Source organism: Lissotriton vulgaris, chromosome 7, assembly GCF_964263255.1.
Source record: "Lissotriton vulgaris chromosome 7, aLisVul1.2, whole genome shotgun sequence".
In the NCBI taxonomy this organism is placed as follows: domain Eukaryota; kingdom Metazoa; phylum Chordata; class Amphibia; order Caudata; family Salamandridae; genus Lissotriton; species Lissotriton vulgaris.
The window spans coordinates 287,109,865-288,263,297 of NC_141695.1; the positions used below are offsets into that span (position 1 = coordinate 287,109,865).

General features: G+C 45.7%; 1 protein-coding gene across 1 annotated transcript; it reads left to right on the forward strand.

Moving 5' to 3' along the window:
* The first annotated feature begins 392,532 nt into the window (after positions 1 to 392,532).
* On the forward strand, positions 392,533 to 887,021 carry LOC147701403 (G protein-activated inward rectifier potassium channel 4-like). The gene is made up of 5 exons (XM_086930082.1): positions 392,533 to 392,659; positions 521,148 to 521,303; positions 677,281 to 677,426; positions 812,148 to 813,107; positions 885,141 to 887,021. The coding sequence occupies exons 4-5, from the start codon at positions 812,189 to 812,191 to the stop codon at positions 885,491 to 885,493; spliced, it is 1,272 nt and encodes a 423-aa protein (XP_086786208.1). The 5' UTR covers positions 392,533 to 392,659; positions 521,148 to 521,303; positions 677,281 to 677,426; positions 812,148 to 812,188; the 3' UTR covers positions 885,494 to 887,021.
* The last annotated feature ends 266,412 nt before the right edge of the window (positions 887,022 to 1,153,433 follow it).

Here is a 1,153,433-nt window from a genome sequence, read left to right on the forward strand (position 1 = left end):
ACTGATTTGCATATGGCTGGGTTCAAACTGGAATTGCATGGTAAAAAAAACGATGGATTTAGGCCCAGATCGCTGTACTGGGGTGAATGTATGACATTGTTCTGCATACTGTCGATCAATTATTGTTTTTGCATGTGTCACCCTGAGTGGGACGGGTATGCCCAGATGTGGGTGCTATGCTTTCCATGCCACTAGAGACAAGCTATCCTGGCTTATGAGGGGTGAAACCCCGAAACCGGTCCTAGGATGCTTGTTTCCAGTCCAGGGAGGACCTGGCCTGGCAGTTCAGGCTGGACTGTTCCCATTGGGCACAGGGTCAACACTGATTTGCATATGGCTGGGTTCAGACTGAAAAGGTAGGGTGAGCAATAAAACAATGGATTTAGGCTCAGATCTCTGTACTGGGGTGAATGTATGACATTGTTCTGCATTCTTTACATCAATTGTTGTTTTTGCATTTGTCACCCGAGTCGGACTGGTATGCCCAGACGTGAGTCCCCTGCTCTCCATGCCACTGAAGTCAAGCTTTCCTGACTGAATATGGGTGAAACCACAAAACCGGTCTGAGGATGCTTGTTTCCAGTCCAGAGAGGACCTGGCCTGGCAGTTCGGGCTGAACTGTTACCATTGGGCACAGGGTCAATACTGATATGCATATGGCTGGGTTCAAACTGAAAAGGCAGGGTGAGCAATAAAACAATGGATTTAGGCCCAGATCTTTGTACTGGGGTGAATGTATGACATTGTTCTGCATTCCGTCCATCAATTGTTGTTTTTGCATTTGTCACCCCGAATCGGACGGGTATGCCCAGACGTGGGTCCCATGCTCTCTATGCAACTGGAGTCAAGCTATCCTTACTGATGACGGGTGAAACCCTAAAACCGGTCCTAGGATGCTTGTTTCCAGTCCAGGGAGGACCTGGCCTAGCAGTTCGAGCTGAACCGTTTCCATTGGGCACACGGTCAAGACTGATATGCATATGGCTGGGTTCCAACTGGAATGGTATGGTGAAAAAAAAAACGATGGATTTAGGCCCAGATCTCTGTACTCGGGTGAATGTATGACAATGTTCTGCATTATGTCGATAAATTGTTGTTTTTGCATTTGTCACCCTGAGTTGAACGGGTATTCCCAAACGTGGGTACCGAGATCTCCATGCCACTTGAGACAAGCTATCCTGGCTGATGAGGTGTGAAACCCCGAAAACGGTCCTAGGATGCTTGTTTCCAGTCCAGAGATGACCTGGTCTGGCAGTTCAGGCTGGACTGTTCCCATTGGGCACAGGGTCAAGACTGATTTGCATATGGCTGGGTTCAAACTGGTATGGCAGGGTGAGCAATACAAAAATGGATTTAGGCCCGGACGTCTGACCTGGGGTGAATGTATGACATTGTACTGCATTCTGTTCATCAATTGCTGTTTTTGCATTTGTCACCCCGAGTCGGACAGGTATGCCCAGACGTGGGTCCCATGCTCTCCATGCCACTGGAGTCAAGCTTTCCTGACTGAATACGGGTGAAACCACAAAACCGGTCCGAGGATGCTTGTTTCCAGTCCAGAGATGACCTGGCCTGGCAGTTCGGGCTGAACTGTTACCATTGGGCACAGGGTCAAGACTGACATGCACATGGCTGGGTTCAAACTGGAATGGCATGGTGAGCAAACAAACAATGGGTTTAGGCCCAGATCTCTGTACAAGGGTGAATGTATGACAACGTTCTGCATTCTTTCCATCAATTGTTGTTTTTGCATTTGAGGCCCATGAGATAAGCAGTTTAATGCATCAGGAGCGGTTAGTCGAGGTCTGGTGGCACAGAACCCCTACTGGTGCAGAATTAAATAATTACTCAGCTGTCCGTGATATCCACTCTCAAATAGAGTACTGGTTACTTTTAAAAGACAGCAAAACTAGAAAGTCAATTTGAACTCACAGAAGGGAAAAGATCCCTAAGGGAAAGGCCAGATGCAACATTACCTTGCTCAAGAGTTGGTGCTCTCTGGTGGCAACAGATCTTCCAGAAGCTCAAGCACTCCATTGCTGGAACCACAGCGATTCTCCAAATAGAAAACCTACAACCAAGCCTTCTCTGGGATTGCCCTGAGAGTCTGGAAATCACAGATTGAATCCCTCAAATGTTTCCTTCAAGAAAGAAGTTAAATCATTACTCAGGAATACATTTATGACCTAGATCCAGTGGCGGTTCCTACATTATGGTGGAGGAGTGTCGCCCCTCTGCTGAAAGCCAGCAGAGGCAAGCAGATAGATAAAATGATAATAAAACATTTTTATTATCATTTTATTTTATGTCCTGCAGGCTGCCTGTCAGCCGAGCCGAGGGAGGGGTGGAGACAACCACAGTGATGCTGCAGAAAGCACCAGATGGAAAGGAGAGTGGTTGGCACTGCTAAGTGTGCATGATAGTTTGGCCGGCCCTAGGGGCTGGCCAAACCATCATGCACACTTACCGTTCTCCACCTAGCTGTGTTTTACAGCAGGGTGGAGAAACCAACGCAGGCTCCCATTCAATGTCTGAGTGCTGAACTGAAGCGCTCAGATCAATCCCAGTACTGCTCACATGCTGGGAATAGCATTCCCAACATGTAAGCAACACTTGGATTGGGAGCACAGCGTACAGCAGTTCCTGGAAGGAAGGGAGGATCTGGAGGAAGGCGGCCGATGTCGGGGCAGGTAAGTGTTTTTTTATTTATTTTTTCATTTTGTCCTTTTTTGTGTTCCCCCTCCCACTGCTCACCACTTCACAGTACTAGTGGACGCTACTACCTAGCTCCTAGGATCTCCACTCCCCATACCTCTCCTGTTCTTGTCAATAACTCTCATGCCTACAACTTGCACTAATTGTTCTGATGATTGTTTTATTTATGGTTAATATGTTTTAACTACTGTATCCATTTGCATCTAGTCTATTGCTGATTGCTCCCACATCATGGAATCCATATTTGTTTTCCTTCTTCCTCTGCCCTCAGTACATGTGGAAAGTGCTCCGATGCCGTAGGGGTCATGGTTGCGCTATATAAAACTTTTAAAATAAATAAATAGTATCCTTGTTGCGCCCTAACCACCCAGACATGATGATCCTTGATATTCGATTAGAGAAAGACAAAATGATTTAAGGCTCAAATCATATTGCAGAACAAGTTAGGAGAATGCTTAGTGGCAATGCACTTGGCACAGACAAATTTATTGTTGCTTTTTATAAATAATTTTTGGGGGAAGGTACTCTCCATATATTAACATTACTAGAAACAGTGGGTCAGACTGGATGCCTTCTGCCTGCTGTGCAAAAGCACTAATAATCACAATACTGAAACCAGGCAAGCTGACTGATCGGTGTTTATCAAACAGACATTTATCACTACTTAACATTGACACAAAAATATTTACAAGGATTCTGCCAAATCGTATTAATAACTGCCACCTAGTTTGGTCCTATCGGAGATGGGGAAGTATGGAGTTTGTGACACAAAAAGGGTACAAAGTTCCCCGGAGGAAATGTGAAAAATAGTATGAGTGTAGCGTAGAGGACAGGAAAAGGGGGAAATCCCCTTTTGGAACTAAAACCCTCACACACCCAGTAAACTAGGTGTCATGCTTCATCATATGGGTTCTGCTTCTCGTCAGACTGGCGCTGCAATGTCTGACGGGCTCCCGAAACGGGGCTCTTTATCGGAGATCTTTTGTTCCAGCCATATGGTGCATGCGTGTGAGAGGGCAGTGAAAAGTGTAGTCGTGGAGTGAAGGTGGATTAAAATGATGGGTCAATCCACAAGGTACTTTATTAGCGTGGTTGACTCCCTTGATTAAAAGGGGTAGGAGGGGAGATATATACCGGGAAGGTTCACAGCAAAATATCTACAACCCTCAGATCAGGTCAACATGTTTCTTGCCCTAATGGCAATACTTCAGGACCTAGGTGTTCAGTACTACACAGTGAGAAATAAATAATGTAAATTACAACCTCTTTATGTAGGTCAGTAAACGGGCAGGCCAAATGGTCTTACTCTAGTAATGCGACCTAGAAAAAAGTGTAAACAAGCAATTTCCCCCTTTTCCTGTCCTCTACGCTACACTCATACTATTTTTCACATTTCCTCCGGGGAATTTTGTACCCTTCTTGTGTCACTAGTTGTTTGGACTTGTACACTGGACCCCGTTAAACAAAGTCCATCACGGTTCACCCCTTTTTGTTGAGAGAAAGTATGGAGGTTGACCACATTTAACTTCAGAACTGTCCTTGGTGTGCTTACTAAACTTAACCATAATCTGAATGAGTGACATTATTCGTAGATGCTGAAAAAGTATTTGATTGGAGTGGGAGTTTATGTTTGTGGTACTGGCCAAACCTGGAGTTGGGCAAAGCTTTTCAAAATTAGATTTTGTATTGTTTAATAATCCCATGGCCTGAATGCGAAATATAACAAAGCCTATTTCTATTGGCAGAGGAATCCAACAGTGGTGTCCACTTTCTCCACAGCTATATGCCTTAGTGGCAGAATGACTGGCATGTGCACTTCGGGAGTACCACGTGGATAGAGTCTTGAGATTTTTACAATATGAACTTGTTTTGCCCAAATATGCTGTTGATATGCTCCTCAATGTGAAGGATCCTGGAACTAAATTACAACCCAGACCCATAATAAACGAAATAGTACACTTTGGTGGACACTCTTGCCTACAGACCTATTGTCCTGCCTGAAACGTTTATCGACACACTGCAAAAGTTAATGGTTAAATTAGCCTGGACAGGAAAATAACCACAAATAAGATGGTCATAGCTGATACTTCCCTACGAGAGGGCGGATTTACCAGTTCCAGATCCTGATTTATATAAGCACAAAGATACTTTCCCTATTGTTGAAGAAATGGTCCATCGTGAGTGTCACATTTATGGCTAGAAATGGATGCCACTGCACCATTATCTCTTGAGGCGTCCTGTTCAGTTTTCCTGACAGAAAATGTAACAAAATAGATTTAATTGGCTCCACAATGCATGCTCAGAGAGGGTTGCTTATGCATGGCCAGGGAGGATTGATGCATACTCCCTACAATGCAAGTGAACTAGTGCTTTCATCTCTCAGTTGTTTGGAGTAGAGAAACAGCTGTGGAGATTAAAGATAGACGCTATGGCCCAGATTTTCTAAACTGTCATATAGTGTAGCACAGCACCCACATTTGTTGTGCTGCATTTCATGAGAGGGAGTGAGCAGGAAAGCACAATCTCTACAGAGATATGGCACTTTCCTGCCCTCCCTATTGCTGGTGCTAAATTAGGGAGTAGAGTGCCACACCCAAACTTTTGAGCCATAATACAAAGGTGTTTTCGTGAGTCTGGCATAGGTTTGTACTGGAAGGATACTCTTTTAATTCAAAATGCTATGCCTAGACAAACATGTCCCACGTTGCATGTGTGCCCTATAGTGCAGCACACCAACACCTGTTTTCAGGTGGCCTTAATTATTAGTGCAAAACACTGTCTACTATTGCATAAATGCCAACATTTTAGAAGAGGAAAGTGGGAGTTTAAAAAAACAATAATTGTTAGAATGTATTTTCCCCATTGACGTCCATTGAAGCAGAGGCAATTTCAGGTGGAAGACAGCCAAAATAAAGCCATTTGTGGCTTGAAAAATACTTCAGTCCCCTACCTTAATTGGGTCTATTATAAAGTATGCTATTGTTAGTTGAGAGGGTTTTGTGTCAAAAACCATAGGTTGTTGTTCGGGGACGCCCAAGAGCCATCCATGGAATGCCCCCCTGACATAGAGTAATACGTCAAGCAGTGCTGGAAAGTATATTAAAAAATGTTTGCACCGGTTTGTGTCACTTTTGTGATGCAAACCAGCAAAAAATGTTTGTAACTATCTGGCACATGCATCAACGTAGGCTTTTGCGATTCCTAAATAGCGATTTTTAAAGAATCGCTATTTAGGAATCGCAAAAGCCTATGCATGTAGGAATCGTTATAAAAATAGCCATTCCGAAACATTCCTAACTGCTACTCACAAATTGCTAGTCGCAATTAACCTCATCGCTGCTAGACATATTCCCCTCCGGTGCTGAACTATAATGATAATGGGTGTGGTCATGACGGAACGGTTCCGTCATCAGCACAGCTCCACTGTGCCTCATGACGGAACTGTTCCGTCATGAGCATCGAAGAGGTTAAGGAATGCTGTCCCATTTATTCCTATGGGCCTACAGGCCCATAGGAATTAAGTGGAGATTGCATGAGCAATTTGCGAGTACCAGTAGGTACTCGTAAATTGCTCATGCAATTTCAAGGGTGCAAGGGTGTCAACATGACACCCTGTTGCACCCCTGAAATTGATCTCTGCACATATGTTGCACACACACATGCCCTAAGGGCATGTGTGCGCCCAACATGAATATTTTAAAAATGCACAAAAGTGCATTTTTCAAAGTTTTAGCAAATTACCATGAAGTTCTACTTCATGGTAATTTGCTACTTCTATTAGCGAAATCGCAAATTTGTTAACTTTCATGCATTGCATTTAAGGAATCTCAATTTGGGATTCCTTAAATGCAATCGCAATTTAAGGAATCGCAATTTAGAGATTCCTTAAATTGCGATTTTTGCATTTGGGATGAAGCATCCCAAATGCAAAAATACTGGCGGCAAAGGGGCGGATTCTGAGAATCTGCCCGTTTGCGACCGGTATTTGGTTTGATGCATGAGGCCCTATGGTTCTACTACCTAACTATTTTGAGACAGCAGCTGATAACTTTGAATTTGTCCCATGAATAGCATTATTGCAGCGTGTGATGTGATTCTATAATGCAGAATGCGCTTAACTCTTAGGGACAACCTCGGCAATTCCTTGGACAAACTTGGTTCATCTGGTATGCTAACATATTCAATACAAAATGCATAATATTTCAAGATTATACATTTTGACCAGTGGCATATAAAGTCCAAGGAATAAGAAGAGTGATCAAAACTGGCAAACAGCTGCACAATGGGATATTTCAGGTGGCCAGTGGGTGTTCGGTCATTAAGAATATCTCCTTAAATATTAAATCAAGCATTTGTAATGCAATAGGTCTCACATTCATGCGAGTTTGAGCTATTGGCATTGTAAATGAAATTGCCTTGTATTTATGTTTTGGTTTTAAAACATAAATAAAAGGAATTTTCATTTACACCACCAAAGTGTGAAGTGAGAGTTACATATGACCCGAGCTATAAACATTAATAACGCGCTTCAACACCTTTTGCTCTGTGATTACACTGTCGTGGCTCCGGAGGAAGAGTGGGGGAGGGGCAATTTCCTGCCCTCTCAGTGATTTGAGTGTGGCATTGTGTAATGTCAGCGCTATCTTTGGTCTAATAAAAACAGGGCCCTGGCATCACATCCTGGTGCAGGGCAGGCTGTGCTTTATGTCAGGCATAGAGGGAGGGAGGGATGGTTTCGGTTGCAGCTCCAGCCTTGTACAGTGCCCCTGCTATTACTAGTGAGTGAGCGGTGATGGGCTGGTGATATCGATATCAGTGGTGGTGTTGGTGTTGCTGGTATTGGTGTCATATAAATATACTTTGCCTATATGCTGTGTTAAGTTAGCATGAGCTTATTAGGAGTTTAAACGCCATTTTACCTTTCTGCTGCTTCTGCACACGACACATAGCTGTTGCTTTAGCTTTGAGCCTAGTAGAATGTTTTGATTCATGCAAGAATAATATGTTGTTACTCTGATATCAGCCTTGCTTGGTGAGCTGTGTCTGTACAGTGAGTGCAGAATTCTTCAAGGATATCTCAACACAGTAGTTGTTGTGAGGTCTGATCTTCGCACGTTCCTAGACATAACATACATGCAGCTGCGGCCAAGTTCTGGCTTTAGGCGCGTTTTATATTGCTTTGCACAAGAGCATAGAAAAACACTTGATGGTGCTTCGCATGCACAGAGCTGGTGGAAGATGATGTGATCCCTTACCACTGGGATCTTGAGGTATGGGGCCGCCCTGCTAAAAACCCAAAGAGACCTTCTTAGATATAATATAATATACTAGCTAGGGAGGGTGAGAATTAGGTGTTACTGAACCCTATTCGTTTTAGCATTTTACCATGCTTTCACCTTTTGTATTCTATGGACTAGTGACTATGCTGATTACTTTGTTTCTTATAATATGTTTGCTTGTATTAGCTGAGATACTGCGTTTGAGAACACTGCATTAGTGAATAAACATTTCAAATATACATGTGTTCTCTTTTACTCCTTGTTCTGGATTGTAATAATTGTATAACGAAAGTGTGTTCATGTGTTCCACGTTACCTGAGGTGTACTAAGTCCATGTTCTGGTTTGTCTAAGCATTGGGGGGTTTGTGATCACCAATGAGACACTGTAGCTAGTCTGGTAGGGGATTTTGGGTAATAAGGTGAGTTTTGGCACACCCTAATTCACTGAGGTTCCAAGTCTCTATGCACAGTTCTGTATGAGAACAGAATCCTTGCGACATGGCGGCCCCATGTTGGCCAGCAAATTGTGAATTCGCAAATAAGGAAGATTAAGAAATCGCAAAAAAATAGCGATTTTTTACATACATCCCATTTTGCGATTTCTAAATAGCGATTCCTTAAAAATCGCTATTTAGAAATCGCAAAGGGGTATGTTGAAACATCTTCCCCAAAGCCTCTACAGCCTGAACATCCCAATCATCAGTACGCATGTTTTGTTTAACCACAACCACTATGTTAACTCTAAGCACATTAGGAACATTAATAACTTCAGTCGGGCCATGGATTTGAAATTTAACAGCATCCCAGACTATTCCATCCAGGACAGGCCAAGCAGTGATGTTAACAAAAGCCAAGTCTCTCTTCAATCTGTGGGCAGAATGTGACGAGGAATGGGGCGCCAATGTTCCATTCAGATGTCGAATACATGTTCTCTCCTCGACATAGTGTCCATTGATGAAACGGAAAAAATAAAACACAAAACCAATTGACATAAAAAGGTAAAGTGAAAAAAGCCCCAACCATATGTAAGTCCAAAGGGGAATCAAAAATTGTTTTTTAAACAATTTTGCATAGGCCCTAATCCTTGTGAGCTTTCCTGAAGTGTGGGAAACAGTGTCAAATGAAAATCTGGATTCTGTGGCTAAACGAGTTTACAAATCAGGCATCGATAAGTCAGTTGGGTAGGTGTAGTCAGTTTCATCAAGTTGAGTACCAGGCAATGTACTCAGTAAAGGACTAGAAACTGCAGGCATCTCAAGGGCCACCTCCGGCGCATGATCCGAAGCAGTGGCCAATACAGAATTTCTCACCATCGAAGGACATGAGACTGCCGGTGTCATGCTAAGAAGAATCGGCCACTCTGTGTATCTTGACATTGTCATTGGAGATATACCTGTTTTCTTTACGACCTGGAAGTGGTGGGAAAATGACTGTTCTTGTGCCCATCACACCAAGCACGGGAACTGGAGCATGGTATGAGGGACCAAATTCCTTCTTGTTATCGATCTTCTCCCGAACCAGTTCTCCAACTTGGGGTAGCCAGCCAACTACCGGGATCTGCAACGCATAATCCGAAGTGGAGGGCAAATGTTCCTTTGCAAGACTGTGTCTTGTCTTTTGTAGAGTCTATAAAACATTGCAATATTCATCTACATCAAAGGAGGCAGCACCAGCCACCGAGTCTAGACCGTCAAGGTCCGGTACATACATCTTGATACCAAAGAGCATTTCGTATGGGGTCTGCCCACTCAGAGACCTTCTAGGGAGAATATTAGGAGCATGATGCACGCCATTAAGATGGGCCAGCCAGTTTCTGCCAGTGCCTATAACTCGAGCTGTCAGTGATTGCTTTAAGTCACGGTTCTTTCGTTCCACAACACTATTACCCTCAGGTCGGTATGGAGACGAAAACTTGACTTTGACCCCCATCGAAGCCATGGTATCCCTATACGCCTTAGAAGTCAAAGCAGGACTAAGATCCGAATGGAAGGTACCACAGGCAAAAATCCCTACAAAGACACGCAAATCCCTTATGACAGTCCGTGAGTCAGCGCTGCGATGAGGCCACACCCATACAAAGCGTGTGCATGAATAAACTGCTACTAAGATGTACTTATACGCAGTATCAGATGAAAAAGGACCGCAGTGATCTAAATAAACACAACCTAATGGTTTATTAGAAATGAACAACTGTGTTTGGTGTGGACGCGGAGCTTTTGAAGGCTTAATCTGCTGTCATATTGAAGGACATAGTCAGGCATCTGTTTGTACAGTCCCTGCCACCAAACACGTTGCTGTAACTGAGACACAGTGGCTGAAACGCCCGCATGCACAGACGCAACACCTTCATGGGCCGCTGTGATCAGTGTATGTCTGCGATCCGAGTTGGAAATCAATCTCTCCCCAACTTCAGGAATTTTCACATAAGGAACCTTATCGGGACTTAAGTGGTATGTGTACTTTGAAGGGAACCTCGTAGGATATTTACTTCCCTTATCAGTGGCAGCAACAGCCGCCAAGATATCATCATCAATCTTACTTTTGGACCATGTCACTGCTGCAACTAAATATGTTGATACTGCTGATTTCGCTGCCTCATCAGCAAGCGAGTTGCCAACAGCGTGAACTCCCAAGCGCTGATGACAGAGAGTATGAATTACAAACACGAGTGGCAACTGCTCTTTAAGCTCAGCCACTCGGACCCAGATCATTTTATGTTTTATTGTGCTACCATTGGAATCACGAAAATCATTCTGAATCCAAAAGAACAAGTTTTCATTGTAAGACTGGACACAGTAGTAATAATCACTAATGATTAAGGTCGTCACATTAGGATCTGCATACTCCAATGCAAGCATCAGAGCACGAAGCTCAGCTAATTGTGTGGTGCAGTCCCCTTGAGTCTGCGTGTGCACGACTCTGGACTTGAACTCATCGTTCACCATGGCACCTACCACAATGGCGCATGCAGAAACGTAGGCGTGTTTAGAATCATGCGCAACCTGCGCCGAACCATCAGTGTATATGATGCAATGGAAATTCTCCAAAGGCCGCATAGCCAAAGGTGCAGGATGAACAAATTCATATTGCAAAAACTCCTGCGACCGTAAGGAGGCATCAAAAACAAAAATGTCATCCGGAGACGTCAATGATGGTGCCCATTGTATCCACTGAGGGTGCAAAGCTTTAGAATTAGGTACACTGGCCTTCGTAATGCTTCCAAAGCAGGACACGGGGTAACAACCAACATGCATTTTCCCTGTGACAGAGCGCATTCCTTCAGAATCGCCATCTGTACAGCCGTAAAAACTTTCTCCACAGTGGAAAATCGCATTTCAGCCGAAGTGTACAAGTGTGACTTGTAAGCAATAGGTACTGTGTCTCCTTCATTAAAAGTAAGGTAGGTAAAACCCACTGTCCCAGGGATGATTCTTATCACCAGGTTGGCGTGGTTATCACGAGTCAATAAGTATTTAGAAGCGAGCAGATCAGCCTGCAAAGATTGCAGTATAGCCGAGTGCTCTGGCAGCCACTTTGATTTGGTAAAAGTTGGTTGTATCAAAGCATACAAAGGCTTGATACGCTGGGCATATTCAGGAATGTATGTCCTCCCGAAATTCAAAAATCCCAGCAAAGACTGTAATTTTTTCAGAGTTGTCGGAACGCAATTGTGCGCATTTCTCCAAGAAGTGAGGAGCTAATCCTCGACCTTCATTGTTGAGCTTGTAGCCCAGAAACAACACTGTGTACTCCGCAATGTGCAATTTTGTAAAGTTGAATTTGTAACCTAAGTCCGCAAAGCTACAAATTAAGCGGTCAACTCGACACAGATGCTCCCAAAGTTCATCATCTGTGAGATAAATGTCATCCACATACTAACAAGCATCTGGGTCAACTCTCTCCAAGAGAGAGACTATGCGGGCAGCAAACACTCCAGGACTATTTATAGCCCATCGGTAAACGTTTGAAATGTTTTGAACACCGCCGCAAGTAAAGGAGGTCCATTGGGAACTCAGACCACCCAAATGGTGGGCATAAAAACCGCTGGAAATGTCAAGCGTGGTTTTAAACCGCTTACGCACAAGACTATCCGCTAAGGCAGAGCCGTGAGTACTCTGTACTGCACAGGTACGGCAATGCGAGTTTAAATGCCGGTAATCCAATACCAAACGATATGAGCCGTCAGGCTTGGTCACAGTAAAAAGAGGGTTATTCATCGGTGACACACAAGTTTCAATCACTCCTTGATATTCCAATTGTTCAAGGATTTCCGCAACGGGAGTCTTAGCTTCGCGCTTTATGGGATATTGAGGGGAAGGCTGTGGCATAGACCGCAAAAGAATCTCGTGGTGTGGGGAAAATTTATCCCAACCACAATGCGTACTGTACAGAGCCGGCGCAAGGGCTTTAGCCCACTCTTCTGCAAAATTCAGCGCATGCTCCTTCGATACAGTGTGCGCGAAACTAGGGAGGATCACCTCCTCCCCTCTTGGAGCTGCCAGAACAAAAGGTGGGAGCCAGTCAGCCTCGGCTAACAAAATGTCATAGGTAGTTGTAAGATTCTACCAAAATACCCGTTTTGTGGTTCGCTGAATGTCACCTTCAATCAATAGGACTATTTCATAAAGTATGTCAGGGAGAGCTAATCTAGTGTCAGCTGTCTCCACAACAACATAACGGTCAGTTGCTGTCACCTTCAGTAGTGGACGCAGGGCCTCTCGCACTATGGTAATCTCCGCCGCGCTGTCCAGCTAGGTCAGAGCCCATGTCTGATTCCGAAGCTGCGTTCTCACTATCTGTGGCATATCTCGCCATTAAAGCGGCGACTTTCTTTTTCTGATACTGGGGTCTCTTTGGTGTAGAATCGTCCTGCTTGCTTTTACCGTCTTTCGGGCGGGGCTGGTCGCGTCCTTACTGGCCACCCCAACCACTGCCGCCTCCTCCACCACCGGTCGAAAAGGCCGATGACTCCTGAAAAGAACGAGGAGAGGGTTGATCAGAAACCTGAAAACGATCAGGTGATTTTATCATCGCGCGATCGCGCAAGTCATAAACACGTTCTGTGGGTGCAGGCAATATAGACGCAGGACGAGACTCCTGTTTCTGTTGTTGTTGTTGCTTTCCCTGTTTTTGTTTTTCGGACAATTTATTTTTTGGTCTTGGGCTGTTCGTCAGTTTCTGACTTCTACCCTTGGGGTTGTTTTTTCTCTTTAGTAGAAAATGTCGCCACAATAATCCTCGACAACTGCCGAGGTTTGTCGGCATCGGGAATTGCCTGCAAAGCATTGGCAACCTGAAAGTTCACCGCATCCCCCTTGACATTAGCAAGTATGAGATCGGAAACCACATCAAAGGTGCCACAGAGGCGCATACCCAATTCAACCGCAGCCTCAGGTCCGTGCTCATCCTGAACATGTTTAAGGACCGTCGGCAGGACACTCATAGACGGAGTGCCGTAACACCTCGTGTAGACCGCCGCAAATGTCTTACCCCAGGTCTCACAGTCACCGATTTCAGGGGTCAAGTCTTTCGGTAAGCTAATCATCAGAATCATGTGTTTTTCACCAGGAGTCATGTTAGGAAATACTGTTTCCAGCTGGTCAAACTTCTCAGCAAGCCAGAAAGGAAAATCATCCTTTTCTTGGAAGCGCTTGCCCATCACAGCGTTGACCATAACGGGACTGAGTTTCATTCCGCCCTGTCCGGCAGGAAGCGCCACACCACCCGGGGCCCCCCCATCGGGAGATTACGGGTTATGTATTGCACTAATGACCTAATCACGCTAATTGCGACTACATGTAGTCGTCTTAACTCAACAACATTACATGCTCTGTGTTGAGGATGAGGTGTAAATCCAGCCAAAACAGGCCAATTTGCGCCCGGAATGGACAAAGGACCTAACCTCGGAGCTGCAAAAGTATGGGGTAGGGCACCATCAAACCAAACTCGATGCTGCCAAGTATCTATAGGAATTTCCTGTGCCCTGTATGGTGCATATTCCTGTTGCACACCCGCGGGAGTGTACGTGTCGAACACACGAGTAATTGCGTTCATAGCTGGGAATGTCACCCATGAGTAGAAAATCTCATACGGGTAAGCCACCTCTGCACTCACTACCATTATCACGGCCATGCCATCATCAGGGACATTATAAGTTTGCAGATGATTGCGCACCGCAATGCGGCTATGTTGCGCAATGTCCACCGCGACACAGAAAGAAAGAGGTACAAAGCAAAATTTGTAACACAACTGGGTAGTAATTCAAAGAAACCGTTTAGAAAGATTCAGGCTTGAAAAGACCTATATATATATAGGTAGGCTTGTCCTACACTACCGTTAACCGGAAACAATAGTGAAAGGGTTAAGGGCTGAATGTTTTACTACTCAAGTATCATGTAATAAGACCACCAACGTTGGTGGTCTTACGAGGGGCGCACGTGGCCCACGTTGGGCGCCATGTCGCAGGGATTCCGTTCTCATACAGAACTGTGCATAGAGACTTGGAACCTCAGTGAATTAGGGTGTGTCAAAACTCACATTAGTACCCAAAATCCCCTACCAGACTAGCTACAGTGTTTCATTGGTGATCCCAAACCCCCAAAACTTAGACAAACCAGAACATGGACTTAGTACACCTCAGGTAACATGGAACACATGAACAATCTTTCGTTATACAATCATTACAATCCAGAACAAGAAGTAAAAGAGGACACGTGCATATTTGAAATGTTTATTCACCAATGCAGTGTTCTCAAACGCAGTATCTTAGCTAATACAAGCAAACATATTATAAGAAACAAAGTAATCAGCATAGTCACTAGTCCATAGAATACAAAAGGTGAAAGCATGGTAAAATGCTAAAACGAATTGGGTTCAGTAACACCTAATTCTCACCCTCCCTAGCTAGTATATTATATTATATCTAAGAAGGTCTCTTTGGGTTTTTAGAAGGGCGGACCCATACCTCAAGATCCTAGTGTTAAGGGATCACATCATCTTCCACCAGGTCTCTGCTTGAGAAGCACCATCAATTGTTTTTCTATGCTCTTGTGCAAAGCAATATAAAACACGCCTAAAGCCAGAACTTGGCCACAGCTGCATGTATGTTATGTCTAGGAAAATGCGAAGATCAGACCTCACAACAACCACTGTGTTGAGATATCCTTGAAGGTTTCTGCGCTCACTGTACAGACACAGCTCACCAAGCAAGGCTGATATCAGAGTAACAACATATTATTCTCGCATTAATCAAAACATTCTACTAGGCTCAAAGTTAAAGCAACAGCTATATGTCGTGTGCAGAAGCAGCAGAAAGGTAAAATGGCGTTTAAATTCCTAATAAGCTCATGCTAACTTAACACAGCATATAGGCAAAGTATTTCTATATGACATTGGAGGTATTTGTGGTGCTGGGATTGGTGGTATTGGTGGTATTGGAGGTGGTGGAATTGGTGGTGGTGGTGGCATTGGTGGTATTGGTGGTGGTGGTATTGGTGGTGGTGGTGGTATTGGTGGTGGTGGTCGTATTGGTGGTGGTATTGGTATTGGTGGTAGTATTTGCATTGGTGGTGGTGGTATTGGTGGTGGAATTGGTGGTGGTGGTACTGGTATTGGTGGTGGTGGTATTAGTGGTGGCATTGGTATTGATGGTGCTGGTGGTGGTGTTATAGGTGGTGGTATTGGTGGTATTGTTGGTAATGGTGGTATTGGTGGTATTAGTGGTGGTGGTTCTATTGGTGGTGGTATTGGTGGTGGTGGTATTGGTGTTGGTACTGGTGGTGGTGGTATTGGTATTGGTGGTGGTGGTGGTGGTAATGGTGGTGATGGTATTGGTGGTGGTATAAGTGGTGGTATTGGTGGTGGTGGTATTGGTGGTGGTCTTGGTGGTGGTATTGATGGCGGTATTGGTCCTGGTATTGGTGGTGGTCCTATTGGTGGTGGTGGGATTGGTGGTAATAGTGGTGGTGATGGTGGTATTGATGGTAGTGGTATTAGTGGTGGTGGTATTGGTTGTGGTGGTGGTGATATTGGTGGTGATAAAGGTGGTGGTATTGGTGGTGGTGGTAGTATTAATTGTTGTATTGTTGGTGGTATTGGTGGTGGTGGTGGTTCTATTGGTGGTGGTATTGGTGGTGGTGATATTGGTGGTGGTACTGGTGGTGGTATTGGTGGTGGCGGTATTGGTGGTGGTGTTGGTAATGGTGGTGATTGTATTGGTGGTGGTATAAGTGGTGGTATTGGTGGTGGTGGTATCGGTGGTGGTATTGGTGGTATTGGTGGCGGTATTGGTGGCGGTATTGATGGTGGTATTGGTCCTGGTATTGGTGGTGGTGCTATTGGTGGTGGTGGGATTGGTGGTGGTAGTGGTGGTGATGGTAGTGTTGATGGTGGTGGTATTAGTGGTGGTGTTATTGGTTGGGGTGGTAGTATTGGTGGTGGTGATTTTGGTGGTGATATAGGTGGTGATGGTATTGGTGGTATTATTAGTGGTTGTATTGGTGGTGGTATTGGTGGTGATGGTATTGGGGGTTGTATTGGTGGTAGTGGTATTGGTGGGGGTTGTAGTATTGATGGTCGCTGTTGTATTGGTGGTGGCATTGGTGGTGGGATTGGTATTGGTGGTGGTTGTATTAGTGGTGGTGGTGGTATTGGTAGTGGTGGTGGTGGTGGTATTGGTGGTTGTGGTGTTGGTATTGATGGTGGTGGAGATATTGGTGGTGGAGGTATTGGTGGTGGTGGTATTGGTGGTGGTATGTGTGGTGGTATTTGTTTTGATGGTTTGGTATTCGATTGGTGGTGGTGGTAATGGTGGTGGTGGTGGTGCTGGTATTGTTGCAGGGCGGGCTGTGCTTTATGTCAGGCATAGATGGAGGGAGGAATGGTTTTGGTTGCAGCTCCAGCTTTGTACAGTACCCCTGCTATTACTAGTGAGTGAGTGGTGCTGGGGTGGTGGTATTCATATCGGTGGTGGTGGCTGTGGTGGTATTGCTGGTATTCGAGGCATTGGTGGTGCTGTGATTGGTGATATTGGTGGTAATGGTGATGATGGTATTGGTGGTGGTATAAGTGTGGTATTGGTGGTCGTGGTATCAGTGGTGGTATTGGTCCTGGTATTGGTGGTGGTGCTATTGGTGGTGGTGGGATTGGTGGTGGTAGTGGTGGTGATGGTAGTATTCATGGTGGTGGTATGAGTGGTGGTGTTATTGGTTGTGGTGATGGTATTGGTGGTGGTAATATTGGTAATGACATAGGTTGTGGTGGTATTGGTGGTGGTGGTAGTATTAGTGGTTGTATTGTTGGTGGTATTGGTAGTGGTGGTGGTTCTGTTGGTGGTGGTGATATTGGTGGTGGTACTGGTGGTGGTATTGGTGGTGGTGGTATTGGTGGTGGTGTTGGTAATGGTGGGGATGGTATTTGTGGTGGTGTAAGTTCTGGTAATGGTGGTGGTGTTATCTGTGGTGGTATTGGTGGTATTTTTGGTGGTGGTATTGGTGGCGGTATTGATGGTGGTATCGGTCCTGGTATTGGTGGTGGTACCATTGGTGGTGGTGGGATTGGTGGTTGTAGTGGTGTTGATGGTAGTGTTGATGGTTGTGGTATTAGTGGTGGTGGTATTGGTTGTGCTGGGGGTATTGGTAGTGGTGATATCGGTGGTGGTGGTATTGGTGGTAGTATTAGTGGTTGGATTGGTGGTAGTATTAGTAGTTGTATTGGTGGTGGTATTGGTGGAGGTGGTGGTATTGGTGGTAATGGTATTGGTGGTTATATTGGTGGTAATGGTATTGGTTGGGGTGATGGTATTGATGGTGGCTGTGGAATTGGTGGTGGGATTGGTATTGGTGGTGGTGGTGGTGGTTGTATTAGTGAGGTGGTGGTGTTATTGGTAGTGGTGGTGGTGGTTTTGATGGTGGTGATGTTGGTATTGATGGTGGTGGTGATATTGGTGGTGGAGGTATTGGTGGTGGTGGTGGTGGTGGTATTGGTGGTGGTATTTGTGGTGGTGTTGGTATTTGTTTTGGTGGTTTGGTATTCGATTGGTGGTGGTGCTGGTGCTGGCATTGGTATTGGTGGTGATATTGATGGTGGTAGTATTGATGTCTGTATTAGTGGTGGTATTGGTGGTCCAGGTGGTGGTATTGGTGGTGGTCTTGGTGGTGGTGGTATTGGTGCTGCTGATGTTGGCGGTGCTATTGTGGTGGTGGTATTGGTGGTGGTGGTGGTGGTGGTGGTATTGGTGGTGATTTTTGTGGTGGTGGTACTTGTGGTGGTGGTATTGGTGGTGGCAGTATTGGTGGTGGTGGTAGTGGTGGTGGTATTGGTGGTGTGATGGTGGCATTGGTGGTGGTTTTGGTGGTGGCGGTGGCATTAGTGGTGGTATTGGTGGTGGTATTGGTGGTGGTAGTATTGGTATTGGTGGGGTGGTATTGTAGGTGGTGGTGGTGGTGGTATTGGTGGTGGGGGTTGTAGTGGTGGTGGTGGTATTGGTGGTGGTGGATTGATGGTGTTGGTAGTGGTGGTGGTATTGGTGGTGGTATTGGTGGTGGTAGTGGTTTTGGTGGTGGTGGTATTGGTGGTGGTGTATTGGTGGAGGTATTGGTGGTATTAGTAGTGGTGGTAATGGTGTTGGTATTGATTGTGGTATTGGTCATGGTTTTGGGGGTGGTGGTATTGGTGGTGGTGGTGGTATTGATGGTGGTGGGATTGGTGGTGGTAGTGGTAGTGATGGTAGTGTTGATGGTGGTGGTATTAGTGGTGGTGGTATTGGTTGTGGTGGTGGTGATATTGGTGGTGATAAAGGTGGTGGTATTGGTGGTGGTGGTAGTATTAATTGTTGTATTGTTGGTGGTATTGGTGGTGGTGGTGGTTCTATTGGTGGTGGTGATATTGGTGGTGGTACTGGTGGTGGTATTGGTGGTAGCGGTATTGGTGGTGGTGTTGGTAATGGTGGTGATTGTTTTGGTGGTGGTATAAGTGGTGGTATTGGTGGTGGTGGTATCGGTGGTGGTATTGGTGGTATTGGTGGTGGTATTGGTGGCGGTATTGATGGTGGTATTGGTCCTGGTATTGGTGGTGGTGCTATTGGTGGTGGTGGGATTGGTGGTGGTAGTGGTGGTGATGGTAGTGTTGATGGTGGTGGTATTAGTGGTGGTGTTATTGGTTGGGGTGGTAGTATTGGTGGTGGTGATTTTGGTGGTGATATAGGTGGTGATGGTATTGGTGGTATTATTAGTGGTTGTATTGGTGGTGGTATTGGTGGTGATGGTATTGGGGTTGTATTGGTGGTAGTGGTATTGGTGGGGGTTGTAGTATTGATGGTCGCTGTTGTATTGGTGGTGGCATTGGTATTGGTGGTGGGATTGGTATTGGTGGTGGTTGTATTAGTGGTGGTGGTGGTATTGGTAGTGGTGGTGGTGGTGGTATTGGTGGTTGTGGTGTTGGTATTGATGGTGGTGGAGATATTGGTGGTGGAGGTATTGGTGGTGGTGGTATTGGTGGTGGTATGTGTGGTGGTATTTGTTTTGATGGTTTCGTATTCGATTGGTGGTGGTGGTAATGGTGGTGGTGGTGGTGCTGGTATTGTTGCAGGGCGGGCTGTGCTTTATGTCAGGCATAGATGGAGGGAGGAATGGTTTTGGTTGCAGCTCCAGCTTTGTACAGTACCCCTGCTATTACTAGTGAGTGAGTGGTGCTGGGGTGGTGGTATTCATATCGGTGGTGGTGGCTGTGGTGGTATTGCTGGTATTCGAGGCATTGGTGGTGCTGTGATTGGTGATATTGGTGGTAATGGTGATGATGGTATTGGTGGTGGTATAAGTGTGGTATTGGTGGTCGTGGTATCAGTGGTGGTATTGGTCCTGGTATTGGTGGTGGTGCTATTGGTGGTGGTGGGATTGGTGGTGGTAGTGGTGGTGATGGTAGTATTCATGGTGGTGGTATGAGTGGTGGTGTTATTGGTTGTGGTGATGGTATTGGTGGTGGTGATATTGGTGGTGATATAGGTCGTGGTGGTATTGGTGGTGGTGGTAGTATTAGTGGTTGTATTGTTGGTGGTATTGGTAGTGGTGGTGGTTCTGTTGGTGGTGGTGACATTGGTGGTGGTACTGGTGGTGGTATTGGTGGTGGTGGTATTGGTGGTGGTGTTGGTAATGGTGGGGATGGTATTTGTGGTGGTGTAAGTTCTGGTAATGGTGGTGGTGTTATCTGTGGTGGTATTGGTGGTATTTTTGGTGGTGGTATTGGTGGCGGTATTGATGGTGGTATCGGTCCTGGTATTGGTGGTGGTGCCATTGGTGGTGGTGGGATTGGTGGTTGTAGTGGTGGTGATGGTAGTGTTGATGGTGGTGGTATTAGTGGTGGTGGTATTGGTTGTGGTGGTGGTATTGGTAGTGGTGATATCGGTGGTGGTGGTATTGGTGGTAGTATTAGTGGTTGGATTGGTGGTAGTATTAGTAGTTGTATTGGTGGTGGTATTGGTGGAGGTGGTGGTATTGGTGGTAATGGTATTGGTGGTTATATTGGTGGTAATGGTATTGGTTGGGGTGATGGTATTGATGGTGGCTGTGGAATTGGTGGTGGGATTGGCAATGGTGGTGGTGGTGGTGGTTGTATTAGTGAGGTGGTGGTGTTATTGGTAGTGGTGGTGGTGGTTTTGATGGTGGTGATGTTGGTATTGATGGTGGTGGTGATATTGGTGGTGGAGGTATTGGTGGTGGTGGTGGTGGTGGTATTGGTGGTGGTATTTGTGGTGGTGTTGGTATTTGCTTTGGTGGTTTGGTATTCGATTGGTGGTGGTGCTGGTGCTGGCATTGGTATTGGTGGTGATATTGATGGTGGTAGTATTGATGTCTGTATTAGTGGTGGTATTGGTGGTCCAGGTGGTGGTATTGGTGGTGGTCTTGGTGGTGGTGGTATTGGTGCTGCTGATGTTGGCGGTGCTATTGTGGTGGTGGTATTGGTGGTGGTGGTGGTGGTGGTATTGGTGGTGATTTTTGTGGTGGTGGTACTTGTGGTGGTGGTATTGGTGGTGGCAGTATTGGTGGTGGTGGTAGTGGTGGTGGTATTAGTGGTGGTGATGGTGGCATTGGTGGTGGTTTTGGTGGTGGTGATGGCATTAGTGGTGGTATTGGTGGTGGTATTGGTGGTGGTAGTATTGGTATTGGTGGGGTGGTATTGTAGGTGGTGGTGGTGGTGGTATTGGTGGTGGGGGTTGTAGTGGTGGTGGTGGTATTGGTGGTGGTGGATTGATGGTGTTGGTAGTGGTGGTGGTATTGGTGGTGGTATTGGTGGTGGTAGTGGTTTTGGTGGTGGTGGTATTGGTGGTGGTGTATTGGTGGTGGTATTGGTGGTATTAGTAGTGGTGGTAATGGTGTTGGTATTGATTGTGGTATTGGTCATGGTTTTGGGGGTGGTGGTATTGGTGGTGGTGGTGGTATTGATGGTGGTGGGATTGGTGGTGGTAGTGATAGTGATGGTAGTGTTGATGGTGGTGGTATTAGTGGTGGTGGTATTGGTTGTGGTGGTGGTATTGGTGGTGGTGATATTGGTGGTGATATTGGTGGTGGTGGTGGTGGTAGTATTGGTGGTGGTATTGGTGGTGGTGGTGGTATTAGTGGTTGTATTGGAGGTGGTATTGGTAGTGGTGGTGGTTTGTATTGGTGGCAGTTGCATTGGTGGGGGTGGTGATAATGATGGTGGCTGTGGTATTGGTGGTGTATTGGTGGTGTTGGAATTGGTATTGGTGGTGAGATTGGTATTGGCGGTTGTATTGGTGGTGGTGGTATTAGTAGTGGTGGTGGTATTGGTGGCAGTGCTGGTATTGGTGGTGGTGATATTTGTGGTGGTGGTGTTGGTATTGGTGTTGGAGGTATTGGTGGTGGTGGTATTGGTGGTGGTGCTATTTGTGGTGGTATTTGTTTTGGTGGTGGTGGTATTCGATTAGTGGTGGTGGTAATGGTGGTGGTGGTGGTGGCATTGGTAGTGGTGTTGGTATTGGTATTGGTGGTGGTATTGGTATTGGTATTAGTGGTGATGTATTGGTGGTTTTGATGGTGGTGGTATTGGTCGTATTGGTGGTGGTGGTATTGGTGCTGCTGATATTGGTGGTGGTATTGTGGTGGGGATATTGGTGGTGGTGGTGGAATTGGCGGTGGCATGGGTGGTGGTGGTATTGGTGGTGGTAGTATTGATGGCGGCGGTATTGGTGGTCTTGGTGGTGGTATTAGTGGTGGTGGTAGTATAAGTGGTGGTATTGGTGGTGGTATTGGTATTGGTGCTGGTGGTATTGGTGGTGGTGGTGGTGGTACTGGTGGTGGTGGTATTGTTGGTACCACTGGTGTTGGTGGTGGTATTGATGGTGGTGGTATTGATGGTTGTTGTGGTTGTAGTGGTGTTGGTATTAGTGGTGGTGGATTGATGGTGGTGGTATTGATGGTGGCTGTGGTGGTGGTGGTGATATTGGTGGTGGTTGTGGTCCTGGTGGTGGCATTGCTGGTGGTGTTAGTGTTGGTATTGGTGGTATTTTAGGGGTGGTGGTATTGGTGGTAGTATTAGAGGTAATGATAGTATTGTTGGTGGTAGTGGTATAGTGGTGGTGGTGGTGGTGTTGGTTTTGGTGGTGGTATTAGTGGTGGTGGTATTGGCATTGGTGGTGGTGGTATTGGTGGTGATGGAGGTATTGGTGGTGGTATTGTAACATTCTTCCCGGGACATACCATTGGAGTTTACGCCTAAGGAACTCAGGTCCTGCTCCATTATTGGCCTTAAAGATGGTACAAAGTGCCTTAAAGGTTGTTCTTTGTTTAACCGGGAGCCAGTGCAGTTGCCTGAGCTCCTCTTTTATGGAAACAAATTTCAGAGTTCCTGACAACAATGAGGCCGCTGCATTTTGGGCTAGCTAGAGCCGATTGATGTTTTGCTTTTGGGCATTAAGATATAGACCATTACTGTAGTCCAAGCGCAACATTATGAAGTCTGTTACCACTGTCTTGAGACTGCTTTCGGTCAGAAAAAACTTAATTTTGCTCATAATTCTTAGGACCAGAAAGCAGGCCGAGATCACCATACTTATTTGGTCGCCCATGGTGAGTTTATTGTCCACCAATACCCCAAGGTTTTTTGCTTACCTTGTGGGTATGGGGCAAGAACCAAGGTCTTCCGGCCACCATTCAGGTGTCCACACAAGGGGATTATTTCCAAACTTTATGACCTCGGTCTTGCTAGAGTTTCATTTTAGACAGTTGGAGGCCATCCAGCACAAGATGGCACCCTGCAGTCCTGGCAACAGGCCCCTGTTTCCTTTTCCTCATCCTCAGTCAGTGACATCACTATTTGAGTGTCGTCAGCATAAGAGGTGAGTTGGAAGCCAAAGGATCTAATGACTCCTGCCAGGGGTGCCACATAGATATTAAAGAGTGTCGGGCTGAGAGATGAGCCCTGTGACACCCCAAAAGGAAGTGAAAATGGTTTGGACATATTACCATCCAGATCCACAGTTTGTGACCTATCAGATAGAAATGATTGCAGGATTTTCCATGCTCAGCCTTCGACTCCAATATTAGACAGCCGGTCCATCAACACTTTATGATGCACTGTGTCGAAGGCCGCAGACAGATCTGGCAGGATCAGTATGGCATTCCCTCCCTTGTCTACGGCTTCTCTAATTTCCTCTGTGGATTTGAGTAGAGCCAACTCAATGCTATGGTCTGCTCTGAACCCTTTTTCGGATGGGTCAAGAGAGTTGCTAGGCAGAAGAAACTCACTGAGTTGGGTGTTCATAGCCTTTTCCAAAATGTTGGCAGGGAATGGGAGCCGTAAGATCAGCCTTTAGTTGCTAGGAACATTTGGGTCCAGAGTCTGTTTCTTTAGCAGAGGAAGAACAAAGGCCTTCTTCCATATTTTGGGAATTATGCCAGAACTGAAAACGTCATTCAGCAGGGGCGTAAGTGCTGTTCCAATCACTTCAGGGCACAGATCGTTGGAGGGTCCTGAGCAGATAGAATTCGGAAGTTTAATCCTTTCTGGTATCCCTAGGGGTTTGAATTGTTCTAACACCGGTGGAGGGCAAGAACTGTCCAGTCCATTCGTAAGTGAGCGCACATGTGCCTTTTTATTAGCTAGGGTGAATGAGGTGAAAATTATTTCTACTTTTTGTTGAAAAATGTTGGCTAGTTTATCACAAAATTCTGGATTGTCCTTTCTCTTAGGAGCATTTGGGGTGGCCAATTTTTTAATAGTTTTAAAAAGTTCCTTTGAATTAGATTTGGCTAGTGCTATTTGCGTTGTGAAAAACTTTTTTTGGGCTTATAGTAAAAGCTGTTTATAAGTGGTAATGCAGTGTTTATACCTTTCCTTGTCCGCCTCTGCATACCTTCTACGCCAGGCCCGCTCTAATTGCTTACAGGCCAGTTTTTTAGCTCTAAGTTCATCAGAATACCAGGGTGCTGAGTGTAGAGCCTGTTTAGGAGTCCACTTTTTTTTCAGGGGCTAGATGGTTGCAAGTTGTGCCTAACCATTGAGTATAGGCTACTGTGGCCTCTTCCCCTCCCAGCGGAAGAGGGCGCATTGAACACCTCAAAGAATTTTCAAGTTTCTTAGTGTCAAGACTTCCCCAGGCCCTAGTTGCAATCTCCTGGGTTGGTTTTATACTGGCTAAGTGGCCCCCATGACTGTTCGATTCAAGTTGAATAGCACAGTGATCCCACCACGAGAGAACTGAGGTGCAAACTAAGTTGGGGTTATTAGAATATATCTCATCCAGGGTATGCCCTTTTTCATGGGTTGAGGCCTTCACCGCCTGCTTGAGATCTCGAGCCCCCATAATTTGCTCCAGTCGATCGATATCAGGATCCAGGGGTACTTCCTGATAAAAGTTAAAGTCACCTAGTTACATGTAAGAGTCTAGGCATAGCCCTTCCTCAAGCATGGTGCCTATTGTATCCAGAAATCCACTTATGGGGCCAGGTGGGCGGTAATGTAGTATACCTTTAAAGGTCCGATAGTATGCTGAGTGAATACTAAAAGCTAATGCCTCACAGGAATTATTGGAGGCAATAAGAAAATTAGGTTCCACTGAATCATGGTAAATGACCGCCAGCCCTCCACCTTTTTTTTGTGGCCTTTCCAGTATGTAACAGTGGAAACCTGGGGGAGTTGCCTTCATTAGATCTGGTCCAGAGGGACTATCTGTCCATGACTCAGTGATGAAGTCCAACTTTATCTCAAGTTCCTTCAGTAATAGCGCACATTATGTGCTATGTTTAATTAAAGATCTAGCATTTAGTAAAATACATTTTAAGGGCCCTGTATCAGTAGCATTAGTCTTCTTGGCTGGTCTAACACCCGGGCCAGAAAATGGCAGGTCAAGGATGCGGGGGACGTGTAGCCGGCATCTGGGCAAGTACTTTCCTTGTCTTTGTCAGCTGCCTTTATGGGGATAGAGATGCAACTACGCCTTCCCTTACCAGGATTCAGTCTGCATAGCTCTTCTTTGGTGTAACTCATGATATCCAGGGCTTTCCTTAGGCACGTGTCCGCTGCGCCTCTGTGTCAGCGTGCTGGCTAAATAGCCTAGAGTCTGACCCCTAGACCGCTAACAATCAAAAATGGTGACCTGCCAGCTCGATACCCTCCCTCCCTTCACCTTCCTTTGTGCAAAGTGGCAGTGCAAGCAGCAATTTAGCAGCAAATCAGTTTAAAAGATTTAAAAGTTAGAATAAAGTCACAGTAAAAGTTTAGAATCTTCAAATCACAATGATGGTCCTCTCCTGGCAAGCATTGAATGCAGCTTTGCCCAGGCAACCAGCACTGTGCGTCCGCGTCAGCATACTGGCTAAATAGCCTAGCGTCGGACCACTAGACCACTAACGATCAAAAATGGAGGCCTGCCGGTTCAATTCCCCTCCCTCCCTTCACCTTCCTTTGTGCAAAGTAGCAGTGCAAGAGCAGATTTAGCAGCAGAACTGTTTAAAATATTTTAAAGTTAGAATCAAGACACAGTAAAAGTTTAGACTCCTCAAATCACAATGATGGTCCTCTCCAGGCGAGCATTGCGCGCAGCTTCGCCCAGGGAACCAGCGCTTAATGGCGGTGATATTGGCAGCGGTGGTAGTATTGGTGGTGGAGGTATTGGTTGTGGTGGTGGTGGTATTGGTAGTGCTATTTGTGGTAGCAGTGGTGGTATTTGTGGTGGAATTGGTTTTGGTGGTGGTGGTATTGGATTGGCAGTGGTGGTAATGATGGTGGTGGTGGTGGTGGTATTGGGTTTGGGAATGGTATTGGTGGTGGTGGTATTGGTATCAGTATTGGTTGTGATGGTATTGGTGGTATTGGTTTTGGTGGTATTGGTGGTGGTACTGGTGGTATTGGTGGTGGCATTGGTGGTGTTGGTGGTGGTATTGTGGTGGTGGTATTGGTGGTGGTGGTGGTAATGGTGGTGGTGGTATTTGATTTGATTTATCGATTTATATAGCACAACTTATGCCCAAAGGCGTCTTATCGCTGGATTTGGACTGACATATGTGTAGACGGGTAAAGTCATATCTATGGGATTCCGACAAGTCAGTTGGAGAATAGCCATGTTTTCAGTAGTTTTCTGAAGGAAATAAGTGATGTGCTGTTTTTTATCCATAAATGTAGAAGATTCCAGGTTTTCACAGGTCCCAAAAGGAAACTTCTGCCTCCCCATCAAACCTGCTTTAACTGGATGACACATGCCATTCAGGTGCGTTCTCTGATACAATGGTCCTGTGCCCTGGAGCGCTTTGAATGCAATACATTGTGATTTGAATGTAATTCTTTTTTCCACTGGGAGCCAGTGGAGGGCTCTTAGTCGATGTGAGACTGATTCATATTTAGGGATGTCCAGTATTAGTCTGGCTGCGGCATTCTGCAGTCACTGTAGTTTTTGTAAATATTGTGCCTGTATCCAGTCTGGAAAGCGCTAAGGTGGTATCAAGGGTCTTTAAAGCTTCCGGCGGAATAAAAGAACGGATCTTCCTGAACATCTTTAAAATACCCCAGAACGTGGCAGAGAGCTTGTTGATGGCTTTCAAATGTCAGTCTATCATCAAGGATCATGCCTAGGTTTTTGACCGTGGAGACTGGCGTCGGATAGTTGTCCATGTTTTCCGGCCACAATCTTGACGAGCAGACGGGAGGGTTGGGGTCTAGTAAAAAGATTTCCATTTTCTCACCGTTCAATTTCAAACAATTAGTCTGCATCCAGGTGTTTACCTGAGACATACAGTTGTTAAAGCGATCGCCTGTCTCATCCTCGTTGTTTTCTATTGACACGACCACCTGGGTGTCATCAGCGTAGGAGACCACGGAAAACCATACTGCCTAATCATCGAGGCCACAGGGGCCACGTAAATATTAAATAGTGTAGGGCTCAGGGATGAGCCCTGGGGCACACCACACGGCAATTTGAAAGATTTAGAATTAGAGCCACCCAGTTCTACTGAAAAGGATCTGTCTATTAGCTAGGATAACAGCGGAGTAGTGGTGGATTCATGCATGCCCAGATCCTCTAGTCTGTCAGTTAATATAGTGTGATTGACAGTGTCGTAGTCCGCCGATAGATCTAACAAAATCAAGGCGGCCTTCCCTCCTGAATCCAGTGATTTTCTGAGTTCCTCTGTCGCCATGATCAGAGCAGTCTCAGTTCTGTGACCCTCTCTGAAGCCATATTGTGGGTAGTCTAGGAGGTTTTTTGAGGCGATAAAAGAGGTGAGCTGAGTATTGAGCAGTTTCTCCAATACCTTAGACGGAAATGGTATTGGCCGATATTTACCAGGGTCCTCCGGATCCAGGTGGGGCTTCTTCAGCAGAGGTAGTACTGAGCTACCTTCCACGCATCCGGAAACTGACCTGACTGTATTATCTCCGTGAATAGTAAATCAAGTTGTTCACTGAGTATTTCAGGGAACAGGTGGAAGATTTTGGGAGGACAGGGCTCCAAAGGGGCTCCTGATTTAGTTGCCTTTACTACTTGGACAATCTGTTCCCATGAGGGGAAGGAGAAACTAGTTTGTGGCGTACGGAGATCGGGCCCAGGCTTTGGTAACTTGGTGGAGGGAGGGTTACTATCTACAAAGGTTTTGTATACTGTCTCTACCTTATTTATAAAAAACTGACCCAAGGTATTGCAGAATTCCTGACTGTTGGCTCTCTCAGATTTGGCCAGAAGCTTTGCTAGTTTTTTTACTGTAGCAAACAATTCCCTACTGGAATTCTTGGCCTCCACGATTTTTGATGTAAAGTATTTGCTTTTTTCGTCAATGATCAACCTCTTATATTCTACCAATGATTGTGCATATTTTGTTTTGATAGCCTGACCGTAGTTTAACCTCCACTGTCTTTAGGTACTTCTACAAAGTCATTTTTTGAGCTCTTAGTTTTTCTGAGAACCAATGTTCAGAGGGCTTTTTTCTTCTGGGGATGAAGGTTTTTTAGGGGGGCTGCAGCGTCAACCGCATTTTTAACCCATGAGATTAGTTTGTGACCTTTGGCATAGTTTCACATAGTGAAGTCTGAAGGTTAGTTGTGTTCATTTTGTCCCAATCTTGATACGTGAGTGTGACCGGTGTAGTAATTGTTGATGATTGTTGCGAGTATGCCGTGATAGTGAATATTATGGCTCTATGCTCTGACCAAGGGACTAGTGCCACCTCTATTATTTTGAGCTTAGTGTTGGAGGTAAAGATTCCGTCCAGAGTGTGTCCTGCGACATGAGTCTCTTGTTTGACTAATTGTTCCATCAAGAAACCTGTCATAACGTCAGTGAGTGCAATGGTAGTATGATCGGTTGCATTTTCTGAATGGTAGTTAAAATCTCCTAGGATTGTGTAATCTGCATAGTTAATACTGGCTTCCAAGAAAGGACTTATACTGTCCAAGAGGGGAGTCCGGGCCTAAGGTGGAAGAAATATTAAAAGTCCTTTTAATGAGTAATTGTTATTTAGTAATATCTGAAATGGTAACAGTTTTCAATCCTGGGTAGTACCTGAAGAAGATTCTATTACTAATAGCTGTTCTCTAGCGATAATGGCTAGCCCCCCTCCCCACTTGAATGTTCTATCGGCTCTACTGATGATGTATCCAGTTGGGAGGGCAAGTGCCAAGTCAGGGTCTGAGGTTGCGTCAGCCCACGTTTCTGTTACGAAAACCAAATCGAGCTTGTGGTTTTCTATCATTTCTGCGATTACCGTATTATGTTTTATTAATGAACGTGCGTTGATTAGCATGGCCTTAGTGTCTTTAATGGTATGCGAGTGTGCTGGTTTATATGGTAATGTACCCATCTTAGTTCTCATAGAGCTAAGTTGAAACAAGCAGTGCACGCATTTTTTGGGCTCCTTCAGAGGATCGAATCTTAAACAACATCATGTTTTTCGCCCTGTGTCCCATTTTACTAGCCCATCTCGTGAATATGTAAACTTATTCAGTTCAATGTATCGAGATGCAGGGGTTGTGGCCCTCGGCATGGGCCAGGCACAGATATGCCCAAACAGGCATGTCTTTGGTGCGCCTTCGGCATGCCGGCGGCAAGCCCGCTGCGTGCGCTCTGGCATCGGGTTTTTTCGTGGTTTTTTTGCACCAATCCCAGCCCGCTGACTGCTAGCCACCACACAATGCCCCAATCTTTAAACTGAACAGGTCTAGTACCGCCCTCCGCACCCCAGCACTTACCAAGTCGGCCCCGGGCGAGGAGTGAATGCAAATGTGCAAGAAGTGCAGGATTCAAGAACGGTGACAATGTCTTTTTAAAACTGAGATTCTAGCAGAAAATATCATTAAAATGTACACATAACACAGTCAAATAGGAGAGCTGACAGCAGCGCCGTCACACAGTAGTCCAGTCTTGTCGGCTGCGCCTTCGCTCTGGAATTGGGTTTGGTAGCCATTCTTTCACGCCAAGCCCAGCCTGCTGACCGCTACCCGCTCCACAATGCCCCAATCTTTAAAGTGAACAGGTCTAGAACCGCCCTCCACACAGCGCAACTTGTCCAGTCGGACTGGGGCGAGGACTGAATGCAAATGTGCAAGAAGTGCAGGATTTAAGAATGGTGACAATGTCTTTTTAAAACTGAGATTCTAGCGGCAAATATCGTTAAAATCTACACATAACAAAATAAAATAAAAAAGCTGATTGCGGTGCCGTCACACAGCAGTCCAGCCGAGTATTGGTGGTGGTGGTAGTGGTGGTATTAGTAGTGGTGATATTGGTGGTGGAGGTGGTCTTGGTGGTAGTATTGGTGGTGGTAGTGTTGGTATTAGTGGTAGTATTAGTGGTGGTGGTATTGGTGTTGATGGTATTGGTGGTAATCATGGTATTGTTGGTGGTAGTGGTGTGGTGGTGGTATCGGTGTTGGTGGTGGTATTGGTGGTGGTGGTGGTGGTATTGGTGGTGGAGATGGTATTGTTAGTGTTGGTGGTATTGGTGATGTATTGTGGTGTTGGTGGTATTGGTGGTGATGGGCTTTGCGGTAATCATGGTATTGTTGGTGGTAGGGGTGTGGTGGTGGTATTGGTGGTGGTATTGTTTGTGGTATTGGTGGTGGTGGTACTGGAATTGGTGGTGGTGGTATTGGTGGTGGTTGTGGTGTGGGTTGTGGTGGTGGTGGTGGTATTGGTGGTGGTGGTGCTATTGGTTGTGGTGGTATTGGTAGTGGTAATATTGGTGGTATAGGTGTTGGTGGTGGTATTGGTGGTAGTGGTATCGGTGTTGGTGGTGGTATTGGTGGTGGTGGGGGTGGTGGTGATATTAGTGGTGGTATTGGTGGTGGAGATGGTATTGTTAGTGTTGGTGGTATTAGTGATGTATTGTGGTGTTGGTGATATTGGTAGTGGTAGTGATAGTGGTAGTGGTGGTATTGGTGGTGGTGATATTGGTGATGGTATTGGTGGTGTTATTGGTGGTGGTATTAGTGGTGGTGGTATTGGTTCTGTAGTGATGTTGGTATTGGTGATTGGAGTATTGGTTGTAGTTGTGGTGGTATTGGTATTGGATGTAATAGTGGTATTGTTGGTGGTAGTGGTATTGGTATTGGTGGTAATGGTGGTATTGTTGGTGGTAGTGGTATGGTGGGGGTATTGGTGGTGGTATTGGTGTTGGTATTGGTGGTATAGGTGGTGGTATTGCTATTGGTGGTGGTGGTATTAGTGGTGGTGGTATTGGTGCTGGTGATATTTGTGCTGGTGGTGGTGGCATTTGTGGTGAAATTGGTGGTGGTAATGGTGGTGGTATTGGTGGTGGTGGTGGTATTGGTGGTGGTGATGGTATTGGTCGTGGTGGTATTGGTGTTTCTGGTGGTATTGGTGGTGCAGGTGGTATTACTGGTTGTATTGGTGGTGAAGGTGCTATTTTTGGTGTCAGTGGTATTGGTGATGGTATTGTGGTGGTGGTGGTATTGGTCGTGGTGGTTATAGCGGTGGTGACGGTGGTATTGGTGGTGGTGGTATTGGCGGTGGTGGTGGTATTGATGGTATTGGTTCTGTTAGTGATGTTGGTATTGATGGTGGTTGTAGTGGTGGTATTGGTTGTGGTGGTGGTGGTGGTATTGGTGGTGGTGGGGTATTAGTGGTTGGCATTGGTGGTGATTGGTGGTGGTGGTATTGGTGGTGGTGGTATTGGTGGTGGTATTGGTGGCGGTATTGGTGGTTGCATTGGTGGTGGTATTGATGGTGGTGGTACTGGTGATGGTGATGGTATTGGTGGTGGTGGTATTGGTTGTGGTGGTATTGCTGGTGGTATTGGTAGTGGTAATATTGGTGGTGGTGGTGGTATTGGTAGTGGTATTGGTGGTGGTGGTATTAGTGTTGGTATTGGTGGTGGAGGTGGTGTTGGTGGTATTGGTAATGTTATTGTGGTACTGGTTGTATTGGTGGTGGTGGTGATAGTGGCGGTTTTATTGGTTGTGGTGGTGGTATTGGTGCTGGTAGTGATGTTTGTATTGGTTGTGGTGATATTGGTGGTGGTGGTATTGTTGTTATAGGTTGTGGTGGTGGTATTGGGGGTGGTGAATGGTGATATTGGTTGTGTTGATATATTAGTGGTGGTGGCGGTATTAGTGGTGGTGGTGGTATTGGTGGTGGCATTGGTGGTGATGGTGGTAGTTGGTGGTATTTGTGGTGGTAGTATTGGTAGTGTGGTATTGGTGGTGGTATTGATGGTGGTGGTGGTATTGGTGGTGGTGGTTTTTGTTAATAAAACAGGCTTTTGAAAACAACCTGTCAGGTGGCTTAGTGCAAATGAAATGCTTCAGCCCATTAGCACATGATTATGTGCTACCTAGAATTCACATGACCTAATTTGCTAATCAATTCTAAATCCAATTCACTTGGGGCGTGGTTGAAACAGACAGAAGATATTGCTGGGTTAAAGTGATTGAAAGCAGGCACCGGTGTCAAGGGGCATCTGTGCTGCTTAAAAAAGCACAAGCCGTTTCTGCTGAAGCAGCTCATGTCCTGCCTGCAGTAAGAGAAACTAAATAAAGTAAATAGTTCTTACAGACTAAATAACAGGTCACGTGTAACAACCAAAGTAAAGGACAGTATCAGGGAAGGTTACAAATAAAGACAAGGCCGTACTAAGGAGGGACTAACAAGCCTGTTAACAAATCCGAAGGCAGCATTTACGAAAGACAATGACACAAGCCAATGAAAATTTCGGGAGGAGAGTGAGTGCGGTTTCTCTCCCATACTCTACAGGTGGTGGTGTTTGTAGTGGTGGTGATGATGGTATTGGTGGTGGTGGTATTGGTGGTGGCGGTATTGATGGTGGTGGTATTGGTGGTCGTTGTGGTTGTAGTTGCGGTGGTGGTGGTGATATTCATGGTTGTGGTGGTCTTGGTGGTGGCATTGGTGGTGGTGGTGGTATTAGTGGTGGTATTGGTGGTTGTATTGGTGGTGGTGGTATTGGAGGTGGTATTGATGGTAATCATGTTATTGTTGGTGGTAGTGGTGGGGTGGTGGGATTGGTGGTGGTGTTGGTGGTGGTGGTGGTGGTATTGGTTGTGGTATTGGTGGTGGTATTGGTGGTGGTGGTATTGGTATTGTGGTGGTGGTATTTGTGGTGGTAATGGTGGTGGAGGTGGTATTGTTGGTGGTATTGGATTATGGTATTGTGGTGGTGGTGGTATTGGTATTGGTAGTGTTAGTGATAGTGGTGGTGGTGGTATTGGTGGTGGTGGTATTGGTGGTGGTAAAATTGGTGATGGTGGTGGTATTGCTGGTGTTATTGGTGCTGGTATTGGTGGTGGTGGTATTGGTTCTGTAGTGATGTTGGTATTGGTGGTGGGAGTTTTGGTAATTGTTGTGGTGGTATTGATGTTATAGGTGGAGGTGGTGGTATTGGTGGTGGTGATACACATTGCCTCTAAGTTAAGCCTGACTGCTCTGTGCCAAGCGACCAGAGGTTGAGCCCAAGTTAATTTGGGGTTTGTTTGTGCCCTCACCATTACAAGGATAGTGCTTCCTGCTTAAGAAGGGTTTCACCGACCCCTTCAACCAGTAACCCAATTTCTTACAATTAAATACACTGTACTAAATACTACACATTACTTCACAAATATATACATCCAGGTAGTTGGAAATACCTCTGGTGACACCTTCATAACATTTTATACCCCTAGTGGATCCTGAACCCTATGATCACATAATAATCTCCTGGCTACACTAGGTGCAATATCACAATATAAGGGGGTATACATAGCACGGGCCTACTGGCTTTGTTAGGGTATCACCACATTAGTAACAGCAGAAACCATGCTATAATGTACTATTACAACATAATTGAAATCACTGGGAACAGTACCAACATTTAGTACTATTCATGGTAAATGTAAAATCAGGGTCTTTGCAGATGAGGCACTGTTTGTGAGGTCTTATGGTTTATAGTCCCTTGAAAATCTCACATTTCTGTTGAGGGTCAAGGACGAGGAATTCAGTCTTCTGTGGGTTTAATTTTAGTTCCACCTATGCCATTCATAAATGAATATCAATGCTCCTGCAAGTGATATGGGAGCGTATTGCTGTTTTTACGGTATGTGTAATATAATCAGAGACAAACCTGTAAACTGCACTAGAATTATTGACTTTACAGATAGATATTGTATTTACCCAGCAAGCTTAATATTAAAAACAGGCCTGTGCCAGGTCTCTGGAGATATCCAAGTATCATGCTGAAAATTACCAACAACGCAATGAAGCTAATTTCATTGCAAGCTGCTGCATTAAATATTTTCCCTCGTTGACCTTCCTGGGAACCTGCTTTCTTTAATAATAACTTGAAGCTATTAATTTCGTTTTAAATAATTTCATTGCAAATGCACATACAATTTTCTAAACTGACATTTTCACATCTTGTCCCTCACCCTGATAAGGATTGTGCTTCCTGCTTAGAAGGGTTTCACCCCCCTCAACCAGTAACCCAATTTCTTACAAGTACATGCACAATACTAAATACTACACATTACTTTACAAGTATGTACATCCAGGTAGATGAAAATACCTCTAATGACACCTTCGTAACATTTTACAACTATAGTGGATCCGGAACCTTATAATCACACAAATAATCTCCCAGCTACACTAGATGCAATATCACAATATAAGGGGGTATCCATGGGACAGGCCTTTTGGCTTTGTCAGGGTATTACCACATCAGTAAAAGCAGAAAACATACTATAATTGAAATCATTAGGAACATTACCAACATTTAGTACTATTCATGGTAATTGTAAAATCAGGGTCTTTGCAGATGAGGCCCTGTTTGTGAGTTCCTATGGTTTTCAGTTCCTTGAAAAGCTCACATTTTTGTTGAGTGTCGAGAATGAGGAATTCAGTCTTCTGTGGGTTTAATTTTAGTTCCACCTATGCCATTCATAAATGAATATCAATGCTCCTGCTAGTGATCAGGGAGTGTATTTTTATTTTTACGGTATGTGTAATATAATCAGTGACATATACCAGTAAACTGCATTAGAATGATTGGCTTTACAGAAGGGTATTGTATTTAATGAACAAGCTTGATATTAAAAACAGGCCTGTGCCAGGTCTCTGGAGATATCCAAGTATCATGCTGAAAATTAACAACCACGAATTGAAGCTAATTTCATTGTAAGCTCACACATTACTAATTCTCCCTCTTTGACCTTCCTGGGAACCTGCTTTCTTTGATATTAACTAGAAGCTATTGGTTTTGTTTTAAATAATTTCATTGCAAATGCACCTAAAATATTCTAAACTGACATTCACATTTTAGTCACGTAAGCACTGGTTCTTTGGACCTTTTTTTTTATATCTCTTGCAATAATGGGCCGAAATTGGGGGTATCTGTTACTAGGAATTCTTGCAATGCAGTGCATCGGTAATATCCCATCGCAGAACAATTCCATGCTGTGGCCTTCTGTAGAAACAACTGGACAACACAACTGACCATGAGTGCTTTGCTTGCTCTCTGTCCATCCATGCCTGGCGAACCATAGTTACTGCTGCCAGTCACTTCCGCCTATCAGATCACAGATCAGAGGGATGTGGTAGAACAAGGATACAAATGCTCTTCTGCTGCCAAAGGGATTTCTAAAGTAAGTGGTCTGTCTGTGTGGCAACAACCCATGCTTGAGCGGAGAACATCAGTCCTTGCAGGTGTGAAAGTTTATTCTATGCCCATTCCTTGAGAGCTGAGTATGACACCCGGGTAGGTAGGACTGGTCCAGACGTCAGGATTCTGAGGGAAGGTGTCAGGAGTGGACAACCTTCATGCCAGGTTTGAGGATTAAAAAAAATATATGACTGAGAGGGAGAAAGGAGTCGCCTAGGGTGACAGGCAGCCAGGACTTACGTATGTTGCTTTAAGAAAATGGGTGTGGATATGTTTTGTGAGGCCCATGGATGCAATGTCTTAGGTTGATGCCAGGATGTGAGAGGGAAAGAGACAAAGGGTGGTTGGGTATGTCCCCATACATGACATCTCTGCCTCTACGGAGATATCTCATCTTTGTGAGGTATACGTTTTGCACCTTATGGATGTTTTTAGTGTGAGGATAGTAACAAAATTGTTATGGCCCTGATTACGATGTCGGGCAGACCGCTGCAGTGAAGGAACCAGTAAAGGAACCGCCTGATCAAATTTCTGAAGTACTTCCACCCCAGACCACCCTCAATATGGACCTCCTCCATCCTTATTATAACCAGTGTAGGAAATCTGGTAAATTTGACCCACTACCGTAGCTTCACATCCTAGCAAGTTCAAACAGGAAAGATGCTACTGGAAATAGGCTACTGCAAGTCAATGACAAATTCAATACAAAGGCCATCATCATCAACAGTACTCCTGGCTAAGAGCCCCTAACTGAAATCAAGCATCCAGTGTTTTCCAAATACAAAAGTAATTCCCAAATAAATATTTCAATATAGCTAATATATGCATGTATATTTTGCACTTGCGTAGAAGTTGGGAATTTTTGTTCTTCATGAAGAAAAGACAAAGTTTGCCAACTAAAACAAATTGTCATTGAGACATAGCTGTAGATTAGAAAGAGCAGAATGCCTAGTTTTAGGCTTCGACTAACAATTCTCAACTAGAGGAACTTCCTGTCCAGAGTATGTGCATTTAGGAGTAGTAAAGTTAGGAATATTAACTTTACTACTCCTAAATGCTTTTTGTGAATACTTAATATCGTAAAGTTATGATTTTGTCTCAGTTAAACTTAAGTTCTGGTAAACTTAAGACCAAAACTTAAGTTTAACTGAGACAAAATCTTACCTTTACGACTTTCGGTATTCACAAAGTGCATTTAGGAGTAGTAAAGTTAGGAATCCTAACTTTACTACTCCTAAATGCCTTTTGTAAATATTGAAAGTCGTAAAGTTAGGATTTGGGCTCAGATTACTTTTGTGAATCGTGCACATTGTGTCCAAAATATCATGATATGGAAATATTGTTTGCAAAAATATCGTTGTGAAGAATATTGGGTTTAAGATAAGCAATATTGATTTTTAAAATATTGAAATCATTAATATTGTTTACAAAAATATAGTTATTTATAATATCGTATTTTAATTACTGTTATGTATTTTAGTATATATTTTATATGTATATGATGTACATTTTGTACATAAGTATTGTTTATGTTTTTAAATATACTTGTTACATTTTTGGTAGTTAATAAATGAAATCAAATTAAATAAATGTTTGTCATTTGTAGTACCATAGCGGGTTGTGGGTTTATAGGGGTACAGCTGGGGATGTGATTTAATTATGATGAATGATTAATTTGTTTTTAATTAATATATTTATTTAATTGATAATGATTTATGTTAATTGTGCAATTATTTTTTTTTACATTTTAGGTGCAGGATGGAAAGTAATTTAATTTTCATTGATTAATAATTAGTTGTTAATATTATTTATTTAATTGATCGTTAATTATGTTAATTGTGTAAATATATAGTTTTTTCTAATTTTAGGTGCAGGTTTTGGGGTTATAGGGGCACTGGGTGGGAAGTAAGGGGCTGATTAGAATGGCAGTCAGATGAAACTCTATCCTAAAAGGGACCACCCGACAGGCTGTCGGCGGTCCCTCCAGAGGCATTAGGATGCCAACTCCACCACGGCGGTCACAATGTCTATGTTTTGCATTGCAGGGGTGCTGCTCGCTGCAGCACACACCACAATGCAAAAAGGGGACACTTTAAATATCTCTGCACTACTTGGCAGTGCCTGCCACATGGCCTAGTGACATGTAGGGGGGCCCCATAAGGGCCCCTTAAAACCCATAGCACAGTGGAGAGTTGTGATGCAGCGGCCACGGCAGCTGACTTTGGAGCACATGGTTCAAGGTTCAATCCCCAGCAGCTCAGCTCAGCATAATGTGACTCTGGGCAATAGCTCACTTAATTTCCACGGCGGCCCCCAGCGCCTTGAGACCCCTAAGGGTGAGTAGTTTGCGCTTTACAAGTACAATAGCTCACTTAATTTCCTACAGGCCCCCAATGTCCCATCTATTTGTGCCTTTTCATGGCAGTGCTCAAAAATCGAGTTGTATTTCAATCCATCTGCTGAGGGCTCAGCCGATAGAGTATGATGACATCAGACCTCTTCGCAATAAAAAAGATCACCTAACCGGAAGGGAGACCGAATTAAATATGACTTGATTTGTTAACATTGGTGAGGATATAATTTCTACTGAAAGTACCGATAACTATGACAAATAAGACTGCATTTATCTACTACGCCTTGAAAAGCACAACTTGCACGCCACATGGTGCGAAATACATGTTAGCTGACTGTCTAGAAGTAGTTCTTCATTATCACATATGCAATTTGATATGTATAGCAAATACTAAAACAACGTCTAATTTGTAAGACCAACTTTGGAAGACCCATCAACCAAGGATCTTGTTTACAAAGTAAATTAATATGATATGACCTGTTGCTTTCATAAGTTCCTAAAATAAATGGGTTAGGGGTTCTTCCATAGAGCAACTGGAAACAGAACAACCCTAATCAAAATTAAAGACAAGGCACAAACTGGACTCAAATACCCTTTGAACATTTTGCAACCTAAATTAGTTCTAATTATTTAATAATTCATTGTTAATTAATATTATTAAAGGTGCATCTTGCCATGCTACTATTTGGTGGATAAAGTCCCCTTGGCTCTTGAGGGTCCTTAAGATGTCATGTAGTTCCTAATAATACATCGGATCTGCATATTTAGACAACATAATCTAAGGGATTGGTGTCCAGACTGATTCTAGACACCGCTAATGGATATGTTAGCCTTTAGACCAGCTAGCTCACAGTGCCACTATTAACCCCCTAACCTTACCAAGGAGCAAATAGTTTCTGCCAACTACCGAACATGACAACCCTTGATCCATCAGGGATCGTGGAAACAGTACAGTAATTTTTGCTCAGTCACGCGTGCTCACTTCTTCTCAGAAAGATATCCAGAGTCATTCTAGTCTAAAATAAGTGTGCTGCGGGAACCATTAGACAGAAACAGATATATACCATTACAAGCACCAACAGAGTAAATAAAAGGTGGAATTCTACCATGGTGCTAAAACAGTGAATATATGCAGGTATATAGATGCATAGCAATAATCAAGAGTACTCCTAAGATGTGAACTCTAGCTGAGTGTACCTAAGTGTACCTAGTATGCATGTAGGTGTGAAGCAAAGAATCCCCTTAGTAAAGAGTCAAACCCTTAATGATGGGAAAGAACGAAGGACCCCGTCTTGGTCTCGAGTTGGATACCCTGCAAGGGATGTCAGACTACTGCGAGCTGGAGGTTCTGCTTGTAGGGACTCCAGCGTCTTGTGTCAGCATGGTAGCTTCCCCTCTGGTTTGCCCTGCAAATATGTAATGCTTATATGCCCAAAAGGTACCCTTAGTAGGCTACCTAGAATTGAACTGTGGCCTGTAGTTCAAGGATGATGATAGCGGTGACCTTTGAATATACAGCAGATGGTAATCCTGCTGTGTGATACTAAGACTCCTCATGCCTATTAAATGAGGCTAGTTTTCGAAGAAAACCACACAACATTTATTCAGCACATAACTAGGTAAAAGGTCAGCGCCAGAGCAGTTATGTAGAGCAAGGTAGGACAAATGTAGGTAAAAGGTTGTGCATCTACCTAGGCCTTTATTGGGCTACATTGGGGCTCATAACAGGGGACCAACTAACCCTCCTGTTACCTCCTGTAAGCCCCAAACAGCTGGATTGATGAGAGGTAGTCCCCTAAGTACCCTCATCAGTTAAGGGGACTTCCTCCCCCAATGAAGATCATGTCAAGAGGCGCATATACAGAGTTGCGGAGAAAGGGGGCAGGGAGTTGCTGGCTTCAGGGTTTTTATTTTTATTTTAGGAAGGGGGCTGTGTGGCCCTGTCTTGATTTGCACTTTCAGGTAATATGAAATATCACTCTCCCACACGGTGACTCAAACACGACGAAGCAATAAACATTACACAACACCCCCTGAAAAGGGATTTCACTTCATAAAATGAAGCACATCAAGGACTGTTATCAGAATAAGGCTTTGGGGCTTTATTTATGCAAATTTCTCTAACAGAAAGGCTTTTCCAGATGTCAAAGGAACAACATTCAAATGTATATAGATAACAATAATACCACATTGGCAAATGGTACAGTTAAATGCATGGATAATAATATAATATGAAATGAAGCAAATTATACTGGACATCTTGCAAGAAATCAGAAAGATGTATACACTAAATACATCAGATGATTACCAAGTGCACACAAAGTCACTCACGCATCACAAAGTCACTGCTCAAAGAAAACACCTCAGATGATTATAGCCACTGGAAACTGAAGGTGCACACTGTCAGTCATGCATCAAAATAACTGTTATATCCACTGGAAACTGAATATGTACACAAACAGCCACACATCACAAATGACAACAATATAAAATCAAACACTTCACCGGGTGCAAACTTTATCCTGGCCCATTTCAGACTGGGGGATTTACAGCCGAGGTCAGGAGACTCAGCAACCAGATTCCTGCACTAGAGATGCGTCTGCCGTTTAGGCTTCAATACCGGTTTCTAAGTCAACAAGCCCCTACTTTATAATCTTAAAACACACAAGAAGGTTCCAAGAGACATTCCATTTGCCCAAGGAAACTTACTGGAATTGGCCACTTTCAATGCAAGCATTCTAGGGCAACCAAGTGTGAATGTTCCTTCTGCATTCTCATATGTTCCAGCCTTTATCTTAATGAAGCTTACGAAACAATAACAAAGCAACCTTGAACGCGAATAACCTAAATAAATTGAGCAATCTGGGGGCCTGCCTGTGCGAGCAAAAAGCTCAAGCAAGACAAAGTCAGAATTCAAGATGACATGAGGGCATGTCAAAGCCAATAGTATGAACTTCATAATAGTTCCCAATGTACAACACAATGCACATTTGTGCACCATTGCCTATAACATCACATAATTCATCTCTCAATGTACAACACAATGCACATTTCTGCACACCAGCTCATAACACTGCAATTCAAGAACAAAAAGCAAGAATAAAAAGTAAGTTCCACACTTCTCTATCTCTCTTGCTTTCAAATGCACATCCCACATATTCTGTTCTTGGCAAACTGTTCTACTCTGTGACAGCTCCCACTTTAAAACTACGAGAGATACGAAAGAAATCTTCAAGGCAAACAAGGCACATGCAGGGAAAAATGTTGTACATTCAAGCTAGGGTAAAATAAGACACCAAAAGTCGATTAAAATCATGTTAGTCAATTGTCATCACGTGGTTTCAAACCAAAGGAGTGTCTCTAGCACTACAGGCCCCCCTTCCCTTGACCCTTTTGGGCCCCGGGGACACCATCCCCCAGTGCCTGACCCATTTGTTTGCATTCAAATACATTAAAACAGGAGGAGTGCAGCACGGCCCCCTCCCGAGGACGATTCCAGCCCCGGCGAGCACATTCCCCGGGGCTAGGACTTTATCTATACTACTATTATAAAGAAAGAACTGGGAACCTTTGAGGCGGGTAAACTCGGGAACCACAGCACCAATCCAAACACCCGACACATCATTGTAATTGTCATGGTCTGCAGATGGACACAGGCTATATAAAATAAAAAAATATCTGTTCTTTAAAAAATGTACGATAAAAAAAAAGTAGTCCCTTGGAAGTAGCGCCGGCCGCGACGTGCGAGCTGACATCAGGAGAGCGGGGAGGAGCGGATTACAGGAGTGCAAGGAGGAGCGGCGGACATGAGCGCGGGGAGGAGCAGCGGACAGGCGGGTAGGAGCGGTGAGGAGCAGTGGACAGGTGGGGAGAAGCGGTGAGGAGCGTCAAGGAGCGGCGGACAGGTGGGGAGGAGTGGTGAACTCAGAACTCAGGAGCGCAGGGAGGAGCGGCGGCTGAGGTAGGTGAAGCAGCCGCAGGTGCGCTCCGGGGGACCCACGGACAACGTCGGGCGGGCAGGAGCCCTGAATCATGATGGCTCCCATGGACAACGTCGGGGTGGCCGGGGGCCCTGAAGCCTGATTGCTCCCGGACAACGTCGGGACGGGCTGCTAGTTCAGTTATATTATAGAAAGGGAAGGGGTGTCGCGTGGACCCCTTCCCATGCTGATTTTGGGCCGGCCATTTTTTTTAAAGGGAGGGGGGCCATACATCCCCCTTCCAAGGCCATTTATGGCCCTGGGGCCCCATTCCCCAGAGCATGGCCAACTGGTTGAGAATAGCTGGGGGAGCCTGAGGTCCCCCGCATTCCCTGCCAACTCCAGCCTCCTGTGGGAGCCAGCACTGCTTTTTGCAGCCAGGGAGCTGCTGACATGCAGCTCCCTGGGTGTAAAAAGCAAGAGCAAAATTCTGTCGCTTGTTCAAACCGGAACACACTGATTGCTCTGGGATGGCGGGAGCGTGGACCCCCTCCCATTTTCAAAATAACCCAGGGAAGGTGGTATTCCTCAGGGCATCAGGGGGCATGTGCCCCCGCATTTAAGTATAGTAGCCCGGTGGAGGTGGAGCTCCCCACGACTGCTTGGGAGGGGTGGATACCCCTCTTGCATCTTATTTGAATATAGCCCTGGGTAGGTGGCGGTCCCAGGCTGTGAGGGGCTGGAGCCCCCCCCAATGCAGTATAATAAAATAGAGCCCCAGGGAAGTGACATTCCCTGAGTCTGCGGGAGGCCACGTAGTCCCCTACATCTTAATTTTTAATTGCCCCTGGGACCCAGCCCATCCGGGAGCCTAAAGTAAATGAAGCATGGGAGCCGGCACTTAATTTTTAAAACTGCTGATCCACTCTGCCAAAAACCTTTTTAAAAAATGTTTTATTTCGGCCCTGGGAACCCCCTGAACAGGTCTAGGGGTCAGGGTTTTCCACCCTGCCCCCTTTTCTTTCTTTTTTACATTTTTGCTTGTGACTCCGTTTAACCAAGTCACAAGATGGCTGCCAACACCTGGTTTGAAGGGTTGGCAACCAATCAGATCTCAGGGACAAGATGAGGAGGGTTTGTGGATCCACTGTGGCCATAGTTGTATATCTGAGAAATTAATGACACCAATACTATTTTTTTTAATATTTTTGGAATTACCATTATACAATGATAATATTTTTTACAAAAATATTTTGGTCATGATATTTTGGTATGGTAATATTTTCAAAGGCGTTATTTTGTCAGTGAACCAGCACCAGTGACGTTAGACATGTACATATTCATTTTTGTAGGCAGGGGGAGAGTAAGTGATTCGACAGAAACACAGGATGTTGAGCTGACGCTGATACTCGAACCTGGTTTCCCAGCTCCAAAGACAGCAGCTCTGGTTCTTACTCCACATCCACTCACATAGAGGCTGGGGTGGGAAACTGAGCTTTATCAATGTGTTTAAAACATTTTTATGAACATACTTAATGCTCTATTGTTTAATGTTTTGGAAGTGTCTACTAGTAAAACATGTTTTAAGGGCAGAGCGGAGAGTTAAGAATTCTGCACGCCTTCTTGTGGTGGTAGCTATGAACTTTCATTTTTTTCTTGTTCTAAGAGCTGCAAAGTTATTAGTCAGCTAGTGGAGGGATACCGGCACTGCACGCTCATCACTTGGATCAAAGTGGTGGGCAGCAGACCAGGAATTCAAATCCAAGCAGAGCCGACTATACCATACCCCCAAACGTCTATAAACCAAATGCCTGCGTAAGAACATACTTACAGCACATAAAGCGCAGGGACTCTCTGCTGTATTTTTCTAAATGGTGTAAAGCTATCTGTTGACATTCTAGAGGGCTGGCTCGATGAGTTAAATGCTCGTCACTTAGAACAAACTGATGATGAGCAGGTCATGGGTTAGATTCCCTGTAGCTTCGACTCTGTCATCCTCTAGATAAAGTAAGTGTTGGAACTGGCCCTTCTTGTAGGGTCATCCCCAAACTTTTTGCTTCTTCCTCCCTTATTTTTCCTGACCCGTGGCTGTTGGCAATAGGACTCTGCGCACTTTACCACTGCTGATCAGTGCTAAAGTGCATATGCTCTCTGTTTAAAGTATTATCATGATTGGATATACATGTTTGGCATATTTGTATCACCATGAAGGCCCTAGTAAGTGCACTGGGTGTGCCAGGGCTGGTGGTGACAAATGCTACTAGTGGGCCTGCAGCACTGATTGTTCCACCCACATGAGTAGCTCTAAAATGGTGTCTCAGGCCTGCCACTGCAGTGCCTATGGGCAGTTTAGAAACTGCCATGTCCGCCTGGCCAGTGTCCCCGCTGACCAGGCCTAACCCTTCCCTTTTTGTGCACATCAGTCACCCCTATGGAAGGCCCAAGGTACCCCCCTGGGCAGGGTGCAGTGTATGTGAAAGGTAGAGCATGTACTAGTGCAGGTGACATGCTCTGGTAGTGAATTACAGCCATTTTCGTTTTTCACTATTGTAAGGCTATCTTGCTCCATAGGTTAACATGGGGGATGCTGGCTACAGTGGTTAACAGCATTTCTTCCGATAGGAACAAGATAGGACATAAGTATCTAGTATCCCTGAACTCAGAATTTAATAACACATCTTTTAGGAAAGGTGGTTTTTAAATCCTGTGTTTGAGAACAGCACTTTTAGAAAGTTGCTGTTCTCTTGTCTGACCCTTCTGTTCTGTGTGCCTGGGCCTGTTTGTGTATTGACTGTCTGGTTTGTGAGTGACAGGGGCTGGGGAATTCCCCCGGAGGTTGGATGAGTCAGCACTAGGCTGAATGAATGCAATTGCAACCTGAGTGGTGGGAGGAGTTAGCACCTGGGCCTGAAAGGGCTGTGCCTGCCTGCCACAAGGCTGGCTCCACCTCCTGCTGGGCGGCTGAGGACCCTGCCCCTCACTCTGAAAGGAAAGATGCAGCCAGCACAACAAAGTGCTCAGGATCCACCCAGAACTGGTTCAGACCGGGCTCAGGGCCCACATGCACAGAGAGAACAAAGACTTTAGGGGTATAAGTACAGGACCCCTGACAACAGAAAATTAGATCATCCTGGAATCAAGAATGAACCTCTGCCAAGGAGAAAGCAGAAACTGAAGAAGGAAGACTGTCCTGCTGTTGCTCTGCTGGACTGACTTGTTGCTTTGCTGCCAAGGAGAGGGAAAGGACTTTGCTGTGAGCTGTGTCCCCTGTCTTGAAGGAATCTCCAAGGGCCTGAGAAGAGCTGGCTCCCTGTTCTGAAGTCCCAGGAACAAAAGGACTTCACCCCCAGTTTCCCTGAACTCTGCTGAGAGAGTTATGTCCTTCCTAGAGTGCTTGATCCAGTTGTGGGGCCTCTGGAATTTGTACCTGAGCTGGGAAGCTTGAAACTAAGCTTGAGAGACTTTTGAAATTGAAAAGTGTTGCATCGCTCGCTTGCGGAGCGCATCCCCGACAGTGCGAGAGGTTTCCCGCCGCTACGAAGGTAGAGATCGTCGCAGCGCCTGACGCCGCTGCCAGAACCGTCGCATCCTTCGTTTGCGGGACGCACCAGACCGGTGCGGGAGAATCAAGCATCGCTACGAGTGTCGTCGCAGAGCCTGTCGTCGCTGGGTGAGATTGCCGCACCGCTTGCTTGCGGACCGCATCACGTCGCTGCGAGCATCGTCACAGAACCATCGCATCGAGGAGCTGCGAGAGAGAGGATCACCGCTGGACCGTGCATCTTGAAGAACTTTGATTATAACCTTAAGAACTCTTTTGAAACCATATTCTTGAACTGTGTATGTTGGATTTTTGTCGTTTTGGTCTTGTGTAGTTTAGAATAAATACCTTTATTTTCCTAAACTGTTGTGGAATCAGTTTGTGGTGTTTTCACTGTGTTACTGTGAGTGTTGGCACAAATACTTTACGCATTGCCTCTGATTAGCCTAGACTGCTCAGGCCAAACTACCTAGAGGGTGAGCAGGGGTTATCTCAGAGGGTTATCTCCTTTCCCTGACTAGAAGCAAGGGTCCCTATTTGGACGGTGGTACCTACCTCTGCCAACTAGAGACCCCCAGTTCTAACAGTAAGTATGAATTTTTCACTTGTTCCTAGTGACTCTAGTTTATGAGTGCTGCAGCACATTATAAATGCAATACATAAGCACACGTGAAATAATAACATCTAATATTTGCAGTATGTGAAGTGCTAAATAAAAAGATAAGTTTCTGTTGGTATATTTAAATTGTTCGGAAGGGCAACTGTCAATCTGGATATATTTGTATCCTTATCGTATCAGACCAACACTCCGTTCCTTTAGCCTCAAAGAGATCCATTGGCATTGCTAATCATTGTGTAAATTTTATTTACAGATTAAGGGTACCTCTATGGCAGCTTTTTTTGCTACAAATTGTGTAGTGCTCTACGTGAACAATTTAGAAAACAATTCATATGTCCTTTTCTTTCACAGCATTGGGTGCTGCTCACATCACACTGATGATTTCTTTGTGGTCATGTCAGGCACAAGACAAAATTCAGAAGCTCGTTTATTAGGTCAATCCTGAGTCAGTGCGCTAGCGCTGCTTTACGAAGATCTGTGGTAGTTCAGTACGGAGAGAAGCTTCACTCGCCCTTATTTTTGATTGGCTTGTGTGTTTGTCCTTTGTAAATGATTCATTATGAGGCTTGTTATTCTCTCCTTAGTACAGCCTAGTCTCATTTGTATCCTTCCATGACCACTGGCGCGTTTACTTGGTTGTTACATGGTATGTGTACTATTTTCGTCATTTGAGTTTCTTTTAGATGAGGCACAATGACATGCTGTGGTTAAATTCATTGCACTACACGTGCTTTCACTTTTAAAGCAGCCGGCACAATGGCGGACGTTTGTTTTTTTAAATTGTGCACACAATGCTCTGCTCATGTTTATTTTCCTGATAAAAGGAGAGACGGCCCACACTCTAAAAACCATTCGGATGAGCGACAGGGTGTTACATACCGTAGAAACGGGACGCATTTCTGCTTTAAACAGCCAACGCTGCGCCGGTCCTCTTTCTAATCATTCACTTTCAGTTGTGTGCATGTGTGATGTTGTAACATTTGCATTTCTCCCTGGCGTGGCGAGCAGAGCAGATCGCTGGAAGAAACCAGCGAGGGGGCGAGATAAGTTGGAAAAAGGTAGAGACACGACTGCCCCAATGTTTCAGGTAAGTGCCCGGCTTCCTCCAGGTTGTTGTTGTTTGCTCTGCTATGGTTTAGACAAGGAACTTTTCAGGCGCAGCTTGGCTGTTTTTACACATGTGCCAGCAGCAGCGCCCGCTTGTTTCTCTTCTTATGGCTGAGATACCCGCCACCCCCTCTCAACACAATCCCCAAGGATGGGAAACTGGAAACGGTTCTGAACTTTTGGAAGGCGGGAGGGAGTGACCCTCCCGGCCGTATTTATTAAAATATGAAACAAAATCAAAACATTAAAATAACAGTTTCATATTATGTACAATTTCATTTCCACATTACGATGTTTGGCTAACCTTAACAGATCTCTAATACAAAGGTTCTCCTAGCCGAACTAACATCCTACAAAACATTTGACTTGAAATTGTGCATCCTAACGTTAAGGGCCAACGGCAAGGTCGTAACCGGTGTCAGATCCCTAAACCAGAAATACCACCCTCACTTGTGAGGGGACCAACCGCACAGAGGCGTACCTCAAGTGCATCTACCAATTTCCCTTGAACTTGACGGGGGCCCCAATGAACTCGACGCCATTTAACGGTCGTCCGAGGACTCGTGTGAGGTGTCTAAAAGGTAGCGTAAACCCCCTCCCGAACCCCACACAACTTACCCATCTGCCGTCGCAGATGTCCTAGCCCCGGGAAATTCCACAGGAGGGCCCGTAGCCCCTCCTATCCAGGAAGGGGCCTTGACCACCTTTCCTTTCCTTCCGGCGGCCTATCCTTAGACGGGACCGCCTCCCCGTTGAGGGGCCAATGGCCACCTCCCCCGAGCGCTCCCATCCGTAATGGGTGACGCCCCCCCATAGGGATCTTCCAATTACTGCTCACCGATCATGACCTTACCGCCCGACAATAAATACGACAAATCTACCTAAATTACTAAATTACAAAACAACTATACTTATTACAAGCATGATTACTGATCAACACTGGTGCAAAATACTTTATTTGCAAAACATACTGAAAGTGACCATCTTTATTGCATATTCAAAATTATCACGACAATCATCACAACCTGCAAGAAATAGAATTACCACATCAAAAACTTTATTCAAAACAACTAGCTGTCCTCAGGGGCTGGTGGGTGGGTCAAAATTGGCTCTTCGTTCCGTCTCGAGCTCACGTGCAGCGGGGAGGTGCAGCTTCAGAGCACAGGAACAAGAGGATGCTTTCATGGCTTGTTGCTCCTTTTATCCGTCTTCAGGGCGGGCGTAAACCCGCCCCCGCCTGCCTCCGAGGGCGTGGCCGGTCGCGTCAGTGTCTAGGACAACCCACTCCAGGGCGGGAAAAGGCGCGCCCCGGCTACGCCGCTTTGGGCATACCAGCCGAGACTCGCCTCCCGCCCAAGATGGCTTCCCGGGGGGATCGTGGTACTCCGCCATACGTTCGGGGGGACCGAATGGTCGCCCCTTTCCATTCTCTTCCTTTTCATTCCTTATGTTTTTCCTCTTCCCTCCATTCTCTCTTCTCATTTCCCATTCGATGTGTCTTTCCTCGTTCCCCTGTTCTTTCTATTTTCTCCTGTCTCGCCCTCTCTATTCCTTGCCCTTCTCTTCCTCCTTTCCTTTTTTATCTTCTCTGCTATCTGCCCCTTTCTATTCCTTGTGTCCTTCTACTTTCCTTCATTCTCCAGCTTTCTCTTTCCTTGAGTGTTTTCTCCTCCATTCCTTATTTCTCCTGTCTCCCCCTTCATTGCGTCCGCCCCTCCCCTCCCCTCTCCCCTTTCATTCTGTCTTTCTCTTCTCTTTCTCCCTTTTTTACATCACCCCCTCCATTCCTTCTTTCTCCTCTCGGCTGTCCGCCCTTCCATTATGCTGAAAATGATTCATATACCCCAGAAATCCAATCATCGTTGAGTGGACTGTTCACCCCTTCCCTAAATGCACTCCCTCCCCCCAGCCTAACATCTGGTATGCTAATATGGCCTGCCCCTCGGTGGCATGGCTCAGGCAGTCCAGTCTGGACAGAGCCTCCATTCAGCACCCACTGCCTAGCCCGGCTGCCCCCACAGCACTTCTACTGGGCACATCTGCAAATGAAAGAGAAACCATTTCCAGACGCACTCTCTCCTGGGAGCAACCTTTTCAGCTCTTCATTAATTGCAGAATAACACATGGTTTTAATGGAATGTAAAAGTAATTCTAGCATGTGCGTTAAAGAGGATTATGGGGCATATTACCAAGGGGGGCGATAGGCAATTATCGTTGATTTAGCAGCCGTTTTCGGCCGCTAAGCGGCGATAATCCTATTGCGCTATTAGCAAGCTGTCGCTAACTGATGTTAGCGACAGCTTTTAGGTGACAGCGAGCGGTTTGGGGCCCGCTTTGCATGTCAGCGATGTTTATCGCTAATGACATGCAAAGTGGGCGTACCCAACCAGTTAGCGACTGAAAGCAGTCGCTAGCGTTGCTATCGCCTATTAGCAAGGCAGGCGTAGCGTTGGAAATATTCGCGCTAAGCGCAAATATCTCCAAATATTAACACCTGCCCAGACCAGTTCTTAGCCATGTTATCCAACGGGAGGTGGATAACATGGCTAAGAGCATTTCGTTGCTAATGCGTGTATATCGCTGTATTCTCAGCGATATTCACGCATTTCGCCGCTATCGCTCGATATTTTACCACAATGGAGAAAAACGTTGCTAATAGCATGTTTTCTCCGCTAACATATCCAGCGATGGGCAGAGATAAAAAAAATCGTCGCTAAGCCTATTTAGCGATAGATATTGCTACTTGTTGGTAATATGTCCCTATGTTTTTAAAGATTTAGCACGAGAAGTCTGCTCAGGAAAAGCAAATGTGCAGGCAATGAGCGTTGGTAACACAATTTTTTTGAAATAGCAATTCTTTAGCACACATAATTTATTGTGGCCTCCATCAGATACCAAACAAGCTACAAGGTCGTAACAGAAAGATATAATACTAGATGCATTCCTTAATGAGCATTGGCAAAGTCAATAGGTCTCGCCTTTTTGACCTACTGACTTTGCCAATGGATTCTAAATATGCTGCAAAGAATCCCCGATCCTGTGCAAGGTGGCTAAAGTTAAACAAGCATGTGTAATGCTATAGGTCTCGCATTTTCGAAACTTTGACCAATTGTTGTTGTAATTGACACTGCCTTTTATTTATGTGCACTTTGTACTCAGTAGTTGCTTGCAGGTTTTCAAAACACATAAATAATGTCATTTACAATGCTAATAGCTCAAAATCTTGCAAATGTAAGAGCTATTGTATTGCAAATGCTTGTTTTTCTTCTTCTGTTTAATTCAAATTACATTAGTAGATATCCGGCGCTGGGGGGAAATTAAATGGTTTGCCCAGAATCACAGGATGTTGAGCTCACGCCTGGACTCCAATACGGATCCCCAGCTCCCGAGTCGGCAGCTCTGACCAGTGTGCCATATTCTCACCCTCTGGGGATTCATCTTCGAGTCTCCTTTTGTTGACATAGTAGTGCGAGCAAAAACGTGGTAGCAGGTGTAAGGAATGACATGGTTACATTCCATCAAAAGAATATGTTCGAAAAAATAAACAAGAAAATATATTCTAAGATGTTCCTTGCACCCGCTACCACGTCTTTGCTAGCACTTCTATATAGGTAAAAAAGAAAGTGCATGCGTCTTTCTGCATCTTCCTATGCTGTTTCCACCACCTCATCACCCCTCCCACAACACTGCTTGCCCTCCCCCACTACCCCTCCGAGATTGCTGCTTTGTCCTTCTTATGTCGTCCTTACTGATATGTGGTTTGGGCATCTCCTGAGAATGGCCTGTCACCTCAGTTGAAGCGACGCTGGTAATGATTCTGTAGAGAACGAAATAAATGTTTTCCCAGAGACAAACACAGCAGGGGCTTTATTTGCGGATCAGGCATTTATTTCAGAAGGTTATTGTTATGGACAACTATCAGAGCGATTCGTATTCCATAATTCTGAAATGTACAGGATGCCCGTCAGATTACCTGCTCTGCGAGTGCATACTTGGCAAAACAAGTGTGCAGCGAATCATGTCGTGGGCACAGCAAAGAGTTACATTTCAGAGTTTCTTTCTGCAAGCATCTGCTAGCAGTTGGCACGTTTGTTTCAAATAAAAATCAGAACATGACAGAGCAATAATTAAATGTAATTAAATGTTTCTTTACTTTGGAAAGACAGACTTTAGTGATCCAAATGGGAATGTTCTCAAACTGTGTGTTCTGCAGTTGCAGTCTTAGCAGACTCTAGTACTGAAGATGTCTTTCTTACGTTTCTTAACACCCAGGCTAGTGTGCTGCATATCTAAAAACGTATAAAGGCCCTAAAGCCAGACTGATTGCATTGCAAATGTTTGTTTTTTGTTCATTACCCACTCGGATATCATCATTCAGCCACTTCCATGGGCACACGCATCTGTCATGGAATAAATATGACAGGTAAAACAATTAAAACATTTCTTAGCAGCTCAGAGATTCCCTAAATTGTTTACAAAGAATGCAAAATCGGGAGGGCACACAAGCAGTTCACAATTATTTATGACAAAGAAACACCTTATTGCATAAAGAATGGTACAACTGCATTCTGGTATTGCCCTTCATGGTTGTAGGGAGGAATAACAGAGCAGAGGCGCCATGGAGAATTCTTTGCAAGAGACCTGTTAAATGATACAAGGAAAAAGACTATCTTTGAGAGTCAATGTAAATGTGTCTGTGAGGTCCTAGAAGTAGGAAATGAATGGCATACTCAGGCAAGCTCACTCCTGATACATGGTACTAATATCTAAGGGCTAATCTAGTACCACTTCCAGACATTTAGCAGCATAAACCCTGAATGACATACATGTAAAACGTTTAGCTAAGCTCCTTACTTCTACCACATTATTTACTTTGCATCTGCCACTCGAGCCACTAGTCATCATTAAAATAATGAATCATCTTTTTCCAATTATGATGAGTGCGCCTCTCTTTCCTCAATAGAATAAGTAGGGAGCCATATATAGGTATATAGGTCCTCTTCTTGGTTGCTTTGGACGGGATGTGCAGATTATTTTTGCCCAATATGAGGCTGCCACATTGAATGGGGTCAATAATCTTTATTGCGTGATTTAAAAATAAACCATTGCAAGTACAAAACATTTAAAAGGTTCAAGATTGCATTTAGAATTCATTAAAAGTCAGTATGTATAGATGATAACAAATGAAACTTCCATTTAAAAACTCATATTCATAAAAAGCCAGCAACAGCAAATAAAATTTGGCAGCATTATTCCAATGGGGGGTCGCAAACTCTGGGCAGCTCAGTAAGTTTTTTCGCAGCGCGCTCCATGAATCTTACTAGGGCACAATTTAATTTAGTGTTCCTAGGGTCGAAACAGGCCAAAACTGCTGCTCTACAGCTTCTAATCATGTTTCTATTCCAATGATGCTTGAGTAGGGCCCGTCTCTCTGTCAATAGTAGAGGGCACAGGCATGTGATGTGTATGATATCTTCTTTGTGGGTCCCACAAAGGCGGCATTGAACTTTTCCATGTTCTCTTTTCCATTTTGGCCAATGAGTCAACAGGTTAATAACTCCCAGTCTCAGTTTTAAAAAACTTAGTTTCATCCTAGCACTAAACGATATAGTAAGGTACGGCTGTGGAATTAGCAAGGCATAAGATTGAAGGGTCATCCACCCATGACTTCTTTTTGCAAGGCTGGCTTTGTCTTCCACTATTGATAATTGTTTGGTGCTGATTTTCGCTAGCCTTTTAAATTCCATCTGACTAGCGTGCAAGTTCCAGAGGTCATTTAGGCACAGGGTTTTTAAGCCTTTTGACCAGTATTCATGTCCTGCTCGCCATGAGTTGTTATCAATGCTGGCCCACAAATGGTATCCTAAACTTCCCTCCTTTGATAACCTCAATTTGTGACAGCACACGAGGAAAGACATGGCTCAAGTCAAGTCAAGTCAGAGAATTTATATAGCGCTCTACATACCCAGAGGGTCTCAAGGCGCTTAGGAAGGGGAGGAAGATTACTAGTCAAATATCCACGTTTTAAGTTGCTTTCTGAATGCTAGGTGGTTCTGGGTAAGGCGAAGGTGAGCGGGAGTGAGTTCCATGTTTTAGCAGCCAGGTATGAGAAGGATCTGCCTCCCATGGTGGTCTTGTTGATGCGAGGTACAGTGGCGAGGGCTTGGTTGGAAGAACGTAGTTGGCGGGAGGGGGTGTAGAAGGACAGTCGTGAGTTGAGGCATTCCGGTCCGATGTTGTAGAGTGATTTGTGTGCGTGGGTTAGCAGTCGGAAAGTGATTCTCTTATTGACGGGTAGCCAGTGGAGGTCTTTCAGGTGACCAGAGATGTGTTCGTTGCGCGGGATGTCTAATATGATCCTGGCTGAGGCGTTTTGGATTCGTTGGAGTTTCTTCTGGAGTTTAGCGGTAGTACCTGCGTAGAGGGTGTTTCCGTAGTCCAGTCGGCTCGTGACCAGAGCGTGGGTGACTGTTTTCCTGGTTTCGGTGGGGATCCAGCGAAATGTTTTTTTGAGCATGCGAAGAATGTTGAAGCAGGATGAGGATACGGTGCTGACTTGTCTGTTCATTGAGAGTGAAGAATCCAGGATGACGCCTAGGTTCCGTGCGTGGTCAGTCGGGATGGGTGCTTTTCCAAGGGCTTCCGGCCACCAAGAGTCGTCCCATGCAGAGGGGGATGTACCTAAGATGAGGACTTCTGTTTTGTCTGAGTTCAGTTTCAGACGGCTTTGTTTCATCCATTCGGCAACTTCTTTCATTCCTTCGTGTAGGTTAGTTTTGGCGGTGCTGGGGTCATTGGTGAGAGAAAGGATTAGTTGAGTGTCATCCGCGTAAGAGATGATGTTGAGGTTGTGTTGGCGGGCGATGGCCGCGAGGGGGCTCATGTATACGTTGAAGAGGGTGGGGCTGAGTGAGGATCCTTGTGGTACGCCACAGATGACTTCAGTGGCTTCGGACTTGAATGGTGGAAGGCGGACTCTCTGGGTTCTTCCGGTGAGGAACGAGGTGATCCATTCAAGTGCTTTTCCTTGTATTCCGATGTTATTGAGGCGTTGTAAAAGGGTGCTGTGGCAGACTGTGTCGAATGCTGCAGAGAGGTCGAGGAGGATGAGGGCGACTGTGTCTCCATTGTCCAGTAGAGTTCGAATGTCGTCTGTTGCTGCGATGAGGGCGGTCTCAGTGCTGTGTTTTGCTCGGAAGCCAGATTGTGAGGAGTCGAGGGATTTGTTGGCTTCGAGGAAAGCGGCGAGCTGGTTGTTGACCGCTTTCTCGATGACTTTGGCCGGGAATGGAAGGAGCGAGATGGGGCGGTAATTTTTGAGTTCGGTGGGGTCCGCTGTGGGTTTTTTCAGAAGGGCGGTGAGTTCAGCGTGTTTCCAGTCTTCCGGGAAGGTGGCGGAGTTGAAGGAGCAGTTGATGACGTCTCGGAGGTGCGGTGCTATGACGGAGTCTGCTTTGTTGAAGATGTGGTGAGGACATGGGTCTGTGGGGGATCCTGAGTGGATGGAATTCATCAGGCGGATGGTATCCTCAGTGGAGATTGGATTCCAGTCGTTAAGGGTGTTCACGGGGGGAGAATGTTCAGCAAATGGTTGGGTGGGTTGGTCTCTGGGTTGGTTGTTGAAGCTGTTGTGGATGTCTGCAATCTTGTTGTGGAAGAATGAGGCTAGGGAGTCGCAGAGGGCTTGAGAGGGGGTGATGCCGTTGGAGTTGGCCGAGGGATTGGAAAATTCCTTGACGATGTTGAAAAGTTCCTTGCTGTTGTGGGCGTTGTTGTCGAGTCGATCCTTGAATGCTGTTTTCTTGGCCTTTCGGATTAGTTGGTGGTGAGTGCGGGTGGCGTTTTTGAAGGCGTCCTTGGTGCTAGTGGTTGGGTCTTTTTTCCAGGCCTTTTCAAGGGAGCGGCAGAGTTTCTTGGACTTCTTAAGATCATCGTTGAACCATGAGGCCTTCTTGCTGCCAGGTTTGCTTTGACATTTTTTCAGTGGTGCTAAGGTGTCGGCGGTGTTGGATAACCATAGGGTGAGGTTGGCGGCGGCTTGGTTTGGGTTAGAAGAGTAGGCTGGGGTGTTTAGAAGGAGCGATGCGGAGATCTGGTCGGTGGTGATTTTGTTCCAGTTTCTTTGCAGAGTTGGTTGGGGGTGGTTGGTGGGTTTCGGCTTGTTGTAGGTGAAGTGAACGCAGCTGTGGTCAGTCCAGAGGAGATCCGTAGTGTGGCTGAAGGAGACATGATTGTTGGAGGTGAAGATGGGGTCGAGTGTGTGACCTGCGATGTGGGTGGGGGAGGTGACTAGTTGTTTAAGTCCGAGGTTGGCGAGGTTGTCTAAGAGGGTGGTGGTGTTGCGGTCGTTGATCTTATCAAGGTGAAAGTTGAGGTCTCCCAGAAGGATGTAATCTTTGGAGGGGAGCGCGTGTGGAGTGATGAAGTCCGTGATGTCTTCACTGAATTTTGCGCGGGGTCCTGGTGGTCTGTAGAGGAGGGTGCCTCTGAGTGTGGTCTTGGGGTCGATGTGGATCTGGAAGTGAAGGTGTTCGGAGTTGGCGAGGTTGGCGTCAGAGCTGGTTGAGATGCGGATTGATTTTTTATGGACGATAGCGATTCCTCCTCCTGTGTGGCCGGTACGGTCCTTGCGCGTGATCTTATAGTCTTCAGGGATGGCAATGGTGATGTCTGGGGCGGAGGAAGCGTTCATCCATGTTTCTGTTAGGAAGGCGACGTCTGGAGAGATGGTGTCTAGTAGATTCCATAGGTCAATGGCGTGTCTGTGGACCGAGCGGGTGTTGAGAAGGATGCATTGTAGGTGGTTGGGGTCGGAAGTCTGTGGAATGGTCGTAGTGAAGTAGTTGTCGGTGCCGCTGAATTTGCAGGAGTAGCAGGAGAAGGGTCCATGGGTGTGTCCAGGAGCGGCTTGGACGCAGTTGGGGGGGCGGCCGGGGTTGAGGGCTAGGAGGGTGGTGGCATCGTAGGTAATGCGGGAGGGCTGGGCCGCGTGAGGGGCAGGGGGTCTGGCGCTAGGCACGGTCCAGGCGCGGACGGGCGTAGACGGGCTTACCTTTGGCGCACCTTCGGCATGTCCGAAGCACGTGGACGCTGCGCGTTGGGACATCTGACATTAATGGACTGTGGAGGGGGCGGAGCGTGGGAGGGTCAGCAGGGAGGCGGGATCAGAGAGGCGGGTCAGGGGAGAGCCAAACACAAAATGGAGGAATGAAAGTAAACACAAACAGCGAAGGCACAGTGCAATGCTCGCCAGCAATCTATCAAAGGCACCTAAAAGCTGCACGAAGTGTTACACAAACACAGAAGTCTAGGCGATGAATGAATACACAGCGCTAATAAATAAGCACAATTGGATTTCCTAGGTGTTACACGATAAAGATCTTCAAAGCGCAACAGTATCCAAGGCGCTGCAATGTAAATGTAAATGAGCGAGAGCTTCACAGCGCGATTATGCACAGAGCGCGAGGCAGATAGTACTAAGTTTTTATAGCGCTTCAAGAGTGAGGGCTTCACAGCGCGATTATGCACAGAGCGCGAGGCAGATAGTACTAAGTTTTTATAGCGCTTCAAGAGTGAGGGCTTCACAGCGCGATTATGCACAGAGCGCGAGGCAGATAGTACTTAAGTTTTAAGAGCGCTTCAAGAGTGAGAGCTTCACAGCGCGATTGTGCTGCCTGAGGCTGCGATATCAGGTGCAGTCGGGAGGTCGAGGATGAGAGAGGTTTCAGCTGCGGGCAGTTTGGGCTGCAGAATGATCGAGCAGGGAGTGTGGGGGAGCAACCGTTCCGGACGGAATCCAGGCGCTGGCCAATCGTTGTTTGCAGGTGCCAAGTTCCAACCTAATTTGTGCCTGTGATGTATGGTTTGGTAATTTGAACACAGACCTGTAGATCTTAGTAATTATTTTATCCAGATGGTCACTGTCCAATCCTTTTAAAGCTTCGCTGCCGTAAGTTAATGTAGGAATGATTTTTGCCTGAGCCACCTGTAGTGTGGGTGCAAGAGTAGGGCCTTGTAGTTTCTTTTGAATCAGACCGATTGCAAAAGCGAGTGCCGTACCCTTTCTTTTTTGCTCTTCTAGGTGGGATTTGTATTTTCCATTGTTGTTGAAAGTGACTCCAAGGTACCTTTGGCAATTTGATTCGACAATGCTTTCATTGTTCAAAGCCCAAGACAGTTTCTTAACTTTCCTTGAGTGCACCGCTAACATTTTCGTCTCCCTGTTGTTGATGCGAAGCTCATTGTCTTTTGATTAGTCGGAAGTAGCATCCAGAAGTCTTTGCATTCCGATCTTTGTTTTACTTAACAGTACCACGTCATCAGCATATAATAGATTTGTCAGCGGCAAGCCAGATAGTTTGGGAGCGTGGGAGTTGACCTTATTAAGAGCTTCAGGGAGGTCAGCTAAGAATAGGTTAAAAAGTGTCGGGCCGAGACACAAATCTGTTTGAGGCCTTTTTCCGTCAGAATCGGGCGAGACAGTCTTGAGCCGTCCCCGATCTTAATTCTAACCCATGTGTCCTGGTGTAGGAGTTGTATGGCTCTTAGGAGGGCCTCTGGAATGTTAAGTCTGGACAACTTCTGCCAGAGTTTACTTCTGTTGACATTGTCAAAAGCCGCTTGGTAGTCAATAAACCCCATATAAAGTGAACAAGAGCAGAATTTCGCTTGGCCAATCAAGCATGAAAGGGTCATGAGATTGATTGAGGTACCGGTGTTTTTTGTGAAACCTGTTTGATTCGGAGGAATTGAATGGGAAAGAGCAAGATGTTAGGCAAGTCAAACTGAGAGGTTGCTGAAGAAGCAAGAGATGATAGGCTAGGGAACAACCACCGGTGAGCAGTTTACCAAAGACCAATCAAGTATGAGAGATACACGGATGCGTGTACCAAGAACGATCTCAGAAACTTTTTAAAAAGCAAGTTTTGCTAAGCCCACCTCATTAATCATTTAGCATTCATTAATTGTTTCAAATGTATTTCTTTTTCAATCAAGGGTGATATTTATGCATCTCTAACAGTCACACAAGCTGTCTACTGTTCACAATCTTCAATGAAAGCTGGCCATGGTAAATTCAAGGTCAGAGATGTGGCCTGCAAATCTCTCAGGATGTGACCCTTGACCCTGCTCGCAGGGCCGGTCGCTCCACACACCGCACGGCTCCCCGTGTGGGACCAGGACTCCTGCCCTTCACCACAGCTGCCGCGAGTTCGCCGCGAGTTTGCCGCGAGTTCGCTGCTGCACCCGTATTTCTGAGTATTGTTGTTGACTGCACCAAGTGTTTTACTTGCATAGTGCCCTGTTTATTGCCTGTTGCCAGTATATTATGTGTTTCTCCGTCACTGTTTTTCCCGCTTCTGTGCCCCCCGGCTCCCCGTTTCCCGCCGCTGCTCCCCTGCAGCCCGCCCCTTTTTCTCTGTGCCATGCTCCCTCTGTTGCCCATTGGCCACCCCGCTCCCGACCTCCCAGCTGCTCCTCCCTCCCACTTCGCCATTTATGGAGGAAGCCGCGCGGAAGCGCAGTGGACGCACGCAGCGGGTGCACCAATTGCGCGCTGAAGGCACGCCAAAGGCAACCCCGTCTGTGCCCGTCCGCGCCTGGACCGCACCCAGTGCCAGAACCCCTGGCCCCCGCCGACACCAGGACACCCGACTAAGATACTACACTGCCGCCCTCATCGCACTCAACACCGGACGACCAACTGCCTGCTACCAAGCCACCTCAAAGCGCACCCACGGACCCTTCACCTGTCAAGCCTGCAAATTCACCTGCCTTCGACCCCGCACCCTGCCCGCCAAACCAAACACCAACAACAACCACCTTAAGTGCATCCTCCTCAACACCTGCTCCGTTCACAAGCCCGCCATCGAACTCTGGGACCTCCTCGACACATCAGCACCAGACGTCGCCTTCCTCACGGAAACCTGGATGAACGCCTCATCAGCCCCCGACATCACCATAGCCATCCCAGATGGCTACAAAATCACCTGGAAGGACCGCACCAACAAAACGGGGGGAGGAGGAGTCGCCATCATCTACAGGAACACAATCAAAGTCATGACCAACGCATAAGACATCGTCCCCATCGTCGAACACCTACACTTCCAAATCCACACCAACCCCCAGACCACCCTCAGAGGAACACTCATCTACAGACCCCCAGGCCCGCGCACACAATTCAGTGAAACCATCGCTGACTTCATCCGCCCGCACACCCTAATCTCACCAGAATACATCCTCCTAGGAGACCTGAACTTTCACCTGGAGAAAAACAATGACAATGCCACCTCCACCCTGCTGGACAACCTCACCAACCTCGGACTTAAGCAACTGGTGGACACCCCCACCCACCTCGCCGACCACACGCTCGACGCCATCTTCTCCGCCAGTAACCACGTCGCCTTCAACCACTCCACCGGACTACACTGGACCGACCACAGCTGCGTACACTTCACCTTCAAGAAGACTACATCTCACCACCTTGCGCATCGGATCCCCCGCAGATGCTGGAGCAAAATCACCACAGACCAGCTAACCACATCGCTGAGCCAGAACCCACCAGCCGACACCAATGTACAACAACGCAGCCCACAACCTCGCTCAGTGGATCACCAACTGCGCCAACGACCTCGCTCCACTGAAGAACTTCCAAGGCAACACCGGCAATAAGAAACCCCCATGGTTCACAGACGCCCTCAAAGCAGCAAAGAAATCTTGCCGAACACTCAAAAAGACCTGTCAACAGAAAACGAACGGTCAACAGAAAACATGACAACCCTCAAAAACGCCACCCTCGAATACCACCAGCAGATCTGGGCCACCAAGAGGACATCGTTCAAAGAGCGACTGGACAACAACACCCACAACAGCAAGGAGCTCTTCAGCATCGTCAAAGAGCTCTCCAACCCCAACACCAGTAACAACATACATCACCCGTAAGTAGACCTCTGCAACGCCCTCGCCACGTTCTTCCACCGCAAGATCGCAGATATACGCGACAGCTTCGGACCCTGATCTCCACCTCCGGACACCAAACCAGTGACCCCCACCACCACCCTCAGCGTATGGACCCCCATCAGCAGTGAAGACACCATCCACGTCATGAACTTCATCCACTCCAGCTCTCCCTCCGACCCATGCCCCCATCACATCTTCAACAAAGCCGACACCATCATCGCACCCGACCTTCGGAACGTCATAAACAGCTCCTTCGCATCAGCCACCTTCCCTGAGAGCTGGAAACACGCAGAAATCAACGCCCTTCTGAAGAAACCCACAGCGGACCCCAAAGACCTCAAAAACTTCCGCTCCATCTCTCTTCTCCCCTTCCCAATTAAAGTCATTGAGAAAACCGTCAACAAACAGCTGACCGCATTCCTCGAGGCAAACAACTCGCTTGACCCTTCCCAGTCCAGATTCCGAGCCAACCACAGCACCGAGACCGCCCTCATCGCAGCCCCAGATGACATCAGAACCCTGATGGACAACAGAGAAACAGCCGCTCTCATCCTCCTAGACCTCTCAGCAGCCTTTGATACCGTCTCCCACCGCATCCTAATAGACCGCCTCGACAACACTGGAATCCAAGGAAAGGCCCTGGAATGGATCACCTCGTTCCTCTCCGGCAGAACCCAGAGAGTCCGCCTCCCCCCCCTTCCGCTCCGAGGCCACCAAGATCATCTGCGACATACCCCAAGGATCCTCACTCAGCCCAACACTCTTCAATATCTACATGAGCCCCCTCACCACCATCGCATGCAAACACAACATCAACATCATCTCCTACGCCGACGACACCCAACTGATACTATCCCTCACCAAAGACCCAGCCATTGCCAAAACCAACCTTCAGGAAGATATGAAAGAGGTAGCAGACTGGATGAAGCACAGCCGTCTGAAGCTCAACTCAGACAAGACACAGGTCCTCATCCTCGGACATTCCCCATCAGCCTGGGATGACTCCTGGTGGCCCACGGCGCTGGGCACTGCACCGATACCCACGAACCAAGCTCGCAACCTGGGATTCATCCTGGACTCCTCCCTCACGATGACCAAGCAAGTCAACACTGTTTCATCTTCATGCTTCAACACCCTGCGCATGCTCCGTAAGATCTTCCGATGGATCCCCACCAAAACCAGAAGAACAGTTACCCAGGCCCTCGTCACCAGTCAACTGGACTACGGGAACGCCCTTTACGCAGGAACCACGGCCAAACTTCAGAATCGTCTCCAGCACATACAGAACGCCTCTGCGCGACCCATCCTCACAATCCCTCGCCACAGCCACATATCCGCCCACCTGTGAGACCTCCACTGGCTCCCCGACAACAAAAGGATCACGTTCAGGCTGCTCACCCATGCACACAAGGCGCTCCACAACACGGGCCCCGAATACCTCAACAGCCGCCTCTCATTCTACACCCCCACCCGCCAGCTCTGCTCCACCAGCCTCGCCCTCGCCACTGTCCCACAGATTCTCAGATCCACCACCGGAGGAAGATCATTCTTCTACCTGGCAGTGAAGACTTGGAACTCCCTCCCCAGACACCTACGACTGACCCAGGACCATCTCACCTTCAGGAAACACCTCAAGACCTGGCTCTTCGAGCAGTAGCGGCACCCCCCCCACCTCAGCACCTTGAGACCCTCACGGGTGAGTAGCGCGCTTTATAAATATCTTGATTGATTGATTGATGTCCATGGGATAGACTGTTGTTCATTGCCAATGCTGTGCTTGACCATGCTGTTGAATTTGCAGTCTGTGCTTTTCACTAGGTCAAAATGGCCTTTTTAGGTCGAGCAGACGTACTCTCAATGCGTGAGCATTGAGAGTGTCTGCTTCAGACCTAATGTGGCCCGTATTTAGGAGAGTGGACACGACTCAGACGCGCGCTTTTGCAGTCTCAGTTTTGACCGCGGGAGCGCGCGTCTGAGCCGCGCTTGCGCAGATCAACTCACAGCCCCTGCTCGCACACAGCCAGCCCCCACCCCTCTGCATGCACGCACGCACACACACACACACACACAGGCGCGCGCGCACACACACACACACACACGCTGCCCCCCCTCCCTCCCCCTTCCCCCCTGCATACACACAGACACGCAAGCACGGAGCCCCACTCACCCGGACTTCTACTCGTCCCGCTCCGGGGCTGCTCACTCCGACGTAATACAGGCACAGGGACACCGGCACTCCGCTCCTTGGCTTCCCGGGCGGACGCCGGCTGCACGCAGGGCTCTCCTCTCTCTGCACCGGAGCCATGCGCCAGCCACTGCAGCCTGCCTCCTGGGAAGCTCCGGTCGCGTGTCCGGCCCCGCCCCCGTCCCAACAAAGGTTGCCTGGCTTCCTGTTGAAGCCGGGCTGCGGCGGTGAGTTTGCAAACTAAATCCAAGATTGTTTGAGTGAGGTCTAATCTCGCTTTAGAAACTGCTGTTTACAATGAAAAAAATGCATTGAACACTCAAAAAGATTAGTGGTCGAGAGAAGAGGCTGAGTGAATGCTGCTGTTTGTGTTTCCATGAAAGATAGATGGGACAAGTTGGAGCGGAATGTAGAACACTCCATGTATTGCGACTCTCTTTTCTCTCTGTTATTGGTGTGAGAATAATTCCCATGCTAGTTGCTCAAAGGTTCTGCTAAGTAGTTAATATACCTTTCAACAAATGCAGGAAAGAGGCATCATTTTAGCCAAGTGTGCAGGCTAGAGAAGATTAATATTGTGTTTGGCGAGGCAAAAAAAAAAATCTAGGTTTCAATTTATGTGATCTTGTGAGATGTGAAATATTAATTGGTTGTAAAGAGGTGAAAGTTTTTTTCACTCACGTGCCTGGTTCACCATACTGCGAGCTCATTTCAGGAAGTTTGGAGCCCCAGGGAACTATTCCTTCTGATGTACAACCAGGAGGCCACTCGGAACTCAAATTTAACTTGTATATTTTCGACTAGAAATAGATTTTAAAGGATGCAGAACTTGTGGTGAAACCCGGGGTTGGTTGCATTATGAAAAAAATGAGCATATGCCTATATACAAGAGCAGAACTCACTTCCCTCTTACCTTCGCCTTACCCAGAACCACCTAGCATTCAGAAAGCAACTTAAAACGTGGATATTTGACAAGTAATCCTCCTCCCCTCCCTAAGCGCCTTGAGACCCTCTGGGTATGTAGTGCGCTATATAAATTTTATGACTTGACTTGACTTGACTTTGTATCTTATATCTATATATCGTACATCCTCTGGCAGTTTAGAGAGGGGATGTGACACAGAATTGAGAGGAAGCATGGACAATAATGGCTGTGTCTTTAAGCTTAAGCAGAAGTTTGGTAAGGTGAATTGCCCCAAATTAAAAGAAACAAAACACACAAAAAACACAAACCGCTCAACACTGATTGGAAAGCTTTAGCACTTTTTAAGGGGTTAAAATATGACACCAAAACAAGATTTAGGCCAACATCCCACCAGAAATATTATCAACCTCAGTGCTTGCCCCACAGCAAGTGGGACCCGAACGCTTTTATGGAAGCTTTTGTGATATTAAAGCACATTTATGACTGTCCGCTTTATTATGAACACTAATCCAACACAAAAGGAAGCATTGGCAAAAAACGAAAAAACTGCATTTGTTGGAGACCAACAATAATAGTGAACGTATGAAATTTATATTTGTGCTTATCTGCAGTTTGACTGTCCTGTTCTTTGCTCACATTGGACTTCTTAATCTCGACTTTTTAATACTCCGTTACCCAAAATAAACAATACAATTCCCCTTCCTCTGCTAGACTCTACCTGTCATTGCCTTCCTTGTAACTGGTGAGCAGATCAACCTGGAAGAGAATACAGACCATGCATCTGTGGGCGTGACCTATATTTACTCAGCATCCCCTTTCTCCTCTGTGGTGCTATTATGGCAGTCGCCTGAGATGGCACTTTTGGGGTAGGAGACTGATGTTTGTCTTGATGATAGAAGGGATATGACCTGTGATGGTGTTTGGAGTAGTTGGGAACTTTGCAGTTGTACAGGGAATTCTGAAGTTACTACTGAGTTTATGCTGCTATAAATTTAGATAAATCTAATTTAACCCAGACGTCGGACTTTTGAAGTAATGCCTTGCATTGTGGTGTATAGATTGGAGCTAATGTTGACATACATGCTGGTTTTTGAAGTAGGCCTACTTTATTTGGTCCAAAAAATGTAAATATCCTACACATTGTGCTTGAAGGGTTTTTCAGTAGTAACGTGTTTGAGCAGTGCGAGGATCCCTCCGGCGGCAGAAGTGGAGAACTGAAAACGGCCGCAGCAGCAGCAATAAATCTTTGCCCAGCCAAATACTCACTATAAAAAAGTATTTTATTCCTTTAACAACCCACGCAAAGGAAACATGCAACAGCTCTTTTATTGGCATTGTAAACTTTCCTAATGCGAGACCTATTGCATTGCAAATGCTTGTTTGAATATCTGCGTGTGCCTTGCACACTGAGCACATTACACTGTTTCCTTATATCTCTTGTGTCATAAAACATAATGCAAATAGTCATGTTCAATTGAATTAGCCTTCTTCAGAAGAATAAGTCAACAAAATATCTGATTAATTAACTTCTTCTTTCTCCACTGTTGAGCCTCATAATTTTAAAGATGAAATTCTTGTTCATTCTAATCATTGTTAGTGGCTCTACATTTTGATGAGACAGACTGTTCTATCTGATCATGATAACTGATCCTGCTGCATGACAACTGATCCTGCTGCATGAAAATTGCTCGTTCCATGAAAACTGATCCTGGTGCATGTCAACTGATCCTGTTGTATGACAATTGATCCTGCTGCATGACAACTGATCCTGTTGCATGACAACTGATCCTGTTGCATAACAACTGATCCTGCTGCATGACCACTGAACCTCTTGTATGACGTACACTTGGCTTTAAAATTGTATTTCAGGGCATATTTTTCTCATTTGCCATGATATATTGCCAACCCCACAAAGATTCAAAAGAAAGCATAGAGGTCTAAACCTCTAAGAGTCCAAAATAAAAATGCAATAAAGAGCCAGGACGAGTTCTGAAAGATTTCTGGTGTTGTTCTGAAGGGAGATATGATCTCAGACAGTGTGAACACTAATTTATAACACACAAGAGTCTCTTGGGCAACATCCCTCTGTACGCATTATCAGGGGTCCATGGTACTCTTCTAGCCTCATGTTGCACACTGAAACATTTTCAAAGTATCCCATGCTGGACATGGGAACAACATCATCTTCTCTCACACAGGATCGGTTGCAACATTGCTGAATAGGCCTATCAGTTAATGCTCTGGCTCTCCAAGTTCTTTCGTCTAGGTCTTCTTCTCAGGCTCTCTTCTTCTATCACTAGTACAGTAATGTATCTATTCTCAAACTAACAATCCATCTGAATACCTCCAAGAAATGTCATGTTAGCAAAAATTGAAAAGCAATATTTTAGGCAGCACAGCAAGCAGGTCTACTAAGAACAACTTAAAGTATTAACTGAATGGTGCACATTTAATATGACAAAAATCCTTTACCCCGCAGTCATAACAATGGTCTGACTTTACAACGCATTCACTACCCCGACTGTGATGTTACCAAGCATTTCTTTAACCTGAAGTCATTACAATGACTTGCTTTAGGGGGGCGCATTATTGAGTTGACTGGTGTTGGAAAAGTAATTCATACTATTCAAAGTTTAACGCCCCCTAAAGCATATTGTTGTAATGGCATGCGTGGTAAAGTAGTATGTGGTAACATCACGTTCGTGGTAGTGACTGCTTTGTAAAGGTTTTCGGGATAAATGCATGCAGGGTTCCATCATACAACCATTTAATATGCATGCGCACATTTGAATACCAAGGAATTTTAGCCTCAGGTTGCATTAGATTCATATTACATGTGGCAAACAGTAACATTTTAAATGTATTTGTGTAAGTATATAAATATGGACCACATTTGTAATGCTTTATGTAAACAATTAGTGTGCATTATATAAACCCAATCCGTTTTACCATAAATGAGATTTCATAATGTGAGGATGGTTTTGTTAAATAATAAATGTCAAATAATGTATCAAGGCAGACTTCACGTGAGGCAAATTAACTTTATAGTGAGTACATGTCTACTATGTAAGAAAAGTTTATCCAGAAAGACTTTAAGGGAAATCCCTATTGGTATGTTATAGCGCACAATATGAGTAAATTAACTAATCCTAATGTAAATGCACTTTCTAAATAATGTCCAGTGCAACACTTATTTTAATATTGTGAAGTTCTCATGTCATGTATCTGTTATGAAACTGAGACCTATTTGTGACGTGTAAGCATGGGCAAATTTTCTGTGCACCATTATTACCCCCAGCAACACCTTTCACTGGCCTCACAAACATCCACCAAGCACGCCCCACTTATGTTATGCTATATTATGTTGTTTATTATTTCTAACGCGCACAGCTACTACAAGAGTGTCCCGGCACGAACCTTGAGAGAGTGGAGAGCCAAGAGTCAAGCTTAGGGAAATAGATGAGTTTTCATCTTCTTTTTGAATAGATTCAGGTCCTTAATACCCCAAAGCACAATAACAAGGCGATAACTAGGATCCTAAATCTGACCCTCTCTGCCATGGGCAGCTAGTGTCGTCTCACGCTGCATCTGGCGGAAACGGTCTCGAGCAGCCTGGCCGCCGCATTCTGCAGCACTTGCAATTTATTTAATAGGTAGCTCGGGATGCCAGCATAAAGAGCATTGGCATAATCTAGCCAAGAAAGAATAAGGGCTCACATCACTGACTCCTTAGCAGCCTGAGGAAGAAGGGGAAGAAACTTCCTGAGGGCCTTTAAGAGACCGAAGCAAGTCCCTGCCAGTTTTTTAACCTGGGTCGAGAATCGGAGCTAGCAGTTTTACAACCCATTGCCTCATGAATTATGCCATATCCACAAAATAGGCCTTTATCTCTTACAAAGCACTGTGCATGTAAACCTTGAAATACATTTCTCAAAAGCTAAAAATATTTGTAAGTAGTCGGACTCATGCTTGTTTTGAATCTATATCCTTATTTTTTATCTACTTTTATTGAGGTAGGAGTGGTTTATTTTATATCAGTTAATTAAAACCATTACATTTTGCGAGACCACTGCAAAAACCCTATCCATAGATTAAAAGAAGGTTAAAATCATCAAACTTAAAAGAAGTGAATTAAGAATGCTTTCAGAGATGACTATTTACATTAAGGACATACCCCCAGATTCATCATAGTCCTCTTTTGCGAGTCCTTAACAGCGATTATTAAGGAATCGCTATTAAAGACTCGCAATTGGGATGCATGTAGAAATCGCAATTTATTTAGCGATTTCTAATGCTTCCTTATTTGCGAATCGCTAATTGCTAATCGCAAATAAGGAATGGCTTTCCCATTCATTCCTATGGGCCTCAAGACCCATAGGAATGAATAGGGAGTCATTCCTTACTTGCGATTAGCAATTAGCGAATCGCAAATAAGGAAGCGATTTCAAGGGTGCAAGGGTGTCCAAAGGACACCCTGGCACCCCTGAGCACCCCTGAAATGGAAATGTACACTGGTGTTGCGCACACACATGTCCAAAGGACATGTGTGTGTGTAACATACAACTTAGAAAAATGCACTAAAGTGCATTTTTCTAAGTTTTCACTATTTACCACGAAGTTACACTTCGCGGTAAATAGCGGCCCCATATTGCGAATTCGCAATTTTAAAAAGGTTCATGAATAGCATTTAAGGAATCCCTAATTGAGATTCCTTAAATGCGATTCTTCGCAATTTAGCGATTTTTATAATTGCGATTTTTGCATTTGGGATGATGAATCCCAAATGCAAAAATAGAGCTCGCAAAGGGCCAGATTCTCAGAATCTGGCCCTTTGCGAGACAATTTTGGCTTCATGAATCTACCTGATAGTATCATAGGCACAGTTGTTCCTAGTTGGCTGCAAGGGTATAATTCAGACAATCGACAGACAAGAACATTTATTTCCTTGCTGTCATTGGGTTCATTGAGCTCCAGTAGGCCGTTTCAACAACCTGGATAATCTCTACGGGAGATCTACTTTTTGCCACTTCTCTTTGTATCTGATCCCAACTATTATTATGGGCGTACTGAATTATGCCTTTCCCGTGTGGTACCTACTCCTGGGAGCTCTCATTGAATTGCCCTTCACTTTCTCACCATAAAAATCTATATTGTTAATAGAAAAGTATTATGTCAACCTCACCTTTCATTTGAATATAATTATATCTGTACAAATGACTCAAAGCACTCTGTCACACCTCCCAGCAAGCCCGGTCCACTAAATAAAAAAATAAAAGATAGCATTCACAGGGCTTCCTTTTAAACACTGGAGAACCTTGGCTGAATGAAGACTGCAATAAGGGATTTCCAAAGTAAAAATGTCCTTTGTTGAAGAAAATATAATTAAGAAAAGTAATCTTTTCAAAAGAGAACATCATGCAACCACAATTTGGTCACAAAACACAAAATAACGAAGTTATGCCAATGAAACTAGATAATGTGTGTATAACTGCATTTAGTCATCATCATAATAACCTGTGCCCATGCAGAGGATTCTATAGGCCTCGTTAATCGACCAGTGCCTAGCTCCATGCAAAGAGGGGCTACGGTATGCTGGACAAAAAATAAAATATGCTTTAGCGATTCCATAACCTCTACACAGACAGGCCAAAATTCACCCCCAGGTACAGCTCTTGACCACTTACTTCTGATTTTTTGGGTCGGGAGAATCCTATACCTAAACTGAATAAAGAGTTTGTGAGCCACAGGAAGGTGTGATTTATTCTATAGTAGACTAATAGGCCCTCATTATCATGTCGGGCGGACCACCACCGACAGGCCTTCGATTCCATTGGTCCAACCGTCTCATTGCGATGCAGGCAGTCGGATTAATACTGTGAGGTAGAAAGACTGCCGCATCTGAGAGGATCAAAGATTTTGTTGGGACGGTGGTCGAATTCCTAATCCAGAAATGGAGGCGGTGGCTGTGCAGAAAGGTAGGTAGGGATTAGGATATCACTTTCTGACTGTTCATGGCGGGTGCCACCGCAATGAATAGGCAGATGGAAAGAAAGAAATTCAGTTGTCATGGAGACTCTACAATCTACTAATTCTTGGATAGTAACAGATTCCCAATACATTTATTTTACCTTACTTTAGAAATTAAACACATCTCTTTTGGTGAAGCCCAAAATTTCTCCAGCCCCAACTTCCCCAGTAACAATCTTACAAAATTCTGCCACAGGATTTTACAAACACTTACGGGATACATAAGGTGTTTGAGGCCCTCTCAGTACGAGCTTAGGACTACAGTGGTCCACAAACAGTACCATTAAATCAAACGTCTGCACTCAACTTTCTGGGAGACACATCTTTGTAAAATGTTTCCACACAATATTGCTTTTGCTCAGATGCTTGTCAATACTACTGTATGTTTAGCATGCAGGTCAAGGATGAGGTTGCCTGCCTCATGTATATTAATGACTGTATTGCAAGTGTAGCACTCCACTTGACACCTGACCACACAGCTTACTTAATTGTTCAAACAAAATTAGTCAAAATGAAACCAATATATCTACTTGATTGTGTATACTTTCAAACACAATATTAGTCCAATTTCATTATGTTTTATTAATCTCTGCGGATCTGTTGGATAACGAGGCAGCATCTGTGAGGCCTGCATAAATAACATGACTACATTTGTCCTTTACTGGGAACCAAACACCCAATTGTAGCGCCTGACTCTCAGAGGGCAGCATTGCAGAGCAGTCTGAGTCTTACTCAAGGGAGGTGGTGTGGGCTAGTGATCGCCATGTGCAGGGGCACACAAATAACACTCAATAATTGATTGTCCAGTGCGTACTTTGCTTTATAAAAGTAAGAGTACATTTATTAAACACACACACTACTCAATACTATGCACCAATTTACAAATATACATAAGCTGTTGCAATTACTCTGTGACATTGCATAACATTTCCACCCCTCCCGCGGGGGGTGGGGTCTAGTACCACCACTCCCATGTAGGCACATCACCTTGTCCCCAATGCAATTAGTTGAACATAACCTGGGGTGTGGGCCCTGCACACTTGCACCATCCCAGTGGCGACTGCAACCCGCAACCTCAGACAGTGGATTGATGACCGCGCCAACACCCTCGCCCCGCTGAAGAAACCCTCCAACAACCACGCCAGCAAGAGAGCCACCTGGTTCACCGACGAGCTCCAGACCTCCAAACGCGCATGCCGGAAACTGGAGAAGATATGGCTCCACGAACGCACACCGGGCAACCACGCAGCCCACAAGGACGCCACCCGCAGACATCACCACCTCATCAGACTAGGTGTAATGCTGCAAACGAAAGACGGGTGTGTGGACGCTACCCTAGAGTGATTTGAGACTCGCCTGAAGTCCGCGACGACCCCCGTGTCTGGCCACTTTCCCCCGCCGGTTCCTCCCTGCAAGAACGCCAAGAAGAACGGCGAGGCAGGTCGAAGGAACTCGCATTCCCAGGGGGCACAGCGACCGCGCATTGGAGTGCATCACCAACCAGCGCCAGGCGGCGCTACAAAGCGGGGCTACGTCCGCAACGCGGGACGCGAGCGGGACGCCCGGGGCAAAGCACGGGCAAAGGGCGGGCCCTCTTAGGCCCTCAGAGGCCAGAAGAGGCTGGGCTGGGCATGAGGTCCTGAACATTTCCCTGAGTAAGTAGCAAACTATCTATTATCCCACTCATTGTGAAACTGTACAATGGCTACTGCCGCTGTTAGCTCTGCCATTATCGGCTCGGATAAAACTGGGAGCATATTAAATAGAACATTGGATGACTATTTTTCTAAGGCTGCTCCCGAGGGCAATAAAGAACTACTACTTGCTGAGAGGCGGGCGGATCGGCGCCGCTCAATTGAACGCATTAAAAATAGGACATTGTCTGAGCCCATTTACTCTGTTACCTTGGACAATGAAACGAATAGCATGCTGATAGATAACTTATCTCCAACTGCCAGTGTGCCCCTATTGCTCAAGGAATGCCTAGCTCCCGCTATTTCACCTACGCAAACCCAGCCAGAGTCACAAAATGAGGCACATGATCCTCCCAGTACACCTAACCCCGTTAAAATTTTGATTTCCCCCACAATCAGGCTGGGAAAGGTAGTAAGAGGAAAAAGCCAGAGGCCATTGGCACATAAAGTACATGAGCCCCCACCTTCCAAAAGGAGACGGATGAAAATGGACACAAGCAAGTCTAAGTTAAGCCATTCTGATTTTGGCAAGAAGTCTAACCCTGTCACCACTATGACCTTGGGGAAGCCTGTTAGCAATTTAGCCACAGCAACTGCTTCAACCCTTTCAACACTTGTGATACCAACCTCCCCATTAGCTACAGTGCCTGACGTTATCCACATTCCAATGGATGAAGGATCGCAGCCAGTCTCTTCGAAAACGCTTTTGGACAATATAGAAATCATTGTGCGAACTTACACTCTAGCTTTATCCGAAAGACTTAAGGGAGTAGAACAAAGGTTGGGGAAAATTGAGCTGGACCTGGCAGCTCTTGGGCAATTGGATAGGCCTTCAAGGTCCCAGAATGTGTTACAGCCCCAAAAAGCTTTAACCCCATTGTACACCCCCCTAATTGACGGAGCAGCTGCAAAACCCACTAACCCCACTATTGATAACAAGTGTGTGGTGGCTATTCCAGCTGCTCCTAACCATCCAACCACAGGTGTCCCATCTGGTAGTAAACCTTCCAATAACCCTAAAGCAAAGCAACACAAAACACCTATGAGTAGGTCAACTATATCATCTAATTGTACTGATACTCTAGCCAACACCCAGGCCAGGGAACCAAGTATCCCCCCGAATAGACTCTTAATAGCTGAAGAGAATGAGACCAGCCAAGTAAGAGGGGGACAGGGAAGGAGACCACCTACGGAACTTCCGCCAGAAGCTTTACCGTATGTGGTGGTACTTACTGGGGTCCCTGAGCTGACAAGTGGTAAGCGGGAAGGTTACTTCCAACTAAAAAATAAGATAATGCACTGGTTGTCATTGTACAGACCCAAAGCTAATTATTTAAATGGTGAAATAGTCCACGTTCGCCGTCTGTCTTGGTTGGGTGGGAGAACAAAAGATATAGGGGGTGACATTGTAGTTGTAAACTTCAGGGACAGAAAGGCGGTCCAATATATTTTGAACTGGCCCTATGGTAATGAAAACAACTGCATAGTGCCACGCCCACTGACTTATTTCTACCCAAGATCCACTGTATTTCCCCCCCAACACTTAAACAACAATATCCCCTTTAATGTCCACATCTCAAACATGGAAACAGCTAAGAACCCCGCCTACCTGCATCAATTAGTTCCACCTCCTGTGATGCATGGGTGGAACATTCTACCAACTAGTCATAATTTAGGAGGGAATGGAAAAGTGTCCCACCTCTTCCCATTTACTCCCTTGGAGCTATCAAACAGGTTTGAGGCATTCAGTGGACTGGAGGAGTGCGATTAATGTTCAAAGAGTATGGAAGATAACAGGGGTATTGAAATTGTTCCATGTATTTTGGGATGTACTGAGGAAAAAGGATTTAGTAGTCCAAAACTAGGTTCACGCACTGTTGTAATATGTGATGAATCACTTAGTAGATTGCCTGTTGCTCCACCTGTTGCGTCTCCAGGGGCAAATGAGGGTTCATTTCTGTTATCGTTTGCCTCATGTCAAAAAAGTAGAGATTCCGGGGGGAATGAAAATGTGCCACGTACCTTGGAATATCATCATGAAAGAAAAGATAATAGCTGCCCCAAGGTGGATTTATGCCCCGTTTTCATAGGTGCTGATGATATAAATAGGGGTTTGCCAGTTGCTTTACCCGTTGTGCCCCACGATCTGAAAGAGGGACCTCCCTTGCTTAATCTTGTATCATGGAACATTGCAGGAGTACGTATGAAGCTAAGCGACCCTGACTGGAATATATACATGAACACCTTTGACATCTGTGTATTGCAGGAAACATGGGCTACAGTACAAATGCACAGGGTTGGTTACAAAACCTACCAGATAGAGGCTGTGCCATCCCGAAGAGGTCGTGCATCTGGAGGCCTATTAGTATGGGTCAATGTTTCCATTAAATTAGGTATTAAAATGATTAACACTGACTCTCCAGACATTCTTTGTCTGGAAGTAACGACAGTGGATAACAGGGTGTTCTATCTGCTTAATGTATATAACAGTCCTCAGTCTTCCCACAAGGAATCCTCATGCATAGGAAAGCTAGAGTCATTTATGGATACACTAAAAATAGAGGCAAGTGTTATCCTTTGTGGAGATTTGAATTGTAATTTCGAACCAATCACAGGGATAGCTCAATTGTTTGAATGAACGAGAATAGTATGGTGGCCGGTACTACATTGGCTTTGCAGATTACGAGGTTCTTGACATCACACGGCCTGAGAGCATGTAACGGCAGCATGCCTTCTGACAGCCCGAAAGCCCCTACTTTCAAGAGGCACGATTACGGAAGTAACTTGCATTTGACCTAATCCCACGCGATCTACTGTGGGAAACTCTGTATAGGCAAGGACTCCCCGGCGAACTATTAAAACTTGTGATGGGGTTGCATCAGGAGAACTACGCTAAGGTCAGGTGGGGCCCAAATGGGGAACTCACAGACCCGATCCCCATAAAAAGGGGAGTGCGTCAGGGTTGCGTTTTGGCCCCTACGCTTTTCTCCCTGTACGTAAATGATATTGCAACCTACATGGAAAATTGTGACAATGATTCGCCCCGACTGGGAGGGGAACGTGTTGCGTCCCTCCTCTTCGCGGATGACACAATTTTAATTTCACAAACGCCACGGGGTCTACAGACCCTACTAGACAGGTTCCAAAAGTACTGCATCCATAAAGGATTAGAAATTAACATAAAAGAAACAAAATACATGGCCCTAAACCCGCACAAAACTTTTAAAAGGAATTTGATGTTAAATGGGCAAAAATTAGACTACGAGCACAGTTTTACCTATCTGGGGGTCCTGCTAGACTCTGTAATGGGATGGGGCCCACAACTGGAAAAATCAAAATTGGTGTTCAAACAAAACTCTTTTCCAATAACACAGAGGTACAATAAAAGTGTGAATAAGGCAGTCACTCCAGCAATAGAGCTTTTTAAATATAAGGTTCAATCTGCCTCTTTGTATGGGGCGGAAATCTGGGGGCCAGTATGCAAAAAAACTTTTGAAGTACTGGAGAATAAATTTATCAGGGGACTACTAAAAGTTCCAACTAATACCCCATTGATACCCTTATACCTTGACCTAAATATTAAACACACAGATCAGCACGCTATACTGAGACCATTGCTGTTGTGGGTCAGATTATGGACAACTTTGGAATTATCTGACTATAAAAATGGGTTGAAGGAAGTACTAGAGCTTGATAGAGATAACAAGATTTTTTGGTTCAAGCATGTAAAAAATTGGCTTATCAAGCTCGGATTGACACACTTTTGGAATGAGCCTGGTTCTCTAAACTCAGCTTCCAAGAAAATTGTTACATTAACTTTTTGGTCATACGTGAGTCATGATTCCGTGTATATAAGAACACACGGTCCACTCACAGAAAAATTTCTCTTGGTAAAAAATGAGGCATCTTTTGAACAATTTCTTGATGAAATCCAGGCTCCATTGGCCAAATCCTTATACCTAAAATTTAGGTATGGAACGCTGAGGATAAAGGTAACTGAGAAAAGATGGGGAAAGACAGATAAAGATCATTGTAGCTTGTGCACCAATTACCAAAGGGAGGATATCTTCCACATATTGTTCTTTTGCCCTAGTTACGGCAAGGCAAGGAAAAGATGGATAGTCCCCTTGTGCCGTAATATTGGCTCTATTTCCCATAGGGAAGCTGGCAGGATCTTAAGCACGGATACTAGCCAAGTAATTGTGTTCGGAATTAGTAAATTTTTATTGTCCGTTTATTTTAGTAGAAGGAAATCATCTCTTTCATTTTAATCATGAAAAACTGTTCAAATGGGCTTTCCTTAAACATGAATATTGCCTAGGCATTGTATCTCTTAATTTTTGGCTGCTATAAATCAATTTAATGTTTTTTTTAACTTTTCTACTGTTTTTAAATATTTTAATATTTAATTAACTCTGCGCCAAACCCGGAACCGCAAAATTATGAGTACAAACATGAAGAAATGTAATTTAATGCGTCCAACTATGATGAAATGTAGATGTAATGTAGTTTATATAGTAGGATGCTTATTATAATGTATGAATTGATATTGTGTATATTTTATTATGAATTGTATATTCTGTGTTATCTTTTATGTTGCAAATGCAACAAAATAAAGATTGAAATTGAAATTGACTAGCCAAGAGATCCTCCTTCAAAGACCGCCTGGATAACAATGCACATGACAGCAAATAGCTCGCCAGCATCGTAAAGGAACTCTCCAACCCCAGGGCCAACGCCAACGCCAACTACATACCGGCTGTAGTGGTAATGTAATGGAAATAAAGAGGAATCCAGGAAATGTATTGAATGAGATTTATTCCTAAGCGAAGGAGAATAGATGCAGCTGTAAGGAAGGTTCATCCAAAGAATGAATCCCAACTGCAGTTTCAGTGCACACATTAGAACAATCATTTGTAAGAAAACATTCCACATTACATAGGAGGAATTCCATTTAAAGAAACATGCAATCACTACACATCCCCCTCCTTCAATAAAAAAAACATAAATAATAAAACAATAAATACAACAAATGTTAAACAATGAATGCAAATAAATCAAGAGCAAACAAAATCATCAAATTTCTTTGGAGCTACAATCTCTCTCCCAGTTCTAGTAAATTTAACAGGTAAAGACCTTCCCTCCAAACTGATACCATCTTGTGGATTAGAACTCTCAACCTGAGGTAAACTGGTAAGTTGACTGGCAGGTAGATCAGTAGATTGTGGTGAATCATGTGTCCCTAAGGTGTTAGAGAACGAACCCTCAGTAAACACACCACTTGGAGACTCCAAAGAAACAGGAACCTGTGAACCTGAGCCTGAGAGCCCTGAGCTTCAGAAGCAGGAACCTGTGAACCCTGAGCTTCAGAATCTTCACTCACAACACCATCTCCCCTTTCAAACTGAGAAAAAACGTCCAACCACCAATAATCCCTTTCCAAATCCCTACAGAGATTCCCTTCTAAACCAGACTTGCCAGCCAAAGCAATCCGACTCATATGATGAATCGTGCCATCATCCAATTGGACCGTATTTTTCATAACCCTTACAACAGTCTTGGGTTCAGAAAACTTTGAGTGTAACTTCCCAACCTTCCTTGCAGATTTAACACGTACCATTTGTCCTACACTGATATTTACCTCCCTGGTGCCATGTTTCCTGTCATAATAATTTTTATTTCTGTCTTGTGACTTCAAAATAGATTGCTGAACTTTGTCAGCATCCCAATCCACTCTTTTGCTTCTACCAATCCATCCTGGATTGATTTTACAATGAGGAAATCTCCCTCTCATTAGACAAAAAGTCCTCTCACCCACAGTGTCATGAATTGTAACCCTATAGGACCAGATAAATCTAAACAATTCCTCATCCCAATTCTTATTGCTCCTTTTCCCCAATTGTAAAACACCTTTAAGCATCCTGTTCACGCTTTTAACTACAGAATTAGTAGTTATCCAGTTTGTCCAATTTACCCCATCCCTGAATAAGTTTATCAGCAACAGTTTTCAACAAATCATCTTTTTTGTGTTCCTCCTCCCATGTGATCTTCGAGAGAGTAGGAGTATTGTCAAACACAGCAGCAACACACCAATCATTCCATGGGGCTGGTGCTATCTCTTTGAGAGGCAAAGAATGCCTACTAAGAAAATCTGCTATGATATTCTTAGCTCCAGGAACATACTGCACCTCATAAACAAAATCTTGGATTCTCATGGACATCCTCGCAATTCTGGCTGAAGCTCTAGAAAGACCTTCGGTATTCAACAACTTTGTCAAAGGTTTGTGATCTGACCTTAAAAGGAACTTCTTTCCACAAACGAACTTCCTAAAATACTCCATAGCCCACACACAAGCCAGTGTTTCTCTCTCTATGACGGAGTACTTCACTTCCGCAGGGGACAAAACACGAGATGCAAAAGCATTCACCACTTCTTTGCCATCCCTATTCATCTGTGACAAAACACCACCCAAACCTGTGCCACTAGCGTCAGTAGTAATAGTAGATTCTGCCTTTGGATCAAATCCTTGTAATGCAGGAGCTCGTGCAATCGATTCCTTTATGATGTCAAAAGACCTCTGACAGTCATCAGTCCAACAAAAAGGAACCTTATTTTTCATCAAAGTACGCATGTTATATGTCTTTTGTGAGAAATTGTTCACAAATTTAGCATAAAACTTCGCTAAACCCAAAAAAGACCTCAACTCATCCTTTGACTTGGGAGAAGGAGCCTTCAGAATGGCCTCGACCAATGAACTTTTTGGTTTAATACCTGACCCATCAATTTCATGCCCTAGATAGGTGACATGTTGTTCTGAAAACTTACACTTGTTGCCTTCTGCAATTAAACCATTTGTCCTGAGGATAGATAGAACTTTCCTCAATAATGTGTCATGATGAGATTTACTTTTCCCCATGATGAGAATATCATCTTGAAATACAACTACTTCAGGTATGTGATTGAATAGGTTTGTCATCAGCCTCTGAAACACCGCAGCGGCTGATGCCAACCCAAATGGCATTTGAATGAATCTGTAACAGCCAAAAGGAGTACAAAAAGAAGTCAAATGTCTGCTTTGCTTATCCAGCACTACCTGGTGGTAAGCGGAAGAAAGATCCAAAGTGGAAAACCACTTCACATCCCGTGTTAAAGAAAGCATTTCATCAATTCTAGGGAGGGGAAATTGGTCCACAATAATGTTATTATTGAGATGTCTTAAGTCCACACACAAACAGGCTCGGCCATTGGATTTCCGGGCTACGACCAAAGGCGAAACCCATTCAGCAGCCTCAATAGACTCAATGACTTTATTAGCTAACATCTTGTCCAATTCTTGTTTGACCTCATCCCTGATGATAAATGGAATGTTCCTAGCTTTATGAATCTTGGGAATTGCACCTTCTTTCAATTGAATCTTTTGGATGAAACCTTTCAATTTCCCCATGCGACTCTCAAACACCTCAGGAAATTCTTCTAAGACCCACTTCTTAGTGTCCACTCTCTCACAGGAGACCAAAACTTGCTCTTTACTATTCGGGTTGAGAATGATGTCCAACAACTTTTGATCTTTCCACCCAAGAACCGGTGGACCATCACTGGCAATGTACAATTTCCCAGTAGCTTGTCGTTCTTTAAATCGGAAAAATGAGTGTTCTGAACCCTAAAAAACTGATATCATAGCCAGAGTAACTCTCTGCAGACACATCATTAGGTTCCAACCATTCACCTATTTTGTCTACAAAATGGCTTCTCCACATTTTCTGAGGGATGATAGTGAATGGAGAGCCTGAATCAGCAGCCACCTGAACTGTGATGCCACCCAATGAAATGAGACACAAAGGTTTAGAAGACAAATCCCCTTTGATGTTCAGAACAACTTTCTTCTTTTGAATTATGTTTACTTGAACATCACTATTATCTGATTCAGAATCAGAAGTAACATCCTCACACTGAACATATGTGACTTTCTTTTGTGACACCTTCTTGCTTCTCCTGTTACATACTCTTGAAAAATGACATATTAGCCCACACTCCAAACATTTAGCTTGTTTAGCAGGACACTTTTCAAGAGTAGTAGAATGGGAGTAACTACCACATCTATAACAAATTACATTACTGAATTTTTTTTGTTCACTGCCGTCAAATTTTTTCCGATCTCTATCACGGAAATCATTTTTTCCTTTAACATATTTCTCATTTCTAACATTCTTGAATGCTGATTTTTTTTCAACAACCTTCCCCACAATTTCTTCTGGAACCTTGTTATCGTGAGATAAGGTCGCCTTTGCACAACGATGAGACAATTCTGCTTTCTTGACTAGAATGATAATATATTTAAGACATTTGTCCCCTCCAACCCACAACTTTTCCTGTAAAGTTTTGTTTTTGGTATACATAACAACCTGGTCACGGATTAAATCATCGTGCAATTGGGCAAATTCACACTTCCTGGCTAGAACTGTGCGACTCACCATCTATCTTCTTCCATCGCAAGATCGCTGACATCCAAGACAGCTTGAACACCACGACCGCCCCGACTACCCCAGACCCCACCTCCCCGGTGAACACCACCTGGGCCAACCACCTGACCTGGTCCAACGTCAACGACAACGAGACACGCAAGGTCATGAACTCCATCCACTCAGAATCTCCGTCAGACCCGTGCCCACACCACGTATTCAACAAAGCAGACACTGCCATCGCACCCCAACTACAGAAAGTCATCAACATCTCCTTCGAAACAGCACCATTCCCAGAAAGCTGGAAGCACGCCGAAATCAACGCCCTCCTCAAGAAGCCCAAGGCGGACCCCAAGGACCTCAAGAACTTACGGCCCATCTCCCTGCTCCCGTTCCCGGCGAAGGTCATCGAGAAAATCATCAAACTGCAACTGGCCCACCACCTGGAAGACAACAACATCTTGGACCCGTCCCAGTCCGGGTTCAGACGAAACCACAGCACCGAGACAGCCCTCATCGCCGCCACTGATGACATCAGGTGCCAACTCGACAATGGCGAAACATCAGCCCTCATCCTCCGGGACTTTTCAGCCGCCTTCGACACGGTCTACCATCGCACTCTAAAGACACGCCTCCTAGAAGCTGGAATCCAAGAGAAGGCCCTTGACTGGACCAGGTCCTTCCTCTCCGGCAGAACGCAGAGCGTCCGCCTCCCGCCCTCCGATCCGAAGCCACCGACATCATCTGCGGCGTCTCCCAGGGCTCATCCCTCAGCCCGACGCTGTTCAATGTCTACATGGCCCCCCTCGCAAAAGTGGCCCGCCAACACGACCTCAACATCATCTCATACGCCGACGACACCCAGCTCATCCTCTCCCTCACCAAGGACCCGCACACCGCCAAAACCAACCTCCACGAGGGAATGAAGGCCGTCACTGACTGGATGAGGAACAGCCATCTGGAGCTAAACTCGGACAAGACGCTGGTACTCATCATCAGACCCACCCCTTCAGCCTGGGATGACTCCTGGTGGCCGACCACACTGGGGACTGGGGGCCAGGGTGGACTCTGGCCCCCATGCAGGGCACCTTCACGGGGAGTGCAACAGTGCTCCCCATCTTTACTTCTCCTTGGGGCAGCCCCCAGGACCTTACCCACCCCAGGGGCATCTCTGAGACCGCGGCGGAGCCCCACGTGCTTCGTCGTCAGTCTTCCTAGGGGTCAAAGGTCACCTACCTTCCAGGGCCATATCTCAGCCCCTGGGGGTCTGATCTGCCCCATTTTTGCATCTGATTGTTCCTCGTGGTGCCCCACAGCCACTGGGTGCACTCTCCTTCACCCCCTGGGTTTCCAAGAGGGTGCATTCTGCAGGGAGCGGTCTTCACTGGCTCCCTGCGCCAGCCTTTTTCCTGGTTCTCCTCCTGGGCCTCTCTTCTCCCTGCGCAGAGGCCCCTGCTACTGCGCACCGGTCCTGGGTTCTTCTTCTAGCGCTGTTAGGGCCCTGGGGGGCAGTCAGGGGGTACCTCCTTCCAACTGCCCATTGCCAGACTCCAGCACCTTCCGCCTCAGCAGACCTCACCCCAGAGAGAGCTTCTCTTCCTCTGCAAGCACTTTTTAAAAGTTGAGTAGGGGGCTGGCAGGAAGTTTCTGTTTGCCCTATCACACAGTGACATATCATTTCCCTGCCCCTGCTACCCCCTTCCTGCCCAGGCCTCTGGGTTGGTTCAAGATGGCGTTGTCCAGTGTCTCTGGCCTCATGGTCCCCTACCCCCAGGGCTGCCTTCACCTTGGTTCAGCTTGCTGCCTGGCACCCAGCGACAGCTGCTGATGGATTAGCCTGTAGCTCTGCCTATCTTCTCTCCTTGGAGGGAAGATCTTCACTCTGGGAAGAAAGGTCATTAATCTAACCCGCCAGGGCCAGACCCCAGTCAGTGACTCAGAGAAATATGACGTTTCTGGATGACCCAAAAGCAGTACAAATATGACTTTGGACTCTGCAGAATACTTCTTTTCACATCCGCCACAGTGGACTTTAGTGCGTGTCTTGAATCTGTAGGCCTTATGGACGTAAAACTAGCACATGTGCTCCCTATCCCCATAAGAGAATAATGGAATACACACTGTGGAGAAGTGTGGCTCACTGGTTAGAGCAGGCAGACCCTGAAGCAGAGGTCAGACCCGGGACCAGGGTTCAATTCCCGACGCGGCAGGGTCTTGAGCTCAAATGTCCACGGACTCGATAATTCTCGCTTCGGTGCCTGACCTAATCATGGGTTCACACTCTGCAACTCTGGGCATTAAGCTTGCTTAATCTCCACAATGGCCCCCCCGCGGCGGGATGCCTGGCTTTCACCTTGGGGATGCCCGTTAGGGGCCATCTCACAGGGAAAAGCCAGGACGGGTTCCCAAGGCAAGCGCCGAGATGCCTCCGGGTAGTCGAGCGCTATATAAGTACCTACAAAAAAAAAAAAAAAAAAAAAAAGCACACTGACCTTCCCTGGCATGTCTTTTCCCACTTTATAAAGCCTATTCCATGTCACCACCCAATTCTGCATAGGTCCTGCCACGCCATTCACCCAGTAGCTGCTCCTGGACTACGCAAGCTAGGAATCTCCCCTGCGCAGCCCTTATACGTGCGCACATGCATGTACACATGTGTCTGCATGTAACCAGACCGGTTTCCCTTACTCCAGCTGCTGCGTAGTGGCCTGGTGAAGCCAGGGGGACCCCAGTAAAATCCCCATGCAGCCTCCTTCATTATGAGTTCACTGTGGGTGAGTCCCAATTTATAAGGCTCTCCCACAGTAAAAGCTCAATTACTCAAAATGAAACCAATATATCTACTTGATTGTATATACTTTCAAACACAATATTAGACAAATTGCATTATGTTTTATTATTTCATTTCAAACCTCATGGACAGCCATGCTGAGACAAACAACGTATGCATCTGATTTGATGCAATACACCTAGGAATGATTGGAAAGTTACAGTTTAGACAAAGATTTAAACAATTTATCTGGGCTTATCAAGTCTGCTTGGCAAAGGAAAACTAGTGTACCTGATGTTTTGAAAACCTTTTGGGAAATTAGACATGAACTCTGAGTTATCAAGGGGTCCATTTACAGAGGAGACAGAATTGTCCGTCCTTCTTTTTTAAGGTCTGATATTGTCAAACTGTGTCATGAAGAACATGGTGATATTGTTAAGACCAAACAAAGTATCAAACAATGGTTCTGGTGGCCTGGAGTTGATGTACTCATTGAAAGAATTGTGCGTGATTGTCTGTGGTGCACCAATTCTGACAAATCTCTTGTTACCCTGAGACCAAAATGTGTGAACCCATAGTACCTACCAAACCATGACATACCATTGCTGTTGATATAATGGGACCTTTTGGTCTTGAGGCGAAATATATCATAGCTCTCATTGATGTTCTTTCTAGATGGCCTGTTATCGAAATTGCGAACAAGGTTACTTCTGATGAAGTTTTTAAATACCTAGATAGGACCTTTATTGAGAAAGGTTTGCCTGTTTGGGTTATTTCGGACAATGCTGTCCAATTTCTATACAACATTGCTAAGAATATTTCAACAGAACTGGAATCAAACGTAGGACGACTTCTTTATACAACCCTTCTGGTAATGGAATGATCGAGAGGTTCAACAAAGTTTTGAAGAACTCTATTCAAATGGCTGTTCAGAATGGTTGTGATTGGGAGGTTCAAGTTTTTAGGACCATGTGGATGTATTGGGACTACTTCTCATGACGCTTTAGAAGTGTCCCTTTTGAAGTTATGAGAAGACGTGGTGCCAGAACTAAATGTAACCCCGAAAGGATGTTGGAGGCTGCAACCAGCACTGTGCCAGTGGATGTAGTTAGATCTAGAATTGTCCAGAAACACAACAAGTTTAAAGAAATGTATGATCTTAAGCGGAATCCAAGGGATGTTTGCATCAAGGTTGATTGCTGGGTAAAAGTTCAAAAACCCTGGAAGGTGAAGAAGTATAAGAGCCAGTACTCTTAGCCTTTAAGAGTTGCTAAAGTCTTAAGAAATGCAGTGCAATTAAGTGATGGTAAGGTCTGGAATCTTAAATGTGTGGCTATTTTTGGCATAGTTCTAAATCAACCTGGAAGCCTTTAGTCTCTGCTGATGCTCATTCAGAGAAGTTGTTGGAAACTCCTAAAACTCATTCTGAATAGGATATAAGTGTTGAAGATGCTGGTTTGTCTAACTCTGTGGACGACACCAACAGAAGTACTAAGTTGACTATGGAGGAAAGTAGTGTTAGTATTGTTGTTGTTGTACCTGATGTAGGAGTTCGCAATGAAGACAGAGGTTTCGTACGCTGTGATAAACGTGTCTGCATAAAACCTAAAGGGATGTGAGATTTTGTTTGTGGGCTTGATATTCTACTTCCTGTTTGGTTGCTGCCGTATACCTAGTGAATCATTTAGCTTGTGGTGTTTCTGATCCTCTTTGGATTCCGGATTGAGTCCTGGTGCACTACTCCGGAGGGTGGCTTTTCTGTCTGTTTCTTGTGGATGCTGAAGCAATAGCACTGATTCGGCTCTCCTGCCAGTTTCCGAGAGATTTCAGGGAGTCAGAGGTAATTGCCATGACTGAGGCGGGAGAGCAAAGGATCTCATCTCCCGTAACTTGCACTAGGCTTGCTGTGATTTTGCAACAGTGAGCGAGTTCTGGATCGTTCAGTTTTTGCCTTTACGGATGGCCAGAGAGCGAATGATCTCGTCGCCCATAACAAGCACTGGCCTCCCTGTGATTACGCAACAGTGAGCGATTTCGGGATAGTGTCGAGATTGCCTTGCTGAGAAGAAGTTCAACGGGAGAGACTTGCCAGATTTTGAAAGGGACTCCAGGTTGCAGGAAACCTTGCTGCCCTGCACCACCTGAGGTGCACTAGCCCCTCCTCCAGCCACATCTTAACTTCTCGAGGCACCCGCTGCACGGGTGCCACCTCGCTGGAAGGAGTTCGATGGGAGAGACTTGCTGGATCTTGAAAGGGACTCCAGGTCCCAGGAAACTTTGCTGCCCTGCACCACCTGAGGCGCATTAGCCCCTCCTCCAGCCGCATCTTAACTTGTCGTGGCACCCGATGCGCGGAGCGCGCGCAGACGCACGCCGGGCAAAGCCCGTGCCAAGGGCAGGTCCGTTTGAGCATGTTGGAGACCGGGGGAGGCTGGGCTGGGCCCCCCTCTGATGTCTCCTCCACCAACAATTTGGTCGCCTCTCCAGTGTGTTGCATTAACTATTATTGGACTTTATTTCTATTACATCGACTGAGAAATGTCTGGGCGTGATGGAAGGGGGAAGAAAGCTGTAGGGGGTGGTTATGTAGCAGGGACTCTTGACCAATTTATATCGAGGGCTACTTCTGTTTTGGCACACAAGATAGCCATCACAGAGCGTTGTATTTCTCTGGATCCTGTGTTTGCTAACCGATCATCTTCGGGGGGCCTGACCAATTTACGCACACTAGAAAAACACCTACAAACTGTCCTTGTTTCTGGGTCACTGAGCCAGAGTACCCGTCAACTATTACAAGACACAGGATCCTCACATTTGGATGGAGATCCCTCCTATTCTATGTCAACATTACATAATGTATTGACAAAACCTAATAGTGGCTCACTTTCATGCACCATGGAAGCCCCTAAAGACACTCCGCAACCCACAGAGCATGCTCAGGGGGCGGCCCTCAAGATGAAACGAGGGGGTGCTCCCCAGAGGGGATAAAAGCCTAAGATTTTGAAATCCAACAAGCCTAGTGACCTGGCAAATACAGAGTCCCTCCCTATTGAAGCCCCCCAGGAGAGAACCCCCGTTACTAGTAATATGAATGCGGCTGACACTGTCATCGGATTGTCCCAGCTTGAGGATGTTTATTGGCAAAAAATAGGTGGTCTCATAACATCGTCCTTACAGCCTTTATTAGAAAGACTTTTACTAATTGAGAATAGGCTTGAAAAATTTGAAGAACTGACGACGACCACCTTGGGATGTATCAAAAATAAAATGGCGAACTGTGGCCAAACCCACGAACCTGCGCGGTATGGATTAAGGAGTTCTGCGGTCCCCGCTATTTCTAACATCCCATCAACCCTAGGCTTGGTTGTGCAACCAATGGACCTTACAATGTTAAGGGATGAAGCAGTGAGTATGAGCCATATAGTCGGTCCAGAGGTACGGCTTAATAGGGTCTGCAACTATGGGGAAAGAGAAGATCAACAATTGCTGGGAGAGGGACAGCCTCAAAAAGCCAATGTAGCCTCCAAGGGGAACTATACTGGTAAAGATGCAAAGAACCTACTTCCCTATTTAGATCTACCCCCATATTGTTCACCCTATGTTGCTGTCTTGACTGGCGTCCCAGAATTGGAAAATGGCAAAGCTGAACCCTACGTTGAACTAAAAAACAAAACGATCCATTGGCTGAACAATAACAGACCTATTCCGTGAGATGTACAATGTCGAATTTTATTTGTGCGAAGAGTGAGTTGGGTAGGATGTAGACCCAAAAATATTGTAGGGGACTGTATTGTTATTAATTTCAATGATTATAGGGCAGTGGAACATGTTTGTGCGGGTCTCCCAAAAAATGTGAGATCTTTTATCCAGATCCGGGATCTAAGTTATTTTTACACTCCCCCAGATCATATGTTTAACTCTGGTCACTATGGAATGATCAGGGGTAGGAACAGCCGGTCTGCTATGCAGACCTATAGAGCAGGCTGGGAGAGTAGTGAGCTATTATCAGCCGTACCACTTAGTAACAGATTCAGCGTACTGGATCTGGTGGATTGACTGACACCTACTGCTACCTGCTCTTCCACAGTGCCCAAACAATTGTGTGTCAATACAAGGGATGCAGGGGTGGGGCTATAAATCAACATCTATGGTCAAATGACGAAATGGGGGATATCAATGGTGGTAAATCATGTATAGTTAACGCAGTGGTGGAGGTGGGGAACACTACTGTTCCAAATGCAACAAATTATGGTACTAGCGATGCCGAACACCACTCCAAAGAATCAGTTTTAGTCACCATTGGCACTGATACTCATGGAATGTCAGATAGATCTGAATTGGAGGTAAATGCTAGGAGCGGCAAGCAACTGCCTGCCAGTGGCCCAAAAATGTTATCTTGGAATATTGCAGGCCTCACGGCTAAACTAAATCTGCCTGATTTGGGGGATTATATTGACTCCCACAAGATCTGCTTATTCCAGGAAACTTGGGCCTTAGACCCTCAATATATAGTAGGGTTTGTGGCATACTGTGAGGCGGCAGTCAAGGGATCTAGGGGTAGACATCGGGGGGTTTATGTATATGGGTTGGATCCCACCTATGATGCAAGGTAAAGCGAGTAGAAACACACTCCCCAGATATTACATGTATCCTCCTGTCACATAACAATCTATAGAAACTAGCTATTATTAGTGTTTATTCCCGGCCAGTCCAACATGGTGGGACTTCTTCGACGCTAGATTCTCTGGTAAATCTCCTTAATTCACTTGCGGGGAACATTATTTTCTAATCGGTGGGGATTTTAATTGCCACTTTGACCCCCTTAATGGTCTCACAAAACCTATTACTAGTGATGAGGACGCCATTTGGTCAATTCTGGTGCCCAATATCTACTCGATCAGGGGGTGGACACCTCTAGTCCTACAATTAACCTCTTTAACCCTGACCTTCTCCCAAAGGGCCTGCAATGGAAGGTTTCTGGGTGACAACCTGGGGCGTCCTACCTTTGAGAGACCCGGCCAGGCTTCAGTAATTGACTACTTTTTGCTCAGTGCAGAGATCTGGCATAAAGTGGCAGATTTCAGCGTTGAAGCGCGCATTGAAAGTGACCACAATTCTTTGATCGCAGTGCTAGACTTCCAGGTGGGGGGAATAGGTCAAGGCCCTGACAACCCGCATCAAAACAGCCCGGTTGTTGCTGAAGGAGGGAGACAAATTCGATGGGCCACATTAAATCAATCGCCGGAAATTATGTCAAAAATGTATATGAGTATTATACCCTTGTTAGAGAAAGCAAGTCTTCTATCAGTCAATGCAATGAATTTAGGACTCAATAGTGACCTAGGGAAAATTCATCAAGAAATGGTTCAGATTCTGATTGGGAAGCTGATAGATGACAGGCCATCAAAAAGGCTTTGGATTCAAAAGATAGTAGTGGTTTTTGGAACCTGGTCCACACTGGGAAAATTGAGGGTAGGACCACTATTGATCCAAATATTGATGAGGAAGCCTGGCATCTATATTTTAAGGAACTATACTCAAGCCCGTCTATTGATTCAAGTGCGAGTGAGACTTTGGTGTATTATTCTAACCCTGAACCCTCATGGGATATGCCCCCATGTACTATGGCTGAGGTATTATCTGCTCTAGCAAAGTTACAACCTAATAAAGCATCAGGGTTGGATAGAATCCCTGGGGACTTGTCTAAAATGAACAAGCAGTGTGGGCTCCTTATTTATTACGACTTTTCAATGCAATTCTTCGTGGCCTTCCAGCACCGTCTACGTGGGCTGGTACAGAGATCATTCCGATCTATAAAAAGGGTACCTCACTGAACCTGCAAATTATAGGCCAATTAGCATCATTGATGTTACCCCAAAACATTTTGCAAGGGTGTTATTAGGATGACTACAGGGTTGGATGGAAGACTGTGATGTTCTAACTCCTTTGCAAGCAGGCTTTAGAGCTAAAACTTCAACTGTAGATCACCTGTTTAGGCTTCAGTTGATCTATTGCAAGCATGTGGTTATGGAAGCTGGGAGCCTGTATCTTACCTTTGTGGATTTGAAATCAGCGTTTGATATGGTGAACCATGACCAGCTGTGGAGTATCCTACTGGACATGGGAGTTCCACCATATCTTTGTTTCCAACTTAAACGCCTCCACAAGAGCACGTACGCTAGAGTAAGATACTGCAAGAATGGTCAACTAACAGCCCCTTTCCCTGTCAGTAAGGAGGTGAGGCAGGGATTCGTGCTAGAACCCACCCTCTTTTCCCTCTTCCTAAACGGTTTAATTGAAGATCTACTTGCCGCCACGGATTTGCACTCCCCTAAAATATCATTCCACAAATTTCCCACGCTAAAGTTTGCAGATGACACCCTGCTCTTCTCGAAATCATCGATGGGGATGCTGCAAGTGCTAAAGGAATTCAGCCAGGTTTGCAAAAAGAAGAACCTTGTAGTAAATATTAATAAAACAAAATACATGGTCTTCAATGTCAATTCCACTAACTGTCCACACCCAATGATGGATGGCAGGCCTCTCGAGCGGGTCCATATCTTTGATTATTTGGGCCTTTCCCTAATTGATAATATGGGATGGAGTCCCCAAATCAATAAGGCCAATTTGAAGCTAACCCAGGCAATTGGGGGAATCCTAAAAGTCCAGAAGAGTTGTGCCTTAAAGGTCATAAGCCCACCGCTAGAAATATACAGAGTGCAAGCCCGGTTGGCTTCTTATATGGGGCAGAATTGTGGGGGCACAGCCCATCTAATGCCCTGACCCTCACTGAAAATAAGTTCATCAGACAAACCCTGGCTCTTCCAACCAACACACCCCTGGTACCGCTAAGGATGGGTTTGGGTATCCTCCTAATGGCGGATTTAATCTCGTCTCGACCGTTGATTTGTTGGTGACGGCTGGGGAGTACACCAGAGTTGAGACACTAAAGGGAGGAACTAAAAGCGGTAATGTCATCATTTGGGGCTGTGGTAGTATACCCTGGTTGTCCTTTGTTAGGGATTCTTTTCGAGCTATGGGCAGGGAGGATTTATGGATCACTCCTGAAGAATCTTGTCTAGCTATTCCTAAACAAACTTTAGCTAAAGCAGTGAAAGAGTTTACATTGACTAGCCTAATACAGGCAGTCAAATCTATGAGCTTAACACATGGGTTCTTGGATTTTAAGTCACACTATCAATATGAGCAGGTGCTAGATTTAATACAGCCCCCATTAGCAAGGAAGTTGTTTCTGCAATTTAGATATGGGACACTCCCGCTCTTTGCAATAACTGATAAGTGGGCGGGCGCAACCCACTGTCTCTGTCCTGGATGCCTAGTGGAGGAGGAAACAGTAATTTAGGTATTGTTCTTCTGCTCGGCATACACACAGGCTAGGTTTAAATGGGTTATACAATTGTGCAGAAACCTGGGCATTAGGAACTATTGTGAATTCTTTAGGATCCTAAAATCTGACACTGACCCAGTTTATGTTGCTGTAATTTTCTCCTCGCTATATGGTCTAAATGAAGGTATTTGTTAAAGACTGGCACTTAGTTCTGCTTTTGTATCGCCTGTGATTATCCACTCTGTTATAATTAACCTTGCAGCTAGGCATCAGGAGTTAACTCTATGTGAGAGATAGAGTTTCCTCCTGCCGGCTGGTGCACTGACAATGGACGTTTTAAAAGATATTGGACGTGTTTAATAATGTTCTGTTAATTTAAATGTGCTTTTATGGCTGTAATAGCCGAAATAACATTTTTTAATGAGCGTGCAAAGAATTTACATGAGGATTTGCACAGAAGATCTTTGTTTCATTTGGATTATAACTGTGAAGCTGTTTTTAGCGAACAAGCACAAAGAGGATCTTCTTGTTTTCGGAAAAACAATACAATTTTGAGCACTTTATTTTGGACTTTGAAAAGGCCAGCACACCCGTACCTTCAGTTAAGAGCACCGTTGGGCACTTGGCATCATTTGAAGTGACTCGACATTCTTGTCAGCCCTGTCATCTTGGAATCTTGCTGCCTCCTCGATTCTGCGCCGTAATACTTGTTGACGTATCTGCGCAATGTGTGATGTATTGATCAAGGAACGTCTCACCCATGAACCTCCTCCCCTGGATATCTAAAATAGCAGAAGCCCACGTCAATGGCATTCTCTCTAAACATGTGGACCTCAATGGAATCCTGGACCCCTCTCAAAATGGCTTTAGAGCGGGCCAGAGCACCGAATCTGCCCTACTGGCCACCACCGAACATCTCCGGACGATTTTAGACTCCGGTCAAAGTGCTGCGCTGATTCTATTAGATCTCAGCGCAGCCTTTGACACGGTATCTCATGACATTCTTCTGAAACGTCTGGAGACGGCCAGTGTGTCTGGCCTTGCCCTAGCCTGGTTCCACTCCTTTCTTAAGGACAGATCCTTCAGGGTTTCAGCCCCCCATTTCTCTCAAAATCCCATCCGATAGCACAAGGAGTCCCCCAGGGCTCAGCGTTGAGCCCCTCCCTTCTCAACCTATATGTCCAACGCTTGCGGCTGTGGCTAACGAGTGGGGGCTCACGCTGGTATCGTACGCTGACAACACCCAGTTGGTCGTCATCCTCACTGAAAGCCCGTCCATCGCGGCATCCAAGTTCAGAGATGGCATGGCAGCAGTGGCACAATGGATGACGGATAACTACCTCCAACTTAATGCCGGTAAAACTGAGGTGCTCCTCCTTGGCAGAAACACCAGCCTATGGAACGAGCACTGGTGGCCGTCATCCCTTGGTACCACCCCACTCCCAAAAAACTGTGTAAAAAACTTGGGTGTTTGGATGGATGCTAACCTTAGCTTCCAGACACACACCAAAAAGGTGGCTGCAACCTGTATAGGTCTCCTAAGGAATCTTAGGCCTATACTCGGATTCTTTGACTCTAAGGTTCGCCAGCTGATTGTCCAGGCAACCATCTTGTCACGCCTAGACTATGCGAACATCCTTCTACTAGGAGCAAACAAAGCAGAAACGGCTAGGTTCCAACGCATCCAGAATGCGGCGGCGAGAACGCTGGTCGGTCTCCCACGCAGATGCTCAGCCAGAGCCACCATCCGCAAACTCCACTGGCTGCCTGTGGAACACAGAGTTAAATTTAAAGCGCTCATCACAATCTTTAAAATCGTCAAACAGGGAAACCCCCCTTTGCTGCGAAACCTGGCCTGCCCCTATGTTCCTGGCCGTGAATTACGCTCCTCTAGCCAACTTCTTTTGGAAGTACCCAGAACTAAGCTCTGTCGTACTGGAGGCCGATCCTTTAGGGTTCTCGGTCCCAAAATATGGAACGATCTTCCTCTCAGCATACGCTCCATAGAATGTCTCTCTGTCTTTCGCAAGACAATTAAGACCTTCCTTTTCCCTCCTCCCTAGTGCATTTTTAACTCCCCTCCCCCTCCCCGTCCTGTAAGGAGTGTGTTTTGTCTTTCAGCGCCGGGACGCCCCATTGCTGGGGTAGCTGTTGCGCTTCACCAAATCCAGAATTAGAATTAGAATTTGATTGAGCTAGTTTGCTTGTTGTCTACGGTGACTAGCACACCAATTGATAACTCAGATAATTACTCTACTGTGACTAGCACACCAATTGATTATTTTTATTCAATTATTACTTGTTATTTCAGTGACTAGTTTAAGTTATAGCCTTTTATGGTCCTAGCTGCATTTTTTAAGTAACGTGAGAGGAATTGTGTACGTTGTCATATGTTAATGGTAATATTACCATTCTTCATTGTCATTCGTTTAAATTTATTTTCAGTTTTACCATGTGTGCAGCTCAAACCTTCTCCCTAACTCCACCGCAATCCTATTTATCTACTAAGGGTGACCCTCCAATTAAATGGCTTGAATGGCGAGAATACTTTTTAAACTATATAGATGCTTTGGAAGATGGTGAAGATGATTTAACTCAAAAGAGGAAAAAGAAGATTTTACTTCACTCTCTTGGCCCACAAGGGTTGAAAGTGTATAATTCTATAAATAAGAAGACTTACCCTGCTGATGATACTGATGTTTTTCTACATGTATTGGAAGATCTTGATGTTTATTACTCAACGTCAGTGTGTATTGCTATTGATCGCCACAATTTTTTTGGGCAGAAACAAGATAAGCAGGAATCAGTTGAAGACTATGTATCGGATTTAAAGACACTCGCCTTGTCATGTCGGTTTGGTTCATTGGAAGAAGAACTGATTCGAGATCAAATAATAATGTATGTAAAAAATGAACATGTTCAAGAACGGCTTTTGATACATGGTGAGGCTTCATTATCTGATGTTGTTGCCTTAGTTAGGAAAGCAGAAATAACTAACAAATATGCTAAGGCAATTTCTGTCTCTTCAAAAGAAAGTGATAAGTCTACTGTGAGCAAAGTTAGTTATAAAAATAAGGCTAAGTCAGTAAATTTTCTCACACCTTCTAAAGATATTACTAGTAAGGAACTGAAATGTTTTAGGTGTGGTAGCATAAGTCATTTAGCCAACTTTAAAAATTGTCCTGCTAGAAAACAGAAGTGTCTTCAATGTGGTCTTATTGGCCATTTTACAAAGTCGTGTAGGAGGAGTATCATTAAGAAGAAGAAAGTCGATTATCTTAGAGATAATGAAAACGACACTTCTTCCACATCCTCTGAGGAGGATAACTCTGGTAAAAAAGTGGATTGCGTTTTGGGAGTCTCTGATTCTGTTAATTCTTTAAGTGTTGAATGTAAATCCAAGGCAGGCTGTGGGAGAACCCACAGTTGGGGGAATGCACAGCTCAAAGACAATAATGTCTAAATCAAATTTATCAATGGCAGTTTAGAATTCTTATGAAAAGCTTTGAAGCCAACCATTATATGTTTCATCACATATGTTTTACTGTTATCGCATTTTTCAAATCACAACACAAAAACATTATTAGCATGTATATGTATACAAACTGTTCGCGTCACTTGTCAAAATAATATCAAGTCAACAATGCGTTTGAGCACTTAAGAGATACATAACATTCTTATTTCATCCATCCCAATGCATTTCGGGTTACGTGGAACCCTTCGTCAGGGGAAAGCGTTAGAGGGTGAAGTTTTCTCATTCAATGTCGCCACTGGAAATTAAAAACACAACAACATGCAGTAAAAATACTGCTCGGCTATTAGGATTTGCACCCCAAGTTGTGCATTGAAATAAAGAGTGTTGGAGATAGGCCAGTATAGTAGTTAAATGAAATGAATCCTCCAAGCAAGGAGAGTGAGAAGGGTCCAATCACCATAATATGGAATAAAAATAATAATAAGGAGATAACGTCTAGGTGATACCTTGCAGAAAGTGTTGATCCGAAAAAGAGGTCAGGTGCTGAGGGTTTCAGTGCTGAGCACTGCTGTCTGTAATTACAATGATACAATAGTGTATTATAATGGAGACTGTCCTGTGACAGTGGAGAGACCGTAAATGAAACGAGACGTTATTGTGCTCGCTTACCGGAAATGTAGTTATGTAAGCACTAGCGAGAGTGCTGGTAATCCGGAGTGATAGGGAGAAGGAAAACCCTCGGTGTGGCTCGGCTGCAGGTCACCGTACTCTAAAGATAAATATTGGAAGCAAAGTTAAACTCCTCCAATTATCGAAGTTTTCACTATAGACATAGCGTCTACTGGAGAATACGGAGCGGGATCTACATACCGGAGGCTTGCCAAGTTCTCAGACCATCAGTTGCTTCAAACGCTATGAATGGGAGATAATCCAGGGTGCAATGCGCGACCGGGGAGGTTCTATACACAAGGCAGTGGGAGGTCTACAGTGCGTAAAAATAGACCCAAGGGTGAACAACGATGTGGAAAACGGAATGGAGCAGTGTCCCCAGGGATCAGGAAATGAAACGAAGGAACAAGTGTATAAGAGATCGAGATAATTGTGAAAATGAAATAAAGGAGTGAAAAGAACAAAATATGTGATGTGTGGTATTGAAAAAAATAAATAAAAACAGAATCTAAAACGAGATTAATTTTAGGGAAAGACATGTTTTTAGAAAAAAGAAAAAGAGCAATGAGACATATGTGAACAAGCAGTCAAAGTGGAAAACAAGATAAGAAGTGGGTGCAGATCCTGTACAATATTGAGCTGAAAGGATTAACTTATAAAAAACACAGCATCTCATAATGGTCATTGAGCCCATTTGGGGCTATCGTTCTCAGTGTTTTTATCCAATGTGTTTCCCTACGAGCTAATGATGTGTTGATGTTAGTGCCTGACACCTTTTTGACTCTTTCTAGTATTGTAAATCGTAATTGGGGTATGGTGTGACCCGATGTCTCCCAGTGTGTTGCCAGTGGGGATGTGGTGTTCTTGTTCCGGATCCGGCTTTTATGCTCTATAATGCGAGTTTTTATCTTTCTGCTTGTTCTGCCTACGTACACTAGGCCACATGGGCATTTAATTGCGTATATCACTTCTTCAGTGTTGCAATTTGACGTGTGATGAAGTTTTAGTTTGGTGCCCGTTTGTGGATGCATGAAAGTGTCACCTGTGATTACATTGCTACACTGTCCACAGTTGTAACATTTAGTCATTCCCTTGTAACCTCCTATGGGTTTGTCTTCTTGTGGTTTCAAAAGTTCACGAAGATTCTTCGCTCTTTGGTGTGCACTCTCCTTGCTTGGAGGATTCATTTCATTTAACTACTATACTGGCCTATCTCCAACACTCTTTATTTCAATGCACAACTTGGGGTGCAAATCCTAATAGCCGAGCAGTATTTTTACTGCATGTTGTTGTGTTTTTAATTTCCAGTGGCGACATTGAATGAGAAAACTTCACCCTCTAACGCTTTCCCCTGACGAAGGGTTCCACGTAACCCGAAATGCATTGGGATGGATGAAATAAGAATGTTATGTATCTCTTAAGTGCTCAAACGCATTGTTGACTTGATATTATTTTGACAAGTGACACGAACAGTTTGTATACATATACATGCTAATAATGTTTTTGTGTTTTGATTTGAAAAATGCGATAACAGTAAAACATATGTGATGAAACATATAATGGTTGGCTTCAGAGCTTTTCATAAGAATTCTAAACTGCCATTGATAAATTTGATTTAGACATTATTGTCTTTGAGCTGTGCAAATGAAATGAATGTGCTCTTTTTCTTTTTTCTAAAAACATGTCTTTCCCTAAAATTAATCTCGTTTTAGATTCTGTTTTTATTCATTTTTTTCAATACCACACATCACATATTTTGTTCTTTTCACTCCTTTATTTCATTTTCACAATTATCTCGATCTCTTATACACTTGTTCCTTCGTTTCATTTCCTGATCCCTGGGGACACTGCTCCATTCCGTTTTCCACATCGTTGTTCACCCTTGGGTCTATTTTTACGCACTGTAGACCTCCCACTGCCTTGTGTATAGAACCTCCCCGGTCGCGCATTGCACCCTGGATTATCTCCCATTCATAGCGTTTGAAGCAACTGACGGTCTGAGAACTTGGCAAGCCTCCGGTATGTAGATCCCGCTCCGTATTCTCCAGTAGAAGCTATGTCTATAGTGAAAACTTCGATAATTGGAGGAGTTTAACTTTGCTTCCAATATTTATCTTTAGAGTACGGTGACCTGCAGCCGAGCCACACCGAGGGTTTTCCTTCTCCCTATCACTCCGGATTACCAGCACTCTCGCTAGTGCTTACATAACTACATTTCCGGTAAGCGAGCACAATAACGTCTCGTTTCATTTACGGTCTCTCCACTGTCACAGGACAGTCTCCATTATAATACACTATTGTATCATTGTAATTACAGACAGCAGTGCTCAGCACTGAAACCCTCAGCACCTGATCTCTTTTTCGGATCAACACTTTCTGCAAGGTATCACCTAGACGTTATCTCCTTATTATTATTTTTATTCCATATTATGGTGATTGGACCCTTCTCACTCTCCTTGCTTGGAGGATTCATTTCATTTAACTACTATACTGGCCTATCTCCAACACTCTTTATTTCAATGCACAACTTGGGGTGCAAATCCTAATAGCCGAGCAGTATTTTTACTGCATGTTGTTGTGTTTTTAATTTCCAGCGGCGACATTGAATGAGAAAACTTCACCCTCTAACGCTTTCCCCTGACGAAGGGTTCCACGTAACCCGAAATGCATTGGGATGGATGAAATAAGAATGTTATGTATCTCTTAAGTGCTCAAACACATTGTTGACTTGATATTATTTTGACAAGTGACACGAACAGTTTGTATACATATACATGCTAATAATGTTTTTGTGTTGTGATTTGAAAAATGCGATAACAGTAAAACATATGTGATGAAACATATAATGGTTGGCTTCAGAGCTTTTCATAAGAATTCTAAACTGCCATTGATAAATTTGATTTAGACATTATTGTCTTTGAGCTGTGCATTCCCCCAACTGTGGGTTCTCCCACAGCCTGCCTTGCTGTTCTAACATGGGGAATTAGGGTCATTTCCCCACCGGGAATTGCACGCACATTCTTTACAAACCCACCAAATATCTTATAAGAAACTAGAAACCCATTAAAAGTCTACATATAGGTGTGCACCTGCACCCCCCTATCAGTGCGCTGAATGTAAATCCAAGCCATGGGTGGCGTCAAGATGTTGATTGTGGCGGACTCAGGTTCTCCTTACACAATCATTGACAAAACACAATGGGAATGAGATTTTGTACATGTGTTGGGTCCCGCTTTAAGTACTCCAGATATATCCCCTGAGAGTTTTACTGGTTTTAGGAAACTTACCTTCAAATTTAAAGGCAGATCCGCCATTTGAAAACTTTATGTAGCCCTAGAAGGTCTTTCTGTTCTAGGATGGATCGATCAAAGGAGTCTTAATATAATTCTTAATCCCAATGGTGTTGAACAGGTAATGGTCCTGGATTCCAATGTAGACTACCATCTTACGTTACAAAACGAATTTCCTGAAGGATTCTCCAAGGGAGTAGGTCAGCTTAAAGGGTTTGTTCATAAAATCATTCTTAAGAACAATGCCAGACCTGTAGTTCACAAGTCACGGAACATCCCTTGGGCTGTCAGAGAGGAAGTCACAAAAGAACTCAAATGCCTTTTGGATGAGGGCATCATTGAGGAGGTGGAAGCTTCCAATTGGGTTGCGCCTTGGGTTGTAGCCCCTAAGGCCAATGGCAAAGTCCGTCTTTGTTTTGACTTGAGAGCTCTCAACGATAATATTGTAGTTGAGAGATTTCCCTTACATAAAATCAATGGACTAATCTCGCTGACAAAAGGTATGAAGTGGTTTTCTGTGATTGACTTGACGTCAGCATATCATCAAATTACGCTACATGATGATAGTAAAAGTCTGACCACATTCATGACTCTCCTAGGATGTTATCGTTTTGTACGTATACCGTTTGGCCTTGCGTCAGCAGCTGCGGTGTTCCAAAAGCTCATGTTCAAGTTATTTAATGAACTACAAGTAGTACTATTTTTTCAGGACAATATTCTCATCATGGGTGAAAGTAAAAGTATACATGATGAGAGAATTCGTTCAGAGCTTCAAGTTTTGAAAGAGAAAGGGCTTACTGCAGAATTGTCCAAATGTAAATTTGGAGTTGACTCTTTAGACTATTTGGGTCATGAAATTTCGGTGAAATGGATAAAAACTAAAATGAATTTAGTGAATGCCATAAGAAATGCTCCTTCGCCCACAATAAAGTTGAATTAAGGTCCTTTCTTGGCCTGATAAAATTTTACAGTAAATTTGTTAAATGTTTTTCTGAAAAGACATTTAATATGCGTCAATTACTCAAGAATAAGTCTGCATTTAAATGGTCAGTGGCATTAGAGGAAGATTTTAAAAAATTGAAAAATAAACTATGTGATGCCAAAGAGTTGGTAGGTTTTAATCCTTGTTTACCATGCATTGTTACAACTGATGCCAGTCAAAGAGGATTGGGTGCAGTATTATCTCAGAGAGAATTGAATGGGAAAGAAATGGCTGTTGCTTACGCATCCAGGGCTCTTTCTCCTGCCGAAGAAAGATATTCTGTAATTGAAAGGGAAACATTGGCTGTTGTATGGGGGCTTGAACATTTCAGGAGTTTTATATGGGGTTTGCAGGTGGAAGTTAGATGCGATCATAAACCCCTAATTAAAGTACTTTCCCCTGATGGTTTATTAAGGCCTTGGCTGCTTGACTTATTCCCCTGCTGTGCTGGACCATAATACAAATGGGTGTGGTCATGACAAGCTCAGCTCGTCATGAGCACATGAGCACTGTGCCGCATGACGAGCTGAGCTCGTCATGAGCACAGATGGGGTTAAATGCTACCCAGAGCATAGCTAGGATGTTGGTTCGCTTATTGGACTACAGATACTCTGTATTCTATATTCCAGGTGTGAAGAATCAAGTGGCGTATTGTTTGAGTAGGTTACCTTTACCCTTGAACTCTTCGACTGAAATATTAGGATGATTTCCAGGTAGCGGGAATTGATCTTAATAATGAATGTGTTTGCTTGAAGCCACAAGAATGGGAAGAGTACATGGCTAAAGATGGAGTTCTTAATAAGGTCAAGGATTGTATCGTAAATGGTTGGCCTATTAAAAAATTGTTGAGTGAAGAATTGAAACAATTTTGGGAAGTTCGTGAGGAATTGTCACTCAAAGAGTGTAACATTCTGAGGGGTGAAAAAATCATTCCACCTAGAGAATTGAGAGAGAAGGTCATTCAGTTGTGTCATGAGGGCCACCTTGGCATAGTGAAGACAAAGAGAGAATTGTATTGGTGGCCAGTAGTAGACACTGAAGTGGAAAGGTTGGTAAGATCGTGTTCTATTTGTTTAGATTCTGACTAATCTCAAAAAGTTCCCGTTCCTCCGTTATGTCCTACTTCTTGTCCTGTAATGCCATGGGAAACCTTAGGTTTAGACATCATGGGTCCTATCAATAGGAATGACTGCAATATGTATATTTTAGTAGCGGTAGATTATTTCTCAAAATGGCCTGAAGTAAAGGTAGTAGAAAGGGCAGATTTGGCTAATGTTCTAGAATTCATGGATGAGTTATTTAAAAAAGAGGGTTTACCTAAGTTTATCATTACTGATAACGGGGCACAATTCAAGTGTCATAAAGTAGAGGAGTTTTCGAAAAGGAATGGAGTAACACATAAAGTGACTTCTATTTATCACCCTAGTGGGAATGGCGAAGTTGAGAGATTTATTAGAGTCATAAAAGATTCTATACAATTGGCAAATTTAAGAGGTCAAGACTGGGTAATTGGCATCAAGAAGATGATTTGGATGTATTGCATCACTCCTACGGTAACAGGGTACAGTCCTTTTACTATTATGAAGGGGCGTGTTCCATTCACTAAAGACAATCAATGTTGAATGAAACATTCTAAACTTTTGGAGTGGTCTCCAGAACAAGATAAAATAACATAAGATCACATCAGAGTAAATATAAGGAATTTTATAATTTTAAACATAATACAAAAGAACTGATTTTTGAAATTGGTGATCTGGTACGAGTCAAGTTACCATTTAAAGTAAGGAAGGGGCAGAATACATTTTCATCACCGTTAAAAGGGATTGATGTTTTCAAGAATTCAGTTAAATTGTCAGATGGTAGAGTTTGGCATTTGAGTAGAATTGTAAAATTTAGTGGTAGTGTAGATAAATGGTTGGAGAGTCAAAATGATTACAAAGATTCTCTGACTTTTCATTGGTTGGATGGGGACAGTAGTTTGAATTCTACAAGTAACAAGGAATCATCTGTTAGGCTTCCTTTGGGAACTTTTCAAAGTGATAATTTTCCTTCATGGACTGAACAGACAGATAATCTAGTTGATTTAACAAGAGGAAGGAATGACATCTCATCTAAGTCTAGTTACAGTTGTTTTAATAATGATAATTAAGGTATTTGTTGTCTAGCTAAAGATAATTCAAGTTTGGAAAATGCTTCTGTTTCTTCAGAGGTTACTGACACAGAGAGTGTTTTTTGTTTTTGACACAGGAAATGTTTCTGTTCCTGAGACAGGAAGTATATCTATTCCTGATGCAGGAGGTATTTCTGTTCCGGATCTTCTAGGAAGTGTAAATAGTTTTGGTAGGACTATTAAACCACCTTTGTATCTTGATGATTATGTGACAAATGGTTAACTTATTTTAATTTTTTTTAAGGAGAGGGATGGCATTCCATGCTTAGGATGTAGGAAGCAAATGTTTTCAAAGTTACTATAGAGCTAGTATTTTGCGAGAATATAGTTGTATCTATAAGAATGTTTTTATTATTTTTTTTTCTTTATTTATTGTATTCATTTTACAGGTATTCTAATTCTATGTAAAAGGGGGAAGATGTGTTGTGTTTAGACTTACTGCATGACTTTAATTACTTAGTGTTCTCTTTGCTGCATCACTGATGACACTTGGAATCCCCAGGTGTCATCGGTGATCAGTTGAGAAGTTGATCTGGTTCCAGCAGCTGTGCGGAGCTGTGTAAGCTGTGCTGGCCTTATTTGCATTTAATAATAAATAAATTATACTTAATCTTCCATGGTCTCTGGAAGTTATCAATTTACCAGTTATGTATCAAAATAGAAAAATGTTATACTAGCTAAATCTTTGTATCGTCAGAAATGTTCAAATTGTAGTTAGAAACAAATGTATTGCATGTCCAATTGCTTTTTTAAAAGATATGGAGAGAGAATTCTTACTGAGTTCGAGAGGTTTTCTGTTGATCTTGTTCCCTTCATACCAAAGGAAACTTTTATGTCATAACTGCTATGCTTTCACTTCATCTTCTATGATAAAGCTTGTCACTGTAGAAGCTTCTGCTACCTAATTCAATGTGTGACCTGACATTTTAAGATTGGTGATTTGTCTGCTTTATGATCCTGTAAGGTCAGTAAACTAAATGTGAGCACTCCTGTGTAAGAATACGATGTTTATTAAGTTTTGTCCTCTATGGTGTATTATAATGGCATTTGTAGAACTTCTGATTTTTCCTTGCTGCCCACTCCAAATAGATTCTCATTTATTTTATAATAAGAATCTATTGTCCATGTGGTGCACTAGAGCCGCGAAAATTAAAAATGTTAAGTTGCCTCATTCGTGCTAGCACAAATATTGCAACCTTGAAAGCATCCTATAGACAATCTGCTCAGGGACTATGTACCAATTGCACTATCTTGAATTTCACAGGCTTCTCTTATGATTGTAAAATCGTGCTTTTGTAACCCTTTTTATATTCATATGCTGTCCTATGAATGCATTTTACTGTCTCCAATGATTTGTTTTTATCTTGTATCGTTTATTTATGTGCTTTTATGTTTTTTAACCGATAATAAAGCTTTTTGACTGACTGAAATAAGAATCTTCACGGAGGTGAAATGAATGGAAAACTGATATGTAATGTAGAAGTGAAAAAACTGTATATGCCTATTGAAAAATTCTAGGCTTTGTGAAATTGCATTTGGGGCATTTTGAAACTGCTAGTAATGCTAATAGCATTCCAGCAAATGCTTTGGAAAATTATACAGAAAACTATTATTTCGCTCCCCCCACACACCAAAGGGGATGGTTACTTGTGCCTTGAATACCATAGTGAAGTGTGCAAAAAAATGATGGATGTAATGCAAAGCCACTGGTAATTACTTGGGCCGCATCCCTGTCCATAGTTATTTTACGCATCATGCCTCCTCAATTTGGACTCAGCCATAGGCACATCAGTCTTGACCAAACTCAAAATGGAACAGTCCAGCTTGAACTGCCAGCCTAGGTCCTGCCTGAACCAGAACACAAGCAACCCAGGACCGGTTACGCACTTATTGGGGCACACCGTGGCAGCACTGGAAAGTTTCATTACAGACCCTTCAGAAAATCTGAATTTATTTTTAAATTCTTGTGGAAATTGTGCTGTATACGGAACCATTTAGCCCTATTCTTTGAAATGTTAAAAGGGACAAATAGCAATTTCCTAAAAGAAGTTGGACTCTTTTGCTGTGCTTGCTTCCCCAAGATCAGGGGTGGGTATTAGCGTCCTACCATTTTCAAGATTCCCCAGGTTCCATTGAACCATTTTGAAATTAGAATGAAGCAGTGACTGGTTGGTGTCATAATCTGGCATAGCAGTTATTGTAGCATGCGTAAAATATTTATTGAACGCTTAATCTCCTTACTCCTCTAACCGTACTGGGCCCTTTACGATTAGACAGCCTGAAGCGTTTCCATTACCACAGAGGCAATAATCCTCTCATGAATCATTCTCTGTCGATAGGAGGGGTGGAAATTAGGGTGACCAAACTCCATGATAGCTGAGCAATGAGGACGATTAATTAACAGGCAACTCACAAATAATTTGAAATCAGATTTAGATACACCACTTTTAAGACCATACTGTAGAAATAAACAATAGCAAGTGGGAGACCCAACCTTCTAAAGAAGTTAAGTCGTGTGAGGATTATGCAAACCAAAAGCTCATCATTAACAACACAGAGTAAAGGAAGTAAAACCTGATGGTCTGATAGAGCTTGTTGATTCTCCCTAGAAACACATTTTAAACATCAGTACAGCAGCACAGCAGTACTCAATAATAGACTCTGACAGATTTAGATTAATTTGTATTAAAGAATCAAAATTAATTAAAATGAGCTATTTCTTAAGGACTTCAGCCAAGAATATCACAGCTTGCATTAAAGCACAAAACATTTAGACAAATCTTATTAAGTGGCTATAAAATTCTACTTGCAGAGCTACAGTGTCCCTCTATCCTTCAAGGCAGAAGGTTGGTTCAAATTCCTAACAGCTCAGGTCCTACAGAAAGAGGCGAAAGGTTAAGACTTAAAGTACATTATGGATGAGTCCATTTTTTTTATGATCTACAGTATGTCATTAGAATAAGATGTAAAACCAAAAACCGAGCACTGAAAATCATTCTATAGAAAGGGTACCCATGCCTGCACTCTTTCCTGGAGCTTTTAGTGGTGGGTGAATCCCTTCTTGCTCCTGAGAATCCTCAAAGAGGGCATGAACAAAATGGGATGGTTCTTCTATGGTTTCTATAATTCCTTGAGAATCTCAGTCACAGATTCAAAATTACCTGCTCTATCATCAATGCACCAAGAAGTTTCACCTACTGTGCTGTTGGCTACATTTGTAGAAGGCCACATATCATTATCACTGTACCCATGGGGGGCCCTTCCTGATAATTACAAGGTATGAGCAACAGCAACACATCCAAATATCAGGGCACAATGTAAGGCAATTAGAGTGGGGCATGAACACTTTACCACACCCTGAGCGCACCTGCCCCTTATTACACAGTATATGGTAACCTTGCTTCTCCCCCCATAGGCTACTGGGCCACCTGCCCACCTTCACAAGGGAATTCTGTAATTCCCAGGCACTCCCTGGCATCCAGGAATCAGGGGCATCTGTTGAGGCTCTGCCCGCAGTATTCCCACACAATATGGCTCAAAAGGCAACCACCTGAGACGTGCGACATATGCTGCTGAACCAAAAGCAGCGTTCCCCTCAAGCCCATGTGAAGATATGGTGCTGCCAAAAGAAAATGTTCCCCCCAGTCGGACCAGCCCACCTAAACGATTCTGGTGCGCTCATGCTCATCGGCGCACCAGGGCAGCCGGCCCGTACCTGAACCAGCCCTGCACTCGCCTCATCAAGGCGACGCACAGCCCTCCCGTGGCTGGTGCCTGAATTTGGCTGCCGCAGTAGGTCAGAAAGAGGGAACGATGTTCAGCACCACATGGAGTGGAGTCTCTATCGACTACGCTCTCTACGGACCTCCGGTGGCCCCCAACGAATAGGAGGCCACAAGGCTCGGCTTCCTCCCACTCGAATTCCCCCGGCAGTGGGCCCCACCCACAACCAGGCTCAGGCTCAGGCTCAACTTCTGCTTGGCTTCTGGTTTCCGGGCAGTCCTCTCTGCAGGGTTTTCGGCAGGTGCAGCAGTATGAGGTCACTTATACCCCTCCGCATACAGCCCGGACAGCTGCGGGTGGGAGCGCAGCCCAGAATTCAAATCAAGTAAGCATTCCTCGCATGCTTTGCGGGGGCAGAACTCACCAAGTGCCTCTCAGCAGCACAAGCCCACACCAGGAGCTCAAATACACACGGCACAGTGAGCCCCCACAGGGGTTCCAGGGCCTACCTGTACAAGAGCGTTCAACAAACGATGGTCTTTTAGAGGGAGCATAAAAAGAAAATAAAGCACTCAGCCAGTCTCCCACCTGAAACAAACAGGGAACAGGCAATGCTCTCTTCCAGGGATTGCCAAGAGCAGAACTGGGCACAGGCAGGCCAGCACACAGGGTCCCTCAGCAGAGCAGCAATCCCTTCCCCTGCCCAGCAGGCAGCAGATCAGTCCCCAGTGGCGGTTGATCCTGGCATACAGCAGTCCACGCAGTGTCCTTTTCACCAAACCAGCTGAAAAGACATGGGGTCACAGCCCCAATATTTATAGTGCACAAAGTCTTTGTTCTGCCCTGGTACAGGGTCCTGGACCCAGTTTGAACCAGTTCTGGGGGGCATTTAAAAAGAACACAACACTCCACATTGTAAGTGTAAGCCCTGGCACCAGACACACCACAGCGGGGTGGAGCAATCATTGTGGATGGCAGGCACAGCCCAACTCAGGTGCAGGTGCTACTCCTCCCACCACTCCAAATGCAGACCAGGCCTATTCAGCCTAGTGCTGACTCATCCAGACTCTCTGGAGCCACTGCACCTCCCCAGCCCCTTGTCACTCCAAGGCCAGACAGTCAATACACAACAGGCAGGCACAAAGACACATAGCACACAGAAATGCCTACTTCTCGAAGATGGTACCAAAGGGGGTGGTGATGGACGGATCATCCGAATCAATCAAACACTCACACCCAGTCAAAAGATCTATTATCGCTTTGTTCGCCCTAAGTTGGCAGGGTATACTCAGACGTGAGTCCCTTGCTCACTTGGCCACTGGATTCAAGATAGCCTGGCTGATGAGGATTACGAATCCGAAACCGGTCCCATGATGCTTTTTTCCGGTCCAGGGAAGACATGGCTTGGCAGTTAGGACTGGACTGTTCCCATGAGGCACAGGGTCAGACTGATGTGCATATGGCCATGTCTGAACTGGGGTGGCAGAGTGGGCTAAAGAACGGTGATGGATTAAACCCAGATCTTTTGACTGGGCGTGAGTGTTTGATTGGTTCGGATGCTCCGTCCATCACCACCCCCTTTTGGCCCTTCTACAGGTGCAGTTATGTAGAGGAGTGCTCCATGACTGAAAGTTGAATCGTCTCCTGTGATGTCAATTCGTGTTTGATTAATATATAAATAAAAGAGGCTTTAACAAGTGATGGGTGTATTGCAATGTATACTTTCGCTATGATTTTTTATCATATTCACTGTCCAATAGCTACTATTCGTCCCTATTTGTCCTCCAATGCAGCTAGATTTCTCTATGGAATTTCTACTGGATTCCTACCTTAGCCCTCTCCTCTTTCCCGGTGTCAGGGAGAGCCTGGAGCTTAGCACATCTACTTCTGCATTAATGTTCATCTTCAATCACGAGCTATATTATTGGCAGGTTGTTTTTTAAATCATTGGGGTTTTTTTGCTGCTAACTAGGACCCTCTTACAGAGACACGTTGCACCTTTCACATATTTCAGGTAGCTCCTTAGCTAAGGAGCTACTGGGAAGAGTTGCCCTTACATCAGCAATCAAGAGCGTGAGTGAAGCACCCGCATTCCAGCTTAAGCAGGTGTTCTGTTGTGGCACACTAAATTGTTTTACAACCCTTCATAGCTTTCATTTGTGGCTCAGAAGCCATCTCAAGTCAGAAACTCATAAATGCTGCCTTATTAGACTTCAATAACACAGCTATGAGGTGGGAACCAAAAGATGCAAAAAAAGCCTCAAACAGTGACAGAAAGAAAGAAACATTATTAAAATGCAAATAGAGTCAGAGTGCAAACGAAACAAAGTTGAATGTGAGTAATTAAGGAAGGAAACAGAAAGACGCATGAAGAAAAAGGGTACAAAAAGATGGGAAATAAGCAAAAAAATAAAGGAAGAATGAAGAAAAAGAATCGAGGGTGGAAAAAAACAAGTAGAAAAAACATAAATGGAAGAAGAGGAAAAAGGAAAGAAGGCAGAAAATATAATGAAATAACGGGAAAAAGAAATGTGAGCTGAAAGGAAGGGCTATGAAAGGAAAGAAGAGAAAGAAAGAAATAACAAATGAAAGGATGCAAAAAGGAAAGATGGAAGGAAGGTGTGAAAGAAAGACAGGATTACGATAAGAATAAAGGAATAAGAAGAATAGAAAGCAAGAAAAATGGACAGATAGAGTAGAGATGAATGAACAGAACGAAAGAAATCTGGAACGAAAGAATGAAAGACAAAAAAAACGATGATGGAAAGAAAGAAGCATCATAGGAAAGAATAAATTAGATAAATACGTCCCATTGGAAGATGTGCAGTTTGGGGCTAAAGTCCTTTACAATCCAGCAGTAATATCCATCATTTTGGAGACTTTTCTGCAAATTTTCTTCAGGAGTACAATTCTTATTGCACTTCTTAGGAAGGGTTAGGATCGCTCACTTTGCTCGGATATTTATTTCTATATATTGTTCAAAGTGGGGGATGTTTATTTTTCTGAACACTCCCTTGTCGTCAATCAAGAAAACCCTTAACAGACCTCAGTGTCCAGCCCTTGACATTATTCTGATACAGGTGTCAGTCATTAAATTGTACTATACTGTTAGATGTAACATGCTCGTGTGCACTACCCCTTCCTAATGCCGTGAGCCGCACCGCCCTCCTGCTCATCCTAAACACCAACTAGCAAATCACAAAACACAGGTAGGTTGCATTTTTGGGATCCGTCGTTTCGCTTCATGCTGTCAATGTTTCCAGTGACTGGGGTTTTCATGGTGTGATGTACTGCTGCTTGATACAGAATTTTCGAGAACTACTGACACATTAATCTGTGTAACCAAGAAGAGTAAAATGATGAGAAGATACAGTGCAAGTTTGGAAGTGGAATTCATTTATGTATATAGAATAAATATTGTCAATTATGACTAGGTGATTGTTTTTTACAGGAATTTCGCTCTCCACTGACACCAGTCTATGGGTAATAAAAAGACTCTATTGTTTACTTTGCACAAGTACCGCAGAAAGAACAGAGCCAGCCTATCTCACCGATAGTTACAACACAGAGGGAGTGAAAATGGAGAGCAAATGAGGCCATTCTTTCTGTGTAAGCCCCGCTTGTCCCCGCACAGCGGCCACACAATGTCTTTGATTCCCGCGAGCCGGGTGATATAAGGTTTCCTCGTAAGGTTTCTTGGCCCTGTCTGGCATTTTACACTGACAGATTCCCAAGGACATGCCTTCCCGACGGTATAATTTTAGAAAGCCCGCCCTCTTACAAGCATGTGTCATTTCAAAGTCACATTGAATCCCCTTCATATCGCTGTTTCCCCGCGCGAGCCACGATTTCCAGATATCCAGTCAGATAAGGACATAATCTTTCGGGCACCTCCTCAGTGGGTGCTGGACACACGCAGGTCCTCTCCCCCTTCCAATCTTGTGCCTCTTTGAGAACAAATTATTCGTCCAGGAATTTCAGACATCGGCAACAGACCGTGGTTACGTATGTTTCACAGCACACACGGAGCTACCGACGTCACAGGAAGCAGAGTGTGGCCGATATAGTACATGGCCTCTGGGTGCACCTGTTGCCAGGGATACGGCAATTTCGAGCAGGGATTTGAGCCACTTGCCTGTCTCGCGCCCCCGATGGGCGGTAAGAGCCTCCACAGCCCGAGCTGGGCTGTGACTCTTCTCTGATGCTGACCGGGCACCCAGAGTGAGCAAAGTCTGACTAGAAAACTAGACTAGGGGCCAGATTTACGGCCTTTCACACAACGCAGTGCAAGGCAACTTGCTGATCTGCGTTGCATGAGAGGGAGGCATGATCAGAAAGGCTTCATATTTACAAAGATATGACACATTACTGCTGCCTCTCTGCTGACGCACTGTGTGATGCTAGCACGTTACAAGCAGGAGTGTTTTTGTGAAGGAAGGGACACCTTCCTGAGCAAACACAATCTTTGAAGGCCTTTTCCTCTTACTATGTGTGAGGAAAAATGCATCATCACACATAGAAAAGGGAAGTAATACAAGGAGAAATAAATATTTCTCCTTATTGCGCCTGGGTCTGGGAAGTGCACCGTTTTGACGCATTTCCTGGTTTACAATTCTTCGTAAATCTTGGAATGTGCAAAAATCAATTGGTGGATGTGTGGGAAGGTTCGCATTCCAAGCAAAATTAACAAGAGAGAAAGGGCGAGAGTAACCACTCCTGTGCCCCTACCAATATTTCATAAAAAACTTAGGAGTGATTCAATGAAATGCAAAAGAATCATACAGCGAAAAAATAAAGATGAGAGTGTCAGGTTTAACAAAAAAGCCCCCATCCGGTATAGATAAATTCAGATTATGCATAACAATAATCTCATTAACCAGGAGATTTGCAACCCAGATGGCTGAGAAATCACAACCAACTGGGAAGGGCAAGTCAACCTCTGTGTTAAAAAGGACCCTCACTCACCACTAGTTGGTGACATGCTTCATCATTGGGTCCCCGCTGGGGTGGCCGAATGCCCCCCCAGCGTGCTACAACGCTTGATTTACAGCGGAGCGGGTTGGTGGTGAGTGTAACAGTGGTATAACTCAAAACACTGCAAAATATGTGAGTGCAGAATTAAAAAATACGATTTGAACCCAACCAGAATATTTAATGCGGGCCAACCTTGTATTCGGTGGCAGGCCTGTACGTGTACAATTTCGAGGTTAATAACATCTTGGGCCCCACAAATCCTTTAGTTGCCAATATAATTTTTTGGCAACGTTATATCAACGATGTGCTAATGATCTGGAAGGGGGAAGAGCGCATACTACTGGATTTCTTCATGTGGATTAATACCTGTGACCGGCACCTCAAGTTTCACATGAATACTCCACTGACACCATCACATTCCTGGATGTTACCCTCAGTAGACAGGACACTCATTTGGATACCAAAACATTTACAAAACCAACTGCTAAGAATAACCTGTTGCATTACACCAGTTATCACCCCAGGGCCCTGCGGGAGAATCTACCTTACGGCCAGTTTGTACGGCTACGCCGGAATTGTAGTAACTTGCCAGATTATAAGCAGCAGGCAGATGTCTTAGCAAATAAGCTACACGACCGCCTCTCTCCTGCAAGGTAATGCAAGGCAGCAAAATGTGCTGCCTTGCATTACTTTTGATTTACTAAACCAGGCAGATCCCCGCAAGGTGGATTTTTGTGATTTAGTAAATCCCAATTAAGGGCTTCTGTGACGCAAGAGCAACGAAAGCTCTAAATAAATATGGCCCTAGATGTTGGACTAGAATTCGAAGGAGTCCTTGTAATTCTCCTGCACAGGATGGCAGTCCCTGGCTAGCCTGATTAGGCCTGCATATGCATAACACATGATCAACTCTCCTTTCCATAAATCTCCGCACTAATCAATTTATTTTCGTAACTAGGAAATCCTTAATTATGACTTATGAAAAAAAGTGTTCTTCAAACTGGTCCTGTGTTCTCTTAAAGAGACAACACTGCTGCGAACCAATGTTTGTGCACAAACCACGGCAGGCCTTGATGGTTGTTGGCGGTCCCTCCCACCCTAACCAGCGGCAACAAAACAAAAAGTAAAATATCCTACCTATGTGGTATATCCTGTCAGAAGATAACTAAAGATGTGTTCACCATTCCTACACCCTGCACATGCATTGACATCTAGCAGGTGGCATTTTATATGGACTTTAACAATGGGCTTGCTTGGTTACATTCTTCTTGGTTTTATTTGGTTTCTGTATTCCATGGTTGGGATTTTTTACATGGGCCCCAGGATGCATTTTTAGGCGTGACATTTTAGGTTAACCTATAGACAGATTTGCCTATCTGGCAGAGCTCGTCTGAGCAAGAAAGAAAACACATACCGCCCTCTACTATGATTGCTAGGTTATAATTGTATTGGCCATTAGTTCTGTACCTTTGCAACTAGGGAAGAAGTAACTTTTTGTTTACCATCTTTTGCTCTTTGAGCTGGGTTTGGTCAGAAAGTGGAAGTATGGGCAGAGGTTGAAGGAGAATTTCTTTTTTATCTTTAATCCCAGTAGGTAAAGACTAATGTGTAAATTTAGAGAGAATGATAAACGATCTGGTTGAAAGTGAACAAGTGCACTGCGGGTGCTTCGTAAGTTAGGTATGTTTCAAATGGCTGGTAGGTGCTACCGTGGTATCGTCTCCTGACCACGTGACGATTGAACCTTATGAGTTTAAGAAGTGCATCCAATTGAGAATTGGTTGCATCCCAAGGGGCACTCTGAAAATAGGCAATCTTTTGTTCAAATCATAGACAAAGTTCCATAAACGTGATTGGTTTGGTTAAATTCAATTTATTCCATCTTATTTTGGTTTTTAACTCATTTTTCATTTTTCATATTTGCTTGTGTTATTGTCACACATTATTGATATTGGCTCCAATGCCCTTCATCTGGGAGCATATCTACAATCAAAACAACATAGCTATATTTAGTCTGTTAGATCACCATCAAATACCTCTGCTTAGTGAAAACATTGGTCGTGTGTGGTAAAGGAAATAAGCATGCTTAAGGTGCATAGAACGTGCGCTGAAAAATACGCTGTGACCCGGTAAAAGAGAATTACTGAAATGATGAGTTCGTACTCTCTGGGTATTGAAATATCTATGAAATGAAAGATACGTAATGTATACCAAAAATGAGGAACAGGTAATGTCTATGAATATTACGAGGAGCGTTTCGCGTTTAGAGCTTGGTGAAATACTCACGAAAAGGTTGTAATGAATCTGACGTGAATTCTGTATAGTTCCGTAGCTCAGTATACCGGAGCTTCCTGGTGGCAAGTTTAAGTATGAGTCTGTTGGTTGGCACCCTGTCACGTGAAGAATACGTGATCGGCCCTGAAAATAATGAAGGGAAAAACGGACTGTGTGCGTCAACGGAGGGTGATGTGTGCTGAACATAATGAACCTAAAAAACAGACTATGATCATGGCTGTGTGGTCAGTGCGAACAGTGAAAAATATTGACGAATGTTCATCAAGTGTAATAAAATGATGACTATAATGGAGTGAATGAAGTAAAATGAATTAAGGCAAATAACTGGGACGTGTTAATGGACTATTTAACGATGAACTAGCACGATGTGTAAAGGATACTAAAATAAAGATAATCACAATCAGGACAATATTCACAGAACATATATTCCCGAGTCGGGCTCAAGGATGTTTATAAATAACAAGAAAATTCTATTCGGTCATTTAATCCATGCGGCTTGATTGCATTCAGTCTATAAATCCAATAATTTTCACGACGAAGTAGGTGTTTGTTGTTATCTCTACCTTCAACTCTCTGTATAGTTTCTAGCACCATTAATTTAAGTTGGGAAATGTTGTGATTCTTCTCTAGAAAATGTGCTGCTACTGATGATTTCAAATTCCGTGTCCTTATGTTGGACTTGGGTTCATTGAGGCGGACTTTCAGTTTTAGTTCTGTCTTTCCTATATATACCTTGCCGCATGGGCATTTCAGTAAATAAATTACGTTTGTGGTGTCACAGGTTGCTGTAACGTTTAGCTGACATTCTTGGCCTTTCCAGGCATAATTCCAGGCAACCTTGTCGCCTGGAATTATGTTGTTGCAGTTGTTACAATTTGCACATGGTCTTGTTCCTCTGGATGTGATTTCTGCTTGATCCACTCGTTTGAGAATTTCTCCTAGATTTTTGCCTCTGCTATAGGCGAATATGGGTTGATGGTCAAAGATGGTCAAAGATGCCAAATAAAATCCGGTTCTAGGCTTAACATAGGCCAATGTTTTAATATAACCTTTTTAAAGTCTGCACTCACATTGGAAAATTTAGACACAATGACAGTTCTTTCGCTTTGACGTTTGGGAGTAGGTTGTAATAGAGAAATCCGATTAAGGGCCTTTGTGTGCGTTTTAGCCGACTCCACAATGTGTTCAGGATATCCTCTTTCTCAAAATCTAGTACCCATTTCGTTGATGCGTGCAATTGCTTTCGTGGGGTCCGAGGGTATGCGTTTTACTCTCACCATTTGAGATTTTGGAAGATGCCGTTTTAGAGATCCCTGATGGAAACTGGAATAATGTAGTACATTATTCCGGTCAGTAGATTTGCGGTGGATGTCCGTAGAGATGTGGTTATCATGCAGTTTGATTGAAACATCCAGGAAAGTTATTGATTTAGAACCAATTTCCCACGTGAATTGGATACGTTGATCCACCGTGTTAAGAGTAGTTGGTACTTGTTCTGGACTTTCTTTAGAATTGTTCCACAAGATGAAGAGATCATCTATGTATCTGGCGTACATTTTTATGTTGGTGCTCCAATCTGGGTTTTTCAAGATGTTTTTCTGTTCGTATTTGTAGGAAGGTGGATATCTGACTATGGTTACCCCCAAACTTTTTGCCTGGTGTTTAGCTGGTTTTTGACTTAGTTGGCCTGGGATCCTGCTATTCAGGGCCCCAGGCTGATTGCTCTCTCCTTAAAATGGACTCCATGTACCTTAGGTGCATAACACAATTGGAATTGGTTCACCTTATAGGCCCCTGTAACAGTGTACCATAGGTACCCAGGGCATAGGTGTAGCCAAGGCCTACCAGGGGCTGCAGCATGTATTGTGCCACCCCTGGCCTGGCCTCCATATTTGACACAACTGGCTGATCACTCAGCTGGGGTAAGTTGGTGTAATCACCTCTTACTTAGGTACAGTATGTCTGTGCCTAACCCTAAACTGGACACATATGTTCCTATCAGCCACTCCTATGGAAGGCCTCATCAATCCTGGAGGCAGAGTGCTTGGAAATATGTGAGATGGTGCTCTAGCATGAGCTGAGCCTGTCTGCAGCTGTCGGGAACCACTCCCTAAGCTGTTCCGGGATATTGCCATACCATATACTCTTAAGTGCATTATAATCCTCGCGGTTATTTGCTATCTTTGGTTTGGCTTTATCAAAATATGTCGAGTAAGGTGTCATACGAATTGGAATACTATCCCCTCGCCAATTCTGGCGACGGGGATAGCATTCCACCCTTCTAGAGGGACACGACATGTGTGTAGCCTTAACCCCGGTTAAAGTTAAACAGAGCCTCAGCATCACAAAATGGATGCTGCCACCACAGACAGCTGGGGTAAGTTGGTGTAATCACCTCTTACTTAGGTACAGTATGTCTGTGCCTAACCCTAAACTGGACACATATGTTCCTATCAGCCACTCCTATGGAAGGCCTCATCAATCCTGGAGGCAGAGTGCTTGGAAATATGTGAGATGGTGCTCTAGCATGAGCTGAGCCTGTCTGCAGCTGTCGGGAACCACTCCCTAAGCTGTTCCGGGATATTGCCATACCATATACTCTTAAGTGCATTATAATCCTCGCGGTTATTTGCTATCTTTGGTTTGGCTTTATCAAAACATGTCGAGTAAGGTGTCATGCGAATTGGAATACTATCCCCTCGCCAATTCTGGCGACGGGGATAGCATTCCACCCTTCTAGAGGAACACGACATGTGTGTAGCCTTAACCCCGGTTAAAGTTAAACAGAGCCTCAGCATCACAAAATGGATGCTGCCACCACAGACACGAGTCTGGCCTCCTGCTGCTGACCGAAACTCGGCAGATGGTGGCCTGGACAAAGGGTTTCCTGCCTTGGGAGGTGCGAGCACCACCCCAGACAGGATTTTGTGTATTGGGTAGGACAGGGCTGAATAGAATCAGACATGCCCGGGGCACACAAGGTGTCCCCGTGCATAGGCCAGTCCAAACCGGTTCTGGGGCCTTCCAGCCCCAGTCCTGGCGAGGAGCTGGACAAAGGAAAGGGGGTGTAGCCGCCCCCCTTCCTGGTTCCTCCCAGAGGAGGGACCTAGTAGGTGATCCACCCCTCAGATTGGGAATAAGAGCGGGAGCAGTGCCATTGCACAGCAGATCATCCTGAAATCAACTTTAAACAAGAAGAAGACTGGACTTCGACATTCTGCTGCACAGAAGACTGAAGAGAATCTCCCTTGTGGCCTAGGAGTGGCCACCCTGTGAACACAGGTACCAACCAGCAACTCGACGTCTGCTTTGCCGCCGCCTCCCGCCGGAGACCGAGCCCAGAGCCCGACAAGAACCAGACTCCCAGACCTCTCATAGCCGGATCCACAGTCCCTGCGAAGAAGGGACCCGTGGAGGCACCGAGTGACGTGGGACCGGACCTCTTGGATGACACTCGAAAAGCTGACTGCGCAGCTTCTGAGGCATCCTCGACGTTGTGCTTTGGGGACTGAGAACCCACACCACCGAGCAGCCCTTGCACCGAAGATCAGCCCTCCAGCATCTCCACGATCTGCGTGGGGCCCTTTTGCATTGTGCCACTCGACGCGCCATCCCGGCCACTAGCCACGTGGTCAGCGGCCATCTTGGCGACGAAACCGAAGATTTACACAGCAGGTCTGGTTGCTCCAGACCTCCCCAAGCTCCTGTGAAAAGGAGCACCCGCTCTGACCTTGCTGGTCTGAGTGTTAAGCATCTTTCAACTTCTGCCTGGCTTGCCTTTGCCAAGGCCTGTTTGCTCCGATCGAGGTGCCGACACCGCCAACAGCGAGAAGCCTGCGTGGGACAGCTCGTGACTGACTCCTGGACGTCCTCGACCCCGGGTATCCACGTGGCTGCAGAAAGAAGCTACCCAACAACGCCTGTTTGCACCCGACATCGCCTGGTTCCACGGTAGTCACTGGCTAGTGACTTTGAACATTGTCCCCTCTGCTTTCAGGTCTTCACCTCTTCAGATCCACCCTTGGATCCACCGGAACACTTCTCACCGAGCCGCCTGCAGCATCTTCAGCTCCAAGCACCATCGACCAGCGTGACGAAACCCGACACTACTTCGACCCTGTGCACCCGCTTCCTGTGGGTGAGGTAACTCAGCTCCGCCAGTGCTCCTGCATTGGTACACATCTCAAGGGCCTGTGTCTTAAGTTTTAACTCCGTAGGTCACTCGGAAGGTTCCTAACTTTCTAACTTTGTACTTTTTACGCACCATAGACTTTGTATTGGAAAGTGCGTGCACTTTGAACACTGCACCAGAGTCCCGTGGTCCTCTCCCGACTTAGTCAGAGCTAGTCTCGAATAGCTCCAGCGATTCCCAAGGCCCTAGGCCTCTTCACTTTCCTCTTGGTATCTCTTATACCACTTTCTTAGTATATGGTTTAGGGCTCATCCATATTGTGCAACTTTTGTGTATTTTAAACTGTCTTGTGATTTAACGCTTGTGCTTCTGTGCTCATAAAGAGTCCAGGGGATTTTATAGTTAATAAATCAATATATATTTTCAATATATATCTGTGTGGTGTCCCTTTCATTTGGTATTCAAGGGGGTTGTGTATGGTATAACAGCTGGCTTCACATGCCTTTCAGAGTTTAGCCTAAGACTGCTTTGTCCACGTTACCACTAGGATAACTGGTCTACAAGGTTGAATTACAACCATCATCATAAGGGTTGCTTGGCATGGTACAAAGTGATCACTAAGAATTAGTGAGCATTATATACCAGGCCAACTTCTCACAGTATTCTCCCATGAACAGATTTGCATAGACTGGGGCTGCGCAATTGCCCATTGATGTCCCTACGAGCTGGAGGTACCACTCATTTTCACACACAGGTAAATATATAGCAACATGTAAACATAAATACACACAAAACATTATAATTATGCATTTTTATTTACAAGGCACACATTCCCTTATATAAACGCCCATAAGTAAATACATGTAGTAATACCTGCATGCTCAGACATTCTAATGTGTACTGTTGATAAATGTTTTTTTAACCTAAATAAAATGTTAAACATTTACCCATGCCCACCTTATTATCATATTACCATACTGCAATATAAATATATTAGCATATAAAAAAACACAAAACACCCAGTCAGGTTTTGCAAAGCAACCACAGCATAGAAACAGCACTCAGACAAGAAACTCACCATACTGGACTGGGGAGACACCGCTGCTCTTATCCTGTTACAGACAAGATCCGCAGTGTACTGGACTAGGGGGGAACCACTGCCCTCGCTCTGCTCAATCTCTCAGTGGAGTTGGGTGTATCGATAGGAGTGGAGGGGGGTAGATTGGAATCGGGCTCAAATAGCTGGATATTGGAATGTTAGAAATGAAATGGCCGCCATTACTGTTTTTCTGTGAAAATAGGCAGCAGTAGAGGAAATAAAATGAAAAAGCTATATAAGGGGGCAGTAGAAAGGCATGCTGTCCGGTAAACCGTCTAAATATCGATTTGTTAGGGGAATAGGGTGGGAAGTAATTTAATTATAGTAAATTAATTAAATATTTGTAAGTAATGAATAAATATTTTTAATTACATTTTGCGTTTTAGTTCTGTAGATGGTTGTGGGTTTATAGGGGAATAGGGTGGGAAGTAATCTAATTATACTAAATGAATTAAATATTTGTTAGTAATTAATAAATATTTTTAATTACATTTTGCGTTTTATTTCTGTAGAGGGTTGTGGGTTTATAGGGGAATCTGGTGGGAAGTATTTTAATTGTAATTAAGTAAACATGTAATTTTTATTTATTGGTATTGATAAATATTTTTAGGTTAATTAATTATAAATTAGTAATTAATTTTTATTAATTGGTAATTCATTTTTATTAATTGGTAATTCATTTTTTAATTGATTAATTGGTAATTATATTAAGTGTATTAATTTATTATTGAAGTGTGTTGTGAGGTTATAGGGTAATAGGGTAATAGGGTGGGAAGTAATTTAATTGTAATTAAAATTTTAAAAAGTTAGCGTTGAGTATTGATAATTAAATTATTGTTAATCAATTATTAATTGGTAATACATGTTTAATATATTTTTTTAATGAATTGGTTATTAATTATTAATTGGTAATTACATTTGCATTTTTAAAATGTATTTGTGTTAATCAATAAATTATTGGTAATTAATTATTAATTGCCAAATGTTTTTTAAAAATTAATGTGTTTTGCTAATAATTATTTAAAATGTACTTTGTTTTTATTTGTGAAGAAATTTTTAATAATTATTATTTAATTATATTTATTTTAATTGTTAATTAATTATTAATTGGTAATTAAAAAAAATCTTGGTATTGTTAATTATTTGTTGTAAATTAATAATTAAATTGTTATTTTTTACAAAAAAATTAATATTTCCATTATTAGTAAGTTGTTTTGACCCCTATGCTATCCAACACTTTCCCTACTGTTGCACCCTTTGGAGTTGGAATAGTAATTTTAACCCCTACGCTATCCAACACTTTCCCTACTGTTGCACCCTCTGGAATTGGAATAGTAATTTGTACCCCTAAACTTTCCAATAATTTCCCTACTGTTGCACCCTCTGGAGTTGGAATAGTAATTTTTACCCCTACGCTATCCAACACTTTCCCCACTGTTGCACTCTCTGGAGTTGGAATTATAATTTTTACCCCTACGCTACCCAACACTTTCCCTATTGTTGCACCCTCTGGAGTTGCAATAGTAATTTTTACCCCTACGCTATCCAACACTTTCCCTACTTTTTCACCCTCTGGAGTTGGAATAGTAATTTTAACCCCTACGCTATCCAACACTTTCCCTACTGTTTCACCCTCTGGAGTTGGAATAGTACTTTTAACCCATACGCTATCCAACACTTTCTCTACGGATGCACCCTCTGGAGTTGGAATAGTAATTTTAACCCCTACACTTTCCCTACTATTGCATTTTCCGGAGTTGGAATAGTAATTTTAAACCCTACGCTATACAATATTTTTTTTAGGTAATGAAGTGTATAATTATTTAAAATTATTTTTTAAACTTTGTTATATATAGTTTTGATATTTTTATTTATATTATTGTTGCATGCATATGTATGTATTTATAAATTATAAAATGTTTTTTAACAATTGATAAGTTATTAGCGTAATTAATTGTAAATAATATTAAGTATATATATTATATTAAATATATATGTTCATTTATTTTTTATATTATATATATTACTTATAATGGTAAATATATTTTAAGTATCTTTATTTTAATTACATGTATTATTTATTTAATGTTATATTATTTTTAAACATTAAAAAAAAATATTATTTACAAAGATATTTTTTCCCGATATTTTTGCACTTACCTTAATGTAGATAGGACTTCGATATTTTTGACGTCGATATTCCACCTCCGATATTTTTCAAGTCGATATTTTCGACGTCGATATTCTGTCAGTGAGTCATGCTGTCCCCGTACGTTTAGAAAGGAGGTATCTAAGGGATAACTATTGTGAACTACTGTGAACAAAATAAATGTATATTGCTTTAAATTGATTTTTACAATCTTGTGCCACTCTCTTGGGATCCTGAATAGTAAAAAGGATTAGATGAGTTTTCAATACACACCAATAGTAGAAATTAAATATTGTAGTGCTTGTTTTTGAGAGAAAGTGTGTAAGAGATAAATACTGTAATGAGTAGATGGTTATTTTTTATGGTGTTCATAAGATCTCGCGAGCATCCTACAAGACTCGAATGGGAAAGCCTGCCACGAGGTGTTTGCGATCCTGTGCTCCTCTCACATGATTCATATGGAAAATTACTAGGCCTTCCACAATGTACTTTACAATCCTGATGGAGTCTTGTGAATTCAAATGGGGAGAAGGACAGATTGGAGTGGGGCAGATGGTAGCGGGGTAGATTGTTTTGAATTGGAGTGGGACAGATTGTTTTGGATTGGAGTGGGGTAGATTGTTTTGGATTGCATGGGGTAGATTGTTTTGGATTGAAGTGGGGTAGTTTGGAGTGGGGAAGATTGTTTTAGATTGGAGTGGGGTAGATTGGAGTGAGGCAGACTGATGTGGGGCAGACTGTTTTCGATTGCTGTGGGGTAGATTATTTTAGATTGGAGTGGAGCAGATTGTTTTGGATTGGAGTGGGGCAGATTGTTTTAGATTGGATTGGGGCAGATTGTTTTGGATTGGAGTGCAGAATATTGGAGTGGGGCATATAGTTATGGATTGGAGTGGAGAAGATTGGATTGGGTTGGTTGAGAGGATTGGAGTGTGGTGGATTAAGTGGAATGGATTGTGGTGAGTGGTTTGGATTGGAGTGGGGTGGGGTGGGATGGATTGAATTGAGTGGGGCAGATTGGTATTGGGTGAGGTGGGGTCGGGTATGTTCGAGCGGGATGGATTGGGGTGTACTGCATGGTTAGCTTCTAAGGCATCATTTCAGAAATGACACATCAGAAAGAAACATTGTCACAAAAACAAAAAACAACATGAGTGCAAAGTGAGAAAAGAAGTCTTGGCAAAATAAAAGAGAATTAATTATAGAAAATACATTTGAGCAATTTTGTTTGTCCTGCTGGACACGTGTTTACCAGTCATATGTCTTCTGTTTGCAGAGCATTACAAGTTAAACAGAGAAAAATAGTACCTCAATCACATCGGGATCTGCGTACTGGCACTGATCAAGTTGAATCAAGCAATGACTGGTCCCTGCTCCACGAAGAGGAATAGAAGTGTTAGGCCTGCAGTGACGAATTAAGAGGCTGTAAAGAAGAGTGCCACACAAGCCAACAATTGGTTAGCAACCGGCGGGCTCCAAGCCCTTCTTTGTTAACAACAGTGTCTCGCACGCGAGACACATGCGCTAGCGCATGCTCTCGCAGGCTCTATCCCAATAAACGCCATGGCTCAGCCAATAGTTACCATTCTTATTACAAGGTTGAAGAAATGCTACGATGTGATTGGAAGGACAACCAGAGGTAGCTCAGTTTGTCCTTGTTGCTTTGGAGGAGAAGGGAGTCTGTTTGAGTTGTGATCTGCAGAAGGGAATTTATGTGGAGCTGAAAGAGACTGGTTTGTTTATCTGTGTTTAAGAAAGAACTCCAAGCTCAGGCATTTAATAATAATTTCATTAACTTTGTTAATACTTATTCTACACTATGGGCCGATTCCGTTGTTGGACTGAAAGCCTCCTCCTGGCAGTCGGATCCACTCAACCGCGTGGGAACCCTTCCAACCAACTTGGTCGGTTTAGATTCCGACCGCCCAAGTCCAATATTTACGGTCGGAATGTAAACCGCATGATCATTTCAAATCGGTTCAGAGTGACTTGCGGAGTATTCTTGTCGATAGGAACCGCATTGTACATCCCTATGGACAGCGTTTCTGTCCTCGGTACTACGATGTTGATTTCCAACAGCCTTTCTGTGTGGCCTATCCGACACGAAAAGGCTGTTGGAAATGTGACTTTGGGGACCCCAGCAGGACCCCCTTCATCCTGCTGTCTCTGTTCGGGGTGAACTGTAAAACCCTGTACTATGTGGCAGGCTCAGAGGGGTGCCCGCGACGGGGTGCAAGATTTTCCAAACACACCCAAATTTCGCCATAGGAGCCTGTACTACGACCGGTTGAAGGGCATAATATGAACTCCTATAGGAAACAATGGGAATCCGACCGAACAGTGTTCAGTCGCATCTTAATGCGGTGGGCAGTACCTCCCGTAAGTGCCACGGGGCTGCGTTGCAGAATGTTGTAAAAAGGGGCTTGGCCTCAGAGCACCTCTCTGCAATGCAGCTCTCTGGTGCATACAGGAGGTACCTGGTAGGCTAGTTGGCCCCCAGGGACTCTCAGAATTGAGGAGGAATTAATTCTACAACTTAAAACGAGCCAAAGGGGGTGTTTGCACACATGTCACCTCAGGACACCCCCCCTTCCTTCACCATTGCGCAAACGCACCCTGTGGCGAGTTGTAAGTTGGGGAATTAGTTTGCTTTCAATACTGAGGGTCCCTGAGGGCCAACTAGACCAACAGGTATCTCCAGTATGCACCAGGGAGCTGCGTTGCAGACAGATGTTCAGAGGCCATGCCCCTTTTTACACCTTTATGCAACGCAGCTCTGTGGCGCTTACTGGAGGTACCTAGTGGGCTAGTTTGACCGTAGGGACCCTTATGATTCAAGGGGACTTAATCTCTCAACTTAGAACGGCCACAGGTTACGTTTACACAGTGGTAAAGGGAGGGGACAGGCCTGAGGTGACTTGTGCAAACCCGCCCTGTGGCACGTTTTACGTTGGGGAAATAATTCCCTTTCAAACCTGAGGAACCCAGGGGCCCAACTAGCCCACCAGGTGCTTTCAGTATGTGCCACTGTGCTGCGTTGAAGAGAGGTGGTGCAGGCTGTGCCCCTTTTTACACCTCTCTTCAATGGCGCTTACTGGAGGTACCTAGTGCGCTAGTTGGACCATAGGGACCCTCAGGATTCAAGGGGCGCACTGCCTCGCATTTTGCGAAGCAGGGCACACTACAAAATTAGTTTTATTTATTAAATTGTTTACTTACCTCCAATTATCCATATTCCAGTTTTTAGCACCCCCCACCCTGATCCTCCCCCGCCCGCCTTTCTGCCCCACCGTAACTCCCTCCACGGGCCGTGGTGGCTCTAAACATGCATGCGTTGCCATTTGAAACAATGCAACGTGTGCACGTTTTTGCCAGAAAAGCTCTGCAGATGGCTAAAGGTCTCTTCCTCCGCAGCGCATGTGCGCTGCGTAGGCGAGACCTAAAAACTGATTCCATTTTAATAAATAAATTATATCAGAATGACAAACATCCAATTAGAACTAGAAATAATCAATTTCAAAGTCCTAAGTGAAAATGGGGCAAAAAAAAGAAGTACAAACTGGAGTTATGTGGTCATGCCGGACAGGGACAACATCACAAGTTCAAACCAACCATGATGGAGTACAGGCTGGGTACAGACTGTGTTTGGCAGCTGGACAGTCTACCTGGTTGTACTTGGACTGAAATTTGATGTCCGGCATCGTGCTGCATCAAGTTGCATCAGTTCTAATGGGGCCACTGGTCAGGAGCTATGAGGTCATGTGTTGTGTTCTGTCACGCAGCAGCAGTTCTGAGGAGGCCACTGATCAGGAGCTATGGAGTGCTATGATCCGTGGTACTGCATCTGGGAGGAGCCACTGTTGGGCAATGAGGAGTACACTTGGATGCCAGCCAACGGTCAGGTACCTGGGTGGCACCTTTTGGGGATCAGGACTCACTCCAGCAGAGGCTAGCAGCAGGGCATAGAGAGGTCAGGGAGCCTTGGCAGCTGGGTAGATGCAGGACGAGTCTATGTAGCGTATGTCCCTGTAGCTGAGAACAGGAGGCCAGTCAGCTAGCCCTTAGAGTTACTCCAGTGATTCTGGTTCAAGGAGCACGTCCAGTCATCCTTTGTCAGGGCAGCAGTGCAGTAGGGTAGTCCTTCCAGCAGCAGGACAGTAGAGTAGTCCTTCTTCCGAGTCTTCAACATGTACAGAGGTAATCTGAAGAGTGGGTCTCAGGTCCAATATTTATACCTGGTGCCAGCTTTGAAGTGGGAGAAACTTCTAGGCTCCCACCCACCCTCCACATCTGGTTCTAGAATTTACTTCCTTCCTCTGCCCTGGTCCCAAGATGTTTGGGGTGACAAAAGGCTGGCGTGAAGTTCTTTTTGAGTGCTGGAGGCAGCCCTTATTTAAGTGCAAGCTGACAGGTGCCAACTCCAACCCCATTCTTCCTTCAAGGATGAAACATTCTGCCAACAGCCAGTCTCCCTTTGTGACACTTTCTAGAAGCAATACTCAAAGCCCAACTGCCAACTACACCTAGTCATGTGACCAAGACCACAGACTGCAGGCTCCAAATGGTTAGGGCAAGAAAATGCAGCATCCTAAAAGTCCCATTCTCAGAATTGTGGCTTAAATGTCAGAGGATTTTAAATTACAATTCTTTAGAGACCAGCATGACATTTCTAGCTGTTCCCAAGAAACTTTTATCAGCTTGGGACTATAACCCTGGTTCATGGCCTTTAACAATGGTATAGACCTAGGCAGTGGACTATAAGGCTATAATATTAAAATAGCATATCACACTTGAAATAGTACCTATAATTGCTGGATTTTCATAATGAGAAATACATTTACGTCCACCAATGGAGTCCTCCTGGCAGCAGTGAAAATAAAACCACTGTAGTGAAGCTTTTTGCCATTTCATGGGATGAAATCCCATATCTTCATCATTCTCTTTCCCTGTCCTGCGTTTGCTCTTTCCTTTCTATGTATGCACTACTCTGGCTAGAGAGTAAACTACAATTCTGCACAGTAAAAGAAAGGGAAGGTGTTGGGACATAAATGTAAAGAGTACAGAGAGAGAGGAGGTAGAGAGTGGTTAGTTCAAGAAAAGGCACGAAGAAGGAAGAGTAGAGTTGAGGTACAGAGAGATGAAGAGAGAGCTAGAGGAATGAGGTACGATAAAGAGAAAAATGAGTTTGATAGAAGTTACAGAGATGGAGGAAGATACATAGTAGTAAGATGAAAACAGAGCACTGAGGTACAGTGATAGGAGTGAGATAGAGTTATGTTATGTAGAAAGATGAGGTAAATAGGTAGTAGCAGGCATGGAAGAGAGAAGTGGACTGTGACAGAGAGGTGGGCTAGAGTGTTGTATCGAGAGAGAAGTGAGGTAAACAAAGGTGAGGAAGAGAGAGTTGAGAGAGGGAGGTGTAGGTACACAATAATGTAAATACTAGTAGAGAACAGAGAGAGATGGGGTTGAAGAGAGCATGGCTTGCTGGCAAAATAAAAAAAACAGTATATTTTTTTAAGCCCATAAACTTCACTTTACCATCTATCTGGGAAGTGGGTGCCCTGAGCAATTGCCCACTTTGACCTTGCCACTATATGGCTTTGCATGGACATACATGTCTAAACGTACCCCTTAGATTCGGGAAAAAATGACTTCAAAGTAGAGCATTGGGCATAGCTGAGCACTCGCCAGATGTTTCTGCCTCCAGAGCATCTTGTGCACTCCCTGGGAGTGATCTTTACCTATACACACTATACGGACTTCAGTCTACCTTGTTAGTCTGAAAATGTGGCAAGAGAACACTCCCCCACCACTTCAGATCAATTCATACAAGCTCAGAATATAATTAAAAACATTCAGACTGGGGGTGTGGCTTGGATAGCTATCATGGCGGACCCAGCTTAGACGAGCTCTGGCCACCCAAGCCTGTCATCCGCCATTATCTGATGCAATCAAGCCCAAACGGACCAGGACACGTCAATTTGGGAAGCGGTTCCCTGGCTGTTTGTTCGACCGCTGTGCGGGGTGGCTCTGGGCTCGGGGAGAGACGCGACAGCCGTGTGGGACGGGTCCACATCAGCAGACGGAGCCTGGGGCCTTGTGTGAGCGGGCACCCGAGGCCGAAGAGAAGGCCTGCAGGCACGCAGAGTGCCTAAAGCGGCTCCCAACTTGAGGACTTTGGCCCTGCAACAGATGCTGGATCGACTATGAGGTGAGGTGGCCCCTGGCTCAAGGTGAGACACTGCAGCCTCGTGGGCCAGGCCTGTGTTGGCTGCTGGAGCCTGGAGCCTGGCATGAGCAGGCTCGGGCCGTGTAGAGGGACCGCTGCTGTGTTGAGTGCCGGGACGGCTCCTAACTTGAAGAATCTAGGCCGGTGTCGGGCCGCAGCATCCATATTCATTGTGGGCGATCCCGAGACTTTGCGGCGGGTGCCCATGAGTGCCTGGGTGGATTGAGGGGTCCGCTGGGGCGAAGCACCGGACCCAAGTCATCTGGCCCCAGGTGGGCCGAAGATTCCTGTTTGTCGAAGGCGGACCCACGGGTTCGTGGGAGGTGGCCGTGAGTGCCTGGGAGTCCGGAAAAACATATAGGGGGCTCGGTGTGTGGCTTATGAGATGGGTGGCAGCCTGGCGGTAGCAGTGGCGAGGTTGGATCCATTGAAGCCCTGAGTGTAGCAGAATCCCTTCCTTGAGCCGCATCGCCCAGATATCATCCTCCGCCAGGTCTGTTGAATTGCTAGCGTCTATCCTCCCTGATGCCCCTATCGGGCCGGCCAACTCTCTGAATCTGGACCTGAAGTCAGGTAGGCCTGTAGTGCTGGGCCCCCTCCCCTCCTTCTCTCTTGGGACACTGGGGTGGAGGGCTGAGTCTGAACATGTGGTGCAAGTCGGGGGGGTGGTCCTGAGTTTGGGGCCCCTTGACACACATGGACCTGTGTGGGAACAGCGGGCTCTGGCCTCATCCTATGGGGCCTCGCGGCAGCGGGGTGCCTCAGGATGACTATGATTACCCGTGGCTGCTCTAGGCTGGTGGTCCGGCGAGTCAGGGTCAGTTAGGGGGCCCCCTTGGTGGGTTGCCAGGGGCTGCGGAAGTGGTCAGGCTAGGCCTGGTGCAGCTTGCAACCTGGGGTGGACCAAATCGTGAGGCCCGGCCCACAGAATTCTGCACGGATACTCCTGCTTGACAACACCTAGAGAGGTGGGTCACCTCACAAGAAGCCCACAAGTCACCTATGTTGACCGGGGGCTTACAGAGCGGATAGGCGCACTACAAAGAGGTCTCGGATCCAACCCGCCACCATGACTAAAGATAAGCCATCAGGCCCCATGACCAGGCAAAGTACGCTGGACCAATTTACTACGACCCCGGGCGGGTCTGGTAGTACAGATGGCGGAGTCTTGGTCCCTGACAATACCATCCTACTGGCTGCAATCACCCAGGCCCGGAACGCACTGGATACAAAGATGAGCACAGTGGGATCGGAGGTCTCCTTCCTATGACAAAACCTCAGGAAAGCAGTCGACTGTATCACAGTGGCAGAAATCCAGTGTCTTCGGTCGAAGACACAGTAGCAACCCTACAACAAAAAGTGAATAAACTCACGGTGGTAACACAGGAGCCCGGTTGAGGACATGGAGAGACGCTCCAGGTGTAACAACTTCCACCTTATTGTCTTCCCGGAGGGATGCGAGGGCTCATCCATGGAACGTTTCTTGGTGGAGAGAGACCACTAAGCTCTGACAAGGAAGCCCCCTCCCGGGAGAGCTCCCCAGGCCCATTGTAGCCAAACTGCTGAACTATATGGATCACAACACCATTCTTCAATTTGCGTGAAATCAATGGTACAAACTACTCAGCAATTCAAACTTGTTCATGATTTTCCCAAAGTATACACATTACACGCCTAGTACAACAACACCGGCAGTCCTTTGCACAGACACAGTGACTCCATTGTATTTTCTCCTGCATGTGCCTGCCGAGATCCTCCCTAAGTGATAGATGGGTGCAAACACCACTAACTCACAACTGGGTGGGCTTATCATCGTGACCTGAAATATCCAGGGTGAGATCGATAAAATCAAAAGGCATGCGGTCCTTAGGCAGGCCAAACGACTCGAGGCTGAAATCCTCCTTTTACAGGAGACCCACCTTATTAGCAATAAAGTCCCATGCCTGTCCCGGTTTGGCTACAACAGAGTATAACATAGTTGGTTCATTCAGGGGTCACTTGGCACAGCCATTCTTATACATCGTAGGAACCCATACATAGGGGCCCATTATGATGGCGGGCGGATGCCCCCGCCAGGCTGGCGGTGGCCACCACCAGCCTGACGGGGGCAATCCGCCCGCCATCATCTCTAATTTTCCCCCTGCCATATTAGTATGGCGGGGGGACCTCGGCGGACGGAAAGACCGTCCGCCACTTTTCCGCCCGGTCACCTTGCGGCCGGGGCAGAAAAGGAATAATATGGTGGCGGTGTCTATCAGACACCGCCAGTCATATTATCATGGGCATATTTCAATGCCTTTCCGTGGCGGCAATGCCGCCATGGAAAGGCAGACGGACTTCACTCTGGGGGCCCCATGCAGGCCCCCAGAGTGAAGGTGAGTAGGGGGGTGAGCACGGTGGTATCCCACTTCATTTGCATTCACAAAGCACCGCGGGCCACAATGCTAAAAATACAGGATGTCCCCGCCCTTATGGCGGGCGGTCCCAATCCCCGTCAGGATGGCGGGCGGGCAAAGTCCGCCCGCCATCCAAATGACCCCCATAGTATCCAAGTACAGGTCATACCTCCGCAGGCGCTACATTTCAGTGATGGGCACATTTTATAGGGAAACATTGACAATGGGCAGCTTCTATGCTCCCCCTGCTGGGACACACCTATGTAGATAGCATTACATGACTTTGGGGGGAACTCCTAGACGGTACAGCGCTGATGGGTGGTGATTGGAATGACATAATGGAACCTGGGGATCGCTGGCAGGAGACAAGCCACAGTCCACAAGGGCAAGAGTCAAAACTGCACCACTTGGTGACTACTCTGGGGTGGACAGATCCATGGCGCGCCTATCACACAGCCAAACTCGGCTTCACCTTCCTCTCCGTGGTGCATGGGTCCCTATCAAGGCTCGACTACTTCTTTCTTCCATGTACTTGCATCCACAGGGTTTCGTCAGTCTCAATTCACCCCAGAGGTCTTTCAGACCATTCCCTGGTCACTCTCACACTAAACATTTGGCCAAACCAACCTCCCTTCAGATGGCGAATCTCACCATGGCACCTACGCGACCCAACATACGAAACTGCCATCCGACAGGCCATTTTAGATTACTTGACATCCACTGTTTCAGCTGCTCCATCCAGTATAACATTGTAGGAAGCCCTCAAGCCCACTATTCATGGTGTAGACATTGGTTATCGTGCAGGGGAAAAATGGCACCACTTAGCCCAGGTGGTGGCACTTGAAAATTGCCAGAGGGAACTAAAGGTCGAGGTAAGGGAAGCGAAAAGCCTGACGACGCAACACTGCCTCCTCCTCCTAACATCAGTTATGCCAACACCTTACTAACGAGGCCAGGAATTTATGGCTGGTCACCCAATAGAGAATTTATCAATGGGGTACAAGTCGAGCAAGATGCTCCATCTCCATTTCCAAGCCACAGAGGGTGCCCTATACACTACCCTCATCATAGTGGCCCAAGCGCTTGAGTCCTACTATGAATCCCTATATACTCAGCAAGATCTTATATTGAGCAAGCTAATTGGTGAACTCTTAAAAGATATATCGCCCCAAAGGATATCAGATGTTACATGTGAGCATCCGGATGCCCCCATCACTATGATAGAGCTTGACACAGCCCTTTTGAACATACATCCTGGTCGCACACCCGGTCCTAATGGATTTCACAGTGAATTCCTAAGTTCCCACATGCCCCTGCTAGGTCCACATCTCTTAGCAACACTTAACAAAGCCTTAGAACAGCACTTTCTACCTCCGGGTTGGCGCCACACTGAAATCGTGGTGTTCCTAATGCCAGGTCGCCCGGCGTAAGAGCCATCATCCTATCGCCCCATCTCTCTCTTGAATTTTGAATCTAAATTGCTGGGAAAGGTCCTGGCTGACCGTCTCTGTGCCTGCATCCAGCAGCTGCTTACCTTGACCAGGCCGGCTTCATGCCACACCGCTCCACCCGGCATAATATCCAGTGAGTTCATAGCGCCATTGCAAAAAGCCCTGGAATTGGGCCTCCCCGTTGCCCCCTTGTTAGCCGACATTGACAAGGCGTTCATCTCCTTAAGCTGGGCCTACTTATTCCAGCTCCTTCATGCGCTCAACTTCGGCCCACGTTTTTTGTCCTATATACAATTATTATGCACAGGACATGGTCGGAGCACTTCCCAATTCATCGCAGTGCAAGGCACGGCTGTCCATTGTCCCCACTATTATTTGCGCTGGCAATTGAGCCCCTGGCGGCGTCGGTGAGGCAGGACCCTGTAATAAGGCATTTTGATTGGTCCATAGACAGGTCCAACAGGATCGCGTTACACGCGGATGATGTGCTCTTTTTCCTGACAGACCTGGGTCACCTGGTGTTGGACTTGGCCCTTCTGGCAGGTTCACCCCTAATCTTTTTGCTTTTAATCTGTGATCTGTGTGGATGATTTTCTGGTCTGTGCGCACTTTTTCCCTGTGTCCCAGAGTAAAGTGCGTGCATGTAGTTAGGCTGGCCTGCTCTCCCATAGGAATGCATGGGGAATGTCTGTGTCCCTGGTAGTTCCTGATGCGTAGGGAGTGCAGACTCGAATTTGGTATGTGCGAGCTCGTGAGAATGAATGCTTCGCAATGATGAATGTGGCATGAGTGTGTCATGTGTAGAAATGCTACTTCTAGGACTTGGCATATTAATGTAAAATATGCCTGCCCTGTGATTGGCTGGGGCTGGCTGGTGAGCCTGGCTCCAGGAAGGCTGGATGGGTCTGCCCGGTGGTGAATGTGAGATTAGCATGTTGATGGCTTGGGAGGAGTGCACCTGGTCCCTGATGGGGCTGGACTTTCCCCACACAATGCTGGCTCCACCCCCTGTAGTGTGACTGATGACCCTAGCCCTGCCAGTGAATGAAATGGGTGGTTGAGCTATCAAGGGTACTTCAAAACCAGCTGCGACTGGTTTCCCCCCACCCTGCACCTACAGACAAAGGGTTCTACAGTATAAGAAGGGGCTGTGTCCCCATACAATTTGGTTCTGTTCTGCTTTTGAATCCTGCCAGAGGGGGCTGCTGCTGTTGCTGGGGCCAGGAGGACCGCCACTTGGATTGTCTCCCTGCCTGGAGACCCAGTGAGCTGGCTCTGGGCCCAGCCTTGTCCCCTTTCCCCCCCTGCCTGCCTAGGAGGACTTTTGCTGGGCTTGTTGGCCTCTAGCGCCTGGGAGCACTTTTTATTGCCTTTTAGCGCTTAAGAGCGCTTTATTGTTCCCCTAGCGCTTCTTAGCGCTGTATTTCACTCCTAGCGCCTGGGAGCCTCTTCTGGTGCTCTAGCGCTTGAGAGCGTCTTTTATTTCCCCTGAGCGGCTGCCACGCCGCATCCTTGCCTTGATTTATTTAATTAATTATAGCGGGTGCCTACCCCGCGTTTCGCTGTGAAAATCACCGCCGCAGCCCCAGGGCTGCGGAGAAGCCGAGGGAACCACCGCTGACGTCACCCGGGAGCCGCGCTGCCATTGGTTCAGGCTGCGGGAGGCTCGCCGGGCGACCTGCGCGGTGATTGGCTGCCAGAGGAGGAGAAACCAGGAAGCGGACGGGAGGCCACCCCACGCTCCTGCCGGGAAGAAGAAAGAACCGTCCTCCGGCGAGGCTCTCCCGAGGAGAGAGCCCTGCTACCGCCACCCAGGAGAGCCCAGCGGAGAGGAGCTGACGCCACAAGGAGCCGCCGCCTCAGACAGTCGGTGAGTGCGGGCGGGCTCCGGGTCGCTCCTCTGCTCGGAGAAGTGCCGTGGGCAGGTTAGTGTGCTCAGAGCGGCCCCATTGTTGGCAGCGGGCCGCTCCCACGATCCAGAGGACACCCAGTGAAATCGAATCCCCCAGGGAGGGGCTCCAACGGTGGCCATTGTTGTCTAGGGCCACAAGAGGCTCAGGGGCATTTTCTGTTTTCGAGCCCACGAGGCTCCAGGCCCGCCTTTTGTGGATTTAGAGCCACGAGAGAGGGTCTCAGCCCATATTTGATTTACGAGTGCCGGCACCCTTGTTCCTTGAGCCCGGAGAGAGGCTCCTGAGCGCCCATCATTGTTTTAGAGTGCAGAAGCTCTAAAGTGCCAGCATATTTGTTTTGCGAGCCAGAGAGGCTCTGGGGGACACAGGCAGTTAGTTGGTCAGAGCCCCGTGGCTCCCACGCTGTGTTCCCTCACCATTGTTCTTAAGCCCACGAGGCTCCAACGTTGCCCATCAGTGATTTACAACTGTCCAGCACTTAGTGGACAGTTGCTACGTTTAGGCTTTGTGTTCTGTGCTGCCTGCGCAGCCTTCCCGGACAATTTGGACTCAGGGCATCTCAGCCCTTGCGAGGCCAGTTGGCCTGAGGGACAGTTCTAGTGTGGTGCTACAGGCCCCCTGCGCATTGTAATTTACTTGTTTTGATTCCTGCGCAAATGTTCTACCTGCACCTCTGAATGTGTTTTACTGCCTCATGTGCAATGTGTTTATGTTTTATCCCCTTTGCTAAAAGTGACCTGCTTAGAGGATTGTTTATGTCATTACCTTTGCTAAAAGTGACCTGCTTAGGTATTTTATGTTTTATCCCCTTTGCTAAAAGTGACCTGCTTAGAGGATTGTTTATGTTCCATTACCTTTGCTAAAAGTGACCTGCTTAGGTATTCTATGTTTTATCCCCTTAGCTAAAAGTGACCTGCTTAGAGGATTGTTTATGTTATTACCTTTGCTAAATGTGACCTACTTAGGGGATTGTTTAGGTTTCCTTCCCTTTGCTAAAAGTGACCTACTTAGGTGATGGTTTTCCTTTTATAGGTACTGATGATAAGGTCCTAGTTCCCTGTGAGATTTTCCTACAGTGTTTAGGGTTGTGTAGGAGGTATTTACTCTTTACCAGTGATTACTGGTTGTGTGCTGCATTTACTATTTTAGTGCTACAGTCATTATATGTTTATGTGCTAAGTGTTATACCTACAAGTATTATTTCTAACAAGTGCCTACCCCTGACAGTGGTCCATGTGGCCCTGTCCTGTACATAATCCCTTGTAAATTCTGCCCGTGCCTGTTGGCACATTGTAAAGTTTGTGTGTTATCTAATGTGTTTTTACTATAATACAAAGGCTATTTTTTATATAACCTTGTGTGGAGTTTCCTTTGTGGTGGGCCTTGGGTGTTGTTGCTGGGAGCGCGCGCAAACGCTTTACCCATCGCCTCCGAGATTAGCCTTGCTGCTCGTGTCACGTTACCTAGAGGGTGAGCAGGGGTTATCTTGGTGTGTAACTCCCTTGCCCTGACCTTAGGCTTGGTGATCCCTGACTGACTTTGGCGTGAGCCTTGGCCGGCCCGGGTTCCCGGGTCTAACACCTGGGTGCTCTTTTTCCAAGACAGATCTGGCCCACGAATACTCCAGATACTCCATGTATTTGGGGAAATCTCAGGCCTCAGAGCTTACCCATCGAAATCGGTGTGTTTCTCAGTGTGCAGCGATCAGAGGCGTGTGAAATGGTCATCACAACTGTCCCATGTGAATGAAGGCTTCCAGTACCTAGGGGTCTATATCTTACTGAATCCAGTGATATCCTGGTCGTGGAACATCAGCCCTCTCTTGTCCCGGCTTCAGGAGGAGCCATGGGGATGGTCGCCCCTGCCACTGTCTCTGTTTGGGCGGTCACCTATTTTTAAAATGTTTTCCCTTCCGCGTGTCCTGTAATGGCTCCAAAACTATCCATTCCCCATCCCACAGGCCTGATTTACCCAAATAAACACACTCCTGAATGGCTTTCGGTGGGGGGGGGGTCCGTCCGCATCGCATTGCGAACCTGTACTTAGTCAACATACTGTGGTGGGATAGAAGCAGCTGATATATTTGCGTACTCTTCTACATCCCACCTACTGAATATAAACGAGTGGTGGTACGGCTCGCACCTGGACCCAGAGTACACAGTAGACAGACTTGCGATGGGTAATTCTTCCCTCCTTGAATTTCTTTACAGTCCCACCAACCTTGGGCATCTACCCTCGGCATGTAGAACTGTCATACAACATTGATGCCACACAGTGAAAAGGATAAACTGGGATGGACGCCTGACTCAGATAACCCCCCTGTGGTATGGAATGTAAGCCCAGTTGCTGCACTCTCAGGTTTCAGGGTATGGGATATCATTGGTATCTCAAATTTAGGTTACATAATGCATGGGTTGACACTCAAACCCTTCCGACAGTTACAAACAGCCTATAGTCTTCACCGTACACAATTCTTTAGATCTCTCCAACTAAAACATGTGTGATTCATTCGCTTGAGAACTTGCCTAAATGTCATCCTCTTGAGGTACGCTTGATTCATTCGCTTGAGAACTTGCCTAAATGTCATCCTCTTGAGGTACGCTTACTTGGGTGCCGACAAAATTCGGCAAATTTATCAGACTCCGGTTACCCACAGCCAAACTACACTGCATACCACGTGAGCTGCATGGGAAGTGGATATCCCAGACCTCACAGGCGATAACTGGACCGAGGCGTTAGCTAGTTCCCGGGGAGCCACCGTTGCCACGCGTTACAACCTCATTCAATTTAAGTACCTCCTTAGGGCATATTATACCTCCTACCGCCTATGGCGGATGGGTGTCATTTCGTCTCCCACCTGTAGGGAAGCTCTGGGGACATTCTTACATACAGTCTAGAGCTGCGGGGCACTGCAGCCATTCTGGCATAGGGTTTCCTCCTGCCTTGAGTAGGTCCTATCCTGGAAGTTGGCACTCAATCCAAAAAGATTCCTTCTTCACAGTACAGAAGAGGTTGGGGGAACCATTATAGGCAACATTTATTATTTTTGGGCCTCACAGCTAAGCGGGACATTGCTCAGTCTTGAAAGGGGACGTGCCCGCCACCAATAGGCAGGTGGAAGAGGGTTATGGATGATCGCATGGCAGCAGAGGTGGCCGTGTATCAGGCGCGAGGCGGCCCACAAAGGCACAGGAAGGTATCGTCTCTATAGGTGGTGTACCGCGGGATGGATCGCCCACCTCTCCCCCGCCATCACAGGTCTCTCCTTAGTCAGGCAACATCCTCCGCGCCACAACGCACACCCACAAGCTGGGACACTCTGGCGGCATAGGCACACATAGCAGGTATCTCTTGCATGGCGGGACATTGTGTAGTCTGAGCCATGTTTTTGGGTTAGTCTGTATGTTTACAGGATTTATTGTTGTTCTTGATACTTGGATACTACTCTGCAATGTGCTGCATACGATATACACACAACCGGTGTTTGCACAAGGTACCACAAAAATTCAATAAAGTTTGTTTAAAAAAAACAAAATGTTCAGACTCTGTCACTGGGGACGTGAGGGTCAGACTGGCCTATGGGACAACCTGGCAATCCCTGAAGGGGCAGTCTGACAGGTCAGTGTGAGTGCAATTTAATTTTCCTGTGTGTGGGACTGTTTTATGATCTAGTGGCCCATTTATTACTGTGAATTTCCCCAATATTACCACAAGCATTACTCTTAGTAAGCACAAATGCATGCAGTCTCCCATACCTTGCAATTTAAAAACTGCCCTGATTTGGAAATGTGGGCAACGTTTTTAGTTCTACGATTCGCTAATGTGGGCCATTTTGTTTTTGGGCCTGGGTCTATTTTCTGTCCCAGTGCAACTCTGGGGGGTGTTTTTTTCACAAAATAGCCCCATTTGACATGGATCCGCTTCAAAGACCATCTATTACCTACCTAAATTAGCTGTGTTGTGATGTGGTTTTCTGCATCCAAAAACTTCTCAGCTGTCACTGCATTGTGTTGCAGAACTTTTTCTATGCTATCAATTGAACCAGAGGTTCATGGTACCCAGAGCTGACTATGATCAGGGGCGTAGCTTAGGCAATAATATCACTGGGGTGTGAGTCTGAGGATTCTCAACAAGCAGTAGTGTGCACCCAGCTACAAAGTAAGAGGGTCTGGAGAGGCTGGTGGGAAGGGAAAATGGCAAGTAAGGAAATTTGTGGTACTTATTTCGTGCATATAGATCCATACGCTGGTGAAGGCAAACCTTATAACTCTCCTGAAGCACGTGTACCACAGCCAGGTAAGAAATACATTCTATATACCAAGTATGTGTGACAGTGCCGGTTTACAAAGTGACTCAGTGCAATGCCAAATTCAAATAATATACAATAGTATCTATGGACACAAGGTATGGAACTGTACCACTTCAGCATTATGTTGTGCATCAGGCTTGGGTCACTGAACAGAGCAGTTTTAAAAAGGATACTTAAAGGCAGGTCCCAGTTAGAAAAATACCCACTTGACGGTTACATGGCAAGCACCCGTGGAGTCCTTTAATGGAATCCAGAAGTGTACTCTTGTACACAAAAACTCTGACTCACACACATTCTCCTGCTCTTAGGCACTCTCCCTTTCCCAATGGACTCACCTAGCTCTGTAGACACCATCTGACATGCAACACCCCATGTTATTCATTGAAGTGACACTCACCTCTACCACAGCAACTAAGTCCTGTCCTGACCTACAGTGCTCTCTTTTAAACATGCTGCATTGCTGATGCACCAAGTCGTTAACTGTGGCAAGCCCCATCTCTCGACCTCGCCCTAGCTCCTAATACGCACACACTATTCTGCTGACATCCTCACGACTGGACACCAGCAGTCCCTGTTATTCCACACTTGCCGGAAAGTGTGCTCTACAAGAGCTCTGTAGTTATAACCTGTACCAGTGCAGGGCTGGCCCTAGGCATGGGAAGTGTGGGCAGCTGCCCAAGGCATCACACTCAGCCCACCAGCATGGGGCCCCGCACCGGTGGTGTGTCCTGTTGTTTCGATGCCGATCCAACTGAAAGAAAGGTGTCACCTTGCAATTAGGGTCCAATGGAGGGGCTCCCTCAGGGATGGTGTCGGGAGGCCTAGGGGAGGGAGACACTTCCTCTTGTTTCCATTGCAAGGAGACCATTCAGAGACACTGTGGAATAGCCATTGTCCAGTATTTCAGCGCCCCACAGTTTTAACATTCCGCCCACAAGCAATTCTCACACCTTCAACCAGACATGAGCTGTGAAAGTGATGCTTGTAGGAGGAGCTGCGGCCCAGGAGGAGTCTCCACAAAGCAGCTGCCGGAGCCCTGAAGGTGTCACTAATGTAAATTATAGGGGTCTCACACATTCCCTTTTGGCCCGGACCTGCAAATCCTAAAACCGGTCCTGTACCAGTGTTGAGTGTCAAAGTGTTAATAATTCTGTCAGCCAGGGCTATTCCAGTGCTGGGTAGATGAGGATTCACTCCAGCTCATGTGTGCTTGGTTGTCAAGCAACTCATTACTGATGCTTTAAGATGGCGAATGCCTGGGCACAGACATAAGAAAAGTATAATTCCTCTTGTGGCTCCTTTCATAAAGGAAACACAAGGAGATGATGGACGGAGCGCTGAAACTTTTCAGACACTCAACCCCAAACACAGATCTGGGTTGACGCGAAAGCGGAAGGAACGACCTGCAGGCTCCTGACTTCGGAACTTAGGGATTTCCCATTACAAATTTATACTTTGAAAAATCGGATGATTGTTGGAAACCAGCACAATAATGAGGAAGAACTGCAATGAGCAGACTTATATGTAAATAGCCTTGAAAAAGCCCTGGCGCGAATCGCCAAAGGGGGCGAAACACGTGTCGGCTGTTCATGTTTTTACTTGAATCAATAAAGATCTCCTTTCTATATAAAAAATGGACTTTTGATTGAAATCTACATGAGTAAGGATTCAGCCTGATGATACGAAGAACTGTTGTAAGCACACTCCCTACCCCCTTAAAGACAGATCTGGGTTGAATCCAGCATCGTTCTTTAGCTCACTTCGCCACCCCAGTTCAGACCCAGCCATATGCAAATCAGTCTTGACCCTGGGCCCCATGGGAACAGTCCAGCCCGAACAGCAAAGCCAGTACTTCCCTGCTCTGGAGAATAGCATTGTGTTCCTTTCTAGAGTGTAATTCTGATGTAAATGCACCAGTAGGATCCATCACAGGCTCAGCAGGTGATGTTGGGGTTCCTTGGTTTCTTATGATGCACAAATTATCCTACCAAAATAGTATGTTTGTAGAAAAATCTTCACACAGATGAAGGAAAAACAGAGACCTGGTATGTGTTAAAAACAACTTTGCAAACCCTACAAACACAGGCGAAGAGGGCTGAAGCCTTTTTTGAGTTAGAAAGATAGTTTGAAAATAGAAAAGCAGCGTTACCCTTTGGTAGGTTGCCATAAATAGGTGCCGGTATGAAAACATACGTGCAGGTGATGAGCACCGGAAAACACCGGCACACATTAAACCCTAGAGCTGCGGAAGACAGAAATGGTGGTAATGCCTATTTTGTTCAAGCTGATGACAAAGGTGGCTCAGTGCACGTGAAATAAAAGGTAAGGTGGGAAATCCGAAGAAGCCATAATAATAGAGGGAGAAAGAGCAGTGGAATAATGTTATGGAAAGGGGCGACCACTCGGTCCCCCCGAACGTATGGTTGGGTGCCCCGATCCCCCCGGGAAACCATTTTGGGCGGGAGGCGTGGCTCGGCTGGTATGCCCGAAGTGGCGTAGCCGGGGCGCGCCCTTTCCTGCCCAGGAGGGGTTGTCCTAGACACCCGCACGGAAGACCACGCCCAGTAGGCGTAACGGAGGAGGGTCCCCCGCCCTCCCGCAGATGAATAAATAGAGCGGGAATCCGAAGAAGCGTCCTCTTGTTCCTGTGCTCTGAAGGCTGCCCCAACTCGTTGCTCGTGAGCCCTCGACGGAACAAGCGGCAATTTTGAGAACTTGTAATCTTGTTGTTTCTCTTTCAGTTATTTGGAGTACGAAAGATCCGGGACCTCGTTGATCAACTAGCGCAGAGTACACAAAGCTATGGCCGGCAAGAAAGCAGGAAAGAGCTCCGAGTTGGAGAAGGTACTGCGCACCTTGTCAAACCGAATGGCGATCATGGACCGAAAACTCGGTAAAGTTGACTCGATCGGTCGAGGTTTGGCCGATGTTAAAAAACAGTTAGCGGCCCAGAACAGCTCAGGCCGTCCTAAGAAGGTAATAGGCCCGGCCTTGCCGGGAGTCGTCCCTGAGGGTAGGGGGAAGCGTGTTAAGAGGAGGGCGGTTTCTGGGGAAGATCCGGTTCCTGAGGGACCCCCAGTCGCCCCCATCACACCGGCGGACAGCCCGGTACCAAACCCAGATATAGGTTTACCAATCCCGGTTGTAATTACTCCTGTTAATGATGAGGAGATGCCCCCGGAACTGGCCAACCAGTTAGCGGCAGTGTTGCCATGGCTCAAGAAGAAAGCGGGGGGGGCAGTGGCGGCGGGGGACCCGGCCGAGGAGGCTAGACTAATAATTGAGCAGTTACGGCAGTCGAGAGAGGCCGCGACGGCGAATGTTCCTCTTGTTCCCCCACAGGTGGCGCCGGGAGGACCTGCGGTTAGCCGGGAAAAGGCGGCAGACACGACGATCGAACCTGGTAAGCAGACATTGCCAATGGCAAGGGAGGGTTCATTACCTTCAAGGCGCGAAAGGGTGGCCCAGCACATCCCTGCGGCCACAAAGGAACTGATATGGGGGGAGAAATATGTGAATATGTTTTCATTGTTGACTGACCATCGCGAGATGGAATATGCAAAATCCCAGAAGGATTTATGGCACCCCAGTGTATGCGGGCCAAGATGGTGGAATTTCGGGTCGATGAGACGGTAGCAAATTGGGTAAAGGTCTTTTCGATATTTACGGCAGTCATGGGGGAACGAAAGCCTGAAGTCATGACTGAGTTGACCTGTTATCAGAATAGGATTATGGATTTTTATACCATGTATGAGGGGGACGAGTGGAAAGGTTACGATATGAAATTCCGAAAAGCGAAAGAGTTTGATGCAACTTTGACCTGGGATTGCCTCGACTCGGTGTCATGGCACAAGCAGCTCTTGCCTGGGGCGGCAGGTACGTCCTCGCCGGGCGGGAGCGGGTCGGGGTCAGCTCGCCAAAAGCCCGCAGTGCCCTTTCGAGCGGGCGCCGGTGGGGAATATCAGCCCAAGACCGGCGGAAATGGCGGCAAGCGGGGGGTTTGTTGGGGCTTCAATAGAGGCAACTGTAGCAGGCCCCAGGGAACATGTAGGTTCAGGCATGCGTGTGCGGGCTGTGGGAACTCCTCACACCCGGAGAGTAGCTGTAGATCTAAAAACAGCGGAACGGGAGGAAAAGGGGGGTCTAAGCAAGAGTGAGGTGATGTTTTGTAACCGATTGTCTACACCTGTCGATATCATGGCTCTGACTCCTTGGTTGAACAAATACCCTGATCATGTATCCGCTGGGGTGTTGAGGAATGGATTCCTATATGGCTTCAACATCCCGGCGGGGGATTTTCGGGGGGACTCCTTTTGTAAAAATCAGTTATCTGTCCAACATAACCCAAGCGTAGCTGCAAGAAAAATTTCCAAAGAAGTCAGCTTGGGGCGGGTGGCGGGGCCTTTTCACCGCCCGCCGGTGGCAGATTTCGTATGTTCCCCGCTAGGGGTGGTCCCGAAGAAAGACCCAGGGGAGTGTAGACTCATTCACAACTTGTCTGCCCCAAGGGGTTCTTCGGTGAACGAAGCCATTGACCCAGATATTTGTTCGGTGCGGTACGCATCGTTTGATGATGCCGTGGCCATGTTAAATCACCTGGGCCCCGGAGCGCTGATGGCGAAATCGGACATCGAATCGGCATTCCGGTTGCTCCCGGTATACCCGCGAGATCAGCGCTTGCTAGGTTTTGCATTTCAGGGGAGTTATTAAATGGATAAATGCATGCCTATGGGTTGCTCCATTTCTTGTGCCTATTTTGAAATGTTCAGCTGTTTTTTAGAGTGGGCATTCACCGAGGCCACAGGGCTTAGGCATTTTATGCACTATCTGGATGACTTCCTGTTTCTGGGAGCAGCCGGCGATACGAAATGTGCGCAGGCGCTGCTGGACTTCTGCATCCTCATGCGGGAGTTCGGAGTCCCATTGGCACCAGGTAAGATGGTTGGACCATCTACTTCACTGGAGTTTCTGGTAATTGAGCTCGATTCTGTGGAAGCATGTTTCCGTTTACCGATGGAAAAGGTGGCCAAGTTTAGGGCTTCCTTGACACAATGCCTGGGCAAGGAGAAAGTGACCCTGCACCAGTTACAGCAAACAGTGGTTCAGCTTAACTTTGCCTTAAGGGTGATACCAATGGCCCGCCCCTTCTCACGCTCTATTGCACAAGCTATGGTTGGTCTCAAGGAGGGACACCACCGTACGAGACTGTCGGCAGAGGTTCGCCAGGATATGCGCATTTGGTTGGCATTTCTGGCGGACTTCAACGGTCGAGTTGTGTGGAACACGCCACCAGCATCTTCGGATGAACTAGGTTTGTGGACTGACTCAGCTGGGAGCGTGGGATTTGGCGCCATCTTTGGTAACCGATGGTCGGCGCAAGTATGGCCGACGTGGTGGCACTCCAGCGGTCTGACAGGTAACATTGGGTTCTTGGAGCTATTCCCCATTTGGGTTGCTCTGATGGCATGGCCAGACGACTTCAGGGACCGCTCGGTGGTGTTTTGGTCTGATAATATGACTGTGGTTGAGTGCATTAACCAGCAGGCAGCCCGCTGCAAGTGGATCTTGAGATTATTGAAAGAAATTGTATTACGTTGCATGAGATTGAATGTACAGTTCAGGGCAAAACATGTGCCAGGCGTACTGAATTATGCAGCTGATGCACTCTCTCGTTCACACATGCAGGCTTTCAGGGGCTATCTACCCACAGCGGACCTAGTGGCGGCACCGTTCCCCGAAGCACTATGGCTAATCGGGTCCCCGGATTACAAGACCTCATGGCAGCCAGCTTAGCTCCAAGGACAAGGAAGGCATACGAAGGAGCGTTTCGTTCCTACTGCACATTTTTGGGTCCATCAGGGAGACAGAGCTGGGGTCAGGAGGAATCCTTCCTGGGGTTCCTGGTTGCGCTGCACAGAGAAGGCCGATCAGCGGCAACGGCCAATAGACATAGGGCGGCCATTTCGTTCATGGCACAGGTGCATGGCATAAGAGATCCGACGGGTTCCTTTTTGGTTAGGAAGGCACTCCGCGGCTGGCAACGCCTCGAGGGTCGCAAGCAGGATACGAGGCGCCCGATTGGTTTAGACAGATTGTCTCTACTTTTAGCAAAGCTAGATGAGACGTGCTCCTCCCTTTTTGAAGCAGTTCTGTTCCGGGCAGCTTTTGCCTTGGCATTCCATGGGGCTATGCGGGTGAGCGAACTCGTCGCAAGGAACAAGAAGGATATAGAGGGAGGCCTGGGCAGGGATCACGTCCAAATATGGGGTGATTCGATGGTAATCTCGATAGCCAGGTCCAAGACTGACCAGGGAACTATGGGGGATAGTGTTATCGTGCAGCGTGCACGAGGGTCCCCCACTTGTCCGATAAAGTGTTTAGAGGAATACTTGGCACTGAGGACGGCTACATGGGGGGGGAGCTTGCTTAGGCACAAGGATGGCACCCCACTGACGAGATTTCAGTTTCAGAGGGTGCTGGCGCTGTCAATCGCTGCCGCGGGCTTGGACCTGTGCGATTTTGGGACCCACTCATTTAGGATAGGGGCTGCTACGGAGGCTACAGCCCGGGGTCAGAGTGCGGAGGAAGTAAAGCAGCTAGGCCGTTGGTCCTCAAATTGCTTCAAAAGGTATGTGCGATTGCACATGTTGTAAAGATCAATTGACATGCACTCACGCTTCTTGTCTTTTGTTTGAATTACAGTTTCGTGAGCCTGTCACGCGGGGCGGAATATGAAGTCGACCCAGCATCAGGAGACCAGCGGTCGAGGATCACCGACTGGAGAGAGAGTGGTATGGGTCGTGGGCCACTCATATGTGAGGCGCGCCGGGGACGTATTCAAGGCAGGTGACGCGACTCACGCATCTGGGGAATACGGGTACAGAGTGACCTTCCATGGGAAGGGCGGGCTCTGTTTTGACCAATTTCAATTGTTTTTTGAGGGTCTTTTAGGGCGGCAAAGGTCACCGCCATCTGTAGTCATAGTACACCTGGGGGGCAATGACTTGGTGACACTGGGAAGACGAGTGTTATTAGAACACATCCTGCCGGCAGTTAGCTGGTTGGCTAAAAAAGTCCCGGGGTGCACGATTGCCTGGTCCCACATGATCCCCAGGAAGAGTTGGCGGGGGGGGGGCATTTCAGTGTCAGCGTTGAACCACTCTGTGAAAAGGGTTAACAATAAAGTTGGGAAGTTGTTTCGCTCTGCGCAGTTGCATAGCATTCCTCACGGGTGTATTCGGGGAGATCACATGTATCTGAATGATGGGGTTCACCTGTCCAGGGAGGGAAATGATTTACTCATAGGAGACTTCATAGCATGGCTAAGGGGTTTGAGGAAGCATGACCTTTAGGAGGAGTGGGGGGGGCCGGTTAGTTGGTCAACTATCCGGCCTGTGGCGGTAAGGTCATGATCGGTGAGCAGTAATTTCAAGGTCCCTAGAGGGGGGCGCCACCCAGAATGCATGGGAGCGCCTGGGGGGAGGCAGCCATTGGCCCCTTCCATGGGGAGGCGGCACCCACTAAGGATGGGTCGCCTAGGGGGAGACGGCCATAGGCCCCTCCCAGGGGGGAGGCGGCTAGATGCCCCTCCTACGAATTTCCCGGGGCCGGATATCCGCGACGGCGGATAGAGAGTGTGGGGATGGGGGGGAGTCCACGCTGTCCTTCCTACAGATACCTCACACGGGAACTCGGACGACCTTTAAAATGGCGTAGAGTGAAAAGGGGGCCCCCACGACAAGGGAAGTTACAGTTGGCAATGAGGGTAAAGTCCTCTGCGCATGCGCCACTCACACCGTGAGAGCGGGATTTTGGTAGTAGGGATCTGACACCGGTTAAGACCTTGCCGTTGGCCCTTAATGCTAGGATGTACAATTTTAATTTAGAATGTATGCATTTTCAGGATGCTAGACTCGGCTAGGAAACCTTTGTATTAGAGATCATTTAAGGTTAGCCAAAGAACATGTCTTCATCGAAATGTAATAAATATAAAATTGTACATAATTCATGAAACTTTTATTTAATGTTTTGAATTTTGTTTCATATTTTAATAAATACGGGCGGGGGGGTAACTCCCCCCCCCGCCTTCCAAAAGTTCAAACCTGTGTCTGTCTTCTCCCATTGGGAATTGGTGTTGGGAGGGGGTGGCGGGCATCCCGGCCATAAAGACTTGTGAGGCAAAAGAAAAAAAGTAACCACTATCATATTTCTGCTTCATTGTTTTTCTGGTTTCTGCAGGACTGGGCTGGTCGCGCCATTGAACAGTGAAATACTGTATGCTTGTCAGAATGAGCAAACAATATGCAAATAACCTCACGTTAAATGATCACATGTACATTGGCCTTCTGCATATTTATTGAGGTTTTTATACATATTCATTGTGACTATGTTGACATTTTGACTAGAATTTACTACTCGCAAGATTATTCAGTCTGGTTAGATATACTGTGCCTTGGTTTGCTGTGCATTGCTCAAAACAGATGAGAAACACGCCGAAGGCTTCTCTGGGACATAGTATTATGTGGTGGGCGGGAAATGTTGGCAGGGCCTTGGGAAAACAGAAGCAGACGGCGGTAGGCTCCCGACACAGCAGCTTCTGTGCCCAGACTGTCATCACAAACAGACCGAAAGATGAGTTCAGAAATCGTAAACATGTCGAAAACATTCCAAACACAGTCATTTGCCGTTTGTTATGGGGATTTTGAAGGTCGGAGAGTGCCTCACACCGGCTCTGATCTTGATAAGATATGTTGCCGTTAAAATGGAACGTGGGATAGTTTTTGAAATACTGCCTCCTTGCAAACCACCGACCATACTTGGCAACGTTGGGAAAACCGGCGAGGGGTATGTGGAGAAATAAATTGAGAGAATGTATTTGCCACATTAACGTGCATTGAAAAGGAGAAAGATTAAAAAAGTGAGGAAGGTAAAGCAACATAATTTAATATTTTTAAAAAACGTATAATTGAAGGATATACAGGTCTCTCTAGTTGATTACTGAGACTTGCCAGATGTCGTGGAGATTTTTTCCTGTGGTCAGTAAGTTGCGTGACACAGATGCAGTTGTCTTTGACGTGCCAAATACCTGATAAGAAGGGTTATGGACAAAGCATTGGCTAAGTATTGTTATGGAACAAGCATTGGCAAAGCCAATATGTCTCACCTATGCGAGAACTTTTGGTTTGGGCAATGTATTAGCCCTGTTGTACACCAGTATGGCTGATATTCAGCATGGTTAAAGGTCAGTGGCATGGAGTGGGGTGGGGTAGAGTGGGGGTGTGGTGGAGAGTGGTGGTGTGGGGGAGATTAGGGTAGCTTGGAGTGGATTAGAGGTAGAGTTGGGATAGAGTGGGGTAGAGTGGAATGGGGTAGATTTGGAAAGAGGGAGTGGATTGGTGTAGAGTGGGTTAGATTGGAGAGGGGTAAATGGGGTAGATTGTAGTGGAGTAGGTTGGAGTGGGGTAGATTGGAGTTGAGTGGGGTATATTGGAGTGGAGTGGTTTGAAGTGGAGTGGGCTGGGGTGAAGTGGAGTGGAGTGAGGTGGAGTGGAGTGGGGTAGATTGGAGTGGAGGGGAGTAAGTAGTGTGGAATGGAGGGGCATAGAGCGGAGGGGAGTGGAGCGGAGGGAAGAAGAGTAGAGTGGTGTGGTTGTAGAGTGGAGTGGCGTAGAGTGGAGGGGCATCTTGGAGAGAAGAGTGGAGTGCTCTAATGTAGAGAGACATGTCACAGAGTGTCTTAGAGTGGAGGGGCATAGAGAGAAGTGGCATGTAGTAGTGTCGTTGTGTGATGTGGAGTGGAGTGGAGTGGAGTGACATGAAGTGTCATAGAGTTGAGTGGTGTGTCATAGAGTGGCGTATCATAGAATGGAGTGGCTTGGTGTAGAGTGGAGGTCTTTGAGTGGAGTAGAGTGTGGTAGAGTGGAGTTGTGTAGAATAGTGTAGCGAAGTGTAGAGTTTGCTTGTGTGGTAGATCACTCCCATTACAGATTACACATCTTCATTTGAAATTACCATTACATTTACACAGACATAGAGTTTTACTGTGCAGAAATGATAATGTGTGAAAATGCCATTACCTAGTGCATTGATATGTCTTCAAATATTTATTTCTACAACACTTAAGAATTACAGAACAAGTTGCTCATTTGTACTTTGCTACTTCTGCGATTTTCTGAAATACCAGCATAGTGAATTTACAGACATTTACATTTTGTGCTGTGCTAGAAAAATCCTTTTCTTTCACAAAAACCAGAGAAAGAAAAATAAACACCAAGCTCCCTCGGAAGACAGAGCCTTACAGTCAGTCAGTCAAAAGTACTTTATTCGGTTCATAGCAAAAACCATAAAAGTATGCTAAACATCAAAAGTCAAGACCACAATTAAATACAAAAGAAAATTGTGCAAATTAGCAATCCATACAGTACATTATCACATGTAAAAACATACACTAACGATATAGGTAAGAGAGAATGTCTGCAAATATCATATAAAAAACCATTAAAACAGACACTAACAATATAGGTAAGGGAAAATATCTGCGAATATCATATAAAAAGGCCATTAAAACACGAAGAACAATTTAAAAAAAAAAAGACAAAGCGCTCATCACAATTCATGAGTTCACCGCTATGTACAATAGGTCCAATTAATATTCCTCTTGAGTCTCATAGCTATTGTCAAGAAATTCGCTATGTTAAAAATCTCCCAAATATTAGACAACAACTGTAGGTACAAAAGGGCAGGTTTAACTTGAATAAAGCCCTTGTCTATAATAAGAGGAATAATGAATCTTTTGCGAATGGGGCGAAGATGTTCACAAAAAAAGATAAAGTGCACAGTGTCCATAATGGAAAATCCATCACAAGAACAAATCTCCAGATCTATCTCCTTAGTCCAACCTGGGCGTTCTGTAAGAAGAAGCTAGAATTTGTTCAATCTGAACTTTGTCAATAAGAATCGGTCATTAGTATTATTAACAATTCTTAAATACTGTTCACTTGAGGTTATTAACAGCTGGTAAGCCCTTACTGGTGGTTTACCCAGCTCCTTCTCTTCTGTGGCCAGACATGCCATCAGCTTATATGTGTCTTTCACCCATTTCACATCCCCCTTCAATAGTTCATTCGGCTGATCAAACAATTCTGGGCGACCCAATTTAACTGCTTGTTTTTTTACATAGTTCAGCCAGGGGATGGAGTTACCATGCTCAAGGGCTAGACAATCCCTAAGAATCTCATGGTTCAACTCCAATTCGGGGTTCAGCCAGATTAAGTTCCATTTTAATAGCGGGGCTATGGCTATACGATCTTCTAGGTATTCTACCCCACACTCTTGATGAGCGATGTAGCCGGAGGTTGACTGGGGGACGGATAAGATGGATTTTAGAAACTTATCCTCTGCCACCTGCATGGTCTTTACGTTTTTAAACCCCCACAAATCAGTTCCGTACATAGCTAATGAAACACATTTGGCATCATATATCTTCAACACAGCTTGCAACGGCTTCACCCCCAATTTACGGGCAAAATCAAAGACAGCCAAGATGGACCTAGCAAAGGCATTAGGTTTAGCAGCCAGTTGGGGCAGCCATGTAGACTTGTCATCAAAAATAACCTCTAAATATGGGAATCTTGAAACCCTAGACAGAACATTCCCTTCACAGTGTAGAGTCTTAATTCTTTTAGGATTACTGCCCACAATCATTACATGCAATTTCGAACAATTCACACTGAGATCGAGCGCTTTCATAAAATCAGCACATGAATTTAAAAGACATTGCAGCCCTACTGCTGTGCTTGCTATAAGAGTGGCATTGTCCGCATAAAGTAATGCCGGAATGGAATGCTTGCCAGCCCTCGGTATATCCTTGCACACTTCAGTTAAAACAGTACCTAGATCGTTGATGTAGAGGGTAAAGATTAGGGGGGGCTAAAATGCAGCCCTGCCTAACCCCATTAGTGATCCCAATCTTACCCGTACAATTACCCAGACGGTCATATCTGACTGTGGCCGAGAGGTCCCTATGTATATCAGCAAGGAAGTACACAATGGTTTTTTTATGCCAAGCTTAAGAAGCAACCCCCATAGTTTGGACCTATTCACACGGTCAAAGGCCGAGGAAAGGTCCATGAATGCTAAATATAGCGTGCCCCTGTTGGCAATTGTGTATTTCCCGATTAATAATTGAAGGTTACGGCTTTGATCTATAGTGCCTCGTCCCTTCCTGAAACCAAATTGTAGGCCTGAGAGAGTGTTTGTTTCAGCCAACCAATCTGTGAGTTTACCTAAGACCACCCGACCTAGCACTTTCACAGCAGAATCAATGAGAGAGATCGGGCGATAACAACTAGGATCCCCTCTGTTTCCTTTCTTAAAAATGGGTACGATGACACATTCAGACCAGGTACCCGGAATACCTGATTTACATACCCTGTTAAAAACATTGGTTAAAACTCTAGACCAGGTCTTGACGTCTGATTTAAAAAGGTCGGCTGGAATGCCATCAGGGCCCGGAGCCTTGTTACTTGTCACCTTCCTGATGGCGTCTGCCACCTCTGTCTCAGTAACCACTAAAGTATAGGGATCCACAATAGAGGTAGGTATAATCTCCAATGAGTTTTCCCCTTCATAAACTGACTTAAAATGAGAGCACCACACCTGTTCCTGAATGCCACAATCCAATTGGTCATTACAAGGATCATGGAAAAAGGGTTTATTTACAACAGCCCAGAGCCTTACAGTTGACCTCTGTCTTCAAATGCACAACAAATATGACAACATAAAAACAAGATTTAAAGAACTGTTTAAAGAAACTTGAAGAATACAGTAAATAGTATATGCTCCACTGGAGGAACAAACTCAAGCTGGACAGCCTAAAACATATAAAGCCAGCAAATAGAAAGAGAGCAACTGTGAGTTGCAAACCACAAAGGTAGTGGTAAGCAATAGGTGGAATACATTCCTAGGGAAGCTCTCAGAATGCCCACAAGTTGTCGGGTACGTCTTGACCTAACAAGGCAATTATGGCAGAAAAAAACTCCACAGCCACACAGGGGTAGGAGTGTCTCTAAAAAAAGAGTAAATTGGAACACTTAGTACCAAAGAGCTCTAAAAAAACAGGGCTATTCACCACTTATAGAAAAACTGGAGCACTTCAGCTTTAGGTCAAAAAGGGAAGAAAAAAGGATTCCAATCTGAGACAAGGGTCGGAGTTCTAGATGTGATGCTATATCTCCTGGTTCAGATGCCTTACATAATGGAAAACAGGAAACTTGAAGAAACATGAAGTTACTTCCAGGAAGTGCTGGTACCCTGATGCCTTGTGAGAGCTTCATAAAGTAGCAAATACAGCAGATGCCACCCTGGCTTGGTATCATGAAGTCCACTTCTCATGAGAGGTAAGTGTTTTTACAGGAATCCTGAGGCAAACCCAGTGCCCTAACTACATGCCCCCATTAGCCCTTGCATCTTCCTGGATCAATGACATCAAACCTATCCGTAGGCTAATATTTTCTGAGGGCCTGATGGAGATATATAAGCAGTTATACTGCCCAAACCTTTCAATCAATCAATCAATCAGGGAGTTTATTAGGTGCCCTATTCACCCGTGAGGGTCTCAAGGCGCTGGGAGGGAGCAGCTCCAGCCAGTCGAAGAGCAAGGTCTTGAGGGTCTTACTGAAGATGTGCAAGGTGGGGACGTGTCTGATGTTGATTGGCAGTTGGTTCCAGGTCTTGGCAGAGATGCAGGAGAAAGTTCTTCCACCTGTTCATGCTCTGTGGATGCACGGGAGTTCGGCGAGGGTGAGGTAGGTGGAGCGGAGGTCCCTCCTCGGTACGTGGAAGGAGATTCTGTCGTTGCGGTATTGGGGTTTGGTGTTGTGGAGGAAGTTGTAGGTGTGGGTGAGTGTCTTTAAGGTTTCTCTATTCTCGAGGGAGAGTTAGTGGAGGTCGTGCAAGTGCTGGGTGATGTCTTCATGTCAAGGGATTCCGAGGAAGAGTCTGGCTGCAGTCTTCTGTACGGTCTGGAGTTTGCAGAGCAGGGCCTTGTTGATCCCGGCATACAGGGTGTTTCCGTAGCCCAATCTGCTGGTTATGAGTGTGTGGGTGGTGGTCTTCCTTGATTCAGGGGGATCCATTTGAAGGTCTTTTGGAGAATGCGGAGGGTGTTGAAGCAGGTGGAGGCGACGGTGTTGACCTGTCGGGTCATGGAGAGGGAGGAGTCGAGTAAGATGCTGAGGTTTCGGGTGTTGTCCGTGCGGGTGGAGGGGCTGCAGAAGGCGGTGGGCCACCAGGAGTTGTCCCATGCAGATGGGGAGGGTTCGAGGACGAGTCTGTGCTGTCTGAAGATGGCGGCAAGGGGGGTCTGTAGATGTAGAAGAACGTGGGGCTAAGCGACGATCCTTGGGGTACTCTGCAGTTGATTTCCATGGGTTCAGAGAGGAAGGATAGAAGTCTGATTCTTTGGGTTCTACCAGCGAGGAAGGAGCGTAGCCAGTTGAGTCTGGCGGTGAGTGCGCAGTGGGGCCGGTGTCGAAGGCTGCAGTGAGGTCGAGGAAGATCAGGGCTGTGGGGTGTCCTTGGTCGAGGAGGGTGCGGATGTCCTCTGTGGTGGCAAGTATAGTGGTCTCAGTGCTGTGGTTGCTGCGGAATCCAGATTGGGAGGGGTCGAGGATGGAATTCTCTTCGATTCATTTTGTTAGTTGAATGTTGATGGTTTTCTTGGTGACTTTAGCCGCGAAGGGGAGGAGGAATATTGGTCTGTAGTTTTTTAGTTTTGTGGGATCTGCTGAGGGTTTCTTGAGTAGGGGTCTGGCTTCTGCACGTTTCCAGTCATTGGGAAGGACGCCGGTTTCAAAGGTGGTGTTGATGGTACTTCGTAGTTCAGGAGCGATGGTGGCGGTTCTGTAGAAGATGTCCGGGGGCAGGGTTCCATTGGGGCTCCTGAGTGGATACCTTTCATGGTCAATGTGGTGTCTTCGGTGGTGACTGAGGTCCAGGAGGACATGGTGGGCTGGCTGGTGTTGCTGGAGGATCGAGTGGTTTGGGAGTCAGGTGAAATTGTCGTAGAGGCCCTTGATCTTCAGATGGAAGTAGGATCCGAGCTTGTTGCAGAGGTCCTGTGAGGGGGTGATGTCCATGCTTTCACTGGGGTTTTGGTGAATTCCTGGATGATGCTGAAGAGTAGGAGGTGCGATTTGCTGAGTAGTTGCTGTTTCTCCATTTCTTCTTGAGACATCTGCAGGTGCGTCTGGATTCTTAGAGGTCGGTGGTGATCCTGATGGCCTTCCTGTTGGGGTTACCTATTGGTGCAAGCTCATCTGCGCAGTTGGAGATCCATCCGTGGAGTTCTTTGGATGCAAGGTTGATGTTGGTCGGGCTGGCGGGGCATCGCGATTGAGGGTGGAGCTGAGCTGCTCCTTTGTAATTTTGCACCAGTTTCTTCATGGAAGGTGAGGTGTGGCTTTGGGCACCTTGGGTTTTTCAATGTGGAAGTGTACGCAGTGGTGGTCTGTCCAATTGGGTTGTGTGAGGTGGCTGAAGGTGATGTTGTTTCCTCCTGCGAAGATGGGGTCGAGGTGGGGCCTGCCTTGTGGGTGGGGGTGGTGACTAGTTGTTTCAGTCAGGGTGGTGGAGTTGAGGTTGCTGAGGTTGTCAAGGTGGAAGTTGAGGTCTCTGATGAGTATTTAGTCCATCGAGGCGATGGCGTGGGGTGCAATGAGGTTGGTGATGGTGGTGGTGAACGCAGTTCGAGGTCCGGGAGGTTTGTAGGTGAGGGTGCCTCTTAGGGTTGTTCTGGGGTTGGTCTGGATCTGGAAATGGAGGTGTTATGTGGTGGGCCAACTGTGGCTCAAGTTAAAGGAGGTTGCGAGTCAGAGGGAGCTCTTGTGTGCGATGTCAATCCCTCCTCCTGGGCGGTTGGGGTGGGCCTTCCTCTGGATCTTGTATCCGTCCGGGATTGCATTTGCGATGTCAGGGCAGAGGTGGAGTTGGTCCAAGTTTCTGTGAAGAAGGCAACGTCTGGCGAGAGGGTGTCAAGGAGGTCCCAGATCTCCACGGCGCGTCTGTGCGGGAGCGCACGTTGAGATGGATGCACCTCAGGGCTTTGGAGGTGTTGGCATTTGGCATGTGGGCGTGGGTTGTGGAGGTGGGGATGGTTGTGAAAGTCTAGCAGCTGAGACGGCAGGAAAACTGGCCGGGGGTGGTGCTTGGCATTGACAGCTGGCAGTTGTTGTTCCTTCGGGGTTGAGTGCAAGGAGGGAAGCTGAGCCGTAGCGGAGGGTGGTCAGAGAACCAGGGTCCCTGGTGCTGGTCGCGGTCAGGTCACGGACAGGCACAGACGGGCTTGCGCTTGGTGCACCTTCGGTACGCCAGCAGCACAGCTGCACAGCTGCCGCCATTAAATGGGGAAGTGGGGTGGGTAGCGCAGCTGGGAGGCAGGAGTCAGCAGGGGGAGGGGTGGCAGGGGCAGCAGAGATTAGAGAGGGTGACAAAAAGAGGCAACGTAGGACACAACATGGGCACAGAAGAGGCAAACTTTGACAAAAAAAATAACACTACAGTCAGAAACCAATACAGGCACACTTATAATGCAGTATTAAAAATGCTCACCAGGCACAAAACTATTTTATAGGTCTTGACCCTTACTCACTGGAGAGGTGAGGAGGCAGCAGCACAACAGCGGAGCTGCTGGGGCAGAGGGCAGAGTCCCTGACCAGGAGGTCAGAGGTCTTGCTCACAGGCGTGAGCAGCGGCCGCCATTAAATGGGGAAGGGAGGCAGGAAGCACAGCTGGGATGCAGGAGTCAGCAGGGGGGAGGGGCCACAGGGACAGCAGCGGCTGGAGAGGGTGATGAAAACGAGCAACAGAGGACACCACAAGGGTACAGAAGAGGCAAACTTTGACGAAAAAACATAACACTACAGGCAGAAACCAATACCGGCACAGTTATAATGCATTTTGAATAAGCTCACCAGGCGCAAAATGAGTCGACAGGTCTCGAAGCCTTACTCACTGGAGAGGTGAGGGAGGCAGCGGCACAACAGCAGAGCTGCTGGGGCAGAGGGCAGAGTCCCTGACCACGAGGTCAGAGGTCATGCTTTCATAATCAATCATCTCTTTATTTTTTTGTTATGCATGCTCACTACCAAGAGAAGTCCAAATAAATAATTTCCGACTCTTTTTCATGGAATCCATTGAGACGTATCAGTGAGATTTGAATAGAAAGATTAATCTGCTCGATATTACAATTTTTTATGTGAGTTTTTGTTACAGAAGACAGAAATAGGCTTGCCCTTGCTCTTGTTAACAATGCTTTCTTCTTAAACGGGGTGTTATGGTTAGCTTAAAATAGGTCAAAAGGATTCTTTATGGTCAGTACCCAAGTCACCAGGTATGGGACCCTACCTGGACTTGAATGGCTTCGTGGTTCTAGGGCATCACTACAATTTTCCTAATATTAACCATGTAGCTGTCCGCATTCCCAGACTGACTCCTTTTCTACTGTACTGTTGTTTGCTGTTGGGGTACATGTTATGGCATTGCCTGCATACAGCCTTTTCAACTGTGTTTCACTGTTCAGGTATATGATAGGGAATCCTAGTTGCATCCAAAATAAATCAGGAGCAACTCCTAAAAGCAAAAATTGAATCAGTAAAAATTGTCGCAGTTTTCTGAACAGCTAATTTGGCCACTTCAGCAGAGCGAACATTTGGTAAACAGCAGCTTTCAAGAACATCTTGTATCGTTTATATGGCATAGCCTCCAACTAGAGTTCTTCTATAATTTCTGATACATCAACCATCAACATATTGCACAAAAGGAAGGTTGGGCAAAGATGCATCAGTGAGATCGATATGTGGTTAGTTAGGTGGGCTGTTGAAAGGATACAATCATGAGGCTTGCCATCGAGAGCAACAGGGAAAAGAAAAGCAGGGTAGCACTAGACATCATACACATGTGATATAAGATGCAGACAGCCTTATTATTTTGTATATTTACAATCTTGACATGTATAAATGCTGAGTTTTAGTGGTCAGTAGTAATGCTTCAACTGTGTAAAGTATAGCAACATTGAGCTGATATCACAATGTTTTCTAAACCTTCATCTGGATGGCAACCACAGGCACTGTGTGCACACACTTATGCATCCCAGCTGTGACAACATCAGCTGCCAATGAATGTCAGGGAATTGTTGTTTTTCACCATGCTGCTGAACCAGAACACTTGAACCAAAGCCCTCTTGTTTTATGACAATACAAAGGAAAAAGTTTGGCGTAATCGGATAAATGCAATACTGGTCCAGACAACAATGCTTGTTTCAGAGACAAAAATACTTGGTTGTCCTCCTTGGATCAGTGAAAAGTTTAAGGGGTGCCTTTTCGTGCAATATCATGCACATATTTCACAATGTTAGTGTTAGACCTGGCATAATTGGAGTGTTTTTCTCCCAACTTTTTGCCATCAGACCTCCTGTTTTTACTGACCTTGTTTTTGCTATCCTTAGGACTCTGCACACTTTACCAGTGCTAAACAATGCTAAAGTGCTTGTGCTCTCTCCTTAAGACATGCTAGATTGGCTTCTACCCAACTGGCATATTTAATTTACATACAGGCCTCTAGCTGTGCCCCGGGTCTGTAAATTAAATGCTAATAGTGAGCCTGCAGCACTGATTGTGCCACCCACTTAAGTAGCCCTTTAAACATGTCTCAGAACAGCCATTGCAAAGCCTGGGTGTTAATTTTACACTGAAACGTCAACCTGAAAGTTACATCTTTTACCAGGCCCAAACCTTACTTTTTAATCCATATAAGTCAACCCTAGAGTAGACCCTTGACATCCAAAAGGGCAGTGTGCAATGTATTTGAAAAGCAGGACATGTTCTGTTTTACATGTCCTGGTAGTGAAAAACTCCTACATTTGTTTTTCAGTACTGCAAGGCCTATATCTCCAATCGGCGGATTTTAATCTGAATATGCGTATCAAAAAGGCGCTAGATCTCACTGCTCCACTTAGCCGTACATCTGTGGGCAGCCGCATGAAGAGAACAGCTCCTTGGTTCAATGGAGAACTACGGCGGACCAAGGCAGAGTGCAAGCGAGCGGAACGTTCATGGAGGGTAACATATGATAGTCAGGCCAGGGAACTGTTTTTAGAAAAAAGGCGGATACATCATAGGCTGATTAAGAAATCGAAGGCGGCCTTTTACGCAGATAAAATTCTAGGGGCAAAGAACTCGGCTAAGGAGCTCTTCTGCATCTACAAGTCCTTGACCATTATAGACTCCTCTGCAGACCCGGAGAATTGTTCGATTGAAACATGCGATCGTATCGCTGACTATTTTTCCACCAAGATTGCAAAGATCTATTCGACCTTCCCCAATCCTCTCTCCACAGGGGCTGAGCCTGGTGTAACATCCGAGGGCAAGGAGAATCTGGGGCAGCTCACAATGTTTTCCGCCCCCCCTCCGGAAGAATTAGTCAGGATATGTCTTTCTGTAAAATCTGGCTCCCCTTTGGGCCCGGTGTCCCCTAAACGTCTGGGGGATAGCCTGGAGGTCCGGGAGCCTTATATAAGGCATGTCCTGGATGTTTCGTTTAAGTCGGGCATGCTGCCTAGGGGGTGGAAACAGGCAGTGGTGCTCCCCCTCCGGAAGAAATCTAACATTAGTTTTGACGTGTTAGAAAATCTGAGGCCCATTTCTCTCCTACCTTTTATGTCCAAAGTGGCTGAGAAGGTGGTAAACATCCAAATCATGGAATATGTGGAGGAGGTAGGGTTGCTCCACACGACGCAGTTCGGCTTTAGACCTCGCCACTCGACAGAGTCTGCCCTATTGATAGCAACAGAACATCTGAGACAGGGTGCAGATGAGGGGCAAACGATGGCCTTGATCCTTTGGACCTCAGCGCGGCGTTCGACACTGTAGCACAGTCCACCTTGCTACAGTGTCTGAGCAGAGGCGGTTTCGCTAACACTGCGCTGAGGTGAATCCAGGCCTTCTTAACGGGCAGAAGCTTCCAAGTGAGGCAAGGAGATTGCTACTCCAAAGGGGTACCTTTGGGCCAGGGCGTGCCCCAGGGTTCGTGTCTGAGCCCGACCCTTTTTAACTTGTACGTAGCGCCCGTTGCTTCCATTGTAGAGAGCTATGGCCTCCAAATGGTATCTTATGCCGATGATACGCAGCTGGTCATCTCCCTGTCGCATGCGCCCTGTCTTGCTGCAGATGGCTTCCGGTCGTGCATGAAAGATCTGGCCGACTGGATGGCTGTGAATTGTTTGAAACTGAACGGCAGTAAGACAGAGTTACTTGTGGTGGGGAGAGACCAGTCTGCTTGGTCGTCGGCCTGGTGGCCACCCTGTTTAGGGCCGACCCCCACCCCCTGTCAGGAGGCAAAAAACCTGGGGTTTGGTTTGATGCGGGCCTTACCTTCGGCCCCCAAATCAACCGTGTGGTGGGCTTGTGCTTCGGAGTTTTGAAAAACTGAGGAAAGTCCTGGAACTACTGCCCATGGAGGCCCGAAAAACCCTGGTACACGCATTAGTGACCGCAAGACTAGATTATGTGAACTTGCTGTATCTGGGGGCACCTGGGAAGAGTTTTGGTCGCCTTCAAGTGCTGCAGAATGCGGCAGCATGTTTGATTCTCAGGCTGCCCAAAAGGGCGTCCTCGAGGGAGGCCTTGCAGAAGCTGCACTGGCTCCCAGTGAGGAGCAGAGTGGAGTACAAGGCTCTCTGCACCTGCCATCGGATTCTGAATGGCAGGGCACCTCGACCATTGCAGAGCCTGATTGAATCCTACGAACCCACCCGTGCGTTAAGATCTGCGGGTGGGGGACTGCTGAGAATCCCCAAGGTGAAGAAAGCCCGCATGGGAGGCCGATCGTTCAGGCACTTAGCGGGAAAACATTGGAATAAACTTCCGATGGAGTTACGTTTGGAACCAGTAGAAATTAGGTTCCGTGCGAAATTAAAAACGTACCTTTATGTCAGATAGACTGCTTGCTCTCCAGCTAAACTCTCAGCTTCTGCCTCTCTCATCCTAGCGCGGGGACACGCCGGTGTGCGTAACTCAGCGCTCTACAAATAACCCTATTATTATTATTATTAGGATAACATTGGGAATACCTCAATACATTTTGTAAGTGTCATTTTCAAATGGGAAGATATCACTTGTTCATGTTTGGTGTCTCTGGAATTCAAATTTAAAATCCCAACTTAGGGTGAAGTCGGATTTAAAATTAAAATTCTAAAAATGCCCCTTTTAGAAATTTGCTGTTTTCCTGCCTTTGCCATTTAGTGCCTGCAGCCAGTCTCTGAGTCATATGATTGGGTGTGGTTAACAAGTAATAATAACTACCAGTTGAGAAAGAGGGTCCAAGGGACATTTAAAGACCTGCACGAATAAATGTTAACCTTATGATTAGCGCGCTCGCACATTCATTCAGAGTGCTCTTGCACTTTTTTAACCTTTGACACCAGAAGATACTCAATAAATATATTTTTCCTCTGGTAGCCAATTTTATTTCACTATTTTTCACACTGCACTACATTTTCACCACACTGTAGTATGCCTCCTTGATCTTAGATGATCTTGGTTTAGATCTCACTGAAAACATCTGTGACCTCCTCCTTTTACACTAGCAAGGAGTTGTATCTCCTTGGTTGCACTAGTTTGCAGCCGAGAGAAGATCCCGAAATGATGAAGCATGCCACTTCGGTGGGTGATGGGAATCCGTCCTCTTAATTGAGACTCCCTTTGATAAATCTTTTAGAGTTCACTTTCTCCTGTTAGATGTATTCTGCAATATCGGTCTCCATACATAATTCTTCCTTCTGTCTTTCCCTTGTTTCAGACCCGCAAATTTTGGTCGTTACTATAGGTGGTTACAACGTAGGCTTTGTTTATTCCTCCTAAACAACCACACACAATGGGGAGATTTGCTGTAACTGGATGGCCATAACTGGCAGGATGGTAGGGCCAAACTGGACCCAGCCCCACTTACACTTGAATAGACTGTGTCCTGTCTGTACACAAAGGGCTGCATAACCCTTTAGTTAGACTGAAGCCGGGACCAGGAACCACACATCTCCATTAGCCCTTGCATCTTCCTGGATCCACATCAAACCCATCCATAGGCTATTATTGTCTGAGGGCCTGATGGAGAAGATATATAAGCAGTTATACTGCCCAAACCTTTCATAATAAATGGTTTCTTTATTTTTTTGTAATACATGCTCACTTCCCAGAGAAATCCAAATAAAGTTAAAAAATATTGTTACTCTTTTTTATGGAAACAATTGAGACATATTGGTGAGATTGAATAGAAAGAGAAATGTGGGCAATATTACAATTTTTTATGTGAGTATTTCTTACAGAAGATGGAAATAGCCTTGCCCTCACTCTTGCTACCAATGCTTTCTTCTTAATTGGAGTAATATGGTTAGCTTAAAATAGGTCATAAGGATTCTTTATATCCCATGTCACGTGGCCTATAGGGACATTGCCGTTTTTTACTAATTTAGCATGAGCTTGTTGCAGCTTGCCTGCTGCTTTGCACACATTACTACATGCCTTAATTTTTGCAATATTTTCAAAGATTGCTTTCATGGGAGAACTCATCACTGTGTTAGCTCTCTGCATGTTCCTGGAATTTTTTTCTGAACATTATGTGCAAGGTCAAACAACAATACCCCTTGTCATTTTGCTCTGCCCAGTCCTAAGAGCTTAGACAAAACATACCGATGCAGCTGTTGTTTGCACAGCGTACTTGGGTTTTTAGTGGGTCGGAGAGGGACCTTTCCAGGGAGAAGCAAACCCATGATGTAGACCGATGATCTATAGGCTAAGGTATGGGCTCTGCTGACAAATCTCAGAGATCTTCCATTATATATTAATACTTCTTCTTAGCAAGGGGAGGGAGGTTAGGCACTATAGTCCTTTCTCTATTGTCTTGTTATGATGACATCCCCTTCAAGCTTTATGGACTCACTGCTATGCTGACAGTATTTGTTCGATGCATTTTCCTGCTTGTGTGGCACCTATACTGCATTTCAGGTCACATTGGTTAAAATAAATATTTTAAATGGCTTTGTGTCTCCATCAGATCTTATTGTGGACGAGTACAAGAGAGTGAGCGAATCCTCAGAGATCGTGGAGTGTTGTGTTCTGGGGTGTCTAATAATTTTTTGTTCTGGGAACGAGTAGGAGAGCAAGTGAGACACCAAATCTAGTTAGTCCTGGGTTTTTGGATACTAAGGTGTTAGGAAGACACAGTCCCTATACACCAAGGTCCCATTTCCTGCATAGTTCTGCATTTGTGCAGAATCCCTGCAACATTCAGACACCAGGAATGGGATCCTAACTGGACTCAAATGGCTTCATGTTTCCAGGGCATAACTTCAGTTTTCCTGATATGTACCATGTAGCTGCCACATTCCCAGACTGATTCCTTTTCTACTGTACTGTTGTCTGCTGTAGGGTTACATTTTATGGCATAGCCTGCATGCAACCTTTTGAACTGGTGAAAAGAGCACCCATAGCTTGCTCTGGGTTTCACTGATGAGGTGTATGATAGGGAATCCTAGTTGCATCCAAAAGAGCTTGAAATCATGAGCAACTCCTAAAAGCAAACTTTGAATCAGTAAAAATTGTCACAGTTTTCTGAGCAGCGAATTTGGCAACTTGAGCCTTTGATAAACAGCTGCTTTCAAGAACATCTTGTAGCATTCATATGGAATAACCTGCAACTAGAGTACTTTTATCATTTCTGAGACATGCACAATCAACATATTGCACAAGAGAAAAGTTGGGCAAAGGTGCATCAGTGATATCAATACATGGTTAGTTAGGTGGGCTGTTGAAAGGATTCAGTCATGAGGCTTGCTATCGAGAGCAACAGGTAAAAGAGAAGCGAGGTAGCACAGGACAGCATACACATGTGATAAAATATGCAGACAGCAACAGTTTTTTGTGTCTTGACAATCTTGACATGGATAGATGCTGAGTTTCTTGACAATCTTGAAATGGATAAATGCTAGATAAGTGCCTCTACAGTGTAAAGTATAGCAACAGTAAGCTGATATTACAGTGTTTCCTGAACCTTCATCTGGATGTCAACCACTGCCACTGTGCACAGAGACTGATGCATCCCAGTTGTGACAGCAACAAGAGCCAAGGAATTTCAGGGAATTGTTTTTTTATGTCACAATGATGCTGAACCAGAACACCTGAGCCAAAGCCCTCTTTTTTATAACAATACAAGAGGAAAATTTGGAGTAATCAGATAAACATAATGCTGATTCAGATGACAATGCTTATTTCAGAGATATAAATACTTGTTCTGCCTTCTTGGATCAAGGCAAAGTTTTTAGGGTGCCTTTTTGTACAAAATCATCCACAGGTTTGACAATGTAAGTGTTAGTCCTAGCATTCTTGGTGTGGTGTTCCCCCTAAACTTTTGCCATCAGACCTCCTGTTTTTGCTGACTTTGTTTTCACCTGGCTTCTACCCAATTGGCATATTCAATTTACCTATAGGTAACAGCCCACAGCGCCTATAAATTAAATGCTACTTGTAAGCCTGCAGCACTGATTGTGCCACCCACTTAAGTAGCCCTTTAAACATGTCTCAGAACTGCCATTGTAGCGCTTGTGTGTGAAGTTTACACTGCCACGTCAACCTTGCAAGTTACATCTCTTACCAGGCCCGAGCCTTCTATTTTAATAGATATAAATCATCCCTAGGGTAAGACACTGGGCGGCCCAGAGGGCAGAGTGCAATGTATTTTTTTTTTAAATGGGGTCTTTAGTTGGCAATGGTTTGCACCTTTGTCCAAGGAAAGACCCTTCTTCCTAGTCAGGGTAAGGGGGATATACTTCTGAAATAACCCTGCTCACCCCCACAGTAGCTTGGCACGAACGGACAGCATTATCTCAGAGGCATTGTGTAAAGCATTTGTGCACACATACAGTAATACAGTGAAAACACTACAACTGAACACCACACCAGTTTAGAAAAAGAAGTAATCTAAACCACACAAGACCAAAACGACAAGAAAATATACAATAGAGTAATCAAACAACGACTTTAAAGATGTAGAAACAGTTCTGTCCATAGCAAACTATGGACGCGACACTTTCAACACAAAGTACCTTGAATGCATCAAAATCATAAATAAAAACAGCCACAGGGAAGGTGATGCGTCGGTTCCTTACGTGCAGGGATGATGATGCGTTGGTTCCTTACTCCAGAGGAGGTGACGCGTTGATTCCTTACTGCCACGCAGGGAAGGTGATGCGTTGGTTTCTTCCTGTAGGGGAGGTAATGCGTTGGTTACTTACCGTGTGGGGAGGTGATGCGTCGGTTTCTTACTTTGGCCCCAGCGTTGATGTAAAATTGGCCCCCCGGTGCGATGCGTGAGGATCAGGGATGTGTAGGTTCTCGATGCAGTGGTGGCAAAGCCACTACATTGGTGTCTTCAGCCACGGTCCCACGATGCATTGGTTCTTGCAGCCAAACAGCAGGGCCTGCGTTGGAATCGGTGTGGTGATCTCGGACTTTGGAAATCAGTGCACTCGATGCGGCGTGCAGTGAATTCTCGAGTCGTGGCAGGCGCTGTGCCAATTTCTTCTGCAATACATCAGAAACAGGTGTGGATGCATTGTGCTTCTCTTAGTTGTGCTGCTTTTCCAGCTCCCAACAGCAGGAACAACCTCCAGAAACCCTGAACTGCGACAGGAACCTCTTAGCAGGTCACAACTCCTAGCATGGAAGTTCAGGGGAGCTGGGGTGAAGTCTTTATATCCCTGAGACTTCACAAACAGTAGTGAAGCTCTGCTTCAAGCCCTTGGAGATCTTCCTCAAGCAGGCGATATAGCACACAGCAAAGTCCTTGCCCTTTCCTTGGCAGGACAGCCACTGCAGGCCAACCCAAATCAGCACAGAGCAAAGGGACAGTACTTCTACTCAGTTTCACCAGCTCTTCTCCTTGGCAAAGGCTCCTCTTGAATCGCAGAAGTAATCTAAATTTCAGGGGTCTGGGCCCCACCTTTTATAGCACAAATTCCTTTGTTCTCTGGTGGCAGAGAAGGTCTTTGCCCAACCAAAACCTGTAGTGTCCTCTCTGCTGCAGCTGCCCAGCAGGAGGTGGAGACAGCATTGTCCAAGGCAGACCAGGCCCATTCAGGTGTGAAAAAAATCTCTTCCCCTTACTCTAAATGCAGCCCAGGTCTATTCAGCCCAGCCCTGACTCACCCTGGAAAGGTAGGACACACCTCTACCCCCAAGTGGCTGTCTGAAAAAATTGTACACCCCTAGCCCCTGTCACTCGAAATCAAGAAGTGAATACACAAACCTAGCAGAAGCACAGAGGATGGCGAAGCAAGAAAATACCTACTTTTCTACACAGAATGTAAAAATCATCCTCACTAAAAGATGCATCTTTATATTCTGAGTTCAGGCATACTAAACTTTACCTTCCCATCTTGTCCCAATGGAACATTATATTTATAAGATGTTAAATAAACTCCCATTCTATCTTATGGGACAGTTAGCCATTCAATAGTGAAAAACGAAATTGGCAGTATTTCACTATCAGGGCATGCCACACACATCAGGGCATGTCCTACCTTTCACATACACTGCACCCTGCCCACAGTGGTACCTTGGGCCTACCCTAGGGATGATTTACATGTAAAAAAAGGGGATGGCTAGGGCCTAGCAAGTACATGGCAGTCCCAAACTATGACAACAACAATGAAATGAGGTGGTCTCATGATCTATGTATATCAGAAGTATATTCTCTAGATATATACTGCTGTTCTCACTATCTATCTCCTGTCAGACTAGTGAGAAAAAAGGCACAATGATGCAGACGACTAAAATGAAGAAAAACAAGAAAAAGGTGAGCCTTAGCCACTCTAGGATTTTTGGTATCCCATCATTGCACATAAGTGTATGCCCAGTGTCATCATCTGTGCATTACCAAACAACTATATCAAGTTCTCCCTTCAACATTAGGAAGAAACAAGAAAAATTGTTGTATCCACTTGTGGATTCTCACAAGGAAAAAGTGCAAGACAAGGGAAACTTCACTTCCAAAGTTATTGTGAAAAAGCAGTGCATGAAGTGAAAACTGTGAGATAAAATAGGATAAACTCCTAAGGTATACAATACAACCATTCCCTTAGTGTATATTCAGCAGAGTTTTCCAAGTTAAAATCAAAAGTGCAAGAGAAAAAAAAGACTTAATCACTGTCTATTTGGTCAACATGTTCCAGCCTTTAGGACAGCGTTCCCATTGCTTTCGTCAGGACCTCTAAAGATATAATGTCACTGCAACATTAAATAAAGGATAAATATATACTTTGTATATCCTGTTTCAAACCCTTGAAACAAACGTGATGATTCATGAAATCACTACTTGTTGACGTTTGGACCTCACCTCTCTCGGATCCCGCTCGAGTATCAGTATCTGAGGCCCCGCTCTCTGTCGGTACCTCGGCGCAAAGACTCTTGCTGGGTGGAGGTCCCAAACTGTGCACAGACAATGCAGTGGCAGGTCTGAGTTACATTTACAGGCTGCTTATGTGGGTGGCACAATCAGTGCTGCAGATGCACAAGCATTTGATTTACAGGCCCTGGGCACACACAGTGCACTGTACTAGGGACTGACTAATAAATCAAATATGCCAATTATTGAATCACCAATCCATAACAACAATTTACAGAGGGAGCACTTGCACTTTGCAAAAATGAGGTCCAACAAACAGCAAAAACACAGGAGGCAAAGGCAAAAATACAGGGGAAACCCACCCCAAGCATGCCAGGTCTAAATTGTGTCCCCTCCAGCTGAAATGTGGGGAGAACTACCCACCCTCTTGGGAGTTCTCTTCACTAAGGTGAAACAATCTAAACAGACCCTTCAGCATTGGGGCATTCTGTACCAGGGTCGTGTTCCACCATGAAGTCCATCCCCTGTAGGGAAATGGACCACCTCAACAGATTTGGGTTCTCACCCCTCATCTGCATTAACCATCTGAGGGGACTGTGGTTGGTCTGAATCGGGAAGTGATTCTCAAACAAGTAGGGCCTCAGCTTCTTCAGTGCCCAAACCACAACAAAAGCCTCATGCTCAATCGCAATCTACCTCTGTTGCAGTGGAACTAACCTCCTAATAATGAAGGCTATAGGTTGGTCTAGGCCTTCCCCATTTAGTTGTGAGAGCACAGCCCACACACTATGCCCTGAAGCATCTGTCTGCACCATGAATTCCTTTGAGAAGTTGGGCGCCTTGAGTACAGGCGCCGCACACAGGGTAGATTTCAGGGCATTAAAAGCTTTCTGACAGGTGTCAGTCCAGTTCACCTTCCTGGGCTGCTTCCTGGAAGTCAGCTCAATCAAGCGGGCAACAATGGTGCTATACCCCTTGACAAATGTCCTGTACTATCCGGTGAAGCCTAAAAAGACTCTCATCTCTGTCTGGATCTTGGATGGTTCTCAAGCCAGAATGGTGTCAATCTTAGGCTGTAAGGGCGCCACCTGGCCGCTTCTTACCTGGTGTCCTAGATACACCACTGATCCTTCCACTTTCTGATACTTGCTGGCCTTAATCATGAGGCCTGTCCTATGCAGGGCCTTCAACACCTTCCAGAGGTAATACAGATGCTCCTCCCAAGTAGCACTGAAAACTGCAATGTCATCCAGGTAAGCTGCACTGAAATCCTCCAGTCTAGCCAACACCTGGTTGGCCAACCTCTGAAAGGTGGCAGGGGCATTCTTGAACTCAAAGGGCATCACCCGGAATTGGTAGTGCCGCTCTGGGGTTAAAATGCAGACCTCTCCTTGGCCCCATCAGTTAAGGCAATCTGCCAGTACTCACATTTTGAGTCAAACGTACTGAGGTACTGGGCAGCTCCCAAACGATCTATGAGCTCATCTGCTCTGGGGATGGGGTTTGCGTCAGTTCTGGTGATGGAATTGAGCCCTCGGTAGTCCTCACAGAACTGAAGTTCCGGCGTGGCACTAGGTGCAGCAGCCTTTGGGGCCAAGACTACTGGGCTGGACCAAGGGCTGTTGGAGGGCTAAATCACCCCTAGCACTAACATATTGGAGAGCTCCTCCTTGATGCAAGCTTTGACCCTGTCAGTCACTCTGTATATTTTGTGCTTCACGTTAGGACTGCTCGCAGTATCCCCAGCATGGTTACACCACTGAGTGAAACCAGGGGTCAGGGAGAACAGAGCAGTAAACTGTCCCAACAGTTGGCAGCAGTCAGTCTGCTGTTCAGGAGGCAGGGCGGGGGAGATAATGACACTGTCCACTGACCCATCAAGTTCCTTATCTATCAGTTGGTCAGGAAGAGACTCAGTCTTCTCCTCCTCCATTCCAGCATCTCTCACTGAGAGCATGCCCACTTCGCACCGCTCCAAGTGGAGCTTAAGGCAGTTCACATGTAGAACCTGCGAAGGTCACCAAGTAGGTGACTTTGCTCTTGCAATCCACTACCTCAAATGGCCCAGTTTACTGGTCCTGGAGCTCACAAGGTTCTACTGGGGCCATGACCCACCTTTTCCGACCAGGGTGAAACTCGATCAGAGTGGCATTCTGATCATACCACAGCTTCATGTCTTCCTGGTTGGCTTCCAGATTCACCTGAGCGCGTTGTCTAAAAGCGCTTAGGCTGGTTCCTGAAGGCCAGCATGTAGCTAAATACATCCTGGGGAGGTTTACTGTGAGCTTTCTCCCAGCCTTCTTTGACCAGACTCAGAGGTCCTCCTACAGGATGTCCATACAGGAGTTCAAAGGGACTGAACCCTAAGGACTTCTGCGGTACCTCCCTGTAAGCAAACAACAGGCATGGTAAGAGGATGTCCCACTTATGCATTACTGACTTACCAAGATCCATAATCTTGCCCTTGAGGGTCCGGTTGAATCTCTCAACCAGTCCATTACCTTGGGGGTGAAAGTACAGGTAACACCACATTCCTATCACAGGAACTTCATATATTTGGATATGAAGTTGGCATCCCGGTCAGACACCACCACTCTGGGGAATCCAACATGGGAGAAGATCCCAAGCAATGCCTGACCCACCACGGGGCGGTCACAGTCCAGAGAGGGATGGCCTCGGAGTACCTGGTGGCATGATCCACCAAGGCCAGGATGAACCTGTTGCCCATGGCTGTCTTGGGATCCAGAGGCCTCACAATGTCAATACCCACCCTCCCAAAGGGGGTGCTGACTACAGGGAAAGGTTGTAGAGAAGCCTTGCACTTCCTCCCACTGATACCCCTTGCCTGGCAAGTCTGTCAAGACCAACAATCGGTGTCAGAGTTCTTACACATTTGGGGCCTGTAAAAGTGGGTGACAAGCCTTTCAATTGTCTTGTCTGCCCCAAATGCTCTGCCAAAGGCACATTTTGAGCCAGACCCAGTTGGAAGGCTCTGAAGCACTGGAGTACCACCAGCACACCGCGTGACCCAGGTTCAGAAACCGTAGGCTCACTATACAGGAGACAATTCTCCCAGTCAATCCAATGTGTTCTGGACTGATCAACTGTAAATGACGGGTTCATTTATTTGAGCTCGGTAAAGACGTGTCTGTTCCGACAGGCACGGTAAAGACGGGTCCATTTCGGTTGGCACGGTAAAGACGTGTCTCTTTACGAGACCGGTATGGCTGTACTGTATTCCAGTGCATAAAGTTAACAGTTTTCAAGTTCATGTTTTTTTCCCCATGTATCAGTTAGAATGTATCTGTTTTAATGTTTTAGTGTTGTAGTGTGAATGGTTGTTTCAGTCAGTCTATTTTGGTGTTTAACGTGTTTTCGTTAAGTTTGTTTCAACATGCCACTGTTTTCGAAATTACGTCAGATAGGGACCAGGAAAGGGATACTCGAAGAGTCAGTTCCCGTCCCGCCTAGAGACACACCTGGTCATTTTATGTATAATAAACATGGGCTAGATGCCATATTGTTTTTAGACTTGTGGGTAGATTACACGAAGGATTTAGAGGAGAAGTACAGATGGCCTGCCTCAGGAACATGGGATTCTGAATGCATTATGAAAGTAGAGGAAGCGCTATGGAAAAGGAAAGTAAGACCGTCCCAGAAAGATGCCATTGAGTTATGGCGTAAAGAAGCGCATAGAAGAGCAGAGAAAGAATTCCATCAAGCAGAGAGAAGTAAACAAGCAGCGGAAAAAGCCAAAGAAAAAGAACTGCGGGAGGAGGGGGAACGGGTCAAGGCAGAACAGGCCGATAGAGAAAGAAATGCCCTTGTTGCTGGTAATTATCCCGTCCTTTCAGAAGAACTAGCTAAAGGGACCCCCTCAGAAATACCCCGTAGGTCGCATACGCCACCACCAGTACCCTTTAGAGTACGTAGAACAAAGCCGACAGCCTCAGAGGCTTTTATTTCCTCCTATCTAGAAGAGCCCGCACCGGACTATGTGAACGCAGAATTCCCTCCGCCCCCACCACAGGATCAGCTTTTACAGTTTCAACTTCCGCAGGTCGTGAAAGACGACGTAGGTCCCGGGGCAGTGGGAGGGGGGCCACCGACAACGCCACGAACACCGCCAACGACACGAACACCGCAAGGGCTAGGGCTACCACGAACGCCACAAATGACATCAACACCATTTAAGTATGTAGGTGTAACAGTTCCACGTTGTATATACGATCCAGTACCAGGAGAAGGTTCAATGCTCGTGTTTTTCACTAAGATTAAGACATGCCGTCGACTATTTGGTCACATTACCAGGCATGAAGGAACACCTAGATAAAATATACCATTTTATTAGAACGGGGGAGGGACCCGAGAGTATACAGGAGGCCATGGACCACAGAAAGGTAGAGGTTAAGAATTTCATTTTACGTTTTATGATTAACTGTCTGATCAGGGAACAAGACCAACCAGACAGGGACATAAAGAAAGGGCTGATGGATTGGAGTGACAACATATCTGCCGGTCGGCATGATAAACTAGGACAGACAGAAAGCATGTACAAGAAAATACGAAAGGAGATCTTAGAAATACACCATGAAGAGTCTGACGGGAAGTATGAGTCATCATCGGAAGATGTTGAGCCAGAAAGTGAGGAAAAGGACAAAATGAATTACGTAGGCAAAGCACGACAGTTTGACAGGCCCAAGTGTCTCGACTACCGCAAACAGGGACATTCTATAAAAGAAAGATATTCCCTTGAGAATCTATTCCAAGCTACTGAAAAAGCACTGAAACGACGGGTAGAGAGCGAGAGACCGCACACCCCACACGAACAGGAATTGGTCCGGTCAGCCGTCCAGTGGGTGTCCAATTCTAACATATATAGCAATGACATAGTGGCCCAGACTTTCTTGAGCCTTCCGCCGAACGAACAGCGTTTGGCTGGTATTTACATGGTTCAACATTTAATAACGTTGTACGAGAGTCAATATTCTGATCCCAGTCACTTGTATAAATTACTGGACGATATACTTCTAGAAAGATGGACAGGCCTAGGTACTGACTTAATTAATGTCATTCTGGACCAACGACATAAGTACTTAACTTCTCTGACCACATGCATGCTTCCCGCCCCACACCACGACAGAAAGAACTTATACATAGACAGACAGAACCCCCTACGAGAGGTACATCTCGTCAAAAATGCAAACGGTGAGCTTCAACGAGTGTATGTTTACACCCCCTTGATGAAATTAGAAATACTGGAAATGAAAAAGATGCTATTTCAGCCTGTAAACAGAAGCAAGACGAGGACACAAGTGATTTCTATTCTAGATTCGCGAAATGTTTTTCTATTAATAGTGGTCTTAAGCCCAGTAGCGAGTCATTTCCACATCTTTTCGTGAGCAAATTAGTAGAGAATTCCTTACCCCAGATCAAGAATAGAGTACTGAAGGTTGAGAGTACTTGGCAAGCAAATAGCCCTTCACAAATGTTGCAAATGTTACAATATCACCAAAACAGAATTAGAGATGAGCAGGATCATGAAAAGAGATGCATGAAAGAGACGAAAATGAAAGTGCTGGTTGCACAATCGGTACCAACAAACGCGAACAAAAATGGCAAAAATACCACGACACCTGTTAAAGGGAACTGTAATTATTGCAAGCAACCAGGTCACTATGTAAATGAATGTGCTGTCCTGAAACACAATATAGCTACAGGCAAGACAAAAGAACGACCGCATCCTCCTAGGCAGAATAGCACCCCACAGAACACGCAACAGACAGTAGCAAATTTTCCACCTCCACCACCACCTGTTACTGCTCCGACACAAATGTATCAGTACACGCAGTCGGACTATCCAGATTACCAACAGTTCTCATGAAACAGCCTAGAGAGGGAAGTTGGTTTGCCCCTTATCGAGGTTCCTGTAGATCAAGAGGGTCCTTATGTACATAGTCGTGTATTGGGAAAGGAAAGAAAGTTTCTGATTGACACAAGGGCGAGCAGAACTACCATCAGCCATGACGAGGTTCCAGGGGCACCCCTTTCAGGCTCACAGAATGTTTCCCTGGGATTTTCAGGAAAACCTATTGTTAACGAAGTATCGAAACCAGTTACCCTAGGAGTTGGTCAATTGTCACGTATTACAGACTTGCTACTTACAAAGTCATGTCCAGAAAACTTGCTTGGTATAAAGACATTGAAAGAACTAGGAGCAGTTATATGTTGTTCTCCGGAAGGGGTACGAATATTCTTACGTGATTTTAAGGAACATTATGTGTTGAGGGATTTTGACCACAAACTCCAGAATGTACCACAGCACCTATGGGCACAAGGTCCGACTGACGTGGGTTACATGCACTTTACACCGCACCGTGTCACTCTCAAAATAGGAGTAGTACTACCACGTATCCGACAATACAAGTTGCCACCTGATGCCGTAGTAGCCTTACTGAAAATTGTTGACGAACTCATTGCACAAGGGGTGGTAGTGGAGACTGACTCGAATGTTTGTAATTCACTTGTCATCCCTATTCTTAAAAGGACAGACCCTAATGCACCCCCAGTTTACAGACTAGTTGTGGACCTTTGAGAATTGAACAAATGTGTAGTCCCTCAATACCCAGTGGTCCCAGACATTTCTTCATTACTGACTGCTATTGATTCTGAGGCAACGTTCTTTACTGTTATTGACTTGAAAAATGCCTTTTTCAGTGTCCCAATTCATTCAGATAGTCAGTATCTTTTTGGATTCAGTTTAAATGGACGCAGCTTTAAATTTACGAGAGCTCCCCAAGGTTTTACAGAGAGTCCTAGCATTTACAGCCAAGCATTAAAAAGACAGCTGGACAGTATTCATATGCCTACCAACACTGCACTGCTCCAGTATGTAGACGACATCCTAATCACAGCACGATCAGAACCAGACTGCGAAAATGCATCACTGACAGTCTTACACTTTCTGGCAGACAAGGGGCACAAAGTGTCCCCTTCGAAGTTGCAATTCTGTGCACAGCAAGTGGTGTACCTTGGACACTTGCTGTCCAAGAGGGGTAGACAGTTGACACAAGAACGTATTCAGTTAATTGCTAATCTCTCACAGCCCAAGACACAAAAGGAAGTACGGGCCTTCATTGGCCTCACTTCATACTGCAGACAATGGATTCCACAGTATGCCTATCTAGCCAAACCACTCATACAGTTGACATCACAGGAGGCAGCGTCTTCGACTGTCCTCCCTTGGACACAAGAACATACCTTGGCATTTGAAGAATTAAAAAGAGCCTTATGTCAAGCACCAGTTCTAGCGACTCCTTGTTACAGCAAACCTTTTATGCTTTTTGTCACTGAACGAGATGGAACAGCACTATCAGTCCTCACACAAGATCAGGCAGGAAAACACAAGCCTTGCGCTTATTTTTCTAGTACATTGGATCCAGTGGCCCAGGCTCTGCCTGCTTGCCTGAAATCAGTTGCAGCAACTTCCCTAGCCATAAGACAAAGTGACTCCCTTGTGCTGGGACATCCCCTGACAGTCCAGGTACCACATGCAGTGGAAGTTCTCTTGAACAGGACACAGACACAGCACTTGACTGTAGCGAGACTGACAGGATATGAACTGACGGTATTTCAGCCACACATAGAGATCAGACGATGCAATATTCTCAACCCTGCTACACTTTTGCCCTCAAGTACAGTAGACACTGCACCACATGACTGTGTGGAAATAATGAATACAGTAACGAAACCAAGACAAGACCTGACAGATATTGCACTGCCAGACCCTGACCTGACACTTTATGTAGATGGTTCATGCATGAGAACAAGCACAGGAGAGTTAGTGGCCGCATATGCCGTGACCACTGATACTGAAGTCATAGAGACACAAAGAATAGACACACTGTCAGCACAAGCAGCAGAGCTCATCACTCTGACACAAGCCTGCATAAGAGCCAAGAACTTGAAAGTAAACATTTATACAGATTCACAGTATGCATTCGGTGTTGTTCATGATTTCGGAGTGTTATGGAGGGAGAGAGGTTTCCTGACCTCTCATGGGGCTAAAATTCAGCACTGTCCGCTTATTCAGGCTCTGTTAGAAGCAATACATTTGCCTACAGCCATAGCCATCCTGAAATGCAAAGCACACACCAAAGTTACAGACACCATTTCCCAGGGTAATGACCTGGCAGACCGAACTGCTAAACTTACAGCCCAGACACCAACAGACACGACAAAGACAGAAGTACCATTACTGACAAAAAGCATGATAGTCAGGGATCCTTCACCTGACCAGGGCTGGATGACTAAAGGCAAAGCTACATGGTTTCTCCCAGATTCTATGGTACAAGTCATCATAAACACAGCACATAGTCCAGCACACTTAGGAGAAAAGGCAATGCTAGACAGCTTACAGAATATCTGGTTTAACAAGCACCTACGTGCAGCAGCAAAACAGAAAGTACGTACCTGTATGATCTGTTGTCAGTTCAATCCAGGCAAAGGCATTCCGGTGGAACAAGGCGGATTTCATCCTCCTGACCATCCTTTTGAAGTCCTCCAGATGGATTATATCCAAATGGACAGATGTAGAGGTTACAAGTATGTCCTGGTAGTTGTGTGTGCACTATCTAGATGGACAGAAGCGTACCCAGTCCCAGATTATACTGCTGTGACCACCGCCAGGCAATTGGTGCGTGAGTTTTTCCCACGGTATGGATTGCCCCGTGTCGTGTACTCAGATAATGGTCAGCCATTTTCCTCTGAATTAATGAAACAAGTGTCCCTTCTGTTAGGATACCAGTGGAAGTTTCATTGTGTACTACACCCTGAAGCAGCCGGACTTGTCGAGCGCCATAATCAGACACTTAAGACGAAATTAGCAAAAGTCTGTGCAGAAAAAGGCGTGGATTGGATGGTAGCCTTGCCGGTTGCCCTCTTTTACATGCGTATGGTAGCTCATTCCAGAACAGGTCTATCTCCTTATGAAGTGGTTTTCGGTAGACCACCGAATATGTGGGGTACGCCTATGCCTAAGAAAATAACTGATGTTGACAGTAACATGCTGACAGATTACCTGGCTTCCTTGATGTCTGCACTACTCTCTTGTCGTTCACAGGTTGCCGCCGCCTTCCCTGACAACACCCAAGTCAAGGAACATGCCATCGTCCCTGGTGATCACGTGTACGTTCGAAATTTTGATCGATCAAGCCCCCTCGAGCCGCGTTGGAAGACACCGAAATTAGTACTGCTCACCACGAGGACTGCTGTCAAAGTCGAAGGACGTAAAGGCTGGCTTCACGCCCAACACTGCAAGAAATTCTTTGGAGATTCTGGAACTTTGATAAAGACTAAAGACATTACAGATTCTAAGCCCCCTTTGCTAGAAAAGACTCCGCAACAAGAATATAGGTCCAAGTTACGGTCTAGTAAGTCAGACAGCGTTTAATTGTTTAAGTCCACTAGGTGGTGATTCGGTTAGACAGGTTCCTGACATGTATAAGATCGTAGACCAGAATAGCAAAAAGAGCAGAATGAAAGAGAAATACTGCAAGATAATACGCAGTAGATGTATAGTAACTCTGATTTTTATGTCTCTTCTGAGTATAACTATAATATGTATCAGCTTGGCACTACATGTTTTCTTTCCTCCTCTTTCTTCCCGTATACACTCTTTCTTTAATGACACTGTAGAGCATACATTCAGTGATCTGCCTCCCCATGAACTGTCATATCGACTATCCCTGCGCAACAATACCTTTATTCGTATGTTGCACCGTTCTCATCAAACAAGCAATGCGACAAATTGTTGGGTTTGTGGCCAACTCCCACCTTTTCAAAAGAGGAAGGGAGTACTGCCCTTCTTCCCTTTTCCGTTCTCCCACAATGGTTCGTGCGGAGCATGGTTTGCCTTAATGTCATCACTAGACAGAAAGTCCGCAGTTTCCCAGGGCGATTGGATATGGGGATATTTGAATAAAGTAATGAATGAGGAATGTTTTCCAGACGATGACGGTCTTCCCCAAAGGAAGGGGACCGATCTAGAAAATGAAGAGTACGAGCAAGGAAATGCTTCCCTTAACTTCATGATATTGAATGTTCTGCCCAAGCAAAATTTAGGTCCACCGTTTATAAGAGTTCTACCAGTAAAAGGTGATTTGTGCGTCAGAAAGAAAGGATCGGTACATTTGGGACACAGTGAATGTAATACTGTAGTCGAGTTTAATGATCATGGAAAGTCTTCCTTCAACACATCTCGCCATTCCTATTTTATTTGCGGTCAGACAGCCTATGCACATCTGCCCTTAGACTGGGGTGGAACATGCTATATATCGTTCCTTCTGCCCCCTGTCTTTCTAGCCCCAACCCATTATCATCGAGATTCACGACTAGAGCATGTTAGACACCGGAGAGAGACCGATTCCTCCGTGATTGATCAGACAGAGACAGCTTGGGAGCAATATACAGATTTCAATAGAGGATTCTTTTTTTTCATAGGTCCCGTCCAAAACAGTAAACTCATACGCAGGTTAACAAGAACTCTAGAAGCAGTAGTGAATGAGACTGCATCTGCCCTGGCTAACTTGACCGAGGAGCAGTCTGCCATGCGACTTGTTGTTCTTCAGAATCGACTTGTTCTTGATGTCATCCTGGCAGATAGGGGCGGGGCTTGTAGAGTGATTGGCTCCAGTTGTTGCGTGTTTATTCCTAATAACGCGCCATCCGTGTACGCAGCAATAACAAGACTCCACAAGATTGCTCACGAGATACATCAAGACCCAGGCACATGGACTTGGTCCGGTTGGCTCTGGAGTGTAATATCGGCATGGGGATGGAAAGTATTGTCGTTCCTAGGAATGATACTGCTTATGATATTCGGTTGCTGTCTCTGTCTGCAATGTGGCCCGGCGATTTGCGGCCTGTGTGCCACTGCCTGTATTCCCCGTCCACCTATACAAAAGAAAAAAGACGAACAAATGATGCTGTATGATCAGATATACGGTCTTATGAATATAGATGTGTCCTGAAGGGCAAAGTAGGGGACAAGGAGGGAATGAGGAAATAGAAATTTTACGTGGTCAATGTGTCCCCTGCTTGTACCCCACGTTTAGTGTATGTGCATGTCACCCATGCATTCTTCCCTCTCGTGCCGGTGGTAATGATGCCTCTGCATTTCCGTCTCACCTTAGAATGTCAGTTACCAAGTCCTCCATGAAAGAAACGTTAATTCTGCACTGAGGCCTATGTTGCCAATGTATTTGCATGGTGCACGTTTAAAAGTCGAGATGAACCCGTTTTGTGGCTCAGCCTGAGCCAGGACCCGAATTCAGGCTCCATGTCTCCAGACACTCTGAAAGCTGCAGCTCAGCTACGTATCCCTGACCTCTCGCATACTTCTGGCTCAGCCGAGAGGGGCCTAGCCCGGGGTGCCAAGACAGTATTTTGCACACAGTTATCTGCTTGCTCCACAGAAACACATTCCTGCCTAGTGAGGAAGGTAAACAGAACCCGACTGCAGAGATAGGGCCTACCCTTTCTGTCTCCGTTTAAGTGATATACAGAGCTTGCATCCATAGAAAGCCTATGGCCCCCACGCAATGCACGAAGAAATATATGCACACACTGGCTCTTAGTGATGAGCAACCTTTGCTTGAGCGACCTTTTACTTCAGATAATACATCCCCGGATCCAAGATATCAGATAATACCAGACGAGCATGTCGTCCTGACACTGAAGGCCTCTCTACTAGATCGAAAGTCAGCTCCCCCCAGCTTCCCCCAGTTACACGTTAGTTGCACGTCATGACCAAGATGGGCACACAAGTAGGGTAAAGGTTCCAGCTGGCCATGCAGACCCCCTCCATGTATCCACCCACCTATGACTCACCTATGACTCCTCAAGTGAACGCCTACATGTACGCCCTCTTGCACGCCCACATGCTCTTATCTCTCTCTTTCTCTTGCTCTGCCTGGAGCGCTCCTCCTTCTCTATGCAAGTTAATGTATTGCCAATGTATAAATATTGAACTCTGTGAATAAAGTTCAGAAGACCCTTCCTGAACCTTAGTGGTGATGGAACCCGATTCTCCCTTAACTCGAGTTACTGAAATAAAGCCCTTTTGAATCGGACACCACGGACTCTGCCTCTCATTATATGCATGACCCATTGTTTAAGTATACAAATTCCGACAGGGTAATATTTTATTTACCACAGGAGCCTGCCCCCTATGGCCATTTTTAGTCAACTACTGCCCGTATTTCCTAGTGTTAGCGGGCAGGTGGGTTCTTGGGACCAACTCTCTTGCTCCTAATGAGACCAGGGTCACCTCTGCTGGCTCCCAACCTTCCTGGGAACCTGACTACTCCCCCAAGGGTATTCTAGCCAACTCATGGGGTGATGCAGTTGTCAGTGCAGTTGTGGCCTTCTTGGGACACCTAGGATCCCCTATAAAGTGACCCACCTGACCATAAGCATAACATGCGCTGGGGCCCTTCTGGGCAGGCTTACCTGCAGGGACCTATGGCTTCTTCTCACTGGGGGGCTAGGAACCTTTCCCTTGGTTTCCTTGGGGATTACTTTGGGGCCTATTTTGGAACTCCTTCAGTTTTCCCTTGTTCCCCCCACTCTTCTGCTGGGGACCCTGTCCAGCATTGGAAGAGTCTCCCACATGACCTTTGTGGACCCTGGTACTGACCCAGCAGTCAGCATCCCCAGCACGCTTCCTGGGGTCAATCAGCTTACTGTCAATCAAATGCTGATGTAGCTCTGGAAAAACAACTACCAGACAAGTGCTCCCACGCAACCAAATCATAGAACCCCTGGGAATCATTTACCTTGTTACCCTTCACCAAATCATCCAGTGCTCTGCAAAAGTAGGACATATAATCCATCCAAGTGCTTGACTCCAGCTTCTTAAAGGCCTTCAACTTATGTCTGTAGGGTTCTGGGGTTAATCCATACCTTCTGATCAAGGCTTCCTTCATGTGGGCGTATGATATTTGCTCCACGCTTGGTAAGGCTAACAAAGTTTCCCTCCCCTCTGTCACGAAGCGACTCTACAACCTCACTCCCCAGACTCTCTCAGGGATTCTGTGGCACTTCATTGCTACCTCATATGCCTTAAACTACTGACCAATATCCTCACTCTTTGCAAAATCCTAAACCACTTCCTTGGGGATGTATACCTTCCCTTCTCCAGGTACTCGAAATAAGCTGCCACCATTGAAACTGGGTGCCACACTCTTGGTCTTTATGTCCAGTTCCTTTAAACTTCTCTCATGCTCTAAGAGCATCCTCTTTTCTTCCATGAACAATTTCTGCTTCTCTAACTCCAATTTCCAATCCTTCTTCCCCAGTATCAACTTTGTAAGCTCCAACTCATGGACTCTGCTTCTCTCTCTGTCCTCCAACTCATTTGGAGACAGCCCCTTTGAAGACACCCTGCTGCCCCTCCCCCCGAACTGTAACTTCCCTCCAGGCAGACCTAATAGCCCATTTTGCTGCATATCTAAATTCTCAGCCTCCACCTTAGGCTCTTCGGTATGCTCACTGGCATTCCTTGATTCCAACCAGGCCCTCAGCGCCTTGAGATATTGCTCCTTTCTGGTGAGACCCCTAACTGAGATTTTAAATTTCTTGCAGACAGCTTTCAGTTGTAGCACAGTGTAAGTTTCAACCCTGTCCTCTTCAAATTCAATATCCACAGATGCAATTGATTCTGGTTTTGTCATGGTAAAAATTGGCAGTTCTCAAGTTGCAAAAAAATTCCAAGAAGAAAAAGGTCCACCAATTGTATGTGATCACATAATGGGCTGCACTATACTAGCTGTGTACACCAATCACTGTATGTAAGGCACAAATGTAAGTCCAGATCCTCACCACTGACCACCAATGCAAGAACTGGGGTTTTCTAGTTGGCAATGGATTGCAGTTTTGTCCAAGTAGGGACCCTTCTTCCTAGTCAGGGTAAGGGGGATACACTTCTAAAATAACCACTGGTCACCCCCTTGGTAGCTTGGTATGAGCAGGCAGGCTTATCTCAGAGGCAGTGTGTGAAGTATGAATGCACACATACAGTAATAAAGTGAAAACACTACAAATGGACACCACACAAGTGTAGAAAAATAATTCATCTTTATATAAACCACACAAGACCAGAGCAACACAAAAAAATCACAATACAGTAATCAAAATATGACTTTTAAAAAGTAGAAACAGTTTTGTCCATAGCAAACTATAGATGCAATTTGCAAATCTAACACGTTTCACACAAATTACCTTGATGCGTCAAAATAATAAACAAAAACAGTTGCAGAGAATGTGATGCATTGGTTCCTTACATGCAGGGAAGGTGATGCGTCGGTTCCTTACTCCAGGGGAGGTGATGCATCGGTTCCTTACTGCCACGCAGGGGAGGTGATGCATCAGTTTCTTACTGTGCTGGGAGGTGATGTGTTGGTTTCTTACTGTGGCCCCAGCGTTGATGTAGACTTGGCGCCTCAGTGCACTGCATGAGGATCGGGGATGCATCGGTTCTCAATGCAGCACTGGCAACGGAGTTGCGTTGGTAAACAGGTGCGACTGCGTCTCACTTCTCGTAGTTGCATTGGTTTTCCAGCTCCCAACTGTAGGAACAACCTCCAGAGGCCCAGAACAGCAACAGGCACTTCTTGGTAGGTATAAACTCCCAGCAAGCAAATTCAGTGGAGCTGGGGGTGAAGTCTTTTTATCATTGAGACTTCAAAAACAGGAGGCAAGCTCAACTTCAAGCCCTTGGAGATCTTCCTCAAGCAGGGGACACAGCACACAGCAAAGTCCTTGTCCTTTCCTAGGCAGAAACAGCCACTGCAGGCCAACCTCAGACAGCACACAGCAAAGGGATAGTACTTCTCCTCTGCTTCGCTAGCTCTTCTCCTTGGCAAAGGTTCCTCTTGAATACCAGAAGTAATCTAAAATTCAGGGGTTTGAGTCCCACTTTTTATAGCACAAATTCCTTTGTTCTCTGGTGCCAGAGAAGCTCTTTGTTCAGTCAAAACCCGTTCTGTCCTCTCTGGTGCAGCTGCCGACAGGAGGTAGAGGCAGCAAGTAGCTTTGAAACAGAATGCACATCCCCAGCCCAATTCCCTCCAAAGCCAGAAAGTCAAAATACAAATCTAGCAGAGGCACACAGGATGGCTAAGCAATAAAATACCTACTTTCTATAAGTGGTATTTCAAACACAGAATGTAAAAATCATCTTCACTAAAAGATGCATCTTTATATTCTGAGTTCAGGCATGCTAAACGTTACCTTCTGATCTTGTCCCAATGGAAAGTTATATTTATAAGATATTACAAATAAACTCCCATTCTGTCCTATGGGGCAGATAGTATTTCAATGGTGAAAAACGAAATTGGCAGTATTTCACTATCAGGACATGCCACACACACTAGGGCATGTCCTACCTTTCACCTATACTGCATACTGCCCACATGGGTACCTTGGGCCTACCTTAGAGGTGACTCACATGTAATAACAAGCATTTGCAATGCAATAGGTCTCACATTCACACAAGTTTAAGCTATTAGCATTGTAAATAGCAAATATTTTTATTTATGTTTTGGGTTTTATAAATAAATAAAACGCATTGTCAATTACAATACTAATAGCTTAAACTCTTGCAAATACAACACCTATTTCCTTGAGCCATTCTCTATGGGGAAGGGTGAACCGGAAACAACTTTTGGGGCACCAGGACTCCTGTGTCTTAACTGCGACTTGTCTGATCTCTGACAAAATAGACATAATCGATACATGGTGGTCAGACCCTCATTTTGGGCAATTCTTGCACCAATAATTTTCTCTTTCAATGTGAATTGAAAAACGGGACCATAAAAAAAGAGTTACTAACGCCCCAGTGATGCCGAAAGATTCCTGACAGAAAAAAGTGTAGATTCTGCAGTTTTAACTATCAATACAGCAAGTTGTGGTAAAAACCTTTCTGAATTCGTTGGATAAAGGTCTACTTTAATCTTAAATAAAACATGAAAAGGATATAGGGTAATTCATTACTTTTTCTTTATTTTTCAAACCCAGCCTCAATTAAGGTTCATATGACTGACAACAAGTAGGAACATAATACCCATGTGTCGGTTCCTTGTATTCCCAGCTGAGTAAAGCATCCCAAAGTAAAACCCATTGTTTTAATTCAGCCTCCATAGTTGACAAATTCGAGAGCATCACACTTTGGGGAAGTACAAAGCTTCCGAAATATACCCAAGCTGGCACAGTTACATTATGCGCAATAGAGGGGTTGCTGAACTGTTCCTATAGACAGACTAGGGGGATTTGACTGGCGTGACCAAGGTGTATAAGAGACACCCTAGGGCATCCATTTTGTTGGATGTAGTTGCCTCACACACCCAGAAGGGTGTCATGCTTCATCATAGGCGTTTGCTCCTCGTCGGGGAGGCGGTGCAATCCCCGACGGGCTCACCTCAAAGAGGGGCTCTTTGGCGGAGATCTTTTTATCCAACAGCCTTATGGTGAAGTGGGGGTGTGTGGGCGGGATGTTATGTTGTGTAGTGTAGTACATTCTCTCAGACCCTGGGGGCATGGAATATGTTAACCAGGGTCACCTGTCTGGCAGCGCAGACACACAACTTTCGCCACTCGTTTGTGTCATTTCCTTACCCTGTTGCTTTGAAGCCCCACGTTGGGACTTCAGGCAGCTTTAAGAGGTAACGAAGCAGGCATGCAAACATTACACACCGCTGCTGCTCGGAGACCTAAACTTCTGCAAGGAAGTTCCCTGTGCAGCACTGAGCCTCACAGCAACCCCCTCTTCTTAATATATATATTTTTTTACAGTGTATATAGTAATATATACAGTGTCACGTGGTGGTAGAGAACAATTGCGTTAACTTGCCAACAAGAGAATGGAAATCAGGCAACCTGTGGCAAGCGGTTGCCTCTAGGCGCTGTGCTGTGTTCTCCTTGACTGCGGAGCCTCCGTGAAAGAGGCTCACTCACGTGTGTAAAATCATAGTGTTCAGTGTCAAGACACATTATCAGTCTGAGTGAAGGACACAGTGAGGTCAAAGTAAACTGTGGCTCTGCAAGCAACAAATATGTAGTCGCTGATATAAAGAAACAATAAAGTGAGTAAAAAGAAAACAACAATTCTCACCAAATGGGGCGATTATGGGCATTTGAAATGAATTCCACAATGCGCCCTCCAACTAAGGATGGGAAAAGTCTCAAATAAATCAATAAGGACAAGCAATGCAAAGGCTTATGATTGCTATATTGTATAAATAAAGTAGCAGTGGGTAGCAGGATACTCATCCACAACGATCGCAAGGCTGAAAAGTCGATGGTTGAGTGAGACGACACAGTAGAAAAATAGGGGAGGGGATGTGGAGCGGCCGAGAGGAGGCTGCGTTTCCCTTGCAGGAGTGTGCGACCATATGGTGCCACCATAAGGCGCCGCGCGCTCCCCCAAGGAAATCTCCAAATGTGCACGCGTTGCCATTGGAAGCAATGCAACGCTTGCACGTTTTTGCCAGAAAAGCTCTGCTGATGGTATGCAGTGCATGAGCGCTGCGTAGGCGAGACCTAACAAAGGAAGGTTAGGCCCTGGCAAGTGGGTGCACCTGCCCGATTGACTTGGCAGTACCAAACTGTGCACAGACACTGCAGTGGCAGGTCTGAGTTACATTTAAAGGCTGCTTATGTGGGTGGCACAATCAGTACAGCAGGCCCACTAGCAGCATTTGATCTACAGGCCCTGAGCACTCACAGAGCACTGTACTAAGGACTGACTAGTAAATCAAAATGCCAATCATGGAATCGCCACTCCATAACAACAATTTACAGAGGGAGCGCTTGCACTTTGTCACTGAACAGCAGTGGCAAAGTGTCCAAAGTGCCTATACCAAAAACGAAGTCCTACGCACAGCAAAAACACAGGAGGCAAAGGCAAAAATACAGGGGACACCCATGCCCAGGATGCCAGGTCTAACAGTATCTAAATAACTGAATGGGCCATCACTGGCAGGATTGTAGGGCGGAGCTGGGCCCAACCTCTGCACTTGAATAGGAGGTGTCCTGTCTGCACACAAAGGGCTGCATACCCCTGTAGTTAGTCTGGAGCTGTGACCACGAAGACAAGGCACCTGCACACTTCAAAGACATGCCTCTAGAAGCGTCTCCCTACTTCAAAGGCACAACTGAGCGTTATATACTGGACCTCAGACACTAATACTTCAGTGGACTTCTAGACCTGTGGATACTCTACCAGGAAGAAGGACTGCCGTATTGCTGAAAGGACTGGCACTCTGCTGGACTGCTGCTCTGAAGGACTGCTGCCCTGCTGTGCTGACTGCTGCTCTCTTTCCTGGGTGAGAAGGACTGGACCTGCATCTTTTAAACCCAGAACCCCGAGTGACTCAGCGGGAGAGTTGGCAGGCCTCCTTATCTGAAGCTACAGCAACACAACAGAATCCCAAAAACCTTGCCCCTGAACCTGGACTCTGCCATCTGTGAATCTACCCTGCCAAGTGGAGCCACCCCAGTCCTAGACCCTTGCAGGTGGGCTTAAGGTGCTCTGCTCCTAAGGTGATTGCATCCCAGCCCATCGGAACAGAGGCAGCACAACACATCCTTGACACAGGCCTTCGCATTCCTCAGCGGTGGCAGCCTTGATGACAATGCAGGGGTCTGCATCGCAGCATCACAGCTCCTTGGAAACGATGCATCACCCCCAACTGTGCACCGCACCCTCAATGTCGGACTTCTCATTGCAAGCCCATTGACATCGCCATGACCAATGATGCAGGCACTCTCATTGCAGCCTCACCACATCTCGGAACTGACGCATAGCCTCAGCTGTGTGACGCATCTTTGGTGCTGATACTCGCAACGCTTCACCTACCAGGATTTAAAGTACTTTGTTCAAATGGTCTATCTTAGCCTCTGTACCCGGCCCACGCTCCATCGCAGTTGCCCTGAACTAGTGACTTTGTCCCAGTCCAGCATGACTAAATATCCACAGTTGGCACTATTTTCACTTAAATCTTTAAAATTGTACATCTCCAGTTCTACCGTTTGGATTTTTGTCATTTTAGGCTTGCTTTGCTTTATTAAAGAAAGCTCTATTGAAAAGTGGGATTCTTTTTGTGCGGTATTTTCACTTACTGTTTGAACTGTTGCAAAAATACATTACACATTGCCTCTACTACCCTACTGACTACTCTGTGCCAAACTACCAGAAGGTTGAGCACAGGTTAATCTAGAGTATTGTGGTTGCTGCTTGACCAGAGCTCACACCTCAGTTAACCAACAAACCGATTTCTTCAGCTAGCATAACCTACAACCCACTGTCGGCAATGTCAACCCTAAAATACTGCTTACAGGTTTATTGCTGAAACATGAAGCAGGTGAGTTAACTAGGGTACCTGTAGCCCGAAGGTTGGGTTCAGGAGAGCCTTGCATAGCTGGTACAATTATCTGTTGTAGCTGTTTTATTGGGACTTGCAATCCATAGGAGTTCCTCTGAAGGGAGACTGCTGGCCGGACTTGAGATCTTTTTGAAGATGTCTTTCTGGGTGGGACCAACGATATACTCTACCTCCTCATCCTCCTCCAACTCCTCCTCTTCAGAAGTGGTGGCCTAAGACCTAGCCTCTTGAAGAATATTGTTTCGCCCATGCTTGCATGCTGTCTTCTTCTTGTGGATAGTGAGGCTTCATCATCAGTCTGTTTGTCGACAGGAGCTAAAGAACAGGGTAATATAATTGGCTAGTTTAACATAGAGATTGCGTGCATGCCTCAAACAGAGATGATGTACATTATTTAAAAAATACATATAAAACTTTAGCATGGAGAAATGACAAGTTAAAATATTTGCAACTGTTCGTTTTTGGTAAATATATAACCACAAAATGTAATTTATAATAAAGTATTAACCTGCTCTGGTCACTGATGCTTGATTTGTGGATGAAACCCTAGACGTGAGCTGCTGACCTATATCCTGGATTGTGAAGGTCATTAGAGACCGGATTTTGATCTTGGTGGACAGGGTACTCCATCACAATGGTGACAGATATCTAATCCACTGAAATATAAATCCCATAGGATACAATGGGATTTATATTTCGGCAGACAGCAGTTGCGTCTTTCCGAGATCGAATTCAAGCCCTTTGTTTTGTAATATGACTAAGACATAATTTCTTTATATGGTGTTTGTGACAACGATACCGGTGTGGTATGTGTGTGTGAGTAGCAAGAATGTGTTTAGATCTGGGACTTGGTTGTGGTCTTGCCACAGTAGGTGCTACTTCTCCTCCAGCTACCAATTCACTTAATATGTGGACTGGATAGAAGGAAAAAGAGAGTGCAATAAGTAAAATGTAATGAATGCCCAATAAACATGAGCGATTAAAGCTAAGAGTGAATGAGATGTGAGAGATGTGTGCCTCTCTATATGGAGGACGAAGGTGTGCCATGAGTGGGAATTAGTAATGACACAATTATTTCCTATCTGGCCTGATGTTTGGATTCCCGGAAAAGGCAGGCGATATAGTGGGACATGTTGCGTGGATAAAAAGATACATTCTTCAAGGGGAGGGGAACCAGAGATGGGATCCAGAAAGCCTCCAGGAAGAGCCTTTGCCATTTGAATCTTGGAGAACTTCTGCTTCACCTGCCTCCTTTTATCATGCCACTTTTTTCATGCCCCAATTTCACTTGCCACCACCTTAATGCCTTGACAGTGCCTGTCACATACTTCCACAAAGTTACCTTCTCTGCTTCTCTTAGGGTGTATAGAGGCATAGTACATAATTCCCTGTAATAATCAAGAAATGTAAACAAAAAGTCTATCTCATCCTCATTGAAGTGCATCTTTCTCTTGGAAGAGGTGGTCTGCTTCTTAGAGACTGCACTAGATATCAAGCTTGTCTCAGGAAGCGAAGTAACGTAGTCCAAGGGAGAGAAGTCAGCGTCTAGAATGTGGGCTGCATTTATGTGCTTGCAGGATTCATGTCTGTCAGGTATGTATGATTTAAACTGGTTAATGCTGTTTGGATCTAAATGCCCATTCTGAGTTTTCCACAGATGAGGCTGTTCCAGAAATCTCCACCTATTGCCTTACATCTAAAATACAGTGGCGGCTCCTCCGTTGGCCAGAGCAGGGGAGAGCGGTATGCACTCCCTTAGTGCGCCCTCTTGGGCCGACCGAACAGTTCATGTGCACTTTGCATGTTCCTACCAGGTTGCATTACACAGCCTGGTCAGGAACATGCACAGGCTCCCTGCTGCACTGCAGCATTGTGATTGGCTCAGGGCAGCCTGTGCCCGGGCGCTTCCTGCTGTTGGCCGCGACAGGAAGATGAAGAGGTTAAAGGTAAGCTCTTTTTAAAAAAATTAGATTACTCTACCCGCCTCACCACCCTATCAGGTATCAGCCACTGCTGCTAAAATATGCACCTAAATTTACTAGTAAATGTAAAATGTAAATTGATACTTGTATAGCGCACTACTCACTCGCAAGGGTCTCAAGGCGCTTGTACGAATACCGCTGTGGAACCCATCCTGGCTTTCCCTGTGAGGCGTCCACTCCTGGGCACCCCCAAGGTGGAGGCCAGGCATCCTTAGCGTTGTGGGGGCCGTTGTACAGATTAAGCAAGCTATTGCCCAGAGTTGCAGAGTGGGACTCCATGATTGGAATAGGCACCAAGGCAAGAATTATCTGGTCCGTGGAATTTTTGAGCCCAAGACCCGCCGAGGCAGGGAATTGAATCCTGGTCCTGGGCTACACCTCTGCATCAGGGTCTGCGCTCTAACCATTGAGCCACACTTCTCCACTAGTAGGTGGTCAAGAATTCTTCAATCCCTTGTGTAAGGTGGTGGAGCTATATAAATCCTACTGCAGTCAGATATTTCTCCCAGGAATAGATGAATACTATCCGAGTTGAGACCTCTGCCCAGTGGTAGGTGTAAAATCGACATATGTGGAGGTCTCTACGCTTAAATTTCCCTTTGTAAATTAGGGCCACAGAGTTTACCAGCCCCAACAAAACGGTCTCCCACCAACCCTCCTTGAAGTGCCAAGAGTTTGTATCGAATCTGCAGATCTTAAAGCTTGTGGACCCCTGTGTGGCCCCTTTAGGCAGCTTGCAGGCTCTCCACAACGTTTGTGAACTCTGAAACTCTTGGACCCATGTTGTGTCCCCTTCCATAGTTCAAGGACTCCTTACAGAGTTTGCAAACTATGAATATTGTGCACCCATGTTGGACCCCCTGGCAAATTTTGCTTACACTGTACAGAGTTTAAGGACACAGGTCACTGTTTGGTGTCTCATGGGTCAGTAAACATTAAACACATTTAGATATCTTCATTAAATTTGAGTTTAGATGTGGGCTAGAGTCAGACTGTGTTTTATGGTGTACGTTCCTATTGAATTCAATGATTTGAAAACATGAGATGAGTTTATCATCTCGAACCCATGTCTGCGGACCAGGCACATTTAGCAGCGAGGTCAATTTAAAAGGCATTTGGAGGTTTTCATTCTGCTGGAACTTCATGTAACCTTCCACCACATTAAAACTTCCCTGTTACATGGCAACAAGAAACACATCCACTGGTTTGTGAAGAGCAGGACTCCTCTGCAGATCCAAATTCCATATGCCATCTCTTAATAGTGGATGAAAAACGTTAGCAGGATATTCCAGAACTACCACCTGCTTGCCCCATCAAAGAAGGAGCTATTAGCACCAGGAATACTGTGGAGCATGAAAAACATACCATGGATTCTACGGTGTGGGTGGTTTTAGTCAACCCAAGACAGGAATTAAAAGTGGGAGGTATGTCCATGCAAACTCTGTGACCAGGGCGCACAGAGGTCTGTACCAGGCCTGGGCATATTTTGCAGAGTTTTCCTCTGCGGAACTCTGCGAATTTACAAAAAAACACCACGAAGTTCTGGGTGTGGCGGAGTGCAGTGCGAACTGCAGTTTGTGCTGGTACGCCTGCAGCTCGGGTAGAAATTCTACCCGAACGGCAGCTCGCGCTTGCGAACTTACCATTCGCAATCGGAAACTTACCATTTGCAATCGCAAGCTGGGAAAAAACTCTGCTGCACATCGCGAAACAGAATTTTCTGCACTCCGTGAGCTCCGCGGAGTGCGATGTACAGAATATTCTGCAAACTTCGCGTACAGAGCAAAGTTCACCGTCCAGGTCTAGACTGTACTCCTTTGGCACCTCAGCCATGACACAACAGTTCAAGCCACAGTATGAAAACGTGTATCAAAAGATCCTGGAAGAACAGAAATTTTATAAAAGCAAAAGCCATGATGTCAGGCTACAGAAAGACCTCAAAATATTTCAGAAGAAATGCTGTGATAAATGGAAGAGAACAATTCCCTACAGGATCTTTGCTTTTTATCATATGGAATGTGTTGGACTTAGCCCTTTTTTCAGAGGATTCCCAAAACTGTTTGCCTTTCTCCTAGCCTTCTCTCTGACATGGTATTGATGGTTTTAGGCCTCTGGGCATATTAGCACTGCTGTCCAGTGTAAAGTGCGTGCGCTGTCGCTGTTAGATTTGATAAGACTGGTCTACACCTGTTTGGCATGTTTAATTTACCTGCCAGTCCCTTTTAAAGTAGTAGATCATCTACCCAGGGCTGGTAAATTAAATGCTACTGGTGGGCTTGCAGCGCTGATTGTGCCACCCACCAAAGTAGCCTTGCAAATCTAGCTAAGGCCTCTGCCTTTGCAGGGCCTGTGCGCGCAGTGTTACTGCCACTGTGACGTGGCACCTAAAGTGTGTGCCAGGTCTGTTACCCCCTTTTTACTGCATGTCAGTCACCCCTAAGTATGCCCTAGCTAGCCCTACGGGCAGGGTGCATTGTAGGTAAAAGATAGACATGTCCTGGTAGTGACAAACAGCCATTTTGGATTTCTCACTACTGTGGGGCTGCCCTCCCATAGGAATGCATTGGGGATTCCCTGATCAGTGTTTCAGTGGGAATTCCTGATATGGGAGGAGCAGCGTGGTCAAGTTTAGTATATTTGGAATTGACATCATAAATGCTGCGCAATGGTGTGCACAGATTTATGATAACTATTTTAGAAATGCCACTTTTAGAAGTTATTTAGAAAAGGGGGTGGTGATGAACAGAGTGTCTGAGTTAAACAGACCACTCTTACCCAGTCCAAAGATCAGGGCTTGATCCATCACCGTTATTTATCTCACTGCCCCATCCCAGCTCAGAACCTGGCTATATGCAAATCAGTCTGTCCCTGGCCCAGTGCATCATGGGAACAGGGCAGACTAAACTACCAAGCCAATTCTTAACCAGAAAGGAGACAAGCTACCGGGGACCGGTTTCTGGCATTTCAGCCTTCTTCGGCCCGGCTTGCTAGAATCCTGATGGAGCAGTGAGAAAGGGACTCATGTCTGAGTATACCCTGCCACACCTATAGTGGCCAAAAACGATTTAGAAAAGGGGGTGGTGATGAACAGAGTGTCTGAGTTAAACAGACCACTCTTACCCAGTCCAAAGATCAGGGCTTGATCCATCACCGTTATTTATCTCACTGCCCCATCCCAGCTCAGAACCTGGCTATATGCAAATCAGTCTGTCCCTGGCCCAGTGCATCATGGGAACAGGGCAGACTAAACTACCAAACCAATTCTTAACCAGAAAGGAGACAAGCTACCGGGGACCGGTTTCTGGCATTTCAGCCTTCTTCGGCCCGGCTTGCTTGAATCCTGATGGAGCAGTGAGAAAGGGACTCATGTCTGAGTATACCCTGCCACACCTATAGTGGCCAAAAACGATTTAGAAAAGGGGGTGGTGATGAACAGAGTGTCTGAGTTAAACAGACCACTCTTACCCAGTCCAAAGATCAGGGCTTGATCCATCACCGTTATTTATCTCACTGCCCCATCCCAGCTCAGAACCTGGCTATATGCAAATCAGTCTGTCCCTGGCCCAGTGCATCATGGGAACAGGGCAGACTAAACTACCAAGCCAATTCTTAACCAGAAAGGAGACAAGCTACCGGGGACCGGTTTCTGGCATTTCAGCCTTCTTCAGCCCGGCTTGCTTGAATCCTGATGGAGCAGTGAGAAAGGGACTCATGTCTGAGTATACCCTGCCACACCTATAGTGGCCAAAAACGATTTAGAAGAGGGGGTGGTGATGAACAGAGTGTCTGAGTTAAACAGACCACTCTTACCCAGTCCAAAGATCAGGGCTTGATCCATCACCGTTATTTATCTCACTGCCCCATCCCAGCTCAGAACCTGGCTATATGCAAATCAGTCTGTCCCTGGCCCAGTGCCCACTTTTAGAAGTTGGCCTTTCTGTGTGCTATGTGTCTGCCTGCCTGATGTGAATTGCATGCCTGGCTTTTGAGTGACAGGAGCTGGGAGGTGTGTGTGGCTCCAGGAGGGGCAGGAGCCACACACCAGCTAGGTTGAATTGGACATCTGCATTGGGATTAGAGGGAGGAGTAATCCCCTGAATAGGTCTGTGCCTCGCCTGTACAATGCGGGCTCCACCCCCTGTGGTGTGTCTGATCACCGAGCCTCTTCCTGACAAAAGGGAAGAGGAGCCTGGTAAACAGATTGCTCCAATTCTTCCCCCAAATCCTGCTCTGCAGACAAAGGAGAGAGGTAGTATATGTATAGGGGCTGTGACCCCATGATTGTGTGCTGTTCCTGAACTTGCTGGGGCATGCTGCTGCTAGGGCCCAGGAAGAACCGCACTGAATGCTTGCCTCCCTGGGCCCAGCCTTGCCCCCTTAATCTATAAAGACTTTTTTGGTCTTCTTCCGCCCTGTGAGCGGTTTCTTTTAATTTTCCCAGAAGAGGAAAGCCTGGGCTTCGCAGTACGGAACTGCAGCCCCTTTTAGAGGGAATCCCAGTGTGAGGGATTCCCCTGTGATGCCTCATGGAGCAGGTGCCCACCCTGCATTCTTTTTATACTGAGCGGGAGCCCACCCCACATTATGAATGTTTACATGCCGGTGCCCACCCGCATTCACCTTTTGCTTTGCGGTGCCCACCCCGTATTGATGATTTTATTTTGAAGAGCAGGTGCCCACCCGTTCTCATGCTATTTGAAATGCGGGTGCCCACCCTGCTTTTATGGGGCCTTTTGCGGGTGCCTACCCCGTGTTCTACTGTTGAGAATCACTGCCACGGCCTGATTCAGTGCCGGAAGCCAGGTGCATCTGCCTGGGGCAGAGGTTATGGCCGGAAGTAAGGCTGTGGTGTGGCCGGCCCGAGCGGGGCTCCCGTCAGCTGTTGGGATCCCCAGTGCCCAAGAAGAAGCTGGAAGCCGGAGGGATTTGAGGCGGGCTCTCATGAGCAGAGAGAGCCCCACGTGTGACTACACCCGCCCCAGAGTCCCAACGGAGCCCGGAGGAGTCCTGCAAGAGAGCCCTGTGAGTGGGGCCAAGTAGAGATTCCGGTGGGGGGCTGTCGGGGCACATTCTTGGTGCCCTCCCCCTGTGGTCGTCCTAAATGCACAGTGGTGCCCGTGTCTCTACTTCCCTTGTAGGCAACTGCACATAGAAGGGGTACTTTTGGTGTACAGAGTTCCAGAGTGGGGCTCATGAGGCACGGAGAGTGCCAGTGTTTATCTGTCTTTGGGGGAAGTTTTGTTTAAAGTTTTGGTCAGTGCCCATTTTCTAAGTGGACCCACAGGAGAGTGGTTGGCTCCAACATTGGGGCCCAATTTGATTTAGAGAGCCCCAGTGGGGACCAAAATGTATTTTCCTACCTTGTTCCCAGGGGTAGTTATGTTTATAAGATGTTATAAGCAAACTCCCTATTCTATCCTATGGAACAGGTAGCCTTGCAATAGTGAAAACATTGACATTTTCAGAATTTCACTATCAGGACATGTCACACACATCAGGGCATGTCCTAACTTTCACTAACACTGCACCCTGCCCCCAGGGGTACCTTGGGCCTCCCTTAGGTGTGTCTAACATGTAAGAAAAGGGAAGGGTAGGGCCTGGCAAGTGGGTGTATTTGCCAAGTTGACATAGCAGTACTAGACTGCTCACAGATACAGCAGTGGCAGATCTGAGTCATATTCACAGGCTGCTTATGTGGGTGGCAAAATCAGTGCTGCAGGCCCACTAGCGGTACAAAAGGGAGTGGTGATGGACCGAGCATCTGAATCAATCAAACACATCACACCCAGTCAAAATATCTGGGTTTAATCCATCACCGTTCTTTAGCCCACCCTGCCACCCCCGTTCAGACATGGCTATACGCAAATCAGTCTGACCCTGTGCCTCATGGAAACAGTCCAGCCCGAACTGACAAGCCATGTCTTCCCTGGACCGGAAACAAGCTTGCGAGGACCGGTTTCTGGCATTCCAGCCGTCTTCAGCCCGGCCCTGGATTTAGGCCCAGATCTCTGTACTGGGGTGAATGTATGACATTGTTCTGCATTCTGTCCATCAACTGTGGTTTTTGCATTTGTCACCCCGAGTGGAATGGGTATGCTCAGACGTGAGTCCCATGCACTCCACACCACTGGATTCAAGCAAGCTGGGCTGAAGACGGCTGGAATGCCAGAAACCGGTCCTCGGAAGCTTGTTTCCGGTCCAGGGAAGGCATGGCTTGGTAGTTCGGGCTGGACTGTTCCCATGAGGCACAGGGTCAGACTGATTTGCATATGGCCATGTCTGAACTGGGGTGGTGTGGAGTGCAAAAAAACGATGGATTTAGGCCCAGATCTCTGTACTGGGGTGATTGTATGACATTGTTCTGCATTCTGTCCATCAACTGTGGTTTTTGCAGGCCCACTAGCAGCATTTGAATTACAGGCCCTGGGCACACACAGTGCACTGTACTAAGGACTGACTAGTAAACCAAATCAATTATGGAATCACTAATCCATAACTATAATTTTCAAAGGGAGCACTTGCTCTTTGGCACTGAACAGCAGTGGCAAAGTGCCCAAAGCCTCTGGACCAGCAAAAAACGAAGTCCAACACAGCAAAATAACAGGAGGCAAAGCAAAAAAACAGGGGAAACCCACGCCAATGGTGGTAGGTCTAACATACATCAATAAGTAAAGTACAAAAATATCAAAAGTTTATAGGTAGCTTTTTGACACTACAGCCACTCAAAAGCAGAAAGTCCCAAAAAATCTCAAAAAAACAAACAAAACTCTTCTTTTGAGAACTACCCACAAAATGTAATACAAAAATGAACTCCTAAGTCTTATGATACCAACACTCGTTGCACACTGCTGGTCATGCATAACGGGGATCCCTGCACTCACTGGCATAGCTTCAGTGAGGGTGTTTAGTGTATTACAACCTCTAATAAATGTATTTTCTGGTTATTAGTTGGGTACAAGTGCTTTCATAACTAAATAACAGAAGAGGGAGGCCAAAATACAAAGGAAAAACTAAGAAAAAATGGCGCAAAAGGATCACTCTATTAGATTAAGTCTACTAGACTACATTCCCGCTGTGCGCTGCAATTTTCTAAATCCCATTGTTTGTGACAAGGTCAACTCGTCATAAGCACAGCGCAGGTAACACCCATGACGAGTTGGCCTTGTCACAAGCATCGAAGGGGTTAAGAGAATCCTCACTCACCAAACTAGTTGGTGACATGCTTCATCATTGGGTTCCCACCAGAGAGGCCGAATGCCTCCATGGTGTGCTACGGCACCTGGTTACAGCGGAACAGGTTATAGTGTAATCCACTACTATTCTTTGTATCCCTGTTGTTATCTTTATTGACTATTGACTCTGTGCATAAAGCTAACCAACCTCTTACCTATCGGGTTTTTCACTTTTTGACTTATGTGTTACTTGTTTTAGTGTTAATTGGCTGTTGGGGTTTTAGTTGTTATCCTTAGCAAGTTTTTCTTTTGCTAGCGATGTCCACCCGTAAAACCCGGAGTCAGAGAGCTGGTCATGATAAAACTAAGAAAGTTATTGGCACTTTAGATAATTTTATTTCACGCACTAACTCTCTGATAGACCAGGGAATTTCTCTTATGGAAAGGAGGGTTTCGATGGATCTCGCCCAAGCGAAAAGGTCATCACTTGGCAACATTGCCCTGATACATTCCCCGCCCCAAGGAAGAAATAATTCCGCTCCTTCCCCTGGCCAGTCGGTTAATGACCAAACCCCTGTTATCTGCCCACTACCATTACCTATTAATGCCCCCGTTATGAGTATATCATTTACCGCCACTCCCCATTCAAATAAATCAGTAGTAACAGTGACAGTAACCCACCGTGATAATGATTCTTTACAGGCGGGTGGGTCTGACTCTACTATGATAGCCCTAAATGTTCCAAATACAATGAACCCTCCAATTGATAATCTTGTCATAACCCCACAAGGGGCTATGGGCTCTAACCTTGGGGAGGATAACTCGGGTGTGGTGATGGCAGATGAAGGGACTTTACAGGCCCCTATCGTCCAACTCGAGTCTGACATTTTAGACTCCACTCCTCATTTATTATCTCTGGGGATCCCGGATGATACAACGCATGATAGCAGCTTGGCCTGTATATTGGATATTAGTGGAAGCAACGATTCTTCAACTAACTCGGAGGGAGGGCTTGATTCTTTAATAAATTCTATGTCCACTCTGATTAAATCACTGCTCTTGCCCCTGGAGACTAGGCTTGTTAACATAGAACATCAACTTGCTACTATTCTCTCGCTGCAAGACCCCAAGTTGATTATCCCCGGTCCTTGTACCTCAGTGGTTTTACCACCCCCTCCCAATAATGTGCCCAGTATTAAAAATCCATCCACGGGGACTACTTTGGTACCCTCTACCAGCTCGCTTAATACTCCCCAGCTGGCGAACAGCACACAGAGTACCAACAAACCCCCCACTTCCAAATGTCCAAACGTTGTGAAGAGAAAGGTGCCTAGTACCCCAGCTCCCATCATCCCCCAGCCACAGCCCAGAAAAACCACCACACGACAAAACATCAATCTACCACCTGATGATTATCCGTTTGTGGTCGTTTTGACGGGCATCCCAGAGCTGCCTACGTCTACTTCTGAGCCATTTTGGGCAATTAAAAACAAAATATGCCACTGGCTTGATAAAAATTATCCTCCACCCCCTGATCTAAACAAGAACATACTTATGCTAGAGCGGGCCCCTTGGGTAGGTGGAAAGAAGAAATGTATAAAGGGTGATTGTGTAGTCATCACGTTTGAGGACCCACGATTGGTTGAATTTATTTGTTCTTTTCCTCCATGTGATAACAAGTCGGTGGTATCAGCCAAACCTCTGTCTTTTTTTTATATGCAAGAGGGTCATGAGGATGTTAGATGGAGTTGGCTGAGGCCGGCAAATAAAGGGCTAGGGAAAGGTAGCAATTGGAATGTTAAATCCACCTACCAGAACCCCCAACAGTGGGGAATGGCTTCTGAGGAAGGATGGAATCTAGTTCACAGGAGGAAGGGGCACCACTGGAAGGGTGATCCCCAGTTTAGTGGAGAAGGATGGGGTCCACAGCTTAACTATCCTTTATTCCCCTGTTACAACTGTTTCAATGGGCTGGAAGAGGTGGACTGGCCATCACCTCAGTCTCCTGAAGTTTCCAACGAGAGAGGGGTATTTATTCCCCCAGACAGTGGTCCTTTTTCCAACGCTAGGGAGGATCTACCCATTCAGGATAGTGATAATCTAGACACACTGGCAGGGGATATTGATATTTTGACACCCTCGAAAAAAAAAACATTGGCATCTCCCCTTATTAAAATTCTGTCCTGGAACATAGCAGGCTTAAAGAAAAATCTGTCTAATCCTGCTTGGAATAATTTCCTAGAGGATTATCATATCTGTATGTTCCAGGAAACTTGGTGTGTTCAGCCAGAACACAAGCATGGTTATTCCACATTTTTCGTCCCTGCAACTCAACAGGGGAAGGGGCGTCCATCGGGAGGCCTACTTATTTGGATCAGGATAGATCTGAATTGTGAAGTTATTGTTAAACACATCCCCACCAATGACATACTTCACATAACTGTTAAAAGGCATTCCGACGGAAATGTTTTGGAACTCTTCTGTGTTTATGCCAGAGGTCTACCAGGGGGTCAATCTTCACCCATATTAGAGCTGTTAGACAATAGGCTATCCTCCCTCCCCTCTAAATCCTCAGTATTGGTGGGAGGTGATTTTAATTGTACTTTTGAGCCCCTTGATGAGGAGGACTACTTGGGTTCTCATAATAAATTGGGGAACCAGTTTATTCCATCCTTATCACTGGCCCCAATTAAGAAGTGGTCTGCCAGAGCCATTCAGCTAAACGCCCTGGTGTCGGCCCACGACCTATGGGCCTTAAATGGCCGCACTACATCAGACCGTATGGGCGCTATGACCTTTAATCGAATAGGCTGCCCGTCACGGATTGATTATATCCTTTTAGATGTTTGGTCATTGGCTAACCTTGTTGATATGGAGGTCTGTCAGAGGATTGATAGTGACCACAATCCCCTTTGTATGGGTATGTTCTGGGGTGAAAAAATTGGCAATAATGCCTTAAATGGGCTGATCACTAAAGAATTAGTTCCCTCTAACTGTAACCGCAGGCTTAAATGGAACGTGGTCAGGTGCGATGAAGGGACACTCGACAACATCAAAGTTCTAGTTCTGGCTGCTTCGAGTGCCTTGGCATTAGTTCACCAAACTCCTTTCCAGTCCCGGGGATCCACGTTAGCAGCTAAGTATAAGAATTTAATAGGGGAGATTAGTACGTTCTTTTGTAAAAAAAATAAGGGATGTCCACTGATTAAACATACCCAAAGGAAGGGTAACCTTTGGTATACTGTCTCTTGTAGGGAAAAAAGAAAAGCCATCTCCTTGGCCATAAAAAATAAGGATATACCAGCTGCCAAAACAGCAAGACAAGACTATCGCATTAGCATTGCGAAAGCCAAAAAAGATTGGGAAGAGGAACATTGGCAGGCATTAAAGGAAGCGGCCCATGGGAAAAGCGCCACTGTATTCTGGAAATTGATAAATATTCTTGACAGACGTGGTGCTGAGCCCATTCCAAATCATATAACTGAGTGCCAATGGCACTCTCATTTTTCTAAATTATATGGTGAAGGCAGCCTGGAAGTTGTGCCAGCCCTTCCAGCACTAGATACTGGCTGTTTGGCTCAACAAAATGGTGACACCATAGATGTGTTGTTTACGCCCCGTGAAGTTCAGGAAGCTATTCATAAAATAACACCTGGCAAGGCACCCGGCCCGGATGGAATTCCGGGGGATCAACTGTTGCATAACCCCACGGTTTGGGCGGATTTAATTGTAAACATCATGAATCTTATCCAGTCTGGCCACCAAGTACCTGACTCGTGGAAAGGCGCCGAAGTTGTCACTATTTTTAAAAAGGGTGAGAGAGAGGACCCTGCCAACTACAGACCAATTAGTTTAATTGATGTCATTCAAAAAGTAGTTGGTAGGGTCATTATAAATCGGATTGAGTACTGGCTTATGGAAGATAATATCTTGTCCCACTTCCAGGCAGGATTCAGAGGTAATGTAGGAGCAATCGATCAAGTTTTTAGATTTTGTGCAGTTTTTTGGAAAACAGTGTCAATAGCCAGAGGGAGTCTTTACCTGGCTTTTATAGATTTAAAAACTGCATTTGATGTAATACCCCGTGCCAAATTATGGGACGTTTTATTGGACATGGGTTTCCCATCCTATTTGCTACAATTTATTATCAAACTCCACGAGGGTACCTATGCTAGGATACGATGGGGGACGCAGGGACAACTCACAAAGCGTATCCCTGTTAACAGAGGGGTGCGGCAGGGGTGCGTGATGGCCCCCACTTTGTTCTCCCTCTTCATAAATGGGTTGGTGAAACATCTGCAAGAGATACCGGCAGATGCCCCCATTATGGCCGGGGAGAAAACACCATCGCTCCTCTTTGCCGACGACACCCTTCTGTTATCAAAAACCCCCAAGGGCCTCCAAACTCTCCTTGACCAGTTTAGTGCCTTTTGTCAGGAACGGGGACTTACAATAAACACTGCAAAAACCAAACTAATGGTCATGACCGCCAAGAGAAACCACAGGAATATACACCTGACTTTGAATGGATCTCCCCTTGAGGTGGTCGAAGAGTTTGATTACCTTGGTGTTAGAATTAATAATAATATGAAATGGGAACCCCATATAAGTAAAATGATTTTAAACCTTAAAAGAGTTTCCGGCACTATTCTAAAAAAACAGCGTCTCTCAGTGAGCAGGCCAATTGCCCCTGCCTTGTCAGTTTATGAGGGGAAAGCAATAGCCTCAGCGGTTTATGGCTCAGAAATATGGGGCATCGAGAACATCAATAATCATGTCCTAACTGAGAATAAGTTCATGAGGGACTTGGTTTCACTACCAACTTCTACCCCATTAAAACCATTATTTGCAGATCTAGGTAGGAGGTCCATTCTGGACATTGTTCAGCTTCGTCCCCTCCTATATTGGGTACGTTTGAGGAGGACTCCCGAATTAGCTAATTATGCTTTAGTGTTGGATGAAATGTTAAAATTAAACACTTCAGGTAAAATCAAGTGGCTAAATGTCTTAAAACAACTTGTAGCTAGCGTGGGTTTATGCGATGCATGGGCCTCCCAATCCCCTCCACCAAAACAAATGGTAAAAAAACCATACTGGGACTGGATTGAGGCCAAGGCTTTACAGAACTCAAATTGGGGACAATTAACTGAGAATTTTTTGACCCATAAGTGTAATATAAAGCTAGAATTGTGGGGATTCCTCGGGATAGGACACTTTATCTGAAATTTAGACATGGAACATTGCCCCTTAAAAATTTCACGTCTAGATGGAGTAGAAGGAGGGAAGAGGATACAAAGTGCCCAGGCTGTACAAACCCTGAAGAATCATTAGGCCACTTCTTTTTTGCCTGTAAAGCATATACCCTACCTAGGAACAAATGGCTAAAACCTGTATTAAAGAATCTTGGAGTCAGGGATCACAAATCAGCATTACGTATCCTCATCTCCAACACCTCTTGTATGGTTACTATTTGTGGGGTTGCAAAGTTTCTATCATGTGCCTGGATCATTAGGTTAAAGTTGTTAAATAATGTTTCTTCAGTCAACATTCCTACATGATTTGTATATGTATTCTTTTAAATGATGAAATGGTTTTTATATTTACGTGTGTATTGTATGTTTGTACTTTTTATGATACATGTGTCGAATAAAAGTATAATGACTGACTGACTGTAATCCAAATGTGATTAAGTGAGATGTGATTTAAAAAAGGACTAGTTCAACCAAAAACAAACTTTATTTTCGGTGAACTGTGCACTACTAAAACAGTGTAGTGAATGATGCACAAACTGGCTAGATTTGACCAGACGCATCAATAGTGGAAAGGAAAAAAGGTGGTCAACATGTTTCTGCCTCTGATTGCTAATTGCGTGGTTTTCGTCAGGACCAAAGAATCAAAAAGGTACCACGGCGGCATGAGCTCGCTAAGGCGCACCCTAACCTGTGGCGTCTGGAACCAGTATCACTTACGGTGCATAGTCAAGGCTTCAACATTTTTGAAAGCCACGTTTCTTTAGAGTTTCCAATAAAAATACCCCATGGGTCCTGGTGGGGGGCGCAAACTTGTAGTCACACTTAAGCCAAAGTTCACCGCCCGTAGTCGACCTCCGGGGTCCTGAGACAGGGATTATGGAGGTTGACTACGGGTGCGGAAGTTTGGCATAAGATTATGTCTGAGGGTATCTCTGTCCATGGAATGTATGACACTGCCATTAATACATGGGTATCCTATCATGCAACTATTAACTTCATTCTCTGTTGATGATCTATTGATAAAACAAATAGGCTTCAATGAACCTAGGTGATAGAAAGGAACTCAAGGTATTAATCGTTGTGTGTGCTGCCACTTCAAAGTGCGTAGGTATTACATCAACATTAATGTATTTGTTTTTTGTCTCCTTGTTTCTTTTCAGAACATATTTGCAGTTGTTAGTTTATTTTAAATGTAATTCTGTCAGTCTTGAACTTCATCCCCATAGTTATGAGTTTCACAATCATTCAAATTCACTTTGATTCGTGCATTCAAATATTTGACTTTTGGAAAGCTATGTTTGTGTGTTAGACATTTTCATTGGGTTATTTTCCAATTTAGTCCAAATGAGTAATCAATATTTAATGTATCTGCACATCAGTATCCATTTTCCACCAATAATGTGAACATGGAGCTTTTTTAAGGCTGCTGTGGAAAGTACTTTTCTGACTTTAAAAGTGCACAAAATGCAGTGGAATGTTACCGAACATCCCCATAAGTGTATTACTTCAGTCACTATTGGATTGTCAAAGTGGTCATTAGAAAATTAGCTTCAATAACAACTAAGATTTTTCCTATCCTTGTATAGTGCATTGGAAGATTTTCTACCCCTAAATGAGTCTCTTGTTCGTTTCTGTGTTTTGAGCTTATGTCTGATGATATTAGAAGTTGTTGCAATCAAGTTGTAATATGCCCCAGATACCCATACATTCAGGACTCACAGCATGGGTATATCTGTAGTAGGAGGTCAACACCTCTTTTCTATTTTTGTCTGTGTACAAGAAGCATACAAGGTCTTACTGCAAATTAGAATATCTTAGCTGTCAAGGAATGGACTCTGAAAGGTGTTGAGATCTCTTAACGGGTGGAGGGAACTTGTCTGAAATCAAAGATTTACACATGATTTGCTAGAACGTTGCCCCTCCCCGACATAACCAGCAAATGAAACGATAATAAAATAGGTTTTAAACCCGTTTTATTATTGATGTATTTTAATCTACTGGACCCGACCACCAGGACTCTGACGAGTCTTGGGGGTGGGTCCAGGGATAACACTGCTGATGGGGGAGTGGTAGAGACTCCATTTACTATACATGAGAATTTAGCCAGCTGTCTCAGGCCAGCCAAACTCTTATTTTCAGTGAAGCTCTCTCCAGCCCCAGCTGCGTTGCTGGGGGTGGAGAGAGCAGACACAGGCACCCAGTCTGCCTGGGAGTCCAAGTTGCCGGCGCTCAGGCCAGTCCTGACGTCACTTTCATGCAGTGTCAGGATTGGCCGCAGTGCAGTCTGGGAGCCTGTGCCCAGATGCAAGAAGAGCCTGATGCAGCAGGAGATGGTGACGGCCTTAAGGTAAGTATTTTATTTTTATTTTTTTTGTCCCCCAACCCCCTACCCACCTCCCTCTTTACCACACTCCTCCGGCAAGGCCTGCCCCGTCACTTTGGCAGAGGACTGGCTACTACTCGGTTAAATATGCTGGTCCATTCCTTTCACTCAGGCAGCAGGGCAGCAGTGCACAGGGCAACAGAGCAGCAGTGCCTTTTGCAGAGCAGCACAGCAGTCATTATGAGTCTTTCAAAGGTCCTGAGGTGTATTGAAGAGTGAGGCCCGAGAGACCATTATTTATATCTGGGGCCAGTTTTGAAGTAGGAGAAGGTTCTGAAGGTTTCTGCCTCCAGCAGTGCTTGGAATTTCCTGCCTCCCAGCTTGACCAAGGACATAAAATAGTCAAACCTAGTGTCAAACCATTTCTGAGTGTGCTCAGGCAGAGGCTTTCTGATGTGCAAGTGTAGTAGTTGATAGCTCCTCCCCATCATCGAGTCAGAGATGACCCATCCTGCCAACACCTATTCATCCTTGTCTTACTGGGTAAAATACACAAAGACCAACTGTCAGCTATACCTACTCATTTGACCCAGGACACAGGTTGCAGATACCCCATGGTTAGGACAGTGTAGATGCCAACTTTCTAAAAGTAGAAGTTTCAGAATTGTGACTTAAAATAAGACTTTACCATTAAAGAGGGTTTTAAATTACAATTCTTCAGTCATCAAACTCAGTATTCCTGCTTCTGCTTGACTCTAATTGAAAGTTATAATGTATTAAATGTAATGAGGTTGCCTTATATTATCCTGTGGGACATGTAGGTCATGCAGTAGTAAAAAATGAATGTAATAGGTTTTCACTACTAGGACATGTAAATGTTAAAAGTATATATCCAACTTCATAAATACTCTGCCCTATAGGCTGTTTAAGCCCTACACTAGGGGTGATTTATATGTATTAAAGAGGAAGGTTTAGGTCTGGCAAAAGGTTTATTTTGCCAGGCAAAAACGGCAGTTTAAAACTGCACACACAAGCAGCAATGGCAGGCCGAGACATGTTTAAAAGGCCACCTAAGTGTGGGCCACGATAGGTGCTACATGCATACCAGTAGCATTTAATTTAAAGGCTCTGGGTACCACTTTTCTAGGGACTTACAAATAACTTAAATCTGTCAATTTGGTGTAAGCCAATTTACCATTTTCAAAGGAGAGCGCACAAGCACTTAAGCACTTGTTAGCAGTAGTAAAGTGCGCAGAGTGCTAAAAGTCAACAAAAATGGGTTCAGAAAACAGGAGAATGAAAGCAAAACGTTTTGGGAGGATTCTGCTGAAAAGGTCAAGTCCAACAATGTGCATGCCCCATCCTATTCTTGTAGTTTAGGCTGAATTTGATGTTGGCTACGCCTTGAAAGGTGCTATGAACCCCTTTTGTGAATTCATTGATTGTATCCCGATATGATGATGACCCATTAAGGCCCACAGGAACTTTATGCCATCTGTCCCAAAGATCCCTCAGAGGGTGTGCTAAGTGTTTACTACCTCAGAGGAGGAAGCCCCCTTCAGTGCATGTGAATAAAACGTATATCCGAGCCATATTTAGAAGTATATAGTATAAACGTAGGAATGAAATGCATATCGTAACATGAAGTTGACACTTATAGCATAAAGCTAACCGATATAATCAAAAGTAATATAAGAAATGTAACTGTATTCACTTTAGAGCATGTATTAGATTTAGAAGGCCCGTATACGTAATGGGCTAATATAAGAAATGTGTAGAAACGCTTACGAAATGTAGAACGTGCGAAGTAGAATTCATGTACGTGTGTAACTTTAAACGGAGAAACGGCGTGAAATGTAACATGGAGAAATGTGCAGAGAACATACACGGCGATGTGACAAATGAGAATATAAAGTTATACTTTATGTAATTTATATTCTATGTACAATATATTCACTTATACGTAAAGGATTTGCTAAATGCGATTGTATATAAATGTGTGTTAAAGGTTATAATGTATAGAAGGCTTCTTGTAAGAATGTTAGAAGGGTTTAGGTCATTTGTGATTTTAACCTGACTGACCAAGGGTTCGCAGGAGGCTAGTCCGCTGTTTGTAATTTAGTGGGCTCACAGGAGTCGTGACTAGCCTTGCTGTGAACGTGAGAGCCAAGGAGTCTAGTTCTTGTTAGATTTAAGGTGACAATGTCGGACAAAGGTTATTGCCTAAACGTGAGAGGAGACACTTGGAATTTGAGTCTTGTTTTGAAATGACCATTCACAGGACCAAGAAAGGTTATATACATAGTCATAAAGATTAAAGTTCTGCTAAGGTTATAAACTTTTGATCTGAAAGTGTCAAATGAAGTCACCAACGAGAAGACGAAGATGGCGTCTAAAGAAGAAAGGTCAACTTAACGGACGACGCGAAAGAGACGAAGCAAGGAAAAAGCTAGAAGATGACCTCACGGGGGAAGTCCGTGGTGGGCGTCGAAGGGGCGTTCCACCCACACTGTGATTGTGTATTTTAGGGACAGCACCCCGGGGATAAGATAGCAAATTGCTCAGAGCGAGAACAGAGAGAAGGGCTCAGAGTAGATGACTTGAGCAGATGCGCTGAGAGAGATCAGAGCGCAAGAGAGCAGTAGGCCGAGGACCCTTAGAGAGCGGATGGGTAGGCAGCGAGGGTACTGCTTTTTAAACTTAAGTTACCTTTAGAGGCTAAGAGAGTTTGAACTTCTTTGGGAGTCAAACTGCTGACACCTTTTTAGGTTAGGAACTTGCGAAGTAGGGATGTCACTTAGTATAGAGTAGGGACAGATTTAACTTGATTAATTTTTCTCTTTCTGTAGATGACGCAAAGGAACCACTTCATACCGATGCTTTTAATTTGCTGATTCTTGAACTGACTTTAATTGTATTCTTTTGTATACTTATTGAATCTTATCCTGAGAGGATTGTATATGCACTTAATTCTGATTTATATAAAACTTTTAAACTTCATCAGTTGTCAGTGGTTCTTCAGAGTGGCGTCAGTTTATGGGGTTTATCTAACCTATGCGGGGTTTGTCTTTTACTCAATGACAGATAAAAATAGATCCAAAATTTACGAATGAGATAAGTTATTAAATTGATCATAAATTGATATTAAAATCTCATTCCCCGCAGTTGGTAGCAGAGGATGGTTTTCTTCTTGAGGAAGACCACCTAGGTCAGGTTTAGTTTACCCCAAGGTCCCTAGTCATCGACGACCAGAAGAAGAATCCCAGCCGAAGACGGTGCTGACGGTGTGTCGAGAGAAAAGCAGCAGAGTCGGTCGAGAGTGAGTATAAGGGTCATGCGTTGTAAGATTGCGGTATTTTATGTTGGTCTTGTGTTGTAATGTCAAGCGGAGTTGAATGCCTGTAGTGTGATTGAGGGAAGGTTGTGAGCGCGCGCAACCGGATGAAATCTTAAGCTCCAGGGAAGGACTTAAGTGGTTTGGGTGTATCGAACACCCAGAGTAATTTGTCTACCATTGAAAGGGGGTCATGAGGTACCATTGATCGCCCGACAGACCGATGATAGGGGGAGCGTAAGAGTGAGTGTATGAGTAACGAACGCTGGTCGTACGTTTACTGTGTGTAAGTAACCTATCAGTTGAGGCGATTGTCTGACCGTAAGAGGGAAGACGTTTCGCCAGTTAAGGTAGCAATTACAGTTAGACTGTGGCCGTACAGTCAGAGGAAAGTGATCGCTTGGACGGAAGTAGTCATTTTTCGGTGTATGAATGAAAACGCATGCGAGATCGTGAGACGAGTTGAGAAAGAAGGAGAACTGCTGCAGAGGGAACGAGTGACGTCAGCATAGAATCGCGCTGAGATTGGTTAGTTTGTCATACGTCAGCGTAGAGCCGCGCTGAGATTGGTCGGTCAGCGTAGAGTCGCGCTGGGATAGGCCGATTAGCGAAGAGCCGCGTAGGGATTGGTTGGTTTGTCATCGGGACGTAAACAAGGAAGAGAAAGAGGAAAATTGTAGATTGTCGAAAATGAAGTGTTTTAAGAGTTTAAGGGCGATCTTCAAGAGAGATAGAAGAAACTTATATGCCGGAGAAGAAGCTCCACCAGAAGGCACACCAGCTTATCATATGGCAGTAAATGTAGGCTTACACTCGATACTATGGATCTCCGAGTGGAATAAGCTAACTGAAGGGAATAAGGAACTGACGTTTCCGAGATTCGGAACGTTTAAGCTAGACGTGTTGAACGAACTGAAAGCGGTAATGCTTGCAACAAGACCTCTACCGAGGCCAACACAGTTTGAAGCCCTTAGTGCATGGTTTAGAGCAGCACACGAAAAGAGCGTGAAGAGGCGCCAAGAAAGAGTGAGACGATCAGTAAAGGCAGTGCAGGATGCTAAATGGGACGAGGAAGCTAAAAAGTGGAGGGTACAAAAGATAGAAGCAGACAAACTGTATCCGATGCTAGAAGTTACGGGAGAAAAGAAACCTCTAGAGGAAGATGAGGAAAGCGAGACAGAAGAGGATCTGATAGAGAGGCTATTAACAGATAGACCACCTCCGTACAGCGGAGGGGCCGCAAGTCCCATATTACAACAAGAGGACGGAGCTAGATGGGGGGAATATAAATCGATCCCAGTAACAGAGTGGGATACCAAGAAAGATGAGGAAATACCTCAATCTAGTTCCGAACAGAGAGTAGTGGGAAGATTCGTGGTTCAGAAGATGCCAGAAACGCAACATGCAAGGTCGTACCAAATGCCAGACGCTTTACAGGTACCTATTACCATAGGCCCTATTGTGTCAATCTACAACCCAGAAGGGGTCCAGCAGGAGGAACAGGCACGATGGGACAGGGAAAGGGCAGAGATGGAGAATAGGAATACCATGATAAATCCTCAGAGGCAGATACTAGCACCGATGAGTCGGAGTACCCCATTAGATGCCGCAACAGGTCCCTGGGTAGAACAGGGGGGTCAAAGAGGGCCAATGGACTTAAGGGGACCAAAACCCAAATCCTATAAGGAATTAAGGGAATACCTGAAAGAATGGGATACTGCCGAAGAGATTCAGAATAAAAGTTTAGAAACAGGAGCAGAGTGGAGAGACCAGGATAACAGGATCCTCTCTCATTGTGGAGCTGGCGAAAGCAGCCCGGAGTGGGAGAGAGGGAGCCAGGAAAGCAGAGGAAATAATTGTCCTACTATCAGCGGCAATAGGCAAATGTGTGACGACAGGAGTGCAGGGTGTGGCGAAGTGCCTCGCGTCACCTTTAGTGAGGGGGAACGAAGGACGCAGGAGTACCGAAATACTTTCAGATGCACTCACCATACCCCGGGTGAAACAGTGCAACATTGGAATCACGGGAACATGGAGAGTCGCGAAGGGTCTCGCCATGCATCCGGTGATCGCGAGCGACGTCATGAGAATATAGGGAGTCGCGAAACGTCTCGCCATACTTCTGGTGATCAGGATCGAGATCACGGGAGCTGGAGGGCCATGAAGGACCTTATCGTTTATTGAGCGACACCAGACAGCAAGCGAGTTACAGTGGTTCTGAACAGAACGGTGGATCCTATCTCGTATCTGGAGAAACCGAGCCGAAAAGGCGGAATGTAGGGATGGGGGATGGAGCATTGTTCCACCACACCCCACGGGAAGATGGAAAGGCTTGGGATCTAGAGAGGTGGGAACAAAGAGATGGAAGAAAAACTCCTCATAACTCACCTGTGTTTAGGCGTAGGGCGCATAGTGGAGGTGAGAGGGGTGTGAGCGAACCACCTAGGACTGACATACTGAGAGCTGAAATAAAAGCAAGACGGATTGATGTAATGAGTTTAAAATCAGACTTGGACGAAATAATAGACGGCACAGTGGCAATAGAGAGGCTAGAGCTATACGCACCAGATGAAATATTGTTCTTATCCAAGGATGTTACTCGGAAAGCAAGGGCAGCTCATGAAAAACTATCCGAATTAGCAGAAAAGTATATGATAGACATGTCACGAACTAAAGCTTTACAGCCCAATCATAGGCTAAATTGCACAGATCAAGATCTAGATGAACGTAGAACGATTGGACTAAGAGTACACATAAGGGAACTGATCATGTGTATCAGAATATGGAGAGATCTGGATAGATGGGAGGAAAAATGGTCTAAGAGGGGATCTGTCAGAAGAAGTACAATTGTGAAGTCCCCGGATACAGATCTAATGCGAATGGAAGCTTTCCCTTTGCGAGAAATCGCGAACGGAAACTACGTTCATGTACCTTGGAGTAGGGGGGATTTAGCGGCATTCACTAATTCTTTCCCCAAGTTAAGAGAAAACCCCGTAGAGTGGTACAAGCAGGTAGAGAGGTTCGTGAAGATCTCTAAGGTGCTGTGGATCGATTTGAACACTTTGTTCGATATCGTAGTACCCGGAGATTTGTGGACGGCATGCAAACTTAGTATTGAATGGCCCACTTGTGAGCCTCCGAGAGATACCCAGACGAATGGTCCATCAGTTAGAGTCATGGAAAAATACGAGAGAGTAATAACATGGCTAAAAGAGAAAGTGCCAGTGCAAGACATAGACTGGGTTAAGATAGATCGAACAACTCAGGAGCCTAAAGAAACGGTTCACGAGTTCTATGAGAGGCTACTGAAAGCATTTAAACAATACAGTGGGTTAGACGTAATGGATCCTAAGGACATAGGACAGTTTGTGTCGAAGTTCATTCTAGGATTGAGACCAGACATAAGCCTGATGATACAACAGCATTTGATCTGTTGGCAGAACAAACCTTTAGATGAGATTCTGAGGTATGCAAGGTACTGTAGCGATGAAATAGATTCAAAGGCAAAGAAACTCAAGGAAAAACTAATGCTGGTACAAATGCAAGCAGTTGGAAAGGGTGGACAGCGGCAACAGGGAACAGGAACGCAAGCAAAGAAACAGAATAATCAGAGCAGAGATGAGGAAGAAAGACCGAGACCGAGAATGGATATTGCGACACTGAAAAAGACAACGAGGTGCCATCAGTGTAATGAGGTGGGACATTGGAGACGCGAGTGTCCTTACAATGTTGAGACAGGGGAATTAGAACAAGAGGAGGAAGAGGTACAGAACAACGTGGTTAAGGGAGCCGCAGCCCCGAAGGGAAAGTTTATCAAAGGGGGGACTCAGACTCCTCGAGCCCCGTTTCCTCAACCGCCTCGCATCACAAACGGAGGGAAAACTTATAGACAAATGCCATTGTTCGTAGGAGGAGAAGAATGCTACTACGTTGATCCTCTTACAGGGCAACGAGTGAATAGGGAGGAAGACTGTACTCTAGGAGCAGCCCTGGAAGTAGATCAGAGAGGACCATACGTAGAGGCTGAAGTAGCTGGATGTCCTACAACCTTTTTGGTGGATACGGGGGCCACTCGATCCACGCTGAGATCAGCGGTAGTCCCAGGTTTGCCAATATCGGGAGAGACGATTCAGGTGGTAGGAGTCGCAAACAAGAGGATGACGAATCCTCTGACCGAACCAGTGTCAGTAAAGATAGGGAATTACAGTGACGAACATCAGTTTGTGATCTGTGATTCTAGCCCTGTGTGTTTGCTAGGAAGAGATCTGTTGTGTAAACTGAATTGCACAATACATTGCACACCTGAAGGAGTAGAAGTGCAGACCAATGATGAGGATGCCGATTTTGAGGTTGTAAACTCGCAGGAGTGCGTGGAACTATATCCTACCTTAACAGTCGAAGAGCTTCCACAGGATTTGAGGGAGAAAGTGTCAGCTGAGGTGTGGGATTTTACTGGAGAGGAAATAGGATTGATTAAAGGAGTAGAACCAGTAAAGATCTTGGTAAGACTCAATGCCGAATATCCAAGAACACCACAATACAAGTTGACACCAGAGACGATTGCAGGAATAAAGCCTGTGATCGAATCCATGATTAAACAGGGAATACTGAAGGAGATCGTGGGTAGTCCATGTAACTCCCCGATTATGGGTTTGCAGAAGCCTAGTGGAAAATACAGAATAGTGCAGGATCTTCGAAAGATTAATAATATTGTTGTCTCATGTTGTCCAGTGGTACCGAATCCATCAGTGATATTATTTCAGATACCGTTCCAAGCTGAATGGTTTACCGTGATAGATTTGTGCCAGGCTTTCTTTTCGATTCCTTTAGATGAAGAGAGTCAGTATCTTTTCGCTTTTAAGCTGGAAGATCGCGTTTTAACATGGTGTCGTATCCCTCAGGGGTATACAGAAAGCCCATCGATCTTTAACCAGCTACTGAAGAGAAATCTTGAGAGTCTAGTACTGCCCAAGAATTCGGTTCTAGTCCAGTACATAGACGACCTCCTAGTTGCGTCAGAAACTGAGGAAGCTTGCAGAGTAGACACCATAACCTTGCTGAATCACTTGGCCGAGAATGGACACAAGGTGTCTCCAAGTAAATTGCAGTATTGTAAGACTGAAGTGCAATACTTGGGCCATAGGATCGAAAAGGGAAAGCGGAAGGTGTCTCCAGACAGAATAGAGGCGATCATGAAAATGAACGTGCCTACAACACAAAGAGAAGTCAGGATGTTTCTAGGCATGGTCGGTTATTGTCGGCAGTGGATAGCTAACTTCTCACTGAAGGCAAAACCGTTATTACAACTGACGCACAAAGGAGTAAGTGATCCGGTACCATGGGACAAAGATTGTTTGATGGCGTTTTTGCAGCTGAGGGAGGACTTATGTCGCGCCCCGGCTTTAGGAATGCCTGATTACACAAAACCATTTTTGCTTTACTGCTGCGAAAGAGAGGGATGCGCGTTAGCAGTTTTGGCCCAGATACATGGAGATGCGCGTAGGCCAGTTGCGTATTTTTCGGCTACATTAGATCCAGTAGCCGCAGCGTTGCCCGGATGTCTCAAATCCGTAGCTGCAACGGGTGTCAGCATTGAACGTTCTGAAAGCGTGGTAATGGGACATCAGTTAGTGGTGTACGTGCCGCATTCTGTGGAATTGTTAATGACCAGGACTAAGACTCAGCATCTGACAAATAGCAGGCTCACACGCTACGAGCAAGTCATACTGGCTGCCGAGAATGTGACCCTAAAAAGATGCTCCGTCTTGAATCCTGCAACCTTGATGCCACTTCCAAATGAGATCGATGATGAAATTTGTACAGATCATGATTGCCTTGATGTGACTGAACTATGCACCAAACCGAGACCTGATATTGTAGATGAGCCATTGACTGACCCCGACGAAATATTCTTTGTTGATGGTTCATGTGTAAGAGACAATATCGGTCAGCTGAGAGCAGCTTATGCAGTTTGCACAATTACCAGAGTTATAGACGCCGCTTGCCTGGAAGGAGTACACTCCGCTCAGGTAGCTGAAATTGTTGCTTTGACGCGTGCTTGTCTAGCAGGCGACAAACTTCGAGTCACCATATACACCGATAGCCAGTATGGTTTCGGGGTAGTTCATGATTACGGGCAGTTATGGTCTCAAAGAGGTTACATGACCTCCTCGGGTTCTCCCATTAGGAATGGAGAATTCGTGAGACTCTTGTTAGAGGCATTGCAAGGCCCGTCAGCCATTGCAGTTGTCAAATGTGCTGCGCATACGAAAAATTTAGACTTTGTGTCACAAGGTAACCGCTATGCGGATGAAGTAGCGCGTTACTGCGCAGAACAGGGATATTCTCACACTGATGTAAAAGTGGGGGGAATCCAAGAAAGAACTGAATTGACAATGTTGTTAGATACTGTAGATACGTGGGATGAGCTAAGGAGTGTTCAGGAAAATGCACCAGATGATGAGAAAAAGAGTTGGGAAACAGCGGGTTGTATTAGAAGTGAGATGAACTTTTGGATCTCTGCAGATGGGAGAGCAGTTTTACCAAATGAACTTGTTAGTCCAATGGCAAGGAAATTGCATGGATCAGCACACATAGGTAGAGATGCTATGGTGAGAGTATTCAGACAAACGTGGTTCAACCCGAAGTTCAGGGTAGCGGCAGAAGCAGTGTGTCAGAGATGTGCGATCTGTCAGCAGCTAAACGTGGGAAAGAGAACGCCAGTCACGTTGAGTCACATTGGGAGGTCTGGGGGGCCTTTCAATAGAATGCAGCTTGACTTCATAGAAATGCCTAAATGCAATAGACTCAGATACGTTTTAGTGATTGTTTGCATATTTTCTAGATGGGTTGAGGCTTACCCTACACGTAGGTGCGATACACTTACAGTAGCAAAATTGTTACTTAGAGAGTTAATACCGAGGTTTGGGGTGCCATCCTCTTTGGAATCGGACAGAGGAACTCATTTTAACAGCGAAATAGTGAAGATGCTATGTTCAGCTTTGGGTATCGATCAGAAACTACATTGCAGCTATCGACCAGAAGCTTCAGGGATTGTAGAGCAAATCAACAGTACAATCAAGTCCAGACTTGCCAAAGTTTGTTCATCAACATCTCTGAGTTGGCCAGACGCACTTCCAGTGGTTCTTATGAGCATACGTAGCACACCAGATAGAAAAACAGGTCTCTCTCCTCATGAAGTGCTAATGGGGAGAGCCATGAGATTGCCATCGGTTCCGACTGCAGCCCTAGTGAACATCACAGACGATTTGATCTTGGACTACTGTAAGGGACTATCTGATGCCGTTAATTCTGTGTCCCTCCAGGTCCAGGCTGCAGAGGTTCCATCAGCACAAGATTTGTGCCATGACCTGAGTCCGGGGGACTGGGTTTTGGTGAAAAAACACGTCAGGAAGAACTGCTTAGACGTGCGCTGGAGAGGACCGTTTCAAGTCATACTTGTGACGAACACTGCAGTAAAGTGTGGAGGCCTGCCAAACTGGATACATGCCTCACACACCCGAAGAGTGCCAACACCTCTAGAAGAAACAGCTCCTCTCTCGGATGAGAATCCAGCGGAAAGCGGAGAAGCCATAGAGGGGGAAAGCCAAGCTGTGGAGGTGATCGAAGAGGCTGAGACTGAGACGGAACAGGTCGACGAAGGTCAGGACACCAGTGGGACCGAAGTCGCCTCAGGAGAAGAGAGTAATTGGGAGATCGAATCAGATACTGAACAAGCAGAGAGTGACCAAGAGACAAGTCCAAGAACAAGGAGCGGGAGGACAAGGAGTGACGAAGCTAGTTGGCCGGAGAGAAGGAGAAGGCCAAGCTTAAAAGCAGATCAAGAAAGAGCTCTTGTCCCGATCGCTGAGGAATCGGATCAGGAAGAGGAAACTAAAGACTCAGGAACTGAAAGTCCAAGAAGATCGAGAAGGGTACGTGTGCCCTGCAGAAGGTACGCCACCCCAGAGTGGACTTATCTAGCAGATGTCTTGGGGACAGAAATCTGGGAGAGTGAAGAAAGTGAAAGTAATCGATCACGATCCATTTGTGGCAGTGGAGATATGGATGTTGACGTCTGGACTCGAGACTGAGGGGTCACTGACTTTCACACTTCCCATACCCCCATACTTGAGTCAAATTCAAGATCTAGTGCTAAATAGATTACAGTTTCCGACTTTTGGTCATCAAATTCCAGAGGAAGAAGAAAAAGTCATTCGTTTTGAATTATTGGAAATTGTTGTGAAAGCTGCAGGTACAAGAATAATTGTTGATGCATAAAGACTTTTGTATATAAGCTATAAAGAAGAAGATAACCTAGCGCCGAGTGGAAAGAAGAATAAAATTAGGGATTACATTTAGAGGACGGAGAAGGGTTAGGGTTGTCTGTTGCTAAAGAGAAAAAGACATTGGTTGCGAAAAAGAGACTTTTGTTGATAAAGAGCACTTTACAGACTGAGAAAGCAAATAAAGCGAACAAAGACTGGAAAAGAAAAACTTTTTTCGCAAAAGAAGGAGCTACGCTGTTTGATAACATGGAGAACGGCAACCCAAACCGAAAAGCTAGATGCATAGTAGGTACACTAATAGCAGTAGTAATTTTTCTCATAATTACAGTAGTGACAATATCATACATAATAGGACATGAAAGCGATAAAGAAACAGCAGATGTAAAGCCTGTAACGACTTTGAGACCTGCTCTTGTGGGGAAGAACGAGGAGAGCAATGTCACCCGTGAAAAGGCGTTACTGGCAGAGGAAGCTCGTAGATTACACGTAGACGAGTCACAGGGAAACTTTAGGTCAAACGCATATGCTAAACTATTGTACGAGTATATCGATGCCATGGAGGCCAAAGATTGCTATGTTTGTATGCAATTGCCGGCTTCTGTAGACGAAGGCATTAGATATCATCATCTCCCACTGACTTATGGGATAACATGTAGTTTACTGCTTAGTATATTTTATGGTAGGGAAGGATTTGAGTACTACTTTTCAAATTATGATTCGGTACTGCCTGAAGTTCCGAATTATAAACAAATGAATAAGTGGGACTATTATAAGAAGGAGGATAGACTAGCTAAATTCTTTCTTCCTTGGGATACACTAGATACTTCATATGCACGCAGAAATAATCTAACTTGCAAAGTGTCAGAGGTTGAGAAAAAGTTCATAGGACAAGTAGATGACCGATACAGAAGACAGAAGATTCTAAAAATGTCAGGACAGTGGAAAACAGATTGGACCGAAGAAGAAAAGGCACACAAAAAGAAAGGTAGCAATGGTCCAATAGCTTTGGATAGAACGCAGAAAGGAAAGTTATGTTTAACTCGAAGCAAGACATATTATGAGAGTGTATTTGTAGGTGAAGTAAATTGCGAACATGCTTTTAGGTTAGAGTACTATACGAAAGATTTCATGAAAGGGATGCAAGCTATTCCGAATGTGTATTTTGTATGTGGAAGAAATGCCTATGTAAAACTACCTGACAATTGGTATGGTTCGTGTTACTTGGCAATTGTCTTCCCCAAAATATATCATGCAAAGGATTTAGCGATCATAGAAGGAAAGGCTTCGACGAGAGCGAAAAGGGAAGTAGGAGATGCAGAAGTAGTAGGAGATGTATTTGGAGCGATGTTTCCTATGTTAGGTTTAATACTTAACGATGTTAAGATCAGGAGACTAGCTACAGTTGTAGATAGATTGTCTGCAAGTACTGCAAGGTCATTAATGCTAGTAGAAGGCGAGATGCAGTCGATTAGAGCAATGGTTCTTCAGAACCGACTTGCTTTAGATGTACTGCTAGCAAAAGAAGGCGGAGTTTGCAAGGCTTTGAAGGTTCAGGAATGTTGTACTTATATTCCTGATAATTCAAAACCACTTGAGAAAGTCATAAGCAACATTACACAGATTCATCAAGAAATCGAAGATTTATCAAAAATAAATGTTTGGGAAAAAGTAGGTCATGGAGTAGGAAAGGTTGGGAGTTGGTTTGCCAACCTTGGTAAAAGCATAGTATGGTATATATTAAAACCTGTATTGATAGTATTAATTTGCATAATCACATTATTAGGATTAGTGAAACTATATAAATGGTATAGGTCGAACCGGTTACAACGATCCATGAGAGAGCAAGAAAGGAGATTAGCTGCGTTACAAGATCAACAGTACAAAAGCTTAAGAGCTCTCGAAACGATGAAAAGAGGGAATATTGTAACTAGTTCTGTGTAAGGGTGCTATTCAAATTGCATTTAGTGATGACTCCCAGAAGTCATCAAAGGGGGGACCTGAGAGAGCGCAATTTGAATAAAACGTATATCCGAGCCATATTTAGAAGTATATAGTATAAACGTAGGAATGAAATGCATATCGTAACATGAAGTTGACACTTATAGCATAAAGCTAACCGATATAATCAAAAGTAATATAAGAAATGTAACTGTATTCACTTTAGAACATGTATTAGATTTAGAAGGCCCGTATACGTAATGGGCTAATATAAGAAATGTGTAGAAACGCTTACGAAATGTAGAACGTGCAAAGTAGAATTCATGTACGTGTGTAACTTTAAACGGAGAAACGGCGTGAAATGTAACATGGAGAAATGTGCAGAGAACATACACGGCGATGTGACAAATGAGAATATAAAGTTATACTTTATGTAATTTATATTCTATGTACAATATATTCACTTATACGTAAAGGATTTGCTAAATGCGATTGTATATAAATGTGTGTTAAAGGTTATACTGTATAGAAGGCTTCTTGTAAGAATGTTAGAAGGGTTTAGGTCATTTGTGATTTTAACCTGACTGACCAAGGGTTCGCAGGAGGCTAGTCCGCTGTTTGTATTTGAGTCTTGTTTTGAAATGACCATTCACAGGACCAAGAAAGGTTATATACATAGTCATAAAGATTAAAGTTCTGCTGAGGTTATAAACTTTTGATCTGAAAGTGTCAAATGAAGTCACCAACGAGAAGACGAAGATGGCGTCTAAAGAAGAAAGGTCAACTTAACGGACGACGCGAAAGAGACGAAGCAAGGAAAAAGCTAGAAGATGACCTCACGGGGGAAGTCCGTGGTGGGCGTCGAAGGGGCGTTCCACCCACACTGTGATTGTGTATTTTAGGGACAGCACCCCGGGGATAAGATAGCGAATTGCTCAGAGCGAGAACAGAGAGAAGGGCTCAGAGTAGATGACTTGAGCAGATGCGCTGAGAGAGATCAGAGCGCAAGAGAGCAGTAGGCCGAGGACCCTTAGAGAGCGGATGGGTAGGCAGCGAGGGTACTGCTTTTTAAACTTAAGTTACCTTTAGAGGCTAAGAGAGTTTGAACTTCTTTGGGAGTCAAACTGCTGACACCTTTTTAGGTTAGGAACTTGCGAAGTAGGGATGTCACTTAGTATAGAGTAGGGACAGATTTAACTTGATTAATTTTTCTCTTTCTGTAGATGACGCAAAGGAACCACTTCATACCGATGCTTTTAATTTGCTGATTCTTGAACTGACTTTAATTGTATTCTTTTGTATACTTATTGAATCTTATCCTGAGAGGATTGTATATGCACTTAATTCTGATTTATATAAAACTTTTAAACTTCATCAGTTGTCAGTGGTTCTTCAGAGTGGCGTCAGTTTATGGGGTTTATCTAACCTATGCGGGGTTTGTCTTTTACTCAATGACAGATAAAAATCGATCCAAAATTTACGAATGAGATAAGTTATTAAATTGATCATAAATTGATATTAAAATCTCATTCCCCGCACATGCTTCTGTAAAGGGAACTTATACCAAGCAGAAGGATTTTCTCCTGTGCATAGGGACACGTCAACACCGAAAGACGCGCTGTTTGCACTTCAAAGCACTAAAACAAACGCTGAAACAAATATATGCATCAATACAAAAGCAGGGCATTCTGTAAAATAAAGCACTGTTCAATGCACACCAATGAGCAATAAGGGTTTGATTTGGAGTTGGGTGGTAATGGGTAAGTGCTAATTCTGCAGGCGAGTCCAATGGCAGAACTTCCCTACCATGGAATAGTATGGTGTAAGAAATGTTACTGAAGGATTCCCCACCCACAGGAGAACATTCGGCCACAATGCCGCCTTGTGATAAAGGCAACGCCCCTATCACCACCACAACGTCGAGAAAAGTGACGTTGTGGTGGCGATAGGGGCTTGTAAATATGCCCCTGTGTTTATAATATACTGGGAAGAGTAATAGAAAAAGTAAATTGGAAATTTGCATTTGTAATCTCGTCATCGGCCCCTGCTCTGCAGTGTTGCATCCTCAGCACGTTCAGTACTTGGCTTCACTTTAAGAAGAAGCATGAAGTTGTGTGCCCTCGGGAATCCATCCATCATTCAGTTGTCTGTCACTGCTGAGCTCTGCAGGGGCTCCGCAGATGTTCTGCACAGTCAGGCACAGAGCTGGATCTTCCAGCCTCCCCCAGGGCTGGAGGCAGACACCGGTCAGCGATATAAAACATTCATGTTTTAGTTTGAACAGAAAGAAATCAAGATCTTTTGAAGCCGCTTTTGAAGCTGCATTCCTTGTAGTCTGAACTTCAACCAGTGCCCATGCCATGCCATTTATCAGCACAGAAACGTGTGCCTGGCGAAAATGACTCTCGTCACTGTGCAGTATCCTACAGAAACCCAGCCCTCTAGTGGTTTTGTATACAGATCTTGCAGGTTAAAGGGGTGTGAGTATTTTCATTGGCAAACAAAGGGGTGAAGAACAGTGCCCACTCCCCAATACACACATACAAGAGTTAAAAAAATGTTTAAAAAAATCCCCAATAGAAGAACACCGCTACTGGAAACCTATCACAACAATCAGCTGTCACTGAAGAACACATATAACTGATCACATGGACATAGAAATAAATAAAGCTCCCACTCACATCGGAAGACTGCTAAATAAACACACAGGGATGCTTGTTGCACCGCCCAGCACCAACATCAACTGCTTCAGAGCGAGAGAGAGGCTGTACGGACAATGGATTACTGTACATGGTGTGTCCAGGGCTTTAAGTGGGAGGATACAACTGGACGAGGTCTCTCAAAGGGGCGTGGCCAATGTCATTAGGGCGTGGCTAAAGCATGTAAAATAAAAATCTGTACTTAGCATAGTGTTCTGCTTGACTGGTATATTGCTGCTTCTGTCATTGCATCCAGATATAGAATACAAGTAACATTACAACTGCAATGAAGAGTAGTATGGCTGCAGATTTAAGATTTTTTTTTCATCCTTAAGGTAAATGCAAAAATGGAGAGCCCGATAGGGACCCGTCTCAACACCTGCTTTTTAGAACTTCCGGTGCTGAGCACCGGCAGGGTCCGGCCCACTTAAAGTCCTGGGAGTCTGTGGAAGAGGTAGCGGGACAGCCTCTGCTGGCGCAACATGCGACAGATTCAGTCTCCATCAGTCTTCAAATGCACAATAGTTGTTTGCAGGAGATTACTGTGAGTAATGATTGGTTGATTGCAGCAAGCACATGCAGGGGCTGCATGTCACAGTGACTGCCAGACCTCCTGCCACTCTTTCCAACATGACCACTGATGGAAGGTGCAATGCATGTATGAGTAGAATGTATAGAAAAAGAAAAGTGAATAGAAAAACATATTCCATCCAGGTGTCCATGGCATTCATTGGAGGTGATGGGGCCTATGTCCTCTCTGTTCATATCTTCACTCTCGTCAGATCAACAACCTGTGTTTATCAACAAAGGGTTAACCGAGCACACTCGTGGATCCAAGGAATCATTAGGGGCACATTTTAGTTATTTATTTATTTATTAATTAAGTTTATTAAGCGCGACAGCTACCCAAAAAGGGTTTCCCGGCGCTGGACAGGCAAAGTGCTCGGAAGCCACCATTTCAGCAGTTACTGGAGATTATTGATTGAAAAGCCAGGTCTTAATGGCTCTGTGAAAGCGGACGTAGTTGATTTAAGTACGGATACTCAGGGGCAAAGAGTTCCAAAGAGTGGGGCCTAAGTAAGGAAAAGACCTGCCTCCCATTCTAGCGAGTCTAATTCTGGGCACGATAAAGTAGCCCAGGGAAGAGGATCAAAGGTGGCGTGAGGTAATGTAGGTATGGACAAGGGATTGCAGGTAAAGGGGAGCCGTGCCTGATTTGATCTTGAACATGTAGCTCAGGGTTTTGAATTTGATATGACTCTCAACCCTGAGCCAATGCAAATCACGGAGGGGTCCTGAAATGTGGCTTGATCTGGGGATTTTACACAACAGTCTTGCGGCGGCGTTTTGAACTAGCTGTAGACGTCTTGTCACAGCCCTGTTAGCCCCAAGGTAAAGGACATTACCGTAGTCAAGCCAAGAAGTAATAAGGGCATGGACCACGGATTTTTGGGTGTCGTTAGGCAGCATCCAGATAATTTTCTTAAGCCATCGCAGTATAGTAAAGCAGATGGCCGAAACCTTGTTTACCTGATGTTGCATAGTCAGAGCATTGTCAATGGTAAAACCTAGGTTGCGAACATGGTCAGAAGGGAGAGGGAGGGTACCCATCTCAGAAGGCCAGTGTTTGAAGCTCCAAAGGTCGTGTTTTTGACCCAGAATTAAAACTTCGGTTTTACCTCTGTTCAATTTCAGTAGATTGTGATTCATCCAGTCGGCAATTTTCCTCAAACCTAATTTCAGGAGGGATGTAGGGCCTTGGTGAGGGTTTGCGAGGGAGAATGCGAACTGGGAATCATCGGCATAAGTGAAAAGAGTGAGACCTTCTTGTTCCGCTATATAGGCCAATGGTTTGACATATAAGTTAAAAAGAAGGGGGCTGAGTACAGAGCCCTGGGGATCTCCATAGGGAGATGCATGAGTTTTGGAAGTTGCTGTGTTGGAAAAGATTTGAAAAGTGCGGTGGGTGAGGAAGGAAGCCAGCCAGCTCAGAGCAGAGTCGCCTATACCCATAGAGATTAGTGTCTCTATGAGTATGGTGTGAGAGATGGTATCAAATGTGGCACTGAGGTCGAGTAAAATCAGTGCAACTGTGTCTCCTCTGTCTAAGAGCTGGTGTAAGTTCTCCGTAACTCCCAACAGAGTTGTCTCGGTGGAGAAACCGGGACGGAAGCCAGATTGTGAAGGGTGAAGTATTAGATTGGCCTCAATGAACTGGGCAAGATGGGAGTGAATGTGCCTCTCAAGAATCTTGGAGAAGGCTGGCAAAAGGGAGATGGGGCGGAAGTTGGAAAGGACATTAGGGTCGGCCGTGGGTTTTTTCAAAAGGGGTGTCACCATGGCATGTTTCCAACTAGCTGGGAAAATAGAGTCTCGCAAGGAGAGATTAAGGGTTTTGCAGATCATGGAGAGTTGAGAAATGTCAAGTTGTTTAAGTATTGGAATGGGAAGTGGTTCATTAGGGAAGCCCGATTTTAAACTACCTAAAATCTTGGTTAGGGCCTCCTGGTTGAGATATAGCCATGCATTTAGGGATTCCTGTGTGTGGGACAGTTGAGGAGCTGTGAAGCAGTTCTTGATATTCAATGTGGTAGACTGTAAACGCTGGGGTCTATTACAATGATGTATGACTATGTCCTGATAGATGGTTTCTATTTTTTGTGTGAAGAATTGAGCTACTTCTTCGCATTGGTTACTACCTTCTAGGGCTAGTAGACTGTCCCTTCTCTCACTAGAGATATGCCTTCACAAATTAGGTCCCCAATCTGCCTCAGGGACCTTGTGCATTTGTAGGGCAATTTCATATTCCTCAAACTATCTATCTATGCCATCTCCCAAAACAAAATCAGACATCAGAACTTTGGGTATGTGGACCGTCAGCTCAAAGAGCGTGACAGAAATGCTGCCACCATCTCTGCTGGACTCCACCTGCCTTGCTTCGATGTCCAGCTCTCTCAGGCCAAGCTCCTGAGTCAAAGTCAGCTTTCTTTTCTCAATTGCCAATTTGTTTTCCTCTATCTCCATGGCAAGCCTTTTCTCCTCTAAGGCCTTCTCCTTCTCAAATCGGAGCTTAGTCAGCCCCACTTTAAACTTTCTCTCCTCCAGCTCCTCCTGGGACAGGCCTTTGGATGAGACACTGCTTCCAGCTCTGGAGGGGGTCCTCATTCCTGGATGTAAGTTGCCCTTATCTTATTCCACAATACACAGCAGCCCAAAAGCCTTCTCTAAGACCCTGCTCCAAGTCATCCTCTTCATCCCCACCCTCCTATGGGGCTCCATCCAACACATCCAACATCCCACTCATCCGACAAAGTATGGGTTTCAGACCAAGCTCCCAGTGCCATTTGCCGCTCTACCTTGGTTGGGATCTTCACAGGAAGCCCAAACTCCTTCTCTTCTAGAAGCCCTTGAGCTGGGGCACAAGGTAACCTTCAAGTCTGGCATGCTAATACTCATTATTGCAGGTGCAGATGTAGAACAATAATCAGAGACATGATTTAGAGTAAAAAGTAAAAATACCAATCAGGGAGAATTGAAAAATTTATAATGCCAACACCCGGCACCGGGACCAGAGGGAGTTGCAAACCTCCATTGCCCAGCAGTATTAGTGGCAGGAAGGGCCGCCAACGTGAATCCGCCATGCCTGGAGGCCACAGGAAACTCCCACAGCATGGGACACCTACACCCTGAACTGGGACGAGAGGCAGTTGCAAAACTCCTTTGCTAGGCAGCATTAGCGGCAGGAAGGGCTGCCAACATGAATTTGTCGTGCCTGGAGGTGCTCAAAAGCCACAGGGAACTCACTCAGCGTGGGACACCTACACCCTGCACCGGGGCTAGAGGGAGTTGCAAAACTCCATTGGCCAGCAGTATAAGTGGCAGGCGGGCCGCCAACGTGAATCCACCGTGCCTGGAGGAGCTCAAAAGTGACAGGGAACTCCCACAGCGCACGATGCTCGGAGGCGTGCCCGGGCCTAGGGCAGGCCTGTCTGTGCCTGTCAGAGCCCGGAAGAGACTGGGCTGGGCCATGCCCCTAAGGTTGGATGTCCGGATTACTGGAGTAAAGGTTAGACTCAGATTCTCCTGTGTTTTCTCATCTTAAAGAGTCTCAGTTGTGTTGACTTAACCTTAGGATCATCTTCATGTAGTAGGGGTTGCCGCCAATTTTGCCTATTACAGACCTGTTCCTTTTGTATCGTCCTGAAGTAAACGTTTGGCTGAGGGAAGGAGGGTCTAATTATCTGCCATAAGTCCTTTGTAATAGCGTATTAAGATCATGAGAAAGCGCATTGGTGCAGGCAAATCCCAACTGCAATCCCCCAAAATGTGACGCCTCGCCATCAAACTTCCATTGACAAGATGCTCCAAAAGGCAATTGGAGCAGTGGCAATGGAGATTGAATTAACAGAAAGGCGCTTATCGCTGGGCACAGATCTTGTCCCACCTCTTTCCATCCAGAATGATTCACCCGTCCAGCCAGTGCAGGTCCTAGACTCACCCACCCAACACCCAAACCCAAGTACTAAAGTATGCAAGTCACCTGGCCCTAGCCCTGAAGCGATCATGGGACAAACTCATACTGCAGCACCACGAGCAAGTAAATGTAAGCCAACTATAAACACCGGGTCGTGACGCGAGAAGCCCCCCCCCCCAGAACGCCTGACTCCTGACGATCAGGGAGCTTTGGTGATGGGACTCTTGTTGCAAGAAGGCTTGGCACAGTCACCCTGGGTACATACTCTAGTCAAGGGCATGCAGACCCAAATGAGGGCCATTGTAAGGGAGGAACTTAACACCCTCTTGGAATGGGTAGACATGCTTGGGGCTCTGGGTGAAACTTGGGCGGCAAAGATTGAGGCTCCCGTAATGGGGAATGAACCTTCTAAACACTTAGTCTCGCACCAAGACCCACCTCCCATAAGGGCAGAGCATCCACCCAAGTATTATGCCTCCATATCATACTCGAAATCATATTAGTCAGGAGGGAGGGATCAAACGGCCGAGTCATGTAGCTAGGCTTAAGACTAATGAGCCACAAGACAGACCGGGACAAGCCCCGGTTCAAACAACAGGTAGAGACAGTAGGTCCCACATAGCAAGGTCCCAGGTGCAGGATCAAGACCCACTGGGAATAAGATCCAAAGGAGGAGTAAACCCCGCTCAGTGCCTAGGAAGTGATGAAGCTAGCACAGACTTGCCATTTATTAATCTCACCCGCCCGCAACCCCATATGTTATAATTCGAACTGGCGTTCCAGAGCTAAATAATGGCATTAGGGAATCACATTCTGCACTAAAAAACAAATGTATTTTTTTGTTGGCCAAATATCGCAACTTCTCACTTAAGAATTCAGATGACATACTTACGACCCGCGGGGTAGGATGGTTGGGCTGGTTAGGCTGGAGGCCAAAAAATCACAGGGGACTGCGTTCTGATCAACTTCAGGTCACCAAGCATAGTCCAAACAGTCCTAGATGAGAACCATAGAATGGGGGGTGGTACAGGGTCTTTTCCCCTGGGCTATTTTTACCCTCCAAGCATTATACAGGTATGTACAAGTCTGGAAGAGAGAGGGGGCTGAGGGAACAGACCAAACAAAATCACACTAGGGGTTCACACTACGCCAGCCCACTTTTTTACAATCTGCCTTAAATGGGGATACCTAGGGGTTCTCACCCTGTCAGGGATTGATTGCACTAGGGCAGGAGCCAGGGGAACAAGAGGGGATAGAAAGTGGAGCAGAAAATAAAGGATGGAATGTGGTCACTAACAATCAAACCACACCTGACCACCCCCTGGAGACCCCATGTTCTCCTATAGAATAACAGTGTGTCATTGCAAAAAACACAGATAACACTTCCGGCCCCCCTGCCATTATTAATTGCCTTCACCTAGATAGGCCGAAGGCGACAAATACACCAAGCTTAACTGCAAAGCAGGGAGATCGTCTCCTAAACCCAGAAGCTTGTAAGGGCCCACCCGGGATGAAATATCTTTCTTGGAACATAGCAGGTCTCGCCCCCAAGCTGGATAATCCAGAATGATGATCTTTTAATGGTCTTCATGAATTCTGCATGTTCTAAGAAACCTGGGCTAGACGGACACTCACAGAGTGAGCTATTCCATGTTTAGTGTACATGCAAAAGCAACAGATGATGGACAGAATGCAGAACAATGTCATACATTCACCCAGTACAATCATGACCTCGCCTACCGAGAACTCTGCCAGGCTTGCAGTAATGTACATCTTACGCAGCTGGTGCTCTCCCCTACCCATGTAAAAGGTCACATCTTGGACATGGTTTTTGCGGATGATTCGCAGGTCTCGATTAAGGAGATAGCGGATCAATGCTGGACCGACCACGCGCTGATCCACTTTTCTATTCTTCTGCCAGCGGGCTCATTGAACAATAGCGGCCCTGGTAAACCTAAGTTTAGTCGTCAATGGTCGCGGATCCTGAGGTGTTCCAGTTTACCCACACTACTTCCTAGGGCTTTTACCTTGGGGGAGAATGTGGAGGAAAGTTATTCTGCTCTATGCCAGCAGATTCTAGAATCACTGGATAAGGTGGTTCCTCTGTGTAAGGCAAAATATAAGCCTATGAGGGTTACTCACTGGTTTTCCAATGACCTGCTCCAACAGAAACTACGCTGTAAACAGGCGGACAGAGCTTGGAGAAGGTACTATTCTGAACCAGATAAATTGCTTTATAAAAAATCTCTTCAGGACTACAAAATGCTGATCAGGGGTGCTAAAGCTAAGTACCTGGAGGATACTTTGGCCAAGGCAGCGAACAAGTCTCAAACTTTGTTCAAAATAGTCAACAATCTATCTAATCCTTCCTGTGTCTCGAACGCCATTCCGGCTTCCCAGGAGTTATGTGACTCCTTAGCCTCTGCCTTTGAGGAAAAAATCAGGAATATTCTGAATGGGGTTTCGGTTTCTAGTCCGATTAGCTCTCCACTTCCTCCCTCCTTGGACTTTGTTAGCATAGCGGCCTTTTATGCTTTCAGGGAGGAGGTAGCACAGCCCCAGCTGACTTGCTTTCCTACTCCTTCCTTGGAGTATTTCTGTCTGCTGGCTAACAGCGTCTCTTCCGGATCTCCATTAGATTCTTTACCCCATAAGTTCTGGAAGTTGTTCCAGGTGGAGCTGTTTTCCCCGCTTCATTCCATCTGTTGCCAGTCCCTCGTTACGGCCATGGTTCCAGACAGCTGGAAGCTCGCAGTGGTCTCACCCCTGCTAAATAAAGCCACCTTGGATCCTTTGTGCCCGGCGCATTACAGGCCCATCTCCCTCCTATCTTTCTCTGTTAAAAAAATTGTAGAAATTGGTCACAAAGGTCCTGTGTAGATTCCTTGAATCCGACACCTGTCTGGACGTGGCAAAATTTGGCTTTAGGCCGGCCCACGGCACTGAGTCAGCTTTGGTGGCCGTTTTGGATGCCCTACGTTTGCGTGTCGACATGGGAAGAGCGACATTTCTTGTGCTGCTCGACATGTCGGCCGTGTTCGACATGGTTGACCATGCTGTGCTACTAAGCAGGCTGCAGAAAGCCGGGGTGACCGGCCAGGCCTTGGACTGGTTGACCTCCTATCTTTGCAATAGGCAACAAGCGTGGCCCTGCCGCCTTTTCGGTCAGCTGTTAAAAAAGTGAATCAGGGCGTGCCTCAAGGCTCAGCAATCAGCCCGATCCTATTTAACTTGTATCTTCGCCCGTTGATCAGATTGATCAAGTCATTCGGCATATTGGTCATCAATTATGCCGATGACACTCAACTTATTTTCTCTTTTGAAGGCGATGATGCGGTTTCAATGGAAACGTTTCATTGTTGCATGACCTCTACGGCGGACTGGCTGCGCCAGAATTGGCTCCAGTTTAATGGATTGAAAACGGAGGTTCTCCATTGTTCTTTGGATCGGTTGTCTCGTCCTCTACCTGTAGAGTTTTGGCCTACTTCCATTGTAGGCACTGTGGCGGCTGCTGAGTCCGCGCGTAACCTGGGTGTCGTGTTTAGGCCCAGCCTTCAGTTGGACCCTTTTGTCAACAAAACCACTGCGACATGCATGTTATTGCTCCGTACATTACCGAAAATTCTACCGCTACTTCTCCCCTCAGCAAGGATTGAAGTAGTGCGTAGTAGCATCTTCAGTAGATTAGACTACTGTAACACACTACTTCTAGGGGCCCCTAATATCTTGGTTTTGAAGCTGCAGCGGGTTCAGAATATGGCAGCTAAGCTGGACCTTTCCTGTCCACGTTCTGCTTCCTCTTCCCTTGCACTTTCGGATCTTCACTGGTTGCCTGTTCAGCAACGGGTCTGTTTTAAGGCTTCCTGCCTGGTCTTCAGAGCTCTGCACGGTCTGGGTCCAGTGATGTTGCAAGATCTCTTTTCCTTGTACTCCGCCGCTAGAACCCTGAGGTCCTCTTCGGCATTCTTAGTGACAGTTCCTAGGATAAAAAGGGTGAGGATGGGCGGCCGCTCTTTCAGCTTTACGGCCGCCAAACTTTGGAATTCCTTACAGCTGTCTTTGAGGAGCAGGCAGGAATTGTTGTCTTTCAAAAAGGATCTTAAAAGTCATCTTTTCCCAAGGGTTGTGTAAAGCTTGTCACATGTAGGTAGTGTTTTGGTCAAAGCGCCAGGATACCCTTTGGGTGACAGCTGCGCTCAATAGGTATGTGTTACATTACATTACATTACAGAGATCTGGGCCTAAATCCATCGTTTTGTTGCACTCCACACCACCCCAGTTCAGACATGGCCATGAACTGGGGTGGCTTGGTGAGCAAAGTAACGTTGGATTAAACCCAGATTTGTGACTGGGGGTGAATGTTTTGCCATTGTGCAACATTCTGTTCATCATCTTGTGTGTTTTGCTGTTCACCCTATGTGGAAAGGGTATGCCCAGACGTGGGTTCCGTGCTCACTGAGCCACTGGAGTCAAGCTATCCTGGCTGATGAAGGCTGATAGCCAGAAACTGGTCCTAGGATGCTTGATTCCAGTTCAGGAAAGACATGGCTTGCCAGTTCGGTCTGGACTGTTCCCACGAGGCACAGGGGCAAGACTGATTTGCATATGGCCATGTCTGAACTGGGTTGGCTTGGTGAGCAAAATAACGATCAACATTTTTAGCCGATCTTTCCACTTTGGGCCTTGAAATGCATAACAAGGGCCCCACACATAAAGGAGGTCGCACACTGGACATACTCTTCTCCAACTGCCCCAATATACGATGCTATCCTGCTACCTAAATAAGTTGGTCTGACCACTATTTAGTGGAATTTTCCTTACTGGGTGTATCTAAACCATCCCATAAGCCACCGCTTCCACCTATCTGGCGACGACAGTGGCATAAAATAACAACAGAAGAGCTAGAGAGGGTATGGAAGAGACCAATCTTCACTGAGATAGATAATGCAGATTCGGCTCTCTCAAAATGTATTGATTCCCTCACAAAGGCAGCAGATACACTATCACCGCTAAAACTGCATAAACAACATCCCACATCTAAGCAAGAAATATGGTACACCGAAGCACTTAGAGTAGAGAAACAGGGATGTAGAAAGATCGAGAAGAAATGGAGGAAAACCCGAACTGAGGAGAATAAAAAGGCACATCAAGAGGCCCAATCGAATTATTATAAAAACATTAGGCTGGCTAGAAAAAAACAGTCTTATCCAGCAACTTGATGAAGCAGGCAATTCCTCTAAAGAACTTTACATAATACTACAGAACTTTGTAAAACCGATGGCCTGTGAAAGTTCAGATGATTTTTCCCAGCCTCTCTGTGACGACATCTCTCTGTTTTTTGAGAAAAAAATAAATACGATCTATGATAAAATCATGACAGCCTCTAGTTATACGAACAGCTCTCCTAATCCACCCAAATCATCCATGCCGGTGGACCATTCATTTACCACCTTTCCATCTATTAATGATACTGATTTTTCCAATCTTTTTACTCATATAAAATCTGGGTCTCCGGATGATTTTCTACCTGCCAAAATGATCGCTCCCTTGAGTACTTTGATTGGACCTGAGATCAAATTTGTATTAAATCTCTCTCTCAAGGAAGGGCGGGTACCTATGGAGTGGAAGAGAGCGGTGGTGAACCCTATTCGTAAGAACACGGCATACCCATGGACGGATCTTTCCAACCTCAGACCCATCTCTCGAGAAGCATGTGAACACCTGTTTGTCAAAATACATCGAGACAGCGGGAGGTCTGGACTCCTCGCAATCGGGGTTCAGACCCAATCACAGCACCGAATCTGCCCTCCTCTCAGTGACCGATACGATCCGGATGGCACTAGATGGAGGGGGCTCGATGATTCTGGTGCTGTTAGATTTGTCCGCTGCCTTCGACACTGTGTCACATGAGATTCTTTTCGGCCGCCTGTGGGAGGTGGGCATAGGGGGTGTGGCGCTGTCCTGGGTAGAGAGTTTTCTCACAGGCCGCTCACAAGGTGTCAGATTGGTCTCCCTTCAATTCATCTCGAGAGAGCTCACCTGTCGTAATTGGCATGGCCGCGTTAGCGATTAGCTGAAACTACACGCTGTCCTCCTTAACTTGGCTATGTACGAAAACGCCATCTTGAATGTTACGGCGGCCATCTTAGACCATAAGCAGCCTCGTGGCCGGCGTGCCCTTTAGTCCATTGTCCGTTTCACTGTCCACTTCGGTCTGCCCAGCAACAGGCTATTTTTAGTACTGGTCAAGCTTGCACATGCGCAGTCCCAACTGACCAGTAAGCCTTTAGGAATGTGCGCCAAACTGACCAGCGGAGTTGTGCCCCCTCCAATGAGCTGGCGGTGTTCCAAAACATGACCATGTATATACATAAATGTGTTCTAACTTGTGCCGCCTATCTTTTATTGCCCCAAAACTGTATATAAATCGGGGTCACACCGGTGTTCGGTGTGATACCTCTTGCATTACCGAAGGGTGCTGTTTGAGTGTACCACCACCCCATGGGGTCTTAATAAACTTGTTCTTTGACTTTTACAGTTTCCGTGCCAACAGTTCTTGAGTGTAAGTGGGTTATCTTCGGAGCATGTAGGCCTTGGGAACCCTGATTTACTTCAAATTGGCGACCACGAAGGGACTCATCGGCGACTCGGATGCCCGAAGGAGAGGTCGTGACGAAGGCTTGGAAACTCGCCATGGACGCGCGCTGCCACGAGTGACCCGAGTCTTGGCTGCCACGGTGTCTTTTCCTTTCCTTCCGATCTGACCTTCCAGGTGGCGCCGGTCTCCGACTGAGTTTTCGAGTGTCTGCATTGCTGAGAAAGTGCCGTTTGGCTGATTTGGCTTACAAGACCTTGGCAGTTGGAATCTGGACATTTGAGAATTTGGGTAAGCTTTGTGTTCGGTAAGGTAGTCTTCGGACGCTTACTGAAATTCTGTGATTTGTGATCGGTAAGGTAGTCCTCGGACGCTTGCCGAAGTCCTACGATCTACGTTTTGATTTGAGTTAGCTAACATTGTGAATTTGTGATCTTTGAACTTATATGTGTAGTGCACTTCACATAGGCAGGCATGTAGAGATGTTTCTCTAACTTTGTTTTTTTTTTCCTCTGAGCGGCACATCTGTGTGAAGTACTGTAAGTGCCATTTTATACGGTGTCACGTTTTCGTGATACTTTTTGAACATGCCTGTTTTCAGCACACTCCGAGGAATGTGCTGCTTTGGAAATGGTGCCACAATTAGGTTAGCTGAAGCGCAGCCGGCTCCTCCAGAAGGAACACCAAACCGTGAGATGTATATAAAATTTGGCCTTCCCCCTATAATGTACAGCAAATTATGGCATAAGTATACAAAGTCGGATCCTGAATTGCAATGGCCTCTACATGGGTCGTTCGATTTACGTAAAGTACAGTTTGTGGAACAATGTTTGTTTCAATGCAGGTCTAGACAAAATATGTTTGATTGTGTGCGAATGTGGGAGAAAGCGGTGCGTGAGCGAATGAAGCGTGAAGTTGCCTTGGCGGACAAAGAACAGTGCAAGGCTGCTCGGGATAAGGCTTTACAGCTTGAGGAAAAGGAGGCTCAGGAGAAGAAAGAGAGGGAGGAACGGGAACGTAAATTGCAAACGACTGGTCAATTTCCTATCCGTCGACCGCTTTATCCTGTCCTTAATAATGAGACTGATGATTTTTCATTGCTAGATCGGTCACCGCCTCCGTACGTTTCGCCGACGGCTCCAGCTGAAGATCCGGGAGATGATGGGCAGGATAAGTCAGAAAAGAAAGGTGTATCCGCTCTCAGGTTTACTGCGGAGAGGTCCGCACATTTACGTAGCTGGGCTCGTAAAGTGAATAAGAAATGTGTTTCTCAGACTGAATTGATTGCAGAGAAGGGCACGTGGTCGGATCTTGAATTAATGTATTTCTTATCTAGTTTGGCAGATGAAGTTGTTGCCGCTTATCGTGAACTTTCAGACACGTTAGAACCTAAATCGTTGTCAGTGTATCGTGAGAATTTGGTTAAAGGTGTATTTGATCTTACAGATGTTGACGACTTATTCACGCAACTGATCGGCTGCGAGACGAGACGACGAGATTGCGGGAGGAGCGGAAAAGGAGGCAAAAGGAGTCCGAATTGGAGAATAACGGGCAGATTAAGGAGTGTTCTCTCCGTGGTTCAGATAAGAGTTCTGCGTTGCATGTTATGCCTATGCGTGAAGCCGCGCCTTTGTATGTTCCACCTAAAGGGGAAGGTACAGATGACGATAAATTGTCAAAGGATGCGAAAGGGTATTTTGTATATAACTGGGTATACACGCCTTGGAATAGAGCAGATGTTATGGCATTGAAAAATTCTCTACCTGATCTTCGGAAAAATCCGGCGGCATTTTATGAAGGGGTGGAAGGGGCTATTTCGTCTTGTGTGATGACTCTTGTGGATATAGATTTGTTCTTTGGGCTAATTTTACCACCTGATATGTGGAGACAAATTCGTAAAAATAATGATGAAACGATACTGGGGGGCACATGGAAAGAAATAAATGCTGCTGATTTGGATAGGGAACCGGCGTGTAAGCCTTGTCAGTTAATTCTAGATCTTCCGGCAGCTATCTTGACTAAATTGAAGACGCTTGTTCCCTCTAAAAAGATTGATTGGACCATGTTAACTTCGTGCAAACAGAAACCCGACGAAACGGTTTCAGATTTCTTTACACGTTTTGAAGAGGCATTTCATGATTACAGTGGTCAATCTTTAACAGACGATACGGGTCGGCATTTGTTTGTAGATAAGTATGTGGCTAATCTCCTACCGGAGATTGCAAAGAGATTGAAATCGAGCGAAAGTTCCTGGGCCACGGCGACCCCTGCGTCTTTGTTAACTATGGCGCAGTATTATGAGCGGCAGGAATTGGAGGCTAAAGAAAGTGTTGAGAAAAAGGCGAAGGAATTGAAAACGAAGGTGATGTTGGCGCAGGTTCGGGGAACACAGAATAGAGGGAATGATAGAGGTAGACGAGGTGGAGGAAATACGTCGTATGGTCGTACGGACATAGCGGAGGATCAGTGTGCTTATTGTAAGGAGTTCGGGCATTGGGCCGAAGATTGTCCGGTACTTCGTGAGCAACGTAGTCAGCGTGGTCGAGGAGGCGGAAGGTCGAGAGGAGGTTATACGGGAGCAAGAGGTGGTGGAAATGATCGTGGAAGGGCTGAGGAGAGGGGCCGTGGCCAGGATGAACGAAATACGTTTGATAGACGAAATCAATATCAGATTTCGGAGGGTGAGAATGTGGAGCATCAGGATTATGTGCATGCATAGGACTGCGTAGGATGGGGTAAGGAATCAGTTGAAGTGCCGGTAGATCAGCAGGGTCCATATGTAACAGCGGGTATTCTAGGTTCTACTGATCAATTTCTAGTCGACACAGGAGCTACACGTAGCGCTTTGTCGAAAAACTTGGTTCCGAGGGCTCCCCTGTCTGGCGAAATGATTACATGTGTAGGGTTCGATGGCACACCCTCCCCTAGCCCATTGTCTAAGCCCCTTGCACTATGTCTTGACAAATATTTTAGTTTTGGTCAGTTTTTGTTATCACCCCACACGCCAGATAATATCCTGGGTATTGATTTGCTTAAATATTTTCGAGCCACGATACGTTGCGCTCCTGAGGGAGTGAGGGTTATCCTGAATGATAATTATCCTGACCCCGACAGGTTTTATGCCATCTCAGATATTTCAGCCTTGGCCTCTCTGCCGCATACGTTATGGGCGACATCAGATACGGATGTGGGAGAGATGCGTATTCCACCAATACACATTACTGTTAAGGAGGGGGCCCCTCTACCACGAGTACCACAGTATAAGATCTCGAGAGAAGGTGAAATTGCATTGACACATATTGTTCAGGATTTGATTTCAGCAGGGGTTGTGGAGGAGGTCCCTTATAATGTTTGCAACAGCCCTATTCTTCCGATCCTTAAAAGAGATACTGACGACAAAGTCTATCGCTTTATTATTGACTTGCGAGAGATCAACAAAATTGTCATTCCCCAATACCCGGTGGTGTCCGATATTACGACCTTGCTTACGCTGGTCCCACCCACGGCCACCACGTTTAGCGTAATTGATTTAAAGAATGCGTTCTTTTCCATCCCAGTCCATCCTGATAGCAGATATTTGTTTGGCTTCACGTTAAATAATAAATCGTATAGATTTTGTCGTGTTCCCCAAGGTTATACTGAAAGCCCTAGCATTTACAGCCAGGCTTTGAAAAGGCAGCTAGATTCGTTTAAATTGCAGTCTGGCGTTGCTCTCATCCAGTACGTGGATGACCTTCTGCTTGCTGCTGACACTTATGCACAATGTGAAGAAAGTACAATTGCGTTGCTTTCCTTTTTGGCACAGAACAATCATAAGGTTTCGAAAAAGAAGCTTCAATACTGTAGACCTCAGGTGACCTACCTCGGTCATCTGTTGTCTAAGGAGGGGCGTGCATTAACATCTGATCGAATTCAAGCAATTTTAGACACACCAGTCCCCCGCACGCAGAGAGATGTACGTGCCTTCATAGGGTTGACGTCTTTCTGTAGACAATGGATCATGGGGTTTTAACATATCATAAAACCTTTGCTAGCGCTACTGTCCAAAGCTACACCAATGCCCCTTGAGTGGACAGATGAATGTCAGAAGGCTTTTGAACAGTTGAGGCAGGCCCTTTGTTCCGCACACCAGACTACACGAAACTTTTCACATTGTACGTGCACGAGAATGATGGGTGCGCGTTGTCAGTGTTAGTGCAATTACACGGGGATAAGCAGAGACCATGTGCATACTTCTCTGCCATTCTGGATCCTGTAGCACGAGGGTTGCCTGGGTGTTTTCGAGCGGTAGCAGCAACAGCAGTGGCCATACAACAGAGTGAGGGAATAGTGTTATCACACAAACTGTTGGTGTTAGTTCCTCACGCAGTAGATGCCCTGCTAAACCAAACAAAGACCCAATACCTTACGAGTGCACGGCTAACAGGATATGAGCTGACACTTTTGGCGCCACATATTACACTGAAAAGATGCGCTACTTTGAACCCTGCCACTTTATTACCCTATCCGGCCAAGGAGGGTCAGGAAGAAAAACATCACGATTGTGTTTTCCTGACCGAGGAACAGACAAAGGGTCGTGTCGACTTACAGGATGTCCCACTTCCAGATGTGGATGGGGAACTGTGGGTTGATGGATCATGTTTAAGGCTGCCAGATGGTACGACTTCCGCAGCCTATGCGATCACGACGCTTAAGACAGTGGTAGAAACAGCTAGGATACCACAAAAGTCGGCTCAGGCAGCAGAACTGATAGCCTTAACAAGAGCTTGCGAATTGAGTGCTGGTCTATGTGTGAACATATACACGGACAGCCGGTACGCCTTTGGAGTGGCACATGACTTCGGGCTACTCTGGAGAGAACGTGGGTTTTTGACATCACACGGAGAGCACATTATGCACGGAGAGCTAGTGCGTGATCTCCTAAATGCGTTGCTTGGCCCTAAGAAAGTAGCGATAGTGAAGTGCAGTGCCCACAAAAAGATCACGGATAAAGTGGGCCAAGGAAATGCTTTTGCAGACAGTATAGCAAGACAAACGGCTATGTCTCGAACTAGCTCCCCCATGTACGTGATACAATCGCAGGCTGAGCGATGGAGTGATGCTAGAGCAGAAATATTGGATATTCAAAAATCAGCTACTGAATCTGAACTTGCGGCATGGGCAGCAGATGGGGTACTAGATGACGAGGGTTGTTGGAGAAGCAAAGACATGGAGAAGTGGAAATTGCCTGCGGCTTACTTACAGGCGATGGTCCAGATGACACATGGACTGGCTCATGTCGGAGCTCTTGCAATCACTCGGCTTTTAACACGAGTTTGGGAACATCCCGAGATTGCTAATACTGCAAAGAGAGTAGTGCAGACCTGCCTGGTATGTTTGCAACACAATCCCGGAAAGGGGACCCATACTCCGAAAGGAGGGTTCGTTCCACTTTCTGCACCATTTGAGGTACTCCAAATGGATTACATCCAACTCGAGCGCTGCAATAACCTGAAGTACGTCCTAGTGGTGGTATGTGCTTTTAGCAAATGGGTTGAGGCCTACCCCACGAAAGACAATACGGCTCTGACAACAGCTAAGGTGTTGCTTAAGGAATTCTTTCCTCGCTTTGGAGTTTGTAAATTTCTGTGGAGCGATAATGGGCCTCATTTTGTTGGAAAGATTGTGGAATATGTACTGAAGGGGTTAGGGATTCAGCAGAAGTTCCACGCTGTATTCCACCCTCAGTCAGCTGGTCTGGTCGAGCGGTACAATGCGACGTTGAAGCTTAAACTGGCCAAAATTGTGGCGTCTACATCGTTGAAGTGGCCCGATGCTTTGCCGCTAGCACTACTCTCTCTTAGATCAGTACCCCACTCACGAACTGGCCTTACGCCCTATGAGGTGGTGTTTGGGCGCCCCTTGAATATCTGGGGGGTGCCCAAGCCGCGATTAATACATGATGTGCCTTGTGTTATGATGAATGACTATCTGGCACGATTAACAAATGATTTGCTCTCTATTCATCAACAGGTTCGAGAAGCGCTCCCTGACAACTCTACTGGAGAGGGCCATGATCTCCGCCCTGGTGACCATGTGATGATTCGCTCGTTTGAGAGAGCAAAACTGGAGCCCAGGTGGAAGGGCCCCGAACAGGTCCTCCTTGCAACCCGCACCGCTGTACGAGTGACCAACAGGAAGCGGTGGGTGCATTCGACACATTGCCGCCGTGTCTCCCCGGATCTGGTGACTCCTGCTGTGCTGACCGACTACAAAGAGATCTTGGAGAAAGAAAAGAGCCCAGCTGTGATGTCGGCCGAAGTTGAGGGAGCCTTCCCGGACCACGCTGCTACCGGACGAGAGCGCTACAACTTGCGTCCTCGATAAGAAGATTTTTTTTTTTTGCATTTTTAAGACTGGTTGGTTACCGCTCCAGGTTTGTGAAACGGAAACCGGGAATTCCAAGGGGGGGGGATCAGTTCTGCCAGTGTAGCGACACCCGTCTTGGCCCGGAGAAGAAAACAACGGCTACCTCGGAGTTCAGCACCGCATTTTTCTTTTTTAGGTATACACGCACGTGTATCTGAGACTTTGTGAACAATTTGTGCTATTTGAGACTTTGCACGAACATTTCTGAACTATGGCATCAACGGCATCACGTGATAAGAAAGTATTGGGTGCCTTACTCTTTGACAACAAACACAACACGGTAGAGGGGGACCTAGGGGAGATTTAAAGACCAAGCTCTGGGTACTATCCCCAACAGAACCAAAATACAACAAAGGTACCAGAGGGTCTCAGGTAAGTGTGCCCATATACAGGAAACCAGACCAAAACTCACCCTTACAACCAGGTAGTGACACAGAGAGCTCTCCGTGGATGAGGACATATACCCATCAGTCACCATTCGGATCCGCCCTTCATCATTTGGGATTTTATCCGTACCACCCGTCAGAGATAATCAGTACTCTCCTAGGAGGTCAACCCGGTGGTAGGGGGTAGCCTCACCAGAGTAAGGGGACGACAGTGTGGTGTACCACTCGATGTAGGTGAGTGGTAAACAAGATGGGACTGGGGTGTGCAGTGCAAAAGAAAATGTGAAAGAACAAAAAACCAAAAAGAGTGGATTTAAAATTGGTTAAGGCTAAGCACCCAACACTGATTTATTCCAATTGTGCTTACCGTACCAATGTTAAAACGGGCGTATTGTTTTTAACATTGGTACGGTAAGCACAATTGGAATAAATCAGTGGAGAGGAGAGTACTGATTATCTCTGACGGGTGGTACGGATAAAATCCCAAATGATGAAGGGCGGATCCGAATGGTGACTGATGGGTATATGTCCTCATCCACGGAGAGCTCTCTGTGTCACTACCTGGTTGTAAGGGAGAGTTTTGGTCTGGTTTCCTGTATATGGGCACACTTACCTGAGACCCTCTGGTACCTTTGTTGTATTTTGCCTTACTCTTTGTCCTGACTATTGTGGTGATAGCTGTCATAGCCTGGGTAGTCGAACTTGTGGTGCCTGTACGTGAACATTTGCTGCCGACTACCCCGGCTCCGTCTGAACATTTTCATTTTACACTACCCTTCCATGAAGAACGACACCGACAAACGTATCTAAATAACAGCTTCATTCAGATTCTTCACCACACACATAACATGACCAATACCTCAAATTGCTGGGTGTGTGGGATGTTGCCAGGGCACCAGAAGAGAGGGGGCACCCCACTTATTCCACTCCCATTTTCTCATAATGGATCATGCAACGCTTGGTACACCCTCCTCTTTACTCTGAGATGGCCAACCAAAGGGGGGGTGCTTTTCCGTTTGAATAAAGTATGTTCCCATGACAAGGATGGGTTTCCACGGGCTGAGGGCACTCGATTTGAATGGGAGGAGTATAGGCCTGATAATGTGTCTGCCCCACGTGTGTACAGCAACCAGCGGAATATTAATGTATCTAGTGCACATGTTATAAATGTCATTGCTACTAAAGCCGATTTATGTATCAGGAATAAGGGCTCGATTGCAGTGGGGAAAAGCGAATGTAATACTACTCTCACTTTTGATAGCCCGAATGGCATTTCATTTGTTGCATCACGAAATACGTATTTTATTTGTGGAACGAAGGGTTACCATCAGCTTCCATTGGGGTGGTTGGGCACGTGCTACGTATCGTTTGTGTTACCTCCTGTATTCATTGCCCCACCAATGTATCACAATGATTACACCTTGTATCACGATTTCGTCTTGAATAGGGTTAAGCGAACCGTTGTTCTGGATGACATCGACCAGACAGACACTGCTTTGCAACAGTATGTGGATTTTAATTTAGGACTATTCTCCTTTGTGGGGGCTGCATTGAACAGCCGGAAAATAAGACGACTGACACGTGTTGTCGAGGCTGTAGCGAATGATACTGCCATTGCCCTGGGGAACATTACCGAGGAACTACAGATTTCCAGGATTGTTACGCTCCAAAACAGGATGGTGTTGGATGTCGTTTTGGCTGATCGTGGGGGGGCATGTAGAATTATCGGAAGCAGCTGTTGTGTATATATTCCGGACAATTCTCCATCTGTTTATGATGCCATCTCCAAGCTTCACAAGATTGCAGCTGAAATACACCCGGACAATGGAACTTGGACACTTTCGGGATGGTTCTGGTCCATGCTTGCTACTTGGGGCTGGAAACTGTTGACAATTCTGTGTATACTTGTGGGAGCAATGTTTTTCATATGCCTATGTATTCAATGTGGCCCAGCCTTATGTTCTATGTGCCTATCAGTTTGCATACCATCACGACGAGCTTTTGCCCATGACAAAATGATGCTTCATAAAGAAGTAACTCAAATAATGTTAATTGATATCGAGGACGAACATCCTGATTATGTTCACTATGAGGTAGATTCAGCTAAACGCTAAAAGGGTCGTCTGTCGTAATTGGCATGGCCGCGTTAGCGATTAGCTGAAACTACACGCTGTCCTCCTTAACTTGGCTATGTACGAAAACGCCATCTTGAATGTTACGGCGGCCATCTTAGACCATAAGCGGCCTCGTGGCCGGCGTGCCCTTTAGTCCATTGTCCGTTTCACTGTCCACTTCGGTCTGCCCAGCAACAGGCTATTTTTAGTACTGGTCAAGCTTTCACATGCGCAGTCCCAACTGACCAGTAAGCCTTTAGGAATGTGCGCCAAACTGACCAGCGGAGTTGTGCCCCCTCCAATGAGCTGGCGGTGTTCCAAAACATGACCATATATGTACATAAATGTGTTCTAACTTGTGCCGCCTATCTTTTATTGCCCCAAAACTGTATATAAATCGGGATCACACCGGTGTTCGGTGTGATACCTCTTGCATTACCGAAGGGTGCTGTTTGAGTGTACCACCACCCCATGGGGTCTTAATAAACTTGTTCTTTGACTTTTACAGTTTCCGTGCCAACAGTTCTTGAGTGTAAGTGGGTTATCTTCGGAGCATGTAGGCCTTGGGAACCCTGATTTACTTCACACCAAGTGAGTGCCACAAGGCTCATGTCTAAGCTCTACCCTATTTAATCTGTATGTGGCACCCTTGGCTGGCATTGTGAGAGAATATGGGTTCACCCCGGTGTCTTACGCCGACGACACCCAGCTCCTGTTCCCTTTCCAGTCCCTCACCCCAGCAATAAGAGAATCTTATTGCGGATGGTATGAGGGCGGTTTCAAACTGGATGGCTACAAATTGCCTTCAATGCAATGTAGGCAAAATAGAGGTGATGTTATTCGGAGAGGCCCCGCTTCTGTGGTCCCCAGAATGGTGGCCTCTAGATCTTGGGCCAGTGCCAAGTCCAAAACAGACAGTTAAAAATCTTGGTGTACGTATGGATCAGGCACTGGTGCTAAAAGAACATGCCAATCAAGTTGCTGGTCTATGTTTTCACACCATCGGAGTCCTGCGACATGTTTTTCCACTCCTGCCTGACTATCATCGTAAGACTCTGGTCCAGACGTTGGTGGTCAGTAGATTGGACTACTGCAATGGCCTGCTCATCTCGGCCAATGAGGAACAACTTAATAGTCTGGAAGTGGTCCAGAACACCGTGGCAAGACTGGTGCTCAATGTTTTGCCTAGGATCCCCTCCCGCCTGCTTTTGAACAGCCTTCACTGGCTGCCTGTTCGGCAGCGGGTTAAATACAAAATTGTGCTGTACCATACACAAATGCCTCTTTGGTACAGGCCCTAAATACTTAACGGATAAGTTCATCCCCTATAGTCCTGGACGTTCACTGCGTTCAAGTAACCAGCAACTGCTTCAGGTCCCCAGGATTAAGAGGGCAAGACAGGGAGGGCGTGCCCTCTCCTACAAAGGTCCCATTCTCTGGAACTCACTACCACTTGCCCTAAAGACTAATTCAAATTTTCAATCTTTTAGGAAGGTCCTTAAAACCCATCTACACTTGACCTTATAATTTGCTGGTAGTTCTACTATTCAGTTATTAGTCTAACATCTCTACCAATGCGCAAGAGCAGAGATACCCCTTTGGGGGTCGAATCCTGCGCTATATAAGAAAATAAATAAATAAATAAATACATAAATAAACGATGGATTAAACCCAGATCTGTGACTGGGGGCGAATGTTTTGCCATTGTGCAACATTCCGTCCATCATCTTGTGTGTTTTTCTGTTCACCCTATGTGGGAAGGGTATGCCCAGACGTGGCTCCTGTGCTCACTAAGTCACTGAAGTCAAGCTATCCTGGCTGATGAAGGCTGATAGCCAGAAACCGGTCCTAGGATGCTTGATTCCGGTCCATGGAAGACATGACTTGGCAGTTCGGTCTGCACTGTTCCCACAAGGCACAGGGTCAAGACTGATTTGCATATGGCCATGTCTGAACTGGGGTGGCTTGGTGAGCAAAATAACAATGGATTAAACCCAGATCTGTGACTGGGGGTGAATGCTTTGCCATTGTGCAACATTCCGTCCATCATCTTGTGTGTTTTGCTGTTCACCCTATGTGGCAAGAGTATGCCTAGACATAGGTCCAGTTCTCACTAAGCCACTGGAGTCAAGCTATCCTGGCTGATAGCCAGAAACCGGTGCTAGGATGCTTGATTCCAGCCCAGGGAAGACATGGCTTGGCAGTTCGGTCTGCACTGTTCCCACGAGGCACAGGGTCAAGACTGATTTTCATATGGTCATGTGTGAACTGGCTGGCTTGGAGAGCAAAATAATGATGGATTAAACCCAGATCTGTGACTGGGGGTGAATGTTTTGCCATTGTGCAACATTCCATCCATCATCTTGTGTGTTTTGACGTTTAGTATAAAAGCATCCAGCGAGGACAGGGGAAGGCCATCAGGGGGATTATGTATTTGGATTTGGAGTGCACTTGGGATGTGTCACCAAACAGATAGAGACATCATCCCGGGATAGTCTTTGCATTTTTCTATCCTTCCCTACAAAGATTAGAATCACTTTGATTAATGTGTACCCCCAACAAGTCCGCTATGGCACATAGTCACCAACCCTTGACCAATTAGCTTTTTTTCTCTCTTCAATTCCTGCAAATTTCTGGGTTGTAATCGCTGGGGATTTTAATTGCCAGTATGAGCCTCAGAATGGATGGATCATTGACAACTCAAGTGATGAAGATCTCCATTGGGTTATCCCGAAGCCAGACATCCTCCCAGTACATGCACGGTCCCCACTAGTATTACAGATAGACACTCTTACACTCAACCAATCTATGAGAGCTTGCAATGGACACACTAAATCAGATACACCAGGGCATCACACCTTTAATAGACCAGGGCAAACATCTATTATAGACTACATCCTGGTTGACCTTAAATCATGCGAAAGTGGGGTTCCAACCTGCACTCCTTTTTCTAAAGAGGTTAGTGAATTGTAATAGGGTAATAAGCTTATCAAAATACATGCTGCTGTGTGCTTAAGGTCCAACCTATAGGGCCTGTGATACTAATATTTGAGAATACGTGCAGAAAACTCCGTCCCTGTCATGCAGCGCACTTATGTGTGAAGTCCCTAGGGCTTCTATGAGTAGTACAACAATAAGAACAATAATCTCAAAATGTCAACCATATAATCAGTAACATTTTAGTTTAATTCATTCCTTTGCTGAACCAGATGAACAACCATCAAAGTTGTAAATTCAATAGAAACATGGAAATCAAGAATCCAAAATAAACACATATGTAGTACAAATCATATATGTTAGGCCTCAATTTAGGCTCTTAACAATGTTTAGACATAAAACCAATGCATTTCGGGTACAACCCTTCATCAGGGGAATAACATTTATGTGTGCTTTCAAAATCTGTTCTTGAGTATAATTGCCACCTGCTGGAACAAGGAAAAAAAACTTTATGAGATATGCTCGATCAGAAGCAATGTGAGAAAAACACTTAATATCTGTGCTTGCAGCCACTATCAGGTGTAAAGACGCGTGATACATACATACAAATGAGAAACTACGTCCCACATGAGTGCAAGAAGTGAAAGAGTAAAACAGAACAAAATAAAACAAACCCAAAAGTCTCTATGTGACCAACCTACTCATCGATGTGCCTGAAAGGCCAAGAGGTGAAGTTGACTTGGGGAAAGCCCCTCTGTAATATATAAGCTGAACCAACCACAAAAGTGTGAACCAAGTGCCCATGGACGTCTAAGAGAATTGCAAAGAATTACCTCAGAGATTCAAAGGGATATGATGGTGAAACCGCGTTCCCCGCAAAGCGTAACTATGCCTGAGTAAACAAACACGAAGTCTGAGAAACGAAGTATAAAAATACGGCAAAATATGTAATATAGTTGTGCCTTAAATGTCCCCCCCCCCTGTGTAAGCGGAAATGAGTCTTACCTGTGCTAATAAATATTCGGCTATAGACTCAAATAATTTGATGATGACGTTCGTAATCTGATTGGAAAAAAAAACATCTGTTAGATTAAAAAAGAGAAAAAAAAGCCTCCTGGGCTCCTTGGTAAACTCTGAGAACGCCTTATCTAGGCAACTTCTTGGTCTTCCGCCCAGCTCCCCTCTTATACCACTCAGAATGGACCTTGGGATTAGACCAATTTCTGATGAAGTTGCCCTTAGACTTCTTTTATTCTGGCATCGTCTATCGAGCACCCCTGAACTGTCATCTTATAGAGAAGAACTGAGTGAAGAGCTGAGGCTCCAGGGCGTGGGCAAACTCGCCTAGTTGGTACATATTGGGAATACCTATGCTGCAATAGGGAGACGTAACCTATGGACCAATGCAGAAGAATCATGCCATGCTACCCCCAGGAACACCTTAGTGCAGAGCTATAGAGAACAAAAATGAACTCAGGCCACAACGAATTCCAGGGCTGGTCGCCCAACACTCGAGTTTCTACAAATCAAAGACCAATACAGTCTAGAACCAGTCTTGGATTACATCCAGCCACTTTTGGCCAAAGAAAGATATCTCAAATTTAGACATTACTCCATCTGCGCACATTTACTAGTAAATGGGTGGTCAGTCCTGATCAAGGTTGCCCAGCTTGTAGCAATGTAGAGGAGCCAGATATGCATGTATTCTTCATCTGCCAAGGCTATAAGAAGGCAAGGTTGTGCTGGCTCCACCAGATATGTAGAAATCCGTGAGATAAACACTGTAGAGAGGCATACATGATATTGAAATATGATACACATCTACCCATTGTGTTTTCCGTTGCACGTTTTTATTTTCAATGTGGTGCGTGCGCAGTGCCATTTTAAAGTCAACACCCTAGTATGGACCATCACACTGTACTATATCTCCCACAACAAACCTAGTTTCTAGTTTCTCATTGGTATCTTTGTAAATTGTAAGCAAGCATTTTAGAACTTTTTAAGAAAACATTTTAATTACAATGCCCTAAATGGATATTGAGTATCTTCTCTCTCTTCGATTGTCTATTGTTGTTAGATCAGATTATGGACATCTATTGCCTATAACCCCTTCTCTGCGGCGGCTATTCCGCCGCAGTGCTAAGGGGGCGGGGTGGCCGCGCGTTGGTTCCGTGCTTGCGACGGAACCGCTCCGTCACGGCTCGCGGGTGAGCTGTGCTTGTGACGGAACGGTTCCGTCACGAACCCACCCGCCCATTATTTCATCAGTGCAGGCGCGGAATTCGCGCCGTGCAGGCGCGGCGAGCGGGCCGTGACGGAACCGTTCCGTCACAAGCACAGCTCACCCGAGGCTTGTGACGGAACGGTTCCGTCACAAGCATGCCAGGGGATGTAAGGGCCTCTTATGAACTTAATATTCTAGACAAACTAGTAGTGGTTAAGATTACCTGTAGATTGCACAAGGACTTAAATTATCCGTAGAATGTGTATATGATGCATAAGCATTTTGCTACTGCCCTAACTAACCTACATGGTGGGGCTGCGGCCTGATACTGAAGGAAAATGGAATTACAATCTGCCAGAGTGGCTACAGGTTGCGTAAGCACTTTACCATTCACATATCTAAACAACAATGTGGGGCCAGTGGGTGATCTAGAATCCCAAATGAGTTGATAATGGATTTTGTTCGAAATACATGTTTTTATTTCTGTGGCTGGTATTCTCAGAGGGCCTTGGTTGTAACAATGCAATGTACCACAAGTCATTTTTTAACTCTGTTTTTAATCAAATGTAATGTAGTTTTTATATTTGTGCTTTTATGGCTATTTTTAGCCAAAATAACGTTTTTGGAGATGAGAGGAGATAATGCCAATTGAAGAGAGTAGAAAAAAAAGCCAATGGGGATCAGAGACAAATGATTCGAATTGGCATACAAGTTGATAGTAGTGTATTTGAATTTGAATTTTTAAGAATTTGTAGAGCGCACATACACTATACAGTTTCTTGGCGCTGGGGGTTTTTACTGAGCAGAAAGGACACAACGGGCTAGGGGCTAAAAATTTTGCTGAAACATAAAGGTTTTAAGGGCCTTGCGAAACTCCATATAGGAGGAGGAAAGTCTAACAGGGGGCGGGAGTGTATTCCAAAAGGTGGGAGCAAGGACCGAGAATTTCTGGCCTCCCGATCTTTGTTTCTTAAAGCGGGGAATGACTAAAAGAAATTTGGTGGACGAGCGCAGATCTCTAGGAGGGCAGTAGTTGGTGATGGCAGAGTTGATAAAGGCAGGAGCCGTGCCCGCCCGGGCCTGAAATGTAAGGCATCCAAGTTTGAAGAGGGCCCGTTGTTTGATAGGGAGCCAATGTAGAGCAATAAGCAGGGGACGGGAGTGGTGGGATTTGGATAGGCCATATACCAGGCGAGCTGCCTGGTTCTGCACCAGTTGAAGGCGTTGAAGTGCATAAGTGGGGACACCATTGTAAATAATATTTCCATAGTCAATCTTAGATAGGACCAAGGCCATTAGGATGAGTTTAAGTGCAGGGGGAGAAAAAAAAGGGATATTTTTCTAATTATACGCAGGGTAAAGAAACAGGAGGAAACGACAGAACTAATATGGGAGTGCAGTGTAAGATGATGATTGAGTGTGATGCCAAGGGTCTTACCTGAATGTGAAGGAGTTGGGGGTAAGCCAAGAGAAGGGGGCCAAAACAAGGGGGACCAAGGGTTACCACTGCCACCAGTCAGAACCAGCTCTGTTTTATCCGGGTTGAGTTTAAGGTGGTTCGCATTCATCCAATCCCGGATAAACAGCATGACGGACTGGAAGCTAGTGATAACTGATGTAGGGGAGGAAAAATTAAAAATGAGTTGGAGGTCATCAGCGTAATTGTACACTGTGACCTCCATTTGTTGCAGTGCAAAAATAAGAGGGAAAATGTAAAGGTTAAACAAAAGAGGGGAAAGAGAGAAACCCTGAGGGACACCGCATTGCACCCTGCGGGGCGGGGCAGAAAATTCGGCCAGATGGACTGCTTGCGTGCGGTCAGACAGGAAGGAGCCGAGCCAGGCCAATATTTGTCCCCCTATGCCCGCTGCCTTGACAAAGGACAGAAGAATGGAATGGTCCACCGTGTCAAAAGCGACTGACAAATCCAGGAGGACGAGGGCCTGGGGGGGTGTTGGTATCGAGCCCCTCCCTGAGTTGGTCCATGACCGAGATAACCACCTTCTCGGTGGAATGGCGAGGACGAAACCCCGCCTGGCAGGGTGCAAGGTAGTTGCTATCCTCTATAAAGTGTGTACACCAAATTAATGTAAGGAACTGCACAAACACAATTCCTATCCTCACCGCTGATCACTAATGTTAGAAATAGGGTCTCTAGTTGGCAGGGGTATGCATATTGTCTAAGTAGGGATGACATTCCTAGTTAGGAGAGGCCAAAAACACATCCTAAATGAACCTGTTCTCTCCCTCTGGTATTTTGGCACACACTCGTCAGGTTTTACTTAAGAGGCAATGTGTAAAGTTCTTGTGCAACACATTAATTACAGTAACACAGTGAAAACATCACAAAAAGACTCTACATCAATTTAGAGAAATAAAGAATATTTATTTATCGGATTAAAACAAGGTTAAAATTACACACAAAAATCAGTAGAAGTTGAGATATTCGTTTTTAAAGATTAAATCCAAAAACAGTGCTTAGAAGTCAATAGCGTTAAAGGTTTACTTGAGGCCACGTTAGACCGGACCAAATCTGAAAAGTCAAGCTGACCAGGATGGAGTGTGGGTCGGAGGCAGCTCCAAACAGGTGCCGCTGTGGCTTTACCTTCACAAGATGAGTCAAGAGTCCTATTCGTGGGGGAAGAGTTCTCCGGGAATGTGGTGAGCATCGCTGGTGATGGGGCACGGGGTGGAAAGAGCTGCCAGGCATTGCAGACAGACAGGCTGGTGCCTCGCGGTCATGAGTGACGATGCTGCTGTGTGAAAAGATTAACTTGTGCTTGCTCACACTGATCCTTTGAGCAAGCGACGCTGTTTCGCAGGGAACAGGCTCATTTGTGGTCGCAAAAAATCCCAAAAGCTTGATTTAAAGGGGCTGTAGTGCAGGAAAACCACTTCTGAGTCCCAGGACTGGCGAGGGCACCTCAAGCTAGGGTAGAACTCACAGATGACCTCTCCCAACACAGCAGCTCTTCTTCCAGTCAAAGTGTCCACTGCTCCATTTGATAAACAGCTGCACCTGTTCATGTGCCCATTCATGAACACTCAATGCAGTGATTGGCCACTTTGTTTATCAAACGGAGCGGTGCCCGTTCCTGGAAACTAAACAAACTCAATGAACCTGACTTTATCTAGTAATGTAAAAATTGGGGGTCTCTGGTTGGCATAGGTGGGTACTTGTGCCAAGCAGGGACCCTCTCCTCTAGTAAGGGCAAGGGAATTACCCTCTAAAACATTACCCCTGCTCACCCTCTAGGCGGCGTGGCGCGAGCAGTCAAGGCTAGTTCAGAGGCGATGTAAGGTAAGCATTTGTAACCACATACAGTAACCCACTGACAACACTACAAATGGACGCCACACAGGGTTTTGTATAAAAAAGAAGTTATACTTTATATAGAGTTACCACAAGACCCATAAACGACAAAAAGAATCCACAGTACTATCAAATTTCAAGAGTTATGGTTAAAACGGTGTAAATCAAAGTTCTGTGTGAGTCGGTAGCCTTGTCCGGCTACAGTGTGCTGAAAGAACTGAGGGGCATATTATCAAGGGGGTTTATCTCTGCTTTTTTGGCTTTAAAAGCCAAGAAAGCGGAGATAAAATTATCTCCCTATTACCTAGCTGTGGCTAACACCAGTTAGCGACAGCTAGTAGGAGATAGCGACCATCTTGGGCCCCACTTTGCATGTCAGAGAAAGTTATCACTAATGACATGCAAAGTGGGCGTGCCAAGATGTTAGCGACTGGAAACATCGCTATCTCTTATTACCAACTTTTGGAGATATTCGCGCTAAGCGCGAATATCTCCAAAAGCTAACACCTGCCCTGAGCAGTTCTTCGCCATGTTATCCAATGGGAGGTGGATAACATGGCTAAAAGCATTAGCTCGGTAATGCATGAATATTGCTGACTTTTCAACAATATTCATGCATTGCAGCCGATTTTTATCGCATTTGCGATAAACCTTGGTAATACCAAGGTTTATCTGCGATAATAATCGCTGCGGGTCGCCGATAAATTTTTGTCTCTAACCAAGCAATAGCGATAATTATCGCTATTGCTTGGTAATATGCCCCACAGAGTCTGACAAATCCAGTGGACCGCGGCGGTCCGAGCCCACTCAAATGTCGACATACTCAAACACAGTACCTTTTCTTTGGGGCAGCCGGCACGGATGTGCGAGCCAGTGCCGGTGATCGTCATGGTGCAGAAAAAGAAAGCGTTACAGGTTACGGTTTTCCTTCCGTCGCGTGCAGGCTACAACTCGTTGATGGCGTCGGTGAGCTTGGAGCTTGCGTTGTTCAGGGCGGACGTTGCTCGTTGCAGTGCTTCCAGCTTTACGGTGGGGCGTTCGAGCCGGAGTACGGGAGCTGGCGTCGGTCAGTCCGGACAGCGGTGCGAGTCGGGCGGTACGTCACGACGTGTGCGAGGTGGTGCCCAACTCTGGTGCGGTCACAGGACTCGAAGTCAGCAGCAGTGACCGCGTCGGTCAGACCAGTTTGATTCGGTGTAGCGAGGCATTACACGTTGCGGTATCCTTCCAGTGGTGGTGCAGGCTACGGCTCGTTGACGGCGTCACTGAGAGCAGAGCTTGCGTTGTTGGAGGCGGACGTTGCTCAGTGTGGTGCCAACAGGACACCGGGCTGGTCGAGAGAGTGGGTCACAGCTCCCTGCCTCTGTAGCCACTGGAACAGTAGCAATTCACAAAGGCTGGCAAAGTCCAGACTTCGGTCAGGGTTCAAGCTCTCTTCCAAGCCCTTGGAGATCTTTTTAGCACAAGTTGAAAAGCAAAGGTAAAATCCCCAAAGTCCTTCTCCTCTCTAGGCAGCCAGGCAACCACTGCAGGCCTATCCCCCAAGCAGCTCTTCAGCTTGGGAATAGTCTCTCCTCAGTCTCATCAGGTTCCTTCTCCTCAGCAGCGGTTTCTTCTTGTCAGTTCCAGGAGTGATCTAATTTCATGGGCTCAGGGTCTCAACACTTATACCCCAAAATCCTTTGTTCTCTGAGGGGAGAGGGGTCTGTGCCCAGTTCAAGCCAGTTCTGAAGCACTCTGTTTACCAGTCTTCTCCTTTCTCTCACAGCACAGGGCAGGCACATCAGACGCCCCACAGGAGGTGGAGCCAGCATTGTGAAAGGCAAGTATAGGCCAGGGTCACTTTGTTGACAGTCTTCCTTCTCTTCTTTCAGTGTGCAGGGCAGAGACATCAGAGACACCACAGGGGGTGGAGCCAGCTTTGTAGAGGGAAGGCCCAGGGCTATTCAGGTCCCAGGTGCAACTCCTCCCTCCCATCTTGGATGCAGATCTCCCTATTCACCACCGGGCAGCCCCAGCCTGTCTCCTGGAATTCCCCAGTCCTGTCACACACAAACCCAGACAAGGAATCCACAACCTAGCAGAGGCGGGCTCAAATGGTTAGGCAAGCAAATACCTACTTTCTAAAAGTGGTATTTGCAAACACAGAATATTAAAATAAACTTTACTAAAAGATGTATGTTATTATTCTGAGTCCAGGCATACTAAACTCAATTTTCTACCAAGTTCCCTGAGTCTGCTAGGATTATAAACATGTAACAATCCAGCAGCCCATTCATATCCGATGGGGAACAGGTAGCCTTGCTATAGTGAAAAACGAAAATGGCTGTAATTCACTATTAGGACATGTCAAACACATCAGGGCTTGTCCTGCTTTATACTTACAATGCACCCTGCCCTTGGGCCTACCATAGGGGTGACTAATATGAAGACAAGGGAAGGTTTAGGGACTGGCAAGTGGGTGCACTTGCCCAGTCAGCATGACAGTACCAGACTGCACGCAGGCTCTGCAATGGCAGACCTTAGACACATTTTACAAGGCTGCTTCTGTGGGTGGCACAACCAGTGCTGCAAACCCACTAGCAGTATTTGCATTTACACGCCCAGGGCACACTCAGTGCATTGTACTAGGGTCTGACAAGTAAACCAAATATCCAATCACCGAACCACTAATCGATACATCAATTTACAGTAGGGAGCACTCACACTGGGGCACTGGATAGCAGGGCACAGTGCCCAAAGCATCTAACACCAGAAAAACACATGAGGCAACAGCAAAAATAGAAGGGAGACCCACACCAATGGTACCAGGTCTAACAGTAACCATCATAATCATCAATATATTTACCCTAGGGTCATTGAACATATGAAACCACCGTCCAGAAGATGGTCTAGCAGATACATTCACCACATAGACTGAAATGTGAACAACTGCACCCATTTTCTTTTTCTTTTTGATTCTTCATCATAGGAATTGTTTTGTATGATACATTACAATTTCTTCATGTATACAATGTATGATATGGGTGACCACATTCAGTGACAAAGAGAGAATATCGGCAACAAAAAATTTATGCATCTCGGTCACTGTGTGTATATATGTATAACATTTTGTGCACCCTCTAAAATATATTTTTCCAGTATAAATGTATAACTTAAGAAGTATATACCCGTCTTGTGTTTTATTCCTTTACAGTCTTTCTGTTCTGTTCATGTTAAAATAAGTATCGTTTTTTTTTAAACAATCCAATGTAAGCTACTGCTTAGAGCTTACTACGGATGACTTCTAGAAAAGCATGAAAACAAGCAGAAGAACAAATCCCTTATAGGCACCCTTACTTGTTGACGCATTCGAAAAGTGTCACTTTCAGACCTGTAATTTAAAAACCAATTTCACTAAAAGATGTGTTTTTAAATTGTGAGTCAAGAGATACCAAACTTTAATTTTCCATCTGCTCCCAATGGGAAATTACACTTAAAAGATGTTTTAAAGAAATCACCATTTTAACCTAAGGCAAAGATAGGACTTACAGTAGTGAAAAACACACTTAGAAGTTTTTCACTAGCAGCACATGTAAAACTCAAACGTGCATATCTTACCTTTTGAATAAACTGTACCCTGCCCATGGGGCTACCTAGAGCCAACCTTATGGGTGACTTATATGTAATAAGAAGGAAGGGTTGGGCCTGGAAAGTAGGTTATCTTGCCAGGTCGAAATGGTAGTTTAAAATTGCAAGCACAGGCTCTGCAAAGAGAGACATGAGCCAATGTTTAAAAGCCTACTGAGTGGGTGGCACAATCCGTGCTGCAGGCCCACTAGTAGTGTTTAATTTACAGGCCCTGGGAACATATACTCCACTTTACTAGGGACTTAAAAGTAAACCAAATATGGCAATTTTGGATAAGCCAATGTTGCCACGTTTAGAGTACAGAGTATATGCACTTTAGCACTGGTTAGCAGAGGTAAAGTGCCCAGAATCCTAAAGCCATCAAAAAACAAGTCAGCAAAACAGGAAGTCAGAAGGCAAAAAGTCTGGGGTACAGTGCCAAGGATGCAATGTCTACCAAAAATAACCAGCATAAACTGTGAGCCTGGTCTCATAAATCGGATGAGACCATTATTATGTGGGTGACTTTTGGGTGGCTGCCAGTGTATGACTAATACAGCATTTCCATGACGGGTGTGTCATAACCTATTAGGCTGTGCATAACACAGTCAAGTCCACGGCAGCCTGGCAGCAGTTTTTGTGCCTATGGTGGACATGTTGCATTCTCCAGGTTGCGCAGGAATGTGTATAAGAAATCAACCCATGATGTAGTATGGGGTGCTTTCTTAGGCCTCTCATTTCCTCCCTAGGCAATTCCCTGATTGCACTGTAACCCAGTGTGTGACCATCGTCAGCCATTGAGGGCCCCCAGGAAGTGACACTTCCTTCCATCTCATTGTAATCGTATTGCTAGCCAGCATCATCGTCAGGTCAATAAGTCATTTAGTGCACCTCCCGCCCTTCGATGGCCGTGGAGTCCTAGTAGGCAAGTTTCTAGCAGATTCATATCTGGCCTGCCAGTAATTCTATGGAGGGATGTGCGAATCACAACCCAGTAATTTCACACTATAGGACGCTCCCAAAACATAAGTAGTATGTTCACCAGTGGGCGATAGCAAAGGGGAAAGGCAGAAGATGCTCTGGTAAATATTATGTAGTCCAGCCAGTGTCAAATAGGCTCAGTGTAGGATATTACATTGTATAAACTGAAAGCAAGAGTTGCGCAAGACCTTACATGGGTATATGAGTGCCCTCTTCAATTCTTTTGGGGTCAACGGTCATCCCAGATCTCATTCCTACTGGGCCTTCTGTGGTGCTGTCAGGGACGGCCCACACTATTAATGTAATGAAGCGTCGTGGGGTTCCTCGGGTGAAGAGGACATGTGTCTATTGATGTTTCACTGGCTCATGGGCCAACTCTCCCCAGAGGCGTTCCACCTCTGCCATCAATTGTCTGTGTGTTAAGATCTGTCCCAATGGTAAATCGATTTGCTTCGACAACATATCAAACAGGAATATATAACAGAGCTCTGATCATGCCTACCCAAGTGGTTTCCCATGTCCCATTCCCTCCTTGCCCACTGCCCTGCAATAGATGGCTTGGGAGCTCAATGGTGCATCCAGCATATAAAGGAGCATGTTCACAGTACATTTCATGGCTCTGGTATAACTCCCCCGAGTGACTCTGAGGAGACAGTTACAGTGGGTAGGCATTGGTGGCTATGGGAGGTAACTCTTTTGTATGCTATTCAAGGTGTCATGTCCAAACACCAACTTCACCACGGATAAATTACGTTCCACGAGTCATTGCAATTGGGCCGCAAGGTAGTAATGCTCGAGGTTTGGGGCGCCAAGGCCCCTAGCATCTGTGGGTAACTGCAACTTTGCCAAGGAAACCCTTAATCCAACCTTAGCATTCCGTCCATCAGATGGAACACACCACAGGATAGCGATCAGTAGATTACCAAAGTGATTAAGCAGTCTCTGCAGCATTACCATCTTTGACAGTGCAACATTCCACTGTACCATCAGCGGGGTACAATCTTCAAAAGACAATCCGGGGCCTCATCGTGGAAATGGCTGTGATCAGGTTGCCTTTGAGGAGATCACAAGAGGTGTGTTATATATTAATATCAAAATGTTGAAATGTTTGGGCTGCTCATTAATATGGTGGGAGTCCACGACAACTGTTTTGGCAAGGCAGTCTGGATGTAGGGGGAACTCGTCTGTCCTTGCTTAGTGGATCCCAGGCCTGGAGCCACCTTGAAATAATTTAATTAGGAATTGCCTGTAAAGTGAGAGAAATATCGACATGAAAATGGACCATGCTCCCACAGTAAAAACAAACTCAATCAATCACATGCACTGTGTGGTAAAATGAAACTATTTGTTTCTAATACTGCCTTATCAAATGAGATCAATATGTTTCTCTAGGTAGGCTTTTATTATTTGTTTTGGACCTTCTAAGGCCAGGATATACCCCACTTCAATGCACACTTCTAGGTCTTTACCATCCAAGGACGTCTATAGTTGGAGAATCATGCGTTGAAATCCCCTACTAGTGTAACTTCAATGATCGGATTCAAATAGAAGTTTACAAATCCTATTTTGTGGTATGCTAATCTGCAATTTCAAGGTTCTGGTAGATGAAAGGCAGCATATCCACACCCAAAATTAAAGTCAACTGCAAAGATGTGTGAGCACAAACCTTCAGTACACATGAAAAAAAAATCTGTTTCAGACACAAATTTAGGTTTGCACCCACAGCGCTTTGTGATTTACAATGGGTCAGAGGTACTACAACGGCCATTTAGCCAAATAAACTTTTTCTCCTTAATCAATCAATTAACAACATGAAATTATTTAAACAATACAAATAATTATTACTTCAAATATATCTAGCTTTCAGAGCAACATTCCAAGTCAGGACTAATAAAGTGGTGAGTTTCACATTAAGGAAATGATTTGTGGTTGATTGTATAGGGCAGCAGGTACAGTAAAGAGTCAAGAATTCTTTCTTCTGATCCTTGTTTGGTTATTGAAGACTCAGTGCAGTCAGGACATAATTCCTTACAACTAATTTGACTTAGTTCTGTAATCACATGGACTTTAAACCATGAAGGCTATCACCTCTACTTTTCTTGCTTCTTTCTGTTCTAAAACTTCAACCATCACTCCACACAGTTATTAAGATAAATAGTGCAGTTATTTGTTTTTTACTTGTGTTTCTATTTTGTGACTCCAAGTACTCACATCTATAACTTGCACCCTTATTTTCCACGAATGTACCTTCAACCACAATCCATGAAGCAAATTAAAGTATGAAAGTGAATTAGAACGTCTCTAGCTTCACAAAAGATGTTTTAATTACCAGGGGCAGATTGTGATCATTGACTAAACCCACAGCACTGGAATGACTAGTGGAGAAGAACAATAAGATCCATTGGATCTCAGTGTAAATTCGGATCTTGATTGCCTTGATTTGATCTAGATTTTTTATGCATAACGTTGTCATCGGATTTAAATCCCCTGATGGAACTTCCTTACCAAGGACAAATGAGCCCCTTTTCCCTTTGGTCGTATAGAAATATTTGCATTAAACCATCTGCAGAGCATCCTGTTATTCTTTTGAAGAATGATCTTAAATCCTCTATATTTTAGGCATTGATTTCAATTATTCTATATTTGAATACTATTTTGAATTTTTTGATTGCAAGACGGTTTTTAAAAATGTTTACCTTAATTTCTGTTATAGCTCATGTGTGATAAAACACCCATCTCTGGATTTTCTGCGTTATTTAAATATTCCTATTCTATGATCACTATTACTCCACTGAGTCCATCGGAGAAATCATTAAAGATATGTTTATTCCCTTTCTCTGAAAAAAAATACCTTCTAAATGAATATCCACACTATGTAAACTATCAGAGAAAATATTTAGGGCTGCACCAATATTTGGCAACATCCAGAGGGGGATGCATAAAATTGTTGAAAGCCTTTCCTGGTACAGAGTGAAGACAAACTCATTCCTGTTATTCAAAGTCATAACATATTACATCACAGTACCACTATCCTGTCTAAAGATAGTTTAACCTTAAGGGACTAGCAGAATAATGCTTGTCTTAGTTTATGGATTGCGTTTTCTAGCACTATTACATTTTTTTCAAGTTTACTTTTTTAAAATGTATTGGTTGTTTTATGTAACACATACTGGACCCAAGATAGATTTCAGAGAACTTTACTTAGAAACATAAGGGAATAATGTAATCAAGTACAAAAATCGTACAGCTAGTAGAACACTACGATGATTGTTTGGAAACAATACAGGTGTTTAGTAGAATAACAATAATAAGATGGTACATATGGACAGAAACAGTAGTAAATCCAGGAACCAGGTCGGCAGACATTGCCTGTGGATTGGCCATTAGAATGGAAGACATTGTGGCTTGTTTTCGAATGACCCATTGGAGGGCTTGGTTCTGATTGAATTGGGAATGGAATTCCATAGTGCGGGTGGGTACCCAGGTAAGATGTTTTTGGGTGTTCCTTTTATCTTGAAGGCTAGATTTTCAAGATTGAGGTTGTCTGGCTCACGCATTGAGATTGTCTTCTTTGATACTCTGGATACCCTATTGGCAGTATTGGATCACTGAAACAATATCGACGGACCGAATATTGAGTACAAAAATTATCGACGTAATTATATCAAGCACAAAAATATCGACTCCCAAAACTTAAAGATAAAACGACACAAATATCGACTCAACAATATCGCAACAAAAAAACATCGAAAACAACATTATCGACTCTAAAAAATATTGCAAATAAACTATATCGACTTTCAACACACATAAAGACAAAATCTAAAATATCGAAAACAAAAATATAAACCACTAAAATATCGCTAAATCAAATTATCGACTTCACTATACATAATAAATATACGAATATATCAGGAAAAAAAGACACTAAATAGTAACATAAATCAGCATACTTATATAAAATATAACATACTACAATCAAACAATAAATAAACAGCAACATTTATAACATATAAAACATTTTTTCCAATACAATACGTTCACATAATATAATCATATAAAACATTATACAGCTCACATTACAAAACAATATTAAATAAAAAAGAATGAAAAATAAATGCACCACAAGATAAAACCATTACCTAGCATCAACAAAACGAATCAGATAACTCAAAAAAAATTCAAAAAATCTCAAACAACCAATAAAAAACACCAAAAAATTAAATAGACCACTCAAATCAACCAACACATAATTAAAGCACTATATAAAGAAAGAAAACACACAATTAGATACCACTTGGTGCTAGAAAACGTGAAGAAGGGGAAACTCTGCCAAATTTTCACCCGCACAGAAAGCTGCTACCATCAAAAAAAGGATAAAGAAAACAAAAGTAAGTACCTGACATTAACTACTAGGCTTAGCACTACAAGCTACAAATAATAAATAATAAATGAAACAATAAACTAATCATTTTCTTTGATTTTTACCATTTATTGCAGATATACCACAATTAAAGAAAAAAAGGCCAACATTTACAAACCTATCAACTCTAAAAACAAAGTAAGTATACAAACTGAATGGAAAGGGAAGACCACTCGGTCCCCCCGAACGTATGGATGGGTGCCCCGATCCCCCGGGAAACCATTGTGGGCGGGGGGCGTGTCCCGGCTGGTATGCCCAAAGCGGCGTAGCTGGAGCCCGCCCTTCCCGCCCAGAAGGGGTTATCCTAAACACCCGCCCGGAAGTCCGCGCACGGATGGGCGTACCTGAGGCGGGCCCCCACCCTCCCGCAGATGGATAAATAGAGCGGGACTCCAACGAAGCTTCCTCTTGTTCCAGTGCTCTGAAGGCTGCACCACTCGTCGCTCGTGAGCCCTCTAGGGAACAAGCTGCAATTTTTGAGAACTTGTAATCTTTGTTATTTCTCTTTCAGTGTCAGGCGTGTGGAAGATCGAGTCTCTCTTGCGGATCAAGTCGAACGGTGTAACCGAAGTCATGTCTGGCAAGAAAGCGGAGAAGAGCTCCGAGATGGAGAGAATGCTACGCACCTTGGTGAACCGAGTAGCGGTGATGGTCCGAAAGATGGGTAAAGTGGATGAGCTCGATCGTGGCTTAGCGGCCATCAAGAAGCAGATGGCGGCCCAGAATGCCCCCTCGGGCGGCCTAAAAAAGTCATAGGACCGGCCTTACCGAATGTCGCCCCAGGGGGTAAGGGTAAGAGGAATAAGGGGAGGGCGGGTTCCAGTGAGTTCCCAGTCCCAGAAGTAACTCCATCGAGCCCGGGCGCAGACAACCCAGTCGCGCCGGTAGATAACCTGGTACCAGGTATGGATGGGGGTTTACCAATCCCCGTAGTGATCTTCGCCAATTGGGGATGACCAAATGCCCCCTGAACTGGTACTTCAGTTAGCGGCAGTATTACCATGGCTAAAGAAAGGAGCAGGGGGATCAGTGGCTGTGGTCGACCCGGCTGAAGAAGCCAGATTAATTATTGAGCAGTTGCGGCAGTCAAGGGATGCCGAGACGGGGAATGTACCTTCTATTCCCCAGCAGGTAGCAACGGGGTCACGATGGACGGTCGGCCGAAGACAACGGACACTGCTGGGAAGACGGCTGAAGACGGTAAGAGAGCGTTGCCATTGGTGGGGGAGGGTCCAGTACCTTCAAGGCGGGAAATTTTATCACAGCACATTCCCATGGCTACTAAAGAGATGGTATGGGGAGATAAATACATTAATATGTTTTCACTTTTGACTGACCATCGTGAGTTGGAATATGCAAAGACCCAGAAAGATTTGTGGCACCCCAGCGTATGGCGGGCCAAGATGGCGGAATTCAGGGTCGATGAGACCATAGTGAACTGGGTTAGGGCCTTTTCTATATTTACAGCAATTATTGGTGAGCGTAAGCCAGAAGTATTGACTGACTTAGCATGTTATCAGAACAGGATCATGAATTTCCATGCAATGTACGGGGGAAAAGAATGGAAGGGTAACGATGTTACCTTTAGAAAAGCGAAGGAGTTTAACGAGGCTTTGACATGGGATTGTCTGGACACGGTGTCGTGGCATGCTCGTGGCATGCTCAGCTCTTGCCGGGACCGGCGGGTACGTCAGTACCAAGCACGAGCGTCGGAGGGGATCAGCATCCCAGGTCCGGCGGGAATGGAGGCAAGCGGGGGGTTTGTTGGGGATTCAACAAAGGAACCTGTACAAGGCCTCAAGGAACGTGTAGGTTCCGGCATGCTTGTTCGGGCTGTGGGAATTCCTCACACCCGGAAGCTAGTTGTCGATCCAAGACCAATGGTGCGGGAGGAAAAGGGGCATCCAAGCAGGATTGATGTGGTGCCTTGGAAGCAAACATCTTCGCCCATTGATATCTTGGCTTTGACCCCCTGGCTGAACCGATACCCAGATCATGTGTCCGCCGGGACTTTGAGGAATGGCTTTTTGTATGGCTTCAAGATCCCGGCGGGAAATTTTCGGGGGAGCCTCTTTTGTAAAAACCAACTGTCTATTCAGCACAACCCGGCGGTGGCCGCCACAAAGATAGCGAAAGAAGTCAGCTTGGGGCGGGTAGCGGGGCCATTCGTCTGCCCGCCAGTTGCGGAATTTGTGTGTTCTCCTTTAGGAGTGGTTCCGAAGAAAAGACCCGGGGGAGTATAGACTCATCCACAATCTATCGGCCCCTAAGGGGTCCTCGGTAAATGAGGCTATTGACCCCGAGGTATGCTCGGTTAGATATGCATCGTTCGATGACGCAGTCGTTCTGTTGAATCGCCTGGGCCCCGGTGCATTGTTAGCAAAATCAGACATTGAATCGGCATTCAGGTTGCTCCCGGTATACCCTCAGGACCAGCGCCTCCTGGGATTCACGTTTCAAGGGAAATATTACATGGATAAATGTATGCCCATGGGTTGTTCAAATTCATGTGCCTATTTTGAAATGTTTAGCTCCTTTTTGGAATGGGCGTTCACCGAGGCCACAGGGCATAGACAGGTGATGCACTATTTGGATGATTTTCTTTTCCTAGGTCCGGCGGGCACCCGGGAATGTGCACAAGCGCTGCAGGACTTCTGCACACTCATGCAGGAGTTTGGGGTCCCATTGGCGCCAGGTAAGACGGTGGGGCCATCTACCTCACTGGAGTTTCTGGGGATTGAGCTGGACTCAGTAGAGGGGTCTTTCTGTCTACCAATTGAGAAGGTGGCCAAGTTCAGGGCTTCCTTGGTACAATGTCTCCGTAAAGATAAGGTGACCCTACATCAGTTGCAACAGACAGTGGGTCAGCTTAATTTTCCCTTAAGAGTGATGACGATGGCTCGCCCTTTCTCACGTTCCATAGCACAAGCTATGGTGGGCCTTAAGGAAGGACACCACCGCACTAGACTGTCGGCAGAGGTTCGCCAGGACATGCGCATTTGGTTAGCATTCCTGGCGGATTTCAACGGTCGAGTGGTGTGGAACAAGCCCCCGGCCTCGTCGAACGAACTGGGATTGTGGACCGACTCGGCGGGGAGTGTGGGATTTGGCGCGATCTTTGGTATCGGATGGTCGGCGCAATCATGGCCGGCGTGGTGGCACTCAAGTGGCCTAACAGGTAACATTGGATTCTTAGAGCTATTCCCTATTTGGGTGGCTCTGATGGCATGGCCGGAAGACTTTAGGAACCGCTCAGTGGTGTTTTGGTCAGACAACATGACAGTGGTCGAGTGCATTAATCACCAGGCTGCACGCTGCAAGTGGATCTTGAGACTGTTGAAAGAAATTGTATTGCGATGCATGAGATTGAATGTACAATTCAGGGCAAGGCATGTGCTGGGTTTACTGAATAATACAGCGGATGCACTCTCTCGTTCACACATGCAGGCTTTCAGGGGTTATCTGCCCACAGCGGAACTAGTGGTGGCACCGTTCCCCGAAGCACTATGACAGATCGGTGCCCCGGAATACAAGACCTTGAGGCAGCCAGTTTAGCGCCCAGGACGAGAAAAGCTTATGAAGGGGCGTTTCGTTCATACTGCGCCTTTTTAGGGCCGGTAGGGGGTCACAGCTGGGGGCGGGAAGAGTCCTTCCTCCGGTTTTTGGTAGCACTTCATAAGGAAGGCCGATCGGCGGCAACCGCCAACAGATATAGGGCTGCCATATCATTCATGGCACAGCTCCATGGGATACGGGACCCGACAGGTTCCTTCTTAGTCAGGAAGGCGCTCCGCAGTTGGCAGCGCCTGGAGGGTCGCAGACAAGATAAAAGGCACCCGATTGGGTTAGATAGATTGTCCTTGCTACTAGCAAAACTGGATGAGACATGCTCCTCGCCCAGCGAGGTAATTCTGTTCCGAGCGGCTTTCGCATTGGCATTCCATGGGGCCATGCGGGTAAGTGAACTCGTAGCAAGGAACAAGAAGGATGTGGAAGGAGGTCTATGCAGGGATCACGTTCAATTAATGGGCGATTCTCTGCTGATTTCAATAGCCAGGTCAAAGACAGACCAGGAGGCTTTGGGGAGTAGTGTGGTGTTGCAGCGCCCGAGGGAGCCCCAGTTATCCAGTAAGGTATTTGGAGGACTACATGGCACAGAGGTTGACAACATGGGGGGGACCATGCTTAGACACGAGGACGGCAGCCCGTTGACAAGATTTCAGTTTCGGAGGGTAATGGCAATTACAATTGCTGCTGCGGGCTTGAACCCGTGTGATTTTGGGACCCACTCATTCAGAATAGGGGCCGCTACTGAGGCTACGGCTCGGGGTCTGGGTACAGAGGAAGTGAAACAGTTAGGCCGTTGGTCCTCAAACTGTTTCAAGAGGTATGTGCGACTGCACATGTTGTAAAAGACTGATGAAATGCACTCACGCTTGTTGTCTTTTGTTTGGATTACAGTTTCGCAAGCCTGTAACGCGGGGCGAAAATTGGGACCGGCCCCACAACAGAGGATCAGTGAGAAAGGATCACCGACTGGGGATCAAGTGGTATGGGTCGTGGGCCACTCATACGTGAGGCGTGCCGGGGACATATTCAAAGCAGGTGACGCGATCCACGCATATGAGGAATGTGGGTTCAGAGTGTCCTTCCATGGGAAGGGAGGCCTCTGTTTTGACCGGTTTCAGAGCTTTGTGGAGGAACTCTTAGGGCGGCAAAGGTCACCGCCATCTGTAATCATAGTGCATCTGGGAGGCAATGACTTGGTAAGGCTGGGAAAACGGGTGTTGGTGGAGCACATATTACCAGCAGTCAGTTGGTTGGCCAAGAGGCTCCCGGGGTGTACGATTGCCTGGTCCCACATGATTCCCAGAAGAGTTTGGCGGGGGGTCTGTCTGTGTCGGCGTTGAACCACTTGGTAAAGAGGGTCAACAACAAGATTGAGAAACTGTTTCGCTCTACTCATTTACAAAGCATTCCTCATGGGTGTATTCGGGGGGACCACTATCATTTGGATGATGGGGTGCACCTGTCCGGGGCTGGGAATGACTTACTCATAGGAGACTTCGTAGCATGGCTAAGGGCATTGAGGAGACATGACCTTTAGGAGGTTTGGGGGGCCGGATAGTCGGTCAACTATCCGGCCTGTGGCGGTAAGGTCATGAACGGTGAGCAGTGATTTCAAGGTCCCTAGGGGGGGCGCCACCCAGTATGGATGGGAGCGCCCGGGGGGAGTTGGCCATTGGCCCCTCCCACGGGGGCGGCACCCACTACGGATGGGTCACCTAGGGGGAGACGGCCATAGGCCCCTCCCAGGGGGAGACGGCTATATGCCCCACCTACGAATTTCCCGGGGGGCGGCTATATCCGCACCGGCGCAAGAGAGTGTGGGGAAGGGGGGGAGTCCACGCTGTCCTTCTTACGGATACCTCGCACGAGATCTCGGACGACCTTAAGATGTCGTCGAATGAAAGGGGGCCCCTACGACAAGGAAAGTTACAGTTGGCTGCGAGGGTAAAGTCCTCTGCGCATGCGCCACTCACACCGTGAGGGCAGGAATTTGGTAGTAGGGATCTGACACCGGTTAAGACCTTGCCGTTGGCCCTCAATGCTAGGTTGTACAATTTTATTTTAGAATGTTATGCATTTTCAGGATGCTAGACTCGGCTAGGAAACCTTTGTATTAGCGATTTGTTAAGGTTAGCCAAGAACTTGTCTTCATCAAAATGTAATATAAAATTGTACATGATTCATGAAACGTTTCAATTTAAAGTTTTAAATTTTGTTTCATATTTTAATAAATACGGCCAGGGGGGTAACTCCCCCCCGCCTTTCAAAAGTTCAAACCTGTGTCTGTCTCCTCCCATGGGGAATTGGTGTTGGGAGGGGTGGCGGGCATCCCGTCCCATATGGGAAGGGAAGACCACTCGGTCCCCCCGAACGTATGGATGGGTGCCCCGCTCCCCCGGGAAGCCATTGTGGGCGGGGGGCGTGTCCCGGCTGGTATGCCCAAAGCGGCGTAGCCGGAGCCCGCCCTTCCCACCCAGAAGGGGTTGTCCTAAACACCCGCCCGGAATTCCGCGCACGGATGGGCGTACCTGAGGCGGGCCCCTGCCCTCCCGCAGATGGATAAATAGAGCGGGACTCCAACGAAGCTTCCTCTTGTTCCAGTGCTCTGAAGGCTGCACCACTCGTCGCTCGTGAGCCCTCTAGGGAACAAGCTGCAATTTTTGACCCACCCACCAGCCCCTGTTTGCAATGTTCGTGGAATAAAGTAATTGTTGGCGATTATTCGAATGGTTAAAAGGTTGCAGTAATTTTTTGCATTATGGATGTATGCCTTGGATTGAACAAATGCTTGTAGGCCTTTTTCTCCTTTGTAGAAACGTAGAGGAATGGTTTAAATAATAAAACTTGTCTTGTGCTTTAGGACTTTTTTCCCTTTGTAGTATTGTTGAAACTGGGGAATTGTCAAGCTGGTACAGATCAGGCGTATTTTCTTTCCTTTAGTAGGTAAAACAACTGTCGTATTTATTTTGGTCGGGCGGTAACGTCATGATCGGTGAGCAGTGATTTCAAGGTCCCTAGGGGGGGCGCCACCCAGTATGGATGGGAGCGCCCGGGGGGAGGCGGCCATTGGCCCCTCACACGGGGGGCGGCACCCACTACGGATGGGTCGCCTAGGGGGAGACGGCCATACGCCCCTCCCAGGGGGAGACAGCTAGATGCCCCTCCTACGAATTTCCCGGGGGGCCGGATATCCGCTCCAGCGGAAGAGAGTGTGGGGAAGGGGGGGAGTCCACGCTGTCCTTCTTACGGATACCTCGCACGAGATCTCAGACGACCTTAAGATGGCGTCGAGTGAAAGGGGGCCCCTTCGACAAGGGAAGTTACAGTTGGCTGCGAGGGTAAAGTCCTCTGCGCATGCGCCCCTCACACCGTGAGGGCGGGAATTTGGTAGTAGGGATCTGACACCGGTTAAGACCTTGCCATTGGCCCTTAATGCTAGGTTGTACAATTTTATTTTAGAATGTTATGCATTTTCAGGATGCTAGACTCGGCTAGGAAACCTTTGTATTAGAGATTCGTTAAGGTTAGCCAAGAACTTGTCTTCATCAAAATGTAATAGAAAATTGTACATGATTCATGAAACGTTTTAATTTAAAGTTTTACATTTTGTTTCATATTTTAATAAATACGGCTGGGGGGTAACTCCCCCCCGCCTTCCAAAAGTTCAAACCTGTGTCTGTCTCCTCCCATGGGGAATTGGTGTTGGGAGGGGTGGCGGGCATCCCGGCTCATAATAACAGAGACAACTTATAAAATGAAACATAGAAAGAAAACGTCCAAATAAAAAGGAATCAAATAATTGTAAACAAAACATATACAATAAATGATTTTATTTTTACCAACAGAGCCATCAACAAAAGAATCAGAGAAGGAAAGCATAAAAAAGCGCACATCCCTCTAAACTGAAAAACTGGTAAATATACTGTGAAAATGTAATAAATGTAATGATAAACGTAAAACAAATCTAAATTTCTGTATGTAACATTTATTTACAGTAGAAGGAAACCAGAACAATGACAGAAGAAGCTAAATTTGTAACTTCACAAAAAGGCAAAATGCTTCTTTGTTATATGGGCTATACATATACCCAAGAAAAACAACATCAATTGAAAGTGTTTTGGAAATGCAGCAAATATTACATTAATAAATGTTTTGGTCGTGCTATAACTCCGGAAACAACTGTAACTAACACAACAGAACATAACCACCCTCCCAACGTGACAGAAATAGAAATTAGACAAATGCTTGACTCACTAAAAGAAGTAAGCATTAACACAGACCGCCCATCTACAACTATTCTTAAAGACCATCTAAGAACTCTCCCCCACCATGCAGCAAGCCAACTCCCTTCTATAGATTCTCTAAAAAGGACAATAGCTAGGCAAAAAAGAACAACTACAGCTACACCACCTGCTCCAAAAACAATTGGGCAAGTCCAAATTCCCCCTGAACTAACAATAACCCATAATAACGACCCTTTCATCATATATGACAATGCATCTACAGAAAAAAGAATTATAATGTTTTCTACAGCAGACAATATGGTGAAATTACACCAATGCGAAACATGGATGATGGATGGCACATTCTCAGTGTGCCCAAAACCCTTCTACCAATTATACACCATCCATGAACACTATCAAAACTGCAATATCCCCTTCATATATGCCCTACTACCCAACAAACAGCAAACAACCTATACTGAGGTACTAAATAAAATAAAAGACCAAACAAATAATTACTTCCCCCAAAAAATTATCATTGACTTTGAGAAAGCAATGATAAATACAATTCAAAAGACCTACCCTCACACAACAATCCAAGGTTGCTACTACCACTTTAACAAATGTATATGGAAAAATAACATGACAATCCCACCCAAAAAAAAAGAAAAATACTTACTCACTCTGTTGCTGAAGAGAAACCTTTGTAACAAAATAAATCATTCCTTAGAAGTAATCCACCCAAATAATCCAAACGAGATCATCCAAAAATAACACGAAATCCAAAAAGGTTCTTCTCCAACACAATCCACTCGAAAACCCTTAAACCCTAGTCCACAAAAACAGAAAAAACGCTCCATGGAAATGTAACATAAATAAAATTAAAAAAATACATCCATAATGATTCTTCTCCATAATAGATCCAGCGATAACCCATGAAAAACCCGAAAATAGTGTAAAAGATAAAAAACGCTCCTGGAAAAACCGAAAATGTTAGAAAGAGTGTCTCTAATATAATAGAAAAAATTAGAGAACCTTCTTTCGAAAAAAATGCAATCTTCTCCCAAAAACGACATACACATGAAGTACCTGTAAAATAGAAAAAAAACATACCCACCCGCTCACAATGCACCCCAACATACAATTAAAATATTATTAGACATAATACAAAACATTAAGTTACATTTCTAACCCTATTCCTACCTCATCAACATACTAACCCAAAACTAGTAAACCGGAACCAAAACGATAACCGTAACTACCGCCTAAAACACACACATCCTACAACTACCAAACAATAGAAAACCTACACACACTCCACAAACACTCAAACTAAACATATAACTTAAATAAAGTGCTTAAAATTAAACTTACCCTTCCACCGCGAAGCAGCCTCCAACCGCGAGCTCTTCCAAGTCGAAATGACCCAAAATAACATGGAGCGGTTACAAAATAGTCCTAAACAAACAAATAGTGCCATTTATATTAACATTAAATAACATTCTAAAATTATTTTACACAGGTTACAATATACATTATTTAACTATTGGATTTTTTTAATTAAACAAAAATGTAACATTGTTATAAAAATTATTCCAAGGTACTATATGTTATTTTCAATACCTGTACATTAAATAAACAAACATTTACCTTATTAAAAATTACTTACATGACTATATGAATATACAATACTGTTATTAATATTACTATTATTTACTGTTTTTATAAACAAATATTTTACCTAAAAACATTAGCAATGTATCTGTAAAAATTATTATTATTAATATTTTATATATTAATAATATTAATTTATTTAAAAACACAAATCTAAATATTATATTGATGTTAACAAAACCTACATTTTTGTATTAATGTTTATAAATATGTGTACTACAATTTAATTTTAAAAATACTACCACAGTGTTAAAACATTATAAGAATAGTTGTTGTATATGACTTGTCAAATTAATGTTTAATTTTACGTTACAAACTGTGAAATAAACAAAAAAATGTACACTTAATAAATATTACTTTACTTAAAAAGAATTGTAATAAATTATGTTTGCAATAATCATTTTTTGAGACAAATGTACAACTGTGATGAAAATGTACATTTTTTAAATTTATTTCATGAAAATAAAAATGTGCAAATAGCATTTAAAAATGTCAATAACAATATTTTCTGATTTCTTATTTTATTACCTACTTTTTGAAAATAATAAAATATTTAAAACATGCTGTGACTCTGATTAATTTATTTTTAATTACTAACAATTACAATAATTAATTAATTTTGTTATAATAATTTTACCATGCAACATGAGTTAAACATAGTTAATATCATTATATATACTCTCACAAAATACTAAACATTCATATATTATAATTTACTATTCCCACTCCCTCAACTATATATTCTACAAAAATACTGAACAGTCAACCCAAATAATTTATCATTCCCACTCCACCAAGTATAAACTCATAGAAGGTGCTAAACCCTTAACCCAAATAAATTACTATTCCCACTCCACCAAGTATAAACTCAAGGAAGGTGCTGGACACAAAACCCATATAATTTACTATTCCAACTCCACCAACTATAAACTCAGGGAAGGTGCTGAACACTCAAACAATGTAATTTACTATTCCCACTCCATCAAGTACAAACTCAGGGAAGGTGCTGGATACCAAACCCATATAATTTACTATTCCCACTCCACTAAGTACAAACTCAGGGAAGGTGCTGGACACAAAACCCATATAATTTACTATTCCCACTCCACCAAGCACTAAGTCAGGGAAGGTGCTGGACACAAAACCCATATAATTTACTATTACAACTCCACCACGTATAAACTCAGAGAAGGTGCTGGACATTTAAACAATATAATTTACTATTCCCACTCCACCAAGTACTAGTCAGGAAAGGTGCTGGATACCGAACCCATATAATTTACTATTCCAACTCCACCAAGTATAAAGTCGGGGAAGATGCTGGACACTCAAACAAAATAATTTACTATTCTCACTCCACCAAGTACCAAGTCAGGGAAGGTGCTGGATACCAAAACCATATAATTTACTATTCCCACTCCACCAAAAACAAACTCAGGGAAAGTGCAGGACAATCGACCTATATAATTTACTATTCCCACTCCACCAAGTATAAACTCAGGGAAGGTGCTGGACAATCAAACAATATAAGTAACTAATCCCACTCCACCAACTACAAACTCGGGGAATGTACTGTACACAAAACCAATATAATGTACTATATATATATTTTTTTTATGGTAACATTTTTTAAATAAAATTTACAAAATCAAATTTTTAAAACACTCCACACCCTATACCCATACAAACCCACATCCCACTCCTGGTTTTTATTAGAAATTTGAAAAAAAAGTGAATACAAATTTAATATTTTACAATTAAAACAAAATTACATTTTTCAAAATCAAATCTTTAAAACAATTCCCACCCTATACCCATAAAAACCCACATCCCACTCCTAAAATTTATTACACATTTTTAATATTTTTTTAAACAAATAAAAAATTTAAATTTAAAAATAAATTAATTTTATGAATACAAGTTTTAACAAAACTACCCACCCTATTCTCATAAAAACCCACATTCCGTTCCTAAATGTATGTATACATTTTAATTTATTTTTTTTTTATTAAAAAAAATATTATAAATTGAAAATTTTAAAACAATCCCCAACCTATTCCCCTAAAAACCCACATCTCACTCCTAAAATGTAATATACATTTTTTATATTTTTTTAAACAAATTAAATGTTTTTAATTTAAAAATAAATGAAATTTATGAATTCAAATTTTAACAAAACTACCCACCCTATTCCCATAAAAACCCACATCCAATTCCTAAATTTATGTATACATTTTTAAAATATTTTTTTTTCAAATTAAAAAAAACTATTACAAATTGAAAATTTTAAAACAATCCCCAACCCATTCCCCTAAAAACCCATATCCCACTCCTAAATTTTATTACAAATTTTTAAAAAATGTTTAAAAAAATTAAATATAAAAAAAATTGTACTAAACAAATGTGTTAAACACTGCCCACCCATTTTCCTAAAAACCCACTTCCCACTCCAAAATTTTATTATACATTTATTTAATTTTCTTTTCAATTTTTTTTTTATAAAAACAAATATATACATTTCTAAATTCACATTTTTAAAACACTCCCTACTCTATTCCCCTAAAAACCCACATCCCGCTCCTAAATATTATTATACATTTATTTAAATATTTAAAAAAAAATACATTTTTATTAAAAAAAAAACAATCCAAATTCACTTTTTCAAAACACTCCCCACCCTATTCCCCTAAAAACCCACATCACGCTCCTAAATTTTATTATAAATTTATTTAAATATTTAAAAAAAAATGATTACAAAAAAAAATCCAAATTCACTTTTTCAAAACACTCCCCACCCTATTCCCCTAAAAACCCACATCACGCTCCTAAATTTTATTATAAATTTATTTAAATATTTAAAAAAAAAATGATTACAAAAAAAAAATCCAAATTCACTTTTTTAAAACACTCCCCACCCTATTCCCCTAAAAACCCACATCCGGCTCCTAAATTGTATTATACATTTTTTTAAATAAATAATTTTTTTTAAATATTTATAAAAAAAAAATATAAAAATATATATATTTTTATAACTTAAATAACATATTTAACAATCTAAAATCCTAATATAAATATTCTTACATTCTACATTTATAATTTCGATATTCTAACTTTCTATATTTTTACATTCGATATTCTAACACTCTATATTTTTACATTCGATATTCTGACACTCTATATTTTTACATTCGATATTCTGACACTTTATATTTTTACTTTCAATATTAATTACTTACAAACATAAACAATATTTTACACACTCGATATTAACAACTCAATATTACTACCTTCAATATTTTTTTTTCACTATACAAATCGATATTACTTACATTGATATTACTTTACCTCGATATTACTTACCTCGATATTATTGCAGACTCGATATTCCTGACTCGATATTATGTCCACCGATTAAAAAAAACTCGATATTTAGACTGCATACCGGCAGTATTAGTATTGCTGCCTTTGGCTAGGTTAGCAATTTAGAAAGACCACAAACATATATACATAGGTGTTTGGGTATATTTGTTTTATAAAAGAAAGATGCCTAAAAGTACAGGATTTGAAATAGAGTTTTGATGCTGTACATTAGGCTATCTGCTTTTAAGGATGAAGTTGTTGCAATAACAAAACAGATAATCTCAATTGTCTGATATCGAATCAAGGTGACAAAATATTGCACCTGATCCAATGCCTAATCTGTAGACCCTGTGAGAGAACCACAAGAGCAACCCTTAGACCAATGGTGAACTACAAATTCCACATAGGATGTAATCGTTTTGTGATAAGGAATAGTTGTAAAAAATCTATTCTGAATACAAAAGTTATAGAATAAGATTATTGGAATTAGACCATATATACGGAAAAGGAGTATTTTATTCATGTAAATATGGTCTGAATGTAAGACATAGGCTCTAATCTTGAAAAACATTACTCAAACGTGAAGGCGACTATTTTCAGTCTCGCAGTACACATATTTAGCTATTTGCCACAGTTTACGTCTTCTATGCACACAGAGGGGGAATGAAGAGCAGCTATTGATTTGAGTACTCTTTCTCAGCCATTCCTCAAAATAAGGTCGTATTCACATTTTCAATAAAGCCAGTGGCGTATTTCCATTTTATTCTCATGCTACTGTCAGGAGTTATAGTCCACCTCACTAATAGATGCTTCTGTTGCAATGCATGAGGTGCACTATTCTCAGAGGCAGCAGCAGCTAGGTGGGGCTGTTTGCTGAATGTAGATATGTAGGAAATGATTTGTGTGATCTGACCCAGAATGTTGCCCTATCTGCTTTTATGGCTTTAGAACTATGTTACCTTTACCCCTGAATCCAGTGGCAACATGCTTGTGTTCACCCTTAAAACATGGTTAAATTGGCTTACTCTTCAGTGGCAGATTCAACTTGCCTATAAGTTCCTAGTATGACATAGAAAATAACACCAAGAGCATGGAAGTTAAATACCACTGTGGCTGCAGCACCTATTGTGCCATCGACTACAGTGGGGGCGAACATCATAAGGTTCAAAGTAATGCCATTTATGAAGGTGGACTCTCACCCTTTGTCTAAAAACCACTGGGGAATGGAAAATTGAAAGTGACAAATATATTTATTTATTTTATTTATTTATTTCACTTCCATAGCGCTACAGCTACCCAACAAAGGGTTTCCCGGCGCTGATGATTCAGTGCATTGAGAAAATCAGGTTTTTTAGATATTAAACAGCCAGGTTTTTAAGGCCTTCCTGAATTTCAAGTGATTAGTTTCCTGCCTAAGGGTCAATGGAAGAGTGTTCCAGAGGGAGGGTCCGAGATATGAAAAAGATTTTGGGGATCACAAATTGGTTGGCTGTAGCTGAACGAAGGGTGCGGGATGGACGGTAGGGATGAATAAGGTTTTATAGGTATTTGGGTGCCTTGTTGGTTGAAATCCTGTGCATAAGACATAAGGATTTAAATTTTACCCGATTCTCGATTTTCAGCCAGTGCAATTCGCGGATATACTTGGTGGTAGGTGTGGAGATGGGAATTTTCCACAGCAATCTTGCGGCAGCATTTTGCACCATCTGTAGTCGTCGGGTTCTGGCCTTGTTGGCCCCTAGATAAAGCACGTTGGCGTAATCGAGCCTGGAGGTTATCAAAGCATTGATGACCGATTTTTGGGTATTTTTGGGCAACATCCAACAGATTTTCTTCAACCACTTTAGAATCATGAAGCAAGTAGCTGATGTCTTAGTAGCTTGCTGGTTAAGACTAAGTGATTCATCAATGATGACTCCGAGATTGCGGGCTGATTTGACTGGGACCGGGGGTGTACCCATCACATCAGGCCAGTGCTGGGGTCCCCAGAGTTCTTTGTTTTTGCCCAAAACAAGTAACTCTGTTTTCTCGCCATTGAGTTTGAGAAAAAAATTTCTCATCCACTCTGCGATGTTAGTGAGGCCGATTTTTAGTGACGAGATGTTGTTGGGATCCGAAGATTATAAAGAGAAAATAAGCTGGGAATCGTCAGCATACGAGAACATGAGTAGACCAGACTCTTCTATCATTTTGGCCAGTGGGCTCAGGTAAACATTGAAAAGCAGTGGGCTCAATATAGAGCCCTGCGGCACTCCATGTTTAAGGGTCATAGTGTCAGAGCATGCTGATTGGGAAAAAACTTGGAAGGTGCGTCGTTCTAGCAGAGATTTAATCCAGTTGCAAGCGGCGCCCCTGATACCGGTGGCGTGGAGGGTTTGCTCAAGTACAACATGTGACACAGTATCAAATGCTGCACTGAGATCCAGTAACAGCAAGGCAACCGTTTCTCCGCGGTCCAACAGTAGACGGATGTGCTCAGTTACGCCCAACAGAGTCGTTTCCGTAGAGAATCCTGTGCGGAATCCTGACTGATGAAGAGGTAGTAGATCATGGGTGGTAATGAAGTCAGTGAGGACTCTGTGAACATGTTTTTCCAATATCTTTGCAAAGGTTGGTAATAAAGAGATAGGCCTAAAATTGGATGGCAAGGTGGGATCAGTTCCAGCTTTTTTCAGTAAAGGGTGAATCATTGCATGTTTCCACTCCTTCGGTACGGTTTCTTCCTGTAATGATTTATTAAGAAGGTTGGTAATTGTCTCTAGGGTTTTATCATTTAGTTTTTTCAGGATAGGACAAGGTAGTGGATCATTTGTGAGCCTGATTTGATGGAGTTCAAGTCTAAGTCAAGCAACGGCCATTTATCTAGAATAGCTGGAGGTGTTACATCATGTGGTGATATATAGGAGGACAGCTCTGTTTCCATGGGAGTGATGGGGGCTGAAGTATTAATTTCAAGGCCAATATTAATAGAAGGCAGAATCGCTCTGGACTTGGCAATTTCCTTTGTGGTTTGTTCTATACCCTGATAGATCTTATCAACTTTTTCTACAAAAAAAGCTGCAAGAGCGTCACATTGTGATTTGTTTAGATCTGGAGGAGATTGTAATGTAAGGGAACCAGCTAATTCTCTTACAGTTTTAAAAAGTGCTTTGGGCTGGCATAGGGCTTCGGTGATTTTCATGCAAGCATGTTCAGCTTTAGCTTTGGCACAAAGCCTCTGATAATTTGAGAGTTTATTTTTATAAGCCAATTTGGACTCAAGGCAGTAGGATTTCCTCCAGTGACGTTCTGCAGTTTTACATATACTTTTTTCTTGTTTCAAGGTCTCAGTGAACCATGGAGCAGGGGGACGGTGGGAGTTTTGTTTTAATTTAGTTTTGGGCAAAATGGAGTCAATGGCTTCTAAGAGCCAAGTTTGGACTGATGTAGAAAACTCTTGTACTGTAGATTTTGTACAAGGGAGATGGCCCTCGAGAAGGGAGTTAAGTTTTTCTAGATCAAGCTTTTTCCATTTCCTGATTAATTGTATAGGAGTTGATGTTCTCACCCCATTTGAGTTTTTTACAAGAAGGGAAAATTTAATCAGGAAGTGGTCAGACCAAGGCACTGGAATGGCCGTGGGTTTAGATATGGCATTTAGGTTGGAGAGGATAGGATCCAACAAATGACGGGCTCTATGTGTGGGGCCAGAGTTCTTTAAGGTCAGGTTAAGGGATGCAAGATCCGTTTTAAAATCGTTCACTATTGGGCAATCATCTTTCTCCAAATGTAGGTTCATGTCTCCTAGAATAGTGAAGCTAGCCATTTTCATAATTAGGGGTCCAAGAAGTTCAACAAGATGAGATATCCATTTAGAGGCAGTTCCTGGTGGCCTGTAAATAAGTGCTCCCGAGAAAGTAAAGTTCGGTGTGAGTGAAAGTTTAAAAATTGCGCCTTCACAACCCTCACATGGGAGTTTTTCGAATTCGCAGTTATAGCGTTTTTTAAAAATAATTGCTATCCCTCCTCCTGGTGGTTTTTCTCGATCAAGTCTGACAATTGCATAAGTTTCAGGGAGTGCCATAGCTAAGTCAGGTCCAGAACTGTCTTGAAGCCATGTTTCAGTTAGAAAAACTGCATCGGGAACCTCATCCAAGAGTAAATTGAAGATTTCAGTTCTATGCTTAGGTAGTGAGCGACAGTTAATGCTAAGGAATAGAAACTGTTCTGAAGGTATCTTATTATTGTTTGTAGAATTTCTAACCTGTAGGGCTTTGATTTGTACGTGGTTAGTGGATAAGTGACAGCATTGGCATGTAGTTTTCTTTAAATAAGGATCTATTGTCCTGCATGCAGAATGTCGAGAGGGTCGAAGGGCTAGTAAACATTCAGAAGAGTATTTTAGGCGTAAATGACTGGTCGTGTCACTTTGTGCCTTAGTTATAGAGGGGCATGTAACTAAATCCCTGATACCGGATTGAAGAGATGGCATGGTGTTTGGTGCGTCAAAGGCGCGGACGGGCGCAGACGGGCTGACTCTGGCGTGACTCAGGCGCTGGCAAGGCGCGTCCACTGTACGCATCCGCTGTCGCGGAGGATATCCGTATCCTTTTGTAGGAAAGGCTAGAGCACTCAACCAGCTGCCGCCTCCCACTTAAGATGTCTGCCGTGAGGAAACGCTACCCTTCTGCTCGGTAAACAGCCCTAAAATCGGCTGTTACTGGCGGAAAGTGCGAGGGGAGTAATTTGCAGGGGTGGGGTAAGTGCTAAAGTTATTCCAAAGTGAATTACGCAATTAGTGAATTTTTAAAATATCGGCGTCTAAAAATGCAGCTCGTGTTCTAATGCAAAGCGTTTTTAATCAGCGACAATTGCACACACAGCGAAAGTCATACAATTAACACAACAGTTGTATTCTACCTCCCGGCTCAAGCCTCAGGAGGGGTCCAAGATTATAGCAGGTAGCACCAGTGTCAGCGCATTGAATCTCGCGACTGAAGTCCCTGGGCTCCTTTTGTAGGAAAGGCTAGAGCGCTCAACCAGCTGCCGCCTCCCACTTAAGATGTCTGCTGTGAGGAAACGCTACCCTTCTGCTCGGTAAACAGCCCTAAAATCGGCTGTTATTGGTGGAAAGTGCGAGGGTAGTAATTTGCAGGGGTGGGGTAAGTGCTAAAGTTATTCCAAAGTGAATTACGCAATTAGTGAATTTTTAAAATATCGGCGTCTCAAAATGCAGCTCGTGTTCTAATGCAAAGCGTTTTTAATCAGCGACAATTGCACACACAGCGAAAGTCATACAATTAGCACAACAGTTGTATTCTACCTCCCGGCTCAAGCCTCAGGAGGGGTCCAAGATTATAGCAGGTAGCACCAGTGTCAGCGCATTGAATATAGAAGCCTGAGAGAGAAATAAGGATGAAAAGATCTTGAGTCACAACGTAGATTTGGCTGAAAGCAAATATACTCATTGGTTTACAGTTGCTAGCAATCAACACACATTTTTAGAAACATCAAAGAGTCTCTAATCAGCCACATCCTGCTCCTTGGCATTCCCAGGAACTAAAAGAAGCCAAATGAACACTTTACCAACTAGAACACCAAAGGCAAAAAGACTACTCGTCTGAAAAGTATCTTTAAGAAAGGGATAACCAAATACAAACTTAAACTTATGCAAACAAAGTCCCATTAATTTATGAACAAAATAGTGGAAGCCTCTCATAAACAGAATGAGATATTTAAAAAGTTAAATGACCTGTTGGCCACAGAAACAGTCACCCAGAATATTGTTCCTTTTTATCAACTGTGTAGACTAAATGGCTTCTTTATTGATAAAATAACACTAAAGAGAGTATCCATGCTAGTAGCATGCACAGCAATGAATAAAAAAGTGAGAATGGATAAACTCAGAAGTAGCGTTGCACTAATCTCACCCCCAAATGTCAGTTTGTCTGGCTGACAATTATTACATAAACTAAATAGTGGATTGTGGGTAGCACAAGAGCAACATTCAGAATGTAAGTTATTAAAACACAAACACAATCATCACAATTGGTAAAGTTAGATTTTAAGTTCAATTTTGAAAATGCCACTTTTAGAAATTTGCCAATGCTGAGACTGACTACTCCTTTATATGTTGAATAGTTTCATGAAAAAAAGCATACAATTATGCTTTAAAGATTGCACCTTAGTCATAAACAAACTCTTCAATCTTCATTATTTTTTTCAAAATACAGCATAATTTGTTGTGCATTCCAATACAAAACAAACATGAACACTACAATGAGACAAAATCAAGACAAACTATTAAATATTCACAAAACTCTTTATCACTATGTATTCCATACTCTTGGCCAATTTCACATTCATATCACATTCACACAAGCATCCATCCAATGTATATTTGAACAATTGAAGCAACACAAATCAAAGAATTTAAATTAATCAAGTCTTTTCTCAAGGAAATTGTTTTCCTATATACAATGTTAACTTCTGGGTGACCACCTACTCTCCTTTTCCAGTGTTTTCTATGTGTGACGTATGGATTGTGGCATATATGGATCCCAACCATGTTCTGGAGAACTGAAGGTAGGGAAGCGTCTTGAGGGGTGTAGATTAGACCTAAGGCCATAGGTCTTGCTTAAGTGCAGTTAGTCTAAAACATGTTGTTTTGTTGTTTGTTTTTTGTAGAAAGTTGTTGGTCCTGAGGAGAACCTTTAAACAGTCGGGGTTCGAAACGCGTCGACCGACCTGGTCCCTGGTCACCCAGAAGTTAACATTGTATATAGGAAAACAATTTCCTTGAGAAAAGACTTGATTAATTTAAAATCTTTGATTCGTGTTGCTTCAATTGTTCAAATATACATTTAAATGTGGCAAAGGGACCTCTTATTTGTAGGATGGATGCTTGTGTGAATATGATATGAATGTGAAATTGGCCAAGTGTATGGAATACATAGTGATAAAGAGTTTTGTGAATATTTCATAGTTTGTCTTGATTTTGTCTCATTGTCGTGTTCATGTTCGTTTTGTATTGAAATGCACAACAAAATATGCTGTCTTTTGAAAAAAATAAATGAAGATTGAAGAGTTTGTTTATGACTAAGGTGCAATCTTTAAAGCAGAATTTCATGCTTTTTTTTCATGAAACTATTCAACATATAAAGGAGTAGTCAGTCTCAGCATTGGCAATTGTTTTGTTCTATAACTGTATGGCTCAGCTTTGCTGAGTGAGAGCCAAGACCCATCATTGTTGTTAGGTTTAGGAGCGGGCGGAGATCCTGCGGGGTTGTTTTGTTGCAGATATTAGGCCACCTAAAATTGACCTTATTTGAAAATTCAAGGGAATCTCACAGTATTCCCTTCCCCAGTGGAGGTGGGGGTTAGAGTATGCATGTGGTGTGACAATCGTGAGCTTTTTTGTTTTACTCTTCCCTGTTAAGTGTTTTTTCTTTTGCACATTATTTTATGTTATGGCTGAAAAAGACACGATCGCTTATAGCGAAGAACACATACAAAATCTTATGAGCGCCCCTCCAATATTTGCCTCCGCAACCCTTAGATCTACGGCGAAAACGCAAAACGAATCGGACAAACTCATCAGATTGCGTAAAAAACAGATACGTACAGACCTCCATGGTCATTTTATGTTGCAACATTTACGTGCGGGTACAATTCCGTTTAGACTCCAAATTCGCAATATCCCAGTAGTATTCACAAACGATCCGGAATATAAGAAAGGCTACAGCTGCATTGAGACCAAGTGCAGCAGAGATTTGATGGTTCTTACTGTTGAAACTGCTCATAGGATTTCTCTAAAACAGTTAGAGGAGATAGAGGCATCAGAGACAGAAATTAAAAACAACCAATTGATTACAGACATAAAAGAACTACTGGACAAAGTGGAAAAAGAAATCTTAGCATTCAAGGATTACACCGTTACCCAGAAAAGCAACAAATTTGACTTAGACAAAAAGAATTTTTCACTAGAAAATACCTATCCGTATCTAAATAAAGACTTTTATACACGGATAGACTTGAGGAGATTTCTTCAAGGGAATCAGGGTCGATCACGGCAAAAGTTCTTAACATTCTCCGATACATCTTCATCTTCGGAAGGAGAGCCGGACACTAACACGAGGTTTAATTCCAACAGGAAAGGGAATCAACAAAATCAACATCAATTACAGCAGCCACAAAATCAGACGCCTTTTTTAGGCAGAGGCCAACAGAGAGGCAGAGGCAGAACACGCTTTGCCCAACCATGGGAGATGACGACGCGTCGTCAATATTACAAGAGCTAGAACCATCTCCAGTATTTAATTTATCAGACAGAGTATTGACCGAATTGGAATTATCTGTTTTAAGGAAATGACTCAGCTTCGTACCATCCAGACCTACGGACTTCATTAAAATGAAATTGGAAACTATCGAATTTTGTCGTAAGATTCGACTTAAAACCTTTTTCACAGACACTCAAGAAACACCGACAGGAGAAGTCACTGGTATAAGAAACAAGTCATCTTCCTGCCCAGCAGGCCATAAAGTTCCAAAGGAAGGTGTGACGTTTGAAAGAACCATTTTGTCAGGGATTAAAGCCATGGAATCCAAGAAAAAATATGTGAACTACAATCTTTCAAAAAAAGAGAAAGACGCATTATTTGGCAGTGGTAGTCTGGGATATCAACAAATACAAAAAGGAAGTTTTCCGACAATTAGATGACACAAGTTGCTATAGAAGAATTGGTAAGAATCCAACAAATGAGCTTCAAAACTATCTCTTTAGTATCATTCAACGAGGCTTTGAACAAGGATTTGTAGGATCTAAAGAATTAAAATTTTTACAGAATAAGAACCCTAGGAAACCAATCTTTTATGTATTGCCCAAATTGCAAAAAAGCGAAATCGACCCCCCGGACCGACCAATAGTCTCGGGCTGTGATTCTTTGATTGAGCCAGTTGCCAAATACATTGATTTCTTCTTAAAACCTTTTACAGAAGACATTCCAGCCCACTTGAAAGATACTATGGCATTTCTTAACAGAATTGCTTCAGTTCAATTTGATGAAACTAAACAACTTCTAGTGACATTAGATGTTGTGTCTCTTTATACCCAGATTCCCCAAGACCAGGCGTTGGAAACATTGACCTTCTTCCTAGATACAAGAGACCAACCGATGAGAGTACCCACTGAGTTCATCCTGGAACTTGCATAATTTGCATTACAAAAAAACTATTTCTCATTTGACTCAGAATTTTTCTACCAGGTAAGAGGAGTAGCCATGGGATGCCCATTTGCACCAGAACTGGCGGTCCTTTTTATGGGATTATATGAAAATAAGTTCATATATAACAACAACCCTTACACTGAGTATATTTCCAACTATATGCGATACATCGATGATGTATTCTTAATTTGGACAGGCACTCATGAGCTACTCAATGAATTTGTGGCGTGGTTAAACCTAAGAACTAATGATATCAAATTCAGTTACTCCACTTCCAACGAAACAATCAATTTTCTGGATGTTAAAGTGGTGGCATCAGAGGGTCAATTGGCCACAACCTTGTTCCGTAAGGAGACTGAGAGAAACAAAGCTCTCCATTATACCAGCAATCACCCTCGGAGCCTCAGACAGAATCTACCATTTGGACAGTTTCTACGGATCCATAGAAACTGTTCAAACAAATAAAATTACTTAAGTCATGCCAATCAACTCAAGGATCGTCTATTGCAAAGAGGATACCCCAAAAAATTATTAAAACATTCCCTTAAGAGAGCATGGTGGACACCACGGGAAACTCTATTGGAGAAAAAAAATCAAACCTGATCTCAAAAGATCTGTTTGTGTCACCACTTTTTGCCCAAATGCACATCAACTGAGGAAATTAAACATAACAAACTGGCATCTGATTAAGAATTTACATGAGGAGTTTGAGATACCGCCATTGTTGGCATTCCGGAAAGAAAAAAGTGTTGCCAATCATATTGTCCATGCATCACTCCTGACGGAACAAGCCCCAACTTTGAGGAGTATGTTGGGCCTAGCACCCGTAATTGGACACCACAAATGTGGCACGTGCACTTGTTGCGATCAAACCATGAAAAACTCAATGTTCTCATTTAATGAGACACATTGGAAACATGAGGTGTTTACTAATTGTAAAATCAGAAATGTTATCTATGGAGTTATGTGCCCTTGCCCCAGTCTGTATATTGGAAAAACGACCCAGGAGATCAGACAACGCATTACACAGCATAAATCTCGAATACGGAGACGAGTCGAGAATGCGCCATTAGTTAATCATTGGATTACCAAAGACCACAAAGAAAATGAGTTGAGATGGACTGTTATATCAAAAATTGACAAAGACCCCCGTGGGGGGGACCTTGAGGCACGTCTAAGTCAAAGAGAAGCTCTTCTTATTATGAAATTTAACACTGCTACCAGCGGCCTCAATGAGATTTCTGAAATATTCAAACCTTTGTAAATACTTATGAACCATGAGCTTAGCCTCCACCCTGCGTGCCTGTGGCTGATGCACTATGAGGGTGTCCTTTTGTGGTTCCTGTCTCTTTTTGACAGTATCTAAATACTCATTATACTGTTGTCCCGGATTGAAGGAGACATGTAAAAAAAACTACAGAGTCCATACACCCTTGCGATAGTCACGTGATTATACAGGAAGCAAAAGCTCCCTTCCCGACAGCGCCGACATTCGAACGGCAGGGATGGAATTGCCGCGAAAACGAAGATAGAAGCCTCCAACCACTTGGTAATGGAAAACAGTTCAGCTTTGTAGAAAGGGCGGTGTAAATACAAGTAGAACAGAGGAGTAATGCCCGGCGCGTTTTGGGCTTTTTCTAGGTAAAAAGAAGACCCGCAATCGAAGCAGCGGACGCTGCGAGCAAGTTTGAACTGCCGAGCCCAGCAATACGGGGTAAGCATCCCTAATTGGTGTTAGTCAGTTAGGGAGTTGGCTCAATTTATGACAAGCTTGCATTAAACGGGACATTTATTTAGCTTACAGGCGTTGAGGACACTTTAACGTCAGCATGTGGAACAAACAGAAAGGCAGCAGCCTATTAACTTCATACGGCGAGTGATACAATTTACAAGAACAACCGTGCACTTCACGTTAAGCCTCTTTTACGGATTGATAAGTAGAATGGAGTAGTTCATCATTCTTTATGTTTATATCTGAGTGTCACCGACTCTCCTTTTCCAGTGTTTTCTATGTGTGACGTATGGATTGTGGCATATATGGATCCCAACCATGTTCTGGAGAACTGAAGGTAGGGAAGCGTCTTGAGGGGTGCAGATTAGACCTAAGGCCATAGGTCTTGCTTAAGTGCAGTTAGTCTAAAACATGTTGTTCTGTTGTTTGTTTTTTGTTGAAAGTTGTTGGTCCTGAGGAGAACCCTTAAACAGTCGGGGTTCGAAACGCGTCGACCGACCTGGTCCCTGGTCACCCAGAAGTTAACATTGTATATAGGAAAACAATTTACTTGAGAAAAGACTTGATTAATTTAAATTCTTTGATTCGTGCTGCTTCAATTGTTCAAATATACATTTAAATGTGGCAAAGGGACCTCTTGTTTGTAGGATGGATGCTTGTGTGAATGTGATATGAATGTGAAATTGGCCAAGTGTATGGAATACATAGAGATAAAGAGTTTTGTGAATATTTCATAGTTTGTCTTGATTTTTTCTCATTGTAGTGTTCATGTTCGTTTTGTATTGAAATGCACAACAAATTATGCTGTCTTTTGAAAAAAATAAATGAAGATTGAAGAGTTTGTTTATGACTAAGGTGCAATCTTTAAAGCAGAATTTCATGCTTTTTTTCATGAAACTATTCAACATATGAAGGAGTAGTCAGTCTCAGCATTGGCAATTGTTTTGTTCTATAACTGTATGGCTCAGCCTTGATGAGTGAGAGCCAAGACCCATCATTGTTGTTAACTTTTAGAAATTTGGCATTTTTCTACCCTAGCTAGTTTGTGCCTGCAAACTGCTCCTAGGTCACCCGACTGGGTGTAGTTGGCAGTTGGACTTTGTTTATTCCTCCCAGACAGCCACACAATAGATGGATTGGGAGTACCTGGATGGGCCATCACTGGCATGATGGGCATGTGCAGAGTTGGACACAGCCCTACTTACACCTCAATAGGCTGTGCCCTACCGTCTCACAAAGAACTTCACACTACCACATTGTTCATGCAGTCAGGCTGGATCCAGGGCAGGGCAGGGCAGGCAGACAACTACAAGCACTTCAAAGTAAATTCTCTAGAAACATCTACTTCAAAGAATGCACCAGGTATAATAATAGGACCCTATCAGGCTCCGCTTTCCGTTATCCTCGGGGCAATGCGGCGAGTCCAATTCCCGCACCCTCTGAACTGCTCCAGAGTCCGAATACAAGAGTACAGACAACTGAAACAATGCAAACGCCGCGGGAAAGGAAGGGGACAGTGGGGAGGGAGATCTGCAATGACAAAGAACAAGGGATTAGAATACCCTGCCTCCCTCACTCTTTAACGCTATCTTTTTTCTAGATACAGTCCACGATAACCTCCCCCCCAGGCACGTAAGCTATATCTGTAAAAGAAAATACAACAGGCCACATCCAAATGGAGACAATGGTTCTGAAGAGGTATCAGGAACTTGTACCCAACTGTAAACGTAAAACAAAACACAATCAAGGTCTCTGCTACGTAACTATAAATTCTAATACTGCATTGAGAGCTTAAAACACATACCCTTTGCTATTCTCTTAATCACTTAATATAGGTACTTTTCTGTTCCAATACCCCTCCTGTCTCCTGAAGAAATGAGAACAAATAAAGAATAATGAATCCTGCACACAATGGGCGAACACAGGAAATCAAGGGCGAGTACTTTTCCTTAGTGTTAGATAGTCACACCACGGAATATTTCCATCCAGAATACATGAACACACCAATGTTCGATATGCACATGTGTAGAGTTTTCTGATAGACTGCGAGGCTCAGAGAAAGTATCCCGCTATTGAGTCCTATCGCATCTGGTGACCGAAAACCGGTCCGAATAACTTTTGGTTAATCACAACAAGATGTTTGAAAACCGAGTCCCTCTCAGCCGAGAGAAACTCCAAAGCTATATACCAGCAAGTGGTGTGCGCTGTTGGGATCGAAACTACCAACGCCTCGCACACCCAGTAACACTCTGTACTCACAGGTTTGTAGGACTTGGGGCCAAAACAAGTCAAAGATCCTACCACGGCTTCATCCTGATCAAACTGAATTATCGGCGTTTTCTCGCCGTTCTCTGCATCCTTATATTTCCCGGTATGCGCGCGCATCACTGACTTACGTGACGTCTGCACAGCCTGCCGGGAAATGTAGTTCAAGGTTCTGAATGCCCGTGTTTACCTAGCCACCGACGATGCGGATCTTGACAGTACATCCCCCCTCACAAGGGGACCCGCAGCCGGTCGCGGCTTGGTCGGAAACAATCGGTGAAACTGGGCCACCAACCTGGGAGCCCGAACAGCCCCTGCAGGTTCCCAGGAATTCTCCTCCGGACCATACCCCTTCCAGGAGAGCAGATACTGAAGACGACCCCGCACCCATCTAGAGTCCAGGATCCGATTCACCTCATATACACTATCCTGTTGTACCCAGATAGGCAAGGGGGCTTTCCTAACCGGACACCTGGAGGGTTTCAAGAGGGAAACGTGGAAAACAGGGTGAATGCGTAGCTGCGCAGGCAACCGCAACCGAACAGCCACAGGGTTGACATGGCCCACCACTCGGTAAGGCCCAATGAAGCGGGGATTGAACACGCTATGTTTCCTGAATCTGATGTTTTTTGTGGACAACCACACCAAGTCCCCTTTTTTATACCTTGGATTGGGTCTCCTGTGCTTGTCAGCTTGGAGTTTGTATCTCGCCTTGGCCTGCACCAGGTTCTTGCGCGTACTCAAAAGGATTTTGCGTACTCGCAACAATCTGTCCCTCACCTCTGGCAGCTTCACATTGTCGCTCGCCAACAGCATAGGGGTGAATCTAGGGTGATGCCCGTAGGAGCAAAAGAATGGTGAGTGCTGAGTGGATGCGTGTTGCGTGTTGTTATAAGCTATTTCAGCCACCCACAACCAATGAACCCAAGAATCACTGTTGGTCTGTACATAACAACGGAGATACTGCTTCAAGGATTGATTTAGTCTCTCCGTTTGCCCGTCTGTTTGCGGGTGGAAACTGGTGGACACAGACGATGTAATGCGTAAAGCGGTACACCACGTTTTCCAAAAGCGAGCAGTGAATTGTGCCCCTCGATCAGACACAATGTCCCTCGGAAGGCCATGTAGTCGTACTATATTCACAAGGAGCAAATGAGCCAACTGGCCTGAAGTGGGTACCTGCGGACAAGCGATGAAATGTCCCATCTTGGTTAAAAAATCCACAACCACCACTATGGTGGTATTGCCTTGGTCTTTCGGAAGTCCCACTATGAAATCTACTGAAAACCTCTCCCATGGAAGCTCTGGAGTGGGTAAAGGTTGCAGTAATCCCTGAGGCTTTTGTCTGTCCGATTTCATCTGGTTACATGTAACACATTCTGCCACCCAACGACTCAAATCAGGTCTGATGGAAGGCCACCAGAATTGTCTCTGGGTTTTCTCCAGTGTCTTGATAAAACCCATATGTCCAGCACTTGGACTTTCGTGACACCAAGAGAACACCGTTTTCCTCAACTTGGGCGAGGGTATTAAAACCTGTTGTCCTCTCATCGGTATGCCGTTTTTCAGTTTCCATTCTGGATGATGTCGTAACCATGTGCGCCATACACAGGTTTGTGTACCTCTTCTGATTCCCATAAAAAATCACTGGTTTGCCTTGCTCCTATGACGTTGGCCGGTTCCACGATGGATCGGATGGGTTTCTCTGTGGGAAGTAGGAGATTTTCTCGTCTTGTGAGTGCATCCGCTTTTCTATTGGTAGATCCTGGTCTGAATGTAACCACAAAGCGGAACTCCTCAAAAAACATCATCCAGCGAAGTTGCCTAGGTGATAACTGTCTGGCTGCCCTTAGAAACTGCAGATTCCGATGATCTGTGTATACAGTGACTACATGTTTTGCTCCCATCAGCCAGTGTCTCCATTCCACAAACGCATCCCGAAAGGCCAACAACTCTTTTTCTGCAATAGTATAATTTATCTCCGCAGGACTTAGCTTGCGCGACATGTAGGCAATGGGATGTAGCATTCCAGTAGAGACCTCTTTCTGTGATAGCACCGCTCCTAGTGCTATTTCTGACGCATCCGCTTCGACAAGGAAAGGAAGGTCGGGATTGGCATGTGTTAATACGGGTGCCGAGGAAAAAGCGGTCTTGAGTTTATCAAAAGCGGTTTGTGCTTCTTCATCCCACACAAACCGAATATTTTTCCTCGTGAGCCGAGTGAGTGGTGAAACCAGTCCAGAAAATCCTGATATAAACCTTCGGTAGAAGTTGGCGAACCCCAACAAGCTCTGAATATCCTTGACGTTCTTCGGTTGAGGCCACCCCACAATGGCTTGTACTTTTCTCTCGGCCATCACCTGTCCGGATGGAGTGAGCATTACTCCAAGAAATTCCACCGTTGTCACATGAAACTCACATTTGGTGATTTTGCAGAATAGGTGATGTTTCATCAATGCTTGCAACACCATTTTCACATGTGTGATGTGTTCCTCTGTAGAATTGGAATATATGAGGATGTCATCTATATAAACTATGACATGATGATCCAGATATTCACGCAGCACTTCATTAAAAAAAAATTGAAAAGCGGCGGGGGCGTTGCAAAGCCCAAAGGGCATTACCCGATATTCATAAAGCCCATACCGCGTCTTGAAGGCAGTTTTCCACTCATCACCCCTTCTGATACGGACAAGATGGTATTCACCACGCAGGTCGAGTTTGGTATAGATGTGCGCTGACCGAACCTGTTCCAGTAACACAGGGATCAAGGGTAGTGGGTATTGGTTTTTTACGGTGATGGAATTCAACACTCTGTAGTCGATGCAACACCTCTTTTCACCATTGGCCTTCGGGATGAAAAACAACGGAGAGGCTGCAGGGGATCTGGAAGGCCTTATGTATCCTAGAGCTAGATACTTATCTAAATAAGCTCGCAATGTCTCATTTTCAGGAAGGGTCAAAGCATATATCCTCCCATTACGGATTATCGATCCAGGTATTAGGTCGATCCGGCAATCATACGTTCGATGCGGCGGAAGAACCTCAGCCTCTTTGTCACTGAACACGGCTTCGTACTCCGCATAACATTGTGGAAGAGTCACCTCTTTTTCCGCAGCTGTGGCTATGGTATGCAAGGAACACAATGCTTGAGCCGGGCTCCAAACACCTGTAAGACAGTGTTCTAAACAATAGGGAGAAAGAAACTGGACAGTTTTTGTGGTCCAATGTATCTCAGGATCATGTTTTTGCAACCACGGAAGCCCTAAGATGATCCCATATTGTGGGGCTTCGATAATGTTGAATCCCAAATATTCGTGATGGGTGTGGTCATGGGTAACCTCATACTCCTGAGTATGACATGTGATGGGTCCCGCTTGTAATTCGTTCCCATCAACCGCGTATACTGTTTCTGGACTTTCTTTGGGGACTAGTTGCACTCCCAATCGACGGGCCTCGGTGATATCCATGAAACAACCAGTAGCCCCGGAATCAACCATTGCCCGAATGTCTTGCTTCACCTCCCCAATCAAGATAGTCAAGTCTAGAAAGAGGTGTTTCCTCTCATAATCCGCAACTGGGGTGAATGAAGGGATGATATGTGTGCTTGAGAGCCTCCCTCCATTGGCCTTCAAGCTTTGGAGTTTTCCGACTCTTTCTCATCAATTCCTGCAAGGTTTTGACCTCCCCGAAACCTATTGCTTTTAGGTTTTACGGGGCATTCGCGTACAAAGTGTCCTTTTTTCCCGCAGTACAAACAAAGTCCTAATTTACGTCGGTGTTCTTTTTCACTGGCAGGTAAGGAGGCTCGCGCGGCTCCAATGTCCATAGGCTCAGGTGGAGGACTAGTCTTCTCCCCACTGCTCGCATGTTCATATGGCATCACAGATTTATCTTTCTTTTTATGTTCCCCTTTCCTTTCTTTCATTCTATGATCCAGACGGAGGGCAAGATCTATCCAAGCCGAGCAGGTACGGGGCTGTGGGTCGATTTGTGCCAGCACATCCTTCATCTCTTCACTGAGGCCTTGGTAGAAGATGGCTGATCTCTTGGATTCTGGCCAATCTGTTTCGGCCACCAACCTCCTGAAATTATTTAAATACGTAACTAAATCTGCATCACCTTGCTTCAGTTTTAACAGTTCCCTATCTGCGGTGAAGGTTTCTGCTCGCCTGTCGAATGTTTTTTCAAATTCTTCTTTGAAATTATCCCAATGATATAAGAGTGGGTCATCCCTTCTAACTATCGGAACCGCCCACTGTGCTGCTTCCCCCCCGAGATATGAAATAAGGAAAGCCACCCTCGCTTGGTGTGTGGAAAACATATTAGGTTTACACATGAAATGCAACTGAACCTGTGTCATGAAGACTTGTACCTTCTTGTTATCCCCATAGTATCGTTCAGGAGGAGCAAGCGGGATCTGTGCAGGCATCTCAACCACCACAGAGGTAGTAGGAGTCGAACTGCCAGATGCCCCATCTTGTACAACCGTGGGAGGGGGTAAACCATCTACCTTGGCTCGTAATTGTGCATTCTCAGCCCTTGCTGCAGCAACCTCTCTACTGGAAGCTGCCAGCTCCACCTGCACTAAGGCCAAAGCAGCCAAAACATCCTCTAAGGTAGTCATGGCGGAATCACAGCACTGCCAAGAAGAGGTAAGATTCGTGGGCCGATAATTCTATCAGGCTCTGCTTTCCGTTTTCCTCGGGGCAATGCTGCGAGTCCAATTCCCGCACCCTCTGAACTGATCCAGAGTCCGAATACAAGAGTACAGACAACTGAAACAATGCACACGCCGCGGGAAAGGAAGGGGACAGCGGGGAGGGAGATCTGCAATGACAAAGAACAAGGGATTAGAATACCCTGCCTCCCTCACTCTTTAACGCTATCTTTTTTCTAGATACAGTCCACGATAACCTCCCCCCAGGCACGTAAGCTATACCTGTAAAAGAAAATACAACAGGCCACATCCAAATGGAGACAATGGTTCTGAAGAGGTATCAGGAACTTGTACCCAACTGTAAACGTAAAACAAAACACAATCAAGGTCTCTGCTACGTAACTATAAATTCTAATACTGCATGGAGAGCTTAAAACACATACCCTTTGCTATTCTCTTAATCACTTAATATAGGTACTTTTCTTTTCCAATACCCCTCCAGTCTCCTGAAGAAATGAGAACAAATAAAGAATAATGAATCCTGCACACAATGGGCGAACACAGGAAATCAAGGGTGAGTACTTTTCCTTAGTGTTAGATAGTCACACCACGGAATATTTCCATCCAGAATACATGAACACACCAATGTTCGATATGCACATGTGTAGAGTTTTCTGATAGACTGCGAGGCTCAGAGAAAGTATCCCGCTATTGAGTCCTATCGCATCTGGTGACCGAAAACCGGTCCAAATAACTTTTGGTTAATCACAACAAGATGTTTGAAAACCGAGTCCCTCTCAGCCGAGAGAAACTCCAAAGCTATATACCAGCAAGTGGTGTGCGCTGTTGGGATCGAAACTACCAACGCCTCGCACACCCAGTAACACTCTGTACTCACAGGTTTGTAGGACTTGGGGCCAAAACAAGTCAAAGATCCTACCACGGCTTCATCCTGATCAAACTGAATTATCGGCGTTTTCTCGCCGTTCTCTGCATCCTTATATTTCCCGGTATGCGCGCGCATCACTGACTTACGTGACGTCTGCACAGCCTGCCGGGAAATGTAGTTCAAGGTTCTGAATGCCCGTGTTTACCTAGCCACCGACGATGCGGATCTTGACAGACCCTTTGACCTACTCTTCTGTTCACTTTCTGGATCTGTGGAATATACTTCAGAAGACTCCATTACTACACCAGGAAGGTCTCCCCGGCTACCTGAAGCCTACCTTCAAATATCAGAGGCCTGTCCTGCTGTCTGAGCCCTGTTCCACCTCGTGAACACAAGACTACCAGAATGGCTCCAAGGGCTAGTTGGCTGGCCTACTGATCATAGCCTGGGTGTAGTTGGCAGTTGGACTTTGTTTATTCCTCCCAGACAGCCACACAATAGATGGATTGGGAGTACCTGGATGGGCCATCACTGGCATGATGGGCATGTGCAGAGTTGGACACAGCCCTACTTACACCTCAATAGGCTGTGCCCTACCGTCTCACAAAGTACTTCACACTACCACATTGTTCATGGAGTCAGGCTGGATCCAGGGCAGGGCAGGCAGGCAGACAACTACAAGCACTTCAAAGTAAATTCTCTAGAAACATCTACTTCAAAGAATGCACCAGGTATAATAATAGGACCCTTTGACCCACTCTTCTGTTCACTTTCTGGATCTGTGGAATATACTTCAGAAGACTCCATTACTATACCAGGAAGGTCTCCTCGGCTACCTGAAGCCTACCTTCAAATATCAGAGGCCTGTCCTGCTGTCTGAGCCCTGTTCCACCTCTTGAACACAAGACTACCAGAATGGCTCCAAGGGCTAGTTGGTTGGCCTACTGATCATAGCCACAGGGAAGAAAATACTCCAACTTCTTGAACCTGCACCTGGGCTCAGTCTAAGTGATTCCCTACCCTCCAAGTGGTTCCTCTACAGTCCTGGATACTGGGAAGTGGTGGTAAGAGTGCTCAAATAGCCACAATCCAAAACTTTGGACTGCTCCGAAAACTGAGAGGAGACCAGGACCAATCTGCTAGTCTAATTTCCTAAGCTGCATCGCCAGTCGGCCTGACTTTATGGCAGCTCCAGCTATGTTCTTCTCCACAGCAGTAAATCCTGTTCAGTAGTGCTTCACAGTAGCGGTATCCAGCCTTGTGTATCCATTATTGGCTATAGCCTACAGACCCGTCCCATGGAGATTTGTTACTTCAAAAAAAGAGATTAAGTCCAAACATGGAAATCTTCACCATGACTTCGTCCAGCAGCTCCTCAGTGATGATATCTCCTCCTCAGACACTGCCTTCTGCCTTGTTGAACTTCTACCTTCTCAGATACTTTCTGTTGAAAGTCCAAAGGTAAGCACCAACTGGGCCCAATCCACTTCATGTCTCCAACATGCATTCCATCGTGGTTAGTGACATATTTTGACTAGATGTCCATGGTTAGCGCTTTGATCTTTTAGGCACTAGTTCTTACCTTAAAATTAAAAAATGTATAACTTCAGTTCTACTGATTGGATTTTTGTTGTCTATGTGTCAAATAATTGATTACAATGCACTCAATTTTCTAAATTGGTGTGGAATTTTTTATGTATTGTGTTATTGTTTATTTACTGTTTGTGTGCTGCATAAATACTTTACATATTTCTTTTAAATTAAGCCTGACTGCATTTTAGCCATGCTAGCTGAGGGTTAAGCATGGGGTAATTTATTGACTTTTTTGAGGGACTCTGACAGGAATTGGGGCTGTTTCCTTGGCAGGGTTAACACCCCACTAAACTAAGAAGGCACTTTCTCACACATGGCTCATGACAAAAGTCTTTCATCAAGCCTGCTTTTCTTGTCTGCCCGAGCACCAATTATGACAAAGTACTTTACAAAAATGGTTTACATAAGCATAACAAAGATAGCTTGTGAAAGGTAAGTATGTAATTTCCATTGGCGTTAGGGCTTCGGCACTTGTGAAAAGTCACCCTTCAGTAGAAGTCACCCAGAAACAGCAAAGAGGAAATGGTAGACCTCCTCTGGTGTGCTTTATCCACCAAAATACCAAGGCCCATTACATCTGAAATGATTGACTGTGGAGTAAACTATACTAAACACCCACATGGCTGGAATTGGCAGTTTTCTCTGTGTGGCAGAATTGGCCTGTTTCATATTGAACCAGTCATCTCACGCCAGGTCTGGATCTTGCCCAGATAGTATTAACCCTCGTGGACAAAGGTATTTGGTCTTTTTTTTTAAATTGTGCTAACACATGCAAAACTCGCCTTAACACAGACTTTTTGTGCTGCGTCTCTGTGCATCCTTCTTTCTGTGTGTCTGTGAATGGAAAAGCAGCACACTTAAGAAGCACAGAATAAAACAGGCTGCTCAGAGACAAGGAATAAATAGTCTGATAGTCTGTACTCATTTGTGCAAGCCTCTGTTTACATGCGCTAGCTAGCCTATTGAAACTGTTTCCATTGAGCTTATTTCAGCAAGACTTTCCAATTGTAAGTGACTTGTATGTATAGAGTGTCTTCTGATAATGGAGTGTCATTCACATATCTGTTTTTCCAAATAAGGACTACTTGTGTAATTCTCGAAAAAGTGATTCTTCAATTGTAGGTAATTCCAAGCATCGCACCTGTACAGCTATAAATGTGCCATGGTGTTAGTTAATCAAACCTAGCGAAACGTTCAAATTCTATCCGCTTTTCATGTTTTCGACCCCTAGGCTGGGTCCTCCCACAGTGATGATACTCAAGAGTAACCAGTATTTTATAATATTTTCAGGTCGAGCCTAGCGGCAGCGCACTTGCACTGCTCGCTCTCCGAGACTGCTGTAGTAGAGTATGGGAGAGAAGCAGCGCCTACTCTCCTCCTATATTTTTCATATTTTTCACATTGGCTTGTATCATTGTGTTTCGTAAATGCTTCCTTAGTACGGTCTTGTCTTCATTTGTAACCTCAAAATGGCTACTGGCCCCTTTACTTCAGTTGTTACACAGGACCTCTTATTTAGTCTGTAAGCACTATTTACTTAATTGAGTTTCTCTTACTGCAGGCTGAAGATGCGCTGCTTCAGCTGAAACTGCTTGGTTTTTCTTAAGCAGCGCGGCCGCCCTCGTAACAAGGGCACCCGCTTTGAATCATTTTAACCTGGCATTAGCTTGTGTCTGTTTCAACCCCCAAATGGATTTAAATACGATTAGCAAATGAAGTTATGTGAATTCCAGGTAGCACCTAATCGTTTGCTAATGAGCTGCAACTGACAACAGCACATCTGTGTTACATGTCATCTGCACTAAGCCACCTGACTGGTTGTTTTCAAAAGCCTGTTTTATGAACAACACCGCCACCAATAACACTGCCAATGCCACCACCACCACCAATACCACCGACACCAACAGTACCACCACGACTAATACCTCCACCACTACCACCACAAATACCACCACCACAAATGCCACCACCACCAATACCACCACCACCATCAATACTACCACCACTAATAGCACCAGCAGTACCACCACCAATGTCACCACCAATAATACCACCACCAATACAACCAATACCATCACCAATACCACCACCAATACCATCACCAATACTAGCACCACCACCAATACCAACCCAACCACCGCTACCAATACCAATACCACCACCAATACCAACACCACCAATACCACCATCACCCTTACCACCACTACCACCAATACCACCACCAATGCCATTACAAATACCACCACCAATGCCACCACTAATACCACCAATACCATCACCAATACCACCACCACCAATACCACCACCAATACTACCACCACCAATACCACCACCAATACCACCACCATCATCAATACCACTACAATACCAATACCCCCACCACCACCAATACCACCACCAATACCACCACCACCAATAGGAATACCACCACCAATACCAATACCACCACCAATAACAATTCCAATACGACCACAACAAATACAACCACCACCACCACCAATACCACAACTACCACCACCAATACCACCAGCACCACCAATACCTCAATACCAATTCCACCAATACCACCACCACCACCAATACCACAAACAATACCACCACCACCAATACTAGTACTACCACCACAAATACCACCTCCACCAATCCCACCACCAATACCACCACCACCAAAAACACCACCACCAATACCACCAATTCCACCACCATCACAAATACCAGCAACACCAATACCACCACCACCACCACAAATACCACCACCTCCAATATTAATACCATCACCACCATCAGCACCAATACCAATACCACCACCTCAGTGCCTCTCGATCACTAGTAATACCAGGGACACTGTACAAGGCGGGAGCTGCAGCCAAGAAGACCCCTCCCTCTCACCATGCCTGCCATAAAGCACAGCCCGCCCTGCACCAGGGGGTGAAGCCAGGGCCCTACTACAGCTGGAGTGTTTTTTATTAGGCAAAATATAGCAATGACATGACGCAATGCCACACTGCACACTCAAATCACAGAGAGGGTAGGAAATAGATCCCCCCGCTCTTCCTCCTGAGCCACAACAGTGTAATCACAGAGCAAAAGGTGTTGGAGCGCTTTGTTAGTGTTTATAGCTTGGATCATATGTAACTCTCACTTCACACTTTGTGTCTTTGTAATTTACAACACTTACACATCCTCTTCACTGTACTATTTATAACTACTTGAAGATGTCACAGGCTGGTCTATTCCACAGATATTTACAAGCGATTGAGAAGGCCCTTTATTGCAATGCAATAGGTCTTGCATTTGTGAGAGTTTAAGCTATTAGTATTGTAAATGACAATACAATGCCTTTTATGTATGTTTTAAAACCCAAAACATAAATAAAAGGCATTGTCATTTATAATGCCAATAGCTCAAACTCGTGTGAATGCAAGACCTATTGCATTACAAATGCTTGTTCTTGTAGCATTTTAAAGAGTTTTCCAGTTGAGGTCAGCAAGGAGCAGGGCAGTTAGCTGTGTTCATTGTCCTTTATTGATTTGTTTCTGGGTGCTTAGTATGGGTCAACACTGAAGAAATGTGCATTTTGCACTGCATCCCAAACTCATGCTGATGGGTCTGTGCACCTCCTGCAAGACATTTCTCCCAGTACCCATAATAGGGCCCCGCTTGGTGAACAATACGAAGTATACCCCTCCGGTCTATGTACCCCTAGATTTTTAACAACCACCATCTTCCATCTTTTCAAGAGTTGAATGTTTTTGTTTTGAGCCGCAGTGCTGTCGGCTTTATGTTGATTTGAGTATAATTCATCAGTCATCAATTTGCGAAATGTGTTTTCCAACTCCATTTGGGAATTAGCTATCCCTTGTTACAGTAACCCAGTTACATTGTACATTTCTGCATGATTGTGCTTCAATTGTACACTATAAATGCATTCTGTCAGCCAGTGGATGTTATCTGGTTCGCTGCCTAATTAATTTTTCCTTTTGTGATACAGCTCAGACTATTTGAATATGTCCAAAAGGAAGTTCAGTTCGTCCATATTAAAGAGCAGAGTTTGTGTGATTTCTGAGAACACTCTTGCTGGGTTTTCATTTATTTTTGAGCTTAAAGCTGGAGGGCAATGAATGCCAAGGATAAACATCCTGTTTTTCAGTTTCTTTATGCAGAAGACCAATATTTATTAACCCTCTTTCCTGGATGCCCCGTTTCACCTAAAAATATAGAATAATCCACTATTACAGTCTAGGAGCAGGAATTTTAATAGTAGTAACTTTAGTAGTCGGGGTTATTGCTTGCTGTGGTTTCCCTAGGGCTGTGCTTCCCTTCTCTTTTGGCTTGATCTTAGCAGCTTTGTTATTAACTCATAAGCATGAATATTACTTTTCAAGTCAAACGCAACAAGCTGAAAGACCTTACTCTGCAATGTAAGATTTAGAATTTGGCGATCTTTACCTAAATTCTGATCTGATCCCAACACCCATTGCTTTTTGACACTGCCCCATATTTAACAAGGCTGAAGCAGCATCAAAAGCTAATGCCATGAAATACCAAGCATTGGAATGGTGATACAAGGAAAAAAGTATTTATTTCTCAATTTTTTTTTCTTCCCATGCGTGCTGCATTCTACAGCACACATAGATGGTGCAAATCGCCATTATTTATTATTTATGTGCAGGAAGGTGTCCTTTCCTGCACATAAACAATCATCCCTGCAGCGCAAGCACCCTTGGAACATGGCAGCAGGGTGCCTTGTGCAGGCGCTAGGCAGCTTTTTTGTGCCAGTGCTGGGGAAACACAGGGGTGAGCAGTATTCTTGTTAACACAGAGCATCCCTGCATTTTTAAAAATGTCCGAGCACGGCACTGCCATATTTGGCCCAACTCCGTGATTCGACGTTTCAGTGTAAATATGCCCCACTATTTCTTCAATGTTCCTCAGCTCCTCTATTTCTGTTGGGTTAACTTAAATTAATCCCATTCTGTATCAAAAAGAAGTTGGGTCATTCATACTTTTTTCTGGTTTGTATATGTTGCATTTATTCTAATAATGCTTTGTTCCAAGTGTAAATTCTTTATTCAATTTGGATGGTATTCTGATTAGTGGCGGCATCTCCCAGGCACTACTAGTTGGACAGGGAAGGGGGTGGGGGTTTAAAAAAAAAAGATCACTAACCTGTCGGCCGACTAGCTGGCTGGCCGCCGCCTCTACTCCGTCCACTCTCCATCCTCTCCTTCCTCTTCCTGCTGTGTGAATAAAAAGCAGGAAGCACTCAGGCTCCAGTGAGCCAATCACAACGCTCCTGTCACCATGCCTGCAGAGTCGTGATTGGTCTGAACACCGTGGTTCGGCTCTCAGACAGGGGCTGCGCAGTATTCTTGTGAACACAGAGCATCCCTGCATTTTTAAAAATGTCCGAGCAAGGCACTGCCATATTTGGTCCAACTCTGTGCTCTGACATTTTGTTGTAAATATGCCTCACTATTTCTTCAATGTTTCTCAGCTCCTCTATTTCTATTGGGTTAACTTAAATTAATCCCATTCTATATTAAAAAGAAGTTGGGTCATTCACACTTTTTTTCTGGTTTGTATATGTTGCATTTATTCCAATAATGCTTTGTTCCAAGTGTAAATTCTTTATTCACTTTGGATGGTATTCTGATCAGTGGCGACTTCTCCCAGGCACTACTAGTCGGACGGGGAAGCGGGTTGGGGTTTAAAAAAAAAAAAACACCAACCTGCCGGCCGACAAGCTGGCTGTCCGCCGCCTCTACTCCGTCCTCTCTCCATCCTCTCCTTCCTCTTCCTGCAGTGTGAATAAAAAGCAGGAAGCACTCAGGCTCCCCTTTTTAGCTTCACAGAGCAAAAGGTATTGGTGCTCTTTGTTAGTGTTTATAGCTTGGCTCATATGTAACTCTCACTTCACACTTTGTGTCTGTGTAATTTACAACACTTACACATCCTCTTCAATGTACTATTTATAACTACTTGAAGATGTCCCAGGCCGGTCTATTCCACTGATATTTACAATCTCAAAAGCGGTTGAGAAGGCCCTTTATTGCAATGCAATAGGTCTCGCATGTGCGAGAGTTTAGGCTATTAGTATTGTAAATGACAATGCCTTTTATTTATGTTTTAAAACCCAAAGCATAAATAAAAGGCATTGTCATTTATAATGCCAATAGCTCAAACTTGTGTGAATGTGAGACCTATTGCATTGCAAATTCTTGTTCTTGTAGCATTTTAAAGAGTTTTCCAGTTGCGGTCAGCAAGGAGCAGGGCAGTTAGCTGTGTTCATTGCCATTTATTGATTTGTATCTGGGTGCTTAGTACGGGTACACAGTGAAGAAATATGCGTTTTGCACTGCATCCAAAACTCATGCGGATGGGTCTGTGCACCTCCTGCAAGACATTTCTCCCAGTACCCATAGTAGTGCCCCGCTTGGTGAACAATACCTAGTATACCCCTGCGGTTTATGTACCCCTAGATTTTTAACAACCACCATCTTCCATCTTTTCAAGAGTTGAATGTTTTTGTTTTGAGCCTCAGTGCTGTTGGCTTTATGTTGATTTGAGTATAATTCATCTGTCATCAAATTGTGAAATGTGTTTTCCAACCGCATTTGGGAATTAGATATCCCTTGTTACAGTAACCCAGTTACATCGTACATTTCTGCATGTCTGTGCTTCAATTGTACACTATAAATGCATTCTGTCAGCCAGTGGATGTTATCTGGTTTGCTGCCTAATTAATTTTTCCTTTTGTGAGTCAGCTCAGACTATTTGAGTACGTCCAGTTTGTCCATATTAAAGAGCTGACTTTGTGTGATTTCTGAGAACACTCTTGCTGGGTATTCATTTATTTTGGAGCTTAAAGCTGGAGGGCAATGAATGCCAAGGATAAACATCCTGTTTTTCAGTTTCTTTATGCAGAAGACCAATATTTATTAACCCTCTTCCCCGGGTGCCCCTTTTCTCCTAAAAATAGAGATTAATCCACAGTTGCAGTCTAGGCGCCAGGACGGGCCATAGCGGGCAACGGGCAATCCCCCGGTGCGCCGCACCGTTGGGGGGTGGTTTTGGGCCCTTGGGGCCGTTTTTGTTACAGGGCCGTTTTTATAGCAGAGCTGAAAAATCGGCCCTGTACCAACATTGGCCGAAAACCGGCCCTAGCAAAGAGGTCGGCCACACATCCAACCCCCCCGATTGGGGAGGGGGGCCGGCCGAGCACTTTGCCCGTGCTGGTTGTGGTTCCCAGTCCGGCCCTGAGTCTAGGAGCAGGAATATTAATAGTAGTAACTTTAGTAGTCAGGGTTATTGCTTGCTGTGGTTTCCCTTACTTAATTGGGCTGTGCTTCCCTTCTCTTTTGGCTTGATCTAAGCAGCTTTGTTATTATCTCATAAGCATGAATATTACTTTTCAAGTCAACAGCAACAAGCTGAAAGACCTGTCTCTGTAATGTAAGATTTAGAGTTCTGTGATCTTTACCTAAATTCTGATCTGATCTCAACACCCATTGCTTTTTGACACTGCCCCATATAATTTCAAGGCTGAAGCAGCATCAAAAGCTAAAGCCATGAAACACCAAGCATTAGAATGGTGATACGACGAGAAAGTATTTATTTCTCCATTCTTTTTTGTTCTTCCGATGCGAGCTGCATTCTACAGCACACATAGCAAATCACATTTATTTATTGTTTATGTGCTGGAAGGTGTCCTTTCAGGCACATAAACAATCATCCCTGCAGCGCAAGCACCCTTGGAACATGGCAGCAGGGTGCCTTGCGCAGGCGCTAGGCAGCTTTTTTGTGCCAGTGCTGGGGAAACACAGGGGTGCGCACCAATCTTGTGAACACAGAGCATCCCTGCATTTTTAAAAATGTCAGAGCAAGGCACTGCCATATTTGGTTCAACTCCGTGCTCCGACATTTCATTGTAAATATGCCCCACTATTTCTTCAATGTTTGATCATTTCCCTCAGCTCCTCTATTTCTATTGGGTTAACTTAAATTAATCCCATTCTATATCAAAACGAAGTTGGGTCATTCAATTTTTTTTCTGGTTTGTATATGTTGCATTCATTCTAATAATGCTTTGTTCCAAGTGTAAATTCTTTATTCACTTTGGATGGTATTCTGATCAGTGGCGGCTTCTCCCAGGCACACTAGTCGGACGGGGAAGGGGGTGGAGGTTTAAAAAAAAAAATCCCTAAACTTCTGGCCGACTAGCTGGCTGGCCGCCGCCTCTCCTCCGTCCTCTCTCCATCCTCTCCTTCCTCTTCAGGCTGTGTGAATAAAAAGAAGGAAGCACTCAGGCTATCCTAAGCCAATCACAATGTTGCTGTCACCATGCCAGCAGTGTCGTGATTGATCTGAGCACCGTGGTTCGGCTCTCTGACAGGGGTTGGGTACCTGGGCAGGTTCTAAACCTGGGCTGTACAATACAGTGGGCGGATAACATGCTAAGTGCGAATGACTGTTTGGCCGGCTAAAAATGGCCGGTCAAACAGTCATGCGCACTGAGAGTGCCAACACACCACTCCCCTGCTCTGCCCATTCCCGTCCAGCAAAACTGCCTCAGCACTGAAAAATAAAATGACAATCACTGAGCAAAAGGTGTTGGAGTGCTTTGTTAGTGTTTATAGCTTGGATCATATGTAACACTCACTTCACATTATGTTGTGCCTGTGTAATTTACAACACTTACACATCCTCTTCACTGTACTATTTATAACTACTTGAAGATGTCGCAGGCCAGTCTATTCCACTGATATTTACAATCTAAAAAGCGGTTGAGAAGGCCCTTTATTGCAATGCAATAGGTCTTGCATGTGCGAGAGTTTAAGCTATTAGTATTGTAAATGACAATGCCTTTTATGTATGTTTTAATACCCAAAAAATAAATAAAAGGCATTGTCATTTATAATGCCAATAGCTCAAACTCGTGTGAATGCAAGACCTATTGCATTGCAAATGCTTGTTCTTGTAGCATTTTAAAGAGTTTTCTAGTTGAGGTCAGCAAGGAGCAGGGCAGTCAGCTGTGTTCATTGTCCTTTATTGATTTGTTTCTGGGTGCTTAGTACTGGTACACAGTGAAGAAATGTGCGTTTTGTACTGCATGCCAAACTCATGCGGATGGGTCTGTGCACCTCCTGCAAGACATTTCTCCCAGTACACATAGCAGGGCCCCGCTTGGTGAACAATACCTAGTATACCCCTGCGGTTTATGTACCCCTAGATTTTTAACAACCACCATCTTCCATCTTTTCAAGAGTTGAATGTTTTTGTTTTGAGCCTCAGTGCTGTCGGCTTTATGTTGATTTGAGCATAATTCATCTGTCATCAAATTGTGAAATGTGTTTTCCAACCGCATTTGGGAATTAGATATCCCTTGTTACAGTAACTCAGTTACATCGTACATTTCTGCATGTGTGTGCTGCAATTGTACACTATAAATGCATTCTGTCAGCCAATGGATGTTATCTGGTTTACTGCTTAATTAATTTTTCCTTTTGTTAGTCAGTTCAGACTATTTGATTTCGTCCAGTTTGACCATATTAAGAGCTGACTTTGTGGATTTCTGAGAACACTCTTGCTGGGTTTTCATTTATTTTGGAGCTTAAAGCTGGAGGGCAATGAATGCTAAGGATAAACATCCTGTTTTTCAGTTTCTTTATGCAGAATACCGATATTTATTAACACTCTTCCCTGGGTGCCCCGTTTCTCCTAAAAATATAGATTAATCCACAATTGCAGTCTAGGCAGGCCAGGACGGGCCATAGAGAGCACCGGGCAATCCCACGGTGCGCCGCACGGGTGGGGGCGGTGTTGGTCCCCTGGGGGCCGTTTTTGTTACAGGGCCGTTTTTGTAGCAGAGCTGCAAAATGGGCCCTGTACTAAAATCAGGCGAAAACCGGCCCTAGCAAAGAGCTCGGCCGCCCCTCCAACCCCCCCGAGTGGGGAGGGGGGGCCGGCCGAGCACTTTGCCAGTGCTGGTTGTGGTTCTCAGTCCGGCCCTGAGTCTAGGAGCAGGAATATTAATAGTAGTAACTTTAGTAGTCGGGGTTATTGCTTGCTGTGGTTTCCCCTACTTAATTGGGCTGTGCTTCCCTTCTCTTTTGGCTTGATCTAAGCAGCTTTGTTATTATCTCATAAGCATGAATATTACTTTTCAAGTCAACAGCAACAAGCTGAAAGTCCTGTTTCTGCAATGTAAGATTTAGAGTTCGGCGATCTTTACCTAAATTCTGATCTGATCCCAACACCCATTGCTTTTTGACACTGCCCCATATAATTTTAAGGCTGAAGCAGCATCAAAAGCTAATGCCATGAAATACCAAGCATTAGAATGGTGATACGAGGAGAAAGTATTTATTTTTCCATTCTTTTTTGTTCTTCCGATGCGAGCTGCATTCTACAGCACACATAGATGGGGCAAATCACATTTATTTATTGTTTATGTGCAGGAAGGTGTCCTTTCCTGCACATAAACAATCATCCCTGCAGCGCAAGCATCCTTAGAACATGGCAGCAGGGTGCATTGCGCAGGCGCTAGGCAGCATTTTTGTGCCAGTGCTGGGGAAACACAGGGGTGCGCAGCATTCTTGTGAACACAGAGCATCCCTGTATTTTTAAAAATGTCAGAGCACGGGGGGGCGTGGCCAAGATGGCCGCCAGGTCGGACGTGTAAACGCGGAGCTCCTCACCCTGATCCCTCGTAACCCCCACAAAGGCCCCTAAGCATAGCAGATTGGCCCCCCAGGTGCTGCAACAGCGCTACACAAGGCGGGGTGGACCCGGAACCCCGGAGTATGAGCCTATGGGGCTGCTGCTGGACATCTTGCCGCCGCCGCAGATCGAGGCGGAAAAGGGCCGAAGACCGGGGTCTGCGCTGCCCGGACCTGCTGCGACCCTGCGGATACCCGAAGCTACTGCGGGGCAAAGCTGGTGAGTCGGAAGCGGCTCCCCGGTGGGGGTGTACCCCAGAGTACAGGAGAACCACACTATAGCCTCCGGCGGGGACGGGACGCCTCGCGGCTGAGAAGTGCTGCGGCCCGGGCAGGCCCCTACTCTAGCTCCCGGTTTGGGCCTGCACGGACGCCGGAGCGGCTGCCGTAGGTAGACACAAGCCCCGCACTGCATCGGCCGGGCTGCCGACGGTGAGTCGGGCGGAACGCCGACACACAACTCCTGTGGGTCTACGCTGAGCAGCGGAAGTGGACGCGGCCGGCGCCCGGAGCGGGCCTCGGCCGGAGGACTCTGCACGCCAGGCCCCGGCCTATACGGCAAAAGAAAATGAGGTGCGCACACCGGGGGCCCGCCTGATCCGCCGAGGTTGTGCCCAGGATCCCCAGTGTGACCCCCCTGCGCCGCACAGGGCACTGCATCGGGCCCGCACAGCAGCACCTCCCACCGGTACCGGCCCAGCCTGAGCTCCTGTACTTCAGCGGAGGGCCCATCGACAGCCAGGAGCGCTGGTCATGCATCGGGGTGGCCAATTGGATCTGCCGGGGACATCGGGCCTCCCACATAGCGGTGGGGGTGCCTGGTACAACACCTGAGCCCCACTTGCAACATCAACGACCCGAGGCACAACACATACTGAGGTGAGGAGCTGGGGAGACTCGGGGGCCTGATGATTGAGCCCCCGGCGGGAGGAGAGATGAGATAGACCGAGGCCGGATCCCGCGCTGAGCCCCCTATCGACTGCATGTAGTGACTGGGGAAGAGGGAGCTGTGCCTAGGCTGCGTCCTGAGAGCGCGCTGGGAGCCCTTTAGACCACCGGTCAAGCGGCGTGAAGCCCCTGTCTGCACCGTCGCCTGCTATTCGGGGGGCGCGAGCCCAGCCCCCGGCAAAGGTGGAACGCACGCAATACTCACCTGCACGTCAGGCCCATCGGCGAGGTACGCAAGGGTCTGGTTCTAGGAGCATTCGTTTGGTCCCGCTCTTTCACTCCTTTAAGGCACAGACTGCTCTTCACATCGCCCCACAATGTCGAACGCTAACCGCAGAGGGGGCCGGCCGATCAATGAACTGCTACAGAAAACAACCTCTAAATCAGAGAAAACCCAGGCACCCACATCGCCGGCAACTCAGACAATCACCCCATCCAAAGACACTGCGGATGCCCCTATCACAAAATCATTTCTAGAATCCCTCTTCAACAAGTTGAGTGAAGACTTTCAGACTCTAAAACAAGAACTGGTGAGCGAACAAAGGGAACTGCGCCGGGACCTGGATGGTCTGGGGGAAAGAGTGGTGGCAGTGGAAGAATCTAATCATGCACGCTGTGAAGACTTGGTGCACCTCCAACAAGAAGTTCTCCGTCTCCAAGAGCAGCAGGTGGGCCTCCAGGCCCACGCTGAGGACCTTGAAAACCGCTCTCGGTGGAACAACATACGTGTTCGGGGAGTGCCATTGAAAGCAGAGGGGAACAGTGTCACGGAATACCTCCAAGACCTCTTCCGAGAGGTTCTTAACGAATCTGCCGACTTCCCCATTCGTATTGACCGAGCGCATCGAGTGGGATTGCCACGCCGGGCTCCGGCCCCCCCACCAGACATCCTAGCGTTCCTCCCGGACTTTCCCCTGAAAGAGAGGATACTTTGAGACGCACGCAGAGCACAGCCTATCCGTTTCCGAGACAACCCCATTGAACTCTATCAGGATCTCTCAGCCATTACTCTTCAGAAACGCAAAGACTTCAGGGTCGTCACTGCGTTCCTGAGGGACAAAGGAGTACCATACTCCTGGGGTCACCCGTTTTGCCTGATCTTCAAATGGGAGGGAACCCTGCATCAACTTCGCTCACTTCAGGACACCTGCACCCTGCTGGGCATTGAGATGTCCGACGACATCTCGGACGGGGATTCTACCCTGGGATCTTCGCAGGCGGCCCGGACCCCTTCATCTGGAGGAGTCTGGCAACAAGTGAAGAGACGCCGCGCGCCTAAACAAAGTCTCCGCCCGGACCCAGGAACGATTGCCAAAGATAAGGCCGCAGCCATTGAAGAGGTTGTCAAGGACACCACCACCAAATCCTGAACTGTGCCTCGGAAGGGGGCCATGTTTGCAATGCTATTTCTGAGTGGGGGGAGGGGGAGGAGAGGGGTGGGGGCCACGGGGGCTGCCACTGCCACAGTCTCCTTCACTTCCTTGACCTACAGGCCTGAAATGACTTTGGATAGGCCTGGGACTATGACTTTGGGTTGGGAACCACAAGTTGGGGTTAGGGTGAGAAGGGAAGGGAGGGGGTGTTGGGCGGGGGACAAGGGGTATTCCGGGCGAGAGGACAAAGGTTGGGGAGGCTGGGGTCAGGGGTGGGAGGGGAGGGAGGTACCGGGAGAGGGAGGGGACCAGTATGCCAAGGGGCGTCGACAAACTTCATATACTGAACATAGTTCGCCGCACGAGTTAATGGGCATGTCACAGCGCTATGTCAGACCCCCACCACTCCCAAATGTCGGATACACTTAAAACACTGTCTCTCAATGTAAAAGGCCTTAACAATCCAATTAAAAGACGAGCTGTACTTTCATATCTGGAACATTCGGATGCAGACATTAGCTTATTGCAGGAGACTCACCTCCTGTCTAAGGACTGGCACAGGATGCGCTCCAGAGTCTTCCCCCAACAATTTTTTTCATCTCTTCCAACTAAAAAAGCAGGGGTGGCCATGCTTGTGTCCCGACGCTTCCGGGGCGGGATAGGGGTTAAAGAGGGAGAAATTAAAGGCCGCCTCCTGGCATACACCCTTCTAGTAGGGTACACATTCTACTCGCATGTACACCACACATATGCGCGATTGGATCATTTCCTAGGTTCCTCAGAACTAACTGCCCGCATCACTGACATCTCCATTGTCCCAGCGGCCCTCTCTGACCACGATGCGGTGGAACTGACGCTTACTGTACCCACGACAACACGCACCCCAGGCTCATGGCGGCTTAACGAAACAATGTTGCAAAGACCGGCCGTCACCACACAAATCCATAAATGCATTTCTGACTTCCTCGCCACCAATGATGGCTCCGTCGCCTCCATATCGGCTCTCTGGGGAGCCTTGAAAGCGGTGGTGAGGGCGGAGCTAATAGCTATAGCGGCGGCAGACGCCAAAATTCGCAGAGAAAAATGAGAGGATCTCACAGCACAAGTGGCTGAGCTCGAAAGGGTTCATAGCCGCACTGGAGTTCCGAGAATTTGGAAACAGCTAAAGGCCGCCAGGTCACAACTGGCCAGCCTTGACACCGACAGAGCTGAATTCGCCGCACTCCGACTCCGCCATTCCTACTACGTAGGGGGCAATCGCACTGGGCGCCTTCTAGCTAGTGCCCTAAAAGCCAAGACCCAACGCTCCAAAATCACCACCCTCCTGAATGACTCCGGGGAAGCCCTCACTGAAGAGAGGCAGGTTGCGGACACCTTCCGCTTGTTTTATGCTTCCCTATACAGGGAAGACAAAGTGTCACCCCCTGACATAGATGCATACTTGCAATCGGCGGATATCACACCGCTATCCAAGTCGAACTCGGAGGCCCTGGATGCTCCTATCCGCTTGGACGAAGTCCTGGCCACCATCTCCCGACTGCGCCCGCTCAAGTCTCCGGATCCTGATGGCTTCTCCTCGGGCTTCTATAAACTCTTCGGTCAACTTCTGGCACCGGTACTCACGAGATTATTCAATTCATTCGAAGGCCCGAGCTCCATACCCCCAGATATGCTTGCAGCTGACATAGTGATGTTGCCCAAACCAGGCAAAAGCCCTACACACTGCTCTGCGTTCCGGCCCATCTCGCTTCTTAATTTGGACTTAAAACTGTTCACTGGAGTGCTGGCAGCCCGCTTGGGCCCCTGCCTTCCAGGGATCCTCGAACCAGATCAATCGGGCTTTGTCCCGAATCGCCAGTGTAGCGATAATACCAAAGGACTACTACACCTGGTGGACAAAGCCCACTTCCAGGACTCAGACTCAGCGCTGTTGGCTATAGACGCAGAAAAAGCGTTTGATCGTGTCGACTGGACTTTTCTGCAGAAAGTCCTACAACGATACCAAATAGGCGACAGATTTCAAACCTGGATAGCGAGCTGCTTCTACCACCCTCATGCTAAGGTCCGCTTGGGTAGTCTTAAATCAGACCCCTTCGAGATACAACGTGGCACGCGTCAAGGGTGCTCTCTCTCACCCCTCCTATTCGCCCTTTATGTGGAGCCGCTCACGCAGAAACTCAGGGAAAATCCTAACATCCATGGTATTACTTTCGGCCACGAACCCCACGTGGTGGGATTGTATGCCGATGATATCATTGCCACCCTGAACAGACCATCCCACTCTATACCTGCCTTCTTAGAGGAACTGGAGAATTTTGGGGCCGTATCTTCTTCAAGATCAACCGGGGGAAATCCCTGATCCTGCCTCTGGGCAGCAATGCTCACCCTCACACTCCTGCACCCGACTTTGGGTGCGACCTTCACGCATCCTCGCAACTCCCATATTTGGGGATCACCCTCACCTCCACCACTGGGGCGACGGCCTCCCTTAACTACAAAACACTCACTTCCCAGATCCGAGCAGACCTTGCGCGCTGGTCGAAACAACCCCTCTCCCTGTTAGGCCGCATAGCGGCAGTGAAAATGTCGGCCCTGCCTAAGATCTTGTATATCTTTCAAACGCTTCCGATCCCACCACCACCTGGTGCACTGCCGGACTTACAAACTGCCCTCCACCAGTTTATCTGGGGTAAGAAACGCGCGCGCCTCCACAAACAGGTTGCACACAGAGCTATAGACGATGGCGGTCTTGGTATTCCCAACCTCCTGCAATATTTCCAGGCCTCACAAATCCGCTATTTGGTGGAATGGTATCGGCCAGAATCCGAGAAGAGGTGGTTGTTCCAGGATAGGGCGATGGCCCAAACCTCACTATGGAAGATACCATTTCTCGCCCGCCAGCACAGACCACGATATCTTCTCAGATCCCCCATCACACGCACCATCATGAAAGTTTGGGACGCAGTAGCGATCAAGAGAGGCTTAACAACTTTCCCCTCCCCGCTCACACCGATACTAGATAATCCGGAATTCCCACCAGGCAACGACCCTCGCGCCTTCCCGCAATGGCGCGGTAAGGACTGCCGCTCCGCTGGCTATTTCTTTGAAGCGGAGAGCTTTCTTCCCCTTGACAGCATTGTGCAGGACTATGGGGTGACCAAACCTCACTTGTTCCAGTACTTCCAACTCCACCACTGGATGTCAGGCCCAGACTGTGCTCCATCAGTGAGACGGCAGCTGACGTCGTTCGAACAGTGGCTGATCACAAAAGACTCCGACCGATATCTTATCTCAGATCTTTACAAGATGCTTTCTCCTGCGATCGGCCCAGGCAAGACAGCGGGACAGAAGCGCTGGGAATCGGAACTCGGTAGGACATTGTCACCCAAGGAATGGGGGTTCGTATATTACAGAGCGGTGCACACCACCCGTAATACTAGTGCCAGGGAGGCGGCGGTGAAACTGGCCATCTACTGGCACCTCACCCCTGTCAGACTCAACCATGGCAACCCTCTTCGGAGCGCGCTGTGTTGGAGAGGCTGCGGCGAGCGGGGCACCTTGACCCACCTGCTGTGGGACTGCCGCTCTGTCCGGGATTATTGGAAAGTGGTCCTGGATGATATTGACTCTACCTTCCAGAACGAAATCCTGCGCTTCACCGCGTATGCCATTTTAGGACTGCCTAATGCGCTTGCATTTCCCTTACGATCCACGCGCGGCAAATAAATGGGCATAACCATGCAAGCAGCGTCACAACATATCCTGTCACTCTGGGGTTTGCCTACCGCCCCCACTCACACTGGATGGTTGCATAAATTGTGGTTCACGTTAGGCATGGAGCGCATCCAAGCCACATTGACACACACCACAAATTCCTTTCAGAAAACTTGGATGCCGCTATTATCCTTACTGTCCAAGGAATTTCATGAAATCACTTGCCCCAAATATCTTCGCATTCTACGGCTCACTGGCCCACCACAGGATCCTTAGTGAGTCCGGATACCCTGCAACACACAGCTCTAACAATGACATACCGCAGATCCCTAGTGAACGGCATACTGGTCGGGGTGGAGGGAGGGATAGGGTGTTGGGAAGAGGGAGGGGGGTTTGGTTCTTCCTGTTCTGGTCAGTTGACCACTTTGCACGGCACCTCAGTCATAGCAGTGGCTATACTTGTCTACGTTGGCATATTGCTTTCACTTCCTTGATGAGGTTTAGAGAAGACGTGCCTGTCTGTCTTGCTCACCATATATGCCTGCTTCTTGCTTGCTGTATTGCAATGCCTTTTTTCGCTTTTGAAATTAATAAAAGAGATTTGAAATTAAAAATGTCAGAGCACGGCCCTGCCATATTTGGTCCAACTCCGTGCTCCGACATTTCGTTGTAAATATGCCCCACTATTTCTTCAATGTTTCATCATTTTCCTCAGCTCCTCTATTTCTATTGGATTAACTTAAATTAATCCCATTTTATATCAAAAATAAGTTGAGTCATTCAAATTTTTTTCTGGTTTGTATATTTTGCATTTATTCTAATAATGCTTTGTTCCAAGTGTAAATTCTTTATTCACTTTGGATGGTATTCTGATCAGTGGCGGCTTCTCCCAGGCACTACTAGTCAGACGGGTAAAGGGGGTGGAGGTTTTTAAAATAAAGATCACTAATCTGCTGGCCGACTAGCTGGCTGGCCGCCGCCTCTACTCCGTCCTCTCTCCATCCTCTCCTTCCTCTTCAGGCTGTGTGAATTAACAGAAGAAAGCACTCAGGCTCCCCTAAGCCAATCACAATGCTGCTGTCACCATGCCAGCAGTGTCGTGATTGATCTGAGCACCATGGTTCGGCTCTCTGACAGGGGTTGGGTGCCTGGGCAGGTTCTAAACCTGGGCTGTACAATACAGTGGGCGGATAACATGCTAAGTGCGAATGACTGTTTGGCCGGCTAAAAATGGCCAGCCAAACAGTCATGCGCACTGAGAGTGCCAACACACCACCCCCCTGCTCTGCCCATTCCCGCCCAGCAAAACTGCCTCAGCACGGAAAAATAAAATGACAATCACTGAGCAAAAGGTGTTGGAGTTCTTTGTTAGTGTTTATAGCTTGGATCAAATGTAACTCTCACTTCACACTTTGTTGTGCCTGTGTAATTTACAACACTTACACATCCTCTTCACTGTACTATTTATAACTACTTGAAGATGCCGCAAGCCGGTCTATTCCACTGATATTTACAATCTAAAAAGCGGTTGAGAAGGCCCTTTATTGCACAGCACTAGGTCTCGCATTTGCAAGAGTTTAAGCTATTAGTATTGTAAATGACAATGCCTTTTCTTTATGTTTTAAAACCCAAAACATAAATAAAAGGCATTGTCATTTATAACGCCAATAGCTCAAACTCATGTGAATGCGAGACCTATTGCATTGCAAATGCTTGTTCTTGTAGCATTTTAAAGAGTTTTCCAGTTGAGGTCAGCAAGGAGCAGGGCAGTTAGCTGTGTTCATTGTCCTTTATTGATTTGTTTCTGGGTGCTTAGTACGGGTCCACAGTGAAGAAATGTGCATTTTGCACTGCATCCCAAACTCATGCTGATGGGTCTGTGCACCTCCTGCAAGACATTTCTCCCAGTACCCATAGCAGGGCCCCGCTTGGTGAACAATACCTAGTATACCCCTGCGGTTTATGTACCCCTAGATTTTTAACAAACACCATCTTCCATCTTTTCAAGAGTTGAATGTTTTTGTTTTGAGCCGCAGTGCTGTCGATTTATGTTGATTTGAGTATAATTCATCTGTCATCAATTTGCGAAACGTGTTTTGCAACCGCATTTGGGAATTAGATATCCCTTGTTACAGTAACTCAGTTACATCGTACATTTCTGCATGTCTGTGCTTCAATTGTACACTATAAATGCATTCTGTCAGCCAGTGGATGTTATCTGTTTTGCTGCCTAATTAATTTTTCCTTTTGTTAGTCAGCTCAGACTATTTGATTATGTTCAGTTTGTTCATAATAAAGAGCTGACTTTGTGTGATTTCTGAGAACACTCTTGCTGGGTTTTCATTTATTTTGGGGTTTAAAGCTGGAGGGCAATGAATGCCAAGGATAAACATCCTGTTTTTCAGTTTCTTTATGCAGAAGACCAATATTTATTAACCGCATGCGCGCTAGCGGTTTTCCCGCTGAGTGCTGAGATTTTAAAAATCCCGCGTTACGTGACAAGGTCAACTCGTCACATGCACAGCGCAGGTAACGCCCATGACGAGTTGACCTTGTCACACGCATCAAAGGGGTTAACCCTCTTCCCCGGGTGCCCCGTTTCTCCTAAAAATATGGAATAATCCACTATTGCAATCTAGGAGCAGGAATATTAATAGTAGTAACTTTAGTAGTCGGGGTTATTGCTTGCTGTGGTTTCCCTTACTTAATTGGGCTGTGCTTCCCTTCTCTTTTGGCTTGATCTTAGCAGGTTTGTTATTATCTCATAAGCATGAATATTACTTTTCAAGTCAACAGCAACAAGCTGAAAGACCTGTCTCTGTAATGTAAGATTTAGAGTTCTGTGATCTTTACCTAAATTCTGATCTGATCCCAACACCCATTGCTTTTTGACACTGCCCCATATTTACAAGGCTGAAGCAGCATCAAAAGCTAAGCCATGAAATACCAAGCATTAGAATGGTGATACGAGGAGAAAGTATTTATTTCTCCATTCTTTTTTGTTCTTCCCATGCGTGCTGCATTCTACAGCACACATAGATGGTGCAAATCGCCATTATTTATTGTTTATGTGCAGGAAGGTGTCCCTTCCTGCAAATAAACAATCATCCCTGCAGCGCAAGCACCCTTGGAACATGGCAGCATGGTGCCTTGCGCAGGTGCTAGGCAGCTTTTTTTGTGCCAGTGCTGGGGAAACACAGGGGTGTGCAGTATTCTTGTGAACACAGAGCACCCCTACATTTTAAAAAATGTCAGAGCACGGCCCTGCCATATTTGGTCCAACTCCGTGCTCCGACATTTCGTTGTAAATATGCCCCACTATTTCTTCAATGTTTGATCCTTTCCCTCAGCTCCTCTATTTCTATTGGGTTAACTCAAATTAATCCCATTCTATATCAAAAAGAAGTTGGGTCATTCACACTTTTTTCTGGTTTGTATATGTTGCATTTATTCTAATAATACTTTGTTTCAAGTATAAACTCTTTATTCACTTTGGATGGTATTCTGATCAGTGGTGGCTTCTCCCAGGCACTACTAGTCGGACAGGGAAGGGGGTTGGGTTTAAAAAAAAAGATCACTAACCTGCCGGCCGACTAGCTGGCTGGCCGCCGCCTCTAGTCCGTCCTCTCTCCATCCTTTCCTTCCTCTTCCTGCTGTGCGAATAAAAAGCAGGAAGCACTCAGTTTCCCCTAAGCCAATCAAAACGCTGCTGTCGCCATGCCAGCAGTGTCGTGATTGGTCTGAGCACCGTGGTTTGGCTCTCAGACAGGGGCTGGGTGCCTGGGCAGGTTCTCCACCTGGGCTGTACATAGAGTGGGTGGATTACATGCTAAGTGCGAATGACTGTTTGACCGGCTAAAAATGGCCAGCCAAACAGTCATGCGCACTTAGAGAGTGCCACCACACCACCCCGTGCTCTGCCCATTCCCGTCCAGCAAAACTGCCTCAGCACTGAAAAATAAAATGATAATAACATTGTGGTATTATCATTTTATTTTTCCTTTTTTATCGTGCTGAAAAGTAGCGGAGGAGTCACCCCTAATTCTGATACAAATACTAACACATGTTTTACGTAATGCTTCACCAGGGCATTACAGTTTGTTCAATCCAAAGCGTTATAAAGCAATTCCATAGCTTGAGTCCATGATACACACAAATGATTATCGAGGTGCATTAGTGCTAAGGATGTGCTTTTTCTCATTTCAATTTTTCCAGTGGTGCTGCGCATGCGAGGTCTGTTTTCTGTCTTCTGTCTCTCCTAGATTTTGGTGATTCTCATCTCTTTCACATCACTAATTCACTGTATTATCTTATGAAGTCACCTGCTTCACAGCCATTGCTATTAGATCCATTCTGCAGTTCTATTTCTGAATAATGTTGAAATGCCAGGAGTAAATTGTGCACATATTTGTTCTGCGTGGACCGGTAGTATCCTACTGTCTCAAGAATGCTTGCTTTTGAAGAGGGTAAATGCCCAGTGATATTAGTCAGAATGTGACTTCCTATTTATAATTTGGAAAATAGCCATCTTCTCTCATGCCTAGTGAAATTCAGCTTTTGGTCTTTCTGATTACCAAGCTATGAATCACAGTGACGGTCTGCTCTTTCAGATTTGAACGCATCTGGATTTCCAAGGTGCTTAGATGTTATTTTGATTTACTTATTGATCATATTTACATTACAAGAGAAAATATGTAATGTTCTTCTACTAATTGCATTGTTCATTCAGTACTATTTCTGGTAATTCTCCAATACCACCCATGTTTAAAGCAATACTCACTATATCAGATTTGCAGTTGGAGGGGGAAGGGAAACAAGATACTGATGTAAAGATGAACGTGATCTATCGCATGTGTACATATGTAGGTCTATATGTACAAACAAACTTACATCATGTATTACACTGTACTCTCCTAGCCTCCTAACTCCACCTATGGCTTTCCAAGTTACAACTTTCAGGGGCTAAACACCATGAGCCTCCATCGGCTCTATGTCTCCTTTTGGGTCACCCTCAGTGCTTTTCCCCTGACCTATAAACTAAATGAAGAGGGATGCTGGAAAGCCTATTTATTTTATATAGATAAACAATGGCTCCAGTGAAAAAATAGAGCAACAATTTAAATAATACACATGCACAATGGCTATACGTTTGTAAGGGACCAAGTAGTGTCTGTAAACAAAGAGAACTCTCTGCACAGTTTGTTTATCTAACTTTTTATATATATATAATATAAAGAGTACACACAAAAATTGGTATAAATCACTTTTCTTAAAAATTCAAAAAAGAGGTATACTTTGTGCAGTGTATCCCCAAGACGACATTTCGACCCTCTGCTGGGTGTAGGGTCTCCTCAGGACTGTTAATGTGGGGATATCTGGTTCTAAAAAGGCGCAGCGTAGGTGAATGTGAGGTGTCCCGTTAGTGGTGAAAGGAAGGAAAAGTGAACTCACGTGAGGACCCAGCCGGGTACTCAAATGGAAGAGGGTACTGTGAAGCTGGCTCTTTCTATAAATTATTGCGGGCTCTTGCTCTTGGTGCGATGACCATCGCCAAGAGCCACATTGGAAGGCGCATCAGCGGCCTCATCTACAGCCTGCAGATTACCCTGAAGGAGATTGATTTTCCAGCATTCAAAACACTCGATATCCAAGAGTGTCTATCTAAAGACATCACAGCTAATGAGACAGCAGGGACAGCAAAAGCCTGCAATAACCTACATATGTACACATGCTATAGATCACGTTCATCTTCTTTACATCAGTATCTTGTTTTCCTTCCCCCTCCGACTGTAAATCTGATATGGTGAGTATTGCTTTAAACATGGTACACAATAGTACTAAGGAGACCCCACACCCAGCAGAGGGTCGAAACGTCATCGACAAACCTACAGAAAGGACCATCAAATAGCCAGTGTCATTATACACTTAGGCTTTCTCAATGTATAACTGAATGGTCACTTCTTGTACATATGGTAATCTCTTTTTATAAAACTTATTCACTGTATAATGTAACTTATGGTTCCATATTCTCACTTGGGGATACACTGCACAAAGTATACCGCTTTTTTTAATTTTTAAGAAAAGTCATTTATACCAATTTTTGTGCGTACTCATTATATTATATATTATATATAAAAAGTTAGATAAACAAACTGTGCAGAGAGTTCTCTTTCTTTACAGACATTACTTGGTCCCTTACAAACGTATAGCCATTGTGCATGTGTATTATTTAAATTGTTGTTCTATTTTTCCACCGGAGCCATTGTTTCTCTATATAAAGTTATCACCCTGGTTCCTTGTGAGTAGGGTTCCCCTGTAGTCGACAGGGAAAGCCTATTTAGACACTGAGGTTACAATGGAGGGATTTGAGCTAATCTTCCCTACTCTTCTTGCAATTTTGTGGCTAACCATTCTTTTGACGTGGAGAAGTGTGGCTCAATGGTTAGAGCGGTAGACCCTGATGCAGAGGTCTAGCCCGGGACCAGGGTTCAATTCCCCGCCTCGGCGGGTCTTGGGCTCAAAAATTCCACGGACCTGATAATTCTCGCCTCGGTGCCTATTCCAATCATGGAGTGCAACTCTGGGCAATAGCTTGCTTAATCTCCACAATGGCCCCCACAACGCTAAGGATACCTGGCCTCTACCTTGGGGGTGCCCAGGAGTGGAGTCCTCACTGGGAAAGCCAGGATGGGTTCCACAGCGGTATTCGTACAAGCGTCTTGAGACCCTTGCGGGTGAGTAGTGCGCTATACAAGTATCAATTTACATTTTTTACAGCAGCTGTCTCTTGTTATGACTAAATGTATGAACTAAGTCTGAAATATTGGGGAGGCACAGTCACAAAAGCCTGTGCATTTCCTAAAACATTCAGCAGAGTACAGCAAACTAGATATTACATTCCCAAAGTAGCTCAAAGCTTATTGTTAATACACAAAATAAATCTAAACTAACCACTGGTCTTTTCAGCCTGAATAATCTGTGCAATGCAAACTTGGTTCTACAGCAATATAGAAAGACAGTTGTGGTGCAATATAAGCGTGCACAAGTCATATCTGAAAATTATATATATCAGTGCCCACCTCCAAGAGTTAAATGAAAACAAATCCTCAAATAGAAACATTTATTTACAAACTAGAGAGATACTTCCTGTCAGTGCAAACGGTTACAGAAGCATACCAATAGGCTTAGTAAAATTCATGAAGTAAAGTGCTGGCAATAGTCATCTCAATCCAATTAACTTTCGTTTCACATAATTTATTCCTTCCACACTTTTTTGCTTTTCTTCAAACAATAATTTATTGATTTTCTTCAACGTATATCCATAAATACAGCCCATATGTTTTGCTCCATAATTGGAACTTCCTCATGGCTGTTGAACAAAAATAATGAATACATAATTAAAATCACTGAATTTAAAAAGATTCAACAATTATCGTACTCTTAAAACAGCATTGGGTTGAATTTAACATGTACCACCCAATAAACCGATGAACAAAAGCACCCACAACATATCAATCTGAACAGTATCATGCTAGAACCACCAGCAATGTTTTTTCAACAAGAGTTAATGTACACTTCATGGCATTCAACATATTAAATAGTCTCCCTTTTCATAGAAATAGAATATGAAATAACATTTAAATACCTTTCTAAACGTGTAAGTCTTCAAATCCCCAATATCAACCGTCTAGTGGCTAGTTGAATTCATGCATCTGTTAGTGAGTTGTTACTGAAAATAATGATTACAAATTGTTACTCATTATTAGCTATTACTAGTGTATAGTGTCCTATAGTATCCACAAGGCTAAAAGCTTGAGACTAACAAGCACTCACACTGTCGAACTGGCAAAGTAAGTCATATGTCATGTTTTTCCAACTGTAAGTCACAATGCTGGTAAAATAATTTTCGGAAGTATTTATTTATTTGGTCACAAAAGACTTTATAGCCTCTTAATTGAAGACTAGAGAGCCCACTGTGAGGTGTTCTATTAGCAAAATTAATGCTGAAATATAGAACATCATCATTGTGTGTGATTCATGCAAGGAAAAATTTATTGTTTTGAAACTTGCTATTCTATTATAAACCTAGACAGTTGCCCAAAAACCTTGCACAATCTCGGTGAAGGTGACATCTTTGTCCCGAGGGAAGATTAAAACAGGCTAGTAGAATAGCATAATTGTCCCTGGGGAAGGTATTGTGTGGGCTGGTGCATTGTTTAGTCGAGCAGCATTTGCTCTGGAATAGGAATGACCTACGAATAGTTTTTTGTATTGCATGTTATTTCTGTTGGCCAATGTAGGTGTGTTCAACAAATAGGCTACACTGCCTTTTCATTAACAAATAAATATAGAACGCTGGTTGTACATGTTGAAACTGCATTCAACTGCACTCAGTGTGAATGTACATGAGACTCATTCAAGATCACGTGGACAGCAACGGTGTCTAGTTAGGTCCCTTTACAGACTAAGGACTTGATTTAGATCTTGGGGGGCTCCCGTTGTCCCTCCGCAGAGGAGTTTACAAGTACTTTGTGAAGCTGAGGGATTCCCACTCACCTTAGGTAGATGTGAGCTGGCTGAACTGCGTTCCGTGTTGACAAACTATTTTCCTTTGCATAAACGGTTCACCACTGCCCACGCGGGGGACTCCTCTGCTGGCTGACATTACTCTGTCACCATCAGGGTGGCGGTATTGCGCCAAGCCTATTTAATCTTCACAGTTGTACTGGTGTTAATCTAGTGGCAGATTGCTGTCTGAATGAATCCTTCGCAAGACACGTTCAACATTGTACTATTCCTGTTTCTTGTCCTTTTTTTCTTCTTTCATATATTTTCCTGCGGGTCATAAAATGTATTTCACATTTTTTTTCTATAATGGCAGCGAGGAGTAACCCTAGTTTTACAGAGGGAGAATTGTCAGTCATAGTGGATGAAATGATCAGAGAGGAGCCACAATTGTTTGAAGCCCAAGTACAAAATACAACCATAGCTCAGTAAAGGCAAATGTAAACCAGAATATTTGAAAGAGTGAATGCTGTAACAAACAACCTGCACACGCAGGTGCAAATTAGGAAGAGGTAGAACAAACTGTGGGGATAGTGCCTTACCTGGCCTCCAAGCATCACCTGGAGGCCCAGAGGAATGGTGGTGGTTCTCCTAGACCCCTTTACAACATTTTCCCTGGGAGGCGAACTAGATAACTAGATAATATTTTATTTTGCTTGATTAGTTAAAATCTTTGCAAATACATAACAAAAAAGATTCCCATTGTACACAATTGAAAACAATTAAAAACAATTAAAAGCTGCATAATGTAAAAAGGTCATCAATTACATATTCCTAATTTATACAATAGGCAGTTTTAAAAGAGATTCTCATAGACTCTTACGTCATAATATAGTGCTATCTGCCATTGACTACAACAACTTCTCAAGTCGGGTGGCACAGCTTAACCAAGTTCGTTGTCTAAGTTAGAGGTTTGGTGATTAAAGTGCAAGTGCAACTAAAACAAGATATTGAGTTAATGTTGTACTTATAAAGCATATTAGCGTATTTCAGATAGCAACAGGGTTTTAAGTCTCTTAGTTACCGTTTCAAAAACATTTTGGGCCAACAGTTAAGCTGAACGTCAATGGGATTGAAGCAAAGCTTCACTGCCTACCTACAGGACCGGATGCCGTAATACCTAAAAAAAGGGACGTAACAAGGTGCATCGTATGTCCTTTAAGTTGGGGCAGTTGCAGATGACATGAGTGATGTCTTCCTTCCCACTTCCGCATAGACGACAGATCAGAGTGCCTCCTTTCCCTTCCCATGGTGGAAGATGGGGTTTGTCACAATTACCCCCAAGCGCAACCTTAGAAAGTTTTCCTTCCTGCTTATCTTGATTTCGTCACTCAAGTAGGCTTGGGGCTTCAGCCTTACATAGTCACTGAGCACTATTCAGCCGTGTACGTTTTAGTGAGAATTGCTTTGTCTTCTAAAACAGATAGCATAGATGTTGTTTTTCTCACTGCTTTTTTGAAGGAAAGATGATCCTTTGGTACGGCCCAGAATTCAGACAGGCCCAGTAACTCAATAGAGTCAAACAGATAATCCCTGGCTTGACATTTTTCTTGATTGTGCAAGGCTTTCCAGAGGTGGTAGTTTAAAGATCCTGCCTCAGCACTTCGGATTTTGTGCCAACTTTTAATGTAGGTACTCCTCCTTTCCACCGTTTGTCTTTGGATCCCAATTTCTAACCGGATTTGAGCCTGGGAGACATATTTTGGAAGGTGGAAAATTGCTCTGTAGGAGTTGGCGATTATGACATCTAAAACTGCTGCGTCTTTACCTTTTAGAGCCTCACTCCCATATGTCAATGTTGGCAGCAGTTTGGCCCTCAAGACCTGTAAGAAGGGATCAAGCGTGAGGTCGGGAAGCCGTCTCTTCAGTGACTTCAGTGCTAAAAATGTTGTGGTCCCCTTTTCTTTGCAAGGACTCTAGCTGGAGTTTGAATGTGCTTTTATGATTCATTAGAAATCCCAGGTATTTGTATCTTTGTACTTGATCCAAGCGTTGGCCGTCGAGGAACCAGCTGTTTGTCTTCTTTTTGTGGTAGTTAACTGCCATAATTTTAGTCTTCCTGAGGTTTATTTTGAGCGAGTTTCGATTAGAAAAACTGCTTGTCGTGTTTGTTAGATGCTGAAGTCCAATTGGTGACCTACTGATTAAAACCAGGTTGTCAGCATGTAGCAAGTTTGACATTAGCTTGTTTCCCAATTTTGGCTCGTGGGATACACAGCTATCCAACTCCCCAGGCAGATCGGCCAAAAAAAGAATAAAAAGGAACGGGCCAGGAAACACCCCTGCTTAAGGCCTTTCGAGGTCATGATTCATTTTGAGATGTGTGACACTGCTCTAGTTTGACCCTGATCCATGTGTCTGTATGCAGCTCTTTTAGCCGATCCAAAAGACTGGTTGGTATGCCCTAATTATCCAGTTTTGCCCAAAGTTTGGAACGGTCGACATGGTCGAAAGCGGCTGTGTAGTCAATAAAACACAGGCATGTTTGAAACTTTGGCTGCATCCATTAACAATGTGAGAGCCAGTATGTTTATTGTAGTTCCTTGGCCACTATAAAACTCGGTTTGATAATAGGGATAATGGATTTATCTGAAGCCCAGGATGTTAGCTCGTCCAGGATTGTACGGCGTAGTATTTAGCGTCTACGTGAAGGAGGCTAATCAGTCGGTAGTTATTTGGATCATTTCTTTCTCCTTGTTTAAAAATTGGGCTAATAATAGATCCTTTCCAAAAATCCGGAATGGTGACTGTGTTATTTAAGCCCTTGAGTTTATACAGTTTCGGTGGGATCCCGTTTGGGCCGGGCGTTCTCATATCTCTACCCTTGGGAGGCGAAGGTCTTGCAGATCCTACATCCTGGAGGCTTGACAGGAATCCCTAGTGGAGTGGAGACTGGCAAGTTATACTTTTGAATATGCCATCAAACCTAAATGTCCTTTTTGTTGCATTTTCATTTTGCTGTTGCTAATGTGCTTTTGCACCTTAAGAAAACAAAGAAACATATATATATATATATAGTTAATATTTGCTTTGGTCTTATTTGTTTGAATGTAGTTTGTTGTACTTAAGATTACAGGTTACAATCTCCATTACATTTCACATGATGAAATGGTGCTTGTATGTGTTTTTATAGACAAATAACATATTTCATATATGTGTATTATTTTTTAAATGTCTATTCTTATTGCGTAATTCCAATAGGTATGTTTAACTTACAATTTTGCAAGTGTTGTAAATGTTTAATTGAAATGACTACAACTACCATGATGCCTTGTTTTTGTTTTGTTAATATGCTATTGCTGTTATCTTGCGCATTTCATTTTCAATTTTCTATCATACTTTTCACATATGTTAAAGTGTTATGTATGTATCAATCCTATTTCATGCTATGTTTTAAAATGTACTTTGTATATAATGTTAAATGTTATCCTATCCTTGTTCTTTTATTTAATTGATGTTATTTGTTTCACAAATCAAAGTTTTTTGTTGAACAAATATTTGAGGTTTGTAAATTTGTGTACTGAATATAAAAGTGTCTTATTTTAAAAATGTACGTTTTAGTGTTCATATGATGACTAATGCAATATAGACTTTTAAGTGTGTAATTTTAGGATTTCTACCCAGCTAGGCCTTGGAATGGTTTCTGTCACATTTCTCTTCTCTACTGTGTTGTGTTGAATCAGTGGTATATTGAATGGATACTTTTAAAATTTGCATTTCAGGAAATCTTTTTACCTGCTTTTTTTGAAGTCGTTTTGTGTGTAAATTAAACTATGCATGTATTTTATGCTAATACCATTGAACAGTACAATCATTATAATAATTTTCTTTTTCGTTTTAGGTTGCTTCATTGTTAGCTTCAAAATCATTTGATGTACAGTTCAGACTTTTACAAGATTTTAGTTTATTTCATACATTATAGGTCCAACATCCAGAGTACATGGGCAACAATATGCCACTAAGTATACCTCCACTCCAGGCAGGAACAAGTCTTCACTGAGAACTCCACTCCTGCAAGTCCATATGATGATGAGTTGCCTGGTTAATCTGGTCTGCCTGGGCAGACTGCTCCAGTGAGTCTCACTTGTCCCATACCTATATCTTCCGCCCAGTTGTTACCACACCTCAGCCTTCGGATACCTCTACTTCCTGTGTCTGAACCAACATCACAAAAATCTTGTGCCCCCCCAGTCCTGGCTGCTGTTGATCCACCACCTCCAGTTCAGTCAGAATACAATGGGTTGGGATAAACTGGGTCAAGGTAGAGGAAGTAGAGGAAGGGAATGTGTGTACCGGCAAAGTGAGGCCACTGGGTTCACTGTCACCCAGGCCACCATCAGCCAAGTCTTGGGATCAGTCTCAAGAAATGATGGGCCAGTTTCTGACAGTCATTCGGGAGATGAAGCAGTTGCAGAGGACTGTGTGACGGAATTCTGCAAGCAAGAGTCACGCTGTGCCTTCACAGTGCTGTAATAAGGACAAATGTGTCTTTAGTACGCATTCGTTCAGCATGCAAGTCGTTATAATGACTTGCCTTAGGGGGGACACTTGATTTTGGATGGGTTAATTTACTATTCCAACTCCAGTATGTGCAACAGTAGGGAAGGTGTTGGACTTTAAATCCAACACCAATTCACCAATGCGTCCCCCTAAGGCAAGTCGTTTTCACAACTGCTGACCGAATGCGTACTACAGATGCGTTAGTTCTTTTCCCGGCACTGTAAAGGCACAGCGGGATTCCGGCTTCAGTTTGAAGGACATTTTCTATTGCAGAGGGAGCACATTAAACAGATGGAGAATCTGAACTGCGCCTTCCTCGAGACGAACGGATCCCTCGACCCCTCACAGTCCGGATTCCGAGCCAACCACAGCACCGAGACCGCCCTCATCGCCGCCACCGATGACATCCGAGCCCTGATGGACAATGGAGAAACAGCGGCCCTCATCCTCCTAGACCTCTCCGCGGCATTCGACACGGTCTGCCACCGCACCCTAGTACGGCGCCTCAGCAACATCGGAATCCAGGACAAGGCGCTGGAATGGATCATCTCCTTCCTCGACGGAAGAACACAGAGAGTCCGCCTACCACCGTACAAGTCAGAGGCCTCCGAAGTCATCTGCGGCGTCCCCCAAGGATCATCTCTGAGCCCCACCCTCTTCAACGTCTACATGAGCCCCCTCGCGGCCATCGTACGCAAACACAACCTCAGCATAATCTCCTACGCCGACGACACCCAGCTGATCCTCTCCCTGACCAACGACCCCGCCGCCGCCAGAGCCAACCTGCACGAAGGGATGAAAGAGGTAGCCGAGTGGATGACGACCAGCCGCCTGAAACTGAACTCGAACAAGACGGAGGTCCTCATCCTGGGCTCCTCACCCTCCGCCTGGGACGACTCCTGGTGGCCTCCCGCCCTGGGCACCGCACCCAAACCGACAGACCATGCACGCAACCTGGGCTTCATCCTGGACTCCTCCCTCTCCATGACCAGGCAAGTCAACAACGTCTCCTCGGCGTGCTTCAACATCCTACGCATGCTACGGAAGATCTTCTGGTGGATCCCCACCGAGACCAGGAAGACCGTCACCCAGGCCCTCGTCACCAGCCGACTGGACTACGGCAACGCCCTCTACGCCGGTACCACCGCCAAGCTCCAGAAGAGACTCCAGCGGATCCAGAACGCCTCAGCCAGACTCATCCTCGACATCCCACGAACCGATCCACATCTCCGGACATCTGAGAGACCCTCACTGGCTCCCCGTCAACAAAAGAATCACCTTCCGCCTCCTCACCCACGCACACAAAGCCCTACACGACCAAGGCCCGAGCTACCTCAACAGCCGAGTCAACTTCTACGCTCCCAAACGCCACCTCCGATCAGCCAACCACGCCCTCGCCGCCGTCCCCCGCATCCGAAGAGCGACTACAGGAGGAAGGTCCTTCTCCTACTTGGCCGCCAAGACCTGGAACTCCCTCCCAACCGACCTGCGCCTGACCCAAGACCACCTCTCCTTCAGGAAGAAGCTGAAGACCTGGCTGTTCGAGCAGTAGCGGCAACCCTCCCCCCCCCCCCAGCGCCTTGAGACCCTACGGGTATGTAGCGCGCTTTATAAGTGTCACTGATTGATTGATTAATTGAACTCCAATTTGGGCTCCCTGACTGGGGTGCTGCATGATATTTTTGCCCATATGTGTAGGTCTTTTCCAGCACCATCTTACCCTTTCCTGGTCCAACAACATCTGGGCCAGCTATGTCCGCCTCAGCCACTGAAATTTATTTTTTTTGCATTTGGATTTATAATGCGCCTTAACACCCAGGGGTCTCTAAGCGCTTGCCCTGGATGCCCTGCCACAAAAAGAAACAGTTGCACCCACCTTAGCCACTGCAACTGTGGATTCACCCATTACCCTCAGGAGGGTTCAGCCTGGCAAGGAGGAGAGGATAACAAGACCTCCACCACCACCAGCAAGAGACGCAATACCATATTTCTTCCAGTGTGTAACTACTATTCACTCTGTGTACTATTTACTGGACACATTTACCTTTCTGATGCCTTTTATATTTTGTACATTGGATATAAAACAATTTTGGCTCCTCAACAATAACATCATTCACTATGACTGATTATAAAAAAATGCTTGCTCTTTTTCTTTTCGTCTTATTTTCTTTCGGTTTTGTGTGTCATATTTTACTAATACATTTTAACTCATACGTCTTCAACAAAAAGTGTGCCTTTTTTAACAGTTCCAGACTTGCCACCATAGAAGAACAGGAGATAATCCAAAAAAATTATATTACATAGGCAGACTCCTATTAATGGAGATCATTTTCCTCTAAATAGGTAACACACATCAATAACATCATTGGTGTAAATAATGTCAGTACTCCCTTTTGTGGCCAGAGGATAATTCCAAAACACTGTTGCAGTGTCTAGTGTGATGTCATAACCAACTTTAAGCGGTGTGCTACACAAATTTCTTTTGACAATAACGAGACACATCCACCACTTCATACACTTACCACAGAATGGGGATTTTGCCAATGTGAAGGGAGATTAGAATGCTTCGGCTTGACTACCAAATTTGTTTTGAACAATTTAAGAAGCAATATTGTCTTTGTGGCAACATTCAACAAAAACAAGTCTAATGCAATCTTAAAAACTTCCATTCAATCACTGTGCAAGTTGTCTTGGTACAAGATATGTGCACCCAAAGTCTGTGTTTGTCTTTCACAGGGTCAGCCCATGTTCTATTTGTACTTACCAACAAAAACATACAAGTGCAAATGTCACAACATTGAAATGTTGAAATTAAGATAATGGTGAAGGATCCTAAAACAGATTAAAATCAAAAGATTAATTTAATTACATTACAAAACAGACAATTTACAAATTAGCATTTGAGGACAAATTTTTAAGAACAATCAAAGATAAACAATGTAAATGAACACAGTAGTCAAAATGTGAAAACGTTGATCAACAAACATCTTTGGACTGGATTTTCCTCAACTAGCCTTTCTAAAAAAGTGTCCAGCACAGATGTTTATTCTCATTTGATTAAAAGTTTGTTTAACTTTTAGTACATTATTATGAGATTCATACTTACACTCATGAAGAAGTTGCTAATAACATCTTGATGTGGGTCAATTAGTTGTTCTAGTTAGTTAATTAGTTTCATCTTCCTCACTTCACCACCCCCAAACATACACTGCACTCACTCACATTTAAGCACTTTATTGCCTTTTGCTTTTGTCTTGAAAATATTTTGACATCTCTGTATCCTCTTCACACACATTTTAGTAGAATTTGCACTTGCAACTGGAATACATGACCATTGTTCTGTGTGCTCTGCAGAGAGGCCAGCCCACTGACTGGCACTTTGTTTTGCCTTCAGCCTCAGTGCCAGAGCTCTCAATCAAAGCCCCTCATAAACACCTGGCACAACTCAAAGTATGAACTATACAAGAGTAATAAGAAAAGAATAAGAAGTGCTCAAAATAATACAGAAACACAACTTAATAAAATAGCTACCACTGTTGGGGAATGCAAGATTAAGTAAAACATGTGAAATAAGCGATTAACAAAATCAGTGGCATGCATTAGCTTAACGTTTTTAATAGTTACTGTTTGTAAATCAATCCATGTTTCTACTATTAATGTTAAGGGCATGAAGATAGTGCCAGTTTTATCGCCATATAGCAGATAACTAGCTTTACTATAAGAACATATTTCTCCATTTGCCTCTTGACGTGGATATTTGGAGATTCTCTACACTACTGCCTTACTGGTTTCATGAAGAAGAATATGTGTGCATGTTCACAGACAAGTCTGTCATGTTTCACATACATAATATTTGCTTTTAACTATACGTTAGCAGCAACTGATGTTGTTAAAAGGAGGGAAACGCTGCTGCCATCTTGTGCTAGTTCACTATATAACTTTAAATAGCATCTGGGGTAGAATGTGAGGTTATGGCAGTCATTCATGTTTCTCAATGTTCGGGGTTTTTTACCAACCATTTTCCATGCCCAGGAAGCATCTCTGTGGCTGCCAAATCCTTCTCCCTAAGCTACCTTTGGTTGTCAATTCACTGTAACCCTACCCCTGTGCACGGGTTCAGGCCTCTGAACCAGCAGATTACTAGTGGGGTGAGCATCTTACTCACTGAGCCACCTACAGTTTTAAAAAAAGCATTTAATTAGATGATGCATACTCTGCCGTAAAGTTCAGCAAACATTTCCAAACTTCTCCTTACCATTGTTTAGCCACGTTTACTTTGCAGTAAAAAAAAAGATGAGGAGAAAGGCATTTTCAACTATTATATGCAGATAAGGACTGCAGATAAATGCTTGCCTGTATATTTTTTTCTGAATTTTTGTGCTCAAGAAGTAAACAGCAGCTTGTGCTGCTGTTAACTAGGGGGATCGCATGAAAAGGTCAAGAGGGCTGCAAGCGGCCCCCGACCCGTACTTTGAGTATCACTTCTATATACACACATTGGTATCCCACAACTTACGCTCTCATCATATATCATTGTTTATAAATTGTTTATACTATTCAGTTTGCCTTTTAGAGCTTTCACAAAATCTAGTTATGGATGAAATGTGCTGGCTGCTTGTTTCTTTACATTGCATAATACTGTTTCACTTGTAGGAGGAATAAAAGGTGATTGTACAAAAAAGAAAACATTCAGACAAGAAAGAGGGTCAGAGCATTAAGATCCAGCACCAGACACTTATTGAGTGTGACAGCCTCTAATTTCTTCTCAAGCCTCGGTGCATTTGGTCTGGGGTGTGGCCCACATGCACCCAATTTCGGAGGTAAAAGTAACTCCACTAACAAAAGCACAAAATTGACCCAGCACCCGAGAAACACAACTAATATATTATATGACTGCAATGTAGCTTAATATTTCTATGACCAAAGCAAATTTGAACACATAGCTTCCCAATGAAAAAAAAAAACGATGGTATTTTGATTGTAGAAACGCGATCCTTTTATTTCAAAATCCTGCGTCAACATCCTCATACCGCTGAAGAAACCCCCCCACAGAGACACCAGCAAGAGGGCCAGCTGGTTCACCCCAGAACTCCTTGCCTCCTAGCAAGCCTGCCGGAAACTAAAGAAGGAATGGCACAGTGAACGAACTCTGGACAGCCACGCAGCACACAAGGACGCCATCTGCAACCACCACCACCTCATCAGGGCGGCCAAGAGGACCTCCTGCAAAGACCGCCTTGACAACAACGCACACAATAGCAAGGAGCTCTTCAAAATTCTAATTAGCTTCCTATTGATTTACAATTTTCAAAATCTATATTGGAATTACATGCATGCTTTACAAGGACCCAACCCCACATCAAACTCTGGAGTCGTACTTGATTTTCTGCAGTGTGCTTGTTTGTTAAAATTTAAGTTCTCAGGTCAATTACCTCATTGACCCACCAATCTCTTTATGTATTCGTACATATTCCAATACAGTATTTAAGAATAAACTTGCACTTATAATACAATATATACATTCACCGCCCATTCCCAATGGGCCTTTTATTTGACTTCAGGGTTGCGCCAGCAGGCCATAATCCAGATCACCTGCTCCCTTAACGTTAACCCCCTTCTGGTCAACAGAGCCGCAGGTGAGGAAAGCGCCCACTTGGGCAACCAGAGGCCTCTGGGGTAGGGCTGAAAAGCCAAGGCCACCAGCAGGTCGGCCCCAACTCTCCCGCCAGCCCAGAGTCCATACTGATTTAGCAAACCTGTTCAGAGTTAACTGTCTCTAGACAAGAAGTTCCCGTGGTATTCTTGTCCGGAACCCCGCCACAGGACGAGGAGCTTACTGGCGGACTCGACCTCCCCCCCCTGCGCTCAAGAGCTTCGGAGACGGCCCCTAGAACTGTTTCTATGAATATCTCCATACCCGCCTCCGACAGGTGGACTCCGTCCTCTGCGTATAGCTCTGGCCTTTCTGCCTGAATTAATTTGTGGCGAATCGCTTTAATACTAGATTTCTGCAGGATTTCCGCCACCGATTGGTTCAGTCTTTTGACAGATCTGTTTATTGCTTTCATGGGTGCGCCCCGAGCCCACACGAGTCTCGGGATGACTTCCGACCATAGTACTATAGCTTCTGGGAAAATGTTTTTGATTGCTGCTAGGGTAGAGAACAGGGACTCCTTCACTTCTCTCCTCCCGCCCGGAATCATGTCGTTGCCTCCGCAGTGCAACACGAATACATCTGGCAAAGGCATGCCTTTGGCCAAAGCCGCTTTTACATCCCTCGGGACGTCCGCCAGGCGCTGCCCGCCTATCCCCACCCAATGATGGTCACAACCTCGCATCATGGTCACCCGGTCCATGAGTGTCTTTTCGAAGTGAGCCCCGGCCCTGCGAATGAAGGAGTGGCCACACCAACAGATTTGGGTTCTCTTAGGGGAGGTACCTAAAGTAAATATGAAGAGTAAATGAGAAGAGATACAGTCAGCCGATTCTCACAAAGGGGACGCAAGCTAAAGATACGTCAGACTAATTGCGGGCGGATATAACGTTCGTAACAAGCTGATTTCCAGCGACCGAACCTCTTGATTACCTGTTCGGGTAGGCCTAAGCCAGCAGCCGTTGTCGCTGCTCCAATTCTAAACTAATGTGATGTAAAATCGGCCGGATCAACTCCGATCCGTGCCAAGGTCATTTTAACTACTCGAGTGAACTGGAACCTGGTAAGGGGTAACCCACTCTCATGAATCAAGAGTCTATCATCGGCTCCCTGGGGCCTGGCTTGGAGAAATACCCTCAGCAAGTTGACCGGACAGAAGGGCTCACCCTCTACTCTACCCAATTGTAACCAGGTACCTTTACCCAGCGGATCCGTTTTCGATCTCCGCACCCTCAGCCGCAGGACACCTTTGGACTCGATTATATCCGAGCACTTCAGACCCCCTTCCCTATCCGATTTAGACGCCGGAAGTAATTCTGAAATTCGCAGCGCCCCACAAAAGGCTAAGGTATAGGCCACCCGGAACAGTTGCGTCTCATACTGGGAGAAACAAACGAACGGCAGAGCTCCTAAGATTTTAATCAATTTTTCTACGTCTATCGGCCTCCTAGAATCTTTCTCCCCGGGCGCTAGGCACTCCCAACCTCTCATTGCTCTTCTAACTCTCTGGTCTTTTGTCGGATCAGACACCCCCCGTAGACCCGCATAAAATGCTAACGCCGACAACTGTCTTTTCATGAACTTCTCTTGCTCTTTCTGCTGCACGATGAAGCCTAGTACACTCTGGGGGGCAAATATGTCCGCTACACCCACACCCCTCAGGTATGCCATATACGAATCCCATGACCTCTGATACATACTCTTAGTCCTTGGAGCCAAGGATGCAGATATCAACTCGGTGGCTGTGGGGCACCAAACTTCCATAGCTCCGCTGGGAAGGCTGACATTGACGTCTCCGCCTGGGGCCAATGCTCCCGGAACTCTGTTAACTTAAAACGAGACAATGCATCAGCCGCTTTGTTTTCTACACCTGGAACATGTTTAGCAGTGAATTGGACATTATGGCTCAGGCACTGCAAAACCAATTCTTTCAACAACCTGAGTACCCAAGTACAGGTAGCCCTCTGGCTATTAATCACCATGACTACGGACATGTTGTCCGACCAGAATACTATACTCTTGTTTGCCAGCAGATCTCCCCACAAGTGCAAAGCTACCACTATGGGGAAAAGTTCAAGGAAGGAAATGTTAGTAGTCAGGCCTCGCTCGATCCAGTCATCTGGCCAGCACTGCATACACCATTTTTGACCGAATATAGCTCCGAAACCAATACTACCTGCAGCATCGGTGAAAAGCTCAAGATCCGTATTAGAAGAACAGGCTGCTCGCCACAACACCGTGCCATTGAAGTCCCTCAAAAAACTTCTCCAAATCAGAAGATCCTCTCTAACTTCAGCTGAAAGCCTCACCCTGTGGTGTTTGGCCCGCAGCCCAGACATCGCCCTCGCTATACTCCTGGAGAAGGCCCTGCCCATAGGAATGACCCGCAGAGCAAAGTTCAGTTGACCCAAAAGAACTTGTAGCTGATGTAAGGTTACCTTCCTTGCCCCCAGGCAGCCATCAATAGCGGCCCTAAAGGCATCGACCTTGACTTTTGGCAGCCTGCACACTCCTGCTGTTGTATCAATCTCTATGCCCAGGAAGGTCAAACACGTGGTCGGGCCTTCGTTTTTTTCCGCCGCCAAAGGTACTCCGAGCGCCTCAGCCAAGCGCTGGAAGCCCAGCAGGGCCTTCCTGCACGACTGGGAACCCTCGGGACCCATGAACAGAAAATCGTCCAGGTAGTGGACTACAGCATGTGAGTTGTCCGAGGCCAGAAACTGCTCGACCGCCCATTCTAGGAACCTTGCGAAAGTCTCGAAAACTGCACAGGCAATAGAACACCCCATGGGCATGCACAAATCCAAAAAATAGTTACCGTCAAATGTGAAGCCCAAGAACCTGGTGTCGTCCGGGTGAACGGGCAGTAACCTAAAGGCTGATTCAATATCAGCTTTAGCCATTAAGGCTCCCTCCCCAAATGCCTGCAATTTCTCGATAGCCGTGTCAAATTTGGTATACTTCACCGAGCACAGATCCGGGTCTAACTTATCGTTTACCGAGAGCCCTGGGGGACTCGATAGATTATGGATCAGACGGAATTTACCTTCCTCCTTTTTCGGAACTAGACCCAATGGGGAGCAAACCAGATTATGGGTAGGTGGTTCTGTGAAAGGGCCCCCAACCCGCCCCAATGCTACCTCCTTCATGATCTTCTCTCGAGCTGCCTCCATATTTCGCAACACTGAGCTCTGATTACGAGGTGGGACATTGGAAGGGGGGGCTGAAGACGGGATACGAAAGCCCATTGTAAAACCATGCAGTAGGAATTGAGCCTCCTCAAGATTATCGTACTTACTGAGGAGGTGTGTCAGGACATGCCGTTTAATTGGAGTTGGTAGCTTTGTCGGGAGTCTTATTTGGCTTTCCTTTTGGGGCACTGTGGCTGGCCTGTTCTTTGGGATTACCAGTTTTCTTAAAACACCTAATCTCGGGATGAGAGGTACCCCCGCAGTAGGAACAGCAGTGTTTGAACTTACACAAGACCCCCCTGGTACACTCATTTCTATTAAACTGCCAGCAGGCCTGTTTTTTCTCACCGACCCCTTTGTCAGTCCGAAAGGACTGGCTCTGAGTTGAGGGGACCGGGGTAGGCGTTGAAGGGATGGAATAGAAGACTGTATGTCACAAATTAATCTCCCGCTGGTCCCATGCTATACCCGGGTGAACTGCCTTCATCTGTCTGAACATTTTATCGTATTTCAGCCACCCCTGGCCTGGAAACTCTGTTGCCGCTCCATGTATCAAGGATATATAGCTCATCATTTGTGGGCCTAAAACCGGATATTTCTCAAGCATAACAGCGGCATATATTGCAAATCCCGTGATCCAATTCTTCATGGACCATTCTACCCACGATTTCTTCTGATTGTAATCTCCCTCTTTTCCGCCTTTGGGTTTTCCCGCCGCCACCCCCGCATTGATAAGGTCGAACACTTCTATGTATTCGCCTCTGAGTATCCTGTCCTTCATATCTGCTGGCACATGCCAAGTTATCCCCGCGGATGGCGATAAGGTCATTGAGGAAGAACCGAACATTAACGGGCTGAAAGCTAATAACGGGGAACCAGCTGGTTGCCCCCCCAGCCCCCCATGCATCTGGCCATTAGAGGGACCCGCAACATCAACTACGGCATTCGCCATTGAGCCCTGACTTGGACCCCCTAGATTAGAGAAAGCGGCCATCGCTAAGGGGGACCCGTGAGCTGTGTAGGCAGGAAACATTGAGCTTACCGGGCTGCTACCTATCGCTTGACCATGCGACCCATATAATTGCATCCCTGGTAACTGAGTGACCCCCCCGGGCTGAACCCAAACTTGCGACACTCCGCTACCCGGCTGTGCCACTACTGGCGGTAACATACCGTGCGGACCGGACCCCCCCACAGAAGTGACGGGGAACCCTCCTATCTGCGTAGGCCTAGTTGCATCATACTGCCCATCGGCGTCATCTGGGTCGTTATCTGCGCCTGAGTTCGAATCAATTGTCTCTGGCACCTCCTCCTCACCTGGTGATACTGGTCGTGAATCCGTCGGCCTAGACCGCTTGCCTCTTGCCGAGCTTCTAAGCTTTTCTGGGTCTGCTTCGCTCTTTTGCCTCTCCCCCTCTCCTCCTGAGAGTTCGCATCTGCTCTAGCCCCGTCTCTCATATTCTTTAGTACCCAATCCATGCCTTTTTCCCTTGTGAATTCCAGCAGTTCCGTAAAGGCAAGGTATTCCTCATTCTTGGCCGCGGGTTGTTTATCCTTCGGTACCTTCTTCGACGGCATCCTGCACTTAAAGAAAACAATGTTAAAAACTTATCGAGAAACGCAAACGACTTGTTTAGGCCCACCGCGCCGCGGATGGGCCCGGACCCAGGGAATCAGATGATCGAGCGCCAGCGCTCGCCCTCCCCCTGGACACGAGGATTTACCACGGCAAACCCCCCCCTGCAAACAACATTTAAATCAAGAGAAATAAGCACGAAAGCTGTAAAGAAATCCAGCACACACTGCAAGGCCCGCTAACCTAGACCACGAGTCGGATTAACTCTCGCTGTATACTCCTACGCGATGCTCCCACGATGTCTTCTCTTGGAGACGTCCGACTCCTGGGTGATCAGCGGACAAAGAGGGGACCTCTAGGCTGGTCGCGGGCTTTTAAGCCTCGCGCCCTACTAACGCTTCCGGGGCGTACCTCGACCTTTGTTCCCATTGGTCCTGACGCGACGCTCACTTCCGGGTCACGTAACCCGGAAGTGATCCGGCTCCGGGTCGGCCCTTTGGCTGCCACTAACGACGCCATTCCCCGAGGGGGTTGGCGCCTTCCATTACAGCTGGTGATGAGCCAAGTAAATGAACTGTCTGATTCTTATCTATTGAATGTTTTTAACTTTTCTATAGTGTAAATAGTTTTTTGTAATTGCTTTTAGCCCTGAAGAAGTCCCATGAAGGGGATTATACATGTTGGCAAGCAATTTTGTTGAGTCGGCTAAGAATTCTGGAATCAAAGGATCGTGTTTCTACAATCAAAACACTATTGTTTTGATTTTTCATTAGGAAGCTATGTGTTCTTTTTTGCTATGGTCATAGAAATATTATGCTACATTGCCGTCATATAATATATTAGTTGTGTTTCTCGGGTGCTGGGTCAATTTTGTGATTTTAAAAAAGAAAACAGTGGCTACAAACTAAAATATTTTCATCTCAAACTAACAGATTGCCATAGTAGTCCTTGGCACTGAATAGAACTTCTTTTTGTGTAGATCTGCGCTTTGTAAAAGAAAGGAATGCTGTCACACACTATGAAGTTAACCTATGACTGAAATGGGCTGACCCACTGCCCCAAGCTGTATATTGCTATGAGTGGAAGAAAAATGTGAATAGCACAACAACAGACCAAGAGATGAAGAGAGCTAGCTTAAAGCCCCTTTTCAGTAAGAAAAACAACAGACAGACAGATAACACTTTAGTAAAATCGAAAGGCCTAGCAAAACCTGTGTATTATGTTTTTTTCCTGCTTATCCCTGCTATCTTTTTTTCATTTTATGTCATCCTTGAAATGTATGGATAACCTCAGTTTCTAGACTCTCCCGGTCCAACACCTCTATAACTTTATTTGCTAATTTTTTCTCACCTAAATATGCACAATTTATGGGCACTTCCTTAACCAAATACATGCATTTCCTTCCCTGTATTCTTATTCCGATACCCAATCTCCTCACACTGTCAAGTGTTTTTTATGTTACCTTAGTTCGAGGAATTAGGAGACATCTGTGGTTATTCTGTGCTGAGGCTGATCTTAAGAGCAGGCGTGGCTGTGTTCGACTTTTTTACATTTAATTCTACTTCATTTATACTCTGATAATATCATGACCAGTATTGCTTATGTACTAAGATCTCTATGCTACCACAATCAGCCTCTTTGGCTTTTGTGTTTGTTTACTGCACTCTTCAGGCTATCAAACCATGTTATGGGGTGGGGCTGGGGAGTGCAGGCTATCAGAGAACACACACATTTAAAAAATAAGGACATGTTGAATACTAGGAAACTGTTGAAAAATGTATTAACACTGAGCCGCAACAGTAGGAACAGCTCTTTGAAGTGACGTAGACGACCATACAAAAGATCATGAAACATAAAGAGCACAAATAAGCTCTCTAACTCTACTTGTACTTAACAGTAAATGAAAGATCCTATTAATAATAGGGTGTAATAACAAACTTTAAAAAAAACAAGAAATCTATTGACATTTGGTATTTTGGCTCATTATTATGAAACACTTTGGCAAAAATTAATCCTATGGAAAATTAGCACAAATTATAAGAATAGCAAAAGTGTGTTTGCAAATATATATACTATGACTACATTTGCATTTGACTTAAGGGACACCTAGTAAAGTCTAGTGGAACTGCAACTTCGAAAAAGAATTTCAATGCTTCTGCATCCTGAGGGACAACTAGTAACCACTAGTTCATCTGGGGCTTGATTTAAGAATGTCAATGCTCTTTTTCATTCGACTTGTGAGGGACACCTAGTAATGACTTGTGGAACTGTATCTTCACAAAAAACTATTGATGCATTTGACTTGTGAGGGATAACTGGTAAGGACTAGTAGAACTGCAGCTGTGTGTAAGAATGTCAATGCTTGTGTATGTAACTTGTGAAGGACTCCAACTAACCATTAGTGGAACTGCAGCTTTGACAGGCACAACTAGTAATGACTAGAGCTACTGCAGCTTCATGTAAGAATTTCAATACTTTTATATTTGACTTGTGAGGGACAACTAGTAATGACTTGTGCAATTGCACCTTCATGAAGGAATGATTCAAGAGTGAGCCCTAGTAATGCCTTGAGGAACTGCAGCCCCTGGAAAGAATATTGAAAATGTTTTACTTGGCTCAAAATGGTCCTCTAGTAACCAATGCAGGATATATAAAAAGATTAGAACAGGGCCAAAAAGGATCAAGACAATCAGTACCGCAAAGAATAACCAAAAGCTAGAGAGGGGGATTTCGGAAGTAGATCAAGGTAATCTCACCTTATAAACCTATCAGTCAGAAAGTTCTCATCTGTTGAAATAGGAGTATTATAGATGGGACTCACCTTCTGCCCAACATCAGGATGGGATTACAAACAGACAAAAGTAGATTTATATCATTTTATTAAGAAATTAAAACTGAAGAAAATCCGTATGACAAATCCTAAACGGAAGTCAATGGAGTCCCCGGATACTGTGGATCCCACTAACATTTTAACAGGCTGTGGTTTGGAGTCATTGCAAGCTCTACAAAAATTGCAGGGTATGGCTTCGATAGTAGTGGAAGAAAACAATAAAATGAATCTGCAGTTTCCGGATCAAGCGGGAATCTTTAAAATACTGTTAAAAGTCAATTTAAAGTCAAATCTAGATTTATACCCTAAACCCCATTCAATATGATTGATATTTACCATCAAGAACTGGACAAATTGAGAATAATCGACAGACCTAGGTCCGCCACCTAGGTTCGAATTTAATGATACAGCTTCACCATCCCAAGTATCCCTTCCTACTAAAGGTATCTTAAAAAGACATTATCTGCAGGAGCATGCAACCTACTCAAGGGAACATTTAAAACTTGCAATAAGGACTACATGCACCATCATGCTTGATGGTTTCAATCAGGAGCCGTGCCCAGTATAAGCGGGACCTTTCTCTCAATAAAAAGGAGAAATAGTGATTGCGAGTTACTGTGTGCTTCTGCTTCATGTCCCCATGATGAAGAGGCGTTGGCCTTGAAACGCTTCGGGAGTCAAACTAATTTTGGAAAAAGGGAGTGCAAGCTGCTGAGAGGCTGAAGAGTAGGATTGCAGGGACGACGTGTGTGACCTCCCATAGCTCAAGAGCTTTTGTGTTGGAATATATATATATATATATATATATATATATATATATATATATATATATATGTATATATATATATATATATATATATATATATATATATATATATATATATATATATATATATATATATATATATATATATATATATATATATATGAATGAATTTCTAAGGTTTTTTAAATGATAATTCCTAACTATAACCTGCTTGAAACCTATGGTTTTTTCAGTGAATTTCTAAGGTTTTTTAAATGATAATTCCTAACTATAACCTGCCCGAAACCGTTGGTTTTTTCAGTGAATTTCAAAGGTTTTTTAAAAGATAATTCCTTGGTATAACCTGCTTGTTTTTTTTCAGTGATTTTGAAAGATTTTTTCAATGACAATTTTTAAATGTATTAATTGTTACATTTATTTCTTTGATACTGATTTACTACATTTTCTTAATCAATTTATTTTTATATATATTATTTTTTAGGGTACATTACACATTTTTAATAATTTATGAAAAATATATATGATATATTTATATATTTTTTTATATTTTGTCAAATATTTTTATATTTTCTTTTTTCTTTTTTTCAAATTTGTTTGAGGAGTCGCACATGAAAAACGCACCTTCCTCAATTACTGCGCGGAAGGTAGCCACCATTTTACAATTGTTCTTCAGGATTCGCCTAGGGTGTGCGATAGGTGTGTATTTTAATGCGTATTCGCTATGCGACCCGTACGTGACTTCAAGCGCATACGCAATATATACGTATCACACCACGTGTGCGTGTTTCCGCATGACGTCATCTACGTGTTCAATGGGGGGGCGTGCGTCTACCGCAAAAATGTTCGATATACAAAAAGGTATATATATATGTATTTAATAAAAATATTAAGCAAAAAAAATAATATTCTTTTAGTTTTTATAAACTTATATTACTTTTAAATGCAATTTCGCAAAGTCGCGCCAGGTGCGTGCTGCGTATATGCATCCAACGCGGATCCCATGTGACCAAAAAAAGAGATTTGATTGGTTTATAACACTTACTGTTCTAACTATTGAAGAACCCTACCCATTATAATTACTCTTCTTAGACCTTCGTTAGGAGAAGACCTGTCCTGAAAAGAACGTCACTTTATCTTCATTGTAAACCAGAATTCCTTTTTTGGAGACAAAAATAGCTACACCACTGCAAGAATCATCTGATTCTGATGATTTTGTTGCTGAACAATTTCTACCAGATCCTCCCCCTCCCGAAAGATACACATCCATCGTATGGAAAATTTTTCCTTTTCCAGAGGGGCAAAAGAAATGTATTGCCACCAAAGTAACATGCAAGATTTGCCAGGCAGTCCTGTCCAGAGGAGATCCAAACAAGAAATACTCCTGTGGCACCGCTAGTATGCGCAAGCACCTCCAATCCATGCATCATGTGAACTATGCTCACGAAGATGTAGAAGACTATGCTAAAATGCACCTCCATCACTGACAACACCAAGTACCTCTGGGGCATCCCCTTCAACATCACCACCAGACATACGTCCCCAATTTGTGAAAGTTAGAATGCACTGTGTGAAGTGTAATCGTTTAATTTGTTATGGAAAGCAATCAGTAGACCTAATTTGCAGAGCAATTGATAACCATTGTTGCTAGGTTTTTTTTATTCCCTCAAAGTTCATGGTTTTGTTTGTCCTGTTGACTTTTTTTTCTTTTTTTAAAAAACAAAAAAGAAAAAAACATTCAAAAAAATATATAAAAGTACAAAAAACAAAAAAAAGTTATTTTCAGAACTAACTACTCTGGTTAAAGAAAGAGCTAAATTTAATTGCTAGTGTGTGAAAGTTTACATAAATGTATACGTACTACATAATTGACTAAAGAATGCATTTGTGATATATGGTGAATGTATAACTGCAGAACTATAAGGAAGTGCTGTAGCATGACGCTGTCAGCTCTTTAGCTACAGCGTGCTAAGCTACTTCCAAAGCACAGGGATGCAACATATGTACATAAATATGTTGGAAGTCTGTGCTTCCCTCTGCACTGCTGCTTAAACTGCAGGCATGTGGGATTTGTGTAGTGCAGGGGGTCATGCCGGGAATTGGTCTTTAGGGTTTAGGGAAGAGTAGTGGTGTTTGTAAAGTGTAGGGGTTGTGCTGGGGGTATGTATTTACATTACACTATGACCAACCTAAGCACAATTATCATTAGTAACCACCCAAAAATTCCAGGTGAAGTTATCAGCAGAATGCTAGGAAAACGTGTCTCAATGTTAAATGCTTGTAATCAAGTAAAATTCACATCATCACATGCAGTGTGCCACAAACAAAATTACCACAGCAGTAAGTCTCCCCAACTCAGATTTAAAGTGGATAAACATGTTTCATGTGAGAGACCCATAGGTCAACGCTGCAGCTTCCACATGCTTCAACACCCTTCACATACTCAGCAAGACCTTCAAATGGACCCACCCACCAAATCAAAGAAGAACGTCACCCATGCACTCATCACCAGCAGGCTGGACTACAGGAATGCCCTCTATGCCAGAATCAACAAATCTCTACTCCACAAACTTCAGACGCTCCAGAAAGCCGCAGCCAGACTCATCCTCAGCATCCCACGATAAGACCACATTACCCAGCATAAACGAGCACTCCACTTGCTCCCCGTAGAAAAAAGAGTAACTTTCAAGCTGCTCACACACACCTATAAAGCCCTCCACAACACCAAACTCCAAAACCTAAATCTCCTTCTACACCCACAAAAGAAACCTCCACTCTGCTAACCAGGCCTTGGCCAAAATCCTCTGCATCCACAGAACAAGAAAGGAGGCACACCCTTCTCCTACATCATGGCTAAGACCTGAAATGAACTCCCCCTCAGCATCAGATGAAGCGCCACACTGAGAGCATTCAGGAAGAGCCATACGACTTGGCTTTTCGAATGACCAAAGCTGCACAAATCCCCCCCACACACTCCCCCAGCACCTGGAGACCCTCACAGGTCAGTAGTGCGCTCTATACATGCCTGATTGATTGATTGATACGCCACCACAGTATGTGTTTGAGTGTTATCAACAGGCCCTGCCATTGGTGTGGCTGTCTATAACTCTTAAGGGTAGTGAAATGAGCACTGCTGCCTCTTTAATATACACAGAATGTCTGAAATTGGCTTGGTTTGGATTCACCTCTGAGAGCTACTTTCAGGGTACTGGTGAGCTACCAGTAGTTTCCGAGCTACTGGTTGGAGACCCCTGGTATGGATAGTGAGTGGGGAATTGTAGTCCTGAACCACAAATGTGAAGGTCATTACACCACTACATGCATAATGAATAGAGAAAATATGACTTTATTCCGCATGATATGACTCCGCATACCATCACAACGCATTTTTAATTCCGCGAAAACAATGACTCTGCATTTTTTACAACGAAGGAATGACAACTAAAAATGTATTGAAACATGTAAAACTACATTTATCACACGTTTGTGATCAACGTTTGCTTTCACAACGAAAATAAGTCATTGAAATGCCATCCTCATAAACCAGCTATCATTTTATTTCAATTACTGTTAAGAAAATCTAACTTACCTTCCCGAAATCTTTCCAGCATCCTTTCCCATAGAAGTCACTCTGCAAAGTAAAAGTATTGTTATAATGAATTACCGCTTTCGTCAAAAGTAGCAAAGAAAACATAAAAAGGAGACTAATTTTTTAAACATTACCCTACGCTTTTTATTTTCTCATTGAAAGTAGAATGCAGTGCTCCGTTGAGTGACCAGTGGCCAGTGCTTGATTTTCTAACTATTCAGCATGACTAATTTTCGAGCAGCACTGGTCGGCCGTGTGGAGAACTAAAGGAAATTAAAAGCCAAGCAAAGCTATGCAGCAGGAAAATAACAGAATATGTGCACAGGTAAACACGTATTGCAACAAGAAGAGGAAACGTGCTGAAAATGGAAGCATTATGGGGGCTATAAATATAAATAAAAAGGAGGAATCAGAAGGGGTGACAACAACAGCAAAAATCAACACAGCCCTCCAACGGCAGTACAGCCCAATAAATAGAAACATTAAAGTGACAAAGCGAAGAATTTTTTCAAGCGTAGTATGTTCAGGCAAGCTGCAAATGCTTGGATAATGACTACTTTAAGTGACAGATAGCTAAACAAACACAGGGCCAGTGCAGAAACAAATGCACATCTATGTCTCACATATGTATCCTGATAATTTGCATGCAATTTTGTCTTGCGGAGTAATAGTATTGCGTGAAGAAAGTTTCCGGAATGAATGTATTTGCGGAGTGAAAGTATTAGGAATTAATGTATTTGCGGAGTGAAAGTATGTGTGGTAAAAGTATTCAGAATAAAAAAAATCGTAGTAAAGGTTGAATATCATGCATAGCACTTTAAAGCACTCCATTCCCTAAAGCCTGGCTCACTGCATGAGTACATGCTTACTGACTGAATGATTACAGTAATATAAGGAAAGTCACTGGGTGAATTCTTAATTGGCTGACTTTTACTTTAGTGAATGAATTACTACATGGTACTGAAAAAGTCACTTTGGGATTGCAACAGCAGTCACACTGTGTTAGCTGGAGTATATGGAGAGTGACTGGGGAATTGTAGGCCTGAATCACAAATGTGAAAGTGGTTACATCTCTACATACATAATGCATAGGAGTTTAAAGCACTGCATGCCCTAAAGCCTGGCTTACTGCAAGAGTACATATACTTATGTTACTGCAAACACATCAACCAACCAAATCATTCTCTCTCAATTTTCCCAAATGAACACTGACTCATAGTGTGATTCTAGACAAATAACAGTATCCCTTCGACTTCACTGAAAGGATTACTACATGCTACTGAAAGAGTCACTATGGGGTTTTAAAAGCAGTCACAGAGTGTTTGCTGGAGTGTAAGGATACTAACTGGGGAATTTTAAGCCTGAAACACAAGTGTGAAGGTTGTTAGACTACTACATGCATAGTGTAAGGAGTTTCAAGCACTACATGCCCTAAAGCCTAACTCACTGCAACAGTACATGTACTTCTGTGTTTGCAAACACATGAACCAACCAAATCATTCTCTCTCAATTTTCCCAAATGGACACTGATTCACAGTGTGATTATAGACAAATAACAGTATTACATGCAGTGTATAAAGAAAGATGATTAAAAATATTAGATAAATAAATGTATTAAAACTCAGAGTAAAGGAATTAAATAAATTAATACTCGGATATAAATTGGAATACTCAAAGTTTAATAGAGAGTTTCAATGGCACGGGATGCAGGAAAAATAGGGGTTTAGGGTAATGAAGAATAATAAAAAAAGTTTTAAAAAAAGGTAAGTTACTAGAATAATAAGTCGAAAAAAAGGGGAATGAATGTTAATACTCATATTTAAAAAAGTAACCTATCGAAATGCTTTAATAAGAAAAACGAGTTTAAATAAAGCATTTTAGAAATTATACAAAAGTTAAAAAGTATGGAAAGAGGCACGCTTGCATAAACATGTGACGTACTAAAACAGTGGAAATGAGAACACCTGTCAGCTGAAAAACGTGAGTTAAAAGTGGGAGGAGCAATACATTGATCCCATAGACTGTTAAGTATTCGAAAAGTATATAAACCACACCCATTGTATGATTAGTTTTGTTTCAGAGAATCAATACGGGTGAAGAAACTACGAGCAATGTAATGATTCAGGGCTGCGGAAGCATCTTGAGAATATCCTTCATTTCCTCAGAGGGAACATATTGTTAATGTATATTTAAAAATACATAAAACATTATGTGCCCTCCAGAGGAGTTGGATGAATTTTGACGCAGGAAGGAAAGAATATCGAACAGAGAAATTATGTAAATGGGTATATGTTTGATATTTTTAAAAAAGAAAGCAAAAATATTTAAATGATTATAAAATGTACTATGTTTAAGTTGAAATGGAATAGAATAATGAGTTGACGAAAGAACCATTACAAGAAATATAGGTTAATTAAGGAATTACTACGTGCAAGGTAATGATTAGGAATGATGGTATCATCTTGAGTTTATCTTTCATTTCCACTGAAGGATCATATTGTTAATGTATATTTTAATTTACATTCAACTTTATGATTCTTCAAATGGAAATGGATGACTTTCAACAGAGGATTTCAAAGAATAGGAAATAATATTTTTTTTAGTAAGCAAGTATTTCTTAATGATTGAAAAATGTACTATAAATACACTATCAACGCAAAAAGGAAATACTTTACAATAAAGGAAAATACTCTTTAGCTCTGACAGTGAAAATGGGATAAAAGTATTTATATTGAGTAATGCTTTTACCAATTTTCACTCGTGAAGAACAGGAGGATTATCTTCGCAAGCACTTTTTAAAAAGAATATATATAATTGTGTCTTCAAATGTTAATGTTAATGTTAATGCTTTAAATTTTTAAAAATGATTGTAAAATGTAATAATGACATGAAATGTACATAAAAAACATAAAGATGAAGTAGTGAGGGACTGTTTGTCGTAGCACTTCGATTCTAATTTATATGAAAGTAAAAGAAGCCCTAACATTAAAATAAAGATAATGGGGCAACACTTATATAATGTAAACTTAATGAATGAGTGCCTATGAAAAAATAAAAAAAATGTGGTCCAACGCGTGATACCAATGAATGAAAAAAAGATTTTGCATTTCAATCATGTGATGAATATAAAAGACTCAATAAAAATATTTTGAAAACTTGTGCATTTTTCTTTCAAGGAAACTTTAAACAATTATACATTTAATGAAAGGACAAAGCCTTTCTGCGCCTGGACCGTGCACAGCGCCAGAACCCTTGCCCCCTGCAGCAGCCATGAGGACCGCCGCCGCTACGACCCCAACACCCTCGTTGCTCTCAACCCAGGAAGGACCCACACCTGCTGCAAGGCTGCCCCGAAGCGCACCCACGGTCCCTTCACCTGCCTGAACTGCAGCTTCTCGTAAGCGCGAGATGCCGCCACGATGGAACACAACCAGCTTAGATGCATCCTGATCAACACCCGCTCCGCACACAAACACGCCGTCGAACCCTAGGACCTACTCGACACCGCATCACCGGATGTCGCCTTCCTGACCGAGACCTGGATGAACGAAGCCTCCTCGACAGACATCGCCAGAGCCATCCCAGATGGGTACAAGATCACCTGCAGAGACCGCACCAACAGGGCGGGAGGAGGAATCGCCATCATCCACAAAAACACCATCAGGGTCTCAACAAACACCAACGACACCCTCAGCACCACCGAACACATGCACTTCCAGATCCACAGAGACCCCAAGACCACCCTAGGAGGCACCCTCCTCTACAGACCGCCATGACCCCGGCCTCAATTCTGCAACTCTATCGCCAACCTCAGCAGCACGCACGCGCTGACCTCCACCGACTACATCCTCCTCGGAGACCTGAACTATCATCTGGAGAACAACAACGACAACAACTCCTCCACCCTGATCGACAACCTTAACAACCTCGGACTGAAACAGCTCGTAATGGCGCTGGCCCACATCGCCAGTCACACGCTAGATGCCATTTTCTCCTCAAGCCCCCATGTTACCTTCAGCCACGCCTCCAAACTCACCTGGACAGACCACCACTGCATCCACTTCTCCTTCAGAAAACCCCTCACACACCACCGCACCCTACAGACACCCCGCCGCTGCTGGGGCAAAGTCACTGAAGAACAACTACAGACAAGCCTCACACTCAACCCTCCGACCAACCCTACCAACCCCGATGATGGTGCACTCACTCTCGAACGCTGGATGAATGACTGCACCAACACCGTAGCCCCGCTGAAAAAAACCACCAACAGTGACACCAGCAAAGAGTCAGCTGGTTCACCCCGGAACTCCTCGACTCAAAGCGCACCTGCCGGAAATTGGAGAACATATGGCACAGCCACAAGACGCCGGACAGCCACGCTACCCACAAAGACGCCATCCGCAACCACCACCACCTCATCAGGACCTCCAAAAGGACCTCCTTCACAAAGTTTGGTTGCGTCTCCTTCACAGACCGCCTTGACAACAACGCACACAACAGCAAGGAGCTCTTCACCATTGTGAAAGAACTCTCCAACCCCAGCTCCAGCACCAACAACATCCCACCATTGCAAGCCCTATGGGACTCCCTCGCCACCTTCTTTCCCCATAAAATCACCGACATCCATGACAGTCACAAACCCCGGATGACCCCTGCAGACCTCGCCGCACCGGTCCCATCGCACCCTACCGCCCACGACACCCTGACATCCCGGGCCAAAGTGAGCATTGTCAAATGTCAAAAGCTTTTATATAGCGCAACAATTCACCAAAAAGGTCTCAGGGCGTATTGAGGACACAATCAAGACCATGGGCACAATCCACTCCGGATCCCTGTCCGACCCTCTCCCACACCACATCTTCAACAAAGCCAGCAATTCCATCGCACTCCATCTACAAAAAATCATCAACCTCTCCTTCAAGACCGCCACCTTCCCTGAGAACTAGAAGCATGCACAGATCAATGCCCTACTGAAGAAACCGAAGGCGGATCCGAGCAACCTGAAGAACTTCCAACCCATCTCCCTGCTTCCGTTCCCAGCAAAGGTCATCGAGAAGCTAGTTAACACCCAGCCCACCTGTCACCTCGAAGACAACAACATCCTGGACCCCTCCCAATCAGGATTCCGCAGCAACCACAGCACCGAGACCGCCCTCATCACCGCCACAGACGACATCAGGATCCTTCTAGACAACGGAGAGACGGCGGCCCTCATCGTCCTGGATCTCTGCCACCGCACACTACGCACACGACTCCAAGACGCAGGCATCCGGGAGAAGGCCTTGGACTGAACCACCTCCTTCCTCTCCGGCAGAACTCAGAGAGTCCACCTCCCCCAGTTCCGGTCCGAGGCCTCTGAGATTATCTGCGGCGTCCCACAAGGATCTTCGCTCAGCCCGACGCTGTTCAACGTCTACATGGCACCACTAGCATGCATCGCCCGACAGCACGACCTCAACAAAATCTCCTACGCCGACGACACACAGCTGATCCTCTCCCTCACCAAGGACCCTCTCACCGCCAAATCCAAACTCCACCGGGGAATGTAGGCAGTCGCCGACTGGATGAAGGAAAGCCATCTTAAGCTGAACTCAGACAAGATGGAGATTCTCATCCTCGGGTCCAACCCCTCAGCCTGGGACGACTCATGGTGGCCCACATCACTGGGGACCCCCCCGGCCCCCACCAACCACGCACGCAACCTGGGAGTTATCCTCAACTCAAAACTCACCATGACCAAACAAGTCAACGCAGTCTCCTCCACCTGCTTCAACACCCTCTGCATGCTCCGCAAGATCTACAGATGGATCCCGACAATCACGAGGAAAACAGTCACCCAGGCCCTAGTCAGCAGCAGGCTCGACTACGGTAACGCCCTCTACGCCGGAGGCTCGTCCAAGCTCTTCAACAGACTGCAGAGAATCCAGAACGCCTCTGCACGCCTGATCCTCGATGTCCCACGCCGCGACCACATCACCCCCCATCCGAGGAACCTGCACTGGCTCCCCAACGACTGGAGAATCTCCTTCAAACTCCTGATCCACGCACACAAGGCACTCCACAAGACCGGACCAGCCTATCTCAACAGTTGACTCTCCTTCTACGAACCCAACAGGAAACTCCGCTCTGCTGACCACGCCTTTGCCACGGTCCCGCGCATTGGCAGAACCACTTCCGTAGGCAGGTCCTTCTCCCACCGCGCCGCCAAGACCTGGAATACCCTCCTCCTCTACCTACGTCAAACCGAAGACATGCTGACTTTCAGGAGACAACTCAAGACCTGACTCTTCGACCGGTAGCAGCAGCACCCCCCCCCCCCCCCCCCCAGCGCCTTAAAAACCTTACGGGTAAGAAGTGCGCTTCACAAATTAAATGATTAATTGATTGATTGAAATTACTCCACGCTAAAGGAAAAAAGTCAGCACAATTATGATATAATAGAAAATAGAATATTATTTTTAAATACCTTTACAGTCAACAAACTTGTAAGTAGAGTACACAGTTTAAGTTAAAAACACCCTACCACAACTAGTTTTTGAAACACATTGTAAAATGAAGTGCGTCACAAAATGAGCTACGTACATGGTGAGGGTATCGTAATGTCACATAGAAAAAACAAGCCAATCAACATTAGGATCAGGAAGGTAGAGTTAACTACACAACAGCCAATCAAATGTTTTTGAAAATCTGCGCAAGGAAAGGAATTGGTCAGTAATACGTCTTCTTACAATGCTTCACAACCAATGAAAAAGAGGTGTAGAAAGTTTCTGTTTTTAACATATGAGCAAATCAGACGACCTTGCAAGTACATGCAGGGGGAGGCAATTGTTGCTTACAATAAATAATAACAATGAGAAAAGAGTCGTTTAAAAGAATGCTTTGGAATAAAACACACACGTGTTTGATTAAATAAAGTGTTCTGGAAAGAAGATAGACCCCGGGAATTTTATATTTAAAATATTTATTTAGGCCCACAGGCAAGATACAGAGAAACGGACTGACCAGGTCAAAAGGTAACAGCATCTGACCTGTCAGTACGAGTGACATCACAATTATAGTCACAAAAGATTCTAAGGTGACTCATAGTGACGTGACAGTAAAGGAATTACAATAGAAAACAGACTATCTATCGTTAACCTATGAAAACATAATAATAAAAGATAATACAGTGAAATATGTATATGATGAAAGGTACAACATCTCCTTTTTTCTCAAGGAAAAAACAAATTAAAAAAGATCAAAATCATCATAACGTCTGGGAATTCTGACTTCTCTCCCAGACATGGTCTGTGGTTGTCTAATATTACATAGTTCATTTTGAGTATCATTTTGGGTCGTGACATTCTGTTTTTCATTTCTCCAACCATTACAAATTTCCATTTTCTACATTAGGTATAGTTGTGTTTGTCTCGAGTACAGATGAATTAAAGCTTTCATTTACATCATAAAAACTATGGTTACCAGATGTATTGTCTTCAAAATCTAACAAGCTGTCATTAGTGTTATCAAATTGCTCAGACCTTCCTTTCATTATGATTTTTTCCTGGTCATCTTTACAATGTCATCTTTTCTCCACCAACCTGTTTTTCCAAGACAAATGGCTCCTTTTGAAACTTCTTTTACACACATTAGGAACAGAAAAAACAGACACTCCTCTGAGTTCCTTGTGTGGTTTCTTCACAATGACCCAATCCCCTTTTTTAATACCTTCTCCTTAGCTTTATTTGTCATGTCTGAATATATTTTAGTGACCTTCTGTTTTGCTACTATCTTTTCCTTAACTTTACTGACTTCATCATTTATAGTTTCAGCTATGGTGTCTTTCTCATACCATTCACTGCATTTGCGTGTGAGCTCATTGTTACATTCTCTCCCCCTCATTAAGTAGAATGGTGTGTGTTTGGGTGTGGCATTTGTGGTGTTGCTGTAACTGCTTACCTTTTGTCTTATGTATTCTGTTACAGGTAAATTAGACGCTATGGCTAACTGAACCCCTTCCTTTAAGAACCTATTCATTCTCTCCACCTCCCCGCTAGATTTTGGACTATAAAGTGGCAGTTTTTCTTGTTTAATGCCAAGACTTTGTAAAGAATTATTCATTCTTTTCGATACCAATTGAGTTCCATTGTCTGAAACTAAAACTTTTGGTTGGCCTTCTAAAGCAAATATTTTTTTTAGAAATTGTATCACAGTTTCAGTTGTTATACTATGTACAAATTCATAATGCACCCATTTTGAGTAGTAATCAGATATTATACTTAAGAATTTACAGACATTTTGTAAAACATTAAATAGTCCTGAAAAATCTATGGCGATTTTCGACCATGGTCCGTTTGGTATTTCAACTATTTGCACTTCTCCTTTACTTACTCTCCAATGTTTATCTGCTTTCAAGCACTGTTCACATTTGTCTACAAAAGTATTAACATCATTGCTCATTCCTGGCCACCAATAATAAGCCTTTAAAATGTTTTTAGTAGCTGTGCTTCCAGGGTGGCCCTTGTGGGCAAGATGTATCAGTTTTTTCCTTAACCTTGAGAAGGTACGAAAAGGTCATGCCTTTTAAGGAATCCGTTTTTAATAGTTAGTTCATCACAGATCTGTTGGAAATTTTTTAATTCAGTATTAGGATTTCTGATTGGCGGCCATTCTGTGATTAAATAATCAAAGACTTTCCCTAAGATAATGTCCTCTTTTTGATTATCTAACCATTCTTTCTCGGTGATGGATCCATCGCACATGATTGTGGCATCAATGTGTGCCACTACACACTCAGTGTCATCAAGAATACCTCCCTCAGATTCGTTAACTGGCAACCGTGACAAACAATCTGCTCTACAGTTCTGACTTCCTTTTATGTGACAAATTTTAAAATTATATTCCTGTAATTTCAATAGTAATCTTATTAATCTTGCACTTGCTTTTTCATTTCCACGTCCGCATCCATCCATCATATAAAATAATGGTTTATGGTCTGTGATTATTTCAAATTCCTTTCCCCACAAGAAAGTCTTTAATTTCTCTACAGCCCATACACATGCTAGTGTTTCGCGCTCTATGGTACTGTAGCTTACCTCTGCATCACTTAGTCTTCTTGAGATAAAGGCAATAGTATTTTCCTTTTGGCACCAATTCCTTTTGCACTAGCATCAACTGTTATGTTGTTTTTTAGGGTAGGGTCAAATGGTTGAAGAGTAGGTGCTGAGACTATGTGTTTCTTAATAGTTTCAAAAGCATTAGTTTGCTCCTTACTCCACTGGTATTTCTTACCTTTGCGTAGTAGTTTTCTTAATGGTTCTAACATATCTGCATATCTGGATATGAAGCTCGAGTAATATTCGCTTAGTCCCTCGAATGATTTAAGAGTTTCCTTATCATTTGGTTTTGGGGCATCTCTTATAGCTGTTACTAAATCATTCTTTGGTTGAATTCCATCTGATGATAAAACAGGGCCTAAATATTCAATGTTATTTTCCATGAATTTGCATTTATCTTTAGAGATGGTCATGCCTTTTTCCTTTAATATGTTTAGAACTTTCTTTAGAATTTCATAATGTTCTTTTTCGGTTTTAGTATGTACTAGGATGTCGTCTTGAAAAGCTTTGACACCTTGAATGTTGCCAAAAAGAATGTCAGTCAATTTTTAAAAAACACTAGATGAGGACACTAGTCCGAATGGCAATCTAATGTATCTGAATGCCCCAAAAGAGGTTACAAATGTTTATAAATTCCTGGATTCCGCAGTTAAACATACCTGGTGATATGGCGACCTCAAATTTATTAATGAAAAATATTTTGATCCTGCAGTAGATGTTAATATTTCCTGGATTGTGGGTAATGGATGGCAATTGACTGTAATGTTTTTATTAAGTGATCTAAGGTCAACACAGAGTCCGATTTCACCAGTTTTCTTTTTCTTTGAGACGACAATTGCTGATACCCATTATGAAGAATCAATTGTTTCTATGACCCCTTCTGTATACAACTTGTCCAAGAGTGCTTTTAATTCACTTTTTACAGATAATGGTACTGATCTTACCTTATGTACCAAAGGTATAGCTCCCTCTTTAAGTTTTATTTCATGTTCGAAGCCTTTGACACATCCAATTTCATTTTTTAAAACATCTTTGTAACATTCTAACAATAGTTGTAAACTTTCGCATTTATCTTTTATTTGAATGGAATTTACATACCTCTCATCAAGAATTATATAACTTCATCTGCACCTGGTTTCAAAATTACTCCCAGCTTAGCTAGATTTTTCCATCGCACCAAATTGCAACCACATTCTTTTTCTACATAGATTTTTGTATTGATTACTCTCCCTTTAAATGTGAGAATGTCATGCAAATAGCCCACCATGTCGATATCGAACTCCCCAAATGCTTTCGGGTTCACATCGGTTTCACATAGCTCGACAGTATTCCATTTTTCCTCAAATATAGTGTCTGATATTATAGTTATTGGTGAACCCGAGTCCGCTGTGATCTTTAACTCAACTTCACCAATAAGTACATTCCCTAGTGGTCTTTTATTTTCCCATCAACAAGGTCTATGGATAGTACAATATTTGCACATGTTTCCTCTTCAAATTCATTTATGGCATTAACTTTTACATTACTCAAATTCTTTTTTGTCTTACACAATGCAGTATAATGTCTGAATTTTTTACATTTAATACATTTTTTTTCCTAAGGCAGGGGATGCTCTATAATCAGCTAAGTGCTCTTGTGATCCACATCTAAAACAGCTTAAGTTTTTAACTTCTACTTTCTTGTTATTCTTACTTTTATCATGGTTTCTGTTTTTGTATCTCTTTTTCTCCTGTAAAAAAACCTTAAAATTAGAATTTGTGCAGGACATTTCCTTTGTAGAAATTAGTGATATCTCTATGCTCTTCGCAATGTCTATTACTTCTTGTAGTGTAGGATTTCTACAAGCGAGTAATCTCTCCTGTATTTTCTTTGAATAGCAATAATATACTAGCTGATGTCTTATGCAAATGTCAGTCATTTCTTCAAATTCACAATATTTTGCTAAAATGCGCAAACGTGCGATATACTCCTCAATAGTCTCTTCTTTGTCTTGTTTCCTTAAAGCAAATTTATGCCTGCCAAACATCACATTACTTTCCTCTGAGAACTGTTTCTCTAGTCTTTTATTGCTTTCTGGTATTCGTTTAATGGAATGAAAACCCCTGGTGGATTTTCCTACGCAGGCAGACTATTGAATATTTCCTGACCTGCTTTTCCAAGGAGACTGAAAAGTAATGCTTTTTTACGTTCAGCATTATATCCTTTGCCATCAATAGATATTATATCATTATTAATTTTCGAACGATCTTAGCCAACTTTTCCACTCCATTGGTGGTTTTCCTGGTTCATTTAAGAAATGCGGAGGCACACATATGTTATTACTTTGTGCCATTTTCCTTCGTTTTTGTATTCCTTCTTATTTATTATTTTTATTTCTCTTTAAGTCTTAATATTGTATATATTTTTATATCTTTTTTTATTTTATGCAAAACGATCGACTTACTCTTGCTCTATGTTCAGCTTTATTCCGTTGTTGCTTCCGTTAATACCTCAGTCCTGTCAGACTTTACTTTACGATGCTTCCAAAATGGCCGCACGTTTCTCACGTTGTACGTCAATCTGACGTTTCCGGCATCACCCCAATGACATACTAGGGTTAAACACCTATGTCATTCCCAACTTCCACACGGGCACATCTGACAGGATTTGTTATTGTCAACTGCCTCAATGGTAATTTTACGCAGATATTATTTTAAGCGCACTTACTTTCTTGTTGGCTTGTAGTTCTTCGTTCGCACAATATTATGATTGATAAAGTTCCTTAGTTCTTCTAATTTCCTTTCGTTTTACCTCTTGTTATACCTTTTCCTGCTTCACTTTATGCTTTACTCTGTGAGCCTTCTTGTCTTCCCAAGTCCTCGTCGCCAAGTTGTTGTGGAAAGAAGATAGACTCCAGGAATTAGATATTTAGAATATTTATTAAATATAAGCAATAATAAAGGCCCTCAGGCAGGATACAGAGAAACGGACTGACCAGGTCAAAAGGTAACAGTATCTAACCTGTCAGTACAAGTGACGTCACAATTATAGTCACCGAAGATTCTAAGGTGACTCATAATGACGTGACGGTCAAGGAATTACAATAGAAAACAGAACATCTATTGTTAACCGAAGAAAACATCATATTAAAAGATAATACAGTGAAATATGTATATGATGAAAGGTACAACATCAAATTTACGAGGTGAAGTATAATCAACAATCTGTAAAAAATGAACGGGAAAATTATCAGTCACGACGTTAACATTATCGCGGCATTAGCGATCAATCACATGACTTACATTTCATCACTGTCTGCCACTCCTTACCTCACTTGCAAAGTTAAAAAGAACATGTGCGACATTTGCATAGCAAGTGTAGTGCGATGCGAATTATTGAGAATGACTTGCTTTCGCAAGACCCTGAAAGCCTTCTTACAGAATAAATACGCACTTATCTGCCAGACCCCATTTAATGATTGAGCAGACTCTCAAGGCTAAACACGTTGGAAATCATCTCTAGTCACTTTCTGTTCATCCAGGTTGACCGTGAAAGTGCGTGTCTCCTTCTCCTTTAACTCCTTTCTTTTTCAGAGTAATTGTTACTCATACACTATCCAGTAAATACCCCATTGATGCAACCCCCCGGATTTGCAATAGTAATTGTTACTCATACACTATCCCGCACATACCATACAGATGCACCCACCTGAAGTTAGAATAGTAATTGTTACCCCTACACTAACATACACTTACCCTACAGATGCATCCCCCTGGAGTTAGAATAGTAATTGTTACCCCTACACTAACCTGCACTTACCCTACTGATGCACCCCCATGGAGTTAGAATACTAATTGTTAGCCCTACACCAACCTGCACTTACCCTAGAGATGCACCCTGCTCTGTCTTTCAAAATGCAAACCAGATTTACAACACCTGTGCACCACTTTCCAATAGAAGCCCATGTTCACACCAGAACATGGATTTCTATTGGAATTCACAAGGCCATATTATCAAGCTCATTACAACTGTGATAATTTTTATCGCCCTGCTTGATAATATGCCCCTTGGTTTGCATTTTGAAAGACAGAGCAGTGAAATCTGTTCTCACTTTCAAAATCCAAACCAGATTGCTTTTTGACATCAAGTTAGCATCTCCCAAAGGATGCGGGGAGCAGGAGGGACCGTGGGGGCATTGCGGTTCCCCCCACCGTCCCCAACGTTTTTTATAAGACCCGGGGGATAGGGTCCTCGGGATATTAGGAATTACTGATAGGGGCTATTTTTTTTACGGTAAAATTAGAAGTCGCACTCCCAGCGCAGAGCTCAGTGAGGCCCCCTGGTGTGCACGCGCTGAATGCACAAATGTAGGGTGCGCGACTCCAGCACCTTTGGTGCACAACTTCTCTGCGTTTGGGAGCCGGCATTGCTTTTCCACATGGGGAGCTACTAACATGCAGCTCCCCATGTGAAAAAGCAATCTGATTTAGATACTGAAAGAGAGAACATATTTCCTTGAAATAGGAGGGCGGGATGGACACCCATACAGCCCCAGGAAATGGTGGTCCCAGGGTTCTGGAGACCTTGCAGCCCCCCAACCATTTTTTTGTAGCCCCGGAGGGTGACGGGCCCTCCAGTGCTCCAGGAGGAGGGTCACGCAGTCCCCCTCCCACAATACATAAATCCCCAGGGGTGGTGGTCCCCGCGCCTTTGGGGACCTCCGACCCCTCCCGCCACCATTTTTTTAGCCCCGGGGGTGATGATCCTTGGTTCTGGGGGGGCCCCTTCTGGGCCCCCCATAAAATGGAATAATTTTGCCCCCGGTATTTAGCGCCCGGGGCTAATTATAGAAAAGCTCAGTTTTAATTTTTTTATTTTTTGTACGGCAGAGTCCGTGTACCCTATACGCACCTGCCGGGTCTTTTAAAAAGAATTGTCGGCCCTGGGAGTCCTTCTGGGACCCCCTAAGCAGGTCTAGAGGATCAGTATAGTTCTACCCACCCCTTTATACGTTTTTCACACTTGTTCCACTGACTTCTTCAGCCTCGCTTCTACCCAGGCACAAAATGGCTGCCAACAGTTCCTGGTTTCGAATGTTGACAACCACTTGAAAGTCAATTAGCATTCAGCACGTGATCGGAAGGGTGCACTTATGGTGCGCTCATGGTGCGCTCAGGGTGCGCGGATCCACTGTAGACATAGATAAATAAATGCTTTTAACTGTAATTTTCTTAGGAACTACTGAACAGATTGACACTATTTAAGGAAAAGGCACTAGTCTGAACTGAGGACTACATCTTTGCCAAATTTGGCGTAATTCCCTTCAGTAGTTCAGGCTGTAGCTGTGGCTTAAGGTCCTATGGGAAATTGCATGGGGAAAACGTGTTTTGGGACCCCCCTTTTATCTCGGCCACTGCTTGACGATACAGTGCATTATACAATCAATTTTACAAAACAAATCATCCATTTAGACACTTACATACCCATTTATTCTTCCATCGACCATGAGATATACATAAATAAAACATATTTAAACTTTACAGAAACACACATCAGTGCATTATACAATCAATTTTACAAAACAAATCATCCATTTAGACACTTACATACCCATTTATTCTTCCATCGACCATGAGATATACATAAATAAAACATATTTAAACTTTACAGAAACACACATTCACTGGATGTTGTCATCAGTGATGTCATGAGTGATGACACTGACCATGTCATGAGTGATGTAATATGTGACGTCGTTAGCAGTGGATTGCGGGCGCGCAAGTTATAGTTAGTATAACTAACTATACCAGAGGAATTTCAATGGTTTTGTATGACTAAAATGTCCAGCTATGGTTTTTTCAGTGAATTTCTAAGGTTTTTTAAATGCTAATTCCTAACTATAACAGGCCTGAAACCTATGGTTTTTTCAGTGAATTTCAAATATATTTTGAAATGACAATTTTTAAATGTATTCATTGTTATATTTTTTTTATAATGATTTGCTAAATTTTTTTAATCTAATTATTTTTTGATATCTTATTTTCTAAATTACATTAAATATTTTTAATATAAATGAAAAAAATTTTTTGTAAAAATATTGAAAATTCTTAATGTTATATATTTTTTAATATATTTATATTATTTTCTTTATTTTTTTTTCTATTTTTTTGGAAGTCGCGCACCCAAAGCGTACCTTTCTCGATCACTGCACGGAACCTAGCTGTCATTTTATAAGTGTTGTGTAGGATCCGCATAGGGTGAGCGATAGGTATGTATTTTCCTGCGTGATTGCTATGCGACCGGTATGCGACTACTGGTGCATACGCGCCATTTACATATTACGTTGAGCGGTGCTCGCGCCCTTCCGTGTGACGTCATATACGTGTTCGACGCGGTGGGTTCGCGACTCCCGCAAAATGTTTTATTGTCTAAAAACATACAAATATGTATTTTATATAAATATTAGGGCAAGACATTATCTGATGTAGTCATAGAAATAATATAGCTTTAATTTTAATCAACCTATATTAAGTTTAAATACTATTTCTCAAAGTCGCGTTGGGTGCGTGCTGCATGTGTGCACCCTACGCTGACCCCATGTGACAAGAAAAAAAGAGATTTGATTGGTTCATAACACTTCCTATTCTAACTATTAAAGGACCCCACCCATTTCAATCACTCTTCTTAGACCTTCCTTGGGAGAACAACTCTGCTAAGGCCCTACAGTAGCTCTCCCTAGAGAGGTTATTGGGGCTGCGAGCTGCTGTTGAAACAAGAGAAAGCGCTAACCTTCGCGCACTGCTTACAGGCTGATTATAAAAATAATTTGGAGCATTTTTTAGCGATTTTAAAATTATACCGCTTTTAATCTGGGGGCTGCTTTTAGAAATGGGGAATTGAATTAGCAGGCACACTGACACTCTACACACCCTTACCTCTTAATATTGAATTTAAATCCGCTTTGTTCGAGATTTCACTCGGCGGTGGGCGCCATCTTGGGTGAGGAAGACGAGGTCAGCGCTCAAGTCGGGCCGGCCTCCCACCCTCCTCCTCCCTATATTATGTGTCACCCAACCAGACGGCGCAGCGGGCTGGCGCAGCGGGCGCGCCGGAAGCGCGCCGAAGTCGAGCCAAAGTCCAGCCCGTCTGCGCCCGTCCGCGACCGGATCGCTCCGGGCGCAGGGCACACTGCCGGGCTGAAATCCTACATTAAGTACGACTCTAATTATTTATTGTCCCTATGCCCCTCACTCGATCCCCACCAGTCTGATTGCTCTCATATTGACCCCCTGTCCAGCCCCCTTGCATGCCTTCGTTGTAAATGGACTCCCCCCCTGCCCACAAACGACGTAGCCGACATGCCTGCCCCCTCGCAATGTTATTCCACCTACTTCAAGGGAGGTCTTGTGAATGCCAGGTCCCTAGCCTGCCATTGCCAGGACGTGCACGACCTAATATCAAACCATGAACTAGATGCCCTGTTTATTACTGAAAGCTGGCTCAACGATTCCTCGAACCCTGATTTGGCTATTGCCCTACCTCCTGGTTTCACCATCTTCAGGAGGGATAGACCTTCTGGTCGAGGTGGCGGGGTAGCACTTATCATTAAGGAAACATTTCCATGTCATACATTTGACTTATGCCACCTTAAGGACACGGAAAGCTTGGGTTTCTCTATTAAAATCAACGCCTCATTCTCCCTATTGGGAGGGCTCCTATATCGCCCGCCGGGCAATCCCACCTCTTTTCTTAACTCCCTGGATGAGGCTCTCGGAGCACTCATGTTACAATATCCCAACTTCACGCTCATTGGTGACATGAACCTACATATGGAATCACTTGTAGACCCCCATACCACTTCCTTCCTACAGTCCCTGAACATCTTTGGACTCTCCCAACGCATCAATACAGCCACTCACAGTGCTGGACACACTATTGATGGCATATGCTCCAATCTTTCAACCCTCTCTACTTCCCCCCCGTTACCCCAAATTTGGACTGACCATTACTTCATCCCTTTTAACATTACGACACCCCTTCCCACCCGATCCAGTTCTAGGCATGCCCAAGCCTCCTTCTCAGTTAACTGGAAGAAAGTGGCCGAACGAATTAAACTGGAGTCAAAACCGCTGCCCCCACCCCCCATTGGAACTGGTGATGTCGAAATTGACTCTCGCAACTTCCATATCTGGATGAGACAAATTGTCATGGCCAATTCTGAGCCCAATAACCATCAAGAAAAGGGCCCTAAGAAGAAGAAGCCAAATGCCCCCTGGTACACTCAGACCCTAGCAGAGAGTCATCTTCTATGTCGGAGATTAGAAAGACTCTGGAGACAAGCATATGATATGGCTTCCAGAATAAATTATGTCCAACAGAGGAAATCATATCTCTCTGACATAAAAACAGCAAAAAAGGAATACTACACCAAGCTTATAATGGAAGCACACCAAAACCAAAAAACTATTTTTACCATAGTTAAGTCTTTTACTCACCCGAAAGTCCTCACCACTGACATACCTCCCTCAGAGAGTCTTTGCAATCAAATTGCAGATTTTTTTGTTGACAAAATAGTCAACATTCAGAAAGATTTTCCCCTTCCTCTGACAACCCCGCTAGAGACAACAGTCAATTACCCTCCCCTTTCTACCTTCAAACCGGTCTCTCTGCAACAGACAAGCAAGGCAATCCGGGCCTGTAAATCAGGAGCGCCTACTGATTCCTGTCCCCCTATCATTCTTCATCACCTGATCGACACAGTCAATCCCTACATCAATGTTATCATTAATGAATCCCTTGCATCCGGACTTGTACCTACTGAATGGAAGAAGGCCACAGTAAAACCCCTGTTGAAAAAACAGAATAAATCACCAGCAGATTTGACGAATATGCGCCCCATCTCCTTACTTCCTATTCTGGGCAAAATCACGGAGCATCTAGTGCATGAGGAGTTAAAAACTTTTGTAGAAACCCACAACATCTTACACCCTCAGCAATCGAGCTTCCGCTCCGGCCACTCCACCGAAACAGCTCTGATCGAATTAGCTGATTCCATCAAGTTCCTGCAGGATGAGGGCAAGCAAGCTGTCCTCATCCTGTTGGATCTTTCAGCAGCATTCGACACCATCTCGCACGTCATCCTAATTAATCGTATGCGAGAGATTGGCGTGACTGACACAGCCTTAGCCTGGATTTCATCGTTTCTATCAAACAGGTCTCAGACTGTGTCCCTTGGACCCCACCTATCCTGCGAAAAACTCATCACATCTGGAGTGCCCCAGGGATCTATATTGAGCCCTCTGTTTTTTAACATTTACATGGCACCCCTCTTAGCTGTGATAGAATCTCATGGGATTCTTGTCACGTCCTATGCCGGCGACACTCAATTGGTCGTCACAATTGACAAGCAGTGGACCGACACTGATCTCCGGTTCAAAAACTGCCTTTCTGACGTTTTTAAGTGGTTAAACATTAACCATCTCAGATGCAACAGTGCTAAGACGGAAATCATCCCATTGGGTAAAAATCTCTCTTTTTGCCCGAAAGATTGGTGGCCCTTAGGATCAGAGGCCCCTCCAAGTGCAGTGCCATCAGCCAGAAACCTAGGCATTCAATTTGACTCATCTCTTTCCTTTGATGACCACGTCAAGATTACTGCCGGTCGTTGCTTTAGATTAATAAAATCTCTGAAAAATTTTTTCGATTTCCTCCCAATTGCAGCTAGAAAGTCAGTCGCGGTAGCCCTTATACTCTCCCGACTTGACTACTGCAATGGCCTTATGGCCGGAGTGAAAAAATCCACTCTCAGAAAGCTGCAGAGCATCCAACATGCTGCAGCCCGACTGGTCTTACAACTCCCCAGAAGGTCATCAGCGTCTGCAGCACTAAACTCGCTGCACTGGTTGCCACTGCATAAAAGAATTCTTTTTAAATTAATACTTACAGTTTTCAAAACAATGCAAAACACAGGGCCCCACTACTTTGCGAAGCGTTTTATGCGCTACAACCCCCCACGCTGCCTGAGATCCTCTGGGACAAACCTGGTTCTAATCCCCAGATTCAAATATAAGACCAAGGGTGGTAAATCTTTCAATGTTCTGACCGCCAAAGCCTGGAACAATTTGCCTGTCAGCCTCAGATCCATAGAAAATGAAAACAACTTTAGAAAACTTCTCAAAACATGGATCTACCAACAATTAGACTCCTCTGTCCTGGCTGCCATCTAGTCTTTTTCTTACCAAATCCACCTCTCTGTTATTCTCCGCAGCTTGCTCAGCGCCATGATGCTCCCCTGGGAGCGAACGTTAGCGCTTTACAAATGCCCATAAATATCAAATAAGAAGACCATAATTTTTCCTGATTGGACACCTGAATTTCCTTTCTATAAAGAAAAATGGCTACTCCACTGCAAGAATCCTCTGATTCCGAGCATTCAGATGCAGAGGGATTTGTACCGGAACCTCCCCATCCAGAAAAATACACTTCCATTGTCTGGAAATTTTTCACTATTCCAGAGGGACAAAAAAAAGTAAAAGCCACCAAAGTGACATGTCAAATTTGCACAGCTGTGCTGTCAGGAGGAGATCCAAATACAAAATACTCTTGTGGCACTGCAAGTATGCGGAAGCATCTATAATCTAGGCATCCTGTAAATTTGGCACATGAAGAATTCAGAAGACTCCGACAAAATCCACCTCCACCACCGGCAATTCCAAGTACTTCTGGGGCGTCTCCTTCAACCCTACAACCGGACATACGTCCCCAATTTGGAAAAGTCAAAATGCACTGCGTAAAGTGTAATAGGTTGATCTGCTATCGGGAGCAGTCATCAATGCTTTTTTTTCCCTCTAATGTTCACTGTTTGGTTCGTCCAGTTGACTTTTTTTTCCTTTTAAAAAACCCCCAAAAAATCAAAAGATCGTTCAAAAAAATATATAAAACTACAAAAAAACAAAAAAAATATTTTCAGAACTTACTACTCTGGTTAAAAAAGAGCTATATTTGTATGATAGTATATGATAGTGTGTGAAAGTTTATATGAATGTATGTGTAGTGCATAATTGATTGAAAGAATGCATTTGTGGTGTATGGTGAATGTATAAGTACAGAACTATATGTAAGTGCTGCAGCATGACACTGTAAGCTCTTTAGCTGCGGTGTGCTGTGGTACTTCCGAAGCACAGAAATGCAACATATGTACATAAATATGTTGCAGGTCTATGCTTCGCTCTGCACTGCTGCTTAAACTGCAGCCATGTGGTGTGGTGACACAGGCACTCTTGCACCATGGTGCTGTGTGGAGTTTGTTTTCATGCAGGAAGACACAACGAGTAAACGAGTAACATGCAGGCGGTGTCTGTCAGACACCGCCCGCATTATTACAATGGGCCTTTTACAATGCCTTTCCGTGGCGGCATTGCCGCCACGGAAAGGCATGCGGTGTTAAATCTGGGGGCCCTCTGTGGACCCCCAGAGTGAAGGCCAAAGGGGGGTGGCACACGGGGGGTACCTGTGGTACCCCCCTGCATTTACATAATCAAAGCGGTAGGCACCTCGCGGTGCCTGCCGCTTTGATTATGTAAATGCTGCACAGCATTTTTAGTATTGTGGCGGGAGGAGCACAGAGCTCCGCCCGCCACAATACTAAAAATACAGGATGTGCCCGCCACAGTGGCGGGCACATCCTAATGCTGCGTGCGGGACCCCCGCCCTTAGGGCGGGCGGTCTCGATTTCCGATAGGATGGCGGGCAGGCTAAGCCCGCCCGCCATCCTAATGGGGCCCTCAGTATAATTTTAACATTTTGCCAATTATTTTCTTTGCCTTTTTTGCTGTTCTCAGAATATATTGAATTTTACTAGAAACAGTGATTTCAATCGTACTCGTCACATAACAGCGGGCAGAAAAAAAACAATCAATAAGATTTTGTTTTTTTTAAACTACATCCTCAATAATATACCATATAATGCATATCACACATATATAGAATGCTCACTCGTAAGAAAATGTTCTACCTTAAATTTATATACACTGTAAATGTTGTTTAAAAATATACCCTGAGTGAATGTGCAAGAAAAAGTCCATATTTCAAATATACACCTTTCCTCTTGGCCAAATGGTATTCTTGAAATCCTTTATATTCATATTAATACATATTAATACATTCCTCAGAGGCCGAATTATGTTCCTAAAACTTTGGCTTTAAAAATATTAGGTAAGAATTTGGTAATTTGCTTGGCAAACGTTGTTTAAAAACCAACTGAGCATCATTACAATATGTCCAACCTTTATCACATTTTATGTAGGCAGTGTAATGTCCAGATGTTGTGGAAGGACCATCATGAAATATTATTGCTACTGCTACAAAAGTCCTTCCTGATATTGATAGTTAAGCTACAAAATATTTAATTAAAGTGTCCAATTTTCTTCCATCAGCAGTACAACGTTGCATCATTAAAATTATATATTGTCCATATCTTTGTATAAATAATGTTGATAACATTTCTGATTTGCATTGGCTACACTCCATGTTTTGATTTGCTGCTTTAACTAGTTTATTGTAAGATACTGATTTACAGTCTGGTAATGTCAAATATATAAATCTTTCAGTGTCTATATTAGTGCTACATGTATATATACAATTTTCACAATGATGTTCCCATTTATAACAAAGGCCAAAAAGATTTAAAATTTCTATTCCTTCATTTTCCAATACGGTAAGCATATACATTACAAATTCCTGAGCATCTTTTTGGATATTCTGCGTAAATTGTATAGAACCTGAACATACATCCAAAAGATTACGAATATCACAAACGCTTTGTATTTTACTTTTATCAGTTCTCAATTTTTCATAAATACAATGCAACAAAGAACAAAAGCTTTTTTTCTGATTCTCCATAATTTGCTGTTGCAAACTTTCAAGAAAAAAAACAACAGTGACCACTACATTAGCACAGCAGTTGACACCTGAACTATTTTCAAACTGATAACCAACAATCTCTTCAACAGTGTCCTTTTTCTTTTTGCTTGCAATCACAACATTATCTATTTTTTTTCTTCTCTATACCTTCACTACAGATATTCTCATACCTTCTTTTTCGACCTACCACACGCTTTTCAAATACAGGATATTGACCTAAATTGGGAGCATACACTCTTCTTAACCTATTATACTCTTTTACACAGTTTGCATCTGCAGTAACCTTTGTGTCATCAAAATCAATCAAAAACAAACCAGATAAAGTTCTGACTCAAGACAAAGCAACATATGCCATACCCAATTTAAACACAGTACATCCAATGTTCACCAAAGCACTGTCTACACTTAAACCTTGAGATTTATGAATAATCACTGCATATGACAGAGAAAGTGGAAACTGTTTTCTATGGACATATAAATCTTTAACAAGGAAAAAATGAACTGAACAACGACCAATTTGTTTTACTTCTTCAATCTGATCAAATTTAATTTTTAAAAATTCAATTCCATCTTCATTCTCATGATTAACAAAATCCACAACTTTGCCCATTGCTCCATTAACTAAACCTTTTTCTACATCAAAATTTCACCTTTAAATTACCCAATAGTTTTGCATGTATATAGATTCTTTTCTAAACCAGCAGTTTTACATATCGATTTTTCTAAAGAATCCAATTATGTTTTCAGTTTTTCTTTCAAAATAATAGTTATTCCTTCATGCTTTATTTTATCAATGGCTTCCATTATTATTATTTCTTCATTTTCCAGCTTCAAAAGTTGTTCATTGACTATAGAACACTCGCGCAGTATTGGCATTAAGCAGATTATAGATTTATTTTCTGAAATGTTCATATCTATTTTTTCAGGAACTATGGGGCCCATTAGGATGTCGGTCGGATCGCCACCGCCATGCAGGCAGTGGCGATCCGCCCGACATCCTTGCCGCCCGCCACCCATTTATTCCCCGCCATATTACTATGGCAGGGGGACGGCGGCGGACGGATTGACCGTCCACCGCTTTTCCGCCCTGGTCACCATGCGACCGGGGCGGAAAAGGTTGAATATGGTGGCGGTGTCTATCAGACACCGCCAGCCATATTACTATGGGCCACAACAGATGCCTTTCCATACCGGCTCCCATGGTGAAAGTGGGGTGGGGGTGCACATGAGGGGTACCTGTGGTACCCCCTGCAATTGCATACGCAATGCGGCAGACAGCGCGCGGTGCCTGCATTTTTAGCATTGTGGCGGGCAGTGCCGAGAGCACCGCCTGCCACAATGTTAAAAATGCAGGATGCACCCACCACTGTGGCAGGCGCATCCTAATAACGCCCACGGGACCCCCGCCCTTATGGCGTGCGGTCCCATTATCCGACAGGATGGCGGGCAAACTAAGTCAGCCCGTCATCCTAATGACCCCCTATTTTTCATTTGGAAACAAATTGGAAAGTAATCGACTCTGCAAAGCCTGTTTGCCATGTTCTGTTAGTACTCCAATTCTTATATTTTGAAGAATGGTTCCATAATCAACATCATTTGTTTGTTGCATATTTGTAATGAGTTCCTTGTATTCAAAATATGACAAAATGTTAATGTTTCTAACGCTACCAAAAGACTTTCCGGTGTCTTCATGCGCAAGTGTTTTAAATACTGGTTGTCCTTTTACAGGAGTAAGTTGCATTAGATCTCCAAAACTATGACATGTTTTCCTCCAATTAAGACATTGTACTCTGTTTTAAGAATTTGCTGTATTCTTGAATGCACAAAAGCAAGCATTAAGGTGCTCACTAGGATGGCGGACGGACCTGCGTCCGTCCGCCACCCCAGAGGAGGTGGAGGGACCGTCCGCAGGGGCAGCGGTGGTCCCTCCAGTGCAATTTGGATGTGACCGCCACCCTGGCGGTCACATCCTCAATTTTTAACATTGCGGCAGGTGCTGCTTGAAGCAAGGGTAAATATGCATGCTTCGCATTTGTATGCACAAAGCGGCAGGCACCGCGCAGTGCCTGCCGCTTTGTGCATGCAAATGCAGGGGGGTACCATAGGTACCCCTCATGTGCACCCCCCACCCCCAGTCACCCTGGGGGCCTGCAACGGGCCCCCAAAGAAATCGCTGCAGAAAGGCATCTGTTTACCCCCATCCTAATATGGCTGGCGGTGTCTGTTAGACACCGCCTCCAAATTAGAGCTTTTCCGCCACGGTCGTAAGGCAACCGCTACGGAAAAGCAGCGGACGGTCTTCCTGACCCCCCAGCGATCCTAATCTGGTGGGGGGTTTTGATGGCTCCGCAGTGGTTTTTCCGCATCCTCTGGGCCGGCGGACACTTCGGCCGGCCCGGAGGATGCGGAAAAAACGCAAACCTAATGACCCCCTAAGTTTGAGACCATGCCTACCTCATCAATATTCAGAAGTTTCATTTTCTTTAGCACTCTTGAAACATCACAACAAGCTTCTCCAGATCGGTTGTGATATTCCAATTTGTTTTCCTGCTCCACAGGTAGCATAAGTAAACGTTGTGATGTAATTCCTTTAATGTTGTGTGCTGCCAACCCAGTTGGAGCACTTACAACACAAGAGAAATGTGACTCAGTTGTTTTCTGTAGAAAACTGTTGATTACGTTAATTAAGAAACTTTTTCCTTTTCCAGATTGTCCACTCACCTACATTCGGGTAGGTTTAAATGATGTGCATGTGCAGTCTTTCTTTTCATGAAGAAATACATGGTCAATCTGTTCTCTCACTTGCTGATATATTTCTTTCTGTACAACATTTAGTTGTTCTTCCAAGTTTGCTTAGTCCATTATATCTTCTTGAGCTTGATGTATTGCTGTATTGCTGTTTCCACTTCATTCATGGTGATTGCTGCTTCATTTTCAACAATTGGTTGTCCTAGTGGATCTTGACTCAGTGGAGCCCAACTTTGACTGTCTTGAGAACTGTCTCTAGCGATCACAGCTGCAATAGTAGCTTCTTGATCAATTTCATTGTTCAACATTTTCACATAATTTGCAAAAACAGTGTATTCTATGGTATCTTTATAAGCATTGAAGGAATCTTCATAGCTCTGAAAATCTCCAAGTAATTCCAATTCTGAACGCCGCCGTTTGAACAGTTGCAAAAGGGCTAAATAGTAAAATTCCCTTTTATCAGCAGTGTTGCAACTCAGTTTCCTGTGATTAATCAAATTTCCTTTCGTTTGTTTCACCAAACATCCTTCGGAACCAATCACTCCATATTTTCCATCATTGATGTTTTCTGTAGTATTCCGTTTAAAACTGTAGTTTTGGAGCACTTCATAATGACGCATGTTCTCATGTTCTGTTTGGATAATATGTGTCTACATATTCGTTTTCAAAATATCTGTACTTTCTTGATCTTTTTTTCCTAAATATTTAATTTCTTGTACATATTAAGTACTCGATTTTGCATTGCAGCAAGACCAATCTCACCCAAATGATTCTTCTAGATTTGGAGAATTGACTTGCAGATGATTACCGATCAGAGCATTCATATGCTCCGATTTCTCGATGGGATAACATCCTCAAACTGAAACTGTATAATTATTTACTTAGACTCTTCTCTTGAGAAATCTCTTCCCACATTTCTTTCAATTCCGTCTTTTCTGATTTTGTAATGTAGGATGTTACGTATCGAGCAACAGCAATGGAATTGTCCGCAATATACTGAATATCCATGTTAGCATTCCACATGCGCAGAATAACCGGATTGTAATCATTTATGTATTTTGATTCTTCGCTTCTTCTCAAATTGTAGATATTTTGTGGAGACTTTCTTGTGATGGTATGTCGCATAGCTGACATTTAACTGTTTACTCTTCCTTTGGATATTACAGGACATGGAAATGCAAAACGACATTTGGTATAAAACTTATCCTTAGACTTGTACTTTCATAGACAGTATTTTCCACATTGATGGCATTGGAATTGTGAGACTTTTTGTCTTAAGTTGTTTTCTTCTGTGCTTTTGGGTGCAGCACATGTGGCATATTCTCCAATAAAAGACAAACCAGTATCATCCGAATCTGTCCTGAATTTGGGGGCATCCTTGATCCATAACAGCATATGTATATGAGGAGCACCTCTTGCTTGATACTCCTTTCTCCAAAAGAAATCCACAACTTCTCCAAGAGGAGGATTTTTTTACTGCGGATAAAAGACATCATAGCTACAAATCTATGATTAAAATACCTGCATACATTAACAGGATCCAAAGAGCACAATTCTCCAGGTGTCTTGTATTCAACAGTTTTTATATTGGAATTTGCCTCTCGAAGAAATTCAAGTAAAAAATCCCAAGTGTACTCAGCACAGCTTAGTGTAAGGAACCATGTAGGAGTTCCTAAGTTACTTAGCAAACATTTAAGTTCTCCAAGACAACGGTACCAATGTTCATCAGTGCCACGCTGACATGCCATCAGATTAATCAGCTGAGATTCAAATAATCATATCTCTCTGGTGCACTTTATCCATAAAATCCTTTGCAGAAACATTTTGCAGATGTTCTCCTGTTTTCCATATGTGATTGACTGCATTTGAAAGTCCAGACAAGTCACTTTTAAACAAAAGATGAAATATATATGGGATACATTGTCGAAATCTTGGATCTTCAGCATAGAATCTTGTTGTCCGATATTCAGATGCAGGAATCTGCACAGTTCGTTCATCATAGCATCCTCCTTTTCCTGTTGGGAGCAACTGCGGAAAACAACGAGCTTCCAAGCTTTCTTTTCATACACTCATGGGACTTCTCTTCGCTTTTTTCATTTGGAATAACTCAATAGTATTCCCCATCACTTCTTTTGAATGAAGTGGATGTACACTGTAATGTTCATAGATTTCTTCACTTATAGACATGTCCACTTGCTCGCAGCCGTCACTTGGGTTCGAGACTCTTGGCATTCTGCTTTCCCTCACGGAGCCTGCATTTGGGAGCGGAGAGCTGATTGGGACCTACACCTGCACTCCTACAGGGGACGGGACTGCGAGACCCAGAAACCAACACGCATTATCACCGCGGCGCACCTGGTGTCTCTTCCCGCACCCCCTGCTCACAGCTACTTACGGCTCACGGCCCCGCTTCGCGGGAGCCGCTCGCAGCCAACACTTGGGTTCGAGACTCTTGGCATTCTGCTTTCCCTTACGGAGCCTGCATTTGGGAGCGGAGAGCTGATTGGGACCTACACCTGCAGGCCTACAGGGGACGGGACTGCGAGACCCAGGAACCAACGCGCATTATCACCGCAGCGCACCTGGTGTCTCTTCCCGCCCCCTCCAAACCACTACAACAGCCCACCAGATCACTCGCACGCAGGACGCGCGCAGGCGTGCGCCGGGCGAAGCCCGGGCCAAGGGCGGGCCCGTTTGTGCCCGTTCGTGACCGGTAGTGACCGGACCGGGCCACCCCCCTAACTTTCTTTCTAAACCACCTGCTCGCACCTCTGGGCTTCTATGGCTGGTCGGGAAACACAGAGTAAGTCCTCGCTTGCCGGAGGTCTTGCAACTGGAGGTATGGAAAAATTTCTCATTAGGGCGAATACCATCATTGACACGGAAATTAACATTCTTGAGAAACGATTGTCCAAAGAACTGTTGTCTATCAAAACATCCTCCCTGGGGACATTGGCTAACGCAAAAACACCCGAAAGATCTGTTGATACCGCTGTAGCGATTGTCCAATCCCCTCCCCCTGAAGCAGATAATCAGGCTTCAGCGGATCTTGACATTTTGGTAATCGAAATTCTACCTGAAATTAATCAAGCTCTTGACATAAATAATGTTTCCATTGTTTCTGTACAAGAAGATATCCCTAATAATTCTATGTCTCAGGGGGTTAGGGAAGGGGCTACAGCGAAACGGAAAAGATCGTATAATAAGAAAGCTGGTAGGACTTCGAGAACAGCAAAGTTACATCACGACCCCATCCCCCCTCCTACAATTTTTCCAACTGCTTCCTCTAGTAGAGAGGTCTCTCTCGAAAGTTTGGCCGCCCTATTTAAATCGATTCTATTCCCTCTAGAGGCCAAACTGGAAAGGATAGATCTTAGATTGCCTAACATTGAGAAAGCCACTTCCTCTATCTTAGCCAACTCCATCAAACCCAGTAGCCCGAGTACCTTACAAATCACGCATACCATCCCAGGCAATCAACAAGCTATTGTGGCCCAACTCCCCACCTGCCGCACCATAGGCCCCTTAGTAGCCCACCAAGTTCCCAACCAGGGCAATAATGTACCTCCCCAACAACCTCCTGGACACCAACCCTGTAATTCTAACCTACCTGGACCAACGGTTGAAGGTATACAAGGGTCTCCAATTAAAGAACTTAGAGCCCATAGACCACGCCGGCCCGATCTTCCCTCGGAAGCAAACCGCTATATGGTAGTTTTAGCTGGAGCCCCCATCCTGGAAACAGGAGAAACCGAAACCTTTAGCTCCCTGAAAGGCAAAGTTGTCAAGTGGCTTAACTGGAACAGACCCCTTCCGGCCCATCTCCACAATGAAATCATTATGGTAAGGAGGGTACCCTGGTTAGGTAAGACGGCCAAGTCTATCAATGGGGATTGCATTACGGTCAGCTTCAGAGACCCCCGAACGGTATCCCATATTTGTGCGGGCTTTAACAGGTCTTTTGACTCGACCATCCAGACCCTCCCAGTGTCCTTCTTTTTTCCACCTAACAATGTAACCCATTGTAAAGGAAGGCCTTACTGGATAAGGGTTGAACGGAGGGGCAGACAAAGATATTATGACACAAGACCGGCTATGCCGTCTCAGTATACTCCACAGTACCATCCTTTTTTTATCATAACTGGTATAGTTGTCTAGAGGGTCTAGAGGGAGTTGATTGACTACTGCTAATACGTGACTAAAGGTTTTCTCAACCTGAGAGGGATAATGGTGTACTGGACGGGGAAGTCGTGGCCAATGTAGTGTGTCCAGTTGAACGTTTGTTAATTCCCTTAGCACCCAAAATGTTGCCCATGGTACCCTCTCTGCAAGTTGAGACAGCGGATATCCATCATCCGCCTTATGCTATGGATCCGTCTGAAACGTTGCTAGCTACATCAGTTTCCCCAACTAACCCTGTACCGACAGAGCCGGCACTGGTATCTAGTCCCCCAGGTTGTACAATGGCGAGTTGGAATATCGCCGGGTGGCGGCAGAAGATGGTAGCCCTGGGCTGGAGGGAATCCATCTCCGGGTTTGACATCCTCTGCTTAAAGGAGACCTGGTCTACTACTGATATTCATTATGATGGCTTTGTCTCCTATAATTGCCCAGCACAAGAATCCTCCATGGGTAGGGCAAAAGGTGGGCTGTTGATTTTATTGTCTGTGCATTTTCCAGTACGTGTAAGATCCCACTCCATTGTAGGTTCACACTCCCAAATACTTAAGTTAGAAAATAGATGGGGCCGGAACACTCTGTTGATCAATCATTATAACAACACATTCGACCACGCGAGTACCTTGGTTGTAGATGAACTTGAGTCAGCTATAAATAAAAACTGCAATGATACCCACAAACCATTTGACATTATCTGGGGGGGGACTTTAATATCAGATCTTGTCCCTACTCATATACTAACGCATGTGGGTATGATGGGAACAACGGGGAGAACCGGGCTCACTTTTCACACACCCCTTATGGTGACTCCCTTAATACTCTCCTGTTAAAACATGACCTGGTCATCCATCAACCTGCTCTGGATAAAGAGGGTAATATTGTCTCGACCTTCACAGAGAGGCACTCTGCATCCGTTATTGACTGCTTGTTGATATCGACACAGATAGTCCCCCGCTGTACGGTCCCCATTATCGTGGATTCTGGTATTAGCGACCACAATGCCATTACTATGTCAATCCTCATCTGGGGTCCTATGAATTGCTTTGACGGTAGGATTGTTGATGAGATTACACCATGTAGGCAAAATGGCATCCGGATTAAATGGTGTGGAGATAACTCTGATAAATGATTACAAAAAATTGTGGGAGCTGGCCCTGAAGTGTTATTCCGTTGCCTTAAAGCTGATGCCGCCCCAAGCTGCATTATAGCCGACTTCGAGGAACTTGGTAATATAATCAAAAAGTCCCTCACTATCACCAAGGTCATAACCAAGTGGGCCACGTTAGGTTGGTTTGATAGAGCCTGCACGTCCGCATTACAAGACCTTAAGAGGGCACTATCTAACCACCCGAGAGATAGGGATGCTGTTATATATTTGAGGGCTACATATAAACAAGAGTTGAAGCGTAGGAAGCAGGAACTAAGAGAACAAGCCTGGGAGGACCTGACTAAGGCAGCAGCACTACGGGATAGCAAACTATTCTTGAGTACCGTCAATAGCCCATTCCTCCAGAAGGAGGAATTCCCAGTTTTAACCGCACAGGTTAGCGAGGACAGCTGGGTTCAATATTTTACTGGGATTTTTGACCCAACTAGTAAGGCACAGGATAGCTCCTGTATTAATCTCACCAGACCCAACCAACCTTTGGGGATTACCCTTCAAGAAGTTGACATGGCAATTAGAAACAGCAAAGGGGGGAAAGCCCCAGGCCCAGATGGGGTGCCGGTCGATCTTTATAAAACCGATCTGGCCTTGTGGAGCCCCCTACTGACCCAAGTGTTTAACGCTGCCGTTAACAACACTACCCCTTCTACCTGGAGTGAATCCGTAATCCTACCAATTTATAAGAAGGGAGATAGTGGAGAGGCTAAGAACTACCGCCCTATCTCCCTCCTGGACTCCTCGTTAGAAATTATGAGCAGGGTTTTATTGCTGCGTTTGGAGGAATGGGCTGAAACTAATTAACATCCTTGCAGTCTCCCAATACGGTTTCAGGAAGGGCCTTGGCACTATTGAGCAGTGTATCAATTTAGATCTTTTAATAGGAAAATATACCAAAGCTAAACAGGGTTCTCTGTTTCTTTGTTTTGCGGACCTCTCTAGTGCTTTCGATTTTGTTGACCATACTTTGTTGTGGCCAACCCTACTCGAAATGGGTGCACCGGCAGCGATAATTCCCTTTCTGGCAAGACTTTACAATAATCTATCTGCCCAGATTCGCTACGGTCCTGAGGGTTAAATCCGGCATTAGACAGGGTTGTGTCCTGGCACCGCTGCTTTTTTCCCTCTTTATAAACTCTATGGAGCAAGAACTGAAAACGTGCAAGCTGACGCCCCACAAGTCGAGGGACAACCAATCCCGGTGCTGCTTTATGCAGACGATACCGTTTTACTCTCAAGAACCCCCATAGGCCTCCAGAAACTTATGAACTGTTTTTATGATTTTATACAGGGGAAGAAATTAAAAATTAATAATTCCAAAACCTTCATCATGGCATGCGGAAAAAAGGTGAACCAACTTAAATCATTTTATTTTGAGGAAAACCGCATTGAGGTTGTGAATAACTTTTGCTATCTGGGCATTACTTTTAACAATTGTGGGTCCTGGGCTCCAGAGCAACTCAATGTTAAAGCTAGGATGGGCAAGGCCTCATTAAGTGTATATCGTTTTGCTGCTAAATTGGGAAGCCGCCGCATACCTGATATGCTGAATGTTTATCGACACAGGTGTGCATCAATTGCACTTTATGGTTCAGGGGTTTGGGGACACAGGACTCAAAGGGATCTACAAATACTGGAGAATTTATTTCTTAAGAGACTCCTTTGCCTTCCATCTTCGGCATCCATTGAACTGACCTATAAAGAACTAGGGCTGGATTACATATCTGATTTAATCGGATTGAGACCCCTAATGGCCTGGAGGTCTATTTGGTCAAAGGAAGAAACCGGCTTTACCAGAGGAATAATACAAGACTGTTTACGCTTGGATAACGCCTACCAGATTCCGTGGTTAAAATATGTCGTCTCATCCTTTAAGGAACTCTTTGACCTGGACATTCATGAAGACCCCATGTGTGCCATTGTCTTACCGAAGCAGGAGGTTAAAGAAGTCTCTCTGAGGCATAATTATAATAAGCGTAAAGAACAATCTAGAGATTATTCAACCCATGCTTTCTATTTTTTAAACAAGGACGAAGGGATCGGTATTCCTATGTACCTAAAAATTATCACCAGACAGCCGCATCAGTACTTTCTCACAAGGCTGAGATTAGGTATTGTGCATAATTTGGTGGCATTTCCGAGGATGAATATTTACTCTGCCACCCCCTGTCCCTGTGACGGAATCACTAAACAAAGCACATTTAACTTTATGCTAACATGCCCTCTGTATAAACCTTTGCGTATTCTCTATCTCAAACCACTGTTTAAGAAATACTCTGTGTCCACAACTGTTAATGCTATGAGATTTCTATTTGCACTTGCCACTCCGGATATCTGTTTTTTTATCGCAACCTTCATTCTAAAATCAGTCTCGGTCAGAAAAAGTATGGTTTTTTAATACTGTGTTAGCCCTAACCTTTTGCTGCTAGTCCATGTTTTTACTCATTGAGTCTTGCTATGTAATGTATTCCCCAATTCTGCATTAATTCAAATGTGCCATGTTTTACAGTGTATACTTTTATGATGTTTTTTATGAACAATCGAATAAAGTTTAAGAATAGAATAGACATGTCCACTTTTTCAATTTGTCCACTTGACGTTTCAGTATCTTCTGCTAAAAGTATTTCTTCTTCTCCCATATTCATATTTTTATAGTACTCATTGTTTTTTATCAAATATAAAGTTGCCTTTTGCACTTTATAATATCCACTAACTCCTGCAAGATTTTCTTACTCTTAGTAGGCATGCCATTAACTAGAATGACTAATGGTTCATTTTCTACACACTCTACACCAATAGTTTCAACATTTTTCTTTAAATCTAGAGGTAAAAATACAATTCTTCCTTTTAATCCTCTCAGTAAATCGGAAGGAGGCAATTTACCAGTTTTAGGATCCATACGAACAAATATTTTTACCGTAGGATAGCGGGAGGATAAAACTTACTATTACCACTCCAGTGAGTGCAACAGTAGGGAAAACGTTGGATAGCGTAGGGGTAAAAATTACTATTCCCACTCCAGAGAGTGCAACAGTAGGGAAAGCGTTGGATAGCGTAGGGGTAAAATGACTATTCCCACTCCAGTGAGTGCAACAGTAGGGAAAGCGTTGGATAGCGTAGGGATAAAATTGACTATTCCCACTCCAGTGAGTGGAACAGTAGGGAAAGCGTTGGATAGCGTAGGGGAAACCATTACTATTCCCACTCCAGAGAGTGCAACAGTAGGGAAAACGTTGGATAGCGTAGGGGTTACATTTACTATTCCCACTCCAGAGAGTGCAACAGTAGGGAAAGCGTTGGAGAGCGTAGCGGTAAAAATAACTATTCCCACTCCAGAGTGCGCAACAGTAGGGAAAGCGTTGGATAGCGTAGGGGTAAAAATTACTATTCCCACTCCAGTGAGTGCAACAGTAGGGAAAGTATATATTCATATATTATTTAAAAATATATATATATTAATACCAATAAAAAATTAATTAAACATAATTACCAATTTAATATAATATAATAATCAATCAATTAAAAATACAAATAAAAATGAATTATTAAAATTCATTACCTAGTAATACAAATTAATTACCAATTAACTATGTATTAATTAACAATTAAAAATTAATTAACACTTAATTCAAGATAAATGCCAATAAATAAATTAAAATATTTAATTAATTATAATTAAATTACTTCCCATCCTATTCCCCTATAAACCCACAACCCGCTACGGAAAATAAATTAATACAATTAACATAATTATCAATTAATCAATTAAGTAAAATTAATTGCCAATTAAAATTTAATTAATTACCGAATAAAAATGTATTAACAATTAATTCAAAATAAATACCAATAAATAAATTTAAATAAGTTATTATAATTAAATTACTTCCCACCCTATTCCCCCATAAACCCACAACCCGCTACAGAATTAAATTACGCAAAAATTAAATAACATAAAATTAATTACTTAAAATAAATTATAAAATAAATATTCACTTTTCACACATACACTAACATAAAAAACTATTTAAAAAATTCAATATTATTAAAAAATCGATATATTTAATACCTATATTATATACTTCAATATTTTTACTTTCTATATTTATGAAATTCGATATTAAATTACTTACCTTAAATTCGATATTTTGTCCATTCTATATTTTGACTTCGATATTAGTGCTATTCTATATTTTTGATTCGATATTTTGTCTGTATACCATTTAAATCTATTAATTCTGGAGGAAAAGTTACCAACTCTAGATTATTAGGGACAGATCTAGCGGGCATTTTATTCTCATCTAATTTATTATAACAATATTTACAAATATGCTGATCAGAACCCAAATCAAAACAATTCTCTATCAACAAATAAGTTGCAAATTCCTTCCACTTATCATTATTTTCTCTTTCAATTTTTAAATACAGATCAACATTCCTAGTCTGATTTTTATAGTGAGTTCGCCGACAACAAATACAAGCATAATTTGGCCTTTCACCTGAAATCACCTTAAACTTTGTAATTTGTTCCTCAAATTTTTTTGTAGTAGTATGTTGCACATTCTCTTCAACATTTTCTTCTATTAATGTCTCACTTTCTGGACTCTCTTGTTCAGGACCAAAGTAACAAAACTCAATTTCATCACAAACCTTCTTTACATCTGATACCTACCCACGCAAAAGAACACTGTTCAACTCATTTAATTTTAGTGCTGGACTTTTTGCATAATACAATCTTCTGACTAACTTCAGCATTCGAGAATGATGTACTGCTAACATCCTGAAATGATGAAAAACACTTTGACATGCTTTTCTTCTCGAAAGATAAGCCAGAGAATGACCTTTGAAGACCAGTGTTTTTTTCTCACTCTGCAAGGTTCTAGTCCTTGCAACATCTTAATCTTTTGTTTAACACTTTTTTTACCGTATTGTCGAAAGAAATTACGTAAAATATCAATAGATTCTTGTTGTACACTACAAATACTACTGCAATCCCAAGTGTACACTAGGGCTTTAGGACGTCTGTCTAGAACTTCATCAGCTAACACTTCTTCTGCATTTCTGGTAATCATTTTCTCTTTCTCAATTGGACAACCATTTCTAACCTAATAAGCTCGACCACTGATATCAACTGCATGCAATAAATCATTGGTCTGAAAATAACTCTCGTCATTAAAGAAGGGCTCCGAACTTAAACTGTGTTTCCATTCACCCAAAACAAAACACAAAAATTGATTATGTTAATTACTCGTTTCCTCTTACTTTTGGCCTTCATAAAATAGATTGGTTTATCTAGTGATCAAATTCTGTTTAACACTAAAATTAATAGTTTCCTTTTACTTCAACAGCCTTTTGAACAATGGACTCAATATGTTTCTTCTTTTTATAAAATAGAGCTCTTTATCTAAATTTTTTCACCTTTTTCAGCAAGTTAAGTGTCACTCTATTATAAATAAAAAAAATACGGATTTCTTCATACAGATTTTGCCTTCTTTACCATACATCAAATCCTCTAACTGTAAATGTACTTTTTTTCCTTTCCTGTTACTCTTTTTTATTTTTTAATAGTTTGTACATTCTGCTCACTGTTTGTAGGCTTTGAAAGTTTTTTAATGAATTCCTTAGTTGTCTTACCTGAAGATTTTTTCTTTTTACCCACATGATGTTGGTCATCCAATACTTGTTGTTGAGTGTTTTTCAATAATTGTCCTTTAGCTGTCTTTTTCTCTTTCTTGATTTTTCAGGCATAATAACTTTATTTTAATGATGATAAACAATATCTGTAAAAAATAAACATAAATAAATGTATTTTTATAAATGTATAAATTATACTTTTCTATTACTATACAAACACATTCTATATAAAAATAATGTAATCACTTTCTTTTCTCATCACTTATTCAAATTGTAATTCAAGTCTTTATACATAACTGTATAGGAATGCAAGGGAAATACCAGGGTGTTAGCAGTAGTGTATGGATACTGACTGGGGAATTGTAGGTCTGAAACACAAGTGTGAAGGTGGTTAGAGCACTACATGCATAGTGCATAGGCGTTTGAGGCAGCACATATCCTAAGGCCTGGTTTCCTGCATGAGTACATGGATACTGACTGAATGATTAGAGTAGTACAAGGAGAGACACTGGCTGAATTTATAATTGGTTGACTTTTACTTCAGTGAATGAATTAGTACATGGTGCTGAAACAGTCTCTATGGGATTGCAAGAGCAGTGACAGGGTGTTTGCTGGAGTGTATTGATAATGATTAGGGAATTGTAGGCCTGAAACAGAAGTGAAAAGGTGGTTTGAACACGAAATGCATAGTGCATAGGAATTTGAAGCAGTCCATGTCCTAAGGCCTGCCTCATTGCATGAGTACATGGATACTGACTAAATGATTACAGTACTATAAGGAGAGACACTGGGTGAACTCATAATTGATTGATTTTCACTTCAGTGAATAGATTAGACATCGTGCTGAAAGGGTCACTACAGAACTGCAACAGCAGTGACAGGGTGTTTGCTGGAGTGTATGGATTTTGGCTGGGGAACTGTAGGCCCAAAACTCAAGTGAAACGGTGGTTAGAGCACTAGATGCATAGTGCATAGGAGTTTGAAGTAGTCCATGTCCTAAGGCCTGCCTTGCTGCATGAGTACCTGGATACTGACTGAATGATTGCAGTACTGTAAGGAGAGAAATTGAGTAAATTCATAATTGGTTGAGTTTTACTTCAATGAATAGATTAGTACATAGAGCTGAAATAGTCACTAAAGAACTGCAAGAGCAGTGAGAGGGTGTTTGCTGAGGTGTATGGATTTTGACTGGGGATTGTAGGCCTGAAACACAAGTGTATAGGTGGTTAGAGAACTACATGCATATTGCATAAGAGTTTGAAAAACTTCATGTGCTAAGGCCCTGAATCGCTGCATTAGTACTTAGATACTGAGTGAATGATTAGAGAAGTACAAAGACACATGAAGTTAACAAATGCTTCTCTCACAGTGGTTTCCAAATGCACACAGACTCACAGTGTGATTATAGACAAGCAACATTAATCACTAGTCTTGAAGAGGTAAGATGACTGCACACATTCCACATATTCTAGAACTGAAGTTTAGTGTGGAAGGCTGACTTATTTTGCAAATACATTAGCAATGACCGGTTTCTAATTCTACCAAAACTTGAGAACAGGATAGGTTTTTAAGCAGTTATATGTCTTCAAAAACACGAAGTACCCAAATGCTTCCGCCACAATGGTTCCCAAATGCACAACGACTCACAGTGTGATTCTAGACAAGCAACAGTATCCCTTGGACTTTACCAGAAATCATTTACTAATCTGGAAGAGGTAAGATGACTGCACACATTCCACATATTTTAGAAATGCAGTTTAGTGTAGAAGCCTGACTTATTTTGCAAATACATAAGCAATGACTGGTTTCTAATTCTACCAAAACTTGAGAACAGCATAGATTTTTAAGCAGTTATATGTCTTCAAAAACATGAAGTACCCAAATGTTTCTGTCACTATGGTTCCCGAATGCACACAGATTCACAGTGTGATTCTAGACAACAAACAGTATCCCTTGGACTTTGCCAAAAATCATTTACTAATCTGGAAAAGGTAAGATGACTGCACACATTCTACATATTTTAGAACTGCAGTTTAGTGTGGAAGCCTGACTCATTTTGCAAATACATATGCAATGATGAGTTTCTAATTCTACTAAAACTTGAAAACAACATAGGTTTTTAAGCAGTTATGTATCTGCAAGCACCTGAAGTATCCAAATGGTTCTGTCACAATAGTTCCCAAATAAACACAGACTCATAGTGTGATTCTAGACAAGCAAAAGTACTACCTGGACTTTACAAGGAAAAACACATTGATCTTATTATAAACAAAGACACCATATACCACCCCTCACAAATTATTACCTCACCTTTCAAATTGATTTGTTGATTAAGAGGTATGTCAGTCACACACCGGATTTTCTTATTCAGAATCACTGAACGGCACTGCTCTTATCAAAACCAAAAAATGGCACAGTTTCCCTCACATTTTGCACACATATACATGTAAATATCAAATCACATTGCTACCCACATTAATTCAAAAGCTAACCCACATTTCTATTGGTTACACATTTTAACCCTTTCCAATTGACATAAGTTTGAACTCTACCCCAATCTGCGTACTGCCTGTTACCACAGTAACAGTTTGTGGAACACACAACTGATCACACAGGTCACAAGATCAGCATCCAATGTTTCTAATCCAAACAGCAAGTGTGCTTGACTTTTCAAAATATCAGCTTATCCTATGTAATGTTCCTTTCAAACTCTTTTTGTTAACCAATAAGAAACATGCTTTTAAAAAACAGAAACATACACCCTATTTTTCAGTCTAGAATGTTCTTAAACAGCCAATCATTTCTTTTCTTTTTTCAAAACTGCATCTTATCCACCATTTTAGAAACATCTTACTTTTCAAACTGCCATTTCATTTACGGAGACCATCTGAGGCATCCAGACCTCCTTTCAAGATGCTTACAGTGTGGATTGTGGGACACAACTATATTTACTGGAGCCAAAGGTATGCAGAAAATAGAGGCATTAACAAAAACGTAGCTTTGCCAAATGTAGACATTGAATGGATTGTACAGAGAGGGTTAAAATGGCACCAATTGATGCTATTGGTTACATCCTTTTAGCATCTGCAACACCCTGACCTCATAATTGTGCACTGTGGTGGCAATGACCTAGGCACTTTGACTGGGGTAGGTCTGGAAATGCTTATTAAGGACACATTTGGGGAATTGATTAAACTTTTCCCCCAAACTGCCTTTGTCTACTCCAACATATGCCAAAGGCAGAAATGGAACTGGTCCAATCAATTTTGTCCACAGATTGAGAAAGCTAGGAAACATGTCAATAAAACTGTTTCTGCTTTTCTCCGAAATTATAGCATGGGGTCCATTTACCACAACAATCTGCGTTTCAATATGCATGCATCTATAGGAGAGATGGTGTACATTTTACAGAAGAGGGTAACAGAGTCTTCCTCATGAACATTAGACTCTGCATAGGTACTTACTTATAGGTACCAAAGTCTCTCAATAAACACAATCGCTCTTTTTAGAGCCACCCAATTCTTTACATGCTAAAGTGCTTATAGTACTTTCACACAAATGAAACTGAACATTTAGCAAGCAGTGAGAGAGGTGATGACTTTGGGATCCTCCCTAACCTAGGGGGAGTACTAAACAGATGCCTTGAAAACAAAAACAAAAACAACAATTGATGGTCAGAATGCAGAACAATGTCATACATTCACCCCAGTACAGAGATCTAGGCCTAAATCCACCGTTTTTTTACACTCCACACCACCCAAGTTCAGACATGGCCATATGCAAATCAGCCTTGACCCTGTGCCACATGGGAACAGTCCAGCCCGAACTGCCAAGCCATGTCTTTCCTGGACCGGAATCAGGCATCCTAGGACCGGTTTCTGGCTATCAGCCGTCTTCAGCCAGGATAGCTTGACTCCAGTGGTATGGAGAATATGGGACTCACGTCTGAGCATACCCATCTCACTCTGGGTGACAAATGCAAAAACAACAATTGATGGACAGAATGCAGAACAATGTCACACATTCACCCCAGTACAGAGATCTGGGCCTAAATCCATTGTTTCTTTGCACTCCACACCACCCAAGTTCAGACATGGACATATGTAAATTAGCCTTGACCCTGCGCCTCATGGGAACAGTCCAGCCCGAACTGCCAAGCATGACTTTCCTGGACCGGGATGGGATGGGTATGCTCAGACGTGAGTCCCGTGCTCTCTACACCACTGGATTCAAGCAAGCTGGGCTGAAGAAGGCTGGAATGCCAGAGACCGGTCCTCGGAAGCTTGTTTCAGGTCCAGGGAAGGCATGGCTTGGCAGTTCGGGCTGGACTGTTCCCATGAGGAACAGGGTCAGACTGATTTGCATATGGCCATGTCTGAACTCGGGTGGTGTGGGGTGCAAAAAAACAATGGCTTTAGGCCCAGATCTCTGTACTGGGATGAATGTATGACATTGTTCTGCATTCTGTCCATCAACTGTGGTTTTTGCATTTGAAAACAAAAAAGCATATCTTATTGAATGATTTGGTGGTGATCCCATCCTCTTAGGACCACCCCAAACACAGTTATTGGCAAAAAAACATTCCCAACCAAAGGCCCAGCAAAGCATTATGGGATGAGATTAGCAGTGGGCAGTGAATATTATAAAGTATCCAATATCAAAATAATTCTACAAAGAGCTGCAGTTCAACTGGTGGTTACTAGATACCCCTCACGAGTTAAATGGAAATACCTGATGAAAGGGTTTCAATGGTTTTGCATTTGACTTGTGAGGGACATCTTTTAACGACTAGTGGAACTGCAGCTTGATGTAAGAATAATTTCAATGCTTTGCATTTGACTATGGGAGATTGAGTCTGCTCCACTTACTACCTCAGTGGGTGCTTTTCCTCGAGTCTCAATATCTTTCATAATAAAACACACATTCTTGAAAAAGTCTCTGCCTTGCTTCATTGTTGCCAGTAGAGCTTAAACAGACTCCTTTCTGCTAAGTCGTCAGTTTCCATCTGTTCCGTATATGGCAGCTTCCGTGTGGCTCTCTCCAAAAGTGGACTCTGCAATGGTGGATTTATGACGGCTTTTCCAGGTTGTGGAAGGATCCCACTGCTTCTCACAGCGGATCCGTGGCAGCATCATGTGCTGAGGTGTTCTGGATTCGTTGTAGTCGTCTCAGGAGCTTGGTTGTAGTTCCGGAGTAGAGGGCATTCCCGTAGTCAAGTCTGCTGGTGACGAGGTCCTGGGTGACAGTTTTTCTCATGTCAGGGGGGATCCATTTGAAAATCCAGCGAAGCATTTGGAGGGTGTTGAAGCAGGATGCGGAGACGGTGTTGACTTGCTTTGTCATGGAGAGGGTGGAGTCGAGGATGACCCCCAGGTTTTGTGCGTGGTCGGTGGGTTCTGGGGCTGTGTCTAGCAATGTGGGCCACCAGGAGTCGTTACAGGCTGATGAGGGGGGCCCGAGGATGAGGACCTCCGTTTTGTCTGAGGTTAGCTTCAGTCTGCTGTCCTTCATCCATTCAGCGATGGCCTTCATTCCTCTGTGGAGATTGGCTTTGGCGGTGTGGGGGTCTTCGGTGAGGGATATGATGAGCTGGGTGTCGTCGGCGTAGGAGATGATGTTGAGGTTATGTTGTCTTGCGATGTGGGCGAGGGGTGCCATGTAGATTTTGAACAGCGTGGGGCTGAGGGAGGATCCCTGTGGGACGCCTCAGATGATCTTGGTGGTTTTAGAGCGGATGGGTGGGAGGCTGACGCTCTGGGTTCTGCCGGAGAGGAAGGATGTGGTCCAGGCCAGGGCCTTTCCTTGGATTCTGGCGTCATGGAGGCGTGCTCATAGGATGCGGTGGCAGACCGTGTCGAAGGTTGCTGATAGGTCCAGGAGCGAGTTATAGTTAGCACTTACTAACTATAACAAATTAATTTCTCTGGTTTTGTACAAGTGAAATGTCCAGCTAACTATAACACTCATGAAACCTATGATTTTTTTCAGTGAATTTCAAAGGTTTTTTTAAATGCTAACTCCTAACTATAACATCTCCGAAACGTATGTTTTTTTCAGTGCATATATATATATATATTCCGAAGACTCCCACGTGGGTTGCCATTTGTCTCCCTACTCAGTAGAACGCCACTTGTCAGTACATTTGGTAACGTTACACAGAGCAGTACTTTTGTGTCCGATACACAGGCGGAATTCCGCTATTTTGGGGTGCCTTCGAGGACCTGTACCCCTATTCCTGAGCAGGAGGAACCTCATATTGGTTTGAGGGGAATTCAACACTTTCACCGTAGTCGCCTACACACACCAGGGGCTTTACAACCATGGAGGAAGAAGATGAAAGAAGAGCTGCTGCGCAGGCTCTATTTACAAGAAAAACGAAGGGCATAGCAAAAAACATCACAGAGGCTAAGAATGACTCCTCACAAACCATAAAGGATAAAATCAACAAATTGGAAAAATTGAAATGTGGTGAAATTTCCAAATGGTGGGAGGCTATCTCATTACAGAACTACATTGACCAAAAGATGGTCCCTAGGGGACTAGAATCTTTACCAACCCCACATATGAGGCACGGAATCCTGACATGTTGACTGAGTGGTCAGAGAATTCGGCGCTTAGCTCTAAACGGATTTTGGAGATTTTGGTAAAATATGCCTGGATAGACAGAGACCATCTGTTAAAACAAATTGAAGAGCTAATGGATGACATAAAAAAACAGGCAGAAGATGACATGGCGAATACACTTGTGTCGGAAATGAAAGCCCGCCTGAAACATTACGAGGAGGATATCAAAGCTCGTAAAGAGAGAAAGCTTGATTGTGATTACAATGATTACGACACAGGGAGGATTCTGACCTTTAGTCGTAAATACGATCATCTCTACACCAGTGATTCGGTGACACAAGTGGCAGCAGTACAAAGTGGAGATGAGACTTCAACTGTACTGAGTGAGAATGAATCTGATATCTCCATTATTTCAACGGAAGAGACCAGCCAAGTGGCCAAAACTCTACACAAGCCAAATTTTTTAGAGGATTATCATCGCCTGCGCCGGAGCAGGCGAATGATCAAGGAGACTCCGGCACCACATGCAGCAACTCCAAGAGGTCGAGGACGAGCAAGAGGACGAGGAAACGGAGAAACAGGGGGAAGAGGCTCTACCAGAGGTGGCAAAAGAGGCAATGCAAGGGGCAACGTGGGAAATATGAACACACGCTCAAGAGGAAGACAATAAAGGACCCTGATCTGATAAATAAAACGATCATCAACCTATCTAAAAGAACTATGAGCGACATTGAAAAAAACACCCTCTGTTTGGGACTCTCATTCTGTCCTCCTATGCCTTTTAATTACAGTGAATCTAGAATTGATCTTTTTAGAATTGTCCGTAAGTTGAAACTTAAAAAATGGTACAAACTAAGAGCCCTGGGTGGATGCACTACATTGAAGCCCCAACCGCATACTAATGAAACCTTCATGATTGGCGATGTTGATGCCTTGGTCAACATCAAAGAACTGGAACAAGAATGTGAGGGGGAACTGTCCCGAGGTAATTCTAGCTTTGAAGAAAGAGAAGAGGCATTCCACAGTAATACTCAGCTCCTTCGAGAGGCAGACTTTGCCATTGACAGCAGTGCGGCCTCAGGTTTTAAGCCTAAATCTACCTTCATTCCTACCATGGCACATGATGCCATAGATACTTTTCACGAGTGTGTTAATAAACAACTGAACACGTACCGACACACCAAGAGTAAACAGGGACACATGCCCAATAATCTGTCCTGGAGTTAGAGGAATGCCCTCAAATCCCTTATTGAAGATAAGAATGTCGTGATCTGCCCTGCTGACAAGGGGGCAATATCGTGATTCTAGATAGAGAGAATTACGTACAGAGGCGCACAGACAATTATCTGACCTTACATACTATACCACCAGTACTATAGATCGTTACAGAAACAGCATCACTGAGTTGTGGGACAAACTCAGCACATGGAAGGACAAGGGTGTTTTGGAATGGGAAGAATATAAGTTCCTGAAAAATGATAACACTATTCTCCCCGTCCTATACCTCTTACCCAAGGTCCATAAGAGCAAAGACAACCCCCCCCCCCCCCCCGGGAGACCTATTGTGTCCTCGAGGGGTAGTGTGGCTGAACACATATCCAAATACGTGGATCATTATCTACGTGAATGGGTACATGCTCTCCCTAGTTACATCTGGGATAAAAAAGACTTTTTGACGAAACTGCAGGATTTAACATGGGATGAAGAATGTCTTCTCATTACCATGGATGTCCAGGCCCTATATACTATCATCAACCATCAGCAGGGCCTGGAGGCTTGTAAATATTTTCTTGACTTTTGTCCACTTCGTTTCCATGAACACAGCAAAATGCTGTGAGAAATGATGGAATTTTGTCTCATGAATAATTTTTTCCTCTTTGATGGCACCCTGTACAAACAAGTGACTGGGACCGCGATGGGTTCTTGCTTTGCTCCCAGTTTCGCGAACCTGTTCATGGGATACTGGAAGCATAGCATCTTTACGAACCCTGTTTTGGCAGAACACATCAGCCATGTGGCTACTTGGTGGCGCTATATTGAGGATCTGTTTATGGTGTGGAGAGGATCGCCTGAGGGAGCCCAGAGTTTCATTGATTGTCTGAACCTCAATGACAAAAATATTATTCTGACTAGCAACATCAGCAAGGTGACAGCTGAATATCTTGATGTCAAGATTAACATCATTGACAACAAGATACACAACTCTCTCTTCCGGAAAACCACGGCCGGTAACAGTGTGCTACACGCCCTCAGCAGTCATCCGGAACCACTCAAATGGAGTATTCCGTACGGTGAGCTGCTGAGGGCGAAAAGAAACTGTAACACTGAGTCTGGTTACCAACAAGCTGCCTCAGAAATGTTGAATTGCTTTACCCAGAGAGGGTATCCGTCATGGGTTTTTAAAAAAGCTAAAGCCAGGGCAGATACCATGCTGAGAAGCTCTACCCTTCAAGTTACCACAGCTGAAGAAACCAATACAGATGACAACAGCACACGACTCATCTTAACTTTCAACAGAGAGTCCAGGCTGGTACAAAAGATTCTAGCTAAGAACTGGAAAATTCTTAAAAGTGATGGCACCATAGGTGACTTGATTACCGACAGGCCTAGTATCACCTAGAGGAAGGGCAGCAACATCAGGGATCTTTGTGTCCACAGTGATATTACCATCTATCCCACTTACCAAGGCCTAGGTCTAAAAGGGTTCTTTCCTTGCAGTCACTGCAAGGCGTGTAAAAACAGCACCCTTGTCAAGAGAGTGGAGTACAATGGCATTAAGAGGGAGATCACACAAATTCTGAACTGTAATACCATGTTTGTGGTCTACGTGATTGTTTGCCCTTGTGATCTTAGGTACATTGGGAGTACTACTGCCCAGGCTAAAAAGCGCATATTGGAACACTATCGGGCCATTGTCCATGGAGACGTTAAATATCCCGTGGCTAGACACTTTCGTGAACTTCATTTTTCTAATCCTGCACTTATGACATTTTTCATCTTAGAACAGATCAATAGGAATCCCAGGGGTGGGAACAGAGTTACCAAGTTGAGACAGAAGGAATCTAAGCACATCATCAATTTCCAAACCAAGACCCCTGGGGGGCTTAACTTTGATGAGGAACTTTCTGTTCAACTCAAAGATAACTAACCCCATTTGTGATCAGTTCTTATTGTTGATACCTGTATACTATCTTGGTTTCATTCTTTCGTCTTCTGTACATCTCCTAGGTTGTTTGTTTATTGAAGTGCATACATACTTGTTATCATGCTATTTGACATCTTACTCCTTTTCCCCATAGGTGTAAAGGTGGGGACTGGGTCACATCACAGCACGACTGTTCCAGCCATTGATTGTCACTTCTCCGTCATCACTTATGAGCACGCCATTTTGGGCTTTCAACTAGAAGGTTTTGGACTGTACTGTGAGCACGGGGATTTATACGCAAGTAAGAACAGTTTTAGCGCGTCTATTTTGAGGCTTCCTTTCAGTGTATCCCACTTGTTACTGTATCCCTATCCCCCCCTACAGACCCCCCTCATAATTTTGCAGTTAGATCTGAGTCCGGCTATTTATTTCTTGGCTGGTTCTCATCCACCTGTATACCCATTGTGGCATTATATTGATTGTTTAATGTATTTCAAACATGATATTTCCTTACACGTGCCTTACAACCTGTATTTATTAATTTTGACATTCCGTTGCTTTTTCAGCTTGCAATGTGTATTTGTTTGTTGTGCGGAACATTTGATTCTATGTTATTGCACAGATTTGTCGGGCGCACTGTTATGTACTGTTGATTTACCATTCCAACATGTCTGCCGTTATTTTGGTCCCGTGTCCGGTATCTATGTCCATTCCTTATGTTGTAACTCTATTTATTTTGTATGCACGATCACCTACACTTACATGAGCAAGGCCTTTGCTAGGCCGAAAAATTTAGTTTGTGTAAATAAACACCCTTGGACTTGGCATACGGTGTTTCTGTGTTGGACTCTGAGAGCATGCTGAACGTTGTTTGCTTTTGGAGAAAAAAAATAAAATATATATATATATATATATATATATATATATATATATATATATATATATATATATATCTTTCTTTTTCTTTTTCTTTTTCCTTGTTTTTTGAGATGCTATACTGTCATCTTTTTTTTTTCAGAAGGTTCAATGTGTTTACTATGAATTTTTTCCTTCTGTTATAAATTGTTATATTTGGCCGTTTTTGAGCACTATGCTCTAATTGTTTGCAATATTCACCATTATTGGATATTGTTTGTGGACACTTTATCACATTAATTTGTTTGCTTATTCACGTTGTTATTTTACCCTCGCGACCTGTTTCTTTTGGCGCTTGGGCTTTTATCCACAATTTAAATCACCGCCTACTCCTGACGCGGCATGTGACCAAGCCCCGTTCGCGGGGCGAAACGCGTCATGGAGGGCACTTGCTCTGCACTTACTGCTTATTAAATGCACTGCTGAAATATACTTCTTGTGGTTGGCTCGTCTTTCAACTGGAGTGTTTACTTTTGGAGGTCTGCGCCCGTTTTGACTGCGTCCAGAGCAGTTGGGAGTTTGTTTTCCATTCGTATACCGGGAGAGGATTGCTTCTGGCTTTCGTGGACCCGCCCATTGTTTGTGAGGCACGGCGTTCGGCAATCCACCTACGCCATCGGCGTTTGGGACTTACACTGGTTCAGTATTCTTGCCGTGCCCCCCGCAACTCAATTGACTAAGGCAGTGATCGGCGTACTTCTGGTGACCGGACCCGGCGAGGAGCTTTGCAGCCAAGGAGGTCGGCGGACTTTCCATGGTGTTTGGAGGCGGAAGCTGGTAGGGCACCGTTGGTGCGCTCATTTGCCTGTTAATTTTCTGTTGAAGCTAGCGGGTTTCTGGGCTTGTTCTACTCTAATTGAAGCCAGCCAGCAGTGTCGCGGTTGATTGTACAAGCCGCTGATTTTTTGCAGAACATGTTTTCCACTGAGGCGCTAAGGAGTAGGGAGTCTGCAGCGGAGGCTCTGTATGGAAATCTGCCAACTACTTCAGCAGAAACCACTCATGACAATCGTACTACCAGCACCAATAGTAGTACAAATGACCTTTTAAAAACTCTGGAAAAGCTACTTCGAAGTGAACTATCGAAGTGGTGGGAGAAGATATCTTTAGAAAAGTACATTGAGGCTAACCGTGTCCCTCGGGGTTTAAGGATAATGATTGTTCCTACCTATGAGAACCCGGACCCTAAAATGCTACAGGAGTGGGCAGAAAACAACCTACAATCATCTAGGAATATGTTACAGATTTTAATAAAATATGCCCACACTGATAGGGAAGCACTACTGATTGAAATTGACAAAATCAATGCCCTACTGGAAGCGACTGGTGAGACTGATTTGATAGCTAACACCAGAAAAGAAATTGATCAACGTTTGGCGAAATTGGAACAGACTATTCAGGAGCGCAAAATACGCAAGTTTAATAGAGACAAACAGGATTATGCTACAGGACGCATTTTTACATTTTCCCGTAAGTACGATTCCTATAAAAGGAAGGCAATGTCTCTCCAACAGAAACCAAGTGCTTCTCACAGTTCCAATGCGCAAGCCACCTCTGCTGGTGTAACGAATGAAGATAATTTATCAGTGGCCTCCTTCACGGGTTCTGAGGATAGTACACCTTCTGCAGATGCAGGGTCCTCTGACTTGACATCTTTCTCAGTAATTGATGAACTTAATTTTGTAAGCGAGGACCGGAGGTATTCCCTGCGCTCACGGAACAATCCTCCACAAGCAGGCAAACCAATAGCCAAAAACGTCGGCGCAGGAAACGAGCTGCCAAAAAGAGGTGGAGGGAGGGGGAGAACGTGCAGGAATTGGAACAAATAACTCAGACACAAGACAACACAGCAATCAATTTGACTGACTTTGTATTGTCCAAAGCGGAAGAGCAACTTTTATCCTTAGGTTTGGCCTACTGTCCACCGAACAATTTCTTCTATGTCCAGGCACGGATTGATGTATTTAAATTTATTAGGAAAATCAAACTTCAAAAATATTTCCTATTACATCCCGAGAAACCCAACAAGGGCATAGAACAGACTATTCCATCAACGGATAAAACTCTTTCAGTAAGGAATTTGCAGGGGTTACAAACCCTCATTTCTTTAGAAAATGAGGACAGTTCTCAGAATGAACCCACAGTCAGCCAGTTGGTTACAGTCAACCGAGCACGATCTACAGCATTTCGAGGAAAGTCTACATTCATGCCATTAATGCCGAAAGATGCTGTTGATGTTTTTAGTGACAGAGTCGTTACTGAGCTTAAGACTTTGAATAGGACGTTACTGGGAAAGAAAAAACAATGTGACTTTAACAACTTACAATATACTAAGCTTGTTAAAAAGATTCAAGGTAACAATCAGATAGTTGTGAAAAGTGCGGACAAAGGGGGGAACACTGTTCTCTGGGCAAAAAGTGATTATGTTACAGAAGCAACCCGCCAACTTAATGATCCCCTTTGTTATTCTAAAACCACCAAATTCATCATGTTGAATAGCCATGACAAAACCAGAAAAGATATCAATGCCTGGCTAAAATGTGGTTTATTAACTAAAGAGGAATCTAAGTTTTTGAATGTTCTGCACCCTATCACACCTTTGTTTTATTTGTTACCCAAAATCCACAAATGCACTAGCCCAGTCCCAGGTCGTCCTATCATTTCAGCACAGGGTAGCATGAATGAGAATATTTCAAAATATGTTGACTTTTTTCTTCAGCCTCATATGATTTCCCTCCCTTCTTTTCTTAAAGACACCACTGATTTTTTAGGGGAAGATTAATTGCATCACTTGGGGTCCTGATTTGTGTTTCCTGGTGATGGATATTGAAGCACTTTACACCATTATCAACCATCTCCAGGGTCTGGAAGCTGTTCAGTTTTTTCTTGATTCCCGGGAGGCAACTATGCGTGATCACAATCGAATGTTGTTAGATATGATTCGTATATGCCTCTTTAATAACTATTTCCAGTTTGGCAAGGAATTTTACCATCAAGAACGCGGGGTGGCAATGGGTTCGTGCTTCTCCCCCAGCTATTCATGCTTGCATGTTGGCTGGTGGGAGGAGCATGTGCTTGGCGTCACTCACGCTCATTGGCTTCCTCACTTATTAGCTTACTGGAGATTTATAGACGATATTTTTATCGTCTGGAAGGGGTCTCAAACTCTGGCAGCTGATTTCGTCAAGGAAATCAATGTGAATGACAGAAATCTCAAATTCACTGCCACTATTTCAGCCACCTCTGCTGAATTTTTGGATGTATTGATTTACATTGACAACAATACAATACAGTCTAAACTTTTCAGGAAGAGTACTGCGGGCAATTCCATCTTGCATGCCCACAGTGCTCACCCCTCTCACACGATCAATAGCATACCTTTGGGGGAATTCATTAGAATTAAAAGAATCTGTAGCGACCCTGTTGTAACTCAACAATGTCTAATAGAATCTAGAGATAGATTCCTACGAAGGGGCTACAAAAGAGCGGTACTGGACAGAGCTCTCAATACAGTATCAACACGTACACGAGAGACACTGCTGACCCCCAAAACCAAACCAGCCATTGATGTTACTGGTGGTACCACAGCAAGATTCATCACCACATTTTGTGCACAAAGTTCCAGAATTAGCAAAATCATCAGATATGAATGGCCGATTGTATTGACGGATATTATTCTAGCCCCTTTCTTGCCCAAATCTCCAGCTATCACCTTTAGGAGAGCTCCCTCTATGAAGGATTCCCTTGACAGCACACAGCCAGAAATCCAATCTAAATCTACTTGGCTTAACAAACCTGGCTTTTACAGATGCACTTCGTGCCGTGCCTGCACTTTTGCAGTCAATGGCACTCATTACACCTCTGCATTTAGTGATCGTGCCATACCAATCAAGGAACATTTGACATGTCGCAGTGACTTTGTAATATACAAACTGACCTACACTTGTTCATTGTCATACATTGGGAGTACAAAGTTGTAAGCACACCAACGTATTCTGCAACACATTCGGGCCATAGTCAACTCAGACATGAACTACCCTGTCGCACGCCATTTCAAATCTGTGCACGACAAAAAATTAAAAGATCTCAAATACACCCTGTTGTGCTCAGTGGCTAATCCTGGCAGAGGTGGTGATCGAGAAAGACTCCTCCGTCAAAAAGAGGCTTTTTTCATCATTTTGCTCGACACCAGATCCCCCAATGGTCTTAACGCTTTTGATGAATTACACCATTACCCATGATATTAGTGGTTTCTCCAGATTTGTCATCTGTAATGAACTTAATGTCTTGTTCAAGTGTGTGTTTCTTTTGCTATGTGTCCATTGTTTTTTTGATGCCTCTCTTCTGATTTATGAATTCTGGGAATAGGAGGAGGCATTGTTGATTCATGATGTTTCAAAGTCTATATAATGATGATTATTTCAGATATAGTATGATGAATTTACAGCTGGTTTATTTACCTATGATATCTGAATTGTTTTTGGCAAAATCCATAGTATGAGTCCTCTGCTGCTAGTTCGATTCCATGTATTTAACATCTGATACTTTTTCTGGTCTAATAACTTGTATTTTGTATATATTAAGCAATCTGTGATGTCCACCTCAAATTTAGGCCATTCTTTTTCAAGGGAAACTTTAATGTGCACTTGCATATAATTCTTTCTTTTTCTTTTTCCTTGTTTTTTGAGATGCTATACTGTCATCTTTTTTTTTCAGAAGGTTCAATGTATTTACTATGAATTTTTTCCTTCTGTTATAAATTGTTATATTTGGCCGTTTTTGAGCACTATGCTCTAATTGTTTGCAATATTCACCATTATTGGATATTGTTTGTGGACACTTTATCACATTAATTTGTTTGCTTATTCACGTTGTTATTTTACCCTCGCGACCTGTTTCTTTTGGCGCTTGGGCTTTTATCCACAATTTAAATCACCGCCTACTCCTGACGCGTCATGTGACCAGGCCCCGTTCGCGGGGCGGAATGCGTCATGGAGGGCACTTGCTCTGCACTTACTGCTTATTAAATGCACTGCTGAAATATACTTCTTGTGGCTGGCTCGTCTTTCAACTGGAGTGTTTACTTTTGGAGGTCTGCGCCCGTTTTGACTGCGTCCAGAGCAGTTGGGAGTTTGTTTTCCATATATATATATATATATATATATATATATATATATATATATACAAAACAAGGTTCCCAAAAGGGTGTAGGCACACACAGGGGATCTCTCGCATCTCACCAGAACAGAGCCCCTTCCATCTTGCTGCTGACGCGTTTCAGGCCAAACTGCCCTTCCTCATTAGCAGCCTTTGATGCAATGATTAATGGCAAACAAAACCACCAGTGTGTGTCCTTCTTTTATTGCCATTACGCCACAATTAGGTGATTCAAAGCATTCTGGTACTGGTAGTTTTCATACAATCATCCCCAAATGGGGGCCGCAATTAAAAACAATCAAATTCAATCAGTTCTTTGGGGAATGTCTGAAAAGATGCAAATAAAATCAGACGTATCTCCTGTTCCACTGCCACTCAAATGATCTGATAACAGCCGAGCCGCAATGTTCGTGCGACGGAGTCATCCGTGACCGGGGCGGTCACCAAAATACAAAATAAGGTTCCCCAAAGGGTGGAGGCACACACAGGAGATCACTCGCATCTCACCAGAACAGAGACCCTTCCATCTTGCTGCTGACACATTTCAGGCCAAACCGTCCTTCCTCATGGGCAGCCTTTGATACAATGATTAATGGCAAACAAAACCACCAGTTTGTATCCTTCTTTAATTGCCATTACGCCGCAATTAGGTGATTCAAAGCATTCTGGTACTGGTAGTTTTCACACAATCATCCCCAAGTGGAGTGCCACCAATAAAACCATATAAATTCAATCAGTTCTTTGGGGAATGTCTAAAAAGATTCAAATACAATCACACGCATCTCCTGTTCAGCTGCCGCTCAAATCATCTGGCAGCAGCCAAGCCGCAATGTGCGTGCAACGGTGCCATACATGACCAGGGGGGTCACCAAAATACAAAACAGGGTTCCCCGTTTCTCGCCGCACCGGAATGGTGCAGGCGCGGACCCGCTGTACAGCAGTGGGCTTCACCTCATGACCGTGAAACAGCCGTTAAAACATCCACCATGAACAGGATCCCACTGAAGGCGAGTCCACACGAAGTTCAAATTAGCTCACAATTCTTTATTGACAGTTTGCCGGCAAGCCCTGCTGAAGGCACAAACACCCATTTGATTTGCCGCCAGACACGTTTCAGGAATCACCTTACTTTAGTGGCGTAAGCATAGGGCAGCCCTGCTTCTCGTGCACCAGTGTTTTAAACACCTGCCTCAGTGGGCGTGGCTACGTGGCCTTCTGATTATTGTAGTGTGCAGTCAATCATTTCCAGTGGATGCGCTGTTAACTTAAATATAAAACTTGATCTTGGATGTAACCGTCCTTCAGGGGACCTGTCCCGCTCTGTAACAGTCAATAGGAGCAGAAGCTCCTGTGCACTACAATAACCAGAAGGCCATGTAGCCATGCCCACTTAGGCAGGTGTTTAAAACACTGGTGAATGAGCAGCAGCACTGTCCTATGCTTAGGCCACTGAAGAAAGGTAATTCCTGAAACGCGTCTGGCGGCATATCAAATAGGTGTTTGTGCCTTCAGTAAAGAATTGTGAGGTTATTTGAACTTTGTGTGGCCTCACTTTAAATGGGATCCTGTTTGTGGTGGATATATATATATATATATATATATATATATATATATATATATATATATATATATATATGTATATATCTATCTCGCAGGCAAAACTCCAACCAGTTCCACCAAAGCCTCGGCGGCGAAGAAGGAGAAGCGAACCACTTCTTTGTTAGGCAAGATGTTATTTTATTTCAACCTTCAGCAGCAACCAACAGATGACGCGTTTCGGGCTCAGGCGCCCTTGATCACATACAGGCTGTAACTGGTTGAAGCCATTTAAATGATATGCCCTTCCCACTCAGGTCACATGATCGGCAAGTTAGTAATGGACATAATAAACAGACTAGATGCTTTTCTCCAGTGGGTGTGATTTTTCTAATGCTATATATTCAAAATATATATATACCCACGCACGCACGCACACAATAAATACCCTTCACCAAATACCTTTATCTATTGGCTTGCATTTTGCTTCTTCCTATCACAGTCAGAAATTACTAACCGCATGTTTTATCGTTTTTACCTTGTATTCTGAACAAAAAGCCTTTTTAGCATTGAACTATTATTGTAATTTGTTGTCCTCTCTTTTTTAGCTTGGAACTGTGCAAAAATGGAAATTGCTTGTAATGGTTTTAATTAATTGTACAATAAAGTTTACTTACTTACTTACTTACTATCACAGCCTATAGCATAGGGAATTGGCCAATTTGATAGGACATAAATGTAGTGTCATTCAAAAGAAAAAAAATTCCAACAATAGGGCAGGAGGCACTTCGCCAATGATTGCTACTACCTCTATATACCAGGTTGTCTTTATAAGTGTTCCATAGTAAATAAGACATGAAAGCTGTCACATTGATTCATTAGCATATACCACCATTGCCATATTTACATACCCTATTGAAATCAAGCACAACTTATTGGAGCGGTAAGAGTTGATATGTACATGTTTAGGTCGAGCATTCGAGAACTCTTGTACATACTTTAGTATATACTTATATGTGTATGTACTTCGTGGGCTCTGGAGATCCGCCCTAGGACTTGTCTGATTCCGCTTAGGGACTTTTTTTTCTGTTCAATTGCCTCTATTTAACTGTTGTGATAGAAAACGGCAAGTAGAGGTCAGTAAAATACCAGAATTGCTTTCTGCTAAGGGACTTTCTTTTTTAAATATTTCTGGCAACAGCCTCTATTTAACTTTTGTGATTGAAAACGACCAGCAGAGGCTAGTAAAATACCAGAATGACTTTAGCATTCTCTAGATTCCAGTCCACAGAAATTGTCTTCCACAAGCACCCGTAGTCAATAGTAGTTTTTTCAAATTTTGTATTTTCAGTTATATAACCACCGAAGGCCATGATTTTATATATTTTTTTAAAGCTTTGGACTATACCATTTCCAGCTGAAAGGCAGTATTTCTTTCCATGTGTTCCCATACCTGGTGTGTCACACAGTGTGGTGCTTACTTTTCCTCCATGTTAAAGAACAGTAGATGTTCCAGCACCCTGGCTAATGTGCAGCGTAGCTAAATAAATATAAGGTCCCAAAAGTGAGACCGATTGCATTGCAAATGCTTGTTATTTTTAAGTCACACACCCTCAACTCGTAAAGGACATTTTAAGCAGTTGTATCTTACTCACTAGGGACATTTAGTAACAACATGAGTTATTGCGGCTTTGCATAGACTTCTTAAGCAGCTGCTTCTGACTTGAGAGGGACATCTACTAAAGTTCTGAGAGCTCTAGTCTTGTTAATGACTTTACACTGTGTACATTTGTGATTAAACCATCCTTTTTTTGTGTCCCTAGTCCCTTTATTTTTTATAGTTAGCATTTTTTTCACGCTTTCTAGGATCAGATCAAAGTTTTGAAGAACCTCCTCTTCCCCTATGTCTGTATCTAGGCATTTTAATATGGCCAGATAAACCGCACATACCACCTTAGATGTTAAAACAGTTGGTTCTATCTTTTCCCAGGGCAGAGCGTATCCATTCGTTTTGGAAAGGTATAGTTTGTTCTGAGCAAGAGCAATCATTATGAGGTGGGGTGAGAGCTGGCCCTGTTCTAAGGATAAATTCACTCCCAAGGCCGCATGGTCACTTAAGCAGTTTACTAATATTTTAAAATCGTTCATTTTTCTTGCCAGTGTGTTAGAGGCCATGATGTAATCGATAGTCGACTCACATCCTCTCCCAAGGTAAGTAGGGTCCATTCCTCCCTGAGCATTTTTATCCTCATTTTTTATTACTAGGTCTAGTTCAGAGAGTATTTCATTTAAATAGTCTCCTACCAAAGAATGGTTAAAATGAACTATGTTGTCTTGATTCTCCGCTAGGCCACAGATATTTGTGTTGGTTTTAGGGCAGGGGTGCTGATTAAAGTCCCCTCCCCAAATGATATTCGGTGAGCCCTTCAAATTTTTTTGATTTATAGAATCACTAAGTTTTTTACGGAGCTTGCCAATTATTTTTATCGCCTCTGTGCCAGTTAGATTATCATAGTAATTTACCAGGAGAACAGTCTCCTTCGCTCTGAAAGACAGGTGTATTAATTGGTAATTGGGATCTGTATGGAGAACCGTGACTTTTAGCCCAGCTATAGTATTGGCTATATAAGTGACGCAACCTCCCTTTGCCCTTCCATGTGCACCAGCTATTGCTGGGGAGAAATTGGTTTTGAAGCCCTCCAAATGATGTTCCGAGGTGGCCCAAGTCTCCTGTAAGCAGATAACCCCATAATCTTTTACAAAGTTTAGGGCACAGTCATCCTCAATCTTAGCACGGAGTCCTGCTATGTTCCAATACAAGACTGAAACCGTCGCACCTTTATGTGATTGCATTGTCTCAGTTTGTGAAACTTCCTCTAAGGGGGGTCTATGTGCTATAGCTTGGCCATGTATCCTTCCAGAGTCTATTATTTTACCAGATATATTCTGTGAGATCCTGGCTTTAGACAGTACTGAGGATACTAAATTAGGAGATACAGGCCGATGATCATGTACTATCATTTCCTCATTTCTATCGTTCTCCATTTTTTTGGCCCCTCTTATGTTGGTAGTCTCTATGGGAGTCATTTTTTTGTTTTTTTGAGGACTATCGCCCCCAGTTGTATTCGAGGTGAGGGAATCCACCCCATCTAACCCGTAGAGGATTGAAAAGCGATTTGAAATGGGGAAATTAAAGCCCTGTTGTACTGGAAGGTTATGATTATTAAGCCCCCTATGTGATGGTACCCAATTTGGATGGTTAAAGGGATTTTGAAAAAGGGGTTGGTGGCCCATCTCTTTCCATTGAAACGGGGTATTTCTTGGTTGATTAACTTTTTGGAGGGAAGCTGGATCTCTAGGGTAAAAGGAGCTAACATAGTGGGTAGAGATGGAATCCCCCCCTCTTGCCTCGTACCAGTCTCCTATGCATCTCACAGTTCTGTGGTCTTTGAAGTTTACAATGACTACGTCTCCTTTCTTATCCTTTGGCCTTGAGCCCACACAGTTTGCGCGCCTTACTGCTAAAATTACTCCATCTACATGGGCAGGGAGTGGTCTATTTTGTTCAAGCCAATGAATTGTTTTGTTTTTTAGGGCGTAGTGATTTTCCCTCACCTCTTCTGCTAGTTCCGGTACTCCTGTCAATATTATTGTAAAAGGGGCAGATTCAGGTGGTAGGTCTACGTTTCTAAGCATATGTTTTTTTAATTGCTGTGTCATGTATTCCCCCTTCTCATTTTCTGATCTATTTTTATTTTTCGTAGAGTTATTTTCAGGTACCTTTTTCTCTTTAGCGGTTGGGGTCTCGCTTTGCTTGGGGGGGCCTTTTGGGGGTTGGGTTGATTGTTCTTTTGTGGGCAGGATTTTTACAGATTTTGTCACCACTTTACTTTTCCCCTTTGCAGTCCCAGTGTTGCTGGTTGAGGGTTGTTCTGTATTCAGATTGGACGTTACATCAAGTCCTCCAATTTGCTGTGTAACGTGTGTTTTTACTAGTTCCGCTAGAACCGCTTTGTTTCCTTCTAGCTGATCACCTAGTTCATCTAACTTAACACCAATCAACCTAGTTCTCTCCTATAAGGGAAGTAGAAGGGATCTAACCATAACCTCTAATTTAGATAGCAAATCACCTTCTATGTTAGGGCCTTGTAATGTCGCTGAGGGGTTAGTGGAGGAGGAATTACCAGTCGCTATTTGCTGCAAGGGAACTTTGGCTAATGCCTTTAGATTGTTTTTACGTTTAGCCTGTGCTTTCTTTTGAGAAGAGCCCCTTCTTTTCCTTTTCTTTCCTTTAATGGTCGGATCTCCACTCTGGATTGTCACGGGGGGGAGGAAATAAGTAAATTTGGAGAACCTGATAGGCCTGTAGAGTCTATTTCCCCTAACAAGTTTTGAGAGGATGTATTTCCAGTAAGACAGATCAGTTTGTCATCCTCCTCCCTAATAACCAGTTGTGAGGGGCTACCTCTTTCTATGTTTGGCGTGCCCGGAGAGGGTGCTTGAGCTAATTGCCCTAATGATGACCGCTTTCCCGTTAACAGATCACGCGAGAGGCACTTCTCCGTGTCGGCAATTTCTTTCTCCAGTACTATAGAGATGCGTTTAAAGAAATGGTCAATAGTACCAGTGACAGCCCCTTTGGAGGTTTGGACCGTGATATTATTACTTGGTCCCGTGGAGGTAGCCATGTTCATAAATGTGCAAGGTTAGAGTGTTCAACAACTGGCTTAGAAGTATGCTAACACAGGTATACAGTCTCTGTGTGGCAAAAGGGTAGTAGCCAGGTGTTGGAAAAAGGCAGTATCCTTACCAGGAGGAATGAAGAAGGAGATGTTCGAGGGATAGCCCGTCCCGTCCTTGCACGTCCTTGGACGGCCATAGACGGCCCCGCCCTTGTCCCGGGCTTCTCCGGGGCGCGCTCTCGCGCAGCGAGTGTGCCTTCTTGCAGATATAGGGATTGAGTGACGTTAGGGGGCGGAGCAGGCAGGGAGAGTGGCCCAGGTGCCGATGATGAGGGCTGGAGGGTGCTCCTGGGATTTGTAGTCCAGGGTCCGCTGGTCACTCGCAGCCCTGCTTGCTCTTGCAGCACTCCCTCAGATGTAGTAGAAGTTGCGCCTCCAGGAATTCTGTCTGACAGCCGTGCACAGAGGACCTCCCACGAAGCGATGCGGGACCCGCGCAGCGGGTACCGCGAGGTGTGGAGGAAACCAATAGCGCCAAGTCCAGGCAAGTAGCCGCTTCGGCAGCTTCAGCAGAAACAACAGCGTCCCCCTTTACACTGGTTTTGATGACTCGAAAAAAAACATTGAGTAATTAATTACTTGAAGGGCCCTTAGCCATGTGAAAGGCCAGACAGATTGGCTTTTCCAGTGATTGTTTCAGCTATTATTCTTATCGCCCACTCACTTTCCGTCACACACTGGTCTTTCCCCCATTCCCACATTCTATTCCTTCCTCTTTCTGTTTTCTGCTCTTTGGAAGTTCTAACTCCACTCACCTCCCCCTCTCCTGCTCTTCCCTCTCCCATATTAGTCCAGTGCACCTTCTCCTCCTCGCACAAAGCACCAGTTACCCCAGTAGCCCGACGTGCACCCGACGTCCAGCGGACACGGCTCCCATTCGAAGACCTCACCCTACGATTCGCAGGTCTTTTTGCTTTCCTCAAGACTTTTCCCCTACACTGGATTTTCTTACTTTTGGACCAATTTCTACTATCTAAGTATATGTTGGAAAACCTTCAAGGAATTAACTTTCCTATCTATAGTATTTGCCCTGAAGAAGCCCTTTCTCTGGGCCAAACGCGTTGGCAGATTCCATTCTTGTGCATATCGTAATATACACCTGACAAATAAAAGATGGATTACGACACAAAACCAACTTTGTCAGTCTAAGTATGTACATTTGACTTGTCCTTTTTATGTTGCCTCTCATCCACACAGTGTTACACCTTCTCCTCCTCGTCTGGTTTCTCTTTACTTTCGCTTGTCTCCCAGTCGTTTTATTCTTCCTCCTTCTGCGATCCCTCAGACGCTTCACCGTCTCCTGTCATTTCTCTTTTCCATCCTCCCCATGAAGTCCTTCAATGCCTGGTTTTCTGTGCTATGCCTCAGTTCTTCCGGGTGCTTGTCTCTACCTCGCCTCTCCCATACCTCTGGTTCTTTCCCGTGCTTCCTTGTGACGCCACTGCCCTTGCACCCTCACCAGTGGCGTAACAAAAGTTGAAGGTCCTCCCCCCCTGCAAGGTACACGGAGGGGCCCCTGTTCCGGATTTAATCCGGAGCTCTCAGGCCTGAGTATTGTGCTGAGGGGGGTTCCCTGCAGCCCCCCGCCCCCAGGGGCTGAGGAGACCCGTGTCATGCCGTGCTTTCTCTCCTTCCTGCCCTTGTCTACGCCTCCGCCTTGTTCACAACCTCTCATCCTTCAGTGCCTCTCTCCTCTCACCCTCCATTCCTTCTTGGGGAACTTTCCCTTCGTTGGGCTGTCCTCCCCCATCACCTGCCTTCTCCTCGGGCCCTCTCTCTCTACCTTCAGACCCTTTCAACAATCTCTTCTGTGTTTTTCAGTCCTCGTTTCCCCTCCCCTTATTTCCTTGGAGGTCTATGGCCCCGCAGCTCACTGAACTGCGTGAAGCATCATCGAGGCGCCGGGAGAGGGAGGTGACTGCACCTGGGGACAGGGGGTGCGCAGTGCACCTCGGAGGCGGGCTCAGCATGCGCTACAGGGAGAGCGCTCGTCTTGTGCGGGAGGAGGCGGTCTCGGCTTGCGTCGGAGGAGGGTTCTGCCGCGTGTAAGAGAAGGGGAGGGCTCCGGTCCGCCAGAGGAGGGCGGGGGCTCAGTCTTTTGCCGGTGAGGACTGCGGTACACGCTGGATGCCGCCTGATCCTGTCTGAAGAGAGCGGGCTCTAAGAGGAGGCGCCGGAGGAGCTGGGAGGCAGGTACCGGGGTGCGTGGAAGGTGGTGCGGGGAGGGATATCCGGCTCTGAGGTGCGGGTCTAGATAATGACAGTCTGTACGGAGACTGTGCGTTGTATGAATGAAAAGGGGGCGGGCAGAACTAGAGTGCGTGCTCTGAAAGTGTATAATACATCCAGAGGAGATGGGGTGAGTGCTACGGACGGAGGACACTGTAGGGTGTACAGTACAACCAGAGGGGATGGGGTGAGTGCTTAGGACGGGAGCACACTGTAGGGTGTACAGTACAACCAGAGGGGATGGGGTGAGAGCGGAGTATGGGAGCACCTGTGGAAGTAACAATACAACCAGAGGAGACAGTGTAAGAGAGGGGCGCTGGGAGTACCTGTGGAAGTGTTTAACCATACGAGGCTGTGAGAGCGGAGTACCGGAGCGCGCTGTGGAACCAGAGGGGACGTTGTGGGGTTCAGGACTAGGTGGATGGTGTGGGAGTTTACAACAACAGGACATGTTTTGAGAGCGGGTCGGCGACTTGAACTGAAAGTGCACAACCAGAGGGCGTATCCTCAAACTCTGGAAGTGGCGAACCAGGGAGATATTGTGTGAACCCGAGGACGGACGGCGTGCATGAACCCGAGGACGGCCGGGGACAGCGTGCATGCATCCGAGGACGGCGTGCATGCATCCGAGGACGGCCGAGGACGGCGTGCATGCATCCGAAGACGGCGTGCATGAACCCGAGGAGGCCGTGTCTGCTGTGATCAGGAGATGAGATGCTGCAAACTGAGGACCAGTGTGCACTGTGTATGGTGCTGCCCTGGAAGTGTATGATGAGGGCGACATTCTAGAACGATCACACGTGCGAAGTCCTGGAGCTGTACAACAAGGTGTGGTATTCTGTGCAGTGTACTCTGCTGTGCATGGCCGTGAGGGGTGCATCACTGGTGGGAGCAGTGCTCCGGATTGTTACAGCGCAGCTCTTTCATTAGAGAAGGAGAGTCCGCCCCTCTCGTACCTACCGGCTGCTGCAGTTCCACTGCAAGCACTTGTTAGGGGGGGGGGGGAGCGGGGGACTCACGAGGGAGGTGGGTGTGCATACCGTGGGGCTGCATCTAAAACATACAAGAGGGCCATCGAGGCGGTCTCTAAACGGAGGACCACTGTGCAGATAGTGGAGGGTATTACGAGGACCACTGGCACTGTGCACGCTCAGGGGTGTATCACGTGGTTAGCTATTGTGCAAACTGTGGACAAGTAATCATGCCCTAGAGGTGTGCCACGAGGTGCTCTAGTCGCCACTGAGGACCAATGTGCATTAGTGGGGGGGAGAGGGGCGAGGGGGGAGATCTAAACTGAGAGCCATTGTGGGGGTGTATCACGAAGGTAGGTCTAAACTGGGGGCCATTGTGCGTGCGGTGGGGTGTATCACGAGGGTAGTTATTGTGCAAACTGTGTACGGAGGAGCATGCCCTGGAGGTGTGCCACTAGGTTGTATAGTCTTAGCCGCGGTCCTCTGTGCATGCACTGTGGGTGTAGCACGAGCGTAATTATTAGGAAATTGCGCCCCGGAGGTGTGCCACGAGGTGATTTGCACTAAGGACCCCTGCGCGTGCTCTGGAGGTGTATGACGATGTGAGGTATTCTCAACTGGGTTCCAGTGTGAACACACTGGAGGTAAAGCATGAGATGAGACCATCTATTCTAAGCTGAAGGCAAGAGAGTGTCTGTTCTAGAGGAGTATCACACCTGGGACTATTGTGAACCGAGGACTAATGTGCGCGACCTGAATGTGTATCCCAAGGGGAGATAGATATTCAAGGCTGCGGACCACATGCTGTGGTGGAGGGGGGAGATCCTGACTAGAGGGCCGGTGAGAGGGGCGGGCTCCAGACGGAGGGCAAGTGTTCGTGCCCTGTCACAAGGGGGCATATTCTCTGCCGAGGACCGGTGTGCCCGCTCTGCTGACGTATCACGGCTGTGGAGAGTGAACGTGCTCTGCTGTGTCATGAGGGGAGCTGGTCTGGAGAGAGAACTCCCTAAAGCAGGTCAAGGGGAGATGATGCGACCAGAAGAAATGGGGCTTAACCAGGCACAGCTTTTGAGGTAAGTGAACTTATAATGTCACACGCTGTAAGACCAGGGGATTGTTCTGGTCCTGCGTAGTGATGTTGAAGATGATCGTAAAAGTGCAGTAAAAGCTGAAACAGAATATGGGTGCGGCGAGAGTAAGCATAATGTGGGTTGCTGGACATGTCTCAGTTCTGACAGTTCTGGCGTGTTTCTCAGACAGAGGTGCGCGTGCACTCACAGAAGAGGCGCCTAGAGATGGAGGCGCGGTGGGCAGGTGCAGGTCTGCCAGGACAGTCGCTGTTTCTCTGGGTCCACACGGCTAGACTCTCGGAAGAGGGGCAGGCACACAGGGGGCTTCTGAGTGTGGCGTCCAGTGTTCCCGCGGAGATGCTCCGTTCAGTCCTCGCTGCAGCAGCAGTCAGGGGCGCAGGATCGGTTCTGAGAGGCGAACGCACGCGCTCCGGCTGCGGCTGAGGACCAGGTGTGACCGGGGTTATACTTGGATGTGGCCACGGAGTTCTGCGCGTGAAGGTGGGCGGTCTGGAGCGGAGCACGGAGAGCCGTGTTCCAGCTGCCGGGAATGCTGCGTACCTGCAGGTCACCACCGATATGGCGGTAGGCTAGTATTTTTACCATTGCCCACAGGTCATGACATCTCTCTTTGTGATGGTTAGTCAACATCTCTTCACGATGGTTATTCATCAACCATGTCTTTATGGCATAAAGGAAGTCATCAAGATTTGAGCTTAGAGGTCTTCTGAGCCATCCGTTCTTAGAATGATTTGGGTGTCATCTGCTTAGTTGTAAAAGCTGAGATTGAATGATTTAATCATGTTTGGAAAGGGCTATAGGTAAGTGTTGAGTAGCAGAGGGGATATGATGGACTCTCGAGGGAGGCTGCAGTGTTCAGTGTGAGGAGCTGGTGGGGAAGCCGGTAGCTAATGCTACACTTTGTCTATGAGATAAGAGGCAATCTATTTTAGATAATTTTCAAATACTGCAAGATGATGGCATCTTTGTAGTAGCTAATTGTGGTGGACAGTGTCAAATGTACTTGATATATATATTAAAGCCGTAGAGTGGTCACTCCATTTTTGTCCACTATGAGTTTTAGATCATCCCAAATGGATATGATGGGTGACCCTGTGCCTCTGCAGGCCTGACATTAACTCATTACCTTATGTAACATTTGAAAGAAGCAGGGAAACATAGCTCTTTGAAATATTTTCCCAAAATGGTCCATTTGATATAGCCTGTAGTTTGTTGTATCAGATGGTTCAAGGTTTTTCTTTTCACGGAGTGGTCTTACGTAGGAGGTTTTCAGCTGAGGTGTGAGTGAACCTAGTTTCAGGAACTTATTGAGTGGGCATCTAGCTACTTCCCCTGCACAGGTTGTGCTTAGGGGTAGTATAAAATATTTTTGGAGTTGTTTGGTCTGAAGGTGTTCCTGACGGTCTGCTTGCAATGACAATGTTGAGGAAATCTTTTTCTGAGAGGGTATTGATAGCATTTAGTGATGGAAGATTGCTTTTGCCTCTTTCTATGTTGGTTGGGTCATTGGTTGATGTGATGTTGTCTGTGTTCTCTTGGTCTCAAGGTAATTTTCGACCTTTTTTTAATATCCATTCAATGGGAATTTTGTCATAGAAGTCTTTTGATTGTGGTGTTTCTGCGTTTTGGCAGTCTGGATTATGGGATTCTGGTAGAATAATGTGGAGTTTTTTTACAAGGGCAGTGTGCTTCAGTTATGCATGTGAAGTAGTGTTCTTTTTGTGTAGTTCTGAAGGTTCTTATGTAGGCTTTGTCATAGTGGTTTAGTGTGCTTTCGTCTGTTTTGTCTCTTGATTTTCTCCATTGGCATTATGGTATGTTAAGTTCTGTTGTTAAGAATCCATGAGGTGTTCTTTTTGTGGTTAACCCTGGATGTGTTCTTTATTGGTATATGATTATCCAGTGCAGTGGAGATCCACTTGTACATGGTATGTATGTCTTTCGGTTGCCTTTTTATTGGGGTTCTTTCAAGCTAGGAGTTGTTTGTGGATGACCCATTTTTTCCCTTTTCTTTAAGCGTTTGTTGCAGTTGTTTTTTGGTGTTTTTGAGTGTTGTAATTGGTAGGTGTGTTGATCTTGAAGATTATGTTGTGCCATTCCAGTTTATGGATAACTGCCTGTAATTGTGGTTTGTCTTAAGGTTGAAAATATGACATTTATGGCTTTGTTTACTAATATTCCCAATTAAATTGTGCATAATGATTTCCAATTAACTATTTCTTATTTCGAAGTACTAAGGTATATTTAGTAAAAGTTTGTGCACCGACTTTTACCGAATGCATTAGTATTTTGAGAAACAAGCCATGCATTAATAGGTTGGCTCCCATTTGCCACTGTTACCACCTCCTTTTTGACTTGGTGGTAAAATATTAATGTGTTGGTTTGGATTTTGGTTGCCTAACATTAATACATAACTCAATGTATATTTGGAAGGGACACCCTTTACATGCCCCTTCAAATGCCAACTCAGTGTTTTCTTGCAAACCTGAATTGTTTTTATAATGTTTTACAGATGATCAAGTCGGGTTTTGTGAATGTAAAAATGCAATTTTTGTGGTCACAGAGCCCCTGTTTTGACCTTTGCGACCATACATTTGCTTTTTAAATGAGCGCCTAAGAGTGTGTCCAATGGAGTGAGTTGGATCATGACAGAAATTGGGTTTCTGGTTGGCAGAGATCTGCACCCTGTCCAAGCAGGAATCACAATCTTAGTCAGGGTAGATCACAACACAGCTTAAATTATCCTGTGCTCACCCTTCTGTAGCTTAGCACAGAGTAGTCAGGCTTAACTTACAAGGCTATGTGTAAAGTATTTGTGCTACATTTCATCTAATAACACAGTGAAAACACCACAAAGACTCCACAACAGGTTATAAAAATAGAGTATGATGTTATAAGTAAATCAAGACCAACATGACAAAACTCCAATGCGTAGAAGTCGATATACTTTTTTTAAAGAATAAATGTCAAAATAGCCATTAGCAGCAATAAGCGCTTAATTGGTTATCTGGTCTCGCTAGAACGGGGCAAAGTCAAACATTCAGGTCAACCACAATGGAGTGAGGCCTGGATACCGGTACCCACTTGGGAGAGGAGAACAGCAGGCAGCAGGGCAGCTCAGCAAGCCAAGAACACAGCAAGGCAAAGACCAGCAGAGCAGCAGTTCAGCAAAGTAGCTGTCCATTGGGCACGAAAAGCAGCTCTTCCTCCTGGCAGAGTAGTCACAAGTCAAGAAGTGTACTCAAGCCATGGGCAGAGATCCAGTGCTTGCACCCAGTGGCACCTTTAAAGTGAGGGAGACTTCAAGGAAACCTTTGAAGTGCACAGAGGTTCTCCATTCCTGCCCTGGCTCCAGACACACTACAGGGGGTAATCAATACTCTGTGTGGGGACAGGACACTTTCCTTTCAAGTATAAGTGTCAGCTCCTCCCTCCCATCATGCTAAGGATGACCCATATGCATGCAGATGACCACTAAGGCACACCTACCCTTCCTTTGTGTGTGACAGTCTATTGGGAATCCAGGAAGCCAGCTGTCACCCACCCCAGACTTGTATTTCAGAGACAGGTAGGCGACACCAAATGGCTAAAGTAAGTAAATACCAACTTTTTTGTTCCTTTTGCTTTTGTCGCCCTAAGTGGGGAGGGTATGCCCAGATATGGGTCCCGTCATCACTTCACCACTAGATTCAAGCAAGCCTGGATGATGATGGGTGGTGCTCTGAAACTGATCTCAGGATGCATGTTTCCAGTCCAGGGAGTACCTGGCTTGGCAGTTCGGGCTGGGCTGCTCCAATGAAGAACAGGGTCAATACTGATTTGCATATGGCTGGGTCCAAAATGGGGCGGTCAGGTTGAGCAAAAGAATGATGGATTAAACCCAGATCTTTATGACTGGGGTAAATGTTTGCATTGTTCAGCATTCCATCCATCTTTTGTACCTTTCACTTTTGTCGCCCTAAATGGGAAGGCTGTGCCCAGGTGCGGGTCCTGTGCTCACTTCGCCACTGGATTTAAGCTAGCCTGGCTAATGAAGGATGATGCCCTGAATTCGGCCCCAGGATGCATGATTCCAGTTCAGGGAGGACCTGGCTTGGCAGTTTGGGCTGGACTATTCCCATGAGGAACAGAGTCAAGACTGATTTGCATACGGCTGGGTCCAAACTGGGGTGGTGTGGTGAGCAAAAGAACGATGGATTAAACCCAGATCTTTGTAACTAGAGGTGAATGTTTGCATTGTTCAGCATTCCATCCATCTTTTGTTCCTTTTGCTTTTGTCGTACTAAATGGGAAGGGTATGCCAAGAAGTGGGTCCCCTGCTCATTTTGCCACCGGATTCAAGCTAGCCTGGCTGGTGCGGGGCGATGCCCCAAAACTGGTTCCAGGATGCTTGTTTCCAGTCCAGGGAGGACCTGCTTTAGGGGTGACCTGTATGTATAAAAAGGAAAGGTTAAATCCTGGCAAGAGCATTTCTTTACCAGGTTGTGGTGACAGCTTAAACGTGCACATACAGGCTCTGCAATGGCAGGGCTGAGCTATGGTTAGTGGACTGAGTCCTAAAACTAGCAAAAATAAGTTCAGAAAATGGAGTGAGACATGCAAAAAACATCTTATGGTACTATGTTCATACCATTTCACTATGTGGTAAGGTAGTTGCATTGCCAAAAGTTAGACTAAAAGCCATAGTGAAGAAAAGCATCAATGTAAAGCCTCACCCCACGTTTGACTAAGTTTGATACATCGTTTTTTAGGTCGAGCCAGCGCGCAAGCGCTACTCTGGCGATCTGCTGGAGGTACTGTACCGAGGAGAAGCCCCACCCATATTTTTCATTGATTTGTGTCTTTGTCCGTTTTAAATGCTGGCTTCTGATTCCTTAAATGCTTGTTAGTCCCGCCTTTTTATTTGTACCCTCCAGCGGCTACTGGCCCCTTTACTTCCGTTGTTACACAGGACTTGTTATTTAGACTGTGAGCACCATTCTCATTTTGGAGTTTCTCTTACTGACGGCACAACGTGCTTTGCTGACACGGTGCCTTCTTTGCAACCCATCCCTTTCTCCCGTTGTCCGTGCCTTCATAGCCCCTCTCCCATTATCCGTGCCTTAGTAACCCTGGCCTCCCTCCCGCCTGTTGTCCGTGCCTTCGGACCCCCCCCCCCCTTCATCCCTCCCTTTGTCCGTGCCTTCATAACCCCCCCTCCTTTCCTCCCATTAGCCGTGCCTTCATAACCCCCCGCCCTTCCTCCCTTCTGTTGTCCGTGCTTTGGTAACGCCACATTTTGTTTAAATTTGTGTGAAATGTGTTTACAACAACGAACAGTATAAAAAGCTAAGGACTTGCATAGTGCTGCTGCAAAAGGGTCTGTGCCTTTATATAGCCCCCCCACCCCCCCCCCACCCCCAAAAAAGCGATTTCCTGAGGGAGGATGGCTGAGAAAATGTGTAATGACAGAATGTATGGCTGACTGTTGGCTACACGTTCTGTGCAACAGAAAAACGAAAGTAGAAATGTAAAACCCAACGCAAACCTTCACATTTGTGAAGTTCCCGGGCAACAGTAAGCGCAGCTTTTTAATTGGTGTTTCCGATTGCAGTTTATACTTTCCCTTCAAATGTTTGTATGCTGTCTCCAGAATACTTACGGACCATTGTGTATTCAGTCACCGATGGTACTTAGCAGGTTGCAGGCTTTATTTTTTTATTATAAATCATGGGATTGATAAAATGCGAGGTGTTGCACTTGTTTCTGGGGTGTAAAATGCACTGAGTCTGCTCACAGATCTGTAGTGGAACGAGTAGTTTCTGTCCTGTAACTCCAGTTCTGTAGTAGGTGTATCTCTGTTATAGTCATAATCTAGTGAATAGTCCCGCTCATGTGCGTGGACCCCGGCAATCCAAAAATAATCTCTTAAATTGTCAAGAAATGCAGAACTGCAAGACACTTAAGAGAGAATTAAAGACACATAATGCAGCCTATATCCACAGGCTACACTGTCCAGTACTTCCACTAGAAATTCCACCAAAAAAAAACACACAACACAGCCTGCCCAGTTTCTTCCATAGAGAAACTTGCCTTTACCAGCAAAAGCCTCTGGAATGATGGAGAGGAAGGCATGGACAGACAAGCCCCATAGGCTGCCATTATGTGGCTTACAATAGGATACTGTGCCTTTAAGAGAACTTTCCAGAACTTTCTCCCAGTATCCCAGAATGCATAGCAGGTCCCTCTTACTTTCAGTTCTTTTTGAAGGCGTAGCACGCCAGACCTGTAGCATTCCTTACACAAATAATTATCTCCACCGGGGAGGAGGGCGGGCGCTTATGACTATAACAGAGATACCCCTACTACAGAACTGGAGTTACAGGACAGAAACTACTCCTTCTGTAGTAGGGGATCTCTGTGTATAGTCCTAATCTAGTGAATAGAATGGCAAGCCCATCCCCACACCAAAGCGGCAGGGGAGAAAAGAAATTAACACCACTACTGTGCGAACAGATTTCGCAGCAAAGCCTGTCCAACCTGAGAATCTGCCCTGGCATCAGTGTCCAGACAGTAATGCTTAGCAAAGGTATGAACCGACTTCCAAGTGGCTGCCTTGCAGATTTCAGCAATCGGCACGTTACGGAGCAAGGCTGTCGTGGCGGCCTTGCCCCTGGTGGAATGAGCCTTAGGCTTACATCCTAAGGACTTATTAGCCTTTTGGTAACACAATTGTATGCAGGACACAATCCACCTAGAAATGGACTGCTTCGAGGTAGCAAGACCCGTCCTGACTGATCCATAATAGACAAACAACTGGTCAGACCTACGAATATCTTTGGTTTTATCCAGATAAAAGTTCAACACCCTCCTAACATCCAGGGAATGTAGAGATCTTTCCGCTGGAGATGAAGGATTCTGAAAAAACGTAGGCAAAGTTATAGTCTGGTTGACATAAAAATCAGAAATAACCTTGGGAAGAAACTTAGGGTGAGTACGCATAACAACCGTAGCAGCATGAAATACAGTATAAGGTTCTTGGCAAAACGATGCCTGAATTTCACTCACCCTGCGGGCCGATGTAATGGCCACGAGGAACGCCGCCTTCCAGGACAGGTGCTGCAATGAATCCTTATGAATAGGTTCAAAAGGCTCCTTCATCAATCTGGACAGCACCACATTCAATTCCCATGAAGGCGAAGGAAGCCTGACAGGAGGGAACACTTTCTTCAAGCCTTCCAAAAAATCTTTGATCACAGGGACTTGGAAAAAGGAAGTCTGTGAAGGGCATTTCCTGTAGGCAGTCAATGCAGCAAGATGAACCTTAATGGAATGAGCATTAAGGCCAGACTGTGCCAAATGCATAAGGTAAGGAAGGATGGCATCTTCCTTGCACGTCGTCGGGTCATAGTTCTTGGACTGACACAAGATACAGAACCTCTCCCACTTGTAAGCATAGGAAGTCCGAGTGGAAGGTCTCTTAGACTCCTTCAGTATGTCCATGCAATCTTCGGGCAGATTGAGATGGCCATATTGCACTATCTCAGGAGCCATGCCGCCAAACTCAAAGACGAGAGGTTGGGGTGCAACATCTGCCCCCAAACTTCGCGAAGGAGAGACCGGTAAAGCAGGTCCTTGAACCACCACTGCCTGGGCCATTCCGGGGCGATCAGGATCATCCGAGCCCTGGACCGGGCCAGTTTGATGACTACCGCCGGAATCTGGGGAATGGGTGGAAAAGCGTACAGAAAGCTGTTCGACCAGTTGATCCATAACGCATTCCCCAGCGTCCCCTGCTGGTAGTACCTGGAGGGGAAGTCTCGGCATTTGCTGTTTTCGGCGGTGGCGAACAGATCTACGTCTGGAGTTCCCCACCTTGCGAAGACGTCTCCTAGTACTTTGTCGTTTATGACCCATTCGTGGTTTTCCTGAATCAGTCTGCTCAGCGCGTCTGCCTGAACATTCTGCACACCTGGCAGATGGGTAGCCATCATCGTCAGTCCTCTAGCCAGTGCCAGATCGCCTGCGCCTTCTTTGACAGAGTGCGTGATCTCGAACCCCCCTGCTTGTTGAGGTAATACATCGTGGTGGTATTGTCCGTCTGTACAAGCAGAGAGTTGGTCTGGAATGACGGAAGAAAAGCCTTCAGTGCCAAGTTAACAGCTCTGAGTTCCAGGAAATTGATGTGATACGTGGCCTCCATCGGGGACCACGTTCCTTGAATCTGTAGACTTCCGGAATGGGCTCCCCACCCCTGGAGAGAAGCATCTGTCACGACAGTCTGCGTGGGAATATCCTTGTGGAAGGGGACCCCTCTGAGGAGATTCTCCGCCGAACACCACCACTTCAGTGACTGAAGAGCATGCAGAGACAGATGTATCTTGTCGTCCCAAGACACTTTCCTCTGATCCCACTGGTCCTCCAAGCACTCCTGCAGCGGTCTCATGTGCAGCCGCGCATGTGGTGTCAGGAAGATACAAGAGGCCATCGATCCCAGAAGAGAAGACACCGTCCTCACTGTTGTAGATGGAGTGGTCATAAGAGCCTGAGCCTTCCGAAGGAGTGATAATCGTTGCTCCTCCGAAGGAGACACGCTTGCTGACAGCGTATTGATGGAGGCTCCCAAGTACTGTATGCATTGGATTGGAGTTGGGACAAACTTGGACATGTTGACGTGCAACCCCAGCTTGTTCAAGAGAACGCATGTCTTCTGGAAGTGTGCTCGCGGTTCCGAGAAGGAGGATGCCTTGATCAACCAATCGTCCAGGTACGGGTAGACAAACACCTTGTTCTTCCTCAGGTGTGTCGCTACCACCGCCATGCACTTGGAGAATGTTCTCGGCGCAGACTTTAGTCCGAATGGGAGTACTGTGTATTGATAATGATTGGCGCCGACTTGGAACCGCAGGAACTTCCGGTGTTTGTGTGCAACGGGCACATGGAAGTACGCATCCTGTAGGTCTATAGCACATAGCCAGTCTCCCTGTTGCAACTGAGGATAAATCTGATGCAACGACAGCATGCGAAACTTTTTCCTGCGAATCCATCTGTTTGCCTGTCGCAAGTCCAGAATGGGCCTGAACTCGTTCTTGTCCTTCCTGCGAACCAGGAAGAACCGGGAGTACAGACCTCTTCCCCTCTGAGACAGAGGTACGTCTTCTATTGCCCTTTTCCTTAACAGGATATCTGCCTTCGCTTGGAGCTCCTGCAGTTGATACTGCGAACTGACCGGCGGGATTGATGGAGGCGGGCTGGTGAACCGAAGACTGTATCCATTGCAAACAATATTCAGCACCCACTTGTCCTGAGTAATTTTTCTCCACTCTGCCAGAAAAACTGAATGCTTCCCCTTACAGGAGTGGGTAACAGATCCGGGGGAAGTAGGTTCCTAGGGCCTAGACCCGGCCTGGCCCTTGGTCGCTGGAGCTGACTGCTGGCCTCCTCTGCCCTTCTGGCGTTTCTGGAACGGCTTACGGAACTGTTGTTGTTGTTGCGACTGTCCGGAAGCTTGGCCACGTCCTCTGCCCTGCCCACCGAACCGCCGTTGGAATGGGCGGTACGATTTCTTCGTTTCTTTAGGCTTCTCCAGACCCACAGCCGTGAGTGTTTCGGCCTCCGCCTTCATGCGGGCCATTTCGTCATCCGCATGTTTCCCGAAGAGGGCTTCGCCAGAGAATGGAAGGTTGGCTACCCTCTGCTGCGTGTCTGGTTTTAGTGACGTAAGGCGGAGCCAGGCATGACGTCTCTGGTTGATTCCATGGCAAAAGCCATGTGCCGCTAATAGGGATGAATCTGCCGCAGCGCTGATAATCTGATACCAGCATCCCCTCATTTAGCACTTCCTGGAAATCCTCCCGCTTTTCGCGAGGTAAATGTTCTGCAAACTGCTGAAGAGATTCCCAGAGGGAGCGGTCGTAGCGACCCAAGAGAGCTGTGGCACTCGCTGTCTTCATAGAGGTCGCCGATGTTCCACACATCTTCCTTCCCGCTGAATCTATCCGCTTAGATTCCTCGTCCGGGGGGACTGTGGATGACTGGGTGGTGGCACGCTGTTTGCGGGCCGCCGTCACAATCACCGAATCCGGAGGAGGGTCCACCCATAGAAAAGCCGGGTCCGAATCGGGAGCCCGGTACTTTTTCTGCAATCTCGATGGTGCCGCCTTAGTCACCGCAGGGGTGAGGAAAAGGTCCTTGGCCGGTTCCTCCAGGCCCGGCACCAAAGGTAGTAGTGGACGAGACAGGTGTTTCTGGTGCAGTGTCTCGAAGATGATTGATGTCTTAGGCATGGGCACCGTCAAGGATATGCCCAATTTGGTAGCACCACGCAGAAGGACATCATGGAACGCCACCAAGTCATCAACCGGAGACACCCTTGTTTCCGGTGATCCTGAGAACGTTGGGCAGAAGTCCCTGGTACCTGAGGAACTCGTGCGTGAGCGAGATCTGTGCCTCCTATGGCGATGTCTCGACCGCGTGGACGACCTGTTATGCGATAGCTCCCTCCTCCGGGAACGAGAGCTTGACCTTTCAGTCCGTGGGCGCTCCGCAGGTTTCCTAGGGGGCGACCTCCTCAGCTTATCCTGGGGACGAGGTTTTGGAGTCGACTTAGGTGGAGTAGGGAGAAGCGGTAGCGACACCGATCTCGGCGGAGGGACAGGGGGTATCACCGGCCGAGGGGCGGGCCCATGCAGCGGAAGCAGTGGTGGTGGCTGTCCTGATGAAAGAGGAGGGTTGACGGGAGGATTCTCCTTCGGTATAGGCGGAGGAGGAGGAGGAGGAGACTTCGGTCGGGGCGGCGTATATACCACCGAGTACACCGAGCCCGGCGACTTCTTCGGAGGAGGGGACTGCGAATCCGCCCCTCCAGTACGTGATCGCCACCTCCTGCGTCCTCCATCAGACTCAGCGTGACTTCTGGCACCAGAATCCCTTCTGCGCCGCTCCGGGAGTGCGAACGACTCCACGACGCTGACCTCTTTCTCCTCGACTCCGAACGACGGTGTTCTGGTTTTGGGTGTCGCCTCCGCGACTCAGGTGTCGAACGTCGCCTCCGTGACGTCGAACTATCCTTCATCGACGTCGAACGCCGCATCCGCGACGACGACCGATCCCTTCTCAACGACGAGCGTCGGCTCCTCCTCGACGCCGCCCTCTTCCTCGAGGTCTTCGACGCCGAAGATCCCCTCGACGGCGACCGTCTTCTCGACGGCGATCGTCTTCTCGACGGCGAACGGCGGTGTCGTCTCGACGACTAGCGCCAACGCCTTCCTGTCCTCCCTCGACGTCGATGGCTCGACGCTGACGACGACGACGATGAAGACAGCGTCGACGGTGGGTTCGACGGCGGCTGAACTAGGCCCCGCGACGTCGACCTCACGCCTTCTCGACCCGGAGCCCCGGGGAGATGGGGAACACACCGTCGTCATCCCTCTCGACGCCATCGTCGAGGCAATCGACGCCGGCGGAGACTGGGACCGCTTGCTGGTCTTCCAGAGGCCTCAGCAGAGGCAGATGGAACCTTCCCAGCCTGCCCAGACCCACCTGCAGTCGTCTCTCCTCAAGGCCTTGAAGCCTAATCTTCAGCCTTTCCCTCAGGGTCCTTGCTGAAAGGTGCTGGCAGATGTCGCAGTCTTCAGGGACATGTGCCTCAGGGAGACAGATAATGCAGACTTCATGTGGATCACTCTTGGCCTTCTTCCTTCCACAAACTGGGCATTTGTCGAAAAGAGCAGGCATTTTAGAGCCCTAAAAGCCTGAACAAACACACAGGAGAGAAGGAAAACACCAAGGAATATATATCTCAAACACTTTTTATCAAAAAAGTGAACAAAATCCATTAAACCCTTGAAAAAGGGGAGAGCTCAATGCCAGGGCCCTGTAAGCAGGAGCCGGAAAAAAGAATTGAAAGTAAGAGGGACCTGCTATGCATTCTGGGATACTGGGAGAAAGTTCTGGAAAGTTATCTTAAAGGCACAGTATCCTATTGTAAGCCACATAATGGCAGCCTATGGGGCTTGGCTGTCCATGCCTTCCTCTCTATCATTCCAGAGGCTTTTGCTGGTAAAGGCAAGTTTCTCTATGGAAGAAACTGGGCAGGCTGTGTTGTGTGTGGTTTTTTTTGGTGGAATTTCTAGTGGAAGTACTGGACAGTGTAGCCTGTGGAAATAGGCTGCATTATTTGTCTTTAATTCTCTCTTAAGTGTCTTGCAGTTCTGCATTTCTTGACAACTTAAGAGATTATTTTTGATTGCCGGGGTCCACGCACATGAGCGGGACTATTCACTAGATTATGACTATACACAGAGATCCCCTACTACAGAATTTAGAGATCTTAACATTATTCTATTATCGCTGTGGGCTACATATCCTGAGAATTGCAAGAAAAACACGTTGCAAAACCGCAGAACATCCTGTTTCGTCTTTCTTATTTTCCTTATTCTTTTTCCGTGTTCAAATCTTGCAAATATACTTTGCCAGATAAGTAAGCTCTTTAAGCTGGATACAAGTTGCCGATTTCAACTTACATTCGCGGTATAAATATGCAAAGGGTGTGGGTCTGCACATTCTTGAAAAAACACACGTTTCCCTTTCTTTAAAAAGACAGCTGCCTGCTTTGCTTTGGTTGTGTTGGGAAGTGACCTAGCAGACTTTTCCAAGGCGCCCATGTAAATAAGACAAGCTCCGGAGCTTTGTGGGAAGAGTGATGCTGTTTTATGTTTTTTTACATGTGAACTTTAGAAGTCTGCGTTCATTTTAATTTTCGATTTAGTTCCACCTGACTTTGGTTGTCTAATATTTGAGTACAGCAGGAACGTGTGTTCAATAGACTACGCTATTTGCCAAACATGAATCTGCTAACATAATGTAAGCTTGCTCACTGTTACTGGAAGCAGATGTGTGTGTGTCACGGACGTCAGAGGGGGTAGCAGCTGCTGCCCCTAGCTTGCTATTTATCTTGCCTTGCTACCCATAATCTCAGGGAGCAGAGAGGCATAGGAAGGAAAAGAAAGGAGACAGAACCAAATGAGTCATGTTTACTGTGTGTAGATTGCACACTAGGCCTTCGCTTGGCATCTCGGCAGCATGAAGCTTTTGATGGGATAATGGCGGGACAACGACCATTCTGTGATGTTATCCATAGGGAAAGGATGAATGATGCTCACGCTGTAGTCCTGCATCTGTTGGGCCCAGGACCCCAGAGTGACTTGAAAGGCTAGTTGGCCGGCCTCCTGACTTGAGCCTCAGGCACAAAAGGCTCCAACAACCTCAGCCCCAGCACCTGGACTCTGCCAAATGTGAATCATCACTGCAAAGAGGTGGCACTCCAGTCCTGGACCTTTGAAGTGGGCCTAAGTTGCTCTGCCAGCCTCTGTGGATCCAACTGGACTGACGCTTCTCGTCTGCTGAGCAGCAGAACCCTGAGCAGAACCAATGCTTCTCTTTTATATAGCACGAACTAGACCTGAACTGAATCGGGTATCAGAGTGCTTTACAGAGCACCAGTTACGTTACACGAGGACACACATTCATTTTTGTTAGGCACGGGGAGATTAAGTGATTTGCCCAGAATCACAGGATGTTTGGCGTCGTTACCGAGACTCGAACCCAGGTCCGAGGTCGCTGCTGCATCTATCACCCTGTCACAAAGACCCACATTGCATTGCAGCCCGTACTCTCATCGGAACTGCTGCTGTGTGACATATCCTCAGAGCAGGCCCTTGCATCCCTCGTCAACAGTAGTCTCAACAATGATGCTAGACTTCACATCGCAGCCTTACAGCTCCTCAGAAACTGAAGCATCGCCCGACTGCGCGCTGCATCCTCAAATCCGGACTTCCCATAGTTAGCCCCATCAACTGAATACTCAATACCCTGCAGGCTCTCTTATCACCGCCTCATCACATTTGGAACCGATGCAACACTTCGGCTGCATGAAATGTCTTTGACACGGACCCTCACAAGCTCCGCAAGCCACGACGTAAGGTACTTTGTTTAGTGGGCCTAATTTGGTCCCTATATGGAGCTCATACTCCATCTCGGCGCGACCAGGTATTAACAGCATTCACTTTGTGCCTTATGGCGCTATTTTCACTTAAATCTTTAAAATTGCATATTTAGGGTTCTATTGATTAGATTTGTGTAGGTTTGGGTTTGTTTGATTTATTCAAAATAACTCTAGTTCTCTAAACTGATATGCAGTTCTTTTTGTGTGAGATTTTCACTTTATTACTGTGTGAAGTATTTTACACATACTTTACACATTGCCTCTTAGTTAAGCCTGACTGCTCTGTGCCAAGCTACCAGAGGATTGAGCTCAGGTTCATTTAGGTTTGGCTTGTGCCTCACCCTGACAAGGATTGTGGTTGGTACTTGGCCAGGGCTCACATACCAATCAACTAACAACCTAATTTCTCACAATGAAGAAAATGCATTAATGTACATAGGCCTTCTTAAAGATGGAACAAAAACACTGGCCCTTTTTCAATGATCTACTATGCATTATTTTGCTATGTATGACCTTTAGTTCACCTCTTATATTGCAAGTATCATCTTCTGACTCCTTTTTTTCTTTTTGGAGGGTACTGCTTAAGTCTGCTAATGCAATCTGTTCAGCAACGAGCCCAAATCCAAGCTTCTACATTGTTGTAGTCCCCAAGATGTTTCTTCATTGTGGGGTTTCCTTTCTAGGATGTCTGGGGACCAGACTATCAAAGCTACTCTGCCATTAACACTTTCCCTAATAAAAAGCCAGACCTATTGGCTTTGCCAATGCTTGTGCAACTTGTCACAGATTGGGCTTGGCCTGTTGAGGCATTCAGCCTCAACAGGCCTAGCCTGTGGCAGTTTCGGAAATGGTAGGCCCAGGGGTGGAGTGGGGTTCTGATAAGAACCATTAAGCTCTCCAGCCTCCTCGAGCTGTTATGTATGACACGAGAAACGTGTGAAAGTGAAAGAAATGGATGCTGAATGCTGAGAGTAGACATCATAGGTTGCAACGTAAACACACACACACACACACACACCTTTTTTAACAGTTCACTCCCAGGATGAAACTAACTGAAAAGAAATGAAAATTCTAAACATTAATATGAAAGTTGATAACCGTGCTGACTCTGCGTTCTGTTAGATCATGATTTCAGTCACTTTGAGTGGGGGATGGCTTTACCTTAATGCTCTCAATGAGGCAAACACTGAAATGTTGCCCCTAAGCTTGGGAAAGCTGATAGTGCTTTTGTTTGGTTGCCCTCACTCCCCAGCCACTTCTTCTTTTTTTGTTTTTTTGTTAAATCATTTTTTATTAAGGAAATAACCACAGAAAATGCAGAAAACATTCAATATCTCCAAACATTGCTGCTAAGTCTTTGCAATGTGGGGTGCCACAGGGGTCGGCATTGAGTCCGACCCTGTTCAATATCTACGTGGCCCCCCTTGCAAGACTAGTAAGATCTCAGGGGATGGAGGTAGTGTCGTATGCCGACGACACACAGATTATGGTGTCCCTGACCCACTCTGTGAATCTAACCGCATCAAACTTTAGGTCCTGCATGCAACTTGTTGCAGAGTGGATGATTTCCAACTCCCTAAAGTTGAACTGGGACAAGACAGAGGTCCTGGTCTTTGGGAAAGACCAGGGCATGTGGTCAGGTGAGTGGTGGCCCCCATCCTTAGGCATCTGCCCCATACCCACACAATCTGCCAGGAACCTCTGGGTCATTTTTGACACCCAGCTTTCTATGGAGCTCCAGGTCAACAGAACGGTGGCTACCTGTTGGGGCGTCATCAGGACTCTGAAAAGGATCGTCCACTATCTTTCCCCACAGGCACGGAAGCAGGTTGTGATCGCTCTTGTTGGCTCAAGGCTTGATTATTGTAATTCACTCAACGCCGGGGCCAACAAGGGCCTTCTGCAGCGCCTGCAAGTCATACAAAATGCGGCAGCGTGCTTTGCTCTTGCCCTGCCTTGGCTGTCATCTATGACCTTGGCAAGGAAGAATCTCCATTGGCTTCCTATTCCCTCAAGGATCATGTTTAAACTTCTCTGTTTAACATACAAGGCTTTAATTGCAGGATCGGATGATGCCCTTGGATCCCTACTCACTAGGTATGTCCCGAACAGATGCCTTCGCTCCAGTGAGCTCAACCAACTGGTAATCCCTCGAGCCAAGAAGGCTAGTTGGGGGAGTAAAGCCTTTTCCATTCTGGCACCCCAGATGTGGAATACACTCCCCCTGGAGATCAAGTCATTGCCTTCACTTGACCTCTTTAGGAAATCTCTGAAGACCTGGCTATTCATTAAAGCATACCAGTAGGCTCTGTTTCTGACCACTGACAGCTAGCTATTTGAGTTAGGCGCCTTGACGCCCATTGGGCATAGCTGCGCATTACAAATGCCATTTCATTTCATTTCATTTCAAATCAATAATATAAAAGAATATGAAATAAGAGACTCATTGAAAGCAAAGATGCAGTAATATACGAATTGCATAAACTTACAAAAAGAAATCGCAGGTTAGCAAGTGATAATTGGAAAAGAAAGAGTAAGAAAAAGAGCAGTTCTGTGGAACAACTAATACATAATAGAACTATTGGGGACATTTTATGAAAGAAGGGGAGATAAAAAGGAAAAAGAATGAGAAAAAGAATTGGCAAAGAAAGAAAGGAAAAGGAAAGAGAAGGAAAGAGTCAAGTCAAAAAATTTATATAGCGCGCTACATACCCAGAGGGTCTCAAGGCGCTTAAAGAGGGGTGGGGAATTACTTGTCAAATATCCACGTTTTAAGTTGCTTTCTGAATGCTAGGTGGTTCTGAGTAAGGCGAAGGTAAGTGGGAAGTGAGTTCCAGGTTTTAGCTGCCAGGTAGGAGAAGGATCTACCTCCCATGGTGGTTTTGTTGATGCGAGGTACAGTGGCAGGGCTTGGTTGGATGATCGTAGCTGGCGGGAGGGGGTGTAGAAGGACAGTCGTGTGTTGAGGCATTCGGGTCCGATTTCGTAGAGTGCTTTGTGTGCGTGGGTTAGGAGCCGGAAAGTGATCCTCTTATTGACGGGGAGCCAGTGGAGGTTTTTCAGGTGACCAGAGATATGTTCTTTACGCGGGATGTCTAATATGAGCCTGGCTGAAGCGTTCTGGATTCGTTGGAGTTTTTTCTGGAGTTTAGCGGTAGTACCGGCGTAGAGGGTGTTTCCGTAGTCCAGTCGGCTCGTGACCAGAGCGTGGGTGACCGTTTTCCTAGTTTCGGTGGGGATCCAACGAAATGTTTTTTTGAGCATGCGAAGAATGTTGAAGCAGGATGAAGAGACGGCGTTGACTTGTCTGTTCATCGAAAGTGAGGAATCCAGGATGACGCCCAGGTTCCGTGCGTGGTCCGTCGGGATGGGTGCTTTTCCAAGGGCTTCTGGCCACCAAGAGTCGTCCCAGGCAGAGGGGGAGGTACCTAAGATAAGGACTTCTGTTTTATCTGAGTTCAGTTTCAGACGGCTGTGTTTCATCCATTCGGCTACTTCTTTCATTCCTTCGTGTAGGTTAGTTTTGGCGGTGCTAGGGTCATTGGTGAGTGATAGGATCAGTTGAGTGTTGTCCGCGTAGGAGATGATGTTGAGGTTGTGTTGGCGTGCGATGGCCGCGAGGGGGCTCATGTATACGTTGAAAAGGTTGGGACTGAGTGAGGACCCTTGTGGTACGCCGCAGATGACTTCAGTGGCCTCTGAGATGAATGGTGGGAGGCGGACTCTCTGGGTTCTTCCGGTGAGGAACGAGGTGAGCCATTCCAGTGCTTTTCCTTGTGTTCCGATGTTTCTGAGGCGCTGTAGAAGGGTGCTATGGCAGACTGTGTCGAAGGCTGCGGAGAGGTCAAGGAGGATGAGGGCGACTGTGTCTCCATTGTCCAGGAGAGTTCGAATGTCGTCTGTTGCTGCAATGAGGGCGGTTTCAGTGCTGTGCTTGGCTCGGAAGCCGGATTGTGAGGAGTCGAGGGATTTGTTTGTTTCAAGGAAGGCGGCGAGCTGGTTGTTGACCGCTTTCTCGATGACTTTGGCCGCGAATGGAAGGAGCGAGATGGGGCGGTAGTTTTTGAGTTCGGTGGGGTCAGCTGTGGGTTTCTTCAGGAGGGCTTGGTTCGGCATGTTTCCAGCTTTCCGCTAAGGTTGCGGAGTCGAGGGAGCAGTTGATGATGTCTCGGAGGTGCGATGCTATGATGGAGTCTGCTTTGTTAAAGATGTGGTGAGGGCATGGGTCTGTGGGGGATCCTGAGTGGATAGAGTTCATCAGACGGATGGTGTCCGCAGTGGAGATTGGCTTCCAATCATTGAGGGTGTTCAAGGGAGGTGGGGGTCCTGCAGGGGGATGGGTGGATTGGTCTTCGGGTTGGTTGTCGAAGCTGTTGTGGATGTCTGCAATTTTGTTGTGAAAGAATGAGGCTAGGGAGTCGCAGAGGGCTTGAGAGGGAGTGATGTCGTTGGAGTTGGCCGAGGGATTGGTAAATTCCATGACGATGTTGAATAGTTCCTTGCTGTTGTGGGCGTTGTTATCTAGTCGGTCCTTGAAAGCGGCTTTCTTGGCATTTCGGATCAGTTGGTGGTGTATGCGGGTGGCGTTTTTGAAGGCGTCCTTGGTGCTGGAGGTTGGGTCTTTTTTCCAGGCCTTCTCAAGCGGCAGAGTTTCTTGGATTTCTTAAGATCATCGTTGAACCAGGAGGCCTTCTTGCTGCCGAGTTTGATTTGTCATTTTTTCAGTGGTGCTAGGATGTCGGCGCTGTTGGATAACCATAGGGTGAGGTTGATGGCGGCTTGGTCGGGGTTTGAGGAGTGGGCTGGGGGGTTTAGAAGAAGCGATGAGGAGATCTGGTCGATGGTGATTTTGTTCCAGTTTCTTTGCAGAGTTGGTTGGGGGTGGTTGTTGGGTTTGGGCTTGTTGTAGGTAAAGTGAACGCAGCTGTGGTCAGTCCAAAGGAGATCCGTGGTGTGGCTGAAGGAGACATGATTGCTGGAGGTGAAGATAGGGTCGAGTGTGTGACCTGCGATGTGGGTGGGGGAAGTGACAAGTTGTTTAAGTCCGAGGTTGGCGAGGTTGTCCAAAAGGGTGGTGGAGTTGCGGTCGTTGTTCTTTTCAAGGTGAAAGTTGAGGTCTCCCAGAAGGATGTAATCTTTGGAGGGGAGCGCGTGTGGAGTGATGAAGTCCGTGATGTCCTCGCTAAATTGTGCGCGGGGTCCTGGAGGTCTGTAAAGGAGGGTGCCTCTGAGTGTGGTCTTGGGGTCGATGTGGATCTGGAAGTGAAGGTGTTCAGAGTTGGCGAGATTGACGTCTGAGCTGGTTGAGATGTGGATGGATTTCTTATGGACGATAGTGATTCCTCCTCCTGTGTGGCCGGTACGGTCCTTGCGTATGATCTTATAATCTTCTGGGATGGCAATGGTGATGTCTGGGGCAGAAGAGGCGTTCATCCATGTTTCTGTTAGGAAGGCGACGTCCGGAGAGATGGTGTCTAGTAAATTCCATAGGTCAATGGCGTGCCTGTGGACCGATCGGGTGTTGAGCAAGATGCATTGTAGGTGGTTGGGGTCGGATATCTGTGGTGTGATCGTAGCGGAGTTGTTGTCGGTGCCGTTGAATTTGCAGGAGTTGCATGAGAAAGGTCCGTGGGTTTGTCCAGAAGCAGCTTGGACGCAGTTGGGGGAGCGGCCGGGGTTAAGGGCTAGGAGGGTGGTGGCATTGTAGGTAACGCGGGAGGGGTGGACATGACAAGGGCGCTATGGCGCTGGGCGCGGTCCAGGCGCGGACGGGCGTAGACGGGCTTACCTTTGGCGCACCTTCGGCGCGAATGGGGCGCGATCGCTGCGCGTAAACGCTGCGCGCGGGAGCAACTGTCATATATGGATAGTGGAGGGGGAGGGGCGAGGGCGGCTCAGCTGGGAGGCGGGGCGGGCTTAATAGAACGACAACAAACAAAATGGCAGCGGAGGGGTGAGCACAGCCGAGCGCTTGGGGATAACGCGCAATCACAGTAAAAGTTACAATGGCAATTCAAAAATGCTAACAGAGCAAAGCGGCAAGCAAGGCAGACTGCAGGCAATAATAATGAGGCAGTTTTGATTGAAAGCGCAGCACAACGATACCAGATGTCGCCAGAGACACTGGGGAGCGACCACTCAGCCCAAAAGCGAAGAGAGAGTCACAGCGCTTCGAGGTAATGGAGCGCTGTATGTAGTCTGTGGGAGGGCGGCTCAGCTGGGAGGCGGGGCGGGCTTAATAGGACGACAACAACAAACAAAATGGCAGCGGAGGGGTGAGCACAGCCGAGCGCTTGGGGATAACGCGCAATCACAGTAAAAGTTACAATGGCAATTCAAAAATGCTAACAGAGCAAAGCGGCAAGCAAGGCAGACTGCAGGCAATAATAATGAGGCAGTTTTGATTGAAAGCTCAGCACAACGATACCAGATGTCGCCAGAGACACTGGGGAGCGACCACTCAGCCCAAAAGCGAAGAGAGAGTCACAGCGCTTCGAGGTAATGGAGCGCTGTATGTAGTCTGTGGGAGGGCGGCTCAGCTGGGAGGCGGGGCGGGCTTAATAGGACGACAACAACAAACAAAATGGCAGCGGAGGGGTGAGCACAGCCGAGCGCTTGGGGATAACGCGCAATCACAGTAAAAGTTACAATGGCAATTCAAAAATGCTAACAGAGCAAAGCGGCAAGCAAGGCAGACTGCAGGCAATATTAATGAGGCAGTTTTGATTGAAAGCGCAGCACAACGATACCAGATGTCGCCAGAGACACTGGGGAGCGACCACTCAGCCCAAAAGCGAAGAGAGAGTCACAGCGCTTCGAGGTAATGGAGCGCTGTATGTAGGCAATTATGTAGATGGTAAGTTCGAAGATAAATAAGTAGTAAAAGGTAACCATAATAAATCGGATTTGATCTTTAAGTGTGTTGAAGAATAACAAAATGAGACAATTCTGTGTTCGCTACAAATAAGATTCCACCAATGCAAAACAGACAATTTAGAATTATCTTTCCAATAAGTTAATATAACTTTAAAAGCGACAGCAAGAAACAGGTCAAACAGAATAGATTTAGGAGAGACTTGGTCAAAATCCGGAGATAAGGTGCCTAAAAAAAATATTATGGGAATTGAAGGGAATATTATATGAGAAAATCAATAAACATTTTGACCAAATATGTCTCCAAAAAGAATTAACATTAGGACAAAGGAAAAGCAAATGTAGTAAAGAGCCTTCCTCAAAAAGGCATGACCAGCAAGAAGCTGAAATGGAGTGATTACATTTATGAAGGAGAGAAGGCGTAAGAACAACTCTATTAAAAATAAAATATAGAGATTGTGTTATGCTGGCAGCTTTGGAGGTTTTGAATAGTTTTTGCCATAATTTGTCACATTGAGGAATAGATGGAGTTTGAGATGTCGTGCTCCCATTCAAGTTCAACCTTAGATTTATTACGAGGAGAGGGTATAGTAGAAAAGATTTTATATAGAAAGGAGGCACTAGGTACAACATCAGAAGAGATATCAGAAAGAGGAGTATTAGGTGAAAAGGAAAGCAGAAAAGATTGAGAGTTGAACTTCTGTAGAGTGGATTGGAGAGAAGCAATTAGAGTAGTATATTGCTGAAGGCATGAGTCGGGTAGGTGATAAATCTCTTGCAATCTATGGGAAGATAAAATCACATCATCTGCAAACAATTGATAAACATAAAAGATACCCTTTTCTTTCCAATGTTTGTAATAAAAGGATTTATGTCAAAATCTGATGTGACTATACCATAATGAGGAGGCTAGAAAGGATTGATTATTCATCAAAAGGTGTAAAAAAAAGTGATCGTAATATGTGATGGGAATATTTCAAGATTGGATATTTAGAAATAAAAGTACAATTAGACATAAAAATCACATCCTGAAAAGAGAAATCATTTAACAGTGAATTTTCAACAGAAACCCATGAAGGTTTAGTTACATCTTGATAATCTTTAGATAAAGCATAAAATTGGTGAATTAAAAATGCATTATGATACAATTTAAAATCAGGAAATCGGACACCTCCTTCGGATTTAGGACGGGACAATTTGGAAAGGGCAATACGGGCATGTTTATTGTTCCAAAGGAATTTAGTACATATAGAATTAATCTGAGAAAAATAATAATGAGGAATTTTAAAAGGCAACTTTGACAAAATAAATAATATCTGGGGAACAATCATCATTTTATTGTATCAAGTTTATCCCACCAAGATAAAAATCGGGTCGGACCAAGAGGATAGCAAATTGGTAACTTTAAGTTTCAGGGCAGTAAAATTATGGGACAATGAGTCACGAATATTAGAGGAAAACCAAATTCCTAGATATTTAATTTTTGGGGGACACCATGTAAAATTAGCAGACTCAAAAATAAACTGAGAACAGGAATCATTTATTGGTAAAATCTCTGTTTTGGGGAAATTTAATTTGTATCCAGAAACAAGGGAAAATTAGGAAATTTCTTGTAAAAAATATGGGAGAGAAGTTACAGGGCCAGACATATAAATAAGAATATCATCCGCATATGCAGATAATTTGATATGGTGGGATTTTAACTTAAACCAAGAAATCAGCGAATTGTTTCTAATACGTTGAATAAAAGGTTCCAGACACAGTAATAAGAGTAAAGGGGAAAGAGGACATCCTTGGCGTGTGCCCCGTTGTAGGCAAAAATATGGGGAATAGAGACCATTAACCAAGACACAAGCCTTCGGATTTGTATATAACAATCTAACATAAAAAATAAACTTGGAACCAAAGCCAAAACAATGTAAAGTATGTAACATAAACTCCCAATTGATCCGGTCAAAAGCTTTTTCAGCATCTAATGATGGAGCTGCTAAAGGGGAGGGGTATTTTTTGCTGAGAGTAAGAATATTAGAGAACATTCTAGCATTATCAGAGGCCAAACGACCTTTTACAAAACCAGACTGATCTGGGTTAACATTTTCCAATCTAGTAGCTAAAATTTTTGCAAAAACTTTACAATCATAATTGATTAGGGATATAGGACGAAAATTCTTACACAGGGAAGAAACTTGATTTCGCTTGGGAATAACTATGAGTGCTTCTAAAAGACCCAGAAGCTTTACAGTTGGAAAGAAAATAATGAAAGAGTTCCACTCATTTAGGGGCAAAAATAGAGGAAAAAGTGGAAAATAATTCCACTGAAAAACCATCAGGACCAGGGGCTTTGGACCGTTTCAAAGACTTAAGGGCATCAAAGATTTCTTGAAGGTAGATATCTTCCTCAAAAGAGGAAAAGATATCAGGAGCGGTATCCGGTTTGGGAATGTTTTGGAAAAAAGAAGTGAAATCCTCTATATTTGGGTTAGTCGTTTCTCTATATAGATTATTATAGTATGATTTGAAAAGTGCGAACAATATCAGAGTCAGAGGATAGAAGTTGATTATCTAATTCTGTACGAATGGGGCCAATGTTTTTTCATTCAGATTTAATTTTTAAATAGTTTGCCAACATTTTCCCAGCTTTATATTGACCCCCATGGTATTTTGATTTAATTTTAAATGGGCATTACATGCATCTACAGTGGCAATTTTATTCAACTTAGATTTAGCTTTAATTTGTTTTTGTAATGCAGAGGGAGATTTAGATGAGAAGTAATTATGTTCCAAAGTTTTGATTAAACTGAGCATGTCTTTATATTCAGTATTCAATAATCTTTTCTTCTTAGCTGAATAGGCAATAGTAAAGGCTCTAAATGATGCTTTAAAAGCATCCCACTTATTGTGCATGGAGGTATCAAGAGAGTTGTTGAGTTCAAAAAATTCTTTAATAAAAGAGGTCGCTTCTGAAATAAAAGAGCGGTCAGACAAAAAGGTAATTATTAAAACGCCATTTGACCTTGTTTGTGCGGAAAAAGGGATGCATCAATACGAGTAGAAACAGGAGCATGGTCAGAGATAAAAATAGAACTAATGTCAGAGGATTGGAGACAAGGCAACAATGATTTTGAGATTAAGATATAATCAATACGGGAGCGCGTGTGGTGAACAGGGGAGAAAAAGGTAAATTCAGAGGCATCAGGGTTACATGTCTTCCAAGAGTCAAATAGGGAACAGGAGGAGATGGCTGATTGGAATGATTTATGGGTCTTGTCAGGTTTAAATTTATAATTCGACATTCTATCGGAGAAGGGATCGAGCCAATTATTAAAATCCCCACCAATTATCACATTAGGATTAGAAATAGACATCAATTTCAATTTGATAGAGTTCCAAAATTCAGGATCAGGCTTCACAGGACCATAGACATTAAAAAAAGTAATAAGCGTATTGTTAATGGTGGCGTCAACTATCACCCAACGACCATTAGTATCACTGTTGTATGATACAATTTGAGCTTGAATATTTTTGGGAAATAATACGGCAACACCACCATGAAGATCAATAGCTGGTGAAAAAACAATTTGATGAACCCAATTGCGCTTAAGTTTTAGAGATTCAACATCATTACAGTGGGTTTCCTGCAAAAAAGCAACATGAGCATTAAGCTTAGCTAGATGGGACAATGCCTTTTGACGCTTGATAGGATGGCATATACCACGTACAATCTATGAGACAACATTAACTATGGAGTCGGATTAGGGAACATGGAAGGAAACAGGAACACAAGACTGCATATTCAACAGAAAAAAACTGTGGAACAAATAAGAAAAACAAGAAAGACACCAATTATGCAATGATAAAAAAAGAGTAGTAGAAAAAGAAAGCATGTAGAGAACAACAAAATCGCCAAGAAAAATACAAATATATAAGAAAGGAAAAGAGAAAGATGGAAAAGGAGAGGAAGATGGATAGAGGAAATAAGTAGACAGATCAAGAAGGAAAATCCAGATCTGAAGAAAATGAGAAAAACGAGTTAAGGGAAGCATGGTGACAACGAAGGGCAAGGACACCCACAAGAGAAGAATAATGAAGAAAAACAAAAGAACCTCAAGAAGAACAGAGAAAACTGGCAACTAGAAAAATACTATACAACATAGTAATAATAGAGAGAAGAGAACAACACTGGAAAGGAACAATGGATTATACAGAGAACAGAACAGCAAAATCATGAAAGAGAAGAGACATTAGCCATTAATGTCCATGCCCTGTGATGAAAGTGTATCGATGAAAATCTTCAGTTTGGTAGGATCATCAAAGGAACGTGACCGGCCATCATGTGTGATTTTGCAGATGCCGGGATGAAGAATTCCATACTTGATGTTAAGTCGCCTCATTTGTGGACGAAGGGCAAGAAACTCTTTACGGCGAGCATTAGTGGCAGTAGAAACATCTTGAGAGATAAAAAGATTATGGCCTGACCAAGATAGATGGCGATTAAGTCTTGCTGCTCTCAAGACATGCATAAGTTCTGTAAATTCCAAAAAGAGCATGATGATTACCACGTGGCTTATTGGACACGGAATTAAGACGGCCTAAGCGATGAGCCCTTTGAATATTGAGAGGAGATGACGTAGCTTGAAGATCCAGAAATTCTGGGGGAAATTTCTGTAAAAAAGCACCCAAGTCAGTCCCTTCAATATTTTCCGGAAGACCAAAAAGGCGTAGGTTGTTCCTTCGATTACGATTTTCGAGATCCTCAGTGTGAAGTTTTAATTTTTGAATTTCTAGTTCAAGTAGTGGAATTTTCACAGAGAATCCTGAATATCACTAACTCTTTGCTCCAAATCCAGTACCTTACTCTCCATGACAATCCATCTTTCCTCAATTTGTTGCAGCTTTTCATTAGTAGTAGTCATAAATTGCTGCAAGCCACGAACCTCATCCAATATGGAGTCCAAAACAGGATTCTGTGAGGAAAGGATGGGAGAGGGTGGGTCAAACTTATGCCTCTTCGGTTTGGTACCAGTGGAGGAGGACCTCGCAGAGTGATAATCATTAGCCATAGTGAATAAATATCAAGTAGGTGAGAGGAGCCCACACTAAACAGTGACTGAAAAGCTTGAGGACAATAATGGCGAAACTCCCCTCATGGAGATTGCAGTGAGCACTTAGAGTATCTCAAAACCAGTGGAACACTCAGTCAAAAGAGGAAAAATCGTCTAATAATAGACAATGCAATAACCTTCACACAAGATAGAGGTATATGCGTTCACTGGTCTTGTATATGTGTCAATCTATGAAGCTGCTGAAATACGAAAAATAACCAGATTTGCAGAATCTCTACCTCAGTAGATATAAAGCAGCATAAAATATTTAGTTTCTGTTCTTAGTTATATTGTAGACGTCACCCGTGTGGCAGAAAAACTGGTTAGTTGCCATAGAATACAGTGACAGGAGAGATTACATCACCATTTCTTCAGAAAAGAGGTAAAAAATGCCACAGCAGACACCAAAATATAATATGCAGGCAGAAAACTTGAAAAAGTTGAAGAGTTCATCTTGAGGGCACAAAATGGCAAGTAAAGTGGCAAAAGTAAACTGAGCGCGAGTGCCGCGTTAGGAAATGGCTGCCGCTCGCGTCTTTCTGAAGAGATATCGCCGCAATAGAAAAAACACACAGCAGACGTCGGCAGCGCCCAGGAAAGCACTCCAGTCGACTCACCCCTCCTTCACATGGTGGCTGGTAACGGGGGAAAGACCAAGTGTGGGCAGCAGAGGTTCAGAAAGCAACTTCGAGTTCCGTGACAGGACGGAGCTCACACTGGGTCCGCCATGTCGCTTTGGCAGCCAAGCCATGCCCCTCCTCCCCAGCCACTTCTGACACCTTGCAAACTGGCAATCAGCTTCAGTTCAGAGGTACGTTTCACTCCACAAGTAAGCACTGTGACCAAGAATGTTTTTTCATCTTAATTTGAGTTAACAAATTAGTTCAAACATTGTAAAACGGAATTCAAATGAAATTAAATTAAACAGAATATTAAATAGTTTATCACTATGATCACACAGCAGTTGCAAAAAAACACTGCATTTAAAACTATAAAAACCTATTCAGTTTGCGGACAAAAGATGTGGATAGCAAATACAACTTATTAACAAACTGACACCCTTTCTTCATCACTGCTTCCATAGTTTAGTATTAAATCTTTTTTTATTTATCGCAGAAATACCGACCCATGCTTATGAAGGCACCGGCCCCACAATAGCAATGCAAAAGTAACTCCATAGCAGGCGCAAGTGCCGTACAAGATGCGTTAAACACAGCAAGCCGTCTACAACCCAGTTGGGCCGGCCGCGTCTAAAGGCAAGAGAACCAGTCGGATGCTGTAGCCATGTGTGCAATAAAACCAAACCCCAAACTACCCCCCCCTTTCCTACCCCCCACCCCCCTCCTTGTCCGCTGAGTAAACCAAGCAGAACTCCCAACCAGTCCTGCAGCAATAAAGGGGCAGTCTTCGAACTATTTTATATCTGGACTTTCCGCCTGCGAGCCTTTACCTTGGGCTCAGTGAGTGGAGTGTCCGCGAGATGCAGCAATCTCAGATAGCGGGGACAGCTCAACTCCCTGAACTCCCCGGTGAGCAAAGTCAAGAACGGCCGCCAGAGGTCTGCAAACTCCTCACCTCTCCCCGCTGCTGTCAGGGACAGCTTCTCCATCCCTAGGATTGTTCAAAGTCTGTGTAGCCAGCCAAGTTGTATGGGGGGCTGCGGGTCTCTCCAGTGGGCCACAATGTTCTGCACAGCCGCCCCTAGTGCGATAGCAATCAGCCTCCCTCTCATGGATTTCAGGGGGTACATCAGCGCATTTGGTAAGCCAAGGAGTATGTAGGCAGGGAATCTACGGAGCTGGGTGTCTAAGTGCGTGTCTATTAGATCTAGGATGGTGGACCAGTATTGTTGCAGCTGCTTGCAGCTCCATAACAGGTGCTCAAGTGTTCCCCGCTCCCCGCACCCCTTCCAACAGCGATCGCTTGCTTGGGGATCCTAACGATGGATTCGCGCTGGGGTATGATACCAATATGTGGCTACCTTAGTCAGGGTCTCCGTGAGGCCGGTGTGATAGGCCGACTGCCTGGCCCTGTGGTATATCCTTTCCAATTCTTTGCGCGTGAGTTGCCTCCCCAGGTCTTCCTCCCACCTAGCCTTCCCTGAATTATATGTGTATATGTTGTAGAGGAGCAAGTGTTGGTATAAGTCTGAAAGTAATTTCTTCTCGGATGTGTGTGTGAGGAGCCATTTCTCGTACGGCGTGAGGAAACGCTGCGCTCCTGGTCGAATGGACGGGTGCAGGACCCAGTGCCGGACCTGCAAATAGGGAAGTCGATCAGCCTCTTGTACCCCATACTCCTCCTTCACCTTCTTAAAGGAGAGGATGCCTTCGAGGCTGAACATATGGCCCGCCTCCCTACAGGGAGTAGTCCTCCACGTTTTAAAGAGCTGTGGGCCAAGACCCAGTGTAATGTCGGGATTCCCGAATATTGGCGTTAGCGGGGAGGGAAACGAAGTGAGTTCTCTCCGGACAGCCACCTGATCCCACACTTTCATCACCGTACTCGTAATGTATGATGCATAGAGGTTAGGTGGCCTGTGACGCGGCGGTAAGAAGGGCACACCCTGGAGGGGCCGGCCAGCCACTGCTTGGTCCTGAAAGAGCCAATGTTTGCTGGATTCAAGTTGGTACCATTCCACCAGAGTACGCAGCTGCGCTGCTTGGAAGTATAGGGTGAGGTCGGGCAGGCCCACGCCTCCATGAGCCGGGGGGAGAGTTGCGATCTGCTGCTTAAAGCGGGGACGACGCCCGTTCCATACATAACGCGCCAGATCCGCCTGGGTCTTCTGGAGCCATCCCGTTGGGGGGTGCAGAGGAAGGGTCTGGAAGACGTAGAGGACCTGCGGTAGGAGGGTCATCTTGACAGCCGCTATACGTCCTAGCCAGGAAAGTGTGAGACGGTTCCATTTCCTCAGTGTCTCACTGAGTTGTGCGCTTAGCCTGGAGTAGTTGGCATCCGCCGTGCCTCGCACTGTCGGCGCCAGTAAGACCCCCAAATACGGAACCGTGGAGTTGGACCACTGCAGGTCAAATTCGGCCTTGGCATCCGCCAACACATCAGGGGGCAGGGACACATTCAACGCCACCGATTTTTCCACATTGATTTTAAAACCCGAGGCCTGGGCGAAGGAGTGCAGCTCGACGAGGAGCGCCCGCAGGGATTGCATTGGGTCTATGAGGGAGAGCAGGATGTCGTCCGCATATAAGCTGATGTTGTGCGTGTCTCCCCCAAAGGGGATGCCTCTGATGCGTTGGTGTTATCTGACCCGTTGTGCTAGTGGCTCCATGTAGAGCGCGAACAGGAGGGGAGAGAGCCGGCAGCCCTGCCTGGTCCCTCTGCCTATCGGAAAGCGTGGCGAGGCATGACCATTGACTCGGACCGTCGCGGTAGGCTGTCTGTAGCAGTTAAATATTCGATTGCGGAGAGTCTCCCCGAAGCTGAATCTCTGGAGCATCTGTTCTAGATAGGGCCAGTGCACCCGGTCGAACGCCTTCTCAGCGTCTATGGTTAGAAGCATTCAACCCGGTCTTGTGCGAGATCCTGCTTCGATGAGGTGGAGGACGCGTCTAGTGTTATCGCTTGTCTGCCGCTGGGGGATGAAGCCGGCCTGGTCGGGTTCAACCAGCTGCTGCATATAGGGCGCCAGCCGGTTTGCAATGATACCTGTATACAGCTTAAGGTCTACGTTTAATAGGGATATCGGCCTGTAGGAGCCGCAGCGAGTGGGGTCCCTGCCTGCTTTGAGTATCACTGAAATTGACGCCTCTAGTAGCTCCAGAGGGATAGCCCCGGCCTGATCGAAGGTGTTGAAGAGATCCTGCAGCAAAGGGGCCACCTGCTGGCAGAACTTCTTATAAAAAGCTGCGGAGTAGCCATCTGGGCCCGGGGATTTCCCCAGCTTGAGGCGGGAGAACGCTGAAATGACTTCCTCCAGGCCTATGGGCCTTTCGAGGAACTGTGATTGCGCCTCACTCAGCGATGGAAGGGTTGCCCCTTCCAGGTAGTCGATGCCGCGCTGTAGGTCTAGCCTGTCCGCGTCATATAGGTCTGCATAGAAGGCCCCAAATGCTGCCGCGATGGCGGCGGCGTCGGTGAGCGAGTCACCTTGAGTAGATTGGATGGTATGGATGTGTTGCTTCTGCCGTTGTTCCCGCAGTTTACAAGCCAACAGTTTTCTGCACTGGTCGCCACCGGCGTAGTATGCATGTATCGGGCGTATAGCGGCGAACTCCGCCACGTCCTGATCTAGTGCAGCCAACATCCTCCCGTCTGTGCAGAACTGGCGCCAAGCCCTGGCAGCCCCAGTACGTTGGTGTAGTTGCTCCAGCTCTGTTACGCGCTGTGTGAGTTCAGCCCTCTTCTGCGCGCGTTCCCTATTATTGGCCACGGCTAGTGAAATAAACTTGACGCGGAGGACAGCTTTAAGCGTCGCCCATTGGGTAGCTTTGGTAGTGTCGTCGTTAGCGTTGTGTGTGAGGAATCGGCTGATGGCTGCCTTGATCTTCTCCACCGAGGAGGGGTTCTGCAGCAAGCCATCTCGCAAGTGCCAGTGTCGTTGTGGGCTAGGTGCGTCTGGTACCAGAAAGGATGCCTCTATCGGGGAGTGATCAGATAACGAGGCCGGGTGGATCTCAACATCTTGTGCACGCGTCGCTAGTTGGGCGGAACACAAAAGGTAATCTAGTTGCGCATACGACTTATGGGCAGCTGAGTAATGAGTGTAGGCTGTGGCATGGGGATGGCACTGTCTCCACAGGTCGACTAGCCCCAGGTCTGCAAGGTGTGCGTGCCCCTCCGCTGACAATGCCCCCACCTGGCCGAACCTCTGGTTGGAGAGGTCAGCGATGTTATGAAACACCAGGTTGAGGTCCCCCCCTAGCAATAGGTGCTGATGCGTGTTGGCTGTGGATGCTTCTAGAGCGGAATGTAAGTACTTCTCTTGTCCTTCGTTGGGTGCGTACATGGAACCTATCAATAGTGTCTGCCCCGCCACGAGGAAGCGATGAACCAGTAGCCTACCCTTCACTTCCGCCTCCTTCTGCAACACCCGCCCTCTGAAGGACCTTGCCCCCAGAATTGCCACCCCGGCCACTTTCTTGGAAGCGGACGAAAAAAGCTGCACCGGAAAGGAGTGGGACCGAAGCCTATGGTGGTCCTTGGACAGCAGATGTGTCTCTTGCAGAAGGCATATGTCAGCTTGTGAGTGTTCTAGGAAGGAGAGGATCGCCCTGCGCTTGTTGTGGCTGTTAAGTCCTCTAACGTTTAGGGAAAGTACAGTCAGCGGACGTGTCATCCTGAGCGTGGAACAGGGGCAGGCGCATGTTTAGAGCGGGCTGGAGGCGTAAAAGGGAAAAAAAACAGCGATGCTTCTCAGCGACTGTGGACAAGGAGCCCTCCCCCCCTTCCCCCTTCCGCCACCCCAAAAGACTGACCCACCCGAACCCCAACTGGAGATCCCATGAGCTCCGCCCCAACCCTCCCCCCTCCTCCCACCCTTCTCCCTCCCCCCGTCAATACCCCAACTTGAAACCTCAAAGAACAAACAATAGTCTCGGCCCCGATTGGCAGTTCAGGTCCGCAGAAGTGTCTCAGTGGGAAACGTGGCAGTGGTGGCTCCCCTTCGGCCCCCCACCTCCCCCATTATTAAAGCAAAGTGTGGTGGTCAACCCCCCATTGTGCTAGTCATGGAGCAACAGTGGTATCCCGCACCACTTCTTGGACAGCCGCCGCTTGTTCCTGGGCGATCGTCGCAGGGTTCGGCCTCAGGCGCGTCCCACGCCTGCGCCTTCTTCTGACCCTCTGCCAGCCATCCTGGTTACGCTGCGTCAGTCTGTCTTGCGATCCATGGGGCGAGCCATCCTCCGTGTCGGTAGGATCTGGCAGGTCAATATTTAGGAGGGTACAGGTGTCTCTGAGGGAGCAAAGTTGATGCAGTTTCCCCTGCCATTTGAAAATGATCCGGAACGGATGGCCCCATGAATATGGCACCACTTTCTCGCGTATCAAGGTTGTTACTACTTTGAATTCGTGCCTCTTTTGCAGCGTGATGGCTGACAGGTCCTGAAACAGAGCGATGGCAACCCCTCTAAATTGCAGAGGCTGTTTCCGCCGGGCCTCCTGGAGGAACCGTTCTTTCACAGGAAAATCAGGGAGGTAGGCCAGAATGTCTGGTGGCGGGGCCAGTGCGCGCCTCGGCAGGCCCACCCTGTGTGCACGGTCTATGCGTATGGTGAAGTTCTCTGACTCCCCCAGTACCTCCCGGAAAAGATCCTGTAAGTATCCTGTGACGCTATTTCCCTCGGCACCCTGTTGTACATTTCTGACCCTTATATTATTTCTCCGAGAGCGGTTCTCAAGGTCCTCTGCGTGCGCCTGTAGGTCTACCTGCTGCTCCTGTAGACGGAGGACTTCCTGTTGTAAGTGCACCAGCTCTTCGCTGCGAGCATGACCGGCATCCTCCACCGCGGCCACTCTCTCCCCCAGACCGTCTATGTCTCTACGGAGTTCCCGTTGTTCCCCCGCGATGTCCTGTTGGAGAGCCTGAAAATCGTCCCTGAGGGTGTTGAACAGCGATTCTAAGAAGGTGCGGGTGATGGGCGCTTCTTGCACCTCCTGGTTTTGCACATCTGGGTTAGCTGGGGTGGGGGGGGGGGGTGTCTGAGCCTTCCCTCCCTTGGATGTAGGCTTGTGGAGCATTTCTGTGATGGTGCGATTAGCTCTACGGCTCGAGTTGGCCATGCTGCTCCCAAGCGTGGGGCCTGTTATAAATCCGGGTACCTCTCCTGGGCCCCAGATGGTCGCCGTTTTCCGTCTGCCAGTAAGGAATTCAAGTCCACCGGCAGTACCCCTTTTGCCTTCGGGCAAGCCCTGGGGCCCCTTCCTCTCCGGCTCCGGCCCGCAGTGTCTGCTATCAACTGTCTCTGCCTGTCTCAGCCACCCAGGCCCGGCTCCGACTAGTGCCCGCCGAGGGCCCGATCACCTTTCCCCCCGAGGTATGCGCCCCACTCCTTACCTCAGCTACGGACTCCCCTGGGTTCCCTTGGCACTCCTCACCGGCACACTCCCCCAGTAGCGCTGGATCCTCTTCAATAGCGATGGGGCACGGTCTCACTCCGCCAAATTTTGCGTGGGCAACTGGGTGGTGTGTAGTCAGTGGGCCTTTGTGTCCCGTGCCACCAGTAATGGGTCCTCTCTGACGCTCCTGGGGATGTCTTGATCTCGTCGTCCCATCTGGCCCGCTGCCGTCGTGGACCCGAGCGCCCGGCCACATAGTCTCGTAGATCCGGGCCCCTCCGCAGTCGCGCCCGGTTCCGGGGCCTCCTGCTTTCAGGCCCGCTTCTCACTCGCTGGACTCCTGGCCGCCCTCTCACCTGCCCGCGGCGGTCCGGTGGGGCGCCGATGCCTACCCCTGCCTCTTCGGCCTCGCAGCCGGCCACCCAGGCCCAAAGCCGGGGTCTCGATTGCGGCGTCTCGCCACTTGGCCACCTCTCCGTGTCTTCACTGTATGGTCCTGGCCCACCGGCCCAGCTTTCGTGACAGGGAGTTGGTCGCTCACCAACGGGCTCCCCGCTGCCGTGTTTCGGCTCCGGACCAGCCGCCACCGGCCGCCAACGCCGCTCCTCCCCTCGAGGCGCGCGGATGCACCCCCAGCTGCGGCCTAGTCCCGGCCTTGTCGTGGTGTGGGCCCCGGGCTCAGTGCAGATGACCGCCCTGTCCCCCGTGTCAGTGCTCCTCACCGCTGAGTCTCCCACTCCAGTCGGGGGGCCGTCAGGCCGAGCGCCGCTTCTGTGTGTTCCTGCGTGGCCTCACTGCTGTCTGCCTAGGCCCGAAGCCGGGGCCTCAATTGGAACGGCCCGCCGGCCAGGTGCTGGATGGCCGCCGCCTCTTGCCGCCCCGTCGCCTCAGGGAACTGCGCAGTGCAGGTCGATGTCAGAGCCCGCCCGCCTCTCATTGGGCTCGCTTCCGACCCGCCCGGGCCCACCGCCGGCAGCTCCGCTGCTCCCCGCAGGGCTGCTCTGTCTCCGAAGCCCGCCTCGCCTGTGTTTATCTCCCGGTCTGGGCCGGGTCGCGGGCCACTCCGTCTGCTCCCGCACTTCTGGGCCGGGAGGATGGTCCCGCCGCGGGTGACCACTTGCCCACGCCTCTGGGGAGTAAAATCGCCCGGATCAGGGGGTCACCACCGCTATGTTAAGGCTGTTCTGGGTCTTGGGCCGGGGAGCCGAGGGAAATCACGTCCGTTCAGCCCGCCATCTTGGCCACGCCCCCCCTGCTTCCATAGTTTAGTGTCAAATCTTCTACATCACAGCTTACATAATTATACAGAAAGCACAATAAGACACTGTCATTTACGGTTAAAGCACATTCTAAGTGCTTAAATAGACCATTGTAACTAATACAAACCTTTAGCGTGAAATGTGCGAAAGTCCTAAAAGGAAACATGGCAAGAGCAGGAGTGAGAGGAAAAGCACAATGCATTTGCATATGTGTGGAACTTGCATAATATGTTTAAACTAGACCTCTAAGTACGCATGCGTGTTTTCAATGTTTTGACCTGCTTTCAGTTCTTGACCAGGTGGCAGTTTCCGATGGTAGCTGGAATAAGAACCTTTAGCACTGAGGATGATAAAATAGGCTTCCATGGGGAAAAACCTCTGGGCACTTTACAAATGCTGCTTCAATGTGTAATTGTTAATGGTTTGATCCTTGAAAAAGTTAACCAGACCAGATTTCTTGAGGCATGATATACAAAAAGGAATACACTTTAGGTGATTGCCCCACCAGGTGCAGCACATCTGCTTAAATTAAGTCAGTGATGATGTTGGGCGATGCTGAATAATTTGATTGAATCAATTTACAATTATCTGAAGAGTGAATTCCCAGTTTGAGGTTAAACACAATTACAATTGAATAAGTAGATTGAAGAAGGGCCAGAAAACGTCTCTGAATCGTGCTTCAAAACAATGAATGCAAAAACCACAGGTGATGGACAGAATGCAGAACAATGTCATACATTCACCCAGTACTAAATCCATAGTTTTTTTGCACTCCACACCACCCCAGTTCAGACATGGCGATAAGCAAATCAGTCTGACCCTGTGCCTCATGGGAACAGTCCAGCCCGAACTGCCAAGCCATGCCTTCCCTGGACCGGAAACAAGCTTCCGAGGACCGGTTTCTGGCATTCCAGCCGTCTTCAGCCCGGCTTGCTTGAATCCAGTGGTGTGGAGTGCATGGGACTCACGTCTGAGCATACCCAACAATGAATGGCATATTTTACAAGAGGAAATCATAGCAGATACCCATAGGATAAACTTTGCACCACCTTGCAAGAGAGCCCATTAAAATCCACAACAGCTGACATGAAACCTCAGCAACTCATAAGATAAAGTTCAAGATTTTTTTTATTTTCCCTTATCATATGTAAAGACAGTCTATTGCTAAGCAGTATGTTTAAATACTAGAGGGTATCCAACTGCTGTCTCCTTGGTGTCCAGAAACCTTTGAATCATGCTCTGCTGAAAGTCATTATCTGTCCTTTCTCTTGATTAATTGGGAACAAGTTGCTGGAGAATAAGGCCAATGCAGCTAAGGCCCCTCAGTGACAGACAATTGGCTAATCGCAAGTTTTTAACCTGCATACCTAAATACATTGCTGACTGTGATGGGAAAATGTTGATTTAAATGAGCTTTAAGAAAAAGAACTCAGAAAGTTGTTAAAAAAATAAAGTGCAAGTGTACACAACCCTGCCCGGGTCCAGAATAAAAAGAGACCCTAGGGCAATAGTGGCCATTTTTAGGTCCAGCCTAGCGGCAGCGCACCTGCGAAGCTCGCTCTGCGAGGCATGCAGTAGTCGAGTATACGGTTGAAGCCTCACTTTCTCTCTGCCCATATATTCTGATTGGCTGGTGTCATTGTCCTTGGTAAATGCTGGCTTCTGTCTGATAATGAGGCTTGTTAGTCCCTCCTTGTTACTGCCCTGCCCCCATTTGTTGCCTCACAGGAGGACTGGATCATTTACTTGTGGCATTACACGGTCTCCTTCATAAGTCGGTAAGCACTATTTTTTTTTATTTGCAGCGCGGTCTGCTTTCACTTTAGCGGTCATGCTTGTTTATTTAATTAATATGCCACGTGGGCGGAAAGGGAGGGTTTATACTCACTACTCAAGCAAGCATTTGCAATGCAATAGGTCTCGCATTTACACAAGTTTGAGCTATTGACATTGCAAATAACAATGCCTTTTATTTTTGTTTTTATTTTTAAAATATAACTAAAAGGCATTGTAATTTACAATGCCAATATCTTAAACCGACATAAATGCGAGACCTAATGCATTGGAAATGCTTATTAGGTCTAGCATTAGCAAATATATTTTGATTTTACTAAGATTACATGTGCTGCAATTGGGTTCCACCCATTCAGTGCACCTAGATTGTTTGCTATTTGGATCACCCAGTTTTGAATTTTTTCTGTGGGTTAGTCTCACACATGTGTCTCACCAATAACAATCGCATGGCAAACAGACTGCGCATGTTTACTGCCAGCACCTGTCTTTTAAGATGAGGCAGCTGTGACGCAGCTAGGGTAAGGAGCACTAGGCTTGTTACACATGTGCGGGCTGCACTTGTGTGATTACTGTTGTGCGCAGCCCGATAACTGCGCACAGGTAGCCTGCCTCAGAGGAGACTCTGCAGAATTAGATATGCACCAGGATTAGTTCTTATAATGTTAGTGTACACTAATGGGGAAAGTCAGTGTGATTTACTGTTTTTTGACGTAATTAAACCCCAAATCTCTTCGAATATGAGCGTAAAAATCCAAAATGTTCTTACAGTAAGAGGAAAGAAACCCCGAAAAAATTGTGAACCACAATGAATGTTCCTCTTTTACATGGTGTAATCAAAGCAGTTATTATCGGGTAGCTCAATCGGTTTCAGCAAAGTACATGCATAGATGCCAGTTCCAGGGAGAGTGCCATTAAGGGGTTTTTAGGTCTCGCCTGTCAATGCGCTTGCGCATTGAGCTTGCGAGAGATATTGGGGCTTACGAGGGCTTAACCATCGGGCGATTTGATGCTGTGCCCGTGAAAAGCAAGCTCAATGCGCAAGCGCATTGACCTAAAAAGCGCGTGCGCATGAAAGCCAGGCTTCGGGTTGCACACTTCACTGTAAATCTGCTTCAAAGGTAAATCTGCTTCAAAGGCACAGACGGGACTTCACACGGCTGTGTGCGTCTCAGGACAAACATCGGAAGTTTCACACCTCCGTGTTTGTTTCCTCACATCATGTGTTCCTGCCTGTCTTTCTTTCGAAAGAAAATCTCATGTTTAACCGAACACCTCTGGCCAGGCTCCTTCACATGCGGAACCCTCCTCCCCTGCCCCCTGCTTGTTTTCCTTTAAGAGTTCACCCATTTCTTGCGGTGACCCCAGGGCTTTAATCTAACCTGCTGCATGCCAGTACAAAGTTCACGCTGGATAAACACTTCTCCCGGCAATGGCCCCCCACGAATGCTGACAGCTTAAGAGCTTTGCTGTCACGCCGCGCGCCCCCACCACGCCCCCTGCCCCTCCAAGCCTTCTGGTCCTCCTCACTAACAAGTAGGGCATTACCACAGCCCGAACCACGAAAATCAAAATGTTTAATGTGTTGTTACTGTTGCTGTTATACATGTGCTTTCCTTTAACTATTTTCGAACAGACATTGGTCACAGTGCCAGGTTCCTTTAGGATTTAGTGTTTGCAGCATGCGCATTCCCTCAGTATTGCATTCCTCACACCTCACCTTTGTGGCACTAGTCGAGGACTCATTCCGTAGCACACCTTCCCCCGCCCCATCCCGCCGCACCTAACGTCGTCCCAGCGGTCTCATTGGATCATTCCCTTGTTTCTGATTTTTGCTTCTTTTGGAACTTTACTTGTGTTATTTTAAATCCTTTTTTTCGTGCTTCGTGACCACTTTAGTTGGCCATTATTTACCGGGGCTTTGTAATTCCTGCTTGGTTGCTGAGTCCGTGAATAACAAGTCGCCGACTTTGATTCCCCTAACAACATTTTTGCTGGCAGCTCCCCTAGTCTTTTACTATGTGTGTCTAGTGACCGTGCTTTATTTTATCTGTGGCTTAATATGCTTGTACCCCTTTGAGCCATCATCGTCCCTATTTTTAACATTTAAAATGTCCATAGGCATGCGTTAAATTGTTCATTTATTGGGGGCTGTGTGGGCTCCTAAACTGTAATTCGTAAAGACTACATTTGTGAGCTGACCCTTGGAAAACGGCTCAAATAGGACAGCCATTTGAGTAAATATATGCGCAATTTCAGTGTCGATCTGCAGGGAACGTCTGAATCGGAGACAGCAGCATTTCCAGCTCCAGAGATGCATGTTTGAGGGCGGACAGCTGCTCTGATCCCCGGTCAAATGCTCGGCCTCTTTCTCTCCATTAAGAGGTCTGCTACAAATCCTTCTCTGCCCTGCAAACATGTCTTTCTCCCCCTCCCCCTCACAACCCCACACCCTCACAACCCCTCACCCCCTTCAACCTCACACCCCCTTACCCTCACACCCCCTCACCCTCACACCCCCTCACCCTCACAATCCCCTCACCCTCAAAACCCCCTCACCCTAACACCCCCTCACACCCCTCACCCTCACACCCCCTCTCATCCTCACACACCCTCTCACCCTCCCACACCCTCTCACCCTCCCACACCCTCACCCTCACTCGCCCTCACACGCCCTCACCCTCACACACCCTCACACCCTCTCACCCTCACACCCCCTCACCCACCACACACACCCTCACTCACCCTCACACCCCCTCACAACCCTCTCACCCTCACACACCCTCACAACCATCTCACCCTCACACACCCTCACTCTCACTCACCCTCACACACCCTCACCAGCATAGCATAACAAAACAAAGCATAGATTAACAATACACAGCATAGCATAACAACAAAAAAGCATAGGATAGCAAAACATAGCATAACAAAACAAAGCATAGGATAACAAAACAAAGCATAGGATAGCAAAACAAAACATAGCATAACAAAACAAAACATAGCATAGCAAAACACAACAAAGCATAGCATAACAAAACACAACAAAACATAGCATAACATAACAAAACATAACAAAACATAGCATAACAAAACACAACAAAACATAGCATAGCATAACAAAACACAACAAAACATAGCATAGCACAACAAATCAAAGCATAGGATAGCAAAACAAAACATAGCATAGCATAACAAAACATAGCATAACATAACAAAACATAGCATAACAAAACACAACTCAGCATAACAAAACATAGCAAAACACAACAAAACATAGCATAGCTTAACAAAACACAACAAAACATAGCATAGCAAAACATATAATAGCATAGCAAAGCATAGCATACCAAACCCAACAAAGCATAGCATAGCATAAAAAAACATAACATAGCAAAACAAAGCATTGCATAATAAAACACAACATAGCATAGAACAGCAAAACATAGCATAACAAAACACAGCATAGCATAGCATAACAAACCAAAAGCATAGGATAGCAAAACATAGCATAGCATAACAAAACAAAACATAGAAAAGCAAAACAAAACATAGCATAGCATACAGCATCACTCAGCACCACCACAGCATCACTCAGGGGCACCACAACATCACTATGCGCTACCACAGCATCACTGAACGCCACAGCATCACTCGTTCGCCATCACAACATCACTCAGCGCCACCACAGCATCAATCTGTGCAACCATTCAACAACTGGTTCAAATATGTTCTCTCAACGGTTCAAGCTTTATTACAAATGTAACAAAAAGATGTTAATATCTCACTTCTGTTCTTGGATTTTCGTCACAAAATACACTGAACATAATGTTCACAAAAATTATTTACAAAAGTTTAAGCTATTGCCATTAGAAATTACAATAACTTTCATTTAAGTGTTAATTAATTAAAAAAAATTAAAAGCCATTGTTATTTGTAATATCAATACATGTAAGTCACGTAAATACAACACATATTGCATTACAAATGCTATCGGTGTCACATTTGCTAAAGTTATTACTATTGGCATTGTAAATGACAAAGCTATTAATTTTGCTATTTTCAAAAACAAAATATAAATAAAAAATGTGTCATTTACAATACCAATAGCTCAAACTTTCCTGATACGAGACCTATTGCATTGTAAATGCATGTTTGATCAAGAAAGTCTTATCCACAAGCCAGCACAGCAAGATGGGGCCAGGGAGATAGCCCTGCCCTGCCCCTGTCTGGTGCTGACCGGTCCACCCTTGGCCCGGGCACGCCCACGCATGTCCTGTGCTGCAGGAGTTACATAGCCCTTTTCAGCGCCTCCTGGCACGACAGCTGCACCTCAGCGGCCTTTCCTGCTGCTAGTGATGATGGTCAATGGAGTTTAGCGCTCCCTCAAGCTCCCGGTAAGGATTCTGGCGTCCCCAAAGTCCTTTTACTGACAGTGCAAGGGAACCAATGGTTAAATTGGGTTGACCCAATTGTCCCCTGCTGTAAGCTGTGCTAGGCTGAAGCAAAATGTGAATGGCAGCTAAACAGACTAATGGATGAATAGATTCACCCAAAGGCACTCTAAATATGCATATATGTACGTATTTTTTCCTTCATAAAGTTTTTATGAGTTACATAGGCGGGCAAATAGGTATGTCAGCTGGTAGTATAGATTTAAAAAACGAACCTAAAATACACATGCTAATTAGATTTGGACATGTTTGTGAAGAGTATGTGGATTGCATCCTGAGTCTCCCATAATTACTATTCTTTTTATGGCAAGTAGTACACTAGTATAAAAATAGCAAAATAAAAGTCAAGCACTGTTTATCACCAATGATATATGGATGACTCTTGTGTATGGTCTTAAAGAGCCCTTGTTGCTGAGTAAATGAACTGAAATAGGTTTACATATTTCTTATGATATCCAGTGTTGGAAATTACAATTTGTGCATTGTATTCCCCCCAGAGTTTTACCTTCTATCACTGAACCCATTTTTGTTTGCCATAGGACTCTGCACTTCACCCCTGGTAATTAGAGGTAAAGTGTTTATGCCCTCCTTTCAAACATGCTAACATTGGTTTGCACAAGCTTGACCTATTTAATGTGCTTGTAAATCCCTAGTACACAGTACCATATCTACCCATGGCCTGCAAGTGAACTGCTACTAGTTGTTTGCAGCACTCATTTTGCTACCCACTCAATTAGCACAGTAAAACGTGACTCTGGTTGGGCCTCTGTAGCCTTGGTGTGCAGTTTTAAGCTGCCATTTCAACTTGCCAAAATAAACCTTTTGCCAGGCCTAGATCTTCCTTTATAATATTATACGGGTGCATGGTAGCGTATAAATGCGTTCACAGGAGTCTATACCTAACCAGACATATCGCACAATACATGCCTGCGCTACCCCTGGAAGGAACGCCTAGAGGCTAAACAATGATTGCAGAAGTTGAACTATGGGATTGGGACGAGGCGGGTATCCAATGCCTTGGGGACCTATAGCGTGACGGTACACTAATCCCATACATAACGCTACTGGAAGAGGAGGGACTACACCCCGGCCAATTCCTATTGCACCGCTCACTAATAGATACACTCATGTCTAAGTGGGATGGACTTACAGCTGAGCCACAAACCCATCTCACTATACAATATCTGCACGTCGTGGGGCATGGTGTGCACCTCACGCGGTGGTTTGCAGCCTCACTGCACCAGCACACAGCAGACAATCTTGTACCGCTTCGACACCGCTAGGAGCAGGATTTGGGTCACCAACTCTCAGATGCTGAATGGGCCTCAGTGCTAGAAAGTCCAGTGCGCATTCCCAGAAACATGCGATTCCAACAAATTCAATATTACATCACACAGAGGTATATCTCACACCCGCTAAAATCAATCGGTACTTCAACCGCATGGATTCGGCCTGCCCACGCTGCGCCCTCACTGACACAAACCTGTTACACATGCTCTGGGGCCGCACCAATCTATACATATATACCGCAGGAACTGAAACAATAAACTAACCTCCGAGTTCCTAGATCTGGGGATGGTAGTAGCTAACAGGTTAATTACCAGGAAATGAAAGGCACAAGATCCCCCTCAGACACTGACATGACGGCACTCCATGCTTACAAGGGCGTAGGCCGAGAGTATCGTAATCCGTCACAAAGACAGTATGGTTATACACAAGATCCTGATTGCTGCAAGTTGGGATACAATGCTAGCTGAACTACTACAGGCCCATGGGGACAAGGGGGAGAGCCCACCCACAACTGACTCCATAGATTGAGTATGTCCACGCGCAAAGCCGAATTAGTCTAACAGTACAGCCGGGGCAATCATAGTAGGAGACGGACAGGCTTGCATCTCAAATATTACCAAATAGCAAGTGAACAAACAAACAATTGTTAAGGACGACCACATGGGATACTTCAGGCAGGGGAGCTGGCAGAAAACTCTGAGCTTGTTATACAGAACCCATTCTGTTTTAAGCTGTCCCTACACCGTTATCACCCGCCTCCTGATAGCACGAGACAAGAAGCAGCAGCATATCATAGCGCTAAAGCACTCTGCTAACTATGGAAACATGGAATATACATGGACGCAAACAAAGTCACAACTACACAACTGCCTTTTGCCCTTAGGCACCACCCACTCTGCTAATCAATACTATACCAATGTTGTTGTACCATGAGTTGAAAAACAAATGCTACATATATGATATGTATGTTTGAAAACTTGCTGGAATAAGTTGAAAATTCAATAAAAGCATATTAAAAAAAATAAATAAGGGTGCATGGTATTTAAATGTTGGACTTCTATATTTAATGTTTTACATGTTCTGGCAGTGAAAAAACTTCAAACTCGTTTTTTACCATGGCAAGGCTCGCTCTCAGATAGGTTAACACCGGTTTACACTGTTACACTAAATACATTCTAAAGTCTAGTTGGAACTAGCTAGAAAAATATTTAAAGGATTTCTTCTAATAGTAATTTAAAATCCAACTTAATAGTGGATATATTACTATTTTGGAAATTCCACTTTTAGACAGTTGTTGGTTTCCTGCCTAAAACAAAAAGCGTTCCCTGCCTGGGTACAGCTCCCACCTGGCCTCTTATGGCTCCCCTATGGTGAGCTGTGTATTGCACCTTGACAGTGGATAAAAGGCTTTGGGTGTGAGGAGTGGGATGTCCATACTTGACAGTTTGTCATAGGGGCTATGCCCAGCCCCTTCCTGTACTGCAATGGATGTCTACCCTGCCACTTGCAGATGAAGCTCAAACCTAGGCCTGCCTCCCTCTCTTTTAAGCCTCCAGTTAGGCAGGTTCCAAACCCAGTGGAAGGGAAGGAGCTGGCCAGAACTGGTTTAGGGGTGGACAAAGGATTGCCCTGCACTGGCAGCCTGACACTGGGCATAAATAAAGACACCCAAATGCCTTTTCTCAGAACACTCCTGGACCTGTGAAGAATCCAAGCAAGGATTGCCCTGCTGCCTGAAGAACCTGAAGGAAGACTGTACCTGCGTGCTTTGCACCCAAGACCCCAGAAGTGCCTTCAGGCGTCATCTGGTTGACCCCCTGTTTGAGCTACAAGTACACAACTATCTTAAAGAGGTCTCTATCTCTGCTCACCAATTCCAACTGGACCTGCCCTGGACCTTACTGCTGGCCTTTGTTGGTATAGTGTTCTGATACCCAAATGAGGCTTCCCCAGGCCCTGGACCCTTGCCTGTTATTAGAGTGTACTCCGCCTGACTCCAATCTGCAAGAAGTGAGACTTAAGAAACTTTTTACCAACATCATGGTTTTGAAACCAATAGAGTGGGGTCACAGCTGTAGCTGCAGGCTTTCGACATTGAATCGCCAGTGTGCCTCAACTTGTTGGTTTGCCTCGCTGCACGATATCCAACTCCCAGAAAAGTTTTTCTTTTAAGTTCAAACCTGGAGGACTACTCTAGGAGGGGCGCCAAGGCCTTCCTGGACATGTACTTCAGACTTCGTAGCTCTGAGCTTTCCCATCTATGTTGATGATCATACAAGGACCGAGCTCTTCAGCAGCCCAATGTTGTTGAGTCCTGCTTCAGATCCAGCTTGCCTCACCAACAACTTGTCGACAACCCCTTTTTCTGCATAAAATGTTCTATGTCAGAAGGCAAAGTTTCCACTGGGATGAACAAGATCTCTATATCTGAGGGGTGATCCACTGCAGTCGGCCTGTAACTTTTTGACTTTGACCTGGTCTAGTGTGGCAAGATACCTGCGATCAGTGCTTCGTGCTTTTTGGAGCTATTTTTAACTCCAACTTTAAAAATTCATATCGCCTTATGTTTACCTATTGGATTTTTGGCTTGGCAGGGCCAAATCTCCTTTTTCAATACATAAGTCACCTCTAGGGTATGCCCTGAACAGCCGAGAGGGAAGGGTGCAGTGTATTTAAACATTTGCCCTTTCCCCCCCCCCGACTTCCCACTAGCGTGGCAGGTGGAACATGACCTGCAGAATGCATTTCAGACCATGTTAATCCAGGACCAATAGAAGTGGTTGACAAGCCAGCCAATGGTCTTATCCTGCTGCAGATGGCCTGCAAGGGGTCCATCATGAGTCATCTTTAGTAGGAAGGCCCTGTAGCACTGGGGGACCAACAACACACAGATTGCACGAGATTCAGGAACCTTAGGCTTGCTGTATGGGAGACCAGTTTATGCCATTTCGACCTGGCAAGTAAACCTCTTGCCAGGATCAAACCTCTCTGTTTAATGCATACAAGTCATTCCTGGCGTAGGCCTTATATATAGCCCAGAGAACAGGGTGTGGTTAGACATTGGTGGCCGGATTCTATGGGCAGGGCCCCCACCCCTAAGTCGGCTGCAAAAAACTTAGGGGTCTGTTTCGACTCTAAGCTGGATTTCCAAAAGCATACCAAGAAGATCGCTGACACCTGCTTTGGCCTCCTCCGGGGTCTGCGTCCTATGCTTGGTTTCTTTGACCCTCCCACCCGCCAGCTGATAGTCCAAGCAACTATTTTGTCTCGGTTGGGCTACGCTAATTCACTTCTACTGGGAGCCAACAAGGCGGAAGTTACGTGCCTTTTAAGGGTCCAGAACGCAGCTGCCCAAATTCTGCGGCTCCCCAGAACGTTCTCTGCGACAGGCGCAATGCGGCGCCTGCACTGGCTGCCTGTGCCTCAAAGGACTTAATTTAATGCACTCTGTCTGACCTTCAAAATTCTAAAATGGTCCTCTCCTGAGATTTTGTCTAATCTGCTCATCCCCCATGTACCTACACGCCAGCTGCGCTCGGCCGAGCATTTCCTGGCCACGGTCCCCCGGGTGAAGCGCCTTAGAGCTGGGGGTCGGTCCTTTCGGTACCTTGCTGCTAAATTATGGAACTCCCTCCCTTGCAGATCCGCCATCTAGACTGCCTTCTGTCCTTCCGTAAAGCAATTAAAACTCCTCTATTTCCTAGGGCCTAGCTTCCATTCCTAGGGTCTAGCTTCTGCACTCTGTTGGCATGGCTACAAGCGCCGGGACGCCTCTTTGCTGAAGCATCTGTCGCGCTATACAAAATTTCAAAATAAACATGTACTTTCAAGTTTTACATGGCTGGTAATGAAAGACTCCTAAACTCGTTTTCACAACAGTGAGGCCTACATCTCCCATAGGATTACATTGTGTTCCCTTATTACATTTAATAAGTGGTAACTTTCAATTGGGAGCAGATAGAAAAGTAAAGTTTCATGTCTATGGAATTGTAATTTAAAACCCTCTTTAACAGTAATGTAGGAGTTTAAGTCACAATTTTGAAAATTGCACTTTCAGAAAGTTGGCATTTTCATGTCCAAACCATTTGGTGCCTACAGCCTATATCATGTGTCACATGAATAGGTGTCTTTGACACTAGTCTTTTGTGATCACAAGACAAGCTGGGGCCAGGTCAGGGACGCATGACATTTCAAGTACCTTTGATGGTGGAAGCCTCTGGAAACTTCTTCTACCTCAAAGTGGGCACCAGGTATAAATATTGGACACCGCTGGACCTGTGGTGATCAGAAGCATCAGGGACAGAAAAGTCTCCAAGCACCACCTTCAACCAAGCACCTGGACTCTTATTGATGTGAGTCCTACCCCCAAGTGGTGCCACCCTAGTACTGAACAGTTGGAAGTGGGCCTGAAGGTGCTCTGCCAGCCCAGCTGTGGTCCAGTGAGCCGAACCGAGACAGTTTAATGCATGCATTGGCAGCCATATAGAAAGCGCTGCTGCACGACCAATCCACAGCACAGAACCTCACATCATTGTCAATAACCTCCTTGGAACCACTGCTGCACGATGCATCCTTCAAGCAAGTCTTTGCTTTGTAAGCCCCTTGTCAACTTCATCCTCGTTGACGACACAGGACACCGTTCCGCATTCTTGACACTTCTTTGGAACTGCAGCTGAAACACATCGTCGATGAAGGCCTTCGCATTGCAAGCCCCTCATGGACGGCATCCATGATGACAATGCAGGTCTCCCCATCACAGCCCCTCTGAACCACAGCTGCGTGGCTACTCCTCAATGTGTGATCTCATAACTCTCTGCAAACCAGGATTTAAGTGTTCGAGCGATTCTGCTCAGAAACAGAACTATGCCCGTGATCATGGGATGTCAGTCACCTTACTACATAAGTACCTATGGCCCAAAATCCAGACTAACTCGTAGTGATTTACCTAACCTTCCAGAAAGATGGGGAACTTAGCACCCCAGAACACAACACTCTGAACTCTCTCAGGAGTCATGGTAACAGGTCATTGCCTTTCGCTTCTCGCTCACATGTCCACAGTAAAGGAAAAGAGATAATAAAAACAAGCTTACAATATTTATAGAAACTAATGTACCTATCATGCAAAATGCATGCTACAATTTGTAGACCTATGCAAGTCATTAATGTGATTTAGCACAATTAATAAACCATGAAAAACCCTGTCATAATGAATGACAAATCATCCTAAGCCTTCCCTTGCTGCGTAAATACTATGTGATACTAAATATCTCTGGGATTAGTGCCGGACCCCATACCTGAAATCATAATCAGTTGATCTACATCTCAGGATCGTAGAAAGCCGGTCCACTTTAGTAAATGATGTTCAGCCTGAAAAAGCCAGAAAAGGGAAATCGGTGTGTTAGAACTGAGGGTCTCTAGTTGGCAATGGTATACACTTTTTACCAAATAGGGACTCCTGCTTCTAAGTCAGGGAAAGGGGATTACACTACTGGATAACCCCTGCTCACCCCCTTGGTAGCTTGGCACGAGCATACAGGCTTTTTTCAGAGGCAGTGTGTTAAGCATTTGTGAATATACACAGTTACAGTGAAAACACTGCAGATGGACACAACACAGGTTTTATGAAAAATAAATATTCTTTATATAGACTTATCAGAAGACCATAAACTACAAAAATCCACAATACTGTACTCAATAATAATTTTTCAAGATGGTAGAAATAGATAAAAAATAGGTTATTCACTTAAAATTAGTCTTTAGCATCAAATAATCCCAACTGGAGTTAACACGACGTCAAGGTCAAAGAAATCTCAAAGTACGGCGCCGGCCACGAGGTGCGCTGGGTCGGGCCCGGAGTCAAAACAGACCCCCAAAGAACAGTACCTTGGAAAAGCGAAAACAAAGACAGCTCACGGCACCGGGGAGATGTGGCATCGTTGGCGCATTGCGGCGTCGGTTCCTTGCTTCGGGGGAGATGAGGCGTCGAGACCTGGATGTTTGCGCAGACAGGGGAGGCGTCGGTTCCTGACCGGAGAGGAGGTGACGTCACAATAGCGCCAAAACCACGGTTCCGTACGATGTCACGATATCGATGGATTCTTAACCACCCACGTTGACGATCTGCTCCTCGATGATGTGGGCTTCGGAGTCGATGTGGCAGAGCAGCAGGCATCGGGCCGATGTTGTAAGTTGGAGCAGCGCTCACGGCTTTGGCAGGCTTACGAAGTCGTCGATGTGGCATTGCGGCCGGCTTTGGGTCTGCATCTCAAGTCGGAGTAGCTCTCACGACTTCGTTGCAGATTACGGCGTCGCTCGCCAGCGTCGGTGTTGCAGATTCCTTCTGTACCACTAGAATAGCAAGTTCCAGATCCAGGCAAGCAGCAAGGGGTGAAGTCTGGTATCCCTGAGACTTCGGTCAGGAGGCAAGCTCAAATCAAGCCCTTTGAGTAATATTCTGCAAGATGATGAAAGTTCTTTAAAAGTTCCTTCTCCTTTCCTTGGCAATGAAGAGACCACTGCAGGCCAACCCAGCAAACAGCACATTGGCAGAGGGGCAGTCCAAACTCATGCAGCTTCTGTGGTTCTTCTCCTTGGCAAAAGGTTCCTCTAGTTCCTAGAAGTGATCTAAAGTCTTGGGGTCTGGGTCCCCATATTTATACTCAAATGCTCTTTGTTCTCTGAAGGCAGAGAGGCCTCTGCCTAGTCCAAACAAGTTCTGGTCAGTCCTGGAGCACTTTGTTGACAAGACTCCTTCTTTCCTTTCACAGTGTAGGCCAGGGACATTAGACACACCACATGAGGTGCAGCCAGCATTGTGAAGGGAAGACACAGCCCTATTCAGGTCCCAAGTGCAACTCCGCCCACCCACCTAGATGCAGATCTATTCAGCACTGTGCTGACTCACCCTGTCTCTTGGAATCCCCCAGCCCCTGTCACTCAAACTCCAGACAAGGAATACACAACCTAGTAGAGGCAGGCTCGGATAGTTAGGCAAGAAAATACCTACTTTCTAAAAGTGGTATTTTCAAACACAGAACGTTAAACCCAGCTTCACTAAAAGATGTATTTTATCATTCTGAGTTCAGGCATATTAAACTCCAATCTCTAACTAGTTCCCTGAGTCCGTTAGGATTATAAGATGTAATAATCAAACTGCCCATCCTGGCCTATGGGGAAGAAGTAGCCTTGACATATTGAAAAACAAAAATGCCTATAATTCACTATTAGGACATGCCACACACACTAGGGTATGTCCTACCTTCTCCTTACAATGCACCCTGCCCTTGGGCCTACCATAGAGGTGTCTGATATGAAGAAAAGGGAAGGTTTAGGGACTGGAAAGTGGGTGCACTTGACAAGTCGACATGGCAGTCACAGGCTGCACACAGGCTCTGCAATGGCAGGCCTGTGACACACTTTATAAGCTGTTTCTGTGGGTGGCACAACCAGTGCTGCAACCAGTGATTTACACGCCCTGGGCACACATAGTGCACTGTACTAGGGTCTGATACGTAAATCAAATAACTCAATCATGGAGTCACTAATCCATACATCAATTTAACATAGGGAGCACTGCACTGGGGCACTGAATAGCAGTGACACAGGGCACAAAGCATCTAACCAGCAAAACATATCAAAAACAGAGAAGGCCATCAGTAAAAAATGGAAGGGAGACTCGCGCCAATGATACCAGGTCTAACAGGGTGCTGAGTGCACCTAAACCCAAAAGTAAAGCCTGCATCTGCACCTTATATGAGAAAATAATAAAAAAATACCCCTTTGGGGACATTACAATAGGAAAAATAAAAGGAAAAATAGAGAAATGTCCTCCCCACATTATAAAAGTATAGATTACTATAAAAGTAGGAATACCTTTTCAACAGGGAAGGGGGGATAAAAGGTACACATAGTAAATTGAATTTAGTATGAGGAAAATTATATGGTACTTACCTTGTGAGCAGCAGTAACAAAAAAGGAAAAAGGCTGCGCATGGGGGGACTTTATAGTTTATTAGAATGTTGTAGAAGTTCCATATTCTTCAATTGTTGCCGCTGTGAGCTGACCATAAAGGAGCTTGGAATAAAGGACATGTGCATAATGTTAGCCTCCGTGGCATGCCATAAAATCAGTTGATCTCAGGCTCGTTGATCGTTCATCCCTTAACGTTTTCTCTACAAGCCTCTTCTGGCTCTGCTTTTAGTACTGCAAGTCTTGGCTTGTATGATAAGATTTGCTCTGTTTGAAAAACAGCAGTCAGATTTCTTTGAATTGAAATTTTGAAACTGGCAAAGGTATTAAGCCATGTATTAAACACACAGCAGAAGTTGTTTTGGCGATTGGAAATGGGAGCTGCCCTAACTTCTCTAGATGAAACATTGTGCATTTGGCATCCTTTTTTGCAATCAGCTGTTTGTGTGTCAAATTAAAGGGCAAAAAGGTGACTGGAATTTGCAATGTCCAGCTGAACTGTATAATAGCTCTAAGCTGATTTTGCCCATGATACAATGTTGGTATGTCACTTTGCATGATATAAATAACAGATGACATAATGTTATTCAAATTGTAAATATGAGAAGGCAGCGTATTAATACTATTATCAACACCACTAAGCACTTTATCCAAATTATCTTTATCAATTTGTTTTTAAACTTAGAGCAGCCTTTATTTATGACAATTTCCAAATTTCATTAGAAGTAGCATAAATTAATATTTTAGACCATGGGGACTTAGGGTCTAATAAATCTGAAAAATCACTGTCTCAGAAAGGAGAGAAAGATGTTGCTTAACTGCAGACCATGTGGAATGTTCCAACCATTGTTGACACAATTTCCCCACCGAATCGGTGGTAACAATACCTGAATGTTGGCAGTGAGAGTACCAGGGATCTGGCCTGCTTGCTTTAAACCCAGTTAGAAATTCAGAAAACAATCATGACAACCATTTGTGTTTACTGGCCAGAATAACCATCCGTGAAGATTTGAAAGTGTGGAAATTAAATGTACCTTTCTGCAACATACTATTCAATTGGTCGTCCGTGTAATTCATCATATTTTGCCAATTTTCAAAGCGGGCAATAGATGGAAATTGTGGGTGTTTTAATTTCTTTATTTTTTTGCAAATCATAGACATGTGGTCTGCTGAACAGTGTCATTCAGGAAAATCATTTGTGTTTGGATTAAACCAACTCGGAACAGGGTTATCGATCTCTGAACTTACCAAGGTTTAGTACCCAAATCGATTTAATTTCAATTGAGTCTTTTCAATAGTCGTAGCATTTAATGGCTAATTGTGTGACAAACTTAGCAGTATATATGAGCTTGGTTTGTGTAAGCATAGATTTTTTGGGAGGCGTAGGCACTAGTTTTAAGTAATATGTTGTTGGGTCTGATGTATCATATCCTGAAAAATAGGTACATTTGTTTTTGATTTAGAACTCCCTTGTGGAGGGGGTGGGACAGGGTTTCCATTGAGTGTAATATAAATGGGTTGCTGGACAGTATCTCGATGCAGATAATGTCCGAAACGATAACAGAACATTACCCCATAATTCGCAGAATTCATGTACAAATCCTCTGTCTCAAAAACAGTATAATATTCAAGCTCTGAGAGAATGGTGTTTACAGTTTCAACTTCCCAATAATCTGGATGTAACCCAGGTACTATTACATCACTCATAGAAAAACTAAACACATATGGTACCGGCAGGATCTGCGTAGGTCCAAATATATTGAAAGGAACTTTTTCCCAAACTACCCTCTAGGTCACTGGAACAGCTGAAATATTCATGAAGGACAAGTCTCTCTTTAGTTTATGTGAAGATGAATGTGAAGAAAACACCCTGTTGACCAGTTCTGTAGCAGAACATTCTGGGAGATAGTGGCCATTAATCAGCAAGAAAAAACGGTCACAAATCCAGTCCACAGGAATAGAAACACTGAGGAAAGTGTTATCCAAACATATATTGCAACACAAAAAGATGATGGACGGAATGCTGAACCTTGTCAAACATTCAACCCCAGTCACAGATCTGGGTTTACTCCATTGTTATTTTGCTCAACATGCCATTCCAGTTTGGACCCAGCAATATGCAAATCAGCCTTGACCCTGCTACCCATGGGAACAGTCCAGCCTGAACTGCCAGGCCAGGTTCTCTCTGGACCGGAAAAAAGCATCCTGGATTGGTTTCGGGGTTTCACCCCTCATTAACCAGGCTAGCTTGAAACCTGTGGCATAGCGAGCATGCAGCCCACGTCCGGGCATGCTCTTCCTACTTAGGGTGAAATACAACACAACACAAAAAGATGATGGACAGAATGCTGAACATTGTCAAACATTCACCCGCGGATCCGGGTTCAATTCATCATTAGTTTACTCACCACGCTGTGCCAATTGGACCCAGTCACATGCAAATCAACCTTGAGTCTGCTCCCTATGGAAACAGTCCAGCCTGAACTGCCAGGCCATGTCGTCCCTGGACCGGGAAACCAGCATCTTGGGGCCGGTGTCGGGGTTTCACCTCTCATCAGCCAGGTTAGCTTGAAACCGGTGGCATAGCTAGCACAGGACCACTTCTGGGCATAGACTTCCCACTTAGGGTGAAATTGCAACACAAAAAATTATGGACGAATACTGAATATTCTCAAACATTCACCACCAGTCACAGCTCTGGGTCACTTGCTTGCTATGCCACTGGATTCAAGCTACCCTTGCTGATGAGGGGTGATACCCCTAAACCGGTCCAAAGATGCTTGTTTCCGGTCCAGGGAGGACCAGGCCTGGCAGTTCAGGCTGGACTGTTCTAATGAGGAGCAGGGTCAAGACTGATTTTTATATGGCTGGGTCCAAACTTGGGTGGCCTAGTGAATAAAAGTGTGATGGATTCAACCCAGATCTCTTGAATGAGTGTGAGTGGTTGAAAAGTGTCAGCACTCCATCCATCATCTTGTTGAGTTCGCTATGTTCACCCTAAGTTGCTCCTGGGATGTGGGTCCCTTGCTCGCTATGACCCTGGATTCAAGCTAGCCTTGCTGTTGAGGGGTGATAACCCGAAACCGGTCCCAGGATGCTTTTTTTCTGTCCAGGGAGGACCTGGCCTGGCAGTTCGGGCCTGTTCGTACAAACCGTGCGACCAATAACGTTGTTGTAGCAGCGAAATAGTGGCCGCCACACCTGTATGTGCAGAAGCAGCACTAAAACTAGCCTGCGATCTTGGTTAGATATCAAATAATCAAATCTCTGGAATAGTTACAAAGGGAATATTGTGTTCACTCAAGTGGCAGAAATATTTAGAAGGATAGCCTCAAGGTAAAGATGTGCCTTCTTTATTTGTATTAGCGGCAGCCAAGATATCACTATCTACCCTAATTTTATAACCAGTTATTGCAGCAACAGAAGCATTCGCAACCGCAGACTTGGCAGCTTCATCTGCCAGAGAATTCCCTACAGCATGTGCCCCCACACGCTGATGACGTATGTATAAGTAAGCCATGACAACCTGTCTTTGATGTCTGCCACTTTTCCTCAAAGCATTTTAGGATTGGTTGTGTTGCCTTTAGAATCTTTCATTCCATTCTGTTTCCAGTAATGCATATTTCATTAAAGGATCATACACAGTAATACGAATCTCACACAATAAGTGTGGGGAATTCGGGATTCATATGTTCAAGTGCAAGAAGCAAAGCTTTACATTCAGTCAACTGCACAGCACAGTCCTTCAGGGACTGGATGCAAGTTTTTTGTGGATGGAGATTTTCATCCAACATCACTCCAACAGTGGTGCATGCAGCTGAGTATTTGTCTATAGCAGGTTGGGCTGAACCATCAGTGTAAACAATGTGTTTATACTCTTCTACCGGTAACACAAAAGTAGGCATGGGATAAACATGCTTATATTGGAGAAATAGCGGAGTCTGTAAAGACGGGTCGAAGACAAAGCCTACATCAACAGCTGTTAAGGATGTTGCCCACTGTATCCATCTAGGATGCAGGGCCTTAGCATTAGAAACACTACTTTTTGTGGCTGCCTCCAAGGCTAGCATGGGAGTAACGACAATAATGTGTTTTCATTGTGCAAGTGGCTGCTCCTTTAACCCCTTCCATGCTGATGACGAACCCCAGCCGTCATGCACTACGGTGCTCGTGTGCTGATGACGGCTGGGGTTCGTCACGGCCCGCCCCTGTTCGTGCTGTTTACAGCACACCAGGGGAATCGCGGCCGCATCGAGGGGGTTAATATAGCTATCTGCACAGCAGTCAGTATTTTTTAGTGGAAGTAAAACTCATTTCCGCACTGGAATATAAATGTGATTGATATGTCATCAGCACTGTTTTACCTTCATTAAAAGTGGATAAGTAAATCTAATTGCATCCTGTAACACTCAGATGATTAGCTTTGTGGTATTTACATGTGTATGCAAATGACATGTGGCACGTAAGTCAGATGGTAATGATCTGATTATGTCAGTGTGTTCTGATCTCCAAAAGCAAGTGGAAAAATCAGGATGGATTAATTCATGAAGTGCTTTCATGCATTGTGCATCAGGAGTGTATGTTCTGCCAAAATTAAGGAATTCTAATAAGGTTTGCAGTTTTTTACATGTATTTGGAGGTTGCGATTTGTGTACACTTCTCCCAGAAGTTAGGGGCAAGACTCTTCCCTTCATGTGTAAGTTCATATCCTAGAAAAATAAAAAGCTATGGGAAATTTCTTATAGTTGAACTTATAACCAAGTGTAGCAAATCCCAATATAATGTGATCTACTCTGACCAAATGTGGGTTCAAGTCATTGTCCGCAAGGTAGATATCATCTACATAGGACAAAGCATCAGGGTCAATGTCATGTAGAATTGACAATATGCGGGCAGCAAAAAACCCAGAGCTATTCTTATAGCCCGTAGGGAGCCCTCTGCATCTCATTTAAAATTCAAGCAGGGAGAAGGCTGTCCAATCACACTTTTCAAGCGCTAGATTGTAACTGAAAAAACACTGTAAATATCCAAGGTTGTGTTGTATTTTGTACGGACAATATTTTTTGTAAGGGCAATACTGTGTGTATTTTGTATTGCAAATGTGTGTGTATGACTATTTAAATGTCTAGTCTAAAACTATACAATATGAATGATCCGGCTTCTGAACAGGAAAAGGGTATTATTCATTTGAGAGACACAGGGTTCAATTACTCCCTGGTACTCCAATTGGGAGAGTATTTCTCTAACAGGTGCGTTAGCATCCCATTTAATAGGGTATTGTGGTTGCACTTGCAAGCTGAACCCTTATAGTACAACATAAGGAGAGTCCTTATCCTAGCCGACATAGTTGCAATATAATGCAGGGGCTGGTGTAAGAGCCCATTCTGCTGCATAAGCTTGCTGAACTTGATCGGGAACAATCGCTGAAAAAGCAGGAAGTATCACATCCTCACCTTGTGGGGATGTCTGTACAAACTGAGGGGGCCAGTCAGACTCCGCCAAAAGGATGTCATTAGACCAGGTTATATTTTCCCAGAACATTGATTTAATGGTGCGCTGTATGTCACACTCAATTTGGATATCTAGATCATATAATCTGTCTGGAGGGGCAATGTGCCTGTCTAGGGTTTCTACTGTAATATAAGTATCAGTTGCTTTCGCTACCAGCAACTCCTGGAGATTACGGTACACTGTGGTGACTTCTGCTGCGCTGTCAAGATGAGTCACTGCCCAACTCCTGTTCAGGAAGAGGGTTCTCAGTGCCTGTGGCATATTTAGCGGTTATAGCCGCTATTTTCTTTTTCTGAAAATGGTCTTTATATTGAGGAGGTGTTTCCTCCTTTTTTTATCTTCATGTCTGTTGAGCGCTCTGTGTCCTTCTTTGGCTGCATGTACTCTTCTCGTCTACATTTAGATCGCTCTTCTCTGTCATCCTGCTTTTTAGACGATTCCTAAAGGATCGAGGAGAACGTTTATCAGGAACCTGATACCTGTCTGGAGTCTTGAGTTTAGAGCAATCATGAAAATCGTAGCACCTCTCAGGACTCCAGGGGTGGAGAATCCCCACAAGGTTTACCTTTCTGCGGTTGTTTCAATTATTCCCATGGTTTTTTAACAAACTCACTGGACTGCTTTCTTGCTTAACTGGACTAAATTTTCCAAGCAATGACTTAGTATGTCTGGCTCCCAGGTGATTGCGTTGCGTACTAAGGAGGCATAAATATCAGCAATAATTATAGGCAGCTCATGTTCATGGTTGAGTTGTGCCACCATAGTGAATCGCTGGCATATAGCCAGAGCTGCAGCTTCACCTTTAACTTTAAGTAGAACCATTGCAGACACCACAGGAACATTTCCAATTAGTTTCATTCCCAAATCAAGGGCAGCAGCTGCTCTGTGTTTAGTCTGAATCTGTTTTAAAGCATCCAGTAAAATGGACATCGAGGGAATGCTCCGTCATAGTGCACACAGCGGCAAACACTGTCCCCCAGATGTTAGTCTCCAATACCGGAAACTATTCCATTGGGTAAGCACATAGTCAAAATTCTGTGCTTGACTTGGGGTCCCGTGAGGGGAAACGCAGCTTCAAGTAAGTCTGCTTTTTGAGCTATCAAAAATGGAATTTCCTTATGATTAGTGGATCTCTTGCCCATAATTGAATGAACAATTACAGGACTCATTGAAGGCACTGTGGACACCTGGGCTAGGCAGGCAAATTCTTGATGGTTGAGCCAATAAGGTGTGTAAAACGGAGTTTAGCGTCTGTATAAAGTAACTAGAACATGGGATAAGGCTCGTGTTTGCACAAGATTTGTTTAGCCAAATCACGGTACGGTGTGTATCCAACTAAAGCCGGCCAGATCACCCCATCATTCCTAGGGGACCCATGAGAACAGGTGTGACTACGTGTGGGAGATTGTTAAGGACCCAAGTATGGTGTTCTCAGTAAGACAGTGGAATTACCATGAACACATATGTTCTGTATAGATTTGGCGCTGCCAGAGTCATGTATGTATTGTGGAAAAAGGTAGGGCCGAAGTTGATCAAAAACCTTTTTCAGAGTTGCCCGGCGCTAACCGCCTCTAATACCACTCAAGTTTATCAAACAAAGAGGCAGGCACTGGAGACTGGAAGGCAGGAAACAGAAGTTTTATTCCGGCGGAGCAGAACACGTCAACTCAGACAACAGGGTATCTTCTCGAGGTGCTCTAGCAGCATCCCTGAGGCCTGGCCTCTTATATACAGGTTTATGGTCTTTATTACAGTTTATTGCATGTGGCACATTCTTGCAAACACTTTGAAGTACGGAAAGGCATCCTCGGAATACCCGCTTCAAGCCCGTTCCCACACACATTTACAGTAGAAGTCCCCACCCCAGTCACAACAGGTGACGATTGTCGCGCAGCTGGGCATTCCGCCGATTCCTGGAATGCATGTGGTCGATCGGATCTCATGGGGTGGGGGCTTTGATCAGCTCGTGGGTCCTTTGATGGGGGAAGCTTCCTACTGTATGGGGGCAATAAACAGCATCTGCAAGGCCAGGTGGCGGCCTGGGAATGAGCAGGACAATCGGGCACAGAGGAAAAGGGGGGGTTTTATCAAAGGACACGGGATCATGAAAGGAATGGAGGGAGGTGTTGAGTTGGGAACAGGATGGGGTTCCGAGGCAGGGTTGCGCTGAAGAGGGGTTTATGGCCCAAGCATGTGAGAGCGGGGGCAGTCAGCGCGCGGGGGATGTCTGCGAGGTCAGGAGAGAGAGACGCGTTGGCTATCGGCGGTGGGCAGAGAGGCCATGGCATTCAATATGGCTGCCGCTTGCGCGCACGAATGGGCCTAAAAAGGGACAAGATGGCGCCGATAATGTTGATGCTGCAAACTAGATTTTAACAGTCCTCCCTTTTCAACATATCTAGCCAGCTTGTCTAATCGATGTCTATCTTCATCAGATTCCCAACCTCAACATCATACAATGCTCTCATGCGTTCTTTTTCAAAGTCCATCCACAGTCTTAGGGCAGATACAATTTGCACATAGTGAACACAGAGGCGGCAGGCATTGGATTCCTAAGCAGAACCCACATATTACAACGACAGGAATCAGGATAATCGTAAACAATCTCCACCCCCAGTTCTTAACAGTACTCCAGAACCATCCGCCAAGCGGCCATTCTTCTTGCTCCTGGTGAACTTCTGAGGAGAGTCTGTGGAGATGTTCGATGGCTTTGTACACTGAGGGTGAATTGTCCGGTATATATGTACAGCAGCTGGACCCAATGATGCGACACGCTCCACCACGATCCGCTAGAACCACATCTAGAACAAGGCGGTTCTGGAGAGCCACCAGGCGGACCGCTTGAAGCTCGGCTGTATTGTTTGCAAGGATGCCAGCTGTGATGTTCATCGTTGTCTCGACTGCCTGGGTCAAATGTCGGATGGCACAGCTGTTTGCCATCGGGCCCCAGAGTGGAACAAGTCCCTTCATTGCATCGAGGAACTGTGCTCCGGTGGAGTCGGCTTGCTCTAAGTCCTTGGCTCGTTTCTGTCTATGGTGATTCGCTGTAGCCACATAGGTCAGAGGAAGGATGAAGGAGATAAAACAGATGCCCCCCCAGCCTTTGGGGAGCCAGGTGTAGGCCTTTGTGCCACAAACAAAGTACATGTTTGGAGAGGAGACAAAAGAGGGTGGATCAGTGGAGTCCAAAGTTCTGGTGATGCGGCAAGCGCTGCGGCCCACCAGCTGTGTTCCAAGCCCTTTGATGCACATAAGGCCTGTGACGTTGATGACGGATACAGACTAATTTGCATACAGCCAGGTTCTGAAACTGGGATGGTGCAGTGAGCTAAAAAACGGTGTTGGATCTAGCCCTGATCTCTTGACTGGGTGAGAGCTTTCTGCTTAATTCAGAGACTCTGTCCCTCACCACCCCTTGTTGTAAATGTTGATGACGGATAGGGCCACAGTCGGGGTGGCAGCTGTTCGTTTCCGGAGGTAGGAGAAGGTGGGTCTGGTCGGATTGTTAAACACCTGCATTTCAATTCGTTCTTTGACGGGGATGTACATGTGGATAGAGTCGTTGGAGGTCTGTGGGCAGAAGTGTGTAGCAGCTTTCTTCGTCTTGTTCTGCCAGACCTCATGTAAGAAATGTGTCACAGTTTTGCTGGAGGTGGCATTATCCCTATAGCTCTCTTGCAAGAGAATCAGCCAAGCAAGGCAGGAGCCGTGAATTGAGAAGGGTGAAGGGATGAAGGGTATTGAATGTCCAGTGGCGTGGGGTAGCAAACCACAGATCCAGCAGTTGGTGGCGTTGGTAGCGAGATTGTGTTGGTGCAGCAGTTGCACGAAGGAGTTGTTCCAAAACTCCTTTCGCCTTTCTCTGAGTTGGGGTGAAAGAGAAATCAGATAATGTTCCTTCATGGTGGTAGGCTGTGCAGTGGTCAGGAATGTCTCATGAGCGGGTGTGCTTTCTTCCACAATCCAGAGGGTGGTCATAAGGAGGAGGCAAAAGAGGAGGGCAATAAAAAGTGCAATGGTCTTTGAACTGTGGATCTTGTCAGTCTTTGGATTTCTGTAGCGGATCTTCGGATGTCCGGTTGCTTCCATCATCTTCTTATCGGGCGCTTCCATCATCTTCAAGGGAGCTCGGTAGCGGGCAGAACCAAAAACTTCGTCTGGCTTTCTCTCCTGACAGCCTTTGTAGTGTTAGGCCACCGATCTGAGAATGATGACTTAGTCAATGGTCTGCTTAGCCGAAACTCCCTCCTTTCGTCGCAGGTTATACCTTTCTCTGGACGGCACAGTAGGATCGGGGAATTTTGCTACTTCAAGTGTCTCTGTATCAGGATAGCAGTTCAGTGATGGTCGGTCTTTGTTCAGGAGCTCTTCCTGGGTGGTCACGTCTTCGGTCGTTGTCAGGGTCGAGGAGATCTTCTTGTAATGGTGTGCATGCACCCAATTGCGCTTTCCTTCCACTCGAAGAGCTGTTCGGGTGGTGATCAGAACTTGCCAGGGGCCCGTCCACCGGGGTTCCAGACTCTTGGCACGCTGGAAATGTTGGATTAAGATGTAATCCCCGGGTTGCAGGTTGTGTCCGGGACCCCTGGAAGCGTCAGGGATGGCATGCAGCACCTGTTGGTGAATAACAGACAGTGTTTCAGTCAATTTATACAAGTACTCAGACATTAGGACGTCTGGGACGTCATGAATGGAAGTCGGTTTTGGTGCGGACCAGGCGCTCATGGGTCGGCCGAAAATGACCTCGTAAGGTGTCAAGTGGTGTTTGGTGGGGGTGGAACGCATCGATAGCAATGCCAGTGGGAGAGCGTCTGGCCACTTCAGTCCTGTGGTAGTCACTATCTTAGCCAGTTTTAGTTTCAGAGTGGCATTGTGTCGTTCAACGAGTCCAGCAGATTGGGGGTGGAAGACTGCGTGGAACTTCTGTTTTACACCCAACCCCTTCAAGATGAGTTGGATAACTTCGGCTACGAAGTGGGGGCCATTGTCGCTCCATAAAATTCGACAAAGGCCGTAACGAGGGAAGAATTCCTTTAGTAGTACCTTTGCGGTGGCCATGGCAGTGTTGTCACGGGTTGGATAGGCTTCCACCCACTTGCTAAATGCGCACACCACAACAAGTACGTACTTCAGGCCTTGGTATCTTTCTAGCTGGATGTAGTCCATCTGCAGGACTTCAAACGGGTGATTGGGAACCCCAAACCCTCCCTGGGGTAGTACAGTTCCTTTCCCAGGGTTATGTTGCAAACATATCAAGCATTGTTGGACCAGACGTTTGGCGGAGTCTGTTATTTTGTCGTTGTGCCAAACTCTCGAGACAAGTTCAATCATGGGGGCTGATCCTATGTGTGCAGGGGAGTGTGCCATAGTCAGTATGGGAATCAGGTATGAGTCAGGTAGCAACCATTTGTTTGTGTCATTTGTTCGCCAGCAGCCTTCATCGTCTTTCAGTCCCACCCGTGCCCATTCAGTCAATTCGTGTTGCGAGCTGGCCATTTGGATGTCCCTAATAGTTTCCCTAGCGTCTGTCCATTTTTCGGCTTGTGACCTGGTCACGTACATGCGTGTTGTCGTCCTATTCTCAGCTGTGGTTCGGGCAATCATGTCGGCTAGCGCATTCCCCTGTCCAATGATGTCCGTCACCCTTTTGTGTGCTTGGCATTTTATTACTACAAGTTGCTTGGGAAGAAGGACTGCTTCAGTTAGGGCAGAGACTAGATCTCCGTGCAAGATGGGGGTGCCATGCGAGGTCAAGAATCCCCTCTCCTTCCAAAGGAGCCCAAAATGGTGAACCACCCCGAAGGCATACTGGCTGTCGGTGTAAATGTTTGCTGTGGTTCCTGCTGCCAGGATACATGCTCGTGTGAGGGCAATTAGTTCTGCTGCCTGTGCAGATCTTTGTGTGATGCGGGCTGTCTCTACTACAGTTCAGGCTGTGGTGACCGCATAAGCAGCTGAGGTGGTGCCATCGGGGAGTTTGATGCAAGAGCCGTCCACCCACAGCTCTCCGTCAGGGTCAGGAAAAGCTGTGTCTCTGAGGTCGACCCTACTCCTGGTCTGTTCGTCCGTGAGGGTCACACAGTCATGTACAGGGGGCACATTGGGATCTTTCTCTGGCAGGGGCAACAAAGTTGCTGGTTCAGTGTGGTGCATCTTTTCAGGGTGATGTGGGGTGCAAGCAGAGTCAATTCGTATCCAGTCAGTCGTGCACTCGTCAGGTGTTGCGTCTTAGTCTGGTTCAGGAGGGTGTCAACCGCATGGGGTACTAACACCGTTAGGGAATTCGAGAGCACGATCCCCTCACTCTGTCGGATAGAGATAGCAGCGGCAGCTACAGCTCGAAGGCAGGCAGGCAATGCTCTGGCTACTGGGTCAAGAGTGGCAGAGAAGTAAGCGCATGGTCGTTGCTTTGGGCCAATGGACTGGGTCAAGACAGACAAAGCACGTCCCTCCCTTTCGTGAGTGTAGAGGGAGAAGGGCTTTGTGTAATCGGGTAGTTCCTAGGACAGGGGGCTGAACAAAGGGCATCTCGTAGTTCTATGAAGGAGGATTGGCTTTCAGGGGTCCAAGGGAGTGGGAAGGGGACATCTTTAGCTAGTAGGGAAAGCAGCGGTTTCACGATGAGGCTGAAATTCGGTAACCACTGTCGGCAGAAGGAAGTGAGGCCTAGTAGGGAGCGGACTTGTTTCTGGGTCTTAGGGACGGGGTCTCTAGAATGGTTTGGATTCGATCGGAAGTAAGTTTCCTTCTGTCTTTGGACAAGAGGTGGCCTAAGTAAGTGACCTGGGGTTGGCAGAATTGCAGCTTCTTTTTGGAGACCTTGTGGCCATTTTCCGCAAGGAAGTGCAGGAGTTGGATGGTGGCTGTGACTGCAAGTGGAGTGGTTTCGGCCGCCAAAAGGATGTCATCGACGTATTGTATCAATACCACTCCATCGGGTAACTGGACTTCGTCCAGTTGTCTCTTGAGGGCCTGACTGTAGATGCTGGGGCTTTCTGTGTAGCCTTGGGGTGCTCGACAGAATCTATATGAGCGGGCTTTTAGGGTGAAGCCAAAGAGGTATCGGCTGTCTGGATGGATGGGGCTAGAGAAGAAAGCATTTTTGAGGTCAACGACAGTGAAGGTGGTGGCAGTAGAAGGAATCAAAGTCAGAATAGTGGTGATGTCCGAGACCACGGGGGACTGAGGTACAACTACTTTGTTGACCTCTCAAAGGTCGATGATGAAGCGGTACGCTTTCTCATCTCCTTCTCCTTGTTTCTTTATGATGGGTAAGATAAGGCTGTTGCGTCCGAATCTGTCTTGGCCCACAGATACGGAGGCAGATCGTCAAGTAGGGACGAGTCGGTGTCAGTGATGGAAAACATGCGTCGGGAAGGACCGTGTCTGAGTAGAACCGGGTTGTCATACCGAAAGACTCGAACTCCGTCTTGTGAACATCTAATGGTGGCTCGGAAATGTTTTAGCAAGTCAAGTCCCATAATGGCGTCAGGGGTATTGGAGGAAAGCAAAAACGTTGTGTCAGTGGTGTTGTTCTCTAGGTCAAAGGAGATCGGTGTGGACAAAGGGTTAGTGGAGGGCGTTCCATCGAAACCTATCGATGTTACAAGCGAGCCAGACAAGGGTGCCCTTGGAATCAGTCGTTTAGATAACGCACTATGTGTCGCGCCGGTGTCTACCAGAAATGGAGACTTCGTACCTAGGACCTTAGCGGTGACATAAGGACCTTGCTGGTCAACATAGAGCTCGACTGGATCCCTCCCTTGACCTAGGCAGTCCTATGCGAAGTCGCGGGCATCATCGCAGTCAGACTGCTGGTACTGGTTCTGTCGGGGACGGTCAAATGTATTCGGTCTGCTTGGTCTGTTGTTATTCGTATCATTCGTGGACCCCCGTTGCTGTCCTCTATTTCTTGGTCCACCCGCTACGTCTTTGGGGTCCCTATTCCTGTTCATCTCCAACAGAACCGAACACTGGGATTTCCAATGGCCGAATCCCTTGCAGAATGCACACTGGTCCTCGCTAATGTCTCTACGTCCAACATGGGGTGTCGGAGTACGGTCTTTAGGGGGTGCGTTCCTAGGGGCATTTGTCTGGTAGTTCCCTTTGTATTGCTCTCGTCCTATAATCACCCCTTGCAACTGTGCAATCATCACCCTCTCTTTTAAGTCTTTCTTCTTTTTCTCTGTCGCTCTATCGTTTTCATTTTTCTGATGCTCGTAATATTGGACCATCTGGAGGATAACCGCAGGTTTGGAGGCTGCCCAACTACTCTCGCTGGCCTGCAGTTTCTGAGAGACCTCCTGCGACAGACCCTTTACATAATTCTGGACAAACAGATGGTGTCCGGTTGCAGTGGTCATGTCCTGGCCGCTGTAATCGGAGAACACTGTTTCAAACCGGGAGAAGTATTCCGATACGTCTTCCTGGGGTTTCTGATGACAGGCCGTTACTATCGACCAGTCCACTTTCTTTTCTGGGATCAGGGTTTTCAGTTTTTACACAATTTTGTCTGGGAGTTCTAAAATGGATTTCAAAGGCTTCTGTCCAGGTTCTTGTTGCCTATCTATGCCATCGAGTTGTGACCAGGTATGTCCAAACAGCTCAAGGTGGTCGACTTTCCGAATTTGCTTCCACACGTCAGCTGGCAGACATAACCTGAAAAACAAATCGATGTCGGCTAGGGTCATAATCGTTGAACCTAAGGCGGTACCTAGTTCGGTATAGAAGGCAGTGGGGTTTTTACGTAAATCAGGCAGAGATTTCCGGAATGTCAGAATATCTTGCCGATCCCATGGCTGGTAGACCCAGTTGTACACTACCCTCCCTCTTGCATCTTGGTGGTTGACGTCATTGTGTGCTCCCAGACCTCGTGGGGGAACCCAGTAGGGGGCAGCCTCTCTTATTGGCATCATGGTGCTAGCTTGTTCAGTTTGTGGTGCAGTCGCTACAGGTGTCGTAGGTTTAGCTTCCGATTCTTGTTCAGTGAGATGGCGGAAAACCTCAAGCGTACGCATAAGGAGGTCCGTCACGTCACACTCGCCCTCATCCCCGATATCAACCTTTCTATACAGAGTCGTTAGGCTCTCTGGACCTTTGTCTCGATATCGGTCCTCATACGCATTCAGGGCATGATAACATAATCGTACGGCAAAGTGCCGTCTGTGGCTCCCAGCACATGAGTTGAACATATCCGTGATGTGTTCTTCACTCTCTTTTCTCTCTACTAGTGTCCTTACTATCTTGTCAATCCCTGCTCGCTCATCTTTGCTCAACCTGTTCGTTCTCGCGGAATCTGTCTTTCGGGCCTCAGGGTCATCTAACATTGTTGCTTGTGCTGTGTCTAGTACAAGGGGTTCGGCCGGCGCGGAGGCCATGGGGACCGAAGCTCTGATACTACTTTCGCTGGTGCTTGGGGGCGACGGGTGCTGTGCTAAAGGTTGTGAAGGGGCATATGGAGGGGGCATGCAGATGATCGGAGGACCTAACAAAAGATCATCGTTGGCTCGCTGTTTCGAGGGTAATTCAGGGTAGAGCGTAGAGGGTGTTCTAACCGGACACTGGTTTGATGTCTCTGACTCTTGCTTCTGTCTAGCTTCCTCTCTCTCCTTAATCTCCTCTTCTAATTTCCTAGCAGCTAGGTGGGCTGCTTTCCGTAGCTCTTTCTCTAACCTAATTTCATTTCTCTTTTTACGTTGTTCTGTTTCTTTGCGCCACATGCCGAGACTATCAAGCATAGTGGGCGTTGTCTTATTGTTACCAAGGGCTATTTCTAGCGCGCTTATTTTATCTTCATCGAAGGATCCTATCAGTGGCAACTGACTTTTCTGATCCTTCTTCGTATATTTATGCCACAGCTTGCTATAGGCTATGGCGATCAATCCATGCTTCATGAACATGTCCTTATTACGGGTGCCTTCCAGTGGAGCCGGATGGTTCATCTCTAATAAGTGGTCCGGGCTGAACCAACTACCAATCAGTGGGGAGAAGATAGGCATGACGGATTACAACGGGGACAAAAGTCTGCACTACCTATCTTATCACTGCTTGCATAGACTAGACAGAATATTTCTATTCTTTGTTATTTGCAAGCAGAGAATACCTCAAAAGAACCAATATCGAACAGTCAATGTTCGGTCAATCAAACAATCAATGGGGAGAATAAGTAGGCACGACGGGTTACAACGGGGACAAAAGTCTGCGTTACCTACCCTTTCACTACCTGCAAAGAGAGAACCTGTTCTTCCCCGTTTGCAGACAGAGAATCTCCAGAGAACAATCCGCGAACAACAATGTTCGGGCAAACAATCAGTGGGGAGAAAGATAGGCACAACGGGTTACAACGGGGACAAAAGTCTGCGTTACCTACCATTCACTACCTGCAAAGGAAGAGAGAATCTATTCTTCTCCGTTTGCAGACAGCGAATCTCCAAAGAGAACCAACAATTCAAAGAGTAATACTAGTATTTTCCAAACAATCATTTCGCAATTTGTCGTGTTACACGACCTTACCCGGACCGCATGGACAGTTTCTTGTCTTCCAAATCCAGCGCCCGATCGTCCTCTATTCTTCGTGACTGTCACGGCACTCCTGATGGTTCCCAGTCAGGACCGTAGATCACTCGAGAGAGGTCTGTTCGGAACCAGTGAAGTTCGTATGATCGGCTGTCAGACGAGGGTCTATCGGACAGGAGCTCTCCCGATCGTTGCAGTCGTTCACTCTGTCGTCAGGACCTCTCCCACTGGATCCACGAGTCACTGATGGGCCCCACGTTTGGGACGCCAATTGTAGAAAAAGGTAGGGCCGAAGTTGATCAAAAACCTTTTTCAGAGTTGCCCGGCGCTAACCGCCTCTAATACCACTCAAGTTTATCAAACAAAGAGGCAGGCGCTGGAGACTGGAAGGCAGGAAATAGAAGTTTTATTCCGACTGAGCAGAACACATCAACTCAGACAACAGGGTATCTTCTCGAGGTGCTCTAGCAGCATCCCTGAGGCCTGGCCTCTTATACACAGGTTTATGGTCTTTATTACAGTTTATTGCATGTGGCACATTCTTGCAAACACTTTGAAGTACGGAAAGGCATCCTCGGAATCCCCGCTTCAAGCCCGTTCCCACACACATTTACAGTAGAAGTCCCCACCCCGGTCACAACAGGTGACGAGTGTCGCGCAGCTGGGCATTCCGCCGATTCCCGGAATGCATGTGGTCGATCGGATCTCATGGGGTGGGGGCTTTGATCAGCTCGTGGGTCCTTTGATGGGGAAGCTTCCTACTGTATGGTGGCCTGGGAACGAGCACGACAATCGGGCACAGAGGAAACGGGGGGTTTTATCAAAGGACACAGGATCATGAAAGGAATGGAGGGAGGTGTTGAGTTGGGAACAGGATGGGGTTCCGAGGCAGGGTTGCACTGAAGAGGGGTTTATGGCCCAAGCATGTGAGAGCGGGGGCTGTCAGCGCGCGGGGGATGCCTGCGAGGTCAGGAGAGAGAGAGAGAGAGAGAGAGAGAGAGAGAGAGAGAGAGAGAGAGAGAGAGAGAGAGAGAGAGAGAGAGAGAGAGAGAGAGAGAGACGCGCTGGCTATCGGCGGTGGGCAGAGAGGCCATGGCATTCAATATGGCTGCCGCTTACGCACACGAATGGGCCTAAAAAGGGACAAGATGGCGCCAATAATGTTGACGCTGCAAACTAGATTTTAACAGTATAAAATGTTCAAGAGAGGAACAGGTAGTGGTGTTCCCTAAAAGGGAAATATCAGCACATTCAAATTTGTAACTGTCTCTAAGTATCAGTACTATTGCGTGACAAATATAATGTTGCTATAATGGCAACCGGGTGCTAAATCCGCTTCAAACACCTACTACCTAGAGGTGTTACCTGCACATTAAACCTGTAACATGCATATAACAAGAAATGAAAGAACCAAGCTATTACAGCACAACCATTAAACCTAATTTAGTTAACCAAAAATAGTATTGGTCATGGGTCAAAGTAATCCCATACTACAGTTTTTAATCCCTTGCACAATGAGGACGATGAGGAAACGCCAATCAATTCAATTAATCCAATCAGATCATCAAAAGGAGTTTTCCTATACACTTTATTGAAGTCCAAAAGGTAAAATTCCCAGCACACGATTAGCTGACACATGTTTTGTCTGATACAGACTTTTTCAAGGCTGGAATGAAAATATTCTACAATGAATATACTACATACAATCATAAGATAAAGTTTAAAAATCAACCATTACACGATTAAAAATCATATTGAACATATGAGTAATAAACCCAATGATATGGATACAATCAGGGAAGACAAACCAAAATTCTATGCTGATAATCCTTAAATACATAAAAACAGAAGAGACCTATTATACCTAAAGTTGAAGAAGAAGAGATCAAGAAACACCGAAAAAGCAATAATAATAAGAATGTACAGAAAAAGACCCAAGAATCTGAGTGCCAAAGAGCCATCTGATAACCAAAGTATCATGATTATTAGATAGCGTACCATAGAAATAGAATGAACAGAAATGTGAACAAAACACACGCAATTGATGTGATAGTGTAAAACCTTAGCCATTATTTAGACCCAAATACCAGATATATAACCAGGGTAAGAGTGCTCTCTCCTTTAAACATAAACCTGGTTTGCACCCAATTGGCGTATTTAATTCACTTTTAAGTCCATAGTAAAATGGTACCCCAGCCACCAAGGGCCTGTAAATGAAATGCTACTGGTGGGCTGCAGCACTTATTGTGCCATCCACTTTAAGTAGCCCTTTAAATATATCCCAGGGTGAGGACATGGTGGATACACCATCCTACTGTGAGTGGCTAAACGTAATTTTCTGTAATTATGGCTCTTTTTCTCGGATTTACTATTTCCTGGTCCCCAACACATTTATTCACGCAGTGTCCCATGTCAACATTATGGACCCTGCACATAGAGCACATATGTCCCGGTCTATTGAAGAATATTTTGCCTCTAACTCAACCATGACCTCCTCCGCGGCGGTCTTATGGAAACCCTCAAACTCATGGTGCGGGGAAATTATATTCGTTATTGTGATGGGGAGCAAAGACATAGAGAGCAAGACTTGGTGAATCTTGAGGAGCAGGTGCGGTAGTTTGTGCTGTGTAGTCGTCAGTCTGATGGGGAACTCCACTGCGCCAATCTGCGTTGGTGCAACAACAATACCAACAATTTCTGCTGGTGGATACTAAGTTGGGCTGGAGAGCGGCACAGAATCAGATTTACCTGTGGTGTGACAAGCCAAGTAAGATGTTTAATCGGCTGTGCCAAACCTGCCCGTTGTGGTATCTCTGTGCCGCTGTTACGAGATCTAGAAGAACTTTTGATATCTGATCCTCACAAAGTGGCGCCGAGCTTTCCCGTGTACTTCAGGGATGCATATGCCTGGTGGAGACCTTGTCTCCTGCTCAAATTGCCAAGTTTGTAGATGATATACCTCCCTGTGCCAGAGCCCAACTGGAAAAGGTGATCACTGAAGAGGAGCTTTCCTTGGCTCTGTCAGGGTTGCAGACTAGGAATACTACTGGCCTAAAAGGGTTTCCATGTGAATTTTTTTAAAGCACATATGCCCCTCATTGAGAGGCACCTCTTGGTTGTTAATCATTCCTCCATTGAAGAGAAGTCTCATCACACGGAAAATGTGGTTCTCCGTAAGCAGGGTTGTCCACCAGAGGTGCACTCATCGTATCACCCTATATCTCTGTTAAACAGTGAAGTGAAGCTTTTTGTTAAGACCCTGGCCAATAGACTTGGGAAATGTATGCCAGACCTCATTCACTCTGACCAAGCGTGGTTAAGCCCTCATTATCAGGCAAATTTATAATGCCTTGACTTCGGTGGACCAACTTGGAAGGCCACCGGGGGTGCTTCTGGTGGATATCGATAAAGCTTTTGATTCTGGCAGCTGGAAGTATCTATTTGTCCTTCTTCAGAGGTTAAACCTGAGTCCCCGTTTCCTTTCTTATGCCTGGCTATTATACACTGATTTATCGGAGATTGTGTGGGTTGCAGGCTTGGTGTCTGAGTCCTTTCCGGACCGTAGGGGCACAAGGCAGGGGTGCCCGCTTGCCCCGCTGTCCTTTACACTGGCCATGAAGCCATTAGCCACCTGGGTCTGAATAGAAGCCCAGTTGTGGGGCTTTGAAGAGACTGCGGGTCTGTCAGATAGAATTGCCCTCTACGCAGACGATGTTCTCTTTTTCCTCGCTGACCCCGCAGTATCTGGGTCAAGTATTTTACAAATGATGAGTCTTTGGCGACCTGTCTGACCTCTACATGAACACGTTAAAATCCGTAGTGTTTCAGGTGGGCGGTCATGCTGAGGTGGCAGAGTGGACTTTGGGGTTGACCTTAGCCAATTGTGATTTTAAATATTTGGAGGGATATGTTTCGCCAGACGTTGCATTGTTGTGATCCCACAACCTGGTGCTGGTGCTGGCACTGGCGCGAGTGAATGAGGAGTTACAAACCTGGTCACTCTTGCTGTTGTCGCTGACGAGTAAGTTGGTGATTTTTTTTTAACATGGTCTCCCTGCCTGCTAGCGGTATCAGTTGCAGAACTACCCTTTTGCTATCCCCAGTTGTGGTTCTGACAGATTAATGCCATTTTTGGTGGGTTTCTGTAGGAGGGGGTGCTGCTCGTATTGCCCTCAAAACATGTTTTCAGTCCACATATTCTAGGGGCATTGCTGATGCGTTTTCTTACTATTCTACTTTTAATCACCAGTAAGTGGTTGGGGGGGGGGGGTCAGCAGAATGATCCAGCCTATTCTGTGGAGAGATGGTTGATGGACAACAATTCCCTTTTAGATTACCTATATGAGGGAGGAATTGTGCATACCTTACTCTAGCATTATATTTGCGGTTTGGAGGAGATCCCTGCGGCAGATGGGGTTGTTGGGAAGGTTGACCAGGGAGACGCCACTGGTAGGGTGCTGTGCTTCGGCAGGTCGCTCAACTTGAGGGCTTTCAGATGTGGGAAAATATTGGTATCCCCACTCTTGGGCATGTGATGCGTGGTATAGTGGTGAAGTGCTTTCAGGAGCTGTAGTCCGAATATCATCTGGACCACAGTCAATTGTATTGCTACCTGCAACTCCGCTGAGGCCTTATTCTATATATCAGAGACCTTTTGGCTCTCCCAGAGTTCAGTCTTTTGAAGGGAAAGCTCCTCCTGGGGGATCTTGGAGATAATAAAATAGCGAAATCTATCAGCCCTTCAGCACGAACAGTTTGACTACATTACCTGCTCTCAAAGTGGCTTGGGAGGCAAATTTGGATGCACTTGATGACAGGACTGAGGCCCTGGGTGCACAACAGGGTGCATTGATCTCGCCCTGTCTCCAGTCGATCCAGATAAAATACCTCCACAGCAGCTGAAACATACCCTTAAAACACACATCCCATTAGGGGACCAAATACCTGAGTATTCACTGCTTTAAGATAGAGTGCTAGTAGACCCAATGCTGGAAAAGGTAACATCCCTCATATACAAAAATATTATCAATAATGCCCCGAACCCACTGGGAGCTCTCCGGGAGCCATGGGAAGGGGAAATAGGGATCCTGGATGATGACGACTGGGCAAAGGTTATCCAGAGCCCCTGGGAAGAGGCCGTGAGAGCACGATTCTGCCTCATACAACTACAAATCCTGCACAGATCATACGCAACCAGGACAAGACTTTACTGTATGGGTAGGAGTGACTCCGACAAATGCATGAGGGGATGTCACAGAGTAGGCACCTTTTTCCATACATTGTGGGACTGGCTGCAGCGATACTGGAGCAAGATCATGCAAGTGATGTACATGGTCTTGAGTCAGAAGGTCCCACTAGATGCCAAATGGCATATATTATGTATTACAGGAGAAACCACGTGGCCAAAATATACCAATTTATGAAAAAAGATATAATAGCCAAAGGAATATAGCCAGGGGATGGGGAGCAATGCAAACCCCCAGGGTCGAAGATTGGGAAAGAGACCTTGACTGGTGCTGTGCAGCAGAGAATAGGGTATAAAAAAGTCCAGGATGCCCTGGGAAATGGGGCAAAATATGGAGTAAATGGGTAGAGCACAGAGGGATTTGAAAGGAAACAATGATGTCATGGAGGCAAGATATTGTAATTTGAAATAAGATGTGTAAAAGACCTAAGCTAATGGAATTGTGACCTGAAGGTTGTTCATGTTTTTGATGGGAACCCAATGGTGGACACGACAAGCTGCTGTTACTTAGATTTTGTACAAGATACAGAGTTAGGTACATTTGTAATGTGATGCTCAACATCTACTTGCTCAATAAAAAAAAATGTAAAAAAAAAAATGCCTCCACCGGGCTTGCTATACGAGGCGTCATTCATGGCGCATGGGAGAGAGAGACTCACCAATCTGTCAATGTTTCAAGGCTCTTGAGGGTACTTTTTGCATACTGTATGGAGTTGTGTGGCACTTGATAACAATTTCAATAATTTCAATTTTATTTATTATGTTTTGGCTCTCAAAAGAGGGCCACATAAAATATACAGAATTTAACACACAACAATTACAACGCAACAGTTACATTGCTCCAAAAAGCAGCATAAGAGAGAAAGAGAAAATATATCCTTAAAACATCCTAAGGTAAATACGGGACTGACATATAAATCAAAAACTACAGAAATCGGACGGTCAGGGTACATCTCCAGAGACATAATAATAAATAGCTAAAAATCCTTTAAAAAAGTTAAAAATATGGAAGCAGAACATTTCATTGGGAGGGCAATAAAGTGCAAACAGGAAATCGTTCAAAGTGACAATGCCAAGATCCAGACAGATAACTTTTAACCATCTGGAGCGCAATTTACGAAGCGCAGGGCAAATCAGCAACACATGCATACAGTCCTGGATATTTACTTTACAAAAATTACACAAAGGAGAGGAGCCATACCATTTAGATAACAGTTGGTTTAACGGTAATAAATAATAACGAAAAAGAAACCAAAATCTGCGGATACCATGTGGTAGGTTCCATCTTACATAGGGTTGAGGGAGTTTCCACAGATAGGAATCAAGGAGATGATCTACTTCCTTTTTCCACAAATTACTTTTTTATCCGTCTGGAAACACAAGTCCCATGAAGCTGCTTTTAAAACAAATTTTAACTGTGAAGAAGAATACAAAAACAAGGCAGTTTCATCTAATTTTAAGAGGATTACAGCTTTTCTAAAATTACGCACAAGTTGAGAAAACTCATTAAAATTACCCAATAATTCACTTTTGAGGATAGCTCTCATTGTCCCTACCTCAGCTCTTGCAAGGCGGGCCACCCATCTAACAAGGGCCGATAGTCCCTGTACCCAATTACTCCTGAGGCCGAAATCAAGCCTACAGGCAGCTAAAGGGCACGCGGTGTTTAGGGAAGAGAGAGATCTTAGAAGTTTACCCTCTATCTTATGGCAAAAGTCCCACTTTTTCACATCTATAAGTTCAATACCATACAATATTGTTGCGGGGATTTTAGATCTGTACACTTCCAATAAAATCGGAAAGTGCCGTTTCCCCGTTGCATGGTATAGGGAGTTTAAACCTTTGCCATGGGCAATAGCTTTGCGTGTACAATGCTCTATGTGGAGTTTCTCACTCAAGTTAGCCATAATAATTTTCCCCAAAAAAGTATAGGACTTTACCACCTCAAGTTTTTGGCCCCCTATAGACCAACCAAAACCAACCGAGCGGCACCTCTTCGTACCAGCTATACACATAACTTTACTTTTAGTAATGTTGATCTTCATATGATGTGCCACAGCAAACATATGAAGAGCATTTAGCCGATTTGCAAGTCCTTTAGGGGTTAAATCAAGAATAAGGACATCATCGGCGTACATCAGGCAAGATATAGGGGACCCCCCGAGCACCGGGGCAATGCCCTCACAAGAAGCAAGGGCAGCGGGTAGGTCAACCGTGTACAGGGAAAACAAGAGGGGGGCCAACAAACAGCCTTGCTTAAGGCCATTCAAAGAAGGAATTATATCCGATAAACCCCTTTCGCCCCCCGTCAACACCCTACACCAGGTCTCTGTATGTAGAGCCCGCACCAGCTCCAACAGGTAGGATGGGAGACCAAGCACTACCAATTTTCTCCACAGCGTTCCGCGGTCCACTTTATCGAACGCTGTGGAGAAATCGATAAAGGCAGCATACACCACCCCACCTCTCACCTGAACATACTTATCAGTGACCACATGAAGTGCAGTAAGGTTGTCTAACGTACCGTGGTCCCTACGAAAGCCAGTCTGTTCTAGCGGCAGGATATTATTCTCCTCAACCCAACCGGAGAGGGCTTTTAGTAGACATTTCGCAAACACTTTTCCGATGGAGTCGAGGAGAGCAATCAGACGATAATTACTGGGGCTGTCCCTAACTCCCTTCTTGAAAATAGGGACCAGGATACTTCCCCTCCACGAAGCAGGGACCCTTTTCGTCATAAAACATGCTTTGAACAGGGGAAACAGAATTTTACTCCACCTTACAGGATCAGACTTCAGGACCGTCATAGGGAGTTCATCGGGTCCCATTGCCCCGGAGACCCGCATGCTTTTTATCGCTATCTCAATTTCCTTCTCAACGGGGTAGTTAATAAGACCCGGCGGAGTAACACTGATGGCGATATCATAGCCTAAATTAACACTGGTATCAATATCGTCACTTAAAATCCCATTCCCTGCATAGAGTTCCCGAATATAGGATATCCAGTCCTCTTCCGCTATAGGGATAGGGGAGGGGCCTAGTCTAGACCCACACCCCTTACCAATTATTGTCCAAAAATCTCTAGTCCTACCATGGACCACCGATTCCCTCAAATTAATCCATACATTGTCCTCCCTTACTTTTTTAAATTTTAACTGGAATCTGCTTCTCTTTCTTTTTAACCTTGATATTTCTTTACCACGATCCATGACTCTAACAAGATATTGTTTGCGAACCAGTTTGTTTATTTCCTTATTCAGGCTACGCAATATACTCGGGACCACTACCCTATTTCTAGGTCGAAAATTTTTTGGGCATAAGAAGTAATATTACGTACAAATTCTTCAAAATATGCTATTTCATTCCCATGCCACTCATTTAAAATTAATAGGGTCTCGTCTAGAAAGTCCTGTACCCCACTGATGGCGGTGGGATTCCAATAGCACCTTCCCGAGGAGGCGTGAAAAGCGACATCACTACCCTTAAAAGACCAAGGTGCAATTGTCAGAGGCTTTAAGGAAATAGTAACAAACAATATACTATGGTCGCTCAAAGGAGTAAATATTATCTTAAGGTCCTGAACAAGAGGAAACAAACCGTAGTCTGCAATAACATAATCCAAGATAGAGGACCCAAACGGAGACTTGTGAGTAAATTTTGCAGGCACGTCAGACGGAAATCTCCCATTTAATATAAGTCCATCGACGGCCTCTAATTCATTTAGCAGATTCTTCCCTCTTTTATTTGTCACTAATTTATCAGGGAAGAGTGCCTGCGGAACAAAATACGCCTCTTCTTTAGGTTTATTCCTAAATAGATCCAGGCTAAAATTAGAAATTTTACAATTCAGGTCTCCTACCAACAAAATGTCCGGAGGGGATGGGACATTTTTGATTAGATCAATGTATCGAAATACCTGCTTTAAAATCGCGTTAAAATACTCTTCCGGAGGAATATAAACATTCACAATTACAATAGGGGATTTTATCCCGTTATTAAACAAATTGTCGATGGTTATGGCATGGAACAATTTACTAGAATCCATGTAATGGCTGAATTTCCAATGTAATTTATTAGATAATAGGCAAGCAATCCCGCCCCTGGCATGGCCTTTCTTAGAGGGAACGGCGGGAACTTCCAGAACATAGTAATCCTTAGAGACCTTCAGCGAATCAATACACCACGTTTCCTGTAGGCAGATCACATTTGCTCCTAGAGAAAAAAGCAACTCAAACTTCTCTGGGCTACTGTGAATCCCTGCGGCGTTCCAGGAGATAATATTTAGTGGGGTGTTAAAGATGCCGAAACAATCTTGGATCATCTTTTGATTTAGTGGATAAGGCACTTTGCAGCCAGTTCCACTGATTATTGTCCTCTACCAGAGAGGAGTTCTGAGTCAGCGGAAGTGGCTTCACTTGTGAAACCAAGCGTTTTCCCTTAGCCACCCAAATCTTCAGGTCCCTAAGAGGAGAGGCTACCCCATTTTGTTCCTCCCTTCTGGGTACCTCCCCAAACGCCGAGTTTTTATTTCCAAGGTTAAAGATCGGGAGAATATCAATGCCTATACGTTGGAAATTCTCAGCTTGCTGTATTATTAGATTTACAATAATAGGAGAATAAAATTTCACCCTTATACTCGTTACATTGACTTCACCAAACAGGGAGACTAATTCAATATCCCTAGTTTGGATATGATGTAGACTATCAATCTCACTAAAACGCTTAAGAAGCCAAGCTCTATTTAAGGGCAAGTCAACGTCAAATAAAGGTAAAAAATCTAACACAAGGGTTTCAAGTGGAGCATTTAAAGTTATTAAAGGACGATCCGGGAGATGGCGATCTCCATTCCCTGAAGCTACACGGAACGGAGAGGCCAAAGGGTTAAGGGACCCAGATGGATTTTGTATAGAAACTTCAGTCATTGATGGTTGAGGAAGACTGATAGGAGGGCCCCCCCTTTGAGAGATGGAATCCAAAGACATTGGGGGACACAAATCACTTTCTACCTTAAAAAAGGTACTAATGGGTAAATTCCGTTCAATATCAATATCTGCCTTTCCAGATATAGAAGATGGCTCCAGATCAATCACTTCATTCTCCAGTGCAGAGACTGAATTTTGGAAAATTAAAGGACGCTGCCTTTTCTTCCTATATTTACGAGTTGGTTTCCTTTTATTCCCCTTGTTGCTTCAAAATTTCACATTTTTTGCCTTAGCCTCATCTTTAACATCGGGAGAATCTTTTTTATTTTCCGACATAAAGATGGGAAAAAGGTCTTGAACCACTTTAGGGTCAGAAATGGATTTATTTTCCTCCATTATCACAAGAACTGAGTCATTTATACAGTTCGGCACTGCAGTTAAGGGGATAGCCGCAGTATGTGGTATCAAAACCGATGTCCCAACTTTCGTGTCAAGCTCCACTGAAGCCACGTTTATTTCCCCCCCAGGACGACCATGTTCGGTCATGAGGGGAACATTCCTCAAATCTGATGACTTTTGTAACAATGTCTTCAGTATTTGGGTAACGGATTCCAAAATACAATCCGAATTGCCAACAAATTTCCCTAAAAGAGATAAAATAGAGGCTAGTAATTGTTCCAAAGCAACCATGGATTCAGAAATAGGTTTTTCACATGCTTCCAATGGACGGCAGATGCCAGAAAGATTAAGGCCCGGGGTCCCGGAAGCGACTAACAAATCGGACATATCCTGATCATTCAATGAGGGGGTACTACTATACAACATTAAACCAGATGGGGTAGCACCCCCGAGGGATTTATTAGGGGCCGGGGACTCCCTATTCGCTATCTCTACATACCGGCCGCAAAGTTCATGATCAATAAGTAATGCAGATAGATCACCATCCAACTTATCCTTCAACGTGATTTGAGACATAGATGGAGGATTCGTAGATTCCCTCGTATGTATTAAAGAAGAGAGTTTGCTTTCCCCATTCCCTTCAAGGAAGACAGGGGAAGAAGACACCACTGGCACAGGTGATTGTAGTGCGAGCTGAGACGAAGAAAGCTGCAGGCATGTACTGGATTGGATATGGACCTCCTGGGCCGAGGCGCAGGGGGCTTTATTAGAAGGTAAATTAGCGTTCTTAGGGGAGGGCAAAGCCCAGAGCTCATACAAGTGGCATTGACCCTTAAGGGGGGGATTATTTACCGATTTGTTTCTCGTGCGAATAGTTTCATTATTTGCACTAGGCATACCACCCACTTCCCTTCCAGAACGGAGTTTCTTAGACATATTTTCGACAATGTGACCACAAATTTATGTAGAAACGATGAACTTCCTCCGGATGAGTGAATAAAAATAGTGCAGTATACCACAAAGATAAAATAGTCCTGGAGATGCGGCAGAGGCAGACCGAAAATAAAGTCAATAAAGTCCGAGGAAGCTAACAGTCAATATAGATGAATGGTTTCTTCCGCAGACAGTCAGGCGTATTTCCAGTAGGAGAAAGGATCAATCACTTTTAGTACAATAATACAAACGATGAAAATAACCGGGCCCAGCCCAGCCTACCTCGGCCACTGAGGGCCACAGAGGGCCCGCCCTTTGACGGGCTTAGACCGGCGTCCCGCAAGCGTCCCGCTTGACGTGGAGGGCGTTTCCTAAATAGGAGGAGCAAGGGGCGGGAAGAGACACCAGGTGCGCTCCGGTCTTCACGCGCTGAAGCCTGGGTCTCGCAGTCCCAGCCCCTGTCTAACTGCCTCAGGTACAGTCAATCCGAGTGCCACTTTACTCCTTTGTCCTCCGCTGAAGCAGGCAACACAAAGCACAGCACAGTCACGGCAGGCAGTAACAGCTGCGAGCGGCCCCCGCGGAGCGGGGGCCGCGAGCTGTAAATACTCGAGGCAGGCAATCAAGGCGGAGCGAGCAGCCAGCAAACAGGGCGGAGCAGGGGCGGGAAGAGACACCAGGTGCGCTCCGGTCTTCACGCGCTGAAGCCTGGGTCTCGCAGTCCCAGCCCCTGTCTAACTGCCTCAGGTACAGTCAATCCGAGTGCCACTTTACTCCTTTGTCCTCCGCTGAAGCAGGCAACACAAAGCACAGCACAGTCACAGCAGGCAGTAACAGCTGCGAGCGGCGCCCGCGGAGCGGGGGCCACGAGCTGTAAATACTCGAGGCAGGCAATCAAGGCGGAGCGAGCAGCCATCAAACAGGGCGGAGCAGGGGCGGGAAGAGACACCAGGTGCGCTCCGGTCTTCACGCGCTGAAGCCTGGGTCTCGCAGTCCCAGCCCCTGTCTAACTGCCTCAGGTACAGTCAATCCGAGTGCCACTTTACTCCTTTGTCCTCCGCTGAAGCAGGCAACACAAAGCACAGCACAGTCACGGCAGGCAGTAACAGCTGCGAGTGGCACTTGATAGATTATGGTGTGGTCTGGCATCGTGCGTGGGAGGGGGTCCTTTCTTGGGACATTCCTTTACATCCAAAATTGATTCTTCTACATAGTACTGATGGGATGGGGGGGAAGATACAAATGATCACTCTTGATTTTAGCCCTTACCCTAGCTAAAGCTTTGGGGCATCGAAGAGCGGAATGGATCACTGTATGGGTCTTGAAATTGCTGTATATCGGGCAGGGGGGTTGTCCCCAGAAGGACTCCAAGATCTGACAGCCGTGAGCTGGTAGGACATGACCTGCAGAAGGCATCTCAGTCCATCTTAATCCGGGGCCAATAAAAGTGAGTGACAAGCCTGCCAAAGGTCTTGCACCTGCGGTAGATGTAAAAGGTACATTTGCTCATAGAGTCCCCTATACCAACAGGAGCCCAACCAGGGATTAACGAAAATTTGTTCATGGGGTGAATTTATGTGACACTAACTTTACCCGTAAAGAACGGAACATACTAACAAAGGAGTTGGGTGTTGTATCCACACCTAAACACGTTTACACTGAGATGTAAATGAGATCAATTCTTCAGAAAGATAATGTTGGAAGTGTCTTTTTTCACAACGGGAGACTAAAGTGTTGACAAAGTAAACAAGCATTGGCAATGCAATTGGTCTCCCCTTTGGGACCTTATAAGAATTTAGCAATGCAGCACTTTATCCTGGGTGCTGTAATATCTACTGTTTGCAGATTTTTTTTCAGACATCTAAATCTGCAAACAGTAGATATTGCAGCTCCCAGGATAAAGTGCTACATGGCTAAATACTTATAAGGTCCTAAAGGCGATTTAGACAGTGGCGCTGCCGGGGCAGCATGTCTGCCCTGTGAGGAAAAGGTGTAACCTGGCCTTCCACATTTCTGCATTGTTGGCAGATATCCAAAAAACCCAGACAAAAACGACACTAGGTTAATATTCCGTACTGAAAGTGGTGCACAGAAGACACTGTCGGTAGTGGCGTTCCTTGTTGGCACTATTTCAGAAAGCACATCATGTTGGTGGTCACGTTCTTCATCATGAGATTTTATGGTACACAAGGCTGGGGAAGCATTCGTGACTGTGTTCTTCGAGCTGGTGATGACTGCACGTTAATTTTAAAGCTGAGTAACAGGACACAGATGTGCTGCACAGCCGGCATCAGCAGTAGGCAGACAAAACAGTCTTCATCATCCCTTCGGAGGAAGATCCTCCAGGTGCGCTCTTTGAAGCCCGAGCAGTGACCCTTTTAGACCGCTTTTGAGTTCCTCAGTAGAAGTAGCAGTAAATAATTATAAGTTACATGACTATGTTACGCTTGGAGACACGAGAACAGTTAACATACAGACTTGTTGCTCCATAGCGCTCTTATAGCTGCCATTTAATATACTCAGCTTTCACAATACTTACTTTATCAGCTTTAGAAGGATGATAGGCTGCGTTTCCACAACAACATTCAACCTTGCTGTTTTTACACAGAGCTTCACAGCAGATGCATTAACCAGCTGAGCTATCGCAATCACGTCCGCGGAACGCATGATTTGCGAGTATGTTAGGTTTTTTGTGGGGCACCTGGTTTCTGAGGGTTGGGCATGTATGGCTGCTGCTCTTTGAAAATGATGGCTGTGCCCGGCTTTCCTTTTTCCAATGGGGGAATTATTTGAGATTGAAATGGCTTTAGGCAAAAGAATGTAGCAGGACGACTTGTAACCTCTGCAGCAGCCCAGCCAAAAAAAAAACACAGTGCTAGCTGCAGACTTTTCTGTCAGAGAGGCTTATTGGGTCTAGTTAGTTGTCCTTAAATCCAAGTGTGTTTGTTTTATGTGCGCAGCATCCCTAAACTATTCGGTTTGTCATAAATGTGCTTAAAAATGGATGTCAAAATATGATAAGATTTTTGAAAACAGACTAAGTGAAAATTTTGCGAAGGGTTCCTCATGGAACCCCCACCCCACCCCATCCTTTCCAAGAGTCCATGTTGTTACTCTAACCCCTACTCTTTTTTGATCGGGAAAATTGCAGATTCTATGAGGTGATAAATTCAGCTTGCTGATGTGATATGTCTCCTGTACCCAGTTGTTAGACTCTTGTACTGTGAGGGTCTGCAGAATACACTGTTTTTTTCCTGATCAACGACAAGTTGGATGCTCCAAGAATGATGTAAGCAGGGCTAAGAATGCAGGTTTGTGTAAGCAGAGTATATTCTGAAGTTCGCTTTTCATAGTGCAAACTGTGTAACAATTAAGTAAGCCATTGGCGCAGCAGTGCCCTTCCATTGTGGTGTGAGAAAGCCCATTTCACTTCAAGTTTTCGGAGCGGTGCCAAAAGCACCTTACTCAATGAGTAGATTGCGCGATTGTTCCGCTTCCTCGTCAGCTGCACGGTGGGTTAACCAGAAATGATGCTGAATTAAACTCCCAGCTTGATAATTGTGTGATTACAGCATTCATGTGGCTGTCAAAGGGAACAGCCATCGGTGTTCTCCACCCTCGGGCAAGCTGGTTGACGAGTCCTGACTGAGGTCTTATTAATGTCGGCTGAAATACAACAAATTAGGTTTTAATTATGACGGCCAGACGAAAAGGAGGCATGCTGATGCTTCATGTTAGAAATCGCAGGGTCAACTGAAGCTGGGAGAAGAAATCGGCACAATCACTGAAAGCAGGCAGGATTCAGAAGAAAGGAAGCAGGGCTTCCATTTACTGATAAGCGCTGAACGCGATCTCACAGGCTCTCGTTCTGCGTCTTTACTGCAGACTTCTTGAGAAATGAGAGCTGTTAGCACAAGTCCTAAAATCTTCACTTTTTTACTTCACTTCACTGCACACTCAGCAGTCATACCTGCTCCGCTGTAACCAGGTGTCGTAGCATACCCGGACACATTCGGTGTCACTGGGTGGGCCCGATGATGAAGCATGCCACCAACCAGGTTTGTGGGTGAGGACTTCATGACCAAACCAAATGGTTTACCTACAAACGTACTTATCTGAGTCTCCTCTTTCCTTATTGATAAGACCTATAAACCTTGGGGATACGGCCTAGCTTTCTAGTCCTCTCTCTCTTGATTAACAGCAGGTATCATAAATTACCATTCCAACCCCACCAGTACACCTTAAGCCCATCACACGGACCCTTGGTTTATAGGATCACTATATATGTGGCACCCTCCCATGAACAAAAATGCCACAGTAATGTGATAATCTGCTTCTTTTAGGCCAAGGAAGGGGGCATTCACAGGGAAGAAAAACGAACCCATGCCGGGTGGGCAAAGCCGGACCTGATGGGGGTCTGGGTAAAACGCTGTCCAGTGGCGGGAGGCCCTTCTCCACTCCCATTTGCATGCCGGCTAGGCCGGGGGGGCAGGATTGCCCCCCCCCCCATATAAGGCGAACCCCCCCCAATTTTGGGGCAAGCTGGGATAGGGCGAGGGAGGGATAAAAATACACCCTCCCCTTGCACTCAAGGAAGGAGAAAAATACCTACTGATCGGGCTGCTGGACGACCCTATGGTGGACAACTGCCGAGGATGGCTGATCGAGGATGGCTGGGCTGGTTTTCACGCCCTTTTTTCCATAAGCATCCGCTCCTGCTTTCCACAGATCAACGGCCAGTCTTTGGCCCACGGGTTTGTTTCGCCACCCTCCAGTGGGATCAGCAGGACCTTGGTCAGGAGCAGCGTGAGCGGAGACTCCACCCCGCTATCTCCAACAAGCAGCCTAAGTCAGCGGGGGCAGCGTGAGAAGAGCCTCCACCCCTGCCTCCTCCAACAACAGCTGACCAGCGAGAAGTGTTCATGGCGGGGGCAGCGTGATCGGAGCCTCCACTCCCACCTCTGCTGCAGCTGCCGAGTTCACTAGGGGTGAGCGGCAGGCGATTACTGGTGGGAGCCAATCGGTGTTCATTCTCGAAGCGAGGGGGCAGCGCAAACGGTACCTCCACCCCCACATTTGCTTCACAGCCAAGCTCCCTGGGATCAGCAGCAGACAAGTGCCGGGGTTTACAGCAGGAAACGAGTCAACGCAGAGGAGGGCGGCGCAAGGGAGCACTCAGTGCTTAAAGGGGAACCAACCGCGAGTGTTCAAAGCGTGGTGGAACAGGCTATGGGGAAGAGAAGCTGCCCTAGCTCTCCCCTGGACGGAGACCAAATGTTTGGGTTCTTTGATGGTACACACTTGGCCCAGGAATCGAAGTTAAACAGGCTCCAACAACAAAAGAGAGGAAAATTAAGTTTCCCTTGCATCGGGGGACATTGAAAGCAGGCAGAACAAAACTAAAAGGGCATCCGGGCCAGTGCAACGCATTTTGAGATAAGGACACTCAGCAGGAGCTGCGCCCGGGTCACGTACACCTCGGTGGGCGAAGTAAGTCATACGACCGGCATCAACAACCCAAGGGAGAGCAAGGATGGCCGGCAGGAGCAGATCGGCCTGGAGGAAAACACAGCCTCCAGCCCATTTCAGGGAGGACCAAGAAAGGCCAGCAGCGCCAAAGAAAGGCCAGCAAAGATGCGGTGAGGCATCGGGACTGGACCTGGATGATAACCTGCATGCCTTGCTGGAGCAAGCCAGGGCCCTGGTTGTGCTGAAGGGTCGGAGCTGGATGGACCAGCAAATCAAGGAGGGGGCCCATGGAAAGGAAAAAAGGCAGCAGTGGGCATCCCCAGCATCGCTGCTCCCTGAGAACGCAACAAAAAAGGGGTCTGCAGCCAAAACGGCGGTCCCAGCACCATCTACCCCTGAGAAGGCAGCAAAAATGGGGTCTGCAGCCAAAACGGTGGCCCCTAAGAAGATCAGAAAGGCAGTTAAGGAAAGGGCACCCCACAAACCAAGAGCAGAAAAGCGGCGACGCCAGAGCGAGCGTCTAGCTCGGAGTCGGAGGAGAGCAACGATGAAGAGGGGTCTGTGGCCAGCACGGTGGCCCCTCGGAAGAGTCCCGAGAGAGAAAGCATCTTGGGTTGCAAAGGACATGGTAAGCTTGGCACGCTGAACAGCGAGCCCAGGAGAGGGCAGAGGGCCCAAAACAGCCTTGGGCAAAACGTTAATATGGGAACCCAACTAGGGGGGAACAATGTGGTGATACAAGGAGCATGGCCCAAGCATCTGCAGTGGCAGACAGGGTTAGGCCAGGGGTAACCAGAATTCCAAGGGGAGGCCTGGACTGAGGGGGCTGCACTGCCAACTGCATGGATGCCCTGGTGGCAATGGCCAGGGATGGGGGCTCAATTCCCTGGGAACACGACATGGGTCGCAGAGGGTCATGGGAGCAGCCCAGCATCACAAAAGAGAGCAGACAAGGGGGTGCCACCCAGAAGGTGCGACAAGCGAGGAGGCAGGCGTGGCAGGCCAGTTGCGACAGGGCGAGAAGACCGGAGCTGAGGCAGCATCATGGGCCTCAGCGGGGGAGAACCCAAACACAACCTAGACGGGGGAGGTTCAGGACAGTAATGGGAAGCCAGCCAGTGAGTGCCTGCACCCCCCCTGAGCAACTCTCCCACAATAACAAAAATGTTAGGGCTGGCCAACTTCATCCCACTTACAGTAAAGGAGAGGATTTGGAGAAAATAACTCAGACATTTTTTTCTGTAGGAAGTGCGTCAGGCGGGTTTAGACCTAACAGCGCAAGATAAAAAAGATGAGGACAGGAGAAACCCATAGAAACCTAGTGTAGAGAGATCAATAGAAAACTGGCTGAAAGCATTCCGAACACTAGCTTGCGTGTTAATTGAAAAATTCCCACAGAGCGCAGCGGCACTGATCCTTTATGAGCAAAAGGTACACGAGGCACAGCAACAGTATCAGGGCGATGCCTGGCTGCAATACGATGAGCGCTTTAGAGGAAAAAAATGCAGGTGTGACCCATAATCAGCTGGGACTGCCAAGACATGGAAGGTTTCTCAAAACACATGGTGGCAGCCAGGGAAGGCTTGGGGACAAAAAAAGAAAGCAATTTTTGTCCCTACGGTATTAAGGGCAAATTCGAGGGCCAGGAAAAAGATTTCAAAGGGAAAAACCAGGCTGGGAACAAATCAAACAAGCCATGTTGGAAATATGACAAGAATGAATGCAAATGGGGAACGTCATGCAGGTTCAAACACGCTTGTGGGTCATGCGGGGGAAACTACCCAACCATCTGCTGCTGATGGGGTGCAGGTCCAAGGTCAGACAAAGGCAAAACAGCCACAAAGAAATGAGGTGCAGGCCCCTACGGGAGGGTCCTGTGGAGATGGGGGCGGAGGACAGACGCTACCAACACCCATAAAGGCAAGCAGGCTGCTACATCTGCTGAAGGACTATCCCAAACTAACAGACAGCCAACTGCTAGCAGAAGGTTTCACACTGGGTTTTGCAATCCCATACAAACAGCCCAAAGGCGCACGGGAGAGCTTAAACTTAAAATCAGTTAGAGACATCCCCGGGGTAGCAAAGCAGAAGGTGGAGAAGGAAGTACTGCTGGGGCGGGTAGCCAGCCTTTCCCTTCATCCCCATTGAAGGACATAGTGGTATCACCACTCTGCGTAGTGCTCAAAAAGGAGCCAGGGAAATTCCGGCTGATCCATCACCTGTCCCACCGTGAAGGGGAGTCCAATAACCACTGGTTGGAACAGGGAGCTTGCACGGTGGCCTACGCATCAGTGGATGAGGCAGTGGACCTGATTACACAGGAGGGAAAGGGGGCCTGGATGGCAAAATCAGACATAGAATCAGCGCTCAGACTACTACAGGGGCACCCAGACAGCTACCACCTGTTAGGTTTCAAACTAGACGGAAAATACTACTACGACAAATTCTTACCTATAGGGTGCTCAATATCATGCGCGCACATAGAGGCCTTCAGTAATTTTCGAGAATGGGAATTGGGAGCGTACGCAACAAAGGGCGGGCACTTCCACTACCTAGATGACTTCCTTTTCAATGGAAGGGGAGGCACAGATGATTGCGTCAATCTCCTAAACAATTTCATAGAGATTGCAGAGTTAGGCATCCCACTGGCGCAGGACAAAACAGAGGACACCACCACTAAACTGGCTTTCCTGGGAATAGAGTTGGACTCAGTAGCCGGGACATGCAAGTTGCCACCAGAAAAGGTAGCCGAGTTGCTTAACAGCATAAAGAAGCTAGGGCAGCATAGAAAAGCGACACTGACAACCACCTCCCCCTCCCTTCTTTGTTGATTTCCTGACAGGAGAAGGAAAGTTGCATACTGTTTACGGACTAAGAAGTGACCACGTGAACACGGAAGTGGGCCCAAAAGGCGGTGTCAATTTAGGTATGTGGTATAAGCATTTTCACCCGTAACCTATGTCTTACATTAGGTAGTTGGAGTCTGTCCTCTGTACGTTATCTTATGGCTACTTGGGTACATGTATTTATTTTTTTGATATCTAAGGTACCGAGAGACCGAGTGGCCTTAGTGACCCTTCACTGTACTTTAGGGACTGGAGAGTGCTTGCCGCACTAACATTGAAGGTATTTTTAGGTTTGGGATATCTCTGTAGCTGGGGTCTGTAGCTTTTTCTTGCTTCTTTTAGGTACACTCCGATCTTGCTTTTAGAGCACGTGTGGCTGTGGAGTGCACGCTCTTTCTTCGTTGTGGTGTTTTAATTCCATTTGGTTGTTTGGTTTAAGGTATCTTTTTGGCTTCTTCTGGAACCCAACTTTTTTGGCACTGCATGGTCACATAGGGGCTCAGTGTGAATTTGGTGGAACAGACTGTGGTGTTTTATATTCATATTATTATTGTTTCAGTGAAATGATACCCTCGTCCTGATGAAGCCTATAGAAATGACTGGCTGAAACGCGACCGCGACTACTTCGACACTTTGATAAGGAGTCTTCTAAAGTGTTGAGTTGGTCCAAATTCTAATATAAGCGCCTCCATAAATAATAAGACAGTGTTTGCATACCTCTGGCACTTTTAGGACTTCTTGGAAGTGTATCACTTGATTTAAGAGGGTACACTGCGAGAACTTCTTGTGTTTTCTTAGGGTATATATAGATATATAATTGTTTGTTGCATGAAAGAATTCTTTGTGTATGTATTGCATATGTGATGTATATATTGTTTTATGTATTATGTACAGACATAATGTAAATTAGGGTGTTTCATTGCTGTATAGTCTTGATTAAGTATAGATATACATTTATGTTTTTCTGTGTGCCCTACCTCGTCACTTGACACGTATATATTTTGTCTTGATTTATGAAAATATATAACATGAAAATATTACATTGAACATCAGGGTAATTAGTTATACCTTGTATGCAAATAAATGTTGAATTAATCCCTCTGTACTACTTTTTTTATACACATCGTTTGATGTCCCTTGCTCATGTATGGGAGGGTGATTTGGGCATAACCCCTGCTTTTTCCAGCGTTTCCTGGGAATGGAGTTTGACTCAGTAGCCGGGACATGCAAGTTGCCACCAGAAAAGGTAGCCGAGCTGCTCAACAGCATAAAGAAGGTAGGGCAGCAAAGAAAAGCGACACTGAGGGAAATACAGCAGCTGCTAGGAAAATTGAACTTTGCCACACGAGTGATCCCCGCAAGGCGCATATTCGCAAGGCGATTGGTTTGGCTAACTAGGGGCATGACACAGAAACACCACAAGGTCCACATCACGCAAGGGGTGAAGGAGGACCTGGGGCAAAGGGAAAGTTTTCTGGCAGATTTCAATGGTGCCCTAATATGGCGAGAACCTTGGGTACAGGAAAGCGAACTGAAACTTTACACTGACTCTGCAGGGGGGTACAGCTTTGGAGCAATATTAGGCACCGCATGGTCGGCAGGGGGGTGGCCAGAAGCTTGGCAAAAGGCTGGGCTAACAGCAAACATCTCTTAGCTAGAATTGTTCCCCATTGTGGTAGCCTTCCACATTTGGGCCCCACAGCTAGTGAATAGACAGATTACACTGTGGTCTGACAACCATGCAGTTGTACAAGCAATTACCACAGGGTCTGCGCAATGCCCAGCAGTAGCAACCCTGCTGTGGAGACTGGTGAGTTGCCAGCTGTAGGGCAACATCACGCTCAGGGCGAGACACATTCCGGGAATAGACAACTCAGTTGCAGATGCCATTTCTCGTTTTCAGTGGGACAAATTCAGAAAACTTGCCCCAGACACAGACAAAATGATGACCACAATGCCAGGAGAGATGTGGTCCTGGGTGGAGATGGGTTGAAGAAATTACATTGCATTGGCCCCAAAGACAAGCACCCGCTACAGTAAGTGCTGGGAAATGTTCAGTGCTAGAACAGGGCTAGGAAGGGGACAGCGGGCCACACAGAAGGATGTCTTAGACTTCATCGACTGGGCTTTTATGGCAGGAAAAAAGAAAACCTGGGCCCAGGCACACTTAAGCATAGTGGCATATTACGCGAAAATGACACAGCAGGAAGACCCAATCAAGACATTCAGATGCAGAATGGCAATGAAAGGCTGGGGTAGGCTGCAACTGACAAAGAATGATTCAAGGGGCTCCATCCACTAGGTAATGCTGCAAGGGATGTTGGGGGTGCTAGCAGGAATCTGCTCCTCAAGGCAGGAAGAGGTGCTCTTTAGGGCAGCCTTCACAATGGCATTCTTTGGGCATACAGGGTCAGAGAGTTAGTAGCCCCATCAGTGGTAGACCCAGGATCTGCATGCATCCACAGGGGGGGACATACTGCTGCGGCGGTCTAAGTCCGACAAAGCAGCCTGGGGAAAATGGACCCAGGTACATTGCATTAAGGACACAGCTTGCTGCCCAGTGCGCTTACTGCAAGAACACCTGGTAGAAGGGGAATGGAACATTGGGCCACTTTTCAGGCACAGGAATGGGTCTTTCCTCAGCCGCTTTCAGTTCATAGCAGTAATGAGAAAAACACTGGAAGCAATGGGTCTCCCCGCGCATGAATATGGCTCATACTCGTTCAGAATAGGGGCAGCCACCTAGGTTACATATGACCGACTATGTACTGAGTCTGACTTCTCCTGCCCCGTCTAGGTCCGGACTCTTCACGGAAAAAGGTGTGGATCATGGGGCACTCATACGTGACGCGGGCCCAGCGATGGGCGGCAGCCAGATGCGGTTACAGCGGTATATGGCTACGGGATACTGAAATAGACTGGTGGGGACCCTCAGGAATGAAGTGGGACCAACTGCTACCCACGGTGCAGGAAGCATTACAACAAGGTGGCAGACCGGATGCGGTAGTGGTCCACCTGGGGGGAAACGACTTGGCAGCATTGGAAGGCGTACGCTACTGGAGGACATGCAGAGAAGCCTCACGGCTTTGGCGTGCCTGATCCGCCCCGCAGAAGTGATCTTTTCAGAGATCATAAACCTGAGGTCACCAGGGTATCCTATGGAGGATGGGGTACACCTCACGGGGGTGGAAATGGACATATTTCTACTGAACATTGTGAGGGTACTGGAGAAGACGGGCTTCAAATAAAAGCGAAGGAAATGCTGGGGTGGGTGGGAGCTCCCTGCGATTGGGAAACCGTAGGTAGCGTGGCGGAACAAATGCAACAAAGTTAGTAAAAGGGGAAAATGTACTAAAAGGTAGATGGAAGGCCCTCAGTGTTCTTGGGATGCCTCACGACAGGGGCACTGAGGGGGCAGAGGGGGGCGTGCGGCCAGAGAAAAATAGATATGATGCTCCCGCAGGACCCTTGGGATGCCTCACGGCAGGTGTACCGAGGGGGAAGATGGCAAGGACTCAGCCTCAGGAAAAGTAGAGTAGTTGCTCCAGTATGGTGCTTGGGATGCCACAAGGCAGGGACCCCTTGGAGAAGGGAGGGCCCACAAAAGGGTTACAGGGTGAGCGGGACGGCACTTGCAGCCGGGCAGGTCCGTAAGGTCACCCTCCAAATCGTTAGCAAGCTGAAGCCTAGACCCGTGAGCGGAAGCCCAACGAAAGGGGCCCCTCCCCTCCCAGGATATTGAGGAGGCTGGGTCCATATTGCAAGAAAAAAGGCTTAAAGAGCAATGATGTAAATATATTACATGGAAAATGAATATAGATATGACCGTAAATGGTTTGCAATGTATAAGTTATGTGGATGAATAAAATGCGACCTTTTCAGACTCCAAAGAACGTGACCAGTGGTGATTTTGGGAAAAGAGCACAGTTGGAAAAAGGGAGGGGGAGCAGGGAGGAGCGAATCGCCACCTGGAAGGGATTAAATAAGGGTACAATGGGAGACCTCCAATGAGAGACTAACCAGGAGCAAGTTGAAGGGACCGCAACCAGGGATAAGCAAAAATTAGATCTAGTGGTGAATCTATCCGACGCTAACCTTACGACTGAAGAATGGATATACCAAACAAGGGGTTTGGTTATGTTCCCAAACCTAACCCAGACAAGTTCACACAGAGATGTGAATTGGTTGAATTCTTCATAAAGATGAAGTTGGAATCATATTTTTCAGAACAGGTGGTAAGGATGTTGGGGTTGATAAAGTAAATGAAACACAGGCTTGTGCAAAGAATCCACATTTGCCCCTCCTCCCAGCAGAACTTACAGCATTTCAACAGGCATTAAAAAACGATATTGAGACTTTGGACACAAACTGTTTACAAGGTTTCAGCAGCGCAACTAATAAGGAATATAAGGCACTGAGACTCTTAAAATTGAATATCACCATAGAGCCCACCAATAAAGGCAGAGCATTTGTCAAACAGAGACCTACCGCCAAGAATGCCTACTGCCTCTTGGGAGTTACCCTGAATTATTTGATCTCACAAACTGATCCTTCTGAAGAACTGATGGGAGACCTAAAGATGATCAGAGAAGAGGCAGAATTGGGACCCTGGATTACTAAACAAGAGTCTTACTTTTTAGTTACTACCCATCCCAGAGCGCCATATTTCTAGACTCTGCCCAAAATCCATGAGCCCACCAGTCCATTCCATGGTGTCAGTAATAGGTTCAGTCTTGAAACCCCTATCTACTTTCTGTAATTATTTTTTTCTTCTGCGACGTTAGTACACACAACATGTACCTAGCTCTAAGACATAAGCAGCTTTTACATCTTCTGAAGAACATTGCTTTAACCGCCGAGAAGAGCTATTGACAGTCATGCATACTGAGGCCCTTTGCACAAGCATACTACAGGAAAAAACCTTATTGGTTACAGAAAAACGTCTTTACTCTCGAGATTAAGATTATATTTCACCACCTCAAATAGCTTTTCTTTAGCAAGCAAATGTAGACACACATTTGAGTTCATCCATTTGCTAAATATATGCAAACCCTACCTTAATTTTACGTACACTTTGAGTAACTCAGAATTGACATTCCTCCATAAACGCATCACACTAGCGGAAGGATCATTGACCACTGTGATTTTCGGTTAGCCAACAGAAAGAAACAACACGCTACAATTTGACAGCCACCAACGTGGGTTCTCCCTGATGGGAAGGCTCTCTTATGGTCAACTTTTGAGACTAGGAAGAAACTGTTCTAGAGGAGTGGACTTTGAAAGACAAGTGTACATACTAACTCAGAAGATGAAGATCACCTTTATCCCCTGGGTCTTATAACGAGAGCACGTAAAAGAGCCACAAATAATAATAATCAAGGCGCTCCACTTGAGCAGAACTGAATGAGAGTAACTGATATGCATTACAACATATAGACTTGGTTTACCTCCATTAGAATCAACAAACATTAGCACATCTTGAATTCAGGGAATGTATCCTTAGAAAAACCAATTTTCTGGTCTAAAAGAGGTATTAGTTTAAGAAACCGTCCAGTGAACATGCGACCAAGGATAAACACCAAGAGCAACACTTTCAACACTTTATTGAGCTTACCACCAGTGACAGGACACTTTTCCTGGGGACATTTTTCTTATTTGTCCCCTCACAAAACTCATGAAAACCTTTGACTTTGGCCGAGTCAACCTTGGCAACTGTAATTCCAGTAAAGTAGTATATATATGATCACCTGTTCCTGCGGGTTGAAGTATGTCAGAATGACTAATTCCAAAGTGTGTTCATGCATCTGTGGATATAAATGTACGGTTGAATCTAAAGAAAAGTGTGCCCTCAAATTAGGAACCAATTCCCGGAGGTAGGATATACTGGCCACTGCATTCAGTAGGTTGTCATAGAACCACTGTCTGCAAACTCTGCCAACATTTCAAAACTTACTGAACAGGAAACAGCTGTGAATGTATACATTAGGTGCACGTAACAGGAATGAATAACGAGATCTCATGAACTTTCATGGGGCTCTGAACGGTGTTCTCTTTTGGGCTCCTCTCTTTCTTTCATGTGACCATTTCACCGCCTCTCCCACCCAACCCAAATAAGCTCTTTCACATGTGACTTAAATTGAGCCTCACCAGACAATATTTTGCATGAGATATCTTTGCCTCTATTTTATCAGCGAGTGCATGGTTATTTTATGTTTTGCATTTTGCAATTACTATGTAATTTGGACCCACAGTAGCAATGGTGGCTGTGTATTACTATTTGGCTCGCGTTGTTCTAGGGGACTCCATGAATAATTGTAACTTTTGCATTTGCCGTCATGTTGTAATTTTCGACAATAATTAACGATATGAGGCTTATAGGGGTACAAGTCTCATCCACATTATTTACAAGTCTTAGTTTTTGCAGCAACCATCCTACCTAGCACCAAAACCTCAGATTATTGGATGGTATCTGGCTAGTAGTAGTAAATCTCTTGTCCAACTAAATATTGTCTCTGGCTAGAAGTGTATAGCTATCAATCGATCATATTGCTTGCTGCCCCAAGGCTTTGAAAATCTTATCCACCATCTCTTAGATTGGCTATATCACTTGTAGTCTCCAGGTACGAATTAAAATGTTATTTATTTATTCACTTCTTATGTGGCACTACTCTACCTGTGAGGCCTTAGGGAGCTTTACAAAGCAACAACTGTACCTGAGAGATCCTGTACATGTACAATAACAGTATGAGGTTTCGGAAGGAGGGGTGAGTTCAAGAGCAACTAAGTTCCTGGTTAGTCAGAGAAGTTACGTTCAACTAATTTAATTATATTCGCAGAGAAAGTTGTGTCATTTTTATTTTTAAATCAATCCAGTCCTACTTGCCTGATCTCTTCAGGGAGAAAGGTTCAAAGTGGGGGTCGCCCCTTACACATATGCGTCTGTGCAAGGGGTAGTAACATTTAAATTCCTTGCAAAAGACTGCCTTGCTTCTCAGAATTCTCTCACCACCAGAAATGTGGAGTAGAGTGAAGGTAGGATGGTGGATCTCCTTTCATGATCTTAAAGGTCAGTTGAATTAGATTTAATTGAATTCTTGCTTCCAGGGGGAGCCAGTGGAAGTCTGTCGAATTGTTTTTTTAAATGTCATTTGCCTTAAAGAATCGTTTTATTTATGAACTCTGCTTAATATTTGTTTGCTAATTGTAAATCAATTCGCTGTGTTCATCTATTGTAATGTATTACTTGTTCAGCACTGCATAAACAAGGTAATGAATGCAAGATTTGCACTTTCTAAATTATTTAAGAAAACAAATCAATAACAGTCAGGCTCTGGTTCAGGGAAAGACTTGAGGCTCTGCTGCATGCAAACGACTTTATTCTGTGCTTCTGGGTGAGCCGTGGTGGCAGAGACACGGTCTATGCAGCAATGTGAGGGCTACTAGCAGTGCTGCAAGACCAAGGATACAGGCTATGCCACAAGGCAAGACATCCATGGTGCACTGGAAGTCCAGTCTGGGTTACAGAGTAGGGGTTCCAGGCTGTGAAGAAAAGCAGTGCATCATGGGGTGCTGCAGACCCGGGTCTCCGGGTTTGTTACAGGACAAGAGGTGCGGGCTCTGGTGCAACTCCGCGGCTCCAGCCAGAAGAACTCCAGTCTGAACTTTGAACTAGGAATCTAGGGCTCCAGCCTCTGTTGCAGGGCTATGGCTCCACGTTGTGATGCAGGCCAAGAGCTTCTTCCAGTGTTGTAGACAATAGCCCCAGGCTGCACTGCGGGGCTGGGGCAAGAGGGCTCAATGTTTGCAACACCTGATCAGAAGGGCCAAAGGCTGTGGTGCACTGTGGTGTTGCAGAGGTCATCAGATTGAGCAGCTGGACTGTGACTGTACGCCTCTAAGCTGCAATGCATTGTCAGTACAGAGGAGCTCAAGGTGGTCTTGGATTGCAGGGAGACTCCAGGTCGTGCTCCATGACTCAGGCTCTCCAGGATATGCAAGAAGGCCACAAAATGAGGTTTCTAGAATGTGGCTATATTGCACGGTTGGGTCACGAGGGTTCTCGCGACTATGCTCCAATGCCTAGGATGGATGACTCTAGCATGTGTTGCTTGGAAGAAACAAGGAAGGTTGAAGGCGGTGCTGCTGGGCAGGTGATGGATGCGTCCAGGCTGTGCTGCAGGGTAGGGGCATGAGGGCAGTAGGCTGTGCTACTGAAGAGGGGGCGGGTGACTCTAGCCTTCTATGAAACGAGGTTCTCTTGGGGGCATATGGGTACTCATTCTACTGCTGCCTAGCACATCAGAGGTACAAGCTCAGATCAGTACTCTGTTAAATTCGGACTATCACCAGCCATAGATATAAAACGCAGACACCATTTTGTTTTGTTCAGTTCTTGTCTGCATTCATCAAACTTGTCTGTATTTGCCTTTAAAGTCACTCATGCAGCATTAAAGGGTTTGAGATAAATCTGAGTCTTAGGCAAGTGAGTTTTTTTATCCTAGCTAGTTCACTGAAAACGTGTTGTGTCTTCCATAGTAGAGGTTATTAGACATTTGTTGCAAGGTTTGTGTTAGAGACGCCAATCAATCAATCAGGGTTGGTGAAGCGGAACTACTCACCCGTGAGGGTCTCATGGTGCTGAGGGAAGGGATGGGGGATGGTTCTGTAGAGTACTGGGGTCATCCGAAGAGTCAGGCCTTGAGGTCCTTCCTGAACAAGGGCAATGTGGGATATTGCCAGAGGTGGATGAGTAGGGTGGTCAGGCTTTGCCTGCGAGGTAGGAGAAGGAGTTTCCTCAAGTTCTAACTTGGTTGATATGAGGGGAGGTGGCCAGAGAGAGCTGGGCTGATTGGAGGTGTCTTTTGGGCGCGTGGAAGGAGAGGCGACTGTTCAGGTATGCGGGTCTGGTGTTGTGAAGGGCCTTGTATGCGTGGGTGAGGAGTTTGAAGGTTATTCTTCTTTCGACTGGAAGCCAGTTGAGATCGCGCAAGTGTTGGGTGATGTAACTGCAATGGGGGTGGTGAGGATCAGTCGGGCTGCGGCGTTGTGGGCAGTCTGACATTTGGGAAGGCGTTTCTTATTGATTCCGGCATACAGATCATTACCGTAGTCCAGTCTGTTGCTAATGACTGCATGTGTGACAATTTTTCTGGATTCAGTTGGGATCCATCTGAAAGCCTTTCGGAGCATGCAGAGGGTGTTGAAACAGGTCAAGGATACGGCTTTGATCTGGTGGTTAATTGTGAGCGATAAGTCTAGTCCAATGCCGAGATTTCATGCATGGTCCGTCGGGGTAGGGGGCTTTCCGGGGGCAGAGGGTCACCAGGAGTCATTCCAGTTAGAGGGGGTGGAGCCAAGGATGAGGGCTTCTGTCTTTTCTGAGTTGAGTTTCAGGCAGCTTTTCTTCATCCAGGTGGCGACGGCTTTCATCCCTTCTTGGAAATTGTGTTTGGTGATGTTGGGTTCATTGATGAGGGAGAGAATCAGTTAGGTGTGGTCAGCGTTAGAGACGATGCTGAGCCTGTGGTTCCTGACGATGGTTGCAAGAGGGGCCATGTAGACATTGAAGAGGGTGGGGCTGAGGGAGGAGCCCTGGGGAACTCCACAGTCAGTCTTTGTCAGTTACGAGAGGTAGGCAGTGAGCCTGAACCTCTGAGTTCTGCTGATGAGGAAGGAACGTATCCAGTTGAGGGCCTTTGCGGGGATGCCGGCGTCGTGGAGTCTGGTGGCTAGTGTGAGGTTGGATACGGTGTTGAATGCAGCCAAAAGGTCCAGGAGGATGAGGGCTGCTGTTTCGCCCTGGTCGAGGAGGGAGGGGATGTTATTGGTGGCGGGGAGCTGGGCGGTCTTGGTGCTGTGGGTGCTTCAGAATCCGGATTGGGAGATGTCCAGGATGTTGGTAGCTTTGATGAAGTTTGCTAGCTGGGTGTTGATGGCCTTTTCAATGACCTTGGCTGCGAAGATGCAGGGAGATGGGCCTGAAGTTCTTGAGGTCGGTGAAGTTGTCTTGGTTGTCTAAGATGATCTACGACAACTTCATCTTGTGGTAGGAGAAGGTGTGGAGTCTGCTGCAAGGGTCTTGGGAGGATGGGACTTCTGTTGTTTTGCTGCAGGGTTTGGCGAAATCCTGGCTCTTTGGTGTTATGTGCATTAGTGAGGATTCTGCCTTGGAGGGATTTCTTCCTTGTGGATTTGATGAGTTGGTAATGTACGGCGGTGGCTGCTTTGTAGGCGGCACGTGTTTCTGGGGTTTTGTTATTCCTCCACGTCTTTTCATGTTGTCTGCAGGAGCGTCTGGATTCTTGGAGTGCAGGGGCGAACCAGCTTGCTTTCTTGATGTCTTCTGGTGGCTTTCTTGAGGGGGCAAGTGTGCTGGCGCAGTTTGTGATCCAGTGGTGGAGATTCCGTGCTGTGGTGTTTGCATCTGACGTGGTCATTGGTAGGGTGCTGACGAGGGTGGAGATGAGCTGGTCTTCCGAGACTTTGTTCGAGCTTCTGCTGGTGAGGCGGTGGGCGTGCTTGTGTACGGTGGTTTTTTTTAAGGAGATGTGGATACAGTGGTGCTGTACAGAGGAGTTCTGTGGTGTGCCTGTAGGAGATGCTGTTTTCTCCCATGAAGACTGGGTGGTGTGGGTGACTCGCTGTGTGCATGGGGGGCGGTGTCTAGTTGATTCAGTCCTGAGCTGGCGAGGTTCTCTAGGAGGGAGGTGGTGTTTGAGTCGTCGTGAAAAGAAAATGAGTTCCCCAGTCAGTTGCAGGCTGGTCAATAGCTTTGCTAGGCTGCTGCCTAGATGGCCTTGCTGGCCCCTTCGGAGCTACGGAGCTCATGCTCATAGCATGGCTATGGCTACCCCTGGTGAAGGCATCTGGTGAATTGAACGGCCTACATGCAAAGATGCCAATACACAGAGATGAGTGCACACATCTACCTGAGCTGGGAATAGGGAGCCTGATAATTGCACAGGGCACAAGGGGCACCCTTGAATTGGCATATCACGATGAATAACATTTTGCAGGTTGTTTATTTTGGCTTCAGTGCTGAAAAGAAAATGCTTATTCATTACACTCTGACACTGGGAATGTTATCAATGGGCTAAAAGTGTCTGCTTTCGGTGCCAGACCATCTGATCACAGTGACGTTGGCAGTGGCATGCGTAGAGAGAAATTTGGCATGATAAGCAACACTGGACTGCAGCCGCATCCTGGCCTGACTGCTGACGTCATCCCAGTCCGCCCCTGCTCAAGATGTCTCTGCTTCAACAATTTCAGCACAAGTCAGAAACAGTGAGCCGTGGTCTCCTCCGGCCGCTCCCGAGCTTTTTTGCCTGCAGCTCATGGGTTCACTCAGTGGAATTCCGAGTTAAATGTATGCAGTGCTTAATTTGAACCTGTGGTTTCCGCAACTCTACACCGGCACTTAATTGTCAGCACCTGTACCTACAGCAGTCTGCTACATGGTGGCGCTGTTTTTTTAATTCAGAGATGAGCACAACAACTGTTCATCAATTCAGTATATATTAAGAATGACTAATATCTGCTGCCAAAGCCATTCTTTCAACTTTGGGGTCCTGAAATTATCAGAATTGTAACACTTGTAGGAGCGTTATTTAGTTATGTTGTTACTGTATTTGTTACTGTGCTGACTGAAGCCCTGGCACTTTTTTTTTTAACTTTTCCAAATTAAGCACGGAATGTATGCATTTTAGAAACTGCAAACCCATAACATAGGCTCTCAGCTGTGCTCTGAACCAACGCAACCGCTCAAGATACTGCCCCAGGTTTAATTAATTCTATCCCCCCTCCCTTGTTGTTAAATACTTCACCACGACGCCACCTCTGGCGCTATCCCTCATCAGTTCGCCATCTGCATCCATCCCCCGTTTCAAACATCCCTCCTCTCTGCCCCTAGGCACATCGCAGCGCGTGCAGAGCGGTACAAGATTCATTGCAATTCCGGTACTTTCGGATGCTGTCTGATACCGTGTGTCCTTAGGCGGAGGATGCTCGATGGGGCTGGATTGCAAACTGCTACTGCGGTAATCACACTGCCAAAATGTTGTACTTGGAACAGAGCGTAACAGCTGCGCGCTTGTTACACGTTTTAATACATATCGACCGCACATTTCCTCTTTTCCTGACTGCTAGCCCAGAGTTCGGGGGCTCTGTGAGCAGCTGGTGTGGGCACTGGGTGGGCCGCTGTTCAGAAGGGCTGGCATGTGGTCCTGGCCTTGCAAAATGTGGTTCCTGGAACGGTGGCTGCATTGGCACTAGAACTGAGAAGTAATTAGCAAGTTAACATTTCTCTGCCACCTGGCTGCCCGGGGGGTTGTTTCTGATGGGCAAATGAATGTCAAAAGCGTGGACGTGTTCAATGGTACCAGGAGCAGGTGAGTGCCCTCTCACACATGACTGCTGCCGACCTAGGCTGATCTACAACACTGTTCGGGAGAAAGAGGGGTCCCTCTGAGAGCTGGGGCTGCCTGTCTCTCACTTATCTCTACCACTGAGGTACTGGCAAAAACAGCAGGGGCACACATCTGCTTTAATAAAGGTGATCACATCGAGACAGGAAACTGCTCAAGATCACACATTCCCTTCCCCCCTTGGCAACATTAAGTATCATGGTCCTAACAACAAACGAATGCTTTGTTTTTTCTACACCACTACATGCCTCTTAGATAAGTCATCTCGTGCCCTCTTAGGCGACTATAACCCTTTCTCCCCAACTTCTGGCCTGCTTTTTAGATTTAGCCTGCACAGTGCTTGCACTGTGCTTGAGAAATCTATTGTTTTCAATATACATTTAAAAGGGACTTGCATCCCCCCACCCCCTTCCTCTTTACTGGCTTCTCATCGGTTCCTGTGCGTGCCACTTACCTTTCCTCCATTTCTATTGGCTGTAGCATATTTCCTGCTTACCAATGCGTGTTCATTTAGCTTGTGGTCGCCCGATCTGCCTTCCAGCCACCCATTCCCTTATTAACCCTATCTTCATTCTTTTCCTTGGAACCAGTGTGTCTGTCGCACTTAGACCAGAACTGGTAAGCCTACAAGATTATCATTACAATCACCATATAACCTAACTTACCTAATACATACATTTTGAAAATGAGTTGTTTGACTTATGGACGGTGCAGCTGCTAAACAAAACAAGGAGTGCCGAAGCCGATAGGTCTAGCTTGTTATATGTGGATGAGCTCTTTGTTCTATTGGGGATAAGTCGTGAGATCTGTTCAGATGCATAAAAAGAAAAACAAAATATACAGGGAGTCATCAGCACACAATCAACACCAAGATGCAAATACACACACACACACAGAGTGGACACATTAAAATCCGCAAGCAGCACTCTGGTTCACATAATGATTTTGGTTCGAAACATAAATGGTTGTGTTGCTGCCTGTGTGGCTGTTTACACCGATAAGCAGTTGGCTCGGTGGCTGTGGGTATATTTGAAGGGATGCAGATGCATGACTATAGACATTGTTTCATAGCTGGATTGACCGAAGCATGGGTAGATGGATGAATGGGGTATGTGTTGCTAAATGACTGCATGAAGGTAAGTGGAAGGCTATGTGCTTGGATGATGGTGGTTGAAGGATGGTAAGTATGGGTCGCTGAATGCATAAATGTGTGAATATGGGTGTGGATAGGTGAATGAATGGGTGGGTAGGTGTGAAGGACAGATGACTATGGGTAGATAGATCGGTGCGAAGGTGAAGGTAGAAAGGTGCATGAATGTGGAGCAGAATAAGTAATTTCAAGTTCTAGTAATCAGTGATTAACAATATATGAACAAGAAATCCACATATATGCTATGACAATGGGTTTAGTAACCGTGCTCTTGCCACCTGATTGTGCGAGCCTTAGCTGTACAGCATTTCAAATCTTATGTACTGTGGACTGGCTATTGGACTGGTGGACATGGCCAGCTCCCCTATGCCACTACCAATATGTGCAAAGGATACCCAAAGGATACAAGCTGATATTCCCTTTTTACAGGAAGATTTGACTGTGATCTGGAGCAGAGCCTTCCTAGTGCCCCTTGCACTGCATGCCGCGCAGTTAGCTACGCTGTTCCTTGGAAACCTAGGTATAGAATGGGACAATTGGGTGCGAACCAAAGGGGGTCTGTTTAGGGAAAAGGAGTTCACTGTTTTGTTAAGAGTAATCAAAGTCTAGGGTAGTTCTAAAACAAGATCCAGTATTTCCCCTGGTTAGGTCTGGTGGCTTAGTGGAGAAATGTGTCAACTGTAGGAGGAGCCTGTATTTGACCTCAGGGTCACAGGTTCAAATCCCAGCGAATCCACTCAGCATTTCATCCTTCTGAGGTCGATAAATGAGTACCATTGAGTTGGGTAACAATAAACATCTGCTATTCAGCCTTTTTAACCATGGGTAAATGTGCGCTTTACAAATACACGTTATGTTATACTTGTTTATCTTTATGATGGAAATTTGAAGTTTGTAGGATATTCCTAATAAAAGTTAGCAATGGGCTAGGTCAAAAATTTTGCAAACCTGGCCTGTATACAAACCTGATCCTTTAAGCATGTGTTTCTCGGTGCAGGTGTAAGTGAGGAAATAGCCTCCTTCAAGCTAAGATTTGAACTTTCCACAGCAATGTACTTTTAAAGCTGGCATACCCAGGTGTATAAACAAAACTGATTTTAATTGATTAGAAATACATACAATTAAAGGCTTATTGGCTAGTACACACCATAATGGAGGCCAAATACCAGATATTAAAAAAATATATTGGCGTGGTCACAGCAAAAACGCATTTCCTACATCTACTAACACCGATTTGATCAGAAATGTCTCCTGCAGTTTTCCATCTTCATGTGACGCTACCATATTGTTCGTGTTCCCTCATCAGGCACCTTTCCCTTCGTTCTGAATTGTACCTTTGCACTTCTATACCTCAACATCCTAATCAACGCTCATGTAGCTAGAAAAAACGTTTTTTAAATTATTAAAGGAAACCAGAGCATTCTCAGTCCTGTTCAAAGGAAAAGCAATTATGTCGTCCTTGCTCGTGACCCCTTCTCAGTAGAGTTCCCCCGTTTGTCCCATATCCTAAGCACTATCTTTAGCGCTCCTGTTTCTCACTTTGTTGTATGGCCCAATGTGTCAACTACAGCATTATCTAAGCCTTGATTTATATTTAGCTGGAAAAGAAATGTTCAACTCTAAGCATTGTAATATCAGCCTTTGAGATTTTAGCATCCAAAAGTGCATTTTTTCAAATTGTTTGCTATGCCCCCCACGCCACATTATTCTCAATTTGATCTGCGACCTCTCTTCGCTGCGAGCAGATTTACAGCACCCCAAACAATTCCAGTAAGATTATGCTGTGATCTTTGTGCTCTGCGAGTCAGACCTTTCATTCGCTATCAATTTCCATTCCAGAACAGACAGTATGTCAGAATATTGACTGCAAAAATATTGTGGTGCAAAAATATCACCATAATATATAATATGGAAAATTTGTGGTCTAAAATATCTATATTTTATTAGTAAAAAATAAATATACAAAGACCGTTTCGGATAGGAAAGAAGACTGGCGCTTCAGGGAATATTTAAAAATGCTGTGATTTATTAGTGTAACAGAAGATATATATATATATATATATATATATATACATATATATATATATATATATATCAAGACCATAGAGATGCTCCATCAGCCAATGCAGTCGCTTTTGCCGAACGAAGAGTCAAGAACCACCGAAGATGTAGCCAATTATTCCTTTATTGTCCTTAAATTACACGTTTCGGCCAACACTTGCCCTTGATCACACGTATGAGAGCCTTTTGATGACTAATTTTTAAATGCAGTGAAATGACACCACGTGGTACAGGGTCAGGAATAGTCCTAGAAAACACTTGCATATTGTTTAACCGGTTGCCGAGTCTGTTTTCATGGCCTCAGATGCAGTGACTTGCTAACAAACAACCACTAGTATGTGTGAGGCAATAAAATTCACATTATTCAAAATGGAATATATAGAAAGAGTTGATAAATAGCAATGTAAATATTAAGGTGATCTACACACAACATAAATTAATTTTCTTTATGTTAAAAACAAAAACTCATCTTGTAAAATACATCATGTTAAAATATATTTGTATTAATACAATAAAACTGGAATTTCAATGCACATGATCCTACAAAATTGTGTTCACCATCCCAACTTTTACTTTAAACCATCGTATTAAATAAACAATAACCTCATGCACTGTTTCTCATTGTTCATCATATTGCTTCCTGCTCGAATTCTGTAATAGGATAAATCCTTATCAAGTCACTGCTTCTCTAAATAGCTGAGATAAATCCCATTAACCAGTATCATCATCAACTATACAACCTATTTAATTAAGTGCTAAAGTGCTACCTAATATACATATAAATGCATAAATAAAGTGCTAGTGCAAAACATAAACCACGTTAAATATACATATACAAATAAAGCAGATATAAACAATGCGAGTCTTCCACAATCAATTCTATCAAAAACAAACAAAATTACATTCTATTCAATTAAAATTCGAATCAATTAAAGAAATGCAGCAGCGAAACCTATACCTATTTACAAACCCTAATACAGTAATCTACATGGGGGAATTCTAGGAAACCCAGCTACCAAACATACAGAAACAAGATTGTTGGGTTTGGTCTAGGCCTGTTTACAACTTATCTTTATAAAAACATTATGGAAGTCCTCCTTGTTGTTAAGACTGTGCAGGAACTTACTGTCAAGCTCTATGATCATTCTGAACTCCATCTGTCTTAGAGCTCTTTCCCTGTCTCCCCCTTGCACAGTTTTGGAACAGTCACCACCACAAAGTAGCGTAAATAATTGAGGTCATTGCTATGCACCTGCTTAAAATGGTGAGCCACCTAATAGGTCAAGTCATTGTTTACGGTGGCCTGCAAATGCTGTAAAATACTGACATGCACCTGCAGGTTATTTATATATATACTGGCGGTCACCAGTAGGTAGTTATAGGCATTTCAAAAAAATGCTTTCCCTATGGAAACTTGTACTCACTATATCTTTGAACACACAATGCTCTATTATTTGCCTCCAATCTTTTATGCCTGATGTTATCAAATTGTCTTGAAAATGAATACAATTTGCCTTGTTCATACTCGTTTCAGTCCAGTTGGAATTTATGGGCCTTTCTTTCCATAATGACCTCCTCATACTTCTTCATTCTTGATTTTAATCTTTTTAAATTTGGACACTCTTTCTTTATCCTCTAATCCATGTAATTGTTCAGTTAGTTCTTTGATGGTTTTCATAATAGTCTCTATATCAATTGCAGCATATTTCATCAGCAAAGTAATCATCCTCCGTGAATTCTATGCATTCAATTCTGCTCATTCTTTAATGAGGTCGTGGTGTGGATTTTCGTAGGTAGGGGTGATCATAATTCTTAAACCCCTTGGCATTCTGCCCACTTCTAGATATCTTTTTAGTGATTGTACATCCCATCATTTGGAAGTTTCTATTTTGGTCTATATTTCCAGTTTTGTGGAGATGGATTGAAAGGATGTTTGATCAATGTTGGTTTTAAAAGTACATGTTGATACTTCTCCTTTGTTAATACTCGATCGCTGAATACTCCTTCAGCCAATTTCAACCTTTGTTCTATTTCATTATCTGCCATGTTGGAAAAAGTTTATCACCAGTTTACAGTTCACACTCTTGGCTCATTCTGTGATTCTGATTGATAAAGTTGAACAATCAAGTTCACAGCCGACTCCTGCATACACTTATATCTACAACTGGAGGTATCTGTACGTCTGATCGAGACCCCTCCAGATCCTTTGAAGCGCCCTTACCTCCGTTTTCTCTTTGCAAGGCGGGGGCACATCGCATTGTGGTTACACCTTGGCTGATTTGGGTTTCCTCAACGTGCATCCAAATCGTCAGGGGTGCCGATTAACGCCCGCGCCAGGGCGTGTAAAGACTCAAAAACTTCCGATCCAAAAACAGGAAGGGACGGCACTCCTTAAAGCTGGAATATTCAATGAGGTTTTATTCCATCATGAAAGAAACTTGGTTAACCCCATGGCTGCTAGGCGTTTTCCCGTCCTGCGCTGGGTTTTATTCTTTTTCATTGTTTTATGACGAGCTGGCCTTGTCATCCGCGCACGGCAGGTAAGCGCCATGACGAGCCCAGCTCGTCATTAGCCTCGAAGGGGTTAAAGAGGGTCTATGCGTTTTGGCAGAAAGCCCTTTTCACAACACTTTTTCACAGTTACTGGACATAATTTAACCTGGTGGTCACAAACTAAACTTAGAAGAGGGTGCATGTACAATTCATCAACAACTCTGCGAATTGCAGTGGCCATCTTTTAACATAATTGTAACACAACAAATAAAATAAATAACATAGGTTAGAATGGATATTACACCATTCAAAATTCTGTGAACAATATCATGTTGTTATGTCTCACTCAGTTACAACCCATAATATATTGTTTGTATGCAAAACAAAAAAAGAAAAAAAAACAGTTGTTTTTCATTAATATCAACTTCCACGGGAGATCTCGCCTTTTTCAATTATTACTGTCTATTGCTCACCGACTCGCGGCCGTGACAGTCCTTGTATAAATAAATCTACACTTGTATTTTATCACGCCCCATTGGGCAAACTTTGTCATCCATGTTGAATCCTTGTCTCCAATTGATATTGGGAGGCTAGCAAAAAATCATAAAAGCATACAGTAGTAACATATAACAATCTGTCCCCATTGGGTCTAGTATTGGTGTGTAGCAGTACAATTCTTTCACTACAACCCTATATTCATTTTGATTAAAACCACATTCTGTGAGCCATAATCCCTCATTTTCAAACTATGCAAAACATTTCTAATACACATAAATTCAACAGGGAGATAACCAAGAGAAAAAATAGAAGATAAAAAATAAAAGGAAAAAGAATATCTCAGCTCTTTTGCATCACTCTCATTGAACCAGAAATCTACGCTCCAATATATATTGCCCCCTATGAAAAAAATATAAGCATATTTTTAGAGGAGGTGTGGGGAAAAAGTCTAACTTCAGTCCAGCAAACTTTAGAGAAAGTGCATTTGTTTACGGGTGTCTGGTTTACTATTTTAACGCCACTCTAACAAACATTTGGACAGTGCACTTATATGAGGTGGACTAAGGGGGTGCTGAATTTTAACTTGTCCTAAATATTCCAACTACAGTTTTTGCAATTCTGTCTCCAGTGCAAGTAACTCTGGAAAAAATGCATTCATTGATGGGGGTGGGAGGGGTGATTTATTGTAACACAAGTCTAAAAACATTAGATGGTCACACATTTCAATGTGGAACAGGGTTTTCAAGACTTAATTAATGACAAAAGACAAAAGTATTAGTCCAAATGGTCCTGGTGGTTTTATCCAAGTCTTCTTAGGACACTGTTCCAGAGATTCTTCCTTCTTCCCAGGCCTCAGAAAGGTTAACCACAAAAGTAGGGAATCCTAGATAAGTCCTACGGCCTGGGCCATACTGAATGAGTCTTTGTCACACTTTATTCTTGGGGGGGGGGGGGGGGGGAATCAGCTCTCCTGGCCCTGAGAATTGCAATTAGAGCAGAGACTGAAGGAAGTGTGCCAGCTGAGGTCAAAGTTCTTCAGTTCATCTCCTCAATGGAATCAGTTATGATGAAAAAAACAATGTTGTGCAATGTTCATGGATCCACACATTCCTGCAAAGTTCACTGATATCAGGTAGGAGCTTGAGGTTTTTTAATTGAGCAATATAAAAATGAGGAATCCTTTCTCAGCCCCTCCACAACTAACAAGCCAAATAAGCATGCAACATTTTCTTTACTGGTAACCAAGAACTCCATTGTAGCACTTGACATACTCGGGTCTCAGGATAGCCTGGGGGTAAAGGGCTTTCCCAGAACAGCCAACAAGCAGAATATCCTCATTTCACACTCCTCACGTCCCAAAGCCACCTGACTAGTTGAAGGGCACCTCTGTGTTAGCAGTTGCAAGGGCCAGTCCGCAAAAGTCCCAGGGGAAATGTCCAGGTCTATTACCCAACTGTTCTCAGAGGGCATATTGGGGCTGGCACTACTGGCCCTGTAGAGACCCATCCTAGTCCTGGGTGCCAGTTAAGTAGAGTCCCTGAAGTAGGGGACATCTGGGGCACCTGGGGGGGGGGGGGGGGACACCTGGGGATGTATGGAAGATATTGGGTCATCTTAAAGATTTAAGAAAAAATAGCACCAAAAAGCACAAGGCACCAACTGTGGATATCTGGTTGTACTGGACCGGGACAAAGTCGCAATTTCATGCCGACCAGTGTGGTAAATATAATTTACTGTATCGTTTTTTCCATATAATTACAGACAGGTAAAAGAATAGCTCAATCAAATGAGAGGCAGAGTCCGTGGTATCTGAGTCATACGGGCTTTAATCGGGATGGCTCGAGCCATGGAAATCAATTCCATCAATACAAGGGTTCGGGGGTATATGCAATGATGGCAAAAAGATGTTCACGATTTATTAACAATACATGACATATATAGTAAAACTGTACAATGGCGATGGATACAGTAGGCGTGACAAGTGAAAAAGTAAGATAAGAACACATGTGCGTAGCAAAAAGGCGTGTACAGGGGTGTGCACGGAGGCGTGTGCTGGAAACGTCACAGAAAAGTGTCATAAGTGGGTGGGTGCGTAGAGGATTTAGCAGAGTCAGCTGAAACCTATGACCTGGGTGCGCGCGCAATTAGTATGACGTGTGATTGACGTGTATCTGGGGAAAACTGGGGGTCTGACTTTTAGTACTAGTAGAGGAGACAGAAACCGGGCATGTCAGATCGACCTGTTCCTATAACATATCTGATATCTTGTGTTTAGGGGAATGCATAATCTGGAGTAAAAGGTCTCTCGGGCAGAGGCTATTCTATACTGAATGCATATGTGTCTAGGTGCAATGTGAGGGGCCATGGGTCTACCATGGTAACGGGAGCAATGAATTACATGAAGGAGACAGGAAGGCTTGGCCCTTTGCTCTGCAGCCGGGGAGCTGTTTACCTATTTCACTATTTGCCCATATTCAACCAATTTGTCCCTCCAAAGCGCCCACCGGACAGATAGCACGCAACTCTAAAAATAAACAACCAGTGAAAATAATCATGGCAAATTACGAGGAAATATCCAAAAGCACAGAAGCTAGAGGCTCAACCTTTGCGTTTGAGGAAAAGGACGTGGATCAAATTTACTCTTTAATCAGAGAGGAGCTAGCACAAGAAACAACCAGTCGATCAAAGGAGCAAAATATAAAACAACTTTTATATCTATCAAAGAGGAAAACAAACCAACAATTACATGCCAGCACACTTATTAAATACCACAAGAACCACCGTATACCACGTGGATTAAGAATTGCACTTAAACCATCTCTGTGTAAACATTCCAAAAAGTTTCAAGAAAGATGGTATGAGATACTCAATAAATGCTCACTGGACTTAATACTTCTTATCATTCAGGAACTATCAACCATTTTGGAAGAACTTTCCGTAGAAATTCAAGATACAGCCTCTGAACTATCAAAAATGATGACTGAGGATGAATTGAACACAACACTAGAGGATATAAAAATACAAATTGAACGACACACAAAGGAGATTAATGAACGTAAGATACGTAAGTTCAAACGGGACACCTTGGACTATAAACTAGGGGAGGTCTACACTTGGGCCGACGTGTATGCACAGAGACGCAGAAATCGTCCGTACAACTCCAACACAGACACTTCCTCTACCGACAGTGAATCTACTGCAAGACCACCTAGAAAACAACCCACAAGACCACCTCAGGAACAAACCGTAGCAGAAGAAGCAACCACCAGTCAAACACATGATAGCAGCCCTTTTTTAGACCAGGGCCAGGCCCAAAAAGGCGACCCAGGAGAGGGAAAGGAAAAAGAAAAAGAAAAGGAGAAAGATCGAGAACCACCAACCACCAGGAGCACTACAGCAACTACCAAACCAACGGAGAGAAAGCCAAAGAGGAATTAACCCAGGAACACTTGGTCATTAACATTAGTGATCAACACCTGAGTACGTATGAACTAAAACTATTGGAGAAAGGCACTTCATTTGTACCCACCACCCAGACAGACCTTTTGGAACAAGAAGTAAGTTTTTTCAAATTAATGCGTAAACTCAGGCTTAGGCATTTTTTTGATAATACCCTTCCTGATCGTCCAACACAAGACAAAGATCAACTAATGGGTCTACGCCCACAAAGCTCTTTTCAAGCACCCACCAGTCACAAAACATTGGATCTGTTTGAAAACCTTGTTAAACAAGATTTGAACAAAATCAAATATGGCAAACCCAAACATAAAAACATGACACAGAAAGATCTGGACACAATCAGAAAAATATCTACCAACGATCAAATAACCTTTACCAAAGCTGACAAAGGAGGAGCAATTGTCATTATGAATACGTCAATGTACAAAGACAAAGTAATTGAACACATCATGGACAGAACCACATACTTGGAATTGAACTCGAATCCTACTACGGAATATGCAAAAGTATTGAAAAACATCATTGATCAGGCACTGAAACAGGGAACGATAACGGAGAGAACCAAGAATTTTCTCATAACCAGCAACCCGAAAAGCCCTACATTAAGAATGGTGCCTAAAATCCATAAGAATCTAAGGAACCCTCCTATGAGACCCATTGTCTCCACCAGAGGCAGCATACACCAACCCATAGGACAACTCATAGACAAATACCTCCAACCATTTGTACAGTCTACCACAACATACATCAAAGACACTACGCAGTTCCTGCTGAAACTACAACAAATCCAACTTAACCCCAATGAAAAAATAGTGCTATGTACTGCTGACGTCAGCAGTTTATACACTAATATACCACACAATATGGGTATTGAAGCAATGGAATCAGCTATTCTCCAAACCAATAATGACCATGACTTTCAACTATTCCTGATGGAACTTATGCAGTTTACTCTGTATCATAGTTACTTTAAAGCAAACGACAAATGGTACCAACAGCTCACCGGGATGGCAATGGGCAATTCTGCCGCACCGGTATACGCCAACACGTTCATGCACTGGTATGAAACCAAAAACATCCTCAACGACATTAACTGGACTAACCACTTGAAAATGATTACTAGATACATCGATGACTACTTCATCATATGGTCAGAATCTGAGGACAAATTGAGACAACAGCTAATCAATTTCAACTTGATCGACCAAAGGATCCAACTGACTTGGGAGATTTCAAGCAAGGCAGTAAATTTCTTGGATGTGAGAGTGGCCATAACACAAAATGGATTTACCACAGATCTATTTACCAAACCCACAGACCGGAACAATATGCTTTTACATTCGAGTTTTCACGAGCCCAACCTGATTAGAAACCTACCATACTCACAAATGGCAAGGGTAAAAAGAATTGTTTCGGATGAGACCACCCTCAACTCAAGATTAACAGAGATGTCTAACAAATTTCTACAAAGAGGTTACCCTAGGAGTCTTGTGGAAGAAACCAAGAAAAGAATGGAAAAATGCGACAGAACAAAACTTTTGACACCTACCGAAAAATCAGAACAAAACCAAACAGTAGTGGTGTCTAAATTTTCAACCAACAGCAAAAAGTTCAAACAAATTATAATGAAACATTGGACCATTCTGAACTTGGAACCAGATTTTAACAAATCTTTCAGCCAACCTCCTGTATTCGCTTACACCAGAGCGAAGAACCTCGGTGAAATTTTGCAAAACAAATCAAATGATTCCACCACATACCTAGGAACAAAACCGTGCTTAAACTGCGGTAATTGTAACTGTATAATCAAAGGACAGAACTTCAATCACCCCACAAAAGGTTATCCTATAAAACTTAGAGTAAACGCCACTTGTGACTCAAGTAATTTAATATACGGGATCAAATGTCCGTGCGGCAAAACCTATGTGGGGAAAACAGAGAGACGCATCAAGGTACGCCTCAATGAACACAAATCTAACATACGACTAAAGAACACCAAGTCAGCACTTTCGGCGCACTTCACGGAACTCCAACACAACGTTTCACAAGTGAAGTTTATTGTCTTAGAGACAGTCCCTAAATATGAAGGAGTCAATAACAACAAGTTACTGTTAAGACGAGAAAATTACTGGATTCATAAACTATCCACCCAGAAACCGACTGGTTTAAACGAGAGGATTGAGTTTTCTTGTTACCTGTAAGAATATATGTTTGTACACCTTAACTGAATTGCTCCAACAATTGACCATGTTGCGAATGTGCATGCCCCCAATATCACTTGGTTGATCAACACCAATTCAATATCACCCTGATGTCATCAAAACATGATAGCACAACCCGGTCACATAACACCATTTTTTCCTTAAGCCGGTTCGATCCTGCAGACCCCGATATATATTTTTTAAAATCGGTCAATAAATGTCAAATTCTTAATTCCAGCTCGTTTCACTTACATCCACCTTATATCCAACTGATTTATTTAAATATCTGCATTTTGTATATTTTTACGTGTACATATCTTCACGTACCACTACGATTGCGAACGATAGTCTTTCCTTGATGTTCACACACACGTGATTGAACACATGACCCCGGATCATTTCCGTGAACAATCTGTTTAAATTTTAAGAACGCCGGCAACTGTTTCAGTTCCACCGGCGACATCAGAAACACGAACTCCGGTCAAGACGTGAGACGCATGAACTCAGGTTAGTTTTGATTCCGTACCCCAAACACAACGCGCACCTTGTTGTGAACTGCTATAAGATTGAACGCAGTATACTAACAAGCTCCCCATATTTTCTCCCGTTTTTCTAGATTATTGCAACAACGTTCACCAGGCATGTAAGTGAACATCCAAACTTTTTTTGATAGCGCACTTTTCCTTTGCACCCCAATCACAAGCTCAGTACCAATCCTCACCATACGATCATATTCCCTACTATGATAGACATGTAAATATCTTGGTAGAATCAAAATTATAACATTGTTTGCCATGACATCGATTCAGATAATGTACAGATTTATTTTCATGTTCAGTTTTATGTTTGATCTTAATGTCCATTTACATTATCCTTTTGTAGTGTCAATCCCTGATGAAGGGCATACCATCTGAATGCCCGAAATGCATTGGATATGCTTTTCGATATTGCCTGATGTATGAATGATCAAAAACGACAAAAGTGGATAAAAAATGATGATGAATACAAAATAAAGAAGCTACTATGAAAACAGTCTGAAAGTGCTTTCTTCACCAAAGGAAACACGAACCAGTGTGTGCCGATAAGGGATGACACCAGAGTCTCTCTGGTTTCACGGAATAAATTACCTATTTCACTAGACAGGAATGTGTTTTCGAAGAGGCTGAACTGGCTAAGCTGATAACTTGAAGGCAAAACACTGTTCTGGCAGGCAGGCCAGGCCGAGCCAGGCACCGCTTCGCTTGGCAGGAAGTAAGGCAGAGGTCAGGGATGCATCTCCATGCTGCAGCTTTCAGAGGCAGAGACAGAAGTGGTTCGAGGGCAGAAATCAGGGCCTAGCTCGGCAGAGCCAGGAAAAAGGTGAAAGTGCACCATGTAAAGACGTTGGCAAGGCATACTTAGGAACTGAATTATCGATCCATTCATGGTGGATCTGATAGAGGACATGTTAACTTTGGACGCAAATGTATTTGCGTCTTCAGATTCGGTTGTGGAGGGAAGTTACATGCACTTTAAACTCGTACATGGAGACGTTGGGGTACACGTTAGGGGACATACCTGACCATAAAAATTTCAATTACCTCACCACGATGGAGCAGAGACTGGCTACAGGGTCCCACTTTAGCCTGCTTAACAAAGTACCTTAAATCCTGTTTGGCTGAGTGTTGCGAGGGTCCATGTTGAAGAGGCATTGACGAGCCGATCCAACGCATTGGTTCCCAGATATGGTGAGGGGGGCGATGCAAGGTCCTGTGTCATTGTAGAGGATCCTGTCGATGTGAACTTGTGATGCGAAGACCAGTGTTGAGGAAACTCTGTTTTGAGGAGCTGCGATGCAGTGTCCAGTATCGTAGTTGCGGCTGCCTTGGAGGGATATGAAGGCCTACACCAAACTTTGCGCTATGCAGCTGTGGTTCATATGAGGCAGCAGGCTGCAACGCGATGCAGGTCTTTGTGACGGAGAAGATCCACGGAGCAGCAGAGATGCATCAGTTCTGCTCAGGGTTGTACCGCACAGCAGAGGAGATGCATCAGTTCCACTGAATCAACAGAGGCTGGCAGAGCACTTCCAATTGTCCAAGATTGGGCTGGCACCACTTAACACTGAAGACTCACAAATGGCAGAGTCCAGGTGCTGGGGTCAAGCTTGTGGGAGCCTTCTGTCCCTGAGGCTCAAGTTAGAAGGCCAGCCAACTAACACTTGGAGTCACTCTAGACTGCCACATTAAAGAGCTGCTGGTCCAGACCTTCTTACCGAGGCAAGAGGTCAGCACAGCAGTCCAGCAGAGTAGTAGTCCTTTCAGCAGCTCAGCAGTCCTTCTTTCTGGCAGATTATCAACAGGTTCAGAAGTGTACTGAAGAGTTAGTGTCTGAGGGTCAATACTTATACCCAATTCTGCCTTTTAAGTGCAAAAAGCTTCTAGGTGTTCCCCTTCCAAATGCACAGGTGCCCTGCTTTCCAGACCTGGCTCTAGACTAACTACAGGGGGTATGCAGCCCTTTGTGTGAAGGTAGACACAGCCTATTCAAGTGTATGTAGGCCTGTACCCAGCTCCTCCCTTCCATCTTGCCAGTGATGGCCCATCCAGATACACCTAAGTTCTCTATTGCGTGTGTCTGTCTAGAAGGATTACAAAAACCCCAACTGTCAACTACACCCAGTCATGTGACCCCGAGACAGGCTGCAGGGCCCAAATGGCTAAGGCAGGAAAATGGCAACTTTCTAAATTGTAATTAAAAATCTGATTCTATCATAAGAGAGACATTTTCATTACAATTCAAAAGACCCCAAGCATGAACTGGTTAGCTGTTCCCATTTGAAAGTTACAGTTTATCAAATGTAGTAAGGTAACTCTAATGTTATCCTATTGGAGGATGAAAAACAAATTGAGTTTTTCATTACCAGGACATATAAAACATACGACAACAACCAATACCAATACAACAACCAATACCAATACCAACACCAAGCATAAAACTATATGTCCTACATTTTAAATACACTGCACGCTGCCCTCTGGGCTGTCCAGGGCCTACCCTAAGAGTAATGTATTAAAAAGGAAGGTTTGAACCTTAAAAAAGGTTTATTTTGCAAAGCAAGAAGGGCAGTTTAAAACTGGACACACACACCCTGCAGTAGCAAGCCTGACACCAGTTTGAAAGGGCAAACCGAGTGGTGCACAATCCGTGCCACAGGCCCACTGGTAGCATTTAATTCACAGGTCCTGGGTACATGTGGTACCACATTAGTAAGGACTTATAAGTAAATTAAATATGCCAATTGGGTATAAGCCAAGGTCACCAAAAACGAGATAAGCAAAAAATGGAGGAGGACGGCAAAAGGTTTGGGGCGCGACCACTTTAAGGCTGACGGGTCTAACTGTGTGGAATTTGTATTTCACAAACCTAACCAAAAGGCAGCAGAGGACTTTACAGTGTCCAAAGAAAATTCACAATCATTGTGTGATTGGAGGTGTTGCTGGTGTTTGAAGGCGAAAGTGGACTTTAACTTCATTGTGACGTAGTATACCTTTAGCTCTGGAAATGCCTGGCCTTTGCAATGTCTAATTGAGGTCTTTATCTTGCTTTCTTAACATATTGAGTATTTGATCTGCACTAGACAGTGTTTTATTGAAAGTGATGCAGATCCATGGTGCATATTTTCTGCTCATTAATCTTAGTTTATTGTAGAACACTTTGGAAAAAAGAACATTTTCTTGTCGTTCATAAATCACTATTTATTGTAAAGTGCTGTGGTATCTGTAGGGTAAGCTACATACTGAAAATCTACAGTTTATGGTACTGTGCTAGGCTGATCTGTATTTGAGATGATTTTTTCCAGCCTTAAACCACTCTTGCCTCCTGTGAGATAACAACCATTTTTTTTTTAAGTTATCTTTGTAATTTTAGGCCTGATTTTATGTATTCCTGAACCATGTACTCAAAGCAGTAACAGGGCCCTACTCTGCAGTATACCTAGAACACTCCAACAAGCACTTCTACTATATATTTATAGTAAATTATAAAAAAGCGAGGTGTCGAGCGAGTAACCATGTTTGGCCATGTCTACCAACATTTTCCTCTAATTTCTTACTCCTATGGTCAAAGCTTGGCACAGTCGAAAAGACTACACACAAGAAACAAATTGCTAAAATATTCGATTTGTGCCTGGGCAATGGAAGTTACTGCATGCAGGATGATCCTGATGGACACATTCAAAGACCTACATAAAAGGAGTGCATTGCAATTGTTTCTAGGGGTGATATGTTTGGGCCGGAAGAGTTAGAATAAAATCGTGGGCTCTGTTTACGTAATCATGTAGTCCGGGATAAAGGAAGCAACTTTATCTTTATTCCAAAAATTAAAATGCTATCTGTGGGAAGATAGTCAATAAGCTACTCAGTCCCTTGAATCCCACCTGTTAACCAGGAATACATAACGTATATTAAATCATGGACCCAGTCCTTTTTTGAGTGTAACCAGTTTAGTGCACCCCGTATAATAGTTTGGGATTGTTTTAAAGCATCATTGAGGGGAGAGACTATCTCATTTGTAGCTAATAAACGAAAGATAGAAAAGCAGACTAACATACAACTGATGCAAGAACTTTCCAATCTCGAGGCCCTCCATGCCTCTCAGTTAAATCCGTCTCGAAGAGGGCAAGTCAATCCTACCTTAGATCCTGGGAAAATCTTAAATAAAATAATGATTCTAAAAAATGAGATTAATAGTACGCTAATTCAAAAAGCTGCGGAAACCTATCAGGCTAATAAGGCTAGATTATATGAATCAGGGGAAAATGTGGGGAAGCAGCTAGCATTACGTGCTCGACAACAACAATCACTAAGTAGTATTAAGAAGATAGAATTTGAGGGTAATGTGTATACAACTCCTAAAGAGATTGCTAAAATATTTCAAAAGTATTACCAAAAACTTTATGGTAGTGATATATCATACCCTAACAACGAAATAACAACATTTTTAAATAATTGGCTCCCAGATCAGACTTTACACAAAATTATCGACGAAGAAAATAAGATTAACTTGGACAGAGAGATTACGATCACTGAAGTGGAGATTGCATTAGCCGAGATGGCCAATGGTAAAGCGGCAGGACCGGATAAAATTCCATTGGATTTATATAAAATCCTTGGTAATCAAATAACTCCTTTCCTGTTCGATTTGTTTCTTGGAGTGCAATATCACACAATTCCTCCTGAGTCATGGAAGCAAACAAATATAATAATTTTTCATAAAAAGGGTAAACCACCTCACCTTCCTTCCTCATATAGGCCTATATCCTTGATCAACTCCGACTCAAAACTATACGCTAAAATACTTGCAAATCGACTGAGCGGGGTCATCGAACGACTTGTATCCCCGTGGCAACATGGCTTTATCCCCGGCAAAGGCACTACAGACCATACTCGTAGAGCCATAACCCTGTTTGACATCATGGGCGCCGCGGGGGGCGAGATGTCGATGATCCTCCTCGATGCCGAAAAGGCATTCGATCGAGTATCATGGCAGTTTCTCTGGAATATCTTGGAAAGTAAAAATTTGGGAAACAACTTTATTAATGCCATCAAAGCCATTTACATCAACCCCACGACTAAAATTTCTATAGCTGGTAACGAGTCTGAGGTTATTAAGGTCCAGAGAGGCACAAGGCAGGGTTGCCCATGTTCCCCGGTCTTATTTGCACTTTATATCGATCCCCTTATTCAGAAACTATTAACTTCACCAGCTATCCAACCAGTTATTACTGGGTCCTTCTCTACCAAAGTCATGGCATATGCGGACGACATTGCCGTAATAACCACCAAGCCGTCTGAAGCAGTCTCTGAAATTGAGACAATTACTCAAGCTTTTGGGAAGTATTCAGGGTACTCTCTGAATAGCGATAAAACCATGGTATTAGCCACTAATAATACCCAATATGAAAGCACACTTAGGGTTAAACAGGCTACATATCTAGGAGTAGTTCTCTCGGCGGAGATAAGCAAGATTAGCGAAATAAATTATTCTCCCCTCATTGACAAAATTAAGTGATCTTAGAAGGGTAGACAGTTTACACCTTTCTATTATAGGTAGGGCCAATTATGTTAAAATGAACATATTTCCGCGGGTTTTATACTTTTTCAGAGCAATCCCTCTACTGCCTGGGGAACACTTTATAAAGACTATAGATTCCTTCATTGCAAAGTTTATGTGGAGCTACGGTAAAATAAGGCGGGCCCTTCCCCTGTTAGCACTCCCGCAAAGTAGAGGTGGCTTAGCTCTACCAAATTTGAGATTATATTTTTGGGCATCATTACTACAACATATGGATCCTCTTTTGACTGCTAAACCTGGAGTCCCAACCTCTATAACTCCATATATACCATCTATACATGAGCTTAGTTTAGGCGAAAAACATAAGGGACTACTTTTAAGGCAGGTAGAACCATCATATTATAAAAAAATTAAATTAAAGACTGTTCTAGATGCTCGTGCAGTATGGAAAGCTATCTGTAAACATCTAGGTATTCCTACATTTACGAAATATACACCATTATGGCAATGCAAAATTTTCTCCAACATTCCTAACGACAGTAGATTCCAGAGGTGGGAGCTCTTGGGCATTAAAACAATTGGTGATTTTTTTGGTAATAATCTCCCACTATCCTTTGAGTCTTTTCAAGTAAGATATAATGTTCCTGCGTGTGATTTTTTAAAAATTTTATCAAATATCATCTAGTATTTATAATACTAACCCAAAAATCCTACTAGATAATATCCCATTATTTGATATTATAGGGAAAAAATCCACAAGAATTGGGGTCCTATATCAGTTATTTGTGGCCAATTCCCCTGATGATTTAGAGCGTACTGAACAATCTTGGGCTTTGAAATTAGCTAACCCCAATGTAGATATAGATCTCTCATTAACCCTCTCAACAAAATATTTTATAGCCTCTAACTTAAAAGCTCAATATTACAGAATCATTTATAATCTATACTATACGCCAGCTAAATTGTTTGCTTGGGGGCTTAGGATTGATGATAATTGTCCTAGATGTAAACAACCACTTGCAAATCTCCTGCATATGTTTGCTGAATGCCCTACATTGGCAACAGTCAAAGCTATGATTTTGGAATATTGGACCCAAATCTTTGGGCACCGAATAAAAGATTCTATAACATTGCTCCTATTAGGTCATGATGACTCTTTGAAGCACAACAGCGAAGAACAGGCGGTACTTTTTCTGGGATACGCCGTACTTCGGATAATTTTAGCAGCTAGATGGAAAGATACAGAGCCTCCTACCTTTAATATGTGGCTTAGTCGTTTTATAGCAATCTATAAACAAGAAATTGCAATATATGCCACAAGAGGCAGGAAAATGAGAGCAATCGGAAAACAGATATGGGAACCTATTACCAGGTGGTATAATATTGAAAGGGGAAACCAGACGCAGGACATTTGATGCATTCTGATACTATGTTTCCTTTTTTCTTTCTCTTTTTCTTTTTTTTTTTTTTTTTTTTTAATTAATTATCGTTATATTTTTTTTTTTTATTCCTTGAGGTAGAACTTTGTTTATTTACTTTAACATATGTTTTGTATCCATACTGTATTCCATGCATACCTTATCAATTTACATTGATTATGTTTTGTACACATGTTTTGTGAATTGAATTTGCCAATAAAAATAAAAAATAAAAAAAAAATGAATCCCACCTGTCAGCAATTTGGAAGACCAAGAAATCTTGTGTTCTTCGCAAAGATCCCTCAATCTTACCTCAAGTCAATGCTGTCATATCTATATATATATATATGTAAAAAGGAAAGTATGTCTGTCTGTCTGTTTGTCCTTTATGCATTACTACACCATTCATCCGATCGCCATGAAACTTTGGGAAGTTGTTGAGTACACTCTCGCAAAGGATTCTGTAAAAAAAAAAGCCAACCGGGGACGCACTGCTCAAGCAACACTTAGAAATGTTTTCAAAAATAAAATGAATAAGTTTCAATAACAATGACACAATGTACATTTAATGTCATCATAACAAGTTTCCTTGAATTTCCTTTCTTCTGAGATCGCAGCAACGCGCAAGCTAGTTAAGACTAAACGCAAAGATGTCCGCTCTGTAATCCTCCCTCAAACAGGAGAAAAAGCTTCATCAGCGACCTCAAAGTGTGCTAACTACAGCTCTACCATATCTTGGTTTCCAGAACACATTTACAAACGAAAGGCCAAATGTCTAAAGCCATGTGACCACTTTCCACAGCAACAAAATAACATTACGCCATTATTAGTGAAACTCCATTGCCTTATTTTAGGCATGTTCACTTTTAAAATATTTTGTGCTCTGGCCATCGCACCCTTAATACCTGCAAAATCTCACCCAGCGCTTAAACCCCCTCAGAGGTCGCCAGCCTGAAAGTCGTGCTCTACTTGAGAGACACATCCTCAATCACAAATCATCTCTGCAAGGAAAATCATTCAGCTATTAAGGCCACAGAGTGGAACCCCTTGTCTTTAAGTCTCCAAAGAATCCCTTGCTCCCACCAGAAAGCAATTCAAACAAATGCTAAATTCATATGTTTGCCTGATTAGCATCCACACTTTGTTGCATTTATTCCTACACCCCTTCCCTCTCTCCGTTTTACCCATTTGTCACCATCTTGTCCACCTCTTGGCAGAACCAACTACTGCCGCATTAGGCACTCAAAAAATCTATATATTATTCATGATTATGTTTATTTTATGATTCTTTTTTTGTATTCATTCTGGTTGGTTTGATTCTTACTGTGTGCATGTTCCCTTACTAATGCCGCATCAGAATGCCAATGGTTCAGAAACTGTTCGATGAAACGTTTTGATGGAATCCTTTCTGTCTAACTTCACTAATTTCATACAAACTACCCTTTGCAAATCTACTGCCTGCACAATCTCAGAAGGTAATGTCGGCCTTTACCCCACCTCCTCTTCAATATGTATTTAATACAACTAGCTGGTCATTCTCTCCTGCCGTGTGGCATGCCACATCCATTGTAACAACACTCAGCTGCATATCAATGGAACGAAGTTAGGAAGTAATGATCTGCCCCAAAAACCATCACGTGTCTGCAACACAGCCAGCCTTTGGAGGATAGAGTCCTCCTGAGTAGTTCAAAGACCGAGGCGGTACCTGTGGCAGAGATTCTAAACAACACCTTTTTCCTTTGGTCTCATCCCTGGACACAACCCCTTAGAAACTCTAAACATTCATTATTGCAACACACACCGCAATTGAGGTTGCATTTGTGCTCATGGAGGCCACAGTGGGAATAGCATTGTCCCTTGCATGTCGTGGGCATACATATTATATTGAGCCCTCCCTGCCATTAGAATGATCAGAGAGGACATAATGGTGGCCCTGGCAAATTGTTCACTTTTTGGCATGTTGTGTCTATTGCTGGCCTAAATTTGCCCCTTGTGTATTGTGAGCACATTCAAACTACCCTTATTCCATTGCATAGTGGGATGATGGAACATGGTTTAAATTGTTACTCTCAAGATCCCCTACTGCAGCTACGGCGAGAATGGTTTCCCTTCTCCACTATGAGCGTCTCCCTCTTGCCTCACTTCCGGCAGGTCACTCTCAATGAAGGCCCATGAATGCCATGCGTTGGTGACTCCAAAATGTGTTTTTACTTTCCTACTTTGGGCGGGTTTGCCTAATGACTATAACGGATCCATCATTTGATCACTAACCCTAAACAGTGCATCTAGTAACCCCTTAAAGAGCACTTGCTCCAATGTTCCATTCTAAACAACTTTGCCGATATGACCCATTTACACAACAGTGAATGGCACGGCCATTTATTACGAAGGTTTCTTTTTAATATCATGGCAAGAGTTTTAGTCATTTTATTTGTAATTTATATGGCACACCTATTTAGAAAACGTACTTTATATAGAAAAATAAAGAAAATGTTTTCATAGATTATCTGTGTTATCTAAAATAATAAAACGTGATTTTAATAAATTAATAGGGTCATTTGACCATGGGTCGGTTTTATAAATGTATTCTTTAGAAATAGCGTCTGCCTACTTGCTCTGGCACCTCCAGGAGCTACACGCTCTTCAGAATGGTACCATGGACCTTCTTGATGAAGCAGTTACTGCCATTAGAAATCTCACAAGCTCCTATAGATGGGCAGTGATGCCTTTACTTGAAGTCTGGGTTCTAGGGTCAGTTGCATAAAGTGGGCACCAATGGTAGGAGGTGAAGGAACACAGTATCTCCAAATATACGTGCATGAAATTACAACCTACGGTTCATGGTCTACACTGATATCTTAACTGAGAGATCTCGATCTGGGAGAGTGAAAATTGGGAAAACACTGGATAGTCTTTTGAAACACAGGGATAAACCTATTTCTGCACAATATGAATCAGACAAAAGTTAAGGCTGGAACAGAGTCTAGCCTTGGTGGTGTTATGCTTTCCCGGGGGTCCAGTTAGATCGACCGTGTGCAGAAGGTTGCATACCTTCGACCAGGTATCCAGTGGTTAGAAGCTGGGACAGTCCTGTAAAAAGTAATGTTTGACATATGGGACTTCTTCACGGTGAGTAGTAGACCATTCCAACTAATGTGACAGCTAAAACCAGCATTTGCAATGCAATCGGTCTGGCATTCACGCAAGTTGGAGCAATTGGTATTGTAAATTACACTGCCTTTTATTGCTATTTTGGGAATTAAAACATAAATAAAAGGCATTGTCATTTACAATACTTATAGCTTAAACTCTCGCAAATGTGAGACCTATTGCATTGCAACAAAGGGCCTTCTCGACTGCTTGTTCGATTGTAAATATCAAGGAAGAGACCGGCCGGCGACGTCTTCGAAGTAGTGATAAATAGTGCAGTGAAGAAGATGTATAAGTCTTGTAAATGACACAGACACAAAGTGTGAAGTTAGAGTTACATATGATCCGAGGTATAAACACAAACAGAGCGCTCCAACACCTTTCACACTGTGATTACACTGTCACGGCTCAGGAAGTAGAGAGGGAGGAGGGCTATTCCTGCCCTCTCCGTGATTTGAGTGTGCAGTGTGACATTGCATAATGTCATTGCTATCTTTCTCCTAATAAAAAAAACTCCAGCTGTAGTAGGGCCCTGGCTTCACCTCCTGGTGCAGGGGGGCTGTGCTTTATGGCATACATGGAGGTAGGGAGGGATGGTCTTGGGCATAGCTTAGTCCTTGTACAGTGCCCTACTATTGCTAGTGAGCGAGAGGTGCTGAGGTGGTGGTATTGGTGTTGGTGGTGCTGGTATTGGTGGTGGGGGTTTTGGTGGTGGTATTGGTGGTGGGGGTATTGGTGGTGGTATTGTACTGGTGGTGGTATTGTTGGTGGTGGTGATATTGTATTGGTGGTGGTAATGGTGGTGGTATTGGTGTTTGTGGTGGTATTGGTGGTGGTGGTATTGGTGAAGGTATTGATGGTGGTGGTATTGGTGGTGATGGTTTTGGTGGTATTGGTAATGGTATAGGTGGTGGTGGTATCTGTGGTGGTGGTATTGGTGGTAGTATTGGTGGTGGTGGTGTTGATATTGGTGGTGGTATTGGTTGTGGTATTGGCATTGCTTGTTGTGGTATTGGTGTGTTATTGGTGGTGGTGGTATTGGTGCTGGTAATGGTGTTGGTGGTATTGATGGTGGTATTGGTGGTGGTGGTATTGGCGGTGGTGATATTGGTGGTGGTATTGATATTGGTTGTGATGGTACTGGTATTGGTGATGGTATGGGAGGTGCTATTGGTGGTATTGGTGGTGGTGGCATTGGTGGTGGTATTGGTGGTGGCGGTATTGGTATTGGTATTGGTAGTGGTATTATTGGTGGTGGTATAGGTTGTGGTATTTGCGGTGGTGGTGGTATTGGTGGTGTGCCTACTTGATTATAATGTATGTCTATGTTTCAAGATGTGTAGTAAGTGGTAGTTGTCAGAATATTTAAAACATTAATGAGAATAATGGTACTTACATAGTTATAATTAAACACTGAATGTATTTGCGCATTCGGAAGACTGGTGGAGTTATTAGGGCTCGGCGGTAACAAGGTCCCGGGCATTTCATGGCCCCCAGACCACAGGCGCAAGAAATCATACACCATAGATACGCTAGAACAGGACTGATCCAGATTGGTCCCTCCTCTCTTTATTTAGCACATTGGCTGCACCCGGCCTAAGCAGTGCGTTCTGACATCAGGGCATGTTTGTACCGCCTGGGTGGTTCAGTACTTCACATCCAATGTCAGATAGCAGGAACCACCTCTGCTTGGGCACACACAAAGTTGCTAACTAGAGGCCAAGTTTTGTCTCAGTCCATGCAAGCGACCTCTCCCCGCTGGCAGGACCATGGGTTTTTTCTACCCTTTGGTGGTCCTTATGGACAAGTAAATTGCAAAATCCTCCAGGGTTTTGAGCACAGCGATGAGGTGTTCCCACATGATTATTCCTCCAGTCATGGAGCTCAATTCATCTCTCACCCTCCACAGGTGCAACAACTGTCTGTGCCCAATACCACTGGTTGGCATCCTGCAAGAACAGCCTCCATGCGCTGTTGTCGATGGCCTTGCCACTCATTTAAGTCCATCATCCGATGCTTGCCGGATGTTTTCTGTTGTCAGGGCCTTCAGACAGGTCTCTGTTCCCACCGTGAGGGTGAACTCTGTTTTTCACGGTTAATTATAACCCCTTCCATTCTCTCTGGGGGTGTTTCTTTAAATTATTTTTTTATTGGCATTTACACTTTTATACTTATTACAGTGTGCCACGGCATAGCAATGTAGAATACATAAAACAACTTCTATTCCACTGTTGACACTCTAGATTTTGCATATCCTTTTGTATTTATCCTTCCATACATTGTAGATTATTCATATTATTTACCAATTGCTGCCTCTTGAATACAAATGTTATTTCTTGCCAACATGTCTTATAAAAAAAATCTAACAATAACCTTCCCCCACTCCTTCTCCCACTCTTCCTTTGGGTCATTGTATTTATAACTTTATGATCACCTGTAGCATCGATTCACATCTAATGATAAATTGTCGGGCCCTTCTAGTCTGCATTTCTACGTAGCTTGCACCTTTAGGGGCATTCCCTCCCCGTACCCTGTTGGGATGCCGACTCCTGACCTCACTGTAAGTCTGTTATCATGGAGACCCACCCCAGTCTATCTTCCTCAGCCTTTTTGTCTTTTCTTACAAATCTCATTCTCACTAACTCTTCTGTTGCCCATTCGCTAATATCTCTCTTTTCTCTGGGGGGGGTGTTGTGACAAGAAATCTGATGGATCCTGGTTCCTAACATATATTTCACACTGAAACTGTGTGGTAACAGCAGTACTGCCTGCCGCTCGCTACATGCGGGTGGGTGGAGAGCAGTGCCTCCAAAGAGATTCACCAGTGGCTTGTGGTCCGTTACTAGCTTGAACTCTTTGCAATAGATGTACAGGTGAAAATGGTGATAAATCCAACTCTTCATGTTCAATTTGCTTGTATTGTGCTTCACTAGCAGTGAGCACTCATCTTGGGAATGCTAGCCGGGCCTGCACTGTGTCAAGACAGCTCCCAGCCCCATGGGGCTTGTGTCGACGACTAGCTCAGTCGCCTTGTCTGGATTGAAGTATGCCATGGTGGAGTTTACTGGAAGGACCGTTTTCATCTTATTAAACGCCTCCTGCTCATCCAAGGCCATGTCAACTTGGTCTCTACCTTTGTGAGGGCTCAGAGCAGGTCCAATTGTGTAGCCAGGTTTGGTAGAAAATGCTGCAGTATATCACCATGCCCAGTAAGCTGCATGCCTCAGTTGTATTCCTGGGTGCCGGAGGTACTTGGATTGCTGCAGACTTCCAGGGTCTACTTGTTGGCAATCTTGTTATAATGCAAATCTATAGAACTCCATCTTGGACTCAAAGAGCGAGCATTTGTTCTTCTGCATTATCACCCTACTGTCTCATAGCCTCTGGAGCGGGGCTTTGAGATATATGTGATGGCCGTAGAGAGTGGTCGAGTAGAATAGAATATTGTTGCTCATATTAAGAATCCCTTCCAACCCCAACAGTGATTTATGAAAGGCATTTTTAAAACACGTTGGTGGCCAGAGAGATACCAAAGCTCAGCCTCTTATATCTTCTTGGAACTAGGTGTTCTGTAAAAGTTGTGATGTGCTAACTGTCAGTCGGGGTGAAGCATCCGGTTGGGATATCCAATGTCCAGGTCAATCTTGCTCTGTTGAGGTCTTCAATATTATCGTCCATGCTTGGAGTGATGTCCTGCTCCAAATGGATAGCATGATTAGGGATTCTCATGTTTATCATAGTCTTATTGCCTTTGGCCGCTTGGGCTTTTTCGTTATCACCAGAGGAGAGACCCACAGGGTGGGCCCTGTGACTCGCTCAAAGACATCTAATGCATTCTAACTTGTCGAGTTCCAACTTCACTTGTGCTTGCAAATAAAACCGTTTTCTCCTCTGTCTTAGTGCTGCTGCTTGGGCAGTCTTGTCTATGTTGCTTTCCAACACACTAGATCCCTGAATAGCTTCAGACACTGGTTCAGAATGTGGTCTACCTGCAAATCAAAGAACTCTTTGGCAAAGAACACCAGTCTCAGATCTTCAGCCGTGCTGCACCCCAGCAGGGTCCCTTCCCCTTCTCTGGTCACATGGAACATGGTCATGATGTCTCTGTCTCCATGCTGGACTGCCACCTCCATCACCCCTGCCAATGGAATGGGCCCCCGGCCCCTATAGGTATAGATCCTCATGTGGGATGGTCTCAGGGGTTGCCTGGGGTACCGCTTCTGGTACTGCTGGTGGTTCATTACAATTACTGTGGGCCCTGTGTCAATAATGGCATGCACCACCATGCCAGGATGGGGAAATTGTGACTAGGCTGTGGGTGCTGCCCTCTGGGCTCTGGTGTTGCAAATGAGGTGAAGAATACCTCCTTGTCCTCAGTGTCATCATCGTCCAATCTCTCTCTGCCATTCTTGGCTGCTAGACTGGGATTGCTCTCCCAGCGGCAGTTGTCTTATGGCCTTTGTTGGATGCCGCCAGCCTCATGTACGGGGCCCCCTCTCACCACTCCTGCAGACCCTCGCTAAATGATTTAGCTTGCAGCACACTGAGCATGTATACCCTGCCACCTGGCATTTATCTGCAGGGCGGCCAGTGTTTTCCCGGTATGTTCCCCTCTCAAGCGGAGCCCTGATGTAGATTGCATCTACCGCCTCCACCTCAATGGCCATCCCTCTGACAGCCGAGGGCAGTCCTGCCCCTCAGTTAAAGGTCACTTCCATCCCATCAGCCAGCACACTAGACAGACTATATGTAACTATGATGCTGTGATTACTGCCCTCAATTCACATTTTGATCCCAGAACAAACCCAGACTTTGAATGCTTCAAGTTGTGTCAAGCCAGACCGCGTGAGTGGGAGGCTATTGATAAATTCTACGCCCGCCTCCGGAAATTGGCGTGCACCTGCACTGATGACATTCAGCAGAAGGAGGTCAGGGATCAGCTCTTTAGGTCGGCTACCCTTCAGAGACTGATCCTCAGGCAATAAAACATCCAGGTATATTGAATTGGTGTAACCCTACTGCAACACAAAACAAGAAGGGAGAAGGTAGAAAACGGTAAGAGGGGTGGTCAATGCGAGGAGAGGGGAGCTGAAGGAGAGCTATGATAGATTTGAGCTGGGGAAGGACTGGGGGTGAAGGTAAAAGATTAGGAAGAAAGAAGAGACTTTATGTCCTTGTTTGCTTCTGATTCAGGTGTGTTTGAAAAGAAAGGTTTTTAGTTTTTTGTGCAGTGCCAGTAAGTTGTCTTGGTATCTCAGTTTGGCAGGGATTAAGTTCCTGGAAGGTTTGACTGCTCCAGTGAAGGATTAGGAGCTGGCCACATGCTTTCTCAGTCTTTTGAACTCAAGTCAGAAAATGTATTTGCTTGTTGGTGTGTTTCCTGCAGAGACTGCTGAATTGGAGAAAAAGTATCGCAGGTAATGACCGTTTATGCTATACAGGCCAGTTGGTATTTAATTTGGTTCCTCAGTAGAATCAAATTCAGCTTTTCAGAAGAGGGGATATGTTGTTGTGTTTTCCATGTTCTAGACACTAGTTACCTGCTAAATGTGGAATACATGTGAGACTGTAAAGTTTTGGATGTTGGTGTCCCATGAGAGTGCCATTCCTATAGTTGTCTCTAGAAATACATAGGCCTTTAACCACTAGGCTGAAGTCTGCTGGTAGCAGAAGGGGTCTGAGTGCTTCTTAAGTAACATTATGTCACCCTAGTGGACTGTATAGTATGTTCAATCTTTGGGTGCTTGGACAGAAAGTAGTCTATCAAGACACCAAAGGAGGTTAATTATTTTTTAGATGGTGTGGGCTGAAGCTGTCTGATTTGGATTCCTTTAGCCACCAGACATAGCACATATTGATTATCAAAGCAGTAAACCTTCTCTTTCACTTATTTTTCTCATAGTGCCATCATCGAACACACCAGCAGAGTCCTTTCCATAAATGAGGATCCTATTTCATGAGTGGCTGATGGAACTGTATAGACGCCTGATTCATCCTTGAGCAGACTCGTCTTATGTTAACCAGACCTGAAAGATGGAACTGCTGCAACTCGTGAAAGGTAGGGGACCTGCAACCTGCAGAGAGATAATTTATTTTAAACACAAGTCTAGAGAGGTGTGTGCATTGCAGCTTCCGCAAATAAGCCATGTCTGGAGAAAGTTTCATGCACTTTAGAGTTCAATGTTTAAATGCCTAAATAGGGATATTAAAAATGAATGTTAAACTAGAGGGTGTAGGCAAAACATTTGGGGATCACCCTGCAGAAAGGGCCAAGTCCATCATTGCATTTATTATAGTCATCTAAAACTCCACCCTTTCATTGATGCTGAAGCACTAACTGCTATTGCTCATACAAATGTTGGATTGGATCATGTTGTAGTCCGTTTCAAGCATATCAATGTGCTACACAAAATACAAACGTATACAGTAATAGTGTTGCCAAGCACATTTAACCATATATCTCCAGTTCTTCCCGCTTTGGCCCCCAGAAAAATAGAAGATCCAATTTCCAAACCTTGTATAAAATCACAATTTTTAACATCAGAAATGATCAAGCATTGGAATTCAGCTGTTGGTAGTAATGCACTCAGTCAGGAATTTACATTATTTTCTGCAAGCCCATGTCCATAACTACACAGACCAATAAACGCAGAGTAGAAATAACTTGGACATGTTTAAGAATGTGTTGGACGTTGCCTTTTCTGCAGGGTCATCCCCAAATGTTTTGTCTTTACCCTCCTGTTTTCTGAACCCGTTTTTGTTAGCTTTTAGGTCCCTGAGCACTTTACTACTGTTAACAAGTGCTAAAGTGCTCGTGCTCTCTCCTTAGAATATGGTGGATTTGGCTTATACCCAACTGGCATATTTAATTTACTTCTAAGTCCCTAGTAAAGTGGCACTACTTATGCCTAGGGCTAGAAAATTATTTGCTACTTGTGGGATTGTTGCACTAGCTGTGCACTATAAACATGTCTCAGATCTGCCATCATAGCCTGTGTGTGAAGTTTTACAATAAACATTTTGCTTGGCCCAAACCTTCCTTTTCAATTCATATTTTACCCCTAGGGTAGGCTCTGGACAGCCCAGAGGGCAGGGTGCAGTGTATTTAAAAAGCTTGACATGTACCTTTAATTTTCACATGTCCCGATAGTGAAAAGCTCTTCAATTTGGTTTTTACTACTGCAAGGCCTACCTTTCCCATAGGATAGTATTGGAGCTAGCTTATTGCATTTAATAAGCTGTAATTTTACATATTGGAGAAGATATTCAGTTTGTTTGGGGTCTTTTGAATTGTAATGGAAAATTGTAACTTATGGTGAAGTCGGATTTTAAATCCTAATTTTGAAAATGCCACTCTTAGAAATTTAAAAACAACACAAACTAACTAAATGAACATTTTAATCATTAGTTATAATAAATAATATCTAAGGAATTTTTATTAAAAAACGTATTTTGTGACGTTGCAGTGGGTGTGTTGTGAGAAATGTGCTCAGTGCTCTCATCACAGTAATACACATATGTGAGCATTTAAGTGATCAAAGTTGTGCATCTTAAAAACAAGAACACAGCCCATTTATGTATTAGATAATCTATTTAGGGTCAATTACATTTTAATCCCTCAAGAAGTTAGGGGGGCCACCATTCGGACTCATGAGATAAAGAGGATCCCAAAACAAGGAGAAGAAGGGCTGCAAGAAAAAAATAATAGACATTGTTCAGAAAGGATAGTGTTACAGTGTGAGGTCTAAGACTTTAATATAGAAAGCTTATATGGAGAAGAAAGGCATGCGTCCCTAAAATTAGAGGTCAGAGTTCAAGATGCAGCTGGTTGGCTGCCCAATAAAATCATGAATTACAGAAGAGAACAGAGAACAATTTCTACCTGAATCCTGGTAGGTCGAATTAACAGGTGTGATGTTTGTCCTACTGGAGTATGGCTGATAAAGACAATTATAAAAAAAAGACGGAAAAGGTTTTCAAGGGCCCTGCAGGAAGAAGTGAGAATAGAAAAATATATAAAATGAAAAAGGCCATGCCTTTCGGATTTTCTAGAAGAAAAATCATAACAGGTGGGAAATTCTGCAGATTTCTTGATGACAGAGGTGATATGTGGTTTCAATAATCCTGTCTGTATTCTCCTGGAAGGGAAAAAAAGCAAGTACACAGAAATTGTGCACACTGTATTGCAGTGCTTGTGAGCAGGTGCGCAACACCCATTGGGCTCAAAGAGCTTCAGCTAACCCCCCCCCCCCCCCCCCGTCGTGGGTCAGCCCCGGATGAGACAGCTTCCCAGGCACACACACATCCGCACCCGAGTACTTCACAGGTCTTTTAAAGACCTTTTTGCTTGGTAATGAAGCTTTGATGTTTCCCCCCCTGCTTAGAGCCCCTGCAGCTCCACTCTGCCTTTTGCTTGCAGAATCACCCCCCCTCGAAATTTTTTCTTAGCCCCCTGAAATTTCACTCTAGTTGCGCCTCTGCGTGTGATCAGAGTGCATCGCCGAACTCAGAAAATAAAAGGGGATTCCCAAAAAATGGTCAGTGGACAGCGGGTCTGGCAAATTCCAGAGACGGGAGAGCTGTGTACGCATATATAAAGAAGCGTTTCTCACTGCACATGCTCAGTAGGGGTGGTCCACAATGCTGTGGGAAGAGTAGTAGAGGGCAAAGAAGGACTAATAGGCAAAAGAGAATAAGTGGTTGTCATGTTGGGAGAACACATTATCTAATGAAAAGGCAACAGAAAAGAAGAATAGGAAAATAGATAGTGCAACCAATTAGAAACAGATGTATTGTTAGGCAAAGCTAATCAATAGAGGTCATGAGTAACACAACAATAAAGTATGCATGATGACTGCAGAGAACAGCCTGGTTAAACTCCTTAGTGAGAACAGGGGATTCTAAACTATCCATGTAGAGGATAGCAAAATCGGGCAAAAATAGTTCCCATAGAAGTCAACTTGAGCCTTGAAAGTATTGCACAACTCCAAAAGCTGTGCCTGCACTGAGTTGTGCTGGATAGGTGGCCCATGCCATTGATGCTTTATTCGAAGAGTTGGGAGATGAAGCCCCGGCTAGAAATAGATATTGAGGTTAGACCATTGAAGGTAATGGGAAATGTTCCTTTGATTAAAAGAGCGGTAGAGTCTGCCCCTTGTGCCTATTCTAGAAGCAGCGATCCAGGAGGGGAAGCTGCAATCTGGTAGCTCTGAATGCTATTCGGGTCACAAACAAAATTCTTTCCTTTAGAAAACACATGAATGTCTGCAAAGCCATACATGTATGAGTACTTACCCGCTTCTCCGGTATAATGGCATTGTCAAGCACTGGAGCAACCAGGAAGCACCCTGACACATGGGAGAAGTACAGACAGCCAGCAAGGCACCAAATAAAGGTAATAGCAATAACTCTTACCTGCAGTAACTGAAAAGAACTCTAGCACAAAAGAAACTAAGCTGGGGAAAAACAAAATGAACACGAACGGTGCCAAATGCAGACTGCCAACTATAAAGAGGGATAACTTTTCAAGAGGATATTTCAAAGTTCCTTCTTGATATTAGAGGAGTTTGTACAATTTAAACATGGTATGGTTTTTCAAAGCCCCTTTTTGATATTAGTGAAGTTAGTACAATTTAAACAGGGTATATTTCTACTTGCTTCATTAAGATTTCCGGTTTTTAGATGGATTTGTGTCCGCTATAATCATGTTTTTGATGTTTCTGTTGCTTCATAAGCCGCCATCAGCAAGCAATATTTTGCTTAACTCAGAGTTTGCGTCTATCAATGCCTTTGTAAAAACTTAGTGATCTTCAGGCCTTATTTTAAATATTTATTAGCAGAGATGTGTCTCTGTGTGATTTCACTTTTGTCTCTCTGAGAAGCTTTTCACTATCTTGTTTGACTTTGTTGCAACTGGATAATCAACTTTGGGTAAATCTGTCGAACATCATCTCTGATTTCCTCTTGTGTGTACATATATATATATATATATATATATATATATATATATATATATATATATATATATATATATATATATATATATATATATATATATATATATATATATATATGGTCCAGGCACAAATCTTTTCATTCTTAAGAGCTGCAATATAGCAAATCTTCGAGGAGAGTGGGAATGAAAATTGCTAATGCCTTTACACATTCTTTTGTCCTGCAGAGTGACTTATTGCCCACAACACGTTCTGTGTCTTTATCAATAAATATAATTTTGGCATGACAGAGTGAGAGCTTTATCTAGAACCGTTTGAAGTACAGTTGTAAATCTTTGTGATGTCATGCCTGATTGGGATGTATATTGTAGCATTCTGTACATGTTTCTTGATTGGAAAATCATAGTATTCAATATTCATCAGAACAATTGCACCACATTTCTCGTGATTATCTTATCTTTTTCAACAATATTGTGTAGGCATGCTACCTCTTTTCTTGCCGTACTTGTTTTGATCTTTTGCTGATTCAAATATATCTCCTGGAAGTTATTTAACCTAGGTTTTGAGAAAAAACAATAACTTTTTAAAGAGAAGATGCTTCAAATGTCAGTTATTGCGTGAATTGCTTATAAGACACGTGATCAGCTTTCTCTGTAGTTGTTGAATAAGCAAATACGTTTTTTAACTTCAATTTTCTCAAGATTTTGAAATATTCTAACTGTTTCACACATGGTAGTTTTTGATGTAGGAATAATTGATATGCATTTCTGTAATGTGTCATCATCAAGTTTGACCAACTTGTAGCTAGATAAGGTGACCACAACTTTCTTGTCTTGCCCTAATGGTCTTCCCCTCCTCTCACCTGGTGGGTCTTTGTTACCCATGGGTGGTCTAACAAAGGCACTGATGCTTTACTTGTGCTATGTCATTTCTGAAGAGTAACATATGAAATATCTTGATACATTGTAAAATGCCAAGACTTTCAAATCATCCACAAGGTATATTGGGTGGTTAAGCTTTATTCGCTTTGAACATTAAAAAAAATATGGTCCAAATAGTTTTTGGGAAAAACACAATTTTCTGTACTGTGCAAGGGCAATGCCAGTCCACTGTTTACATTGGTTGCCTTACCACATAAAACCTATATGCCAATGTACTCAATGTCTGTATTTAGATTGGATGTGTGTTTCTCATATTTACCTGATGAAACGCAAATTGCCATGCCAGTTTCCACATCGCCATGGCAGTTAAGTACTAATGCTAGAAAATCGTCACGTGTTTTTCAATATTGGCATGTCAATTCCTGATTTGCTACACCAGTGCCACATTGCCACATCTGACACATTTTAATAAAGGGAGCTTAGATACAGGGAGAGGGCATGATTTGCTTAGAATCACACTATTTGTTGAAATGCGGATGCTGGCATATTTGACTGGAGAAAGGAGTTCAGGATGTCACAGACTTGTTTTCAAAGTGTTTTGGGGGTCCCCTATGTAGTGTTATGTGAGTTAGCGATGAAGAGACAATTTTGATTGCTGATGGACTCCATAGAACTATGACATAAATGTTTGGGTGTAGTGAATAGAGTTCATGTTTAGAACATTGTGTTTGCAGTTACACGTTGAGTAATAAAGATGTGGAAAACTAAGCTCTGTGTGTGAACCCAGCCGCCCTGGCCTGAGGAGAAGAGGAACACCCATATCCCCACATCCCCTAGCATCACAAGACTTGAACCCCCTCGTTGGTTCAGCCCAACTGACCTCCCAGTCAAACCTGCAGTCTCTTTTCGCGCCGACCGATCCCCATTTACTAACATTGGGCACCTGACGCAGTACTGTAGCACTTCACCTGGCTGCCCTAGTGTACCTGGAGGTGCTGCCTTGGACCTTGCCCCCATACTAACTTTAAGTCCAGGGGACTGGTCTAGTAAGTCACTGTTCTGTAGCTGAATACCGTATTTTACTTGTTTTTCCTCTCATACGATAACATTGCAGCTTCTGAAAAATGCACTGTTGCCTTTTTTAAGTATTTCTCTTGCAAAACATACTTACCTGATTTTATTGACTCTGGTGCCTAAACTTATATGAAGATAAGTATTATTTTTATAAATTAGTGTGTATCTCCGTGTTGTGAGCATTATTTATTGGCCGTCTGTGTATTTTGCAGATTTCGAACACTCCTCTCTGATTAGCCTAAGGCTGCTTGACCACACTACACACTAAAACAGCACCTTGTGATTGCTAGACCAAGCCCCTGTCCACTAATAAGTGAATACCTGGACTGTAATGTAAATGTAAATGTACAGGAATTTATATAGCGCAAATCACCAAGCGGTTTCTAAGCGCTTGCTTAGGGAACCCGTCCTGGTATTCCCCTGTGAGATAACCCCAGCAGGGTATCCACAAGGTGAAAGCCAGGCATCCCGCCACGAGGGGCCATTGTGGAGATTAAGCAAGCTATTGCCCAGAGTTGCAGAGTCTGTACCCGTGAATCGAGTAGGCACCGGAGCGAGAATTGTCGAGTCCATGGACATTTTAGGACTAAGACCCCGCCGAGCCGGGAATTGAACCCTGGTCCCGGGCTGATCTCTGCTTCTAGGTCTGCCTCCTCTAACCAGTGAGCCACACTTCTCTACTGTTTATACAGTGTATCTATTTTTGATATAGTATATAAAGACAGATTTCTAAAGTTGTGATAACGAAGCTGTTGATCTCTGAAGCGGATACCACCATAGGTGCCGGGTGCATTCCGCACAACTCGAAAAAAGTTAAAAAGTTCTGAGGGCTGCACATAAAGGATCTCTACCCATTCTGATAACAACAATTGTCAAATATCTCAAAAATCGTGCTGGTGAGGGAATAAAATAGGTAATCAAGAAATTACCGTAACTGGCAGTCACATACTATCAAATCAATAAAGCGTTAAATCTGAAGTTCAATCCAAAGCCGAATGTTGCTTACGAAAGATATATTTTCAGTCAGGAACAACAGAAATCTGATAAAATAATTGAAAAATGTGTTGAGAGACTGAATATACTCATCAAACATTATAAATTCAATTAATTCAATGATGAGGAAGCTATACGTCCCCAAGTTATCAATGGATATCACTCAGATTCATTTAGACGACGAATGCTAGAGAAATCTTTAGCCTAGAGTGAGTTCTCATGGCTGCCAGAGCTGAGGAACAGGCTGATCAACACGCTGCTGACATGTAGGCTGGAGGTGCCCAGACTGAGTCAGTCATGAACATGAAAAGTAAGGAGAAACAGAAAGCAAGAGGACACAAAACGATGTCTCTAAAGAAAAAAAACCTGTGCTTTAGATGTAGATTTTTGTTTTCACATGAAGGTAAATGTCCCGCCATTGGACAAGTATGCAAAGACTTTGGAAAGGAGTACCTCTTTTTTATTGCCAATTGACTGTGAGGATGAGGGATTTACAATGTTGAAGCTAACCTCAGAAAAAAGGGCACATGTTGGACTGACGAATGTGAGTCAAAGCAAAGTCAATGAGTAAAATCAAAAAAGTCATACAAACATTGTCTGCAAATTACACTAAGGTTGCTCCATACATTTTATTATTGACAGTGGTGTGTCGATAAACATCTTGCCTGAGAGAACTGTCTCTATTGCCCTGTCTCACACCATCAAAGACTAAAGTGTATATATACATGGCCTGCTTCAAGGACCTTTAAGAGTCAAGATTCATTCGTAACAACCATGAAACACAAAAGGGCAAAAGTACAAGCACCCATTCATGTACTTCAAGTTACTGCATCAAGTGCCTGTTTATTCTGTTTAAATGCTGCTGTGGCACTGACATCTATGAACTACAACATGAATACTTTTCATGAAATAGTAAGTCAGTTCTTAGTGTTGTTTTATGGATTGGTAAAATTTAGGACCATGAGAGTGCAAATCAATAAGGATATTGGTCTTGTTGTTCAAAGACCTATATGAATTGCATTTCATCTACAAGAAACTGTTGAGAAAGAGCTTGAGAGATTACCAGGGCATGATATCACTCAGCGATCTACTGGTCCAACTCCAAGGGTTTCGCCCATAGTGGTAGTGCCCAAAAAGGAAAGTAGAGGAGTTGTACATGTCTGTGTTGATATGCGCCAATTCAACAAGGCAACTGAAAGAAAACACATCCCGGTCAACACATTTCCCACATTAATACACAGGTAAATGGGGCCAAGGTCTTCTCTCGTCTTAAACTGAAAAAAGGGTATCCTGAATTAGGATTCAAATAAAAATGCAGCTATATTACCACCTTTACTACCCATATTGGTTTGTTCAGATATAAACGCTTACGCTTGGGTGTGTCCTCAGCTGCCAAGCTTTTTTAAGATGTCATTCAACATATCATACATACTGGCATGAATACCTTCAATTATAGTGATGACATTAGTCTTTGGAGCTACAAAAAGGTAGCATGATAAAGCTCTTACACAAGTGTGTGATGCAGGTTTCACTTTGAATCCTGAGAAAGATGAGTTCCACAATACAAAACTCAAATTCTTTGGCCACATCTTTTCTGATGAGGACATGACTGGATACAACTAAAGTACAAACTTTGTCAGCCATCAATCCCCCACAAGATGTTACCAAGTTACATTCATTTCTTGTCACGGCCAGTTACTGTTCCAAATACATACATGATTTTGCCACTATAAGTGCTCCCTTAAAAGACTTAACAAAAAGAATTGCTTCATTTTACTGATTACATAAATGTGAAGGAGGTTTTAAGAAAATCAAGCATTCAATTGAGAACACCACTGAAATGGCCTACTGTGTTCCAAAGCTCCATACTGAGGTTGTTGTTGATGCATGCCCAGTTGGGCTGGTGTGATTCTTGCCCAAAATAGTGGACACCCCAATTCTTGAAGGCATATTGTGGCATATGCAAGCATGGTTTGAAAAACTGAATGCACCTATTTGAAACCAGAGAAAGAAAACTTAACAGTGGTGTGGGCTAGTGAACATTTCCACGTATGCCTATACGGAAAAACTTTCACTATTGTAATGAATCATCAAGGATTGCTTACCATCTTTGGCAACCCAAAAGCCAAGATGCCTCCTAGAATTGAATGTTAGGGTTTGCGACTAGATGAATATGACTACACTCTTTTTTTATTTTTTTTGTATTTTTATTGATATTTGCGTTGCAAGTTTTACACAGATTAGGACATGATTCCTTTTTGAAAAGAAATTCGACTAGATGTTATACAATATATAGAAGAGGAACATAATACAATCCAATAAAAAAAAAAAAAAAAAAAATAAAGAAGAGCTGGAACATACATAAGTACGCAATATACAAAATTCGCTATATCATTACTTCATCAGTCCATTTCTGAATTGGTGACCAGATTTTTAACCCAAGTTGTTTCCTTTTTTTCCCCTTAGTGGCATATATTGCTGATTCAAGCTTGTATCTAGCTAAGAGACGACCCCTCCATGTAGAGAAAGATGGTGAATCTGGACTGATCCAATCCTGAGATATACATGCGCGAAATTCAGCCATCATGATAAATAATAAATTATTTTGATCAATATCTATTGAATCTTTGGAAACACCAAACAATATAAGTTCAGGCGATATGGCTATATTTTTACAAAGAATGTATTCAATAAATTTCTTAACATCACAAATTAATCCATCAAATTTTACACACGAATAAAACATATGTAACGTATCGGCCCCTCTTAAATTACACCGATTACATTTAGTTCCAGTAATACTCCCCCATTTCAGAACTTTTGCTGGTGTATAGTACAAATCACACAAAATCATATAATGTTGAGTACGATTACGCCCAGAAAATAAGATAGAGGAAGCCATTTTAATTGATTCTTCCAGAAGTACATCCTTTGTACCTAATTTCTCTTCCCATTTATCCCTGAGATTATTAAAGTCATCCACAAGATAAGTCATTAAGGTGTTATAATAGAACCCAATCCTTCTTTTATTATTTAGATTATCTAGAAGTAGAATTGGGCTTAAATCTAGTCTTTCTATGTTGGAGGATGAATGTAGGTAGCTGTTAATCTGTAGAAATTTAAAATAATCATTTGAAGGAATTTTAAAGTTACTTTGTAAGTCATCAAAAGTAAGTAATATTTCCGAATTATTAAAATACAAATCAGAGAGAAAGGTAATCCCCTTGTCATTCCAATTTTTCATCACCTGGTCTCTAAATATTGTGGGAAAACATTGACTTGAGTTTAGAGGCGTATACCTGGTAATTTTCCTAATTCCCACCAGTTTTTTTATAATTTTCCAGGCTTTATATGCTGCAGCCACTATCTTAAATTTTGTTTTTTTATAGTAGCTTGGCTCTATAAATTTTAACAATTGATAGTTTGCATCAGTACCTATTACCATTTCATAAATATTTGGATAGTGTGTCCAATTAATGGGAATTTTTTTACCTACAATTAAAGGAAACATATATTGGAGTGAGGCTGCTAAATAGTAAAATAAAAAGTGTGGTGCGGCCCATCCCCCCCTATCTTTCGGTATAATCAGCTTCTTATATGCTCTTCTAATACCTTTATAGCCCCATAGAAATCTTGTTGCAGTTCTTTCGATTTCTTGGAAAAAGTTTAAAGGAAATTCCAGGGGTATTGTTCTAAATAGGTATAGAAATTTGGGCAATATAAGCATCTTTAAAATGTTGTTTCTACCATGAAGAGATAAGTGTAAATGATTTATTCTTTCCAGAGTCGTGTTAGCCTTCTTTAGAATTGGAGTATAATTAATACTAGGTATCTGTGAGATAGGTGTAGTTAATCTAATCCCTAGGTAGATTGCTTCCGAAACTATATTTATAATAGGAGGTGGATTTGGTCCTATAAACAGAATTTGCGTTTTAGACAAATTTAGTTTATACCCAGAGAAAGATCCGAATATACCTGCTAGTTCTTCAATCCTCCAAAACGTTCTTTCAATGTCTCTAGTGACTACTACCAAATCGTCAGCATAGGCAAGGGCTCTATATGTCGTACCTCCTAACTGTAATGGAACTATACTCTCATCCCTATTGAGCTGATTAAGAAAGATATCTATATATATAGCAAAAAGAAGAGGAGAGGATGGACACCCTTGACGTGTTCCTCTTTGGATAGAGAATAATGCAGATTTATTAAGTCCTATTTTTATTGCTGAGACTGGGTTTTTATATAATGCCTTAAATGCATTTATTATTCCTGGGCCAAACCCTTTCATGGATAGGACATCCCAGAGATAGGGCCACGCTACTCTATCAAATGCTTTTTCAGCATCAAGCAGAGTGATTCCTATTGATATATTAGAGGCTTCTGCCCAATCCATCATTGCTATGATTCTACGTACGTGATCCACCGTATCTCTATTGGGAATAAACCCATGTTGCCACCGTGATACAATTGTTGGAATAATTCTTGAAAGTCTTGTGGCAAGTATTTTTGAATAGACTTTACTGTCGGAATTAATCAACGATATTGGCCTATAGGAGGCTGGGTTACATGGATCTTTATCTTTTTTTAAAAATGTCATGATTATTGATTCAGCCCAAGATGCGGGAGATAAGCCTTTCTGTGCCTCTAAGAACATAGCCAACATCTCATTTTTTATATGTTTTCTAAAGGACCTATAAAATTCTAACGGAATAAGATCCGGACCAGTAGCTTTACCCATTGCTAATGAGTTTATGGCGTTCTCGATTTCCTCCCATGTGATAGCGGCATCTAAGAGTAATTTTTGATCGTGAGTAAGGATCGGGAGAAGATTTCCCATGGCAAAATTCAGACATATATCAGATGAATAATTATCATCCTCTTGTGTATATAATTTACGATAAAACTTACGAAAAACTTCCAGGATTTCCTCTTGTTTATTATACACTTGCCCTGTTTCATCCTGAATTGTATTGATGGCATTAAATACTTCTCTTTGCCTGATTCTTTTTGCCAAGATTTTCCCAGTGTTTTCTCCTATCTCATATATCTGAGTTCTATAACTTGCCATCAGTTTTGCTGATTTTTCTGCATAGAATTCGTAAGCAATAGATTTACTAATTGCCAGCCTTGTTTCTATGTCTGCAATTGGTTGTTGATGTATTATTGCTGTAACTAATTCCTTCTCCCAAAATATTATTCTCTGAAGAACCTTCTCATTCTTTTCACGCATAATTTTCTGTTTTTTAATTGTATATGACAGAGTCTCTCCCCTTATCCCTGATTTGAACGTATCCCAAACAATCTGCATTGACGCAGTACCTTTATTAATATCAAAAAATTCTTTCATCCACAAAGCCAATGTATTTATATAATCAGGATCATGTAGAAGTTTACGATCAAAAGTCCAGGATCTCGTTTGAGTGGTTATTTCATCGGTTTTCATTTCGATCACTATTGGATTGTGGTCAGATATTATGCGTGGAAATAATTCAAAGCTTGTATCATGAATAAATGATTTTTTAAGAAGAAAGTAGTCCAAGCGGACCGATTTTTTATGAGGATGGGAGAAGAATGTATACATGGGAAGTATAGATTTTTTTTCATAAGCTACATCAACCAAGCCATGCTCTAATACCATTGACCGTAGTGACATGAATAATTTTTTCTTAACGCCCTGATAACAAGATATATCAGATATCTCTTTACTCACATCTAAATGAATATTAAAGTCGCCACACATTATTAATGAAGAGGACCAGTTGGAGAGTTCAAGATTTAGACTATCCAGAATACCTGGATCATCCACGTTTGGAGCATACACAGCACATATGGTCCATAATGCATCATTAATTTTAAACTCTGCTATTGCCCATCTACCATATTTGTCCGCTTTATGTCGAGTTAATATGCCTAACCCCCTCTTGTATAGGATAGCTACCCCTTTTGTCGTTGATCCTTGAGATGTACAAACCGCTACCTGCATACCTAGGTCTTTATATAAATGTCTGTCATTCCATGTTATATGTGATTCTTGAATGCATACTATGTCGTTTTTCATAGATTGTAAAATTTGTGCCGCTATTCCCCTTTTCTTCTTATTATTTAAACCACAGATGTTCCAAGAACACACTCGTAACTTTCCCATTTATAAGAGTTTTTATACACAGATAACATCATCTTAAGTGAAAAAAAAGATTTCATTTCCTTCTCGATAACAAGCCACCTATCCAACAGTATACCTACAAATATCAAAGTAGTAATATACAATCTGTTTTTACTTGCAACTTCATTTTTTTCCCTCATCCACCCCTCACCCCTCTCTGGGCTCACCCTGAGCCTCCCCCACCCCTCCCCACCCCTCAGTGCTATCAGGGCAAAGGGACATAGTGTCCCTCGTGTGATGATGTGATGAGCACCAAGTGAGTCTCATCGTGCGGCTCGGCTCATGATTACTTATACTTCATTCATAATCATTAAAGCCGCAGTTAGCTCAAATATATCTGAATATTTCAGAACAAGTTTTATCTTACTACATTGCTATAATCATTTACTTTTTCCTTACACTTTTAGTCATTGCTCAAAGGAAGAAAAAACAGAAAGAGAAAATACGCAACAATTTATCAAAGAGTCATCAGGAATTCTTTGGCCGCTGCCTCGGTGGTGAAAAAGCTAACTCGTTCTTTGTATATGACTTTGAGTTTGGCAGGGTTTAGAAGAAATGCTTGGGCGCCTTTTGCCTGGAATGCTGTAATCAGTTGCCTTAATTGCCATCTTAGTTGTACCGTAGAATGACAATAGTCCGGCCGAACAAAAAATTCAATATCTCGAACCTTGCGCTTCTTATTAGGTCTTGCTAAGTCATACAGAGCTTCTCTTGCAAGAAAATTATTCAGTGAGATAAGGATCGCTCTTGGTTTAGAAGCTGAGGCTGTGTCTCGCCTTACTTGGAATGGAAATCTATGCGCCCTTTGAATTTCGGTCTCCCATTTCCATTGACTTAGCTCAGGGAAAGCAGCAGAGAAAAGATCTATCATGAATTGTCGTGGATTTGTATTTTCTTTCCCTTCCGGTATGCCCAGGACTCGGAGATTATTACGGCGAGCTCTATTTTCTAAATCCACCAGTTTCCATTTAATCTCCTCTTTCAAGCCCACCATTGATTCTAGCTGTGCCTTCTGTTGCACCATAGAGTCTTCCACCTGTGATATCCTGCTCTCCGTCTCCGTAACTCTTATAACTGTGTCGTTAGAGATTTTCATTACCTTCTTGAGATTATTTTGTAGCTTTTTTACAGCTCCCTGGGTTCGAAGATTTTCAGTTTTAGTCTCCTCTCTGTGATGCAGCATTACTCTATATAAGACTTCCAATGTTATTTCAGGCAAGTCATCAGAAGAATTATGGGGTCCAAAGATTGCAGGTGATTGGGGTGAGTTAGGTCTGTTTACTCTTTGTGGGTCAAAGTTAGCATCAAAGTTCTCAATTTCCTCCTCTCGCCCCCACTCCTGTCTATTCGGGGACTCCTCTGGATCTGAATCTGAACCTTCAGAAATGCTAAGATCATCTTGACCCACCCCCTCCTGCAGTAACTCAGTATTCGGTAACATCTCATCTATATTATCAGAGTCCAGTGCTTGGGATAAATCAGTCATAGAGTAGAAGTTACCTGCTGAATCCAAGGACTCTGTATCTTCACCTCGAGTATCAGCTGCCATTGATACCTTTTGACTTAAATCTTTATTTTTTTCGCCGCCACTAGACGCACCCTTAGCAGGACCTTCTGCGTCTACTTGTTTCTCTAGAGACTTCTGAATTACGTCAGGATTAGCAGATTTTCTCCTAAACATGCCAGGAATTTTCGGTATTGCTCCTGTCCTACAACTACCAGAAGCCATTGCGTTTTCGGCATTTTCAGCTATGGTACTTATTATAGTTGCATTAGTTGCATTAACATTATTTAATTGTGGAGTAGCTTGATGTATCCCCTTGGCCGTATTTAAAGCAGCTGAAACATTTTCATTACTTGCACTTGAGCTTGGGATTGTACTCACAATTGTAGCAAGCTGAGTGTTACCAACTATCACCGCCGCCGTGTGAATTGTATCTTGACTTGCTGCTGCTGTTGCTGTGTCAGCTCTTGTCTTCGGTTTCTGCTGCCGTAGGGTTCCTGCCGGATTTTTTGGCGCCATTGTAGCCGAGGGAAGCCGAGACACTGAAACAATGTTGCTATCAAGCCCGTATTGTTCCTTTGATTCTCGGTGTCGACGTGCTGAGAAGGACTTTGACTCGCTCCCTGCTCCTTCTCTTACGGTATTCTGGTTGACAGCTGACACTGATGAAATGGGAGTCGAGCGCCCACACGCCGAACGAAGGGTTCGGATGTACTTTCTCCACGGGTCCAGGCGCATACCCGGGTTTGGTAAGCGTCCTTGCTATTGCCGACACAAAGCACCGTCAGACGGCTTTTCCTCCCGCAATCAGGAAGAGAGAAACGAAGCACTCTCTTCTCTTCTCCGACGCCGCCTTGAGAGCACACTCTTCCGTGAAAGTGAGTAAAAAGTTCGGTAATTATGCTCCCGCTGCTCCCGCTGCTACAGCATCGACATCGCCTTCCTTTTCAGCCACGTTCAGTAAGGAACACCAGTAACTCTGAGCGAGCCACACGAGAGCCTGCACTAGCGTCTCCTCACTCGGACTTGCAGTCCGCCATCTTGCCCCGGAATATGACTACACTCTTATGCACCAACCAGGATAAGATCAGAACCCTGCTGACTACTTTACACCAGTTCCAGTACAGTGCCCTGGTACCACTTCCAAAGAGGCCGAAGTCTACAGTAACTTCATCATAAGGTCCAATATGCCTGCCGCTATTTCATTAGAACAAGTCATTGCTGCAACAAGCAACAATAGTAACCTGGTGTTGCTAAAAGACATTATAGCACATCAATCCTGGAAACGGCACACTTGATATCTCACGCATGACAACGGACATCAAAAGTTAAAAAATGTGGAAGATGAACTGTCTGTTACTCAAGAAGGCATTGTTTTATGAGTTTAAAGAATCGTCATACAGGAGGGTCTGCGACAACAAGTAATTGATGTGGCCCATGAAGGACATCGGGGAGTTTTTGCCGCTAAACGAACTCTTCGAGATTAAGCTTGGTTTCCTTATCTTGACGAGAGGGTTGAAAGAGAGTTGAATGCCTGTCAATTGTGCAATTGCTCATCTCCCAAAACCACTCAATATGCCTTGAATATGTCTGATTTGCCAAAACATGTATGAGAGAGAATTGCTGTTGATTTCTTTGGTCCTCTAGACGAAACCTGATGGTTTTTATTGAAGATTTCTCGTGTTTTCCATTGGTAGAAGATCTGTCATCTACCATTCAAGAAAGAGTCATTGAGAGGTTAGATGGCATTTTTGCAGCATTTGAATTCCTTTGAATTCTAAAGTCTGACAACGGCCCACCATTCAAAAGTCGAGAATTCAGAGACTTTCATAATTATCTGAATGTGAAGCATCAGAAAAGCACCCCATTGTGGCCACAAGCAAATGGCATTGTTGAATGCTTCACGAGCACAATTAAAAAGACCATCCAGAATTCTACATTTGAGAAGCTTGATCTAAAGTCTGCTCTACATGCTGCTCTTCAAGCTTACTGTCCACTCCTCATTAAACAGGTGAAAGTCCTGCCACTCGGATGTTCGGCAGAGCCATGACGACCAATTAATAATATTGGAGCAACAGAGGATCTACATCAAAAGGTCAACTTTGTCAAACAGACTTGTGCTGTAACCAAAAGATGAAAGTATATACTGACAAGTATTGATGTGCCCAAAAAATTACTTTCACTAAAGGTAGCAAAGTATAGGAGCGACAATAGAGAAGACGCGAATCTGATGTTCCTGTTGATGCTGAATCTTTCAAATTTGTGACTAGTTAAGAACACAAGGTGACTGCGCACCATCCTGGAAAATTCATTACACAACATTCTTCGCACTTCAGGCATCTGCCTCATCAATTGTCAGTACCGAATAACAGGGATGAGACTGGCTCGAGTGAGACCGTAGAGAACCCCTTGACTGCATCCCTCATGGATGCTGCTCTTCTCTCTTCCCAGCTTCAGAGGACAAGATCTGGGTGTTTGGCCAGAGCTCTACGTTGACTTATTGAGGAGCTGTAATGTGTGTGGGCGTATGTATATTTATATTTATATATATATATATATATATATATATATATATATATATATATATATATATATATATATATATATATATATATATATATTCACTGAAAAAACCATAGGTTTTAGGCCATATATAGTTAGGGATTAGCATTTACAAAACCTTAATTTACTCGCACAAAACCATTGAAATTCGCATATATAGTTAGATGCAATAACTATATATCGCGCACCCGCAATCCACTTCTGATGATGTCACATATTACATCATTCATGACATGGTCAGTGACATCACTGATGACATCACTGATGACATCATCCAGTGACTGTATGTTTCTGTAAAGTTAAAATATGTCTTACATATTAAAGAATGAGTGGATGTATAAGTGTCTGGATGAAGGATTTAGTAGGTGCATGACTGACTGTATGAGAGAGTGATTAAATGTGTCTCACTGAGTGCATGGGTTAGTGACTAAACTGTCTTAATTTGTGCATCATTATATCTGTTGTTCTATGAACTGCTGCATGTGTTGATAAGTAGCTATATGAGTAACTATATGGGTTATTGATTGGTTGCCCAAGTATTTGTATGGGAGAGTGAGTGTGTGTGTGGGAGTGGCTGGGGGGTGTGTGACTCTGTGCATACATGTGTGAACAGTTGATTCACTAGATCTATGGGCTCAAAACTGTATGTGGAAACAGCTGTATGGGTGGTTGACTGTGTACGAGTGTATTGGTGAGTGAATGGATATCTCAGTGCTACATGTCAAAGTAAGTACATATGTAAAACACAGTACATGTGAGAGTTCACATATATAAATTACTGTGTATAAGAGCCAGTGAATGTGTGAGTGGCTGAATGGATCATTGAAAACTTGTATCAGTGATTGTATAAGAGAGTAAATATGTGTTAGAATATGTTTGAATAAGTAAGGTGTGTATAACTGTATAGTTGAGGAAATGGAGATGTGATTGATTCAGTGCATGACTGACTAGGTGTGTGAGTAACTCCATGGATGAGTGACAGTCTGTGAGTGTCTGTTTACTCTGAGTGTATCTAAGGTTATATTAGAGTCTGAAGAGGTTGATCGTATTATCACATGATTGATGTCATCAGTGATGTTGTCAGTGATGTCATTTGAGTTGTCATCAGTGATGTCATCAGTGATGTCACTGACCATGTCATGAATGATGTAATATGTGACATCATCAGCAGTGGATTGCGGGTGCGCGATATATAGTTATTGCATCTAACTATATATGCGAATTTCAATGGTTTTGTGCGAGTAAATTAAGGTTTTGTAAATGCTAATCCCTAACTATATATGGCCTAAAACCTATGGTTTTTTCAGTGAATTTCAATGGTTTTTTAATAGCAAATATCTATAGCTGTAACATATATTCTTATTCTAATTCACAAATATATTTTATATATATTTTTTTTTAAGCAAAGGACCCAGATGCATTTACAGTTTATCACTAACAATGTTCCAGGCTAATGTATTTTCACGGGAAATTAACAACTGTCCTGCAAGTAAAATATTCCTATTTCGTGAAAAAGAGCGTTTCTTCGTTACCATAGTAGTAGTTTATGGAACACTTACGTCAGCACATAGGTTAAAAATTTCACCACAATATGTTGCTAATGAGTGAGCTTCAGCATTATACTTCAAATTATAAATATAATTTCTATTGATGACTGCTACCCCCACAAAAAAACAGACGTATGTACTTTTTTAATTATCTTTTATTAAAACAATAACTGGAACTATAACTAAAATATAACACTACAATAAATAACTAGAACTATAAGTAACAAAACAATATAATAAACAACATATATTATGGAGTCCAAAATAAGTTTTGTAGTTAATCTAAAAAACAAAAAGAAAATTAGTGTTTAAATTTAGATTGAAGTGACTAAATGAGATCAAACATCACAAGTCAAAGTAAAACTTGACAATATTTATATTTTTTAAAATCTTCGCAGTGTGCCTGAAACGCTTCCACTGGCATTGTACATGCAGACTTTGGTCCACCCTCTTTATCAATTTTTGCAGTTTGACATATAACGTCCTACATGTGTTATTCATCTCCTACTTTCTCCTTTCAAATTCTCTTGTAAAGACCTTAACAACAAATAAAGGGAACATTTTCTGCATATTTTTAATAAAGCATATGACACAATGCATAGTAACACCGTATTTATTGAATGTTTTGAAATTAATTTTCACAAGTCTTAAAAAAGTGAATGCAAGAAAAGTTACTTGCCGCATATGCAAGACTGCTTTCAAGAGGAGACCCCAATAAAAAGGACTTGTGTGGAACTGCAAGTATGCTGAAGCGGTTGCAGACTAAGAATCCGGTCAACTTTGCAAGGGAAGAGTTAAGGAGATTGAGAGCGGCTCCTTCTGCTTCATGAGAAGGCCCGAGTACCAGTGGAGCAACACCGTCAACCTCTAGAGCACAGCCTAATATTTGTCCCCAATTTGAAACTCTTTAAGAGAAAAAGTAAGAAGGTTGGGAGCTTTGTATGCCATCCTAATATCTAATTATCCATAGTTATACAGAGATCCGCCCTGTATTAGACTCATATGTACAAGTGTATATTGTAGATTATCTGCCACCGAAAACCTCTCAAGTACCTATATCCGTTACTTTTTAACTTCGTTGAGTAGTCATATTGTGAGTATTTACCTTAAAGTTGTTCATTTTTTATTGATTATTACTCTTTGAGATATTCCCTGTCTACAAACAGAGAAGAATAGGAATATTCTGTCTCCCTTTGCAGATAGTGAAGGATAGGTAATGCGGACTTTTGTCCCCCGTTGTAATCCGTCATACCTGTTTTTCTCCCCACTTTGATTGATTGGCTGGACATTTATTGTTCAAGGAATAGTTCTCTCGAGGTATTCTTTGTTTGTAAATAACGTGGAATAGAAATATTCTGTCTAGTCTTTGCAAGTAGTGAAGGGTGGGTAATGCGGACCTTTGTCCCCCGTTGTAATCTGTCATACCCATCTACTCCCCACTGATTGAGAAACTAGTTCCACCCGGACCATTTATTAGAGGTACATCATCTGGCTCAACCGGAGAGTACCCCTAATAAAGAAGACCTATGTAAAAAACGAAGTAATCACTATATCCTGTTAAACAGAAACTTTAGCATGAAATACACTTGAAAAGAAAGGGAAAGAAATCAAACAAAATCAGTAGGCCACTGATGAGTTTTTGACTTCGCTAGAAATAAGAAACATGGAAGTGGTGAAAAAAGCCAAGCTCGACGTTACGGCAGCCACGAGGTAGCTAGGCTCCGCCACCCCCCCCACTGCTCCAAGCATGTCTGTCCCACCACCCGCCACGCCCATTAACAGTAACATGAAATAGATACAAATCAGCAGATACCTACCCCCATTCCGGAAACTCCCGAAGTGCAACAGGGCCATGGTTACGCCCATCCGGAAGATGAGACCTCGATACGTGCAGGGCGGGGCCCAGCTAACCGCCATCAGCCGTGGCGTGGATGGGCCGAAATGTACTGGTCTCCCGATTCCCTTCTTTTTCCGCCTTGCAGGCCACGGGGGGGGATGTCTTGCCTCTGCCTCCAACCCCCCCCCCCTTCTTATCGCCTGGTCCGGACATCACGGATATCGACGCCAGGTGTTGGCATGGGGTGCGCTGGGATGGAGAGGCGGCGCGAACGAGCCTCTCCCACCCCCCAAGGTGGGGGCCCCTCAGCTGCACCCCCAACGCTCCACTCACCCATCAAAAGGGTCGTCGCGTAAGGTGCACCAGGAGAGGAGCCGAGGCCGACGGGAACTATAGCTGCGACAACACTGGAGAGGAATGTCTTGCACATGCCACCGACCCTCCCCTCGTATCTCCTGGTCTGGCCCCGGGCTCCCCGTTCGGTCCTGAAGCGGCGCCCTGCAGGCCACGGGGGGGATGTCTTGCCTCTGCCTCCGACTCCCCCCCCCCCCCCTCTTATGGCCTAGTCCGGACATCACGGATATCAACGCCAGGTGTCGGCGTGGGGTGCGCTGGGAGGGAGAGGCGGCGCGAACGAGCTGCACCCCCAACGCTCCACTCACCCAACAAAAGGGTTCCTCCACTCTTGCGATGCAGCGGCGCTGCACTCACCCGACAGAAGGTCTCGTCCACTATTGCGAGGCAATGATGCTCCGCTCACCCAGCAGGGGTCTCGTCCACTGTTGCGGTGCAATGACGCTTCTAGTTTCCTGCGTCCAGAAACGTTCTCCTCAACTTTGAAGATTCTATAAGAGCCACGGGAGCCCCCGACCCCCGATGGGGAATGACTGCCATGATCACCCACGGAACGACCACGACGTAGCCGCGGGACGTCGGCGCTCTCATGCCGGCGCCGGTCTCAGTCTTGAAATAACCAAAATCCTGCAAGACTACCAACTTGATCAGTTCCGGTGGGACACCAGTATGACCCGGTAGGAGAGATTGTTGCCTCCCACCCCACTTTGACTGATGGTTCATGTCGGCAGTCCCCTCTGCTACCCTTCAACAAGAACTTTTGGACTGCCGGAAGAGGTCCCGATCCAACCACGAGTTGGTGGAGACATTTTGACTATACTTGGACCTTCCTGACCTCACCCAAAATGGCGCCGGTACAAATGAAACTTTCAACTCCTTGTTGTGCCCCGATTGCTCAGCCTTTATATCATGAGATATGTATGCAGTTTTTAGCACATGAATTGATATGAGATAAGACTGATTACACGTTCGAACAATGAATTGATATTAAGTTCTAATGCATCATTGATTACTGTATTTATTATTAAAGGTTGGAATTGTCGACACTAATGGTACTTGCTCACAATGAATTATCAAAATGATTTTGTTGCACTTGTCGCACTTTTTACTATGAAATCAACGACCACTGACTCTGTTATGTTTTCCACAAATAAATACCCCCCTCCCCCCCCCATTTACAGTTCCAGCCTGCTCCGTGGCCGGCCCACGGGGTTGTAGGCCCGTATTTGGGCACCAACATTTTTATTAAAGGTTTTTGAAAAAGCAAACGTAGTTGTAACGCGTAGATTGGTAAGTTTCGAAGAAATGGCCACTGTTACCGATTTTTTTTTAAAAAAAGCAGGTGAAATCAAGCAGCTCAATTAGTTAAGGGTTAAAAAGTATAGTACGCAGAAACATTGAAAATATGAATGGCCCAGGTTTGTTGTATGTGTTTTTCATTTTTGTACAGCATAAAGCAATCGATAAAGATCCTGGTATTTACCCTCTACTTTATATGCTACCTGTATCAGGGAAGTTGTTTTAAATGCCCCTAAGCCACCCCGAAGGAATGTCACCTGGCCCCCCTAGTTCCAACGAAAACGACCCCGTACCACTAAAGGTTATCTCTCTTCCTCAAAAATGACAAGAATTACTTTCTAGGACGTTTTGGACATTGATGATTTTCATATGATCTATTTATTAAAGTAATACTCATCTCTCCGCATGAAATACATTTTCAACATGCTACACAAGTCAATCTCATCTGCCCAAAGTTCTTTTGCAGATTTGGGACCGTTTCCCTTGCCTCTGACTCACTTATTGCTAAGTCATTGATGGATGTTTTTGCCGAAAGGGGATTATCCACCAAATCTCGAAGTTGTGCTTTAGAATAATTAAGAGGGTGCCACCTCTCCATGTGCCGATGCATGGTATGATTACCATAGCTATATTTTTTTTCGGTCCCTCTCGAGAGTTTTTTTTTTTGCAGATGAGGCAGGTAACGAACCTGGCATTAACTTTCTTTTCATGAGAAGGAAAAGAAAAAAATTGCCAGATAAAATTCACTTTCACATGGCACGTTCTTGGCATTTCTTTCAGAAACTTTTACATCACTGTGTCATTTCTTTGTCTATCCTGGTTAAAGCAATGTCATATAAATAGTTGTTTGAAAAGTTTTTTTTTAATGTGTTTACTTTGTTGGAGCGTTGTATATATTTATAAGTTATTAAAGTGTTATAATCCTACTACTTTGTTGGAGTGCTATATATTTTTAATGTGACACATAATTGCGAAGACTTGGATGTACAAAAAGGCATCCCTGGAATCTTCCGCTTCAGGCTAGGTCCCACACACCCTTACAGTAAGAATCCCCTCCCCAATCACAATACAGGATCGTTATCAGATAGTAGGAACGCGTGTGGTGTGACGGATCTCCTGAGATGGCGAGCTTGATCTACTGTAACTCCTTTGAACAGGGGTGATTCTTTACAGTTGGGGCCATAAACTACATCCGCAGGGCTAGGTGATAGCCTGGGACCGGCCTGGACAATCGGACACGGAGGAAGAGGAGTGTCAGAGGGTGCGGTAGTGAATAGGGTGAAAGGGAGGTGTCGGGCGGGCACAGGGTGTGATACTCAGGGAAGAGCAGTGCAGATGGGGGGAAGTTTATGGCCCATGCATGAGAGAGAGAGCAGGGGTGACCAGTGCGTGGAGGAGATGCTTGCGAGGGTGGGGAGCCATGCTGAGGATCTGCGGCGTACAGAGAGTGGGTCTGATCAAGGCATCTTAAATGGCTGCCGTGCACGACAAAAGTGTGGCATTGGAAAAAAAGCAAGATGGCGCACACAATGTTTATCAATACGGATTAATTTATAACAATTATTTTTAATATATTTACTCGCAGTGTCAAAATGGCGATCAACACTTCCTAATTTCCTTCGAATCAAACGTTAACAGAAGTCAAGCGGCAAAAAAAAAAAAAAAACGCTCACGCGCAACCGCTGGAAGACAAGTATCAACATATATGAGCCTCCTCAACCACCCTCAGAAAACATAGGGGGTCAGGATACGTCTCCCATACCCCCTTATACCCAATACTCACATTGCTTTTCCTCCATCTAGTAATTTAATTAAATCGAAACACAAAATCGCGAATTCACGTTTCGCTACCAGTTTGCGACCCGGTTCGCGAACCGAGATGCGCTTCTACCGCGAAAAATCAAATTTTTTTTATTTGCCCCACGGGACCCTTTAATAACCCCAACATCATTCCTAGGGGGTCAAGAGGAGTCTACCTTGCCCCCTTTCATTAAATTCCCCCTTCGTTTTTCTCCTCCTCTTGTCTCTCGATCCTACCGAGAGACAAGATGGCGGCCGCACCGGACTGTTTAGAATGTTGACAGACACCGGAGAGCCAATCAGCTTCGCTTTGCAAAGCTCCGTTACGCGAAAAGTACGCGATCTGGAGCGATATCTGGGACGCTGTCACAGATATATCTGTTTTTTTAAACGTTAATTTCTCTAAATCCACTGGAGCACATATATTGAGACCCAGCAAAGGCACATCGGGCTAACAGTCCCTACAATTTTGCCAAGTTTCGTGTAAATCCATTCAGCCGTTCGAGCTAAAAGTGAGGCCAAAGGCCCTATGGAAAAATGAATGGGAAAAACGTGTTTTGGGACCCCCCTTTTTTCTCGGGCCCTCCTTGACGGAACCCCCCCCAAATTTCAGGGGCTGCTCAGAAACAAAAATGTGCCATTTTCCTGAAAATTTCAGCCGATTCCGTCCACAAACGCCAAAGTTATTAGACATAGAATTTTCAAAAGTTCCATAGAGAAAAAATCCTAACTATATATACCTACTGGCGACCGCCAGTAGGTAATATATATATATATATATTATTTTGAGGTTCACAGTTTACCCAAGGTGCAGGGCGCACTCACAGACAGCGCGTTGAAGTTCTGGGGGAGAACCAAGGCGCCACTTGCATCAGCAGAGCCTGACGCGTTTCAGGAATCCTCCCTTTATCAAAGGCTTTTCTGCTCCAAAATGCTCGCCAAACATGCAGACACCAGTCTTTTGTCCCTTTCTTTGATCATCACATCCAATCTCAGGTGAGTATCAGCCTTGAATTGTGGGACTGGTAGTCTGTTCCAAATAATACCCCAGTGGGCTGGATGGCAAACCTTAAGGAAAATAAAACAACAATCAAAGTGAGCCTTTCCTGTAACTCCTCCTTTCAAAATAACGCCAGAATGTTCCAAAGCGCTGATCCAAGGACCAGCAGCGGAACAGCCAAACAGTTCGCGGCGGTACACCCTCGGCCGGGTCGGCCGCATATTTTAAGGTTCACAGTTTACCCAAGGTGCAGGGCGCACTCACAGACCACGCGTTCAAGTTCTGGGGGAGAACCAAGGCGCCACTTGCATCAGCAGAGCCTGACGCATTTCAGGAATCCTCCCTTTATCAAAGGCTTTTCTGCTCCAAAATGCTCGCCAAACATGCAGACACCAGTCTTTTGTCCCTTTCTTTAATCATCACATCCAATCTCAGGTGAGTATCAGCATTGAATTGTGGGACTGGTAGTCTGTTCCAAATAATACCCCAGTGGGCTGGATGGCAAACCTTAAGGAAAATAAAACAACAATCAAAGTGAGCCTTTCCTGTAACTCCTCCTTTCAAAATAACGCCAGAATGTTCCAAAGCGCCGATCCAAGGACCAGCAGCGGAACCGCCAAACAGTTCTGGGTTCTACCCCAGAACTTGAACGCGCTGTCTGTGAGTGCGCCCTGCACCTTGGGTAAACTGTGAACCTTATAATATATATATATACTAGCAGCCTGCCCCAGCGTTCCCCGGGGCAGAAGGGGGTTAGGGGCAGCATTTTCGGCTTTTGTGCAGTCCCGGCCGGCCCCCGCCCGCCCTGACATTGCCTAGACCGCCTCCCACCTCCCGCCCACCTGCCTCCCGCCCGCCTGCCGCCTGCCTCTGCCTTACCTGAGCCTCGCTCCGGACTTGACCGCCACTCCCGCCACTCCCGGGCCCCCGCCCACCCCGACATTGCTCAGACCGCCTACCGCCTCCCACCTCGCCTTACCTGAACCGCCGCTCCTCCCCGAGGTCCGAACTTCACTGCCACTCCTCGCCGCTCGTCACCGTTCCTTCCCGCCTGTTGTCATCACGCACATCTAGGTCGCGGTCAGCGCTACGTCGCGGCCGGCGCAAGTTTTAGGGGACTACTTTGTTTGTAAATTTTAATTTTTTTTAATTTACGTTTTTTTTTATTTTATGTCACCTATGTCCATCTACACACCCTGAGGATTCCAACAATGTATTGGGTGTGTGGATTGGCGCTGTGGTTCCCGAGTTTACCTTGCCAAAAGGTTTCTGTTCTCTTTTTATACTAGTAGTATAGATATTTGTTTTATATATATATATATATATATATATATATATATATATATATATATATATATATATATATATATATATATATAGTTGAAATGTGTCCCTTTCTATCTCGGCGTGGATGGCACCGTGCTAATCCTACGCTTAAAGACTTTCATAGAAAAACAGACATTTGAAGTGTCGCTAGTGTTGAGAGTGCTCTATACTGGAGCTGCTTTCTACCTAAACTTAAGAACTACCCAGAGTTCTTTGCTTCTTTCTTTTCATCACTCTTTGCTTGAAATGGTATTCTTTTGGCTCCCTTGTGTCTGGGCAAAACTATACCTCTCTGAAGAGCTCTAATGAGAGCAAAACTGGCTTGGATGGTATTTTACCAATCCAAATCTGTAATACTATGTCTGGAGTGGTAAAAGGGTTTCGCCATTTTACAATGGGGCGTGGGTGTAAATGTATGTAAATGTGGGTGGCACTGCGCTAATCCTACGCTTAAAGACTTTGACAGGAAAGCAGACATTTGAGTGTTGCTGGTGTTGAGAGTGCTCTATGCTGTACTGGACCTGCTTTCCACCTAAACTTGAGAACTACCCAGATTTCTCTACTTCTTTTTTTGCACGATTTATGCGCCACTTTATGCCTGAAAGGGTGAATATATATATATATACACACACACACCCTTTCAGGCATAGAGTGGCCTTTCAGGCATATATATATATATATGTATAGAGAGAGCTATAGATAGATATAGATATAGATAGATAGCTATAGATAGATATAGATAGATAGATAGATAGATAGATAGATATAAATAGCTATATATATATACATACATACATATATAGATGGATAGATAGATATATATATATAGACGTGTGTATGTACATAAAATATTTTGTATTTAACAAAGCGAGAGATGTAATGTCTTGTAAGTTAGCGATGACTGGACCCTTTTGTTACCTGATGGACTCCATACAACTGTGAAGCAAGTTTTCAGATGTAGTGGTTAGAGTTCATGTTTAGGACATTGAGTTCGCAGCTACACACTGAGGAATAAAGACGTGTAAAACTAAGCTCTGTGTATGGCGTATTCATTTACAAGTACCGAAGCCGAGGACGACATTACAACCCATAATCAGCTTTGCCTAGGCCATTTAAGTCCTTATTTTTGCAATAGCTGATGCATGTATTTTCATCATTGTACAACAATGTGCATTATGTGCAATAAAATTATCATGGGTTAATATAGTATACTTCTAAAACAGAATGTATTAATATTTCACGAGTGTGCAAGGGAATTCTCATATTACTGTCACCTTACATCATGATCATGAGGTTCATTTTTCTCAAAATTACCATTCAGGTTAGTATATGTTAGCTGTTCGTAGCGATCTCTCAGAGGGAGAGATCAGGACTACGACATTCCAGCTAGCAAAGTAGCGAGACTCTGAGGAGAGCCATCTCAGACCATCGTTGGGTGTTTGCCTTATAACATATTTCACAGAAGATGCATCACTTAGCCTTGTTTTGCTGACAGCCCTGTAAATTGGACAAACATAAATGAAGTATTGCGATAAATGTGTTGATTTTATTTAAATACAGACCTTTGTTAAGGCAACACTTTTGGGGGGCTATTCACAGCTGAAGTGACTAAGTGAGGCTTTAGCCGTCATGGCTTAACGCCTCACTCCGCCACTTCAGAAACGCAAGGCTGCACCATTTTTACGAGCATATGGTGCACCTTTGCATTTCCCCCTGTGCTGGCGCTATACTTAGCAGTGTAGCGCCAATGCAGGCATCCTTGCACCATAGTGCAAGGGTGTCTGCGTGCAGAGAAAATATTGGTTATGTACAGGAAGGTCCTCCTTCCTGTGCATAAACAATCTTTAAATGCCATGATGTCACTTCTTTGTGTGCTGATTATTGCAGCACACATGGAAGTCACAAAAGTTCTTTTTTTTTTTAAAGATTGTTTATGTGCAGGAAGGGGGACCTTCTTGTACATAAACAATCTAAGGCTTTATGCTTTTTCCATGTGTGCAGCACAAGGCAGAATACATGGAAAAGTAAAAACAAGGAGAAATAAAGCATTTCTCCTCGTTTCGCCAACTTAAGACCATGTTGCTTTTGTAAATAGGGGGCAGCGTCAAAATAAATGGGTGTTGCGGTACAATGCCCACCGCAACACCCACTGCCCAGCCTTTTCTGGCTAAGCATAGCATGAAAGGGTGCCTTATTTACAAGGCAGCGTTAAGCCACGTTAAATAAGTCGAAGCCCCTATCACCACCACAACTACTTAAAAAGTGATGTTGTGGTGGCAATAGGGGCTTGTAAGTATGCCCCTTGGTGTTTTAAGATTAAGAATGTAGGAAGGCTAAAATGCACAACACATAATATGTTGGTAATTTCCATAGTGTTGGGCATGGTCTTCTGCAGGGTCATCCCCACGCTTTTGCCTTCACCCTCCTATTTTCTGAACTTTTTTTGTTGTTGCTTTTTAAGACTCTGTGCAATTTGCCACAGCTAGCCAGTGCTGAGGCACTTGTGCTCTTTCATTTAAACATGATAAAATTGGCTTACACGCAATTGGTATATTTAATTTGGGGCCACCCCAGTCCTGGACACTTTGAAGTGGGCCTGAAGGTGCTCTGCAAGCCCAACTGTGGTCTCAGGAGAACTTAGGAGAAAAAACAGGTAATGTCCCACAGTACAAGCACTGACATCAGACTCATACTACTTCTAGGGAAGAAGTGTCATGAATGTTTCGGAATATTCACCTAGTAACTAATAATTAGTTGTGGGAGAGGCAAAGAATTCTGATATTGCTAATGGACAAGAGTTTATGCAAAGCTAACACAATTTTTACAATGTAGATAAAGAGGCTGTTCTCAAGAGTTTTGATTAAAAAAGCATATACATATTTTTATTTTATTTCATACAACTGTGCAGGCAGTTTGGTATGTTAATACATTAAAAACATAAACGAATACAAATCACAATAATTTTGACAATCAATACAGAATTAATAAAATATAAAACAAGAATCAAAGAAACAAGTGTCGACACAGCGTTTCGACTTTTTTTCAAATACAAACACCTTCTTCAGGACAGATTCTAAAATTAAAAACACAAAATTACCAAACAATGATTGTCACAGTGCTTCATTATTAGACATAGTTAAAACTTTACCCTAAACATTTGTCACTCTTCAGTTTACATGCCCTCTTCCTCATTGAGTCTGCATGATTCCTTATTCAAAATACCAAATGATACAATAAAAACTTTTTTTTTATTAACTCTATTGCCTCTCCCTCTGTCTGTTGGGGTCAACCTTTTGCTACCCCACATTTTATTTGACTACCTGTCTATGCAGGGCCAAATACACATTATCATAAGTCTAAATCACCAAGGACTGTCACATACCTCGAACTTAAAACCAACATAATTCTTCTTAGACTCAGTAGTGTACTAGAGTTTGTACTGCCTCAGGGTCCCTTTGTAGATATATGGGTCTGCAGGCGATTAGTACTTGTTGTAAATATACTAACAACTGACTGTAAAACAGAAAAGTTATAATTAAATTACTGTCTTCATTGCTTTTTACTTGTCCTTCCTGGATCAATAGTTAAAAATCTGCTATTACCTTAAGAAGAATTAATGCAGGTATACACACTGTCCAGGGGAGCCACCGGTTTGGAGGAAATGACCAGATGACCACAGTTGGAGCTTTGTACTTTCTGGTGCTATTTTCACCTAGAACTTAAAAATTGCATATTTCCAGTTCAACTGATGAGATTTATGTAATTTGGGTCTCAATTTATTACATTTTACTCCATTTTTCTAAATTGGTGTGGAATATTTCTTGAGGGGTGCTGTCACTACATCACTGTTTGAAGTGCTGCACAAATACTTTACACATTGCCTTTAAGTTAAGTCTCACTGCGTTTGTGCCATGTCACCAGAGGGTTAAGCACAGGTTAATTTAGTGTTTGCTATTGGTTCACCATAACCAAGGTTGTAGTAGCTGCTTGAGTAGTGTTTTCCCCCTCGACCAGTAAACCAATTTCCAACACATAATACTTACAATTTCCTGCTTATGCTCTTATGATTTTACTGAATTCTGCAAATATTTAGTTGCATTTAGCCTGCAGTAAAACTGCCTTAAAACAAAAAGCTTAAAAATAACAATGCAGGTTTCTAATGTATATGCACTTTGTGGCAAAAACATGCCAGAACTCACAATAATAAATAAATAAATCAATGTGCCTATGTGCAACAGCAGTGCCAGCTTCCCTGATACAACAGCTGTATAATGTTCCCTTATATGCTGATCAAATATAATTTCTGACAACTGTACTGCAAACTTCTCTCACATACATAACAGGATCGTTAAGTGCAACAGCAGTGAAAGCTTCGCAGATAAAGCTGGTAGAGAGAAAGCTGAGAAACTGTCACGTTAAGCCAACATGAACGCTTCAGTGGATCAATACTAGGTGTGGGAAAAGAGGGCAACAATTAGAGACTTAAAAATAGAAGAGTGTTTCGAGCAGTTGTCAGTAGCCAGGGTTTGGAATGGAAGGTGCACGGCTGCAGCTGCTTTGGGCCTGATTACCAGTGGAGGTATTATTCATCACCCCTGATAAAAACAAAACGATACATTGGCATACATTATCTATTGGCTGCAATAAATAACACCGATTATGAGTATATGGGGAAAAAACATGCAGATTTTGGCATTTAATGCAGTGAATTCTGCATGATTTGGTAAATAGCGCATGTTCTATGGTTTGACCTGCCGGAATTTAACACATGTTGAGGTATTCAACGCATCTGATAGCTATCAGATGTTTTAAATAGAAAATAAACTGATAATTCCGTCCCGTGCGGAAATGGGGTTTTACGCATGGCACATAATTTGAAAGCCAGTTATAGAGAGGGAAAATCTCTCTGGCCATACAAACATCTATTTACCGCACCTGTGTCCGTTCTTTCTCTCACTTCTTCTCATCTCCGTCCTACTTACCTCTACACACGATCTCTTCCGAACCTAGGGCGCAATGCATATGACCGGTATGTAATGACAAGGACTCAAGCAGCCTATGTATAACCAGCACACAAGCGCCGTAACAAGCCTGTATGTATTATTACCGATACGTTTGTTTACATTTACCAGTGTTGCCTTCGATCGGCTTACTCTGTACTGTTTTGTAAATACTTCTTCTAATAAAATCTTTTGAAATAAAAAAAAGGAAACACATACCAACCTTATAGCCACAGAGATGAGGCTTTAAACTAGAAATTGGTGGATCTGCAATGCACACTTGTGTATACTACTGTTTATTCAAAAGTACAGAACTGCTGAGACTGAGCGAGGGTGTCAATGGCTGTTTATTAGTACCTGTGTTACCACCACTGACCTCCGTCTATATTTGAGAGCTTACTACATCATTTGCAAAGCAAATACAGCTTTTAAAAAATTAAGTTAACAAAGGTAAGTCGAAAACATTAAAAAAGCTTCCATTGCACACTTCTAAGGAATGGTTGAACGCGGTGGTGTAGGTGCATGTATAGGACAGTCTTTAGGTGCATGTTTGGTGTATGGTAGTATTTCTAATAGTGTATGTGAAAGTGTACATACTGCTAAATGGGCAGTAACTGTATGTAGTATGTTGTTATAAAGTGTAACATAGGCCATAAGGAGTGTAGCATATTATCTGGGGTTAGTTGGGTAGATGAGGGCATACACCGCAGGTGCATGAGATGTAGATGGTGTAGGGGTAATGTGGTGTAGGTGGCTTTGGGCCACATCTATCATTACTGGAAATAGCGATTACCTGTGATTCTGTGAATCACAATTAGGTAATCGCTATTGGAATGTATGTAACTTCATGAATTTCATTTAGAAATTCCTAGTGGGTCGCAAATCGACCTACCTCATGAATATTAATGAGGTAGGTTGCAATTTGCGACCCATTAGGAATAGCTAAAATCACGGGGATGGTAGCCCGCTGGGGTCAGCAGATCCCCATGTCCATGATTGCTTTTAAATAAAGGAATTGTTTTTTGTTTTAATGCAGTCCATTTTCCTTAAAGGAAAGGGAGTTACTTTTAAAAAGAAAAATGAAAAGTTTTCTTTTGTTTAAGAGCAGGCAGTTGTCCGTGCAACCACTGCCTGGACTGAAGAAAGTTTTCACTACCATTCCAAAAGGGAAAGGTACCCCATCCTATTTGTAAATGGGTTACTACCTACTTGAAACAAGTGGTAAAATACGAATGTTTTGCGACTGCTTTTCAGTCTCAAAACATTCTTACATACTGTTGTGATTCTCTTTTCAGGCAAGGACGCCCTAAACACACCCCTTCTTAATACCAAATAGGTATGTATTCGCAAATTCAAAATTGCGATTCGGTAACAAGTTACCAAATAGTAATTCATACATACCAAAATGCATTTTATCGATTCGGGCTGTTTGCAACTGGGAAAATGCATGATTCATGTGGCCCTTTGAATATACACACTGAAATGTACATTTACATTAATTCAGCATGGAGAAATGGGGCGCAAACACACATTTATATATTTTTTCTATATTTTGTATCTTTTTGGGGTGAGTGGAAACACCAAAAAGCACCCATCAAGGGGACGAATTTCAAAATCTTTCACCCCTCTAAAACTCTCTTAATTTCCCAAATTGAACATCATACCCTTTCTTGTCATGGTCTGATTAGACTATTATAATCTTGTCTACTGTCGTTAAAACAACCGACTAAGAGTACAATTTAAGGCAGCCAGTCTGTGACAGCAAAAGTGTGACCACATTAGAAATCAGCCTTAAAGGGGATTCACTGGCTGCCTGCCTGCTGAACACAGTATCAAGTTAAAAAAAAAAGTTGCTTTATAACACAGACCATACAGGGGCAATGGTCGCTGTCAACAAAGTGAATGTGAATATTCACTTAAATACGTGTTGGCAGCAGTATTTTAGTAAGCACCTCCTATTGCCATCTGATATAGTAACTGTAACCTGGAGATCAAGTGATTTGCCCAGGATCAAACCACGTATAAGCTAGTATTAAAACCTAAATCGTTAACTTGACGATTAAAGCACATTAAAATCCTTTTCGGACACACACTCTTCCAAACCAAGGAACAGCAAGTACCTTTACCTTAACACTCACACATGACCCTTTAATCATAAAAAGGGCATACTAGTTGGCATTGTCAATGCGTTTTAATATCTTACCATCTAGTTCCTTCATTTCATTCCTTTTCCTTGGCATGTGTAGTCGGAGGTGACCCTGTAGAGAATTGTAAATCTATCTCTGATACCCCAGGAAAAGATACAAGATTCAGATCGGGTGCGGTGGTGTACGCTGCCAGAAGGCCTCTTCTGTGGAAGACTCTCAGATGCTGAAACACTGCCCGAGCTCTTATCACTGATCAAGGCCTCGCGCCTGTCATACAGCAATAAACAAGACTTTCTTGGCCATGTTTTTATTGCCTTAGCCTCAAAGGATGACTCTCAATGAACATGTGCAGCATTGTCCAATCAGGGACCTTGGAACACCCCATGGCTGCTTTCCCAAGGTGCAGACCTTTCACACTTTCAAGAATCCACTGACGTGTCTCTGGAGAGTCTCTGAGGACCTTGCTGGCTCAACTGACCTCATAGAGCAATTAGCGACAGAAAGACAGTCCGTAAAGGGGCCTTGTGCTGCAGTAGAAGTATTCCTGCTGCCTGCAGAGCTGGGAGAGCGGACCAGTAGCTGGCTACCTTGTATTGTCTAGTTCAGCCGCACTACGTGTCCTTTCTCCATAGGCCTTGATGCAGGGTTTCTGGCAGTAAGAGAAGCACGCTGAGCGGAGTCAAGCTGTATTTGTTGTGTTTTCCCTATTGCCCCATACGTGCAATCTGATTTTTCCAGTTGTATTTGTTGGCGCATCCAACTACGAGGGGATTGGTCAGGGGTGAGTAAAGTTAGACTACACTGGTCTTGGGCCAATTCTGGGATCTTCCCACTTCTTTGCAAAATCAAAAGGTACCAGCTACATAGGTTTAATGAAAATTTCATCCGCAGTCTACCAGTCATAAGCCCAGAAAGCCGCCTTGCAGGCAAATGTGCCCTTGATCCCAATCCATGATCCAGTCCGGGCTGAAATAAATGGCCTATCCTACATCACTGACGTGCAGACACCCACATACCCAACATCCCTGAGAATGGTGGAGAAATCCAAAGTTCATGATGTATTGTGTGAGGTAGCAACACCAGCCCCAGTCGCATTGCCAAAAGAGGGGACACAATTTAAATGCAGAGAATGAGTGTACATATAAGGTCCATCATGACCAGGGGGCATGGGCCTGCTCTTTACATAGAAGCCCTTTCCCTACACCGCCATCACTTTAGGGTGTTGCTTCCTAAATCCTCACTGAAAATGTAGTTACTTGGTTCCTTGCCAGGATAATCTGTAAGACTAGTTGCAGAATGGGCAACTACCTTCAAAAGGTGTATAAATACCAATGTGTATGGATTTAAAAATATATTTTTATAGTCTACTCATACCAATGTAATGTGTCAAAACACTCTGCATTACAATCACATTATACAGTGACAATGAATCATACACACAGCTAAATAAAGGTATAGGAAATGCAACACGTCATTCATACTGTTAAGTAACATATTTTAAGAGTACTTGATTTGGGGAATCACAAACTCAGGACTTAAAACAAAATACAGTGGTTGGCTTTAGTAACAAGAATGTATTTCTATCCGAACTAGCCCTTTTTAACAACCTTAGGATAACAAAAGATGGGCAAAACAAACTTTTAACCCTATACCATGCATTCTGTATGCAACTCTTGGATGCCAGATCATGGCTCACTTTGCTATATTAGAGAGACTTTAAGAGGATGTAGCCATACCGCTAGAATGGTTGACCTTGAAGCTGGGGAACTGGTTTGAGTCTCGGCAACGAAGCGCAACTTCCTGTGATTCTGGGAATATCCTATAATCTCCCCGTGTCTAACAAAAATGAATGTGTCCGTCTGTAACGAAATTGGTGCTCATGTAAAGCGATCTGATTATTGATATTGTCAGGTCTAGTTCGCGCTATGTAAAACTCTAAAAAAAAACCAAATTAAAAAAGGATCTCTGTGAGAAAAGTGGTAACCCACTGAGCTATAGATCTAAAACACAATTCTGTGATCTGCATGTTACACGTGCTTTGGAGGAGGCATTTTACCCATTTGCACTACTTTATGATGAGTTGAAACTGCAACTAGATTGTTGGACGTATCTGCCATAGAGTAGTCTTCCCCCAACCTTTTCCCTTCCTCCTCCGTTTTTGTTGGCTTGTGCACTTTACTTCTGCTAACCAGTGCTGAATTGCTTGTGCTCTCTCCTCTAACCCTGGTAACATTGGATTATACCCATTAAGCATATTTAATTTACGTATAAGACCCTATTAAAGTGGCACAAAATGTGTCCAGGGCCTGTAAATGAAATGTTACTAGCGGGCCTAAGCTTCTGGGGGAAGAATTTTCGCACCTAACCAGCATTAGCTAGGAGATATGGCAGGATGCCTATTCCTTTAGTAAAAAACATCTAGGGCTAGTGACCCTCAGTAGCTCACACCGGCAGGACACATTGTATTACCAACTAAATGACATTTCCGACAGGTGTTATTCTGTTTATTCTGTTTAAATGAAGGACTGGTCTACTTCACAATTGTTTTCAACTTGTAGAAGACTTTATTGTTCTTTTTTGTCATTATACGTGGCTATATTGATTTTGATGTCAAAATGTGTTTTGAAATGTACATTTGAACCTTAAAAAAAGTTTGCCCTTCAAAGGGACATGTGAGATTTGTTCTATAAATGTTGAGAATATCCTAGAGGAAAAGTGAAATAAATCACAAGAGCCATCAAAAAGTAAATGTTTGGTCCTTTATTTAATGGGATACAGAATTTGGCGCCTAGATACTGCATTTGTTTATACAATTAAAAGGGTCTAGTCTAGGTTGCTACTTATGGCCCCAACCCCCTCTTTTTCTTAATTCCAAGTGGGTCTAAAGCACTGGTTTTGCCACCCATGTTTAAGAATCCTATACAAACCTGTCTCAGGCCTGCATTTCAGAGCTTGTGTGTGCATTTTAAACTGCCATTTCAACCTGGAAAAATGAACCTTTCTCCTGGCTTAAACCTTCCTTTTAGTGCATATGTCACCTCTGGACAGCCCAGAGGGCAAGGTACGAAGTATCTAAAAATTAGGACATGTAGTTTTACATATCCTGGTAGTGAAAAACTCTTAAACTCGTTTTTCACTACTGCAAGGCCTAGTTCTCTAATAGGATAATATTAGGGTTGCCTTATTATATTTTATATTATATTTTAGAAGTGTAATTTCCAAATTGGAAGAGCTAATCAGTTCATGTTTGGTGTCTCCAGAATCACAATTTGAAATCCTAACTTGTAGTGAAGTCGAATTTTAAATTGCAGTTCTGAAAATGCCACTTTTAGAATGTTGCCGTAGCCATTTAGTGCCTGTAGCCTGTCTCTAGTCCCATGACTGGGTTTAGCTGGCAGTTGAGCTTTTTTTACTTCTCCTATACAGCCACCACAACAGAGAGCTCACATGTGCTTGGATTGGCTATTGGTAGTAGTATGGGAGGGAGGAGCTGGGCACAGCCCCACTTACACCTGAGTGGACTGTGTCCTGTTTCACACAAAGGGCTGCATATCCCTGTAGTTAGACTTGAGCCAGGCAAGGAAGGGAGGCTGCCTATTGACTTCTTCAGATAAAAACCTCTTGAATATTCTCCCATTTCAAAGAAGGCACCAGACATAAATATTGGACTTCAGACACCAAACCTTGGTACACTCCTAGACCTGTGGATACTACTGAAGGGCTACTCTATGCTCTGCTGTCCTGCTTGCTAAGAAGGAAGATTGGACTTGCACCCTTCAATACAGGCTTTACTGACTCCAAGGGTTAGCCAACTGTCCTTATGTTGTCAGCACAGGGAGATAAACTTCAGATGCTCCCTGCAACTACTCATCTGACCTGCTGCCTGGACCTAAGCCCTGCTGGCCTCTGCTGGAGTGCGTTCCAGAGCAGCAAGTGGTGCCCTTCAGGTCCTGGACCCTTGGTGTGTCCTTAGTTGAGCTCCACCAAAGTGTTTGAGTTCTTTGAGAATGGACTACTTCACACCAAGACCACTCTGTCCGCACCCACCGCCAACACAATGTTCAGGCAAACCAACTCTTCTTTCTCCAGCATCAACCACTGAGGTGACCGCCAATGCTAAATTTCCACTCTGCAAGGTGAACAGGGTCTTCTTGCTACAGTAACCATCATCTGCAATGCCGGGTGGGCCCTTTGCGCTACTGCTATGGACTCACAACACTGTCCTTGCTCCTCGGGGCCACTTAAACTGTGAACATAATTCTTGGTGCTAGGGTGAGATTGTTACTCTCGCACCTGGAAGAGCCTAATCCCTGCATCGGACTGGTGCTCCATCTGTGTCGGTTTGAACTTGTGACTTTCTCCGGGTCTCGCATGACCAGATACTTGCAAGTGGCGCTTTGTGCTTTTGGTGCAATTCTCACCTAAATATTTCAAATGGCATATCTTTGGTTCTACCCCTTTGGATTTTATTCATTTTGGTGTCAAATTATTGATTAGCGTTTACTCTATTTTTCCAAATGGGTGCAGGGTTTGTTCGTGCTGTTTTAACTATATTACTATTTGATGGGGCACTATCCGGGCTACGCGTGACCTGGGACAAATCGGTAGCACTACCGTTGACCTCAGTGACTGTCCCGTTTGATGCGGAATACCCGCTGCAGTGGACGACGGACTCCATACGATACCTGGGGATACGTCTACACACTGACCCTGAGTTATTGGTCCGTGAGAACTACGGGAGAGCCTATAGTAAGCTAGTGGATGATGTAGAGGTCTGGTGTAGACTACCTCTGTCACTGATGGGGCGGATTGCGATTATGAAAATGGTGGTTCTGCCTCGGTTCCGGTTTCTTTTTCACAACATTCCAGTGGTCCTGTCTAAGTCCTTCTTTCGACGCCTCACGCAAGTCCTAATTAGGTTGGCGTGAGGAGGTAAACAGCCCAGAGTCCAGTGGCAGACCCTGACTCTCCCCTATGAGCAGGGGTGCTTGGGGGCGCCGGACCTCGAACAGTATTATCGAATAGCCCAGGCTTCCCATCTTCACACGTGGATCCATGGTAATCCCGATATACCGCATGTAAAATTGGAACGGCTGTTTGCGAAGCCGGTCCCACTCCCGGCCACGATTTGTCATCCAGTGGACCGTAGAATTGGGGTGCTCGACTCCATCAAAGCCACGAACCACGCATGGAACGAATTGCTTAGAAAGCAAGGCGGGGTTAGACTATACTCTCCCCTCATGTGTGTGGAGTGGGCTGTGTGGATTCCCCCTTTGTTGGAGATAGGAGTCATGAAAGCTCTTCTGGAGCTGGGCATTACCAAGCTGGGGGATCTGTTTCGTGATGGCACTGTGAAGACTCTACCCCAGGTCTTGCAATCAATGTCAGGGAAGTCGCTGCTTCATAGCTTCCAGTACCATAGGGTACGCAGTGCTCTGCTGGAACTGCTTGGTCCGGAACTGGCTGAACCACTGGAGATGCCGGAACTCACATATGTCATTAAGAACCCAGCCACGGGTAAACTGGTGTCCAGGCGTAAAAATCTGGGGGACCGACATAGGAGCGGACTACAGTCTAAGGCGAGAGCGGCTTAGTAGGTGGATCTCCAGACGCAGATCACGGACGAGATGTGGAGTTATTGTTGCAACAGGACCCAAAAAATATCCTTGAATAGCAGGCACAGGCTCATTCACTTCAAGTACTTACAACTGGTATACTACACCCCGGAGAGACTGCATAGGTATGGTCTGAGGGGATCCGCGGAGTGCGAACGTTGTCATTTCCCGTGTGCAGACTTCCTACATATGGCCTGGTCCTGCCCAGGAATCCAGAGAATTTGGACGGAGGTGTTCTCCGAATTGGGCCGGATTCTGGGGACGAAAGTCCTGCCTGACCCGGCCATGACGCTGCTGGATTACTCCAAACCACTCCCGGTGGCGGTGAGGAGACTTGCCGATTTAGCCCTGCTAACTGCCAAACGTACGGTGGCGATGCGTTGGATGAGGGGGCCACTGCCTACCAAAAAACGATGGGAGACAGACTTACTATATTGCTGTACACAGTCGGAGATATACAGCGAACTACTCCCTCCCAGGAGTCGTCCCAAGAATTTCTGGGGTCTGTACAGGGCCTACCGGGACGCACGGGATGGCGCGGATTCGGGATCTGACCTGGAGGATGCAACGGAAGAGGGGATTATGGACGGGGAGGGGGACCATCTGGGATGCGAATTGGCAGCTGTTTAAAGATACGTTGAAGATGCGGCGCAGGCTCTAGACATGACCGGCTTGTGGGTGCACATTGACGGGGGCTTCTGGTGGGGTTGCGGGGTGGTCTCAGGGGGAGTGGGGTGGTGACACTCGGGGGCTGATCCCGACTCTGACAAAGGTTGCAGTGGGACAGCAGGGTTTTCATCCTTCTCACACAGGCTTAGCTAGGGACGGTAGCACACACTAGGACTGCAGGCACACGTTGGGTTGGAGGGTGGGTGTTGGGGTAGGGAGGGCAGTTTGGGGGGTTAGTAGCTCGAACTGTTTTGGTAGCGACTCTGATTCTGGCCTATCACCCAGGGAGGCCGGATGTACTACATGGCGGGCGGCGGCACAGACGGGGGAACATCTCCCTTCATGGACACACAATGGTGAAACGAGAACTGCTTGATATGACTTCACTGTAGCTTTACATTCCCATTTGACCCTTCCTCGCCCTTTTTGCCGCCAGGCCTCTGGAATGCTGGCACACAGGCTGTGTAAGTTCTGTCTCAACTCTAGTGATCCGACAATGTTGGTTGCTGCCGGCCCCCGGGTTGTAGGCGATAAGAGCTGTGTGCAATTTGAATGTGCAATAAAGCATAAAGTTAATTTTAAAAAAACTATATTACTATTTGAGGAGCTACATCACTATTTTACACATTGCTGCTAAGTTAAGCTTGACTGCTCTATGCCAAGCTACCAGAGGGTTGAGCGTAAGTTAATTTGGGGATTGCTTGTAACTTCACCATGACCAGGATTGTGATTGCTTCTTGGAAAGGGTTTTAGCCACCTCAAGCTGTAACCCAATTTCTTGCAGTGATATCTGAGTGATAAATCATGAGGTGCTAGGGAGATTTATTACTAATATTAAGTTTGTGCCAGAGGCATTTTTGCTATGGCTGTCATATATATAAACCCTTAGAAGAAGCATTCTAAAAATGATTAAGCCTTCTTCCCATTAGTGAAGACTACCCTGCCTGATGCACTGAGTTGATCACTACTGCCAATTTTGTACAGGGTGTTCACTAATTTAATTGTATTTGATGTGGTCACTTTTAGAAGACTAATACTATTAGTAGCTTGATTTGAGTTTAATTGAACATACGTAGCTTTTGTTACAGAAAAGGTTGGCGACCCATGACAGAGCATCTCGTCTAGGCCAACAAAACAAATTATGTGGTTCGATTCCAGGAGAGATACATTAATGCTTTGTATTACTTTGTCATTTCTTACAGCCTTTCATAAATAGAAGCAGGTGTATAACTATTGCAGTACTCTTCAGAAATCTCTAGAGATATATTTGTCAATTTAAAATATTATGTAGTGTTAATTTGAGTGGGGCTCGGTTACGTGTGCCCATCTTCTCTACTATTGAACCATTGTCCAGAGGAGGAAAGATGAAATTGGTTTCCAACTCTTCAAGACTTCACTATATTGCCATTCAAGGGCCATTGTGAAAAGGTGCAACAGCACCGCATGGGGAATTATTGATTCTGTGGTGTTTGGCTTTTACTGCATGTGGTGTTATAGCATAAATCCAAGAAGCACTGCTCAGAAGGAAAGAGGACGCTGTAATACCTGTTTTAAACCACAAAACTAGGTCAAGCAGCAATCACAATCCTTGTCAGGGTGAAGTCCCAATGCAACTCCAAATTAATCTGTGTTCAACCTTCATTTAGCTTGACACAGAGCAGTCCAGCTTAACTCCGAGGCAATGTGACGGAAAAACACCACTTGAAATCCAGCTTTGTTGTATATTCCTGTTTGCAAACAAATTTGGATTTCCGGCTCACGTGGAAGAATCACCCTAGAATTAAGAACACACATGACGCTCTCCAATCCTGCCCATTAGTTTTCTGTACCGCTTTTGGCCGCCATAAGTGTGGCAGGGTATGCTCAGACGTGAGTCCCTTGCTCACTTAGCCACTGGATTCAAGGAAGCCGGGCTGAAGACGGCTGGAATGCCTGAAACCTGTCCTCGGAAGCGTGTTTCCGGTCCAGGGAAGGCATGGCTTGGCAGTTCGGGCTGGACTGTTCCCATGAGGCACAGGGTCAGCAGAGTGGGCTAAAGAACGGTGATGGATTAAACCCAGATCTTTTGACTGGGTGTGAGTGTTTGATTTATTTATTTTATTTATTTATTTACTGGTTTTTATAGCGCTATGAATAGACTCCCGGAGGAGTATCTCCGCGCTTATGACAGCCGGCCTAAGAAACTATAGAGGTAGCAAAGATATTTAAAATTTATTTATTCAGGACAAAATCTAAAAAAAGGGAAATTAGCTAAAATGAGCTAAACAGAAACGTTTTCAGGTTCTTTCTGAAACGAAGATGGTTAGAACATTGTCTCAATGACAATGGAAGCATATTCCAACAATTGGGACCCACCACAGACAAGGCCCTGCCGCCTAGCCTGGTTTTACTGATCTTGGGTACATTTAATAGCAGCTGTTCACTGGACCTAAGGGTACGGGCAGGAACATATAGGACAATTTTTTTTGACAGATATCCAGGTCCTAATTCATGAAGACTTTTATGAATAGTACAGCAGGTCTTGAACTTTACTCGTAAACGTATGGGCAGCCAGTGAAGTTTACGTAATAGAGGTTTAGATGGAGATCTGGGGGGTGCATTAAGCACCAGCCTGGCTGCTGTGTTCTGAACTACCTGCAGACGATCTAAAACCTCTTCATTAGCTCCTGCTAGAAGACCGTTACAGTAATCTAGACGGCTGATCACCAAAGCCTGAACTAGAGTTCTTCTGTGGGAGTCAGGGAGAAAAGGGAATATCCTGCGGAGGAGACCTATCACGTGGAAACAAGATCCCACAGTGACATCAACATGCTGTTTCATGGTCAACTCCGGTTCCAGACGCACCCCCAAATTCCTAATTATTGATTTGGGTTCGGGGACTGGGCCTAGGTCTAGAGGCCACCAATCAGGAGACCATTGAATCCTGGCTTTACCGAAGAGCATCACCTCGGTCTTCCCAACATTGCATTGGAGAAAGTTGGAAGACATCCATCGCGCTACTGCCGTCATCCCATCAGAGAAAGATTGTATAATCTCAGGGGTAAGATGTTTAAAGGGAAAGAGTAGCTGCGTATCATCAGCGTAGGACACTGGACAGAGGCCAAAGGATCTGGTTATTTCTGCCAAGGGGGCCACATAGGTATTAAACAGAGTCGGGCTTAAACACGATCCTTGCGGGACCCCCTTGGTGATCTTAACCTCTTCAGATCTATATTCACCCATGGTGACACGTTGGGTGCGGTTGGAGAGGAAGCTTTTAATCCAGTCCAGTGCCTTACCGCCGATTCCACTCACAGACAGTCGTTCGATCAGGATGTTGTGGGAAATGGTATCGAACGCTGCCGATAAATCAAGTAGCACCAGGACAACTGAATAACCATTGTCCTGGTACATACGTAGATCGTCCGTTATCGACAGAAGGGCCGTTTCGGTGCTGTATTTTGGCCTAAAACCTGACTGTGATAGATCAAGGCTGTCTGATTGCTCGAGGTAGTTGGAGAGGTGTTTATTGGTGTGCTTCTCAATAATTTTCCCTAAGGTAGCAGGGAAATCGGCCTAAGGTTGGACATGTTGGTCCAAGGAGAAGATGTATTTTTCCTAATTGGTCTAACTAAGGCCGTTTTCCATTGCTGAGGGACATTAGCTGTATTAAGTGAGAGATTCACCAGTCTCTGAATGTCAGGACCAAGTGTTGTCCCCAAAGGACCCATGAGCCTGGCTGGAAGTGAATCGACTGGGCTCCCACTTTTGATGTCCGTGAGCAGCTTCTGAACCTCTTGTAAGGTAATTTCAGGGAAATCATTAAATGAGTGAAAATTGGTGGGCGCAGTTGGTACCGAAGTTAAATTATCTAGGCCAGTCGTGACAGGGATAAGTGCCTCTATTTTATCATAAATGGCATCAATTTTTTCAGTGAAAAAGTTCAAAATATTATCACAAAGGTGTTGTGACGCCATGTCTGCACTTTCACATGCTACCGGTTTTAAAAAAGTGTTAACAATCTGGTATAAAACTTTGGAATCGTTACCAGCTGCCTCCAACTGAGTGGTAATATGGTTCTTGCGTGCACATCGTATAGCTTTATGATATACACTTAAGGCCTTGTGATAATTGGTTTTATCTTCGTCCAAATGGGATTTCCTCCATGTTTTTTCTGTCTTTCGAGCCCTACGTTTGAGGCTACGTAGTTCTTCCGAGAACCAAACCTCTTGTTTCCTTGCTAATCGCTTTTTAAAAGTTTTTATCGGGGCAATTTGTTGTACCGCAGTAATAATGGCTAGATCCCATTTTGAGAGAGCGGAATTTATATCATCTGTGGACCGGATGAGAGGGGGAAGATATTTCTGTTCAAAATTGGTGTTGGTAATTTTATGCCATTGCCTACGTTTGGATGGGATTTGGACCGGGGGGGATGGAACAAACGCCCTTCTCAGGCATAGAGAATTCGAGCACGAAGTGATCTGTCCAGTGATAATGCTTGGGGGCATAGCATTCGATACCAGAAAAATTGGAATTATCATATCTAAAGTGTGTCCTGCTTGATGAGTAGGTCCGGAGTTACATTGTTTTAGTCCCATTAGGGATAGGTCGGTCAAGAAGGATTGTACCTCACTATTATTTATTTCCTCACTGTGGATGTTAAAATCCCCGAGCAGCAAAAAATCTTTGTCTGGGCGCACATGAGGGGCTAGTGCTTCCAGTAACTGTTTAGAGATGCTTTTTATGGGGCCTGGGGGACGATAGACCAAAGCACATTTCCTACAGTGTTTGGCGGATGAACCGATCCTGAAGATCATCATTTCAAAAGCCGTATCGCACCATTGATCAAGAACCGAAACTGAGATATTATCCTTAAATACAATAGCTATTACCCCACCGACTTTTAGGGGTCTATCCATTCTGATTATCTTATAACCCTCCGGTATACCAAGGGTAATGGCTGGAGTGGAGTGGGGTTTAAGCCATGTCTCCGTTAGGAAGCACAAGTCAGCTTTATGGGTGGAGATAAGGTCCCAAACTTCAATATAGTGCTTTGCTAAGGATCTTATATTACATAATAAGTTCTTTCCTCCCTGAACTATAACAGTGGGAATATTAGCGGTATGTTGTTGGGGGGATGTGTCTTTTTATATCTTGAATTGACAATGGCAGCATCTACATGAGAATGGTCCTTCAGGACTGCAATGGTATATTTGCTGACAATTATTCATGCGTGAATTATCACGCAAACCCGTTAAAGCCCGTGAGGTGTAGATTAGTCTAGATACCTTATGAACGCGAGCGGTTTCTGCCATGGCCCCTGGTCCCGTCCTGTCGTGGACGGGCGCAGACGGGCTTCTCTCTGGCGCGTCTCAGGCGCTTTGCTGCGCGCGACCGCTGCGCGCGACTGCTGCGCGCTTTCTGTGACGAGGGGGCTAAATACCCCTCAGCGTGCATCAGCTAGAGCGCTGACCGCTCGATCTGGGCCGAAGTGACCTGGCTCTGCCTGACCCGCCCTCCGCTCAACGGCACTGGTTGCCGAGTCGGACCGGGGCGGGCAGGACGGGTGATCGAGCCCAGGCTGGGTTTACTGTAAGTTTTGCCCTGAAGCGCGTTACCACTGATTGTAGCGCTATTACACACAGCAAATAGCAGCAAGCGTCATTAAAATCCGGCGCGATTAAAATTCAATAAGCAAATTCAATTTTAAAAATCATGTGCTACATCAATCACTTGCTCACAGCTTGAGGCGTCAGCGGGTCGGGGAGACACTGCCACCGTCCTCCCTCTGATTGGTTCAGATGCTCCGTCCATTACCACCCCCTTTTGTACCGCATTAGTTTTCTGAGCCATATATTTTGATATTGCTTAGTAGTCTTTTTTTTTTTTTTTACTATTGATAGCGTGGGAGGACAGGATGGTGTTTGCACCACGCAAACTCAAATCCTTGCTATGCTCACTGGGATGGACCTTTATCCCAAACTGAGGAAAAAACATGAATTTAGCTATGTATCAATGACAGTGAAGCAGAATTAGCTCCACAGTAATGACAGAAAGGAGTAGGTTTGCAAACCATGAAGATTTATTAACAAATTAGTAAAGTTACAACCTCAAATCGAATCAGGTAAGCATAAATCAATAGTCACCCAAATACAGCATGCATGAATATAATCCTGGTAATTCAGTTCAGCAAATGCAAGTACACGTTATTAAACACAGCAAATGCAATATAACATAATGTTCTGTTCCCATTAAGGGAAAGTCCCTAATGCAAGCTAAGGTTGTAGGTTAGTAAGGTCATTTTAAAGCTGCAGGTTTCATTAAAAATTGATTCGAAAGTAGAACCGAATGAACGTTCCAATCAAGAAAAAGAGAAATGAACTTGCTCTAGAAAGTAAGTCTAGGAGCAGAAATATAAGGACCAGAAGGTCTCAAGAGAGGGAGAATGGGATAAAATGTCCCCCTGGAAAGGTGGAAAGAGCAAGACTTCTGTCTAACTAATACCCTAGCATACAGCTATATCATCAAATTCAAGAGAAGAGGCATCTTCCACAGTTCCCACCGTAACAGGAACTGTTATATGGATCCCACTAAAAAAAGTAAGACTGCGTATTATGATGACAGAACTTCAGAATGTACAGACTGAGTTCATCTACACCATCAGAGACTGTCTGCCCTATTCCTAGGTAACTCACAGTACCTCAATCCCTAATCAACCTCGTACATGAGTCACTGATCCCCAAAGTAATCCTGAAACAGATCCTACTCCTTTCGTTGTTTACTTATGCAACCCCATACTAAACATAAGAAAGATACTAATAAAGTTTTCAATACATGTATTGAAACCATCGTAGTCTTGCATAGAAAGAATGAGCTGCAATTATTAGGCAGATTTTTAAAAAAAAGCAAAGTAACCGGCATTATGAACATGGTGGAAAGAATAAACAGTCCAATCATGGCAGTCTAATTTCTATATATTTCTACCCATCACTACCCTATTCTGAGAGTATAGTGGGTGTACCCTCTGTCCATTCACTTAGGTTAGCTTGAGCCTCCATACCTGGATAGCTGGACCAGAATGTTGACCTGGAATATGATTGGCATTCCTTCTCCGCAGGATATATCAGTGTCAACAGAGTTGCATGTCGAATACAGGATTTGTTCCGGGACAGTCGTGATCTTAGTGCTCCTTTCTGACCTCTGAAGGCCAGTTTACCATTTATATAATAAAAGCCAATGTGTTAGAGGTACAGTTCTGATGCAATGACCTGTCTAGATGTTAGAAGCTGTCTCGGAGCAGGCAATGTAAACTCTAGGATATCTTGTTCTGTGTTCCTAGCCATGAATGGAATGGATAGATTACATGATGAGAACGGCTTTCTGAAAACAAGCAGCATGTACAGCATATTCTTTGAATAATAATGTGCAAGAAACTCATGTCAAAATAACATTGCTAAAATGATGCTAGCCTAGTAAAATATAAAACTAAAATGGAGAACCAAAGTGGTCCCAAGAAGACCTCATGACAGAACCAATTAAACTTCAGTGTTCCTGCTGCACTTGGTGTTAGCCTCCTCCTTCCGCATAATACAATGCCAAATTCTTCCATCATCGCGGCATTCAAGATATCTCACAAAGGAGTATTCAAATCCTCTGTCTCCCATCACGTGCAAGTTCTGGGATTCATATTCCAGCAAATTAATTGCAACAAACATGATCTTTACACAGTAACCTAACAAAGCGATAATACATTTAAGGAAAACAAAGTGACTCTGAGCCTGAAACAAAAAGAGTTGTGCACATCAAGAAGAATGCAACATTTTGTTTTCACTATGGAGTCAGCCACCTAGACCTATGTTGACTCATGGCAATTTTAAGATGCACATATTCTAGCTAGAATTATTAGAAAACATTGAAACATATAAATCACTTGTTTCACTAAATCTACACATAAAATAACGTGTGCACACATATTATTATAGGTTAAGTAGGTTGCAGGTTAACATAATATGAAGTGCAAATTAAGTATAACTTTGTGTCACTACTGTTTCAGCTGCTGTTATAGTTGTCCTTGCTCCACAAGATCCTGATTGAGATATGTTAAGGGGTGGATGTTTTTGTTCATATTTTGTGGATTCACCACTCAGAGATGTTCAGGCTTAATCCTACTTCATTGTAGTTGCCATACTTGTTTATCCATATAGTAAACAGTCTAGAAAAGGGAGAATTGTGGAAAACTACATTTCAGAATCCTTTCTTTCTTTCTTTCTTTCTTTCTTTCTTTCTTTCTTTCTTTCTTTCTTTCTTTCTTTCTTTCTCCAAAAAGAAGGAAATCCTTTGTCTACACCAAACAGCAAACAACTGATGGACGGAATGCTGACAATGCAAACATTCTCCCCCAGTCAAAAGATCTGGGTTAAATCCATTGTTCTTTTGCTCACCATGCCACCCCAGTTTGGACCCAGTCATATGCAAATCAGGCTTGACCCTGTGCCTCATAGGAACAGTCTAGCCCAAACTGCCAAGCCAGGTCCTCCCTGGACCGGAATCAAGCATCCTTGGACTGGTTTCAGGATATGTCACCCTTCTTCAGCCAGGTGAGCTTGAATCCAGTGGCACAGTGAGCAAGGGACCCACGTCTGGGCATACCCATCCCACTTAAGGCAAGAACTGTTACAGCAAACAACGGATGGATGGAATGCTGACAATGCAAACATTCTCCCCCAGTCAAAAGATCTGGGTTAAATCCATTGTTCTTTTGCTCGCCATGCCACCCAGTTTGGACCCCGCCATATGCAAATTAGTCGTGACTCGGTGCCTCATGGGAGCAGCCCAGACCGAACTGCCAAGCCAGGTCCTCCCTGGACCAGAAACAAGCATCCTGGGACCGGTTTCAGGGTATGTGACCCTTCTTCAGCCAGGCTAGCTTGAATCCAGACGTGGGCCTGGCCTCACTTTGCCACTGGAATCAAGCAATCCTGGATGGAGAGGGATGAAACCCCGAAACCGGTCCTAGGATGCTTGTTTCCAGTCCAGGGAGGACCTGGCTTGGCAGTTCGGTCTGGACTGTTTCCTTGAGGCACATGGTCAAGACTGATTTGCATATGGCCAGGTCTAAACTAGGATGGCATGGTGAGCTAAAGAATGATAGATTTAACCCAGATCTCTTGACTGGGGGTGTATGTTTTGATTTGTTCTGCATTCCGTCCATCAATTGTGTCTTTTGCTACACCACCTAAAGGGCATATCATACTCAATTTACACATGTATTCCAGCATTTCCTTGCACTAATTTACATTCACAATTTTGGTGTGAAAGGTTAAGCAAATAGTTAAAAACAGCAGCAATGGCAGTTTGTCTTTGGATTTTTCGAAAAAAATTGTCTAGTCCAGCATGCCGCAATGACATGGTGGTGTCCTCAGCATTGAGCAAGTTCACAAAAAGTGCTCTTGTCATTATGTTGAAAGCACTTCCTGTGAAGGTATGGTGTCAGAATTTTGTGTGACATAAATATTGTCTCCTAAATATCATTTAGAAACCGTCCTGTTGGATTGAATTGAAAATCTACCCACAATGGGACGGAACCGTTTAAATGATATTTGGGACACAATATTTATCAGACAATATTTCTGCAATGATATTATGACGTATGATCTGGTTAAAACTCTTTACCAACCAGGCGGGAAGTCTAATATATGGAAAGTGGATCCCTGTGGGGCCCACCTGCCATGCGACAAATGAACATCAAGTAGCACAGAGACTAGTTCTGGAAACGGTGGCAAAGGGGGCATTTAAGCGTGCATCTTTCAGGAATATATAGGGTCCGGAAATGCAACACAGACAAAAATGCTGAGATTATGGCCAAAAAAAAAGAACAGAGAAAGATGGCAGCTAAGGTGAAAGGTTAGCAGTCCAGTATTTCTACACCTTAATAACATTTCCTGGCTCTTTGACTACTGCTTTTGGTCAGTACTGGTCCATTTCCACAAGAAGGTGCAGATTTAATTTTCGCACTGCTAGACTACTTTCACCTTTTGCTGTGATTTTCCACTTTGGCTTAAAGTTTGTCAATTGGCTTTTCCATAATTTGTTTTGTACTTCCTTTTTCTGTCCTTCAGTTGCCTCCTCTCTCCACTGGGTAGGGCAGCTCTTGTGGCATTGCACTCTGCAGGTGCTCACATCTGCTGCTTTCGCCTGGGTGTTGGGAATGTCTCCTGATCTTCTGCGGTGGTCATCGGTAGAAGTATTAGTAAAAATATTAACAGTTGAGAAATTGTGTTGCTACTGCTATTTCCTCGCGATGCATGGCATTCACATATGATTGTCATCTGGGTTTTAAGGTGCAAGCCTCTTTCCAGTACATAGTTACCTGTTGAACTCCATGCACCACAAAGAAGGACTCCTGATATCCAGCACCTACCTTTTGATCTCCACCCAACATGAGGAAGGTCTCTGGATACCATCACACCATTAGTTGGGACCCGAAGAATAGTTGGAGCTGTTGTTTCTCTCTCTATCCTTGCTGCCCACAGAGTTTGAGCCATGTATCTGTGAGAATGATGACAGTGAAGGGAAGGTTGGATTTACAACACCTTTGTTTTCTACATCACTTTAAGATGATTATGAACTTCTTATCTTAGAGTCATAATATGTATTGTAAGCCTGCTTTTCTGAGGTGCAAACAACATATAAACCATGATGAAACTTCAGAAAACAAACAATTATGGGTAGATTGTTTGGATCAATCACAGCCATTGGTAATTATTGTGGGCCTCAGTCCAGTCCACGTTGTTTTTGCCCTTTGTGCAACCCCGGCTAGAATCAGCCATATGCAAATCAGTCTTAATCCTACTCCAATTGGAGCAGTCCAGCCCAAACTCCCAGGCCAGATCTCCTCTGAATGAAACACAAGTAACCCGAGACTTGTTTCAGCCTATTTAAGCCCCTTCATGAGAGTGCACCTGGAGACCTATGGCATAGTGAGCACAGGACCCACGAATGGACATTCCAGTCATATTTAGTGTCACACTGAAGAACAAGCATTGGCATAGCTAATAGGTCTCACCTTCGGGAGCTTGAAAGTGTTTAGCCGTGCAGCACATTATCCTGAGTGCTGTGCCCCCAGGGATTGAAGAGCTATACAATTACTGCACACTGTGTACCCTTTATAAACAGTATTCATCTGCAAATGATCTGATATACTAATACATTTTGAGGCAGGTCATACTTGTAGCATCTTCCGACACTCAGTGTCAGGAAGTGGCAATGATATCATCCCAAGACCACCACTGTCCGGAACTGGCAAACATAACATCCACTTTCAGTTAGTAGCACAGGTAATATCTTCAGACACTCACTGTCAGCAAATAGAGCTTTGAACACCCCACAGCATTCACAGTCAAATAGTACCAAGCATAAGGATGTGTTGGAGGGCTAGTCTCACCTTAAAAGATTGAGAAACTACCTCAAACAGAGTCACAACACCAGCGTATGCCGTTTGGCCTGCTGTCCACTGTTGGATACATCTGCTCTAGAGAACTGGGATAACTTTGGATGTGTATTGGTGATCCAAGATGCAAGATTGTGTCTCGAACCAAGTTTGCTTCGCTCCTAAGCCATCTGATCATGCTCCTCTAATGGCACCATTAGCCCAAAGGAACAGGACTCGAAATCCATGCCAACAACATTGTTAGAACTTTGGCCTTAATTGTAACTACCTCATGAATTCTGGGGCTTGTAGTCCTAGTTCACTTCAATTTAAAAAATTGGACTAAAGTTCTGGATTTGAAAGGAAAAACTAAACAAGACATGGGATACTCGTGGCATAGAGTAGTTCGGCAGTGATTTCTGGCCATAGTGTCTTCTTTAGTAGGCAGTTTGTTGCAGGTATCTTGATGAAAGTTTTAGTTCACCTTACTGGGAACTCAACAGCAATGAGGAAAGAGAACCTTTGAACCGCAGTCTAGCAGTTTCAGATTGTATCATCTGAATTTCAAACCAAAAGTACAATAGTGCGAGGATGGGCCCTGGAATGATGCGATTCTACAGCCACAGAGTTTTGCACATAATTATGGATTTGTCACATAATCCATCCTCTGTTGCCTAATATTCACATTTCACCAAAACAATGTTTCCAGTTCAAAGGGCTAAAAGTTACTGGAGATAAAACAAAAAAAAGTCTAGGCGCTGGAGCTGCACAACTGATGACACTTTATGGGTTCTGGAGTAGAGTGCAACTCGCCAAAAAAGCGCTTCAACACCCCATATGGGGTATCAAGCACTATATGAATGCAAACCTTTTTACCCTCTTCTAGCTCTCCGCTATCCTTCTCACTCCAAATACCTAATATCTACCACTCAAATTACTTTCATATTTCACTATACTAATTCACAACTAATACTTTATGGGTTTCCGGGGTAGCGTGCTACTCGCCCCCCCCCCCAAAAAAAAAGCACTTCAACACCCCTTCAGGGGTAACCAGCGCTATACAAATACAATCCTTTTTTCCCTCTTCTATCCTTCCGCTATCCTTCTGAATCCAATCTAATTTATCCACCACTTTAATTCACTTTCATATTTCACTATATTAATACAACACTAATCCTTTATGGGTTCCAGAGTAGCGTGCTATTCTCCGAAAAAGCACTTTGACGCCTCATCAGGGGTAGTAAGAGCTATATAAATGCAATTACAATACAGGGGTAATAAGTGCTATATAAATGGCATTACAATATAATCAGTTGCTGATTAGTGCATTGGGCGGTTGTTGATTGGTTTATTTGGGTGTTATACTGGACAAATGAGGTGCAACTTTGCCCCTAATAGGCACTGAAATGACAAAATAATGCTGTCACAAAGTATGCCAAAGTATGCGCTTTAGGAGGCAAGACCCGCCTTTTCTAGTTACAGGCTTCTCCATAGGTAAGGGTGTGGGCGTAGTGAAAAAAAATTCTCTCCTGATGCTCTATACAACACATACTCCCTGTCCTGACCTCCACCTTCACCAATCCCAACGCAAAACATACCTACTTTCAACTCTAACTCAAAACACAGCTACTGTCCAACTTGTGTTCCACAGTGTCCACACTGTGTTACCCAGCAGCCCGGATCATCCATGTATGCTATATAATCTCCTCTCCAACACGAAATACTTGATCACCATGGTATCATATTCTGGGCCACTTGAATTATGCAGAAATGGTTGGCAAAATTATGCAGCATGATTAGCAAAAGTATGCTTCTAGGGCATAGCTACCATTAGTTCAACAGGGGCAGTGGCACTGGTGTCCAAAGCTCTGAGGGGCCCAGTGAATCATGGTAATTGCTGTATTTTACTATCATAACAGCAGTCGAGGGGAGAATTTCCTTCCCTGAACCTGGGCCCACTACATCCTTGCTACATCATAGCTCAGGCAGCTTCCAGGGGGGTGGCTAGTCGAGGTCTATGTGGAGCACTGAGGACCCTGTCCTTCTGAGATGGGAGAGGGGGTCCCTTGGATGACCAGGAGAGGTAGTCATGGGCCATGTGTAGGTCTGACCTGCCGCCATTCTAGCAGGTGTGCCAGGCCCACCCAAACATGACCTTTGGCCCTCCCAGTCAGCAGAAGAGGCCATGAGGACGGCCAAACATTGTGATGCGTTTTCACTTTGTTTACATTAATTATCAATCTGGGGTAACGTTGTTAGCTTTCCAAAAGAAATACCTGCTATTTTTTGTAGTTTTAAGAGTGTGCACAGGCATGGACATGATACTAAATAGAACTATGAAAAAAATGTGTGTATACATTTGTACCATGACATTTTCCACTGTTTGTACTATATTTAATAGTCAGAAATTGTTGGACTTGGCCTTTTTTGCAGTGTCATCCCTGAACTTTTCCCCTTCCTTCTGTATTTTTTGTGACCTGTTTTTGTTTTTGGGACTCTGGGCGCTTTGCTACTGCTGATCAGTACTAAAGTGCATATGCTCTCTGTATAAAGAGTTATGGTAACTGGTTGTCCATAATTGGTATGTTGTCTCACTAGTACAGTCCCTGGTAAAGTGCACTATGTGTGCCAGGGCTGGTAAATGTAAATGCTAATTGTGGGCCTGCAGCACTAATTGTGCCACCCACACAAGTAGCCCTAAAAAGAGATCTCAGGCCTGCCACAACAGTGCTTGCGCGCAGTTTGTTAACTGCCTTGTCGTCCTGAGCAGTACCCCCACTTGCCAGGCCTTAACTTACTTTCTATGCACATCAGACACCCCTATAGTAGGCCCAAGGTACACCCCTGGGCAGGATGCAGTGTATGTGAAAGGTAGGACATGTACTGAGGTTTGTACCATGTCCTGACAGTGAAATAATGCCAAATTCGTTTTACACTGTTACATGGCCATCTTGCCCATAGGACAGAATGGGGAAAGCTGTGTCACATGTTTCCAGCATATCTTCCCATAAGCATAAAATGGAGAGATTGAGTTTAGTGTGCCTGAACTCAGAATTTACTTACACAACTTTTTGTGAAGATGGTTTTTAAATGTGCTTAGAAACCACATTTTTAGAAGTGGCTGGTTGTATTGTCTTAAACTATCCTGTGTGACTCTGCCTGTTTGTTTATTGATCATTTGGGTTTGGATGTGAATGGGTCTGGGGAGTGTCCTGACCTCAGAGAGGAGCAGGTGAGACTGCAACAGGCTGGCCTGCATTTGATGTGGGGGGGGGGGGGGAGTATCCCCCTGCATGTGAAGAGGGCTGTGTTGCTGCCACAAAAGGATGGCTCCACCTCCTGCTGAGCGTCTGGGACCCAGACCCTCTCTATCAAAGGAAGAGGGTGTGCACTGGCACGAATAGACCTAGGTCTGGTTTGGACTGGAGTCAGAGCCCCCTAACACAAAGAATTCAAACGCATTTAGGGGTATAAATGTGAGAGCGGAAACCCCTGAACTCGAGACTGAAATCCAGACTGAAAAAAGAAAGGATTGAACCTACTTAGTGATCAAGAGGAACCTGAAGAGAATGACTGCCCTTGCCGTGTGTTCTGGGCCTGGCCAGCAGTTTGCTGATTTGACTAAGAAGAGGACAAGGGACTTTGCTGTGTCCCCCTGCTTATGAAGACTTTGCTGTGTCCTGATGTAGCGTGTCTCCAAGGGCCTGAGGAGAGCTGGTCCCCTGTTGTCGAAACTCGGGAACATAAAAGTTTCCAACCCTGTCTCAGCGACGCTTGGTGCATGGTGATTTTGCACACCTGAGACTGCTGTGTGGGCCACGGTACTGTTTACTAGGTGTCCCGTGATCGCATTGCCCCTGCAGTGTGAAACATTGTCCACGCTGCTGCATTGCTGTTTGTGGTCTGAGTCGTCATCGCAACTGAGGCTGTGAGTGAGAATCACTGCTGACGGCCTGAGCCGCAAAGTGCTAAAGGATTTCTTGAAGCTAAGAGGGCTGCAAGGTGAAAGGGATCCTGATTGTTCTTCACTGAGACGAATCTGCCTAAGATCATCAACGAAGGAGAAGGCACCGGTGTAACCCGTCCGGCTACAGCGTCGCCTAACATCAGAGCTGCAACGTCATCGGGCCACCCAGTAGGACGTCAACGAGCGGGGAGAGAGAGCGAGCGAAGCAGCGCCCCCACCCCCCTAGGTAAGGCTTGGACTCCGGTCGGGAGCGGCAAGCGTGTGTGGCCAGGGAAGGCGGCATGAGGAGTACAGGAGTGCTCCGAGCTCTCTGCTGCACCTCGTTAGACGCACTAAGTCCCCGAGTGGCCCGTACCTGCCCAGCAGTACTGGGGCTGCCCTTTTAAGTGTATTACTGTTGTCTCCGATGTTGGGGCCTAGGGGGGGCCTGAGTTGTCCGTGCAGATTGTCGTATTGCATTATTCCTTGCATTATGAACTGCCTGATTCTTGCATTATGAATTGCATTATTCTTGCATTACAAGCTGCCTGATTCTTGCATTTCGAACTGCCTTATTCTTGAATAACGAACTGCATTATTCTTGCATTATGACCTGCATTTTTCCTGCGATACGAACTGCATTAGTACGATTAAGGGCGGTGTTATTACTACCTTACGAACTGCATTACGAACTGCATAGCATTGCATTAGGACTGCAGGAGATCATTGTGAACTGCTCATTTATACCACAAGAACCTAGAAGTGATTGCTGGCCTAATAACTAGCAAAGTGAAATATTACCAATACGCATATGTTGGATTTCTATTGTTTGGTCTCATCGTATTCCTTTTGATAGAGATTATAAAAACCAGTGTGGCGTCCATTTGTGGTGTTATCATTGTGTTACTGGGAATGTGGTTGCAAATACTTTACACATTGCATGGCTGCTCGTGCCAAACTACCGGATTGTGAGCAGGGGTAATCTAAGAGGGTGTCCCTCCTTTCCCTGACTAGAAGCAGAGGTCCTTATTTGAACTAAGGTATCTACCTCAGCCAACTAGAGACCCCCAGTTCTAACAGGAATCTTTGCAGCTCTAGAATCCATTTAAAAGTGTTTTCCATTTATATTTGCTGTTTGAATTAGGTACAGAGAAGAGGTATAGGTGGTTTTGCTAATTTTTGAACCAGCTGGGACATTAAAATACTGCTGGTGTCAGTAAAAAATCTGCCAGGTGGCAACCCTAGTCAGGTGTAATTAAGGAACGTCTAGAACCCAATTTAAAGTGCATTGTTTTTATAAATACTGTTCTAAGTATGCACTTTAAAGGGGAAAAATGCTGACTGCATGATTTTCTTTATTTTTACACTAGCTGAGACATTAAAATATTCATGTCGGAAGAAAACCGCAATGTGGTCACCGTACCTCATGTCGGAGGCAAGCTGCAGTTAGGTGGTGTGTATGAGGGAGTGGAGACAGGGTCTTATCAGCCAATGATGCACCGGTGCCCAGACCTGTGAGCGTCCTCCTGCACCTCAATTATCTAACATAATGTGTATTTGTAAAATTCACGTTCACACGAGTATCTTGGTACTGAATAACAGAGGTTTATTGTTACCCAACTCAATAGTACTCATTTTATTGACTTCAGAAGGATGAAAGGCTGAGTGGGCCCACCGGGACTTGATGCTGTGACCATGAGGTCGAGCACAGGCTCCTATAGTGGACGCATTAGTCCACCAGGCCCAGCTCTTTCTGTGTGGATTCTGAGGATGTTTATGTATTTTAGTCTGTGTATGATGCACACACTAATATTTTGTAGGATGTGGCGTGCATTATAATATTCCCATAGTGACAGAGCATACCTCATTGCATAAGCAGCCACAAGGGAATCATAAATTTCAGACCATTATCTAAGAATATCTGTGGAATTATCCTCTTCAGATGAACACATAATTTTTCATGTAAAACTAAGAAAAACGATTAATGATTCCTTTCATATGACATCAGCACCCTAATAAAAGTGGTATGTAAAACAGACATTTGTCAACGTTCTGTGATTGTAGAAGTTATGTTTTATTATGGCTTTTATTATAACTTCAGCGATGTCAATCATTGTAATGTTTGTTTTTCTACATAGCGTGAAATAGACCTGAATATTTCGGGTATCAGAGCGCTTTACGTAGCACCAGTTTTGTTACAGATGGACACATTCATTTTTGTTAGGCACGGGGACATTAAGTAATTTGCCCAGAATCACAGGATGTTGAGCGTCGATGCCGAGACTCTAACCTGGTTCCAAGCTTTATGGTCGACCGCTCTAGCCGTAAGGCTACATCCTCTTCCCAAATTATAAGAGTTAAGGTCATGTAACATCACTTCGTAGGAAAATTGAGGGTCAAAGGTCATATGATGTCACTTCTTGTGAGGTCATTAATGTTAAGGATGTGTGATGTCATTTCCACTACCCCTGGCATTTTGGTGAGTCGATGTCCATGTGTAACTCCAGGGCTTGTAGTCTACCTTCAGAATTGTTATAAATTTGGCCGGCATTGGCCCACCCAAAAACACACTTGGCCGACCCAGATAAAAGTTCTAGGAACCGGGAGAGGTTCTGACATTCTCCTGTGCATTCTAAATTCACTCCTTCTTAGATGCAATGCTCAGAATTAGGGCGGCTCACTGCCGTGTCTGTCCCCTGGCAAAATGGAGTACACCTGAAACTCTAAAATTCAAAGCAATAAAACAATCCGATAACTTAAAAATCGCAACAAAATGTGAAATAGATTTTCAGAGGACTTTTAAAAAAGAAATTAACCCCTTCTCTTCTGCTTACCCAATAGAAAAAGTTGGATTTTAGACGCACAATCGGTTCATCGCGGCATCACCCCTCAAAATAAAGTACATCGCCCCACAGTATCACGCACATTTAACACGTTGATGTTCCCAGCAGTGGACGGACTGTTCTGGAGACCAGCCCCAGGAGACAGTGGCCACAAGTCCTGAGCCTCACCCACACCGCCAAGTGTCCTGCATCTCCATCACATAACTCTGTTTTCGTATTCACGTGTTTCCGAATGTGCACAGAAGTGGTCTGGGGTGAATCGTGAGATCTAATTCAACACACTTAATACCCCAAGGCGTACACAGCTGCCAGTACCCTGCAATCAGTAGCCTTCAGTGCAAGCTAGACTTGCTCTTCAGTACTCAGCCATGTTCGCAGAAGAATTCAGTGCCCATCTGCCAGGTCCACCCTAACCTCAGCGATGCTTCCCAGTAAGTAGTACTATGTGCTGCACAGTATCGAGATATCAAATGGTACTCCTTTTCAACCCAGCTAGCAGTGCCCCCATCAGGTACCCGGCATAGAGTGCCAATCAGTCACTACACGTTAATCCCAGGTATCCAGAGCCCAAGTTACCCATCCACCAGTACCCTAGCGTCCAACAGCAAGCACATCGCAACACCATGCAGACACCAGACACTAATCTCCCTTCAGTGCTCACAAACAAGTACTGTAGGGCAACCGGCATATACATGAATGCCCATCAATAAACCTGTGCTACCCTCCAATCAGCATCCTTGGTGTACAGCTGTCATTGCACAGCCATTAGTGCCCCAACAACAGCATTCAGCACCATCTGTGACCCACAAGCAGCCCCTTTCACTTAGCAGCCATCAGGACCCTTCAGGTATTGGAGGGTGGGGCGGGGGGTTAGCCAAACAAGCACCCTGTGTTGACGACCACGCAGCTAGGGTGACCAACCCCTGTAAATTTCACGGACAGTCCGTAATTTTGGCCGTCTGTCCGTTGTCTGTGAAGGATCCTTTAACGGACGCCATTTGTCCGTAATTTTAACCGAGCACAGCTTCCACCCACCTCCCTTCTTAACTCCGAGGCTGTTCCAAAGCTCAGATACCCAGCAGCATTGGAGAGGCACAGCGGGATGGCAATCCTCACACCTCCAGCCTTTGATGAGCTGTTAAGAGGTGCTCGAAGGTGACTGAGAGGGAGGGGCTGCGGCTTCAGGAGCAGGGGCATCTATTCAGATGCAAACAGCCCTGGATGCGTTTCTGCAATTGAGAGGGGCCGCCACCTCACACATTCGCTTTCTGCGCCGCCTTACACATTCCCTTTCTGCCACAGCCCCAAACATCCTAGAACCGGCCCTGATTACACCGAGGCAGCCCTGGTTCAATCAATCAATCAATCAATCAATCAATCAGTGACACTTATAGAGCGCGCTACATACCCGTAGGGTCTCAAGGCGCTGGGGAGGGGGGGTGCCGCTACTGCTCGAACAGCCAGGTCTTCAGCTTCTTCCTGAAGGTGAGGTGGTCTTGGGTCAGGCGCAGGTCGGACGGGAGGGAGTTCCAGGTCTTGGCGGCCAGGTAGGAGAAGGACCTTCCTCCTGTAGTCGCTCTTCGGATGCGGGGGATGGTGGCGAGGGCGTGGTTGGCTGATCGGAGGTGGCGTTTGGGAGCGTTCTCTTCACAGAGCGAGCGGTTCTTCAAACATGCAGTCTATAATGTAATAAAGTAAAGAAATGGCACAATCGCACCCACACTGATTAACAAAGTATGGAGGACAATCAGCTAAATCTGTTCTCTCGGAGTATTTCCTTTAAGTGCTGTACATCACCGTGGGGGATGGCAAAACTAACATTTTGTAAAGAGAGCCTGTCGTCTCGTCTTGTCCAGGAGGGGGTGAGGAGCCCTATCCCACCCTCAAACAGACCAGGATGATACTAGAATACTGCATGCCCACCCCTGTGCCCACCCTGGTGGATCCCGTTCCCCCTCCAGGGATGGCTCGTGTCCCCCCACGTGGTGGCTCCCCTCCCCCCAGCCCCCGCATGTGATGGCTCCTGTCTCTGCCCTGGGTGGCTTCTGTCTCAGTCCTGGAAAGGCTCCTGCAGCGAGGGTGAAGTTCTTGATGGGCCTCTTCTCAGAAAGGCTTAGCTCAAAATTAATATGAAAAGGTGGGCGAGTGAGTAAGTGAAGGGATGGGTGGATAGCTGGATGAATTAGTGAAAGGGTGAGTGGATGAATGAAAGATCGAATAGATGGATAATGAGAGAGGATGGCTGGATTGATGAGTGGAAGGATGGAAGAGAGAAAAAGTAAATAGTTGGATGCATGGGTGGAAGGGTAGCTGGATGGGTAAAAGGGTGAATGGATTAGTAAAATGATGGCTGGATGAGTGAAAGCGTGGATGGTGAGTGAGTGGATGGATGAGTGAAATGATAGATGATTGATGAACTGATAAGTGCAAGGGTGAATGGATGGACAGATGAGCGAAAGGGTGGATGTAAGGACGGATGAGTAAGTGAAAGGGAGGGTAGATGGACAAAAGGATGAATAGATGTGTAGTGAAAGGATAAATGGATGAGAGAAAGGATGGATGCGTGATAGGGTAAATGGATGGATTCATGAGTGGATTAGTAGATGGGTGGGTGGGTGGATGGATGGAAGGGAGGATTGCTAAGTGAAAGGGTCGATGGAGAGAGAAAGGGAGGATGGATGACTTTAAGGGTGGATGGTTGGAAGGATGAGTGACTGGGTGGATGGATAGTAAGTGAAAGGATTGCTGGAAGGGTGAAAGGGTAAATGGCTGGATGGATGAGTGAATGAATGGATGGATGGGTAGAAGAGAGGATGGATGAGTGTACAGATGGATAGGGTGAAAGGGTGGATGGATGGATGATGGATGAGTGAAAGGATGAATGAAGGGATGGATGACTAAAATGATAGATGGAAGGATACATGATGATAGGTTTGCAAATGGTTGAATATGTTTGGATATGGCTAGGCTCACTTATATACTATTGAGCGACCTCTGATGTGTCTGTAAAACTTATCCAATTGTCCTGAAGTTTTGTCCTGAATTTTGACCTACTATCCTGAATTTGTGTCCTGAATTTTGACCCTTTGTCCTGAATTTTTACACTCACCGTCCTGAATTTGCACCAATGCCAGTTGGTCACCCTACACGCAGCAGCACAGAATGGCACACAGCCACTTAAAAACCTACCAGCAGTGGAGTGCTTTACTACCCATCCATCGGTACCCTTCAATCAGTACTGCCTGGTACTGAGAAAATCCACACCCAATGAAAGGGGTCATGCACCTACTGACCCAGGAATCATTAACCTTCAACTGCCCTTCAATTAGTATCCAGCTATGCATCATGACAAATAACCAGGATCCTGCCATCCACACCTTTCAGTACTCGTCAGTCAATACCCCAAAGTGCCATCCAGTCGGTGCCCTTTACAACCCAGTAATCCGCACAAAGGTTCAGTGCCTATCGATATTGGATACTCGGCGATGGGAATCATGCGGTATTCTGTAGTTTACATCCTTCAGTCCTAATAAACAGTAATCAAGCAGTACTTTTCAGTACCAATGAGTACCCTGCAGAAAAATAGTTACAATACAGACCGAGCAATCCTTTGAGCCCACAATTCGATACTCAAAAAAGTTTTTCAGCAGTGCTGCAATATCGCCCCCCTGTTACAAAAGTGGAAGCAGTGCTTCTTGCTAGCACCCCCCTAATCCCCCCACCCCACTCACAGGGCCGCTCAAGCAGCAACTGCCAGGGCTGGTTGCCATTCCCAGTCTGGCCCTGAAAACAATCCAGTACCCTTAAACCACCCGAATATAAGTAGCTGCATACATCTACATCCAACGAGCAGCTTCACCTTTTCAGAGATTTTATTTATTGCAATGTGTGCATCTCGGTCCCTGGGACAGTCAATGTATGGGGAGGCTTGTTGGATTAGAGAAAACTGGATGTCATGGATGGGAAAATGTATTTGGGGCAGTACAGGTACCTTTTCCATAATTACACGCCAGAAAAGGAGAGACCGCGATTTGCTACAAAGCGCATGTTTTTTTGTTTGAGTGTCACCGCTGGGATTGGAACCAGATTTCCTCATCCTGATTTCAGCAAATCTGCGAGGACCACCAATGAAGGAGTACTAGAGTACACTGCTGTGAGTACTCTGTAAGAGGGACCCGCTGGTGAGTACTCGCACGCACCGCATTCAGTGACCTGCAGTCGTGTCGCTCGATACAACAGTGCTTCAAGACTGCAAGAAGGAGATGAAAATTAGACAATGGACAATAAGGAGTAGTCCTGCTTAGCTATGGAGCAGGGGTTTTCAGCTGAAGAGGGGTTGTTGTAAGTATACATTTTCCGCTAAAGCTGCTCCTCCCCTGAGGCGGAGGAGCATCGCCACACAGCTTTTAACAGTAGAAAAGAAGGACAAATAAAATGATAACTGGACGTTCTTATAATTTTATTTGTTCCTGCGTCTTTGCTGGGCTGCTCAGCTCTCAGGGCAGGGGGAAGAGTGGTGGCACTCTGTAAGTGGGAATGTTTGACCGGCCCTCTAATGCCGGCCAGTCATGCACACTTTGCATGTTCTCAGCCTGCATGGAGAACATGCCCATGTCCACATTCCCCATCTGAGCACCGAACCACGGCATTCAGACCAATCACAACGCTGCATTGCAGCATTGAGAATAGTCAGGGGAGCCTGGCTGCTTCCTCTTCTGGCTGGAGCAGAGGGATGACGACAAGGGACGACGTGGAGGGACACAAACAGGTAAACTTTCTTTTTTTTATCTTTACCCACCACCGATCCATGCCAGCCGCTACTGAATAGTTGTTCACTCGCTGCAGTTGTAGTTTAATGATTCCGACCTATCCATGCTTAAAACACACCCTGGCAACACATCAGTCATATTTGAAGTGTGAATATGTATACACCCTCCACGTTTTAGCAAGTAGGATGAATTTTGCAAGTAAATTAGTAGAAAAAGAACTGAGGTGCATAACAGTTCTACTTTCATGATAAACAAGCATTGACAAAGTCAATAGACCTGGCATTAGCTGTCAATCTTTTGGCTTTGCCAGTTCTTGTTTTTGTCCAGCGTCATTTTTGTAAATCTATTGTTGAGGGTGGTGCCGGCCCCTCACCAATACATAAAGAAAAATTGTCTAAAGGCAAAAAGGTATTTTTTTTTTTTTTAATTTCAAATCGTTTTTATTGAAGTAAGAAAACAAAAGTAAAAGACATTACAGTAAATCTTCCATCATAAGTGAGTTGATACAGATATTGTCAGACCAGTACAGAAACTACAAATGATAAAAAATAAAGAGAAAAATCACTCTTGCTTGTCACATAGCTATGGATTAACATGTCAAACACTCGACGTGTGGATGTAGTGGGTATAGCTCTAACATATGGACGAGGGTGCACACTCATATATCAAAGGTACTATAACAAGGTCGTATTGCTTCAAGGCGGCTCAAAATGAAGGGAAGATTTGTCTAATGATTTCCATAACTTCCTATTGGATGGACACCACGTAGAAGACTGTAATGCCTGATTAGTAGCACCTCTTAGGAAAGACAGCCATTCCTGCCAGATCTTGAAATTTACTTCCTTAGCACATTTCCACTTGCATAAAACAACCTTACAAGCCAATGTTAACATTAAGTCCAAAAGCTGGCGATCTTGCTCATTTGCCAGTCGTGGTTCCAGCCCCCCTAGAATGACATATACAAATTCCTTTATAGGTTTTATCTTAAATACGTGATGAATGCATACAAATATTTTCTCCCAGTATTCTCTTAGTAAGGGACAGTTGAATAACATGTGAGGAAGATCACCAGTCCCTGATTGGCAATTCCAGCACTCCGGAGAGTCACGTAATTTACATTTAAATAGCTTTTCCGAAGTCCAGAACGACCTATTTAGGAGCATATACTTCGCCTGGAATAGGATGGGTGATACTTTGTGGGCAAGTGCTGACTTATGAATCAATTCCCAGTCAAACTCTATTCCTGTGGAATTCGGTTCCGCTTCCCATTTTGCTTCCACAGTTTTGTGAGATTTCCTGGGCAACGGTAGCAACAGTTTATACACCTTGGAAACGAAGTGACCTGTGTGCATAATGCGTGGGAGATGTGTTATCAGCCATGGAGTGTAGGGTGAGAAGTTACGGCTAGTTAGTGTCGCCTTGACTTTTAGGAAATTATAGAAATCTATCGGGGGTAGGTCAAACTTCAGCTGTAAGCTTGAGAACGGGATCGGGTCTCTATTGTCATACAGATCTCCGGCCAGATTAATACCCTTTCCGGACCATGACTCCCAGAAGAGTTCCACACCCGCGTGTTTAAGGTAAGGGTTTCTCCATAGTGACATACATTATGATTTAGAAAATGTCAATTTGGTTTTGTGCGTTTGGTCAAGTCTAAGTAGGGCCCTTCTGGTATTTAACATTATATATCTGGAGTGAGGCAGGTGCGACAGATCCATGGTGATTAAGGACTCAAGAGGAGCGTGGCCCACTATTGATCTTTCAATGTCAATCCACACAGGAGTATAATTTGGTGATTTTATTAACCATTGAGCACCTTGCTTACAAAGAAAGGCTGTCTGGTAGTTCCTGAACAAAGGCAGACCCAGGCCGCCTTTATCTTTCGCCAGTTGTAGTTTCTTTAGAGATATCCTGGCTTTCTTGCCCCGCCACAGGAAGTTACCAAACAGCTGGTCTATTTTAGAGACAAAATTATTCGAGAACGTCATAGGGAGCATACTGGCCAGGTAGTTAACTAAGGGAGTCGACATCATTTTGAGAGTTTCAGCCCTGCCCCACCAAGAAAGAAATTTTGGGGACCAACTTTCTAGAAGAGTAGATATTTTTTTCAAAGTCAATTCTTCATTTATTTTTAGAGTGGAGACTAAATCTTTATCGAAGTCCAACCCCAGGTACTTAAAGCATTTGGGCTGCCATGTAAGACCAGAGTCCCCCAAGATCCCCTTGTCACCTATATTGTTCAGCAGTTTGACCTCCGTCTTGTCTTTATTGAGCTTGTAGCCCGAGACCTTAGAAAAATCTTCAATGTCCGACATGAGGGCAGACACTGCCTCCTCTGCCCGTTCAGATAGGACAAGCACATCATCTGCATACGCTGTCAATTTGACCGTGCAGTCTCCAAACGGTATACCTGCGATTTTAGGATCTTTCCTTATATGATGTAAGAACGGTTCGATTGCCAATAAAAATAACGAGGGCGATAGAGGGCACCCCTGCCTCGTACTTTGCTTTAAGCAAAAAGAGGATGAAAACGATCCACCCGCCCTGACTCTTGCAGAGGGGCAGCAATAAAGGGACATTACCAGCCGTGTAAATGTTTCCCCCAAGTTAAATTTATTGAGGACTGCTTCGAGAAAGGCCCAATCAACCTTATCGAAGGCCTTTTCGGCATCTAACGTTATTGCCACTGCAGGGGTATCTAGAAGTTTAGCTTTTTCCAACACATGCGCCAAAATCCGTGTGTTATCACTGGACAACCTATGCTTAAGAAAGCCCGCTTGAGATGGATGGACTAGTTGTGGGAGCACCTTTTGAAGACGTGCGGAAAGTATCATAGCTAGGATCTTACAGTCAATATTAATTAGCGAAATTGGCCTGTAATTTTTTGGGAGCGATGGGTCTTTCCCTTCTTTAGGAAGTACTGCAATTGATGCCTCTGCCAGAGTACCTCTTACTTCACCAGAGCTATTTATTTCTTGGAATAGGTTTAGCAAGGGCCCAGTTAATATAGTGGGGAATGTTTTATAGAATTTTGCTGTAAAGCCATCCGGGCCTGGTGCCTTCCCTGATTTCAACTTTTTAATCGCGCTTTCCACTTCTTGAGCACTAATCGGGCCATTTAGACCAACCTGATCCTCGTCAGACAACCGTGGAAGATCACACTCATCCAAATAATTCTTAATCTTATCTTCTTCCACCTTTGCATTTTTTGCATAAAGGTCTTCATAGAACACCCTAAATACCTCAGCTATCTTGTCTGGCTCAGAGTGTGAGTTCCCTGAGGCGTCCTTAAGGATGTTAATACAATTCTTTTGTACTTTAAATTTCAAATATGAAGCAAGACTTTTCCCCGCTTTATTGGATTCACAAATGTTAAATCTCCGTCCTTTGTCAAGCCAAACTCCCGCCCTTTCACTTATTAATTTATTGTGTTCATATTTTTTATTTGCCAAAGCATAGAGAGTCATATTGTCTCTAAGCCTTAGATGCTTACTTTCAAGATCTACAATTTCACTTTCCAGGGATTCCAACTTCGCGTTATAATTTTGTTCATGGCAGACCTAATCTTGATACATACTCCCCGTATTGCACTTTTCATGGCATCCCATCTAATAAGATCAGATGTGTCCCCTTCTTTATTAATTTGCAGGTAAGAGACAATCGCAGCTTGTATTGCGGATCTGTGTTGAGCATCGCTTAATATCTCGTCATTCAGGCGCCAAGACGTCTGACGAGGTGAGGATTTGGCATTTGCGATGGACAGGGAAATACAAGAGTGATCCGACATCACACGAGGCTCTATGGTGGTAGATTCTATTCTGGGTACCCCGTTCTGTGTTATGAGGATGTAGTCGATCCTGGAGTACGAGTCATGTGGTGTAGAATAAAAAGTATAATCCCTCCCTGTAGGGTTCTGGAGCCTCCATGCATCCACTAAATGAAAGCGTTCACACAGATTAATGAAGGCTCTATGAGATTTGCTTGGTTTGAAAGGGCAGTGGGAGTCCCTATCTAGCGTTGCGTCCTTTGGAAGATTGAAGTCACCACCCACTATGTGAATAGCGCTATCTGGGACATTTTCCATATGTTTATTTAGATCTTCCCAAAACTTGAGGTCACTGGCGTTAGGAGCATATATGTTCGTAACATAAAACTCCGTATTGTCCTTACTTAGTTTGGCCGTAACCCAGCTCCCGTCTACACTGGCCTCGGAAGACAAAACCTCCACCTTTGATTTCTTCGCAACAAGTATCAACACACCATTCTTTTTGTGTACAGATTCTGCACCCACAACCTCACTGTAAAACTTATTCCTCAGGTGGTAAAACAGCTTAGCTTCCAGCTTTGTCTCCTGTAGCAATACAATATCACCTTTTAACCTACGCACATAGTCTAAGATTTTTTGTCTTTTGATCGGTTGGTTCAACCCTATAACATTGAGAGATAATATCTTCATTTTGTCCCTATTACATACTCCCATTGGAGTATTCACAGTGTTATGTGTGAACAGTTAAGGGATGCTTCATCCGGAGAAAGACATTCATCACACCTGACCAACTGCAATATGTTAATCTTTCACCTCCCCGAGACACAGAAAGGACATATGAGCGAACATAGAGTCTATAACCCTCACCACCATCAAGTGTCAGTGCAATAGTGAAAATGCAAGCAAAAAGAAGAAGAAGAATCAAAAATAAAAGACATGTAACACATACCCGAACCCCCAATACCCTCAACCCTCCACCCTCCCCACCCCACCTGTATTCAGTAGGCATGGTGATTGGAGAGAGAGTGCGATGCAGCCTCCCCGTGCCTAAACATATCCATATTCGTTTGGAGCATACGAACCTATGGACATTCACTGCAATCTCGTGAATTGTTGCTAACTATTGTAACTACGATAAACCATACATCTAATAACCTAGTACATATGATGGAATTCAAAGACTGCAAGAGAAAAGACAAGCGAAACATGGCATTTCTTTAGTGTGAGTGAGTAACAGAACCAACAGCATTACCAACTGGTAAAGGTATAGGGTTATGTAATGAGGCATGCGAAAACGTATTAAACGTATTAACTCAAGATACAAGTATACAAATGTGGAGACATGGACTCCGTAATCAAAAGCCTTAAACCTGGGCCTTAACCTGGACCCTCAAAAGTATACAAAAAGTATACAAATGTGGAGACATGGACTCCGTAATCAAAAGCCTTAAACCTGGGCCTTAACCTGGACCCTCAAAAGTACCACATTTTTGTGCGACACAAGAGCCTGAACATATTCTTTTGCTTTGCTTAACAACCAGGAATAGAAAACCATTGGAAGATGCGTGCAGCATGATGACCTTCATTTATAGCCTGAGGCTGAAGCTTGATCAGCGGAACTTTCAGGATTGTTTGTCTCCATATCCAAGTCCTCAGGGCCATCCAGCATACGTTTCAATTTCAGTGGGTCGGAAAAAATGTGCGGAGAGCCCTGAATAATCACTCGATACCTTGCCGGACCAGCGAATCCATATTGGAAGCCCCTTTTCTTCAGCTGCGGTCGGAGCGCCAAGAATGCCTTCCTGACGTCAACCGTCTCTTTACTATAGTCCTGAGATATATAGACCTTAGCAGATTTCCACAAAATGTGATTGTTTTTACGCATGAAGGTAAGAATCTGTTCTACATGCTGGTACCGGAGCGGTTTACAAACAATAGCTCTGGGACCTTTTTGATCCTTGGATATCCTGGCCGGGACTCTATGGGCTCTATCAAATTCCAGTGGGTGTAGAAAAGTCATGTTAGTAGCTTGGGTAAACCAGGACTCAAGAAAGGCCACGCAGCTCCCTAGTTGATCCTCTGAACCTTCCGGAATACCAAAAATGCGTAGATTCCCCCTTCGATTCCTGTCTTCCAATTCAGCGAGTTTCCGTGTTGTTTGATCCACCGCTATGCACAAGCGTTTTACTGCGTTGCAGGTCTTTACTTCCATATCCTCGAGTTTGCTAATCCTCGTTTCCGCCTCTAATAGTTTTGCATTGGTGTCGCGGTTGTCTTGTCTGATCGCTGCCACCTCTTCCTTGGTCGCTTTCGCCAGATCTCTGACTTCATCTAGTCTGCTAAGTATTAAATCTATCGGATCCGGGTTATCCTTCCTCCTTTTGCCAGGTGAGGGCAGATCAGACTTAAGTCTCTTTAGGCTTTTTGCTAGCTCTTTGTCTGACATGTTTACTCGTGGTGTAGACTGACTGATCGTTGGCAGTGGTTCCCCTGTTTTTGTGCCTGACCGTTATGGCGCACTTTTCTTCTCCAGCCTCCGGTACTTTGTTCCTATTTGTTCCTACAAATGACCAATGTTTGTGTTGAAAAGCGCAATTCTTCACCTCAGGGTGGAAGCCTGCGTCGCCATTTTGAAATCCACCACGTGCACCATTTGCACGTAACTACCTCCTCAGTAGGACCACATTGTCAGCCCAGCTTCGCTTCAACCAACAAGTACCGTTCGATAGGAGCCAGTCCCAAAAACCTGCATCCAAGCATTTAATGAAATTCTTATTTTCTTTTCTCCTCATTTACTGGTGTAATACACGGATCAGTTGTGGTTCCGAATCCCCACGCATTGCATTCTTCGCATTTATCCAGCCCACAGAGTTTGTAATATGCGAGGAGTGGAACTCACACTCATAGCATTGCAATGATTAAACACAGCGTGTGGTGGGCGCAATCTCCAAAAACCCACATCCAAGCATATATTTAGATTCTTTTACCAGTCTTTTACCAGTCTTTTACCAGCCTTTACCAGACCCTGGTTGGCACATAGGTTTTTTGCCCATTATAAGTCATCAAATATAGTTTTCCTTGCATTGAGCCAGCACCCAGCCATCACAGTATATGATTTGTGGTAATACTGAAGCCTTAGCAGTATCGTAAATAACTTGATTGATTTGGGATCATGACCAGCCTTTTCAAGCAAGTTCGTAATAGAACCTCAGAGATCGAAAATCGTCAAAAAAAACACATTTCCGCATGTTACTGATTTAATGTGCAAGCGTTTTTAACTCCTTTTACCCCGTGGTAACGCTGGTAACATTTGGCCAGATCCGATCTGTAGATCTGCAGATCCTTACAAATACGTTATGCCGCCATTTTGTGAGGGCGCGAGCGGTGATTGTCTCTTGAGCTGCTTTTGTTGTGCCCCCAAGCGCTAGTATTACTCACGGTTATCTTCTCTCCCGCTATCCTTGCGCTTATGTCAGAGTCCGGTTCGCCACCAGAGTCCTCAGCTGTCCGCCCTTACATCGAGCGGGATCCTCGTTTCTCGTCCGCCGGCATCCTGGGCGGTTTCCTGGGCGGTCACGCAGTCTTTCACCCGCCGTAATTCACCAGAGCCCGGCAGCAACCGGAGCGGAACTACGCAGCAGTCAAAACCCGACTTCTCCTTCGTGAAACTTGTCGATCGAGCCCTCTATGTGAACCTCTCACATTCCGGCGTCCAATTCTTCCGTTGTTGTCGGCGCTGGAGAGGTTTTACACGCTCCAGATATGAATGACGGCCTCGGCACGGGCAGAGAGACTCACAGAGCCGCCATCTCTCTCGGCGTCCAAACCACGCCCCCCGCAAAAAGGTATTTTTGATCACAAAAGCACACATTGCCATTATAGCCTCATTATAGCCTTGACATAAAGGCAAAAGGTAGTGCATTCATACGCAGTTCCTTGTGTATGAATGCACTCCTTGTGAAAGAGCTGAATGCTGTCACTCATAGGGAAGCTAGCCAATGGCTGGAGCGAACGCATCCACACCACCGCAGATCAATGGATGGATGAGGGTGGCTCAACGCCCCAATAAGTACATTAGATATAAAATTTCAGTAAAATCAAAAGGCCAACAACACTCCTAATAAGAGAGCAGAGAAAATACTGCACAAGTGCATAGACATTTCATACAAGTGCAAGGCTCAGTGCAGGAACCGGGGTTCCTTCATGCTTCGTTCTGAAATCAGCAGCCATTTTGGCATCCACCGTGCATACATACAGCCGAAGAGCTGCACCCACATATTTCCGACTACCCAAACCTTTACAACCTATTCGTTTGTGGGGCTTGTATTCCCAGCTACCAACTAGCAATGCCCAACTCATACAAACAGGCAGTGCCCGTTCCCCCCCCCCCCTGCTGCCAACACAAAAATCCCTCTCCTGTGCTGCACCATTTCCCCTTCTGAACAAAGGGAAGGAAGGCAGTACGCTGCATTCTGAAGGCAATCACTTACCAACAAGGTCTGAGAAAAACCAACAAAGGTTTTTTTAATTTTGTATCCTAAATGCTGCCAGACAACTAAATAAATGTCATGCAGCAGGAGATTGCAAACCATCTGTATGAGCAGAAGTAAAAAAAGTAGCACAAACGCATATGTTCAATACAGTGCTGAAAACATTTAAAACAAGAATTTGCAATGCAATAGTGGAGTGGGCTGGTCCCACGTGTTCAGGAGACAAAGTAGACGTAGCCAAGATGATTTTATGTAGTTTGATTCCATAAGTAGGGTAGATCCTGAGGATACTACAAATAGGTCTCACATTTGCGAGAATTTGAGCAATTGCATTGTAAATGACGATACCTTTTTATTTACAGTTATATTTATTATATGCTTTATATTTTTCACCTTAGCTCGTGAGTCACGGTGGGCTCATGCTGGCATGTCCTTGTGCCTCTGAGCCCAGCGTTCTCTTTAAGAGCCGTTAGGAAGAGTTTGAAACCCGGCACTGCTGGTCAGGTTTTCTCGGTTGTTACTCGACAATAAACTTCATATACTAAAGTAATTATTTCCATTTACGTCGTTTTTACAACATTTTATGGTTTAGTTCAAACAAAACTAAAAGGCATCATCATTTACAATTACAATCGCTTAAACTCTTGCAAATGCGAGACCTATTGCATTCCAAATGCTTGTTTTGATTTGCAGCACCCCCGCACCAATACTTCCAGCGCCTATGCTAAAGGGAGCCAAGATTCACTCTTAGCAGAGAAATCAAGAAAAGCAGCTGGAACCGATGTGTTTGCCACTTTTGACCTTGACAGCAGTCAGTCACTACGTGTGATAGCCACGAGTAATCACCCTACCTCCCTCCAGACAGTCCCTCCTCATCCAGCGGCATAGCTGAAGGGGGGCGGTGGGGCGCCCCGCCCCAGGAGGCACTATTTTCAGGGTGGCGGCCGCGCGGCACTGGGCCCTCACGGCGGCCTTTCTTATTTATTTGGGGACACTCACTGACACAGTGTACCCAACTACATGATAAAGGCCGCCGCAACGGGCCAGCGCCACACGCCGCCATTTGATGCTTTTAAGTGCAAGCCTCGCGTGCCCTCAGCCGCGTTCAGCTGAGCCTCGGATAGATTTAAATCAGCCGCCTCTTCTTGCCCGCTCGCCATTGGCTCCGCCGTCTGCCCGTCACGGATGCTCCTCCTTAAAGGTGGTGGTGTTGTGTGACCATGACCCATCCTGGGTAGGCAAGGCCAATGGAGCTCCGCTGGCTGCTCGTACTGCTCGCCCTGTGTCTCTGCCAGGGAGATAAGTGTGCGGTGGCATTGTCCAGCGCACAATGCTTATGCAATCACCTCTAGGCGATCAGCTGGGAATGAATGAATGAATGCGTGCGTGCATGGGGCTGGTATTCATGGCGGAAAGCAGGTGGGCTGGGATTTGGAATATTACAACCCTTCTATCTGTAGCCTCTCTGCTGTGACCGCAAAATCGTGCTGTTTTTGGGTTGTGTAGAGGGCGTCCCTAACAGCCAGAGGAGATTTCATAATGATGTGGCTCGAAGAAAAGGAGAGTTCATGCGTCATTTAGCATTTGGTGTCAGGTTGTGACTTGTCATTTCCCGTCTTGTGTATGATCCTAACCCAGGCTTCTGAACATATTTACGATCTATGAGGGATACAAGGTGCATTCTGGGATATGAAGTCCTGCCTATTCCATATTCAATGCAATGCATTATATTCCGTTCTATTTTACATGGGCTTGTAGTCTTTTGAGGTATGTGTCCAAGGAAATCGCTGTTTAATTTAGCAGATTGTCTAGGGCGGGTATGTCCGGAGTGAACATTGCATCCAGAGGGTTGTGGGACATATGGTTTAACTTCATCCAGTGCTGCCTGTCTGAGTTATTACAGCCAGGAAGAACTGTGAACCGCGTCAGACCTCGCGGGCCAGCACTTGCTGCACCTTTTCAAGCTGGGTCACTTGAAAGCCCTTCAACTTGCCGAACGTCTTGAGTCAGTGCATAGAGTGAAGTAATGGTATCTGTCTCTCACTCTGCTAGTTTCTCATAAAATTAAAGATGTGCTTGCCTTTTAAACTAGCAGCGCCTAGTGTGCAGTCATGATTATCTTCAGCTGCCTGCTCTATTACAAGATTGTGTATTGCAGTCACTCACAGCCTGTGTCTGTTGAATCACTCGTTTTCACGAGACGCGCCACTCCACATACAGCTATTAAGGAGAACAACGGTCCTTAGGGTTAGAGTTTTCAAATTCAAATGAAAATATAGACTCCAATCAGTACTATATCAGTCAATTTCTCAGTACCCAGCCGGGCCTGAAATTTTATTCAAATATAATCATAGATAAAAAGACCACTAGAGGGGTCTAATTCGGAAACTGATAGGGTACAAGCCTGTACCTATCCAGAACACACTCGAACAAGTTCGGGGGTGAAAAGGTAAAAGAAGAAAAGAAGTAAAGAATATCAGGCAAAAAGGAAAAGGGGGAGCCAACTGTCCCTTGCATCATTAGCACATTTTGCAAAGCAAGCTCAGACAGACAATTACTGTAACAAATATTAACACAATGGCAAGGTTACAGAATTGTGAGAGTGTCGACGGCGTTTCGATCCCTGGCTCCTAGTGAACTGGGATCATCATCAGGACTTTGAAATATATTGCCTGTTTGTACCTTTTGTGAAAACCTGTTATTAGTAGAGAAAAACAAGATGGGAGAAAAGAAAGAGAGGATTCTTATTTACATAAAGCACTTGTATCAGGTACTATGCACTTAAATTCACATGTTATACATGCGTATCATTCCAAGGTACTAAACCGTAACTTATGCCCATTTGTGTTGACATAATATTGCAAGTGGTCCAATCTCATGCTTTCAGAGAGAGTGCACACGTATCATTCCAGGTGCTTAACGGTAACTTATGCCCAATCATGTTGACATCATATTCCAAGTGGACCAATCTCATGCTATCAAAGAAAGTGCAAACAGAGTTGTAAATTAGCACGAATCGGTTCTTTACACTGTGAACCTACCGCCACTATCGTGATTGTGGCTAGAGTGTCGATTCCAAGTGTGGAACAGTGGTGGCTGCGACGTGTACACGCAGAGCGTAAAAATCAATGAAACCGGCGAGATTATTTCAGTGCCTATAGTGATTTGAACATTATTAATGTGATCAAGGGACAAACCTCTCAGAGCGAGGTATACTCCGCTCCTGTGGATCAAGGCGGTTTGGATTGGAGGGAGGACTGGTGCCTAAAAGGAAGAGAGTTGGTTTGTAATCGAGCAATGTTACATGCAACGACAAGCAGTGGGTGAGCGCGGGACGAGTGATTACCTCTGGTTCCTGTTACGAAGACTGTAACTAATACTGTTATCCCGTTTGTAATGATTCATCCGGGAAAGAGGAATACGATATATCCAACCCTCGCGAGGGTGGGTGCTCAAGTGATTTCAAGGTCTGAAAGGAAGCGGGATTCAAGTTAGGTGGGGGCAGTGATTGCCTGTGACAGGGAGGCAGGGGGAGAACCTAATCACCCTTACCTTAAGTGCCTAGACGATGCTGTCTTGCTCACGATACGAGCAGGATTCACTCGGCGTGCTCAATGGCACAGCGCCGACTCAACGCAGATCCCGAAGTGAATTGTCGGCCGGTACCGTGTATTTAAATGAATAGGTGAAAGGGAGTGAGGAGGAGTGTCCCTGTGGCGGCCAGAAAGGTGTGAGTTGCATAAAACGTCTGGTAATACAAGTGATCTCGCTGCTTTCATTCATACATCTGGAGTGTTTTGATTCATTATCAAAGCAGATTCAATGACAAATACACTCTGTTATCAGTAATCAGAAATTGGCTTATGAACATTTGGCAGTTATGCTCCCATGACCCAACTTCTTAATAAAGAGGAACTGAAATGCATTTTACTCCTGGATACAATACAGAATGGCCTGAATCGCACTGAAGACTGGGCTGGATTGCTTTAACTTCTCATATGATTTCTTGAGAGACTGTCCAAGAGAAACAGACTCAAAAGACTATTTGGATATTCCAACAATTATGGAAACCTGGCATGGCTTCAGGGATTGTTTTAAAGATAAATTGTTTCAATGTTGGTTTCGTATAATGTTAAATGATGTACTATGATTCCGGAAATAACTGCCAAATGTTCATAAGCCAATTTCTGATTACTGATAACAGAGTGTATTTGTCATTGAATCTGCTTTGATAATGAATCAAAACACTCCAGATGTATGAATGAAAGCAGCGAGATCACTTGTATTACCAGACGTTTTATGCAACTCACACCTTTCTAAGATGGCCGCCACAGGGACACTCCTCCTCACTCCCTTTCACCTATTCATTTAAATACACGGTACCGGCCGACAATTCACTTCCGGATCTGCGTTGAGTCGGCGCTGTGCCATTGAGCACGCCGAGTGAATCCTGCTCGTATCGTGAGCAAGACAGCATCGTCTAGGCACTTAAGGTAAGGGTGATTAGGTTCTCCCCCTGACTCCCTGTCACAGGCAATCACTGCCCCCACCTAACTTGAATCCCGCTTCCTTTCAGACCTTGAAATCACTTGAGCACCCACCCTCGCGTGGGTTGGATATATCGTATTCCTCTTTCCCGGATGAATCATTACAAACGGGATAACAGTATTAGTTACAAGTCTTCGTAACAGGAACCAGAGGTAATCACTCGTCCCGCGCTCACCCACTGCTTGTCGTTGCATGTAACATTGCTCGATTACAAACCAACTCTCTTCATTTTAGGCACCAGTCCTCCCTCCAATCCAAACCGCCTTGATCCACAGGAGCGGAGTATACCTCGCTCTGAGAGGTTTGTCCCTTGATCACATTAATAATGTTCAAATCACTATAGGCACTGAAATAATCTCGCCGGTTTCATTGATTTTTACGCTCTGCATGTACACGTCGCAGCCACCACTGTTCCACACTTGGAATCGACACTCTAGCCACAATCACGATAGTGGCGGTAGGTTCACAGTGTAAAGAACCGATTCGTGCTAATTTACAACTCCGTTTGCACTTTCTTTGATAGCATGAGATTGGTCCACTTGGAATATGATGTCAACATGATTGGGCATAAGTTACCGTTAAGCACCTGGAATGGAAAGGGGCGACCACTCGGTCCCCCCGAACGTATGGCAGAGTGCCTCGATCCCCCCGGGAAGCCATTTTGGGCGGGAGGCGCGTCTCGGCTGGTATGCCCGAAGCGGCGTAGCCGGGGCGCGCTTTTTCCCGCCCTAGAGTGGGCTGGCCTAGACACTGACGCGGCTGGCCACGCCCTCGGGGCAGGCAGGGGCGGGTTTACGCCCGCCCTGAAGATGGATAAAAAGGGACGCAAGACCAGAAGACATCCTCTTGTTCCTGTGCTCTGAAGCTGCACCCCCTCGCTGCACGTGAGCTCGAGACGGAACGAAGAGCCAATTTTGAGCGTTTTAATCGTTCTTGTTTGTTTTACAGTTACTTTGTTGGAGAATGTCGAAGAAGGTGGGAAAGCGCATGACTACTGACCAGATGCTGCGCGTTCTCATGAAAGAGATGTCCGAGCTAAAGAAGCGGGTGGACAAGAATGAGGAAGGGGGTCCAAAACGTCCTTTGGCGGGAGCAGCCCCGGGAGGGAAAAACAAGAGGCCCAGGAGGGGGGCAGCGGGTGAAGACATCCCGGGTCCCAGTGCCCCGCTCGAGGCTCCAACTCCCGTGCCGAAGGAGGGGAATCCAATTCCCGTTGTGGTCACCCCCGTGTCCGAGGATGATATGCCGCCCGAGCTGGCGGAACAATTGGCAGCGTGGTTGGGTAAAGGTAACGAGGGCGCCACGGCTGTCGATGCGCAGGCGCTGATAAAGCAATTGCGTGAGAAACGGGAAGCAGCCAAGGTGCCCGTGCCGGCTGCAGTAGGGGACAAGACACCAGGGACGATTGCGACCGCAGAGGCAGCGTCAGGTGCAGGTAAGCGGCCATTGCCGATCGCGAGGGATGAGTCAACACCCTCTCGGAGAGAAAAGTTGGGGCAACATGTTCCTTTGGCAATTAAGGAAAAGATTTGGGCGGGGGAGTATGTGAACATTTTCTCACTGCTTGTTGATCATTATGAAGTAGAGCATGTGAAGAGTCAGAAGGATCTCATGCATCCGAGTGTTTGGCGCGCAAAAATGGCCGCCTTTAAAGTGAATGAGAATATCGCCAATTGGGGCAATGCTTGGGGAATCTTTACATCAATCTTGGGGGAACGTAGACCTGAGTTGCTTTCCGAGTTCCCAATCTATCAATCACGAATCATGGGGTACTCGACATCGCACCAGGGTAATCATTGGTTTTGTTACGATAATCTGTTCAGAAAGGAAAAGGAGCATAATAACAGTTTAACCTGGGATTGTTATGATTCCTTGACTTGGGATAAAATGAAGGAGTCAGGAATGTTGAAAATGCCGTTGGTGGGAAGTAATGTTGGCGAATCCTCCCGGCAATATGCGGGGACGCCCTTTCGATCAGGTACGGGTGCCGACGATTACTCGAAACCTGCCGGCAATACCGGGAAAAAGGGTTTCTGCTTTAATTACAACAGAGGTAAATGTACTAGACCCCAGGGATCGTGTAAATTCAAACATGAATGTAGTGGTTGTGGGTCGTCCCATCCTGAGTCCTTGTGCAGAGCCAAAACGGGTGATAACGGGGGGAGAGGAGGTGCCAAACAGGTCTAATATAGTCCGAGGGGCGCCTCTACCTACCCCAATTGATACCCTGGCGATGATTCCCTGGCTCAGTGAATACCCGGATCGTACTTCTGCTGGGGTGCTGCGGAACGGTTTTTCGTATGGTTTCCGCATCCCGGTAGGGGACTTTCAGGGTATGGTAAAGTGTAAAAATCAACTTTCCGTCCTGCAGCATACGACCGTAGTACAGGATAAGATCCGGAAAGAGGTGACTCGAGGTCGGGTCGCCGGCCCGTTTAGTTTACCCCCGGTCCAGAATTTTGTTTGTTCTCCCTTAGGGGTAGTCCCCAAGAAAGACCCCGGTGAGTTCCGACTGATTCATAATTTATCAGCTCCACGAGGTCTTTCCGTAAATGATGCAATCGATCCAGAAGTGTGTTCGGTGCGGTACGCATCCTTCGATGAGGCCGTAGCCATTTTAAATCGCCTGGGGCCCGGGGCGCTGATGGCGAAGTCAGATATCGAGTCAGCGTTTCGATTGCTCCCGGTACACCCAGACGACCAGCGTCTCCTAGGATTCATGTTTCAGGGTTGTTATTACATGGATAGGTGTATGCCAATGGGGTGCTCTATATCCTGTGCTTATTTCGAGAAATTCAGTAGTTTTCTACAATGGGTCTTCACAAAGAAAACAGGTTTCCAAGATGTGATGCATTACCTTGATGATTTTCTGTTTCTTGGGGCAGCCGGGGATCTTGAATGTGGCCGGGCCTTGGCCGAATTTTGTGTGTTAATGAAACAGTTCGGTGTGCCATTGGCGCCGGGTAAAACAGTGGGTCCTACGACTTGCCTCGAGTTTCTGGGGATCGAGTTGGACTCCATTGAAGGGTGTTTCCGTTTGCCAGCTGAGAAAGTGTTGAAGTTCAGGGCTGCGCTGCAAGTGTGTATAAATGCTTCAAAAGTTACGCTGCAACAATTACAGCAGTTGGTGGGACAGTTGAATTTTGCCCTGAGGGTAATACCAATGGCCCGCCCCTTTTCCCGTTCAATTGCCCAAGCGATGGTCGGCCTTAAAGAGTGCCATCATCGCACGAGACTATCGGCCGAGATCCGCCAGGACATGCGTATCTGGTTAGCATTTCTGGCGGACTTCAATGGTAGAATCGTCTGGAATGAACCAGCCGTGTCTTCTGAAGAGCTGGGGCTGTGGACAGATTCAGCGGGAAGCATAGGTTTTGGCGCCATTTTCGGCACGAAATGGTCGGCACAAAGATGGCCGACATGGTGGCATGAGAATGGTCTGACGAGTAATATTGCTTTCCTGGAACTGTTTCCCATCTTGGTGGCCTTGAGAACATGGCCCGATGGGTTCAAAGATCACTCTGTCATATTTTGGTCTGACAATATGACCGTGGTCGATTGCATCAATAGTCAGGCAGCACGTTGTAAACTGATTTTGAGACTGCTTAAGGAAATTGTTTTACTATGTATGCAATTGAACGTGCTATTCAGAGCAAAACATGTTCCGGGGGTGATGAATCAGGCGGCTGACGCACTGTCTCGTTTTCAAATGCAGGCTTTTTCGGGTTTCCTCCCCTCAGCGGACCCAGAGCCGGCACCCTTTCCCGAGGCTCTCTGGTCTCTCGGTGCCCTGAACTTCGTCACCTCGTGGGAGAGAGTCTAGCACCAAGGACGAGGAAGGCATACGAAGGGGCGTTTCGGGCCTATTTAGCCTTCTTGGGGAATGATAGAGAGCGACTTTGGGGTCACGAGGAATGGGTAGTGAATTTCCTGATGTCCTTACGTAGGGCTGGGAAATCGGTGGCTACGGCCCAGAGGCATCGTGCTGCCATTTCCTTTGTTGCCAGAGCACACGCTATCCAGGACCCAACAGCGTCTTTCGTTGTACAGAAAGCGCTGCGTGGGTGGCAACGCCTTGAGGGTCGCAGAGTAGATGAAAGGCGCCCAATAGGTTTGGATAGATTGTCCCAGTTGTTGGCCACACTCCCGGCCACATGTTCATCTCAGTTTGAGGCGGTGCTGTTCCGGGCCGCTTTCACGCTAGCATTTCACGGAGCAATGCGGGTAAGCGAACTAGTGGCGAGGAACAAACTGGATGTGGCAGGGGGTTTGTGCCAGGAACACGTTCAGATCAGGGGAGAAACAATGACTGTCTCCTTTGTAAAATCCAAGACTGATCGAGGTGGGATGGGTGACTGCGTCATCATACACAGGATTCCTGGGTCCTCCATATGTCCGGTAAAGTGTTTAGAGGATTACCTAGCGCGAAGGGTGGCATCATGGGGGGGGACTTTGTTAAGACACGCTGACGCCACCCCACTGACGAAATTTCAGTTTCAGCGGGTGCTTGCGATGTCAATTGCCGCTGCGGGCTTGAACCCGGGCGAATTTGGGACCCATTCCTTTCGGATAGGGGCTGCTACGGAAGCTACAGCCAGGGGTCTTAATGTTGAGCAAGTGAAACGAGTGGGGCGTTGGTCCTCCAATTGTTACAAAAGATACGTGCGGTTGCACATGTTGTGAAGCTGTAATAATGTACTCACGCTTCTTGTTTTTGTTTACTTTTTCAGTTACGCAAGCCTACGAGGCGGGGCGGACTATGCAGTCGACCCTACACCAGGCCAGCGGTCTGACATCACCGGCTGTGAAAAAGGAGGTGTGGGTCGTGGGCCACTCATACGTGAGGCGTGCCGCAGACGTATTCAAAGCAGGTGACATGATTCACGTAGCTGGGGAATACGGGTACAGGATGTCCTTCTACGGAAGGGGCGGTCTCTGTATTGACCAGTTTCAAACATTTTTCGAGGGTTTGTTAGGGCGGACAAGGTCACCGCCGTCTATAGTTATAGTGCATGTTGGGGGTAATGATTTAGTCACCATCGGTAGACGACTACTCCTTGAGGCAATGCTTTCCACCGTAAGTTGGTTGGCGAGGAGAGTTCCGGGGTGCACGATTGCATGGTCCCATTTGATTCCACGAAAGGTGTGGCGGGGGGCTATCTCTATTCCTGCTTTGAACCATTCTGTTAGAAAGCTTAACAATAAAGTGAGTAGGTTGTTCCGTTCCCGGACATTGCATTCTATTTCTCATAGCTGTATTAATGATGACAGTATGTATTTGGGGGATGGTGTGCATTTGTCTTGGGTGGGGAATGAGTTACTCTTAGGTGACTTCTTAGCATGGTTGAAATCGTTGAAGCATGACCTTTAGGTAGGAGTTGTATGGGGGGTCCGGATAGCCGGTCAACTATCCGGCCTGTGGCGGTAAGGTCATGATCGGTGAGCACTAATTGGAAGATCCCTATGAGTGGGCGTCACCCAACACGGATGGGAGCGCTCGGGGGAGGTGGCCTTTGGCCCCTCAACGGGGAGGCGGTCCCTTCTAAGGATGGGTCGCCGAAAGAAGAGGAAAGGCGGTCAAGGCCCCTTCCTGTGTAGGAGGGGTTACAGCCCCCTCCTGGGGAATTTCCCGGGGCCAGTGACATCTGCGACGGCAGATGCGGTAAGTTGTGTGGGGTTGGGGGGAGGTCTACGATACCTTCTAGATACCTCACACGAGTCTTCGAACGACCTTTAACTGGCGTCGAGTTGATAAGTGCCCCCGTCAAGTCAAGGGAAATTGGTAGTAGTTGCACTTGAGTACGCCTCAGTGCTGTCGCCCCTCCAAGTGGGGGGGGTATGTCTGGTTAGGGATCTTGACACCGGTTACGACCTTGCCGTTGGCCCTTAAACGTTAGGATGTACAATTTCAATATTTCAAGTAAATGTTTTGTAGGATGTTAGTTCGGCTAGGAGAACCTCTGTATTAGAGAATCTGTTAAGGTTAGCCAAACATCGCAATGTGGTATGAAATTGTACATTAATGTTTAAATGTTTTTAATTTTTTGTTTTAATAAATACGGCCGGGAGGGTCACTCCCTCCCACTTCCAAAAACTTCAAGAACCGTTTCCAGTTTCCCTTCTTTTGGGGATTGTGTTGAGAGGGGGTGGCGGGTATCTCAGCCATATGGAAAGGGGCGACCACTCGGTCCCCCCGAACGTATGGCAGAGTGCCTCGATCCCCCCGGGAAGCCATTTTGGGCGGGAGGCGCGTCTCGGCTGGTATGCCCGAAGCGGCGTAGCCGGGGCGCGCTTTTTCCCGCCCTAGAGTGGGCTGGCCTAGACACTGACGCGGCTGGCCACGCCCTCGGGACAGGCAGGGGCGGGTTTACGCCCGCCCTGAAGATGGATAAAAAGGGACGCAAGACCAGAAGACATCCTCTTGTTCCTGTGCTCTGAAGCTGCACCCCCTCGCTGCACGTGAGCTCGAGACGGAACGAAGAGCCAATTTTGACCCACCCACCAGCCCCTGAGGACAGCTAGTTGTTTTAATAAATTTGATCAATGATTTTATTTCGTGTTCAGGTTATTGTAGTGTTGTGTTGACATTGAATGTGTAATAAAGATTGGTCTAATTTTACAAGTTTGTGATTAAAGAACTTCGGTTGTAAGGTCCATTTATAAACAGGTTTTTTCGGTCATAGTGGCCAATGTGTTTCATTAGTTATCATTTGTCGTATTTATTTTTGGTCGGGCGGTAAGGTCATGATCGGTGAGCACTAATTGGAAGATCCCTATGAGTGGGCGTCACCCAACACGGATGGGAGCGCTCGGGGGAGGTGGCCTTTGGCCCCTCAACGGGGAGGCGGTCCCTTCTAAGGATGGGTCGCCGAAAGAAGAGGAAAGGCGGTCAAGGCCCCTTCCTGTGTAGGAGGGGTTACAGCCCCCTCCTGGGGAATTTCCCGGGGCCAGTGACATCTGCGACGGCAGATGCGGTAAGTTGTGTGGGGTTGGGGGGAGGTCTACGATACCTTCTAGATACCTCACACGAGTCTTCGAACGACCTTTAACTGGCGTCGAGTTGATAAGTGCCCCCGTCAAGTCAAGGGAAATTGGTAGTAGTTGCACTTGAGTACGCCTCAGTGCTGTCGCCCCTCCAAGTGGGGGGGGTATGTCTGGTTAGGGATCTTGACACCGGTTACGACCTTGCCGTTGGCCCTTAAACGTTAGGATGTACAATTTCAATATTTCAAGTAAATGTTTTGTAGGATGTTAGTTCGGCTAGGAGAACCTCTGTATTAGAGAATCTGTTAAGGTTAGCCAAACATCGCAATGTGGTATGAAATTGTACATTAATGTTTAAATGTTTTTAATTTTTTGTTTTAATAAATACGGCCGGGAGGGTCACTCCCTCCCACTTCCAAAAACTTCAAGAACCGTTTCCAGTTTCCCTTCTTTTGGGGATTGTGTTGAGAGGGGGTGGCGGGTATCTCAGCCATATGATACGTGTGCACTCTCTGAAAGCATGAGATTGGACCACTTGCAATATGATGTCAACACAAATGGGCATAAGTTACGGTTTAGTACCTTGGAATGATACGCATAGTACCTGATACAAGTGCTTTATGTAAATAAGAATCCTCTCTTTCTTTTCTCCCATCTTGTTTTTCTCTACTAATAACAGGTTTTCACAAAAGGTACAAACAGGCAATATATTTCAAAGTCCTGATGATGATCCCAGTTCACTAGGAGCCAGGGATCGAAACGCCGTCGACACTCTCACAATTCTGTAACCTTGCCATTGTGTTAATATTTGTTACAGTAATTGTCTGTCTGAGCTTGCTTTGCAAAATGTGCTAATGATGCAAGGGACAGTTGGCTCCCCCTTTTCCTTTTTGCCTGATATTCTTTACTTCTTTTCTTCTTTTACCTTTTCACCCCCGAACTTGTTCGAGTGTGTTCTGGATAGGTACAGGCTTGTACCCTATCAGTTTCCGAATTAGACCCCTCTAGTGGTCTTTTTATCTATGATTACATTTGAATAAAATTTCAGGCCTGGCTGGGTACTGAGAAATTGACTGATATAGTACTGATTGGAGTCTATATTTTCATTTGAATTTGAAAACTCTAACCCTAAGGACCGTTGTTCTCTTTAATAGCTGATCGCCCAAGGTCCTTTGGTACTCATTGGGTCCCCTTGTTTTTTGAAAAGACTCCACATACAGCTGCACTAAAATCGTGTTAGGTCGCTCTGGGTTTCTGAGCCACACTGTGTCACTTAAGTCAATAGAGCCTAGTGCTGCTCTGACCGCATGTGGGGGTCATGGTGTGATCTGTGCCTTGGACAGATAGAGGCTCCCCAACCGGGGTAGGGGTGTGCGTGGACCTATCAGAGTTAATGATTTTTATTACGATTGGAATCAAGTTAGCGTTTGGAAAAAAACATTTCTACTCATTTATGTTACATGTTTTTATTCAACCCCAGCGTGTTTCCCTCGTCTTCATCGCTTAATGTTACTCTCGTAAAGGTGTCACTCATTGTCTTTGAAATGTCACTCATAATTTCACTGAAATTATGAAACGTCACACATAGCAGTCTGAAACCTTGGCAGCTATGGTGCTTTCTCTGTTATGTGTAGAGGGAGTGGGTTGCAGGCTCTGGCCTTGGACACAGTGACACACCGGCACAGTAACAGGGGCAGTGTTCTAAATGGGCCTGCACTTCAAAATATTCTCTTCAGTAATGGAACTTTTGTTTCGCAGTTTTGTAGCAGCACAGAGGTGTTAAAAGTACTACAATGTTCCTTGTATATTGAGTAGTATTTGGGCAACACACAGTGTCAAGGAAACTCTGGTGATTCATTTACCTGCTGGAGAAAGATGGGAGTTTCATCTAGTGGCAGGTTTCATTTGTGTGAGGTAGCGCAGATGGTTAATATCGTAGCTGCCAAGTATTCGCATTGCTAATGTGACATTTCCATTGATGCCGTGACTTATGAAAGACATTCCACAGCGAAATGTGACACTTCAAAAACATGTTATACTGTGTTAAAATATTGAGTTGCATATTCATTGTGCTTTAAGTCATAGGGTGGGACATCGTAGCACTTTACAGACCCCCAGGATAAAGCGGCATGGATTAGCAAATTTAGCAGCACATATATGGAAATTTAGCTGCATTTTTGCGGCACTTTATTTTACTCATAATCATTCATTTTCAGCTTTAAAACAATGGAAACTGTTTTAGCAAAGTATTCCACTTTGAAATAGTCCCTGATGTGATGTCATTTCCTGTGATGTCCCTTCCACTACTCCTAGCATTTTAGTGAATGAACGCTCATGCTCTAGTTGGCCATGTTACCCCCCTCACCTTCCATGTCCAATGTGCCTGTATTTAAAATATATCTTGATGCGTTGAGACAACCCATACTTTCTTATATTAAAGCAACTTCTGAATTTGAAAGGTTTATTCTGTCCTACACAGAAGGAGGATCCTGTTGATTATAATTGGAACGGAATGATTAAATTATGTAATTTGCAAATCGAAGCCTTACCAGTTGGATGGAAAGACACACAGCTTAGGAGGAGCAGCTACATGCAAGCGAGCTGCAGGAGCTGCCAAAGCTACTGAAAAAGCCAACCTCATGCTGCCCTGCCCCGTTCCTTGTTGCCCATTCATCGCCGTTCACCGCTCACCCCTCCCAGGCTCCATTGAGTCGTGAGACTACAGGCAGCAGACGTCTAGGCGTCAATGGAGCCTGCCATATCAGGCATATTCTACCATCGTTCTGACACCTACGGGCAGTGGTTCCAGTAAGGCCAGGTGTCGAGCGGCAGTTTGCCAAGGCTGCAGCTCTGGGCGAAGCGGACTTAGGCCCCGCAGAATTTGAGAGAGTCCCTGGGTGCAGATGTAGCCCGACCAGATTTAGGCGTGGCTTGCCTCCAGGGTGTGCTTTCTCCCGCATTTGAGCCTGGCCACGTTCAGATCCTTGTCCTCCTGCCCTTTCTGCCAATAGGTCACACTGCCATCCTCCGTCTTTTTAAATTTTGCCCATCATCTGCCACCCTCCACACTACGGGTGTGCCTGCCTATATTGCCTGTCTGTATCACCTGCTGAAGATCAGAAGCGAGAGGCTGACAGTCGAATAAAAGACATTGAGGATATTAAGAACCAAGTACAATCCCTGATATAGGTTGCTTCCTATAGTACTGCACTGTGTTGTGCATTATGGATCTCGGAACAGCGGGTTTGAGACTAAACAACTATTAATATTTAGAAGTTTATGAGCGAACGAGTTACACTAGCAAAATATCAGGACAGAATCGTTTCTGCTCGAGCACTTCCCTGCCCTGTACCAGCAAACTATTGAAGGTTAAAACACTGGGGTGTGAGGGGGGGGGGGGGGGGGGTGTATGGTGAGGCGGCTCTGGAGGATGGATCTGAATTTAACGGAACATATTTGAAACAGTGAAGAGTAACTGAGACCCTGAGAAATTGAGAAAGAACTGACCCACATCACTCCCCACCTTCTTAATTTTCGCGAGCACTTTTGTAAAAATCGAGGCATTTTTACTAAAGTGCCGATTTCGCGGCAAACCGCGAAATCCTGGAGGGTCTGACTTTAAATACATAAGTCGTTAACCACCACTCCTTACCCACCACAACCTCCAGGAATCTATTCCTTTACTGTCTGGTTACACTCATCTGTATGACTGAATGAATCAATAAAATATTATAATGCAAACAAATGCATTTCCTACTGATTACTTTAACTTAGATTTATCTTTAAACATACAGTGTGCCTTTATTTTATATGCTGTTACCTGAAGGTGAAGACAATCGAAACTTGGGACAGAATAAACATGTTTTGTCCTTCCAGCTTTGTTTTCAACTTACTGCCCCCCCTCCCCCCAACCCTCTTCCCCCTCATACAGCCTGGTACAGCCCCAACTGCAGAACTCAAGTTAGTCTAGTGATCAGGTGCATTGGACTCACCTGTAGTATCCTGAAGGTGCTGCCAGGAGAATTGTGGTCAAACCCAGTGTGGTGGACAGGTCTGCAGACATTGCTGAGGTCATGAAGGGGCAGATAGGGGACAAGGGTCCTGCGCAAGCTGTGACATTATGAGTGAGATGTCACAAACAGGGTAGGTATAACTGATGGAAGTTTTGGGTTTTCTTCTGCTTTTCCTTCAGCGGCGTAGCTAGGTGGGGGCGGTCCGCCGCAGGCGGCACTATTTTGGGGCCAGGGGCTGTCTAGCCCTGGGCCGTGTCATGTATGTGCATGTAACTGGCATGATCGAGGTAACTATTAGCAGCGATACTACGTGTCTCCCAGACCTCTTTCAGGAGCTCACTGTTCTTTTTCCCCAGCACCCCCCAGGGGGGCGGCAATCTGAAGGATAGCCCCGGGCGCCACAAGCTCTAGCTACGCCTCTGTTCTCATCTGATATTTAAAAGCGTTCTAGGAGAGTGAACTAACACGAAAACATAGCTTTATAAAATGAGCTGTCCTGCCAGTGGTGGTCTCCAAAGAGGAAATTCTTGCTGGATTTGTTCCTGTGAAGTCGCTCTGGTACATTGTTTAAAAGGCACCAGGAAACCTATGTACTTTTTAAATTTGGGGGAGGGGCTGGGGGGGGGAACTCACTGGTTATCACTTTCTCTTGCCTCCAAGACAAACGTGTTCTGCTGGCGTTGTTTTTTTTAAACACACATCATTTATGTTACATTTTGTATTATCAGCAAGATGAGCCGATGCAGTGACCCTGCCCACACAATGTTGCCAATGTATGCGAAGGAGGTGGAGGCAAGAGACTATCTATTAAGTATGAGTTTCATTGAATAAGCAGGACTACATTTCCCAGAATGCAGTATGATTTAATCCAGAACTAGACAACTGAGTTCCTGGTTATATGAACTAATCTGATAACCTTACTTACAGGCCATGCTTGGAGAAAGTACTGTCATCGCTCACCGCTGAAAGGCCTGTGTAACCGTGGGAGTTTTCAACAGTTTACAAATGGTTCGACGATATGCACAATACACCATTTTGAGCTGCAAAACGTCGTGCAAGTAGTTAGAAATGGAAACATGTGTCTCCATGTGGCAAACATGAGAGAAATCCAGGCGCGGTTCGTCCATTGGGGCGTGGGGGCGTAGCCCCCCCTGCCCGACGCTGCCCGCAGCTCCCTCATGACAATCATGTCAATGAATCAACATGACGTCAGACCGCCGGGCGGGCGTCATGTTGATTCATTGACATGATTGTACAGACGGCAACACAAGTAGGCATGGGTGGGGACGGAGGGTGAATTTTTACCCGTGCCCACGCATGCGCACTTGTGTTTTGGCGGGGTTGCGCATGCCCATCAGGAGCCCTAATGGGCGTGCTGCAGGCAAGAGCGTACCTGTGCCCCTGGCGCCAGGATTGGGTAGGGGCGCTGTGATGTGTGCGGGACCGGCAGCAAGGTAAGAGTGTGTGTTTTTCGGTGTTCCAGTAAACTAGCTTGCACAAATGACTTGAGATAGTTCAGTGTGTTAAAGCATCTGCTGCAGAAATGTGTGCGTCTATTCCAGGTCACCCGTTTATTTCACGGCATGGGGTTTTGGAAATGTGAAAATTCTCAGAATTTCTTTTTTGACAGTTGCAACAACAGCCTTCAACAGATTTCATTTTATAAACATTTTCCAGAAAATGAGTTAACAACTGGCACCACAAATATAATGTACTCTTTGAACTAAGGTTATAAAATTTCAAAATGTTAACAAACAGTAGAGGCGGAATAGCATGATATATGCATTTATTATTGCATGCATATTGGTGTATGTTTGTATGTGAATTTGTATAGTACATACCTAGGGCTCACAGGATGGCAAATACATGGGCGGTAGAAGGTTTCCAGCACAAAAAGGTAGGGGTGATGTAATATGTAAACTGGCACATCCTTCAACATCGATCCTAAAGGCTTGTTAGAGTCCATAATTAATTTTTATATGGTCATAAAAATACATGAATGATGGATGGATGCAGGGTGGGTGCATTAATGATTGTTCGGTGGATGGGTGGGTAGATGGATGCATGCATCATGGGTGGATGGATGCATGAATGATGGATGCAGGATGGATGGGTGGGTGGATGGGTGGATGCATGAATGAATGATGTATGGATGCAGGATGGGTGGATGCATGCATGATGTATGGATGGATGCAAGGTGGTTCGGGCTCGCTCGCTGCGCTCGATCGCTGCGCTCGATCGCTGCGGTGCATTATGCAAATTAGTTTACGCTCACCACTTTCAAATGTCACCAGCCGCCCCTGGAGAAATCACTCCGTCCTGACAGCAATGTCACTATGAGGCTTTTCATGGCCTCGTTTTTTTTGCCGACTTTTTTATGTAGGGATGGTGTTTAAACATTGTTAAATGTTGTAACCAGCAAAACTGTAACAGATGTCTGAATCCAACAAAGACTACAGAAAACATTGCAGAGTCTGACAGTCACACATTAAAAAAAACTACAGAATGTAACTTATTTCTGAAATTAACAGTATACCCGATAAAATTCAGTAAGTGACTTTCGTGGGTGTCGTGCAACAATATTAGCAGATGTGGCAAGATTTCAGGAGAAACGATCGCAAGCCCATGGAGGGAGTTCAGCCTTCAGAAAAATGATCAAGGTGAAGAAAAGCCGAGAGTGCGGAGATGGGGTGATGGGAGGGAGACCCATCCTTCAATGTCAGGCCTCCTCGGAGCTCAGCAGGAAATGTGAGGCCAGAGGCCGCTCTCTGCCGCCCCTTATGGGGATGCTTTCAGACAGCAGACCAGCGCCGTCACCTTCGTCGTCCTCCGCATCACGATAATGCTCTCACCAGTATTACCACTGTCAGGCACACGGCTGTACTCTTTGCTTTAACTAATATGTAGACATAGCACAGCCGTGCCATAAAAATACACCTAAATGCAGCAGAAACATTTTTGCACATAAACGTCGCTGCTTTTGGTTCCAATCCTCAAGAAACCCACACTGAATACAACGTCTTATTCCAAAGCCCTGTAGTGCCCTGCGGTCAACTGCTAAATGTGCATAAATAGAATATAACCTTTCTACACGTCTCAAATTGCCCTTTTCAAGACCAGTGCACTCACTGCAACTGTAGTTAACCAGTTAACCACGTTTTCAAGTTATAAATGTTCCTCGACTACAGGCCGATCTTTTATTTTCTTATTTACTCTTTGCTTAAAAAGCAGAAATTGCTAAAGTTCGACATCTTACCGATGTTGAAGTTAAAGCGCGAAGTTTCAGCGCTTAAAAAAAAAATGCATTTGTGAAGGTGCGGGACACTCATTGATAGGTTTGATGAGTGACAACGGAGCTCCAGCAAGCTCTTTGAACATGGAGGGATAGGGAGAAGGGAGGGGGGAGTGAGAGCGGAGAGCAAGGTGAAGGAAACAATGAGCCACTCGTTAAAGGGCTCATTGCTGATTATGCATACATGTGTGTGATGCTGGACCTAAAAAGTAGCCCCCAAAATAACATATAAACACTCACAGTGTAGGGAAACTGTAGTTGGTCGATGCTGCTTCCAACAAAAAATGGAAGTAACGTATCAGATCAACAGCCAATCAATCAAGCAATCAATCATATCATATGTAAAGCGCACTACTCACCCGTGAGGGTCTCAAGGCGCTGGGGTGGGGAATGCTGCTACTGCTCGAAAAGCCAGGTCTTGAGGAGTTTTCTGAAGGTCAGTAGGTCTTGGGTCTGCCGTAGGTGGATGGGGAGGGTGTTCCAGGTCTTTGCGGCGAGGTGGAAGAACGATCTGCCACCTGAGGTGGCTCTTTGGAAGCGGGGGACTTTAGCGAGGGCGAGGTCAGAGGAGCGGAGCTGGCGGGGGGGGGGTGTAGAAGCTGAGTCGTCTGAGGTACGTTGGTCCGGTGTTGTGGAGTGCCTTGTGTGCGTGGGTAAGGAGCTTGAAGATTATCCTCTTGTTGACCGGGAGCCAGTGCAGGTCTCTCAGGTGGGGTGTGATGTGGCTGCGGCGAGGGATGTCGAGGATCAGGCGTGCAGAGGGGTTCTGGATGCCTTGGAGCCGTCTCATGAGTTTGGCTGAGGCTCCTGCGTAGAGGGCGTTTCCATAGTCCAACGTACTGCTGACAAGGGCCTGGGTGACTGTTCTTCTCGTTTGAGTGGGGATCCACTTGTAGATCCTATGGAGCATGCGGAGGGTGTTGAAGCAGGAGGAGGAGACGGCGTTGACCTGTTTAGTCATGGAGAGGGTGGAGTCGAGGATGACCCCTAGGTTGCGTGCGTGGTCGGTGGGTGTTGGAGCGGTTCCCAGTGCGGTCGCCACCAGGAGTCGTCCCAGGCCGAAGGGTTGGATCCGAGGATGAGGACCTCCGTCTTGTCCGAGTTCACCTTCAGTTGGCTGTTCCTCATCCATTCAGCAACGGCCTTCATTCCTTCGTGAAGGTTGGTTTTAGCGGTGTGGGGGTCCTTGGTGAGGGAGAGTATCAGCTGGGTGTCATCGGCATAGGAGAGGATGTTGAGGTTGTGCCAATGGACGACGTGGGCGAGCGGTGTAGATGTTAAACAGAGTTGGGCTGAGGGATGAGCCCTGGGGTACGCCGCAGATGATCTCGGTGGCTTTGGAGCGGAAGGGCGGAAGGCGGACGCTCTGTGTTCTGCCGGAGAGGAAGGAAGTGGTCCAGTCCAGGGCCTTCTCTTGGATCCCAGCGTTGTGGAGGCATGCTCATAGTGTGTGGTGACAGACCGTGTCGAAGGCGGCTGACAAGTCCAGGAGGATGAGGGCCGCCATTTCTCAGTTGTCCAGCAGGGACTTGATGTCATCGGTGGCGGCGATGAGGGCAGTCTCGTGCTGTGGTTGCTTTGGAACCCGGACTGGGAAGGGTCCAGGATGTTGTTCTCCTCGAGGTAGCGGGTCAGTTGTTCGTTGACGGTCTTCTCGATGACCTTTGCCGGGAACGGGAGCAGGGAGATGGGCCGGAAGTTCTTGAGGTCCTCGGGGTCCGCCTTGGGTTTCTTGAGTAAGGCGTTGATTTCGGCGTCCTTCCAGCTCTCCGGGAAGGTTGCTGTCTCGAAGGAGGTGTTGATGACTTTCCAGAGATTGGGTGCGATGGATGTGCTGGCTTTGTTGATGGTGTTCATGATTTTGATGGTGTCATCGTCGTTGATGTTGGTCCAGTAGAGCAGGCGGTTGATGGTCGTGGGGGCAGAGGTCTCAGTGGTTGTCGGGCTGGTCGTGGCGTTGAAACTGTTGTGGATGTCTGTAATCTTGTGGTGGAAGAAGGCGGCCAGTGAGTTGCACAGGTCTTGCGAGGGTGGGACGTCGTTGGTGTTGGAGCTGGGGTTGGAGAGTTCCTTCACGATGTTGAAGAGCTCTTTGCTGTTGTGCGCGTTAGTAAGCGATATAAGAAGGGCACTGCCAGAATCAACTAACGGCAAGTGACAGGAGAAATTAGCCTACATATTGTGTTTACTATAGGTCTTGCAACAGCGCAAGCTCTGTCTAAGTGAGACCTAAAAAAACACACCAGTTCTGCATTTCTACATGAACGAGTTTCACATATTCTATGAAGAACCACTCCAGTTCAGAGGCATGTCCACCATTTACATTGTAAAGTCACCCCAGTTTCGTTTCATTGCCTAGAATGATGAAACTGCCAGAGAAAAAAGCATGCCATCAAGTTAAAAAAAGAATCTTCAGGCTTAAGCTTTAAACTTAGCACTTCCCTTACTGCTACATTCCTTTTTAGTAATTTTTCTCCGATGGTGGTTCTGATGTGTGTTAACTCAGAGTGTACAACAGTGCAGGGCACGCTCACAGAATGTTTGTCAGTTTGCAGCAGGATGCAAGTGGAATACGACTGCACAAGTTCAGAATTTTACCGCTAAATTAACGAGCCGTGCTGTGCAGAACATAAGAATGCAAGGTGGCTACCATATTTAAAAATAAAGAGCTGTGTGCTCAAAGGATAAACCTGGGTGTGCGCGCTAATCAAGGGAAACACGCAAAGTAAAAAAAAAAGTCCCTAAGTCAGTAACAATAATGGAAAAAATTGTGGCCGACAAGTCATAGGGCAATGCTCCAGGGGAGTGAGCGGGTTACAAAAAGGAGACTCAAGGAAGACAGATTACCCACTGGCAAGCAATTAATTTTAAAAGAAAAGCAATTAGACAAATCAAAAGAGATGGGAGCAGTCAAAGCCCACATAGCAGATACAACAGATCATCCTGACCACTCAAGCGCTATCTAGGCACGCGCTAAAAAAAAGTGGGTGCATTGCTTGACTTAATATCAGCCACTAATAAATACTCTGGCCCACATTCCTGTCCACCATTTTATTTGCCCACCATGTCACTTTAGGCAAGAAGCAGACATATGTAGATAAGAATTGGTTCTGCTCCAATAAGAAGAGTTTAGGCTAAACTACCAGGCCAGATGGGCTGGCATGCTAACAGTCGAAGCAGAACCGGTAGGATGCGTCAGGCGAGATTTCTTTCTTGTGACTTCTGCAGAGCAGTAGGAAGGATAGATGAGGGCAGGGTCCTGGACACTGTTTGAAACATGAGTCGAGGAGGGAGGCTGATTAGATGGGCCTCCAGTAACTGAGGATGCCAAGATTGGAGTATGCACTTCTGCCACAAGTTGAGACTGAGATATGGCTGGGCGTGTTGTACCTGCTAAATGCGAAGGGGTACCGGCTTGATGCAAAGAAGTCAAATGAGACCGAGAGGATCAAACTTTCATATACCGAGCATCTAGAAGAATAACTATGGGGGGCAGTTTAGTTTTTAACCAGGACCTTAGACAAACAAAACGAGCCTCGAATAGCTGCTGTGCACCATTTTGTGATACTGAGATACTGGTCTTCCTCCCCTAAGTAGGAAACATATTGAGGAGAGGGAAGAAAACACTGAGCATCTTTCTCCAAGGCTTGACAGCTGGCCTGAATAGCAGCCTGTATCAGGGTGGAAGCCGCATTGCTGGGCTTTTTAGGACCTGTTCCTCGTTTAGAGTTCCTAGAGATTACCGGAGAGTCATCATAACCCCTTCCACCCAAAGCACTGATGGGTAGATGTATCAACGGTGTCATTGGCGATTCCTTATTTGCGAAAAATAAGGAATCGCAAATGGCAATGCATCATTTATTTCGCAATTTTATTGAGATTCAGTAAAAATCGCAATTTTTACCGAATCGCAATAAAATTGCGAGTTTTTAAATAGCGAATTCGCAATTCCCATTCATTCCTATGGGCTGAAATGCCCGTAGGAATGAATGGGAATTGCGAATTCGCAATTTGAAAATCGGAATTCAACAAAGCATTTCAAGGGTGGAGAGGGGGGTCCAAAGGACCCCCCCCTGCACCCATGAAATGCACTTTTATATGTAAGTTACATACACACATGTCCTAAGGACATGTGTGTCTGTAACTTAACAGTTTAAAAAATGCATTTTTGTGCTTTTTTAAACAAATTTGCAAATTACCACGAGGTTCAAACTCGTGGTAATTTGCACTTGCAATTTTAAAATTCGCTAATTTTTTAACAATGATGCATTCCATTTAAGGAATCGCACAATTGCGATTCCTTAAATGCAATCGCATATAAGAAATTCGCAAAATTAGCGAATTTTAACAAAAACTAATGATGCATATCAAAAAGCATTTTTGGAGTCGCAAACGGCCGATTTTAAGGAATCGCACCGTTTGCGACTCCAAAAATGCTTGATGCATCTGGGCAAAGGACTCTTCTTGCAGCTCAATCATGGAGAGTTCATGCTAGAGGAATTGTGGGGGCCTAAAGCTGCGGGACCCTGGGTTGAAACAATAGTCACAGAGGAGGTACGAGAACAGCTAGCCACCTGGCCGCGAGCATGATCCATACTGGTATAGATGTAGCCACTGAACCGCCTCCTCTCAGCAAGTGCGATTTTGTTGCTGATAACATTCAAACATCGATAGATAGATAGATGTGCCTTTAGGAGCCAGGGTGGCCACTGAGTCCTGCCTGTTATCTTCTCTTTTCTGCATGCTTAAGGGCAGAGAGCAAATGTAGAAGTCAATATCACGGTATGGAGAAGACGAAGAATAGCACTGCCTCAGGTACCTCAATAACCGCAACAATGAACCAAGAGATGGGGCCCTGCCCGTCGTCTTCCGGTCAATGACTGACGAAGACGGCCCTGCCCCTAGCTCAGGCGCTGCCCAAGTGCTGTGCTGCAGGGGGAGAACAGTACTATAAGCACGATGGAGAACCCTCCCCCTAAGAGCAGCTGCAGATGATTGAGAGTGGTGAGCCTCCGGGACTGGAAGTCCCACCAGGGCCCAAGCAGCCACAAAGAAGCTTCTGTTTTATTGCAAGGAAAGGGTGGTGGAATAGAGATGTGGTTCCTATTTCTAATTCGCAAGCAGATATTTGCAGGCGGATGTACTCTGGGAGTGCAATGTTGTCCTCTCATGTTGCCATCAGGGAATTTTAGAAATCCTGAGTTACCTTCTAATGTGGCTGGTGATGATTTCTGCAGCAGTGCTCAGAAGTCAGCATGCCTTTGTCAGAGACCAGGGATAGCGTTCCCTCTAGTGTTGCACAAACTAATGTTGTTGGTAAAGCCAGTGGTGCGATAACTGACGGTGTAGTAGCTGGGGTTGCAAACGGTGGGCCGTGTTCTAGCTCTGCTGAGAGTTTACTGGGACCCGTGTCCACACGTAACTTGTGTGTATGATCAAGTTATCTACCAAGCTGCGTGATTATGTCTTGTTTTAACTTACTTTGTATTTTTTGTTATAACATTTCGTTCTCTTCATACTAATTGGTTTTAGTGCATTTGTGTGCATCATAAAACCTGTTTTTCCAACGATTTAATTTAGGTGAGTTCAGTTTGTTCACTGAGTTCAGATCCTGTTCTTATTTCTTTAAACTGTGCATGTTTTACATTCGTTAAATGTTTTATTTTTGTTGTTGTTTTTGTTTGTATGGAAAGGGGGTGATGTAGTATTCCCTTCTTGGTTTTACCAAAGCATACTGTTTCTCTGGTTACACATTCTTATTTATAATGCAACTCCATTGGGCATTGCGTGGGTTTTAGAACTCAAGCGAGATTCAGTTGCCTGTTGTTCTTTGAGGCGGCAGGTGCGGGCGTGGTTCCTAATTTACATTAAAGAAACTTCAAACTATGCTGCCTGTCTGCAGCTTCTTTTCGGTCCGAGGCTGAGGTCAAATCAATTAAATCACGTGTTTGTGAAGCTCTACTACTCACCCGTGAGGGTCTCAAGGCGGTGGTGGAGGGGGGTTTCTCAGGTTTCAGTCAATCAAGGAGGGGGTCTGGCGAAGAGCCAGGTTTTGGCCACGAGGAAGGAGAAGGAGCGGCACCTGATCTGGTCTTTCCGGTGCGGGGGACCACGGCGTATATGGCCGGGATGCCTGTCACCCCCTCCCAACACAATCCCCAAGGATGGGAAGACGGACGCAGTTCTAAACTTTTGGAAGGCGGGAGGGAGTTACCCTCCCGGCCGTATTTATTAAAATATGAAACAAAATTAAAACATTAAAATAACAGTTTCATATCATGTACAATTTTTCATTTATTACATTACGATGCAGACACGTTCATTTGGCTAACCTTAACAAATCTCTAATACAAAGGTTTTCCTAGCCGAGTCTAAACATCCTGCAAATGCATACTTTCTAAATAAAAATTGTACATCCTAGCATTACGGGCCAACGGCAAGGTCGCAACCGGTGTCAGATCCCTACTACCAGAACTCCCCCCTCACGGTGTGAGTGGCGGGCGCACAGAGGACTGTACCTCTGTGCCAACTCCAATTTCCCTTGTCTTTGCGGGGGCCCCCTATTTAACTCGTCGCCATCTTAATGGTCGTCCGAGGACTCGTGTGAGGTGTCTAGAAGGTAGCGTGGACCCCCCTCCCACCCCACACTGTTTATCACATCCGCCGTCGCGGATATCCTGGCCCCGGGAAATTCGTAGGAGAGGCATCTAGCCGCCTCCTCCCCTGGAAGGGGCCTATTACCGCCTTCCCTTAGGCGACCCCATACTTAGTGGGTGCCGCCCCCCCCGGTGTCATGGAGGGCCTCGTGAGCGTGGGTGAGCATCTTAAAGGTGACTAGCTTCGTTCGGGAGCCAGTGGAGTATGCGCAGATGCTGGGAGATGTGGTAGTGTCTTGGAAGGTTAAGGATCAGTCTTGTGGTGCCGTTCTGGATGTTCTGTAGCTTGCGTGTAAGGTTTTTGTTTATTCCGGCGTAGAGTGCGTTGCCGTAGTAGAGTCTGCTGGTGACCAGGGGTGAGTGACGGTCTTTCTGTGTTCGAGGGGGATCTATTTGAAGGTCGTGCGTAGGAGGCGGAGGGTGTAGAAGTACAAAGACGAGACAGCGTTGATCTGGTGGTCCATTTTGAGTTCGTAGTCCAGCATGATTCCCAGGTTGCGTGCGTGGTCAGTAGGGGAGGGAGGACTTCTGAGGGTGGGAGCCACCAGGTGTCGTTCCAGGCGTCCGGGTGTGGGCCCTTGATGAGTACTTCTGTTTTGTTGGCGTTTAGTTGAAGGCAGCTGTTTTTCATCCATTTGGCAACGGCTTCCATGCCTTCTTGAAAATAGTGTCTTGGGGTGTTGAGTTCGTTGGATAGGGAGAGGATGAGCTGGGTGTCATCTGCGTATGAAGGTTCTGACAATGGGGGCGAGATGAGCCATGTAGACATTGAAGAGCATAGGGCTGAGGGATGACCCCTGGGGGACTCCGCAGGTGGTTGGTGTAGGGTCCGAGAGGAAACGGGGGAGTCTGACCCGCTGCGTTCTGCCAGAGAGGAAGGAGCGGATCCAGTCGAGGGCCTTGTTTTGAATCCCTGCCTCATGGAGTCTGTGTATTAGGGTGCAGTGAGAGACTGTGCTGAATGCCGCTGAGATGTCGAGGAGGATGAGGGCTGCTGTTTCTCCTTTGTCCAGTAGGCTGCGGATGTCATCTGTTGTGGCGAGGAGGGAAGTTTCCGTGCTGTGTTTTTTTCTGAAGCCGGATTGGGAGAAGTTGAGGATGTTGTGCTCTTCGATGAATGTGGTGAGTTGGCTGTTGGCTTTTTCGATGACTTTCGCTGGGAAGGGGAGCAGGGGGATGGGTCTGTAATTTTTTAGGTTGATGGGGTCTGCCGAGGGTTTTTTGAGCAGGGGGTTGATCTTGGCGTGTTTCCAGTCGTCGGGGAACAATGTGGTTGCCAGAGAGCGGTTGATGGTGTGGTGGAGCATCGGTGCGAAGGTGTCGGCGGCTCTGTTGAAAATGTGGCGGGGCAGGGGTCCGTGGGGGCCCCGGAGTGGATTGAGTTCATCGTCTTCAGTGTGTCTTTGGTGGTGAGGGCTGTCCAGTTGTCGATCGTTGGCGGGGGTGGTTGGTGAGGGTTCAGTGTGTTGGTTGTCTTCATGGAAGTTGTCGTAGATGCTCTTGATTTTGTGGTGGAAAAAGGTGTTCAGTTTGTCGCAGAGGTCTTGTGAGGGTGGGATGTCGGTGGACTCGCTTGAAGGTTAGGCGAACTCCTTGATAATGTTGAAGAGTTCTTTGCTGTTGTGTGCGTGGGTGGAGATTCTGTCTTCAATCGCTTTTTTACTCATTTTTCTGATGAGTTGGTGGTGGACATTGGTGGCGGCTCTGAAGTTGTTGTGGGCTTCTCTGGATTTGATGTTCCTCCAGTCCTTTTCGAGGAGGCTGCAGTGGTGTCTGGACTCTCGAAGTTCGGTAGTAAACCATCTAGCTTTCTTGGTGTGGGTGTTGTTGTTTTTCTTGAGGGGGGCTAAGGTGTTGGCGCTGTCGGTGATCTATCTGTGCTGGGTTTGGGCTGTGGCGTTGGGGTTGTCGCTTTCCGCAAAGTAGGGGTGGAGTTGCTGAGTGACAAGGTTAGCTGGTCATCAGTGATTCTGGTCCAATTTCTTCATGGGAGCAGGTGCTGGTGTCTGTGGATGTCTGAATGTGAAGTGGACGCATCGATGGTCAGTCCATGGGAGTTTGGTGGGGTGGCTGAAGGTGATGGAGTGTCCTGTTGTGAAGAGGGGGTCGAGGGTGTGTCCTGCTGAGTGCGTGGGTTCAGTCACGATCTGGCGGAGTCCAATGTTGTGGAGGTTGTCCAGGAGGGATGTGGTGGGTGTTGGGGTCCGGTAGGTTGTCGAGATGGAAGTTGAGGTCTCCCAGCCGGGTGTAGTTGGTGGATGCGATGGCTTGCGGGGCGATGTTGTCCATGATGGATTCTGCAAAAGGTCCGTGGGGTCAAGGGGGTCGGTGGATAAGGGTTCCTCGGAGGGTGATGGTGGGGCTTGCCAGTATCTTGAAAGTGTGCTCAGGCGGAGGGTGGATTTGTGGACAATGGCTATTCCTCCTTCCGGGCGGATGGGGCGGTCTTTCCTGGAGATTTGTATCCTTAGGGGATGGCGATGGCGATGTCCAGTCCCAAGGAATTGTTGGTCCATGTTTTGGTGAGCAACGCTAAGTTCGGGGTGGTGCTGTCAAGGAGGTCCCAGATTTCTGTGGTGTGCTTGTGGAGTGATATGACATTGAGGAGGATGTATTGCAGGGTCTTTGGTTCAGGTGTGTTCTTGCGGTCGGGTTGCGCTGGTTCCTGGCGCTGCTCCTGGCGGTGCTGTAGGTTTGATGGCAGCAGTGCTTCATTTGTAAAAAAAAGAAGTGCAGGTGCTGAAAATGTTGCCAAGCTGGCCACCGCTCGTGTCTTGCTCCGGTGAGCCCCACTTTCAACACTCTCACTGCCTCAGTCTCTATCTTCTAACCTTGATCTGTACCCTAAGTCTTTGCTCTAAGAGTCTATCCTCTCACCACTCTAATTGTTTTCTATCACCTTTGTCACACCCTGTATTTCTGATTTGCCCTCCATTCATTTTAGCCCTGCCCCTTTTTCTCTTCACTTTTATCCATGCTCTGCTCACTCTCCCCTCGATCTTGTCTCTTTATTAGCAGCTGAAGGTTCCGTGAGTGTCGGCCGGCGAAGTTAGCTTGCAGTTTTTGTTGCGGCCTGGGTTGAGTGCGTGGAGTGCCGCTGGGTCGTAGCGTTGGCGGGGCAGAGATCCAAGGTTCCTGGCGCTGGTTGCGGTCGGGTCACGGATGGGCGCAGACGGGCTTGCCTTTGGCGCGCCAGTGGCGCGGCCGCCATTAAGTAGTGGTCAGGGAGGGCTGGGCAGCTGGGAGGCGGGAGCGGGGTGGGGAGCTGGATTGGGTCGGTCGCGCTGGTCGTGCTGGGGGGAGGGGCCACAGGGACAGCAGCGGCGGGTAAAAAAAACAGCTGGAAAAAGGCAGAAAAAAGGTCAAAAAGGAGAGGGTAAGTGCCAATAAGGCAGCAAAAGTGCATGCAGAGTGGAGGAAAGACACAGAGTAGAGTGAAGGGGGAGCTTGAAATGAGGGAAAAAACGAGTGAAAAAGGAGGAGACAGAAGGAGAGGGAAAGGGGGAGATAGAAATGAGGGAATAAAACAAGTGAAAAAGGAGAGAAAAATGCAGAGCGAGAGAAAGGAAACAGAGGTCCAGTGGACCACGAGGGATGAGGCGCAGGTAAAACTCGTGGGTGGAGGAGGGCCTTGAACACCAACACTCAAGAGTGCAGGGGCTCGGGGGAAGGCCTCACTTAATGGTGGAGCTGCGAGGGAGGGTGAGCAATTTCACTGACAATGAGTCAGTGGTCTGGACGCCAAAGGAAGTATAAGGAATCCTGCATTACATGATGTTTTGTAATACCCAGTCAATCTTGAATCAGTTTCTGGTAAGTTCAATAGTGATGGATCCCTACATAGGTGTTATACTTGCTGCTCACCCAGTGTGACTGGGGTTGAGGAATGTTGGTGTGGTGATGCTTGGGATGTTGAATGAGTGTGGAGTCAGTTGGAAAATGGGCTGAGCAGCATTACTCTTTTTGTCCGTACATTGATCCGTAAGTTTAATAAATTGAATACTGGGATCTGGAGATTTCTACTCTTCTGGTGTAATGTTTAAAGCTATAGATACATAAACTGCCAAACCACCTTTTGCACAGCCATATTGTTTACATTTTTCTGCCACTAATGTATACTACTGTACTGTGAACAAAAACGACTATGGGGAGATCATCCAACGCCCATGTTTCTTGTAGGGCTATAATGTAGCAAGTGGCCCACTCATGGAGAGGAAGGCCTTCTTCAAGTAGTTGTTTTGCTCCAGCTATGTTCCATTTTAGCGTATGGATAGCACCTTCCTCAAAATTACTCGCTTTATCTTTCTTTTGTCAGTCACTCTGCCTGGTGGTAAGAATGCTTGGGAGCCAGTTCCATTGATTTAGGTTTAAATCGGTTTGTGCTTGCAGATCTTTAATTGATCTGTCCAGGGTCAGGTCTGTGCTGCTACTTCCCTTAGCATTCTGTAGTGTTGAATAGACCTGTTTTATTACCATTGTTTGGTTTGGTTCTTGTTTGAACTGTTATATTTGATTTCCATTCAGAGGAGAAGGATAGCGAGGTACAGTGGGTGTAGATAATTTTATACCCCAGCCTTCAAATTGTTCAGAGCTGTTTAATATTAGCTGTGCTATCACTGTAGACTGCCATGTGTTATTGTTTGTTCTTTGGATTCTTTTTGTCCTACTGTGAGAAATTGTACTGCAAGGAGCTCAGCCGTATTTATATGATTAAATTCCGGACTTTCGGCCGTGAGTCTTAGTATGTTACTTCTATTCAAAATGTCATGCCTGCCTTGTGATTCATATTCAGGCGTCCATGTTATCTGCTTCGATACATTGTTGTGCCTTATTATTGCCCTTTGTGTTTCCTTGTAATTGCAGTCCTTCGGTGTGGGATTTTTCTGATTTGGAATGTGAAATCTTAATTGCCCTTGTGGCGATTGACTATTCTCGCTTACTTTGTGACGTAAGGTCTGGTTGTTGAATGCTTCTGGCTGGCGCAGGCCATTAAACTCTTTAATTTCCTGCTGCTGAAGGCGAGGTGTTACGTCTGAGCTGTCTTAATGTTCGTTTATTTCCAGAGTTGTATTTAAGTTGTTAACAGATTTCAGACTTTCTGATGTTCCGAGAGACTGATTTCGAGCATTAGGCGATATTTGTAGATTTGATGGCATTTGTGGGGTTAAAGGTATTAGGTTTTTTCCTTTCTCTTTCCTACTATCTATTCCCTTCTTGGCTTCTGGTGCAGTCGGACTCGCTGGTACAAGCAACTTGTTGTATATTTCAGTTTCCTCGTGAGGGTCAGCGCCAACCAAGGCAGTAGAGTCACTGGTGTATTTTTTAAGAATCCCTGATTTGTCTGTATTCTTGCCTGCTGTCCCCCGTTTGAGGTGATATTGCTAGGCAGGGGATTAACAAATACAGGTGAAGTGTGGCGATCTTCTAGGGTTTTCTCTTCTCGGGTTGTGGTAAAAATAGGGTACACTCTGGTAGTATAAAGTGTCACGTGTTCCATAGTTTTGTTTCTAGCTTTCCTTTCCCTCTTTTTTGACTCTAGATTGTGTCAGTATTTTTAGTTGCCCTGAAGTGACCTTCTTCAGTGTCTCCGTTTGTTCAGCATTTACATGGTCTGTTTTTTTGTCGGCCTTGCCAGCTGACATTTTTTGTGGCATTCGGGTTTTGTTGGGGTATTTGTGGTGTGGTAGAGTGTAGGTTGTTGCTGGTTAAGCAGGGAGAAGATAAGTGTATTTGTATTATTTGGTTAAACAATGTGCATGGGCCTTTCCATTTAATATGTTATGACATGTTGCTTATTCATTTTTGCATCATGTGTGTAATGTTTTCCACTTGTTATTCCATGCACCTTTACTACTCCTTGTTTGCTATAGTTTAAATATGCATGCAAGTGTGGAGTCCGTTGGAGAATGGGGTGAGCCTCAGGATGGTGCTCCTGGTGGGGCTCTTGATCTTAACGTCTATCTTAATAAACATCCTACATAATCTATCCTCGACTACTGGATGCCTTTCTACTACAACAATAGGCCCAGAAACAAGAGATGTGGCCTTAGGCATGTGCAAGCTGTGCACCTGCACAGGGCCTCCAACCCCCAGGGGCTGCCACGCCAATATATATCCTTAATATAATAATCCTCAGAGAATGGATACATAGTGCCTTGCAAATCCATGGCAGGGATTTGGCAGCCTCCGGCTCTGTTCCACTTCCAAAAATTCTGACCCCGGTCCCCCCCCCCTCTTCACTGAACTCCGTGCCTGTGTTCCTCCTCTTCCGGGGCCCCCTACCTTCGCTCCCAGCCCAGGGCCGCCATGAGCCTAGAGCCGCCCCTGGCGGGAAGGAGCTGGTTGTAAAGCAAGTTCACAATTCTGTGGCTGCCTCACTGTGGTGAATCCACCTCACCCAGGACTGTGAGCTGATTGATCTCCGGCACCTGTCATGAATCTCCTCAAAATGAAATGAGTCTGTGGTGCACCGCGTCATCAGGTATATGAATGAGGTGACGGCGCGGCCCCCATCTTTAAGTGCAAGCTGATGAGAGCATTTGGGGTGGAGAAAAGCTGTGTACTCACTGAAGCAGGATAATTGCACATGCACTTAAAATGGCAGTATTTATTTCCGTAAAAGATTAGTCTAAATTCACACACATAATAAATTACTAACTACATCTTTAACCAAAACAGATTGTTTCGGCTCCTGGAATTTACTATTAAAATAATATACTTCATATTTTCCAATTCTTCCATTAATACAAACCGAGCTTTGAGGGGGCCTGGTACCTGCAGGTTTCAGACCCGGAAGTATTAAAAAGGGGTAGTGAAATGGGTCACTATCGGGTCCTGTATTTATGTCCTTAACTGTATTGGCAAAAACACTGGTCGATTTCTGATCAATGAATGTGAAGAATGGTAAAGTAATCCATGTCAGTGGTTTAGTTCCCTTTTATGTTTCATACGCTTTAGTTAATCTTACATTCCCTAAGAGTATTTGCTATTTCCAGGATGATATGTTACAAGAGTAATGTACTATACGGAATGATGTGTTTCTGTATTCTTTTCGTTTTTCACATTACTCTTGTATATCCGGGCCACTGGAATTATTCGAGGCTGCGGCCACAGCTTTTTTTGCAAATTTATGGCTTTGCCACATTTGCCACATACTCCATCGGCAGATTATAACAAAACAATGTATTTCTAGCTCAAATGGATAAAAGTTACTAGAAACGTGGCAGCATGTGTTCGCGCGCTATGGAAAGCCATTCAGAACGATCAGCTGGTCATCTTTCACTTGCTTATATGTATTTTTGGTTGCTAAACGGGTACAAATTAGATGAAAGTTTTGCATAGACAGTATACATTACAAAATAGTGAAACAATACTATCAAAAAATATGCTGAATTATGCCACATAATTTGCCTTTTCTTGTCACATAATTTATTCACACCTGACCCATAATTTAGTGCTCCCCTACTGCATAATTCCATTGGCCCTGTGTATAGTGCATGTTTTTAACTGAGCCACCTACAGGTATTTACAACAGGCCATGATTGAGAGCTCTGGATTTGAGGCCGAAAGCAGTGCGAGTTTCTCCATGACCCTGTCAGGGGTCAGAAAGGTGTTCGGAGCACATGACCATCCTATCATTGGCCTCACAGGGCGGTGGGCACATATCCCAGTGAAATTGTGATTCTGTGAAAAAGTGAGAAGGAAGTACATAGCTGTCAAAATATTGAAAAGGCAAAACTAAAGGAAATGCAGTGTCTACAGTTGAGTGGTTGAGTTGTGTACTTTGGGGTGTGAGTGATGTGAGGGAGATGTTCAGGAGAGAGTAAAAAAAGAGAGCTGAAGACGAAGGCGATGAGGTGTAAGACATGGATGGAGGAAATGTGGAAAGAAAAAAGAGGCACATGTTGAACCTAGAGTGAACATAAGGGGAGTGACTGAGACATTTTCAATATTAATAAACCTCAGAGAGGCACCAAAATACTGATCTGGCGGCACACTAGAGGAATCACAGAAATGTAGTTTACATACTTAACCACACCCTATTTGCATAGACCACAGCCCTTTTAGAGACCACCCCCACTTTTTTCATCTCACTTATCCTGAGTACAAGGATGAGTGAATAGCACAGCAAAGAGAGGGCCCTCAAGCACAAACCCCCAGCAGTGAGCAGGACAAGACTTCCAGGCCAAGCAGAACACTCAGAACTATACAAAGGAGCTCCATAGTGCACAATCTATGGTCTGTGGTTGCAGTTGGTGGAGGCCGAAACTTATTTTCATCATCAGACCTTGACCCAGGGAAATTGAGAGCTAGGCGGTAAAGTGAGAAAGGAGGAGGGAAGATGAAACAAGCCAACAATGGGCAAGATAAGAACAGCGATGCCAGATTCCACCAATGGCAAGTGACAAAACAAAGAAAAATGCAATGGGTGGAGTTTCAGTAGTAATACCGATTACCGAATGATAATTTCCTACAATTGAATGCTAAAAAAACCGAGGTGCTCATTGTGGGGAAACAAATTCATCTGTGGGGTGACAGCTGGTGGCCACGCGAGCTCGGTCCTACCCCTACCCCTGTCACTGAAGTCAAAAACCTCGGGGTATGGTTTGACTCCCAACTGAGCTTTTCCACTCACACTAAAAAGACCGCGGCATCTTGCTTTGGAATCTTGCGTCAGCTTCGGTCCACCTTCAAATACTTTGACGCTCCTACACGTCAACTCATTGTGCAAGCTTTGATTCTGTCTAAATTAGACTATGCCAGCTCTCTTTTTCTTGGAGTCAATCAGGCTGAGCTCTTCCGTCTCCAACGCGTCCAGAACGCTGCCGCCAGGGCTCTGGTTGGTTTGCCTAAATTTTGTTCAGCTAGGAGAACCATCTTTAATCTCCATTGGCTCCCGGTGGCACAGAGAATAAAGTTTAAATCTTTGATTTTGACATTCAAAATCCTTAAGCTTTCCTCTCCTCAGATTCTGCAGCAACTCATTTCTCCTTATGTTCCAGCTCGTTCTCTGCGGTCTTCTGTTCTCCATCTTGCCACTGTTCCCCGTTTCAAGAGATCCAGGATTGGCGGCCGCTCCTTCCGAGTCCTTGCCGCCAAACTGTGGAATTCCTTGCCCGTCCACATCCGTGCCATCGATGAGCTCCTGGCTTTTAGGAAGGCGGTTAAAACTTTTCTTTTTCCCTTAGCCCCTTAGTTCTTGCTGCCGTTGTGTTGTGTTTCCCTCCTCCTGTCCGGTTTTGTTCTGCACTAGCGCCAGGACGCCCCTTTGCTGGGGCAGCTGTGCGCTCAATAAATCAGGATAACATAACATAACATAACATTACTTGATGCCTCGTAGGGGCAGCTGCGCTGCTCTCTGCGAAACCTAAATACTGTGGCAAAAGGAGAGCACAGGGATGAAAAGAACCCGTAGACGTGTGTAGCGGTGAAGAGTCATGAGGTGGATTCAAAACTATGCAGACTTAGTATTCGTCCTCCTCAGCATTTCGCAGCACCAGAGGTACGATCCAAATACAAACTTTGTCATCCTGATCCTTTGGGTGTAAATGTGCTACGCACTAAGGGGTGACACTACGGATGTGACCGTGTCCTGCTTATTTGTATTTATTAATTTATAGAGCATTCTGTTACCCCATGCATCCTGGTGCTAAGTTGAAACTGCATGGTATGTAGCAGAAAGCAGGTCAGTTAAGTGACAAAAAGCCAGGTTTTCAACAACTTCCTAATATGCAAAAGATGCACGAGATTTAAAATGTAACTTGCTTGTCAATAAGCAGCCAGTGTGGCTGTTTCAGATGGCCGTATATGGGTGTCCAACGGGGTAGTACCAAGTGAATTCTGGCTGTCAAATTGGGGATAATTTTAAGTTTTTGAGTGTGATATTTCGGTATTGTTACAATAGTCCAACTGTCCATATCACCAGAAAAAAAGTGTTTTCAGAGGGCAAAAAGATCAAAACTTCCTCAGACCTTTCCATTGAAAGAAGAATGAGGATGATATTTTGCTTTTTGAGCTGAGCAATTTAGCTTGATGTAAAAAATAATGATTACAGTGCGTACCTTGTCCACTGACATAGGGCAATTAGTGGCCGCTAATCGCTAGACCAGTGAGCCACATGTGTCAGTGTGCCACCCATGTCGACATGCAAATCCATCCTAAGTGATCATACCAAAAAGGGGGTGCCAACATCTAGGAGTGAAATAGTGCCAATATGGACTTTGGTGCTCCCTGATTGAACCTGTCACTGCAAGTCAATTTCATTAGTCAATGCTGAAACATTTTCATGAGAATGAGAGACAAGAATTGTCCTTCAAAATGTTATATGAAGGAATAATAGGCAATTACATGAGATACGCCATCAGCAAATTAGCAGCAAAGTGTACAGATCATAAGTACAAAGAACTCAGTACAGTTCTGTATGAAAACCAGCATAGATTCACCCTCTAAAGATGGAGAATAAGGGGCCCCATAGTAAAAACACTACATCTTTTATAAAAAAGGATTTAGACAGACTTTCATACTTTCTACAGAAATGCATGATTTTCATGGTGTGTATCAATGGGAATGAAGCAAGAAGAAACATTTTACTGCACAGTATATTTGAGGATTTTCTCATAGTTTTGATGCATGGGATTTCAGTCAACCTCAGTTTATTCGGGAATGTCAATTGATACAGTGTATAGCAGTTGAAATGTCCTTGGTTAGGTGCAGCGAGAGAAAAGTCTCTGGGAAAACCTTCCATTTATTAATGTAAATCTCATAATTCTTTATTTAGTACATAAACATCAGCGTCAATTGTTATGGCATATATTGTGATGTTGGTGCAAGATGGAGAGCAGTGTAAACAGTTCAGATTAGTATAAACTCAATTCAAAGTGTATTTAATGAGAAGGGGATAGAAAATATCTCCCACACCCACACTCAGTACCTCAGTCTTCTCTGATTTCAGCTTGAAAGAGTTTTCTTGAATTCATCATGCCACTGAAGACAGACAAGCTTTGAAATTAGCTTGAGTAAAATTGAATGCACCATCCAGTCTCACAATGTGTCAGATGGGACCTCCAAACTGAAAGATCGTATTAGCTTCATGAGCTGTGCCACATAATTATTATACATTGTAGGGCACAGGAATGAGCCTTTAGGAGCTATGCTGGTTATATGCTTAAATTGTGAGATGAACGGTGGTGTCCTTGCCCCTTACTGCACCCTTGTAGGTAAGGCATATGGCAATCATGATTTGCCTCTGATCCCTGCCTTAAATGAATCGTAAGGCAAAACAGTGTGCAGCACTGTGTTCGGTGTACAGCAGTGCGTAAAAATGCAGCCAACGTATCCAGAAGGATGAGGGCCGGAATCCCTCTCTTGACACACATTCGGCGTCATCTGCAGCTGATTCATTTCAGATATCAGTGCTGTCTCAGTGGCACGTTAAGCTCTGCGGGGAATGAGATTTTGATACCTTTTCTGATGACCTAGATACCTATCTCATTCTTCCTTTGGGATCGATTATTTTCTGTCATTGAGTAAAAGACAACCCCACATAGGTTAAATCAACCCCATAGACTGACGCAACTCTGAAGAACCACTTACGACTGATAAAGTTTTAAAGTTTAATATAAAATCAGAATTAGTTGCATATACAATCCTCTCAGGATAAGATTCAACAAGTATACAGGAACTAGAAGGAACATAAATTCCCTAAAGAATCTAAGTCTACAAAAGAATACAATTAATATCAATTCCAGAATCAACAGATTAAAAAGCATAGACACAAAGTGGATCCGTTGCGTCATCTATAAAAAGAGAATAACAAGTTAATTCTGTCCCTACTCTATACTAGGTGACATCCCTACTTCGCAAGTTCCTTACCTAAAAAAGGTGTCAGCAGTTTGACTTCCAAAGAAGTTCAAACTCTCTTAGCCTCTAATGGTAACTTATATCGAGAAACAGTACCCTCTCTGCCTACCCATCCGCTCTCTAAGGGTCCTCGGCCTACTGCTCTCTTGCGCTCTGCTCTCTCTCTGCGCTCTGAGCTCTTGTTGCTTCCTCTCAGGCCATCTGCGCTAACTTCTCCCCGGGGTGCTGTCCCTAAATACACAATCACAGTATGGGTGGAACGCCCTTTGACGCCCACCACGTATACATTTACACATGTTCTCATTCTTGGGTTTTTCCATCGCTTCATCTTTTCGCGTCGTCCGTTAAGTTGACCTTGCTTCTTAGGCACCATCTTCGTCATCTGGCTGGCGACTTCATTGACATTCCAGTTGACACTTTCAGAGCAAAGTCTATCACCTCAACAGAACTCCATTCTTTACGTTTGTGTTCGTAACCTCGTTTGGTCCTGTGAACGGTCATTTCTAAACAAGACCCAAATTCCAAGCGTCTCTTATCTCACTTAGGCCATAAACTTCGTCCAGCATTGTCACCTTAAATCTAGCAAGACCTTTGACTCTTGTCTCGCACGTTCAGATCAAGGCTATCCCCTGTTCCTGTGAGCCCACTAAATTACATACAGCGGACTACACTCTCGCGAACTCTTGGTCAGTTAGGTTAAAATCACACATGACCACACTTTTCTAACATTCCTACAACTCTTCTACACAGTATAACATTTAACACACATTTATATATAATTGAATTAGCGAATCGGTGATTATACTTGAATCCATGTTACATAAAATACAACGTTTGTATTCTCGTTTCTTACACCGTGCTATATAGTCTGCACATTTCTTTACTTTACATTTCACCGCTTTCTCCGTTTAATAATTACATACATATATTCAGTTTAGCACGTTCTACTGTTCTTAAGCATTTCTATTTTAGACCACTATATATACGGCCTTTCTAATGCATATTCTAAAGTGAATACAGATACATTTCCTATTACATTGATTACATCGGCTAACTTATACGCTACAAGTGCTACTTCATGTTACAACTTCTACGTTTATGCGATATGCTTGTAAATATGGTACGGATATATTTTTCATTCAAATTGCGCTCTCTCAGTTCCCCCCTTTGATGACCTCTGGGGTCATCACTAATATCAATTTGAATGACACTTTACACAGAACTAGTTACAAGACTCCCTCTTTTTATCGTCTCGAGAGCTCTTAAACTTTTATACTGTTGATCTTGCAAAGCAGCTAATCTCCTTTCTTGCTCTCTCATGGATCTTTGTAACCGGTTCGACCTATACCATTTGTACAGTCTCACTAAACCCAACAATGTAATTATGCAAATCAATATTATTAAAACAGGTTTCAATATGTACCACACAACGCTTTTACCAAGATTGGCAAACCAACTTCCAACCTTTCCTACTCCATGACCTACTTTCTCCCAAACATTTACTTTTGTTAAATCTTCGATTTCTTTATGTATCTCTGTAATGTTCCGTATGACTTTCTCAAGTGGTTTTGAATTGTCTGGAATGTAAGTACAACATTCTTGGACCTTCAAAGCCTTGCAGACTCCGCCCTCTTTTGCTAGCAGAACATCTAAAGCAAGACGGTTCTGAAGAACCATTGCCCTAATCGACTGCATCTCTCCTTCTACTAGCATTAATGACCTTGCAGTACTTGCAGACAATCTATCTACAACTGTAGCTAGTCTCCTGATCTTAACATCGTTAAGTATTAAACCTAACATAGGAAACATTGCTCCAAATATGTCTCCAACTACTTCAGCATCTCCTATTTCCCTTTTCGTTCTTGTCGAAGCCTTTCCTTCTATGATCGCTAAATCCTTTGCATGATATATTTTGGGGAAGACAATTGCCAAGTAACACGAACCATACCAATTGTCAGGCAGTTTTACATAGGCATTTCTTCCACATACAAAATATACATTAGGAATCGCTTGCATCCCTTTCATAAAATCTTTCGTATAATACTCTAACCTAAAAGCATGTTCGCAATTTACTTCACCTACAAATGCACTCTCATAATACATCTTGCTTCGAGTTAAACATAACTTTCCTTTCTGCGTTCTATCCAAAGCTATTGGACCATTGCTACCCTTCTTCTTGTGTGCTTTTTTTTCTTCGGTCCAATCTGTTTTCCACTGTCCTGACATTTTTAGAATCTTCTGCCTTCTGTACCGGTCATCTACTTGTCCTATGAACTTTTTCTCTACCTCTGACACTTTGCAAGTCAGATTATTTCTGCGTGCATATGAAGTATCTAATGTATCCCAAGGAAGAAAGAATTTTGTTAATCTGTCTTCCTTTTTATAATAGTCCCACTTATTCATTTGTTTATAATTCGGGACTTCAGGCAGTACCGAATCATAATTTGAAAAGTAGTACTCGAACCCTTCTCTACCATAAAATATACTGAGCAATAAGCTATATGTTATCCCATATGTCAGTGGGAGATGATGATATCTGATGCCTTCGTCTACGGAAGCCGGCAATTGCATGCATACATAACAATCCTTGGCCTCCATGGCATCAATATACTCATACAATAGCTTGGCATATGCATTTGACCTAAAATTTCCCTGCGACTCGTCTACGTGTAACCTACGAGCTTCATTTGCCAGTAACGCCTTTTCACGGATGACATTGCTCTCCTCCTTCTTCCCAACAAGAGCTGGTTTCAAAGTCGTTACAGGCTTTACATCTGTTGTCTCTTTTTCACTTGCATGTCCTACCATGTATGATGTGGTATCTACTGTAATAATGAGAAAAATTACTACTGCTATTAGTGTACCTACTATGCATTTGGCTTTTTGGTTTGGGTTGCCATTCTCCATGTTATCAAACAGCGTAGCTCTTTCTTTTTCGAAGAAAAGTTTTCTTTTCAAGTCTTTGTCTTGCTTTATTTGCTTTCTCAGTCTGTGAAGCGCTCTTAATCAACAAAAGTCTCTTTTCATAACAATGTCTTTTTATCTTCAGCAATAGACAACCCTAACCCTTCTCCGTCCTCTAAATGTAATCCCTAAATTTATTCTTCTTTCCACTCGGCGCTAGGTTATCTTCTTCTTTATAGCTTAAACACAAAAGTCTTTATGCATCTACAATGATTCTCGTACCTGCAGCTCTAATAACATGTTCCAATAATTCTAAACAAATGACTTTTTCTTCTTGTTCTGGTATTTGATGACCAAAAGTCGGAAACTCTAATCGATTCAGCACTAGATCTTTGATCCGACTTAGGTAAAGGGGAATGGGAAGTGTGAAAGTCAGTAACCCCTCAGTCTCGATTCCAGGCGTCAACATCCATATCTCCACTGCCACAAATGGATCGAGATTGATCACTTGCACTTCTCTCACTCTCCCAGATCTCTGTCCCCAAGACATCTGCTAGATAAGTCCACTCTGGGGTGGCGTACCTTCTGCAGGGCACACGTACCCTTCTTGATCTTCTCGGACTCTCAGAGCTTGAATCCGTAGTTTCTTCGTCTGGCTCTGAATCTTCGGAGATCGGGACAAGGGTGCTCTCTGGATTTGCTCTCAAGGTTGACCTTCTCCTTCTTTCCGGCCAACTAACTTCTCCATTCCTTGTCCTCCTGCTCCTTGTTCTTGGACTCGTCTCTTGATCACTTGCAGCTTGTTCGGTATCTGACTCGAACTCCCAGCTACTTTCCTCTTCTGAGACGACTTCGGTCTCACTGGTGTCCTGACCGTCGTCGGCCTGTTCCGATACAGGCTCAGCCTCTTCAATCACCTCTACAGCTTGGCTTTCCCCCTCTGTGGCTTCTCCGCTTTCCGCTGGATTCTCATCCGAGAGAGGAGCTGTTTCTTCCAGAGGTGCTGGAACTCTTCGGGTGTGTGAGGCGTGTATCCAGTTGGGCAAGCCTCCACACTTTACTGCAGTGTTCGTAACTAGTATGACTTGGAACGGTCCTCTCCAGCGCACGTCTAGACAGTTCTTCCTGACATGCTTCTTCACCAGGACCCAGTCCCCCGGACACAGGTCATGGCACAAGTCTTGTGCTGATGGAACCTCTGCAGCCTGGACCTGGAGGGACACAGAATGAATGGCATCAGATAGTCCCTTGCAGTAGTCCAAAATCAAATTGTCTGTGATGTTCAACAACGCTGCAGTCGGAACAGATGGCAATCTCATAGCTCTTCCCATTAGCACCTCGTGTGGAGAGAAACCTGTTCTTCTATCTGGTGTGCTACGTATGCTCATAAGAACCAATGGAAGTGCATCAGGCCAACTCAGAGATGTCGATGAACAAACTTTGGCAAGTCTGGATTTAATTGTGCTGTTGATTTGCTCTACAATCCCCGAAGCTTCTGGTCGATAACTACAGTGGAGCTTCTGGTCAATACTCAAGGCTGAACATAGCATCTTCACTATTTCGCTGTTGAAATGAGTTCCTCTGTCTGATTCCAAAGAGGATGGCACCCCGAACCTCGGTATCAACTCTCTAAGCAACAATTTTGCTACTGTAAGTGTATCGTACCTACGTGTCGGGTAAGCTTCAACCCATCTGGAAAATATACAGACAATCACTAAGACATATCTGAGTCGATTGCACTTGGGCATTTCAATAAAATCCAGCTGCATTCTATTGAAAGGCCCCCCAGACCTCCCTATGTGACTCAATGTGACTGGTGTTCTCTTTCCTACGTTTAGTTGCTGACAGATCGCACAACACTGACACACTGCTTCTGCCGCTACTCTAAACTTCGGATTATACCACGTCTGTCTGAATACTCTCACCATAGCATCTCTACCTATGTGTGCTGGTCCATGCAATCTCCTTGCCATTGGACTAACAAGTTCGTTTGGTAAAACTGCTCTCCCATCTGCAGAAATCCAAAAATTCATTTCACTTTTGATACATTCAGCTGTCTCCCATGCTTTTTTCTCATCATCTGGAGCATTTTCCTGAACACACTTTAATTCGTCCCACGTATCTACAGTGTCTAACAACATAGTCAACTCAGTTCTTTCCTGTATTCCCCCCACTTCTACATTGGTGTGAGAATAACCCTGTTCTGCACAATAACGTGCAACTTCGTCTGCGTAACGGTTACCTTGCGACACAAAGTCTGTATTCTTCGTGTGCGCGGCGCATTTGACAACCGCTATGGCTGTCGGACCTTGTAATGCCTCTAACAATAATCTCACGAATTCTCCATTCCTAATAGGAGAACCTGAGGAGGTCATGTAACCTCTTTGAGACCATAACTGCCCATAGTCGTGAACTACCCCGAAACCATACTGGCTATCGGTGTATATGGTGACTCGAATTTTGTTACCTGCCAAACAAGCACGGGTCAAAGCAATGATTTCAGCTACCTGAGCGGAATGTACTCCTTCCAGGCAGGCGGCTTCCACAACTCTGGTAATTGTACAAACTGCATATGCTGCTCTCAGCCGACCGATATCGTCTCTTACGCATTAACCATCAACAAAGAATATTTCATCGGGGTCAGTCAATGGTTCATCTACGATATCTGGTCTCGGTTTGGTGCATAGTTCAGTCACATCAAGGCAGTCATGATCTGTACAGATTTCATCATCAATATCATTTGGAAGTGGCATCAAAGTAGCAGGATTCAAGACAGAGCATCTCTTTAGGGTCACATTCTCAGCAGCCAATATGACTTGCTCGTAGCGTGTGAGCCTACTATTTGTCAAATGCTGAGTCTTAGTCCTGGTCATTAACAATTCCACAGAATGCGGTACGTACACCACTAACTGATGTCCCATTACCACATTTTCACATCTTTCAATGCTGACACCCGTTGCAGCAACGGATTTGAGACATCCGGGCAACGCTGCGGCTACTGGATCTAATGTAGCCGAAAAGTAAGCAACTGGCCTACGCGCATTGCCGTGTATCTGGGCCAAAACTGCTAAAGCACAACCTTCTCTTTCGCAGCAGTAAAGCAAAAATGGTTTTTCGTAATCAGGCATTCCTAAAGCCGGGGCACGACACAAGTCCTCCCTCAGCTGCAAAAATGCCATCAAACAATCTTTGTCCCATGGTACCGGATCACTTACTCCTTTGTGCGTCAGTTGTAGTAAAGGTTTTGCCTTCAGTGAAAAGTTGGCTATCCACTGCCGACAATAACCGACCATGCCTAGAAACATCCTGACTTCTCTTTGTGTTTTAGGCGCGTTCATTTTCATGATCGCCTCTATTCTGTCTGGAGACACCTTCCGTTTTCCCTTTTCAATCCTGTGGCCCAAGTATTGCACTTCGGTGAGACAATACTGCAATTTACTTGGAGACACCTTGTGTCCGTTCTCGGCCAAGTGATTTAGTAAGGTGATGGTGTCTACTTTGCAAGCTTCCTCAGTTTCTGACGCCACTAGGAGGTCGTCTATGTACTGGACCAGAACTGAGTTCTTGGGCAGTACTAGACTTTCAAGATTTTTCTTCAACAGCTGGTTAAAAATCGATGGGCTTTCTGTATACCCCTGGGGAATACGACACCATGTTAAAACGCGGTTTTCCAGCTTAAAAGCGAACAAATACTGGCTCTCCTCATCTAAAGGAATCGAAAAGAAAGCCTGGCACAAGTCTATCACTGTGAGCCATTCAGCTTGGAACGGTATCTGAAACAATATTACTGATGGATTCGGTACCACTGGACAACATGAAACAACGATATTATTAATCTTTCGAAGATCCTGCACTATTCTGTATTTCCCACTAGGCTTCTGCAAACCCATAATAGGGGAGTTACATGGACTTCCCACGATCTCCTTCAGTATTCCCTGTTTAATCATGGATTCGATCACAGGCTTTATTCCTGCAATTGTCTCCGGTGTCAACTTATATTGTGGTGTTCTTGGATACTCAGCATTGGGTTTTACCATGATCTTTACCGGTTCTACCCCTTTGATCAGTCCTATTTCCTCTCCAGTAAAATCCCACACCTCAGCTGACACTGTCTCCTTCAAGTCCTGTGGAAGCTCCTCCACCGTTAGGGTAGGATATAGTTCCACGCATCCCTGCGAGTTTACAACCTTAAAATCGGCATCATCATCGTTAGTCTGCACTTCTACTCCTTCAGGCGTGCAATATATTGTGCAATTTAGTTTACACAACAGATCTCTTCCTAACAGACATACAGGGCTAGAATCACAGATCACAAACTGATGTTCATCACTGTAATTTCCTATCTTCACTGACACTGGTTCAGTCAGAGGATTCGTCATTCTCCTGTTTGCGACTCCTACCACCTGAATCCTCTCTCCCGACATTGGCAAACCTGGGACTACCGCCGATCTCAAAGTGGATCGAGTGGCCCCCGTGTCTACCAAAAAGGTCGTAGGACATCCAGCCACCTCAGCTTCTACGTATGGTCCTCTCTGGTCTATCTCCAGGGCTGCTCCTAGAGTACAGTCTTCTTCCCTATTCACTCGTTGCCCTGTAAGAGGATCAACGTAGTAGCATTCTTCTCCTCCTACGAACAGTGGCAGTTGTCTATAGGTTTTCCCTCCATTTGTAATGCGAGGCGGTTGAAGGAACGGGGCTCGAGGAGTCCCCCCTTTGATAAACTTTCCCTTCGGGACTGCTGTTCCCTTTACCATACTGGTTTGAACCTCATCCTCCTCCTGTTCTAATTCCCCCGTCTCGACATTATAGGGACACTCGCGTCTCCAGTGTCCTACCTCGTTACACTGATGGCACCTCGTTGTCTTTTTCAGTGTCGCGATATCTACCCTTGGTCTCGGTCTTTCTTCCTCATCTCTGCTTTGATTATTCTGTTTCTTTCCTAGTGTTCCTGTTCCCTGTTGCCGCTGTCCACCCTTTCCAGCTGATTGCATCTGTACCAACATCAGCTTTTCCTTAAGTTTCTTTGCCTTTGAATCTATTTCATCGCTACAGTACCTCGCATACCTCAGAATCTCATCTAAAGGTTTGTTTTGCCAACAAATTAAATGCTGTTGAATCATTAAGCTTATGTCTGGCCTCAATCCTAGGACAAACTTTGACACAAACTGTCCTATGTCTTTGGGGTCCATCACATCCAACCCACTGTACTGTTTGAATGCTTTCAGCAATCTCTCATAGAACTCGTGAACGGTCTCTTTAGGTTCCTGAGTTGTTCGATCTATCTTAACCCAGTCTATGTCCTGCACCGGCACCTTCTCTTTTAACCATGCAATTACCCTCTCGTACTTTTCCATGACTTTCTCTGATGGACCATTCGTCTGGGCATCCCTCGCGGGTTCACAAATGGGCCATTCAACACTAAGTTTTGCATGCCGTCCACAAATCTCCGGGTACTACGATATCAAACAGAGTGTTCAAATCGATCCACAGTACCTTAGAGATCTTCACAAACCTCTCTACCTGCTTATACCACTCGACGGGGTTCTCCCTGAGCTTTGGAAAGGAATTGGTAAATGCTGCTAAATCCCCCCTACTCCAGGGTACATGCACTTGGCTTCCGTTCGCGATTTCTCGCAAAGGGAAAGCTTCCATTCGCATTATCTCTCCATCTTGGGACCTCGCAAGTGTACTCCTTCTGACGGATCCCCTCTTAGACCATCTTTCCTCCCATTTATCCAAATCCCTCCATACTCTGATACTCAGGATCAGTTCCTTTATGTGTACTTTCAGCCCAATCGTCCTACGCTCATCTGGATCTTGATCCGTGCAATTTAGTCTATGGTTGCCCTGTAAAGCTTTAGTTCGTGACATGTCTATCATATACCTGTCTGCCAACTCAGATAATTTTTCATGAACTGACCTCGCTTTCCGAGTAACATCCTTAGATATAAACAGTATTTCATCATGATCATACAGCTCTATCCTTTCCATTGGCAATGTGCTGTCTATGATTTCTTCCAAGTCTGATTTTAAACTCATTACGTCGAGCCATTTTGCTTTTATCTCAGCTCTCAGTACCTCACCCCTAGGTGGTTCGTATACATCCCTCTCACCCCCACTACGAGCCCTACGTCTCGGTGCAGGTGAGTTATGAGGCGTCCTTCTTGCTTCTCTTTGTTCCCACCTCTCTAGATCCCAAGCTCTCCCATCCTCCCTTGGGGTATGGTGGAACAATGTTCTATCCCCCATTACTGCGTTCTGTCTTTTCGGCTCGGTCTCTCTAGATGCAAGATAGGATCCTCCGTTCTGTTCTACATCACTACAACTCCCTTGCTGTCTGGTGTCACTCAATAAACGATAAGGTCCTTCACGGTCCTCCATGTTCCCGCGATCCCGTCCGTGATCACTGGATGTATGGCGAGACCTTTCGCGACTCTCTATATTCTCGTGACTCCAATGTCGCACGTTTTCTCCCGGGGCATGGTGAGTGCACCTGAAACTATCTCGGTACTCCTGCGTCTTTCGTTCTCCCTCACTAAGAATGAGGCGAGGCACTCCCCCACACCCTGTACTCTTGTCTTCACACATTTGTCTAGTGCCACCGATGGTATGGCAAGTATCTCCCTTGCTTCCTTGACTCCCTCCCTCCCACTCCGGGCTGCTTTCGCCAGCTCCGCAGTGAGAGAGGATCCTGTTATCCTGATCTCTCCATTCTGCTTCTGTTTCTAACTTTTTATTCTGAGTCTCTTCGGCAGCATCCCATTCTCTCAAATACTCCCTTAATTCCTTAAAGGTTTTCGGTTTCGGTCCCCTCAGATCCATCTGTCCTCTCTCACCCCCTTGTTCTATCCAGGGACCCGTTGCTGAATCCAATGGGGTACTCCGACTCTTTGGTCCTAACAACTGCCTTTGGGAATTTATCGTATTATTCCTACTTTCCATCTCTGCCCTTTCCCTGTCCCATCGTGCCTGTTCCTCCTGCTGGACTCCCTCTGGGTTGTAGATTGACACTATAGGACCTATGGTAACAGGTACTTGTAGAGCATCCGGCAATTGATACGACCTTGCATGCTGCGTTTCTGGCACCTTCTGGACCACGAATCTTCCTACTACTCTCTGTACGGGACTAGATTGAGGTACTTCCTCACCTTTCTTGGAATCCCACTCTGATGTGGGGAGCGGTTTATATTCCCCCCACCTAGCCCCATCCCCTTGCTGTAGTTCGGGACTTTCGGCTTCTCTGTTGTACGGAGGTGGTCTATCTAATAATAGCCTCTCTATCAGATCCTCATCCGGCTCGCTATCCTCATCTTCTTTCTAGAAGTTTCTTTTCTCCCGTAGTCTCTAGCATTGTGAACAGTTTGTCTGCTTCTATCTTCTGCACCCTCCATTTTTTAGCTTCATCATCCCATTTAGCATCCTGCACTGCTTTTACCGATCGTCTCACTCTTTCTTGGCGCCTATTCAAGCTCTTTTCGTGTGCCGTTCTAAACCATGCACTAAGGGCTTCGAACTGTGTTGGCCTCGGTAGAGGTCTCGTTGCTAGCATTACCGCTTTCAGTTGGTTCAATGCTTCTATCCTAAACGTCCCATATCTCGGGAACGTCAGTTCCTCATTTCCTTCTGTTAGCTTACTCCACTCGGAGATCCATAGTATGGAGTGTAACCCTACATTCACAGCCATATAATAAGCTGGTGTGCCTTCTGGTGGAGCTTCTTCTCCTGCATACAAGTTTCCTCTATCTCTCTTAAAGATCGCCCTTAAACGTTTAAAACACTTCATTTTCAAGAATCTACGATTTTCCTTAATTCTCTTCCTTATTTACTTCCTGATGACAAACCACCAATCCCTGCGCGGCTCTCGCTGACCAGCCTATCCCAGCGCGACTCTACACTGACCGACCAATCTCAGCGCGGCTCTACGCTGACGTCACTCGCCCCCTCTGCAGCAGTTCCCCTCCTTTCTCAACTCGTCTCACGGTCTTGCATGCGTTTTCATTCATACGCCGAAAAATGACTACTTCCGTCCAAGCGATCACTTTTCTTGACTGTACGTCCACAGTCTAACTGTAATTGTCACCTCAACTGACGAGACGTCTTTCCTCTCACGTTCAGACGCTCGCCTTAACTGATAGGTTACTTACACACAGTAAACGTCCGACCAGCGTCCGTTACTCATACACTCACTCTGTCACTCCCCCTATCATCGGTCCTGCGGGCGATCAATGGTACCTCATGACCCCCTTTACAATGGTAGACAATTACTCTGGGTGTTCGATACACCCGAACCACTTAAGCCCTTCTCTGGATCTTAAGATTTTATCCGGTTGCGCGCGCTCACAACCTTCCCTCAATCACACTACAGGCATTCAACTCCGCTTGACATTACAACACAGGTACAACACAAAACACCGCAATCTGGCAACGCATGACCCTTATACTCACTCTCGACCGACTCTGCTGCTTTTCTCTCGCACCGTCAGCACCGTCTTCGGCAGGGATTCTTCTTCTGGTCGCCGATGACTAGGGACCTTGGGGTAATCTAGACCTAACCTAGGTTGTCTTCCTCAAGAAGAAAACCATCTTTCTCTGCTACCAACTGCGGGGAATGAGATTTTGATACCTTTTCTGATGACCTAGATACCTATCTCATTCTTCCTTTGGGATCGATTATTTTCTGTCATTGAGTAAAAGACAACCCCACATAGGTTAAATCAACCCCATAGACTGACGCAACTCTGAAGAACCACTTACGACTGATAAAGTTTTAAAGTTTAATATAAAATCAGAATTAGTTGCATATACAATCCTCTCAGGATAAGATTCAACAAGTATACAGGAACTAGAAGGAACATAAATTCCCTAAAGAATCTAAGTCTACAAAAGAATACAATTAATATCAATTCCAGAATCAACAGATTAAAAAGCATAGACACAAAGTGGATCCGTTGCGTCATCTATAAAAAGAGAATAACAAGTTAATTCTGTCCCTACTCTATACTAGGTGACATCCCTACTTCGCAAGTTCCTTACCTAAAAAAGGTGTCAGCAGTTTGACTTCCAAAGAAGTTCAAACTCTCTTAGCCTCTAATGGTAACTTATATCGAGAAACAGTACCCTCTCTGCCTACCCATCCGCTCTCTAAGGGTCCTCGGCCTACTGCTCTCTTGCGCTCTGCTCTCTCTCTGCGCTCTGAGCTCTTGTTGCTTCCTCTCAGGCCATCTGCGCAAACTTCTCCCCGGGGTGCTGTCCCTAAATACACAATCACAGTATGGGTGGAACGCCCCTTGACGCCCACCACGTATACATTTACACATGTTCTCATTCTTGGGTTTTTCCATCGCTTCATCTCTTCGCGTCGTCCGTTAAGTTGACCTTGCTTCTTAGGCACCATCTTCGTCATCTGGCTGGCGACTTCATTGACATTCCAGTTGACACTTTCAGAGCAAAGTCTATCACCTCAACAGAACTCCATTCTTTACGTTTGTGTTCGTAACCTCGTTTGGTCCTGTGAACGGTCATTTCTAAACAAGACCCAAATTCCAAGCGTCTCTTATCTCACTTAGGCCATAAACTTCGTCCAGCATTGTCACCTTAAATCTAGCAAGACCTTTGACTCTTGTCTCGCACGTTCAGATCAAGGCTATCCCCTGTTCCTGTGAGCCCACTAAATTACATACAGCGGACTACACTCTCGCGAACTCTTGGTCAGTTAGGTTAAAATCACACATGACCACACTTTTCTAACATTCCTACAACTCTTCTACACAGTATAACCTTTAACACACATTTATATATAATTGAATTAGCGAATCGGTGATTATACTTGAATCCATGTTACATAAAATACAACGTTTGTATTCTCGTTTCTTACACCGTGCTATATAGTCTGCACATTTCTTTACTTTACATTTCACCGCTTTCTCCGTTTAATAATTACATACATATATTCAGTTTAGCACGTTCTACTGTTCTTAAGCATTTCTATTTTAGACCACTATATATACGGCCTTTCTAATGCATATTCTAAAGTGAATACAGATACATTTCCTATTACATTGATTACATCGGCTAACTTATACGCTACAAGTGCTACTTCATGTTACAACTTCTACGTTTATGCGATATGCTTGTAAATATGGTACGGATATATTTTTCATTCAAATTGCGCTCTCTCAGCTCCAAAGCCTGTCTGCTCATTTTCCAGAATGTTATTCAATTGACAGCATGTAGGACACTGCTTATTTGCTAATTTTTACGCTACTTTGGTCATAAAAGGTGGTAACGAAATTGGCCTGCAGTTCTTTAACACAGGTGTGTACAAAGATACATTTTTTTAGTAAAGGAATGATCACATCTGTTTTTCTAGCAAGAAAGAAGCTCTTTTTAGACAACCCATAGTAGAAGCAAATGGTGTTAATGATCTGCTTGCTGTCCTGTTTGTAGACCAAAGGGCCCAACTGGTACTGTTCAAACTCATCAAGCCGAACACAGCAATTGTTAGTTGGCAATGGTGGAGTGTCTTCTTCTGTGCACTGTGGTTCATCAGATGGGGTTGGCATCTTGCAGCAGAGGCACTAGAGCACTAGACCTCAGTGACTCTAACATAGCCGCACTTCAGAATGCGCTCACCCTCTACAGGAACCTTAAGACTCTCTTTCCTGAAGCACAGTACGTCTTGGTGTCTTTACTGAACGGAAGCAGGTGGTTCTCAAAAGTGCAGGAGATGAGGATCTACTTTATACAGATCTCTTGACACATTTGTGAGTGGAGTGTCCACGTAAAGGGCTTGATTCAGAGAGGGCCTCCACACTCGTAGCGGAGGCCCCACAGTCGCGGGGGCGTCTTTGCACTCGACGTGAAATCTCTGCAATGAGGATTCTCATTGCGGCGATTCTGCCCCTAGTGTGAAGACAGTGGGGCCTCCGCCATGAGTGCGAGGCCCTCTGTGAATCAGGACCAAAGTTTCACATAGCAATGTGGCATGTGCCTCTTTCCACAAAAAAATTCAGAGAATGAGCAGGCACCCCCTGCAACTAGTCGTGCTGCTGGCTGGAGTCCCTCCTTGCACAGGAAGTGCAGGTGTTAGAGAGTTGTCCGGTGATGTCATCAAGAGACGTAGCGAAGCCCCAGCACACCATGGCTAGCTTTCTCTAAGTCCCTTTCTTCTGCCTGGTGCAGATCTGAAACAGCCGTAGCTCATCAACCACCCAGCCACCCTTGAACTGGCGGTGTCCCTGGCGGCGGTGTTCATGGCAGATAATAAAGGGGGACACAAGTATTCTGATTCTGGGACAGGACTGACCTCTTGGCGGGTATGATTTGTGTGGGCATCGGGCAGGCGGGATCAGGGCTGACCTGCTGGTGGTCCAGACTCTCCTGCCCTAACCCAGCCATGCCAGGTTCGGAACGTTGGGGATAACGCCTCTGTTCAGGTACCCCGAGTGGGCCTGTGTGCTATGCGGTGCCCTGGATTTCAGTTTATGGTCCTGGTCTGGGTTGGAGGAGATGTGACAAAGTTGTCCCAATGATTTTCTTCTCTATTGCTTTAGGAATGCTGCATGGATGCCCTGGGTAGAATCTGGGGAGCTGTTGCACGGTGGTGCCTTCTGGCACAATGCGCACAGCAGATCGCACAGCATGTGCTGGATCTTCGTGCAATGAGAAATGATATTTCACTGGTGTATTCATCTTCTTGCTTTGGATATCTACTAAATTAATGCTTTCTAAAAGCCCATCTGTCCCTTGACGGACTTTGCTTTTGTGCAATTTTAAATGTTGATGTGAATAAAAATGCTACGCCGTCAAAAACCACAAAATTGGTTATAATCTCTTTTCTTAAGCATTACAGTGAGAGACTATGGTGATGGGAGGGGGCGAGTTGCACGTGTGCGTGTACTACAGCAAGTAGTAAGAAATACAGCAGGTTTCAGCTGCTAAAGTTGGGAAAACATGTCAGACGTTACACTGGAAAAAACAAACTGACTGGGATTTCGTATTATGGGTCACTCACTGTGCCAAAAAATGGTTGGGTAGAATGTCCTTTTTCAACTTCCAAATGATGAGGAGCAATCGATCAATAGAAAAAATGCAATTATTATTATTACCAAGTTCATCAAAATACATCGGATAAAAAACTATTTGAATGCGATCCAGTATTGTTGTTGAGGGGTTTTGGTGACATGCACTGGCTTCCAGTCAGCAAGAGAATCACCTTCAGGCTCCTCACCCAAGCACACAAGGCTCTCCACGACATAGGCCCCGACTACCTCAACAGATGCCTCACGTTATACACTCCCTCCCACCAGCTCCGCTCCACCATCCTCACCCTCGCCACCATCCCACGGATTCGCGGAACCGCCACCGGAGGAAGATCGTTTTCCTACCTGGCCGCCAAGACCTGGAACGCCCTCCCCGTCCAACTTCGACTGACCCAGGACCACCTCACCTTCAGGAGACACCTCAAGACCTGGCTGTTCAAGCAGTAGCAGCACCTCCAACCCCCCCCCACCCTCAGCACCTTGAGACCCTCACAGGTGAGTAGCGCGCTTTACAAATGCTATGATTGATAGGTCATAAACCATGACACCGAAGGCTGAATTAGTTGTAAATGTCACCAGAACACTGCAGTGGCTATAGAGGACCAGTTTATTCATAGTACTCAATGTGTAAATTTTTATTACATGTTTATTTGGAAAGTTATCTTGAAAAGCTGCTTTCTTCGAAGTGTAGATGACAATAGCCACTGATTGGAATGTTATTTTTTGTTTAACATTTGTGAACAAGTTGTTAACAAAACAATGTCCAATGGTGATGGTCAGTGGATTTAGGTGATTCTGTGGATGCTGCATTTGCCACATGATTAGGGATGTACTGCATTTGCCACATACTTTGTAGATCTCACCAGAAATGTTGTTCCTATCTGTAATGGATGCTAGAGGATGTGCCACATAATTAGCATTTTCGGCTCATCGTATTTATAACGTTGCATATCATTTGGTCCACCATGTTGCTTAGTCCGAGCAGAAATGACTGTTTTAAAGCTCTGTAGTGTAGGGAGCGCTAGGGGTGCTTTGGGATACTCACCTTTTGCAGAAGCCTGGGCTCAATCTCTGGTCCTTCCCGCCTTGGTCTGACGCGGTAACTAGTACCATTGCGCGGAGGGCGGGTAGGGAGAGCCAGGCACTTCCGCTTCGAACGGTCAGCGGTCTAGATAAAGGGAGAGCTCCCACATAAAGGGTGCAGGGCTGACGGCCGCGTTGCGGTTAGGAGGGCAGTGGCAGTGTCACTCGACCCGCTTCCCGGTGCAACTTGTGAAGGCAATTTCTTTTTAAAGATGATTATTTCCCGGACTCAGGCCTTTTTAACTGTGAATCATTACTGTTAATAATTGCGGGGGGAGCGCTAGGGGTGCTTGGGATCCTCACCGTTTGTGAAAGCCTGGGCTCAATCTCTGGTCCTTCCAGCCTCGATCCGAAGCGGTAACTAGTAACGTTGCACGGAGGGCGGGGAAGGGAGACCCAGGCACTTCCGCTTCGAACAGTCAGCGGACTAGCTGCAGGGAGAGCTCTCACATAAAAGCCACATGCCTCAGCTGCCACGCTGCGGGCGTGCCTCTGGTGGTTTTGGTGCCGGATTACACTATGGCTCCCAACAGCTTCACAAACTCTGCCCCGTTATAGCCGAGCCGTGTAGGCATAGTATTGAGGTAGAGAGCAAGAGCTGGAATTGTAGGTATTGTTCCTTCGGCTCGAGTGGTGGGGTGGAGGATCAGGAGGAGGGCTCATCACTGAACCTCTACCTAATGAACTGTAGGTCACTCAGGAAACACAGGGTGGAGATCTGCGACCATCTGCTAGATGGTCAGGCAGATGTGGTGTTCCTTACAGAGACCTGGTTGGATGGGGACTCAGCGCCTGAAATCCTCGAGGCACTCCCCAGTGGTTATGGGATCACCAGAGTGGATAGACCTTCCGGCAGAGGAGGGGGGATTGCGATTATTTTTAAGCACACAATCCAGTGCTCTCTTGAGCCGGCTGATATTGCATAAAGTGAGGCTGGTCTTTTTACAATCAGGACAGCCACAATTTACATCATTAAAGGGCTCCTGGTCTACAGACCCCCTGGACCCCCCACTCGGTTCTCACCCAGTCTGATTGAATGCCTTATACACCCAGCACTTCGTTATGAGAAACTCTTAATGCTGGGCGACCTAAATCTCCATTTTGACGACGCAACAAACATTGGGGCTCAAGAGTTACGACAGGACTTGGCAATTTTACAACTTTTCTTAAAATCTGAACTCCCCACTCATCAGCTGGGCAATTTACTTGAAGCCTATTTTTGCCAACTGGTGTGCCTTAGTAGTGAAGCCCCTGCTTCTTATGGTCGGATCACTTCCTGATTCCTTTTTCGGCAAGGTTGCCCAGGCCAAAGGTACAGGAGAAATCCAAGATGAAAATAACCTACAAGAAGTGGGTTGGCTTCTCTCAGGTGAATTTTAATAATGCCCTCTTACAGGGTGGGGTGCCGGGCGGCTTGGATGCTGAGTGTGCTTGCGAAGCCTTGGATAGGCATATTACGGAGGCATTGGACAGCACCGCTCCCTGGACATTAAAAATGCCGGGAAGAAGACAAAAATCGGCCCCCTGGTATGATGCTACCTTGAGAACGGCCAAAGCAGATTGTAAACGCCTGGAAGATGGTGGAGGAAAGACTTTTCTGCCCAGGTGAAGAGCGAGTATAAAACAGCCGCGGTGCGTCCATTGGGGCGTAGGGGCGTTGCCCCACCAGCCACATGGACCCGCATCGCGGCCGCAATCCATTCTGCTGTAGTGTGTGTATACATTTACAAGCAACTTGATTTATACAACGAACTAAGTCAGCCGCTGGGACACACCCGGCGATTTTGGACTGCGCATGGGGGTGGCCTGCTGCAGCTTGAGTGACAGACACACTCAGGCTGCAGCAGACAGACTGTAGTGCGCAAGTGCAAGCTGGGTTCCAACTTGCCCAAGCATGCGCACTGGAAGTTCCCCAGCGGGACCCAGGGGTACTTGAAGCCTGCCGTAGCCCGGGTTTACAAGGGGCGACAGGGCGAGCAGCAAATGTGCCCCCCTGCACTGCATGGCTTCACACAGTGAAACCATGCAGTGATTGACCATTTCACCGGGATGCGTGCTGTGACGTCGGTTCTTGTAGCGTGTTCCCTGGAGCTCGCCACACCTCGTCCGCAGGCAGCGGAGACCGTGTCCGTGACCGACTCCCTGAGGCGCCTCTCCAACGTCACGACTTTCTGCTGCTGCCTGTGCTGTGTGCTGACTTCAGTGACTTCTGTGCAACGAAAGGTAACGCATCTGTCCCTTCACTCTGAATGTGCTTCTCTTGCCCCTGAACAGCTATCCTTTAAAAGCACGTATATGACTGATAAGATCACGTGCATACCTGATACGTGTTGACCAGATGGTCTCTGATTTATACTTTCGCCCCTATTCGTAGCAAGCATTTCAAACTCAACTCTCTGAAACACGCATCAAATTTAACACGACTGTGCACACATACGCTGGGTGTGGAGTTAGTGTTCGTGATGCAGTTTATTTTTAATCACTTTCAACAGCGAGGATGTACAACTCGATTAAACTGCTCGAAAACACGATTAATCTCTGCTTTTGCTGAAGCCCCAGTTACAGTACCATGTAATGTCATAACTGTCTGTGCTTTGGAACGTATGTGCTGCAAGTCCAATGTTTGTTTTCATGTGTGTGCTTTCTATGAAACCAACCAAATACGTCACAGATCGAATACGTTGTACCCAAAACAAGCCAGACCTGTACAACTGCTTGTTAACACCAATTTTTATTCAAAATCTGGTAAGAGAGTATGAGTGATATTGTTGCGAATAATCAGACCTGGAAAAGTTTCGATTCTGAACATAACAAGTATGAGATTGTGAATTTTGCATTCATTCCAGTGGTCAGTGGAAGGAAGAGTATCACCCCGAGGGTCTCGTTCACTCCCACCCTTCGCTTCGCATCACTTTCCCCTCACTCTTAGTCCCTTAGATCCATTTCTCTCCCCAGATCTGTTTCTGACATCCCTACATCTGCAGGTTTCACACTTCCTAATCTTCCTCCTCACCCTTACTGTTCACTGTCCTCTGCATGCACTGTCTTTAATCTCTTCTACATCACTCGCTAATTTCCCACGTCATACTTCCCCCCACATGTAAACTACATCATTATTTTCTTTTCCTTTGGCATTTTCACTATTTCAATATTTGAAGCTTAACACTCCATAGGCAGGACCACTAGAATACTGCGACATGGAAAGGTAATGCAGAAATAAAATGCAAATTATCAGGTGAGATGTGGCACATTTTGCAGCAGTATTACTTTTTATTGTCTTACTTTTATACTAGCTGGGCAAAGTTTTCACCTCTTTAGTATCAGTTTTACACCTAAATGAACAAGTTACTTAACTGCGATAACACTCTTTCTGGTAGAGAATATGTAGCCGCAGATTCTGACTGAAACCGGAAAGGGTTAAACAGTACCTCTTCTCGCAGGTAAGTGATGCTATGCGACTCTGCACTGATGCAGTTCTGCTCTGGAAATGAGGTGCAGTGCCTATATAGGCGCCACTCGAGCCGCTGACGTCACTTGCCTTCGGGGCTGTCCACACACCAAGAGCAGAGCCACAAAAGGATTTTATGTGTGACCAGTCTGCAGATTTCTAAGCTTGGGACTTAGGGACAGAGTCCAATTCATAGAACAGGGGGCGGGGGATGGAGAGTCAGTTAAGAACCTGTGAGTAAATAGTGTCTCTACCAGAAAGAGCATTACCGAAGGCTAAGTACCTTGTTCTTCTGACAGAGACCTCTAACCGAAGATTGCTCACCTTTTGAAGAGATACCAAAGCAGTACCTATTTGGAGGAGGGTGTCTGAATGGAACCAAACCAGAAAGTCCTGCAGGACCAAGCCGGCAAAATACCCCTTCAGTGAACCTGACTGCCCAAGCAATAGTGCTTTGTGAACTTATGGAGGGATGCCCACTTAGTCGCCTGACAGATGTCTAGGACAAGAACTCCACGTGCTCACACAGTGGTAGCAGCTTTGGACCTAGTAGAGTGAGCACGCAGTCCTTCCTGAGACTACCTTTTAGCCAATGTATAGCAGATATTAATGCAGAGCACGACCCAGCGGGGGAGGGTTCTCTTCTACGTGGCATTGTATATTTTCACTCCATTGAACCTCACAAAGAGCTGATTGTCTACCCAGTGTTTTTTGGGTGCCATCTATGTAGAAGCTCAGTGCTCTATTGGGGTTCGAGCAATAAAGTCTCCCCTCCTCCATAGAAGGGTGAGGCAAAGCATAAAACACCAGCAAGGTGATGTTACCGAGGCTCCTGCAAACGCAAGTCCTGGCCGGCTGCAACTGCTCTCTTGATAGTATGACCAGACCAGGCCAGCCCAACACATTTTCTAGAAAGTTGAAACTCCTCGCAGTAGCGGCCTGTCTTTCTCTGTATTGCTCTGATCACAATGTCTAGAGCAGTTGGTCCTTTCTCCTCAACCCAGTGGCGATTTTAGTGGGTGTTGATAAGCATTAAGATGTGTGTTAGAAGTCCGTCTTGACTCTTTTCCCCAACTCGCCGTGGCTATGGCGAGTCCCGATAGTCTTCATGATCGTTTTTGAATGCTAGTGGTTGGCCTCTTAAAGGCAAATCATTTACTTTGTGGGGTGCTGAAAATTCTCGAGGTGGGCAAAGTTGTTGTTTAGTTAATAGTTCTCACACATACATTGCTGTAAATGTTGCAAGTTGAGTTGACTGTCTTTAGGGCGAGTGCTGGTGGTTTTATTTGTCTTCCGATGCATCATGGTTGCTATCTTGGGTCCCTGGCATGGGTGTAATAACTGCACTTTCACAATTGCTTTATTAACCTTCCTGCTTACTCAAATTTGCTTGAAAATGCATGATTTTTCTTCTTTTTTTCCAAAAATTTCTTGCGGGGGGGTAATCCCCCCAAACCCCCCTTTTGGGGTTCGGACTCGCTTGCTCGCTACGGTGCAGTATGCTAATCACTTTGCGCACCACCACTTTCAAATGTCACCCACCGCCCCTGGTATAAAACAACTCTGAAGAGCTATTATACGCTCAGCAGAAATGCTAGGGCATCCTATTATCAGGAAAGGATCGAGACGGCTGGGAATTCAGTGAAAGAACTGTTCAGGGTCTATAAAGAAATATCCTCCCTAGCGAAAACTGCAGCACCAGTGGTTGGCTCTGAGGAGTCTTGCAATCATGTGGCAGACTTTTTTGCAGAGAAGGTGGAGAAGATTTACTCCACCTTCCCTGTCTCTGCTCGAGTAGGCCTCGGTATTTCGGTGGAACCGGTCTACATACTAGAGACAGAATGTATTGATAAATTCACTGTTCTCCCCCCCACCCTAGAGACGCTTACCAGAATAACCATTAGCGTTAAGTCAGGCTCACCCAGAGATCCCGCCTCCCCTAAGGTGCTTAGAGAGAGTATGGAGACTCTTGAGCCCTGCATCAGACATTTCTTGGAGCTGTCTTTTATGTCGGGAATGGTGCCCAAAAGATGGAAGGAAGCAGTTGTTCTCCCATTACCTAAGAAACCTCACATCAGTCTAGACCAACTGCGTCCTATTTCCTTGCTTCCTTACTTCGCAAAAGTTGCAGAGAAGGTAGTAAATAATCAACTTACAGCGCACATCTGTAAATACAGTCTTCTTCACCCTACCCAGTCTGTTTTTCGGGCCCTCTATTCTACTGAATCGGCTCTGCTATTTTCTATAGAGACCATTAAGAAATATGTGGATGCCGGACAGACGGCAGCCTTAATTCTATTAGACTTAAGTGCTGCTTTCGATACGGTTACCCATCATACCCTGCTACATTGTTTGAGGAAAGGAGGTTTGTCCGGTAGGGCCTTGAGTTGGATGGAATCCTTCCTGTCTGAGTGTAGCTTTCAGGTGAGGCAGGGATCCCACTATTCCAAAGTTATCAAACTGAAACAGGGGGTGCCTCAGGTGTCTACCCTGAGCCCGAACCTGTTCAATCTCTACGTCACGCCTTTAGCGTAGATTGCAGAAAAATGTTGAATTACGGTTGTGTCCTATGCCAATGACACACAGCTGGTGGTGTCCCTTACACAGGCACAGGATACGGCAGCCTTCATGTCGTGCCTGCAAGAACTGGCATCTTGTATGGCAAATAACTGCTAAAATTGAACGGTAACAAGACTGAGGTGCTTGTGATAGGGAAAGCTTCATCAGTGTTTTCATCGGCATGGTGGCCCCTGACCCTGGGACCCACCCCCATGCCCAGTGAACAGGCTAAGAACCTTGGCTGGATACAAAGCTCTCTTTGAGCACCATACCAGGCGGGTGGCCGTCGCCTGTTTTGGAGTCCTGCGGGGCCTTTGGAAAACCCTGGATGTGCTGCCCATGACAGCCAGGAAAACAATGGTGCATGCCCTGGTGACATCGCGCCTGGATTATGGGAACGTACTGTACCTGGGTGCTACTGCTCAATGCGTACAGAGACTTCATGGTACCCAGAGCGCAGCAGCTCGGTTGGTTCTTATGCTGCAGAGGAGAGCCTCTTCCAAGAGGGCGCTTGCCTCCCTCCATTGGCTGCCAATTAGGGAGAGCGTTTTGTTCAAGGCTCTGAGAGTCTGTCACCGGATCACACAAAAGACTGGCCCCTCCTACTTGTTTGATTTACTTACTCTCTACTCACCGACCCGTCAACTTAGATCTAGCTGGACGGGTCAGGTGTGTGTTCCCACCATCAAGAGAGCAAGGATGGGTGGCCGCTCCTTTCGCTATGTGGCAGCACAGCAGTGGAACAAACTCCCCCAGAGCCTCCTCCTGGAGAGCTCTGAGGTCACTTTCCGAAAAAAAACTGAAAACTTATCTTTTCTCCTCTACATAGTCTCCTCTTTTAGGTTTGGTTTCAGTTGCAGAGTGCAGTTTGTACCACAGCGTGGGGACACACTAGCCTAGTGTAACCAGGCGCTTTATAAATGTTTATTATTATTATCATTATTATAGTCTGGTATGGAGTTTGTCATTGTGATTATGAAATCTGTGTTTCACAGGCAACCATAAAATATTTCCCATATCCATGGGTCCCTGTGAAAGATGAGTTTTTATACCACTGGGTTTTAGAACTGTGTTCCTTCCAAATGAAACTGATTGCATGCCGGGAGTTGCAATGAGCGCACTGTTTACTGTGGTGAGGGGTTCCACTGGTTAACCTGGCGGCCAGGGCTAGGATTTGCCTTGATCCTACTCCCAGAGCATGGCCCTTACCCTTCCCAGCCATCACCTCCCAGGTGTGGACTAGTAATGCTTTCTACAAAGTTAGTTCTAAAGAAAGGTTAGTCCTTTGAATGCTTATGGAAGCCACCAGCTGATATCTCATTAACCTCTACATAGTGAAGGTTGTTGATAGCTCTTGACTTGGACCTATCTTGTTGGTAGTGTTCAGTCCACGCAGGGTTGGTGAGTGACGATTTCAATTGCACATTTCTGTACATAGCTGTCATTATGATCAGCACACAGGGCCTTTTCTTTCCCCTCATTCTGGGATATGTTACCTAATAATGAGGCTGCAAATTGTCCTGGGATGTATTTATCTGAAGGACGCAACATTAAATAAAATTATCGCCTAAGCGCTAGCGTTTCTGCAGGACACATTCTTGTATCATCAGCTGACATGTAATAAAAGTGGAATCGATTTTTTTCTAGTTTATGAATGTGCTAAGCCTCTGTTTATTGCCATCTCAATTGAGGCATATTTCATTAAGTATTGGCTTTTGCCTTTGGGCCTGTAATGAACATTGATGCTATAAGCATGCAGAGAACAGCTACAGAATGTTGAACAGGGGCAGAATGATAGGTTCAGTCCTGTGTGAAAAGCTTCATTCTTACAGCACCCTACAAGGAGGGCTTTGTAGGTATTATACCCTCATCCTTACAGCACCCTGCAAAGAGGGCTTTGTGGGTATCACACCCTCATTCTGACAGCATCCTACAAGGAGGGCTTTGTAGGTATTATACCCTCATCCTTACAGCACCCTGCAAAGAGGGCTTTGTAGGTATCACACCCTCATCCTTACAGCACCCTACAGAGAGGGCTTTGTGGGTATCACACCCTCATCCTTACAGCACCCTACAAGGAGTGCTTTGTGGGTATCACACCCTCATCCTTATAGGACCCTACAGAGAGGGCTTTGTGGGTATCACACCCTCATCCTTACAGCACCCTACAAGGAGGGCTTTGTGGGTATCACATCCTCATCCTTACAGCACCCTACAGAGAGGGCTTTGTGGGTATCACACCCTCATTCTGACAGCATCCTACAAGGAGGGCTTTGTAGGTATTATACCCTCATCCTTACAGCACCCTGCAAAGAGGGCTTTGTAGGTATCACACCCTCATCCTTACAGCACCCTACAGAGAGGGCTTTGTGGGTATCACACCCTCATCCTTACAGCACCCTACAAGGAGTGCTTTGTGGGTATCACACCCTCATCCTTATAGGACCCTACAGAGAGGGCTTTGTGGGTATCACACCCTCATCCTTACAGCACCCTACAAGGAGGGCTTTGTGGGTATCACATCCTCATCCTTACAGCACCCTACAGAGAGGGCTTTGTGGGTATCACACCCTCATCCTTACAGCACGCTACAGAGAGGGGTTTGTAGGTATCACACCCTCATTCTTACTGCACCCTACAAGGAGGGCTTTGTGGGTATTACACCCTCATCCTTACAGCACCCTACAGAGAGGGATTTGTGGGTATCACACCCTCATCCTTACAGCACCCTACAAGGAGGGCTTTGTGGGTATCACACCCTCCTCCTTACAGCACCCTACAAGGAGGGCTTTGTGGGTATCACACCCTCATCCTTACAGCACCCTACAAGGAGGGCTTTGTGGGTATCACACCCTCATCCTTACAGCACCCTACAAGGAGGGCCTTGTGGGCATCACACCCTCATCCTTACAGCACCCTACAGAGAGGGCTTTGTAGGTATCACACCCTCATCCTTACAGCACCCTACAGAGAGGAGTTTGTAGGTATCACGCCCTCATTCTTACAGCACCCTACAAGGAGGGCTGTGTAGGCATCACACCCTCATCCTTACAGCACCCTGCAAGGAGAGCTTTGTGGGTATCACACCCTCATCCTTACAGCACCCTACAAGGAGGGATTTGTGGGTATCACACCCTCATCCTTACAGCACCCTACAGAGAGGGCTGTGTAGGCATCACACCCTCATCCTTACAGCACCCTACAGAGAGGGCTTTGTAGGTATCACGCCCTCATTCTTACAGCACCCTACAAGGAGGGCTTTGTGGGTATCACACCCTCATTCTTACAGCACCCTACAGAGAGGGCTTTATGGGTATCACACCCTCATCCTTATAGCACCCTACAAGGAAGGCTTTGTGGGTATCACACCCTCATCCTTACAGCACCCTACAAGAGGGCTTTGTGGGTATCACACCCTCATCTTACAGCACCCTACAAGGAGGGCTTTGTAGGTATCACATCGAGGGAGGCCGCCGCTAGGATCCAGTTCTTGAACCAGAAGTTCAAGCAGCAGCGTAGCGTGGTTTGCCAGCACCAGGGCAAAGCAAGTATCCTCCACTTTAAAAAAAAAAAAATGTGCACCCCTAAGAATGCCCCTAAGAAGTTTGCGCCCGGGGCAACCACCTCTGTGGCCTCGCCAATGCTATGTCCCTGGTTCAAAGACAAAGGATGGAGCCCACCGGTGGAGCATTAGTGAATATTATTTTACCCTGTCTGTAATATCTATATATGTATACAAAAAAGGGGGCATGAGCGGTCCTAAGTAGGTCCATAAGGAAACAACCCACTAGCAATAACACCCAGAGACACCATGCACAGCATGCTGTCTGAAGGTGGGGCGCACAACACCGCAAGCCTGAGAGTTAAATACGTGATATTATCTTGTCTGCTGACGCTCGCCGTAAACCTATGAATCCTAGGTCTCCTAGGAGTGGGGAGAGAACATCCAGTCAAACACTGAAGGTAACAAAGTAACGAACATAGGCAGGCAACCCACCACAAGTCTTTTATTTTAAGTTATCAGGTGAATATACAACACCCCATTGCCAGGGAGAAATCATGCAAACTTAAGCCAAGTCTGTTGGCTTAGTGGACTAATACGCCCATGATCCCAGGTTCAAATCCCAGCAGCCCAATCAGACTTTCATCCTTCTGAGGTCAATAAAATGAGTACCATTGAGTTGGATAACAATAAACATCTTTTATTCATCACTTTTTTGCCCTTGGGCGATACGTGCGCTTTAAAAAATATATATGTTATGTTAACTAATCTGTTGCCTAAGTACACTAGCAGGGATCGGTTAGATTTTGGCTTGGCAGCTGTGATTTCCTCTTCTAATTATTTTGGTAAGCAAATTAATGTACACAATTCCGAGGTATTAAGGTAAAATATTGAATGGCAAGTTTTGCAAATTTCCTGGTTATCCAGGCTAAATTTCCACCTTCACATTAATTACGAGCTCTACCGTTTCATGACTATGCAGCAATCATCTGATAGGAGTACTTCCAAAAACGTTTTATCGGAATCATGATCCGGGAGATGGCAAATGAGACTTTGGCGTGACCAAGGTCTTGATGTTTCTTACTAAGTGATGTTTTTATGCACTTCAGTTACAGCAGTGTGTCAGAGAGGACTTCCATCCTGAACAGTCTGTTCTCAATTCATGGATTTACACTTGAGACAGTTTTATAAGACACTGTGTGAACCAGTTAAGGTGCTGAGTAAAATCTGGAGCAGCGAGATAAGTACACCTAGTGCTGCGATCAACTATTTTAAAGAGATTTATTGAGTAACATGATATTTAGTCGCACTCAGCTGGCCTGTGGCAGTACCCTACTTAGATCACTCATAGCACATTGATAAAGTGTTTTCTGTAAGGATCAACAGGTCATGAAGCTCACATAATGTCATTAAACCTGGAGGTGTTGGCCTTTTTCTTCTATATGTCTCTATGTTGGAAGGCCCATCTAGAGAGAAGTAAAAATTGGCAGCCGCTACTATGTCAGCGTTTACTTCAGTAAATTCCTGCAAGGCCATAGTGCCAATATCGGCAACACTCCCCATCCCCCCACAGCAATATCCTGGAGAAATAAAGAGACAAGACACCTTTTTTTGTGGAGAAAATTGCTGCAGGTTTATTTGCATAACAAATATGCCAACATGGCGGGTTATCTTACGGGCGATCCCAGGGCAGGAAGCCCCTCGCCGCCTGCAGCCTGATGAGCCAAAATACACCGTGGCCATCCAACCGGTGTTTGTCATATTTGAGGGAGGGGCTAACCCCTCCCACCGGTGGACCGCCAGTCCACTCCTTTGCTCACGCCTCAAAAGGGGGGGCCCTCCTGGCAACCCCCGGTTGCTCAGGTCCACAACCGCCCGTAGGACTAACGGGGCGATGTCGCTCCTCCAGGATCCAACGCGAGGACCACCCTGGGGATATTTGGCTTTAGCACCCTTACTGTGCTTGTGCAGAGTGTACCCTTCTGTACCTTACAGTCTCTGGATCGCCCTGTAACTCCGCCTGCAACACAAAAAAATAAGTTAGTCAAACTCACCCCTCCACCCCCTGCCTGAATGCCGGGTAAGCGGTAGGGAGGGAAACGGCATCAGGGCAGCGTGAAAAGAGGGCGCCCAGTGGGCAGGAGAGGTATATGTACTTCGACCCCCGCCCACTAATGCCCGGAAGTGACGCAGGCATGCGGACCCTTAGGGGTCGCAAACACTGGGCGGCTGCCTTGTGTGCTATCCTGTGGCACTAAGGGGGGTCCCTCTTAGGAGAGTCCCCTTCGTGAACCCGGGCAGCCCGCATTGTAATATCTTAACATCTGTAGGACTCCATTGGAATTAATTGTGAACTCAATGATTTGAAGACAGCAGACCTCCCAGATTAGTAAAGTAATTGCAGCTGTCAATAGATCACTTTGCTTTAGGGCTATGTGTTTAGGAGAAACTATCGTCTTTTGACGTGGAGCCAGCTATGATATGTATGTGAGCCTGTATTAGTCCAATGGTCATCATCAAAAAATGAAACGCCCTTTCCTCTCACCCCGTCATGGTCTCTTCTTCTATCCGGAGCCAGACTGGAGCAGGAAACCGAGATCATGAGGCCCACTGTAATTTAAAGCCTCCTCTTTCCCCCTCTCCCAGACTTCTTATTCCTAATTAAATGGAAAGTTAGAGTTGGGATAAATTAGTAGAAATTCTAGAAATATTTATTTCCTCTCGTTACCAAGTAAATTGTTGAACTACTCATTTCTGCTTCAGGACGTAGAAACTGTATACAACTGCTATTGTCATTTGTCAATAAATATAATGACCTCTAGGTAAATGCATGGAATCAATGGGGGATTTTTGCTTTAGGAGATTCCTTCATTGCACAACAGCTAAAGTCGCTCTTCTGGTGGCTACACGCCATTTCCTGAGTCCCTCACTAAAGCTTAACAAAAAGGAGGAAAACCTTTCCTTGACTTGGCCCGCGGAACATAAATGTACACTTTCAGGTTCTCTGGACCATCAAGGCTCACATTCTGATGTTAAACCAGAAAACTTCACTTAGTGAGAAATCAGAATCACTGCAAAGGGCAGATGTGGCAGGCAAAAGGGCTTTAACTATAGTGTCCTGCTAGACACCTCATATAGCAGCCCCTCCCTAGGGGCAGTGTACACACCCATCTTACACAGGCGTCACCAGTCAGGCGACCATGCCAATTAAAGGGGCCGGGTGCATGAGCCCTGGGCCAGTTGTACCTACTATAACTATGTGTTTGTGTTGTCCATTGCTTAGCATGTGGGCCTGGGCCCATGTCTTTACTTCGGCAATTGTTGTGTTCTGTGCGGTGCGTGGCTCCACAAGTCCTAGAATTCTGCACACAGGCCACAGGTTGATGTTGCAATAGAGAGACACTGGTTGCAGCCTAGCACGACACTGTCTAAGCACCACCCTGCCCATTTATCAAAGTCCTTGAGAAGGAGATTGTGGGCCAACCAAACATGTCCTGAAAGTCAGGGGTGCAGTACAGAACACCCCTCAGCTTGCAATACTACATTCCTCCTTTATTATAACCAACAGAAACAACACTTAAAATGAAAATATGCACAGTCAAGGTAAAACGTACCCCTTAATTGTATTGTGCACATTGTAAACACGTCCCAAATGGGCTAAAGGATACTGGAATTTTGCTGTCTGACTTGCTCTGCCGAAACTGTCCATATCATCGCTAGTCCATCACATAGTCCTGAACTTGTTGGCATGGGGACCAATTGGGAAAGTTGCTGTGGCATTGGCCTTTCAGGACAAGGTAGGGGTGTATCAATCACCTCCAGACCATCCATGTCCTCCTGTGCATGCTCATCTCTTGGATCTGGTGGCTCTCTGGGACTTTCTTTAAATTGCTTGAAATATGAAGCATTTCGGCTGACAGCTTCTCAGCCTCTGGAGGCCGACACCTTGTTCCTTTGGATTCTAGTGATCTTCCATGGGTGGTGCTCAAACAGGAGCTAGAATTTACTCCCCGGTTGTCAATCTTTCACAAGGACCCAGTCACCAGTGGAGAGCCTTGGGGCCTTAGCTAGTCTGCGTTGGGACTCCTGCCGGTTCTGTTCTTCCTGGCAAGTGTGAGCTTGATTGGGTGGCACTTGGGCTTGCTCATACATCAAATGATGTGGGCTGACATCATCAACTCTCCGCCCCAAACACAGGATGCTGGGTGCTACTCTAGTGGTGATGTGTGGAATCAGAAGGTAGTCCTTCAAGAACATGTAGACTGCTTTTTATACGCTCTGTTGTTCAGCCTGTGCTATGCAAATGGCTTTTGGGAGGGTTCTCATAAACCTTTCAACCTAAAGGAAAGAATGGAAAGAATGGGCTCCAAATGGCCCTGTTGAATTGCCGATCCCTCCCGAGCCACTCCCTAGAAATTAATTTTCTTATCCAGGACCATGCCTTAGACATTTTGTTCCTGACGGAAACGTGGATTACATCTTGCTCAGGGGCCTATATGGTACGGGCCCTCCCCCCAGGCTTCCTAATATACCATCAGGATCGGCCTGTGGGGCGAGGGGGTGGTATTGCTATTATATACAGAGAGTCATATCGGTGTAGAGCTCAGAATGGGGGGGTGTTGGACTGTGAGAGCTGTCAGTTCTCTTTGCGGATTTCATCTACGCTGTCGATGTCAGGCCTATTAATATACCGCCCTCCGGGTAGCGTGGGTAACTTCTTCAGTTCTCTGATGGAAACAGTCACGCTGTCAGCGTCCTCCACTACCAACTTTAAGACACTGGGTGATTTTAATCTCCATTTTAATGACCCTACGGACTCTGTAGTGGCAGACTTACAGGGCGACTTCAAAGCCTTTGAGATGAATCTGATAAATTCGGGGCCCACGCATATTAAGGGCCACCTGCTTGACCCGATTTTTACCAATATTCCTCTTCTCAGGGCTATGCCCTCTTGTCCCCTTCCGTGGTCAGACCACTTTTTGGTCCCTTTAACCTGGCAAAGGGAAGCAATGGTCATCCCCCCTCCTAGTGTTTATACCTTAGTAAGAGCTTGGTCCAGGTTATCGATGGATAACTGGATCACCAATCTGGAATGTACCCGCCCTTCTCCAGTTCTTGATCCAGTAAGGGCCGACGCGAATGTCGATCAGTGGCTGACTATCCCCCTTGATGTAAAAGAAGAGTGTTGAAAAGAGAGAAGAGAATGGGCTCTGCCCCCTGGTACACGCCCGAGCTAAGAACATTGAGGAAGGGCTGCAAGAAGCTGGAGCGGGCCTGGAGGAGGGAATGGGGGGGAAGCTGATCGAGAGGAATATCGGGAGGCGATAAGAGCGTATAAAGCTGCTCTTCGCCGCACCAAGACACAATTCTTTGAGGAGAGGATCAATACCTCCTTGAATTCCTCAAGAGAAACGTTCCGAGTGGTTAAGGAACTCCTTAGAGTTCCCGAGCCCCCAGTAACCCACGACAGCCCAGGAGACAAGTGTGAGGAGCTGGCGAACTATTTTCATACTAAAATAGATAAGATTCTTACAGGCACATGCATCAAAGGATTTTGCGATCGCAAACGGTGCGAATCGCAAAAATCGTCCGTTTGCGATCGCAAAATCTGCTTTTGGAATGCATGAAGGGTGAAGGCCCTCGCAATTTGAGAATTCGCAAATATTTGCAAATTCTCAAATTGCGATTGCATTTAAGGAATCGCATTTTGCGATTCCTTAAATGCAATGCATGAAACTTAAAAAAATTGCGATTTCGCAATTAGGTTGAGCAAATTACCATGAGGTTGAACCTCATGGTAATTTACGAAAACTTTGAAAAATGCACTTTTGTGCATTTTTAAAAGTTTCATGTTGTGCACACACATGCCCTAAGGGCATGTGTGTGCACAACATATGTGCACAGATTGATTTCAGGGGTGCAACAGGGTGTCCTTGGACACCCCTGCACCCTTGAAATCGCATTCTCAATTTGCGATTCGCTAATTGCTAATCGCAAATTGAGAATGTCTTCCCATTCATTCCTATGGGCCTCTAGGCCCATAGGAATGAATGGGGAGGTATTCCTTAATTGCGATTCGCAATTTGCGAGTCGCAATTAAGGAATTTTAAGAAATCGCAAATTTTTCTGCGATTTCTTCATGCATAGGCTTTTGCGATTTCTTAATTGCGATTCCTTAAAAATCGCAATTAAGAAATCGCAAAAGCCAACAACGATGCATGTGCCTGTAAGTGCCCTGCCTCAGGCGGACCAGAGAGCAGACGCTGGTAGCCAACCTAGGGGCGCTCTTGTTCAGCTGGAAGCTTTTGGCCCAGTATCAGCAGACGAGGTCCGTAAAGTACTGGGCTCCATGAAGAGCGGTTCCCCTAGGGATCCGGTTCCCATGAGGATCCTGAAACAGGCGTCAACTATTATTGTTGACCCTATCCTGGATCTTATTAATGCCTCCTTGGCCCAAGGCCTGGTATCACCTAGTTGGAAGAGAGCAGTTGTGAAAGCCCTCCTGAAAAAGCCGAGTCTGGATCCTTCTGACTTGGCTAATTTCAGGCCCATCTCCCTGCTCCCGGGACTCGGTAAAATTGCTGAAAAGTTGGTAAATCGTCATCTTTCCCACTTTTTGGAGTCCAATGGCCTGTTGCGTGATTTGCAAACTGGATTTCGGCCAGGTCAGGGCACTGACACCGCCCTGCTGGCAGTCGTGGAAGAAGCTAGGAGCATTTTGGTTTAAGGAGGGTCAGTGGCAGTGATCCTCCTGGACCTCAGTGCAGCTTTCGACACTGTTAACCATCAAGTGTTAATCCATCGGCTGTCAGAGTTAGGGGTCACAGGTGCGGCTTTGAAATGGCTTACGTCATTTCTTAGCGACCGGTCGTACCAGGTCTGGGAAGGCAGTGAACGGTCGACATCCATCCCCCTCCAGTGTGGTGTGCCACAGGGCTCATCCCTAAGCCCCACATTATTCAATGTGTATATGGCCCCTCTGGAGGATGTGGTGGCCCCTTTTGGTTTTAAAATCGTCAGCTTTGCTGACGATACTCAGCTGGTGGTGGCCCTATCCCAGCTGACGGAACATCCAGATGCGCTGCATTCTTGCATGTCCAAAGTCTACACCTGGATGTGTGAATCAGCTCTAAAACTGAACGGGTCAAAGACCGAAATAATGCTGCTAGGGCATAAAGGACCCTCACTCCCCGCGACTGTTTGGCCCAGTTGCCTAGGCGACCTCCCCAGTCCTAAAGAGGAGATTAAGTGTCTTGGGGTTTGGTTAGAGCAGGACCTCTCCTTTAGGACCCAGGCAAAACGAACGGCAGGAGTCTGCTTTGGGCTCCTCCGTGCAGCTCGGAAAGTTTTGCCCCTTCTACCGTTGACATCGAAGAAGCTGCTTATTCAGGGGCTTATTGTATCTAGGTTAGATTACTGTAACGCCATCTTCCTGGGCTCCCCTGAAGCAATGCTGAATAAACTTCAGCAAATCCAAAATGCGGCTGCAAGGCTTCTTACGAGCTCGCCTAGGATGCAGTCAGCCAAACCCGCATTGAAGGCGCTGCATTAACTCCCGGTGCGGGAAAGGATTACATTTAAGTCGCTTTGTATAGCGCACAAAACGCGTCAGGATAAGGGGCCTCCCATTCTGAGGAATTTAGTTGTGCCCTATAAGTCTAACAGAGCTTTGCGCTCTCATCAACAGTATTTGTTGCAAATTCCTAGAGTCAGAAGGGCACGCACGGGTGGGAGAAGGTTCTCTGTTAATACTGCCACTCTCTGGAATGCGCTTCCTCTGAATTTGCGTTCAGAGCCGTGTATTGTTAGGTTTCGTAAACTTTTGAAATCCCATCTCTTCCCTAACTGATGCCGCTGTATCTGCCTGTCTGCTATTTGCTTCCATTCTGGACAAGCGCTGGGATGCCCGAGGGTCGCTATGCGCCATATAAAATTCAAATAAATAAACCTTGCTATTGATTTGAGGCCAAGGTGGGGTATCTGGCAGGGCTTGGCTTCTCGGGACACCAGGTAGTTGATGAGGTCTTGGCAGTTGAAAGGCGGTCTGTTGTGTGTTCTGAGTTCCCGTATGAAGCCAGGAGTGGCTATTATTTTCTCCAGCTTCGAAATTGTCTCTTCCATGGAGGTGGTCTTCATCATCTCTACTTCTGGTTATTTTGAAAAGGCATTGATGACTACTACTGCCATCCAGGAGACTTCCAAATCTGTGCTAGCATAGTGCTATCAAATTTCAGTTTGCTGTTCTGTGATGACAGGAGGCGAGGGGTCGCTTTGCCTGTTGGTCTGGTAGAGGTTGCATTGCAGGACTGTCCGCTCAACCTTCTCATCTAGGCTGGGGAGCAACACTTTGCTGCTCAACCTATTTATCATCTTCACGACTTTTTGTTGGGACCAATGGCCCAGGTCAACCATTTTCTAGTCAGACTGGCTGGCACTAAAAGCAGTGGTCCTCTGAGTAGGCACCCGTCTGCCGAGATGGTTACTTTATCTCTCACATGGTGCTGAAACCTTAGGGAGCTCTGGGCTTCTCATATTTTTGAGGCAAAGCCATCATGAATGCTTCCCATTTCCCTGACCAGGTTGCTGCCATGGCCAGCTGCTGGCAATTGTTTGCTAGAGCTATGGATATGGTGCCTGATCGCTCCACGATCACCCTCACATACTCTTTTGCATCTTCTGCCTCTTGCTCTTCCTGAAGCATGATGGAGTATGAGTGTCCTGACAAGTAGTCTGCTGTGTTGTCAATCAATCAATCAGGAGTTTGTTAAAGCGCGACTACTCACCCGTAAGGGTCTCAAGGCGCTAGGGGTGGGGGTGTGCAGGTTCCATTCCATCAAGGAGGGGGTCTGTCGAAGAGCCAGGTTTTGAGGTTTCTTGCGAAGATGGGGAGCGATGTTGTCTGTCTGAGGTGGAGCGGAAGGGCGTTCCATGCTTTGGCCGCGAGGAAGGAGAAGGAGCGGCCTCCCGATCTGGTCTTTCTGGTGCAGGGGACCACGGCGTAGGAAAGCTGGGCTGATCGTAGGGTCCTTTGGGGTGCGTGGAATTTGAGTCGGCTGTTCAGGTATGCTGGTCCGGTGCCGTGGAGGGCCTTGTGTGCGTGGGTGAGCATCTTAGAGGTGATTCTCACCTCGACGGGGAGCCAGTGGAGTGTGCGCAGGTGCTGGGAGATGTGGCAGTGTTTTGGCAGCTTGAGGACCAGTCTTGCGGCGGCGTTCTGGATGTTCTGTAGCTTGCGGATGAGGTTTTTGTTTATTCCGGCGTAGAGTGCGTTGCCGTAGTCGAGTCTGCTGGTGACCAGGGCGTGAGTGACTGTCTTTCGGTGTTCGAGGGGGATCCATTTGAAGGTCTTACGAAGGAGGCGAGGGTGTGGAAGCAGGAAGATGAGACAGAGTTGATCTGGCGGTCCATTTTGAGCTCGGAGTCCAGGATGATTCCCCGGTTGCGTGTGTGGTCTGTGGGGGTTGGCGGGTTTCCGAGGGCGGTTGGCCACCAGGTGTCGCTCCATGGGTTTGGGCCCATGATGAGTACTTCTGTTTTGTTGGTGTTTAGTTGAAGGCAGCTGTTTTTCATCCATTTGGCGACGGCTTCCATGCCTTCTCGAAAGTTGCATCTGGCGGTGTTGGGCTCGTTGGATAGGGAGAGGATGAGCTGGGTGTCGTCTGCATATGACACGATGTTGAGTCCGTAGGTTCTGACGATGGGGGCAAGTGGAGCCATGTAGACGTTGAAGAGCGTCGGGCTGAGGGATGAGCCCTGGGGGATTCCACAGGTGATCGGTGTGGGGTCCGAGAGGAAAGAGGGGAGTCTGACCCGCTGCGTCCTGCCGGAGAGGAAGGAGCAGATCCAGTCGAGGGCCTTGTCCTGGATTCCTGCATTGTAGAGTCTGCGTATTAGGGTGCGGTGGGAGACTGTTTCGAACGCCGCTGATAGGTCGAGGAGGATGAGGGCTACTGTTTCTCCTTTGTCCAGTAAGGTGCGGATGTCTTCTGTTGCGGCGAGGAGGGCGGTTTCCGTACTATGGTTTTTTCTGAAGCCGGATTGGGAGGAGTCGAGGATGTTGTGTTCTTCAATGAATTTGGCGAGTTGGCTGTTGATGGCTTTCTCGATGACTTTCGCTGGGAACGGGAGCAGGGAGATGGGTCTGTAGTTTTTGAGGTCGGTGGGGTCCGCTGAGGGTTTCTTTAGGAGGGGGTTGACCTCGGCGTGTTTCCAGTCGTCGGGGAACGAGGCGGTCGCCAGGGAGCGGTTGATGGTTTGGCGGAGCATGGGTGCGATGGTGTTGGCGGCTCTGTTGAAGATGTGGTGGGGGCAGGGGTCCGTGGGGGCCCCTGAGTGGATTGACTTCATTGTCTTCAGTGTGTCTTCGGTGGTGAGGGCTGTCCAGTCATCAATCGCTGGTTTCCGGGTGTCGGGGGTTGTTGGTGAGGGTTCACTGTGTTGGTTATCTTCGTCAAAGTTGTCGTAGATGCTCTTGATTTTGTGGTGGAAAAAGATGCTGAGTTTGTCGCAGAGGTCTTGTGAGGGAGGGATGTCGGTAGACTCGCTGGTGGGTTGGGCGAACTCCTTGATGATGCTGAAGAGTTCCTTGCTGTTGTGTGTGTGGGTGGAGATTCTGTCTTCAATCGCTTTTTTCCTCGTTTCTCTGATGAGTTGATGGTGGGCGTTGGTGGCGGCTCTGAAGTTGTTGTGGGCTTCTGTGGATTTGGTGTTTCTCCAGGCCTTTTCAAGGCGGCGGCATGTGCGCCTGGACTCTCGAAGTTCGGTGGTAAACCATTTGGCTTTCTTGGCACGGGTATTGTTTTTCTTGAGGGGGGCTATGGTGTTGGTGCTGTCCGAGATCCATCTATGCAGGGTTCGGGCTGCGGTGTTGGGGTCGTCGTTTTCTGCGATGGTTGGGGTGGAGTTGTTGAGTGAGGAGGTGAGCTGGTCATCGGTGATTTTGGTCCAGTTTCTTTGTGGAAGCAGGTGCTGGTGTCTGTGGATGGTGGGTGTTCTGAAGGTGAAGTGGACGCAACGATGGTCGGTCCATGGGAGTTTGGTGGTGTGGCTGAAGGTGATGGAGTTTCCTGTAGTGAAGAGGGGGTCGAGGGTGTGTCCTGCTGAGTGCGTGGGCTCGGTCACGATCTGGCGGAGTCCAATGTTGTGGAGGTTGTCCAGGAGGGATGTGGTGTTGGGGTCCAGTTGATTGTCGAGGTGGAAGTTGAGGTCTCCCAGCAGGGTGTAGTTGGTGGATGCGATGGCCTGCGGGGAGATAATGTCCGTGATGGAGTTGGCGAAGGGTCCGCGGGGTCCAGGGGGTCGGTAGATGAGGGTTCCTCGGAGGGCGGCGGTGGGGCTGGCCAGTATCTTGAAGTGAAGGTGTTCCATCAGTTCTGTGGACTCGTCAGGGAGTGTGCTCAGGCGGAGGCTGGATTTGTGGACGATGGCGATTCCTCCTCCTGGGTGGATGGGGCGGTCCTTCTGGAGATCTTGTATCCTTGGGGGATGGCGATGGCGATGTCCGGTCCCGAGGTGGTGTTGGTCCAGGTTTCGGTGAAGAATGCTACGTCTGGGGTCGTGCTGTCGAGGAGGTCCCAGATTTCTGTTGCATGTTTGTGGAGGGATCGGACGTTGAGGAGGATGCATTGCAGGGTCTTTGGTTCGGTTGTGTTCTTGTGGGCGGGTTGTGCTGGATCTGTGTTCTTGGCGGTGCTGCAGGTGTGCCGGCAGCGGTGACAGCTGAAGGGTCCATGGGTGTCGGCTGGTGATGCTAGCTTGCAGTTGTTGTTGCAGCCTGGGTTGAGTGCGTGGAGTGCTGCTGGGTCGTAGCGTTGGCGGGGCGGAGGTCCAGGGTTCCTGGTGCTGGTTGCAGACGGGTCGCAGACGGGCGCAGACGTGCTTGCCTTTGACGCGCCTTCGGTGCACCAGCGGCGCGCCCGCAGCCCGTGGCCGCTGCGCGACCGCGCAGTGGCCGCCAATAAGTAGGGGTCGGGGAGGGCTGGACAGCTGGGAGGCGGGGAGGGGAGCTGGATTGGGCCGGTCGTGCTGGGGGGGGAGGGGCCGCGGGGGCAGCAGCGGCGGGGAAAGGTAAAGGGAGGAAAGAAGGGATAAAGAAAAAAGGGAAAATAAGCAGAAATAAGGCACAAAAGAGCAGAGATGCAGAAAGGTGAAAGATAGAAAGGCTAAAAAAACGAGTGAAAACGAGTGAAGGAGCAGAGGGAGAGAAAGGGAAAATGGGCAGAAATAAGGCACAAAAGAGCAGAGGTGCAGAAAGGTGAAAGATAGAAAGGGGAAAAAAACGAGTGAAAACGAGTGAAGGAGCAGAGGGAGAGAAAGGGAGAATGGGCAGAAATAAGGCGCAAAAGAGCAGAGGTGCAGAAAGGTGAAAGATAGAAAGGGGAGAAAAACGAGTGAAGGAGCAGAAAGAAAGAAAGGAGACAGAGGTCCACTGGACCACCAGGGATGAGGCGCAGGGAAACCTGCGGGTGGAGGAGGGCCTCGATCACCAACACTGAAGAGTGCAGGGGCAGGAGTACCTCACTTAATGGTGGAGCTGCGAGGGTGGGAGAGCAATTTCACTGACAATGAGTCAGTGGTCTTGCTCTTGGGTTGTGGGCTCTGGGTTGATACTCCACCAAGAAATGGTATTCCTGGGGCGTGGCCAAGGCGGCGATCATGGCGGACGCAGCTTGAGTGAGCTCCGCCCCGCCGATCCGGTATCCTGTATTTATCCTCTGCTTCCCTCACCCTGATGAGCCCGAACCGAAGAATTCGCTCACCGGACCTGGCAGCGGAGCTGTGGTGATCGTTTGGGGCCCGAGTTGACTTGCTGTACGGCGATTTGGGCCCTGGAGCGGTGAGGCCTGCGGCCACGAGTGGAGCCGCGGCTCTCGCCTTGCGGAGGCGAACCGGAAGTGTGGCGCGGCCGGCGTGCCGCGGAGGAAGGGACCGGCTGGATAAGATCAAACGGGGGGCGGTACTGCGACCAGGGAAGAAGGAGAATGTAGATGTCCTGATGCTGCAAGAAACACACCTCATGGGTAACAAGGCGCTGAGCCTACAGAGATATGGTTATGATCAGGTCTACCATGCGGGCTTTGGGAGAGGTTCCAGGGGGGTGGCCTTACTGATACAACGTAGACTGGCCTACACACACACCAAACACTGGATAGACCCCCAGGGCCGTTATGTCTTTTTGCAGGGGACGATAGGCTCAGAACCAGTGGTTCTTGGGAGTGTATATGCTCCACCCCCGCTGCAATGGGCCCTGATTGAAAAACTCTTCACGGTATGGGCCGAGATCCCAGAGAGCCTTGCGGTGATAGGGGGGGACTGGAATGATGTCATGCAGTGTCTTCTTGATCGCCTTAGACTCAGGGGGGACCCCGCTGTAGATACTCCCACTAGATTACATGGCATGGTGAGTGGCCTGAACTGGGTAGATGCATGGCGATATTTACATACACATGAGAGGGAATACACGTACGTCTCGGCGGTCCACCGCTCGTTTTCGAGACTGGACTACATTTTTGTTCCTGCCGCGGTCATTACCAGAGTGGTTTCGGCGGCTATCCGGCCGCGGGGACTTTCGGATCACTCCCCCGTAGTTGTGGAAGTTGCCCTCGACAGGGAAAGGCGCCCATTCAGGTGGCGTCTCTCCACCTGGCATTTGCAGCAGAAGGCATATCAGCAACACCTAGAGGTGGCTATCGCCCAGTACTGGGAAGAAAACCTAGGTACGGTCTCTGACACACGGACAGTTTGGGAGGCTATGAAACCTACGCTGCGCGGGGTGGATATAACATGGTGTGCGACGGCGCGTCGCGGACGACGGGAAGAACTGGTGTGGGCAGCGGCAGAAGTGGAGCGGCTGGAAACTCAATGTGGAGTGGCGAATCGCCTAGAAGACGTAGGGCAACTTTTACTGGCGCAACAGACGTACGCCTCTCTCCAGTTAGACGAGGCCCGCCAGATCTGGTTAGCGACCAGAAGTAGGATTTATCAATGGGGCGACAAGTCCAGCACCATGCTTAATAGGCTCTGCCAAAAGGTGTTCCAGGCACAGGACCTGCCAGGCCTTAGAGACGGTACCGGGGCCTCCATTTCAGCTCCAGGGGAACTTGCGAACAGCTTCGCTGGCTACTTTGCGACGCAGTGCGCCCCGCGGTACCTTCTCTCGGCACTTGATATTGATAAATTTGTAGCTGATCTCCCGCCCCGCGCGCTTCCTGATGATGTGCGCGAGCTCCTTGAGGCCCCACTTTCGGCTGATGAATTAGGCACGGCACTGGGGGAGCTTAATACTGGGAAGGCCCCCAGGCCCAACGGTTTCCCGAGTGAATTTTTTAAGCGCTATCACCTACAACTGGGGCCACACTACAAAGCCGCCCTGGAGGCAGCACGAGAGGAGGGCCTACTGCCGGCGTACTGGAGGCATGCGGAAATTGTAGTCTTTTGTAAACCCGGTCGGCCCCCGGACCGCCACGAGTCCTATCGGCCAATTTCTCTTCTGAACATTGAGGCCAAAATACTTGCTAAAGCGCTCGCGAATTGCCTTCTCCCCTACATCTCAGATTTGGTCCATCCGGATCAAGCCGGATTTATGCCCCGCAGGGCGACGCGGCACAATATTAGACGAGCCCACGTTGCTGTGGAGGCGAGGAGTAAAACCAGGGATCAGGCGGCACTGCTACTAGCTGATATTGACAGGGCCTTTGATTCCCTGAGTTGGACCTACTTATTTGCCCTCCTTCCGCGCCTTAACCTAGGGCCCCACTTTATGTCCTATATCCGGCTTCTTTATACCGGTCTGACGGCCTCGGTGAGGGTGGCGGGGAAGGTGTCGGCAGCCTTCCCGATAGGACGCGGCACTCGGCAGGGATGCCCCCTCTCGCCTTACTTGTTCGCTCTAGCTATGGAGCCGCTAGCGGCGTGGGTCCGGATGGATGCACAGCTGAAGGGATTTGAGTGGCAGGCGGGACCGTCGGACAGAATCGCACTATATGCTGACGATGTTCTGTTCTTTCTTACAAACGTGAACCGCTCCGGGCCGCGGGTCCTAGACATCATGAGAATCTTCAGAGAAGTCTCCGGACTCTGCTTGAAACCGCAGAAGTCCACCCTGTGGACCTTGGGAGACCACTTCGAAGTCGGGCCGTGGGCCTCGACATTGCAGAGAGCGGTCAGGGGCCTTAAATATTTGGGAGTGTTCCTGACAACCATGCCGACGATAGCCTGGGAGCGCAACGTGGTTCCTGTATGGGACAAGGTGCAGCAGGAAATGAAGTGCTGGTCCCGTATGCCTCTCAATATTTATGGTAGATCAGCCATTTTCAAGATGGTTGCCCTTCCCAGATTACTTTATCAATTACAAAACCACCCGTTCCCAATCCCGCCGCATTGGTTCCGACTGGTCAACTCGGCTCTTGGTCGTTTTTTGGGGGGCGCGGCGAGAGTAGCGCTGCGGACCTGCTTCCTATCCACATACTGCGGGGGACTGGTGACCTCAGATATTCTGTCGTATTACCAGGCCTCACATCTGGTGGTCCTGAATGACTGGTGGTACTGTGATGGGGGGGGACCCAGCATATGCCCTAGAACGATACCTGATGGAACCTGACTCCCCACATACGGTCCTATACTCGCCACAGGTGCGAAAGAGGCTGCCTAGAGCTACGCAAGTGGTGTTCCAGGCAAGCATTGCGCCGCATGGGATGATGGGGAAAACTGACTGGGGAGACCCCGCTCTGGCATAACGGGCAACTTCTGGCCCTGATGTTCCTTCCAGGGTTTAGGAGCTGGGATTTGATAGGTATCTCCACTTTGGGCCAGGTCCTCAGAGGCACCACGCTTAAAACCTTTCAAGATCTCAGTGCAGAGTTCAATATGCCCCGCACCCAGTTCCTTCTACAGTTTAGGCACGCTTTGGCACCCGCGTTAGTGGGCTTGACTACACTACCCGAATTCAGCCCGGTAGAGGCAAAAGTCTTTATGGGGGATTTGGAGGACGGTAAAATATCCAAAATATACCAAACATTAGTGACACACTGTTCCTCGGACCTACAGCCCTTAAGAGATCACTGGGAGCGGGATGTGGGAGAACTGGAGGAGGAGGACTGGCGGGAGGCTCTTGAGTCCCCCAGGGGAGCAGCAATAGCAGTTTGTTTACACCTAATACAATTCAAATACCTGCACCGTACATATTATACCAGAGAGAGATTGTGGAAGGCAGGGCTGACTGAGTCCCCGGCGTGCTTGAGATGTGGTCACGAGTTGGGCACCCTTTTGCATACAGTGTGGGAATGTGGTGGCCTGGCGAGATACTGGGAGGGTGTGTGGGACTGTTTGTCGGAGGTGCTGGGGTGGGAGATCCCTCGCACGGCAAAACTGGGCCTGCTTCATGTGCTTGAAGGGGTGGGCAGGAATGTTTACAAACAACACTTATTACTGCTGGGACTAACACTGGCCAAACGTGATGTGGCACAGGCCAGAAAGGACCCTGAGGCTCCCAAGGTGGCCGGGTGGAAGAAAGGCCTGGACTTTTGCATGGGACTGGAGCGGCCGGTGTTCGAGGCCAGAGGTTGTCCTACAAAACACTATAAAATATGGAAGAGATGGGCGGACTACAGGGGATTGTGGCTGGAGCCCCCACCGCCCCCTAGGGGCGAGGAAGGGCAGATGTAGAGGGCATATTGAGGCTCGGTTATATCCATGTATGATTGTATACTTACCCATAACAGTGGTGGGGAGACGGAGTGTTGCAGGACGGGGGGGGGTTGGGTAGTTGGGGGGGGGGGGGGAGAGGGTGGAGAGTAGAGGGTATTTCATTAAATGTATCGCACAACATGAACCGTGATTGTAGTCACAGCCCCTCCGGGGTTCGGAGCACTGTGGATGTTTATTTCTGCGATTCAATAAAACCAGTTTTGAAAAAAGAAAAAAAATGGTATTCCTGTAACTCCAGTATCCACTTCTCGAACTGTGGCGTAGGTTTTTGAGGCCGACCCCTTGAAGAATACGATCAAAGGCTTGTAATCAGTACTTACCATATAGGTAGAGGTAGAAATGTCTGCAATCCCAATTATTGGCCTCCTTTTAGATATGTGAGTACTGTTGCTCGATGGGGGTTAGGGCACAGCTGGCATAAGCAATGGGGCGTATTGTCCGCACTACTGTTTTTTGGAATATGATAGCTTAGAGACAAGTAGGGCTGGTATCTACTGCTAACTCTGCGTCTTTGCTGGGATTGAAGTGGGTTCTTCAGATAGAGCCTGCTCTGTGTCCTGGAATTAATTTCTCTCCGTCCATGTTGTGGTCCAGTGAGTTGGGTCAGATTCTGAATGAAGTGGCCACATTAGGGGACCATTCCTAAAAATAATTCTCACTCCAGTGACTCTAGAAGGTGCTGGTGCAGCCTGGATATCATGGACTTTGGGTGGGTTGTGAGTAATCCCTTTTGCGGAGAAATGGTACCCAAAAAGAATATCTCTTCCTTCAGTAGTTCGCATTTCTCCAAGCCAAGCCAAGCCATGTCTTCCCTGGACCGGAAACAAGCATCCTGGGACCGGTTTCGGATTCATAATCCTCATCAGCCAGGCTATCTTGAATCCAGTGGCAAAGTGAGCAAGGGACTCACGTCTGAGCATACCCTGCCAACTTAGGGCAAACAAAGCGATACAAAAGGGGATGATGAACGGAGCGTTTGAGCAAATCAAACACTCACCCCCAGTCAACTGATCTGGGTTTATTCCATCACCATTCTTTAGCTCACTCTGCCACCCCAGTTCAGACATGGCCTAAGTTGGCAGGGTATGATCAGACGTGAGTCCCTTGCTCACTTTGCCACTGGATTCAAGATAGCCTGCCTGATGAGGATTATGAATCCGAAACCGGTCCCAGGATGCTTGCTTCCGGTCCAGGGAAGACATGGCTTGGCAGTTCGGGCTGGACTGTTCCCATGAGGCGCAGGGTCAGACTGATTTGCATATGGCCATGTCTGAACCGAGGTGGCAGAGTGAGCTAAAGAATGGTGATGGATTAAACCCAGATCAGTTGACTGGGGGTGAGTGTTTGATTTGCTCAAACCCTCCGTCCATCATCCCCTTTTGTATCGCCCAAATAAATTGAGCTAGAATTTCAGCTTGCTTGTCTGGAAGGGTGGCATATGTTTGCAAGCTCACATGATCCTGGTTTGGATTCTGGCGTCTGTCAGGGCTTGCTGAAATAAAAAGGGCTCATAATCCAGATTGGCCAGGGGTTCAACATTTTCAGTCACTGCCGTTTTGAGCATGGCATAGGTGTACAGTTGGCTAGCTTCTCTTACTGGTTTAGACAGTTTTTGTATGGTGGGGCTACTCTGATGGAGAAGCATGGGTAGACGCCTGTCTGCTTCGAGTCCGATGGTGGCAAAGCATGTTTCTAACAGGTATATCGAGGTCTCCCACTTATTGGCTTGCGAGGATGGCGCTCTGGATAAGATGAAAGGCTCAATGGTCGATATGGATAACGTGTGTAGTTACTTTGAGTGTTTGCCCAAGTGATCAGTGGGGTAGCATGCCGTGAAGTTGCTAATACCAGGGGAAGTGAGCGAGGTGAGATGTAGTTCTTTACTGTCTTCCCTATTGTCTTTACCAGTAGCAAAAGGTGGCCAGCGAAGCAGGGAGGCGATCTCACTGCACACTAGCTTTGAGGGGTGGGCCGGTGGTCCTTGGTGGTGCCTCTATATGAGAGACTCCGAGGCTGGATGATGGGGCCTGTATGGTCACAGGAGGTCATTGGTAGGAGTTGTGGGAGGATTCCCTCTGTGCGAGCTGGTGTTGTATCGCAGGGCACGGTGGATGTGCATGTGTTCTGGCACACTTGCCTCACGTAAGTTATTCTTTCCCAGGCTTCAGTGGGGAAGCTCAGGGCATCAACAGGTGGCCTGCACTGCTCTGTCTTGGGACCTGGGGAATAACACTGAGCCCCAGACTTGACAGCTTCAAAAATTGCGCTCATCCAGCTCTACTGATTGACGGGAAATGATGGGCAGTAGGGGCAGCTTTCTGTGGGGATACTTTCCAGTCCTCATGTTTAATCATAAATTGACTGAACGTTCAGCTAAATCGCTTCTGAGGAATTTGGTTCACATCCAATTTTGGTAAGGCACTATATATCATTTTATGATTAAACATGAGGACTGGAAAGTGATATTTAGGACTAATACTCTGGCTCTAGATATAAGTAAAATCTATTTATCAAAATGCATCTATTTTGATTGCAGTATTCTTAATATCCTATGAAGATTGACAAATACATTGGACTGCTATTGAGATATTTATGACAGAATCGTTTATATTGGTGAGTGTGGGTCGTTTGATTAAGCTCCTTTTAATTGTATACTTTAAAACCTTAAAAATTAGGCTCCTTTTAAACACTAGTGAAGCTTATTATTACTTTCTTCTTTACACTTGGTGGTTGGTACCTATCAATATCACTACTTTTCTCTATGCACCGCTTTCTCTTTCTTGTCTGGGATTTTTGGTTAATTTAATGACATGTTAGGACATCTAGAATAGTTGTTGGCTAGTATTGTTAAAAATTATAAAGTATTGTTTATACACTTATATTTATTTGATTTTTATTCTTGTTGTAGCCCTGAAGAAGTCATTGGGAGACTGTTCCCATGACGAAACACGTATTGGCTTTGTTTTGGCTACGCTCGTTGTACATTACAGTACTTATGAAATATGGAATGATGAATTTCTAATCACTTGAAGAAAAAGAGAAAAAAGAAAAAGAAAATAAAAAAGACTGTGAAATAATTGAAAAAGTGAAGATTTGGATTTGGTTTTTTCCTTTTCTCTTTACAATATACTGTTATTTGTGGAATTGTGCTCGGGGACAATATCTATTTTTCTTGTATTCTCTGTTTACAGAGAAACCGTGGGGACGTTAGTGGCCGTTTTTCCCTTGTTCCCTAGAGCCACTGATTTGAAGTAAGAAAAAGATAGTGGTGTTGCGCAATATCAACCCAGCCACCAATCTATAACCTTTCACACAAAACAAATAGCTGTGAATATAAATACGATTTGAAAGTTTCTCATAATTTGCTTTTTTGCGTGAAAGTGTCAATAATATTTAAGAGTTTGTTGTTATATATTGGAGAGGGTATAGTAATATCACCCTAGCAACATGGCGGCTGATATAGCAGAAGTCTGCCATCTTGCGGATCGACCGTTAGCCTGGCCGTAGAGAGAGTGCCTGATGTCGGACGGAAGAGCATCTGTTTATTGTTCTTCGGGCACCCGTGTGCGTGTTTGTGGCAGTGGCGGCAGTTGTTGGGGCACAGGTCAACGCCACTAGTCCTTCTGTTCCGTGCCCCTCCTTTAAGTTTGGCTGGGCCCGGCCCAAGGCGCCGCTGCCAGCTTGGCCCAAGTTTGAGGGGAGTTTGGAGGCCCCACGCCATTCGTGGGGGCTGGGAGGACTCCAGGGTCCCCGCTGATGAGTGCTGACCAGTGCCTGCGGCTTGTGGCACCCATTCTCTCTTGGAGGGACTTCTAGAGACGATCGTGCTCGGCCTGCAACTCAGTCCAAGGCCCCAAATATGGAGACCGGAGCGGGCAACATCGGCCTCACATGGGTGGCACGTGCCTTGTCGTGGAGGGGAGGCATGAGGGCCTAGAGAGGTGGTTGTGGTCAAGTTGGGAGCAGGGGAGAGTTTTTGGTTCTGGGTGAGTTAGTGTACACTAGGATGTAATATTGTGGGACTAGGGACAAAGTTTCACAAGTTTTGAAGAGTTAGGTGGAAAAGTCGAATGGAGTTATATACATGCAACATTTTAAAACTGAAAAGTGGTAGATATAGGAAAGAAATCAGGAGAATGTATTGACCTGTATTGAAGCAGGTGCAATTTTAGCTGGGAGACAGCAAAATTAAAGCCATGTGTGACTTCAAAAAAATTGAGTCTCCCGCCTGAATCGTATCTTTTGGCATGTGAAGAGTTAAGTAAGAGTACTCCAGAATTGTAAGGGTTTGATTTGAGTATTAGAAGTGAGGCTTTTTGAGTGTTATGTTCTGTTTATTTATGGGGTGCTTACTTTAGACCTGGAGAACTTTAGGTTATCGGTTTTCACTAGGAAGTAATTACGTTTTTTTAATGGCAGTGTAGGTTGCGGACTTGTGGTTAAGAGTTTGTTGGTCGCGTTAACAATAAGAATGTATCTTTCACTAAACTGAGAGTATTTCGTCTGCAATGTAATCGAAGTTTGCTACATTCAGTCCTGCCTCGTTTGGCACGTGCGAGCTTGATAAGCTGCTGAAGCCAATGTTCTTTTCTCCTTTTTTTTTGCATTCTGGGACTGGTAGTATTTTTTACCCCATGATATAAACTGGCTACAAGTCTTAGAATGCAAAGGAAAACAAGCATTGGCCGCGCGGCAGTAAAGCCGCACAGCAGTAAAAGTGGCAGCAGGGGGAGGGGGCATGGGCGATTTCCTTTTGGGAGCGTGCAATCATTTGGTGCCACCATATGGCGCTGTGTGCTCCCAAAAGGAAATCGCCAAGATGTGCACGTGTTGCATTGCAAACAATGCAACACGTGCACTTCTTTGCTGAAAAAGCTCTGCCGATGGCATTAGGTCTACTCCTATGCAGTGCATGCGTGCTGCGTAGGCGAGACCTAAAAAAGGGACTAAGACAGCAAGCACTAGGTGCAACAAACATTGGACTCAGCCTGATAAAGAAGCAAGGAGATACCTACATCCACCTGAACCAGCGCCAGTATCTGAGGTGGCTGGTGTTTCCACAGATTGGACTTGTTGTCCTGTTTTTGGATTTTGGGAGAATTTAGTGTCCTGATGGACACGTCATTTTAGCAGCCCCTCTATAGCCCCCCCTCTATAGGGGCTGTGTCTACACCCACCCCCACCATCCAACAAAGGTGTCAGCAGTCGGGTGATTCTGCCAAAAAAAATGGGCCGGGGCACACGGAGTGTGTTTCTCTGTATCAAACACATTCATAGAGAAAAAAAAAACCTTTGTAGATTTCAGTAATATCGTCACACACAGGTGCTATATAATGTCAATACTTGCATGGCCATGTCCCTGGTCTCTGTGTAACCTATGCATGCCTGTAACATATGTGACATATATACACATTCTTTCTGCTCGCCTTTTGGTAATGTCTGTCTTACTGTCAATAGTGACAGGATTTACTTTAACATTTTTATTTACCTTTCACAGGTTTCTAATGGAGGCCAAATGACCCAATACTGTGATCAGATGTGCTACAATGTCAGGTGTATGGGCTGGAGCCAAGGCGCAGGCCCTTGAGCGGATGACTAAGGACAGATCCTGGCTTGTGTCTTCCAGAGACGGGCGAGCGGCAGGTACTGTAAGAGTAGAAACTCGGGGCAAATTTCCAAATATGCCGAATGTGGTGCAAAACACTCCAGTTCTACATGTAATCTCCCCTTTGTCTGCGAAATACTTGAACTAGGAGTTTTTTACAAGTTGTGTAAATCTAGAAGTTGCACAAAGCCCTGCAGAATGTGCAATGCTGGTACATACACCCAGCAAGCCGTGCATCTATATAATGAGTTAAGTAGAATAATTTATAAATCATTTCATCTTTCAATGCATGCAAGGATATAACTTTTCTTTTGTTCAGTTCGGATTTAATCAGGGCATTAAGTGGGATGAAAAAATTAGGGGGGTCTCTCAAAGGGGCTTGTCCGATGTAATGGGGGCGTGGCTGAGAAAGTAAGCTAAAAATCTGTGCTTAGCATAATGTGTCACCCTACTGGTAATTTGCTGCTTCTGTCATTGCATCCAGATATATAATCCAACAAGTAACATTACACCTACAACAAGCCAGGATTGTTGGTTTTGCCAATGGTTAGTTGCATAAGATGAATAAGCAACAACTGTGCCTTTGTTGTATGCAATATTAAAAATGCTTCAGTTCTGAATGAGACTGAAAGTACTATAACGAGTCTCTTTGAAGTAACATCAAAGGCAGTGAAGGGTGGTACTGCTGCAAAGTTAAGATTTTTTAATTTTTCATCCATCCTGAGGGGGGAGGGCAAAAATGGGGAGCCCGGTAGGGACCCGTCTCAGCACCTGCTTTTTAGAACTGCCAGTGCTGAGCAATGGAAGGACCCGGCCCACTTAAAGCCTTGTTTAATGTAAATAACATGTAGCGCCACATGGTATGAATAACCTCACAGCACTAATAAGTAAATAAATAAATGAATCCACATTTATGAAGCGCCGAATATATCACCCCTTATGGTTTCAAGGCACTGGGACTGTTGGGGAGAGTAAGTGATCTATTGCCCAGCGTCACGTGGTGCTGAGCTGCCACCAGTGCCAGGGATCGAACCGTGAGCCCCGCGCTCTGAGGTCAGCCGTCCTGGCAGCTGCGCCTCACATCTCTAATAAAATAAAGTAACTATTAAGATTTATGTTTTTATTTCCTTCAAGATACTTATTACTATTTTCCTTTTCTCTTGTGAAGGCACCATTTATTGCAGATTGTTTCTCGCATAGCACAGACTTTGTTTTCGATTAAACCAAGAGGTCAGAGTGAGTTTTGTCGTGTGTTTATAGTATTGCAGTATATTCATTCCGTTTTTTGTGTATACCAGAAGAATGTGACAACAGCAGCTTTCATTGATGTAGCAGCTGGGCAGGCCTTCTGTTCCGAGAGGGTTTCACCCATGGGCTCCAGCCCGATTTTGAAAGTCCAAGGGCGGCTCCAGAGGCTTGTGTCACTTTCCCCAACTCCCACGGGTCAGTTGCAGCAGGAACAGGGGGCTTCAAGAGAGAGAAAGAGAGGGAGGGGTAAATAGAAAGCAGTCAAAAATTAAGGAGAAAGAAGGAGGGGAAAGGGAGAAAAAAGGTTCGAACTGGAGAACCCAAAGCAGTCTTGACAAAAATGCTCAAACCAGGCCATCTCCTTGCACAATCTCTTCCCATCAATTGAAACTCTCTATTTATTGGTCTTCTCCCTCTGATAACTTCCTCTCTACCTTCCCTCTCTCTTTCTCTCTATCTCTTGAATGCCAGCTGCAATTACCTTGGTGTAGAAAGCTGGCTCTTTACATGGTATACCAAAAGGAGGTATACTGTGCAAACCCCAAAGGAATTACAGAGGAACTAGTGACACCCCAAATGCTCTCTTTTGATGTAGTGGGTGCGAGCAGTTATGCATATCAGAGGGTAGTGTAAGCATTCATTACACACACAAAGGCAGTAAGTGAGACCACACTCAATAAAATAAAAAAATCTAACACCAATTTATTAAAAAAACATACAGTTTAATGTAAATTTAGATACCAAGATCATCAGAATCGGGTAAGTACTTTTCAAGTTATGGATTTTTACAGTTTTCAATAAAAATGGACACAGTGTATTTTCTGGAGCGGTGATATTGTCCTATGGAGGAAAAACTTGTATTGCATTCCGGCACTTGTCAGCAACTTATAGGGCTGGTATTTTGGACTTAAGGTGAGTAGGTGGTCAGGGTCCAAGGCCACACCAACAGGTTTCCTCGGGGGCTCTGGGGCACCTGGGTGCAGAGGTGTGTCATGTCTTCCGTGTCCTACTGACTTCATTGGGAGAACCGTCCGGTTACAAAGAGGCTGCAAGCTGGGACTGAAGGACCAGTTCTGGGGAACCCAAAGGCGAGCTTGACCCTTGAGATCCTTGGTCACACTGGGAAACCCTTGATCCACTTCTCCTCAGGCTGTGGGGCTCGGGTGCAGTGGTGTCTTTTGGGGTCAGATTCCGGTGCAGGAGTCTCTCATGGTTGGAGAAGACCTGCAGAAAAAGGCTGCAGATGGCGACTGAAAGTCCAGTCTTGGCAAACCCAAGCATGACCTTAGCTCTAGTGGGTCTGGGGACCACTTTAGCACCATCACCTCCCTTGGGCTTGGGAGCGCTGGTGCATAGGTGTTTTGAGACAAGGTGGCAGCTGTCACAGGCACTTCTTTGTTTTCTTCAGGAAGGGCAAAGAGGACAGCTGAGCCACTCATGATGTGTGTCTCATTGTCCCTGAAATCCCTCAACATGCAGGTTGGTCTTCCTCAGCGTTGATGTCTGGACTGGACAGAACAAGCCTTGGCAGCTGCAAGGGCTTCAGTACCCGGTACTGTATTGCTTCCATTGGCCCTGGTATCCTCCCACTCGATGGAGAGACAAATCTGACCTTCCAGAACACAGGATCCTATTCATGGGGAGCTGCTGCATCTGACTGGCCGGGGAGCGGCAACTCAGTGGACCGCACCTTGCGTCTTTGGTGCCTGGGGCTGCAGAAGAGTAGCTCCTCTACTCTGAGGGAGATTCTTTAGGTAATTTGTGAAGCACTGGCAGCCTCCAGGTTTCTTGGAGTCTGCACAGCAGCAGAATGAGTCTACTTCTTCCACAATGGTTGGGGGCAGTATCAGGCTGGCAAGGTTGGCGCTAAATCAGTCATTGCCCCTCGGTTGTTGTGCCATGACTCTTCTTTGTTGGCTCCTTCTCTTGATCAGTTGGAATCTGAAGTCCTGGTATCAGTAGGCCCCCTAAATACTCTATTTAGGGCTGTTAAAGTGAGTGAGGGGTAGTCACCAATGGGCACTTACCCCTGGGGTCATGTTCATGTCAGACTTGATCACTCTAGATGTTTGCCCAGCCTGGTAGTGCAACACGCCTCCTACATAGCTAATTTCCCCACATGTCCAGGTGCCAAAGGCTTCTGGACAAAGGGGGCCAACTTCCTCTCCTGTGAGAGAAGCCAGATTTGCATTGCAAAGGTGATGGGCTATTTGAAGCCCCCTGCCTTGGACTGCAAATTTACCAGGCTTTCCTGGGGGAGGAGATAACATCTCTCCACAGAGCATGCATTGTTGCTGACCGCCTAAGAACAAAGCCTCTCACCCCTGGGGGTCAGAAATTCATCTGTTGCAGCAAGCTGGACTGAACCATTTACTAGGGACTTACAGGGGTGCTAAAGTCCTTAGCCAATTGTAACACAATTAGACTTTATTTTGATTTAGGGAAGGAGTTCTGGCACTGAGGTGTGGTTAGCAGGCATCAGTGACTGTCGAAAATTAGCATCAAGTAGCCAAAAAGGAGGCAAAACATTGGGGGTAACTGCAAAAAAGCCTAGTTCTCTACACATGGGAAGCTGCGGAAAGTTACAGAGCCTTCTGGCCCTAAGAACTGGCCTTCAGGGGCTACAGCCAAACAAGGGAATGCATGGTTGAATAAAGGCCCCATTGGCCCTAGAGAGAGAATGGATGAAAAGGAAGAGATTGAGAATGGAGACTTGGGAGTGGGCCAGTTTGTGCATTCTTGCAGGGCTGCTTTTGGTTCTCCAGTCTGGCTTTGCCTCACATCTACACCCAGATATATTAAATGAACACAAATCATTGCTGGTTATTGCGAAAGTAAAGCTGTTAGGCATAGTAAGCAGACTGAAGGCTGACAAGTATTAAAAGAAATAAAAAAACACAAAGAAAGGAAGAGGGGGCAGAAGGCCTGTCTGACCCTCCCCTCTAGAAGTGTACTTGCTGGAAGATGTATGTCAGATTATGGAGGACAGAAATATCCTCTTAAAAATATTGTGGGATAAATATTGAGAACCAAAACATTGTCAAGGTACAAATATGTGTAATTAAATATAATTAACATATAACTACCAGTACAGAATGAACTTCAAAATATTTTTGTACTTGATATCTTGGAAAAATAATTTTGGGTTGATAATATTTCATCCATGCTATTCTGAAAACCTAGTTTATAATCTCTGCTTTGCTTTGACTATTGGACTATTTGCCCTCACTCCACCTGTTTTCTGAGCCCTTTTGTGTTGGCTTTAAGGATTATGTGCAATTTACAAATGCTAAAGTGCTTATGTTCTCTCCTTGGAACATGGAACCACTGCTAACCAGTGCTAAAGTGCTTGTACTCTCGCCTTGAAACATGGTAAAATTGTCTTACACCGATTGCTACATTGAATTCAATTATACTCCCTTAGTAAAGTTGTACAACACTCAGGGCCTGTAAATGAAAAGTTACTAGTGAGTCTGCAGCACTTATTGTGCCACCCACATAAGTAGCCATATAAACCATGTATCAGGCCTACCATTGCAGCCTGTGTAGTTAATTATGAATCAAATCCAATAGTTTATTTGCAGATTTCCTTAAAACTATTGCAATACTTGCAGTAGATAAAATCATTTGTAAAATATCAATTTGCAATACTAAAATTTCATCATAATTAAAATATAAACAGTTCTGTTTACAAATTTAGAAAGATTCAAAATTTGAACATGAGAACAACCATATCTGTTGTCAAGTGCTGTGATTGTTACTCCCCCTGAGATATATATATATATTTTTAATAATCCGAAGTCTCCATTGCCTCAAAACGGTTTAGTGTCAGTCTGGCATTTTTGCCCTGGCCGCGTCAAGAAATCTGACTAGTCTAGAGTTCAATTGTGGTGAAGTTGGGTCGAAGCAAGCCAAAACTGCTTGCCTCCTTGTCCGAATTCCTCTTTGATTGAAGGGGATTTTTAGCAGTTGCCTCCTTTCTTGAAGAATCTCTGTGCACGAACAGACGGTATGGATGATGTCCCCATGGCCGTTTTTGTACAAACTGCATACAGTGAAAGTCTGCACCCTTTTCCATGGTGGAAGATGCTGTGTGCATGCTATCACTCCAAGTTGTAGTTTTAAGAATTTTAGTTTCTGTGCTATTGGATTGCCCAGGTTAAAGTATTGTTGTGGGGCTAGAGTCTTGTAAAAGTTCAACGTCATCCAGGTATGCGCTCTGGCAGAGAAAGCCCCTTTGTCCTCCACCAGCGACTTCAAGACTAATTTCTTCAGAGTTGAATGATGGCACTGTGTATTCCATGAGGGCAATAGTCCAGTGTTTGCCAGTGCCTCCTGAAGATATAATTTTGTGGGCAAATTCTCCCTCTGTTGGATATCTTCGCACAGAAGGTAGTTTAGTGAGTTTGGGGTTGATATTCTGATTTTATTCCAACAATTGATGCATGCTCCGTATCTGGCCCAAGTTTGCTTTGCGCTGGGGATGTATAATTCGGGAGGCCGAACATCATTCTGTATGCTTTTACAAGTGTTTTATCCAAAAGAATGGCATCTCTCCCTCGCAGAGCATCGCTACCATAAGTGATTGAAGGTAGAATTTTAGCCCGTGCTACAGTGAGGGCTCAGCGTAGGGCCCAATAGTTTTGCTGATAAACTGTTCATAGTTAAGGCAAGGGTCATCCCTTTCCTTTTGATCTCTTCTTTTTGACGGATAAATGATCCTTCTTTATCTAAGTAGACCCCCAAATACTTATAAGTCTCCGCTGGTTCAATACGTGTGCCGCCCAGGTGCCATAGGTACCTCTTTTTTCGTTTTCTGTTGATTGTCATGGTCCTGGTTTTATTTCAGTTTGTCAGGCTGTTTTCTTCTGCGTAGACCTGCAGACCATTCAGAAGACGTTGCAAACCAACTACCGTATGGCTAAGCAGGACTACGTCGTCCGCGTATAGTTAGATGGACACAGTGGTACCCCCCCCCCGTCTCGGCGCGTGGGAGTTGCAGGTGTTTAGTGTCTGTGGTAAGTCTGCCATGAAGAGGTTAAATAGAATAGGAGCCAGCACACAGCCCTGTTTAAGCCCTTTTGTTGTTTTTTTACTTTTCTTGATAGATGAGAACTTGATCCTAATTTCACCTGTACCTAGGTATCTGTGTGTAAAAGCATTAACATTGATAAAAGGGTGTTTGGGATGCCCCATCTGGCTAGAGTATTCCTCAGTTTAGACCTCTCCACGTTGTCAAATGTGGCACTAAAGTCGATAAAACAGACATGCAGCTGTGTTTTCTTCAGTTTTGTTGTATCCATTATCAACGAAATTGCCAAGATGTTAGATATCGTGCCAGAGTTTTTTCGGAAGCCTGTCTGATTTAGCAGGATTATTTCATTTTTCTCTGCCCAATTTGTTAGTTCGTCTAGCAGTGTTCTTGCAAAATATTTGGCCTCATTATCGATCAGTGCTACTAACCGATAATTGGCTGGCAAGGCCTTGCTGCCTCTTTTGTGGATTGGGATAATCGTTGAACCTCTCCAGGAATCAGGCATGGCACCCAGTCGTCTAACTTCCAGGAATAGAGGATGCAGTATTTTTGCCCATTCTTCCTGACTTTGTTTAAAAAGGACAGGTGGGATTCCATTCGGGGCCCGGCACTCCTTCCTTTCTTCCCTTCCTGATCTGTTTCATGATTGTAAGATGCTCAGAACCGATTAGCCTTTCCTCCTGATGGTGGATTAAAACAGGAGATTTGGGTGTATCATTTGCCGTTGGTCGGGTAACGGTGGAGCAGTCCGGGGAAATGCTATTGACACTTTCCCTTATTCCAGTGTTAATATATTGGCTATCTGAGTCAGGTCTACTCTGCTCTGGTTTGGGCAGACTATTGCTTGGACAGTTAAAGTGGGAATTTAAGTAGCTTGCCCAAGTTACCTCCAAAATGTTGGAGGTAAGTCCTCCGTGATGCGGGTGGATAATTGTGTTTACTCATTTCCAGAAGAGATCGCTGGTGTTATGCTTTATGTTGTGCAGAAGTTTTGCCCAGAGTTCCTGTTCGTAGTTATTATTAATAGTCCATTTCAGCTTCTTTAGTTGAGTTCTTTGTTGCCGCAGGGATGTAAGGAGCAATGTGTTCACAGGATGGTTACGCAGAGATCTTATGTAGCCATTTATCGTTCTCCTAAGGGCTTTTATTTGCTCTCTTTGAGCCTTGGATGTCTTTTTCTCTTGTGCAGGCTCCGAAAAACTCCTAATTTTTATGTCTTTTTCAGGCGGTTGTGCGAAAAAAAGTTTGATTGCTGTGTCTCTTAAAGACTCTATGCTTTCTGCCGTATGCTTAATCCTCTTATAATTTATCGTATAGCTTCAGCCTAAATGTGGGACAGGATGAATGCTGGGCGGAGCAGTTGTCGCTAAGATAATCTCTTGTGGACAATGGTCGCTGTCCCCCTTGTCACCCATTCTAAAGCCTGTTGCTTGTGAAAACAGCAAAAGACTGACAATCGTATAATCTAAAAGCCGGCTGTTCTTCTGTTGAGGACCCTGAGATTTAGATGTTCTAATTCTTCCAAAAGGAATCTGTTTTCCCTATTAGGCCTCTCATACATAAAGGTACCTTGTATTAGTATATTGTAGTTTGAGGATTGAAGGCGAACTTCCTTTGCTTTTGATGATCCCATTAGGTATTGATTCAAGTCACCAGATAATATAAGGTTTGAAATTTCAACACTGCCTAGAAAACCAGTTATCTGATCGATTAACTTGGCTGAGTCACTAGCTGTCCCTTTTGGGTGGATGTATGCATTAAAAAGGATTACTTCGTTTTGTGCCCCTGCCAGAGAAAGAATAAGTTTGACTGCTAAAGCTACATCAGTTTGGGCGCCATTGCCACTGAAGTTGATATGGATATTGCCGAGATGTGTAGGTTGCCAGCCCCCCTGAAGAATGGCCCGTTTTGCTGCTTCTAACAGCTGGACAATCAAAACAAAGAAACCCATGAATGTGTAGTGGTTCCATGAGCTATGTTTCCTGTAGCATAATAATATCAAAGTTGTTCAGGTATTGCATGAATTCTGGGTCTTGAATTTTGTATGCTAATCCGTTAACATTCCAAGAGCAGAGGCATATCACAGGTTTTGTTTGCCTAGTGTTGCCAGGGTCTGTATGGTTATGATGTCATTGGGTTGCTGTGGCAAGATTTATAGTTCTTGTAAGTGGATCAGCGTGCCAGGAGTTGCGCCACGTGTCATTTCCGCCCTAGGAGATCCTTGTTGTGTGCCATGATTGAATAGCCTTCGTGGTGCAGAGTGGCCAAGTGCCCTTCTTAGAATTGAGGTTGAGGGCCTTGAGCAGACTTTGGTATCTTGCCTTTGGCTCAAGTTTGATAGGGGAGTTGGGTAGGCTGGAGGATGGTAGGGGGTGACTTGCATGCCCCAGCCTTTAAAGGTAAGGAGGTTGTTTAGTACTCTCTGGGCTATTGCATCTGATTTCCATGATGCCCTTGTTATTTCTGGCTTGGCAGGATCTTCTGGTGTAAGGAACTCTATAGCGAGTAAGTCTGTTGTGTTCTGGTCTGCTAGAGTGGGTATGGCCCAGAGTAATTTTAGTACATTGCCCCTGTTCAACAAATCATGACGTGCTTTGGAAATATACTCTGGTTTGAGCAATGTGTATTTCAAGGCAGATGGCAAATCTTTTGGGGGATGAATGGTTATTTCGGGTGGCCCTATCCATTTGACAATGGAGTTTTGTTGAGTTAGCCGATGAGGCTCATTCTGGTCCTGTTGCGCGGGTGCTCGACAGGAGTTAGGCTCTCTTTCCATGTTTATTATTAAAGTTGAGGTTCCACGTTGGCTCTGTTGTTGTCAGGGATTGGGAAGCCTGAGGCAGTTGATCCGTGGCGTTTCTCAGTTGCAGCCTCTGTAAAGTTTAAAACTGTGTATCGCAATGAGCCGCTCCCAGTCTTGGTGTCACTAGTGTAAGTGCAGTGCTCCAATTGTGAGTGCTGGATCTCACAAAAAGTGAAGGACTGGTCTAACACACCACCAGGTGTCCTCACCCTCTAAAAACTTGGTTTGATAGAGGGCGGGCATACACCTGACGACAGGGATGCACTTCTAAACTAAGTGGGGGCCCAAGGAAAACTAAAGAGTGAATTAAAAGGCCATTATGGTTGTCAGCTTAAAGTTAATAGTGCCGGCAACCATATGGTAGTTATAAAAAGGTGATCAGTGTCATGGGGATATTAGTGTCCCCCCTCTTCCACTGCTGTTCCTTTTTTTGTGGCAAGGTTATGTAGCATTGCACATGTTGCTATTATTTTGCAGCATTTGATGGGGCTGTACTGACGTGCACCTCCACATTTGTGGAGGCAAGGGGACCAGTTTTCTAGCAGTCCAAAGGTGCGCTCCAACCCAGTTGCGTGTGTTATGTGCCACAGTGTATCTCCTCTCCCTTGGGGTGGATGGGTTGAGATATGGCGCGAGTAGGAAGGACCGAAGGGCATATGCACTGTCACCTAAATGTAAAAGAAAGTGGCATTAATTTGTGTCACCAATAGGTTAATCCAAGGTATACATCAGGGTGTGTCACATTGATTTACCTAGTAGGTATCCTTCTCCGAATTCACCAGCAGCCCGATGTGTATAGATCCCACTGTTCCTGAATATGTAGGAGTCGTGGGTACTCCCTGGGAATTTGGCCACAATGTCAGTGATGATGAAGTTTGCATCACATATCACCTGCACGTTTATGGAGTGAGTGGGTTTGCGGTTGCGGTAAATGTATTAAGTAGCTGCTGGTGGGCAGATTGGTATGTGGGTCCCATCAATGCAGTCTATTACGTGTGGGAACTGTGCCTTTTGATAGGAATCCAGCTTGGTCTTCTGCAGCTCCGCCTGTGCTGGGGAAGGTTATGTAATGATGCATTCTGTCCATCATGGCGTCCAGGAAGGTTTTGAAAATACGGGCTAGGCAGCTCTGTGACACACCACCTTCTGCAGCTATCACACCCTGGTAACTTCCTTATGCCAGGAGGGGCAGGCAACAGAGCACCTGTACATTAGTGGGTATTGCGTGCACCCTTGGTGTCTGATGCTCAAGATATGGTTCCAGGTCACGTATCAGGACAAGGATGGTGTGTGAGTGTAGCCTGTACCTGCCATGGATTTCTGGCTCAGTCAATTGAAACATTGAGACGCGCAGTCTGTGCACACGCTCTTCCCATCTCCAAATCCTCACTCCTGCTGCTCTCAAACGTAGCCGCCTTGCTATGACGTAGAGGGCTGCCATTGTGTTCACACTGTTGAATTTTGCGGCTGTTTTTATGCACTGTACCTGATTACCACCTGATCTGGATCAGTGGTAAATAACGATTTGTTAATACCGATTTCGGGCAAAATCGGTATTACCGAATTTTGCTAATTTTTTTTATCAATTCGTTATTTACCGATTCGGTATTTTTTGTTTCAGTGTTCACCGATCGGTAAATAAGGAATCGGTAACTGGTTCCCTCGGATTTACTGATTCGTTATTACCGATGGCATTCGGTAATACATACATCGCACAGGGCTAAATACCGGTCGGTAAAGCCGAAATTTACAGATTTTCGGCTTTACCGACCGGTATTTGGCCACCTACATCTGACCTTAAGTCATAATTCTGAAAATGCCACTTTTAGAAAATTGGCAATTTCTTGTCCTAACCATCTGTGCCTTCTGTCAGTATCCTGGGACAAATGCCTGTGAATGACTCTGCAGTTGGGGTTTGTGTATTCCTGCCAGACAGTGACACAAATGGGGCTTAGGTGTGGCCGGGATGGGCCATCCTGGCAGAATAGCTAGGAGAACTACACCCATCCTGACTTTCACTTCAAACAACTCTGCCTCCCACACACACAAAGGAAACTGACTCCAGGCATGCCTTTCTTTTATCACCCCAGACTTCTTGGAGTCTTGACAGGGGAAGAGAAGAACTTTCCAGAACCGGTGGTGGGGGTAGTATAGGGAATCCCCCTCTTCAAAGGCTGGCATCAGGTATAAATATTTAACCTGTCCGGAGCCACTCTACAGGGCACTCCTGGACCTGTGGACAATTTAGAAGGATGATGACCCTGCCACCAGAGGACTGCCCTGATCCTACCAGAGGACTGACTTGCTGCGTAAGGACTGCATATACCTCTCAAAAGAAAGACTGTACCTGCTCCCTTCATCCCAGGCTGACCGGAGGGATGCCGAGGGTTAGTTGGCTGCCCTCCTGTCTGAGCGACAAGGACACAACAGGCTCCAGAGCCACCCTGCTACTGCCCAGCTGACCTGCTGCACTGGACTTGCAAATGGACCTGCCCGAGCTCTGCTGGAGCGAGTTCCCGATCCTCAAGTGATCCTCCCCAGGAGTTGGACCCTTGACTGGCATCAGGGTCGGACTGGCTACCGGGCATTTTGGTGTGCTGCCTAGTAGGGGGCTGATTTAGTTGATGGGGGCCTGCGTGTGCTTAAAACCATTTGTTTTACTTTGTCTGTTTAGAAGCACACGTAGGTCCCCATCAACGAAATCAGCCCCCACCGCAGTGAAATCAACCCCCAGCTTGGCAGCACACCAAAACGCCCGGTAGCCAGTCCGGCCCTGACTGGCATATGTTGAGCACCTACGAAGAGGAAAGTTGAGATCCTGAGCTTTTGGGCTCTTTGTGACCACAAACAGGTCAGTTCGCACAGAGACTCTGCTGTCCACAATGACTGCCAAGGCGAAGCTCATGTGAACTAGACCCTTGATGCTACAGTGATTGCCAGAGTTGACCAGCAATGTGAGATCTGTACTTTCTGCTACAGCAAAGACAGCCCGTGGTGACAGCCAATACAAAGCTCCAGTAATCAACTGTCCAACATGCGCATCTGGAACTTCACACTACAGTGACGACTAACTTTGTCTCTCAATACTAGTTTGTCATTTCAGGCAAGCACTCTTGTTTACTACTTCCCCACATGGCCAGAAACTGTCTTTTACCACCCTCATATGCCCAGGTTCAAACTCACACTCAGAGGCTCAGCATTGCAGGCTTAATGTGTGGCTCCAACATAAGCCAGGGAAGGATGACAATCAACTGCCAGGGTCGGTCAGAAAACATCATGGATGGTTCTATGTGATTTTCTCACACTACGACTTGGATAGTGAATATATGCCAGAGAGGCCTACCATACGCCACGAATGGTCAACTCATGCCATGGGTGATCACCACATACAGGAAATGCCACCTTATGGTACATTTGACTCTATATGCCACAGAGGCCACCAAATGCTATATATACTCATTAGATGTCGGTGATGTCCACCAAATGCCAAAATGGCTACTCATCCCAGGATTATTCACAGTTTGCCAGCAGTCATCACTGGATGTCAGGAATGACCAACAAAAGCGTGGTATGACCATTATGTGTAAAGAATGGCCATTGTATGCAGGGATTTGCACCACAAGCCAATTGTTTTCAAGGAAAGACCACAATGGATTGCTTAAGTGCCAGAGATGGTCTTGATATACTTATGATGGCCTTTACATGCCAAGAGAGATACCATGTGCTGGAGTTGAATACCAGATGCAAGAAATGGGCACCAGAGGCATTGGATACCTTCTACCAAAAAGAGCTACTATAGTCGTCTGATGCGTAACATATGCCGGAATAACCAATCTAAATGAAGGCAATCCAACACACAAAGAGACAAACACATACTTTGAGCCATGCATATGCTTTAAGGCACACATTGATAGCCCTCCAGATAGATACACATCCACTATCAGAAAACCATTGTCATACATAGACACCCACTTTGCCCTCCTAGTTTTCCAGTCACTCTCCAGCCCAACGTGCGGCCGGTTCAGTTTCTGCATGCCATGGTCTTGCACTTCAGTAGGTCCATTCTTAACGGAGTGGAAGTTAGGAAGAGGACCACAGCTACCCTATGTGGTGATGCAAAGTCTTTCTGGTACCTTCAATCTGCAGCTCTCTGATTTGCTATGTCTATGGCCAGGGCACCGAAAGTGCCATATCCAAGCCGAGAACAAAGGCACGGAGGTAAAAGGCATGGGGCAGGCCAGGGATTGCGGATGGGCTGTCTGTCCTTTCTCTCAAGGAGGTGTTAAGACACTGACTTGAAAATTATTTTATTTTCATTGCCCTCGGCTCTTGTGAATTTATGTCTAAATCCTTTCTCCTTCCTACCGACATGCACAATATGCGTGTGGATATAAGCACGTGCCTAGCATGCCCTAGTAGTTGAACCTAGATAGGTAGATCTAAATTATGATCAAACCATTAACTTACTAGCAGTGGAAGCTGGAGGTTTTTGGGGAACTCCACACAAGCCCTAATGGGCTAGCCGCCACTGCCACGGTGGCATTCTGTCACGATCAAGTGATACACATCTCCCACATGTCCTTGCCTTACAAGCAGTGCTTAATTTGAGCCAGTGGTTCCCGGTGCTTGGCATTAGCACTTGTCAACACCGCCACTTATGACAGCTGGCACATAGTGGTGCTGGTTTAGTAATTTAGAGATGAGCAGAACAGTTGTTTATTAAGTCAATACACATTAAAAACAACTGACAAGGTAGCTGACTGCAGCGCGAGCGCTTAGCGCGCTGTGTTTACGAGTGCTATTTTAAATTGTACTGCGCATTTTCTGATCATTAGGACATTGTTTTTAATCTTTCCACCTACTTGCACCTTAAATTGTGTCCCCCACCGCCGTTTGGGCGGGTTTGGTCCTGGGGTGGGTGCCTATTAGATCTTGGTCGCCATCTTTGAGTGGGGTCATTGGTTGGAGGCTGCTCGTTCTGCCTGCGCTTTACTGCGCATGCGCGGACTTGGAACACCTTTTTAAGGCGAGTCCTTCCTCTCCTCGCCCCCTGACAAGGTAGCTGACTGCAGCGCGAGCGCTTAGCGCGCTGTGTTTACGAGTGCTATTTTAAATTGTACTGCGCATTTTCTGATCATTAGGACATTGTTTTTAATCTTTCCACCTACTTGCACCTTAAATTGTGTCCCCCACCGCCGTTTGGGCGGGTTTGGTCCTGGGGTGGGTGCCTATTAGATCTTGGTCGCCATCTTTGAGTGGGGTCATTGGTTGGAGGCTGCTCGTTCTGCCTGCGCTTTACTGCGCATGCGCGGACTTGGAACACCTTTTTAAGGCGAGTCCTTCCTCTCCTCGCCCCCTGACAAGGTAGCTGACTGCAGCGCGAGCGCTTAGCGCGCTGTGTTTACGAGTGCTATTTTAAATTGTACTGCGCATTTTCTGATCATTAGGACATTGTTTTTAATCTTTCCACCTACTTGCACCTTAAATTGTGTCCCCCACCGCCGTTTGGGCGGGTTTGGTCCTGGGGTGGGTGCCTATTAGATCTTGGTCGCCATCTTTGAGTGGGGTCATTGGTTGGAGGCTGCTCGTTCTGCCTGCGCTTTACTGCGCATGCGCGGACTTGGAACACCTTTTTAAAGCTCCTCCCCTAGCGCAGCGGGATCGCGCAGCGGGCGTGTCCTCGCGTGGCCGGAGTCGTGCCAGAGTCCTGCCCGTCTGCGCCCGTCCGCGCTAAGGGCGCGCGGGACGTGGCGGGCTCTGGGCTGCACCTGCCTTCCTGCACTGCCGCCATGCTTACGTATTCTAAGGAGCGCCTGTTTTCCATCGGCAAGGTGAGCGGTCATTGTACCTCACAGCCCGTTCATCCTTTATGTGGCCCTTACCGCTGTTCCTGTAATGGGTTTGGCCTTGACCCACCGCAGCTCCTATCTCGGCTCTGTCCCTTTGCCGTTCGGCATAATAGGGGGCTACCGCCCTCGCTGCGGATTATGAATCTTAACGTCAGGTCGATCCTTAAACACCAACAGAATGTGTACGACCTGATCGAAAATGAAGCCCCGGATATTTTAGCCTTAACTGAAACCTGGCTTCAGGAGGCCGACACTGCTATTCCCAATCTTGTCTGCCCTCCCGGTTACTCTATGTATGTTGCGAATAGGCTATCCAGAGGCGGGGGTATAGCCCTGATAGTGAGATCTAGCTTTTCCTGTGTGTGGACCATTCTTAAGATCGCTGGCTGTGAAAGTGCCTCCTTCAAAGTCTCTGTCAGCCCAGAATTTACACTCTCTGGGATGGTGGTGTATCGTCCGCCGGGCAGTGATGTAGCGTTTAGGAATGCTTTTCCGGACACTGTTGCCACCTTGGTCACGGATTGTGCCAATTTCTCCATTCTGGGCGATTTAAACCTGCATTTCGATGACCCATCCTGTCTGTCGGCGCGCTGCATTCTTACGGACTTAGAGGCTTTTCAACTCTCCCAGCTGGTCTCTCAGCCCACTCATTCCGGGGGGCATACTCTTGACCCTTTTTTCACCAACTTGACCGAGGCCAAAGTCACGTCGGTGGCTCCCGTAGAGTGGTCTGACCATTCTTTGGTATCCATCCACTGCCCTATGATTTCCAACATTTCCACCTCCTCAGCCAAGCAGGTACCCAGGAGACCCTGGAGTAAACTCAGGCTGGATGACTTTTACCATCTTTTGTCAGTGGAACCTTTGGGCCCTTTCAACAATGTAGAGGAGGGGTATGATCTCTTCTGCGCTTGGCTCACCAGGGCTCTGGATGTCCTGATACCTGTTGCAACTATGAAGATCAATCCTCGAGTGTCAAGCCCCTGGTATGATGACGCTTTGCGCGCTCTGAAGGGAGCCTGTAGAAGGGCGGAGAGGGCCTGGCGGAAGACATATGGGGCTGAGCTAAAAGCTACTTATGTCGCGTCCGTCAAGCTCTATCACCGGGCTATTTGTCGTGCCCGAGCGGCGTTCTATGCCGAGGAGTTCCGGAACAGCACCAACCCGTCGAAGGCCATCTTCAAGGCGGTAAAAGATCTTATGTCTAAGCGGTCTATATCGTCGGCTGAGAGCTCTGTCGCACACTGTGAGTCCCTCGCTTCCTATTTTTTGGGTAAAGTCCAGTCTATATATCGGACTTTCCCGAGTACGGGGACAGCGTTGGGTAGCCCTAAGGAGACACCCTACCAGCCCGCTCTCCTCACTCTTCCCCCTCTCACTCTGGAAGGGTTTGACAAACTTGCCACGCAAGTTAAATCTGGGTCTCCATCCGATCCAGTGAGGCCTGCGCTCTTTCGAGATCAGACCTTTGTGGGGCGTGTGGCTATACGCTCTCTTGTCAACCTCTCCCTAGAGACCGGGGTTGTTCCCATCAGTTGGAAGCAGGCGGTGGTGTCCCCGATTATTAAAAAGCCATCTCTTGACCCGTCTAAGCCGGAAAGCTACCGTCCCATCTCGCTGCTGCCCTGGCCAGCTAAGTTGACAGAGGCACATGTCAACCTGGCCCTGTCTGAACACTTAGCCCGGTCCAATGCTCTCGATCCCACACAGAATGGCTTCCGTGCTGGTCACAGCACGGAGACAGCCCTTCTGGTGATGGTGGAACACCTTCGCGCAAGGTTGGATGCTGGACAGACGTCGGCGCTGATCCTGTTAGATCTCAGCGCCGCATTCGATACTGTGTCGCACAGCATCCTCCTTGGGCGGCTCGAGGAGATTGGTATCGGCGGCCAGGCGCTACAATGGTTCCGCTCCTTCCTAGACAACCGCTCCTTCTGTGTTGCCATCCCTCCCTTCAAGTCCGGGTTCCAGCCTCTGGCCATGGGGGTTCCGCAGGGATCCTCGCTGAGTCCCACGTTGTTCAATCTTTACGTGAGACCGCTGGCTGATGTCGCTAGGCAGTGGGGCCTAACCATGGTCTCATATGCCGACGACACACAGCTGGCGGTTACTCTCAGCGGGGATGCGGAACAGGACGCCCCCAGGTTTCAGTCCGGCCTGAAGGCGGTGGCCAGCTGGTTGACAGGTAACTGTCTCCAGCTTAATGCCACAAAAACAGAGGTGATGGTTGTCGGGAAGGGAGTGGAGCTTTGGGGCGATCAGTGGTGGCCCTCGGAGCTTGGCCCCACTCCGATCCCAGTGCCGGAGGTGAAGAATCTCGGGGTCTGGCTAGACGCTGGTCTCACTTTCATAGGGCACACCAAAAAAATCGCAGCCTGTTGCTTTGGTCTCCTAAGAGGGCTTAGGCCGGTGCTTAAGTTTTTCGACGCCCCGACCAGACAGCTTGTGGTCCAGGCAACTATCATCTCACGTCTGGACTACGCCAGCTCTTTGCTGGCTGGGGCTAATCAGGCCGAGCTTACTCGCTTGCAGCGGGTGCAGAACGCCGCGGCGAGAGCTATTGTTGGTCTCCCTAAGTTCTCCCCGGTGTCTCATGTTATCCGCTCCCTGCACTGGCTCCCGGTCAGGAAGCGTATACTTTTTAAGGTCTTGTGTTTGACCTTTAAAATTCTTAGAGGCATAGGCCCTGAGATCTTGGCCAACTCTATCTCCTTCTATGTCCCTACCCGCAACCTTCGATCGCAAGGTCAGGCCCTTGCTGTTGTCCCCAGATTTAGGCTCAGCAGGATGGGCGGCCGTTCTTTCAGGGTGAGAGCTGCGTCAATCTGGAACACCCTCCCTGTTGAAATTCGGCAGTTAGAAGACTTGCTGTCGTTTCGTAGAGCTATAAAAACTTTTCTATTTTAGTCCCCTTGGTTCAGCACTTTTCTGTTGCTTTTCGCCTTGCTGTGTTATGTTTGCTCCGTGTCTCTGCGCCAGGATGCTCCTTCGCTGGAGTCGCTGTGCGCATAATAAATTGTTATAACATAACATAACATAACATAACATAACTTGTCGCCCAAGCATTCTTCTAGGATAGGCGTTTCAACAGCTTGAATTGTCACACTTGTACCAGTGTGTCGGTTAGTAGTTGTTCATATGCTGCCATTGGCTAGAACGTATCACAAGGATAACCCTTCCTATGTCCAGAAGACCAGGGTCTATGAACCTTATATGAACAGATGAGTCCACCGCAGGACTATTTTATGAAACCGTGGCAAGCAAGCTGCGGTGACCCGCTGAGGAGGGCTTATGTTTTTAGTTTTTTATTTACAATTTAAGCACTGCTTGCAAGTAAACAGAACCACCTCTTTATCGGCAGGTCATATACAGCCACATTGCTCTCACCCGCATGGCACCTTTTTGATTGCATGAATCCAACGGAAGTGACCAATCTCCAAACCATAAAAAAAAGACTGTCTTGGACGGATCCACCGAAGAATGGTCTATACAATATCCTCATTTTATTGGTGACTTTATCTTGAAGTTGCTAATGTCACAGTAGTTTAAGGGCTGTTGTCTCATTCATTGTCATATTAACATGAGTTACTATTTCGGTATATTAAGGCCAGTATGGAAATGTGTACATAGGGATTAAAAAACGGAATATAAGAAATTACACAGAACCCACTTTGCTATTGCAGCACACCCCAGGTCAAAATATCAACATATATTAGTCCTCTGGGAAACAGATACAGGCAAACAATTCAAACTCAATATCTAAACAGCCTCTGCATGTATTTTGTAGAAAAACACGCATGCTAAAATGAGTCTTTTTAGATGAAATCCATGCATCTATGTTGTCCTGCTGAGACTAATGTGTTTATACATGAAATATCAATGGCTGACCTCACCTGCAGAGTAAACCTGGTTAGTATGCCGAAGGTTTTTGTTACTGCACAGAATACCACAACATCAAGCTACTACTCTATGGAAATATCTACATTGAACTAAGACTATGGAGACGAAGTATTAGCCAAGGTAACTGGCTACTAATGAATCCCTACTACATCAACAATACTTTTACATTACACCCTAACTCAATCCCTGCCCTACACTTACATGAACTCCAACCCTAGGTCTCAACTTTCCCCCACTCTAAACTCAACCTTAGCAATGATCCTAAACCTAGAACTCAACCTAACCCTAAATCCCAGTTTAACTCCTAATCCTCAACCTAATGACTATTACTGTTACACTAACCCAGAACCTAATGATAACCCTAGCCATAAGCCTAACTAAAAACCTAAAGATAATCCTAAATTAGTCATTGGAGGTAACAGTATTCTTACTGCTAATTGTTTCCCTAATACTAAGCCGAACAATAAAACTATATTAAACACAAACCAAATGGTAAACCTAAACCAAGGGCAACCATTACACCCAATTCTAATCCTAAACCTAAGAATAACCTATTCATAATTCCTAAGGCTAACCATAACCCCCTGACTTTGTACCAAGCAGCGCCAATGTACCATTAATGGAAATGCCATTTGATTGAGTTGTGTGCTGTGTTGTATGTAGTACGTGGATACTGTTCTAACATATAACGTAACTGTACATTGATGCCAAAAATCGTTCTGAGTGTATGTGGGAATACTGGTGATTTTCCAGAGAGGGCAAGAATTGATTGGGCAAGGAACTAAAGCTAGAAAGGGGTCTCCCAGGCAGAGGGCAAGTGTAGAAAGAATATATTCAGAGGTCAAATCTGTTGGATGTGTCAATGCATGATTTTTCAGTATTGCATAAGGGCAAAGTTAGCATTGTTCCATTCAACCAGTGGAGGTATTTCATTTCTCTTACATTAAACTAAAACATTTTACGTTTCTATGACTGGTGTCTAAACATAAATCATGGTATATCCCCCAGTATTTAAGTAGAAAGCTTCGAATTAATGCAAATATTTAAACCAAAATGAAGCTGTAGCCACATTACTGTGAAAGTAACGTAAGCAGACCTTGTCAAAGCCAATATGTAAATGTGTAAATGTAAATGTTAATGTGTGTGTCTTGTAAAGCGCACTGCCACCCGGAGGCGTCCTGGCGCTATAGACCGCTGGGGAACCCGTCCTGGCTTTCTCTGTGAGATGTTCCCTCCTGGGTATCTCCAAGGTGAAACCAGGCATCCCCGGCGTTTGTGGGGGGCCGTTGTGGAGATGAGGCAAGCTAATGCCAGAGTTGCCGAGTGTGATCCCTGGTTAGAGTAGGCACCAAGGCGAGAATTATCGAGTCCGCTGACCCTGGTTCACGACCCTACCGCGTCCGACCCTGCCGCGTCAGGAATTGAACCCTGGTCCCGGGTCGTCCTCTGCTTCTGCCGCCTCTAACCAGTGAGCCACACCACTCCAATAGACCATAAATATGCAAATTGAGTAGACCAGAAGCTTGATTGCTCACAGTATTCAAAGGAAGGATAAAGGTAACAAGAACATGTGAAACTGTATAGTATTAGGTTTGCGCTTGCAGAGGTCTATACAGATTTAAAGGTGACACAATGCCAAAGCCAGGCAAGCTGCGGAGAATCATGTCCTATCGAGAGGAAAGGAGAAACCAGTGAGAGCTTAAGAAAGCAAAGGGCAAATGCTAACGAGAGGCTTAAAGTGAATGAAGGAGCAGATGTGTTGGTAAAAGAAAAACTGAAATTGTTACGTGCAGGGAAGTGAAAAATAAATCGGGTTTCAGAAATGAAAAAGTTAATACAGTAGCATGTTGTCTAATTAAAAAAATATAGGAGGTAATGAGTGGGAATCAATATATTCATAAAAAACTGGAATGGGCTAGTTAGTCAAAGTTAAGAAGGAGTGAGAATTGGGACCTAAAGAGAAGTAAATGAAAATACTGTGGACGTTTTTTTGCCAAAAAAGCAATTGAGATGAGTAAGCGGGAAGCGATTTCTTGAAATGAACTGGACGTGCAGGTCAGCAAAAGGTAGGGATTGAAAAAGAAGTTAATGAAACTACGGTGGAGGTTTGCATGTCAAAAGACAATTGGAAGCAGTGAGTGGGAAGCAATTTGTTGAATTAAAACATATGTGTGGGCGAGTAAAAGTTTCCGAAGAGCAGGGTTGCGACTTAGAAGAGAAGTTAATGAAATGACAAGTATGGCTGGGGAAAAACTATAGGGAGTAGTGAGTGGGAAGCGCATTATTTAAATAAAACGGTGGTGTGCGGGCAAATAACTGTTAAAACAGGGAGATGCAGTCGAGTGAAACTTAAGGAGGAACATGGATCGGAATGGAAGAGAAGAAAATTAAAATACAGTGGTGGGCTCCTTGGGAGAAAATCCATTGGGAACAGTAAATGAAAAGGATTTTTCTTTAAAATTTGCAGAGAAGTGAAAATAACGGCAAACAGGGATGAAAGAAAGGTACATGTGATTACATTGGGGTTGTCCTTGCAAACATTGAAAATTGAATGCACGGGTGAATAAAAGTAATCACAATGGAGAGAGGATACATAAAATAGGCACTGGAATGGAGTGCAGAGCACAAAATGAGAAAAGCATGTAGGAAGTTGTACATAAAACTTGAAGGTGAAAATGCGGGTTCAGAAATGAAAACTGGAGCACTAAGCCTTAAAGGAAATTCTATTAAAAAAAATAGGGTAGGAAATATGTAACAGGTAAGAGACAAAGAAACAGATAGCATTATGAAAGAGTAATGAAATGATATGAAAAATGATTGCAAATTAATAGTAGTACACTGTAAAGAGCGATACAAAAAGTAAAAGATTTGTAGGGGAAAAAACCTTCTTCAGTATTGGATCCTTCATAGATTCACATGCTTGAATCATTCCCCGCCATCGAAGTGGGAGTCCCACGGTATTATATCAAAGCAATTATATAAGTAGCATAGGCTAAAATGGCACTAGGCCATGAATTTAATAGCCTATCTATGACCTTTTTTAAACATAGAACCAAACTTAGACACCAGCCAATGAGGCAACAGCACCCTCTAGAACCTTCCCTACAGAGGCTAGTTCCCTCCGACTTTCTACCACAGGTTGTGTGAATAACATCTCCCTGAGGTCTGCTCAGTTATTTCTTCTGGTTTCAAGAAACTTCTATCAGGTCAGATATATAATACTTTCTGTACCCCATGGAACTTTCTGAACATGTCAGACGATTAATAAAAAGGATTATTCAGGTCATGTAACACCTCTGGTAAAGAGAGACTTTACATTGATGATCTTCATAAAAAGTGCATTTATTGCCTCTATCCTGGCCCCACAGTCAAAGACTGTAAGATATGTCACACTTTCTCATCGTAGACCCTCAAGGACGTAGAGGGAAGACTTCAATTGTGATTGCAGAGGCTTAAATCTAAAAACAATCCTGTGTCTGAGGCAGAGAGTGATGATTCCCTTATTTCTGCCAAATTGCAAAAAAGAAAGCAGAAAAGGAGCCTTCTGAACACTCTAAAAAGGCCCTTAAAAAAATCACATCATGAAACACCTGGTCTTTTCAGGAAATATCAGGAAAAGTCTCACCACAGACCTTCTTCAAAGGTTCCTTCTGAGCCTTCTGCGCCATCTGATAAACCTGTTCTCTGCAAAAGGTCTTATAAATCCCTCCCGTTGATGGTGGGATCTTCTGAGGCTGAAAAAATTAGGAGTGCTACTTATTTTCCTCCATCGATGACACTGTTGACGATGCTTCTGTGGATGACATCAATGACACTAACATCTACATACAGCGTCATCACCTTTGATATAATCATCTCCGACAGCGTTGACGGCCATTGTTACCTGTAGACTGTTATCGTTGCTGGCTTGTAAGTCTCCACCCTCATCGACGAAGCATTCTTCTAAGCACTCAGTGAAATTGCCATTGACTGCTAAGGATTCTGCACGGTTGACAAAGACATCCAAGTCGACGGATATCCCCAAGAGATTACCGCTGACAGAACATTCTTGACGATGTTACCATTGTCTGCATCATCGACGACACCGACGACGACAGCCTCGTCGATGATCCCTCCATCAGAAAATCTGGTTTTGCCTGCAGAAATGTTAAAATCCTCGTAGACGAGTGAGTTATCGTTGACAGAGGCCCAGAATCTGTCATCCGCTGCACCGTTAACTCCTCTGGTGCCAGTGTCACATCTTTCATATTCTAATAAGTCTAAAGCTGACTGTGTCTACCAGTTCACACGTCTCCAAGCAGGGTGTTGCCTTTCCTACCAGCTATCCTATTGGAGGAAGACTCTGATGAAGATTCTTTTTAGAGTGGCTCATAGCCCTTCAGTATTGAACATAAAAATGGCAAGACTTTGATGACTAGGAATATTACGAGGCGGAATACCAACATTATCCTGAACATATTCCTCAAGGGCGATCGATACAAATGCCTTTGGATTTGGTAACCAATCTACAGACTACTATAAATGGTTTCCAGAACGTGTTTCATCTTCTCCTGCTAGTCCGCTTCCACCTTCAGCTCAGTCCGCACAAAAAACGCTGCCTTCTCGACCATGCACTTTGCAAATTCCTGGTACCCATCTAACTACATTACCACTGGCAGAACCTCAGATGCATGGCCTTAATGTGTCTGGTGTGGATCAAGAATAAGAAGAGGGAGAGATAAAGGATCGTGCTTCCACTAGCAAGAAGGGGTGCATATAATGAAGAGCCTGGCCACAGTCACAGCTGTTGTGCCCAGGTTGGATAAAATGTACAAGGCACCAGATGGTGCCCATGCATGTCTCATTGGACAACCAATGCCAGATTCAGTCATAAGCCAAGCAGCTCGGAGACGCTCTCGGAACCCTGCTACCCCTATCACAACACCTATTACAACACCACCAGATAGGGAAGGGCGTCGGTTGGATACAATTGGCAAACGTTTCTCTAGCTGAATTGACAGTTAGAGCAGCAAATCCTCTGGCAATTTTAGGAAGATTTGACTGGAAAATGTGGTAATAACGTCAGTTAAGCCATATATGTTCCCTCTGGCTCACGGTAACGCCGATCCGGAGAAGCGGTTCCTCTGATCATTTTTTCTCGACCAACTTCCACACCTGGTGTCGGTGGAACAGTGTGCCTTTGTCTAATGCCGACAGGTTTCAAACCTTGTGGGTCTTGTAGCTGACATATGTCAGTGAAGGACCTGCATACAATTTGTATGTGGTGTTTAGATGAGCACCACAATGCTGAGGATTGTGGTTCCTGCCAGAAAATAAAACCGAAGTTGTTGAAGGAGTAGCATTTGAAGTTGATTGCAGCGTATGTATCATGATCCTCTGAGGCTACCCAGTCTCGGTCTTTTTCATCCCAGGAAGAGCATTTGTGGGGTGGTCGATCTAGGAGCCGAAGTCTGTCTGGAGGACGTCGTTCTTCAGGGAAGTCGAAAGGTAAGGAATGTTGAAGTCGCTGCATTTGCGTACTTCACTGTGTGGAGACTCCATCTCCCATGGCTCCTTCCCGTTCGATGGCTGAGAAAGCCGTACATGACTCTGCACCATGTTCCCAGTGTTTCAGTGCATCAATGGCACAGATGAGGGAATATTATGATTCCTTACACCTTCTCTTTGGGACCTCATCTCCCTCTGGAGCACCTCTAGGCCCCAAGGAGGTAAGTGGGGTGCCTTCAGAGGATTTTTCCTCCGTGACAGAGGTTCCCTTTGTTCCCTGGCCTCTGAGGATGAGCTTTGTGCTCAAGAGGTTATTATTGAGAGAAGCGACTTCCTATATGGAAGCGGATCTGTTGCATGCTTCTTCCAAGCAGTTCAGTATGCAAGTTGCATGGCTTTTTTCTTCAGTGTTTTTTTAGAGACACATGGTTATGCTAATTGTAGGCTGGTATATAGTGACTCTTCGGTTCTACTCTTGGAGTAATCCGGTGCTTCAGCAAGTTGAAGCCTTGCTCTGGCTCAGTGTATATGCTTGCATTATTTGAATGCTGTTTGCTTGCAAGTTATTACTTATGGCAAAGAAACATTGTCTAATGAAGCCATAAATATTACTTCAACTGCAGGCAATTCCTATCCCTGCTCCATTCTGTGGTGCAGTAAATTGGCAGCCAAAGGTTTATGATCCACAGGTTGGGCCAACTTGTCCCAAAACCAATGTAATTTTGATGGCTTGTTCTCCTTGACCTCAGACAATATGTCCTAGGGTATAGGGTCGTTTTGGCATCCAACAAGGACTCCAATCATCTGAAAAAGTCTTGGAGATACTTTTATAATAGGAGGATTTTGACTTTACAGTGTTTTTCTATTTCCTATGATATTCTTGATATAAGTGGTACTGTCTGATCGACTTTACCGGTCTTCTGTACCTGTTATTTTCTGCATTCCACAATTTGTGAGGAATTATGACTGTTGTTTATTGTGGTGCCAGTTATTTATGATACCATTTGACAGGCAGCTTTTTCTTAGGGCAAGTCACCTACTGTGCTGGATTGTGTATTTTTGCCGAACCTCTAATTTCAGAGTGGCTTTTTGTATATGGTGTATACATGATATAATGTGCTGCTGTCTTTCACATAATTGTTGGACTTACGATCATATTTGCCTTGTATCACAGGTGTGGTCATATGTGCTTGTTGTTGACAAGTGCACTAATAGGTGAGTTATCATTTTCAAAATTATTGTATAGCAATTTTTGGAACAGTTTCTCAGTTCTAGTTAGTTCTGAGGTATACAGAGTATACATATGTGTTATGCATAGTTGTTCTTTCAAAAAAAAGGAAAAGAAAGAGGGTTTAATCAAAGATGCGGTTGATTCTCTCTTTCTCGCTTGCCTTGGTGTTTCAAGCTTATCTAAGGCTCAAAGTTGTGTTCATTCTTTCAGACTATGGTACTGAAGGCCATAAGAGGGCAAGCTTTATATGTCCTAGCGGTCTGGCAGTAGTTATTGACTAGTGAAATTCTGTGAATTGCCGGGCCAGTCAGAGTATCTGGTGACACATTTTTGTGTTGGTATATATATTTATGTCCATATATACATCTTTGTGGCAAGATGTTATACAATTGGCGCATTTAATGAATATGAATGCTCATTTTGCCTAAACTAAATTATTTATACCGAGAAGGTGTTGTTAATTTTTCCTTTGGGAAACGGGTTCTGAAAGTCCTTCTGTGGGATTTTATCAGAACAGTTCTTTATCTGATTTTCTTGATTGTCATGAACAATGCCGATTACATGGCTTTTGTCTTGCAGTTAGGGCCGCTATAAAAAGAAGCAAGAAGGGAAAGGCTGCAGGGCCCGATGGGCTACCTGCAGAAATCTACAGAATTCTAGAGGCTGAGATAGCCCCCTTTCTCACTAAGATGTTCAGCCAGATTCTTCTTGAAGGTCATACTCCCCCTTAATCATGGGACAATGCATCGATTACGCTTATATTGAAACCTGGGAAACCTAAAGATGCCTGTGAATCATACAGGCCAATATCAATTTTAAATGTGGACTATAAGATCTTCACCACAGTATTGGCCTCTAGGTTGGCCCTGGTAGCCCCGTCAGTCCTTCATGCAGATCAAAAAGGGTTCGTAAAGGGGCAACAGTTATACGAATTGACATACGACTTAATGGGGCAATAGATATTGCGGTGTCACAGAACTTGCCCTTGACTGCTCTCACGCTGGACGCAACTAAGGCCTTCGACAGGGTTAATTGGGTTTACCTGTCGGGGCCTTGGCCAAGTTCGGAGTGGGGGAGGGATTTCGTCGAGCAGTTGGTCTGTTGTATGCTAACCCAGTGGCGAGCCTATTGATTAACGGGGAGCTGTCAGACCCTTTCTATAAAACCAGAGGGACACGGCAGGGTTGCCCGCTCTCCCCCCTACTGTTTGACTTCTATATTGAGCCTCTCGCGCAACAACTGAGGAGAGAGATTGCCATCAGTCCTTTTTGTCACAGAGGGTAGGAGAGGAAGGTAGCTCTATATGCTGATGACCTGCTTATCCTCACATCAGATGTAACCATGGCACTCCCTGTAATATTTGAAATTGCTCGGGGGTTTGGTCGGATATCAGGGTACAAGATCAATACATCAAAGACAGAGATGTTGGTCTGGAACGATGATGTGAGTATATTGGAAGTACAGGCGGGTGAATCAATGCGTTATCTGGGCTTAAACATCATAAAGGATCTCAACAAACTTCCTATAGTAAATCTCACAGCAATTGCTAAAGAATGTCGAAAGCTAATGGAGTCATTGTCCCACCTTCAACTATCCTTGATTGGGAGAGTTAATTTGATTAAAATGTCCATTCTGCCAAAAAATCTCATTTCTATTCAATACCATTCCCCTTCATTTTGATCAGACTCATATAACTAAACTACAGTCAGATAACACTTCTTTTATCTGGAACAAAAAATTACCAAGAATAGCCTGGAAGAAGCTTAGAAGGCGATGGGAGAGGGAGGGCTCAACCGCCCCAGATTTAAAACTATATGCGTGGGCGTTTCAGCTATCACATACTCAAATGCTCTTAAAAAGACCTACTGACCATGGGGTAGGTTTAATGTTTTCAGCCATGTTGGATGGGGAAGGTCTCAGCCAGTCGGGGTACCTATTTAAATTTGGCAACCCGAATTTCTTTAAAAAGATCAAATTGAAGGTCCTACACGGAGTGGCGAAAATGTGGTGTGAGGTAACAAACTCAATTAAACAGGGGTATTTTTGGGGGTTACCTGAAAGCCCAGCTTGGCTATACGATACCCTAGCCATTCCTTTGAAAGAGGCAGGCCTTAAAGTATGGGGGGATCTCTTCTATGAGGGGGACCCGCTTTCCTGGGAGCACTTACAGAATAGAATAGGTCCAACCATTTCGAGGTTTAAATACCTACAAATGAGCAGTTGGACACAGGCTTATAAAATCCCACCTACAAAAAGAAACAGGTTTCCTCTTGGAGGGCATAGTCAATTAATAACTAACTTAGTAAGTATTGGTCCAACTAAAAGTGAGATCTCACAATGGTATAAACTCCTACTTGAGGAATCTGATGGGGAATTTAAGCTACCAGTTCAACTGTGGGGTGTCTTAACAACGGGACAAGATGTACAAGAACTCTGGTCCACCTCATTTAAGCTCTTAATGAGTTTAGTAAAGCCTTCATGGCTTCGCAGAAACCATCTTTATACCCTCCATAGGGTGTATTACACTCCCCAGAGATTATCTAAATTTGCCATAGGAAACTCAGTGGCATGTGCAAGGTGTGGGCTGATTGCAGCTTCAGACATTCACATGTTTTTTGAATGCCCTCGGGTTGCTGCATTTTGGGATGCTATTGGTAAGACTCTTACAGCATCGTTGGGTTTCCCAGTTATCATTGATCTACCTTTAGTGATTTTTGGAATCCTGACAGGATCGCAAAATGCAGCTAGAAGCCTAGTGTTTTATACGGTCCTCTTGGCAAGGAGGCAGATCTGTAGGAGGTGGAAGGACCCCCTTCCTCCTTCCCACGGGGACTGGCTGACATCCAGTCTACAGACGGCACGAATGGACCTAGCCAGACCAGGAAATCAAAGCAAAAGAGCTTTTTGGCACATGCTTGTTTGGGCACAATAAAGATCCGGGGGGGGGGGGGGTGATTTCCCCCAGGTCCAATGATTACACTACTATGGTGCCATAAACCAGCGGATATCCGGTCATAGCCCGGCCCAGGCCCTGTTGTAGGCTTCCCCAATGGCAGCCAAGAACGATATTAAGCTAGTGACAGCTGAGGGATACGCGGTCGCCCCACTCCAAATGATCCAGTTATAACACTGTGGCAGCTGTACCGAGGCTTATTTTAGATGGCTATCTTATACCATGGTGGATATGAGGACAAAAAAAAGGTTGTTTTTTATTTTTATGTTCTCTGATAGTGATCATGGATTCCATTAAGAGCCAAACTCCTGTTTTGCTATTCCTACGTACATTTAGTTAGTTGTTAGTTTTGACCGACTGGTTCCGTTTGAGAACTTTTGAAGGATTAGTTCGCAGACCCTCCTTCAGTGAGGTATAGCAATGGTATTTAAATCAAAAGTTAAGGAATCTGCGGTTATATGTCTCTATCAGATTTAAAAGTTACTTGGCTTCACTAATGTGATATCTGGTAGAGGCACAGTCTAGCTGCAGATTCATTAACTCCCTGCCCATCCTCTCCACTCTGCGAATGACCTATGATATAAGGGTTATACCCTTTTTTAGTACTGGTTTTATATTCTAGTATCATATTCTCAACTTATGTTGGGGCCTGTTAGACTTGGCTGTCTCTAGTTGGCAGAGGTATACACTTCTGACAAATAGGGACTGACCTCCTCTAGTCAGGGCAAGGGGATCACACACTTAGATAACCCCTGCTCACCCCCTTGGTAGCTTGGCAAAGCAGACAGGCTTATCTCAGAGGCAGTGCTTTAAGCATTTATGACCACATACAGTAATAATGTGAATACACTACAAATGGACACGACACAGTAGTATTATAAAAATAAGGATTTTTATATAAGGCTTAGCACAAGACCAAATAACAACAAAAATATACCACAATCTTAATAAATACTCTTGGAAGGAAAAATAATAGTTCAAGTGTAGTTTCTTCTTAGCACAAAAGTCTTTAGTACCAAAAGCAACTCTTCTTAGTTAAATCACAGTTCTTGGCAACAATGTAACCCACACGGAGTCGCACGACGTCGAGGCAAAGTTAATCCAAAGGTTCGGCGTCGACCACGAGGAGCGCTACGTCGAGCCCGGAGTCGCACAGACCCCCACAACACAGTACCTGGGAAAAGAGAAGCACACGATCAGCGACGTTGTGATGTCCGGCGTCGCGTCTTCGGTGTCGATCCGGCCTCGGAGTCGGGGCAACCTGCAGCGGCGTCGACAGATGTCAGGCAGGAGCAGTGCTCACAAGGCGAAGCAGGATACGGCGTCGTCGTCGATGATGATGTTGCAAGAGTGAGCAGCGCTCATGGCGTAGAGAGGGCTCAAAGTCGATGCGATCAGCAGCGGTGCAGACACGAGGTCACTTGGAGCTGGAGCCGAACTCACTACTCACTGGCGGTGCTGCTGGCGTCGATCGGGCCCGGTGGCCGGCGTCGAGGAAGCGGGACACTAGAGCCATTACTCACGATGTCGAGCTGGATTTGGCGACGTCCGTCGGCGTCGGGATTGCTGGATTCTTTCAGAGGGGCTGGATTCACAGGTTCCTGCAAACAGTACTTTTTAGCAGATGAAGTCCTATAGCCCTGTGACTTCAACAGGAGGCTGGCACTCTTCCAGCCCTTGGAGATTTTCTTTAGCAAAGCTTGAGAGTACACACTCAGTTACTCTCTCCTGGTTCCTTGGCAAAAATAAAGAAGCACTGCAGGATTCCCCCCCAGCAAACAGCACACTGGCAGAAGGGGTAGGCAAGTCCTTGGATCAGCAGGCTTCTTGTCCTTGGTTTCAGGGTTCCTTGTCAGAAGTCATCTAAATTCTTGGCATAGGGGTCCTTCTCTTATACCCCTTTTTGGCTTTGATCCCTTTGTCCATGCAGGGGAATTTCCCCACATCCTGGGTTTGTTGTGGGTGTAGCCAGGCAGAGGCACCTGGCCTATTCACTGTGCAGGGCTGGGTCCTCAGACGCCCAGCAGGAGCAGAGCTATCGGCCTCCTGGCAGGAGGTGGGGCCAGGATCGTCCCTGGCAGGCACAGAGTCATCATTCACCTGGCAGGAGGTGGAGCCAGCATTGTATCAGGCAGGGCAGGCTATCAGGAGCTACTCTTCCCCTACTCTCAATACAAATGTCCCACTCATCCCACACTGACTCACTCAGACCTCTGGAGCCACCCAGCTCCTGTCACACACACACCAAACCAGCAGAAACCAGAAATAGTTAGACAAGAAAATAGCCACTTTCTAAAAGTGCTATTTTCAAACCCAGAGTCCAAAAACCATCCACATCAATGGATGCGTGATTAAACCCCGAGTTCAGGGATACCAAGCTCGACATTGCACCATGCTCCCCGAGCCAGCTAGGATTATAGCATTAATAATCCTGGCAGCCCATTCTAACTAATGGAGAGCCGGTTACCTTACAATAGTGAAAAACAAATATGGCTGTAATTCACTATTAGGACATGCCAACTTGGTCATGCTTGTCCTACCTTATGCTTACAATGCACCCTGCCCTCAGGCCTACCATAGGGGTGACTAACATGAAGTTAAGGGAAGGTTTGGGGACTGGCAAGTAGGTGTACTTGCGCAGTCAGCGTGACAGTACCAGACTGCACGTAGGTCTAGCAATGGCAGACCTTCAGACATACTTTTACTAGGCCGCTCTTGTGGGTGGCACAACATGTGCTGCAAGCCCACGAGCAGCATTTGTATTTACAAGCCCTGGCACTCCTGGTGTACTAGACTAGGGACTGACAGTAAACCAAATAAGCCAAACATGGAATTCAATCAATACAGCAATTTTACATAGGGAGCACTTGCACTGTGGCACTGACCAGCAGTGGCACAGTGCCCAAAGCAATATATCAGCAAAAACATCGTAAACAGAGGAGGCAAACAGAAAAAAAATGGAGGAGAGACTCAAGCCAATGATGTCAGGTCTAACACGTGTCCCCTCCAGCTGAAATGTGGGGAGAACTACCCTTGACCTAGGGAGTCCTCATCACTAAGGCGGAAAAATCTGGACAGACCATCAGCATTGGCGTGATCTGTACCAGGGCGGTGTTCCACTGTGAAGTCCATCCCCTGTAGGGAAATGGACCACCTCAACAGCTTTGGATTCTCACCCCTCATCTGCATCAACCATCTGAGGGGCCTGTGGTCTGTCTGAACCCGGAAGTGAGTCACAAACAGGTAGGGTCTTAGCTTCTTCAGCGCCCAGACCACAGCAAATGCTTCTCGCTCTATCGCACTCCACCTCTGTTTCCTGGGAAGTAACCTCCTACTGATGAAGGCTACAGGCATGTCTCGGCCCTCTTCATTCACCTGAGCTAGAACAGCCCCCACGCCATGCTCTGAAGCGTCCGTCTGGACAACAAATTCTTTAGAAAAGTTGGGTGCTTGGAGTAAAGGTGCTGTGCACATTGCAGTTTTCAGGGTGTCAAAGGCCGTTTGACAGGCGTCAGTCCAGATCACATTTCGTGGCTGCTTCCTGGAAGTCAGCGAAGTTAAGGGGTGCACCATGTTACCATAATCCTTGACAAACCTCCTGTAGTAACCTGTGAGACCTAAGAAGGCTCTCACCTGAGTTTGGGTTTTGGGCGGTGCCCAAGCCAGGATGGTATCAATTTTGGGTTGCTGGGGGGCCACCTTGCTGCTCCCTACTTGGTGCCCCAAGTACACCACAGAACCCTGCCCAATCTGGCACTTACTGGCTTTGATTGTGAGGCCTGCTCTGCGCATGGCCAACAACACTTCCTGGAGGTGGCGCAAGTGTTCCTCCCAGCTGGCGCTGGTCACTGCAGTGTCGTCCAGGTAGGCGGCACTGAAATCCTCCAGTCCAGCCAAGACCTGGTTAACCAACCTCTGGAAGGTGGCAGGGGCATTCTTCATCCCAAAGGGCATAACCCAGAACTGGTAGAGCCCATCTGGTGTGGAGAATGCTGACCTCTCTTTTGCCCTATCAGTTAAGGCGATCTGCCAGTACCCAGACGTTAGATCAAACGTACTAAGGTACCGGGCAGCCCCCAACCGATCTATGAGCTCATCAGCTCTGGGGATGGGGTGCGCGTCAGTCTTGGTGACTGAATTGAGTCCTCGGTAATCCACACAGAACCGAAGTTCTGGTGAAGCACCAGGCGCTGCAGCCTTCGGGACCAAGACCACTGGGCTGGCCCAAGGACTGCTAGAGGACTCAACCACCCCTAAGGCAAACATTTTGGAGACCTCCTCCTTAATGAATGCTCTGACCTTGTCAGTCACCCTGTAAGCCTTGTGCTTCACAGGAGTGCTGTCCCCGTGGACACACCAATGAGTGACACCAGTAATCAAGGAAAACAGATCAGGGAATTGTCCCAACAGTTGGCGACAATCTTGCTGCTGCTCAAGGGTCAGTGTGTCAGAGAGGACAACACCATCCACTGACCCATCTTGCTCTTTTGCATACAGGAGGTCAGGAAGAGGCTCACTCTTCTCCTCCATTCCAGCATCTGTAGCTAGGAGCATGCCCACTTTGGACCTTTCTAAGTGGGGCTTCAACCGGTTGACATGCAGGACCCTCAGGGGGTTCCTGGGAGATTTCAAGTCCACCAAGTAGGTGACATCGCTCTTCTTCTCCACAACCTTAAACGGTCCAGTCCACCTGTCCTTGAGCGCACAAGGTTCCACAGGTGACATGACCCAAACTTCTTGACCAGGCTGAAGTTCGACCAGAGTGGCATTCCGGTCGTACCACCGCTTCATCTCTTCCTGGCTGGCCTCCAGATTTGCCTGAGCAAGATCTCAGAAGCGCCTAGTCTGGTTCCTAAAGGCCAGCATGTAACTGTATACATCCTGGGGAAGTTTCCTGGGAGATTGCTCACAGCCTTCTTTGACCAGACTCAAAGGTCCTCTTACCGGGTGACCATACAAAAGCTCAAAGGGGATAAACCCTAGAGACCTCTGTGGCACCTCACAGTAAGCAAACAGCAGGCATGGCAAGAGGACGTCCCATTTCCGCCTCATTGGTTCTTCAAGACCCATGATCATGCCTTTAAGGGTCCGGTTGAATCTCTCAACCAGCCCATTACCTTGAGGGTGGTAAGTAGTGATGAACTTGTAGGTTACCCCACACTCCTTCCACAGATACTTCATATAGTTGGAAATGAAGTTAGTGCCCCGGTCTGACACCACCTCTCTGGGGAACCCCATGCATCAGAAAACACCCATCAGTGCCCGTCCCACCACGGGGGCTGTCACTGTTCTGAGAGGGATGGTTTCCGGGTACCGTGTGGCATGGTCCACCAAGACCAGGATGAACCTGTTGCCCAGGGCTGTCTTGGGGTCCAGTGGCCCAACAATGTCAATCCCCACCCGGTCAAAGGGGGTACTGGCGACTGGAAAAGGTTGGAGGGGAGCCTTCTGCTTCCTTCCGCTTTTCCCACTTGCCTGGCAAGTGTGACAGGTTTTACAATGGATGTCTACATCCCTTCTCATCTGAGGCCAATACAAATGGGTGACAAGCCTGTCATAGGTCTTGTCCTGCCCCAGATGTCCAGCTAAAGGAACATCATGAGCCAAACCCAGTAGGAAGGCTCTGAAGCGCTGGGGTACCACCAGCACACGGGCTGACCCAGGCTCAGCAGCCTTAGGCTCGCTATACAGGAGGTCGTTCTCCCAGTAAACAAAATGTGACCCTGACTGATCACCTGAGGTTTGGGCTGAGGCCTGCTGCCTCATACCCACAAGAGAAGGGCACACTTTCTGTTCTGCAACAAATTCTTCCCTGGAGGGACCACCATCCTGCTGCCAATGGGTCAGCTCGGGCAGGTCTCCCAGTTCAGCAACTTGTTCCCTTGTGGGCTCCAGGGCATCCCCCTCAGGGTCTACCTCCTCCTGGACCACGGGAACTATGGGGGCCGGTTTCCCGTGCCTCCTGCCTCTTCTCTTTACAGCTGGGTCCTGGGCCATACTTTCAGGCTCCGGGACCCAATCAACACCCTTACTTGCTGTCATGGATCGAGTGGTTGCACACACCCACTCTGGCACACCCAACATTTTCAAATGTGTCTCCCTCTCCTCCTTAGCCCTACGGGAGTCTTCCAAATCATTGCCCAGGAGACAATCAACAGGCATGGCGGGCCTCACAGCAACCTGAAGAGTACCTGAAACTCCCCCCATTCAAAGGGAACCTGAGCTACCTCACACTCTTTCTGGGAGTTTTCAGCAGCTATCAGAGGGTAGAATGCGTGGGGAACCACCTGCTCTCTGGACACCAAATGACACTTGACAGCTGTCACACTCGCTCCGGTGTCTCTGAGAGCTTCCACTCTATGGCCATTAATGGTCACCCACTGCCTATATTTATTAGTGTTACTAGGCAGAGGGGATGGATGGACCATTTCCATGTCTCCTAAAGAGACCAGGGACATCTCTGCGGGACCCCTCCCACCAGGGCCAACCATCTCCTCCCCTCCCAGGGCTACACTCGCCAACTGACGGGGGTGCACGTGGTGGTGCATTAGAGTCCCTCATGGGACACTGGGGATCATAAAAACGATGTCCTACCTGCTTACAAACATAGCAGGTCATTGGGCCCCTATGAACAGGTTTACCTGTCGTGCCCCTGGCTTCTCCACAGGGGGAGGCTGGGAACCTTTCCCTTGGTTCCCTTGGGGATTACTTTGTGGCCCTTTCTGGGACTCCTTTTGTTTACCCTTGTCCCCCCCACTCTTCTGCTGGGGACCCTGCCCACCTTTGGCTGAGTCTCCCACTGGACCCTTGTGGACCCTGGTACTGACCCAGCGGTCCGCCTCCTCAGCAAGTTTTCTAGGGTTAGATATCTTGCTATCAATAAGGTGCTGGCGCAGCTCTGGAAAACAGTTATTAGACAAATGCTCCCAAGCAAACAAATCATAAAGAGCTTCATAACTTTCCACTTTGCTGCCCTTTACCCAACCATCCATGGCTCTGCAAAAAAATGACACATATTCAACCCACGTCGTACCAGGCAACTTTTTACATTCTCTAAAGCTTGTCTGTACTTTTCTGGGGTTAGGCCATACCTTAACATTAAAGCATCTTTCATATGAGCAAAGACATCCTATCCTCAACAGGCATGTCTAACAGGGTATCTCTCCACTCATTCACAAAGCGACCCCACAACCCCGCTCCCCAATCTTTTTCAGGGACCCGGTGGGCCAAAAATGCTAACTCATATGCTTTAAACCATTGACCAATATCTTCATTCTTATGATAATCTTTTATCACATCTTTAGGAAAATAAAACCTACTTTCTGCAGGCACAGATGGGATGCTGCCACCAGAGGGATTCAATTCTAAACTTTTAGCTTTGAGCTCCAACTCCCTCAACCTGGTATCACGCTCCAAAGCTAACTTTTCTCTCTCAAACTCCAACCTTTTGATCTCCATATCAGCTTCTCTCTGCCTTTTGCATTTTCTAACTCCAACTGCCCATTTATCTTAAGCCTTGCCATTTCCATGTTGTATTCTGGCTCTTTCGCCCTTTCTTCTCTTTCTTCAGGGGAAAGACCTTTGGAGGAAAGACTGCTACCGGGAGAGGACACAGGCCCATTCACTGGTACCTCCTCATCCCCTTTCACTGGCGGTACCACCACCGGATCAGTGGGATCTCTGGCCTCTAACCAGGCTTCCAATGCTTTCAGATATTCCTCCTTTCTTGAGATGCCTGTGGTAGGAACTTTAAACTTCTTGCAAAAGGATTTCAGCTCCCTCAATTTGTAGTCGTTTATCTTTGCTCTATCAAATTCCTCCACAACAACAACAGGGGTGGTGCTGCCGGCATCACTCATGGTCAAAACTGGCAGTGTCAAAAAAAAATCAAGCTTCAGAAAAGTGGAGAACAAAAATAGAATCCTTCCAAATAGATTGTGGCTGCGCTATGGTCTGCTTTCACTATGTAGCGCACACTAATCACTGCACATGGGTCATAAATGCAAAGTTCAAATCCTCACCGCTGACACACCAATGTTAGACTTGGCTGTCTCTAGTTGGCAAAGGTATACACTTCTGACAAATAGGGATTGACCTCCTCTAGTTAGGGCAAGGGGATCACACACTTAGATAACCCCTGCTCACCCCCTTGGTAGCTTGGCAAAGCAGACAGGCTTATCTCAGAGGCAGTGCGTTAAGCATTCATGACCACATACAGTAATAAAGTGAATACACTACAAATGGACACGACACAGTAGTATTTTAAAAAAAAGGATTTTTATATAAGGCTTAGCACAAGACCAAATAACGACAAAAATATACCACAATCTTAATAAATACTCTTGGAAGGAAAAATAATAGTTCAAGTGTAGTTTCTTCTTAGCACAAAAGTCTTTAGTACCAAAAGCAACTCTTCTTAGTTAAATCACAGTTCTTGGCAACAATGTAACCCACACAGGAGTCGCATGACATCGAGGAAAAGTTAATCCAAAGGTTCGGCGTCGACCGCGAGGAGCGCTACGTCGAGCCCGGAGTCGCACAGACCCCCACAACACAGTACCTGGGAAAAGCGAAGCACACGATGATCAGCGGCGTCGAGATGTCCAGCGTTGCGTCTTCTGCGTCGATCCGGCCTCGGAGTCGGGGCGACCTGCAGCGGGGTCGACAGATGTCAGGCAGGAGCAGCGCTCGCAAGGCGAAGCAGGATACGGCGTCGATGTCGATGATGATGTTGCAAGAGTGAGCAGCGCTCACGGCGTCGAGAGGGCTCGAAGCCGATGCGATCAGCAGCGGTGCAGACACGAGGTCACTTGGAGCTGGAGCCGAACTCCCTACTCACTGGCGTTGCTGCTGGCGTCGATCAGGCCCGGCGGCCGGCGTCGAGGAAGCGGGACACTGGAGCCGTTACGATGTCGAGCTGGATTCGGCGGCGTCCGTCGGCGTCGGGATTGCTGGATTCTTTCAGAGGGGCTGGATTCACAGGTTCCAGCAAACAGTACTTTTTAGCAGATGAAGTCCTATAGCCCTGTGACTTCAACAGGAGGCTGGCACTTTTCCAGCCCTTGGAGATTTTCTTTAGCAAAGCTTGAGAGTACACACTCAGTTCCCCTCTCCTGGTTCCTTGGCAAAAATAAAGAAGCACTGCAGGATTCCCCCCAGCAAACAGCACACTGGCAGAAGGGGTAGGCAAGTCCTTGGATCAGCAGGCTTCTTGTCCTTGGTTTCAGGGTTCCTTGTCAGAAGTGATCTAAATTCTTGGTTCAGGGGTCCTTCTCTTATACCCCTTTTTGGCTTTGATCCCTTTGTCCATGCAGGGGAATTTCCCCACATCCTGGGTTTGTTGTGGGTGTAGCCAGGCAGAGGCACCTGGCCTATTCACTGTGCAGGGCTGGGTCCTCAGACGCCCAGCAGGAGGTGGAGCCAGTATTGTCACTGGCAGGAGCAGAGCTATCGGCCTCCTGGCAGGAGGTGGGGCCAGGATCGTCCCTGGCAGGCACAGAGTCATCAGTCGCCTGGCAGGAGGTGGAGCCAGCATTGTATCAGGCAGGGCAGGCTATCAGGAGCTACTCTTCCCCTACTCTCAATGCAAATGTCCCACTCATCCCACACTGACTCACTCAGGTCTCCGGAGCTACCCAGCTCCTGTCACACACACACAAAACCAGCAGAAACCAAAAATAGTTAGACAAGAAAATAGCCACTTTCTAAAAGTGCTATTTTCAAACCCAGAGTCCAAAAACCATCCACACCAGTGGATGCGTGATTAAACTCCGAGTTCAGGGATACCAAACTCGACATTGCACCATGCTCCCCGAGCCAGCTAGGATTATAGCATTAATAATCCTGGCAGCCCATTCTAACTAATGGAGAGCAGGTTACCTTACAATAGTGAAAAACGAATATGGCTGTAATTCACTATTAGGACATGCCAACTTGGTCAAGCTAGTCCTACCTTATGCTTACAATGCACCCTGCCCTCAGGCCTACCATAGGGGTGACTAACATGAAGTTAAGGGAAGGTTTGGGGACTGGCAAGTAGGTGTACTTGCGCAGTCAGCGTGACAGTACCAGACTGCACGTAGGTCTAGCAATGGCAGACCTTCAGACATACTTTTACTAGGCCGCTCTTGTTCGTGGCACAACATGTGCTGCAAGCCCACGAGCAGCATTTGTATTTACTAGCCCTGGCACTCCTGGTGCACTAGACTGGGGACAGACAGTAAACCAAATAAGCCAAACATGGAATTCAATCAATACAGCAATTTTACATAGGGAGCACTTGCACTGTGGCACTGATCAGCAGTGGCACAGTGCCCAAAGCAATATACCAGCAAAAACATCGTAAACATAGGAGGCAAACAGAAAAAAAATGGAGGAGAGACTCAAGCGAATGATGTCCGGTCTAACAGGGCCCGACAGACCACTTGGCCTGGCCACATAGCTTTTCTTTAAATGTTGCTATACCAGCCATTTCCAAATGTTAGTGGTCAGTAGGGTGTCTGTGGGTTTCCCTTTCACACGAGATTAGACACCTGTGGGCAGTATTGGTTTATTTGTTCTTTTCTTTGAAAGTCTTTGTTTGGTATCAACATACCTTGAATTGGCACAATCACTATGGCACCTAGTAATGTGATTCAGCAAACAGTTATGTGATTTTTTGTAGGTTTTGTTTTGCTATTGCCATGCCATTCATTACTGTTGAATGATCTATAGAGTGTATGGTTTTCTTCCCTTACATAGGGGTCATTCACCAGGGCACATGGTTTCATGTAGCTCTGTGTTCTGTTGATTTTGTTGGGGGCTTCTTTAAAATCCATGTCTGGTATTAACATACTGTTGCATTCAGTAAAATAAAGATGATGGGTCTTAGTTGTAATGCTCAAGTAGTATATTTATTCTTGGGATTAGATGGTCAGGTACAGCATTAAAGTAGAAATGTAGTCTGATAAGAAACCCCACTGGGAGCAGATAACTTCCTGCTCAGCCTCCAGGTAACTGATAAATCCCTTGAATAGCAACAGGTAGAATCATGGATGACATCACAGAGACATGACATAGACACGCAGACACTAAGGAGGGACAAAGAGGGAGGAAGAGCAGGATATAACACATACCATTTGATGTTTCTTCTTTATTAATGTTTCAAAGATTTTTGATTTTTTTTGGCACACTGTTTCCAAACCCAGTTTCTATAGTGGCTCTGCGTTCTGGCACTGAAGGTTTTCACAGAAGAAACTGACATCCACATGCTGGAGTGGACTTATATGGCTTCACTGACGTTATGACCAGAGTCAATGTCATTGTGGAGCCGTACGACGCAGCCCCCCGGCACGCACAGGTACTGCTGAAAGATTTCCGGTACCAGATTGCCACCTAGTGGGAATTCAAAAGGTAATGAATTTGGAGCTAGACTGTGTCTCTACCAGATATCACATTACCAAAGGTAAGTAACATTTACAATCAAGCGCTACAATCCATTAAGGCAGATACTGATACCGCAAAGGCCTTAGGAACATTACGATTTTGAAAGCAACCCTTTCAAGGAGCTAGAGGGAAAAGGACTTATTATTTCAGAGGAGGATTCCAGAATTATAGGCAACAATATCAGTCTCATGAAGGTCAATATAGGCCACAATATGGGCAACAGTAGAGGCAGCCACTGACAGCGGCTTTCAAACAACCACACAGAGGAAAAAAGCCCACCAGGGGGCGAGATATCAACAGAAATCAATGATCTTTCTTTACTGCCGGCTACCTTCCCCAAATTCCCACAATTAGGATGACTCATTCCTCATTACACCACCCAGTAGTCCAGTATAACAACAGGTAAGTGGGTCCTCAATATCATACATCAAGGTCATACCCTGGATTTTGTCATCAAACCACCAAATGCGTCTCCAAAAAGGTTGTTTACTACCTATCTCAAACAACTATTGAAGGAAGTCACTATCAATTTGCAAAAAGAGGTGATAGAGAAGGTCCTAAAGGCTCAATGAGGTAAAGGCTTCTATTTCAGTTTCTTCCTGATCCCTGGAAGAATGGGGCCCCCCATCTTATGGAGCTATCGGTCAGTGGCAAATGGATGGCTGTCGAGAAAACATTGCACATCAATTTCCTAGAAATTAAGGCTATAGCTCTGGCATTGTGTTAATTTCTTCCCAGGTTTGCAAGCTCGTTTTAATCCATACGGACAATACCACCAGAATGCACTACTTAAACAAACAGGGAGGGACAAAGTCTGTGGCTATCTCATTAGGCAGAAACAAATTGGAATTAGGCCTTACAACACAAAATAACACTGAGAGCAGAACATGTACCAGGAGTATCCAATGTGCTAGCGGACACATTGAGCAGATTGACAACAGATTGCCACGAGTGGGAGCTCGACCTACAATTCTACAGGACATCTTTCAGTGGGGCACTCCAAAACTCGATCTTTTTGCAACACAGATAAACAAGAAATAGCAATTTTATGCCAGCTGGCATCCCCAGAGAGGATCGTGTGGGGGGAAATGCCTTTTGGATTGGATGGTCCAACATATTTGCTCACGCTTTTACCCCAATTCCTCTGATACCAAAGGTTCAAAAGAAAATGAGAGAATTATGCAGATTAAATCCTCATTGCCCCAAATTGGCCAATGCAGTTCTGGTACACAGAACTACTTCTTCTCTCAGAGCAACATCACATTCCTCTGGTAATGACTCCAACACTTCTAGCCATGAGCATGGGCCAAGTACTGCATCCTAACCCGATTTCTCATGAGCAAGGGCCAAGTACTGCATCCTAACCCGAATTCTCTTCACTTGTCTGCCTGGATCCTGACAACAATGAGCTTGGAGAATTGAATATACCTAAAGAGTGTAGAGAAATTGTTTCTGAAGCACGAGCAGAATGCACAAATAAATAATTCCAATATAAGTAGAACCTTTTCCGTATGTGGTGTCAAGAAAAAAATTGCATCCATTATTTGTGATGACAGTGCAGATTCTGCCTTATCTTCTTCATTTAGCCAAGACTGACCTTGCACATTCATCAATAAAGGTACACCTGTCAGCAATATCCGTTTAAGGAGATCAGAGAATCCAGTGTTCCTATTGTCGGCAAGATTAGTTGAACAGTTCCTCAAAGGACTTTTTAGATCTTTTTCACCATTGAAACAACCTCCTCCATCCTGGCATTTAAATGTAGCATTGAGTCAGTTAATTAAAAGCCAGTTCAAACCTGTCCACAAAACACAACGGATATTCCTTTCATGGAAGAGTGCTCTGTTACTTGCACTAATTTCTGCAAGAAGGGTTAGCAAGTTGCAAGCAATCACTATTAGACAACCTTTTATGCAATTCAAAAAGGACAAGGTAATATTAAGGACCAACACAAAAATTATACCAAAAGTCCCTTCGATTTTCATCTCAACCTGCAAATTTTTCGGAGAATTTTTTTTCCAAATCCACTCACTATGGCTAAGAAATCTCTACACACTGTGGATGTTAAGCAGTGCATTAAATGCTATTCACACAGAAGAAATCAATTTTTGGAAATCTGGTTAATTTTTCATTGCTTATGGCAATATGAATAAAGGTAATTTTCAGTCTCTAAATCTACCATTGCAAGATGGATTGCACCAGCTATTCAGTTTTGCCATATCGCTGGAGGACAGCTATTATCTGCTACAGTCTAGGATCACTCAACAATATTAAAACAAACATTGCGTACAGCAAGTTCATATCCATGCAGTCTTCCCTACCTTGCAAAAACACTTATACTGCGTGCCTTTACAATTTCAAAACGGCCCCAATTTGTAAACATGGGCCACTTTTATTTATTTAGCTTTCAAATTAAATTTTCTAAATAAATATTAGACTGCAGCCAAAGGCTTGATACATATGCTGGAAAGAAGATGAAACACGTATTGTCAGAAAGTGTATTATTAGTTGGGGTGGATGGTAGTCCATCACAGGAAATTATCACACTGTTCTTTTTAGGTCCAGTAAAGGTTTTAGTAATTTAAATCTGAGCTCAACCCCTGGGAGCTAAGGCACAGAGCAGATCGGCTCAACGAAAATGTGTAAAGTATGTGTTGGACTTAGCCCTTTTGGCAGGTTCACCCCGAAACTTTTTGCATTCTCCTAGCCTGTTTCTGTAACCTGGTGTTGGTGATTTTAGGCCTCTGCTCACTTTTTCACTGTGATCCAGTGTAAAGTGTGTGCGCACTCTGAGTGCGTGTGGTGAAATTGGCCTGCCCTCCCATAGGAATGCATGGGGTATATATGTGTCCATGGTAGTTCCTAATGTGGGGAGTGCAGGGGCGAGTTTGATATGTGCGAACTCGTGAGATGAAATGCTGCACGACGGTGTGCGCAGATTTAATGTGTCTAGTGTGGAAGTGCCACTTTTAGAAGTTGGCATGTCTGGGCAGTAAATGTGAATTGACTGTCTGGCTTGTGATTGGCTGGAGCTGGCTGGTGTGCCTGGCTCCAGGAGTCAGGATGGGCCTGCCCGGTGGTGAATGAGGAGATCTGCATGTTGATGGCAGGGAGGAGTTGCGCCTGGGACTTGAATAGGGCTGGGCCTTCCCTCACAATGCTGACTCCATCCCCTGTGGTGTGTCTGATGTCCCTGGCCTATCCTGTGAATAGGGAGAGGGGCTGAGCAAAACTAAGAGCTCCAGAACCAATTGCATCTGGTTCACCTCTTGCCTGCACCTTTGGAGACAAAGGAAAAATGTGTATAAAAAGGGGCTGTGACCCCATGTAAAATGTTCTTGTTCCTGCTTGTGACTCGAATCTACTAGGGGCGTGCTGCTGCTGGGGCCCAGGAGAAGGCTTGCCTCCCTGGGCCCTGCCCTGCCCCTAGATGCTGGAGAACCTTGTTGCTGGGACCCTTTTTTGCTTTAGGGGTCATTCCTTGGTGGCTTGGTGGTTTCTGGGCCCCCAGCTCCTCGTGAGCGCTTAATTTTTAATTGTGGGCAGAGCGCTGTTGTTTTGCTAGGAAGAAGCGCTCCAGCCCGTTTACTCGCAGCGCGGGTGCCCCCCGCTTATTTTCATATTTTGCCTAGCGGGAGCCTACTCCGCTTTATGGGGGTTTTATTTAAATTACGGGTGCCACCCCGCTTGTCCTTATTTAAATTACGGGTGCCCACCCCGTTTATGCCACCATGGAACCACCGCCGCAGCCCGAGCTGCTGTGCAAAACGTTGCCGGGCCGCTGCCTAACATGACCCGGAAGTAGAGGAGGTGGGCGGGGCCGATGATGCCGGCCGGAGCCTCGCAGGCTCTACTTCCGTTTCTCCCTCCTGTAGTGGAGAAGTCGCACAGAGCCCGCCGGCTCGGTTTTCCAGTCCCAGTCCCGAGAAGGGGGACCGGGTGAAGATGCGCCCGGGTGTGCCTAGCGGGGCTCCCAGTAATGAGGGGAGCCCCATAGTAATGCCACTGTCCCCCTAGAGGAGGTGGTACCAATGAGAGGAGAGCCCAGGTGAGTAGGGCTCACAGTGCTTAGTCAGAGCGGCCCGTGTGTGCAGCGGGCTGCTCCAACAAGGAGATGGTGGCCGAGATCCTGGCCCCTGTACATCGTCCTGTGCTCTTTTTATCAAATTGTTTAAATTTGAAATCTTTTTGTTAATTCCAGCTGCATCTAATGCAAGGGTGTTCAGGAGACTGGTCAGTATGTCCATTGTATTTGCCTGAAAAGTCAGCACCTCCACTGAGCTTTGCAGGATTCTAACCATGGTTGACCATGCTGGCCATTGGGGCTCCTTGCTGCCATTTGAAATAGTGCTTGAAATTGTCAGATTTTCGTTGACATATGTGGCCAGCATAGTCTCCCATTCCTTTGATGCAGAGTTATGAAAGATCTTTCTCTTAGACTTATGAGTTCTCCTCAGTTGGGCCTATTTGATTCTCAGCTGTTTCCTGAGGAAGTTTGCATCCTTTCTGGCTCGTTTCATTGGGTGGCGAGCCCCCGTACACAGCTGGACTGTCACCACCAGTTCCCTCTCCATTGGCCGTGGATACCTCCATCTCAAGCAGATGGTGCTTTTTTCTTTTTCCTCTAATTGATTTTTTAAGTGGGACAGGGTGTCCCCTCCCAGCAGCAAACTGAGAAATTGCCTAAGGAGTCGTCCACAAATGTTGGTTTTAGATCAATCCATATCGCTGTTGTCTCTGTGATTCTAGGTGGTCTTGGTGCAAAGGGCTAGGATCGATGTCTAGGCAGTTTGTAAAGATCGCCTCCTCGCCCTCTTCATAGAATTCCAAGGTCCCCCACCTGCCGAGAAGTGACTAAATCACTTGAGTAGTTGTGTACGACCCCTGTGGGGCTTAGAGGGACAGGTAACCCCTTAGTGTTAGTGGTGCTTGAGAACATGACTGCCCCTGCATCCTTTATGAAGTTGAACTTGATAAGAATTTTAGGGTGTAAGAAGCCTGAGTTAGCCCCTCCAGTGGAGATGGAAACATCCAGGCGAATCGTTGTTCCGCCCTGCAATGTTACTGGAGCTAGTGGTAAAATCTGACCTGGCGGCAGCCCTAATTGCTTCCTTCTTCTCTTCTGAGCCACCACTGGTCCTCTGGATTTTCCTAGATCGCATGATGAGGTTTAATAACACTAGTTACCAACAGGATGAATTCAACTGAAGTTAGGAGAAGTCTACAGTCCCCTGAGCAGCAATGGGCTCGCCCTCTTGCGCAGATATGGTACTTTTCCTCAGTGTCTGTGTGGTTTGTGTGCGCTATTTGGGCAGTTAGAGGTATGTTAGGTGTATGGGTCAACATACTGTAGGGGATGCCCAAGACGCACCGTACTAACTGCTATTGCTTCCGCACCTGTCTCTGCAGTCACCAGTTACCTAGGGCCTCGCCAAAACCTCCACCAAGCTGATAGTCAGTACTTCATTCTCTGTGTCTTCTCATCACTTTCTTAGCTTTTTCCCTTAGGGAGTAAAACACAAAAAACAACTGCCAGCTAAATCTAGTCATGTGACCCAGGATGCATTCTACAGGCACCAAATGGTTAGGACAAGAAAATGCCAACTGTCTAAAAGTGGCATTTTCAAAATTGGGTCCTAAAATTCAACTTTACAGTTAAAGAGGGTTTAAAATTTAAGTTCTTTAGAGACCAAACTCAACATTTCTACCTGCTCTCAACTGGACGTTATCATTTATTAAATGTAATAAGGTAACCAAATGTTATCCTATGGGATAGACAGGCCGTGCAGTAGTGAAAAACTAATTTAACCGTTTTTCACTACTCGGACATGTAAAATTTAAAAGTACATGCCACACTTTTCAGTTAGTGCCTATCATACGGTTGACTTGTATGTATTAAAAAGTAAGGTTTAGGCTTGGCAAAAGGTTAATTTTGTCAGGTTGAAATGGCAGTTTAAGACAACACACCCAGACTGCAATGGGAGACCTGAGACATGCTTGACAAGGCTACTTGGTGGGTGGTACAATATGTGCTGCAGGTCCACTAGTAGCATTTAATTTACTGGCCCTGGGTACTGGTAGTACCACTTTACTAGGGACTTGCAGGTAAAATGAATGTTCCAATTGGGTGTCAGCCAGTTTTACCATGTTTAAAGGAAAGAGAGCACGTGCACTGGTTAGCAGTGATAAAGTGTGGAGAGTTCGAAGGCCAACTAAAGTGAAATCAGCAACAAACAGGAAGAGTAAGTCAAAACGTTTGGGAGACGATACCCTAAGACTGACAGGTCTAACAACCTTTCGTAAAATATATAGGGCACATCTGACTTTCCCAAAGAATTAGATTTGTAATAAATATTTTAAAAGTCCAAGGATTAACTTTTCACCTGGTTCCTAGGCAGAGATAGCCTCATTTAATTGTAATATAAACTCCCAATATATTCCTATGGAACCCCTACCATTCTAGAGAGAAAATAGCTTTTAGGGCCATGTCACTGTTCAACTTAAACCTTTACATGTCGAATTCTAGATACTTAGCACTCATTCTTCATGGGTGTTAAGGTCTACACATTACTATTTAAAAATAGACTTTGTCCTGTCCAAAGAGTTATTTTAACAGGTTGAATTTTCAATTTAAACCTGCACAGCCATGTTACTGGTGGCAGCCCAGCAGTCATGTCTTGCACTGTCACACTAGTGGTGGCACAATGTGTGCTGTAGTCCAACAGTGACATTAAAGTTATGACCATGGATACACTTTTTATCATATAATACGGACTTATAGGGAAATTAAATGTGCCAATTAGTATAGCCAATTTTAAAATGTTTGATGTCAGAGCAATGGACTGGGGCCAGGTTAAGAGAGTGTTAGGGGGCATATGTATCAAAATCCGCTATTGCGATTCTCAAATAGCGATTTTTTGAGAATCGCTATTTGAGAATCACAAAACTGGATGTATTAAAAAATTCGCAAATATTTTGCGATTTCTTGGTATTCCTTAATTGCGGTTAGCAAATTGCAAAATCGCAATTAAGGAATACCTTCCCATTCATTCCTATGGGCCAGGAGACCCATAGGAATGAATGGGAAGTCATTCTTAATTTTCGGTTCGCGATTTGAGAATCGCAAATTGAGAATAATTTCAAAGGTGCAAGGGTGTCATAAGGACACCCTGATTTACCCCTTAAATGAGCATGTGTGCGCATATGGCGCACATACATGCCCTAAGGGTATGTATGTGCACCACATGGCACTTTGAAAAATGCCAAAAAGGGAATTTTTCCAAAGAAATCGCAAATTACCACCAACTTGAAGTTGGTGGTAATTTGCGATTTCTTGAGGAGAAATCGCACAACTTGGGTGCTTATTACATGGCATTTAAGGAATCGTAATTTGCGATTCCTTAAATGCTTACGCAAAATTGAGAATCGCAAAATTAGCGATTCCTTAATAATGCTATGCGAAAATGTCTCATACATCGCGTTTTGTGATTTTTTTTTTTATTCACAAACGCTGGTTTTTTGCGAATCGCAGCGTTTGCGAATAAAAAATGGTCTCATATATATGCCCCTTAATTCAGAGTCAAAAAGACTGTAGCATCAGTCCAAAAAGAAATGGGGGTGGTCATGCACGGCGTACCGTTGTCGGTCTAACGAAGGTGCAAACTGCTTATTTTACAGGAAATGCCACTGGCCAGATGCTGTTGTAATGAGCCAAGGTTTTGAAGGCGGGCTATTCGCTGATGGAAGAAGAGTGGCCAACGCACTGCCTAAAGTACCAAGACAAGTCAGGCTTCACAAACCCTGGTCACGCTGTGTATTAATTAATTAACACAGCTAAGAACGGTCTTCAGAAATGTCCGTGCCACGCCACGGTTAAATAAATGGTTGGTTTTCACTGGAAATGAAACGGAATATGCTGTTGTGGATTGAAAATGTAGCAGCATTTGTTTAAGTTTGTAACGAGGACCACTAAACCAGCAACACTCAGTAATAACATAACACAACTTATCATCACACTATGCAAATAAACAAAACAACTACATAAGAAAATTGCCTTATTCCTCCGGAACTTGAGGCGTGAATGTCATTGCTCGTTTGACAATTGCATCTTTGCTGCATCTGTGCTGCCATCTGCCGGTCAGTCACTAGTATAGCCATTATTATTTGCTGGCTCGAAACTTACAAAAAAAATGTGGGCGGCCTCCTTAACCGTTTATCATGAGGTCTGTGTGTCTGACTTGGCTGTGTCTGCGCTACTGCAAATTACGTTATTTACTTCAGGCTTGTGCGACTAAATGTCCCGCTGCCCATGGCCAGTCGCTATATTAGCAAAGGGCCCTTACCATGAATATAGACTGTCTTAAATAGTTGAGGAATTGTAGGAACAAATACCTCGTTTGCCATGCATGGTTAAAAGGTTGGTTATCACTGAAACTAGAACGAAATATGCTGTTTTTCCTGAAAATCTGCAGCATTTGTTTAGGTTTGTAAAGGAGCCACTAAACCAACAACACACAGTAATAACATAACAAAACATCAACACACCGACATTTTATTATCACACGATACAAATAAACAAAACAACCACATAAGAAAACACAGCAGCTCGACAAAATTGCAACGGCAACTAACCACAATACAGCATATTAGCAAACATGATACATTAAGGCAACCCAAAAAATTCACAAAATAAAAAGTAAAACCAAGAAACCAACGTAACTAAACATTATGCAACCAATACATAATAGACTGCTGGGGCGAGATTTTGATCGCTACCTTATCACTCTTGATCTAAAACCCCGTTCTGGTCGACTGAACCTTTGTTGCCTGTCATTGAGGGAAGAAAGTGCATCTCTTACCAAGTTAGTTCACCCAATAATGGACTCCGCTCTGAAGGATCACAAACAACTTCTAGCTTTCAAAGGTTTATTATAAAGTTAAGATCAGCTGCAAGTACAGGCATCTCAAAATGAGATTCACAAGATACACGGGCCCAACTACATACATGTGCTATCTTAAAACCCTCAGACGAGCAAAGAAGACTACGAGTACAAGTTCTAAGAATAACAAAGCTATAAGCATAGACACGTATTGAGATCTCTCCGTCATTTAAGGCTGGAGGGAAAACACAGGTTAGGCTGTCCCTACCCTGCTCTGGATGGTATCCCTACTTAACAAGGTCTCAACCTATCAAAAGGTGTCAGCAGTGAATGACCTCCTAGGAAAGTCACCCACTCTTAGTCTCTTGGTGAAAACCTATAGTCCTCCAGTCATGACCCCTCTCTGCCTACCCATCCGCTCTCTAAAGGGTCCTCAGGCATCTGCTCTAACTCCACCCAGGGGTGCTGTCCCTAATACAAAACATACAACATCGTTTGAGACGCCCCTCGTGAGACGCCCCTCACGTGGTGTAGCTTCTGGCTTTTTCCATGATGAGGCCTCGTGCGTTAGAGTTGACCTTGCTTCTCAGACTCTTCTCCGGCCCGCTGATACCCCTTAAAACATTCCGGAACCCTCCTCCGTGTCTGTGCCGGCTCCTGAACAAACCTCTATTCATTTCATTTATAATTGGATCCCCCCTTTCTCTTGCAGACAGACATCTGCAGCCAAGATCCCAATTCTCATAGACTTCCAACAAAAGTTTGCAACATTTCTCGGCACAGACCAATACGTGTAAATCAATGTCTATAAACATTTCAGGCCTACAGCATTTCTCATAATGATTATACTATTCAAATCCTTCATTAATTAATAGCATGTTAATACTCTATTCTATGATTCGGTAAACACATCTATAAAATATGACCCATTAACTCGACTACTAAATGACGTTAGTGCAATCCATGTCGTGAAAACGAACACCTTTCCCGTCCCTTTCAGCTCTGGCCCTGAGGCCTACTGCGTCAGCTACACGACATGGATTCGGGTTTAATCACGTCTAATAAAGTTATATAATTTCACACATTTCTGCATAAATTCCACTTCTACTTAAATCTCTAAGTTAACTGCACATTTCAGAATATAGATGCATATAATATCAGCACTCATGGCATTTCTCTTCATGACTTGTGCTTACTACGTGTAAGTGTGATGTACTTATACATTTAGGTCAGTTTGCGCTCTCTCAGTTCCCCCCTTTGATGACCTCTCGGGGTCATCACTAACATTTAAACTGAAGTGATGGCTAATGTACCTCGTTTCTGCGTTTCCAGAGCCCTCAGACTCCTGTACTGATTATCTTGTATGGCAGCTAATCTCTGTAGCTGTTCTCTCTGGGACCTCTCCAACCTCCTTGCTCTGTACCATTTGAATACCCTCACCAATCCCCACAACACGATCCCACAGATCAATATTATGATGATAGGTTTCAGCACATACCACACGAAGCTTTTGCCTAATGTGGTGAGCCAACCTCCAGCTTCACTCATTCCATGGCCCACTTTTTCCCAAACATTTTCTCTACTCAGGTCTTCGATCTCCTTGTGAATATCAGTTATGTTCATAATAACTTTCTCAAGGGGCTTTGAATTGTCTGGAATGTAAGTGCAACATTCCTGGACCTTCAAAGCCTTACAGACTCCGCCCTCTTTTGCTAGTAGGACATCTAATGCAAGACGGTTTTGAAGAACCATGGCCCTTATCGATTGCATCTCTCCTTCCACCAGCATTAAGGACTGAGCAGTGCTGGCAGACAACCTGTCTACGACTGTTGCCAGTCGTCTAATTTTGACATCATTGAGGATTAATCCCAAAAGGGGGAACACAGCTCCAAATACATCTCCAACCATTTCTGCATCCCCTATATCTCTCTTTCCTCTTGCTGATGCCTTGCCCTCGATGATCTCTAAGTCTTGGGCATGATATATTTTGGGGAAGATAATTGCCAAGTAACATGATCCATACCAGTTATCAGGTAGTCTCACGTAGGCATTTCTTCCACACACAAAATATACATTTGGAATCACTTGCATTCCCTTTAGGAAATCCTTAGTATAATATTCTAGATTGAAAGCATGTTCACAGCTAACTTCTCCCACGTATACATTTTCATAATACGTTTTGGCTCGGTGAAGACATAGCTTTCCTCTCTGCGTTCTCTCTAAAGCTATTGGACCACTACTACCCTTTCGTTTGTGTGCCTTCTCTTCCTCGGTCCAATCTGTTTTCCATTGTCCTGATTTTTTCAAAATCTTTTGTCTCCTGTATCGATCATCCACCTGCCCTATAAACTTCTTCTCGACTTCTGACACCTTGCATGTCAGATTATTTCTGCGGGCATGTGAAGTATCTAAGGTAATCCAAGGAATGAAAAACTTGGCCAATCTGTCTTCACTCTTCCAGTAGTCCCATTTGTTCATTTGCTTATAATTTGGGACCTCGGGTAACACTGAATCATAATTTGAGAAATAGTATTCAAAACTATCCCTCCCATAAAATATACTAAGCAACAAGCTACATGTAATGCCATATGTCAGCGGGAGGTGATGATATCGAATGCCTTCATCTACAGACGCCGGCAACTGCATGCAGACATAGCAGTCCTTAACCTCCATGGCATCCACGTATTCATACAGAAGTTTAGCATAAGCATTTGACCTAAAGTCACCTTGGGACTCATCCACGTGTAACCTGCGAGCTTCTGCAGCTAATAACGCTTTCTCTTGAATGTTTTCCCCTTTCTCACCAGCAACGGTGGGTTTAGGTGTCACTACAGATTTCACATCGGTTACCTTTGCCTCTTCCTCATGTCCCTTTACATAGGAGACTGCGACTACTAGAACTATTAATATTATCACTCCTACTATTAGTGTGCCTATTATACATTTGGCTCTGCGGTTTGGGGTGCCGGCTTCCATGTCGTCAGACAGTATGGCTCTCTCTTATCTCAGTACAAAGTTCTTTTCTTCTCGTTCCTTTACAGTTCTTTTTACTCCTTTAGTTCTTAGAACCACACGACTGGAAACTGACAACCTCCTTTGCAAAAGTCTTTTAAAAGTTTCAACACAGACAACCCTAGCCCTTCTCCGTAAACTCAAGGGAAGGTCCCTAATATTCTCTGCTTCCTGGGCGCTAGGTAATCTTCTTTTTCTTGCTTATTTACAAAGTCTCTAAGCATCTACAATCAGGCTTGTGCCTGCAGCTTTGACAGCATAATTCAATATTTCCAAACGAAGAATGTGCTCTTCATGGCTTGTTATCTTCGTACCAAAGTCGGGGAATTGCAATTCTGTGAAAAACATGTGCTTTAACTTGCTGAGGCGGGGAGGGCTGGGGAGTGTGAAAGTTAGTGACCCTTCTGCTTCGACTCTGGGTACTAACAGTTGTACTTCCACTGTGATGATGGGCTCAGAGCTGGACACCACCACCGCTCGTATCCTCCCTGTCTCCTGTTCCAAAGACATTTGTCGCCAGATATGTCCACTCAGGGGTGGCGTATCTTCTGCTAGGCACACGCACTCTTCTTGACCTTCTCAAGTCCGGTGCTTCAGCGCCCTGAGCACCTTCTTCCGGGTCTGAGTCCTCTGATATCGGAGGAAGGGTTCTCTCTGGAGTTGACCTCAGGCTAGAGCTCCTTCTTTGCGGCCAATTAGCTTCTCCACGTACCCTTCTACTCCTTCTCCTTCTGGTCGGTTCACACTCTCTGTCAGACCGGTCAGTGTCTGACTCGTACTCCCAGCTACTTTCTCCTTCAGTAGCGTCGTCTGTTTCGCTGTTGTACTGACCGTCCTCAGCTTGGTCAGACTCGTTCCCTGCTTCTGCTGGCACCTCTACAGCTTGGCTGGCCCCCTCTATGGCTTCTCGGTCCGCAGCTGGACGTCTATCCGAGAGAGGAGCTGTTTCTTCCAGAGGTGCTGGAACCCTCCGCGTATGCGACGCGTGGATCCAATTGGGCAGGCCTCCCACCTTTACTGCAGTGTTCGTGATCAGGATGATCTGGAAGGGCCCACGCCAACGAACATCCAGGCAGCTTCTTCTCACGTGCTTTCGTACAAGCACCCAGTCTCCAGGGCACAGGTCATGACACAGGTCCTGGCACGATTGAACCTCGACAGCCTGCACCTGAAGGGACACAGAATGAATGGCGTCAGACAGCCCCTTACAATAGTCTGTTAGGTCCTGGTCCCCAGTCCTCTTTTGCTGACCATGTCCAGACACATCACATGACACCCCGGATATATAAAAAGGAGTCTTACCCTTGTGTCCATGCTTGTTATTGCTACCTGGTGGTTCCTGCATTCTGGCTCCGGTGTTTTCCCTGTTTGATGGCTGTTGTCTTTACACGGGCTCGTGTGAAGAATTGGAGGATTCCTGCTGAGTACAAGTTGTTCCCCTTTTTTCCTTGCTACCCTTCTTGTCCCAGTCCCTGTTTATTGGTCCTCTCCGTGTTTTTGCTAACCTGCCCCATTCCTTAGCGAGGGTTCGTAGTTAGTCAGTGTTCTTTAGTTTATTCCCTTCTTTTATTTAGTTTACATTCCTTAGTTTGCTTTTTGGACCGTGGGGGTTGAACATTCAGGGGCCCCTGTCTGTTATTTACCCGTTTTTCGCTGTCCTCCCGTTTTGGAGACGCGGAGTCCCGGTCGCGAGAAACGCTACCAGTCCGCATCGTTATGCGGAAGTGACGTTTTCGTCCATTCCGCGAAGCAAACCCGGCTGGGTTTGTTTACTTTCCTTCCGAGCGAGCGGAGGAAAAGACGCGTTCTCGCTGATTCCTCAGCTAAATTCATAGCGCCCGATACAGAGGGGTTTTTTCAGAACCGAAACTGGGGTCTGTTTTTTACCCTGTATCTTCTTGATTTAACCTAACCAAACACCCTTACTCTGCTAAGTTAAATCCTGTCAGGAAGTGCCTGAGAGATGTTATCTCGGGGGTGTACTGATGGACAAACTCCTTGAAGCTAAGCCTGCATTATCTTCCGGTAAGTGTCTGTGACAATATATGTTGGATATCGGTATTGTGTTGCCAAAGAAGGACTGGGGATTGTATAATTACAGTAGGGTGTGTTTTGTGTTCCCCTATTCTTGCAGGTGCAGAAGAAGGAGGCGGGTGTATCTTTTAAACCAAGATAACGGGTGGAAGGTTTGGTTACCTTTTTGTTTCCACCCTCTTTTCTGGTTCAGCAGCTTACTCATGTGTACCATTCAGTGAGTGGTTGGTGAGCCGGGGAAGGGGACTGGAGTATTCCTCGTTCCTGCAGTGTGTGGGTTGGGCAGGAGTCCAACAGAATAACAAGCCCACGTTTTAATACACTGCCCGAACTTGGATGGATGAGGCAGGAGGAGGGGCTATGGCGGGCGCAGAAGCTCCCTCCATGTTAGATATAATGGGGGCCCTTGCTGCATTACAGGCGCAAGTACAGGAATTAAGACAGGAGAACGTAGGGTTGAGGCAAGAGCTGGTAGCTGTAAGGGCTCAGGCCCAGGCCCAACCTAGAGCGCAAAATCCCGTTATACATCCGGCTACCTTTCAATATGGGGGAGCAGGACAGAGTAATCCCGGGGGAGGGACACCTGTGGCAATTACCGTGAATTCCCCTGTTCCGGTACCTTTGGCCCCACCTGAACGGTTTTATGGAGACAGCGGGAAATACGGGATGTTCATGAACCAGTGCCAGTTACACTTCATATGTAGGCCTGGTGCTTTTCCAGACGATGCTGCGAAGGTGGCCTTTACTCTCTCATATCTGGCTGGTACTGCTGCACAGTGGGCTATCCCCTTAGTGGAAGGAAATGACCAAGTATTGAGAGATTATAATGCTTTCAAGGAGTTGATGAGGGGATTGTTTGCAAAGCATGCATTTATGCAAGCTAGTGATTCAGAATTACTAAAACTACGACAGGGGCGACAGGATCTTCTGACATATATCGCGTCTTTCAATAGATTGATTGCAGAGACACATTGGCCTGCTGATAAGCGGACGTCTTTATTCTATCAGGGTCTTAACGACGATCTGAAGGATGTGGTATCGCAAGTCGTAGATCCCCCTGAAGAGTGCGCCGCTTTCATTGACTTAGTGGTTAAGTTGAACCATAGGTTGTCAGAGCGACGTGGTGATCGTGGTCGTTTCCAGGTGTCCAGAGGGAGCTTTATAAAGACCGAGGTGAAACAGCAACCCAGTGAAGCCAAACCAGAGCCCATGGAAATAGGAGGCGTTAGGGGGCCCCTCACTCCTGAAGAAAGAAAGAGACGTAGAGATCAGAACTTATGTCTCTATTGTGGACAGGGGGGGCATTTCGCAAGGGAGTGTCCCGTTAAACCTTCTGGAGCTGGTTATGGCAAAAAGGTGGCATATGTAAATGTGGAAAGGGCACACCTACTCCCGCCAAGCAGAGCTCAATATGAGGTGTTGGGGGCAGTGGATGTGGCACCCCGACACTTTGTAATTACAGCACAACTACTATTGGCAGAATACCAAAGGGTGCCTGTTTCGGTCTTATTGGATTCAGGGGCCACGGGCAATTTTATTGATATCTCCCTTGCAGAGAAGCTTGGCGTGCCTTGTCGGTATAAAGAACAGCCAGAGCCGGTCCGAGCGATAGACGGAACTGAGTTGTCATCAGGGTGCATCACTAGACAAACCCTGCCGCTTCACTTGTTATGTGACAATGGTCACTCGGAAAGTGTGGTGTTTGACTTGATAGACGCGCCTTCCTTTGGGTTGGTTCTGGGGGTGCCTTGGCTCCAGGAGCACAACCCTAGGATTGATTGGGTACTTCGGCGTGTCACTCTTGATTCGCATTATTGCTTGAAGCATTGCTATGGCGAGGCTAGTGGGAAGGTCCCTCCTCTATATTGCGCCGCCATGGAAGAGAAAGGAGTTCCGAAACAGTACGCGGAATACGCCGATGTGTTTGACAAGGGTCGTGCGCAGAGTCTGCCGCCACATCGGTCGTTTGATTGTAAGATAGACCTCGTGGAAGGGGTTCCCCTGCCTTGTAGTAGAGTCTATGCACTGTCTGAACCCGAGGAAAAACATCTCAAGGAATATCTGGATGAGATGTTGGCGTTAGGTTTTATCCGTCCCTCTTCTTCGCCTGTCTCTTCGGCGATCTTTTTTATACCGAAGAAAGAAGGCACTCTTAGGGCGTGTGTGGACTACCGGACACTGAATAAAGCCACTATTAAGAACAGGTACCCTCTTCCGCTCATCCCCGTGTTGCTGGATCAGCTCCGCAGGGCCACAGTATTCACCAAGTTGGACTTACGTGGAGCATATCATTTGATCAGGGTGCGGCCCGGTGATGAGTGGAAGACGGCTTTTAAAACGAAACATGGGTTGTATGAATACTGTGTGATGCCGTTTGGCCTGTGTAACGCGCCGGCGGCGTTCCAGTATTTCATAAATGAGGTCTTGAGTGAACATCTGGACAAGACGGTGATTGTCTACTTGGATGACATCCTTATCTTCTCGGAGACTGGAGTAGACCATTCCACCCATGTGCGACAAGTGTTGCAGAAGCTGCGAGAACATCGGTTATATGCCAAACTGGAAAAATGTCAGTTTGATGCGAAGGAGGTAGAGTTTTTGGGGTTTCTCATATCTGCTGATGGGATCCGAATGGACCCTAAAAAGATACAGGCTATTCTATCTTGGCCAGTGCCCACTACGGTGAGGCACATACAGGTACTTTTGGGGTTCGCCAATTTCTACCGGCGTTTTATCACTCACTTTTCGGAGATTGTTGCACCTATGACCCGCTTGTTAAGAAAGGGGGTGTCCTTTGAGTGGACCCCGGAGGCACAGGGGGCTTTTCAGTTATTACTGGAGACCTTTACAACTGCGCCAGTACTGGCTCATCCTGATCCGTCATCCCCCTTTTTTGTAGAAACGGATGCTTCTGCCTGTGCAGTTGGTGGGGTTTTGTCCCAAAAGGAGGGAGGCACAGGAGATATGCACCCTATCGCTTATTTTTCGAAAACATTGTTGCCGGCCGAACGAAACTATACAGTAGCGGAGCGTGAACTGTTGGCGGTAAAGTTGTCGTTTGAGGAATGGCGTCACTACCTCTGGGGGGCCCGTCATACTGTGACCATCTATACAGATCACAAGAATCTAGAGTATTTTAGATCGGCCCGGGCCTTGACACCGAGACAAATGCGATGGGTCTTGTTTTTCAATGAATATGATTACGTAATCACCTACAGACCTGCCGCTCAGCAGCTTAAATCGGACGCTTTGTCTCGGATTCATGTCAAACCAGAGGAAGTGAAGGCAGGGAAGGAAACTAGACCTATGCTTGATGTGAATAGGATTGTGGGAGCCGCTTCGGTGGAAGAATTCGCTTCCAGGATTAAAGATCTTTTGCGCAACATGGACTTGGCCCCGTGGTTGCGCTTATCACAGGTGGTGGCTAGAGAGGGGTTGTTATATCAGGGTGACAGGTTGTTCATTCCCCCGGAGTTGAGACCTAGGGTGGTAGAATGGTGTCATTCCTCCTCTTTAGTTGCGCACCCAGGAATTGGGAAGACAAAGGAGTTGTGTCTGAGGTGGTTTTGGTGGGATACGGTGGCACAGGATATCCAGAAGTATGTGTCAGCTTGCCCTGTGTGTGCCATCAACAAGCCCTCGCATAGTAAGCCCTCGGGCCTTCTTCAGCCGTTGGCAGTACCCCCTTCCCCTTGGCATACTGTTAGCATGGATTTCGTTACGGACCTTCCCTTGGTCTCTGGCTTCACGGCTGTTTTTGTGGTCGTAGATTTGTTTACCAAGATGGCTCACTTTATACCGCTCCGTAACATTCCCACAGCGAAGGAGATGGCCTGGGAGTTTTTGGTTTCGATAGTGCGGTTACATGGGTTGCCCACCGCGGTCGTCTCAGACAGGGGTGCGCAGTTTGTGTCTCACTTCTGGAAGGAACTCTGTCTGGTGCTTAAGATGGATGTGCGCTTGTCATCTGCATACCACCCCCAGTCAGATGGGCAGACGGAACGCACCAACCAGACAATGGAACAGTATCTGAGATGCCTGACTACGTCCCTCTTGTGTGACTGGGTGAGGGCTTTGCCTATTGCTGAATTCGCATATAATAACAGCGTACATTCGGCCTTGGGTATGACGCCATTCTACTGCTCTATGGGATACCATCCCAAAGCTCTTGCCATTCAACCCACTGGGCACTTGCCAGCCATTGATGACATTTGTAAACGTCTGGGAAACATCTGGGAGACGGCCAGGGGTTGCTTACAGGATGCTAAGGAGGCTATGAAGGTCCAAGCTGATCGCCATAGGGTTCCAGCTCCCGGTTATAAGGTGGGCGATCAGGTTTGGTTGGCTTCCCGTAATTTGAAACTACCGGGTTCACGTAAACTACAACCCCGGTACGTAGGCCCATTCCCTGTGGATAAGGTAGTCAACCCTGTGGCGATAAAGCTTTTACTACCTTCGGACTATAAGATCCATCCCGTGTTTCACACCTCCCTACTGAAGCCTTTTGTTCCCACAGATCAGGTTCTGCCCCCTCCTGCCCCCGTACTGGTGGATGGCGAAGAGGAGTTTGAGGTACAGGCCATTCTTGATTCAAGGAGGAGAAGGGGTAGGTTGTATTACCTGGTAGATTGGAAGGGGTATGCCCCGGAGGATAGGACGTGGGAGCCAGCTGGAGGTGTACATGCGCCTCGGTTGGTGAGGTTATTCCATAGACTGCATCCCCGGAAGCCGAGACCTGTGGGGAGGATTGTCGGGGGGGGGTACTGTTAGGTCCTGGTCCCCAGTCCTCTTTTGCTGACCATGTCCAGACACATCACATGACACCCCGGATATATAAAAAGGAGTCTTACCCTTGTGTCCATGCTTGTTATTGCTACCTGGTGGTTCCTGCATTCTGGCTCCGGTGTTTTCCCTGTTTGATGGCTGTTGTCTTTACACGGGCTCGTGTGAAGAATTGGAGGATTCCTGCTGAGTACAAGTTGTTCCCCTTTTTTCCTTGCTACCCTTCTTGTCCCAGTCCCTGTTTATTGGTCCTCTCCGTGTTTTTGCTAACCTGCCCCATTCCTTAGCGAGGGTTCGTAGTTAGTCAGTGTTCTTTAGTTTATTCCCTTCTTTTATTTAGTTTACATTCCTTAGTTTGCTTTTTGGACCGTGGGGGTTGAACATTCAGGGGCCCCTGTCTGTTATTTACCCGTTTTTCGCTGTCCTCCCGTTTTGGAGACGCGGAGTCCCGGTCGCGAGAAACGCTACCAGTCCGCATCGTTATGCGGAAGTGACGTTTTCGTCCATTCCGCGAAGCAAACCCGGCTGGGTTTGTTTACTTTCCTTCCGAGCGAGCGGAGGAAAAGACGCGTTCTCGCTGATTCCTCAGCTAAATTCATAGCGCCCGATACAGAGGGGTTTTTTCAGAACCGAAACTGGGGTCTGTTTTTTACCCTGTATCTTCTTGATTTAACCTAACCAAACACCCTTACTCTGCTAAGTTAAATCCTGTCAGGAAGTGCCTGAGAGATGTTATCTCGGGGGTGTACTGATGGACAAACTCCTTGAAGCTAAGCCTGCATTATCTTCCGGTAAGTGTCTGTGACAATATATGTTGGATATCGGTATTGTGTTGCCAAAGAAGGACTGGGGATTGTATAATTACAGTAGGGTGTGTTTTGTGTTCCCCTATTCTTGCAGGTGCAGAAGAAGGAGGCGGGTGTATCTTTTAAACCAAGATAACGGGTGGAAGGTTTGGTTACCTTTTTGTTTCCACCCTCTTTTCTGGTTCAGCAGCTTACTCATGTGTACCATTCAGTGAGTGGTTGGTGAGCCGGGGAAGGGGACTGGAGTATTCCTCGTTCCTGCAGTGTGTGGGTTGGGCAGGAGTCCAACATAGTCCAGGATCATATCATCTGTGATGTTTAACAGTGCGGCAGTTGGGACAGATGGCAACCTCATTGCTCTCCCCATCAACACCTCATGAGGTGACAGCCCCGTTCTTCTGTCTGGGGTACTACGGAGGCTCATAAGGACCAATGGCAGAGCGTCAGGCCAACTCAAGGACGTTGATGAACACACTTTTGCAATTCTGGCCTTAATAGTGCTATTGATCTGCTCCACAATTCCTGAGGCCTCTGGTCGGTAACTGCAATGCAATTTCTGATCTATGTTCAGAGCCGCACAAATCATTTTCACAAGCGAGCTGTTGAAATGCGTTCCCCTATCTGATTCCAAAGAGGCCGGCACCCCGAAGCGCGGAATGAGCTCCCTAAGCAGTAACTTGGCTACTGTGAGGGTGTCGCACCTACGTGTAGGGTATGCCTCAACCCATCTGGAGAATACGCAAACAACTACCAGGACATAACGGAGGCGGTTGCACCTTGGCAGTTCGATAAAATCCAACTGCATGCGGTTGAATGGACCCCCTGACCTCCCAATGTGGCTCAGTGCAACTGGTGTCTTTTTCCCTACATTCAACTGCTGACAGGTCACACAACGCTGGCACACTGCTTCGGGTGCTACTCTGAACTTAGGATTATACCAGGTCTGCCTAAACACTCTCAGCATAGCGTCTCTCCCTAGGTGTACGGGACCATGGATTTGTCTAGCCATTGGGCTCACCATCTCATTGGGTAACACTGCTCTGCCATCTGCTGAGACCCAGAAATGGGCCTCACCCACCACACATCCTGCCTTTTCCCATGTTTGTTTTTCAAAATCAGGAGCATTTTCTTGCATGCACTTTAGTTCGTCCCAAGAGTCAACAGTTTCTAGTATCATAGCTAATTCAGTTCTTACATTTATTCCACCCACTTCCACCTCTGTGAAAGAGTACCCTTGTTCCGCGCAATACCGCGCGACTTCGTCGGCATATCTATTGCCTTGTGACACGAAGTCCATGTTTCTGGTATGTGCGGTGCACTTCACAACTGCGATACCTGCTGGACATTGCAACACCTCTAACAACAAGCGCACAAACTCCCCATTGCAAATGGGAGAGCCTGAAGAAGTCATGAAACCTCTTTGAGACCACAACTGCCCGTAATCATGAACTACCCCGTAACCATATTGGCTGTTGGTGTATATGGTGACTCGAATTTGATTGCTTGCCAGGCAAGCACGCGTTAAGGCAATAATCTCGGCTACCTGAGCGGAGTGTACTCCTTCCAGGCATCCAGCTTCCACAACTCCAGTAATCGTACAAACAGCGTAAGCTGCTCTCAACTGCCCAACTTCGTCTTACACATGAGCCATCGACGAAGAAAATTTCATCTGGGTCAGTCAATGGCTCATCTACGATGTCGGGTCTAGGTTTGGTGCATAGTTCAGTCACATCGAGGCAGTCATGGTCTGTACATTCATCATCATCATCGATATCATTTGGGAGTGGCATCAAGGTAGCAGGATTCAAAACAGAGCATCTCCTAAGGGTCACGTTCTCTGCTGCAAGGATAACTTGCTCATAGCGCGTGAGCCTACTGTTGGTTAGATGCTGTGTTTTGGTCCTGGTCATTAACAGTTCAACAGAATGGGGCACGTACACCTCTAACGGATGCCCCATAACAATATTCTCACACCTCTCGATGCTGACACCTGTTGCGGCAACGGATTTGAGACATCCGGGCAACGCTGCGGCTACTGGGTCTAAAGTAGCCGAGAAATAAGCGACTGGTCTACGGGCATTCCCATGAATTTGGACTAACACAGACAGCGCGCAACCCTCTCTCTCACAACAATAAAGCAAGAATGGTTTATCGTAATCAGGCATTCCCAAAGCAGGAGCACGACACAGGTCCTCTCGCAGCTGTAGGAACGCCATCAAACAGTCTTTGTCCCATGGTACCGGATCGTTTACCTCCTTGTGCGTCAGTTTCTGCAAGGGTTTTGCTTTCAGTGAAAAGTTTGCGATCCACTGTCGGCAATACCCCACCATCCCTAGGAACATCCTGACTTCTCTCTGTGTTTTAGGCGCATTCATCTTCATGATCGCCTCTATCCTGTCTGGTGACACTTTTCGTTTGCCCTTCTCAATTCTGTGTCCCAAGTACTGCACTTCTGTCAGGCAGTACTGTAACTTTCCCGGGGACACCTTGTGCCCATTTGCAGCTAGGTGATTTAGCAAAGCAATGGAGTCCTCCCTGCAAGCTTCTTCTGTTTCTGACGCCACAAGGAGGTCGTCTATGTACTGGACCAGAACTGACCTCTGGGGCAGCACTAGACTTTCAAGATTTTTCTTCAGAAGCTGGTTGAAGATCGATGGGCTCTCTGTATACCCCTGAGGAATACGACACCATGTTAGGACGCGACCTTCCAGCTTAAATGCGAAAAGAAAATGGCTCTCTTCGTCCAGAGGGATCGAAAAGAAAGCCTGACAAAGATCAATCACAGTGAACCATTCAGCTTGGAACGGTATCTGAAACAGTATCACTGATGGATTCGGTACCACTGGACAACATGAAACAACTATGTTATTAATCTTTCGGAGGTCCTGTACTATCCGGAATTTCCCATTTGGTTTCTGCAAACCCATAATCGGGGAGTTACATGGACTACCCACGATTTCTTTCAGTATTCCCTGCTTAATCATGGACTCGATCACGGGTTTTATGCCTGCAATCGTTTCTGGAGTCAATTTATATTGGGGTGTTCTTGGAAACTCAGCATGCGGTTTCACTACGATTTTCACTGGGTCCACCCCCTTGACCAATCCAATCTCTTCCCCAGTGAAATCCCACACTTCTGGTGCTACTGTCTCTCTCAGATCCCAGGGGAGCTCATCTACTGTCAGAGTGGGGTACAGCTCCACACATATTCTTGAATTTGCAACTTTGAAGTCAGCATCATCGTCATTGGTCAATACCTCCACTCCTTGTGGTGTGCAGTATATGGTGCAATTTAACTTGCACAAAAGATCTCTTCCTAGCAGACATACAGGACTAGAATCGCAAACCACAAACTGGTGCTCATCGCTGTACTTCCCTATTTTCACCTGCACTGGTTCGGTCAATGGGCTGGTCATTCTCCTGTTAGCGACCCCCACCACTTGTATGGTCTCTCCAGACATGGGCAGGCCTGGAACTGCGGCTGATCTGATCGTGGATCGAGTGGCTCCTGTGTCCACTAGAAATGTCGTGGGGCACCCTGCCACTTCGGCCTCAACGTAGGGTCCCCTTTGATCCACCTCCAAGGCTGCCCCGAGGGTACAGTCCTCCCTCTCCACTCTCTGTCCAGTTAGTGGGTCCACATAATAGCACTCCTCTCCTCCTACAAACAGGGGCATCTGTCTATATGTCTTACCCATAGTCCCTACTCTGGGTGGCTGAGGGAACTGGGCTCGGGGAGGAGCCCCCCCCCCCTTTGAGCACCTTTCCCTGGTATTGCGTTACCCCTCTCGTAGGCGCACTCTGAACCTCTTCCTCCTCTACCTCCTGTTCCCCTATCTCAACATTGTAGGGACACTCGCGTTTCCAATGCCCCACCTCGTTACACTGGTGGCACCGAGTCGTTTTCTTCAAGGCAGCTATGTCTATTCTGGGTCTAAAGGTGGAGTTCTCCTCATTGCCCTTGTTCTGGCTATACTGTTTCTTTCCCCCAGTTCCTGTTCCTTGTTGCTGTTGCTGCTGTCCCCCCTTCCCGGCTGCCTGCATCTGTACCACCATCAGTTTCTCCTTTAGTTTCTTTGCCTTGGAGTCTATCTCATCACAGCAGTACCTGGCATATCTCAGGATTTCATCTAAGGGTTTATTTTGCCAACAAATCAAGTGTTGCTGGATCATTAAACTAATATCCGGCCTCAGGCCCAAGACGAACTTGGACACAAATTGCCCTATGTCCTTTGGATCCATTACATCCAGACCGCTATACTGTTTAAACGCCTTCAGCAATCTCTCGTAATATTCGTGAACTGTCTCTTTGGGTTCTTGTCTGGTTCGATCTATTTTGACCCAATCTATGTCTTGCATTGGCACTTTCTCTTTCAGCCAAGTCATCACTCTCTCGTATTTTGCCATCACATTCTCGGACGGCCCATTAGTCTTAGCGTCTCTCTCTGGCTCAGTTGTGGGCCACTCAGCGCTAACCTTGCATGCCGTCCACAAATCTCCTGGCACTACGATGTCAAACAGCGTGTTCAGATCTATCCATAGGACCTTTGAGATTTTTACGAATCTCTCAACTTGCTTGTACCACTCCACTGGGTTCTCCCGCAATTTGGGGAAGGAAGTGGTAAAAGCAGCTAAATCTCCCCTACTCCATGGTACGTGCACATAGTTCCCATTTGCAACTTCACGCAAAGGGTATGCCTCTATTCTCTGCAGTCCTCCTGGTGTCATACCGAGCATGCTTCTCCTGACGGTCCCCTTCTTGGACCACCTCTCTTCCCATTTATCTAGTGCCCTCCATGTCCTTATTCCAGTGATCAGTTCCCTTATGTGCGTCTTCAGTCCGATTGTTCTCCTCTCATCTAGGTCTCGATCCGAATAATGTAGCCTGTGGTTACCCTGTAATGCTTTGGTCCTTGACAGGTCCACCATATATTTGCCTGCTAGTTCGACTAACTTCTCATGGATTGTTCTCGCCTTTCGAGTGATGTCCTTTGCCATGAACAGTATTTCATCCTGCTCATACATCTCCATTCTTTCTAAAGGCAGGGTACCATCTACCATGTCATCCAGATCTGACCTTAAGCTGGCGACATCGAGTCTCTTGGCTTTTATCTCAGCTCGCAATATGTCTTTCGAAGGAGGTTCACAGGTTTCTCTCCCATCTCAACTCCGAGCCCTACGTTTGGGTTCGGGAGAGTTAAGGAGTGTTCTCCCTTGCTCCCATCTCTCCAGGTCCCATGCTCGGCCATCCGATCTTGGAAGGTGATGGAACACGGGCCTGTTACCCCCAATCTTACTTTGCCCATTCTCTCTTTCTTCTCTCTTTTCACAGTACGACTCTCTGCTATTTTCCCTCCGGTCGCCATTCTCTCTCTGCCTAGTATCGCTCAGTATCTGATATGATCCTTCTTGGTTCCCCATATTCCCTGGACTGCGCTCATGTCCGTCATCACAGGGACTGTGGCGCGACCTCTCGCAACTCCCATTCTGTTCTCTGTTGCCGGGCACACAGTGGATACACTTAAAGCTGTCTCTGTACTCCCGCGTTCTCCTGTCTTCTTCACTGTGTATTGGGCGAGACACCCCCCCACTCTCGGGGCCCCCGTTTTCCAGGTCTGATCTACCTCCACTCCGGGCCCAATGGGTGACTCCCCTACTGTCCTTCTCCCTCCCGTCCCACTCCGGACTGCTTTCCTCAGCCCCGCAGTGAGTCCGGGTTCTGCTATCCTGACTTTCCCTTCCAGCTTCCGCAGTTATGATGCTCTTGTGAGCCTCTACTGCCTCATCCCACTTCTTCAAGTACTCGTTTAACTCCTGAAAGGATTTCCGTCCTGATCCCCTCATATCCACTGGCCATCTATGACCCCCCGGATCCCCTACTGGATCCTCTGCTGTGTGTACTGGTGTGCTCCACTCTCTTGGTATCGGCAACTGACTTGGGGAATTGATCGTATCGTTCCTCCTTGCCATCTCTGCTCTTTCTCTGTCCCTCCGTACCCGTTCCTCCCCTCTAGCTCTCTCTGGGTCATAAATCGATACTATAGGACCTATGGTAACAGGTACTTGTAGTGCATCTGGCAGTGCGTAGGATGTGGCACACTCCGTTTCCGGCACCCTTTGTACCACAAACCTCCCGACTACCTGCTGCACCGAACCAGGCTGGGACAGTTCTTTCTTTGCCGCGGGATCCCAATCGGAACTGGGAAGCGGTCCATGCTCTCCTACATTGCCCCCCCCCTTTCGCTATGCTCGACATCTCCCCCTGCTCTGTTATACGGGGGTGGCCTATCTGTCAATAATCTGTTTATCAGGCTGTCCTCTGTTTCGCTCTCATCATCTTCTTCTAGGGGGCTATTATTTCCGGGCACCTCTAACACTGGGTACAATTTATTTACTTCCATGTTATGCACTCTCCATCTTTTAGCATCTGCGTCCCACTTAGCATCCTGCACTGCTCTTACCGATCGTTTCACCCTTTCTTGTCGTCTATTCAGATTCTTCTCGTGCGCTGCCCTAATCCATGCATTGAGAGCTTCAAACTGGGTCGGTCTAGGCAAAGGTCTTATTGAGGTCATAACTGCCTTTAATCGGTGTAGCACCTCTAATCTGAACGTCCCGTACTTCGGAAACGTCAGTTCCTCATTTCCCTCTGTAATCTTACTCCACTCTGAAATCCACAATATTGTATGCAGCCCAACATTTTCCGCCATATAACGAGCCGGCGTACCCTCCGGCGGGGCTTCTTCCCCTTCATACGATCCCCGCCTCTCTTTTTTAAACGCCGCTCTCAACCATTTAAAACACTTCATGATTATACGCACAAATTCCAGTCTCAATACTCTGTTTACTTCCTGATGACAATCCACCAATCCTAGCGCGGCTTTGCTAGCTGGCCTATCGCAGCGCGGTCTTTCTCCGGCCGGCCAATCCCAGCGCGGCACTTTCTGATGTCACTCGTCTCCGCTTCGCAGCAGCACCCCTCCTTTCTCTGCTCTTCTCCCGGTCATGCATGCGTCCCATTCATACCCTGAAAGATGACTACTTCCGACCAAGCGGTCACTTCCCTCGACTGTACGTCCACAGTCTATCTGTAATTGTCAACTCAACTGACGAAATGTCTATCGTCTCTCTGATAGGTTGTTTACACACATAGTAACCTCCGACCAGCGTCCGTTACTCACGCACTCACTCTTACGTTCCCCCTATCTCGGTCTTTCGGGTGATCAATGGTACCTCATGACCCCCTTCACACTGGTTGACAATTACTCTGGATGTCCGATACACCCGAACCACTTAAGCTCTCCTTGAACTTAAGATTTCCACCGGTTGCGCGCGCTCACAACCTGTTCCACAGTCACTCTACAGACATTCAACTCCGCCAGACATTACAACATAGATACAATACAAAAACACCGCAATCTAACACGCATGACCCTTTATACTCACTCTCGACCGATACTGCTGCTTTTCTGTCTCACGTCATCCGGACCTTCTTCGGCGGGCGGTTCTTCTGATCATCGATCTCTAGGGGCCTTGGGGTAATCTAACCTGGCCTAGATCACCTTCCTCAAGAAGGCAACCATCCTCTATAGCTACCAACTGCTGGGGCGAGATTTTGATCGCTACCTTATCACTCTTGATCTAAAACCCCGTTCTGGTCGACTGAACCTTTGTTGCCTGTCATTGAGGGAAGAAAGTGCATCTCTTACCAAGTTAGTTCACCCAATAATGGACTCCGCTCTGAAGGATCACAAACAACTTCTAGCTTTCAAAGGTTTATTATAAAGTTAAGATCAGCTGCAAGTACAGGCATCTCAAAATGAGATTCACAAGATACACGGGCCCAACTACATACATGTGCTCTCTGAAAACCCTCAGACGAGCAAAGAAGACTACGAGTACAAGTTCTAAGAATAACAAAGCTATAAGCATAGACACGTATTGAGATCTCTCCGTCATTTAAGGCTGGAGGGAAAACACAGGTTAGGCTGTCCCTACCCTGCTCTGGATGGTATCCCTACTTAACAAGGTCTCAACCTATCAAAAGGTGTCAGCGGTGAATGACCTCCTAGGAAAGTCACCCACTCTTAGTCTCTTGGTGAAAACCTATAGTCCTCCAGTCATGACCCCTCTCTGCCTACCCATCCGCTCTCTAAAGGGTCCTCAGGCATCTGCTCTAACTCCACCCAGGGGTGCTGTCCCTAATACAAAACATACAACATCGTTTGAGACGCCCCTCGTGAGACGCCCCTCACGTGGTGTAGCTTCTGGCTTTTTCCATGATGAGGCCTCGTGCGTTAGAGTTGACCTTGCTTCTCAGACTCTTCTCCGGCCCGCTGATACCCCTTAAAACATTCCGGAACCCTCCTCCGTGTCTGTGCCGGCTCCTGAACAAACCTCTATTCATTTCATTTATAATTGGATCCCCCCTTTCTCTTGCAGACAGACATCTGCAGCCAAGATCCCAATTCTCATAGACTTCCAACAAAAGTTTGCAACATTTCTCGGCACAGACAAATACGTGTAAATCAATGTCTATAAACATTTCAGGCCTACAGCATTTCTCATAATGATTATACTATTCAAATCCTTCATTAATTAATAGCATGTTAATACTCTATTCTATGATTCGGTAAACACATCTATAAAATATGACCCATTAACTCGACTACTAAATGACGTTAGTGCAATCCATGTCGTGAAAACGAACACCTTTCCCGTCCCTTTCAGCTCTGGCCCTGAGGCCTACTGCGTTCTGTGTTTAACAGCATGTCTTCTTACATTTTAGCAGCTACACGACATGGATTCGGGTTTAATCACGTCTAATAAAGTTATATAATTTCACACATTTCTGCATAAATTCCACTTCTACTTAAATCTCTAAGTTAACTGCACATTTCAGAATATAGATGCATATAATATCAGCACTCATGGCATTTCTCTTCATGACTTGTGCTTACTACGTGTAAGTGTGATGTACTTATACATTTAGGTCAGTTTGCGCTCTCTCAGTTCCCCCCTTTGATGACCTCTCGGGGTCATCACTAACATTTAAACTGAAGTGATGGCTAATGTACCTCGTTTCTGCGTTTCCAGAGCCCTCAGACTCCTGTACTGATTATCTTGTATGGCAGCTAATCTCTGTAGCTGTTCTCTCTGGGACCTCTCCAACCTCCTTGCTCTGTACCATTTGAATACCCTCACCAATCCCCACAACACGATCCCACAGATCAATATTATGATGATAGGTTTCAGCACATACCACACGAAGCTTTTGCCTAATGTGGTGAGCCAACCTCCAGCTTCACTCATTCCATGGCCCACTTTTTCCCAAACATTTTCTCTACTCAGGTCTTCGATCTCCTTGTGAATATCAGTTATGTTCATAATAACTTTCTCAAGGGGCTTTGAATTGTCTGGAATGTAAGTGCAACATTCCTGGACCTTCAAAGCCTTACAGACTCCGCCCTCTTTTGCTAGTAGGACATCTAATGCAAGACGGTTTTGAAGAACCATGGCCCTTATCGATTGCATCTCTCCTTCCACCAGCATTAAGGACTGAGCAGTGCTGGCAGACAACCTGTCTACGACTGTTGCCAGTCGTCTAATTTTGACATCATTGAGGATTAATCCCAAAAGGGGGAACACAGCTCCAAATACATCTCCAACCATTTCTGCATCCCCTATATCTCTCTTTCCTCTTGCTGATGCCTTGCCCTCGATGATCTCTAAGTCTTGGGCATGATATATTTTGGGGAAGATAATTGCCAAGTAACATGATCCATACCAGTTATCAGGTAGTCTCACGTAGGCATTTCTTCCACACACAAAATATACATTTGGAATCACTTGCATTCCCTTTAGGAAATCCTTAGTATAATATTCTAGATTGAAAGCATGTTCACAGCTAACTTCTCCCACGTATACATTTTCATAATACGTTTTGGCTCGGTGAAGACATAGCTTTCCTCTCTGCGTTCTATCTAAAGCTATTGGACCACTACTACCCTTTCGTTTGTGTGCCTTCTCTTCCTCGGTCCAATCTGTTTTCCATTGTCCTGATTTTTTCAAAATCTTTTGTCTCCTGTATCGATCATCCACCTGCCCTATAAACTTCTTCTCGACTTCTGACACCTTGCATGTCAGATTATTTCTGCGGGCATGTGAAGTATCTAAGGTAATCCAAGGAATGAAAAACTTGGCCAATCTGTCTTCACTCTTCCAGTAGTCCCATTTGTTCATTTGCTTATAATTTGGGACCTCGGGTAACACTGAATCATAATTTGAGAAATAGTATTCAAAACTATCCCTCCCATAAAATATACTAAGCAACAAGCTACATGTAATGCCATATGTCAGCGGGAGGTGATGATATCGAATGCCTTCATCTACAGACGCCGGCAACTGCATGCAGACATAGCAGTCCTTAACCTCCATGGCATCCACGTATTCATACAGAAGTTTAGCATAAGCATTTGACCTAAAGTCACCTTGGGACTCATCCACGTGTAACCTGCGAGCTTCTGCAGCTAATAACGCTTTCTCTTGAATGTTTTCCCCTTTCTCACCAGCAACGGTGGGTTTAGGTGTCACTACAGATTTCACATCGGTTACCTTTGCCTCTTCCTCATGTCCCTTTACATAGGAGACTGCGACTACTAGAACTATTAATATTATCACTCCTACTATTACTGTGCCTATTATACATTTGGCTCTGCGGTTTGGGGTGCCGGCTTCCATGTCGTCAGACAGTATGGCTCTCTCTTATCTCAGTACAAAGTTCTTTTCTTCTCGTTCCTTTACAGTTCTTTTTACTCCTTTAGTTCTTAGAACCACACGACTGGAAACTGACAACCTCCTTTGCAAAAGTCTTTTAAAAGTTTCAACACAGACAACCCTAGCCCTTCTCCGTAAACTCAAGGGAAGGTCCCTAATATTCTCTGCTTCCTGGGCGCTAGGTAATCTTCTTTTTCTTGCTTATTTACAAAGTCTCTAAGCATCTACAATCAGGCTTGTGCCTGCAGCTTTGACAGCATAATTCAATATTTCCAAACGAAGAATGTGCTCTTCATGGCTTGTTATCTTCGTACCAAAGTCGGGGAATTGCAATTCTGTGAAAAACATGTGCTTTAACTTGCTGAGGCGGGGAGGGCTGGGGAGTGTGAAAGTTAGTGACCCTTCTGCTTCGACTCTGGGTACTAACAGTTGTACTTCCACTGTGATGATGGGCTCAGAGCTGGACACCACCACCGCTCGTATCCTCCCTGTCTCCTGTTTCAAAGACATTTGTCGCCAGATATGTCCACTTAGGGGTGGCGTATCTTCTGCTAGGCACACGCACTCTTCTTGACCTTCTCAAGTCCGGTGCTTCAGCGCCCTGAGCACCTTCTTCCGGGTCTGAGTCCTCTGATATCGGAGGAAGGGTTCTCTCTGGAGTTGACCTCAGGCTAGAGCTCCTTCTTTGCGGCCAATTAGCTTCTCCACGTACCCTTCTACTCCTTCTCCTTCTGGTCGGTTCACACTCTCTGTCAGACCGGTCAGTGTCTGACTCGTACTCCCAGCTACTTTCTCCTTCAGTAGCGTCGTCTGTTTCGCTGTTGTACTGACCGTCCTCAGCTTGGTCAGACTCGTTCCCTGCTTCTGCTGGCACCTCTACAGCTTGGCTGGCCCCCTCTATGGCTTCTCGGTCCGCAGCTGGACGTCTATCCGAGAGAGGAGCTGTTTCTTCCAGAGGTGCTGGAACCCTCCGCGTATGCGACGCGTGGATCCAATTGGGCAGGCCTCCCACCTTTACTGCAGTGTTCGTGATCAGGATGATCTGGAAGGGCCCACGCCAACGAACATCCAGGCAGCTTCTTCTCACGTGCTTTCGTACAAGCACCCAGTCTCCAGGGCACAGGTCATGACACAGGTCCTGGCACGATGGAACCTCGACAGCCTGCACCTGAAGGGACACAGAATGAATGGCGTCAGACAGCCCCTTACAATAGTCCAGGATCATATCATCTGTGATGTTTAACAGTGCGGCAGTTGGGACAGATGGCAACCTCATTGCTCTCCCCATCAACACCTCATGAGGTGACAGCCCCGTTCTTCTGTCTGGGGTACTACGGAGGCTCATAAGGACCAATGGCAGAGCGTCAGGCCAACTCAAGGACGTTGATGAACACACTTTTGCAATTCTGGCCTGTTGGACAGGCCACATGAAGGGCCGCTCTCCCCCGGCCCAACCAGGCCTGAGTCCAGTCCCGCAAGTACCACACACCACCATTGCACGTCCTCCGTCCCCTCAGGGACCCCTGCCCTCGAGCCTGTCGACCTCGTGGGTCCGATCCACTGCCGGCCCACGCGCCCAGCCTGGGGCGCCATCTTGGACACTCCACCACGAGGCCGCCTGGCCCCCGATCGACCTCAACCCTGGGCCTGGCCCGGCCTCAGACATTCCGGCACCACCCTCCACCCAGGAGGTGAGCGGGCTACTTGGCAAGTCAATGGGAGAAAGAGGTGCCGATGGCTCTCCCCCACCAAGTGCCGCTCGCCCATCGCCTCCCCGGGCGCTGGCTCCACCCCCCTGCTGGGTGTCTGGACTCCCTCATCCCGGACCTCCCGACCTCCAAGTGCGAGGGTCCGGACATCAAAGCACGCCAGCCCTATAACTGGGGCAGCTCCAGAGCAGGAAGGCAGTTGTATCTTGGAGTCGAGAGACGTAAAGAGGAACTCATCCTAGACAGACTACTGGCGCTGCCATAGCTCTGTCCTGTGCACCATCGTCCTGCCTGTTGGCGCTGCCACAGCCTTCGCAACCTTCATCACCTTCATCGTCGTCGGGACCTGCTGGCGTGGCCGCGGACCGTTGTAACCGTCATCTTCACCGGGACCTGCAGGCTCCGCCGCGGACCGTCGTTTTCCTTCGTCCATCTCGGGACCTGCCTGGCTCCGCCGCGGCCCGATCATCTAGAACGCCGAGCTCGAGGATTGAGAGCTATTTTTCACTCATTGGTAACAAGACTGTCCCGCTACCCTTTCCCCAAACCAGAGACTAGAATCGAGGGGACCCCTGAGTCCAGACCTCCTTGTATCATATCATCGTAACCTAAGAATTGCATATAAAGTCTCGTTAACCTTCAACCTTGTGTGGTGTCCGTCTGTGGGGGGGAAGTTACTTGTCTGTACAGTCGTTGGAGACGGCTCTCCCTGGAGACCTCTCCCCGTAACCTCGGCCGACCCTCCCGGTCCGTCTAACATTGGTGGCCAGCGGCGCGATCCGAATCACCGCATAAACGTACAGAGAGTAGCTCACCCCACGACGAAGTCACAATGACCACGAAAGAGAGCGGATCAACCGAGAAATTCCAAATGGAGAAATTGGAGGAGTACAACCATCGTGAACTAAAACAATTCTGCATCGAACTGGGTATCGCTACCACCGGACTGAGTACCAAGGACGATTTTAAGCATGCCCTAGAATCTTGGGCAGAGACCGGGGCTGCCGGAACCCCTGATCAAAGCACCGTAGAAAAAACGACCACGGCCCCTGAAGGGCAAAGAACGGGTCTCTCGCAAGACGAGATCCAGGAAAGAGAAAGGACCCGACTACACGAACTAGAAATGGCCCGACTTAAAATGGACGTTGAACTTAAGTTGGCCGAACAAAAAATCAACTTAGAGCACCTGCGTCTCCGAGAAGAAAGAGAGGAGAAACAGAGACAAAGGGAGCTCGAGGAAAAGAAACTAGCGTACGAACACGAACGGAACCTAGCCGAGATCAACCTACGCAAGCAGAATAAAGAAGCAGGGGTGCCCGAGCGACCCCCCACCTCAGGGGCCACAGACAAAAAGGTACACATCCCCAAGGATGTTGTCCGAGAATACTTCAGAGAGGACGACATCCAGCAATGGTTTAAAGCCTATGAAATCGCTATGACTGCACACCGGATCGATAGAAGCGACTGGGGAGCCGGTCTCTGGGGAAGATTCCTCAATGAGGGCCGCGACACCCTACTACAGCTCCCGGACCACCAGATGACCTCCTACGACCATATGAAAGCGGCACTCCTCACCCGCTATGGTCTCACACCCGAGATGTACCGTCAGAGGTTCCGAGACTGCACCCGCATCCCGGGTACAACTTGGGTGGACTATGTAACATACTTTAGCCGAGCCTTCGAGGGCTGGATCCGAGGAAGCAACGTCACGACCTACGAGCAACTATTTAATCTGATGGTATGGGAGCATCTGTCGAACAATTGCTTCATTGAACTCCGCCAACACCTCCTCGACAGCAAGTTAACGGATCCCCGGCAGCTCGCAGCCGAAGCTGACCGGTGGGAGATCACCAGAGTGGGCCGGAATGGGTCCTACGAACAGAACCGGAACAACAATGGTCAGCACCGACCCAGAGGAGGAGGAGGGGGCCAAGGGCGAGGAAGAGACAACGCCCCGGTCGCCCCCGCTACCAACACCACCCCCCCGGCCAACCGGGGCAGCACCCCAGCGCGACCGGGGTATAGAGCCAATGTCACGTGTCACCGATGTCAACGAGTCGGCCACTATGCGAACGACCCAAACTGCCCGCAGTACCAGAGCCCAAGACCCCGCCAAGTGGCCGCTGCAGCCCTAGGGGAAGAACAGATCTCCGAGGAACAGGAAGAGTACGAACAAGAGCATCAAGAGTGGGAGCCAGCCGCCATGACTCTAGCCTGCTTAGGGGGGAAAGACATGGTCCCGCGGGTCCCCCTACCCGCTAACACCCAGAAGTACAGCCAATGGGTGAGCATCAATGGACACCAGGCCGAAGCCCTTCGTGACACCGGGGCCAGTGTAACAGCCGTCCGCTGTCACCTGGTGGCCCCAGAACAGTATCTACCGAACATTCTCTGCCCTGTACGATCAGCCGATAACTCGGAGAGCCTGTGTCGGATGGCCTGCGTCCCCTTCGAATGGGGGGGGGGTCTCCGGCATGTTGAAAGTGACGGTCCGAGACGATGCCCCCGTAGACTGCCTCCTGGGCAATGACCTGGAAAGCTCTCCGTGGGCCGCCGTGGAGCGAAAGGAACACCTGGGGATGTTGGGCGTCCCAGACTGGGCGTGCGTCACCACCCGTTCCATGGCCGCCCGTGCCAATCACCAGCCAGAAGAACCCGAATGGCCGGCGCCACCGCCTCCGGTCGCCCCGGCCGAAAACACCGACCGTAACATTCCCTCCGAACCAGCTCAACCTACCGACCTCGATAACCTCGACCAGTGGCCTCAAGAAGGGGGGCCCACGCAAGAACAATTTCGCAAAGAACAGAAGACCTGTCCTTCCCTCGAGGGACTCCGCCAGCAAGCGCTCGCCCAAAGCGCAGGGGATACCTCCGGAACTCATTGGGTCTACTGGGACAATGATCTGCTGTACAGCGAGCAAAGAATCGCCGAGCTGGGGAGCAACCGAGTACTAGTGGTACCCCTCCGTTTCAGAGACTTCCTGTTAAACCTGGCCCACGATGTCCCCCTGGCAGGACATCTGGGACAAGATAAAACCTACAGTCGCCTAGTGACCCACTTCTTCTGGCCCAAAATGAGAAACGATGTGCACCAGCATTGCCGATCTTGCCCCACGTGCCAAGCCAGTGGAAAGAGCGGCCGCAAACTAAAGGCTCCCCTGCAACCTTTTCCCGTGGTCACTACCCCGTTTGAGAGAGTCGGAATAGACATTGTGGGGCCCTTGGACCCACGCACAAAACAAGGCCATCGATTCATCCTGGTGCTAGTGGACCACGCCACCCGCTACCCTGAGGCTGTTCCTCTGCGAACTGTGACAGCCCCGGTGGTCGGCCGGGCCCTGATGGGGATCTTCTCCCGTGTGGGCTTCCCCCGAGAAGTCGTCAGCGACAGAGGCACGAACTTTATTTCCAAATACATGAAGTCCCTCTGGCAACAGTGCGGGGTCACCTACAGATTCACAACCCCCTATCACCCTCAAGGGAACGGACTCGTTGAGCGGTTCAACCGCACGCTAAAGGGAATGATCGGGGGGTTGGAAGAGCCCCTCCGTCGCCAGTGGGATGTGCTGCTGCCGTGCCTCCTCTTCGCGTATCGAGAAGTCCCCCAGAAATCCCTGGGCTTCAGCCCATTTGAACTGCTATATGGACACCCAGTGCGAGGGCCGCTCAGTCTCGTCAAAGAAGGCTGGGAGATGCCTCCGTTAAAGAACCCTCCAGATGTCTTCCGGTACCTCCTCACCCTCCGCAACCAGACCAGGCGGTTCAGAGAACTAGCGAAGGCCAACCTAGAGGCCAGTCAAGAGGACATGAAAAAATGGTATGACCAGAATGCCTCATCCATTGAATTCGAACCTGGCCAACAGGTATGGGTGATGTCCCCCACTGAGCCATGCGCCCTACAAGACAAATGGACGGGGCCCTTCAAAGTAATAGAGCGCAAGGGTCCTGCCACTTATCTCATCGACATGGAATCCTCCCGGAACCCTCTCCGGGTCCTCCACGCTAACAGACTAAAGCCCCACTTTGTGCGAACAGAGCTCAGCCTCCTGATGGCCACAGACACTGGGGTTGAAGAGGACTCCGAGCCTCTCCCTGACCTCCTACGGACTCAAGAGCAAGACGGCTCCGTGGATGGGGTCCGGCTCTCAGAGGCCCTCACCAGAGAACAACGCCAAGAGTGTCAAGCCCTCCTATCGCAGTTCGCCAGCCTGTTCTCCCTCACCCCGGGTGTCACTTCCTGGTGTGTGCACGATGTGGACACCGGGGACAGCCCCCCTATCCGCCACCGGGCCTACCGCGTGCCAGACCGGGTACGGGCCTGCATCCAGGAAGAAATAGCCAAGATGCTCACGCTCGGGGTCATCGAGCCCTCAGACAGTCCCTGGGCCAGCCCTGTCGTACTGGTCCCCAAAGCAGCTGCCCCCGGCACCACACCAGAACTCCGGTTCTGCGTCGACTACCGGGGCTTGAATGCGGTCACCAGAACCGACGCGCATCCCATCCCCCGGGCAGATGAACTAGTCGACCGAATGGGAGCTGCCCGCTACCTCAGCATCTTCGACCTGACAGCAGGCTATTGGCAGATCGGCCTCACACCCCGGGCGCAAGAACGTTCTGCCTTCTCCACCCCCGATGGCCATTACCATTTCACGGTCATGCCCTTCGGCATGAAGAATGCCCCAGCAACATTCCAACGGCTCGTCAATCAGGTCCTGGCGGGGCTCGAAGGATTCAGCGCCGCCTACCTAGACGACATCGCTGTATACAGCCACCATTGGACCGAGCACCTCCACCACCTCCGAGCAGTGCTGCAAGCCCTTCAGCGAGCTGGCCTCACGATCAAGGCCAGCAAGTGTCAAATTGGGCAAGGGTCTGTAACCTACCTCGGACACCAGGTGGGAAGCGGCCTAGTGGCCCCTCTACAGCTGAAAATTGCCGCCATCCAGGCCTGGCAGCCCCCCATCACCCAAACCGAGGTACGAGCCTTCCTGGGCCTCACGGGCTACTACCGAAGGTTCGTGAAAGACTATGGTACCATAGTGGGGCCCCTCACAGAACTCACGTCAAAGAACCAGCCCAAGAAAGTCACCTGGACCCCAGAGTGTCAAACTGCATTTGAACAATTGAAGACCGCCATGTGTTCCGCCCCTGTGCTCCAGGCCCCAGACTACAGCCGGGAGTTCGTCGTCCAGACGGACGCCTCCGACCAGGGCATTGGGGCAGTCCTGTCTCAAGTGAACACCGAAGGCCTTGATCAACCGGTGGCCTTCATCAGCCGGAGACTCCTACCACGGGAGCAACGCTGGAGCACCATAGAGAGGGAAGCCTTCGCGGTGGTATGGGCCCTCAAGAAGCTCCGGCCCTACCTTTTCGGCACCCACTTTCGGGTGCAGACCGACCACCGACCCCTGCAATGGCTGATGCATATGCGGGGGGAGAACCCAAAGTTGCTACGCTGGTCCATCTCCTTGCAAGGTATGGACTTCACAGTCGAACACCGGCCTGGGCCAGATCACGCCAACGCGGATGGCCTGTCCCGGTTTTTCCGCCTCGACGAGGAGAGTCCCCAAGAGGATGGGTAACTCTCCCCGCCTTCAGCTGGGGGGGACGCATGTTGGACAGGCCACATGAAGGGCCGCTCTCCCCCGGCCCAACCAGGCCTGAGTCCAGTCCCGCAAGTACCACACACCACCATTGCACGTCCTCCGTCCCCTCAGGGACCCCTGCCCTCGAGCCTGTCGACCTCGTGGGTCCGATCCACTGCCGGCCCACGCGCCCAGCCTGGGGCGCCATCTTGGACACTCCACCACGAGGCCGCCTGGCCCCCGATCGACCTCAACCCTGGGCCTGGCCCGGCCTCAGACATTCCGGCACCACCCTCCACCCAGGAGGTGAGCGGGCTACTTGGCAAGTCAATGGGAGAAAGAGGTGCCGATGGCTCTCCCCCACCAAGTGCCGCTCGCCCATCGCCTCCCCGGGCGCTGGCTCCACCCCCCTGCTGGGTGTCTGGACTCCCTCATCCCGGACCTCCCGACCTCCAAGTGCGAGGGTCCGGACATCAAAGCACGCCAGCCCTATAACTGGGGCAGCTCCAGAGCAGGAAGGCAGTTGTATCTTGGAGTCGAGAGACGTAAAGAGGAACTCATCCTAGACAGACTACTGGCGCTGCCATAGCTCTGTCCTGTGCACCATCGTCCTGCCTGTTGGCGCTGCCACAGCCTTCGCAACCTTCATCACCTTCATCGTCGTCGGGACCTGCTGGCGTGGCCGCGGACCGTTGTAACCGTCATCTTCACCGGGACCTGCAGGCTCCGCCGCGGACCGTCGTTTTCCTTCGTCCATCTCGGGACCTGCCTGGCTCCGCCGCGGCCCGATCATCTAGAACGCCGAGCTCGAGGATTGAGAGCTATTTTTCACTCATTGGTAACAAGACTGTCCCGCTACCCTTTCCCCAAACCAGAGACTAGAATCGAGGGGACCCCTGAGTCCAGACCTCCTTGTATCATATCATCGTAACCTAAGAATTGCATATAAAGTCTCGTTAACCTTCAACCTTGTGTGGTGTCCGTCTGTGGGGGGGAAGTTACTTGTCTGTACAGTCGTTGGAGACGGCTCTCCCTGGAGACCTCTCCCCGTAACCTCGGCCGACCCTCCCGGTCCGTCTAACATGGCCTTAATAGTGCTATTGATCTGCTCCACAATTCCTGAGGCCTCTGGTCGGTAACTGCAATGCAATTTCTGATCTATGTTCAGAGCCGCACAAATCATTTTCACAAGCGAGCTGTTGAAATGCGTTCCCCTATCTGATTCCAAAGAGGCCGGCACCCCGAAGCGCGGAATGAGCTACCTAAGCAGTAACTTGGCTACTGTGAGGGTGTCGCACCTACGTGTAGGGTATGCCTCAACCCATCTGGAGAATACGCAAACAACTACCAGGACATAACGGAGGCGGTTGCACCTTGGCAGTTCGATAAAATCCAACTGCATGCGGTTGAATGGACCCCCTGACCTCCCAATGTGGCTCAGTGCAACTGGTGTCTTTTTCCCTACATTCAACTGCTGACAGGTCACACAACGCTGGCACACTGCTTCGGGTGCTACTCTGAACTTAGGATTATACCAGGTCTGCCTAAACACTCTCAGCATAGCGTCTCTCCCTAGGTGTACGGGACCATGGATTTGTCTAGCCATTGGGCTCACCATCTCATTGGGTAACACTGCTCTGCCATCTGCTGAGACCCAGAAATGGGCCTCACCCACCACACATCCTGCCTTTTCCCATGTTTGTTTTTCAAAATCAGGAGCATTTTCTTGCATGCACTTTAGTTCGTCCCAAGAGTCAACAGTTTCTAGTATCATAGCTAATTCAGTTCTTACATTTATTCCACCCACTTCCACTTCTGTGAAAGAGTACCCTTGTTCCGCGCAATACCGCGCGACTTCGTCGGCATATCTATTGCCTTGTGACACGAAGTCCATGTTTCTGGTATGTGCGGTGCACTTCACAACTGCGATACCTGCTGGACATTGCAACGCCTCTAACAACAAGCGCACAAACTCCCCATTGCGAATGGGAGAGCCTGAAAAAGTCATGAAACCTCTTTGAGACCACAACTGCCCGTAATCATGAACTACCCCGTAACCATATTGGCTGTCGGTGTATATGGTGACTCGAATTTGATTGCTTGCCAGGCAAGCACGCGTTAAGGCAATAATCTCGGCTACCTGGGCGGAGTGTACTCCTTCCATGCATCCAGCTTCCACAACTCCAGTAATCGTACAAACAGCGTAAGCTGCTCTCAACTGCCCAACTTCGTCTCTTACACATGAGCCATCGACAAAGAAAATTTCATCTGGGTCAGTCAATGGCTCATCTACGATGTCGGGTCTAGGTTTGGTGCATAGTTCAGTCACATCGAGGCAGTCATGGTCTGTACATTCATCATCATCATCGATATCATTTGGGAGTGGCATCAAGGTAGCAGGATTCAAAACAGAGCATCTCCTAAGGGTCACGTTCTCTGCTGCAAGGATAACTTGCTCATAGCGCGTGAGCCTACTGTTGGTTAGATGCTGTGTTTTGGTCCTGGTCATTAACAGTTCAACAGAATGGGGCACGTACACCTCTAACGGATGCCCCATAACAATATTCTCACACCTCTCGATGCTGACACCTGTTGCGGCAACGGATTTGAGACATCCGGGCAACGCTGCGGCTACTGGGTCTAAAGTAGCCGAGAAATAAGCGACTGGTCTACGGGCATTCCCATGAATTTGGACTAACACAGACAGCGCGCAACCCTCTCTCTCACAACAATAAAGCAAGAATGGTTTATCGTAATCAGGCATTCCCAAAGCAGGAGCACGACACAGGTCCTCTCGCAGCTGTAGGAACGCCATCAAACAGTCTTTGTCCCATGGTACCGGATCGTTTACCTCCTTGTGCGTCAGTTTCTGCAAGGGTTTTGCTTTCAGTGAAAAGTTTGCGATCCACTGTCGGCAATACCCCACCATCCCTAGGAACATCCTGACTTCTCTCTGTGTTTTAGGCGCATTCATCTTCATGATCGCCTCTATCCTGTCTGGTGACACTTTTCGTTTGCCCTTCTCAATTCTGTGTCCCAAGTACTGCACTTCTGTCAGGCAGTACTGTAACTTTCCCGGGGACACCTTGTGCCCATTTGCAGCTAGGTGATTTAGCAAAGCAATGGAGTCCTCCCTGCAAGCTTCTTCTGTTTCTGACGCCACAAGGAGGTCGTCTATGTACTGGACCAGAACTGACCTCTGGGGCAGCACTAGACTTTCAAGATTTTTCTTCAGAAGCTGGTTGAAGATCGATGGGCTCTCTGTATACCCCTGAGGAATACGACACCATGTTAGGACGCGACCTTCCAGCTTAAATGCGAAAAGAAAATGGCTCTCTTCGTCCAGAGGGATCGAAAAGAAAGCCTGACAAAGATCAATCACAGTGAACCATTCAGCTTGGAACGGTATCTGAAACAGTATCACTGATGGATTCGGTACCACTGGACAACATGAAACAACTATGTTATTAATCTTTCGGAGGTCCTGTACTATCCGGAATTTCCCATTTGGTTTCTGCAAACCCATAATCGGGGAGTTACATGGACTACCCACGATTTCTTTCAGTATTCCCTGCTTAATCATGGACTCGATCACGGGTTTTATGCCTGCAATCGTTTCTGGAGTCAATTTATATTGGGGTGTTCTTGGAAACTCAGCATGCGGTTTCACTACGATTTTCACTGGGTCCACCCCCTTGACCAATCCAATCTCTTCCCCAGTGAAATCCCACACTTCTGGTGCTACTGTCTCTCTCAGATCCCAGGGGAGCTCATCTACTGTCAGAGTGGGGTACAGCTCCACACATATTCTTGAATTTGCAACTTTGAAGTCAGCATCATCGTCATTGGTCAATACCTCCACTCCTTGTGGTGTGCAGTATATGGTGCAATTTAACTTGCACAAAAGATCTCTTCCTAGCAGACATACAGGACTAGAATCGCAAACCACAAACTGGTGCTCATCGCTGTACTTCCCTATTTTCACCTGCACTGGTTCGGTCAATGGGCTGGTCATTCTCCTGTTAGCGACCCCCACCACTTGTATGGTCTCTCCAGACATGGGCAGGCCTGGAACTACGGCTGATCTGATCGTGGATCGAGTGGCTCCTGTGTCCACTAGAAATGTCGTGGGGCACCCTGCCACTTCGGCCTCAACGTAGGGTCCCCTTTGATCCACCTCCAAGGCTGCCCCGAGGGTACAGTCCTCCCTCTCCACTCTCTGTCCAGTTAGTGGGTCCACATAATAGCACTCCTCTCCTCCTACAAACAGGGGCATCTGTCTATATGTCTTACCCATAGTCCCTACTCTGGGTGGCTGAGGGAACTGGGCTCGGGGAGGAGCCCCCCCCCCTTTGAGCACCTTTCCCTGGTATTGCGTTACCCCTCTCGTAGGCGCACTCTGAACCTCTTCCTCCTCTACCTCCTGTTCCCCTATCTCAACATTGTAGGGACACTCGCGTTTCCAATGCCCCACCTCGTTACACTGGTGGCACCGAGTCGTTTTCTTCAAGGCAGCTATGTCTATTCTGGGTCTAAAGGTGGAGTTCTCCTCATTGCCCTTGTTCTGGCTATACTGTTTCTTTCCCCCAGTTCCTGTTCCTTGTTGCTGTTGCTGCTGTCCCCCCTTCCCGGCTGCCTGCATCTGTACCACCATCAGTTTCTCCTTTAGTTTCTTTGCCTTGGAGTCTATCTCATCACAGCAGTACCTGGCATATCTCAGGATTTCATCTAAGGGTTTATTTTGCCAACAAATCAAGTAATGCTGGATCATTAAACTAATATCCGGCCTCAGGCCCAAGACGAACTTGGACACAAATTGCCCTATGTCCTTTGGATCCATTACATCCAGACCGCTATACTGTTTAAACGCCTTCAGCAATCTCTCGTAATATTCGTGAACTGTCTCTTTGGGTTCTTGTCTGGTTCGATCTATTTTGACCCAATCTATGTCTTGCATTGGCACTTTCTCTTTCAGCTAAGTCATCACTCTCTCGTATTTTGCCATCACATTCTCGGACGGCCCATTAGTCTTAGCGTCTCTCTCTGGCTCAGTTGTGGGCCACTCAGCGCTAACCTTGCATGCCGTCCACAAATCTCCTGGCACTACGATGTCAAACAGCGTGTTCAGATCTATCCATAGGACCTTTGAGATTTTTACGAATCTCTCAACTTGCTTGTACCACTCCACTGGGTTCTCCCGCAATTTGGGGAAGGAAGTGGTAAAAGCAGCTAAATCTCCCCTACTCCATGGTACGTGCACATAGTTCCCATTTGCAACTTCACGCAAAGGGTATGCCTCTATTCTCTGCAGTCCTCCTGGTGTCATACCGAGCATGCTTCTCCTGACGGTCCCCTTCTTGGACCACCTCTCTTCCCATTTATCTAGTGCCCTCCATGTCCTTATTCCAGTGATCAGTTCCCTTATGTGCGTCTTCAGTCCGATTGTTCTCCTCTCATCTAGGTCTCGATCCGAATAATGTAGCCTGTGGTTACCCTGTAATGCTTTGGTCCTTGACAGGTCCACCATATATTTGCCTGCTAGTTCGACTAACTTCTCATGGATTGTTCTCGCCTTTCGAGTGATGTCCTTTGCCATGAACAGTATTTCATCCTGCTCATACATCTCCATTCTTTCTAAAGGCAGGGTACCATCTACCATGTCATCCAGATCTGACCTTAAGCTGGCGACATCGAGTCTCTTGGCTTTTATCTCAGCTCGCAATATGTCTTTCGAAGGAGGTTCACAGGTTTCTCTCCCATCCCAACTCCGAGCCCTACGTTTGGGTTCGGGAGAGTTAAGGAGTGTTCTCCCTTGCTCCCATCTCTCCAGGTCCCATGCTCGGCCATCCGATCTTGGAAGGTGATGGAACACGGGCCTGTTACCCCCAATCTTACTTTGCCCATTCTCTCTTTCTTCTCTCTTTTCACAGTACGACTCTCTGCTATTTTCCCTCCGGTCGCCATTCTCTCTCTGCCTAGTATCGCTCAGTATCTGATATGATCCACTCTACAGACATTCAACTCCGCCAGACATTAAAACATAGATACAATACAAAAACACCGCAATCTAACACGCATGACCCTTTATACTCACTCTCGACCGATACTGCTGCTTTTCTGTCTCACGTCATCCGGACCTTCTTTGGCGGGCGGTTCTTCTGATCATCGATCTCTAGGGGCCTTGGGGTAATCTAACCTGGCCTAGATCACCTTCCTCAAGAAGGCAACCATCCTCTATAGCTACCAACTGCTGGGGCGAGATTTTGATCGCTACCTTATCACTCTTGATCTAAAACCCCGTTCTGGTCGACTGAACCTTTGTTGCCTGTCATTGAGGGAAGAAAGTGCATCTCTTACCAAGTTAGTTCACCCAATAATGGACTCCGCTCTGAAGGATCACAAACAACTTCTAGCTTTCAAAGGTTTATTATAAAGTTAAGATCAGCTGCAAGTACAGGCATCTCAAAATGAGATTCACAAGATACACGGGCCCAACTACATACATGTGCTCTCTGAAAACCCTCAGACGAGCAAAGAAGACTACGAGTACAAGTTCTAAGAATAACAAAGCTATAAGCATAGACACGTATTGAGATCTCTCCGTCATTTAAGGCTGGAGGGAAAACACAGGTTAGGCTGTCCCTACCCTGCTCTGGATGGTATCCCTACTTAACAAGGTCTCAACCTATCAAAAGGTGTCAGCGGTGAATGACCTCCTAGGAAAGTCACCCACTCTTAGTCTCTTGGTGAAAACCTATAGTCCTCCAGTCATGACCCCTCTCTGCCTACCCATCCGCTCTCTAAAGGGTCCTCAGGCATCTGCTCTAACTCCACCCAGGGGTGCTGTCCCTAATACAAAACATACAACATCGTTTGAGACGCCCCTCGTGAGACGCCCCTCACGTGGTGTCGCTTCTGGCTTTTTCCATGATGAGGCCTCGTGCGTTAGAGTTGACCTTGCTTCTCAGACTCTTCTCCGGCCCGCTGATACCCCTTAAAACATTCCGGAACCCTCCTCCGTGTCTGTGCCGGCTCCTGAACAAACCTCTATTCATTTCATTTATAATTGGATCCCCCCTTTCTCTTGCAGACAGACATCTGCAGCCAAGATCCCAATTCTCATAGACTTCCAACAAAAGTTTGCAACATTTCTCGGCACAGACCAATACGTGTAAATCAATGTCTATAAACATTTCAGGCCTACAGCATTTCTCATAATGATTATACTATTCAAATCCTTCATTAATTAATAGCATGTTAATACTCTATTCTATGATTCGGTAAACACATCTATAAAATATGACCCATTAACTCGACTACTAAATGACGTTAGTGCAATCCATGTCGTGAAAACGAACACCTTTCCCGTCCCTTTCAGCTCTGGCCCTGAGGCCTACTGCGTTCTGTGTTTAACAGCATGTCTTCTTACATTTTAGCAGCTACACGACATGGATTCGGGTTTAATCACGTCTAATAAAGTTATATAATTTCACACATTTCTGCATAAATTCCACTTCTACTTAAATCTCTAAGTTAACTGCACATTTCAGAATATAGATGCATATAATATCAGCACTCATGGCATTTCTCTTCATGACTTGTGCTTACTACGTGTAAGTGTGATGTACTTATACATTTAGGTCAGTTTGCGCTCTCTCAAGACCAAAAACAAACACAACCCAATACTAAACACAACATAATAACTTATGCTTAAAAGAGACAATGTACAGATATAAGATAGAAGTATCTGAATAGATCAATGTCTAAGTGTTTCCTGATTCATAAGTGACTGGGGGTCTCTTGACTCTGCCTAGCACCAATGCACCATGGTGCAAGGGAGTCTGCGTTATGGCCTTGGAGGCATATTCCTCTTTCTACGTGTGCTGCAGTAGGCAGTACACATATGAAAGTAGAAGTAACAAGGAGAAATAAAGATATGCCTCAGTCGGGTATGCACACCATTTTGGCGCAAACCCAGGTTTACAAGACTTTGTAAACCTGGTTTTGCATCAAAATACATCGGAATCCCTACCTGATGCAAAGCAACACAAGGCAGCACTATGCGCTGCATGGTTTGTTTTTAGTAAACCAGGCAAATACATGGTATCCTGGCTGCTTTATCAGAAAACAGTGGAGAACTTTCAGAGTGGGCTGAATGTAGTTAATGGAATTGGAAAGCCATTGGTATCACCAAATGTGTTCATTTTGTCTTACTTCTAGTTTATGTAGTGTGGAAGGTAACTAATGCGACCCTTTGAATTTGACCCTGAGCATGATACTAATCTCTGGGGAAATAGAATTTGCCCCTGCTGTCACCTGTCACCTAGAAGCATTATTTCAAATAATAGATCGCCTAAGGGTGCCACCTGTCCAGCTATTTTACCAGCATAGGTGGATTAATGTTCTGGCTGGTATGAAAATGAAGAAAATCACTGAGGGCTGATGTTTTTTTTGGTCTGAGCAGTATGTACTTTAAACAGTAAACGGCAAAGGCACTTTAAAATGTGTTCTAAAGCTGCCTTAGTTGTGGATGACTGGTAGTTAAACTAAACAAAAGCAGAAAAGCCACGGTAAAAAGGAATACGGGCGTTTTAGTTAGCATGCTCAAACCTTTACAGAATCTTAAAACATGTACAAATAAACAGGGTTTTTTTGTATCTTTAAATAGCCGGAAATTGATCTAAGAGCATTGGAGCGATTTATACGAGCATCAGTTACATGACCCTAGATCACATCAATTTTTATTTTCGGCACTGGAACTTAATTGATTTGCCCAGTCACAGGATGTTGAGAGAACACCAGGATGTGAGCCAACTTCCCCAGTTTCAGAGTCCGCAGCTATGACTGTAACACCACATCCTCTCTAGTTTTTCTCTGTGAACAATTGCCTCTCAGTGAGGCCTATGGAAACACACACAGCTCAACCAAGGCCTGAAATACGCTGGGGCACAACAGCCATAAAATCAACTGGGTCCCCAGGGAGGCCCTTCCCTGCCCGTCTACCTTCCTCGCCCTCCCTGGCTGAATGTGAGCCCAGGAGGGAGACGAGTCAAGCGAAAGACACATTATAGTGGCCTTGTGGGGGCCGTGGAAGACAGTAAGGCTCTGTGGGCCAGTAGACCAATGTTATGAAAGAATACTGCCCACAGGTGAGCCTTAGGCACCAGTCCATCGCCCAGTGTCCGCCCACCCGCCTTCCAAGCTGACTGACCTCATGTAAAGCAAAAACAGAAGTCTGGGGTAAGTGGGTCCATGGTAAAGAGGAAGTGCCTTACCGTCAGAGCTGCCAACTTTGAAGCTGGGGAACCAGGTTCGAGCCGCCGCTGCGGCTCAGCTACCTGTCATTCTGGGCAAATCACTTAATCTCCACGTGCCTACCAAAAAATGAATGTGTCCTTGTGTAAGGAAACTGGTGCTCATGTAAAGCGCTTCAATACCTTCAAATCAAATTCATGCTCTATAAATCGTAAAAGGAAAACAGATTGGTTTAAGGCAAGCTGGGTGAAAAGGTAGTCAATAAAATGTACACTTCATTATAACAGTTTCTAGACTTTTCTGAGACATATCTTGTTTTTAACAGGTATTTCCTACAGCTTAAAGTTCCACCTCAGCTGTAGGCAGGACTTCTCCATCATTATTCATTGCAGCCCTGAGCTGTGACTGACAAGGGAAAAGCACAGTAGCCACTGCATAGCAGACGCTACATTCAGTACCTCACTGCAAGCGGTCACACCGTTGCACGTTCACCCCAAGGAATAGAATTTACGCATAATTTGAGAAGGTGAGGACCCTGAGTGACAATGAGAGCGTTCAACATTCCTGCTATCACCCAGTGCATGCCCCTTTGTTGACCCCTTTTGTTTCTTAACGTCCCCAGCTTGACTATGTTACATTGAGTCTTTTGGCGCCATGAACCGAGTCCCTGTATGGAAAACAATTCAGGTAGAGCATGTTTGGAGAGGAGTCCAGCTTAGGGTGACCAACAAGTCCCTAAATTTCACGGACCGTCCGTAATTTGGATCTCACGTCTGTTGTCCGTGAGGATCCTTTTTGTCTGTAATTTTGGACATTGCAGGGAACAGCTCTGTTCCCCTGCATGAAGCCTCAGCTCCCTGATAGGGACGCCTCGCCCTCCTCCTCGGAGGACCACTTCCTTCAAAGTGCAGCATCTTCTTGTCCCAGATAGCACTATTCCTCCAAGATCCATCATGGCTGAAATCTCAGCAGAGCAGTAAGAACTAGCTAAAATAACACAGTGTGGCTTATTTCAATAAGCTCCCCCCTCCTCACATCTGCAAATTCCTCCCCCAAGCCTGCAATCTGGCAGGAATAGGAGGTGGACCTGCTGGCATTCTAGCCTGTCCTCTCCTTCTTTAAATATCATGCTTTATGGCCCATCTCCTTGACTGGGCCATCCTCTGCAGCTGCAAAACTCCCTCCATCAGATAACCACTGCTCAGCACGGTCTCTTTTCCCCTAATCAAGACAGCCTGGCTAACCCTGTTAGAGCTGGGCAATCAGGGAAGACTGCAGGATGGCTGGATTTTGGCTCACAGAAATCAAAGTCTTATAACTTCTTTTCTGTGCAAGTTTTGATAATTCCAACAATGGCAATCTGTTGGATTTACCAATACTATTCTGATATGTTATTCCCTACCTAGCAGTAATTATGCATGCATAACATTTTGCAGTGATAGCCTATCGGCCCAAAGAGGAAAAAATAAAACATGCAGATTTCGCTCACCAGGGTTTATAAAATATCTCTTATAAGGACCATGCTTATAAGTACATGACTTTACCACTCCCACCTCTGGGACTCCTACGGGGAGAACTTGTGGGTTCCTAATATGTAGAAATAATGTAGATTATCACTTCTAAAGTGTCCATATCACCATTTTGAGTTTGCAGTAAATTTACTTATGAAAGCAGTGCTGCAGAGCTACATTTAAAATGACCTCAGGCAGTCAGCAGTGCAAGCACGCAAGTGCAAAAAAACAAACTGGCGGGCTTCTAAACCTCCATGCCCTATTACCTACCAGGGGCATATGGGTAGATGAATCCCCTTTGCCCTATTACCCACTAGGGACGTATACTGTCTGTCCGGCCAATTGTACCCTAATACACAGTCTACCTTATACATGTGTTTTAAACATAGTAATGGCCTGGGCCTCCCAGCACATCCCAGTGCACAGTCGGAGTCATTTACCACCAGTATCATTCAGCAAAAATTGGGGGTGAACAGGGCAATGGATGGCTTTCTAAAATGCCCCCCACATGAAAGGTAATGGGTAACTAACGTACACCCTAGTAGTCCTCACCAGCTAAGTAAAAAACCTGGAAAATCCATCTGCATTGGCATAGGCATCCCCAGGCCTGTGTTCCACTGTGAAGTCCGTCCCCTGTAGGGAAATGGACCACCTTAACAGCTGGGATTCTCCCCTTTCAGCTGGCCCATGGACTGGCAGAGGGGCCAATTACCCCAAATTCCAGCATCATAGTCACTTCAGCCTTGATGCTGGTTCTGACCTGATCAGACAACCTCTACAGTTAATTTTGACAGATGCACTGTCAACAGTGTCTACGTGGTGCAAACATCAATCTGTGGCACTTGGGGTCAAAGAGAACAGACCAGCAAACTGCTCCAGTACCTTCTTGTACTCTCTGTGCTACTGGCCTGTCAATTTGAGAGCAAGTACCACTCCCTCCATCTTGCAGATTGGTGGAGAGGAGGTCTGTCACTGGCTTAGTTTCCTCCTCTTCTCTCTGGTCTGTGACCAGTAGCATAGTCATGTCTGACTTGTCATAATAGGGTTTCAATCTATTGACAAGCAGGACCCTCTGTGGGTTTCTGGGGGTGTTAAGTTCGACCAGGCAGGTAACCTTCCCCCTTTTCTCAATTATTGGAAATAACCCAGCCCACATGTCATGGAGAGCCACAGCAGCCAAAGGCTCCAGCGCCCACTCCGATTGGCCTCCATATGTACTCAGGCAGGCATTGCAGCCTTTTGATCATACCAGTGCTTCATAAGCTCCTGGTTGGTCTCCAGTTCCCTGCCTTCCTTGTACATGTACTCTGCCGTGTGAGATCTCAGGCCTAGCACATAGGCTATCACATTGTCTTTTGCTTCCTTGAGAGGCTTCTACCAAGACTCTATCAGCAGGCACACATGCCCCCTCACAGGGTGTCCAAACTACCCCTCAAAGAGACCTCCCTGAGGGCAACCAGTAGGCATTGAAGGAGAACATCCCATCTCCTCCTGAGTTTGTCAGACAACCCATTGATTATGCCATTCAGGGTCTTATTGAACCTTTCCACCAGGCCAATAGTCTGGGGGTAATATGGGGTGGTAAACCTGTAGGTAACACCACATTCATTCCATATGGCTTTCAGATAGCTGGACATGAAGTTCATGTCCCTTTCTGAAACAGCATTTCCAGGCAAAATCACTCTGGTGAACACACTGAGTAGGGCCCAATCCACCACACGAGCAGTGACTATTTTGAGGGGTATTGCTTAGGGTGTCTTGAGGCATGGCACACTACCACCAAGATCTACTTATTCCCTGATTCAGTTGGATGTTATAGGGGACCCCCAATGTGCACCTCCACTCTCCTAACCACTGGCAGTGGTATCAGGGGAGCCTTTGATTTGTCCCCGCCTTGCCACTGGCCTGACTGGTGACACAGGAGCTACAGAACGCTTTTACCTTCTCAGACATATTGGGTCAATAGAAATGGTTTACTCACCAGTTCCAAGTCTTGCTTGGAACTGGTGAGTGAACCAAGGGACCTCAAGTGACCTCCTAAGGGGATATCTTGACTCAAAGTCAGGATGAACTCTGTACTTCAGGGGCTCTATCAACCTCCTGGAGGCCCCTTCCTTGAGGTTTTTGGCCTCAGTATAGAGCAGTCAATTTTACCAGATTCTGATTAACCCAATGGCATCCCCTTCCACTTGCTTTAAGGCAATCCTACCCAAGCCCTAAAGGGTGGAACAGTCTCTCTGCCCCTGACAAAACTCCTCTTTGGAGGGTCCACCAGCTCCAGTCAGTTCTGTCAAGTCTGACAGCTCTGGCAGGGATAGAGTCCCTTCCTCAGAGGCCCGATCCTTCCCCTCAGGGTCAGATTTCTCTTGCAGATATGGAGTATTCTGCGCTGGCTCACCAAAGCCAGTGCCATTATCCATAGATGCCTGGCCCATTGTTCCAGGGTCCACATGTCCAGCATTTCCCGTATGGCTACTCTGTGACCTGGTCACAGCACATACCCATTCAGGGAGCTCCAATATTCTCTAATGGAGCCCTCCCTCAACCTTTGACCATTCAGTTGCTTTGAGAGAATTTCCCAGAAAACACTGTACATGAGACACAACAGCCTTCATAGGGCCTGTCACAACTCAACATTCCAAATCCACCATAGCCATGGAATGGAGTTTGGTCCTGCTTTCTGCATAGGTCACCCAATGAAACTCAATAGGTAGCATCTGCTCTTTAGACACTGGTGTGTCCATGGCCATAGTCAAACTGGCTCCTGTGTCTCTCAGAGGCTCAAACTCCGTTCAGTTGATGGTAGTCCTCTGCCTGTACATACATGCTTGGAGGTAAGGGGGCCAATGTTGCAATATTCACTCCAACCAGGGGCACCAAAGTTGCCTCTGTCCCTTCCCTACCCCTCTCTATGGATCCCTCCACCCCATCACTTACACTAGTAATCCCTAGAGACGGCCCATCAGTGGGAGACTTATTTGTGCAGACAGTGTCTCATTTCTTGTGCCTTGGATCAGGAGCCTACCTTTCTTTCCTTGATACCCCATCCCCTTGAACGTGGATTGGCTCAGGCCCCCCTCGTTTTGATCGACTTCAAACCCAATAACGGTATGCTCAGTGGAGATTTGTTTTTTAAGTGTAAACAATCAAATGTACAATTCGTGCTAAAATGTACGCCCATTTTAATTGTAGGCGCTTCAATTTTGGACCCAATCTTGAGTCTGCACTTGCAATCCCAGGCTGAAATCAGCTTCTTCTAAAAAGCGGTAGGTCAATGCTGATTGTCACAGCATAAGGAGAGTTGTCCTCACGTCAAACCATGACACTGAAATCTTTTTCCCCCTTTGTTTAAATTCACAGATAGATAAACTATGCCCTGATGAGAATCCTGACAGTTAATTTCTGGATTCGAAACGCGTCGGCGAATTAGAAAAGGACAATTCAAATTTAAGCCATTGCTGATGACAATATAGAGTTTCGAATTCACTTTCGCGTTCCTTTTTTCTAATTTTTTCTAACCTTTTCTTTCTTTGCTATGCTTTTGCTTTAATCAAATTTTGCACTGATATAAATATGTGTTGCACTATGTACCTTGTCACATATGTTTAATGTTTCTATCTGTTGACCGCATTCAGGTCTACGTTTAAGTTTGACAATGTGTTGCAATGATTGATTCAAACTTTGTGTAAAAATTGCTGTGTTGTACAGGTCTTTTCTGCTGATCATATGTTGTGTGCGACAAATATTTGACAAACTATAAAAGTAATTGGTAAAAATAAAAATACCGTGTTGAATACGACAAATAGCGTCTTCAAACGCCCTGACTTTTGGCTTTGATTGAATAGTGAGAGGCACACTTATTTGATTCCTAATTTCAGGCCCAGCCTCCTCACTTGTCCCCTAGGGCCAAGCTCCCCTTGTTCTACTAGTTAGTGCGGATAAATATCCGCGAGAGTTCAAGGACATCCCTGTCGCCTGCTTTCTACATGTGAGATATTTCCTTTGGGAACCCCTGTTTCCATATTAATATGGCAGACAAAGACACGCTATCTTTTAGCGAGAATCATATTCAGAATTTGATCGACAACTCTCCTTTCTCAAATGTGACACTCAGCTCTACCGCCAAACAACAAAATGAATCGGATCGTTTAATACGATTACAAAAAAAGCATGTACGCACGGAACTGCATGGACATTTTCTCCTTAGGCACTTGAAAGGGGGCACAATTCCCTGGGGCTTACAGGTTAAAAATGTCCCTGTAATATTCGTGGAAGATGCAGAATATAAAAGAGGCTTCAGCTTTATCAATACGAAGTGCAGCAGGGACCTCATGGTCCACACTATAGAGACAGCACAGAGGTTGTGCTTAGAAGAACAAAAAGAGATAGAGGAACTTACTGAGACGATTAAGACCAGTCCGGCCGTGACGGACGCCAAGACACTATTGGAGAAGATTGAGAAAGACATCAGAACTTTTAGAGACAACACTATTAATGACAAAACTTTTAAATATGAAAGAGACGTGAAGGCCTTCAAAATCGAACAAGTATACCCCTTTTTAAAAGAGGATTACTACACCCAACAAGAATCCCGGAGAGCCCTTTCTACCTTTCAAGGACGCTCAAGAAATAGATTCACAACATTTTCGGAAACCTCCTCTTCCGATTCATCTGGGTCTGATAATCGCAATCCAAACAAGAAACAGGTGGCTTTTTTAGACCAGGGCCAACAGCCAAAAGCCCGGTTCAAACAACCGTGGGAGATGCGAACCAGGAACCGCTCATACAAGTCGTAGAGGGTTCCAATGCTGTTGTCAATTTATCCAACAGACCCCTGACACCGGACGAACACTCAGTCTTAGCGTTGGGCCTCAAATTTGTGCCTGGCAGGAAAACTGATTACACAAAACTCAAGCTGGAAGCTATTGAGTTCTGTCGCAAAATCCGTCTAAGGGTCTTCTTTTGGAGCCATCCCTCCTCACCCACTACAGAAGTAACTGGACTACGTAACAAGTCCACATTTGTCCCTTACCAAAATATCCCCAAGGAGGTTCTCGCATTTGAACAAGTCCTCCTGTCATCGATAGAGAAAATGGAAAAAGCCAGACATTTTGTACCACAAAACATAGGCCATAAACAGCGCGCAGCAATCAAAACCTTAAAAGAAGACAATTCAATCATTATAAAACAGGCCGACAAAGGCGGGGCGGTGGTGGTGTGGGCCCGTGAAAAATACCTAGCAGAAGGCAACAAACAGGTGAACAATGTAACCTGGTATAGACGTCTCCAAGAAGATCCGACCAAGGAGATTCAGAGACTTATTGCAGACACTTTACAGAATGGCCTAGATGGTGGGTTTCTGGGCAAAAAAGAGTATGACTACTTACTAAAGAAACACCCAAGAACTCCGGTGCTTTATCTCCTGCCAAAAATCCACAAGAGCCTACAAGATCCCCCAGGACGCCCAATTGTGTCCGGGTGCGATTCTTGCCTTGAGCCCTTGTCCCAGTACGTGGATTTCTTCTTGAAACCCTTCCTAAAAACGGTCAAATCGTATTTACGAGATACGACTGACCTTCTCCTCAAGGTTGAAGACACAGCATTCAACTCTGAGACCCAACTGCTAGTCACAATGGACGTCACCTCCCTGTATACACAGATCCCGCAAGAAGAAGCACTAGAGGTGATGGAAATCTACCTGAACCAGAGAGATAGGCCCCACCAAGTACCCACAATGTTCATCTTAAAACTGGCCGAGATTGCTCTAAAAAAGAACTACTTTTCATTTAATGGGGAGTTCTTTATGCAGGTCAAGGGCACCGCGATGGGGTGCCCTTATGCCCCAGAGATGGCCGTGCTGTTCATGGCGCAGTATGAACAGATGTTCATTGACAACAATAACCCCTTTAAACAGCACATCTTACAATGGCTCCGCTACATAGATGACGTCTGGCTCCTGTGGCAGGGGAGCCAGACTGATCTTGTAGCATTCCATGACTGGCTCAATAACCGGCATGCTGACATTAAATTCTCGATGACACAAAGCAACGAAAGGATGACTTTTCTTGACGTTGAAATCATCAACATCAATGGAGTATTGAAATCCTCTCTCCATAAAAAAGACACAGATAGGAATACTATTTTGCACCACAAGAGTGCCCATCCCAGGAACTTGAAATCAAACCTTCCATATGGGCAATTGTTGCGCATAAGGAGGAACTGTTCGAACCTGAGGGACTTTACGTCTCATGCAGAGACGTTTTGCCAAGAAATGCAGGAGAGGGGGTATCCTAAAAAATTACTCAAGCACTCCCTAACAAGAGCGCGCTTCACCCCCCGTGAAACTTTACTGCAAGTACGGCCCAAACCGACGCTTGAAAGGTTGGTCTGCGTTACCACCTTTGGACCAGACACCCACAAACTGAGAAAAACGGTGCTGAGCAATTGGCACCTATTGGCGAACTTAGATTGCCCACTATCCAACCCTCTGTTCGCCTACAGGAGGAATCAAAATGTAGGCCAACAACTCATGAGGGCGGACGTCACTTTACCAAAAAAGAAAAGTGACCTTCTGAGTCAATGGAACCTCAAACCAATCACAGGGCACCATAAGTGCGGTACCTGTGTTGTATGCCCAAACACTATCGAGGGTGACGAGTTCCAACATGGAACTACCAGATGGAAGCATTCGGACTTTTCAAATTGTAAGACCAAGAATGTCGTTTACCTGATCCAGTGCCCCTGTGATCTGATTTATATCGGCAAAACCACACAACAAGTGAACACACGCATTTGCCAACATCGATCCAGGATCAAGAATAAAATCATGACTGCCCCCATGGTGGAGCACTTCATAAATGCAAGCCATGATGTCAATCACCTCAAATGGACAGTGTTGTATACACTACGCCCGGCACAAAGTAATGTGGATATCGATAGGATGCTTTTAAAAACAGAAGCTTATCTGATATTGAAATTTAATAGCGTGCAGAGGGGCCTTAATACTTTATCTGAAGTCGCCAGACTCTAATTCAATAGTGTCTTGTTTTTCCAGATGACCGACTTGGTCGCGTCTCAGTATGTTTTAAATGCAACACGGATTCTTCCCTACTAAATAATTGACAATTACACAAACTACAAATCCCACAATGCAAAGCGGCACCCCAATGATTCATCACCATAGTAACTGCAGCAGCATCCATCTTGGGAAACCAAACAGTATGCTGTGAGCCGCCAACTGAACCACTTCGAGGTAAGCAATGCTCCTGCAGGCAAAGCGCCGCGTTCCAGCGCGCTCGCTAGGGCTGACTCTGGCTGTTGACTAACAACAACTTCGTTCTTCCCCAGCGGAGTTGGAGCACGCCAACCAAACGTTAAAAAGGTGACTGCGCCCTTCAGAAAATAGGATCCCATTTTGGACCAAAGCAGCGGTAAACGCAAAAGGTACCACTCCCCGCGAGCCGGTAAAGAATTGCTTTAAGACCCAGTCTGTAACTTATTCAGTACCAATATACAAACCCCTTTTTTGCACACAGCGCTACTGCCCTCTCACAGGCAGCGAACACGCTGCGGAGCCCTCATCCCGCATCAAGCAGCCGTTTTGATCGACTTCAAACCCAATAACGGTATGCTCAGTGGAGATTTGTTTTTTAAGTGTAAACAATCAAATGTACAATTCGTGCTAAAATGTACGCCCATTTTAATTGTAGGCGCTTCAATTTTGGACCCAATCTTGAGTCTGCACTTGCAATCCCAGGCTGAAATCAGCTTCTTCTAAAAAGCGGTAGGTCAATGCTGATTGTCACAGCATAAGGAGAGTTGTCCTCACGTCAAACCATGACACTGAAATCTTTTTCCCCCTTTGTTTAAATTCACAGATAGATAAACTATGCCCTGATGAGAATCCTGACAGTTAATTTCTGGATTCGAAACGCATCGGCGAATTAGAAAAGGACAATTCAAATTTAAGCCATTGCTGATGACAATATAGAGTTTCGAATTCACTTTCGCGTTCCTTTTTTCTAATTTTTTCTAACCTTTTCTTTCTTTGCTATGCTTTTGCTTTAATCAAATTTTGCACTGATATAAATATGTGTTGCACTATGTACCTTGTCACATATGTTTAATGTTTCTATCTGTTGACCGCATTCAGGTCTACGTTTAAGTTTGACAATGTGTTGCAATGATTGATTCAAACTTTGTGTAAAAATTGCTGTGTTGTACAGGTCTTTTCTGCTGATCATATGTTGTGTGCGACAAATATTTGACAAACTATAAAAGTAATTGGTAAAAATAAAAATACCGTGTTGAATACGACAAATAGCGTCTTCAAACGCCCTGACTTTTGGCTTTGATTGAATAGTGAGAGGCACACTTATTTGATCCCCCTCTTTGTTCAGCATTTTGTGGGTCGTTTGAGGACTCCCTCTGGTTGTAACTTTCTTTCCTCTGGGCTTTTACCTGGGGGTGGGCGGGGACCTATCCTCCCTTCTGCTGATCACCCCCCTGTGCTGATGGGAAACCTGGGTACTCACCCACTCATCAGCAAACTGCCCCAGCTCTCTAGGGTTAGTCAGCTTAGAGTCCACTAGATACTGATGCAACTTTTATTTTACAGTGTGCTCTTTCAAAAACAAATTATACAATCCCTCATATGTGTTTACTTGGCATCCCAGCCTTCTAGTGCCTTCACTGAGATGTCCTGAAAGTCCACTCATGACTGTGTGTTTACCTTCTGGGTATCCCTGATCTTTACCCTGTACAGTTCTGGGGTCAGACCAAACATCTTGACTAAGCTTTTCCTCATGTGACAGTAGGATTTTGCTTAATGCCCCTGCAGGGCCAGTAGCCTATCCTTCTCAGCCACTGGGACCGGTTCCCACAAGTGTGAATCTCAATGCTTGGGGCAGACACCCCCCATTTTAAGGGCCCTTTCAAATGCAGGAGGCCATTTGTCAATTTCATCCCCCTCTAGCTATCTGGATTCTAGGCCCTTGGGGAGCCAGAAATCACACCCACAACGTCTAGACATAGCACTCCCTTCTTCATTATCCTCCATCATTCTTGTCTTCTTTTTCTCCCACTGCTCCTTAGCTAATTTCAGTTTCTTCTGCTCCAAAGCTATTAAAGCCAGTTTGGCCTCAAGCTGCCTCCCTGCAAGGGACATTGGTGGTTCCTGAGTTGGGAAACCTGACCCTCTCATGCCATCTGGAATTATGTAGCTATTGCTGGAAGCAATGGAGGAGGCATCATCCATACCCTCCTGCTGTGTGACATTGGGGGGGTCAGCCTCCCCGCCCTTCATCCTCTGGGGCTGGCCTGGTCCAGGCCTTGAGGGACCTAACCAACTCTGCCTTCCTAATCTTGTTAGTAGAAGGCAGGAGCCTTACACAAAACCCTAAGTTCAGCCACTTTGAGTTACAACAGTTTATCCAAATCCAGCTCCATGGTATCCCTAGTTTTGGGTCTCAACAACCAGCAATCAGGCTTATAACAAATGTAAAAAAACATCAGAACAATGGATTAAAAATCAGTTTAGTTCAAATTCCAATAATTCCAAACTCACATGTTTTGTTCTAAGACAAATTAGAGGGTTTCTAAAAGCCTAACTTAACCACTGTATGTTATACTTTATACACAAGTCCGCATCTACACTGCTGAACACCAAATATTGGAAAGTGGGTTATTGGTAGGGGTAAGTATTCAACTACCACTAGTATAATAAGGCCACAAAAACGGCACAGGGTCCAGTAACGGTCTCAGTAAATTAGCCCCTTGCTCAGCCCATGGTAGGTGACAAAGAGCAGTCAGGCCTAACTTAGGAGACAGGTGTGTAAAGCATTTAAAAACACTAATACATCAAATAAGTAAAACATAACACACAAACTACCACACCAATGTATGAAAAAAGGAAATATCTTATGTACAAATAGACACCAGCATGACAAAATTCCAATGTAGGGAACCGGATATATGCATTTTCAAAGATTAACTACTTTATAGTGCTTAAAAACCTATTGTGCCACTCTGGGACATCTGGTCGTGCTTGACCAGGACAAAGTCAAAGTTTGATGCCGACCACGATGGAGCTCTGGTTGGATACACTAAGCAGGAGGCCCTGGTAAAAAGTTTACCTTCACAATTAGAAAAGTTTCTGGAACTTTTATTCCCCTACGGCACTAGACCCTCAGCAGCCCGTATTCGGAGAGTGTTTGCCAGTTTGACTTCCCGCGTGGCCCCGTTAAAACCCTGAACTTCAGCAGGACGATTCTGAAATCCTGGCATGGTCATGGTTGAAGGTAGTCCCTCAAGGTTGGGTCATTTACCTTATGAAGCTTTTACCCAAAATGTTTAAAACTGCACAAGAAGGTCTCATTGTTGGTGGAAAGTGTTCAAAGCACTAATCCAAAGGTCTGGAATCTCCTGGATGGTCTCTGGAAGGTCTGGACTACAATTCCCACAGTGCACCTGGTCAAATCCTTAAAAGTCCACTGGACGTACTCCAGAATGGGGACTCTTGGTGGATATGGTGCAGGTCAAGTCAAGTCAAGTCAGATAATTTATATAGCGCACTACATACCCAGAGGGTCTCAAGGCGCTTGGGGGGAGAGGAGGATTACTTGTCAAATATCCACGTTTTAAGTTGCTTTCTAAATGCTAGGTGGATCTGGGTAAGGCGAAGGTAGGTGGGGAGTGAGTTCCATGTTTTAGCTGCCAGGTATGAGAAGGATCTGCCTCCCATGGTGGTCTTGTTGATGTGGGGTACAGTAGCGAGGGCTTGGCTGGAAGAACGTAGTTGGCGGGAGGGGGTTTAGAAGGACAGTCGTGAGTTGAGGCATTCTGGTCTGATGTCGTAGAGTGATTTGTGTGCGTGGGTTAGCAGTCGGAAAGTGATCCTCTTATTGACGGGTAGCCAGTGGAGGTCTTTCAGGTGGCCAGAGATGTGTTCGTTACGCGGGATGTCTAATATGATCCTGGCTGAGGCGTTTTGGATTCGTTGGAGTTTCTTCTGGAGTTTGGCGGTAGTACCTGCGTAGAGGGTGTTACCGTAGTCCAGTCGGCTCGTTACCAGAGCATGGGTGACTGTCTTTCTGGTTTCGGTGGGGATCCAGCGAAATGTTTTTTTGAGCATGCGAAGAATGTTGAAGCAGGATGAGGATACGGCGTTGACTTGTCTGTTCATTGAGAGTGAAGAATCCAGGATAACGCCTAGGTTCGTGCGTGGTTTGTCGGGATGGGTGCTTTTCCAAGGGCTTCCGGCCACCAAGAGTCGTCCCATGCAGAGGGGGATGTGCCTAAGATGAGGACTTCTGTTTTATCTGAGTTCAGTTTCAGACGGCTTTGTTTCATCCATTCAGCAACTTCTTTCATTCCTTCGTGTAGGTTGGTTTTGGCGGTGCTGGGGTCATTGGTGAGAGAAAGGATCAGTTGAGTGTCATCCGCGTAGGAGATGATGTTGAGGTTGTGTTGGCGAGCGATGGCCGCAAGGGGGCTCATGTATACGTTGAAGAGGGTGGGACTGAGTGAGGATCCTTGTGGTACGCCACAGATGACTTCAGTGGCCTCGGACTTGAATGGTGGAAGGCGGACTCTCTGGGTTCTTCCGGTGAGGAACGAGGTGATCCATTCAAGTGCTTTTCCGTGTATTCCGATGTTTCTGAGGCGTTGTAAAAGGGTGCTGTGGCAGACTGTGTCGAAGGCTGCAGAGAGGTCGAGGAGGATGAGGGCGACTGTGTCTCCATTGTCCAGTAGAGTTCGAATGTCATCTGTTGCTGCGATGAGGGCTGTCTCGGTGCTGTGTTTTGCTCGGAAGCCAGATTGTGAGGAGTCGAGGGATTTGTTGGCTTCTAGGAAAGCGGAGAGTTGGTCGTTGACAGCTTTCTCAATGACTTTGGCTGGGAAAGGAAGGAGCGATATGGGGCGATAATTTTTGAGTTCGGTGGGGTCCGCTGTGTGTTTTTTCAGAAGGGCGGTGAGTTCAGCGTGTTTCCAGCTTTCCGGGAAGGTGGCGGAGTTGAATGAGCAGTTGATGACGTCTCGGAGGTGCGGTGCTATGACGGAGTCTGCTTTGTTGAAGATGTGGTGAGGACATGGGTCTGTGGGGGATCCTGAGTGGATAGAGTTCATCAGGCGGATGGTGTCCTCAGTGGAGATTGGGTTCCAGTTGTTAAGAGTGTTCAAGGGGGGAGGATGTTCATCATATGGTTGGGTGGGTTGGTCTCCGGGTTCGTTGTCGAAGCTGTTGTGGATGTCTGCAATTTTGTTGTGGAAGAATAGAGCCAGGGAGTCGCAGAGGGCTTGAGAAGGGGTGATGTCGTTGGAGTTGGCTGAGGGGTTGGTAAATTCCTTGACGATGTTGAAGAGTTCCTTGTTGTTGTGGGCGTTGTTGTCTAGTCGATCCTTGAATGCTGTTTTCTTGGCCTTTCGGATTAGTTGGTGGTGTGTGGCGTTTTTGAAGGCGTCTTTGGTGCTAGTGGTTGGGTCTTTTTTCCAGGCCTTTTCAAGGGAGCGGCAGAGTTTCTTGGACTTCTTAAGATCATTGTTGAACCATGAGGCCTTCTTGCTGCCAGGTTTGCTTTGACGTTTTTTCAGTGGTGCTAGGATGTCCGCGGTGTTGGATAACCATAGGGTGAAGTTGGCGGTGGCTTGGTCTGGGTTAGAAGAGTGGGCTGGGGTGTTTAGAAGGAGCGATGAGGAGATCTGGTCGATGGTGATTTTGTTCCAGTTTCTTTGCAGAGTTGGTTGGAGGTGGTTGGTGGGTTTCGGCTTGTTGTAGGTGAAGTGAACGCAGCTGTGGTAAGTCCAGAGGAGATCCGTAGTGTGGCTGACGGAGACATGATTGCTGGAGGTGAAGATGGGGTCGAGTGTGTGACCTGCGATGTGGGTGGGGGAAGTGACCAGTTGTTTAAGTCCGAGGTTGGCGAGGTTGTCCAAGAGGGTGGTGGTGTTGCGGTCGTTGTTATTTTCAAGGTGAAAGTTGAGGTCTCCCAGAAGGATGTAATCTTTGGATGGGAGCGCGTGTGGGGTGATGAAGTCCGTGATGTCTTCACTGAATTTTGAGCGGGGTCCGGGTGGTCTGTAAAGGAGGGTGCCTCTGAGTGTGGTCTTGGGGTCGATGTGGATCTGGAAGTGAAGGTGTTCAGAGTTGGCGAGGTTGACGTCAGAGCTGGTTGAGATGTGGATTGATTTTTTATGGACGATAGCGATTCCTCCTCCTGTGTGGCCGGTACGGTCCTTGCGTGTGATCTTATAGTCTTCAGCTCTTCAGTCTTCAGATCTTATAGTCTTCAGCTCTGTAGCTTCAGGAAGCCCACTCCTTAATCCTTCTTGAAGCAAGGCACAGTCATCAGGGCTGTAGTACCAAATTGTGTAGCGGGTGCCGCCATTCAGTGTGCTGGCCGTTCCTTTGTGTGTAAATTCAGATTCCAACCGGGTTGGCCTTCTTTTCCTTGTAGTTTCAGGGCGCAGATATGATGCTATGCACCTCTCCCATATTTATTCTCAGCTTCTGGGCATCAAGAGGGGGCCACCTCTGGCCAATGGGATGCAGGGTGCCATCCAAGCACATGACCTGTTCCTCCAAAGTGTGGCATTTTCAGGTCCCAGAAAGCACTATTCCTCCAAAATCCATTATGGCTGAAATTTCAGCAGAGCAGTAAGAGCTAGATAAACCACCTCATAGTGTGGCTCATTTATATAAGCTCCCCGTCCTGACATCTGCAAATACCTCCCCTAAGCCTGTCATCTGGCAGGAAGAGGCCTGACTGGCATTCTAGCTTGTTCTTCTGTCACGCTTATGTTTTATGGCCCATATATAGTGTACCCTATACATTTGTTGTGTTTTAAACATAGCACCGTCCTGTGCTGGGCAGAGTGAGAGTCAGTTACCACCTGTATCATTTGGCACAAAATGGGGGTGAACAGGGCAAAAGGATGACTTTCTAACACCTATTGACTTCAGCAGTTCAACATCTGTACAATCATCCCGCCATCCCTTTGTCCTCCCTGATACCATTTCTTCTTCATCATGTTTTATCTTGATTTACTTCTTGCTCCTTTTGGCATGTGGGATTACCCATGTGCCTTCTCTTCTCTCTCCCACCCTGTTATTCTATTTCTCCTTACTTTCATCAATTACATTGTCTTGCTTTCTTTTTACATTGCAAATGTTGCTTTCTGTAGATAATCTTTAAAAATAATGATTTTAGCCAGACTTTCCGGTCTACCTCAGCCTGTCTAATCTCGTCCTCCAAAGCTCCCTATACTCTCTGTTATCGCTCTTTTGAACTACTGGCCACTTTATTGTGGAATGCGCTTCCCTTCACTGTTAGATTTTCCCCTGCTTTTATTTCATTTAAAGCTTTAGTAAAAGAACTCAGATTTTTTTACCTGTCTTATATCTTAATCATTGGAGCTGTTGATGGTTGAGCAGTGCTTAAGGCTCTAGAGAATGAATCCGGGTTCACTTTAGACTATGTTGTAGTTTTTTTAGTGGTTGGACAAAACAGAAGGTGTGAAGTGCCATATTGATCTGTCCAAGTCAGACAAGAGGTGACTGGACTGGCAAATTGGACATGATGGGGTGAAACAAATGTCCTGTAATCTGCGAAGGTATTGAAATTATAGGTGAAGGTCGGCAATTTACCGGGAATCTAGAAGCACTGAGGAATCTGCATGCTCACCGTAACCAAGCCAAGTATTGAGGTCCTGCAAGATGGGAAAGTTAACAGAGCAAAAACCTTGAGGAGTAATAGGAGGGTCAAGTCATGAAGAACATCAACTGATGAGGTGAGCAATGGACAAATCAGCCCATAACGAAAAATTTAGAGGAGAGCAGTATGGGAAAGAGAAATAATTTAGCAGCACATGATTCAGGTGATGAATGAGGAAGATCTAAGGTTCTAATAGAAAATAATAGCCATGTTGCCATCCTGTGCTGAAGGCCGGCTGACTCAAATAATTTTGTGACTCACTGGAAAGGCAAATGCTAGGTCTGGGCTAGGACTGTCTTCAAGCTAAGATTTAGTAATGAATAATATATCAGTGTTTAATGTGCATTTTAAATTCATAATTCTTGCTTAAGAGAAAAGACACTGATTAGGAGAGACTTTTCGTTGTAGACAGGAAAAGAGGTGTTTTATCAGTTGAGGTGGACAAGGTGTCATGGTAAGCGCTGCGATGCTCTTGGGTAGCCATGCGCTATATAAATGTTGCTTCATTCATTCATTCATTCATTCATTCATTCATCTGCCTCAAGCTGCTCAAGCGATCATGTTGGTGGCTCTCATGGTGTCATCCGGCTCGCTCCATCAGCCGGGTCATGTCCATGGTGAAGGTTGAGAACACGGCCTATGAGAGAGACACCAATCGGCATTGGGAGCAGTCGCCTCCGCGCTGCTGTCCTCAAGGCTGATTTTACCAATAAATCTGCTGTATTTGAAACTGTTACCTCATTGAATCAGTCATTTGTTGCAGAAAATTGGTGATGAACTAATTAGCCTTAGAGTTTGAAGCACAAGTTTGTTTCCTCTTTTGTGAAGCCCTGCCTTTCAACTTTGAGGAGCATGGTCCATGTCATTTCCTCGGTCTTTATAACCAAAACTCATGACTACGTGGATTGCCCACAAAATAAGTGTTCTCCTATTTAAGGTACTATGCTTTCTATCTATTTTACAAGGATTGTGGATGCAACGATGATATTCACTCCAAAATCACGTTAACCTGTTATGTGCACATCTGATGTGCACACCTGAATCTCTTTAACCCTTGGCGTTTTGGAATGTCTTATAACCGCTTTTGTGCACTACTCACCGTTGTGGCTTTTTAAACAGTTTTTTGCTTGGTTTCAAGTGGTCTATTTCATTTTTGGCATCACTATTTTCCTGTGTGCTTCTCTTCATTTTGCTTTCTCTTCTCACTCTTCATTCATCATCATACAGCCATTGCACCCTCCTCTTCCCTTTTTAGAATTGTGTGGTGAATGGAAAGGCAGGTAGTTTAATATCTTTCTTGGTGCTGTTGATGCACAACATTTTCATGCAGAAAGGAAAAGATTCATTTTAGAATACCGTCTTGATAGAGGTCAATGAATTTCTGAACATTTACCTATTTGAACTCCACCTGAAGTAGAATTGTTTTATGGATTTCAAGAAGCTTTCCAAAGATTAGAGAAGAGGTTTGATATGCAAAAAAATTACTGTTGTCAAATGGTTTAAATTCTTTTCTAGAGAACAATAGCAATATAATCAGTGGAGTCTTATGTTACTGCGTTAAGAATTTTAGTAGCAAATTGTGTGTTTGAGAATTTTACAGGGCAACTTATAGAAGATCAATTATTGGTCTGAAGTAAAAATAAGACCATCCAGTAGAAGTTAATGTCTTTTAAAAAGTTGTCTCTCTCTAAAGCAATTGATTATTTATGTTGTGGGTGAATGGGCTAGGCAATGAGCTAAAGCGAGAAAGTATAAAGGATATAGTAAATAAAGTAGACATTGCCTGCCTACAGGAGACCTGGACATGCGACAAAACCCCAATCATTGAGGGTTATCTTCAATTAAATCGCCCTGCCACGAAGAAAAGCGTAGGTCCCCCCTCGGGAGGACTAATGACACTGGTTTCAACAAAAGTGCTTAAAGATGTAACATCGTTAAAAATGAGTTGTAAATGGGTCCTCGCAAGTAGGTTAGAACTATTGATGGTGGAAAAGAAATATAAAATGTTGACAGTGATAAATGTATACATGCAGTGGGAAAATGGGGTAGAATATGAGAATGAGATGAGGTGTTTTAAAGAGGATGTCGACGTTATACTAGAAAAATATGCATTGGATATTGTGATAATAATGGGGGATTTTAATCATAAATTAAACCCAAAAAAGGCTGACCTCTGGAATAGAGCACTGTTAGAGGTGTATGGAATAAACCCAGCTACCTTCCCGGCAGGGGAGATATCGAAACAGGATTCAGAACTCATACAATTCTTAGGAGGTACGGGCTTCCAATGCTTGAATGGTAGAACAAAGACAGACTGTCCAGCAGGAAAGACCTTTAAAATAGGCTTACAGAAGCAGTTTATACAAGCCTGGAACTTCCCCCTAGTACAGAAATTTACATTAGAACAAAAAGAGATCAGTGACCATAACTTACTGTACCTAACAATAGTCGGGGGAAGAAACAGACCCAGAGAGAAAGTGATCCCCCAGGAGGTCGAGTACCCCAAACCTGTGACGACACGACTCACGGAGGAGTACCAGGCAAAACTGTCAGCAATGCAAATTAAAATTGAGCCTGAAAACCTAGAGAATAAAAACCTGAAATTGTTCATAGGAAAGCTAGAGGATGTAGTCCGGTGTTTGAAAGTAGAACTAACAAGCATTTACAATGCAATGGTCTCGGCATCATTAAAGGAAGAGCTATTGGCATTGCTCATGACATTTCTTTTTTTTTCTTTAAATCATAAACAAATGACATTGTCATTTACATTGCCAATACACAGCGCTCTGCACTCAACAGCACACAGCGCTCTGCACTCAACAGCACACACCGCTCTGCACCTGCACTTACTGCTCTGCACACTCACTCTGCATTCTGCGCTCACTCCTCTGCGCTCATAACTCTGCATTCTGCGCTCACTCCTCTGCCTTCGCAACTCTGCATTCTGCGCTCACAACTCTGCGCTCGCAACTCTGCATTCTGCGCTCACAACTCTGCGCTCGCAACTCTGCATTCTGCGCTCACAACTCTGCGCTCGCAACTCTGCATTCTGCGCTCACAAATCTGCGCTCACAACTCTGCGCTCACAACTCTGCGCTCACAACTCTGCGCTCACAACTCTGCGCTCACAACTCTGCGCTCACAACTATGCGCTCACAACTCTGCGCTCACTCCTCTGCGCTCACTCCTCTGCTCTCACAACTCTGCATTCTGCGCTCACTCCTCTGCGCTCACAACTCTGCATTCTGCGCTCACAACTCTGCGCTCGCAACTCTGCATTCTGCGCTCACAACTCTGCGCTCGCAACTCTGCATTCTGCGCTCACAACTCTGCGCTCGCAACTCTGCATTCTGAGCTCACAACTCTGCGCTCGCAACTCTGCATTCTGAGCTCACAACTCTGTGCTCGCAACTCTGCATTCTGCGCTCACAACTCTGCGCTCGCAACTCTGCATTCTGCGCTCACAACTCTGCGCTCACAACTCTGCGCTCACAACTCTGCGCTCACAACTCTGCGCTCACAACTCTGCGCTCACAACTCTGCATTCTGCACTCACTACTCTGCACTCTGCACTCACTACTCTGCACTCTGCACTCACTACTTTGCACTCACTACTCTGCACTCACTACTCTGCACTCACTACTCTGCACTCACTACTCACTACTCTTCACTTTGCACTCACTACTTTGCACTCACTACTCTGCACTCACTACTCACTACTCTTCACTTTGCACTCACTACTTTGCACTCACTACTCTGCACTCACTACTCACTACTCTTCACTTTGCACTCACTACTTTGCACTCACTACTCTGCACTCACTACTCACTACTCTTCACTTTGCACTCACTACTTTGCACTCACTACTCTGCACTCACTACTCACTACTCTTCACTTTGCACTCACTACTCTGCACTCACTACTCTGCACTCACTACTCTGCACTCACTACTCTGCACTCTGCACCCACTACTCTGCACTCTGCACTCACTACTCTGCACTCTGCACTCACTACTCTGCACTCTGCACTCACTACTCTGCACTCACTACTCTGCACTCACTACTCTGCACTCACTACTCTGCACTCACTACTCTGCACTCACTACTCTGCACTCACTACTCTGCACTCTGCACTCACTACTCTGCACTCACTACTCTGCACTCACTACTCTGCACTCTGCACTCACTACTCTGCACTCACTACTCTGCACTCACTACTCTGCACTCACTACTCTGCACTCACTACTCTGCACTCTGCACTCACTACTCTGCACTCACTACTCTGCACTCACTACTCTGCACTCACTACTCTGCACTCACTACTCTGCACTCTGCACTCACTACTCTGCACTCACTACTCTGCACTCACTACTCTGCACTCTGCACTCACTACTCTGCACTCACTACTCTGCACTCACTACTCTGCACTCACTACTCTGCACTCACTACTCTGCACTCTGCACTCACTATTCTGCACTCTGCACTCACTATCCTGCACTCTGCACTCACTACTCTGCACTCTCTACTCTGCACTCTGCACTCACTACTCTGCACTCACTACTCTGCACTCACTACTCTGCACTCACTATTCTGCACTCACTACTCTGCACTCACTACTCTGCACTCACTACTCTGCACTCACTACTCTGCACTCACTACTCTGCACTCACTACTCTGCACTCACTACTTTGCACTCTGCACTCACTACTCTGCACTCTGCACTCACTACTCTGCACTCTGCACTCACTACTCTGCACCCTGCACTCACTACTTTGCACTCTGCACTCACTACTTTGCACTCTGCACTCACTACTCTGCACTCACTACTCTGCACTCACTACTCTGCACTCACTACTCTGCACTCACTACTCTGCACTCACTACTCTGCACTCTGCACTCACTACTCTGCACTCACTACTCTGCACTCACTACTTTGCACTCACTACTCTGCACTCTGCACTCACTACTCTGCACTCTGCACTCACTACTCTGCACTCTGCACTCACTACTCTGCACTCTGCACTCACTACTCTGCACTCACTACTCTGCACTCACTACTCTGCACTCACGACTCTGCACTCACTACTCTGCACTCACTACTCTGCACTCTCTGCACTCACTACTCTGCACTCACTACTCTGCACTCACTACTCTGCACTCTGCACTCTGCACTCACTACTCTGCACTCTGCACTCACTACTCTGCACTCTGCACTCACTACTCTGCACTCTGCACTCACTACTCTGCACTCACTACTCTGCACTCACTACTTTGCACTCTGCACTCACTACTTTGCACTCTGCACTCACTACTTTGCACTCTGCACGCACTACTCTGCACTCACTACTCTGCACTCACTACTCTGCACTCACTACTCTGCACTCACTACTCTGCACTCTGCACTCACTACTCTGCACTCTGCACTCACTACTCTGCACTCTGCACTCCCTACTTTGCACTCTGCACTCACTACTTTGCACTCTGCACTCACTACTTTGCACTCTGCACTCACTACTTTGCACTCTGCACTCACTACTCTGCACTCACTACTCTGCACTCACTACTCTGCACTCACTACTCTGCACTCACTACTCTGCACTCTGCACTCACTACTCTGCACTCTGCACTCACTACTCTGCACTCACTACTCTGCACTCTGCACTCACTACTCTGCACTCTGCACTCACTACTCTGCACTCTGCACTCACTACTCTGCACTCTGCACTCACTACTCTGCACTCACTACTCTGCACTCACTACTCTGCACTCACTACTCTGCACTCACTACTCTGCACTCACTACTCTGCACTCACTACTCTGCACTCTCTGCACTCACTACTCTGCACTCACTACTCTGCACTCACTACTCTGCACTCACTACTCAGCACTCTCTGCACTCACTACTCTGCACTCTGCACTCACTACTCTGCACTCTGCACTCACTACTCTGCACTCTGCACTCACTACTCTGCACTCTGCACTCACTACTCTGCACTCTGCACTCACTACTCTGCACTCACTACTCTGCACTCACTACTCTGCACTCACTACTCTGCACTCACTACTTTGCACTCACTACTTTGCACTCTGCACTCACTACTCTGCACTCTCTGCACTCACTACTCTGCACTCACTACTCTGCACTCACTACTCTGCACTCACTACTCTGCACTCACTACTCTGCACTCACTACTTTGCACTCTGCACTCACTACTTTGCACTCTGCACTCACTACTCTGCACTCTGCACTCACTACTCTGCACTCACTACTCTGCACCCTGCACTCACTACTCTGCACTCACTACTCTGCACTCACTACTCTGCACTCACTACTCTGCACTCACTACTCTGCACTCTCTGCACTCACTACACTGCACTCTGCACTCACTACTTTGCACTCTGCACTCACTACTCTGCACTCTCTGCACTCACTACTCTGCACTCACTACTCTGCACTCACTACTCTGCACTCACTACTCTGCACTCACTACTCTGCACTCACTACTTTGCACTCTGCACTCACTACTTTGCACTCTGCACTCACTACTCTGCACTCTGCACTCACTACTCTGCACTCTGCACTCACTACTCTGCACTCACTACTCTGCACCCTGCACTCACTACTCTGCACTCACTACTCTGCACTCACTACTCTGCACTCACTACTCTGCACTCACTACTCTGCACTCACTACTCTGCACTCACTACTCTGCACTCACTACTCTGCACTCTGCACTCACTACTCTGCACTCACTACTCTGCACTCACTACTCTGCACTCACTACTCTGCACTCACTACTCTGCACTCTGCACTCACTACTCTGCACTCTGCACTCACTACTCTGCACTCACTACTCTGCACTCACTACTCTGCACTCACTACTCTGCACTCACTACTCTGCACTCACTACTCTGCACTCTCTGCACTCACTACTCTGCACTCACTACTCTGCACTCACTACTCTGCACTCTGCACTCACTACTCTGCACTCTGCACTCACTACTCTGCACTCTGCACTCACTACTCTGCACTCTGCACTCACTACTCTGCACTCTCTGCACTCACTACTCTGCACTCACTACTCTGCACTCACTACTCTGCACTCACTACTCTGCACTCTCTGCACTCACTACTCTGCACTCTGCACTCACTACTCTGCACTCTGCACTCACTACTCTGCACTCTGCACTCACTACTCTGCACCCTGCACTCACTACTCTGCACTCTCTGCACTCACTACTCTGCACTCACTACTCTGCACTCACTACTCTGCACTCACTACTCTGCACTCTCTGCACTCACTACTCTGCACTCACTACTCTGCACTCTGCACTCACTACTCTGCACTCTGCACTCACTACTCTGCACTCTGCACTCACTACTCTGCACTCTGCACTCACTACTCTGCACTCACTACTCTGCACTCACTACTCTGCACTCACTACTCAGCACTCTCTGCACTCACTACTCTGCACTCTGCACTCACTACTCTGCACTCTGCACTCACTACTCTGCACTCTGCACTCACTACTCTGCACTCTGCACTCACTACTCTGCACTCTGCACTCACTACTCTGCACTCACTACTCTGCACTCACTACTCTGCACTCACTACTCTGCACTCACTACTTTGCACTCACTACTTTGCACTCTGCACTCACTACTCTGCACTCTCTGCACTCACTACTCTGCACTCACTACTCTGCACTCACTACTCTGCACTCACTACTCTGCACTCACTACTCTGCACTCACTACTTTGCACTCTGCACTCACTACTTTGCACTCTGCACTCACTACTCTGCACTCTGCACTCACTACTCTGCACTCACTACTCTGCACCCTGCACTCACTACTCTGCACTCACTACTCTGCACTCACTACTCTGCACTCACTACTCTGCACTCACTACTCTGCACTCTCTGCACTCACTACACTGCACTCTGCACTCACTACTTTGCACTCTGCACTCACTACTCTGCACTCTCTGCACTCACTACTCTGCACTCACTACTCTGCACTCACTACTCTGCACTCACTACTCTGCACTCACTACTCTGCACTCACTACTTTGCACTCTGCACTCACTACTTTGCACTCTGCACTCACTACTCTGCACTCTGCACTCACTACTCTGCACTCTGCACTCACTACTCTGCACTCACTACTCTGCACCCTGCACTCACTACTCTGCACTCACTACTCTGCACTCACTACTCTGCACTCACTACTCTGCACTCACTACTCTGCACTCACTACTCTGCACTCACTACTCTGCACTCACTACTCTGCACTCACTACTCTGCACTCTGCACTCACTACTCTGCACTCACTACTCTGCACTCACTACTCTGCACTCACTACTCTGCACTCACTACTCTGCACTCACTACTCTGCACTCACTACTCTGCACTCACTACTCTGCACTCACTACTCTGCACTCTGCACTCACTACTCTGCACTCTGCACTCACTACTCTGCACTCACTACTCTGCACTCACTACTCTGCACTCACTACTCTGCACTCACTACTCTGCACTCACTACTCTGCACTCTCTGCACTCACTACTCTGCACTCACTACTCTGCACTCACTACTCTGCACTCTGCACTCACTACTCTGCACTCTGCACTCACTACTCTGCACTCTGCACTCACTACTCTGCACTCTGCACTCACTACTCTGCACTCTCTGCACTCACTACTCTGCACTCACTACTCTGCACTCACTACTCTGCACTCACTACTCTGCACTCTCTGCACTCACTACTCTGCACTCTGCACTCACTACTCTGCACTCTGCACTCACTACTCTGCACTCTGCACTCACTACTCTGCACCCTGCACTCACTACTCTGCACTCTCTGCACTCACTACTCTGCACTCACTACTCTGCACTCACTACTCTGCACTCACTACTCTGCACTCTCTGCACTCTCTGCACTCACTACTCTGCACTCACTACTCTGCACTCTGCACTCACTACTCTGCACTCTGCACTCACTACTCTGCACTCTGCACTCACTACTCTGCACTCTGCACTCACTACTCTGCACTCACTACTCTGCACTCACTACTCTGCACTCACTACTCTGCACTCACTACTTTGCACTCACTACTTTGCACTCTGCACTCACTACTCTGCACTCTCTGCACTCACTACTCTGCACTCACTACTCTGCACTCACTACTCTGCACTCACTACTCTGCACTCACTACTCTGCACTCTGCACTCACTACTCTGCACTCACTACTCTGCACTCACTACTCTGCACTCACTACTCTGCACTCTGCACTCACTACTCTGCACTCACTACTCTGCACTCACTACTCTGCACTCACTACTCTGCACTCACTACTCTGCACTCACTACTATGCACTCACTACTCTGCACTCTGCACTCACTACTCTGCACTCTCTACTCTGCACTCACTACTCTGCACTCTGCACTCTCTACTCTGCACTCACTACTCTGCACTCTGCACTCACTACTCTGCACTCACTACTCTGCACTCTGCACTCACTACTCTGCACTCACTACTCTGCACTCACTACTCTGCACTCACTACTCTGCACTCACTCCTCTGCACTCTGCACTCACTACTCTGCACTCTGCACTTACTACTCTGCACTCTGCACTCACTACTCTGCACTCACTACTCTGCACTCACTACTCTGCACTCACTACTCTGCACTCACTACTCTGCACTCACTACTAGGCACTCACTACTAGGCACTCACTACTAGGCACTCACTATTCTGCACTCACTATTCTGCACTCACTATTCTGCACTCACTATTCTGCACTCTGCACTCACTACTCTGCACTCTGCACTCACTACTCTGCACTCACTACTCTGCACTCACTACTCTGCACTCACTACTCTACACTCACTACTCTGCACTCACTACTCTGCTCTCACTACTCTGCACTCTGCACTCACTACTCTGCACTCTGCACTCACTACTCTGCATCCTGCACTCACTACTCTGCACTCTGCACTCACTACTCTGCACTCACTACTCTGCACTCACTACTCTGCACTCACTACTCTGCACTCACTAATAGGCACTCACTACTAGGCACTCACTACTAGGCACTCACTATTCTGCACTCACTATTCTGCACTCACTATTCTGCACTCTGCACTCACTAATCTGCACTCTGCACTCACTACTCTGCACTCTGCACTCACTACTCTGCACTCTGCACTCACTACTCTGCACTCACTACTCTGCACTCACTACTCTGCACTCACTACTCTGCACTCACTACTAGGCACTCACTACTAGGCACTCACTATTCTGCACTCACTATTCTGCACTCACTATTCTGCACTCTGCACTCACTATTCTGCACTCTGCACTCACTACTCTGCACTCTGCACTCACTATTCTGCACTCTGCACTCACTACTCTGCACTCTGCACTCACTACTCTGCACTCACTACTCTGCACTCTGCACTCACTACTCTGCACTCACTACTCTGCACTCACTACTCTGCACTCACTACTCTGCACTCGCTACTCTGCACTCTGCACTCACTACTCTGCACTCACTACTCTGCACTCTGCACTCACTACTCTGCACTCTGCACTCACTACTCTGCACTCTGCACTCACTACTCTCCACTCTGCACTCACTACTCTGCACTCTGCACTCACTACTCTGCACTCTGCACTCACTACTCTGCACTCACTACTCTGCACTCACTACTCTGCACTCACTACTCTGCACTCACTACTCTGCACTCTGCACTCACTACTCTGCACTCTGCACTCACTACTCTGCACTCACTACTCTGCACTCACTACTCTGCACTCACTACTCTGCACTCTGCACTCACTACTCTGCACTCTGCACTCACTACTCTGCACTCACTACTCTGCACTCACTACTCTGCACTCACTACTCTGCACTCACTACCCTGCACTCACTACCCTGCACTCACTACTCTACACACTCACTACTCTACACACTCACTACTCTACACACTCACTACTCTGCACACTCACTACTCTGCACACTCACTACTCTGCACTCACTACTCTGCACTCACTACTCTGCACTCTGCACACTCACTCTGCACACTCACTCTGCACTCACTACTTCGCACTCTGCGCACTCTGCACTCACACTCACCTTCTGCCTCACAGAGGGATGAAGTGAGCGCCGTTCTACTGGGCAGACCTGGAGTCGGGCGGGAGGGTCACCAGGGGCGCGCACGGCTTATAGAGCTATACCGATCAACACAATATTCTCCGGAGTGCCATCCATCTACCGCAGTAGCAGAAATTAGTTTGAAAGCATTGTCGAAGAATGCCAAAAAGCGCCTCATTTAGAAGCGATGAACAGAATTCAATTTTTAGAGCTCCCATGATGTGAAAACAATTTACAATGTACTGTGAACAAACTATTTACGAAGATAAAATATTAGTGAGATAGGTAGTAATCCTTATGCATATTGCCAGATAAGCAGGTGCACCAATGGTCCTCTACACTGGAAAGTCATTTTGAGGATGTAAACACTTCTCAGAAGACAATCTCCTTGACTACAGCGGACCTGCAACAGTGTGCAAAATGTCATGACATTTTGTGTTTACGTACTCTGCTGTATAGATATTTATTGCCCTAAATTTTTTTTCAGTATTAGAGGATATCTTTGAAAATACAAGCCTATTATGAAAGTGGATAGAAATGATTATGATCATCGTGGCTAACACAAAGGTGCAGTGAGGAAAGTGAGTGGCAGATATCGCCACCTCATGGTAACTGAGTATAGTGGGTCCAGTGGTAGCTTGCACAGCCACGTTCTTTCACTCCGTGTCCAGACTTTGACACTGTGGAATGGGGTTCAAGTCCCAGCGTCGGCTCTCCCAGAGATTACAAAAAAACATGCTGATCGAAAGAAATAAAATTAAACAATACCGATTGGCGTGACGAGGATAAATCCATGTGCAGTGCACTGCCCCCTTGCCTTGTAGACACCGCAGCCCAAGAAAACATGATTGACGGAGCAAAACGGTGGTCTAATTGTCCATAGCCAAAGTATATAACAAGCTGAGGATCAACGGGCGTGAAAACAGCGTGGTGGGCGCGCACGTGACGCAGCGTGGGCGTGCACATCAGCTGAAGGATCGCCGGAGAAGACACGAGTCTGCCTGCTGCCATGACTGACCAACTGCAGAGGGAAAGAGCCCGGTGAGTGTGGGTAGAGGGGGAGGCGGCAGAGAGGGAGTGGGCAGAGAGGGATGGGGTGTGTGTGTGCGTGCGTGTGTGCGTGTGTCTGTTTCTGTGTGTGTCTGTGTGTGCACGGCCATGCCTGCCTGTGTGTGTGCGCGTTCACGGACCCTGGTCGGCGTGTTCACAGCTCTAGGTCCCTTCAGAGCGAACTCCATAACAATAGGTCTCGATGCCGAGACCTAAAAAGGGATAAAAAAAACAAGTGGGAAACCACCCAGCCGAGTAAAATGGTTCTCTGTCGAGTGCCAATCTAAAAAAAGGGAGATACGGGCAGCACAAAGAAAGCAAAAAAAGAACTTCACCCATGAGAGACAGGATCACATAAGTAAGCTAAAAAAAGACTATAAAAAAATGGTAAATTACGCTAAAAGGTCATTTAAAGAGAAATGTTGGTCAAACCTGTCGGAAGCAATTGAAGAGAAAAATCTTAGACAATTTTGGAAATTGGTAAAGGCAGCGAGTCCCTAGAAGCCATGTAGAGACCCAAAAATGGCAAGAAATATCAGAAGATCTAAAATCTAAATTTAATGCAAAGCAAGTAGAACAAACTATAAAAGAATTGAAGCTAACCCGTGCGGCAGGACCGGACAATCTTCCTGCACTAATATTGAAGTCAGAGGTAAAGTGGTGGGCAAGGTTTTTTGCGCAGATGTTCCATATAATATTAACAGAAGGCTTAATGCCACCTAACTGGAAGGGCGCAATAATCAGGCCAATCCACAAGAAAGGAAGTATGGAGGCACCACAAAATTACCGTCTGATTAATCTCTTAGACATAGGAGAGAAAGTTTTCTCAAAAATTGTATTAAAACATCTAAACGCATGGGTAATGGAGTGTCAAATTGTCTGTTAGACGGACCGGGAGGGTCGGCCGAGGATAAGGGGAGAGGTCTCCGGGGAGAGCCGTCTCCAGCGATCGTACAGACAAGTAACTTCCCCCCCACAGACGGACACCACACAAGGGTAAAGTTCAACGATACTTTATAGGCAATTCTTTAAGTACGATAGAATGGTACAAGGAGGTCTGGACACAGGGGTCCCCTCGATTCTGGTCTCTGGTTTGGGAAAAGGGTAGCGGGACAGTCTTGTTTACCAAAAGATGGAAATAGCTCTCAATCCTCGAGCTCGGCGTTCTAGATGATCGGGCCGCGGCGGAGCCAGCAGGTCCCGAGATGGACGAAGGAAGCGACGGTCCGCGGCGGAGCCAGCAGGTCCCGATGAAGATGATGGTTACAAACGGTCCGCGGCCACGCCAGCAGGTCCCGACGACGATGAAGGATTACGAAGGTTACGAAGGTTGCGGCAGCGCCAGCAGGCAGGACGATGGTGCACAAGGCAGAGCTACGGCAGCGCCAGTAGTCCGTCAAGGATGAGTTCTTCTTTGCGTCTCTCGACTCCAAGATACAACTGCCTTCCTGCTCTGGAGCTGCCCCAGTTATAGGGCTGGTGCCCTTTGATGTCCGGACCCTCGCACTTGGAGGTCGGGAGGTCCGGGATGAGGGAGTCCAGACACCCAGCAGGGGGGTGGAGCCAGCGCCCGGGGAGGCGATGGGCGAGCGGCACTTGGCGGGGGAGAGCCATCGACACCTCTTTCTCCCATTGACTTGCCAAGTAGCCCGCTCACCTCCTGGGTGGATGGTGGTGCCGGGATGTCTGAGGCCTGGCTAGGCCCAGGGTTGAGGTCGATCGGGGGCCAGGCGGCCTCGTGGTGGAGTGTCCAAGATGGCGCCCAGGCTGGGCGCGCAGGCCAGTAGTGGATCGGGCCCACGAGGTCGATATGTTCGAGGGCAGGGGTCCCGGAGGGGACGGGGGACGTGTAGTGGTGGTGTGTGGCACTTGCGTGACCGGGCTCGGGCCTGGTCGGGCCGGGGGAGAGCGGCCCTTCATGTGGCCTGTCCAACATGCGTCCCCCCCAGCTGAAGGCGGGGAGAGTCACCCATCCTCTTGGGGACTCTCCTCGTCGAGGCGGAAAAACCGGGACAGGCCATCCGCGTTGGCGTGATCTGGCCCAGGCCGGTGCTCAACAGTGAAGTCCATCCCTTGTAGGGAGATGGACCAACGTAGCAATTTCGGGTTTTCACCCCGCATCTGCATCAGCCACTGCAGGGGTCGATGGTCGGTCTGCACCCGAAAGTGTGTGCCAAAGAGGTAGGGCCGGAGCTTTTTGAGGGCCCATACCACAGCGAAGGCCTCCCTCTCTATGGTGCTCCAGCGTTGTTCTCGTGGTAGGAGTCGTCCGCTGATGAAGGCCACTGGCTGATCAAGGCCTTCGGTGTTCACTTGAGACAGGACTGCCCCAATGCCATGGTCGGAGGCATCTGTCTGGACGACGAACTCCCGGCTGTAGTCGGGGGCCTGGAGCACAGGGGCGGAGCACATGGCGGCTTTCAATTGTTCGAATGCTGTTTGACAATCCGGGGTCCAGTTGACTTTCTTGGGTTGATTTTTGGACGTGAGTTCTGTGAGGGGCCCCACTATGGTACCATAGTCTTTCACGAACCTTCGGTAATAGCCCGTGAGGCCCAGGAAGGCGCGTACCTCGGTCGGAGTGATGGGGGGCTGCCAGGACTGGATGGCGGCAATTTTGAGCTGCAGAGGGGCCACCAGGCCGCTTCCCACCTGGTGTCCGAGGTAGGTTACGGACCCCTGACCAATTTGGCATTTGCTGGCCTTGATCGTGAGGCCAGCCCGCTGAAGAGCCTGTAGCACCGCTCGGAGGTGGTGGAGGTGCTCGGGCCAATGGTGGCTGTATACAGCGATGTCGTCTAGGTAGGCGGCGCTGAACCCTTCGAGCCCCGCCAGGACCTGATTGACGAGCCGCTGAAATGTTGCTGGAGCGTTCTTCATGCCGAAGGGCATGACCTTGAAATGGTAATGGCCATCAGGGGTGGAAAAGGCAGAACGTTCTTGGGCCCGGGGTGTGAGGCCGATCTGCCAGTAGCCCGCCGTCAGGTCGAAAATACTGAGGTAGCGGGCAGCTCCCATGCGGTCGATTAGTTCGTCTGCCCGGGGGATGGGATGGGCGTCTGTCCTGGTGACCGCATTCAGGCCCCGGTAGTCGACGCAGAACCGGAGTTCTGGTGTGGCGCCGGGGGCGGCCGCTTTGGGGACCAGCACTACAGGGCTGGCCCAGGGGCTGTCTGAGGGCTCGATGATCCCGAGCGTGAGCATCTTGGCTACTTCTTCCTGGATGCAGGCCCGTACCCGATCTGGCACGCGGTAGGCCCGGTGGCGGATAGGGGGGCTGTCCCCCGTGTCCACATCGTGCACACACCAGGAAGTAACACCTGGGGTGAGGGAGAACAGGCTGGCGAACTGTAACTGAAGGTCTCGACACTCCTGGCGTTGTTCCCGGGTGAGGGCCTCCGAGAGTCGGACCCCATCCACGGAGCCGTCTTTCTCCCGAGTCCGTAGGAGGTCAGGGAGGGGCTCGGAGTCCTCTTCGGCCCCATTGTCCGTGGCCATCAGGAGGCTGAGTTCTGAACGCACAAAGTGGGGTTTCAGTCTGTTAGCGTGGAGGACCCGGAGGGGGTTCCGGGAAGATTCCATGTCGATGAGATAGGTGGCAGGACCCTTGCGCTCGACTACTTTGAAGGGCCCCGTCCACTTGTCTTGCAGGGCGCAGGGTTCGGTGGGGGACATCACCCATACCTGTTGCCCAGGTTCAAATTCGATGGAGGAGGCATTCCGGTCATACCACTTTTTCATGTCCTCTTGACTGGCTTCTAGGTTGGCTTTTGCCAGCTCTCTGAACCGCCGGGTCTGGTTGCGGAGGGTTAGGAGGTACCTGAAGACATCTGGTGGGTTCTTTAGAGGGGGCATCTCCCAGCCTTCCTTGACTAGGCTGAGCGGCCCCCGTACTGGATGTCCATACAGCAGTTCGAACGGGCTGAAGCCGAGGGACTTCTGGGGGACCTCTCGATATGCGAAGAGGAGGCACGGCAGCAGCACATCCCACTGGCGACGGAGGGGCTCTTCCAACCCCCCGATCATCCCTTTGAGCGTGCGGTTGAACCGCTCAACGAGTCCGTTTCCTTGAGGGTGATAGGGGGTCGTGAATCGGTAGGTAACCCCACACTGTTGCCAGAGGGACTTCATATATTTAGAAATAAAGTTTGTGCCTCTGTCGCTGACGACTTCTCGGGGGAAGCCCACACGGGAGAAGATCCCCATCAGAGCCCGGCCGACTACCGGGGCTGTCACAGTTCGCAGGGGAACAGCCTCGGGGTAGCGGGTGGCGTGGTCCACTAGCACCAGGATGAACCGATGGCCTTGTTTTGTACGCGGGTCCAGGGGCCCCACAATGTCTATCCCGACCCTCTCGAACGGGGTGGTGACCACGGGAAAAGGTTGCAGGGGGGCTTTTAGTTTGCGGCCGCTCTTTCCACTGGCTTGGCACGTGGGGCAAGATCGGCAATGCTGATGTACATCGTTCCTCATTTTGGGCCAAAAGAAGTGGGTCACCAGACGACTGTAGGTTTTATCTTGACCCAGGTGTCCAGCCAGGGGGACATCGTGGGCTAGGTTTAGCAGAAAGTCTCTAAAACGGAGGGGCACCACTAGCACTCGGCTGGCCCCCAACTCCGCTATTCTTTGTTCACTGTACAGCAGATCATTGTCCCAGTAGATCCAATGTGTTCCGGAGGTATCCCCTGCGCTCTGGGCGAGGGCTTGCTGGCGGAGTCCCTCGAGGGAGGGACAGGTCTTCTGTTCTTGGCGAAATTGTTCTTGCGTGGGCCCCCCCTCTTGAGGCCACTGGTCGAGGTTAGCGAGGTCTGGAGGTTGAGCTAGTTCTGGGGGGACGTCACGGTCGGTGGTTTCGGCTGGGGCGACCGGAGGCGGCGGCGCCGGCCATTCGGGTTCCTCTGGTCGGGGGTTGGCACGGGCGGCCATGGACCGGGTGGTGACGCACGCCCAGTCCGGGACGCCTAACATCCCCAGGTGTTCTCTTCGTTCTACGGCTGCCCACGGAGAGCTTTCAAGGTCATTCCCCAGGAGGCAGTCTACGAGGGCATCGTCTCGGACCGTTACTTTCAACATGCCGGAGACCCCTCCCCATTCGAAAGGGACGCAGGCCATCCGACACAGACTTTCCGAGTTATCGGCTGAACGTACAGGGCAGAGAATGTTTGGTAGATACTGTTCTGGGGTCACCAGGTGACAGCGGACGGCTGTTACACTGGCCCCGGTGTCACGAAGGGCTTCGGCCCGATGTCCATTGATGCTCACCCATTGGCTGTACTTCTGGGTGTTAGCGGGTAGGGGGACCCGCGGGACCATGTCTTTCCCCCCTAAGCATGCTAGAGCCATGGCGGCTGGCTCCCATTCTTGATGCTCCTGCTCATATTCTTCTTGTTCCTCCGAGATCTGTTCCTCCCCCAGAGCAGCAGCGGCTACTTGGCGGGGTCTTGGGCTCTGGTACTGGGGGCAGTTTGGGTCGTTTGCATAGTGGCCGACTCGTTGGCATCGATGGCACGTAACATTGGCTCGGTATCCCGGTCGTGCCGGGGTGCTGCCCCGATTGGCCGGGGGGGTGGTGCTGGTAGTGGGGGCGACCGGAGCGCTGTCTCTTCCGCGTCCTTGGCCTCCTCCTCCTCCTCGGGGACGGTGCTGACCATTGTTGTTCCGGTTCTGTTCATAGGACCCATTCCGGCCCACTCTGGTGATTGCCCACCGGTCAGCTTCGGCTGCGAGCTGCCGGGGATCAGTTAATTTGCTGTCGAGGAGGTGCTGGCGGAGTTCAATGAAGCAATTGTTCGATAGATGCTCCCATACCATGAGATTGAACAGTTGTTCGTAAGTTGTGACCTTGCTTCCTTTGATCCAGCCCTCGAAGGCTCGGCTAAAGTAGTTTACATAGTCCACCCAAGTTGTACCCGGGATGCGGGTGCAGTCTCGGAACCTCTGACGGTACATTTCGGGTGTGAGGCCATAGCGGGTGAGGAGTGCAGCTTTCATATGGTCATAGGAGGTCATCTGGTGGTCCGGGAGCTGAAGCAGGGCGTCGCGGCCCTCATTGAGGAATCTCCCCCATAGACCGGCTCCCCAGTCGCTTCTATCGATCCGGTGTGCAGTCATAGCGATTTCGTAGGCCTTAAACCATTGCTGGATGTCGTCCTCTCGGAAGTATTCTCGAACGACATCCTTGGGGATGTGTACCTTTTTCTCTGTTGCCCCTGGGGTGTGGGGTTGCTCGGACACCCCTACTTCTTTATTCTGCTTGCGTAAGTCGATCTCAGCTAATTTTCGCTCGTGTTCATACGCCAGTTTCTTTTCCTCAAGCTCCCTTTGTCTCTGTTTCTCCTCTCTTTCTTCTCGGAGACGCAGGTGCTCTAAGTTTATTTTTTGTTCGGCCAACTTAAGTTCGACATCCATTTTGAGCCGGGCCATTTCTAGCTCGTGTAGTCGGGTTTTTTCTCGTTCCTGGATCTCGTCTTGCGAGAGACCCGTTCTTCGTTCTTCAGGGGCCGTGGTGGTTTTAGCTGCGATGCTTTGATCGGGGGTTCCGGCAGCCCCGGTTTCTGCCCAAGATTCTAGGGCATGCTTAAAATCGTCTTTGGTACTTAGTCAGGTGGTAGCGATACCTAGTTCGATGCAGAATTGTTTTAGTTCACGATGGCTGTACTCGTCCAATTTCTCCATCTGGAATTTCTCGGTGGATCCGCTTTCTTTCGTTGTCATCGTGATTCCGTCGTGGGGTGAGCTACTCTCTGTACGATTATGCGGTGATTCGGATCGCGCCGCTGGCCACCAATGTTAGACGGACCGGGAGGGTCGGCCGAGGATAAGGGGAGAGGTCTCCGGGGAGAGCCGTCTCCAGCGATCGTACAGACAAGTAACTTCCCCCCCCCACAGACGGACACCACACAAGGGTAAAGTTCAACGATACTTTATAGGCAATTCTTTAAGTACGATAGAATGGTACAAGGAGGTCTGGACACAGGGGTCCCCTCGATTCTGGTCTCTGGTTTGGGAAAAGGGTAGCGGGACAGTCTTGTTTACCAAAAGATGGAAATAGCTCTCAATCCTCGAGCTCGGCGTTCTAGATGATCGGGCCGCGGCGGAGCCAGCAGGTCCCGAGATGGACGAAGGAAGCGACGGTCCGCGGCGGAGCCAGCAGGTCCCGATGAAGATGATGGTTACAAACGGTCCGCGGCCACGCCAGCAGGTCCCGACGACGATGAAGGATTACGAAGGTTACGAAGGTTGCGGCAGCGCCAGCAGGCAGGACGATGGTGCACAAGGCAGAGCTACGGCAGCGCCAGTAGTCCGTCAAGGATGAGTTCTTCTTTGCGTCTCTCGACTCCAAGATACAACTGCCTTCCTGCTCTGGAGCTGCCCCAGTTATAGGGCTGGTGCCCTTTGATGTCCGGACCCTCGCACTTGGAGGTCGGGAGGTCCGGGATGAGGGAGTCCAGACACCCAGCAGGGGGGTGGAGCCAGCGCCCGGGGAGGCGATGGGCGAGCGGCACTTGGCGGGGGAGAGCCATCGACACCTCTTTCTCCCATTGACTTGCCAAGTAGCCCGCTCACCTCCTGGGTGGATGGTGGTGCCGGGATGTCTGAGGCCTGGCTAGGCCCAGGGTTGAGGTCGATCGGGGGCCAGGCGGCCTCGTGGTGGAGTGTCCAAGATGGCGCCCAGGCTGGGCGCGCAGGCCAGTAGTGGATCGGGCCCACGAGGTCGATATGTTCGAGGGCAGGGGTCCCGGAGGGGACGGGGGACGTGTAGTGGTGGTGTGTGGCACTTGCGTGACCGGGCTCGGGCCTGGTCGGGCCGGGGGAGAGCGGCCCTTCATGTGGCCTGTCCAACATTGTCCCCATAGAACAGGGAGGATTTAGGGAGGGACACTCCACGATAGATCATGGTTTTGCATTGTGGGCTATGGCAAAGAAGTCAACGGAACAAAATGGCAAGTTATGCTGTTGTTTCGTTGACTTCCGAGCAGCCTTTGATAAAGTTGATTGTGTATGCCTATGGGAAACACTATTAAAGGTAAATATCCCAAGAGATCTTCTGACCATAATAATGGAACTACATAGTGGGAATTGGGCGCAAGTTATTAAGGATACGGCGGGATCATTGACACAAAAAATACCCATAGACAACGGTCTAAGACAGGGCTGTGTCCTAGCCCCTCAGTTATTCTCAATATTCCTATCAGACCTCCCGGCCATTCCAGAGGTGGAGGGTAGTGCAAGCCCCAGAATGGATGGTAACAAGGTGCCCTGCCTACTATATGCTGACGATCTGGTAATTGTAGACCAGACCGAGAGAGGCCTCCAAAGAAAACTTAATGCCTTTAACGCATACTGTGCCAGTAAATTTCTAACGGTCAACCTAGATAAAACAAAAATCCTATGTTTTGGGAAAAAAATAAGCAGATTTAACTGGTACCTAGGTGAGCTTAAACTGGAGACGGTTAATGAGTATCGCTACCTAGGGATATGGTTTGACAAGAGACTAAACTGGTACACGCATCTGGAAACACAAAAAGCAAAAGCACACACCTCAATATGTGGCCTAAAAATGTTTAATAGGGACTATGGAGAGATGTCTCACCGCCCAATGTTAAGAGCCTTTGAGGCAATGATCCCCCCAAGTCCTGTATGGAGCAGAAATCCTTTATTTGAGCGGTAAGGGAGCCTGGGACTTGGTGGAGGGGAAATGCCTTAAAGGTCTCCTTTCTCTCCCTCAATCATCTATGATACAAGCTGTAAGAAGAGAAATAGGCACAAAGTCCTGGGAGATACAAATACAAATGGCAATAATCAGACTTTGGAAACGTTTTGAAGATCCAGATGGGCAAAAAGTAGCACAATGGTGCAGGAATGAAATCCAAAAGAGTGACCTAAAATGGGCAAAAGCATGTAGGGAAAGATTGACGGAAATTTGTAAAAGGTTAAAGATAGAGGTGTCCCAGGAAACCCAACAATTACTTTGTACTAGGAGCGAGTTGAAACTAAAGGGGAAGGAAACATCTGGAATGCTTGATATGAGTTACTTAGTAAAAAAGAAATCAGTAACACACATGATGAGTTCCTGGGCAAACGAAAATTGGTTTCCTTACCTAGACATCCTGCTCAACCGTGGTTTTAGGCAGGAGATTTTAAGGCTGCGGATTGGTCTCAACCCATGGTTAACAAATAAAGATCTGAAACCGAAAATGTTAGATCAGAAAGGGTGCTGCAGGTGTAACCTGGGATGTAAAGGAGACCTGTTACATATCCTACTCGACTGCTTGACACTATTTGAACAACGGAAATGGTGGCTGCGCCCCGTGTTCCTAAAATATGATATAAGAACGAGGGCACAGGCAGCCGACCTATTAACTGAAATTCCCACCGTTGATATCGCAATTGCCCTTGGAAAATACATGAAAGTAGTACTGAATGACTTAAGAAACCAGGAATAACTTGTAGGACTGTATAAATCTTAATCTAATGAACTATTTTTAAATAAGGGAAACTACCGGGTTTTAACTGTAAATGTTTTATTTTAAAGGCAATTTTACTAGCGTGGGTAACAGTATAAAGGTATGTAAGTGTCTAAATTAAAATCGGATCAATTTATAATGTTTTATCGTTTTTATGGGAATATTTTAAACTTGTGATACTGTTCCTTGTACATGTTTAAAGACCACGGTCATAATAAACTTATACTTGACTTGACTTGACTTATTTATTTTATTTATTTTATTTATTAATTGATTTTGATGAGCGCGACAGCTACTCGTAAGGGTTTCCCGGCGCTACGAGACAGATTGACAACATGAGACAGAAGAATTAGAGGTCAAAGAGCCAGGTCTTCACTGCTCTGCGAAATAGCGTGTGACTATTTTCCATTCGTAGGGCCAGTGGAAGTGAATTCCACAGTCTGGGTCCTAAGTTCGTGAAGGAACTACCTCCCATTCTGGTAAGTTTGAACCTGGGTACGTTAAAAAGATGGTGAGATGAGGAACGAAGAGAGCGAGCTGGAAGGTAAGGACTGACAAGGACTTGAAGGTAGAGGGGTGCTGCTCCGGCTTTGATCTTGTGCATAAAGCACAGCCCTTTAAACTTGATCCGGTTTTCAACACGAAGCCAATGTAGTTCTCTCAGGCGTTCTGTGATGTGGTCACGTTTACCACAGTCACAGAGGAGCCGAGCTGCAGCATTTTGAAGTAGCTGAAGGCGACGTATGACGGCCTTTGGAGACCCCAGATAGAGCACGTTGCCGTAATCCAATCTGGAGGTCACCAAGGCGTTCACGACAGATCTCTGGGTGTTTTTAGGGATCATCCAGAAGATTTTACGCAGCCATCGTAGGATGGTAAAACAGATGGCTGTGACTCTGTTGCCCTGATCTTTCATGGTGAGACCTCTGTCGATAGTAACGCCCAAGTTTCGTACTTGTTCAGATGGAGTTGGAAGGGGACCCATGGAAGTGGGCCAATGAGTCAGGTTCCAGAGATCGGGTTTGTTGCCAAGAATCAGGACCTCCGTCTTCCCGCCGTTTAACTTGAGTAGGTTGTTATTCATCCAATCGGCTATCTTGCTGAGTCCAGTTTGCAAAGGGGAGGGGGCCATGGGATCAATTTGGGAGAGTGAAAAAACAATTTTGATACTACTTCTATGATTGAGTCTTCACAAGCAAGAGTGGTGATTTTAAGGAAAAATACCGAAGAATCAATTCTGACAGTGAAGAGCAAGCCGCATGATGGCAAAGTTTCTACATTCAAAGCAAACTTGAAAGATGTTATGTCACCTAACAACAAATTTTGTGCAACCATTTGTTGCGGCTCTCCTAGTCATGCAGCAAACTTCAAACTATGCCCTACAGTTAAGAAGATATGCAATCTATGCGGTTAGTTTGGGCATTTTGCAAAAGTGTTGTACGCATAGGAGACTTCATGTGAAGGAAATATATTCCACCGTAGAGTATGAATTGCAGACCAGTTTGAAAGATTAAGGGCCATATATAGGTAAACTAAGAATACCGATTCCTTAACACCGAATATTACCGATTCGGTATTAAGGAATCGGAAAATACGATGTACGTAAAAATTCGGTAATTTTTACAGATTCGCTAAAATTCGGTAAAAAAATACCGATTCGGAAGGAATCGGTAAAAAAAAAAAATGAAACACCAATACCGAATCGGATATACCGAATCCATTACCGATTCGGTAATTCAAATTTTCGGAATTTGATGAATCAGCCAATCCGGTGTAATCAAATTACCTCCCAAACAGGAAGTGGCCACACCCAGGCAGCTGCACTGAACCTGGAGCTGACTGTGAGGCAGGCAGGTGAGCTGAGGATCCAGGAGCAACAGAGCCACACAGCTACAAACTAAACAAAAAAATTCTCTTGAAATGGCAAGCCAGGAGAGAGAGAAGGAGGCAACTGAAAGGAAAAGAAAGCTGAAGTTCAGCGAGAAGGAGCTGGAGGTCTTAATTCAGGATGTGAGTCAGGACCATGGCAAGCTCTTCGGGAAGCAGTCCCTCCAAGTGCCCGAGTCACAGAAGAGACAGATCTGGAGTGGGATACAGAGCAAGATAAATGCAATTGGTGTCACCCAGCGTACCATTATGGACATCAAGAAGAGGTGGTACGACCTCAAGGAGACGGCGAAGGCAAGGATGGCTGAGAGGCAGAGGCAGGCTGGCAAAACTGGCGGAGGGAAGAACTCAGCAACTGCACAAACACCACTGGAACTGCGGTAAATATTTGATTTACCGTCCTAATTTCTATGCAGGTAAGTACTTAACAAAAATAACTCAATCGGAAAGAAAGACGCAGAGTCCGTGGTGTTAGAGTTCTTAGGGGTTTTATTCCTTAAAAAGGAATGGTCATGGTACCAGATCGGATATCGGGTTCCTGCCACCACTGGGGTGCAGGAAGGGATAGAGCATACTTTATTGACAAGACATAACTTTTATACTTAAACCATATAATGAATACCAATACAGTAGGCGTAACAGCTGAGAGAAACAAGATAACAGCATACACGTGTTAGCAATACGTAATCAAAAGGCGTGAACTAGGCGTGGACATAGAGGTGTGTGCTAGAAACGTCACATGTAAGTGTCACGAGTAGGTGGGTACTTAGCAGAATTTGGCAATGTCAGCAGAAATCTGAGGCCTGGATGCGCGCGCAGCTGCATGACGCGTGATTGACGTGGAACTGGAGGGTGCAGGGGACTTGACATTTACACTAGCAGAAAGAGACAGAAGTCTGGCATGTCAGATCAACTCGTACCTATATCATATCTGATATCTAATGTTTGGGAACCATATTATCTAGAGGAAAAGGTCTCTTGGGCAGAGACTATTCTATACTGACTGTGAGTGCGTGTATAAGCGTCTAAGTGTCTGCATGAGATGCGAGGGGGCATGGGCCTACCATGGTAACAGAGGCTATGAATTACTTGCACGGAGACAGTGAGGCCGGGCCCTTTGCTCTGCAGCTGGAAGATGTTTACTTGAACTAGTAGGCAGGAATGTATGTTTGAGGAGCGGAACAGATAATTCGAAGGTTGAATACAGTGTTGGCAGGCAGCAGGCTGAGCCAAGCGCTGTTAGCCGCACAGGGAGTAAGGCAGAGGTCACGGGTACAGAGGCAGCCCAGGCTGAGGCGTTCAGAGTCAGAAGGCAGGAAAAAGGCTCGATGGCAGAATTCAGGGCCTACTTCGCCAGAGCTGTAAAACGTGTAAAGTACACCACAAAAAGACGTTGGCATGGCATTCTTAGGAACGGAATATTCAACCCATTCAGGGTGGATCTGAAAGAGGACATGTTAACGTTGGACGCAAATGTATTTGCGTCTTCATAGCTGGCACAGGAGGGAAGTTACATGTACTTTAAGCTGGTACATGGAGACGGTGGGGTACACGTTAGGGAACATTTCTTGACCATAAAATTTATATTTCCTCAGAACTGATGGTGGAGTCCACCCACCAGCCGGAGAGTGTGAGTGGCGTGGGAGATGCAGACAGATCTGCCAGAGCTGCAAGAAAACAAGGTAAGATGCATGCCCAGCATGTTGTGCTACCCCCTCCCCAACCCCAATCTCCATAGTGGCATAGGGGCTCCCACTGCACTCCATGTCTTACTCATTACCTGCTATGCATTGCGGGAGATGTAGTCCTAGGGAACTGATGTATAGGATAGTCAGCCTAGCAAACACAATAGCAGGTGAAAGTAATTAGCAAGCTCAGGACAATCACTGTGATCTGTAGGCATGATGTTTAATGCAATGCAATTGCAGCCAGAGAAGTGAGTATATGTACATTCTGTCATTACAGGCGAGACATCTCGCAGTGCTGCAGAGGGGAGCCGACCAAAGACAGCCAGGCCAGAGGGGAGGCAACATGATGAGGAGAGTATGCCTGCAGGGCACAAAAGCTCCGCATAACCACCACCTCCAACTACTCCTTCACAGAAATCACCACAGCGCCAGAGAATGCCGTCATCTCCTCATTCTCAATCCCCACTGCAACGATCATCAACACCACCACAGTCAGGCAGGAGGCATGCCGTGGCCACCATCCAGCAGATGAAGGAGTCGGAGGAGGAGGGCACAGGGGGACAACTGTCTCCAGTCCATGTGGAGGGCAACATAGTGAGGGCTGGTTCTCCATCTGAGGGCGCCCGTACTTCATCAAGACACTGCAGGGCAAGGCCAGCCAGTCCTCAAGGCTCCGAACAGGATGAAAGTGTCTTTGCTGGACTGGAAGGCGACATGCTCAAGGTCCAGCGCCTGCAATGGGAGATGAGATCATTGCACAGAGAGGTGGCCCAAATGAACAAACACATTTACAGGATTGAAAAGGTCATTAGTTCAAAGGGCGACAACATATGTGAGGGAATGATGGGAATTGCAACCTCTGTGGACAACCTATGCAGCCAGTTGGAGCAGGACCGTCATTGTAGGCGCAGGGAGAGGCAGAGACTTCAGGCCTATGCCAAGGCAGTGAACCAGCTGGCCACTGCTACCTCCCTCATCTGTCATAGGTCTATCGCCATGCAGGAGGAGATGGCGCATTGTAACAGGGACGCGGCCAGGGGCATGGTCTCGATGACCTCTGCATTGGAACTGCTGCAGAACATGAAGGCGGCCACAATGGAAGGGGGGGGGACAGTGAGGAGGCTACCAGCCGTGGTAGCATTACGCCCTCTCCCACCGAGGGCAGGAGGCTCAGCGAATGCCACAGCGCTGCCCAGGAACAATCTGACACTACAGACAGTGTGGCCAGGGAACGTGGCCATGCAGCGCGTGGGCGCAGAAAGTAGGTCAAACTGCTTTTTTGCAATCATGAGATGGGTGATGTAACCCATGTCTTCATGGACACTGCTTTCAATCCTGGTGGTGTGCTGATTAAACACCATTACACAACAACTGTTACTGGCTCTGTCTTGTTACTCACTCAGAAATAGTTGGACGTTATCCCTGCCCGTCTGTGTCTCCCATCCTGTTCTACTGCAACACTAGCTGAGCAGGGCTCTGGCTGGGGATTGTCCTCGTCCTCAGAGTCAGTTATTACCACTGCTGTTCCTTTTTTTGTTGCTAGATTATGTAGCAATTATTCTGCAACATTTGATGGGACTGTACTGACGTGCTCCTCCACTTTTGTGGAGGCAACTAAATATGCTTTTAAACAGTCCAAAGGTGCGCTCCACCACGTTGTGTGTGCTCTTATGTGCCACATTATATCTCCTCTCCCTTGGAGTGGATGGGTTGAGATATGGTGTGAGTAGGTAAGACCGGCGGGCATATGCGCTGTCACCTAAATGCAAAAGAAAGTGCCATTAATTTGAGCCAAGGTATACATCACAGTGTGTCACATTGATTTACCTAGTAGGTATCCTTCTCCAAATTCACCAGCAGCCAGACGTGTATGGATACCACTGTTCCTTAATATGTACGCGTCGTGGGTACTCCCTGGGAATTTGGCCACAATGTCTGTTATGATGAACTTAGCATCACATATCACCTGCACATTTATGGAGTGGGTGGATTTGCGGTTGCTGTAAATGTATTCTGTAGCTGCAGGGGGGCAGATTGGTATGTGAGTCCCATCGACGCTGCCAATGACGTGTGGGAACTGCGCCAGTTGGTAGAAATCCAGCTTGGTCTTCTGCAGCTCCTCCTGTGTACTGGGGAAGGTTATGTAATGGTGCATTCGGTCCATCATGGCATCCAGGAAGGTGTCGAAAAAACAGGATAGACAGCTCTGTGACACACCACCTGCTATGGCTATCACACCCTGGTAGCTTCCTGATGCCAGGAGGTGCAGGCAACAGAGCACCTGTACATGGGTGGGTATTGCGTGGACCCTTGGTGTCCGATGCTCAAGATATGGTTTCAGGTCCTGTATGAGGTCGCGGATGGTGTGTGGGTGCAGCCTGTAACTCTCAGGGATTTCTGGTTCAGTCAATTGAAACAATGTGACACCCACTCTGTACACCCACTCTTCCCGTCTCCAAATCCTCACTCCTGCTGCTCTCAAACTTAGCCGCCTTGCTATGAGGTAGAGGCCCGCCATCGTGTTCACACTATTGCATTTTGGGGCTGTTTTTAAGCAATGCACCGGATTACCACCTGCTCAGGATTAGTGGTAAATACTGATTTGTTAATACCGAATTGGGTCAAATTCGGTATTACCGATTTTTGCTACATCGCATTTTGGAATTTTTACTGATTCGTTATTTACCGATTCTGTATTGTTTGTTTCGGTGTTCACCGATCGGTAAATAAGGAATCGGTGATGATTTACCGATTCGTTATTACCGACAGCATTCGGTAATACGTACATCACACAAGGCTAAATACCGGTCGGTAAAGCCGAAAATTACCGATTTTCGGCTTTACCGACCGGTATTTGGCCACCTACATATGGCCCCAGGTTTTCAGTATAAACTCTAAATACAGTCATTCGAATGAAAATCCCCCTGACAACATCATTATAGGAAATAAATCTGTCAGATTGTTAATGGATTCTGGACTCACAGTGACCATCATCACCTATGATATGTTTGAGCATAAACTGCTTGATGGTCCTCACATTTATTATAATCTTTTCAAGGGGCAAAAATCGATCTTATTGACTATTTTGTGCCTACGGTTAACTACCAAACTGAGTGAGTGTTTCACTTGTAAAGTCTGTTGGTTTTAAGAGAGAGAACATTTTAGGATGGGTACATCAAGCTATACTAGACATTGCTCTTCTACCTGGCAAAAGTAGGAAAGTTGTGTCATTTTCTGAACTTTCACGTGAAATATTACAACAACACAAGAGAAATAGAAACGGAATACTCGATTGCTGTTAATGCTATGCATAATACCAATAATGATGTTGCTTTTCTTTCACAGATTCAACAGTTGGTTAAAAAATAGGATGTATTGTTTGAGAATAAGTTGGGAGTGTTAAAAAAAACTTTGAATTTAATATCAAGCTCAAGGAAGATGCCATACCTGTTAAGCACAAATTCAGAAGGGTTCCTTTAAGTGTTAGTAATGAATTACCTAAGGCTTCAAAATATTTGCAAGATCTATGTATAATCAAACTAGTTGATAGCTCACCTTGGCTGTCACCCATCATCATAGCAAAGAAGAAGAAATGTTTATCTTAGGTCTCTAAATAAAAATATTTGAGCTGATGTTCACCCCTTACCTTGAATTCATGAACCCATGGTAAAACTAAACAGTGAGAAAATATTCACCAACTTGGACTTAAAGTCAGCTTACCATCAAATCGCTCTTGCTGAGTCTTCTAAACACCTTAATGCTTTTGTCACAACAGATGAAGTTTTTCAATTCAGGAGGATGCCATTTTGGTTTGGCGTCCGCAGCTTCTGTCTTTCAAAGGATAATGAAAGTAATGCTGGGTGATATGGTCATGTGAAGTTTAGCAATCCCAAAAGAATAATTGTTGTTTCAAGGTCTGCAATTTGTGTAGAAGGGGAGCAATGGTGGAACAAATCCTCTGTTGTTCAGTTTGCTCCTGTAAATAAAGAGGTTTTGGGGAATGATGTGTCAAGGAAAGGTAATTTGAAAAGTGTAGGAAAAATATTTCAGAAACCGTAGAACCGTAGAAAAAATATTTCAGAAACCAAGTTATTAAAACATAAGTGTTTCTCTAACTAAAAGGAGTTAAGAAAAAGTGAACAAGTACAGACCACTCCCTTTTTTTGATGAAAGATTTCGACAACCTTGCTCCTATTGTTACAATTGTTAGTTTTCCTTAGTTTCATTTCTATCATATGTTATTGTCTACATTTTCTATCTCATAGTTGTAACTCATTTTACCTTTCGAAGTTTTTACAAAAATCAATATGCTTTGAAAGTGGTTTGTTTTATTAAAAAGGGGAGATATATTGTGGCCCGTGGTAGCCTTGCAATTCTCATCTGCCTCATGCTGCTCGCGATCATGTTGGTGGCACATTGAGTGTTATCCCGCTTGCTCTATCGGCCGGGTCTCATCTGTTGTGACAGTTGAGAATGTGGCCAATGAGAGAGACTCCGGTTGGCATCAGGAGCGGTTACCTTCATGCTGCTGTCCCAGAGGCTGGCTTTACCAATAAATCTGCTGCAATTGAAACTGTTACCTCGTTGAATCAATCAATCATTTGTTGCAGCAAGAGGACAGAGCAGACAGAGAGGGATGTGGAGGAAGGAGCGTTGGGAAACAAAGTAGTGGGTAAAAAGCATGCTTAGCCCGACGATGGTTGAGCAAAAGGAATTTCACAGCAGAAGTTCCAGACACGAGTAATTGTGTAGGAGCAAGTAGTTCTGATGCAAGGGCATGTGAAGGTGTAAGTGCCAGTGTACTACTTCATACTTTCACTGCATATTTGCTCAACTCACCCTTTTTTTTAAAGGCTTTCTTGCTGCAAACACAAGTGCAAAGCCTGCATTGCCTAGCAACCCACAGCCACAGTAGAAATTTAAAAAAAACCAATTTTCTCAAATCGCTAGTGCTGGCTACGCTTCACTATGTAATTTGATTAAAAGTTTGCTCCTCTCTGTTCATATGATGTCTTTGCCAGTCTTGCATAGAATGGATATATAATTGGAAATCTGTGTTATTCTAGTAGGCAATTGGAAGCACAGATAGTACTCAAAAGACTCTAACACTCCTACTGAGGTTAAAAAGTTTAGATTGACGTAGCCTCAGACATGTTTCTGTGAGAGTAAGGCCCCGAGAACCTGCTTTCAGGGAATCACTAACACCTACAGGTTTGTAGCTCGACAAGAAGGGTTGCCTCTGCATACATAAATACTACAGCGCTGGACAGTGAATCAATATTTGAATTGTATGCAGTCAGTTCGTCCACAGGAAGGTTTTTGTAAATCAGGCGCAACATGACTGCTTTATTTTCCTTTTATCTTAGAACATTTCCTGATGGAATTGGAATGGAACATTATGTTTTCCTTAAAAAAAACATGTCACTGTAAGAAAATGTGTTGTGGTTTCGACTCCAGTATGGACATCATATATGTTGCAATAAAAATAGACATTGGGCAAGATAATTGGCCTTGGGAGTAAAATATACCTTAAAGACTTGCACAGAGTTGTTGAAACTTTTGAAATCCTCAAGAAAATGTTTCAGTGAATGGTCTCTACTTTCCCAAGTTATAAATATATAATTGGTCTTTTGAAAACCTATGCTAGAAACCTGCATTCTCAATTTGAATAGCTTAAACCCTGTATTGTACATGTACAAACACCTATGAAAAAACCTTCAAACTAGCGTTTTAGCTTCAATTGTGAGGTTGGGCTAAAGCAGCAGCAGCTGCTGTTGAAGGCCTTCCCAGAGCCTCTGAGCCTGAAAGGGCACACGTTAATTGTGCAGAAGCAGTACCTCTCCGATCCTCTGTGGCTGATTGAAATGAGAGATATTGCCCCAGGATTATAGTAAGGCCATTTTGGCCAACAGGGGACTATGGACTGCTCTGGTGTTGACAAATTAATCTCTCAGATTGCCATATCAGCACAAGGTTGAGCTTAAAAATACCAATACATCTATGCTATGTCAATGTGCCATTCGGGAATAATACATCACATTAGACATTCCTTGTCGAATAGAGATTGGGAATATCTACAGTTTGTATAATATGAAAAGAGTACAAATTGCGACTACCGTATGGGAGCAACAATAGCTGGTGCCCATGTCAATTTAGAACCAAGGCTCTACTCAGTGCTAGCTGAGGCTGAAATTGACATGACTACACACACTATTGGTTTATAATCTACGCATTAAATTAAGTGATATTGTTCAAAATTGCTTCATTTATTTAAATTGATTTATGAACTTGAATCTATTTCTTGAGCAGGAATGATTGTTAGGTATCATGAATGCCTGTTTGTATCCAATGGTTGTTGAAGATTTCAATGCAGCTTACTTGAAGAATTTTAATTCTTACTGAGTAAATTCCTCTCTCGTCATGAATTAGATTCATAGCTGTTTACTTCATGCCATAGTAGCTAAGTCCTGTTACCATCCATTTTAAGATACATACTAATACTTTCCTCTTTCCGGCAGGTTAGAGGGAATACAACTATTCCCTGGTTTCTAAAACGAAGATGAACAAATGCAAACCCATGCCTCAGGACGTGGAGAACCGAGTAAATGAAATGCATAAACATGTCCGCGATGGCCATGTGGTTTCAACTAACAGGACGATTGTAATGCCAGAGCCAGAAAACCGACGGCGACAGCGTTACGTAGAAAAAGATGGGAAGTGCAATGTCCATCATGGTAACGTCCGAGAAACTTACAGATACTTCACGGATATCTTCACTACTCTGGTGGACCTAAAGTGGAGATTCAACCTGCTGGTTTTCACCATGGTCTACACCACAACGTGGATCCTGTTTGGATTTGTATGGTGGCTGATTGCATACATCCGTGGTGATCTGGAACATACCGATGATGATACCTGGACGCCTTGTGTTAATAAGCTCAACGGATTTGTCTCTGCCTTTCTGTTCTCCATTGAGACTGAAACCACCATTGGTTATGGGTATCGTGTTATCACAGACAAGTGTCCGGAAGGAATTGTATTGTTACTTGTCCAGGCCATATTGGGTTCCATTGTCAACGCCTTCATGGTAGGATGCATGTTTGTAAAGATTTCCCAGCCAAAGAAACGAGCCGAAACCCTCATGTTCTCCAACATGGCAGTCATCTCGGTGCGAGATGGGAAGCTGTGCCTGATGTTCAGGGTGGGGGATCTGAGAAACTCCCACATTGTGGAGGCTTCCATCCGAGCTAAGTTGATTAAATCCAAGCAGACCAAAGAGGGGGAGTTCATCCCCCTCAACCAGACGGACCTCAATGTTGGGTTCGACACAGGTGATGATCGGCTTTTCCTGGTCTCTCCCCTCATCATCTGCCATGAGTTCAATGCACAGAGCCCCTTCTGGGAAATGGCAAAGGATGAGCTCGGGAAGGAGGAGTTTGAGATAGTGGTGATCCTGGAAGGAATGGTAGAAGCTACAGGTAAGGAAGCAGATGTACCTTTCATATAAATAATGACTTGTAGACCACATCATAGGAGATACATCTACTTGCTACAGTTCTCTTCCAGGTTTACCCACCAAAACCAGTTTAGCAATACCATAGGGTACTCAACCAATTTACTTTTATCTTGTGCACGATATTGTGGCACTATGTAGAGTTTGAAACGTGAAGAGTAACTATTGACAAATTTGGAAACAATCACTGCTTGAGGGTTTTGATTTTCTCTACACTGCTATCTCAACTGCTTCTGTCTCTGGAAGTCTGCTACTCTTAGAAAAAAACTAGAGGTCAACATATTTACCAATATTTAACTCTGAGAATTCAAACAGTAATGTTCTCCATCTCTTGTCCTGACTCTGCATATGTAAGGGCAGATTTCCTGAGTGCCACCTGCCCCCAAACCACCACTCAGTTCTCAATTTATAGGAGATTTGGCTCCTAATTTGGGTAGGTGTCAAGTTCCATGGAGTAGGCTTCACACACTAAAACACTAGCTAGGGCCATAAGGAAATCTGTTGTGGTACCAGGCAGCAGAAAACAATATCTAACACCTAGGCAGAGGGAGTCCCCAGCACTGAGATGCAGAGTTCTAGATGCAGAGAGACCTCTGCTCTTTGGGTAAGGTGACACAGACAAAGCGCCAAACACATGTCCTGTGAGCAGGACCTCCCCCGTTTCATTTCTACCTACTTCATACACACCGAAAGAAGGTCGGGGAGCTGTGGTGCCCATAAGATAAAAAGGCTGTAGCAAATGGGACGAAGAAAACACGTCTGCAAGGCCCAGGGGATTTGCAAAACTGCGCAAATGTATCTACAAGGTTTTTAAAAAATGTGTGAACTCTCCTCACTCGATTTACTTAGAACGATTCGCATTCATATGAAGTTTAGTTTCACTACTTCAGTCGTAGAGCAAGGATACTTGAGTTAGTTTCTTATCTCTGACCAAGGAGAAGAATAAATTATTCTCTTTAATTTGTAGCTAACACTATTACTCCCCTATAGATTAGCTGTACTTTATTTGTCACCATGATCAGCCTCAGGTTTTCTGCTGCCCCGGGCAACAAATCTGTAGTAAATCCAATAGTCAGATGAATGAATAAAATAAGATGTATTCAATTGACAAAGACAAATGCTACAGTAATACCTATGCACACAAGAACAGAAATCTTTCACAGTCGTGTACAATTATGTCACACAAATCAGAAAAAGCCAAAGTCTACAGAAAAACAAGCATAATATATGACGCAAAGATGCTTTGAGAAGGTTTAATGGTTCCGCTCAATTGTGGTTTCCCAAACGCGTGTTTGGGAAACCACAATCGAGCGGACACGCTGATTGTTAACGGGGAACACTTCTCGGACAGGAAGATAACGGGCGAAAGCCTTCCGGTAGATACAGACACCTGGAACTAATCGGACAACACAGATCTGGAAATAGCCTTGAAATCATGGGTTACATTCCCAAATACGACAAACTCTTCGTGATTGTATCAGAATGTGGAAACACTTGTATATATAACATTATTGTGACTTACGTGTGCTAAGGAGTGTTATAGCTTGTGTAAGGCTTGTGCCGCGTTTGGAAGGATTAAAGTGGTTCCTTCTACCTTTTAGCACCGTCAGATATAACCTCTAACGTCAAATCAACTGTGAGATTTTCTAAGTGGCGCCAGCTAACCTATACCAAACCACTGCTTGTGTTTAACTTAATAATGTGGCTGAAATCACTCTAAATCCAGTCCAACAATCTTCCCATATATGCTATTTGGAGGAGCCAGCTCGCTCCTCACTATAAATCCCACATTTCATCCTGTCAACTGAAAATGCTGAATAAATAATATATAAATACTAAATCAGAGTAATGCATTAGGACCAGATATCTGTGGATGTGATGTTTCAGTGGTTAAAATTGCTAACATTTCAAGTACTTTGAAGTCTAAACATATAATAAAATAACACAACGTGTGCAATTAAAGCTGTTGCAACTGTATGAGTTATCAAGCACAACTGGTATTTCCAACAAAATATTAGGAATAAGTGATCCCATAACTGTTAGGAAAAACTTCAAAACCGCACAAAAAGGGATGCACAGATTTCTCAAACTCATCTTAACCAGTGGTAATTACGTTAGGTGCATTCCATTCCATCAAATGTTCGATTACTTTGCAAATTATTTCTAGCACTGCCATCAATTTAGTTTAGTCCAATCTGCCAATTCGCATCTCCACTCAACAGGAACATAAGCAAATCCAGACATATCCTGTTTTATGTTGGCTTCATCAGTGACGAGTCCCATGTGTAGCAGTGGCTGGTGCTTCTGGGACACGTCTGGATGCTTCTGCTGCCTTCACCAGCAGGCTGTGTTTACCAGAATAGTCTGCTGAACATAGTAAGGGACTGGTGTATATCTTGACATGTGATTTATGGTCTAGTTTATGATTATTTTAACGTGTGCCTTGTGTTATGTTATGTTATGGTAACTTGTAGAGTGCACACGGCTGCCTCAGCAAAGGGGCTTCCCGGCGCTGAAAACAGAAAACTGCACGGCTTATCACAAACAAGACAGCTTGTAGCGGGTGGAAGAGGAATATTTTCACAGCTTTGCGGAAAGGCAGATAGGACTTTATACAGCGGATGGAAATGGGGAGCACATTCCAAAGTTTCTTGGCCAACACACGGAAGGAGCGCCACAGCCGCATGGGGCAGTGGTCGCTCATTTGACATTGGATTTGCAAACCTGGATCAGGTTCTTGGTTGCAAGGTGGCCTCATGAGGGTTGCATATGAGGCTGCATGTTAGCCACCATATGTGTTTTTTCGTTTTTTTTGTCCGGCAATGTTTATGCAATCAACAGATTCTACAGATAACGTTTCTTACAATGATGGATTATTAAAGACACTTTCTCCATTCCCCCATAACTTTTAATACTTGACTAACATACACAATCTCTTTTTTTAGTTCAAAAGAATTTATTAGAATTTGAGGCAGTAAAAAAAAAGTTAAACAATCTCTTTTGAGTGGATTGAACCAACTTTCAAGAAGTACCAAGAAATATCGAAAGAAATGGAAATTCGATTTCAGACACATTCCACTTAAGTGGTTGCGCTAATCATAATCTCCTTCTGTAGAGCACTCACGTGACCCAAAGATATCTGAGCGCTGAACAATCACAGTTGCATAATGTGGTACAATCAAAAACTTCTAATAAGGGAGATAGCCCGTGGTCGCTAGTAACAGAAGCGTGTCTAAAACTGAAAATGGGGCTGGGGCACAAAGTTGTGTTTGGTACAATTGTCGAATTGCTCGGCCTGTCTGTGACAATTATATGGATGGACTGGCAAGAGGTTTGCAATTCTGTCTGTGATCTTTGGTTTGGGAGAAGTGCGTGTGAAACTGCATCATTTAGTTTTTTGGAAACATGTGGAGTCTGCAGACCTGGGGCTGCATTACAGAAGATGCCAAAGGGGCACAGTGGGCATTTATTATTTATTTATTTATTTATGCGTTTTTATATAGCGCAGACTTTACCCGAAGGTGTCAGAGCGCTCCACAATAGGAACAGAACTGATACATGAGAACATTACAAGTGAACAAATTACAAAAGCAAACGCTAAGTTACATGAGGCAAAAGTGACAATCGTGAGCAAACAAATACAAGAGGTAGCAAACGGTGCATTACAGGAGGAACAAGCATTTACAATGCAATGGTCTCGGCATTATTAAAGGTAGAGCTATGACATTGCTCATGACATTTTTTTTCTTTTTTTCAATCATAAATAAATGGCATTTTCATTTACATTGCCAATAGCTTAATCGTTAAATAAATGGCATTGTCATTTACAATTCCAATAGCTTAATAGCTCGCAAATGCACAGAGCCCCACACACAGAGAGCCCCACACACACAGAGCCCCACACACACAGAGCCCCACACACACAGAGCCCCACACACACAGAGACCCACACACAAGAGAGCCCCACACACACAGAGCCCCACACACAGAGCCCCACACACACACACGCACCCAGAGCCCCACACACAGAGCCCCACACACACAGAGCCCCACAAACACAGAGCCCCACACACAGAGCCCCACACACACAGAGCCCCACAAACACAGAGCCCCACACACAGCCCCACACATACACACGCACCCAGAGCCCCACACACACACGCACCCAGAGCCCCACACACACACTCACCCAGAGCCCCACACACACGCACCCAGAGCCCCACACACACCCAGAGCCCCACACACAGCCAGAGCCACACACACCCACCCAGAGCCACACACACCCACCCAGAGCCACACATCCAAGAGCCACACACCCACCCAGAGCCACACACACCCACCCAGAGCCACACCCCCACCCAGAGCCACACACACACCCAGAGCCACACACACACACCCAGAGCCACACACACACATCAGGGGAGCAAGCACAGCAAGGGGGCAGGGAAGCAAGCACAGGGAGGGGGCAGGGAAGCAAGCACAGTGACGGGGCAGGGGAACCAGGGGGCAGGGGAGCAAGCACAGCGTGGGGGCAGGGAAGCAAGCACAGCGTGGGGGCAGGGAAGCAAGCACAGCGAGAGGGCAGTGAAGCAGGCACTGCGAGGGTGCAGGGAAGCAAGCACAGCGAGGGGGCAGGGGAGCAAGCACAGCCAGGGGGCAGGGGAGAAAGCACAGCCAGGGGGCAGGGAAGCAAGCATAGCCAGAGGACAGGGGAGCAAGCACAGCCAGGGGGCAGGGAAGCAAGCACAGCCAGAGGGCAGGGAAGTAAGCACAGCGAGGGGGCAGGGAAGCCAGCACAGCGAGGGTGCAGGGAAGCAAGCACAGCGAGGGTGCAGGGAAGCAAGCACAGGGAGGGGGCAACGGAACCAAGCACATGGAGGGGGCAGGGGAACCAGGGGGCAGGGGAGCAAGCACAGCCAGGGGGCAGGAGAGCAAGCACAGCTAGGGGGCAGGAGAGCAAGCACAGCGAGGGGGCAGGGAAGCAGGTACAGCCAGGGGGCAGGGAAGCAAGCACAGCAAGGGGGCAGGGAAGCAAGCACAACCAGGGGGCAGGGAAGCAAGCACAGCCAGGGGACAGGGGAGCAAGCACAGCCAGGGGGCAGGGGAGCAAGCACAGCCAGGGGGCAGGGGAGCAAGCACAGCCAGGGGGCAGGGGAGCTAGCACAGCCAGGGGGCAGAGGAGCACAAAATGGGTGCCCGTCTGTGGTTGTTATTGGAGAGGATTGCTTAGAACTTGAGAAGATGAATAAAAAGTCAGGACAATGAAAATGCTGTCACGATGTGCCAAATGACCAACACAGTACAATTATGCAAACTGTCTTCATTAAAACAGACATTTCAATAAATCCCTGCGCAAACCCCAAAAAGTTATACTTTCCGCAGCGGGGCTTAAGCCCAAATCAAGATCCTGTTAGTCCTGGAGTCGCGGTAAACCTCTTTTGTCAGGGGACTCTCCCGATTTCTACCGGAAAAGAAGAGTTCGCATCAGCATGCCCAGAATAGCCCCGCTGAAACGCTGTTTTCAAACCCACGATCGGTCCTGATGGGAGGGCGCGATCGTAATCACTCAAAGTGTGCCTGGATCTTACAGCTGGGAGGATACACAGGCTTTGGGCAGTCACAGAGAAGCTGCAGCTCGTTCGCCACCTCTGTGTTGCGCACTCAACAACCCCCACCACACACGGAGGATTGCCCGCCTCCCCCCCCCTGTCGTCGGGCGGCGAAGGGTGGGCATGAGGATGGGTGAGGAGTTTTTGCCCAAGAGGTGATAGCAGTTCTGGCTCCGACCCACTGCTGGTGTCCGTGGATGATGGGTCAGGGTAACTGTGTTGATTGGGAGGGTTCGCACAACACCGTAAAAAAAAAGGTGGTGACTGAGGCATAATAGCGCTCTGGGAGGGAATTGTAAGGGAGGGGGCGGCAGGGTGATCACGAGTAGAGACGAGGAGCTCATGTCTGTCTGCTTACGTAGAGACCACCTGCAGTGATCCCTATAAGTAAATGAGCTTTCAAATCATAAAAGAATGTATTTCCCACCAGCAATTCAGCCTATGGGTGACCTGCAAAATACTTTGTATGGGGCTGACTTTGAGGCCCCATCTCCAGCGCAGACAAGCACACATCAGGTAAAGAACTGTGTGTGCCCTGGGAGCTACAGCAGCCTAGACTAAAACACACAGCGGGTGCCCCCCAGGCTTTCACAGGTTCATTTCGCTCTGATGTCATCTTCCAATCAGTCCGGTATATCATTCTTGTCAGAAAGCAACCCAAATCCATTCTTTTTACAATATGATGCTGGGATTTAGTATTGCGAATTGTATTTTGTGCACTTCGTGGGTAACTTTCATCATGCGAAGTGGCTTTAGCAACAAGCTCGTGCGTTTCCAATCAACAGTAAATAAAGGACTGAATACAGCCCTTTTAAAGCAGTACTTTTGCTTAAGCGCTAGAGAAAAACGTTTAATTAAATGACAATTATACAACAGAAGGGGAAATTGCTAAGGTTTGCTCTTTACTCAAAGGTAGCCAGCCTGGGGAAGGAAGTGGATTTGGAACCATCGTCTTCATAAAATGGGGCCTTAGTGACATTTTCCCGTTTGGGACCATGGCCTTTGCGAGTGAACCCCTAAAGAAGCCGGCGTGCTCCACCCGTGCCATTTCAGATCTCGAGGCCTGGGGAAAATAGTTCATAAAAAGTAATTTGCTGAAATGTGTCATCAGCGCAGACATCTCTGCCTCCTCCCCTGCATTCCAGGACTCATTTCAGTGGCGAAGGAGCACTTCAGAGAGAGACGTAAATCTCGCGAGACAGGTCTACGACTTGCATCATAGGGTCCCATGGTCTTTACATTCGGATCTTGCAGCCTAGGTCAGCGCCCTCGGGCCCAGCAATCACCGCCAGTGCCTCCGCCGCTGCACTGCCCTCTCCAGGGGCTGAATACTGATGCTGTCCACGGCGGTCTCTTGCCATGAGAAGCTCTTTCATGTCCGAGGAGCTGGGGGCAGGAGGCGGGGAGGAAGGGGAGGTGTTATGAGTGTTGTACACCTGAGGCAGGTGAGAGACCCTGCTCCAGGAGTCTGAGCATGCAGGGCAATGTCAAGCGGGGTCATGGGAAAGGGCCGGGTCCTGGTCTGGTCTTAGCAACCTCGAGCAGCGTTATTAAATAAACAGGCAAAAAAACAAACAGGGGACAGAAGCACAAAAAACGGCACACGGGAGGAAAGGAAAAAAATCCACGGTCAGCGGGAAAGGAGAGGAGGCAAACATCTGAATTCTTCGGATTCGGGGGCGTGTTTTGCTGTTCTGAGTGACGATGACGTCACCATCGAAAGAACAGCAAAACTTAAGCCCCGAATCCGAAAGAGACTGGGCTTGTTTGGAGTGACTCCCTTCTCCTCCAATGGCTGGCCTCCGTTTAGGAAGCCAGCCAATGGAAGAGAATGGAGACGAGAGGCGGGTTCAAGCCCCCTTACTCAAACTCATAAAATCTCCGACATCCGGCTGGCGAGCCAGCCGTCGGTTTGAGACCTAAAAAGTGATGTTTGCAGGTTACAAAAGCGTACAAAGTAAAAGTAGAGGTAAAATACTGCAATACATGGCAGACACTCAAACACAAGAACAAACCTTACGTAGGCAATGGTGGCACTTGTGCAAGTATCGAAAGCAAACAAAATGTAAGAAGTAGCAAACAGTGTGTTACAAGAGAAAAGTGACGTGTGCATGTTAATAAGAGTACCAAACACAGGTAAAAGGGTAACACTGCAATAAATGGCAGACTCTCAAACCACAAGAACACACTGGGAAGGCACTTCCATAGTCATGGAGAATAGAATTTTCTATAATAAAAGGTCTTCCTTCAGATAATAGAGAGGGCAGGAATTACATTTGGAAGTGTCTTTGAAGGAGGAGAACTTTGAGGTCAGTTTTGAAGGCCTGGGAGGAGGAGGTGGTCCGGAGCTGAGGCGGAAGTGAGTGCAAGATTCTCACCACGTTGCCTCATTGTGCCCCCCCCCCCCACCCTCCGGCCCCCGGGCTCTTTCGTATTACAGAAGGGGCAGTGGACCCTTGCCCAGTACCTTTTGTAATACTGATATTAGCGATGGTCCACATTTCACTTGAATGCAGTGCCCCCAGGGAAGCATGAGTTTATTGCTGCCCTGAGGGCAGTGTATTATCTGTAATAAGGGGCGTGTTCACTGTTTGCAAATGGCTCACCTATTTAAGAGTATGTCGTGGCACAAATAAAAGTGAGCCCTATGTTTAATAAGGCCCCAGGTGTTGGTCCTGGTGAGAGTGATGAACACCTGGTCGTCTTAAGACCGTGATAGCTTTGACACGATCAACTACGGAGGAATTGGTTATCAAGGTCTTTTTTACCTATTTTTTTCATGTAATTGACAATGGGTTCATACAAATCTCTGGGGGCAGGGAATCCCAGGATCTGGGGGCTGAGCTGGAAAAACTGCGGATGTATGTCCTTCTTTTTCTAAATCTCGGTGGTTCCAGTAGCAGGGATCTGGAACTGCGCAGGAAGCGACTGCCTCCAGAGATGTTGGAGTTGTGTGCTGTGTTCTTAAGAGAGTCTGTGACTCAGGCGGGCTATCTTAAGTAAACGCCTTGCTTCAGCGTGTGACCTTCTTAAATAGACTGAATTGGAAGAGGGCACAATGTCTGGATGCCTTGACATGGGCTTGCATTTCAGGTGTTTGCGCAGAGTTATGCCAAGAGATTTAATTGATTCAACAATTACAGCTTTACAATCAAGGGCATACAATTGGTTAAACCATCCTTGTGCAGGTTTAGCCTCGTAGGGTGCCGGGAGAATGAGGAGGAATTTGGTTTTCAGCTTCAGGTGATACTAGGTTTGCCAAGTTAGCATAATTGCTATGGTGTTGTTGAGGAGGATAATGTCCTCTGAAGACCATATTTTTTTGGATAGCTGAGTTCCATCCATGTACACGTGGCATGCAGTATTAGAGTGCTGCAGCATCTTTGTCAGTGATTTCATGTAAAGGAAAAAATTTATGGGGTGTTGTGGAATTCCAATGTTGACCAGCTAAGGGTCTGATAGGGAGCTCCTTAATATGATTAATTGAGCCTCTAGATAGCCTCTAGATAGGAGGAGAATTTTTGAGCACCTTTTCTGTGAGCCCCATCCTGAATTTGAACAACTGAGGTAGCATGCTATGTTTGGCCATGTCGAAATTCGAGGACAGGTCAATGAGAATGAGAAGGCAGGTGTTTTTCTGGTCCTGTATTTTGAGTGCGTAATCCATAATTTTTTTGATGGAATATTCTGTGCTGTGACATGGTCTCAAACCAGACGGGCAGTTGCTAAGCAGATCAAACTGCTCTATGTGTTGACAGAGTTGGTTGTGGGGACATTTTCCTTGCACTTTCAAATGGAAGGCTATCATAGTTACCGGGAGAAAGTTGTTTAAATCTGTCTGATTCACACCGGTTTTTTCAAGGGAGGTGTCACTTGAACAATCTTAAGGCAATCTGGGATTTTGCCTTGCATAACTGATGCATTAATGATCTTGGTCTACTTGGGGGAGGGGGAGGAGAGGTTGCTGAGGACTTTTGGGAGTGTTTAACGCACTGGGATGGAGAAGTGAGATTTACGTTTGAGTTGGGCTATTATCTTTTGGACCACTACTTCATTGATAGTTTTAAATTTTCTCCATTTTATGTCGGTTTTGGGCTTCGGGTTTGTAGCTTTAACCCTGTCCATGGTTATATGCTTTTTCTGGTGAGGGCCGGATCTTATATTTAGACTGGATCCTCTGCCTGTCCTACAATTTTAATTTTTCAATTGTTTTTCTAAGCAGAAGCATAAGAAGAAAAACAACAAACGATAAAAACAGGGCATTTTAAGACAGTTTGACCAACATTCAGAAACAATTGAACAAAATAGATACTATAAAGTGCATATTGGCGTACTCCAACAAAGACTTGATTAAATGCACATTTCATAAAATTCAAAAGTTTCTATCCTGACTTAGGGGCCTATTAGGATGGTGGGCAGACTAGTGGGAACGGGACCGCCCGACTGCCACTGTGGCGGTCGCATCTGGGATTTTAACATTGCGGCGCGTGCTGGTGGCTGCAACACCCACCGCAATGGTAAAATGCCATGTTGTGCATGCCCATGCACAATACGGCAGGCACCGCACAGTGCCTGCCACCTTGTGCAAGGACATGTAGGGGGGTACCATAGGTACCCCCCAAGTGCACCCCCGGTGGCCCGCAACAGGCCCCTAAAGCAAGTCCCCGCCAGCCTTTCCATGGCGGCGATGTCTTATAATCCAAGCATCATAATATAGATGGCGGTGCCTGCTAGGCACCGCCACCATATATGAGCCCCAGCTCCACCTGGCTGGCAATCGTAATGATTGCCGATCGGCGGAAAAGCGACAGAAGGGCTTTCTGTCCGCCGCGATAACCACCGCCATCGTGATACGGTGGTGGGTAATTCACGTTACAACGACGTGACCGTTGAGATCGTTACGCCATTGTAGTCACCCCCTTAGTACTAAAGTGCGGTGCTAAAGTGCTTAAGGGCATCCAGTGCAAATTTCCTTCATTAACCTTAACTACTCATCCTTATGTACTATATTAAAGTGCATTTTTTGCAACAACAAAAAAATTCTTTAATTTTTTTTTTATTGTGTTATAGCCCCCTTGCATTTTAAGCAAGACTTTGTGGTTAAATATAGGGTTCTGCTTCCACCGTATTTTCTATCTTCGCCATGTGTTTTCATACAGCAGTAAACTTTTTAATCACACCTACTCTGTTTGCATATGCTTCTTCGAGTTTCCTTATGCATTTCATCTTATTTAGCCACCACGCATACGTAGGCATTTTTGCGGATCTCCAATTCTGTAATATCATGCAGCGTGCTACAAGGGAAGTGATTGCTATAAATGTCTCCTCACCTCTTGTCATTGCTAAGGTCCCCACTTGTCTAATAATTCCAAAGAGTGCTACATCAACTTCTGGATCTAACCTCTTCTGGATCCCCTGGCTAATGGCTAAGAAGATCCTTTCCAAAAAATGCACTAGCCTTGGATACATATAGAAATATGCATCCAATTTCCCCTCCCTTCTGCCTGGCAACAAAAGCATCTATTTTCCACTTCAGGATAGATTTTATGGAGTGCTTTGGTGTATAATAAGCCATCCATCGAGACAAAAAGGCCATTCTTTTAAAATTAGCAGATCTTAAGGCCTTGCTACCTAACTGCGAAATGGCCTGCCAATACCGTTCTAAAAGCGTACATTGTGTCTCCTGAGTGACTTTTTCAAGACATTTTTTGACCAGCATTGATTCCTCCTGGGAGCATAAGAGGGGGTACCAATTTCCCAGCCCTCTTAACTTTGCTCCCAGTAGGACAGTCACAAATTTAGTGGGACCGATACTTGAAGGGAGATTGAATCTATTTAAAAATATACAAACTGTGTATATTTTAAAAAATGAGGTTTGTACCCATCACCACTATTTAGAACCTTTTGCCAAGTAATCACTCTTTGTCCTATTATAAAATGTCCCAAATCTTTAAGGCCACAATTATACCAACAGTTTAGATGGCTAGTCCTAATTTGAAGACCCAAACTTTTACATTCACCTACTTTTAAATGGTGAAACGCTGTAGCACCTGCTTGTTTATAAAAAAAAAATCAGAAATCTATAGGAATATTCCAGAAGAGTCTTGTACCTAGTCTTTTTAGGGAGTTGTGCTGTTTTTAAAAATATCCGGATCTTTGAGCCAATTTCTTGCACCATTTTATCCCCAGAAAATGTATCTACTGATCCTTTCAAGTCGATTAAACGAACTGTTAAGTCTAAAACAGCAGCTTCATAGTATGTCCTAATTTGAGGGAGTGCAAGCCCCCCCTGGTTAATATCCAATTGAAGCGCAGAGAGTTTGACCCTGGATACCTTCTTACTTCAGATAAACTTTCTGAAAATTGTTTCTAGTTCTTTAAAATAGGTATTTTTAATCTGTATAGGTATATTTGTGAAAAACCTACAAAGGAAGAATTGAAGTTTTGATGATTGCTGTGAGAAGGTGGCCTGATATGCAGTGGTCACTATTCTAGTGAACACTATGTATCAGTCCAGCAACCCTTATTGATGATTGGTTGTAAGTCAACCTTATCGACCAGCTATCCTAGTAGCATGGATACGAGCAGTCTAAGGCTAAAGACTCGAGAGGGCGTGTTAAGCCAGCTGTTTACCACACATATACCCCTTGAATACCCAGTGAAAGGACACCACACAAGTGTTATGAAAATAAACAAGATATTTATTAAGAATCACAACAGCCCTGTACTCTTTATGAGGACAGGGTACTAAGCACAAAACAAAACTCTTACGAAAATACTTAAGTTAGCACAGTATATACAAATGCCCGAGGGGCACGGAAAGCCATATACTCTGAAAGTGGAATGCAAAATTACTAGCAGGTAAGTACAGTACTAATAGCCTTTGGAATCGCTAGGACTTGACTATAGAATCGTTAGATTACTTCTAGGAGACCCAGGGGACTCGGGTGCAGAGTGTGCACTCTCACGCGTGATGCGGGACAAAGTCTATGGTAGCTAGTAATGACAAAGTTAGTGTTCTCGGGCGAACCCGACCTGGTAGGAGGAAAACGAAAGTGGATTCTGACCCTTGGATAGTGAGGCTATGCTGGGGCACCGAAATGCCGAAGTTACCTAGCCCAGGGGCTGCAGCTGCATATGTCTCAAAAGACGTCGGGAATCCTCGTAGACGGACCAGGAGCCTGGAAGAAAGAAGTTGCTGGCAGGCGACCAGTGAAGAAAGTTCGATGGATCCAAGCCTGGATCGAAGGAAGGTGACACCTGAAAGCAGAGGGGACCAAGTTCGAGACTACTAGCCAGTAGTCAGTGGGCACCAGGAGGGCACCGGATGGTAGCCACCTCGACTAGGTGACTGGGTGACGCTGTGCTCGCAGATCTCACGGACCAGGAGGCGTTGTCGGCGACCAGGATGGAGGAGCGAGCTGTCCCACGATGGATGAAGCTGTCGGCGTCGCTGGACCCAGGATTGGGCAACAAAGCCTTGGCAAATTCAAGCCCACGCGGTGGACTCAAAATGGCGTCTGGAGTGGACCAGGAGGGTCCGGGGTGCCTCTCTTGAAGAAGGAAGCAAGGGCCAGTCTGGAGCAACCAGACCAGCAGCAGTGATGTCGTCGGGCGTCGTGAAGAAGGCCACAAGCCAGCCGGCTAGTAGCCACACAGCGCGGTGAGCACGCAAAAGCAGAAGGGCCCCACGCAGATCGTGGAGATGCTGGAGGGCTGATCTTCGGTGCTGGAGCTGCTCAGGGTTGGGGCTTCTCGGACCCCAAAGCACTCACCAGTGGAGCACACGGTGGGCTTGTTGCAAAGAAGTTGTGCAGTCTTGGCGATCGTCGGTCCCTCGAGGTCTCGTCGCACTCACGGTTCTCAGCTTGGTTGTAGAGGTGAGTAGAGGTCAGAGGTGCCAGGGAAGCCGGGTCTCGTCAAGCTGGGTCGTCGGATTCGTGAAGAAGGACTTGCAGCAGACCGCAGTGTTCTTAGGATGGCGCCCGCTTGATGCAGGGTGACTACTCCTTAGCCACAAGGGAGAATCTTGAAGAAGAAATCTTGATGTCCTTTCGAAGAAAGTCGTGTCTTGATTCCAAAGATGATCTAATTTGAACAGGGGGCCCGCTCCCATCTTTATACTAAAAAAGGGGGCTGACCCGGTGACTAGGTCCTGCCTATGGGTGGGACTAGGAGGGGGGTGGTTACACCCCTCTGCCATGCCGGACTTCCCCAGGCCAGGGTCTGGTGTGCCCCTGGAACTGGTTCTGACCGGCAGATGCGTAGTGAGCACCGGGGTGCCACTCAGCAGTCACCTTCCTGTAAAGCCCTGCCTACCCAGGATACACAAACCCATGTCTGGGACGGTGCTAGCACCGCCCCCGACAGGAAACCCTTTGTCCAGGCTCCCCTCGCTGGAAGGACTCCCAGCTGCAGGGGGTCAGACTCGTGTCTGTGGTGGCAGCATCCATTTTGTGGAGCTGAGGCTTCGTTTAACTTTAACCGGGGTTCACAGTTACATACATGTCGTGTCCCTCTAGAAGGGTGGAATGCTAACCCCATCGCCAGAATTGGCGAGGGGTTAGTATTCCAATTCGTATGACACCTTACTCGACATGTTTTGATAAAGCAATACCAAAGTTAGCATTTAACCGCGAGGATTATAATGCACTTAAGAGTATATGGTATGCGATATCATGGAACAGCTATTAGGACTTGGTTCCGCAAGCTGCAGACCAGCTCAGCTCATGCCAGAGCACCATCTCACACGATTCCAAGCACTCTGCCTTCAGGATTGTCAAGGCCTGCCATAGGAGTGACTGATAGGAATCTGTGTGTCCATTTTAGGGTTAGGTATAGGTATACTACACCTACAGCAAAGGGTGATTACACGACTTTGCCCCAGCTGTCATGCAGCCAGTTGTGTCAAATTTAGGAGGCCAGCCAGGGGTGGCATAATACATGCTTCAGCCCCTGGTAGGCCCTGGGTACACCTATGCCCTGAGTTACAGGGTCTGATAAGGTGGCCCAGTACCAATTGGTAAATGCACCTAGGGTACATGTTGTAATTTAGAGAGAGAACAGCCAGGCTGTGGGTCTGATTGGCAGGCCCACAGCCAGAGAAAGTCGTAAACCAGTGAAACAAAAGCAAAAAATCTGGGTGATCATAGGATTGCAGACCCTACTCTCCTACATGACCCCCCCCCCAAACTTTGGGACAATAAGCTAACCTTGACCAGGTGAGTCTTCTTGTTCTAAGTGGAAATATCTGGAGAGCCCATCGGCATTGCCATGATCAGTACCAGGTTTATGTTCCACTGTAAAGTCCATCCCCTGTAGGGAAATGGACCACCTAAGCAGTTTGGGGTTTTCACCCTTCATCTGATTTAGCCACAAGAGGGGCTTATGGTCGGTCTGAATCTTGAAGTGAGTGCCAAACAAGTATGGCCTCAGCTTCTTCAGGGCCCAAACCACAGCAAAGGCCTCCCTCTCAATAGCTGACCAATTCTTCTCTCTGGGGGTCAGCCTTCTGCTTATAAAAGCAATGGGCTGGTCTTGACCATCAAAATTCAGTTGAGATAGAACAGCTCCCACACCCAACTCAGAAGCATCTGTTTGGACAATGAATGGTTTGGAGTAGTCTGGACTCTTAAGGATAGGTGCTGTGCACATGGCCTGCTTTAGGTCATCGAATGCTTTTTGACAGCCTGCTGTCCACTGAACCTTTTTTGGCATTTTCTTACTTGTCAGTTCATTCAATGGAGTCACAATTGATCCATAGTTCCTGACAAACTTTCTGTAGTAACCAGTCAGGCCCAAGAAAGCTCGAACCTGAGTCTGGGTGGTTGGAGGAGCCCAGTCCCTGATTGACTGTATTTTGCTCTCCAGTGGCTGAACCTGGCCTCCACCTACAAGGTGGCCCAGGTATACAACATGTGTCTGCCCTATCTGGCACTTAGTGGCCTTGATAGTGAGGCCTGCTGCTTGCAGAGCCTCTAACACTTTCCTCAGGTGGACCAGGTGATCCTCCCAGGTGGAGCTAAAGACAGCAATATCATCTAGATATGCTGCACAGAAGTCATCCAGCCCAGTGAGGACTTGATTCACCAACCTTTGGGAGGTGGCAGGTGCATTTTTCAGACCAAAAGGCATTACCACAAATTGCTAATGCCCACCAGGGGTTGAAAATGCTGTCTTGGGCTTGGCATCCTCAGCTAACCTGATTTGCCAATACCCAGCTGTTAAGTCAAATGTGCTTAAGTAGTTGGCAGAAGCCAATCTATCTATAAGCTCATCTGCCCTTGGTATTGGGTGGGCATCAGTCTTAGTGACTGCATTGAGACCCCTGTAGTCTGCGCAGAACCTCATCTCTCTCTTACCATCCTGGGTGTGAGGTTTTGGCACTAGAACTACTGGACTAGCCCAAGGGCTATCTGAGGGTTCAATGACTCCCAACTCCAACATTTTCTGCACTTCAGTTTTTATGCAGTCTCTAACAGGATCAGGCTGCCTGTAGATTTTACTCTTAACTGGCAGGCTGTCACCAGTGTCAACCTCATGGGTGCACCAATTGGTCTGACTGGGTGTCAGAGAAAACATATGTCTGAAAGACTGAAGAACCTGTTTACAGTCTTTCGGTTGATGCTCAGAGAGGCTGCCACAAAAGACAACACCATCTACTGACCCATCATCAGGATTCTGAGTGAGCAGGTCTGGGAGAGGGTCACTCTCTTCCTCCTGTCCCTCATCTATGGCCATGAGCAAGCTCATGTCCTTCCTGTCGACATATGCTTTGAGCCTGTTGACATGGAGCACCCTGTGGGGGCTCCCGGGAGTTCCAAGGTCCACCAGGTAGGTGACCTCTCCCTTTTGCTCAAGAATTGTGTGGGGCCCAGACCATTTGTCTTTGAGTGCTGCTGGGGCCACTGGCTCCAACACCCACACCTTCTGTCCAGGCTGGTAAACAGTCAGGACAGCCTTTTGGTCATGCCAAGCTTTTTGAAGTTCTTGACTGGCCTTAAGGTTTTCAGATGCCTTCTCCATATACTCAGCCATCCTGGAGCGGAGACCAAGTACATAGTCCACTATGTTGGTTGCAGGCTTTTTGAGAGGTTTCTCCCATCCTTCCTTCACCAAACACAGGGGGCCTCTCACAGGATGCCCATACAAAAGTTCAAAAGGGCTGTAACCAACCCCCTTTTGTGGGACCTCTCTGTAAGCAAACAGAAGGCAGGGAATCAGGACATCCCATCTACGCCTGAGCTTTTCAGGTAGTCCATGAATCATCCCTTTTAGGGTCCTGTTGAACCTTTCAACAAGCCCATTGTATTGTGGATGATAGGGTGTAGTGAATTTGTAATTGACACCACACTCCTTCCACATAGCAGTTAAGTAGCTTGACATGAAGTTTGCACCTCTGTCAGAGACAACCTCCTTAGGGAAGCCCACTCTGGAGAACACTCCAACTAGGGCCCTTGCCACTACAGGTGCTGTAGTGGTCCTAAGTGGAATAGCTTCAGGATACCTGGTGGCATGATCCACTATCACCAGTATAAACTTGTGCCCTGATGCTGTCTGGGGTTCCATTGGACCAACAATGTCAATCCCCACTCTTTCAAAGGGCACCCCCACCACAGGCATTGGTATAAGGGGGGCCTTTGTTATGCCACCTGACTTACCACTGGCTTGGCAAGTGACACAGGAGCGACAAAACTCCTTGGTATCCTCATTCATGTGAGGCCAGTGAAAGTGTGAGACAAGCCTGTCCCAAGTCTTTGTCTGGCCTAAGTGACCTGCTAAGGGAATCTCATGGGCCAAGGTAAGTAGGAAACCTCTCTAAGACAAGGGTACAACCAGCCTCCTGGTCATGCCAGGCTTGGGGTCTCTTGACTCAGTGTACAGGAGTCCATCTTCCCAGTATACCTTGTGGGTACCTGTGGCGTTCCCAGCAGCCTCAGCAGCAGCCTGCTGTCTGAGGGGTTCAAGAGAAGGGCAGTCTAACTGATCCTTCCCCAGGTCTTCCCTTGAGGGTCCCCCTGAACCCAAGAATTCAACTTGATCAAGTTCAAACTCTCTAGGCTCAGTTTCCCTCAATTCCTGTAGGTCAGCCTCCTCTGAGACTTGATCCACAACCTGGGGCAAGGGGGAAGGCACAGCCTTAACCCTACTGCTCTTTTTCTTGGGAGGTGTCTGGTCCATTGTTCCAGGATCCAGCACCTGTTCAGTGGGGCATTTCCTGACCTGTGACCTGGTCACAGCAAACACATGTGCTGGCAAGCCTAACATTTCCATGTGAGTCCTCTGCTCCACTTCTGACCATTGTGATGACTCCAAATCATTGCCCAACAAACAATCCACTGGGAGGTCTGAACTAACTACAACCTTCTTTTGGCCAGTTACCCCTCCCCAGGAGAAAGCTACAATTGCCATACTGTGATTGGTAGTGACATTGCTTGCATTGGTCACCAGGAATTCTGTACCTGGCATGATCTGTCCAGGGTCCACAAAGTTAGGTGTCACCATGGTGACACTGGCACAAGTGTCCCTATAGGCCTGAGCCATTTTTCCATTAATGAAAGGTGTCTGTCTGTATTTGCCCAAAGTATTGGGACTTATATCAGGGGACATATCCACATCCCCTGTACAAACAAGGACAGCCTGAGTGAGTGTCCCAACTAAGTTGTCACACCCCTCAGAACCCAGGGTTAACCCTACTAAACCCTTGGGAGGTGCACTACCACTGCTGACTGTACTAGGGGGCACAGGTGCCTTAGGGGCTGCAGTGGCAGGAGTCTGCCCTCCTCCTAAACCAGTGAGTTTTACTTTTGCAGTATTGGCACCACCTTTTGGATTGGCCTTCTTGGTTTTTCTTCTTCTGGGGAGCCTGACCCCCACCCTCTTTGGGTTGTTGGGGACCTGTCGAAGACTTCTGGTCATTTTGTTCCCCCTTAGAATCTTTACCCTTCTGGTCTGCTTTCTTCTGACCACCTTGATTCTGGCCCTGGTTCTGTTTAACTCTTGTTCTGACCCATCTGTCTGCCTTCTTTCCCAATTCTTGGGGAGAGGTCAGATCTGAGTCAACAAGATGCTGATGCAACAACTGGTTCTGACAATTGTTTAAAATTTGTTCTCTCATGATCAAATTGTACAATCCTGTATAATCAGTAACCTTACTGCCCAGCAACCAGCCCTCCAAAGCCTTAGTGGCACAATCTACAAAGTCAGACCAATCTTGAGACTGAGTTTTCTGGGTATCCCTGAACAGCAACCTGTACTGCTCAGTGGTTAGGCCAAACCCATCAATCAGTGTGTTTTTCAAGATTTGGTAATTGTTAGCATCCTCCACTCTAGTAGTGAGGAGCTTGTCTCTTCCTTTACCTTCAAAGGAGAGCCACAAGATAGCTGCCCACTGACTCTGGGGAACACCTTGCACAGTGCAGGCCCTCTCCAAAGCAGTAATCCATTTGTGGATGTCATCCCCTTGTTTAAAGGGGGGCACTATCTTACCCAGGTGTTTTGTATCAAAACTCCTTTCCCTATTGCTAGGTACAATGCTGCCACCAGTGGGGACTACCCCACTTAACTGTTGCTCTGTAGCAAAGGCAAGCCTCTCTTTGGCCAGGGCAAGTTCTTCCCTTTCAATCCTCAGATTGGCTGCCCTTTCTTTAGCTTCATACACTCTCCTCTGAGGGGAAGTCATCCCTCTTTGAGAAGAGTTGTGAGAGCCATTGGTTTGAAGGGATCTGCCAGAGCCTCTTGATAGAGATCTGGCTCGTCCATTCCCAATGTTAAGCTGACCTGAGAGTGGCCCCAGGGGTCCCCCAGTACCACTGTCATGTCTGCTTAAGTTGGACCTGGTTAGTCTGCTGACTTCTACCTGTCCCTTGTCTGCCTCATCCCCAGAGGGATCCTCATCCTCCTCCCCCTCTTCAGTCTCAGCTGAGAGGTGGATTAGGTCAGGGTCTCCTCTGGTTCCCTCAAGGGGAGGCATACCTCCATCTGGATTAGAAGAGCTAAGACGTTTCTCAGCTTTTCTGGCATCATAAGTCTCTAAGAGACCAATCAGAAAGGAGGTTGTGGGGTTAGACCCCTGCTTAATCTTCCTAGAGGTACACACCTGTCGTAACTCATGGAAGCTAAGCACAGTATATCTGGAAGGAAGGACCTGTGGAGGGTCCACTGACACAAGGGGAGACTCAGAGTTTCCTCCTTTGTCTGACATACTGTTTCTAGTGTGGTGTAAGTGATGCACCTACCTACACTATGTGTTTACCTACTGATCCCTTGCTAAGAGTTGCAGCCAAGGTGTGCTAAGCCTTGAGGAGCTGCAACAGCTGGTTCAGTAGAACTCCGAGTATTCTAAGCTTAGTTATATGTACTAACAGTACTTATGTGATCTTTCAACAAGATATTCTTAGGATACGTGTGGTAAAACAACAGCAAGCTCAAATCCCAACCGCTGCTCACCAATGTGAGAAGGTGGCCTGATATGCAGTGGTCACTATTCTAGTGAACACTATGTATCAGTCCAGCAACCCTAATTGATGATTGGTTGTAAGTCAACCTTATAGACCAGCTATCCTAGTAGCATGGATACGAGCAGTCTAAGGCTAAAGACTCGAGAGGGCGTGTTAAGCCAGCTGTTTACCACACATATACCCCTTGAATACCCAGTGAAAGGACACCACACAAGTGTTATGAAAATAAACAAGATATTTATTAGGAATCACAACAGCCCTGTACTCTTTATGAGGACAGGGTACTAAGCACAAAACAAAACTCTTACGAAAATACTTAAGTTAGCACAGTATATACAAATGCCCGAGGGGCACGGAAAACCATATACTCTGAAAGTGGAATGCGAAATTACTAGCAGGTAAGTACAGTACTAATAGCCTTTGGAATCGCTAGGACTTGACTATAGAATCGTTAGATTACTTCTAGGAGACCCAGGGGACTCGGGTGCAGAGTGTGCACTCTCACGCGTGATGCGGGACAAAGTCTATGGTAGCTAGTAATGACAAAGTTAGTGTTCTCGGGCGAACCCGACCTGGTAGGAGGAAAACGAAAGTGGATTCTGACCCTTGGATAGTGAGGCTATGCTGGGGCACCGAAATGCCGAAGTTACCTAGCCCAGGGGCTGCAGCTGCATATGTCTCAAAAGACGTCGGGAATCCTCGTAGACGGACCAGGAGCCTGGAAGAAAGAAGTTGCTGGCAGGCGACCAGTGAAGAAAGTTCGATGGATCCAAGCCTGGATCAAAGGAAGGTGACACCTGAAAGCAGAGGGGACCAAGTTCGAGACTACTAGCCAGTAGTCAGTGGGCACCAGGAGGGCACCGGATGGTAGCCACCTCGACTAGGTGACTGGGTGACGCTGTGCTCGCAGATCTCACGGACCAGGAGGCGTTGTCGGCGACCAGGATGGAGGAGCGAGCTGTCCCACGATGGATGAAGCTGTCGGCGTCGCTGGACCCAGGATTGGGCAACAAAGCCTTGGCAAATTCAAGCCCACGCGGTGGACTCAAAATGGCGTCTAGAGTGGACCAGGAGGGTCCGGGGTGCCTCTCTTGAAGAAGGAAGCAAGGGCCAGTCTGGAGCAACCAGACCAGCAGCAGTGATGTCGTTGGGCGTCGTGAAGAAGGCCACAAGCCAGCCGGCTAGTAGCCACACAGCGCGGTGAGCACGCAAAAGCAGAAGGGCCCCACGCAGATCGTGGAGATGCTGGAGGGCTGATCTTCGGTGCTGGAGCTGCTCAGGGTTGGGGCTTCTCGGACCCCAAAGCACTCACCAGTGGAGCACACGGTGGGCTTGTTGCAAAGAAGTCGTGCAGTCTTGGCGATCGTCGGTCCCTCGAGGTCTCGTCGCACTCACGGTTCTCAGCTTTGCTGTAGAGGTGAGTAGAGGTCAGAGGTGCCAGGGAAGCCGGGTCTCGTCGAGCTGGGTCGTCGGATTCGTGAAGAAGGACTTGCAGCAGACCGCAGTGTTCTTAGGATGGTGCCCGCTTGATGCAGGGTGACTACTCCTTAGCCACAAGGGAGAATCTTGAAGAAGAAATCTTGATGTCCTTTCGAAGAAAGTCGTGTCTTGATTCCAAAGATGATCTAATTTGAACAGGGGGCCCGCTCCCATCTTTATACTAAAAAAGGGGGCTGACCCGGTGACTAGGTCCTGCCTATGGGTGGGACTAGGAGGGGGGTGGTTACACCCCTCTGCCATGCCGGACTTCCCCAGGCCAGGGGCTGGTGTGCCCCTGGAACTGGTTCTGACCGGCAGATGCGTAGTGAGCACCGGGGTGCCACTCAGCAGTCACCTTCCTGTAAAGCCCTGCCTACCCAGGATACACAAAACCATGTCTGGGACGGTGCTAGCACCGCCCCCGACAGGAAACCCTTTGTCCAGGCTCCCCTCGCTGGAAGGACGCCCAGCTGCAGGGGGTCAGACTCGTGTCTGTGGTGGCAGCATCCATTTTGTGGAGCTGAGGCTTCGTTTAACTTTAACCGGGGTTCACAGTTACATACATGTCGTGTCCCTCTAGAAGGATGGAATGCTAACCCCGTCGCCAGAATTGGCGAGGGGTTAGTATTCCAATTCGTATGACACCCTACTCGACATGTTTTGATAAAGCAATACCAAAGTTAGCATTTAACCGCGAGGATTATAATGCACTTAAGAGTATATGGTATGCAATATCATGGAACAGCTATTAGGACTTGGTTCCGCAAGCTGCAGACAGGCTCAGCTCATGCCAGAGCACCATCTCACACGATTCCAAGCACTCTGCCTTCAGGATTGTCAAGGCCTGCCATAGGAGTGACTGATAGGAATCTGTGTGTCCATTTTAGGGTTAGGTATAGGTATACTACACCTACAGCAAAGGGTGATTACACGACTTTGCCCCAGCTGTCATGCAGCCAGTTGTGTCAAATTTAGGAGGCCAGCCAGGGGTGGCATAATACATGCTTCAGCCCCTGGTAGGCCCTGGGTACACCTATGCCCTGAGTTACAGGGTCTGATAAGGTGGCCCAGTACCAATTGGTAAATGCACCTAGGGTACATGTTGTAATTTAGAGAGAGAACAGCCAGGCTGTGGGTCTGATTGGCAGGCCCACAGCCAGAGAAAGTCGTAAACCAGTGAAACAAAAGCAAAAAATCTGGGTGATCATAGGATTGCAGACCCTACTCTCCTACAATTGCCACACAACCTATCAGAGTGAGGGGTAATAATGGCCAGTCATCTAGCAGTTTTTTAATTTTGTTCTGCATGGCTTCATAATTTTATTTATATAAATCCTCATATTGATTGGATACATAAATCCCGAGATAACGAATTGGATCGTCATTACGAACTTGCTGTCTAATGGTTTGCGGAAGAAAATCACTCTCCGTATTCATAATTAAGATCTCAGTCTAATTTTGATTCATTTAGTACCCCCCAATCTGTTCAAACTGATCAAATTCTGCTAGATCTTGCTCTATGTTCTGGCTCTCAGGTTTAAGATAAAGAATGATGTCATTCGCAAACAACATTAATTTAGCCATGCCCACTATTAGATTTCTAATTATATTGTTTTGAATGTTGGTGGTCAAAGGTTCAATAAAAAAGGTAAACAAGACAGGTGATAGCGGACACCCTTGTCTAGTCCCCCAGTTCACATTAATTGTCCCTGCTAAGTTAGCATTAATACACACCTGAGGCTGTGCCCCCTGATAAATGTTCCATAACATTTTTAATGACCTGGGGGGAACCCCATACTGCCCAGACCATAAAAAAGTGCATCCCAATTGACCAGATCGAACACTTTTTATGCGTTTACCATCATGACAAGCTCAGGGGTTCGGTTACTATTAAAAAAGTCAAGAACATGAACTAAAAACCCTCTATTGGCTGATATTAACCTCCCTGCAATAAACCCTGTCTGGTCTCTATGGATTATTTCTTGTGCTAAAGAAATAAAACGATGTGCCCAAAATTTTCATCAACATGTTATAGTCTGTGTTAAGCAGACTAATTGGCCTACAGGCATTAATATCCTGAGGATTTTTCCCTTTTTTCACAAAGCTCACAATAATGGATTCTTTAAAAGTGGAGGGAATGCAACCAAACCTTTACATAATTAAAAAGCTTGGTCAAAAAGGGTGTTGATTCCTTAGCAAAAACCTTGTAAAATTCAGTTGGTATCCCGTCATTCCTGGAGGCATTTGCACCCGCCATTGTATCCAGGACTGCCATGATTTCTGCTCCTGATATATCATGTTGAAGTTTCTCGACCTGGATAGTTGACAGAAGTAGGAGATTTGAATCCTCAAAATAGTGCTGTATTGCCTCTTGGCTACCCCATACTTAGAAGAATATCGCTGGTCAAAATGCTCCATAAATACTTGGGAAATCCTCTCCTTATCCGCCACCATAGCTCTGGTCCTGGGATCTATAACGTCAGTAATTAAGGCCGCGTCCTGCTTAGCCTTAGTTGACCAAGCTAACAGTTTGCCCACCATTTGGCTATCTTCATATGTTCGCTGTAAGAATGTCCTGGAGCTATTAATTTCTTCCACCAAAAAATAATCTCTTTATTCTTTTTTTGCTTTTTCAAGCTGACTTATATCTAGCACCTCGCCCCGTAAAGAGGCATTCTTCTGCATTAGAGCAATATTAACAGCCCATTGGAGTTTGTCTATTTGATTTCTTTGTTTGTTGATCGGCCATAGAAGCAATCTTTGCCCCCGGACTAACGCCTTAAAGCCTCCCCATACTGAAAAAACTCATGCAGTTCCCTCATTGACCTTGTCCCTGTAGCCCATTGTTGATTTGAGAGGGGGAGTCGATCGATCTGCTACCTGGATTAAGAGATGTGGCAGAGCTTGCGGGCCACATCTCAAATGCCCCTAGTGTTCTGTGGGGTGCCCTGGTGCTTCAGCCTGGGTGACCCATCCACCTCTCCTCCCCTGTCTTAAATACCCTGCATAGCAATCTGACCTTCTATTCTATTCTATTTTCCAGAGGAGATTTCACTCAACAGATCCTGTGTTTCCTCTATATTAGTGAACATGTTAAACTTGCCTCTCGTAACTCGTAACTTTGATTGCTGAGATATTGAAGCCTGCACGCCCTGAGCCTTAAAAAGATAGAGCATTTTGACAAACTCTTTACGCCTGCGTGCAGCTGCTAAAGACATGTCAGCAAAAATTTGGCAGATCGAGCGAATATTAAATCACAAATTGCCTCTAATGGATTGCCTTAGTTAGAATCTCTCCCTTGATACGATAATCTGCAAAGTTCATCAAAATTGTGCATGCAAATTTTGAATTTAGTAACGGGTGAGCGGGGACTCGATGAACCCTTGTTATGGTGAGGACGCCAGTAAATTCAGGCAAAACATTTGTCTTAATGAAAGTCTCGACCCATTGAAGTGTTTGGGACCCCTCACTCCCCTCTGGCACCCCAACTATATGTAAATTTGCACGCCAAGAATGATTTTCGAGTTCCTCAAGCTTATTCTCCAGGGCGACTTTTTCCTTTTTTGCTTCGCTCACTCTCTGATGCATCGTAGTCATTTGGTCTTCCAGATGTGCAATCCTAGACTTCGCTTCTAGTATTCTAGCTGGAAACCCAGCCACTGATTCCTCAATTGTTCCGAGGCGCTGGTGGAGGGATGCTGTTTTGTTCACTTGAGATATCTTCATTTCTCCTATTTCTTCTAAAATGAGATTCAACATGATCTTTTATCCATTTGATCAGTGATATATTTTTCTGGGGCTTGTTCCTGTGAATTATATTGAGTTTTCTAATCTTTCTTCCGGTTGTCAACTTGTGGTCCTAAAATTTCCGATCCTCCTTTATCTGACGACTGAGGCTGGGCCTGCGACTGACTCTGACTCTGTGTTGATTGTTGTGGCAGACTTAAATCTTCTGATGCTGCCTGGAGCTGGGCCTGGAGGCTACTCTTTACCTTGAAAAGGGAAACCTTCAAAGCCTTTTCTTCTGGAATGGTTTCTTAGCATGAGGGTAATTGAGCATTTTGGATAGGTCTAGCTAACGCATCCTCCGCGGACCCCTCCAGAAGTTCTTGTGGCTTTGCTGGTGCTTTATCCGGTGTAGACTGAGATGCTTTTCCTTTTGCAAATAATGGGAAGTCTTTAACGATTTTCGAACCTTCCTTGCTTGCCTCGAGAGCTGAATTAAAAGCCTGTTCTGCCTGGAATCTTATTTGCTCTTCCGTAACTCCCCCCTTCCCTTATCTGAGCCTAGATTTTTCACACTAAAATCCTGCTGGAGTTCAGAAGATCTTCTTCTGAGCTTTTAAAATTTGAATTTATGCCAGCTATGCCAGCTCGCGATGGCTACGGCGATTCCTGCTGATGCATAGCCACAGGTGATCACTCGACCCTCCCCCTGTAATGGATTTTGCACAGACCTGAGCTTGGCTTGGAGCGGACCGGAGGGAATGGCGGCAGAAACTGGCGTGACTACTCAATTCCACTAAGATTGTGGTGACTTGGCAGAGGCTTGTAAATGTCGAGGAGCAGATGCTACTGCACGACTGCTGTTGATTTCACTGGCCCTGGAGTATCGGGAGGCTGGTCACTAGGGTTGTGTGTTCAGTGTGTGGAGGGAATTGTGGACTGCTGGTCTCCCCCCTCATGGAGCTCATGGATTGTAGCTACTGCTTCTACTGAGTGGGAGCTGCAGCTGGAGGCTGAGTGCTGTGAGTCTGTAAGGTAGATGACTCTGAGGGATAAAGGAGCTGAGGGAGTTCACTTGCCGGCGGCTTTCTAGAGAAGTAAAACCCTTATGCCTGCATTAAAGGAAAAGATCGTTTTGCTGTTAAAGTGAGCCTAATAGTTCCTGAAGTCCTTGGAAATGCTACTATTTTTGTATTGGTAGAGGAGAGCAGGAGAGACACTGCTAGTAGAAAGGGTTGGCACCTGGTTGACTGTGCTGGAGGGCTGGGGTCTTGTTTTTCTTTTCTGGTTTTTGCTTTTTTAGAAAAAGGACCAGGTGGAGAAAAGCCAAATTCTTTCCTGGCTATATAAGTTCGGACACTAATCAAAAAAATAACCAAGTCCTCAAGGCAACACAAAAATAAGTGAGGCTGTAAACAGTTCTAGATCATCCATAGAGCACTCTAATTATATCTCTATCCATAGAGATTATAACACTGTTTCAGTCAATTGCCAACGTTAAAAAATGAGCCCATCTCTGATAAACAAAAAACCGTCCAACACAGTACAGACATTCACTAGAGGGACAACATTTAGAAAAAAGTGTGAATAGCTAGATGACACCTCACGGGCGCACCACCAATGGGGCCCCTGGTTGGTACTCACCCGTGAGGTGTCATCTAGCTATTCACACCGTGTTGGACGTTTTTTTGTTTATCAGAGATGGGCTCATTTTTTAACGTTGGCAATTGACTGAAACAGTGTTATAATCTCTATGAATAGAGATATAATTAGAGTGCTCTATGGACGATCTAGAACTGTTTACAGCCTCACTTATTTTTGTGTTGCCTTGAGGACTGGGTCATTTTTTTGATTAGTGTTGGATTGAGTGGAGGGCGATCCAGTCCTTTCTGCCCCTCTTGACTCCTAGTAATTGAATATATAAGTTCGGACCCACACTGGGCAAAGCAATCTGAACATCAGGCTGGGCTTGGAAGGCTACTAGAAGCACAATAGCCGGTAGAGATTCCCAGATACAGGGTAAAAAATCAAGATGGGAAAATATTTAAAACAATCAAATCTAATGGCTAAAGTGGACTCTGTGGCAGGACTCAAAGCCAAAACACGATTGGCCCAATCAAAAGCTGTATCATCTGCAGCTAGAGCGGAGTATAATTTAAAGCTCCCTGTCCTTCATGATAGAGCTTTGAATTTCCTAATTATTTTCTTTGAATAGGGAGAACGCTTCTTTCAGTTCTCTGGGGTGTTCATAATCATGGTATGACTGTTGGGATCAGTCTGCTGCTTGATAATTTTGAAGAGTTTACCTAGCTGATTTTTGGCATTACATAGTTGTGGTTTGAAGAATGAGGCTTTCATATTTCATATTAGCGGCTTGTAGGGTTTTCTTATCTCCTGGAGCTGTCTTTTTTGTAGAGAGGAGTGTTCTCTCTGTAAGTCTGAGTTTCTCCTTTCTCGATTTACATTTTGGTTGTACACAAGAGTGAGCATTTATTCTTGTGGCTTTTGTAGTAGTGCTGCTTCTTCTCCATATCAATCATGGTCCGATTTTAGTGAGAGGGTATACGCTCTGAATCTCTCTTGTGGGTGTGAGGTACCTCAGACAAAGAGAATATTGTTAATTTATCTTCATGCTTTTAGTGTCTCTTATCCAGAATTTGTTTTTGATCCTCAGGCTTTTAATGTTTTGTCTGTGCGCCCTGAGGTGGAATCTAATTGCCTTGTGGTCTCATCAGTCGGTTGGGAGGTGGATTTGGTCTCAGTGCTCCTTCTTTGTATATAATGAGATCTGGCATTGCCGCTTTGTTATGGGTTGGGCCTGTACGGTCTTGTATAAGGTTATGGTCTGCAAAACAGCTTTAAAGCATAGGGGAATGTGTGTCTTCCATCATCATCCAGTGGAGGTTGAAGTCTCCGAGAAAGATAGTGTTAGAGTGTAAGAGAATGTGTACTGTGATGGTATCTATTAGTTGTTCTAAAAATGGTGGATGATCGCAGTCGCCCTCCCTGGCACTCAACTTTGGCTAGTCAAGTAATGGAAACTTTATGAGGAGCTAAATTTTCTGTTAAGAGGGCAGAGGAGTAATTGAGTAATGTTTTCTTCAGGAATACCATGTCTATTTCAATTAGCTACATTGATTCAGTAGTGCCTGTAGCATGTTTGGCAGCAGATCCATAGTTGTTGAGCATGTATTTTTGGGTATCCTGTGTAGTTGAGGATGGAGTTGTGTGATCTGTGATCAGGTGAAATGAGGTTTGAGGAGGCCTAGCCTTACGTGTTCAATTGTGACCGATGACCTGGTCATATATAGGGAGCACAGGGATCTGAGGGCCTCTCTGCTGGATTTTTTGAGGAAATCAATATCTGCATCAGATAGCTAACTGTGTGCTTTCTTGGGCTCTTGAGTGTCATTGTAAAATGGTATAGAAAAGCATTGTTAAGTGGGTGAATATAGGATAAGAGCCATTCTATACTTTTGGAGTCCAGCACTCTGCTGATGCGAGTGTCTACACAGAGTGTGGTCAGAGATGGCACCTGGTTCACAGCTTTGGGGAAGAATAACTTCAGACCATCATCAGTATGCAAGAAGGCTGCTTTATTTGGAAGCACGCACAGCTGACAATGTATCATTCTTCATCTTAGTTGTACATGCTGCTTGCCCCCCACCATTGCATTAACACTTGAATTGTAACCCACCTCCCCTCTTGCCTATTACCCGCCCCTTATAGCTCTAAACCTCTACTATTCCCTTAACATCAAACCATAATATACCTTAACCACTAAGTGCTAATCTTATTCTGTAAGTCTCAGTCTCAAACTACATTCCAATATGCCCACACCATGCTGCCTCGTTTTGCCTCCTTGTTTAAATTTCTTGACCCACTTCTCTGTTCTTGCACCTTCCCAACTCTCCCCTTGCTCTAATATGTGCTCTCTTTCTGCTTCCTTCCAGCCACAACAGTGCTACCATGTATAAACAGCATAAAAAAACCACCCTACCTGCTTCCCATATTAAGTGTGGGAAGTGGGGCTGCTTTCATGTTGATTCATTTGAAAATCCTGCATGGATGCCCACCCACATCACATGCCTTTGTGTACCTCACCCGTCTTTCCCCAAAAAACCTGCATGTGGAGTGTGGGTCCTCTACTCCTTGCAGGTCTGCCTTGAACCTCTGACATACCATGTGACACCAGTAAAGGAAAGAAAGAGGCCTGTTTCTCTAGTCAATAGGGTTCTCATGCATTGCTCCAGTCTTAACTGTATTTTATCATTGATCTGAATGAGAGCCCACTGACTACCAGTTGGCCTCCTCAACAACTCACTGTAAGTGTTCAGGACATAGTCTACAGGCAACAATGTGCTTTCTCAAGTGAGGTAAGGCATACTGACCCAGAGCATAGCATTGCTAGACTCCATAATGCAACCAATAGAGAGTCGAGCAAATTGGTTCTTTTTCCTCATGAGGCCCCATTCCACCATAATTTGTGATCAGTGTAGATTTTATGTAGATGTGTTAAAGCAGTGGTAAATTACATTTAAAGTCTAAAATGTTGAGGTAGTTGTAGTTACCTTTGTGACTAATATAGTGGTAGGTCCTGGTAGTAGACTTCAAAGTAGCAGCATTCATTTGAGTTGGAAGTTCTCTCATGGCTTCCAGCACAATCAAAGCTGTGGGTTTCAACGCCGGTGGTCAATTGGTACTGAAGCAACAGATGAAGCTCCTAAGAGATCCGTGCTACTACTCTACCTGAGAACACTGTCCGTGAATTGCTCATTATGCTACCAATGCTGGCACCATTCACGATTATGACATAGCTTTAGCGGTGCTGAAGGCTCATTTGAAACCTTTGCTGTACCCAAACCATGTGTATCCCACTCTCTGTCAGACAACTCAGGATGGCGGTAAATCCATGGAGACCTCCCTTACTAAACATAGTTCATTAAATGTGGCACAATTCAAGCATGTTCAATCAATCAAGCAATCAGCATTTGCAAAAACAACTCTATCCCTCTTAGGGGTATCTGCGGCAGATGTCAGGTGTGTGTGCAAGTGAAGAGGAGTGCAGGTGTCTAGTGGGTTGGTGGAAGTTCATTCGATGGTTGAGGTAGGTGGGTCCTAGGTCATGGAGGGCTTTATAGAACTGTGCAAGGATCTTAAACTGGCATATTTTCTGGATGGGGAGAAAGTGGAGGTTTCTCAGATGGGGGTGATGTGAACTCATTTGGGGAGGTCCAGGATGATTCTGGCTGCAGAGTTCTGCATGGTCTGGAGTCTTCTGAGGAGCTGGTTAAAGATGCAGGCATATAGGCATTGCCTTAGTCTAGGCGGCTGGGTAAGAGGGCCTGAGTGGCAGTCTCCCTGGTGTTGGTTGGGATCCATCTGAATATTCTGCAGAGTATGCACAGTGTGGGGTTGCAGGAGGATGTGAGTGTGTTAACTTGTCGTTTCAAAGTCAGTTGGCTGTCAAGAATGATGCAGTGGTTGCGGGTGTGGTCAATTGCTGTGGATGCGAGTTCTGCAGGCCACCAGCTGTGGCCTCATGTGGAGATGTTCTTCTCGAAGATCAGTACTTCAGTTTTGTCGGAGTTGAGTTGGAAACAGTTGTCTCTCATCGTTTTGGGTAAGTTGGTCATGGATTTGCAGAACTTTGTAGGCATTGGTGGGATCCACGGTGAGCGAGAGGATAAGTTGAGTGTCGTCTGTGTAGGAGATCATGTTGAGTCCGTTGGATCTGACAATGTCTTTAATCCTGAACAAAGTTGTGGTCCAGAATATCCATATATTTGGTTGTTCTCAAGAGCTGTATCTGGTTGCGACCCACTTTTTGAGATCTTTGTGATGGATAATAAAGTTATAATGATGATGATACAGATGTTTCAGTCTCTATCCTGGCTTTTGTTGATAATGACTCTGAGGCTGCTGGGACTCGTGGCTTCCTGTATCCTGTTGGTAATTCATGCCAGGTGGCATATGCAAGCTCTGCAGTGGGACCTGAAGTTCCAATGGGTGCAGCATCAGGGGAATCTCTCCGATGTGGTCCTGATTTTGGAGAAAACTGCAAAAGACCTGCAGTAGGGGTTGACAAACCATGATTGGGACAGAGGCAGACCCCTCTCCCTTCCCCAACCAGATCTATCAGTAGTGACAGATGCATCACTCCTGGGATGGGGCAGTCATCAGGGAGAGGTGGAGATAAGAGGACTCCAGTGGCATCCAGACTCCACATCAATTTGTTGGAGCTCCCAGAGATTTACTTGGTGTTGGAAGCTTTTCTTTCCTTTATCAAGGGAAAGTTAATGAAAGTGTTCTCGGACAACACCACCATGTGGTACTGCAACAAGCAGGGTGGAGTAGGGTTGTTGACTTTTTGTCAACAGGCCCTGCATCTCTGGACATGGCTAGAACAGCAGGGCATAACCCTGGTGGTTCAACACCTGACAGGTTCTCTGAACGCCAAGGCGGACAAACTCAGCCATTGATAACTAGGGGATCCCAAATGATTTCTCCATCCGGAGGTGGCACAAGGCCTCTTTCAGCAGAGAGTCGAGCCTTGGTTAGATCTGTTCGGCTCTGAAAAGAATATGCAGTGTCAGCAGTTTTGCGCGCTAGAGGTTTCAAGGTGGCTATTGCTAAGTGACACATTTCGTCGTGAGAGGTGCTCATGCCTCCTGTATGCTTTTCCGCCCATACGACTTCTGCCCAGAGTTCTCAAGAAGATCACGAACAACTGGACACAAGTCATTCTTGTGGCTCCAGACTGGGCCTCGAGAGTCTGGTAACCAGAGCTATTTCAAATGAGCATCAATCCTCCAATCAGGCTGCCCTTTTGGGAGGATGTTCTGTTGCAGCACCAGGGGAGGGTTCTCCACCCGAACCTGTCTACTCTCCACCTCCTTGCATAGAGATGGAGCTGCAACAGTTGAGGGCTTTTGCCTTCCTCCTAAAGTATGTCAATTTGCTTTGACTGCCAGGTGGCGCTCCACTAAGACAGTATACGCCTGCCATTGGCAAAACATTCTTAAATATTGTACTGAAAGATCTATTGACCTTCTTTCTGCTTCTCTATCTAATATTCTTCTCTTTATTCTTACTTTTGCCCAGCAAGGCGCTGCTTTGGGTACGCCTAAGAGTTATCTTTCTGCTCTGTCCGCTTTCTTGAGGCTGCCAGACCAACCCTTCTTGTTCAAATCCTCTTTTGTAAATAGGTTCTTAAAAGGGCTTGTACGTGTGGTTCCTCCAAAGCCCTTTACAATGCCACAATGGGACCTTAATTTGGTTCTCACATACTTTTTTGTGCTCCCTTTGAGCTGTTGCACAATTGTCCCTTTCAGGTGCATACTATCAAGACATCCTTTCTGGTGGTGATAACATCTGCCCAGAGGTTGTGTTAATTGCAGGCTTTATCTTGCAAGCCTCCCTACATGACGTTTGTGAATAACGTGGTGCTTCTCACCCATGCCTCATTCCTACCAAATGTGGTGACCCCATTCCACCTAGGTCACTCAGTCATGTTGCCCACCTGTTTTGCTCCTCCGCATCCCTCTAAGGAAGAGGAGCATTTCCAAGAAGAGCGCTGTCATTCTACCTTGACCGCACAAAAGAGTTCCGGTGGACGACCAACTCATGTGGGTTACATGGGGGCTAAAAAAGGTCAGGCAGTGCAGAAACTTACCATTTCGCACTGGTTCATTATCTGCATTAAAATCTGCTATACCCTGGCTAGAAAGCAGACTCCTGAGGGCATACAGGCCCAATCCTGGATATCTGTCAGGCAGCAGCCTGGGGATCTCTGCACACGTTTACCAAGCATTACTGCCTGCACAGTCAGGTCCACAGGGATGGGCATTTCGCCTGTTCAGTCCTGCAGGACTTTTTAGTGTAGAAAATCTGTTCACAGCCCAACACCAGCATGGTATGGCTTAGGTATCTATTCAAAGGTAAGGAATGTGCAGCTAGAAGTCTCTATCAGATGAACAAGTTACTTACCTTTGGTAACGCATTATCTAATAGACACAATATCTAGCTGCAGATTCTTTACAGTCCCACCCATGCCCCGCCGCTCTGCAGACTTATTTATAGGACTAGGGTTGCTCCATTTACAGTGTCCTAGTTGTAACACACACAAGTCAGTTCACTTTATGGATCTGCGCTTCTGATGTAAAAAAAAAGGGAAAAGGAACTGACGTCCACGTGCCTGGGTGGCACCTATATAGATGACAGTGATGTCATAACTGACACGAACACCGCCGACGACGTCATACGGAGCCACCCGACGGCGCACAGGGGTACTGCTCATCAAAAGTTTCCAGATCCAGTCTGATACCTTGTAAATTCAACAGTAAGGAATCTGCAGATAGATATTGTCTCTACCAGATGATGTTACCGAATGTAAGTAACTTGTTTGATAACTACACCCCATTATATGGTGTATAGTATATGTGGATGGCTATAGACGATTTGCTAAAAACTTTAGCTGCCCTTTTGTGACAAAAATTGTATTATTTACCAAAAAGGGTAGTAGGAAGAAGAACGAACATGCATGTATTTTGAGAAAATGGCAAATTGATGTTTGAATTTTTTGTACTTACTAAAAATGACAACCTAGTACCTGGGAGCAAATTGGATGTGTCATCGGAAAATGAAAATATCCATAAAAAATCAGTGAATTCCCAACATGTGTTTAAAGTTGAAATTTGAGCGGTGGTTCATACTGAGTTTGATCTGATTCCTATCACAAGTCGGGCGGAGCGGGATCAGCTGCCCCGAAGCAGGCCTGGTGAAAGGGGGTTTGAGGTAGTTGGTGGTAGTGCGAGACAAGCGTGAATCCATGTCTACAGAGAGGTCAACGGACGCGATACAAAAACTAAGCAATACATTTCAACGAAAAACACATTTTCGCATTACAAGCACACCACAGTAATAATGAAAGAGCACGGCATAACAACAACACAACAAAACACATCACCAAGATTAATAAACAAAAACGCTCATATCAAATGCAAAACACAAGACAGCAATATAACCAGCAATCAGCACCACTCAATACGCCATCAATACAATGATACAGCATAAAAGCACAGGACACCTTCACAAACCAGCACAATATGTTGACCTCAACTCAACACAGCAACATACGAACAAAACCCACCTACACAACACTGCACAGCACACTAATATCCCAACACAATATAAAATATCAACACAAAAATCAATGCATTGCTGCATTGCGTTTCAATACACTGGTGTGTTTATATATGTACTATCGTAATGTGCTGCTGTATAGTGGAGCTGGATTCAGTTGTATTTTGTTGTTTTTGTGCATTTGTGGGTGTCTTGTCAGTGTGCTTTTCTGTTGCTTAGCGGTTGTTTTGCAGAGTTTGAGCCTCTGCACGCTCGCGCTAAATGATGCTTATGCTGCTACGGTTCAAAAGAGCCGCCACTGGAAAAGAAGTACAGATGTATCTTTGAAAGCACAGAAGACCTGTTCTTTGATTGCTTATCTGATGCTTCCCTCTTGTGGCCAGTAAGTTAACTGTGAGATAATAGTAGGTCAGTCAAACACTGATTTTAATATTTGTATTATCAATAGACTTCTGTGAGTCCATCGTGTTGTGCAGTATTTACAGGTATATGTTTACCCTTAAAATTTTAATAAAGAAATACGTCACACAAAACAAAATATGCTGTTATGAGGCTGAGCATTAAGTTAGTAGAGCACAATAAAAACTGAGTAAAGAGAGACCAGCAGCGGAATTGGGATTTACTTGCAGTCCTTAATTTGAAGGGAAAAAAATAGAAGCGCTGGTGCTCAACATTTTTCATAGTAGCATGCCACAGGGCCTGCCAAATGCAATGGTTGCGAATAGCAACGCTGCCTTGTACAGGTTCTGTTTCATCCCTGCTCTGTGTCATTGTGTTCGTACATTTTCCTTCCTCCTTTCTCTGTTTTCAGCCCTTCTCTCTCTCTTGCTCTCGGTCGAAGTCTGAGGATGAAAATAAGTCCTGGTCCACAAAAATGAGATCCAGTGCCCACCTCCTGCTCCCTTTCCATCACAGTAAGCAATACAGGGAATCGCCTGCTGATCCCAGAATTGAAGCAGGGGCTGCGGAGAGGAAGGGTGAGCTGGCGGGGCAAGGAAACTTAGCACAGGCTCGCAAATGTTATTAGCTGAGGTTGGAGTAGTTCCAGAAGTCGGAAGCACGCAGAGATAGAGGGATCAGAAAGGCACACTCATGCCCCAATTGTGATGCAGTTGGCACGTAGAAGTAAATACACTTTAATTTAAAATGTTGTTCTCTGACTGTGGTCTGCAGTCCCCTTGGCGCCAAAACACCTGCTCTGAGGGTTCACTACTGCTTAATAAATTAAATGTTGTCAAAATATGACTAAAATATCTACAAATAAAAAAGCAAAATGTAAAACTAACATTTCGAAGTTATCATTAGATTAATTTATGGGCGCTGCACACTCTAATGAATAAGATTATAATATGGCCGATGAGTGGCTTCAATTGAATTTAAAACAGCTCCACTCTTCCCATTAAAATGTAATTTTTTTTTTAAGTGATTTTAATAGGATATTTAATCCTTTGTGTATTTGTTTGATGAATGCTTGTTTCTCAATTTTTCTGTATTGGTTTGAGATTCAACTCATCAAAATGGCGTAGGCCAGAGTACATGGCTACCAGTTATGTCTGTGGTGGGGGCCCTGAATTCCAATAATGATTCAGATACATTTGAAACTACATAAATGATAACAAAATCAAGACCCAGTTATCAAATAGATCGGGAAGCGAGTTCTCTTTCTTTTATAAAACCATAAAGTTGATGATAACTTAATGAGTTAACACAGCCTCCCGTCCTATACTTAGAAAGAATGTTAGATGGTGCTTCTTGGCCTAGTTCTCAGACCAATGTTCCCGCCTTTCAAAAAATGGTGTTACTGGTAAAGGGGGGTAGAAGCCCCACTCGGGTAACAACCACAATCCTTGTCCGGGTGAACCACAAAAATCACAAAATTAACATGTGCCTAACCATCTGGCACCTAGGCAGGAAGTAGTCAGGCTTAACTTAGAGGCAAAGTCTAAAATGTGTAGTAATAAAGTTAAAACACAAGAAAAATCCAAAATTGACTGAGGAAAATAGAGTAACTTTTAATAAAGAAATTGGTACCAGAATACCAAAAATCCAATAGTTGAAACTAGAAATATTCAGTTTTAATGTTTTTGGTAGCTATGGCTCCTAAAAGAATGGAAAGGGGCGACCACTCGGTCCCCCCGAACGTATGGCAGAGTGCCTTGATCCCCCCGGGAAGCCATTTTGGGCGGGAGGCGCGTCTCGGCTGGTATGCCCGAAGCGGCGTAGCCGGGGCGCGCTTTTTCCCGCCCTAGAGTGGGCTGGCCTAGACACTGACGCGGCTGGCCACGCCCTCGGGGCAGGCAGGGGCGGGTTTACGCCCGCCCTGAAGACGGATAAAAGGAGAAGCAAGACCAGAGGACATCCTCTTGTTCCTGTGCTCTGAAGCTGCACCTCCTCGCTGCACGTGAGCTCGAGACGGAACGAAGAGCCAATTTTGAGCGTTTTAATCGTTCTTGTTTGTTTTACAGTTACTTTGTTGGAGAATGCCGAAGAAGGTGGGAAAGCGCATGACTACTGACCAGATGCTTCGTGTTCTCATGAAGGAGATGTCCGAGCTAAAGAAGCGGGTGGACAAGAATGAGGAAGGGGGTCCAAAACGTCCTTTGGCGGGAGCAGCCCCGGGAGGGAAAAACAAGAGGCCCAGGAGGGGGGCAGCGGGTGAAGACATCCCGGGTCCCAGTGCCCCGCTCGAGGCTCCAACTCCCGTGCCGGAGGAGGGGAATCCAATTCCCGTTGTGGTCACCCCCGTGTCCGAGGATGATATGCCGCCCGAGTTGGCAGCTCAATTGGCAGCGTGGTTGGGCAAAGGTAACGAGGGCGCCACGGCTGTCGATGCGCAGGCGCTGATGAAGCAATTGCGTGAGAAGCGGGAAGCAGCCAAGGTGCCCGTGCCGGCTGCAGTAGGGGACAAGACACCAGGGACGATTGCGACCACAGAGGCAGCGTCAGGTGCAGGTAAGCGGCCATTGCCGATCGCGAGGGATGAGTCAACACCCTCGCGGAGAGAAAGGTTGGGGCAACATGTTCCTTTGGCAATTAAGGAAAAGATTTGGGCGGGGGAGTATGTGAACATTTTCTCACTGCTTGTTGATCATTATGAGGTAGAGCATGTAAAGAGTCAGAAGGATCTCATGCATCCGAGTGTTTGGCGCGCAAAAATGGCCGCCTTTAAAGTGAATGAGAATATCGGCAATTGGGGCAATGCTTGGGGAATCTTTACATCAATCTTGGGGGAACGTAGACCTGAGTTGCTTTCCGAGTTCCCAATCTATCAATCACGAATCATGGGGTACTCGACATCGCACCAGGGTAATCATTGGTTCTGTTACGATAATCTGTTCAGAAAGGAAAAGGAGCATAATAAAAGTTTAACCTGGGATTGTTATGATTCCTTGACTTGGGATAAAATGAAGGAGTCAGGGATGTTAAAAATGCCGTTGGTGGGAAGTAATGTTGGCGAATCCTCCCGGCAATATGCGGGGACGCCCTTTCGATCAGGTACGGGTACCGACGAGTACTCGAAACCTGCCGGCAGTACCGGGAAAAAGGGTTTCTGCTTTAATTTCAACAGGGGTAAATGTACTAGACCCCAGGGATCGTGTAAATTCAAACATGAATGTAGTGGTTGTGGGTCGTCCCATCCTGAGTCCTCGTGCAGAGCCAGAACGGGTGATAATGGGGGGAGAGGAGGTGCCAAACAGGTCTAATATAGTCCGAGGGGCGCCTTTACCTACCCCGATTGATACCCTGGCGATGATTCCCTGGCTCAGTGAATACCCGGATCGTACTTCTGCTGGGGTGCTGCGGAACGGTTTTTCGTATGGTTTCCGCATCCCGGTAGGGGACTTTCAGGGTGTGGAAAAGTGTAAAAATCAACTTTCCGTCCTGCAGCATACGACCGTGGTACAGGATAAGATCCGAAAAGAGGTGACTCGAGGTCGGGTCGCCGGCCCGTTTAGTGTACCCCCGGTCCAGAATTTTGTTTGTTCTCCCTTAGGGGTAGTCCCCAAGAAAGACCCCGGTGAGTTCCGACTGATTCACAATTTATCAGCTCCGCGAGGTCTTTCCGTAAATGATGCAATCAATCCAGAAGTGTGTTCGGTGCGGTACGCATCCTTCGATGAGGCCGTAGCCATTTTGAATCGCCTGGGGCCCGGGGCGCTGATGGCGAAGTCAGATATCGAGTCAGCGTTCCGATTGCTCCCGGTACACCCAGACGACCAGCGTCTCCTGGGATTCAGGTTTCAGGGTAGTTATTACATGGATAGGTGTATGCCAATGGGGTGCTCTATATCCTGTGCTTATTTCGAGAAATTCAGTAGTTTTCTACAATGGGTCTTCACAAAGGAACAGGTTTTCAAGATGTAATGCACTACCTTGATGATTTTCTGTTTCTTGGGGCGGCCGGGGATCTTGAATGTGGCCGGGCTTTGGCCGAATTTTGTGTGTTAATGAAACAGTTTGGTGTGCCATTGGCGCCGGGTAAAACAGTGGGTCCTACGACTTGCCTCGAGTTTCTGGGGATCGAGTTGGACTCCATTGAAGGGTGTTTCCGTTTGCCAGCTGAGAAAGTGTTGAAGTTCAGGGCTGCGCTGCAAATGTGTATAAATGCATCAAAAGTTACGCTGCAACAATTACAGCAGTTGGTGGGACAGTTGAATTTTGCCCTGAGGGTAATACCAATGGCCCGCCCCTTTTCCCGTTCAATCGCCCAAGCGATGGTCGGCCTTAAAGAGTGCCATCATCGCACGAGACTATCGGCCGAGATCCGCCAGGACATGCGTATTTGGTTAGCATTTCTGGCGGACTTCAATGGTAGAATCGTCTGGAATGAACCAGCCGTGTCTTCTGAGGAGCTGGGGCTATGGACAGATTCAGCAGGAAGCATAGGTTTTGGCGCCATCTTCGGCACGAAATGGTCGGCACAAAGATGGCCGACATGGTGGCATGAGAATGGTCTGACGAGTAATATTGCTTTCCTGGAACTGTTTCCCATCTTGGTGGCCTTGAGAACATGGCCCGATGGGTTCAAGGATCACTCTGTCATATTTTGGTCTGACAATATGACCGTGGTCGAGTGCATCAATAGTCAGGCAGCCCGTTGTAAACTGATTTTAAGACTGCTTAAGGAAATTGTTTTACTATGTATGCAATTGAACGTGCTATTCAGAGCAAAGCATGTGCCGGGGGTGATGAATCAGGCGGCTGACGCACTGTCTCGTTTTCAAATGCAGGCTTTTTCGGGTTTCCTCCCCTCAGCGGACCCAGAGCCAGCACCCTTTCCCGAAGCTCTCTGGTCTCTCGGTGCCCCGAACTTCGTCACCTCGTGGGAGAGAGTCTAGCACCAAGGACGAAGAAGGCATACGAAGGGGCGTTTCGGGCCTATTTAGCCTTTTTGGGGAGTGATAGAGAGCGACTTTGGGGTCACGAGGAAGGGGTAGTGAATTTCCTGATGTCCTTACGTAGGGCTGGGAAGTCGGTGGCTACGGCCCAGAGGCATCGTGCTGCCATTTCCTTTGTTGCCAGAGCGCACGCTATCCAGGACCCAACAGCGTCTTTCGTTGTACAGAAAGCGCTGCGTGGGTGGCAACGCCTTGAGGGTCGCCGAGTAGATGAAAGGCGCCCGATAGGTTTGGATAGATTGTCCCAGTTGTTGGCCACACTCCCGGCCACATGTTCATCTCAGTTTGAGGCGGTGCTATTCCGAGCCGCTTTTACGCTGGCATTTCACGGAGCAATGCGGGTAAGCGAACTAGTTGCAAAAAACAAACTGGATGTGGCAGGGGGTCTGTGCCAGGAACACGTTCAGATCAGGGGAGAAACAATGAATGTCTCCTTTGTAAAATCCAAGACTGATCAAGATGGGATGGGTGACTGCGTCATCATACGCAGGATTCCTGGGTCCTCCATGTGTCCGGTAAAGTGTTTAGAGGATTACCTAGCACGAAGGGTGGCATCATGGGGGGGGACTTTGTTAAGACACGCTGACGCCACCCCACTGACGAAATTTCAGTTTCAGCGGGTGCTTGCGATGTCAATTGCCGCTGCGGGCTTGAACCCGGGCGAATTTGGGACCCATTCCTTTCGGATAGGGGCTGCTACGGAAGCTACAGCCAGGGGTCTTAATGTTGAGCAAGTGAAACGAGTGGGGCGTTGGTCCTCCAATTGTTACAAAAGATACGTGCGGTTGCACATGTTGTGAAGCTGTAATAATGTACTCACGCTTCTTGTTTTTGTTTCGTTTTCAGTTACGCAAGCCTACGAGGCGGGGCGGACTATGCAGTCGACCCTACACCGGGCCAGCGGTCAGACATCACCGGCTGTGAAAAAGGAGGTGTGGGTCGTGGGCCACTCATACGTGAGGCGTGCCGCAGACGTATTCAAAGCAGGTGACATGATTCACGTAGCTGGGGAATACGGGTACAGGATGTCCTTCTACGGAAGGGGCGGTCTCTGTATTGACCAGTTTCAAACATTTTTCGAGGGTTTGTTAGGGCGGACAAGGTCACCGCCGTCTATAGTTATAGTGCATGTTGGGGGTAATGATTTGGTCACCCTCGGTAGACGACTACTCCTGGAGGCAATGCTTTCCACCGTAAGTTGGTTGGCGAGGAGAGTTCCGGGGTGCACGATTGCATGGTCCCATTTGATTCCACGAAAAGTGTGGCGGGGGGCTATCTCTATTCCTGCTTTGAACCATTCTGTTAGAAAGCTTAACAATAAAGTGAGTAGGTTGTTCCGTTCCAGGGCATTGCATTCTATTTCTCATAGCTGTATTAATGATGACAGTATGTATTCGGGGGATGGTGTGCATTTGTCTTGGGTGGGGAATGAGTTACTCTTAGGAGACTTCTTAGCATGGTTAAAATCGTTGAAACATGACCTTTAGGTAGGAGTTGTGTGGGGGGTCCGGATAGCCGGTCAACTATCCGGCCTGTGGCGGTAAGGTCATGATCGGTGAGCACTAATTGGAAGATCCCTATGAGTGGGCGTCACCCAACACGGATGGGAGCGCTCGGGGGAGGTGGCCTTTGGCCCCTCAACGGGGAAGCGGTCCCTTCTAAGGATGGGTCGCCGAAAGAAGAGGAAAGGCGGTCAAGGCCCCTTCCTGTGTAGGAGGGGTTACAGCCCCCTCCTGGGGAATTTCCCGGGGCCAGTGACATCTGCGACGGCAGATGCGGTAAGTTGTGTGGGGTTGGGGGGAGGTCTACGATACCTTCTAGATACCTCACACGAGTCTTCGAACGACCTTTAACTGGCGTCGAGTTGATAAGTGCCCCCGTCAAGTCAAGGGAAATTGGTAGTAGTTGCACTTGAGTACGCCTCAGTGCTGTCGCCCCTCCAAGTGGGGGGGGTATGTCTGGTTAGGGATCTTGACACCGGTTACGACCTTGCCGTTGGCCCTTAAACGTTAGGATGTACAATTTCAATATTTCAAGTAAATGTTTTGTAGGATGTTAGTTCGGCTAGGAGAACCTCTGTATTAGAGAATCTGTTAAGGTTAGCCAAACATCGCAATGTGGTATGAAATTGTACATTAATGTTTAAAATGTTTTAATTTTTTGTTTTAATAAATACGGCCGGGAGGGTCACTCCCTCCCACTTCCAAAAACTTCAAGAACTGTTTCCGGTTTCCCTCCTTTGGGGATTGTGTTGAGAGGGGGTGGCGGGTATCTCAGCCATATGGAAAGGGGCGACCACTCGGTCCCCCCGAACGTATGGCAGAGTGCCTCGATCCCCCCGGGAAGCCATTTTGGGCGGGAGGCGCGTCTCGGCTGGTATGCCCGAAGCGGCGTAGCCGGGGCGCGCTTTTTCCCGCCCTAGAGTGGGCTGGCCTAGACACTGACGCGGCTGGCCACGCCCTCGGGGCAGGCAGGGGCGGGTTTACGCCCGCCCTGAAGACGGATAAAAGGAGAAGCAAGACCAGAGGACATCCTCTTGTTCCTGTGCTCTGAAGCTGCACCTCCTCGCTGCACGTGAGCTCGAGACGGAACGAAGAGCCAATTTTGACCCACCCACCAGCCCCTGATGACAGCAAGTGGTGTTGAACAAAGTTAATGGATAACTCTGATTTTCGTTTACAGGTTGTGGTATTATCGTGATGATTTTGAGTATGTAATAAAGAATGTCGATTTGTGGTACGTTTTGAAATAAAGAAATTCTGCTTTAGTGTTCATTGGTAGCATGCTTTTAATGAAAGTATAGTTGCTACGGTAATTTTAGTTTAGTCATTTAGTTAGCATTGTCGTATTTATTTTGGTCGGGCGGTAAGGTCATGATCGGTGAGCACTAATTGGAAGATCCCTATGAGTGGGCGTCACCCAACACGGATGGGAGCGCTCGGGGGAGGTGGCCTTTGGCCCCTCAACGGGGAGGCGGTCCCTTCTAAGGATGGGTCGCCGAAAGAAGAGGAAAGGCGGTCAAGGCCCCTTCCTGTGTAGGAGGGGTTACAGCCCCCTCCTGGGGAATTTCCCGGGGCCAGTGACATCTGCGACGGCAGATGCGGTAAGTTGTGTGGGGTTGGGGGGAGGTCTACGATACCTTCTAGATACCTCACACGAGTCTTCGAACGACCTTTAACTGGCGTTGAGTTGATAAGTGCCCCCGTCAAGTCAAGGGAAATTGGTAGTAGTTGCACTTGAGTACGCCTCAGTGCTGTCGCCCCTCCAAGTGGGGGGGGTATGTCTGGTTAGGGATCTTGACACCGGTTACGACCTTGCCGTTGGCCCTTAAACGTTAGGATGTACAATTTCAATATTTCAAGTAAATGTTTTGTAGGATGTTAGTTCGGCTAGGAGAACCTCTGTATTAGAGAATCTGTTAAGGTTAGCCAAACATCGCAATGTGGTATGAAATTGTACATTAATGTTTAAAATGTTTTAATTTTTTGTTTTAATAAATACGGCCGGGAGGGTCACTCCCTCCCACTTCCAAAAACTTCAAGAACTGTTTCCGGTTTCCCTCCTTTGGGGATTGTGTTGAGAGGGGGTGGCGGGTATCTCAGCCATACAAAGCGCCATCTGGTTGTTTTTGACCAGGAGAAAGTCAGAAGTTCAGGCCGACCATAAAGTACACGTCGGAGACAGGGACTAGTTTAGTCTTGCTAAAAAATGTACTTTCCCAAAGCCCGATGCAAAGAGTTCTGATTGCAATGCAGGAGCCTGCGAGGAGCAGGTAGAGCATTGCGTATGATCATTGCTGTTGCACGAAGAGCAGATCACCCGTTGCCGATAATCGCTGGTGGTCGCTGTACCGTGAACGAACAGGCCCACTCACGTCATAAAGAGCCCAAACTTTGGGATTTCAGCTTTCCTTACAGGAGGTGACCAACGGATGGCAGGCATGTTCAGGACTTGGGGAGGCACCCCTTGGAGATTAGAAAAGCTCTCCAGCATGGGCCAGCAGGGCCCAGACAGATCCAGGTAGGTCAAGTTTAGCTGGGCTCTTGCAGGGAGACCTCTGGAGATTGTTGTGTTCCTTGTAGTTCAGATAGGCCATCCAACTCTGATTAGCCTGTTATCAAGGGAGCAGGTCCATTCTTCCTTGTCAGAGAGCAAGGCAGTCCTCAACCATTAGATCATTCCTCCTGTAGCTGCAGGGCAGTCTTCTAGAGCGCAAAGCATTCCTTCGTCAATAATGCCCACAGGTCATGGGGTGTTCTGAAGAGTGGCTGTGTAGGTCTAATATTTATACCTGGTGCCAGCCTTTGAAATGGAGAGATTCTCTATACTACCCCTTCAACTGGATGTGGAAAGTTCTTCCCTTCCATTGCCAAGAATTCAAGAACTCTGGGGTGACAAAAAACGAATATGAAAAATTGAGTTGTTAGTGCAATTGTTGGGTGGAGGGTGACCCCTGTTCAGGCAATAGCGACAATTCCCATCCAGATGAACAATAAAAGTCACTAATAAGCCTGTCATTAACCCGTTGGTAGCTTGACACAAAAGCGGTCAGGCTCAACTTAGAAGCAATGTATAGAGTATTCATCAAGCACACAAACAGTAATAAAGTGAAAACCCAACACAAGAAACATTCCACACCAATTTGGAAAAATTAATCAAATCTTAAATTATTTGAACCAAAACTACAAAAATCCAATCAGAAGTTCTAGAGCGAAGTATTTTTAAAGTTTCAGGTATAAAATATCATTTAAAAGATCATAGTGCCAACTCTGGACATCCTGTCAAGCAAGACGAGATCAAAGTGAAAAAATATAACTGACCACGATGGAGCGTGGGTGTGATAAAAAAGGGTGGATTGGGCCCAGTCAGCACTTACCTTCAGACTTATATGAAATTCTGAAGGAAATGTTTTGAGAAGGTCAAGTACAGCGGTGCAAGGTTACAGGTGGTGTCCGAAAAGAGAGGTTGGCGAGCTGCTGGACGAAGTTGTGGTGAACATTTCGATGTTCGGAATTAGGGCCTGGTTATGAGTCTGGTGGTCCACAAACCGCTAGACTCATGGTGGCGTAGTGGATGCGGTCCTGCCTCTGCCACACCGGCAGCCCGACAGCCCCATTACAAATGGGGCAGTCAGATCACCATTTTACCCCCGCAACCACCAGAGATCCCTGATCCCTGATGGTGGCACGGCGGTGTGAGATCGCAGTATGCTTAGCAGGGCCGCCGGTGGTGCGGCGAATTGAAGTCGCAGTAGGCATGGCGGGGCGCTGCGGCCCCGCTAAGCAAAGTACAGGTTTCGACACTGCAGCTGTCTCAGGGCAGTGAGCCCACCATGAAGCTGCTGGCTGTGATGGAAATTATGGGGCCCTGAAGGGCCCCCTTGTGCCTTGCTGCACAGGGGTGCACGCAGGGGGGCAAATAGTGTGCCCCCTGTCTGTATGCACCCCTTGTTCCAGCACGGCATGGAGTTTACATTCCATGCCGTGCTGGAACACACTGTGGCTGACCCACAGCACTGCCTTTCTAGAGCCCTCCAATGAGCCTTTGGAAAGGCAGTGCCATGGGCCAGCAGCCGCAGGACCACCCACCCGGATTACAAGTTGTAATCCGACAGGCAGTTGACGGTCAACTTTGGGAGTGCGGGAGAGGGGCGGTTGCATGCCGCCCCGCTCCCGCACCACCAAAGTCCTAGTCAGGCCCTTAGTCTCTTTTTTGGAAGTCAAAAATTCCCAGCAAGATGAGGCTGTATCTGACAAGAGTTCTACAAGACCAGATGCCCCTTTGCCGAAGGACTGCTTACCAGGATGTGCTGCTGCAGAGAAGAACATAGCAGGAGCTGCCGCAAAGTCAAGCCAACTGGTGGTGCACCTTGGGTGGATAAATGAGCAGGTTGGTCTACAACTCCTCTCAGTTCTGAGAGCAGGTTTTGCTGAAAATGTTCTAAGTCCCAAGTTTTGCATTGTGGCTCTCTGGGCACCTTCAGCACCACCACCCAGGTCCAGGACTTGGGGGCACCACTTGGGGGGTTAGGACTCACTTACGCTTGGTCAAAGTGCAGGTTCAAGATGGTTGGAACCCTTTTCTGTCCCTGTGTTCTGATCAGGAGGCCAAACACCTAGCCCTTGGAATCACTATGGTAATCACAGGTTCAAGTGACGAAACTGGGCTCAAGCAGCAGAGCAGGACTCTGAGGGTTCCGGCCAGGCTCCAGCCAGCAAAGCAGTCCTTCCAGGAACAGCAAAGTAGTCTTCTGAAATACACAGCAGGCCACCACAGGAAGCAGTTGTCAAAGTCCTTCCGCAGGTCCAGAAAGTGAACTGAAGAGTGAGTCTGAGAGTCCTAGTTGCATTCCTCGTGCTTCCTTTGAAGTAGGAGAGGTTTCTGGAGAATTCCCTTTGGAGTGCTTGTGGTTTCCTGACCTTTCTGCCTGGGCTCCAAGCTGGCTGCATGAACAATGCAAGGGTGACAAGCAATATTACCTCTTTTTCTTTCCCTGTCTGAAACAGTGAATGGTCTCTGTGCACTGCAGCCAAGGTCATGTGTGTCAAAGACAACTCACTAAGCAAGCGAGTGAGCTACCAGATTTAGTGGTATGTACCAGAAGACAGATCACTCAACCTTTAATCCAAAGATGACACCTTAGGGCTGACCCCTTGTCTGACCCTCAGTCCTTTATCTGCCACCTATTGATGAGTCGTTAGGGGACTTCAGGCCCAGGAGTGGACACTTAAGAAAGTTAACAGATTGTTTAGCAAGTACAGTATTGTAATTACATTTATATAGCACTAACTAGCCCTAACAAAGGTTGAAGTGCTTAGTGCCAAGAGCACTTTGCTCATACGTTCATTAGTGAGGGCGGTTATATGAGTACATGCAGATGGTCAGTGGGATTAGTAAATAAACTACAGCATATTAGGTATTGCTGGGTTGCACAGTCTGATTTATAAAGGACAAGTTGCAAGCTTTGATATGAGGTGGGCACAATTTGCACAAATACAATAATAGAGGTTAAAGCAAATCTACAAATGACTCAGAGGGGAGGAATGCAGAGGATGGACAGGGTCATTCAAAGAAAAAAAGGAGACGTGAGACTTTTAAGTTATTAAGTCAAAGTTAAAACTTTTACAGAGGTTGTTAGGTGTATAGAGTAGACGATCGACATAATATGCACTCTGAGGATACCAAACTGTAAATAGAAACATCATTATTTGCATGTGAGATAATTCTGTATTTGCTTCCTTTAATGAGCCCTAGGAATTAGGTGAACAATAAGTCAAATTTTAGGCTATTGATAGACCACTGCTTCAGCATGGATAGCTGATGGGTTGAGTGGTTGGAAGCATGAAGAAATGGCTGCAAACATATATAGTGAACTATCCAGAACTTTTAGTTATACTAGAATGATGCAATACCCTTCATTATCAAAGCAACATGAGAGAATTTACAGGGTAAATAATACAATCATCGATAGGAAATTCTGAAAATGGGGGAGCCTCGTCTTCTGATGTTTAGCCTTAAAATTTTCCACACAAATGTTTTGCCTTAGCACAAAAGGAAAGCATTTGGATGTGCCTGGTTTAGTAAAGCATAGGATGGAGGTTAAAATAGCTTCCCCAACAGTGGAAATACATTGCCTGAATTCCTGTAGCTGGAGGGAGGAAACCAAGACACTGAAGTCAGAAGGGAGAGGCAGGGCTACCTTAAAAAAAATCAATGGCACTTTTAATTTAACAAGGAGATGCAGATTAGTCTATTTGGCGAATGGCAAGGAAAATAGATTTGGCTGTAATTTGTTTTTCAAGGTGAGGAAGTTTCTAGGTCAGGCATGACCTTTGTCGGTCCCTAACAGTTGCTTCAGCAAGGGTGATGAGAGCCAGGCCGAGATCTAATATTTCCTCGTGCCCATGTTGTGAGTGCTCCAACTTAGAGAAACATTGCTTTTGACTAAGGACATTTCTCTAGGGCCGCCTGGGAAAGAAAGATGATAGAACTCCCAATCTAGCACAAGGCTCATGCAAGGAAACAAGTAATGCATGTAGAGGACAAAGCATGTGGTTTGGTGTGCAGGATTTAATTTCAAACACTAGGAGTCAAATCAGTTACATGGGTCTGTACAGGTGTGGTACCTGTGTACTAGGAGTTGAGAGGCAAAAACTTTCTCTGTTACCCACCCTACTGAGAAGATCAGCAGTCGTCAAAACCATGGGCACATTACACACATGGGGCATGTATGTGTGCCACATGGCACACAAGCCTGCAATTGGGGTGCTACAGGGTGTCAAAGTGACACCCTGTTCCCCCTGCTAGGATTCGGTATTTCCCATTGATTCCTATGGCCTTCAAGGCCCATAGGAATCAATGGACAATACCGATTCGGTATTTACCGATTCGGTAAATACCGAATCTTACAGAATCGGTAATTGGAAAATAAAAATTACTTACATCTGCCTACTTCCAATTTACCTACTCTTAAATACTGAATCGGTATGATTCGGTATTTAAGAGTAGGTAAATCGGAATTACTTACATCGGGCCCCATATCTCTATCTTTTCCCAATCAAATGTTATCACTTATTAAATGTTATAAGGTAACCCAATTTTAGTCGATGGGAGATATAGGCCTTTCTGACTTTCAGAGTTTTTTTTACTGCCAGGACTTGTCAAACTTAAGCACACATGTCCTACATTTTTAATATAATGCACCCTGCCTAATGAGCCTTTCGGCCTACCCTAGGGGTGACATATTTGTATTAAAAAGAAAGGAATTGGCCTGACGAAAGGTTTATTTTGCTGCAGGCCCACTAGTAGCACTTAACTTACAGGCCTAGGTACATTTAGTACAATTTACTAGGGAATTGCATGTAAATTAATTGCCAATTAGGCACCAATTAATTAAATTAAAGTGCCAATAAGGTGTAGTCCAATTGTACCATGTTTTTAGGAGAGAGCAAGCACTTTACCACTGTGTAGCAGGGAAAAAGTGAAAGAATTCCCAATGCCATTAAAAACAGGCTCAGCAACTGAAGGCAAACATCTGAGGAAGATCCCTGCAAAAAAGATCCATGCAGGGATCTTCCTCAGATGTTTGCCTACACAACCTTTTAGAGAAGTTACAAGATTTCACCACAATCCCCGTATTTATGCCACAATAGAAACAGGCATTGGCAAAGAAACAAGGTCTGGCTTTGGCAGTCAGCCGTTTGGCGATACATTTGTCATGCTTTTTGCAAAACTTTATTTGGGAACCTGCCAGGCCCTCATTAAATAAAAAATAAAAATGGCTAAAGGCAAAAGTGCGGCAAGGAAGCTTGTAGCTGCACGAGGGGGCCGAGGGGGCTGCTGACAATTACAATCTGGAGAAAACATTAGTGTCAGGGGAGGCTAGCCTATCTAACCACCTTACCGGCCAGCCCACATGAGGGACTGGCGCATGTTGCCAGGTCGAGAGTGCATGTTGCCAGGTCAAGAGCAAGGACTTAATATCCCCGCTGCGGCGGGAAGGGAAAGCATGCAAGGACCCTAAGCCGAGTCATGAGTCACGGAACCAATGTGCCCATAGGTTACAGAGAGGTAGGAGCATCAGCCCCGAGATCAGACCTAACAACAAGTCACCACGACCAAGAAACTGGGACACATCTAGCCCCCTAGTCCCAGCCACCAACAGCAGTAAAGAGAGTAGACAAATAGGACAAGGCTTGAGCGAAGCCAGAAATGTTTGCCCAAGCTCAAATCTTCCAGATGTAAACCTCCCTCCTGCCTACTCCCCGTATGCAGCCAATCTGAAAGGCATCCCCCCACGGATCCCAGCTCCAAAGAAACCCACCTTGAGCTGAGGAATAAAGGTCTGTTCTGGCTTGCAAGACACAAACAATTTGACTATGCCAGAGCAGGAGAGATCATAATAGTTCGTAGAGTAAGGACGGTGGGAAACCGGAAAAAAAGTGAAAAGGGTGAGTGCGTAGTTATAAATTTTAAAAACCCCTACACTGTGAACAATTTATTCAAAACCTCCACTAATTGCCACAAATCTACAACTATGAGTCTTCGACCTCTGAACTTTTTTTACCCACAACAACAGCCATTTCTAAGAAGTTGCGCTACACCCTCATTTTCAGAAGCTGGCGCAGGGCCTCCTCTAGAAGGTAGCTGGGAAGCCGATAACAGGCATCCTCTTTTTAACTTACCGGTGAACAATAGATATGACGCACTGGAGGAGGTAGATTGACTGAGAGAGGGACTACCCAAGCTTGGGCTCATACAAGTGGTAGGACATGACCCTAAGGATATAGATAGGTGGGGCTCAAAACAGTCCATGGTGGGCAGCAGTCTACGCATCCCCCACATGACTATCCAGAAAAAAGGAAGAACAAAATCACCTGTGGTCCTTGATGCTCAATCCGATGCTCCCCTGGGAGAAGCAAGCAGAGAAAGTACACCAAGGGAGGAACCAGGTGAGGGCTGTGTGGTTGACCCTAGCGATTCTTTAACACAAGATAATGTAACCCCAGGGGTCAAGAGAGGGGCGAGCGGGCACGTCAATGGTTTGAGGATACTCTCATGGAACGTGGCAGTCATAAAAACAAACTGCCTTGTACAGAATGGGGCGACTTTGTTGATAAATACGACATTTGTATATTTCAAGAGACTTGGGCGAGGGAAGAACTCCAACGGGTGGGTTCTGCCTCTTATAACACCTTAGCTGCCACGGGGGAGGGGGAGACTCTCTGGTGGCCTAGTCATCTGGGTAGGCACCCACCTTGGTTGCAGGGCGGATCATTTGCCAACCCCTACAAGTGACATCCAGTGCATTCTGCTCTCCTTCCCAACAAAGGCGAAAATCTCCCTAATAAATGTGTATTCTCACCCTGTCAACAAGAGCCAAGAATCTCCCACCATTGCCCTGTTCTGAGGTTTTTTCTCCAACCCTGGATCCGGGGATATGGCTGATTGTGGGGGGCGACTTTAACTGCCACTTTGAACCCCTCACCGATCCTTCACATTTTGCCCCAACGGAAGAAGACCTATTAAAGCATAGTCCCCACTAGCCGTGCAGTTAAGCTCACTCACTCTAACTTTCTCATTAAGAGCATGCACCAGTCGGACCAAATCTGACCAACCAGGGCAGACTACATTTAATAGAGTAGGCCAGGCTTCCCTCATCGACTACATTCTGGTGGAAATAAGATTTTGGGGAAAAGTCCTTGACTTTTGCATTGAACAAAGACCGGATAGCGACCACAATGCCTTAATCTTGACCCTCAAACAATGGGACATAGGTATTGCCAAACCTTCCCCTACATTCGCCAATTCCCATAGTGCACTAGTGGTGACTAACAACAGAAGAAACGTTAGATGGGCCCACATTCAGCAGCATCATGCGAAGTTAGCTAAAATCTATCAGCTAGCTATGCCATCCCTAGTCAAACTGTGGGAGGCAGTCCATGTCAAGGGTCCCACCACGGATCAAGATAAGATAGGGAAAATACATTCTGAGCTCTCCTTGAAACTGGAGGAGGTTTTCTTACTGGTGATCCATGCCAGAGAAAATAGTCCCAATAATTGCCCCTGGTTTAACGACCAGTATCGCAAGGCCAAGCGGGATCTTTTTGGATGCAATCAAGGCCAACAACAGGACGCAAATTAAACTTGCCAGGGCTAGATATAAATGGTCCACCCAGCTGGGAAAAATTAATTTGGAACAAGAAAGGTGGGAAATGCTCAGGAGCGCTCTGAATGACAAAGATTTGAAAGCCTTCTGGGCGATAGTGAGCATGGGCGACAGGGAAGGGAGACCGGCTATCGAACCCAATATTGCCCCCAAAGCTTGGGAGACACATTTTGGGTCATTATACTCCCACAGGCACCATCAGTACGGGACCCGAGGCCCAACTAGCGGGGGAAATGGAGATCACTAGCATTGAAGTGAGGAACGCCATTAACAAGCTCCACTGCAATAAAGCCCCAGGGTTAGATAAACTGCCGGGGGATCTCAGAGTTGTCTGGCTTTAGGGCTGAACTATCTGAGCTTTTATCTATTTGTACTTTAAAGAAAATCCCATGACTCTGCCAGATAAGGGACCTCGCCTCCAAGTTGGGCAAGCAGGATCTCTTGAGCACGCCCGAGACATCGTGTGCCAAGCTTTCCAGGCTGGACCTAGTTAATTCCTACAGTGTAGCTAAGCTAACATCCATCCGATAAAGTACCTCAAGTGTTTGTTTAACTGCAGAATTTCTAATGGTAAAGGTTGTATATAGTAGGGAAACCTTTTTAGATTTAGTTCAACTCCCACTGGCTTGGAAACTGTATACTCAACTGAGACTGGGGACTTTTCCACTGGCTGCATATACCAGCAAATGGGTGAGAGGCCAAACAGGTGAATGTCCTTCATGTAAATACTAGGAGGAGTCTGAATTACATGTTTTGCTCCTCTGTCCTGCCTATCGGCTGCCGGGCAAGCGATGGTTAATGCAACTATGCAAGAATCTAGGTTTTGTGTGCTCTATAGAGGCTTACAGAGTTCTAAAGTATGACAATCACCCACCAATTGTCTCTGCTGTATCGCGTTTCCTAAATTGTATGTGGCACACTCTTCGGGCCTATCTAAAGTAGTTTGAAGAGTTGTATGAACGGGCGAAGGTGGAGTATGTTTGTATCCAAGCCCTATGCCTTGCATCGCTGTCCCATAGTTCTATTTAAGCATACATTTTATGATTGTTTATTTTTATATGGACGGTTGTTTTTAATAATTTTACATATGGACAGTTGTATTTTAATTGGCTTATGTCTTAGTACATATTTCCACATCCCTGCTGTACCTATGCCGTGTATGCTGTGTGCCTTTCATCTGCGGGTGGACTATTGTACAGAAGATCTTTGTCAGCATTCACTGTTTTTAAACCAGATGTGTATATTATTTGTTTTATTGATACACTTTATTGGCCCAAGAGGCCGAAATAAAGTATTAATGAAATTTAAAAAAGTGTTTTAAAAAAGTATATATCATGGTACACCCGGCACTGAAGGGGACTACCTCGTGTGTGGATGCGCTCCTTGTGAAAGGCAGCATGCCGTAACTCAGTCAATAGCTGAAGTGGGCTAGCATTGCCCCTTGATCTTGCTTTTTACACACAAGAAGGATGTGAATGACACAGTCATAGTCAGAATGAAGTCTGTCTGAAAACCCCTATTAGTGACTACTTGAACATACTTCTAGTATTTAAAAGGCCTGGCTAACACAGAGCGAAAAAGTTAACAGTCTGGCATTGGCTCCTAGCCTCACTTTTGAGAAAGAAGGCAAGAAAGAAGGAAAGGAAGGAAGTCAGGAATGCAGACAAAAAGGAAAGAAGATGGACAAAAAAATTAGGAAGAAGGTTAAAAAGGAAGTAAGGAAAGCAAGATGGAGGGGAGGGAGGCAAAAATAAAAAGAAGAACAAAAGCAAAGAAAACAAAAAAAGGAATAATAAAAAAGGAAATGAGGCAAGGAAGAAACGAAAGGAAGAAAGTATGAAAGTACAAAAGTAAAAAGGCAAAAAAGAAAGAACAAAAGAAAGATAAGAGGAAGGAGAATGAATGAAATTCGAACAAAGAAGTCAAAAAGAAAGAAGGAAAAGAAGGAAATGAAGGCAAGAATGAATGAAAGACAAAATAGAAGGAAGGAAAGAAATGCAAAAAGAAAGGATGCAAAGAGAAAGTATGAAGGAAAGAAGACAAAAAAGAAGGAAAGAAAAAGGAAAAAATACAAAAGGCAATAAATAAAGATGCAAAAAGGGAAAGAAAGGACAGGAAATAAGAAAGGAAATAATGCAAAAAAGAAAAAGAAGGAAAGAAAGTATGAAAGAGGGAAAAAGAAAATGAAGGAAAAAAGAAACTATGAAGGAAAGAAAATAGGAAATCGGGAAAGAAAAAAGAAAATAAAAGAAAGGGAAGAAGACAAGAAAGAAAGCAGGAAAGAAAAGTAAAAAGGAAAGGCAAAAAAGAAAGAAGTAAAAATTAAAGAATAAAGCAAAGAAAATAGATGGAGGGAGGAAAGAAAGAGTTCACAATGCAAAATATTAGATACTAAAACCCATATTACACCCCACCTATGTTTAAATAAAACTGTTACAAGTGTGCTGCAAATTAAACATGATAAAGTTTGGTGTTCTTCTTGGGTCAAGAACCATTGGTGAAACAGAGTCTGGGATCGCAATATGGAATACTGTGAAATAGCAGCAGTCTACTTCAAAAGGAATTTACAACAGCATTGGAAGGAGACAAGAATTGATAAAGTTGGATAGCTAAAAGATGTTTTTTTTGTTCTGGAAAAGTAACTTTTACGAAGTTTACTTTACATCGCCAAACTAGAACTTAACCAGTTCTGTCAGTTGTCTTTCCTCCAATAACTAGGATTACAATTTCATTTAGGCATGAACTACTAGCCTCGGACACTGCTGTCATTTCTAAAGGCAGGCATGGTATTGTAGTGTAAAGACAGACTGCTTAGTTGGGTTAACCACATCTGAGAGGGGACAGGAAATTTGGAAATAAAAAACATTCACAACAACCTTCTCTTTCACATGAAAATCTCAAATGGGGACCCAAGAGAGAACCTAGTCAGCTCCAGAGGTCTGCCGATATTCATCTCTGCCTAAAGCAGAAGTTGAAGCAATTCACAGGACATGGAGAAGTGATGTTTGCACATTGCAGTAGGGGTATGCTTCAGAGATTGTACCACTGTCCTTAGAATAGAGCCTGGGTGTGGCCATCTGAAAGGCGGAACTTTGAAAATGTATAAAGTAAGGTGAAAGGGAAATTTCTGAATAAGGAGACTTGATTTTTGTTGGAAATTCTGCCAGAATTGTGTATAGTGTATTCTCCAGTCACTATGCTAGTGCACCAGCTGAAAACAAAACATTTGTGGACCTAGAAAAACACCTGAAGGAGGAAAAACTATGCAAGCCATTCTTGAATTGCTTGAGAAAGTTAACTAACCTTGGTTAAGCGTAGAGAAAGGGGTACATGATATTTGCTACATCACCTCCTCTGGTTACACTACAAATACAGCTCTGCTGTATCGTTGCCCATAAGGAAGAATTCGAGGCTTTTATCACTACTCATGGAGCAGATGTCCTATTTCTTACATAGAAATGACTGCATGAGGCATCCAATCCTGATCTAGCTGCGGTCATTCCTTCAGGATAAAACCAGAGAAAAAAAGTGTAGTGGTCTGACTATTATTTATCTCCTGACAATTTCTTTCATAAGATAAATCATAAAGCTTATCATAGTCTTTGTTTAACACCGGTGTAGACAATGCTGTTTTACCCCTATGCTCCTGTTCTACTGCCCACCAGATACTCTTTTTATTTGGTAGTCAGCAGAGAGGAGTCGAAAGGGGCGTGGCCTGGACCACCTCTCTGCAACGCAGGCTTGTGGCACTTACTGGAGGTACCAGGTCACCTAGTTAGCCCCCATGGGCCCTCAGGCTTGAAGGGGAATTAATTCCCCAACTTAAAACGCGCCACAGGGCGTGTTTCAACACATGTCACCTCAGGCCCCGCCCCCACCCTTCACCACTGTGCAAACGCATCCCATTTTATGTTGGGGGCTAAAGTCCCCTTGAATCCTGAGGGTCCCTTGGGTCCAACTAGCCCTCGAGGTACCGCCAGTAATCGCCATAGAGCTGCATTGCAGAGAGGTGTAAAAAGGGGACTGGCCTGGACCACTTCTCTGCAATGCAGCCCTGTGGCGCTTACTATAGGTACCTGATGGGCTGTTGGCCCCCAAGGGCCCTCAGGATTGAAGGGGAATTAATTCCCCAACTTAAAACGCGCCACAGGGTGCATTTGCACAATGTTGCTTGGAGGGGGTGGGGAGTCCGGCACGATCATGTGTGTTTTGTAATTTTTTGAGGGAAAGGAGGGCTGTGTGGCTCCCCTTCTTTTTAATTTTTTTGGGCCCTGGGGACCCCAATCCCCAAGGCCTGACACCCATTCAAAAAAAAAAAAAAATATATATATATATATATGCATATATTAATGGGACCGTGTGTTGCCCCCCTCTTGTGGCCAGTTCCGGCCCCGGGGACCCCATCCCCCAGGGCATGGCCAAATATTTTTTATTATGTATACCACAGTACCATATGACCTGCCAATCCAGGGGCGTGTGGAAAAACGTATTTAAAGTGAAGTGGGAGGCGTGCACGCATCTGTTCCATTCAGCCTTTGAGGAAGAAGGAAACTCCTTCGAAACGCGTCCATCAATGAAGGATGGAGCAACAGAGACCCGCATCAAGAGGCAGTGGACGTTTTTACCTGAATAAAGCCTTGTGAGGATCGCTGGTTTGGAGTGCTGCTTTCGCTAATTTTGCGAGGGCAAGTTTGGAGCGATTATTTTTGTGTATATATATATATATCTATACTACTATTATAAAGAGAGAACACAAACCTTTTGGCAAGGTAAACTCGGGAACCACAGCGTCAATCCACACACCCAATACATTGTTGTAATCCTCAGGGTGTGCAGATGGACATAGGCTATAGAAAATAAAAAAAAACGTAAATTTAAAAATATAACTTAAAAAAAAAAGTAGTGCCCTGAAAGTAGCGCCGGCCGCGACGCTGATGGCCACGACGTAGCGCTGGCCGCAACGTACGTGATGATGAGGAGGAGCGGCGGTGAAGTGAGGAGCGGCGGCTCAGGTAAGGCTCTGGGACACGGGATGGGAGGGAGCCGGTGCTGGAGGTTGGCCCGGAACAACTGCGGTAAGGCTCAGGGTCTGGGGGGCAGCATTTCAGGCTTGCGTGCACTCCCGCCCTAGCCCCCGCCCGCCACGACATTGTCCGGGACACAGACAATGTTGTGGCGGGCGGGGGCCGGGGCGGGAGTGCATGCAAGCTGGAAATGCTGCTCCCAGCCCCTTTCTGCCCCGGGCAACGCTGGGGTGGGCTGCTAGTATATATATATATTCAAGCTCCAACTGTACCAAACAATTCCAGGGCACTCATGGGCGGGTGCTTCAACACGCCGGCACCTCGTGTCAAAATTCAGGCTTGAAAACTCTGTTCAAATCTCCAAACAAAGTAGAAGCACTCCGTGGTGGGTGATCAAACGTTTTTAATCCGGCAACAAAAACAGACGTGTTTCGGACGTCTAGTCCTTCGTCAGTGTTTAGCATATGGCAAGTGTTTCCTGCCTGTATATAAACACGTCATTGCAAGCTATCCATAGAAAGCAATGACGGCACAAAAAACATTTCCTTTTGCATGCAAATAGCGCGGCCATTTTTTAGGTTATATGTATTCACATTTATACCTTGATAGCGCTCGAAATCTACGGCGCCAGATTTAAAAAATTCTCAGTTTGAAGCCGTGTATCGGCAAATTGACCACTATGGGCCGGTGTTTTAAAACAACAATAAAGCCGAGTATCAGCACCACACCAGCCATCATTTTGCATGTTATACCGAACATAGACCAATTTGATATAATCACATAATCAAATAATTTTCAAAAAGGGTTGTCAACATTCCTACTTTCTTTTCATCATACAGAACAACCCAAAAAAATGTATTAATATTCCAAAGGAGGTACGAGATTAAATAGATAAATAAGCAAACATTTCATTTTCATGATCACAATAACTGGTCATACAATCCATAACGGTCACCATAGTTCAATCCACTGTATGTTATTTTCCCAAATGTGCTGTAATTTCTTCTGCGCTATTCATACCCTGGGGGGGCTTGGTGTCTAGATCTATAATGTAGCGTGACTCTAGTCTTCTCAATTTGAGAAGTCTATCACCTTCTCGCGGTTGTAGAGTTACATGGTCTAAACCCCAGTACTGCAATAGGTCCCTATTGCTGTCGTGTGTTTTGGCAAAATGCCGGGCAACCGGATGCGTTGCATCTTGATTTGTTATTGCCCGTTGATGTTCTAAAATTCGCAATTTCACACTCTTGATTGTGCTGCCAATATATTTTAGGCCGCATGGGCAAGATAGGCAATACACTACAAAGGGGGTTGAGCATGTGATGAACTTATTAATCTCTCTACTTGTAGATTGACCCGGTACTTTATAGGTGAGTATTCTTTGACTGTTTTCACACGCTCTACATTTCCCACAAGGGAAGAAACCCCTCATTTCTTTTAGGGTTCCACTGCTTTTGGGTTTCTGTGGCATTAAATGGCTTTGGACTATTTTATCTTTGATTGATTTCAATTTCCGAAATGTGATTAGTGGACGATCTGGGACGTCCCTACCAACTACAGGGTTGGTTTGCAGTATATGCCAATTTTTTGTTAATGTTTTCCTTAAATAATTGGCATCATCAGAAAAAGTTGTTATCATACGGAATTTGTTAGTGATAGAAGCAAGCTCACTTGTATTCTCTTTGGGCAATAATAGCATGTCTCTGGGGATTTTTGTTACTTTGCTATAAGTTTTCTCTAAAAGAGTGCTATCATACCCTCTGGTTTTGAACCTCTTAATAGATTCTTTCGCCTCCTTGGAGAAATCACAATCTCGTGAACAATTACGTTGAATCCTTAACAATTCTCCGTATGGTATACTGCGAACTAGACTAGGGGGATGGCTGCTTTTAGCGTGTAATACGCTATGCCCCGCAGTGGGTTTTCTATATAAAGCTGTGTCCAACTTTTTTCCACCATTGTTGAAGACCCTCAGATCTAGGTAATTGACCTCCCTGCTACTGATTTCACTGGTCAATTTCAGATCTAAATTGTTCCTGTTCAAGGCGCTAATGAAGTCCTCTGCCTCGCCGGAGGAGCCCCTCCACACGAGGAAAAGGTCATCAATATAGCGTCTCCATACCACGACCTGAGTCGCCCATTTTGCGTTGTCACCCGCGAGGGCCACCTGCTCCACCCACCAGCCAACGAAAAGGTTCGCGTAGCTTGGGGGGAAGCAGGTTCCCATCACAGTCCCGCATATCTGTTTGTAATAGGTCTCCTGAAACAAAAATATGTTATGAGTTAGGCAGAATTCTAACAGTTCCATTAACATGACCCCATATTCAGTGTATTTAGCTGGTCTTTTGTTGAGGTAGAATTGTATTGCCTCAACCCCCTTCTCATGTTGGATACAAGTATACAAACTTGAAATGTCAAGGGTGATCAATATATAATTGGGGTCCCAATATATATATTTATATTTATATATACAGCTGTTAGACTTGTCATCTTTTGTGCCGTTTCCCCTGACTTTTTGCATCTACCTCCTGTATTTTAGATGCTGTGCTGGATTTCGATTTCTTTTTTTTGCTGGCTTAAATGCTTTGGGCACTTTGCCACTGCTGATCAGTGTCAAAGTGCAATTGCTTCCTGTGTAAATTATTATTACAATTGGTTCTCCCCGATTGGCATATTTGATTTACTGGCAAGTCCCTAGTGAAGAGCAGTGAGTGTGCCAGGGCTTGTAAATCAAAAGTTACAGGTGGGCCTGCAGCACTGATTGTGCCACTCACATGAGTAGCCCAGAAAAAGTATCTCTTTAAGCTGCCACGTGGCCCTGCCAATTGACACACTTGCATGGCCCTAACCATCCCTTTCTTACATGTAAGACGCCCCTCAGGTAGGCCAAAGATACCCCCATGGGCAGGGTGCGGTGTATGTGAAAGGCAGGACACGTACTGGTGTGTGTGTGACATGTACTGGTGTATGTGTGACATGTCCTGATTGTGAAATACAGTTTCTTTTTTTCGCTATTGAAATGCTATCAGCCCCACAAGATAACATGGGAGATACTATGTAACAACTTACAAGTATAGCTTCCCATTGGGACAAGATAGAGAAACAATATTTAGGATCTATGAACTCAGAATTATATAACACAGCTATTGGTATTTGGGTTGTGTGTTTGAAAATGCCACATTTAAAAAGTAGGCATTTTCTTCTTTAACCATTCTGTGTGCCTCTGTCTGTTTATATATTGACTGTCTGGGTTTGGAGTGACAGGGGCTGGGGATGTGCATTCACTGTAGACAGCCACTGGGGGGTTAAGGTGTGCCTGGCCGTTCCTGGATGACTCAGATCTGAGCAGAATAGACCTTGGCTGCATTTAGAGTATTGGGTGGAGTTTTTCTTGCACATGAATAGGGTCTTGTCTCCCTTGCACAATGCTGTCTCCACCCCCTGTGGTCACTCTACAGCAATGAGGACTGGGCTCAGAGACCCTTGCACAAAGAAGAACAAAGACAATATTGGGTATGCGTAGTGACCCTTAAACTCCAGAACCTTAGATAATTTCTGGACCCTAGAGGAACATTTACCAAGGAGAAGAGCTGTGAGAAGTACTGCCCCTTTGTTGTGTGGGGTTGGCCAGCAGTTGTTGTTTCTGCCAAGGAAAGGACAAAGACTGGAACTTTGCAAGGAACTCCTTGAAGAAGAATCTCCAAGGTCTTGTGTGTGCTGGCCTCCTGTTCTGAAATCTCAGGGATACAAAGACGTTACCCCCAGCTCCCCTGAACTCTACTGCAGAGAGTTCTCAATCAATCAATCAATCACAGCATTTATATAGCGCGCTACTCACCCGGAGGGTCTCAAGGCGCTTGGGGAGGGGGGGTCCGCTACTGCTCGAACAGCCAGGTCTTGAGCTGCTTCCTGAAGGCGAGGTGGTCTTGGGTCAGGCGGAGGTGGGTCGGGAGGGAGTTCCATGTCTTGACGGCGAGGTAGGAGAAGGATCTTCCTCCTATGGTGGCTCTTCGGATGCGGGGGACGGCGGCGAGGGCGTGGTTGGTTGATCGAAGCTGGCGTGTGGGAGTGTAGAAGTTGAGGCGGCTGTTGAGGTATCTTGGGCCTTGGTTGTGTAGGGCTTTGTGTGCGTGGGTGAGGAGTCGGAACGTGATTCTCTTGTTGACCGGAAGCCAGTGCAGGTCTCTCAGGTGTCCGGAAATGTGGCTGTGTCGGGGGATGTCCAGGATGAGTCTTGCTGAGGCGTTCTGGATTCGCTGGAGTCTCTTCTGGAGTCTGGCAGTGGTTCCGGCGTAGAGGGAGTTGCCGTAGTCCAGTCGGCTGGTGACGAGGGCCTGGGTGACCGTCTTCCTGGTCTCGGTGGGGATTCACCGGAAGATCCTACGTAGCATGCACAGGATGTTGAAGCATGACAAGGAGACGGCGTTGACTTGTCTGGTCATGGTGAGGGAGGAGTCCAGGATGAAGCCCAGGTTGCGTGCGTGGTCTGTTGGTTTGGGTGCGCTGCCCAGGGCGGGGGGCCACCAGGAGTCGTCCCAGGCGGAGGGCGAAGATCCCAGGATGAGGACTTCCGTCTTGTCTGAGTTCAGTTTCAGGCGGCTGTTCTTCATCCACTCGGCTACGTCTTTCATCTCCTCGTGTAGGCTGGCTCTGGCGGTGGCGGGGTCGTTGGTGAGGGAGAGGATCAGCTGGGTGTCGTCGGCATAAGAGATGATGTTGAGGTTGTGTTGGCGTGCGATGGCCGCAAGGGGGCTCATGTAGACATTGAAGAGGGTGGGGCTGAGCGAGGAGCCTTGAGGCACGCCGCAGATGACTTCGGTGGCTTCTGATCTGAACGGGGGGAGGCGGACTCTCTGAATCCTTCCGGCGAGGAAGGAGATGATCCATTCTAGTGCCTTCTCTTGGATTCCGACGTTGCTGAGGCGCTGCTCTAGGGTGCGGTGGCAGACAGTGTTGAAAGCCGCGGAAAGGTCCAGGAGGATGAGGGCCGCTGTTTCCCCGTTGTCGAGCAGGGCTCGAATGTCATCAGTGGCAGCAATGAGGACGGTCTCGGTGCTGTGGTTGGCCCGGAAGCCGGACTGTGAGTGGTCGAGGGATCCATTCGTCTCGAGGAAGGCGGCCAGGTGCTTGTTGACGGTCTTCTCGATGACTTTGGCCGGAAACGGGAGGAGCGAGATGGGGCGGTAGTTTTTGAGTTTGGTGGGGTCCGCTGATGGTTTCTTCAGTAGAGAGCTGAGTTCGGCATGCTTCCAGCTCTCCGGGAAGGTCGCTGTGTCAAAGGAGGTGTTGATATATGTCCCGCAGGTGGGGTGCGATGACGGCGTTGGCCTTGTTGAAGACGTGGTGAGGGCAGGGGTCGTTTGGAGATCCGGAGTGGATGGAGTTCATCGTGCATAGGGTTTCCTCGGTGTTGATCGGGGTCCAGGCGCGGAGGGTGGTGGTGGGGGGTGCAGGTGCTGTCGTGGGGTGCGTCAGCTCTGTGCTGAAGCTGTTGTGTATGTCCGCAATCTTGTTGTGGAAGTAGGAGGCGAGGGAGTTGCAGAGGTCTTGTGATAGGGTCATGTTGTTGTTTCCGGCGCTGGGGTTGGAGAGCTCTTTGACAATGTTGAAGAGTTCCTTGCTGTTGTGGGCGTTGTTGTCCAGTCGTTCCTTGAATGCGGTTTTCTTGGTGGTGTGGATCAGTTGGTGGTGTTTTCGAGTGGTGAGCTTGAGGGTGGTCATGTTGTCTGGTGTTGGGTCTCTGTGCCAGGCTCTCTCGAGGGCTCGGCAGTTTCTCTTGGAGCTCTTGAGTTCGTCGGTGAACCATGGTGCTTTCTTACTGCCGGGTCTGCTGGGCGGGGTCCTTAGTGGGGCGAGGTTGTCTGCGCAGTTGTTGATCCACTTTGTGAGGTTGTTGGCGGCCTGGCTGGGGTTCGCTGAGCTGGCGGGGGGGTCCTGGCTCAAGGAGGCGGTGAGCTGGTCGGCTGTGATCTTGTTCCATCTTCTGCGTGCAACCTGTTGCTGGTGGTGGTGTATCGTGTTCTTTCTGTAGCTGAAGTGGACGCAGCTGTGGTCCGTCCAGTGGAGTCCGGTCTGACCTGCCATGGGGTGCCTGTTCCAGTTCTGGGCCTCAGAGATTGTTACTGCTGTTGGGAGCTTGAAGAAACTAAGAAACTTGACACATCGTCGTTCCGGCTGCTGTTTTTTCGACACAGCACCGTTGTATGGGAAGAATCTCCATGCACCACGGCCATGCCACTGCGGAGACGACGTACTACCTGCAACTGCAAAAATGGACGCATCTTGGGATCAAGGCTGAAGAAACATACGCTGTGCCGCTTGCCACAGCTGCATCAATCGCTAATTCATCACGGAATTCCACACGTCACACCTGTGCGGCAAGTTTTTCCTGATGCATGAACTTCAGACCAGAACTGTCTTGGAATCGACCCATCACTTCTCCCTACAGTCTAGATTTGACGCATCAATTCTCCTGCGTACAGCAGAACTGTTGCATCGCCTCCCCAAGTACTTAGGAACTGACACATCCCTTTGTTTCTCGATGCTTCTCTTCTCTGTGGCTGTTTGGCCTTGTGAATGTTGAGGCATCTACAGGTACTTTGTGAAAAATCATGCATCCATAGTTTCCTATGGACCAAGTTGGTTGAAACCTTTAAAGAATCATATTCTTATTACATGTATGTTGGATTATTGTTGTTTTGGTCTTATTAAGTTTGGATGAATATACTTTATTTTTCTAAACTGGTGTGGTGTCAATCTGTGGTGTTATCACTGTCTTACTGTGTGTTTTGAGTACAAATATTTTACACATTGGCTTTGGGATAAGCAGGTCAGCTCGACCTAAGCCACCAAGGGGGTTAGCAGAGGTTATCTAAAGTGTGTATCGCCCTTACCATGACTAGAAGCAAGTATCCCTACTTGGACAAAGGTACCTACCTCTGCCAACTAGAGACCCCATTTCTAACAACCGCTATTCTAAGACTCTATCAAATAGTCAAGCTATTCATATTGCTAGTCACACAGTAGATGCTGTTTTCTGCTGCCAAAGCATTATAAGCATTATTAAAAATTACTCCAACCATTTAATTGAGTTGGTCGGATCATCACACCCTACGGTACTGCTCGTGTCAGCGTTACATCTTCCTACTAGACTTTCAAAAAACATTTCATTAACTCTCATAAATGGGGCAAATTACCAAAGAGAAATGTCTGCCACACTGGTATAGAATTATCCTTTCTCTACTTGTAATTCTGATGATAATATAGAAACTAAAGAGGATAAATTAAATGAATATTAAAGCAAAGTTGTAAGAGACTTGAGGAAATCCTGCTGATTAAATTACAGCATAAATGCCAAGACTACCAATCAGGCAGTACTTAAACTATACAAAAAGAAAATACAACATACAAAAAGTTTGCATTACATATTTTGCAAATAGAATGAATTGATGCTTCACATTCCATAGGGGAGGTTTTCGCAGTTGTTGAAAACGTGTGTTAAGCTCATTTACCTTGCACTATTTCTCTTCCTAATCACTTTGTGATGACCTTTCCTTATATTTTGAAGAAAAATACCTAAATTGCCCATTCAATTTTCTACCACACATGTAGCAATTTCAAATTCTTTCTCTCAATTTGAACTGTTTAACCCATTCGAACAGTTGTTGCAGTTCAGTTCATCTTCAGCTGAATCAGTTGAAAAAACTCTAGTACAAACTAAGGGGCCGATTATGATGGCGGACAGACCTGAGTCCGTCCGCCACCATAGAGTAGGAGGGACCGTCCGCAGGGGCAGCGGCGGTCCCTCGGTGCAAATTAGGATGTGACCGCCACCCTGGTGGTCACATCCTGTTTATTTAACATTGCGGCGGGTGCTGCTTCAAGCAGCACCCGCCGCAATGTTAAAAATGTAAGTTGTACATTTGCATGCACACAGCGGCAGGCACCGCGCGGTGCCTGCTGCTTTGTTCACGCAAATGCAGGGGGGTACCATAGGTACCCCCCATGTGCATCCCCCACCCCCCTTCACCCAGGGGGACTGCAACGGGCCGCCGAAGTGAAGGTCCGTATGTTTTTCCACGGCGGAAAAGCCGCAGCGGAAAAGCATACATCTTACACCATGCTAATATGGCTGGCGGTGTCTGATAGACACCGCCAGCCATGTTAAAGTTTTTCCGCCGCGGTCGGATGGCGACCGCCGTGGAAGAGCTGCGGACAGATTTCCAGACCCACCGCCATCCTAATATGGCGTTGGATCTTTTGTGGCTCAGCAGCGGTTTTTCCGCATCCTCCGGGCCCGCAGTGGCTTCCGCCAGCCCGGAGGATGCGTGAAAACCGTGATCCTAATCTACCCCTAAATCCGGTTCTCTTCTAAACACGTACCTTCATTTCTTTAGCACCACAAGCTTCAACTCTCTCTAATATGTGCAATTTCTCCCTTGTCTTAGCTGTAGTTCCTCCTAGCTGATACTGTCACTTCTATTTCCACTCTTGAAGAAGCCCTCTGCAGACCCTGCGATGTTTAATAATGTTAGACCTATCTCTCTACTTCCATTGCCCACCATAATAAATTGAGTACGAGGTCAATCGACAATTGTCACAATAAACTGAACCAAATAGCCTTCTTGACCCCCTATCAAGCTTTGAACAGCAGAGTCTGCTTTAGGATCAGCTGTTGAAGCTTTACAAGAAATATTAGATAGGCGAATCAGAGCGGGCTTGATGTTATTGGATCTGAGTGCAGACTTCAACACCATAATACTCTTCTAAAATGACTGCCTAGAGGTGGCATTCAAGGAAAAGCACTACACTGGCTATCTTTATATTTTGATCCCCAGCTGTTCACTATTCCTGTTATCTCATGACCCTGCACGTTAGGTGTTCTTCACAGCTCATCTTTGAACTCTAAATTAGTTCATGAGTATATGTCCTCTTTGGCCAAACCTATGAGATCCTTTGGTTTTCAATTGGTATTGTATGCTGACGACACACAGATTATCATATCCTCATTGAGGAGAGCTTTCAGTGACTGATAACTTTAAGGGCTGTGTGTCTGAGGTCGCACTATAGATGCTGGGAAAACTCTATAAAACAAACAAAACAGAGGCGTTCATTTTTTGGGAGGTAATTCTTTGGTCTTCCAGCTGGTGGCTTCCGGATCGAAGACTACCCCCCATTCCTCTTGATTCGGCAAAAGGTCGGGTGATTTTCGATTACAAGATATCCTTTCAGCATCAAATAATAAAGTCAGCTGAACCTGCCTTTACTATCTGTGCCTATTACAAAGGATCCTGCCCTTCATACCTTTGTACCAATATAAGACTGTAGTTCATGCAGTCGTTATGGTTAGACTGAACTATTGCATTTATTTGTATGTTGGTGTCCCAACAACTCTTCTGAGCTGACTTAAACACCTTCAAAATAATGCCTTCAGGTATAATGTGACAGAGTGTCATCTCCTCACACCTGTGCATCGACACTGGCTTCTGGTGCATAGAAGCATTCTCTACAAAGCACTGTGTAATTGTTACACAGCCTGTTCTGGTATGACTCCAAAGCACATTAGAGCTCATAGGACTCTTCGTTCCTCTTCTGACTCACTACTTCCTGTTTCCAAAATTAAGAAAGCCTCGATTGGAGGAAGGTCTTTCTAGGTCCTCTACACTAAACTCTGGAACAACCTCCCGCTTCATATTGCCAGCTTGGAAATTGGGAGAGCCCTGGCTGGAGAGAAGCCTGAGATATGTATTAAAAGTGAGTTCTGATATTAGCAACAAAAAAGACTTTAGTCGCCTGTAAAATTGTGTTACAGGTGCTGACGTTGTCATAACTACTCTACTCTACACAGGGCGCTCACTTGTTTTCTGGCCAGTGTGTATAACATTTTGGAGTTTTGCTAGCTTCCGTTTTTTGGCAATGAAAATGATATACAAGAACACAGTTATACCAAGAAGCAACATTTAAATGGTGCAATTGAAATCACTTTGCCTCGTAGCCAGAACACAATGGTCAAATGGTCATGCCCTTTAAATAGCCAGTGAGTACACATGAAAACGAAAATGAATGAAGTCCTCTTATTTTTCTTTTTCACGTGCAGCTTTGCAGAAGCTACTGGCTCCATCCACAGTAGAGGCAATTCCAATTAAACATTTTCCTTGTGAACTAGTTGGAATGTTTGTAAATTGGATCTGATTGGTGTTCTAAGCATGTCAAGGCAATGTTGTGAAATGCTATGAATCCAAAATATTCTATTTAATATCACAAGTGTCTTCTTGACATTGCTTGCTACTTGTAATGCTGTTCACAAACTCCTTTTCCCTTATGTTCTGTGTGAAGGGCGACGCTTTTTGCGGACCTTTGAGCCCTCCCATTGTTTACCATTGCCTGAACTTATTATCACTCTCAATTACTTGCTTCCTATTTGGTGACTTGCCTTCCCCTTCTTGTGTTTGCCACTTCCCTACAGCATAGCCTCTTTAACATCCTTTTGATTGGCTGACTTGAATCCTTCCATTACTCACATTTAGCGAACTACTTTTTTTATTTCATCACTCCCTGGGAGTGCATGTGTCTATTTGCTCTCACCCCTTCTCTCATGTGTGCTGCTTCACTCTTCCTGTGCTCTCCATGTTGCACTCCACTCCAGCCCACCCAGCTCCTCTGCACCCCCGCCGCATGCCAATCGCTGTTTGTTGTAGCATTCCACCTCCTACATCACACATTCAATCCTTTGTGATAAAATTATATCACTCACAAAGCAACTCTTTTCTGTTATTCCTTCCACTGCAGCAGGCATTTTGAGTCCGTCTGTCACAATAGTTTCTACTGCTGTTCAGTTTTCTTGACTAGATGTATTTCTTTTAAATGCACACTTCAGGTGTGCCTCTAATGTTGATGTTCATTAAGTATGGAATACCTGTTTACATGTTTAGGCTAACTGGCGTTACAGCAGTGTTGTCTTTTTTTCTAGCCAGGCATGTACCTGTTCAGTCAGCTACAAAACATGTTCTTTTCTCTTGCAGCACCCTAGCACTGTGAACCTGCAAGCACTCCCTGCTTGTTTTCCCACACAGCAATGTGTCTTTTCTGTTACATTAGCTCTGCAGGGATAGATATTTCAGCCTTGTGCGGAAATGAGGCTGCCGTTTCGGTTGCATCTCTTTTTAGATGCACGCGCAGGGCTTCTTCAGACATTGTCAATGCTGTGACAGTTGGAGTCAGTGCTTCTTCTTAGGGGTGTTCTTTCTTAGTCTAATTGGTCAGGCAGCTTGATGCATAGGGAATACACAGCCTGGAATCAAGGCTGCCGGCCAAGTCTTATTACAACCACAGATGTTAAGTTCTGCTGCAATAAAACCGTGCAACTTTTAGGTACCGCCAGGGTCGTTTGTTGAGGATATTTGACTGCTAATGGGGGAAGGCACCGTACTGTTTTCATGGTTGGGATGGCTCAGTAGAAGACTATTTAAAACATATATTTTTTGATAGATTATTCTACTTACGACAGAGTACCTACGAAAAAAATGACAAAAGTTGCATGCTTAGTCACTGAACAAGTCACAAATGGGTGGGTTGCGATGGCTAACCAAAACAACCCTGTGCCAACCATAATTACATGACCAGGCTCAAACCCACATAGACAGTTTCAGGTTGTAACAGGCTGTGATGCCCAGACAGGAGGAGGGGCCATTGCGTGCTGTGCGTGCGAGGATGAAGCGTGAATGGCCAACAAAAACAATCGCTTAGTGAAATCGCCTCGGCTGAAACAAGCACCCAAAAGAGGCACAGCTCTATGCAATGGACCAATAGTAAGCCAGAATTTTGAAATGGCACAAGAAAGAACCAATAACAACATATTGGCATGCTTACAGCCCATAGACTGAATTCAGCATTTCTCGCAGACAGCGCAATCGCTACCTAAGCGCGGCCTATGGCCAGTCCGGCCCTGTTGATAGGCCCACTGCTTTATAAATTGACCAGCCACCCCTGATAGTGCGACTGATGCTTTCTCTCTATGTTGTACTCTTCTGTGAGGACCCCTGTTGCTAGTGTAGTGCAACTTCAGCTTTCAGGAGCCCTTGCATTCTCCTCTGAGGAGAACTGTTTGCAGCATAATGCAACAAGCTTTCCATCTCCATATTGCTCTCCTGTGAGAACACATGTAGGCAACCCTTGCTTGAGGGTGTTGAAAACTTGGAGCTTGATGCAGAGCAGGGAGCAGGGCTGTATGCATTTTCTCAAGTTGTCAGTTTTGTCATTGCACACTCACACCTTTGTTTTGTATGGTGCATGTATGGTTTCGCATTTATACAGAATAAATATGCAGGTTATAAGACTCACCCTTCATAAGCCAATATATGAATAGTGTAAAATGGGCAGATTCATTTTTTGGGCTTTGAACTTCTAGTCCTCTGTATGGTTATTTATTAAAGGTTGGAAATAAGAGAATGCAGGGAAATGGTTGACCTGGATAAACCATTAAGTGCTCACCCAAGAAGAGCTGTGACACTCAGAAAGATTTACCATCCTATGAAGTTGATGCCCCTTATTCCCTCTTTCAGCGTTACTCTTTTTTAACAGGGTATTTTTTAGCTTAGCTCTCGTTCTCTCTTCCCTATGTTATAATTGTATGTGAGCATATCGGTCTTCCCTTTAGTAGAGCTGCAGTCCTCCATCTCCTATGAGTACATCTTTTAATAATATAGTTTTCCATCACAATTGTATTCTTATCTGAAGACATCTTTTGGTTACATAATACAACTTCGTCTTTCCGATGTTCTCTTTGGGAGACATCTGTCTGCTGTGTAGTAGTGCTACAGCTTTCCTGGTATCAGTTATGTTGCCAATAGCAACCTCATGGCACTTCTGCTAAAAGACGATGAGACTTTTACATCTTTGGGTTGAGTGGAGACTAATGGCCCCCAATCTGCACATGACAAAAGCAGATACATGTTTTTGGGCATAGTGCAAAACATACAATTTACCTTATTTATACAATTCATAAGGAGTTAAATGGTTCATTACAGTCTGCCTTTCAGATATAAAAAGTTCCTCAAGCATTTCACGCAAAAGAACACTTCAAAGCTGACAAAGACACAAGAATAATATGCTGCTGCTGCTGGATGGTACAAGGTCTACTGAACAATGTTTCAAGCCCAAGGATGGCCTGAACCTCCTTTATCTATGCATGAAGTGTGTATTAGATACAATGTTTGCTAAAATGCTACATGCCAAACAGACATACATTCTAATGTTTTATTAAATGTATGCATTCAGTATTGCCATACAAAAGACACAGTCGAGGACAGACCTATAGGCTCTGCCAGTGCTGGTTTCTTTTTGCCAATGCTGATCACTATCAGTAATAGCCAATTTTCATTTATTTTTGCTAATGCTGAACAGCCGGAGCAAAAATCATTATCAAAGCCAATAGGTCTGCATTGGTAATGCCAAAAGGTGAGCCCAATTTGTTATGTATCGTAGGGGTGTCCCCTAAGTCTACAGGTTTAGATTCCCTATCCGTATAAGACATGGACTTAGTTTGGTGTGCTATGACTGAGGAAGGGAAATCTTGCTTACTGTAGACCTGCACTCTGAACTGTTTCATGGGAGAGAAAAGTTTTCTTATAAACAAAGCAGTACCTTTGTTTTCAGAGATGCAGTGGTGGTAGGGAGACCCATCTTTTGTGCTTAGAATGCCACACTGAAGTGCCTGTACCAATAATGACATAATGTATGTTGAAAAACATTTTTTGCCATAATCTGCTAATTAGCCCATGCATTGTACCACAACACATATACAGCATATTGTTCTTTTCAGAGTTGCTAGGAATGTAAAAATAACAAATACTTCTAACATGTCTCTCAGGAATATGTTACCAAACTCCTAAAGCCTATTTTTAGCATTAGCATTGCTCTGCGTGCATAAAGAAAGCTAACTGTGCCCAAACGGGAGAATGTTGCAATTGTCACACTGTATACCTGAACCTAGTTTGGCTCTGTGTTATTAGACTCTTAGCTGGATGAGCAGTATGAGGACGAGGGACCTATTAATCAGCGGACCTCAGTTGAACTCTGCTTTGGCACCATGTATCCTCCCCCGGGCCATAATGGACAGCAACCAGTAGTCTGGAATCTGACTTCTTTCTGGACAGCTCAGGTGTGATGTCCTCACTCAATTGAATTGTCAAATGTCAGTATTTATATAACACACTGACCACTGAGTAATCTAGCTGAATGGGATTGAAAAGTAAGGCAGAAATGTGGTGGACAAATCTAGTGTTCCTAACATGCATCACCTCTTGGGCACGTACAATCTCTATATCTTGCTGTATGTACCAGGTGACCCAGAGAAGCACATGTCCAGGGCATCTTGGTCAGACTCCCATTCTACTGATAATCAAACGAGAAGATGATGCTGTACAAACTGAATGTCCATGCATGTTGTGAAGTGTGCAGGCAGTTTGTTTGAGGCTGACTTTGGAAAGTAACTCGGTCAAGCGAACACAGTGAATTTAAAAATGTAGTCTAATTCAGGAGTCTATATCATATTGGCTTGCCAATGCTTGCTGTTTGAATGGTGTCCAATTATTTATACGATAACATTTATTATATAAGCAAAAGGAAAAGAGGGGAAAATAAGTAGGGTAAGAACAAGAATACACAATTATTCTATATTGTGCGATATATTTCAGTCCGGGAATTGAAAGAAGTATATTATAAAGTTATTATATAAGCAAAAGGAAGGGAAATGAGGTAACACATAAATACAGAAAGAAGGAGAATACACCATTATTGCACAGCATATTTTACAATATATTTCTGTCCATTATCGCAATGGGTGAACTTTGCAAAGTAAATAAAGGTCTTCAATTATCTTCAATTATCATTTTCTTCATTTAAGTCTCCCGATCGGTACCAGCGGGTGCCAAATCCTTCCACAGTTTCTGAGTTTTAATAGATCTAGCACTGGGTGAATCTTAAGGCAGTCTTATATGTGTTTCCAAGTTCCAACAACTTGAAATATTATATAGGAATTACTTCTTTCCATGGTCACTTCATGGACTAGGAGTATCATATGTCTGTTCATCAGCTGTGCAGGTATGTAAGTGGTTTTGCATAGAGACCTACCATATTTAATTTCACGTACTTCTCACTATCTATGTGCATTTAATGGGTCACATATAAGAAGAAATAAAATACTCCAGCTTGTACACAATGAGGATATGGCAAGCCATATCGGAGTTCCTTGATGTAGCAAAGACTGTCCTTGTGCTGTATATGGGCACTGAATGCAAAACTGGTTTGTAATATCCTCACTGCACACAGGTGAGGGAGCAGTATTCCTTGCTGTTTCTTTCAAAAACAAAATCTTTCTGCTATGGTGTGATTCCTGTAGTGCACATTTTATTATCTATTGTGTGTATTTGCTCTTTGCTCATGCACTCTCTGGATAGATTTATGTTACTGACCATCTCTTCCTTTGTTACAGGGATGACCTGTCAAGCTCGCAGCTCTTACGTGGAGAGTGAAGTCCTCTGGGGTCATCGCTTCATGCCTGTACTGACCCTGGAAGAGGGCTTCTATGAGGTGGACTATGACACTTTTCATAATACTGATGAGACGCCCACCCCAACCTGTAGTGCTAAAAAACTTGCAGAGTTGGCTAGCAAAGGAGAGACCCTACAATTAACAGCCACCTCCAACCAGCTAAACCAGAGCTTGACCAATGAAGTGATGGAGAGTGAGGTAGAGGGAGGAGGCAGAGAAGGAAGAGAAAAGGAGCATGGACAAGTCCTAGCCAACGGGGATGTCAACAAAACCAAATTGGACAGCAGCTTGTGATATGTGTGGATGCTCTAAAGTCTACTTGCGTACCTAATTCATTTTGCTGCACAAAACCAAGGCAAAGCTGAGATGTGCATGACTGCAAGAAGTTCTAGCAGGCAGAAGGAGCTGAGATCCACTTTACCTGGTACTCCTTCTGGAGTACTTTGACTATTCTTGTCAATGGATGATCATGACAGACATTGGCAGCACTCAATAAGACATTGGGACTCGTCTTTCGTGCCGCTCTCAAATGAGCCTGTGGTGGACATAAGAACAGTTTATAGTAGGTACTGTGCCAACTTAGAGCTGAAGTCAGTCATTATCTTTTGGCAATGGTATCTTCAGTAGATATTAGTCCACCATTTCGGACAGAGGCTCGATTGTTACAGTTCCCACTCAGGAACAATCCTAATACCAAACTTTACAGCTCCATCTCACAGTTCTTTGCCAACATTGCCTCTGTGTAGTTCACATTTCACTTGTGAAGCAGCCCATTACTGCAAACCCATTCATGCTCTGGTCCACTATTCAAAGTCAACTTTCCTAAAGTTATTTCAGTGCAGTGGGTGGGGAGGGGACAGGTGACCACCCCCCTTTTAACTTTTTAATGTTGCAATTAAACAGTGATCTGAATTGGAGTGAACCTAAATTGATCGGTTTTCAATTATAGTTCATACAGAGGGTTTCAAGATGACCTGCAGCTGTCAAGAGTGGAAGTTAATTATGTGTTTCATTTCTGTAGAAAGGTACTTTTTTTTTTACGAAGGCCTACAATTTTTAAAGGACAGAACGCGAATTAAAAATGTGCTACTCTGAGTAATTTTTGGTTGATTTAGATATGTACACCCAACAACAGTGTGTAGCACAAAGTGCCTCAAATAAGGTTCTAGATGATAACTTTGTTCTCCACCCAAAATATTGTGCAAAAAATACTTTTTACAATATTAATTTGCAATAACATTGTACAATAATATTGGTTTCTATTTCATATATTATTCTAACCAAAACATTTTTTCATAAATTTCCACCTTCAAATAACTTATTTTTAAGGTTGATTTTGTTTTGTAATATCTGTTTATTTACATCTCTTTCTACACACACACACATACACAATGTACACACACACATGAAAAGTGTTTTTTAGATTTATTTTGTTTCACATCTCGTTTTCACTCACTTTCTCATTCTCTCTATTTCTCTTTGTCTGTGTGTATACATATATATATTTATATATGAGAGCACAGTTTTCCACCACCATTGCGCCACACACCTCGGGTGCCTCCTGTACGTGGTGGTGAGCCACGTTTCACCTTCAAAATACAGTCAGCGATAAATGTGTGTCAGACGACACAAGCAGGAGCACACTTAAGAGCAAGAGCAAGTCCATGCAAAAATATATTTATTTCATTTTCTGAAATCCCCCTCCAGCGTTGACATAGTATATATATGTGTGTATAATATTTTCCCTATGTCATAACCAATTTGCAAAATGTTCCTCACTGAATTGTCTTATGTGTTGCTAAATTGCAAATAAATATTTTTGGCAATTTTTTGTTTTTTTGTGTCATAGCATGCAATGATTAATTTGGTCTAAAATATTATGTGAAAGGTTGAGAAGTAGTTTTTACAAACTATGTTTTGGAAAATGTATTACCAGCTACTCTCAAAACAAACTATGTATTGAACTTTCACTATATGATAAAAGGAAGTTTAGAAGTGACAGTGAAGCCCCATTCCAACACCTCCACAGAAGGTCAGCTTGTGAAGGATCTCAGATGGAGAAACAGTAAGTTAGTGATGTAATTATGCTTCTTTTTTCATGATAGCCAGTGAGCAGTATGCTATTTTTCAGAAATATCTGCAAGTACTGTGTAACACAAATTAGATGGAAAGCACTGAAGCACTAGGCACATTACCAGGACTAAATATGTTGCAGGCACGACATCGGGAGTTACTATATCACAGGTATGTGTCAGAAAAGGGTTATTAATTAGGCAGGGAAATCAATAAACTTAGTCTGATTAGGTAAAAATAAAGTTATGAGAAAGTCTCTTCTCAGCCCCTGGTAGCTATGTCACAACCAATAGGCAAACCTCGGAGAAGTGCGTGCTCAGTTCAAGAAGTATTCACAATTTTAAAGTAAAGAAATCCACACAATAAAATTTCCAAACCAATTTAAAAAATAGAGAATTTTTTTTTAAAGACTTTTTTAAAATACTTTATTTGGCATTTAGAAAACAAATGTATAAAAAGTTCAGATACAAATATACAGACATGTCAATAAGTTATATATTATTGTTAAAAGCTTATATCTAAAACGAAACCATATATATATATCTATATATATATATATATATATATATATATATATATATATAGATATATATATATATAGATATTCATGCCGATTTAGCTATCTCTTGGTACATTTAAAATTGTTCATACTGTGCATATTGTGAGCAAATTAAACATTTTGTTAGATGTTTGCTCGTCTGGGAGTTTAAAATGCTGCACAGAGAAACAAAGCCACCGCTAAGCAAACATACGGGGTCTCTAGTTGAAGCAAAATGCACAGTACAGAGATATGGTTATGCAGGCAACATTTCTTCAGAAGTGGCACAATGAATATTTTCTTCTCAGTTTCATAAAAATGGCAAATATACAATAAGTGTTTCATTGACTGTTTGGATCGGGAGTCACATGGACATTCTCCTAGTTGGGTCTCAGAAAACAAGTTTGCTGGGTATCCCAGCATTAACGTCACATATTCCTACCTAAACCTTGTTAAGAGAAAACAATGGCAATTATTAAATCACGCAACCCAGGTACGAGGATGGGCAATGTACTCGAGAAAGTGTCTTGTTATACGCAGTTACTGTGGCGTTATTTTTATTTCTGTGCTCTTTTTTTGTGCATTTCTCTGTGAAAAGATTTATTAATTTTGCCTTTGAACAAGATTCGCATTGCGTTGGGTGATCATACAGGAACCCCAACCCCAAAGATTCCAGAGTGCACCTTATGCAATTTAGCCACGTTATTTTGTGCCCATAAGCCAGGTAAATCACACCATCTAAAATGCATTGATTTATCTGTACCATCTCCTATTTCTAGATAGACAGACAAACAGGGGAGCCATTTTAATTGTATCAAATATCGGGTAAGCCTAGTTCTTTGTGTGTGATTACATTATTGAATGCCTTAGGAACTGACAGTAACCTTATAGTGAACCCGTTGTCTATTTTTTGGAGGGTATCCACATTAGATATACCCCATATTGCTGCCTCATACGTGGCCACTGATGCAGTTTTTGCCAAATACATTTTTACCATCTCTGGTATTGGTTTATTGCCCAGCATCGATGCAAACCTAAAGATTGAGGCTATACTTTTATTAATCTGTAATGCCCTCGAGGACACCATCATTTTCCAGTCTAAGTTATCATCTCAGATGATGCCTAAGTATGAGAAATTAGCTACTATGTCAACTTTCTCTCTGCGATATCATAATTTCATTTATTTTTGCTTTTTCCAATACACATGGTGAATGGCTTTGTTCACATGTTGGTCAAGGTTTTCCATGAAAGTTACATAGTTAGATGTACACTTTTGTAGGGATAGACGGGTTCGAACTAGCAGCACTGCATCATCTGCATGCAGCAGGATGGGGACTTGCGTGGGGCATGCGCTCTGGGTGTCTATTACCTTTTCTACTAGATAGTCATTTAGTTTATTAGTGTACAATGAACACAGAAGTGCGCAAGTCTGCAGCCCTGCCTTACACCAATTATAATGTTAAAGGATCTTGTACTCTTACCCAGCCTACCTTATCAGACTTTGGCTGTAGCGCCTGCATACAGTTGTCTTATAAATCTAATTATTTCCTTCTCTACCCCCATTAGCTCCATGACTTTCCACAATTTATTATGGTTAACACAGTCGAATGTGGCAGAGAGATCCATAAATGCCATATAAAGATTTTCATGCTTGGCCTGCTTGTACTTTCTTACTAGGAGTGCCAGATTCAGGCATTGATCCAAGGTCCCTCTACTTTTCCTGAAACCATATTGTACCTCTGCCAGGATCCCTTTCTCACAAGCCCACTTTTCCATTCTATTTATCTTTGCTGTGCTGTCAATTAATGCGATAGGCTGATAATTACAAGATCAGAGCCATCTTCTTTTTTAAATATCGGTACAATGATGGATTATTTCCACGACAGAGGAGGACCCAAAGTGCCTATGGCATTGAATGCTAATGTGAGTAAAGGGATCCAGAAGGTTCCATTGTTCAGGAATATGTCAACCGGTACCCCATCTGGTCCTGCCGCTTTCAGGGATGATGCTTGCGACAATGCACACACGATCTCATCCAGATTGAAAACTAGGGGGGCGGTACATTTTATCCTGTGCAGACATTCTGAAGTGATACTTGGATTTGGCTTTTGGAAGATTTTTTGGAAGTGATCTATCCATTTGTTTTCATCTATACAAATGTCTGTGGATGGGGCACCTGCTTCTTGTAGAAATGGTGCATTGACCACTTCCCTAAAAGATTTTGAATCACTAACCTTAGCTGCTAACCTTAATTTCTCCCACGCTTCATATCTTAATTGTTTGTTCTGATTTTTTATCACGTTCTTGTAACTCTCTCTCAGGTTTTTGATTTGTATTTTTTCCCATGGTTTTGCTTTTAATGCATGGCTAAGTTTGGCAGAGACTTTTGAGCAGATATTGTCAAACCAGCATTTTGCATCTGATTACCTGCACCTGATGGATGAGTTAGTTGCTGCTTAATACCATCTAGGATCTTCAAGAATGCAGCGACAACTTGCACTTTATTTGTTCGATAGTTAAAACAAAAACAGACCTCGTTATAATTTGCCTGTCGAGAGAAGGAGAGCATTTAGTCAATTTTGCTCCATTTTGAGGAGTGACCATTTCATCTAGCTAAGACTGGGTTAGGAATTGTTATGCTCTGTTTAGTTTTACAAATGGTCTTTCCAAGGGAGTGTTAAGGAAATGTTAGCATGATCGCTAAATTCTGTCATATTTACATTTACTTCAGCTCGATTACTCTTATTATTACTGGCTGATATTATATAATCTATCACTGAGGTGGTCTTCCACCTGTAGATAGTCTTGGTTATTTGACCAATATTGTAAGTTCTTTGTGTCCTGATCTCCAATTGTCATACCATCAAAATGTTATTCAAAGCTTTTCCATAGCTGGTATGTATGAAGTGCTCATTTAAGCAGTCATTTTGGGCGATTTGATGACACATGCAGGAATCCCCGTTCCAGCATTTTGCTGTGTTAAAGTCACCCACCCATATAAAATAAAGTGGTTTTACTTGTGTGAATATTATCTTCTCTAATGTTTCTTCAAGGTCCCTTACCACCTCCTGTGGGGTTGCAAAATTGTTATTGTAGTAATTAATTATCAGCCAATTTAAACTCTGGTTACTATCTAATACAATAATATGGAAAAAAGGTGATTTGTTGGTAAAGTGTACTACCTTGAATGAAATAGTATTGGATATACATGTCAGCAGGCCACCTTTAGCTCTCCCTTTGGTCAGAGGTATGGCGGGGTATTAAAACAGTGATACCCAATAATAAAAGTAGGATCCACTTCCCAACGTTATTGAGCTCAAAGACACTACGATCATCATAGTAGGGTATGGGAAACTGGAGATTGGATATGTAAAGTTTTAAAGCAAAAAGCACGTACAAACTTAAAACACTATGGAAAAACAGCCATTCGTTATTTACCTGGACATAGGTGCAATTTCAGCCTGACCACAATATAGAGGTCAGATGCACCAAGTGCATCATCCCAGTCAAAGGTTTTACCGTCAGATTTTTCTCCAACAGCTGGGAAACTTCTTCATGTCATCTTTAGTCAACTGGACCCTTTTGGAATCATGAATCCTGCTTTTTGTGGCACTAAAACAGGTATACAGGAAGCGTACTACCTGGCCCTTGGAGAACATTTCCAGTCCCTGAGTGCCAGCAGGAATTGGTGATCCTATGCCCTTGTATGAGTTATCTTTTTCCACCAGACCCCAGGTCTGAAGTTAACACATTCGGTGCTCATGATGAGCTCAGCTCGTCATGAGGCACAGTGGCACAGTGCTCATGACGAGCTGAGCTCGTCATGACCCACGCGGCGCTCCCATGCGGGGCTAATTCCCATGCTGTGCTGAGCGTTCTAAGAAATGGGCTTGGTCATGACGAGCTCAGCACCCCCATGCAGCGTGACGAGCTGAGCTCGTCACGAGCAACACGGCGCCGCGCGCCGCCCTTCTCCCCCTGAACCGCGGGGGAATTAGCCCCGCGGCGAAGGGGTTAAGATTCTTTTTCCAGCAGGGCCTTTTTCTTCAGATTGAGGCTTCCCAGATCCAGAAATGGTTCTAAGAGGTGGTGGTGAAGGTGCCAAATATATCCTGTGCACTAGCCCTGACTTGGAGGAAATCCTAATCATAACAATTTTTGCACAGTCCCTCACGTCCTTCTGCAGTATTTCCTCTTTGCCTTACTATAGAATTACCTAGTAGTTCCTGTTTATAAATGATGGGACCATGCTGTCTTCAGCTTTTGCTACTTGCCTATCTGACAGGGTAAAAACTGGCTTTCTTTCTTACTGCGGCAAGAGCCTCTCTAAGAGGGTTCTGGGGATGAATAACAGCCCTCCTTGGTATCTCCAAGTCAAAAGAGGTAGTGCTAAAGTTGCTCTTAGTTCTGCAACCTTTCCTGTTGTCTCCCAGATAGTTAATCCCCGCTGCGTGATCAGCAGTTAAAACCCATTGTTACTCCAGTATTGGAATTTCATAGATTCTCATGCTTGAATCATTCCCAGCCGTCCAGATGGGAGTCCCCAGTATATCAAAATAGCAATGCAAAGCTAGTACAAACTGGAAAGCCAAGGCTCATTTCAGTTTTGTAACATATCCCTATCTTTTTGTGAAAGAGACTAAAAGAAGTCATTAGCCAATCAGAACAACCCCACCTTCCAGAACCCTCCTGAGAGAACTTCAGACCTTCAGATTTTCTACTGCACGTTTTTCTAGGGCATCTCCACCAGTGGCGGATGGTCTTAATGGGCGAAAGGGACGTTGCCCTACTAGCATCCGGGAGAAGAGAGAGAATGTGTACACCATGTGGAGCAGCTTTAAATTAAGCACTCACTGCTTCGTTCATTCTAATTCCAAAACAAAATCTAGGTTTTTTTTTAAAGGAAGGAGTGATGTCAGAGACTAGTCCTGCGCATGTGCTGGCCGGGGGCGAGGGCTATTGCTCGCCCTCGAGGCACACACGAGAAGAGTGATGTCAGCATGGTGGGAGTGGCTGGAGGAATCAGCAATAATTAACTTTTGAATAGGACGCTTATGCCGTAGCCCAGGCATTTTCCGCAGAGCACCATTGAACTAAATGGTAAGGGGCAGGGCTGGCCTACATCGACATAGTGAAATGGGTGGCAACAACTGCAGAAACACTCCCTTCATGTGTGCACTACTAAGCCTCCTGATTGGATTGGTGTCAGTACAACGCGTTGTGTTACAACGCATTCCGTTACAACGCAGATTTTACAACGCGGGATCCATTACAACGGATGTCATTACAATGCATGGCATTACATCGCAGATGCTATTACAACGCATGGCATTACATCGTAAGTATAGGTAAGTATACCTTTTTTTAAAAATGTTATTTAGTTTATTGTAATTAATTTTTTTAAATAATTTAATTAAGACATTTTAAAAATGTCATTAATTTAATTTAATAAAATAATATCTATTTAATAAATGTAATTTTATTAAAAATTGTAATTAGTTTAATTTAATTAAAAAAAGTAATTAGTTTAATGTACATATTTTTTATAATGAAATTAAATTAAATTAATAATAATAATTAATTTAATTTAATTAAATACATTAAATAATGTAATCAATGTAAAATAATTAATTTAATTTATTAAATTTAATTTAATAAATTTTAAAAAAAATAAATATTAAAATAGCCAATAATTTAATTTAATAAAATAATATCTATTTAATAAATGTAATTTTAATAAAAAATGGGAATAATTCAATTTAATTTAAATAATAAAATTAAATTAATGTACATTTTTTTTAAATTGATATGAAATTTAATTAATTGAAATAATTTATTTAATTTAATAAATGTAATTTAAAAATGTAATTAATGAAATATTCATTTAATTTATTAAACATATTTTAATTAATTTAACAATGGTAAATATAATTTAAGTAACCCAAAACACAAACCCCTGTACCCCAAAATCCAAACCCTGCCCTAAAACCTAAAAACACCCCTGTACCCCAAAACCCAAACCCTGCCCTAAAACCTAAAAACACCCCTGTACCCCAAAACCCAAACCCTACCCTAAAACCTAAAAACACCCCTGTACCCCAAAACCCAAACCCTGCCCTAAAACCTAAAAACACCCCTGTACCCCAAAACCCAAACCCTACCCTAAAACCTAAAAACACCCCTGTACCCCAAAACCCAAACCTTGCCCTAAAACCTAAAAACACCCCTGTACCCCAAAACCCAAACCCTGCCCTAAAACCTAAAAACACCCCTGTACCCCAAAACCCAAACCCAGCCCAAAAACCTAAAAATACCCAAACACCCCAAAACATATACATCAGTACCCCAAAACATATACTCCTATACTCATACTTATTTAAAAAATTACTTAAATTAATATATTTAATTTATAATATTTAAAAACGAAATAAATATTTTTTTTATAATTAATAATAATTAAATCAATTATAAAATATTAAATAAAAAATTTTTTTTTAATACTTACCAATACTTACGATGTAATGGTATGCGTTGTAATAGCATCTGCTATGTAATGCCATGCGTTGTAATGGCATGCATTGTAATGGTATTTGCGATGTAATAGCTGCGTTGTAACAGCATTACGTTGTAATAGTTGCGTTGTAAGAGTAACACACCCTCCTGATTAGACAATAGAAGCTGGGGGAGTGGGCTGTTGATTTTGTTTACGCAGCTCAGAGTTCAGTTTTGTGATAATCAGCACACAGCAGGCTGTTTGTCATTCAGGAGGGAAACCAGCACTGGCGCACAAAGTATTTACTGCAGTAGTCTCACAGCGGAAGGCTCGGGTAAGAGAATAGAACACTTCCGTGAAGACAATTCAGTAAATACTCCTCAGGCACCCAGACAGTGCTGGAGCCTCGAGGCAGGTGAGACAATAAAAAAAAAAACGGAACCGGGAAACAAATAAACAATGAAAGGCAGGTCGCACTATCTTTTCAGCCAGGATTGCAATGTCGGCCATAAAAGTTATCAAGAGCGCCGCCCGTGGAAGGCAGATGCAGAGCTTAATAATTAAATTGCAATAAATACATTCACAACATTGGTAGCTCACAGCATTCCTTTAGCGTTAAGTTGTATTGAATGGGAGAATGTTGTGTCACTGCCAGAGCGGCTGCGTTTGAAACTGGGGAACTCGGTTAAAGTTCCTGTGTGGTCTGAAGGTCCCGTGTTTTTGTGCAAATCCCTTAATCTTCATGAACCTGTAAACGAAAAATGTATCTGACCATGCATAATATGACGTCGCTCATGTAAAGCGCTGCATTGCCCACGGGCCAAGTTAGAAATGGGCCTTATGTTTACTATGATTAAACAGGAGGCCATGTTTCATATTTTTTGTTAAATTAATTCAAGACTAAATGGATGTAGCACACTTTTCAATACCGCAACATACTTGGGAGCTCGGAACCAGGAATGAGACATGTAATCATGTCTGACAGGTCAAAGGCAAGGAAGACCAGGGAAACTTCTGTTACGTCTTTCCTCTGATTTGTGTTTTTAAAAAACCAAACAAACATTCCTGAACTGTTCATATAGAAAATGAAGTGCCTCTGGCTGATAGTGACAGGGAGGGGATCGTGCTATCAACTATGGTAGATTCAATCTGGGAGTATGCCAGGTACCAGAAAGAATTGTAAATGTGTGACATTGGTTAATTAGCAAATCTAAAGGCTGCACGGATCAGGATACGGCTTTAATTCATTGAGACATTTGAGGCTTAATGGTGAAAAAGATGTATATTCACAGTAAATGTGCTACCAACAGCTGAGTTATGGAGTGTTATTTTCGTGCAACACAAAAAGTCTAAAAAAAAGATGGACAAAATCTGAATGTGTATTATTATTATTTCGATACATTTTGAAATTACTTGTTTTATCTGAATACTAAACTATTTTGCATCAACTGTTTATTGTGAGGAATTAATTTTTAAAATAAAAGTGAAAAAAACTACTGTGGAATGGCCAGCACAGACCGAATTATAGCGCTTTTTTCTTTACTTTCAGCCATGCAGCACAGTAGCCTTGTTGCTGTACAACATGGCTAAAAAAATGCTTTTAAGGACAGCTATCAGTGTTGTCAATGTTATTTTCAGGCTGTGGCAGAGCCTGAGGCCCGCTTGAGGTCTGCTGCAAGGGGAAACATACTTGAGAGCTGCGCCCTGAAACTGCTCTTAATTGCGCCGCTTGGCGATATTTTTATCAAAATTTTTTAATTGTACTGTTGTGTTCCTGATGCACTAACCCCATTTTGTTGTGCAGGATCCCGGCGCTTCCACACTCCTTCACGGTCTCCCCTCGTAGATCCTCACCGGCCTCGGTGCCGAGAGAGTAGAGGGCGGCCGCCATTTTGGGAAGGGGAGTCCCACGAGCCTGGCCGGAGTTAGCGGTCCAGTGCTTGGGTGGGACAGGACACAAAAGGGCCAGCTAGGCAGGGGGTCGCTGCGATCTTCAGGCTGTGGCAGAGCCTGAGGCCCGCTTGAGGTCTGCTGCAAGGGGAAACATACTTGAGAGCTGCGCCCTGAAACTGCTCTTAATTGCGCCGCTTGGCGATATTTTTATCAACATTTTTTAATTGTACTGTTGTGTTCCTGACGCACTAACCCCATTTTGTTGTGCAGGATCCCGGTGCTCCCACACTCCTTCACGGTTTCCCCTCGTAGATCCTCACCGGCCTCGGTGCCAAGAGAGTAGAGGGCGGCCGCCATTTTGGGAAGGGGAGTCCCACGAGCCTGGCCGGAGTTAGCGGTCCAGTGCTCGGGTGGGACAGGACACAAAAGGGCCAGCAAGGCAGGGGGTCGCTGCGATCTTCAGGCTGTGGCAGAGCCTGAGGCCCGCTTGAGGTCTGCTGCAAGGGGAAACATACGTGAGAGCTGCGCCCTGAAACTGCTCTTAATTGCGCCGCTTGGCGATATTTTTATCAAAATATTTTAATTGTACTGTTGTGTTCCTGATGCACTAACCCCATTTGGTTGTGCAGGATCCTGGCGCTCCCACACTCCTTCACGGTCTCCCCTCGTAGATCCTCACCGGCCTCGGTGCCGAGAGAGTAGAGGGCGGCCGCCATTTTGAGAAGGGGAGTCCCACGAGCCTGCCCGGAGTTAGCGGTCCAGTGCTCGGGTGGGACAGGATACAAAAGGCAATGTGCTTCCGGGAGCACAGCGGACGGGCGCAGCGGGCGCGACGGCGGCGCGCCAAAGGAAAGCCCGTCTGTGCCCGTCCGTGACCGCACGGGACCCGGGGCCTGTCACCTTGCCCGATTCCCCCTGGAATATTCATCCAGGTACTTGTTATCCTTACGTAAAAGCTACCCCGTAGACCCAGCAACCGCCTCCCACATCTTGGCCCTAGGCATTGCCCGACTCCCACTCCCACTGGAGGCTATCAACCCCCTGCCCACACCCTCCAGCAGCCCCCCGCACCCGGGCACTTCCATCACTTTGCTAAATACTAGGTCGGCAGTCGCGCATCAGCAGGAGATCTTCAACCTCCTTGACAGCGACAGCCCCGACATACTGTGCTTAACCGAGACTTGGTATTGTCCCGATTCTCAACCCAGTGTCTTGGCGGCTCTTCCTTCATCTTATTCCATTCTACGGGCCGACCGACCTGATGGCAAAATAGGTGGCGGGGTTGCCTTAATCTTTCGTGACGACCTCCGGTTTCAAACACTGGCATCCCCCTCTCTGCCTGCAGCGGACTGCTTGGTCGCGCGTTCTGTTTTACCCAAATCCTCCGTAACTTGTGTGTTGGTTTACCGCCCTCCCCAAACCTCTTCCCAGTTTATCCTTGCCTTTCAGGAGCTATTGGCCCCTTTAGTGGTTAATAACGCTACTGTACTTGTGCTTGGCGATTTTAACTTTTGGCCCAGCGATCCCGCAGAAGACCTCACTTCTAAAGATTTTACCTCACTGTTATCAAGCCTAAATTTTACTCAACATGTCCGTTCAACTACACACACCCGGGGCCACATCCTAGACCAAATATGGACCCTCAACCTACCCACCTCCAATCTGTCCATTGTCCCTTGCGCATGGTCCGACCATCATTTACTGTCTTTTTCCTTGGACCTTCGCTTGCGAAATGCCCCTCTTAGCTCCAAAACCCTTTGGGCTAGAAGTTGGAATCGTGTTGATATTCCTGCGTTCTGCGAATCCTTAACTGCCACCTGCCCTGATCTCACAGATGTACCTCCTCAACTTCAGCTGGCCACTCTGGATAGCTGGCTCATCCATCTCCGTGATCAAAAGGCTCCTTTGAAGAAAGTTACCATCAACCACCATCACCATGCTAACAAGTGGTTTACTCCTGCTCTGAAAGCAATTAAATTAACGGTCCGTCAAGCAGAACGGGCTTGGAGGTCGAAATACTGCCCTGCCAGTAAAATTAACTATACCACTTTGCTTTCAGAGTATAACATAGCCATCCAAGAGGCCAAGAAAGACTATTTCTCACAACGCATACTGGCAGCAGAATGCCAGCCTCGTGAAATTTTTGCAACTGTTCACGAGTTAGCTCTATCAGACAGGCCTTCACCTACGATCATGCCCTCCCAGTCCCTGTGTAACTCACTGAATGAGTTTTTTATCGACAAAGTTGCACAAATAAAAGCACACATTCCCCCCCCGCCCCCATCAAACCCTTCACTAGATTGCTCTTCACCACTGAACACCCAGTGCCTTAGTCACATCCCGAAGCTAACTAGTGAGTCCCTCTTTCCGCTCCTCAAGCGTGTAAAATCAGGGTCTCCATCTGACACTTGCCCGGCCCGCATCCTGGCCCAGGTGTTCTTGGCTTGTCCTGCTCCCGCCCTCACTGTCTTAAATGACACCTTTTCTAAAGGCCTAGTCCCCACTGCATTTAAATCTGCCACCATTATCCCCATTTTAAAGAAGCCCGGGGCTGACCCTTCTTCCTTAGTCAACTACCGACCCATATCCCTGCTCCCCTATTTGGGAAAGGTGGCTAAGGCGCATGTCTCTCAGGTGCTGAGCTCCTTTATAGAGGACAGCAATTACCTGGCCCCATGTCAAGCTGGTTTCCGTCCACGACACTCAACCGAGAAGGTGGTGATCTCGGTCATGGACCAACTTAGGGAGCGACTCGACGTCAACACCCCCAAGATCCTGGTCCTATTAGACTTATCCGCCGCCTTTGACACTGTGGATCATGACATTCTTCTATCACATGTCAGGGCGGCGGGGATAGGGGGATCGGCATTAGCTTGGGTCGAGTCCTTCCTGATGGACCGCACCCAGACAGTCCATCTAGGCACCTTCTCGGCTCCTCTGCGTAATGTCAACTGTGGTGTTCCCCAGGGGTCTGCTCTCTCCCCTTTATTATTTAATCTTTATGTCTTTCCACTGGTGTTTGCTTTACAGAACATGGAGGTCACTGTATATAACTATGCAGACAACCTACAACTCATTTTTGATCTCTCTTCTCCTTCAGGAGTTGCCAGTTTCCAGTCCGTCATGCTATTTATCCGAGACTGGATGAACATCACTCAGTTAAAACTTAATCCGGATAAAACAGAACTTGTGGCGACGGGCGGTGCTGCCAACCCCTGGTCCCCCTCCTTTTGGCCCCTTTCACTTGGGCCCCCTCCTCTCCCTTCTTGTTCAGTTAAAACACTTGGGATCACTCTTAATAATCAATTAACCCTTCACTCACATATCAACTCGGTGGTTTCTTCCTGTTTTTTTACACTACGAGTTATTCGGAAAGTTGCCAGGTTTTTTTCCACCTCTGCATTAAAGCTGATCCTAATGGCCATGGTCCTGTCAAAAATTGACTATGGCAATATCATCTATAATGGAGCTCCTGCTTATGCCCTGCAGCGCCTGCAGTTGGTACAGAATCAGGCGGCCCGCCTGGTTTTTGGTCTATCCAGGTCCCACCATTCGACCCCTCTGCTTAGGAGCCTACACTGGTTGCCTATAAAACAACGAGCTAGGTTCAAGTTGGGGTGTTTGACTTTTCAAGCAAAAGCGGGCACTGCCCCTGTTTTTATCAATTCGGCAATCTCTCCCTATGTTTCCTCTAGGGACCTTCGCTCCTCCTGCCTGGCCTTACTAACTACGCCACGCTTTAAAAAGAAACGGTCAGGGGGGCAGAAGTTTCCTGTACTTGCACCCACCTTTTGGAATGACCTCCCCCTATCATTAAGACTCTCCTCTTCCTATATGGAGTTTCGGAGGTCACTAAAAACGTTTCTATTCCAGCAGACTTTCGGCACCTAGCTCTCTTCTTGCTCTCACTCAGTGACCTCACCAGCGCCATGAAACTGATTCAGTGTACGTGCGCTTTATAAGTCTTTTTAAATTCAATTTTTTTTTTTAATTTTACGCATGTAAAGCAGAGTGGCTGCTGTGCATTATGCATGAGAGTTATACAAAAAAAGAACTGACATCATAGTGCTTTTTTAGACTTTCAACTGCGCTGCTGTACAATATATAAAAAAATAATATTGAGAATGTCAATAGCTCTTGTGGGTGAGGCCATGTGGCTTTACCAATGCGTGTTACTCCACTTCAACTGCTGGGTTTTAAGGGAATCTGTGCAACACTCAATTGTCCCTAACCCATGTAAGGCATGTAGCCTGGGGCACAGTAATTCAGGTTAGTCTCCTTGAGCCTCAGTGAAATCAGCTGATAGTCTCGGGCCTCTAATTGGGGGGCATAGACCTGCCACATAACTGACTCTTCTCCATCCCCACAGGCTTTTTAGTATCACTAGCCAGTCAGAAATTTTTGACAGTCACAGTGGACTTTATGGTTTATGTCACTGGCTTCTTGGCTCAGATAATGTAGTGCTGAGAGGGTTGGGCTATCCTGGTCGATGAGTTTTAGGACACGAAAAGTTTGTTTTCAGGTTGTAAATAGCAGTGCTCACACACTCCTGATATTTATGGTACTTGAAATACTGTATTCTATCAAATATTAAAGACATCAGAAATGTACAACAAGAATATTTGAACACAACTTTTGACAGGCAGAGAGCTTTGACTATTTGTGAACTAGAAAGCAAAAGAAAACATTAGGGTATTTCAGATGTTTCTGTTCACTGTATACTTCTGCAGTTCTGTTGCATCGTCACAAATTCCAAAGCACAAGTCAAATTAGTTTGGCTGGATCTTCAGCCTGTATTTCAGTCAGGTTCGCTTACTTGATAAGTAAAACTACCCCACCCCCCCAACTTTTACGCCCCACCATTTGAAAAAGTCACCAGCTGGCCCCACCATTTAAAAAAGTTACCAGCTGCCCCTGTTCTCCACTGAGCTCTGCTAAGTTTGTTCCTTAATTACTCTCTTGCGAGGTTTTTCCAAAATGTTTTCTTCAGATTTATCCTTATTGTGCTTAGTTAATCGTCTGTCCTGATGCCGGACAAAGAGAAGAAGGGTCTTTTTAGAGCTTGTGTCACCTGTTCTAAGAAAATACTCCAAGTGGATGACCTTCATAAGTACTGTATGTACTGCCTAGTATGTTGTACCTTCTCCACCGAGACTAAGAGGGATCGTGAGGGGCGACTTCTCATTTGGCTCCAGAAGCTGAAATCAAGAAAAGAGCCTATTTCTAGTGAGGAGAGTGATGAGGCCTTGTCGCCTTCCAGAGGTCTCACAAGAGGGGAAGATCTGAACCTCACTCATCTGAGGAGCACCCCCATAAAGCCTCAAAAAAGACCACATTGGACTTACAGGCTTAGTCCTATAAATTCTCCTCACTGAGGTGAAGACGAGAAGAAAGGACATTTGTCAGGAGACAGAAGGGTGAAAAAGGCAAGTTCTGTACCGCCTTCGGACCCTCCTGAGGGCAGGAAAACCTTCAAGAAGCCCTCCTCTGTCCCTCCTAAGGAGAAACCGTCGACGAAATCATCGTTGACACCGCCAACGAAGACATAGTCTTCATCATCAAGCACAGAGAGGTTTTCCAGGTCTTCACAACTAAGATTCGGTCACTGTCGATACCTCCTCCAGCGATGGCACAAATGACGGGATCTTCATCGAGGGTTCGGCAGGCATCGCCGCTTAAGGTTACACCAACATCTTTCTCATTGACAGTTACATTGACAGCGACAGCGGCGGTAATGACGGCAACGATGATGAAAGCGACGACATCCATGACTGGCTCTGTCCACGGCATTGACGGCGATGGTGTATAGTTTACGGTCGACCCTGTCGGCAGCGACATTGGCACCGCCGACGTCATCATCAACAAGGGAGTAAATTCCATCTGAGAAATTGAAATTAAGGTACTTAACTCCAGAAGTCATATCACCTAGTAATGTGACCCATTCCTTCACATCTCCTGGAGGAAAATGATTCGGAGGATGATGATGGCCCCTTTGGTTACGCCCATAGTCCTTCAGAGTTGCATGTTAAATGCCAGGAAGACGATTTTGAGGAAGGCTATGAAGAGAAACACTATTACGTGCCACCACAGGATACCACCAACAGTACTAGGAAGAGATGGTCTGTATGCTATCCTCGTTACTTTCTAATCTACAGTTTGTTATCAGACTATAAGAAAGGTTTTGCACGACCTTCTACTATTCGGGAACAGACTGTGGTGCCTCCTAAGTATCATTCAGTGCATTCCACTCCTCAGGCAGTACCAACATTACAGACAGTCACTGCTCCACCATCAACACCACCTGCAGACCCGCATCTGGACACCTCAGATGACGACCAGGAGGAGAGGGAGCTTCCAGATCCACACAGGGAATAGGATGACTATATAATCCCCACTCCATCTTCATCCTGACCGGTTCCAATAGACTCTCCACCGGAGGACATCAGTGGTTTTCACAATCTTTTGGAAAGAGCTGCCAAGAGAATTGATTTGCTCATGTCAACTTCGCAAACGGAGTGCTTCTGTATGACTTCAAGGAACAATTTAGAAAACCAGTGCAAGCCATCCCCATTGTTGGTTACATATGGGAGGAAGGCCTTAAAGTTTTAAAAAAAACACCCGCAGTGGTATCGGTCCTTCCTAGATTAGAGAAGAAGTACAAGGCCCCAGAAGATAGTCCAGCTTGCCTGTTGGGTCATCCTAAGTCAGACTCAGAAATATCAAAAGCGGCTCCAAAGGAGATCCAAGAATTTGGCTGCTCCAGTCACAGCACCTCCGGACAAGGAAGGCCGATGCCTTGACATCGCAGGCGAACTGTTCTCTTCGATGTCAGTGCTTATGGTCAGGGCAGCTAATGCTCTAGCAATTTTAGGTCGTTATGATAGGCAGATGTGGTGCAATCTAGGCCCTTACATTAACCAACTCCCGGATGGAAGTAAAGCAGATGCTAAGAAAATCCTACAGGAAGGTGAGAGGGCTTCCTCGGAGGTCATAGACTGCACGATGGACATCACTACAACAGCCTTCCAATCTCTGGTAGGATCAGCCCTCCTACACGGACATGGCTGGCTCAGAGCAATGTCTTTTCAGCCGGAAGTTCAGAGTAAATTACTGGAATTTCTCTTTGACGGAAAGGCCCTTTTTGGCAAACCTATCGATGAGGCTCTCCAGGACATAAAGAACGGCAAAGTTGTTAGTAATGCTCCAGTACCGTAAGGTTCCCTTTCGAGGAGTTCAGATAAGAGGTCTACAACAAAGCCTGTGCACACGTAAACAGTATCTATAGATCAGTTCTCTTTGTTGTGTCTAGTCACAGAGTGAAAGTATAACATTGTGAGAAGGTGGCCTGATATGCAGTGCTCACTATTCTAGTGAACACTATGTATCAGTCCAGCAACCCTTATTGATGATTGGTTGTAAGTCAACCTTATAGACCAGCTATCCTAGTAGCGTGGATACGAGCAGTCTAAGGCTAAAGACTCGAGAGGGCGTGTTAAGCCAGCTGTTATACCACACATATACCCCTTGAACACCAAGTGAAAGGACACCACACAAGTGTTATGAAAATAAACAGGGTATTTATTAAAATCACAACAGCCCTGTACTCTTTATGAGGACAGGGTACTAAGCACAAAACAAAACTCTTACGAAAATACTTAAGTTAGCACAGTATATACAAATGCCCGAGGGGCACGGAAAACCATATACTCTGAAAGTGGAATGCGAAATTACTAGCAGGTAAGTACAGTACTAATAGGCTTTGGAATCACTAGGACTTGACTATAGAATCTTTAGATTACTTCTAGGAGACCCAGGGGACTCCGGTGCAGAGTGTGCACTCTCACGCGTGATGCGGGACAAAGTCTATGGTAGCTAGATTTCACAAAGTTAGTGTTCTCGGGCGAACCCGACCTGGTAGGAGGAAAACGAAAGTGGATTCTGACCCTTGGATAGTGAGGCTATGCTGGGGCACCGAAATGCCGAAGTTACCTAGCCCAGGGGCTGCAGCTGCATAGGTCTCAAAAGACGTCGGGAATCCTCGTAGACGGACCAGGAGCCTGGAAGAAAGATGCTGGCAGGCGGCCAGTGAAGAGAGTTCGAAGTGATCCAAGCCTGGATCTTGAAGAGAGATGACACCTGAAAGCAGAGGGGACCAAGTTCGAGACTGCTAGCCAGTAGTCAGGTGGCACCAGGAGGGCACCGGATGGTAGTCACCTCGACTAGGTGAGTGGGTGACGCTGTGCTCTGCAGATCTCACGGACCAGGAGGCGTTGTCGGCGACCAGGATGGAGGAGCGAGCTGTCCCACGATGGATGAAGCTGTCGGCGTCGCTGGACCCAGGATTGGGCAACAAAGCCTTGGCAAATTCAAGCCCACGCGGTGGACTCAAAATGGCGTCTGGAGTGGACCAGGAGGGTCCGGGGTGCTTCTCTGTTGCAAGGAAGCAAGGGCCAGTCTGGAGCAACCAGTCCAGCAGCAGTGATGTCGTCGGGCGTCGTGAAGAAGGCCACAAGCCAGCCGGCTAGTAGCCACACAGCGCGGTGAGCAGGCAAAAGCAGAAGGGCCCCACGCAGATCGTGGAGATGCTGGAGGGCTGAACTTCGGTGCTGGAGCTGCTCAGGGTTGGGGCTTCTCGGACCCCAAAGCACTCACCAGTGGAGCACACGGTGGGCTTGTTGCAAAGAAGTCGTGCAGTCTTGGCGATCGTCGGTCCCTCGAGGTCTCGTCACACTCACGGTTCTCAGCTTGGCTGTAGAGGTGAGTAGAGGTCAGAGGTGCCAGGGAAGCCGGGTCTCGTCGAGCTGGGCAGTCGGATTCCGGAGGAAGGACTTGCAGCAGACCGCAGTGTTCTTAGGATGGTGCCTGCGGATTCAGGGTGACTACTCCTTAGCCACAAGGAAGAATCTTGAAGAAGGAAATCTTGATGTCCTTTCGCAGAAAGTCGTGTCTTGATTCCAAAGATGATCTAATTTGAACAGGGGGCCCGCTCCTATCTTTATACTAAGGAAAGGGGCTGACTCGGTGACTAGGTCCTGCCTATGGGTGGGACTAGGAGGGGGGTGGTTACACCCCTCTCCCATGCCGGACTTCCCCCAGGCCAGGGGCTGGTGTGCCCCTGGAACTGGTTCTGACCGGCCTATGCGTAGTGAGCACCGGGGTGCCACTCAGCAGTCACCTTCCTGTAAAGCCCTGCCTACCCAGGATACACAAAACCCTGTCTGGGACGGTGCTAGCACCGCCCTCGACAGGAAACCCTTTGTCCAGGCTCCCCTCGCTGGAAGGACTCCCAGCTGCAGGGGGTCAGACTCGTGTCTGTGGTGGCAGCATCCATTTTGTGGAGCTGAGGCTTCGTTTAACTTTAACCGGGGTTCACAGTTATATACATGTCGTGTCCCTCTAGAAGGGTGGAATGCTAACCCCGTCGCCAGAATTGGCGAGGGGTTAGTATTCCAATTCGTATGACACCTTACTCGACATGTTTTGATAAAGCAATACCAAAGTTAGCATTTAACCGCGAGGATTATAATGCAGTTAAGAGTATATGGTATGCGTTATCATGGAACAGCTATTAGGACTTGGTTCCGCAAGCTGCAGACAGGCTCAGCTCATGCCAGAGCACCATCTCACACGATTCCAAGCACTCTGCCTTCAGGATTGTCAAGGCCTGCCATAGGAGTGACTGATAGGAATCTGTGTGTCCATTTTTTAGGGTTAGATATAGGTATACTATATCTACAGCAAAGGGTGATTACACGACTTTGCCCCAGCTGTCATGCAGCCAGTTGTGTCAAATTTAGGAGGCCAGTCAGGGGTGGCATAATACATGCTTCAGCCCCTGGTAGGCCCTGGGTACACCTATGCCCTGAGTTACAGGGTCTGACAAGGTGGCCCAGTACCAATTGGTAATGCACCTAGGGTACATGTTGTAATTTAGAGAGAGAACAGCCAGGCTGTGGGTCTGATTGGCAGGCCCACAACCAGAGAAAGTCGTAAACCAGTGAAACAAAAGCAAAAAATCTGGGTGATCATAGGATTGCAGACCCTACTCTCCTACATGACCCCCCCCCCCAAACTTTGGGACAGTAAACTAACCTTGACCAGGTGAGTCATCTGGAGAGCCCATCGGCATTGCCATGATCAGTACCAGGTCTATGTTCCACTGTAAAGTCCATCCCCTGTAGGGAAATGGACCACCTAAGCAGTTTGGGGTTTTCACCCTTCATCTGATTTAGCCACAAGAGGGGCTTATGGTCGGTCTGAATCTTGAAGTGAGTGCCAAACAAGTATGGCCTCAGCTTCTTCAGGGCCCAAACCACAGCAAAGGCCTCCCTCTCAATAGCTGACCAATTCTTCTCTCTGGGGGTCAGCCTTCTGCTTATAAAAGCAATGGGCTGGTCTTGACCATCAAAATTCAGTTGAGATAGAACAGCTCCCACACCCAACTCAGAAGCATCTGTTTGGACAATGAATGGTTTGGAGTAGTCTGGACTCTTGAGGATAGGTGCTGTGCACATGGCCTGCTTTAGGTCATCGAATGCTTTTTGACAGCCTGCTGTCCACTGAACCTTTTTTGGCATTTTCTTACTTGTCAGTTCATTTAATGGAGTCACAATTGATCCATAGTTCCTGACAAACTTTCTGTAGTAACCAGTCAGGCCCAAGAAAGCTCGAACCTGAGTCTGGGTGGTTGGAGGAGCCCAGTCCCTGATTGACTGTATTTTGCTCTCCAGTGGCTGAACCTGGCCTCCACCTACAAGGTGGCCCAGGTATACAACCTGTGTCTGCCCTATCTGGCACTTGGTGGCCTTGATAGTGAGGCCTGCTGCTTGCAGAGCCTCTAACACTTTCCTCAGGTGGACCAGGTGATCCTCCCAGGTGGAGCTAAAGACAGCAATATCATCTAGATATGCTGCACAGAAGTCATCCAGCCCAGTGAGAACATGATTCACCAACCTTTGGAAGGTGGCAGGTGCATTTTTCAGACCAAAGGGCATTACCACAAATTGATAATGCCCACCAGGGGTTGAAAATTCTGTCTTGGGCTTGGCATCTTCAGCTAACCTGATTTGCCAATACCCAGCTGTCAGGTCAAATGTGCTTAAGTAGTTGGCAGAAGCCAATCTATCTATAAGCTCATCTGCCCTTGGTATTGGGTGGGCATCAGTCTTAGTGACTGCATTGAGACCCCTGTAGTCTACGCAGAACCTCATCTCTCTCTTACCATCCTGGGTGTGAGGTTTTGGCACTAGAACTACTGGACTAGCCCAAGGGCTATCTGAGGGTTCAATGACTCCCAACTCCAACATTTTCTGCACTTCAGTTTTGATGCAGTCTCTAACATGATCAGGCTGCCTGTAGATTTTACTCTTAACTGGCAGGCTGTCACCAGGGTCAACCTCATGGGTACACCAATTGGTCTGACTGGGTGTCAGAGAGAACATATGTCTGAAAGACTGAAGAACCTGTTTACAGTATTTCTGTTGATGCTCAGAGAGGCTGCCACAAAAGACAACACCATCTACTGACCCATCATCAGGATTCTGAGTGAGCAGGTCTGGGAGAGGGTCACTCTCTTCCTCCTGTCCCTCATCTATGGCCATGAGCAAGCTCATGTCCTTCCTATCGACATATGCTTTGAGCCTGTTGACATGGAGCACCCTGTGGGGGCTCCTGGGAGTTCCAAGGTCCACCAGGTAGGTGACCTCTCCCTTTTGCTCAAGAATTGTGTGGGGCCCAGACCATTTGTCTTTGAGTGCTGCTGGGGCCACTGGCTCCAACACCCACACCTTCTGTCCAGGCTGGTAAACAGTCAGGACAGCCTTTTGGTCATGCCAAGCTTTTTGAAGTTCTTGACTGGCCTTAAGGTTTTCAGATGCCTTCTCCATATACTCAGCCATCCTGGAGCGGAGACCAAGTACATAGTCCACTATGTTGGTTGCAGGCTTTTTGAGAGGTTTCTGCCATCCTTCCTTCACCAAACACAGGGGGCCTCTCACAGGATGCCCATACAAAAGTTCAAAAGGGCTGTAGCCAACCCCCTTTTGTGGGACCTCTCTGTAAGCAAACAGAAGGCAGGGAATCAGGACATCCCATCTACGCCTGAGCTTTTCAGATAGTCCATGAATCATCCCTTTTAGGGTCCTGTTGAACCTTTCAACAAGCCCATTGCATTGTGGATGATAGGGTGTGGTGAACTTGTAGTTGACACCACATTCCTTCCACATAGCAGTTAAGTAGCTTGACATGAAGTTTGCACCTCTGTCAGAGACAACCTCCTTAGGGAAGCCCACTCTGGAGAACACTCCAACTAGGGCCCTTGCCACTACAGGTGCTGTAGTGGTCCTAAGTGGAATAGCTTCCGGATACCTGGTGGCATGATCCACTACCACCAGTATAAACTTGTGCCGTGATGTTGTCTGGGGTTCCATTGGACCAACAATGTCAATCCCCACTCTTTCAAAGGGCACCCCCACCACAGGCATTGGTATAAGGGGGGCCTTTGTTGTGCCACCTGACTTACCACTGGCTTGGCAAGTGACACAGGAGCGACAAAACTCCATGGTATCCTCATTCATGTGAGGCCAGTGAAAGTGTGAGACAAGCCTGTCCCAAGTCTTTGCCTGGCCTAAGTGACCTGCTAAGGGAATCTCATGGGCCAAGGTAAGGAGGAAACCTCTCTGAGTCAAGGGTACAACCAGCCTCCTGGTCATGCCAGGCTTGGGGTCTCTTGCCTCAGTGTACAGGAGTCCATCTTCCCAGTATACCTTGTGGGTACCTGTGGCGTTCCCAGCAGCCTCAGCAGCAGCCTGCTGTCTGAGGGGTTCAAGGGAAGGGCAGTCTAACTGTTCCTTCCCCAGGTCTTCCCTTGAGGGTCCCCCTGAGCCCAGGAATTCAACTTGATCAAGTTCAAACTCTTTAGGCTCAGTTTCCCTCAATTCCTGTAGGTCAGCCTCCTCTGAGACTTGATCCACAACCTGGGGCAAGGGGGAAGGCACAGCCTTAACCCTACTGCTCTTCTTCTTGGAAGGTGTCTGGTCCATTGTTCCAGGATCCAGCACCTGTTCAGTGGGGCATTTCCTGACCTGTGACCTGGTCACAGCAAACACATGTGCTGGCAAGCCTAACATTTCCATGTGAGTCCTCTGCTCCACTTCTGACCATTGTGATGACTCCAAATCATTGCCCAACAAACAATCCACTGGGAGGTCTAAACTAACTACAACCTTCTTTTGGCCAGTTACCCCTCCCCAGGAGAAAGCTACAATTGCCATACTGTGACTGGTAGTGACATTGCTTGCATTGGTCACCAGGAAATCTGTACCTGGCATGATCTGTCCAGGGTCCACAAAGTTAGGTGTCACCATTGTGACACTGGCACAAGTGTCCCTATAGGCCTGAGCCATTTTTCCATTTATGAAAGGTGTCTGTCTATATTTGCCCAAAGTATTGGGACTTATGTCAGGGGATATATCCACATCCCCTGTACAGACAAGGACAGCCTGAGTGAGGGTGCCAACTAAGTTGTCACACCCCTCAGAACCCAAGGTTAACCCAACTAAACCCTTGGGAGGTGCACTACCACTGCTGACTGTACTAGGGGGCACAGGTGCCTTAGGGGCTGCAGTGGCAGGAGTCTGCCCTCCTCCTTTCTTGGTGCACTCACTAAACCAGTGAGTTTTACTTTTGCAGTATTGGCACCACCTTTTAGATTGCCTTCTTGATTTTTCTTCTTCTGGGGAGCCTGACCCCCACCCTCTTTGGGTTGCTGGGGACCTGTCGAAGACTTCTGGTCATTTTGTTCCCCCTTAGAATCTTTACCCTTCTGGTCTGCTTTCTTCTGACCACCTTGATTCTGGCCCTGGTTCTGCTTAACTCTTGTTCTGACCCATCTGTCTGCCTTCTTTCCCAATTCTTGGGGAGAGGTCAGATCTGAGTCAACAAGATGCTGATGCAACAACTGGTTCTGGCAATTGTTTAAAATTTGTTCTCTCATGATCAAATTATACAATCCTGTGTAATCAGTAACCTTACTGCCCAACAACCAGCCCTCCAAAGCCTTAGTGGCACAATCTACAAAATCAGACCAATCCTGAGACTGAGTTTTCTGGGTATCCCTGAACAGCAACCTGTACTGCTCAGTGGTTAGGCCAAACCCATCAATCAGTGTATTCTTCAGGACTTGGTAATTGTTAGCATCCTCAACTCTAGTAGCGAGGAGCTTATCTCTACCTTTACCTTCAAAGGAGAGCCACAAGATAGCTGCCCACTGACTTTGGGGAACACCCTGCACAGTGCAGGCCCTCTCCAAAGTAGCTATCCATTTGTGGATGTCATCCCCTTGCTTAAAGGGGGCACTATCTTATTCAGGTGCTTTGTATCAAAACTCCTTTCCCTATTGCTAGGTATTATGCTGCCACCAGTGGGTTTTGACCCACTCAACTCCTGCTCTCTAGCAAAGGCAAGCCTTTCTTTGGCCAAGGCAAGTTCTTCCCTGGCAATCCTCAGATTGACTTCCCTTTCCTTGGCTTCATAAACTCTCCTCTGAGGGGAGGTCATCCTCCTCAGAGCAGAGGCCTGAGAGCCATTGGTTCGAATGGATCTGTCAGAGCCTCTTGATAGAGACCTAACTCGTCCATTCCCAATGTTAAGCTGGCCTGAGAGGGGTCCCAGGGATCCCCTAGTACCATTCTCATGCCTGCTTAAGTTGTCCCTAGTTAGCTGACTAACTATTTCTGGACCTTTGTCTGCCTCATCCCCGGATGTCTCCTGATCATCATCCTCCTCACTTGAGAGATGGATGAGATCTGGGTCACCCCTGGTTCCTTCTAGGGCTGGCATGTCCCCTTCTGGATGAGAAGAGCTAAGAAGTTTCTCAGCTTTTCTGGCATCATAAGTCTCTAAGAGACCTATCAGAAATGGGATTGTGGGGTTAGACCCCTGTTTTAGTTTCCTGGAGGTACACACTTGTCTCATCTCCTGGAAGCTAAGGGCTGCATATCTAGAAGAGGCCTGTGGAGGGTCCTCAACCATCAGAGGGGTCTCAGCAGACTCTCCGAGGTTAGACATGCTTCTAGTGTGGTGTAAGTGATGCACCTACCTACACTATGTGTTTGCCTACTGATCCCTTGCTAAGAGTTGCAGCCACGGTGTGCTAAGCCTTGAGGAGCTGCAACAGCTGGTTCAGTAGAACTCAGAGTATTCTAAGCTAAGTTATATGTACCTAAAAGTACTTATGTGATCTTTCAACAAGATATTCTTAGGATACGTGTGGTAAAACAACAGCAAGCTCAAATCCCAACCGCTGCTCACCAATGTGAGAAGGTGGCCTGATATGCAGTGCTCACTATTCTAGTGAACACTATGTATCAGTCCAGCAACCCTTATTGATGATTGGTTGTAAGTCAACCTTATAGACCAGCTATCCTAGTAGCGTGGATACGAGCAGTCTAAGGCTAAAGACTCGAGAGGGCGTGTTAAGCCAGCTGTTATACCACACATATACCCCTTGAACACCAAGTGAAAGGACACCACACAAGTGTTATGAAAATAAACAGTGTATTTATTAAAATCACAACAGCCCTGTACTCTTTATGAGGACAGGGTACTAAGCACAAAACAAAACTCTTACGAAAATACTTAAGTTAGCACAGTATATACAAATGCCCGAGGGGCACGGAAAACCATATACTCTGAAAGTGGAATGCGAAATTACTAGCAGGTAAGTACAGTACTAATAGGCTTTGGAATCGCTAGGACTTGACTATAGAATCTTTAGATTACTTCTAGGAGACCCAGGGGACTCGGGTGCAGAGTGTGCACTCTCACGCGTGATGCGGGACAAAGTCTATGGTAGCTAGATTTCACAAAGTTAGTGTTCTCGGGCGAACCCGACCTGGTAGGAGGAAAACGAAAGTGGATTCTGACCCTTGGATAGTGAGGCTATGCTGGGGCACCGAAATGCCGAAGTTGCCTAGCCCAGGGGCTGCAGCTGCATAGGTCTCAAAAGACGTCGGGAATCCTCGTAGACGGACCAGGAGCCTGGAAGAAAGATGCTGGCAGGCGGCCAGTGAAGAGAGTTCAAAGTGATCCAAGCCTGGATCTTGAAGAGAGATGACACCTGAAAGCAGAGGGGACCAAGTTCGAGACTACTAGCCAGTAGTCAGGTGGCACCAGGAGGGCACCGGATGGTAGTCACCTCGACTCGGTGATTGGGTGACGCTGTGCTCTGCAGATCTCACGGACCAGGAGGCGTTGTCGGCGACCAGGATGGAGGAGCGAGCTGTCCCACGATGGATGAAGCTGTCGGCGTCGCTGGACCCAGGATTGGGCAACAAAGCCTTGGCAAATTCAAGCCCACGCGGTGGACTCAAAATGGCGTCTGGAGTGGACCAGGAGGGTTCGGGGTGCTTCTCTGTTGCAAGGAAGCAAGGGCCAGTCTGGAGCAACCAGTCCAGCAGCAGTGATGTCGTCGGGCGTCGTGAAGAAGGCCACAAGCCAGCCGGCTAGTAGCCACACAGCGCGGTGAGCAGGCAAAAGCAGAAGGGCCCCACGCAGATCGTGGAGATGCTGGAGGGCTGAACTTCGGTGCTGGAGCTGCTCAGGGTTGGGGCTTCTCGGACCCCGAAGCACTCACCAGTGGAGCACACGGTGGGCTTGTTGCAAAGAAGTCGTGCAGTCTTGGCGATCGTCGGTCCCTCGAGGTCTCGTCGCACTCACGGTTCTCAGCTTGGTTGTAGAGGTGAGTAGAGGTCAGAGGTGCCAGGGAAGCCGGGTCTCGTCGAGCTGGGCAGTCGGATTCCGTAGGAAGGACTTGCAGCAGACCGCAGTGTTCTTAGGATGGTGCCTGCGGATGCAGGGTGACTACTCCTTAGCCACAAGGGAGAATCTTGAAGAAGGAAATCTTGATGTCCTTTCGCAGAAAGTCGTGTCTTGATTCCAAAGATGATCTAATTTGAACAGGGGGCCCGCTCCTATCTTTATACTAAGGAAAGGGGCTGACCCGGTGACTAGGTCCTGCCTATGGGTGGGACTAGGAGGGGGGTGGTTACACCCCTCTCCCATGCCGGACTTCCCCCAGGCCAGGGGCTGGTGTGCCCCTGGAACTGGTTCTGACCGGCCTATGCGTAGTGAGCACCGGGGTGCCACTCAGCAGTCACCTTCCTGTAAAGCCCTGCCTACCCAGGATACACAAAACCCTGTCTGGGACGGTGCTAGCACTGCCCTCGACAGGAAACCCTTTGTTCAGGCTCCCCTCGCTGGAAGGACTCCCAGCTGCAGGGGGTCAGACTCATGTCTGTGGTGGCAGCATCCTATTTGTGGAGCTGAGGCTTCGTTTAACTTTAACCGGGGTTCACAGTTATATACATGTCGTGTCCCTCTAGAAGGGTGGAATGCTAACCCCGTCGCCAGAATTGGCGAGGGGTTAGTATTCCAATTCGTATGACACCTTACTCGACATGTTTTGATAAAGCAATACCAAAGATAGCATTTAACCGCGAGGATTATAATGCACTTAAGAGTATGTGGTATGCGTTATCATGGAACAGCTATTAGGACTTGGTTCCGCAAGCTGCAGACAGGCTCAGCTCATGCCAGAGCACCATCTCACACGATTCCAAGCACTCTGCCTTCAGGATTGTCAAGGCCTGCCATAGGAGTGACTGATAGGAATCTGTGTGTCCATTTTTTAGGGTTAGATATAGGTATACTATATCTACAGCAAAGGGTGATTACACGACTTTGCCCCAGCTGTCATGCAGCCAGTTGTGTCAAATTTAGGAGGCCAGTCAGGGGTGGCATAATACATGCTTCAGCCCCTGGTAGGCCCTGGGTACACCTATGCCCTGAGTTACAGGGTCTGACAAGGTGGCCCAGTACCAATTGGTAATGCACCTAGGGTACATGTTGTAATTTAGAGAGAGAACAGCCAGGCTGTGGGTCTGATTGGCAGGCCCACAGCCAGAGAAAGTCGTAAACCAGTGAAACAAAAGCAAAAAATCTGGGTGATCATAGGATTGCAGACCCTACTCTCCTACAAACATCACATGGATACGATGACTGTAAAGATGAATAGTCAAGAGCTGTATTTGTTCTTTTTCTTTTATTCCGGAATGTTTGCCCAGCCAACACGAGTTTCGTCTGGGGAGTTACCCCACTACTTCTTCAGGGTTTCTGGCAAGATAGGATGTGAAGTGATTCTCTCTGCTGGTTGCACTTCCGTCCCGGCTGGTGCAGGGAGGTCGATAAACCTGAAAAGTTGAAGGTCCTGTGTAGGGACCTCAGGACAAGCCAAATGAAGAAGCTTCAGTGTGAGTACAACTACCCAAAAGGGGAAAGTGAGGTATGAATATGAGTCCGGGGCTGAGCTGTTCGAGGCCAGCGCAATAAATCAACCTCCCTGCACCACCCAGGACTGAAGTACAACCAGCAGAAAGAATCTCTTCACATACTGTTTTGCCAGAAGCCTACAACATCTTTTAACCACCTTTGCCGATTTTATGAAATCACTGGACATTGATGTTAATTTTTCTAAATCTCACACAATGATTATGGCTTTAAAGCCCAGAAAACCTAAAATCCATTATTCTTAAGAAAATGTAATATCAGGGGTGACGTCATTCACATACCTAGGAGTTTTATTTGATGAAAGGGGTACGTGGGTACCACAAATTAAAGCAAAAGGAAATCTAATGGCCAGATCTACCGTGGCTGTCCTTGACTTTGCACGTAGATTAGGGGCAAAGCCAATGCACGCAATGTTAAATATATATAGGGCCAATGCATTGCCATAGCAAATTATGGCTATGACCTATGTGAATACAGAGAACTTAGGGATATCCAAATAGTGGAAAACAAATTCCTAAGAAATCTGCTATCTGTGCCACAGTCAACATCTTATATAATCCATCAAGAAACCGGCTTAGGTTTCGTATCAGATCTAATTGGTATGGCACCTCTAGTTAAATGGCTAGGAATTTGGATAAACGCGGAGCTAGGGATGAATCGCGAAATTATTCGCAATTGCCTAGCACTTGATCATGTAAGTAGCATCCCCTGGTTGAGCTATGTGAAAAGGCTGGCCAATCATCTAGGAAGGCAGGAGTTATTTAACTCCCCAGAGAAACTTTTAAAGGCAGATATGCTCTGGTCTAAAAATACTTATTTGCAGTTGTCACAGACGGATAGGAAGGCCAGGGAATTGAGAAAGCCATTGGTGCGGGCACATTAATTGTTATCCACTTCATGTGTAATTGAAGCCTATCTAAACATAGTAAACAATCATCACCATTGTTTCCTTTTAGTGAGGTTTAGATTTATTCAATTGCATCTACTTCTTGCTTAACAAAAGGGATGGAAAAATATCGAGGACCTGGGTGCGTGCACATGTGATAATTTTTCCACTCAGGACTCATTGCACATACGGAATCAGTTCATTTGACCTATTTTAAGGGGCAAAAGTTTTTTACAGGCTAAACCTGCTCTGATATACTTACAAATGCTGACTTATATCTGGGAAATTTTTAATATATCTAGTTTTCTGACTGCAGCGGACAGAATAAAGAAAAAGAGAAGGATAGCTATGAATTAGAACACTTTTAATATTTTTTTGAGAATTTTGATTAATTACAATATGAATTGTTCCTCTGTGCATTGATGATCAAGATGTATTTTTTGTATCTTGTTGGTGTTTGTGCTATTTTAGTATTCAATGTGTTTTTATGTAGTATGCTTTTATGGTTTTAATTAACCGAATAAAGTGAATTTGACTGACTGGGTGCTGAACATCGTTCAGTTTGGCCATACATTTAAGTTTGTTCAACTTCCACCATCCACTCCACCTCGTTTACAGGCAAGAAAGCATCTACATCTTCTGCGCCTAGAAATGTGGTAGATGCAACAAAAAGAGGCAATAGAACCAGTTCCGGCATCGCAGAGAGCGTTCTTTTTGGTACGGAAGGCTTTCAGAAAGTGGCGGCCTATCTTAGACCTAAGGATTCTCACAACAGTCTCAAGAAACAGTACTTCCGTATGGTCACCTTGCAAGACTTACTACTGCTTCTAAATTCAGGAAGTTTCATGGTCCCTCTAGACCTACAGTACACTTATCTCCATATTCCCATTCATATATTCCCATTCATCCATCACACAGGAAGTTGTTGTGCTTCACTGTAGCCAGGAGCCACTATCAATTCAGAGTGCTGCCTTTTGGCCTAAGATCAGCTCAGCTCCAAGAATATAAAGATTTTAATCCAACATAAGCCTAAAAGGTCTAGCTAGGCCTTTATGGTGAAAGTACCTCTGGGATTTATATCACTGTGAGGTCACACTCATCTCCTTATGTAGTGCCTGCCTGTGGCCTATAACTCATATTTTATATGTAATTCAGGAAAAAAGGCTTTTCCTACTTGACAAAGTCATTTTCTCTGCTGTCTGTCACTGTAGTCAGCAAATAAACAGCAACCTTGTCAGAGCACAGTGGTAAACAAATATTTTTGTTGTACATGTGGGTGGTGTAAATGTACATTTCAGTCCACATATGACATTTCACTTTCCATACCACAGTTGCATACAAGGCACAATTTAAAATTGACCCATAATGAATTTAGACCAAATTGGGAGTTCCACTGTGCAGCATGTTTCAGTGGAGCAGCATAGGCATTTGATTTCCGTTTAGTAGTGTAAAGTTCTACAGGCACCAAATCCAGATGTGCACAAAGTGGGACACCACAGCAAAAATGGAGTAATTTCTCACAGTATGGCTTCATTTAAATCAGGAGTCATTACATGGCAAGAGACATTAGGTCAGTACAAATAAGTATTCAAATGTATATATTTTGTAATGTTCTTAACAATCTCAATGAAACATAACGAGTAACAAAGTAATGTGAAAATATATTTTTTTTTTTATAAAGTGCACAAATGCCAGAAGGTATCTTGGCACTGCTTCTCTGAAAAGATTTTAGCCATGAGAAGGGGCCCCTACTAGTTGACCAGGTTTTTAAAGCTTTCCTGAAAAGAAGACAACGTGTCATTGAGTTCAGGTCAGGAGGAAGGCTGTTCCAGAGTTTGGTCGGGCAGGTTATAAAACTTTTACTGCCCTGGGAGGACAATCTATTCTTGGGTATGATGATATTCTTAGCCACAGCAGAATGAAGAATCCTGTAATGGACGTACCAAGTGAAACTACACTTCATGTACTCTTTGCCAGAATCATGAAGTACTTTGAAGGCAATACAGCCTTGAACGTAAAACACTTTATGATTGGTAACCAGTGAAGCTTCTGTAAGGCCTGTGAGGTTGACTGGTACTCGGGGATCCCAATCAGCATATGAGCTGCTGCATTCTGCAATATCTGGAGTTTGTTAAAGAGTCGTTGTTGCATGTTCAAATAAAGAGCATTGTAATAGTCTACTTTCGATAAGAGAAGGGTGGTAATCCCAGCCTTCTGTAGTTCGACTAGAATATATGGAAGAACTTCACAAATTGTCCTGAGAGTGTAAAAGAATGCTTAGGCGATAGAATTGAATAGACTTTCAAAAGACAGTTTGTGTCAAAAAAGACACCTAGATTCCTTTCTTTCTTAACCGGTGTTGGAAGAGTGCCCATTGCTTGCGCCCACCAGGCAGGAGACCAGAAAGAGACATTATTGCTGAAGAGGAGCACCTCATTTTTTCCTGAGTTCAACTTGATGCAGTTGTTGTGCTTCCAATTCCCTCCTTCCAGCATGCAGTTGTGAAATCTGGTTGAAATATTGTTAGGTTTGCTGGACACTGAGACTACAATTTGTGTGTCATCAGCATATAACACTGTTGACAGTTATGTTTTGTGTTGACGTTTTTTAATTTATCCCCCAATTAAATTTTTTTCACTCACTTTAGCTCTTCCATGGAAAATTTCACACAGATCCATAAAGTGGGTGTTAGACCTGACATCCTTGGTGTAGTATTCACCCAGACTTTTTGCCTGTTTTTGCTCAATTCATTTTGGTTGGCATTAGGTCTCTGTGAGTTTTACACCTACAAAACAGTGGTAAAATTGGCCTACATTTTATTGGTACATTTAATTTACATGAAAGTCCCTAGTATATGGTAGTATATGTGTAGTAAACAGAAAGAGGCTTCTTGATGGTTAATTCAGTTTATTCCAAGGAGACAGCTTACACAACCACCACGAACAGATGCAGAGCTGTAACTGATCTTAACAGAACATTACACTCCCAAGGATCCCTAAGAATCCCCAGGCAGTAAGAACCAAAACAATTCTGAATGGAACATAGGAAGGGAAGTACAAGGATAAAGGGAGAGTGAAGCACAGAATGGAATACAACACACCTTCCCCCTTAAAAAACAAAAAACAACAAAAAAAAACTTAAAGGTAGTAATCATGCAACTTTACAGGAGTATGTTTTACACGAATGCTTTTCCTAAGAGAAGAAGTATCATCATTAGAAATCACATGACAAGGTATGGGAACATTTTCACTAACAGGGTCATTGACATGGCTAGAAGGTGGTTCAGTGATCAAGTTGCTATTGTCGGGCATGGATGGACTGCAATTACCAGGCACAGGGACAACACGATCAACAGACTGGTTCTCAGAGTCAAAAGAGTTAAACAAAGGAGAAAAAGATGCATCATTTTGATCACACAAAGGCTTAGCAGTGGAACAATCATTGGAAGAGGATGGTGCAGAGTAGGGTTCTGCATTAGAAGAATTTGAACCTTTACATAGAGAAATCCTTCTAAAATTCCAAATTTTCCCATCCTCAACTCTCACAGCCTTTGAAAATACTTCAATAACCTTGCAAGGGTCTGACCACTTATTCCACTTATTGTCAAAAGCTCTGCCTAATTTCACGCGGACAAAATCACCCACCCTGACTTTCTGACCAGAGCTTTTAGTGGACAGAAAATTGGCTTTCATTCTTTCCTGATATTTCAAAACTCTGTCCTTAACACAAGCAGGATCTACAGAAGGATCAACCGGTATCTTAACTTTCATCCACCAAGGCAAAAGTTTGGAACCAGGCTTTCTGCCTCTAAGCAATTCAAAGGGTGAAAACCCTGTAACAGAGTTGGGTGAGGTGCGGTAAGACAGTAAGGTGGAACGCAGAGTTTTTTTCCAGTCTAGATTGCTTTTAACAGCCAGCTGAATGGACTCTTTGATGACACGGTTAAAGTGTTCCGTCTGACCATTGGCTTGTGGATTATAGTTCGACACCCTTTTGTGCACGATCCCGCACCTCTGGATAAATGACGAAAATTCTTTGCTTATAAATTGCGGACCATTATCCGACACTATCTCCGCGGGAATTCCTTCCCTGCAGAAAACCTCATCAAGAAATTGAATAATTTGAGTGGAGCCAACTTTGTCGACAATTTTTAATTCTGGCCACTTAGAAAAATAATCGATAAGGACCAGACCAAACACATTTTGCTGGGAAGACAAGTTAAGAGGTCCAATTATGTCAATGCCCAATTTCTTCCAGGGGCAAGAGACGAATTCAATAGGAGAAGTGGCAACAGACAAGGGTTTAACGGTCTTGTCACTTTTGTCACAAGGGGAACATGAGCGAACCCATTTGTCAACCATTCTGTCTACACCAGGCCACCAGTAGAACTCGCGTATGCGTCTTTTGGTGCCAGACATGCCCATATGGCCTTCATGGGCCATGGAAATAATTCTTTCTCTCAAAGAAGTGGGGGGGAATGATTTTGTCGCTACGAAACACAAAACCTTGGTCAAACATGAGTTCGTCATTTACCTTGAAAAAGGAAAGAATGTCCCCAGATAAGTATCGCTCATGAGGCCAACCATATTGTAAGTGCCTGGTTAAGGAAGCAAGGTCAGAATCATTCGCCATAGCTTCCCTCCACTCAATTTCAGAGATGCTAGAAGAAACACCAGCCGGACCACAATCGTTGACATCATCGATATTAGAAACAACATCAGAATCATTGTACCAACTAACAGAAAAAATAGAATTTACTAAAGGCAACCTGGACATGCAGTCGGCGTGCACATTTAACCGCCCAGGGACATATTCAACAGTACATTGAAATTCTTGCAATTTGGCTGCAAGACGTGCTAGGCGCGCTGTTAAGGTCCTGCCACCACCAGCTGCCAGCATATTGATTAGAGGCTTATGGTCGGTTCTTAAACAGAACCTGGTTCCCCAAAGAAATTGCCTAAAATGTTCAGAGGCCCAGGTGCAAGCTAGTAACTCTTTTTCAATTGTGGAGTAATTAAACTCAGCGCCCCGCAAGGTTCTTGAAGCATATGACACAACGTACTCTTCACCTTTGTCTTTTTGCATTAAGACTGAACCTAAGCCAACATTGCTCGCATCCACACACACTATGCATTCTTTTTCTAAATCAAAAGGTCTTAGGAAAGGAAAATAGAAATAAAAGTCACAGTTATTTGGCTGGATAAGTTGTCAAAAAAAACATAGTATATAACAATAGCATCAAAGTTTGGGGTACCTTCTCTGTGAATAAAGATGTTCAAAACAATTCCCTCGTAAATGAAACCGCAATCAGGAAATAGATTATAAAACACAATGATCAAAGATACACAAATAACTGTGGTAAATATCGATGTGGTGCGGTTAAATTACATAAATAGTTGTAGCGTTACAAAGAATTAAAAAAAAACGGGACTCGGATCGGAGTCTGTTGCCATGACGATTTAAGATGGCCGCTGGAACGCAACGCTGTACGTAGAAGGACGCTGTCTAATGACGCAGGTACACACGAAGGCAGCGTGTGAGGATGACGCGTCTGATCCAGGAGAATGGTGAAAGGATTCCGGCAGCGAGTGGAGCGCACGCGAAGATACAGGTGAGTCTCGTGTGCTTTTGAAAGATGCACTTCAGCAAAAAGGTCGTAGAAAATACCAATAATTCCACGAAAACACTAGCAGAAGGGGAATTTCACACGGAGACAGACCAAAGTAAATGTGAGATGAAGTTCTCCAGAATGTGAGCGCGGATCGCTCGAATTCTCAAATTTAGATGCACAAAACACAGAGAAACAGCCGCAGGTGCAATCAAGGCACGTCAAGTAAGAAATACTGCCGCTGGTGTTATAATTTAACACATAAAAAATTTTGAAAAGTACCTTAAGAGGATCCACACTGCAAACGGTGAACGCTGTCTCCAAACTGGATTTTCTTTTTTTTTTTGAAGAAAAAAAAAATAAATGAAGAATAAAACGGGTCCTGTAGAGCTTCAGGCTTGGTATCCCATCCTCGTCGCCAGAATATGTAGTAAACAGAAAGAGGCTTCTTGATGGTTAATTCAGTTTATTCCAAGGAGACAGCTTACACAACCACCACGAACAGATGCAGAGCTGTAACTGATCTTAACAGAACATTACACTCCCAAGGATCCCTAAGAATCCCCAGGCAGTAAGAACCAAAACAATTCTGAATGGAACATAGGAAGGGAAGTACAAGGATAAAGGGAGAGTGAAGCACAGAATGGAATACAACAATATGTACTCAATGCATGTAAATTAAATGCTTTTAGTGGGGTGCAGCACTCATTGTGCCATCTACTAAAGTAGAATTTTTAAACATATCTCAGACTGCCACTGTAGCCAGTATTGGATTTTTAAACTGCCATTTCATCTTGGCAAAACAAATCTGTTGGTCCAAGATGGTGACCGGATAGACCACCAGGCCCAGGGTGCACTGCCAAGTGAAAGGGCCCATCAGCCTTTGAAACTTCAGCAACATTTCTTATTTGGTAAACAAATCGTTTGCCAGGTCTAAACCTTCCTTTTTAATACATATAAGTCGCCCGTATGGTGGAGCCTTAAGAGTCATTTGGTGGGTACATGGTATTTAAAGAGTAGGACATGTGCGGTTGCCTGATTACATGTACTGATAGGGAGAAACTACTAAAGTTGTTTTTTACTGCAATAAGGCTATTTATCCAACAGGCTAACATTGGGCTACTGTATTACACCTAATAAGTGATAACATCAGGTTGGGACCAGATAGAAATATGCAGTTTACATTCCAATGAATTGTAATTTAAAACTCTCTTTAATTTTAAAGTCAGATTTAAGTTAGAATTTTGAAAATGGCACTTATAGAAAGTTAGCATTTTTATATGTAAACCAAATGTGCCTTTCTGCCAGTGTCCATTGTCACATGACTGTGAGTGGCTCTCCTGTGGTGTTTTGTGTATTTCTTTCAGACCTGGAGATAAAATGGTCTTGAGGGCAGGGTATTGCTCTCCTGAGCAGGATTTCCTAGGGAGTTGTTCTCTGCTTTCCAGAACTTCAAAGGGGTAGTCCCAGGGCTTGCTCACCCTCTTCCTGACTGTTAAGGTCTACCTGCCCTGCCATTGACAAATGCAGCTCACACCTAGACGTCCCTAAACAATTTTATTCCAGACACTTTGGAGCCAAACTTAGAAAAGGTATAAGGTTAGATAAAGGGTGCATGCCCTACTACAGGCTGGCAATGGGGATGAAAGTGGCACCTTTAGAATCTCTCCTCAGCCACTCCTGGACCTGTGGAAGATCAGAAGGACTGTCCTGCTGTCTGAAGAATGAAGATTGTACATGCTTGCCTTGAACCAAGGATCAGTTGGCTGACCAATTTGCACTACAGGAACACAACAAACTTCCAGAGGCCACCCTGCATCTGCCCAGTAAACCAGCTCCAACTGGGCGTGCCTGAGACCTGCTTCTGGCCTCTGCTGGAATGAGTGCTAAGCCCAAAGAGGTGGCCCCCAGGTCCTTGGCCCATTGCTGGCATCAAAGAGTACTCCTGAAGAAAAATTCAAGATACACAAGTTTTGGGCTTCTTGTGACAGTGAAGTGGCCTCTTTGCACTGAGAAATGACTACCCACAACAACCACTAATGCAAAGCTCCAGTTGGATCTTCACTTTTTTTCAGATGGCAGTCGTCTGCGATTACTGCTCTACGTGCTTCAGCAACTGTTGTCTGCAATACCTGACCTACTCCTTGCCCCAATCAACTCCTTGTGGCCCACATCGACAGCAGCTCCTTCTGCTGCATCTTTTGAGGGGCAAACCTGGTCCCTGTCTCCAACCTGCACTCCATCGCAGGTGGCCTGAACTGGTGACTTTACCCTGGTCCAGCACGGCCAGATAATGCATATTGGGCCATATGTATCAAGATACCAATTAGCGATTCCGTAATATTGATTTTTAAGAAATCGCTATTTCAGAATCGCTAATTGGTATGTATCAAGTAAATCGCAATGTTTTAGAGATTTCTTGATATTCCTTAATTGCGAATTTGCAAATTGCGAATTCGCAATTAAGGAATACTTTCCCATTCATTTCTATGGGCCTCTTGGCCCATAGGAAGGAATGGGAATTTATTCTCAATTTTCGATTCGCAATTTGCTAATCGCAAATTGAGAATAATTTCAAGGGTGCAGGGGTGTCCAGAGGACACCCTGTTGTCACTGTTTTGTATTTTTTTATGTTTTGTAACACGATTGAAATACATTCGAATGTATTTCAATCGTGTTACAAAACAAAAAAGGTGATTTTGAAGTAAATTCACATTGATGAAATGTCTAAATCGAATATTGAGTATTATTTGACCTATTGATGTTTTGCTTGGTGACCCACAAATGTGAGTAGATATAAGACATTAAGTTTATAAACTGAACAGAAACGTAGGCAAAGAATCTTCACCTATGAACTTATGGTCATAGAGGCAACATTCAATTGCACTGTTTATCGGATTCCAGCCTCTATTTTCCGTCCCTGAATCGTTCCCCCTTTTTTGAAAAAGCAAGCCCACTACTAGCATTTAATTACCAGGCCCTGGTATATGTAGTATGATATACTAGAAACTTCCATGTAAATTAAATGTTTCAATCAAGTGTAGGCCAATTTTACCATGTTTTAAGGGTAGAGCACAAACACTGTAGCACTGGCTACCAAAGATAAAGTGCCCAGAGTCCTAAAGCCAAATAAATTAGGTCTGAAAAAGTAGGAGTGAAGGCAAAAGGTATGAGGGACTACCACCGAAGAGTGTCCGGTCTAACAATACTATCATCCAGTATTAGAGAATAAGACCGAATATGGTGTATGGTGTGCACAGAAGGTTTTTCCCAAGTTAAACCTAGCAGCAAACTAAACATATTTAGCCTAGTATAATGATGTCAAAAGCATAGAGGTTAATGACCTGCTGGGTGCAGAAGACATGGGCCTATGTATTTCTCTATCTTACCAACATTCAGTAGCCAAAGTTCTAACCAATAGGCCACCGGTTACCGATGGCTCTTTCTGAATTCAGTTGATGAAGCCATAACACATTTAGCTCTAAGATACTCACACTTCTTGATCTTAGGGGACTTTAACATACACCTAGATAAACCAGACGTTTCGGAAGCCTTGGCTTTTTAAGAAAAAATGAACCTGCTTAGTTTAAATCTATATGTTGTGAAACCAACACATCAAAAGGGTCACATAATGGACCAAGTATGCTTCAATGTGGCAGTACAAATGGACGATCCGCAAACAGTGACTTGGTCAGATCACAATTTAATCAGATTTTCCACGCAGCCGCCGGTAAAACTGGACCCATCCCTGAGTGGTCTGACCCATTATGGGAGAGCTTTTAATAAAATAGATTTGCTTGAATTTTTGAATGTCCTAAAACAATACATCCCAGATTTATTGGGCATACTGAATGAGAATGTCACAAAACATGATAACTAGATCAGAAATGCTACCGAAGAAGTGGCTCCTGCTCTTTTGAGCAGAGTTCACAGAAATGCCCCTCCAGTCCATGGTTCTCAGCTGCCCCCAAAATAGAGAAATGGTTGGCACTAGAACATAAAAGGAGAAAGACTTATAACTCAGCTGGTACAGAGACTTTCAAACTAGCACAAAAGGTATACTATGCGGCTGTAACCAAAGCTAAACTAGCCTACTTCGAGGAGTACATTGGAAAGGCAGGAAACAGATCAAGATTTTTTCTCCATAGTTAAGAGTTTCATGAACCCGTCAGCTTGAGTTTAATCGCTGGCAGCCTTGGTCGGCTTGTGTGAAAAGCTGGTGAGCTTTTTTACTAACAAGATGTTGTAATGCTTATATAGCGCACAATGACCCCAAGGGGTATCACAGCGCTGTACACATACCGCTCTGGAACCCATCCTGGCCTTTCCATGTGAAGTGCCCACTCCTGGGCCTCCCAAGGTGAGACCAGGCATTCTGGTGCTGTTGGGGACGTTGTGGAGATTAAGCAAGCTATTGCCCAGAGTTGCAGCATGGGACCCATGATTAGAATAGGCACTGAGGCGAGAATTGTCAGGTCCGGGGAAATTTAGCCCAAGACCCGCCTGAGGCAGGAATTGAACCCTGGTCCGGGCCAGACCTCTGCAGCAGGGTCTGCCGCTCTAAACATTGAGCCACACTTCTCCACAAGATCTCAAGCATTCATGCCAGCCTAGTAGTAGGACATTTACCAGAGGTTGACTCTGGGATTATACAGCATACTAGGAAGACCTCAACGGCTAGGACAAAGTTGAGCATCTTTGGAACAATCCCGCTGGACTGCTCCTTGAGGGCTCTTAAAGCCATCAAATCGGGTACCCGTGCCCCCTAAAGGTTTGTCTTTGGGACGGACACCATCAATCCGGTAACTAACTGGATTTTAAATGCCTAAATAAGGACAGCTACAGTTCCTAGTGCATGGAAACAGGGGATGATCCTGCCAGAAGCGGACCCTGCTATCTTGGCCAACTACAGGCCTATCTCCTTGCAACCAGCTTTATCTAAAATACTAGAGAAGCAGGTGAATATACAGCTGTCAAACTCCTTGGAAGTAAACAAGTTGCTTCACCCAAGTCAATCAGGCTTGAGGGCCCTTTAATGAACAGAAACTGCACTAGCTGTGGTATCAGAATATATTAAAGGATTCCTGGATGGGGAGGGAAGTGGCTGCACTGATCATGCTGGACCTATCAGCAGCCTTTGATGCGGTACCCATATGCTGCTGCTAGACTGTCTCCGGCCATTGGAGTGACAGGGCAGGCATTGGACTAGCTATCATCATTTTTAGCAGACAGAAGCCAACAAGTTTAAACTCCTACCTGCTCAGCCAGACCAGGTAGATACAGGCATCCCCAGTGCTCGGCCTTGAGTCCAACACACTTCAACCTATATCTCATGCCCCTGGCTTATCTAGCAGAAGAATTGGGAGCAAAAGTGATCTCCTATGCGGACGACACACAACTTCTCTTCTCTTGGAGCAAAGATCTGAGCTGAAGGGAACACACATTAAAACCTGTCTAACCACAGTTTTTCACTGGTTAGCCAAAAGCTCAACTTAAATGTAATGAGGAAAAAATTGAAATCCTCCTCTTTGGGACATAGCCACCAAATTTCTGGCAACCTTTTTGGCAAGACGATGCCTCCCACCAGGACCCCAGAAAGTCTGAGTAAAAAACTTGGGAATAACTTTTGACAATAGACTATAGCTCTGTCCTCAATTAATAAGGTTGGTAGGCGTCTGTTTCAGGATTAAGAAGGCCCTCAAAAATGTTTGCCTCTGCTTTCCTTCTCCGCAGAGAAAATAGTCACTAGGGCACTAGTAACATCTAGAATAGACTACAGTAATGCACTATATCTGGGCATACCGAAGTACTTAATGGGCAAACTTCAAATAGCAGTTCGGCTAACTGCTGAGAAGAACTCACATCCGTTCACATCAGCAGGGATTCCATTTGTTACCCATCAGAGAGAGTTAAATGTAAGGCTCTGATATTGGTTCATGATGCTCTCTATGAGACTGGACCTGATTACCTCAGAGCCAGATTTAGCTTTTACAACCCCACTAGATAACTTCAATCTACCTTCAAATTCCTAGCAGCAATCCCTAAGTTTCAGTGTCAAAGACCAGGGGCAGTGGACAGACTTATTGATTCTGTATCTGGGCCTAGACTTGACCCCTACACTCTTGACTTGGGCTCAGTCCAACTGGCCTAGATATAGGAAGGCCATCTGGGAGGAATTTCACAGATGTAAGGGACTTCCTCTCGCCTGCTTAGGATGTATCAACACTATTAAAATGTTACTTCTCCCTAAAATTCTACACCTCTTCCAAACCCTACCCACCCCAATACCTCAGGCTGATATTCTTGCCCTACAATGTGACTTTACTATAAGGGGAAATCCCGCCCACGCTTTTCAAACAGGTCCTAATGATGCTTCATGACTGAGGTGGACTAGCGTGCCCCAATCTTTTGGAATACTATTGGGCTTGTCACCTTCGGCATATATCGGCGTGGGTGTTTTGCAAAAGCGAAAAACATTGGTTTCACTTGGACCGAGCGGTATCTTGTAGACCTTTGTGGGAGCTGTCTTGGCTCCCGCAGGGGACGCATCCCCGCAGAACCTACATAGCTATCCCTACGAAGACAGTATTGCAGATTTGAGACAAGTTGACGATATCCTGAGGCCTGACGTCATTCCCATCACCCTAACACGCCGATAGCCGAAATCCTATGTTTCCCCCGGCAATGCAAACCCAGGCATTTAGTACATGGCAGTGCGCTGAAGGGCTCAGGCGGCTGGGCATTATTTGCAGACTCCTGGGCTGTGTTTTTTGTTTTGCCCTCGGCGCTGGTGGCATCGCAGTTTAGGAGCTGGACAAAGGGAGGTGAGGGGCAGAAAATGAAAGTAGTTTTCATTAAACTCCGCAGTAAATTGTTGCAGGTTGAGCACTTGTCCCCTAACGTGCCACTACCACTCCTCTGCCCCAATGCCGCCCTAATGTGCCCACATCGAAGTAACACAGGAACTTTCTCTGGTTCCACACTTACCAGAGGGCCCTATTTTAATTGTGCTTCATGGCGCTTTTCTGCTCTATAAATGGTTCTGTAGCGCTTCAAAATATGGCCCCCTTATATGTGTGCTATGGTATTTCTAGTGCCCAAACTGAAGTCCTAGTTGTCCAGACATTTCCAGAGAGGTGTAGCTCTAGCTGTGCGGTGTAACACATAGTTGCCAACCTATGAAAAACAACAAGATAAAGCCACATGGTATGTGCGCTTCAATGCTTGCTGCAGTGTTAACATTTCATGGGGCGGGGTCAGCTTTCCACCCTAGGCCAGGCTTTACCTGAACTTTGGGTAATCTCCTCTCCCGCCCACCGCTCACCTCTCCTGCACACAATAACCAGGAAACATGTCATTCTGCGGTAGGTTTGAGCAAAGGAAGAGGCCAGGCTGTGGCAAGTGGCAGAGGAACATCCCCAGCTAGGGCCGGATGGGTGTCAGCACGGCCCAGTCTACAGAGACAGAGGAGAGAGAGGCGGGGCCGAGAAAGAGAGGCGGGCCATAGAGAGCAGGCAGGAACTGGATGGGAGAAGAGAGGGATAAAGGGAGGGGGCCAGTGACATTGAGGGCACTAAGGGGAAGATTTACAATAACTGGCGCATCCCTGCATATCAGCAGGAATGCGCCAGTTATTGTGCGTCATGGCTCCGCCACCATGGATGCGCCGCATTTACAATGCGGCGCACCATGGGGCAAAAATGGACAGATGCGTGAAGCATCTGCAGCCGTAAAGGCGGCGCATTGCTGGAGTTGCGTCACAAGTGGGACGCAGCTCCAGCAAGGTGCGGGCGTGTTCTATCCTTAAAATGCTGCGTCAATCCTTACGCTTGCTTCAAGCAGGCACAGGGTTTTGACGCAGCATGGCCTGCAAAATGACTGAGTGAAGTCTTGTAGATTTCACTCAGCCACTTTTAAGAGGCGTTCCTGCGCCGAACGCCCCCCCTTCGCAGGAACGCCTACATGTAGCGCAGGGCTTTTCAGATGCGTCACGTTTTAAGTACCCTGCACCATGCCGCTGGCTTTGCGCCGCCGCTGCATCACAAACGTGACGCAACGGCGGAGTAAAAGAGGCACAAGGGGCTTGTAAATCTGCCCCTAAGAATCAAAGGAAGAGGACGGTGGAGCAAGGAACCTATGTGCATGTGTGCGATAAAAGTGGCTTAGTAAAGAAAAAGTTTATGTACTGTGTTACAACCAAGTAAAGGGGTCAGTAGCCATGGTAGGGTACAAATGACTACATGAAAGGACTAACAAGTGTATGAAGGAATCAAATGCCAGAATTTACGAAGGAAAAAGACACAAGTTAATGACAAAGGTGGGAGGGGCTTCTCCTCCATATAGTACCTATCCCAGATCGCAAGAGCAGCGCTTACGCTGGCTCATGCCGACCTAAAAAGGACACAGAGCCTTTGGTGAGTCACTGCATGGATATAAAGATACTGAGCTCAAATGAGTAATAATTGAGAAACTTAAGGGTGGTGGACGGGTCAGCAAACTCCTGAAAAAGAGTCTGGCAAAAGAGATTTTTGGGATCTTCAATTTAAGTAACCATTGTCTAAATTAGAAAATGTAATGAGAAAATGTGTGAGTAGTGGTTATCCCCATTTATTTTCGTTCACTGGATTGCTGCTTGATTGACTTACTGGCCCTGCTGGTTTACCTACCACGACCTGGAGGAGAGCCACAGAGGTAGACAGCAAGTACTGTTTCGTTGAGAGTGAGGACTGCCGCTTTCTCGTGTGCCTGATTGGCGGAGAGTCGAGAACAACTGCTGCAGGGGCTTAAAGCAGTCCTTGTGATCTCCTTGAGATACAATGCATGTATAGTGGATTGCTTGTCTTTATCCATACATGCAAATTTTCCAAGGTCCCTTAATTATAAAGCCTTGCACAGAATGAGGATGTATCACTTATTTAACTGTGTAACTTGGATGACGATTGGTAAAGAAGAATACTGTAGTCGCTGAGCCATATTCAGACATAGAATGGCAGAGCCACATGCTGAACATTGCAGGATGTGGTTGTAGATCTGAACGCCAATTGCATGGGTTAGGGTGCGAAATGTGGCAAACTAGTGACAGGAGGACAGTGGTCAGAGCAAGAACTTCTTCTACCCATCAACTGTCTACAATAAATGGTTTGCAGATGTTTACAAAAACGGGCTGCAGTTCTGTTCTGCTACAGATGGGCAATGTCTCAGCAGGGAGATATGCCAGCTATGTGGGGGGCGGGGGGGGGACTCGGTCCAAAGTTCTAGCTGAACTAGAATAACGGTTCTGGTACTTTTGCATGGAACAGATGATTGCAGTGATTGCAGAGTATCTCAATGGGCTATCATACCAAGTGGAGTATTGACAATCTTGCCATATCAACAATCCAGATAAAGAAGAAGAAAACGACAGTAAGGGATACTTGAAAGTGTTTCCTTGTGGATGTCCGTACCCAATGGATTTGAGGAAATATAAATTTTTGGTCAAGTTGTGTTCCCTAGCGTGTACCCCACCGTCTCCATGTACCAGCTTAAAGTGCATGTAACTTCCCTCCTGTGCCAGCTATGAAGACGCAAATACATTTGCGTCCAACGTTAACATGTCCTTTTTCAGACCCACCCTGAATGGGTTGAATAGTCCGTTCCTAAGTATGCTATGCCAACGTCTTTTTGTGGTGTACTTTACACGTTTTTCAGCTCTGGCAAAGTAGGCCCTGAATTCTGCCATCGAGCCTCTTTTTCTGCTTCCTGACTCCGAGAGCCTCAGCCCAGGCAGCCTCTGTACCCGTGACCTCTGACTTACTTTCTGTGCGGCTCCCGGCGCTTAGCTCAGCCTGCTGCCTGCCAAGACTGACTTCAACCTTCGAATTATCTGTTCCGCTCCTCGAAAATACATTCCTGCCTACTAGCTTAAGTAAACATCTCCCCCAGCTGCAGAGCAAAAGGGCCCGGCCTCACTGTCTCCATGCAAGTAATTCATAGCCTCTGTTACCATGCTCCCATGGAAGGCCCATGCCCCCACGCTTCTCATGCAGACACTTAGGCGCTTATACACGCACTCACAGTCAGTATAGAATAGCTTCTGCCCCAGAGACCTTTTCCGTTCAGATAATATGGTTCCCAAACATCAGATATCAGATATGATAGAAGCACAAGTTGATCTGACATGCCAGACTTCTGTCTCTATTCGTCAGTGTAAATGTCAAGTCCCCTGCACCCTCCAGTTTCACGTCAATCACACGTCATGCAGCTGCGTGCGCATCCAGGCCTCAGATTTCTGCTGACATTACAAGATTCTGCTTTGTTGCCACCCCCTTGTGACACCTACCTGTGACGTTTCTAGCACACACCACTCTGTTCACGCCCAGTTCACGCCTTCTAATTACGTATCACTACCACGTGGATGCTGTTATCTTGTTTCTCTCAGCTGTTACGCCTACTGTATTGGTTTCTATTGTACGATTTAAGTATATAAGCTATGTATTGTCAATAAAATAAGGCTCTATCCCTTCCTGAACCCCTGGGGTTGCAGGAACATGATATCCAGTTCTAGAACCATTCCTTTTTAAGGAATAAAACCCCTAAGAACTCTAACACCACGGACTCTGTTTTTTTCTTTCCGATTGAGTTATTATTGATTAAGTACTTACCTGCATAGAAATTAAGACGGTAAATCAAATATTTACCACAATATTTTGGCGCCCGAATAGGGACCCCTCCCCCACCCCACGCGCCGGTTGGTGCGTTGCAAACTCTGTCCCCTGCCATCAGTTAGACGGAAACTACGCGTACCGGCAGGATTTCCTGTATCTCCCTCTGGCCCACGGAGGTGACGAAGACTGCAATCAGCACCCAGACGAGGCGGTGAGGAGTGCGGAGGATCCCGACCAGAGCCTAGCCAAAAGAAGCAAGGTCCGAGGTGTCAAGAGGCCCACCAGTTTCCGAAGTATCCACGTGTCGAGTCGAGTCGAGTCCAGTCCGGTCCAGTCGAGTTTTCCGAGGCCTTCTGTTTCCGTGCTTCCTGGTGAGTACCATTGCTGGGACGTATCAAGACGGGTTTGGGTACACAAATTCGGTCTGCACTGTTTTAGACAGTGTATCTGTACTGTTTAGCAGTACATCAGTTATTCAAGTTCTTGCACTGTTCTTAGCAGTGTATCTGTACTGTTTAGCAGTACATCCAGAATAGGGGGGTAGTCATATATGTCTCAAATGTCTTTTCATGTGATTAATGTCGTGGTATGAGTGTGACTGTTTTTAATGTGCATTATTGTGTTCTTGTGTAACTAGCTGTATTCAGTATTAAGTAGCAAGGATTGAGCATTCAGTATTAAGTAAACAAGATGCCGTTTTTCAACAAGTTAAAGCAGATAGGAACTAGGAAAGGGATACTAGAGGAAGAAATTCCTATCCCCCCTAGGGACACTCCTGGAAATTTTATGTACCACAAGCATGGCTTAGATGCCATATTGTATCTAGATTTATGGGCCGATTATACTAAGCATCTAGACGAGAGACACAGATGGCCTGTTACCGGAACATGGGATGCCGAGTGCATCATGAAGGTAGAAGAAGCACTATGGAAAAAGAAAGCCAGACAATCTCAGAAAGACGCCATAGAATTTTGGCGTAAAGAATCACATAAGCGTGCTGAAAAAGCACTCCGTAGAGAAGACAGACTTAAAGAATCAGATAAAGCCCAAGAAAACGAATTAGTTACTGAAGGGATCCAAGTAAAATCAGAGCAAATAGACCGCGCACGAAACAATCTCGTAAATGGTATGTATCTCGTGGCCGAGGGTTCGCCTGAAGCCACTTCAGAAATACCGAAAAATCTGCCGCCACCATTGGTTCCAACTAAAGTAACTCACAGGACCACTAAAGACATATTTCTGAATTCCTATCTAGAGGATGTAGCACCCGCTTACACTAATCTGCTTGTCCGCGTCCCGCCTACTGACGGTGACGGGGGTGGAAACCCGCCTCCAGACCATATCCCGCCATTACCGCAATCAGGTTTTCCCGTTCGACAGTCTGTCGTTCCTACACCTCCACCACTTCCCGCACCTAAAATTAGTCTACCAAAACCGCTTCTACCTGATCCTACTAAAAGACAAGTTCAAGTACAGATACAGACTCCACAGAGAGATAATGTCCAAGCTTCCGCCTCAGGAGGTGCGACCGGGGGTTACCGGACCCCGCCACCAACACACAGATTACACCTTAGGGATATGCAGAACCCTTTTATGCTCCAATCACCCCGTCTCGACATACTCAAAGAACCGCTCCAAGTTTGCAGATACGATCCAGTACCCGGTAAAGACGATAGGATGTTTTTAGCATCACTACGCTTACGACATGCTGCAGATTACCTACTGTTATTCTCAGGAATGAAAGAGCACCTAGATAGAATATATCACTTTGTTCAGACTGGGAAAGACCCAGACAGTATTAAGGATGCCATGGCACATCAGAAAGTTGACACTCAAGCATATATATTACGTTTTTTCATAAATTGCCTAATAAGAGAACGAGACAGGCCTGAGACAGAACAGGATGAAATGGAGGCACTAAACAAGTGGGGCCAAAATATATCCGAAGGAAAACATGATAAAGGGGGTTGCATAGCCAGTATGTACAAGAGAATAAGAAAAGCAGTGATAGAAATACACGAAAAAGAGAAAGAAACAGCCTCCTCTGAGGAGGAGGAAGAACCTGAAGAACAAGAAACGACTACAGACACGATAGCGTATGTAGGTAAGGGAACTTACCTTAGGAAAGGCATTCGTCCAGAAAGCAAGAGAGTTTTTCACTCTGGCATAACCAAACCGAATTCTCCTGAACATCAGTTCCAAGAAACTGATAAAAGGCTTTGAGACCGAATAGGGTACCACGTACTCAATTCTATGGATGAACAAGAACTAGCCCGGTCAGCAGTATTATGGGCTGACAATCCGAACATATACAATGATGACACAGTAGCGCAGACATTTCTGAACCTTTCCCCAGATGAGCAGAAATTAGCAGGTGTATACATCATTCAGCACCTCCTCACGTTATACAGAAACCAACATTCTGATCCAGGTCCCTTACACGATACATTAGAAGCACTACTCATGGATAGATGGAAAGGCCTAAGTACCAAGTTAATACAAATAATTCTAGAACAACGACACAGATATAACACCTTCATAAGCTCCGAATATGTTCCCGCTCCGCCCCCAGAAAGAAAAATGTATCATATGGAGCGTCTGCATGGCATCGAAAGTGTCACGGCTGCTAGTCCTCAGGATCGGAAAGATGCTCAATAGGGGTCCACCTCCTGACGTCTCCACACTCTGACTGAGTATCTCCAGAGTGTAAAAGCAATCAGGCGAGGGAAATCCAGGGAAGGGGAAGGAACAGCTGGGAAAAGGACCTGTAATGACAAGGAAGGACACGTTAGTTCCTTGTACTCTAACTCCTTAACCTTGTTACAAGTGCTGTTGTGAATCCTCACCTGATAACTCTCAGGAAAATAGACCCTTCCCTCTGATGGAATCTTCCTCAGACTAAATGAAAGAACAGTTCGTTACAGCCCGTCTAATTCCTGATAAAAACACACACAACAACCCCCCACCTGTATCACCCTCATTCACTCACCAGTAGCCTGTGGAAATCGTGACTGAACATGGGGTTCTCAAGAGGCGTCTGGATAGATAACAGTCTCTCCCAGCCGCTTCTTGTAAGATGCATCAGCATACGCTGATGAAAAGGAAAGAACAAAAAAAATAAAGTCCCTGGAACAGGAGGGGGCAATCCTGCGTCTCCCGTTTAGTGTTCTCAGCCGAGAAACAACGTTAAATTATAGATAAGCGTGGAGGGTGAAATCCCGCGTCTCCCCCGCTACCTATGGATTACAACACCAGCCGGTGTTTGTGGCACAGATAAATCCGCGTCCCGTGAGTGACAGTGAGGGGGAAATCCTAGCGTCTCCTGTTCACTCACCTAAACAAAATAGAAGCAGGATCGCAAGAACGCGGAGGGGGCAATCCTGGCGTCTCACGCGTCTTGCGGTAAGAACCTCTTGACAGTACCAGCCGGTACCTGTCGATACGTGGAACACTACAGCTTGCTCTGCAGCCACAGAACAAAACGAACCACACCTTCCCTGGAACTCCGCGGGGACAGGGCGTCCGCATCCATAGGCTCAACAAGACAAATCACAAGCACCAGTAGATGGCGTCCAAGAGAATATATGCCTTCCGAGGCCCTCCCCCTTCATACTAGGCATTCTGGGAGATGTAGTCCAATTCTAGGCAGGCACGTTAGTCAGACCCTGACAGTACGCCCCCCTGCCCTGTGCCTCCTAGCGCCCGGCTTCGTCGGGTTGCGAGCAAAGAAGGAACGGATCAGGCGCGGAGCGTGGACATCACAGCAGGGCTCCCACGAGTCATCCTCGGAACCATAGCCCTTCCAAGAAACCAGGAACCACAGCTTCCCCTGGCGAAACTTGGAGTCTATGATACGCCGGACCTCGAACTCCATCTGTCCATCCCTCAGCACCGGAGGCGCGGCCCTTTGTTGCAACGAACCAGCTGGTTTCAGCAAACTGCTGTGAAACACCGGGTGTATTCGCATAGACATGGGCAGTTTCAGCTTGTACGCCACTGGGTTGATTCTCTTGATGACAGCATAAGGACCGATAAATCGTGGATGGAACACACTGCGATACCTGAACCGAATGTTTTTGGTAGACAACCAGACCTTGTCTCCTATCTGATACACAGGACTCTCCTGTCGATGTTTGTCTGCCCATTTCTTATAGGAGCCTTTTGCTTGACCCAGAGACTTTTGGATTTGACGATGAGTCTCCAGCAACGCCTTTACATGTGCCGCCACATTGGGTTGATTCTGGACTTCACTAGGTACTGTCAAGGGTAAGGTGTTAGCGTGGAACCCAGTATTCGCCTTGAATGGAGATTCATTTATAGCACTGTGCCATGCGTTGTTGTATGATAACTCCGCCAACCAGAGAAGAGAAACCCAAGAATGACTGGCTTCTTCCGAATAGCACCTCAGGTATTGTTTGAGAGTTTGGTTCAGCCGCTCTGTCTGACCGTCTGTCTGGGGGTGGAAACTGGTAGACAGAGCGTCTTCCACTTTCAGAGCCTTGCACCACATGTGCCAGAACCTGGCCACAAACTGCGGCCCCCGATCTGAGATTATCACCCGTGGGAGTCCGTGTATCCGCACCACTTGAGTCAAAAGCATTTGAACAGTCTGGCTGGCAGTAGGTAAGTTTTTGCAGGGAACGAAATGCCCCATTTTGGTCAGACTGTCCACAACTACCATAATTGCGTTGTACCCTTGGTCCATGGGCAACCCCACGATGAAATCAAGGCTGATGGTGTGCCACGGACGTGACGGAGTGGGCAGTGGTCTGAGTTTCCCACGACTCATGGCATGGTCCCCTTTTGCTCTTGCACAAGTGTCACACTGTCCTATCCATTTCTCCACGTCTTTCACTAGAGTGTCCCACCAAAAATGGCGTTTCACGAGGTGAACTGTTTTTCTCACCCCAGGATGGCCTGCCATAGCGTTCCCATGACACCAGTTGAACGCCTGGAGACGCAGTTCGTGCGAGGGCAAAAACAACTTCCCTCCGTGCAAGGGCACTCCATGGTGGATGGTACGGATGTCGTTCTGACTTGCCCAATATCGCCATTGGCCTTGATTTCTGTCTTTTTGTACTTGCTCAATGAACCGGTCAGCTGTCACCAGACACACCACTTTCTCTGGATCGATTATCGCTCTTGTTTGTTCCTTTGCTGGCACCGTATCCCCCCCTTGACGAGAGAGCGAGTCAGCTTTTCTGTTTTCTGTTCCGGGACGGAACGTAACGATGAAATTGTATTCTGCGAAAAACAGCATCCACCGCATTTGACGCTGGGACAAGTGGCGAGCGGTTTTCATGAACAACAAGTTCTTATGGTCGGAAAATACAGTCACTGGGTGTTGTGACCCCCACAAATAGTGCCTCCACTCCTGGAATGCTCGCTTGATGGCCAGCAGTTCCTTCTCCGAGATAGTGTAGTTGGCTTCAGCAGCATTCAGTTTCTTTGACAGAAAGGCCACCGGATGTAGTTGGCCCGTCTCCCTGTCTCTTTGTGACAGCACAGCTCCCAATGCTGTATCGGAGGCATCCGCCTCGACGATAAAGGGCAGATCTAGTTGAGGATGTGTCAAGATTGGGGCAGTGACAAAGGCTTCCTTCAGTGCCTCAAAAGCTTCCATGGCTTCAGCGTTCCATTGGAATGTACATCCTTTCCTTAGCAGTTTGGTAATGGGAGAGGCCAACAAGGAGAACTGGGAGATGAAACGTCTGTAGTAGTTGGCGAAGCCAAGGAAACACTGCACCTCTTTCACACAGGTAGGTACTGGCCAGGCACGCACTGCATCAACCTTTCTCTCTGCCATGTGAAACCCTCCCGGTGTCAGGATAACCCCTAGGAACTCCACCTCCTCCACACCAAACTCACATTTACTGAGTTTACAGTAGAGTCGGTGCTCCAGCAGTTTTTGCAACACCAGGATGACATGACTGGCGTGTTGTTGACGTGTATCCGAGTAGACCAGAATGTCATCAATGTACACGATGACAAACTGGTCCAGATACTCTTTCAACACGTCATTTAAGAAGTATTGGAATGCCGCCGGGGCGTTACAAAGCCCGAACGGCATTACCAGATACTCAAACAGGCCATAACGGGTTTTGAAGGCCGTCTTCCACTCATCACCGCTGCGTATTCTGACCAGATGATAGGCCCCACGAAGATCCAGCCGGGTGTAGATCACGGCCTCCCTCACCTGATCCAACAGCACGGGGATGAGCGGAAGAGGATACCGATTCCGTATGGTCTGCTTGTTCAACTGGCGATAGTCGATGAGGGTGCGCAGCTCCCCATTGGCCTTCGACGTAAAGAACAGAGGGGACGCTGCTGGTGACCGGGAGGGTCTGATAAAGCCGATAGCACTAAAGTGCGCCAGATATTCTTGTAAATGTTTGGACTCGGGTTCTGACAACGCGTATACCCTACAAGAGGGAATAACAGCACCTTCCACGAGGTCTATACGGCAGTCATACTCCCGATGTGGGGGTAACACCTCGGCCTGACTCTCACTGAACACCTCACTGTACTCGTGATACTCTTTGGGCAAGACAGTTAGCTTTTCCGCCGCGGTAGCGACGTACATTGTCTGAGCTAATGCCACAGTATGTGCTGTGGATGTATGCAAACACAAGTTCTGGCACTCAACAGACCGAAAAGCCAACGTTTTCTCTCTCCAGTCAATAGAAGGATTGTGTTTCTCCAACCACGGAATACCCAATATCAGTTCGTACTGCGGAGCTTCGATTATGTTTAATACTATGCTCTCGACATGGGAAAGAGCACTGTTTTCCAATATCAATACCAGTTCCTCCGTACGCTCAATGATGGGACCTGATTTGAGGGGGGTGCCATCCACCGCCAACACGGTCTCCGGGTTGTCGACGGACACTCTTCCCAACCCTAAACGACGCACCAAACCGTCGTCCACAAAATTCCCTGTTGCCCCCGAATCCACCATGCTCCACACCGCATGTGTCTTTCCCTGAGACAACAGAGAAGTGGGCAAGGCTACATGAGTGATCGGGGCTTCGTTCTCAACCGAGGCTAACGATGTCAGTCTCCATTCCTTAGTTTCCCGGCCTTGAACTGAAGGAGCTTCTTCGACGTTTCTCTCGGACTCAGTTGTGGTGAGAGCCACTTTCTTACCCGAGAAAAAGGTCTTGGATCTCTTGGGCTTAGAGGGACACTCCTTAACGTAGTGCCCCTTCTTCCCGCAATACATGCACAGGCCCTGTGTGCGGCGGGTTTCTCTTTCTGCTCTGGTAAGTGGGGGCCTGATGGCGCCAACATCCATTGGCTCAGGCGGGCTATCGCTAGGTCGAGGGCCGGATGGAGGTCCTTGTCCCATAGACCCTGAAGGGCCATCATGTCTCCTACGGTCACCTCCTCGCTCGCCTAGACGATGATCCAAGCGGAGCGTGAGGTTAATTAGATCGACACAGGTTGCCGGTTGAGGGTCAATCTGAGCTATTACATCCTTCAACTCGTCTGACAGGCCTTGGTAGTACAGCGCCATCCTTTTTTCTTCGGGCCATGCTGTTTCGGCCACCAGACGGTTGAAGGTAGTCATGTATGTGACTAGATCTTTCTTTCCCTGTCTAAGACCCAGCAGCTCTCTGTCTGCACTCAGGGTTGTCGCCCTGCGATCAAACACCCGTTCAAACTCACGGCGAAAGGCCGTCCAATCATTCAGGATAGGGTCATCGTTCCTGACGAAAGGGACCGCCCAGTTCGCCGCATCTCCGGATAGATAAGAGATGGCGAAAGCCACTCGAGACATATTGTTAGGGAACGACGCTGGTCGACACGAAAAATGCAAGGTGACTTGTGTCAGGAAAGCTTGGATTTTTTGAGGGTCACCTGAATATCTTTCTGGGCTGGCTAAAGGTATCGGGGGGGGAACGGTTACTTGGATAGCGCGTCCACTGGTAGCAGCATCGAAAGGATTGGCCTGTTGCCGATCCAACCTTTCTTTTAAGGCAGTAGTCTCTGCCTTCGATGTCGCTAGTTCCCGTTGGACCAATACCAGGGCCTGGAGCACATCGTCCATTGTCGCCATGGTTTGAGCAAGTTTCCGACCAGGAGGAGCAATTTCTTGGGCTTGTGATTCTGTCACGGCTGCTAGTCCTCAGGATCGGAAAGATGCTCAATAGGGGTCCACCTCCTGACGTCTCCACACTCTGACTGAGTATCTCCAGAGTGTAAAAGCAATCAGGCGAGGGAAATCCAGGGAAGGGGAAGGAACAGCTGGGAAAAGGACCTGTAATGACAAGGAAGGACACGTTAGTTCCTTGTACTCTAACTCCTTAACCTTGTTACAAGTGCTGTTGTGAATCCTCACCTGATAACTCTCAGGAAAATAGACCCTTCCCTCTGATGGAATCTTCCTCAGACTAAATGAAAGAACAGTTCGTTACAGCCCGTCTAATTCCTGATAAAAACACACACAACAACCCCCCACCTGTATCACCCTCATTCACTCACCAGTAGCCTGTGGAAATCGTGACTGAACATGGGGTTCTCAAGAGGCGTCTGGATAGATAACAGTCTCTCCCAGCCGCTTCTTGTAAGATGCATCAGCATACGCTGATGAAAAGGAAAGAACAAAAAAAATAAAGTCCCTGGAACAGGAGGGGGCAATCCTGCGTCTCCCGTTTAGTGTTCTCAGCCGAGAAACAACGTTAAATTATAGATAAGCGTGGAGGGTGAAATCCCGCGTCTCCCCCGCTACCTATGGATTACAACACCAGCCGGTGTTTGTGGCACAGATAAATCCGCGTCCCGTGAGTGACAGTGAGGGGGAAATCCTAGCGTCTCCTGTTCACTCACCTAAACAAAATAGAAGCAGGATCGCAAGAACGCGGAGGGGGCAATCCTGGCGTCTCACGCGTCTTGCGGTAAGAACCTCTTGACAGTACCAGCCGGTACCTGTCGATACGTGGAACACTACAGCTTGCTCTGCAGCCACAGAACAAAACGAACCACACCTTCCCTGGAACTCCGCGGGGACAGGGCGTCCGCATCCATAGGCTCAACAAGACAAATCACAAGCACCAGTAGATGGCGTCCAAGAGAATATATGCCTTCCGAGGCCCTCCCCCTTCATACTAGGCATTCTGGGAGATGTAGTCCAATTCTAGGCAGGCACGTTAGTCAGACCCTGACAGAAAGTCAGAACCCCTTACGAGAAGTACATCCAGTTATGGGTACCGATCATAACTTGAAACGTGTGTATGTACACACGCCTCTGACCAAGTTAGAACTGTTAGAAATGAAGAAACTAGTACCGTGTCATGATAAAGACCCTGCAGGTTTTCACAGAGAACTTAAAGACATGTTACTGATGGGGGATTACACATATGAAGATATCATGAAAATGTTAAAGGTACTGCTGCCCACGGGCATCTACGAGAAACTCAAGGAAAAAGAATGGGAGGTGGGAGAGAAAAAGATTGTATGGGCAGAAATAGAAGACGAGGAGGAAAAACGTACCCCAGGGCTAGGCCTTGGGGAGAAAACTAAAGCATTACCAGGTTTGATAGTACAGGTTCTGCCAAGATTACTGACAACTAGAAAGGAAGACTGGGACGCAATCTCAGCATGTAAACAGAAGCCCGATGAAGATACTAGTGACTTCTATTCAAGATTCGAGAAATGTTTCATTATTAATAGTGGTCTTAAACATCTTTTTGTATCAAAGTTAGTGGAGAATTCCCTGTTAGCAGTCAAAAACCGTGTATACAAGGTTGAGAGTACATGGCAAGCAAATACGCCATCACAGATGTTACAAATGTTACAATACCATCAGAACAGAATTAGAGAAGAACAGGATCAGGAACAGAAACGTATGAAAGGCACGAAAATGAAAATGCTAGTAGCCCAGTCGGTTCCAACCGACGGCCACAGAAAGGGTACGACCCAGACAGGTCACGCCGCAGCTCCCGTTAAAGGGACATGCAACTATTGCAAGCAGCCAGGTCACTACGTACATGAATGCCCAGTTCTGAAACATAACATAGCAACAGGTAAAACTAAAGAAAGACCGCATCCGCCTAGACAAGATCATGCCCAGCAACAGACTTCACAGAATGTACAGCCCATGCAGAATGCACAGCATACGCATGCTTCACCACATGCAGCACAGACAGTAGCGGTATCACAGCCACAGCCCATTGCCGCGACTCAGCAAGTTTCACAACAGATGTACCAGTATGCCCAGTCCGCTTACCTCGATTATCAACGATACACATGAAACAGCCTAGAGAGGGAGGTTGGCTTGCCTCTTATTGAGATTCCTGTAGATCAAGAGGGTCCTTATGTACACAGTCAAGTATTGGGAGAAGACAGAAAATTTTTAATTGACACAGGGGCAAGCCGCACTACAATCAGCCATGATGAAGTCCCAGGGGCACCCCTCTCAGGCTCACAGAATGTTTCCCTTGGTTTTTCAGGACAGCCTATTGTAAATGAGGTATCGAAACCCGTTCCCCTGGCTGTGGGTCCATTATCACGTGTTACAGACCTGTTACTTACGAAATCATGTCCAGAAAATCTGTTAGGTATCAAAACATTGAAGGCTCTAGGAGCTGTTATATGTTGTTCCCCGGAGGGATTTAGACTCTTTCTGCGGGATTTCAAGGGTCACTACGTATTACGAGAGTTTGATGTCAGATTGAAAAATGTACCAGATCACTTGTGGGCAAAAGGCCCAACTGATGTAGGTTGTATGCACATTACACCATACCGTGTTACACTGAAACCAGGTGTTGTTTTACCCCGAATCAGACAATACAAGTTACCACCCGATGCTGTAGTGGCTTTACTGGAAATCATTGAAGAGCTCATTGCCCAAGGAGTAGTCGTAGAGACCGACTCCAAAATCTGTAATTCCCCTATCATTCCGATTCTTAAACGTACTGATCCCAATGCACCGCCAGTATATCGGCTGGTGATTGATTTAAGAGAACTGAATAAATGTATTGTTCCACAGTACCCTGTGGTCCCCGATATCTCTTCCTTACTCACTGCTATTGATTCTGAAGCAACGTTCTTTACTGTAATTGACCTCAAGAACGCCTTCTTTAGTGTACCGATTGATCCAGAGAGCCAATACCTCTTCGGATTCAGTTTAAATGGACGAAGTTTCAAATTTTCCCGCGCACCTCAAGGATTCACAGAAAGCCCCAGCATCTATAGTCAAGCACTGAAAAGACAACTAGATTGTATTCAAATGCCAGTTAACACCGCTTTACTGCAATACGTCGATGATCTGCTGATCACCGCACGAAGTGAGCCCGAATGTGAACAAGCATCACTGACAGTGTTACATTTTCTGGCCGACAAGGGACACAAGGTGTCTCCTTCGAAGCTACAATTCTGTGTTCAGCAAGTTGTGTATTTGGGTCACTTGCTGTCCAAAGTGGGGAGACAGCTCACTCCTGATCGCATCCAGTTAATTGTAAATATGCCGCAACCCCAGACACAAAAGGAAGTGCGGGCCTTTATAGGCCTCACCTCGTACTGCAGACAATGGATCCCTCAGTATGCATTTCTAGCTAAACCACTCATCCAGTTAACGACACAAGAGGCATAGACTTCGACTGCCCTTCCTTGGACTCAGGAACACACACAAGCCTTTGAGGAATTAAAGAAAGCCTTATGCCAAGCACCAGTTTTAGCGACACCATGTTACAGCAAACCGTTTACACTTTTTGTTACAGAACGTGATGGTACAGCGTTGTCTGTCCTCACTCAAGATCAAGCAGGTTCACATAAGCCTTGCGCTTATTTTTCAAGTACATTGGATTCAGTAGCCCAGGCACTCCCTGCGTGCTTAAAGTCAGTAGCAGCAACAGCATTAGCAATTAGACAGAGCGACTCAATTGTTTTAGGACATCAATTAACAGTACAAGTTCCACATTCTGTAGAGGTTCTTTTAAACAGAACCCAGACTCAGCACTTGACTATAGCACGACTGACAGGTTATGAATTGACGCTATTCCAGCCACACATAGAAATCAGACGCTGCAGCATTCTGAACCCCGCAACATTGTTACCCTCAATTATGACAGATCCAGCTCCGCATGATTGTATAGAGATCATTAATGCAGTAACAAAGCCCCGACGAGACTTAACAGATGTCTCATTGACAAATCCAGACCTGACACTTTACGTGGATGGTTCATGCATGAGAACAAGTACAGGAGAATTAGTGGCCGCGTATGCAGTGACCACTGAAACTGAAGTTAAAGAAACATATCGTATTGACACACTGTCCGCTCAAGCAGCAGAGCTTATCGCTCTGTCCCGAGCCTGTATACTAGCCAAGAACAGAAATGTTAACATATACACAGATTCACGTTATGCGTTCGGAGTTGTACACGACTTCGGCATGTTATGGCAAGAACGAGGTTTTTTGACCTCTCACGGTGCCAAGATCCAACACGGTCCCCTCATTCAAGCACTGTTAGAAGCAATACATCTGCCTTCAGGCATATCCATCATGAAGTGTAAAGCACATACTAAAGTTACAGATTCTGTTTCCCAGGGTAACGACCTGGCAGACCAGACAGCAAAACATACAGCATTGACTCACACCCAGACTACTGATGTGACAAAGACAATAGTACCGACACATTGTATGACAGTTAGGGATCCCATACTAGATGTAATCGATATTCAGACACATGCCACTGCAGATGAAATAAAGAAATGGACTGAACTAGGAGGGATCCAGACAGATCAAGGTTGGATGACGAAGGGAAAATCTACATGGTTTCTCCCCGACTCTATGGTTCAAGTCATAATCAATACAGCACATAGTCCTGCACATCTAGGAGAGAAAGCGATGTTAGACAGTTTCAATCAATCAATCAGTGACACTTATAAAGCGCGCTACATACCCGTACGGTCTCAAGGCGCTGGGGGGGGGGGGGAGGTGCCGCTACTGCTCGAACAGCCAGGTCTTCAGCTTCTTCCTGAAGGAGAGGTGGTCTTGGGTCAGGCGCAGGTCGGTCGGGAGGGAGTTCCAGGTCTTGGCGGCCAGGTAGGAGAAGGACCTTCCTCCTGTAGTCGCTCTTCGGATGCGGGGGACGGTGGCGAGGGCGTGGTTGGCTGATCGGAGGTGGCGTTTGGGAGCGTAGAAGTTGATCCGGCTGTTGAGGTAGCTCGGGCCTTGGTCGTGTAGGGCTTTGTGTGCGTGGGTGAGGAGGCGGAAGGTGATTCTTTTGTTGACGGGGAGCCAGTGAAGGTCTCTCAGATGTCCGGAGATGTGGCTGGTTCGTGGGATGTCGAGGATGAGTCTGGCTGAGGCGTTCTGGATCCGCTGGAGTCTCTTCTGGAGCTTGGCGGTGGTACCGGCGTAGAGGGCGTTGCCGTAGTCCAGTCGGCTGGTGACGAGGGCCTGGGTGACGGTCTTCCTGGTCTCGGTGGAGATCCACCAGAAGATCTTCCGTAGCATGCGTAGGATGTTGAAGCACGCCGAGGAGACGTTGTTGACTTGCCTGGTCATGGAGAGGGAGGAGTCCAGGATGAAGCCCAGGTTGCGTGCATGGTCTGTCGGTTTGGGTGCGGTGCCCAGGGCGGGAGGCCACCAGGAGTCGTCCCAGGCGGAGGGTGAGGGGCCCAGGATGAGGACCTCCGTCTTGTCCGAGTTCAGTTTCAGGCGGCTGGTCGTCATCCACTCGGCTACCTCTTTCATCCCTTCGTGCAGGTTGGCTCTGGCGGCGGCGGGGTCGTTGGTCAGGGAGAGGATCAGCTGGGTGTCGTCGGCGTAGGAGATTATGCTGAGGTGGTGTTTGCGTACGATGGCCGCGAGGGGGCTCATGTAGACGTTGAAGAGGGTGGGGCTCAGAGATGATCCTTGAGGGACGCCGCAGATGACTTCGGAGGCCTCTGACTTGAACGGTGGTAGGCGGACTCTCTGTGTTCTTCCGTTGAGGAAGGAGATGATCCATTCCAGCGCCTTGTCCTGGATTCCGATGTTGCTGAGGCGCCGTACTAGGGTGCGGTGGCAGACCGTGTCGAATGCCGCGGAGAGGTCTAGGAGGATGAGGGCCGCTGTTTCTCCATTGTCCATCAGGGCTCGGATGTCATCGGTGGCGGCGATGAGGGCGGTCTCGGTGCTGTGATTTGCTCGGAAGCCGGACTGTGAGGGGTCGAGGGATCCATTCGTCTCGAGGAAGGCGGCCATCTGCTTGTTGACGGTCTTCTCGATGACTTTGGCTGGAAACGGGAGGAGCGAGATGGGGCGGTAGTTCTTGAGGTCTGTGGGGTCCGCTGTTGGTTTCTTGAGTAGAGCGCTGAGTTCGGCGTGTTTCCAGCTCTCAGGGAAGATGGTGGTGTCGAAGGATGTGTTGATGATGTCTCGCAGGTGGGGTGCGATGACAGCGTCGGCCTTGTTGAAGACGTGGTGAGGGCAGGGGTCGGTCGGTGATCCGGAGTGGATGGAGTTCATCGTGCGGATGGTGTCTTCGGTGCTGATCGGGGTCCAGGCGTGGAGGGTGGTGGTGGGGGGTGGTAGGTCGGTCATGGTGTGCGTTGGTTGGTTGCAGAAGCTGTTGTGTATGTCCGCGATCTTGTTGTGGAAGTATGAAGCGAGGGAGTTGCAGAGGTCTTGCGATGGGGTGATGTCGTTGTTTCCTGCGCTGGGGTTGGAGAGCTCTTTCACGATGTTGAAGAGTTCCTTGCAGTTGTGTGCGTTGTTGTCCAACCGGTCCTTGAATGCTGTTTTCTTGGCGGCGCGGATCAGCTGGTGGTGTTTCCGGGTGGCAAGTTTGAAGGAGGTCCTGTTGTCCGGTGTCGGTTCCTTTCTCCAGACTTTCTCGAGGGCTCGGCAGTTCTTCTTGGAGCTCTTGAGTTCGTCGGTGAACCATGGCGCCTTCTTGCTGCCGGGTCTGCTAGGCGGGGTCCTCAGTGGGGCGAGTTCGTCCGCGCAGTTGCTGATCCACTTCGTGAGGTTGTCGGCGGCCTGGCTGGGGTTCGCTGAGCTGGCAGGAGGGTGCTGGCTCAGGGAGGTGGCGAGCTGGTCTGCTGTGATCTTGTTCCAGCTTCTGCGGGCGGCCTGTTGTTGGTGGTGGTGGGTCGTCGTTCTCTTGAAGGTGAAGTGGACGCAGCTGTGGTCCGTCCATTGGAGCTCTGTGGCGTGGCTGAAGTCGATGTCTGTGCTGGAAGAGAAGACTGCGTCGAGAGTGTGTCCTGCGAGGTGGGTGGGGGTGGATACCAGTTGCTTGAGTCCCAAGTTGGCGAGGTTGTCGAGCAGGGTGCTGGTGTTGCGGTCGTTGTTGTTCTCTAGGTGGAAGTTGAGGTCTCCCAGGAGGATGCAGTCAGCGGAGGGGAGGGCATGCGGGCTGACGAAGTCGGCGATGTCCTCGCTGAATTGTGTGCGTGGTCCAGGGGGTCGGTAGATCAGGGTGCCTCTGAGGGTGGTGTTGGGGTTGGTGTGGATCTGGAAATGCAGGTGTTCGGCGCTGGTCAGGGTGTTGTCGGTGCTGGTCGTGAGACGGATGGTGTTCCTGTGGATGATGGCGATGCCTCCTCCCATCTGGTTGGCGTTTCGGTCCCTCCGGACGATCTTGTAGCCCTCTGGGATAGCGATGGCGATGTCGGGAGCTGAAGAGGCGTTCATCCAGGTCTCCGTGAGGAAGGCGACGTCAGGGGCTGTGGCGTCTAGGAGGTTCCAGAGTTCGATGGCGTGTCTGTGGACGGAGCGGGTGTTGAGCAGGATGCACTTGAGGTGGGAGCTGCTGGTGTTCGACTTGGCGGGTGCTGGTGCGAGGCAGGTCCGGATGCAGGAGAACTTGCAGGCGTGGCAGCTGAAAGGTCCGTGGGTACGTCTTGGAGTGGCTTGATGGCATTCCGGGAGTCGGCCGGTGTTGAGAGCGATGAGGGTGGCGGCTGAGTACGTCAGACGTGTCGGTCGGGGTCTTCGTGGGCCAGGGGTCATGGCGCTGGTCGCGATCCGGTCGCGGACGGGCGCAGACGGGTTTACCTTTGGCGCGCCTTCGGCGCACAATCGGCGCGCCCGCTGCGCGTTCGCACGGTCGCCATTTAAAGGCGAAGTTCGCGGGTGGGCGGAGCAGCTGGGAGGCGGGAGCGGGGAGGGAACAGAAGAGAAAAGGGGCGGGGCTGATGGCGGTAGCGGGAAGCGGGAGCGGGGAGGGAGAGCGGAGGGCGGCGAGGTAGGCGGGCACACAGGAAGGAGACAGGCACAAATGCAAAACACGAAGAAAAAAACGGGGCACTGGGTACAGGCAACAATGCAGGTCAAAACAGAGGCAAAAACAGTTGACAAACGATCTTACGGCAAACAAAAAAAAACAAGCACAAATTTCGGTCAGAAACCGGCAAAACAGAGGCAAAAACAGTTGACAAACGATCTTACGGCAAACAAATAAAACAAGCACAAATTTCGGTCAGAAACCGGCAAAACCAGAGGGGAGCGCTCAAGGCGGCAGCGAGGCCGGCGCTGAGGCAGAAGGCAGGCACAGGAGCACACGCAGCAGCTGGTGGCCGTGCGGCGCGGGGGTGTCCCACAAGTGTCTCTGGTCACAGAATCTCTGGTGCAACAAACACTTACGAGCAGCAGCAAAACAGAAAGTGCGTACTTGCATGATCTGTTGTCAGTTCAATCCAGGTAAAAGTGTCCCCGTAGAGCAAGGTGGATTTCATCCTCCCGATCACCCTTTTGAAGTCCTCCAGATGGATTATATCCAGATGGATCGTTGTCGAGGATTCAAATATGTCCTCGTAATTGTTTGTGCACTTTCCCGTTGGACCGAAGCATATCCAGTCCCAGACTACACTGCTCCGACCACTGCCAGAAAGCTGGTTCGAGAATTTTTCCCACGGTACGGCTTGCCTCGTGTCGTGTACTCAGATAACGGACAGCCATTCTCATCTGAATTAATGAAACAAGTTTCCTTGCTGCTAGGATATCAGTGGAAATTCCATTGTGTCCGACATCCCGAAGCTGCAGGCCTTGTAGAGAGGCATAACCAGACATTAAAGACGCGCCTTGCAAAAGTTTGTAAAGAAAAAGGGGTCGACTGGATAGTCGCCCTGCCAGTTGCACTGTTCTATATGAGGATGGTCGCCCACTCGAGATCAGGACTATCCCCGTATGAAGTGGTCTTTGGCAGACCACCGTATATGTGGGGGACGCCCATTCCTAAGAAAATTACCGATGTTGATTGTAACATGTTGACAGATTACCTTGCCTCCTTGATGTCTGCACTCCAATCATGTCGTTCACAGGTTGCCGCAGCCTTCCCTGACAACACTGATGTAAAGCCGCATGATGTCCGTCCTGGTGACACAGTCCTGATTAGGAACTTTGACAGGAAAAGTCCGCTGGAGCCCCGCTGGAAAGAGCCGAAGACCGTCCTTCTTACAACGAGGACCGCCATCAAAGTGGAAGGCAGAAAGGGGTGGATACATACGAGTCATGTTAAAAAGTGCAATGAACTGAAACCAGACCCAGACTCGTCCACCCCCTCCAAAGACTGTATCGAACCTAGTGACTTTAAAGTTCCCGAACGAGAGAAAACTCCCAAAGAGGAGTATAAACTGAAACTCCGATCTAGCAAGTCAGACAGTTTAATTGTTTAAGTCCTCCCCTAGGTGAATCGGTTAAATAGTTTCTGACATGTATCCCCTAGATCGAGATAGAGAGAGAGAGAGACAACTCAAGAAACGTACATATTGCAAATCACTCCGTAGTCACTGTATAGTGACATTATTGATTATGTTTTTTCTAAGTCTTCTGATTATTGTTGCAAGTATATTGCTTCCTATATACTACCCTATTTTCAAGCGTGAACAATCTGCTTACAATGTTTCTGCTGAACATTCTTTTAGTGAATTACCTCCCCATGAACTTTCTTACAGACTTGCGCTGCGCAACAACACATTCATTAGTATGTTACATCATTCCCATCAGACTAACAATGCTACAAACTGCTGGATATGTGGCCGACTCCCTCCCTACCAGAAATACAAGGGAGTTCTGCCCCTTTTTCCGTACCCGTTCACTCACAATGGCTCCTGTGGTGCATGGTTTAGAATAATTAATTCCTTAGATCCTGATATTGCTGTTTTCAAAGGAAGCTGGGTTTGGGGAAACTTGAACTTAGTTCTACTTAATGTCTGTTACCCTGACAAGAAGGGACTCCCCATTAGAATAGGAACTGATCTAGAAAATGAAGTATATGGATTAGGTAATTATACAATTAACCTTATGATTCTTACTGTTGAATCCGAAGCTGCACCAGTTCTCCCCGCTATGTCAGTATTACCAGTCACTGGTGATTTATGTGTCAGTAAGAAAGGTTCAGTACACTTAGGTCATAGCAAATGTACTACTGTGGTCGAATTCAGTGACCAAGGCAAATCTTCCTTTAGAGCTACCCGTCATTCCTATTTTGTTTGTGGCCATACCGCATACATACGCTTGCCTCCAGATTGGGATGGTACCTGTTACATTGCATTCCTTCTGCCACCTGTTTTTCTAGCTCCTCCTGATTATCACAGAAATACAAATCTAGTAAAGAATAGGCTCCGAAGAGATCTCCCGATTGTCGACTACACAGAAACGGCATGGGAGCAGTACACAGATTTTAATAAAGGATTCTTTTTCTTCCTAGGCCCCGTTCAAAATAGTAAATTAATACGCAGATTAACTAGAACACTTGAAGCAGTAGTGAATGAAACTGCCTCCGCCCTAGGTAACTTAACAGAGGAGCAGTCCGCCATGCGGGTTGTTGTTCTTCAGAATCGTCTTGTTATTGACGTCATCTTGGCAGATAGAGGCGGAGCTTGTAAGGTCATCGGGTCAAGTTGCTGTGTTTTCATCCCAGATAACGCGCCAACGGTATATCAAGCTATTACACGTCTTCATAAAATTGCAAATCAGATACATCAGAATCCAGGCACCTGGACTTGGTCCGGTTGGTTCTGGACAACGTTAACCGCTTGGGGATGGAAGATCCTATCCTTCCTAGGTATTGGCCTTGTCATAGTATTCAGTTGCTGCCTGTGCCTACAGTGTGGGCCAGCGATTTGTGGACTGTGTGCCACATCATGTATTGAACATTCCAGTTTTCTCTCAAAACGTGAGAGGAAGAAAGAAGAGCAAATGATGTTACAAGAACAAACTGATCGATTCATGAGGATCGATATATCATGAAGGGTCCGTAGGGAACAAGGAGGGAATGAGGAAATATAAATTTTTGGTCAAGTTGTGTTCCCTAGCGTGTACCCCACCGTCTCCATGTACCAGCTTAAAGTGCATGTAACTTCCCTCCTGTGCCAGCTATGAAGACGCAAATACATTTGCGTCCAACGTTAACATGTCCTCTTTCAGACCCACCCTGAATGGGTTGAATAGTCCGTTCCTAAGTATGCTATGCCAACGTCTTTTTGTGGTGTACTTTACACGTTTTTCAGCTCTGGCAAAGTAGGCCCTGAATTCTGCCATCGAGCCTCTTTTTCTGCTTCCTGACTCCGAGAGCCTCAGCCCAGGCAGCCTCTGTACCCGTGACCTCTGACTTACTTTCTGTGCGGCTCCCGGCGCTTAGCTCAGCCTGCTGCCTGCCAAGACTGACTTCAACCTTCGAATTATCTGTTCCGCTCCTCGAAAATACATTCCTGCCTACTAGCTTAAGTAAACATCCCCCCCAGCTGCAGAGCAAAAGGGCCCGGCCTCACTGTCTCCATGCAAGTAATTCATAGCCTCTGTTACCATGCTCCCATGGAAGGCCCATGCCCCCACGCTTCTCATGCAGACACTTAGGCGCTTATACACGCACTCACAGTCAGTATAGAATAGCTTCTGCCCCAGAGACCTTTTCCGTTCAGATAATATGGTTCCCAAACATCAGATATCAGATATGATAGAAGCACAAGTTGATCTGACATGCCAGACTTCTGTCTCTTTTCGTCAGTGTAAATGTCAAGTCCCCTGCACCCTCCAGTTTCACGTCAATCACACGTCATGCAGCTGCGCGCGCATCCAGGCCTCAGATTTCTGCTGACATTACAAGATTCTGCTTTGTTGCCACCCCCTTGTGACACCTACCTGTGACGTTTCTAGCACACACCACTCTGTTCACGCCCAGTTCACGCCTTCTAATTACGTATCACTACCACGTGGATGCTGTTATCTTGTTTCTCTCAGCTGTTACGCCTACTGTATTGGTTTCTATTGTACGATTTAAGTATATAAGCTATGTATTGTCAATAAAATAAGGCTCTATCCCTTCCTGAACCCCTGGGGTTGCAGGAACATGATATCCAGTTCTAGAACCATTCCTTTTTAAGAAATAAAACCCCTAAGAACTCTAACACCACGGACTCTGTTTTTTTCTTTCCGATTGAGTTATTATTGATTAAGTACTTACCTGCATAGAAATTAAGACGGTAAATCAAATATTTACCACAGATTGCTGCCTTACAGTTTTGTAAAAGGTATTTATGGTCTGGCAGCTAGCCATAACTGAATAAGGTGGGTCATTATTTGATTAGGAGAATGGTCATATAACGGATATTGTGTGTGTATGTCTCTCCATGTTAGTGTTGAGATAGTATGATCCTGGGACTGCAGTGATCGGTATAAAGATTTGTGCGTTGTGAAACTTGGTGAGGATTTTTTCGGTTATTATTTTTTCAGCTATGCTTTGAGGCTATAAGTGGTAGGCACGTCTTTGGTGTTTTTGCTCTCATACCAGGGCGCTGGTTTTTGAGTAGCAATTCTGGCACAATAGGTACGTTGCACGTTATATTAGTTTGACCATGATTAACTGTGGGAGTAATCTCAGGCTTCTCCTTTCTTGAGTCTTTCAAGAACACACTGGGTGTTGTATCTATTGTTCTGTTTTTCTTCATTTTGGGCTTTTTTTCTGGTGTTTGTTGTATATAGAGGTAGGTCTTCTATAGGGTTGAGTATTGTACTATGTACAATCATTGAAAGCATAACACCGGGAGTATCACTCTTATGTTTGTACCTGTACACTGCTTGTTTTTTATTGTAAATGTTGTAAACTAAACATGTGACTATACGAACATTGAGTTTGCAGCCCTGTGGAAGCCCCATTTGGGGTGAAACGCGTTGGCTGTATTATTCCACCACTTTACGCTACTAGTGGTCCAAGAAGCTATTACAGGATCATCTGTTGAAATCCCTGAAGAGTCCGGATTGATTGATGTTTTGTGCCCTAATGCCTTGAAATATTTGTGTTGCCTCTCTGTGCATTTTGTACATATCAACAATCCCACAGATTGAAAATTAGATTTGAGGATGGCACGTCAATTTCCTAATCTCTGTGGGGCGATGTGCCGTAGATCTACCTGCAACCAAACTAACAAGACCTGAGAGGCCTTTTGGGCCAGGCTTCAATTTCATCAAGGAATTATAGTCCTCGGGAATTCTGAAGAGTTACAAGACAGCGGTGGGCAGATGGTCTGGCTGGTGCTTAGAGAGGAGTTTGCATCCCTCTTTATGCCATCATGTGCATATTTGAAAATCTTAATTGAAATTAGTTCACATGCACAAGGCATATAGTCAATTGTCACAGCCACAATTTCAGCAGCCCAACACTTACATTGATGGTTTACCAATAGAAGGACATATTTGATTGAGAGCCCTTAGACTGCAGGCCCCTGCTGAAACGGGCTATAAGTCCCTGTGAGACGTAAATATGGTATTTCACTTGTGGTTACAAAGGACAAACAATGAAGATTTGTCACTGGAGGAGCTAACAGGTGAATTGGTGATTTTAATGTGCATGATAACAATTATTATCCTATTCGTTCTTATTTAAACTGACGTCTCCCTTTAAATATGTACGACTAGGATAATAATTGTCCTATATTCCAGCACTTAATGCACAGCTGTGACCATATATTAAGTACATGTTTCTAGGCTGGCTCCGTTTTACATCTGAAGAGTCTTTTTTCTCAGCTTCAATCACCGTCCTGAAGGTGGTCTGATGGACTGAAGCCACAAAGACCGAAACATCGACTCCACCTTCTATTCCCAGGAAATTGTGTTATTCCAGAGCGATACATACTTTCATTATGAGATTTGCTGCCTATGATTAAGTTGGAATATGTTAGGCTAATTTGATTTCACTTCTGTCCATGACTATATGCTGATTGATTTTATTTGTTTGTACTCCTTTGATATTGCTTACTATATATAAAAATTTATATATTCAAACTACTAGGCCCTCCCGTGTTGTTTATGCCAAGAAACTTCATTGATATTTTACGATTTTTGCTTTCATCTTAGGAGACGTTCAGAAGATGAAGTGAGCAATGCGGTAGAAGTATCCTGCAAATTTTTGTATAATTTAATTGGAGCTCTATACCTGATTTTCCAAGGAGAAGAGACAAGAAAGTGTTTTGGAATTGCTTGGCAACAAAGGGGAGGAGATATTTCCTGATGTCCAGAGCTGCCGACTTTGGAACTGGGGATCTAGGTTCAAGTCCTGGTGTGGGCTCAACATCCTGGGATTCTAGGAAAATCACTTAACCTCCTGGTTCCTAAAACATACCCTGGAGCTCCTGTAAAGTGCTTCAATGCCTTTGGGCCACGTTTGCACTATATAAAAAAGCTAGGAAAAAAAGAAAGGGGCTGGAGCTGTATGTCAGTGAGGTTATGGGCCAACAAAGATGCTGACTGGTTGACTGTCATATGTTTCTTTTATGTTTACTATGTTGTGATGCTCACTACAGACTCAAGGGTGTTGTAGTTTATTTGTATTATTGAAAGTTCTTTGCTGCTGACGAGTAGTAAAGGAAAGTTCTGAATATAATACTTGCCTCCTTGTCAGTAGTTCCTTGGAGGCTATGGACTTTACCTCCAAGTCCAAAGCACTCACAACCAGGCAGTATAGATGTGGAGGTCATATCCAAGAGTCCGGCACCAGAGCAGCAGCTGTTGATTGATGCAATGGCTTTTTTGCCTTCGCTATATTTACAACAAGGGGTGGTGAGGGACAGAGTCTCTGAATTAAGCAGAAAGCTCTCACCCAGTCAAGAGATCAGGGCTAGATCCAACACCGTTTTTTAGCTCACTGCACCATCCCAGTTTCAGAACCTGGCTGTATGCAAATTAGTCTGTTCCTGTCCCAGTGCATGATGGGAACAGGGCAAACCAAACTACAAAAGCCAATTCTTACACTGGGAAGGAAACAAGCTCCCGGGGACCGGTTTCTGGCATTACAGCCGTCTTCGGCCGGGTTTGCTTGAATCCTGATGGTGCAATGAGCAAGGGTCTCACATCTGAGAATACCCTTCCACGCTTGGGGTGGACAAAAATATTTACAACAAGGGGTGGTGAGGGACAGAGTCTCTGAATTAAGCAGAAAGCTCTCACCCAGTCAAGAGATCAGGGCTAGATCCAACACCGTTTTTTAGCTCACTGCACCATCCCAGTTTCAGAACCTGGCTGTATGCAAATTAGTCTGTTCCTGTCCCAGTGCATGATGGGAACAGGGCAAACCAAACTACAAAAGCCAATTCTTACACTGGGAAGGAAACAAGCTCCCGGGGACCGGTTTCTGGCATTACAGCCGTCTTCGGCCCGGTTTGCTTGAATCCTGATGGTGCAATGAGCAAGGGTCTCACATCTGAGAATACCCTTCCACGCTTGGGGTGGACAAAAATATTTACAACAAGGGGTGGTGAGGGACAGAGTCTCTGAATTAAGCAGAAAGCTCTCACCCAGTCAAGAGATCAGGGCTAGATCCAACACCGTTTTTTAGCTCACTGCACCATCCCAGTTTCAGAACCTGGCTGTATGCAAATTAGTCTGTTCCTGTCCCAGTGCATGATGGGAACAGGACAAACCAAACTACAAAAGCCAATTCTTACACTGGGAAGGAAACAAGCTCCCGGGGACCGGTTTCTGGCATTACAGCCGTCTTCGGCCCGGTTTGCTTGAATCCTGATGGTGCAATGAGCAAGGGTCTCACATCTGAGAATACCCTTCCACGCTTGGGGTGGACAAAAATATTTACAACAAGGGGTGGTGAGGGCCACTATAGGTGTGGCAGGGTATACTCAGACATGAGTCCCTTTCTCACTGCTCCATCAGGATTCAAGCAAGCCGGGCCGAAGAGGCTGAAATGCCAGAAACCGGTCCCCGGTAGCTTGTCTCCTTTCTGGTGAAGAATTGGCTTGGTAGTTTGGTCTGCCCTGTTCCCATGATGCACTGGGCCAGGGACAGACTAATTTGCATATAGCCAGGTTCTGAGCTGGGATGGGGCAGTGAGATAAATAACGGTGATGGATCAAGCCCTGATCTTTGGACTGGGTAAGAGTGGTCTGCTTAATTCAGACACTCTGTTCATCACCACCCCCTTTTCTGAATCGTTTTTGGCCACTATAGGTGTGGCAGGGTATACTCAGACATGAGTCCCTTTCTCACTGCTCCATCAGGATTCAAGCAAGCCGGGCCAAAGAGGCTGAAATGCCAGAAACCGGTCCCCGGTAGCTTGTCTCCTTTCTGGTGAAGAATTGGCTTGGTAGTTTGGTCTGCCTTGTTCCCATGATGCACTGGGCCAGGGACAGACTAATTTGCATATAGCCAGGTTCTGAGCTGGGATGGGGCAGTGAGATAAATAACGGTGATGGATCAAGCCCTGATCTTTGGACTGGGTAAGAGTGGTCTGCTTAATTCAGACACTCTGTTCATCACCACCCCCTTTTCTGAATCGTTTTTGGCCACTATAGGTGTGGCAGGGTATACTCAGACATGAGTCCCTTTCTCACTGCTCCATCAGGATTCAAGCAAGCCGGGCCGAAGAGGCTGAAATGCCAGAAACCGGTCCCCGGTAGCTTGTCTCCTTTCTGGTGAAGAATTGGCTTGGTAGTTTGGTCTGCCCTGTTCCCATGATGCACTGGGCCAGGGACAGACTAATTTGCATATAGCCAGGTTCTGAGCTGGGATGGGGCAGTGAGATAAATAACGGTGATGGATCAAGCCCTGATCTTTGGACTGGGTAAGAGTGGTCTGCTTAATTCAGACACTCTGTTCATCACCACCCCCTTTTCTGAATCGTTTTTTGCCTTAGCAGCACCTACAAGAAATATTTCTGAGAGAAAGGAGGATCCTAGACACAGCCCCATTCACCGCACTCACAGGGAACTGTGTGTAACGAGGTAGGGATGCGTACCCCTCGTGAATGGTGGAGTCCTTGCCCTGCTGACCATGCATCGCCTCCTTATTTACAGACTGAACAGTGGAAGGACGGTCTGATCGGCCCTGACGACGAGGAAGAAAATAGTGGCTCCTTTAACTGGGCGTTCGCATCTGAGGAGGAGGAATCGCCCCCAAAGGACGTCAGCGAGACAAGACTGGTCAAAAGTCGGGAAGCAATGTACGCAGGGTGTGTGATCACCCCAGAGGAGCGGAAGGCGGAAGCAAGCGGCACGGAGCAGAGCAGAGGAAGCGGAGGAGACGAAGAAAGAGGCATCCCGAAGGAACATCGCGGAGAAGATGGAGGGACTGAGAACGGAGGAAATCCAGGAGGCCAACGACCCCGTGAACCGCTGTGCCACACTCCCGAGGGAGGAGTGTGGCTGTCACAGGTACGGCGGCGTTGGGCAGCCTGGGTGGGGAGCCGGAGTGCTCGAGTGTAAATAGTGTACAAATCCCGGTTCGTCCCTTCCCTCTGTAGTCTCCCTTCCCTTCCATTACTCTTTTCCTCCCCGGTACCTCACATCCACCCCCCCCCCTTGTTCACCGAGCACTGTACAAAGATTGAGCACGTTTTACCGGGTTTACCCTCACATTACCCGGTCCCTCTTGGTGCACCACCCCTAGAGGACTTGATCTAACAGCCTCCCACTTTGTTGGTCTCTTGCATGTCACGGAGCCGGCGGTATCCAGAGTGACGACCCACCAAGCCCCACCAAAAGACGGGAGAAGATCACCGCCACGGACCCAAGTGCTTTTGCCCGAGAGAGATTGACCCTGCGGAACCGAAAGACGTTTATGTCCAAACCCCTGAGACCTATAAAAATAAAACCATCTTTGACCTCACTACCTGGTGTCACTGTCATCCCTACTCCCACGCCCACACTGTGCAAATAGGGAAAGCTGTCTGAAAAGCTGAGAAACTCAACTTCCCAGCAATACCTCTCTTACCCTACAATTTCCACTAGACATCAGGGAACTGTTTAGAAGGGGAGCAGCCTGTGCAACAGAAAACGCGCTGGCTGCCAGGAATACTTTTAGATAACAATAGGGTAGGGCCCATCATGACATCAAGGGCCACCCACACCCCAAAGCCTCTCTGCTCCCATAGAGACTAACGTATCCCCATTACTATGGCAAGAGAGAGGAAATGTTTAATTCTTCAGGGTGTTGTTTTTCATATGGGATAGCAGAGTGTAGTTAAATCCCTATTTTGTCCTACTTGCCATGCTGAATGGCTGCACTATTGAGGCTCGTGTCAGCCATATTTGAAGGAAACCTACCAAATCCAGACATTTGTGAAAACTAGACACGAAGGGTATTCAAAGGTGGTGTATCATGCATGGATCCCACTGCATTATCTTACTCACAATGTCCTTCAAATCTCAAACTTTGTCTGAAGCTACAACTGTTCCTCACATTTCTCCTAAATCAATGAGATTTAATATGCATTTTAAATAAATATAACACATAAACTTAATTTATAAAAATATAAACACACAAACATCATAATTTACACATATACATATATTTAACTATTACCTTTTTTTATTTTTAAACTTACAAATTATATAAAATAAAATACATATATATGTCAATAAGTTAGAATAAAAACAAACATTCTATAATAAATTAAAACATTACATTATTTAAAAAAGAATTAAAACTTACATTTTGCAATACAATAAATGCAACAGTAGGGAAAAACTGGATAGTAAAATAATTAAATTTACTATTCCAACTCCATTGAGTGCAACAGTAGGAAAAGTGTTGGATAACTGAGAAGTGTTGGATAGCGAAGGGGCAAAAATTACTATTCCTACTACAGTGACTGTAACAGTAGGGAAAATGTTGGATAGCGGAGGGGTTCAAATTACTATTCCCTCTTCAGTGAGTGCAACAGTAGGGAAAATGCTGGATATCGGCGGGGTAAAAATGACTATTCCCACTCTAGTGAGTGCAACAGTAGGGAAAGTGTTGGATAGTGGAGGGGTAAAAATTACTATTCCCACTCAAGTGAGTGCAACAGTAGGAAAAAGTGTTGAATAGCGGGCGGGTAAAATGTAGTATTCCCACTTCGGTGAGTGCAACAGTAGGGAAAGTGCTGGATAGTGAAGGGCAAAAATTACTATTCCCACTCCAGTGAGTGCAAAGTAGGGAAAGTGCTGGATAGCGTAGGGGTAAATATTACTATTCCCACTCCAATGAGTGCAACATTAGGGAAAGTGTTGGATAGCAGAGAAACACAAATTACCAATAACATTTAAACAATAGAAAAATAAAAAAAATAAAAATAAATAAACAATATTAAAAAATATATGATGAAATATATTAAACATATAAAAAGCACACATATTATAATATAAATGACATATAACAAAAAGCTACAAATGTTATGTAAAATAAATTATTAAATACATTTATAAATAATAATTATTTAATAGGAGCAAATATGAACAAATAAAAAAACATTTAAAACATACATTTATTTATTGTATTCCTTCCCTATAACACCACACCAATAAAAAAATTTGAAAAGTTTTTTTACATTTATTTACATAATTAACATAATTATTAATCAATTTAAAAATATTATTAATAAAACAATAATAAACATTCATTAAATACACATGCTTTAACACTATAATATCTACAACACACAGCTATAATTAATTACACAATTTATAATTGATTAATTTAAATAATTAACAACTAATTAATTCAATTAAAAATATATTACTTCCCAGCCTTCCCACCATTCACACCTATAAACACCACAAAACACACCTAAAACCTATTACACACTGACCATATTTAATTGCTAATTAATTATTTGAAATTAATTTACAACTAATTATTAATTAATCAATTAAAAATAAATGACTTCCTACCCTTGCCACCATTTACACCTATAAACACCACAACACACACCTAAAACTAATTACACAATTACCATAATTAATTGCCAATTAATTAATTTAGAATTAATTAACAACCAATTATTAGTTAATTAATTATACATTACTTTACACATTTAACATTATAACATCTCAATTAAACAAATATGAATACATAAAAAATATTGAGCTTAATATTCAGCTAAAAATAATCTATACATTTTACATAGTTAAATTACTTCCCACCCTATTCTCCTATAAACCCACAAACCTCTACTGAACTAAAAAAAATGCAAAAATTTTAAAGTATATAATAAAAATACAAACAATTCTTATACAAAAAAATGCATCATATACATATAAAATATATTATAAAATACAAAACATTACAAGAAATCGATATTTTTAACAACTATATTCTTGCAAATGAAATTAAACACTTCGATATTTTAAACATCGATACTACTTACCTAAAATCGATATTCTTGACCAAGATATTTTGTGTCGTTATTTCTGACCCCCAATATTTTTACCTCAATATTTGTGCAAGTCGTTATTTTTGCATAAATATTCTTTCTCTGCACCACCACTGCTAACCAGTGCAGAGTACTTGAGTTCTCTCTGCTAAACATAATAACATTGGTTCAGACCCTAGTAACCTGGCAGGACCTGTGCCCAGAGCCTGTAAATTAAATGCTACTGGTGAGACTGCAGCACTGATAGTGCCACCCACTCAAGTAGCTCTTTAAACATGTCTCAGGCCTGCCATTGCAGAGCCCAAGTGTGCAGTTTTAATCTGCCATATCGACCTGCCTAAATACACGTTTTGCCAGTGGCGGTTTCTCGTACAGGGTGTCGGGGCTCCGCCCCCTTCACTTTTATCCCCATCACCATCTCCACAATAAAAACAGTGTTTGCTGGTCGTATACATGCCATCCTTGTTTTCTGTTGGGACCATAAGTAATGCTGAGTGACGCTGTGCTAACTATTTGCCGGGCTGAAGAGCTCACCGACCTGAGGCCTGTGAGGTCATCAGCTCGGCAAACACATAGCCGAAAGCCTCAGTCTCCACCCCTTGATGACATGGGGGTAAAGTTAGCCCAGGGCGCTTCAGGCTTAAGCCCTGTAGAGCCCGGGGCTTCACATCAATCAGGGAGGGAAGAGCATGGTTACCCCACCCATTTCCATCTCATCACGGGGGGTTTGTCCCACCCTGTGATGAGTTAGCAAGGAGTGGGGTAGAGGCTCCAGGCAGGCGGGAAGCGTAGAAATTAAATTTGCGCAGTTTGTCCACTTGATTCCTGAAGACAAACTGCCCAGACTTGATTTTTCTGTTTCTGGTGCTGAATTGTAGGTGCATCACACGTGTACGCCACTATACAGTGATGGAATGTTAGGCAGCCAGCAGCAGACCCCTAAAACCGGTGGCGGCGTGGAGGCAAGGTTGCGCAGGTGTCCACTGCAGTTGTCTGGGACTCGTGGCTGCATCACTGCTTGCAGAGACCCTGTCTCAAGAGGTGACGGATTTGTATTTTATGGCTCCATCTGACTGTCCCTGAAAACGATTAGAGCAGCAAGTGGCAAGTGTGTGTGCTTTTGTTTTTTACCTCACAGTTTTAATTATCAACTGTGGGGTCATTTTACACATAAATGCACAACTAATGCAGTGGTTGTACTGCCATCTGCCGATTTGTACATTTTAATTTTAAACTTAACTTAACACCCTTTAATTTTAAAGTGACGTCGTTGCCACATTTGGTTGATTGGTGCTTTACCGTCTGCTTGTGGGTTTTTCTCGCCAGGCTCGTTTTTTGTTGCTTGCTTCTTTGTGTTTGTTTGTTTTTGGGGCAGTCAGAGCTGCAAGATAAAGAGCGTGGAGCAGGGCAGGGACAGATGAGCAGGGCAGAGACAGAGGGGCAGTTAGAGGACAGGCAGAGCTGGGAGAGTAGGAGGGCAGAGAAGGGCAGAAAAAGAGAGGCCATAAGAGAACCGCAGCCTGGGAGGCAGAGAGAGCAGTGGGGCAGATAGTGGCAGGAGAAGGGATAGGGGTAGTCAGGCCAGAGACAAAGCTCTGAGTGTAAGAGGGCAGAGAAGGGCAGAGACAGAGGGGCAGTCAGAGCAGCGAGAGAAAGAGCGTGGATCAGGGAAGGGACAGAGGAGCAGGGCAGAGACAGAGGGGCAGTCAGAGGACAGGCCACGTGTGGAGAGTAGGAGTACAGAGGCTATCATTAAATATGGTCACTCCAATTTTTCCCAATTTTGCATGCTTTAATTAAAGCTATGAATTTGGCTACTTGTGCAGATTTTACTCCAGATAAACAGGATGCTTCAACAACCCCATTCAATTTGCATACAGCATAGGTTGCACTCAGTCCACCTTCCTCAAGTCTTAAACAAGATCCATCAACAAATAACTCATGTTCTGGCTCTTTCAGTGGTTCTTCTTGTATGTCAGGAAGTGGCTTGGTGCACATCTCGGTAACATCTAAACAGTCATGTTCTGCCTCATCTTTCACTTCTTCACATTTGGGATCTGGTAATATTGTGGCTGGATTCACCATAGTACATCTGATTACTGTCACATTTTCTGCTCCCAGAATTTCGTACTTAGTCATCCGACTAAGGGTAAGATGCTGTGTTTGAGTTCTTGTTAATAAAATCTCGACTGAATGTGGAACATATACTTTCACTGTATGTCCCATCACAATTGACTCCCTTTGTTCTATGCTCATACAAGAAGCTGCAACTGCTTTTAAGCTAAAGCCACAGGATCCAAAGTATCTGAAAAATTGGATACTGGACGTCGGCTTAATCCATGCCTCTAGGTTAAGACTGAAAGTGCACAACCTTCTCTCTCTCAACATAACAGTGCAAACTCTTTCGTATAGTCAGGCATTCCTAGGGCTGGGGCCTCACATAAACAGCTTCGTAATTTCACAAAGGCTTCTACACTTTCATCATCCCAAACTCTTGGGTCTGTTACCCTTTTTCGTGTCATTTGAATTAGGGGCTTTGCTAAAAGGGAAAATCCTATACTCCATTGTCTGCAGTATCCCACTACTCCAAGAAACATTCTCATCTCTCTCTGCGTTTGGGGTAATTGCATTTGCCTTATTATTCTAATTCTTTCAGTGGTCACTTTCCTCACTCTTCTTTCTATTTGGTGCCCTAAATATTTCACTCCTATTTTGCAAAATGTTAATTTTTCTGGAGATACTTTGTGTCCTCCTTCAGCCAAATGATTTATTAGTGCAATTGAATCAGTGACACAATCATCTCTGTACTTTGATTCCACAAGCAGGTCATCAATATATTGCACTAAGTGTAGGGGACACGCTCCTACCTGCCGTGAGGGCAACGGCTTTGCTCCACTTTACCCCGCCATGAGGGCAACAGCTTCTTCAGTCCAGCCTGTGCCATGAGGGGAATGGCTGCACTAGCACTGCCGGCGCCGTGAGGGGAACGGCTGCACCAGCACTGCCAGCGCTGTGAGGGGAATGGCTTGCAGCAAAGACTACGGCCCCCAGCAACCCCGGGCCAGCGCAGTGACCTCATCCGCTGGGGCCAGAGCAGCAACATAAGCACTGCCAGCCTCCAGCAGCGCAGGACACGCTCCTACCTGCCATGAGGGAAATGGCTTTTCTCCACTTTACCCCACTGTGAGGGAAACGCCTTCTTCAGTCCTGCCTGTCCCTTGAGGGGAACAGCTGCACCAGCACTGCCAGCACCCTGAGGGAAACGGCTTGCAGCAAAGACTATGGCCTCCAGCAACCCCGGGCCGGCCCATTGATGTCATCCTCTGGGGCCAGAGCAGCAACATAAGCGCTGCCAGCCTCCCGCAGTGTAGGACGAGCACAGGCGGCGCCCATGCAAAGCCCGGGCCAAGGGCGGGCCCGTCTGAGCCCGTCCGAAACTGCGTGAGGCTGGGCTGGGCCACCCCCCTTGGCTGAGGTCTAAAGGTACTGTCAAATGTTGTTGTACTGTAAGATATAAACCCAAATTGAGCTGGGGGTACAGGTTGTGAATATTGTAGAGTAAAGTTGTTGTATGAGCTATTGTGGGCAGGGTGGCCCAAAAAAACAAATTACTATGGGTAAACATTCCCCCCCACCTTCTAGGCCAATAACTAGACAGAAAGCTGCCATACCTACGCCGATTGTTAAACAAACCGTTATTGATAAAATGCTGCAGCAGGCAATAGGATCCGTCTCCAGCAAAATTGAACGTACAGAGAGACGTCTTTCATTGACCCCGGCGATATCAAGCATCTCCCCAACTAAGGATTTAGATCTATCCCATTCCCCACAAACTTTGGTGGCTCCTATCATGTTAGATTTACCCAGTGCCCAAGAATTCCCAACGGGAGCACCATCAGTAGGTCCGGTATGGGTGGGGGAGCAAAAAAGAGAGTAGGACCTAGGAAGCAAACTGCCCCTAAAAGAGGGAAATTGGTGAAAAACACTCTTGTGGTGGTTGTAGACAATCTGGCGAGAGGGCAAGCGGCCAATGAAAGTAGCCCCAAACCCCTGAAGCCCCCAGAATGGGTATTACAACTGGCTACAGACCTTAAGGCCCACTTCGAACTACTTATAAAATCTAAATTTGAAGTGGCAATGAGACGCATCGATAAGTTAACATCAACAATGGTCTCGTGGGGGTCTTAAATTGATGTTATTTGCCGAACAACTGAACACATCAAACAATCCAACTGTAGTATTGTTCCCCAACAAAACCCGGAAGGTCTACGGACTACTTTAGTATTGCCCCTTTACGGGGAACAGGAAAAACCTGCTAACATGCAAGTTTGCACAGGGACTGCTCCTCCAGCCCAACAAAACCAGGTCTTAGCTTCTTCCCAAAATAGGCCGTCCTGTCCCATAGACCATATACAAGAACTTAGGCCTAGAGTAAATACCCCCGATCTCCCAATAGGACACAGCTACAAAGAAACTCCTTTATAGGCACCCGGAATACACCGACCTCACTACTAGGGAAAAGAGCTCAACACTCGCTCGTATGGATCTGCCCCCAGCATCCACACCTTATGTTGTTCTATTAGCTGAAGTGCCAGAGCTGGAAACTGGCCGAGGGGAGACATACCCAGAACTAAAAAACAAAGTCACACACTGGTTAAACAAATACAGACCACTTCCCTTTTTAACTCACAGTGAAATTCTATTTGCATGCAGGGTTGATTGGCTGGGACAGACCCGAAAGGAATCTCGGGGGATTGTGTTTTGATCAACTTTAGGGATAGGAGAGCGATCCAGCACATCTTGGGATGGAGATCCTCAGAGAAAATGGGAATCATTCAAACACTATCCTTGGACTATTTCTATCCTCCAACTCAGCTGGTTGATGAAATAGGAAGAGTCTACAGAAAATGGGAATTGAAAGCCCAGAGTACCATTACCCATAACACGATACAGGGACGTGAGGATACTACGCCATTCAACATCCCAGTGAGCAATAGATTTAGCCCCCTGGATTTGGTTGACTGACAAATCCGATACCTAAAAGCCTAATACCCCTTACTGAGCAGACACAGGATCCTTACAACTGGGGAAAACTAAGAGCAAGGAAGAGTCAGTTGGAAAAGTCCACGACCTTACAACACCCCGCACTAACCCCGGTGCCCCTATTGAGCCGAGCAGGGATCCTGATAACACCTCGATCAACCTAGGAACCCATGAGCAGGCTAATATGTCGCACCAGTTAACATCAAGGGATGGGAGACAACAACTACATGATACCCAAACCTTAGAGTAGCCCCACTATCCCAAGACCTTATCATGGAATATAGCAGGGCTTAGTGCAAAAATGGACCTCCCTGACTGGGGAGAGTTCATTGACAGTGATCAACTATGCCTTTTTCAGGAAACATGGTCTAGGGCAGACTTGCATAGAGTGGGATATGTCGCATATAGTATCCCAGCAGTCCAGGGGCCTATGGGTAGACCCTCAGAGGGGTTAAGTATATGGGTTGGTACACATCTGGGAAGCAGTATCAAAATGGTAGATTCTCCCTCTCTCGATATTCTGTGCATCCTTCTTTCCTTCCCAAACCTTCTGAAGATAGCAAGTATCAATATCTATTCTCGTCCAGTGAGGTTGGGGCAAACCTCCTCGAATAGATTGGCTTGAAACCTTTCTGCACATGCTATCAGAACATTCAAATGTAATCATCGGCAGTGATTTTAATTGTCATTACGAACCCCTAAATGGCATTGAAAACTCTGTTACGAGTGACGAAGACTTGGTCCTGTCTATCCCCTACTGCAATAGTTATCCAGTAAGGGGATGGACCCCTTTAGCCTTACAGATGAATTCACTAACATATATTCACTCTCTCAGGGCATGTAAAGGACGTTTTCCCTCCGACAGTCCCGCAACATTTACTTTTAATAAGATAGGGCAGGCCTCTAAAATTGACTATCCCCCAGATGCATCAAGGCCAGATTCTGCGAATTCTAAATTGCGTAAAATACCGAATCGCAATTTAGAATTCGCAGAATGGGATGCATCAAGAAAGCGATTAAAGAAAGCAAATCGCTGTCGGACGCAATTGCCGATTGCGATTTTCGCTAAATCGTACCAAAATTGCAGAATCGCCCGTTTCCCATGTTGAAATTGCGATTTCGCAATTTGCGAAATCGCAAATTGCGATCTCGCTAAATGCGAGATCGCAAAAAGGGGAAGTCGTATTTCGAGCACAATGATGACATTACAACCAGGAAGTAGGCAGTTCCCTCACTCATTATGAACACAGAGCCTGAGAGTGGAAGAAGCACAGCACAGAGCTCCACCAGACACATTCTGCAGCACCACAACAGGACACACTCACCAAACCAGAATGTCCCAGGAAGCAGCAGGAAGCAGTGCACCTGGCAGAAAACGCAAAATAAAATTTTCTGAGCAGGAGTTGGAGTTCGTCATCAGGATGTAAGCAGGGACCATGACAGGCTGTTTGGCAAGGAATTACGGAAGGTCCCTGAAGCCGACAATAGGCGCATGTAAGAGGGTGGGTTTGATAAACCGGGGTGGAGGCGGTAGTGGTGGTTTAAAGGAAGAAGGTTTATTGAAAGTAAATGACGATGTGATAGGAACTTGTAAGGTTTCTTCGAAGTGGTCTTCTTCTTCTGAGGTTTCCGGGGAAGTGTCAGGTGATGAATGGTCACGTGTGGTCTTCGCCTTGTCTTCTGGACGTGGTAGGTCTCCCCGGTGGCTCATAAGAGAAGGAAGGAATAAATGAGGGGTCCGTGAGAATAACGATAATAAATTTAGAGAGACGATGTTTCCCTTCACCACACCTTTGTGTTCACTGCCAGTCAGTAGGAGGGTGATGGAGCACGCAAACAATAGAAAAGTCTGAGGTAGGTTTAGGGCTAGGGGCAAGAGTTAAATGTGCCTGGGGTAGAACAATAAGAGTGCTCACAGTTTTATAGTGCTTAAGAGGAGATGGTAAGAGTGCTCACATATTGCCCGTTATAAGAAAATGAAGAACAGTACGCTGCGCATGCTTGGTTTGAGTATTTCACCACATATATCACGCGCCAACACTGAGAAGCAAAACCAAATACAACCGCTTTAAACAATCCCTCCCCGTACCGTTCACACCCGCTACCCGCTACAGTTCCCTAGAGCCGATGTCACTCACCGACCCTGCCGTACCATTCCTAGAGTCATGGCCGCTCTCCAGCATCCGGACACCACCAGTCCTCACACCAGCTGTCTTCGTCGACGTCCGGTTCGTGGGCTGTCTGGTACTCCTCGGTTCCCGCATCTTCCTGCACCGGGTCCACGTAGTCTTCAAGGGCTCCTGCCTCTTCAACGGGTCCCGCGTCTTTTCTCTCCGTCTCTGCCGATAAACTCCTTTCTCCATCTTCCGCGTGGACAAATGTTTGCTCCGCCCTCGCCTCTTTGTAGGCGTCTCCTATTCGGCCTGCCTTGCTGTTTCCGGGTGATTCCTCCTGCTCTTCCGGGTCATTCCTTTCACTGCGTCCGAGGGCCTGAGGAGAGACAGCAAAGGAGCGTGGTTGCTGCAGTCTGCCTTGAGGGTAGCGAAAGGTATAGTTCTCTCCTATTCCAGTCTCCTTCTCACAGCGCATTTGGCAGCGTATCCGGTCCAAGGTGAACTTTGTTGGAGTGACCCAGCGCTCCATTGATGAGCTGAAGAAGAGGTGGTACAACCTCAGAGTGCGTGCCACAGAGCGCATTGCTGAGAGGCTGGGGGAGTAACATGCCACGGGAGGAGGAGACCCCACAGTTGCGCCCAACACTCCACTTGAAGACCTGGTGGAGGACACACTCAACCCTGCAGCCTGCGTGGGAGTCACCCGGCTGGACACCTCCCGACCCACCCAACAATCCCAAGGTAAGTGCCATGCAACTGCGACCCCGTCCCCTAACAATGCCCATGCCTCCAGAGCTAGCCATTTGATAACCCCAGTAATGTAGGCCATGCACATCTGAAATGCCATATTACGTTGTGGGACCTGTAGTGTGACAATAGTTCCCGGATAGCCACACACAGCCAGACCTGTCAAGTGAAACATATCCCTAAAGCCAGTCACAGAATGCAAGCCTGCATGCATGTTGCAACATCCCATGTGCAAGATACATATCATTAATCATGAACCCATTTACATCACAGGTGCTGCAGAACAACCCAGCACAGATAGCGAAGCACTCCAGATTGAGGAGAACCCTGAGGACACCGAGGTAGAGGGCCATCCTGCCCCACGACCTGGACCATCACAACCATCAGCACCAGTACCACCACCTCCCCATGCGGACATGGCCACCCCTGCAGCCACAGGAGGACAGCAACCACCCCATGTGACACCCATGGCAGTGGTTCAGGCCAAACCACCACCCAGGAGGCAGGCACGGCGCACAGCCACTGTGCGTTCGCAGTCCAGCGGACTGATGAGGCATCAGTGCAACGTGTCAACACGCGCTGGCAGGGGGGAACATGTCCAAGATCCTTGGCTGGGCATAGAACGCCGGATGTTAGCTGTCCACCAAAAGCAGGCATGACACATGGCAGCCATGCAGCTGCAGCTTTATAAGACAGCGTGCAACGTGAGCCCGCTCACAGAAAGCGTGCAGGTGCTGATGGCTGCTGTCAGGGAGAACAGCCAAATCATGGTGTCACAGCAGGACATCACCCGCCGCCACCACCGCCGGCTGCTGACTCGGCTGTCCGCATACACCAGATCAAAGCATCTGATTGGTAATACGACCTCCCAACTTTCGCGCCGGTCCCTGGCGATGCAAATTCAGATGGTGCAATGCTGCCAGGACGTCGCGAGGGCGTTGGAACAGGTCACAACAGCTGTCCAGAATCAGCAGGCATGTGGCCATGGCCATGCAAGGGGAGGATGATGCCAGTAAGGGCACATCAAGTTTCAGCAGCCTGTCCGTGCAGGTGGAAACCGTACGCCGCAGCAGCACCACGCCCAGTGCAGCATCACGGGCCAATACAGGCGAGGAGGATGTGGAGAGGCGACTGGGTGCATCCGGCCGGATGCGCCAGTGATTCTATGTACTCTAGCAGCAGTGCCATGCTAATGAGACAAGCACGCCTGCTTCGCTATCATGGGGCTGTATGAGGAAATACAGTTGTTATGTATTGTGAAAAAAGAATTTGAAGAAATATTATTGTGCAAAAATCAATAGGAATTTATTTCAAACGTAAATCCAACTCATGTCATTATTTCATTTGGCATGCATGAGTGAAGTGTTGTGTGAGGGGTATGGGTGCACTAGAAATAGTTCATTGTGATTTGGATGTGGCACCTGTGTCCTTCGGCAGGATTCTCCCCGCGTGCATGATGCACATGTGCAGGTGGTCGGTTGTCCCCCTCCGACTCACTACCAGAGATCTCCACAGGTATCCTCTGCTTGGTAGCAATATTGTGGAGTATGGCACCCACAGCCACGATTTGGCAGCAGACCTCAGGGTGGTATTTGAGGGCCTCACCAGTCTTATGTAGGATGCAGAATCGGCTCTTTAACAGCCCAAATGTCAGTACAATGCAATTTCTAGTGCGAATGTGTGCAGCATTGTAATGTTGTTGCTGTGGTGTGGCAGGGTTGAGGTATGGGGTGAGGAGGTACTCACGGAGGCCGTAGGCGCTGTCACCTGAATGAAAGGAGCAGAGGGTCAGTGCCTGTTATGCGCAGCTACATGGTCTGGGTGAACTGTATGTGGGCATTTGTACTTACCTAGGAGGTGTCCTTCGCCATAGTCACCCCTGGCCAAGCGGGTGTGTATGCCACTGTGCCGGAAGATGAAGGAATCATGCATGCTCCCCGGGTATTGGGCCACTATGTCAGTGATGATTGTCTTTGCATTGCAGACCATCTGGATGTTCAGTGAGTGGTAGGACTTGTACTTCCGGTACATGTACTCTGTCTTAGCGGGTGGGCAGATGTGGATGTGGGTACAGTCAATGCATCCAATTACATGGGGAAATTGCGCAATGTTGTTAAATTGAAGCTTTGTTTGACTTAAGTCCTGTTGGTTGTTTCGCAAGGTTATGTAATGGTGTATACGGGTCAGCATGGCATACAGGAAACTCCATTGGCAGTGGGAAAGTGTGCTCTGGGAGATCCCCCCTGCATATGCAACTTTCCCCTGGAAGCTTCCAGAGGCCAGGAGGTACAGGCATCACTTGACCTGGACCTCGGTGGGCACGGCATTGGTCCTCCGTGTTGGGTGCTGCATCAGGGGGTCAAGGTCATGGATGAGCTTCATAATCATTGCCGCATTCAGCCTGTATATGGAGTAGATCTCCTCATCAGTCTGGCCCAGGAGTGTTATCCGCAGCCGGAAGATGCGCTCCTGAATCCTGCGTTGGTTCCGGGCTGCACGCTGGAGCCTCAGCCGCCTTGCCACGATGTATAGACCTAGCATTGTGAATGTCCTCATGCTCCTACTGTGTCTCCTTAAGTGTTTGTTTCACCCCGCCCATTTTTCCAGTTAAAATTTATTTTTTATTTTATTCCAATTGAACTTTATGGTTATCACCTGGTTTGACTTCTCCTTAAATAGCGCGTCGCTAATAGCGATTTGGGGATTTTTTGCTAATTTCAATTTTTGATGAATTGGATTTGCAAATATTTTGCGAGTTCGCTAATTATTTTGCAGAATCGTCGCTATTGCAGAATTGCAAAGGGGGCTCCACGTTGGTTGGAGTAGATCTATGGCATAAAGCCATTGATTTTTCGGTCAAGCCCAAATCTGAAAGTGACCACAATCCATTGGTGATAGAAATAGCCCTCCCACAGCACAATGCTCCACAGAGCACATCCCCACGAGTAGTCCCAAATGTAATCACTTCTGCAGGGGGTAGAAGAGTGCGTTGGGGACCTTTTGTTCAATCACCGGAAAAAGTGGCCGCCCTTTATAATCAAGTCATCCCTTTTTTAGAGACGGCTTCTCGAGCACTTGATAATTGTCAAGGTGTAGAATTCCTGACGTTAGTAAGTACCAACCATCAGGAATTGTTTTTAAACCTGGCTGAGTACTTTTATAACAATGAATGTAGCAATAGAGCTGACTCTGAACATAAACATCCCTGGTACAATAAATTGTGTAAAGACGCTAAACGTGCTCTATTACTGGGGATTAAAACAGTAACCATCAATCCACCAAGGTAAACAGGGCACACTATAAAAAAAAACTAAAGCTGAAGCGAAAGCCACTTGGGAGCTAGATAAATGGGAAGCAATTAGAAATATCTGGGATATGAGAGGCTTTTGGAATCTAGTGAAAACTGGTAAATCTGAAGGCAACTCTGCAATTGAGCAAAACTTGGGCGAAGAAGTTTGGAGATCTCATTTTAAAACTCTATATATGAGGAGCACTGACGGCGAAGTAGCTCCCAGGGAAAAATCAACGAATGAAAGCAACCTAACTTGTGATGCACCTTCCTGCACCATGAAAGAGGTTAGCGCGGCCCTGGAGAAACTGCTCCTAGCCAAGGCACCCGGCCTTGATAGAATCCCTGGTGACCTATTTAGAAATGAGCAAGCCGTGTGGACACCCTACCTATGAACCTTGTTTAATGCCATTCTATAAGGTATGGCAATGCCCCCGACTTGGGCAGGGGCCGGAATCATTCCTATTTATAAAAAAGGTTCCCCGCTCAACCCGGCAAATTATCATCCAATTAGTCTCATTGACGTTACCCAAAAGATATTTGCCAGGGTTGTCCTTGATCGACTGCAATCATAGATGGAGGAAAAAAATGTATTAACGCCTTTACAAGCTGGGTTTAGGTCTAAAACTTCAACCATAGATCAGATGTTTAGATTGTAAATAATCTATTGGAAAAATTTTACTTTAGAGGGTGGCAGCCTTTACCTAACCTTCGTGGACCTTAAATCCGCATTCAAAATGGTGCAGTGGGACCAACTTTGGGGGATACTTCAGGATATGGGAGTACCACCCCACCAATGCAACTTGCTTAAGCGCTTGCACCAGGACACGTATGCAAGAATAAGGTACGGCAATAATGGGGAATTGTCGGCCCCCTTCCCGGTAGAGAAAGGGGTGAGACAGGGATGTGTTTTAGCCCCGACCCTGTTCTCCCGCTTTTTAAATGGCCTTATTGAAACTCTACTGGCTGTAAAAGACATAGATTCCCCGAGGCTAGGTAACTGCAAAATACCATCTTTAATGTTTACGGACGATACCCTGCTACTCTCTAAATCACCAATGGATATGCAGCGGATCTTGGAAGAGTTCTGTTCATTCTGCAGGAAGCGGGATCTGGTGATAATTCCACAAAAGACAAAATATATGGTCTTCCATACAAGTACCACCAACTGCCCACTCCCCCAAATGGAAGGCATGGCCCTTGAGAGGGTGTCTATTTAGGTCTGACACTTAACGATAAGATGGACTGGGGGAACCAGATTAAGAAAGCTAATTTAAAATTCACGCAGTCCATAGGTGGAATTCTGAAAGTTTATATAAGTTGTACACAGAAAGTGGTAGGCTCTCCGGCAGAAATATACAAAGTCAGGCAAGGGGAACGTCGCTATATGGAGCGGAGCTCTGCGGACACTGCCCAACCAACATCCTATCTTTAACTGGGAATACATTCCTCAGGAAGGTGGATGGATTTGGGTATTGGCCCCATTGCTGATTTAACTGCCTCACGTCCACTCCAATTTTGGCGCCGTATTTGGATTATGCCAGAGTTGGTGAATTATAGGGAGGAATTGAGGGATGTTATGACTATACTGGGCGCACCGAACATACCTTGGCTGACACACATTAGGAACACTTGCCAAGCACTGGGAAGGATGAATATGTGGCTGACGCTAGAAGAGACCTGCCCTCAATTTAAAAAAAAACCCTAATCTCTGCTTATAAGGAACATAAATGTATCCAACTATTCCAGTGTGCTAAATCATGCGGTCTGAATTCCAGGTTTCTGGACGCCAAACAGCAGTACAAACTGGAGTTGGCCCTGGACAACATCCAGCCCCTTATTGCAAAGAAACTATATATTCAATTCAGGCATGGGGTCCTACCACTTAGAGCTTTTACCAATAAATGGAAGGGAGCAACTAAATTAGGATGCCCTGGGTGTACCTCAGCCAAAGAAACCAAACTTCATGTTCTCCGCTTCTGTCCTGCTAAGGTCTAAATGGATACTCCAGCTTTGTAGAAATGTGGGAATTAGACACCACTCTGAGGCCTTTAAGATATTAAAATACAAAGCGGACCTTTTATATGTGTTTGTTACCTCTAGGTTTCTACTCACGATGTGGTGTATTCGTAGGAGCAGGAAAATGAGTTTACTGACAAATAAATTCTACTCAACCACTGACCATGACGCCAAGTCACTGCTGTATATTGCTCCCCTACTTTTACTGTCTCCTATCCTAACTGTGCATATTCTCCCAAGTAAGGATAAATAGCTGAAATCTAAATTGTAATAATACCTTGATTCTTTTTATTCAGTATTTATTGAATCTTGTTTTAATGGTTTTAAAACTTAATGAATTTTAATTAACCCTGTAATGTACTAGGTTGATGAGTCAGAGAACACTCTATAAATTTGCACTATAGTATACTTTTTTTAAATTTGAATCTCTGTTTTTAATTATGTAAAAACTGTCTATCTAAGGCGCTCTAAGTGTATTGTTACATTTGTATGTGCTTTTATAGTTACACAGCCGAAATAACGTTTTTTTTTACTTGACTTGACTAAGACTGATTTTCGGGGCATAACTAACTTCTCTAAACACTTTTTCAAAATCTGATTAAAAATAGATGGACTCTCCGTATACCCTTGAGGAACTCGATTAGATGCCAAAATACGATCCTCAAATTTAAAAGAAAAAAGATACTGGCTATCAGGGTGTAAAGGAATCGAGAAAAAGGCTTGGCACAAATCATTTATAGTAAACCAACCAGCCAGCAGTCCAGGGTATCTGATACAAAATCACTGGATTTGGCACTACTGGACAACATGGTACTACAATTTTATTGATTTTCCTTAAATCTTGCACTATCCTGTACTTCCCACTAGGCTTTTTGAGACCTATTATGGGTGAATTACAAGGATTACACAATATTTCCTTTAGAATGCCTTGCTTAATCATCCAATCAATTTCAGAAGCTACTCCTGCTTTAACTTCTGGACTCATTTTGTATTTTCGGGTGTTTGGATAAACTGCACCTTCTTTCACAGTCACTTTTACTCGGTCTACATTTGCTATTGGGCCTATTTCTTGGCCAGTAAAATCCCATACTTCTGGATTTACAGTCATTTCATTTTTAGCTCTTCTGGTAAGTCATTCTCTGTCATTAATGAATACATTTCAGTACCTTGCTTAGCTAACATTATTTTGTAAATCATCGTCAGGGGTTTGGAAAGCAACACCATCCGGTGTGCAATAAATTGTGCTGTTCATTTTACACAAAAGGTCTCTGCCTAATAAATTCACTGGACTTGAATCACATACTACAAATATATGCATATCTTTGAAGGTTCAATCTGTACCTCCATAGGTTTTGTAATTGGTGTTCTGATCTGCTGGTTTGTAACTCCAACTGCTTGGATAGAGTCTCCCGAGAGGGGTAGGTTTGGGATGTCTGCTGCTCTCACAGTAGAATGGGTAGCACCAGTATCCAATAGAAAAGGGATGTCATTACCTTCCACTTTCGCATCAACAAATGGACATGACTGATCTACCGGTAAGGATGCGCCAAGTACGCATTCACCTTCCCCCCCTCACAGGCACCGTCATTGCATAAAAATATTTTCTTCATTTTTACTCTGCAAAAAATATTGCGAAACCACAGAATTTTTCGTACAACTTCCTGGTAATCCGGCGTTGGTACTGTACTGTGCCTGATTCACAAAAATTGGCTTTGGGGCAGGTACCAAATGAAACTTCTGATTAACTACCTGCTGTGATTGATTCCCAAATCCCTCATTCTGCGTCAGTGGATTTAATCATTTGGCTCTTGGGTAGTTTGATCTATTTTTACCCAATCTGTTTCTTTTGGAGGTATCTTCCCTTTCAAAAACGTAACTACTTGGTGTTATTTCTTCATCACCTCATCTGAGGGTGCTCCTGTTTTTTAATCTCTTGGATATTCTTCACTAGCCCAATCAACTGTGATTTTAGCTTCTGTCCATAAGTCTGCAGGCCCCACTATATCAAACAGACCATCTAAATCTTTCAATAAAACCTTCGAAACTTTCACAAACCTTTCAACTTGCCTATACCATTCAACTGGCTTCTTTCTCAATTTTGGGAACTCGTTTGTAAATAACAAAATATCCTGTTGACTCCATGGAACATGCACGTATCCACCACCAGGTACCTCTCTCATAGGATACAATCTTTCTACTTTCCCTGTTTCTTTCATCAAGCATGCAGTAGATGTTTCTTCCTTTTTCTTTTGCCACCTTACTCTCCACTTGTCAAGATCTCCCCATTTTTGCAAGATACTCAGCAACTCTTTCACTTGAAACTTTCTTCCGGACACATTCATATTTTCCAGATCCTTGTCAGTAAAATCCATTCAGTAAGGCTTCTGTAATTCCTTTGATCTCCCTATTTCTATTCCCATCTCAGAAGATATGTTCTGTCAATTTCTCCTGAAACAATCTCGCATTTCTGGTTATACACCTGCATTCAAACAACAATTCTTCTTCATCATAGGTGTTCAATCTATCTATTCCCACATTTCCAGCAATCAATTCTTCCAATTCTACTTTCAGTATCTAAATATCTAATATTTTAGGAGGTGAACTCTTGTTTTTCAATCCCTTGTGCCCATCTCTCTAAATCTTCTGGTGTTACTGATGTGGCACTCCTGACCCCCGAGGATGTTACTGTCCTTCCTTCCTTTGAACTGCTAGGTATAACTCTCTTTGGGGTTTCGCTCACATTGTCTCTTATTGGTAGATCCATTAATGAAATTACGGAATCATACTCACTGGCTTGGTCATCAGTTATTATGATTTCTTTTCTGGGATTACTTAAAGGCCTTACTGGAGCTGGTGGTTTTGGACAATTTACTTTATCGCCATATAAAGGAACAACAGGACCTATAGTTACAGGTATTGTCAATGCTTCGGGATTTACATTTAGTTGGGTTATTTTCTGTATTAATTCTTCTCTATTTTTTATTCACGGCTTCTTTTTCTTTATCATAAAGTACTCTATTAACTGTTTGCTTACGTATAACCTGTGGAATCAAAGGTGGTCCTAATATTAGAGCACTTGGGGTAACTTTACTTTGTCCTTTTTGATACGGTGGTGGGTTTTTTGTCAAAATGTCCTCTAATAATTCATTTTCAGATTCACCATATCCTGTCGTATTCAAATGTTTCAATTTTTCTTTGCACTTACTCTCTGTCTGTTCATCATCCATTAATACTGGATATTAGCCCTTCGATACCATTGCTCTTCTCCACTGCTTCATCTGTTCTTCACGTGACCCATACAAATGTCTTGTATAAAATCCTGTATATTTTCCTCTTCGACCCTTTTCTCTCTCAAATGATTCAGTCTCCCATTCTTCTAATGCCTCATACTGGGTTAATTTAGGTCTTGGTTCTAATTCATACATCCGCATCCTCAAATTCTGTAAAATTCTTCCATTAAAGGTACCATGCTCTGGAAAAGCTAGAACACCATCATCTTTTGTGTATTTTATCCAATTCTCCATCCATACACACGTATGATAACCTCTCTCCATACTCATAAATGAAGCAGGCATTCTAGGTGGCGGAATAGGAATTCCCTCTCTAGTTAAAACGGGTTTATATTTCGTGAAGACATTTTTAATTTTCTTTATAAAGGACACTTTTCTCCTTTCTCCATACATTTTAGATACTCGATGAAGAGTTTTCCTGTCAGGGTGACTCGCACCAAAAGACAAATGAGAATCGAGCATACAAATTTTCAATAGCCAATCAAATTTCAGTTCTTATTCAAACTCCCAATCAGGCTTCAGGTCACGCTTGTAATCTGGCCAATGCTACCACGCCCTTTCAAATGACATCAGTTCTGCTCCTTACCACTGACCCCTACTTTACAATCTGCATTTGTCACACACCTGCTGTTTCCACCAATCCCAGCGCGGCACACTGTGACATCAGTGCAACTCACCCAACTGACCCTCCTTTACAAGGTAATACTTAAGCTTATTTTCTTTATTTTTCTTTTCAAATTAAATCCATTAACAACAACATATAAACATTTGCTACTCTGTCTGTTCCACTAAATCAAAGGATATACTTTTCACCGCAAGTAAGTGTGGTTTCTGTCACCACCCGCTATTCACTTTTTCCCCGGGAAATTCTGGACAACATAAAACAAAACGTAACACCACAATAATCAATAATCAATACTTATCACCAAACTGTTCAATATTAACCATAGGTCTGCTACCAGAAAACTGATCCAGCGGGTTACCAGCAACAGCTAATCTGACACCACATACTCACCTGGGCGCATAAATTCATTCACAACACACTGGCAATAACCGCTGGGGTCATGTTTTGTAGTTCTCTAGATTAGTTATCTCAAGTTCCTAACTAATCTTTCACTGATCAAAGAGTTCTTTCCTCTGGTCAATGGACCATTAGTTGAACTAGTTGATGGTGAAATGACATAAGATTTCAATTATACTTACACTTTGGAAATGATCACAGAATCGGGCTGAATTTAAAGTGTTATCTGGAATTAATTCATGTGAACCACTTACACAATACAGAACAAACTCTGTTTCTCACAGGAAGGAAAATTCAAATAATCGATCAAAATGCATTAATTTATACTTTGCAATGACACTGCATGAAAAAGGAGAGGATAGAGAGAAAAGCACATAAACGCATACACAGATATAATTATAATTACCTAGAATGGTGTGAAAACCAACACGCAGGCCTAGGAATTGGTAAGGGTCCCCCAGGAAAGATCTGGCGAGCAAAGGCTTCAGGACAAGAATTAGGACAGGAATCAGACAACCTCTATCACCGATTCTTACATAGCACCCCTCTCTGACACTCTCTTCCTCCTCAAGATTCTTCGCGATCTTCTTCTAAATTAATTTGCTTAAGATAATTAGTTCAACAGTTCTATTCTTCTTCAGCATCACTCGTCACTTCAACAGCATCCCGGTCTCACGCTTCAGCATCTCCATCTGAAGTGTGTCTAACTAACTAAAGCTACCTCAATTATACTTTTCTGCATGCTAGTACCACCCATTAAAGTTTCAAACTTATGAAAATACTAACTCTGATTGGACAGGCAAGGGGAGGCGATCATCACACCATGCTTATTTCCCATTATTTTCTTTCACTTTTTTGTTAAAAACCCACCCCTTCATTTTTATACATAAACTTAATTCCCACCCGCATTCACATTATAATTGTCACAAATTATAAAAGTCTCTCAGGTTCTCATCCATTTCAGTGGACTGTCATTCCGGTTCCCAGGATGGAATCTTTTAAACCTTGGATGACATTCAAGTTGACATCGTGTCTTCCAGTTTGATTGCACTACGCATGTGCGGTAAAACGAAAGGGAATAGACTGGGGCTCATGATTCTAGGCCATTAATAAGCACTATTGAAAGAGTCAAAAAGACAAATGCTAAAATCAAAAATAAACAATTTCACAGTTTACCACCTATCTCTACTCTAATCCAATCCCATTTACTTATTATTACTCTCCCCGCATTACCATTAGTAAAATAGCTGAGTTTAGTTTTTCAGCAAGCATGTGAGTTTCAAGCGGCCATTTTGTTAACTACTGTGCAGGTGCAAAAATTTCCCTCCAAGCACAAGGTACGTCATACTACGAAGATGCAGTAGACGCGTGCGCGCTAAACATTTTCGGTTAGCGGCCATTTTAGAATTTCACTCAACTTACTTATTAGTAAAACACATAGGCAAGCTTCGATTTCTTCTCATAAATATTATGTAGTGCATATTATTTCCACAATACAGGTTTAATACGGGGTTAGAGGTTATATGAGAAGTCTCTTTTTCACGAGTCCTTGCTCCATCACCAACGTGTTTCGATCTCCATTGTGACATAGACTGATTTACAAGATCTTCATTGGGGCTCATATTATTCTATTGCAAAACAGTCTGATGTGCCAGTTCCCCTAGATGTTGGTCGTGTTACACTGGTTGGGAGGCCAATGTCCGTTTCATTACCACATGTGTGACTCTCATGCATATATCATTGGTTGCCTCATTAGTTGTGTATGCCAATCGGTGGGTCAATATTCACTTCTCATGCGAGTAACACATTTGTTACTCTGAGCATCTCCACTTCAGTCCACACGCCTGAATACGCTGGTGAGTCAATAAATGCTCCGACTGGATCTGCTTTCATACGCGAGCCCAAGACCATTTATGGGCTCTACCGACAGTGAAAGAAAGAAATATCAGAAATTACACACTTTCCAGTAATGAGAAGCTCTCAAAAGATTTTGAAACTACTGCAAAACAGCAGGAAAGGAAAATTTTCTAACCTACTGCCCTATTATGAGATGATTGTACTGTAAATAAAAATAATAATATTAAGTGTTTCAGCCACCCACTGTCAGAAATGTCATCATGAGCAACTTAAGGCCTCCTGCCCAACACAATGATGGGAAGCTCCAGGATTGGACTGGCCCCTCTATCAACGGAGCTGGTCAAGTTCTCTGTACTTATTATGACTGCTCTTCCCCACCACAATATTAAGAAGCTGAGTTTCGAGCTGTACTCACCATTTGGATTATAGCCTTCCTTGCTGCACCACAGCTAGTTCCTGGACTGTGGAATTCAACAGCTGGAGAGGTATGTTGTGATGCTTTGGTCCACTTCACCAAGGCCCACCGCTGGCCGGTGCAAGGGTGTCTTACCGGAGCAGGTCCCGGTTGAGGAGTCTCTGTGCAGAGGCTGCGGGCGATGTTGAGGATTCTGAAAGGGGTCAACCCACGATGGACTCGGGCTCCGAAGCGCTGGGGAACCTCACTGGAACTGGTGGACTACTTGGACTCGGACCAGAGGGTTTAGCAGTTCATCAGGGCACAGCGGTCTTGCTTGAAGTTTGTTGCTTGTGAACTGATCTGCTGTTCTCAGGAGATCTTGATCTTTGTAGAAGACAGGCAGTCTTCCCTACGTTTTGTAGGACCCTGGGCAGCAGGACAAGTTGTCTTTTGGTGCAGGATCGTCGAGGGCTGCAGACAGGTCGGTAGGGCTGGGCCCAAGTCAATATTTTTCTGCAGTGTTCTCTGCTAGTACGACTCTGTGGTATCTTGCTCTTCTTCAGTCATCAGGAACTGAAGTTCGGGGTCCAAGGATACCACCTAAATACTAGATTCAGAGGTTTGTTTGTTTTTCGGGAGTTTTATTGAGCGCTCAGCTACTCAGGCAGGAGTGTCCCGGCGCTATCAGACCTAACACAGCATAGCCCCTGCGGCAGAGGAGGAATTAGAGACAGAACAGCCACGTTTTAAGGTCTTTCCTGAAAGAGGCTAAATTATCGCTCTTGTTCAGAGCGGGTGGCAGAGCATTCCAGGCCTGCAGCGCCAGATATTTAAAGGACCGACCCCCGGTCCGCGCACGTCTGATTGCTGGGACCGTGGCCAGTGACAAGGCGGCCAAACGTAAGGCTCTGGATGGATGGTGAAAGCCAACTCTCTTCCTCACATAGAGAGCCCCGGTGCCATGGAGGGCTTTAAACGCTGTGGTAAGAGCCTTAAACTTAATGCGTTTCCGGATTGGCAACCAGTGAAGGGACTTCAACAGTCCAGTGGCATGATAACTGCGGTCAAGGCCAAAGATTGCTCGCGCCGCCGAGTTCTGCACTACCTGCAGGTGAGATAAAAGATACTCCGGCAGGCCGAGGTAGAGTACATTTGTGTAATCCAGCCTCGATCCGACCAAGGCTTGCACCGTTATTTTCTGGTGGGAAATAGAAAGGAGAGGGAGGAATTTCCTTAACATTTTTAGTATCCCAAAACCCTTGTAGCAGAGTTGCTACAAGGAAGTGACAGGTAGTGGCCAATGGGCCCCTTTACATGGGATATCTACACCATCTATTATGCCCACCTCAGGTCTGAGAGGGACCTAGTCCTAGTTCTGACTGGATAAGTCCCACTGTCTTCAAGATGGTGGGCACTGAAAAGTGTACTTTACGTTGCCTCCAGCACCTGAGGGGTGCAATTGGCAAAGGGTGGCACACCTCCTATTCTTTTTTAGTTTTTCCGCCTGTTCTCCCGCCAAAAGGGGGTGAGGTCAGGAAAGGGGGCCTGTTCCTTCTAACAGAAGAGGCTGGGGTCACGTTACAAAAGCGGTAAGTCATTTGAAGCTCCCCGCCACAGATGGCTCTTCCTGACCAGGGGGATCTGTGAACATCTCCTCCCAGGAAAGACATTGTTCTCAACCTCTGAGCACGCAGGCCCTGACCCCATGAGATCAAAACACTGTCTGATGATAGCAGGTTAGATTAGGCCAGTCGGCGACCATAAAAGGGTTGCTAGATTTCAGAGGACCCCTCTGTGTGCAATTTGTAATAAATCAGACACTGGAATCAGTGCAGGTTTATTATGACATGCTGTTTGGTACCGAACATCCCATAGTTCAGTGAAGACATCATGGAGCTGTTGAACTCGGAATGATGAGTGTTCAGTACAGGTAATTACTATGGCTTTCCTGGTCCCTTACAATATCCAGGAATAAAAATGGATATTGCAGGGGCATATCTGCTCATGCAGATATGCAGTCACAGGAGATATGGTGCACCCTGACTTAGGGCTAAGGGGCTGCTAGAGGGGTGTCTTATCTAGATCTCATCCAGTGCCTGGGGGCATAGGATAGGATAGGATAACATTTATAAAGCGCACTTATACCCGAGGGTGTCAAAGTGCTGGGCAGGAGGGGTGGAGAGAAGCACAGATCAACTAACTAGGATGAGAATAGTCATGTTTTCAGCAGTTTTCTAAAAGCCGGAAGAGATTCCGTGTTGGAGATGTAAGAAGTCAGGGAGTTCCACAATTTGGTAGCCGCTACCAAAAAGGAGCATCCTCCCCATCTGGCCCTGTGGTATCTTAGAGAGATCAATTTTTTCTGGGAAGAGGATCTCAAGTTCCTCCCGGGGATATACCATTGGAACATGGTTTTCAGCTGCGGAAAAGCCTTTACTGTGCTAAGCCTTATATACTGTGCTTAGGACCTTGAAAGAAATGTGCTTCTTAATGGGGAGCCAGTGCAAGGCACAAATTCCCTCCGTGGCTGATTGGTGCTTCGGAATGTTAAGGATCAGCCTGCCTGCTACATTCTGAACCACCTGCAGCTTGTCCAGGGAAGCCTCATTGAAGTTGAGATACAGAGCATTGCAGTAGTCAAGCTGGGAGGTGATTAGTGCAATGATGGTGGGCCGATGCAGTTCAGACGGAATATACGGTAGAACCTTTCTAAGGTTTTTTAAGATATAGAAACAGGTGCTGACAGTTCTGCTGAACTGAGCATCAATTAGACCTAGGTCATTACTGTAGTGGTGGCATCAATAGTCAGACCCTTGTCGAAAGTGACCCCCAGATTTGTTGCTGTCCTAACCGGGACAGGAAGGGGGCCAGATGGAATTCTGTGAGCCAAATACTAGCATCTCGGTCTTGTCAGCATTAATCTTTAGGGAGTTACCCTTTATCCAGCAGATAATGCTTGCCATGCAATAGTTGAATTTCTCTGCGACCAATCGCATATCATTTGAGATGGATGTGAGAAGTTAGCCTGGTATATGATGTCCACTATTCCAGTGGGCACCTTGGACCAAATGAAAGCACACCACACAAGGTATATATCAAATATACATGTATTTATTCTAAACACAACCCCTCTGCACTCTTTATGAGGTAAAAGTACAATACAAAGAACTTAATTAGCATACGATAAGTTGTACAGTTTAAGTTTTGCCCTAGGGGCCTCACAAACCTTATACTAAAATAGTGGTATATGAACCACGTGAGAGTTAGAAAGCAGGCCTGGGGTTTGTGGAATTGCTGGGGTTATTCAGAACAACCAAAGGTTAGGATGTAGGAGGCCTGCGGGAGACGCATGCAGTGTTTAAACACAGCCGTGGGTTACCACTGACTTTCTATGGAAAATGAACAAGTTACAATTTTAAACATTAAGGGTGAAACTGCGATGGAACCCTTCTAGACTAGGACACTTGGAGAGTCAATACCCACGGGAGCACCAGAGTACTTATTTTACCTCACACAGGGAAGCCGGTGTCAGGACCCTTAAACCGGCTCATGTTCTTTGCACAGTAAAAATAGCCAAAACAGACCCAGAGACGCATGGAGCCTTTACTTGGTCCGATTTGGTAAGGTTCAGGAGAACCAAGATGGCCGCCAAAGTGCACACGTCCTGGAAGGGGGTGGCGGTCTAGACACAACTGAAGTGAAGGCTGGTGACGCGCGAGCTCCCTGCTAACTGCGCACTTCACCACAGAATTGAGCCTGTGAAGACGCCCGTTACGAAGCCCTAGAACTCGATAGTGAATTCTGTAATTCCTAGTGTTTCTGAATCCCGCCCCCGTTTATCCCTAAATTAAGTGAAGCTTTCGTGAAGACTCGGCGCGTAATTCAAGCGCGAGTCTATTCCGGCAGTGTTGACAACCCCTGACTAAGAAACGAGGTCGTGAATCAGTCAGCTGAGGAGAAGGGAAGAATAACTCTGACAGCTGAGGACTCGAGCTATTCAACTCGTCGTCAGAGATAGGGAGAGAGAGTCAATGCCAGAGGACAGAAGTAAAAAACCTTCAGACTGAGCTAAGTTGTAGAGAATGTTCTAACGAAGACAATGACTGAGATGTTGTAAAAGAAAACTTACCTGACTTAGAGTGTTTGGAGATTCTCCTAGTAAAAAGAGAAATAAGAATATAAAGAAGTGTTGATTGATGGCAAATATATGTTAAAGGACAATATTCACAAACATTGTATATATTTGTATATAAGAACCTACTCACCTGAAAAGGCTAGAATGACCCTTTCCTCAGGAAACCTGTAAAGAGATAAGGAACAATCAGGAGAAGCGGTCTCAAATATTCAGCCAGTATAAAAGAATAAAGTGAGATCTCAGAACCCATTTAAGGAGTCGCCCCTCTATTTAGTGAAGTAAGTGCACTTACTGATGGGATAATAGCATTAGGTGCAGGTAACAGAGAAACAGGGTACTAATTGTTATTTATTCTAAAAAACAGTTACAACTAAGCGGAGGAGGAAGACAGTAAAAGCCACTTGAGCAGAAGAGAAGCAAGAGTCCAGCATAGCCAGGGTGGGTGAGATATAATGTAGTGTAGTTCCTATTTTCCCTATAGGCCCTGCGCATTGGAATAACATAAACAGCAGTTTTGACGTAGAAGTGCGGTCTTCCAGGTCTCTACTGACTATGCTAAACTTAATTGGGTTTGTTACCAACTAGCTCAGAGGTCACTGGAAACCTTCTTGACTGAATAGGAAGTGATCAGCTTCCCTGGTACAGACAAGAAGGGTTTCAGTTTTCCAACAACTGCATAAACATGACAACATTGCTCCTTAGAATAAGAGTCAATCTCTAGAGTCATGTGAAACAATAGACAGTTATTTTACTCAGTCAGTTGTGCAGATTACTTTCACCAAGATGCAGAGAATAGAGAGACGGACGTTTTCAATAAAAGGTATTATTTATTGAACAGTCTTTCTTCTCATGCAAGAGAAATGAATTGCCACAATTGCAAGACTAGTTATTATAAAAAGTGCGTACAGTAAAATGAGGATTGCGAAATAATACTGTAAAAGCATTGATATGGTTTCTTAGCCATACAATGGTTAAAATGAATAAAATATATACATTCATATATACATTTGACTAACGTACTCAACTGGTGCTTCTAACTACTCCTGCCCCAGTGTACCTGACCTAAGCCTAATACTTGGAAGGGAGTAAGTAAGTAGCAGTTTTAGTTAAGTTGGTTTTGCCAAGGTTTGCTTCAAGAATTCTCTCTAAGGGTTTAGTCAACACCATACCTCTGAAATAGAATGTTGGAGGTCTTGTATCTCTTTCCAGGACTCGATATCCCAGTCACTTGCAAGAGTAGGCTGGAAACGCGGGAGCTGGATTTTCTCGGCAGGAGAAAAGACAGCGTCTCTCTCAGCGCGTCAAGGAGGAGGGGCAGCGTCCGTGAGCAGCTTGCATCTTTTGGGCTCTGTAAGGGACAGCTGTTCTGCTCCTGTGTTCACCACACCATCGCTATCATCGATGTCGTTGAGGCAGCGTTTGCTTAAGGCAACGTTGGTAATATTTATACCTGAAAGGTGCCTTGTTTGACGTACGTTTTTGGACATAAGACGTCAATAAAGATGTCACTAGGAAGTGATCGTCTCTCAGTGCTCATTAGAGTTCTATTACTAATCAAAACATAGCAAGCGGGGCTTTCCCAGGTTGCTGAGTTTTATCTTGTTGAAGAACTCGGAGTGTAATCTAGGAATCTTAGATAGTTGCTTCTGCTGTGTCATCTGCTCTAATGAGCTGCAGAGGAAGAGATTCTGAAATGTGGCTCTGATCGTGTTAGGCCAGAGACGAGTTTCTGAAATATCGCTCTTGATCGTTTATGCCATTATAGGGGTATAAATGGATTATAGCCGTATAGGGGCATAAGGTCACAGTATTGATCGGGGTCCTAGATTAGAACACGACACCCACTCCACGAATTTATGTCCATTAAATTACTAAAAACTATAGCAATGTGTAACATTACCCACCCCAAAATACATATCTGCATTTGAAATGGCGTATTTGAAATACATGGAAATGTTGGTACTGTACGTCTTTAAGCATAGAAATCATTCAAAATTCACTTTGGCTCAGATTCCGAATCGACCAACAGAGATCTCAGCTTTAATTGACTTGGTCTTGGAAATAGACATCCGTCAGGGAGAAAGAGAAGGGGAAAAGAGAAAAGACTTTAGAACAATAACCCCTAGGTTCGATAGAGCTCGACCCGAAGGCACAAGAAGTTCAGACACCCAATCTGTAGCAGAACCAAAGCAAATTGGAACAATAAGAGGGCCTCTATCTAAGGAAGAGAAGGACAAGAGAAGAGCCAGTAACTTGTGTATGTATTGCGGATCCAATGGGCATTTTGTTCGAAATTGCCCGAAAAAACCCAAAAGTACCTTCAAGCCGAAGGAAAACTAATGGCACCACCTGTGGATGGAGTTGAACAGGTGGGTGCAATTTCAGAAAAGACTCCACAGGAACATCAGGTAGCGAATACGCTACAATCGGCGGCTCCCTATTTAAATCTAACTATGGAAGTGAAATTCAGGCAAAACACCTTGACGGATGTATCGCTCATGATAGACTCAGGAGCCACTGGTAATTTCTGCGACTTAAAATTTGCAGCCAAGGTGGGCATTCAAGCCATCCAGAAAACCAAGAGTGAGCCCGTCCGAGCAGTAGACGGAACAAACCTTCCGTCAGGACCAATCGTAAGCCACACAGAAGTAATCGAATTGATTTCAAGTGATGGACACAAAGAAAAGATCCAGTTCAACTTAATTGATGCCCTCCAATTTCAGCTAATTCTTGGTCTCCCATGGCTTACTGAACACAATCCTACGATCGACTGGAGCTCAAGAACTATAGAAATGAACTCGAGTTATTGTCATGAAAATTGTGTTGGTATCGCAGAGAAACCTTTGGAGAGTAATCCAGCTATAGCTCTATGTTCGACTGGGCAGTCCATGTGTGTAATAAGCGTTCAAGAAATTCCTGAAGAGTACAAGGAGTTTAAAGAAGTATTTAATGAGGTGGAAGCTGAACAACAACCTCCACATCGGACCTACGATTGCAAGATAGAATTGGAGCCAGGTTCGAACCTACCCTGTAGTCGAGTTTATGCATTGACGGAAAAGGAACATCACCACTTGAAAGAGTACTTAGATAAATATCTAGCCAACGGTTTTATCCGGCCTTCGCAGTTCGCGGTCTCATCTCCGCTATTTTTCGTGCCCAAGAAGGAGGGAGATTTGCGGACGTGCATCGACTACAGGGCTATCAACAAGATCACCAAGAAGAACCGGTATCATCTACCCTTGATCTCCGTCCTTCTAGACCAAGTGAAAGGCGCCCAAGTCTATACAAAGTTGGATTTGAGGGGCGCGTACCATCTAGTACGAATGCGCGAAGGCGATGAGTGGAAGACGGCATTTCGGACTAGGTTTGGGCTTTTTGAATACCAGGTAATGCCTTATAGATTATGCAATGCACCAGCAGCCTTCCAATACTTTATCAATGACGTCTTGAAAGAATTTATAGACCAGTGCGCAGTTGTTTACATTGATGACATCTTAATATATTTGTCTGATGTCACAAGACACCACGAACAAGTGAAGGGTGTTTTAAGAAAGCTGCAAGAAAATAAGTTGTTTGTTAAACTGGAGAAATGCGCTTTCGGTGTGTCGCAAGTGGAGTTCTTAGGTTTTGTCATCTCACCTACTGGGATACTGATGGACCAACGAAAAGTGGAAGCTGTTACGGATTGGAAATCTCCGTCTCCTCGTCGTGTTTCAACATCCTGCGCATGCTACGTAAGATCTTCCGGTGGATCCCCACCGAGACCAGGAAGACGGTCACCCAGGCCCTCGTCATCAGCCGACTGGACTACGGCAACTCCCTCTACGCTGGAACCACCACCAAACTCCAGAAGAGACTCCAGCGGATCCAGAACGCCTCAGCACGACTCATCCTGGACATCCCCCGTCGCAGCCACATCTCCGGACACCTGAGAGACCTGCACTGGCTCCCGGTCAACAAGAGAATCACCTTCCATCTCCTCACCCACGCACACAAAGCCCTACACAACCAAGGCCCAGGATACCTCAACAGCCGCCTCAACTTCTACGCTCCCAAACGCCAGCTTCGATCGACCAGCCACGCCCTCGCCACCGCCCCCCGCATCCGAAGAGCCACCACAGGGGGACGGTCCTTCTCCTACCTCGCTGCCAAGACATGGAACTCCCTCCCCACCCACCTCTGCCTGACCCAGGACCACCTCGCCTTCAGGAAGCAACTCAAGACCTGGCTGTTCGAGCGGTAGCGGACCCCCTCCCCCAGTGCCTTGAGACCCTCTGGGTGAGTAGCGCGCTATATAAATGCGATGATTGATTGATTGATTGAACAAGTGTGAAAGAGGTCCAGGGCTTCATTGGATTTGCTAATTTCTTATCGGAGATTCATTAAAGAATTCTCACGGAAGAAAGGAGTTCCTACTGCCAAACAGTTAGCTACTCATTTCAGTTCCCAGATAGTCAAGATACATGGAATCCCCAAAATTGTGATATCAGACAGAGGTACCCAGTTTGTGTCTCATTTCTGGAGGGCCTTTATGGAAGGTTTAGGTACAGAAGTTAGATTCTCCACTAGCTATCACCCCAAGACCGATGGGCAGACAGAGAGGGTAAACCAAGAATTAGAACAATATCTGCAACTGATTCTTTTGAAAGAGGAAGGTGAATGGTCAGATTATCTGTGGACTGCAGAATTTGCCCACAACAATGCAAAGAATAGTTCAACTGGTTACTCCCCCTTTTTCTTAAATTATGGCAGACACCCTAACTCTACCATTCGACAAACAGATATATCTGTCTTCGCAGTTAAAGAGGTAGTTTCACATCTACGCCAAATACAGCAAAGGGCAGAAGATAATCTCAAGGAAGCTAAGGACAAGTACAAGAGTTATGCTGATCGGAAAAGAAAGGAAGGGCCTTCCTTGGCTAGTGGAGATCGAGTTTGGCTAAGCACAAAAAATTTAAGATTAAAAGGAAACCGAAAATTTCAACCTCGTTTTATTGGGCCTTACCCAGTAGAAGAAAAGGTCAATCAGGTCACCTATCGACTGAAGTTACCCACCAGATTGAAAATCCATCCAGTTTTTCATGTTTCTTTACTAAAGAAAGCTTCCACAGAGTTGAGAACACAATCACCTCCAAAACCCATCCAGTTAGAGACAGGAACTGAGTTTGAGGTAAAAGAAATTTTGGATTCTAAGAGGTCTAAAGGAAAATTGTACTATTTAATTGACTGGAAGGGTTTATGGTCCAGAGGAGCGATCTTGGGAGCTGAGTGAGGATGTTCATGCTCCTAGGTTAACCAAGTCATTTCATCAGCGATTTCCCATGAAACCCAGGGAGAGAGAACCTGTCTTGTTGGGGGGTACTGTCAGGACCCTCAAACCGGCTCATGTTCTTTGCACAGTAAAAATAGCCAAAACAGACCCAGAGACGCATGGAGCCTTTACTTGGTCCGATTTGGTAAGGTTCAGGAGGACCAAGATGGCCACCAAAGTGGACACGTCCTGGAATGGGGTGGCGGTCTAGACACAACTGAAGTGAAGGCTGGTGACGCGCGAGCTCCCTGCTAACTGCGCACTTCCCCACAGAATTGAGCCTGTGAAGACGCCTGTTACGAAGCCCTAGAACTCGATAGGGAATTTTGTAATTCCTAGTGTTTCTGAATCCCACCCCCGTTTATCCCTAAATTAAGTGAAGCTTTCGTAAAGACTCGGCGTGTAATTCAAGCGCGAGTCAATTCCGGCAGTGTTGACAACCCCGACTACGAAACGAGGTCGTGAATCAGTCAGCTGAGGAGAAGGGAAGAATAACTCTGACAGCTGGGGACTCGAGCTATTCAACTCATCGTCAGAGACAGAGAGAGAGAGTCAACGCTAGAGGACAGAAGCAAAAACCTTCAGACTGAGCTAAGTTGTAGAGAATGTTCTAACGAAGACAATGACTAAGATGTTGTAAAAGAAAACTTACCTGACTTAGAGTGTTTGGAGATTCTCCTAGTAAAAAGAGAAATAAGAATATAAAGAAGTGTTGATTGATGGCAAATATATGTTGAAGGACAATATTCACAAACATTGTATAGATTTTTATATAAGAACCTACTCACCTGAAAAGGCTAGAATGACCCTTTCCTCAGGAAACATGTAAAGAGATAAGGAACAATCAGGAGAAGCGGTCTCAGATATTCAGCCAGTATAAAAGAATAAACAGAGTGAGATCACAGAACCCATTTAAGGAGTCACCCCTCTATTTAGTGAAGTAAGTGCACTTACTGATGGGATAATAGCATTAGGTGCAGGTAACAGAGAAACAGGATACTAATTGTTATTTATTCTAAAAAACAGTTACAACTAAGCGGAGGAGGAAGACAGTAAAAGCCACTAGAGCAGAAGAGAAGCAAGAGTCCAGCATAGCCAGGGTGGGTGAGATATAAATACATGCTAGTAATACCAGAATAAAAAGAGATAGAGTTGGTAGCTTTAATAATGTGTTAATTTACAGGTTCCAGAGAATAAAAGAAAAAACGTTTGGCGAGTAGCTGACGGAAGGAACCAATTCTGGACCAGTCTCTTCTTTGTTTATTATTTTATCCAATTCCCCCGTCACTTAAGGTTATGACTGGAAGGTTCTGTTAAAAGACCTTCGGGCATTGCTAAAAGGGATTAGGGACCTAGCATCTCTGTTCCCGTGCAGGCAACAGTAAGCCAACGTTATTATAACTTTAAGTTCTGACAGCCGAGTGCAAAGGTGTCTTTTCGTATTGGGTTTTGTCGTCGATTCCAATGGAGAGCTGCGAAGAAGGGCTGCAGACGACCAGAGGAAAAGCGTCCGGGTGGATCCAAGGGTGGATCGGAGATGTGAGGAACCTGAAAGCAGAGGAGACAGAGTCTGGGCTGCTAGCCAGTGACCAGGACGGCGATAGAAAGATGCCACCAGATGTCGGGTGATTTCAGGTGAAAAGGTGAAGTTTGTCTCTTAAGCCACAGGGACCAGGAGGCGTTGATGACAACCAGGAGCTGGATTCAAACTGTCCCATAAAGGGTCTAGTTGACTGCGGTGTCAGTTTCTGGATTGGACCCAACAAGCCTTGGCAGACGCAACCCACGCAGGATGTCAAGATTGGCTTCAGTGCAAACCAGCAAGGTCTGTGGAACTTCTCCTTTGCAGGGAAGTTGGAGCAAGCCTGGAGCAACCAGGAAAGCAACTTAAATCGAAGGTTGGTCTTCTTGGGGGCTCACTAGCCAACAGACTAGGAACTGCGAAGACATGTCAAACTGAAATACTTAAAGCGGGCCCACAGGACACTTGTGGAGTGGGGGCCTCTGAGCATCGCTGCAAAAGGTGCTTGGGGCTGGGACTTCAAGCACTCCAATGCACAACTTCCTCGGGAAGTCGATGCAAGTAGCGAAATGCAGGCTGTCCAGGAGTTCCGGTCCCACATCTCTCGTGTTGGCCACAGGTCTCAGCTTTGCTGGGATCGCAGGTCAATGTCAGAGATGTCTGTAAGTCCATGTCCTGTGTCGCAGATTCTTCAGGATCCGGCAGAAGCCTCGAAAATGCAGACTGGCAAAGATTCTATTGGTGCCTGTTTGAACAGGGTGGTCAATCCTTGACCACAAAGAAGATTTCTTCCATCTTCCAGTCAAAATGGAATGTCAAAGGTCCAGGATATATGTTGCAGTGTTTTGTCCAGGGTAATCTAAAGTCCCAGGGACTGGGGTTCTATACTTATAGTAAGTTTTATGGGTTGGACTAACTCTAGGGTCCCTTCTATGGATGGACCTGGGGAGGTGGTGGTTACCCACTTCCCCTTTGTCCAGTTTCGCACAAGAGCTGGGGCTAAGTGCCCCAGCAACTGATTAGAACTGGGAAATGCATGGAGCACCTTGTGTGCCCCAGGCAGTGTCTGGAAAACATTGACTGAAAGCAGCCCTCCCTGCCCCAATGCACTAAGATCCTATCTGGGGAGGTGCCAGCATCTCCCTGGACAGGAAACCTATTGTCCAAGCCTCCCCTGCCAGAGTTTCGTCCAGCAGCAGGAGGGCAGACTCGTGTCTGTGGCAGCAACATCCATTTTGTGATGCTGGGGCTCTGTTTAACTTTAACTGGGCAAACCAGTAACTACAAGTCTTCTCCCTCTAGAAGGGTGGATTGCTACCCCCGCCGCCAGAATTGGCAGGGTGGTAGTATTCCAAAGTGTTTGACACCGTACATGACATGTTTTGGTAAAGCTAAACCAAAGTTAGCATTAACTGCAAGGATTATAATGCACTTTAGAGTATATGGTATGGCTATATCATAGAACAGCTATAAGGAGATTGTTCCGAAAGCTGCAGAGGGGTTCAGCTCATGCTAGGGCACCCTCTCACATAAAACCAAGCATTCTACCTCCAAGATTGTCGAGTTCTGCCATAGGAGTGGCTTATAGGTTAATATGTGTCTATATAGGTATGTAGATATAGGTATACTATATCTAAGTAAGGGGTGATTACACCAGCTTAGCCAGGCTGTATGAACAGACCTGTGGTGTCAGTTTGGAAGGCAAACCAGTGGTGGCACAATGCATGCTGCAGCCCCTGGTAGGCCTAGGGTGCACCTATGCCCTGGGCACCTATGGTACACTATACAGTGGCTCACAAGGGTGACCCAGTAACCAATCTGGTATGTACCTATAGTACATGGTATCAATTTAGAGCGAGAACAGCTGGGCTGTGCGTCTGATTAGCAGGTCCACAGCCACACTAAAGTCGAAAAAACAGAGAATCACAGCAAAAAGTGGGGGTAAGCATAGGAAGCAGCCCTACTCTCCTATATAACCCTGTCCCCTACCCCCAAGCACAAGGACATTAAACTAACCTTGACCAGTTGTATCTTCATGTTCTAAGGGGACATATCGGGAGAGTCCATCTTCATTGGCATGGTTACTCCTAGGTCTATATACGAAATGTATCAACCTAGGCAATTCAATTTGACTTGTCATATAAGGTGTAAAATAGAGAGGAAAACACTAATTAAAGTTCAGCTTCTAATATTTATTTACCTAATTAAAAATCCATTATAAAAAAACACCATTTCACAATATGAATCAACATCATAGACACAAATACATTTTATATTCAAAATTTAAAAAGTGGCACAATTATATCTCGACGCGCGTTTCGGCGACCAGCGCCTTCTTCTGGAGTAGCCACACACTACCTATAAAGAAAAATGACATATAATAGATATCTTTTTAAAGACAAATCAATAAATAAAAAACACACATTATAATCCAGCTGAACTGTCAATAACATATTATCAAACCTACATTTTTACATAAACCTCTCATCATATGACAAGTATATACCAACATATGGCAATTCACAACATTTTTTATTATAACAGTCAAAAGCACATATTTATTCCATTGCTCATTTCCCTTAGACGACTTTTTGTTAGGTGAACAACACTAGGGATATATTTGGACAGAGGTGAGATAAAGGATGCATCACTCACTACTATATTTATCAAATATCTATCTAAGAACATCCTCAATTTTAACGCTTCCTAATATATCAATAGTTCTTTTTAAATGCATAGCTCTACGATAATCATATGTACTCACTAGTTCCGTGATTCTGTGATTTGAAGCAGTTTAAGATCCGTAGTTTCAAGATCAAGGATGGTTTAACTACAGAGAATACAGTAAAAATGAATGTTATCATAGCTCATTTATATGTAAAGTCTGTTTGAATTAACATATTGGATACGCCAGCTTTTGGTTACATAAGGGACTCACAGTGATTAAAAACGTGGATGTAGTTGATTTCAAACTAATTGAGTTAATCTGTTGAATATTTACAGATAACGATTCATTCAGCGGACTCTGATGTTTTGAAGAAGAGGTATCACGATAACTAGGTAAAGATAGATATTCAGATGGAAAAAGGCTTCGTGATTTATTGATAAATTTATAAGATGATATAAGACAATGCACATAGACCAACCCGTCCAAGACGTCGTATTCTATTCTATTTCTTTCTAAACGATGTAAATAAAGTTGGCCAAGATCTATCTCCCTTAATAATCATGACAATGATAGAAACAAGGGTTGCCGATATCAATCTCCATTCATATTTATAACTAGGTTGTAATGCATACAGCGTAGCTCGAACATTTTAATCTAAGGAACTGTTGTTTGCAATGTAAATGATTACATCCTTGTTGATGGAAATATTTACCTTTTATAAACGGCAACAAGGCCGAAATTCTACCACATTCAATGATGGAGCCAAAAACTGGTGACCGATAAGTATTATATGGCAAGGGTAGTGGATTGATTAAAACACACGAATCTGCAAGGCATAATTTACAAGGATGAGTTCAGCGCTTAGCGTTTAATTTTGTATATAATATTATAGATTTATCACCCACGTGGGTTACCTGAAATAGATACAAGATGTAAGAAACGCCTCCTGGTCACTGATCATATGGATTGCAAACTACAGAAAAGTATATAAAAAGGAACCAGCAATCAGTGCCTCTATTCGCGCGTTTACAAAAGGCGGGAAAGATAATAAGTTAATTTTCAGCCTACCTGCGTAATAGAGTATCAAGTAACATGTATGAGAAATGACCTCCGAATATGAGGTTTATTTTCACAGGCAGTATTCCGCTATAAAATTAAAGATAAATAAATATATAATTTTAACCTTAACAGCAATATCCAATAGAGCTCTAACATGTATAGCGTCACGCGCTTTCAGGGGCAGATTTGCTCACAGCGCGGCAACTTACCGATATGCAAGGATATTCAAGCAGCCCAGGATCGGATAACGGGCTTCTTCTAAATTTTTTTCAGCGGTGATATTTCTGAGTTGGTCCCAGAAGGGCTTTTTAAACTCGCAGTCAATTGGTTGCTCCACCCAATTTTCGGCGTATCAATGCCGTTAGTAAAGAAACGGCAGGGCGAATAAAGATAGAAAGCGGACTGAACTAAGTGACCGCATTAGATTTTAACTATACATAGAAAGCGGACTATTATTAGTGACCGCGAAGAGGGGTTTGCGTCGTAAGTTGATTATTTATTTAAGATGGTCTATGTTACACTGTATAGTCCATCCCCTGTAGGGAAATGGACCACCTGAGCAGTTTGGGATTTTCACCCTTCATCTGTTTTAGCTACACAATGGGCTTATGGTCTGTCTGAACTGTGAAGTGAGTACCAAACAAGTATGGCCTCAGCTTCTTCAGGGCCCAAACCACAGCAAAGGCCTCCCTCTCAGTAGCTGAGCAACGTTTCTCTCTAGGGGTCAGCCTTCTGCTAATAAAAGCTACTGGCTGATCCTGACCTTCTTCATTCAATTGTCATAGCACAGCCCCTACCCCCAACTTAGAAGCATCTGTTTGAACAATGAATTCTTTGGAGTAGTTAGGACTTTGCAAAATGGGTGCAGTGCACATGGCCTGCTTCAGGTCATCAAATGCCTTTTGAAAGCTGACTGTCCACTGAACTGTCTTAGGCATTTTCTTAGAAGTTAAGTCATTCAGGGGTGTCACAATGGAAATATGCCCCTTGACAAATCTCCTATACTACCCAGTCAGGCCCAAGAAAGCTCTGACCTGAGTCTGGGTGGTTGGAGCAACCCAGTCCATTATGGTCTGGATTTTGCTCTGGAATGGTTGAACCTGGCCTCCACCTACAAGGTGGCCCTGGTACACAACCTGACTCTGCCCTATCTGGCACTTAGTAGCCTTGATAGTTAGGCCTGATTTTTGCAGGGCCTCCAAAAGATTTTTCAGGTGATCTTCCCAGGTGGAGCTAAAGACAGCAATATCATCAAGATAAGCTGCACAGGGTATACACTCAAAATATCGAGTTTTTTATATCGATTTGCATTAATATCGATTAAAAAATATAGAATGGACACAATATCGACTGGACACAATATAGACTACAAAAATATCGAATAGGATAGCATTAATATCGAATCAAAAATATAGAATGGACATAATATCGAATGGACAGAATATAGACAACAAAAATATAGAATGGACAGAATATAGACAACAAAAATATAGAATGAACAGAATATAGACTACAAAAATATACAATGGACAGAATATAGACTACAAAAATATCGAATTTGAGGTAGGTTAATATAAATTTTTAAAGTGTGTTTTTATGTTAGTATATGTTTGAAAAGTGTATATTTATTTTATTATTTATATTAATTATATTAAATAATTATTTTTATGGTATTTAATTTTTGCGTAATATAATTCTGTAGGGGGTTGTGGGTTTATAGGGGAATAGGGTGGGAAGTAATTTAATTATAATTAATTAAATATGTTAATTTATTTATTGGTATTTATTTTGAATTAATTGTTAATTAATTATTAATTGTTAATTAATTAAAATATAGTTGGTAATTAATTTTAATTAATTGATTGATAATTATGTTAATTGTAGTAAAAATAATTCTGTAGCGAGTTGTGGGTTTATAGGGGAATAGGGTGGAAAGTAATTTAATTATAATTAATTAAATATGTTAATTTATTTATTGGTATTTATTTTCAATTATTTGTTAATTAATTATTACTTGCCGCTTGAAGTCGTTTCCAGGCCAAAGCGGGACTTGCTGATTGTCTCAGGCAGAGGACTACTCCAGCGGGAGCGGGACTGCGAGGCCCACAGGTGATTGCGCAGGACCATCGCGCACACCTGCTGCCTCTTCCCGCCCACTCCTCCCTGAAGGCATTCAAATACGACTCGCGGCCCCCGCTCCGCGGGAGCCGTTCGAAGTCGTTTCCAGGCCAAAGCGGGACTTGCTGATTGTCTCTTCCACAAGGATTGCTCCACTGAAAGTGTGTTTGACAGCGGGAGCCGGCGTGCTCCACTCCGGGTTTTCCTGAACCCGAGAACAGGCAGAGGACTACTCCAGCGGGAGCGGGACTGCGAGGCCCACAGGTGATTGCGCCGGACCATTGCGCACACCTGCTGCCTCTTCCCACCCACTCCTCCCTGAAGGAGTTCAAATACGACTCGCGGCCCCTGCTCCGCGGGCGCCGCTCTAAGTCGTTTCCAGGCCAAAGCGGGACTCGCTGATTGTCTCTTCCACAAGGATTGCTCCACCTGCTGCCTCTTCCCGCCCACTCCTCCCTGAAGGCATTCAAATACGACTCGCGGCCCCCGCTCCGCGGGAGCCGCTCGAAGTCGTTTCCAGGCCAAAGCGGGACTTGCTGATTGTCTCTTCCACAAGGATTGCTCCACTGAAAGTGTGTTTGACAGCGGGAGCCGACGTGCTCCACTCCGGGTTTTCCTGAACCCGAGAACAGGCAGAGGACTACTCCAGCGGGAGCGGGACTGCGAGGCCCACAGGTGATTGCGCCGGACCATCGCGCACACCTGCTGCCTCTTCCCACCCACTCCTCCCTGAAGGCATTCAAATACGACTCGCGGCCCCCGCTCCGCGGGAGCCGCTCGAAGTCGTTTCCAGGCCAAAGCGGGACTTGCTGATTGTCTCTTCCACAAGGATTGCTCCACTGAAAGTGTGTTTGACAGCGGGAGCCGGCGTGCTCCACTCCGGGTTTTCCTGAACCCGAGAACAGGCAGAGGACTACTCCAGCAGGAGCAGGACTGCGAGGCCCACAGGTGATTGCGCCGGACCATCGCGCACACCTGCTGCCTCTTCCCGCTCACTCCTCCTCCTACTTGACCCCGCCCATCAGCGCGAACGCGGGACGCGCGCGGGTGAAGCGCGGGCGAAGACCGGGCAAAGAGCGGGCCATTTGAGGCCGTTCGAGGACGTAAGAGACCGGACCGGGCCACCCCTTTTACATCCTGACTGTCCCCCTCATTCAATTACTTGGCCTCTCCCTCCATCCTCAAGACATATTGCTCAATATGAGTAAAATGGAGACGAGGAGCAAAGCTAACTTGGCAGTCGCTGGACCTACGACAACCGCTCCTACTCAAGGTAAAATAGATAATTATTTTCTCAAGGCGGGATCTCTGTTGATCGATGACATCACTCTCCTAGAAAGACGCATTTCGCAAGAAATAGAGTGGGTCCGGAGGTCGTCGATGGGTATCATAGCGATGGCAAAAACTCCAGAGGACAGGCGGAATATAGACGGTTCGCAGCTTGGAGCTTGCGGAGGGGTTCAGCCGCCCACCAGTATAGATCTCTCAGAGGGAACCTTTAGCGATCTTGAAGACATGAGTCTTCTCTCACTGCCATTAACACAAATCACGCACCCTCCAAATATAGCAAACACGGGAGAAGATACCGAATTAACTACACAAAGCCCTATCCCATCGAGGGAAGAACCTCCATTTATATCAAACACCCCAAATTTAACAGGGCTACTAAACACAGATCGGGGTCTAAGGGAGGGTGCAATCCAAAAAAGAAAAATAGGGAAACAGAGCAGCAAGGAAAGGAAGGCTAAAAAACCAAAGACAGGGGTAATATACAATACACCCAGCATTGGCAATACTACACAGGACAGACCGCCATCTGTGGCATTGAATGGCCCTCCCCCAGAACCAGTCAGTAACACTACCACTGACCTGCCAGCCCCTCCACTAGAACACAATACCGAGTCAGCTGAAGAGGACATAACATTAGCAGACATAGGAAACCTCCTTAAGTCAATTTTAAGCCCCTTAGAAGCCCGCCTGATAAAAATGGAAGCGAGACTAATCAAAATTGAGAAAACCGCATCACAGTTCATGGATTCCTGGAAACCTGGGGTTCCCTGTCCTATAGCCCCTAATATTGATCCGAAACACAAAAAGAATCCTGACCCTCCGAAACTTGCTAAAAGCAACGAGGCCGTAATATCATCAACCGGCACCAAAAACTCCAAACCACTCAGTCACCAACCACCGAATTCAAAAGCCAAACCACCTATGCCAGCGACCCCAGCAGGTGCCCCTAACAAGCAACCGCCTAGTGCACAACAAACATCCTCAGTCACTGACACCACACATTCTCACTCACAACATAAAAGTCCACCTAAATATTCATTAACAATCAACCAAAATTCCCAGGACTCCAATAACATAGCGCAAAAAACAGTCACTGTTAATCTTCCACCAGAGGTAGCTCCATATACCGTCATTCTAGCTGGGGTACCTGAACGAAAATCGGCCGCAAGCGAGACACGGGCATCACTAAAAAACAAAGTAATCAACTGGCTATCCACACATAGACCACTTCCTAGAGGTATGACCAGCGACATTCGCATGGTAAGAAGAGTCTCGTGGGTAGGAAAGAGACCTAAAACAATCAGTGGTGACTGTATACTGGTGAGCTTTAAAGAACCAGGAACAGTCTCATACATCTGCGGCTCCTTTCTAGAAGACGAGGGGAATAACATCCACCACTCCCTCTTTCGTTCTTCTACCCAGCAAATACTCACATAACCAATAACCAGAGACGAGGGTACCATCAGAACTCACAGGGAAATTGGGGGGGTAACCAGGGAGGGAGGAGAATCCCATACAACCAAATGCGAACACCTCTTGATTACCCCCCAATTTATGATGATCTTCAAGGGTGGGAGACTGTAAATAGAAGAGGAATGGGTATGGGTGGATTTGAAAGAGAAGTACCTTGGCCCCCTAGACATTACCAGCCACCGTCTCTACCACTTTTCAACCGATACGACTGCCTTGAAATGGTGGACTGACAATTGGCCCCGCAAGAAAGAGCATGTAGGCAAACATCAGGGCATGATGAAGGCACGCATAATACCCCCAACTCCATCTATGGGGAGGAGAACTCTCCCGCTAGAAACTTAGGTCCTTCCCAACAGAGAGAAGAAAGGGGAACTAACCTGGAGGGTCCATTTAGGGGCCAAGTGCAGACACAGAGGTTACCCCGACCAGCCCATACAACACAAATGCCTAACCAAATCATGATGCGGATTGGACACCATGACCCTCAAACATTAAAACTGCTTTCATGGAATTTGGCAGGCCTGGCCAACAAAATAGACTCGGACTCATGGGCTGAACTAATAAATTTAAAAAGTATCTGTCTCTTTCAAGAGACTTGGGCAAGGGAGCAGACTATGCACAGGGGTTTTCATAAATTCTCGATACAAGCTAGTTGGGGAGGAAGAGGCCGACCGTCTGGAGGTTTGGCAATCTGGGTGCCTTCTGACTTAGGCTGTTCAGCTTTACGATATACTGTGGACTCAGAGGATATACTGGCTGTTCTACTTGAATGGCCGGCACTTTACAAATTACTTGTAATAAATATTTACTCTAGGCCCGTTCCATTAGCTGCCACCTCCAAAACCATTGAGGCACTGTCCCAGCTCCTAGAAACCACCCCAGAGGGTATACCATACCTAATAGGGGGGGATTTTAATTCACATTTTGAACCGTTACCTGGACTACTTGATGGACCCTCCCTAGAGGAGTATTCAAGTTGGCAGGTTCCCCCAACAGAGGCCCCCCTCCTAGAGCATGGACACCGCTGGCCGTTCAAATAAATACACTAAATCTCACCTATGGTTTGAGAGCTTGTAACGGCCGCACTAGGTCTGATATCCCGAGCAAATGTACGTTTAACAAAGTCGGGAGGGAATCCAGACTAGATTACTTCCTGGTACAGTTGCATGCGTGGAAAAGATGATGGACTTTAGAGTAATGCCTAGACAGGACAGTGATCATAATGCCTTGGAACTAGACTTCGCCATCCCCTGCTTGAAGGAGAGTGCGCTAAGTGAGCAAAAGCCTAGAGAGGGACACCACCTGGACAACAATAGGAAGAGGATAAGATGGGAAAATCTTGCCTCCAGCAAAGATAAGCTAGCCTCCCTATACGCTGGAATTATTCCAACCCTAGAGGAGGCCTGCGACTTATGGAACTCAGACTCTATAAAGGAAATTAGTGAGGATCTCCCTCAGGTACATGAACATTTAATCAGGAAGCTTGAAGCTGATCTCTTCAGCACCAGATCATCTAGAACCCAGGGACTGAATAAATGCACTTGGTTCAATAGTGCTTGTCGTGATGCAAAACGCGACCTCCTATCTAGTATAAAAGCAGGAGGCCCGAGGGAAGAGATCTCCTCCAGAAGGAAGGCCTACAAAAGACTTATAGCTAATGCTAAGATAGAGTGGGATGTACAGCACTGGGAGAATCTATCGGAGTCCTTAGCAACAAGAGACTCCCGTAGATTCTGGAGAATAATCAACCATGGATGTGGGGATCTTCCCACGGCAATCAAACCCAACATTGCTGCAAATGTCTGGCAAAAACATTTCCAGCAGTTATACTCCCTGAAGAATGAGGGGACAGAAGCAGTATTGCCAATTACCCCCGGTAGACAGACCTCTGAGCCCTTCACCATAAAAGACATTAGGAAGGCGATAGCAGGGCTTTCCTCTGGAAAGGCACCGGGCCTGGATGGAGTGCCGGGCGACCTTTTTAAACATGAACCTGGAATATGGGCACCCTACCTCATGGTTTTATTCAATGCTGTGCTGGGGGGAATGAAAATACCAGATACTTGGCTGGGACCGGAGGTGGTCCCGATATATAAAAAGGGGTCGCCCCTGCTCCCAGCCAACTATCGCCCAATCAGCCTCATTGATGTATCCCAAAAACTGTTTGGCGGGTTAGTTCTCAACAGGCTGTTAAGCTGGATGGAGGAGACAGACATCTTAAGCCCTCTCCAGGCGGGTTTTAGAAAAGGAGTTTCAACGGTCGACCAAATACTCAGACTGAATATTATATACTGGAAGACGGTGCTCTTAGAAGGTGGGACACTCTATGCGGTTTTTGTGGACCTCCGCGCCACCTTCGATTTAGTTCCCCGGGCTAAATTGTGGGCGGTGTTGGCTGACCTGGGTGTCCCAGGAGACATTCTCCATATCTTAATCAGGCTCCAAACTGACAACTATGCCCGAATTAGATATGGAAAGGGCGGTAGGCTGACTGACAGATTCCCCGTTCACAGAGGGGTAAGGCAGGGCTGCGTATTGGCGCCGACCCTGTTTTGCTTATTCGTGAACGGGGTGATAGAGCACTTGAACAGGATCCCTAACATCGATGCGCCACAATTGAACAGCAGCAGGGTGCCAGCGATTATGTTCGCGGACGACACCCTGCTGCTGTCAAAAACACCAATGGGGCTTCAGAGGGTTCTGAATGGGTTCTTGGGGTTCTGCAATGAAAGGGGTCTAGAAATAAACCCCTCCAAGACTAAATTTATGATCCTTAACCCCAGACCCAAAAGCTGCCCAAATCCCCGCCTAGGATCCACAACCCTTTAAAGAGTACATGTAATAGAATACCTTGGCATAACCCTCAACCAGAACCTGACTTGGTTGCCACATAAAACAAAAGCAACCACAAAACTAGTCCAGAGGGCAGGTGCCATTACAAGAATCGCCAAAAAATCACCACTCCGTCCACTGGCACCCGCCATCCACATTTACAAAGCCCAATCCCGGGGGGGCATTATCTATGGGGATGAGTTATGGGGACACATACCGCTACATACCGTACAGGTTGCAGAAAATAATTTCATAAGACAACTGGCTGCACTCCCCCCGAGCACTCCTCTTCTCCCCCTAAGAATGGACCTGGCATCACGACCAATCACGGAGGAATTGGGCCTTAAACCTCTGACCTACTGGAGGCGCTTATGGAGCAGTCAGGACCTGGTACGGTACAGAAATGAACTGCAGGAACTCCTAAGATCAACCCATGCCACCAAAATCCCGTGGATAAAGTACATTAGGGACATGTGCACGTTCCTCGGAGTCCCAGAGTTATGGTCCAACCCGGAAGTAGTGTCCGTAAGGCTCTCTAGAAAAGAACTCTCAAATTTATTCTATAGCGCTCTGCTTCAAAAATCTATGAACTCTATCCGGGATGGATCCCTAACGGACACATTCATCAAGACAAAAGACTCCTATAGTCCCGAATATGTACTAGACGGTATGACGCCTGTGTTTGTACGGAAGATCTACATGCAATGGAGGTACGGTTCTCTCCCCCTGAGGTCCCTTACTAAATCCTGGGAAGGTAATCTGGACCCAGGGGTGTGCCCTGCATGCAACTATAAACTGGAAAGCGATCTTCACGTGGTCTTGTTCTGCAGAGCTTACAGCAGAATTAGGAGCTATTGGTTGGTCCCTCATTTAAGCAACTTGGGCTTCCGAACGTATGCCCCGGCCTACAGAGTCCTCAAGACAGATTTATCGGCTCCAACAGTGTTCGTAATGGCAAAATTCCTGACGGCAATGTGGCGATTACGTGCAATAATTATCAGGGACACTAAAGCTGCATGAACATCTCCTCTTTTTTATAACCAAAATGCACTTTCTAGTAATCAGATTGTAATCATGAGTCCGGGGAACTTTTTAAGATTTACAGTATATTTTTATAATGTTTTTAATGATGAAAACTTATTTGTACATCTTTTATGATCTTTTTATGATCCGAAATAAAGATTATTTGAATTGAATTGTTACTTGGTAATTAATTAAAATATAATTAGTAATTCATTTTAATTAATTGATTAACTGATAAATATGTTAAATTTAGTAATTTATTTTCTGTAGTGGGTTGTGGGTTTATAGGGGAATAGGGTGGGAAGTAATTTCATTATAATTAATTAAATATGTTAATGTATTTATTGGTATTTATTTTGAATTAATTGTTAATTAATTATTAATTGTTAATTAATTAAAATATAATTGGTAATTAATTTTAATTAATTGAGTAATTGATAAATATGTTAATTTTAGTAATTTATTTTTTGTAGCGGGTTGTTGGTTTATAGGGGAATAGGGTGGGAAGTTAATTATAAATAATTAAATATGTTAATTTATTTGCATTTAATTTGAATTAATTGTTAATTAATTATTAATTGGTAATTAATTAAACTATAATGGGTTATTAATTTTAATTAATTTATTCATTGATAATTATCTTAATTTTATTAATTTATTTTCTGTCGTGGGTTGTGGGTTTATATGGGAATAGGTTGGGAAGTACTTAAATTGTAAGTAATTCAATTTTTTAATTCTTCTTTTTGTTTTTAATCTAATTTTTAATTATTTTTTAATTGTTAATTAATTTATTGTTAATTGATAAATAATTTGTATTAGTATGTAATTATTTTTAATATTTAATTGTATTTGTATTTTTAATTGATTAATTAATATATTATATAAAAGTGTTAATTATTTTAATTAATTTGTAATTGGTATTAATATTTATTTTATTTTTATTTATATATAAAGTATTTACTTTCCCTACTGTTGCACTCACTGGAGTGGGAATAGTAATTCTTACCCTCCTGCTATCCAACGCTTTCCCTACTGTTGCACTCACTGGAGTGGGAATAGTAACTTTTACCCCTATGCTATCCAACATTTTCCCTACTGTTGCACTCTTTGCAGTGAGAATAGTAATTTTTACCCCTACGCTATCCTACGCTTTCCCTACTGTTGCACTCACTGGAGTGGGAATAGTAAATGTTATGCCTACGCTATCTAACGCTTTCCCTACTGTTGCACTCTCTGGATTGGGAAAGTAATTTTTACCCCTACGCTATCCAATGCTTTCTCTACTGTTCCACTCTCTGGAGTTGGAATAGTAATTTTTACCCTCCCGCTATCCAACGTTTTCCCTACTGTTGCACTCATTGGAGTGGGAATAGTAATTTGTACCTTCCCGGTATCCAATGTTTTCCCTACTGTTGCACTCACTGGAGTGGGAATAGTAAATTTTATGCCTACGCTATCCAACGTTTTCCCTACTGTTGCACTCACTGGAGTTGGAGTAGTAATTTTTACCCCTACGCTATCCAACGCTATCCCTACTGTTGGGCTTTCTGGAGTGGGAATGGTAATTTTTACCCTCCCGCTATCCAACGCTTTCCCTACTGTTGTACTCACTGGAGTGGGAATAGTAATTTTTACCCCTACGCTATCCAACCCTTTCCCTACTGTTGCACTCACTGAAGTGGGAATAGTAATTTTCACCCCTGCGCTATCCAATGCTTTCCCTACTGTTGCACTCTCTGGAGTGGGAATAGTAATTTTACCCCTACGGTATCCAACGCTTTCCTTACTGTTGCACTCACATGAGTGGGAATAGTAACTTTTACCCCTACGCTATCCAACGCTTTCCCTACTGTTGCACTCTCTGGAGTGGGAATAGTAGTTTTTACCCTCTTGCTATCCAACGCTTTCCCTACCTATCCAACGCTTTCCCTACTGTTGCACTCATTGGAGTGGGAATAGTAATTTTTACCTTCCCGGTATCCAATGCTTTCCCTACTGTTGCCCACACTGGAGTGGGAATAGTAATTTTTACCCCTACGCTATCCAACGCTTTCCCTACTGTTGCACTCACAGGAGTGGGAATAGTAATTGTTACCCTTACGCTATCCAACGCTTTCCCTACTGTTGCACTTTCTGGAGTGGGAATAGTAATGTTTACTTCTACGCTATCCAACGCTTTCCCTACTGTTGCACTCATTGGAGTGGGAATAGTAATTTTTACCTTCCCGGTATCCAATGCTTTCCCTACTGTTGCCCACACTGGAGTGGGAATAGTAAATTTTATGCCTACACTATCCAACGTTTTCCCTACTGTTGCACTCACTGGAGTTGGAATAGTAATTTTTACTCCTACGCTATCCAACGCTTTCCCTACTGTTGCACTCTCTGGAGTGGGAATAGTCATTTTTACCCCTACGCTATCCAACGCTTTCCTTACTGTTGCACTCACTGGAGTGGGAATAGTAATTCTTACCCCTACGCTATCCAACGCTTTCCCTACTGTTGCACTCTCTGGAGTGGGAATAGTAATTTTTACCCTCCCAGTATCCAACGCTTTCCCTACTGTTGCTCTCACTGGAGTGGGAATAGTAATTTTTACTGCTACGCTATCCAATGTTTTTTCTACTGTTGCACTCACTGGAGTGGTAATAGTAAATTTAACCCTCTCGCTATCGTATGGTAAATATATTGTATATTTTTTAATAATACTATGCTTATATATATATATATTAATTAATTTTAATGTTATTGTTTAAGTATGTTTAAGTTAGTTATATTTATTATTGCATTAATTTTAAATTACTTTTAACTTTTATAAAAATTGGATATTTTGACTATCTATATTTTTTTACAACAATATTTTTGATTCGATATTTTTGTACTTACCTGTTTGGAGATAGGAAGTCGATATTTTGGCATTCTGTATTTTTTACTCGATATTTTTGTAGTTCTATATTTTTGCCATCATTATTGTTTCAGTGATCCGCTGCACAGTAGTCATCCAGGCCTAAGAGGACTTTGTTCACCAACCTCTGAAATATGGCAGGTGTATTTTTCAGATCAAAGGGCATCACCACAAATTCATAATGCCCACTAGGGGTTGAAAATGCTGTCTTTGACTCGGCATCCTCAGCTAACCTGATTTGCCAGTATCCAGCTGTCAGATCAAATGTGCTCAGATATTTGGCAGAGGCCAACTTGTCTATGAGCATCTGTCTTAGAGACAGCATTGAGACCTCTGTAGCCTACACAAAACCTCATCTCTCTCTTACCAACTTGGGTGTGAGGATTCGGCACCAGGACAACTGGACTAGCCCAAGGGCTATCTGAAGGCTCAATAACTTCCAACTCCAACATTTTCTGGACTTCTGTCCTGATACAGTCCCTGACCTGATCAGGTTGCCTGTAAATCTTACTTTTAACAGGCAGACTGTCCCCAGTGTCCACTTCATGAGTGCACCAGGTAGTCTGACTTGGAGTCAGTGAAAACATATGTCTGTATGCCTGCAGAACTTGTCTGCAGTCACTCTGCTGCTGATCAGTGAGGTTGCCTGCCAAGGCTACACCATCAACTGAACCATCATCAGGTTTCTGAGAGAGCAGGTCTGGGAGAGGGTCATCAGTAGCCATGAGCAAGCCCATGTCTGCCCTGCCAACATATGGTTTCAGTCTGTTGACATGAAGCACCGTGTGGGGGCTCCTGGGAGTTCCAAGATCAACCAAATAGGTGACTTCTCCCTTCTGCTCAACAATAGTGTGGGGTCCACTCCACTTGTCTTGGAGAGCCGCTGGGGCCACAGGCTCCAACACCCACACTTTCTGCCTGCCTGGCTGGTAAACAGTCAGTACAGACTTTGGTCATGCCAGGCCTTTTGCAATTCCTGACTTGCCTCAAGGTTTTGGATGCCTTTTTCATGTACTCAACCATCCAGGAGTGGAGACCAAGTACATAGTCCACAATGTCATGTTTAGGGGGTTTGAGAGGTAACTCCCATCCTTCCTTCACTAGACACAATGGACCTCTGACAGGGTGCCCAAACAGAAGTTCAAATGGGCTGTAGCCAACCCCCTTCTGAGGAACCTCCCTATATGCAAACAAAAGGCAGGGTAGCAAGATATCCCATCTCCACCTAAGCTTTTCTGGGAGACCCTTAATCATACCCTTTAAGATCTTGTTGAACCTTTCAACGAGACCATTGCACTGTGGTTGATAGGGTGTGGTGAACTTATAGTTCACTCCACACTCCTTCCACATTGCAGTCCAGTATCTAGACATGAAGTTGGCACCTCTGCCTGATACAACCTCCTTAGGGACACCCACTCTTGAGAAAACTCCCAAGAGGGCTCTTGCCACAACAGGTGCTCTAGTGGACCTAAGTGATATAGCGTCTGGGTATCCGGTGGCATGATCCACTACTACCAGAATAAACCTGTGCTCAGAGGCTGTTTGGGGATCCATTCATCCAACAATGTCAATCCCAACTCTTTCAAAGGGAACCCCCACCACAGGTAGTGGTATAAGGGGGGCCTTTGTAGTGCCACCTGCTTTCCCACTGGCTTGGCAGGTTACATAGAAGTGACAAAACTCCTTGGTGTCTTCTGACATGTGGGGCCAGTGAAAATGAGGGACAAGCCTGTCCCAAGTTTTATTCTGGCCAAAATGTCCTGCAAGGGGACTATCGTGGGCTAGTGTCAAAAGGAAGCCCCTGAATGGCAAAGGTATGACCAACCTCCTGGAAGCACCAGGCTTGGTGTCTCTAGCCTCTGAATACAGGAGCCCTTCATCCCAGTAAACGTTATGGGTTCCACAAGTATTCCCTGCAGCCTCAGCAGAAACTTGCTGTCTGAGGTGTTCAAGAGAAGGGCAGTCCAACTGCGCCTGCCTCAGATCTGCCCTGGAAGGTCTCCCTGTCCCAATAAACTCAACCTGATCAGGTTCAAGCTCTTCTAGGACAGTTCCTTCTTCAGGCTCACAATCAGCTTCCTCAGGAGGCTGATCCTCGATCTGAGGCAGGGGGAAGGCACAGCCTTAACCCTACTGCTCCTTTAACTGGTAGGCAACTGGTTCATTATTCCAGATTCCAGTGCCTGTTCAGTGTTGCAATTTTTGACCTGTGACCTAGTCACAGCAAGAACATGTGCTAAGAGACCTAACATTTCTGCATGTGTCCTAAACTCCACTTCAGACCAGGCTGAAGTCTCTAGGTCATTGCCAAGCAAACATTTTACAGGGAGGTCTGAACTAACAACAACCTTCTTAGGGCCAGTTACCCCTCCCCAAGATCAATTAACAACTGCCATACTATGTGTGGTAGTGACATTGCTAGCATTGGTCATTTGGTAGGTTTCACCAAGTATGATTTGTCCAGGGTCCACAAAGTCAGGTATCACCATTGTGACACTAGACCCTGTAGTCCCTGTAGGCCTGAGCCTCTTTTTCATTGACTAAAGGAGTTTGACTGTACTTGCCCAGGTTACTGGGACTCACAGAGAAGGACATATCCATGTCTACATCACAGATCAAAACAGCTTGAGTTGGTATTCTGACTAGGCCAGAACCCATCTCAGTTCCCAGGGTTAACCCGACTATACCCTTCTGTTGGGAACCACCACTTGGAGCTTAACTAGGGGGAACAGTTGCCATAGGGGCAATGGTGGCTGGAGCGGTCTCCTTTTTGGTGCAATCACTGGTCCTTTGAGAATTAACTTTATAAATCTTGCACCAGGGTTTCTTTGGGCCATCTTTCTTTTTGGATTGTTGGAGACTCCCACCATTAGAAGCTTTGGGGGGACTTTGAGACGACTTCTGGTCTTTTGCTTTCCCTCCACCCTTTTGGTCTTGCTTCTTCTGGTAACCACCTTGGTTCTGTACCTTCTGCTTCACCCTGGTTCTGACCAATTTGTCTGCCCTCTTACCCAATTCTTGCAGAGAGGTCAAATCAGAGTCAACCAGGTGTTGATGCAATAACTGGTTCTGACAATTATTAAGAATCTGTTCTCTCATTATAAGGTTATACAATCCTGTACAGTCACTTACTTTACTGCCTAGTAACCAGTCGTCCAGAGCCTTAGTAGCACAATCTACAAAGTCTGTCCAGTCCTGAGTCTGTGTCTTCTGGGTGTCTCTGAACAGCAACCTATACTGTTCAGTGGTTAAGCCAAACCCACCTATTAGAGCACTCTTCATGACATTGAAATTGTCAGCATCCTCTTCTCTAACAGTGAGGACCTTGTCTCTACCTTTCTCTGCAAAGGAGAGTCACAAGATTGCTGCCCACTGACTCTGGGGTACCTGCTGTACTTTGCAGGCCCTCTCTAAAGCAGTTATCCATTTGTGAATGTCATCCCCACTCTGATAGGGAGGGACAATCTTGCTTAGGTTTTAAGATCATGAGACCTATCCCTACCACTAGGGATTCTGCTGCCACCAGAGGGCTCTATCCCTGCTAATGTTCTCTCCCTTTCAAGAGCTAGGGTCTCTTTCTCAAGAGACCTCTTGATTCTAAACTTGACTTCTCTCATTCTAGCTTCATGCTCTCTTCTCTCAGGAAATGTTCTCCTCCTGTGATATGAGGCAGAGGACCTTATTGATGAACTAGAATGGTGAGATTCACCTGAGTGAGATCTCTGTCTTCTAGGTCCACCAGTAGGCCTACTTAGGGGAATGTAAGAAGGCCCACTATGGCCATCTCTATCTCCAGGTAGGCCTGTGTCTCCCAGGTCTGGTTCATCAACCACTTCCTGGTCTCCACCCTCTTCATCCTCAGAGTCCTGGTGGGGTGCCACACTTGGATCCTCCTCAGATGAGGGGTGGCCCCCCACCCCACTACCTAGGGTATCTGGATCTGATGCTTTGGCTAAGTCATCTTCCACCAGGATGTCTATGAGGTGCTGGGTGGTTGGACTCTGTCCTTGCTGTAATTTTCTTATGACACACAATCCTCTCAATTCTTGGAAAGTGAATGTGTCATATGTAGATGTCTGCTGTTTGCTGACATCTGGCAGAGAGGCACTAGCTCCTGCCCTTAAAGCCATGACTAGTGAGGTGTGGTGTGTGCACCTACCTACACTACTTGTTACCTACTAGAACCTCTCTAGAAGTTGTAGTCAGGGTGTGCTAAGCCCTTACCACCTACAACTGCTAAGTTCAGTAGAACTTATGTATTATAAGTCTTGATGTATATGTACCCACAGGTACCTTAATGTGAATTTTCAAATGATATTCTCAAGATTATTTGGTAAAACAAGTGCCAGCTCTTATCCCATCCGCTGCACAACAATGTGAGAAGTTAGCCTGGTATATGATGTCCACTATTCCAGTGGGCACCTTGCACCAGTCTAATCGACCCTTATTGATGGTAGGTTATAAAGTCAACCTTATACAAAGCTATCCTAGTGATAGCTGTGGAGAGCAGCCTTCAGGCTAAGACTTGGAGACGAGTTAAGCAAGTTGTTTTACCATTTATAATCTCTTGAGTACTAAATGAAAGCACACCACACAAGGTATATGTCAAATATACATGTATTTATTCTAAACACAACCCCTCTGCACTCTTTATGAGGTCAGAGGTAAAAGTACAATACAAGGAACTCAATTAGCATACGATAAATTGCACAGTATACGTTTTGCCCTAGGGGTCTCACAAACCATATACTAAAATAGTGGTATACGAACCACATGAGAGTTAGAAAGCAGGCCTGGGGCCTGTGAAATCGCTGGGGCTACTCAGATCAACCAAAGGTTAGGATGTAGGAGGCCCACAGGAGACGCGCGCAGTGTCTAAACACAGCCGCAGGTTACCGTTGACTTTTTGGGAAACGAACAAGTTACAATGTTAAAGATTAAGGGTACACGGAGGTGAACTGCGATGGAACCCTTTTAGACTAGGACACTTGGAGAGTCAATACCCACGGGAGCACCGGAGTACTCGTGTTACCTCACCCAGGGAAGCCGGGTGCATAGGTGTCTTTTCATGACGGATTTTGTCCTCGATTCCAATGGAAAGCGGCGAAGAAGTGCTGCAGGCGACCAGAGGAAAAACGTCCTGGTGGATCCAAGGGTGGATCGGAGAGGTGGAGAACCTGAAAGAAGAGGAGACAGAGTCTGGGCTGCTAGCCAGTGACCAGGGCGGCAATAGAATGATGCTGCCAGATTTCGGGTGATTCCAGGTGAAAGGGTGACGTTTGTGTCTTCAGCCACGAGGTCCAGGAGGCGTCGACGACAACCAGGTGCTGTATTTGAGCTGTCCTACAAAGGATCTAGTTGACTGCGGTGTCTGTATCCGGATTTGACCCAACAAGCCTTGGCAAACGCAACCCACACAGGGTGTTGAGATTGGCTTCGGTGCAGACCAGCAAGGTCTGTGGAAATTCTCCTTTGCAGGGAAGTTGGAGCAACCAGAAAGGCAAGTTAAATCAAAGGTTGGTCTTCTTGGGGGCTAACTAGCCAATGGACTAGGAACTGCAAAGACATGTTGAGCTGAAATGCATAAAGCAGGCCCACGGGACACTCGTGGAGTGGGGGCCTCTGAGCTTCGCTGCAAAAGGTGCTCGGGCTGGGGCTTGAAGCACCCCAATGCACAACTTCAGGATACCTCTGGAAGTCGATTCAGGTTGCAAAATGCAGGATGTCCAGGAGTTCTGGTCCCACGTCTCTTGTGTCTGCCCAAGGTCTCAGCTTTGCTGGGATCGCAGGTCAGCATCAGAGATGTCTGGAAGTCCATGTCCTGTGTCGCAGATTCTACGGGATCCGGTGGGAGCCTCAAAAATGCAGACCGGCAAAGATGCTGTTGGTGCCTGTTTGCACAGGGTGGTCACTCCTTGACCACAAGGGAGATTTCTTCCATCTTCCAGTCGAAATGGAATGTCAAAGGTCCAGGATATATGTTGCAGAGTTTCATCCAGGGTAATCTAAAGTCCTAGGGACTGGGGTTCTATTCTTATAGTAAGTTTAGGGGTTGGACTAACTCTAAGGTCCCTCCTATGGGTGGACCTGGGGAGGGTGTGGTTACACCCCTTTCCCTTTGTCCAGTTTCATGCCAGAGCTGGGGCTGAGTGCCCCAGCAACCAATTTGAACTGGGAAATGCATGGAGCACCTTGTGTGCCCCAGGCAGTGTCTGGAAATCATTCACTGAATGCAGCCCTCCCTGCCCCAATACACTAAGAGCCTGTCTGGGGAGGTGCCAGCACCTCCGTGAACAGGAAACCTATTGTCCCCGCCTCCCCTGACGGAGTTTCATCCAGCAGCAGGATGGTAGACTCGTGTCTGTGGCAGCAGCATCCATTTTGTGATGCGGAGGCTCTGTTTAACTTTTTTTTGAAAATTCTTTTTATTGTTGCATTAGGCGGATCATCAGTACAAGCATCATGGCATCTCGGGGGAGCGTCAACATTCCGCTCCACCCGTCATTACGCAACTTTTTAAAATAGTCAGTTACATAGCATTCATCATGACAAACTTATTTTTCCTTTTCACCCCGAACAACCATTAAAGTCAACAACTGAGAGACCTCTTCCCGAAGCCCCCCTTCCCGCCCTCCATTCCCCCCCCAGCAGCGTGACCCCCTTCCCTACTACCCCACCGCCCGACTCCCGTGCCTCCCTCGGCCCTCTCACGTTGTGTGGTATGAATATATGCAGTCCCACCGCCCGAATCCTCTTGGGGTCAACATGCCGGAATCAGCGACAAACAGAACCCCCCCAACAATCTATCCTGCCACCCGCACTCCTCCCCACTCGGCTTTGACCTCCTACTCTAGTCCATGATAATGCCTCTACTTGGCCCATATTTTTCGGAATTTTCGTGGGCACCCTCCAGCTTTATAGGTAACCCGTTCAGCCGCCATATACATATCCAGACCCCTCCTCCAGTCCTCCAGATTGGGCTTCCCTGGCGCCCCCCACAGTCTTGCAATGTCTCGTTTGGCTACTACTAAAGCTAGTAGCAGAAAAATGAGTAGGTGTCATGTGATATCCACCTCAGTCGACATGCCCAAAAGCGCCAGTTTGGGGTCCTTAGGAATGTCCACCTCCAATATCGCACTCAATTCAGTGAAGACCTCGTCCCAATATTCCTGTATCACAGTACATCCCCAAATGATGTGGAAGAAATCGCCTATTTGATGCTGGCATCGTAAGCAAGTGGAGTTCGTAGCCCTCCCCATCCGGAAGAGCCTCACTCTGTCATAGTAGGCCCGATGAAGAACCTTAAACTGTATTAGGCGAAGCCTCGATTTTATGGCTACTTCTCGAGGGTGCATGAGTATGAGTTCCCAGTCCAGGTTTTCCAGTGTGCCCACATCATCCTCCCGCCTCTCTCTTAGAGCCTGCAAATCACCCAACATGTTATTTGTCAATGTTTTGTATGTCATAGACACCGCCCCCCTCTGTATCTGTTCCTGTAGCAGGCGTCCCTCGAGTGGTGCAAACTGGGGAATGTCAGCCAGAGATATGTTTTGTGCCCCCCATGCATGCCGTAGTTGTAGGTATTTAAAGTATTGGGTTCTCTGGAGGCCAAAGTCTTGCTGCAGCGCCTGGAAGGTTTTAAGTTCCCCCCTCGCTATGACATCCCCAACTGTGGAAATGCCAATATCGTCCCACCTTTGAAAGCCCCGTAGTTTGTTCAGCTCAGCCAGCCACCTGCATGACCATAAGGGGGTTTGGCGGGTGGGCCTTTCTTGCCAGCCCATTTTTACCGTCGCTCTGCGACACGCCGACAGGGTGATCTTAGTCGCCGGGAGAAGCTGACGCCCTCCCTTCCCTCCATAGAGGAAGTGCAGTACCGTCTTATTGCCCCATTTAGATCTCTCCAGTGCATAAGTGGGGTGATCCGCCGGGGCGTGTATCCAATCATTGATCGGGGTAAGGTGTTCTGCCCAGTAGTAGGCCTCCAAATTGGGTAGCGATATTCCCCCACTATATTGGTGGCGCTGCAGGGTCGTGAGTGCCACCCGGGACTGTTTCCCTAGCCACAAGAAAGAGCGGAGATCGGCATGGATTTTCCACACTGTCAAAGTCGGTAGGGGGTAATACTCATTTTGGAGGGCATATAAAAACTTCGGTAGGAGGATCATTTTATACAGGGCGGCCCTGCCCAAAATGGTGAGCGGGAGTGGTCTCCATCTATCCATCTCTGCCTTCGCTGCCACCAACACCCTGTCGACATTGTCTGTGTAGGAGCGCCGCCTATCCCGGGTGATAAAGACCCCCAAGTACCGGAAGCCTTCTGTGGTGTGGATGAGGAGCTCAGGCAGGTTCTCCCCCCTCGGGGCACCTTGTGGGTCATAGAGGATCGACTTATGCCAGTTTATAGTGTGTCCGGCCACCGCCCCAAAGTCCCCTAGTTCCTTGAATAGGGCAGGGATTGTCCTGGCTGGGTCCGTGACATACAATAGTACATCATCGGCGTAAAGAGAGATCTTCTCCTGATCAGCGGCCGATTCCCCCCAGTGGAATCCCGTCACATCACGATTATGCCGGATACGGATCGCAAGGATCTCTATCGTGAGGGTAAAGAGGAGTGGGGAGAGCGGGCACCCCTGGCGTGTCCCCCACTCTATCGCAAACTCTCTGGACAGTCTCCCATTTATTCGCACTCTAGCCCTAGGGTTCGAGTATAGCAGCCGCACCCAGCGTAGAAACTTGGGCCCAAACCCGAAACGTTCAAGGGTTCCCATCAGGAAGGGCCAATGGACCGCATCGAACGCCTTCTCTGCGTCCAAGGAGAGGAACCAATGGGGCTCACTCCTATCACAGACTTCCTGGAGCCAGTTGTGGGTGCACCGTAGGTTGAGTTTGGTGGCCCTATCCGGCAGAAATCCAGACTGGTCTGGGTGTACTAGGTCCGTTATGACCTGTCTTAGGCGCCTCGCCAGAATGGTGGCCAGGAGTTTAGTCTCAATGTTAAGAAGGGAGATTGGGCGATAGGAGGAACAGTCCCCCCTGGGCTTGCCCTCCTTGTGAATCGGGACTATGGTAGCTAGGGTCAGGTCCGGCGGAAGACGCCCGGCGCCAAACGCATCCACAAATAACCCTTTCAAGTGATGGGAAAGGAGATCCCCCGTCCGCTTGAAAAACTCAGCGGGGAAACCATTAGGTCCCGGTGCTTTCCCGGGTCTCAAGGAAGCCAACGCCTCCGCGATTTCATCTAGGGACAGGTCGGCTTCCAAAGCCTCGCTATCTTCGGGGGTCAACTGCGGAACTTCCATGTCACCCAGGAACGTCTGCACCACCTCGCTGTCTCCAAGGTCTCTAGCCCTGTAGAAGTCCTCGAAATAGGTCGCAAAGGCCTCTGCTATAGTGTCATCCGAGGACGCCCGCGCCCCGCCAGGGAGTCCAATCCAATCCACCCACCTGGCCGCTCTCTCCCACCTGCTCAACCATGCCATGAGTTTCCCAGATTTATCGCCAACATCGTACAAGCGATGTAGGGTGGCCAGCGCCTGCGTGCGCGCTTCGTCCGTGGTCAATTCCCTATACAACCTTTGAGTGTCAAGCAGTTTTCTGAGATCCACCTCCCCCTTCGTCTTGTGGTATTCGGCCTCTAGGGTCAATATGTTTGCTTCCTCCGCCGCTATGGCTTCCGTGTGTTTCCTCCTGGCCTCCCCTACCCTGGATTGAAAGCGGTCCCTCAGCACGGTTTTCATGGCCTCCCATAGTGTAACCCCGGACTGCACCGATCCCTCATTTTCGGTCACAAAGACTCTGATATCTGCTCTAATGCCTCCTAGGATTTCAGGGGTCTGTATGTCCCATGACGACATATGCCACTGCGCCTGTCCTCTCCCCCTACCCCGTCCTATGTGTACGAACAGCGGGGAATGGTCCGAGATACCCCTTGCCCTGTAGTCAGCCAAGTCCCCCGTCGAGAGTTCCTGCCTCGAGGTGAAAATATAATCCAGTCTAGAGAAGACTTTGTGGGCCCCCGAGTAAAAGGAGTAAGTTTCCTGCGTAGGGTGAAGCCACCGCCAGACATCGGTGAGACCGATCGTGTCCATTCTACGCGCCAAAGCAGTCTCTGCAGTCGCTGTGTGGGGGGTCCCAGACCTATCGCGTGTCGTGCACATTACGTCATTAAAATCCCCCCCCATGATCTGTACCATGTCAGCCGTGTCTAGTAGTATGTTAGTGACCTCCTGCATCGTCCGTGTTTGCAATTTGGGTGGAGCATAGACCGACAACAGCGTGTATCTGCGCCTCCTCCAAGTCCCCTGCACCCCGGCAAACGTGCCCTGTGGATCTAACCATGTGCGCGTTACTGTGAAGGGTGTCGTTTTCCTAATGAGTATTGCTGTGCCCCGTGAGTCCATGGTGTATCCGGCGTGCGCTAGGACCATGTAGTGCCCGCGTGCTAAAAAGGCACAGCGGTTCCCCCTCAAATGTGTTTCCTGAAGGAAAATAATGTCTGGCGCTGCGCGCTTAATATAGGCAGTAACCAGGCCCCTCTTAATTTTGGAGCCCAGGCCGTTCACGGTCCAGGTTAGCGCCTTAACCCCGGCGCCATCTCTGCTTGGTTCAGCTAGTGTACTTGCCATTGCATTGCACGAGGACCATCAAGTATCGGGCCCCAGGGCCAGAGTGGTAGTAAGGGTAAACCGCCTCGAACTCGCTGCTTCATGCACATCTGTCACCCCCCAACATCCCAACACCCGAACATGAGGTAATAACAACTCCAACGTTCCCCCTCCACCCCCACCCCACCTCCCTCCCCTTCCAGCTGCGCCCCAACATGGGGCCAAACCATCAATGGGAGCAGGTCAGTCGCCCTCCCGCACATCCCTCCCCAACTTAAACAATAGTCAGAGCGAACACTGGGGAAAAAAACAAGGTATGTGAGGGGGACCGTGCCAACTTGCGTGCTCCTTTGCGCCGAGTTGCCATCTCCATCGAGTCTCACAGCTCAAGGTTCATGAATGTGAGTCTTGTGTGTCCGTGGTCAGGCCGTGGCCCGAAAGGTCCTGTTCCATGTGTCGGATCTCCTTCGCCAACGGGTGCAATGATTCATTCAAAAGTTCCATGTCCTCCGCACCGGACGATGGGCCCTCCGACTCCTCAACGTCGTCTCCCTCCGACCGTGTTCCCTTCCGGAGTCCATTAGATCTCGAGCCTGGTGCTGGGTCGGGGGACTCCGATCTGCCGTCCCTCCTGCTTGCCGACCCCCGAGTCCTATACGGAGTCGCCGAGGCCTTGTGTTGGGTTCTCCGCGTTCTCTGCCTCTGAGGCCTCGGCAATTCCCACCGTGACTTACTTCACACTGTTTTGTCCATCGCCTCCCGGATAGCCATGTCTCTGCTATTCAGGATGGGGCGCTCTTCCAGCCACTGCCATGCTTCCTCAGGATGATTAAAGAAGAGCGCTTTGTCTTTATAGATCACTTTCAGCTTGGCGGGAAAGAGCAGCATGTATCTGATTTGTAGGGATTGCAGCTTTGCTTTTACCGAGTCGTAGGAACGGCGTTGTTTCGAAACCTCCTGGCTATAGTCCGGGAAGATCATTATCGTTGCGTTCTCCAGACGGATCTCCCCCAGAGCTCTGGCTTCTCTAAGGATCAGGTCCCTGTCGGCAAAGTTCAGAAAGCGTGCGATGACCGGCCGGGGTCTCGCTCCCTCCGGGGGTTTAGCCAAGAGCGCCCTGTGCGCCCGCTCGATTATGAAGCAGGGAGAAAATGGCGCCGTCGGGAAGGTGGTCCTGAGCCAGTTTATCAGGAAGGCAGCCATGTCCTTGCCCTCAATCCCTTCTCTGAACCCAACAAAGCGGAGGTTGTTGCGCCTGGACCTGTTTTCCGCATCGTCCACCTTCCATTGAAGATTACGGTGGGAAGCCTGCAGTTCCGCCACGTCTCTCCTGAGTGTAGTGATCGCCTCTCCGTCTTCCTTCAGCTTGTCCTCCGCGGCCGTCACCCTTTCGTTCAAGTTTCGGAAGTCTTGGCGCAGCAGCGTTACCTCCGCCCCAACCTCTCCAATCTTCGTTTCCAGCGCTGAGCGCGATGCCTGGATGTCTGTCCTGGACGCCTGAATGGCCTCCAGCAACACGGCCATGTCGGGGCGGGAGCCCGGTGTTTCTGTTGCGGTCCTCGGGGCGCAAAATTGTCCATAGGTCCCTGTTTCGTATTCCTGGGAGCCAGCTCCTTCTTCCCCATGGTCTCCACGTGGGTGGGGGGGGGGAGGCCCGGTCCGTGTGCCCCGAAGGGGTCGTGCAGAAGAAGGGCGTCAGGGGGACACACTGTTCTCCGCCTCCGCCACCCACGGCAGCCCGACAGCCGGCCAGGTGCGGACCGCTGGGTAGATCCGACCGGGGGAATCCAGTCGTGTCTGGTGACAGTACAGTTCCCTTGTTGCTTCTCCCCGGCCTTCGGAGTCTGGGCGCCGTGCGGGGGCGAGGTGGCGGGGGGCGAAGGGGGAAGGCGGCTGCCTCCACCTGCTGCGGCACCCCCAGGCTCAGGATCCCAGACTGGCTCGTTCCCCAACTCTCCTCCGCACTCCGGCAGGGCAGCGCCACGGCTCAGTACTCTCCGCCGGCTGCCATCTTGGGTCGGGGCCTTTCCCCGTAAAGTATTCAGCACGGGTCCGGAGTGCTCTCCCAATTGTATGTCGCAGTCCCGGACCGTGTGGGGGGACCCTGTACGATCTGTCGCTCGTTCCGACAGGCAGCTCGCCAGGCGCAGCGTCAGCGATCTCGCCTTCCTCCGCACCTCCCGGCCGCCATCATGGCCGCCCACTCTCCGATGCAGTCTCCTGGCTCGCAGAAGTCCGAAAAAGCACACGACCACCCAGACCGCTGGCACTCCGGTAAGCGGAAAGGTTCTGCTGCAAGGTGGTATGATTTTCGGGCTCGATGTCAAGGATTAAAGTCGGATTATGGGGCAACTCGGCCGGAGCTCCGGCGAGGCACGTCTAGTCGGCCATGCTGTTGGCCACGCCCCCCGGCTCTGTTTAACTTTAACCGGGTAAACCAGTAACTACATGTCTTCTCCCTCTAGAAGGGTGGAATGCTACCCCCGCGGCCAGAACTGGGGGGGTGGGGGGTAGTATTGCAAAGTATTTGACATCTTACACAACATGTTTTGATAAAGCCAAACCAAAGTTAGCATTAACCGTGAGGATTATAATGCACTTAAGAGTTTATGGTATGGCTAAATTATAGAACAGCTATAAGGAGATGATTCCGAAAGCTGCAGAGGGGCTCAGCTCATGATAGGGCACCCTCTCACATAAAACCAAGCACTCTACCTCCAGGATTGTCGAGGTCTGCCATAGTAGTGGCTCATAGGTTCATATGTGTCTATATAGATATGTAGATATAGGTATACTATATCTAAGTAAGGGGTGATTACACCACCTTACCCAGGTAAGTACAGACCTGTGGTGTCAGTTTGGAAGGCAAACCAGGGGTGGCACAATGCATTCAGCAGCCCCTGGTATGCCTAGGGTGCACCTATGCCCTGGTACACTATACAGGGGCTCACAAGGGTGACCCAGTAACCAATCTGATATGTACCTAAAGTACATGGTATCAGTTCAGAGAGAGAACAGCTGGGCTGTGGGCCTGATTAGCAGGTCCACAGCCACACCAAAGTAAAAAAAACAGAGAATCACAGCAAAAAGTGGGGGTAACCATAGGAAGCAGACCCTACTCTCCTACAATGGAAATAATGATTTGCTTGTCGTTCGCATAGGAAAACACCAGGAACCCAAATGATCTCACCAACTCGGCCAGAGGGGGTCACATTAATGTTGAAGAGGGTGGGGCTCAATTAAGGGAACCCGGGGGACCCCACTTGAAAGGCTAAAGGCCCTAGCTCTAAATCCTCAGCAGCTAACAATGTTCGTTCTACGTGACATGAAAGAGTAAAGAAGCTGCAAGGTCTTCCCCTAACTCCCTGGCACACAGATGTGCCATGTCGACTCTTCCATTTTATCTGCACCAAGGTATGCAGTTTGCAATAGCAGAGTGCAGGACCTTGCGGAGGGGATCCTAGGGTGGCACAATTCATGCTGCTACCCTTGGGGTCCCTCTTCAGTGCCACTGCCCTAGGTCCCACATGCACCATTTACTATGCACTTACAAGAGCCACTAAAGCCAAGGACCCCTGCCCTCCGAACATCTTCCACAGAGCCACTGCCGCCACTTCGCTTGAACTACGACGCACCATCAACACCAGCTTCAAAACCATCACCTTTCCTGATGACTGGAAATGCACAGAAGTCAAGCCCCCGCACAAGAAGCCCTAGGCAGACCCTTCGAATCTCAAGAACTACCGACCCATCTCCCTCCTCCCTTTTGCTGCCAAAGTCACAGAGAAGACCGTCAATGCCCAACTACCGAAATTCATTGAAGAGAAATCCATCCTCGACCCCTCCCAATCCAGATTCCACAGCAACCACAGCATTGAGACCACTCTACTTGCCACCACAAACGACATCCACATCCTTCTCGACCAAGGCCACATCACGGCCCTGATCCTAGTTGACCTCTCCGCAGCCTTCGACACCGTCTCCCACCACACACTCGCCACTAGACTTCAGAATGCCGTCATACAGGGAATCGCCCTCAAATAGCTCTGCTCCTTCCTCACAGGCAGAACCCAAAGAATCAGACTGCTACCCTTCCTCTCCGGACCACAGAGATCAACTGCAGAGTACCCCTAGGATCGTCACTCACCCCTATGCTCTTCAACATCTACATGGCCCCCTCGCCGCCATTGTCAAACAGCACGGACTCAACATAGTCTCCAATGACACCCAGCTCTTTTTCTCCCTCACCAATGAGCCCGTCACCACCAGACTCAGCTTCCAGAAAGGAATGAAGGACGTTGCATCCTGGATGAGTAGCAGCTGCCTGAAGCTCAACTCGGAGAAGACAGAGGTCCTCATCCTCGGACCCTCTGCGACTGCATGGGACACCCCCTGGTGGCCTCCACCCTCAGAAGCCATCCCACCCCCATGGACCATGCCTGGAACCTCGGCATAGTACTCAACTCCTCGCTGTCCATGACCCGACAGATCAACGCTGTTGCCTCCACCTGCTTCAACACCCTCCGCATCCTTCTCAAGACCATCAAATGGATCCCCCTGTATCAAGAAAGATTGCCACCCACGCACTCATAACCAGCAGACTGGACTACGGATACACTCTCTACACCAGAATCAACAAGTCTCTGCTCCGCAAACTCTAGACCATGCAGAACACCGCAGCCGGATCATCCTCTGCATCCCTCGACATGAACACACCTGCGAGACCTCCACTGGCTCCCCGTCGAGAAGAAGGTACCTACAAGATACTCACCCATGCCTACAAATGCGTCCACAACATCGGACCCCAATACCTCAACGAGAAAATCTCCTTCCACGCACCCAAGAGAAACCTCCGACCCGCCGACCTCACCCTTGACAAAACCCCACGCACCAGCAGAGCCAGAACGGGTGGAAGAGCCTTCTCCCACATTGCAGCCAAGACCTGGAACCAGCTCCCGATCGACATCAGATGCACCTCCTCTCGGAACATATTCAGGAAGACTCAGGAAGACCCTCAAGACATGTCTCTTTGGCTGAACCAAAGTTGCTTATCCACTCTCTCCCCCAGCGCCTTGAGACCCTCACGGGTGAGCAGCACGCTTGACAATTTCTTGATTGATTGATTGATTGATTGATTGAAGTTATGCCAATTGGGAAACAAAAGGGACACTTTTTCAGGGAAGCACACTAGTACTGGTAATCAGGGACCCAGTACACTTCAGACAAAGTTGCATCAAAAACCAGGCAAAAAGTGTGGGGTGGTACTGCAACAAAAACCCAGTTTCCTACACATAAAATCATTACACTTGACTGCTGTCCACTAATTGCAGTCTGCTGGTGCTCACTGTTCTGGTGTCATGCCTGCAGTAAGCAACCCCAGCAGAGTAAAGGCTCTCTCAGAGCTTTGTGGATTGCTGCAAAACATTCCGTCAACCGTCCTATCCTGCAGAGCTGAATATGTCGCTCCCCTGCATTGAGTCCAGCATGCTGGTCGGTGCCATTTTTTGAAGATAGTTTGCCTGGGACACAAGTCACTGTGTGTCACCCCACCCCACCCCAACATACGTGAACACTAGAGAGCAGGTGATATTTTTATTCAGATGGCCTCCTGCCAGGCAGTATAGATATCTGGCTATGGGCAGGCTGCTGAGGTAAGGGAAAACAAAGCTATTGCCTCAGTGTCTGCTCTGACTGGGGGACAATCAGATAATGCATGGACACACAGTGGGCCATATGCCTTGCCCGAAAACAACAGACAAGGCTTTGACCTATGGATCCACGTCAAGTATGGTACTGTCTGCCCGTAGGTTTGTATTTTGTGTACCTTCAACACAGTTTCTGCTGAAAAGAGACTATGTGGTGTGCTCACTAACAAAGCAGGCCACTTAGCTTGATTGAACTGATGATAATCCCCCAGTCCAAATCAAAAAGGAAGATCTTCCTGGAGTCATTCTGAAGTCATTTGATGACTATAGCTGGGCTTTTCCTGTAATGATCTGCTGAAGTCATTTGAAACCATCCTGAAGTATGTGTATAGGGTGAAATATTTAAATGAGATGACTCAAGAGTCATCACTCCAACTACCCAAGGATGATGATCTCATTACTTCAATTGAAAGCAGATGATGATCTACTACTCCAGGAATACTAAGTGACAACCTTCGGACGAGAAGGGATTACTCCTGGATGGTTCCAGGAAAACTTTAGGATAAGCGAGAATTACTCTGGGAGGAGTTCATAACTTTAGGAGGTGTGCAAATTAGTTCTGGATGATTTCAAGACAACTTTAAAATGAGTGTGTATTGCTTTAGGATGTTTTCATGGCAACTTAAGGATAAGCCTAAACTATTGAGTTTGATTTTGTGTCAATTGCACAATAAGTGTAGGTTTTGCTGGGGATTACTCCTGAAAGACTAAATCTCAGCATAGGGTTGATTTTCTTTTTGTAATTGTTGTTATACAAGAACACACTCTTCAAATGTCACTTCCTATTCAAGGTTCCGCAAGCAAAATTCAGGATCCCACATTGACTGGTAAGTAAATACTATGGAGGTCACTGGCTCAACGTCAAACAGGGAATTGTGGTGGGATGCAACGCGTTAGATACTGGTTTAAAATGCATCTGCAACCAAATCAGGTGTAGACAAAACGGTCAAATATTTTGCATTAAAAAGATGCTGTTATACCCTTCTTATTTGTATAACATGTATTCCAGCCCTGCTGCCTCTAGCTGCTCAGCCACAGTGTGAGATGGTCATAGAATGTTGGTGTGCCTGTGATGCGTGGAATGCCTAGGTGTCTGAGTGGGTGAGTGTTCGGAGTTAGATATGGGCTGAGCAGCTAGGCAGGCTGCTCCTGGTGGGGCTGGTACCACACTAAGCTGGCTGGAGTCAAGACAGATGTAACCTGAATTGGAGACTTATTAAAGAAGACCTAAATCTACATCCTGGCTCCTGGTGTCTTTCTACATAGGACACAACATATGTTTGGCGACGAGCGGACTTGGACCCTAGGGACTCTTGGTACAGCATAGAAACGAAGGAACTAAGGGGCATATTACCGAGATGTGCGTTGCAAAATGCACATCGCACATCTCCGTATCGCCGGCTATCGCCGGATTTCATCGCCTAATTAGCGTGCAATTATCAATGCGCATCAGGCAGGCGATCAGAAATCCGGCGATAGTCGGCGATATGGCACATTAGCGCATGAAAACAAACGTTGTTTTCATGCGCTAATGTGGGCCTTGTTAATATGGGGGGGTGGATTCAGCTTTATGATCCACACCCCCATGTTAACAATGCCTAACGCCTGGTTGGAGCAGGCGTTGGGAGACCTGCGATAAATGAGTTTATCGCAGGTTTTTGTCTCCCAACGCCTGCCTTGGTAATAGGGTGTTCCCACCTCCAACCACATTTTACATGTGGTTGGACGTGGGAATGCCCACTTTGCATGTCATTAGCGATGTTTATCGCCGACATGCAAAGTGGGCTCGGGCCAGGCTTAAAGTGCCCTTGGTAATAGGGCTCTAGCTGTATCGCTGCTTTCTCTGCACAATTCGCTGAGAAAGCGGCGATACCAGCCCTTGGTAATATGCCCCTGAGGAACTACAAGAGAAACCAAGACATCCTAAAAGCAACTAGATCTACAAAGAAAGTATTTCCAGGCAAGCCAGCGCCAGCCCCACCAGTGTCCTTCCATCGTACAACCCCAACGAACAGTGTCCCCACCAACTGACACTACAGCCTGGGAGTACTACAGCCACCTAAAGGATTACAGCGAGTTGGAGGAGTAGTTCTACTACAACCGCATTTGGTGTTCCAGCCACAAAAGGATTACAGTGAGTTGGAGGAGTAGTTCAACTACAACCTCATTTGGTGTTCCAGCCACAAAAAAAAGAAAAAGACAATTTGGGATTCTTCATTTCAAAGATGGTGAAACTAACAGCATACGGTTGCTGCAAAGAAGGTGATTGCAGCAGAAGAAGGTTTAAAGAAATGTGTGACCTGCCCCTGGTTTCTCTACCTCTGGATGTCTGCTCTAGAAGCGAGGTGTCAGCTCAAGGTCTTAAGACACTCTTTGGATTCTACACATTTGATGCTTTCTACATTGGTACAGAGGCGCAGCACACATCAAGATTCACATGGACAGTTTTCCTGTGCATTTTCTGTCTACATTCAGATGTGGGCTCTATTGGGAGGGAGGGGTGGGGGGGAGTGAGCAGACCAAGAGACCAAATAGAGTGTGAAAAAGGCCGCTTTAATGAAACAGGTGCACATTTACACAACAATAACCTCGGCCAATGCCTAACAATCTAAAGTTTTACCAAATGGTTGTATTGTTTTTCAACCCCCAAAACACCCGCCCCCGCCCCTCACCCCTCATCAAACCCGCCCCCACCTGTACATACCCCATCACATATAAAACCATACAACAACCCCATTAAAACATTATAACTTCAACAGGTCCCAAAACCATATCTCAAAACCCCAATTACAGCCCAAGCCAATCCAGATTCCCCAACCTATTTCTCCAAACCCAAATACAACCTGCACAACTTCCCCCGACAAAATCCCAATTCAAAACTATCAACTCCCCTCATGCCCAAAACTGGCAAACCAAAAATAATCCGCACTGCACCTGTTCCAAGTGACAAAGGATAACAATATAATGTCCACCTGTTGCAACCAGCTAAGCCTAAATAAATAATAATGATAAAACACAAAAGAAGGAAAGAATAAAAAGGAATAAATTCCTACAAAAGGGGGGGGGGGGAGGGACAAAAACTAACTGACAATACCACCCGGCCACCAGGTCACCTAAGCCTAAAATGGTGGCCGGGAGGAGGAGCCCAACACACTTATAGGTTGGGCTCCATAAACAACTAAAAACAGCCCAAAATAGCCCAAAACGCCAGACTGCTCCAAGATGGCCCCACCCCACCCTCCCAAACAGCCCGGGGGGGGGGACCTCCCAGGGGTCGGCTGCCCCCCCCCAATCCTCCCTTGGGAGGGAGGGGTGGGGGGGAGTGAGCAGACCAAGAGACCAAATAGAGTGTGAAAAAGGCCGCTTTAATGAAGCAGGTGCAAATTTACACAACAATAACCTCGGCCAATGCCTAACAATCTAAACTTTTACCAAATGGTTGTATTGTTTTTCAACCCCCAAAACACCCGCCCCCGCCCCTCACCCCTCATCAAACCCGCCCCCACCCGTACATACCCCATCACATATAAAACCATACAACAACCCCATTAAAACATTATAACTTCAACAGGTCCCAAAACCATATCTCAAAACCCCAATTACAGCCCAAGCCAATCCAGATCCCCCAACCTATGTCTCCAAACCCAAATTCAACCTGCACAACTTCCCCCGACAAAATCCCAATTCAAAACTATCAACTCCCCTCATGCCCAAAACTGGCAAACCAAAAATAATCCGCCACCCAGAAAGCAGTGGGGGAAGTAATACAGTAATACAGAACCCCACCTTTCTGCCACCCGACAGAGAAAATAGACAATGGGGGGGGGGGAATACGGACAAAGCAGAAAACAAGGCTGAAGCAAAGCACCACTAACCTAAGAAACTTTGAACTGTCAAACAGCGTGACAGCACCTCCCGCAACTCCAAGAGATATAAATCCATCCCCATTCATGATAAATGGACCCCATCACTCTTAAAAAATTCTACAGCATCATAGCGAATGTCACTATGAACAACACGACCAAAACCTAAATCTCTACAGAACCTAGAAACTTCCAAATTAACCTTCCTGCGAGACTTGTCAATAGCCTTAGGTTTAACCGCATTCCTCCAAAGCCTCCTAGGAATCAGTTCCGTCCAAAGGACGTGACACCCAGCCCAATGCTGATGCAACAAAGAAAGGTCTTTTTTCATGGCTCTAAGCAGCACAACACCTTTTACCGCACACAAATCATTGTCCCCAAGATGTAAAACTAAAACATCCGGACAAACCCCACCTACCAACCAAGAATTAAGGGCTGGGATAAGGTTCTTCCACAACATACCCCCCCTACCCTTCCAAACAACATTGAATAAACGGTCATTGAAACCAAGCATAGTGCCAAAATAACTCAAACGAGTTTGAAGTTGAGCTCTCTTTATGAAGGAGTGCCCCACGATCCAAATAGTCAAGTATTCAGAACGAGGACCAGCCACGGAACCTGAAAGAAAAAGAAGTATCAGATAGGCAAAACAGAAGAAGACGCAGGCGCTTCCCCAACCTCCCGTCTGACGTAGCGCTGAAAGCAATTTGAAGTCCAGCGCCCCAGACCCATAATGTCCTCCCTCGACCAACCCCTATTAAAAGCCTCTGTTGCAGCTCCAATTCTAAAAGAATGCGTACCATATAGGGATTCATCAAGGCCAAGCTGTCGCAGCGCTTTCCGCAACACCATGCGCAATTGATAATTAGTAACCACAGACCCATCCAGGTGTTGAAAAACATTATGCTCCACAATCCCGCCCGAAAATTCCCACCAGCACCGCGCCCAACGCAAAGGACAAGTCTCCGGGGAGGAAACAGCTTCCAACCAAATACCTTTGCCTTTATTCCTCTGATCCGTCTTTGAATGAGAAAGCCAAATATGAACTCCTCTAACTGATAAATGAACATCCCCCCACAAAACACCTTTATTAAATTTGTTGCCCAACAACTCAGACACCCTAAACGCTCCAAAAAACATCCATACCATCAAAGTGGCAAAAAGGCAAGCTTCCGACCTATCCTTGCAAACCACAGGCAAAACCGCCACGATACTTACCAACTTCTGCCACGACAAAAGGGACCTAACCGCCTGAACACCTCCACGCTCCCGGGCCCACCCTTCCAACATTCTCCTACCCAACTCCCCCGCAGACGGCGAGTAACCCCAGAACAACTTACCCATAAAAGAAACACCCGCTAACTTCCCAGCAATAGTAACTCTAGATAAACCTTTATCCATTAACCACAAAATAAACTGAACCACATCTTCTGACCTTTGCCAATGAAATTCTCTCTTAACAGCTCCAGATGACAAAAACTCTTTCCATGCTAACTCATAGGCAATTCTAGTAGAAGGAGCCAAAGAACCTACCACCAGCTGAACAACCCTGTGTTGCCTACCGTCCACAGATGCTCCGGCATGGGAGTCGGAGTCTCGTCTGCCTCCAAAGATAGCCCACGGAATCTCTCCCACTGTGAACGAGACAAAGCATCCGCAATGACATTGTCCACACCAGGAACATGCAGGGCCCTAAAGCAAATGTCAAACTTGAGGCAACCCAACACAAAGACCCTGAGCAATTTCAGGAGTTGCACGTCCTTAGCAGATTGTCTGTTAATGACTTGTACCACAGCCATATTGTCAATTCTGAAAAGAACCTTCTTGTGAGCCAAATCCTGGCCCCACAAAGTAACTGCCACAACAACTGGCAACAATTCCAAAAATGCAATGCTCCTGCCTCCGCTCTTCCAACTCTCCGGCCATTGTTGCGCAGACCACTTTCCCTGCCAGTACAAGCCAAAACCATCGCTCCCTGCCGCATCAGAAAAAATCTGGACATCCCACAACCAATCAACCTCCCTGCATAACGGAACACCATTGAAATAATGCAAAAAAGTGACCCACATACGCAAATCCTCCTTGACCCCTGCTGACAATCGAACTCGGTGATGTGGCAAGTAATGGCCAGACAGAGCCCTGCCCTGGCGCCTACAGAAGGTTCTGCCCACCCCGACCACCCTACATGCAAAATTAAGGTGACCCAGCAAAACTTGAACCTCCCTCACCATCACTTTCTCTTTAGGTAACATCATTTCAACTAGCTCCAACATTTTCCGTTTCTTGTCAAGTGGTAAACGAGCCTTCACGGACTGTGAGTCAATTTCTATTCCCAAAAAAGACATGGTCGCGCAAGGACCCATGGTCTTCTCAGGGACCAATGGCACACCCAAATGATCCATAAGTTTTTGAAACGTAGACAGAGCAGTCTGGCAGTCCAAAGAATCTGCAGCACCCACAAAAAAGAAAATATCCAAGTAATGTGTGACCAATGTATGTCCACATTGTTGTGTGAAAAACCATTGTAAAAACGTTCTGAAAGTTTCAAACAATGCACATGACATGGAGCAGCCCATTGGCAATGCCTTGTCCACGTACCACTTCCCAAGGAAATGGATACCCAAAAGATTCCAATCCTCAGGATGGACTGGAAGCAGTCGAAATGCAGATTTAATATCGCATTTTGCCATTAGAGCAGAAGGGCCTGCTGCCACTACCAATGCCATGGCCACATCAACAGAAGAATAGGACACAGAAGCAGCTTCATCGTCAATAAAATCATTTACTGACCCACCTTCTGGCCATGACAAATGTTGGATGAGTCTGAACTGCCCAGGTTCTTTTTTGGGGACCACACCAATGGGTGAAATTATTAGATTCTCCAAAGGCCAATCATCGAAAGGACCTGCCTTTCTGCCCTCACACACTTCTTTATTTAACTTCTCTTGGACCACATCCTGATGTTCGCTTGCTGATTTTAGATTCTTAGACCAACGCCTCAAACGAGGCCCATCATAACCCAGAAGAAAACCTTCTTGAAAACCAGACAATAAAAACTCCCGCAGCTCTGCAGACCCATAACCCTGCAAGGCGTCAGCCAAATGAAGGACGTTAACCGGTGTATGAGCCTTTGGGCCCAACCCCAGTCGAAGATTTCCCTCCCCTGGAAGCTGAAGGAGGCTGTGGTGTGACGTGATGTCCCGAACCCTGCTGCGACCACTGTTGCCCACCTGAAGGCCTAGGCCCCCAGCATCTCGACAAGGGTTGATTTTTCCTTCCACATTGGGAACATTCATGTCGGAACTTACAAAACTCTCTATTGCATGCCCCTTTATTAAAATCCCAGCAGGTCCCGGAAGTAGACTGCGCTGATGGAATGGCCCCCCACACCCCTCCCGGGTGGGTCGCGCCTGAAAGGGGCGATAAACCAAAGGAAAACCACTAGCTGTAAAAATTGTTTTACCACTAGCTGAGGAACCCATAGTGTGTTGCCAGAGGTCCGTGTCCAGTTCCCCCCATTTTGCCTCCGAGTCCCAAGCCATGCGCGCCCTAAACTCCTCATCATATTGCGCCCATGCAAAATTGTTCCTTGTGATTTGCGCTTTTCTAATTACATCCATATACTTAAACAGTGAGACGCAGCGCTCAGGGAACTTCTCGCAATAAACGCTGGCATAAATCAAAAAGGCTGCCGTCCAATTTTCGATATTCAAAGGAACCTTGGAGCGCTTAGCTAGTTTGTATTCCTCTTCTTTAGAACCCTCTTTAGCACTGACCTCCCTATGTAATAACTTTAAAAGCTCAACGTACTCACCATTCCATATCCTCTCTTTAGTGCTCAACATTAAATGAGCCCCCAAAGGCTTAGTAACGCCCATATGGGGCAATTTTTAAATTTTTAACTCTTTACTATGTAAGACATTTTTTGCCGTGTCCAACCCGACTGTGGAAGTGCCACTATCCACCTCGGCACCTACACCCTTATCATCGTCTGCACTACCCACACTTTGATCCTTCACGATGCGACCCTTATATAACTTACCATCAGTCCCCCCAGATACCAAATCCTCCCCAATCCCAACAGACACCAATTTAGGTTGCACCTGAGGACCCACATTCTCACCTGGACGCAACAAAGGAGGCTGACTTGGCTCCGCTCTCCATGCCACATGTGAAACTTCCTGTGCCCTCCGAGGAGCCCTCACTGAGGGGGCCGAGCTCTCGTGGTCTGACAACGCCGCTCGAGTCTGCACCACCGGTGCCTGTAAAGAGCTATGAGAGACATGAAAATGCCCCCCCCAGACACCACATCCCGCACTTCACCCTCCTCAGGGCTATCCTCATCATAGTCCAGAATTAACGACTCCTCTAACTGGGGAGGGGCAGGTAACACCACATCCTTTTGGACCTTTTCAAAGGTATGCGAACGCTCACGGGCCTTACCAACCCTTAACTGTGACCCTGGCGGGGAGGCCGGCTGAACTCGCCGGTACGCTCCTCCACTGTTACCACTCACAAAACCTTTCTCCACCGGTAAAATCATTTGATGAAATTGAAGAGCCTGCGGAACAAGAGAAGTCGCGCCGGACCTGCCCTTGTGAGCTGCGCTGTAATCCCTCGATGGGGCCAGCGAGGTCGCGCTTGACCTACTTACACTGCCTGAGTTGACTTCCCTCGCTGGGGTCATCGAGGTCGCACTGAACCTGCTTTTGCTGGCCACGATGGGATCCCTCGATGGTACGGGACGTGCCGCGCCAGGCTCCACCCTCCCTTCACCTTGGCGCAACTGGGCTGTATTCCGCCCTACCAAGTCCGCTGCTCCAGACCGCTCCCTTCCTGAAAAGAAAAAGGCCGGACTGATGTGCCGGGTCCCTTACTACATACAGAACCAACACCTGAAAACTCTCCTGCCACCGCACTACCACAAGACTGAACACCTCCCTGAACATTAACTGAACAAACAGGATCCCTCCCCTTTAAAACAGTAACCGCCTGAGGGGGAGGGAGGGAAGGCCCACACACCTCCTCATCACTACTCCAATCCAACATGGCTTGAACTAACGCAGACGCCGGACCCTGCACCTGAGCACCCTGACCCACGCCCTCCTGATGCCCCACTTCCAGACCCCTTGACACCCTATTGCGCCCACCAACCTGTAAACCTGGAAAATTCACCGGACCAGACATTGAAGACTTATCACCATGACCCTCCCTTTTCTGAAACCTTTTAGCATCACTCAAGCCTTCCGCCCAAGAGGGAAAATATCAAGGCCCCCCTAAGACCGAGCCCTAACCCCCGCGTGAGCCCCACTCAAATGACCAACCACAGGAGAAAGCCCCTCCGCTCCCCTGTCCCCTACCCCAGAAAAGGAAGGAACCTGAGAAAAAACCAAAACCTCATCCCCCAGACCTGACTGTAAAAGGGGGGACCCCTCATGGCCCCCCAACTGCGCCCACTCACCCTCCCCCACAGAACCACTACACACAGAAACCACCTCACCCCTGACAGATAACGGAGGTGAAAACAATAATGGGGCTAGCAGGCAACCCGGCTGCCCTAGTGTCCACAACCCCCCTGCCAAAGAAACATTATCTTGACCTGCTGGGAAAGAAACACCATGTGTGCCAGAAGGATTAATGAACAACTCTCCTTGAACCTGTCCCAGCGCTAAAAAATCAGTCTGCGTACCATTGCCCTGCGTAGAAAAAACTATCTCAATCCCAGGCTCAACTTGCCCGCCTTGTCTCGGCATGTAAAACGGTGCCTCACGCTCTGAAAAAGCCTCCGCCCCACTACACACAGAAACCACCTCACCCCTGACAGATAACGGAGGTGAAAACAATAATGGGCTAGCAGGCAACCTGGCTGCCCTAGTGTCCACAACCCCCCTGCCAAAGAAACATTATCTTGACCTGCTGGGAAAGAAACACCATGTGTGCCAGAAGGATTAACGAACAACTCTCCTTGAACCTGTCCCAGCGCTAAAAAATCAGTCTGCGTACCATTGCCCTGCGTAGAAAAAACTATCTCAATCCCAGGCTCAACTTGCCCGCCTTGTCTCGGCATGTAAAACGGTGCCTCACGCTCTGAAAAAGCCTCCGCCCCTCCCCCGCCAGTGACGTCGCTAACCGTCACCACGGAGGCCGAGGCAGAGCGCCGAGTACAACCACGCTGTCTAGAGGCCCGACGACCTCGCAGTAGTGGAGCCGAAGCGGCTCTGTCACGTAAAGCTACCACCGGTACTTCAACCGGCGCAGCCTGAAGCTCCCCAACCCTCACGGACCCGCCCACAGCAAGCCCTTGCGCACACACCGGCTCAGGGAGCCCCAAACCACTCCCCTGCTGAGCCCTCACACCCGGGGCCGCTCTCCTAGTTCTAGAGCGGCCCCTTTCACTTACCGCCTCATGACGCCGTCGTTTTGGCGAGACACACGCCGCCACAACCGCCGACACCCTCGCCGACGCCAAACGTTGGGGACGCTGAGGCCCAACCTGCTCCCGGTCACCTATGACCAAATCCAAGCGGCCCGCTTCGCTCAGCAGGCGTATTGCTTCAAGCACGCGATAATCTTCACCAGCCATGACAAAACAGGCAAACCTGCACAAATTGCCTACTGAAAAGGACCTACAAAAACTAACTGACAATACCACCCGGCCGCCAGGTCACCTAAGCCTAAAATGGTGGCCGGGAGGAGGAGCCCAACACACTTATAGGTTGGGCTCCATAAACAACTAAAAACAGCCCAAAATAGCCCAAAACGCCAGACTGCTCCAAGATGGGAAAACAGCAGGGGGGCCTCCCAGGGCTAGGCTGCCCCCCCCAAGTCCCCCTTTTGCAGGGGCATGAAGTATTTTTTTTAACGTGTTTTTCGTGTACAAAATGTGAGCAGTGATTACTACACAGGGTCTTCTACTAAGACAAACTCGTTACGCTTGAAGTCAGCTGTGGATGGTTAAAAAATAAATAAATAAAGCAACTTCCCAGGGAGATGTACGGAGGTTATGGCACAAAGACTAAGACTTGCATCAAACAATGAGCTACAGGCCGTGCTACAGGACGTGATTTTACTGGCACTGCTGATAAAGCCAGGTGAGACATTTTATTTGTTACAGTTATTAATTGTCATTTTTTAGAGACCTTTTATCAGTGGTGTCAACTGCCACTTTCAAATTTGAATTAGAAGCGGCACGTGCTCTTGATAGGGCGCGAGGAATCTCGCCTGCATTGAAGAGAACTTTTGACATTCCAAGCTCCTCTTGTTACGATGTTGTGACGATGTTTTTGATGTTGGGCGCTTCTGAAAGGGCGTTATACTGCACAGACGTGCAGGGAGCAACGCGGGGCAACGTCTTTTGCGTGTAGCCATATTTGGTTTAGCACTCACACTATCCTTTTGTGTGTGCTCGGCTTTCTTTTACTGTGCCAACCATGTCACACAAGGACTGTTGCATACCAGTCACTACGCCAAGTTCATTTAGGCACTGACGGATGTTGAGTTGACTACGAGGGATTTCCTACATTGTTTTCATGGTCGCATGGTGTTTACACGTTTTGACAACCAATGACTCGTAGGTGCTTGAGGCGAACACTCCTGAAACTGATTTAACACCATTGTGTGGTTTGTCGGAGCAATGATGTTTTAACGTTCTGTCCTGTGTCACTTCTTTCTTCAGGATGGATCAAAGCAATTTTGTTTTTTTTCCTCCAGTGCAGCCTTGGACTGTTCATTTCTGTGGGTTGTAATATTGTTTTCACACAGCTATGGTTTTCCTGTATTCACTGCCCAGTGTTACGCTGCCACCTAGTGGCAAGTTAGTTTTTCACTGAAATGTTCTTATATCTTTAGTCCTAGTATTACTTCCTGTTTCTGTACTTGGAGTACGCAAGTCTGATACTGGAAGTTTCGTTTTTATTGCATTTCCATGCAATATGTGTGTGGCAATTTTGAATTTATAATGTACATTTTAAGGTGGGTGTGCAATTTTTCAATGCTTGTTTATGCAATAACAAATTTGTGAGTTATTGTGCACACATGAACATACTCCATTTGCTTCACATACAGAGTGGTCTATATCTTGTTGTCGTGATGCCACAGTTTATGTATTACCTTAAATGGTGGGTCGTTAGTTCTAAAGGGTGGTCATCACAGTGTATCTCTTAAAGGAGGGATGGGTTTTGGGGAAATGGCCATAGTCCCATAATAGTCTGCCTATTCTACTGTGTTAAAAATCTATAGTATCCATTACTTAGAATTTAAGTTAAAGGGTGGTTCTTTTACATCACATTTATTGTAATGATGCCACATTTACGCTTTTGTTAGGAGGGGTTTTACCCTTGTGGTGGTCATCACAGTTGGTCCCTTGCCCATAGTATGAGTGTGAGTTACACCTCTTTTCTCTTTTGTTAAGTTACTCCCACATGGGGGTATGTAATCTCCACTAGGGGGTTGGGTCATGGGTTAGTTTCCATACATATGTACCTAGGTTAACCCTTATCGGGGTTGGATGTGGGTTTTATCCCTGTTACAGTTGCACGCAGTACAATAGTACATACCTTTACGGTTGGTTCTATGGGTGACGACCCATTTGTTTTTGTTTCACTTACTCTTGGGATTGAAATCGCGGGATATTCTACCTTTAGCGCTACTCTATGTTATGCTTTTGGGCATTTGTGTGACGGGGCCTTTTACCCTTTGCGCTACAGTACTTTATGTCACAGTGTATGCTACAAAATGCTATGAACTGTATTTCTTGTAATGTTACGCTGTTGCTTATGCTTCAAAATCTTTAAATATCTCTTTTTAGGGGGATGGGGGATATTGCTTTTCAAATGTATGTATCTTAACCATCCTATCTTGCCTTAATGGTTTTCTCTCTTGCGATGTTCTGTCTTTATTGCTGCATCCTTGATCCCTGTACCATTATTGATTTTTTCCTGTTTATAGTTCTTGCATGATTTTATGTTATTTTCATTTGACATTTTCATTGAAGAAAAAGGGATAATGTTATACCCTTCTTATTTGTATAACATGTATTCCAGCCCTGCTGCCTCTAGCTGCTCAGCCACAGTGTGAGATGGTCATAGAATGTTGGTGTGCCTGTGATGCGTAGAATGCCTAGGTGTCTGAGTGGGTGAGCGTTGGGAGTTAGAGATGGGCTGAGCAGCTAGGCAGGCTGCTCCTGGTGGGGCTGGTACCACACTAGGCTGGTTGGAGTCAAGACAGATGTCACCTGAATTGGTGTCTTATTAAAGAAGACTTAAATCTACATCCTGGCTCCTGGTGTCTTTCTACATAGGACACAACAGACTCCTTACAGCTTGCATTACCATACCATGCTTCTTGGATCTTTCCGTCTTTGGAGCTGATGACTTCAGGGGGCTGATGACATGAAAATGACTACTTAGGTAAGGATGACTTCTAAAGTAATCCTGTTTGGCCTGGGCAGCCAGCTGCGCTGTGTAACAAAGTTGTTGATAATGTGTGAAGTGCCATTAAATAAGTAAGCAAGAGAAATGCTGTCACTGTTGTGAGACAGAGCATGCGGCTCTCCGCTTGGCAGCACAGGGCTCTCTCAGAGCACGCTTGCTGAATAAATGCAGCTCCTTCTATAGCATGCCTCGTGTGGGGAGCTGGGGCACCATTATGCGTGATAAATGCCCAGCTGACCACCTTCATTAAAGAGAACTCCATCATTGACACCTCACAATCTAGATTCCGCAGCAACCGCAGAACCGAGACTGCCCCCCCTCGTCACCACAAATGACATCCACTTACTACTCGGCCAGGGACACACCGCGGCTCTCATCCTCCTAGACCTCTCTGCAGCCTTCAACACCGCCTTGCAGGGATACAAGGAGCTGCCCTCAACTGGATCCAGTCCTTCCTCTCTGGCAGAACCCAGAGGATCAGACTCTCCCCCCTTCCTCTCCGAACCCACTGACATCTACTGCGGAGTACCCCATGGATCATCGCTCGGCCCAACGCTCTTCAACATCTACATGGCCCCCCTCGCCACCATCGTCAGACAGCATGGGCTCAGCATAGCATCCTATGCAGATGACACCCAGCTCATCCTCTCACTCATGAAGAACCCCAAAGACACCAGACTCCGCTTCCAAGGAGGAATAAAGGATGTCGCAGCGTGGATGAAAGACAGCTGCTTGAAGGTCAACTCTGAGAAAAGCCGAGGTCCTCATCCTCGGCCCCTGCACCTCCGTCTGGGACAGCACCTGGAGATCCTCCGCCCTCAGGAAGCCACCCACCCCTACAGAACACGCACAAAACCTCGGCATCTACCTCAACTCCTTCCTCTTCATGATCAATGCCATCGCCTCCACCAGCTTCAACTGCCTGCGTATCCTCCGCAAGACCTTCAAATGGATCCCCCCAGATTGCAGAAGGACCATCACCCAGGCGCTCATAACCAGCAGTCTAGACTACGGCAACACCCTATACACCAGAATAACCAGAACCCTTCTACACAAACTTCAGACGATCCAGAACGCCACAGCCAGACTCGTCCTCAGAACACCAAGCCACGAACACATGACCCAACACCTACAAGACCCCCACTGGCTCCCCGTCAAGAAGAGGATCACCTACAAACTCCTCACCCACACCTACAAATCCCTCAACAACATCGGACCCAAATACCTCAACGAGAGAGTCTCCTTCCACGTACCCAAGAGGAAACTCCGCTCTGCCTACCCTGCCCTGGCAGAGGTCCTGCACATCCGTAGGAACAGAACAGGTCCCTAGAATAAGACCAAGACTCATTCCAGGACCTGGAATGAGTTCCCTGTGAACATCAGACGCTCCCTAACCCTGCACACCTTCAGGAATTACCTCAAGACTTGGCTCTTTGACTGATCCGGAGCTGCCCCCCTCCCTCCTCCCAGCACCTTGAGACCCTCACGGGTGAGTAGCGCTCTTTATAAAAACTTGATTGATTGATTGATTGATTGAGCGCGATGACGCAAACACAGCACTAAAATGCATTAGTCTACCCATGATGTGTGGCACTTGGCTGGACTATCAGAATGTTTCTGCACTCTGAGGCTGCTGGACCACACAGCAGCAATTCCCTTGCATTTATCCTGAAGGTTAAATGCACTGCTACCTGTTGTAATCTTCCTCTTTTTCCCCCTGGTACTTTCCTCTCTGTTGTTATCTTCCTCTCTTTCCCCTTTAGAACTTCCCTCTCTCCCCCGCCTCCTCCGCCCTCTTGGAACGTTCCTCTAGAGTTCACTGTAAAATGTTGGACAGCCTGTCAGTTACGGAGAGTGGATGGCAGAATAAAGACGTTTAAACTTACCTTGCCTCAGAGTTCATCTTTATTACAATACTGGGGAAGAATTGGCGAAGGGGGCCATCTCTGTCATCTCCCCTTTCTTTACTCTCTCCTTCCTGCTTTTCAACTTGATGATTCTTCAGTTCTGATTTATTGATTCCATCGAAGCATTATTCTGAAGCTGTGAAGAAGTTTCCACTCAACCCGATGGAGCGGAGGTCTCACTGAAGGTATACCAGAGACTTGTGTGGTGTTCTCCATTTTCCTGTACACTCCTCTGCGCAGTTGGGAGCAAGAAAACGAAGACATCAGCTGCTTTCAAGTCCCATCATCTGTCTGAGAATTTCCTCATGTGGGCTAACTGTGCGATGCTTGCCCACTTGCCTGCTGCTTCATAGTGCCTTAGAGGAGTGCCTCTAGTGTCTGCCTTGTCTCCTCACTCGGCACCGCCAAGCACACTACTGGGGGTCAGCTCGCCGAGTCCCTGAAGAACCTTGCTCTGCTGGTCTCACTTTGAGTGCCTTCCCCTATGGGGTGTTCATCGTGCTGTGCCGCCCTGCTTTTCATTGCTTCAGCAGGTACGTTATGCAGCCCCCATCTTGGGTTTCTGCAGTCATTTCATTGTGTGGGGTCTGCGCTGCCGTGTCCGCGGATGCGGACTTTTTGAACCGCAAAGGATTGCCACAGCGATTGCCTCAGCTTCAACGTTCCACGGCTAGCCCAGCACATTGTCAAGCGCAAGGTTTGACTTGTGTGCCCTTGGGTGAACTACCCGCTGGGATTTTCCCTCTGGCATCTCCCGATCCTTGAGACGCTGATTTTGAGGCGCCTTTATCCAGTGAACTATCCGCCAGCCTGCCTACCGAGCGCCTCCAACGCACCAACCTGTAGGAGACCGATCCTTCCTGCCAGCTTCCTCCCGAACGTCCCCAGCGCTCCAGCCTCTGAGGGGGCGGTCTGGGCCTAGGGTGACCAACTGGCATTGGTGCAAATTCAGGACAGTGAGTGTAAAAATTCAGGACAAAGGGTCAAAATTCAGGACACAAATTCAGGACAGGAGGTCAAAATTCAGGACAAAACTTCAGGACAATAGGTACGTTTTACAGACACATCAGAGGTTGCGTAATAGTATATAAGTAAGCCCAGCCATTTCCAAACATATTCAACCGTTTGCAAACCTATCCATCATGTATCCTTCCATCTATCATTTCACTCATCCATCCCTTCATCCATCCCCTCATCCATCCTTTCACTCATCTCCATTATCCATCCATCCACCATTTCACCCTATCCATCTGTACACTTATCCATCCACTCTTTATCCCATCCATCCATTCACTCATCCATTCAGCCATTTACCCTTTCACCAATCCAGCCATCCTTTCACTTACTAATCCTTCCACCCATCCAGTATTTTAGTCATCCATCCATCCTCCCTTTCTCTCTCCATCGACCCTTTCACTTAGCCATCCTTCCTTCCATCCATCCACCCACCCATCCATCCATCCATCTACTCATCCACTCATGAATCCATCCATTGATCCTATCACTCATCCATCTATCATTTCACTCCTTCACACATCTATTCATCCTTTTGTCCATCTACCCTCCCTTTCACTCACTCATCCATCCTTACATCCACCCTTTCACTCATACGTCCATTCATTCACCCTTGCACTTATCAATCCATCCATCATTTCACTCATCCACCTACCCACCCATCATCCACCCAACCATCCACCCACCCACTCATCCATCCTTTCACCCACCCACCATCCAATCCACTGATCCATCCTTTCACCCACCCACTATCCACCCACCCACTCATCCATCCATCCATCCTTTTACCCACCCACTCATCCATCCTATCACCCACCCACTCATCATCTATCCATCCTTTCACCCATCCACTCATCATCCATCCATCCTTTCACCCACCGACTCCCCATCCATCCATCCTTTCACCCACCCATCATCCATCCATCCGTCCTTCCCCTCATCATCCATCTTTCCCCTCATCATCCATCCATCCTTTTCCCCATCATCCATCCATCCTTTTCCCTCATCATCCATCCATCCATCCTTCTACCCACCCACTCGTCATCCATCATCCTTCCCCTCATCATCCATCCTTCCCCTCATCATCCATCCATCCATCCTTTTACCCACCCCCTCATCATCCATCCATTCCCTAATCATCCATCCATCCATCCTTTCACGCACCCCCTCATCATCCATCCATCCACCCTTCCCCTCATCATCTATCCATCCACCCTTCCCCTCATCATCCATCCTTTCACCCACCCCCTCATCATCCATCCATCCATCCCCTCATCATCCATCAATCCATCCTTCCCCTCATCATCCATCCTTCCCCTCATCATCCATCCATCCATCCACCCATCCTTCCCCTCTATCCTTCCCCTCTATCCTTCCCCTCTATTCATCCCCTCATCCATCCATCCATCCATCCATCCCCTCACCCATCCCCTCATCCATCCATCCATCCCCTCACCCACCCATCCTTCCTTCCCCTCATCCATCCATCCATCCATCCATCCCCTCATCCATCCAACCTTCCCCTCATTGATCCATCCATCCTTCCCCTCATCCATCCATCCTTCCCCTCATCCATCCATCCTTCCCCTCATCCATCCTTCCTTTAATCCATCATCCATCCTTCCCCTCACCCATCCATCCATCCATCCCATCCATTTATCCTTCCCCTCATCCATCCATCTGATCCATCCATCCTTCCCCTCCATCCATCCACTCCATCCATCCATCCAACCTTCCCCTCATCCATCCTTCCCCTCCATCCATCCATCCTTCCCCTCCATCCATCCTTCTCCTCATCCATCATCCTTCCCCTCATCCATCTTTCCCCTCATCCATCATCCAGCTACCCTTCCACCCATACATCCAGCTATTTACATTTTCTCTCCATCCTTCCCCTCACTCATCAATCCATCAATCCTCTCTCATTAGCCATTTATTCAATCTTTCATTCACCCATTCACCCTTTCACTAATTCATCCAGCCATTCACCCATCCCTTCACTTACTTACTCGCCAACCTTTCCGTATTAATTTTGAGCTGAGCCCTTTTGAGAAGAGGCCCATCAAGAACTTCACCCTCGCTGCAGGGGCCGTTCCAGGACTGGGACAGAAGCCACCCAGGGAGGAGACAGGATCCACCACAGGGGGGGACAAGAGCCACCACAGGTGGGGGTGGACTGGAGCCACAACATGGGAGGATAGGTGCCATCACTGAGGGGAGTGCAGGATCCACCAGGGTGGGCACAGGGGTGGGCATGCAGTATTCTAGTATCATCTTGGGCTCCTCTCCTGCACAAGACACCGAGAAGACAGGCTCTCTGTCCAAAATGCCATCCCCCACTGTGATGTACAGTACTTACAGGAGATACTCTAAGAGAACTGATTGAACTGATTGTCCTCCATACTTTGTTAATCAGTGTGGGTGCGATTGTGCCATTTCTTTATTTTCTTACATTATAGACTGCATGTTTGAAGAACCGAGCTTTGCTTACAATTTAGTGACAGTAATTAAGCTCTGTGAAGAGAACCACGTTCTGCCTCGGTGTAATCAGGGGTGTAATCTGGCCGAGTCTCGGATGTTTGGGGCCCTGGGTAGAAATGGAATGTGTGAGCCCCCCTCTAAATAGCAGAGACATGACACATTCAAGGCTGTTTGCATGTGAATAGATGTCGCTGCTCCTGAACCGGCAGCCCCTCCCTCTCAGTCACCTTCGAAGCACCTCTTAACAGGTCATCAAGGGCTGGAGGTGTGAGGGTTGCCATCCCGCTGTGCCTCTCCAATGCTGCGGGGCATCTGAGGAGCTTTGGTGCAGCATCGGAGTGAAGAAAAGAGGTGGGTGCAAGCTGTGCCGGCTTTAGGGTGGAGCAACCGGTGCCCTGTTAAAATGACGGACAAACGGCGTCCGTTAAAGATTCCTTCACGGACAACGGACAGACGGCCGAAATTACGGACTGTCCGTGAAATTTACGGACGGTTGGTCACCCTATCTGGGCCGGTCCTTGCTGCCGGCCTCCCGAGCGTTTCTGGCGCTCCAGCCTCTGAGGGCCCTGTCTTTTAGTTACTGTTTCATGCTGGATTTTCGATATGTAAGGAGACTGTGCCTACTACCCTGGCATTTTTTTTTACAAGTAAGATTTTGATACTGCACCTTCTATGCCCCTGAGTCTTTGGCCTTTCAAGCCTTCCTGATTCCGTACACGCTGTGACTAGCTTTTACTACTCGTCAAGTGTGTCCCATATTAAGGCTCCTCCTCTCTGTGAACTTTGTGATTGCTGTGACTTCTATGCTCAGTGTGGTACCCTTGGCTATACATGCACATTCATTTTATTCCCGAGATCCGTCACAGTTTGTGGAGAGCTTCAGGTACTGTACAACTTTACAGCCTTTATACACTTTCCACCTTGGTCAAAGCAGTGTGTGCACCTCTACATGGTGACGCGCACACCTTCATCATTGGACATTGGACATCTTAAATTTTAATGCATAATCTCCACTCCTCCCTGTCTCTCAGAATTACTCTTTTCTTATTCACATCATCTTAGTATTTGAGTTGATAGCTTTACTTAATAGTAACTGTGTGGTATCTATTGCTGGTAGTACTGCTTCCCTAGCACAGTTTTCTTCCATGCTTCATTTAATTAGAGTGTCCAAAAGTGGAACTACTACTGTGTCTGTTTTGAGTCTCTGAGGTCCTATTATGCTTACTGAGTACTGTTTTACAAGCAAAGTCTTCCTGCATGCTTCAGTTAATTAGAGTGTCCAAAAGTGGAACTTCTACCGTGCATGTTTTGAGTCCCTGAGATTGTATTTAGCTTACTAGTAGATGTTACTTATAGAGGTGATCATTTCAGTATTCCTGTACCCTGGTCCTTTGAGTAAGGCCCCTACTGCCCACCGCCGTGATTCTAATTTGCTTTTGCAGTTTCTTGAGTCTCTTGGATGGTATTAACTGTACTTTACGAGGTTACGTATAGAAATCTCCATTTCCAGTAGTCCTGCAAGTCGAGTCCCTTTAGTAATACACCGGCTGCACTCCGCCTCACCAGTTGCAGTTGGGTATTGTGTGACCTCTGTCAGGCTTTTGGAAATTCCTGTTGCAGCTTAGCTCGTATAGCATACCCTCTCCACCATGGCTGGACAAGCTATGAGCCAACCTCCTCCATTCCTAAATGAAATCAGGGAACCAGAATTTTACTGGAAGGAATGGATAAATGCATTTGCCTCATACCTCATTGCCATAGGCAGCGAAAGGTATTCAGCAGTTCGCAAACAACACATCTTGTTGCATACCCTAGGCATACAAGGTAGAAAGATATATGACACCTTACCTGAACCGGAGCTAGAAGAGGTTGATGGGGATACGCATGAGTTTAAAGTTACCCTTTTAAAATTAGAGGCGCATTTTGGTGACAGGGTAAACGTAGTTCTGGAGCGGCATACGTTCTTTACCCGTATCCAAGGTAATAGCGGCACTCAGAGGCCTGACTCAACGATGTGACTTTGGTGAAATCACCGATTCGCTTATCAGGGACCAACTAGTTAGGTGTACGAATAATAGTCGTATTCAAGAAAAGCTCCAGGCAAAAAACCCTACCTTAAAAGATGCGGTTAGCATAGCAGTCTCTGTAGAACACACTGCAAAGTGTATCAAAGAGATGAAGACTCCCAATGAGATCGTAGCCAATGTTCAAAATAGCAGTGATGCGCAAGGCAATTATATTGATAATGAGGATTTCAAGGTTAGACCCGGAGAAGTCAAGGATAACCATTCAGTCAAAGAAAAGGAAAGGTTAAAATGATATAGCTGTTGCAGCAGCAATCATCTTGCCAATGTTGTGCGTTGCACTGCCCGCAATGTCACATGTGTAAAATGTATCAAGAGGGGGCACCTGGGTAGCTTGCAAAAACAGTGAGAACAGTCAAGTGAAAGTAGTGAACAGTGAAGGGGACTTGGCCCCTAAGTACGTTTTCCAAGTAAAAGCTAGGGACTGTCAAGCTTCTCCAAGTTCTCCTGGGCATTTCAAAGACCACAGGTCTATTGAATATCCTAAATTTACCATCTTGGTAAATAACAAGCCTATAGATGTGTTGGTTGATTCTTGTGCCCCAGTTACCTTATTTAATATTGATGTCATAAAGGAGATTTTTGATACCTCCAGTCTCAATATGCTAGAACCTGATGTTTCAGCTGTATGGTATGCTGATGAGAACATTCCATTAGTGGGGAGGATGATGGTGTATATTAAATTCAAAGGAAGAACTACATGGGGCAAAGTGTACATGGTAAGCAAGGGGTCAAACCTGTTGGGTGGCATCATCAAAGAGAGGTGGGGATTGTACTTGATCCCAATAATAAAGATCAAGTTCTCATAGCTGAGCGGGAGGAGGAAACCAGCAGTGATGTAAACATTTGTTCTGAGTTGTTCACTGGAATAGGCCAGAATGTAAATAGTACTGCCTGCAACATACCTCCAACAGGAGTGAATATCATGCTGTACATGCCGTACAGGAACTGATGTTGTTAAAAGTTGGCCTGCAGAGAAAATTTGGAACCTGTCTGAAATCCTACAGCAGTTCCTAAGACACCATGGACTAAGTTAGCATTGGAGATAATCGGTCCCACAGGACAATTAGGAGTCCCGAAGAGAGTCAATTTCACTCATGGACTACACTTCTCACTGGATCAAGTACTAGTTTTTCTCACGTGTCTCGACAAAAGCCCTCATCGACTTCTTAAGGGATTCATTAGCATGTGAAGGTGTGCTAGCTTGCATAGTCACTAACAATGATATCAAATTCTCATATATGGAAATGAAGGCATTACTTAAGGAGCTGGGCATCAAGCATGAGGCATCTACTTTGCATTGCCAAGGAGACAGTGACCCCATTCGGATGTCAATGCTCTGGATCAAAAATCTCTCTCATCTAGCTTGTACCAACAACATGGATGTAGATAAATTGTTAAGAGAAAGCCTTTGGGCATATCACACCTCTTCCAACTTGATAACGGGAGTAACCCCTTTTGCTTCCATCAGGGGAAGAGGCCCAATTGCCAAATCTATCATCCCCTGATTTGCCTTGCTTAAAGCCTTCATGCATAAAGTCTTCATCATAATGTAACCCTGCTGTTATTTTCCTCCTTTGGCAGCCGGGTGTTCTTCATCCTTCTAGGCCATAGGGGTTTCCCTGTTACTGATAATGTTAATGCTAGTTTCTTTCACAGGATCGTTTGTCATTTCACCCCTTTCTTTTTCCGCCTGTTTCCTGTGCTTTCCCCTCCCATTCCATAGGGAGATGTGTTGTAATCTTCCTCTTTTTTCCCCCTGGTTCTTTCCTCTCTGTTGTTTTTTTCCTCTCTTTCCCCTTTGGAACTTCCCTCTCTCCTCCGCCTCCTCCACCCTCTTGGAACGTTCCTCTAGAGTTCACTGTGGAATGTTGGACAGCCTGTCAGTTACGGAGAGTGGATGACAGACTAAAGACGTTTGAACTTACCTTGCCTCAGAGTACATCTTTATTACAACACTACCATTTTACTCTGCCACAGAGTCCTGAACATGACTGTAGGGGCTCAAAACAGCCAATAGATTAACAGAATCTATAATTTCTTTAATGTTGTATAAAAGTGTATTATACATGACAAAAGACCTGATTCAGGTGGGATACTCCCAATTTTTAAGCCCAAAAATTACTTTATTTCAGCTGTGTGTCCCCTAAAATTGCCTCTGCTTTAATAAAAGCCAATTGAGAAAATACATTCCACTGATTTCTTCTTTAAAACGCCCACTTTCTGGATCTATGTTTAAATTTTCTCCAAATCTCCTTTTTAGGTCAAGCTTAGAGGCAGCCGCATTTGTTGCTCTGTGAGGCATGCTGGATTCCCTCTGTTGGCTTTGGGCATGCCCACCACATGCCCAATGCTTTTCATTGATTAGTTGGTCTGCCTTTCGAAATTCCATAGTTTTCATTGGTGAATAGTGTACTTTTGTCCCACCTTGTGGCTGTTTTGTTCCCTCCCTGAGAACTGCCTCTGTTACATGGATCCTTTCACTATGGGCCATATGTTTCATTTGAATGCACTACTTTTTCTTTCATCCGTCTCATACCCGCTCACTGGCATGCAGCACTGCTTGCACTTCACTTAATCTCCCCTGCCGTCCCCCAACAGCACCTTCCGCCCCTCACAGCTTGTTTTGTTTGCCATCACAATCCCGCTCCTCCATCTGCCTCCCCCTCTCTTCCAATCAGCCAGCAGGCTCCAGCCTGCGCTGACCTCACAGCAGGACAGTGGAGCTAGGTGTGGAGAGGGAGGGCTGTACTGCTGCCTGCCTCAGAGAAGTAGGCAATGCTGCCTGTGCCTGCTCGTGTCTCTCCTCACTTGTCCGGTGCTCTGCTCTCCTGCTCTGCAGGCTCGCTGCAGGCCTGGCTGTGTACTGGCTCCAGTCCCCGCAGAGAACAGCTCTTCCCCCCCCCCTCCATCCCATTCTCTCTGCCCTTCAGCCCCCTATCCTTCAATCAGCTAGCAGGCTCCAACCTGCGCCGACCTCACTACAGAGCAGCGGAACCAGGTAGATGGAGATGGAGATGGAGATGGAGGGCTGTGCTGCTGCTGCCTCCCTCAGAGAAGGGGGCGCCGCTTTCTGTGTCTGCTTGGGTCTCTCCTTAGTACCCTGGTGCTCTGTGGGATGGCTACTGCTCTGGCCGTGTACAAAATGGCTCTTCCCCGCCCTTCCATCCTTCTCTCTCTGCTCTACCTCCCACTCTTCCAATCAGCCAGCGGGCTCTAGCCTATGTGGACCTCACAGCAGAGCAGTGGAGCCAGGTGGAAGTAGAGGGAGGGCTGTGCTGCTGCCTGCCTCAGAGCACCAGGCAATGCTGTCTATGCCAGCTCGGGTCTCGCTTCATTAGCCAGGTGCTCTGCTCTCCAGCTCTGCGGGCTCACTGCTGCCCTGTCCGTGGACTGGCTCCTGTTCTCTCATAGAACGCCTCTCCCCCTACCCCTTCTTCCCACTCTCTCTGCTCTTCCTCCCCCTTTCATTCTTACAATCAGTCAGCAGGCTCCAGCCTGCGCCACCCTCACAGCAGAGCAGCGGAGCTATGTGCAGTCCTGCCAAGCGTCATGCAACAGGTGTGACGCTCACGCATTTCAGTGCAGTGATCCGCATCACCGCACTGAAATGCATTGTCACGCATTTTCGACTTGTGCCAGGCGCGCCAGTGGCGCTCCTGTGCCCGGACTCTCTCTGCTGTTCTGAGAGAGCCCGAGTGCCAATGGTGCGGCGCGCGGCTACTTTTAGACTCCTCACAGTGTCTGCAGGGGGGCCGGGCTGCTCTCTCGATACTGCAGGCAGAAACTCAGAGCTGTCAGTCACCGTGTGGTGCACCAGGGGGGCCGGGATTAAATCCGGATGTGCCGGCCGCAGTAGTGCCGTCACGTCCGGAACTAGAAAGTGCAGAAAAGCGGCGGGGGATTAGAGAGTGCAGGCTGCCACGACGAGACGCTCTCTGACTCTCTCAAGCGCCGCGGCCGCGGCCGCCTGCGCCCCGTAACAGGCACAAAGAGCACAGAGAGAGAATGGGGGCATCATCCATCTTTCATTCGACTCTGTGGCGCCGATAATGGGGTGGGGGGAGTCGGGGGTGGGGGTCGATGTGACCTCTCACTTCAGTCCAGGCAGGAAATGAGGTTGGAGAAGAAGCGCGGGCCCGACCCGCCGCACTATTTAATTTATGTCTTAGATTAGCATGATGCAGCGCTGCAGGGCTGGCCTCGGAGGGAGACTCGAGGCAATAATTACACCCCTCCCCCCCACGCTGGACCGGCAGGCGAGATCACGACCTGAGACAGTGATTAGTCCCGGAGAATGGTCAGCAACATCATGTCCGGACGGCATCAGAGGGCTGAGCTGTGATCATGATAGGGCCAGGGGCGGCTCTAGGCTCATGGCGGCCCTGGGCAGGGAGCATAGGTAGGGGAGCATAGGTAGGGGGCCCCGGAAGAGGGGGCCCGGGCGGAGCGGAGCGCGGAGGCCAGTGAAGAGGGGTTTGTTAATAATCCCTAAGCGAGGGTGACTGTTTGTTTTAAACACAGAATCTAATATGGGCAGGCACCTGTTTCCAAGCAATCCGATTTTGTAGGTAACAGAGTCCATGAAGATCGGGTGTGGACAAGCCATGAAGATCGGGTGTGGACAAAGATCACACAATACTGATAAGTGCAGACTCAGAGACCGACCACGCTTATAACACTGAGGTTTCCAGATTCGATGTAGGAGTATGACAATGTATTATTGGGGCAAGATATAGAGCTTCTCCTTACTCAAATGGGTGTAATTTCATATATTTATATATCTCCCTAGTTTCGTTACTTTATTTTGCGCACGAGAAAGTGTCACTCGTATTTCCTGAAATGTCACTCATAATTACACAAAAATTATGAAAATGTCACACATAGCAATCTGAAACCTTGGCAGCTATGTATGTGGACAGAATGGGAGGCCTGTGCTGCTGCCTGCCTCAGAGCAGGGGGCACCGCTGTCTGGGCCAGATCGGATCTCTCCTCATTAGCCCAGGACTCTGCTCTCCAGCTCTGCGGGCTCGCTGCTGCCCTGGTCGTAGACTGGCTCCTGTCCCCCAGAGAGCGGCTCTTCTACTCCCCGCCATCACGCTCTCTCTGCTCTCCCTCACCAGCAGGGTGCATGTTGAAGAGTTTTAATTCTAGTTTGCTCCATTTTGTTGGCCTTCTCTGCCCATCTGTTGCCTCCTCGCTCGCACCACCTGCGTCCCGTCCAGGGCCGGACTGGGAACTAAAACCGGCCCTTGCAAAGTGCTCGGTCGCCCCCCCCTGCCTCCCCCTCCGGGAGGGGGGGGGAGGGGTGACCGAGCTCTGCAAAAACGGCCCTGTAACAAAAAACGGCCCCCAGGGGCCCAAAACCAGCCCCCACCCTTGCGGCGCACCGGGGGATTGCCCGGTGCCCGCAATGGCCAGTCCGGGCCTGGTCCCGTCCTTGCTGCCGTCCTTGCTAGGTCGCTGTTTTAAAGTATTTGACGCAGTCTGGAGAGGAACTCTGGGCTCTTACAGAATGTGCCTCCGCCCCAGTGTTATGCAGCATCATGTGGGCCAGGGAAGCATCTCTGACGTGACAAATCACACTGCAGCAGTCAATTTGCAGCCGCTCATGCACTAAAAGCCTGCAGAACATTCAAGGTCACACAATGTAGTCTGCTTAAAGGATGAATGGGCATTGCCTGTTATTGTTGCTAAAAAAAATCATCTCTGTCTATGGCTTTTATATTTGAACAAGTGCAGACAAAATATTTCCAATTGAGCAGGAGCCATTTCCTCAGAAGCACAAAATTAACAATGGTGTTGTGCTTCATAACTTGAACCTGAACCCTTATCACCGCTTGTCCCTACCTGGCGTTTCCCATTCAGATTTTAAACCTTTGCAAAGGTGACATCTACTACATCAAGAAAAGTGTTTTTATGTTCTCAACTATTAACTTTCACAGTGACCACCCAGGCCTTTAGCCCATTAAACGGCAGCTACATTTAGCTAGAAAATCGATATCTATTTCTTTTTATTGTATTTTTATACTTGAAAATTTGCACGGAAGAGTCCAGGACCTAAGGAACTGTCTGTGGCATATAAAAATTGCATTTGGGAAAGTGCAGAAAACTTCCAGGTATCCTTTAACTTTTTGACCAATAACTACAATGGTGCATAAAATATCAGTGTACAGTGGCTAAGCTGTACATGAATCAGGAAGCAAGCAATAAATCGAAACAGAAGAGGGCATGGCAAAGGCGGTGCAAACGCTGAAGGAGTGAAAGGAAATACACGTCAGTCCCTGATTTCCTAATAGGAATCACCTGTAGGTTTCTCATAAAGTGCTAAATTGCTCTCAGGAGCGCGTGACAAACGAGTTTTACAGAGCAAGAAATATTTTTAAAAGTGCGTCAAACAAAATTGGCCTTTGAGTCTATTTGCTTTCCCATAAAACTGTCTAAGCGTTTCCATTTTAGTACGTTTGATGTATCTTCCTAACCCGATACATATTATATACAAGAAAAAAATGCCACTTTTCAGCCACTCTCTAAATAGTTTCCGTTTTAGTAAGTTTGATGTACCTTCTTAACGCGATACGTATTTTATACAAGAAAAAGTAAGGACGCTCTCTAAAAACATCCTCTTAAACTTGCAAACTTTAAGTGTCACAAAGTCTGATCTGTTTAAGAAATAAACCTCAGCTCTGCATAGGCAGTCATTTTAAGTGATACAAAATGTTTTTTAATTCCATATAGGCCTGTGAGTATTTTGTTTTCCTTTCCCCCCATTGTTCTTTTGGATGGATTAATCTGTAAGGGAGGCCCCAGGTGTGCTCTTGGAATGAGTATGTGTTGTTTTAGGGAAGGCCACTTCAGCACTCATCTTAAACAGGAAATGTTTAGGGGGATGGGCAACAATTGAGTGTCATGGTGTTTAGTTCTCAGCTACACAGCGCATGTCCCTGCTACCAGAAGGCTATAAAAACAAGTTACTTACCTGTACACTGTGCTTCTCCAGTATTGATATCTTTCATACATTCACATGCTTGAATCTTCCCCGTCGTCATGGTGGGAGTCTCACGGTAATAGAAATATGGCAGTATAAAAGAAAAACTCTATGAAAACCAATACAAATGCATTATACTTTGGTAACCCATCACCATCATTATATGGTCCAAAAGTCAGTCAATGAGACCCCAGCCCTGAGATCACAATCCCCGGCAGAGCCACCATACCTCAGATTTCCAGCACCAGTGTGAGCCAAGGATAGTTATCGTGAGGTAGAAGTGGTCTACCTTACACAACGGGGAGGTAGGCGGTCGGCACGTGAATCTATGAAAGATATCAATACTGGAAAACCACAGTTAAGTAACTTGTTTTTTTCTCCAGCATTGAATCTTTCATAGATTCACATGCTTGAATCAGAATGGAAAGCAGTATCTCATTCATGAAAAGCGTTTTAGGGATAGACCCCATTTTCCTTATGGTTCAATAGTGCACTTTCAAAGACTTCGAGATCTTCTAGCTTACATAGTGAATTGTGTGTCTCAAAATGTTTAAATTAACAAAGACTACATATACATATGAAATATCATGAAAAAACCAATCATATCATGCATTACTTAAATACAAGTATATATTTTTAAAATAAAAAGTACCTTAAATAAACAGTCAGGGGAGTACAGCCTGTACCACCACTGAATCTCCTTTCCATGCTGTGTCCAGACAGTAGTGCCTGGTAAATGTATGGGCATTTGACCACGTTGCTGCTCTGAAAATGTCTGGGAGCGATACTCTCACGAATAATGCGGTAGAAGTAGCCATCATCCTTGTCAAATGTGCTTTAACCTTTGAAGTTAAAGGCCTTCCAGCCTTCTCATGACAGAATGCAATTGCTAAAGATATCCATCTGGAAATACTATTTCTGCATAATGCCGACCCCGTACTGGGAGTGGCGAAAGCAATTAATTTGTTGATGTGACTTTCTAAAAGATTTTGTTCTGTTGATATAAAATCTTAAGCATCTTCTGACATCTAACTTGTGAAGAGATCTATCCTCTATATAAATTGGATTTTTTAAATATGTAGGTAGGACGATAGGTTTGTTTAAGTGGAATGACATCGGAACTTTTGGAATGAATTTTGGATTCGTTCTCAGCACTACATTGTCTTTCTTGAACTGCATAAAAGGTTCCGATAATGAAAAAGCCTGGATCTCACTGACTCTTCTGGCTGACGTCAGAGCCAAAAGAAGAGCTACTTTCCATGACACGAAGATTCAAATTAGCTTTATGAATGGGTTCGAAAGGTGGCTTCATCATCTGTGCAAGGACTGTATTAAGTTGCCAAGGCACTGCCGGATGTTTTATTGGAGGGAAAACCCTGACAATAACCTTCATAAACTCCTTTATTACTCTTTGAGACCAAAGAGAAGGTTGCCCCGTCCTTTTGCGATATCTTGAGATTGCCGCAAGATGCACCTTTAGAGATGAATGGGCTAATCCTGCTTTAGCTAAATACAGTAGATGTGGTAGTATCTGAGCTGCGTTGAAAGCAAAAGGTGTAGAGAGTGATCCAAACACCACTGGCAAAACCTTTTCCACTTTGCTGCATATGTTTTATTGTTGGAAATTGCTCTTGAGTTAGTCAGAATATCATGACATTCCTGAGGAATATTCAAGGACTGGAATTTGTGGTCATGACGTTCCTAGCCGATACATTTAGGGAGGTTATTAGGGGATGTACCACTTGTCCCTTGTTCATCGATATTAGATCATGCACCAGTGGAAATTGAACACAAGGGGACACAGACATTTGTAGAAGCTCTGTGAACCAGAACTGTCCCAGCCATGCTGGCACTATAAGTATCAGGTGGCACGGTTCCAATTTAATTTTCCTCAGTACCTTAGAATTAGAGGAAATGGGGGAAAGGCATAAGCAAACATTCCCATCCATCGTAGTTGAAGAGCATTCCCTCACAATACTTTTTGAGGGTATCTGCTCGCAAACCTTTTGCATTTCTTATTGTCTTGAGAGAGGGACCAATTTTACCATATAATATCCTGGGACATTCTCATCACTCAGCCAGCATAAACCCCTGTGTAGGCCCCTCTGTTCAAAATATAGGCCTCTGGTTCGATTGGCCAGAGTGCTGCCACTTTTCTGTTTAGCAAGCTGAGGGCATGTCTGATCAAGATTTTATTCAGCTCCACTCTCTGCGAGGCCTCCGGCTCCTGACTAAGAGCCCCCACCCTCTCTGTGAGGCCTCCTGCTCCAGACTAAGCCCCCACCCTACCTGTGTGCCAAGTTCACAAACGTTAAAGTTCAACATCCCCCTTGTTCTTTCAACATACAATAGACCATATCCTGAGACTGCACATGAGAAAAGGGGAACTTGCCCACACAGCTACGTCAAGCTGGAGTGATGGATGTGGCGAAATAGGGGCGTACAGATTTGTATATACATATATCCCTTTACAATAGCACATTTTTCTGCTGTCCGATTCAAATTTATGACAGGCGCCCAGTCTAAGAGGCATGACCTTTCACCTAGCTTATGTGCCAGAGTTACAGAAAGTTTTTAACTATAGGGGTCACGTCCATTATGGGGGACCGGTAGGACGTTTAAAACTATTATCGAACAGAAAATTACCTGGCCACCAATTTAGTGTCCTGCTAATTTATTCAGCAGATTCAACATACAACACATTTAGTCATTGTATTATACTTTAACAATTGTACTTGATCCAAAACATTTTAAAGCAACAATTATTCATATTTGATGCATTGAAAGAATACACATTTCATTCTGTATTGTGTAATTTTGAAAACTCATAACAAAACATATATTCATGAACTCATAACGAAAAGAAGAGACAGTAAAATCAAATCATTACATTACACCAGTCAATACTATAAGTTGCCTGCCCACGCTAGGACTATTTTCCTTGTTCAATTTTTAGGGCGCAAAGACAGGCATGCTACGGGGATGAAGCTTATTTTGGGGGTCTCTCTCACGGTATGTTTGGTATGATGACACCCTCACTAGAGTCCCATCGATGTGGGTCCCTCGTAGGCGAATGTGGACGAGCCGACGCGTTTCCAATTCTCCTCTGCCTTAGGGGATTATCATCAGGGCTTGGACCACGTTGTAATCTTGTATTCATCAACGTGACTCACTCTTGCAATGGATGTTTCTTCTTCTGTGGTGAATGTGTACTCGATATCTTCGCACATGTGTATTGATGAATTCCAACGTGTTTCCTTGTTCCTTATCAAAATAATCTGAGCCTTATTTTTTGGAGAGTTTGTAGCTCCGCCTTGAAAATAGTTCCTCTTTCTTCAATGATTCTTTATCATGCATGTCCATTCAGATATACTACCAACAAACTGTGGTCCAAGTGAAGCACCCACAACGCCCTCAAGATTACACTTCAAAACAACAGACGTAGCAAGCACGCAACAACGATAAACAATCATTGAAAAAAGAGTAACTATTTTCAAGGCGAAGCTACAAACTCTTTTTGATAAGGAACAAGGAAACAAGTTGACCCCAAAAAAAAGCTTTATCCCCGTAGTATGCCTGTCTTTGCGCCCTAAAAATTGAACAAGGAAAATAGTCCTAGCGCAGGCAGATAACTTATAGTATTGACTGGTGTAATGTAATGATTTGATTTTACTGTCTCTTCTTTTCGTTATGAGTTCATGAATATATGTTTTGTTATGAGTTTTCAAAGTTACACAATGCAGAATGAAATGTCTATTCTTTCAATGCATCAAATATGAATAATTGTTGCTTTAAAATGTTTTGAATCAAGTACAATTGTTAAAGTATAATACAATGACTAAATGTGTTGGTATGTTGAATCTGCTGAATAAATTAGCAGGACACTAAATTGGTGGCCAGGTAATATTCTGTTCGATAAGAGTTACAGGAAGGGCGGCACAATATATGAAGGGAAAAGTGCGGACCAGGCCGTAAGTGACGCAGTGAGGAGAAGAGGCATGGGGTGCCGTGAGATGATGTTACCTTAAACTTCTCTCCGCCTTAAAGAATATAAAAAGGGGGACCACAGAGACATTGTTGAACTACTCCTCGTCTTTACATAAGTGACAGGCAGTGAGTTTTTCCCAAGAGCTACTCGAGAGCCCTTGTTAATTTATTTTAAATGTGCTACTCTATTTTATATTCTGTCATATGAAATGTTATATTTGCTATGTTGTCTGTAACCTTGTTTTATCCTTTTTACATTTAAAGTGTTCAAATTGTAATGGCAGGATTTCTCACTTATTGGTCGATGTGAGTATTCCCAGATAAAATGTACTTGGCATTTTGAATACATCCTACCTCAAATTATAAATGTGTCTTTAAGGTTTAGGCTCACTCTCCAACTGTTTAAAAGCTTTATCTCAGTGAATGCAATCTGATCCATGTGGCTATCTGAGAATGCGGAGCACTGGATTCAGAACTTCGTAATTTTTATCCCTTTATATTGAAGTTTCTTGAAGTTGCATCTTCTTATTAAAACTGTTAAACTTTCAGCCTCAGTTTCCACGGCTCACATATCTGTTGTCTCTATTTTTAGAGCAAGCGTTCCTGGACACCCCGGCACAAATTAAGGTGCCCCTATTGTCTCTAACTCACTCCCTTGCTCATTAAATGCAGGCTCTCAGAGCTCTGCACTCAGCCCCTTGGCCTTTTGCCCCGTAATAAAGCTCCTTCGAACATTAGGCTTACTGTGATATGAATGTACCTTCCAACATAATGCAGGTTTGGGAATATCACTTTAAGAGACTAGGGTACTTCACCTTCCCAATGCCCCCATCAAAATGCCACTCACCCGCACATCTCTGAGCCAACCATACCAATGACACATGCCCTTGTCAGTGGAGACCAATTCTGCGCCTAAAATCTAATATTTATTTCAACAGCAAGTGGAATGGCCCACATGACTTGATATGTAAGGCAGCCTCCTTAGGCAGCCCAATTGTAGGACAAGAGCACATACATTATATCAATGAGGATATTGGGAGGGAGTGTGCTGAGATATGGGCACAGGAAACTAGAAGATACATTTTCAATGAGGGTACAACATACAAATCAAAAAGAGCATACAAGTTAAAGTCTCCTCTCCTTTGCTTCCTAGGTAACAGAACAGTTCATGTGGATCATAACACCAATTGCAGCAACACACTTTTTAATTCGGACCTTCAGTACGGCACCTCCAGCCTCATGGACATCTATTGGGCCTGCTGAGAACATATCTACCTGCAGCTGCCTCCCCACTGGAACGGACTTTGCACGATTATGACGATGCATGACCTGCATCTGATTGTTCCAGCAGCAAACATTTCTCACATTCATACCCACCCGATGACAGGTGATGTCACCCTGCTCCACCACCGAAAAAGGGACATCATTAAGTATTTCTCACATGGCCCATTTCACAAGATTCCACTAGAATTCTGCCTTTTCAACGATGTTGAACTTTTCTTTGGGGGCGTTATCCCACTGTTCCAAACCAAAGCCAATGCACGCTGGCTCCAGGTGACCAGGTATGAGCTAATGCAGCTCGTCAACAACACCTGTGATGGGTTCAACGCCATGAAAGAATAACTACGAACTTTACGACTCATGGTCCTAGAACACCGATATGTACTTGACCAGCTAACTGCAATGAGTGGTGGTGTATGCGCCAAGGTAGGAAAGTCCTGCTGCACTTTCATCTTGGCCAATGATGCGGACAATGGAACACTTACAAAGGCCATTGTGGACTTGGACAATCTAGGGAGACAGATGCATGACGAGGGAGGTGCTGAAGAAGGCGTTTTACCTTGCTGGTTCAACTTGGACTAGATACCTTCATGGCTGTCTGCAGTACTAACATTTATAATGCCTATTTTTTGTGTGTTGTTGCTGTTGTGTTTCGGGGCACAGATAATACTGGACTGTATTAAGAGATTCAGCGCTAAGGTAGTTGGGATGAACTATGCAGACTCAGGAGTATACACAGAAATAGGCACGGAACAAGGGGAAGGGGAAGAATTAGCAATGTTAAATTTAGTGGAGCTCACCATCCCTGACTCTCGCACATTACAGGTTCCTCTTGATAATCACTACCAGGCCCAGGTGCACAGTGGCCCCCCGGTTCCCTTGGGGAGAGACTTGGTACACCCATACGAGACAATATCTGACCTATCAGGGGGACCACATGGAGACTTGGGAGCTTCCCTGAACAAAAGCCCAGATGAGCCGCTTCTTCATTTATTTATTTATTTATTTATTTTATTTACGCAACTTTTATAGCGCAACAAATACCCGAAGGTGTCTCGGCGCTGTGGAGCAACAAGGTTCATCATCCTACCGTCTTCTCACTGGTTAAACAACCATGTTTTCAGAAGCCTACGGAAGCTAATCAGATTCGGAGCGGCTTTTATGGCAGGTGGCAGAAGGTTCCAAAGTTTTGGAGTGGCCACAAGAAAGCGCCTATCACCCCAGGTGACTGATCTTGTACGTGGCACCGGCAGAAGACTGGTATTGGCCGATCTAAGGTGCCTTCTGGGGGTATAGAGCTGAAAAGCTTCGATCAAGAATCTGGGTCCTGTGCCATGTATGGCCTTGTAGGCAATACAGAGGGCCTTAAATTTGACACGGCTCTCAACTCTCAACCAGTGAAGCTGGCGAATACCAGAGGTGGTAGATTTGCGGCGAGGGATGTTAAGAAGAATCCTAGCAGCCGCGTTCTGAATAGATTGCAGCTTCATGATGACACGCTTCTGAGTGTGGAGAAAGAGAGCATTCCCGTAATCTATTTTTGAGAAGACTAAGGTAGAGAGCAGAGTCTTCCCGGCTGACAGAGGGAGATAAGGTAGCAGCTTCTTGATCTTTTTCAAGATGTAAAAAGAAGATGACACAACCTTATTAACATGGAGGTCAAAGACCAGCTTGTTGTCGAAAATCACTCCCAGGTTTCTGGCTTTTTCCACTGGGACAGGTGGATGGCCGAGCTTATCTGGCCACCAACCGAGAGACCATTCAGGGGAGAGTTTTCCGAAGGTCATGATCTCGGTCTTGTCCGAGTTAAGCCTGAGACAGTTCAAGGCCATCCAGGTACTGACCTCGAGCATAGCTTGCTGGAAGTTGGCTGCTACAGTAAGGCCATCCTTATGGATACCCAGCACCAGCTGGGTATCATCTGCATACGATGTTAACTGTATCCCATAGGCCTTTATTATCCTCGCTAAGTCCGCTACATAGATGTTAAAGAGCATGGGGCTTAGCGAGGAGCCTTGTGGGACTCCACAAGGGAGTGCAGAGATGGGAGAATAAAAGTCTCCGAGCCTTACTGTCTGGGTACGGTTTGCCAGGAAGGATGAAATAAGATCCTTAGCCCGACCATTTATACCCAGGGTTGTGACACGGTCGACAAGAGTGACATGGTCGACCGTGTCAAAGTCTGCCGACAAATCTAGAAGGATCAGGACAGCCGCCCCTCCCTGATCCATGATCGTCCTGATCTCATCAGAGGCCTTTATCAAGGCAGTCTCTGTTCCAGGCCCTCTCCTGAATCCAAACTGCGTTTCGTCGAGAAGTTGGTGAGTCTCGACGAACTCTGAGAGCTGCTGGTTCATCAGATATTCGCATACTTTGGCAGGAAAGGGCAGGCACGCAATTGGTCTGTAACTTGCGACAGCAGTAGGATCTAAGGACGGTTTTTTTAGGAGGGGTTTAATAACAGCCTTCTTCCATATACTAGGGAATTGGCCTGTTAGGAATATGTTATTACAGATTTCCATCAATGGGAGTGAGATCACTTCTGTGAGTTTCTGCATCACGGACGGGGGACAGGGGTCCAAAGGAGAGCCTGATTTAGTGGTGGAAATGATTTTGATCACATCCTGATGTGAAACAGGTGAGAAACAAGAGAAGGAGTCGGGATTAGGGTGTGACAATATTTCTTTCCCTCTGTCACCTCTATGTTCAGTTCTAATATCATTTCCAAATGAAGCGTAGATATCTGCAACCTTAGTAGTGAAAAAGATGGAGAGTTCATTGCAGAAAGTCTGTGAGGGCTCCACTCCAGGTCCAGTGGAGGGGGTAGACAGGGTGGTGACAACGGCGAATAGTTCTCTGGCAGAGTTAGCAGCAGTCTCAATTTGTGCTGAGTAAAAGACTGTTTTCCGGGCCAGGATCGCCTTTTTATAGATCATAAGAGCATCTTTATAAGTTTGTCTAGCTGTGTCACAGTAAGCTTTCCTCCAGCGCCTTTCTAAATTCCTACAATGTTGGCGATGTAGACGAAGATCTTCATTATACCAGGGGGCTGAAGGAGATACTCTATTTGGTTGCATAAATTTCTCTGGGGCCACTAGATCAGCGGCACTTCTGATCCAGTCCTGGAACTCTGAAGCTGATGGTGATAAGCTATTTCCTCCCTGGGGACAGGAGGAGGCCAAGGAATGCAGCATCTGAGGGAGATCTGCAGTTTTCCAGGCCCGGGCACCTATCTTGGTGCGAGGTCTGGGGTGCGGAAAGGTAGAGAGTCGTGTATCTAATTGAAAGATAATAGCCCTATGGTCTGACCATGAAATTGGAATAGTATCTGATACAGTAATGTCAGGATCATTGGTAAATAGCCCGTCCAAGGAGTGTCCGGCTAGATGTGTAGGACCCTTGACTTCATGACTCACCATGGCCACTGCCCCTACCGCCAGCTAAATATGCTGTACGAATGGTGTTCAAAAATTAACAAGAGGAGGGAAATAAGAGAGGGACACATTTTACCATATAATATCCTGGGACATTCTCATCACTCAGCCAGCATAAACCCCTCTGTAGGCCCTTCTGTTCAAAATATAGGCCTCTGGTTAGATTGGCCAGAGTACTGCAATTTTTCTGTTTAGCAAGCTGAGGGCATGTCTGATCAAGATTTTATTCAGATCCACTCTCTGCGAGGCCTCCAGCTCCTGACTAAGAGCCCCCACCCTCTCTGTGAGGCTTCCTGCTCCAATCAATCAATCAATCAATCATTTCATTTGTAAAGCGCACTACTCACCCATGAGGGTCTCAAGGCGCTGGGGTGGGGAATGCTGCTACTGCTCGAAAAGCCAGGTCTTGAAGAGTTTTCTGAAGGTCAGCAGGTCTTGGGTCTGCCGTAGGTGGATGGGGAGGGTGTTCCAGGTCTTGGCGGCGGGGTGGGAGAACGATCTGCCGCCTCCAGACTAAGCCCCCACCCTACCCATGCGCCAAGTTCACGAACGTTAAAGTTCAACATCCCCCCTGTCCTTTCAACATACAACAGACCGCATCCTGAGACTGCGCATGAGAAACTTGCCCACCACAGCCACGTCAAGCTGGAGTGATGGATGTGGCGAAATAAGGGCATACAGATTTGTATATACATATATCCCTTTACACTAGCACATTTTTCTGCTGTGCAATGCAAATTTACGACAGGCACACAGTCTAAGAGGCATGATCTTTCACCTAGCTTATGTGCCACAGTTACAGGAAGGGCGGCACAATGTAGGAAGGGAGAAGTGCGGACCAGGCCGTAAGTGATGCAGGTAGGAGAAGAGGCATGGGGTGGCGTGAGATGACATTACCATAGACTTCTCACCGCCTTAAAGAATAAAAAAAGGGGTCCACAGAGACATCATTGAACTACTCCTCATTTGTACATAAGTGACAGGCAGTGAGTTTTTCCCAAGAGCTACTCGAGAGCTCTTGTTCATTTATTTTAAATGTGCTGCGCTATTTTATATTCTGCCATATGAAATGTTATATTTTCTATGTTCTCTGTAACCTTGTTTTATCATTTTTACATTTAAAGTGTTCAAATAGTAATTGCAGGATTTCTCACTTATAGGCAGATGTGAGTATTCCCAGATAAAATGTACTTAGCATTTTGAATACATTCTACCTCAAATTATAAATGTGTCTTTAAGGTTTAGGCTCTCTCTCCAACTGTTTAAAAGCTTTATTTCAGTAAATGCAATCTGATCCATGCGGCTATCTGAGAATGCGGAGCACTGGATTCAGAACTTTGCGATTATCATGCCTTTATGTTGAAGTTTCTTGAAGTTGCATCTTCTTATTAAAACTGTTAAACTTTCAGCCTCGGTTTCCAATGCTCACATATCTGTTTTCTCTATTTTTAGAGCAAGCGTTCCTGGACACCCCGGCACAAATTAAGGTGCCCCTATTGTCCCTAACTCACTACCTTGCTCATTAAATGCAGGCTCTCACAGCTCTGCGCTCAGCCCCTTGACATTTTGCCCCATAATAAATCTCCCTCAAAATGTCTTGAGTGGCAAAAAGATCCAACCCTGGAGTTCCCCATAGGAAGAATATCTGGAGAAGCTGATGTTGGTCTAGTTCCCATTCGTGGCATAAGCTTGCAGACCTGCTTAATGAATCTGCCCACGTTTTGTGGAATCCTGGGACATGCTGAACCTGTAGAGTGATATTGTGCTTTAGAAGCCACTGCCAGGTTTCTTGAGCTTGTGTTGATAAATTTTTCAACCGTGCTCCCTTGCTTTAGAAGATAAAATATAGTGGGTGTGTTGTCTGTTCTTTCGCGTTCAACACTCCCCCTAAAAACTGTAGAGTTTGTGCCGTATCAGTGAGGGTTTTTCCATGTTTACTTTTAAACCTAGGGACACGAATAGCTTCCTGCAAGTTCTTAGTGAGTTCTGAGTGCAATGATACATCAGACCCTTTTATCAGCCAGTCGTCTAGATAAGGATAGACCCGGTGTCCTTGTTGTCTCAAATATGCTGCCACTGGCGCCATGCACTTTGTGAAAACTCTTGGTGCGGAACGGAGGCCAAAGTACAATACCTTGAATTGGTAGTGGCACCCTGCCACCTCGAATTTCAGATACTGTCGGTATTTGACCTGTATTGGAACATGGAAGTATGCATCTAATAGATCTAAAGATGTCATATAGGGCCAGATGTAGGTGAGGGACATTTACCGATTCTAAAATACCGAATTTTACCGATTCGGTATTTTAGAATCGGTAAATGCTATGTAGGGAAAAATTTGGTAAGTATTACGGAATCGTTAAGATTCGGTATTTACCGATTCGGTATTCCCCATTCATTCCTATGGCCCTGGAGGCCCATAGGAATGAATGGGAATTACCGAATCGGTAAATACCGATTCGGTAAAAGGGGGAAAACATTGAAGGGTGGCAGGGTGTCACTTTGACCCCCTGTTGCACCCCTCAATTGTGTATGGGTGCACATGTGGCACACATACATGCCCTAAGGGCATGTATGTCTGCCACATGGCACTGGTATTGTACTTTGGCCTCCGTTCCGCACGGCCAAAATTCGGTAATTTCGGCCGTTACCGACCGGTATTAGGCTTCCTATATCTGGCCCATAGTCTCCTCTGTTCAGCATTAGAAGAATCTCTTGCAGCGATAACATTCTGAAGAGTTGCTTTCAGATATACTTGCTTAAACCTCTTAGATCCTTCACCTTCCTCCATTTGGAGGCATAAGCTTGCCGACCTGCTTAATGAATCTGCCCACATGTTGTGGATTCCTGGGACATGCTGAACCTGTAGAGTGATATTGTGCTTTAGAAACCTGTTAGAAACTGGAGTTCCCGAGCGCACTGTTGTTTTCAAGTGCGCGACTCGGACCCCTAACCCGCTCCCACATTAGGCCAAGAAAGGACACGGTCCAGACAGCCCTGCTCACCCCCGTAGTAGCTTGACACGAGCAGCCAGGCTTATCTTTAAGGCACAAGTGTTCAGTATGTGAAACCACGCCTACAGCAATCTCAATGATGTCACCACAAATGGACTTCACACAAGTTTGTATAAAATGAGTACACTTTATATAAAAAGATATACGAAATGACCACACAATACAACTCCCACATATATACAATGGGTAACATTGTTTCTGGTGGGTTGGGCGGTCCTAATCCCCAACCACCGCTTCTAACCAACAGTTACGCTGACTTTTAACCATTCTTAACAGGTTAGGTACGTTGTATCACTAGATTCACATACGTTGGAAAATACAAGGAACACTGCACTACTTAACGATGGGTTCCTGTGTGGTAGCAAGCCTCAGCCAGGCCTACTTGTGCAAGGGATTCAGCCTTCTCTACACTGAGTCCTTAGACCAATTGCAAGAAGTTGGCACAAAACTGGAATAGAAAAAACTGAGTTTATTAAACCTCATGAGGTGGAACTACATTCACACAACACCCTTCGGTAGTGTATAAGGTAGCACACTGACTAGAAGGAGCTTGGTCCTTTTATACCCACACAGGGGCTGAAATAAAGGCGGTACAAGGCACAGAGTGTTGGTTTTAAATACATATAAGGTCATACAGAGAGTGTGCTAGCAACAAGTAGGAAGGGCTGACAGTTAGCTAATTCTGGTGGACACATCTTGACAGTTACAAATTGGAGACAGCTGCATGTTCAACTGAGCATGTGCAAAGCAGAAGAGAATAAATATACCTTGTCTCTAGGCAGATTTCAAGAGCAGTTAAGGCAGATTTCAAAAGCAGTTAAAAGGAAGGTAGGACAGAGCACACGGCAAACAAAATGGCCGACAGAAATACAAAATGGATTCCGTAAACGGACAAGATAGTCTCTAAATACAAGATGTCTTCTGCTAATGCTGAACCTAATCATTGCTAAATTACGACAGACGACCCTTTCAGCATTTGCTGAAGACATTAGTCTGTCTAGGGTAATCTGGATCTGCATCCTGTACATTGATGTTCATCATCTCAGTAACTTCACTATTTAGCATTTGTTGTTCTTTTGTAATATTTCTTTTGGCAGGTGTACAAGCAGGGATGCACATGGAGCAAATCATGGGAGCACATTGTATACAAGTACAGCATGTAAATAGTATCACCAGTAGTATACATAGAATAGTCAGTAGCGTAGCTTCCAGTCCCAAGTAACAAAGAGTGTCCATATCCAGTTTGAAAATGTCCCTCTACCAGTCTCTGGGTGAATGTCTGCAGCAATCTTATACAGCTTAGAGATTGCATCATAAACTGAAGCTGAGTGGTCTGGTATAAAGACGCAGCAACTGCTACCGATGATGCGGCATGCACCACCCCGATCAGCCAAAATCAGGTCGAGCACCATCCTATTTTGGAGTGCTACAATTCTTGCAATTTGCAGTTCTTCTGTAATGTTCCCAAGTGCCATAGCTGTCTGATTGGTGACAGCTTCCACTACACAAGTCAATCGTCTGATTTTTCTGCTAGTCAATGCAGCACCCACAAAGAAAAACAAACCCAAATTGAAATCGACATATTTTTCTCAGAGCGGTGTCTGTCTGGTCAATCTCGTCAGTATTTGTTGTGCGTTTATATCTATTCTTAGAAATATCATTGTACAGTTTCAGGTCAAGATGATATGATGCAGGTGCTAAAAACACAGGTGGTAACAAAAATATTATGTAGCATACCCCTGACCATCCAACAGGTAATTGGTAATATCCTTTATTACCACACACCAAGTAGGTGTTGTGCGACGATGTAAAACTACTATTATTCATGCCCTCAATGTTCAGTACAGAAATACATTCACTTCGTCCTACGGGAATTCTCCCAACACTGCCAATACATAAATCTGCTTTTGCTCTGGTTACAGAAATCACAAAGGGTGCAATATTCTTCATATTCCTCACATTTGTGAAGACATATGGTGTCGAAATATTTTCCTGTTGGTATTCATCCCATTCCCCTTTAGTCCCTTGAGCTTGAGGATAACCATTTTCATCTTGGTAATATCATTTATTTAATTGAAAAATGATTCCACCTACTGAAGGCTTTCCATAAGCAAACAAAAGGGCATACCAAGCTTGACATGAACCATTATGGGAAAACGGTAGAGGAATAAAAGGTGTTCCTCCTTTCTTCTGGTGTGCAGGCATTATCCCACATACCCAACAATTGGTAGTATTTGTAGCATTATGGGTATGATGCAACATCTGAATGAATGTGTTATTCAGATAGGACTGTCGATGTTTCTGCTCATGATAAGGAAGAGTATAGTAACGATGCTCCAGTGGTACAAAAAGCTGTCAAGCAGGAACTGCTTTCTCAATGAACCAAGTGGTTATTGCCAAAACCATCAAAGCAACAACAAACCCTACAGCACAAATCATTTTCCTATTATTCATTTCAATGATAACAATGCTCGATCTTTCTAAGAACCTTTTGAAAACAATCGTTGGAGCTCTTCTCCCTTGGTTAGCCGTTGATTTCTTCACCACGGGCCAAGACGGGTGTCACTACCCTAATGCAGGGCTGATTGCCCCCTTGCTTCATTGGCTCTCCGTTTCACAAACCCAGGGCGGTAGCTCAACCAGTCTTGTTCAAAACTGCAGATTCTCTCCTCGGTCTCAAATTGTATCGCAATGCTCCAGAAATCGTGTGGTCCGGGTAGACTTCCGTAGACCCGTCAGATGAGATAGCTTGACCTTTCTCCGACTCCAAAATTTCTCGATGGTCAGTCAGCACAGCAGGTTCCACCAAGGCGGGCGATACACGCTTGCAGTGCGTGGTATGGAGACAGTTCCTTCTGTTCGTCACTCGAACCGCTGTCCTTGAAGCCAACAGCACCTGCTCCGGACCTCGCCACCTCGGCTCCAAGCTGTTCGATCTGTCGATTGCTTTTATCATCACGTGATCACCGGGACGGAGATCATGGGTCTCACCTGTATATCTGTCTGGAAGAGCTTCTCGAACCTGTTGATGAATAGAGGTCAAACTGTCAGTTAATTGTGCCAAATAATCATTCAACAAAACACAAGATACATCATGTATGGGGCGTGGCTTAGGAGCTCCCCAAATGTTCATCGGTCTTCCAAATACTACCTCATATGGTGTAAGCCCAGATCATGAGTGGGGGACCGATCTTATGGACAACAATGCCAGAGGTAACGCATCTAGCCACTTCAAGGATGTGGAAGCCAGAATTTTTGCTAACTTTAGTTTCAGAGTAGCGTTGTACCTCTCCACTAATCCTGCTGATTGTGGGTGGATGACTGCATGGAACTTCTGTTTGATCCCTAATCCTTTCAGGACATGCATAACAACTTGCCCAATAAAATGAGGTCCGTGGTCACTCCACAAAAGTTTACAAACAACATATCTTGGGAAAAACTCCTTTAAAAGCACCTTGGCTGTAGTGAGCGATGTATTATCCTTCGTAGGGTATGCCTCCATCCATTTATGGAAGTCACATACCACCACTAGGACATACTTTAGATTGTTACAGCGTTCAAGTTGGATGTAATCCATCTGCAAAACTTCAAAAGGTGCAGTCGGTGTAGCAAACTCTCCTGTAGGAGTTCGTGTCGCTTTACCAGGATTATACTGCCAGGAGATCAAACAGGACTGTACTACTCTCTTAGCTGTGCTGGCAATCCCAGGATGCTCCCAGACTCATATAAGTAGTTTTGTTATCGCTAGAGCTCCAACATGTGCCAGCCCATGTGCCATTTGAACCATAGGTTGTAAATAGGCTGCAGGTAATTTCCACTTATCCATGTCTTTGTTGTGCCAACAACCCTCATCGTCCAATAGTCCTTCTTTTGACCATTGCTCAAGTTCTGCTACAGAGGCAGATCTCTGTACATCTAGTACTTTCTCTCTAACATCATGCCATCGCTCAGCTTGAGATTTCACTACGTACATGGAAGAAGTTCTTCGCTGTATTGCAGTTTCACGAGCTACACGATCTGCAAAGGCATTTCCTTGTCCTATTTTGTCAGTGATCTTCTTGTGTGCGCTACATTTCATAATGGCAACTTTCTTCGGATATGTAAGTGCAGTCAAGAGATTAGGTACTAATTCTCTGTGCATTATCTGCATCCCGTGGGATGTAAGAAAGCCTCTTTCCTTCCAGAGTAGGCCAAATTCATGAACCACTCCAAAAGCATAGCGGCTATCCGTGTAAATGTTCACACATAAATCAGTACTAAGCTCACACGCTCGTATCAAAGCTATTAGTTCAGCTGCATGAGCCGACTTCTGTGGTATGCGAGCTGTTTCCACTACTGTTTCAAGTGTGGTGATTGCATATGCAGCTGAGGTTGTGCCATCCGGTAACTTCAAACAGGACCCATCAACCCACAGCTCGCCATCGACATCTGGAAGGGGCGTATCTTGCAAATCAATGCGACCCTTTGTCTGTTCCTCAGTAAGGAATATACAATCCTGAGGCTCCTTTGACTGGGACTGAGTCACAGGAAATGGCAACAAAGTGGCTGGGTTTAGTGTGGCACATCTCTTCAGGGTAATATGGGGTTCTCACAAAACACAAAACACCTAGTCCCAAAGGCAATACTTTATGTAGAACTATGGGCATGATTGGATTTGTCAATAAATCATTCCAATTACTCATCTAAAGATAGAAGTAGTTGTCATGCTCAAGAAACTTGCCAAAAATAGTTAATAAAAGTAGCCACTCTCTGATACATCTAAACATTAGACAACACAGTACTAACATTCACTAGAAAGACAACATTTGAAAAAAATGTGTGAATAGCTAGCGGACACCTAACGGGCGAACCACCAATGGGGCTCCTGGTTGGTACTCACCAGGTTAGCCCTGTTCTCATCATCGGTGTCCACTAGCTTAACGCAAACGTGTCCAACTCCCAAAAGTAAAAAGACAGTGAATGGTGCAGTGTACACAAACTTATATGTGACAAAAACTAACAACATTCAACATATAACAAGACCATATACTGTGCATGCAAGACATATAGACCTTTTTATTTGTATCTTCTTGTCTGCAACAGTAAACATATAAACATAAAAGAGGAGAAAAGCGAATACTACCTATCGATTCGCTTTCACCTCATTGCCGACATGTTTCATTGCCATGGTAGATTTTCAGGCAATTTCTTCAGGGCGAATGATTTTAAAGAAAGCCACTGCCAGCAGTACTATGGTGGACGTGCTGTAAATCAAGAAAGGCATGTGTAAGAAGCGGCCTTTGAATATGCCATGTACTGTTCTAACACAACCACGGGGGGAAAATGATCAATACCTGGTTTGGACTTGTGCTATCATACCGCTTATGATCGCATCTTTGGACGTCAGAAAACCCACTTCCAGAAGGTAAGTGTGGTCTCGTGCTCCCTTAACTTGTATCTGTTCCAGGGAGAGACAAAAAACCAGCGAGCGCCGGCATTAGAGCTTGCCTATCTAATCTTACCGGGACTCCTGTTGTCAGAACGGAGCTCACACCACGCGGCGGTTACCTGTGGAGAAGGCACGGGCGGCGTCTTCTCAACACCGGATCGCCGAGTGTTTGGGGGACGGACTATTTATTTTTTGTTCTCTGCTACCCATTGGTTCATAGCGTCACGTGGGTGACGCGTCCTAGGGCTCTATTGTTAGACCCATTTCTATTGGTCCTTAAATCGCTAAGCGAAAGGACCCGTATGCATGATTGGGCCAATGTATTGTGATGTCAGTATGCTCGGGTAGTGCCTCCCTCAATTGTAAACACACTGAAATCGTGTACGAGGGAAATGCATAACACGGATTAACTATGATCATAATTAATACTCGACTACCACGTTTGGAGCTGATGCCCAGTATGGTATAAAAAACGTGATCTTTCTGTATTCATCCTGCGCTACCCAGACCAATGATTCCATCATCCCAGTGGCAAGAGATAACACATAAAGGCACAAAGGTCGATAATATTATGGTACTAAATTCAATGGACAGAGAAACCAATACAGACCCTGGGCAAAGAGATTTAACAGAATTGTTATTTTAACCTTTTGTCATTAATCATTCTTAAACGCCCTTTCTCAGTGGAGCAGTGCGTTAGATAAGGCAAGAGGAAATCTATTTACCAGGTCAAACCCTCGGCGAGAACTGAGAAGAGGGGGCCCAGCGAGAAAAAACAACCATCAGATGTCATATAGGAACTCAGAATACTGTGCCAAGGAACACCTAAATATTGGTTTTAGTGTAGCCTGTTCCATTCCAACAGTTCGTTGAGTCCCCGTTGTTCACTCTGCTCTTGAAATATCCAACGTGCTTCTTTTGTCAGTAAACGTTTTTCCATAGTCTGGGTCTCCCCCACAACTCTCTCTAGTACCACCCAGGTGAATGAATGCTTATTTCGATGGCAGTGTTGCACAAGCTTTGTGGTCAGTTTGCCTTGGCGTATGGTACTTAAATGCTCTTGTATACGGAGTTTGATCTTACGCGTAGTTAATCCGATATATTCAAGGCCGCATTCACAAGTGAGTCTATACACCACATTTGTGGTGTTACAGTTGCTGAAGTAGTTCAGTGTCCAAATCTTGCCAGATTTTAGTACAACTGTTGTGCTTTTTCCCGTAAGGTGGCAGACCGAACAACTTCCACACGGGTAATGCCCGTTTGGTACGGTGGTATTCTCAGTGGGGGGTTTTTTTCATCCTTGTGTGGACTAGTTTGTCCTTTAGATTTTGGGCCCTGCGGAAAGCAAAACGAGGTGGTGGCATCTTGTGCTCTTGTGTTGACAAAATGTGCCAGTGTTTCCTGATGGCTTGACGGATTTTGGATGCCACTGGATCGAAAGTCATGACAACTGGGAGGCATTCTGATTTTTCTTTCGCATGTGATTCCAAGAGGGCTGCTCGTGGTGTGTTCAAGGCTCTCTTGTTCGCTTGTCGGATTACTTTATTGGGATAATTCCTTGCCTGAAGTCTGCTGCTAAGTTCTTTAGCCTGTTCTGTATATACCTCCGTCGAGGAACAGTTTCTTCTGTATCGCATAAATTGGCCTACTGGGAGGTTATCCCTTAATGCCCTCGGGTGGTATGAGTGGTAGGCTAGTAGCGAGTTTCTGTCAGTGGGTTTTTGATGTACACTGGTAGCCAATTTCCCTTCACAGGCTTCGATGTCAAGGTCGAGGTAGACAGCGCTTGTGTGATGGTATTTCCATGTGAACCGGAGGCTCATGTCCTGGGTGTTTAGCCAGTTTAAGAACTGTATAAGTGAGTCTTCTTCACCCGACCAAATGAGGAGCACGTCATCGATATAACGTTTCCATAGGCGTAAATGCTCTTTATAAGGATTGTTGTCAGATTCGATGACGTGCTCCTCGAACTGACCTACGTAGATACAGGCCACACTGGGTGCCATCGTCGCACCCAAATATCTGAGGAACCAACTGGTTTTCATTCAAACTTGAGAAAACCCTCGACGGAGGTATATACAGAACAGGCTAAAGAACTTAGCAGCAGACTTCAGGCAAGGAATTACCCCAATAAAGTAATCCGACAAGCGAACAAGAGAGCCTTGAACACACCACGAGCAGCCCTCTTGGAATCACATGCGAAAGAAAAATCAGAATGCCTCCCAGTTGTCATGACTTTCGATCCAGTGGCATCCAAAATCCGTCAAGCCATCAGGAAACACTGGCACATTTTGTCAACACAAGAGCACAAGATGCCACCACCTCGTTTTGCTTTCCGCAGGGCCCAAAATCTAAAGGACAAACTAGTCCACACAAGGATGAAAAAACCCCCCACTGAGAATACCACCGTACCAAACGGGCATTACCCGTGTGGAAGTTGTTCGGTCTGCCACCTTACGGGAAAAAGCACAACAGTTATACTAAAATCTGGCAAGATTTGGACACTGAACTACTTCAGCAACTGTAACACCACAAATGTGGTGTATAGACTCACTTGTGAATGCGGCCTTGAATATATCGGATTAACTACGCGTAAGATCAAACTCCGTATACAAGAGCATTTAAGTACCATACGCCAAGGCAAACTGACCACAAAGCTTGTGCAACACTGCCATCGAAATAAGCATTCATTCACCTGGGTGGTACTAGAGAGAGTTGTGGGGGAGACCCAGACTATGGAAAAACGTTTACTGACAAAAGAAGCACGTTGGATATTTCAAGAGCAGAGTGAACAACGGGGACTCAACGAACTGTTGGAATGGAACAGGCTACACTAAAACCAATATTTAGGTGTTCCTTGGCACAGTATTCTGAGTTCCTATATGACATCTGATGGTTGTTTTTTCTCGCTGGGCCCCCTCTTCTCATTTCTCGCCGAGGGTTTGACCTGGTAAATAGATTTCCTCTTGCCTTATCTAACGCACTGCTCCACTGAGAAAGGGCGTTTAAGAATGATTAATGACAAAAGGTTAAAATAACAATTCTGTTAAATCTCTTTGCCCAGGGTCTGTATTGGTTTCTCTGTCCATTGAATTTAGTACCATAATATTATCGACCTTTGTGCCTTTATGTGTTATCTCTTGCCACTGGGATGATGGAATCATTGGTCTGGGTAGCGCAGGATGAATACAGAAAGATCACGTTTTTTATACCATACTGGGCATCAGCTCCAAACGTGGTAGTCGAGTATTAATTATGATCATAGTTAATCCGTGTTATGCATTTCCCTCGTACACGATTTCAGTGTGTTTACAATTGAGGGAGGCACTACCCGAGCATACTGACATCACAATACATTGGCCCAATCATGCATACGGGTCCTTTCGCTTAGCGATTTAAGGACCAATAGAAATGGGTCTAACAATAGAGCCCTAGGACGCGTCACCCACGTGACGCTATGAACCAATGGGTAGCAGAGAACAAAAAATAAATAGTCCGTCCCCCAAACACTCGGCGATCCGGTGTTGAGAAGACGCCGCCCGTGCCTTCTCCACAGGTAACCGCCGCGTGGTGTGAGCTCCGTTCTGACAACAGGAGTCCCGGTAAGATTAGATAGGCAAGCTCTAATGCCGGCGCTCGCTGGTTTTTTGTCTCTCCCTGGAACAGATACAAGTTAAGGGAGCACGAGACCACACTTACCTTCTGGAAGTGGGTTTTCTGACGTCCAAAGATGCGATCATAAGCGGTATGATAGCACAAGTCCAAACCAGGTATTGATCATTTTCCCCCCGTGGTTGTGTTAGAACAGTACATGGCATATTCAAAGGCAGCTTCTTACACATGCCTTTCTTGATTTACAGCACGTCCACCATAGTACTGCTGGCAGTGGCTTTCTTTAAAATCATTCGCCCTGAAGAAATTGCCTGAAAATCTACCATGGCAATGAAACATGTCGGCAATGAGGTGAAAGCGAATCGATAGGTAGTATTCGCTTTTCTCCTCTTTTATGTTTATATGTTTACTGTTGCAGACAAGAAGATACAAATAAAAAGGTCTATATGTCTTGCATGCACAGTATATGGTCTTGTTATATGTTGAATGTTGTTAGTTTTTGTCACATATAAGTTTGTGTACACTGCACCATTCACTGTCTTTTTACTTTTGGGAGTTGGACACGTTTGCGTTAAGCTAGTGGACACCGATGATGAGAACAGGGCTAACCTGGTGAGTACCAACCAGGAGCCCCATTGGTGGTTCGCCCGTGAGGTGTCCGCTAGCTATTCACACATTTTTTTCAAATGTTGTCTTTCTAGTGAATGTTAGTACTGTGTTGTCTAATGTTTAGATGTATCAGAGAGTGGCTACTTTTATTAACTATTTTTGGCAAGTTTCTTGAGCATGACAACTACTTCTATCTTTAGATGAGTAATTGGAATGATTTATTGACAAATCCAATCATGCCCATAGTTCTACATAAAGTATTGCCTTTGGGACTAGGTGTTTTGTGTTTTGTGATTGCATGAGTGGAGGGCTACCTAGTCCCTGAAATCCCTCTTAACTCCTATTTTTGGTAATATGGGGTTCTAACAGTGTCAATTCATATCCTGTCAGGCGAGCACTAGTTAGGTGTTGTGTTCTGGTCTGATTCAAAAGGGCATCTACTGCATGGCGTACTAGCACCAACAGTTTGTGTGACAAAACTATCCCTTCGCTCTGACGTATAGACACAGCTGTCGCTGCAACTGAACGGAAATATCCAGGCAATGCACAAGCAACAGGATCAAGAACTGCAGAAAAATATGCAGAGGGACGCTGCTTGTCACCATGTGTCTGTACTAAAACTGACAATGCACATCCATCTTTCTCATGCACATAGAGTGTAAAAGCTTTCATATAGTCTGGTGTGCCTAACACTGGTGCAGAGCAAAGAGCTTGTCTTAACTGACGAAAAGCATTTTGACATTCATCTGTTCATGGAAGGGGGATCGGAGTGTTCTTAGTCAAAAGCGCTAGCAGGAGTTTAACAATGTGTGAAAAGCCCAATATCCATTGCCTACAAAACGAAGTCAAACCAATAAAAGCAAGGACATCTTTCTGTGTGGAAGGTACTGGGGTGTCTAAAATTGCTTGAATGCAATCTGATGTCAGTGCACGGCCCTCTTTAGACAGAAGGTGTCCTAAATAGTAAGTATGGGCGAATTTTGGGAATCAGCGGTTCGCAAATTTGCAAAAAAATCCGCAAATTTGCAGATTTCCCAGCAAAATCGCAGATTTATTTGCGATTTTGCACCACCGCTAGTGTGTGGGGGGGCAAACGGGGGGCTTCTATGCGAGTTCACATGCCTCTTGTGTATATAAAAGGACAGGCACAGATCAGAGCAGCAGATCCGGGGAGAAAGAAGCTCGTGGTCACAGGAACTGCACGGGGACAGAGCTTGTGAAAGTCAAGGATGCAAAGGCCTCCATCAAGCATCACAGCTAATTTTCAACAGTAGATATGGGGAGAACACACACCTTCCCAGCCTCGACAAAGCGCATATTTTTTTGGGCTGATTAACTTTGCCTTCACGCTGAAGGGCGCCAGGGTCCCTTGAGTGAGCTGTCCATCATAGTGGCTAAAGGGCGGGAAGACGGTGCACACCACTAGTGTGTGGGGGGGCAAACAGACGGACTTCTATGCGAGTTCACATGCCTCTTGTGTTTATAAAAGGACAGGCACTGATCAGAGCAGCAGATCCGGGCTGAAAGAAGCTCGTGGTCACAGGAAATGCACTAGGATAGAGCTTGTGAAAGTCAAGGATGCAAAGGGCTCCTTCAAGCATCATAGCTAATTTTCGACAGTAGATATGGGGGGAACACACAACTGCCCAGCCTGGACAAAACGCACATTTTTTTGGGGCTGATTAACTTTGCCATCGCGCTGAAGGGCGCTGGGGCCCCTCGAGTGAGCAGTCCATCATAGTGGCTAAAGGGCAGGAAGACGATGCACACCATTAGTGTGTGGGGGGGCAAACGGGCGGGCTTCTATGCGAGTTCACATGCCTCTTGTGTGTATAAAAGGACAGGCACCAATCAGAGCAGCAGATCCGGGGAGCAAGAAGCTCGTGGTCACAGGAACTGCACGGGGATAGAGCTCGTGAAAGTCAAGGATGCAAAGGCCTCCATCAAGCATCATAGCTAATTTTAGACTGTAGATATGGGGAGAACACACACCTGCCCAGCCTCGACAAAGTGCACATTTTTTTTGGCCTGATTAACTTTGCCATCGCGCTGAAGGGCGCCGGTGTCCCTCGAGTGAGCTGTCCATCATAGTGGCTAAAGGGCGGGAAGACGGTGCACACCACTAGTGTGTGTGTGGGGTGGGGGGGCAAACGGGCGGGCTTCTATGCGAGTTCACATGCCTCTTGTGTGTATAAAAGGACAGGCACCGATCAGAGCAGCAGATCCGGGGAGAAAGTCAAGGATGCAAAGGCCTCCATCAAGCATCATAGCTAATTTTCGACGGGAGATATGGGGAGAACACACACCTGCCCAGCCTCGACAAAACGCACATTTATTTATGGGCTGATTAAGGAGTTACTGAATTTAACCTTCAACTCAGGCACCTGCTTTATCTATATCTGCAAGTGTTCCTGAAGGAGCCTCGTTGTCTACTTGTAACTATTCTCTGACCTTGCTTCGAGGGTCCGAGCAGTGTCAAAGAATAGTTGCAAGTAGGCAAGGAGGCGCTGCTCATAAAGCACATACAGGGTTACAGCAGGTGCCCAAGTTGAAGTTAATTTCTTTGTAACCATTTTGTAAATGGTTACAAAGAAATTAGCTTCAACTTGGGCTTCCTGAGCAAAATTCATCCCGCTCGCCAATTCGCGGATTTTGCCGTGATTTCGCGTGATTCGCGGATCGCGGAATCGCAGAAAATCCGCAAATTCGCGAGCGGAACGAATTTTCCACCCATACTTACTAAATAGGTCACCTTCGGTCTACAATATTGCAATTACTTCTGTGATACTTTATGGTTGTGTGTAGCAAGGAAAGAAAGTAAAGACAAAGTACATTTTTCACACTGCTCAGGCGTATCGGCTGCCAACAATATGTCATCGATATATTTTATGAGAGCCACTCCTTCAAACAAAGTAAAGGAATCAAGTTGTTGTTTTAAGGCTTGACTATAAATACTATGACTCTCAGTATAGCCTTGAGGAACTCTAAGAAATCTGTCCGATGGATTATTCAGAGTGAAACCGAACAAATATCGGCTATCAGGATGAATAGGGATCGAAAAGAAAGCATTCTGTAAGTCTATAACAGAGCATGTAGTCGTTGTTGGAGGAACCAAAGTGAGTAGTGTCGTTATGTCAGAAACCACGGGGTACTGCGGTACTACAATCTTGTTGTCTGCTCTCGAATCTATGATAAATCTATAAATTTTAGTGTCAGTATCTTTTTTCAAAATGGGAAGAATCGGACTATTGCAAATATTGAAGGAACTTCTTCCACAACCCCCACTTTAATCAAATCCTGAACAATGCGTGTAAGTGCTTTTTCTCCTTCTCGAGAAATTTTATACTGAGGCCGTCTTGGCAATGAAGCACCCTCCTTCACCCTAATATGCACTGGTGGAATAACCATTTGCCCTACATCGGTGTCTGAAGTAGCCCACAAAGTACTAGGGAGTGAAGCTAGGGCAATGTCCTCTTTAACAATACAAGATCTCTCAATCATGGGGTGTTTGTCATTTAAAATAACCCGTACTCCTTCCGGAGAACATCGTATCGTGACCCTGAAATATTTGAGCATGTCAAGACCCACAATATTGTCTGGTGTATTTGGGGAAAGCAAAAACGGACATGGAGCAGTAAACTTATCAACATGAAGTGCAAGTGGCTGTGACAATGTGCTAAGGGAGGATGTTCCATCGAAACCTATCGATGTAATAGTTAAGCCAGACAGGGGAGCCCTTGGAATCAAGTGTTTAGACAAGGCGCTACGAGTAGCTCCTGTATCAACCAGAAACTGATCAGTAGAACCCAAAACATGTGCTATAACATAGGGACCCTTCTGATCTACTGGAACTTCAACTGATTCCTTACCCATCCTAGGCAATCCTATGCATAAGCATAATCTTGCAAATTAGACGGCTCATAGTCGGACATTTGATATTGATGCCGTCTGTCAAAAGTATTAGCCCCCTCTTGTCCACGTGTATTAGCATCAAACCTAGCACGATCATTTGTATTTCCTCTAGGCCCTGAATATCCTGAACGATTTCTCATTTGTCCCCGACCACGTGAACCCTACTGAGCACGTAGCACTGGACAATTAGAAATCCAATATCTGAATTGTCTTCAATACGCACACTGATCAACAGACAAATCTACACGAGGATAGGGAGGAAAATACGAACCATAAGGTCCACCTATATTATTACCTCTAGAAGATGGGCCATAAGCTTGAGCCATCATAACTTTTGTTTTTAACTCTTTAGGGGGCATATTACCAAGCAATAGCGATAATTATCGCTATTGCTTGGTTAGAGACAAAAATTTACTGCAGCGCTGCGGAGATTTTTACCGCAAATAAACCTTGGTATTACCAAGGTTTAACGCAAATGCGGTAAAAATCGCCGCAAAGCATGAATATCGCTGAAAAGTCAGCGATATTCATGCATTAGCGAGCTAATGCTCTTAGTCATGTTATCCACCTCCCATTGGATAACATGGCTAAGAACTGCTCAGTGCAGGTGTTAGCTTTTGGAGATATTCCCGCTTCGCGCAAATATCTCCAAAAGTTGGTATTAGGAGATAGCGATGTTAGCGACTGTTTTCAGTCGCTAACATCTTGGCACGCCCACTATGCATCTCATTAGTGATAAATATCACTGACATGCAAAGTGGGGCCCAAGATGGTCGCTATCTCCTACTAGCTGTCGCTAACTGGTGTTAGCGGCAGCTAGGTAATAGGGAGATAATTTTATCTCCGCTTTCTTGGCTTTTAAAGCCAAAAAAGCGGAGATAAACCCCCTTGATAATATGCCCCTAGATGTTTTATCCTCTTTACTTTTAGCTTCTAATTGTTGTTGTTCTTAATACTGAGCCACAGTTAGTGAGAGAAACCGGAGAGGAGGTAGTTCATGAACTTTCACTCGCCTTTAGGTGACTAGCTATTTCTGGCAAAAGGTTTGTGACATATTTATAGACAAACAGATGCCTACCCATGTCATCTGTCAATGACTGACCACTAAAATCGTGGAATGCTTCTTCAAAGCATGTGAAGAAGTCTGAAACTGATTCATCTATCTTTTGCTTACAAGACGCTAACATAGTCCAATATATCTTTTTAGGGGGAATAATCGTCTTTAATTTAACCAAGATAGCTGCTGGAAGATCTAAAATTAACTGGCACGGTTTTTGTGCAGGTTCTCTATCTTTATCTAATTGTTCTATATCTGGCCACAATGCCCCAAATACCACACGATCATCAACTTTACGCACAGTTCTCCACATATCAGGCGGTAATATTAATCCAAAAAACAAATCAATGTCAGACAAGGTCATAGTACAAGAACTAATGGCACCCTCAATTTCTTCATAAAAGGCTGTCGGATTCTTTCGCGGATCAGGTAATGCATTTTTAAGAGCCATAACATCTGCTCTATTCCAAGGAGTGTAAGCCCAATTATAAATAAAGTACCCTTTTGCGTCGACAGAAGTCTTATCATCACTTGTACCTGTTCCTTTAGGAGGAACATATAAAGGCGTGGCTTCCCGCATGGGTTTCACATTTACAACATTCTTATCTGTTTCGAGCGTCGGAGCTCGTGCCATGTTGATTCGAGATGTGGTATGCAGCTGCGTCTGCTGCCTTTTTCTCCTCCCGCAAACGGACTGCTTCATCACGTACTTTAACCAAACATCTGATTGTGTCAGCCACCTAGGAGAAAACAAAAGACCCTGCACGTAATTGCTTACAATCAGCTGCTATATCATCCGGCTCTACTTCCACCGAATATTTCCTAAATCGCTCACGAACCTCTCCAGCAAATATCTCGGTGAAATATTTTGTTCCCTTTCCGACCAATTCTGAATAGTATCTAAGATTTCAGAAGCATTATTAGTACTACGATCGGCTTTACGCGCCGCAGATCTAATCTGAGAGGACCGTTCAGTATTTAACATTCAGCGAGTGTGTCTGGCTTTATCCTGCTCCGTAAGAGAGTCCTTTTCTGACTCATCATGAGCAGAGGGAAGAGTATACGGAGGTGGACAACGATCTAATGAGAGGGAATCATCTTGGGGTTTATTAAGAATAGGATAAAGAGGCCTACGCATAGAGTATTGGCAATTTACCTGTAACTGACGCAGCCTATCTTCTCTTTCTTTAATTTCGTTAATCTTTTTATTTTTAATTTCTAATGCTTTCGCATGCACACTTTTTGCGCTGTTCTTTTTCAATCAAAGAAGGCCTGTTCACGCTTCATTCGCTCACGCACTTCTTTCTCCCACTTTCGCACACAGTCAAACATGTCCTTTCACTTGAACATCCGTTGCTCCACATACTCGATCTTTCGCAAATCAAATGACCCATGCGTAGGCCAACGCGACTCAGGATCCTTGCAGTGTATTTATTCCACAATGTGCTGTACATTATGGACAAAATACCATATTTAATATACATGTCCCTATTAGGCCCCCCCTCTGGGGGGGGCGGTTGTGCTTCATCAATTCTCAAATTGGTACCACTACAAAAGCAACACATCTTACGAAGTGTGCTGGAAACAGGCATGCCAAAAATAGTGCAAAATATGCAGTATTATAAACAAAAGTAGCGCTGGAAGTACTCTTCGTACGTTGCGCCGTTCAAATATTCTTAGAAGTTGAGAAAAATCTCCTCATTACCTGACTATATGTATTGCAACACAAATATATATACATATTCATAGAACAAGTTCAATATTTGGCCAATTCCAGATACAAATGCCACAGTAAGCGTTTCTAAACTACCTTACCAATCCAAGGCGTCAAACTTTTAGCAAGTGCCGCAAAACGGCTCTTACCAATCAAATGGTGTCCAGGTTCCTACTGCCAAGTTCTCAAATCGACCAAACGGTCACTGCACGGCGAATCATCAGAAGAGATCTCAGTCGAGGACCGGCGCCACCTGGATGGTCAGATCAGAAAGAAAGGGAAAACGCTGTGGATGCCAAGACTCGGGTCTCCTCCGGCAGTGATCACGTACAAAGCAGGATTCCAATCCTTCGTCTCGACCAGTCCTTCGGGCATCCGAGTCGCCGATGAGGCCCACGTTGGAGGCGCCAATTTGTGGTAGCAAGCCTCAGCCAGGCCTACTAGTGCAAGGGATCCACCCTTCTCTACACAGATTCCTTAGACCAATAGCAAGAAGTTGGCACAGAAACTGGAATAGAAAAAACTGAGTTTATTAAACCTCATGAGGTGGAACTACATTCACACAACACCTTTCGGTAGTGTATGAGGTAACACACTGACTAGAAGGAGCTTGGTCCTTTTATACCCACACAGGGGCTGAAATGAAGATGGTACAAGGCACATAGTGTTGGTTTCAAATACATATAAGGTCATACAGAGAGTGTGCTAGCAACAAGTGGGAAGGGCTGACAGTTAGCTAATTCTGGTGGACACATCTTGACAGTTACAAATTGGAGACAGCTGCATGCTCAACTGAGCATGTGCAAAGCAAAAGAGGATAAATATATCTTGTCTCTAGGCAGATTTCAAGAGCAGTTAACAGGAAGGTAGGACAGAGCACATGGCAAACAAAATGGCCGACAGAAATACAAAATGGATTCCGTAAACGGACAAGATAGTCTCTAAATACAAGATGTCTTCTGCTAATGCTTAACCTAATCATTGCTAAATTACGACACCTGTACCATGTCACAGTGACACCATGCAATGCGCAGCGTCAAGATCATGTACTGTGTCAACACAAGATAATGCAACTCGGTTCGCTACCAGCATGCCCTGTTCAAGGAAGGAATACAGCAATGCGTCACGCTGCAATTACGTACAGTGCGATAGGAAAACAATGCAATGTGTATCACCACCAGCATGCCCTGTGATAGGAAGGAATAATGTAATGCGTCAAAGTGCAATTCAATACAATGCAGTAAACAACCAATGCAGTGCGCTACACTAAGATCCTGTATCCTACAAGAGAAACATAGCGTAGTGCGTAGCATACTAACCCCTGAGTTTGTTAAGCACCACTAGTGTCAGACGTTGTCCAGTAGTTAGATAGTTCGTTAGCAGCAAATATGCAAAGTGTTACACAACAGTTTTTAGACGTTGTGCGACCGGTTGCCCCCAAAACGGATCAACGGTTAACCCCAAGTTTCATTCCAGGCCCTGACCCCTGTACTGCCCCATCCGGGACCAGCACGGACCGAGATCTGGGCCGAAGCAATAGGCGCACCCAGCTGCAGCAGCGAGAGGCCGAGAGAGTGTCACTCCGGGCCCGCACCCCCACCCCAGGCGATGATCCACTGTACCTGGGGGGGCACAACCTCACTCTCCTCTCATGCTGCAGTGGCTTGGCCTCACTTCAGAACCTTGTCACCACGGGCAAGGCGCGCCCGGGCCAGTAGATCAGCTCCAGCGGGGCTCCTGGTCCGGGCTGCCAACGTTCAGCACAAACTCCTTCCACGAAGCCTTCCACATGACGCTGGTGCTACATCTCTTTGCCTTTGAGGGCCCGAGCTCTTGGCCCTCCTCTCCAGCGCTGTTAGGATTCCTTCGCTCCCTGGTGCTCACCGCTACCCGGTACTCCTCACCAGCACCTCCGGTGGCACCTTCAACATGCACCCCATGCGCATCGAAGACTCACTCCGTCTGCTTGTGCACACGGTCTTCAGGCGCTCTTCACTAATGCCCGGGTCGCAACACAACACGCACGCTGTGAGTCTGAGTCTTACCTCTCCTCCTGGTGCACACGAGGAACCAGGCGCTCTCCACTAAAGCCCTGGCTGCACCACCACACTCCGACCCGCATGTTGAAGACTCATTCCTTCTTAGTGCCAAAGATGTCCCGGCACTCTTAACTAGTGCCTGGACTGCACTGCGACACGCACCCTCTGCGCGTCCCAAATCTCTGCTCTCTTCCATGATGCCCACAATCCACAGGCGCTCAAACACCTGTAGCCAAACCAAGACACGCACCCTGCGCGTCAGAGTCTTGATTCGCTCCGGGTGCCCACGATCACCTTAGGCCTCCCTTTAGAGGTCTCAGGATGCCACGACACAGTCCCACCACAGCGGCACTTGAGACTTCCTGGAAACTTTTATGTTCCTGTTTTCTAAACAGGGAGTTAGCTCACCTCGGGCCCTTGGGGTCCAGGACGCAGCACACAGCAAGGTCCTGCTCAGGAAGAAGGGGGCATGACCCACAGCAGTGCCCCTTCAGTCTCTCCTCAGTCAAGAGCTGCCCGCAAGCCCCAGATCACGAAGCAAGGGTCAAGTATCTCCCGCGGCCTACACAGCAACTCTTCCTGAGGGAGAGGTTTTCTTCCTGATCGCGGACAGGTTAAAGCCACCAGAGACTCGACCAGTCCACGGCGTCTTCAAAGCACTCCCAGCACTTCTCTGAATGATACCGAGACCGTTCTTGACGACATCATCAACATAACCAAAGTCTTGGGGTTACAGTTCTTCCCTCATTGTCTTTGAAGTTTCCTTGTGCTCAGAGGTCCCCAACCTCTCCCTAAATCAGTCTTGCGTATCTTCCCCTCAGTGTCACCATCCTCTCTTTGATACTGGGGGCCTGGACCTTTAATCACTCAGAGGGAGATGGGTCTATTGTTTTATGGCTCTTCACCTCGCAAAGCCTCTCCTTCTCCCCGTTCCAGGTGCAGGACAGCCCGGCTCCGTCTGCACCCCTCCCTTGGCGCACGACCTCCCTCAGCCTTTCTCACCTCTCCCAGATCTAGGCAGACAATTCACATTCAGCTGAGACACACAAATGTTCTAAAGCACAAACTCGCCCATTTTCTCAAACAGCAGTTTCTGGACACACGGCGACAGAACCATCTACCCAAAAAGATGTGTTATGACGCTGTGAGTTCAGACATACCAAACTTCACTGTTCCATTTCCAATTCTTGGAAACTAGGCTAACAATACTACACCTAGCCTCCTCCATTTTGTCCCATGGGTAGGATGGCCTTTCACCAGGGAAAATTAAATGAGTATTTTCCACTATCAGGACATAGCACCCACACTGTCACAGGTCCTGCCTTTTACCTGCACTGCACCCTGCCTAGGGGTTACCCAGGACACCCTTCAGGGGTGTCCCATGTGTATGCAAAAGGGAAACTAACGCCTGACAAGTACTAGCACTTGTCAGGACAACATGCTAATTTAGCCTAATGCGAGCAGGTCCTACACTGAAGACCTGTGTTCACTCTCTGCGCATTTCTTTAGTACTAGCTCTGGCACACACAGTGCGCATCACTTAGGGATATTGCTAGTAAGGCAAACATACCAATCAGAGACAATCAAACTCCACCACAATTTATACAGGGAACATCTTTACTTGCACACTGATTAGCAGTGGCAAGTACCTACAACATCTGACTTCACAGTCCACTGTCAGGAAAACGTTTAAGTGATCTTTAGCCAACAAGGCCAAGTCTAACAAAGCAACAACCAGATTTCTTGAACTTGTGTTGGTAAAGTTTTTGACCCTGTTCTCCCTTGCTTTAAAAGATAAAACATAGTGGTCATGCTGTCCGTTATGACAAGGACTAGGGAATCATGAATTCTAGGAAGAAACGCCAGAAGACCTAAAAACACTGCTTTTAGTTCCAACCAATGAATGTGCATCTTCGCTTCTTGCCAGTTCCAATGACCCTGTATTTCCAGGTCCTGCAGATGTGCTCCCCAACCCTGCAGGGATACACCTGTTGTCCTCATGTAACTAGGAGGTGGAGTTTCGAAAGTAGGCCTGCTGAAAAAAACATTCTAATCCCCCACCATGATAAACTTTTCTTCATTAGTGGAATGACAAGGACTAGGTCTTCGAAAGATCCATGAACCTAGACCCATTGTAGGTCGAGAAGTTCCTGAAGTGGCCTCATGTGGAGACGGTAATTTGGAACTAACGGAATGCAGGATTAGAGCATTCCCAGCATGGACTTGAACATCCTCACTGAAACTGAATCTCCTTATTGAATCTGAGAACTCGGCTTTAAAATTTTCTGAATGCGTTCTTCTGAAGGATACGCCTTTGCTTCTTTCGTGTTCAGCACTGCCCCTAAAAATTGTGGAGTTTGTGATAGTATCAGAGAGGATGTTTCCACGTTTACTTTTAAACCTAGGAACACTAATAGCTTCCTGCAAGTTCCTAGTGAGTTCTGAGTGCAATATGTCGGACCTTTTATCAGCCAGTCGTCTAAATAAGGATAGACCTGGTGTCCTTGTTGTCTTAAATATGCTGCCACTGGCGCCATGCACTTTGTGAACACTCTTGGTGCGAAACGGAGACAAAAGTGCTATACCTTGAATTGGTAGTGGTACCCCGCCACCTCGAATCTCAGATACCTTTGGTGTTTGATGTGTATTAGAACATGGAAGTGTGCATCTAATAGATCTAAAGATGTAATGTAGTCTCCCCTGTTCAGCATTAGAAGAATCTCTTTCAGTGATAACATTTCTGAAGACTTGCTTTCTGATATACTTGTTTAAACCTCTTAAATCCATCACCTGCCACCTTTTGGTACTCTGTTTTTTAGGTCGAGCCTAATGCAGCATGCATGCGCTGCTCTATGGGAGGCTTCATGTAATCATTATAAACTTTTCAGTGTGGCTCAGACTCCCCCCCACGCATTTGGTAGGATGTTGCCTGTGTCATTGTGTGTTTTGTAGCCGGCCAATGGCCAAACACGGACGCATGTCCAATCTTTTAGACAAATATTCACTCACACAGCCTTTGCCTTGCAGGAGCGAGTACAGCACCAGCTGCATTACTTGTGTGTCAGGTTACACACAAGGCGCAGTGCTTTCACTTTTGCTTTTTTTTTCCTTATAGCGCGTGCGCACAAACCACTTGCAGTTAACTTTTGTGTTTGTGCGGTCCACCACGGCACGCGGCGCCTGTTTGCATGATTTCCTATTGTATTTATTCACTATGGCACCTCTTCACAGTATAAACTATCTGGTCCCCTGACACTTTTCCTGAGTGACCACACACTGAGCCCGCACGTAGTAATCAGGCAGACGGGTTTTGTGCCCTAGGTTTACAACCACTTTACCCTGCATAAGAGTTCTTGGTCTTTTTTCATTGTTCTTCGTTTATTCCACTTACATGTTCAATAAAGTTTTTTCGTTTTGAATTCTCGAGCATTGCACCTTCAATCTCGTTTCTGAACGGCATATTACGTGTAGCTATCACTCTTCGATACGTCATTATGACACACCTCTAAAGGCGCTCCTGAAGGCTGAACACACTACAACTGCAGACGTGCCACAGTATGTTTTGTCTACTGAGACACCGCTAGACAGCACTTATCACAGGTGAGTCTTTCACCTCCCTACGTGTTCCACGACTCATGCAGCACTGATTTAATCGACAGCACAAGTAACTGTTGTGTATCTCTTTTTGGCAGATTCAGATGCACATTTGGCAATCTCTGTAAGAGACTTTGCTTTTGCACACGCTCCCTAACACGCTCGGTATTCCAGCCATGCTTAAATTTTCGTTCTTCATCCCTTAGCTCACGTGTTCAGGACGCATCCCAGATATGCGATTATGTTGCGTAATTACATTCTATAAGAGTGGGGTGATTACCTAGAAAGCAAGGTTTTTGTCTCTCCCTTGATTTAGGTACTCGTACACGGGCACACGGGAAACCGTGGTTTAAGTTTAGACTCACAGGATTTTCTTCTGCTACACCATCTTTCTAGCTCACGCCGCACACCTCCAAATTGAGTTTCTGCACATGTACATGTAAATACAGTGGTTTGAACGTTTTTCTGCAATATTACACATCTCGGTGTGGTTGAGGTACACTATGCCAGTGAGCAGTGATATGTTCTGACATGTGATTTTTTATTTGCTGTATGAAATAAGGAGCTGGGCCTCGAAACGAGTCTCTATCGGGCTCTGTTTTGTGCTCTGGCACAGGCGGTCCATTTTATTCAGCGTTATTGGGGAAGGGAAATCCTTTAAAGCAAGTCCTTTTCTCTCTGGCTTTCAGTGGCGGTGCGTCCATTGGGGCGTTGGGGCGTTGCCCTCCCAATGCGCACTGCCGCCATCCGGGACTGCCAATGTGTGACTAAATGACACATTCAGCTACTAGTTTCTGGCCAGCCGGTCACTGGGCTGGACCTGAAACCATCAGGAAAAGGGGGGGGGTGGGGCTGTGCAGACACGCTCAGGAATCCGCCTTCATACAGCGCTAGTGCGCATGTCCGCTTTCGGACTGGTCATTTTTATGCCTGGCGCGAACATGCGCACTAGCCTCCCCCTTGGGAGACCGGGGGTTGCCTCATGCCGCAGCCCCCAGTCTCCTAATGGGGCGGGGAGTTTGGCTGCTCCAGCCAATCCTGAGCTAGAGTCCGACCTGCCTGATGACGCCTAGTATGACGTGACTTCACCTAATCTTTAGTCTCACCCCGCACCCACAGCCACTGCCATACACAGTGCTGCCATCTTCACACCTCACCTGGTGTGCGTACTCCTGATGGTAACTCTTCCTGCCTCGTCGTGGAGCTGGACTACTACCGTTACCGTACTGGACATCGACAACTTCTGCAACGAAAACTACTGAGGTGAGCCACAATATACTGCTGGTGATTACCGCCCTTTTGTATTTCAAACTCCCACCCGTTAACTATTACCCGTGATCTCCCACAACTGTACCCCTGAGAGTGCCATGGCAGGTTTGGGCTGATTTGGTAATTGGTTCGCAAATGTGCCCAAAAAACTAACTTGATGCAGGTTACCCTAAGTTAAGCTGCTGGCTGGACGTTGTACTGTGCAATTATTTAAGCAGAACAGCTTCACATTTTTCCTTGTGGCAAATCTATTTGAGGCATATTTAAAAAAAATGTATAAGTTGACTGTAAGACTGTTTTTTTTAATGATTCCTCCCCTCGTAACTCCACTCTCTTTCCTCTGCCACACATTGACCACTCTCACCCAATTTATGGTCGCCCAGAATAAATGTTTCCAATTCCTGCACTGAAGTGAAATAAACTATTTGTGCAGCGCCTCGATTGACGCTAAGCTTTGCTGGAAATCGAGGAGGTGCCTGTAAGAAACAAATCACACCTGAGCCAGAGGTCAATGGGGCGAGTTTACAGCGATCCTCACGGATTACTTCCTCCTCCACCCTACCTCAGAAGTCCGCTCCTTTGTGGTAGATTCCTGCCCTCCGAAAAGGTCTACAAGGTGTTTTAAGCCACTTCAGAATCTGTGGACGAGGTGCGCCAAAGCAGAGGTTCAGCCGGTTGTCTTTTACAGCAATTGTACGTTTTGTTTGTTGCTTATTTAGGCAGTGTGCATTCTGCTTCAAGCCTGTCCTCTTCAAACGCTTGACAAAAGGGGCAGAAAAAGGGTGTTTATTCATGGCTCTAACAACGGACGTAGCTTGAGACATAGGGCATTTGTTTTTTGGGACCTCTAGGTGGCTTCATGTTGTCATGAGTAGGGACATCATTGGCAGGCGCGCGCATCGCCCATTAGAGGGTTATAGGGCTTCGGCGAGCCCCTCCACCCCCTCCAGCCATGGATGCTGCAAGCTTCCCGGACACGCACAATTCTTTATCGGATATGTGCTGAACTGTGAAGGGATTGTGGCTCCAGGGACAGTCTCGTACAAAGGTTCAAGTGTATATAAAATGTATGGGGACTGCGATAACACATTAACCAGCCCCAAATTAATTTGTCTCGGTTGAGGCTGGCTGGGCAGGGGTGTTTTCTCCTCATAATCTACAGTGGTGAATCAGAGGGTGCTGTGATGAACCAGAAGGTGCAGTGGTGAACCAGAGGGTGGCAGTGGTGAACCAGAGGGTGGCAGTGGTGAACCAGAGGGTGGCAGTGATGAACCAGAGGGTTTCAGTGGTGAAGCAGTGGTGAACCAGAGGGTGCTGTGATGAACCAGAGGGTGGCATTGATGAACCAGAGGGTGACAGTGATGAACCAGAGGGTGGCAGTGGTGAAGCAGTGGTGAACCAGAGGGTGCTGTGATGAACCAGAGGGTGGCAGTGATGAACCAGAAGGTTACAGTGATGAACCAGAGGGTGGCAGTGGTGAACCAGAGGGTGCTGTGATGAGTCAGAGGGTGGCAGTGATGAACTAGAGCGTGACAGTGATGAACCAGAGGGTGGCAGTGGTGAAGCAGTGGTGAATCAGATGGTGCTGTGATGAACCAGAGGGTGGCAGTGATGAACCAGAAGGTGACAGTGATGAACCAGAGGGTGGCAGTGATGAACCAGAGTGTGGCAGTGGTGAACCAGAGGGTGCTGTGATGAACCAGAGGGTGGCAGTGGTGAACCAGAGGGTGCTGTGATGAACCAGAGTGTGGCAGTGGTGAACCAGAGGGTGCTGTGATGAACCAGAGGGTGGCAGTGGTAAACCAGAGGGTGACAGTGAAGAACCAGAGTGTGGCAGTGGTGAACCAGAGGGTGCTGTGATGAACCAGAGGGTGGCAGTGGTGAACCAGAGGGTGCTGTGATGAACCAGAGTGTGGCTATGATGAACCAGAGGGTGGCAGTGATGAACCAGAGGGCGGCAGTGATGAACCAAAGGGTGGCAGTGGTGAATCAGAGGGTGCTGTGATGAACCAGAGGGTGATAGTGATAAACCAGAGGGTGGCAGTGGTGAAGCCGTGGTGAACCAGAGGGTGCACATGGCAAAAAAATCCACGAGTTTGTGGGAAGATTTGCGAATGTACGGATTTTTTTGCCATTTTGCGCGAATTCGCGAACATCGAATTCGCAAATTTCTCCCATACTTACTTAATAGTTTGTTTCATATGACTCTTGGCCTCAAAAAATTACACCTTTCTTTAATATTGGCATGAACAGCATCAGGATGAATACAGTTGAACAGCTACTTGCAAGGTCATTCTTTGGACAATCACGTGAAGAGAAACTGCATATAAAGCAATTAGGACCCCATCAGCCTGACCTGAAACTACAACAAAGTACCCAGGACAGAGGAAAGACGTACAAACGTACATTCTCTAACACCTGGTACACAAAGGCTGATTGGCTTACAGGGTGCCCGTCCAAAAACGCTCTGTTCTGCTTCCCTTGCTTGCTGTTTGGTGGTGACAGTTCTTGGACAAAACTAGGAGTAACAGACTTGAAGCATTTGTCTGACAAAATCAAGAAACATGGACACACAAGCAACCATATGGAAAACCTGATGAGACTGGGAATGTTGGGAGACACGCCGATTGAACACCACATAAACGAAGCATACCGGCAAACAGTACAGAAACACAATTAAGCAGTTAATAGGAATAGACACATACTATCAAAAATAATAGATTGTGTTCGTTTCTGTGGTGCTTTCGAACTGGCATTGCGAGGCCATGATGAATCGGAAAATCCCTCAAATTCTGGCATATTCAGAGGCCTTGTGGATCTAATAGCAAGCATAGACAAGGAAATGGAAGCACATTTAGCAAGTGCTACAGTCTTTAAGGGCACATCTAAAACAATGCAAAATGAACTCCTTGAGTGTATGCTTGACATTTTGAGAATCCATATTATCCAAGAGGTACAAAACGCAGACTTTGTGGCTATTCAGGCTGATGACACCACTGATGTAGCCACAAAAACACAGTCCGTATTGGTCTTTTGCTATTGACAAAGACAGTAAGGTTGTGGAGAGGTTCTATGGTTTCACTCATTTAACAGACTCTACAGCAGAAACCATTACTTCAGCTATTCTGCATCAGCTCAACTTCATTTTCCCAGAGCTCCCTCAAAGGAAAAAACTTATTGCACCAAGCTATGATGGTGCGGCCGTAATGAGTGGGAGCCTTGGTGGAGTACTGAAAAAAATTCGAGATGTGTACCCTAATGCTCATTATGTGCACTGTTACGCCCACCAACTTAATCTAGTTATGCAACAGGCAGTATCAAACTCCCCTGAGACACGAATTTTCTTTCAGGATATAGGAGGCATGGCAGCATTCTTCTCATGTTCCTCCAAAAGAACGGAAGTACTTCAGGAGATTGTGGAGAAGAGGCTTCCAAGGGGATCCTCAACCCGGTGAAACTTCAACATTCGTACAGTCAACCTAATATATCAACATAGGGAGGACCTTGAGAAATGTTTTGATGCCATAGAAAAGAATGTACAGTTTGATTACAGGAGTCGGAATGAAGCCCGCGGCTTTACTAGAACACTAAAAGACAGAGCGGTTTAGTACCTTCTGTCTTTATTTCATGAGATAATGTATTATGTCGACGTATTGTACAACCAGTTACAAGCAAGAGCCATAGATACTGTCTCTGTGCAAAGAGATACCAAAATGTTTGTCGCCAACATAAGCAGAGTGAGAGATGGGGTCGGCCATATAGACAGCACACTGCCAGAGGGTTCTACTTTTTCAAACCACAGGAAAAACATCAGCACTCTGGTCAGAATAGGAAAGGAGATATGTGACAATGTAATTGTGCATGCACAAGAACATTTCTGCTTCACAAAACATTTGGTGAGTGCCTCATTATTGCAAAATGACCAGTTTGCAAAATATGAACAATCCTTCCCTGAGCAAGCTCTGAATGATGCTGTGGAGGCTTATCCAATGATCAGCAAAGAGGACCTGAACACTGAGTTGACTGTACTCCACAGAATGAGTGTATACCGGAAGGCCACTGGTGCCATTGCTTTGCTGACTTTAATCCAGAAACTCAATATGGAAAAGTCACTTACAGAGACAGTGGCTTTACTAAAAATTGTCATTACCACTCCAATGACAACAGCAGAGTCGGAACGATGTTTTTCGACCTTAAACCGGATTAATACATTCCTGAGGAACACAATGATTCAGGAAAGACTGAATGCTTTAGCAATGCTTTCTATAGAGAGCGAGCTGCTCAAATGAATTCCAGAGTTCAACACACAAGTTATTGAAAAGTTTGCTGCTCTTAAGGACAGACGTGTTGGTTTTAATTACAAAAAGTAACTATAAGGTGAATTCTGCTAGTTTGCAACCTGTTTACTTGTTTTTAAATAAAAAACCTCTGTGAGGTAGTCAGAAATGCATTGTATCTCAAAGTCTGTTATGAAGCCACATATTGAATAAGCAGGTAGCTACCTATGTTGTATGACATCTCTTTATTACTGTCATAACTGCACTTTCACAATTTCTTTATTAACCTTCCTTCCTTCTCAAAATTGCTTGCAAATGCACCATTTGTCCACTCTATTTGCACAGTTTTCTCGGGGTTGGGGGGGGGTGCGGGGGGTGTTCGGGCACGCGCGCTGCGCTGGCGAGCTACAGTGCGGAAATCATTTTCCGCCCACCACATTCAAATGTCACCAGCCGCCACGGCTGGCTTTCCCATTGTTTTTCAAACTAAGGAGCAGCAACGTTGTCATGGTGTCACCGGGGTTTTAAGTGGAAGCTTTTGCAAAAGATATACAAGCCACAGTTGCTGCTTATTTATCTTATGCAACTAACAACCATTGACAAACCCAATAGTCCTGACTTGTTGTAGGTAGGATGTTACTAATTGTATCATATATCAGGATGCAATGACAGATGCAGCCAAATAACAGTTGGGCAGCACACTATGCTAAGCACAGATTTTTAGCTAATGTGTTTTTAAACCACGCCCTTAATTACATTGGCCACGCCCCTTTGAGAGACCCATCAGTTTTTTCATCCCACTTAAAGCCCTGGTTGGCTGTATTACTATTGGACATCGTGTATTTTTTATTATATATGCATATAATTATATTTGAAAATTACAGTGTTCTTCTTATCGCTTTCATCAACTAGGCACTAACAGGCACTCTTAAAGCAGCATTTTCTGTACTATCATTTGGTCTCATAGGTGAACAAGCAAGGCAATATTCCCAATCTCGCCAGAAACAGTGGTGCAATTTTAAGTGTTTCAAATCGGATGTGGTGAGTTGCTTTTGTGTTTTTTATAACTTAACAGGTTTTAAACCACAAATGTCGATTAACTCCTAGACAACGGCATTACATACAGTTTGTGACGTCTAGTGAGTGGAGGAGAAGTGCTTGTTTTCAGGGCTTCTGAGTTCTGACAGTAATGCAGAACTTCTACTTTTATGGAGGCAGCAGGCTACAGAACGAATTCTGTGGTAACACTGTACCGCCAGCCCTAGGCTGTACTACAACTGAGTCGAAAATAAATAGCTGTGGCATGTTTTAAAGGGTTATTTAAAAGTGTGGATACCTGGCAGCTCAAACTTTAATTTTTGCATTGCGCCATAGTTTACAACACAATGTTAAAGCATCCTGTTATTTACTATTTTAAAAAAAAATGCAAACAACAGCATTCGAAGCTTAACAAGCATTGGCATAGCCAACAAGTCTTGCCTTCGGGACCTTATAACTATTTAGCCAAAGCTATTGGCTTTGGCCATGTGTTGAAGCTATATTGGGCGACTGACTTTCAAGCGACATTCATTGGGTAGGAGAGTGGGAGTGAAGGAGGGGCAATTCCCCTTTGTGGATCAATGCGACGTAGAAGATACACAGGATATAGAAAATTATTAATAAATAAACCAAAATGGGCTGGCGTTAGGGTGAGGAATGTGCCTTTTTTAGGGGAATGTGTCAGACTTTGGCGCCCATTATATTTTTGGTGAAAAAAGTTTATAATAGTGGTTACTGTACAGCCGAATTCCTGGATCCGGTAATGCTGCATGGAATTCTCAGCGGGTTTACATGTGGAAATCGTTGCAGTAACATTGATTTTGTAATGTTAGTCCCAAATGTATATGGCAGTATGAGGTATTACCTTGGGTTCTCTATGCAAGCACAGCGCTGAGATTTGCAAGAAGGAGAATAAAAGTTAGAGTAAAGGAGAAGAAATGGAAGGGAGAACAAAAATATAACATGCACGGTGAAAGCTGAATTCGTGTGAAAGCTTAGCTTTAATGTTAGGCAAAAACCAGTTTCACTGCATAACTGAAACCAAGTAATCAAAATAACCAAAGGGAACTCTCGGCATTGAAGATTCTGATGCAGTGTAAATTATTGGACAGCCAAGACGGAGGAAAGAGTGAACAGGTGACTGGGCAGTTTCAAGTGAGGAGTTATTAAATACTTAAGCCTTTAAGATAGATCTGCTGTCTGAAGAATGAGCTTTTAAGACTGGTGCCAACTGAGGGTGGTGTGGCTACCTGAGATCTGGCCTGCAAATTCTGGGTACCCTGCTACATATGCTGTCTAATGCCAAAGCTTGTTTGTTCAGTTTCACCTGAAGGATAGCTCTGTCTATAGCAAACACCTGTAAAATGTGTGTAATTTGTGAGACAGCAGGCTGTCTAAAGACAAGTTTTGTGTCTCATGTGGGATGCTGCATCCGGGGCCTTTGTGAAATGTGACCTATAAGTCACCTCTCTCCAACCTATAAGCTAAAATCAATAAGGTGTTCATATGGTACCTTGACATCCAAGACACAATATCACAACTGGGCCTTTTTCTCTACAAATCAGGGCTGTTTGGCCTTTATTTATTTATTTATTTTATTTATTTGCTTGTATAGCGCAGGAATTCGACCCCCGAAGGGGTATCTCCGCGCTTATGTTCTTACCAAAGCTATACTCAGAGAGAAAGACCATCAGGCAATGAAAGGTATCTACATGGTCAGGAACAGGTGAGTCTTTAGAACTATGAGTGCAAATGAAGCAAACAAGACTAAAAAACCGAGAATGCGATTGTTAAGTAACAGCCCAGAACACAGTGCCTCGGATAAGCTGAAGTGGTGGAGGGACCTTATGTAAAATCAGGCTTACTTGCAGCCACGGTCCGTGCAGGTAACAGCAGTGGGGCCATGTTGTGGGGTATTTCGAGGAATGATGGAGAGGGAAAATTAAATAAATAATACATTTTCCCTCTGCATCGTCCTTCGAAATCGCCCCCAACGCGGCCCCACCGCTGTTACCTGCACAGACCGCGTCTGCTAACTTGAGAAATAGTTGTGCTGTAAACTGAAGTGAAAACATCCCTGCCCAAATGTGAAGGAACTGTCATATGAAGCATAGAGGCATGCCACCTTCCTGCTGGCTGCCCATTGAGTTCAGTTGGTATAATCCATTATATAAAAGACAATCTCGGGTATAATCTGGCCACGTATCCTTCTACGATAGCAGGTGCATTTGCTGTCAACCACTCTTCCTTTATGCATAATGATGTGGTAAACAACAAACAAATGAGCTGTGTAATAGTCCAGAACTGTACAGTGGGTGCATCCAGGGAAACCTGCAGACGCGTCACACCCGTGCTAGCACATTTCTATCAAGTACATGACACGTTTGGCAAGAAAAAGAAAGTAGGTGTTGAAACAGTGGCACGCTTTTGCTATGTAATTGAACACTTAGTTTAATGAGCAAGCGTAGTTTGGTAAAGTATCGATGAAGTCATGCTGCATTCTGCATTCCCTCAAAGATGTATCTAAGTAGATACACACCCTAGGTGAAGTGAATAATTAGCTACTTGCAAACCCTTAGGGGTAAAAAATACAACAAGAATAATAAAATTACCTGAACATGTCAAACTCGAAGGAGCCTCCCATCCACCCAAGGCAAGAAACAGAGGCGAGAACTCTCCATCACAGCCTAGTCACTGTTGTAGGCTCCGAAGCGACCCTTTCCAATCACTGGTGCCAAGACTTGCACCGCCTGGGGCACGTTATTCCACAGACAGCATGCTCCAAATGCAGTTTAGTCACTTCTTAGTGAGAAAATGTGCTGCGCTTTGAAAACCACAAAACCATCAAACCTAAAGCGCAGCGTAGCGCGTTCTCACACGTCAAAGCACTGTCTTCGGTTTCAGTGTTGTCAGTGAACAGGGCCGGCTCTAGGCTCATGGTGGCCCTGTGCAGGGAGCGTAGGTGGGGGCCCCGGAAGAGGGGGTCCGGACCCTCATGGACATCGATTCGCCAAAATGTTATGGGTGACAAAAGCGACATGTCACTCCCTTTCACACCCAGTGACATCACAGGCGTATCTAACCTTGGACTTTCGACGGCCTCTTATTTACTGCTTGAGGTGTTATGGAAAGAGCAAGAAATGGAGACAACAGAAAAGTAAACAAAGCTCCAATGGCCCTCTTTAGTTTCTGTTCTCTCTGTCAGTCAGTCTCTCTCTCTGTCAGTCTCTGTCAGTCAATCTCTCTCTCAGTCAGTCTCTTTCTCTGTCAGTCTCTCTCTCTGTCAGTCTATCTCTCTCTGACAGTCTCTCTCTCAGCCAGTAAGTCTCCAAGTCTCTCTCTCTCTCTCTTAGTCTCTCTCTCTGTCAGCCAGTCTCGCTCTCTCCCAGTCAGTCTCTCTCTCTCCCAGTCAGTCAGTCTCTCTCAGTCAGTCATTCTCTCTCTACCTCAGTCAGTCTCTCTCTCTCTCTCCCTGTCAGTCCCCCTCTCAGTCAGTCTCTCTCTCTCTGTCAGTCTCTCTCAGTCAGTCAGTCTCTCTCGCAGTCAATCAGTCTATCTCTCTCAGTCAGTCAGTCTCTGCCTCTCTCTCTGTCTCTCTCTCTGTCAGTCAGTATCTCTCTACCTCAGTCAGTCAGTATCTCTCTACCTCAGTCAGTCTCTCTCTCTGCCAGTCAGTCTCTCTCTCAATCAGTCTCTCTCTCTCTGTTAGTCAGTCAGTCACTCTCTTAGTCAGCCAATCTTGCTCTCTCTCTCTGTCAGTTTCCTAGCCAGTCAGTCTCTCAGTCAGTCAGTATTCAGTCTCTGAGTCAGTCAGTCAGTCAGTCTCTCTCTCTCTCAACTCTCTCTCTCTCTCTCCATTCTCTCTCTCAACTCTGTCCACTCCATCTCCACTGTCTCTCCACTCTCTCTCCACTGTCTCTCTCTCCACTTTCTCTCTTTCTACTCTCTCTCCACTCTCTCTCCACTATCTCCCTCCACTGTCTCCCTCCACTCTCTCTACTCTCTCTCCACTCTCCCCCCACTCTCTATGCACTCTCTCTCCTCTCTCTCTTCTCTCTCTCTCCACTCTCCACTCTCTCTCTCCACTCTCTCTCTCTTCTATCTCTCTCTCCACTGTCTCCTCCACTGTCTCCCTCCACTGTCTCTCCACTCTCTCTCCACTGTCTCTCCACTCTCTCTCCACTCTCTATCTCCTCTCTCTCTCTCCTCTCTCTCTCTCCACTCTCTCTCTCCACTCTCTCTCTCCACTCTCTCTCTCCACTGTCTCTCTCTCCACTCTCTCTCTCTCTCTCCACTGTCTAGCTCCACTCCCTCCACTCTCTCTCTCTCTCTCTCTCTCACACTCTCTCTCTCTATCTCTCTCTCTCTCTCTCTCCACTCTCTCTCTCTCTTCACTGTCTCTCTCACCACTTTCTCTCTCTCGCTCCACTCTCTATCCACTGTCTAGCTCCACTTTCTCTCCACTCTCTCTCTCTACTCTCTCTCCACTCTCTCTCTCTCTACTCTCTCTCCACTCTCTCTCTCCACTCTCACTCCCTCCACTCTCTCTCCCTCCACTCTCTCTCCCTCCACTCTCTCTCCATCCACTCTCTCTCTCTCTACTCTCTCTCCACTCTCTCTCTACTCTCTCTCCACTGTCTTTCTCTCCACTCTCTCTCCACTCTCTCTCCACTGTCTCCCTCCACTCTCTCTCTCCACTCTCTTGCTCACTCTCTCCACTGTCTCCATGCTCTCTCCACTCTCTCTCTCTCCACTGTCTAGCTCCACTCTCTCTCCACTCTCTCTCTCTCTGCTCTCTCTCCACTCTCTCTCTCTCTACTCTCTCTCCACGCTCTCTCTCCACTCTCTCTCCCCACCCTCTCTCCCTCCACTCTCTCTCTCTACTCTCTCTCCACTCTCTCTCTCCACTCTCTCTCTCCACTCTCTCTCTACTCTCTCTCCACTGTCTTTCTCTCCACTCTCTCTACTCTCTCTCCACTCTCTCTCCACTGACTCTCTCTCTCTACTCTCTCGCTACTCTCTCTCTCCACTCTCTCTATACTCTCTCTCCACTGTCTCACTCCACTCTTTCTCCACTCTCTCTCCACTCTCTCTCTCCACCCTCTCTCTCCACCCTCACTCTCTCTCCACTCTCTCTCTCTACTCTCGCTCTCTACTCTCGCTCTCTACTCTCTCTCTCCACACTCTCTCTCCACTCTCTCTCTCTCCACTCTCTCCCACTCTCTCTCACAAAGTAGTGTGCGTTCCATGGGCATCCGCAGAAATGTTTCCGGGGGGGGGGGCACATTTTTAACTTCATCTCCATCCCCCTTGCACCCTTCTCCCCTCTGCCTTGCAGCACCCTTCTCCCCCTCCCCCTTGCACCCTTCTCCACCTCCGCCTTGCACCCTTTTCTACCTTGCACCATTCTCCCCTCTGCCTTGCACCTTTCTCCCCTCTGCCTTGCACCCTTCTCCTCTCTGCCTTGCACCCTTCTCCCCTCTGCCTTGCACCCTTCTCCCCTCTGCCTTGCAGCACCCTTCTCGCCCTCCCCCTTGCACCCTTCTCCCCCTCCCCTTGCACCCTTCTCCACCTCCGCCTTGCACCCTTTTCTACCTTGCACCATTCTCCCCTCTGCCTTGCACCCTTCTCCCCTCTGCCTTGCACCCTTCTCCTCTCTGCCTTGCACCCTTCTCCCCTCTGCCTTGCACCCTTCTCCCATCTGCCTTGCACCCTTCTCCCCTCTGCCTTGCACCCTTCTCCCCTCTGCCTTGCACCCTTCTCCTCTCTGCCTTGCACCCTTCTCCCCTCTGCCTTGCACCCTTCTCCCCTCTGCCTTGCACCCTTCTCCTCTCTGCCTTGCAGCCTTCTCTACCGTGCACCCTTCTCCTCTCTGCCTTGCACCCTTCTCCCCTCCCCGTGGCACCCTTCTCCTCTCCACCTTGCACCCTTCTCCCCTCCGCCTTGCACCCTTCTCCCCCTCCCCGTTGCACCATTCTTCCCTCTTCCTTGCACCCTTCTCCTCTCCACCTTGCACCCTTCTCCTCTCTGCCTTGCACCCTTCTCCCCTCTGCGTTGCACCCTTCTCCCCTCCGCCTTGCACCCTTCTCTCTGCCTTGCGCCCTTCTCCCCTCTGCCCTGCACCCTTCTCCTCTCTGCCTTGCACCCTTCTCCCCTCTGCCTTGCACCCTTCTCCTCTCTGCCTTGCACCCTTCTCCCCTCTGCCTTGCACCCTTCTCCCCTCCACCTTGCACCCTTCTCCCCTCTGCCTTGCACCCTTCTCCCCTCTGCCTTGCACCCTTCTCCTCTCTGCCTTGCACCCTTCTCCCCTCTGCCTTGCACCCTTCTCCCCTCTGCCTTGCACCCTTCTCCTCTCTGCCTTGCAGCCTTCTCTACAGTGCACCATTCTCCCCTCTGCCTTGCACCCTTCTCCCCTCTGCCTTGCACCCTTCTCCTCTCTGCCTTGCACCCTTCTCCCCTCTGCCTTGCACCCTTCTCCCATCTGCCTTGCACCCTTCTCCCCTCTGCCTTGCACCCTTCTCCCCTCTGCCTTGCACCCTTCTCCTCTCTGCCTTGCACCCTTCTCCCCTCTGCCTTGCACCCTTCTCCCCTCTGCCTTGCACCCTTCTCCTCTCTGCCTTGCAGCCTTCTCTACCGTGCACCCTTCTCCTCTCTGCCTTGCACCCTTCTCCTCTCCACCTTGCACCCTTCTCCCCTCCCCGTGGCACCCTTCTCCTCTCCACCTTGCACCCTTCTCCCCTCCGCCTTGCACCCTTCTCCCCCTCCCCGTTGCACCATTCTTCCCTCTTCCTTGCACCCTTCTCCTCTCCACCTTGCACCCTTCTCCTCTCTGCCTTGCACCCTTCTCCCCTCTGCGTTGCACCCTTCTCCCCTCCGCCTTGCACCCTTCTCTATGCCTTGCGCCCTTCTCCCCTCTGCCTTGCACCCTTCTCCTCTCTGCCTTGCACCCTTCTCCCCTCTGCCTTGCACCCTTCTCCTCTCTGCCTTGCACCCTTCTCGCCTCTGCCTTGCACCCTTCTCCCCTCCACCTTGCACCCTTCTCCCCTCCGCCTTGCACCCTTCTCCCCCTCCCCGTTGCACCATTCTCCCCTCTTCCTTGCACCCTTCTCCCCTCTGCCTTGCACCCTTCTCCTCTCTGCCTTGCACCCTTCTCCCCTCTGCCTTGCACCTTCTCCCCTCTGCCTTGCACCCTTCTCCTCTCTGCCTTGCACCCTTCTCCCCTCTGCCTTGCACCCTTCTCCCCTCCGCCTTGCACCCTTCTCCTCTCTGCCTTGCATCCTACTCCCCTCTGCCTTGCACCCTTCTCCTCTCTGCCTTGCACCCTTCTCCTCTCTGCCTTGCAACTTTCTACCCTCTGCCTTGCAACCTTCTCCCCTCTGCCTTGCACCCTTCTCTACCGTGCACCCTTTCTACTCTCTGCCTTGCACCCTTCTCCCCTCTGCCTTGCACCCTTCTCCCCTCCGCCTTGCTCCCTTCTCTACTTTGCACCCTTCTCTACCTTGCATCCTTCTCCTCTCTGCCTTCCACCTTTCTCCCCTCTGCCTTGCACCCTTCTCCTCTCTGCCGTGCACCCTTCTCCTCTCTGCCTTGCGCCCTTCTCCTCTCTGCCTTGCGCCCTTCTCCTCTCTGCCTTCCGCCCTTCTCCCCTCTGCCTTGCACCCTTCTCCCCTCTGCCTTGCACCCTTCCCCCCCTCCGCCTGGACTCCAAAACGTAAGCTGATCACTGTCTTCAAACAAAATAATTTTGACCCAATAGAGAAGCTTTTTATTTTTAGTAAATGCATGGCAGGTGCTCTACTATCAGTTTGCAGTTTTCATCCAGTATCCATATGTACTCTGGCTATACAAGGAAAGTGCCACCATCCCAAGCCAAGGATACACACTAAATACTAAGAACTACCAACAATATATCGGCCAAACAAGGGTGGGCAGAGAGCACATCACCCTCACATGCATTCATGTTTTAATGAGGATGCTTTTCTCTCACAATAAAATTAATGTTTGTACAAATGCCATTTTGACACCTCTATGTGCTGTACATAACGATTGTCACTTTAACTCAGCTTACCGAACTCAGAGGGAAGGTTGACTTGGTACACCGAGAGAATAACAAATGACTTGGAGGACTTAAACAGATGTCAGGGTGAGCGTGAAACGGACTACGATAAAGCAAGCAATTAAAATTGTATTTTGTTTAAAAGAACCATGACTTGTCGGAAAACACAGTTTCTATTATGTATAAAAGTTCCTAAAAATGTCACAGTGATTACAAACTATATTACACAGGCACGTATGTTGGAGAAAGGACCTACAGGCTGTCTGAACAGAGATCAGATAATCTTCCCTTACTTGCAGGCCCGTTATCCCATTCCACCGAGACCTCTGTTTCACATTTCAACCATAAAAATACACTTACTCACTGTCTCGTTCCTTGTCCCAAACTTGGTGGCTGAGGAAGCGCTTCTGATCTGGAGCGTTCTTTCTAATAATTATAATTCACCATGGGCCAACCTGTGCACAAGCACATAGCAGAACACTGCATCTTCGCCACATGCCAGCATGCCAGCTCTCCACATTTACCGAGGCCCACTCAAGAGGGGTGTGCAAATTGCTTTCACTTTCGCAATGTTAGACATGCGTAGTCGAGTTGGCTAAAATCATCCAGAAAATGTAAGCATGCTTTTAAAATGCTGATGTGGAAACAGAGCCAGCTTCAACATTGTAATTGTGTCTTTAGATAACTTGTAGGGGAGGCAGGGAAGCAGTTTTTTTAAGGGTGCCACAATCACATTAAGAGGTCCCCAGCCCATGTAGGCCCCCAAACCCTGACAACCCTTCACCCCTCACAGCCCTGGCCTCCTCCCTTCTCAAAGGAATAGTTCCCTGAGGAGAATGCACTATCTTAGGGCCCCCACCCCCTCCTCTTTCCGGGCCTGACTCGTGGCTTTGACTGAAGAGAAACAATGGAAGTTGATACTTTGTTTCTCTTCAGTCAAAGGTCAGCAGCGCAAGCGAGGAGGAGGCTGCAGACAGCAGCAGCTGCTTTAGAGAGAGAGAGACAGACACAGCTCTCTACCGGAGGGCCGAGCTGAGGGGCCCCCTTCAACTACTGGAGACTGGGCCCCCCCCTGCCCCCCGCCCCCCCCAAAACAACAACAGGTGCTGAGGGATGGAGAGAGAGACAGGGGAAGCACGAGATATCCTAAAAAATAATAGAAGCCGGGAGGCTGCCAAATCCTGCCAGGGGGCCGCCAGTGAGCCTTCTGATCTGATCCTCGTCGTGGCGGCCCCTGGGGTTTGGCGGCCCTGTGCAGGTGCACAGTTTGCACATGCCTAGGGCCGGCCCTGCAGTGAATATAATTGGAGTCCTTTTTTTTTGTAAAAAAGTGGGAGGCAAAAAATGATTTAATAAGTATGTCTTTGTGTAACGGTTGTTGCGACATTAGTAACTACATGCATATATTTTTTTCCATAGAAGTAAGCAATATGGCTTAGCTGCGTCAAGAGTGCACGTAGTTCAATGATCTGTGTCACGTAACAAGAGTGTTATGAATGCTAGGAGACACTCTAATAACGTAAATATCACACAAAATGCTATGTACTGTATATGAGGCTGTGGAACGGGGTTCAAGTCGGCTCTCCCCTTGACTACAAAAAACACGCAGATCGGAAGAAATAGCGATCGGTGAAGACAGAAGTATAAATCCATGGTACAGTGCACTGCCCCTTCACGTGGGTTCACCGTAGCCCAAGATGACCTGGTTGACGGAGCAAAACGGTGGTCCATTTGTCCGTGGCCAAAGTAAATTAAGAGGTAGACGTGCAAGCTGCGCCGAACAAAAGAAAGGCGGCCACCATTGTTAAAGAAAAAGTGCCCACATAAAATACCAAAGAGAAATAAAACAAGCACTGTAATACTAGCGCGGCCCCACAGCCACGAAAGTTAATGAGGAATGTAGTGTAGCGGCGGCAGAAGTTAAAGTTAAAAAAAGCGCAAGGCAAAAGTGAAGCGCGAGGCAAAAGTAAAGTAAACAAGCATTGGCCGGGCGACCCGGCCGGGAGTTGTGTCGGGCGCAAAAATTAAAGTAAAAAAAACACGTGTGGTGACGCGAGTGGCGCGCACGTACGCGCACAACTCGCTTGAAAAAGTGCTGTGCACGTTGCAATAAAAGTAGCCAAATGGCAGCTGTGCACGATGGCAGCAGTGCATGTCGCGTGTGTGCTTGTGCGTGTGATAGTAAGCGGGTCGCCGGGAACGTAGCACTTTTCAAGCAGCTACTAAATGTCTCGGCAAGACCCGCGCATGCGCTGGATCAGTCCAAGACCTAAAAACTACTGGAGCGTAAAATTGTGTGGCCGGAATATTCACAGGATAATGTGCTGCATGGCTAAACACTTATAAGTTCCCAAAGGCCAGACCTTTTAGCTATGCAAATGCTGTTCTTTATTAGGAAAAAATGCAGGTAGAATCCTTTCCCTCAGTGATCTCGACGAACCTCCTCTATTGCACCTTTTATAAGTAGATTCAAAATCTCTTTCTTTAGTAAGGATAGATGTTGATGTTTCTTGGGAATGGGAGGTCGGGTCGGTGGATTTTGGATGAACTCTAGTGTGTGACTACGATGACTAATTTCCAACACCCATTTGCCTGATGTTATTGACAGCCATTGTGGGTAAAACTGAGAAAGGTATTGTTTCTGTTAAGGTTTGTTTTCTGACAAGGTGGTTGGAGCCTTGAGAGTGTCACTGTCTCCTACCGCCGTCCTGTGATTTTCCTCTAGCTGATGTCTTCCTTCTATTCACCTGTTGACGGTAAGGCGTTTTGGTTTGTTGTAAATCAATGGCGATTAGGTTAAGCATTAGCAGACATGCTGTATTTGACCATTATCGTAGCAAATGAACTGACTCCATTTTGTATCGTAGCGGACATTTTGTATCCCATACATTGCCATGTGCTCATCATGTGGTTTGTCCTACCTCCTTGTTAACTGAGCCTGAAGTCTGCCCGGCAACAGGCTATATTTAGCATCCCCCACTTCCAGCATGCCCAGACATGCCCAGTAGGGTCTGCAGCTGTTACTAATTAGTTCCAGATAGGAATGTGTTTACTAGTTTCTGAAGGCTGTTAACACCGCCCACTTATCGATTGTGCTTTCCGATATGTCCTTATATGGTCCTAAAACTGCTTTTGTATTCTGTACCGCCTTCTTTTGAGCCCCCTCATTGTGTGTGAAAGGGGCCATGTGCTATAGTTCGGTGTGCTACTCTATACAATACTGAAGGGTGTTGTGTGGACTGTAGTACCACCTTTAAAGGTTTAATAAACTTTGCTTTTGTATTTTCCAGTTTCTGTGCCAACTTCTTCCTATGGTCTGAGGACTCTGTGCAGAGAAGGGCGAACCCCTTGCACTGGTAGGCCTAGCTGAGGCTTGCTTACATCAATTGGCGCCCGACACGTGGGGCTCATCGGCGACTCGGATGCCCGAAGGAGTGGTCGTGACGAAGGGTTGGAATCTCACAGAGGACGTGATCACTGCCAGAGGAGACCCGAGTCTTGGCATCCAAGGCGTTTTTTCCTTTCTTTCCGATCTGACCATCCAGGTGGTGCCGGTCCTCGACTGAGATCTCTTCTGTTGGCTTGCCGTGCAGTGGCCGTTTGGTCGAATTTAGAACGTGGCAGTTGGAATCTGGATGCCCTGTGATTGGTAAGAACTGTTGTACGGTACTGAGGTTCCGTGACGATTCGAACCCGTGTTTTCTACATCGTCGTAAACCCATAATTTCGGTACCAGTGAACCGTAAATGATCCATATAGTATATCCTGGTGTTTTCGCTATGCTACGAGCAAGAGCACTCTTGTTATGAACACATTTCCGATACACCGATGGCATCCATTTTAGATTATGGCATCCATCTTGTATTCTTGCCCTCACATAGTCAATGAACACACAGTGACCTCTGATCAATTCATTCCACTTAAGGACACGTAGGCTTTAGCCGGCGATTCACCTTGCTAGTGGCACGTGCACCTTAGGACAGAAACGCTGTGGCCGCATGACTCGGCAAAAGCTGCCTCCTCTGCCTGAGGCCAGTCCTGCTATACTGGTTCTCGTGCTCGTTGGCCTGATCATGATTAGGCGACCGAAGTTGGTAGCTTTGCCCATTTACGACCCACAAACAGCTTTATCCTGTTTTTCTATCTTCTGCACCTGGCTCTGCTCCTTTCCTTCTGGGCCTTTATTAGGGGGAGGTAACGAAATTTACGATGAGGCGGTCCGGCTCTTGAATGAAAAGATGACATGGGATTATGATCGAACAGTGGGAACCTCTCATTCGTAATGTTTGACATCAGAAATTTGTTGACGATTCCTGTTTAACGCCAAATATTTATTGTTTAGGACACAAAGTTTAAGAAACGTACTAGTATGTGGAGAATGTTGCCCCCAGCTAAAAAACTTGTATTTAAGGAGCAACCAACTTAGTGCAAATTGAACAGGCTCCTAGAATCTGCCCGTGTGTAGTGTCTGTGACTTCTGTGTCCCTGCAGTAATAAACCTTTGGTCTTTGACGCCACCATTGAGAAGCCTGTGTTTCTGTTTATTTGTGCACCGAGATAGGTAGAACTCAGGGGTCTTCGGGTGTTGTCCCTGACACCTCTCGACCTTAATAAAAGTCCAGAACTCCAATTGGCGCCCAACGTGGGGCGACGTCATTCGGTGCCGGTCCAAAAGCCTGAAGAGTTCGAGAAGCTTCGTGTGAAGATTCCAGAGGGAGGCGCCCCATTTCATCGATCCTGGCATATCGCAAAAGTGGCCCGACGTTCTCTTCCACGAGGGTTCCCGTTCGGACGGCTGCAGTGGTCCGCTGCCTTGACTGTCGCCCTGTCTTGGACCCGAGGTGCAGACCTTAGTACGGCGAGACGTGACGGGTTTCTCCTTGGTGACGTCTTCAGTGCCTCAGTTAAGTATTAAGTGGTTGCTAGTTGTTTGGTTACTTCGTAAGGGTTTGCTCCTGTTTGGATAATCCTTTTTAGTTCTTTGGTTTGGTTTCGTAAGATTATCATTGGTTGTTCTCGTTACGATAATCTTTTGGTTTGGTTTGGGTATCGATACATTAGTTCACTTTGGTAGGCCTAAGTTCTTAGTTCGAGTGCGCACCTTTGTTTGTGTTTGTTCTGTGTTCCGGTTTATAAAATGGTAAGTCGGAAAAATTGTGTGTATTCATGTTTTGGTTGCAACAGGGATTCCCGGTTGGAGGACTCATGTCCGGTTCCTCCGATTGGAACTCCTCTTTATGATCTTTACTGCAAGCACGGTGTGGGTCCTATATCTTATAATGAGGTATGGATCCGTTACACGGAAAAAGATGGTGTCCTTAGTTGGCCACTACATGGTAGTTTTGAACCTGAAATTCTCGATAATTTAGAAATAAAGCTGTTTAAGAAGAAAGCCTGGCCGGCAATGTTTGATTCTTTCCGTTGTTGGCAAAAAGAATCCAAACAGAGAGAGACTAAAAAATTGAAGAAAGAGCAAAAAGAGCAAGAGTTGACCTTAGAACAGTCTGCCAAGCAGCTGCAACTCAATGAATCTGAGAAAGCGATAGAGGTAGCCGATAGAGAGCGTAATTTAGCGATAGACAAGTGCTACCCTGCCTTGCCATCGAGTACTGCTAAGACAGTCGAGGACCCTGAAAAGGATCCCCTGTTGTCTTACTTGTTGAGGTCACCTCCACCGTATGCACAGGGTGCTACAGCTCCACCTCTGCCAAATGTTTTGTTACCGGTTGCTGGACAGCCTGGTATGCCTGCCCCTGCTCCCCTGAATAAAGCTCCTGCACTCCCTGTGGTTAACAATATTCCTCCGGCACCCCCTCTTCCAGGGTTGCCAGCTCCTCTGCCTATGCCTGCACCGCTTATACCTGTTGTTTCACAAATTACTTTGCCTGCTACCCCTACTCTTGCTGTTTCTTCTGTCCCAACTACTACTCTACTTCAAACTTCTTCAAGCTATATGACTCCGCTTTCTGTTCGTCGGAGAATCACTGAATCTGTCTCTAATATTCTGTCTCCCTTTAACAAAACTCTGATTAGGACTCCTGCCTCTGAATCTGTTCAGAGACGTAGGCAGCTTCCTAGTGTTGAAGAACGAGGAATATTAGATTCTACAGCCCTTAGGTGGATTTCGAAAGTTGGAAGGTATGATGTACGAGATGTATTAGATACATTTATGCAATGGAATGAACCGACACAGCGCTATGCGTTTGATGTTATGTGTTCCCTTTTACGTGAGGAGTGGGAGGAGAACGATTCTGAACAAGTTCCGGATGAATTAATTCATGTTCAACAAAAATTTGCTGCAGGTATGATAGTCGGTCAGGAGATAAAAGAAGCAATGGAACTGATTTTAGGCTTCAGGTTTGATCCTTCCCTCCGTTCACCAAGAGACTTAGAGAAACGTAGCACAAAACACGGTCGTCAATATCCTATGAGAGAAGTTCCGCCAATATGGTGCGAAGCTATTCAAGCTAATGCGGCCCAGGGTATTGCAGCCGCTCCAGCCCAATTCCAGAGAGTGTGGATACACATTCCATGGAAACGAGCTGAAGTGTTAGCAGTAAAACAGGCCTTGCCAGATCCGCGTAAGAACCCCGCTGGATATTACAAAGAGCTGACCCAGACGGTTCAAGCTTGCGTAATGAATTTAGCGGACATTGACATGCTATTTGGCAATGTAGTACCGCAACCAATCTGGGCTAAAATTCGTAAAGAAAACCATCCAGTTGCCCTAGGTGGTGATTGGCAGGCTATAATAGCGGCAGATAGTCAACAAATTGGTGGTTCTAAACCCGAACCTCTGATTGCTAATTTGCCTGGTAGAATAATCGATTTAATGAAAACTCTGATGCCAGCATTGCGCGTTAACTGGGACAAATTGTCCGCATGCAGGCAGAAGAAAGACGAAAGCATCTCCGACTTTTTCACTAGATTTGAAGAAACTTTCGTAGATCACAGTGGTCAGGATATGAGCACGGAGGGAGGCCAGAGATTATTTGTTGATAAATTTGTGCACAATTTGTTACCAGAGCTTAGTAATAAATTAAAAGATTCTGAAAGTGCGTGGGCTGTCTCTACGACTGCGCAAATACTTGCAACTGCTCAGTACTATGAAAATAGGGATAAAGAAGAGAAAGAAAAATCAGAAAATAAAACAAAAGATTTAAAAACTAAAGTCCTTTTGCAGCAGGCATATCCTCCCCGCACGAATCAGACAAACTCACAGCAAGGGCCATACCAGAGGACCGATTACGGTTCTCAGAGACCACAATACCAATGGAATCAATGTGCTTACTGCAAAAAGGAGGGTCATTATAAGAATGAGTGTCCAATACTAGCACAAAATAATAATGCTGCAGCTCAGAGAGGTCGTGGTGGTTTTACGCAACCTTCTAGAGGTCGAGGACGAGGTGCTATGCCTCCACAAACGAATGATCGCCCTTCTAATTATTTTGATCAGCGAAACGGACAATCTGTACAGCCAACTAGATCTCAACAGTATCACGTTGAGGATTACTGTGAAGTTAGTGAGGAATTTCAGCAAAATGAGTACTAGGACAGCCATGGACAAAGAGAGGGAGTAGTATCAGTTCCAGTAGATCAGAGTGGGCCTTATGTCGCAGTAGCTACATCAGGTGTAGTCGAACCGTTTCTGTTGGATACTGGTGCAGCAAAGAGTTCTATCATACATGCGAAACTCCCTGGCGCACCTTTGTCCGGCTTAACAAATGTTTCAGTAGGTTTTTCAGGCGCCCCTGTTCACAACCCTGTTTCTGGTCCTTTGTCTATCTCTGTTGGGCCTCGTCAATTAAAAGCACCCCTGATTTTGACGACCGGTTGTAATGAAAATCTGCTTGGTTTAGACTTGTTAAAACGCCTATACGCGACTCTGTACTGTTCTCCGTCAGGAGTACAGCTTACATTGGGTAAGAGAATCATCTCCCCGATGTACTTGTCAATGGATGCGCTCCCACTGGAGCTGCGTTCTCTCCCTGATACTCTTTGGGTGACTGGTCCTAACGATGTAGGTCTTTTGGAAATTCCTCCTTATGTAGTAACTTTGAAAGCAAATGTCAAATTCCCACGAATCCCACAATATAAGATCTCTAGTGAAGGCGAACGTGCGCTTTTATTGATAGTGCAAGATTTGATCCAGAAAGATGTAATAGAGGAAACTAGAGGAAATGTCTGTAACAGCCCTGTACTGCCAATTCTAAAACGCACTGATCCTTCAAAACCTCCAGTCTATAGATTTGTAATTGACCTTAGAGAGGTTAACAAAATTGTTATTCCACAGTTTCCTGTGGTTCCAGACATTACTGCATTGTTAACCTTGATTCCTGCAACAGCCACATGGTTTTCAGTGATCGACTTGAAGAATGCCTTTTTCAGCATTCCAATAGCCGAAGAAAGCAGAGACATTTTCGGCTTCTCTCTAGGAGGCTGAAGCTTCAGGTTTAAACGTGCTCCACAAGGCTATTGTGAAAGCCCATCCATTTACAGTCAGGCATTAAAAAGTCAATTAGATTTTTTTGTACTTCCTCCTGGTTCTGCTTTGGTGCAATATGTTGACGATCTTCTAGTGGCTGCCGATGACAAGGAAACTTGCAAAGCATCTACAATTTCCCTACTGCATCATTTGTCTGATTTAAATCACAAGGTGTCACCTTCCAAAATGCAATATTGTTGTCAAGAAGTGACCTACCTAGGTCATCTCTTGTCAAAGGAGGGAAGAAGGTTGACCCCAGAGAGAATAAAAGCAATTACGCAGATGAATGTTCCTAACACACAGAGAGAAGTGCGTGCGTTTTTAGGTATTACCTCATACTGCAGGCAATGGATCCCAAATTTTTCTCTTTTGGCAAAACCATTGGTGGCCTTGACTGGAAAAGGTGTTCCGAGTCCGGTGCCATGGTCTGCCGAATGTCAGCAGAGTTTTTCTGAGTTACGAAATGCACTGTGTTCAGCTCCGGTGTTGGGAACACCTGACTACAGTAAGCCATTTACCCTCTATGTTCACGAGAGAGAAGGTTGTGCATTGAGTGTTCTGACGCAACGATTTGGTGATAACGTCCTTGTGCGTATTTTTCATCAACATTAGATCCGGTAGCCAGAGCGTTGCCAAGTTGCTTGAGAGCTACAGCAGCAGCTGCAGTGTCCATTCGACAATCTGCTGGTTTGGTCATGAACAACATGCTAGTGGTCATGGTTCCACATGCCGTGGATACACTCATGAACCGAACAAAGACACAGCACCTCACCAGTGCTAGATTATCAGGCTATGAGCTGACACTGCTAGCAAGTCATATTCAGATTAAAAGATGCAATGTATTGAATCCAGCAACACTGTTGCCGACTAGCCAGGAGTCGAGTGATTCTGAACCACATGACTGTTGTTTTAGAACTGAGGAGGAGACAAAAGGACGGATTGATCTTAAAGACACTCCGTTATCAGACCCAGATGGCACGTTGTATGTCGACGGGTCTTGTTTTAAATTGGAGAATGGTGATGTAACAGCTGCCTACGCGGTAACGACTTTGAGTACGATTGTGGAGACTGCAAGAGTGAGTCAGAATTCTGCCCAAGCTGCAGAATTAATTGCATTGACTAGAGCGTGTGTTTTAGCTAAGGGAAAGAGAGTGAATGTGTTCACAGATAGTCAGTACGCGTTCGGCGTAGCGCATAGTTTTGGTCGATTGTGGAAGGAAAGAGGTTTTATTACGTCCCATGGGACTAAGATCCAGCATGGTCAGCTAGTCAACGACTTGTTGGAATCTCTAACCTTACCAACGGAAGTTGCGATTGTGATGTGCAGTGCTCATCGAGCAATCACGGATGATGTTGGTCGTGGGAATGCTTTTGCTGATGAGACAGCTAAACAGACAGCTAGGAATACGATGAGTGGGATGTCTGTTGCAACGTCTGCAAGATGGGTTGCTGAATCGGGAATGTGTGAGGACACAGTGGAAAGTGTGAAAGCAGTTCAGGAAGAAGCGACTGAAGAGGAAAAGCTTGCATGGAAAGAGAAAACGGGTAAATTGGACTCGAGTGGATGTTGGATTGATTTGTCGGAGCAGCAGCGTTGGATGTTGCCTGATGCGTATGTGCTTGCGGTGGTAACGATGGCGCACGGAGCAGCGCACATCAGTTCTAAAGGGATTTGTAAGATGTTGGCCCCAGTCTGGAAGAATGATGGAATTAGTAAATGTGCAGAAAGAGTGGTGAGAAACTGCATGATATGCCTGATGCATAATCCTGGCAAGGGAATCCCCACACCCACTGGACACTTCGCTCCTCCTTCTTGCCCCTTCGAAGTGATTCAGTTGGATTTCATTCACATGGATCGATGTAACAACCTTAAATATGTCCTAGTGGTAGTCTGTGCTTTTTCAAGGTGAATCGAAGCATATCCACTAAAAGATAATACTGCTTTGTCCACTGCCAAAATCCTCCTAAAAGAATACTTCCCCAGGTATGGTATGCCACGGATTGTATGGTCGGACAATGGGAGTGAATTCGTAGGGAAAGTTATGCAGAGTGTGTGTACAGGCTTAGGAATCAAGCAAAAATTTCACAGTGCGAACCACCCCCAGTCAGCAGGTTTAGTTGAAGGGTACAATGGTACCCTCAAGCTGAAACTAACCAAGATACAAGCCTCCACGGGCTTGTCCTGGCCAGACGCACTACCTTTGGCCCTGTTATCCACAAGAGCGACTGTGCATTCCCGAGTAGGGCTTAGCCCCTACGAGATTGTGTTTGGTCGCCCTGCTAATGTTTGGGGGGTACCAAGACCTAGGGAGTTTAAACAACTAGAATACCCAATGCTAATTGATTACCTTTTTGACTTGACTGCTAAATTGAGTCTCATTCACCAACAGGTTTTCGATGCATTGCCAAAGCCTCCGGAAAGTCCAGGTCATCAGCTGAAACCCGGTGATTACATCGTTATCAGAAATTTTGGACGGACCAGGAACCTCCAACCTACGTTCGTGGGCCCTTTCCAAGTGCTGTTGGCAACAAAGACTGCTGTACGTGTGGCTGGACGGAAAAACTGGGTTCACGCTACCCATACTAAGCGTGTACCCCTTCCACTCCCTTATAACAATTGGGTAAGACAAGGAATTGGTGCCTCTGATACGGAACCTGTTCCTAGATATGTTCCTTTCAGTGATGCAGAACTGATAACTGATTCACCGAATTCTGACTCTCCTTCTGAAGCTGCTTCTGTGATCACTGACCAGAACACTGCATCAAACGAACATTTGTCCTCTGCGAACTCGAACATTGTTACTCCTGCTGAAAACAGGCTATTTCCGGAGCAAACTACGCCAGGAAAACTGAGATACAACCTACGTTCTCATTCTAAGGACAAATAAAGCAGGAAACTGCCTATTTTTATGTTTGATCTGATACATTGCCTCCAGCCAGGAAGCTTGCTGAATATTTTATATTTCCCTGTGTATTTCTGTTGTTCCTATTACCTGCCGTCTGGGTCGCCGTAGGGTCGTGGCTTTGTGCCTAGTTGAATCTGCGGGGGCCAGACACAAGGTCGGTCTTTCTGTTAGTTCTGGGAACTCCCAGGGCTGATAGAGGCATTTTCAACTACGTACATATCATCAGTGGTCGCGAGCGGTTGTAGAAGATGGAGCTTCCTGGGCTGCACCGAGAGAATGTAATATATGTTCGCAGAAATAGATTATACAAAATTCTACATAACAAATGTTTTCTGATGCAATGTGCAATTACGTTTTTGATTATTTTAATAACGTTGGTGGGTGGAATTGCCTTTGGTATCCATTTAATTTTTGCACCGATAAAAACTACAGTATCTCCCCTTGATCTTGTTTCTCCTACTGTTGCTTCTTTTCGTTCCTTTCATCCGTTCCCCGAACATGAGCAAGCTCGACGCTCAGAATTCATAAATAACACTTTTGTACAGCTCTTGCATCAACACCAACTGGTAGTTAACACAACAGACTGCTGGGTATGTGGTTTGATACCACACACTATGGATAAAGGCATTCCCTACCTGGTCTTGCCTTTTAGCTATAATGGATCATGTCGGGCCTTCCAGACTCTATTTGTCTATGCTCTCGAGACCTTTCCCCCGCGTCCTCCACGTTCCACTAAGTATAACTCCGCTAATAAAGCCTTGATAAAGGGAATAACTGACATGATTAAAGACGTCAATAACTCCCCAACTATCCCTAGAGATGAACTACGAGTTTATCTAAGTTGGAATTCTATGGAGTATAGCATTAGTTTGGGTGAAAGCAAGCGTAAGAGCTCCACTCCAGTTTGGGTTGTTCCTCACCGAGGTCAATTCTGCTTGCAAGGTAATGGGAGAAATCCAAGAGCTCGGCTAGGGAAGAGTGACTGTGTTGAAACTTACGTGTATCCGTCAAACTCTTCCCCTGCCTTCCTAACTGCTAAGGGTACCTACTTCATCTGTCGAGATAGGGCATATACATGGTTGCCTGCTGACTTTTCAGGTTCATGCTATAGTGCTCGACTGTTGCCTCCAACATACACAGCTTCCTCAAATTATCACAAGACCAGAGTAGTAAGAGGTGTTTTCAGCAAAGAAGATACCTCTGGTCAGGAAGCCGGAGACTTTTTCAAAGGTTTCCTTCCGTTCTGGGGGCCTATGGCCAATAGTAGAAATCTACGTCAGCTAACACGGGTAGTTGAGTCTACTATTACAGAAACTGCTGGTGCCCTTAGTAATTTAACAGCTGAGCTCCAGGCGGATCGTCTCATGACGTTACAGAACCATATGGTTCTTGATGTAATACTTGCAGATCGAGGTGGGGTATGCAGAATGATCCAATCGAGCTGCTGTGTTTTTATCCCCAATAATGCTCCGACCGTATACGAAGCGATCTCTAAGCTACACAAGATTTCCGACTCTATTCATGTAGACAAGGGAAATTGGTCATTAATGGAATGGCTTGGGACTCTACTATCAGCGTGGAGATGGAAGGTTCTGATGGTCGTTGGTATTATCTTAGTATTCCTATTCTCGTGCTGCCTTATTATCCAATGTGGTCCTGCTTTGTGTAGCCTCTGTGCTGCAACCTGTTTTAGAAAACCGCCTGTGTTTGGAGACAAGGTGCGAGAAAGGATAATGCTGCAACAACATATCACTGACCTAATGAACATCGAGATAGACTCTGACATAGACTGAGTAATTGCCTATGTAAGGGCAAAAGGAGGGTCTGAGGTTCCGTGACGATTCGAACCCGTGTTTTCGACATCGTCGTAAACCCATAATTTCGGTACCAGTGAACCGTAAATGATCCATATAGTATATCCTGGTGTTTTCGCTATGCTACGAGCAAGAGCACTCTTGTTATGAACACATTTCCGATACACCGATGGCATCCATTTTAGATTATGGCATCCATCTTGTATTCTTGCCCTCACATAGTCAATGAACACACAGTGACCTCTGATCAATTCATTCCACTTAAGGACACGTAGGCTTCACCTTGCTAGTGACACGTGCACCTTAGGACAGAAACGCTGTGGCCGCATGACTCGGCAAAAGCTGCCTCCTCTGCCTTAGGCCAGTCCTGCTATACTGGTTCTCGTGCTCGTTGGCCTGATCATGATTAGGCGGCCGAAGTTGGTAGCCTTGCCCATTTACAACCCACAAACATCTCTTATCCTGTTTTTCTATCTTCTGCACCTGGCTCTGCTCCTTTCCTTCTGGGCCTTTATTAGGGGGAGGTAACGAAATTTACGATGAGGCGGTCCGGCTCTTGAATGAAAAGATGACATGGGATTATGATCGAACAGTGGGAACCTCTCATTCGTAATGTTTGACATCAGAAATTTGTTGACGATTCCTGTTTAACGCCAAATATTTATTGTTTAGGACACAAAGTTTAAGAAACGTACTAGTATGTGGAGAATGTTGCCCCCAGCTAAAAAACTTGTATTTAAGGAGCAACCAACTTAGTGCAAATTGAACAGGCTCCTAGAATCTGCCCGTGTGTAGTTTCTGTGACTTCTGTGTCCCTGCAGTAATAAACCTTTGGTCTTTGACGCCACCATCGAGAAGCCCGTGTTTCTGTTTATTTGTGCACCGAGACAGGTAGAACTCAGGGGTCTTCGGGTGTTGTCCCTGACACCTCTGGACCTTAATAAAAGTCCAGAACTCCAGTACTTGATGTGGGTTTTGGAAGCCTGGGATTGGCAAGGCAGTTTTAGGATACGCTTGCTGTGGCAATTTTGGTTTGGTATGACTAGTCATAATGTGTATGTGTAAGTATAATATATGCGTTGCAACACATATAGGCAGGTAATGAGGAGATTTTTCTCTAAAATGCGATGTTGATTTGAACGGCACAACGTATTACAGATACCTTAAGTGCTACTTTGATTATAATACTGCATATTTTGCACTATTTTTGGCATGCCTGCTTTTAGCGCACTTCGTAGGATGTGCTGCTTTTGTGGTAATAACCGGTTAAGACTTGAGGAATCGCAGCCGGCTCCCCCAGAGGGGACGCCTAATAGAGATATGTATCTAAAATATGGTCTTTCTTCTATAATGTACAGCACATTATGAAGGAAATGCACGCGAAAGGATCCTGATTTACATTGGCCAAAGAATGGGTCATTTGATATGCGAAAGATTGAGTATGTGGAACAGTGTATGTTCAAGCGAAAATCTAGACAAGATATGTTTGAATGTGTGCGAATGTGGGTGAAAGAAGTACATGAGTGTGAGAAACGTGAGCAAGCGCTGATTGAAAAAGAGCAACGGAAGAATGTGTATGAATAAGCGCAAGAATTAAGGAAGAAAGAGGTGAAAGAATTGGAAGAGAGACATGAGAAGGAGCGCAGATTACAGATATCTGGCCAATATGCTGTTCTGCAACCTCTTTATCCTGTCCTCAATAAACCACAAGATGATTTTTCATTGCTAGATTGTCCTCCGCCTCCGTATGCCGTTCCGTCCGCTCCATCTGGTGAAGATGAGGATTCCGGTGTAGATCGAACGAAACCAGATACTCGCTCTATGCTGCTGACTGAACATGCGGCAGAACTTAGAAAGACTGCTCGACAAGCACTTTGTGATTCTGTTACTGTTTCTAATATCTTAGATAGTTTACAGAGGAGGCAGGACAGAGAGCAATTATATTTTACCGAGCATTTGGCTGAAGAAGTTGTTGACATGTTTCGGAAAGTCTCTGGTGTTTTAGAACCTAATGATGTAGCAGCCAATTGTAAGCAAATACATAGTGGGCTTTTTACTCTCCCCAGGCGGCTGATACGATAAGACGGTTGTTCAAACTACGAACTGAGGCGTTTCGTATGCGAGAGGAGAAACGGAATGCAGATGCAGATACACGGATGGCCGACATTTGTTTGCAGATAAGTATGTTATGAATATATTACCAGGAGTGGCTAGCCGTTTAAAAGCTAGTGAAAGCTCTTGGACTACCTCTTCTCCGGCATCCCTCCTGACGATGGCTCAATATTACGAGCGTCAGGAATTAGAAGCGAAGGGTAGCGAGGATAAAAAGTCTAAAGAATTAAAAAAAAAGGTTATGTTATCTCAGGTTTATGGTCCACCTCCTAGATGTAACGATAGAGGCGGACGAGGATTTTATGGTTCCTCTTACACTCGTTCGAATTTGGCCGTTGATCAGTGCGCGTATTGTAGGGAATTTGGCCATTGGGCAGATGAGTGTCAGTTGTTGCGCTCACAGCGCTATTTCCGTGGCCGAGGACCAATGAGAAATCACGCGGGATATTCCGGATCCAGAGGCAACACGAACGATCGCGCTAGGTTTGATTCTAATGTGCGGGTACAAAATGGGTTCAATACTTTTGATAGGTGCAACCAATACCAGATGTCTGATTATGTGCAGCAGCCTGATTTGCATAGGATTGCGTAGGATGGGGTAAGGAATCAGTTGAAGTTCCAGTAGATCAGAGGGGTCCTTATGTTACAGCACATGTTTTAGGTTCTACTGATCAGTTTCTGGTTGATACAGGAGCTACTCATAGCGGTTTGTCTAAACAATTGGCTCCGAGGGCTCCCCTGTCTGGCTTAACGATTACATTGATAGGGTTCGATGGAACACCTTCCCTTAGCTCATTGTCACAACCACTTGCATTTCATGTTGATAAATTTGCCGCTCCATGCCCGTTTTTGCTCTCCCCAAATACACCAGACAATATTGTGGGTCTTGATATGCTCAAGTATTTCAGAGCCACAATAAGATGTTCCCCTGAAGGAGTACGTGTGATTTTGAATGACAATTATCCAGTAACGGACAGAGTTTGCATTGCTAAAGAGGATACTGCATTGGCCTCCCTAACAAAAACTTTGTGGGCTACTTCAGATACTGATGTGGGACAGATGGTTATTCCACCGGTGAATATTAGTGTAAAGGAAGGAGCTGTGTTACCATGTTTACTTCAATATAGAATTTCACAGGAGGATGAGGAAGCACTCACACGAATTGTACAAGATCTTATTGAAGTTGGGGTTGTTGAAGAAGTTCCATTTAATGTTTGTAACAGTCCGATCCTCCCAATTTTGAAGAAAGATACTGATACTAGGATTTATCGATTTATAATTGACCTATGGGAGGTGAATAAGATAGTGGTGCCACAATACCCAGTGGTTTCTGACATCACGACACTTCTTAGATTCCAAACACACAACTGCGGCTGACTAAGGTTTCGCACTTAAGTTTCAAGTTTTTTGCAATACAAGTATACTGACGCGCGGATTACTCTAGGAGGAAGCAAGTACTTATGTCGATGGGGAGGATATTATCTCTACGTGTGCTTGTGGGGTTATAGATGCCAGATTCACACTTCTTTGATCATCTGTCTATCAACAGTCTCCACCTCCAGTTTGATACTTCACAACCGTGGTCCTGGCTGAGCATTTCACTCTTCTGAAACAGACCCTTCACTCACGCTATCCATGCCCATCAGGAGTGTGAATATCTCTGCCGCCGCTGGATTTGAAGGAGCTACCGCAAATACCCATACCATGTCTCCGTTACCAGCTACAAGATACAAAACCCATTGGTTACTTTGGAGACTCCCTGTTTGTGAAATGTATTTGGCTGTCTTAAGGGGCTCCACCCATAAACCATTTTGCCCTGACGAAGTTACCAACGGGAACGAAACGCGTTGGCTGAGGCCTTTTAAAGAATCGGATAAATAAAGGAACTTTTTTCAAATATTATAATTTCCTTGGACTCCTACTTTTGGTGCACCATCCCTATCCATAAGAATCACGACACTTCTTACTTTAGTTCCACCTACTGCAACTACGTTCTCTGTTATAGACTTAAAGAACGCCTTCTTTTCGATCCCCATTCATCCTGATAGCCGGTATCTGTTCGGTTTCACTTTGAATAATCGATCGTATAGATTTTGTAGAGTTCCTCAAGGCTATACTGAGAGTCCTAGTATTTACAGTCAAGCACTAAAATGACAATTAGATTCTTTTGTCCTACCCGAAGGTGTGGCACTCATACACTATGTCGATGATATCTTGTTGGCAGCCGATACCCCTGAACAATGTGAAAAGTGTACCCTGTCTTTGCTTTCTTTCCTTGCTTCACATCATCACAAAGTATCAAAAAAGAAATTGCAGCATTGTAGACCAACGGTAACCTACTTAGGTCACCTTTTGTCTAAGGAGGGGCGTGCACTCACATAAGATCGCATTCAGGCAATTTTAGACACACCAGTACCTTCTACACAGAAAGAGGTTCGAGCATTTTTAGGTCTTACTTCTTTTTGTAGGCAATGGATATTGGGTTTTTCATACATTGTTAAACCTTTGTTAGCACTTTTGACAAAAGATACTCCAATACCCCTTCCATGGACAGATGAATGTGAGAATGCTTTTCGACAGTTACGACAAGCCCTATGTTCAGCACCAGTGTTAGATACTCCAGATCACACAAAGCTCTTTACATTGTATGTACACGAGAGAGATGGATGTGCATTGTCATTTTTAGTACAGACACATGGTGATAAGCAACGCCCATGTGCATATTTTTCAGCAGTACTTGATCCTGTTGCTCGAGCGTTGCCTGGAGGTTTTCGCTTGGTTACAGCAACAGCTGTGTCAATACGCCAGAGTGAAGGGAAAGTCTTATCACATAAGCTGTTGGTGCTGGTAAGCCATGCTGTTGATACCCTTTTGAATCAAACAAAGACGCAGCATTTAACTAGTGCTCGTCTGACAGGATATGAACTGACGCTGTCAGCTCCCCATATTGCATTGAAGAGATGTACAACACTAAACCCAGCCACGTTGCTGCCATTTCCGGCGACTCAGACTGAGGTGCAAGAAACACATGATTGTATTTTCCTGACTGAGGAACAGACAAAGGGTCGTATTGATTTTCAAGATACCTCCCTTCCAGATGTAGATGGAGAATTGTGGGTTGATGGGTCTTGTCTGAAGTTACCGGATGGTACAACTTCAGCAGCATGTGCAATTACTACACTTCATACGATAGTGGAGCCAGCTCGCATACCACAGAAGTCAGCTCAAGCAGCGGAACTAATAGCTTTGACACGAGCATGTGAGCTTAGTACAGGTTTGCGTGTGAACATTTATACAGATAGCCGCTATGCTTTTGAAGTAGCGCATGATTTTGGTCTGCTCTGGAAGGAAAGAGGTTTTCTGACATCACACGGGATGCAGATAATGCACGGAGAACTAGTGCATAATCTTTTGACTTCATTAACATATCCAAAGAAGATAGCTATAGTGAAATGTAGTGCGCACAAGATAGTGACTGATAAGGTGGGACAAGGAAATGCTTTTTTAGATCGAGTGGCAAGTGAGACTGCGATGCAGCCTGACACTACTTCCATGTATGTAGTGAAGTCACAAGCTGAGCAGTGGCACAATGCTAGGAAAGAAGTATTAGAGATACAGAGGACCACTTCTGAAAAAGAACGGGAGCAATGGTCCAAGGGTGGAGAGGTGGATGATGAAGGTTGTTGGCGAAACAAACAGATGGATAGATGGAAGTTGCCTATAGCTTTTGTACAACCTATGGTTCAGATGGCACATGGGCTAGCACATGTTGGAGCTTCAGCAATAGTGAAATTGCTTACGCATGTTTGGGAGCATCTAGTAATTGCTAGCACAGCTAAGAGAGTAGTACAGTCCTGCATGATTTGCCTACAATTCAATCCTGGAAAAGAGACACGAACTCCAGCAGGTGGATTTGCTACACCAACTGCACCTTTTGAAGTTTTGCAGATGAATTAGATTCAGCTTGAACGCTGTAATAATCTGAAGCATGTCTTGGTGGTGGTATGTGCCTTCAGTAAATGGATTGAGGCCTACCCTACAAAGGGCAATACTGCAATTACTACGGCAAATGTACTTTTGAAGGAATTTTTCCCTCGCTATGGTGTTTGTAGATTTTTGTGGAGTGTTAATGGACCTCATTTTATAGGGGACGTTATCAAGTATGTTCTGAAAAGATTAGGGATTAAACAGAAGTTTGATGCAGTGTTCCACCCACAATCAGCAGGATTGGTGGAAATATACAATTCTACTCTGAAGCTGAAATTAGCCAAGATACAGGCTTCTACTTCTCTAACTTGGCCAGATGTGTTGCCACTGGCATTGTTGTCTATTAGAAAAGTGCCTCATTCTCGAACAGGTCTCACACCTTATGAGATCTTGTTTAGTAGACCTATGAATATCTGGGGAATTCCTAAACCAAGTTCTGTGTATGATGTACCTTGTGTCTTAATGAATGACTATTTGACACAGTTAACTGATAACTTGGTTTCTATTCATCAACAGGTTCGAGAAGCACTTCCTGACAGATCTACAGGTGAAGGCCATGATCTCCGACCTGGTGATTTCGTTCTTCTGAAGTCCTTTGAGAGATCCAACAGTTTGGAGCCGAGGTGGCGTGGGCCAGAGCAAGTGCTACTTGCCATGAGGACAGCAGTTCGAGTCACGAACCGGAAAAATTGGATCCACAGTACCCATTGTCGGTGAGTACTTCCTACCTTGGTGGAGCCTGCTGTATTGACCGACCATCGAGAGGTTCTGACTGCTGAGAAAGGCCATGCTGTGACACCTGACGGATCTGTGGAGTTCTTGCCGGACCAGACAATCCCTGGAGCAACGAGATATAATTTGAGACTGAGAGAAAAGTCTGCAGTGCTTGTGAAAGTTGTCTGAGCATTCCCTGGGTTAGTGAAATGGAGAGCCGATGTGGCAAGGTGGGGGGGATCAGCCCTTGATTAGAGTAGTGACACCCGTCTTGGCCCGTGGTGAAAAAATCAACGGCTACCAAGGGGTAAGAGCTCTGACAACTACTTTAGTTTCAGGAACAATTGTTTTGTGCTTTGTTAAAATGGAAAAGAAGAAGATTTTTTGTGCTGTAGGGCTTATTGTTGTCCTGGTGATTGTGGCAATAATAACATGGTCTGTTGAGGAGACAACTCCTGCTCGTGAGTTGTTTGTTGTTACTACACCGACACCTGAGGAGCATTATTTTTTTTTTTTTATTTCCAGTCTTGTTTTAAGGTGACAACAAATTATTTTATGCATTTGACATAATCAATACATAAATAACATAACATAAATAGCATTATTGCTAGCTACTTATTTTTTTTCCCCTTTCCTTCTTTCTTTTCTTCCAGCTTTACAGCTTTAAAACATTTACTTCCAGCACTTAACAAGACCAAAGACAAAGGAGAAAAGACAAAGGGACACACTAAACTAGTTTATCTGATAATATTTGCGATAGGGCTCAACCAGACTCTAAATAATCTGTTAAAGCACCCCAAATTGATGAGCCTATACATTTTTTTCTTACCCCTTTCACTGCATATAAACTCCATTCTAGTTCATAAATATTATAAAGTTTAGCCCTCCAGAATTCGAACGTTGGGGCCTCTGGCTGTAGCCATTCCGTAGCAATACATAGCCTAGCGACAGTCATGGCTAAGAATAAGAAAAATTTGTGTTTACTTAATACTGAAACATCATCCACATTTGGTTCAATTCCCAATAACATAAGCATTGAAGATATTTTAATCGGTCTATGCAATCCAATGGAAATGAATTTCTCCAAACCGTTCATGAATGGGGACAACTTAATGCAATAATAAAATATATGAGACATATCAGCATCGAGATCTCCACAGCGAAAACACTTCCCATCATATTTACTGCCCCAAGTGGCCATTCGCTTAGGGGTGTAATATAGCCTAAATACCGTTTTGTATACTTGAGCTTTTAGGTTAGCTGCCATACAAATCTCCTTAGCCATGCATAAAGTATCATGAATGTCAACTTCTGGGGCAGCTAACTGATTTTGCCAATAAAGATTAAATGTATTCATATTATCAACTCTGCCCTCTAGCAATAGCGAATATAATGATCCGATCTTTTTCTTGAGGCGGATCCCTTCAACAAGTGCGTTTGGTACTGGTTTAATGTGCTTTTTTAAACAAAAATCGCGAATTTGTAAATATTTAAAAAAGGATGCTTGAGACAAATCATATTTTTTTACCAATGTTTCAAAAGTAACAAATGTGCAATGCTCATCATATAAATCTCCAATTTTTCTTAACCCTTTATTTAACCATCCCTTTGTGACGTTATCCCAAAAAATAGAAGGTAATATTTTATCCGCAGTGAAAGGGGTGTTATAAGAAATTCTTCCTAAATTAACTAATTTCCGAACCCTTCTCCAAACTTTAAAGGCTGAGACTAACACCTTAAAACGAGTATGCTTGTAGTAGTTACCCTCTAGTTCTTTTAATAAACTCCCTTTCGCTTGCTCTCCTAATAACAAATAAAATATTGAGGGTGACTCTGCTACATCCTCTGTAAGTTCTCCTGTCAGCATAAAGCGCAGCTTTTGCAAAAAACATGCATAGTAATAAAGCAAAAAATCGGGTAAGCCACGCCCGCCTCTTTCTTCCGGGAGCGTTAGCCATTTCATGGCACGCCGAGTTTTACCCGGGAACCAGAAAAATTTCAGACACACAGTCTGAAGCTGATGTAAGTATTTTTCTGGGAATTCCAATGGGATGCTCCGAAATAAATATAATACTTTTGGTAGAATATTCATTTTGATAATATTCCCTCGCCCTATGATAGAAACTTGCAGACGCCCCCATCTTTCCAAAGATTGCTTGATTTGATTTTTTGTTTCTTCCCAGTTGGTAACTACTATTCCTTGCATTTGAGCTCTGATTTTTATACCCAAGTATGTAACCTCAGTAGTAACTCTTGAATCGTTAAATTGTGTAGTCTCTGTACATAAGATTTGAGTTGTTGCTGAATTTAATTTATATCCAGACCTGGCGCCGAACACTTCTGCAAGTTGCTCTATCTCTCTTAATGCCTGCCCTGGTTTGGTAGTTGTGATCGCGATGTCATCTGCGTATGCAAATATTGAATATGGAATCTCTTTGACAACAAAAGGTTTAATATTGGGTGAATTACGTAAACTGATAATAAAAGGGTTTATAAATAAAGCAAAAAGCAACGGGGAACACGGGCACCCTTGCCGGGTCCCTCGAGTAATATTAAACTTTTCAGATTTTAAACCCATGGCCACTATTCTTGCGTTAGGTGCCTTATATAGTACCTGGATGGCAGTCATCAAAGCTTGACCAAATCTCATCCTCCTCATCACCTCCCATAAATATACCCACTCCACCCGGTCAAAAGCTTTCTCGGCATCAAGTAATATTAATGCCAAATCCCTCTTTTCCACTTCCGCTATATCAAATAGTGTAATGACCCTGTTTATATGTGAAACTGTGCCTCTTTTGGGGATAAACCCATGTTGAACCATTGATACTAATGGTGTAATAACTTTAGACAATCGATTCGCAATCATTTTGGAATATAGCTTACCATCACAGTTAAGTAATGATATAGGGCGGTACGAGCCCGGTAGCTCAGGAGGTTTCCCTTTTTTACTGAATACGACAATCACGGCGTCATCCCAAGTGTTTGGGGCTATCCCCTGCTGTGCCATTCTAAAAATCTCCAACATAACCTGTTTTAATGGTTCAAAAAAACATTTCTATACTTCCCCCGGGATAAAATCAGGTCCCGCTGCCTTTCCATTTGGTATACTTTTTACTGCTACCTCTAATTCCTCCATCGGAAAGGGACTATCCAGAAATTCCGCCTCGCTTTCACCCAGCTTGTTAAATAAATCCTCATTCCAATCCTGTCCTACCTCTTCATTAGCTTGCCTAGTATATAATTCTGTATAGAATTGTTGAAATATGTTTAAGATAGCTCCCGGCTCTTCATGCATCACCCCAAATTGATCCTTAAGACTATGAATCAGACGAGCTGTTGCTTTCATTTTTAATCTAAGTGCAAGGGAACGGCCTATGGACTCTCCATATTCATGAATATGTCTTTTGTTGACTAGGTATTTACTTGCTATCTCTTCCGACCAAACACTATTGATAGAGCATTATTTCTTTACGCTCCCATATCAAGAATTGAAGCATCGACAATCCTACCTTAATAACACTTTTATTCAGATGTTACATCATACCCACATTGCTACAAATGACACAAACTGTTGGATTTGTGGGATGATGCCTGCACATCAAAAGAAAGGAGGTACACCGTTTATACCTCTTCCTTTTTCGCATAATGGCTCCTGTCGAGCCTGGTATACTCTGCTTTTTGCAACTAGGAAGCCTACAGTGGTCAGACTGCTTTTCCGGTTGAACAAAGAGTGTCAGCAAGACAAATATTGGTATCCCCAAGCGAATGGAACTAAATGGGAGTGGGAGGAATATCGTCCGGATAATATTGCAATGCCATATATCTTCACCAACACAAGAGACTCTGTGAATGCTGAACATTTCGTTATCTCTGTTACTCAAGCACAAGCAGAATTATGCGTACATAGCATTGGACATATCCCTGTTGGGATTAGTGACTGTGTTTTGAATATAGATGGTTTTAATAACAGTACCTTTTTAGCTTCACATAACATCTATTTTGTATGTGGGAATCATGGATATTATTGATTGCCAGCTGGGTGGACAGGTGTTTGCTACGTGATATTTTTGTTGCCCCCTGTGTTTCTGGCACCTCCATTGTATCATCGAGATCTTAAATTAATTATTCAACAATATTACTGTAAATCGATATAAGAGGACCTTGAATACTGACAATGTAGACCAAACTGATACCAGCCTACAACAATATATAGATTTTAATTTAGGATTGTTCTTTTTTGTGGGTGCTGCATTAAATAGTAGGAAAGTGTGGCGATTAACTAGAGTTGTAGAAGCTGTTACAGATCAAGCAGCTGTAGCCCTAGGAAACCTCACAGAAGAATTGCTAATTGCTAGAATTGTTGCTTTACAGAACCGAATGGTTCTGGATGTTATGTTAGCAGATAGAGGTGGTGCATGTCGCATAATAGGTAGTAGTTACTGCGTGTTCATTCCAGATCACACACCAAAGCGATCAATAAACTTCATAAGATCGCTGCAGACCTCCATACAGAAAATGGTACGTGGACTTTTACGGGATGGTTTTGGACTCTGCCTGGGGCTGGAAAGTACTGACTGCTCTATGTATAATAATTGCAATAATCTTCACTTGTTGTATGTGTATCCAGTGTAGTCCGATGATATGTTCTATGTGTATTACTGCTTGCACACCGACCAAAATAAATTTTGCAGAAGTCAAAATGCAGAATAATTTCAACAAGGAGATAGCTGATATGATGGTCATTGATATAAGGGATGAGTATCTAGCTTATCCTAGGAAGTCGAATGTCTTCAGCTAATGCTGAAAGGGTCGTCTGTTGTAAATCAACGGCAATTAGGTTACGCATTAGCAGAAGACATGCTGTATTTGACCATTATCGTAGCAAATGAACTGACTCATTTTGTATTCGTAGCGGCCATTTTGTATGCCATACATTGCCATGTGCTCATCATGTGCTTTGTCCTACCTCCTTGTTAACTGCGCCTGAAGTCTGCCCGGCAACAGGCTATATTTAGCATCCCCCACTTCCAGCATGCCCAGACATGCCCAGTAGGGTCTGCGGCTGTTACTAATTAGTTCCAGATAGGAATGTGTTTACTAATTTCTGAAGACTGTCCTTATATGGTCCTAAAACTGCTCTTGTATTCTGTACCGCCTTCTTTTGAGCCCCCTCATTGTGTATAAAAGGGGCCATGTGCTTTAGTTCGGTGTGCTACTCTATACAAAACTGAAAGGTGTTGTGTGGACTGTAGTACCACCTTTAAAATGTAATAAACTTTGCTTTTTTATTTTCCAGTTTCTGTGCCGACTTCTTCCTATGGTCTGAGGACTCTGTGCAGAGAAGGGCGAACCCCTTGCACTGGTAGGCCTAGCTGAGGCTTGCTTACATCAGGTTGACCGAAACTGTTGCTGATTAGAATATTGTTGATACCACTGTTGCTGGTAGGGTTGGTGCTTATATGATTGGAATGACTGCCTTTGTTGGTAAGGGCCTCTTGCTCCTCTACCACGAAAGGACTGAAACCTTTGCTGTTGAAGGATTCCTAAAGCATGTGCTGTGTCTGTATCAGTCTTAATTCCCTGAAGAGCATCATCCATGTGTTTAACAAAAAGATTTTCACTATCGAATGGCATATCAATGATTTTTGCTTGAATTTCCGGACGGAAAGAGGTGGCTTTGAGCCAGCTATTTCAGGAAGAGCGACAGCCTCTGCCATTTGCCTAAAACCCACTGATGAAATGTCCATGGCTGTGTCAATCAATTCAGAGGCTGACCTATCCCCATCTTGAATAATTTGCGTTGCTTCTTCCTTCTTATTCTCAGGAAGGTGAGATAGCAAAGGCACTAAATCAGACCACATTTGTCTGTCATACTTGCTTACTATTGCCAAAGCCTAAGATGTTTTTATGGACGTGGCTGCCATAACCCCAAAACATTTGCCTGCGCCATCTAGTTTTCTACCCTCTTTGTGTGATGGAGCAGAACATGTAGCTGCCGGATTGCTAGAGCGCCTCTGCACTGCTTGCATGGCCACTGATTCTGGTCTGGCCTACCAGACATGCCGGAGACTATTCTGGGGCTTTATATTTATTCTCCCGTCTCGGGACTGATGCCGAAATAGAAGCTTGGTTTTCATAATTTTTAGGCCTTCCTCCCATATGTACCTCCCATATGTAGCTCACATATGGGATGGTCCAAATAAACTTCCTTGCCGAATCTTTAAAATCGTACAAGAAACAGTATGCCTGTTTCACCGGAGAAGAAGATCAAACCTTTTTGAGGCTCACTCCATTAACTCATGGAAACCTCCAATATTCTCTGTCGGAGAATTTGCTGGGGAAGGTGAGGGTGAAGGAGATGATGGAGCAATATACCAATCCCATTTGTCACCCACAGGCTCTTCCTCCTGTGTCAACTCTCCTTCTGGAAGATCTTCCACATCACTCTCTATATAGTCATCTCTGATGGCTATTACTGTCGGGGGACGTGTCTTCTGTGAGGCTTGCGGTGGTGCAGCCTTCTCAGCGGAGGGTGCGCTTTGTGTCTTACTTGGAGTGTTAGGCAAAGGTGCATTTGCTTCCGGAAAGCGTCTCTAATCAGACCCTGCAGGATTTCGCGATTTCGCGATTTGCAATAAAATCGCGAAATCAGCAGTTTTGTGTAAATGCCGCGATTTTTTCTAAAGTGCCCGCGAAATACAAGGGATGCAGGTGGACCCTTTCTATTGGCCCTGTGGCTCTCACCCTAAACTCGTTTTGAGACTGTATGCCACGCAGACCCCCGGGAGGGCTGAAAAAAGCACTACATGTGTTTGGGGCGGGGCACAGGAGGTGAAGGCAGTAGTGCCCGAGGCCCTGAGGGTTAGAGGAAGCTCATGATGCAGAGTGACCGAATGAGGGTGGGAGGCAGCTCGAGACCAGCAAATGTACCTATACAGCCCTCCTGGTTTCTGGGCGGTCTTCTGTCAGAGGGCGCTTTGAGATCCCTGCATCGCGGAAGGTGTGGACTCCTGAACCCCGGCACTTAGCAGGCCGCCTGTCGGAGCAACCGGGGTTCATGTCATGTGCCAGGACCTGTGCTAGCCGGGCGAGCTGTCCCATGGCGTGGCTTTGGGGAGAGCTGCTTCGTGCCGGGGCCGCACATCCCGGCAAAGCTGCACAGGCAGAGTTCAAACCCAAAATTAGAATATTTTCAGGACATGCGGTACCAGTCCACACCATCGCGTGTCCACCAACACGCCTTCAGCTTCCAAAGGAGAGACTTTACAACATTTGTTCAAAGAACTAAATGCACTAAGAGAAGGGTATGCTTTTTCCGACTGCCCAACACAAGGGCTCCACTTTGTACGCTGCACATCAGCTCTCCTTTCTATTACTAAACAGCAGACCACCGCCTCCTACTCTTCAAAGTTCACCAGGACTCTCACTGCAGCACAACACGGCACACAAAACCCCCTCCGCTTCATTTTACCGTATTGCATTAAAACATTTTTAGAACGCTCACTACTCCTATCTGAGGCCATGAAACGCTTACTTACATGGATAGTACCAAGGCTTTAAGCGGGATGAAAAAACACAGGTTGGTGTCTCGAATGGGCGTGGCCAATGTAATTAAGTGCATGTCTTAAAATCACAAGCTAAAAATCTGTGCTGAGCACAGTGTGCCGCCCGATTTGTATTTTGCTGTTTCTGTCATTTCATCCAGATTTGTGATACATCAAATAACATCCTACCTATAACAAGTCAGGACTATTGGCTTTGTCAATGGTTGTTAGTTACATAACATAAATAAGCAGCAACTATGGCTTGTATAGAATATTGAAAAAGCTTCCACTTAAAGCCCTGGTGACACCACAACAATGTTGCTGCTCCTGAGTTTCAACAAGAGAAGGGAAATCCAGAGAGAAAATGACTCTCTATAAAGGATTTCCCTTCCCCTACAACGTTCCCCTGGCATGACGTCATGCTGCTACTTCTTCACTAGTGAGAAGTGAGCAGCGTGAACACGCACACATGGATGCAGTCCGGAAAAAAACGGACCGCCTGTGCCAGGGCACAAAAGAGAGCCCGATAGAGACCCGTTTTGAGGTCCCTTTTAAAAAACTGCCGGTGCTCAGCACCGGTGAGACCCGGCCCACTTAAAGCCCTGGACAGCACACAGCACCCCATTGCTCCTCCTATAAAACAGCACTTCAGGCATCATCACCCTCTTCCAGCAGATCACATCAGGACTCCTCTTCCTACACCAGAGATCAGACCCCCCGTCCCATCTACACTGCCCAGTAGATCCCTTCGCCTAGACTTCAACGCCATGCTCTAGGTCTCTAATTCCTACCGAGCACATAAGGCCTCTTCATCCTGCATTGCACACTTGACCCCCTATTCCTACCAAGTACCACACGCTTTTGTCACTGGATTACCTGGGACTATGGCTCCTGCATTCTAAAGACCACTAATGTAATGTTGTGTAGTGTGGTTCCAGAATTTTTTTGTCCCCATTGACGTTTTCATGCAATTCCATCGCTTGTAGCTAAGTATGAGCGGAAAATCCATTCCGCTCGTGGATTTTGCGGATTTCCGGTAAATTCGCGATCCGCGAACTCCCGCGAATTTACCGAGAATTCGCAAATCCGCGAGCGGCGGATTTTTCCGGGGGCAAAAGTTGAAGCCTGCCTGTTGTAACTATTTTAGGATGGCGCCGGCAAGCTGCCAGCGCCATCCTAAAATAGTTACTAAGTTAGCTTCAACAGGAAGCTCTAATAGATAAAATAAAGCAGGTGCTCGATTTTATCTATTAGAGCTTCCTGTTGAAGCTAATTTAGTAACTATTTTAGGATGGCGCTGGCAGCTTGCCGGCGCCATCCTAAAATATTTACCATGCCCTTCCTGTGACTTCTTCACAATCTACCGTGGAAAATCAGCTGTGATGCTGCATAAAGGCTTTTGCATCCATGACTTTCAGGAGCGCAATACCCGTGCTGTTTCTGTGACCAGGAGCTTATATCTCTTCATCTGCTGAACTGATCTTTCTCTGACCTTTTATACACACTAAAAGCATGTGTGAACTCACATGGTAGCCCTGCCCGTTTGGCCCAGCCCACACACTCGCGGTTTGCACCGTCTTCCCGCCATTCACCCACTATGATGGACAGCTCACTCAAGGGACCCCTGCGCCCTTCGGGGCGATTGCATAGTAACACGCACATGGTCGCTCGAACTAGTTGATGCTCAAAATCAGTGACTCATTCATTAGCCCAAAAATAATCATGAGCGTCTTCGAGGCGGGACAGGTGTGCCTCTTCCCAAATCTACTGTGGAAAATCAGCTGTGATGCTGGGTAGAGGCCTTTGCATCCTTGACTTTCATGAGCGCAATCCCCGTGCTGTTCCTGTGACCAGGTTTTTTAAGTAAACAAGGGGGACCCACTTAATGGCTTTGGACCATGGGTATTTGGCTATTTAAGAAAACAAAGGTCCTAAGCTCAAAACAATTTCTGAAAAAAATCAATGACATATGGACCACAATCGGACAACATGTACAATTTTTCTAATACCCAGCCGGGCATAGAATTTATTTTAGGAATGTTTGACACAAGGTCAATTCGAATCTTTTGATCACATAACAAACATAATATTGTTTGAAGTAAGGCACAAGCCTGTACCAAACTCATAAGAATAAAGAGAAAGTTGTGAGAAAGGGTGCAGAGGAAAGAATATTTTACATCAGGCAAAGGAAGAGTTGAGCAAAAAAAGTGGTACTGCTTTAAAATTTAAATTAGCAGTATTCCCAGTAGTAGAACATACACCTAGCAAATCACACTATATAACAATGTATGTCTACATAGCAGTGTCGACGGCGTTTCGATCCTATGCTCTAAAATAAAAGGATCATCATCAGGACTTAATATATGCCTGGATTTAAACAATTAAGCCCAGCGGTGATTAGGACACACTTTCATTTGATGTTGGTCTCAAGGGTACGAGTCGTTGAAGAGCGAGAAGCTATGTCTTTAATATCCTGGGGCGCCTACACAGTCCGGGTTCCCACGTGAAGAGGGATTAAGATGATGAAGAATCTGTTCTTAGAAATTTATAATATTCGTAACAGCGTCAGTTGGCTGGATAGAGTGGAATGGGCGCCTCGTGTGGCGTTTTCACTCGGAAGGCTGGGGCTCTGTGGCGGCGGTCGCTAGATGAGACGATCCGCTCGCTGTGAGCAGGATGCCGATGCATCTGTTCCTCGCTGGCGTTGCGGCAACGCCAGCGAGGAACAGATGCATCGGCATCCTGCTCACAGCGAGCGGATCGTCTCATCTAGCGACCGCCGCCACAGAGCCCCAGCCTTCCGAGTGAAAACGCCACACGAGGCGCCCATTCCACTCTATCCAGCCAACTGACGCTGTTACGAATATTATAAATTTCTAAGAACAGATTCTTCATCATCTTAATCCCTCTTCACGTGGGAACCCGGACTGTGTAGGCGCCCCAGGATATTAAAGACATAGCTTCTCGCTCTTCAACGACTCGTACCCTTGAGACCAACATCAAATGAAAGTGTGTCCTAATCACCGCTGGGCTTAATTGTTTAAATCCAGGCATATATTAAGTCCTGATGATGATCCTTTTATTTTAGAGCATAGGATCGAAACGCCGTCGACACTGCTATGTAGACATACATTGTTATATAGTGTGATTTGCTAGGTGTATGTTCTACTACTGGGAATACTGCTAATTTAAATTTTAAAGCAGTACCACTTTTTTTGCTCAACTCTTCCTTTGCCTGATGTAAAATATTCTTTCCTCTGCACCCTTTCTCACAACTTTCTCTTTATTCTTATGAGTTTGGTACAGGCTTGTGCCTTACTTCAAACAATATTATGTTTGTTATGTGATCAAAAGATTCGAATTGACCTTGTGTCAAACATTCCTAAAATAAATTCTATGCCCGGCTGGGTATTAGAAAAATTGTACATGTTGTCCGATTGTGGTCCATATGTCATTGATTTTTTTCAGAAATTGTTTTGAGCTTAGGACCTTTGTTTTCTTAAATAGTTCCTGTGACCAGGAGCTTCTTTCTCTTCATATTAATTTGTTCGCACGGGTTGCTGCAAGTTCGCACGCGTTTTGTACAATTTCGCAATTTGCGAAATTGTACAAAACCCTCGTGAACTTGCAGAAACCCGTGCGAACATAAAAAAAAAATCCGCAAATTCGCGAGAATTTGCGGATTTTGCGGATTGCGAGTTCGCAAATCCGCAAAATCCGCGAACGCGAGATCAGCAAAATTCGCCCATGTGTACTTGTAGCTAGTCAGCTCCTAAAACAAATTGTCTAAATTGTAAATAAAACAAATATACATAGCTTCATGTTATAAAATAACAAAAAAATAAGATATCTGTGTTTGTTGTTGGAAAAATTGCAAAAGAAAGTGCAGCAACAATGCCGCTAAATTTCCAGATTTGTGCCGCTACATTTTCAGATTTGTGCTGCTAAATTTGCTAATTCATGCCGCAATATCCTAGGGGTCTAGAACTTAATCATGTGCCTCAGATCTGTGACCAATAATTTTTGGCACTGACATAAAATATTCTGTGCATTGGAGGATTATCTTCCTCCTCCTCGTACTCATAAGTGTCCTAAAAAGATTCGGACCTCTGTGATCTTGATGGAGGATAATCCTTAAAAGAGAACTCCTCATGTAAATATTCAGATCTGTCCTGATAGCCTTCCTCATCCGTGTCTTGGCATTTTACCTTGAGCGGCAAAGGACAATACGCAGGTCCAAAAGAACCTTCCTCCTCTGATTCCTGCATTTCCAACAGATGGGATGGTGGAAGCGGTGAGACTTTGGTCCAGGATTCCAATTCTGATGAAAATCTCCCTGAATCGGGCTTGACTGAGGATCTTTTTCTTTCCATCAACGAAGCCGTTGACTGTGGAAACCTTTTTTATGAAATGGTCATCGACGAACTTTGTGTATTCCGTGACTTGAAAATAGAGATGTTGTCGACGGTGCCATCAACACGGCGGCCGTTGACGAGGCTTTCGTCGTCTTCAAAGTTGAATTTCCTGTCATCGACGACGCTGGCGGCGTAACCGTAGTTGACACCATCACTCTCATCAACGAGGTTGCTGATGACGGGTCCGTCAACAAGGCCTTTTTCCCCACAGATTTTTTATGAGGAGTACGAGGCACTGAAGAAGAATACTTTTTAGGAACCCCTTCAGGAGGCAATAATTCTGGCACCTTATTTATTTTATTTTATTTTATTTATTCAAAGTTTTATATAGCGCGAACAGGATCCTTACAGATATCAGAGCGCTTCACAAAGACAGGGAAGGGGCAATAGGAGTAAACAGAGATAATGGGAACAGTATAATAGTCAGTGACATGGTAATAACATGGATGATAAAAACAAACATAAAACCAATCCATATATGATCAGGTAAATAACATGGTAACATGGTAATAACATGGTAATAACATGGTAATAACATGGTAAGTAACATGGTAATAACATGGATGATAAAAACAAACATAAAACCAATCCATATATGATAAGGTAAGGGAGTAGTATAGAGCAGCACAGGTCATTGATCCGACTACAATGGCGTACAGGTGGATCAGTAAACCAACGTGTATCATATCATGGTCGGTAGTAAGAGAGTAGCGTAATAGTGCCCCCAACAAGTCAAGTATAGTGCCAGGGGATAGGCAGAGCAGCGGTACAAGCAATGCAGAGTCTCTGACCCAACATCTGTAGCGATCAGGAGATCTTGGCCAGAAGCATTGTTTTCACCTCTTTCTTGAAGAGTGCAGTGGAGGTGATTAGCCTTGTTTCAGGAGGGAGCGCATTCCAGATCCTGGGTGCCATTCCTGAGAAGGAGCGTTTGTAAGTTTTCGCTTTCCGAAATCTACGAGGTTTCAGGAGTAGATTTTTAGTACTCCTATTGGATCTCGAACCTCCTGATATAGACAGCTTTTGAGCGAGGTAGTTGGGTGCCTTGTGGTGCACGGCCGCGTGTGTCATAGTTGCAATTTTTAGCTGTATTCTGGCTTCAAAAGGCAGCCATTTTAGAGACTTTAGGTCTGGGGATATGTGCGAGTGCTTTCTAGAGCCAGTAATGAGTCTCGCGGCAGCGTTCAGGGAGGCTCTTAAGGGTGCTGTTGTGGATAGTGGGAGACCGCTGAGGGTCGCAATCCCGTAGTCTATTCGAGGGATGACTAGAGCTTGTACAGCAGTTTGGAAGTCTTTGGCCGGGAGGAAGGGTTTAATTTTCCTCAGCGTGTTAATTTGGAAATTAGCTGCTTTTGTGGCTTTGCTGACGTGCTGCTGCATGTCGAGCTTGGCGTCGAGTGTGATGCCTAGGGATTTCGCCGAGTCCACGATGGTAGGTTGGACATTGAGTGCTGTTAGGTTGTTGAGCCAGGTTTGGGTGGTGGAGATTTTCGCCGGAGGTGAGATGAGTAGGAACTCAGTTTTTAGAGCATTCAGTTTGAGGTGATTATCGGCCAGCCAGGATTGGGTGTTAATAAGCGTGGAATTCAGCTGTTTGATATCTTCCGGGGACTGTAACTTTAGGTAGAGTTGTGTGTCATCAGCGTACATATGGAATTGAACATTGGATGCTTGAAGCAAGGTGGCGAGGGGTTCCATAACGAGGTTGAACAGTGTAGGAGAGAGGGTGGATCCTTGTGGAACCCCTAGATCTGCAGGCACAGGTGTAGATAGTACATTGTCGATCTTGAACCTCTGAGACCGGTTGTGAAGGAAAGACGAAAACCATTTGAGAACAGTTCCCGATAGCCCCATCCTAGTACTTAGCAGCTCCAACAAGTTCTCATGTTTGACCGTGTCAAATGCTGACGAGAGATCAAGAAGGATGAGGAGGCAGGACTCATTACGATCCAGAATTTGGAGGGCGTCATCAATTATGTGTGTCATAGCTGTTTCCGTGCTATGTTTCGCTCTGAAACCTGTTTGATGAGGGTTGAGGAGGTCAAATTGATCAATGTGTTTTGTTAGTTGGAGTTGGACACATTTCTCCAACAGTTTGGCCAGGGTGGGGATATTGGTGATGGGCCGATAATTGTTTAGGTCAGACGGATCAGCTGTAGGTTTCTTGAGTATAGGCGTGACTTGCCCCACCTTAAGGGAGTCTGGAATGTGTCCTTGTTGCAAAGAGCTGTTAATGATCTTGGTCCAGAGAGGGAGGAGCAAGGGGATAAAGTCTTTTACAGCATTAGCAGGTAGAGGGTCTGTGAGGTGATTAGAGGGCTTCAAAGTGCAGAGCAGTTTGTGTATAGCTTCTTCCGAGTAGGTGTCGAAGTACTGCCAGGATGCCTTGTTTTTAGGTTGAGTGTCAGCCATTCTGGTGTAGTTGGAGTATCGATTTACATCCATGATGAGGTCATTTCTTATGTTGTCAGTCTTATGTTTAAAGAAAGCAGAGAAGGCTTCACAGTGTGGAGTGTCATTTGTTGTGCTATTTGATTGTGTGGGTTGTGCCTTTGTTTGGGTCTTGATTAGCTCGAACAGTTTTCTTGGCCTATTCTTCGCTTGGTCCAACTGGCGGCTGAAGAAGTCCGACTTTGTGCGCTTTATTTTCCTAAAGTAGGCATTTCTCTTGTTCTTGAGCTTTTTGAGATGCAGTGCTGAAGGGTCCGATCTCCAGGTGCGCTCTGCCATTCGCATATTACGCCTTTCGTCATTGAGACTGTCATCATACCAGGGGTTAGAAATTTTGGTGGAGACTCTCTTCAGTTGCAGAGGGGCGACTTCATTGACTATTGTATTCATAGAGTCAAGGTAGTGGTCAGTCAGTGATTGAACATCTGAGGCACCTGAAGGGGGAAGGAGGAGGTTGCCGATGTGGGGAGGTAGGGTGGAGGGGTTAAGATTCTTCAAATCCCTTTTCCATGTTTTGGATTTGATTGGTTGAGTAGGGTTAGGTTTAACTTTTTCGTTGATAAAGAAGGTGATAATGTGGTGATCTGACCAATCGCAGGGTAGAATCGCTTCCAGTTGAATAGCGTTCTCTTTGGCAATGATGAGATCGAGTATCGCGCCTTTGTCGTGTGTTGGTTTATCGCATAATTGGGTGAGGTCAAGCGCATTGAGGAAAGTTTTTAGACTATTCACTGAAGTGTCTTTCTGATCGTTCCAGTGGAGATTGAAGTCACCCAGGTAGACTTGAGTGGTCTGCCGACCGGCGTTGGAAGTGATCAGGTCCATGACTTGTTGGGTGAATATGAGATTGTCACCAGGCGGGTGATAAATGAGATGTAGAGTACATACTTGTTTGCCCTCACTGATGATGTCTAGGCAGAGGAGTTCACAGGAGGAGAGGGAGGGTGAGGTGACTTGAGTAACGGAGAGGTTGCTCTTAACAATGCATGCAATTCCCCCGCCCGTCTTGCCAGGAGACCTGTCCAGCCTAATGATGTGATAATTGGGGGGGACTAGTATGTCCATAATCGGGGTAGAGGCTTCAGTGAGCCACGTTTCCGTTAGAAAGGCTAGGTCTAGCTCCCTATTTGAGACAAGATCCGCGATGTCGGAGGAATGTCTCTGGGCCGATCTGCAGTTTAGTAGGATGCATTTGAGTTTGGGAGAGAGAAGGGTGGTCGAGCTTTCTAGTGTGAGGGGAACTTTCCTGAGGTTGTTAGGGACGGAGCCTCTGTTGTTGAGTGTTGGGAGCCTCAGAGCGTTTGTGGGAATTGTGGGTATGGGGATGTGCGAATTGGAAAAACCTTTTACCGGACCTGGGCCATAAGAGCGTAGGAGAGAGCAAAGGTCGAGGTCCGACAAGGGGCTGAGAACACGACGGGGGCGGTGGGAGTTATTGCGAACGGGGATAGTGGACCATTGCTGGTGTCGTCGGGGGCGAGTGTATGTAGGAAGGGTGCGTCGTTTGTAGGGTAATGGGATGGTGGGAGGTAGACTGGGCTGTGAGGAGAGAAGGTCTTTGATTGCGTGGATGTCTTTTTTGATTTGTAAAATTTCCTCCTTGACTTGTTGGAGTGTGGATAAGGTCAAGTCAGGAGGGTTGATGAGGTGTTCCGCGGTGCTAATGGGTGGGATGGTATTCAAGGTGTGGACGTGTTTGTGGGCGAGGGGTGTGAGTGGTGAAGGTGAGGCAGGCGGAGGGTGGGAAGCATAGATAGTGACTTCAGTGGGAGACGGTACAGGTGAGTAGAAGAGTGAGTGAAGGTTGAAGACAGTGGGGGAGACAGGAGGGTAGTGAGGGCTAAGAATAGGAGGTGGGAGAGAGGGGGGTGATAGGGTAAGGGAGGAGGTATGTTCTGTATCTTGTGTTGGGAGGGGGATGACGTTATGAGTGGGAGTGGGGAGGGAGCGGGGAAGGGAGAGGTGTCTGCCATGGGGGGGATGGGGTGGTTGGGTGGATAAACTCCGAGTGATGGTGTGTGCAGATGTAGGCGTGTTGTGGGTGGGAGTTGTTGTGTCGGGTGTGAGAGACACGTGGGTGGGAGTGGAGAGAGAGATGGGGAGGGAGAGGTGTCTGTCGAGGGGGAGATGGGAGGGGGTGGATAAACTTTGGGCGGTGGCTTGTTCAAATGGTGGAGTGTTGTGGGTGGGGGATGATCTGTCCGAGGGGAGAGGGATGGAGGGGGTGTGTGTGGGGATAAGAAGTGTCATGTTGGAGGGGCTACTAGTATGTGCGGTGGGGATATTCGTGACTGTCCTTGGGGAGTGGCGTGCGTTAACAGCAGGTGGGCCATTTACTGGGGTACTGGTGGTAGAGGTGTAGTAGGTGGTGGCTACGAGGTCAGGGGGGATAGTGCTGGCGGACTTCTGGGTTCGGGTCCGCAGCTTGGAGAGGTGCTCTTTGAACTTGGGGAACAGGTTGTCTAGTAGTTCCAGGTTCTTGTCCGTGGCTTGGATCAGGACAATCCCGGTATTATAGATTGTAATGGTAGACCTGCCAGGGAAGAGGTGGGAAGGTGTGATGGTGAGAGTTGAGCCATGGGTTGTTTTCTTGGTGATGGAGACTGTGAGTAGAGATAGGAAAGTTTTTCTCCATTGGGCTCTGCGTGAGGTGTGGAAGATGAAATCAGTATTCAGGGCTCCATTGCCCGATGAGAAGTAGGTGTCAGCAAAGGGTGTTTCCGGGTGCGCCCTCAAGAAGTTGTGTTTGAAACGTTTAGTGGCATTTTTGGAGAGAGGGGTGGAGGGGTAGTTAATTCTAAAAGTGTGCTTGCCGTTGAGCTCCATTTTAGAGAGGCTGTGGTGTTAGGTGTCTGAACTAGGGCGATAGTACACGCTGTCAGCCGCTAGTTACAGGGCCAAGGAGGACACTAGTGAGTGAGCACAGATATAGGGGGTGGAAGTCAGTGTGATCCCCGAACAGCCAGTGCGTGGGAGCATCTTATCAGATGTATCCTATATACAAGGTAGCAGTCAGCTTACACCGTGTGACCAGCTATGCGAGGTAAGGCCTATTAGGTGGAGGCTAAGTTACATATCAGAATGTACAAGGTAGCAGCAATGTAGTCTAGGCTTAGAAAGTGGCTGGGCGCAGTTTGCCTGACAGAGAGAGTTGGATGAGGTAGTAATAATCAGTGCAATATCGTGACGTAGCTTACAATGAAAACCCAATAAGAAAATAAATAAATGCGGAAGCGGACAGCGAATGATGGGGATAAAGGTGAGATATGTGCAGCTTGCCGCATATAAAATACAGGCTAGAATAGAGCTAAACTACTAATGAGTTACTAAATCCCATAAATGTGCATACATATTGCAGTAATAACAATATAGCACTACAATAAAAATACAATAAAATACAGGCTAGAATAGGGCTAAACTACTAATGAGTTACTAAGTCCCATAAATGTGCATATATATTGCAGCAATAACAATATAACACTAGAATATACGATGGCAGTGTGAAAGCAATGCATACAGTGTAGTAATCCAGTAATAAGACAATAAGATAAAATAATTAAAATAAAATTAGAGCCTGCAGTAAAAGGCAATGACTAGTCCGTGATGGCCGCTGAGTAGAGAGAGAGGTCAGTCTTAAATGGCCGCCATGTAGGGGGACTGGAGACGCTAGTCCTTTATTTGTTGTTATTGCTTGTGAGCAGGGTGGAGAGGTTCCAGGTTCCGTTTGAAGCAAGCCCAGTTCCAAGCTAGGTGTGAGGTAGCGTTCGTTGTGACACAGGTGAGGGAAAGGAAGTTACGGAGACAGTGCCAAATACGATTAGAGATAGCCTGAGGAGACCAGATCTTAGTACATAAGGTGCAAAAGAATGATTAGCCACGATGGTGGTCCGAGGGGGGAGACTGTGTCAAAATGGCCACCACATATGGGGAGAAGAGACATTAGTCCACTATTTATTTCCATGCTTTGTGAGCAGTGAGATCAGACATTTAGTCCTCTTTTTATTTCCATGCTTGTGAGCAGTGAGATCAGATTCGTTTCTCCCTCTGTGGGGGAGACTCATCCCGATGGACTCTCGTGGGCACAGTAGGTGATTTATGGCCTTAGGTTCTTGTTTTTCCGACCCCCGCCATTTTGTACAAGTACAACAAAGTTCAGAACCAAAGAAAATGTACATAAATACCTTCTCTTGTAGTTAAGGACTGTGTCCGCTGCGCGCTCATGTGCTCCACCAGTGACTGCAAACTATTTCCATGCCGGCGTCCGCTGCTCCTCTCAGCCCTCCAGTCCGTTGGTGTTCCTTTACTGCGGGGCGGGTGGGAGAGTTCCTTTACTGCGGGGAGGGGGGTGCTGTCCTCATCCCGGTGTGCAATCGGTGACTTCTGGGTGGGGGGGAGGTCCGTTGTTTCGGCGGCTACGGCGGCTTCTGGGGGGGGGGGGTCCGTTGCAATCGGCGGCTTCTGGGTGGAGGGGGGGTCCGTTGTTTCAGCTCGTGAGTGGAGGCGGGGTCCGGTGTTCGTCCCGCGGTGCTCCCCTGCTGCGCGTGTAGTCCGTTGTACCCCTGTAGCGGCCAGCATCTGCCAATTTAGAGAAGGGGGGGGGATGGGTCCGGTGCTCGGTCCACCTTGGTCCCGGTGCAGCTGGGCTGGTCTGTTGTTTCCGCTATTCCGCGCGGAGAGTGTGGTGTTTCTGGATTCCTCTGCTGTGGCGGTGCTGGCTCGGGACCCTCCGCCGAGCCGACTCAGCGGTTCCCCGGGGCTTCAGCTGCGCCGCGATGTGGTGTTTCTGAAGGCACGGGTCTGGTGGCCGGTTGCGATAGCTCCGCAGTCCGAGTGCCGGCTCAGCAGGTCTTGCCTCCTTCAGGTCAGACTCTGTCTCAGTGGGTGTTGTCCGTTGTTGGGGCGAGGGCTTGAATCCCAGCCCGTTCACGCAGTTTCAGGGCAATCCAGTTACTTCCCAATCCAGTTACATGCTCCAGTTACTTTTCTGCTACAAGATCCGGCGAGCTGGTATGTGCTAAGCAGGGATAAAGCCCAAGGGAATCCCCAGCACCAGGAGCTCTTCACGGGAGCTCCTGCCAGGCGGCCATTCCCAGGAGGTGTCCTTAGATTTACTGACCTTCTGTTTTTTAGAGTCAGTTTTTGAAACAGTATGCTCTAATTTCCTTTTTGGAGTAGAATGAGCCTCTTCAGTTTCTGAACCAGATTATGATCTTGATTTCTTCTTCTGTAGCCACAGAAGCAAACATGCCTCTCTATCTTTGAGAGTTTTGGTAGAGAAAGTCCTGCAATGCTTACACTCCTTAGGAATATGTTTTGGATATAAGCAATATAAACAATCTTTGTGGGGGTCATCACAGAACAGTCTAACCTTCCCAAAAGATCTGCAGGGCCTGAATAGCCTCTTCTTAGAGCCCTCAGACATATTCCCAAATGAAGCAAGTAACAATACCTTTTTCCAGAGAAATACTGAGATGAAAGCCAGGTCAAAGGTTCACCACAGAGAGAAAATCTGAGCAGAGCTCAGGGAGACTCCTTCTCACACGATGTGTGGTTAGTATAGTGGCCCTGCAGGGGATTGTGGGGCATATTATCAAGGGGGTTTATCTCCGCTTTTTTGGCTTTAAAAGCCAAGAAAGCGGAGATAAAATTATCTCCCTATTACCTAGCTGTCGCTAACACCAGTTAGCGACAGCTAGTAAGAGATGGCAACCATCTTGGGCCCCACTTTGCATGTCAGTGATATTTATCACTAATGATATGCAAAGTGGGTGTGCCAAGATGTTAGCGACTGAAAACAGTCGCTAACATCGCTATCTCTTATTACCAACTTTTGGAGATATTCGCGCTAAGCGCGAATATCTCCAAAAGCTAACACCAGCCCTGAGCAATTCTTAGCCATGTTATCCAATGGGAGGTGGATAACATGGCTAAGAGCATTAGCTTGGTAATGCATGAATATCGCAGACTTTTCAGCGATATTCATGCATTGCGGCGATTTTTATCGCATTTGCGATAAACCTTGGTAATACCAAGTTTTATTTGCGGTAAAAATCGCTGCAGCAGTAAATTTTTGACTCTAACCAAGCAATAGCGATAATTATCGCTATTGCTTGGTAATATGCCCCTGTGATCTTAGGACTGGCGTATCATTTGCTGACTTTTGTACCATATAATGAAGGTGATGGGTTACCAAAGTATAATGTATTTGTATTGGTTTTCATGGAGTTTTTCTTTTATACTGCTATATTTCTAATACCCTGAGACTTCCACGATGACGATGGGGAAGATTCAAGCATGTGAATATATGCAAGATTCAATGCTGGAGAACTGATATAGCAGTATTTTACGTTTGTAAATCGGCCATTGGGGCAAACAAAGCCAATAGGTCTAGGCAATCAGAGAGCTATAGTATCATTAATGGGGAATGAATCACTTGTTTCAACAGACCAGAGTCTCAAAGAAATTGTATCAGAGTCCCTCAACCACACTTTTACAGTACGCAGTAGATATATTTTCTCTGCTCTTGTGGTAAGGTGTGTAGTGTCACTGATCCAGCGAAAGGCCACAAGGAACATTTCACAATTACCAGCATTTTTCAAATGGGCCCATATACACATTCAAGTTTTCCTGGCTGTTTCGCTGGGGGTCAAGTTGTATATTCACTTTGATCATAATTAGTCAATCTCTAACTAATCTTCACAGATCAACACTCTTCCTTTGGTCAATGGACTATTAGTTGAGTAGTTGATGGTGATATTAACAATTAACTAACTAACTTACAGATCTTAATGAAATAACCACAGACTCTGGGTAAGATTCAGTGAATTTTATCTCAATCTCAGTCAAAAGTGAACGCCCATTTGTAGAAATTCACAGTGCAAAATCCATCAATTTCCATGGGAGAGAAAAATTAATTTATCAAATACATTCAACAGACTCATTCAACAACTCAATGCATTAGGAATGGATAGATGAAGAGACAAAAGGCATAATAAGGGCATAATAAATTATACATTGCAAAGGATATGCAAATTTAAGACAGAATAATAATTTCCCAATGGTGAAACGGGAAACCCAACCCTCTGGCCAAAGGACTGGTGGAGGTCTCCTGATTAAGATTCAGGAGACAAAGACTATAGGCAGGGGCAGCCTTAGGCATGTGCAAGCTGTGCACCTGCACAGGGCCTCCAAACCCCAGGAGCCCCCACACCAAAGTATTTCCTTAATATAATAATCCTCTGAGGATGGATACATATTTGAGTGGCGGCCCCGGGCGGGGATTTGGCGTCCGGCTCTGTTCCACTTCTAAACATCCTGACCCCCTCCTCTTCACTGGCCGGCCCCGCCCAGACCCCCTCTTCCAGGGCCATCTACCTACGCTCCCTACCCAAGGCCACCATGAGCCTAGAGCCGCCCCTGCTATAGGACAGGATCAGGGCAATACTTACTAAACTTCTCTAGAACCCCGACACACCGGAACGCATGCCTCTCTTACACCCTCTCCCTCCTCGATATTCTTCCTGAATCTTCAAGCTAATCAGGCTGTCTTTCAGGAATGAATCTTCCTAGTCTGTCCTCATCTTTTCATCGGCAGCTCTCGCCTACACCTCACTCAGCATCGACATCCACTATCAGCTTGCAATCTCCAGCAGCAGTAAGCACTACACACTTAATCTTTTTAGTCACCCTAGTTATAGTCTACATTTCTGCATGTCCCACCCTTAAAAGTTTCAAATATCAGTGGATCATGTACCGTGATTGGACAGGGGAGTGGTCATCACCTCATGCAGTCATGCTCAATTTCTTAACTAATTCTTTGTTTAGCAAAACCCTTCCCCATTAGCTCATTTATTATTCTGCCTTATTATTTTCCCATGCGTCTGTTGTATCTATGTAAACATTTTTTTTCAATAGGATTCTACAGTCGATGAACGCGTTCAAACAACAACTTGTCCTTGGCTCTTGGCAGCCTGTCAACGATCCAGTCAGCGGGTCACAATTTTAACACACACTGCGATCTTTTTCATTGGCTACGCACATTAGGCCCTAACATACACTTTTAATAAAGGAAGCTTAAACAGATGTTAATTTCTCAAATATGTGATTGTCACTGTTCACCACCCACTTCTACTCTATCCCATGTTAAATTCTCTTTCGTTAAGCAAAAGCATTAGCAGCAACAGCTTCTTTTAAAATTTGGGGAAGCATATACCAGCCACGCGGTGCCTCAAGACCTAAGGTTAGTAATCCTTGCGCATGAGTGAGAGTTTTCCCTCTCAAACAGGTTAGTAACATGGTTATCTACGTAGTTCTGGTAGCTTTTTTCAGTTTAAAGGGGGATTCGGTTGCGTTGCAAATTATTCTTTGTTTTTAAGCATGCATAAAGCTTGTTTTCCCATATGTGAATGTCGTGTGCATGTTAATTTCTTCTACTATGCTATTCTAAATGATTAGTATTGTTAATGAGAGATTGATCTGAGCAAGTTTTGTTTTCTTGAATACTTGCTCTATCATCATGATGGAGTCATAATCACCTGAGGGTTCCGTTTCCCCAAGTGATTAACCATCCTCCACCAGGAGGGAGACTGTCTAGGTGAAAGTGGTTACAAATATTTCCTTTCCTGTCACCACCTTTAATTGATCAGGAGAGGGATATGATTAAAAAGAAATGGTGATGCCTAAGTGGATTAGTTAATGGTCCACAGCACCTCGTGGAAGGTCGACATGTTTTGGCAAATTAATGCTCATACAAGTAAGGTGGCCTTCATTAGGACCAGAGTGTGAGTAGGTGGTCTTATTCCCAGAGCACCTAAGAAGTAGTAAGATTGAGTAGACTGATTTACCCTTCTTCGTCAGTGAGCCGAATAGCTCGTAGCTGACGTGGTCATAGGGCCAGACTTTTGCCTATGACTTTAGTAGGAGGCTATGGGCCTCTGCAGAACACAGGAGAGATTGACGGTCCTCTGAAGATAGCCATCTTTGCTAGCTCTGCTGCGGTTTTCCTGTTCCTGAGAGCTATAGGCACTGCCAATGTTAATGCATTTGTGAATAGCTCTGGGGCTGTTTTTACTCATATAAGCAAATCCATTAACATTGCCTAGATGCCTAAACCTTTAGCTTTCCGATAGTCACTACCTATTGGCTTTACCAATGCTTGTTACCCAAGTTCCCTCGGATAAAGGGACCTGTGTTTGTGGACTGTAGTGTCAGCGGCATTTGTTCATCCCTGCGTTTTAAGGACTTAGAGAATAACTGTCAATAAATTTGTAGCGTCGCGCTCTAGTTGTGAGTGCGTTGCGGTGATGTCACGCGCAGCGGGCATTTTGGGTGCCAACTCGCGTCTTAGTCACGGAGAGCTCCGGACGTTCCCGGCGCTCTCCTGCTGTGTTATAATAAATCTTAGTGAAACCATCTCCAGAATCCAGCATTTCTTTTAGAGAAATAGACAACTTTCCAGTGGCGACGAGCTGGGCTTCCTAAAAAGGAAAAAAAAAGTCAGTTCAACAACCTAAAGACAGTCTGGCGCACCCAGCACTGTGGCGGCACCACGCGGGATCAGCTAACAAGAAAGCAGCAGGAGAGCGTGGCAGAGGGCAGTACCAAGAAGAGCAGGCAACCATAGAGGAAAGCTCCACCAAGCACTACAAGCAGCACAAGTAAGCAGCCGTGCAGGGACTCCCACTGTCAAACAAGCAAGGGGGTGGCAGAAAGGGGAGGACACCCCACCAGAAGACCGACTCCTGTCGCAGGCACCCGGTAGACACCAGAGGCCCTGGCGGAGTTAGGGCAACACGGAGAAGGGGGTACCTCAGCGCCCCAACCGACCCAGACGCACGGGGAGTGTGCAAGCGCGCCAGGCAGCCCAAGGGGTCAAGAGACAGAGCCAACAAGACGTGCCGAAATGAGTGCACAAGCATCCTCACTCACGACGCCGATCCCCTTCCTACCCAAACCAGGTGAACCCTTATTGAAGTGGGAGGACTGTAGAGAATGCTTCATGAATTACATAGAAGCATTGGAGGATGAGAGTGGAGAACCCTACCCTAGCAAGAGGTAGAGAAGGATATTGCTACACAACTTGGGCCCAGAAGGGATCAGGGTCTTCCAAAATTTAGTACCCACCCCAAGACAAGCAGCAGATGACAATGTGTTCCGCCACGCGATAGAAGACCTGAACAATCACTATCGGCCAGCATTGTGCACGTCCATAGACAGATATAATTTCCGACAAAGGAAACAAGAAACGGGCGAATCGATAGACGACTATGTGGCTGCACTAAGGAAACTGGCGATCACGTGTAGATTTGAAGTATTACATGACGAATTTATAAAAGACCAAATAGTCATGCACACGACAAACAAAGCAGTCCAAGACAAACTATGGGTGAATGGAGACGCAACACTAAAGGAAGCCATCGCCATGGTGAAGAAGGCTGAACTATCGAAAAGATGCGCTGACACAGCAAAAATAGAATCCACCCAGAGGCCCATGGTCAACAAAGTCGATGAATCAGAACCCACAGAGAGAAGCAAAGCCACAGCAGCAGAAGGGAAAGCACCAAACAGGGGGACAGTAAGACCCACACAGCAAAGAAAGCAGAACAAAGAAAGCACAAATGCGTGCTACAGGTGTGGAAGCCAGTCCCATGCGGCGTATGACAAACGCTGTCCAGCGTTCCGAGCAAAATGCATGTACTGCGGGATAGTAGGACACTACGAAAAAGTGTGTCGCCGCAAGACAAAGAGACCAACGGTGAAATACGTGACACAAGAACAGGAGGAAGAAGGCAAGAGAGAACAGGACAAAGAGGACAACGTGCTGTATGTCGAAGAACAAGTGCTAGGCATTGACTCCAGACGCTCCAGGAAACCACTATGCGACATGGTGGTAGGAGGGATACCGATTAAAATGGTTGCGGACTCTGGCTCACCGTACACCATAGTCCAAAGAACAGTGTGGAGCAACAACTTCAAGCCCAGTATTGGACCACACCTGGAACCACCGGACATAAGATCAGTCACATTCACGGGAGAACCCATTCCGATGGTAGGATACCGAGTCTTGAAGTTCGAGTTCAAAGGCCGCAGCGCGGAGTGCAAGCTATACGTAGCGGAGAAGGCCCCATCAGTCCTAGGATGGATGGATCAAGGCGATCTGGGCATACAATTAAACACAGGAGGAGACACACAGGTACTGATGACCAGCGCAGAGCGTCAACCCGACTTTGAGAAAATGAGAAGTGAATTCCCCAAGGTGTTCGGAGGAACAGGGAGCAAACTAGGGAAATTCACGCATAGGATAGATCTTAAAGAGAACACCACGCCGGTAGCCCACAAAGTGAGGAACATACCTAGGCTTTCCTGTTTTCAGTTTCTATTTTTGGTAAATTCTGGTGGTGTTTTTTCAGTGTTTTCCAGTGATTTCAATACCTCAAAAAAACAGTGCTTTTCAGTGGTTACTCATTTTCGCGCCATAAAAAACAACTGAAACGGTGTTTTACCGGTGTTTATGGAACGCTTTGCTTTTATTATTGCTTGCTTTCTTCATTGATGCATAGTATATAGACAGTCTATGTACAGTGTATATGAGGTCCACATGCATTTTTACAAGTCGAAGGTTAAGTCAGCACTTTCAGAAATTTGCCTGAAAAGGGAGGCTCTGTGCAAGGCACACCTCTTGAACTGGGTACAGAGAGAACTTTTTGGAAATGAGAGATTTCTGGGGGTGTTGGGCGTTGTAGGCAAGGCAGGCAGTTCTCATAGCTCATTTAGAATCAATGTGTTGTCATTTGAAGAAAGTGAGAGCTTGGTGACATGTTCATGGTTTTGGGCACTCCTCACAAATCACATAGCATGATGGCACGGCTATAAGTAAAGCTAGGCTGATTTTCACTGCTATTTTTTCCCCCTCAGATTTATATAGTGCTAACTCGATCTGAAGGTATTAAAGCGCTTCACATGAGCACCTGTTGCGTTACACAAGGGCACATTAATTTTTGTTAGGGACGGGTAGATTGCGTGATTTGGCCAGAATCACAGGATGTTGAGTGTCATTGCCGAGACTCGAACCCCGTTCGCCAGATTTGAGGTCCACCGCCCTAACCATTAGACTACATCCTCTACTGCTGTTATTTTCAAGATTTATGGAAGAGTCTACCCTAGCATGGTGCTACCAGCCTTGTGTTAACCTTGTAGGTATGTTCTCCTGTAGCGTGGAAAACAATCTGTGCTACAGAATTTAAAAAAACATGCACATCACAGTGCAATCATCTATAGGTCTCTGCCCCCCCTTAGCTTAGAGAGACCATTTCTGCGTTCTCTGGATGGCCTTAAGATGGTTTTATAGGTCCCTCGGAGAGAGAGGGGAAGCATTTCAGAGTTTAGGGGCTAGGAATTTGAAGGAGCGCCCCTCACTCCTTGCACTTTTAATCCTTGGTGGTATAATGAACAGTTGCAGCCTGGCTCCCCCCCCCTCCCACCTAAGAACACCAAACTTCTGTGCAGTTAGTTTCATCCTTCACTGCTCATTGTTGTTCCCTCCTCTCCTGCCCTCCCCTCCCTCCGACATCCCCTCACACTTTTTTACTTTTATTTTATTTTTTATTTTATGCGTTTTTATATAGCACAGACTTTACCCGAAGGTGTCAGAGCCCTTCACAAAAGGAACAGTAGTGATACATGACGAGAAAATGACAAGTGAGCATGTTACAAAAGCAAATGTTACGTTACATGAGGCAATGGTGACAATTGTGAGCAAACAAAATACAAGAGGTAGCAAACGCTACGTTACAGGAGGAAAAAGTGACATGTGTGCATGTTACAAAAGAGTACACAATACAAGTAGAAGTACAATACTGCAATAAATGGCAGTCCAGAGTATCCTTCTACCATTAGAATGTGGTGAGAGAGTGAGCTCTGGGAGGAGGGAATTAACAAGGAGACCCTTCACAGTACTGACTCTGGAGCATCCTGCCACCATGGGGTAGAGTCAGTCACACATCGGCCGTGCAGGGACAACCCGCTGCTCCCAAGAATAGCCGCTATATCCCTAATAGAGCTGCACTCGCCTCTGGGCGCTACAACAGAAAAGTGTTCAAGCGCCGGTGAGACAGCCCCTACAGCAGTGCGCTGTGAAGCAAGGCGCTCCAAAACAGCTGAATGAATGTGCATTTGATCCTAAGGCATTATGTGGCAAAGCCCCCTTTCCAGACACTGCTGGTCCGCTACCAACCCCAGCCAAGATGTATGTACCGTGCAACCTCTGCACACGAACACAGCGTGAGATGCGTGTCACGTACAGACAAGCACAAAAGGGCGTGACTCAATGCGTCTTGTAACATGCACCTGTTCTGCCATAACATGCTTATCTTTCAACTAATATTGGGAAGTGAAATAAAGATGGGGGTAGGGAAGAAACACGAGATCAAAGGGAGACAGAGAAAGAGTAACGGAAACACGAGAAGAGAAAGGAAGCAAGGGTGAGCGAAAGCAGGCGATAGAAAGAAGGAAAGAATAGGGAAAGAAATAAAGAAGGTTAAAGAAAGAAAAAGAAAGAATGAATGAATGAATGAATGCAATAGAAAAAAAATCACCTTAAAGGAGACAGAGTGAGCAATGAAGTCACTGAAATAAATGAGAAGTCACAGTGCCGAGTGTAGAGTGATGTCACAGGATGCACCCACTTTCTCACAGACACATGCATCTCCCTCAACCCCAGTTTCCTCTCCTACAGCCCCCCTCCCCTCCTATTCTCTTTTCAATCCTTCCTTCCAAGCTGTGATGGAAATGCGAGCCGACCTCCAAAACGAGAGACATCTGCACAGAGCACAATCACATGGACACTGACACATCCTGATGAATGAGGGCTTTGGCACACCCCCAGCCACCTCTTGTGGAAAGTCACTGGAGGCTGCGGACAAAGCCTCATTAACAAGTCAATGGTCTTAAAGACCTGTGAAGTACTCCGGTGCGGCTGGCAGATCAAAAACGTGTCTGCCCTGGAGGCTGCTCAGCCCGGGCTGACACACTAGGGGGGACTGAATCCCGTTTGAGCCCAATAGGTGTCTTCAAGCTCCCTGGTGCAGCTGCCAAAGTAACTCCCCGGAGGGAGGGGGGTGAGGGGGGAGGGGGGAGGTAGGGGAAGGAGGGGGGAGGCAGGGGAGGCCGAACCCTGCAATCTATCGTGCATCGCAACAGCACGTTACTGCAGGTGATATTTTTATTAATGGAAGAGAATATGGGGAAGCGAGGGGAGGGGCGCCCGCGTTCTCTCTGTGGAAGCGGCTGTTCCTCTCGCCTGCACACACTCTGAGGCTATGCCTCACCACTTCCGAAGTTCAACAGCCACCCCTGCTTTCTTCTCAACAATTGGAGTATCTGATAAGATGATTGCCACAGACCTCCTAATAAACAATCAGAGAATAGGTAGATTGGACTGTGGGAGAGCTAGTGAGGTCTAAAGCTGCCCCCGTTTCACATTGAGCAATACTTGGATGGTAAAGCCGCTTGAGAGCCACTGATTCTAAAGATTGGAGGTGGAGATCAGCAATTAGAGGTGTCCACATGAAGTACACATATGGTGTGCACAGGTGAGATTTTTATTAATGGAAGAGCGTTTAATACACAAATATTTATGCATATCACCAGTTAGTACTGGCACTTTTTCGCACCTCTATAAGAGGGTTAATCCTACTCATGAAGGACATCAATCCGGGTGCCCATGTGCACAGGAAGGCATCAGAAGCATCACACACCAGATAGGTGGACTTGTTTATGCCAGGAGCAGTGTGTAGCTCTGAATCACAGGAAGTGTGGGCAGAGAAAGGGTGAATGTCTCCTTCTAAGTCACAGCAGTCAGCCCATGCTTGGCTCCGCCTCTGCCACAGGCTTTTTCAGGACTTTGGGTTTCCTTTTGCTTGCACCTTTCTTGTGTGCGCTGGGTTTCCACCTCTTCCTCCGCAGACGCCAAAGCGCCCTCGCTCCAATTTCCCACGCTCTGCTCTCCGTCTCCCACATCCCCGAGCGCTGCTTTCTCCGCCACAGAGCTGGTGTTGGTGTCCACAGTGACGCCCTGCGGGCCTCGGCTGCCCAGGCGCCGGCTCCTGGGGAGGGGAGTCTCCACTCCCTCGGGGTGTTCGGCCAACTTCAAAGGACAGGACTTCCCTGCTCTTTCGTATTAATGGAAGAGATTATGGGGCAGTGAAGGGAGGGGCGCCCGACCGCGTTCTCTCTGTGGAGGCGGCTGTTCCTCTCGCCTGCACACACTCTGAGGCTCAACAGAGCCCCCAGGGACTCTGAGAAGGGGCAACAGAACAACAAAGCCTCATTAAGTGAATGGTCTTTTTAAAGACCGTGAAGTACTCTGGTGCGGCCGGCCGCAATTAAACAGACGGCAGACCACAACAGCTCCTCTCCCCCCACGTCAGCTATGAAAATCAGTGACACTCGGTTTAAACCGGGTCACCTGATTTTCATCCGGAGGTGTACTGTCGTTGAGAGTCGGTTTTAACCGAATTCTGAACAGCCTAAACATACCCATAGCAGTCAGAGAAGCTGTACAACAGGAGCTACAAAGACTGGAGGAAAACGGGATCATTGAACCCATTAACTGCTCGGAGTGGCTAGCTCCGTTGGTGGTGGCTATGAAACCTAATGGCAAGGTCCGTTTATGCGTGGACCTCCGCGAGTTGAACAAGGGCATAATAGTGGAGAAATTCCCGTTGCCGCGGATAGCAGAAATACTGGCCAAAAAGAAGGGGATAACATGGTTGTCCACCATCGATCTCACATCAGCCTATCACCAGATGGCACTACACCCTTTGAGCCGGAAGCTGACGCCATTTATAACACCTTTCAGATGCTACCAGTTCCGCTGCATGTCCTTCGGTCTAGCATCAGCAGCAGCAGTGTTTCTAAAGCTGATGCACAAATTGTTTAAAGACATAGAGGGAGTACAATACTTCCAAGACGACGTACTGGTGATGGGCAAAGACCAAACCGACCACGACAAGAAGCTGACCAAGGTGCTCCAAGTTCTGGAAGATAGTGGCCTCACAGCCGAATGGGATAAGTGCCGGTTTGGAATGGCATCAGTTACTTATCTGGGTCACGAGATTGGGAAGCAAGACATAACGCCCAAACAAGCCATCGTCAAGGCCATATGCAACGCACCAGCACCCAAGAATAAAGAAGAGGTGAGGTCCTTCTTGGGGATGGCCGAATATTACAGCAAATTTGTGCAACACTTTGCCACCAAGACGCACCATCTGAGGCAGCTCATACAGGACAAAACATCATTTACATAGACCGAAGAAGCACAAAAGGACTTCAACATAATAAAGGAAGACATCAGCAAGGCAGTACCCCTTCAGGGATACGACCCCCAGGGGCAAACCGTATTAACTACAGACGCCAGTGAAAAAGGACTAGGGCAGTCCTCATGCCGGAAAGAAAGAACAGAGAAGTGGCGATCCTCAGCTTTACATCCAGGTCCCTATCCCCAACTGAACAGGAATTCAGCGTCATAGAAAAGGAGATACTGGCGGTTGTACGGGCCATGGGGAAGTTCCGCCTATTCTTGTGGGGCACGAGGTTCAAGCTCAAGACAGACCACAAACCCCTGGTCAAAGTACTCACATCAAGTGGCCATGCCAACGCAACACCCCACATCGTCAAGATGACTCTGAAGCTGTTAGACTACAGGTATGACATGGAATATATCCCAGGGACGAAGAATAAGGCAGCCGACTACCTCTGTAGAGCCTCCGAGATGGAGGAAGCCCCAGCAGGCCAGGATGAGAGAGAAGTTCTGGTGGCATTCACTGAGGACCTGGAGAAAGTGATAAGTAACCAAGAATGGACAAAAGCCTATGAAGAAGATCCCGAGCTTGAAGAGGTCAAGGGATTCCTGCTACAAGGATGGCCAGAAAAGAAACGTCTACGGGCAGCACTCAGGAAATTCGACGAGGTGCGCGAGGAGTTGTCCATTGGCGATTAGGGGACTTTCCTGTTCAGAGGAGGCAAAGTGATTCCTCCAATGACATTGATACCTCACCTGGTAGTGATAATGCATGAAGGACACCTGAGTATTGTGAAAACGAAGATGAGAATGAAACAGATGTACTGGTGGCCAGGAAAGGACATCCAGGTTGAGAGACATGTAAGGGAATGTGACCAGTGCGAGAGGGCAGACAAGACCCAAACATCTTTGAGACCAGCATTGGGAAAATTCACCAACCCTCTGAATCCTTGGGAAGAGGTGTCCATTGACATCCTAGAACCCGTGTTAGCCAGGGCACCCCGAAGTATGTATGTGTCCTCATCGACAGGTATTTGAAGTGGCCTGAAGTGCACATACATGAGGAGATGGACACGGAAACAGTCCTTCGATTTCTCACCGCTACATTCCTCAGAGAAGGAATACCCCTATCCATCTTGAGTGACAATGGACCAAAATTCACCTTGGAAAAATGGCACAGATACATGGAAAGGAATGGGATCAAGATGAAACCTACAGCCATATACCACCCAGCCGGCAACGGCCTAGTGGAAAGGTTTAACCAGGTCATAATGGGCTCTATACAAGATGCCATCGCGATGGGCAAGGACTGGGAAAAAGAAGTGCTGAGCATGTTATGGGCTTATCGAATCATGCCCACCAGCACAGGATATACTCCATTCCGGATCCTGGGAGGGCGTGACCCATTCACTAAGGACAATACGGCGTGGAAGGAGAAGACTGTCACTAGCAAATGGTATTCAGCAGTAGTGCAGCATAATTTGGAGAAAGCACAAAGAATATACACTGAACACTACAATAGGAGAAGCAATGTGAAGAGAGTCTCTCTAGAAAAAGGAGAATGGGTGAGAGTCAAACTAGCCCTGCTCAGAAGGAAAGGAGACAGCAAATACAGTCCACCCATGCAGGTAAAGGAGGTGTACGACAGGGCAGCTCTGCTTAGTGATGGAAACGTCTGGTCCCAAGATCGCATGTCCAAATGAAACAAGATTTTGCAAATGGACCAATGAAGAAAGATCGGAACCCATACAAGACCAAACACCACTCACTGACAAAGAAGTATGTGGTGGAGGAGAAGAGGACCCATGGACAGGAGGGAGCAGCACGGAGTCCGAGACAGGAGACAACATCATGGCAGGAGAATATCTGGAATGAGCAGAAGACGACATTCCGGGAAGAGAGAACCCTCTGGTAATGGAAGGCCGGCCGGCGAACCCGACGGAGACCTACCCTGGGAATGTCCACACCACACCGGTAAGACATACAAAGGCTGGCAGACCAGTTGTGAAACCCTCCAGACACAGAGACTATGAACTGGGAGGTGGGAGATAAGTATGATACAAAGATGGACCTTACAATTCTCTATTGTTATATAAGGAAGGGAGATATGTAGCGTCGCGCTCTAGTTGTTAAGGGTGACGCGGTGACGTCACGCGCAGTGGCCATTTTGGGTGCCGACTCGCGTCTTAGTCACGGAGAGCTCCGGACGTTCCCGGCGCTCTCCTGCTGTGTTATAATAAACACTTAGTGAACCCATCTCCAGAATCCAGCGTTTCTTTTAGAGAAATAGACAACTGTTGAGAATCACAAACATTTGGTGTAAGTAATTCCTTTTATTAATAGCCAGCACGCATGCTCCTACATTCGTCGGAGAGACACTGCAGTCAGTTCGGCGATCAGCTGGTAACTGTCAGATCTGACAGTTATCAGCTGGTGACCTCACCGCTGGTACGGTGTCCTCGCAGGGACACAGGTGAGCGCATTGGGTACGGTGTCCAGTAGTGGACACTAGTATACTAAACACAACACATCCTCCTCCTTTATGGAGTAATGAGCTAAACTAGAAACTGGCAGGACATATGGCTCCGCTATCCGCAAATATAGTCCTTAAGTTTAGCAGGAGGTCCCAACAGTCTGCCAGCCCTGCTTCTGTCAATAGGTTGTGCAAGCGCACTTGCCGTGATTGCAGGTAACTTGCGCCTTGCAACTGTCGGTCTGGTCGGAACAGTCAAACGGTCCTCAGGTTGGGTGTTTCCGTGCATACTGTTATCACTCCTTACCCTCGTGGGTGCAGGGAACTCATAGTCAGATTCAGTGTCCGAAAAATATTGCTTAGCTGGACCACCCTCCAGCATTCCGGGTTGCCCTTCTGCGGATCCTAATGGTGTGTCCTTCTCTGTTCCGTGTACTGGGTGTTTGTGGGCAGACAGTAGCGAGAAGTGCCAGACTTTCCCCTCACTGAGACGCGCCGAATTACAATACACTTCTCACACCGTAAGGGGTTCGGTGTATCTTTCCTGACCCTTGCCGATGTGTCCACTTTTCTTCACCTTTACGACATCCCCAGCCTTGACCATCACATCCTTACATCCGTGCTTGTTGTCGTATAAACTCTTGCTTTTGGATTGAGCTTGAGTTAGTCTTTCCTTTACCATCTTAGAAGATCAATGTACTCTGCGAAGCAGTTTTGACCCAGCCCACATTGTCCTTCGTGAGTGGAGTTCGCCCGCGCATGAGTTCAAATGGGCTGTGCCCTGTAGATTCACATGGCGTTATCCTGTAAGCCCATACTGTTTTCATTATTTCTTTCTTCCAATCGAGATGGTTGGAGTTGGCCATCTGAATGATACCTTTGATGACCTTATTAAATCTCTCCACGGCTCCGTTGCCTGCAGGGTGGCAGAGTGAAGTCGTTTTGTGCTCGATGTTGTGCTTCATCATGTATTCTTTAAATAATTCCGAAGTGAATTGGACACCATTGTCATGCACCACTCGTTTTGGTAGTCCCTCGCGTGTGAAGGTGTCCCCTAGGAATTGGACTACGTGCTGTGAGTCTGCCTTCTTGGTGATTCGTATTTCAGGCCACTTAGTGTAGTGATCAATAATGACGACTATGTATTTTTGTTCATTTTCATCAAGAACTGGTCCCATTATGTCAATGCCAATCCTTTCCCTTGGCATGGATGGGCATTGAATAGGGTGCAGAGGTGGTTTGAAAGTTACTTGTGTCTTGTCAGAGTCCATACATAACTTGCAGTTCCTAACTTTCCTTTCTACGTCCAGGCTAACACCCGGCCACCAATACATGCTTTTTACTCTGCTTTTGCTTTTAGTGATGCCCAGGTGACCTTCATGGCATATTTCCAAGATTTTCTCTCTGATCACTGTTGGAGGTACATATCTCCCACTTCTCATCAGTAGTCCGTACTCCATTGATAAGTC

Bases quoted from the DNA above. Each gene is read 5' to 3' on its own strand.
- LOC147701403 (XM_086930082.1), top strand. From the start codon at position 812,189: ATGAACAAATGCAAACCCATGCCTCAGGACGTGGAGAACCGAGTAAAT. The intron at 813,108-885,140 runs GTAAGGAAGCAG...CCTTTGTTACAG, and splicing joins AGGAATGGTAGAAGCTACAG to GGATGACCTGTCAAGCTCGC.